At 36.1% G+C, this 1,153,433-nt stretch overlaps 4 protein-coding genes and 1 pseudogene across 6 annotated transcripts; 4 read left to right on the top strand and 1 right to left on the bottom strand.

Annotated features, from left to right (window-relative positions):
- The first annotated feature begins 91,290 nt into the window (after positions 1 to 91,290).
- On the top strand, positions 91,291 to 152,993 carry LOC125350875. The gene is made up of 4 exons (XM_048345758.1): positions 91,291 to 91,794; positions 122,630 to 122,826; positions 130,479 to 130,578; positions 152,787 to 152,993. The coding sequence occupies exons 1-4, from the start codon at positions 91,291 to 91,293 to the stop codon at positions 152,991 to 152,993; spliced, it is 1,008 nt and encodes a 335-aa protein (XP_048201715.1).
- Positions 152,896 to 154,310, bottom strand: Rprm (reprimo, TP53 dependent G2 arrest mediator homolog). The gene has a single exon (XM_048344289.1). It carries the CDS (start codon positions 154,080 to 154,082, stop codon positions 153,753 to 153,755), a length of 330 nt encoding a protein of 109 aa, XP_048200246.1. The 5' UTR covers positions 154,083 to 154,310; the 3' UTR covers positions 152,896 to 153,752.
- A 211,378-nt stretch (positions 154,311 to 365,688) lies between these two features.
- On the top strand, positions 365,689 to 366,289 carry LOC125350012 (annotated as a pseudogene).
- A 181,397-nt stretch (positions 366,290 to 547,686) lies between these two features.
- Positions 547,687 to 1,048,384, top strand: Galnt13 (polypeptide N-acetylgalactosaminyltransferase 13). Of its 3 annotated transcripts, none has more exons than XM_048345453.1 (11): positions 547,687 to 547,938; positions 708,083 to 708,251; positions 822,651 to 822,817; positions 823,462 to 823,669; positions 826,208 to 826,378; positions 838,003 to 838,120; positions 862,316 to 862,496; positions 989,369 to 989,508; positions 1,008,657 to 1,008,755; positions 1,035,042 to 1,035,176; positions 1,047,900 to 1,048,384. In XM_048345453.1, exons 1-11 carry the CDS (start codon positions 547,797 to 547,799, stop codon positions 1,048,038 to 1,048,040), a joined length of 1,671 nt encoding a protein of 556 aa, XP_048201410.1. In that variant the 5' UTR covers positions 547,687 to 547,796; the 3' UTR covers positions 1,048,041 to 1,048,384. The 3 variants fall into 3 exon arrangements, with proteins under 3 accessions (XP_048201410.1, XP_048201412.1, XP_048201411.1); XM_048345455.1 differs by lacking the exon at positions 1,047,900 to 1,048,384 and adding an exon at positions 1,043,158 to 1,043,256 and having other exon boundaries at positions 547,797 to 547,938; XM_048345454.1 differs by lacking the exon at positions 1,047,900 to 1,048,384 and adding an exon at positions 1,043,128 to 1,043,256 and having other exon boundaries at positions 547,797 to 547,938.
- A 96,189-nt stretch (positions 1,048,385 to 1,144,573) lies between these two features.
- LOC125350011 (PRELI domain containing protein 3B-like) lies at positions 1,144,574 to 1,145,510 on the top strand. Its single transcript, XM_048344286.1, has one exon. The coding sequence runs from the start codon at positions 1,144,604 to 1,144,606 to the stop codon at positions 1,145,009 to 1,145,011; it is 408 nt and encodes a 135-aa protein (XP_048200243.1). The 5' UTR covers positions 1,144,574 to 1,144,603; the 3' UTR covers positions 1,145,012 to 1,145,510.
- The last annotated feature ends 7,923 nt before the right edge of the window (positions 1,145,511 to 1,153,433 follow it).

Here is a 1,153,433-nt window from a genome sequence, read left to right as displayed (position 1 = left end):
GTAGATTCACTCAAATGGAGATAATTGACAAAGGTAATTGGAGATAAATGGAGGTAATTGCTAAAGATTAGCTTCATTTACTTCAAGTAAAGAATTATTAATGTTATAATTTTAGTAATAAGTTCAAAGAAGAGTTGGAATTTGGGTGCAGGTATAAGAGAGGTATGCATTTGGGAGCAAAGACATGTTTTTCTTGAAGGCCTTTGTAGTATTCATGCTCCTAGTATCATTTCTCCTCTGTGCACAGAGCCTTGGAAACGCAATTGAGGTCAGTGAAGGTTTTGGATATGAAATTGTTTTGAGTTTGAAGGCTTAAAAATTGTGTGTGTCTGTCTATTCTTAGTATCAATATGCATCTGCATATTTACATATTTAAGTTCACTTATTTTTAGTTTTAAAATCATTATTTTGAATTTTAGATTGGCTCAAATAGCTATTTCCAAGGGGTTGTACGGTCTTGTGTCTTTGAGTTATAATCTTTCCCCAGTGGGAACTTCCTGTATCTTGAGTAAACAACAGATGTCAAATGAGAGAGCTGGGCTGGAAGGGGATGCACATGGAAAGATGAGAGGGCATTTTCTGTTGGCTGGTGGAGGGCTGAGAGATTGAATAGATGTTCAATGAAATGGGAGAAATAGAAGAGCCAGAGTATCACTTGACAGTTTCATTGTTTTCAATTTATCAAAAACATCATCACCCCTGTAGCCTCAGAGACACATGGGGTGCAAACACCAAATGTCATCAGTCCCTTTTCTGATTAGAGAAGGAAAGCAAAGTTTCATCTCTGTATCATACAAGTCTCTAAACCAAAGCTTTAGATTCGGAGGGAAAAACAAAACAAAATAAAGACTTGCGTCAGAGATCTTTACTGGAGTGTGAAGAGAGATGTGATCACTTAGTAAACTGAGACTTTATGGATTCATGTTTACAGCTGATACTGTTCGTGACACGAAGGGTTGGCGGCTCAAACAGACACAAGTGAAAGCCGCCCCTCTGACGGACGGTCCGGAGTGTGCTGGGCTGTAGTTCCCAGCATCAGAGGCTTTCCTGGTGACGTTCCAGGACTCCCTCAGAGCTGATCACTGTGATCCTTTCTGAATATTTCAAAGGGTGGAAAAATGGGTCTGGCAGCGCATCAGGGAGAAGGTGATGATAGAGTCTCGTATTAAATGACTTCGGCAGCCATGGATGAGGGTTATTCGAGAGCTCATTTTATTTGTACCACCAGAGAACATGCGTGATCTTGGTGGTATTTCACAGTGAGGCTGGCACACCAATGCGACAGCTATTACAAATTCATTTCTGCATAGGAACGATGCTTAAGAGTTGTTAAACATTAAAAGAAACCAGGGACAGTGCTCAGGCCCTGAGTCCAAGCCCCAGGACTGGCCAAAAACAAAACAAAACAAAAAAAAAAACCCAAAAAACAAGAGTTGTTAAACATTAATTTCAGATCACAGATAGAGTAACTTGAAAAGCCAAGGTTGGAATGTTTGAGTTTTCTCCACTCCCAAGCCAAATCCAGCATACCCTGAGGGCTGGTCAGATGCTGCTTTAGCAGACCTCTAATCCTAGCTACTTGGGAGGCTGTTTGGAGCAGTCCCAGTTTGAAGGTATACTGGATAGAGAAGTCCATGAGATTTTTCTCCCAAATAACCAGCAAAAAGCCAGTTTGGAGGAATGACTGAAGTGGTAAAGTGCCAGCCAAGCAAACAAGCCAAAATAATGTGAGTCTCTAGGTTCAAAACCCAATACTGGAGTGTGTGTGGGAAGAGTTATGGGCTGACACTCTGAAGCCTAATGCATCATAAGTACTTCATTAAGAATCCCAAGCTCTTTCTGCACAGTTTGCAATGGATCTTAGTCTTCTGCTGCACACTATACTTTTGAAATTTTCTTTATTTTTTAAATTGTTATTATAAAAGTGATGTACAGAGGGCTTACAGTTACCTAAATCATGTAAGGAGTACATTTCTTTTGGACACTGTCACCTCTTCCCTTGCTCTTTCCCAGCTGAGAATTTCTAAGTCTCTGAAGTTACCTGCTCCTAAAGTGTGAATGAGGAACACGAGCATTGTTCAGGAGTTTGTTATACTTGGTCTACAGGTCCAAGATCTGCAATCTAGCAATATGCTCAGGAGGGATCCAGGCTTATCAAGAGCCACTGGCCAAAACCTCTGCATTAAAGACTGATAACTTGTCTCTTCAGATGGAGGGAGGACCAGCTGGAACTTCAAACACTTGACTTTGGGCTTTTCTGCATCAAATCTGCTGAGTTCTCATTTCTTTTTCATAGTAAAAGTGAAGGCATCCATTGGAGTATCACTGAGTTTTGGATTCTGTGTGATCAGCAGGAGAACGGAAAGTGCTGCTCCACTACTCAGGCTGCCCAGGAGTAAGGCCCATCAGATAGGAAAACGCTGGCTATCATAATGTTATCTCTACATTAAGTCTGCCATACAAAACTGGACCCTGAGATAACACTGATCTTCATTAGGAACTGAAACTAGAGGAGAGAGGATATGGGCAAGTGGAAATTTGGAGAAAGGGGACCCTGGGATGAAACAGAAGTTGCCACCAACACAGGTGACTGCACCTCCCAACCTGGGTCTATGAATAAAAGACACTTAGGAAAGACTTCCAGTAGATAATTGGCACACCTCTTGTTGAGAATTTATTCTGTGTCCAAGGATATCCAAGTGTTTGTTTTATCAGGCAATTCCATGTAGGAAAATAATTTTTGTCACTGGAAATCTATGATGAGAGAGGAAACAGTATCGACATCATAAATTGTCTCTAATGTATGCTTTACATATGACATATCACCTGGTAAAAGTTTAATAGAATTGCTGTTAGACTTATGTGGCAGGATGTATTCCTGATTGATGCTGAAGAGGAAGAGGAAAATTTAAATGGCCCCATAAGCAAGCTGTGTCTTCAGTATTCTTTGAAGTGAGGCAGGGTAATTTTGACAGCCTAAAACATTTTTTAGAAGAGAAATTAATGTACAAATAAATAAAATTGATAAGATAGAAACAGATTCTGAAAAAAAGTTTCAATAAGGAGAAACATGGGTTTAAATGTTCATGTTGGGGCTGGGAATGTGGCTTAGTCATAGAGTGCTTGCCTTGTATGCATTAAGTCCTGGGGATTCCTCAGTACCTCATAAACAGAAAAAGGAAAGTAGTGCTGTGGTTCAAGTGGTATGGTGATAGTCTTGAGCAAAAGAAGTTCAGGGATAGTACCCAGGCCCTGAGTTCAAGCTCCAGGGCTGGCAAAAAAAGTTCATCTTATTTCACTTCATATACCATACATATGCAAATAATACATGCATTTCTAAATATACACATAGATGAATTTTTATCTATTAATAGACTTCTCCAAATTACTGAAGAACCAAGATATCGTGATTTTCCCAAAAGGCGATATACTTTGAATTTAACAGTCTTTTAAATGGAATGTTAAAGGATAAATGTAGAAAAAATGAAGTGGAAGAGAATGATTTAAATCTACTTTGAAGAAAAAGAATTCCTAACAAAGCAATCAGACTCCAGGAAAGCATTAGCACACCTTTGAAAAGTGAAGGCAGACAGTATTAAACTTTTAAAAGCTTACTTTGAAGGAATGTGGAATTGGTTATTATCAATTTAGTGAAAAGGGAAGGAAGGGACTGTGTTACATTATTTATTCCAGAATCTTTGAAGGCAGTAGCCCCCTTTTTTTTTTTCTCAGCTGGTTCATTTTAGAGTTAATGAGCATGAAGCTCATGTATCAAAGACAGAATAATAAGCCTTTAAATGTCAACCCAAAGGAGGTCTTTATTTTTTCTATTGCAACTGTGAAGCAGTAAAGATAATTTAAGATATGCAAACATGAAAAATTACCTGAAAATGTATGAAGAAGAACTAGGAAGAGGCAGGAACTGCAGGGTATATGCAGCACCACAATGGAGAAAGAAAAGGATTTTCCTTGAAATTGACAATGTGGAATTAGAAAAAAAATTACATATGCTGCTCAGTGGACTTGTCCTTGAAATGACAAATATGAGTGAACAATAACTTGATTATAATGTGTAGGGATAAACTAATTAACCATTAGGAAAGCAAGATTTCAGTCTTGCAAGTGATGCTAAATTAAGAAAGAGTGCAAATAATTAAGGGTCATTCTGGGTGCCACTGAAGAACTAAATCATTGTACTGCTCTTCCTGAGTTGAACAATAGTAAATGTGCCTTGGCGTGGAGACACAGTAAAATACTCCTTTTGAAGACAGTAAGAACAGGCTTCTGAATGAGAATGTCTCACTGTGTCAACTGAAAAGAGGCTTGAGATAGAAAAAAATCTTTCAAATTGGGTGATTGAACAAATTCAACAGAGAACAAAATTTCATGATTCCAGAATAGAACATACACCTATGCATAAAGGAAGTCTTGGTATAGCTGAACCAGGATGGCTCAGAACAGACATTGTTGGAATACACATAAAGAAGTAGGTTACCTGAGAGAATTCATGGGATACTGAGGTTTTGCTATTGCTGCTTCTGCTGACATTGTGGTTATTCTTGGTGTATCTCTGCCATGCTTCTTAAATCTGATAACTTTTTTATTTCCTTGCTCAGGTAATGTTGGGCTCGGGTCGCCTTCCCTGGCGTTGGGTTCAAGACTCAGCTACGTTTCTCACCTCTCCCTTTCTCGTCCTCTCTCCTGGTCGCCCGGCTGGCAGGTAGCCAGGATGGGGCGGAGGAGTCGGTACTGACATCACGTGTGCGCGGCCTAATGAGAACGCTTACCCACCTCCTTACCGGTAAAGAAAGCCAGGCATACGCGAGTCTCGGAGAAGCTTCAAGAGCTATCTGATTTATTAAGGTGGGGACAAGGACTAATGATAGCAAGAGAAGGGAGAAAGCTGACTGGCCAGGACGCTGATAGTCTGTGCACCTGTCACATGATCCCCTCATGAGCCAACGTCACTCGAAAGCACCGAGCCAGGGTGAGACTGGGAGGCGCCTGGGCTGGCCAGAGAGTTGGGGGCTGGGTGCAAAGCCGGTTCTTCTGGTTCCGGACCCAGAGAACCATAGCCTGCTTCCACATTCCCCAGGGCTGGAGGAAGGGTGTCAAGTCCCCCGTCAAATCCAAAGGCTGGATTTCAACATCTGCCCCTTTTACATTTAATTTTTTTTCTTTCATCAGCAGGAGGTGCCCTACTTGAGAGAGTGCCGTGTCTTAGGTTGCCCCCCCATGGGGGGTCGTACCCATCTTGGGCTAACGCCCTAGCTCTTCAGGCTGACCTTCCTGCCGGGCTTGCGGGCCTGATGATAGGACTCGGGGAGAGTGGGATTGGCACTTGAAAGAAAGCCCTGATAATTTTCTCTCATGCCAGCAGACCTCAGTGAGCAGCAGGTCCCAGGGGTCGAGTGACGAGCCTCATGGGGTTCCTATATGGCTAAGAGGCCAAAGGCCACTTGGTACCTAGACAGCTCTGGCCTATCGCTTACAATATAAGAGACCCATGTGTCTAGCACAGGGCAGTATAAACATAATGTAAATGGGAGCATAAAGCAGACATGAGCATAAGCAATCGTAATACAAGGCAAATGCAAACATGAGCAACTGTAACACATGAGCAATTACAACACAGGCACAAAGCAATGGAGGGTCTCTTATCTGGCTCAGTCCATAGGAAATAGAGGAATCCTGGTCCATTCTGGTGTCACTCAAGGTAGCGCAGATGGCTCTTCCTTCCCTCGATGGTGAGGTAGAAGCAGGTTCAGGTCCTGGCGATTTGGCAGCCAGGGTGCTGGTAACTTAACAACTGAGGTTAGTAAACACTTTATAGTAAACATTGCAGCAAGGTGCCAATCCCTCGCTTATTGTAAACATTTATCATAAAACATTAAGGTGTCCAAGTCCTTTAGCTCCTATTTCCCTCCAATGCGGACCCCTAAGATAAGCAGCAAAGGGGGAAGCGAAGGAAGGAACAACAGTGTGCAAAATTTCCCTTTGGTCCTTGTGCAAGGCTGTGGGCCACGCTGCCACAGCAAACATTACTCCAAAGGGCGTCAGGCAAGGTCCAGGGAAGAAACAGGGCCGACACTGGGTCCATCGCTGGTACAGGCAGGCTTTCCCATTTCTCCATAGAAAATTCCACCACAGTCTTTGCTTTCCTGAGAGGAAACAAGGGGAGACATCCCTCAAGGGCAGGTGCCCTTGGGTGGCTATTCTGATGAACAATATTTTAAGTCTCTAGCTGGTATCCAGATTGGATTCGGTTCCCCAGTGGGGAAAACGCAAGCGAAGCCTCTTCCGGCACTGATAAGTGGGTCTGGACCTCGCCATGCCCCTGTAAGGGGATCCTTCCAACGGACTTCCACCTTTAAGTAGGGTGTTTGGCTTGACCAGTGTCTCTGGAAAGCCGACAGAGGTTGGTCCTTTGAGAAATTTAAAATATTTAATGTAAACATCGCTGTCCTCAGCTGGTCATGGGGGCTTCCCCCTTTTTTTGTTTTAATAATTGATCCTTTAGGGTCTTATTATGCCTCTCAATTATGGCTTGACCCTTTGGGTTGTATGGTATTCCAGTGGTATGTTTAATATTCCACATTTGGAAAAACGCCTGTAAAGGCTTACTGGTGAAGCAAGGTCCATTATCTGTTTTAACCTGTAAAGGCAGCCCTAGGATAGCAAAACATTGTAAGAAGCGGCTTTCAGCATGCCGTGCTCTTTCCCCCATATGCAGAGAGGCCCAACACGCGCCAGAGCATGTGTCAATAGACATAAATATATATTTTAGCCTTCCAAAACGAGTGTAGTGGGTTACATCAGTCTGCCAAATTATGTTAGGTTTCAAACCTCTTGGATTCACCCCTGGAGATTGCAGGGGAGGGACTTGCATGAAAGGCATACACGATTTGCAAGTCCTTATAATCTTTTTTAAGTCTTTTATAGGAATTGAAGGAAATCTCTGATGTAACCCTCTCCAATTTAAGTTAAGTACGCTCATGGAGTCCTTTGGCCATTTGGAGGTTTTGAGGTTGTACAATGGCCAGAGCTATGATGGTTCCATTAGTAGCCAGCTGGTCAGCCATACGATTACCTTGTGCCAGGTCCCCAGGCAATCCTTGGTGTCCACGAAGGTGCTGTAAAAATATAGGCTCACCCCGCTCTTTTAACAGAGACCTGACTTGGATCATCAGAGGGGTGATTGGGTTTTCATCTAATTTAATGTATGAGCATACCAGGTTGGGTAGCAAATTAACCACATACAGACTATCAGAAAACAAGTTCATTGGCTGTTTGACATGGGTCAGTGCCAGGGTGACTGCGTACAATTCTTTAAATTGTTCAGAGCCAGTGATGGCTTCAAAGTAATGGGTGTTTTCTTTCCCACCCGCAGGGGGCGAGGCGGAGCGCACCACTACGGCAGAGCCAGCTCGTCCCCCATCTGTAAACACATTGGCAGCCTTGACAAGAGGCTTGGTAGAGAAAAGCACCGGAGGTGTCCATTGTAGCCTGGAAAATGAGGTCACCCACCTCGAGGTGCCCTAGTGGCAATCTACCTTGCCCATAAAGCCCTCCAGGGCAATGGACATGTGCATTATTCCTTCGGCACATTCAAAATCTGACAACCGGTAGGGAATAGTTAGCACATCGGGATCTCGCCCATAATGTCTGAGGGAAGTATCCCTGCCCTTAATTACCAAGTCAGCTAGCTGGTCTAGCTGGGAATAAACTCTGGGAGCTCCTCCCACTGATGTGTGCACCCATTGAAGGGGCTCGCCTGATTGGGTAATTGCAGCTGAGGAAAGTTCAGACCCGGGGAGGATCCAAAGGCAAAGTGAGCACTCAGGCTTGTAGCGTGCCAGCTGTGCCTTATTTAGGGCCAGTTGTGTTTTCCGGAAGGCTGTTTGAAGTGATGGATTTATTGTAATAACATCAGTGGGCGCTTTGCCCTTCAAAGAGTCATGGAGCTGAAGCAGCTCCTCTGTAGGCAGGTGAAGACATGGTCTTAGCCAATTAATTTCCCCTAACAGTCTTTGCATCTCCACCAGAGTATAAGATGGCTGGAAGGATAACTGGGGCTTAAGGGGGCACACAGAGTCTAGTTTAAGCTCTGCCCCCAAGATCTTAAAGGGGTATACTTTCTGAACCTTGTCACTGGCTATATGCAGCCCTCCTCTTTGTAGGAGTGTTTGTACCTTGCTATAGGCCAGGTCTAGCCCTTGAACAAGGGACAGTTGTTTTGATACCATTTCCTTTAACTTTTTTAATTTGTTTGAGGGAATAGGCCACTGTTTCACCCAAATCGGGGCGCGGATGGCAGGGACAGTAGGAACGTTGGCCCTTAGGATTGGAGGTGAGGCCCTGTAGAAGAATTAGGAGCCTCCAGCACCGAGGCCTCAGAGGGAGGCGTTTTTTAGTAGCCACTAGGGATACCTGGCAGGTCCTGGCCTGTGATGACCGCAGCCTTAATCTTTCCCAAGATATCTCATCCCAACAAGTTATCTGGTGAGTTGGTCATCATTAAGGGACGCACTACTCCCTTGCCACCATTCATATCATCCCAAGGGAGCCAGTCTCTGGTTGTTTCACTTCAGCTGTGCCTCCCACCCCCGACATCTGGGGCCCGGGGATTAGGTCCCACCACGGAGGCACTAGCTCCTTCTTTAATATGGTCCGATCTATGGGCTGGGGATATAGCCTAGTGGCAAGAGTGCCTGCCTCGGATACACGAGGCCCTAGGTTCGATTCCCCAGCACCACATATACAGAAAAACGGCCAGAAGTGGCGCTGTGGCTCAGGTGGCAGAGTGCTAGCCTTGAGCGGGAAGAAGCCAGGGACAGTGCTCAGGCCCTGAGTCCAAGGCCCAGGACTGGCCAAAAAAAAAAAAAAAAAAAAAAAATATGGTCCGATCTGCTCCTGTATCAATTAAGAATTGGAACTTCTTTCCAAATATCATGATTACTGTCTCTGGCCTCATCTCGGGGACAATGGGGATTGCCCAGCAGAGGGCCTCAGGCTGTTTATTGCTTTGGTCGGTGGGGAATCTGAAAGTCAGGCCGTTTGCGCTTGGCTTGGCGGGGGGAGGGCTGCCGAGGCCGTGGCAGCTTTAGCCACGCCTCGGCGCTGCCAAAATCTGCATATGTATAGAGCCCAGCCGAGCCTCCCATGGGGGAGGGGTAGCGAGCCGGCGGCTGCGGCGCGCATCTCCTGGCTGCCACGGGAGCTGCGTCTGGATTGGGGTCCCGGGGACCAAGCGTGTGTTTGTCCCTGGGCCACTAGGAGCGGGGCGTCGGGGCCCCCTCCGGATCAAAATTCCCTCCGGCTGCCCTCTCCTGAATCCAGGGACTCCCCCCGGGTCCCAGGAGAAGCAAGCCTTGAGAGTTTTAATGGCTCACAGTGGGAGTTCTCCTCCCCATTCTGCCTCTTGTAATTCCCGCTCTAGTCGGTCCCAAGTTTCCCATGAGAGTGGGTTGGCTCCAGTTAGCCACGGGACCCTGAGACTTAGCTTCTGCCAAATAAGCATGGCACATGGTTCTGAGATATTCATCCCCGCGTTTTGGAGGGTGAACTTTAGGATTTTAAGGGGCGAATTACTTCGCCTACTTTGAACTTGTCCCATCCTCTTTCTAACCTGGATGGGAGGACCGCGCGTCCCAGGGTTTCCAACCTAATTCCATGAGGGTCGGTCGGGAGCCAGACTTCCTTGCGTGGGTTGGGAATCCACGTGGGTGCCAAAATGTCGGGCTCGGGTCGCCTTCCCTGGCGTGGGGTTCAAGACTCAGCTACGTTTCTCACGTCTCCCTTTCTCGTCCTCTTTCCTGTTCTCCTGGCCGGCAGGTAGCCAGGATGGGGCGGGGGAGTCAGTACTGACCTCACGTGCACGTGGCCTAATGAGAACGCTTACCCACCTCCTTACCGGTAAAGAAAGCCAGGCATACGTGAGTCTCGGAGAAGCTTCAAGAGCTATCTGATTTATTAAGGTGGGGACAAGGACTAATGATAGCAAGAGAAGGGAGAAAGCTGACCGGCCAGGACGCTGATAGGCTGTGAACCTGTCACATGATCCCCTCATGAGCCAACGTCACTCGAAAGCGCCGAGCCTGGGCGAGACTGGGAGGCGCCTGGGCTGGCGAGAGAGTTGGGGGCTGGGTGCAAAGCCGGTTCTTCTGGTTCCGAACCCAGAGAACCGTAGCCTGCTTCCGCATTCCCCAGGGCTGGGGAAAGGGCGTCAAATCCCCCGTCAAATCCAAAGGCTGGATCCCAACAAGGTAATCTGTGATCTTAAGCCCCAAACACAAAGAGGGTTGAGGTTATATAAACTGAAGTGAAACTTTGCATTGGGGAATCACTGACATCCAGATAAAAGCAAGCCAACATACATGCAGACCGTCTAGTCACCCCTATAATTGGACAGAGGACCATGTAGGCCTCCTGTCTCTCCTGTCAATGGGATGAATAATCTGTTATTAAACATTCAGAGCTTGAACATTTCTTTAGAGTTTCTTTAAATGTCAGAGAGGTGATCGCCTGTATTGCTGTGACTGTCTCAAAAGGAAGAAAATTGCAAGTTGTTAATTTGCATGTAGGGAATAGGGAAGTCAGAAATGATTTGCTAATTTAGTTTAGCACAGCTTACCTCTGAGTTAGTTTTAACAGAAGGCTCTGAACATGTAGACTGTTCTTTTCATTGTTTTTCCTTATTTCTCCTTTTTACTCATTTCTTCTTTCTCTGTTGTACTTTTTAGGGCCTTATTGAGAAAGGTGTGCTTCAGAAATGTGAATAATTGTGAAGTACAGAAAGAATTACAAAGTGTAGTGCCTCCACACAGCCAGGTCCTTCTCTGCCTGCTGGCTCAGCATCTCAGACACAAAACTCCATTGTGCTAGGCACCCTGGTTCCTGACTCCAGTTCAGAAGGAAGGAGGAGGGATTCCTATAGCAACTGCGCTTGAGGTTACTCGTAGTTTACTATGTGGGTCTTTATGTGCAGATAAATAGGAAGAGGACAGAGGGCAGTGCTAAGCCAATCCCAAGTAATAACTGATGGAAACCTTTTCAAGTGAGACAATTCAGGACAGTTAAGAAACCCTCTAATATTCCTCAGATCATTCTACCCTTCCAGGAGGCTCACATAGCTTCCATCTGAGGAGTTTCCATGTCAGTTACAGGAAAGTGAGTTTAACATTAAAAATATATTCCACAAATTAATTGCATAGAGGTGTTTTATTGTGATATCTAAAATATACATATAATGCACTTTGATAAGATTTGTCCTATGTGTGTTACTCTTTCCTAACCATCCTTCCTCTTCCTCCTCTGTTCAAGCAGTTTTTGTTGCGCTATTCTCATGTATATGTAATGTACTTATGTAATATGCACCTCCTGATACCATCTCTTTTGCTTCTCCTCCCACTTGTGATCTTCCCCAATCCCAATTATATAACTATGATATATTATTATTAGTTAAGTTTACCGTTTGCATATGAATAAAACATGTGATGTTTATTTTTTGAGTGTAGCTTATCTTGCTTAACATAGTGACTTATATTTCCATCCATTTTCCTGAAAATAAAAAATGCTATTCTTTTCTATGGCTACTACACAATTATATCTATCAATATTTATATACACAATTATATCTATCAATATTTATATATGTCTATATGCATCTGCCTATCTAGTCTATCTCACATATTTTAAATCCAATCATTGGTTGTGGGGAACCTAGAATGGTTTCCTATTTTCACAATTATAAATAGTGTTGCTGCAAACATGAGTGTGCAGGTATTTACTTTGTAAGTCAGTTTGCATGTCTTCACATATATTCCCAAAAGTAGTATGGTGGGAACATATAGTGGTTCTAGTTTGATTAAGATAGATATTTTTCCTAAGATCCGGTGATCTTCTATATTATTTCTCACTTTCAACTCTCTAAAGCTAATTGATTTTAGAGCACAAACATAGACATCTTTACACACAAATGTATTCCCTACCTGTACAAGTAAATATGTTATTCAATGCCAAATAATTATGTCAAATACAAACCATTATAATTTATGTACCAAGTTGTTCCCTTAGTTTGTCACACTTTAGGATATGTTACACTGTGTAGAGTATTTCACATTAAAGATCCATAAGTGTACAGTAAAGGCAAAGCAGCCATTTAAAGGAATAGTGTGGGGAATACTGGGTATCTACACAATGGAAACTGAAACCAGATCTCAATCTCCCAATCTCTCTCAATCTTAGGTAACAACTTTCTGAATAGGACTTCAAATGCTCAAAAAATAAGATCAAGATTTGACAAATGGGATTGCATTAAATTAAAAAGCTTTTGTGTAACAAAGGAAGCAATGACCATAATCAAGATACAATTCACAGATGGGAGAAAATGTTTGCTAGCCATTCAACAGGATCAGGATCAGCAGCCAGAATTTGTAACCAGCTCTAATAAACCACACACCAAAAGTACAAATAATCCAAATAACATATGGACAAATGAATTGAATAGATAATTATCAAAGGAAAAGTATAAATCCCACTCTTGAGCATGTATCTGCAGGTATGCAAATCAACTTAAAAGAGAGATGCTTGTGCACTCATGTTTATATCAGCCCTGTTCACAATAGCTGTGAAATCTGTCTATGCACCTATCTACTGATGGAGGGATAAAGGAAGTATGGTTTATATACACAGCAAACTATAATACAGCCATGAAAGGCAAAATTATGTCATTCTCAGGAAAATGGATGGAACTGGTACATGTTCTTTCTGATATGCAGAATTTAGGTCTAAAACACATTGTGATATGACAAATTATACAGGATTCTAGATACACAGAGTGAGACCAAAAGAGGATACACTTAGGAAAGAAACACAAAGGCACTATGCCTAAGTGCCTCATCATATTTATGTAAAATAATGTTTGTACTGAAATGAACTCCAAGATATGGGAACAGAAGACTTTTCTTCAGTTTTTGATTATTCTATTTTCTTTACCTTATGTATAGTGTATACAGATGTATATCTTCTGGAGGTGGGAGGGCACAGAACTCAAGGGAAAAAGGGGGGAACTGAACACTGATGAAAGTGAACTTGCAACCTTGGGTGAAGATGGGAGGGAGGGATGAGGAGAGCATGAAGGAACAGAAGGCACAGTACAACTGGAAATGGACTTATATCACCTGACTTGTAATCGCTCTGTACATCACTTCTTTAATAACAATAAAAGTAAACTTAAAAAATAAGATAAGACAGAAACGAAACAAAAAGTATCAAAAATGTAAAATGCCAACTCTTTGGGAGTAAGAACCAATGAAAAGGGAAGAGCCATACAAGAAAGAGAGGAGAGTCAACAATCATCATGAAATGATGATGAAGCCATACAAGAAGGAGAGGAGAGTCAACAATCATCATGAAATGATGATGATTGAAGTGCTTGATACACAGTACAAAAATTGAATATGAATCCCATTAAGATTGTTTAAAAGGGGAAGTGTCAGATGAACTTGAGCCCAAAACACTATATGTGTATGTGGAAATGTCACAATGAAACCCCTTTGTGTAATTTATATATGTTAATGGGAAAAAGGATATGGATGAAATAAAAGTATGGAAATGATATACAAGAACAAGAAAAATGATTTTCTCTAGAAATTGTTTGTGGCTGGGGATGTGGCCTAGTGGCTAGAGTGCCTGCCTCGTATTCATGAGGCCCTGGGTTCAATTCCCCAGCACCACATATACAGAAAATGGCCAGAAGTGGCGCTGTGGCTCAAGTGGCAGAGTGTTAGCCTTGAGCAAAAAGAAGCCAGGGACAGTGCTCAGGCCCTGAGTCCAAGCACCAGGACTGGCCAAAAAAAAAAAAGAAGAAAAAAAAAAGAAAAAAGAAATTGTTTGTGATATTGTTCTAGAACATGGCCATCTGATTTGATTTTCTTTTAAGAATTCTGAATTAGCATGTTATTATTAACTTATTTGAACTTGGTAATTGAGAGGAAATAAGCATTTGTAAAAGAACAGGTAGAATTAAGAGGGAGACTAGCAAGATATATTACAGTATGAAAGAGCTGCCAACAATGAGAACCCATAACCAATATTGGCCTGTAAGGACAAGGAAATAAATCCAAAAGACTAAGATCATGGGCAGGACTGTACAGTAGCCACTGATCTGCTTCAGAAGATCCAGTCAGATGGTGGAGAGATGGAAAATAAAAAAAACTTAGCCAGTGGCATTCTTTCCATCCAACGGTTTCTGTCCCTCTTCTTTGGTGAATTCCAATGGGAAACCACAGCTTGAGAGAGCCTGTGCATACAATCATTGCAAATTAAGCTCTTAAAGCAGAGATGTTAGTAGAAAAAGGCAGGGAATGGATCTGGAAGGCCAAACAGAAGATACCCAACACAATTACCTGTTGGCATACCATCTGCAACTCAACTCCTTTAATTTTTATACCTGATTGGTTAATTTTCCATCTTCTAGATGAATTTCTTTGTAGCATTTTGAAATCAGTGTGTTAATTTTGTTCATTCTGTTTTTAAGATTTGCAGATTTGCATTGGCTCCTCTCCTGCTAACACCATCTTATGATACTGATCACAGCCAGAGTTGTTACTGGTAGGTCTCAAAGTGAGACAATACTCTGACAGCTTTTCTTTGATTGTATAACTATTCTATAGATTGAGAGGGCTACATTTCTTGAGGTGTTGGTGTTGGAAACAACTCCGTTACTACCATAAGATTCTAAACCAAGAAGAAAACATTGGTTGGATACTAAGAAAGTTAGTGTAATAAAAATAATTATCGATAGAGTCTAAGTTTCTGCTCCAGAATCCTATGACAGTGAATCAGCCCTTTGCCCAAAAGAAAGAATTTCTAAAATTGATGTTACTGATGCTTTCTAAAAATTTGTCATATTGTGATTGTATGGTAGGCTAGACTATTAATCTATAATAAGATGCTATAATTATTAATAAATATCTATGAGTAAGGGACCATTGTTATACTATGTATAGAAGAAATATAATGACATGCCATTTGCCAAGGCATAGTGACATAAAAGTCAGCTCTCAAACTACTTATGTCAATTTCATATGAGGGCAATTTGCAGGGATTAGTAAAAATTGGCTAATGCATTGTTGATGATGCTCTCTGTCTATACATGAAATTAATTGCTTGGATAGAAGAAAACTCAAAATTATTGGACATCAGACATGAAATCCAGACCTAAAGTACCAGAACAAATGTCAGAAGCTAAATTGTTCACCCAAGTATTCCTTCCTTCCTTAAAAAGTAGCACTTGAATTGAGATCCTATTAGAAGGGTTCTTGGAAGTCCATTAGTCTTAATTGTAGAACTCTCCACCGATAGCCTTATCTAAAATACTGGCAATGAAGCATAAGAGAAATTATGATTTGTCTCAACAGTTAGAAATCTAGTTGCTAAATATTCTCATGCAATTTTCACAGTCCACAACAAAGGCAAAGCTGTTAAATGCTAGTCTTGAATTTGTTTCTTTGGGATTCACCCATTTCTCAATGAGAACAAGAAAGTTTTGAAGATGAAATACCACATAGCCTATTGGGAGCTTTGTTGTGAGTTGATGGGCTTTGGGGCAGTAATTAGATCGAGGGCTCTGACATAATCATTGTATCATTTTCCTTATTAATAATTCAATGGTATTATTGGGCAGTGATGAAGCATAGGAAGTAGGGCCTGGTGGGAGGAAGTATATTACTGTAGACATGTCCCCAGTTCTATATGCTCAGACTTCTTTTGTCATTCCTTTCGTTCCTTCCTGGCCACCGTGATGTGAAGTGTTCTGCTTTGCCATATTCTCCCTGTTAGGCTGGACTGAAACTATGAAGCAGAATATTTTTCTCAAATCAACCACCATAGATAGGTAAGAGGTTTCACTCCCTACATTCATCTCATCTCACTAATAGTTCTGTGATTTCTGAATCAAAATGTCTTCATCCTTTACTCTTCTAAAGAAGAAAGACTCTTTCTAGATACAATCTTTAATTTAAAAAAGTGAAGACAATAAACTGGAAGGGAGAATGCACATTGTGGGTATTACACATCAATAGTAGAGTGGTGGAGGGTTGAGGATGTGCTTAGGCCAGAAAAAATCTTTTAAATTAATATTTCTAAGGATTTTTTTATCATTTTATTTACTATCTTAGAAAGAGATAATGTAATAATTTAAAGAGTTTAATAAAATTATTTAAAAGTTATGTTGTAAAGCACTAGCTCAGAATCATAGGATAGGAGAAGGTCAATCTGTAGAGCTCCCAAGGATCCAACCTTTAGCAATCTTGTATTCTGTTCCTTCTGTGTGGTCTTTAAAATCTACATGCTGTGCTATTTAGGGAACGTTTCATAGTTTCTGAAGACCTAAGAATTTTTTATTTGTAAAAGAAGAGCATCAATCTCTGAACAGTACTTCATTTTTTAATAAAGATTTAACTGAGGTTATTTAATGGCTAGAGTATTTTATTTTTATAACTAAGATGGCAGGGAACAATCTGGCTTTGTTTTCTGGTGAGAGAAAGGGATTACTGGAAGAAAATGAGTCACGAGAATATTCTAAAAGCTGTGGGTCATAAATGCTCCCTGGTCACAAACTCTACTGTGTTTTATGATGCTGAGGCTTAAAATAACCCACAATAGGCCTTTACACCACATACCTGATGAAGTAGTTTGTGCATTTCATTTTTTAGTGATGAGCTGACTATCCCAATGTTGGCCTTCATTGAAAAGGAATTAGTAGAAAATTCTTTAAGACACATAGGAATGTTCCTCAAATTCTACATAGTGGCTGAAATTAATCATTAATAGCAAGGACTAAAATGCAAAAAAAAAAAAAAAGGAAGTGGCACTGTGTCTTAAAGTTGTAGAGTGCTAGCCTTGAGCAATAAAGCTCAAGGACAGTGCTCAGGCCCTGAGTTCAAGCCCCAGGACTGAAGAAAAATATAATAAAATAAAACTTAGAGGAAAGTAAAGAAATCTCTGTTCAATAAACTGATGATCATCAACACACTGTTCAACAGGATCAGTGGGGGAGATTATAAAATAGGCTTATACCAAAACTCAGCTGAATTAGATCAAAATATGTGGAGCAGAATCCTATGGTCCATTCCAAAGTCCTCCAGATTTTAAGATCTAGCAGTTATCTACAACCAGGGATATAAACAATTCAATTCAGTTACTAGTTACTAATACTTTACAAAATAGTTTCTATAATACTATTCATAATCTTCTTTGATCTTTATTAGCAAAGTAATGAATTAGAGTTCAGAGTAAGGCTTTTTTTTAACAAATAAAAAATTCTGAGGTCTTAAGAGACTAAGAAAACTTTCCCCAAATTGCACAACATGTAGATTTTGAAGGATGCACAGAAGGAACAGCATATGATTCCTAAAAATTGGATCCTTAGGAGGGGAGAATGCAGTCATAATATTCAGTGCAAATCCTATGAAGCTAAGAAAATTGGGGGAAGGGTTTGGAGGGGTGGAGAAGTTGATAAAAGCAGGAATCGTGATCAAGATGCATTGTACTTATAAACAGATTTGTTGAAGGGCAACCCCTTTGCACAACTACTTAAAGAAAAAACATATAATTTAAAAAATACCTTCATTGGAATATTATCATTGATTTCCCGGGATGCTATATATTACAAGATGCTAAATAAACTTAAGCTTCTCTGTGAATTTATTTTCTGTGAGTCAGTCTTGCACAGTGAAGTATTTGGTGTTTATATATCCTCATATATGTGAGTAAATTTAGACCTTAATTTTTAATTTTAACTATGAGAAAACAGGTATTAAATTTTATTTTCTGAAAATCTGTATAGTTTATTAGTACATTTATATCTATAGTTCCCTTTGATGAAAACATTTCTATCTTTCTGTGAATTTCCTTTTGGTTTCTCTTTTGCTTGGTTTTGCCTGTTTTCTTTGTTTTGAGAGAAAGTCTGACCCTGTAGCCCAGGATGACCTGAAATTCTCAGTCCTCCTGCCTCAGCCTCCCTAGGGACTGGGATTTCAGGAGTGATTTACCACCTTGTGGGGTGATGTTACTTACACATGTTTTGCTCTGTTTGTTTAGTTCATGCTAAGCAAGTCTTAAATTTCCAACAACATTCAAGATAGCTATTCTAACTAGAATTGTCCATTTTCAGACCTGTGATTGTTGTGTTTCTCTTCTTAAAAATGATGCCTGTGATCCTCGTTATTCAACAGATTGAGATCTAAAGATCACAGTTTGGCCAACCCAGGTAGGAAAGTCCCTGAGACTCCTATCTCCAGTTAACCACAAAAAACCTGGAAGGGGAGGTGTGGCTCAAATGGTAGAGCACCAGTCCTGAGTGAAAAACCAAGCCAAGCAAGAATGAGAGGCCCCGTGGTGGAACACACACACAAAGAATAGTTATGTGTAGGTTTCTTTTCCATATGTATGTTTCTCATCAATGTGTGTTTAAACCTCATTGCATCAGCTATCATATTATCATATTCAGTCTTATGAAAGCTCTTAGAGGGATTCTGCATGATTTATGTCAACATACATATTGACAATGTACAATATAGAGCATTGATTGATAAATCTCATAAACGAGGAGCAGATATCTGTATTATTACAAAGGCTCATCAAAGTGGTGTTGAAAGTTAACTCTGAAATCAGTAAGCTCATATATATTGCTAAGGAACAGTAAACATCATCCAGTGATTCATTTGTGGGGAACAATGTACAAAGCTTCTTAATCTCAGTTAATCTCAGTTAATAAATAAATTTGTTTATCATCATCTGATAGAGTTCAGAAAACAAATGAAAAGTCCTAGATATCCAACAACAATAAAGTAAATGGTATCACATCTTCTAGATTAATAATAGAATTTTAAAAATGAACATTTAAAATGTTATGAATTATACATTTCAAAATGACTAAAATAGTAAATTTTATGTCTAATATATCTTACCGCAACAAAAGTAACAAAATATATCCAGGCACTGATGGCGATGGCGCATGTCTGTAATCCCAGATACTCAGGAAATTGAAATGGAGTACCAAAGTTCTAAGTCAGCCCAAGCCAAAAAGTCCTCAAGACTCCATCTCAAATTAACCATCAAAAAGCCAGGATAGACGCATGACCTAAGCAGTAGGGCATTAGCTGAGCAAGCAAGCTCAGCAATAGTTAAGGCCTTGAATCCAGACTCTAAAACCATGAAGTATATACTTTTTTGTATGTTATCAGGTGAAAGACAGAAAAACTTTGAATTTACCATTCTTAGAATTTTTGGAAAATATATGCACTGATGATAAAAAGTGATATACTAAAAATTCTAATTGTGTTATTTAAATTTGTGAGATCAAAGATAAGTTTTAATTTAATACTCAATATTTTACATTAAAATAAGTTTAGTGTTTTGAATATAATATAAACTAGGCTGAGTCTATGTCCAAAAGAGTTATTTCTAGTGATAATTCTCTTTAATACTGCTCTCTAGTTAGTTGTATAAAGGAACCCCAAAACTCATTTTTTATTTCTGTAGTGCCTGTTTTATGTAAAATGTGACTGCACATAAACAGACTTAAGGATACAAACAAGAAAATACCAGTTATATTAGAATTTGTGTGGGTGAGAGACAGAGGTAGTTATTCAATATCCCACTTGAAAAACAAGACAAAAATAATCTGTAAAAGATGTTAGTGATAAAAACATAGGGCTATTTTTATTTTCTGTGTTACAGGAATGCCTCTCTGTCCTAAGTCTGCTGAGACTGAAGACATCTTAAGAAAAATTTTAGGCTGTAAAACTAAAAAGCAAATAAGCGCTAATGAATATTTTTATGGAACTTTTTCTGAAACATATTAGATACCCTTCTACCTTCCCAAACAGTTTCCATAGAATTTAATTTGATCTTTTCTATTTTATCTACATTTATGTATCTATACAGACATGCTGGTACCATTTTTGTTTTGCATAGTTCCTTTATCTCTTTCTTTCTTTACTATTAAAGGAAGTAAAATGTCTTTGCCTTTTAAAGAAACTACACGTCTTCCTCATCAAAATTACCTCTTTTTTTTCATTTGAATTTCCTACGTCCAATTTTTCTCTGATTAGGTCAATTCTCTGATGAGTTTTCTCCAGATCTTTATCTTACACAGTTAATAATGCACATCATTTAGCTTCCTTGGTCAAGAAAGGGCTTGGTAAAGACAGGGTGTTTTGTTGCTGCTGCTGTTGTTGTTATTGTTGTTGCATAGAGCCTGAACTTTTCATGCATTGATGTACAGAACTATCCTACACTAGAATCAAGAGAAAAATGGGGGTGGGGTGGATGCTACTAAGCAAATTAGATTTTTTTTGTTAATGTGTAGTATTGTTGCTCTTGAAACAATAAGAAAGATTCAAGGGTAGGCTAGAATGGAAGAAATAATACAAAAAGGAAGCTACGATTTGGAAGACTTCCAAATAGGCAGGAGGTGGTACATTATAAACATGAAATACTGAAATGAAATTTTAATTTAGTTACAATTATTTAATATGTATGAGGTTTTGCTAATGACAATTGAATATGGTTTGTCTAAAAATCAAGCAATACACATTGCAAGGAAGAATTAGGCCACTATAATTTCCAAACAATGGAAAGAAGTAGGTGAAAATTTATATTGTCTTCAAAGTAGACTGACACTTTATTTTAAACTTTACCTACAAGTGAGTTGCTACAATTTAAGATGTCCATTTATGTGTACACTGTCTGGGTCACAATAACCTTTACCACCATCCTCCCTCTCCTGACATTGTCGTTTCTACACCAGTCACACCAGGTTTTCCTTTTTTTAATATGTGCATGGAGTATTATGACTGTATTTTCCATGGTTCCTTTTCTATTTATCATCTCCCTCTTTTTAAACCCTCCCCATTGAAAACATATATCAGACTTTCTGACTTTGACAAATAGCAAGAACAACTCAGAAAAGAAGGAAAAATCTAATTTCTCTAGTATTCAAATTGTCAGGCTTCAACAAAAATATGAGGCATGCAAAAACAGAATGATGAGTTATGGTCGTCCATACCTATAATCCCAGCTATTCAGGAGACAAAGATCAGGAGAGTAGTCAAAGCTAGTTGGGCCAAAATATTAGCAAGACTTCAATAGTCAATTGTCTTGATTCAGATCTGTAATTTTTTCTATGTAATAGGTGTAGATAGGATTGTGTTCCACAGACATCTTGGGCAAAATATTCAAGACTCTGCTTGAAGAAAACAACATAAGATACCAAAACCTAAATCCAGAAATAAAAGCAGTACTCAGAGGAAAATTTAGCTGTAAATGCCTACATTAAAAACACATAAAGTCATTAACATAACTTTTCCTGTTTTAAGAAAAACAGGAGACAATAAACACAAAGCTAATGTAAGACAGTAATAATAATATTACAGTAGAAATAAATGAAACAAAGAATAAAGAAATAATAGGATCAACAAAAATAAACTTGGTTCTTTGAAAAGACTTAGACAACTGACAAGCCTTTAGACTGTCAAAAGGTAGAGAGATGACTCAGAGTAGAGTCTGAAACATTGCTGTCAACCTCAAAGAAATAGCAAGTTCTAGTAGAATACCTTTAGTAATAATATGCCCAAATATTATATTATCTACATGGAATGAACAAATTCCTAGAAACGCAGAAACCACAAAAACTTAAGAAATAGGAAATACAAAATGACCTATAGGGGCTGGGAATATGGCCTAGTGGTAAAGTGCTCGCCTCGTATAGATGAAGCCCTGGGTTCGATTCCTCAGCACCACATATATAGAAAAGGCCAGAAGTGGTGCTGTGGCTCAAGTGGCAGAGTACTACCCTTGAGCAAAAAGAAGCCAGAGACAGTGTTCAGGCCCTGAGGCCACGCCCCAGGACTGGCAACAAAAACAAAAATAAAAACAAAATGACCTATAACAAATAAAAGACTCAGTAGTCTAGCAAACTTTCTAACACAAGAACAAATCTTCTGATAAAGCCTACAACTTCTTCCCAAGTTCTGAGCCTCCATGTTGTCTAGAAAGCAAGGCCAGACAGCCATATCAAAAGAAAAGGAAAATTATAAACCAAATATAAATTGAGAGTACACCTCTAGTTTTTTTCTCTCTACAAGTAGCTTTCTTTGTTTCCTCCTTAAGGTCTCACCAGAAAGAGATGAAACAATTCAAAACTCTTGGTAAGGGAAAATCATTAGATGAGGCAGCTCAGAGGACTCTTAGTAATTCAATATTACCCTGTTGTTGTTTGAATTCTTATGTTCTAATTATGTAAAGATTGGAGTCAGGGTTGCCTCAATCCACTTTATGCTCTACAAACACATGGTTAGTGTACAGATAATTACCATTGTTTCCCAGCACCTGCCAAGGCCATAACTTCTCACCTGCTAACTCACGCAAGGAGAATCTTTAATTAAACTATAAAGCCATTTCCGTGAAATTATCCTATTTTTCAAATGAATCCTGATATTTTTGAGATAATTTTCAATATCCCATGAGAATTTCATTATTGATCAAGCATCCCTTGTTAAAACAAAACCTATAATTCTTCAAGCATTGGTCTGGCAAGAGAGTCTCTTAGTGGCAATAGCCAATTGCCTTCTCTACACAGAAAGCAGATAGCTGCTCCTTTTAAAACCTTTTGGTCAGTTGTGCAGAGAACTACTTTCTCATGATATTTTTAGTACAGCTGAAGTAGCTAGCCTGTACCTTTCAGAAAAAATTTTTAATCAAATGGTAAGTGAAAGAGGTAATATATCAGTGTGAAAAATTGTAAGTTTTGAACCTATTTTTGTTACTCTCCTGTTTGTGTCTTACTTATTAGCAAATAAAATATATAACCCCAAATAACTGGCAGATTTTTTTTCCAGATCCTCTGTAGAAGTGTACTTCTCAATGCCTGTTTGGCAAATTTCATTATCAGTGATGTGGTGAAATGAAAACCCTGAAGTGAGTGGTGGCGCTGTTATGCTACATATATCTAAAATTAAATTTGAGATTATTTCTCTCATTTGTGGTAACTAGATGTGCCGATAAATCTACAAGTAAGTACACTGGATGGAAACACACACACACACACACACACACACACACACACATACACACACACGTGATAAATTATACAGGTTTCTGGATGTCACAGAGTGAGACCAAAGGAGTATATTTTTTGGAGTGGATCAAACTAGCTCAACAGCTATGTGCATATGAGCTTATAAAGTAATATTTTACAAAATGAACTCCAAGGAATGGAAACTGTTGTTGCTGTTTTTGTTGTCTTTTCCTTTTTGTCATGTTTATTAGTTTATTTGTGTTTGGGAGGGTAAGGGGGGCACAGAAAAGGTGAGGCAAAGGAAGAACAAATGCAGCAGTGGTACTCATTAGACATGGTGTGGAAATGGCTGATACAATTTGTGAGTGGGGACAGGAAGGAAAAACTGGGAGGGAGGGAAGAGGTGACATGGTTCAAAAAGAAATGTACTTATTGCTTGACTTATGTAACTGTAACTCCTATGTATATCACTTCCACAATAACAATAAAATATATTTTCCAAAAAGATTTCTAAAATAATGAATTAGAGAGTGTAATCTATGGTAGGCAAAGAGTCATTAGACAAGATACCAATTTATCTTTTGCAAGATGTAGAATTGAAAGACATTTCCCTCCATTTATCATTCTGTATACCCAGATGAATTGTGATAGAATCACTGTTTTCTTCTGGGAATTCAAGTCATCTCCATTTTTTTTTTCATTGCCCTATTGAATACTTTGCATGTTCAATTTATTTTTATTTATTTTTTTATTATCAAACTGAATTACAGGGAGGTTACAGTTTGTGAGCAAGACCCAAAGAAACATGGACTCTATGGTCTCCCTTATAGGGAATAATTAGCACAGGTTTAGGCAAGTCACAGTAGAGGATCACAAGAGCCCAATAGCTATACCCTTATAAACACATAAGATGATGCTAAGTGAAATGAACTCCATGTTATGGAAACGATTGTTATATCACAGTTGTAACTACTTTCATCGACTCCATTCTTCATCCTTGTGATCTGTTTGCAGATTTGAATCAATCATGCAAAACAAATCTATGCAAATCAAATTGTCCTATCCCCTTGTCCCCGCCAATTGGTTTTGGAAGGCACAGGTGAACTGTGCTTTAGGAAGTCAAGTACTGTGTAAAACTCTCTTCACACATAGTTTTCATCACAACAAGTACTATTCAAGACTTCACATTTGGATTAAGAATGGCTCAAGTTGTAGAGTGCCAGCCTTGAAAACACAGGGCCCTAAATTCAAACCCAAGAAGGACCTAAAATAAAAAAAGAAAACACTATATTCTTTGAGTACAGGTAGCTTTACAAGTCCCATAAAATCTGGCAGCTCATTTGCGAACATGAGGAAAGAATCCTTTGGTTACAGTCCACCATATAGAGAAAGTGGGCTTATGAGCTCTAAGAGAATAAAGCTGGATGCTCTTGTTTTCTTCGTTCTTTCCAGATGAGATATTGTCTGGCCCCTTTCAACCAGTTACTGGAGCTGAAGTATTCCATCTTTTGTTTGTGATTGGTTTTAATTGAATTTCTTACACAAATACATGAATCTGCACTGCTAAAAGAATATTATCTAAGGCACAGAATTAGTGAGCTTATAATTTTAAGAACATCTGGAAAATATTTCACAATAAGACTATGTAAAATAAAAGGAATGTGGTATTCTAATCTTCCACCATTTATTGACACTACAGTCTTTTCATGTGCTATTTATTATCATTTATATTCAAATACTTTTTGACCCACAAACATTAGTACAGGGCTAACCTCTGTGTATGAACAATTTATAAGGTGTAAATCACAATCATATTTATCTTACTAAAGCTGATTTAAATAAAAATTATTAATTATATGTTTACCTTACATGCATGGTTTGAGTTCTGGGAGATTCTTTTTTTTTTTTTGGCCAGTCCTGGGCCTTGGACTCAGGGCCTGAGCACTGTCCCTGGCTTCTTCCTGCTCAAGGCTAGCACTCTGCCACTTGAGCCACAGCGCCGCTTCTGGCCATTTTCTGTATATGTGGTGCTGGGGAATCGAACCTAGGGCCTCGTGTATCCGAGGCAGGCACTCTTGCCACTAGGCTATATCCCCAGCCCCTGAGTTCTGGGAGAATGACGACTAAATTTATATAATTTGACCTCCTCTACACCTTCCTCTTGCTTTTTGCTCTCTTATCTAAAAATTCCTCATACTGTTCTTTAGAAATAAAAAGAGCCAAAGCTTAATTAGTCAAAAGGAATACATTGAATTTCATGGCTCCTATTCCTTAGTCAAGGCCTCAGAAGGGAAGAATTGCGGGAAGAAATTGGGAATTAGTACTTGCAAATGAATGCCAGATGGATTTCAGGCGCAGACAAAAAGTGTAAAAGTTGGATGGCTGAAACAAATATTTTGTGCTTGAAAGAATGGGCTAGCTATTGTTCTTCCCACTAGAAGAATTATTAATGAATCTAAAAGTATACTTCTTGAGAAATACTAGTTATCAGTTAAGTCAGACTTCGTAGCTAAGGTAAAGGTTATTTTAAAGCTCTACAGAAGATTTTAATGTGCAGATAAAATTTAAGACCATTGTGATCAAGCAGGAAAAATAGCACTTTTCTATAAAATTACAGACATTTTATGTGGTTCAATTATTAATTCACCTATTAATTTATCAACTTAATATTTCTTGAATTTATTCACTCATTCATCTTTTCAATTACTCAGTAAGTTAGTTATTCATCTACTCCTATTCAGTCAGCTATCTATTTATTTGATCATTCATTCACCCAGGTAGACAGCTTGGCAGTCCCCCAATCAGTCCATGAATACTTAGTACCTAAAGTCTGTGGTAGTAGAGATATAAATGTCATGAAGTAGAGCACAGAATTGCCTGCCATACCCACTGGCTGGTTTAGAGTATATGATAAGAAACATCACGTCTTATGTTTACTAAAAGATATGAGAGAAAAATTGATTTATTTGCTGATTTTGGAGCTACAGAAAATTTGCTTTAATGTTCTTTGCATGAAGTAGTAGCAATGATTGTCTCTGACATATTTGAGGATACTGAGAATTCTAATTTTAAATTAGTGAGCTGAGAAAAATAAATAAATGATGCAGATTATTGTTTTCTTCCCACCTTACACTAAGTAAAATTTAGTTTAATATCATCAGTGGAAAGATTAAAAGATGAAGTAACTGAATCAGTTCTTGCTGCCTTATTTACTTCTGATCCTCACAAAAGGCTCATTTATGTCTTTTGATGTATTTAATTAAAACTTTTCCAACCTCCCATCGAATGAAATTGAGCCAAATGTTGCTTAAGTTTGTACTGATTCACTCAACCTTAATACAGCTCATGTTACAGAGGCTAGCATTGCCGTTTTGAGTGAGAACAGGATGTAAGAACTGCATGTTCCTGGACATCAATGCCAGTTTGAGCCTTCTCAATTACTAAATCCTAGGGCTGTTAGAGAAATTTTATTCTGAGCAAACAGTATACATTTTAGACTGACATTTGTGTTTAATTTGAAAGGAAGGATTTGTCAGACTTTATCTCTGATCAACAATATCCAGACTACACCAATTTTATACATTGTTTATTTTATATAGCTCTCTGATTTAATATGCAATTTCTATGGAAAAAAAACCCCACAAGTGTTGCTGGAAATGTCTGTCTGAGGTCGTGATGGTCTTGATAGCATAAACTCTTTTTTTAAATTTCTTTATTATTAAAGTGATGTACAGAGGGGGTATACTTTCATATGTAAGGCAGTGAGTACATTTCTTATCCAGTATAAGCTCCTTAGAATTCTTTTGGATTACCTTGTCCCCATGAAGTCAGTAACTTTCAAAAGTAGTTATTAACTAACTTTTAGTAGAAAAATCATAAAAGCATTTGGTACTTTTCTTCAGGTGTCACCCACAGAAATTAAAAAATACAGATCACCTTTGTTTTCTACTGTCAATTTCACCCCATAAATGTTAGCCAGTGTGTCCTATCTCCAGAAATTTTATTATGTCATAGCCTGTTCTTTCATTACATCATAGCCTCTCCCCCCATCCCAATAAAAAGAGAAAGGAAGAACTTTTCTAACAACCTTTACTTCCAATTGATGAAAGTTTGTCTAAGATAGTGGGCATAGCTCAGTGGTAAAAGGATTGCCTAACGTTCTCAAGGTCTTGGATTCCACCTTCAGCATGGAAAAATAAAAGTTTACCTAACAAACAGTAATTTCCCTCAACTTTCTGATTGAACACTCTTGGGGGTTGAATAATATGGGTTGAGGAAGCACCAGGAAAGGATGTACAAGGTTATCTGGTGTACACATAGGAACTGAAATATTATTGGGCTTTTTCCTTTTACAATCCTTTTACTTTCACCCCTGATCATTCATCACTGGACCAAGACAGGTGAGCTTGAGTCTGAAGGAGTGATATGTGCCTGCGAGGGAATTTATGGACTAAAAATACCAGTCTTCTAATTCATTGCTTGTAGCATTACATTTCAAAAGTGGTGTCAGATTAGACTGTTTTTCATGTTACAAAAATTTCCGGGGAAAGATGGCGCCGAAAGAATAGTGAGGAACCCCGACTCGCACCAACTGAATAGCGAGCTGGGAACTACAACACCCAACACCCCACCAAGAACCCAGCAAAACCAGCATCCAGAAGCAGTGGAGAAACGCAGGAAAACAAAAAGGAGCAAAAAAGAAGAACCGAAAACCTACACGGAGCCGGAGATTCACCGGGGCACCCTCCCCCCACCAGCCGACCCTGGCCCAAACAGGGCCAGGCTGGGAAAGGGGAACCCGGCGATCGGCAGACAGGTTGCCAGGAGCACAGAATCCATATAGTGGGAGACCCCATGGACACAAGGCAGGGTGCGGAGCAAGACACACACCTGCAGCGACGAGAAGTTCGGGTCCACACCGGATTCGGACAAGGGGACCCAGTGCGGCAGAAAGAGGGAACGGGGGAAGCTACCACAACACTTCGCCAACCCCTGAAGGGCCACCGGCTGCGCGGGACACACACACAAAGCAGCAAAAGTGAGTCCCCCATAATCCCTTCCCCCAACGGGAGACCCAAGCCCGACAAAGAAGCTATATCTCCCTCCCTCCCCCTCCCCACTCCCGTGGGGACAAAGAATCCCCAAATCAGGCGGGAAGCTCCCATCAGGCGCTGGGAAGCCAGTCTAGCAGGGGAAGGGCGGAACAGCCCCAAGCCCCCAAAGGTTCCTGAACTGGCAGAACCGGCCCCACCCTCTTCCCAACAGGGGCCGGGGGACGGCCGGCAGGGCAAGCCCCACCCGAGGCGCCTGGACCTCGCAGACTCTTACAACTAAAATCACAGGTGCTGGTGGGCAATACCAGCCCAGCAGGGTCACCTGAGCCTGATCACGTCCCCCCTCCCTCGCAGCGGAGGCGAGGTCTGAGAGTGCCAAGCCACACCCGGACAGTCGATCCCACTGGGCCCCACACATACTGCCTCCCCCCCCCCCCAACGGACTCGCGGGAGGGCGCAAGCACAACCCAACAACCCAGGGCTCGCTCTGGGAGGCAGACCCCGCTAAAGTGCCTGTTGTAGGGGTCTCACAGTGCACAGGAGGGCGGGGCCCCGGCGAAAGCGCCTGCTCTGGTAGGCGTGCCCTGCACTGGTGGGCGGGGCCACAGCGACAGCACCTGCTGCCGTAGACATGCCTACACAGAAGGGAGGGAAGACCTACACAGAACTCCAGATGCGCAAATCACAAAGAAACATAACTCAGTTCATCAAATGACAAGCCACCTCGCCAGCTTCAAAAAGCAGCTCGACTGAAGAGAAGATGGAGAATAAAAAAGCAAATGAGGCCATGTTAACAGGAATGATCGAAAGCGTCAGAAATGAAATCAGAAAACAATTCCAGGAGTTTAGAGCGGAAATCTGGAAGGACACCCAGGAAGCTAAGAAAGAAATGGAAGCAAAACTGGATACAATGCAAGCCTCATTTAAAGAAATGGAAGCAAAAATGGATACAATGCAAGCCGCCTTTAAAGAAAATCTCCACACCCTGAGAATTGAAATGCATGAAAAAATAGATTTAAAATACAACTCTTTAAAGGAAGAAATTTCCACGATCAGAGCTGATATGACAACCATGAATAGCTCTCTGACATCCATAAACTCCGCAATTGAAACCATAACACAAAGAGTTGACCATATGGAATCCAGAATCTCTCGCCTGGACGATGAAGCAGCTGACAACAACCAGAAAATGACCACACTCCAAGAAAAGGTGAAGCTTCAGGGAAGATTAATCCAGGAACTAATGGACAAAGACAAGAGATATAATCTGCGCATAATTGGAATAGAAGAAGGAGCCGAATATCAGAGCAGAGGGCTTAACCATGTCCTCAATAAAGTTATTGCAGAAAACTTCCCCAATCTCACAGGGGACCCCATCCAGGTAACCGAAGCCTATAGGACACCTGGCAGGCCAGACCCCAGGAAAACCACCCTAAGGCACATAATATTCAAGACTACAGACCTCAAGATTAAAGAGCAAATTCTGAATTCAGCCAAAGCGAAGAAGGAAACTTTTTTCAATGGGAAGAGGATTCGAATAACATCCAACTTATCCACACAAACTTACCAAGCTCGAAGTGAGTGGAAGAACACTATCCAAGTACTTCAGAATAACAATTTACAACCTCGGATCAAATATCCAGCGAAACTGGAGTTCACATTCGAAGGGAGAACCAGATCTTTCCACACCAAAGAGGAGCTAAAGGAGTATGTGAATAAAAAACCAGCCCTACAGCGAATATTAAGAGGGGAACCCCACCCAACAGAGATCGTAAAAGACACACAGACAGAATCAGAAAGAAACTTCAATAGCCAAAGTCCAGCAGAAAGACCAGCTCACTAAAGACAAGAAGAAAAAAAAAAAAAAACAGGAAAAAACAGCCCAACAAGAAAATGGAAGGAGAAAAAACACCCTTATCCTTGATCTCTTTAAATATAAATGGCTTAAACTCCCCGATTAAGAGGAGCAGACTGGCAGAATGGATCCGCAAACAAAAAGTTGACATCTGCTGTCTACAAGAGACCCACCTTACAGCAAGGGACAAAAACAGGCTTCGAATGAAAGGATGGACCAAGATCTACCAAGCAAATGCACCCACCAAAACGGCAGGTGTAGCCATTCTGATCTCAGACAAGCTGGACTTCTCTTTAAAGTCCACTCAAAAAGACAAAGAAGGACACTACATATTAATACAAGGAAAAATCCAGAATCAAGACATCACGGTGATAAATGTATACTCACCGAACAAAAGAGGCCCAACATATGTCAAGCAAATTCTCACAGAATTACAGAGCAAGATAGATGCAAACACAATCATAGTGGGTGACTTTAATACTCCTCTCTCTCCAAGAGACAGATCCAACACCCAGAGGATTAGTAAGGGAGCTGAGGACCTAAATAACACCATTTCCCAAATGGATCTAACAGACCTATATAGAACCTTCCACCCTACAGAGACCCAATACACCTTCTTTTCAGCAGCCCATGGATCATATTCCAAAATAGACCACGTCATAGCCCACACAAAGAACCTCAGCAAATACAAAAGTATTGACATCATCCCATGTATTATATCTGATCACAGTGGATTAAAGGTAACCCTCAACAACAAAGGATACCACAGAGCCTATACACACTCTTGGAGGCTAAACCCCACGCTGCTATCCAACACTTGGGCCACAGATCAAATTAAAGATGAAATCAAGGAATTCATAAGCCACAATGACAAAGAAAACACATCACAAAGAAACCTATGGGACACAGCTAAGGCAGTACTGAGGGGCAAGATCATTGCACTCAGTACCCACATTAAAAGAATGGAAGCAGAGCAGGTGAATACCCTCACGATGAAACTAAAACAACTGGAGAAACAAGAAATGACAGAATCTAAAATGACTAGGAGGGGAGAGATTACAAAGATTAAAGAAGAGATAAATCTGATTGAAAATAGAAAGACCATTCAACAAATAAATAAGACTAAAAGCTGGTTCTTTGAGAAAATAAACAAAATTGACAGGCCCCTTGCAAGACTCACAAAAAAAAGAAGAGAAGAGACTCATATTCGTAAAATCAGGGACTCCACAGGAAAAATTACGACAAGTACACACGATATTCAAACAATCATAAGGAGCTATTTCCAAAACCTCTACTCAGCAAAAAACAATAATTTTACAGAAATGGATCAATTCTTAGAGAAGTACAAACTGCCCAAACTGAACCAAGAAGAAATAAATCAACTAAATAAACCAATAACTTACAGTGAGATACAAGAGGTAATCAAGAACCTCCCTACTAAGAAAAGCCCAGGCCCAGATGGATTCACCAATGAATTCTACAAAACCTTTAGTGAGGAGCTAATTCCAATACTCCTCAAACTCTTCCGCGAAATAGAAACGGAGGGAGAAATCCCAAACTCATTCTATGAAGCTAATATCATACTCATCCCCAAACCAGGCAAAGATCCAACAAAAAAAGAGAACTACAGACCAATATCACTAATGAACACAGATGCAAAGCTTCTCAATAAAATATTAGCTAACAGGATCCAGAAACTGATTAAGAATATCATACATCATGACCAAGTAGGCTTCATCCCTCAGTCACAAGGATGGTTCAACATCCGTAAATCAATCAATGTAATTCACCACATAAACAGAACTAAAATCAAGAATCACATTGTTATCTCAGTTGATGCCCAAAAAGCCTTCGACAAAATACAACATCCATACCTATTAAAAGCTTTGGAGAGAACAGGAATAGATGGAACATTCCTCAAAACAATAAAAGCCATATACAACAGACCAACTGCTAATATCATATTAAATGGAGAGAAACTTAAATCATTCCCCCTAAACACAGGAACAAGACAAGGATGCCCACTCTCCCCACTTCTGTTCAACATAGTGCTGGAATCCCTAGCCATAGCAATAAGGCAAGAGGAGGACATCAAAGGGATCCATGTCGGCAAGGAAGAAATCAAGTTATCCCTATTCGCAGACGACATGATCTTATATCTCAAGGACCCAAAAAACTCAGTACCCAAACTCCTACATCTAATAAACCAATTTGGCAAAGTAGCAGGATACAAAATCAATCCACAAAAGTCAGCAGCTTTTCTGTACACCAGCAATAGACAAACAGAAAAGGAAATTATGGAAACAATTCCATTTACAGTAGCCAAAAAAAGAATAAAGTACCTAGGGATCAACTTAACCAAGGACGTGACGGACCTATTCAATGAAAACTACAAAAATCTAATAAGGGAAATCAAAGAAGACACAAGGAGATGGAAAGACCTCCCATGCTCATGGGTAGGCAGAATCAATATAGTGAAAATGGCCATATTGCCCAAATTGTTATACAAATTCAATGCAATACCAATCAAAATCCCAGCCACATTCTTCACTGAAATAGAGAAACCAGTCCATAAATTCATATGGAACAGCAAAAAACCTAGAATAGCCAAAGCAATTCTAGGCAAAAAACATAGTGCAGGAGGTATCACCATACCAGACTTCAAGCTCTACTACAAGGCCATCATAACAAAAACAGCATGGTATTGGTATAAAAACAGATCGGAAGACCAGTGGATTAGAATTGAAGACCCAGAAATAAAACCGCACTCTTACAGCCAACTGATATTCGACAAAGGAGCTAAAGACATACAATGGAATAAACATAGCCTCTTCAACTACTGGTGCTGGGAGAACTGGGCAGCCATATGCAGAAAACTCAAAGTAGACCCAAGCCTATCACCATGCACCAAGATCAACTCAAAATGGATCAAGGACCTCAACATCAGACCTGAATCCTTGAAACTACTGAAGGACAGAGTAGGAAAGACACTAGAACTTATAGGCACAGGAAGGAACTTCCTGAATAGAGTCCCAGGGGCACAACAAATAGGGGAAAGACTCAACAAATGGGACTACTACAAATTAAAAAGTTTCTGCACAGCTAAGGTCATAGCCACCAAAATAGAAAGACAGCCAACGATATGGGAAAGGATATTTACCAGCACAGCAACAGACAAAGGCCTGATATCTGTCATCTACAGAGAACTCAAAAAACTAAGCCCCTCCAATCCCAATAAACCTATTAGGAAATGGGCAAAGGAGCTAAAGAGAGACTTCACAAGAGAAGATATAAAAATGGCAAAGAAACACATGAGGAAATGCTCAACATCCCTGCTAGTAAAGGAAATGCAAATAAAAACAACCCTGAGATACCACCTCACCCCAGTTAGAATGGCCTATACTCTGAACTCAGGAAACAACAAATGCTGGAGGGGCTGTGGGGAAAGAGGAACCCTTCTCCATTGTTGGTGGGAGTGCAAATTAGTACAACCACTTTGGAGAACAGTATGGAGGTTTCTCAAAAAGCTCAATATAGTCCTACCCTATGACCCAGCCATACCACTCCTAGGCATCTATCCTAAACAGCAAAACCCAAGATATCAAAAGGACATTTGTACTTCCATGTTTATTGCGGCACAATTCACAATAGCCAAAATTTGGAAGCAACCCAGATGCCCCTCCACAGATGAATGGATCCAAAAAATATGGTACTTATACACAATGGAATACTACATAGCGATTAGGAATGGTGAAATATTGTTATTCGCAGGGAAATGGTCAGAACTCGAACAAATAATGTTGAGCGAGACAAGCCTAGAACACAGAAAACAAAGGGGCATGATCTCCCTGATATATGACTGTTAACAAAGGGAGATGGAGAGACAGTAGAGACCAAGTCTGTGAACACTGTATATGTGCTTGATACATTGTAAATTGCATATGGGTCTACCTGACCTAGACAAGGGATGGAAAAACAGGTTGTAAGATATCACAAGAAATGTACACACTGCCCTACTATGTAACTGTACCCTCGTTGCACAACACCTTGTAAAAAAATTTTTTTTGCTTAATTAATAATAAAAAAAATTAAAAAAAAAATTTCCAACTATCTTCACTGGTTTCCAGGAAAATAACAGCCGAACTTGAGAAAGTTACTCATGGGAAAATAATTGTAGAAATAAAATGATAAATGCTATTAAAAGTTTTATTTAAAAATTATATTTATAGTATTATATAAATGAATTTTCATTGCTTTTGTTCTACCACTTAAAGTTCCTCTCTGCCTCCAAAAGCCAGAATCTTAGACTCAGGGAGGATCTCAAGATGGCCTTGTGTTTATAACAAGGAAAGGCTTGGACAAGTTTTTTCATTTGGAATTGTCATTTAAAAAATTGATATAATCTTAGAAGAAATATGTTGGCTGGAAGGAGGATCACAACTAACATTACACTCTACAATATGTGTACATGAAACACAACAAAATGCTTCAGGAAAAATGGCAAGAGAATTGACCCATCAAGACATTAACAAAAGAAGAAATGAGAAACAGACCTTGAGGACCCCCGTGTAAACCAGAAAGACTTATGAAGTTAATAGTTTGGATGGTAGGTTACAAGTGGAAACAGCTGGATGTCTGCAGTCTCAATTTCGAAGCTGTGATATTTGTTGCTGTAGATCATTGTGTCAAAGACAGTGAAGACATTATTCACTATAATGTAATCAGCAAAGTTAGTTTAACAGAAGCTGTTCTCAGTTATTCCTGAAATTGATCAGGAGTAATTAAAATTGAGAACTTTTATTGGTTCCTTTCCAGCAATCTCTGTATGGAGAGAAACTAGTATGTATCATTTTTACACATCAGTTTTATTTATACATATGTATATGTAACATATACACATGCATATGCAACATATACACACATACATATGTATATATATATTATTTCTTGTAAGCCACTAATATTTGAGCGGCAATAAAAAGCTTAAAATCCAAAACTTTAGGTAGCTTTTCAGAGCTTGGTTTTCTTTCAAATAAACATTCTTTTTTCCTATTCTCCCACTATGAATTATAATGAATATCGTGACATGTTGTAAAAATGTCTATGTGAAATATTTTGGTTATATATTTTTCTGAAGCTTCGTTCTACTTTCCATTTTTTCTTTAAACATGGCATTCATTTGTCTTTGTCTCCTAGGCTTGAGGACTAACCTCTGAGTGATTGAGTTTGCCCTGGGTATGGCAAGTAAGTGAAATATGTGCCTAGGAATAAGAATTTGTGATTAACACAAGGTAGGTCTTGTGAGATATTTTAATTTGCAAATAGATAGAGACAGAATTTCTTGAGATTTGGAAGTAGCCACTCTACCAGTACAGTCATTCTGCAAGTCAAGCTGCCTTCTTTTCCTAAGTTTTTTTTTTTTGTTTTTTGGTATGGCATATAAAAACATTTGCTTTCTTGTTTGTTTGCTTTTTGAAGATTTTTAAAATTTTTATTTTATTGTCAAATTGATGTACAGAGAGGTTACAGTTTCATATGTTAGGCCTTGGGTATATTTCTTGAACTGTTACCTCCTCCCTCATTCTCCCCTCTCCCTCCCCTTTGTCTCTCCCCCCAAGTGTTGTTCAGGTGGTTTACACCAAATGGTTTTACAAGTATTGCTTTTGGATTCATTTGTCTTTTTACCTTTTTTCTCTCAATTTTGATATTCCCTTTCACTTCCGTAGTTCTAATATCAGTATATACAGTATCCAGTGTATTCAGATGAGATACAGTTATAGCATGAGTACAACCACAGGAAGGAATACAAGAGGATCATCAACAAAAGAAGCTACGGCCTAAGTTTTTTTAAATAGTGATTGAAAAAGGTAAATTAGTTCTCCTCTAGTGCAATAAATAATAACTTTTCCTAAACAAATAATCAGAAAGAAAAATAGTAGGGAAAACTAAGTAAACTCTATAGACTTAGAATCCTGCAAATATAGCAGCCCTGAACCAATAGTTAATGCCCGTAATCCTAGCTACTCAAAAGGCTGAGATCTGAGGATCACAATTAGAAGCTAATCCAGGCAGGAAAGTCTGTGAGACTCTTATCAACCACCAAAATATTGTTAGTGGACCTGTGACTTAAGTGGTAGAGTGCTAGCCTTCAGCAAAAAAGCACAGGGACAGTGTCCAGGCCCTGAGTTCAAGTTGCAGGATTCTCTCTCTCTCTCTTTCTCTCCTTTCTCTCTCCCTGTAGCAAGCCCAGTGACAGCAGTGTTTCTTACATTTCAGGAGGACAACAAACTTTAACATTCACTTGGCAATAGTCATAATGAAGCCGCTTTCAAATGACCAATTTATGAACCCTTCCTATTCTTAATTTCAGAAAAGAAGTAAAAATTCCATTGTTGCTAGGAGTTCTGTGATAAAAGTAGGTCTAACCAGTTGGGAAGTGGCTTATTAAAATCAGTCAGAGGCCTCAGAAATTATTGCACTCTTTTTCTTTCTTTCTTTCTTTTTTTTTTTTTGCCAGTCCTGGGCTTGTACTCAGGGCCTGACCACTGTCCCTGGCTTCTCTTTGCTCAAGTCTAGCAATCTGTCACTTGAGCCACAGCGCCACTTCTGGCCTTTTTCTATATATGTGGTGCTGGGTAATCAAACCTAGGGCTTCATGTATAAGAGGCAAGCACTCTTGCCACTAGACCATATTCCCAGCCCTGATTGCACTCTTTGATTCAGTAATTGTTCTTTATAAAGACCCTAACCAAAGGAAATAGCAATAATCATCTAAATAATACAAAATACAGGCAAACCTGTATGTATAATGATACACATAATGGCTGACCATTATGAACACTTACCAAACAGCAGCTGTAATGAATATTTCATAATTACTATTCAAACAGCTCTGAGATATGTAGTATTACTATCCCAATTCTATTGAATTTTAAAGTGGACAGTTAATAAAAATGTGATGTTAATGAGTTCATTATTACACAACAAACATTGCTGAAATGGGGATTAAAGCCTAGGTATACAGAAATGCAGGACCATACTTTCTTATTAATATCCTGAAAGTGTATGTGTTTTTTTAAATAATGTTGAAATATATATATATATATTTTTTTTTTTTTAATCAAGGCTTTGGGGATTGAACCCAGGGCTTTGCGTGTAGTAGACAAGCACTACCACTGAGCTATATCCTCCACCCTGAAAGATACTTTAACTCATTATTTTAGTGTGTTAAAATGTACATTTAAATGTACATTGTTTGATATTGACAACTTTGTCACTATAAACTTTCTTCTCACAGCTTTTGTTCCTCCTTTTCTACAATGTGATTCTATTTATTTACTTCATTTATTTTTAATTTTTATCCATCAATTTTGAAAAGTGTATTGTTTAATTTCCACGTAGTTTTGAATTTTCTGATTTTTTTTGGCTTGGTGTTGATCTCTAGTTACATAATAGTCAAAAAGGATACTTGATCAATCTTATGAAATACGTTAAGATTTATTTCATAGCCTTATATCAGAGCTGGAGAATTAGCAGTGAGGAATATTTGATCCACGGCTATATAAGGCCCATAAAACAATTCAGGAATGAAGAACAGATATGAGTGCTTTTCATCAATTCTTGTCAGATACCTATGTTTATGTTGACAATTTTGTATGGCCTGCAAATGATGGTATAAATATACAAATGGCTTTTGTTTTTTGTTTTTTGTTTTTTTTTGGCCAGTCCTGGGCCTTGGACTCATGGCCTGAGCGCTGTCCCTGGCTTCTTCTTGCTCAAGGCTAGCACTCTGCCACTTGAGCCACAGCGCCACTTCTGGCCGTTTTCTGTGCATGTGGTGTTAGGGAATCGAACCCAGGGCCTCATGTATACGAGGCAGGCTCTCATGCCACTAGGCCATATCCCCAGCCCACAAATGGCTTTTAATAGGAAAATATTCTTCACTTATGAAAGTTCAGGAGATTATGCATACTGCTATTGTTGTGTGAGGTATTTCACATCTCTGTTAGGTCTATTGCCTGAAAGTATAGAACAAATGCAAAATTTCTTTGTGGATTTCAGTCTAAATGTTAATGAAAGTTTGAGGCTGAAGTCTCTTTCTAGTACATTACTGCTTTTTATTTCTCCTTTCATTTCTGTTAATATTTACTCCAGTGAGTAGTGATGTGTAGTTTCTATTATTATATTTTCTTTATTGACCATTTATCATTATATGATCATTTTGTCGCCTGATTTTTTAATAGAAAGTACATATTTTTTCTGGTATAAGTATAGCCCATTGTACCTTCTTTTATTTGATGTTTCCATAGGATTTTTCTCTTTCTTTGCTTTCAGCCCTTACATTTCCTTAAAGATAAGTTTCTTAGAAGTAGCATATTATTACATCTTGCTTTCTATTTAGGAATATGTCTTTTCATTGGAGAGTTTAAGAAATTTACATTTAAGGAAATTGTTGATAGATAAGGGTTTGTTACTGAAATTTTGTTCATTGTCTTTGGTTTATAGTTTCTTTTTCTCTTGCTTGAACTCAGGGCCTTATGCTTGCTTGACTTGATTACTAGTATTGCCAAAAACATATTTAATATATCTAACCCACCAAATATCATATCTCACCTCAGCCTACCTTAAATATGCTCAGAAACCAACAATTATGTACAGTTGAACAATATCACTTAAACAATAATGTTTTGTAGTGAAATATCATACAATTTACTATATACTACACTGTAAGTGAAAAATTGTATGAAGCATGTGGGGGATACATTGAGGTTTCAAAACCAAAAGGTACAATATCAAGGAAATACTGGTCAGCTGGTCACTAGTATCCAATACCTATAATCTTAGCTGCTCAATAAGCTGAGATCAGGAAGACCCAGGTTCAAGGACAGCCCAGGCTTACATACAAAAAACCTGCATCATCAATAATTGTGCAGTAATTGTTCATGCCTGGCATCCTAACTCTGTGGGTGGCTGAGATCGGGAAGATCATGTTTTCAGGACAACCTGGGCAGAAATGTCTGTAAGACTTTATCTCAACTGAAGAAGCTGAACCTGTGGCATGAAATTGCCATCCTACCTACTGTAACAAATGATAAATGATAAGGATGGTCCATGCCAGCCCAAGCAAGATGCAAGACCCTAGCCCAAGAATAATCAGAACACTACGTATTAAGTTAGTGCACATTTGTACTGTGAGCAGATTTTATTGTGGTATTTCCATGCATGCACACAATGCGATTTGAAAAAGTTCATGATCTCCAACATGTTTCCATTCCTCTCATCCACCCCTCACCCTTTATTTGAACAGGAATTGGTGGGTTTCACTATACAGTCATAATATTTCTATATACTCAGAAATCATATATATATATATATATATATATATTCAATCCCCTATGCCAGTGTTCTCACCTTTCCCCTCCCCCACCTCCAGCCCTTCCTAGACAGCCAACCTTTTACACTTATGGCTCATTACCATGACTATTGGGCATCATGATAGAGAGTACTTCATCTACTCCCCATATCAAGTCACCAGATAAGAGGAATTAGAAATGCAGATGATAGGTGAGGTTCATTAATCTGTGTGATATTTTCATTACTACTGAAGTTTGGAGTGTCAGCATAAAACAAGACACAAATTTTAGTGAGAAGAACTTAGCTCTAGTCCACATCTAGCCTTATGAATTTGTGCAAATTATGTAATCTCTTCATGTATCAATTTCTTTCTTTGCAAAATTGAGGACAAAAATAATACCTCTTTCATGGGTTCCCCATCAAATGTAGTAAGACATTGATGTATAGAAAGCCCTCAGTAAGTGATACACATCACATTGTTATACAATGGCTCATTATATCAGGTCTGTTTGACCTTACAAAGGACTAAATCATCTAAAATGCTTAACTCACATTTGCTAAGACTACTCAGTAGCTGACATCCAATTCCATGTTGAGATATAGTTATAACAGCTTTCTTGTTGGGAAATCAAGTCTCTGATACATACGGGACTATTGAAGCAGTTACAGTTTGTTAATTACAAAAAAAATCCGTTTCATAGTATGATTGATTAGCTCTGCTAAATTTTGTATGTGACACAAAAAAGCACTTAAAACATAGAAGGCATTTTCAAGGAAATCCAGACAGTGGTAAATGACGAATACATCTGGAAATTCTCAGGTTGGGAGTGTAGCTCAGATGCAGAATATGTGTGTATCATACATGAGACTTGTGTTTGATCACCAGCAATGCCAAAAAAATAATAACAATAGTAAAAATAATTTGAATTCTCTTAATAACGAAAGCCCGTTTTTTTTTGTCAGCATGACTTAGAAAGAAAACCTACATTGAAAATTTGCCTTGTAATTGACTCCGCTGTTAGGCAAAAATCTCTTGTGTCTGGTGCTGTATGACTGACAGGAAAAAGGTTGAGACAAAGATTTGTTTTTGAGAAAGACCACTTCCTTGGAGGGTCTATTGGGCTATTATTTATACAGTGACAGAGCTGAACTTTCCCCCAAGGCATTAATTACTTGGAAATGACCACCTGGAGGCTGGAACGCTTCCCCCTTCCCTTTTGTCCAGGGTCTCCAGTGGCACAGCTTGCTGATAAAAACCCACACAATCTGAGATAAGCACCAATCCCAGAAGCAGCTAGGCATGAGATCAAGGCATTCTCCTTGCCCTTTAACCTGTCTCAGTGAAGAGAATAGGTCATTACATTGAATTCACATTTCTGGAATCTAGCCTTTTCCTTTCATCTGCAAAATTAATGTTGAACAGTGGCAGAAGCAATGGACATGTTAGCCACTAGATAATGTTAGCTTCTTTCCAGTACCTATATTTCTAATAAAAAGCCAAGAAAAAATAAATAAACTGAGTATTTCTAAGTTTCTACTTAATATATATATGTATATATACATATATATATATATATTCAGGTGTGCATATCCAGTCATCTTACACACATAAGCTCAATTCTTTGGGATATTTATCATATTTGGCTTTGAGTATGTGAATAGTATTGCAATATGTTGAGTCTGAATTATAGGTTTGCATTTGCTAAGCAGAAGATACTGTCTGTATTAAATGACTTTTTAAAGAGTTTCCTAATGAACAATGCTGTTCAGTATGTTGGGAGTCATGAGCACCCCATGTATCAAAGTGCTAGCTATTACAAAGAATAGGTTTCTTTAATTAAATGGAATTAAATTATCTTTAAAGGAGCCATTTAACCTTATCAAATAAACACATTATAATGATATGGGGGAGGAGTCAGATTCTTTGCTGGCAGTGAAGAAACAACTGGGAGATCAATTTAAGTTTCTAATTTTCTTCCTCTCTTTCCTCCATTACCTGATTAATTTGCTTCTAAATTGACAGCAATATAGATCTCGCTTCGTCATGCAGACACTGGCTTTTGCTCAAGGTTTGAATATGTCTTTGTAATTTTAAAAAATTTCTCAATAGTCCAGTTCACTCTGTTACTGTGAACTTACATATCGCCATTTCATGGAAAAGATGATATGCCTAGTGCCTTAATAGGTGTGCATTTTTAATCACGCATATTCCAACAGAAAGATAAAAGAGTGAAAGACTAAATAAAACAAGAACCAAATAGTGAAGGTGAGTAAAGTGTGCACACTTAACTACTCTTATGTAACTCCTTCTAAAATGCACAGTATTTACCATTATGGTATTTGAGTATATAATTGATGAATGACTTTAGGACTTGTTAGAACTTCTGGAAACACACTACTTCTATGGGTAAAGGAACAGTGAGTATGCATGATTATAAGATATCCAAATAGACCTGCTATTTTTAGGTTAATGCGTTGAGATATTGACATCTATCTACCAAAGTGAGATAAAAGGGAGATGGAATCAGAGAGTGGCTGTTTATAAAAAACAAACAACTAAAATGTTATTGAGCAATAGCAATAGGTGATAACATTTAATGGCTATTGTTTTCATTATTAAACATACCTATTTTACATACTAACCAACTTACTATAGGCATTTGGGGAATCTCAAATAATAAATTAGTTGCTATAAATCTCCAACAAATAATTTGTTCTGCATGTAAAGAAAGGTATATGTTTATTATAACTTGTAAAACAGGTTAATTTAGAAAGAGGCTAAGAATTACATTGCATCTTTGCAATCCCAGCATTGGAAAAAAAGAGGCAGGAAGATGGCAAGACCAAGGTTAGCCTAGACATATGGTGAGAACCTGTCTTTAAAAAAATGAATAAAAATAATACATAATCCCATCACCTAAAATAGAAGAAATTACTGGCTATTTTAGACAGTAAGACTATTGTTGCAAATAATTTCCATATTTTAAAATAAGAGTCATGCTTGTTCTGGGGAGTCTTCCTATTCATTTCTTGAGTAGGCCAGCTTCCTCTCCCAGAATCTCTGTATTTGGCCCTTCCTACTAAAACTTTAAATCTATTCAAAGCTATACTCATTTCTTCAGTAAGATTTCTAAGTGAGATAAATCATACCTGGCCCTTTGTGTACCCCTAACCAAGTATCTTCCATCTAAGTAACAAAATACTTGTGATTATAAAAAGAAAATAATACAGATGTGAGTAGAAATGATTCCATTTTTTTACTTAATATTATATCAAAGCATTGTCCATATCATCATCCTAAAGACACCTCTCCTTTTAAGATTTAGTTGTACTAATTGTGACAATTCTATCAATGCATAGAATATGCCTACTTAAAACAATTTTAGCAGGCTTCATTGTTCTGTTATTATGTATGCATATAAATACATCAACCATATTCATTCTCATTTACTCTGATTAAAGTACATCATGATGACTATGGCTAATAATAACATTTTCTAAGAGAGTTCATCTTTTCTCTCTCTCTCTCTCTCTCACACACACACAAATGGTAATTGTGTATGGTAATAGATGGGCTATAGATACATTTAATTAATGGTGACTATACTCAATAAATCTAGGGGAAATGATGCTTGCACTTTTGGGACTTAAAGTCTGAAAAGGGGATGTGAGCAAGCAAGATACAGAATGACAACAGAAAGTAAAAACAAGCAATCAAAAAAAACCCAAAACAAAACAGTACACCTCAAAGTACCAGACATGTAGATACTGATTCTGATGAATACTAATGATATCAGAGTCCTAGTCTTATTGTTATTTCATTTCAGAGATGGTTTATGGAAAACCTCTTTTTTTCCCTTTTGTGACATTGAAGGTAAGTAATCTTTTTCATGTATTTCATGTAAGGTGGGGATTATGTAACAGGCAATAATATCTTCTGAGTGGCATAGTACACAAATAGAAGCAACCGGTCTAAAAAGAAACCACCACCTTAATCCTCATAATGGTACACCTATTGAGGCTACTTGAGGTGTAGGTGGCCCCAAAGCAATTAACACCCAGAGTTCTACAATGTAAGGGATTGTTTTGATTCTGCAGTTGGAGAAATGCCTCCAGCATATGAAGGATCTGCTTTGCTCTGGCTGTCTCTGAGTAATACCACGTGTCCTCTCAAGAAGCAAAGGAGGGATTCTGTTCTAGAAAAGAGCTCACTGTTCATATGGGATGGAGTATGAAATCACTTCTGGGATTTCTTTTTTTTTTCAAATTTTTATTATCAAACTGATGTACAGAGAGGTTAGAGTTTCATACGTTAGGCATTGGATACATTTCTTGTACTGATTGTTACCTTGTCCCTCATACCCCTCTCCCCCTCCCCCTTTCCCTTCCCCCCCCCAGGGGGTTCAGTTCACTTACACCAAACAGTTTTGCAAGTATTGCCTTTGTAGTTGTTTGTCTTTTTTTACCCTGTGTCTCTCAAATTTGGTATTCCCTTTCAATTTCCTACTTCCAATACCAGTATACACGGTTTCCAATATACTCAGATAAGATTACAGAGATAGTGTAGGTACAACCACAGGAAGGTAATACAAGAACATCATCAATAATAGAAGCTACAGATACACATGGGACGTTGAAAGTAGTTACAACTGTGATATAACAATCGTTTCCATAACATGGAGTTCATTTCACTTAGCATCATCTTATGTGTTCATAAGGGTATAGCTATTGGGCTCTTGTGATGCTCTGCTATGACTTGCCTAAACCTGTACTAATTATTCCCAATAAGGGAGACCATAGAGTCCATGTTTCTTTGGGTCTGGCTCACTTCACTTAGTATAATTTTTTTCCAAGTCCTTCCATTTCCTTACAAATGGGGCAATGTCATTCTTTCTGACAGAGGCATAAAATTCCATTGTGTATATGTACCACATTTTCCTGATCTATTCATCTACTGAGGGGCATCTGGGTTGCTTCCAGATTCTCGCTATGACAAATTGTGCTGCTATGAACATTGTTGTGCTGGTGGCATTATTGTAATTTTGTTTGTGGTCTTTTGGATAGATACCCAAAAGTGGGGCTGCTGGGTCATAGGCGAGTTCTATATTTAGCCTTCTGAGGAATCTCCATACTGCTTGCCAGAGTGGCTGAACCAGTTTACATTCCCACCAACAATGAAGTAGGGTTCCCTTTTGGCCACATCCCCTCCAACAATTGTTATTGTTAGTTTTCTTGATATATGACATTCTTACTGGGGTGAGATGGAATCTCAATGTTGTTTTGATTTGCATTTCTTTTATGGCCAGTGATGTAGAGCATTTTTTCATATGTCTCTTGGCCAATCTCATTTCCTCATCAGAGAAGACTCTTTGTAAATCTTTAGCCCACTTGATGAGGGGGCTATTGGTTCTTTGGGGTTTTGTTTTGTTTGAAGGTAATTTTTTTAGTTCTACATATATTTTAGAGATGAGGCCTTTGTCTGTTGAATATCTGGTAAAGATCTTCTCCCAGTCTGTGGGCTTTCTGTTTATCTTGTGAGCTATGTCCTTTGCCGTGCAGAAAGAAGCTCTGCAGTTTGATGCAGTCCCATTTGTCCAACCTTTCTTTGATTTGTAGCCTTTCTGGGTCTTTGTTAAGGAAGTTCCGTCCTGCGCCAAGGAGCCCAAGTGTTTCACTTCTGGGATTTCATAGGGGGCATACTTAGAGTTACCACATTAGCTCCTCCAATCAAGTGGACATTTGGCTTTACTAACTAAAAATTATTGTATCCATTACATTTTTCCCAGTTCTTATTTTGAAAGTATGTTTTGGGGTTTGAACAGGGTCTCATACTTCCTAGGCTGGTACTGTACCATTTGAGCCACAGATATAGCCTTATTCTAGCCCTATTGCTGGCTATTTTGTGGATGGAGTTTAGTAAACTTTTCTTTCAGAGCTAGCCTTGAACTTTAACCTTCTAGATCCTAGCTTCGGACTAGCTGAGATTACAGGTATGAGCTTTTCGTGTCTGGCTTCTTCTTTTTCCCCCAGTTGCTAACTCTTTCATTTTCTATTTGCTCTATGAAATTTGTTCTTAGAGGCTATTTTTATAGTACTGGCTGTGACATTGTTTTGAGTGTCCTCCATTCATGGAGAATGGAGTACTCAGTATAACCAAGGGCTGTACTGTCAGTCTTTGAGGCTGGAAACCCTAAATCTAGTCTTTATGTTCTCTCCATACAGTTTCCCCTGCACCACAATTACATTCTAATAAGCACTCATTAAGGGCTTTCCCCACCACCAATGTTGTCTACATTCCATAATTTTTTTTTTAATGAGATTCTCCTTTAAATGTCAGAAACTTGCCATGAAAACATAGGTCTTCTATTTGTTATTTTGACTGTAAGGAATAATCAAATGAAGTACTTATTCTTCATAAAGATCTTGGAATTTCTGAGATACACTGGATTAACACACTGAATTCTTGTTTTTTTTTCTGTTTTCTTTATATAAGGTTTGATAGCAAAGCAAGTTTTTGTTCATTTTATAACTTTCAAAATTAGCTATATCATTAGGTATTCTACAATGTACTGGCTTCTATATCAAGTACTTTAAATGCACTTTTTGAGAAAACAAAACCAAAATACAGTGTGTTGTATGTGTCTTTAACAATGTATTTTCCAAATGGGAAATTGATTGTTCATAAAGTTTACATAATTTGTATAAGATTATAATGATAGTCAGGGCTAGGTATAAAATTTGTGAGACCAAATACAAGATGAGAAACTATAGGCCCCTTGTTCAAAAAGCAGAAAAAGAGTATTTATGTTTCTTTTGCAGTGTCTTGTGACCTCATAGTGTTTTTTTAATTTACCTTCGAATGCTGCCCTCTCTTGGGTAGGAAGATATTGAAATTGTACTGCAGTTCTAACAGGGGTTTGGAGCCTCACCCTGCATCTGGGAACTCTGACAGGCCTTCCTCTGCTATACCCTAGCAGAGATAGAAAGCAGCAGTGATTAGTGGGATTTGAAATATAAGAGGAAAATGTGAGGAGGCAACTGAGGAAAATCCTGGGGAGAGAGGGAGGTTGTGGGGAGGTAGAACGGGCTGAGGCTGTAGCCATGCACCCCCCCTCCGTGTGTGTGTGTGTGTGTGTGTGTTTGCCCCACCAGACCTTATTAACAGATTATAAGTCCAAAGATAGGTTTATAAAGAAATTCAAGACAGTGACTAAAATACTGAAGCTCAGACTTTGTCTTTCTGCTGAGTTTGGCTGTCAGTAAAAAAAAAAAAAGCTAAGTTCATGAAACTTTGTAAAGTCATACACTCGTACCCAAGTATTGTAATATTAAGTCCAGATTATGGAGCCCAGGAGAGTTATGTAGGACTCCCAACTCTAATCCTTTTCCATCCTGGAAATCACAGTCATTCATCAGAGAGGATGTGAATGATGTAAGCCCACTGGGTATCAAAAACCACTCAGTCAAAGGAGCACATTTACTACATAAGAGAAATCCTGAAAAGGTCTAATGTTGAGTCTAACATCCACCTTTAAGACAATCCATAATATTCTGACTTTTATACTTGGTAGTCATTATGCTTTTAATTAAATGATTTGGTCTGCATATTATTACCATATGAAATTATGCAAATGAGTCACATGGATACATCACATCATTGCTTTCTAAAAAGTTTTCTTTCCATCGTGCCCTGGAAGATCTTCCTCTGTAGCTATTAATTAGCTTTTTCTGAACCAATGCTTACTCTTGACCACGTGCTTTTTGGCTTTAGACCCTTGCCACATTGTGGTGAGGTGGTCACCCTTTCTGAGCAGTTAGGCTGGGATCTTCTGCTTGGAAGGGAGACTGGCTCCTAGTGCCAGCCTACCCTACTCTTTTAATTTCAGGATAAATTCTCCTATTGTTAGTGCTTGAATTTCTTCTGAGGAAAGGAAAGCAAGTTCACCACTGGAGCTGCATGTTTCCCATTACCCTTAATAAAATATTTTGCACTGCATGGAGTGACATTTTTTAAAGTATAGACCTTTCAGGGGCCTGTCTCTATGCCATTGAGCATAGCTGAAGTCTCCAGGTCAGAGAGGGTGATGCTGGAGAAGTGGATTAATATGTAAGTTAACCTAGGTGCCTTCAAATGATGAACTCTAAGGCATACCTTATAAATTCATTTCAGTTTGAGAGCAATTGTGCCCAGAAATTAATTTGTATTCATAAGTCTTTACCCTTTTTCTTTTTAGAAAATGACAGACATTGCTCTTGAAAAGTTTGTGCTTAACAATGTGACACACATTAGTTCTGTGGGATAAATATTTGTAATCAAAGCCTGATATAGAAAATTATGGATAGGAAATGAAAGTCATTTTTCAGAAGTCTATAGAGTATTCCAGTTCTTGTTCTCTTGTGTGGTTTTGTATTTTTAAGGAATGGATTAACTTTCATATAGTAAAATTCATATATATGTATATATGGCTTGCTTATTTTAACACATGATGTACATGTAAGTACTTTTAATTTCAGAACCAATTGTTCTAACTGAAAGCCCTGGGATTTAACAATTGCTCTGTCTTGTATATACTTCAGCTTTCCCTATAACCTCCTAAATCCAGGGATGTGAGGTAGCAGGATGTGTTCTTGAAAGCTGGTATTTATATTGCTCCAGTAGGTGTAGTTTCTTTCTAGAGAATGAAAAAACAGGATCTCCATAGAATAAATATTCAGGCCTCATTACAAATGGTAGAATAATGATGATAAGTGCATTTCATACTCCCAGGCCTTAGATTGCACCTAATAGACTGTCAAGAAGAAATGTGGTACTTCGTGGGTCAGCATTCATCAACTAGTGACTCCCTAACTGCAGCTCTTCCATTCTAAAAAGTATTGTCTCTTCAAATGAAAAGAGTTCATTAAAAGTTTTAAAGACTAAGCTCTATGAACTGTGCATTCTTTTTGAAAACATGAATAAATATTCTTCTGATTTATTAGGACAAACAAAGTATGCACTCGATCACATAATTAGCATGAGAGCTCTGCTAGGGCAATGACTCCAATCTTTTCTTTTTCTATCCTATACTGTCCAGTATTCTTAAGACAATTTTTCTACAGATTTCAAAACAATCCATTGATTAGAAGAATTGGTATCACTATAGCTTCAGCAAAGAAAATATTCAAGACAGTGTCTCATTTATCTTGCTAACATGGAAGAGAAAGATTAATCTTAAATGGTAGCTGTTAAAGATGGTGGCAAAGCCCTAGGAATAACATTTAGAATCAAGCAGCATTTCTGGAAAATCACTCAGAACTTTTTTGCTTTGGTATACTGCCAAGGTCAAATTACCTCTGAATTTGCCTTGATATAACTACTGTTAACTACTGCTTTAATGAGGTTAAACCTGCCTCCATTGCCTCTTGCAAAGAAAACACTGTCATATTAAAGAAGATAGCTATACAGCGTTCTCTTCCTTCTGTGGATTTCCCTGGTTCAAATCCCACACAAGCTATATCTCTTCAGCAGGGTGACTAATATAAAATCCAGTTAAGTAAAGAAGTAAACAACCCAGATGCCCCTCCACAGATGAATGGATCCAAAAAATATGGTACCTATACACAATGGAATACTACATAGCAATTAGAAATGGTGAAATATTGGTATTCGCAAGGAAATGGTCAGAACTTGAACAAATAAGGTTGAGCGAGACAAAACTAGAACACAGAAAACAAAGGAGCATGATCTCCCTGATATATGACTGTTAAAGTGGGGGGAGGGGGAGACAGTAGAGGCCAGGTCTGTGAAGCCAAAAACTTCTTGTCAGCACACAGGTCTGGGTCAGCGACCCCATATTATGTAACTAAAACCAAACAACTACTCAACATATAAAGGTCAAAAATTGACCTCTCAGTGGATCACAATAGCTCAAAAGCTATGTAGGTATGTTCATATAAGACTATTGTCGACATACTGTACACTGTCGAAATTACATTTAAAGCCCTAGGCGAATTTTCTTTGGCATAGGCCACGTGGCTACTGTATATATTCTTGATACATTGTGTATTGCATATATGTCTACCTGACCTAAAAAAGGGAAAGAAAAACAGGGTGTAAGATATCACAAGAAATGTACACACTGCCCTACTATGTAACTGTACCCCTTTTGCACAACACCGTGTCAAAAAATTAAAAAAAAAAAAAAAGATCTCCAAACTCATCATGCCTTCGTTTGAATGATAGGAGATTTGGGGAAAACATTTACCTTAAATAGGGTCTTTGAAGATCTTTATATCCACAAGTTTATTTTTTTAAATAAGCATTGTAGTGTCAGGCTGTACTTCTATATCAGACTGTTAGATTGCCCTACTAGTTCTATCTCACCTTTTCTCAGTACAGTATTTCTTCTTCTATAGTTGTTAGCTTACAGAACCACAAGTGATTGAGTTACATTTGCAATCCTTGTCTTCTGTAATAGAACAACTTTTCTATTATACTTATAGTTTTTCAATAATGAGTAAAGTCTTTTGAATAATAAACTAAAAGGACAAGCCCAATGAAGGGATACATATTTTCCTTACAATGATACCTTTGTTTTGTATTTGAGGCAAATTTCTACCCTGTAGTCCTGGTTACCTGGAATGCATGATCTTCCTGCCTCCACTTCTTAAGTACAAGCAGATGCTTTGAGAATCATGTCATAATATAGTAATAAGTATTTTATGTCATGTATATCATAATCATTTGATCTTCCTTAGATATCATCAATTTTTAATGCATAGGTCCTCAGTTGTCTCAGTAGTTGGCATGAGGTAGCACTTTCAAGTACAAAGGCTACCCACCTAAATGTAGGTACAGAACAAGGTTGATGAATAATTCTGAGCTCACCCAAACAAAAAAGAATCAGGCCTTCTATGCCACATTTTTTAAAATTTCTATTTACATTCTGAAGCACAATGAAAAAAAGATCTTTCCTTAATACTAAAGAAAAAACTAGCCCTGCCTCACAAAGTTCAATTTTGTGACTGTGTACTAAAAATCACCAGGAAAAAAATTCATCTAACTTGTATATGTTTAAAAGACTGTTTTCAATTTGAGGTAAATGAAGAGTATGATAACTAAATCATTGACCAAAGAGACACTTAGTTCTGTCTTCTAAGGTAAATATAAAACTTCATCCCACTGGCTAAAATGAGAGCTTGTATCCTTGGGAGTATTTAGTTTTGGTAAGAGTTTTCATTTGGCTATTACAATAGGTATGCAGTGCTATCTCATAGTTGTTTTCCTTTCTCTAACAATATTTAATGTGAAACATCTTGTCATATGCTTATTTGCCATCTGTATGTCTTCTTTATTGAGGTGTCTATTAATGTTGTTTCATTTTAAAGTTTTATTATTTATCATTATTTATATTATTATTTTCTTAGTGTTGGGCTTTAAGAATTCCTTAAATATTTTGCATTATATTCTTTTACTCTTGTCTTGTGCAAATATTTTCTTTCAGTCTATTGCTTATCTTTTTATTCCCTTGAAAGTGTCTTTTATAAAGTAGAAAATCTTAGTTACCAGGCTGGGAATATGGCCTAGTGGCAAGAGTGCTTGCCTCCTACACATGAAGCTCTCGGTTGGATTCCCCAGCACCACATATATGGAAAACGGCCAGAAGGGGCGCTGTGGCTCAGGTGCTAGCCTTGAGCAGGAAGAAGCCAGGGACAGTGTTCAGGCCCTGAGTCCAAGGCCCAGGACTGGACAAAAAAAAAATCAAAAAAAAATCTAAGTTACCAAGAATTATAATTGATCACTTCCTTTTCTCAAGGACAATACCTTTAATGTTGTATCATGACAATCCCAGGGCCATTTAGGTGTTCTCCTATGTAACTTCTAGAAGTTTTATAATTTTGTATTTTGCATTGAAGTTGGTCATCACTTTCAGCAAATTTAGTGAAGGATGTCAAGTCTGAGTCTGGATGCTTTTTTTTGTACTTTGTTTATTTGTTGAAATCAGTCTCTTCTCTCTGTTGTGTTGTTGCCTTTGCTGTTTTTTTTCCCCCAAATTTAATTGACTTTATGTGTGCTTATCTCTGGCCCCTATGTTGTGTTCCATTAATGTATTTATTATTTCTTCCACAATTGCCAAAATGACTTATTATAGCTTTATAATAAGTTGTGAAGTCAAGGATTGTCACTGCTCTTTGTTATTTTTCCTTAGAATTGTTTTGGGACTTTGGGGTCCTTTGCCTCTCATATAAACCTTATTTGGTTTGTTGACACTTGCTATGGGTTGAACAAATGTCCCACAAAAGTCCATGTTTTATGTGCTTGGTCCCAGAGTGGCAATTTTAGGAGGTGGACTTATATGAAGAAGAGGAGCCTAGTGTAATTCTTTGGTCACTTGAAATGTGTCCTTAAAGAGTATTGTAGGACTCTAGCACTTCCCCCTCTTTCTCACTTTTGTTTCCTAATTCATGATCCCACCACTACCACCACCACAAAAGGAACCTTTGAATAGGAACTCTGAATGACCAGCCTTTCCCCTCTATAAATTAAGAAACTCTGATATTTTATGATAACAATATGAATTAACAAATGCAACATTCACAAAATCAATTGTGATTTTGACTGAAATTGCATTAACTCTAAAGATCAACTTAAGAAGAGATGATATCTTGACAGTGCAGTCTTTGTATACATAAATACTGAATGTATCTCTATTTGTCTTGTTCTAGACTTTGATGGAGTGTCCTTTCTCCTGAAGTAAGCTCTTTGTTAGACTGTGTCTTTTATGAAATTGATTTCTCTTACTTAATTTTTAAATGCAACAGGGAGATTGAAGATAAAACTTGTGTTTATATCTTGTAGTTTGAAAGAGTATAACTATTTCTCCTAAGTGACTGAGACTGAACAAATATAACTCAAATGTTCAGCTTTGAAAAGAGCGGGGTACAATTTCTCTTCATATACTTTATAAGAAACTGATAAATTGTCTTTCATTCTGGACCATCTTCCATCTTTTTGATCATACTATATTTATTTATTCATAGTATAGCAGAAAGCAGACATTTTAATTCATAGTGAAACATTGTTCTATGTTACCATAATAAACTAGAGAGAATAATTTTATTTTTGTAGAGAAGAAGGTATTTCCATATTAAGATAATAGTAAAGTGGAAGTGGAGCTGTAGTTCAAGTGCCAGAATGACAGCCTTGAGCAAAGGAGTTAAAGGACAGCAGCACCCAGACCCTGAGTTCAAGCCCCAGTACAATTGTCCATGTGCACACGCATAGTATATGCATACATATCATACACATACATGTATATATACATATATATAAACAAAGTGCAAGAACTTAATATGGATATGGAAATTATTTGAGCAGACTGGTTCTCTTATAGATTTTTTTTTTCCAGAGTTGAGGACCGAACTTGGAACCTTGTGTTCACCAGGCAGTCTCTCTTCCACTGAGCTAAATCCCCAGCCCCGCCATCCAGGAAGTAACTGGACTTGATTAACATTTACAGACAAATCAGGCCAACCCAGTGTGTTTTGGTTATTCCCATTCTATTTCCTCAACCAAGCCCAGTTAGTTACTAAGACTTTTACCAGCTTAGCTTATATTTTGTAACAAAAAGCTTATTTTTCTGCCCTATATCTTCCTCATCAAGGATTAAACTTGACATTTCAATGTGTCAAAGATTGTTATGTACTGATAATTACTTTAGCCATTGGTAAGAAACAATATATTCGTCTGACCCTTCGTCATGGAGAGATGCCTGGGTTAGTGCTTCTAATAAAGGCCAGTGTTTCTGTTGCTGCAACAGGAGTAAAGACAACCGTTAAGTGAGACACTCTCTGAATGGAAATGTCCAAATATATTGGATTTCTAAAGTCCGAGTCTAGAGTATCAAATCAAGAGCACTCTCTAGAGAAGAAGAAACTGACAACTCTATCCCATCAGCACAGGACCAATGTTATATGGTTCAATAGAGTAAAAGAAAACTTTATTGATTTTTTTTCATAAGAAGGATGAAAGGAGGCTAATAATTTAGACAGACTTGTCAGTTAATCAGAGAAAAGGCAGTATTGCAAAACTTTTCCTTTCAGAATATTCAATCAAAAAGTCTAGAGCAAAAAAGTATAAATAACTTGGATGTAATGGTATTTGTCTGTAATCCCAGCCCTTGGAGAGCAAAAACAAGAAGACTGCAAATTCAGAGTGAATTTCAAGCCAGGAGAAGCCATATAGCAATATTCTCTCTCAACACAAAACAAATAGATAAACTAGGTAGATAAATAGGTATGTATCTATCTGTATACATATATATATGTATATCTGTCTCTCTCTGTTTATATCCGTATACATATATAGAGACAGATTTACATCCATCCATCTCTGTGTGTTTTGTAACTTAATTTTATTGTCAAGGTGGTTACGGAGGGGTTACAGTTACATATGTAATGTAGTCAGTACATTTCATATTAAACTTATTCCTCCATCAGTTTCCTCCCACTTTCCCTACTCCTCCTATCCTCCCCCAAATATTTATATGTCTTCTGACTTTCAAAATATTTGTGAAATTATTGACCTATCTGTTTATCTACCTACCTATCTACCTGTCCTATCTGTCTATTTTTGAACATACACATGTATATAGCACATTTTATGAAGAGAAAATCTCATGTATAAATACTCTGTTAGTAGTAAGACTCAGCTCATTTTTTTCATTATGTGTTAGGTGAGCTGCTATAATTAGTCTATGTATATGGCTGGCACAGAATCCTATAATCATTGATCTTTTGTGCATAAATAGGACACAAATTCTTTGAACAAAAAGATTTTGGTTTTTACCCTGAACTGTGGACATGGCATGGTGTCTCATATGAAGTAGTGGGTAAAAATTGTATACAAAAATTTATACACAAAAAAAGCATACAGTGTTAAAAGACTAGGTCAAAAGTGGAAGCTGGAGGCCAGTGGCACATGCCTGTTATCATAGCTACTCAGGACACTGTGACCTAAGGATCGAGGTTCAAAGCCAGTGGGGTCGAAAATCCCATGAAACTCATAACCACCCAAAATGTGAAGTGGCACTGTAGTTCATGTGATAGAGCACCAGCCTTGAGGAACAGCACAGAGATCCTGAGTCCAAGCCTAAATCCTGCACGCACACTCAAAAAGTGAGATCATTTTGTGATATCATACCTGATTTCAGTTTCATAAACTGTGGCAAAGCCTGTGAGTTTCTTAATGAAACACCATGTAAAGCCTTAGGATTCTTTAATATCACTGTGACACTGTGTACTTTTTCTCGGATTTTATAAGTGATAGTTTTTATACATGTAACATAAGGTCATTGAAGTGCCCCCATGTTTTTCATAAGGATAAAATGAGGCAATTTACATCTGAAGGTTTTTCAAGACTGCGTGACTCATAGCAAGTGCACAATGAATGTTAGTGATTAATATGTATCTTTTAAATAATGTTAAAAATGACATTATTGTATTGTTACATACTATGATTTTCCCTCTATCACAGAAAATAAAGGAATAAGACAATGAATAAGCTTTGGAGTTAAGATACTGTCTTTGAATTCTACCTTTGCCATTTCTTGGAAGCCTGAAGGGATCTTCTCTATTTTTTAGAACAATTTTATATTATAGTTACCTTACATGTTTGTTATAAGAATTAAATGATGCTAACTTATAACTCACAGTGAACAGATGAATTAAAATTCTACAGATTGGAACTTAGAGCTCAAGAAATTAAATTGTGATGGGGGAGGGGGGAATGAGGGAAGAGGTAACAAACAGTACAAGAAATGTACCCAAGGCCTAACGTATGAAACTGTAACCTCTCTGTACATCAATTTGACAATAAAATAAAGATAAATAAATTAAATTAAATCCTGTCAAAACAAACCCTCAAAGAAACAACTCCATCAGTAAGTGTGCTAAAGACTTAAAGAGAGACTTCTCTGAAGAAGAAATAAGAATGACCAATAGACACATGAAAAAATGTTCAACATCTTTGCCCATGAAAGAAGTGCAACTTAAAACAACATTGAGATTCCACTTCACTCCAATTAGAATGGCCATTATCAAGAAAACTGATAATAACAGATGTTGGCAGGGATGTGGCCAAACGGTAGCGCTACTACACTGTTGATGGGAACGTAAATTGGTTCATCCCTTCTGGAAAGCAGTATGGAAGTTCCTCAAAGGGCTAAACATATAGCTTCCTTATGACCCAGTAATCCCACTTCTTGGCATTTACCCAATGACCACAAACCAGCCTGCACTAATGTCATCAGCACAACCATGTTTGTTGCAGCATTATTTACTGTAGGTAAGATATGAAATCAACCCAGAAGCCCCTCAGTAGATGAATGGATCAAGAAAACTTGGTATATATACACAATGGAATTCTATGCTTCCGTCAGAAAGAATGTCATTACCTTATTCATGAGGAAATGGACAGATTTGGAAAAAAATTATATTAAATGAAGTAAGCTATATCCAAAAGATACAGGCTGCATGGTTTCCCTGATTTGTAATAACTAGACTATGTCTAGGATATTCTTAGCAGAGGAATATAATGGCTTAATGGCTATGTGTGTATGACCATATAAAGTGATGCTTATTGAAATGAACTCCAAAAAATGGAAACAAGAGGCTTTTTTATTGTACTGTTTGCAGTTATTTTTTTCTTTCCTTTTTTTTTTTTTTGTCTTTTCTTTTTTGGTACTATGGATCGAACCCAGGACGTTGCACTTGCTAGGCAAGCGCTTTGCCACTGAGCTACATACCAGCCCATCTTTTTTTCTTTCTTTATTCCTCCCTTCGGTTTACTTCCTGTTATCATTGTTTTTATTTTTGTACCCTTTGTCTTGTGTATAAATTTATCTGGTTTGAGAAAGGGAAGGGGAATCTCAGAAATGGTAGGATAAATGGTGAACCAATTCAACAGTGATACTCACTAGACACTATGTTGGAAATGCACTTTACAGCTTGTGGGGGAGGAGGTGTGCATGATGGAAGTGGGAGAAAATGAGAGAGGGCGATGGGGGGGTACCACTGTTTAAAAAGAAACATACCCATTACCTTACTTATATAACTGTAACTTGTCTGTTCATCACCTTTACAATAAAATTTAAATCAAAAAGCAAGAATTAAATGAAATCATGTTTTCACAGTCCATAAAGCAGTCAGTTTCTCTTTATGTGACTCAATGATTAGACTGAATTAGTTTACAGCATCAATTATATATTAGTTACTCAAAAGAAAAAGTAGATTTGATGACCAAGAAGAGTTTTTAAAAAAAAGTACATAGATGTTCAGAGTAGTGCTGAGATCAATGACTACACCTCAATATTGTCACAGGTCAAAAATAATCTCTTCACTTGTTAGTTCGTGTAGTTTCCTGGAAAAGTCTTTTGATAATATTGAAAGGTCATATTTGTGTCAATGTGGTAATACATTAGGCTAGAGAGGCTGAAGCTAATAGCTTTCCTTTATCTTTCAATGTGTCTTTCCTAGCAGGATAGAAAGGATTGTTCATATATGAGAGATTTATTTGAGTTTTAGTACCCAGTACTGCTTTCAATCTGCCCAATATACCAAATCTACTTACCAGCTAAAAGCAAGTAAAACCATACAGTAGTTAAAGCTTAGTCTAGTTTTCCTCACATGTAATAGTTTTAGGTTAATGTAGGAAACAATTTTTTAGATAAGAGTGGCTGGGAATATGTTTATGGGGGTTTCTTTCACTTCCTCTGATGCATACATGGAAGACACCGAGAAGTAAATCCATGAAAACTTCCCAGATAATTGATCATTGTAGATAACAGATACTTATTTTTCTTTTCTATGCAGAAATATTTGTGCTGTGTTGGAATTTGGTGCGTAAAATAATAAGAAATAGTTTCCATTGAGTATTGTCTATGTCCTAGATAAATCATCTTGACTCAGAACCTGGATCATAGTTAATGGAAAAACCATTCAAATTTAAGCACAGCATGTCAGTCAGTAATTTGAGGCCAATCTGATTACCAAAGGGTTCATTTCAATTTGATTATTTTTATTACACTAATTTATGAATTTGTATTGATTAAAATGCTAATGTTCTGTTAATAAAGAATTACAACAATTTTTAAATGTCCCCAAATTAGTAAAACTAAAACATTTACAAGAGATTCTACATGTCTGAGCATTAAATAATGGGATTTGAAATTTTAAAACAAGAACACCAGAAGGAATTTGGGACTATACACTGTCCTGGTAGCTTTCCTCTCCTTGAGACAGTTATTTTAAGGTATCTTTTCTGTATGTGTTGAAATATATGGATAAAAACTGAGTCAAGCTATATCTGGACATTCTAAACATACATTATCATCTTTATTCTGCTTAATATTTGTTAGTGTGCACTTAGTGTTTGTTGCATTACTTACACTTACTGATAAATATATTTGTTAAAATTCACATAGAGTTAGTAAATATTTAAAATATCTTACTGTTGTTTATGGTGATTTTAATTGGAATAAATCATAGCCAGAACAATATTTTTTCTACAATTTATGCTCCTATATTAAATCTTATAGTATGAGGTTAATGTATATCCCATCAAGAGATATTTAGGGCTAGATATATTATCTGTCTGTCAATAGATGAATATTCACCTCTGTACATATCATCAAAGATATTAACAACTTACATGAAATAAAGATTACCCCTTCTGTTTTCTTCCTTTGTTCCTTAAAGGTTATTACCACCATGTGGTGAGTCATGTCCTTACCTTTAAAACAACATAGATATAAAAATGGAGGCAATAGGAAGATTTATATTTTAATCTTTCCTATTTTCTATAAATGTGATAGTATATGTATATATGTATAAATATGCACTTTCTTCAGTAATCTAATTTCACTTAACTTTGTTTTTTTTCTTTTAAATTAAATTTTATTGCTAAGGTGATGTACAGAGAGGGTACAGTTACATAATAAGGTAGGGAGTACATTTCTTGTCATATTTGTTACACCCTCCCTCATTTTTCTTTCCCTTCCCCAGTTCAGATAAGCATATATACAATATCCAGTATACCAGGATCATATACAGTGACCACAGGGAGTACGTCAAAGGAAATTCACCTAGTACATTAAACATAATGACAACAGTAAAATCCTCCTGTTTCCATCTCTTGGAGTTCATTTTGCTTAGCCTCATCTTATATAACCATATGTATGTAGCTGTTAAGCTATTGTGCTCCTGGCAGGTCTATTCTAGACTTTTTTATGTTTATTTAGTAATTGTTTGGTTTTAGAGACATGATGTAAAGTCACTGACCAAAACATGTAGAAATACCATTTGAAAAGAAGTTTGTTATTTTACAGACATGATCTCTACTGTTCTTCCCTCCCCCTCCAACAACCACATATCAGGGAGACCATGCGCCTTTGTCCTCTGTGCTCTAGGCTTGTCTCCCTCAACATTATTCATTCAAGATCTGACCATTTCCCTGTGGATGCCATTATTTTATCATTTCTTTTTTTTCCATTAAGATTACCTTTATTTTAAGTACACATTGAACAAGAGATTATCTAAAATCAAATGTAACACTTCTGAAAGAGACATATTCTAAAATAACTGATTTCAATGACAAATTAAAAATTTAGTGAGTAGTCTGATTTCTAAGTTTATCTTGCTGCTAATTTCATTAAACATATTGCCTATTTTTTCAGTAGGCAATTTAATTTTCAGTAGACTTAACTTTGTTTCTGAGATTACGTTTTAATGCATGTAGATTAATTTATTCATTTCAAATTGTACATTGTATGAAATACACTCTTGATTGCTCTATCTTCTTATTGGTGGTCATACCAATACTTTTCCTGTCATTTAAAATGATTTTTTACAAATGCTACCATGACACATATATCATTATACACCTAAATTTATTCTAGAAGTAGCAGTGATGGATCAAAAGTTGTAAACTTCTGCAACATTAATGAATGTAGTCAAGAGCCCTCGAGAGAGATTGTACCAAAATTTATCCTTCTTTTCAGTGAATAAGAACTTTTTATTAATTCATATAGTAGTCAACAGTTTTTAACTTCCCTGGAAGTGGGGGGGTATGGAATAATTGTTTCAATTTATATTTCTGGAAACTTAGTAATATTAGGAAAGTTTTTTGTTAGTTTCTTAACTAACATGAAACACCTGAATTACCCAGATTTTTATTGTTTTAAAAATAATACAATAAAAATCAGACTGTAAGATATCACAAGAAATGTACTCACTGCCCTATTACGTAACTGTACCCCTTGTGCACAACACCTTGTCAACAAAATTTAATTAATAAAAAAAGAAAAAATATATAGGAAAACAAAACCAAAAAAAAGCCAGAAGTGGTGCTGTGGCTCAAGTGGCAGAGTGCTAGCCTTGAGCAAAATGAAGCCAGGGACAGTGCTCAGGCCCTGAGTCCAAGTCCCAGGACTGGCAAAAAAGAAGAAAAAAGAAAAAAGGAAGAAAAGAAAGTTAAAACACACACACACACACACACACACACACACACACACACACACACACACACACACAGGTTGAGCAAGCTATTTACAGAATCAGAATTTTGTGGTTAGTCTGACAGAATATCAATTAAACTTTTAGCATTGTCACTTTGCTTCCCAGATTAGGATAATTACACTCCAGAAACTTAGCAGTTTTTCTTTCAGTCACAAAGGTCATTACATCAAAGCTGTTACTTCCCATTCAAGCAAGCACATAGTTACAGAAGCACAGTTAGCAGGTTAGTAGACAAAAACACATTCCAAATTCTCTCATTCTTTGGTTTTCCATAGGGCTTGGGTGACATTTACCAGAATATGTTCCTGCTAGCCATCCTAAGTTTTCCCTTTCTCAGGCTCACTACTCTGCCTAAGCCTGCCGTTTTCAAGGACTCAAAAAAGAGAGGTTTCCTACACCTTTCACTTGGTTCCCACAATTGAACCATCACCTTGAGGGGAAAAAACCTCAGGGATAGCATCCAAACTCTTACTTCATGTCCTGGGACTGGCACAAAATAAAACATCACCAAAATAATACACAGAAACTAAAGATGGAGCTATTCTCTCACTTAGGAAGAGCACTTTTGGGTATCATCTGAAAGACGGCATGTCTGGCTACAATATGTTCATTGTAGCAGTTTGAAAGTTATGCAAACAACCCAGATGATCTACAATTGACAAATAGATTTTTTTAAATGTGGTAAAGCAACAAAAGATGCATATATTCACTCATAAATGGACCTTAGACTCAAAATACAATTTCTCATTTAAATACACACAGAGACAAATGGTTCCATACATGATTTAGTTGATAGTATGTGAAGCAGTGAAACATGGAGTAAACTTTTAAGCAATTTATAGTTCCACAAAATGAATATAAGGAAGCTGAAATGAGATTGAAAGGTGGGATTATGTCTAGCAGGAAGGGGATAGATGGATAAAAAAGAGAACAGGAGACATATACAGTCAGATCCCTCAATATACATGTGAGATAAAAGGATGTGGGAAAGATGAAGTGAGCCTGAGGTGAAGCAGCAGATAGCACAGGACAGAAGGACAGAAAGGTGACTCTAAGAAGTACTGGACACTTCAATAAACATGTTACATTGTAACCTCTTGTACAACATTGTATAGCCTAGAAAAATTTAAAAAAATAAAAACAAAAAAACCCAAAGGAATAATCTACAGAATGGGAAAAAATATCTCTCAACATCTCATCTACTAAAGGATAAGAAACTCAGAAACCTAGTAATAAAAATAAATAATCCAATTAAATATAGGCCAATGACCTGAATAGGCACTTCTCAAAGGAAGAGATTCTTTTACCAGGAAAAACAAACAAAAAATCTCCTCCTAGTCTTCTTCCATAGGGTGGAATAAACAAGGGGCTAGCAGAGAAGCAGTTGAGACTAGGTGTAACTTCCTGCTCATGCTCACTTACATGGAAACATCTGGTTTTCATCACCTCCTTCATTTGCTTTGAAATAAGCACCTCAATCCTGAGCTGTACCTGAACAAGGGCTTGCAGTACTTGACACACACATGTGCCTTTTATTGGCAGCCTCTATGATGGTATTGATATCTAAACTCTTTCATCTGTTATGTAAGTGGTAAAGTGTTGCTCCCTTTCTATCTTGCAAATATTTATGGTATCATTTATTGTCACTTTCTTTTCTGTTGCTCTTCATTTACTGACATTTTTAGTGAAGTTACAAGGAGAAGTGAAGTTAAATGAATATATCATTTCAGGCTATTAGGTTGTATACTCTATATTTCTTGAATTATTTTCTTCAATTATCTTTAAGTAGTTGTCAAAGGAGTTTCCATTAGTAAACAGTTTATGAATATACTATATAGTATTCCCTTATGATCACAGTTGATTCCCATTTTCTCTTTTGAATTTAGGCTCCTAGCTTTACCCATTTCAGTATGGTATATATATCCATATATGTATATATATATATGTATATATGTGTGTATATATACATATGCAGTCTTTACTGTTTGTTAGATAATCTTTATTTCCTGAAAGATTAAAATTAGAGAAAGAAAGAAAAATGGGCCAGTAAGTCATACATTTATGACCTTACATTAGAGCAAGAAAAGAGAAAAATATATACTTACCAGAAATCTTTTTAATTATTAAGAGCATATAGCTCCTACTCTAGATTATATGCAGTATTAAGAATTGAAAAATGACATAAACTTTTCCTTTTCTTAAAATGCTAAATCTAGTTGTACACTGACAACTGCTTTCAGCCCCATCTATGTGGCCTCTGTCCTTTGTGTACATCTGACCAGGCATCCTACACACAATTTTGATCCATGCTTTACTGATCTCATAGACTCATCTGTGGCTAATTTTTCAAAGAACCACCATTTTAACTACTTTACATTTTAAATCCAGAGCATTAAGTATGCTCCCATTGTTGGGCAATCATTTCATTCGCCAAAACTTTTTTTCTTTCACCTCAAATAAACTGTAAATTAATTAAGAAACACTGTATTTTCTCCCAAAGGATGAGTTTACTTTCTGGCTTTATGAATTTGGTTAAGCTAGTAGTTCATATAAGTCTATTGACACTGTTCTTTTAAATGCTGTGACTGCTTTATGTTACTTAGCTCTATGCCTACAAAAGTTGTCCATATGATAGCAAGTGTCAGAATGTCTTCCTTTTTTCTGTTAAATGATATTCCATTATATGCCTGTATTGCATATTGTTTAACCCACTCATCCAAAGAATGTTACTCTTTTTAGCTTTTGCAAAAAGTGCTTTTATGTGGTAATTATCTGTTTACATGTATCTTGTTTGCAGCATGCCTATGCAAGTCCTTTAACAACACAGTTGTTATTGTTGTTTTCCTTTTGTTGAGTTATACAAAGGATTTGTATCTTTTGGTTAGTAATTCATTATCATTATTAATGTTCTGAAATGATTACACCCATTTGGGTTTTCAGTTAGTTGATAGCATCTTATAATATACAATAGTTTACCTTTGGCAGAATTTAATTTGTGTATCTTTCTATTTTGTTGCCTGTACTTTTCATGCATATCTGAGAAGTCACTGCCAAATCAAACACCAGAAAGCCGATTCCCTGTGTTGTAAGTTTTTTATCGTTTTGGCTCTGACTTGTAGACTTTCAATCTATTTTGAATTAATTTTTTTTTGATGTAGGATAAAGGTCCAACTTCATTCTTTGGATGTGGACTCCCAGGTTTTCTTGATCACTTTGCTGAAATTATCATTTTTGAAAGTTCTGGGGCAAACAAATATTCAATTATTTTTCTTGTCACAGACCCAGGTGCCCATTTGTCATTTATAATAGTTAACACCATGGAATATTCATCTCATTCTCTGATTTTTATCCCTTCTTTCTCTGTATATCAATCTAGTATTTTATACCGGTTTATATTTTAATTTTCAGCATTCTTTGTTGTGTCCAATCAAATAAACCTATTTATTAAACTCTTAATTTGGCTTACTGTTTCTGCAGCTCTGATCATCCAAAGCAATGGGCTGTGTGTGATGGCAGATGCTAGTAATCCCTTGAGGACAGCACTAGCAGGAGACAAAAGGGAGAAGATGGGGGAGCAGGCTGTGGGTTATTCTTGTTTTTACCTTCATTCCATGAAAGGTGTCTGTGGTCTATCAGGCAGTCATCTAGCACAAATTCTCTCCCTGGAGCCACTAAATTCTCCCTAAGCCCTTCAGGCATATTTTTTTCTTCCAGGGAAATTGACTATGGAGTGAAAATGATAGTTTTAGTTTGTTACGACTTATTTATTGGCCTTTGGGATATGTCATAGTTTAAAAGGCAAATTTTTGTACAAATGTTGCAGGATGTATCTTGTATTTTCTTTCACTACATTTTTTTTGTTTTAAAATTATCTTCAAATCCTTGTTCGTCTGAAATTTCTTGTGATGTTAAAAGTGAAGTTTTATTTATAATTTTCCTACAATTTTTGTGGCCATTCTTGATCATTATTTTTCTGTTTGACTTAGAAATCTACTTATGAAGTTTAAAATATTGATATTTTATTAGACAAGCTTTAAAATCTTTTAGAATTATTTAATGATAAGTAAGATTATACAAGCCTACATAGAAGTATAGCTTTATTTAATGCAAAATTAAATTCTTCATTTGTATTTTCACTAGCTTTTGAGCTAACTTTAATAATTGTTATTGCCCTTGCTATTTTATTAAAATTGTTATTTTAAAGGAACTTGCCTATTGTAACTTAAAAAAAAGTTTTTTTTTAAAATAAGCTCATCAATTCTTAAAACTAATATTTTAACATTGAAATCACTTTCCTGAATTCTGTTTGTGTTTGTGCTAGCTTTACATTTTCTAATTTTTTTCTTATTTATTGTCAAAGTGATGTACAGAGAGGCTACAATTTCATATGTTAGGCCTTGGGTACATTTCTTGTACTGAGAGCAGAACATAAGAAGTTCTGAGAGTACACTCAATGAAAGCTTTAGCCAGTGATGAAATGACCCTTTAGCTAAGTCTCCAGGATCTAGTGGATGTGAATAATTCTAAGTTCAAATGAAAGAAATACAGATTAAGAAGGAACATAAATAATAGTTGGACAAAGAACTGTGCCCATTTGAAGACTTATTCAGCATTGCAGAGCACTGGTTAGTTGCAGTAACACATACTGTAATTACATGTATTATAGTATGTGTTACACTATGTATATTACAATAATATATGTGACATAATACAGGAAGTAAACTTTGTGATAGCAAGGAAAAAGAATGTATAGCATGAACACAATCTAAGGAGATATAACCTGCAATAAATGAAAACTGGCTGGAAGATAAGAGGACAAAGAGTTAAGGATTTGGGCTGGGGCAGTAGTAGATAAAGGAAGGAATTTGTGAGAGAAAAGGGATAAGTTCAGGCTGAGTGAGAGTGAATTTGAGAAACTTGTGGGACATAAACATAAATTAACCAAGTATGATATCTTTTTATTAGATAGTGCATTTATTCATTTATTCAACAAATATTGACTCAGAAAATTTCTTCAAGGCAAGAACATAAAATACACTACGTCTCTTAACCCTCACTGTAATAATTAAGAAAGGATACTGTAACAAGACAAGATAGATATATATATACATATATATAATATACATATATATAATCCTTATAGTAAATATAAATATAGGTATATTTATACATACTTATAAAATATACTTTTAATTAATTCATATTATGTCCAAAATAGAAACTAAGTTAACTATCATGAATGGAATGATATTCCCTCTAAAATTTGTATCTTGAAGTATCCCAGAAGCAGAGAAAATAGGTGTATTTTTTTTTAAAGAGATGATTAAGTATAATGAAACCACTGGCAACCTACTGCGCTGTGGCTTATTCTTCTATAAGGGAAGACACTAGGTGTACACAATGAGAAAACTAGGTGGAGAGGCAGCAAGAGGAAAAAGCCAAGAAGAAAGACTTCGGTGAAAGCCAATCATCCGGAACTTTTGTCTAGAATTATAAGAAAATAACTTTCTGTTATTTATTCCTAACAGTCTGTCATATTTTTATAGTAGCCCTAACAAACTCATATAGCAACTAATAAACAAAATGTGTATGTCATTCATATAGAATAACTAAATAATGATAAGGAGAGATTCAGAGAAAACCAAAAACAATACACGCAAATATGTTTGCTCAAATTCATTACAGAAAACAACTAAATATTTAAGGGCAATATTGGATTGCTTTTGAAAAGGGCTACAATATATCAGTAGATCTTTTGCCTACTTGATTATATCTATCTTTGCCATTTTCTTTGGTGGCAAATTAACTTTGTATTATTATTCAGAGTTTCAGAGTAATTCAAATCCAGGGATAAGGTATGATAAGTGAAAGGTTTCCTGCTCTGTGACATAGAATAATTAGGTTATATGCTTCGGTATGTTGACTTTTTATTTTAAAGCCATTTTCCTTGAAGCTTCATTCTTATTATATTATAGAGTTCTTATAAAAGTAAATAATGGAGTTAACCTTTTTTTAAAAAAAATATATGTCAGTTCTCCAGGCTTTAACAAATTACTGCTAGGAAATCAACACGTACTGTACTGTGTTTGGAGAGAACAGATTAATATTATCAGCATGAAAATAATAGCAGAGAAGTAAAAAGTAAATATTTTTGCAAGCATAATTCACTCAGATCCTTTAAGAGGAGAAAAGTAGATCAATAATAGCTAGTAGTCAAGGAAGTAGCTTCTTCTTTAGAGTTCTGATATTGGAGGTATTCTAATTCTGATCATTGTTTTCCTTCTGGAGTCTATACAAACTGACTAAGAGTGTCATCCCCTAGTATTTCCAGAAGCCAAGACTTAAAGCAATATTTTTACCCATTAGTGGATTTAGTCTTCAATGATTAGCATTTAGTTTGTGTTTTGAAAAGAATCAAGATCCCCTTTCAAGTGCTTGGAAAAGAATGATGATGGTAAATTGCCAAAATGGAACTGGCCTCTCTAACCCCAGGCCTCTAATTTCAGTAATGTATTACTCTTGAAACAAACTCAAATTGGCTTAAGTAACAACAAAAAGAATATTCTGGTGCATATGCTAAAATGTCCAAAGTGCTGGCAGAAATCAGACAGTGTTTAATTGGTCTTTGATTTCATCTATCTAATATGGTATTCTTTTACCATTTCTCCTCTAACTTATTGGCCATATACATTCCCTTAACAGGGTAAAAGTGCCTTTAGTAAGTTCTTGTCTCCTGGAGAGAACTGAGGGCAAATAAATCCCACCATTAGACTTTAAAGTGTGAATAATTCCTTGTAATTACACAAGGAAAGGAGACATTATAAGGGCCTTTCTAATATTTTTATTTTCTTATTTTTGAGAGCATAACATAAGAAGTAATGAGATTGCATTCAATGAAAGCATTAGCCAATGATGAAATGACCCTTTAGCTAAGTCTGCAGGATCATAGTGGATGTGATTTTGAGTTAACATCCCTTTGGTTTTAAGTGAAATAAGAAAAGTTCATTTTGAGAGACACCATTAAAGTATAAATTTGAGTCTAATAATTGCCAAATAAAGTATCATAAAACAGACACACACACACACACACACACACACACACACACACACACACACACACATATGGAATATGGCCTAGTGGCAAGAGTGCTTGTCTAGCCTGCATGAAGCCCTGGGTTCAATTCCTCAGCACCACATATATAGAAAAGGCCAGAGGTGGTTCTGTGGCCGAGTATGAGCCTTAAGCAAAAAAAAAAAAGAAGAAGAAGTCAGGGACAGTACTCAGGCCCTGAGTCCAAGACCCAGGACTGGAAAAAAAAAAACAATAAAATAATCTGTGCATGCATATTACATTGGGTTAATAACCAAGAAAGTCTATATAAAAGTATGTTTATTATTACATGCATATTTTTAAAAGATAGGAGACCAATTAAGTGATTCTAGGTTTTCTAAGTAATTAACTGGTTAATTTCGACAATTAAAAATCAATACAAGACTCTAGGGAAATCTCAAATGATTTATTGTAATGCCATTGAGACACAAAGGAAGCATCAGAATTGAGAACTAGTTGGGAGTAGGACTAAAAAAAACTTGATAATGCAAACATTAGATAAATATTAAAGTCAAACATAATTGTAGCTGACACTAGTAGTTATCATTTCAATATTGATTCTTCCTTTATTACTGAACAACGTTGTCCAGAACATCAACTGGACACATTGCCACTCTACTAAATGACTATATTTTATAGTTGCTATATCTGGATATTACCATGTGATTGAACTGAAGTCTGAGAGGTACAGGTCCAATCTGAGAAATTCTCATGCAAAGAGAAGTGTTTTCTTTCTCTACTTTCCTTTGAATTTGCAGAAATGTGGATGAGAGGAGCTGCAGCACTTCCCACCCAAAGGCAATATAATATGGAAGCTACATGCTGTTAGCATGCTCTTCTGCATGAGAGGCAGGGATGCAGGAGCCAGTTATTGATAACTGCATGGCCACTTCTGCAGTCGAGGAACACTTTATTCTGGGCACCTTGAACATGGCACAGAAATCAAGTCAAAATACATTCCTGAACTTTGTGTTTAAAGTTTCTATGTTGTAATTCATTCAAATTAATCCTAATTCAGTGAATGAAGTTTTCTATCTGAAAATTTGTGTAGAAACTAGTTAACTCACGTGTGTGTGCACGTGTGCATGAGTGTGCAGTACTGGGGCTTGAATTCAATACCTAGGCACTGTCTCTGAGGATTTTTTGGTTTTGTTCTGTTTTTTTTTTTTTTTTTTTTTTTTTTTTTCCCCTCCACTCTCAATAGAACCCTATTACTTGGGTACCAGCTCCATTTCTGGTTTTTCTTGGTTAATTTGAAATAAGAGTCCCAAGGACTTTCATGTCTAAATTGACTTTGATCCTTGATTCTCACATCTCAGCCTCATGAGCAGCTAAAATTACAAGTGTGACTCTCTGGCACCTGGCAATTAGGTTATATTTTGGTAGCAAACAATCCACAAACTTCAGTTGCAACTAAGTTTGTTTTCTTCCCTACTAGGTTACATGACTATGCCTAACTTTAAGGGAAGGAAGTGGTAGCATTCTTTTGTGTGCCCAGATAGAGAAGCAGAAATATTGGCAGACATTGTTAATATTTATCACAAAAAAGATTTAATGATGATTTTATTATGCAGGAAGAAGAAGCAAGAAGGAGGGAAGGAGGTAAATATAAGGCACTTAATTATGTATATCTTGCCTAAGGAAATCAGGTTTCTTGGCATGTACTCTAAATCTTGAAACGTGGGCCTTGAATCAGAGTGGCACTGAATGTAAAGCAGGTATTTGCCTGTACACATGCGGGATTTGAATACATTAGTGATGGGAAGCTCCTCCTTTCTGGCTTGCAGGGAAGAAATGTGCCCAAAACCTAGATACAAAGCAAACATGGATTAACAAGGGCACAGGAGTCTAGCCAACCTTAATAATCTCTAAGAAACTGAATTTTCAAAATCTAGCATTTTATTGCAAGCCATCTCAACTTTATAAGCAACCACTTTGAGACTGGAATAAAACACTGAATCAACCAATCATCTTGCATTTAAACTGTTATCTGGGGGTCTTTTTCCTTGAGAGAAATTATTAGATTTCACAATAGATTTTCTAATCTTTTCCCCACAGTGGCACTGAAGTATGCAGGAAAATAATGCTATTTTTAAAGGCAAAAATGTAAAAATTCAATGAAATTCAGCAGATTTTCTAGGAATTGGCGATTGCCAAGACTGAGCAGCTGCTGTGCACACTATAGCAATCCAAATTGTTCAGTAAGGAACGAAGTCTGCTAAGGATATTCTCTTGCTACAAACAATTTCCTCCTATTTCATATTATCACCTGTGTAAGGACAAAAGAAATTTACTTTGAAAATAATTCACATCCTTTATTTGCTTCAACTTTCTTATTTATTGCACTGGGACTTGAACTTAGAGTTTCATAATCACTTACCTGGCCAGTGTTATTCTACTTCAGCCATACTTTCACCCTTGGTTGTTGGTTATTTTGGGAGATAGAGTCTTGTGAACATTTCTGAGTAGGTTAGTTTCAAACATAAATCTTCTAGAATCTCAGGCATTTGAATAGCTTTGACTGCAAGTATGCATCAGTGCTCAGCATCTTTCTTCCTTGCCTTTCCTTTCCTTTTCCTTCTTTCCTTCCTTCCTTCCTTCCTTCCTTCCTTCCTTCCTTCCTTCCTCCCTCCCTCCCTCCCTCCCTCCCTCCCTCCCTCCCTCCCTTCCTTCCTTCCTTCCTTCCTTCCTTCCTTCCTTCCTTCCTTCCTTCCTTCCTTCCTTCCTTCCTTCCTTCTTTCTTTGCTGGTTTTAGAACAAGGATTACAATACTGAGTCTGAAATTGAAATGTAGGAATTGGGGGAAAATCAGAAGTAAGCAATAAACATACTGCGACCACTCTTAAGTCTAAATGAAACTTTAAATTTCATGATTTATTCCATGGTAGAATCCTACCTAATTGAAATATGTGAGAAACTTAAAAGTTGAATCACACTGGTAGCTCATGAATGTAATCCTACTTAGTTGGGAGACTGCAGACAGGAGGATCAAAGCTCCTGCTAGTCAGGCAGAAAAATTCACAAGATTCCATTTCCATGAAAGGGAAGCTGGTACTTTCACAAACATGTTCTTTGTTGCACCGTTCATCAGCCAGGCTTTAATAGTACCTCGGATAGGCCAGACACACACTGTATAATACACAATAATTAATTATAAACTAACTGTAAAATAAGGAACTTTTATTTCTGTCAAGTACATCTAAAGATGGAAAGCAAAAATATCTCCAGAATAGATACTAGGCTGGATTCACATGTAAGATTTTGAGGGATGTGTTATCTTCTAAACTTTTTGGAAAAGTTGATTCTGAAAAGTCAAGAAATTCAGATTTTTTTTTTTAACAAAGAGAAGATATTGCAAGTCTGGATCTTAATTGCACACTGAGGGCAAACAGCAGGGGCAGCAACTGGTGGCTGTCTCCTTTAAGTAAGGTTCTTTCTCCCATTTTCTGCACTCTATACTCCCCTGTGGCCCCTGCACCTGGGCTTCTTCAGATTATCTTAATCAAAGAAGGCCTGGTTCAAAGACTGCCCTACTTTATCACTTAAAAAACAGAATTTAAAGACTGTTGCTTTCTTTCAATATTTTCCAGGTAGAAACTTTTGTAGGGAAGATTTAGAGATAGGAAGTTTGCAGATCTCACTTGGTCATGGTAATTAATCACCCAACCTGTTTGGTGACACAATCAGTTTCACAGAAACTAAAATTTTGTAAACAAAGTACTACCACTAGGGAAAACACTCTTTCCCAAAGGTAAGAAGAGAGAAACGAACTCATTAAATTTGACAGTTTAGATCCCTCTCTCCCCTCAGCAGCAACTTCCAAATGAAGGAACAGAAAAAAGATATTTTTTTTCTGAATTCAACTGTAATCACTTTCTTTCAATGTTCTGGTGGGAATTCAAAACCTGTGTCGCCAGTTTATATCTTACTTTTCTTAATAACCCTCTTCTACACTTCCAGTACACTGTGCCATTTTATAAAGTCCATCAGAATATATGCTCTATGCCAAGTAGTCTGAACTCTAAATCAAGGCTTGCTTGTAGTTCATTATTATTGTTACCACTATTTTGAAACTCACTATTGACTTGTAATAGATCTGGATGTTGTCCTGGAAATGTCCGTTTTCCCTTTCTCTTGTTACTATTACACTTCTTGCTTGTAAATGGAAGACTATTGAATAATCAATTTAGAAGGAAATTTAATTCTAGAATATATATGTTATCATGACAAATTTTGCTGGCTCTATTGAGCAATAAACTGAAGGACAAATTTAATTCCAGAGTATATGTGTTACCATGACACTTTAAATGACTTTATTAAAAATAGACTAGAAATCAATATGCCAAAGAGACATAAGTGCTTCCAGTGTATTGAGACACTATTCACAACAGCTAAGAAATAGGGACAACCCGTGTCTATCATCCAGTGAATGTGGTACATAGTCACCATGAAACATTGTGCAGTCATAATCAGTGGTGAAATCCGTCTAGTGACAATCTGGATGGACCTGGAGTATATTGTCTTAAGTGATATAAGGCAGGAAAAGATTTCAAGTGCAACATGATCTCATTCCTATGTGGGTAGAATTACAAGAGCGGGGGAGGAAGGGATAGAAAGAAGTTCGTCAGTTGATACTAAGTTATCATGAGCTAGAAGATGTACTATTGCACAGTTTGGGTAATGATTAGGTACTGAACACTTTAAAAAATAAAAGAAATGACTGTGAAAGTTTCATCATAAAGAAATAATAAATGTTTAATGAGATAGTTATATTCAATTGTTTGAGTTTTTAGCACCCCACTCCCCCACTGCTGGAGAGATGGGGAAGGCACGCCCAGACTGGATGAGCCAAGAAAAGGAAAGGGCTGACAGACCGCCCACACCCATCCCTTCCTCACCAGAGGACAATCAGACGCATCTGGGAGTCAAGTTGGTGAAAGATCTCATTTATTGAGGAAGTACATACAGCTAAATAGGGCACAGGAGCTAATCAGGTCAAAGATCGACAGGAAGGGGAGAGGTGTGCACCTATCTAAGGACTGTAAGGGAAAGCATGAACTATCCGTCAAGGGGAGGAAGAGCCCGGGCGTCACAGCCCACAGAACCGCCCCAGGTTCATTGTTAGGCGCCATCTTAGCCAAACGTGGCCCCAGGACTGAGAAGCAGGTGGGGCCACCTGGTTGACTTCCGGGCATGTCCCACGTCTCCCCCCTTTTGTTTTTGGCATTGGGGAGGAGAGATTGACACTCAAGATAAGTCCTGTTAATTTTGCCTCACACCTGTCCACTACATGGGGCAGCTGTCCTCAAAGGAGTTCCTCAGTGCCCTGCGTCCTCAGCGGCCTCAGCACCAGTAGCAGTTGCATGCACCCCAGCACACCTGCCTTTCCCTCATGGTCGGGGCCTCCATTCCAGAGGGGGCATGCTCGGCTTGTGTTACTACTCCTCCGGGCAGCTGGGTTCAGCTTTCTGCTCCTCCAGTCCATCTGGTTCCACTCTGCTCCGCTTCACCCCCCTCCTCTCTCCTCCTCCTGCTCTTCTCTTCTTCTTTAAACAGTCTACTACCTCTAAAGCTTCGTGTGAGATTGCCCCATCTTTTCCGGGATACCCTTACCTTGGAACTCGCTTTGTTTGGCCCGCCGATAGTTTCACTTTTGTGAATGGATTCCTTGTTGCCCCACGTTGGGCATCAGATGTCTGGGTTTTTAGCCCCCTCCCCCTTGCACTCCCCTGACCTGCAAGAGAGATGGGGAAGGCACGCCCTGACTGGATGAGCCAAGAAAGGAAAGGGCCGACAGACTGCCCGCACCCAGCTCTTCTTCACCAGAGGACAATCAGACTCGTCTGGGAGTCAAGTTGGTGAAAGATCTTGTTTATTGAGGAAGTACATACAGCTAAATAGGGCACAGGAGCCAATCAGGTCAAAGATCAGCAGGAAGGGGAGAGGTGTGTACCTCCCTAGGGACTGTAAGGGAAAGCATGAACTATCCATCAAGGGGAGGAAGAGCCCGGGTGTCACAGCCCACAGAACCGCCTCTGGGTTTATTGTTAGGCACCATCTTGGCACATGTGGCCCTAGGACTGAGAAACAGGTGGGATCAGCTGGTTGACTTTCGGGCGTGTCCCACATTCAATCTGATTTAAACATTGTACTACACATGTATATATGCATATATATGTGTGTGTATTTATAGATATGTATATGTGTTTATGTATGCATATATTAAAGCCTCACATGGCAACCCATTAATATATATTATTTCATATTTCATACATCAGTTTAAAATACATTTTATTTGAATAAAATCATACTAAATCATACTAAATACTTTTGACTGAATAACTCAATAGCCAGTGATGGACCAAAAATATTACTTTTTCTTTTCTTATTTATTTATTTGTTTGTTTGTTTGCCAGTCCCGAGGCTTGAACTTGGGGGCCTGGGCACTGTCCTTGAGCTTTTTTTGCTCAAGGCTAGCACTCTAGCACTTGAGCCAAAGCACCACTTTCAGCTTTTTCTGTTTATGTGGTACTAAGGAACTGAATCCAGGGCTTCATGTATGCTAGGCAAGCACTCTTTCACTAAGCTACATTCCCAGCTCCTTAGTTTTCTTTTTTCCACTTCAATGTAATTGTTTCTTTGCCAATATACTGCTCATGGTATTTTTTAGGAACCAACTTAACCAAAGTGTAAAATAGTTTACAATATATCTGACATACTTCTATATTATTAATATTAACTTTCCTAAGCTAGCCAGTGAGTCTTCTTACTTAAATGTGTTTATGCAGAGATTGAGAAAATGCTGACAAGTATAGTGCCATGATATAAACCTTACAGAAAGTCAAAGTCATTCAGGTTCCTGAGACTGGAATGAGTTTTAATTCAGGGAAGCATTTTCATAAGACTATACTACTATAAATAATGATAACTTAAATGAAACCTCAAAATGTTAATAATTTGCAAAAAAAAAAGATGTTCCTTAATTTTTAAATTACTATCAAAGTCAATGGAGAAAGAGAGAGAAGATGAAGGGAGAACCAGGGACAAGATGAACCTTGCAAATAAATGCTCCTGTTGAGCTGCTTTCTCCAGCTAGGTACTACATCCTAATAGTCTATTTAGTATGAACTCATGAGCGGAATTACCTTTGGTAAAGTTTGCACTCTCATGATCCACTCACCTATCAAAAGTGCCAACAGCGGGCTGGGGATATAGCCTAGTGGCAAGAGTGCCTGCCTCGGATACACGAGGCCCTAGGTTCGATTCCCCAGCACCACATATACAGAAAAACGGCCAGAAGCGGTGCTGTGGCTCAAGTGGCAGAGTGCTAGCCTTGAGCGGGAAGAAGCCAGGGACAGTGCTCAGGCCCTGAGTCCAAGGCCCAGGACTGGCCAAAAAAAAAAAAAAAAAAAAAAAAAAAAAAGTGCCAACAGGCTTACAGCCCAACACATAAACATATGGAGATAAATCATATCAAAGCCATTACAATAAAGTAGGTAAATCGTGTCCTATCATAGAGAAATAAAATCCAAACAAATAATTTTTCTGATAAAAGTTCTTGCACCTAGGAACTTTTATTTTCTATGAAATGGATACCAAAATAATAATTGTATTTTTCTCTGTGAGATTTGAATCTCTCACTCTCCTTCTCTCTCATACAAAAGCACTAAACTAGTACTCATTGTTCTATCTATGCTAGATTTTTAAGAATTTGAACAATTTCTACGCATGGTAAGAACATTTTCTATTGCATTGGTGTGACAGGACCAGAGTGAGCTCATATCTTACATATTCATATGAAAATTAGTCTTAAGCTAGTTGACTTGAACTGGGGGAAATTTTAATTGGGTAGTTCATTTGCAAGTCTATCTCCTTGTAGTTAAGGGGAGAACTACATTAAAGAGCATGAACAACGTTAAAAAGTGTTGATATTTGCCTTACATAATTTTGAAATAGACATATTTCCAGCCTACTCACTAAAATTTTTCTAGTATACTTTTTTCTTTCTTTCCTCTACAAAAACAAATTGTTTACATTTTTTTTCATTGTGGATGGGTAGCCAGGGTCATCAGAACATCTGAGTACTAAGTATACTGGGTTGAAAATGCCTGTCTCTCCCTGCATACACAACATTACATACATTTTGCTTACTCCTGTCCTCTTCTCACTAACCTTCTATTTCTGAACTAAGCAAACAATGGGTGCAATCATCCTTTGCTTTGACTTCGATCAAAAACATTCTGAGACCTTATCTCTGACATACAGATATGAAATGCCCACCTTGCAAGCTATTTTGATATGATGACAGTACTTAGTATTTTATATTGCTTAACTTTTCTTTATTCTCCAACCATACCAATCAGTTCATTTCATCTTTCCTGAGTTGACGGCTTACAGACATCCAATAGAAGGGCTTTGCTCCAAGAGTGACATCAAATTTCTCAGCATTAGAGAAATTTAAGGACTCGTGAAAGTCACTAGAATTATGCTTACTTCAGAATATAAAATTTGAAGCATACATTGCTCACTATTGTGACCTTTCTAAAAACTCTACCAATAGCAAGATAGTAATTTCTGAGTATTTAGGACTTACTGAGTGTTGCAGAGTCTCATAAAAGTTTTATCTTGACAGAGTTGCAAACAAACTTTAAAATAAGAATGGACAACACAATAGAGAAAAATTAAAGAACCAACTGAGTTAATGCTAGTCCCCTTACCTGGTTTGTGAGCTTTACAAATGGAAGCCTGTAAGAACTGCCTTGGAAGAATTAGAATCTGAGTTGAGGTGGTGTTGGGGGTTCTAAATGCTACAAGTAACACTAGAAGGATCCGGAAAGGTGTATATTCTCTCTCTCCTTTATTCAAGACTCCATCCTCTTCTGGGAAACTTAAATTAAATCATTGCTAACAAGGCACATGAGCCAGAACAATATGTTATCCAGCCCTCTCTATATCCACTTAATATAATTCCATTTGTAATTGAACACAGTCTTTATCCCCGCAAGAATTAGTGGCAAGCCTCTGGGAAAAGTATGTTTTAGATCTAAGCTTCCAAACAACTGCTGATTTTGTGTAAAGCCTGAGTACTTGAAGGAAAAGACTCCATTCCAACCAACCCTTAAGAATTGCTAATCATTAATTAATTATTATTAAAATAATATTGTATCCAGGTGTAGTGTTCATGGCTATAAATCCTAACTACTCAGAAGGATCACAGTTTAAGACCTGCATTTTCCCCCCCAAAACCCCCAAACATGTTAATACTTTGTCTCAACCAATAAAATGCTACAATTGATGGTACAATCCTGTAGTCCCAGCTATATAAGAAGTATAAATTGGATGATCACCACTATTAGAAAAACAAAATAATAGATACAAACAGTACTGAGGCATGGGTCAGGTAGTCGAATACCTGTCTTGCAAACACAGGGTCTTGATTTCAAAATGCCATATTGCAGAGATTGATGATGATGATAATGATGATGATAACAGGTGTTTATTGTTGCATATTCTTTAAAAAAATGAATACTCCTTCTCTCTCCATTTTATTGTTGACAGCACAGTCAGAGATCCCAATTTAGAGAAGTGAAAAGAAATGCTTATGCTATTATTATTGCTATTAGCATTTTAATATGGTACTTTATTCTAGAGGCTAGAAAGTAACAACACATATTTGAAAGAGATGAAATACAATTCCTCAAAGGGAACTACTTTTTTTCTGAGATAACAAAAATTGAAGATTGTCTAGTTATTTGTTTTCAGAACATATTTAAGTGATATGCCATGCTAGGCTCATTTAGTCATAATTGAGAGGAGAGAGTGAGAATCTGCAGCAGGTATAATATTCACCTACCTCAGGAAAGTGAATTATACATGTGTGCTTTAAAATAAAATTACCAATGAGTACTTTCATTTAAAATAGATCCCATGCCTTAGTCTGAGTTCTTGAACTGAGCATCTAGGTATTGTTTTTGTTCAGCTGCTTGACTTTGATTTCATTTGGATGAACTTTGTTATCAAGGAGTTTCATTTTTATAGTTTGTGGGATTAGTGTGTCGCCTTTCACTTTAGAAGAACAAGCAGCAAATATTGCCAGTAAATTTATTCATTTTGAACAAGCATTGCATTAATTGTCTACCTTTGAGGGGCCCAACAATATTTACGATTTGGGGACAATGTTTATTTTTTCTTATTGTATGAGTAAGTAGTCATAATGTAAATTTCAAACAGTAGTTGAAACTGCAATTTTATGCTTCAACAGCCATACATTTCAGTTATTTCTTCATATTTCACTTATTTCCTTTTATCTGTGAAAGCAAGGAGAGGAGTGCTTGGTAATAAGATGGCATGATTAAAAACACTCCATAGCAAGGTGTCATATTAGTCTCGTTATGCATCATGTACTGATAGCAGTGTCTAAAGTGGTAATAAGGAGGGAAGTCATGCCAGAATAGTACTTGAATTATCAAATAGCCTATGAGGAAATAATTATTTACCGCATATATAACTTATTCTAGTAATTGTGTTATATGGGTATATGGAAATTGTGGTATGTGGGATGAAGAAAAGGTAGGGAGGGAAGAAAAAAAGAAGCGTAGAAATAGAGAGGGAGGAGGGAAGGAAGAGATAGGGAGAGATGGAGGAAAGAAGGAGAGGGGAGGATGAAGGGACAAGAAGAGGGAAGAAAGAAGGAAGGAAGACATAAGGGAAAGAGTGAGGAAAGAGGGGGAGAGAGAATGATGGGAGGGAAAAGGGGAGGGAGGAGGGATGGAAGGAAGGAAGGAAGGAAGGAAGGAAGGAAGGAAGGAAGGAAGGAATGATGGACCATTTGTAAGAAGTCGAAAGACCTGGATGTTTGTTTACCTTTATATGTGGAAGTTAGATTTAGCTTACGTGTATAAATATGGGTGCTATGAAAGTGCATACAATTATATTAACTGAAATATGGCAGATTCAAGGGAGAACTCAAAGTGTAATGTCTCAGAAAGGCAAAGTCAAAGGTCAATGAAATAAACACCAGGAGGTGGGTACTTGAACTGGGGTGGAGTGGAGACAAGGGGGAAAACTTGTAGATGAATATAGAAGAGAAGAGGAAGAGAATGCAGTAAAAACTTAATGTATATCTTAAAAAATGAAGTAGAGTAAGGGAAGGGATGGGTAGGGAAGGGATGGAAAAAATATTGAGAGGTGACATTGATGTAAATGTAATGTATTCACAATCTGCTTTGTTAACTGGCAATTCCTTTGGACAACTATGTACAGATTAAAGATAAATAAATGGTGGGATAAAGGGTGAATTAATGCAACAGTGATACTCACTAGACAATCTTGGAAGTGACCTATACAACTTGTCAGGGAGGAGTGTTGCGGGATAACTGAGAGAAAACAAGGGAAGAGGTGGCACTATTCAAAAAGAAATATAGAGGCTAGGAATATGGCCTAGTGGCAAGAGTGCTTGCCTCCTATACATGAAGCCCTGGGTTCGATTCCTCAGCACCATATACATAGAAAAGGCCAGAAGTGGTCCTGTGGCTCAAGTAGCAGAGTGCTAGCCTTGAGCAAAAAGAAGCCAGGGACAGTGCTCAGGCCCTGAGTTCAAGCTCCAGGACTGGCAAAAGAGAGAGAGAGAAAGAGAAAGAGAGAGAGAGAGAGAGATAAATACATTCATTACCTGATTTACATAGCTCTAACCTCTTTGTTCATCACCTTTACAATGAAAACTAATTAATCAAAAATGCACAACCTTTGTCTTTCTGAATTTGAGCTACATTCTTAAATATGATTTCTTCATCCATTTCTTGCAAATTACATAATTAATGGAACATTTATTTTGCTGTTTTTATGGAAATAGATGTCAGAGTGAAACAAATTTCTCTAGCTTCTCTGTATTGTTTCACTTTGTTTTATTGCCTTTGATTGCCAAATAGTTCTGAGTCTACCTTGCATCTTCTGTGTGTATGCCTGTCCTGGAGCTTGAATTCAGGATTTAGACACTATTCCTGAGCTTTTGTGCTCATGGCTAGAGCTCCACCATTCGAACCACGGTTCCACTTCTGACTTTTTGGGTTGTTAATTGAAGATAAGAATCTTATGTGCTTTCCTGTGTGGGATACCTTCAAATTTCAATCCTCATATCTCAGTCTCCTAAGTAGTTAGAATTACAGCCATGAATCACTGGCGCCTGGCAGCTATGCCTTGATACTTCTTGCTTGCTTAGAAGTTAGGGATGCCCATGTAATGATGTGATGAGTTTATGTATCTACTGGACTAGGCCACGCACCTATATTCATGTAGTTAGTGAAACACAATTCTAGATACTTCTGTGACTCTTTTTTTCTGATGAGGTTAACATTTAAGTAAATAGGCTTCAAAAAGGGCGATAATTCTTTTGGTAATGAATAAGGGAGAGACCACTCCCCAGTCCTCCAGTCAGTTCCTGCCATGCCTCAGAGGAAGAGGAAATGCTGCCAGCAGACTGAGCATGCGCTTGAGCTGCAAGCTTATATTTTTCCTTGCACCTCTGCCCTGCTAGCCTGCCTTGCAGATTTTGGACATGTCAGCCTCTACAATTATGTATGACACTTCATTTTATTTTTCCTCTTTCTCCACACATTAAGCATGCAAACACACATATTTATATACACAAATACAAAAGTCATTTTGTTTCTATTCTCTAGAGAACCTCAATTCATTCAGGCCACAAACTTGGTTTAGCCAATGAAATATGAGTTCTAAGAAGCAGCAAGAATTAGTGCTTTACTTGCCACATTCCTGCCTCAGAAAAATGTGAAACAAAGAAATGGAAACTTTCATAGCAGAACTCCAGCCAAACCATGATAGTGCAGGGCTTGAGTGGGAACTAAACTTTCATGTTTATAAGCATTTATCATTTGGAGATTGCTACTGAAATATAAGCTACATTTTGCAAAAATCTCTACATTTACACTTTAGGATTAGAATTTTTCTCTTTTCTAGGTTTCACAATTTTGTGAAATGCTGCTTTAAAGTGTGACAGTAAAGAATTTAAACTGGACTCATATTAATACATAACCCACTTACTTTGTTGTCTAGTTGACTCTGAAGAAAATTTGAGCTCATGAATGTGGGATCTGTAAATCAATATAAGAAATATTAATTCATAATTCATGCTACCTTTTGTTGATCAAACAAGCAAACAAACAACAAATAGTTGATTTGTGCATGTATACTATCATACACTATCATACACTGAATTGTGTTTTGGGACATTCATATCATAATAGCACCTAATACTTAATAACTGGGGGACTATTTGGAGTATGCTCCAGTGCCATGCTAAGAAAAATAGGTTCCACTGTTTCAAATAGCTCTAAGGAAAATGTCAAATATTTCTTTTTCTCAAGTGACATGCTGTATAAGTTTTCTACTGCTGCATAATAAGTTACTGCAAACTCAGAGGCATAGGACAACACAAATTTGTATCACAGGTTCCACAAGTCAAGATTCTAGTATGTTCTAATTGTTGTTTGTGCTCAGGAATGAGAATGAATCAAGAATGAATGTGTTGGCTAGCTATGTGTTTCTCTAGAAGTCCATGCCCCAAAAGTGCTACTTAAAAGCGAGCATAGTTTGTGGTTTGACTTGAAAGCTTGCTGCAATCTTTAGTGTCTTGCTGGCTCTCAGATTCTAGAAATGATTGTTAGGTCCTTACATTGATGCTCCCTTATGAGGTGTCCTCATGCTTACCGTTTCATTCTGATATACAATAAAACTGTATACAACTGTAAAATAAGGATAATGTAACCACCCTCTCAATTGCCATTCCATGCAAATGAGAATCATCTTAGAATTGTGTAGAATTGACAGGGGGAGTTGACAGATCAGGATATCTTCCTCATCACTGTCGCCATCCTTTCAGCTGAATGTTTAACATCATGGCACATGGACCTCCGGGGAGAGAGATCCATTGATGGACCCTGTCCACTCTGTTTTTTGGTTCTTCTTTCCAGAAACTCTAGCTGGTAGTTATTTCAATTTTTTTAAGATGCATTCTTTATGCTACCAGTATAAACTCAAAAGTTTTTATATAGAATGTTTAATTACCACATGATTGGTGATATTTATTTTGGATATACGGCTTGTGGTTTCAATGTGAAGTACATTTTGTGTTAAGGACTGAGTAAACACCATATATACATTTCAAAAGGAAGTCAGCTGATGATTTATTTCCATTGGAGAAGTCAAGGAATTGACTTGACTTGTGTTTTAGTCTGATTTCTCGGCGGTCAATAAAGAGTAGGCTGGGGTGGCAGTTTGTAGGAGGGGAGGTGGTGTCACGGATGTTTTGCAGACAAAGATGACTTATATACTTTTGCAACTGACCAGGGTCAGTAGTCATATTCTATGAATGATTAGATAGTAAATTGGCCTTTGTCAATACCCTTCAGTTCTTACATTAGAACATGAAGCAGCCATAAGTGGTGTCCAAATAAATGGGAGTGACTGTACATCAGTGCAGCCTTATTTATGAAAGTCTGCTGTAAGTTGGTTTTATACCACTGGTTATTGTTTGGTGACTTCTGTGGTAGATAATTACCGAATTAATTAATCATAGGAGAGCTGGATGGGACAGAATGCAGAGGCTTAACTACATGTGGTCAGGCTCTTCTAGGTACAGAGAATGTGAGGGACACAAAACAAAAATCTGTACCCAATTGCTTCTTTCATTCTAAGAAAACCTAAAACACACATTTCTATAGCATACTTCAACTTTTAACTGGGAAAGAGAAGTAAATAAATTGAGGTGGGGAGCTAGATTAAAAAATATGTACTTTGATATCTAAAACCTCGTAATAGGAAAGGCAAGTTTAAGATTGTGTGAGAGATGTGAGACAGCCTCCTTAGTTACATGCTGACTCATTGTTTAGGTCTATAAACGTATCTTGCAATGCATTTGCTGCTAAAACTAATGTCTATAAAATTATATATATGTATATATATATATGAAAATATGTCCATATGAGTGGTCTGTTGCCTCAGCCAGAGAATTACTTTTGAATGGAGTGACTAGCATGGTTGGACAGTGAACACAAGAATGACATAGCGAAGAACGAAAGAGCACACACTTCCATTCCACAGATATTAAACATGAAGCTCTTCCCCTGGATCAAGTGGTAATTTTCACATAGACTGAAAGATTTCTTGCCCTTTTATGGAAAATGTGAAGGGGAGTTCAGATTATTAGCAACATTTGAGTGCCTCTTTCTTGTTGACCTTCACTGGCTCTCTGTGTTTGTTTGGCTACAAGTTCAGCCAGCCAGGTGAGAGAGGCTTTTTACAGCCACTGATGTGAGAGAGTTTGGCCCAGCTCTGGCGTGTGTGAGTCTGGTGAGGAGTAACTATGTGAAAGGATGGCAGGCTAGGACACAGGTGATAGAATAGTGACTTTGGGGTTAGTTTTGTGTTCGGGTTTCATCCCCTGGACACAGATACCAAATGGTCACACTTAATTATGGCTTCGACTATAAACTTATAACTAATTATATATAAAAATTCCAACCAAAAGAAGTATACCAGAATCTGCTTTGATGAAAATTGACCCAAAAATTCTTATTGCCAATTTCAGTCTGTGGGATTTTTTATATTTTTTGTGTCATGGGTCTATGTGTTCAAACATATGCATTTGATGGGATAAGATGTTCACCTGGGGAAATGGACAAACTTTTTTACTTTACTAGTGACAATATACTGCAGGCTTCTGTGTCCTAATGCAGATCACGAGCCAAATCATTATGAACCTGTAAGAGTTATCTATGGCAGGATATTGTGTCACCAGGAAAGATGGCCTTACTTTTAGGGCTATGATCTGTTATTTTTAGAGTGTGAGGGAAGGCCAGAGAAAATTTTCTCTCAACCAGTAATGATCACTAGGCTTCAGTATTTTAAGCAGTTGCTATATTGTAGTATATTTATAATTACATATGAGAGATCTATACATGGCTGTGGGAAGAGAAGGAATGTCTGTGAAGGCAGAATGGAAAAGGGTAAGAGTTCAGACAGAAGAGCTAAGAAGAGAACCATCTGCCTCTATATCCACATTCCTCCTCAATGACTCAGAAACCGACTTCACCTAAATTTCAGTATGGTCTCCTGATTCACCCACAAAATTCCAGCTAATTATAAAACCCACCTAAGAAGCATGTTAAATATGTAAAACATCAGGATCTTCAGAAATTTAACTCAGTAGTTGTGAATTGGAATTTCAGGAACCTGGCTTTCTACCTGTCATATCTTTCCTGTTATTAGGGAAATTGTAATAAGTACTGATTCGAGCTTATTGGTTCATGGCTAAATAAATGCTAGTGGCTTGTACCAGTTCAAGGGTGGACTAGTAATTTAAATTGATCCAAGTTGAGTGATGGAAAAATCATTTATTTCAAGGTTTTTGAGACAGGGTTTTCCCTTTACAGAAAGCAAGGGTAATTAGCCTTAGAATGAAGTCAATATGTGTTTCTGAAAGTAGAAAGGAAAAATAAATAAGAGATTGGAATTACAAAATAAGCCATCATTCAACTGACCCTAAAGCCCTCCCCACCTCTCCACTGTGTGTATCTGACAATCAATATAATTATTTGTTAAGCCAGTTTTATTTCATGCTCCTTATTGTTAGAAGCTTCCTAATTTCATCTACTTGTGATTTTTTTTTCATGACATTAACATTATGAAAAAACATCTTGGAAAAATATTTTTTAATTTGTTACTATCACAAGTAGAAAATATTATTAACTATCAGTCCACATCATTTCTCTCCTTTTAAAAATAAATTTGGAACTCAGAGAAGAATGATCAAGCCAGGAACTGGTGGCTCATGCCTGTAATCCTGAGGAGACTCAGATCTGCAGATTGTGGGTCAAAACTATGAAAGGCAGAAAAGTCTGTACAATTCTTATTTCCATTAGCCACCAAAAATCTGGAAGGAGAGCTGAGGCTCAAGTGGCAGAGCACTAGCCTTGAGTAAGAAAGCTCAGGACAGCACCCAGGTGTTGAATTTAAGCCCCTGAACTGGTACACATGCACAAAAAATGTAGAGCAATATGGAAAATTTATCAATTCATTCATTTAACCAAATGTTTGTGAAATATGGAACCTATTCCTTGCCAGGAAGGATGAGTACAGGAGACCACCAAAAGGGAGGCGTGGCCCTGCTGCAAGGCATTTAGCATATAATTTGGAGAAACAGTGATCTGACTTGCTGCCATGGCAGATGGCCTGGAACTGAAGGTATCTCAAGAGAACACAGGAATGTCCAGCCTTATTGAGGATGGAGGGATATCTCATACCTTCAGAAAATAGTAGATGAGATCCAACAAAAGTGATCTATGGAAAGAAAGAGAACATGAGAATGTGACAGTGAGGGAGCTTGGGTACTTTATAAAACCTTGAAGAACCTTGGGTTAAGGAGAATACTGATTTCAGTAGCATAGACACATGAGACAAAGATGAAGAGGTAATCAGGAGCTGGGCAATGCTGGTCTTTCTGATAGATGTTGGAGAAATAGCTGGTAACCCTTGGGATAATCTCACACAAGGAATAGACTGGCCTGATAGGTTTGCCTGTTAGAAAGTTAACTGAACTTCTGGATAAGCATGGTAAAAATATATTCCTTTGCCACTTTAAATCCAATAAAATTGTGGTTTTAAGAATTTATTCATTGTAGCTTTCGTTAGAATGAAGGGTTGAATTTTGTAATTTGGGATTCAAATATCAGCTCTCTCACTAGTTATGTGATATCCAATATGATACTTAACCTCTTTGAGCTTCAATTTCTGTCCTGGAAAAATATACAAAAATCATGTTATTTTTCTGCGGGGCTTTTGCAGAGTCAAGAGTTACAAATGAGAATTTAATGTGAAAGCATTAAGCACAGCGAGGGCTGTGGTGAAGGCTCTTCTGTTCCAGAGAACAGAAACACATCTCCAAGTAGATAACGTCAAAAAGGAGGAAAGCATGAGAGGACATGGTCAATTCTCCCAGCAGCCGAGGTCAAAGTTGATGCTTAACCTCGGGAACAACTGGGAGCAGGGATCTCAAAACTGTTAGACACTGTTACCCCTTCTCTGCACAGGGGCTTTCTTCTCGTTCCCTAGGGACTGAATTCTCATTTCTGTCCCCAAAGCTTGGAGTGGACAGCCAGATTAAGTTGTAATTTCCTGGATTCATGTCCAAACTATCCGGAAGGAATTCTGCTTTGTTTATCCTTGGTGTCTGGTGTTAATAACTGTGGCAGTGGATAAGTTCAGGTAAGTCTGTGGAGGCAGAGATTCCCAGGAGAGGAGACATAACAATTTGGACCTTGACAAGAATCACACAGATCTAATGATCTAATGATTTTAAACGATTTGTATAAAAATGGCTAATTACAAAAATTGTGTTAAGTTGTGAAAGAACCATAAATAGTATGCATTAACATGAAACAAAAACTTTTCAACAAGAGAAGGGAGACTGTGCTAGAGCTCAGAAGGAGGCAACTGGATAGCTTGGGTGGCCTTGAAAGTAGCAGTGAGCTTCTGTTTAGGAATACAGCCAGCACAAGATGGCTTCATGGGGTGAGAACTCAGAAATATACACCTTAACTGCACAGTTTGTCTCATAGACTATCTGAGCTATTACTTGGCCTGTACTAGATGGAAGTCCAAGGACACATGAATGTCTGTATCCTTCACATTCTTCATGGTTAGCTTTCTGGAGGAAAGACAAAACCAAGTGTCTGCCTCAGGGAGTTGGTGGCAGAATGTATGAAGTACAGCCAGGCACTGGTAGCTCACGCCTGTAATCCTAGCTATTGAGGAGGCTGAGATCTGAGGATTGTGGCTCAAAGACAGCCCTGGCAGGAAAGTCTGTGAGACATTTATCTTCAATTAAACACCAGGAAACCTGAAGTGGAGCTGTGGCTCAAAGTGGTAGAGTACTAGCCTTGAGCAGAAAAGCTTAGGGACAGCACATAGGTCTCAAGATCAAGCCCCACAACCAACAACAACAACAACAAAAAAGAATATGAAAAGAAAGAAAGACAGAAAGAAAGAAAAGAAAAGAAAAAGGGAAAGCAAAGAAAATAGTAAATACCTAGTATGCTGCTATATAGAAAACATTAAATTTGATTTTTCTGACTTCTTTAACAGAATACATTATATTCAATATACATAGACTAAATATTATTTGGATATTGATTGATTTCATCTATTGATTGCTATATAATATTTTTGAAGGAAAAATGTATTCAAAGTTAATAGGGTAAGTTCCATTTACCTAACTACTACAGTTGTTAGTTAAGCTCATTTGAAAGTAGAATCTCATTCCTTGAGATTCTTTTTTTTTTTTTTTTTTTTTTTTTTTTTTGCCAGTCCTGGGCCTTGGACTCAGGGCCTGAGCACTGTCCCTGGCTTCTTCCCGCTCAAGGCTAGCACTCTGCCACTTGAGCCACAGCGCCGCTTCTGGCCGTTTTCTGTAGTTTTAGGTAGTTTTGAGCTTGCTCAGGAATACGGGTATAGCCACCCGACCCTTAGAGCACAGTTGAGAAGTTTATGTATTATTTTGTTGCTTACATTTGGATACTAAACACTATAGAGCTAATGGTAAGTCTGTATAGCTGAAAGTTAATTTTCAGTTTGCAGCAATCCTGCAGTCCCTTGGAAAAGTAGACTAAGGTTATAGGTTCCTGGCTAGGTAAGGTCAACGCCCCTGAGTCAGCCTGAAGAAATTACAGAAGATGGATGATCTTCACCCATCAGCCCCCCTTTAAAATCAAGGGACCAGAGTTGTTTTTGGGAAGATGAGGCAGGATAAACTAGAGACATGCAGAACAGAGGTACAGAGAATATTCTTGTAAGAAATGGTGACAGGCCCTTTGGTTACTACATTGGGTCCTACTGGCCCATGCCTTACCTCTATATCATCCCCTAGACATGCAAGCCATTGAAATGGACAGAATGGAGCCATGATTGGCTCCCAAGGTACCAAAAAGAAAAAGGGGGAAATGAGGTGCCAGACTTTGAAGTCAGGCCCCACCACGTGAACCCCATTTTAGAATCGAACCCTGAGCCAATCAGATTTGTACCTGTGTTCTAATCTTGCTTGCACAGCTGATTGTTGTAACCTTGTTCTTTGCCTTTATAAGCCCTGTGTAATCACAGCTCGGGGCTCCCTCCTAACCTCCGCTGTGTCGGTGGGTAGGACGAGGCCCGAGTTGGCAGCTCGTTAAATAAAGCCTTGCCTTGCTTTTGCATTTCGGAGTGTCTGAATCTCGGTGGTCTTCTTGGGGGTGGTCTTGCAACTTGGCACAACATCGAACCTAGGGCCTCGTGTATCCGAGGCAGGCACTCTTGCCACTAGGCTATATCCCCAGCCCTTGAGATTCTTAACACTAGAAATATCTGTGGATACACTTTTGTAGGAAAATTCGGTTTGAAGCTGACCTGGGCAGGTAAATCTGTGAGAATATTATATCCAATTTATCATTAAGAAACCAAAGTAACAAGTTTGACAAGAAATGTACCCACTACCTTGTGTATGTAACGGCAACCCCTCTGTACAACACCTTGACAATAAAATTAAATTTAAAAAATTAAATTTAAAAAAAAGAAAGAAACCAAAGTGGAGCTTTGAATCAAGTGGTAGAGCATTAACATTCACCAGAAAAAGCTAAAGGACTATGCCCCGGGCTGGAGTTCAAACTCTGGTATGTAAACAAAGAACAACAACAACAAAAAAGACAAGTGCCCGAAGACCAATGTTTGTTGGAAAATGTCCATTTCTGAACCATCCTGTTGCATATTGACTAACACAAGTTGAATATGAATGAGGGCTGAGTATTTTAGACTTCCAATATAAACATTTTTAGATTCTATTTTTTCATAATTTAACATCAAACATTACCTTCACTTGATTTAGAATATTGAAAAATAAAATCTTCATTGTATGTCTGGGACAAATCTATATATTCTGTAAATATTCTAAAAATAAAGAATTCATGAGAATAGAAGGAAAAAGATCAATAGAGTGATTTCCTTTTGGGGAAAAAGTATATGAGAATGCCAAAACAGTTTTTACTTCTTTGTTTTAAAACTCATACAGTATATCCGGGCACAGATGGCTCATGCCTGCAATTCTAGCTACGCAGGAGTCTGAGATCTGAGGATTATAATTCAAAGTCAGACCAGGAAGGAAAGTCCATGAGACTCTTATCTCCAATTAACAGCAGAAAGAGCTGGAAGTGGCTCTGTGGCTCAAGTAGTAAAGTGCTAGCCTTGAGCAAAAGAAGCCCACAGATATAGCAGCCAGGCCCAGAGTTTAAAAAAATCATTCATTGTCTTTTTTCATTAAATTTGATAAAAGGAGTTAGAAATCCTAGCAGGGTAGATACATATTTTCATTTTTTGTAATTGACCTCTATAGTTGCCACAAGGATGAAGTTATATCAAAATAGTTAAAGAAAATACTAAGTGAAGTGAGCCAAACCCAAAGAAACATGGACTCTATGGTCTCCCTTATTGGGAATAATTAGTACAGGTTTAGGCAAGTCATAGCAGAGCATCACAAGAGCCCAATAGCTATACCCTTATGAACACATAAGATGATGCTAAGTGAAATGAACTCCATGTTATGGAAACAATTGTTATATCACAGTTGTAACTACTTTCAACGTCCCATGTGTATCTGTAGCTTCTATTATTGATGATGTTCTTGTATCACCTTCCTGTGGTTGTACCTACACTATCTCTGTAATCTTATCTGAGTATATTGGAAACCGTGTATACTGGTATTGGAAGTAGGAAATTGAAAGGGAATACCAAAATTGAGAGACACAGGGTTAAAAAAAAGACAAACAACTACAAAAGCAATACTTGCAAAACTGTTTGGTGTAAGTGAACTGAACACCTCGGGGGGGGGGGGGGGAAGGGAAAGGGGGAAGAGGGAGAGGGGTATGAGGGACAAGGTAACAAACAGTACAAGAAATGTATCCAATGCCTAACGTATGAAACTGTAACCTCTCTGTACATCAGTTTGATAATAAAAATTAAAAAAAAAAGAAATGCAAATAATTTGAAAAAGAAAAACCACCCTATAAACAACTAAGGATCTGGAATTTGATTTGTATACAAATGAATGGACTGATATATGTGAAAATACTGGAAAGAAACTTGACTAAGAAGCAAGCAATTCACATTTAACAATCTAATTTAATCAACTTAAATTTAACAATTTAATTTTAGCTTTTACAGTTCAAAAATACATTATTCTCACTCTTCTGTGGGGGTAATGCTTAAATCTAAAAATGCCCTCCTCTCAAACTTTGAAACTAAGTGCGTAGGCATTGAAAGGTTATACAGTGGCATTTTCCACAGATCAACTGATTATGTTTACAATGCAAGGATTTGTAGTGTGTGTGTGTGTGTGTGTGTGTGTGTGTGTGTGTGTGGTGTGTTTTGGGGCTTGAACTCAATGTCTAGGCACTGCCCCTGAGCTTTTTTGCTCAGTGCTAGTGCTCTACCACTTGAGCTATAGCTCCACTTCTGTTTCTGTTGTTTTCACTTTTGCTTTAAAAAAATAGTTAATTAGAGATAAGAGTTTCACAGACATTTCTGACAAGGCTGGCTTTGAACCATGCTTCTCAGATCTCAGCCTCCTGAAAAGCTAGGATTGCAAACCTGAGTCACCAGTGCCCAGCTTGAAAGTATATTTTAAAATTGTATATTTTAGACCAACTAGGGAACTGACCCCTGGCAAGGAGAGGGCAATATTCTTCCTTGAGAACAAGTTAAGAGTATGGAGTATCTATTATAATTACTCTGCTTCCCCAAGCAGTATAGACTTCAGGACATGACTGGCATAGGCCTCGGTTGTTTCTAATATGTTAGTTTGGATTAGATTTTTTTTTTAAGACTTTAATATCTAGAAGGCATGGCAAAGGCTTTTTAGCTCACTTTTTAGCTTCTTCAAGGCTTTAGAAGAGTTATACATTCTTATTCATTAGGGTGGACTGTGAATAGGAGGCCAACTAATTGAACCATAATATCTATCTGTACTGGAAATTTGAGCAGTTCACATTTTGATAGATCATCATGCATCCAAAGAGCACAGAGCCTGACACATTTTAAATAGCCTGACTTCTTGTATAGCAAAGCAACTAAAAAACAATGAGCAATACACTGATTTCATTCAATATTCGATCCTAATTACATATGGACTGAGGTGCTAAACCTCAGTTCACTCTATAGAAAGATATGGGGATGTGGTCAATTTTGTCATATGCATCAAATATAATGCATCTCTAAAATTAAAACTATGCATTTTAAAATATGAGAAATATATAACAGGAGCATACATGATACAAGAAAAGTGCCTACAATACAAAGTTTCATTATAAACATAAGAAGCAAAATATTACAGAAATTGAGATTCCAGCTTTGTTCAAATACACTTTACAATGTATTATAAATACACAAAATAGAAACTGTTTTCATGGTAAGAATTTTTTTTGTTTTATTTCTTTGCTTTTCTGCAAATACTGTAATTTATTTTAAAATTAGAATACACTCTTTTTATATCCAGAAAAGGATTAAGTATAAAAAGCAATAGATAAAACAAAAGAAAGATGTTATGCCAGAGCAGCACACACCATTCAATTAAGTATATTTAATAATTGTAGGTAATCATTCAAAAACCATTTTCTATAAATAAAGAAGTCTACCACTAGTTCTACAAGAATAAGAGCCTACATTTGAATAAGCATATGAATATTGTTTACAGTTAAAGAAAGTAGAACAAAAGCAGGCCTGTGTTTGCAGTTTATGATTCATAACTGATCTTTTTCTTATTTAACATTAATAAATACTCCCTAAATTGCTGTTGTATCAAGAAAAAGAAATATAATCCTTTAAAAAGATGAAGACAAAAGCAATGTGACTGGGTTTTCTGAGAACAGTCTACAGTGTCTCAATGATCTGCTCCAGATGCTCTGTAATAGAACCAACATAAGAATATTACAGACTAAGCACTAAGCAAAATAATTTAATTATCACTTGTTGGCTTCCTCTATCTAAAGTACTACTCCAGGGAACAAAAGTATTACTTCACTAAAGCTAGAGAACAGATGTCTACATGCTTTCCCATGGAACGCTTAAAATTGCCCTGTCTTCCTGCATATTTTTGGTGGTTCTTTGTTGCTATTATTTTGCATATTAAAGCCATTCAGCCTGCCCCGCCCCCGCCGGCCCGGTGGTGGAACCCCTGTGGTCGATCATGGCCCAGAGCCTGGGGTCCGCGGCCTGCGGCCTGTGCAGGGCCCTGGAGCCCGCCACGTCCTGCCCGCCGCGGCCTTGGCGGCCAAGGACGGACGCCCTCTGGACGCTGCACACGGGGCCCGCTCTGCTGTCGGTGCGTAAATTCACAGAGAAACATGAATGGATAATCACAGAAAATGGAACTGGAACTGTCGGAATCAGCAATTTTGCACAGGAAGCTTTGGGAGATGTTGTTTACTGTTGTCTGCCTGAAGTTGGGACAAAATTGAAAAAGCAAGATGAGTTTGGTGCTTTGGAAAGTGTGAAAGCTGCCAGTGAACTCTACTCTCCTGTGTCAGGAGAAGTAACTGCAGTTAATGAAGTGCTTGCAGAAAATCCAGGACTTGTCAATAAATCTTGTTATGAAGACAGTTGGCTGATAAAGATGACACTGAGTAATCCTTCAGAACTAGATGAACTAATGAGTGAAGAAGCATATGAGAAATACATAAAATCTATTTGGGCAGAAAGTCCTAATAGGGGTGCCAGGCCCAGAGTTCAAGCCCCAGTTCAAGGCCTAGAGTTCAAGATAGAAAGATAGATAGATAGATAGATAGATAGATAGATAGATAAGAGATAACATGGAGATGGACTGACTTCAGTGAGTATGAAAACGCATTTTGGTATGGCTCTATCAATACACTGAGTCCAGAAAGAAGTACATGTGGACTGGACATTTTTTAAGGCTGTGATTCACATAGAAACAAATATTAAAATTCTTATATATGTAAAAACCAGAAAGGCAAATAGTATTTGATCTTGTTTACATATAAATCTATATTGTAGATACAGAATACAGTGGTGTCCACACGGGAGAGAGGAGAGGGGAGGGGGTAGTGAAGTGAAAGAAAAGTGGTGATTGAGCTTAGTGTCAGACTGGTGGAATTAGTCTTGATGATCTGATGTGCTGCATAGCAACCACAGGTATATACAAATGGGTTTTATATTTCAAGTTCACTATAACTATACTTTAAATGTTCTTGTCACAAAGGAAATGAACAGCGAATTTCTCATTATTGAAATCTTATTATTTATTCACTTGATACTACAAGAAACATGTATGTAAAATTGTGTACTAAGTCTATGAGAAATTTGTGCTAAGCACACAAACCATTTACATAAAAGTTCTCATTTCATTCAGTGAGCAATGCCACATACATGGAAAGTAACCACAAAGTTAGTAAGTCTGACAAGTAATGCCCTCCAAGTGACAGTGTAAAAGTTAATAAAATTCATATTATTTTAAATGGTAGAAAGGGATGATGACCATTATAACCAATAATTTTATATTCTATTCTATCTGAGTTTAGTACGTGATTGGAGTTTTCCTCTTCTGAGCCATGCTACTTTTTCTGTCTGACTTCCCTGTGACAGTAATTACTTTAATCTGTCATTACATTACAGAAAGCAAACATCCTGAGCTTACCTTGATGCCCTAAATCTCCTCAGATTCTACCATTTTTCCTTATTAGGTCACATAAAGTCTAATTCTTCATTATTAGAGTTTATGATTTAATATTCACAGTGAGGTTGAAGATAACATACAAAAAATTATAACATTGACCATTACAACATTCAATTAAATGGAATGTCTTAGAAACCTAGACTGTTCATATTAGCTCTATCTATTCCATACTGCCAGTGCTTTTAGAATGCTGCTTGTTAAATTGCTACTTATTCAATTGCATAGACTTTGTGTCTCAAAAACATATAAAGCCAGGATGTATAAAATATAAAACTATAGTCCATAGGATTTTCATCGAGTAGAGCACACCGATTTCTACATAATGCATTTTGACTGCCATGATAACTAACACATAAATATTCAGGTTCTGTGCTAACATAATATAGGGAAACTTCATAAATGACCTTCCTGGATCTTAGGGGCTTGGGGGTAGGGAATCGAGTGCTGCTAATTGAAGCTAACATAGTAAATCTTCACTTAAAATTTCATCTTTATTAGCATCAATTCATTGTACAGACGGTTTCACTTTGACATATCTATATATGTATACAATGTGTGAATCCTCACTTTAGAATTAGAGGACCATACCAACAGAAACTGAAAAATCATTTTATTCATATCATATTAATGCATTGCATATTTACATTATGTTCATATATTTTATTTACATTATATTGCGTTCATTCTGTTTGGTATCTTCCAACCCATGTTTACTACTAAAATTTTTCAGTAAATCTAAATATGTTGTCTTTTGTTTCCATCTTGGGCATGTGCAACTTTAGGTTAGCTGGTGACATTTTATGCAATTAACACAAAACTATTTGAGAATATGTACTGTACAACATTGGATAACTCAGAGCAATAAGTCCTTTGTTGTCTGACTGTGCTTTATATGAAGGCATTACCTAGATTGTAAAGGTATGGGGAATATATTTGCATATTTCATGATAGCCTGCCTTCTGAAGTCAGTCAAAAATTTTTCAATAGCAATTCCTATTTATATATGTATTTTTCTTTTCTTTATGACAACTACTTAACAAGAAAGCACATTGCCCACTTTTTATCTAAGTATCTAAATAAAGTACTAGGATTGATAAAAACTGTAAATTCCTTTTCTTAGAACACCAAGGAAACAAATAAAACTTTTATTTAGACACGTATTTGCCTCTGAGTAATTCTTGAGTATTTACCCTTTGATGGATAATCTGATATTTAGATGTTATTAAACTAAACTTGTCTTGTATTGCTATCATAGAAATTGCAGGATAATTAGAATGACAAGAATCACCTGCAGAAAAGTCAAAGAGTAATAGGCAGAGTGGATTAGATTACATTAAGAAATAATGAAGATTCCTCCCTGAGAATAATAATAGCAGAAGAGTTCAAAGTGCATTGGAGTCTTAACAAAAGCTATAGAAGTCTGAAGTTTCTGAAAAATAAATTGAAGGTAAAACTTCTAGAAAGATTAAGTAAGTTGGGAAAAGTAAGACTAGAGGGAGCGAAAACAAATAATGGTTTGGAAGGTCAGGAAAAGGTAGGGAGAAAGAAAATGAAGAGGTGGAGGTAGGTGTTTGCCTTGGGAGGCGGGGATGGACATCAATTTCAGTGAGAAAGATGGCAGGGAGGAGGAGATGGGTAAGGGTTTGGAATATTTGGAATTTAAAACACAAAAAACAGCACCCTCTACATTGGTTGCATCAAATGAAGTTGAAGAAACCAGACCATCCTTGACCTAGTAACCAACTCCTTAACTGAGAGAATGGCATCTATGATTTAAGATAGAAGTTTTATTGAACAATTTTTCCCAATCATACAGTAGCCTCTTCTTCCTGACAAGCAGAACTACCTGATTTGTGTGCATTTCCTCTTATATTCTATAGTAAACTCTATTCTACAAAGTAAAATGCATTGCATCATATAATACACCCCACAGAGGGCATGAGTGTGTGCACAACCATACGCAGATGCAACCTACATCAGCTCCTTATTACCAAATGAAAGAATGATAGGAAAAGTTGTCTTATTTTTGTATTGCAAGGATTTTAGTCTGATAAAAATGGTTAGATAAATTAGTACATAGTTTCTTTCTTGAAACATTTTAAATACTATGCAATAAAAATTGGTTGGGGTAGTCATCATGTTAGCATAGCATAACTGTTTCCTTGGAATGGCCTGAATCTGTCACCTTACTTGTTCCTGTATCTGACATACTAACTTAAGTGCTGTAACTACTGCAGCCTTTTAAATGAGGTGAGCCAGACCCAAAGAAACATGGACTCTGTGGTCTCCCTTATAGGGAATAATTAGCACAGGTTTAGGCAAGTCACAGCAGAGGATCACAGGAGCCCAATAGCTATACCCTTATGAACACATAAGATAATGCTAAGTGAAATGAACTCCATGTTATGGAAACGATTGTTATATCACAGTTGTAAGTACTTTCAATGTGCCATATGTAACTGTAGCCTCTATTATTGATGATCTTTTTGTATCACCTTCCTGTGGTTGTACCTACACTTTCTCTGTATCTTATCTGAATATATTGGGAACCGGGTATACTGGTATTAGAACTAGGAAATGGGAAGCAAATACCAAAATTGAGAGACACGGGGTAAAAAAAGACAAACAACTACAAAAGCAATACTTGCAAAACTGTTTGGTGTAAATGAACTGAACAACTCATGGGGAGGAGAAAGGGAAAGGGGGGGGGAGGGGGGAATGAGGGATGAGGTAACAAACAGTACAAGAAATGTATCCAATGCCTAATGTATGAAACTGTAACCTCTCTGTAATTCAGTTTGATAATAAAATGTATATAAAAATAAATAAATGTATGTGTATGTGTGTGTGTGTGTTACAAAGAAAAATATCATTAGTTTTCTAGACACATCTTAACTCAGTAGATGATTACCCTATCTTGATAAAGGTACTGTGTTGGGGATTCACGCTGCCCTTCCCCCAGCCCTGGGCAGTGTGGGAGGGAGCCCCTCCCACCTTCCAGCAAGAGGTCCCCTGGATCCTGGCTTGGCCTCCAGGATTGGCCATGTGTCTGATGGCTGAGGCCCAGCCCTTGGGGGGCTGGAGTCCCCGCCCTTAGAGGAAGTTCATGACATCACCGTGACAGATCCGGTCTTTAGCCTATGACTGGCCCTTTGGCCAGTCCCCCTCCTTTCCCGCCATTACCGTTATATAACACCCCCCCCCCAATTAAATCCTGTGAGACTCATGGACCATGGAGCTGTCTCCCCAATGTCTCTCTCTCCAATGCAGCTCCTGACACGTGAGGGGAGGGGGGGGAGGGGAGGCTTTGGCAACCTTTCCTCAATTTAGCAATCCATGAGAGCATATTTTGCCTTCTGCAGGCAGGGGACAAAGCCGAGTGCTCTTTCATAGTTAGAATTCAGGCATCTCCCCTGGAGAAGTGGGGAGAGGGGTCCCAAGAGATCCCGACAGTATTGTACAGTTTCTGCCTTTTAAAAAGCAACTAGGACTGTTAGTTAAAAATCCCACAGCCAAATTAATACACTTCAAAGTTGAGAAATGTAGTTTTTAAAAAAAATAACCGATCCACTTTTGACACTTTTTTTTTAAAGAAAACTAGAATTTGTGCTTTTTTTCACAGGAAAAAGTGCCACTTGTTTTTTGAATAACATTCTTTGAATAACATACTTATTTATTTGTTTTTGTCAGTCCTGGGGCTTGAACTCAGGGCCTAGGTGGTATCCCTAAGTTTCTTTATGTTCAAGGCTATTGTTCTACCACTTGAGCCAAAGTGCAACTTTCAGCTTTTTCTGAGTAATTTATTGGAGATGGAGTCTTGTGTAGGATTTTCCTACTTGGGCTGGCTTCAAACCACTATGCTCAGATCTCAGCATCCTGAGTAGCTAGGACTATAGGGGAAAGCTACTAGTGTCTGGCTTGAATAACATTTTTTTTTTTTTTTTGGCCAGTCCTGAGCCTTGGACTCGGCCTGAGCACTGTCCCTGGCTTCTTTTTGCTCAAGGCTAGCACTGTGCCACTTGAGCCACAGCACCACTTCTGGCTGTTTTTTGTTTTTGTTTTTCCTATATATGTGGTGCTGGGGAATCAAACTTATGGCTTCATGAATATGAGGCAAGCACTCTTGCCATTAGGCCATATTCTCAGCCCTTGAATAACATTTTTAATGCCCCAAATATTATATTTGAATATGCTAATAGAAGATTCTGGAAATAATAACTCATCTAAGACAGTTTCATCTAACTTGATATGAGACCTGAATTGAACTCATATTTCATAAGTAAAATAGACTTCTTTAAACATAAATTATCATTGTGGTTTTGTTTTGAAGGAAGTTAATTTTTTTAGTTCTCCATATATTTTAGATATGAAGCCTTTGTCCATTGTATGGCCGGTAAAGATCTTTTCCCAATCTGTGGACTTTCTGTTTTGTCCTGCAGAAGATCTGCAGTTTGATGCAGTCCCATTTGTCCATCCTTTCTTTGATTGGTAGCATTTCTGGGTCTTTGTTGAGGAAGTTTTGTCCTGTGCCAAGGAGCCCAAGTGTTTCTCCTACTTCTTCTTTTAGTGTGTGTTTTCAGGGTATCTGTTTTAATTTCAAGGTCTTTGATCCATTTGGAATTGATTTTGGTGCAGGGTGATATATAAGGATCTAGTTTTAGTTTGTTGCAAGTGTTGAGCCAGTTTTGCCAGCACTATATGTTAAAGAGGCTTTCTTCCATCCTATTTTTTTTAGCTCCTTTATCAAAAATTAAGTGGGCATAGTTCTGTGGGTTCATTTCTGGGTCTTCAATTCTGTTCCATTGGTCTTCAGGCCTGTTCCTGTGCCAATACCAAGCTGTTTTTATTACTATAGCTTTGTAATACAGCTTGAAGTTGGGTATTGTAATTCCTCCAGCACTGTTCTTTCTGCTTAGGATTGTTTTTGCTATTCTAGGTCTTTTATTGTTCCATTTGAATTTCTGGATTGCTTCCTCTATTTCATTAAAAAATGGTGTTGGGATATTAATGGGTATTGCATTGAATTTGTAGATAGCTTTTGGCAATATTGCCATTTTGACTATATTAATCGTCCCAATCCAGTAGCATGGGAGGTTTTTCCATTTCCTTAGTTCTGCCTTAATTTCATTTTTCATGTTTTCAAAGTTCTCATCATAGAAGTCTTTCACTTCTTTGGTTAAGGTTATTCCTAGGTATTTGATGTTTTTTTGAGGCTATTGCAAAAGGAGTTGCCTTTCTGACAAGTAGGCGAAAGACTTAAAAAGAGACTTCTCTGATGAGGAAATGAGAATGGCCAAGAGACATATGAAAAAGTGCTTCTACATCACTGGCCATAGAAAAAAATGCAAATCAAAACAACATTGAGATTCCACCTCACCCTAGTAAGAATGTCCTTTATCAGGAAAACTAACAACAATAAATGTTGGAGGGGATGTCCAAAAGGGAACTCTACTTCACTGTTGGTGGGAATGTAAACTGGTTCAGCCACTCTGGAAAACGGTATGGACATTCCTCGGAAGGCTAAATATAGAGCTCCTCTATGACCCAGCAGACCCACTTTTGGGCATCTACCTAAAAGACCACAAACAAGAACACACTAGAGCCACCAGCACAACAATGCTCATTGCAGCACAATTTGTCATAGCTAAAATATGGAACCAACCCAGATGCCCCTCAGTAGACGAATGGATCAGAAAAATGTGGTACATATAAACAATGGAATTTTATGCCTCTATCAGGAAGAATGGCATTGCCCCATTTGTAAGGAAATGGAAGGACTTGGAAAAAATTATCCTAAGTGAAGTGAGCCAGACCCAAAGAAACATGGACTCTATGGTTTCCCTCATAGGGAATAATTAGCTCAAGTTTAGGCTAGTCACAGCAGAGGATCACAAGAGCCTAATAGCCTTCATGAACACATAAGATGATGCTAAGTGAAATGAACTCCATGTTATGGAAATGACTGTTATATCACTGTTGTAATTACTTTCAACATGCCATGTGAAACCATAGCTTCTATTGTTGATGATCTTCTTGTATCTCCTTCCTGTGGTTGTACCCACAGTATCACTGTATCTTATCTGAGTATACTGGAAAGTGTATATACTGGTATTAGAACTAGGGAAGTGAAAGGGAATATCAAAATCAAGAGACAAAGGATAAAAAGACAAATGACTCCAAAAGCAATACTTGCAAAACCATTTGGTGTAAACCAACTGGACAACTCATGGGAGGAGAGGGAAAAGTGGTGGGGCGAAGGGGAATGAGGGAGGAGCTAACAAACAGTACAAGAAATGTATCCAAGGCCTAACCTATGAAACTGTAACCTCTCTGTACATCACTTTGACAATAAATAAGATAAAAAACATAAATTATCACCAGGTTTTCTATAAAAGTTAGACCATTTTCAGTTATAAAGAGAAACAGTTTTTTAAAGTCTCCACACAAGTAGGTACATTCAATTTTATTGGGACAGTTTTTGTTTCCTTTATTAACTAAAAAAAAAATTGCTCTGATAATCTACTTCTACCCTATCTTATTTATCTTAGGCCTCAGGCAGAGTTTTGGGTTTTCTTTCCCAAACTCATATTTGGTCTTCAGATTTAATGCATCAGAGATGAGCTTGAGGCATGTTTTGTGTTGAAGTCTTCAGCTGATAGATAGCTGTCCTCAAACTGAGCTCCTAGATGGATGACTGTGCAGGCAGAGAAGGAGGAGAAACTTACCATTATGTACTCTGCCTGATTCCAATCATAATTGGACTCAGAGGTAAGGAAGTAGCAGGAGTTTGTCCTTCATTCTTGAGATTGTTTTACATCCTGTGGGAAAAGAAGACAGCCTGGGCATGGGAAGCATCTTTCTATTGACACTGGGACTTCTCTCCCTCGCTCTGCTTTAGAGGAGCTCTCTTCTGGACAAACATCTTTAACAGGGATTGCAAGGGGTTCTGCAGCTTTCTGCCTCTGTCAGTGGTGGTGATTTTTCTTTTTAAATTCTTTCTTAAACATCTCATACTTTCTATTCAATGACTGAACGCAGGGAACACATGCATAACACTATGATTCCCTCAGCAATTGCAGGATGAACAGCCAGAAGACAATCCCATCATATTGAATGGTACTTTCATAGTTCATTTCTTTCCCCTTCCACCACTGCAGCTGTAATAGTTCTAATCGCTGTTAGGAAGTTTTAAAATCATGGGAGAACATTTTAACCTCCAGGAACACTCAGCCTTCAGGTTACTTTTGCTTTTTATATAGTGTCTTTGAATAATTAATTATTTCTTTTGTTTCTGTTTGAGTCTTCTCCTTTGGGAAATTTTGAGATAACTGGAAATAGAAGGGGAAAATCACACAGTAATTTACTTGTGATTTTTTTTTGCCCCAATTTCACAAAATTTACAACTTTGCTTTTGAGACTGCCAGAATGAAGTCTTAAAGAGGTCAATAGCACATTTGCATGTTGTAGCAAATATAAACATTTCTATCTAAAAGCCACAGGACAACAGTCCAAAGGCTCTGTGAACAACATCTGGGATCCTCAGGTTTCTCAGTTTCTCTTGTCACAAGTAGATTATTTTTTCATGAGCATTTTTTGTTTGTTAGCTTTTTTTTGTTTTTATAAATGGTGGTAAGCTAGCATCAAATGGCTTGGAACAGATCTGTTTTGTTGGAAGAAAGGATTTAATTAAATTTTGAGTTGAACAAATTAATCTAGACCTGTGTGAGGGCCTGGAAATTGATTAAACTCTGAGCATCTATTCAGAAAGTATTTGACTAGGAAATAAATTCATTTCTTCGAGGTTAGTGACCTTACAAGTTGATGGGTGATTTTGATTAACACACACCTGGGTTTCAACTTCCCAGCCACACCACTCACGCTCACCCTCTGTGCTGCTTTTTACCCACATGATCTTGTTGTGCCAGGTCGCGAGATGACCACCAAGAAGGCCACCGAGACTCAGACGTTCCGAAATGCAATATCAAGGCAAGGCTTTATTTAAGCAAGCTGCAACTCAGGCCTCATCCTACCCACCAACACAGCGGAGGTTAGGAGGGAGCCCTGAGCTGCGATTGCACAGGGCTTATAAAGGCAAAAAACAAAGTTACAACAATCAGGTGTTCAAGCAAGCAAGATTAGGACACAGGTACAAATCTGATTGGCTCAGGGCTCGAGGCATTCTGGGGGCAGTTAGAGTTAAGCATTCCCAGTGGTTAGAGTTCTTGACTGACTGGACCCTAATAAGCTTGTCCTGGGTTTGCTCACAGGGCCTGCTTATCTCAGGTTCATGTGGTAAAGTGGGGTTCACGTGGTAAAGTGGGGCCTAACTTCAAAGTCTGGCACTTCATTTCCCCCTTTTTTCTTTGGTACCTTGGGAGCCAATCATGCCTCCATTCTGTCCATTTCAATGGCTTGCATGTCTAGGGGATGATATAGAGATAAGGCATGGGCCAATAGGGCCCAAAGGGCCTGTCACCATTTCTCACAAGTACAGTCTCTGTACCTCTGTTTTGCATACCTCTAGTTTATCCTGCCTCATCTTCCCAAAAACAACTCTGGTCCCTCGGTTTTAAAAGGGGGCTGATTGGTGAAGATCATCCATCTTCTGTAACTTCTTCAGGCTGACTCAGGGGCGTTGACCTTACCTAGCCAGGAACCTATAACCTTAGTCTACTTTACCAAGGGACTGCACACATCAAACTGGACAGGACTCCTGCTCATCACACTCGGGAAGTCGCTTATTCAGGTTCGGGTCCAAGTGATCTGGCACATCCCAGTTGCCTGTGGCCAGATCACATAAGTCTACTACTAAGTCTGGCCACCAGGTTCCTAAGGGGGCTTCCTTATTTGCTAAAATAAGGGGGTCACCCCACTTTGGAGTGAGCTGCCAAAATAATTGGAAAGGCTGGTGAGGGTTAACATTAACAGGAGCCAGGGTAGCAAGGAAAGAACGAAAAAAGAAAACTATAACAATATTCAGTCTAACTTTCTTTTCTTGAGGCAAAGGCAAAGCGGCTGAGTCGGGTGCTTGGAGACCTCCCATGTTCCACCACGGTAGTCATCATCCAGGGCAAAGGGGTCAGCTGGCCTGGTGTGGGAGCAATGGACCCGTGGCGATGCCATCTACCTTAGTCAGTAGCACTATGTAGGGTCCCTTCCACCATGGTTCTAAGGATTTGGGGTTATGCCTTCGGACGAACACCCAGCCCCCTGGTCTGAATAAATGGGGGGTAGGGACAGAAGCAGAATCATATAATGCCTTAAGTTGGGGCCACATATTCTTGTGCACGAGCTGCAAATAATCAAGTTTACACAAAAATTCAGCATCATCCAAATCAGCAAGCAAATCAGTCTGAAGGCTAGGGATAATGGGCGGGGGGTACCCGTACACTATTTCAAAAGGAGTAAAGCCAAGCTGATAGGGAGAATTTCTTACTCTAAGCAGAGCAAAAGGAAGGAGTGACACCCAGTCTGCGCCACTCTCTAAGGCCAATTTAGTTAAGGTCTCTTTTAAAGTCCGATTCATTCTCTCTACTTGTCCTGAACTCTGGGATCTATAAGCACACAATGCAATTTCCAATCCATCCCCAGTGCAGCGGCTATTCCCTGACTTACTTTTGAGATGAAGGCCGGTCCGTTGTCCGACCCAATGGTGGATGGGAAGCTATACCTGGGTAGGATTTTTTCCAGGATCTTCTTAGCCACTACATTCGCAGTCTCATGCTTTGTTGGCTAGGCTTCAATCCATCCTGAAAAGGTGTCTACAAAAACTAGCAAATATTTGTATCCAAATTTTTCCAGGTTTAATTTCTGTGAAATCTACTTCCCAATACATGCCTGGCCTATCCCTATGGAGGCGAGCTCCTTTAGTAATTGGTTGATTGGGGGCGTTGGTGAGCTGACAGGCCTTACAATTTTTAACAATATTTTCAAAAAGTTGATCTCCTTTCTAATTTTCATTTTGGAGTGTCGGAGCAAGTCCTGCATTCTTCGGGTTCCCATGTGAGAAGCTCAGTGGATTCTCTTAAGGATCCCCTTACCCAGTCCTTGTGGTAAGATAAGTTTCCCTTCACAAGTTTTCCACCAGTCATTGTTTCCTTCTCTGTCTGGGGTTTTGTGGGCTATGGGAATTTTCTTTATCCACTCCAAGTCTTCTTGGAAATACTGGGGCACAGGAGGCAAAGCTCGTGGCTCTAGGTCTACTAGAGTCAATACTTCTCTGGGCTGAAGGGCTGCTTCCTTAGCTGCCTGGTTGGCCAGATTATTCCCTCTAGTCACTGAATCAACTCCCTTTTGATGACCCGGACAGGGCATAATGGTAATAGGGCCCAGATGAGGCTTATTGCCTCAAAGGCTTTTTGCATCTGCTCAGTCCAATGAAATTCTGGGAAGTTTTTGGTGGCTTCATATAGAAGCTTGGCCATCTCAGCGAACCCAGGTATCCTCAGCCGGCAAAAGCCTGCTGTTCCTGTTCCCAGGAACTCTGACTTGTCTGGCTGACTTAGGCACAGGGATTTTTGGCACAGTCTCTTTACGTGCTTCCAACAGCCAATGCTTGCCCTCTTTTAATATGAAGTCCAGATAGGTGACTTCAGGTTTACAAATTTGTGCATTTTAACATTCTAGTTTGTAAAAGCTTTTTCCTGACTGGCTGGGGAACTGATCTCTGATGACCTAAAAAAAAATTACCTTTGCAGGCCTTTAACAGATCTCAATAAGGACACAATCTCAGGTCTACAAGCTTTCTTTCCTGAACAGATGTATCAGCTTAAAATTCTCACTGCCAGTCAGAGCTTTGAGTAGATGTGGGGGTTGGGATTTTAAACTATCCTCTCATTTGACAAACTTACCCTCACTACACACTATCACAGATGAATGGCAAGTTCCTGCCCAGTAGACAGACACGGGCATTGGAAAGGCATGCTTATGAACTATTTTTCTAGGACTTCCTGGCTTTGATTATCTTTTGAAAGGCCAAACAGGAGTGACTTTAGGATCTGACACCAGCTCTGCCATCCAAGCAGTGGCTTACTGCCTCTGGATGCTCTATCACTTTTGTCCCAGGAGGAGTGACTTTCCACTGGACTTGGGACTCAGGGCCTGAGCGCTGTCCCCCAGCTCTCCAGCTCAAGACTAGCACCCTATCACTTTGAGCTCCACACAACTCCATTCCCAGCACTCTGCTGGCTGATTAGAGACAAGTCTCTCACAGGAACCTTTCTCTGTCCGGGCTGGCTTTGAACGGCAGATTTCAGATCAGTGAGTCTTAAAAGAGGCCACTTTTACTCCAATTAAAGCAACACAGAAGTAGTTTTAAGCATGCTCTTACCTGGAACTTATTAAGGGCCAGTATTAGATCTTGACAAACTTGTAGGAATTACCTGTGCTTCTCTGTGGGTCTGCTGGAAACTGTTACAAAAAACCTACAAAGAAGCTGGAATGGCAATTAAACTTTTTTTTTTTTTGGTCAGTCCGGGGCCTTGGACTCAGGGCCTGAACACTGTCCCTGGCTTCTTTTTGCTCAAGGCTAGCACTCTGCCACTTGAGCCACAGCGCCACTTCCGGCCATTTTCTATATATGTGGTGCTGGGGAATCGAACCCAGGGCTTCATGTATACGAGGCAAGCACTCTTGCCACTAGGCCATATCCCCAGCCCCCAATTAAACATTTTGGTAGCCATAATTCTCCTTTTCTCACTTGGAAATAATTATTTAGGACAATTTTACTTCCAAATTTCTTATCTAGAAATGTATTCTTGATTTCCAAAGCCTTTTTAACACTAACACAACACTTTAGCTTTTATCTGCATTGGAAAAACTGAAGCTCACAGGCATTCTGAAACCAGGTGCCGCCCTTTGCCTACGGGCTGCTTGTTTCAAAAGAGCCTTTTTTTTTTTTTTTCAGTCCCAGTTACTACATGGCATGAAGACCTTTGAATTTTTCCTTAATGCAAGAATTACAATTACAGAATTAGAAATACTTATCCATTCAGCTTTCCAATATATTAGTGAGAAACATTGGCCCATTTTGCTATTTCTTCCTACATACATAGATTTAATGAGAGTTTATTTCTATCCCCATCAGTTTAATATATATCCTTTTAAATCCAAATTTTAGACACTTAGCTCTGATTTTTTTTAAACTATAGTTCCTCTTTAATGCAATACAAGAATCCTTAAAAGCACTTGGTAATGCCCAAACTTGATGACCATTTGAATTTAAACTTAAACTCACTCAATTTTACATCATACTAACAATCTTGAACATGTTTGTTAGGTTTTTTAAAGTAGGTAGAAGGTAAAGGAGAACGCCACACGGTATTCAGGCAGGAGAGAAAGTTTATTACCGAACTGTTGGCCTGTGGCCGAGTTGATCCATGGCTGGAGAGAAGGGAGAGAAGGGAGAGAGGGGAGAGAGGGGAGAGAGGGGAGAGAGGGGAGAGAGGGGAGAGAAGGCAGAGAGAAGGGAAAGAAGGGAAAGAGGGGAGAGAGGGGAGAGAGGGGGAGGGGGAGAGAGGGGAAAGAGGGGAAAGAGGGGAGAGAGGGGAGAGAGGGGAGAGAGGGGGAGAGAAGGGGAGAGAAGGGGAGAGAGGGGGAGAGAAGGGGAGAGAAGGGGCGACCCCCACCCAGCCCTGCCTTATATCTAGGGCAGGGGCAAGGGGTGTGGCCAGATGGATTAGGATGTGACCTCAGGGAAAGGGGAGGTAACTACTGCCTCCAGGTCTGCTGGTTACCCAGGTAACTAGGTGGAGACTTAATGAGGTGAGGGCATCTACATGGAGCCCTCAGGGAGAGGACTTTACATTCCAGCCTTTTAAAGTTATGAAAAGGGCGAAGACTCTGGCTGCTTCCTGCTGGCAAGGGGCGTTGGCATTAGGGGTAAAAGGCAGAAATGTGGCCCCTCCTGGAGAAGGCAAGCAGCAGCTATCCCTTGGTGGTAGATGCCAGTCCTTGAATGAAGCCTGGAAGAAAGTCTCATGAAAATATTGAGGCAAAAGGAAGGGTTTAGGGCACAAAATTGAAAATTGGATGACTTGGCTAGTTCTTATACCCAGGTATGGACATTAGATGGACAAGCTACTATCTCTTGATCCCCTGGCTGTGATTAATTTTGAAAGGGTGAGATAGAATGACTCCATTTAGGATATGACATCATTCTCCTCTTACTCCTCTTTCCATGATCCTTGTTCCCTGAACTGGCTGAGTCCCAGGGGTCTAGGTGTTTGTTGCTGGGATGGCTTGTCCCCGATGGCATTCACAGGATTTGAACTCAGGGCCTGGGCACTGTCCCTGAGCACTTCTGCTCAAGGCTAGTACTCTACCACTTGAGCCACAGCTCCATTTAAAGTAGGTAGCTGGTAAAGGAGAACACCACGCGGTATTCAGGCAGGAAAGAAAGTTTATTAACGAACTGCTGGCCTGTGGCCAAGATGATCCATGGCCAGAGAGAAGGGAGAGAGAGCCTGAATATAAGTGACTTCTGACCATTTACCATTGCAGTGGCAAAAACTGTATCTGAGCAAGTATTTCGAGCAGGCCTCATTGCACTGTCAAGAGGCATGCTAGCAGTTTCCCGGCTTGGGTGTGACTGTGATGCAAAACCCAAAAAGCACGGGAGGGAGGCGCCTGGTGAGTGGATGAGCTTACTGGGCAGAAGCGGCGGATGGAGCGGCAGAGAACCGGAGCAGCAGCAGTTTCACTCACCAGGGTAGACAAGTGGTGTGGATGTGGATTTGGAGGCCAGCAATGGTATTAGTGAAAAGTGCCACGTGGCGACTTGCAGCAGTTCGGTTCACAGAGAAAGGGCCATCAGGACTGGGATACTCCCAGAAAAAGAAGAAAAATAGATGGGAATTCTGCCTGTCCTGACTCTTAAGCCCCATCTGAGTCACGGCACCATATATGTTAGGTTTTTTAAAGTAGGTAGCCAGAAAAGGAGAACACCACGTGGTAATCAGGCAGGAGAGAAAGTTTATTACCGAACTGCTGGCCTGTGGCTGAGTTGTTCCATGGCCGGAGAGAAGGGAGAGAAGGGAGAGAGGGGAGCGAAAGGAGAGAAGGAAGAGAAGGGAGAGAGAAGGGAGAGAGAAGGGAGAGAGAAGGGAGAGAGAAGGGAGAGAGAAGGGAGAGAGAAGGGAGAGAGGGGAGAGAGGGGAGAGAGGGGAGAGAAGGGGCGACTCCCACCCAGCCCTGCCTTATATCTAGGTCAGGGGCAAGGGGTGTGGCCAGGTGGATTAGGATGTGACCTCAGGGAAAGGGGAGGTAACTGCCTCCAGGTCTGCTGGTTATCCAGGTAACTGGGTGGAAACTTAATGAGGTGAGGGCATCTACATGGAGCCCTCAGGGAGAGGACTTTACAATGTTCACACTCACACATGCACACACACATACATATTCAAAAGAGCTTAAAGTGCGCAGAATAAACATCGGCCATACATTTTAAGACAATGATTTTTAACGAATGATTTTAGCATTCTCCAGGCTCATTTTCCAGGGCTTGATAGTTTTAGTAAAACATTTTTAGTCTTAGTAAAACATTTTAGCACACCAAATAATTTTCTGCTTAAGAAGGCTGGGTGGGGGTCCCCCTAGAGTTCTTTTTTTGCGGACACTCACACTGATTGTGGGCTGTCGCCTGTACGTCTCATGCAGGTTTGACACAAAAGAGACTATCAGAACACAGACGACAGCGCTGCATGGTGGGGTCACTCCCCACCGCCTGTGGGTGAGTCTGCCCCTGTCTCGGGGCCAATGCCTCCGTGCCCTGGGCTGCCAGTGCTAGGACTGGTCGGGACCCTCCAAAGCGAAGGACACAGCTGAAACATTTTAAGAAAGGCTGAACCCAAGCTGGAGTGTCCCTGTCAACTAGTTCCCTCCAGGTGTCTATATAAGGAATCTTTCTAGATAGCCTAAATGAGGGGCGTCGATTTAAAGCTTCCCTCAGGTGGCCAATTAGCTCTCTCAAGGATGGGCCATTCTGACTTGCACAGGGTAAACCTAGCAAGTCAGAGACTGAGATCTTGAGAATTGCAGTTCCTTACGGGCCACACCTTGGTTCTGAGCTATCTCCTTGACCTCCCTCCAGTGAGCTAGGGTCAAATCTAGGGGGCTAGATGGAGGTCCCCAAGATAGAACATTACCCATAGCTCTGATCAGATGTTTAGTTCAAAAGGCTACAAAACAAACAAACAAACAATACAACACACAGGCCTGAGAATAAGAAAAGAGTTGGAGATCTCTTAAGTTGGCCTACAAGCCTCCTCCTCCTGCTAAGCCGCAGGAGGAGACCTAAGTTGGCCTAACCTCCCGCAAGGGTGCAGGAAGAGTGGACCCGAGTGGACTCAGAGTCTGGGGCTCAGGTAAGAGTGGAAAGTCTCCTAGTTTGGCCCACAAGCCTCCTTCTGCAAGCTAAGCAGCAGGAGCAGATCTAAGTTGGCCCAACCTCCCGCAAGGGTGCAGGAGGAGTGGACCCGAGTGGATTCAGTAGTGGTGGAGAATCTGGGGCATCCCCCAGTCTCCCACGAGATTGCCGAGTAAGCGCATCCGCTTCGACAACCCCTTAAAGAACCACTTTAAGAAATAAGCAAAAGCAAAACAGACAAACAGACAAATTACAGGACAAGACAAATAAACAAATGAACAGTGCTGTTTCCTTACCTTCGGAGTCTGGGGTCTCGGGGGTCTCTGGGGCTATCCTGGACAAAACCCCAAATGTTGTGCCAAGTCGCAAGACGACCACCAAGAAGGTCACCGAGACTCAGACGTTACGAAATGCAAAAGCAAGGCAAGGCTTTATTCAAGCGAGCTGTAACTCGGGCCTCGTCCTACCCACTGACACAGCGGAGGTTAGGAGGGAGCCCTGAGCTTATAAAGGCAAAAAACAAAGTTACAACAATCAGGTGTTCAAGCAAGCAAGATTAGGACACAGGTACAAATCTGATTGGCTCAGGGCTCAAGGCATTCTGGGGGCAGTTAGAGTTAAGCATTCCCAGTGGTTAGAGTTCTTGACCGACTGGGCCCTAGGAAGCTTGTCCTGGGTTTGCTCACAGAGCCTGCTTATCTCAGGTTCATGTGGTAAAGTGGGGTTTGCATGGTAAAGTGGGGCCTGACTTCAAAGTCTGGCACTTCAATCTACCTGTCTCTTTTATCTCTAGACCAGCATTTCTTCATGAACTCTTTGTGACACTGTTTTAGTAAGGGGGAAGGGAGGATGCAGTCAGCAATGTCTCATTACAATTGTTTTTTGAAATTGAATCAACACACTGTTATTTAAAAGCACAGAAAATAACTTTACTATATGAATTAAAAGGCTAGATGGTCATCAAACAGAATATATTAAAATAATTTTTAAAATCTCACTTGATTTAACGATCTGCTAATTATCTGCCCTGAGGAGCAACACAGACACACAAAATACAGACACACACACACTCACACATGCAAAACAGAGTGGGAATCTTCTCCACATTATTTAAAAAGAAAGTATCAGATGCCACATTAAAACAATTCTAGGATTACAGATAATTCAAAAGTGACAAAACTATTCTAAGAGGAGAGGAAATGATACAAAAAAATCCATGGATTTGAAAAATATTTTGAACTGAGGCACAACCTTGCTCCCCATATTTTAAAAATGATAAATTGTGTTCTCACAAGTTTCTCATCTAGTACATCCTCTGGTGTTGTACACAAAGTGACAATGGAATGATTTAAGGTGTTTCTATTTTCCTTTGATTTAAAGCCAGGTATTATTTAGTGGACAATTATATGCAATACATGTGATAATTAATTTTTCACACCAAATTAGGCTTTGACAAGCCTTCTCTTATCTTGGTGTAATTATTCTTATATAATAATGTATGTTTCTCTTTGTTTTCTTTTGTCCTTTCCTATGAATTCTTAATAATTTTTGAAGTAAATATTAATTATTACATGTAACTCCTAAGTATTCAGATTTTAATAGTGTGGGTTAGTGTAGAGTATACCATTCTTTTGCAAAGCAAATGAGTATAAATACTTGGAGTTTAGTAAAATATGCTTTTTCTTCATTTAAAAAATAAAAAATAATGAAAGCTACTCTCATTGTACTTTAACAACTGAAATTACTGAAATAAATAGAAAGGCACCCATTTATTTATCACAGAGTAATTTCTTGAGAAATTAGCCTAAATTGCATGTACATTTTTAATTCTACATAAAATGGTAATCCAGTCAGTGCTGGTGGCTCTCACCAGTAATCCCAGCTACTCAGGAAGCTGAGGTCTCAGGATTGAGATTGAAAGAAGCTACACTGGATATTGTCTATACGAGTAATAGAATTGGGGAAGGGAGAGGAAATACCAAAATCGAGAGATAAAGAACAAAAAGGCAAACTATAAAAAAAAGCATCACTTAGAAACCATTTGGTGTAAACCAACTGCACAACTCTTGGGGGGAGAGGAGGAGGGGCGGGGGAGGGGGGAATGAGGGAGGAGGTGACAAGTAGAACAAGAAATGTACTCACTGCCTTTCATATGAGTCTGTAACCACCCCTCTATATCACACTTTGACAATAAAGAAAAAAATATGTCAAAAAAATAAAAAGAGTCCCATGGACTTTCCTACTAGAGTTGTCTTCAACTTGTAGTTCTCAGATCTCAGCCTCCTGAGAAGCTAAGGTTACAGGACTAAGCCATCATTGCCTGGATACAAATGAAATGAAATTTTAATACCAATAGCATTCAGTTGCTTTAGGAATCAAATGAATGAAAACATTAATTATTAGGAAACATATTGTAAAAGAACAAATGCAGAATATGGATGACCTATTACAATGCCTAGTAATTGTTTACCCTGGTAACTGCTCATAGGCTATTGTTAAACCAAAGAATTCGTATGTAAATCTTAATTGTTAGAACAACAGTTAAAAAATCAGCCAATACACTAAAATTGTTCTATATTCACTTATTTTATAAATGTACATTATATTTTATATATTTCACAGTTATAGTTTATAAATAGGGAGGAGATTAATGATGTCAGTGAAGTGATGTAAATAATCTGTTACTATACTAACTATACAACAAGTATTGCTAATATTATTCAATATTAATGTCATTACTCAATGTGATACTTTTCTGAAACTGGCCCTTTGCCCTGTATTATGTAGGTGCAATTGCCCACACTTGTTTTGCTCTGGATTGTGTGGTTTCAATTGCCCACACCTGTTTTGCACTATGGCATGTAGTTTCAATTGCCCACAGCTGTTTTGCTCTCTGTTGTGTAGTTTCAATTGCCCACACCCATTTTGCTCTGTATTGCCCACACCTGTAACCCCCCCTCCCCAGGACGAGCTATACCTTGTTTTATCCCCTGATGGCTAGATGGTTTCCATTAGGGTCAAGATGCTAGGACCGGTTTGAAACCATTTCCTGGACATTCCTCAAAAGTAATGAACTGGTTCCTGGACACTTCTCGAAATTAAGGAGCTGCTACAGTTAGGCAAAAGGGAAAATTCCTGTGGTTCTGGGGTTTAAAAGCAGTCTTCTGAGATGGCTCGGGGCTGCATCTTCAGATCCCGACCTCGAGTGCAGTCCTGGAGCGCCAGCACGTTCTCGCTCAATAAAATTCTTTCCATCTCCCTGCTCCCCAAAAAGAAAAGAAAGTTTATGAAGCTCTCATCTCCAATTAAACAGAAAAATGCCAGAGTAGAAGTGTGGCACAAGTGGTGGAAAGCCAGACCTGAATGAAAGAGCCAAACAAGAGCACAGGCTCTGAGTTTAAGCCCGACTACCTGAACAAAAATAAAGAAGTAAAGAAATAAAAAAAATGATTACCTGGTTGGTATTTTCCACATCTCAGAATGGCATTAATGTTTATTGTTGTACCTATATTTTCAGAAACTTTAAGCCACAGCACCACTTTTGGGTTTCTTGTTAATTACAGATAAGAATGTCATGCCAGGGCTAGCTTCAAACTGCAATCTTCAGATCTCAGCCTTCTGAGTAGCTGGGATTACAGGTGTCATCCACAGTCTTGAGACACCTGGTTTACAGAGATTCTTCCTTGGGAATCCTGTGCATTGTCTTGAAGCTCTAGCCAGCTATAGGTAATAGCAATCATCTTATTCTTTTTCTAAAATGAAATGTATGCAATGGCATAGATTTTTATTCATGAAGCTTTAGCATTTCCTAAAGAGATAACTTGCAATGATAATTTCTTACTAGATCTTGAGATTTGGGGGCCAACTTCTGTTAAAAATCTCATCAGAATGTTATGGAACATGGAAGTGTTCAGACAGCCTCTGTTTATTAACACCACTTTAGAACTCCACAGCTGTCAGTTTACAGAACTCCATGATTTTCTTTTGTAACTTTTCAGAATTGATTTGCTCTTTCACCACATCCCTTTTTCTTACTTCTTTCCTTAATATATGCAGAAATAAAAATATAGGTACTGTAGTAAAAATATAATAAAATTCCATTCTAATTCTGCACCAAACTTCAAAGCTTTGTCAACCTCCTCTTCCCTCTTCTGCTCCAATCTTTCTTATTTGTAATGATGAACTTTTAATAGTTCTTTGAATTTTATTATGTGCCAAGGATTATGCAAAATTCTTTGGTGACTTGCACATATTCACAGTGATTTTATGAATTAAATAGTACTATTATCTATATGTGTTGTGAGTGGAATTCGGACACCCTTTGAAAATATTATGACGTCCTAACTCCTAGTCTTTATCTATGAAAATGATTGTATTTGAAAAGAAGACCCTTACAATCACAAGACCCTTACCATCACAGGGAGATGTCTAAATAGATTAGAGTCTTCATATTTGATTGCTGTTCCTATAGAAAGAGAGGATATTAGGCCTAAACACACATATACATACAAGAGCACACACTATGAGAACACAGCCAGACTTAGTTATGCTTCCAGAAATCCTCAGCAGCTAGGGGAGGTTTCCCCCATCCCCCAAATAAACCAGCCTCATCAACATCTTTATTTTGAATTTCTAGCTGTGAGACTGTGAAGGATTATGGTCTTGTTATTTGTAAGCAACCCAGATTGTATTTACTATGGCAACTTTAGAAAACTAATACACACTGAGAGCAGAGAAACATGATGAAGAATTTAGTTATTTTCCCAAGGATTCTGCATCCACACAAAGCATTGTCACCTCATCCTCTCATCACGCATCTCCCTGTCCTCATGGATGAATGACAAAAAAAAAAAATCTTCCCATGCTAATGGGCCTAATGCATGAGGTTACTGTAGAAATTTCTTATAGTACTGAAAAATTATCCTCTATTTCTTTCTCAGTGAGTGGTGCCAGATACATATATAAAATTCAAGCCACAAATCTGGGTACAATGCTTGAGAACACCCTTTGCAACCTCCCACTTACCCCTCTATATTTCTCATTTATCTATAAAAAATGTATAAGTTTCTGTGTCTATAAAATCTTCTTACTTGTTTCCTCTATACTACAGTTATTTTTTTTTCTGACTAGAACATCGGTCATTCTAGTACCTCAAATAGTCTCATGATTGGTTAACCTTAATTTACTTTTGTCCCTCTTCAATCCATTTCTGCAGTAAAAGCAGAGAGATCTTTATAAAAGATAAAACTAGTCATCACATGCTTTCAAAATCTCTTCAAAGTTTTCTATTTCTCTGGAAGAAAAGACTCAAATCCTTATGATCTATTAAGCATTGATGGTTAATGCCTCCATATCTTAAAAATTTCCCCTCACTTTAATCTATGCTTTGCTCTCCAGCCATCCCAGACTTTCTTAATGCCATAAGGATGTCATTATCATTTCATCTTCAGGACTTACACACTTTGTTCTTTCTCTGAGAAACACTGTTGTATTTTTCCATCTTTTAACTCGTTGTTATACGAATTCTGCTTAAAAATCCATTGCTCATGAATGTCTTCCTGTGCCCTGAAATTACAGAACAAAAATCTCCAAGAATCAGTAATCTACTGTAACAAATCTTAACCACAGTTAGTAATTCTATAATAACTCCCGCCCTACCTACTTAACCTACCTACCTACAGTTATAATTTGATTATGGTTTGTCTCTAAGAATTTGGACCATAAACTCTTAGATTGCTACACACAGAACATGATAAATAGTAAATACAAAATTGTGAGTGAATGAATGAATGATTGGATGAATGGTCTTACTTGACCAATTATCCCACAAGTTAGCAGCAAAACTAACATCCAAATAAAGTAGAAAGCTAAATTTATTCTATCTTATTTAGTTATTATTTATTTGTTTATGGTCAGACACAGAGCTTGAACTCAGGGTCTGGGTGCTATCCTTGAGATTTTCTGCTGAAGATTAGCACTCTACCAGTTTTAGCCACAGCTCCACTTCTAGTTTTCTGGTGATTAATTAGCAATAAGAATCTTGTGAACTTTCCTGATCTACTGATTTCAAAATATGATCTTCAGATCTCAGTCTCCAGAATAGCTAGGATTACAGGTGTCAGCCACAGTTCCCAGCCTTCAATTTTATTTTTGATATACTAATACTATACTAATGAGGAATGAGATAATCTGAAGGTACAAAACATGCTTAAGTAGAAAAATCTTGTCTCTTTTGCTATTCACTTCATAATGTTATCAGGCTTCAAAAAGTATAAAATAATTACTTGAAATATTCATAATGGCTGGTAATTTTCAGACATAACTAGTTATTCAAAGAAAAAATAAACCCAGTCAGGTGCCTGGCTATTCAGGAGGCTGAGATATTAAGATCATGTTTGGAAGCCAGCCTGGGCAGGAAAGTATATGAAACTTGCATCTCTAATTAACTGTCACGAAAGTTGTGACTCAAGTGATAGAGTGCTAGCCTTGAGCACAAAAGCTCAGAGTCAACAATTTAGTCCTGAATTCATGCCCCAGGCCTGGCACCAAAAAAGGAGGAAGAGGCGGCTGGGGATATGGCCTAGTGGCAAGAGTGCTTGCCTCGTGTACATGAGGCTCTGGGTTCGATTCCCCAGCACCACATATACAGAAAATGGCTAGAAGTCGTGCTGTGGCTCAAGTGGCAGAGTGCTAGCCTTGAGCAAAAAGAAGCCAGGGACAGTGCTCAGGCCCTGAGTCCAAGCCCCAGGACTGGCCAAAAAAAAAAAGGAGGAAGAGAGGAAGGAGGAGGAGAAGGAGGGGGAGGAGGAGGAGGAGAAGGAGGGGGAGGAGGAGGAGGAGAAGGAGGAGGAGGAGGAGGAAAGAAGGAAGGAAAGAAGGAAGGAAGGACAGAAAATATAAATATTCAGAATAAAGTATTAGACTACTCAAAATTATCTTTTTGTATATTAGAAATCCAAGAAGAAAACCATAAGTCATCCTAACGATGAAAAAAATCTGAGGAAGATACAAGGCAAAACTCAGGGAAATTTCTTCAATATACATATACCACAAAATTAAGAAAAGTGGGCTGGGAATATGGCCTAGTGGCAAGAGTGCTTGACTGGTATACATGAAGCCCTGGGTTTGATTCCCCAGCACCACATATATAGAAAACGGCCAGAAGTGGTGTTGTGGCTCAAGTGGCAGAGTGCTAGCTTTGAGCAAAAAGAAGCCAGGAACAGTGCTCAGGATCTGAGTTTACACCTGGCAACAAAAAACAAAACAAATAAACAAAATTAAGAAAAGTGAGGGAAGGAGTAGACTGGGAAGGATGGGGGGACATGATAACAGGGGTGATATTGATGAAGATGAATTGTATTTCATATACTACTTTGTTGAGTGGCAAATCCTTTGTACCACCACTTATTTAATTATTAAACTTATTTAATTATCTTTAGATAATGAAAATATTTTTTTAAAGTAAAAAGAAATTGTGCTCAATTAACTTATGATGCTGAGAAAATAGTAAAGGGTAGCTAATGGATTGTTTGCATGAAAATTCTCTTTTAAGAACCCTTCTTTGCTTTTTAAATTTAAATTTTGCAGAGAAGTTACAGTTAAAAACATAAGGTAATGAGTACATTTCCTTTTTAACAGTGTTACCCCTCCCTCATTTTCTTTCACCACCTTTCCCCTGACTTCTGTCCCCCACAAGTTGTAAATTTAATTTCCAATACAATGTCTAGTGAGTATCACTGTTGAATTGGTTCACCATTTGTCCCCCTGTTTTTGTGATTCCCCTTCCCCTCCCCAAATCAGATAAACTTATATACAATACAAAAGGTATAGAAATTTAAAACAAAAACAAAAACTGTGACAGCAGGGAAAGACCAAAGGAAAAAGAAAAAAAAAGAAATAACTGTGAAGAGTGTTGTTAAAAAAAATCTTGTTTCCATTTCTTGGAGTTCATTTCAATAAGCATCATTTTGTATAGTCATAAGCACATAGCTATTGAGCCATTGTGATCCTCTCCTAAAAATACCCTTCTATGTTCTCACTGTGTGATGCTTAGAGTGCTGTTTAATTAATCATGTCCATTCTGCACATGCATTATTGCGAGGAAAAGTATTGTAGTTCTCATCCTCGGCATATCTTTTAATGTTGTTTTTTAGTTACCTTGAGACTACGAAGATTCATTAAATGCAGGAGAAATGGAAGTTCTTGTTTTGAATATTTTGGTTTTATTCCTTTAGATATTGTTTAAATTTTGTTATGAGTTGATCCCTTTTTAGAAATAAGGAATCAGTATAATAAATAGAAATCTCTCTGCATGAAGTCTACAACTTAAGTGTAGAGAGATTTTTTTTTTCAACAAACTTGCTAAAATTCTTCTTCTGGACTGTTGAGACAAGAAGAGTGAATTGGAAGGTAGGAGATAAACAGAAGGAAAATTAAGCCAAGTTAGAAACTTTAGAATAAGAGGCAGTCATGAGCCTTGGTCAATACAGACTTGGAATTTCGAACCCGATGAAATAAATTATTAACATTCAGACTTCAAAATAGTCCAATAAGCCTTGAACAAAGGAAATGCATGGAAGTATTAATTATCAACCAGGCACAATTCTTTTTATCTGACATAATTTTGCACGTTTTTATAAAGGGCAGTAATTGTCCCTCTTATTTTTTATATAAATGACACATTACATGGATTGGGTCAGTAACATTCTCTGAAATGAATCTTTGGAAATTGTCAAACCCAGGACTTGAATCAGGTCACTCTGAGTCCAGAAACATTACTCCTCAGTGTACTCGAAGTAAACACTTGATTTGAAACACAGGGGAACTATCAGGTTAATTCTCTCTGTTCATCTTTCCCACATGTACACTTTCACTCTTTTGAACACTTCTTTCAAGCTTAGATCTTCTCAGTGATGTAAGGAACAATCCTGATTTTTTTCAAGCATTTCTCAGAACTTTTTTTTTTTCATTTTTTCTTATTTATGGCCAAAGTGATATACAGACAGGTTACAGTTTCATACGTAAGGCCTTAGGTACATTTCTTGTACTGTTTGCTACCTCCTCCCTCATTCCCCCCTCCCCCTCCCCTTTTCCTCCTCCCCCCATGAGTTGTTCAGTTGGTTTACACCAACCAGTTTTGCAAGAATTGCTTTTGGAGTCATTTGTCTTTTTATCTTTTGTCTCGCGATTTTGATATTGCCTTTCACTTACCTAGTTCTAATACCAGTATAGACACTTTCCAGTGTACTCAGATAAGACACAGTGATAGTGTGGGTACAACCACAGGAAGGGGATACAAGAAAGTCATCAACAATAGAAGCTATGGTTACACATGGCATGTTGAAAGTAATTACAACAGTGATATAACAGTCATTTCCATAACATGGAGTTCATTTCACTTAGCGTTCATAAGGGCATAGCTATTAGGCTCTTGTGATCCTCTGCTGTGACTAGCCTAAACCTTTGCTAATTATTCCCTATGAGGGAGACCATAGAGTCCATGTTTCATTCGGTCTAGCTCACTTTACTTAGTATAATTTTTTCCAAGTCCTTCCATTTTCTTACAAATGGGGCAATGTCATTCTTTCTGATAGAGGCATAAAATTCCATTGTGTATATGTACATTTTTCTGATCCATTCATCTACTAATGGGGATCTGTGTTGGTTCCATATTTTAGCTATGACGAATTGTGCTGCGATGAACATTGTTGTGCTGGTGGCTTTAGTGTGCTCTTGTTTGTGGTCTTTTAGGTAGATGCCCAAAAATGGGTCTGCTGGGTCATAGAGGAGCTCTATATTTAGCCTTCCAAGGAATGTCCATACCGTTTTCCAGAGTGGCTGAACCAGTTTACATTCTCACCAACAGTGAAGTAGAGTTTCCTTTTGGACATCCCCTCCAACATTTATTGTTGTTAGTTTTCCTGATAAAGGACATTCTTACTGGGATGAGGTGGAATCTCAATGTTGTTTTGATTTACATTTCCTCTATGGCCAGTGATGTAGAAGCACTTTTTCATATGTCTTTTGGCCATTCTCATTTCATCAGAGAAGTCTCTTTTTAAGTCTTTTGCCTAGTTGTCAGAAAGGCAACTCCTTTTGCAATAGCCTCAAAAAAACATCAAATACCTAGGAATAACCTTAACCAAAGAAGTGAAAGACTTCTATGGTGAGAACTTTAAAAACATGAAAAATTAAATTAAGGCAGAACTAAGGAAATGGAAAAACCTCCCATGCTACTGGATTGGGACGATTAATATAGTCAAAATGGCAATATTGCCAAAGGCTATCTACAAATTCAATGCAATACCCATTAATATCCCAACACCATTTTTTAATGAAATAGAGGAAGCAATCCAGAAATTCAAATGGAACAATAAAAGACCACGAATAGCAAAACAATCCTAAGCAGAAAGAACAGTGCTGGAGGAATTACAATACCCAACTTCAAGCTGTATTACAAAGCTATAGTAATAAAAACAGCTTGGTATTGGCACAGGAACAGGCCTGAAGACCAATGGAACAGAACTGAAGACCCAGAAATGAACCCGCAGAATTATGCCTACTTAATCTTTGATAAAGGAGCTAAAAAAATAGGATGGAAGAAAGCCTCTTTAACAAATGGTGCTGGCAAAACTGGTTCAGCACTTGCTACAAACTAAAACTAGATCCTTATATATCACCCTGCACCAAAATCAATTCCAAATAGATCAAAGACCTTGAAATTAAAACAGATACCCTGAAAACACTAAAAGAAGGAGTAGGAGAAACACTTGGGCTCCTTGACACAGAATGAAACTTCCTCACAAAGACCCAGAAATGCTACAAATCAAAGAAAGGATGGGCAAATGGGACTGCATCAAATTGCAGAGCTTCTGCAGTGCAAAGGACATAGCTCACAAGATAAACAGAATGTCCACAGATTGGGAAAAGATCTTTCTCAGAACTTTTTACCTTTAGACGTATATTTGAAACCCTAAGTTAGGTATATCTTTCAATCTCTGAACAGGTCATGTACTTAATTTGGTGGACTATGAACAGCATATTTTCAGTGTAATAGAATAAAACAATAACAAACAGAAAATATTAAGGTTTTTTAAACATGGCAGTTATGAATATATTTTGTGAGACTTGTATTTCCAGAGTATGTATGTGTATATATATGCAAGTATATGTAGCATATTGTGTTAATATGTAATATAGAATATTGTTCTATGTGTTGGCTTTATTAGCATTGAATGATTTGAAAACGACCTTGACTTCAGAATAAGTGCTATTTTGTTTCTTAGTTTTATCTCCCCACTAAAATTCAAGCTTACAGCAGAGAGCTTTCTAGGTGATCTATGCATCTAACATGGTGTTAGAAGACAGCATGTTTTCTGGAAATAACTGTAAGTTTAGTTGTAGAGGCTAAGTCATGAATAGCTGGCTGATGGCTTTCTCATAGCTCTTGCTTATAGCAGTGCTATAAGAAGATAAGCAGACAGAAAAGGTGCTAAATAACAAGATGGGTGAGATATTGCCGATGACTATTGTAATAACAGTTTTTAAAAAAATATTATATGGTCATTGTAGAAAATATATACTAAAAAAATAGAAATGAGAAAAGGTATCCATAATCCCCAAATTCCAAGGCAATCACTATTTCTTTTTTCCTTCCCAGTAAGAGAACTTGAACTCAAGGCCTTGCAATCTCACTCATTTTTCTTGCTTATAGCTGCTGCTTTACCACTTGAGCCAAAGCTTCCAGCCCAACGCTGGCTAACTGGAGATGGAGTGTCACTGACTTTTCTTGTTGGACTGTTTTTGCATTGAGATTGATGGCTTTGAGTAGCCATAGGCATGTCTTCTTTTGTTCCTCAGTTTAATCTAAGAATGACTCTACTGACTTACAAGACTATGTAGCTTCTCCCGTGAATGTCTGCTCAGCCAGTACCTTAACTACAAATTCAAATTTAGATTGTATGTAACTTCCCATATTTAAGGTGCTGATTGAGATGTTCAGATAAGAATGACAGAATCTTTGCCTTTTAATTCTATGTAGTGATGAATGTAGCTTACCTGTATTTTTCAACAGTGCAGGATGTGAGTGGGTAGAATGAAGGATTTATAAAGATACTTAAAGCCAATCTATTCTTATGTGTTTTCTAGTTTACTAGAATAGAATCCTATTTTCTATTCTTATAATCATTTATTTTTCATCAAACAGACAAATCTTTGTTGTCCTGAAACAAAATTTCTATTATGGTCCATTTTCAGTAGGTCTTCAGGGATAGGTAGGGGAACTTTGGGAGATATAGTAATTATAGTAATTTGGGGATGAATAGTTCACCAAGTTATATTGCTCATTCAATTCTACTGGTTGTTTTTCTCCAAATTCCATTAAAAAACAAATAAAAAGATACCAAGCAAGATTTTCAGATTATTCTTTCCTACTTTTGTACCTAGGTACATTTTCCAGAGTCTTTTGCCTGTTGGCAGATAAAGAGGCTCAGCCAAAGGCAGGGGCTGATTTAGCCCTAATCCTTATGTACCTATATTTGGCAATGGGACCTCTAAGAAAGTCATTAAGATTAATTACAGCAATATGGGTAGACCTATGCTCTGATAGAATTAATATCATCCATCCTTCTTTCCTTCCCCCCTCTCTCCCTCCTATTTCCTCTCTCCCTCCTCCCTCCCTCCATCTTTCTCTCTCTCTCTTTCTTTCTTTCTTTCTTTCTTTCTTTCTTTCTTTCTTTCTTTCTTTCTTTCTTTCTTTCTTTCTTTCTTTCTTTCTTTCTTTCTTTCTTTCTTTCTTTCTGTCTTCCATACTGGTGAACTTAAGGCCTTATGCTTGTTAGGCAGATGCTTCACTGCTGAGTCATGCCTTCAGCCATTCTTTGGTTATTTTGAGAGACTTGCTTTCTATGCAGATATATGTCCGCATATTTATTCAGTATTTATTCAGTATTAGAATGACAGGTGAGAGCTACCATATCTACTTTCGCTCTACTTCAATGAAGTCTCATGGATTTCTCTACCTGGGCCTGCTTTAAACCAGACCCTCTTGTTCTTTGCATCCCAAATCTTAGTATTACAGGAGTGAGTCACCAGGACTCCAAGATAATTAGTATCCTTGTAAAGGACACCAGAGATCCCCATGACAAGGACTGTCCCTAGGAGACCAGAGAGAGAGAGAGTGAAAGAGAGAGAGAGAGAGAGAGAGAGAGAGAGAGAGAGAGAGAGAGAAAGAGAGAGAGAGCGAGAGCGAGAGGGAGAACTGCTGCCTATTAGCCAGGAATTAGCTGGAAATTTGATCTCACCACTATTGGCATATACAACTAAGATGGGAAGAAAAGGCTCTATTTTTTTTTTTTTACAGCCACCCAAGTCTATAGTACTTTTACAGCTTGAGCAGATTAACCCAGGGATTAGAGGGCATAGGGGAAGAGAGGTTTGATTTGTTCTGCCAATTCACCTTGAGTGGTGTTTTCTCTGTGGGTGAGTGCTTTTCATTCACAGCTCCAATTCCCTTGAAGGAGCTCTTTCTCAAAAGCTATAATTCTAACCAAAGCCTTTCCATCATGGCTCGAATCCCATGATGTAGCTAGCTCTATCTTCCATCATCCTTCCTGCCCTAGGACACATTGGCTTCCTGTTGTCAATCCCTAGTTCTATTGCTGTCTGTTTATTTTTCAGCAACTTCATTATGTGTGGAATTATTTTTCCATGTTTAATATTTCTGATTGAAAACCTAGGAGAAGCAGAGATGAAGACCCTGGTGAAGCACATCTGTTATCACCCAGTCTCTGTTTCTTTCATGGTCATGGCAGTCCATAGTAGCATTTATTCACTTGCTTTTTAAATGAACCCTACACATCAGTCTCAAAAAAGAAGCCCAAAAGGACCAGAGAACAAAAATCAATGCATGATCTTATGAGCTACAGTTTTGAAGGAGGAAGATTCTAAACAGATTGTCCAAGACATAGAAAAATTGGATGAAATGAAGTTTAACACAGTCCAACAGCCATGGTTAAATAAGAAAGTACTGAAAGATCAGCACATATATCTTCATGAAAATTTCTAATGTATTCTACTTCTTCATGAAAAATAAAATCCAAATATTTACACAGAACTTAGGAAGAATAGAATTATGAACAGAAGTTTTACGTGAGCCAGTGCTGGATGCTAACAAGGCTCCTCAGCATGTGGAAGTGGTCAGTATTCATTTCCTGGATAATCTCTATGTTCCTTCCAGTATGGTGATCCAGAACATCCCATTTCCTGGTATCCAGCCACTCTTGATCCTTATGAAAACTACAGCCTGTGGATCTCCACCACAGAAGTTTCTGTCTTCTCTTTCAAGACATTACACACTAGTTTCCCTAGCAGAAGTTCGTCTTGTCCTCCACTAAGTCCAGCTCCTCCTCAAGTCTCAAACATATAGAAGCATAAAATGCACTTAGGCCTAGAATGTAGGCCTTTGTAAATTAGGTAGTATATGTGGTAATGTCTTCAACTGACTATGGTCATGATGATGACATTTCTATCTCCAGTGAAGAGGATGGGATCCAGAATACCTGGATCAAGACAGTGCTGATGACTATGACACTGAGAGATCAGAAGGAGAACATGAGGGTGATGAACTTGTGCACTCTGGTGACAGTGAGCGAAGCAACCCTGAAGGAAAAGTAAGTCAGGTCAGAGTGTATAGCTTGCATATATGTCTGGAAAAATTGAGGGGAAAAAGAGGGAGTCTGCATATGATGTATCAGGAAATCTTTGCGTTTGTGTGGAGGAACAGTAATTTTCAGAGGACAATGACTACAGTTATGAATCAGAAAAGCAATCATCAAAAATCAGCAAAAAGAGTACTTCCTTTCTAATGGCATAGCTATTTCAGCAGGAGGCTGGGCTCACAACAGTCTGCTTGCCCCAGATATCAGCATCTCCCGCTACAGGAGTGTTCCCTGGTGGAATCCCACTCACTCCATCTTTAAGCCCCCCTAGACCATCTCCACGCCCGTTCCAGGATTTCTCCATTCTCAAAAATACCTGGCATGCAATTTTCACTTCTGAGATCACCACCAGGCAGACAGCCCCACCCTCCTCCAGTTCCACCTCCAGCTCTGCCTCTTAGATTTCTCCTCAGAGATATCTACCAAAGTTACTTTCCCTGCTACCTCCAGATATCTCTCCCTCTTATCCCAACAGAATGTACCATTGTTGTTTTCTTCAACTTGCAAAGCCTGCAGTTTTCCTTCAGCTTCCTTACTGAACCCACAAGTATTAGGTTGCCTACTCAAGTTTGATGATATGAGTGATGCAAGATTGACGATCTGAGTGCAGTCACCACTGAAAACAAACCTACAGCAACTATTAGTGCCAAGCCACAGATCACTAAATGTCTAAGAAAAGATTATTTGATCTTTGCCCACTGCATTCTGGGTATATTTGGGAGGATAAAGGAACAACTGGTACTCTCCGAAGAAAGTTGGAGTATGATTCTGCTGGCCTCTTACCAAAACACCCCTTCATATCCAATTCATCTACTCCTGTGTCTGCTGATGAAGGGTACTGTTTATTAAGCTTTCCTGAAAGCAATGGAAGGGTGGCCACTGTGGCAGCTTTTGATGCCAGAACAAATTTGTGTTGACAACATGGTTTATGTTAAACTTAGGAGAAGGAGCTGCTTCCACTGTTGAGGTATTTTCTAATTCACTAAAGTTACCAGAGTATTTCATTCACAATCAACTGGGTATTGGGAGAGAGCCGCTAACATATTTCTATTCATACAAGTATTTTTATTCATTTCATTTCCTTTACCAGTTCTTTGTCAGTTTATGACCAAGGGAAATCTTAGTTACTTCTTTTTCTATCTTTCTTTCTTTTTTCTGCAAGTCCTGGAACATGGACTCAGGGCCTGAGCACTGTCCCTGGCTTCTTTTTGTTCAAGTCTATCACTCTACCACTTGAGCTCCAGCACCACTTCTGGCTTTTTCTATGTACGTGGTGCTGAGTAATTGATCCCAGAACTTCATGCATGCTAGGCAAGGACTCTACTACTAAGCCACATTCCCAGCCCCTTAATCACTTCTTTGTTTGTCTCTCTTCTTGTGCAATATGGACACTGGAGTAGAGATTTCTAGAAAAACAAAATGTTTGTTTCATGCAGCTTCTTGTGCCTGTTTTACATATTTTCCTGTAGTAAATAAAACATATCACAATTTCTTTTCTAATACAGAGTAAGACATTGGTAAGAAAATATGTAATTTTCTTATTCTAACTATTGTTCTCTGATGTAATTATGGAGTGTTTCATAGGAAAGCTGCTCTACTTTTTTTTTTTTTTTTGGTCAGGCATGGGGCTTGAACTCAGGGTCTGGGCACTGTCTCTGAGATTGTTTACCCAAGGCTAGCATGTTGAGACACAGCGACATTTCTGGTTTTCTGGTGGTTAATTGGAGATAAGAGTCTCACAGACTTTCCTGCTTAGACTGGCTTTGAACAGTAATCTTCAGTTCTAAGCCTCCTGAGTAGCTAGGATTCCAGGCTTGAGTCACTGATGCTCAGCCTACATTAATACTTTTAAAGAGAGATAGATCAAAAGAAAGGAATGAAAGAAAGAAGGAAAGAAGGAGGAGGAGAAGGAGAAGGAGGAAGAGGGGGAGGAGGAAGAGGAGGAGGAGGAGGAGGAGGAGGAGGAGGAGGAGGAGGAGGAGGAGGAGGAGGAGGAGAAGAAGAAGAAGAAGAAGAAGAAGAAGAAGAAGAAGAAGAAGAAGAAGAAGAAGAAGAAGAAGAAGAAGAAGAAGAAGAAGAAGAAGAAGAAGAAGAGGAAGAAGAAGAAGAAGAAGAAGAAGAAGAAGAAGAAGAAGAAGAAGAAGAAGAAGAAGAAGAAGAAGAAGAAGAAGAAAGTGAAGAAGAAGCTAAGAAGAAGAGGAAAGTTTAGGCACAGTGGTACACATGGTATCACAGTTACTCAGATGCAGAGACAGAAGGATCATGGTTACAGATAAAGTTAATCATACCTGGAAAACCAACTGAGAGCAAAAATGACATGGAGTATTGCTTAGCAAAGTGTGAGATCTTGAGTTCAAACTTTAGTACCACAGAATGAACAAATGAATGAAAGAAAGAGAGAGAAAGGAAGAAAGGAAGGAAGGGAAGGAAGGTAGAAAGTGAGGGAAGGATAGAAAGAGAGAAAAAGAAAGAAGGAATGAAAGAAAAAAGAAAGTAAAAGGTGATAAAGAGAAACAAATGAAAGGAGAAAGGGAAAGAGAAAAAGAGCAAGAAAGAAAAAAGGAAAGGAAGAAAGAGTGAGAAAAACAAAGAATCCTAGAATGAGGCTTTGTTTTCCTCTTTTTCAGTTCATGTAGTTCATGTAATAATTATTGGCAGTTCTGTGTAACCTACTTGATTTGGCAAATTAGCAATGGGAATCTGGCCTATTGCTATTTTCTACTGAAGTCTTCCTCTTTTGGTCTCACAACTCATAATGCATTGGAAGGATGAAATTCAAAGTTTAACGTTTCTCCCAAGATTCTATAAATTGCTTCTTCCCCTTTTTATTTTTAGTCAATTTCTCCCTCCTTACTTAAATGCTTTTTTTCTTTCTTCTTCTTCTTGTAAATACCTGTCAGTTTAAATGGAAAAAATGAATTGAAATGATCCTCACTTAAATGTAACACTAGACAACTCAGAGGAATCATGAACTAATGACACTGATTTTTTCATTGTGATTGCCACTGGAGGATCTTTAATGGATTGTTCAGGTAACAGTATTGGAGGACGAATTTTTATTTCTGCAGAAAACTCAGTCCCATATCCTCAGTTTTAATTTCTTTTTCCTTTTGACTCACATTTTACACTGTCTCCAGAAAATTCTCCACATGGAATATGATTGCAAAAAACTATTATGTCCTGACAAATGTATGAATGTGTATCAGCTCAGTCTTCTGAAGCGTCTTGTAATGTCATTAAGCTTGTCCTGTAATACTGTAGCACACTGAGGTCATTCAAATGTTTCTCTTAGGTAATATAGCCAGTTGCAATTGACGAGGGAAAACTTTGATGGCCCTTCTTCTTGGAAAGAAGTTCAAAGATGTTCTTTATTTTTACTTCTTTTCTCAGGATTTTGAATTTTCCATTGTACAATTCAAGAGAGCTGCAAGGAGCCAGGACACATTATTTTAATTAAAACCTCCCCAGTGTTTCACAGGGAGGAGTTTTCTAGAGATTTTGTCCATAAATGTGATGCACGTTCAGATTACAATTCACTATCTTGTTTCAATTTGACCCAGAACTCTGTGGATATGTGGTGTGGCTCCTTCTTAATTGCTGTCTATTTTCAGCCTCATCCTACCACAAACATTTTGTGTGGTTAAATATATAGTACTGTAATAATAATTTAACTGAAATCATAAAAATAGTGTAATTTATGACCTCAGCAATCATATTGTCTCTGAATTTAATAGCACTCATTAATAAACTCTCCTTTTTCTCCCAGTACTGGGGTCTGAACGCATGGTTGGTCAACTTGTTTGCTTAGTTGTCACTTTACCCACTGGAACCACCAGCCTCCATTTTTTTTTCCTGATTATTCTGGAAATGGAGTCTCTTCAGTTTTTCTCTAGGGGCTGGCCTTGAACCACAATCCTCAGATCTCAGCCGCCTAAGTAGCTAGGATTACAGCTATGAGCCACTTGTGCCTTTGCAGTGTTATACTTTTTAATAAAATTTTTATTTAACTAAACAAGATACTTTTGCCTCTTAATATTGGAAGTAGTAATAACTAGGTCTCAATAACTTCTCTCTGCCCACATGTCATATCATACAGTGTCACAAAATTTACTTTTCTTAAATAGATATTTAAGCAAATATTTATTTGTAAATATAGAAAGTCCTTCTTTCTAATGAAGGACTTGACTTGGGATGCGGGTACCAAATTATAAGAGCTTTCAGAACTATTGTCAACATCAAATCATATTCACTGCATTCACTGCTGGGTATGAAACTAATATATTTCATTCAATTGCCTCTATCCATTTTTAGTAAAAGACATTTGCTCAAGTATTATGCAATACAGAAAGACAAAGTAAGGATTACATGTCAGATCCAGATAATGTGTCTTGATAAACTCCACCACAACCAGCATCTGAACAATAATTTAGGAATATTGTATGGTTTTGTCTGAGCTGAAACTGAGCTTGGGAGAAATTTTTCATTTTGTAGATTGTAATTTTCTGTGCAAGAAATAGGAAATAATGTCCCCAGGCAGTGTCAGAATGACTGCTTCTCTCTCCTTTCCCTGCAATTAGAGCTCCAGCTCTAGGTGACAGGGTAGGTGCAGGCACAAGCCATTTGTTCTTGATTGGCAGGTTCGTGGTGGCAATGGCATAGGGGATTCCTGAGACTTCAGTGGAGGATTCCTTACCTTCAGGCCTAGTTTGAAACAGGCCATGCTTGCAGATTGAACAAAAAGTTCAATCTTCCTAACTTAAAGTTAGAAAGGTGTTGAGTGACAATCTCCCAAATATCCAGCATCTTTTGCACAGTCTCAGTAGCAGACAATTCAGTCTGTGGATGACATACATTCATGAGAATTTTATAACCTTGGGCTGTCTTTTAGCACTGTTTGTTGTTGCAGTCAGCTGCAGAATAAACTTGGCACCTTTTCTGCATGAAAGAGTCCTTCCAATTGTTGCTGTAGATGAGCACATAAGCCAGATGGGAGTGGTTCACACCTGTAATCCTAGCTACTCAGGAGGCTGAGATCTGAAGATAGTGGTTTGAAGCCAGCCTGTGTAGTAAAGTCTGTGAGACTCTTATCTCCAATTAATCACAGAAAAAGGCAAATGTGGCACTGTGGCTCAAGTGGTAGAGTGCTAGCCTTGAGCAAAAGGAGCTCAGGGACAGTACCCAGGCCCAGAGTTCAAGCCTCAGGATGGGGGAAAATGTAGAGCCTAAGCCTGTGCTCATTTCCCTGAAATCAATATGAGGCTTTCCGATAAAATCCCAATTTATAGAGTAAAATATAATCTTGTCATAATTTTTAAATTAAAGAATGTAAGTACCAAATGGTATTAATTTATCCATTGAAGGTAAAATAAATTATTATTATACAGCAATAAATCACTTCAAGGATGAAATAATTTCTATTTTATAAGTACTATATTATATCATTTGAATGATGTAACTAGATTCTTAACGTCAGTCTCATTCCTAATTCATCTGCAACCTCACTTTAAGTAATTCTTAAACCAGGCTACTAATCTCTGAGACTGTCTGTTTTTGCAGTCAGCTACAGAATAAACTTGGCAGCTGAGACCTGTTCCTTGACTTTCAGGCTGTTATATCTAATTACTTACTGGAAAGCTCTACTTAGATGCTCCACAGACAACTGAAATTTAACCTATAAAAGTCTGGAGCCATCATTCTCCTTTGAAAACTAGTTTCAATTCTGGCATTCCTAGGCTATGTGAAAATCATCCCATTTACCCATTTTTTTCCATGAAACAAACCTAGGAATCAGTCTTTCTTATTCCTTCATATGTCCATTTTCATATCTCTCCCACCTTTTCCATCTCTACTGTCATTACTTTGTTCAGTTCTTCAGTAAATCTTAGGTGTAAAGAATGTCAGGATACATGCATATATATGTACTCATGTACATTCATTTATATGCATTGGAATACACACAAATATTTGTAATGTACAACAGTAGAGAATTGGTCACATAATTCTTGCAAGATAACACTATATACAGTATAGAATACTGTACACCCATTAAAATGTTGATAGTCACTTGAAGTTTTATAGAACGGAACCTATAGTATGATTCCATCTGTAATTAAAAATTCATATAGTTAAATATTTGGGTAGATCTGATAGCTAGATTTTCTTTGTGGAAGAATATATTCTGAAATTAATGAAGTGATTATAGTGGGAAGAGGAATAAAAGGTGGGTGTTGAGTTCCAGCCACTAGTGGCTCACTCTTACAATCCTAGCTATTCTGAAGGTTGAGATCTGACAATTGTAGTTTGAAACCAGACCTGGCACAAAAGTCTGTAAGACGCTATCTCCCTCTACCTCCAATTAACCAGCTGAATTGAAGGCATGTCTCAGGTGGTAGAGGGACCAGTTATAAGTGAAAAAGGCAAGCAGGAGCAGAAGGCCCTAAGTTCAAATCACAGTGGTACCACAAAAAAGAAAAATAAAGACTTCCTGTTATTTATTTCCATTTCCTTTCTTTATTATACATAATGTTTAAATTATTGAAATCAATTTTAATGTTTTTATATCTTAAATGGTTATTCAAAGAAGGTACCATATAACAAAGCATGAAAAGGAGGAGGAGGAGGAAGAGGAGGAAGAGGAGAGGAAGAAGAAGAAGAAGAAGAAGAAGAAGAAGAAGAAGAAGAAGAAGAAGAAGAAGAAGAAGAAGAAGAAGAAGAAGAAGAAGAAGAAGAAGAAGAAGAAGAAGAAGAAGAAGAAGAAGAAGAAGAAGAAGAAGAAGAAGAAGAAGAAGAAGAAGAAGAAGAAGAAGAAGAAGAAGAAGAGGGAGATCATTAAAGGAGAATACTCACCTACTTCCTCAGTCCTTGGCCATGAGAACTAATACATTGTTGTGCACACTATTCTATGACAATATAGTATTTAATCCCCATGACAAATTGTAAATTATGCATTATTAACATCCATATTTTGCTGTTGAAAAAATATAAAGCTTAGATAACCTAGGCAACTTACTCATGACCAAAAGGGATCAGAGCCAGATTTTGGACTTCCCCTATCTCAGCCTATAGCCTAGGTTCTTGAGTACTAGTATTAGTAAAGAAGTATCCATCTTAGTCTTATACACATCGATAGATGCATTCTAGGAGGATAATACAAGTGAGCTTAAGTCCCAGATATAAGGCAGAAAACAGGAAATTGTGGTAACTATAGGAATCTAAAATCCAAAAGCAGGCCTGGTGTTATTACTTCTGATTTTCTAGAAGAAGCTAGAAAGAAAAGTGACCACTTTTGTGTTCCTCATACCTTACTACCTGCATTAATGCCTGACATGAACAACTTAAAAGAAGGAGAGTTTATTTTACTCACTGTTTCAGGAAGTTCTGTCCATCATAGTTGGGAGGGCATGGCAAAGCAGAATTCATTGTCTTGGTGGCCAGGAAGTAGAGATAGGAAGGAGGGAGGGCAAGGTATGCCCTTTAGAGATATGCCTCCGGCTCCTCCAAGTTAGCCACATTACTTCCACATTACTAACATCTCTCAATGTCTATTCAAAATTTGAACCAATTAGCGAATTAACTATTAAATAAATCAGACCTTTCCTAATTAGATCTCGCTTTACTAATCTGCTAGTTATTTCTCAGTGCAATCAAGCTGACAAATCAAGATTAACCATCACACTGTCCCACTTTGGATTGTTGCTAAATTTGGTAAGCATTTTGACGAACAGTAGACGGGCAGCTGGCTATTGCCTTTGCATATCCAACTGGCCTCAGCATGGAAATTTTCATGCCTCTTGAGCTCTACACATTTGAATGTTCTTTAGAATGAATGGGCAACTCATTTTCATTTGATATGGAGACAAGGTGGACAACTCAGATAAAGCAGCTCAATGATATTTTTTTAATTTCAATCTCAACATTACTAAGTGACTGTTGGATGTGCTATGAAAATGCTGCCTACATGCCAGACTAAGGATGCAGGGGGAAAATTTAACTAATACAAGTCTTTGGCTAGAGACAAATCATCAAACCTCCTCCTTTCTTTTCCCAAACATTGGAAATGGAAGCTGTGATGAGCAATATATAGGCTGCGGCTCAGTTTGAAATTGAGACTTCACTTCTTTTTCCTACTCTTAAACAATCTTCTTTAAGGTGATTGATGGCTTACTGAACTAGAGCCTTCTATATCATCTCACTTAACCCTCACAAGAGCCTTGCGGGTATATCAATTTCACACTGTTAAAATGAGAAAAGAAGACTGTGAGAAGTAAACATATAGTTTTGAAAATCACCACATATGTATAATACTACAATTCTAGCTTAGTTATATGTGATTCCAACCACTACTATCTGAATTTCAACTCCCTATTTTCTGCCAGCTAGCCAATTTAATTAAACTTTTTATTTTATAATTAATACTAGGTATTTTCAGATGTTGCCAGATTGATATCATGCTATCATGTACATGTGCATGTTATGCTCAATGACTCTGGTCATGTTCAGAAAATATTTCATGATCTCCTCATAGTTCATAACTCCTCACCCTATTGAAGAGGCTAGAAATCCTAAATCACTCACTGACACATTGGAATCTTTCCTCCACCTATAGACAATCCATTTAAAGCCCTAATGCTTTTCTCTTATGAATATTATCCAACTACAAATACTTGCTCTGTTTTCAATGATTATCATTCTAGACAAAACTACTACCTATTCTAACGTACAGTAATCTACTTCCTTTAAGGTTTTTCTTGATCCAGACAATCCATTTTCTACAGGGGGAAAGCCAGGGAAATCCTGCTTTGCACTAATTATCAAGTCTATCACCTCATTCAACCCTCAAGTCATTGGTCTCTTTAAATATTTTAGTAGAGGTTTCCTATCACTTTAAATACAAAGATCAAAATCTGTAACAGAACCTAAAATGTCTACCTCAACTGACTCCTATATATTTTTAATGACTTCTTATGTCATGAGATTCCTTTCTCTTCATTCTACCTTCAAAGATAAATAAACAAGGCAAATGTCAAAATTTCCCACAATTGGAAATTTGTACACACTGCACCTTCTGCCTAGTCAATTCCCACCACCTTAATAATCACTATCCATTCTTTAGTTTGTCCTCAGTTTCATAGTAACACTTTGGGAATTTTTTTCCCAGCCTCCTCAACCACATTTCCCTTACCATTCATGATCTAGCATATCACTTCTCGGGTATAGGACTCAAGTTTACATTTACTAGGATGATAGAATCTACTTGGGTGATGGAATTTAGGAAAGAGTTTGGGAGATGACATGAACTTAGAAGACGAGAATCTTACCACTTACCCTGTCTAGGAGAAAAGAAGAAGACAAAGGCTAGGAAGGCAAATTTTGATAGAGGTAAGATAAATGGATAAAGTTGAAAGACAGAGAGAATCCATCCTTCAGACATTCTGGGACAAAGTCAGATTAAGCTATGGACTATGAAGAAGCAGCAAGAACCAAATTACTCTCGAGAAAAGAAAAGGTGACTGTAGGATATGACTAGGAAATTGATCTGAGTTAAATTCACAAAGCTAAGGCATTCCTGTACTTCCAACAGAAGATCATATGCTTTTTGTCAGTTCAAGGATACCATGAATTTAATACAGATTAAATCCAGAATTTAATCTGACCTGCAGAAGTTCAACAAGAAGGGATTCACATGAATTTACAACCAGGATCACATTAGTCAGGAGTCCTCTCAACATGCCACTATGACAAGGCAGGGACAAGAATAAGATGGAAACACAGATGCTACCCAAACTGTGTGGTACTTGTTGTATCCCGACATAGGCTCAAATCTAAGGAGATAGATGAGATTTCATTGAGGGAAAAAATGATCTGATGGTATGGATGCTCCTCATATAAGGTTATAGGAAGAAAATTTGCAGTATTTGTATTTTGGAGTTTGCAAAGTGAAATGAAAATCTGTTATCACCTCCATTCTTCCTTTCAAAATTTCCAACCCCAATTCTTATTGTTGAACATTCCCAAGAAAGCTTTAGAATAGGAAGAGATTTTTACTTATTTCCTTATAAATTTGGATGCTACATTGAAGTTTTTTTTTCTAACAGCAGCAGCATGCATTTCTCCATAAGTAGAAATAGCAAGAAAGTAACTACTGGCATTTTTTCCCATAAAGATAATATAGTGAACAAATAAATCTCAAATTATTTGCGGAAGTTAACAGTTTCCAAGGTAAGCATCTCTCTTGTGATTAACAATAGTAATCATGAATACTTTTGCATTTAAATTTCAAATTAATTGATTAAATAAATGAAAGCTTCAAAATACATTTTGTATAAAGCTTTTGTTAGATATGCTTTTTCCATAGCCCCATTTCTTAGTAATTGAAGCAACTATTAGCTCTGCTTATCCCTGCTAACTGCTGAACACAGTCTTTCAGAAATTTCTACCTCAGACAGCAGAGCAGAATCAATGGTAGTTTCAGCTCTCTTGAAGATTGTTACCGCATTGTGATGCCTTCCCAAACCATGTGAGCTTTTAATCAATCACTGAAATAAATCTATGCAACTGGTGTCAGGAACCAGAGTCATTTCACACTCACTCTCCTCCTTCTCTGGAATCAAAGGAAATGGAACCCAAATTAGACCTGCAGAGCCACACTTTGCAGGCTCCTCTCCCAAAGGGATTGAACATTTGTCACAATTCAAAAGATATGTCGTACAATGGAAAAATGGAAGTTGGCATATTTGTCTATAAATGTGACAGTGATGGTGCATTCCCTGTGGTCTTGGCTCATAAACAGGTCAAACCAGAATATTGTTACACAAAACAGTAATTTTTAATCACTGGCACATAAACAGAAGGTATATTTTTTCATAGTCCTGAAAAGATTTTGCAGAAATCTTTTTCTCTTACTTGCCTTATATAAAATGCAATATTTCTAAACAGAATATTCTTTTTACTCTTAAATATCCCGAGGATAGAAATTTCTCTAAAACTATTATTTATAGCCTTACCCTCTCATGTCTAGCAATCTCTTCCATATAAAATCAGTTTCTGATTTTAGGCTACTAGTGGAAAAGATGAGTAAACCTGTGAGTGTAGAAAGATAAGGTAAGGTAGTCTATCTTTACCCGACTGTTTCAAGGAAACATTATGTGAGGAAAAGCAACATAATGACCTCATAGTAATTGTTAAGAATTTTGATTAATTATTAATTATTTCATCCAAAATTCAAGTGTATCTTAAGAGTGGCCATTCTCTGATTTCTCAAACTCTGGACCTACACAATATCTTGAGTCACCTTCATATAGTACCTGCCAGTGAAAATTTAACCTCTCTCTTTGATACTCTGTTAGTCACCCAGGATCTTACTGGGCTTGCAAAAATAGCAAGCAGCAGAAACTTATAATTGATTATACAGACATATTCCCAGACTTTCTCCTCTAGCCAAATAAGAGAGTCTGTTTGGTGCACCTACAGAGCCCTCACATTGTTGAAGTCCCAAATTCTCTCTCTAACTTTATCCATTTCCTTCAATTTCATCGGTCAAGCATATTGGACTCTTCTACCAAATCGAGGGAATGGGGAAAAAATGGAAAACTTGTGTTCAGGTTTGAGTCACTATCTCAACTGTAGTTTGAGCTCTGGAGGAGGAGAGCTGTCAACTCTCTGAATCCTTGTGTTCATTTGGATTGACTTGATTTGAACTTGATTCTGGCTCCTAAAAGCACCCCCAGAGCATACACCGTGCTATAAATGTTGAAACAAATTAGCCATCATTTCCAAACTGTTTCAGAGGTGGGTGGCTGTACAGTTCCAGATCAGTCCAGTAGCAGTTAGGATATGACTGAACAAAATTCCAGTTCCCAGAAAAGGTTAAGTTTGGGCAGGCACAGAGATCTGTGTTGCATAAGAAGCTAGAATACAGAATAAACTCTGCAGTCAAATGGACTTTAGAGTCGTGTTTCTCTGGAGATTGGCCAGGCATCATCTTGAACACACCAGACGGTGCAAAGAGCCATAAGATCTCACCAACAAGTCCCCAGGGAGCTACTATTACACTCTATTTTTTGCTCAGAATTCACCCAGAAGCTGGAATAAACCTGTAGGTTGAGGCCCAAAATCTGAACATTCAGCAGAGCTGAGAAAGTTGTAAGTGTCTGTTAATATTAGTTTCATGCTCTGGTGTCTTCTCCTACTGAACTTGTGGGTTGCCAGATGTCCCAAAGATACAGGACATGGATAGACCTTGCAGGAAGCATTTCTCTCAGATGGAGACCACATCCTCAGTTATTTTTAAGTCTAAGTTGGAAGATAATTTATTGTCACTTCAAAGCATATGGTACTTCATGCTTTATAAATGGAAACTGGGTGAGATTCAGCCTTTGAAAGACATTCTTTTGGACCTATGTTTACTCAAACTCTAGTGCTCGAAAGATGGTGTTCTTGGCAGGATTTCAAAATAAAGGCCACTCTGAGGACAGGACATAAAATTACATTATAGTGTAGTGTATTTAAGCAAGATACCAGGATGACAATGCCAATTACTGTGACTTTGCAATAGAGGACTATGAGGTCACACCGCCTTATAATATTAGGTCAGGATATTTTTGATAATAAGATAGGCTTAAGGGCAATGCCACTCAGAAACACACAACTTGGGTCTATGACTCTGTGATTCTTCATTTGACTATAAAGTGGATCATGTTAGAAGACATTTAACCAATACAAATGCATATCATTTTCCTTATTGATATATATAAAAATAAAAAGCAAGTGGTCTGTGGAGAGTATGATGAACTTTGCCAAAACTAGATATTTCATTGTAGAAAACAAGTGCCTAAACCTCAGTGCTGGTGTTTAGATAGCTGCAGCAAATCATCCTTTTCTTTGTTTTTGTTTCTCTTTTAATTTTTTTAAATTTTATTTTTATTGAAAAGGTGATGAGTAGGGGCTTATAGTTACACAAGTAAGATAATGAGTACATTTGTTTTTAATCATTGTTACCTCGTCCCTCATTTTCTCCCACTTACCCCTGCCGAGTCCCCTCCCCCTCAAGTTGTACGGTTCACATCCAACATAGTGTCAAGTGAATATCAATGTTCATCTTTTATCCTGGTGTTTCTGTAATTTCCTTTCCCTTCCGCATATTGAATAATCTTATATACAAGACACAAGTTACAGAAAACTAAGATAAACAAAAAAGAGCTACATACAGGACATAATACGAACCTCTTGTTTCCATATCTTGAAGGTCATGTTGATATACTTCATTATATATGGTCCTATCCTCTGAGCAATTAATTGGGTTATCACGATCCCCTGTTAAGAATATCACTATGTATATCAATATGTCTTTGTAGTTCTTACAAATGAGGGAAATCATGCAACCTACTTTTCTTTTGGCCTGGCTTACTTCACTTAATATAATTTATTCCAAATCTTTCCATTTCCTTACAAATGGGGCAATATCATTCTTTCTGATGGAAGCATAGAACTCCATGTGTATATATATTCCATCTTCTTGATCCATTCATCTACTGAGAGGCATCTGGATTGGTTCCATATCTTAGCTATGGTAAATAATACTGTGATTAACATGGTTGTGGTGGTAGCTTTCAAATCACTCATTTCTAACAGAGCTGATTTTGATCCAAGATGAATGGACAGGCACTTGCTTCGGAAAGCTTATTACCTCTTGTTTTTCTGATTTGGTAAACAAATCAACCAGCCCTCAGAATAGTGGTTTTCATACATGCAATTATCTGTTTTCACTGAGAATGCTTCTGTTATCTGGAAGAAAAGTGTAACAGAAACATATTTTGTACTTTGTCCTTAGGATATAAGGCATAGTAAAGCACTGCACTATTGTAGGAAGGTATTTTGGAGTTTCAACATCACACTTGACCAAAACCCATATTCTGCAGAGTAGGGGTTTTGCTCTTTGCACAACAGTTCTAGGCAGTTTCTGAAGTGCAATACTATAATTACAGGCTTGGATTCTGTTTGTCCTCAAGCCTTAAGACATAAATGCATTGTTGTCTTCCCCAGAAACAATGGAATGTTTCTTTATTTCATTATTTGGGGTGGCAGAAACTACATCTTATGCTGCATTAGGAAGAATAATTTATCCATTAACACCTTTTACCCATGTAGTAACGAGGCCAAATCTTGTTTAATTCAGGAGAGTCTGTACCACAGAGATTCTTTCCTTTTGGGTAAATAGGATCCCAAGCTCGTTTAATTTTCCTTTAGAGGCAGGGAGCTTAATGTAAGGATTAGACTTTGAACTTCGGAGAAAGCAGAAAGGCCATGTCTTCACCTGCCTCCAGAAAATAATCTCACTTATTTTAAGCAAAACTCTTGGACAAACCAAATGAGAGCAAGATGAATAGAAAGAGAAAGGCTGGGAGAATACAGTCATCATATTCAGAGGACATATATGAAAATGGAGTTAGGTTACAGAAGGGGATGGGTGGGGTTGAGGGAGATGGGTAAGAATAACGGAAAGCATGACTGTGATTGTGATGTACCATACACATAAACTGACATGTTGAACTGAAACCCCTCTGTAAAATGTAAAGATAGTTTTAAAAAAGAAATGAGATTTTAAAAAAACTTTGGATATTTATGGCAAAGGTATAATCAAAGACAATTTTTATCATAATGGAGGAGTGGTAAGAATGGGTAAACATGTATGTAGAAAAGCACTTATTTTTATTCTTTTTGTTCCGTAGGTTTTGCTCTGCCATACCTTCCCAGATCCCATAGATCAAGGCAGGTGTTCTCCAAATTTCTTGAGCAGGCTGTTGCTTGCTTGAGCTGGATTAAAGAGCTAACCTGCCAAGTGGCTGTGCAGTTTTTGTTTGTTCCAAAATGAAATCCTAGAGCAATAAAGCCACAAGACTGAAAGGTGATTTACTCTCATCATCTAGTTGATTCTGAAATCCTGTGGTGAAATGTCTGCTGTGTGATGGAGAATTTCTTCGCTCTTAGTGTAGTTTATTTCTTTTTGTACAGCTCCAGTTATTAGAATATTAAACTAGAATATTAAATAGAATGTGATACTTGTTGCTGAGGCATTTCTTGAGACTGGAGAACAGTTACACCATTATTGTGGGAATTGTATGTATGTTTTCCTCACAGTTAAATACTGCCAGCTCTATTGGCCACTTTTCATTTAATATGGTTTTAGCACACCTGGAAGCTGCTTTCTTTCTTCTTTTTATCTTAATTGAATTTTATTGTAAAGGTGATGTACAGAGTGGTTACAGTTACTTATGAAAGGTAACAAGTCCGTTTCTTGTGAAACATTTTTCTCCCACTTTCCCTCTCCTCCAACTCCTCCCTTACTCCAAGTTGTAAAGTTCATTTCTAACATAGTTTCTTGTGAGTATGGCTGTTGAATTGGTTCACCCTTTTTTCTTTGTTTCACCATTTTGTTGTTCCTTTTCCCTTCCCCCAATCAGGTAAACATACATATATATGCATATATATATGTATATATATATGACACAGGGTACCAAAATAAAAAACAAACAAACAGTGACAACTGGGGATAAACCAAAGGGGGAAAATGAAAGAAAAAAGAAATAACTTCACACAGTGTACTAAAAACAACAATAAAGAGAAACATCTTGCTTTCATGTATTGGAGTTCATTTTAATTTTATATGGTCATATGTACATAAATATTGGGCTATTGTGATCCTCTGCTAGGAGTCCCCTAGACATATACTAATTATTACAAATGAGGAAACCCATGGAGCCTAGGTTTCTTTGGGTCTGGCTTACTTTGCTTAATATGATTTATTCTATGTCTTTCCATTTCCTTACAAATGGGGCAATGTCATTCTTTCTGATGGAAGCTTAGAACTCCATGGTGTATATGTACCACATCTTCTTGATCCATTCATCTACTGAGGGGCATCTGGATTGGTCCCATATCTTAGCTGTAGTAAACAATGTGGCAGTTGCTTTCTTTAAAGCAAATTCAATTCTATTTTCAGTGTGTGTGTGTTTGTGTTTGTGTGTGTGTGTTACTGGGGTTTGATTTCATGTCCTTGCTCTTGCTAAGCAAGTTTCCTATCGTTGAAACACACTTCTATCCCTTTTGGGGACAGGGTATGCTTTTTGCCCAGGGCCACCCTTGGACTTCAGTCCTCCTATTTTGCATGTTCCAGTGTAGCTGAGATGTCAGGCATGTTCCACCAAGCTCTTGGTTGAGGAGGAATTCTGTGAACTTTATCCCAAGGCTGGCCTGGAACTGAAATCCTCCTAATCTTAGTCACCTGAGTCACAAGGATTACAGAAAAGAGCCATCATGCCCAGCTTCTTTCAATTTTTAAAGTATGTGGTATTAGGACTGGAATCAATTATAAAATTAGAATAATCAAGAAACAGGAGAGTTGTACTTTTCCTTCCCTCCTATAAGATTCCATGCTTCTCCTTTCTCCATCTTATGAAATTCCATGCTTCCATGGATGAAGATTAAATTCACTGTTTTTGGTGACCTCAATTTTCCATTGAGCTTCTACATGAAGAAGCTCTATGTCCTTGATATTTATGGTCTTTTGCAAACCACCCTTTTCTACTCCGCACTGGTCAGTTGTTTTAGAGTCACACATAGTACATTATATTTAAAGAATTAAGTTCTCTAAGTATTTTTAAATATTTTATTGATTCAGCAAAATATTTCATGTGTGTATATATTTATATTTATGAACATTTGTTTATAATATTTTAATGCACCGACATACTGTATAATAATACAATGTGGATAATTAACCCATTCATCTCATCAAGCACTTATTTCTCTTCAACAGTATCATTCAAAAGCCAATTAACTATTTGAAAATAAATACTTAAATGTTATTAATCTTAGTTATCCACTGTGCTATAGTATATTGGAAGCTATTCCTTTATGCAACTTCATCTTTGTACATATTAATACTCTCTCTACATCTTCCTCTACCCAGTAAGGTGCAATTATTATTCAATACTTCTCTCAGATAGCATTTGGCCAGTTTGAAAAGTTTCAGTTATCATTTATGCATCCTCATGCCTAATTTATTTCATTTAACATAATGCCTTTCAATTTTATCACACCACCAAAATCACAGTTTCTTTTTTTATGGTTGGATATCCCATTCTATGTGTGTATGTATTTATGTGCATACATGTATATGTGTATATATATATATATAGACATACACATAGACATATATATGCATATGTCTATTCCTTATTCTTCTGTAGATAGACATGCAGGTTGAATCAGTAACTTGGCTATTGTGAAATATGCTCAATAAAAAAACAATTTTAAGTGTATTTTGTTAAAAAATAAGTCCATTACTCAAGGTCTTGCAAGATCATTTGAGTTGAGACTTTTGACATATTATTTCTCTGCATCTGTTTACATATCAGTGGGAATGAAGCTACCTCATAAGATGGTAATGAGACTGTATGACTCACCACATAGACATTGCTTAGAATGAGTCAGTTATCAATTAAGAAAGTCATTACAAATTAATAAACAAGACTACGTTAAAAGTTGTGTTTTAATTTTAAAGTAAGCTTGCCAATCAATATCCTGCAATTTGGCCCGAAGATTTTAAAATGAAATCTTTGTTAAAATGATGTTATGGAAAAGATTTGATTGTAAAAAACTGAGAAGCTTTAAATAAGTTGAATACTACAGACTTTTGTATGTAGAGACCACTAAGAGAAAAAATATGTTTTAATCTCTACATATTTAAATCTCTTTCTATTATTCAGGATTTTGTTGTTGTTGTTGTTGTTTGCCAGTCCTGGGGCTTGAACTCGGGGCCTGAGCACTGTCCCTGGCTTCTTTTTGCTTAAGGCTAGCACTCTACCATTTGAGCCGCAGTGCCACTTCTGACTTTTTCTATGTATGTGGTGCTGAGCAATCGAACCCAGGGCTTTGTGCATATGAGGCAAGCACTTTTACCAGTAGGCCATATTCCCAACCCTCTATTATTCAGTTGGATCTAACAATTGGACAAGTAGAGGTTCCTCCCCAAACCCACCTCCTGGAGCCATCTGCTACTAGAAAGCTCTAGAGCCACCAAAACAATAAATTTATTGCTTTGTGTCTCCTCCTCTATGTGAAATCATTACCCAAAGCTGTAGGAGTGGGTCCAACTTGTTAATGCCTGAGCACCATGTGTGTTAAAATGCTGAAGCTTTTCTTATTGTCAGCCCTTCCAGAAGAATTAACAGGACCGAAAAGTAGAAAATTCTCTCTGACTTGGGTTCACTACTTACTTAGCACAAGCACATTCTTTCTTTCTTTCTTTCTTTCTTTCTTTCTTTCTTTCTTTCTTTCTTTTTTCTCTCTCTCTTCCTTCTTTTCTTTCTTTCTTAATTTAATTTTTATTGTCAAGGTGATGTACAGAGGGGTTACAATTACATATGTAAGGTAGTGAGTGCATTTTTTTCTTTCTTTCTTTTTTTTTTTTTTTGCCAGTCCTGGGCCTTGGACTCAGGGCCTGAGCACTGTCCCTGGCTTCTTTTGCTCAAGGCTAGCACTCTGCCACTTGAGCCACAGTGCCACTTCTGGCCGTTTTCTGTATATGTGGTGCTGGGGAATCGAACCCAGGGCCTCATGTATACAAGGCAAGCTCTCTTGCCACTAGGCCATATCCCCAGCCCCAATGAGTGCATTCCTTGTCAGACTTGTTGCTGCCTTCCTCGTTTTCCCCCCACCTTTCCTCCTCCACAACTCCCCTCCCCCCAAGTTGAACAGTTAATTTCCAAAATATTGTCTTGTGAGTATTGCTGTTGCACTGGTTCACCTTTATCCTTTGTCTCACCATTTTGATGTTCCCCTTTCCTTCCCTAATTCAGATAAATGTATATGTCCAGGGCATATATATTTGAGGGTGATCTGCCTGCGACATCTGTCACACCACTGATTGCCAGAGTTGATTCAGCTGATCTGGCTGGATAGGCGGGTGTCCCCTTCCTCCCTCACAGCTCCTTCATGTGCATCCCTCCTGAAGCTGTGTGCTCTGTCTAAGAGACCAACCATCTGTGATAAAGGAGGACATGTCTTTGGTCAAGGGTATAATAATTGCTGAGGTCCCCTGCTAGATCCTCCAAACAAACTTTTTTTTAAAATTTAATTTAATTTTTAAGGTGATGTTCAGAGGGGTTTAGTTACATATGTAAGACGGTGAGTACATTTCTTGTCAAACTTTTTACCCCCTCCCTCATTTTTCTTCTACCTGACTTCACCCGAGTTGTACAATTAATTTCCAACATATAACCTTGTGTATATAGCTGTTGCATTGGCTCATCCTTTGTCTTAGTCTCACCGTTTTGTTGTTCCCCTTCCTTTCCCCAATTCAGATAAACATATGTACAAGACACAAGGGACCAAAATCAAATATAGTGACAACAGGGGATATGTGTGATCCAGGTAAAGGAACTTAACCACAGATCTTCCACTTCTCTTTTGCTAGAAGTGGGAATAGTAGCTTCTATAGCTGGAAGGATTTTGAAGGAACTATGAGTAAAATAGCCAGGATGATTTCATTGGAATATAGAGATATAAAAATTTGAGCTAGATGCTGGTGGCTCACATCTGTATTTCCAAATACTCAGGAGGCTCAGGTCTGAGCAACATGGTTCAAAATCAGAGATTCTTACCTCTAATGAAGCAGCAAATAGCCAGAAGCACAGGTGTAGCTTCACTGGTGAAGTTGAGCAAAAAAACCCCACCAGCCTAAATAAACTGCCAATTACTTAACATAAGAAAAGTATAATTTCAAAAAATACAAGAAAACAAAGCTAAAGAAGAGTGCAAGCCCTTCATTCAAACCCCAGTTACAGCAAGCAAACAATCAAGAAAGAGTGAAAAGAGAGAAAGAAAGAGAGAAAAAAGTAAACAAAGGAAGGAAGGAAGGAAAGAAGGAAGGAAGGAAGGAAGGAAGGAAAGAAGGAAGGAAGGAAGGAAGGAAGGAAAGTTACAAATTTTTAGCTTCACTCAGCCTTTATTAGGAGACTGATGCATGCCACATAAGCCTGACCCTAGGAAAACCATGCCCTTGATGGACATAAAACATATTTCACTTTATTCTTCTAGTGTCTAAGCACTCTTTCTGCATCGAAGGATATTGTTAACATTTTCTGTTTTTTCTATACAACACTTTATGCATGAAATGAAAGCCAGTATCAAATAGCTGAGGACCCTCCTTTCAATCGCTGTTCCTTCTATAGACAGTAAAGCCTTTGTTTGCTTTGAAGAGTGGTGGAGAATTAAAATACACTTGCCATATCTAAAGAATCCACTAAAAATTTCACCTCCATATTACAATATTTGCGACAGTCTCAGTTAAAAGACAGATGTAGATGTTTATAGACAGATGTTTATATAAATTCCAAAATAATTAATCAACAAATTCTCTTAAAGTGCAGAATGCTTTTCAATTGTAAATTTCATTTTCAGCATTGTAATTTTGTTTTATATACATTTTAATTACTATATCGGATATTTACTAGAGTTAATTGTTTTGGCAATTAACTTACTTTAGCTTAATTTAGTTTCCACTCATAAACATTCTAAAGACTTGTTAACTAAAAAACTTTAAAAATCTAGTCAAGAATCCACAGGGGCTGGGGATCTGGCTCAGTGGAAGAGCACCTGCCTGGCGAGCGCAAGGCCCTGAGTTTGGTCCCCAGATCTGGAAAACAACAACAACAACAACAACCACAAGAATCCAATATATGTCCTACAAAATTAAGAAGAATGAGGGAAGGGGTGCATAGTGGAGGTATGGGTGAGAATGTTGAAAGGGGTAACATTGATAAAGATGCATTGTATTCATAAACTGTTTTGTTTAATGGCAACTCCTCTGCACAGCTAATGATAATAATAAAATAAAAAACATTAACAATTGAAAAATATTTAAAAATCCTAGTTACTTAACTTGTCATGGAAACTTCTGCTTAAATTGAGGTAGAATATAGTTTGCTATTCCATATGAAAACACAGTCTATAAACCTGTGAAATGAATTTTGCCATGATTGTCAAAACTAAGGTACAAAAAGACTAGTTACCAAACACTGACATAGGATATTAGAAATCAGCATGAAGCAGTATATTTTTTTAAAGTTATCACTGAGGAAACCCTGGGCAATCAAGCCATCGAGTGCAAAGCAATCAATCAAGGATTAATCACACTAAATCACACGTTTAGTAGAGAGTAGATGATGATTTTTCTTATGTTACCATTTCCTGAAAAAAAATTGTTCAAAATATAGGTGAGCCATCATGCCAAGAAAAGAGGTGATGTTTTCCCAAACTGGAGAGTGCTCTCTTATCTTCGTACAAATGTGCCTTGAGGCCATTATGTGTGGGGTGAATGCAGAGCCCTGCTACTGAAAGCATTGTGCTTCAGTCCTCAGGTTCAAAGTCTCACGGCTGGAAACCTGAGGCAGTGATGAGTTTACCTGTGGTGATGAGCTGTATAAGAAACAAGCTCCTAAACACCAGTGTTCACATTTGACAAATTTCCTCTCTCAACTGTACCATCAGTTCCCTGCCTCTACCCTGGACTTTCGAGTAAGAATCAAGAAGACCAACAGTGCAAGTTGTAGAGGGGGTGAAACTATTTACAAGACAAGTTAATGGCATTAAGGGAAGTAATTTCCTTAGTCAGAGCATGGAGCAGGCAGAGCAGATAGAAATGTAGAAAGAAAGATAGGAAGGAAAGAAGGAAGGAAAGAAGGTAGGAAGGAAGAAAGGAAGGAAGGAAGGAAGGAGGAAGGAAGGAAGGAAGGAAGGAAGGAAGGAAGGAAGGAAGGAAGGAAGGAAGGAAGGAAGGAAGGAGGGAGGGAGGGAGGGAGGGAGGGAGGGAAGGCGGAAGAGAGGGAGGGACGGAAGGAGGGAGGAAGGAAGGGCAATGCTGGTTTCATTTTTGTGCAAATAGAAAAGATAAGCTAACTCTCTGCATTAAGCTGAGTTTAGATGAAGGATAATTTAGAATTAAGTAGAGCTCCAAGAAAGGCAATAAAAACATATGAGGTTACAGGGGGACATTTCCAAGTAAACAAGGTCATGAGAGAGGCTCCATCAAAGTGGCTTTGTCAAATCAGCTAGAGTACTACTGAATATTTCATTTTTCCCATGGAGAGTCATAAAGTTCACAAGTCGATATGCTATTAGTTTTGTCTGAAAGATTATTTACTAAATAACTTTCTGGTTTTTTTTTTTTTTTTTGCCAGTCCTGGGGCTTGAACTCAGTGCCTGAACACTGTCCCTGGCTTCCTTTTTGCTCAAGGTTAGCACTCTGTCATTTGAGCCACAGCACCACTTCTGGCCATTTCTATATATGTGGTGCTGGGGAATCGAACCCAGGGCTTCATGTATACCAGGCAAGTGGTCTTGCCACTAGGCCATATTCCCAGCCCACTAAATAACTTTTAATACAAAATGTATGATCTCACATTGAAGACATTTTTTTAAATTTTTATTTTTTGTCTTATTTATTGTCAAAGTTATGTACAGAGAGGTTAAAGTTTCATATGGTAGGTCTTGGGTACATTTGTTGCATTGTTTGTTACCTCTTATAACTAGCCAAGACCAGGGAGGGCAGCTGATTTTAAATCTCATGAGAAATAACAGATGTCAAATGGCTGGTCCAAATGAGCCTGGTCCAAACTGGGTTCAAGGTGGTGACAATATATGAGTAAGAAATTCAGGACTCTGGCCAGAAAACATGCAGCTACAAGAAGGCAGACACAGAGAATCTCGAAAGAAAGTGTTAAAGCCTTCCTTTTATTCCCCAGCCTAGGTGACAAGTAGTGGGTACGATAAATAAATATTAAGGCAATATTACAAGTCAGGAGATAAGGGTTTCTTTGCTTCACCACTGGCTAGCTGCATGGGTCTTTGGAAAATGATGTGTTCTCTCTGGTTTGGGTTTTGTTGAGTTGCATGGAAATTGACGGGGGTGGGGGGAGGCTCTCATTTCTTCTAACAATAGAATCCCTTCTACTGTGATAACTTATAGTCTGTAGTTTGCATAGAACTGACTCTACTACTCTTTGCTCTTGTCCCTCTCACCAAAAGGATGAGATTGAAACTGATCAAGTACAGCATTCTTAAACCCACCCTTGTCACAGAGGTTTGTCCAGCAATTAACAAAGGACCCAAAGTGTTCCAAAGACTCTCAGGCAAAGAAAATTGTTGAGCTGCTAAAATGTTGATTTGGGCCTCTAGGAATCCACACACATACTACCTTTCTCACAATGTGGAAAGATCTTTCCTAAGGACTAGACAGTCTGGGTGACATCAACTCGCTCCTCATTTGCCTGATGAACCTGGATCCTTGGATATATAAGTCAAGCAAGTGAGAAAATTCCATTTCCTTTTTAAGAATTAAGTTGAATTGGATTTATGTTGCTTGCAACCCAAAAGAAATCTTAATTAAAACACCCCATTTTAGCTTGATGATTTTAGGAGATAATTAATGCTATGTAAAACAAGAATATATATACATACAATATATACTTGTATTATATATACTATATATACTAATACATAATATGTATACTAATACATATTATATACATACATATATATATATATATATTAGAAAGTTCATCTATGGAATGGAGGAGATAGGATTTCACACTTTGACTTTCACAGTTAAAGAGGTGAATAAAACACATGTTCCTCAGCTGAATTTGTAGAAAAATATAAGTGGCCTCAAAATTAGTCTGGAATTCTGTCTTCAGGTTTACCATATCCATGTCATCTTGAGTTTGAATGCACTACATCGTGCAAGCAGTGTCTGTGCTGCCTGAAGACATGGAAAAAGTAGGAGTCAATTGTTCAAGTAATTAAGGCCTCATGTTAATTATAGAGAATAGTAGACAGCACTTCATGACTGAGGGAGAAGTTGCAAGTGTGTGTCACACACAGATGGATCTTTAAGATCATATGCGCAGAGATCAAGAGAAAGACAAGACAGAACCACAGATGGCCCCTTTGTCTCATGATTCTTTGCACTCTATTTCCAAAGTCTAACTTTTAGTACTTAGTGCAGAGCCATGCCTATAATGGACACTAAATAATAAACATTTATTGATGATAAATATAAGAAAGTTTGGCAAGAGCTCTTTGTCCTTAGGAAATTAAAAACAAAACAAATCAAACAACAAACAAGAAGAATTGAGCTAGCTAACAGGATATTTTTTAATTAGTCTAAGATTCCAGAGAGAAGAAGAGAGAAATGGAGGAGAAATGAACAAGGTACACATTCCTCTCATTTGATTTTTAAATTAAATTCTCTAAAAGTAAGGTTTTCTTACCACCATTTTTAGAATTCAGAATCTGCTTGCAAAGTTCAAAAGAATAGAATTTGTGATAGATTCTTTGTTTTCATTGACCTCCTTTGAATTTTGTCTCCTTTCCTTTTCTTCACTTGTGAAGATTTTTCTAACTTGTATAATACATAATCTTTGACTTTCTGTCACTTAGGATTTTTATCTTCTTTTTCTTCCAAATTCTTAAATGAAGATTGACACATATATAGTGGTATTGTGAGGTTCTAGTTGTTTCATTGGATCCTTACTTACTGAATATTTGAAGACAATTTACCCACAACTTTCCCTATTTGTGGTGTTCTTATAAATAAATATATGATACTAAATTAAAAGAAACCTGGAGAATGTGTGATGACTGCACTTAATCTGTAGTAACATGCACAGGATTTATCGGTACACAAAATAGGTACCATCGAGGATGCAAGTATGTGTGTTAATCAATACTTCCCTAATCAATACTACTTAGAATATGAAGTTCATGATCCTGCTCAATTTATAGGAAAATAAATAAAGCAAAAGAGACGTTTTGGATCTCAGGGGGGATTCTTTTCCCAAAGCAATCAGACATTTGGAGTCTTGTCTGATAAAAATCGATGATTCTTTCAGGGCAGTATATCTTTAGGTGTGGGGGAGGGAAGGCAGGCATAATGGAGTGGCAATTGGTGAGGGAGAAGACAAACACAGACAAAAATAATCATGAGAAAACTGCAGCATGTTCACCCTGTAAAGCACTGTGCTAATGTGTGGACTATGGCATAATCACGTATGTATATTTATAGCACTCTGAATTTCAGAAATAGTAAATAAAAACAATTTCTTTAGTATCTGACCTTCGTGGGTAGACCATATGTGTCTATGCCTGTGTTTTATGGCTCAGACAGATCTGAACCATTGTCTCTCTTGCCAATAGTCAGTAGTAATGTATCAGGCACACACGAGTGCTTAAGTACCATATGACTGTTTGAGTTATGAAGTCATGAAATATTACTACTAATGGAAATTGGCTTCAGAGTCAGGAAAGGGGGAAGGGCAGCTTTCTCACAGATCACTTGACCTTTCTAGTATTGATCGTATTGTACTTGCATTTACCCATTCAAAAACCTTTCAGCAAGTGAGTCCTTACATATAGATAGGACATATACAGGAAATAAAACTACCCATTATGCTTGCATAGTCAAAGAAATGAAAACAAGCCCTTCTAATTCCCATTTGTGGATAATGTAATTTAGGTTAAGAAGCCTGTCAGTATTTTCAAGGTGACTGAGGAATATTTAGAAATGTATGTGGTCATCCTGTAACCATCCATATAGAAGTTGCCTCTGAAATACTTGGTGTTATTCAGATATAATAAAATAATAAAATATAGATATACATTCAGACTATTTTATTATGCTCAAAGTTAATGATATGGGAATCAAAGTTTTGTATATTTTATTTTGCTTAGACTCTCTAACTTCAACAATTTTGAAGTCACAGAGAATGCTACAAAATTTAACCTGGACGTTTCAAAAGATTTGAGCATTTAAAATAATATCAGGATAGTTATATGAAAACAAATAATTATTGGGTATTTAAATTCAGAACAATTACAATTAAATTCAGGAAACAATTACCACCTGCCGAAGCTCACGCTAAAACATACCTCATCTGAGCTACTATGTCCAGAGCTAAGTCTGATTTGGCAGGAGAATAAAGGATTTATTGATTCTTGTTTAGGCAATTGCTGAAGACTTGCTGCTTCAAAGGCTTTCAAAACTAGGTTTGAGTCTTAGAAAACATACTGAACCTTGGAATCCTTTCCTGGCATTGCAAACCCTCACATGACAGGTACAATAAGCCAAGGCTGAGGAAGGCTCTAAACTGTGTGGGGAACAAGCTGCTGTGTGACGTTGCAGAAGCTCAAAGGGAAAAATACTTGATGGGAGAAAAACTGGTTTCAATTGATCTTCCAGTCATTGAATTCTCTCTGTTAACAACAGTGTCTATCATTAGCATGGGAACCCAAAAGAATCACTGACTTGTTCACTTGATCTTTGCTCTCCTGCCATTATCCAACGAGAACAGAGAAATCTGGGATATTTAAGGCACTGATTAGATGGTATGTGGTCTTACCCAGACCTGGTATGGTATCTGAAAATTTGCATCAATTATTTTAAATAATATATTGAGTGGAAAAGAACTTGATTTTTGTGAAGAATATATGTGTGTGTGTGTGTGTGTGTGTGTGTGTGTGTGTGTGTGTGTGTGCATGTGTTCTGTAATCTGAGCTACTTGGAAGGCAGATATCAGGGGATTGTGATTTGATGCTAGCTTGGGCATAAAAGTTCATGAGACTCTATCTAATGGGCAGGTGCAATGACATTTACCTGTCATCCTAGCAAGAAAGGGAAGCATAAAATAAAGAGGATCAAAGACCAAGGTGTAAAGTGAGACTCTGACTCAAAAACAACCAGTGCAAAACAGGGGCTGATGGAGCCACCAGCATGGCCAGAGCCCCTGCTTGACAAGTGTGAGGCCCTGAGATCCAACCCCAGATGAGATATGTTTTAAGACACATAATGAAGACATCCATACAACAATTTTGGAAACAAGGGAATATTGTAAAGAAGGTTCAGCAGAACTGTGTAATTGGAAAGTACATTTATAATTCATTTTTCTTACTTGAGGATAAGGCTACCCAGATGCTTAGAAAGCAGAATCCAAGTTTTTCCTGTTTAGCATCCCTTTCCCTTCCACACTGAGAGTTAGCATAGGGAGACACAGTAACAGAATTGGCCTGGGATCCAGAGGGAAGCCCAGGTAGCTTGGAAATCAAAAACCATTTTCCATGAGCTAGTGTGATTTGATACTTGACTGAGTCCAATCACTTGTGGCTTTGAATTCCTTAATATGTCTAACACTCAAGTTCTTCCTACATTTTCAGAAAATAGGGAGAATCCCATTAATAATCTCAGGAAAAACAAATTGTGTTAAAAACTGGTTAAACTCCTTGCCTGAAGTTGCCCAACTAGGATAGTATTTGTCAGAGGCTGGATATCCAGACCAAGATTGTACTAATCTGTCAGATATGTCTCCTGAAAACCTCTTACCGAGTCTTCTGTATTTCCAGAAAGGCTTTAGGAAGTATCAGATAAATGCCAATGGCCCATGCTAAATTGAACAGCTTTTACAGGAATCAATCTCTCTCTCTTTTTCTCTCTCTTTGTCTCTCTCACTTTCTCTCATGCTCTCTCTCTCCTCTCCCTACCCCCAATGCCTCCAGCTAATTACTCATCACATAGTGAGCCTAAGTGTGGAATGGTAAAACATGCCTGTTTGTATTTACCTGGTTTGATTTTCAGATGAAAGAGAGTGGCTTTCAAAATCTATTTTCCTTGCAGCATGTTTGTAGGAAAGGACTGACACTCCATAAACCCTAGGAAGATTTAGAAGCATTCATTGGATGTGTTTGTTAGAATGAGACACACAGTCACTGGCAGAGTGGGAAATAGGGTGTGGGGCCCATGAAGGGGGTTGGCCATCAGGGAACAGGAGGTGTAAAAAGCTCCTTGCCTCATCCATAAACAGCAGAACCACTTGGAGTTTCTCTAAGTAACAAATGGAACTGAGGGCTGCAGAGAAGGGTTGTTGGCAGGAGTGAGTCCCCAAGGGCTATGTGCTTTTCAGACTGTGTGCATTACCCTATAATGCATACATCACAGATGACAGTGCTGTGTTCATAGAGCTTTTCTACTTGAAGACAAATTTTTGCAGGTACTATTCTGTCTCAAGACCACAATTTCTAGAGCTCAGAGAATAAATAGGTAGTTGAGATGAAATGATAAATTTTGCTTTAGAGATGCCAGGGAGAGAAAATATGAAGAGGATGGAGATAGAGGAGACAGTGGAAGCCTCTAGTGTTAGGAGAACTCTTTTTTTCCAAATTCTAGGACCTTCACTTTCAATGGAAATCTTTTCTGTGCAATTTGACTTACATGGTAGGTTCCCTCCCCTCTCCCTGTATCTGAAGCTCTAATAAACATGGACTTTGCATAGAACAGATTTCTACACACTCTTGATTTTTTTTTAATCCAAATCAATTTTCATCAGGGCAATGAGTTCACTGATGGGTTAATAACTTTGCATGGCAAAGGGCACTCAGTAGATGTTTCAGCCACAAACACAAAGTTACGTCTAACCTGTATGGTTTATCCAGGGACAAGTCATTCCTGTCTTTCTTTCTCAAAACACAGAGGCAAAAGATTTAACTCCTCCATTCCACAGAAATGGTCTATAAATAAGTTGTCTTATTTTTCTCTTCTACACATTAGTTCAAGTAATGCCTTTCATGGCTCACACTATCTGTTGACTATCTGTTAACCCTACTCCCTCCCTATATATGAAAACAAATAAGAGAAGCTTTACCTATTGGAAAGGTAGGAAGAGGCAAACCATCCAAGTTCTATTTTTTCCTCGTTTGACAGCATCAACCTTCAACATATGACCCCAAGTTTGAGAGTGCAATGAACACGTAGAGTCGACAGGATGTTAAAGGACATGGAATCTTTGATTTCAGCTCATTTATGTCATTGGCAATGCTTATACCAGTTGTGTTGTTGGGGTTATTTTTTGTTTTTGAGCAACTTCATTGTTATTTAGTTGGTCTTAGTATCATCTATCATAAGGTCTTTGAAATTTTCATCATTATAGTATCCAAGTGAATCCTTTACATTTTAGAAGAGATTTAGAATCTGACCTGGGATATTAAATATAAGCTGTTCAAGTTTAAGTTTGAAGCTATTGTGTTGTATGCACTGTTTTCTAAGCTCTTCTTCCCAATCCATTTCTACTTGTGAGCTCTAAACATGCCTCCCATCGTGGCATTTACTCCAGAATAGACCTCCAAGTTTTGACTACAATACTCATCTCCAGAATTAGAACCCTTACTAATTCCTTAGAGTCCTTTGTCTGGCCTGCGGCTCACAACACTAAATCGTAAGGATAAACAAGTCTCTCTTTCTCTCTCTCTACCCCCCCTCTCTCTCTCCCCCCCTTTTGAAAATTTTAATTACTTGGCAGACAATAATCTATCATTTAGGGATTTAGGGCGTACAACCTGATGTTTCAATACATGTTTACATTGTGGATGATCAAGTCAGACTAATTATCATTTCAAATATTTATCTTTTCTTCAAAGCTCTCTTTTACTCTCTTCTGTTCACTGTAAAAGGTAATAAGACAGAGACAATGCATCTCATCTGTTAGCAACAGTGGTTTACTCCAGGGTGTATTAAACTCATTATGTACTTTGATAGCTGTTTTTCCTCTCATTTTGTGATTTCCTTTTTCTGACACAGCACCCCAAAGCAGTCTTGCTGACGTTGGCCAGGGGAGATTAGACTGGCCAAGTCACCTCTTCCTTTCATTAGCCATGTAACCCAGTGTTCCCACCGGAGCCGGCACTTAAGTGTCATCTTCCCCTGGGTGGGGGGGGGGAGGTGCGGGGGGCTCCTGCCGGCTTGCTTACCTGTCTCCTGTGCCCAGAGCTTGGCTAGGGCTCACTCCCCCTCCCCCACCTGCACCCTGTAGCCCTCCGCGGATCTAAGAGTCGAATCTCAGGTCTGCAGACTCCTCGTAGCTGCCCATTCCTCTCTGCCAGGAGGATGGAATGATGGAATGACCACCAGAAAGCCAGGAACAAAACACTTCACTGTTGCATTTATTAAGGAAACGTTAAATAAGAAAAACAGAAGTCAAAACGGTGTCACGTATATCAAGAGCACTTTTGTGGCGTAAATCGTGCAGTCACGAGCTACGAATTCTATGTTGGGTCTTAGTCCGGGACCCTCTAGCTCCCTAAAAGACCCAGGAAGAAATGCACAGAAAGAAACTCATTCACATTCGCAGGCTTCCCCTCCCCTCCCCCACCCCTTCTCCCAGGACGACAAAACTCTAACCCCCCAAGCAGTCTAACAGGCCACTAAAAGATTTATCAAACAGTGTATTCAAGCAAACTAACACAACATCCCTTAAAACGACACACTACAATCCATCAAAGATATCAACTCTCCCCACCAGGACTGGGGTGGGGGCATGGAGTAATGGATGAGAATCCACATACATGGATTCGTGTGTCCCCCAAAAGTCTGTGGGGTGGCGTATAAACAGGTCACTTTTCTGGTCACCTGCCATGGGTGCCAATGGGTCTCTGCCCTGCCCGCCCTCTCCAGCCGCCCCAGTGCTTGGCCCACCTGCGGGTGGAGAAGGGCCTTCGGCCAGTGGGTCTCCCCGTATCCCATGCCAGCAGTAGCTTCCAAAGTTCAGCGCACCCAGATCGCCCTCTTTGCCACCTGCTGCGGAGCTGAGAAGTCGGGGCGCTCTCTCCCTTTTCACAGCCTGTTAAGGGGACTTTCAGAGGGCGGGCGAGAAAAGCACAAGTGGAGAGAAACAATTGACTCCGACAGGTTTGTTTCGCCCGGTCTTGGATGGCGAGGGGCGCAATGAAGGCTGGGAGGGCAGGCCTGGGGACTCCCGCTGCCGGGGCCACAAGCCCGGTCAGTAAGGCCCCACGACCACCGCCTCCACCTCTTTGGACGGTCTCCGGTCCTTCACCAGGAAGTTGATCATGCCTTCGGACTTGATGAGCAGATTGCAGCCGAGGAAGAAGATGCCGAAGACCACGGTGAGCGAGAGCACGCACATGACTGCGATCTGCACCACCCGCATGATGTACAGGCTGCGCTCGTCGGGGCCGCCCTCGGCGAAGCCGTCGTCGGTCACCACCGACGCCTGGGTGCAGCAGCGCATCGCGCGCTCCAGCGCTTCACTGCTGTTGGCCAGGAACAGGCCCGCCACGTCTGTCTGGTTACCCAGCGCGGGATTCATGGTGGGCACGGACGAGCGCACGGCGGGCGCGGGTCCAAGAGGCGTGGGGTGGGGAGTGCGGAGTGGCCGAGGAACAGGTGCTGGGCGTTGCGCTCTCTCCGGCACACTTGCACGCGTGGGGCTCCTCGTGATCTTCTTTCCGAAGTCCCCGGGGCGCTGAGAGTTTCCCAGAAGCCGCTCCAGCGCGCTCCCCAGCCCGGCTAGTGTGCGCGGTCCGCAGCTGCCCGGGCGGCGCTCGCTCGTCCCCGGCGCTCACTCACTCGCTCGCTGGAGGCACTGGGGGCTGTTGGAACTTGGCGGGGTTGGGCCAGCCAGGCCGTGGGAGGTGCGGGCCGCCCCGCCTCTGTCACGAGCAAACAGCGACCCCTGCCGGCCGCCGCGCCGCCCTGCGCCCGCTGCCTTTGGGCGGTGGATTAAAGCCAAAGGGAGAATCGCTTCTAGCTTCCTCGCCCTGGCCCCAAAGGCCAGGCCGAGGTCTCTGTGCATTCCTGAGGGCATGGCTTATCCAAGAGTCTGCCGAACGAGGACGCAGACCGTTGGGAGTTTAAGAGAAACTAGTCACATCAGCTCTGGGGGTGTCCTTTACTGCCGCCTCTCTCACCTCAGGCTGGCGAATGCACTGGCCCTACCACCTGTGTCCAAAGGCCTCTTAGTGGAGTGAGGGGTGGAATGGATGGGGAGGCGGGTATGAGGAAGGAACGAGAAGAAGGGAAGAGAGAAAGCGGGAAGGAAAGAGAGTGCAAGGAAAAAGAGTCCCATCCCACCCTGATGGTACAGAAGTGATTGGCAGGCTGAGCCAGGCAGGTTTTAGAGTGAAGGGAAAGGGAATTAAAAAGATGTTCTTCTGCCCTTCCGTGGTGGTGGTTGCCAGGACCAGGGTCACCTGTGACCACTTGCTTGTAATTTATTTGCAGAGGAGTTTTTGAATATACTTCTAGTGTTCTTGGTTGGCCAGTGTTTAAGGGACTTGTTCATCAGTGTCCATCCGCCAGTCAACTGTGGGAAGCCCTCGGCATGGTCCATCTCACCTGCAATCTCTGTGAACCCCTCTGCGATGTCTTTGTCCCCCTTTCCCCCAGGAGACTTTAGCCCACTGTGGCTTTGTTCTTGATTCTGGAGCAGCTTTGCATTTACAAAACCATCGGTTAGTTTCATTAAGCTCCAGAAGTCTCATTCTGTTATTTTTTTCCTTTCTCCCTCTGCTCCTGTCTTCCTTCTCTTTGATCTCTAATAGATGAAAAGCGGCAAATTGAAGTCCAGCCCAAACTTTCCATACCCTACATTTACTATTTCCATTAAAATCTAGTAGCTGTCTTGCTGTTTTCAATTCTTCAATTCCACTGTGTCTGTTAAATCCTCTCTCCAAGGATGTCTTTACTTCATGTCTGCCACAACATACAAGGAACTGTCTTTAAATCAAGAGTGTGCGTATCATCTTTAATAATGCCTACCCAATTAAACAATTATTATTGCATTGTGAGGAGAATTAAATCCCTAAAATCTCAGGCTCTGGGCCTCACCCACAATTCAGTTGTACAGCTCGAGCTTGCCATGATGTAGCAAGTTCTGAAGAATGTTTCTACCTTCAACATCTTCTTCTTTGAAGAATTTTCTTATTAATTCATTGGAAAAGATTTGTGTAGGTAGTCAATGTTAGTGGTATGAAAAATGAACACAACATACATACCAACAATTACCAAACAAAATTAAATTCATATAAAGTCTTACTTAAATGGTATGGGCAAATAATAAAAATCCTGAAGCAGACCAGAGCAGAGGTTGAATTCTGAGGGATGTAAAATTGCACAGGATTGAGGACTTAGTGGGAGGTGGGTGAGGTTGAACATGAAGAGAGTAGGCCCTTGTTTTATGTAGCCAATTCAGTGAATTTACGGTACCTTTGTAAGGGCAGAACTTGAGATAGCAAGAAAAAAAAAGAAGCCAGCTTGTTATTTGAGTCATCAGAATTTAAGCTTTTATTTATTGGTATTAGCTGTATTCTGTTTTAGTCAAAAGCTTATGTTGAGATAAGTCTTGGAGTTCTGTGGAGGTTCCTATATTTAGTCAAACCTTTAGGTCTGGGGGAAGCACTATCAGAAAGAGGCAGATGACTCTAGCTTTGCTATTTCTCTTTCAGCTGTGTTGATTAGCCATAATGTCTTGAATCAAAAGATTTTAGATACTCCTCCTCTGCTCATTCAAATCTCTGATTTATTTCCCTTATTTTCACTCTTTAATTTTTCTAAAGTAAAATGTCTTGGAGTTTATAAGTGAAAATTAACAGTAAATCTAATAGACAAAACTTATATTGATCACTTACTTCTTAACAGATTTAGTGGTATCTTTATCTTTTTCAGAACTTCTCTACAAAATATTTTTCCTCATGCTTTCTTTTTGTGTTTTAGGTAAAATTTATTCTTAGCTTTACTTGTGTTTTTACTTATTTCCTAGTAAAATCTTGTAGGTGCAGGAAAACAAATATTTAAGAAATGTAACAAAATTTGGCTTATAGAAAAATAGACACTGATATAGTATGTGTGTGATTCATTTTAATAAAAGGGTCTCAGCACCTAGTAGGACTCACTGCTAAATGTATTTAACCAGTATAACATCTCCAACATTGAAACAAGTAATTTTGATTTTTTTAGAGTTAGATATTTAGTATTGTGTAATATCCATGTTACCTAACTCTTCCTTCCTGTGTCTGGGAAATTCATCAAAGATATACAATACTGATGGCAGATGTAATCTATTGTTGGAATAGCTTTGATATAGGATGATATGCGTTTAGTAGCAAAACCCTTTTCCATGATTGTTTCTTTGGCTATACTATGAAAATATGTAGTTTATATTTTAGAGTAACACACACTGAAAAGATATTTATTACCTTCAGGAAATCATGTTTTCTAAAAGTATATAAATCACATTATATTTCACAAAGTAAGTAGCATAAAAAGAGCCCTTGGGCAGAAGTCAGTCATAAAAGTTGGCTCTTCCAAAAACACAAGAAATTTAGAAATAAGCAATGTGGGTCATATTGGATGACCAAAATAGATATTCTGAGGGGTCAACACCCAAGTTCAGGTGTCTAACCCTAGGCTGATCCTGTAGTTCTTTCTGAGAAACCATAGACATTATTTCTCACACAGTTGTAGCTCTTTTTGTCCTTTATATATTAATATCACCACCTGTGAGGAAGAGGAGGAGGTAAGTAGAGGAGGAAGGCGCTTTTACAACCACGAGGAGTATCACCAGAAGGAAAAGCAAAATATTAATGAGCATTGCCAGATTTCCTAGAAGTGGAAAATATTATTTCAGAAATATTTAAAGTGGATAATGACAGATGGTAAAAAGTCAGCAAAATATGTAAAGCCTTGAATATTGATGTTTTCTCTTATTTAGTAAATGGATGTTAAGTGAAATCTCATCTACTTATCCATGAAATAGGCATGTATTTCACAGGATTTTGAAAGTATTGAACTGTTATGTGAATTCTAGGACAATATCTAGTATGTAACAAGAACACAAATAAATACATAGTGCAGTGTTTCTTGAAGTGCATCAATGTACAAAAGTCATGAAAACAAACAAACAAAATCAGCTGGATATGTTAGCATACTCTTGTGATCCCAGCCCTTGGGAGGCTGAGGCAGCTCCACTTGTGAAAGCAGGCTCTCAAACAGAGGTTAATATGCCAGTGCTCACTGTAATATTATTTTCCAGAGCCAGAAGTTGAAAACTACCCAAATGTCTATCAACAAATGAAGCAATAAGCAAACTGTCCTATGCTCATAAATGGCATAGTATTAAGTTGTAAAAAGGAATGGAATTCTGACCCATGAAGACATTATGCAGAGATGAGCCAGACAATTAAAGGACAAGTAGTATGTGTTAGGTCTGTTCCAGACTAAAGACCCTCCCTGCTTCCTTTCTGTGAAGGACAGCACTGCTATATTACCAGAAATCACCTGCTCCAAACCAGCAATCACTTGACCATCTATCCATCACCTGACTGTGAGTCAGCAAAGGACCCCAGGCTCTGAGGTCACTTCTTCATCCTCTGTGGTCACTTCCTGAACAACTTTGTCATACGTTGTTAGGACAGTGAGAGGTTCCCCAGGCTCTGAGATCAATCACGTCCACATCTGCTGTGGCAACTAATTCCTGCCTTTCTCTATACAATCTCACCTCCATCTCCTGCCTGCTGGCAGTTTGCTGTCCCACCAATAAACTGTTTTTGGCCTGAACTACGTGGCAATCTCCTTTCAGAGAACCTTACAGTATGAAATTCCATTCATAAGTTATTTAATAGTCAAAGTCATAAAGACAGAAAGTGGAATGATTATCAGACATTTGGCATCTAAAAGGAGTGATTAAATGGGTACAGAATTTTACTTGTGAAAGAGGAAAAGTTCTTTCTGTGATGGATGATGGTGATGATGACACCACAATGTGAGTGTATATTATCACAATAAAAGTTCTAAGTACTTTAGTTAGAGCTAATATTAATATATAAAGTGTAGAAAATATAGAGTCTGAAGATAATGCTCCAAATTTACTATGTGTCCCCCGCCTGGGTGCAAAGATATGAATAAAGTAGCATACAATGTTTTTTTTTCAGTCTTTTTTCTGTATTTCTAACATAGCAATGAGCATTTAGAAAATACAATTTTATGTCTTGTTTTCCCTCTGCAATTCAATAAGCACTGCCTTGTGCCATTAGACACTTGTATGTAAATTTTTAATGAGAGTAGTGCTTCTTTATATCCACATAGTATTCTTTATTATACCATGATTTATAGTGAAACCATTTGTTAATCTCAGACATTGCTGTTGAACCAATTAAAAACAAACATATTGGCTGGATGTGTTTTCTATATTTAGACTGCACTGAGTTTACGAAACTGTTCTAACGTAAGAACAGTACTACTTTGTTTCAAAAGCAATACAGAGTCATATTATTGTAAAACAACAACAACAACAACAACAACAAATCCTTTACTTCCATTTTCTCTTAATCTCTGGAAGAGTAGAATGCAACTTAATCTTGATACCCAAACCAAATCCAAATTCTGATTAAATCAGAATTTCTGAGGGAAGAACTTAATTGCCAATATTTGTTAAATTGTCTAGTGATTTCATAGACTTACCTTGTTGAAAACCACTGCTTACACATGGGATGTTGAAAGTAGTTACAACTGTGATATACCAATCCTTTCCATAAAATGGAGTTCATTTCACTTAGCATCATCTTATGTGATCATAATGGTATAGCTATTGGGCTCTTGTGATCCTCTGCTGTGACTTGCCTAAACCTGTGCTAATTATTCCCAATAAGGGAGACCATTGCTACTATTGATGATGTTCTTGTATCACCTTCTTGTGATTGTATCTACACTATCCCTGTAATCTTATCTGAGTATATTGGAAACCGTGTATACTGGTATTAGAATTAGGAAATTGAAAGGGAATACCAAAATTGAGAGACAAAGGGTAAAATAAGAGAAACAACAACAAAAGCAATATTTGCAAAACTGTTTGGTGTAAGTGAACTGCACACCTCAGGGGGGGGGAAAGGGGGAGGGGGGAGGTGGGTGTGAGGGACAAGGTAACAAACAGTACAAGAATTGAATCCAATGCCTAACGTATGAAACTGTAACCTGTCTGTACATCACTTTTATAATAAAAAAAGAAAACCACTGCTTAATGCTTTCCAAATCACCTTATCCCAATCCCAAGATCATGTTGAGGATGGGGCTGTCATCCCCAGGTCCCATTGTGATCTAGGTGAGTCAGTGTTCCAAACTTGTATCTGTCCTCTGAGTTGGCTTTTGTGGTTCTGAAAGGTACCTAGTAAATTCATATGTTCAGTGTCTGTCCTAGGTTCCTAGGTCCTTTTTCTTGAGTATATGACGAGTATTGGGATTGTTCAAGTGAAAGCTGAAAGTTTGATAAGAATAAAATGATACCTTATTTGAAATCACATATTATTGTGGTGGACAATTTTTCTACATATTTTGTTATACAGTTGTGTGTTCTGCTTTGTAAACGCTGTCTTCAGGTATTGTGCATAATTCTTGTTTTAAATGCTATCATGCATCCTGATTTGCAATGCCATTACCATGTATATTAACTCTTTCTATGACATATTTTGTAAATGTATTTGCTACCTCATTTGACTTTCAAATTAAGCTATATTCTATTTGAGAATATATAATTGCCTTCCATATGAAAATACATCAACATATTCATCTGTGGATTCTTTCATTGGTTTTAAACCTGTTTAGTTCATCCTTATCTATAACATAATTATAACTTAAAATCATTAATTATAATTATAACCATAATTTAAAATCTCTTTTCCCATTTCATTGTTTTACTTTGAAGACAATGAACTAAACAGAATATATTTCCTTGTAAGATAAACTTGTCCTAATCCAAACAATAGTATATCTGTAGGTAAATAACACTGACAAAACTTCAGAATTTAGAACATAAAACAGAGGATATCAGGAATATTCTTTATTAAAGAAAACATGAGAACTTTCATTGTAATGAAAATTTGAAATTTTTAGTTTCTAAATGTATTCAATGGATCTAATATATCTTTGGAATTTAGTGCCTATTCTTTCTTGATATTTGAAGTTATTTTGTGTTAAGGGTAATTTAATAAAAAGCTGACAGGTAGGGGTAACAAAAGTTAAACCAAGTGCCAGCTTGTTATTTTATTTCAAGGCCATCTCCAGATGTCTTACTCATGACTTTGGTGACAGTTGACTTGTTTTGTTGGGAGGAGACTGTAACTGCCCTTGTACTATGCAGACGAGTAACAACTTTCTTTAAATAGATTTCATACATGGAATAATGTGGTGAGCAGCAACAACAGTATTCTTCTGTGTTGACATCTTCTCAAAGGGTCAAGAAAAGCATATAATAGTTCACCCTCCCCAATGATTAAAACCTCCTGACCCCTGAACATGCTGAGTTTTCAGAATGATACATCATAGGCTTATGACATTGCTTTCAGAAGTGTTGCGTAGACCATTTTTTTTTCCTCCAAAGACTATTTTTGTCATTATTTTGCTTTGATTTTCTGCCCACTCTTTAAAGTGTGTGACTTAGACTTTAAAGTGAAGAAGCCACTGAGCTGTTTAGAGCCTCCTGTGCTACTGGTACATCCCTTCCTACATTTAAGCAACAAGAGTTATACCATCCTCACCATGGGGAGAAGCAGGTGGCTGCAATGAGGTAGGAAGGATACAAATGTTCTGATTTCTCAGCTTCAATTCAGTTAATCTAAGGCAGGATTATAGTTTCTATTTACATAGGGCAAGTTTGTGCTATTTTATTCTGGTGGATTATATAAATATGAATGACAAATTATTTTGGAAGCAAAAAAAGGAAATATCTGTAATAATGTGTTCTTTTATATTTAAACTCATGAAGATTGATATTTCCCTCCAATTGTTAGACAGAAAGGAGGGAACCAGTGAAGGTTACCTATTTCCAGATGATAAGCAAGAGTGTCAGTGCTCCTGTATTTATACATGGGTGAAACTGGCAGCAACAGTCCAGCGTTTACTGTATGCATACCTGAGTTTCTGCAGTTGGAAGTTATGAAATGTCACTGTGATTGTGGGTCAATGGGTTACTGGGTAAGTGACTCGCAAAGTCACTCTGTTTACTTTATCTTTCAGCCATTTCTCTCCCCTCCAGCATTTTTATAACAATATAATTATTTTGGAAATAGTTATGAAGCATCTTGTATACATAAGATTATCTAGGAGTATGTGTCTAAAACAGAGTCTTGGGGATAAGGGAAGGAGATCAGCAGACAGGCAGTTACTGTAGTGTGTGGTAAGCATTCTGGGAAACATATGAAGAGCATGGAACCCAGACTGGGACATGAGGAGGATGGTAATGAGGATACCACATATGGACTCTTGAAGCCTGAGAGGAGAGGAAGCAGAGAGTGAAACACATTAAATGTGGCAATGCCCAGAGGAACATGTAGTTGCCTTTTTGAAGCTGCAAATACTTCTGTATTTTCAGAGTATTCACGATTACAAACTGAGGAATGATTAAAGAGTTTCAAGATGCCAGATCACAGAGAGCTTTTAACATTACCTTGCCAGATTTGGATTTCCACTTGAAAGCCATGGGGAGACATTGGAAGGCTTTAAGCAGCAGACCAAAAAAAAAAAAAAAAAAAAAAAAGCCAGGTTTGTATTTTAGGACGATTCTCTGCAGACAGCTAAGGGGTATTAAGGAAAGTGAAGCCTCTCGAAAGAGGATAAAAGCCAGTACCATAGATGTTAAATATAAATAGTCATGCCAGAGATGTCAGGTAGTCCAAGGAAGTAGCTCCTCCTTTCTAGAACTTATTTTGTAATTGGCTGAAGATAGCACTTAAAATATGACCATCAGCTTTGAAGTGGGCTTGCTTCTGTTTTGCGGGGCATCTTTTCTAAACAGGATATCAGCTGCATGGTGAGCCTGAGTGACATGACATGAGCACAGACACATATCTTCCTGGAAGACCTCAGTTATTTTTCTGTGCTGCCTGTTCTTCTTGTTGTCTAACTCCGCTTTCTGCAGTTCATGTTCATACGCAGTAAACAGTGATGACACCCTTTTTTTTTGCCAAGGCATTCTTGGAGACACTATTTATGTCTCAGCCTACTAGAGTTATAATAAATTGCACCTAGTAGAGCTTTTGTGGGACTGTACAATTATTTTTTAAGCTGCTGGATGACCTACTTTCATTTTGATAGCTGTCAACCAACTCCATGATCTACCCAGCTAATGATGTCTGGGTGGTTCCTGAATCCAGCTGGCGGTCGCATTGCAATCTTCACCATCACTGATGGAGAGCTTGCTTTGAATTTAGTCACTGTGGACTTCATGTAGAGGCATTGTTGAAATTCATCCAAATTCTGCATGATGCATCTGTAGTGTTTTCAATACTATTTCCAGTATTAAAAGACGGAAATAATAGAGAGTGATAAGGAAAAAACATGGAACCTTTAGGGTTTAAATGTGTTCCCTCCAAAATTCAGGTGCTTCTAGTGTATAAGTATGTGGGAAACATGGACAAAAGGTGATTAAAAGGTCAATGTGACAGTAGTAATGGGTGAGGCCTTTAAATATTTCCCTTTGATCCTTTCTGAATGGAATTAGGTATTTTATAAAGGTGCTATTATTATTATTATCTCATTCATATTCATGATTGGTAAGAAAAATATGCCTAAGATTATGTTTTCTTCACAAGTTAATGCAATTGTTATAAAATCTTAATGATATTAAAATGTACAATTATAACATTTATGTTCATAAGGCAGTTGGATACATTTGAAAACAACAGATGGCCAGAGATGAAAGTTTTGTTCTCTGAAGTTTTAAAATATTTAAACAAAAAGGGAAAGAAAGATTACAATGAAATAGAGTACATAGCCATGGAAAAAAATAGTCTAAGCTACTGAGAGTGACAGAATCAATGGGTCAAATATGTATGAGTCTCCTTTTGGACAATGTTCTACCAATAGTTATGTTTATGCATTTGCCAATAACCACATTATACCCTGGAATATGTGCACTAAATTTCTCTGTTTAAGTTGCTCTGAGCAATTTAATTAAATAATTGTATCCATTTAAGGCCCATCGGATCAATTTTGTTCAAAATTTTGTAAGACATTTTGTTCAAAATTTTGTTTGGGAACATACACATACACATATGAAATTAACATCTTAACAGAATTTAGGGCTTGATTTTCCTGAATCTCATTAGAAGACTACAGCAAAATGCTATTCCCATCATTATCTTTTTACATAAATATAACCGAGAAAGTTCACCAAATTCCTCAGTTCTCCTAGGACAATGCTTTTGTAATCTTTTTATTTTTTTTCAAATTTTTATTATCAAACTGATGTACAGAGAGGTTACAGTTTCATACGTTAGGCATTGGATACATTTCTTGTACTGTTTGTTACCTTGTCCCTCATACCCCCTTCTCTCCTCCCCCTTTCCCTCCCCCCCGGAGGTGTTCAGTTCACTTACACCAAACAGTTTTGCAAGTATTGCTTTTGTAGTTGTTTCTCTTTTTTTTTACCCTGTGTCTCTCAAATTTGGTATTCCCTTTGAATTTCCTACTTCCAATTCCAGTAAACACTGTTTCCAATATACTCAGATAAGATTACAGAGATAGTGTAGGTACAACCACAGGAAGGTGATACAAGAACATCATCAAAAATAGAAGCTACAGATACACATAGGACGTTGAAAGTAGTTACAACTGTGATATAACAATTGTTTCCATAACATGGAGTTCATTTCACTTAGCATCATCTTATGCGTTCATAAGGGTATAGCTATTGGGCCTTGTGATGCTGCTATGACTTGCCTAAACTTGTACTAATTATTCCCAATAAGGGAGACCATAGAGTCCATGTTTCTTTGGGTCTGGCTCACTTCACTTAGTATAACTTTTTCCAAGTCCTTCCATTTCCTTACAAATGGGACAATGTCATTCTTTCTGATAGAGGCATAAAATTCCATTGTGTATATGTATCACATTTTCTTGATCCATTCGTCTACTGAGGGGCATCTGGGTTGGTTCCAGACTTGTGAATGACAGGACTGTGTTAGTTCTTAGTCCTCAGGAAATCTGGGAGCATAGCTTAAGACCTATTAGGAACATCAAATTTCTTCTGTTTGATTTTGCTTCTTTTTTAGTAGTTGATGCAAGTTTCAAATTGTACTACACAAAATATTTAACTTTCTTGCTAAACTATTGATGAAAAGGAAAAATAAACTAAAATATATGCACCTTATAAAGCTTGGATTAAAAAATTAATAATTACATAAAAATAAGATCATGGATTTTTGTTCTGAATCTGTAAGATACATACTAAGAACAATAAGTGTTAGCTCTAACTCTGTTTAATGGGAACCTGCTATTCTTTAAAATAACATTTGTTATTTTAGAGAAGTACAACCTACATCACACAATAGAAAGTCAGAGAATTCCTGTAATTTAAAATGTGCTTCTCAGTTTCTTAAAAGCCAAAAGTTTAACTGTGGAATTCTTTGTTGCTGGTCAACTATATTCTTAAAACCCAATACTAAGCATACTTGATAAACATTGCAATTGTCACTGTAACTTAAGGGAGCACAAGTTATAAAATATCTTGGATATGCATTGGTTGTTTAAAGAAGATTAGCTATATTTCTTTTGAGCCTGAGGACCATTGCCTAGTTCTCCTGGGAGGATTCTACACTTCTGCTGCATTACTGCAGGATTCTTCTTGCTTCTGGTGTGTACTGGTGGACTCTCAGGAACTATGTTGAATTGGAAGTACATTATTTATTAGTTTAATTTTACTTTAAATCCCCCTCTATCTTGAATAGGAAGCATTACTTATTACATGAAGACATTTCTAGTTTATGTCAGAAGGAGAAAAAATTGATTAAAATATATATATATATGTTTAACAAGTTGAACAAGAAATGTACTCATTGCCTTACATATGAAACTGTAACCCCTCTGTACTTCTCTTTGACAATAAGGGGAAAAACAAACAAAAAAACAAACAAAACTATATATATATGACATATTAAATATAATACATATTATATAACGTATTTTATTATATAGTATATATTTCTGTGTAGTTTAATGTGTAGAGTTTCTTGATTTCTAAAAATATTTCACTTGTATTGATATAATTAGCAGCAAAGGCACTGCTGTTTGCGAACTGGATGTAGAGGGTATTTCGTACCTGTACTTACCTTGCCTGTAGGACTAATAAAGCAATAGATCAAATTACAGCCAGTATTTCAGGTTGTGCAGTGACATCTAGTGTAAGAGACAGTGTGTTGGATTTGCATGTCTGACCTGACTCTCAAAAAGAACTTTTTGTTGGATCTCTTGAAGCTTTTAAGGTTGTAAAACTAGAGTATTGATTTTTTTGTTTCTATGTGAAAGTCTCAAACCGTATCCCAAGTAATGAGATGATATTCAAGTACAGATAGTAAAGAAAAATCATAGATAATATATTTAGAAAACTTTTGTAAATAAATGACTATCTTGAGGACAGTTATTTAGTTGTATACATATTTATATATGAAAATTTAGCATCTAATGTTTTTCTCTTTGTGTGTTTATGTGTGCATGTGTGTGTACAACTATTTCTTTTCTTACTTTCTCAAGGGTATAACAATGCAAAGTTTTGACTCTCTAACCTGAGTATGGCTAAAAGGCCTTTTTTCTCTTCTCTGGCTTTTAAAGTTATCATAGGAAGAAGCCCAGATTTACTCTATTAGCTATTGGTTTGGATTCAGCAAGCTATCAATTTAGAAGGACAGGGATTTTTATGTGGGTTTAGGTGACACTCCTTTATACTTTTAATATGTTTCCTTTTTTATCCTGAATTATGTTGTTTGATTGCAGTTATTTGAAAAATATTTTGGTACTGCCACCCATCCTTATCTCATAGGAGCTATGATGATTCAGGGTCTCAAAGAATCAGAAGAGTGAGAAAGAATATTTAATTGCAGGCAGACAGTGTTTTAGACTAAGGGTGATTCAAGAAATGTAAATCCCACTATAGTTTATTTTAAGCCAAGTGTTAGAATATATTTTAGTCTCATCCGAATTTCATCTCCCCACTTGAATCATGGGCTAATCTCCAACAAAAAGGTAAAGAGTAAAGTCTTAAATTGTATGGCCAACAACAATCTACTTACTCTGTTTCTTAGGATAACACCTCATAGGCTATGGCCAGAGCAGTTAGCTTCCCAAGCTGGACAGATTTATTTGGCAAGTAATTACTGAATATCTAATGCATGCCAGTTCCACAGTTCACTCCTGCTTTACACAAGCACTCTGCTTTTGAGGAGTCATATTCTATGTGGAGGAGACTTGAAAACACACATATATAAAGCAAATGCAGGTGATAGGAAACACAGGTTGAGATGGTGCTTGTCAGAGTCACTCTGGTGAACATAAGATGTTTGAGTGACTGAGAGAAGATGTTTTGGAAAATGTTGTAGGTATTCGTAATATCAGGCACAAATGTAAGCATTTCTCTCCCATGATATAGAAACAATATAATGCCTAGAGTTTTGTGTGTGTGAAAGGGGTTGAGAGGGATGAATACCCAAAGGCAGCATGTAGTCAACAGGGGACTTAGATGATTGGAGCCATTGGAAAGCTCTCATCAGTGAGGTGGCTTGATCTAATCTCCTTTCTAAGAGGACCACTCTGGCTGTTGTCTTTTGTGTGTGTGTGTGTGTGTGTGTGTGCTGGTACTGTTGCATGAATTAGGATGAGGGTGTTCTCCCTTAGGATTTTAGTTCAATACTGGTGCATTGCCATTTGAGCCATACCTCCTGTTCCAGCGTTTTGCTAGTTAATTGCAGATGAGAATCTCTCAGATTCACCTGAGCTGATTTCAGTAATCCTTGTATCTCAGCCTCCTGAGTTGCTAGACTTGAGTCACCTGCAGCTGATTTCATCTATTTCTTTTAATAATCATGTGTATTTTTATAGTCATGGGATGCAGAAAGAAAGAAATTGAATTGGAAAGAGAAATAATAAGTTTCTAGAAGAATGTCATTAGCTGTGATGGAACAACTTGAATCCAATGTATAAACAATCCAGAGCCTTAGCAGGTTATCTGCAGTTAACAGCAAAGAGAGAAGAGTTCAGGATGTAAAGGATAATGGACCTTCCTGTCAAGATTTTTGGTATTTGTTTTGTCTCAATACAATGGAAATCCAAAAAGGCCAAATTGTTAGAAGTTTGAGGAAACAAAATGCTATAGTTTTAGGAGAATGGAAAAATGAACAGACTGAGACCACATGAAGTTAAATTTATACCTAGCATATATCTGTATTTTTCACTAGCCACAGACACTTTTGTGAGTACAGCTTTGGAATAAATAAAGTCAATAAATAAGGGAATTGTTTTTAAGAGGATTGGAACTTGCCAAATGAAATCCATAAACAAGAGTATTCCAGACAAATACAAAGTGGTACTTATAAGAACAACTGTATAATCTCATATTGGCAAGAAAAAACTTAAAACAGAAGGAAATGGCAGGAAGAAATAGGGGTTCAGATTAAATAACTCAGATCCAAGAAGGATTGAAAAGTAATTGGAGTCTAGAGCCTAGGGGCAACAAGCAGAGTGGAGATTGCTTGAAAGTGAGATTATGAAGAAAGTGCAACTACGGGTGAATCTATGACTGTATGGATGTAGTGGTGAGGGAAAGAGATCTGATGGGAACTGTGTTATTACAGGCATTGCAAGTAGCTGAACTGGCAGAACAGGGAGCTGGAAGGAGTAGGAGGTGACTGAAACCACCCAAACACATGATGAAGGAATATTTTGGAATGACTATAATCTAGATTCAGCCATTCAAGGAAAAGAGAGACCATCCTAAATGATCAAAGACACATCTAGTTGATGCACATATTTGACTTCCACAAAGCAACACAGGTTGTGTAGATTTCAAAGTTGAGACTTTAGAGAGAAAGGAGGTCAATTCTTTGGGTACAATAATGGAGGGCAGGAATAACACACCACAATTTCAATGAACATCTTCAGAAGTAAAAACAACCACCACATTTGAGAGCACTACAGACTTACGTAAGTGAGAATTAAAGCAAGATTTGTAAATTCATTGGCAGCAGCAGTCAGTATGGGGGTAAGAACTAGGGCCAAATTACCTGGCAGCAGGACCTGTACTTACTAGCTTATAGACATTGACACTAGTGCCTTGTCATCTTTGTCCATTCAAGTGAGAGGATGGCAGTATCTAGTCTTGTAGGACTCTTATTAGAGTAAGAGTAAATATGTGTTAAAATACTTGGGATAACACCTGGAACACTGTAAGGGCATGGAGCCAATAAATGTTAACCACCATGATGATTACTCATTTCAAATTTGCCTTAGAGGAATGAAAAGATTATTCTTATTGTTGTTATTATTATTACTCATTTTAAGTTACCTTTGGGGAAAGGAAACAGATGCTGGACAAAAAGAAAAAAAGAGTAAAGCTGTTTTCTGCCGAAATGAGTTTATTAGAATTTTGTATGAATGTTTAGTTTCCGTTTAATATATATTAAACTCCTGTAGTATTAGGCCTCTGTGATAGTAATTAATAAGTCTCAGCATGTTATTTTTAATTAAAAATTGCAAATTTCTTGGTGTTTTCTCTACCACCTGTGAGCTTGGGGGAAGCCAGGAATAGTGGGGACATGCCTGGGCCCCCAATATAGTGTGGCATTTTATTATACAAAGGACCACTAAGTTTACACTTTCAGAAATAAATAATTGGAGAGAAAAATTTCATTTTTAATTGATTTCAATCTCTCATTCTTTTATGTGAAATATTTTTGTCATAGGCAACATATTCCTAGTCCTTTTCTTTTTCCAATTTGAGAATATCTGAATCATATTTGGTTACTTTTTTAATGAATAGAGCATTTTAAAAATTTATTCTTTATTTATTGTCAAAGTGATATACAGAGGAGTTACAGTTTCATACATATGGTAGTGAGTACATTTCTTAGCCAACTTGTTATCTCAGCCCTTATTTTTCTTCCTCCCTCCCCCATCCCCAGCCCCCCCCCATGAGTTGTAGAGTTGGATTTCAGCATTAGTTTCATAAGTATTGCTGTTACATTGGTTCACCTTTTATCCTTTATCTCTCCACTTTGATGTTCCCCTTCCCTTCCCCAGTTCCAATAAACGTATGTACAATAACCAGGGTACCCAAATCAGTGCAGTGACATCAGGAGTAAAACCGTTAGGAAGAAGGACAAATGAAAATGGCATAATTTCACATGGTATGTTGACAATAACTACAACAATGATAAACCACTTATTTCCATAATTTGGAGTTCATTATACTTAGCATCATCTTATGTGTTCATATGTACACAGCTATTGAGCTATTGCGATCTTCTGCTAGGACTGTCCAAGACACATACTAATTATTACCAATGAGGGAAACCATAGAGTCTATATTTCTTTGGGTCTGGGTCACTTCACTTTGTACATTTTTTCCAAGTTCTTACATTTCCTTATGAATGGGGTAGTGTCATTCTCTCTGATAGAGGCATAGAATTCCATTGTGTATATGTACCACATTTTGTTGATCCATCTTGTGTATATGTACCACATTTTATTGATCCTCATCTACTGAGGAGCATCTAGGTTGGTTCCATATTTTAGTTATGACAAATTGTGTTGCAATGAATATAGTTGTGCTGGTGGCTTTAGTGTGGTCTTGCTTGTAATCTTTTGGGTAGATGTCCAAAAACAGGGCAGCTGGCTCAAAGGGGAGTTCTATGTTTAGACATTTGAAGAACCTCCATACTGCTTTCCAGAGTGGTTGAATAAGTTTACACTCCCACATCCTCTCCTCCATCTGTTACTATTAGTTTCTTGATAAAGGACATTCTTGTTGGGGTGAGGTGGAATCTCAATGTTGTTTTGATTTGCATTTCTTTTATGGCTAGTGATGCTGAGCACTTCTTAGTGTGTCTCTTGAATATTCTCATCTTCTTTTCAGAGAACTCTCTTTTTTGGTCCTTAGCCCATTTATTAAGAGGGCAGTTGTTTCTTTGAGGATTTGTTTAGGGGAACTTAATTTTTCTTCATTGTGCATAATTTTTTTATTTATTTTTTAAAGTTAATACCAAACTGTAATTCCTTTTTATTGTCAAGATGATGTACAGAGGGGTTAGTTACATGCTTAAGGTAGTGAATGCATATACATTTCTTGTTATACCTGTTATCCCTTTCCTCATTTATCTCCATTTCCCTTCCCCCAGCCCCTCAGCCTTTCATTCTTCATTATTTTTTCAGAAATAAAAAAAATTACCCTTGATGTACATTGTCACTCTAGTCTGCAATGCTTATGCACTCTATGATTATAAACTGTAAAACAATTCCTTCCAGATAGGGGGATACATACATATACATCTCTTTTCTTTTGCTTAGTGTAATCTTTTCTTTCTTTTTCTCAAATTTCTTCCCTCTTCCTTGCTGCCCTTAAGTTGCTTAGTTTGTTTTCATCAGTGTCCACTGAAACACAAACACTAATTCAAATGTACATAAATTCATATGTACATTCTTTAATATCCAGGCTGTAAAGAACACCAAAGATAAGGAAGCAAAAGAGATTTATTTTAATCAATCTTAGAGAAACTATACCCTTTACTTTACACAAGGAGTATACAGGTGCACATCTGAAAGAAGCTGGGAGGAGGGCACAGAATGAATGGAAAATGGGGGAAAATACAGTAAAAGGGAACTTAATTTTTTGAGTTCTAAGTATATTTTAAATACGAGGCCCTTGTCTGTTGGATGGCCAGTGAATATCTTCTCCCAATCTGTGGGCTTTCTACTTATCTTGGAAGCTATGTCCTTTGCAGTGCAGAATCTCTGCAGTTTGATGCAATCCCATTTGTCCAACCTTTCTTTGATATGTTGTGTTTCTGGGCCTTTATTAAGAAAGTTTCATTATGGTCCAAGGAGCCCAAGTGTTTCTCCTATTCCTTCCTGCAATGTTTTCAGAGTATCTGCTTTTACCTTGAGGTCTTTGATTCACTTGGAATTGATTCGGGTGGAGGGTGATATACAAGGATCTAGCTTTAATTTGTTACAGGTGTTTAACGAATTTTGCCAGCACTGTATGTTAAAGAGGCTGTCTTTCTTCCATCCATTTTTTTTTAGCCCCTATATCAAAGATTAAGTGGTCATAGGTCTGAGGGTTCGTTTCTGGATCCTCAGTTTTATTCCATTGGTCTCAGGCTTATTCTTGTGCCAATAACCAGCTTTTTATAAAATTCATATAGCATTGTAATAGAATTTGAATTTTTATACAAAGAAATTGCTCCTTTGGGCTTAACTTTGCCATCCTATGGGGGATTTTTAATTCCATAATTTCTCTTTTTTTTCAAATTTTTATTATCAAACTGATGTACAGAGCGGTTACAGTTTCATACGTTAGGCATTGGATACATTTCTTGTACTATTTGTTACCTTGTCCCTCATACCCCCCTCCCTCCTCCCCCTTTCCCTTCCCCCGCCCCAGGTATTCAGTTCACTTACACCAAACAGTTTTGCAAGTATTGCTTTTGTAGTTGTTTGTCTTTTTTTACCCTGTGTCTCTCAATTTTGGTATTCCCTTTCAATTTCCTACTTCTAATGCCAGTATACCCAGTTTCCAATATACTCAGATAAGATTACATAGATAGTGTAGGTACAACCACAGGAAGGTGATACAAGAACATCATCAATAATAGAAGCTACAGATACAGATGGGACATTGAAAGTAGTTACAACTATGATATAACAATCGTTTCCATAACATGGAGTTCATTTCACTTAGCATCATCTTATGTGTTCATAAGGGTATAGCTATTGGGCTCTTGTGATGCTCTGCTATGACTTGCCTAACCCTGTACTAATTATTCCCAATAAGGGAGACCATAGAGTCCATGTTTCTTTGGGTCTGGCTCACTTCACTTAGTATAATTTTTTCCAAGTCCTTCCATTTCCTTACAAATGGGGAAATGCCATTCTTTCTGATAGAGGCATAATATTCCATTGTGTATATGTACCACATTTTCCTGATCCATTCATCTACTGAGGGGCATCCAGATTCTAGCTATGACAAATTGTGTTGCGATGAACATTGTTGTGCTGGTGGCTTTACTGTGATTTTGTTTGTGGTCTTTTGGATAGATACCCAAAAGTGGGGCTGCTGGGTCATAGGGGAGTTCTATATTTAGCCTTCTAAGGAATCTCCATACTGCTTGCCAGAGTGGCTGAACCAGTTTACATTCCCACCAACAATGAAGTAGGGTTCCCTTTGGCCACATCCCCTCCAACATTTGTTATTGTTAGTTTTGTTGATATAGGACATTCTTACTGGGGTGAGATTAAATTCCATAATTTCTTTCTGTGTTTGTTTGCTTTGCTCATTCCTCTGAACAAATCACATCCTTCTGCATCTTTGAATGTTACACCTTCAAATTTTACTCATCTGATGTATATTCCCTAAATATGCAGACTCAAACCTCTGGTCTTTTCCCTTATTAACTCTAATTCTTATCAATATCTATGCATCTGTCTTAAATAAGAAAATTATTTGAGAAAATTTTCGCTGAGATCAAGTCACTGTCTCCTACTCTTTTCCTTCCTCAGTTTTGAATCTGGATGGGTTTATTTTTCCATTGATTATCATTCTTTGCTTGCTATAACAGAAAATATTAATTCCACTGATCCAGCATCCCTCCTACCAGATTACACACCTACCACAAGGGCTTGCCCAAGTACTTGCAAGCTTGGAGGAAGCCCAGAGTTACTTTGAGAAGTGCCATCTAGCTGAGCTAGAGATAGCCAGAGTTCAGGGAAGTCACTATGCTTCAGAGAAAGCTTTGACTTAGCATGAGCAGAAAAGGAGGAGCTGTTAGATATGTCCTTCTCATTTCCTCTTCTCTAAAACACTTACCTGTCTGGAATAAAGTAAATATTACTGAGCCTACAGCTGTGGTTATTTCTCTCTCTCTCTCTCTCTCTCTCTCTCTCTCTCTCTCTCTCTCTCGATGGTACTAAGTTCTCATTCTCTCTGTCCTTCTCCATCGTGTGTGTGTGTGTGTGTGTGTGTGTGTGTGTGTGTGTGTGTGAATGTAGCTCTGGCAAACTTGAAAACCTACCACCTGCACTTGCTTCCTTTGTCCTTTGCCTGCTTCTCTTTGTGTTCACTCTTGCCAGCCTAGAATTGCAATTTTCAAAATACTTTAGTCTGTAAGCATTGCCTCCAGCTCTGTTTTCTCATATTTATTTATAACATTACACTACTTCCACTCTGAGACATTTTATTTTTCTCTAATTTTAGGAACACATTTTCATTATTTATTCACATAATCCTAGTCATAATTTCTCCCTATTGTTAACACTTTTATTATTTTAGTCCTCATGTGTCTTATCTCCAAACTTTCCTTTTTCTCTTTGTTTCTTGCTCACTCCCATCTAAAGAGTTGCTTTATTTTAGCTTCTGAAATTACTCTTTAGGTCTACTAATGTTTAAAGTTCATCTACTGTTTTATTATTCAATCTCTGTGTTTCCATTACACAATCACCAATTGGCTTTTTACTTACTTCATATACCCATATCTTTCTGAAAGCCAATGGTTATTTCATATATTTACTCTCTTTGTTCTATAGTTCTGTTACCTCTGTTCCATTTATTCAAGTTCTGCTTTTACAGTGACTGGCCAGACCTATGAACCACTATTTACTAATGATGATAAGTTCAGGGAGGAAATAATCCCTAAGTCCTAGGTTTGGGGTCTGGAGTCGAATTAGGATTTGGAAATGAAGGTCTTTTATGGATGGTTAGTTGTAGGCATATATCTAAGTTCAAATCATTCCTTCTCTTCCCTCACTCTTGATCATCCCTTACTCCAAGTAAACATACAAATGTTTCTACTAGTACTTGATCTTATCAAAAAGCCACATCCAAGCCAGGCACTTGTGGCTCACAACTGTAATTCTAGCTACTCAGCAGGCTGAAATCTGAGGTTCACAGTTTGAAGCCAACCTGGACAGAAAGGTCCATGAGGCTCTTACCTCCAGTGAAACTACTCAGAAAAGGCTGGAAGTGTTACTGTGGCTTAAGTGGTAGAACGCTAACCTTGAGCACAAAGAGGCTCAGGGACAACACCCAGGCCCTGAGTTCAAGCCACAGGACCAGCAGAAAAAGAAAACCATAACAAGCAAACAAAAAACACTCACATGCTTTGCTTATGGATTTGTAAAGCATTGAGAATAAGGTACTCACAGGTTTGTCATTTATACTACTGCCTCTTTTCTCCACATTCCATTGCTCATGGATTTGTAAAGCATTGAGAATAAGGGACTTAGGTTTATCCTTTATGTTACTACCTTTTTTCTCCATGCTTTTGGATGCATACTTTTGTCCTTTTGCTTCTGGCAGATGCTATGATCAAAATGCTACTTCAATGTCAAGTAATCCTGGGCACTAATGAGGCCAAGGCAGAGTGGGAAGTTGACACAGATAGAACTGTACCCTGTGTTTCCCCAATCCTCTTCCATCTATATTTTGGTTCCTGGCCTTCTCCTAGACATCCAGAATGTGCTTTACCATCTTCCACTCTCTGGCCCCTAAAGGATGTTAAATGTTTTAGGTGCCAGGCATCAGTCTAAGACCTATCAATCTTATTGGGCTTATCTTCAGGTTTGGATGAGAGAAGGGATAGAATATTGTGCAAAATAGTTCACTAAGTTTTCCTCATTAGCAACATTATAGGGGTTTAAATCTTTCCTGCCCTTCCTTAAAGACACACTGTAAAGTCTAAAGATTTAGTTGGTCATAGAGAGGATTACTGTCCTAGTTCCCCTTCTTCCCAGCCTGAAACCCATTTCTCTGCCCAGCTCCTTATTTGGTATCCAGCATCAGAGAGCTCTTGCCAGTTCCCTGAAGATGTGTTATTCATTTGGGCTCCTCTCCTTTACATTTATTCGCACCATTATTATGAGGCCTTTCCTTCTTTCCCAACTAAATTCTTATAACATGCTTACCTATCCTATCACATGAACAAGCCTAGAAAATTCCTGGCCATTAATCTCTATCATCAAAGATGTGCTGGGTGATCAACAGATACATTCCAAATGGTAGACTAGGCACTAAGATAACAGTGGTGAACAAAAGTCTGTGCCTTCTTAGAACCTCATCTCCCAAAGAAAACCAGCTGAGCAACTAACAAGGAGTCACAATAAAAGGTGTTAGAGAGGGAGATGATATAGTGTGAGAGCCTACAGAATCCCTCAACAGTGGTACCCAGTATGATTCAGGGAAAATAGGAAAGTCTTCTTGTTTCAAATATCATCCCATGGGTTAAAAGTTAACTAGAAAAAAGGCCTACAAATGTTCCAGGTGAAGAGAATAATATTGTATGTTTAGACATTTTTCTTTAAAGAAGTTTCTAAGCATCTATCCAGTTCATTTGTGTAGGATATATTTTGAAACAGTAACAAGAGGCTAAATGGATTGACAGGTGCCAGCCATCTGTAGGTCTTCTTAAAGAGGTTAAGAAATTTTGCTCCCTGAATATCCTTCTGAAGAGCGATGGGAAATTTTAATATTGAATTATTTTTTAAAGGAACCATTCTCATTATTGTGTGCAAAAAGAAATGAAACTGAGACTCATTGCATTTTAGAGCAAATGAATAATATGACTCACAACTGGAATTAGAGTGAATGAGAAAATGTTCTCATTATGCTACTATTGACTGCATTCACACCATATTTTCACACTTATTGCACAATACTGCTAACTGGTTTATAGATTTGTCTCTAAAATTAGACTTGAACTATTTAATGTAGCCCATATCTTTTGTGGTTTATTAATCCTCAGTGCCTGGTGCATGATAAATTCTGTTAAATGGATGAATGAATGAAGAATGAATTAATCAATGCTTTTCTTGGATGATTAATTTAGCAGAACAGAAACTAGTCAGCAAGATGTAGAAATCTAAACATTTGGGGATGAGAGAGGGGTGTTGACTTTTTTTTTTTTTTTTTTTTTTTTTGCTACTCCTGGGGCTTGGACTCAGTGCCTGAGCATGGTCCCTGTCTTCTTTTTGCTTAAGGCTAGCACTTTACCTTTTGAGGCAGAGCGCCACTTCTGGCCTTTTCTGTTTATGTGGTGCTGAGGAATTGAACCCAGGGCTTCTTGCATGCTAGCCAAGCACTCTACTGCTAAGCCATATTCCCAGCCCAGAGTATTGACTTTTAACAGGAAGAAAGAAACTATATTTGTAATAATAAGGTTGAAAAGGAGTATGATTGTAGTTTTGAGTAGACTGCATGTTGTTTAGTGGGATAAGGAGAGTGTAGTGGTGTTGCTTTAGTTCTGTTTTCTGAATAAAACATAGCTAAAGGGCATCCGAGGAGGTGGAAGGATGTAGGTTCTTTTACGAAAAAGATGTGAAGTCAACATTTGGACAGGGATAAAAGTTGTATTTTTCTACACGGAACTGTAAAAATAGCAGGCATGCTGTTCCATTAATATCTGAAAAGTTGTTTGGATGCTAAATAATTTATAAGACATCAGAGAGGATTGGATTTGGGGGGTCTATAGATATCCTACTAAACTTCCATGTAGTTTTCCTTCATACAGAGAGAAGGCTTATTTTTCTCTTCATAAATAACTTACCCACCTCCAGGGTTTATTTTTACTTTTTAGTTTCTTTACCACTTTTTCTTTTGTTGTTATTTTTTAAAGTACTCCGTGCCTTATACTCTATCACTTGAGACATGTGCCTTATCCTTTTTGTTTTATTTTTTCAGATAGGTTGTCACACTTCCTTACCAAGTGATTGCTTGTGCAGGTGTATCTTTCTAACTATGCCTCTTGCATATGTGATTACAGATATAAATAACAACAACCAGCTTGTTCTTTGAGATAAGATCTGACTAACTTTTTGTACATGCTGACCTCAAACTACAGTCTTCCTCTTTCCAGTGCCCAAATAAATAGCTGAAATCACAGGTGTATGCTACTGTGACCAGTTCAATTCCTTTGCTTTTAAAATTAGCAATTATTCTTTGTTATCAATTTTTTTCAGCTTTCTCCAAGTATGGCCCATCTTCTCTGTCCAGGCCTTAGTTCTTGGTCAGAAAAGACTATTTGCTGATCTGGGTAAGAAGCTTAGAGTATGGGAAAGAAAATGTATTAGATTTGCCCATTGCAGGGCTAACAGTGGTTGGATGAGAGTGGACATTGTAGCTTTGCTTTTTCTATATCATTGGAATAGCACAGACAGTATGAAAATGTGCAACTTTACATGTATAGTTTCATAGAAAATTCAGATATCTGTCCACTAAAGTTTCTGAAATTCAGATTCAGCAGAACATGAAAAATTTCAAAAGCTCATAGGTGGATCTAATATGTACTGTGAATTTAGAATGACTTTTCTTATCCAAAAAGTACAAGGACTTCTAGGAAAAGTGATGGACCTTGAAAATGTGTAACACTGAAAACAACAATGCTCAAAAAAGACATTGGATGATCAGTGAAACACAGGAGCCCAACCTGAAGAAACTAATGTCCCACACGGGACTTATTTAAGCAAAACAATAATCATAATCATTATAGTAAATATTATAATTATTATTTTATTGCATTTCAGCTCATGAATTAATTAAATTTCCAAGAGTCATTACTAATATAAATATGTAATTGAACATATGAGAGAATGGATACAGGTTCAGACAGCTATTCTACACAGTAGAATTTAAATTAATAAATGTAGAGGGAAAAGTGAAATAGTCACCACAATGCAAAAAAATCTGCTCAAATATTGGAGTTAAGATGCACTAATAAATGCTAAGATCTTGTGTGGAATGATGAAAAGTAGCAATGTACCTCCAGGATACCTGTGAACTACAAATGGAAAATAATGAATTCCCAGCGGAGCAACCCAGCGTATAGTAACTCAGTGATGACTTGACCAAGAAAAATACATATTAACACACATGACCATTATGACAAAGTAACAATTAAACATTATTTTTTACTAAAAAGGAATGGGCTTTCTACGATAGTAAGAAAACATTGTACCTTAAGACTGTCACTTTTTTTCTCTTTCACTGTCCATCACACACACACACACACACACACACACTCACACACACATACATATAAATACATATATACACACAAATATACATATATCATTATATTCACAGATACACAGCATCCATACATCAATGTGCACACATATATGCATACATATTCACACACTGCAATAATACACATACAAATAAATATAGATTCACTCACAATGTGCAAACACATGCATATGCACAATGCATACAAATTACATGTATACCTGTACACATTCATATACTTTAAATGCATATACATGCACATGTGTATGCACACAGTCTTTTTCCTATCACTGGGCCATTTTCACTGTTCAATTTCTTTCTCCTATGATTTCAAACAGGTTCTCTGACTGGCCATTCTGTGTCTTTTGTTATTTTACTCGACACACTTATAACAATGAGAATCACACACTGTCTGTCTAATGTTCACTGTCTGCGTTCTATGCTTCTTGACAGAAAACATCATTTATTTTCTACATTAAAGATGCTCAGTGCCTGATGTAGGTCCTGTCCTGAAATGCCTTTGGAAATCAGGAAGAAAATAAGAATGAATTGACAAGTGCACAAACAGAAGAAATCTTGGATCTGAAGCAGATAATCTAAAATATACAAAGAAAACTATCTGAAGACCTGGGTTTGAATAGTGTTTGTGTATTACTAACTTAATACACTTTGTAAGATTTATTTTCTTCTTTGTATTCTTGTGTCTAAGTCAATGAAAGAAAAGATTTTTATACGCTGCTGGTATTGGGAAATAACTAGTTTAAGTTGTAGCATTATTAATCTAGTTCCAGTGTTATAAGTATCTAATGGTTTTCTGGAACACTTTATTGTATTGGGACCCTCTTATCAGTTCCAGAGATAGGAAATTGTTTTATATGAAAAGAGAGCAGTGTTTAAAATGGTCAGAGACTCCGTCTAAGTTAGTACATTGTGCACATAAGTTAGTGCTTTGTGAGCATAAGAATACATAAGATTCATGTTAGTATGATCAATTCCATTCATGAAAAATAAATGATGTATCATTTTGTAAAATGACATAGTTCTATTTGTACTAAATTGCTACCATTTCCAAGTGTCCATTAGTGGTATAGTAAAAGAAATTGTACCCTAATACTTTTAGAAATCAATCTTAACTGGATACCAAATTGCTTCTACTTCACACATCCAAGTATGGTTCTTGTGAAAAATTCAAAAGTATATATTTTTTCCAGAGATTAAATGCATTTATTTAATAGTCCACAAAGTTTGGAGCATATTTAGTATAACATTTTGATGGATCACATTGTTAGCAATGTTAACCAATTAATCCTTGCAGATTTAACAATTTCTATCAAGTTATTGGCCTTTGATTAAAAACATTTGGGCAGGGATAGATATAATGCATCAAATTATAAGGAAAGGGGAAGTTCAGACAGGAAATCACAGGTAAGTTAGCAGGAAAAGGCAAGTAGTTCTTAAATCTCTAATTGGTTAACAATGATGGATTGCAGCACCATCTACTGGCCAAAAGCATTGTCTTTATTGCTGTTTTGTGATTTTGTTGCCCCCTCCTGGGCTCTTTCTTGTATGTTATCTATATTCAGGGTTTATGCCTATAAAATTTCTTCATTACATTTGAAAAATCAACCCACTTTGTTTTCAGAACATCATGCTATAAAACATATAATAGTAGTGTGAATGAAAATCTTTACATATGATAAAAAAATCTAAATCTTTTGTTTTTCTCTTGTCTTGTATGGCACAGATAATACCACTGTTGAAGCTAAAGTTTTAAGAATTAGGGAATGGATTGACAAGGCATTGTCAGACTCTATTACATTTCACTGCACAAGGTTTGTTTCAGAAGTTCAACTTTACTCTTCTTAGATGAATGTAGAATAACCTATCGTGCACTGGATCTATCACAAGTGATGACTAGCATCCTGGCATCATGTAATGTGGCCTGAATGTCTTTGTGTTTTAGAGCATGACTGCTTCAATTGGCTATTGCTAGCTGCAGATGTGGCCCATTTTTAATCTCTCTCCCTGGGGGGGCTGACAGCCAAGGCGCCAGATGCTAAGTTAAGCTATTAAACATATGATGATGTTAATATGAGCTCGATGCTCACCTGCCCTACTAGAAAAATATAGTTACTCATTTAAAAAATTACAGATACCAGCATATTTGGACTATTATTTATATTAATTATCTTTATAGCTATGATGATTTCTATTTCAGGCTCTAAGCCACCTAAAGCAATGACTAATTGTTGCCCTCTCTATCACTCCAGATCATGGAAATAAGAGACCAAGCAATTCAGGCTAGATTTGTCGGGAACATTGACAGCTAAATGTCATTTGGGTCATTTGAGCTCTATAATTCTGCAAACTTTGGGGACGGGAGAAAGGACAGAGATTTCTTGTCAAGTTTAGTTGAGATCTCAAAACTTTATGAATGGTTAACATCATTGAGAATTGAAGGATTTATAAAAAAAGATATGCATTTTGGAAGAACCTGGGTTCCTGGTTGTCCATGAATGCTTAACTTCTCTATAGAATCTATTGATTTCCCTGCTTGGGCTGGCTTTGAGCAGAGATCTCATCCTCCTGAGTAGCTAGGATTACAAGCCTGGCTCACTAGTCCCTTGCTCTTTGCTTGGTACCAGAGAGAGTCTGGGTCTAGAATGATGCTCAAATCTCTTTTGTAAACTGACATAGTATTTGCTTGTGACCTTTGAATGTACTCACATATATTTTAAATCATCTCTAGATTACTTATCACATATATAGACACAAATATATATATATATAATGCAAATGATACATAATAGTTGTAATTCTATTGTACTTAGGAAATAATGATCACAAGATCACAATCTGTACATGTTCAGTACAGACATAATTTATTTTTCCCTTATATCTTTTTTGTTGTTAAATTTTTATTGTTAAACTGAGGTACAGAGAGATTACACTTTCATGCATTAGGCATTGGATACATTTCTTGTACTGTTAGTTACCTCCTCCCTCATTCACCCCTAGCCCCTTTTCCCACCCCCCCATGAGTTGTTCAGTTCATTTATACCAAACAGTTTTGCAAGTATTGCTTTTGTAGTCGTTTGTCTTTTTTTACCCCGTGTCTCTCAATTTTGGTATTCCCTTTCTATTTCCTAGTTCTAATACCAGTATACACGGTTTCCAATGTACTCAGATAAGATACACAGATAGTGCAGGTACAACTATAGGAAGGGGATACAAGAGGATCATCAATAATATAAGCTATGGTTTCACATCACATGTTGAAAGTAATTACAACAGTGATATGACATTCGTTTCCATAACATGGAGTTCATTTCACTTAGCATCATCTTTTGTTTTCATAAGGGCTATTGGGCTGTTGTGATCCTCTGCTGTGACTAGCCTAAACCTGTGCTAGTTATGCTCCCTATGCTCCCTATGAGGGAGAACATAGAGTCCATGTTTCTTTGGGTCTGGCTCACTTCACTTAGTATAATTTTTTCCAAGTCCTTCCATTTCCTTACGAATGGGGCACTGTCATTCTTCCTGATAGGGGCATAAAATTCCATTGTGTATAAGTACCACATTTTCCTTATCCATTCGTCTACTGAGGGGCATCTGGGTTGGTTCCAAATTCTGGATATGACAAATTGCGCTGCGATGAACATTGTTGTGCTGGTGGCTCTAGTGTGTTCTTGTTTGTGGTCTTTTGGATAGATGCCCAAAAGTGGGGCTGCTGGCTCATAGGGGAGCTCTATGTTTAGCCTTCTGAGGAATCTCCATACTGCTTGATAGAGTGGCTGAACCAGTTTACATTCCCACCAACAATGAAGTAGGGTCCCCTTTTGGCCACATCCCCTCCAACATTTGTTATTGTTAGTTTTCTTGATATAGGACATTCTTACTGGGGTGAGATGGAATCTCAATGTTGTTTTGATTTGCATTTCTTTTATGGCCAGTGATGTAGAGCACTTTTTCATATGTCTTTTGGCCATTCTCTTTTCCTCATCAGAGAAGTCTCTTTTTAAGTCTTTAGCCCACTTTTTGAGAGGGCTATTGGTTCTTTCCCTTATATCTTTTAACCTATAGTTGTTTGAATCCATGTATATTTAATCTAAAGATTTAGAGACTTGGCTCTAGCTGGAATAAAAAATGAAGCCTTTTCAAATTGGACTTCCTAGTTTATTGATTATGCATTTCAGTTTCTTCCATGTCTTTTTCATGGCTGAGTAGCTCATCTAAATTCAGTGTTGGATAATATTTTGTGAACATTCCATAGTTTATCCAATTACCAACTTATGGGTATCTTAGTTGCTTTCAAGATTTGGTTATTATGAAAAAAACTCCTATAAATGTCTATGTGCAGGTTTTTAAATAGAAAATTTCAATTCCATTGAGTAAATACTGAGCACAACAGCTGAATTATGTGGTAAGAACATAGTTATTTTTAAAGAAACCACTTAACTGTCTTCCAAAATAGCCATGGTGTTGTTCATTTTTACCATAAGTTAATGAGAGTCCTTTTGTTCCTTGTGGGTGTTGTCATTGTTCTAGAGTCTGGGCAATCTAATGAGCAGTTCATTTCAGTCTTATTTACCTTCTTTCTTATTAAATCTTTTTTCCTTGTTCTTCCTGTTCTTCATCCTCCTCCTCCTGCTTCATTCTCTTCTTTTTCTTCTCCTTCTTCTTCTCTCTTTTTATATTTTTTATATCTTTACTTTATTTTAGTGGCTGCCCTAGAGTTTGCAATATACATTTACGACTAATCTAAACTGATTTCCAAATAACTATATTTTGCTTTATTTGCCTTTGCTTGATGACATATCTTGTGACATATCTTTTCAGGATTGTGTCCTCTTGGTATATGACTCACCTTCTTTGATGAGGTATCTGTTAAACTCTGTGATCCTTTTTATTTTTATTTATTTATTTTATTTATTTATTTATTTATTTTTTGGCCAGTCCTGGGGCTTGAACTCAGGGCCTGAGCACTGTCCCTGGCTTCTTTTGCTCAAGGCTAGCACTCTGCCACTTCAGCCACAGCGCCACTTCTGGCCATTTTCTGTATGTGTGGTGCTGGGGAATCGAACCCAGGGCCTCATGTATATGAGGCAGGCACTCTTGCCACTAGGCCATATCCCCAGCCCCCCTGTGATCCTTTTTAAAAAATTGTTTGTTTGATGCTAGTTCTTTGTAGTCTCTGTTTTTTTCTTAGCCTAGCTAGAGGATTACTGATTTTTGTTGATCGTGTCTAAGAATCAGCTTTTGGCTTAATTGATTTTTTAAATTGATTTCCTGTTTTTATTTCCATTGATTTCTGTTCTAAGTTTTATTAATTCTTCTACTTAGTTTGATTATTTTTGCTTTCCCTATATTCCTGAAGTTGAAGCTTAGATTATTAACTGTGAGTCCTTCTTTTCTATCATATGCACTAAATAATATCAACTTCCCTCTCAGCTCTATGTTCAATGCATACTGTAAGTTTTGCTTACTTGTTTATGTATGTGTGTATATATGTACGAATGTATGTTTGTATGTATGTTGGTGGTGGAGTTTGAACTCAGAGCCTGGGCACTATCCCTGAGCTTTTTTGCTGAAAGCTAGCATATTACCACTTTGAGACACAGCACCACTTTCAGTTTTCTGGTAATTTGTTGGAGATAGGAGTCTTATGGACTTTCTTGCCTCGGTTAGCATTGAACTGGAATCCTCAGATCTCATTCTCCTGAATAGCTAGGATTATAGGCATGAGCCACCAGCTCCTGGCTGTATGATTATTTTTATTTAGTGTAAATATTTTTAATTTTTTAAAGATTTCATCATTTTATTATTTAGAAGTATGTTACTAATACAAAATAATTTTGGATTTTTGATCTTTTTTTGTCATTGGCTTTTAGTTTGATTTCAGCTTGGTATGATGTTGAATATGTATTACATCTAATCCTTACACATAAGGCATGCTTTGTAGTCCAGACTGTGGTCCATGAAGGTGAGCTTGAGAAGACTATGTATTGTCGAATCAAACAGACGTTAACTGTCTACTATGCCTGCTTTTCTGCTATATCTGCCTATTTGGGGGAGAGGGACATTGAAGTTCCTAATAACAGTAGATTCATACATTTCTTACTAAAAGTATCATTTTTGTACATAATTTATTTAATATTCAGCTGCTAGGCCTATGTTCATTAGGGAGATTTATTCTTCTTTGATAATTGACATCGTTATTATTTACAGTGCTTCACTCTTTTGCTTTATAATCTGCTCAGTCTCAAATTAGTATAACTTTCTTTTGATTGTTGTTAGTACAGCATGTTCTTTTTTTTTTCTTCATTTCTAATCCATGTCTTAAAAAATTGCAAAGATTTATTTTAGTGTAAGAGGGTTAAAGTAGGGAGAAATAGAAAAAGGAGAAACATCTCCTGCTCCCAATGCAAAAATGGAAGTTAAAGACTCTGAAGTGTATTTTTTAACAGGCATCATCTACTTGAGTTTTTTTAAAATCCATTCTGATACTCTATTTTGTGATTAGTATATTTAGATCATGAATTTGAAAAGTGATTAATGATATAACTGTATCAACATTTGTCATATCAATTCCTATATTTTATTTTTGTCTATTTTCTTTTCCTTTATTGCTGTTCTAATTTTTTTTCTGCCACTTGAAGTTGTAATTTAGCATTTTACATATTTCTAATTTCTCTCCTTTTCTTTTTCTTTTCTCCTCCTTACCTTTCTTCTCTTCCTCCTCCTCCAGCTTGAAATTTTTTGTTCATTGCTGGCATTCAACCACTTGATCTATGCCTCCATTCCTGTTTTTTATGTTATTTGGAGATAAGTCTCATGGATTTATCTGCTCAATTTAGCTTTGAACCTTGATTTTCAGATCTTAGCCTAATTATTAGCTAGGAGTATAAGTGTGATTCGCTGATGTTCAGTCTTATTTATCTTCTTTCATATCAAATCTTTTTTCCTTGTTCTCCCTCCTCCTCCTCCTCCTCCTCCTCCTTCATTCTCTTCTCTTTTTTTCTCCCTCTTGTTCTCTCTTTTTATATTTTTACTTTATTTTAGTGGCTGCCCTAGAGTTTGCAATATATGTTTACAACTAATATAAACTCATTTTCCAATAACTATATTTCTTACAGGTAGTTTGAATCTTATAATGAAATATTTATAATTTTTCCTCCTTGTATCATTGCTGACATTCATTTCATTTATGCACAAATATAACATAAACTATAAGATTATATATATATATATATATGCACACTTAATGGAGTATATTGTTACTGTTATTTAAAAATTATCTTCTAGATCAAGTGGGAATAATAATAGTTTACTGGCTTATTTGCCCCTTATTTGATCTGTTTTGGTAGACTTGATTTGTGCCATATATCATTTCCTTTCTGAAACCTTTAATTAATATTTCCAAAGGCATTACACTAAGATTTTGATTGTCCTTCAGTTTTGAGGAATAATTTGTTAGAGCTCAGAATTCTATGTTGATTTTTTTCTCTTGACCCTTTAAATACTTTACTCCATTCACTATTTTCTTGATTAATTTTGAGAAATTTTTTGTTACTGTGGAGGTAAAAATTTCTTCTCCACATAAACATCTTATGTATAGTGTTAATATAAACTAGAAATATAAACTAGTAGTTATAGCAGCAGTGTGCTTTACTATGTCGTGTGTACCACCAAGAAAACAAATGATAGGGAAAACTAAAGGAAAAACCCCAAATTGTGTGTGGGGGGGGAGAGAAAGAGAGAGAGCAAGAGAGAGAGTTCTAATTCTGGGGCTGGGCACTGTACCTGAGCTTTTGGTGTTTGCTCAAGGCTACCACTTGAGCTAAGGAGGCCCAGTTCTGAGGTTTACTGTCCCTGGCTTGTTTTTTGCTCAAGGCTAGCACTCTGCCACTTGAGCCACAGTGCCAATGTGGTGCTGGGGAATTGAACCCAGGGCTTCATGTATACGAGGCAAGCGCTCTTGCCACTAGGCTATATCCCCAGCCCCCGAGTTCTGAGTTTTTGTAGATAAGAGACCAAAGACATTCATAGCCTGGGCTGGCTTCAAATCACAATCCTGAGAACTCAGCCCTCTCAGTAGCCAGGATTACAGGTGTGAGCCAAGGGTGCCAGCTTAGTTTCAGGATTTGGAGGGTTAAATTTGGATATCAGTTTTCCCAGTTTGTGCACTTCTTGGACAGGCTTTTTCCCATCCTGTTTTTTTTTGGCTCCCTTTTCACATACTAGATGAATGTTGGTCTATGACTTTATTTCTCTCCTTCTATTTTCTTTCATTGGTTTTTGGGCCTGTTTTTGTGCCAGTCCCAAACTGTTTCCATTACATATACTAATAGAGTTTGAAGCTTGGAATTGTTATACCTCCTGCACTACCTCCCCCTGCGCACTCCCCCTCCCCCCCCCCCCCCCCCCGACTTGCAGGATTGCTTTTGCTCATGGGAACCTTTTGTAGTTCCACATGAATTTCTGGATTGATTTGCCTGTGTAAGTGAATAATTGCATTGGTATTTTGATGGGTATTTCATTGGAATATAGATTGCCTTAGGAAGTATTGTCATTGTTATTATATTAATTCTGCCAATACAGGGAAATGGGAAGTCTTTTCATTTCCTAATTTCTTCAGTTTTTTCTCAAAATACATTATTTGCAAAAAAAAAAAAAAACCAAAAAACAAACATGGATGGCCCTGGGAAAAATTATGCTAACTGAGGTTATCCCAGAGAGACAATGTACATGTTTTCTCTAGTATGTGGAAGCTAAACCTAAGTTATAAATGTGTAAGTAAACACATCTGAGGTTTTATGCAAGTGTACACAAATGCACTTATAAAAGTATAGTATTTTCAGGGGGGAATTTAAATAATGTAATTCTTTAGAGAAACTAGCTCACAGTCCAACAAAATGAATACCAAGAAGCCAGCACTTGAAAAGGTGGTGGGGAGGTCAAGAAGAGAGGGAAGGCCAAATGAAGACAGGAAGAGGGTAAGAATACAATCACAACATTCAATCATACCATATGAAACCAGGAAAATTAAAGGTATGGATTGTTTTGGGAGGGATGGAGGAGAATGATGAAAGGAGTGACATCTATCAAGGTGCATTACATTTTTAAAGTGGACTCATTGCCATTCAGTGTACAAACACTTAAAGATAATAAAAAGAAGTATTGCTGATTATCAGTTTGTTTAGCTTTCTTTCTTGTTAAGACAAAGTAGCAACTTTTACTCTTGTTTGAAACACAAGAAACCAGAATAACTCAATTCATTTTTAAGCAGAATATAACAAATACTTGCTTGTCACTCGAGGTTTTTATTATAATCCTTTCGACTTTAATTTGCCTTTCATTCACTTATTAACTAATATCCAACTTATTTTTAATACAACTGTATTGTTAAATAAAGGATGGTTTATATTTTCAAGATATTTACACATTGATGGGAAGACTGATGTTTAATCAAAAATACTTCTAATGTGCCAACTTATAAAGGAAAATAAAGATGACAATACTTTATCTCCAGTAAAATATTGCATATTTACTTGAACACTTACTATACATGACTTGAAACCACTGTGTGACATTCTTACTGGTTGTGACCATTGAGCTGTTTTTCAAAGGACAAGTAGGATTTATTTCAGAACATGATAGAGCAGACAATCCAGTGAGAAGAACTAGTGTGTGTGAGTGCTCAGAGGAGCCTTTGTCTTACATTTATTCACTGAAGAAAAGGCAGTTCTCTCTGAGTGACTATACAGTATGAAGCTGTAGCTACTGTCAGTACACAGAGGTGAAACTAAAACTGGGTTCAGAGGCTCTGAAACTTATTAAAGGATTTTAAAATAGGTTACAGACAACTTCTCTCCCCCTGCAAAAAAAAACCCCTGTCTGATAGATCAAGGCTATCATAGCCAGCACCAGCAATGTTGTAGTTCTAGGAATGAGCAGGAGAGGAAGGTTTGGAGAGCTCTTCTTTTGATAGGCTTTGGTAAATGGATGAGTATTAAAGAGAACAACCACTGTCTTTGGGTGGCTGATGAATATTGCCTTTTCTAAGCATGGGAATACTTTAGCAATGTGAAGGCAAAATGAGAGTGGGGAAGTAGATAAAGCAGTAAATGTAAGGTCTGCCTCCAGGAGGGATTCATGCAGATGGAGCCCAGTACCTGCATTACCTAGGTAATTGGCACACCTGGAGGCAGTTGCCTCCCCCCTTTCTAAAGTCACATCCAAATCTACCTGGCCATACCTCCCAATCCCTCCCGTAGATAAGGCATGGCCCACTGTGGTTCAGCCCTTCTCCAGCCATGTGTGATCTTGGCCATAGGCCAGCAATTCGGCAATAAACTTTTCTCTACACCGTATGGTGTTCTTGGTCATCAGCTACCTACTTTAATAACTCTTACATATGGTGTCAGAGATCCAGAAAGGGCTTTGGGTCAGCACAAGTGGAATTCCCCTCCCTTTTTCTCCTTTTGTTCTGAGGATGATCCCCACTCCTAATGGCCCTTTTTCCACAAACCAAACTTCTGTGAGATGCCATGAGTCCTTTCACCAATATCATTGCTGGTCTCTGCATCCATGTCCACACCACTTCTATACTCTGGTGAGTGAAACTGCTTCTCAGGTTCTTCATCATGTCAGTCTCTCCAGATGTGGTGCTATACCAGAGAACTTCTATGTCCCTGTGCCTGATCACTTCCATAGTGGAGGATGCTTAGCTTTGTGGGGCTTGGCACTGGTGGAAGTCAGGATGCTCCTTCTGCCTAGTAAGCTCTCATTCACTCACTAGAGTGACTCCCTCCTTCCCCTTTATTGGGATGCTGCAAGTTATGCCTGAGCTGGGACACTCAGTTGGAATGCCTCTTGTGATTGCAATGTGGCCTGGTCAAAATATTCTCACAGATTTAGCTTTTGCTGTTGGAATGGTAAATGGTCAGAAGTCATTTACATTCAGGCTCTCTTTGCTCTCTTTCTACCCATCTCTTGCCTACCTCTCTGGTACATGCATGGTGCATCCCTGCATGCTCATCTCTCTATTTCTTCCTCTTTCTCCTTTCCTCTCTTCATCTTCATCTCTCTCTCCTTCCTGCTTGCTTTATAAACCTCCAAGTCATGCCATTCTGATAATGTGCCTTGCTAACAAAGCTGCCTCTTTTCACAGGCCCTAGAAACCTAATGAGGCCCAATCCATCCAATGTGCTTTGTCAGCAAAGATATCTAAAAGGTGTCCATTTTCTCTAGTGTTGACCATGTGGTGGATATTAGGTTTAACAGGCACCATCTTGGCATCATGATACCAGCTCAGGTGCCCTTATGCCATGCCACGTGTCTCTGTTTGTGGCCTGTTTCCTGACCCCTCTCCAGTCACCATGGCATCCCACTTCAGTTCCCCATTGGAGCTGAACTGGTTTCTCAAAATGTGGCTTCTCTATTTTATAATCTGTGAAAAAAATTGTTTGCTGACAATGATTTTGTTTTTCTAACTAACCACATGTTTCTAAAATATTGAGCAAAATAATGTCATTTACTGGTGGAATTCCAAAAGAGTCTATGGCTGAAATTCATTTTTGCATGCTATAAAACTTATGTGCACAATGTGTATGTGTATATGTATGTTACATGTGCGTATATCTGTGTCTGTGTAAACTTATTATCTGGCACTCTAATCAAGTCATTTGTTAGTGAAGAAAGCCTTGGAAAAGGGAATTGAGGAAACAAAAATGGTTTCCTTGAAGCTTCAGAAGGTTCTAGTGGGGAGACAATGGTATTAGTATGTCTTAAATTCTTATAAGATAAAGGTTATTAAAATTGGTATGTGATTAAGTTAGCTGTGATTTAAACAATGATGAAAAACCAGCATGTCATCCTCTATATCCATCTAAAGTATGCACTAGTCTACAAAAGCCAGTGTATTCAGCGAAAGCAACCAGGAAAGCACAGGGAGAATTCAGGTATCCTTAACCAGATGGTGTAGAAATTTGCAGGCAACACAGCAAGAAATATGACAATCCATCCAAGGGATGCAGCCTATCCCAGATCCAGTCTATCTTTTCTAACCTGGAAGAAGGCTTCACTCCTGCCTGGACCATTCTGACTACTTTTGCCTTGATAAAAGTAGATGGGACTCTTGCCTGACTCAATCACACACAGCTGAATCCTGGTAGAAGAGGGCTTTGGATTTGTAAAAACTAAGACTCTTGTGTGACACTCTTTCTGTAATACATAGATTTGTAAGGCTTAAGCAGCCTGGCATGTAAAAGGCTGGCTATGTTGTTATGTTATAGTGAAACAGGTGCAAGCCAGGAGAGCCCCTTGTGAACTTTGGTTAAAGTAACTTGGTTAACTTAGGCATTGTTAGAGTCACCAGAAATCAGGTTTTCCAGGAAGCCAATCTGTGCTAAAACTCATCACATCTACTAAGTTTTGTCATTGCAGAATTCTGGTGAGTATTTGCTGGCCAATTCTTCACAGGGTGCAGGTAAGCTCTAGTCCTCTTGGTCTTCTCATTGCTTTAATTGGAAATTTAAAAAAGGATTTTGTTGAAAGACTCCTTTGATTGAAGTTCAGAGCCAGTCCAAGCAGAAAAATCCCTCTAAAACTCTATCTCCCAACTAACCAGCAAAGAGCCAGGCTAGATGCATGGCTCAAGAGACTCTTATCTCTAACCAGACAAATGATAGAAATGCCACTGTGGCTCAAAGTGGTAGGGCAGTAGCCTTGAGCAGAAATGCTCAGGTACAGTGCCCAGGTCTTTACTTAAAACTTCTAGGGCTGGGAATATAGCCTAGTGGCAAGAGTGCTTGCCTCCTATACATGAAGCCCTGGATTCAGTTCCTCAGTACCACATATATAGAAAACAGCCAGAAGTGGCACTGTGGCTTAAGTAGCAGAGTGCTAGCCTTGAGCAAAAAGAAGCCAGGGACAGTGCTCAGGCCCTGAGTTCAAGGCCCAGGACTGGCAAAAAAAAAAGTGAATCATTAAAGTTACTTAAAAAAACAAAAACTTCCAATTGCAACTCAGCCAGACTGGGGAATGAAGGACCATGGATAGGAGTAGGAGGTGAATGATGTCACATCCTAAATGCAATCACACTTGCCCTTTCAAATTTAATTAGAGCTGGGAGACCAAGAGATAGTAGCTTGTCCATCTAATGTCCATACTTGTCTAACTTGTAACTGGACAGGAATTTACCTTCTCCAATCCAGCCCTAATCTAGCATGATTTCCCCTACATAGTCGCCAGATGTCAGAAGTATCTAGGAACGTCTTCTACCAACTCCAGGACAGCCTGGAACACAGGAGATAAGAACTAGCTGAACTAGCCAACTCATCCAATTTTTGATTTTTTGCCCTAAACGTGTCCTTTTTCCTTTTGTGTGCTCTCTCTCTCTTTTTTTTTGCCCAGCCCCTTCCTCATGAGACTTTTTGCAGAATTTATTCAAGGAATCACATGTACCACCAATGGACAGTTGCTGCTTGCCTTCTCCTGAAGGAGCCACATTTCGACCTTTTACTTTTAATGGCAATGCCCCTAACCCACAGGAAGTAGCCAGAGAGAGTCTACATCCTTTTTCATAATTATTAAATGCTAGAATGTAAGGTCTACCCCCAGGAGGGCTCCATGCACATGCCCTTTGCCTGTTTAAGTCTATGTCCTGTACCTTCTCAGTAACTGTCGCAGCTAGAGGCAGTTCCCTCCCTCTTTTCTGAGGCCACATCTGAATCCACCTGACCTCACCTCCCTGCCCCTGCCCTAGATGAAGCTTGACCCACAGTGGTTGAGCCCCTCTCTGGCCATGTGTGATCTTGGCCATAGGTCAGCAGTTCAGGAATAACCTTTTCTCTCCTTCCTGAATACCATGTGGTGTTCCCATTCATCCACTACCTACTTTAATAACTCTTCCAGAAAAAACAGATTTTAGTCAACATTATTGAAATAGGGAAGAGTAAGTACCAGAAAGAATTGGTCTCAATTCCAAATACAACAACAAGGAGTTATAATCACAGCACAGAGTTAGGATCACTGAATGAACAATTACTAAGACGAAACATTAGAGATCAAGGATTCTGACTAAACTGACAAACATAAGAAAAATGCTGAAATATCCCAGATTTACTTATCAGAACTGGAAGATGGTATGGGAGTGAATTGAAAGGGAATACACAGGGTAATAAAAGACAAACAACTACAAAAGCAATACTTGCAAAACTGTTTGGTGTAAATGAACTGAACAATTAATGGGGGGGAAAGGGAAAGGGGGAGGGGGGAGGGGGGAATGAGGGATGAGGTAATAAACAGTACAAGAAATGTATCCAATGCCTAACATATGAAACTGTAACCTCTCTGTACATCAGTTTGATAATAAAAATTAAAAAAAAAGAAGTTACTCATGGAACAGCTAGGTGGCAAGCCAAAATAAACAAGTAAATAAGTAAGAAAGTAGACATCTTTCCATGTTCCTGAGTGTATGCTGAAATCTTGGTTTAAACTCCAGGAATCTGACCACTAGATACTGACAATCCTGGTTATGAATTAACTTTCTAGCAATGAAATCAATCCAGGAGGTCCTTCCTTCTGTCCTTCTGACTTCATAGCTCAAACCTTTCACTCTTTCACATTATTTCCCTTCTTGTATCTATATCCTCTGTGGACTATGCAAACCATGCATACTTTTCTTTTCGAACCTCTCATTATGAAAATGAACTTTGTTTTTTAGTCCATCAGATTTATTTCCAACTGCCCTCTAGCTTTGTTACCGCTGGTTACAGAACTTGTCCTAGGAGATCATGTCATTTCCTAGGAAGAATGTGTGATAAATCAGGAACATTTTTTAAAAAGAGAAAATGCTTAGTATCATAGTTTTGGTGTATTGTGACCCACTAAGATTCTTGCTGATGAAAGAGCAGAGTGATGAAATATGGGATGGGTGAGGGATGAGGAACAGTATTTAATTTCCAAGTATGATCAGTTAGGGCATATTTACGTCATTTTAGTTCAATTTAGCTGGGTTTGTCTGAAAACAAGATTTTGTAAGGAAATGTACAGAAGAACCTAGGACAATGTCTAGAAACAGCCTAAAGTTTGGTTGAAATAAAGAATCTTTACCAGGAGAGACAAATTATGACTTCCATCCCACTGCTTATGGAGGCAATCTCATATGTGTGTGTATGAATATATACATATATTTATATATTTTCAATGCCATCAAAATATCTAAGAAAATTTTGAGTTTTCCAATTATATTTCTATAGAATGGCTTACATACCTACATAATTCTGTGTATGTATATGATCAAAATAGAAATTTTAGAAGACTGATATTTTAAAATGGTGATAAATAGAAGTTCTGATAGTTCTTTATACACACCTTGTACATTGCCTTCAAACTGCAATTTGAACGCTTCTGTAAAACCAGTTTGTGCATGAGCTGGTCCAAGGATACTTCAGTGCCAAGAGTAGAGGGCTGAGGTACACACTGAGCCCCAAGAAATGATTCAGCAAAGATCTAATATGGGAAAGAGAGCCTGAGCTGGAATGTTCATAGAGATTCCAAACAATCCCATAGAAGATGAAGGGACACAACAATCTGTTTGTGGTGCTGGCCCACATATTACTATTAAATGCATCTGTGCTGGTCACATGTGCTGGTCATGTGCTTGCCTAACAGAGGCAAAAAAGCACCTTAAATTGCATTACAGGTTGTCACATGTATAAATAAAAACTACACAAGTCTTGAAGGAGTGTCAGTTTATATATCTAGGGAGTTGTGATGCTCAAGCAAGTTTCTCAGAAGAAATAGTGGCACAACCACCCCACATTCATTTAGATGGACAGGAGTTAAATAGAGAAGCTTAAGGGGTCTGTAAGTTTAATTCTGTAGGAAAACAAAATTTGCAAAAACAGTGTAAGGAACTAGCTTCCTGCTGTAGGTCATTATCATGAATATATGCAGTACTGGCTCATTTATATTCTTGAGGGGTATTACATTCTTGCAAATTGTTACAGATAACAGTACTCACATTTAAATGAGAACTTTTAAATACCTTTCCCTATTTATAGCAGGAAAGGAAAGAAGTTCCCCAGTTCTGCTCCCCAGAGGCGTTCATTAGGGAAAGTTTAATGAAGCAGGCAAACAGGTGCTTTTTATGCTCATTTTATAAAGGACTGCCACAGTGCTCATACCAGACCTTCAGCTTCCAACTGGGAGCACACGTCATGTACTGAGCTAATAGCTCTCAGCAGGGCCTTTTACTGTGCTTCACTTAAAATTTGAGTTTTATCTTACTCTTCCCAGTGATCGATCAGAAGCACAATATACAGAGAAAAATAGAAAACAAATAATATGGAAATATGTGATTCCTGGATCATATCTAAAGAAGTCTTGGCACTGTGAGATTTAAGAAATAAACACTGAATATAGGTCTAGTGTGTGAATTTTTAAAAACTCTCTTAATTATTATTGAAATTCTTGTATACATGTTTATCTGAATTGAGGAAGGGAAGGGAACAACAAAATGGTGAGACAAAGGGGGAGCCAATGCAAAGGCAATACTCATAAGATACTATGTTGACAATTAACTTTACAACTTGGGTGGGGAGCTGATGGGAAGGGAAAGTGGGAGAAAAATGAGGGAGGGGGTAACAATATTCCACAATAAATGTACTCATTATCTTATGTAAGTAAATGTAACCTCTCTGTACATCATCTTGACAATAAAATTAAATTTAAAAAAGTTTCTTAAATCCTCTATTCTTTTCTACTTTTTATCACTTCTACCAACAATTCATTATGTCTGTGGGAATTTACAACATTTACCACTATACTTAAGAAGTTGATCATAACGGAAACATTGCATGAAATCTTTGTTGCTTTCACTTGTCAGGAATTTAACATTTTAATCATTTTGATACTTGATACATGTCAAATTGGTATATTGTTTCCTTCTAATATCCACAGGAGGAAAAATCATTTAAAATTCACTTAAATGATCTAAGGAAGGGAATTACCAAAAGAGATTGTCCTATTCAGACAGTAGTCAGTGATTCAGATATGGTTTCTTGGGATTTATTTAGAACTGGCTAGGAAAATTTTCCAGCATAATTATACTCAGATGTTCTGTAGCTGACAGTTCAATTTCTTTATCATAATGAAGATTGGACAAGATTGAAGAATGAAGTTACTTTTAAATTGCTAGCAATTGCAACCCATTTGCAGGAAAAGATTAATTAAATCAATTATATTCACTAATTAAATCAAGTATAATCATTTTGAGTTGAAGATAGTAAAAGAAAACAATTGAAAAGTAAAACTATTGATTATTATCCTTGTGAAAACATGATAAGAGAGAAGATGAAAAGAAATACTGGGTTTGGAAAATTTAACCTCTGAAATAGCAATACTCACAACTGTACAATTTGGGGGAGAGGGTTGGATTGGGGAGAAGGAAAGTGGAAGAAAAATGAGGAAAGGGGTAACAAGTATGACCAGAAATATACTCACTACCATATGTATGTGATTGTAACCCCTCTGTATATCATCTTGAATAAAAATTAATTTTTTAAAAGAGGATCAGTGCTGACTGAGAGCTGTAGCATTAAAAATCCGGTTAAGATTGTGGTTCAGCTGTAATAGTCTCAAAAAAAAACACGCTTAGTTAAACAAATTGGATATGTGTGTCTCTTTCTGTTAAGTTTGATGGCAGAAATCAGTAGTAGGTGAAGTGGCTTTGCCATGATATTCTGAGGAACTTAGTTTCTCAGGATGAATTTAGTTCTTTACCTTAGGGATGGCTGGATTAAGAATTTCAAAGATAAAAAGGTAACAAACAGTATAAGAAATGTATCCAATGCCTAACATATGAAACTGTAACCTCTCTGTACATCAGTTTTATAATAAAAAATTAAAAAAAATGGCCCTTGTCTAGTTTCATGGTGACATCTGATGCTCCAGCTATTAAATCCCTATTGTATATCACAGAAGAAATAACCACGAAGGAGGATCCAAAGCTTGATCTCTGCCACATGTTACCTGCACTTATGCATCACTGGTTATGATTTCATCACCCTGAACACTCTGTTCCAAGACTGATAGGGAATGATCTTGTGCCCATTTAAGAGTTGAGGGGTCTGTTACTATTTTTAAAAAGGGTAATAAATATTGGTAAGTAGTCCCTGAACAGGTTCCTCAATGTAATAGATTTAGATTAATGGGGAGTAGGACAAATGCTCTGTACAAAGTTTTCTTCTCCATGAATGAATTTGAGCACATCCACTTCCCTGCCATCTGGCCTCACCTTCTCACATCCACTTAGTCACTACTGCCACATAGCAGAAATGGGAAGGGAAAAGTTTCAGGGCATGCAGAAACATCTCACAGGCTATGGAGACATCTCATGTGCCTTGAGCTAGCAGCAATATTGTAGTTTCTGACCCACTCTACTCTGGAAGACCAAGGATGCAATACCATTGGCTATAGTTGTTTGGAGGGACATTCCTTCAGAAGAGTGTATGACTGGCTCAACTTCCGATCTTAATCTGGGAAACCTACACCAATCTGTTGGCTAGGAGGAAATGGAAGGTTGCTGCAATAGGATCCAACCACGTGCATACCTCTCCAGGGGTTATAGGTTTGCACCTGCTCTGCATGTAGCCTATTAATATTAAAGAACATTTCCCTCCTACCCTCAACTATTCTGAATATGGCTTCTATTGGTCTCCACTGTCTAAATACTGACTCCATCGGGGAATAAATATCAAAGTATATCATTTTAATTTCAGTAATTATTATTATTGGATAATTGTACTTAAACCTGACGTTTCATCATTTAAGGATAAATGATAGTATTCATGCTTATAGTTTAAAATTTCTAAATAATCATAAAATGAAATTAAATAGGAAATATGAAAATTGCCTGACAAGTTGGAAGAAAAATTGCAGAGGAGAAGGAAAAACGATTCATTAGTTCAAAACCTTCAATGCAATTTCCACCCATGTCATTTGAAGAAGAAGGCTTTATTTTTATTTTTCCCTAGGCCTTGCAAATTATGTAGTTCATCCTAGAGGTGAGTTTTCCCACTGAAATATTGGAGACAAATTTGTAAAATTTCATAAGCTAATTAGAATATCTAGCCTTTGGCTGTCCAGATCTGCTCTTCTGGTTCACTGTCAAGTAATATTATATTTTCTCCTTTATCTCACTAACTAATTACCATTCACCATCGATGGCCAAATAAAATATCAATGTGTAAGAGTTGTGTGCGGGTTAAGTTAGATATTAGCATTAGATGCAAAATAACATTGTCAATAAATCAGTGTATGTATTTACTTGAGAGCCACAATGTAATTTTCAGCATGTCTAATAAAGATTTATATCCCTTCATTATATTAAGAAAATACTGAAATTCATCTAGGCTTTCCTAAGTATTTTTGTGTAATTGTGCCCTTTCTTCCTACTGTCTAATTCTGACAGTTTCTGTTTATGTAAATGGAAAGGACAGTTCCCTTCTCGAAATTGCACAAACAGGTAGGCTACATAAATGAATCTATCCTCTTATTTTTCCTTTGGCCAGGGTCCACCTACCCAGAGTTCTAGTTGCAAAGTGAGCTTGGCATATAATTTGGTTGCCTAATGGAATGGAGGTGAATGACAAGTGGTCCCACTGTATAATAATCATGTACAAGATGGATGAAGGAGAGAGCTTAGTTTCAAGAATTTCTTGCATTATTGGTCCCTTGGGTAATACATCTTAATTCCTTTCAATGCATTTTGTGCCACCATCATCCTGCACATTTTACTTCTTGTAAAATGCACCAAGGTGCAAGATCCAGAATGAAATTTCCCCTTGATGTTTCCTAATAAAATGACAACTGACAAGATGCATTTTTAGCAATGAATACAGTCCTTCAAGGATGCATTGTGTCAAAATACTGGGTGATAAGATGGAATTTAGGAGAGTTCTTGAAGATGTATAATATCATATCAGTTTTGCTTTTGTTGAAGATAAATGTTCTAATACCACAACAAAACAGCCATTATTATTCACATTACAGGTAAGATTCAAGGCTGAGAAACTAGAAAATAATTCAGCATATATAGTATATATAGTATCCAGGGTACTCAGATGAAATAGAGTGATAGTGCGGCGACAACCACAGGAAGGAGATACAAGAGGAACATCAACAAAAAGAGCTACAATTTCACATGGCATGTTGAAAATAACTACAACAGTGATATAACACTCATTTCCATAACATGGAGTTCATTTCACTTAACATCATCTTATGTGTTCATCAGGGCATAGCTACTGGGCTCTTGTGATCCTCTGCCGTGATGACTAGCCTACACCTGTACTAATTATTCCCTATAAAGGAGACCATAGAGTCCGTGTTTCTTTGGGTCTGGCTCACTTCACTTAGTATAAACTGGCATTAGAACCAGGGAAGGAAAAGGGAATATCAAAATTGAGAGACAAAGGATAAAAAGACAAATGACTCTAAAAGCAATACTTACAAAATCATTTGGTGTAAAGCAACTGAACAACTCATGGAGTAGAGGAAAAGGGGGAGGGAGGAGAGGGGAAATGAAGGAAGAGATAACAAATTGTACAAGAAATTTGCCCAGTGCCTTATGTATGAAACTGTAACACCTCTGTACATCACTTTGACAATAAATAATTATTTTTTTAAAAAGAAGAGGAAAAAAAGAATTCAGTAAAGATGAAATTGCTGATTTTATTACTGATTTAATATATACTGATTTAAAATTACTTATTTTAATATTCCATAAGTAATGTTTGATACATAAATTAATTTGTTCATTCAATAAATTCTATGCCATTTTATTTACTGGAGATAGAGCAGTGAGCTTGACAAATTTCCACCCTTCTGAATCTTGTTTTCTTGTGAAGAGAGAGAAATACATGTAATCTGTTAAGGAAGTTTGGAAGTTACACAGACTATATCTTGTTTTCTTTCTTTTCCTAAGAATGAATATCACTGTAGAGATATTTTTACACACATTCCTAACAAAACAAACAAGGTCTGTTTGAGAAACAAGGTTCTAATTTATCTACAATTAGATAAACTGGGGCTGTGTCTCCAAATTGGTTCTATCTCTTGAAAGGAATTTGTGTGCCTGTGTGTGTGTGTGTGTGTGTGTGTGTGTGTGTGTGTGTGTGTTAGTACATAAGCCTCATGTTTGCTAAGCTATTCCTTTGGCCTATTTTGCATTGGTTATTTTCTGGTAAAAGTCTGCAAGATTTTCCAGAAATATGTGCCCAAACTGACTTTTAGTTCCTCCTTTGTATCTACAAGTATGCATACAAATATATTGACATGGATCAATCAAGTATCCATATAATGAGAAATACTGAGTATAACTGAGTAACAAGGTCCAAATAGCCCACTTCTAGGTTATTATCTAAGAGAAGGGAAACATACATTCATATGAAAATTTGTACACACATATCCTTAACGATATTATTCACCATAGTCCAAGGTGGAAACAAACTATTTTTTTTTTTTTTTTTTTTTTTTGGCCAGTCCTGGGCCTTGGACTCAGGGCCTGAGCACTGTCCCTGGCTTCTTCCCGCTCAAGGCTAGCACTCTGCCACTTGAGCCACAGCGCCGCTTCTGGCTGTTTTCTGTATATGTGGTGCTGGGGAATCGAACCTAGGGCCTCGTGTATCCGAGGCAGGCACTCTTGCCACTAGGCTATATCCCCAGCCCGGAAACAAACTGTTTTGTTTGTCCATTGAGAGCCAAAACATTTTGGGCTGGGAATGTGGCTGAGTGGTAGAGTGCTTGCCTAGCATGCATGAAGCCCTGGATTCCATTCATCAGTACCATATATACAGAAAAAGCTGGAAGTGGTGCTGTGGCTCAGTGGTAGAGTGCTAGCTTTGAGCAAAAAGAAGCCAGGGACAGTGCTAGACCCTGAATCCCAAGCCCCAGGACTGGCCAAAAAAAAAAGGAAAAGAAAAGAAAACCAATTTTTTAAAATGTGATAGATTCTTAAATTGGAATATGTTTCAATCACAGAATGGAATAAAATGCTATAGGTGACCCTTGGAAATGTGACGCTAAATTCTAAGAAACCAGACACAAAAAAAATCATACATTGTATCATTTAATTTATGTAGAGTGATCCAAAAAGGCAGATCCAGAATATACAGAAGTTAGATTAGGGATTGCTAGGAGATAGGAGAGGGGAAAGTGTGAAGTGATTATTACTAAGTACAGCATTTCCTTTTTAGATGATTACAAATAGTTTGGAATTAAGAAATGGTAATAATTACTCAAGTCTGTGAATACACTAAAAGCTACTACATTTCACATCTCAAGAAGGTGAATTTGACAATATTAAAACTATATCTCAATAAAAATGGAAAAAATAAAAGTAGACAAACCACTAGTGTTATGCCCAAGTCGCGAGAAGACCAGCAAGAAGACCACCAAGAGCCAGATGTTCCGAAATGCAAAAGCAAAGCTTTATTCAGGCGAGCTGCAGGCCGGGCCTCATCCTACACTCCAACACAGCGGAGGTTAGGAGGAAGGCCCTGAGCTGAGATTTCACAGAGCTTATAAAGGCAAAAAACCAAGTTACAGCAATCAGGTTTTCAAGCAAGTTTAGGATACGGGTACAAATCTGATTGGCTCAGGGCTCGAGGCATTCCTGGGTGGTTAGAATTAAGCATTCCCAGGCGGTTAGAGTTAAGCATGGAGTTCCTGACCTGCTGGACCCTAATACGTTTGTCCTGCTAGCCGGGATAATTGGTGGCCTGGGTTACTCAAAGTTTAACGGGGGCTGCCTGAAAATGGGGTTTACTTTAACTCTTCATTCCCCGCTTCTGATAGGTAACTTGAGAACCAATCATGGTTCTCCTTGCTTATTAGTTTGATTCTGACTGAGAATCAGTAGGGACAGGTTTTGTGCGCTTTACTCAGTTGGTAGTGGGTGTGGCTCAGGAGGAGGTCCAGTCTTATAAAGGGCCTTTAGCTTGCGCCAGATCTCTTGGTGGACTTGCTATAGGGCTCTGAGGGGGCGATAAAAGCTCATAACAAATGCGATTGCAAGTTAGGAATAACATTTAGATGACATCACACAAGTCTCTTAGCTCTGCAGATGCAGGTACAGATAAACATAGTTTTACACCGAAGCCCCAATTCTGACCCTATTTATATTATAGCCAATTTGATTACATACCAACTTTACTCATATGCTCTAATTTTAAGACATACTGATACCATTTGTTACATATTCAAACTTTCTAGGGATTGTCTTTCTCACTTTTAATATGCCAAAACCTTTTCATCTAAAGGAAACATTTTTGTTTCCCCATTTCCTTTCTAAAGTTTTTCCTTATACAGTTTTATAATCTGTACCTTATAAAATTTAACATATTCCCACTAACACCATCTACTACTTCCTCATGCCATCAGCGACTTACTGTAACATTCTGTGACAATTTACTTTTTAAAATCCCTTTCTTATCCAGAGGAAACCATTTTGTTTTCTCTATCCCTTTCTCCAAGACTTTCTATACTACTTTTCCTCTTTACATTTCCTGGGGCTTCTTTGCTGCTAGAGTTTTAAACTGTCTACATTTTCTTTTCCTCTGGTTTGTAGAATCCGGTTTATCTCAACTACATCAAGGCAATTTACTGTGACTCCACCCACAGCTGTTGGGGAAAACAAAGATGGGGCAAGGGTCAGTCCAATGGGCCTGCTGCTCCTAAGAAGCCAGACCAGAGCCAACTATCATGAGTTCCAGTTTCCAGTGCCCGTAAGTGCCTAAGGTTGGCCAGTGGCATCTGTAAGATCCACCCACAGGAGGGCTCCATGAAGATGCCCCCAGCAGTTTAAATCTCTGTCCAGTTACCTTGGTACCTGGCACACCTGATGGCAGTTACCTCCCTCTCTTCTCTGAGGTCACACCCTAATCCATCTGGACACATTTTAATACTCTTGGACACACCTCCCACCCCAGACATTGCCTGGAAGTGACTCTCCAGTCATACATGCTTTGAATTTAGCAGCAGGTCAGTCTGCTTGAAAATTTCTTACAATATCCAATTTTCTTAATAGAGCTAGTTAACTCCAGTCAACTCAAGAATGTCCCCCCAAAATTTTAGTTTTAGCAGATCCAAAGCACTTTCCAGCAGAAATCAGCTGAGTGTGATACAGTCCCATCTGAAGAGTAGATTCTTCCAGATGACTGTCAGACTGTCCTTGATCCTCACTCAAATGGAATGGGCAGGGGCCATGGTGGTGTCAGGCAGCAGTGGCTCCCAGTAGTTCCTGTAGAATGTCACACCTTCTGCTGGGTTACCTGCAACGTTCTCCATAGACTGGTTAGAGAAGCCTAACCTAAGTTAAACTAAAGCCTAACTTTAGTCAAATTTCCTAGTATTTTCCTTATTCCTTCTTAAGCACACTAGCTTTTGTAGGCTGGCACATCACTGAAAGTCAAGACAGCTTTAGACAATCAATGGCCCTTGGGTCATTTTGCCAGGGCAATAAGTTTAAATCAGATATTTCCAATAAGGCTAGGATTTTTTTCTTAAGCAAACATAGAAGGCTTGGCCTGTAACCATTTCTCACAAGTACAGTCTCTGTATACTGTTACCTCTGTTTTCCATGCCTCTAGTTTGTCCTGCCTCATCTTCCCAAAGACAACTCTGGTCCCTTGGTTCTAAAGGGGGGGGGGGGCGGCTGATGGGTGAAGATTATCCATCTTCTGTAACTTTTTCAGGCTGACTCAGGGACCTTACCTAGCCAGGAACCTATAACCTTAGTCTGCTTTACCAAGGGGCTGCAAGATCAGATGACTATTAGGAGCTTTCCTCCAAACTGGAAATTACATTCAACATTTAACTTAACTATACAGACTTCTTTTTGGGCCACCATAGTGTAGCCTTTTAACATTTTAGTTTGTAAAAGCTTTTTCCTGACTGGCTAGGGAACTGATCTCTGATGACTTAAAAAATGCCTACATTACCTTTGCAGGCCTTTAACAGATCTCAATAAGGACACAATCTCAGGTCTACAAGCTTTCTTTCCTGAACAGATGTATCAGCTTAAAATTCTCATTGCCAGTCAGGGCTTTGAGTAGATGTGGGGGGTTGGGATTTTAAACAATCCTCCCATTTGACAAACTTACCCTTACTACCCACTATCACAGATGACTGGAAAGTTCCTGCCCAGTAGATAGACATGGGCAATAAAAGGCATGCTTACGAACTATTCTTCTAGGACCTCCCGGCTCTGATTAACTTTTTAAAGGCCAAACAGGAGTGACTCTAGGATCTGACACCATCTCTGTCATCCAAACAGCGGCTTACTGCCTCTGGATGCTCCATCACTTTTGTCCCAGGAGTGACTTTTCACTGGACTTGGACTCAGGGCCTGAGTGCTGTCCCTCAGCTCTCCAGCTCAAGACTAGCACCCTACCACTTTGAGCCTCAAAGCGATTCACGACTCTGTTCCCAGCACTCTGCTGGCTGATTAGAGATGAAGACTCTCACAGGGACCTTTCTCTGCCCGGGCTGGCTTCGAACTGCAGATTTCAGATCAATGAGTCTTATAAGAGGCCACTTTACTCCAATTAAAATCAACAAGGTGGTCCACACAGAAGTAGTTTTTAAGCATGCTCTTACCTGGAACATATTAAGGGGCAATATTGCACCTTGATAAACTTGTCACCTGTCCTTCTCTGTGGGCCTGCTGGAAACTGTTACCAAAAATCTACAAAGAAACTGGAATGGCAATTAAACATTTTGGTAGCCATAATTCTCCTTTTCTCACTTTGCAATAATCATTTAGGACAATTTTACTTCCAAGTTTCTTATCTAGAAATGTATTCTTGATTTCCAAAGCCTTTTTACTAACCTCTGCCTTAACACTAACACTTTAGCTTTTATCTGCATTAGAAAAACTCTGAAGCTTACAAGTGAAAGACTAGGATGACTCCATCTTGAAACTGCAATCATCTTGTTTGTGTTAAGCTAAGAATAAACCAACCGGCCATAAAAACCCATTTCCTGGATGGCCCAACCGGTTCGGGAACATTCCAAATACGTTGACCACCCTGGAATGTCGTCAGACCAATTTTTAGAGAACCCCTAGCCCCGAGTCAATCAGATTTGTCCTCACACCCCAACCCTGCACCTGGCTCATGTCAATTAGATTTGTCCTCACATCCCAATCCTGCCTGCACCTGGTTTATGCAACTCTGTGATTTTTTTCCTTTAAATACTCATGTAAAGCTCTGCTCGTGGCCTTTCTCCTAACCTCCGCTGTGTCGGTGGGTAGGATGAGGCCCGAGTTGCAGCCCGCCTGAATAAAGCCTTGCTTTTGCATTTCGGAACGTCTGGCTCTCGGTGGTCTTCTTGGCGGTCTCCTCGTGACATGGGCATAACACAGGCATTCTGAAACCAGGTGCTGCCCTTTGCCTCTAGGCTGCTTGTTTTAAAAGAGCCTCTGTTTTTTTTTCCTTCAGTCCCAGTTACCGCATGACATGAAGACATTTGAACTCAAATGACAATTTTTCCTTAATGCAAGAATTACAATTACAAAATTAGAAATACTTATCCATTTAGCTTTCCAATAAATTAGTGAGAAACATTAGCCCATTTTGCCATTTCTTCCTACATAAAGAGAGTTAATGAGAGTTTACTTCTATTCCCATTAGTTTAATATATATCCTTTAAAATCCAAATTACAAAAATAGCACAGGAATCGAATCACATCAGATAAATAAACTTTTTAACCATTTAAAAAACTTCTCCAATTCTTACTACCTCTCAAGGGTCAGATTTAGAAATTCTAGTCAAATCATTCATTTTTATCACCAGGTTTCCAAAGTTTACCTGAAAACAAAAGAGACAAAAGAAAGGCCTCCATTGGCCTTTCCTACGGAACAGCCTATCTCCATCCTAATCCTCAGAGCTTGATGAACTGTCTTGATGTTTGTCCTCTTCCACCATGAATGGACTCCCCCTTATGGCTGTCCCACCACGTGGATTCCCTCCAGGGCCTGTGCCACCACGTGGGCTGGCTAAGCTGCACCTTTGCCAGATCACCCCTCACTCCTGTGGATAGGCACACAGGCCTGTCCTAGGTTTTTCCTGTCCTTTCCTATTGGTCTTTTACTGAGAAACCCAAGCATTTTTTTTTAAACAGTGATAAACCTTTATATCCAAATTTCTGACACTTAGCTCTGATTTTTTAATTAAACATTTTTTTAACTATAGTTCCTCTTTAAAACAATGCAATAATCCTTTAAAGCATTTGGTAATGCCCAAACTTGATGACCATTTGAATTTAAACTTAAACTCACTCAATTTTACATCATACTAACAGTCTTGAACATGTTCACACTCACATGTGCACACACACATACATATTCAAAAGATCTTAAAGCGTGCAAAATAAACATCGGCCGCAAATTTTCCAGTGGCAAGAGATATTTTTTGCCAATCTTACTCCTGCAACACGCAAATTTTAAGACAAAACTTTTAACAAATGATTTGAGCATTCTCCAGCCTCATTTTCCAGCGCTTGATAGTCTTAGTAAAACATTTTAGCACACCAAATAATTTTATGCATAAGAAGGCTGGGTGGGGGGTCCTCCAGAGTTCTTTTTGCGGACACTCACACTGATTGTGAGCTGTTGCCTATACATCTTTATAATGAGCTAAACATAAATCCAGGGGGGTAAGGGAGTCAGTCCCATTTTGTCTGTCACAGTCAGGAGATACAGAATACAGAGAAGAACAGTCCAGACCAGTTCTGTACCAATACAGGCAATTTTTCCTTTTCTGCAACACAATCTTTTCTAGTTTCCAAGTGGATTTACTTTTATTTTCTTTCCCAATTCACCACCAAACCTAGTCTCCTCAGTACTCAATCTTGTATTAGGCCCTTTTGCTTTCAATTTCACCTTCTCTTTTACATCAAAGTCCAATTAACCACATCATTCAGACAACTCAGAGCATTTGACATAAACCAAGACAAACATACAAAAGTGGCAAAAGTCCTCAGAGTCCTCCTCTTGTAGAGTTAACTGGGGTGGGGAGTGCTTCCTCCCTGGAGGACAGGTGGGTACAATTTCTTCTCTTCCTTCTTGGTTTCTTTCTTGTCTGGATGGCCCGAACAAGGGGTGTAGATTAGACATTGCAAAGTCGCGATCTTACCTATGTCAAAGCTCCCCTTAGGTGACCAGTTAGCTCCCTCAAAGGTGGGCCATTCTGACTTGCACAAGGTGATCCACTTTTCCTTCTTAATGGCCACACCTTGGTTCTGAGCTATCTCCTTAACCTCCTTCCAGTGGGCTAGGGTCAAGTCTAGGGGGCTAGATGGTACATTACCCATAGCTTGATCAGATGTTCAGCCCAAAAGGCTACAAAAAAACAGAACAATTATAGCAATACCAAAGGAGGAAAACACACAGGCCTGAGAAAAAGAAAAGCTACGAGTTGAAGATCTCCCAAGTTGGCCCATGACCTCCTGCAAGGGTGCAGAGGAGTGGACCCAAGTTCAAGGCAGGGTTCCAGGGGTCCCCCTTCAAGGGTGGAAAGTCTGGTGTGTCCCCCAGTACCTCCAGGATTGCTGTGCAAGTGTGTCCGCTTCGACAATCCCTTCAAGAAATACAAGTCAGAATGGCTGTCCTCAAGAAGAAGGCAAAACAGACAGACAAATGACAGGACAAGACAAATCAACAGCGCTGTTTTCTTACCTTCGTAGTCTGGGGTTTCGGGGGTCTCTGGGGCTATCCTGGATGAGCCCCCAACTGTTATGCCCAAGTCGCCAGAAGACCACCAAGAAGACCACCGAGAGCCAGACGTTCCAAAATGCAAAAGCAAGGCTTTATTCAGGCGAGCTGCAGGTCCGGCGTTGTCCTCCACTCCGACATGGTGGAGGTTAGGAGGAAGGCCCTGAGCTGAGATTTCACAGAGCTTATAAAGGCAAAAAACCAAGTTACAGCAATCAGGTGTTCAAGCAAGGTTAGGATATGGGTACAAATCTGATTGGCTCAGGGCTCGAGGCATTCTGGGGTGGTTAGAATTAAGCATTCCCAGGCGGTTAGAGTTAAGCATGGAGTTTCCTGACCTACTGGGCCCTAATACGTTTGTCCTGCTAGCCGGGATAATTGGTGGCCTGGGTTACTCAAAGTTTAAACAGACAATGAAACAGGGGCTGCCTGAAAATGGGGTTTACTTTAACTCTTTATTACATGATTTAGCTGCTGGCTTCAAAGACAGGTCGCTTCCTGTAGTTTTCAAGGACTATAAAGTTCCCATATCATTTAACAGTTTTTTCTTTATTGTCAAAGTGTGATATAGAGGGGTTACAGATTCATATGAAAGGCAGTGAGTACATTTCTTATTCTACTTGTTACCTCCTCCCTCATTTCCCCCCACCCCTTCCCCTTCCACTCTCCCTCGGAGAGTTTTGTAGTTGGTTTACACCAAATGGTTTTGTAGGTGTTGCTTTTTGAATTGTTTGTCTTTTTGTTCTTTGTCTCTCAATTTTGGTGTTCACTCTCCCTTCCCCATTTCTAATACCCATAAAAACGGTATCCAGGGTATTTGGATGTGATACAGTGGTGGCGAGGGTTCAGCCCTCAGGAAGGGAGTACAAGAGAAACAAAACTAAACAAACCAATCAGTCAACCAACCAGACAAGGAAAAAGAGAAAAAAAAAAGTAGTACAAGTTCACATAGCATGTTGAGAATAATTACAACAGTGGTGAAACTCTTGTTTCCATAATGTGGAGTTCATTTCACTTGGCATCTTCTTGTATGGTCATATGGGTATAGCTACTGGGGTATTTTGGTCTTCTGTCCTGACTAGCCTATTCATGTACTAGCTCTTCCCTATGAGGGACACCATAGGGAAGCGAGGCTGAAATCAGAAAATCAACACCTTTTGCAGTAGCCTCAAAAAACATAAATCACCTAGGAATAACCTTAAGCAAAGAAGTGAAATAACTCTATGATGAGAACATTAGAAACCTAAAAAAAGGAAATTAAGGCAGAACTAAGGAAATGGAAAAACCTCCCATGCTCCTGGATTGAGAGGATTAATATCGTGAAAATGTCAATATTACTAAAAGCTATCTAGAAATTCAGTGCAATACTGATCAGTATCCGAACATCATTCTTCAATGAAATAGAGAAAGTAATTCAGAAATTCATATGGAACAATAAAAAAGCACAAATAGCAAAAACAATCCTAAGTAGAAAGAATAGTGCAGGAGGAATAGCAATACCAAACTTTAAATTGTACTGCAAAGCTATAGTAATAAAAAGTGCTTGGTACTGGCATAAGAACAGGCCTGAGGACCAGTAGAATAGAACTGAAGACCCAGAAATGAAACCACAGGCTTACAGCTACCTAATCTTTTACAAAGAAGCTAAAAATATAGGTTGAAACAAAGACAGACTCTTCAACAAATGGTACTGGCAAAACTGGGTCAACACCTGTAACAAACTAAAACTAGACCCCTATTTATCCCCCTGCAACAAAATCAACTCCAAATGGATCAAAGGCCTGGAAATAAAATCAGACACCCTGAAAACTCTACAAGAAGAAATAGGAATGAAGCACAAAACAAAGATACTAGAATATTATTCTGTAATTCTAATATTTACTAACTGTCATTTATTTACTATATAAAGACTGTCACATCTCAATTTAAAAAATGGCAGCACTCTATTTCTCAAAATTCATCATTCCACATATGAATAAATACAGCAAGAGGATGATATTCTAGAGAGGGGCTGTAGTTGTGTATTGATGGCTTGATATTAATGAAAAAAAGCATAAAATAATTTCAGAGTACAATATAAAAGTAAAAAATAATAAACAAACAAACAAAAAACAATCTCCAGATGGCATGTGAACTTTATCATTAGAGTGTGAACTGAAAAGTTATCACTGATTCTGGAAAAAAATCAAATATTTAGAAAATAACTTCAAAAAGAAGAAATACTGATTTGATTTTTTATATTCAAGATCTTTCCACTTCTTCAGCATTATATTCTTTTTTTAATGTTCAAGAGAATTCAAAATGTCATGGATGATCAGGGCCGTTGAGAATTATGCAGGCCCCAGACAGAGAGGATAATTTAACAGACTGTATTACTCTTACATTTAGCACATACGATCAACATTTCAACCTCTAGGCTATTTCACTATTTGTAATTAAATTGAAAGCACCTGTGTCTGGTAATTTACTGAAAAAGCTACAGAATTTCTTTTATTAAAAAAAACAAACAAATTTGAAGTTCATTTCCCATTATAAGGCAATACTGAAAGCTTGCTAAAAATACCAAACCAATACATTGTGAATGGTACTGTGAAGAATATGCAAAAGAGGAAAGGCCAGGGAGAGACATTTTTTTGTCTGACAGTGTCTCCCAAGCATTGGTTCTTCAGGTTTTTATAAATTGTGAAAAGGAAACACACACACACATTTCATCATTCTCCGTAGTATGCATGGAAAGGAAATGTGTTTGAGCGTGGATAAGGAAGAACTTGGGTAATAAAGAATTAGCTGGCTGGTGAAATAGTGCAATATATGAGAGGTATAATCCTATTTTATTAGCACAACCTTGGGAGCTAACTAAAGATAGAGTTTATCTTTTTAGAAAGGATTACCTTATAGGTTCATAAAAGAATATTTACAAGAAGCAAAATAGGTCTTTTACAACTTTACCCTTTATCTTTAATTTGTATAATTTTTGTACTATATAACTATGTGTAAATGTTTCAGATCTTCATTATGAAAAATCCCAATAAATATTTCATTCATTTACATACTTAACTCTTTGTTATAAAATGCCAACTTTTCAAAAATCCTTGAAATGGATGATTCCCACTCCCCAGTAGAAATAGGCCAACAATCTTAAATCATTGCCAGATTTAGTGAACTAAATAGTAATTATTTGGAAAAGAAATGAATGACTTCATACTTTTGTGAAACAAATATTCTGGTAAAGCCTTCTGTACAAGTGTTGGTGTTTTCATTGCTACATCTTGGGGTTTTCCTTTTGGAAAGCAACCCATGTTGGGCATTTTTTTTTATATCATCAACAATGACATCTTTTGCCAAGTGCATGCCTGCCTTCATTTTTTAATGTATGGTAGTGAAGAACAAAACTGGGTAGATTTTGCATGAGCTGGTTGAGAAAGGTAAGAAGAAAATAGACGTTGGAAGTCTAGTTTTAGGTTTCTGACAGATAAAATAGACTAAAATTTCTCATACCTTGAAAACTGAAGCTTCCCATTTCCTTCACCCCATTGTGAAGATTTTGACTGGGACCATTAGTTTTCAGCTGTTGTCAAACTAACCAATGTATCATATGCTTTAAGATGCAAGATTCTTAATTAAACTTTATAAAGATAGAGACTCATCTATTGTTTCTTTGTATTCCAGGAAAGGTGATAGTAGTTTTATTTGATACTGATAAATATGGATTTTTTTAGTTATTTTTTTATTATATTTTCCAATGGAGTAGTACAGGACCGTGGTTTGTCCTTTTTATGAATGAATACAAATTATAAAGAAATAAATGGCTTACTGTTAACCAAAAAAAAAAAAAAAAAAAAAGAAAGAAAGAAATAGGAGAAATTCTAGGACTCCCTGGCACTGGAAGAAACTTCCTCGACAAAGACTCAAAATCCAACAAATCAGAGAAAGGCTGGACAAGTGAGACTCTATCAAACTGCAGAGCTTCTGTAGGTCAAAGGAGATAGCTTCCAAGATAACTAGAAAGACCACAGATAGGGAAGAGATCTTTACTAGAGCCATATAAAGGACAAAGGCCTGATATCTAAAATATAAACAGAACTCAAAAAGTTAAATTCCTCCAAAACAATCAAAGAACCAACAGCCCTCTCAACAAATGGGCTGAAGACCTAAAAAGAGACTTCTCTGAAGAGAAAATGAGAATGGCCAAGAGTCACATGAAAAAGTGCTCTACATCATTGGTAATAAAACAAATGCAAATCAAAACAATATTGAGATTCCACTCACCCCAGTAAGAATGTCCATTACCAGGAAATCCAATAATAACAAATGCTGTAGAGGATGTAGCCAAAAGGGAACTCTACTACACTGGTGGGAATGCAAACTTGTTCAACCCCTATGGAAAGCAGTGTGGAGGTTCCTAAGAAGGGACCTAGAGCTCCCCTATGACCCAGCAGCCCCACTTTTGGGCATCTACCCAAATGACTGCAAGCAAGACCACACTAAAGCCACCAGCATAACTATGTTCATCGCAGCACAACTCGTCATTGCTAAAACATGGAACCAAACAAGATGCCCCTCAGCAGACAGTGGATCAGGAAAATGTGGTACATATACACAATGGAATTCTCTGCCTCCATCAGAAGGAATGACACTGCCCCATTCATAAGGAAATGGAAGGACTTGGAAAAAAATCATACTAAGTGAAGTGACCCAGACCCCAAAAACCATAAACCCTATGGTGTTCCTCATTTAACAGCGTCTTAAAGAGGCTCTGTTTTATTGTATCAGTCCATGGTAGATTAAAAAGTGCAGTTTGGGGCTGGGGATATAGCCTAGTGGCAAGAGTGCCTGCCTCGGATACACGAGGCCTAGGTTCGATTCCCCAGCACCACATATACAGAAAACGGCCTGAAGCGGCGCTGTGGCTCAAGTGGCAGAGTGCTAGCCTTGAGCGGGAAGAAGCCAGGGACAGTGCTCAGGCCCTGAGTCCAAGGCCCAGGACTGGCCAAAAAAAAAAAAAAAAAAGTGCAGTAAATCCCTTGTGATTTCTTTCTTTTTTTTTCTTCAAATTTTTATTATCAAACTGATGTACAGAGAGGTTACAGTTTCATATGTTAGGCATTGGATACATTTCTTGTACTGTTTGTTACCTTGTCACTCATACCCCCCTCTCTCTCCCCCTTACCCTTTCCCCCCCTGAGGTGTTCAGTTCACTTACACCAAACAGTTTTGCAAGTATTGCTATTGTAGTTGTTTGTCTTTTTTTACCCTGTGTCTCTCAATTTTGGTATTCCCTTTCAATTTCCTAGTTCCAATACCAGTATACACGGTTTCCAATATACTCAGATAAGATTACAGAGATAGTGTAGGTACAACCACAGGAAGGTGATACAAGAACATCATCAATAGTAGAAGCTACAGATACACATGGGACGTTAAAAGTAGTTACAACTGTGATATAACAATTGTCTCCATAACATGGAGTTCATTTCACTTAGCATCATCTTAGGTGTTCATAAGGGTATAGCTATTGGGCCTTGAGATGCTCTGCTATGAGTTGCCTAACCCTGTACTAATTATTCCTAATAAGGGAGACCATAGAGTCCATGTTTCTTTGGGTCTGGCTCACTTCACTTAGTATAATGTTTTCCAAGTATGGTTTATCTTCCCCTCCATGAATGTGGAATGGCCTATGACTTGCTTTGGTCAACAAAATGCAGTAAAAAGCAGTGCATGAGAAACAAACCTAGGACTTGAGAGAAAGAGTAGCTTCTAACTTTGCTTTCTTGGATGCTACAGCCATGTGACCATGCTTGAGAAAGAGAGACCTTGGGAGAAAGTGTTCAGCTCTAGCCATCACTAGGCCTCATCTGAAAGCTGCAAAGCATGAACGCACTCATTGGAGAAAAGCATTCCACACAAAGCCTAATACAAATTACCTATCTGTGGAATTCAAGTATAAGATTGTTTCAAGTCTTGTTACATAGCCAGACGCTCTTGAATACAATACATACAATTTCCTAGTGAGATGTCACTGATGACTACATTAAAAAGAAGAAAAACTAAAATATCTCATAGCATCTGTCCAGACTTTTCTTTATATTTCCCTTTTCCATCGTTTTATTATTTTTTTAACAAAAAGACCTTTCTTGAGAATTAATAAAAAGGCTGGCCTCCAAGAGACCGTAACAATCTTTAAGAGACTTTATGGTGTAGATCCAAATGTGCACCTGTTCTTATGCCAGATAGAAAGATTTTGACTGAGGGGGCTGGGAATATAGCCTAGTGGCAAGAGTGCTTGCCTCGTATACATGAAGCCCTGGATTTGATTCCTCAGCATCACATATATAGAAAAATCCAGAAGTGGCACTGTGGCTCAAGTGGCAGAGTGCTAGCCTTGAGCAAAATGAAGCCAGGGACAGTTCTCAGGCCCTGAGTTCAAGACCCAGGACTGGCAAAAAAAAAAAAGAAAGATCTTGACTTAAAGGTCTGAAGTCAACCAAACCACTGCTATTCTGTTTCCAGTTTCCTAGGATACTATTAGAAAGCCTGGCATCTTCAAGATACCAGAAAAGTGAGTTCTGAGTTTATTATCTGTGTTATCTTCACACATTTGCATTTTGACAATGTTCAAATGCAATGTTGATAACTGGCAGGCCATTTTACTTTGGTTTAATCTTAGGGTCTGCAGAGCAGTGCCACTAGCTACTAGATAATCTGCCAGACACACAGTGAGCAAACTATGATTGTAAACTGGGCAATTGATGGTTGGAAGGGGGAAGGAAAAGGTGATGGAGATGATTTTATAAAGTAGTATACATTCATATGTATATGTATGTATGAAAGCAGCACAATCTACCTTAAACTGTTACATAAGGGGAGGAAAGGCATTAAGAAAGAATAGTGTCTGCGTGGTGAATTTGATCCAAGTATAGTTATTCATGTTATCAATATCACAATGAAACCCCGTTGTTACACCTAGTATATACTAATAAGAAATTAAATTTTAAAAAGAGAGCCCTGTTTCCACGAGCTACATATATATTCTGGTGGGGGAGATAAAATTTTAATCAGTAACTTAAAAGGTATGTTAGAAAGTGGATGAAACTATGAGGAAAAGCTGAGAATTGAGCTAGGGAGGGACACTAGGTGAGGTGTTATGATTTTAAATAGAAAATTATAATTCAAGTCCAACCCAGTAAGTGTGGGTGGGTGTCTCTGAATAAAATATTCCTCATCAGAATTACCCAACATCAGGTTGAAATGTGTGCGTATTTATGTAACTAAGATTGATACAGTTTATCATCTCAAGGGAGGCAGATACTACGAGAGTGATGTCTGCAATCTGTATAGTATCCACATTCCAACAAGGAAGAAGAGTTGGGTGGTATATCCTCCTGTCTGTTCTAGAAACCCAGAGACCTTTCAAATGGAGATGTTGCCCAATATGGCTATCATCATAAAGTAGTCACTATTGCTGTTGTGATGTCAATAGACTTTAGAGAGAGAGATAAGGGTAGAATTTGTTTTAAAAGGCAGAGAACTTGAAGCTAAGGCTGGCGATATGTATACAAATAGCAAATGTGAAATAAAGATAACTTTAAAGGTGAAGGGGGAAAACTACTGAAACGTTGTTACTATTACTAAGATAAGGACATCTGTGAGCAGTTTCAGGAATTTCATTTAGGGTATGTGAAATCTGTGATCTTCAGCCAATGTCAGAATAGAGAGGTTGGGCAGCAGGAAAACTGTTCTGTAGGTCAAGACAAAACTCTAGGCTACAGATCTAAAGTTGAGAGTGTTGGCATATGAATAGAAATTAAAGCACTATCTGATTGAATCACGGAAGCCAGAAGAGGAAGGAAATGTTTGGAGGCTGAGCTCTGGTACTGCAATGTGTGGTGGTTTGGAGCTGAGGAAGACTTTGCTGTGTGGAAGACCCATAGTGAAAGAAAAAGACCCAGGGAAGCTGAGGGTTGGGGGAGTGGGATAGTTAGAGGGACAAGCATGTGAAAAAGAAGAGTGGTCAGGGTGTTCAGTGTCCGATCAAGTGAGATGATAATCTAAAACTGGCCATTAAATACAGCAGTATGAAGGTATTCATGGATGCTGGAAAGAGAAGTTTCAGTGGAATGGTGGGACAGATAACCTGTACATATGGACTCAAGAAAAAACACTTCTGAGACTATGGCCTGTAGAGGACAGAAGAGAAATTAGGCAATAGTGAGAGGAAAATGGGTTTAAAATTTTATTTATTTTAATTAAATTTTTTAGCATGCTAATGCTTGAACTCAGGAATTTGTGCTTCCTAGGCAAGTACCCTACTCTGTGACCCATGCAGCTAGAGATTCATGCTTTTATTTTTTGTAGATAAAATCTTAATTTTTGTCTGAGCTCATTTTGAACTTCAATCCTCCTACATTTTTGTCCTGTATTGCTAGGATTACATATGTGAGTGATGACTGCTCACTTGTTCTTTGAGACAGGATCTCGCTAAACAAAAAACAAAAAAAAAACAAAAAAAAAACAAACAAAAAACCCCACAAAACATTGTTTTTGTCAGGTTGGCCTTAAACTGTGATTCTTCTATCTTTGTCTCCCAAGTACCTGGGACTACATGTATGTACTATGTACCTAACAGACAAAAACCTTGAAAGGAGAGAAATTTCTTAAAGTTTATATTCATCAATATTTTGTTTTCAATTAATAATTGGATATGATATATTAATGAGGTATATGTGATGTTTTGATGTATGCTCACCTTGTAGGATGGCTAAGCCAAGATAATGAACAAATTTGGCACTTCTCAGTTGCTTTTTTAATGTGGTGAAAAGATTCAGAATTTATTGGAAGGTAGAGATCAACCAGACACAGTGGCTCAAGTGTATTATTCTAGTTACATGGGAGATGGAAGTTGGAGAATTGCTGTTTGAGATTAGCCCTGGGAAGAAAAGTTGAAGACTCCATCTCACTCAGTGACTGAGTGTGATGGTATGCTCCTATTGCATCAGCTGGGTGCAGAGGTACACACCTCTCATCCCCAGTGACATAGGGAGGCACAAGTGGAATGACTGCAGCCCAAGCCACTTAGTAGGGCATAAAGTGAGAATCTACTTTAAAATAACCACCCCCAAAATTGAAAGGATCTGGAGGCATGGCTTAGATGATAGAGTGTTGGAGACTCTGAGTTCAGTTCTCCATACTAACCTGCTCCTTCCTTCTACACCCGCCCCCCCACACATAAAAGAAAAGAAAGAAGAAAAGAAACATTGATGACAATGATGCAGAACAAAGGAACAGACCAGAACTGCAGAAGGTAGAATGGATGACTAAGAAAGTGTCAATTTTGAGTAGGGTAGGAGAGGTGAGATCCAATGCATACAAAAAGCAGGAGTAGAGGTTGGTACAGGTAGGTCTGCCTCCTCCTGGTGGGGGAGGGGATGGGGATGCAGAAAAAGCTGCAAACACAGTTGCAGATAGGGGAGCAGTTCTCAGACACACAACCAGTGAAGGACAAGTTCTGATTGCTTCTGTTCATTTTTTCTCAGTGAAATTGCATTCAAGGTCATCCCAGACAATGAAGAGGAAAGAAAGGAAGCATCAGCAGTTGATGAAAGGATCAGTGGATGAAATTATATTCTAAAAGTTAGGGGAACTATGGTTGAATAATTGGTAAGTTGTGGATATTAAAGTGAACACACCAAGCAGGATGCTGCTGGCACACTCCTAAGGCTGAGATGTGAAGATTGCGGTTCGAAGCCAGCCTGGGCAGGAAAGTCTGTCATTTTTTTTTCTCCAATTAACCATCAGAAAGCTGGAAATGAAGGAGTGGCTCAAGTAGTAGTGCTAGCCTTGATCAAAAAAATCTCAGGGATGGTGCCCAGACCCCCAGGAAACAGAAAGAGGGTGGAGGAGAGAGAGACTGAGACAGAGAATACAGTAGAACAAGACAACAGTAACTGGTAAATTTGATGCCAGAAGCTGAGCTGTGGCTTGGTTCTGTCATTGTGATCATGCTTGTGAAATCTGATCACATCTCACTGAGGCAGAGATTGGACCATTGACAGGATATTAGATCACCAATGAATATTCTGAGACTCTTCCTAGTAGATATGAAAGTGGTTCTGGAAATTGTCAAAGAATGATGACAGGTATTCCTAAGGCAGAGTTTGAAGAAAAAGTTAAAGAAAATTGGGAAGTGGAAGGTCTGGAAGTGGCAATGAGGACAAAGATTGACAAGTACCTACTGTCAGAGGAAATGAGGGCTTTGGGGAGAAAGAACTGACACTTGAATGGGCAAAATGAAGCTGTGTCATGGGCAGAAGGCAGGCTTGAGACAGGGGAGCAGGTGGAGGGAAAGGTGCAGAGGATACCGCAGCTCTGCAGAGGCTGGGGTGCGAGTTCTCAGGAAGTCACACCCTCCCTAGGTTTCCTAAGAGGCTTAGCTAGGTAGATGGGTCCTGTGGATGACTTGACATCTTAGATCTCCTGTGATTTTTTTGCATAAGCAGGTGTATGGGAACAACAAGAGCTAGCCACAAGGTCTTCCAAGAATTACTTTGTGAACTCATTTTGTGATGTCCTCAAGTGAACAGGAAACAAACTTGCCCACTTGCCTCAGATGTGTTTCCGTGCGACACACACGAAGAAGCCCATTGTGACAAAAACTGTTTAGGTTTGACCCATCGATCAGTTTCTTCAGTCAGATCAGTCTTTTTCTGACACATTTTCCTGGAGTGTATTGTATAGAAATGCATGTCGAGTTTATACCAGCTCCATATAGTATGGACTAGGCACTGTGCTGAACTAAGTAACATCAATGACTAAGAAAAGAGCTTTTATGAATAGCAGAAATTTGGAGTAGAGTTTGTGTGTACAAATAAGCATAAATATGTGCCTGTCACTTAAACTTTGTATGTGCGGTTCTTTCTGTTCCTTATGAAAGAACTGATTGAAGTGGGAATTGTTTGTTTGTTTGGCTTGATCTCTTCCCTAACATAAATCAGCTTCTTCTATGATGTCACTCATCGTGTCCTTTGCTTTTCTTTTTTATAATGTCTTTCTTCTAATTGCTCTGTAATCAGGAAAAGGGTGGGGAAATAAGAGAGGGTAAAGGGAAGGGTGAGGATGATCAAAGCGCATTGTGTGAAATGTCACAATAAAACCAATTATTTTGTACAATTAATATATGCTAGTAAAATGTTACAATGTTTGTGTATGAGAGAGAAGGGGAATGTTGTCTAATGCAATTTCTGTGCCTTTGGAAAATAATCTCTGTTAGCACAGGCAGAGATAGCTCTGTCTCCTCAGGCCCAACATACAAAAAAATGTAGATCCTCAAGGTTATTTATTTGACTAGAGGAAAACAAAATAAGATTGAGCTTTGTGGAGCCTTATAGGTAATTCATCTCAAGGTGTGATTGTACTGTTTGTGTGGGTGAAGTAAACAGATGCGTGTATTGTTCTTGCAAACATGCTTGGCTATCATCTAGATTATAATTTTATTAAAAGGAAACAGAAGGCTTCATGCAGAGTAATAATAATAATTTATGAAACTGTGTAATATATGGCAAGCATTACTCTAACACTTATTGTGACCAATTTTAGTGTTATTCTTATAACAACCTTAGGAGTGAATGCCCTTGTTATTGCATTTTACCTACAGAGAAACTAAGATATACATGAATAAGAGTCACCTAACAGGGCAGGGTAAGAATTGAACATTAGAACCCAGACTGTCTGGACCTGCAACACTTTTCCCCAAGTGCTGTTTTATTGCTTCAAAATGACTGTTCTGAGAACCCATTTAATTATCTTTTTTAAAAAACATACATAACTCAACCAATTAAATTAAAAATCAAGGAGAAAGATGACAATTGTATCAGAATATAAGGAATTTATTATTAGCATGTGACTTATTTGAATATTCATGATGATTTGATGCATTAAACACACCACAAAGCCTTTGCCTGAAGCTGGGGGAGAGGGATTCTTTGTGAAAGGACAAATGCCACAATATGTTTTATTGCAAAGGTTGCAAATGTATGATAACTGTGGTCATCCTCATATGTCTTTTGCAATTACTACAAAATCACTTCTATTCAGTAAAGTGCTCCTACACATTTTCAATATTTTCATTCCTTATATTCTTCTCGTAGCTGTTTGAGATGATATAATGGCTTCCAAGTTTTTCAAAATTAGACCCGGTAGAAATAAAGAATTATGTATAATAGTCTAATGAAATGATTTCTATCATATTTAAAGGTTCGGCTATTCTAATTATGAAAAAGAAAGGCCAGTGAAGTGCAGTTTAAATTTAAAACAATTTCTACATCTTTTAAATATCAGTTTCTATATTAGACTATAAACTTTATATCCTTTATATGTCAAAAAATTCTCCTGAAATTTAAAACTAATATTCTATGGTACATAAATGATTATGGCTCAGATACTATAAAATATATCTTTGAGCAAATATCATTTCATAATATGATTTTATGAATTTTTCCATTAAAGATGTAATGCTTCTTACAAAGATTTTCTTGCTAAATCTCAGTACTTTGGCTATTTTCACAATCTCCTTTGCAGGCTCCATCAGTTTCTACCCAAATGTACAATATAATGAAATTGCTTAAGACGATTCCACATTCCCTTCTCCTTCAAACCCATATTGTGAAAGCCTGAATTTCTTCAAAGCCAGCAGGTAATACAAATGTGCTAAGAGGCCTGGTAGAAGAGAGGAAAACTATTAAATTAGAAAATGTGTCTCATACCTAAATATCCCCAAGTTCAGAAAACTGTAACCACTTGGCTGGTAGAAAACCAAACAATCAGCCCTCTCTGCTGGCTTGATTTGCTTTGAGGCTCTGCTCTCCCCTCTCACCCTTTAGGAAGTCTCATTTATACCCAGAGCTTCATTTACCATCTGGCTAATGGCTCCCATATTTCTAGACCTTCCTTTGTGCTCCACATTTTCACATTCATCTGCCCATCTGACATTTCCAGTAAGAAATCCTAAATTTAAAATACCCAGAACAAACATCACCTTCACATCTAGTTTTCTTCCAAAGTTTCCCATCTCTACAAATGTAGCCACTCTCCCATTCATCTTCCAAAACAAGAACTTATTCCTCTATTTGTGTGCGAGCGTGTCTGTGTGTGTGTGCGTTCCAGTACTGAGTCTTGAAATCATTGCTTGGCTGCTGTTCCTTAGCTTTGGTGCTCAAGGCTACCATCTGATCACTTGAGTTACAGCTCCACTTCTGGTTTTTGGGGGGCTGGGGGTATGGCCTAGTGGCAAGAGTGCTTGTCTTGTATACATGAGGCCCTGCGTTCGATTCCCCAGCACCACATATACAGAAAATGGCCAGAAGTAGCGCTGTGGCTCAAGTAGCAGAGTGCTAGCCTTGAGCAAGAAGAAGCCAGGGACAGTGCTCAGGCCCTGAAAACAAGCCCCAGGACTGGCCAAAAAACAAAACAAAACAAAACAAAACACAGAAGGTATGCTCTTTGGGCTGGGAATATGGCCTAGTAGTAAGAGTGCTTGCCTCGTATACATGAAGCCCTGGGTTCGATTCCCCAGCACCACATATATAGAAAATGGCCAGAAGTGGTGCTGTGGCTCAAGTGGCAGAGTGCTAGCCTTGAGCAAAAGGAAGCCGGGGACAGTGATCAGGCCCTGAGTCCAAGGCCCAAGACTGGCAAAAAAAAAAAAAAAGAATATCCATTCTCCACTTCTGGTTTTTGGGGTGGGGGTTTAATTAGAGATAATAGTTTCACAGACTTCTCTGCCTAGTCTATCTTGGAACTCCAATCCTCAGATCTCAGTCTCCTAAGTAACTGTGCTTTGCAGTTACTCTTTCTTATCAGGTCACTTTAGCAATCTGTCTTAATTCACTATTATTTCTGCTTGGACAATTGTAACATCCAATTCTATTCTTTTGATATACCCAATATTCTAGAAATCATTCCCCATACTTAAGGCAGTATGATCTTATTAGTAAATAAATCTGACTATGTTATATTTCTACTTAATTTGGTTGACAAGTGCTCTGAAAATAAAAGTCATGCCCAATGCGATGGCTCATACCTCTAATCCTGGTTCAGACCCAGTACAGGCAGAAAAGTTCTGTGTTTTTTTTTTTTAGTTTTTGTTTGTTTTCATCTTAGAAAGGGTTTTATTTTATATGTATATTGTAAAGGTGATGAACAGGGGGGTTACAGTTACAGAAGTAAGGTAATGAGCACATTTCATTTTGAACATTGTTGCCCTCTCCCTCATTTTCTCCTGCTTTTCTCTTCCCAATCCCTTCCTTCCAAAGTTGTAAAGTTCATTTCCAACATAGTGTCTAGTGAGTATCATTGTTGCATTACTTCATTCTTTGTCCTGTTATTTCTATGATTTCCTTTCACTTCCTAACATATACAAGATAAATAAAGGGTACAGAAAGCTACAACAAGAAAAACAATAGAAATAACTGCAAACAGATCGTTATAAGAACCTCTTGTTTCCAATTTTTGGAGTTCATTTTGATATGTTTCATTATATATAGTCATAAGCACTTAACAATAGGCTATTGTGATCCCCTGCTATATCATAGACATACTCTAGTTCTTACAAATGAGGGAAACTATGCACCCTGCATTTCTTTGGGCCTGGCTTGTTTTGTTTAATATATTTTTTTCCTGGTCTTACCATTTCTTTATGAATGGGGCAATGAAATTCTTTCTGATGGAAGCATAGAACTCAATTGTGTATATATACCACATTTTCTTGATCCTTTCATCTATGAGAAGCATCTATGTTGGTTCCATAGGGCAGAAAGTTTTTGAACCCTTCATTTCTAATTAACCAGCAAAGCCAAGATGAAAGAGATGGTTCCAGTGATAGAACAGCAGCCCTGAGCAAGAAAGCCTAGTGAGAGGCCCTGTGTTCAAGCCCCAATACTAACATATGCACAAAAAAACCTAAACTCTTTAATATGGCTGTAGTCCTTTGAAATTTGACCTGCTTCATATGAAAGCTTTATCTAGCTTCATTCTCCTCTTAGATATTTGTGCTGAAATCCTCCTGGCCTTCTGTAGCACGGCACTTATCTTTCACTTCTACCCCAAATCCCTCTGCCTTAGAAATTTTTCTTGTACTGAGTAGTGTGTGAGCACACCTTTCCTTCCTTCAAGCAATGCTTTGGTGGGGGCCTTTCCTAAGTCAGTAAATTTTCCTTTCCTGGAGCAATCCTTTAGATAAAGCACTCAGGAAGCAAAGGTAGGAGGATTGTGAGTTCAAAGCCAGTTTTAGCCACACTGATAAATCCTGTGCCAACCCCCCCCCCCCAAACACACACACAGTCCATTGATATAGACTTGGAGTCTATATTGTCTTTGAAGAAAATTTGTGATTATTATGTGTGTGTGTGTGTGATTATTTTGGGGAAAGACTAACACTTTCGCTTGATGAGTTTTCCTACCTTAGTTCAGAAATGCCATGTGTCATAAATATTAAGTATTTAGGGCTTAATAGATGGCTTAAGCAAACCTATTACTACTTAGCCCTCAGTGCAAACAACACTTCTCAACTTAGAAAGGCACAGAGACATCTGAGCTCCTTAGACATTGACTAAGATGCTGTTATTCTCCACTGTTCTTCCTGAGCCCTAGGCCACTGCATATATCTTGGCTGGGCAGCTATAACTGGGGCTCATGGAGAACAGAGCCAGCAGCAGGTTATAAAGAGTTGTTCTGTCATCTCTAATAGTTCCTCCACTGCATCCCACATCGCACAGAGATGGCATCATAAACATCCTCTGCTGCTCTCCTCAGTGTGTTTTCCAATGGTAGCTTATGCTTCAAGTAGGAAGTTGAGCTCTGCCACCCTCCCCTTTCCTTAGGACGACCTAAAGTCCACATGTCTCATTATAATCCTGAGGAAAAACTCAGTCATGGTTAATGTAATTGCTCACTCAAATGGGAAAATATAATTCAACATCATATCCAGAGATGAGTTTTTTTCATTAAAAGATATAACTGCAAGTTTCTGTTTTTTTTAATTACTTTATTTTTTAATTTTAGTAATTTAGGAGTTTGAACTCAAATTTTTTAGAGAGCTGCTGAACAGCTGAGCCTGCCTCTAACCCAGTGCATATTTTTCTGAAAGTGTTCAGATTATGTGTTATATCTCCACTGAAAAATCACAAATTCTTACAGGATAGAAATAGTTTCTGTTGCTTTTGTTTTTCCAACAGACAAATACAATATTGCAGACATAGTCAAAATTTTATAGATATCAGAAGAGCTAGGAATAATGACTAATAGCACGAAAATAATATGGTAATCTATCATGAATGTTGGATACTTTGTATATAAAGTTTTTATTTTATCCTTGGGTTGCTTAAAATCAGTGCTAGTAACCCTGGAAACTCAACATGTTTTCTTTTGGTTTTCAGGAGTGTATTAAAAGAAATAAAAAATACTACTTCATTTTATCCATTAACACACAAACATGTACCTCTAATAAATAAAGCTATCTATTTTAAGCAACTACCATTAAAAAGCTAATAAAGTGAATAATTCTCTCATTCCATTTAATATCCAATTTATATTGCATTTTTCTTACGTGCCTCAAATATGTGTTTTTATAGTTTATAGTTGCTTTGAATAAGGATGCAAACTAGTTGTACACTGGGATTTTGTATCTTTCCTAATAGTCACTCTTCCAGTTTTCTCCATGGTACCATGAGCTGGAGAAATGGAATCTATTATCTTTGACAAGGCTCTATGCTCCAGCTTTCTCTATTAGTTTTGTCTACTCAGTTTTGTCTTCCTGGTTAATTTCATCCCTATATAATTTATAAAACCATACTATTTATAAGGGTGAAGGGATCAGGTTCATATTAAATGATGGTCCTGTGATCCTGAGATTGTCTTCTATATTTCCTACTGTATCACATTAAGTGACACACCATGTCTGTTTATTTTATATTTAGCAATGTTTAAATCAAGCAGTTTATATTTAAGCAGTATCAGCCCAATCTCTCCTTTAAAATATTCCCATCATCCTTTTTTAGCATAGTTATTATCTTATTTCACTAATATTTTTTGGTAGTACTCGAGTTTGAATTCAAGACCTTAGAGATTGCTAGGCAGGTGTTCAGCCATGCACCCAACCCTTTGCTATTTTTTTTTTTGGTCCAGGCTGGCCTGAACTCATTTACACATTCTAACATATCTGGGATGATAGGTGCATGCCACCATACCCAAGTTTTTCTGTTGAGCTGATGGACTAGCGAATTTTTTGCTTGGGCTATCCTCAAATTATAATCTTCCAGTTCTCAGCTTCATAGCTAGGACTACAGGTATGACTCATTGAACTAAAACAAATTTTTTTTCAGCTTGAAACGTTAACTCATGCCTATATTCTCAGTTACTCAGAGATGGAAAAGAGATGGGTTCAAGGCTGGAACCCTAGGGCCACATGGGAACTCTGACTGGCAGGCTAAAGAATGACTGATGCCGGTGAAAAACTACTGCCACTGATTACCTATCAGGTGTCTGAAGTAATGATTCCCAGTCTGTCTATCCTTTTACAGTAATCCTGTCAAAAGACATGATAAGAATCTGAGGGCATTTACTTATTTTATTGTTTCCTGATATCCTCCTTATCTACCTCTGAGACTGAGTCCTTTTGATCTGTTCTCAAAATTCCCTGCCCCTGGACAATCTGTCCCTATAAAAGCAAAGGATGAAGAAGGCATCTTCATTTTAATCATTTCTGCTGGTTGAACTCATTCCTCCCTTCTTGGTGGTATTATTAAAACATAAGGAAATAGCACTGTGTGGTAATTTCTTCACACATTGCCATGGTATCTGCTGGATCGAACTGGTAATAAGCCACAAATAAACCAAATATAATGGTGCATGCTTTTCATTTCAGGTTGGCAGAAGCAGAGGCAAAGCTGATACTGGGCCAAACTAACCAAAACAATGGTGGGGGATAGTGTCATGGCATGTAGTAATATGCCAGCCACGAAAGTATAAATCCCTGAGTTCAAACTCCAATACTACCCTCCTGCAAATAAATGCTTTTCCTAATAATTTGATGCACAATTCTTTTGATGAGCATGGATTTAGTTTGTCAGTATTGAGAAGCAACACAGTGACAGTGGTTTTTCTAATAGGTTTTCAGTCTTTAAAAATTATAAGGAGAAGAAAGATAAGAAACAGTAGTGGAGCGAGTGAATTTAATCAAAGTATGTTATATCCATGTAGGGAACTATCACAATGGAACCCCTTTATACAATTAAAAAACACTAATGAAACATTAAAAAATAATTATCAGAAGTTACTGCATGCAACTGCTGTCAATTCAGCAAGACTGCATGTATGCATCCACTTCAGGATTGCTGTAGTGTGGTATATTTCCCTCAAATAATCTAATAATTTATATATTAAGTATGGGAGGCCAAAGAATGGCTTTCAGACAAGGATGCACTTATTGGGCTTTGCTCTTTATTTGTTTTTGGGGTGTGTGTGTTCTGTTTGAGGCTTGAACTAGGGGCCAGAGCACTATCCCTCAGATTTTTTTTGCTCAAGGCTCGGTAGTATTCTAGCACTTGAGCTACAGCTCCAGTTCTGGCTTTTTGGTGCTTAACTGAAGAAAAGTGTCTCAGAGACTTTTCTGCCTAGGCTGGCTTCGAACTGCGATCCTCAGGTCTCAGTCTTCTGAGTAGCTAGGATTAGAGGCATGAGCCACCTAAGCATAGCTGGTCTGACTTGCTTTCTTTCTCCCTTTCCTTTCCCTTTCCCCTTCTCTTTCTTTTTCCCTTCCCTTCCCTTTTTCCTCTCCTTTCCTTCCTTTCTTCTTCCTTCCTTCTCTTCCTTCCTCCTTCTTCTACCTACCTTCCTCCCTCTTTTCTTCCTTCTTCCCCTTCCTTTCTCCCTTCCCTTCCCTTCCCTTCTCTTCCCTTCTCCTTCCTTCCTTCCTCCCTTCCTCCCTTCCTCCCTTCCTCCCTTCCTCCCTTCCTCCCTTTCTCCCTTCCTCCCTTCCTTCCTTCCTTCCTCCCTCCCTCCCTCCCTCCCTCCCTCCCTCCCTCTCTCTCTCTCTCTCTCTTTCTTTCTTTCTTTCTTTCTTTCTTCCAGCTCCCTTCCTCCCTCCCTCCCTCCTTCCTTTTCTCCCTCTTTCCCTCCCTTCCTTTCTCTTTCATTTTCTTTCTTTCTTTCTTTGTTATTTTAATTTTATTATTGTTAACTAGTTGTACAAAGTATTTCAATTCATCATAAGAATTTATTAGTGCAATGCATTTTGATCAATGTCACAGTTTCCACCATTCTCTCTTAATAACACCCATCTCCCTAAGTTACCTGGTTCCATTTTCACATTATATAGATTGAGTATTCATATTCATCCACCCTTCTTGAAACATTAAGCCTATTGGGTTTAATGAATCCAATATTTATTTTGGTTTTTCTGTAAAGTCATCTCCAGTAAAGCCCACTTTACTATTGATTCCCTTTCATGATTTCCTTTGTATTCCTTGTTAAAATAAGCTTTAATACTTGCATTTCCTGATTTCTCTTTGTGGTTTTGTTTAATCATATTGGAAAGTATTTTTAGCTTGGGACTGCTCTTAGTCCAGCTGATAATCAAAATTGCTCCCTGTGGATTCTTTCAGTATTCTTTTGTTTGGTGTTTCTCTTTTTATGAATCTCCATGGACGTTTACATTTGTATTTTCTCAGCATGCTACTGTTTATGGAAAAGCTTAGCCTTCAGATCAATATTATTTACTTATTTATTGCCTTCTTTGAATGTTCATGAGCCTCTCAGCTTTACTTCTTTCTCTTTTTCTCATGGTAACCAACATGATATCCATAAGTTTTATAACCAAATTCAGTGTATTCATTTTGTGGCATGGAGATAGAAAACAGCATAGGACCATTCTAACCTCTGGGGTGAGCATCAGCTATCAGATACCCAAAAACTAACTCCTGCAGCCCCAACAGGAAAGGGCCACTCTCCTTACCTAGTTATCTTAAAATCCATCCATTATTTTTACTACCACATATTTAGAGCTTGCAAAATGGTTATTTTTAAAATCACTTTAAACTACATTTACTAGTTTTAATTTTTATGTTTGTTTGACTAACTTTTCCTTCCTTCCTTCCTTCCTTCCTTCCTTCCTTCCTTCCCTCCTCCCCTTCCTTCCTTCCTTCCTTCCTTCCTTCCTTCCTTCCTTCCTTCCTTCCTTCCTTCCTTCCTTCCTTCCTTCCTTCCTTCCTTTCTTTCATTCATTATAGGGCTGGACCTGAACTCAAGACCTGGGTGATGTTCCTGAACTTTTGTGCTCAAGGCTAGAGCTGGACCACTTGAACCATAGTTTCACTTCCAGATTTCTGGTGGTTAATTGAAGATAAAAGTCCCCTGGACTTGCCTGCCTGAGTTGAATTTGAACTGAGATCCTCAGATCTCCGCCTCATGAGCAGCTAGGTTTATGGGCATCAGCTATCAGTGCCCAGGATGACTAACTTTTTCATATGAAAAAAAGTTTGAATTTTTCTTTTGTTCTATAAAGATTAATTTTCAAGTTTATATACTTGCACGTTACCAAATGCTAACAATATTCAGTCAGCTTCAAAAATGCTCCTCAAAAGTTTGACTAAATCAGATGAGGCAGTGCATTGAAATTTCTCTGCTCTCTGTTGCTCAATCTTATGTTTTGATTTTTGTGTGTTGAGATTGCAGACTCATTTGAAACTTACCTTGATACATATTGTAAAGAATGGATCAGGGTTTGCAGATTTTCCTATGTCTATCTAGTTGCCTGGATACAAGTCATTTAAAAATTTATCTTTTTCCAATTCACTGGAAATGATACTTATATTAATATTAATTTTTTTCTTCCCATATGCCTTCACCATCTTCTTAGCCCGCCATCGGGTTCTGAGGATGCTTCAGGAGGAACTCTCTGCCCCTCTATTACCAGCCACATGTGGAAGAACCCCCTCATGGTGCAATCCCAATAGTCCTCTGGCAAGGCACCACCTGCAACACACCATCATGCATTTGCCAGAAAGGCAATGTGCTGGCGCAAGTCTCTGATGCCACCTACTTTTTAGAAGACTGTAGTTTCAGACCACCTAGAGTGTGGGCAGGGGAGTTTTCAAGGCTCCATCTCAATAAAAGGCTAGGGATGGTTTCATATACTCGCTTCCTCCACTACAGAAGAGGCATAATGGCTGGACACAGCGTTGGGGGCCTGTCATTCTCCAGAAACATGGGGAAGCACCAGTAGGAAAATCACAGTCCAATCTGTCCTGGACGTAAGGTGAGACATTAATTTGAAAATAACCACACAAAATGTGGCTGGGGGGTGTGGCTCAGGTGGAGGAGCTCCTGTCTAGGAAGTGGTAGGCCCTGAGCAGAATCCTGCAATTTCTACTCCGCTTGCAGTTGAAAGGCCTACATTGGATACATAGGCCAGGCTCACCGGGAATCTGGACCAGCTGTAAGCGAGGGCCTGTGGGAGAGAAGATGGGGGTCATGTCATCTTCCTGCAGGCTCACAGAAGGCTGTTCTAATCCGAGCCCAGCCCAAAGAGGGCTGTCCCCACTGGGAGGGGTGGCCTCATAGGCAGGCACTGGAGTCAGGAGGGAAAGGCTCCCCGAGGAGGTGGGAAAGGACAGGAGGCTTAGAGGCCACGAATTATTATGCAGGAGGCCCACGAAAGGTCCTCATCTGTCACCAAGGCAACGCACTTGCAAGTGGCCCCCTAGTTCCATCGCCACGTTCACCAGCACTGCTAAGGACCCCACACAGGCTGTGTGAGAAAGACAGCCCTGGCCTCCACCTCGGCCTTCACTTAGCTGGGAATGGACAGATCTTGGGGCTCCATACCCCAATGCACAAACGTCCAGGCACTGCATCCCTCCAGGAGTGGTCAGCTGAACCCTAGGACGTGGTCACCAGTTGCTGCCTCTGCACTCCCAGTCTCGGCCACCTGTGCTGTTTCTTCTTGTTCAGGCTTTGCAAGCCAGGGCCGCAATGTGGGTATCCTGGGCTTCCCACAAAGCCTTGAGGGGAGAAAGAGGTCCGGTTGCCTCCTCCCTAGAGCCCCACCGGGAGCAGGAAGGAGTGATCTGGACAGATCCTGACCTGCTTTCCCAATGGCCCAAAGTCCTCTGCAGAGCACCCCCATCAGAAAACAATGTCTGGTCAAAAGGGAACCCTACTTCATTGTTGGTGGGAATGTAAACTGGTTCAGCCACTCTGGAAAATAGTATGGAGATTCCTCAGAAGGCTAAACATAGAGCTCCCCTATGACCCAGCAGCCCCACTTTAGGGCATCTACCCAAAAGACCACAAACAAGAACACACTAAAGCCACCAGCACAACAATGTTCATCGCAGCACAATTTGTCATAGCTAAAATGTAGAACCAACCCATATGCCCCGCAGTAGATGAATGGATCAGGAAACTGTGGTACATATACACAATTGAATTTTATGCCTCTATCAGAAAGAATGACATTGCCCCATTCGTAAGGAAATGGAAGCACTTGGAAAAAATTATACTGAGAAGTGAGCCAGACCCAAAGAAACATGGACTCTATGGTCTCCCTCCTAGGGAATAATTAGCACAGATTTAGACTAGTCACAACAGAGGATCACAAGAGCCTAATAGCTATGCCCTTATGAATGCATAAGATAATGCTGAGTGAAATGAACTCCACATATAACGACTGTTATATCAGTGTTGTAATTTCTTTCAACATGCCATGTGAAACCTTAGCTTCTATTGTTGATGATCCTCTTGTATCCCTTTCCTGTGGTTGTACCGCACTATCACTGTGTCTTATCTGAGTACATTGGAAACTGTATATACTGGTATTAGAACTAGGAAAGTGAAAGGGAATATCAAAATCGAGAGACAAAGGATAAAAAGACAAACAACTCCAAAAGCAATACTTGCAAAACCATTTGGTGTAAACCAACTGAGCAACTCATGGGGGTGAGAGAAAGGGGGAGGGGGGAAGGGGGAATGAGGGAGAAGGTAACAAACAGTACAAGAAATGTACCCAAGGCATAACTTATGAAACCATAACCTCTCTGTTCATCACTTTCACAATAAATAAGAAAAAAGAAAAGAAAGCAATGCCCGGCTACAATCCACACAGCAGGAAGCATTTACTGATTTACTGTCTGCTGGAGGAGGCCTACAGGTATGCCATGCTCCAAGATGCTGCTGTCCTTGCAAGAGACAACCCAGTGCAAAAGAACATGTGAGCATACCAAGTGCTCATGTGCGTGCGCTCGTGCACACACACACACACACACACACACACACACACACCCTCTTTGCCGTTAAGGGCCTTAACTTAAAATGATGTAGTCTCTGTTCTGGCTGTAATTCCTTTTGTGTAGGAGACTGATTCTGTCCCCAGCATCTCATAATGCCACCGAGAACCTCACACTCCATGACCCTGGAAAATCCCCATGGTCCTCTACCACCCGCGGTTCACACAGACCAGCGCCCCTCACAGGCCAGAATGTGTAGAGGTTTAATTCTCACTCCAGCGGCTCCAGTGGCTCCATGGAGAGAAACAAAGAGCAGGCACTGCACATGCCTGGCCAGTAACCACGGCAACCACGGACATTTAAAATACTAAGCTTGTGAGTTCTTTGGTGCTTGGACAGGATGGTTTCACACTTTCTTTAAGATCACTGATCCTCCCAGGCCCTGGGGGTCCATGCTTATAATTCCAGCTACTTGGAAGGCTGAGATCTGACATTCAAAGCCATCCCCATGTGATAAATACGCTCTTCAAGAACCACCAGAGTCACAACAGGCACAAAAACAAAGTATTGCCTCAGCAAGACAAAATCCACAAAATCTGGCAGGCAAGCACAATTCCTGTACATGTTTAAAACGACTTTGGAGATCTTGTTTATTAATTAAAGACTACTATAGTGTCTTAATGATAACAGTCTTTAAGTGTCTCAGTTCTAGGTAAGATGTTTGCATGTTTCCTTTCTTAATTAATATCTTTAACAAGTTGGCATTAATATTGAAGAGTAATATTTGATGCGAGGTCTTTTTGTATCTTTCATGAATGTCTATACTTTCTTCACATTTCTTGTTGCACTTCCAAAAGTTCATGCCCACTCACTTCAATATGATTTTATTGTGTGTATTTTCATCCAATGTATCTTTTAAGTCATATTATTGCTTATAAATATTAAAATTATGGACTTGGGGATATATATTTTATATCCTGCCACTGAAACAAATTCACTTTTTATTTACAATGGATTATTATTAACCCATTTTGGTTTCCAGGTACAGAAGCATCTGATATTAATTATTCTAAGATTAATATTCCATATAATCTATAGATAATATAGAATATGTACTGTATAATGTGTAATATTATGTATATATTTATCTGTCTATATCTATCATCTATCTGTCTGTCATCTATCTCTCTGTCTGTGTCTGTCTATCCATCCATCCATCTATCAATCTATCCATCATCTGTCTGTCTATCCATCTATCTACCTACCTATGTATGTATCTATCTCCCTTTCCCTCTCCCTCTCCCACTCTCTCCTTCCACCCTTCCATCCCCCCCCCCCCCCCCGTTACCAGAAATTTAAGGCAACTAAATTGACCTCAGGCCCTTGCATCTGGCAAGAATAGAATTCAGGTAAGACATGAACATAGTAAAGTTTATTAAAAATGATATAGGGCAGAGAAAATAGCAAGTGGCATATACAGTCCATTTAAAGACAGCACTTCAATCCATCTTAGTTTTATATTGTGGTGTCTTTGGGAGTTACAGAGATCGGTCTTCAGCCTTGAATATGTCTTTCTTACTGGTGGATCTCTTTTCTGTTTTATATAGGATGTGACATCAAAGATTTAGTACCTTTTATTTTAGATATTGGTCCTGGGGCTTGCATTCAGGGCCTGGGAGCTGTTCTTGAGTTTGTTTGCTCAAGGCTGTCATTCTACCACTTGTGCCACAGCTCAATTTCCAGGGTTTTGTTGTTGTTTTGGTGGGTAATTGGAAAAACAGTCTCACAGGCTTTCCTGCCTAGGCTTGCTTTAAACATTGGTCCTCAGATCTCAGCCTCTTGAGTAGTTAGGATTACAGGCATAAGCCACTGGCACCCAGCTAATTCTTCTGTGTGTGTGTGTGTGTGTGTGTGTGTGTGTGTGTGTGTGTGTGTGTGTTTCGGTTGTTGTTTTTTCCCTCAGTCTCTTGTCCTTCTTACTTTCTCACTTTCTTTACAGCTCCTTGCTCTCATTTTGCTGACAGGCTTTGGTTTCTTAAGCTTATCCTGCCTCTACCATCTGTATAGGCTTCAATGTCCTAACTATCTGCTTTTCAACATATGCATATATGTTTGTTTGTTTGTGTATATGTATGCATACATCTCCATATATAGGTACATATAAATGAATATTTTTTTACCATATAGATATGTATATATTACTTTATATGTCTGTTTATTTAAAACATCATTTAGGTTAAATAATACCTCTACTTTAGTGTAAAATTCAACTGAAAATGCTAGGTATTGTTGCTAGTTCTAGACTTTTTTTTTTTTTTTTGCCAGTCCTGGGCCTTGGACTCAGGGCCTGAGCACTGTCCCTGGCTTCTTTTTGCTCAAGGCTAGCACTCTGCCACTTGAGCCACAGCGCCGCTTCTGGCCGTTTTCTGTATATGTGGTGCTGGGGAATCGAACCTAGGGCCTCATGTATCCGAGGCAGGCACTCTTGCCACTAGGCTATATCCCCAGCCCTAGTTCTAGACTTTACTGGTGCCAGATTCTCCTCATTAAGTACTGACCTTGGATAAGACAAATTTAGAAAATTTCTATTTTCTACCTACTGTAATTCTTTTTTGTTCTTCATTTTATTAGTGTATTTATATTGATCATTGTTCAAATTTTGAATCAAGCACATGGAAGAACAATAGTTAAGCCAATTATTCAAGAAACTCTTTTTTTTTCTTCTATCAAGTTTCAATAATTAAATTTTGCACATTTGCCCCTTTGGTTTATAATTTTCATCTCTGTGTTATAGGCATTATAGGCATGGTATTTTAATTGGAGTTATTATATCACTCACTACAATGATTCAGTGTGGACTGAAGGCATGTATTTTTCTTCAATAGTTACCTTGACTTAGTCCATTCTTTTACCAGTTCTATTTACCACTTTTATAATGTAAAAATAATAAAAATTATGCAATAACTTCTACAATCTTTCTTTCCTTTATCCCAGAATTTAATTAGATATTGATAATCTCATATACCCATTTACATCTTATGAGGCAGTGAATTTTATAATCTATGCATCTTATTTTACTTATTATTTGTTAGCTGTAATAGATTTCATCAGAGGGTATTATATTTATATTTTTTTGGTTGTGCTATTCCACTGATGGGTGATAGCTTTACAGGTATGCATATTCATTTTAGCCATAGTCTTCCAGAAAAGTATACTGAAACTTCCCCTGAATTATTGGTGTGCTCTTTCTGTAATAAATTTTCAGCAATGGATCTCAACTTAAATATTCTCTTTACTTCAGTAAATTTGTAACAGTTATTGAAAATCAGTGTGGTTCCATTTGAAATCCCAAGTCCACACTTTTTCTTTGACTACTTATGTCTCCATTGCCTTATGTGTTGCTATACTCTGTTGCCAATATGATTATTTTTATATGTGATTTGATCCTTTTTTGCGTATTCTATAATTGCGTATTCTATAAGCTCAACAGTTTTACTGAGAGATGTGTCAGTGTGACCATTGTTCAAGTTGTTTATATTTTATGTTTATTATCTTTAAGTAGTTACACGAAGGAGTTACCATTCAATAAGTCAGTTTGTAAGTAAAATGCATCTTCTTCCATGTTTCAAGTTGCATGACACACCCTAGCAAACCTGTAGGCTCAAGTCTTTCAGTTTCCAAGATTATACAGATTCTAATATTTGCTACTTAGGATCACAAATCACATCTGCCTCATAACATTTTCTCCCTGTTGTCTGTATGACTCTATGTATCTGCCCCTATAATTTCTTTTTTTTTTCTTTTTTTTTTTTTAGTTTTCTTTTTTTTTTTTTCTCAAATTTTTATTATCAAACTGACGTACAGAGAGGTTACAGTATCATACGTTGGGCATTGGATACATTTCTTGTACTGTTTGTTGCCTTGTCCCTCATGCCCCCCTCCCTTCCCCCCTTTCCCTCCCCCCCCCCAATTGTTCAGTTCACTTACACCAAACAGTTTTGCAAGTATTGCTTTTGTAGTTATTTCTCTCTTTTTTACCCTGTGTCTCTCGAATTTGGTATTCCCTTTGAATTTCCTACTTCCAATACCAATAAACACGGTTTCCAATATACTCAGATAAGATTACAGAGATAGTGTAGGTACAAACATAGGAAGGTGATACAAAACATCATCAATAATAGAAACTACACATACACATAGGACGTTGAAAGTAGTTATAACTGTGATATATCACTTGTTTCCATATCATGGAGTTCATTTCACTTAGCATCATCTTATGTGTTTCTAAGGGTATAGCTATTGGGCCTTGTGATGCTCTGCTATGGCTTGCCTAAACCTGTACTAATTATTCCCAATAAGGGAGGCCATAGAGTCCATGTTTCTTTGGGTCTGGCTCACTTCACTTAGTATAACTTTTTCCAAGTCCTTCCATTTCCTTACTAATCAGGATCCCTATAATTTCTGTTTTAATTTTTTTATCTTTTTTCCTTACTTTTCATAGCATCTCTTCAAATTCAAGTGTGATTTTCTTTGCTTCTTTCCTAATTCTGTTATCTGAAAACTCTGCTTTCAAGTACTCTTCTCATTGTGTGATCTTATTTTTGATATATTTCTCTTTGAAACTTATACTTCTAATTAATTACTTTAGCTTTTTATTACTCTGCATTGAATGTCTCTCATTCACATGCTGTGTTACTGTCTTGTTTTAATTTGTTTTCAGGTATTTTATTGGGCTTTTGTGGTTTTGAATTTTTATCAAGTTAATTTTCTTCCAACCATTTATATGGAGTCTTATCACAATCTATTTTCAATGTTTCCATGAAATGATAACTTTTTGTATTTTGGGGGAATCATTTCCTGTTTGGTGAAGTAGGGTCAGGGTAGCTTTCCTGCTCAAGGGCTCCCTCTTCTGTTAGTTTATTAAAACATAGCCATAAGCCAAATTCTGCTTCTTTGGTGTCTTTCCTTATTACCTTGACTATGAAGCTTTTCTCTCTTTTCCTGCTGGAGCTCTCTGTCCTTCCATAAAAGAGTTTTTTGATGAATTATTTCACCATCTATCATCTAATATACTCTAATATTTTCCCCAGTATGTTTTTGCATTAGTTTTTCATCACAGTGACAACAACAACATATGAAATGTGCAATTGAAAAGAAGGAAAGATATGTTTTGGCTTGTGGTTTCAGAGCTTTTTGATCCCTCTGCTGGGTTGCTTCTGAGCCTCTGTATGATGAGTCAGAACATCATGGCAGAGAGCACACAGTAGAGTAGAGGGCCTCACTTCATGTGGACCAGAGGCAGAGAGGGACTTCAAAAGCATTCCTCTGGTGGCCTACTTCAGCAAACCATTTACATCCAACACCTCCCATTCACTATGTGCTCAACAATGGATCAATGCATTTGGCACCAACTAGGGCCCAGATCTTCAGTGCAGGAGCCTTGTAGTGGGACACATCATTTCCAAACTGAGACTTTCTACTCTTGACTGTCAGAGATGCATAATCACATCATAATGTAAAATGAATTTAAGCCATCTCAACAATTGTTACAGCATTTATCTAAAATGAATGCTGAGAGTCTTCAGAGACTCAGGCAGAGTCTAAGCTACGAGCTCCTGCAAAAATAAATAAATTTTAAAAAAAACCTTATGTACTTCCAATGTATAATGTCATAAAGGAAATATTCTCATTCCAAAAGGGAAACTTGGGGCTGTCTAGAGGAACTATGGGATTAATACAATACCAAACCCAAGCACACATTAAAAATGTGTAGCTCCATTTCTGGCATCTGAGGCATGTGACACAGTAGGATATGGGCTTCAGAAGGATTGGACTGGTGCTATTCCTTTCTTAAAGCTTTCCTAGGGTGACACTCCACATTCTTGGTATTTCTACCTTTCTAGGATCCTGATCACAGCTTCACACGTTGACTGTCACAAGTAACATAACCCTCATATTCCAGGCCTATGCTCATGTTGTTTTCCTTTTAAATCTAGGTGGAAGTCACTATGACCTCACATTTCTTGTATTCTACACACCTGTAAAGCCAGCATCCCAGGATGACATCAAGGTCTGCCACCACTTTGAACAGTGGCTAGGCCCACACGGTGTACTGCTGCTCCTGACTACCATGATGACTGAGCAGGGAACTTCTTAGGTGGCCTTCTTAGGTGGCAGGCTGTCTTCCCTAGCACTCCCTTCAAAGTCCATCTTCCACAAAGGAGTGAATACGTGCAATATTTGGCTTTTTGAGCTCTCCTTATCTCATTCAACATAATGATCCCCAGCTCTATCCGCTTTCATATAAATGACATAATTTCATTTCTCTTTATGGAGCAATAGCCCATGGTATACATGTACTGTATTTTCTTTATCCATGAATCAAGTTGTGGGGCATCCAGGCTAACCCTAATATTTGATTATTATAAATAAAGTTGCAATGAACATAAGTATTTAGGTATTTTTCTTGTAGACTAATTGACACTCATTTGGATATACACCCAAGAGAAATATGAGGGATTCATAAGATAGACCTTGCTTATTAAAGAACCTCCATAGTGATTTCCACAGTGGTTTTAATACCTTATATTCCCATCAAAAATGTATGAGGGTTCCTTTCCCCTCCTCCATACATCATGGTAAGCATTTGTTGTTTGTTTGCTTCATGACTGACGTCCTGACTAGGGTAAAAAGGAATTAGTATAGTGTTTATTTGAGTTTCCTTTATGGCTAAGGATTTTACTCATTTCTTTATTTACTATCAGTATGTATTTCTTCTTCTAAGAAATGTTTTAAGTTGTTTGTCCTATTAATTGGGTGATTTATTCTTTTTCTCTTTAATTTTTTGAGCTTGTTGTAAATTCTGGAAATAAATTATTTTTCTGTTGAATCACTACTGGAGAGTTCATCCCATGCTCTGGGTTGGTTCTTGATTCTAGTAATTGTTTCTTTTTATGTGCAGAATCATGTTAATGTAGTGCCATGCCGTTCATTCATTCATGATCTTATTTGCAGAACTATAAGAGTCATATTCAGAAAACAATTACCTGGACAAACATCTTCCAAAGCTTTCCCTTTGTTTTCTTGTGGTAGTTTCAGAAATTTGTATAGTACAATGAGATACTGATTCATTGGGTAGTGGATACCAGTGGGTGGCAGCAGGGTCAATAGCGATGGTGAGTGGGAATAAATATAGTTGAAGTATTTATGTATTTTTACATATATATATAAAAAGAGAAGAAGTAATCTATTGAATTAAAAAAAATTTCCTGTCAATATGAAGTACATATGTGAGGTAGTAAGTACATTTCTTAACAACATTGTTACTTCCTCCCTCATTTTTCTCACACCTTCCCTCATCCTCAATTCCCTCCTATCTGAGTTATACAGTTAGTTTACAACATATTGTACACATGTTGTACAGTTGTACAGTTAGTTTACAACAAATTGTCTTGTAAATACTGCTGTTGCATTGGTTTGCCTTTTACCCTTTGACTCACCATTTTAATGTTCTCTTTCCCTTCCTTAATTCAGAAACATATATAAAATACCCAGGTTACCAGAATCAAATATGGTGACTAACAAGGGCTAAATCATAGGGAAGGTAAACAGAAGAAAAAAAGAAATATTTTTTACATAGTACATTGAAAATAACAACATAAATGATAAGCCACTTGTGTCCATATTTTGGAGATCATTTCTCTTAGCATCATACTATGTGATCATGCATATTTACCTACTGAGCTATTGTAATCCTCTGCTAGGACTATCTTAAACATATACTAATTATTACCAATAAAAGAGATCATAGAGTTTATATTTCTTGGGTCTGGCTCACTTCAATTAGTATGGCTTTTTCTAAGTCTTTCAATTTTCTTACAAATGGGGGTATGCCATTCTTTCTGATAGAAGCAAAGAATTTCACTGTGTACATATACCACAATTTCTTGATCTGTTCATCTACTGAGGGGCATCTGGGTTGGTTCCATACTTTAGCTATGGCAAATTGTGCTGCTATGAACATGGTCGTGCTGGTAGCTTTAGTGTGGCCTTATTTATGATCCCTTGAGTAAATGCCCAGAAGTAGCATTGCTAGGTTATAAGGCAGCTCTGTGTTTAACCATTTGAGGAACATCCATACTGCTTTCCAGATATGCTGAAAACATTGCATGAAGGATTAGGAGAAACACTAGGGCTCCTTGGCACAAGTCAAAACTTTCTTAATAAAACCCAGAAACAGAACAATTCAAAGAAAGGTTGGACAAATGGGATTGTATCAAACTGCAGAGCTTTTGCTTGGCAAAGGACAAAGCTTATAAGATAAATACAAAGTCCACAGACTGGAAGAAGATCTTCACTGACCTTACAACAGACCAGGGTCTCATATCTAAAATATATTTAGAAATCAAAAAAGTTCCCTAAAACAAATCCTCAAGGAAACAACTGCCCCATTAATAAGTGGGATGAAGATTTAAAGAGAGATGTTTATGAAGCAGAATTGAGAATGGCCAGGAGACATATGAAGAAGTGCTTAACATTGCTGGCAAAGAAATGCAAATCCAAAGAACACTGGTATTCCACCTCACCCCAGTAAAAATGGCCATCATAAAAAACAAAACAAAACAAAAAAACCTAACAACAGTCATTGGTGGGAATGTGGCCAAAAGGGAATACTACTGCACTGATGGTGGGAGTGGATTTTTTTTTTTTTAAGAAGGGGGACTAAGGATAATGGAGAGAGATAAAGATGGTGAGGTTGTTGGTATACATTGTGTGAGAGTTTAAAAATGTCACAACAAATGTATGCTAATAAAATATCTCCATAAAAATAAACATTTGCTGGTATTGGAAGTAGGAAATTCAAAGGGAATACCAAATTCGAGAGACACAGGGTAAAAAAAGAGAAATAACTACAAAAGCAATACTTGCAAAACTGTTTGGTGTAAGTGAACTGAACACCTGGGGGGGGGAGGGAAAGGGGGGGAGGGAGGGGGGCATGAGGGACAAGGCAACAAACAGTACAAGAAATGTATCCAATGCCCAACGTATGATATTGTAACCTCTCTGTATGTCAGTTTGATAATAAAAATTTGAGAAAAAAAATTTAAAAAAATAAACATTTGCATTGGATATTTCAGTAACCTCTAAGCTCTATGCATTGAATGAAAGTAATCCTCCGTAGTTAACTCAATTATCATCTACATTTTAGAGGCAAGAATACTGAATTTAATTGACAACATGGTCACATTACTTGAAAGTGGGAACGAGGATTCAAAATCTAATTTGGCTCTGGGTGTTTTTTATCAGTGGGCACTCTGCCCTTCAGTTCATTTCAACCAAGTCAAAGGAGACATCCTTCATTATTCTTAAGATCTTATAATTTTAACAAATAGAAAGCTTTTCTTCCTTAATGAGCTGAAAGTCTCAAACTGATGCAAAACAGCTATTTTGTTAGGGGTAGACTTGAGTCAAAGATTCTGCTTACCCATATTGCTCTTCCTAGTTAGCAGGAATAAACAAGAAAAGCCTTAATATAAAGATGAGTGGACCATAGTTTAAATAAGTGAAGGTAATAATATTGAAACAAGGAGGAAGTTTCTGTAGGAGTAATGTTTTACACAAAGGAAACTTCAGAAGAACAAATGGATACCAGATAGGGTTCACAAATGTGTGCCTTATTCTTTTTATGCATTTTTACTCTTTCTTACCTTTTCTCTAGCCTGTTTCATTTTCTTCCTATGTCTTTAACTCCATTTCAGGGCTTTAATGTGTGCTCAAGTGGACAGGATTTGGCAAACATGTCAAGGACGGAGAAGTCCAGGCTGCTTCTTGCCTCCTGGTTGGTTGCCCAAGTACGATCAAGACAAAATTAAATATAATGTGTTCCTAATCTTTTAATTCTTTCTGTTGTCATGTACAGGGTGTCCATCAGAGATGGGGGTGGGGTGGGTAATGTCCATGGGAATAGTGAGGCACTGCTGAAATCAGCAGCATGAGGGATTCTCGGCAGTAAGGGGGACAATGCATGTCTGGCTTACATCTTTCCACATGAAGTGCGGTGGCTTAGTTGGAATGAAATCTGTCATTAGTAGAAATTTGCACAAGGACTGGAACAGAACAGGTAAGTGTTCTGATTTGCAGGCAGAAAAGCTTGGTTTCAGAAAGGCTTGGGGAAAGACAATAGACTGTTTTCTAGGTACATAAAAATGACTAGCCTCAAGCATATCGAGAACAGTGTCTTCAGTCCTTGGGGAAAAAATATTAAAGAACACAGGGAGACTTTTTCTAGGAAGTGCTTGAATGTAAGGTAAGACCCCCATCAATTTACTCCTAGATAGATTGCTCAAAAGGTTTTTCAAAAGGCTAAACAGAACTCTCCTATGACCCAGCAGCCCTTCTTTTGGGCATCTACCCAAAAGATTACAAGCACAAGCCACCAGCACAACTGTGTTCATCGCAGTACAATTTGTCATAGCTAAAATATGGAACCAACCCACATGCCCCTCAGTAGATCAGTGGATCAGGAAAATGTGGCACATATACACAATGGAATTTTATGCCTCTATCAGAAAGAATGACATTGCTCCATTCATAAGGAAATGGAAAGACTTGGAAAAAAATCATACTAAGTGAGGTGATGCAGACCCAAAGAAACAGACTCTATGGTTTCCGTTTTTGGTAATAATTAGTACACATCTAGAATAGTCCTAGCAGAAGATCACAATAGTTCAAAAGCTATGTACATATAAACATATAAAATGAAGTTAAGCAAAGTGAACTCCAAGTTATGGAAATAAGTGACTTATCATTGTGCCTGTTGAGGGGAGTCAGACTGACTCCATCTCAGATTAACTAAGAACTCACCCCGCCCTAGGGAATCAGGGAAATTATTAACTAATTTGTTGCCCCAATGTCATCTCTATGACCACCTCCTTGTTAATTAACTTGTTGCCCAAAATGTTATCTCCTGTGACCACCTCCTTGTTAAAAAGTAACCAATGTTTGCAGAGGGCTCAAACTCCGAAGTGTATCATGTGTGCTCGACAAATGTTGAAACTGCTCTAACTATGTTATGTTATGTTATGTATGTTGTAACTTTATTAACCCACCTTGCTTGCTGGGCAAATGTTGAAACTGCTCTAACTATGTTATGTTATGTTATGTATGTTGTAACTTCATTAACCCACCTTGCTTGCTGGACAAATGTTGAAACTGCTCTAACTATGTTATGTTATGTATGTTGTAACTTCATTAACCCACCTTGCTTGCTGGATGCATGCCAATTCAGACCACAATGATAAGTTGGTTCAAACAGTTACTATGTAGCAGGTTGTAACTCCATTGGCCACCTGCATGTGATCTGGCATGACTATGCGATCTTCCCCTGCCTGAGTGGCCTCAGGGCGGCAGCTTCAGCTCCCTAGTCTGTGCTACATGCCTGGCCGGTCAGCTCGCTTTTTACTTCCCCAATAAGTCCATTTTGTCTGAGACTATCTCTGCATGGTAGACTCTGGAGGGACGTGGGTTTGAGTCTCACTTGGGGTACCCCCCACCCGGACCCCGTAAGAGTGCCCTGGATATTGTATATACATTTATCGGAAGTAGGGAAGTAAGGGGAACATCCACAACAGCAATATTACAAAACTATATGCTGTACACCAACTCTACAATTTGGGGGGGGTGGGCTGGGTGAAGGAACTGGAGAGGGATGAAGGTGGGAGAAAAATGCGGGAGGAGGTAACAAGTTTTAAAAGAAATGTACTCAATGCATTATGTATGAAACTGTAACCCCTCTGTACATCACTTTGACAATAAATAACTCAATTGAGAAAAAAAAATAAACTAAGTGACAGAAACTTGGCTGTTGAGCAATAATTGTTTAACATAAGAAAAGGAAGAACAGCTTATAAAGTCAAGTATACACAAGAGAAAAGCTAGTTTTTTAAAGTGTTAATCTAGAAAAATATCAAGAAGTGTAAAACATTATCAAACCAGTGAATTCTTACATAGAATTCTGTTAAGAATCTTCTTAGCTATTAGACTCCAGAATCTGTGTAGCATGTAAGCTGAGCTTGATTAGCATTTTGTTGGACATCTGAGGAATGAATTTCCAACAGAGAAATGTTTGCATTTCCTGATGTCTCTCTTAGATTGTTTTTATCTTTTCTGATTCAGTTGGTTTCTATCATTTCTGCTGTTTCTATTTCTAACTTCACTTAAAAAAAATATCCAGTGACAGATATAGTTCTGAAATTGTAATTGTGGAGTTATTTTTTCAAAAAGAAATTTATATTTAAATATTAGACATAAGGTTAATTTATGTCAGGAGGCAAATATATCATTTATTTGTCTCTTTGAATCTGCTGTCCTGTATATTAAATTTTAAGTAGTTTGTTGCTGTTTTGATTATCATAAAAACCTTTATAAAATTCGTGACGACCCCATAACAGCGATTTCTTAATGCTCATTGAATAAAAGTAACATTTCTTAATGATATTTTTAAAAACTCATACTGAAAACAATTGAATTATAATACATATGCATAAAAATCGACATAAGGGGATAGTTTAATACATTTCAAAAGCTAAATACAACTACAGAAGCAGAGCTCAGATGAATAAACAATAGTGAATATCACCTATTAATATTGCCTCCTGGCCCGCATAGATATACTTTCCTAGCATTATTGTTGCCCTAACCTATACTATCATGTATTAATCAGGTTTTTGGATTAATTCTATCAAAAAAATATATACATATACACATATGTTATGGAATCATACAGTATGACGTGTGTGTGTGTGTGTGTGTGTGTGTGTGTGTGTGTGCTGGGTCTAGGGCTTGAACTCAGGGCCTGAGCACTGTCCCAGGGCTTTATGGCTCAAGACTAGTGCTACCACTTAATCCACAGTTCCACTTCCAGTTTTTTGGTATTTAATTAGAGATGAGTCTCATGGACTTACTTACCTAAGCTCGCTTCAAACAGTGATCCTCAGATCTCAGCTTCCTGAGTAGCTAGAATTATAGACTCGAGCTACTGGTGCTCTTCTCAGTATGTACTTTTTTTCTTCCTGCAATGTTTTGAAATTCACCTGTGATACTAAAAGATATTTGTAGTTCATTTATTCTTTTATCATATTTCATTTTGTGACTACTCCATAATTTATTTATCCTGATAAACCTCTGGGTAGTTTCTGACTTAGAGCTCTTATGAATAATGCCACTGTGAACACTCAGAGCATGTGTTTTGGAAAATGTACATATGTGTTTCTGTTGAGGCAAGTGAAATTGCTGAGCCATAGGTTATATTTATGTTGAATTTTAGAGGAACTGTCAAACAAGCAGGGCTTGGTAGTTGAGTCTTCTGCATTTTGTCCACACTTGTTATTTTCCATTGCTGTCATCTTAGACATTCTGCAGACTGTGTATGAATGTTTGAGAAAGTGTTACATTTTTCTGATGGCTGATGAAGCTGAACAAGTTTCTATAGGTTTATTGAATATTTATATCTACTCTGTGAAATCATCTGCTCAAGATTTTAATATATTTTTATGTTTTGTTGCCTGTTGTTATTGCTTTCAAATTGATTTTGAGCTTTTTCTCATAATTTGATAAGCGCTCTTTATTGAATATATGAGACATAGAGATCTTTTCCCACTCTCAGAACTGCATTTTTATCCTTAAAGCTCTTTGTTGATAAGCAGAAATAATTAACTTTGAGAAAGTTACATTTGCAATTTTCTCTTTTGTGTTTCTATTATTATGGTTGGCTTTTTTTGTCTGTTTCAATGTTACAAAGGCATTACCTCTTTTCCTCCGAGTGTCTCATCACTTTACCTCTGAAAATTTAAATCTGAAAAGCACATATACTTGAATTAGTGAGTGTGAATGTATGTGAGTTTGTGTGTGTATGTGTGCGTGTGAGTGAGTGTGTATTTGTGTGGTGTGATGGGTACCACCCTTCCATACTACACATATGGATATTAATTATTCTAGAACTAGTTTTTTGTAAAAGGCTATTTGCTTCCTCACTGAATTTATTGATGTCATTTAACATTATATTTTTAAAGAAAGAAATGCTCAGACCATAAGCCATCACCTTTCTTATTGCTACTTGAATTTTTTTTAGGTTAATCCCAAGAAATTAGATACCACTAAAAGGAGTATTTGTTACCAATGTCTTAAAAGGTGAAGGCAGAGAGTTTCAGAGCATTGCTGGATTGCTTATCTTCTAGAAGCCAAGCATCTTTTACTTCTCAAACATTGACAGTGTGTTCTTTTATTTTCATTCTTCCGATCAATTAAAGGAATTCTTTGTTTGCTTTTCCAATTAATACAACAGCTACTTCCTTTATCTGAAACAGAAAATATTAATAAATGTCCAAGTACTGCTATTAAGTCTTTAAGAATTCAAAAACATTTCTGCTTCCCTTATCAAAAAAGAAACGTTTCGGATAGGCACTAATGACTCATACCTGCAATCCTAGGTACTCAGGAGCCTGAGATCTGAGGATCATGGTTCAAAGCCAGTCCGAGCAGGAAAGTCTATGAGGGTCTTATGTCCAATTAGCCAGCAAAAATGCTTGAAGTGGTTCTGTGTGGCTCAAGTGGTAGCCTTGAGTACAAAAGCCCTGGGACAGCACCCTGGCCCTGAATTCAAGTCTCAGAAATGGCACAGAATAAAGTAACTTCAATTTTTTATTAGCCTCTGCATCTATTTTCTTCATTGGATTCTGCTATCTAGATGTGTGTGTGTGTGTCTGTGTGTGTGTGTGTGTGTGAAAATATATGTATATGTATACTATATAATATATATTAAGAAAGATAGCATACTATTTTTATTAACTGTATTTAGTTTTTCCTGCTGAGCTCTTTACTTGTGGGACCACTTGGAATTCCTAACCTAGGCATGAGGGAACTCACAGACTGAATGGCCATAGGTACAAAGCAAGGGACCAATATATACCAAACAAGATGCTGGTATAGCTCACATAGTGGAGGGTTTCATTGAGGAGGAGGAGATAAAAAGTTTCTGCAAATTGTTGACATCAGAACTTCTGAAGTATGGAAAGAATTGTGCAAGAAGGGAAGGGCATTGTACATAGAGATGGTGGCATTAGAAGACCTTAAGACATCAAACAGGATCTCCAGGTAACTCAGAACTGCTGATTGAAAATATTCAAGATGGGATGTGGTGATGAAATCCATGCATCATTGCCAGGTGCATCCTCGGAAATAATGCAAACATATTGTGAAACCCAGTGCAGTATGATCTAGGAATAAACATTTTTGTTAATATTGTCATAAAAAGAAAGAAAGATAATCCTAGGAAAAACTGGACATGAGACTTTAAGCCACTATTTTAGACACATCTGTTTCATAAAGATTTCATTTTTATAATTAGGCTAAATAGAGATAAGTAGAAAATATTCCTATGTCCAAATAAATACATTTACAATTATATTCAATAAGTACATATTGACTAAGTTTATACTCTAACTACTGCAATGAGCCACCACTTTACATATAATTTCACTATATATGTGTGTGTTCCATGAGTAAGACTCATATTCAAGGAGCTTAAGATGTATATTTTAAAATATATTTATATATAATCTTAAATACATGCATATTATTTTCCAAGTATTTGAAGCCCCTAAAGTATTTTTCTATTATGCTAACCTCCATATTTCTGAAGAAACCTGGCTTTAAATTGTTCCTTTTAGGGGCTGGGAATGTGGCCTAGTAGTAGAGTGCTTGCCTAGCTTGCATGAAGTCCTGGGTTCGATTCCTCAGCACCACAAATACAGAAAAAGCCAGAAGTAGTGTTGTGGCTCAATTGGTAGAGGGCTAGCCTTGAGCAAAAGAAAGCCAAGGACAGGACTTAGGCCCTGAGTTCAAGCCCCAGGACTGGCAAAAAAAAAAAGAAAAAAACCCAAAACACATGCCCCCCCCAACCCAAAAAGCAAATTCTTTTACACATTTGGCACTACAATATATATGTGATAAGTAATTTTTTTCTCTTTTCTTTTATCTCTGGTGTCTTTCTGGAGCTTGAAATCTTGAAATCTGGGACCTTGGACTGTCCCTGTATCACTCATGGCTAGTGCTCTATCACTTGAGTCACTGCTCTACTTCTGGCTTTTTGGTGGTTAATTGGAGATAAAGGTCCCAAGAACACTGTTGCTTGGGCTGTCCTTGAACTGCAATCTTCAGAGCTGTCTCCTAAATAACTAGGATTATAGGCACAAGCCACTGGTACCCCATAGTAAGTGATTTTTGATGTCTAAAGCTTGAGGTGACCTCTCAAGCTCAGGTTTTTAATTGAGTCAACAAAACATCACTTTTGTGTTGTATTGTCTATATATCTTAATTTTATCTTAGAAGAAACATTAGTTTTGATCTCAGTCTTCTTTCAGCCTACAGTCTAAAATCTAAATTCATACGCAGGTAACAATATGAACATAAAAACAGTAAGTTTGACACAGACAGTATAATATCTATACAGGGCAGTTGATATCACTAGTCTCCTGGGATGTGGAGTTACCCAGAAGATGCATCATTTGTGATATTGCACTTCTTCTCTCTGCTAAACACTCATAAAGGGGAAATGAGATGTATGAAGACTGACCACCACCAGCCATAACCTTAGATGTGCCAAAGGGTAGAAATAGAGATTAATACTATGAAGGATGGAGCTAATAGCTTTTGCTGTTTCAACCTAGAATGAAGCTGGTAATGGTTATTTTATCTTTGACAGTGAGAACCATTTCACCTGTAGGATGGTAGAGATCCAGAGGCTGCAAAGGGTCAGTTAGAGAGGGTCAGGTATTGAGATTTTTATGGGGTTAATCTCACAATTGGTAATAGTGATCACATGTATGAAACAGATTTGCATAATTCCCAGGATTGGTGCAAATCTGCACTTTCAAAAAAAGTTATGCAAGAGATTACAAAAGAGATAAAACAGTACAAGCACTACTGTAACATGACAAACTGGATGGTGACTACAAGATCTACTTGGCTGGGCTAATTGCCTAGCTAATATGTACTGTCTAACTTCAGAATGATAGCACAAACTTGCAAACATTCCTGTGTCTTTATTGGGTGGAGAAATCAAGACTTTACTGAGAGGAGAAAGCACTACAGAGAAGCTCTCATGAGTTTTATTTTAGCTCAAACACATTAAATTTTTCTTCTCTACTCAGGAAAACAAAAATTCATACATAGGTACCTCTAGCACAGATTGGGATATAAAATGCATAATTTATGTGAATCCTAAGGTTTTTCTTTCACAAAGCCAAGAATCTTTCCTACTCTTTTCTTTTTGCAAGTCCTGGGGCTTGAACTCAGGGCCTGAGCACTGTCCCTGGCTTCTTTTTACTCAAGGCTAACACTCTGCCACTTGAGCCACATCTCCACTTCTGGTCATTTTCTATATATATGGTGCTGGGGAATCGAACCCAGGGCTCTATGTATACAAGGCAAGCACTCTTGCCACTAGGCCATATTCACAGCCCTTTCATAGTCTTTTAAAACCTCTGTAAGTAATTTGTTACTTCTTTGGAAAATTTTGTGACTATAGAACAATTTCCAGAATTGCCAATTTGATCAAATACTTTCTAACAGAACAGAAATCCATTTTTCCCAGATAAATGACACTAAATATAATCTACCCAATCTTATTTCTAACTCTTGGTAGAACTGAGTGAATAGTTTCACCTGGAAATATACTTTTAGCTAGGCTCCCCCCCCCCCCTCCATTCTGTTCACTTACATACTGAATGACAGAAGAAGAAATATGGGAAGTAGGTTTTAGGTTTTTCTGAAAAGAATCTACACATACGTAGACAACTGGTAGAAGGCTTGTGAGCAAACATGGGAGATTAAAATTAAATGTGAGGAATACAAAGATGGAAATGAAATGTTATTAGACTAGCAAAAAGGAGTTTTTATTCTCACAAGGGAAACACATGAAAATAAAACCTTTCAGTAACCATCTTTTCCAAATTAATCCATTTTTATAAACCTTAATGAACAATAACTTGAAATGAAATGACTATCAACATAGGAGTTTTAACAGTATAACACCCATTGTAATAATAGCTGTGGAAGTAACAGTCTATCTGACTTTTCTGGCCTAATCTAGATCTTGGAATACCTGTTCTTCAATCATTGATCTCAATGTATGTTGCCACATAGTTTACATAGCTCTGCAAAAATGTTTGTGTCTTGTTTTGTGCTTCAGTGTTTTGATAACATATGGGACATTGATTTGCCCCATGAAGGCAGTTGAATACTAAATATATAGAAGAAAAGGTCCTTTCTCTAGACAGGCACCTGAAATTGAAGACAATCCTCCTCATAATGCAGGGTCATCAGTCCTGTCATTAAATAGGGATTTGGAAACCTAGAACTATCGGGAATGCTGCTACTTCTCCTGTGTTCATACTTGGTATCTGACATTTTCTCTCATCTCTGTCATTTGCTTTGTCCTTTCCTAGTTTTTTGTGTTTTTTTTTTAGCCTATTCAGAGATGCTCAGGTTTGTTTTGCCATTTTCTTTACAAGTTTTTTTTTTTTTTTTTTTTTTTTTTTTTTTTTTTTTTTTTAGGAAGCAGGTATTTTGAATAAAAAGCTATCTAATGTTTCCTTTCAACTTTGGCCTTGATATCTAAAATTTTCTTATTATACTGTCTTACATGTTTGCACACATGAGGGTTTGCTAATATTTTCCTCTTGCATTCATAAAACTTCAATTTACTGTAGTTAGGAAGAAGATTGTTTATGCTTTTAATAAGAGTAACACACGCAGTAAAGGGAAAATACATTGCCATTAATTCATTTATTTAATTTATTGATGCAATAAGATTTGCTGATGCTGTACTATTTCTAACAGATTCTAAATATGCAAAAGACTGTGGCTTTGCCCCTACCAGGGTCTTTGCTTCTGTGCTCTTCCTCTTTTGTCCATAATGGTATATTTAATAACTTGGCTGAAGAAATTTCTTTTCCTTTAAAGTTTTCTGTATGCTAATACTCAAGAGCCTATAGCCTTTCTACATAGCTTCCTTCAAAAATCCATTTGCTCTAAAGAAATGGTACACCATTTTGTCTCTAGTTCCCTTTGGACAACAGAGAGACTAATTAATAGATTCACTTGGAATCTCATTGTTAGCTCAGAAACCCCAGAATATCCACCCATGAGCCAGGAGAGAGAACCAAGTAAATGCAATGGGGTAGATAACCTTTCTGGAAGAATCACAAATAGAAAGAATTCAGGATACCCTGTTTACAGAACTGAGACCTAGAAAGAACTTTGTTTTTGTTTTTTTTCTTTCCCTTTAAGTTGCCACTTTAAAGGCAAAACAGCAACTCAAGATGATGGAAAAAGGAAGAAAACTTTGTATACCTATTGTTATCTGTCTGCATATTTGTGAGAACTCCTACAGTCTCTGGAAAATGCTTCTGGATAGTTGCCACACTTTTTGAAGTCATGGTATTCTTGCCAAGAAATGCAGAATCAGCCAGATTTTCAGTTCAGCTGAGAAACTATTTGTAGTTCCTAAGCTATTAATTGCATTCAATTTTCACTTTACCTGATTAATGTTATACAACGATGATCATCTCTGGAGTAAATATAGACTTGACTCATGATTTCTGAGGGATTTCATTTATCCATAAACATGATTTTGGTATATGTGTTACTGAATTTTCAACTATTCAAATACCTGAGCCAAGTTGTTTTTAAGTTAGTCTATTAGAATTGATTCAGTCTATTAGAATTGATTAAAATATAGTAATGAGTAAAATTCTTGTTGTACAGCAAGTCAGTGATTTTGGTACTGCAACATTTAAAGTTTTTGTCTCGAAGACATGCATGCTGTCAAGCTTAAAATAATCCAGAATTTTATATTAAAACTAAAGTTTTCTTAATATGTTCTTAGTAATAAATTTCTATATTTTCAGATGTTTTAAAATATCAATATTTTGTTGGTGTGTGGAATTGCTATCTTTGATAACAGCATCTATGAATCACTCACTGTCATTAAAATGAGTGATAATCACTATAAATATCTTTGAAGTATAAAATATGGGTGGCAACATCAAGCTCCACTCTGTATATACTATGATATTTGAGTATAGAAGATTTTTTCTTTTAGCATTTGAGATGCAATATTGAAGCTCGGCTGGCTATAAATCTATACATTCAGAGTACCCCCATTTAATATAAAAATATGCTTTTTTTAAGTCATTCATTTTATCTACCACACAAATAATACCACACTCCCCCACACACATACACACATCAGCAAGCATGGTGCTAAGTTCAAGGAATAAAATGATAAAAAAATTGCAATTGGTTTTTACCCTCATGTTGCTTAGTGTGGTGGGCAAGATGTATATATATCAATATCTACAACTCTAGCTGTCATGTGTCATGTGACATGCCATAGAGGAGGCCTGAATGGGAGGAACATGAAGAAATAAGAGTTAGCATGTAGGTCTAGACAAATTTCTATTTGAAAACATCTCTTTCATTGAGTCGCCAGAGACTGATAAGCTTTAATCCAACTGCAGGCTGAGAGAGGGATGCTGGTAAGTATGTGATGGACGACAGGGAGGAAACAACAACCACTTAGCAATGGAGTGCATGCAGTGGCTGATATTTGACCATTTGGAACCTATACAATAGTAATAGTTTCACATGTTCCCTCCTAATATGAATTCTCATTATAGCAATATGGATAAATTAACATCCAAATGTTTAATCAAATTTAAGAAAACAATTGTTCAATTAATATTTAGGCCTCTGTCCGTCTTTAGTCCCTTTATGTTCTCATTAGAAAACAGGGAGGAAAAACAAGGTAATAAAGTCATGAACTGTCAGAAGAAAGTTGGTCAGTGTTAATTTTTTTTAAGTTAGTGACAGAACCAACTAAACAAAAATTGATTTAATTATGTAAGATGGACACTGGTGTAGATATAAGTATAAATTCTGTTGAGGATTTTTCAAACTGGTAACTGAAATACATGTAGATTATTTTTTAGGCTGAATGTGGAAAAGTAAGCATCTCAGTCCTTAGTAAGTGAAGTCACTCAGCACATACATAATAGATTCTTTCTGTCTTTTGTCTTGTTCTCCCTTTCAAAACCTTAATGATCTCACTAATTTTGCTTAAGTTCTTTACCAAGTGCTTTTTATCTCAACAAAATATTCTTTGCTGTACTTACAAATCATCTCTGTCTCTACATGGTGAAGCTACGTTGAGGGGGTGAGGTGGGTGGTAGCTGGTAGTGGAGGGAGACCATGAAGGGCTCATACCCTTCCCCACCTCACACTATAAATTCCTAGAAAAAAATGCTTCAATGCTTTAATAGCTAATATTGAACACTAGATATGTTTACACTAGAATGTAACAAAAATTACTATTGCATATGATGAACAATTGTCTTATCATTTTGTGTAGTCTGAATTATCTTGTAAAACAGTGGCCTTTAAAAAATCTTACAGAGAGCTGACAGCAGAAACCAAGTAGATAGAGCAATATATGAAGCCCTTGATTAAGTCTGTAGTACCACAAAACAAACAAACAAAAGAAACATTGTGTAGAGTCATGTTTCACAAAGCCAATGAGTAAACTGTCCTATATTGACAATGTGCATGGTGATATTCTATAGTTGCTAATGGTTAGTGATAGAAATTTTACATATATAGATATATCTATATCTATATCTATGTATGTATGTATGTATGTATGTATGTATGTATGTATGTATGTATGTATCTATCTATCTATCTATCTATCTATCTATCTATCTATCTATCTACCAAACAAGCTTTCAATTTCTTTCATGATAATTCTTTGGAACATAAAGTCAAATAAATGTGGAAATATTCCTTCTGGATAGTTGTGCATTTCAGTTTCTCTGTCTCTCTGTCTCTGTCTCTCTCTGTGTCTCTGTCTCTGTCTCTGTCTCTGTCTCTGTCTGTCTGTCTGTCTCTCTCTCCCTTCTTCTATATACAGCAGTTAGCAGCTGGATATTATATCCATTACAATTCTCATTAGACTCTATGATACCACCACACAGTACTAAAACTATGCTAATGATGGTTGCCAATAAATCCTAATGAAGGTTGTTACCCTCTGTGTAAAAATTCTGGAATCTAGGATTAGCTGGGTGCCTATAACTAACTATATCTTGACTGGGGATTTTTCTCTTTGAACTTCTTCCCACCCCCAGCTATGTTTTTTAATCTCCTTCTTGCTTAAAAGACCTCTCTTACACTTGCCTTTAATGATCGTGAAGAAAACTTTCAGTTATCTGTGGGTTTTAAAAAAATCTTACCCCTCTGAATAAATTAAAACATTCCTAGCATGAACATCCTTAATTCTTCTTCTACCTTTTGCTATGATCTTTCTACTGAACTGTAGATATGTCTTATCAATTACATACTATTGGGGAAAATATTTGTTCAAAAATTCTCTTTTTGTCAAACCTGTTCTGTGATTCTTTGACTAAGTCAACACAGTAGTTTATAAGCCAGAAGCAATAGAATGATCTGGTTATCCATTTTGCTGGTTGTTTTTGCTCTTGTTCAGCTAAAGACAATTGTACTCTCCAGCATGCAAAAATCTCAGACATATAGCATTCATGAAGCCTTAGAAAGTAAAACTACTTGACTACAAATTGATCTAACTAAGAGACAAATCAAAACCAGAGTCTTGGGAATGATGAAACTATATGAAAGAATACTATAAAAGACTAAATATTTACAAAGATTAAACTGTATCTATAAGAAATGTAAATAATGAGTTTAATATCATGTTTTGTCATGAATGATGAATAAATACAAATGTTAATTTTCTGCCATCAGAGTTTTATTGTCAAGAACTTTTTCAGTTTTTATAAATCAATAGATTTTTATGTGTTTTGAAGCGCTAATAATTTCCACTAGAAAATTAAGAAACAGAACTAATTTTATGTAATTTACAGATAGTCACACCCTTAACAGTTCATATACAGTACATATGAAATTATATAACAAAGAAAGACTATATGTTGTAAAACAAAATAATCAAAGCAAAAAAACAACATATTCATTAGAGGTAAATATTAAAAAGACATGCACTAAAGAAAAAGATTTCTGATATTTTATAAGGCAAATCCAGATATATGTTATTAAGAAAGATAAGAAATGACAGTTTCAAGAGACACAGGAAAAAAAGACAAATGATTACAAAAGCATACTTGCAAAACTGTTTAGTGTAAATCTACTGAACAACTCATGGGGGGAAAAGGAAATGGGGAGAGAGGGGGGGAATGAGGGAGGAGGTAACAAACAGTACAAGAAATGTATCCAAAGCCTAACGTATGAAACTGTAACCGCTCTGTATATCAGTTTGACAATAAAAAATAAATAAATAAAAAAGAAAAAAAGAGAAATGACCACTGAGCATGATTCTTTATGAATTTGATAAACCTCAATATGAGTTTCTTTGTTTTTAAAGAGCCTTTAAAAGCTGTGCATAAAATAAGGATAGATGGGATTTTTCTCCAGCATTTTTGCTTAAAGACTAATGAAGTACTAGGATCATTTTCACTAAAGTAAAAAATCAGAGTGTGATGTTACTACTGTATATTAACCTTGTAGTGAATTTATCCAGCAATACAATTAATATGCAGAGAATGTAAATAAGAATAAAAACATTTATAGATTATTGTTTTTAATAACTGAGAAATCTAAAAAATTTATTAATTGAGAACATAAAATTTTGACAATGACATCTTAATATTTAATATATAAGAAAAATTACTACATAAATGGATAAAGAAATATGCAAACAATAACCAAATCAAATGAGACGAGTAATTAATTTACACTAGCAATGACAAATACAAAGACAAATACTTATTTTTCCAGTTATCTTTTGCTGCATATTGAAGCACCCAAACCTTGATTTTCTAGAATAACCTACTCTTCCCCCTGTGCTGGCATGAAGGCTTGAGCTTTTACATAACTTTCCTGCTTACGTCTGGTGCTCTATCTTGAGTCACAATTCCATTTCTGATAATGCATTTCTTATTCTATTTTGTGATCTGTGTTTTCCTGGGATCAGCTGAGTAATTATCACTTGAAGTTTCTCACATGGATGAGATCAATTGATACATGGAGTGCAGTCATCTGATCATTCATCATGACAGTGGCTGACTCACCTCTGACGCTGGTTATTGATTGAGAGTTTATCAATACATCTCAGTTTCAAAGCCTTCTCAAAGTCTATGATTGACTTCAGAGAAGGAAGGTCCTATCAATGAGAACTTCAAATGACAGAAGTGGAAATGATAAACCAAGTTAAGTCTATGTAAATGACACAGTTTCATTTTGCTAAATGTTATGGATGAAAACAGTCACCTAGTCTGTCCAGCATCAGAAAGTGGAAACTGGGATGAATTCTTAGAAGAGATAGTTTAATAAATATGTGCAAGATAAGAATATGCTACGAAGTGATATTTTTACAGCCACTTTGAAAAATAGAATCTGTTGCAAATATGCAACAAGCAAGCAAATTGTAAAATGCTTGATACAATGATGAAGGTCACCAAAAGAACATCTTTAAATGGAAATACATATTTTTCAAAGATTAAGACTCTGTTAAAAACATGGCAAGAATTGCTAATTTAAAATATAACCTGGGGCTGGGAATATGGCCTAGTGGAAAGAGTGCTTGCCTCCTACACATGAAGCTCTCGGTTTGATTCCCCAGCACCACATATATGGAAAACGGCCAGAAGGGGCGCTGTGGCTCAGGTGGCAGAGTGCTAACCTTGAGCGGGAAGAAGCCAGGGATGGTGCTCAGGCCCTGAGTCCAAGGCCCAGGACTGGCCCCCCCCCAAAAAAAAAAAAAAATTCAATTAATTAATTAAAAAAATAAAATGTAACCTTACTTAAATCTCTATTAAAATAGTAAACGTTTTCGTTTTCACTGTGATGGTATTTTATTAAAGTTTGTATAGGAAAATAATCATGTGAGAACTCTAGGAAAAATATATAAGAGGAAGAAAAAGAATATATTGAGTAATCAATATCATTCTCAAACTTACATAAATATGTACGTATATTCAAGTGCAAGGATGGTAAGTAGAGAAATAATAGTATTCAGGAAATGTAATGATCTAGGAATTAATAAAGTTCTTTTTTAAAGCAATGGCTTTACATTCTTCTTCAATCTATATAGAAAAACTAATAAATTTAGATGAAAATTGCAAGATTTCTAATGTACAGAAACCATAAACAAAATCCAAATGATAAACAGAAAAATATTTTTCCATGTACAAGACAAAATTTAATTTTTCCTAAGAGACACAAATTTATTTTTTTAACTCTTATGATCTGGATACAATTACCTCCTCCCTTCCAGGCTTCCTGTATTGACAGTTCATCTTTAGTGTAGTAATTGTGGGAGGTGGTGTGGGCCTGTAAGGGGGGGGGGCACTACTGAGATGTCTTTAGGTAACTGGAGTTGTGTACTTGCCTTGGGAGGGATTAAGGTAGATCTCAGGCATCCCTTAGTTCGGAGGATAGAGAGCTATTGAATGAGCCTGACGTCTGATTTGAGTTTTGGTTTCCTGAATCAAGATATGATTTCTTCTCCCCACAGGCATTCCCATGGTTGAGATGACACTACCATGAGCTCCTCAGCAGAGCACAGATGACATTGGTGCCATGCTCTTGAATCTACAGAAGTGTGAGCTAAGTATCAAGATGACTGCCATGGATATTTTATTATAGTAACAGAAAATAAGTGTACTGGAGATGAGTGTAACAGATGAGTACATCTGGATGGGTACACTCTTCCAGATTCTGTAACCGTTTTATATAACATTTCTCAGATTCTACTTCGGTCTTCTTTGGGGATTTTTCATGAAAGACCAGCTCTATAGTTAGTGTTAAGACAGTAAAAAATGAAAATGTGAACTTTAACAAAATATTTTATTTTTCAATAGAGGGGCAAAAAAAAAAAAGCACCAACAAAACAAAACACATTAAACTAAATACAAGACCCTGCCAGTGCAGTGCAACTGCACAGTTCTAACTATTAAGTGGTCTTGGCTCATAATGTCTTTGAAAAATATTAATTCAACAAATGTGCCATGACATTAACTGGTAGAAAGAGCATTCATGTCAACAGGTGACACCAGAGGGCTACATTTCCACATGCAAGTAAAGCTGGACCTAGAAGACTGTCCAGAAAATATCACTTAAAATGAATTATAGAACTGAATGAGTTAAACCTAGAGAAGCCTGAGAAGAATCTACAGTAATCTTTTAAGATCTTGAGTGAGACAATATTTTCTTAAATTAATGTCAAATGATAAGCAAAAAATAAAATAAAATAAATTGGACTTTATGAAAAAAGTGCTTCAATAATACCATAAAATAAGACGGCCACAGAATGTTGTTAGAAAATATTTGAAAATCATGTATATTTTGGGCATATGGCCCCATATTTCAAAGATTTAAGTTCTTACAGCTCAATAAACTAGACAATCAATGTAAATGGACCTCAAGGAAATATCCAAATGGCCAAAAAACATGGGAAATAATGCTTAATATTATTATTTGTTAAGGAAACTCAATATTATTTTTTATTAAGGAATTCCAAGTGAAAACCACAGTGAAATATAATTTTACACTCATTGTGGTTTTTCAGACTGACAAAGACAATCACAATCCTTCTTGAGGATGTGGGGAAATTGAAACCTTCATGCAGTGCTGCTTGAAATAGAACATTTTATAGCAACTTTGGAAAATACTTCTATAGATACTAAAATGATAAAGTTGGAGTCAACATATGATGCAACTATTCCACTTCTAGGAATATTTCTAAAGAGAATGAAAACTTACATTCACTTAAAAAATTTCTCTGGGGGCTGGGAATATGGCTTAGCGGTAGAGTGCTTGCCTTGCATGCATAAAGCCCTGAGTTTGATTCCTCATTACTACATAAACAGAAAAAGCTGAAAGTGGCGCTGTGACTCAAGTGGTAGAGTACTAGCCTTGAGAAGAAAGAAGCCAGGGACTGTGCTTAGGTCCTTAGTTCAAGCCCCAGGACTGGCCCAAAACCAAACAAAAATCTCGCTGAATGTTTATAGCAGCATCATTCACAAGAGTTGAAAAGTGAAGGAAAACTCAAATAGCCATCAGTGAGTAAGTTGAGGGGCCATGAAATGCTGATACATTCTAACCATGGATGAACCTTGCAATTATTATGCTAAAGGAAAGAAGATGGTCATCAAAGATCAATCATCAAGTTCTTTATATAAGTTTCTCAGCATTGGGAAATGTGTAGAGTTGAAAGTAGACAAGTAGATGACTGTGGATAGAGGTCTGGAATGCAGTTTAACTCATAATGTGCATAGGGTTTCTTTCAGGTGCAATGAAAATATTTCAAAATTAGTTTATGGGAATGATTGCACATGTATATGAATATACTCAATACTGTTTTTCTTTTTTTTTTCCCAATCCTGGTCCTTGAACTCAGGTCCTGAGCACTGTCCTTGGCTTCTTTTTGCTCAAGGCTAGCACTCTGCCACTTGAGCCACAACACCACTCTGGCCATTTTCTGTATATGTGGTGCTAAGGAATTGAACCCAGGGCTTCATGTATACAAGTCAAGCACTCTTGCCACTAGGCCATATTCCCAGCCCCCCAATACTGCTGATTTATATATTTTCAATGGATGAGTTTTATGGCACGTGAATGATATATCACTAAAATAATTATAGATAATAAAGGTCTTGCATGTTTGTGTGAGTGTGCTTATATATAAGAAGTAGATCTTATCACTCCTTTTCTTGGCATTCATTTAATAGAATATTAGCTTATATGATCATCTGTACAAAGCTACTGAGTCTTTGTCCATCATTCCTATGCATATCCTCATTTGGCCATTGTATGTTAATGACTCGGGTCCTATGTGGTTTCTAGTGTCCTCCTAGTGTGTGTGGATCTATCTATCTGTCTGTCTATCTATCTATCTATCTATCTATCTATCTATCTATCTATCTATCTATCTATGCCCAAGTATCTGCAAATTTCCCTGATCCTGAAAACTTTTCCTACTGCTATCAATCTTTTCTTTTCTTTTCTTTTCTTTTTTTTTTTTTTGGTTGCCAGTCCTGGGGCTTGAACTCAGGGCCTGAGCACTGTCCCTGGCTTCTTTTTGCTCAAGGCTAGCACTCTGCCACTTGAGTCACAGTGCCACTTCTGGCTTTTTCTATATATGTGGTGCTGAGGAATTAAACCCAGGGCTTCATGTATACGAGGTGAGCACTTTACCACTAGGCCATATTCCCAGCTTCTCAATCTACATTTCTTTCTGCTGTAGTCACTATGTCCTCCTTGTCTTTCCTGAAAGCACAGACTTCTTGCCTGCTTCAGGCCTTTGCACTTTGGTTCTCCCTTAACAAAAATGCATCCAGTTTAGATGGCTGTCTCTCTCTTCATTAAGAGACCTTTGTACTTAAAATATTAGCCTATACGTAGGACTCCGTATCCTCTGTTCTGTATGTATAGCTTCTTTAACAGCTACTGACACATTGTAGGTATTTAATAATGCTAGAAGAATCAAGAAGTAAAAGAAGGAATTTTGATGTCTTCAAGGTAAAAGACAAAGTCCTAAATAATATTATTCTTCTATATGAAATATATCATTTCCTGGAGAGCTATAGTATCTAGCAAGCTCATTTTCTGTTAGTTCTGTTAATTTTCTGTGCCAAAATGGACCTGACTCAATGCTTTGTCTTTGAGTACATCATACTGTCTATCTGTCTGTCTGTCTATCTATCTATCAATCTATCTATCTATCTATCTACTATCTATCTATCCTCACTTCCCACCTGGATTTCTGCCTGCATCACAATCTTCTTATTGTGCAGCAGATTGTAGCTGTAGCTGGGATGACAGCCTGCTATTACCTGGACCAACTTCTTCTTCTTCTTCTTTTTTTTTTTTTTTTTGCCAGTCTTGGGCTTTTCACTCAGGGCCTGGCTTCTTTTTTGCTCAAGGCTAGCACTCTGCCACTTGAGCCACAGCACCACTTCTAGTCGTTTTCTGTATATGTGGTGATGGTGAATCGAACCCAGGGCTTCATGTATATGAGACAAGCACTCTTGCCACTAGGCCATATTCCCAGCCCTGGACCAACTTCTTTACAAGACAAAGTCTTCCCAATTTTTCTTCCAAGTCTGGCCTTGGACCACAATCCTTCTGATCTCAGCTTTCAATGTATCTAGAATGATAGGCAAATATCATGACACCCTGCCAATGTTTGAGAGGAAATCATATGAAATTTTATGTAGATTGAGTTTGAACTGTGATCCTCCTGAACTGTTTTCCAAGTAGCTAGGAATAAAGAGGTGAGCCACCAGTGTTGGATTAATGCCTTTAATAAACAGTCATCTGAGCAATGCAATAGGCATTGTGTTAAACCTTGACAATTTAAACTATTGTTAAATAATTACTTTTATGAGGATGAAACTGCCTATGTCCAATACCCTGATTAATCTAGATGAATGATGGTTCCAAACCAGGAATCTAACAAATTACAATCCAAAGACAGAAAAGACATATTTGTGGATAAATAGTACAATTGATGTTGACTATTCCATATTTAGACATACACATTTGAAAAAGTTACTTATTCAGTAGTTTTTGTTATGTCAACTTACAGTGCCATATTGGTTAGAAATTAATTTCTAAATTAAGAACCACTTTAAGTGTCTTTACTATTGATGAATTTTCTGCTGTGATTGGATATTACATATTCTGAATGTTAATATTAGTAATGAGGGCAGAATATTATGTTTAGTGATTTGAGATGCTACAACATAATGAATATAAATTGTATTAGGTAAATGAGAATAAGAAGGGATCTTTAAACAATGCTAATATTTTTAATTGCTGAGGAACAAAATGGCATATTTTCCTTGAAGACAGGAGCACTGAATAATGTTTTTTTCTGTGATCAATTTCTCTCTTTTCCTTCCTTTCTTTTTCTGTTTTTTTTTTTGTTCCAATGCTTGCACATATTTTCTTCCATTTTCTGTCAGATGCAATTTCTCAAGCTGAACAGGGGTAAACTCTATTCATTTCCACATTGTCACTCCCGCTCAGTTTGGTTATAAATGAAATGAAAGCATATTGTGCTACAGGACTCCACATGTACTGTCTTGACTGAAAATGATCTCAATAAATGGAAGTAAAGGCTATGCATATTTAGGTGTTATACAACTTTGTGTCTTCACATAACTACACACCAGAAGACACTCGTTATAAAGGAATTTTTTTACTTTAAAAAAATCTCATCCATCTTTGTATCTTATCTGAATATATTGGAAACCAGGTATACTGGTATTAGAACCAAGAAATTGGAAGGGAATACCAAAATTGAGAGACACAGGGTAAAAAAAGACAAACAACTACAAAAGCAATACTTACCAACTGTTTGGTGAAAATGAACTGAACAACTGAACAACTCATGGAGGGGAGTGGGAAGGGAAAGAGGGAGGGGGGAGGGGGCAATGAGGGACCAGGTAACAAACAGTACAAGAAATGTATCCAATGCCTAATGTATGAAACTGTAACCTCTCTGTAGTTCAGTTTGATAATAAAAAATATATATATAAATAAAAAATCTCATCTAGTAGAAACTAAAATTAAAACTTGAAAGATAACATACATCAAACAGTCTTCAAAATTTAAGCAAGTAAGGGTGCTACAATGCAGCATTGCTTCCATGGAGCCAACTAGAGTATTCCCAGGTGAATCACTTGATTCATTCAACCACATGTGATAGGTCAATCAAAATGCTTAAATTGGAAAATGTTCAAAAGAGCAAATATGTAGTCCAATGTGGATCTTTATCCAACTGATCTGTTTCACTGCATAAATAAAACAACAAAGAACAAATAATGGGGATTTAAAGATAACACAACTCTGTTGTTATGTACCTGCCTAGCAAACAGAGCTAGAGACTGTAGCTTATACAACACAGATGGTATATTTTTGTAAGATATAACATGCTATTCATTTTTAAGGGAATAATTATTGTGGCTTTGCTACATTTTGAGTCCTGTTCTAGGCACTGAGATTGTAGTGAGAAAATTTCCTTCAATTTCTTGCTTTCATTGTGTTTAGGAAAACACTCCTAATTAGTTGGTGGAAAGTTTTGGGTAAAAACAAACTGAGTATAGGAAACAAATTTGTGTGTGTGTGTGTGTGTGTGTGTGTGTGTGTGTGTGTGTGTGTAGAAAGGACACTTTAAAATAGAGAATCAGATAATATACTAAGCATTTGACAATTTCAGAAAGACAAAGGCATCAGTCATGTGCATATATGGGGCAAGATGTCTTGAGGAAAAGGAACAGCATATGCAGGATTTGGGGCATACAAGCATTGTTGTAGTAAAAAAAAAAACAGCAAGCAAACAATCATAAATGCCATGCAGTGAGCAATGGACAGGTTAGGAGATGACAGGAAGTGAGAGTGAACCACTAGATGATAGAAGGCTCTAGAAATTATAATAGAAAAGTTCCCATTACATGAGTAACATGGTGTGATGATGCTGTAATAAGATTACTTTGGCTGCTATGTGGATAAACTGCAAGGACAATGACAGAGGAATGAGAAAAACTAAAAGTCATTTGTATCTAATCATCAGTGAGTCTTCCTAACTTGATTATAAACCATGCACTAATTTGGTACAGTGTAGTACCAGGATATCCAAGGGGAAGTGTTAAGTCTCTGGATGTGTTTTAGGTGGAGAACTCAAATAATTTGCTCTTGGATTGTATTTAGTTGAACAAAAAAAGGAGTCAATACAAACCTGAAACAATACAACCTGAAAAAATGAAGGATTTGTTTATAATTTACATAAATTGCAAACATTACTGAGAAGTAGTTTCAGAGAAGGCAGACTGGAGATCTTCAGTTAGGTCTAATACATTTGAGATACAGCATACATAATGAGAAAGGAATTTGGTACCCAAGCCTAAGACTAGGGAGCTATCAGTGCATCAGACAAGTATGCCAAATTTCTGTTTTTAAATCAAGAAAATGGATGCTATTACCAAGGTATTGAATATAGACAAAATGAGTGTAAATGTGTGAGTGTCACTATGAGCAATTTTTATTTCATAGTCAGGGAGAAAGCTATAGCCAACAATGAAATTGAGAATGTGCAAAATAGATGACTGTGTGAATATGAAGTCTGGGAGAACAAGTGAAGAATGTTTCCAGAGGGAAGCAGTAATCGACTCTAGCAAGCACTGATGGGATAGGCTGTGATGGAGTCTGACACATACTGAGTTTAATGGACTTGCTGACCTCTGCTAGAAAAATATCAAATTTGAAGTGGTGGTTTTGTGGTTGTGCTAAATTTGAAATTCTGACCTGATTTCCTTTATAATTGAGATGAATTTTGAGGACTACCTGCTTTTGGATACCGTAGCAAAGAGGGTGACCTTAAAAGACATGACTTCTGGTTGTTAGTGCTGTTAACAAGGAGCTTAAGCGTGGGTGCAATTGTTTCCAATGAACAAAATCAGTTTGTATTCAACACATCTTGATTACAGTAGCTGTGAGATTAATGTACTTTGGGTATAAATAGCAGCAGGATATACCTACTAATAATCTAAAAGAAGCAAAAGTGTTTTGCTATAATCTCCTGTGTCATTCCTGCTCTATATGTTCATATGGACAAATTAAAAACTGCATTTTCTAGGTATACATTCTACTAAATGTCATCTTATAACTTGGTTCTAAACATGGAACATAAGAAGTACCATAGCAATCTTCCAGAAAGTATCCTTCAAAGAAAAGGGGCCTTCTTGCCCTCTTCCACACAGGTGTAATGACTGGAGCAAAAGAAGCTATTTGGGGACATCAGGTAAGACATAATGCAATATAAATGTAAAGGCAAGCTGAAGTGGAGGAATTTATGACTCAAAGCTGCCAAAAGAGCATATACTAGATTAGGGATAGATATAAAAATGTTAACATATATTTGTCTTTTATTGTGTCTTAGTCTACTTTTTGCTACTATGACACAATACTTGAAAGTGGATAACTTAGAAGGGCAGAATTTTATTTTGGCTAATAGCTCTAGAATCTGGTAAGTCTGAGAACATAAAGCTAATCATAAAATGGGGGAATGCATGCTGCTTCATCTCCCAATAGAAAAGTGGAAGAGCAGAGAAGCCACGTAGAAATGACTAAGCACTGAGAGTAACTTTATTTTATAATCACCCACTCCTATCATAACACATTAATCTATTTGTGATGATACATTCACATATGAATAAAGGAAGCATAACAAACCCACCCAAATACTGTTTGAAAAGGGTGGAGGGAGGTGAGAAATAGGAACATGGTGGATGGGGTGAATATTTTCAAAGTACGCTGTATGCATGCATGAAAATTTTATAGCAACCCCCATATTACAAATATATGCCCATTATAAATGAAATTTAAAGAAAACCTAAGTTGTCTGTTTAAATTTCCAGAAAGACAAACTTTCAGGAAAAGATTGTTAATATTTATTGGTTGAGTAGTCAAAACCACATTTTGAATTGTGTGTATCTATTTCAGGTATGTAATTTTATACTCTAGTCCTAGAATATGTATTATTATTATGTGTTATGAATTATTTTAATCTCTAAGTAAGCACATGAATAATCAGGATGTTGTCTTATTAAGAGAAGTTTAAAATAAGTTATTCTACTTGCACAAGGAATATTTATTTGATGAGTACTATGTGCCAGTTGTCTGCTAGTTACTGAAGCTAACAAGAAACATACATTTATTCTTTCTCTGAAACCCATAGTTTATAGCTTAGAGATCACCTAGATCAATTATTCATTCTTTCAGGCTCTGGAAAGTTTAGTGATTTTCTCAGGATTATGCAATTAGAATCCAAGCCAGAACTAAAAACTGCATCTCCAGTCTGTCCAGTGTGCTTTCTCTTTCTCCAAACACACAGCTTGCCTTATCTATGCAGGAGCTTTAAAGCTCAGGAAAATAAGCAGTTAGGTGTTCAGCCATTTTCCTCCCTTCTTGAAATTCTAAATAGCTGTTTGGCAGCCTTCTATTCTGCTCAGTCTAAATCTCATTCTTTTCACAATCAGGTAGCAAGTAATAGATAGGTGCTTTATACAGAGCTGGTAATCAGTTCTTGATTGACTCCAGACCAAAATTAAACTCTCTCACTAAGTAAGCTCTCTGGACAGAGAGGCTTTCCAATTATGCAGGGCTGTCATACTGTCTTCTAAAGTCATCCTGTTTTCCTATTGTTACAGCCTGCTCCAGTATACTACAATGAGCTATTAACACTCAGAAAAAGATTGAATTTCTAAGCCTTTTAAATATAAAGCTTTTAAGCAGATTCCCCCCCCCCCCCACACACACTTTTTGGTCCATATTTAAAGAGTCTAAAATCAATTCCTCTGGAGCCACTTGTCATTTCTTGTCTTCATTTCAGCACTGTGGGTGAACCCATGTCAGACTTTACTTTTACACAGAGGTTAAAAAAATGGTTATCAGTTCTTGGCCTTGCTTCTACTTCTATAAAAATACTGGCATCTTTCCACACAGTTAAGCAAATTTTGTTTCCAAGAGAGTTTTGTCAGAGTTTTGAATATATGGTAAGCAATGTCATTCCTGTTTGAGGAATATGCTAAGTTTTCTGAATTAAACTACTTTAAGAACAGACGTTCAGAGGGGTCTAAGGGCCAAATTCACATTTGTATTGAGATTTCATGCAGCTACTTTGTATATCATGGAAGGAGTGTATTTCACAAGTGAAAATCTGTGAAGTGCTGTGAGGGTCTTCATAATCAGAACACTGGCGGGAAGAGGGTAGAGCAACATGGAGTTCCTCAGGTAACCTTCTCCTATGTGCTTGTGGAAAGGCAAACCATCATGAAGTCGGAGTCAGAGCTGGACAACCCTTTAGACCCAAAGCAGAGTACTTTCAGGTGGAGGACTCCTTACCTGAAATGTTTGGAATCAGAGTTGCTTGTAGTTAGAATATTTGCTTTGCTTAATATGGTATCTTGGAGATGTATTTCTAACCAAGTAATCTATTTATATTTCATATAAATCTCATACATTTGGCCTAAATATAACTTTATTCAGTATCTTTAGTGGGGCTACATTTTGATGGCAACAGGGAATTTTTCCCTGTGTGTCATGCCAATATTGAACTCAGGGCCTTATTATTGCTTGGCTTACTTGGCTGGTATTTGAGCGTTGTCTCCCGTATGAGTTTTGTTTGGCTATTTAGCAATGGAATTCCATAGACTTTTCTGCCTAGACTGGTGTCAAACTCATGTTCCAACAGATATCAGCTTCCTGAGTAGATGGGGATTACAGGTATGAGCCATTCACTGGTGCACAAAATACGTTGAATTTGGGACCATTTTATACTTTTGGATTAAAATGTTCATTCTGTATATACATAATATATAATCAAATATAGACAAATCTGCTTGTAGATATAGATTAAGTCATAGATATAGATTCAGTCATAGTACATACAGCATGTAGGTATGTATACACACATATTTACATACAAAAATGCATTTTTTCTGAATGTAGTAAAAGCATTGTGAAGGTCTCTTAAAATGTTATTTCTTGGTATGGAGGTATAGGTCACTGTTAGAATGTGCCTAGAATGTGTAAGGCCCTAGGTTCAATTCCAATCATATAAAATTCTACAGATTAATCAAATCAGCTACAGATACAGTATTCTATTGCATCAGCCAGTAAACCAAAATCCATGATGGTATTTGGAAAACCAGGAGATACAACTTTAAAAGTTCAAGTGTAATCCAACATGTTTCTAATTTGTGTGAAACCTGGGTTAGTAGGTTTCAAAGTGTACGAAGCCATGTGCACAGGTTTCAGCCCATGGATTAAGTTATGTTCTGCCCCAGCTCATTTCCATTATCTCTATCTCAATTCTTCCTGTCTGTTCTCACCATGTATTGAGATCATCTTAGTATCTGAGAACTTCTGCCTCAAATCGTTTTTTAATGTTTAAACAAAATGTATTTAATAACAATTAATTCACTCACATGGCAATCACAGTCAGACACAAGTTTTAGACTGGGGATAGGTTTTCAGTCAGTCTACTGACATAGTATTATTTGTTTATTAGTATTATTTGTTTATTTGGTGCAGAATGGGCTTTCCAATTCTTACAGAAAAGGAAATGCCAACATTCAGATAGGGCATAGCATAGACATATCTTTAAGCTTTGCCAAAAATCTGTACCCATTGAAGTGTTTTGTGGGTAGGACTGCATCAAAATGCTCCAAAAAGAAGAGACCTAAATTGTTTTTGCATCTCATACATCTTATCCATATGCCAATAAGATTTCAGCATAAAATCTATACAAACAGAAGTACTATTTTATTGTTCAAAGGGTCACATGATATTCATATTTTTCTGTCCTATATGTATGCTGCACTGAATCTGAAATATGCAAATTAAAAATTGTTTATCCAAAACAATCCTGAAAAGATAATAATGGACTCAAAGAAATTATCACGGACCATTGCACTCTTAAAATTAGTAAGTTCATTCTGAATGTTCAGGAAAGAAAGTTTATCACTTCAATAATTAAACATTTAATAATTAAACTGTATTTCTACCAGAAAGTTAATATATTTAGCAAAAAAAAACACAAAAGCTTCCAATTTAAAAATCCTTATCTCTGCTAGGATTATTCTAGACAAGTACTAATTGTTTCCAATGAGGGAAACCATAGAGTCTATGTTTCTTTGGGTCTGGCACAACTGCCCCCTCAATAAATGGGCTAAAGACTTAAAGAGAGACTTCTCTGAAGAGGAAATGAGAATGACCAAGGGGAACCTGAAGAAGTGCTTGACATCACTGGCCATAAAAGAAATGAAAATCAAAGCATCATTGAGATTCCTTCTCCCCAGTAAGAATGGCCATTATCAACAAAACTACCAAGAAAACTACTACACTGTTAGTGGGAATATAAACTTGTTCAACCACTCTGGAAAGCAGTGTGGAGGTTCCTCAAAAGGATAAACATAGAGCTCCCCCATGACCCAGCAACGACCCACTTTTGGGCATTTACATAAAGGATTACAAGCAAGTTCACATTAAATTATCAGCACAACTATGTTTATCGCATCACAATTTACCATTGCTAAAATATGGAACCAATCCAGATTTCCCTCAATAGATGAATGAATCAAGAAAATGTGGTACATATATACAATGGAATTCTGTGCCTCAAATCTTTCACCAGAATTTTCTCCACATGTTCTATGCTATCTCCATGGACTGCATCCATCATTTCTATTCTCTCTCTCATCATCAGAATACCCATGTATGCCTCAAATTCCAGGACCATATATATGTGCTTTCTCGGAAGCAGTGTTCTTTGAATTCCTAGTTTATGTGTGGCTTCCCTCCACATGTTCCTATGATGTTCTTTGTTACTGCACTCTGAACAATTACTGAAATTGTTGCTATGTAGTCCTTCACCAGGATCCCTAGGTCCACAAAGATCTATATTCCTTGTTATTGAAGTTCCAGAATTAATGCATTGTATGTAGGTGGCTAATTATCACTTGGTTAGTAATGCCATACACTATGCAAATTCTTGAGAAAAGGGCTGTATTTTAGAGTGGCTATGTTTCTTCATCCTGTTGTTGATGAATAGTATTTATTAGTCTCTACAATAGGCAAAATCCATTCTAGATACCAGGTTAAAATATTGACTAAAAGAGACAGGGAGCACAATTGCCTTCATGGTATGTGTGGTCTTGTTTTCTATATCCCTTATCAGAGAATATCTATATAGGATAAACAACTCTGATTTAAGTCAACATCAAAGAAAATCAAGGAGTTCAAGTAACACTAAAGCAGATTGTATTCAATTAAGAATGCTTCACAATCACTACTAAATACTACTCAAAGAAAGCTAACAAAATTGACTACCTCCCATTTCAATGGAAATACTAGATAATATATCTAACAATAAAAATGTAACATTAACTATAAAAATAAAATATAGAATGTGTTGTTAAATACATCTTTCTTTGAACTAGGCAAAACTCTGTTTTTCTGTTGTTATTGCTAGCACTACACATTGTGCCCATTCTTGCTTTTGTTCTTAAAGTTTAACTAGAGGTAAGTGTCTCATGGAACTTCCTACCTGACCTGGCTACAAACAAGATCATTAGATTTCAGTCTCCTGAGTAGGTAGGATTACAGGTACGAACCACCAGCACCTGGCTTCAGGCATTTCTAATAGGAAAGAGAGGTGTTATTTTCCATCCTCTTTGGAGGGGATTCCATGAAGAGACAGTAACAGAAACTTACTCAAAGCAGGATACAAACATCTAGCATCATTATTTAATCTTTTACAGGATAATCCAATAATTTTCACATTTTCCATCTATGAGCTGTGGGATAAACTTAAAATGCCAAGCACTTCTCTGAAGCAAATGACTAGATGTACTTCATGCTGTTAAAGGAGCACTCACACCTATTTGCCTAGGTTCTGTTTTTTTTTTTTAAAGTCATAAATACACGTGTGTGTGTGTGTGTGTGTGTGTGTGTGTGTGTGTGTCTGCATATTTTTCTCATATTAAAATGTTTCTCCTCGGTCTGGGGATATGGCCTTGTGGCAAGAGTGCTTGCCTTGTATACATGAAGCCCTGGGTTCAATTCCCCAGCACCACATATACAGAAAATGGCCAGAAGTGGCACTGTGGCTCAAGTGGCAGAGTGCTAGCCTTGAGCAAAAAGAAGCCAGGGACAGTGCTCAGGCCCTGAGTCTAAACCCCAGAATTGGCCAAAAAAATAAAAATTAAAAAAAAATGTTTCTCCTTATTCACCTACCAGCTACTTTCTTTTTGCTCTTGTGTGGAGAAACTGCTGCCGAGAGGATCAAGGACATTTCTAAAGAAGCACTGGAGACTTTAATTTGAAATGCTGACGGTAGTGGTGTCAGATTCCAGATTGTTCTACGTTGGGGACACCTTGCTGCAGAAGAGGTTAAGAGATTAATAGCTGATGAATCACACTTTAAATCTCTTCTAACAAACTGTATTTAAGCTTGTCTCCAATTCTGTAACATATTTGAAGGTGTTTCATTTCTTTGAGGGCTTAGTAACAGCAGAAGAACAGGGTTACTTTTTAAATCCTAGTTTCCCTCTCTTATATCCCACCCTAGAGACACAATGCATTGAGAAAGAACATTGTGCAGAAATTTCAAAGCAGGTTGATGATTAAAGGGAAAATGTCACTATATTTATAAACTGCTTTGTTAAATGGCAATTCCTTTGTACAACTACTTAAATATAATAAAAATATTAAAAGGGAAAATGTTTTGTTGAGTTCTCTTTAAAGTATTTATTTATAATCCTGTATGATTCATTTGATAATAAAATTATAGAATGCTACCTCGTCACACATCTCAACAATAGTGAAATCAAATGGATTTTGAGTTGATTTATGACTCAGTGTTTTTGTTTCCTTCATCTTTGTTAGAAAAGTATTGGAGACACAGAGAGAAATAACGGAAGCAGAAATACACAACTTTTTTTTTTTACCTCTTATTTTATATTTTATACTACATTTTCCCAAACCAAACACTTTTTTTTCTGACAAAGGGTGTTCTGCATCTAATTGTATTAACCTTCAAGACACTTTGAGGATTGCATCATAATGACTTTTGTGACAATTGCTGGCAATAGCTATCCATCTTAATTATTTGAAAGAATGTTGTAAGCACTGTTGACTTTCCTACTGTTTCTTTCAATATCACTTTCCTTCCTTCCTTCTTTCCTTCCTTCCTTCTCTCCCTCCCTCCCTCCCTTCCCCTTTCTTTCTTTTCTTCTTTCTTTCTTTCTTTCCTTTCTTTCTTCCCTTCCTTCCTTCCTTCCTCTCTTTCTTTTTCTTTCTTTTTTACTTTCTTTCTTTCTTTCTTTCTTTCTTTCTTTCTTTCTTTCTTTCTTTCTTTCTTTCTTTCTTTCTTTCTTTCTTCCTTCCTTCCTTCCTTCCTTCCTTCCTTCCCTTTCTTCCTTTCTTTCATCTCTTTCCCTCCCTTCCTCCCTTCCTCGTTTCCTCTCTCCCTCCCTCTCTCCCTTCCTATCTATCTTCCTTCCTCAAGATCTAGTCCCATCAAGGTTTTTTTTGACACAATAAAATATGTCCAAATTTCATATATATTTAATTTTCAGTACTAGGGTTTGAACTCAACTTTTGAGCTTGCCCAACAGATGCTTGAACTCTTGAGCATGTCCTCAGTACTTCAGATCTTTTCTTCAAGATAGCTCCTATCTCCCACGTAAACTACCACCCAGGTAGAAAACCATTAAGAGTACTTACTTGTAAAAGTAAGTCACTTCTGTCCTTTTGTACTTTGGGAGTCTAGGGCAGGTGCTCAGAAAGCTGAAGGGCCAATGAATTAAGTAGATGCAAATGAAGCTGGAGTCTGACAACAACATCCTACATTGGTATAAAATTGGGCTGTTAGGTATGAGCTAAGTCAGTTCAGCTCACAGTGCCCTCAGTTGGGAAACTGAGATGGAAGAATATTGGTGGCCATCTGGATAATTTTATTTGCACATGGCACTGAGGCTTAAGGGAGGTAAGTAGAGCCTGCAGTCCAGTGCAAATTCCACTTGTCAAATTCTCCCTCTGTCCTTTGGAAGCAGTAGCTCTTCGCTCTGCACAGGCACTCTGTTTCCTAAATGATTTGTTACTAGGCTGCTTTTATGGTGTGTCAGGAAAAATGGCAGGGGACAAGAGAGATATGATCTAGGGAATTCTTACTGAAGGCCAAGGCTGGGAATATGGCCTAGTGGCAAGAGTACTTGCCTCCTATACATGAAGCCCTCTGTTCGATTCCCCAGCACCACGTATACAGAAAACGGTCAGAAGTGGCACTGTGGCTCAAGTGGCAGAGTGCTAGCCTTGAGCAAAATGAAGCCAGGGACAGTGCTCAGGCCCTGAGTCCAAGGCCCAGGACTGGAAAAAAAAAACACACACACAAAAAAAAACAACCCAAAACTTACTGAAGGCCAATCCAAGGAGACCAGCCCCTGAGACTTCCCTTAGGCAATTTTTACAAAGGTAATCTACTCACTAGGGGACACATTGAATAAAAGGTAGAATTTTCAAGCTGCTTTTGCCATTATTGTTTTAATCTTCATGAAAAGTTGTGTGAAGCTGGGCATCAGTGGTTCAGGCCAGTAATCCTAGCTACTCAGGAGGCTAAGATCTGAGGATCACAGTTCAAAGACACCCCAGGCAGGAAGATCCGTGAGACTCTTATCTCCAACTAACTACCAGAAAATGGGAAGTGGTGCTGTGGTTCAAGTGGTAGAATGTTAGCCTGGAGCTGAAGAACTCAGGGACAGTGTCCAGGCCTAGAATTCAAACCCCAGGTAGCTGGGAAAAAATAAAAAGGTTGGGTTGCGGGGAGTCTAGGGTGGTACATTAAATGGATGTGTTATTTCTATCTAAATAAAAAAGTTATCAAAAAGATCGAGAAATTTAGGAAGTGCTTGCCTCTCTCTCTCCCTCCCTCCCTCCCTCCCTCCCTCCCTCCCTCCCTCCCTCCCTCCCTCCCTCCCTTCCTTCCTTCCTTCCTTTTTTCCCATTCAAACATAAGAGGAAGTAATAGATTTTGTTCCCACTGTAGTGAAAGAATCTTAGCGCGATCAAGTGGAAAGAAGATCAGATGTAAGCAAAGCCAGCCACCAGCTTAAGCTTGCTCAGGTACAGGGCAAGCCCACCTGGAGATAAAGAAATAGGGATTCCTGCTGGAGCCTTCAACTTCACAGTTCTAGAAAGGTAAGCTGTTAGTCACACCCGAGGTGCTGATTACAGGGGTAGATGCATACTCCAGGGTTGTTCTGCTAAAAAGCTGAATGGGTTGAACTTTAAGCTTATAAGATTGTGAACATTATGATTGCATTTCAGCCTTCTTTTGCTTTCCTGAAGAAATTCTCCATTCCAATAATTAGGTATCCTAGATAAATAAATAAATGACTATAAGTGCAAATGAAATGGTCTTTTCTCTTTTTCTTTTGGCAAAATGATGAGTTTAAACTCAGTGCCTTGCACTTGTTTGCTGGCATAGTATTGCTGATTTTCACTGGTACAGTTGATCTGTGAACCACCTTTTTTTGCACTTCCTATCATGGATTAGATGCATCATCATTTTTAGCTTCCCACCATGGGACAGCTTTGTGGAAATTTCTTTTCCAGGCTAACCTGTCATGATGATCCTTCCAATCTCAGTCTCTCATTTAGCTTGGGATGACAGATATGGCTTTATAAAAGATTACAGAAACTTTTCTGCCTGAGCTGTCTTTGAATTTATAAACTTAGTTCCTTCCATTCTTAGCATCCCAAGTAGATAGGATTAAAGGTAGAGGTCACCAGTACCTTAAACTGCCTTAAATGTTTTTATTTTATTTTATTTCTTGAGGAAAGGTCTTGTTATAAATCCCAAACTGGCCTTGAATTTGTGATTCTCCTGCCCCAATTTCTACAGTGTTGGGATTACAGAGAGAGATACCCATGCCCAGCCTTAGTATATCTTAAGCTATATGAATTTTGATATCTTTCATTACACTGAAGAAAAGCATTAAGCATGAAGAGGATCATTATTTTACTAACAATTAGAGAAATTACTTGCACTTCTAGAGCCACTCTGTGTGAAAGCTTGGAAGTGCTGCTAATCTATTCTTCTGACAGTTGCTCACTACTGGGGATTAGATGAAAGACCTAGAAAATACAGTCACATCTTCTACTTCTTATGAAGATGCATCAATAATTATTACCAAACACGCTGAAAAAAATAGGATTTTAAGCAAATAGAATATAAAGTTGCAATGTGGCCAGTAGAAATGAAATCAGACAGGAACTATCCAAACTACTAAACATACACCCACAAACATACAGAAAGCCAAACAAAAAGATTCCTTCTTTAAAGGAAAATAATGAATTAAAGGCATAAAGTGTGTCATAATAGAAAAGGCACTGAAAGAAAACACTTCAAAATTTGTAAATGTGACATATGCAAATGTTCGTTCTACAGATTGGGTCAAAAAACAAAACCCATCTTCAGGCTGTATATAACATCTCTAGCTAAAATAAAATTTTTCAGACATATAAAATAAGAAACACTAAACCAAGAAAAAAAGCATGCTAGGAAATGCCAACAGTAAGAAAATGTAAACAATATAATTAATGTTAGAAAATGTTCAAGCCCAGACAACCTTTTCAATGAGAATAAGAAAGGAACTTTTAAAAAGATTAAAATGAAAACTAAGGTGTTTTTTTTTTTCACTAAGAAACATACTATACAATAAAGGTAAAAATGTAGGAAATACAAGGAAATATAAAAACAGAAAGCATAATAACACACAATCAGTTAAAGAATATAGTTGTGATAAAGGTCACATTTTAAATTAGGAGGAAAATATTATTTTATTTAAATGGCTTTGGGATAGTTGGCTAACCATTTGAAAACATAAAGTTAACTCTATGTTACACATCAAATTAAGTCTAAATAGATTGACACTTTCACTTACAAAATCATAGAATAAAATGGGAAAATGTAACTAGTTTGGGTTCTAAGTGACATTTATACTGTCACAAACACCTAATTAAATTGCTATAATTGTCACACCTAGTATGTGGTAAATTGAAATTTGAACTGGTCAAACTGGTTTCAGGACAATGCTTTAAAATTATGTTTTGGATTCAAAGAAATCACAAAGAAACCATATTTTATCTTAGAAGATTTCTAAGAGTAACTGGAAGATGAGCTCTAAGAGGAAACATTATAAATTTCATTACATGAAAATTGTAATTTGTTCCCTGACCCAAAAAAAAAATAATATAACAAAATTGAAAATCAACTGACATTCTGAAATAGAGTAGCATTATCTCATGCCACGAAATTAATGGGTAATTCTTAGTAACTTTATCTCTCCTTGTTTTGTTTATAATACAAGTTGTCTGCTTTCAGAGTGTTTTGGAGTACTGAATGTAAGTAATGGTTCTGAGGTTGTTGAAGATGGGTGAAAAACTAATATAAAAGGCAGCGAATAGTTTTGGTTTTCTTTTCTATTTTTTTATTGTTGTTGTTGTTGATTGTGGGGCTTGAACTCAGGGACTGGACACTGTCTCTAAGTTCTTTTGCTCAAGGTTAATGCACTAACCCTTGGAGCCATAGCACCAGTTCTGATTTTCTGTTGGAAATTATAGATGAAGTCTCACAGACTGTCCTGTCCAGGCTGGCTACAAACAACGATCCTCAGATCTTAGTGGCCTGATTAGCTAGAATTCCAGATGTGAGCCACCAGCACCTTGCTTGTATTGTTTTCTATGGAAACATTCACCTCTTTTTTCCTAAGCAAAGCAAAGTTTTGTCCATTACTCCACAGATTCTTCTCAAGCCCCTGAGGGATATCTTGATTGGACTTGGTATAGTAATTATCCTTTCTTGCAATTGATTCTTCCCTATGTTTATGGCAAAATTCTAACTTTTGCTTTGGGGAGAAAGACTGTGATAATTGAGACTTCCTGAAACCATCAGTGGTTGTGAAGGGAAAACAAAAAAGCATTACTGAACAGTCAAAACTGAAGGCCCCCTCACATGACTGAGCTGACAAAGATCCTGAAGTCAGTTTCTCTAGATATCCTTCTCAGGTAAGAAAAGCAGTTCATCTTTACCTACATGGCTTTGAAGGTCTTTCTTTATGAATAGTCAAAAGTATCTTAACTGGTGCAGAAAGAGAGATGCTTGTCTGTGCATTTGAGATTTCTCTATATCATTTTGAAGGCAAATGAATAAAGGCATTTTTTAGTAGATAGCTTGCGGATTGGGCTGAGTATATCAACAAGGCATCCAGATTTTGCACAACTTCATGTGTTAATGCAACGTGATTGCCCTTTTGCTAACTATTTTAGAGAATGAATATAGGATTTGGATTTATCTTTCTATTGGATGCAACACCTTGCAAAGAATGGTCCCCAGGTAGATAAACTGGTCAAGTTTTCATATGAGATAAGAAGAATAATGAGCTCTAGTATTTTCTAGAAAGATTCTATGATTGAATCATCTCAGGAACATAAATACACTATTAATATCTTAGGATCATTAAACGTCAATATTTTACGAGAAAAAAGAATGCTAATATAAGCAAAGTGTTTTTCTGAACATTTCCAAAATTTAAAAATGGTGATCACTATTAAAAATTCTTGGCACTACATGGTGAGCAGCTTCTAGGAGAAGAAGAAGGGGATGTGAGGAGCGATGAATTCATTATGAGATCTAAACATCCGCTCTCTGATGCCACTGTATGCATGACCAATGCCAAATCAATCAGAGTATTAGTGAAGTCACATCTCATCTTTAAAGTCATTCTATATAAAACAGAATGCACACAATGCCTGTAGGGTTTCCTTGAAAATAAGGTGAACAGTTATGAAGATTAAAGGAAAAATTGCATTTAGAAAGTTGCTGGCATTTGATAGGTAAGTATTGTAATAGTATGATTTTTTTCATAGTATCATTTTATGAAGAAAAGAAGGGGGCAATAACAATGGAATCTCTTGAATTTTGCTTCTTCTAGAGAATGGAATTAAGCTCCTATATAGGAGGAAGTAGATTATTCCCTTCCCTCTAAGTTAGGAGGAAGCTTGAACTAGAGAATTTGAATGATGAGAAATTGCCAAGGTTATTTGTGATTTTATTTAACTTCATTTTATGTTTATACTAATGAATTACTCTCAAAATACTTTTAAATATTTCTCCATGGTGGAATTCCTGCCAGTTCTTGAAGCAATAGGATTGTGGATGACAACACAGATAAACTACAAGATGATCAATTAGAACTTAGTGTGATAGAATATATAAAGAGCTCAAAAATTACAAACCAAAAGAATAATCATATCAGTAAATGGCTAGAACTAGACATGAACTGATATGGGCACATAGCTATAATCCTAGCACTTGAGAAGCTGAGGAAAGAGAATTGCAAATTCAAGACCAGCATGACACATAGTGAGATCTGTCTCAAAAATGTCCAAATTGCCAATAAATATATTTACAAATATCTACCATCTGAAAATACAAATCAGATTATACAAAAATGATACTCTAAATAAATGAGATTCCATCTCACCTCAGCTAAAATGGCTACTATCATCAAGAAAAAGCCTTGGAGTGGATTTGGCAATAAAGGAACCTTTATACACATTTTTGTTGGAATGTATATTAGTATTGCCAGTATGGAAGTCAGTTTAGTTTCCTAAAAAATACATTAAAAACAGAATGATTACCTAATCCAGTTACATCTCTCCTGGGTATATTACTAAAGAAGTGAATGTCAGTGTACAATACAGATACCTGTACATTCATGCTTGTCGTAACCCAATTTATAGTTGCCAAAACATGGGCTTCAGTTGGTGCCTGTCAAGAGGCAAATGTTTAAAAGAAATGGGGTACAAAATAGAATGTAGTATTTAATCATATAAAAAGAACAAAATCATGCTTCATGAAAAAAGTGGACAGAACTGGAAACCATCCTGTTAAATGAAATAAGAAGGACTCAAAAAGACATATACTATATGTTTTTCTCATATGTGCAATCTAGATGATAAAAAACAAGACATAAGAATAGAGATGGGGGATATTTGAGAAGAGGGAGTACAAAAGAAGGTAGTTGTGGGGATAAATATGACCAAAGTACATAATATGTATATACATATATATAATATATGCATGTATAAGAATAAAAGAATGAATGATAGCAGTGAATTTTTTTTTTAGGCATAGTAGAGCTTATTGGGGGAGAGAAAACTGCTAGCCCACACAAAATGGTGGTGTGGGGAGACAGGGGGAAGAGAAAAAGAGAGTAAGAGAGAAATGAGAGTAAGAGAGAAAAATATTGGGGGGAGAGAAAACTGCACAAGATGCAGGCATGGTGAGACAGAGGGGAAAGAAGAAGAGAAAAAAGACAGAAAGGAGAGAAAGAGAGGATTATATTATTTTTATTCAAAATAAGGTATGATAAAAAAGGAAGTCTACCATTGGTGAGAAGTTACATTAATAGTTATGATGGAAAAAGTAATATAGTAGAATTCACCTAAAGGGTTCCAAGATGATAGCTTTTAGTTTTTTCATTATTAATGAGTCTCGCTATTTATTGTTTCTCATCTCTACCCCTCTTTCATATATACACATTTGGATTTTCAATTGACATTAGATATAAAATATGCTATTTAAATGTCAACATATTCAAAAGCTCTTATTTACATAGAATTTTGGCAGGTTTTTTTTTTTTTTTTTTTTTTTTTAGGAAGTGAGTCATTCTTTTATAACTAGGAGGCAAAGATCAGGTCATATTGTAAAATATTCTTGAGATCCCTAAAGTAGTTTTCTGAATCATGCTGCATTAAAATAACCACAAAAGCACATTTTATGTCATTTCTTTCAGAAATTGAGTATGTCCTCTCAAGGTTGAGGTGAGGCAGAGGGTGTTCAGTGGAGTTAATTTATGGTCTAGCTAGAGGGCCACACCATCGAGATCATTGGTGGCACAGATACAAGTAGTAGGTATGGAAATACATATTCCATAAATTTTCCTAGAAAAAGAATCTAAATGTCCTGGGAAAATCCAAACACAATGTCATCTATTTTTTGCTGGCGATCATATTTGTGATTTATTATGACTATCGAGAATTGTGTGCAAAATACAAAGTCCTTATTAACAAAAGTTATCCACTTAATTGATGATGAATAAAATCCTTGTTCTTTATGAGCTTCTGAAACAAACTCATTGATAAATTGGGTTCTGTTTTATCTTTATTTCAAATACGGCATATAAATAACAATATATACAGATAAATTTCATATGCACAAATAGCGTGGTGAAAGATTGTGGCCACCCCTGTTGAAAACAGAGCTTAGTGACATACTGCAGGGGTTGTGATAATGTACACTTTCTGGACTTTATGCTTTATTTGTGCATTGAATGATGTGAGTATTATGAGTATTCTTTATTCAGATGCAAGGCTATTTATATTTGTGTTTGCCATTGAAATAGACTCCAGTGACAGAGGCTATTTATTCCCACAGTAGAAATGTGGTAATATGAATGAGTGGTTTGTAATTTCTGTAATTCTCTTTTTCATTCTAACCTATTAGGGGCTCGTTCCAGGCTCTATTTCTGACTCTTTTGACATTGCGCAAATTACTTTGTGCTCTTCCTCATCTTAGCTTTCCTTCATCTGCGGAATGTGAGTACTTAGCTTTACTTATCTCAACATGAAATGTGTGTTACTAAAGGTCTATTAGCTTCTTGAAGTATAAAATTGTAGTTTTGGTGGCGATTGCTTGACTATGGTACTTGGCATCACACCTTCTTTTGAAATTTTTATAAATACCTCTCTTTACAACTGTGCTTCACATGGGCAAATGGAGAATAGCTGCTCTCCAACAAAAGAAGATGCTTTTATTCAAACAACAGCAGAACCTACACAGCTTCTTTCCCACTAATGGCAAGTAGATTTTAGACTTATTTTAAAGGCCTACAAAAGGCACGATTATATATAGGTGACAGGAATAAGTATAATAATTATGGAAATATTACAGAACTATGTAAACCTATGTAACCTCTGTAATAAGTAATACAAGGCTTCCATTTACTTGGAGAATTAATATAAATGGGGACATCTGAATTTCCAGGGGGAGGTTTAAAGACTAAAAGTTCATTTTTTTTGTTTTTTAAAATTTTTTATGTTATGTATTTTTGTGCCAGAAATGGAGCTTGAACTCAGAGCCTGGGCACTGCCCCTGAGTTTAATTTGCTCAAGGCTAGTGCTCTATCACTTGAGCCATGGTTTTACTTCTGGCTTTTGGCTAGTTAATTGGAGATAATAGTCTCATGGATTTTCCTACCTGGACTTGTTTGAACCTTGATCCTCAGACCTCAGCCTCCTGAATAGTATATGCTATCAGCACCTGACTGGAGATACTTTTTTTTTTTTTGCCAGTCCTGTGCTTGGACTCAGGGCCTGAGCACTGCCCCTAGATTCTTTTTGCTCAAGGCTACCACGCTACCACTTGAGCCACAGCGCCACTTCTGGCCATTTTCTGTATACGTGGTGCTGGGGAATAGAACCCAGGGCTTCATGTATACGAGGCGAGCACTCTTGCCACTAGGCCATATCCCCAGCCCTGGAGATTCAATTTTATATGTCATAATAACATCAATAATTTGATTTCTTTATTTACATTGTATGTGTTCACCAATATCTTTACTATTTAAGGATCCAATAAGCACATATGTGATCTGCAAGTGAGCAATTAAAGGAACATTATTTAGGGACAGGACCTTTTATAGAACCAGTAAACAATTTGTATTTCATGGGAAATTTTCCATCCATCACCTGCAACTGTTTAATAAAATGATTTTCCACAGAGTCCTAATCAGGAAGCATGTGTATTTTCTTTTAGAGATTGCATCTGCGGAGTGATTAGAAAAGGGAAAAAAGAAAATGAACTATTTAACTTCTTCAGGATTCTCTGTTGATTATTCCAGAACATTATTCCTGAGAATTCCAAAGTTAAATGCAAATTGGAATATCTTACTGTTCTCCCCTTTGTCTTGTTTAGTGGATGTTATCCTGTCATGGAGTTACTCCACCAAGCAATATGATGTCACATATACTTAAAGTCACAATATTTGTCATACAGGGCTTTATTGGGCACAGAGTCTCTCCTTCCCCTTTAAGAGGACTCTATCCCTGCTTTTCGTGTTTTGCTTGCAAGTCATATGTCCATGACTTACATGCTTCCCTGATCTTTGGCTAGTGGGATACAAACAAATGTGACAGATGTCACATCTAAGCAGAGCTCTGAAAGAGATCACATGATTTAGCTCATCCTCTTACTTGCCTCCCCTGCTATAAAACACACACACACACACACACACACACACACACACACACACACACACACACACACACACACACAAACAAAAACAAAAACAAAAAAAAACAGCCCTGTTGCAGGCAGAGGCTGTAATTCCCAATGATTCCAGGAATGGGAAGACATACATAGAGTCAAGCAGAGTCCAACAGTGGCACAGCAGTCAGAGCCAGAACACAATTTACAAACAAAGTGAGAGAAATCTCCAAGCCAATCCATGGAGCTAGGGGTGTTGTTACCACAGTAGAAATGTCCATTTCCTTTCCACTTCAGAAAATAGCTGCTCAGCTATCTGGACTACTGTAGCAAAGTCCCTAAGTGCATGAGACAAAAGGTTCTTCCAGGCACCAGGATGGGGGAAGACTGCTTTTGTATATTGGAAAAGTGCTAGTTAGATATTGACAAAATTGTTACATTATTGGTTGAGATGTTTGAGAAAGTCCAGACTGAGAAGGGTTGTGATATTGACCCAAATGATTTCAGAACAGTATGGCATTAGTTCTTGTTGTTTGAGAAGACAATATAAGAAGTCACAGGTGGGGGAGCAAGTGTATTTGAAATTAGAGAGGCAAAGAAATGAATATTCCAGCCAGTCTGGAACATGTACAATTAGCATGTGTGACTGCTCTTCAATTTCAATCACAAAACATAAAACAAAGTAAGCCAGACCAAAGAAACATAAGTTGCCTGGTTTCCCTCATTTGTTGTGAATAGACTGTGTCTATAAATTTACAAACAAACACACTGAATGGTAAAAGAAAACAATACACTTGGACATGATAAATCATACAGGACTCAAGACATTCACACGGCAAGACCAAGGAAGGATATTCTTAGGAGAGGACCACAAAGGCTCAATAGTTATGTGCATATGGTCATATGAGATGACCTTTATAGAAATGAACTCCAAAAAATGGGAACAAGAGGTTTTTTATTTTGCTTTTTTTCCTCCTTTGTCACTATTTATGATTTCTGTACCTTTTGTCTTATGTGTAAGTTTATCTCTTTGAGAGAGGGTAAGGGGAGCATAGAAATGGTGGGACAGAGGGTGAACAAATGCATCAGTGATATTTACTAGAAACTATGTTGGAAAGGAACTGTACAACTTGTAGGAGTGTCCAGAGGGAGAAACTGGGAGAACATGAGGGAAGAGGTGACACTGCTAAAAAAGAAATGTACTCATTATCTCACTTATGTAACTGTAAGCTCTCTGTACAGCACCTTTACAAAATAATAAAAAAAATAGTGCTCGTGTATGAAACAACAACAAAGACAACAAACAACACTGACATCTTGTGCCAGGGTCTCATGCCTGTAACCCTGGCTAGGTGAGAGGCTGAGATGGAGAGCCATGAGGTTCAATAAGAGCCAGGGAAAGAACAGTTTGTGAGACTTCGTCATCAACCCATAACTGTTTGCAGTAGCATATACTTGACATCACAAACTATGAGGGAAGCTGAGCTTGGGAGGATCGTGGTTTCTGACTAGCCTAGGCAAATAACCTCCATAAAGAGAAGCTGACTGCTGTGACCTTGTCCTGTGGCCTTGAAAGGTCAAGGAATCTGAAGTAGGAGGATATTTAGGAATGCGCCTTAGAAGGAAATGAGATTCTCAAAAATAAACAGTAAAGGGGCTGGGGATATGGCCTAGTGGCAAGAGTGCCTGCCTCATATACATGAGGCCCTGGGTTCGATTCCCCAGCACCACATATACAGAAAATGGCCAGAAGTGGCGCTGTGGCTCAAGTGGCAGAGTGCTAGCCTTGAGCAAAAAGAAGCCAGGGACAGTGCTCAGGCCCTGAGTCCAAGCCCCAGGACTGGCAAAAAAAAAAAAAAAATAAAAAAAAATAAACAGTAAAAATCAGAAGTGGAGGTGTGGCTCAAGTAATAACTTGCATAGCAAATTTATGCCTGTGAATTCAAAACAAATGTACATGTGCGTGCATGCACGTGCACACACAATATATATGTATACATATATATGTATATATATATATATATATGTGAGTCTTGAACCAGACTTTCTCAGAATTAAGATGATCTTTTAGGTAGTCAAAGGGACTTAGAAAATAGATGGTGATATTTTTACAAGACTCTGAGAAATAACAATGTTCCAAAGGAATTCTATAGATAGGTATTGAACTCTTAAAATTGTTATTATAATTATTACTATCATTATTATTAGGCTTGGGATGTCATATAGTCATGCCTTCTTTTAGCATGTATTTGACTCTGAGCTCAATCCTCAATTCTGCAAGAAAAATAATAATGAAAACCCCCTTTTTTGAGTAACGTGAGTTGGTAAAATAAGAAAATCATGGAAAAATATAGTGTGACCATTGAAGGGTTGAAAATATTCAACCCTTAGTCTCCCGAGATTGTTGAATAGAAATGAAACATTTGAAAGCCTGAAAAGTTACACGGTCTTAGCAGTGGAAACTCCTAGGAAAGACTGCAGAACTCTCACCCAACTGGATTGTGAGCCAACTTTAATTGCACCAGAGTTCTGTGTCCCACCCACAGTTCTCTCTGGACTTCTGTTTTATACTCTGTGAAGTTCCTTTTCTAGGGTCCTTATTGTTCCTCTCTAAGGAGAATAATAAGAGCTTTAAATATGTTTCCTAGATTAATATTGAACTGTTTCCAGCCCTCTGGAATAAGAACAGTAAGAGGGCGTTCATTCGTCAGGCTAGGTTTCAGAAAGATTTTCCAACTTGCCCCAAATTTTTACAGGATTCATAGAAGATGAAAGGTGTAAAAGGAAGAGACCATCACCATAAGGATTATTTTCACACAACCTTTTATCAACTGTGTGTGTGTGTGTGTGCATGCGTGCGCGCGCCAGTCTTAAGGTTTGAACTTAGGCTCTACACTTTTTATTAGCATTTTTTTGCTCAAGGACAGAGCTCTACCACTTGAGCCAAATATCTGCTTCCTGCTCAGTCTTATATGTGAAAATGTCATGGGGCCTAATAAATGAGAGATTTCTTAAATGCATAGTGTGGCCAGTCACCTACAAATCAGTTATATTCTGAGCTACTTAGGAGGCTGAGATCTAAGAATCAAGGTTCAAACTCAGCATGGATAGACAAATCTAAGTGACATTTATCTCTCCCAAACTGAAAATGGAAATCTGAGTCAAGTAGTAGAGCACCAACAACGAATAAGACTTAGTAAGAGCATGAGGACTGGAATCCAAGCCCCAGTACCTACCAAAACCGAATCAACCAACCAACCAAACAAATGACAGTAATGAAAGATCAATGTGAAATATATCCTCTTAAAGATAGGAGTTTTAAAAATGTAAGAATTCTGGATGACATTCTGTCTTCCGTGATGGAAACTACTGAAGTATAATGGCTATGGGTAACTTTCTGATTGTATAACCCTTTTTTGTTGTTTTGTTTTGTTTTTCAGTCTAATCCCTTATCTTGATAGTAATGTACATTACTCATTTCTGTTTGTATGAATTCACAATTGCATTTTTCATGCCTGGTACATACTAAGTGTTTAGCAAAAGTGTTGAACTGAAATGGACTTATGAGAATGACTTTAAAAGCCATTTAGTTTGCAATCAGCATTGTTTTTGAAGTTATTTGCTAAGTTGGGAAATGGCTAGCTCCCACATACTAGCCAATTCAATCTTACTGCTAGGTTTTATACCTCACATTAGGAACTATTACAACAAAACAGAAAGAATGTTTGAGAGACCATATGATGACCACAAAACCTAAAATATTTACCACATAGCAAATTACAGCAAATGTTTGCTGAGCCTTTGTCTAAACTAAAAAATATTTCCTGGACTTCATCCCAGACGTGTGGAACCAATGTGGAAACATATGTAAAATTATTTTAGATTATGCAATAGCATTTCCAAGAAAAATACACACAAGAGGAGATTGTCTGAGAAAATGAGTAAGGAAGCCAGCCATAGTAGTACAAGCCTATAATCCCAGCTACTAGGGAAGCAGAAGGAGGGGAAATGTGAGTTCATGGTCACTCTGGGAAAAACTAGTGAGGTTTAGTCAGAAATAGAGAATGCTTTTTCTTCCAAGAGTCATTTGGATATTTATAACATCATTCCTGGGTCATGCAAAGTTATCAATACAGGCAGACAGCCAAGGGCAGCTGATGAGAAACATATGAGAAGCCTATGCGTCTGGCTCATCATGAATTTGCTGAGTTTATATGGCATTCAGGTTGGAGATTCTTTGTCCCTAAAAGGGTCGAGGGTGTAGCTATAGTGGTATAAATTTTACCTAGCAATATGAAGCCTTGGTTTGACACTTAGTACCGCAAAGAAAATCAGTCATTTCTTTCTTGTTTTGGATGGAGTCATAATTCCTAAAGGTGTTTGTAGCCAAGTCTGAAAATAAAAGATAATGCTCAGGATTAGGGAGGGAGAACCACACATTTTAATGATGCCATTAAACTTCAGAATTTCCAAAGGTCAAAGAATCTTAGTTATCCATTTTGCTATAAGTGGTAATATTAAAAATTTACCCCTAGTGTTTGTCAGTTATTTCATATGTCATACATATAAAACATCATTAAAGACACTGTAATTATAATTTAGTTACAAAGTTAAATAAACAAGCTGATATTCCTTGGAATATCTAGATGGGTCTTATAAACTGCAAGGGCAGTAATACAAATGCACATTGTCAGGTGTTTTCATTCTGCATTAAGAAAGATGGCTTGTTTTTAGTCATTGTTATATTATTAGGGTATTTTAGTATGTAAGTGGAAAATAGTTCTAGAAATTGTAAGTAAATATGAGCTACCACAGAATATAAACTACACCACAAAAAGCTATTGTGAAATCTTGTTTGGAAAGACAGACATAAGGCCTTTCCACAACCACAAGCATGTTATATGCACCTCCTATTCAGACTACTGCATTTCTAAACCAATTATATCTGTTTTAATCTCCTGTGTTGTTGGGTACAAAATACTAACATAGCCATTTTCTGAGCTTCAGACAGCATTCAAGCCCAAACTGCATTCCCCAGCTATGCTCTAGATTTAAGAAGCTCTTGTGTATATTCCATAAGAGCCTCTCCACTCTTGCTTCTGTTACTGACATTCTGCCAGGATTAGTGTTGTTTTCCTTGATTTTTTCCTGCTGCAAGAAGTTAAACAAATGAAACAGTCTTCATTACCTATATTTTGATGGTGTTATGCAATTAATGGCCTTTATTTTCAGAGGTTTTTAGGCTCCTTCCTTCCTTCCTTCTTTCCTTCCTTCCTTCCTTCCTTCCTTCCTTCCTTCCTTCCTTCCTTCCTTCCTTCCTTCCTTCCTTCCTTCCTTCCTTCCTTTCTTTCTTTCTTTCTTTCTTTCTTTCTTCCTTTCTTTCTTCCTTTCTTTCTTTCTTCCTTTCTTGTTCCGTGGCTGAAACTCAGGGCCTGAGCACTGTCCCTGGCTTCTTTTTGCTCAAGGCTAGCAGTCTATCATTTGAGCCACAATACCACTTCTGTCTTTTTTCTATATATGTGGTGCTGAGGAATCAAACCCAGGGCTTCACGTATACAAGGCAAGCACTTTACCACTTGTCCTATCCCAGCCATGGTTTTTAAGTTTCTAAAACAGCTAAGCACTATGTACAGAATCTACATAGTATAGTTTTGTATTTATATAGCATACTTGCCATAACTGATAAACAGTATTGATAGTTTAGAACTACTAAAGTATATAGCTTGTATTCAGGTTCACCCATGGTGTACTTTCCTATGAATTTTGCCAAAAAAAAAAAAAGATATCATGTCTCCACCGTTACAATACCGCACACACTACCTTGCAAATCTGTTGGGATTTGCCTAAATCCTCCAACTCCTCAATCTGAGCTCCAAGAAACCACTGATCTTTGTATTCTCTCTATAGTTTTTGCTGTTTCTTTCATTGTATTTTTTTTCAGGACTTACCATGTACAGGATCCAATTGGTATTATACAGTATGTTGTCTTTTTATACTTGTTTCTTAGATTTAGCAATACATGTTCAAGGCTTATCTCTGTGTTTCCATTGCTCTGTAGTTCATTTCCATTTATTTCTGAATATTTCACTTCACTTTTTAAATTTATTATATCCCTTTACCTAGTGAGCATCCTGGTTGCTTATAAGTTTGAGGCATTATGAACAAAGGTGTTACCAATATTCATGTATAGTAATTTCTATTTTGATATAAATTTCCATAAAATTTGGGTGAAAACCTAGGAGATGGTTACTTATTGGTGTGGTAAGACCATGTTTAACTCTTAAAGAAACTGCCAAATTGTCTTTCAAGATGGCTGCATGGTAAGGAAGAGAATGATAAAAGGGATGATAATGATTAAGATACACTGTATTTGCAAATTGTCATGTAGAATTGAAAGCCCTTTGTACAATTACTTAAAGATCATAAAGAAAAATAATGATATTTCAATAAAGCTGGCTGTAGAATTTTGTATTCCAGCTAACAGTGAAAGAAGGGTTCCTGTTGCTCCTTATCTGCACCAGCATTTGATACTGTTAGTATTTTCGATTTTATTCATTCTAGTAGGTCAATAAAGCAATCCCATACCTTAATAACATTATAATGAACACCTTTGCTTGTTCTTACTTTGCATTTGTATATACATATTTTGATAGAGTATCTATTCAGATATTTTGTCAGTGGTTCAATTGGATAATTTTATTTTTTATTGTTGAGGCTAATAAATTCTTTTTTCAGATATCATTTGTCCCTGTGATCTTTGTGGTTGCCATTAAACAAAGAGATATCTCAGATATAACAGCAAATTGAAATTAAGAAAGTACTGGAATTTATAGTGAAGAAGAAAGATGTTTACTATTAAATCACTACAGTAACAAATCTAAAATTACCCCAACACTATTATTTCCATGGGGACAGGAGATAGGCTTACTAAATTTTTGTTAGGTGGTAGTTTCTTCCTTAAGAAATACTCATATGAAATTTCATAGTCTATCACTAATAGGACTCTTCACTGAGAGTACAGCCTAGTTGTAGAGTGCTTGCCTTGTATGCATGAAGCCCTGGGTTCGATTCATGAGCACCATATATATATATATATATATACATATATATATATATACATATATATATATATATATATATATATATGCCAGATCTGATGCTGTGGCTCAAGTGATAGTGTGCTAGCCTTGAGCTAAAAGAAGCCAGGCACAGTGCTCAGGCCCTGAGTTCAATCCCAGGACTGGAAAAACAAACAAAAACAAAGATTCTTCCCATCTTTCTATTATAGAATTACAGGGGTTAGAATTGCTGCATACATTGCAGAATGGTTGTGTCCTTTTCTGTCTCCAACCATCCAAATGAATTTCAAGGCAATTACCAAATGCACATTAATTCCCAACAAATAAAATAGAAAACACAATCAATGCTTTTCTTCCTCCCTTAGGTTGAATTTGTGTACTGCACAATCCATCTTTGTAAATTTCAACATAGAGAATATAAAATACTCTTACAAGAAAATGTGTAAACTAGAAATAAGAGAGACATTGTCTCACAAAGTGGTCTTTCTTCTGTAGCGCTATTCAACTTACTTCCTTTCATACTACAGATGATAATAAACCAGAGTAAACTGGATATCTCCTTTTGAGGTTTTAACAATGTCTGTATATGGAAGACCAAACCTACTTTTAGAAATTTGCTGTTATTTTTAGAAAATGACAGAATTTGCTAAGAAATACATCCCCTGCCCTTTTGCCTGCTCTAATATTTCCCCCCTAGGACACATTTATCATCCAGTGGTGAATTACCTGCTGTAGTGTCTTAAAAAATTAGTCCTTTTTGACATGGTTTTAAGGAGTGGTTAACTAATTTGTCCAGTGGGGAATCTATTTGTAAGTATAATATTCAGAGTTTATTTTCAGAGTACCCCTATCTCTGGAGCTCTGATGCTGGAGACCTAAGAAGGCTTTTTATATTTCCGTGGCTTCCTATATAAAAGCCCCTGAAATTTTCATAGCCAAACATTTTGTGTAGTTCATTTGTTCCCCTCTGGTGTTGTGACTTATAAATATCTTGTAATCAATAAAGCCAGTGGACTGAACTGTCAGTCTCTTTTCTTTTAATAATTCCTGATGTCTGACTTTTAAATCCTACAGACCTTAGATTTCAAAAATCTAATTAGCTACCTTTTGAGTGCTGTTCACTTAAAGATCATCATTTTCCATCATCTCATCAAAGATGTCAAATACAATGCAAAAGGATTTCCATAACTTTGTGTGGCATATTGACAAATTATCAGGGAAACAAACAGAATTAATCCAGTACCACTGGGAAATTCTTCCATAAGTAGTCATATGTGAGGATGAATTTTGTGATTTTTATCCAGTGAAACACATGTGAGCATTAATAATTAAATTTGTATAAATAATTAACCAAATTAAAGATCTTACCTTGTAGAATACATGTAATTATATGTGTGTGAGCATTTTTGAAAGCAGTGCGGATGTTGGGGTAATAGAATGTTGCCATTCATTTTGCCTCTGATACTACATTTCTGGGACATTTTTTTCCTAATTGTTCTTTATGATTTTTCCAATTGTTCTTTGTGTTATTTAGTCCAAGGGCCAAACACATGAATCCTCTCCACCCAGGGCCTCTTCTTCATCTACACAGCCTTGGGGAAGAGAACCCATATCACAAACTTACGAGTTTGATTTATTGACTGGGAAAAATACAATCCTTACTGAGTATAACTTATACATTAAGCATTGCTATAGATTTTGTTTTTAACTTGTATAGTCAGTCTCCCCTGTATGTTCTTTTTTACCTCAGGGATCCAGCTATGCTTTCCTCAAGTTTGGGATTGTAAAATTTGAGTTAGAAAGGTATTTACTGATCAAGCATGGGAATATTTAAAGCACATTTTCCCTATAAAACTTGGGAGCATGGGAGGCAGAAGAAGATGGCGGAGGAGCAGCAGAGCCCTATCTAAGCTCGCTCCAAGAACCCAGTTTTTCCTCTATAGGGAAACTTCTAACCCTAAAGATATAGCTCAAGCCAGGTATAACAGTACACAGCTTCAATTTAGGATGGAAAAAATGAGAGAGCAGACCCAAGAATCAAGATTTCAGCCGCAGGCAGCAGCGCCACCGCCAGCCCACTGCTTACCCTGCAGAACCAAAGGACACCCACCTCCAGCATTCACCAGCAATGAGGAGAGAAATCCGCCAGATGTCAGCAGACAGATGCAGTCTGCAAACAGAGTGTGCAAGGTCCGAAGAACCAGAGGAAGCGTGAGTACTCCACAAAAGACAGTCTTTCTGGAGTCTGCACCCACAGAATGCCATTCGGAAAGTAGCCCTTTCCCCCATCCACCATAGTGAATCTCCATCTTTGTCCCTGGCATAGATGACCAGAGCAAACCAGAAGTAAAGTGCGCCAGGGTAAAGTAAGGGCAAAGGGGCCATCTTTGAAAAGGGCAAAAGTGCCAGAGTGGCAAGCCCCAGCAATGCCCAGGGGAAGCCCAGATGGGAGGAACCTCCTAGGGGCAAGTGGCCCTGCAAGCAGCCCTGCAAGCAGCCCTGCAACACCAGTAAACACAACATGAGGCCTCCAGGTCACCATCACTGCCACAATTGCTGAGACAGCAACAGACTGGTTTCCCAGGCCAACATTGTCCACCAGTGTCCACCCCAGCTAAGGACCCAGCCAGCCCCACCCAGGAGAGAGGGACTTTGCTGAAGGCAGATACATCCTCCCAGCCAGAGCCCGCTGCCACATTCTTCAGCAGCCCCAAGGTCCCACCTGCCATCAGAAGTCCAGGAGTCACAGCAAGGGCTTGGTAGGCGCAATTTGGGAGTCACAGTCCCAGCCCTGCAGCCAATTCAGGAGTTGCAGCCCGGCCTTGACAGACAACTTGGGAGTTGCAGCCCGGGTGCTGCAGGCAATTAGGGAGTTGTAGCCCCTGCACTGTAGGCAATTCGGGAGTTAAAGACCCCACACCACAGGCAATTCGAGAGTTGAAGCCCCGTGCTGCAGGCAATTTGCGAGTTAAAGTTCCCTCGCCACAGGCAATTTGGGAGTCAAACTCAGAGCCCTGCAGGTAGTTTGGGGGACTAAGCCCAGGCTCCACAGGCAATTCAGGTGGGGCGGAGGTACCCAGAGCTCCACAGGCAGTTCAGGGGTTGAGTTGGGGCTCCGTGGGCAGATCGGGGGCCTCACCCAGGGCTCTGTCCACAGTTCAAGGGTCCCCACTCAGGGCGCCCCAGGCAAGTCCGTGGTCTCAGCCAGAGTCTGATGCCCACTGTCACCAGCCCAGAGAACCCAGCTGGGACCACCACAGGCAGCACAAGGGTTGCAGCCAAAGCCCACTGCCTGCCTTTGGCAGCCCAAGGGTCCCATCTGGGACCCACTGCAGGCAGCTTATGAGGCCCACCCAGAACCTGCCACCTGCCCTCAAAGCCCAAAGGTACCAGCCAAGTGCCACAGGCTCCATTGCTTCTGAGGTAGAATGCTGCTACTGGCAATGCCTCGGAAGCAACAGACTGGTTCCCCACGTCATCCACAATCCTCCAATTACAGAGGGCACCAACCACCTAGGACCTCCAGAATCCATTGAGCCCAGGTTAATGGTAGGCAAGATAATAGGCATCTGGGAACAATCTGAGTGAATCAAAGGTGTTCCTAGAGCAATTGTAATAACCCAAAAAGAAATAACAACAAGATTGTAACAGTATACAATAGTGCAACTGTATATGGGGCTCAGGGTTGGTTTTTACTTCCAAAATGTAATTTGTGGGTATACCACATCTGCTGCTATACCCAAAAAAAGAGAGAGAACTTACCTGTCTAGGTCTGTGTACCTACAAGAATAGCACAACAAGGCCTGATAAGGTCTGATTCAGGTCCTAAATAGTGCCAAAGGGGACTAGCAGACTAGCATTCCAAATCCATATGGACAGAAGAAACACAAAAAGTATGGCAAGACAGGGAAACTCATCACCCACTCAGAACAAACAGGAAACAGAGCATTCAATTGAAATCCCAGAGGAGAACCCTCAAAATGCTCTACCAACTATGATGATAAAAATAATAAATGAGGGGCTGGAGATATGGCCTAGTGGCAAGAGCGCTTGCCTTGTATACATGAAGCCCTCGGTTCGATTCCTCAGCACCACATATACAGAAAATGGCCAGAAGTGGTGCTGTGGCTCAAGTGGCAGAGTGCTAGTCTTGAGCAAAAAGAAGCCAGGGACAGTGCTCAGGCCCTGAGTCCAAGGCCCAGGACTGGCAAAAAAAAAAATAATAATAATAATAAATGAAAAGTGTGAGTCTCTTCTGACAAGTATCATAGAGCATGAGGCCATGAAACAAAAAATAATTTGTGAATCTAATCATAAGTTAATACAGGATTTCATGGCCTCCACAAACAGAATGATACACAAACTCCAACAAAAAGAAAAATGTCCTATGAAAAGATAACTATTCAGCTAAAAGAGATTAGAGACAGCACCCATAACCAAATCAATGAAGTAAGGAAGTCCAAACAGGACCTAAGAGAGAGAGAGAGTTATAGCAGAGACATGGAAGCCACCAAGAAAGATCAATCCAAAGGTAGGGAGATAAGAAACCAAGTTGTAAGTTTAGGGAGCAGACTGGACGATGTGAAGATCAAATCTTGGAATTGAGGACAGCCGAGACATTATGGAGGAAGAACAAAAAACAATACAAAATCAAACCATAAAGCAAGACAGACCACTTCAGGAGCTTCAAGACACAATCAGGATGTCCAGTACAAGACTAAAAGATATTGAAGAAAACCTATAACAAGAAGTCAATGGAATAGGCAACTTATTCAACAGAATATTAGCCACCAAATTTCTAAACATCCAGAAGGAGAGGCCTATCCAGATACATGAAGCATTTAGGACCCCAAACAGACCAAACCAGAACAGGACTTCCCATTGACATGTTGTAATCAAAACAGGATCATAGAGGCCAAAGAAAGAATACTCAAAGCCTCTAGGGAAAAGAGAACAATCACATATAAAGGAAAACCAATCAGAATTATCCCAGATTTCTCAGTGGAGACCATGAAAGCAAGGAGAGGAATGATGTTTTCCATATCCTAAAGAAAAATAACTTCCAACCAAGAATTCTGTACCCAGCTAAACTCTCAATACAAGTCTTCCATAGCAAGGAAAAATTGAACCAATATATCTCCACCAAATCAGTATTACAAAATATCCTCAAAGATGTCCTCCACATCAAAAACCACTGAGACCACAATCCAGACAGAAAGCCCCCTTAAATAAAACTCCAGATTTGTAAAACAAAAAGGGAAGACGCAGCCCCTACAAAGATAGATACGATGAAAGGAACAAACTATCACCTCTCAATCCGAACTCTCAATATTAATGGACTTAACTCTCCAATTAAATGACATAGATTGACAAGTTGGATAAAAAAAAAAAGAAGATCCATCTTTCTGCTGCCTCCAAGAGACTCACCTTGCCAGCAAAAGCAAACATATTCTAAAAGTGAAAGGCTGGAATAAAATCTATCAAGCAAATGGCCCCCGCAAGCATGCCGGGGTCACAATCTTAGTATCAGATAAAATTGACTTCAAACTTAAAACAATAAAAAGAGACAAAGAAGGTTACTACATACTAACAAACGGATCTCCCCTACTGGAAGACAAAACTATCCTAAATATCTAATACAGGAGCTTGCAACTTCATCAAACAAACAGTACTGACTCTAAAAAATCTCATAGACCCAAACACATTGATTGTTGGAGACTTGAAAACACCACTCTCACCTCTGGACAGGTCAAGACACCAAAAACTGAGCTAAGAAACCTCAGAACTAAACAACTGCATAGACCACCTAGACTTAACCAACATCTACAGATTATTCCATCCAGCAACTCAAGAATATACATTCTTCTTAGCAGCACATAGAACATTCTCCAAAATAGATCACATGTTAGGGCACAAAGCAAATTTTTACAAAATCAGAAACATTGAAATCTTCTCCTGGACTCTCTCAAGCTACAATGGAATAAAACTCCACAACTCATGGAGACTCAACAATACATTGCTGAACCAGCAATGGATCATTGAGGAAATCAGAATAGAATTTCAAATGTTTATGGAACTAAACCAAGATGAACACACAAATTACCAGCTCCTCTGGGACATAGGAAAGACAGTACTCAGGAAAATTTACAGCCCTTAGCGCCCACATCAACAAATTGGAGAAATCCCAATTAAACAACTTAACAAAGCAACTCAAACTCCTTGAAAGAGACCAACAAGCCAAATTCCAAGCGAATAGACTGAAGCAACTAATTAAAATCAGAGCAGAATTAAATAACTTGGAATCCAGAAAAACCATAGAAAGAATCAACAAAACAAAGAGTTGGTTCTTTGAAAAAATTAACAAGATAGACCCCTAGCACACCTGACCAAAAAATGTAGACAGCACACCCAAATAAAGAAGATCAGAGATGAAACAGGTAACATCACCACAGAAAAAAACAGAGATCCAGGATATAATAAGGAACTATTTTGCAAACCTACACACCAACAAATTTGAGAACCTGGAAGAAATGGACAGATTCTTAACAAAAATTGATATGCCCAAACATAACCAAGAGGACATGACTCTACTAAACAGACCCATATCCAGTGAAATTGGAACTGCAGTAAGTGATCTACCTTCCAAGAAAAGCCCAGGTCCAGATGGATTCAAAGCAGAATTCTACAAGGCTTTCAAAACAGATTTCACACCAACATTCCCCAAACTCTTCAGTGAAATATAGAGTAAAAGCTCACTACTAAACACATTCTACAATGCTAGCATAATGCTAATCCCAAACCTAGATAGAGACACCTCAAGGAAAGAGAACTATAGACTCATTTCCTTGATGAACATCGATGCAAAGCTCCTCAACAAAATTCTGGCCAACTGACTTCAACAAGTCATCAAAAAAAAAAAAAAATCATACACAATGATCAAACGGGATTCATTCCAGGGATGCAAATTGGGTCAATATACACAAGTCAATTAATGTGATGCACCACATCAACTGGAGCAAGATAAAAATTGCATGATTATATCCCTAGAGGCAGACAAGGCATTGGATAAAATCCAGCACCCATTTATGATAAAAGCCCTGGAAAAACTGGGATTCCAGGGAACATTCCTGAATATAATAAAGGCAGTCTATGACAAACCAACAGCAAGCATAATTCTAAATGGTGAAAGACTAAAGCCATTCCCTTTAAAATCAGGAGCAAGACAGGGATGTCCACTCTCTCCTCTCTTCAACATATTACTAGAATTCCTAGCCAGAGCAATTAGGCAAGAAGAAAACATAAAGGGGATCCAAATAGGAAAAGATGAAGTTAAATTTTCTCTCTTCGCAGATGGCATGATCCTACACCTGAAGAACCCCATAGATTCTACTCCCAAGCTACTAGAGCTGATCCAAAACTGTGGCAAAGTAGCAGGATATAAAATAAATCCTCAAAAATCAATGGCTTTTATGTATGCTAACAACCTGAAGAGCAAGGCTGAAATCAGAAAAACCTGAAATCAGCAACACCTTTTGCAATAGTCTCAAAAAACATAAAATACCTAGGAATAACCTTAACCAAAGAAGTGAAAGACCTCTATGATGAGAACTTTAAAAACCTAAAAAAAGGAAATTAAGGCTGAAGTAAGGAAATGGAAAAACCTCCTATGCTACAGGATTGGGAGGATTAATATCATGAAAATGGCAATATTACCAAAAGCTGTCTACAAACTCAATGCAATACCCATCAATATTGCAGCATCATTCTTCAATAAAATAGTGGAAGCAATGTAGAAATTCATATGTAACAATAAAAAACCCAGAATAGCAAAAACAATCCTAAGTAGAAAAAGCAGTGCAGAAGGAATATCAATACCAATCTTTAAATTGTACTACAAAGCTATAGTAATAAAAACAGCCTGGTACTGGCACAAGAACAGTCCTGAGGACCAATGGAACAGAACTGAAGACCCAGAAATGAACCCACAGACCTACCACTACCTAATCTTTGACAAAGAAGCTAAAAATATAGGTTGGAACCAATACAGCCTCTTCAAGAAATAGTGCTGGTAAAACTGGGTCAACCCCTGTAAAAAACTAAAACTAGACCCCTATATATCACCCTGCAACAAAATCAACTCCAAATGGATCAAAGGCCTGGAAATAAAATCAGACACCCTGAAAACTGTATAAGAAGAAATAGGAGAAACTCTAAGATTCCTTGGCGCTGGAGGAAACTTCCTCAACAAAGGACCAGAAATACAACAAATCAAAGAAAGGCTGGACAAGTGGGACTCTATCAAATTGCAGAGTTTCTGCAGGGCAAAGGATATAGCTCCCGAGATAAATAGAAAGCCCACAGATTGGGAAAAGATCTTCACCAGCCATACAAGGGACAAAGGCCTCATATCTAAAATATACATAGAACTCAAAAAGGTAAATTCCTCCAAAATAAACAATCAAAGAACCAACAGCCCTGTCAGCAAATGGGCTAAAGACCTAAAAAGAGATTTCTCTGAAGAGGAAATGAGAATGGCCAAGAGTCTCTACATGACTGGCCATAAAACAAATGCTAATCAAAACAACATTGTGATACCACCCCAGTAAGAATGTCTATTATCAGGAAATCTAATAATAACAAATGCTGGAGAGGATGTGGCCATTGTTGGTGGGAATGCAAACTTGTTCAACCACTCTGGAAAGCAGTGTGGAGGTTCCTAAGAAGGCTAAAAATAGAGCTACCCTATGACCCAGCAGCCCCACATTTGGGCATCTACCCAAAAGACTACAAGCAAGACCACACTAAAGCCAACAGCACAACTATGTTCATCACAGCACAACTTGTCATTGCTGAAAAATGGAACCAAGTTAGATGCCCCTCAGTAGACAAGTGGATCAGGAAAATGTAGTACATATATACAAAGGAATTATCTGCCTCCATCAGAAGGAATGACATTGCCCCATTTGTAAGGAAATGAAGCAATTGGAAAAAAAAAAATCATACTAAGTGAAGTGACCCAGACCCCTAAAAACATAAATCCTGTGGTGTCCCTCATAAGGAATAGCTAGTACAGCAATAGGCTAGTCATGGTAGAAGATCAAAATACTCCAGTAAGTACACCCATATGACCACATAAAAAGACACCAAGTCATGCCATGTGAACTCGTACTACTTTTTTTCTCTTTTTCCTTGTCAGTTTGTTTGGCTGAGTGGTTTGTCTAGTTTTCTTTCTCTTGTAGTCCCTTCCTGTACTCTCGCTACCACTGTACTAAATTGAGTACCCTGGATATTGTCCAATACCGGTAATAGAACTGGGGTAGGGAGAGGGAATACCAAAATCAAGAGATAAAGAACAAAAAGACAAACCATCCAAAAAGCAACACTTAGAAACCAGTTGGTGTAAACCAACTGCACAACTTTTAGGGGAAGAGAGAAAGGGGGAGGTGGGAGGGGAGAAATGAGGGAGGAGGTAACAAGTAGAACAAGAAATGTACTCACTGCCTTTCATATGAATCTGTAACCCTCTGTATCACGTTTTGACAATAAAAAAATTGAAAGAAAAAAACATCTTGGGACCAGGAAATTGAGAGTTGTGGTCTGAGACCATCTTGGGCAAAACGTATTTGAGATTTTATTTGATCCAATAAGCCAGACATGATGGCTAGCATCTGAAATCCTGGACCCATGAGAAACATCATTTGGAAAAATAATGACAGCAAAAAAGAATGGAGGCATGTTTCAAATGGTAGAGTGCCAGCCCAGCAAGCATAGGCCATGAATTCCAAACTACTGTACTGCCCCATATCCCACTGTAAAAGAGTAAAATTTCTCAGAAGCATGATGAGCATGTAGAGGAAATTGGAATTTGACAAAGAAGAGAAAGGACTTTCCAAAAATCAACAGAATTTCCTGAAACAAAACATGTGCTATGACCAGCTTTTAAGCTCAAAGATGGTACTCTACCATTGATTCACATCCACAGTCTAGTTTGTTTTATGTATGTAAGTATGTATGTATGTATGTATTATTTGCTGAGGGACTGAATGGAGATAAATGTCTCTTGGAGTTTTCTTCCTGGGCTAGGCTTGAACCATGATTGGTTCAGGGATTGGCTATGAGTACCTGGGATTGTGGTACCTGACTTGTTTTGTCTTGTCCTTGTGATAGACCCAATTGTCTTTTCTGCCTAGCTGATACAAATTTCTTTCTAAGAAATTTTAATTACTTCTCAAGTGATGGCTATACACTATGGCATCATCTTTGCATCATGCCTGTATTTCTGCTTACCACAAGTTTAAGGGAACTGTGGATATTTGCAATCAAATAATATTGACCAGAGAAACTTTCTTCTATAACTTTCTATAAATACAACAGTATAAAAATATTATTTTCAGTAGAAAATATTATTACCTTTTTAGTCTTCATGATTTAAGGAAACTGTAGCTTGGAAAAATGGAAATTAGAGCATACATTTGGAGATGTAGATACTTGCATGTTTGTACCAGGTGTTTAGACTAAGGATGAATTTAACAGAGGTGAAGAGGTTCCTCCCACTCTCCAAGGAACCATTAATATCTCCTCATGGAGAGGCAAAGAGCCTCTATGTCCATATGATATGTACATATATATCATAAGCTTGGTCTGTAAACTTATGCTGCCGACTGAAGCTTTGTTATATACCCTGTGCTTCTGTAATTTACATGGAAAGTAAGTCAGTGAATGTGAAGGAACTGAAATTATTGTAAGGCTGATTTTTTTTGTAGTATCATACTTTAGAAAACACTTTTTTAAAATTTGTAAAGCCGAGGGAGAGAGGGGAAGATAAGTATAAAAGAAGAGGCCTCATTTCAGTTCTATATGAGATAGAAGTTTAGAATAAGCAACATGAACTGGACATGTGTGTTGGTGTGTGAGAGGAAGGACTCTGAAAGAGAAATTCCAAACTCCATGCATTTCTGAATGGCATTTGTTGATTACATTTTTAACGTGCTGGGAAGGAAATAAGGCATTAAATGCCAGTTTTGTATGAAGACATTTTTTCTGTCTAATTCACCCTGCACCATGCTGAATGCATACCCATTTATGTTTAATTCCGAACGTTCAAAATGCAGTCACATTTTGAATGGGAAAATGCTTTAAACTGTGGCAAGTACTTATCTAGTTATTTCTTAAATACTTTCTTCTTATCCTTATTACAATCTTCAATAAAGACAAGAAAATCCCAAGACGTATTTAAAAATATGTCTCAGTTAAAGACTCAAGGAATTGTATTTAATTTAATAATTTTTCACTTGTTTTAAAAACAGAAAATAGATATGCTTGGCTGATGTAAATATCTTAAAATAGTTGTAATATTTTTAAAATAATCATAAGCTCATTGATTATGGTTAACAGAAAATCAGAAGTACGAAGTGTTTATATTTTGAATAACAATAAATGCTAATGGGATGTAGGGGAAAATAACTCCACACCGTGGAGGGAAATGTGAACTGGTGCAACCACTACAGAATGCAGTTTGAAGATGTCTCAAAAAACTAAGCCCAGAATTGTGCTATGATCTAGTGATACCACTTAGGCATTTGTTCAAGTCAGGATAGAGTTAAGGCATGTACATTGCTGAACCATTAACCACAGGCAAGTTATGGACACAGATTAAATGGTCTATTGTAGATAAACAAATCAAGAAGTGTGATATATATTAATACATATGCACTTTTATGACATAGATCATTATAGATACAAAAGTACACATATACCCTATATATATATATATCACATTTGCAGTATATGCTATATATATATATGATGTGTCACATTTCTTGATTTTATGTATCATTTCTTGATATGCATTATATATAGCATATTTCTTGATTTGTTTCACAGTTCTTGAATATATATGTATATATAAATGTGTCTATAATGTAACATTACTCTCTGCTCATCTATAAGAAATAACAGTATTATGTAATTTGCAGGGAAATGGTTGGACCAGAAAAGCAATTAATTTTATATAAATCAGGCTTAGTGAGATAAATAATACATGCTTTCTTTTATATGTGATTTTTAGTTCTAAATTATAAATATATATTAAAACATATACAGGACATATGCATGTATGCACGAATTGATGAATGTACTCAGGGGAACATTCCAATGATGTAACTCCTCTGAACAATGAACTTACTGCTTAATAAAATGAATGCTGAAAACATCTCCTCAGGGGATTGGAAATTTAGGGGAGGGAGGGCAGGAGAATGGAAAGAGGACTACTGGGTAGATGTAGTCATAATATTCAGTATACATATGTGACAATGGAACCACATAATTTGAGGACATGTTTGGAGTTAGATACGATGGATGATATTGATGGAAGGAATGACATTGATCAAAATGCCCTTTAGTCAAAATCTGATATGATGAGTTAAAATCCTGTTGTAGAACTACTTAAAGATAATTTTAAACTGTTTGTATTTCACCAAACTTTCTTCCAAACTCAGTCAATGATTTACTGATATAAAATAAGATGATGCTTTGTCTTTTGAATTTGGAGAAATTAAAGCTCACTGTTATATTTCCTCTGATGAAGATTACTCAAACTCAAAATTGAAATAGTCCTAGAACAATGATTTCTACACATTTCCAGGAAGGTAGAGTTCCTACTGTTTCAACTGTGCCACTTAAAATGTTAAAGTAAGATGATGCTAAGTGAAATAAACTCCGTGTTATGGAAACAAGTGGTATATCATTGTTGTAATTATTTTCAACATGTCATGTGAAACAGTACCCTATTTTCCTCTCTCATATTCTCTTCCCATAGTTTTTACCCCTGCTATCGCTGTATCTCATCATAGTACCCTGGATACTGTATATATGTGTATTAGACCTATGGCAGGGAAAGGGAATACCAAAATCAAGAGATGAACCATTCCAAAGGCAATACTTATAAAACCATTTAGTGTAAACAACTGTACAAATCATGCAGGGAAGAGGGAAAGGGCTAGGGGGGTGGAGGAAAAATGAGGGAGGAGGTAACAAGTTGGATAAGAAATGTACTCATTGCCTTACATATGAAACTGTAATCCCTCTGTACTTCACTTTGATAATAAAGAAAAAATATTTAAAAATAAAAAATAAAATGTTAAAGTAATATTTTGATTTGAATTATCTGGTTTGCTTCTAAGTATCTAGGAATTTAAGAAAGAAATAATGATTTAAAGATTATTTAAAGACTGCTACAATTAGACAGTTGAATCTCTGAAGGAATGATAAAATAGTTGACATAGTTTTACCTAGGCAAGAGAAAGTGAAAAAGTGTCTTTTCCAAAAAATCAGCCTGTGAAAAAACGTTCTATATCTCATCAGAAGATAGGATACATGCAGTGATGAATGACTGGGGCAGCTATAAGATAAGCTTAATTGGCAGTGGGTGGATTAAATTTACAAACATGATAAAACAAGTGAAACTTATTTTCACAGAGAAAGAAAACAATTCTACAAGGTTATTTTTCACATGGTAATACTGCATCATGGTATATTCCAGTTTATAATATTATATTTCTGATCATATAGCAAGTTGCTGAAACTCTAAAATGCTCTAATCTTTTACCTACAGGATGTGCTAATTCCCTTAGAAGTCCACACAGCTTTATTCCAATTCAATGGAGTGTTCTAACTGGAAGGAAGCTCAAAACATTACAGTCTATCACACGATCTTTAATTAATCAACAATGCCTTGAGGTAAACCCAGAAGCTCTGTTTATGCAAGGGAAATTCCAACTCTGACCTTCCTTTTGCCTTTTTTCCCTTTTCCTTTAGTTACTCTTCTTGTATGTTTCATTGCTGATAAGCCCTCTTTAGGTGACAGCATAAAGTAGAGAATTCAGTATGTCCCAACGTCACCAGCATGCTTGACTTTTTTTATTTTTTAAAGCAGGTATATGGGAAATGTTGATCACAGTTAATTTAATGCATTGCCTTAGAGAGAGCTCTTGTATCCATATTAACAATCTTTTTTTTTTTTTTTTTTTGGCCAGTCCTGGGCCTTGGACTCAGGGCCTGAGCACCATCCCTGGCTTCTTCCAGCTCAAAGCTAGCACTCAGCCACCTGACCCACAGCGCCCCTTCTGGCCGTTTTCCATATATGTAGTGCTGGGGAATCAAACCAAGAGCTTCATGTGTAGGAGGCAAGCACTCTTGCCACTAGGCCATATTCCCAGCCCTAACAATCATTATTTTAACACATGTGCAATAGTTCACGAACATCTGCCAGGAATGAACCTACAAAAGTACTGTGAATAAGCTACAAGAAATCTATATATTGTCTCCATACATAATGCATATACTAGCACTGAATAAAATACTGTTTGTAGTAAAGTGTTAACTAATATAGTATAGCACTTTAGGGACAGAAGCTCACAAACAAAAATAATTTGTAACAGTGGTAATTGATCAGACAATATGGCTATCATAAATTCAGGAGAATTTTTACAGTGCTTACTCAGTGGTCACACAGAGAACAAAGCTAAGGCCTTTTGCCCTAATGGAGCTTTATAAAGAGTTAGAATAAGAAGGCAAGTAATATAAATGAGGAGTTAAATACATGCAACATGGTTTATTGGTGCTGTGGGGGAAAAAAGCAATTCAAGCAAATAATGTAGCTGAACCAGGAGACTCACTGAGTGAAGATGCTAAATGCATCAGGGTGCTTCGGGAAGAAGATGGAGCAAGGGTAAAGACTCAGAAATGAAAATGTGTAGGAGTATAGGTTAGATTAACTGGAAAAGAGATCAGAGTAGTGAGTGGCAGATCTTGGGGCAACTTAAAATATTGACTTTATCTGTGATAGACCACACCCCCAGTGACTGGAAAACTTCACACTAGATCCCACCTCCTAAAAGTTCAACCACTTCCCAATAGTGCTGAGTGTCAAGTCTTTCAAAGACTTTGGGGATACATTTCAGACTCAAAGTACAGCAATAGGATTGGGCCTGATGGTCTCAAGGTAATAGATGGTGATGACCGGTGGACTGAGACTGTAAGATGAGGCAGTTTCAAACCTCTCTCCCTCCCTCCCTTCCTTCTTTCTCTTGCTCTCTTTTTCCCTTTTTCTATTTCCTCCCTTCTTACTTCTTTCTTCCCCCCCTGCCTTCCTTCATTACTTCCTTACTCCTTTCTCTCTTCCTCTCTTCTTTCTTTCTTTCTCTCTCCCTTCCTTCCTTCCTTCATTTCTTCTTCCTTCTTTCCTTCCTCCTTTCTCTCTTTCTCTCTCTCTTTATTTTATTTTATCAATTAAATTTTGTTGTATTGTGCAAAACTGGTACAGTTACATAATAAGGCAGTAAGTACATTTCTTGTGATATCTTACACCCTCATTTTTCTTTCCCTTCCCTATATCAGGTAGGCATATATACAATATCCAGTGTACCAAAATCATATATGGTAACCATGTAGGGTACGCCAAAGGAAATTCACCTAGAACTTTAAATGTAACGTCAACAATAGAATGCTCCTGTGTCCTTCTCTTGGAGGTGTTTTTGCTTATCCTTGTCTTATATGATCATGTGTACATAGCTATTGAGCTTTTGTGATCCACTGATAGGTCTATTCTAGACCTTTTTATGTTTTTTATGTAGTTGGTTGGTTTTAGATACATAATTTAAGGTCACTGAGGCAAATCTGTGGAAATACCATTTGAAAAGAAGTTTGTTGTTTTGCAGACCTGGTCTCTACTGTCCCCCTAACCCACCCTAACAGTCATATATCAAGGACAATATGCCCCTTTGTTCTCTGTGTTCTAGGCTTGTTTCACTCAACATTATTTGTTCAAGTTCTGACCATTTCCCTGTGAATACCAATATTTTATCACTTCTAATCGCTATGTAGTATTCCATTGTGTATAGGTACCACTTTTTTTTTGTATCCATTCATCTGTAGTGGGGCATCTGGGTTGTTTCCATATTTTGGCTGTTGTGAATTGTGCAGCGATAAACACGGATGTGCAGATGTCTTTATGATATCCTGAGACCTGTTGTTCAGGATAGATGCCTAGGGGTAGTATGGCTGGGTCATAGGGATATGTCTACGCTGAGCTTTCTGAGGAACCTCCATACTGTTCTCCAAAGTAGTTTTACTAATTTGCACTCACACCAACAGTGGAGAAGGGTTCCTCTTTCCCTGCATCCCCTCAACATTTGTTGTTGCCTAAGTTCAGAGTTTAGGCCATTCTAACTGGAGTGAGGTGGTATCTCTGGGTTGTTTTTATTTGCATTTTCTTTACTTCCAGGGATGTTGAACATTTCCTCATATGTTTCTTTGCCATTTTTTATCTCTTCTACTGTGAAGTCTCTCTTTAGCTCCTTTGTCCATTTAATAATTGGTTTACTGTGCTTGGAGGTGTTTAGTTTTTTGAGTTCTCTGTAGATGACAGATATTAGGCCTTTGTCTATTGCTGTGCTGGTGAAGATCTGTTCCCATATGGTTGGCCATCTTTCTAGTTTGGTGGCTATGTCTTTAGCTGTGCAGAAACTTTTTATTTTGTAGTAGTGCCATTTGTCAAGACTCTTCCCTATCTGTTGTGCCCCTGGGACTATGTTCAGGAAGTTCCTACCTGTGCCTATAAGTTCTAGTGTCTCTCCTACTCTGTCCTTCAGTAGTTTCAAGGATTCAGGTCTGATGTTGAGGTCCTTAATCCACTTTGAGTTTTCTACATGTGGCTGCCCAGTTTTCCCAGTACCAGTAGTTGAAGAGGCTATGTTTTTTTCCGTTGTATGTCTTTAGCTACTTTGTCGAATATCAGCTGACTCTAAGAATGCAGCCTTATTTCTGGGTCTTCTATTCTGTTCCATTGGTCTTCAGGTCTGTTTTGATACCAGTATCAGGCAGTTTTTGTTATGATGGCTCTATAATAGAGCTTGAAGTCTGGAATTGTGATTCCTCCTGCGCTGCTTCTTTTGCCTAGAATTACTTTGGCTATTCTAGGTCTTTTGCTGTTCCATATGAATTTATGGGTTGTTTTTCTATTTCAGCGAAGCATGTAGCTGGGATCTTGATGGGGATTGCATTGAATTTGTATAACATTTTGGGCAATATGGCCATTTTTGCTATATTGATTCTTCCTACCCATATGCATGGGAGGTCTTTCCATCTCCTGGTGTCCTCTTTGATTCCCCTTTTTATAGTTTTATAGTTCTCATTAAATAGGTCATTTATATCTTTATTTAGGTTAATCCCTAGGTAATTTATTCTTTTTCTAGCTATTGCAAATGGTATTTTTCCATAATTTCCTTTTCTGCTTGTACATTGCTCGTGTACATAAAAGCTGCTGACTTTTGTGAGTTGATGTTGTATCCTGCTACTATGCCAAAATGGTTTATTAGTTCTAGGAGTTTGGGGACTGAGTATATATATATATATGTATATATATATAATCAAACTGAATTACAGAGAGGTTACAGTTTCATACATTAGGCATTGGATACATTTCTTGTACTGTTTGTTACCTTGTCCTTCATTCACCCCCTCCCCCTTCCGTTTTTCCCTCCCCCCCATGAGTTGTTCAGTTCATTTACACCAAACAGTTTTGCAAGTACTGCTTTTGTAGTTGTTTGTCTTTTTTTACTCTGTGTCTCTGGATTTTGCTATTCCCTTCCAATTTCCTAGTTCTAATACCAGTATACCTGGTTTCCAGTATACTCAAATAAGATACAGAGAAAGTGTAAGTACAACCACAGGAAGGTGATACAAGAAGATCATCAATAATAGAGGCTACAATTACATATGGCATGTTGAAAGTAGTTACAGCAATCGTTTCCATAACATGGAGTTCATTTCACTTAGTATTATCTTATGTGTTCATAAGGGTATAGCTATTGGGCTCCTGTGATCCTCTGCTGTGACTTGCCTAAACCTGTGCTAATTATTCCCTATACGGGAGACCGTAGAGTCCATGTTTCTGTGGGTCTGGCTCACTTCACTTAGTATAACTTTTTCCAGGTCGTTCCATTTTCTTACAAATGGGGCAATGTCATTATTTCTGATAGAGGCATAAATTTCCATTGTGTATATGTACCACATTTTCCTGATCCATTCTTCTACTGAGGGGCATCTGGGTTGGGGCATCTAGATTCTAGCGATGACAAATTGTGCTGCGATGAACATTGTTGTGCTGGTGGCTTTAGTGTGATTATGTTTGTGGTCTTTGGATAGATACCCAAAAGTGGGGCTACTGGGTCATAGGGGAGTTCTATGTTTAGCCTTCTGAGGAATCTCCATACCGCTTGCCAGAGTTGGCTGAACCAGTTTACATTCCCTCCAAAAATGGAGGAGGGTTCCCTTTTGGCCACATCCCCTCCAACAGTTGTTATTGTGTAGTTTTCTTGACATGACATTCTTACTGTTGTGAGATGGAATCTCAATGTTGTTTTGATTTGCATTTCTTTCATGGCCAGTGATGTAGAGCACTTTTTCATATGTCTCTTGGCCATTCTTATTTCCTCATCAGAGAAGTCTCTTTTTAAGTCTCTAGCCCACTTGATAAGGGGGATATTGGTTCTTTGCTGTTTTGTTTTGGAGGAATGTAATTTTTTTTAGTTCTGCATATATGTTCGATATGAGGCCTTTGTCCATTGAATGGTCAGTAAAGAACTTCTCCCAATCTGTGTGCTTTCTGTTGATCTTGTGAGCTATGTCCTTTGCCCTGCAGAAGCTCTGCAGTTTGATGCAGTCCCGTTTGTCTAACCTTTCTTTGATTTGTAGCCTTTCTGGTTCTTTGTTAAGAAAGAAAGTTCCGTCCTGTGCCAAGGAGCCCCAAGTGTTTCTCCTACTCTTTTGATTAGTGTTTTCATGGTGTCTGTTTTGATTTCTAGGTCTTTGATCCATTTGGAATTGATTTTGGTGCAGGGTGATATATAAGGATCTAGTTGTAGTTTGTTGCATGTGTTGGACCAGCTTTGCCAGCACCATTTGTTAAAGAGGCTATCTTTCTTCCAGACTATTGTTTTAGCTCCTTTATCAAAGATTAAGTAGGCGTAGTTCTGTGGGTTCATTTCTGGGGGACTGAGTTTTTTGTGTCCTTCAGCTAGAAGATCATATCATCTGCGAATAGGGATAGTTTGATTTCTTCTTTGCCACTGTCGATCCCTTTGATGTCCTCCTCTTGCCTTATTGCTATGACTAGAGATTCCAGCACTATGTTGAATAGCAGTGGGGAGAGTGGGCATCCTTGCCTAGTTCCTGAGTTTAGGGGAAATGGTTTTAGTTTCTTCCCATTTAATCTTATATTAGCAGTTGGTCTGTTGTATATGGCTTTTTTATTGTTTTAAAGAAAGTTCCCTCTATTCCTGTTCTCTCCAGGGCTTTTATCATGTATGGGTGTTATATTTTGTCAAAGGCTTTTTGGGCATCAGCTGAGATGATGATGTGTTTCTTGGTCTTAGCTCTGTTGATGTGGTCAATTACATTTATTGATTCGCGGATGTTGAGCCACCCTTGCGTCTGTGGGATGAAGCCCGCTTGATCGTAATGTGTAATTTTCTCAATCAGTTTCTGGATCCTGTTAGTTAATATTTTGTTGAGGAGCTTTGCATCTTTGCTCCTTAGTGATTTTTATCTGTAATTCTGTTTTTTTTTTTGTTTTTTGTTTTTAGGTTGAGTCTTTGCCTGGTTTGGGGATGAGTGTAATATTAGCTTCATAGAATGAGTTTGCAATTTCTCCCTCTGTTTCTATTTTGTGGAAGAGTTTGAGGAGTATTGGAATTAGCTCCTCAGTGAAGGTTTTATAGAATTCATTGGTGAATCCATCCAGGCCTGGGATTTTCTTTGTTGGAAGGCTCTTGATTACCACCTGTATCTCGCTGTAAGTTATTGGTTCATTTAGTTGATTTATTTCTTCTTGCTTCAGTTTGGGCAGTTTATACTTCTCTAAGAATTGATCCATTTCTGTAAATTTATTGTTTTTTAGTGAGTAAAGGTTCTGGAAATAGTTCCTTATAATCGTTTGAATATCCTGTGTATTTGTTGTAATTTTTTCGGTGGAATCCCTGATCTTACGGATATGAGTCTCTTCTCTTTTTTTTTTTTTTTAAGTCTTTCAAGGGGTCTGTCAATTTTATTATTTTCTCAAAAAATCAGCTTTTACTTTTATTTATTTGTTGAAAGATCTTTCTATTCTCAGATTTATCTCTTCTTTAGTCTTTGTGATCTCTCTCCTCCTAGTCTTTTTAGATTCATTTTTTTTCTTGTTTCTCCAGTCGTTTTCACTGCATCATGAGGTTATTTACCTGTTCTGATCCATTCTTTTAGTGTGTGCAGTGAGGGCAATGATCTTGCATTTCAGCACTGCCTTTGCTGTGTCCCATAGGTTTCTTTGTGATGTATTTTCATTGTCGTTGTGGCTTATGGACTCGTTAATTTCGTCCTTAATTTGCTCTGTGACCCAAATGTTAGACAACAGTGAGGGGTTTAGCCTCCAAATATTTGTGTAGTTTCTGTGGTATCCTTTGTTAATGAGAGCTACCTTGATTCCACTGTGGTCAGATAGAATATACGTGATAATGTCAATGCTCTTGTATTTGCTGAGGTTCTTTGTGTGGACTATGACATGATCTATTTTGCAGTATGTTCCATGGGCTGCTGAGAAGAATGTGTATTGGGACTCTGTAGGGTGAAACATTCTGTATAGATCTGTCAGATCCATGTGGGATATGTTGTTACCTAGGCCTTCGGCTCCCTTGCTAATCCTCTGTGTGTTGGATTGGTCTCTTGGAGAGAGTGGGGTATTATAATCTCCCAGTATGATTGTATTTGGGTCTCTCTTGTTCTGTAGTTCTTAAAGAATTTGTTTGACATATTTAGGGCCTCTTTTGTTCACTGAGTATAAATTTATCGCGATGATATCTTGATTCTGGATTTTTCCTTGTATTAAATTGTAGTGTCCTTCTTTGTCTTTTTGAACTGATTTTAATGAGAAGCCTAGCTTGTCTGAAATCAGGACGGCTACCCCTACCATTTTGGTAGGTGCGTTTGCTTGGAAGATCTTTCTCCATCCTTTCATTTGAAGCCTGTTTTTGTCCCTTGCTGTAAAATGGGTCTCTTGAAAGCAACAGATAGCAATATTTTGTTTATGAATCCACTCTGCCAATTGTCTCCTCTTTATCAGAGTGTTTAAAACTTTTGAATTTCTCCCTTTCATTTTCCTCTTAGGCTATGTTTTCTCTCCCTTCTTTCTTGTCTTTATTGAGCTGCTTTTCCTGTTGGGCTCTGGCTTTTGCAGTGTCTGGAATTCCTGTACGTTTTCTTTTTGGTGGAGTTTCCCTCTTAGAATTCTCTGTAAGGCTGTTTTCTTTTTTTTGTTGTTGTTGTTCACATATTCTTTTAGTTTTTCTTTGCTATGGAAAGATCTGGTTTTTCCCTCAAAGGAAATTCTAATTTTGCTGGGTATCTAAGTCTGGGTTGGCTGTTGTTGGCCTGCAGGACTTAGATGGTGTTCTTCCAGGCTCTTCATGCATTTTAACTTTGTGTGGAGAAGTCTGCTGTGATTCTTATCTTTTTTCCATTGTAGTATAGTTCTTTCTTTGTTTTGACTGCATTCAGAATATGTCCCTTGTTGTTGAAACATGAGGCCTTGGCTGTGATGTGTCTGGGGGTGTTTGTACAAAAAAGGGAAAATGGCAAAGCTTCAGGAATTCTTTGCTCAAGTATCTTAGAGAGTGTATTCAGATGATCATTCTTTCTGAACACATTCAATGAAAAAAGCACTTCAAATGCTGATCCTTTTAAATTTAACCTTTTAAAGTTTTATACAAGCTGAAAAAGCAAGGAATTCTAGTCAGAGATATTGCAAGAAGTTGGTAAAGCCAAAAGAAAGAAATTATTATTATATTAGAGTTTTTCAAGTCAAAATTATTATGCATACAATAACAACTATAGGGCCAATAAAAGAATATAATTAACAACAAAAGCTAAAACAGATCAATTTCTAAAAATCATATCACTTAACATAGTTACTAAGAATAGAAGAAAGTCAAGTAGTTTTGTAAATCTAAAACAAAATTAATTTTATTCAAAATATTGGTACAAAGTTATAATCAGGTTCCTATTATGCCAAATTTTCAAATACCAAGTTTTGTACAAAATTTTATGCTAAAGAAAAAGAGCAGCACTACATAATATCATGAAACAATAGTGAGAAAAATATTTCAATCTAATCTCATTCTGGAATGTAGGTGATAAAATTAAAACTATTAGCAAAGCATGTTCCAAGTGCATCATATGATAAAAAAGTTTTTAGTTTACTTTAACAAATCATGAAGTGACATCACAAAACCATGTAATATAGCTTATTGCTTTACCACATAATTTCAGTCTATTTGAAATATCTTTTTCTAAAATTCAACAGTTATTCATTACAAAAGATTTTGGCAAATTTGAAATTATCTAAAAATCTGAAATTTGAATTCAGAGCCTGCATTTTTCCCTGAGCCATTTTTGCTCAAGATTAGCTCTCTACCACTTCTGGCACAGCTCCATCTCCAGGTTTTATGGTTTTGTTTTTTTTCTTCAGTTTATTGGAGAAAAGATTCTCACGGACTTTCCTGCCCCGGCTGGCTCTGAACCATGATTATCAGTTCTTAGCCTCCTCAGTATCTAGGATTACAGGCATGAACCACCAGCACCTGGCCTATCACAATCATTAATGATTCTCTTGAACATTCTTTTTCATATTAGGAAGAGGAAGAAATGTCTATTGTCATGATTTTTGTTCAGCATTGTTTAGAACATGTTACCAGTTTGTAACAATGAAGGAAACAAAATCTAGTCCATGTCCATGGTGATTTATGCCTATAATCCTAACTACTTAGAGGCTGAGATCAGACAACTCAAGTTCCAATCCAGCTCTGACAGAAAAGTTTGAGAAAGTCCATATCCAATTAACTAGAAAAATGTCAGACTGTAAGAATGTCTCAAGTGGCAGAGCACCAACCATGAGCAAGAAAGCTGAGTGAAAATGTGAAAATCTGAGTTCAAGTTCTAGTATCAGTGCTCTCTCCCTCCCTCCAGCTCTCTATCTCTTACACACACACACACACACACACACACACACACACACACACTAAAATTTATGATAATAAGAAAGAAAGGACAATGTCATTAACTGTAAGCAATAAAATTGATTATTAAATTAGAAATAGAAAATACCTAAAACTAAATTATTTGAATGTGTAGTTGAATTTGTGAATGAATTATTTTGAATATTAGAACATACACAAATGAAACTGAATCTTTAAATTGATACTCAAATGTTCCATTAATGCTGAAAACATCTTATGTAATACATGCAAAACTCAGAAAACAAATATATTCTGAGTGAGAATTTCTTCACTTTTTCTGAGTAAATAAGAATGCATTCTTCTTTGGTCTTTCATTGCTCAATTTGCTTTTTCTAAATATCTCCCCTCAGTTGTGACTCTTAAGGACTGTACAGTTTAAGCCTATCAGACCAATTTAGTTGTTTTAGGTCAGTAAGAATACTCAATATTGTTAGCAGTATGGATAAAGGCATCTGTAGAATTTTTGTTTTTCCTGTGATCATTGATACCCATGCTGCAGGGAATTTTATTCAATGGACTGCTTGTTTGGGCCTCTGCTCCAGCTGTAAACTGGGTTTGTTTTTCACCCAATGACTGTGAGCCTTATTAGTGCTATAAACTCCTACTTAACTAGAATTCCAACATGATACATGAGTATATTTTCACAGTCAGACAAAGTATATGAAAAATCTACATTCAGGTAGAATCCAAGCCATTGAAAAGATTAGTTTGCCATTCTTTTTGATGTTGGGTGCTGGTGACTCACATGTATGATTCTATCTCGAGTTAACTACCAAAAATAAGCCAGAGATGGAACAGTGGCTCAAGAGGTATAGTACTAGCCTTGAGCAAAAAGTTCATTGGCAGCATCCTGTCCTTGTGTTCAAGCCCCAGGATTGGCACACACACATACAGGGATACAAAATGTACTTTTTGACTTTTTCTATTGTTCTATCTTCATCATGAACAATTGTGTCCCAAGAGCAATGAGTTTTCAGATAATATCATATATGGACTTTCTGCTCATTATTCCATTTGACTATTGTAAAATTAATATTAAACATTTGTCTCTTTCTTTTTTAAAATGTACACAGACAAAACTATCTGCATATGGTGCATGCAAACATCTCCACTATTGTAAAACAATTTTCCTAATTAAAAACATTCATAAAAATTAACTGTGAAGAGTTAGAGGCAAGGTTACTTTAGATTACATTCTGTAAGAATATGAAGAAAAATATGTGCTTCGTGGTAAAATGCTCTCTGCTGAGCAAGAGGCTGGATGTCTTAGCTCAAGGCTTGAATTATACACTTAATTTTACACATTAAAGTTTAATGACCTCTTAAATTCAATATGCCTTTATCAAATAGCATTTTTTTTTTTCTTTTCCAATAGTGTAACTCCATAGTACTGTAGAAATAATAATTTGAACACAGTTGATATTGTTTGGTTTTGTTTCTTCCCTGAATACATTTAACTTTTTCATTGATTTTTTTAAAAAAAGCTTTTAATAGAATTGCCATTTTATTCTACTTCTGACAAGGTTCTGAGCTAAAATAGTTGGAAACATAATATTATGCTGCTTTTAACCTAGAGAAAAATTAAAATTATGCAAGTACAACGCTTTTCACTGACTCATTAAATATATCATGACGTGCACACACAGCGCTGCTTCTATTCATCAAGATTTATGGATTTATAAATGTGGAAGTTCTCAGAGAGGAGAAAGCCCATTCTGAAATATAACCAGAGATTTTCAGGTACAACTAGAAGCAGGAAACCATTTTTGTATGTAGGAAAATTCCTTACTTCATGCTGCTCTGGTTGCCAAATGGTCCAAGCGGATTTTACAAGATATCTCTATTCCTTTCTCCTGTGAGGTGAAAAGGCCTGATAGAGTGGCAGGGAGAGCTCTGCTATAGCAGGTAGCTAGGTAACCAGCACCTACTGCAGTGTTTTGCACAAAATGATTCTGGTCTTTCATTTTGGAAAGTATTTACCCTTTACAAAGTGAGTTCAATTTTATGTCTTGTCAGTAGTGGAGAAAATATTTCCATTTGGAGTTAATAATGTCATGTAGTATGTTGTATTCAGGTACCATATAAACAGTGAGGATAAACTTTAACCCAGGAATTCTGAATTCATATGTATCTTTCCACTATATACCTCTCTGCATACATGGAACTTTCAAATAAGGGTTGATCAACTAAGTAAAAATAGTATTTTTCCACAATTGCAAAGCATGTATAATTGAGAAAGTATTAGTGATCTCTAAAAAGAACTAAATTGGAATCATCTGCATTCAAAAAGAGATTGATTTTAACTTCAATTATAAAGGACAATGTTCAGTAACTAAGGAGAAAAAATCCTCAAAATTAAAATTTAGAACTCTCAGTATTGAGGTTACAAAATTTCTTTTCTTTTTCTTTTTGGCCAGTTCTGAGGCTTGAACTCAGGGCCTGAGTACTGTCCCTGGCTTCTTTTTGCTCAAGGCTAGCACTCTGCCATCTGTCACAGCACGACTTCTGGCCTTTTTCTATGGTGGTTATCAGGAATGGAACCCAGGGCTTCATGAATATGAGGCAACCACTCTACCACTAGGCCATATACCCAGCACAAAAATTTCTTAACTCGCTTCCATATTAGTCAAATAACTCATTTAATCCACAAATTGCACAACCTTTCCAGTTTTAAGAATTGCTAATAAACATATTTGTAAAATGTGCACATTTTTATCTCCTGTAATTAAACTTGTGCCTTTGGGACTGTCTGGGACCAGCTCTGATAGGGGAACATTTATCTAGTTGATGTGAGGCAACAAAATCAAGTGCTTATGAAAAAAATTAAAAGTTGTCCATAGCCAAGATATGGAATCAAATCACATGCCTCTGAGTAGATGAATGGATGAAGAAAATGGGGTATATATACACGATGGAATTCTATGCTTCCATCAGAAAGAATGGCATTGCCCTATTCATAAGGAAATGGAAAGACTTGGAAAACATTATATTAAGCAAAGCAAGTCAGACCCAAAGAAACATAGGTTGTATGGTTTCCCTCGTCTGTAATAACTAGAATATGTCCAGGATATTCTTAGCAGAAAAATCACAATAGCTATATGCATATGACCATATAAAATGATGCTAATCAAAATGAACTACAAGAAATGGAAACATGAGGGATTTGTGTGTGTGTGTGTGTGTGTGTGTGTGTGTGTGTGTGTGTGTGTACTGTTCTGTTACTTCTTTTTTCTTTCCTTTTTCTTCTTTGACATTCCCTGTTGTCAGTTTTTTCTGTACCCTTTGTCTTGTATATGTTTATTTGATTTGGGGAAAGGAAGAGGAATCACAGAAAAGGTAGGACAAAGGGTGAACCAGTGCAAATGTTATACTCACTTCACACCATGATGGAAATGAACTTTACAACTTGGGGGAGAGGAAATCTAGGTGTGGGAAGTGAGATAAAATGAGGGAGGGACTAGCACTCTGCAAATGAAAATGTATTCATTGCCTTACCTGTGTAGCTGTAACCCCTCTTTACATCACCTTTACAATAAAATAAAAAAATGAATTTCAATGTAGCACACACACACAAAAGAAAATTAAAAGCTACAGCAGAACAACAGCATACAGTTTCAGTTATTTTCTGAACAATGAGTGAATTCTAAAGATTTAGTATATGATTCTGTCCCTACAATTGAAAATCATGTATTGTTCAATTAAATGTATTATTATTATTATTATTATCTACTGGTCCAGGGACTTGAACTCAAGTCCTGGGTGTTATCCTTTATCCTATGTGCTCAAGGCTAGCAATCTGCCATTTGAGCGACAGTGCCACATACACCTTTTCGGGGTAGATTATTGAAGATGAATCTCATGGGCTTTCCTGCCTGGGCTGGCGTTGCACAGTTATCCTCAGATCTCACCTTCCAAGTACCTAAGACAGATATAAGCTACCAGTGCCTGGCTGGTCCACTTAAAAAATTTAGGAGGACTATAATTAATATTTAAATTGAAGAGAAGGTGCAGAAGTGGAGACAATGAGAATAACTTGGAGAATTCATATGGCATGAGATGAAACTGAAATTCCCATGGAGGGATCTTTACAAAAGTAAAAAAAAAAAAAAAAGAACTGCTGAATATGAGTAAAGGCATATGAGTGTTAGGAGCTAAGGTTCATATCTGATTATGATTAGCACTTGTAACAAGGTAAGTGAGTGAAAAATAAATAGCTCAGTGGCTGAGGGAAGAACTGGCAATGTCTTTCTTCTTATTCCTGCAAGATCTCGCTGTCATCTTGTTTCTCAGGATGATGATAAAGTGAGTTTACCTTCATAGAACTCTTATGTAATCATTTTTAAGTGGATGGTGCATTTGAAGTTTAAAGTATTTTACATAGAAGAAAGGCAAATGTTACCTTAAAAGTAGGTATACAATCTCATGGTGGCTGGTGAAATGTACAGTTTTAAGAAAGTTTCTTTTTTTTTTTCGTTACATTAATACATCTGGGGAAAGTTGAGGCATGTGATATTTTAAGAAGGCCATATTTCCTGGGTCCTGGTGGTTAATGTCTAAAAACCTAACAACTTGGGAAGCTGAGATATTATTGAGATAGGGCAGTATTTTGAAGCTAACCTGGCAGGGAAGTCCATAAGGCTCTTTTTTTTTTTTTTCTCAAATTTTTATTATCAAACTGACGTACAGAGAGGTTACAGTATCATACGTTGGGCATTGGATACATTTCTTGTACTGTTTGTTGCCTTGTCCCTCTTATTTCTAATAAAATACAAAAACAAACAAACAAACAAAAACATACTGGAATTGGAGCTGTGACACAAGTGGTAGAGTGCCATCCTTGTACAAAAATACTCAGAGATAGGGACCAGAATTCAAGCCTCAGAACTGGCAGCAGAAAAAATGGAAGGCATGATCTTGATGAAGAAAGAAGTGAAAATGTCAATCAACTGATTAATTCATCATCTAACATAGATCTCCCCTATGACTCAGCAGCCCTGCTTTTGGACATCTACCCAAAGGATTACTAAAGCCACCAGCACAACTATGTTCATCACAGCACAATCTTTCATCGCTAAAATATGGAACCAACCCAGATGCCCCTCAGTAGATGAGTGGATTAAGAAAATGTGGTGCATACACACAATGGAATTTTATGCCTCTTTCAGAAAGAATGACATTGCCCCAATCCGAAGGAAATGGAAGGACCTGGAAAAAATCATACTAAGTGAAGTGAGCCAGACCCAAAGAAACATGGACTCTGTAGTTTCCCTCATTGGAAATAATTAGTATATGTCTAGGATAGTCCTACTAGAAGATCACAATAGCTCAATAGCTATGTCCATATGAACATATAGGATGGTGCTAAGCGAAATGAACTCCAAATTATGGAAACAAGTGGTATATCATTGTTGCTGTTATTTTCAACATGCCATGTGAAATTGTGCCCTTTTTCTTTTGTATTTCTTTCCTGTGGTTTTAGCCCTGATATCACTGTAACTGATTTTAGTACCCTGGATACTGCATATACATGTATTGGAACTAGGGAAAGGAAAGGGAACCCAAATAAGGAGACAAAGCATAAAACAACAAACCAAGACAACAGTATACTTACAAAACTATATGTTGTAAACCAACTATACAACTCCTGGGGGGGGGGGATGAGGAGGGAGGAGGTGGGGGGAAAATGAGGTAGGAGGTAACAAGTTGGATAAGAAATGTACTGTCTTATGTATGAAACTGTAAAGCCTTTGAATATCACTTTAACAATAAAGAAATGAAAAAAAAGAACTAGAAGAGAAAAAATGAAATATATTAGATTGTAATCTCAGTTTTCATCAAAGAAGAGGTGGATTATGTGTCTTTCTGTTACTTTATACTTGGGTCTGGTTACCAATGTTGCCATACGTTTTTTAATAACCTTTGTAAAAACCAGTGGAGATTTTCCTATGTGAGCAATCTGTAACCAATGGAACACCAGGTAGTGAATAATTACTGTGAGAAAGAAGGATGAGGCAATATGAGTAGTCATCATTTTAAATCTACTCCTGCCCCCTTTCTAGCTTAGGCTCCTCTATTCTACATATAAAAAATAATTGCATAGGTCACAAATACATCTCAAATCTTCAATATACTTTTTCAGTGGTGGGAATTGAGCTCTGTGCTTTGCACATGCTAGACAAATGCTCTATGATCAAGTTACACTCTCAGGCCCTATTTTTTTTTACATGAATGTCATCTTTTAGAGCTTAAACAATTATGTTTTCTAATAGATTTGCACACTAAAATAACATTTCAACACATTGTAAGAATTACATCACTATTTTATAGTTAATGGAAACTTAATGGTATTATTATAAAACAATTGACACCATAAATTCAGAGGCAAAATGACCAATAATAATAATTGGTATGAATTTGAAGATAAAATACAAAGAAAGGTACTGGATCCTTCAAATATGATTAGTTTACCATGAGTTTAGAAACCCTTACTAGCCTCTTTACCATGCAGGGCAGAATTTCTACTGTGGCTCTAAAATTAAAATCAACTGTACTCTGATTAATACTGTATTACCAAAGAATTCATGTTGAGTGGATAGAAAGTAAGCAGAAAGGAAAAAAAGTCATCGTATTTCTTACATTTAGCAAAAGCTATTTTTTTTTTTTTGGCCAGTCCTGGGCCTTGGACTCAGGGCCTGAGCACTGTCCCTGGCTTCTTCCCGCTCAAGGCTAGCACTCTGCCACTTGAGCCACAGCGCCGCTTCTGGCCGTTTTTCTGTATATGTGGTGCTGGGGAATCGAACCTAGGGCCTCGTGTATCCGAGGCAGGCACTCTTGCCACTAGGCTATCTCCCCAGCCCCTAGCAAAAGCTATTTGTAATGAAGCATTTATTTATGTATCAATTTATAGACTAGAAATGCTTTGATAAGAAAGCATATAATTTTCAGAGATTATACTTGCAATCAAATCAAGTAGACCATTAACACAAGGTCCAGAGTTAATAATTTATTGTTTTAAGATTGTTTTTTCTGAGTAGAGATGGTGAAATATCAGCATGTTCATTAGAGATCAGCACATGTGATGGGAAGATAGGAGAAAAAGGATATGATATGGATACGTCAAGTGATTTAGTCTAAATAAAGCCTGTTAACCCACTAGTGAAGAAAGAATTAGCCTGTAGAGACTCCCACACTAAAATTTTATCTTCATAAACCTCTAATTCATACACTAAGAAAAGCAGGTCCTAGGAAACCATAATTTTGAGGTGAGGAATTATGAGGAAATTACTTAGTTGTTTAAAATACTTTGCTTATGTTTAAAAATATATTTAGTAAAACACACACATATACACACAAGATTATGTGTTTGAAATTAAGAAAAAGTGGGAAAATTCTAAATATTAGCCAAATTGATGGAGTCTCATTGACCAAATATGGTCAATTTGAGAATACCACCTTCTAAAAGAAGTCCTCAAAGTATAACAAAGGCTGAAATATATAGAGTTAGTGATTCTGTTTGAACATTTTTATTTTATTTTTTGCCAGTCCTGGGGCTTGGACTCAGGGCCTGAGCACTGTCCCTGGCTTCTTTTTGCTCAAGGCTAGCACTCTGCCACTTGAGCCACAGTGCCACTTCTGGCCATTTTCTGTATATGTGGTGCTGGGGAATCGAACCCAGGGCCTCATGTATATGAGGCAGGGACTCTTGCCGCTAGGCCATATCCCCAGCCCCCTGTTTGAACATTTTAAAGTAGCCTTACATTATGTGGTTGTTAGTGCATCTGCTCATTATTTTTTTTTTTAAAAAGAAGAGGAATAGCCCAAGGAATTTTCTTCTTTTATTATAACAAGTATAGTCCAGACTGTTTTTTATTTCAGTACTTTTCATCTTGTATATAAGTTTATCTGATTTGGGGATGGAGATGGGGATCACAGAAATGGTGAGGCAAAGGACAAAGGGTGAACCAATGCAACAGTGACACTAGACACTATGCTGGAAATCAACTTTACAATCTGGGCACTGGGATTCAGAGGGAGAAAACGTAGGAGAAAAACAAGGGAGGGGGTAACAATGTTTGAAAAGAATTGTACAGCTTTCCTTATGTCACTGTAACTCCTCTGTACATCACTTTACAATAAGTTTTTTTTTTAAATGTAGTTCAGATAAACAGACATTTGAAAAACAATTGTTCCCATAAGGACTTTAGTTTCCTATATAGATTCTTAGGTTGTTTAGGTTCTTATAAAAACAGAAAGCCACTAATTTCCTTTTCTAGGTTTAATAATGTCATTGTCATTATGCTAAAAAGATCTTGTTTGTACAAGATGTAGACTGAGTTATTAAAGAATGAAATTATGTATATGGTGGTGGGTAGTGTAATGAAAGAAAATTTGAATAGTGTTGTAACATAATTATAGGTAATTACCACAGGGGAATTTATTAAACCACTGTTTCACTTTTGCATATGATTGACAATTCTCATAATGAATTGGCATGTTCCAAAACTACTTTGAAAGTCAGAGAAAATTAATTGAATTATATACATCTGGCTTCAAAGAAATCTTGGTAATCATCATTACAGTTTAAATCCCATGAGATAAAATTTAACACAAGTAAATGCTGTTATAAATTTCAGAATGAAAATAACAGTGCAGTTTATTAGAGTGACACCGGTTTTGTTATTGATGATTTTTTGAATGGTGGACTCAGGATTATTCTGTTTCATTTTTATTTCCTGATAACAGCCTGAGATTACTTAGTCTTGAAGTTTTAGTTACAAGAATAACAATCTTAAACATAATGGGTTTGGGGTTTTTTCTGTTTTTTTTTTTGACATATTAGAGTATGTTGCTCATATGTTTTGTCTTGTCTTAATGTCTTCTCCAAGCTCATCAGATGAACTTACTAACATATACTTGAAAAGTATGAGTGATACTAATGTGAGGAGAAGAGTTGACATTGTGGCATCCAGTGGTGTTATCGTAACCACCTTCTAGACAGTATTGAGTCCTCAACCACTTCTCAGTGGTTCATCTCTGTAGGTCTCAGAGCTTACCCACACCATGTGCCTCTGTGGTCTGTTTTTCAAAGGCACAACATTGTTTGATGTAAATCTGTTTTTACTGAAAAATTAGACTAGGCATTTTTTGGGAACGTAATATTTTCTCAGAGATGTTTTCTTTGCCCAAAATGTTATCTAAAAATACTTGAGACAGCAAAAAATTCCACCACATTTGAATATTTATCAGTGAGGAAATATAACCATTTTTACATTAATATATATTCTATTGGCTATAAGTCTCTGAAAGTTTAATTTTTGGCTTATGAAAATTCAGAGTGGGCCAGAGCAGGCTGGGCCAGGGAAAAGTGAGGACAAAGGGGTCTGGCAAGAGTACCTCAACAGTGAGAGCCAGCTCAGCCCAGGAGAAGGTCTCCCTACCCAGGTAGAAGGATCTTTCCCCAGGCTGGCTCAGAAACTCAGGTAAACTCAGCAAGAGGTGCCCCACCACCTCCCATCCCGCTAACACCACTCCTCAGTAGCCAGAATTTCTAAAATCCGATGGAAAGCAGCTGTGAGCAGCTACTGGCAGCAAAGAACAAACAGTGGAGAGGCAAGGTTCCTGAGACTGACCAATGTTCCCATTACAGAGGGTACCCGACTCCTACTAGCAAACTCAGGTGAACCACACAGCCAGCTCAGCCTAGGAGAATGTCCCCCAAACCAGGTGGGAGGAACTTCCCTAGGACAAGAGGCTAAACAAAGCCAAGGCACCCTGCTGACTCCTCAGTATAGCCAGAGGTAGGTACAGTTAAAAACTGTAGCCCCACAGCAGATGGGGGAGCCAGCCAATGTACCCAAGGCTGTTCAGCCTCCCCCAATTACAGAAGACACCCAACTAATGGGGGAAGAGGAACAGAGCAGACTCACCCCCTGCAAACTGAAAGCAAATCAAACCAGGCAAGCCCCAGGAAAACAGACCATAGACCAATGCAAGGAAACCAAGTGCTGGAAAGAGCTCACCCAAACAAGGAAGACTCTTTTTCTCTTCATTTGTTTGTTTTTTCTTGGTGTTTTTTATTCTCTTTTTAATTTTGTTTTTCTGTATTTCTCTTTTCATATTTTTTCGTTTACTAACACCATTGCACTTTTTTGTTGACTCTCTGTCGTATATTGTTTTAATCTAGTTCTTTCTTCCTATTCTACTCTTTTCCTCATTTCCATTTCACTGAAACTAAATCAAAATCATCACCCCTCCCCCTTTTACTTCATTCTCTTCATTACTAACTTACCTTCCTAAATTTATATCCAGGGCATCCAGATTCCATTGACCCCTAGCCAGGCTAGATAGAGGGTATCCTTGTGCAATCTGAGTGAGTCAAAGGGGTTCATAGAGCCATCCCATAAGTCCAAAAAGAACAAAATGTAAGAACACACTTGCTCAGGGTTATAACTGTATATAATTAGCTACTGAATACAGAGCTCAGGATTGGTTTTTATATTAAACTTGTATTCTGTGGGGACACCAAATCTTCTTTTGTATACAAAAAAAAAGAGAGGGAAATTCTCTGTATATGATTGTGAACCTCTAAGATTTATACAACAAGGCTTGGTAAGGTTTGCTTCGGGGCTTAAATGGTGCTCACAAGTACTTGTTGATTGGCATTCCCAATCCAAATGGGCAGAAGAAGCACAAGAAAGATGGCAAGTCAGGGAATCTCATCTCCCACTCAAAATAAGTGGGAAACAGAGCAGTCATTCAAAGATCTACAGGAGAATCCTCAAAATGTTCTACAAACTCTGCAGATAAAAATGATAAATGAAAAGTTTGAGTCTCTTCAGACAAGTATTCTAGAACATGAGGAGGCAAGCCAAAGATTAATATGTGAGCCCGATGAAGTCAACCATAAATTAATAGACCAGTTCATGGCTTCCACAAATGGAAAGATAAATGAACTCCAACAGAAAGAAAGAGTCCTATGAAAAGGTAGCTACTCAGATAAGAGATTTGAGAGACAGCACTCAGAACCAAATTAATGAAGTAAAGATGTCCATACAGGACCTAAGAAAACTTATGGCAAAGACATGGAAGCCATCAAGAAAGACCAGTCAGAAGGGAGATACAAAATCAAGTAGCTAGCCTATAGAGCAGACTGGATGATGCGGAGGATCAACTCCCAGGAACTGAGATTCCCTAAACTATATGGAAAAAGAACAAAAAATAACACAAAACCAATCCAATAAGCAAAACAGATCTCTTCAGGAGCTCCAAGATACAATCAGGAAGCCCAATTTAAAGCTAATAGGTATTGAGGAAAACCTAGAGAAAGAAGTTCATGGAATTGGCAATATGTTTAATAGAATACTAGCAGAGAACTTTCCAAATATCCAGAAGGATAGACCTATCCAGAAACAAGAAGCATTTGGAACCCCAAACAGACCAGACCAGAATAGGACATCCCACCGACAAATTGTAATTAGAACAGGATCAGTAGAGACCAAGGAAAGAATCCATAAAGCTGCTAGGGAGAAGAAAACAATCACATATAAAGGAAAACCAAACAGAATTACTCCAGATTTCTCAGCAGAGAACATGAAAGCGAGGAAAGCCTGAAATGAGGTATGCCACACTCTAAAGAAAAATAACTACTAACCGAGAATACTGTACCCAGCTAAACTCTCATTCATAGCCAAAGGTCAAATAAAAGTCTTCCACAGTAAGGAAAATCTGAAACACTATATCTCCAACAAACCACCATTACAGAAAATACTCAAGGATGTCCTACACCTAGAAAATCATAAAGATCATTGTACCGACAGAGAAATGAACCCAAAATATAAATATAGTCATAGCAGAAGATCACAATAGCCCAATAGCTATGCCTTTATGAACACATAAGATGATGCTTACAAAAACGTTTGGTATAAACAACTGTATAACTCATGGGGGAAAAAGGGAAAGGGAGAGGGAGGAGGCAGGGGAAAAATGAGGAAGGGGGTAACAAGTAGAACAAGAAATGTACTCACTGCCTTACATATGAAAATGTAACCCCTCTGTACTTTACTTTCACAATTAAGGGGGGAAAAAAGAAAATTCAGAGTGGAGAGGAATATTAGGTCCTTGCAGGTCAAAGTTTGATATATTTGAGTCTTTTGTATACAATAACTTACAATGTTTCCTTTTTTATAATTTTTCTTTCTTATAGTGTTTTCATCTATCATCAAATATATTTCATAAATTGATTTAGGTAGAAAACATGTCAGAACCATGATTGTGTCTTTCCTTTGCATTTATAATGTGGCTTTGAGATATAATGAGCAAAGAAACAAAATTCATATTCTGTACTATTTGTAACTACCTTCTGAACCATACTAGACATTTCTTACAACTGTACTTAACAGTAATGGTTTATCTAAATCTTTACCACCTTAAACTTCATGTAAATTACTGATGTTAAAGTATTTTGTCATTCTAGTAATTGTCATACAGCATACTTCCAAGATCACATTAATATTCAGTATATCTTTATTAAATATGTCACATTTTTATTAAATGTGCCATGCATATTTGATGGGTTAGGGGACTGAACTCAGGTACTTGCTAAGCAGGTGCTCTACTATTGAATAACCCCATGGAGCTAGAGACACCTGTAAAGCTATATCATTATCAGCTTGAATATACTGTCCATTAAAAAGTTGTGCTATTGAATAACTACCTTCCACACTAAATTTTCTGGATTATGCATTGGCCAACACTACCCTAATTTTTCTTGAAGAGAACCACAGATTTCATATTTTAGAGGTCACTTGCTTGATACACATAATTCTTCCACCTGAAACTATCTGAGTTAGTGCATATTTTTTGTGTTAGTTGACAGAAGACAAAAGTGGCAGAAAACAGATAAATTAATCATTTTTGAAAATGTTTAGTTGGTTTTTAACTAAAACAAGAGTCCACAGGTATATTTCTCTGAATATATTAGGTTCTTTTTACATTTTTGTATTTCATAATAGTCCAATTAAACCTTTGATTTGAGGGATTTACAGGCATGTCTTCCTGTCAAACAGCTCTGGAATGCTCTAAAAAGAGATATAGCTTTAAAGCACGAATAAATTCATCCCCATCATACACATGAGAATTGTGGCTACCTCAGCAATTGTAAACTGCTGTGCTAGATATCAAGAGAATATTAAGTGTGAAAGGTCATTAAAAAAGCCACTCAGAATTACTGATGCTTTGATGATAACAAGAGTAAGTTATTTGTATGTCTTTTGAACAAACAGTGTGAATTTTTTTTTTGTTTTTTTTTTTTTTGGCCAGTCCTGGGGCTTGGACTCAAGGCCTGAGCACTGTCCCTGGCTTCTTTTTGCTCAAGGTTAGCACTCTGCCACTTGAGTCACAGCGCCACTTCTGGCCATTTTCTGTATATGTGGTGCTGGGGAATCGAACCCAGGGCCTCATGTATATGAAGCAGGCACTCTTGCCACTAGGCCATATCCCCAGCCCCCAAGTGTGAAGTTTTATAGGAACCAAGACAGATTGTATACTGCAGCAATTGTATCAGATTATATACCTAATTATATCATGTCACGAAAAACTGCTCCTATGATCAAAGTATTTGATAAATACTTGTTTCCCTGGAGTATTATACTTGCAATCACTGGGAGGGACAGAGTGGCTGAAAACTAGGAGGGAAGACATGAGATGGATGCAAACTGAATCAAGTGATTCACAAAGCCAAGGAGTTCATAATATACTATGAAACATAAAGTAAGTACATTTTAAAAGAGATCTCTAATAGTATCTATTCATTGCAAAGTAAGTTTCATTGTGACTTTGGTGTACATGTAAATTTACACAATCTATCCTGATCAAAGTCATACCCCTCATCTTGCTCTCACCAGTTTCTCCTTTTTAAAAGCAGTAGATTTTATTGCTACATTTTCATACACACTTATAATGTATTTCCATCATGTTTACCCTCACAGGAAACGCAACCCAACCAGCATTAAGAAGTTCTTTGGGAGATATAGTAATGGACTCAAAAATTAAGAACATAAGAGGTGTCAGGGTACACATCCTCAGCAAAAAGTCCACTTGAACATGAGGAAAAGAGGGCAGAAATGGAGAAGGGTTAAAAGGAACTTATAGTGCTTTTAGGGGCAGATCAATCTCCATGAAGTCATCGGCTAGGTCCTAGCCAACAATGAACATACTGAAATAACCTTTGGTTTAGCTGAAGAGGATGCTCCAGGAAAATATACAGAAAACATAGACTTTAGTTAGGACACTATATGTATTACTGAATTTAATATAAAAGTGAGATGACAAATATCCTAAGTATCCAGAATTAGTGAGCAGAAGAGTGAAGAGAATTAAGACCAAAATTAGAACCTTCTATAGGTGGCAGACATGGTACTATGTGGGCCTTACTCACATTTAATCTCACCATAATTATATGAGTAGACACTGACTCTAGTCCCATTTTATCAAGTGAATCTGCAACAATTTGCTAAGGTCAACATGTTAGAAGGTGAGGGGTACAGTTAGGAAGCAACTTGTGTGTGAGAACTGAGCCTTCCATAACCAAGATATTATATTCCCACAAATAGTTTTCTACATTTGGAATTGTAATCCATAGAAGAAAATTTCTTGAATTTTTTTTTTTTTTGCTGGTCCTGGGGTTTGAACCCAGGGCCTGGTTGCTATCCCTGAGCCTCTCTGTGATTAAGGCTAGCATTTCTGGCTTGCAGTTTATTGGAGATAAAGGTCTCACAGACTTTCCTATCTGGACTGGCTTTGAACCAAGATCATCCGATCTCACACTCCTGAGTAACTAGGATTACAAGTATGAGACACCAGCGCCTGGCAGAAAATTGCTCTTTAAACCAAGTTTTTCAAGTTCAAGCTAAAGTTGGAGATTTCAGAAACCTTTCCAATTAGCCTCTTAAAGCACAAACCTCATTGGCATATGTTTGAGACTAATTTGACAGACTTCACTACACAATAATAAGCCTGAATTCTCATTATCCCTTCCCTGTATGTCCTTTACAGGCTTAGATATAGCCTCTGACTGATTTTTGGTATTGATTCCATTTTGCTGCCAACATCCTTCAATTGATGTAGAAAATCTAGGCTGACCTAATAATATACCCAAGCCTGACTTCTGCATCATAGGCCTGAAGTAAATTTTTCAACAATATGTTTCCAGTCATCTTATTTCTAGACCTTTTCTCATAGAATTACTGCTCAGAAAATCCAAAATAAAATAGACAAGTGTCTTGTTCAAGAGACTTCAGGAATTTTGTGTCATAAAAATTCCACACATCAGCCTTAAAATATTAAAAAAAAATTCTACAGTGAAACTTACCTTATTATTTTTTATTTTGTATATTATTTTGTATAAATAAATTATTTTGTATTTTGTTTTGTTTTGTCATTTACCTAATGTCCTCATTTTTTTTTCAGATGTTTTGCTTCCGTGCTTCCCTTTGTATACATCATTTGCTTATCTGAATTTTCCCTATTTCTCTTAGGATCACATCCAAGTTCTACTGGTGGTCAAATACCTAAGTTCCAGGCTTATCTCACCTGAACTTCCATCACACTGATTTGAAGCAGCACTCATTAGATATTTCACTGTTGATTGCTCTATGTAGTTAAGTACATTTTAGGAGTACATCAGTCTTAGATGAGAAGATTATAGACATTACTGTCTTCTTTAACTGGATTAAGGTCTTAAATTTAACATTCACTTATTTCTCTGATTGGCATACACTGTACTACTGTGCATATAGCAAAACTCCAGTAAGTATTTTTATTGGCATCTTTAAAAATTCTCAAGTTTTGGGCTGGGGATATAGCCTAGTGGCAAGAGTGCCTGCCTCGGATACACGAGGCCCTAGGTTCGATTCCCCAGCACCACATATACAGAAAACGGCCAGAAGCGGCGCTGTGGCTCAAGTGGCAGAGTGCTAGCCTTGAGCGGGAAGAAGCCAGGGACAGTGCTCAGGCCCTGAGTCCAAGGCCCAGGACTGGCCAAAAAAAAAAAAAAAAAAAAAAAAAAAATCTCAAGTTTCTTATTTTATTATTGATTACAATATGTAATATTATATAATATGCACTGCACATTTATTGGAATTCCAAACTCAAATTCAAGGTATATAAGCATTTAGAAGATTATGAGATTATACGCCTGTCAAAAATGGAAAGAATCCTATAGTGTAGGAGTACATGTAAAGAACTACCACTTCTTCATTTGCTTTTCCAGAAGATGGTATTTTACACAGTATTTTTTCACTGTTGAGTATGTGCTGAAACAAGATTTACACATTATTCAAATCTAAATAAACACATCTGTAACTTCCTCATTCATGTCTCTTAATTGATGTGCATCTGACATTTTAATATATTAAAATAATATCCCCATAACAACCAATTTCAAATTGTAATGTATTAGCACACATTATTTGCTTCTATACATCAGAATGTAAATAAAAACAGGCCTAGAAATATTACAAAACTCTATGCAATAAATACGTTTCAGCAAGGTTTTATGTATCTTGCAAAGAAATGCAGCAGGCATAGCAAAAGCAACTATCAATTTAATGTGAAGTATTCTATCATTTATAGAGATATTAATATAGACATTTGTGAAGCTCTAAAGCACTTGCCAGATTTTATGTCTGCAAGAATCTATAACATTTTTGTGAAAACCCAATGATGAATAATCATCACACATTTGTCCCTTGGGTTTAGATTTCAGTTCAATTCAACGAATATGTATTAAATGTCTGTTTGAGTAAGACCTTGTGGTAGACTAAGTAAATGAGTAAGATGCATTGCTCTCTCTGAAATGCTATTAATATCTTTTACCTATCTAAATTCTACTTATTCCCTTAAATCTCAAATCTTACTATACTGCTCTGGAATACAGTCAAGGGACAAGATAAATTGTCAGACAACTGTGGTACAAAATACACTAAAGTTTTCAAAGAATATATAAAAAATATTTGGATTTAGTTTAACCAATTTTCAAAGTTTATCAATTTGAATTATCAATTGCAATTCCATGCAAATAAAGCAAGTCTCCTTAAAGATAATCAGTAGCTTTGTGAAATAATGTAAATAATGAATAAAAAAACAATATTTTGACTTTAATAGCAATAATGTTTACTCATTCAAAAATGTTTACCAATTATCTGCCATGTGCCTTACTTGATTCTACACTGTAAAGTAGCAGCTGTTAACAAATCTGACAAGATTCCTTCTCCTGTCGGGGCTATAGCCCAACGACAAATAATGAATGAGAACAATAATTTCAGTTGGCAAAAACAACTTTTAAAGTAAAACAACATTAAGTAATGAAAGAAACAAGGAGGGCTTAGAAGAAATGTTAGTTTAGTTGGTTATTAAAACACTATTTGAGGAAAAGGTGTTGAGAGGTAATGAGGGCTGTGCCTATTGAAGAGCCAGGAAGAGGATCAAATGACATATCTCTGAATACAAAAAGAGAATGGTGAAAGCGACTGGCATGAGCAAGGAGGAGGGTGACAGGAAATGATGGCGGCTCAAATGTGTTTCTGTTAGTGAGAATAAAGAGTTTGTTATTTCATTATTTATTATTTAAAGAAATTATTTGATGTGAATTGGGCCACCAATTAAATTTTGCAAGAGAAATTGCTACCAGATAATTTACATAATTGAAAGATCACTTTGGCTTATATAGATCAGGGAGACAATGTCTTATTTTTTGGAATTGAAATCTTTGTAGAGGGAAAAGCAACAGGTTTGAAGCACATTAACTTTTGTGTTGAAACAATTTCTCAAATATCTGTGCTTCCAGAAATTGTTTCTCACTCACGTTAGCTGTCATCAGCCACAGTTCAACTGTTGTCCATCTGCCTTTTGCGTCTGTTTAAACCCATGGGCACGATGAAGGACTAGTCCTTATTTGGGACACATTATTCTTAAACTAGTGAAAAACACCTATTTTGAAATTATTTTTAATTTTTCTGTACAGGTATTGTATAGTCAGTTATAATCACCGGCAAAAGCAAGTCACAAAAATAGGACAGCCCTGGGTGGCGTAGTTCAAACAGCAGTACTTTGAGTGTGTGCAATTCTTTTACACAAGAGGGAGTGAACATTTTGAAACAGTCCTACATAATTCATTGCCATAGAGAATGGAATTGTTTTAATGAGGAGAAAAAGAGTTGAAGGAATGACTTCAGAAGAGCATATTCCTCCACAACTGAGTTTGTGATACAGAAAAAGAATACACTAATACCTAACTTGGCATGGCCAATAACAAGCTTTTGGTTAGAACAACTCACTTAACATACATTCATTTTCTTCATTTGCACAATAATGTTTTTACTAGATGTAGGAGAGATTATCTTAGTTTTTAAAAAGCTCATGTTTCTCATACGTTGTAGCTGAAAATGTACATATTATCAAAATGTTTACATTTGCTAGAGAAACAGTGATCAGCTGCTTAAAACCACTGAGAGCTGTAGAAGATAGCACTTAGTTCAGAAAACAAATAATTTCTAAGATCCACAATGAGCTTTACAATCCTTCATATATACTTACCAAGGCATATAACATAGATCTCTCTTTTCAGGTTCCATGTTTTTGATAAATGTATACTAATGCAATAAGAAAAAAGCCCAAGAGAACAATTGATCTCTAAGCAATCCTATGAATAACTTATAGTAACTCTCTGGTATGAATTCTTCTGTTATTTTCCATGAAAATACACTCACATATGACTACTTCAGTCATGCATAATTTTAAGGTTTTTAAAAATTTTACCAAAAATTGATGGAAATCACCTTGAGCCAAATATATTTCCTGCGACTCCTCCTACATAATATATTATGAAGATCCTTCCAGAGTGGTATATGCAGATTCCCTTTATCTTCAATAGCTGTAGAATTGCTTGTGGTGTGAGCATTCTGTAATGTGTTTTACTGTTCAGCTGTTTAGGATATTGGTCATAAAACTGCCAGTATAAATAAAAAAGATTTTATGGGCTGGGGATATAGCCTAGTGGCAAGAGTGCCTGCCTCGGATACACGAGGCCCTAGGTTCGATTCCCCAGCACCACATATACAGAAAACGGCCAGAAGCGGTGCTGTGGCTCAAGTGGCAGAGTGCTAGCCTTGAGCGGGAAGAAGCCAGGGACAGTGCTCAGGCCCTGAGTCCAAGGCCCAGGACTGGCCAAAAAAAAAAAAAAAGATTTTATTATTAATGTTGATTTTTAATGTAAATAAAATATCATTTCTTGCACACCTTTATATTTTGTGTTAGATTCTTTTAAGTAAGAAAGAGTACTCTTAATTTTATTGGAGTGGTGATTGCCATGGTACCTATGCCTATATCCTTCCAGTATTATTTCTCCTAGTTGCCAGAAATATCGATCATAAACTTCTCATAGCAGATTTTTTTCTCTTTACTAAGGAGAGCTGAGTCATGATAGTTTCAAGGGGACTTTCATATCTAATGATGCAGAGGTATGACTTGTGCTTGCTCTGCATGAGGACAATTCTAAAGGCCTGCTCCTACTACTGAACTCCCACCATGATTGGCTGGATCTCTCATGCCACATCAGCAAAATTCAGCATTTCTTCCATTTGGTGTTTTGATAGATACACTGGATTGTAAAACCTAAAACTAGCTTTCCTTAACTTCCTTTCTTTTATTTTTTCAGCCAGCCTTAGGGTTTGAACTCAGGGCCTGGGAGTTGTCCCTGAGCTATTTGATCAAGCCTAGTGCTGTACCACTTGAGCCAGAGCTCCATTTCTGGCTTTTTCTGATAGTTAATGGAGATAAGAGTCTCATAGTAGTCCTTGCTCTACTGCCTTGGAACTTTGATCTTCAGATCTCAGCCTCCTGAGTAGCTAGTATTACAGGTGTGAACCACCAGTGCGCAGTGTTTCTGTTTTACTTTTAAACATATAAAAACAAAACAAATGTGTCTAGAGGCATCTGAAATGTATTCAATAATATCTGCAAAAGGATTATGGAGCATTATCTAAAATGTTACAGAAATAGTTTCTCCAGCTGACTAAGAGGAAGCCAATATGGAAAGAATATACTTTCAGTTGATGAGCTTCCTTGTAATACGCTGACAATAAATCACTATTTAATTTTGGCCATGTCAGAAAAAAATGTGAAAATGTTTACTGAGCTTAAATCTATCCTGAGTACTGAGTAGAGACACAATAGATCGATTTCATTACCTGAAAATAACTGATTGACGTTTTGAGTGTGAAATACAGGTGTGAAAAATCTCAAGCTTCAAAAGCCCCTACACCAAGAGTAATACTGCAGCTTACACTGAAGGACATCATTGCACTTATGATAATAAAGTCCATGGCAGCAGCTGACATTAGAATTCTCCTTTATTGTCTACACTGTGCCCTGCTAATTAACTCAACTTCACCCAGGGGAGAGCTGTCTGTTTGAGGTAGGGGAAGTTATTCTTTCTCATTGCCATATTGCTTCTAATTCCTTCCTGAGAAGAAAGTGTCAGTCATGCTTAATTGTATTAAATTAGGTGTGATGGCTTAAAACAGCACATGGGCTGCTTAGGCCCTGCTAAATTGCTCAATTCTCACTTCTGTCTTGAGCATCAGGTTGCATTTTTAGTTATGGCTAAAAAGTTTCACCACAAGGAATTGAATGGAATGTGCAAGGTCAACTAACATCATTTTCTGATCACATTTCATAGTCATTGTCAAAGAAGAATTAAATGCTGCCATATATATGGAGTTCGAGGAGAAAGCCCGAATGAAAGGTTTGATGTGACTCTTTAGTAGAGTTGTGAATCTGACAATATGGCTGATCACACATGTGAGTGGGTGAGCAATGTTACATCTTTACTAATATGAATGCGACTCACTTGGAATCACTAGCAAGTCATGCTAAATATTTTATCTTCTGTTTGAAGAAAAAAATTGCTAAGGAAAGTACCAACACAACCAAGATTGTACAGTGCTAATTTTTGTACATAAAGATATACATTTTCTAAACATACAGACTGAAGATTATGCATATATCTATATGAATTAATTAATTCAACTTTAGTTCATAGTGTTAGTTGAAAGTGTAGTCTCAATACTGGGGTGTTGTAAAGTCTAGATATAAACTAAAGTAAGGTAATATAGTTATGGTCACATTAATGATTATAATTATATGACATGTTAGTCATTTAATTTGTTTATTTATTTATTTTATTTATTTATTTTTTTTTTGCCAGTCCTGGGCCTTGGACTCGGGGCCTGAGCACTGTCCCTGGCTTCTTCCCGCTCAAGGCTAGCACTCTGCCACTTGAGCCACAGCGCCGCTTCTGGCCGTTTTCTGTATATGTGGTGCTGGGGAATCGAACCTAGGGCCTCGTGTATCCGAGGCAGGCACTCTTGCCACTAGGCCATATCCCCAGCCCCTAATTTGTTTATTTTTTTGCTATTTGAACATTTTAATTTTTAAAATATGCTTACTTTGGGCTTAAAGTTCGTTTTTATAGGACAATATTTCCGTTTCCAGTTTATTTTCATTTTTTGAGCTGATTCATTCTTTCTGATATTTAAAATTAATCCCAAGAAGTGTATTTATAATATTTTCTGAATTTTACAGATCTTGTTAACAGATGCTAAGATAAATACTACTGTAGAAAAATCACATATGTATACCTGTCCAGTTGTATGTACTTTAACTCTGAGATCATGTATTCCAATGACAGATAGAAAATAAGGTCAATGTCAGACACAGAGTAGGTACTCAATTAATACATGCTGATTCACTCAATGAAAAAAATTGGAAGAAAAATACCTTATTTGGATATTACAGTAAACTAGTTCACCTCAGTTGACAGAAATTTTCTTTTTGTTTAACAGAATTTCAACTTCTTGGTATTCTCAAGTCACATTGTAGCCAGGTATCTGTCCCTTATCTGTTATTCAAAAATAAATAGATATAAGTATTACTAAAATGGGCATTGAAGCATGTAACTTCTATAGTATCAGTAACCTCAGCATACTTCCACCCCTTCACACACAGTGCCATGATCACTTTGAAAAATAGTCCTCCATTAGAGAATAGAAACAGTTCAACAGCTCAGCAACCTTTTGGTTACAGAAATTCTTCTAATGTTGCAGAAGACATTTAGTGATGAACTATTCTTCATTATGCATTTGACTGTTGAAGAGGATAGACCCATTTCTATTTTAATAAATAACTCAGCGCATTTTCCATCACTAACATATATTTGGAATTTGATGTAATCAAGGCTTCCTAAAGTGAATTTAGAAGCTTGACCAATGAAGTTCATTTATTCCATTCACCCCGAAAGCATTTGGTGGAAATTTTAGATGAGTGGATTGGCCATATAATACAATGGTGATGAAAACTTCAGTTTAAATATGTACCATTAATCTGCATTGACATTCAGCTTATAACAATCCTGGAGCTTTTAAAAAGTTAAGCTGCATTTGCCTGAAGATGACCATGTATGTTTTTATGGGGCTGGAAATAATTATGTGTGCAATGGGAGAAGGAGACATTTAGGCAATAGTGCTGCTTTAGTGCTGCTTTGTGTTCATCAATATTTTTTCCATCAAATTATGGTCTGTATATGAGGAGACTTTAATGGGGAATTCTCATGTCAATGTATCATGGAATTATTTCAAAATGGGGAGACAATATAAATGAATGTGAACTAACACGCCTAAAAAACCAAGGGCAAAAAAAAAATAACAAAAGGATAATAACAGTAACTAATTATAACTAACAATACAACTAACAACCTAGAGTTCAAGGTATAACTTAATGGTTCTGAATGTTGGCTTATTGTTAAGGACTATGTTCAAGCTCACAATCCCCATACACTTCATCATTTGTGTAATTTGTTTAGTTAGCCGTTTTTAGTTTTTTCCATTATTTAAAAATTTCAGCATTATGTGTTATAACTTACTACACATTTCATATGCATATATATATATAATATTACTTCTAATACTAGAGTTCAAATTGTGTGAAGACCACTAGAACGTTCTGACTTACTCATTTTCTGCAAATTTGACTCTTCAAAAGCTTGTTATCACAATGCTGACTTTGTGTATCAGCACTGTATACATCAGCAAAACTGGTTGAAATTTCCTCAGGAAATGCAGAGATGCCTCTTTTGTCATCTTCACTGGAGAAGTTATAATTCCTTAGGAGCCTGGCTGTTGGGGAAATTGCCTACACAGTGGTGACTCTTCATGGTTTATACTGGACCTCATCAAAACACTGGTGGTTGGTTAAAGTATTTCAGTAGATCTTTGTCATAAAGCCTGGTACACACAACTTACCAGTCATAGTGGCATGATTTTACATGTTCACTTTTGACTTTTTCTCTTTTTCTTTTCATCTTTTAGTTTTGATAGTACTGGGGTTCACGTTTGCTAGTCATGTTCTGATCATTTGAGACATACTTCCAGCCATGTCTGTTTTAGTTATAGTTGAGATTTAGGTTCTTGCTTTTTGCCTGGATAGGCCTGCAATTTATCAACATATTTTGCTTTTTGGATAGCTAGGATGACACGTGCACACCACTATGCCCTGCTTTTTATTGGTTGAGATGGAGTCTCATGAATATTTTTTGCCTGAGATGACCTGAAATTCAGATCTCCCAATATCTGTCTGTCAAGTACTCAGGATGGCAGGTGTGAGCCACTGGTTTGATTTGTTTCTTTATGAATATATGAATGTGATTCTTCTGTTTATAACTGCCCTATCCATGAAACTGGCATTAGTATATCTGAGCATTATGCTTACAAAACAAATATATTTCTAATGAAGTTATTTTAATTTCTATATTATTTCACTCATCCATCTGTCTGCCTGCCCATCCGTCTGGCCAGCCAGCCATATATCTGTCTAAAAGCATCTGTTTGAATAAGTGACTTAAATTTAGTAAGATATATTCAGGGATTTGGTGAGACAGAAGACTGCGGTGTTGTGTGGTACTCTGCATAAATGAAATAAAATATAATCAGCAGATCTGCTCAGCAACCACAAGCCAGAGCAGGAACTCCTGTGCCCCCTCACTCACATACTGAGGAGAAGGAAATGCAAGTCTAAATACTAAGATTTCAGCTCAGCACAGAATGGTTATTATCAATAATACAACTAATAAGCAACGAAGTAGGGGAGAGGAGTCCTCATACACTGATTTAACAGTTAAAAAGTTAATCCAGGGCTGGGGATATAGCCTAGTGGCAAGAGTGCCTGCCTCGGATACACGAGGCCCTAGGTTCGATTCCCCAGCACCACATATACAGAAAACGGCCAGAAGCGGCGCTGTGGCTCAAGTGGCGGAGTGCTAGCCTTGAGCGGGAAGAAGCCAGGGACAGTGCTCAAGCCCTGAGTCCAAGGCCCAGGACTGGCCAAAAAAAAAAAAAAAAAAAAAAAAGTTAATCCAAATGGCTGGATAACTGATTCTCGATTCTCACTTTTCTGGGAAAATTGACGTGCTATGTATAATGAAAGTGACAAGAAGAACTGCTGCAATGATGATATTTCTTGGGATGAGTCTACTAGTATCTGGGTTAGAAATCAACAACAACAAAAACCCAGCAATGCAATACACGTGGCACTGATGACAGACCAGACTTTTAATAAGTCATCAACCAGATGCCAATCAATCAGACAGGAAACAATGGCAAGTTGATACATTCTTTGATGGCAAAGAGAATGCAGAATAAATTGTTTCAAAACTATAGAGAAGGAAAATAAATTAGTGAGTACCAGGCCAATCACATGATTAGCTACACAATTCAGTCTGTAATAGCTGTGTTTATCTTTTTTATTTTCATTAATATTTATATGTAGCCATTAGTCAATTCTCTCACCCACCACCTACCCATTAATACTAGACAAACTTCTAGTTTATTTTTAGTTTGAATTTTATTTAAATATATTTTAGCCAATATAGAAAAGTATACATAGCAATGGAGCATTGTGTGATTTTTCAGTACATGTATGTATACATTGTGTAATGTTTATTCAAGTTAAACATATATATTCCATTTATATCTCTTTATGGTGACAATATTCAAGGTGGATTCTACTTTTTTGTTATCTAGAGCAACCCTCATGTGTAGTAGCACACCAGAACATTTTATTCCTATGTAACTCTTAAACCCATTGAAAAACCTGTCTCCTTTCTCTGTTGCTGAGTCTTCTATGTTCCCTAGACTCTAGAAACCACTATTGTGCTGTTAGTTCTATGAGAGCAAATTCTAAATTCCATGTATGACATTGGTCATGTGGTAATTGTCATCCAGTGCCTGCTATACTTCACTTAGCATAATAATTAGTTCCATTTGTGTAGTCCCAAATTACAGGCTTTGTTCTTTTCCATGGCAGAGTAGAATTCTATCATGTCCAGTTACACCTTTTCCTTTGTTAGTCCATCAGTGATGCCCACTTAGGTTGTTTCTATTCCCTTGCTGTTGTGCATAATATTGCTGACATATACATGAAATTGCAATGCCTTTGTCAGAACTACTACATTTGCTCTGGAAATAGACCAACTACTTTGGTCAATTTTTGAGGAACCAACACACCATTTTCCATAATGGCTTTCTAATTTACATTTTTCCCATTTTCTCTAGTTCCTGTTATTTTTATTCATTTAAAAATATAATCATTTGTGAAGATATGGTTGGTGACAATTTGCATTCTTTCATATATCCCTGTTGGTCATTTTGTGTCTTCTTTTGAGAAATGCCTATTTAAGACAATTAAATTGTGTTGCTTTTTGTTGCTAATGAATATCATATTTCTTTATATATACTGGACGTTAAACACTGTGCCATATTTTGCTTTAAACAATCATATCGGAGAGAGATTATAGGGAAGAAAAAGATCAAAAATGGATGAATGAACTGGAGATGGTATTTCAATAAGTGTCTAATCATGTTTTTGGTTGTATATATCATGTTTGCATCATGTTAAGTGAAAGCAGTTTGACTAGTGTGTTTACTTGGAATTTTTTTTTGGGGGAGCCGTCTGATGGACTACCAACTTCCAAAAGTTTTATTCAGGGGAGGGGTTTATATAACAGTGATGATGGCAGGAAGAGGAGGAACTAACTGGGTATTAACGATAGGCTAATGATCTGTCCGTCACGGTGATGTCACGGAACTTCCCGCAGGGGCAGCGACCACATTCCCCCCAGGACCGGTCCCTGGCGCCATTATGAGACATTCCAGACCCGGGGAGAAGGTGGGAGTGGATAACAGCCAGCAGTCCCAGGACCTAAAGGTATAGCCAACCTCGACATCTCCTCCTTTTTTGTTCTTTAAATTAGCAGGAGATGCTGAAAACATATGGCATATGTAGGCATGAGGCAAATGCTGACATAAGATATATATGGAGCCTCTTTTACAAAAAAGGGGTAAGTGAAGGGACAACCCCTTTGGCTCAGTCCAGAGAAATTGGAGTCCTTAGCCCGTTTCTGTGCCACTCAAGATAATGCAGGCATCGTTCCTCTCTTCTGGCAGTGAGGTAAAAGCAGGTCGAAGCTTTTGGCAACTCTGTTAGTCCACAGCAGCCAAGGCACTGATAGCTTAAACACATGTGGTTAGTAAAACATTTTTTCATATTTTTTGAGGCGAGGTACTATATCCTAACGCCTATTTTTAAACATTTTTTTCATAAACATTGAAGGCAAGGCACTAAACCTTTGGACCTACTTTTTAAACATCTTATCAGAAACATTGAAGCAAGGTGTCTAACCCTCAGCTCCTATTTCCCTCCAACGGGACCCCCTAAGATAAGCAGCAGGGGGAGAGCAAAAGGAGGAACAACAGTACAAAACTTTTCTTTAGTTCTCATGCAAAGCTGCAGGCGACACTACCACAGCAAAACAATGTGCCAAGGGACGCCCAAGTCCAGGAAGCGAGCAGGGCTGGCGCTGGTCCATCACTGATGTACAGAGGCAGGCTTTGCACACTTCCATGGAAGAACAGGAAAAAATCCACCACGATCTCTGTTTTCCTAGAGAGAGAGCAAGGAGAGACATTTCTCCAGAGCGAGTGCTCCAGGCTTAATTTCCCAATCTGGAAAGGCACATACAATGCTCCTTCCCTCACTGTTTTGGAAATATTAAATTTTTTATATAAATTTAAGATATGTATACACAATGGAATTTTATGCCTCTATCAGAAAGAATGACATTGCCCATTTGTAAGGAAATGGAAGGACTTGGAAAAAATTATACTAAGTGAAGTGAGCCAGACCCAAAGAAACATGGACTCTCTGGTCTCCCTTATTGGGAATAATTAGCACAGGTTTAGGCAGTCATAGCAGAGCATCACAAGACCCCAATAGCTATACCCTTATGAACACAAAAGATGATGCTAAGTGAAATGAACTCCATGTTATGGAAACGATTGTTATATCACAGTTGTAACTACTTTCAACATCCCATCTGTATTTTCTGTAGCTTCTGTAGCTTCTATTATTGATGATGTTGTATCACCTTCCTGTGGTTGTACCTACACTATCTCTGTAATCTTATCTGAGTATATTGGAAACCATGTATACTGGTATTAGAACTAGGAAATTGAAAGGGAATACCACAATTGAGAGACACAGGGTAAAAAAAGACAAACAACTACAAAAGCAATACTTACAAAACTGTTTGGTGTAAGTGAACTGAACACCTCAGGGGGGGAAAGGGAAAGGGGAAGGAGGGAGGGGGGTATGAGGGACAAGGTAACAAACAGTACAAGAAATGTATCCAATGCCTAACGTATGAAACTGAAACCTCTCTGTACATCAGTTTGATAATAAAAATTTGAAAAAAAATTAAGATATTTAGTGTAATAAACTTAAGATATTTAATGTAAGCATAGCTGTCCTTAACTAGTCATGGGGGCTCTTCCCACCCCCCCCTTTTTTTTTTTTTTGTAAAAATGACACAGGAGGGTACAAGGCTGGGAGTATGGGCAAGGTCATTTCTTCTGGAGCTACTTCCTGCTGAAAGGGGGCGAAGTGGTCAGGGGCCCCTGATTTGCCTGGCACCGTCCAGTTTGGTTGGTAAAAGTATCAGGAAGTTCCTAGGGCTGGGGCCTCCAGGGTCCAGATCTGTGTTGGGCACAGCAGTGTAGAAGGATGATGGTCTTAAACTGCAAGTTCCCAGGTGGTGACCTCAGTGAGGTATGTTATTCTGTTAAAAGAGACTTTTAAAAAGGTCAGACAAAAGACTGACAACTTCATAGGGCTAGTTAACATGAATGGCATAGGAGAACATATCCTGGGAATAAGCCAGAACATAAATCCAATTGTGGCCAATTACAAGGAAGGAGGGATAGCTGAAGGAAGTGTTTAGGGATAGTGATCCAGTTTGGAGTAGCCAGTCAAAGGTTAAAAAATTATATATATATGTGTGTGTGTGTGTATATATATATATATATATATATACATGTGTATATACATATACACACATATATATATACACACATATATATACACATATACATATATGTGTATATGTGTATATATATATACATATACATATATACAACTGGCAGGAAGAGGAAAACAGACAGGTATGAGCATTGGGTGGGTACAACTGTTCCTTCTGATCTCCTGGCTCTGATTAGTTTTGAAAGGGCGAGACAAGGTGACTCCATTTAGGATATGACATCATTCTCCTCTTACTCCTCTCCATATCCCTGTTTCCTGGACTGGCTGAGTTCCAGGAGTTCAGGCGCTTGTTGCTGGGGATGGCATGCTCCCATTGGCATTCACGGGGTTTGAACTCAGGGCCAGAGCACTGTCCCTGAGTACTTCTGCTCAAGGCTAGTGCTATACCACTTGCATCGCGGTGCTGCTTTCAGCATTTCTCTGGTTCTCTTGAGCCAAGCTTCCAGTCTGGCTTTTTGCTGGTTAGTTGGGAGATGGAGTTTTAGAGAGATTTTCTGCTCGGGTTGGCTTCGAACTGTAATCTGAGGAGCTCTAGCCATAAAAGCTCTTTTTCATATCCAATTAAAGCAACAAGGAGAACAATAGGAAAAGAGCCCCATCTGTGACTTGTCAAGAATTGACCAACACTGAATGAGATCTATGTGCCATCAAGTTAAATCATACCATTTGATCTTACTGGCAGATGGAAGAGAGCACAAATGAATGATAATTGAGAGGGAAAAGATTCAGGATAATGTAAAAGTCTCAGCTTTAGCAGTGGTTGTGTCTTCCATCCTGGCTCAGCAGGCTTCATGCCATGTGTGATGGAGTAAGGCAGGAGAGATCTGGGCAAGGGTGCAGTGGCATCTCTCAAAATCTGGATAGATTGTCACACCTCCTGCTGGATTGCCTGCAAAATTCTACACAGACTAGTTAAAGACATTTAACACCCCCCCCCCCCCCCGCATTTCCTGGTTGGGTGTTCTGAGTATTCTCTGGCTTTTGGAGGCTGATGCCATTCTGGTTCAAGCAGGGTAAAAGGATTTTTCTAATCACAAAATAACAATTCTGATTCCTCGATCTTAAGAGTTTATGAGAGCACAGGAGAGAAAAATTGAAAAGTAAAATCTTAATTTATACCAAAGAAGTGTCAGGATCAGACACTTGACTTTTAACACACTGGTTTTACACCTTAGACACATTTACTTGTACCCAAACATGACCAGTTTTGGTTTAAAACCTGTTTTTGTAAGTTCTACTAACAGATAGACATAGACATACAGACATACAGACAATGTACATAAGCTTTGAGCGCTCTTAAAATTGATTTTTTTTTGATTGGTCATATGAGTTTTCTGGAATTCCAGTGGCAAAATGATATTATTTGCCCATAATAGAACCACGTGGTCAGATTTTAAAAAAGCAAGAGAAAACTTTTCTAGGAAGTAAAAACTTTCACAGTTTATCTGGCAAGGAAATGAAGAAGCCACATTTTGAAAAAAACAGTTTTGAGACATGACATGAACAAAACATAGACACGCGGCATGGCTTAACACAGCAAGATATCTTTAAGCCCCTGTCCAGCCTAGAGGAATATGGCACTCCCATCAGCAGGGGTGGAGGCGGGAGGAGGCCACCCCAAACCTATCACCCATGGCCACCGAGGGCTCCGGCGGCAGTGGCGATGGCACGCATCCCGGGGCGTGGGGCTAACACGCCGCCACGGCCGCGCCACTCCAGGGAGCTCCGCCCACGTCTCGTTGCCCCATGCTCGTGTCCACAGTCCCGGCTCCGGCGCTGCCAGCCCGCCGCTTTCTGGGGCCGCTGGGGCGGAAAGGGGGAGGGGAGAGTAAAGGCAGCCAGTCCAGAAGCAGCGCGCCCCGGTGTTGTGGCTGCGGGGTGGGGTAGGGAGGGCTGGGCACAGATCCATGTGCCAGCCCATTCCCGCCCTCCCCCCCGCCCCCGGGCAGTGGGAAGCCCGATTCTCTCTCTAGCAGCCAGGCTGAAAAGGCCAGCAATCTCCCCAGAGGGCATGGCATGCCTCAGCATTTTCCAGGCTCTCCTGGCTCAAGTGTGCTTAAAGTCCAATCCGGTATGGAGCATGAACCTTAATATCTTAACAGGTGAGTGGCTCCACTGACTTTGATTACCCCATGTGAATGAGGATGCCCTACCCCCATAAGGAATTGCCCAGCGTAGCCAGTGGGGCTCCTAAGCCCCAGGTTCATTGGCCGTGCATTCGTTCGCCCCACGTTTGGGCACCAGTTGTCGTGCTACACTGGTTGTGGGGACAGCCCTATGCACTTCTGCCCAAGGGAGGCCAGAGCGTGTCTAGGTTGGGGCTAAACTGAGATGGGGTTGAGCCGTCAAAACCGCTCATCCCAAGCCCCCCTTAAGTTTAAGAGCAGACACTGGACACAGAGATTTCGGGGGAGCTGGCTGATGGACTAGAGACTTCCCTACTTGGAAGTTTTAAAAATGATTTAAATGATGGTTTAAGGACAGTGCTATGTTGTCAAGGTATGGCTTTGGGTGATGTGTACTGCATCATTTGGGCTCATTCGAACTACAATTCCCAAAATTTTCTTACATCATTCCCAGGAAATCACAAAAAGCTGGAGGTCATCACATGATAGGTAGCAGCAGTCATTGCTTCATGTCAATTTATATTCTTTTTTTTTGTAATTTATTTATTAATTAAACACAAAATTTTTGACAAGGTGTTGTGCAAAGAAGGTACAGTTACATAGTAGGGCAGTGAGTACATTTCTTGTGCTATCTTACATCCTGTTTTTCTTTCCCTTCCCTAGGTCAGGTAGACATATACCTGACATATACAAAATGTACCAAGAACATATACAGTAGTCATGTGGCCCACGCCCAAGAAAATTCACCTAGGGCTTTAACTGTAATGTCGACATTAGACAATATGAAGACAGTAGTCTTATATGAACGTACATACATAGCTTTTGAGCTATTATATTCCACTGAGAGGTCAATTTTTGACCTTTATATGTTGAGTAGTTGTTTGGTTTTAGTTACATAATGTTGGGTCACTGACCCAATCCTGTGGGAAATACCATTTGAAAAGCAGCTTTTGGTTTCACAGACCTGGTCTCTACTGTCTCTCCGTCACCCCATCTTAACAGTCATATATCAGGGAGATCATGCCCCTTTGTTTTCTGTGTTCTAGGCTTGTCTCGCTCAACATTATTTGTTCAAGTTCTGACCATTTCCCTGCGAATAATATTTCACCATTCCTAATCTCTATGTAGTATTCCATTGTGTATAGGTACCACATTTTTTGGACCCATTCATCTGTGGAGGGGCATCTAGGTTGTTTCCATATTTTGGCCTTTGTGAATTGTGCAGCGATAAACATGGAAGTACAAATGCCTTTTTGATATCTTGGGACCTGCTGTTCAGGATAGATGCCTAGGAGTGGTATGGCTGGGTCATAGGGTAGGTCTATATTGAGCTTTTTGAGAAACCTCCATACTGTTCTCCAAAGTGGTTGTACTATTTTTCACTCCCACCAACAATGGAGAAGGGTTCCTCTTTCCCCACACCCCCTCCAGCATTTGTTGTTGCCTGAGTTCAGAGTACAGGCCATTCTAACTGGAGTGAGGTGGTATCTCAGAGTTGTTTTTATTTGCATTTCCTTTACTACCAGGAATGTTGAACATTTCCTCATATGTTTCTTTGCCATTTTTATCTCTTCTCTTGTGAAGTCTCTCTTTAGCTCCTTTGCCCATTTCCTAATTGGTTTATTGGGCTTAGAGGGGCTTAATTTTTTGAGTTCTCTGTAGATGACAGATATTAGGCCTTTGTCTGTTGCTGTGCTGGTCAAGATCCTTTTCCATATGGTTGGTTGTCTTTCTATTTTGGTGGCCATGTCCTTAGCTGTGCAGAAACTTTTTAATTTGTTGTACTCCCATTTGTCGAGTCTCTCCCCTATTTGTTGTGCCCCTGGGACTATATTCAGGAATTTCCTTCCTGTGCCTATAAGTTCTAGCGTCTTTCCTACTCTGTCCTTCAGTAGTTTCAAGGATTCAGGTCTGATATTGAAGTCCTTGATCCATTTTGAGTTGATCTTAAGTGCAGGGTGATAGGCTTGGGTCTATTTTGAGTTTTCTGCATATGGCTTCCCAGTTCTCCCAGCACCAGTAGTTAAAGAGGTTATGTTTATTCCATTGTATGTCTTTAGCTCCTTTGTTGAATATCAGCTGACTGTAACAGTGCGGTTTGATTTCTGGATCTTCAATTCTAATCCATTGGTCTTCCGGTCTGTTTTTATACCAATACCAGGCTTTTTTTTTTATGATGGCCCTATAGTAGAGCTTGAAGTCTGGTATGGTAATACCTCCTGCACTGCTTTTTTTTTTGCCTAGAATTGCTTTGGCTATTCTAGGTCTTTTGCTGTTCCATATGAATTTATGGATTGGTTTCTCTATTTCAGTGAAGAATATGACTGGGATTTTGATAGGGATTGCATTGAATTTGTATAACTATTTGGGTAATATGGCCATTTTCACTATATTGATTCTGCCTACCCATGAGCATGGAAGGTCTTTCCATTTCCTTGTGTCTTCTTTGATTTCCCGTATTAGATTTTTATAGTTCTCATTAAATAGGTCCCTCAAGTTCTTGGTTAGGTTGATCCCTAGGTACTTTATTCTTTTTTTGACTACTCTAAATAGAATTGTTTTCATAATTTCCTTTTCTTCTTGTACATTGCTGGTGTACAGAAAAGCTGCTGACTTTTGTGGGTTGATTTTGTATCCTGCTACTTTGCCAAAATGGTTTATTAGGTGTAGGAATTTGGGGACTGAGTTTTTTGGGTCCTTCATACATAATATCATGTCGTCTGCGAATAGGGATAGCTTGATTTCTTCTTTGCCGATGTGGATCCCTTTGATGTCCTCCTCTTGCCTTATTGCTATGGCTAGGGATTCCAGCACTATGTTGAAATGAAGTGGGGAGAGTGGGCATCCTTGTCTTGTTCCTGAGTTCAGTGGGAATGATTTAAGTTTCTCCATTTAATATGATGTTAGCAGTTGGTCTGTTGTATATGGCTTTTATTGTTTTGAGGAATGTTCCATCTATTCCTGTTCTCTCCAGAGCTTTTAATAAGTATGAATGTTGTATTTTTTCAAAGGCTTTTTGGGCATTGACTGGGATAATAATGTGATTCTTGATTTTAGTTCTGTTTATGTGGTGAATTACATTGATTGATTTACGATGTTGAACCATCCTTGTGACTGTGGGATGAAGCTTACTTGGTCATGATGTATGATTTTCTTGATCAGTTTCTGGATCCTGTTAGCTAATATTTTATTGAGGAGCTTTGTGTCTGTGTTCATTAGTGATATTGGTCTGTAGTTCTCTTTTTTTTTTGTTGGGTCTTTGCCTGGTTTGGGAATGAGTATAATATTATCTTCATAGAACAAGTTTGGGATTTCTCCCTCTGTTTCTATTTCATGGAAGGGTTTGAGGAGTATTGGTATTAGCTCCTCACTAAAGGTTTTATAGAATTCCTTAGTGAATCCATCTGGGCCTGGGCTTTTCTTTGTTGGGAGGCTCTTGATTACCCCCTGTATCTCGCTGTAAGTTATTGGTTTATTTAGTTGATTTATTTCTTTTTGGTTCAGTTTGGGCAGTTTATACTTCTCTAAGAACTGATCCATTTCTGTAAAATTATTGTTTTTTAGTGAGTAGAGTTTCTGGAAATAGTTCCTTATGATTGTTTGAATATCATGTGTATTTGTTGTGATTTTTCCGGTGGAGTTCCTGATTTTACATATATGAGTCTCTTCTCTTCTTTTTTTTTGTAACTCTTGTGAGGGGTCTGTCAATTTTATTTATTTTCTCAAAGAACCAGCTTTTAGTCTTTTTTATTTGTTGAATGGTCTTTCTGTTTTCAATCAGATTTATCTCTTCTTTAATCTTTGTGATATCTCTCCTCCTAGTCATTTTAGGTTCGATCATTTCTTGTTTCTCCAGTTGTTTTAGTTTCATTGTGAAGTTATTCACCTGCTCTGCTTCCTTTCTTTTAATATGAGTGCTGAGGGAAATGATCTTGCCCCTCAGTACTGCCTTAGCTGTGTTCCATAGGTTTCTTTGTGATATATTTTCATTGTCATTGTGGCTTATGAATTTGTTGATTTCATCTTTAATTTGCTCTGTGGCCCAAGTGTTGGATAACAGTGTGGGGTTTAGCGTCCAAGAATGTGTATAGCCTCTGTGGTAACCGTTGTTATTGAGGGTTACCTTTAATCCACTGTGGTCAGATATAATACATGGGATGACATCAATACTTTTGTATTTGCTGAGATTCTTTGAGTGGGCTATGACATGGTCTATTTTGGAGTATGATCCATGGGCTTCTGAGAAGAAGGTGTATTGGGTCTCTGTAGGGTGGAAGATTCTGTATACGTCTGTCAGATCCATTTGGGATATGGTGTTACTTAGGTCCTCCGCTACCTTGCTGATCCTCTGGTTGTTGGATCTGTCTCTTGGAGAGAGTGGGGTATTAAAGTCTCCCACAATGATTGTGTTTGCGTCTATCTTGTTCTGTAGTTCTGTGAAAATTTGCTTGACATATGTAGGGCCTCTTTTGTTCGGTGAGTATACATTTATCATCGTGATGTCTTGATTCTGGATTTTTCCTTGTATTAAAATGTAGTGACCTTCTTTGTCTTTTTGAGTTGATTTTAATGAGAAGTCCAACTTGTCTGAGATCAGGATGCCTACTCCTGCCGTTTTGGTAGGTGCATTTGCTTGGAAGATCTTGCTCCATCCCTTCATTCGGAGCCTGTTTTTATCCCTTGCTGTAAGGCGGGTCTCTTGTAGACAACAGATGGCAACTTTTTGTTTGTGGATCCATTCTGCCAGTCTGCTCCTCTTTATCGGAGAGTTTATACCGTTTATATTCAAAGAGATCAAGGATAAGAGTGTTTTTTCTCCTTCCATTTTCTTGTTGGGCTGTTTTTCCTTTTTTATTTTTTTTCCTTGTCTTTAGTGAGCTGCTCTTTCTGTTGGGCTCTGGCTATTGTAGTTTCTTTCTGCTTCTGTCTGTGTGTCCTGTACAATTTCTGTTGGGTGGGATTCCCCTCTTAGAATTTGCTGTAGGGCTGGTTTTTTTATTCACATACTCCTTTAGATCCTCTTTGCTATAGAAAGATCTGGTTTTCCCCTCGAATATGAACTCCAGCTTCGCTGGATATTTTATTCTAGGTTGGCACTTGTCCTGTAGAACTTGAATGGTGTTCTTCTATTCTCTTCTTGCATGGTAGGTTTTTGTGGAGAGGCCTGCTGTTATTCGGATCCTCTTTCCGTTGTAATAATTTTCTTTCCTCGCTTTGGCTGCATTTGCTCTTTATTCTTGAGATCTGAAGTCTTGAATATTATGTGCCTTGGTGTGGCTTTTCTGGGGTCTGGTCTGCCAGGTGTCCTATAGGCTTCGGTTACCTGAATGGAGTCCCTTGTGAGATTGGGGAAGTTTTCTGCAATTACTTTATTGAAAATATGTTGAAACCCTCTGCTCTGGTATTCGGCTCCTTCTTCTATTTCAGTTATGCGCAGATTATATCTCTTGTCTTTGTCCACTAGCTCCTGGATTAGTCTGCCCTGGAGCTTTACCGTTTCTTGGAGTGTGGTAATTTTCTGTTTCTTATTGGCCGCATCATCATCCAAGAGAGATTCTGGATTCCATATGGTCAATTTTTTGTGCTGTGGATTCAATTGCGGAGTTTATGGATGTCAGTGAGCTATTTATGGTTGTCAGATCAGCTCTGATCGTGGAAATTTCTTCCTTTAAAGAGTTGTATTTTAAATCTATTTTTTCATGCATTTCACTTCTCAGGATGTTAAGATCTTCTTTAAAGGAGGTTTGCATTGTATCCATTTTTGCTTCCATTTCTTTCTTGGCTTCCTGGATGTCCTTCAAGACTTCCACTCTAATCTCCTGGAATTGTTTTCTGATTTTGTTTCTGAGGCTTTCCATCATTTCTGCTAACATGGCCTCAGTTGTTTTTTTATTCTCCATCTCCTCTTCAGTCGTGCTGCTTTTTGGAGTTGGTGAGTTGGCTTGCCCTTTGACGAATCACGTTATATTTCTTTGTGATTTGCACATCTGGAGATTTGTGGGTGGCTTCCCTGGTTTGGCTTTGTGCTGGTTCCCGCTGGTCCATGAGTGGGAGACTTATCTGTGTCCTGGCTCTGGGTTTGAGCCTGGCTGTTGATCCTTACTGCCCAATGGGTGAGCATGACCATCTCAGTTGTTGCCAGGGTGGTCACTCTCCCTGCACTTGGGGGTGGGTAGGTTCTGTGTCTTTCTCTGTGGGACAGTGTCCCACCACTGTGTTGTGATGACCCTAGGGTGCCCCTGGTGGGGGTTTGCTGGTCGTTGATTCAGCATGGTGTGGAGGCTTTTCTCTTCTTTGGTTCTTTTTCCACTCTGTATCTTGATCAGAGGAGCTCACTGCTCAGCTAGTTCACCCTTCTGTGTGGACCGCTCCGGGGCAGGTGTTGTTGAGGGGCAGCCCACCCACTTGTTCGAAATGTGCCAAACTGTGTGGGCGCCTCGCTCTGCCCTCCTGTGCTGGCGCGCCTACAGAGTGGGCGCTGCCGCCACCGGGGGGGGAGCACCCACCTGTGCGACATGTGCCCACCACAGCGGGCGCTGCTGCTGGGGTGCCCTGCCCAGCTGTGTGGGGCACACCTACCAGAGCGAGCCCCAGATTGTTGGGGTGTGCTTGCGCCCTACCGCAAGTCTGCTGTGGGGGGCAGTATGTGTGGGCCCCAGTGGGATCAATGCCTGCCGGTCCCTGTGCCCTTGTTTGGAAGGGGGCGTGGCCGGTGCAGCTGATTCAGGCTCCTCTGCTGCCTTGGTGCTGCTCCACCCTTCCCCTGCTAGCTCCTGTGTCTTCCCAGTGTCTGAAGGGGCATTTTGTGGCATGATTTGGGGGTTCTTTGTTCCCTTGGGGTGGGGAGAGGGAGGGAGGGAGTTCCAGCTTCTCTGCAGGGCTTGGGTCTCTGACAGCTGGTCTCCCGTTGGGGGAGGGGGCAATTGGGAACTCACTAGTCCTGGATTGTGTGTGTGTGTCCCGCACCTCCATTGGCCCTTTGGGGGTGGGGTGTGGTGAACGGTGTTTCTTGGTGGTGGCCCCGGCTCTCCCCTTCTGCCCCGCTTGGTTCCCCCACCGCTCACGTCTGATCTCGGCCGTGCAGTCCCAAACTTCCCATCACTGCTGTCTGTCTAGGTCCACACTCCCCCTGGGGTCCATGGAGTCCCGCTGTTTGGACTCTGAGCTCCCGGTGTGACTTTTTGGCAGTCGGTCTGCTGTTCACTGGGTCCCCTTTCCCAGCCTGGCCCTATTCGGGCCAGGGTCGGCTGGTGGGGGGAGGGTACCCCGGAGATTCTCTGGCTCCATGCAGGTTATAGGTTCTTCTTTTTTTGTTCCTTTTTGTTTCCTGCGTTTCTCCACTGCTTCTGGCTGCTGGTTTTGCTGGGTTCTTGATGGGGTGTTGGGTGCTGGAGTTCCCAGCTATTCAGTTGGAGCGAGTTGGGGTGCCTCTCTACTGTGGTGGTGCCACCTTCCTCCCTTCAGGAAAGTCTATATTCTTGCCATCCTCATTTGATCTCTGAATTCTGATCCAGAAAAATAATAAATTATCAAGGCTAGAGACTCAGCCAAACATATCACCTGTGTGCTTATTGGTGGTGGTGAGAGATGAAGTTAATCTTCAGGGCTTCCTGTATATTTGCATGGTTCTAGATTTCCCTTGCTATTGTCTGTGTGCTTACCTCACCATTCCAACTGTTAGCCCTGTTGATTTCAGGTAATACCAAAGAGAGAGATAAGAGTCTTACAGGACTGCCTAAGTAGTTAACAAAATTCCTTAGTTCAATTTTGATAGCAAATTCTTTATTCTACTATTAAAATATGTTTCTTTGACTAAAACAAAAGACATGCAACAGAAGAAACTTACAAAAAAAATTTGGTGAAGATTATTCTGGACAACTATTTTTCTTTTCTCTTATTGATCTTTTAATCATGTTAGCTTGTGTTGTAATACTAGCTACTCAGAAAGTTAAGATCTGAGTTCAAGATCTGGTTCAAAGGCTAGCCTAGCTAAGAAAGTCTGTGAGACTCTTAGACATGTAGATGTAGTTCAAGTTATAGAGCACCAGCCTAAGTAACAGTCTATACCCTGAGTTCAAGTCCCAGGAGGCACCATAAAAATTTTGTCTCAATTTTTTCTTTTGGAAAATGGAAACATAAACTCATTCCATCCTAGATATATGTACACATCATTTACACTATGTGTTATGTTGTTCCTTTACTATATCAATTTTGATAAATCAAATTCTAGTCCTTTTCAGGGCTGTCTTCACCTTGTTATTTTCCCTGCATATAACAAAGACATCAACCCAAGACCCTTTTCCTCTATATAACTTCTGTCTTTAAAAAGCTTCTAAAATATCATTCTCATACTTGTAATCAAGACTAAGGTCTAGATTCTGCATTTTAACTTAATTCTGCATATTACATGTCATGTCTTTCTTCATATTCTCCTTTTCTCATTGATATCTTCAATCTCAACTATTTTCAATGTCTGCCATTAATCTGACTTAAATTTGTCTTAATACACTCCTAGAGTCATGCAAATATTCCTCCATGATTCAGTCCCTCATTATTGCAAATTCTACATTGTTTTATTTTCAGTGTAGAATTTTTCTTACTATGCTCTATATGTTATTGTTTTGTCTATTTTTCATCAGGTCTTCATCCTCTATCTCACAAAACTGGGGTAAAGGCCATGCTCATTTGCTTTAAAACACACTAAAATATTTTATTGAGAAATGAATAGCAAAGAAGTGAAGAGAACATGAAAAACAGAATGAGTAGAGTACGCCGAACTGAAGTGGGCAAACAGGATTTTATGATGTGTGATCAAGGAGAAATGGAGGTATGTGAAGGTACCAGCTGGGGTTTTATTGAGCAATAATATTTGAACATCTTTATGGAGTACATTATGGTAATTCAATACACATATATAATGTATAATAGTCAAATCAGGTTTAAAAACATTTGCATCTCTTCAAATAGTCATTTGTACATGCTGGGAATTTCAAACTCTGCTTTTTAAATATTTTGAAAAACACCATAATTTGTTTTTTATCCAGGAGTTTTCTCTTTTGTGCTAAATAAAAAACAAAACAGAGATGTGATTCCTTACTGTATTTTAGTGCTTTTTATTGTAGTTGTTTTACTTCCTCCTCCCGTTTCGCTGCTCAATCTCTATTGACTACCATTCCTTCTTTTTAAAAAGAAATTTTTTTTTATTGTCAAACTGATATACAGAGCAGTTACAGCTTCATCTGTTAGGCATTGGATACATTTCTTATACTGTTTGTTACCTCCTCCCTCATTCCCCCGTCCCCCTCCCCCTTTCTCTTTCCCCCCATGAATTTTTCATTAGATTTACACTAAACAGTTTTGCAAGTATTGCTTTTGTAATCGTTTGTCTTTTTTTACCCTGAGTCTCTCGATTTTGGTATTCTCTTTCAGTTCAGGTACAACCACAGAAAGAGGATACAAGAGGATCATCAACAATAGAAGCTACGGTTTCACATCGCATGTTGAAAGTAATTAAAACAGTGATCTAACAGTCATTTCCATAACATGGATTTCATTTCACTTAGCATCATCTTTTGTGTTCATAAGGGTATAGCTATTGGGGTCTTGTGATCCTCTGCTGTGACTAGCCTAAACTTGTGCTAATTATTCCCTATGAGGGAGAACATAGAGTCCATCTTTCTTTGGGTTTGGCTCACTTCACTTAGTATAATTTTTTTCCAAGTCCTTCCATTTCCTTATGCATGTGGCAATGTCATTCTTTCTGATAGAGGCATAAAATTCCATTATGTATGTGTACCACATTTTCCTGATCCATTCGTCTACTGAGAGGCATCTCGGTTGGTTCCAAATTCTAGCTATGACAAATGGTTGTTCCACAAAATTGACTTATTTGGCTGAGGATGAATCTCAATGGTAGAGCACTTGCTAAGCCTGCCTAAGGCCCTGAGTTCAATCTCTGGCACAAAAAAGAAAAGGATTAACTTACTAGTTTTCACAAATGTATAAGAGTACTTAGTATTTATCTTTCAGTGTCTGGCTACTAGTGGTCTTTATGTCCTATTCCAAAGAGACAAAGTAAATATGTCCATTTATACTATCCCAAAGGAACTGAAAAGCTTCCTGTACTTGAGAAAAATGATTGGGTTTTATAAAACCAGAAGATAATATCAGAGTAATGCACACACACACACACACACACACACACACACACACACACACCTTAGGATGAACTAGGATCAAATTAGTTTCTATAAAGGAGAATGAAGCTCATTTTTAACTAAGAAAACAGAAGTTATGGATGTTCTTCTGCGTATAAACTTTGCACAAACTCATATCCTCTCCCTTCAAGGAAATATTATGACATAAACTGTCTTAAACAGGACTACTTCTGATTTAAACATGAGGAAATACAGTACTTGACTGCTGCTTGCACAAGCAGTAAGAATGACTAGAAAAAAATCTCCATTAACATTGTGGATTTCATTTTTCCTTCCAATCTACACACATATCCCACATTCTGTATGGACTTCAGCCAGCTCCTTCTCTCATTTGGGTCTACTATTTTCCTGCCCCATAAGGAGGTAGCTCCATATGAGTAATGTGCTATTTTCTTACTTTTAGCTTTATTGTGTACCTTAAAAACATATTAGAGGTCCATTGTACTTAAAATCCTGAAACAGATTTATTTTCTAGGTAAAACTTTATTGAAGTGATGTAAATTCTTTTGTTTTTAAGGCCTTTGTCTGTGAGAAGAAATGTCCTCCAAAACAAGGGTACCAAGTGCAAAAAAACAAAACACAGGTTTAGTTCAACAAACTCCCTATTAAATGGGAAGTGGTGCTCCTACTGTCTGACAAGGATGCAGAAACTTTGGAATAGGAGAAATAAAAACAAATCTTCTGCCCTTACAGGATTGTATCTGGTCAGATTTCCTTGAAGGACAGAATCTTCAGTAATTACAATAAATTATATATTGGTTTCTAAACTGTAACCTTGGATTGTACCAGGGTAATATTAACATCAAAGATAACTACGAAAATGGATAGTTTCTCCAACTGTCATGAGAGCATTCTTCAGACCTTCCCTTAAACATTTACATTCATCTCTCATGGTTTTCTCTTCACTACAGATTATATCCCTTAAGCCTATAAGCATATTTACTTTCTCATTCCCCTATAATTGAGAGACAAAATAAAAATGACAGCAAAGCTAGTGGATCACATGTATAATTCTTGCTACTCAAGTGGCTGAAATCTGGGTAACTCAGTTCAAAGTCAACCTAAGTAGCAAATCCAATATATTTTTGTTTTAATTTTATTGTAAGGGTGAGATACACAGGTGTTACACTTACATAAGTAAGATAATGAGTACATTTCTTGCCAAACATTATTACCCCTCCTCTGTTTTCTCCCACTTTTCCTCCCCCAGCTCCTCTTTCTCCCAAGTTGTAAAGTTCAGTTCTAACAAAGGGTCTTGTGTGTATCACTGTTGCATTGGTTTACACTTTGTCCTTCATCTCACCATTTTGTTATTCTACTTTCCTTCCCCAAATCAAGTAAACATATGTACAAGATGAGATACCAAAATCAAAACAGTGAAAACAGGATAAACCAAAGTGAAAAATAACTAATGAAAAAAGAAATAACTTCACACAGTACATGACAACAAAGGACTAACCAATGCAACAGGGATACTCATAAGATAATACGTTGGAAATGAACTTTATAACTTGGAACAGGATTGAAGGATAAGGAAATTGGGAGAAAAATGCGGGATGGGGGTCAAAATATTCTATAAGAAATGTACTCACTAATATATGTACCCAACTGCAATCCCTCTGTACATTACCTTGACAATAAAATAAATTTAAAAACACACAAAAATCTCTTTTTTTCATATATTGGAGTTCATTTCACTTTGCATCATTTTATGTCGCTATTGAGCTATTGTGATCTTTTGCTAGGACTATCCTAGACTTACACTAGTTATTACAAAACGATGGAGCTTATGTTTCTTTTGTTGTGCCTTAGTTCACTTAATATGATTTTTTCCAAGTCTGTCCATTTTCTTATGAATGGGGCTATGCTGTTCTTTCTGATGGAAGCATAAAATTCCATTGTATGTATTTAACATATTTTCTTGATCCATTGTTCTACTGACGAGCATCTGGGTTGGCTTCATATCTTAGCTATGGCAAACAATCCTTAGCAGGAAAAATTGTGCTGGAGGAATATCAATACCAAACTTTAAATTCTACTATAAAGCTGTAGTTATAAAAGAAGCTTGGTTCTGGCACATGAACAAGCCAAAGGACCAAAGGAAGAGAATCGAAGGCCCAGAATTGATCCCATAAACCTATGGCCACCTTATCTTTGATAATGGAGCGAAAATTATCAGATGGAAGAAAGACAGCCTCTTCAACAAATGGTGCTGGCAGAATTGGCTATACACAAGGAGAAAACTGAAGTTAGATCCTTATATATCACCCTGTACCAGAATCAGTTCCAACTGGATCAAAGACTTCGAGGTAACAGCAGATATCCTGAATATATTACAGGAAGGGATAGAGAATATACTAGGGCTTCTTGGCACAGTTTGAAACTTCCTAAATAAAGATCCAGAAACACAACAAATCATAGGAAGGCTGTATATATGGTATTAGACTAAACTTCAGAGCTTATGCACAGCAAAGGATATAGCTAGCAAATCAAATATCCCAAAGATTGGGAGAAGATCTTCACTACCTTACAGCAAGGGCCTCATATAAAAAAATATACCTAGAATCAAGTAGAATGCTAGCTTTGAGCTGAAGAACTCAGGAATAGTGCCCAGGCCCAGAGTGTTAGCCCTATGACTGACCAATATAACTAAGTAAGTAAGTAAATAAATAAATAAATATTGTGCCACATGGATTTATGAAGTCAAGGAGATGTGTTCAAAGGCAAGTTGAAGTCTAGGTCAGCCCAGTTTATACATAAAAGCTGACTAAACACTTGATGCCTTACCTAAAGCCTGTCTAAGACTTTTCATTTTCTAAATCCTTTAGACAAAGTAGGTTGATGTTGTTTCTTGTTCATTTATAAAAAAACTGCATGTAATTCTCTGCCATTTATAAATAATACAGCTACAAGGACCATTAGGACTATCTACCAATAGAATAGTCTTCTTAGTATAGTCTTCTTTTTTTTTTTTTTTTTTGGCCAGTCCTGGGCCTTGGACTCAGGGCCTGAGCACTGTCCCTGGCTTCTTTTTGCTCAAGGCTAGCACTCTGCCACTTGAGCCACAGCGCCGCTTCTGGCCGTTTTCTGTATATGTGGTGCTGGGGAATCGAACCTAGGGCCTCGTGTATCCGAGGCAGGCACTCTTGCCACTAGGCTATATCCCCAGCCCAGTATAGTCTTCTTAATAAGTACATAGCAGGATCTTTCTTCCATTTCCTTTAACTTTAGATGTGGCAATGAATCCCTTTGATAAAAAGGGTCTGAGTACGATTGATGGATGTCCTTTGGAACAGAAATATGTAAGAAGAACAGAATAATTTGTCATCTATTCCTGTTTCAGAAACTGTTGATGTTGTAACTGGTAGAGATTCCATTGGTGAGTTCCAGAGGGTGAATGAGCAGTAGCTCTTCTAGTGAGCTGCAAGGGAAACCACACACATCATAAATGTGCTACTCAACGTTCAAACTGCTAAGATACGGATGTCCTTAAATCAAGCTAATACAACAATTTTTATGTAATGAATAATAACACCAGGAAATCAGTCATGAAAGATATTTAAAGAATTTGATGCATCTATGTTATATTGAAAACCTTATCTTTTCATAATTTCAACGTTATTGAACAATGGATCAATCATTCACTGAAAAAAATATAATAAAAATTCCTAGAATCAAATACAGTGACAACAGGGACTAAACCATAGGGAAGATAAAAGAAAAATGAAATAATTACACATAGTGAGTTAGTAATAAAAATAACAATGATAAATTGCTTGTTTCCATAACTTGGAGTTCATTTCACTTAGCTTCATCATATGTGATCATAGGTACATGGCTATTGAGCTATTGTGATTGATTTTTGTATCCTGGTATTGTATATATGTTTGTCTGGATCCGGGATGGTAAGGGGAACATCAAAATGGTGAGACAAAGGGCAAAAGAAGAACCAATGCAACAGCAATACTTACAAGACACTATACTGTAAACCAACTGTACAACTCAGAGGGAGGGGTTTGGGGAGAAAGGAAGGTGGGAGAAAAACGAGGGAGGAAGTAACAAGTTCAGCAAAATTGTACTCACTGCCTTATGTATGTAACTGTAACCCCTCTGTACATCACTGTGACAATAAAAAACTAAAAATAATAACAAGATACTGCCAGTAAGTACACACACATACACATACATATACATATAGATACCTAGAGTTCAAAAATTAAACACCCCAATAATAAATAATCAAAGAAATAGCCACCCCACTAATAAGTGCGCTAAAGAATTAAAAAGGGAATTCTCTGGAGAGGAAGTAATAATAGCCAATAGACACTTGAAGAAATGTTTCCTCTATAAAGAAGTATGTAGGCTCCTCAAAATATTAAATTACATAGAGTTCCCTTATGATCCAGCAATCCCATTTCTGGGCATTTACCCAGTGATCACAATCAAGACCACACTAAAGCTGCCAGTAAAACTATGTTCATTGCAACAATGTGTTCTTATTTTCAACTAACCAACAAAAGACTGGAACTGAAGACATGATTACTGTTAGAGTAGCAGCCAAGAGCCAAAAAGCCAAGAAGTATTATGGAGTACTGAGTACAATCCACAGTAGCAGTGCCTACATGCATGGGTGTGCGCGCCTGCATACCCACACCCACACCCACACTCACCACTCTCTCCTCCACAAAAGTACTCCAGCATCCTCAGAGAAGTTTTCCATGTTTCCTCATTCTGCTCCTTCATGACTCATGCTGACATCTTGCAATGTGTCTTCTGTTCGCAAAATCCCACTGGAAATGTGCTTTTTACAGCCAACATTGTCTTCCCTGTTATGGCTAATCTTTGGGATGTAAGCTCCTCTTTAAAAGTTTAGAAGATATGTATCTTCTAAAGAGCTATACTTTTTTGTGGTGAAAATGTCCAAAATTCTTTCTTCTACCTTTAGGAAATTTACAATACATAATTGTTACCTGTAGTCACCATCCTCTATGGTGGTATCTCAGACTTGCTCAAATCTCACTGTAACTTAGCATCCACTGATCAGCCTTCCTTCTCATCCCTCCCCTACTCTCCTTGGCCTTTAGTGACCACCACTTTACCCATAACTTGTATGAGATCTAATGTTTACAACTATGTGATGTCATGTGGTACTTATCTTTCTGGCCTGGCTTATTTTGTGTAACATTAAAATCTCCAAGTCCATCAGTCCTGATCGAATTTCATTCTTTTATATGGCTGGAAAGTACTCTACTGTACGCATGTATCACATTTTTTAAATTTACTAGTTGATGGACATTTAGGTTGTTCCCATTTTCTTGGCTACTTGAATAAGGTTGCAGTGAACACGAGAGTACAGATATCTCACTGACTGATATCATTTTTTTTGGCTACACACTTAATTTAAATATTACATATCTTGATCATATGGTATTTCAATTTTTAATTTTCCTGAAGAATTTCCACATTCTTTTCCTTAATGGCTTAATTTACTTTTCTGCCAACAATGTGCAAAGGTTTCCTTTTCTTCATATTCTTATCACTTCTTGTCATCTTTAATCTTTTTACCATTAGATACGTTTACTGTTAGGAAGTGATACTGTCGTGTGCTTTTGATTTATATTTCCCTGATTAACAGAGATATGAAGGGCCTCGGCATTTGCATGTGTTCTTCTGAGAAATACTTTACATCAATTGCTCATTTTTAAATTGGGTATATTTTCTGCTATTAAATTTTAGAGTTTACTATATTTGCTGGATATTAACCCCTTGTTAGATGTATTAATTGAAAAATTTCCCCATTCTGTAAGTTGTTGTTAACCATTGTTGAATATTTCTTTTGCTATGCAAAATATTTCCAGCTTTATATAATCACATTGCCTATATTTGGTTTTCATTTCTTGTGCTATTAGAGTTCTGACCAAGAAATCTTTGACTATTCCAATGTTTTAAAACATTACTCCTAAGTTTTCTTCTAGTAGTTTCATAGTTGCAAGTATTACATTTAAATCTTCAATCCACTTTCGGTTAATACTTGTAACTGGTTAGAGATGAGTGTCTACTTACATTCTTCACACGAATATTTAATTATACCAGCATCACTCATTGAAAAGACACATCTTTATGCAAAAAGTGTTCTTAATACTTTCTTCTTTTCAAACATTACTTTGTTGTAGAGGTGTGGATTTACTTTTAACTCTTTCCTGATAGACGGTTTATATGTCGCTTATGCCAATAAAATGCTGTCTGATTATTTCAGCTTTTAAACTTCCTTCTTTGATCTATTTGTATAAAATGGCTTTGAGTACATGAGGTTTTTGTGGCATCATATAAATTTCTTTTGTTTTTTTCCTAGCTTTGTGTCATCTTTCTAGCAATATTGTTCAGATAAGAATTTCATTCAATCTATAAAATCTACGGATTAAAAAAAAATCTATGACCACAGGACATTTTTCAACTTTTGTGGGTCTCCTTCCATTTTTTAAAATAATTACTTATTTAATGTCAAAGTGATGTACAGAGGGGTTACAGTTCCATAGTAAGGCCATGGGTACATTTCTTGTACTGTTTGTTACCTCCTCCCTCATTCCCCGTTTCCCCTTTCTACTTTCCCTCTCCCCGCCCCCGCCCCCCCCCCCAGTCGTTCAGTTGGTTTACACCAAATAGTTTTGCAAGTATTGCTTTTGGGGTAATTTATCTTTTTATCCTTTGTATCTCCATTTTGATATTCCCTTTCAAATCCCTAGTTCTAATACCAGTATATACAGTATCCAGGGTACTAAGATCAGACACAGTGATAGCACGGGGACAACCACAGGAAGGGATTCAAGAGGATCATCAACAAAAGAAGCTACAGTTTCACATGTGTCTTGAAAGTAATTACAACAGTGATATAAAACTATTTCTATAACATGGAGTTCATTTCACTTAGTATCATCTTATGTATTCATAAAGGCATAGCTATTGGAGTCTTATGATCCTCTGCTGTGACTAGCCTAAACCTGTGCTAATTATTCCCTATGAGGGAACTCATAGAGTCCATGTTTCCTTGGGTCTGGCTCACTTCAATTAGTATAATTTTTTCCTTCCATTTCCTTATGAATTTGGCAATGTCATTCTTTCTGATAGAGGCATAAAATTCCATTGTGTATATGTACCACATTTTCCTGATCCATTCTTATACTGAGTGGCCTCTGAGTTGGTTCCATATTTTAGCAATGACAAATTGTGCTACAATGAGCATTGTTGTGCTGGTGGCTTTAGTGTGTTCTTGTTTGTAATCTTTTGTGTAGATGCCCAAAAGTGGGGCTGCTGGATCATAGGGGAGCTCTATGTTTAGCCTTCTGAGGAATCTCCATACTGCTTTCCAGAGTGGTTGAACAAATTTGCATTCCCACCAACAAAAAAATCCTTCGATTTCTTTCATTAATATTTCACAATTTATATTGTAGAAGTTTTACCCCTTGAGGACAGTTTATTTGTACGTATTTTACTTTTGTATCTATTATGAATGCAATTGTTTTGTTCTTATTCAGTTAATTTGCTATTGGCTTATAGAAATGCTATTTTTGGAGGCAAGAGAAATATGACTTTTATTTTTATTTATTTATATATAATTTTAATTTTTATTGTAAAGATGATGTACAGAGGGGTTGCTATTACGTAAGTTAGGTAATGAGTGCATTCCTTTTTGAACAGTGTCATCTGTTCCCTTGTTTTCACCCATTTTTCCTTTTAATGCTACTGATTTCTATGTCCTATGTCCTGCAACTTCATTGAATTATTATAATAGCTCTAGTAGCTGCTTATTGGATGTTTTTTGGTATTTGTACAAATAAGGTCATGTCATCTGCAAATAGTAATGATTATATGTCTACTTCTAATTTACATGCTGTTTAATTTTTTTTTCTCTTGACTGACTGCTGTGACTGGAATTTCTAGACCTCTGATAAATTAGCAAGTATCCTCATCTTTTCCAGACCTTAAGGAATAAAAAGGATTTTCTTTTTGGTTTTGTTTTTTCCCCAGTCAATGTAAAATTAGCTGTTACTTTATTGCTAGTACCCTTTATTATATTGAAGTTCACTCTTTATATGCTTAATTTGTGCAGCTTTTGTTTTCTCATCAGCAAAGGATATTGGATTTTATTTACTGCTTTCTTTATTCAATTGGTGACTATGGCTTTTAAATGTTTTGCTTTCTGTCAACAAGATGTACCAAATTTATTGACTTGTATTTAACCATCCTTACAACTATAGTATTTCCAATTTATTATTTATTTAGTTATTTGTATTTTGGAAAATTTTTTCTCGAGGATACATTAGCCTGTAGTATTCTATTTTTTCATTTTGTCTTTATCTGATGTTTATATCATAGTAATATTGGCATCATGGAATATATTTGTAAGAATTTTTTCTCTCCTTTTTTTGGGAATAGTATCAGGAAAATTATTATTAGTTTTTCTGTAAATGTTTGGTAGAATTCTGCTGTGAAGCCATCTGGTTATAGATTTTTCTTTGTTGGGTCTTTTTTATTTCACTGATTCTGTGTCATTACCTGTTATTGTTCTGTTCAGGTTTTCTATTGCTTTATCATTCAATTTTAGTATACTGTACATGTCTAGGAATTTCCTCATTTATTCTAAATTATTAAAAGTATTGGTGTATTACAGTTTATAATAATCTTTTATTGTTCTGCTATCTAAGATATAATGTTTCCGTATTCAACTCTGATTTTATTTTCATCTTCTCTCTTTTTCTTAGTTAAGTTTATTCCATTTTGTTCATCTTTTTTGAAAATCCAGGCATTTTCATTGTTCCAGGATTGTTATGTATTATTTTAATGTTCATTTCATTTATTTCTGCTCTAATCTTCTAATCTTCATATTTTATCATTTTCTAATTTGGCAATTAATTTTTTCTTACTTTGTTTTGTTTTTTTCAGATGCATTGATAGGTTGTCTGCCTGAGGTTTTTCTACGTTTTAGATGTGGGCTGTGGTTGATGCCAACTTTTCTGTTCTTTTGCTCTAGACTATAGGTTTTCTTGTGCTTCCATTTTTATTTATTTAAACATACTTAATATTTTCCTTTTATCCCCTTGTCCATTAGTTTTTTAATGGAAAGTTGTTTGAAGAAAATAAATTCAATTCCAGAATTATTCTCAGGGCTCAGGTGCTCTCTGGAGCAAATTCAGACTGCCTTTTGCCTTAGCCTAAGAAATTTCAACTCAATCAAAATCACAAACCTTAAAACTAATTAGCTTATTTGTCAATTGGCTTGATCCGCATATCCATCTAACTTCTTCTGATGTTATATGGCTTAAAAATAACTGTGGCTAGGGAAGGCTCTCACATAGTGAATGGAAGGAACCTGGTGATGGTCAGATATTTTTAGAGGATCAAACAAAGACAGCAGCCCAACAGCTTCCCTTTAACCTGGGTGATGGTTAGAAGATATCAAAATGTAGTTGTGAGCAGAGACTTGAAAAAAACTGAGACTTCAGAGAGCTAAATACTGGGTGAAAAAGAGAGCCCAGCCATGAATATGGTAAGGGCACTTCAGAAAATATGGGTTGGGTGGAAAAAAAACCAGAATACCAGAAGAATCTTTAAAAAGCCCACATGTCAGCATTATACAGAATTGTTGCATAAAAAGGAGGCTCATAATCTTCATAGCATACTGACACTACAATAAACTTCTCTTCTCACACCTGCTGCCCCCAAATCAAAGTGACATGTTGGAAACCCAACTCTGAAAGGTCTTGTGTGAACTTACTACATTAGAACTTAAAATACCTTATATCTTCACGTCTTTAGGAACCTGGAACCAAATCTATACTGGGATCCAGCCTAGTGTTGGCCTGTGGAGTAAGTCTGACTTCATGGGAAAGGCACTGAATCAAAAGTGCTGAGAGTTCCTAAAGACAAAAGAAACTGAAAGTAAAAAAAAAATCAAATTATATTTCAAGTAAATAGATTTCTATAACAATTGAACATCATATTTATATACAACCAAACAATCTTCTCCAAGTAGTGAGAAGACAAAGGTCATTATAAATTGGTAAAGAGAAATATATCTATAGAATATCATATCATAAATATATGTGTATTGCCTGTCAGGATACCTCATCAAATAAAACAAACACTATGGAAGATAAAGGAAGAGATAGAAACAACAACAACAATAATAATGCTGATAAATTCAATGTCCCACATTTACCAGTAGATATGCCATTATAACATGCCAACTAATAACATCACAGTTAAGCTACACTGTAGATCAAAACTTGTCAGACATATAAGAAATATTCTATCAGCAAGTAGAGAATACATTACTTTCTTCTCAGCAGCTCATATAATTTTGTCCACAGTAGATCATATTTAGAACACGAAGCAAGTCTCAAGAAATGAATTTCACGAATAATTTCTGTATCTTATCAGATCATAATGGAATGCAAATAGAAATAACCAGTAAGAAAAACTACAGAAACTATACAACTTATGGAGATTGAGTAATACACTTCTGAAAATTAATGAGCCACTGAAAAATAAAACCCATCAGGTATTTAAATATTTATAAAGTTAAATAAAAATGAAAACACAGATTATCAGAACCTTTGGCATTCAGCAAAGATAGTTATAATATGAATGTTTATAGCACTGTGCACATACATCAGGCAATTAGATCTCTAAAATAAGGAACTTAATGATGCTTTGCAAGTTCTTAGAGAAGCTAGAATAAGCCAAACGCAAAACAAACAGAAAGAGAGGAGTAATAAAGAACTAAAATCAATGAAATAGAGCCTAAAAGAATTAAAAGAGTTGGTTATTTGAAAAGAAAAGACTTACACACCATCAGCCACAGTAAACAAAAAGAAAAAATAACACCCAAATTACCACAATTAGATATGAAGAGGAGACTATTTGGTAGGTAAATTAGGATAAAAACAAAGGAAGGGGCAGCAATGTTTTACAAGAAATATACTCATCACCTTACATATGCAACTGTAACCCCTCTGCACATCACCTTGACAATAAAATTAAATAAAAAACCAAATACCAATGGAATTCACAGGATCACTAGTGATTATTTTTTAAAATTATATTATAATAACTCTACCAAATTTTAGCACACATATGCTCTAATAAGATTGAAACAAGAGAGTATAAAAAATTGAACATATCAATAAGTCGCAATGAGATTGAAGCTGTCATAAAATATATCCCATCAGTGAAAAGTCCAGAAGGTAGTTTATGTTATATATTTTAGACAATCTTTAAAGAAGAACTTACACAATGCTGCTTAAACTATTCTATGAAATAGTAAGGTAAGGGACACTTATAATGCATTCTATGAAGGCAGTATTATCTTAATACCCAAACAGGATAAAGACACATAAAAGAAAATTACAGAACAATATATTTAAATAAATATTCATGAAAACACCTTCAACAAATTATTTGCAAATCAAACTACTTAAAATATCATTCACTATAATTAAGTTAGTTTCAGTCCAAGAATTAAAGGTAGTTCAACAAACGCCATTCAATAAGTATATTACACAAACTAAGTTTTGTAAGTAAGATTAAGGAGCTGGGGCAGGAGTCACAAGATCATGTTAAGAGAGGCATAAAGAATTGACAAAATTTCAGCTGGCCTTGATCAAACATCTAAACTAGGAATAGAAAGAACATATCGCAGCATAATAAAGGCCATATATGCCATACCAACATTATATTTAATGTGGAGTAATGAAAGCATTTCTATCTAGTATTTGGATGAGGAAAGGATTCCACTCCTTAAATTCTATTCAATATTGTCGTTGAATTCTGAGCTACAGCAATAAAGCAGGATAATAGGACAAGAAAATTTCAAATTATATTTTGCAGATGATATAATCTTCTAACTAGGATTTTAAAGAGTCACCAGAAAAGTCTTAGATTTGATAAACACTTTCTAGTAAAGTAACAATATACAAAATAAACATATCACACTAGTACCTTTTTCACATACCTACATAAACATATTGTGATAACAACCCAGAAAAAAAAATCCCCTTTATAATAGCCTTAAAAACCAAAATTCTTAAGAATAAACCTAAAAGATATGAAAGACCTCTACAATAAAAACTAAAGCACTGAAGGAAGAAGTTGAAGACACTGAACAATAGAGAGACCCACCATATTCATTGATTGAGAGAATTAATAAGGTAAAAATGGCCATATTAAGGAAAGCAGCCTGCACAGCCAGTACAATCCCTATCAAAATTCTAATGAACTTCTTCACAGAAAGAAGTCAATTCTAAAATATAGATGCACATGAGTTCCCAAATAGTCAAAACAATCCTGATCAAAAGAGAACAACACTGTAGATGTAATTCCTGACTTTAAATTATACTACAGAGCATAATAACAAAAATAATGTGGTTCTGGCTCGAAAACAGAAACATAGAGACATATAACAGGAGAGAGGGACCAGGACTAATAATTGGACAGAGAAACACACACATATACAAAATACACATTGGAGACAAGAAAACCTCTTCCAAAACAATGCTGCTGGGAAATCTCAATACTCCACAAGTAGAACATTGATACTAGATCCCTGCCTCTCATCTTATACAGAAATAAATTTGAAATAGATACAAAAAGTTAATATAGGACTGGAAACTTAAAATTACCAGGGGAAAACACTATAAGACATACTCATGGTTTCATGATATGGATAACTGATTTCTAACTAGAACTTTACTTTTAATATAGTATGTGAAGTTGTTTCTTTCTTCTTCCTTATGGTTTAGCCCCTGTTATCTGTATTTGATTTTGAGACCCTGAGTATTGTAAATATGCTTATCTGAATTAGGGAAAGGAAGGGGAACATTAAAATGGTGAGATCAAGGATAAAAGGCAAGCCAAATGCAACAGCAATACTTACAAGACAATAGGGTGAGGTGGAAACTGGGGAGGGGGCAAGGTGGGAGAAGAACGAAAGAGGAGGTAACAAGTTTGATAAGAAATGTACTCACTGCCTTATATATGAAACTGTAACTCCTCTGTACATCACTTTGACAATAAGTAAACAAATAAATAAAAACATTAAAAAAGCTAAGGAAATAATTGCAAGAAGTGACCAATGGGATTGAATCAAATTTAAATGAATCTATAAATAAATGGAAACAATAACAAAAGTGAACATACAAACTGCCAAAATAGGAGAAAGTCATCGTTTAAGTCATTCAACAGGCAGGGAATAAATATGTAGACTATCAAAAATACTCAAATATCAAAGTAAATCAGTGACTGTGTATATTAATGAATAGTCTGTTCTCAGATGAAAAACTAGAAATGTCCAATAAAAACAGAGAAATATACTCAATATCCTGATCTGTAAAGAAATACAAATCAAAATTACATTGAGTATCCTTCAGAATGGTAGTCACCAAAAAGCTAGAAAACAGTAAAAAAAAAAAGCAAAACACAAAAAAAAACCCCACAAAACTGATGAAAGAATCTAGAGAAAAAGAAAACCTTTAAAACTCTTGGGTGGGAATGTTGATCAGTGTATTAAAATAAATATGATTGTTCCATAACAAAACTAAAAATCAAACTACCATTTACATTTATCACACCTGAATATATATTCAGAGGAATCAGCATACAATAGGGTTGGTACACACACATTTCTTGAGGAATAATTCAGAGAATCCAAGTAATGGATAAATAAAATGTCATTTGTACCTTTATTCAGCTTTAAAGAAAAATGAAATTGGTCGCAGTCTGGCTATGTCCACCAACAACATGTCAGACCCACGGAGGTCCAATAAAGTACTCAGGTATAAACTCCCGCTGAGTGAGAGTAATCCGGCCCTGGACGACCCGACACCGGATTGCACGAACCTGCTGGGCATGATCTTCAGCATCTGCGGCCTCATGCTTAAGCTGAAGTGATGTGCTCCAGTCGCTGTCTATTGCTCTTTCATCAGCTTTGCCAATTCCCGGAGCTCGGAGGACACAAAGCAGATGATGAGTAGCTTTATGCTCTATCTCTGCTGTGGTGATGTCCTGTCTACAGAACCCTCAGCCCATGACGCCCCCCTGGTGATGTCAGCCCCAAGGGGTCACATTGTGGACTCCCTTTATCCACCTTCTGGCATAGCCTTCAGCTTCCTCCATCTCTTGCCTTCAGCTGCTGCCCTAGGTGGGCTCAAGGCTCCCTGCTGGAGGGAGGGAACCTGTTCCCCTGGGGTCTCACTTCTGCTCCATTGTAGAGGGAAAAGCCTTAGCCTTCCTCTTTCCTACCCGACTTGCTGTGGGGGAGACACTTCATATTTCAGTGTGTATTTTTTTTTCTTGTGTAAAGTGGTTGATAATAAAGTTTTTCACTGTGGCAAAACAAGAAAAGGAATAATGAAATTATGTCATTTGCCAGAAGTGAATAGAACTTGAGATCATCATGCTGACTAAGATAATCCAGACTGAGAAAGACAGATACAGTTTATGTTCTCTCATAGGTAGAGAACATTCATTTTTTTAAGAAAGACATTAAAGTAAAAAACTACAATAATAAAGAAGACAATACAGTGGGGGTGGTATTATTGTGAGAGAGAACACAGGATGATTTGGAATGTCAATCATTGAAATATATCATATATTTATAGTCAAAATAAAATCCTCTATTTATCTATCTATGTATCTATGTATCTATCTATGTATCTATGTATCTATTTATTTATTTATTTATTTATTTATTTATTTATTTATTTATTTATTTATTTATTTTGCCAGTACCGGGGCTTGGATTCAGGTCCTGAGCATTGTCCCTGGCATCTTTTTGCTCAAGGCTAGCACTCTGTCACTTTAGCGACAGCACCACTTCTGGCCGATTTTATATATAGTGGTGCTGAGGAATCTAACCCAGGGCTTCATGTAGAAGAGGCAAGCACTCTTGCAACTAGGCCATCTTCCCAGCCCCTAAAAATCCATTTTTTAAATAAATAAAATTTAGCGAAAACCTCAAGCACTTTACCTCAAAGATACAACAGATATCGAGATATCCTTGAAACTTATAGTCTACATGTCCATCAATGACTAAATAGGATCCCCAGTTCCCACCTCACCCTATTGTCTTGTAATGTCTATAATTATAGCACTAACTTATGACTGATTTGTTACCTTAAAACATTCAATGGTCCAAAATTACTTGGTATGTAAAGATTAAAATGCAATTGGGCAAAAGTTAACTCCTACTCTTGTTTCAGAAAAGTCCCTACACAATTACAAAAAATTTTTCATGGCCACATTTCATGGTTTGTTTCTTAATGTAGAGATTCTTGTCTCATTTCATTAGTAGGGAAGCCAAAGACATGCATGCTTTTCTCTATGATAAACTGATTAGAGTACATCTGGATTATTTTATTCTCTCCCTAGAGATCTTCCACGAAGCAAAGAAGGATGCTATAGGTTAGGAAAGGAGAGTTGAGAATAATTAACTTGAAGTAGAAATACAATAGCTTCAGTGATGTATTTTTTAGACACTTTGAAAAGGCTTTAGGAGGATGTAAGACAATGTGTTTCATAGAAACAGTTTTCAAGCTGTACTGTCAAATGAACGTGAGTTCAAATCTTGGCTGTGATATTCTATCATTGTATGAAATTTTAGGAAATTCATTAAGTAGTTGGAAGAATTAAAATGAATCATTTAGGAAAAGTGTCTGCCAGATAGGAACTAGCCAATAATTATAAGTTTTTGTCAGTGTTTGGAAATTAGAAAAGTAGATTTTAGCTTGACAAAAGTTTACATTAGAAAAGTACATAATTGGGGCTGGGGATATAGCCTAGCGGCAAGAGTGCCTGCTTCGGATACACGAGGCCCTAGGTTCGATTCCCCAGCACCACATATACAGAAAACGGCCAGAAGCGGCGCTGTGGCTCAAGTGGCAGAGTGCTAGCCTTGAGCGGGAAGAAGCCAGGGACAGTGCTCAGGCCCTGAGTCCAAGGCCCAGGACTGGCAAAAAAAAAAAAAAAAAAAAAAAAAAAGTACATAATTGGAAAGCTAAATTTTAAGAAGCTTCTTCTGATAAAATTTGACATAACTTCATCTCAATATATTTTAGTGTTTTTGAAGTGATTAGTGAAGTGTAGTATCATGTCTAAAGTGTGTCTAACCTATTATTCATCTCTATTCTTAGCTCTCTAACCTAATGCATTTCATTGGAAGAAAGGAGTAGATGAGAGAAATACCTTTGTCCTTTTTCTGCTCCTCAGGCAGAACAATTGCTCCAAGAAGTCTCTCCTTGCCTCTGGGCACAATTTGCTTATGTAGGCTTTCAACGAAAGGCTAAAAAAAATCTTTTTCCAGTTTCCATCATTTCTAATCTTTTGAGAGTAACTGCTTTTTCTGGCATCTGTATATCCCAAAAGAAAACACTTGAGTATCTCCTGGGAGTGCCTGTGTTTTTATTTGAAGCCAATGATGGTAAAAAGAAACAAATAAAAAGATGAAACATGTGACAAGAAGCAATTACGCCTCACCTCCAGCTACTACATCCTTCAGAAAACTGGAAGTCAGCATTTAGAAATCACCCTATGAAATATTCGGTGAACTAAGGAGCTCTCCATAAAGTTCTGAATCAATAGTTTTTTCTTATGCAGAGAATAAATGTATAAATACATTTGTATATATGCATATATAGAGAGATGTATATATTACCTAGATATATGTCTATATGTCTATGTACATTTACATGTATATATACATGCACATAAACTCACATAAACATTTACATGCATATATACATATCTCTATCTATCTATGTATCTATCTATCTATCTATACATGTGTTTCTCTGTATGTATGTATGTGTTTATGTAAATACCCAGGCCAGGTGAATAGTCAATGTAGCTATTTAAAAGTCATTATATCATTTTACTTGAAAAAAATTGACATAGATAATGTATAAAAACAAGTGAGATTAGTAGAAGAAACAAAATAAACTTTGTTATGTAATTATTAGTATGAAATTATTGTCATGCTCCACATTGTTTCCAGCTTATTTACATAAGAGTTTCCTGGGTTATTGTGTCTGTATCATGCCTCTTCTGACTACCATTATGCACGAACTCTTCACTGCTTCACAGAGAAAAACAGTATTTTATTCCAGTTAAGTGCTACAAAAGGGGTAATTAACTTAATTTTTCTGCTTGAGAAGCACATTCCATTACACATTAAAATATTTAGCTTTGATATCAGAAGCTCCATTAAACATTCAGCCATGGGGAGTCGTGACAAGCAGGGTGAACTGGCATTAGAACACAGTTATTTGGCCTCAGTGATTATCTGAAATTGTTTATTCCTAGTTGATTTCTGTACTGATGGCATTAGTAGATAGATACATCCATCTCTTTCTCAGAATTTCTTTTTGGCTTTTTAAATATTTTTATTATCCTGGCATTTACTTTTATCAGTATGCTGTATGCACTGGCCTAATAATTATCAGTAATTTCCTAAATTTTTATCCAAATAGAACTTTAATAACTCACTAGTGTAACACCATGGACCCATGTGGAAAACACTAGTGCCATCAAATGTCATGTGGATTTAGCATATACTGAAGAGTCCTCATCAGCTCCCAGTGTTGATATCTTCAGATACTGTCTGAAAATACAGATAAATTTAAATTTTTTTAAAAAAAGAGCCAGAAAGAAAATACAGTTTTGAATGTATCCTTCACATTTCAGCTTATGAAAGGTAACTATTAATATTTAAGATTTCACTTTAAAAATTTTAGCTGACTTAATTAATTAAATATGAATATTGCTTCTAAATCTTGAATACATCTATCTATCTATCTATCTATCTATCTATCTATCTATCTATCTATCTAACTGTGTTACTGGTTTTGACTGAAGTCATTGTGCTTGCTAAGCATGTGCTCTACTGCTGAGTTACTCCATCAGCCTTATTTTAGTGATAGAGTCTCACTCCTTGTGTGCCTGGACTGTGATCTACCTGTTTCAATGAAGACAGAGGTGTGCCACCATCCCCAGCTTCTTCCTTTGAAATGTACTCTTGTATATTGTTTTTCCCAGACAGACCTGGACTATGTTGCTCCTGATTTGCAGCCTTTATCTAGCTGAGGTGATAGGCATATGCTACTGTATCAGCTGCCCATTTAGAAGGAGTTCACAAAATTTTTTGCTTGGGCTGGACTTGCAAAGGCTATTACAAATAGCATTTTCAATTCTGTGGCTTGCTATTAATAAATCCCATTTAAGAAATGCATGTCTTAGTTCAGGATCATATAGTTATCCTCTATAGACAATATCAGTGATTCTTGGCTCATATAATTTCTAATGAAGCCAGAAGTCTGGCTAGTTATCTTTTCTTTGTAGTAATATATGTTATTTTATGTCTATTCAAGAATTTTTCTTTCTCTTTATTTTTGCCAGGTTGCGGAAAGGGGCTTGGACTTTATTAAGTATCTGCAGTCTTTTACTTCATGTTTTTTCAAAAGAAATACTCCTTTGTTGTCTTAGTGGGTATTTCTCTTGTCCTGTTTTCTCTTCCCTTTTTGTTAAGGCCACAGTCACACGTAGGAGGTCTTTCAACCATTTTTATTCCTCTGTATATGGACCTAACTCACAATTTTACAATTATATTTTCTGCTTTGTGTAATACACTACCAAATCCATTTACTGAATGTTTACTTTGCTTATGATTTTGGTTCTTTTCCTTACACTATACTTTCTTGAAATACTTTGAAGTCTACTGATAGTAGTGTTCTTGATTTTTTATGTAGTATTTTATCCAGTAGGCATAAAAATCCCTACAAATCAATTTTGGAACGATAACAATCGTTAGGCAAAAATGGCCCGAAGGATTGAATAAACACTAGAATAAAGAGCAGACAAATAGCCAATAGACACATAATAAAAGCTTATATTTGTTATATTAAAAACACAGTGTGGTATCACATTATATACACATTAGAAAAAACTATCAATGATAAAATGGAAAATAAATATAGGCAAAGATATAGAGCAACTAGAACTTCTGTACAGAGCTGGTGATAGTGAAAATTGACATAAGGATGATGAGAAATTGTTTGCTAATAATAGTAAATGTGAATACATGCATACTCTACAAGCCAGAATATGCTAAACAAATTTCTAGGAATGTGCTGAACAGAATATTTATTCTCCAAAAGACATACATTAAAATTTTTATAGAAGCAATATTTGAATTGGACCCAAAAGGGAAACAGCTCAAAACGCACTAAGAAAAGATTAGCTAAATAGCATGAAGTATATTTATATAATGAAATACCATACAATAGTTGTAATTATAGATCTATAGCTCTGTTCAACAATATAGATGAATCTCAAAAATACATTATCACACAAATGAAGCAACAGACAAAAGATATTTTATGCATTATTTTTTCTGTAAAATTTACATTAATAAGGGCAACTAATTTGTCTTGTTAAAAGTGAAAATAGTGGTTTTCTTTCTGAAGTGTTTGGAGGGGGCTATGAAAGGGGTTTGTGAAGTATTTGTACTATGCTGTTTGCCAGGCAGATATTTCCATATATTGTTAAAAATTTTACCAAGCTATGTAGTTGTGAGTATTGTAGTTATGTGTATTCCAATTCAAAGACAATGGTAGTGCATCCCTGTAAACATACAAGATTGATACTGAGAATCTGAAAAGGATTTGAATTTTGTTCTTGAATAACTTTCTTACAAGCCAGAAGAACTCTCTGAGCTAATACATATTTCAACAGCTACTAATTTAACAATATACAAGACGTTTTCCTTTTTAAAATTTAATTAATTTTGTTGTAAAGGTGAGATACAGAGGAGTTAGTTACATAAGTAAGGTAATGAGTACATTATTTTCCAATGTTGTTACTTCCTCCCTTGTTTTTCTCCCACTTTCCAATCCCCGACTCCCCCCTCACCCACCCCCTGCTGCCCCCATGTTGTAAAGTTCATTTCCAGTTTGGTGTCTGGTGTGTATTGCTGTTGATTTGGTTCCCCCTTTGAAGGACTTTATTCTTGACTATTAAAGTTGTTTTATTAAAAAAAATATAAACCTTCCCACATACTATTGCAATATTCTTTTTTCTAACTTTTAAAAATTAATTTATTTATGGTCAGCATGATGTACAGAGAGGTTACAGTTTCATATGTCAATCAGTAAGTACATTTCTTATCAAACTTGCTACCTTTAGCCCAAATCTTTGAGTCACTCTTCTCTGGCTTTTCCATAGGTTATGTTTTTCTGTTTAATTGTCAACAGTTTCATACTAGTGAAAGATTTACCTAAGTTGATTTATAAATATGGATGAGCTATCTACATAGAGTTGAAGTTCATGCTTCTCTTCCAGACAGGAAGGAAATTTTGAAAGGATTTCTTCCTATCATTGGTGATAAAATCTCAGAGAGAAAACTACCTGCATTATATTCTTGCTCATTCTTCTGGATTTCAGTTTATTTCTTTTTCTTTTGCTCTTCCAAGTTCTCTAGTTTTTATGTTTTAATTTTTTTTTACCAATATCTAAAAATGAAAGAAAAAGATTGGTCCTACCTTTGAAGTCCTGAAAGATGTGTTTCTGAGTATATGTTTTGGTCAGTAGAGAAGAAAATTGGATCGTGAAGAATGATAATGTGTTACAATAAGTTTACTCAGGTCTTGACTTCAGTTGTTTTTATTTAAGCTACTCTTTCTTCCTTAGAATAAATCAGCTATGGCCCTCGTTTCTCTTGTACAGCTATTGATTTGGCCAAAGCTATTTTCTTTATATTGATTCGCAGAGACCACTTGAAGCAATTTGCTTTCATAGAGCAATGAAGAAGCACACCTTCATGGTCTTACCTGTGGTACTTTGTTTTAACCTAGTGCACAGTAATCTTGGCTAACCTGTCATTTCACAGATGCAGAGGACATCTGGGTTCCCTACTACATGGATGCCATTTTCTGTTTGAAAATGAGGGGCACATATGTGTCAGAGTGTGGGGAGCATTAACCATGATGTTCTCATGTAAGATCAGCAGGCTTCAATGTCGAAAGAACACTGTCCTCCAAACACTAAAAGCCTCCAACGCAGTTGACTTTTTAATATTGAAGACATTAAATACTGAAATTAAATATGCTATATAATCCGTTTAATATTTATTTCAGCCTTGAGAGCATCCCAGAGTAAGAAATGACTGAAATTGTTTTTTGATCGAGCTTTAGCTTCTCTGCGCTAGAATTTCTGACTTAGTAACCCAGTAACTCTGGAAACTTCCACACAAGGGAATTCTATGTATAATCTCTTCAAGTTCCATGATAGGAATAAAAATTTAAATGTGGAAACAAGTTTTACATTCTTTGAATAAATTACTCTTTTCCTATAAGTCAGTTGAGTTTATTTCTTTCCGGCTGCTAAAAGGCTTGAGAAGTTTCAATTCATGGGTTTCATCCATCTCATCATTCATGATATTGGGTTTCTATAGTAGTATCCTGTCACTAAATGCACCTGAAATTGGACTGAGAATGTTTAAATGGTGCCAGGAGGTCATATGTGTCAAGAATGTGAGGCATCCCACGCTCCATATCTGTGGTTTAGCCTTATCTTTCAAACTATCTGTATGAACACTATGTATGAATTTTCTATGAGCAAGAGGCCAAAACTTTCAGGACTGATTCATTGCATTTAATGAAGTGTTTCATAGCATTTTAGAAGCACTAGAGCTACTTCTAATAACATGGGTGCATCTCATAGAAATTAATAAATGAACTCAGATATAAAATGGTATGTATTTATTATTCCATTTATTATACATGATTTAAATAACAAACAACTAATTAATGATATTAAAAGTCAGAGCGCTGCTTCTCTTTGGGCCCAGTTCATAGGAGGACACACAATCGATTTCTTTTGAGTATGCAACCTACGCAGCCTCTTGATCTGGGTGAATTGTATATACGTTGAATGAAGTCACTGAAGTCTCTGATTTGATTTGCTCCAATAAAATTTTTAAATAATAATGGCAGATGATTAATATGATTAAAATGGCTTAGGTTTTTGGGTGGGAAGATTGTGCTTGGAAAATAAATTTTAAAACATACATTTGAAAAGTAACAAAAATTAAGAGCAACCTATGTGGTAATTACCAAATAGCATCCAATATGCAATGATTACATGGAAATAAAGCAGACAAGGAAAAAAGTAAATTGCTGAAACCTCTCAGCAGAAGACTGAAGTACATGAGAACTAGCTAGAATGCCAGCATCACTAAAGCTGAGTGAGAGGGACTCGAAGCATTTGATAGAAGTTGATTCTGCACAATGTAGGGTAAAAGTACAGTAAATGTTTGTTCTCCATATGAACTTATGCTTTTCCAGTGATTTACAGTTTTTATTTTCTTCGGTATCATTATTAAAATACAGACAATTCTTTCTTCCAAGTTCCTCTCTTCCTTTCTGAATCTTATTTATTATTATAAAGAGAAGAAATTATTTTTTCAATTTGTTTTAATCTATTATTTTATTTTCCAGATTCCTCATATTTCTCTCCATTCATAGATTGCACCAATTTAGTTTCCAGCCATTTATGTTCTGTTTCCTAAGAGAACCTAATCCTCTCTTTCCTTTCTGGATGTCATACAACTTCTTTCCTTCCACTGCTTTTTAAAAATTTGCTTTTCATCATGTTTTTTTTGGTCAGTGCTTAAGAAAGTTTCACAAAATTATTTGCATTGATTGTGCAGGGATGGACAAACATTTCTAATTAGAACTTTTATGTGCCCAAATGTAGGATAGTTAGATGGTAATTCAAAAAATTCCTTACTGCCTTGTCTGTTCTCTCTTTTTATCTATCTATATTTTTATATATCTCTGTTTTTATCTATCTATTTTATCTATCTCTCTATCTTGTCTTTATTTATCTATGTTGAAGTAAAATCTAATGTTTTTAGTCATGTGCTTCCTTTGGTGTGTTTTCACAGAATATCAGAAAAAGAACTCAGACCTTAGGCTTCTGCTTATAGACTCTCATCTAAAGGACAGAGCATATATTTCTACTACTATGGTATAGCAGTCAAACCATCTTAATTATAGTGGCACAGTTTCTTCTTTGTAAATAAGGACTTTAAAACCAATTAGTTGCAAAGATCTTACCAGATGGAAATACTTATGTCTCCATTAAATCTAGCATGGAACTTAGACTTACAAAACATTCTATTGTTTTTCAAATTCTGCAAATGCTTTATTACAGTTTCTTATATCTTTAAAGACCAATATATTTAGTTCTGGTTAGAAATCTGTCACTTAGAGATGGTAATATAGTAAAAACTAGAGAAAATGGTTGCTACATATAAGGCTTTCCATTATCCAGAAATTCTCCCTTTTTGTTATCACCAGAACATTAAAAATACAAATATCACTCAATGTGGTCATGTACAGATGAGAAAGTTTTTAGTCCATTTACAACATACATGGTTAATCATATACTATTAGAAGACATGTTAAGTGGTCTTACTTTAAAAATTATGGCTAAGGAAAATAGCTATTTACTTGATTGACATAAAGTACAACTATATTATTTGAGCAATATATTAACTTTCCTTGAAATACCTTTATATTATCTTTAATTTTATTCTAACTTTCAGTGTGCAGTGAGTGGCGTAAGTATAATTTTCTCATTGAAATACAATGTAAACTGGACATAGCAGCACAAAACTGAAGGCTGTAATTTCCTCACTTTGAAGGCTGAGGCAGGATGGTTGCAATTACTAGGCCAGCCTCAGCTACACAGAAAGCAGTTAGTAAGAATAAAACCCTGCTAAGCAAAAGAGAAAGAAAGGGAGGGAGGAAAAGAGAGGGCAGAGAGAGGGAGAAAAGAAGGAAAAGAAGGAAGGAGGGAGAAAGGGACTGAGGGAAAAGGAGAAGAAAAATATGAAGGATAGGAGAGCAGAGAGAGAGAAGGGAAGAGAATACAATGTACTCTTCTCTCAATATACAAATTTACTTCAGTGTTCAATGTAGAAAGGAAGGGTTTATTTCAATTATAATGAAATAGGCCAAGTGGCTTTTGTTTGAGTGTGCATGTGACCTTGGGTAACTGTTTTGGAATGAGTGATGTTTTTATTTGCCTGCTTCTTAGCAACAGCTGCCTCCTTTCTGGAATATAAATGCTCTCTGAGGCAATGACTTATTTCCAATCAGATAGCAAATGTAGGCTGAAGTCTTGCAGTTAGGTTAATAGAACCCCAAATATTTTCACACAGATTAACAACAAAAGAATTTATTGCAGCATGAGCAGAGACTAGTATAGGTTTTCTTAAATGTAATAAATCCCAGAGGCCTTCCACCAAATAAGTTCTTGGATGCACTCACAAGTCCCATGATAAGCATTAACAGTCAAGCTAGAATTGTAGGGAAAGTCAATAACCTCATTTATACTGATCCAGTTAATTTTGGAACAGTCATGCCAACACCTCCACATTGCATACCTCAGCATTCTTTAGGGCAGCAAGTATATTTGACTGTTGTAAATATTTTACTGTATCTGTGGATTTAGCAGCAGCTGTTCATTTGGTGCAGAAACTTATTCTTGTATCATATGCCTAAAGCAAATATTACCACAAAACACAATGTGGAAGAGAGAACAAACAAACTGGGACTCAAAAGTTGATTTTTGGATTGTAGCTCCATTGACTAGCCTTGGATAAGTCATTTGACTTTCCTCAGTCTCCATTTTCTCTCTGAAAATTAAAGTTGTTTGCTCAGATGGGTCACCAGATTTGTTGATGAGAAACTTGGGGAGAACTTCCAAGAAATTTTTTGAAGAAATTCCTGTTTATTGGTATAAATATGGCAAACACAGTGATAAAAACCCCAGTCGTTGATAAAAAAAAAAAAAAAAACTCCCACAGAACTCAGTGACTTACAGCAATATCTGTTTATTTCACTTGCTCACTTGCTCTTCCCATTTTACTTTATATTCGCCTGCGGGTGGTTGGAATTCAGTTGATCTAGGATGGGTTTGTTGGGCTTGGCTCTAAATTAGGTTAGGTTCATATGAAGTCCATATGGCTTTATCCCCATGGGAGAAGCAGTTATCCCAAATATACCCTTCACAAAGAAAAAGGCAGGCAGATAAGAAAGTCAGTTTGATTGCTCCAACACATTTCAAGCCTTTGATCCTGGCATAACTGCTAACATTTCATTTTCCAAGGAAGTGACATAGCTCAGAGAGGAAGCTGTAGAGCCAGAGAAATATTTTCTGCATCTTATGGGAATAAATGCAGAATGATATGACAAAAGGCAAGGACATAGAGGGAAAGAAGATTCTACAACAATATATGGGTTAAAGTAACAGCAAGATTTTTTTCTCAGTTCTATTTCCTTCAACTCTTTATCTTAGAAATATGTTTCTAAAATTTGTCAGTGTTTCTTCAATTAGATTTTGAAAAATATATGGGCTTCGTAATGATGACTGTGTTTTTCTCACTGTAATCAGTTACCTAAAAGTGTTGCAAAAGACTACTGTAAGTCACTTAAACTACAGGACCACTATTAAAAGTGAATTTTTAAACTGAAAAACCACTGCAAATTTATCTTGGAATTAACAACTCCAGATAAAGATATTGGCTGATTTCGATGCTACCAACAGAATTTCATTGTGTATATACACCACATTTTATTGGTCCATTCATATACTGAGGGGCATCTGAGTTGGATTTATATTTTAGCTATGGTAAATAATGTTGGAATGAACATAGTTGTAGTGGTAGCTTTATTTTTTATTTTTGCATGTAATATATGTTTTATTGTTCTTTAAAAGGGTTCAGGGTTTGGTTGTTTTTTTTTTTCAAATTTTTATTATCAAACTGATGTACAGAGAGGTTACAGTTTCACACATTAGGCATTGGATACATTTCTTGTACTGTTTGTTACCTTGTCCCTCATACCTCGGGCTGCACACCTCTCATCAGTCTGACATTGCTTCTATGTCAAACTGGCTTCAGCAAGCAATACTTCAGTAAATCCAAAACAACAAAAAGTTCTAATTTTGAGAGAAAGAAAATCCAGTTCTGAGACATCAGTCTGCAATGGTAAACAAAATAAGGGCAAATGTTTCATGTTGCTTTATACTGGTAGCTTTAGTATGGCCTTGTTTGTGATCCTTTGAGCAAATGCCCCCAAAGTGGGGATGCTTTGTGTTTAGTGTTTTGAAGAATCTCCATACTGCTTTCCAGAGTAGTTGAACAAGTTCACACTCCCAACAACAGTGTAATAGCATTCCCTTTGGGCCACATCCCTGCCAGCATCTGTTGTTATACAATTTCTTGATAATGGCCATTTTAACCGGAGTTAGGTGGAATCTCAACGTTATTTTGATATGCATTTCTTTTATGGCCAGAGATTTTGAGCATATCTTCATGTGTCTATTGGCTATTCTCATTTCTTCTTCAGAGAAGTTTCTATTTAAGTGTTTGGCCCACTTATTAATGGGGCAGTTGTTTCTTTGAGGATTAGAATCAGTGCAATGGCAGACCAGGCACTGCTGAATTATTTCCAATAAATTATCTGTACTGTGCATGTATAATATGTGAGTAGCTAACTTAGTTGGGCATATCATAAAATACACCTTCACATTCCTAGATATATGTTTCATATCTGCCTAGATGAGCCGTTTATTACCCTCCAAATCACTTACCTGTCTTATTTCTGCCTTTTTCACCTAGCATAGTTGGAAAAAGATGATAGACTATAGGACCAAGTCCATTTACTACTTATAGTAAATTACTTAGAATTTCTTAAGTTCCTTATTCTTTTTAAAGCAAAATAAAGAACATAAGATCTATATTATAGACATACACAATAAAGTTTTGTACTTGGTCATGGTGTTTCATGCCTCTAAACCCAGCTACTCAGGAGGTAGAGATCAGGAGGATAAAAGTTCTAGACTACCTCACCCCAAACAGTTAATCAGTCTCCCTTTTTAACAAATAAATTGAGCATGGTGGTCATGTGTGTAACATCAGCCATGTAGGTGTTGGTATGAAGGAAGCGTTTTAGGGCTTGGCACCAGGCAAAAATAGGATATCCTATCCCCAAAATAATGAAATAGAAAGGTATGGTTCAAGTGGCAGGAAACTTCCTTATGATATACAAGTCCCTAAATTCAAGCACCAACACTGCCAAATTAAATAAATAGATGTCTTACTATTTAGACTATTTTCATTATTAAATGTATGGAACCATGTGTTTGATTTTTATCATGTAAATCATCATAGTATTGAAAATGTCAAATCAACCTGTAGAAAATCATGGCATTTGTGATTGCAACCAGACATCCTTATTATGAGGAAAGACAGTTCCTAGTTTCTTTTGTACTAGATGTAATCATCTGACTGAGGTCTGAATTCTCCCAATTCCATGCAATATTGCAACATCTGGACGCACATGCCAGTCTCTGAGCCTGTCTTGCTTTCTGGGCTATGCTGCTCTGCCTTCATGCACAAGCAGCTTAATTGGGACAGTTTCTTCTCCATATCCATCCTCCAGAACTTCTCCTTACCATCAAGCTTATTACCAAAGTAATTCCCCATAGAGTTCCATGGGAACCTTTACAAACTTGTATGAACTCAAGCAAGTAGGGGTTCTGCTAACTGTTTAGGGTTGATTATGCCAAGTATTCAATTTTCTCTGATCTAGTTAGTTGATATTTAGATTCAGATATTCTTTGGCATACAGGAGATAAAGGAATCCACAGCTAGGGACATCAACAGTAGAGTGGATGTTGAAATTATTCCTCTCTCCCCTGTCTTCCCTGAAATGTGATACTCTTGTCCTCTTTATTGCAACATAACTGATTCTATATTATGTATACACTCTTGCTTTTTTGTTTGTTCATTTTTTTTTTTTTTTTTTTTTGGCCAGTCCTGGGCCTGGGGCGTGGACTCAGGGCCTGAGCGCTGTCCCTGGCTTCTTTTTGCTCAAGGCTAGCACTCTGCCACTTGAGCCACAGCGCCACTTCTGGCCATTTTCTGTATATGTGGTGCTGGGGAATTGAACCCAGGGCCTCATGTATAAGAGGCAAGCACTCTTGCCACTAGGCCATATCCCCAGCCCCATGTTTGTTCATTTTTTGTGCCAGACTTGGGGGTCTGAACTCAGTGTCTGGGTGCTTTCTCTAAGCTCTTTCACTCAAGGCTACCACTTGAGTCACAACTACACTTCTGGCTTTTTGGCGGTTAATTGGTAGTAAGAGTCTCACAGACTTTCCTGTTAGAGCTGACATTGAACTATGATCCTCAGATCTCAGACTCCCGAGTAGCTAAAATTACAGGCCTGAGCCATCAGTGCATGGATTTGTATGATCTTTCTTTTTGGTTTTTTTTTTTGGCCAGTCCTGGGCCTTGGATTTAGGGCCTAAGCACTGTCCCTGGCTTCTTCCCGCTCAAGGCTAGCACTCTGCCACTTGAGCCACAGCGCCGCTTCTGGCCGTTTTCTGTATATGTGGTGCTGGGGAATCGAACCTAGGGCCTCGGGTATACCGAGGCAGGCACTCTTGCCACTAGGCTATATCCCCAGCCCCATGATCTTTCTTTTTGAATCCATTAAAATATTTTCCATTGCAAAAAGGTATTGAATACCTGCAGACTGTCTCTTGCAAAACTGGTATGTGTTTGTTCCCTGGATAATAATGAGAGTGGAGAATTAATCTCATTAAGGTCTTAAAGTTTATCATGTCAAATAATTTATACTATATCTTTAAAAATTTGCAAGATTGTAGCTTTAGTGTAAATCCAAGGTTTTTGGGATTCCAAAACACTTCTCTAAATATACTTGGGAAGCAAAAGAGCTTTTGATAGTATAGGCCCACCTGTTTGTATCTTTCAACAGAAAATTAAAACAGGACTTGAACTAAGTTCTGAACTAAGGCCTGAAGATGCTTCAGCTATTACAGAGATGAAGTCATTGCACCTAATGCAGCCTCTGTAAAATGTTAAGTGAGTCATAAGACAATGAAAGTGAAAAAGGTAAAGAATACCTTGATATTATGAAAACATTTTTGAACTTGTAAATCCCTTTAAAGATCTCAGTGATCCATCCCCAGGAGAAGCTAAACCACATATTAAGAACAACTCATCGAAATCATCTTCTTACATTCAAATTGTAAGGCAGTTTTCTTCTAAACTGCATGCATTAACCTTTGAAAAAAAGAATTAATGCATGCTTTGATTTCCCAGTTACACTGTTGCTCCTACAGAGATTATCTTTGCTTTATGCTTTCTCTCTACCCATATGCCTAGGTGCCCAACCATCCTATACTTGTTTGCTTTCTGACTCTGTAGTTCTATAATAATAGTCTCTACTTATCAGTAGAGTAATTACCATAGACACTGGGAACTATTTGAGAGGTAAATGAATATGACATTCACACTAACTAGTCTATACATTTTACTTCTTACAGCTATTGTGAATTTGATTATGTTTAAGAATCAAATTGGGGCTGGGGATATAGCCTAGTGGCAAGAGTGCCTGCCTCGGATACACAAGGCCCTAGGTTCGATTCCCCAGCACCACCACATATACAGAAAACGGCCAGAAGCGGCGCTGTGGCTCAAGAGGCAGAGTGCTAGCCTTGAGCGGGAAGAAGCCAGGGACAGTGCTCAGGCCCTGAGTCCAAGGCCCAGGACTGGCCAAAAAAAAAAAAAAAGTTTAAAAAAAAAAAAAAAAGAATCAAATTGTCTCACAGCTTAAATTTCTAAAAGCAATGCCAATGTATGCTACAAAGGTTGTTCTGCTCTTTTTCGATCTTATTTTCGATCTTTTTCTTGAGGATTAAAACTCTTGCATGCTGGGTCTAATGTTGTTTTTTAAATAAACAAAAAGCTTTTGTGCTCTGAATAAAGGAACCTGTCTGAAACAATATTTTAAGGCCCCTTTCTTCTTAGGTTTTGCCACAGGAATTTTGTACAATTACTTAGCTCTAAATTCAGCTACCTAAACCATTTTCATTCACTATGAAAGCCAAATTTGTGAAGGATCCATTTATCAAAATTACATAGCTCAGGATTCTGAAATGGATTCATAAAACTTGCTATTATAATTTGGCCGAAATCTGTAGCTTGATAACATGCATAGTATGCAAGGGATTACGTTAATGAAAACATTAGCTAAAAGCCTGACTTTAAGTTACCACTTGATGGCTTCATAAGTTACCTGATATAGCTTAAGGTATAGCCTTCTCTAGGAGATAATTATTTTTTTAAAAAGTTACTATATAGTGTGCAGTTCACTGTGATTGGCTAGGAGCTGTCCAATCTTTTTCATCTGTCCACAGCAATCCATGCACCCACCTCATGAAGTATTGACAAAATTTCCCAACTTACAGACAAGTAAAGGGAAGGTCAGAGAGATTGAGACTCTTGTCACTATCATTCAATTAAAAAGTGACAGAGCCAGGATTTGAACTCAGGCTTCCTTAACATTAAAGCTGTGTTGCCTAATAAATATTTTGACTCAAAGAAGTTAATTATATTGATTTGTAGCAAATAAATTCAAACTCATAGTGACATATTGCAACAAAGTTTGCTGCCCATTTGTGCTGTGCTATATATCAGTTGTAGGTCAACTGTGGGCTCTCTTCCAGACATTCCTTTCTCAAGAATGTAAGTGAACAGGGGTCTGTTAGTGAACAGGCTGTTAAGTGGTGTTACTTTATTTTTTATGTGTTTTACTGGTGTATTAGACTATACATAGTAAGGGGTTCAGCATGTTTTTTCCATGCATACATATTATGTACTTTAACCATATTCACTCTCTCCATTATTGTTGCTTATTCCTCCTTCTTTTCCCTTCCCTCTCCCCTGCACTCATCTCCCTAGAAGTCCTCCCTTTACTTTCATGACCTTTGCTTTTCTGTTTTGTTTCACTTTTTATTTGTCAACTGAACTGTCCAGCTCCAAAGATCTTGGGCTCTGAAATCCTACTGGGCTCTTAAGTTTACTTAAGTTTTAAGTAAAAGGTTCCACTTCTTCAAACAATAGTTCTCTTACTATCAATAGAAATGCAGAACATTTTTAAGGGCTTTGCAGTGATATATGACACATGGAGTTGGAATAATATTCCTTCTTTAAAAACTTCAGAGTTAAACTTCACAAAATGCCTGGAATACTCATGGAATATTGTTTTTTACATCCCATTCTTTTTTAATAACTTAAAATTTTATTTATTAGAAATTTAATATTTATGCTATTTCATTGTGATAGCTACTATTTCCTATGATAATTATTTTTAATGAAGTTACATGTTCTTAGTCCCAGAGAGGAAAACAAGCTCATCAAGATTTAGTGCATTCTCTTTAAAAATACACTTTCTTCCCCAACTCATAACCAGACCCATTTCAGTCTCATTGCTGGCCAAGGTTCTTATTAAAACTCAAATATCACTATAATAAGATTAACTTTTTATCTATAAGAAAAAATTTCATTATATTTTTAGATTATATCTGTGTTCATTTACTTTTTGTGATCACAGAATAAGTTATTGGAGTTGAAGTAGACAGACAGATCTTGGGTAGAACTAAACATGAGGATTTGTGCTAAAACCAGTTCCTTTTGCACATATAGAGGTGAGAAGGCACCTGAACATAGACCCTCACCTGTTTATTTCTGCATGCATATATGCAACTTGGAGGTATACTAATTGGAGATGTTCATTTTAAAGTGACCCAAAGACTCATTTCATGCCATGGCATCTCATATAGCCATCACTGTGCAACTCATCATCAGTACAAAGCTACAAAATAGAGGTGACCTTTGTGAGTTACCCGGGCAGAGTCCTCATCCTGAGATACAAACATCTCTTAGTCTACCATTTTGAAAAGCTTGTCATATCCTGGCCCATGGTTGCATGTCAGTGGGCCCATTTCAGCCTTCTTGTGAAAGGACAGGAGGGGTGCAAAAAATAAGCCAACTGTGCTGTGAGAACCTAATGGAACAAAAGCTGCTCCCAACCTATAGGTGAATCAATCATTCCAGGCACTCTGTTAATGATATGAATCTAGACAAATAACAGATAGGAAATTTAACTTGTAGATGTATATACAGGTTAATGATTACCGGGTAAAACAACATTATTCCTGGAATTGGCACAAAAGCCACCACCAAACACTTCTAAAGCTAAATAATAAAATACATTGTACAGTCACTTTAGGGGTTAGCCTGATTCATTTCTCTTGTACAGACTGGTTTAGAGCCAATAAAGTTTATGTTGCCATTCACAGTGCTGCTGGCTTCAAGAACACTGTTGGAGCTCCAAACATCTTGTTTGCTTGGTTCCCTTTTCCTTGTTAACATCGCCATGTCTCTCTCACTGCCATTTGGTTGAAGTCACTCCCCACTCCTTTACAGATCAGGTATGTCTTTCAACGACCTTGGTTAACAAGAGCAAACTCAAACCTCAAACCAAACAAACCAGTTGGCACCCAAACAGCTATTCTGCCATCAATTGGATCTGTAACTGCCCCTCTCTCAAATAATACCATGGCCATCAGTTTTTACTCTGGATCCAGCATCTCTGAGGGTTGTCAAGGTCACCATGCCCTTTCTAGCAATGAACACCTCAAGTTGTTAATAATCTCTTCACTTTCCCCAAAATGAGCTTACAGGTTTTTAGGTCTCCATACCAATATTTTAGAGGGGATTTTTCTCAGGTGAGATAAAAGAGCATTGGATGACACCAGCATTATTTTGAAACATCATTTCTCCCTGTCATTTTCATATTTGAGCACAAATCTTATAAATCTACTGTACATTATAACAGCTTCTTGCTAGCTTGGAATATTCATCCAGAGACTTAGATAAATTTAATATAATTTTCATTTAGAAATGAGAGCCCTGCTGAAACAGAGCACACTTACCACCATCAAAATCCCCAGCAATTTGCAATGCTACTTTATGATTAAAGAAGGGAAAAAGAACAATAATCAAAAATTAAATAAAAAGTACATAGCATATCTGTTTGGTCATCCAAAATCTTCACCAGCCTAAACAGAGCAAAATGGACAGAAATGAAAATGATGGTTGCCTACACTTTGAATTCTAAAACTTATATATTATTTATCTTGTTGTGTATCATATTATTCTACCATTTGGTCCAAGTTGAGACCTAGAGTGGGGAAGCAGGGTAATTCTACTTTATAGGTAGCTCTTATTTCTTTCATTTTTTTCACTTTGAGTCTCAGAAAGTCTCACATGCCACTGTTAAGAATATCGCCACAAGCTGCTCATTGAGAACTAATTAAAATTCCAACACCACTTGGAAATTTCCCTTACTTATTTTATAGTTGACCCATGAATTTAAAATGTATGACTGAAGAAGTTTACTTTCTCTGTCAGTATCTCTGCCATTCTGTTGCAGCATGGCACTGAATCCACGGCTTGCAATGAACAGGAAGACTTGGGATTTTACATTGGTTTCACCTCAAAATCCAATTGTTAGGCTCCCACAGTTCTTCTGTTAACTTTACTGGCATGTGTGCAATTTATTATTTAGACTGATCCATAAGGGCTAATTGTAATAAATGGTATTTTTGTATGCCCACTAAGCATTAATTGCTACCAATGGCTTTGTCAGTAATTGGATCTGGGAATGAAGTCCAGGACAACAATCTTTAGGAGTACACAGAACCCCAGAGGCAGGAGCTGACTCCTGCAGCCCTTGGGTCTCCTCAACACCTGTGGAGGATTTGGCTGGCACCTGCCTTTCTGAAGTGTTTCAGCAGCTCTCTCAGCTGTGACTGGGGCACTGCCTTTTAACAGCTTTAAATGGTAGCTGCTAATGGCTTTGCAGCCTCGCAGTTCTCCCAGCAGGTTTCAGTGCCTTGTAGTACTTTAAACACAATGTTCTTTGAAAACATACATAAATTAAAGCTATAATTCCATCTCTGGTCTTTGGCATGTGTTACTTGTCAACTTTTCAAAGATGAAAGGCTGATGTAAGGCATTTCAGTATGCTTGGGTCAGAGTATTTCCTCCCTCTATACTTCCAAAGTAGGCTCTGGCTTTTCTTCTTCAATCTACCCAGAGCTCTTTTGTATTCCAGATTTACTAACAAGAGTAATTCACTCTTTTTTGTTGTTTGTTTACCTACAAGCTTCCTTCTCCTCTTCCCTTCCCTTCCCTGTCCTTCCCTTTCCTTCTTTTCCTTTTCCTTCCCTTCCCCTGTCCTCCCTCCCCTTTTCTTCCCTATCCTTCCCTTCCTTTCCCTTCCCTTCCCTTCCCTTCCCTTCCCTATTATTATATTGGTGGATATTACCTCTCTCCTTAAGACTAATGTAGGGCTTAACTTTAATGTAGTGACCATCAGAGATCTTTGAATGGTTCATTGATGATTGAATGTGCACCTAACATTAGAAAACAAATCTTTTTATATCTAATAAGCAGGTGTGTGAGTAATAAAATCACTTCTATCACCATAGAAAGTGAACAAACAATTTCAAGCTCTTCTGTTCCCAAACCAACCAAATGAAAAAGCCTCCTGCAGAACATGGAACATAAGGAACATGTTTTCATATTCTTCATTAAGAGAATGTTCTTTTCAGATGAATCCTAATCAACCACTGACTTTAAGCATCCTGGCTTTGTCTGCCTCCCATTCCTCATGCTCCAAACTGTACCCTAGTCTCACCCAGGATACAGCAGTGAAGACAGAGGCAAACAAAGTGTTTTCCTAACTGTTCGATGTTACTAGGGCACTCTGGAAGCAATGCAGCTTCTCTGCTTGGGTGGCAGAGTTTATTCCCCTGATTTAAGCACATTCCCTGATGAACCCCTCAAAATGACAAACATTCTGCTTCTCCTTTTCTTCCCCTTCTGTTGGCTGTTTGTTGTTCTTAATTGCTAGCAATGTTGCCACTTAACGGAAATAAAAGCTTCTATTAGCAAGTTCCACTTCCATTCTGCAGGGAATCCATTCCACTTTAGTATTCTCTCAGACAATAAGAGAAGCAGACTTTCTGATACTACTGTGGCATTTTTAGTAGAGATTTAGCCAACTAATGAGGAAATAAATTCTAAGCTCTTCCAGGATACCAATTTATGCATTTTAGGAGGGACACTTTTCTAGGTATTTTTTTCTAATTTATTTGACTTAAAAAACCTTGATTGTATTTCTATGCAGAAAATGAACACAACTAGAAGAAATAATTTAGTAATTATTACTTACATAAGACAACAAAATTTACATGCCCAAGTAGAATGCATGTAATTAATAGTTAGAGCTAATGCAAAACTTTCTTCACTCATGGCACATTTCATAGTAAATGTTTAATATTTCAACAACACGCTAAGTTTTTAAAGACAATGTAGTAATTATTATGATAACCTAATAGCACTCTGATAAAAGCTTACTTTGAGTAAGAATTGAGAAGATTAGATAGTGATAAGCCATAAATCTTCCATAAGAATGAAGTGAAAACATGTCTAGGAAATTCCTAGCAGAAGATCACAATAGCTAAATAGCTGTGTACATATGAGCACATAAGATGATGCTAAGTGAAATGAACTCCAAGTTATGGAAATAAGTGGTTTACCATTGTGGTTATTATTCTCCATATGAAATTATGCCATGTTCTTCTTCCTTTTTTCCCTAGGGTTTTATCCCTGATGTCATTGTTATTGATTTTAGTACTCCAAGTATTGTATATATGTTTATTGGAACTAGGGATGGGAAGGAGAACATCAAAATGGAGAGACAAAGGGTAAAAGGTGAACCAATGAAACAGCCATACTTACAAATCTATATTCCATAATCCAACTATACAACTCATGGTGGGGGGAGTTCGGAAGGGGGGGGGAAGAGGGAGAAAAATGAGGGAGGAAGAAGTAAGTTTGATAAGAAATGTACTCACTGCATTACTTACGAGACTGTAACCCCTATATACATCACTTTGACAAAAAAAAAGAATGAAGTAAAAGGTTTCTCAATATTTAGAATGTTGGCTATCAATTATTTAAAGTTTGATGTCTTGTCTTGCAACTTCTCAAGTCTAGTAGAGACAAGAAACAAAAGTACCTAAATATAAGTAATGTTTTAAATCAGAGCTTCAGTATGCATCCAAATAGTTGCCTTTGGAATTGAGCAATCATGTTGAAATTCTGAGACTAGTATTCATATCTCTTTCTTTTAACTGTGCTAATAAGATAGACTGGTTTTCTTACTGAGAAAAACCCATAACATTTGGCAAATAATTTTCTAGATGACTTGAAAATAAGAAGTTTCATCATTATTTTTAGTAGAACACAAACAGAAAGTTCTAGAGGTTATAGAACAAATGAAAGTAGTTAACAATCAAAATGATAAAAAAAAGTGAGAACACCAAAACCCTACAACTGCAGAATTAAAATTAATCAAAAGTGAGGCTATAGCATGAAACAAGGTAGTGACATTTGTCATGGAAAGCCTTCACTGTCTCCTGTTAATGCTTTCTGTTTATTCCTGCTGAAGGATGTGCTGGTGAAAGCTTCAAGATTCTCTTTAAATACATTTTTTTACAAGTTTTCTTAAAAGTTGGGGAACTTCTACCAGCATAAACTTCAATTCTAGAGTTAGAGGCTCATAAAGATAATGAAAGTGACATTTGCAGATGACAGGCTTTCTAAACGGCTTTCAAATTCTATCCCACAACTCTTTTCAGATGCTTACAACTCTGTAACATGGAGAAGTATCAGGTGGCATCAGGATCTAAGATCCTGATGCAAGCTCTCTTGCCACTAGGCCATATCCCCAGCCCCCAAATAATACTTTTCTAAGGGCTTGGCCCTGACTGAAAAGAACTCTAATCTGTGATTGATGTTGAAATTTTTCATACTTATAAAAAGTGTCTTTGAAAAAAATTAATATGGTAAAGATGAAATAGTTGTTCCTTTAAAATTTAGAAACAGGCTGGGAATATGGCCTAGTGGTAGAGTGTTTGCCTCCCATACATGAAGCCCTGTGTTTGATTCCTCAGCACCACATATATAGAAAAAGCCAGAAGTGGCTCTGTGGCTCAAGAGGTAGAGTGGTGTAGCCTTAGGCAAAAAGAAGCCAGGGATAGTGCTTAGGCCCTGAGTCCAAGCTCCAGGATTGGAAAAATGACTAAATAAATAAAATAAAATTTAGAAACAATATAAACTTTCAAGGAGTTTTCTATAGTAGATAGGGAAAAGTTGAATTTAGGAAGGCTTTTTGGAAAAATAAAGTTTAGCTTATATTATTCTACTCTATAGTGTCCAAAGCTCTGGGCTCACACTGCCAGCTTCACAGATGTTACTTTGAGGAAGATGGATGCTACTGGCAAGTGGTTCCAAAAAAAATGCAATTTGAAACTTTAATTGGCATTCCTAATGTGCCACACAGTTTAGTCATTTGAAATAGGGAGTGTTTTATGAATTTCGATTCTATAGAGTATTCATAATGTACTGAATGCCAACATGGCCTTTCCTACCTTTTGGATAAATTATAGAACATAATTTGCACTATCTTTTTGTGTGTTTCTGGCCAACTTAATTAATAATGGATGTTTTCTGTACAGTCTATTTAAATTTAACAACACATTTTTAGTGTAACGGAGCTACTCTTTTGATGAGGATGTTAATTCCAATGTTGTATATCACAAGATGTAGCTCTCTGAGAAAAATTTAACCTTTATTCATATGGAAAAATAGATAAGTGTGGTAAATTACTTCATATATAGAGTATACTGGTATTATGAGAATTCCGTTTACCCTGCATATACACAGGCACTTGTTTGTATTCTTGATTTGCCATTCAAACTCAGGTGAAATGAAATCTTAGCATAGCTTTGGCTTACATTTCTTTCCTGACCATGGACATTCTTGTACCTATTAGCTATTTGTGTTTCTTTTGAGGACCATCTCTTCATTTTCTTTGCTCATTTATTACCTGAACTATGTATTTGATTGCTGTGTATTTTTCGAGCTCTTTCTACAATCTGAGTATTCATTATCTATCTGTTTAAAGCTGCTGAAGACTTTCTCCCATTCTATGGCACCTCTTGATTTTTTTGAATTGATAAAATGTTTTTAAGCTGAGGTATTCCCATTTATCAATACTTGGTCTTATTTCTCGGGCAATTAGAGTTCAAGTCAAAAAATAGTTACCCATGCTCTTTTTTTCTTCTTATTTATTTATTTTTATTGTCTTGTAAGTATTGCTGTTGCATTGGTTCACCTTTTACCCTTTGTCTCACCATTTGGTGCTCCCATTCACTAAGTCTGATAAATTTACATATAATACCCGTGTACCAAAGTCTGTTACAGTGACATCCGGGGTAAAACAAGGGGAAGAAACAAAAAAATGATAATTTCAAGGGTACATTGGAAATAACAACAGCAAAGATAAACCACTTAGTATTATTATCTTTAACTAGTTGTATAAAAGGGTTTCAATTCAACGTGTCGTGTGAATACAATGCATCTTGATCAATATCACTCCTTCCATCATTTTTCCTCCATTTGTCACACCTTTACTCATTCCTTCACATTACTTGTTGCATTTTTACATATGTATGTCAAATATTATTACTACATCTTCCCACACCTCCTTCCTCCATTTCGTCTGCCCACCCTCTCCTTCACATTACATTCTCTTGACAACCTATGATTCAGCTTCCTGGTATTTACTGTGACAAAATAATGATAGTTGTTTGAAGAAATTACAACATTGCAATCCTCCCCTGTCAATATGTTTATGTATATATTCATATGACATTGTATATGTTTTCATATATTTATAATTTAGATCTAATTTCCACATATGAGAAAAACATGCATCCTTTGTCTCTCTGAGATGAACTTACTTTGCTTAACATAATTTTTTTAGGTTGATTCATTACCTGTCAAAAAACATAAAAGTTATTCTTCCTGATGGAATAGTAAAATTTTAGGTGTGTGTGTGTGTGCGCGCGTGTGTGTGTGTGTGTGTAAATCACATTGTCATCATCCACTGGTTCATTAAGGGCATCTGGCTTGTTTCTATAACTTGCTTTGGTGAATAGTGCAGCAAGAAACGTGGGTATACAAGTGTCTCTATTGAATCCTGACTTGTTAGTTTTGGATTAAGTGCCCATGAACATGTTTTAGGAGTCTGTGGTTACAAGGTTGAATCCAGATCACAGGAAAAAGCCCTCTGCTCACTCATTCCATGTTTGGTACATAACTATGGAGTGTTGTGTTTTGTTTTGTTTTTCTCCTTCCAGGCCCTTGACCAGATGTGTGAATCTTTCGTCAGTCAACTCTGCCAACAGTCCCCATGGGCAGAGGGTTTACTTGTACTTAACTGGGTTAGGCAGAACTCTTAAGGGTCCTGAGGCACAGAGAGGTGAGCCTAGCTTCTTTTCTCCCATGTGGTTCCAGAGAAACAGGTGTAGTTCAAGAAGCTTTGTTTACTTTGTTCCTTTTGTAGATCAAAGACTTGATAATTTTTTAGTTTTGTCTGGTTACTGTCAATTTAGAAATTTACTTGGGTCCTTCTTAGCTTACTATCTCACCCATCTTATTTTGTAGCCAACTATCTGAGTGTTTTTTTCCTGGCTTGTGGAGATACAGGGTTGTGGTAAGTGTCTGCAATCTATCACCTTTTTATTATCTTCTTTTCTTCTCTTTTATCCTCTTTTCCTCCTCATACTCCTAATATGAGAAACAGTGCTGCTATCCAACGTTCAAGTGTAGTCATTTCTTTTTGGATTGGAATAAGTGGCAATGCTAGGTTATAATGTGTCTGAAATCATCTTCAGTGGATACTGTAAGAATGTTGTAATTTTACCAATTTCCCTTATTCCAGCCATCGATGAGAATTCTTTTTATTGCCAGCCTAAGAGTGAGTACTTTTTATATTTTTCCCTTTAGCTAATCTTGCAAGTATGTTTTTTACCTTAGTTTTACCTTAGATAGTTAATGAAGATAAGCACTTTTTTGTGTGAAAAATGAGGTCTACTTAGATGTCTTCTCGTGTGGAGTTTGTAGAAAATGTTCTCTTATTTTGCTATTGGATTTTCTTAATTTTTTGTTTTTCCTTACAGATTTGAAAGTTATTCAGATATTGTGGATATGGATATTTCCCCAGATAATACATTATGGATATACTTTTTCTTTTTTGTATTCTCCACTGTCAGAATGGCATCCATAAAAATATTAGGTTCCTATAATTTAAAATTACAATTTTATGGTTACTGTGTCTTGTTTCAGAAGTATCTGTACTAGGTCAAATGTAAGGTTTTTCATAGCTCTCTCTATAATTCTAAATCTATAAATTGGAAAGCTTAAATGTAGCTGTAGAGTTACATAGATTTTTCTTTGCACACTATGGACATTTTAGAAATAGCTAAGTAAATATACAACTGTATCTTTTGCAGATAGAGTCTATAGGTCATCCAGATTGCTTGGTCTATGTCTATCTAAGCAGAAGCTGACAAATGCCTGGTTTCGTATTAAAATAATATGTGGTTCCCATAGTTCCCTTGATTTTGTACCTAAATCCACACTTTAGTATGTGAGCTGCCAGGGCAGCACAGTCAGGTCCACAATTAACTGACAGTGCAACATGGCATTTCTGATGTACATTATGAGAGAAGACTAAGAAGAGAGTTCAAAAGATATCATGGAGAAGTTGACATTTTCAAAATTTATCTTGGAGAAACTAAGATTTTAAGCTAAATGTTGAATTTAGAAGATGCATTTTCTTTTTTTTAAGTTATTTTTATTGTCAAGGTGATGTACAGAGGGGTTACAGTTGCATATGTGAGGTAAGTACATTTCTTGTCAAACTTGTTAACTCCTCCCTCATTTTTCTCCCACCTTCCCTCCTCCCCATTTCTTTTTTTTTTTTTTGGAATAATTAGTACAGGTTTAGGCAAGTCATAGCAGAGCATCACAAGGCCCAATAGCTATACCCATATGACCACATAAGATGATGCTAAGTGAAATGAACTCCATGTTATGGAAACAATTGTTATATCGCAGTTGTAACTACTTTCAACGTCATATGTGTATCTGTAGCTTCTATTATTGATGATGTTCTTGTATCACCTTCCTGTGGTTGTACCTACACTATCTCTGTAATCTTATCTGAGTATATTGGAAACCGTGTTTACTGGTATTGGAAGTAGGTAATTCAAAGGGAATACCAAATTTGAGAGACACAGGGTAAAAAAAGAGAAACAACTACAAAAGCAATACTTGCAAAACTGTTTGGTGTAAGTGAACTGAACACCTCGGGGGGGGGGGGGAAGGGAAAGGGGGGGAGGGAAGGGGGTATGAGGGACAAGGTAACAAACAGTACAAGAAATGTATCCAATGCCTAACGTATGAAACTGTAACTTCTCTGTACATCAGTTTGATAATAAAAATTTGAATAAAAAAATAGAAGATGCATTTTCAATTTACTATTCTTGTCATTTTGTCTGTAATATGGAGCAGCTAAAAATTGCTACAAGAAAAACATAGTCTAAATAAAATTGGTAAATAGTTCCTTGGCCAATGATAAGACATTAGCTATCTTTTCATCTGTTTTAAGTCAAGTAGTATATTTTATTATGTTGTGTAACAGCAATCAAGGATACTCTCAGTGCTTATCCATACTTATTTGTTCCTTGTTGACATAAACAGACTACTACTTTTCTTCTCATTAAAAAAATGAAATGTATTGTAAGTCCTTCAGATGTCTGTTATTTCTATATAAAGAACATAGATTGCAGGAGAATTCTTGTTCTGGAAGATAGCTTTTAGATTGGAAATATCACCAAATAATAGGTGAATTTGGGAAAACTTGTATATATGAAATACATAGTAGACATTTAGGAAGAGATAAAAATACATACCTCATATTATTATACAAGTCTATGGAAGATGAAAGTACCATTTTATTTCAATGTCTTTTGGGGTTGCTTTTAAGAATTTTTTAATTACATGAGTTAGGCAAATGCTGAGTTAGTGTTTACCTAATTTATGAACATGCAATTGTGTATGCAGCAATATATTGAAAGAGAATGAAGCTTATATAGTAGCATCTCATTTGGGGATTGTTATCACAGTTATTTGTAGAGGCAGAAATCATCTATTTTATTTTTGATATACTAGATTCATTTTTTTATATTATACTATAATCACAAACTATAATCTAGAACTTTTTTTCTTTGTTGTCAAAGTGTAGTACAGAGGGGTATGTAAGGCAGTGAGTACATTTCTTGTTCAACTTGTTACCTCCTCCCTTCTCCCCCTCTCCTTTCCCCTCTCCCCCCCGTGAGTTGTTCAGTTGATTTACACCAAATGATTTTGTAAGTATTGCTTTTGGAATGGTTTGGAATTTTATATTTTGTCTCTCAAATTTGTTATTCCCTTTCATTTCCTTAGTTTGAATACCCATACAAACAGTAGCAAGGGTACTCAGATGAGATACAGTGATAGTAGGGATACCACCACAGGGAAGGAATGTAGGAGAAACAAAACAAAACAAAACAAAACAAAACAATCAAACAAACAGATAAGAAAAAACAACAACAAAAGGTACGGTTTCACATGGCATGTTGCAAATAATTACAACAGTGATATAACACTTGTTTCCATAATGTGGAGTTCATTTCACTTAGCATCATCTTTTTTTTTTTTTTTGGCCAGTCCTGGGACTTGGACTCAGGGCCTGAGCACTGTCCCTGGCTTCTTTTTGCTCAAAGCTAGCATTCTGCCACTTAAGCCACAGCGCCACTTCTGGCCATTTTCTGTATATGTGGTGCTGGGGAATCGAACCCAGGGCCTCATGTATACGAGGCAGGCACTCTTGCCATTAGGCCATATCCCCAGCCCCTATCTTATGAGATCATATGGGTGTAACTATTGAGCTATTTTGATCTTTTGCTATGATTAGCCTAATCATGGACTACCTATGAGGGACACCATAAGGTTTATGTTTCTTTGGGTCTGGATTGCTTCACTTAGTATGATTTTTTCCAAGTCCTTGAACTTCCTTACCAATGGGGCAGTATCATTTCTTCTGATAGAGGCATAGAATTCCATTGTGTGTATGTACCATATTTTCCTGATCCACTCGTCTACTGAGGGGCATCTGGGTTGGTTCCATGGTTAAAATTGAGTGTCATGACTGTGGTCCATATTGTATCATTCCAATCTATCCTCCATAAAGTATGGAGAAAATAATTCTAAGCATCTATATTTTCCAGAAGTTAACAAATGGGAACAAAGTCATGTAAGATCAGCATGAATGAATGATTATTTTTATGAATTAGTTTGGATGATTTTCAATCTCAAAAAAGTTGAATATGGCATGTATAATAGGGATTTCTGTGGGATACAGTATAAGCACACAAAATATATGATATTCAACAGCCAGAACTTTTTTTTTCAAAGTGAAATATAATTTTTTTTTATTTTCATTTTTCCCTCATTCCCCCATCCCTCCTCCCCTTTCCCTCTCCCCCCATGAGTTGTTCACTTGGTTTACACCAAATGGTTTTGCAAGTATTGCTTTTGGAGTTATTTGTCTTTTTATCCTTTGTATCTCCATTTTGATAGTCCCTTTCACTTCCCTAGTTCTAATACCAGTATATACAGTATACAGTGTATTCAGATGAGATACTGTGATAGCGTGAGTACAATCACAGGAAAGGATACAAGAGGATCATCAACAAAAGAAGCTATGGTTTCACATGGTGTGTTGAAAGTAATTACAACAGTGATATAACCCTCGTTTACATAACATGGAGTTCATTTCACTTAGCATCATCTTATGTGTTCATAGGCGCATAGCTATTAGGCTCTTGTGTTCCTCTGCTATGACTAGCCTAAACCTATGCTAATTATTCCCTATGAGGGAAACCATAGAGTCCATGTTTCTTTGGGTCTGGCTCACTTCACTTAGTATAACTTTTTCCAAGTTCTTACATTTCCTTATGAATGGGGCAATGTCATTCTTTCTGATAGAGGCATAAAATTCCATTGTGTATATGTACCACATTTTCCTGATCCATTCATCTACTGAGGGGCATCTGGGTTGGTTCCATATTTTAGCTATGACAAATTGTTCAACAGCCAGAATTTATAGGATGTGCTCCTTTGTACTAAAAGTAGAGGCCAGGAGCTAGTAGTGGCTCATGCCTGTAATCCTTGCAACTCCGGAGGCTCTGATCTGATGACTGCAGTTGGAGCCAGCCTGGCCAGGAAAGTCTGTGAGACTTTTATCCCCAATAAACTACCAAAAAGCCAAAATTTGGGCTGTAGCTCAATTGGTAATGTGCTAGCCATGAAAAAAAAAGAAAGATCATTTAGGCCCTGAGCTCAATCCCCAGGAACAGCACACATATACACAAAAAAAAAAAAAAATGTAGAGAGGAAGAAAACAAGTAGTTTACTTTCTTGAGTACTTCCTATCTTTGAAGATAATTGTATTGCTTCCTATTGTAATATCTAAACTACACACCCAGGAGCCATCATGTCTCAGAGTGAAAGTTCAACATGCAAAGCTGGCAAAGTGAAAGAGTAAAAAGATGTTGAGATCTTGATGAATGATTGAGATAAGCTCAAGTCAACTAGTACTTACCTCTGTATTTCATTTTCTCTTCCTTCCTTCCTTCCTTCCTTCCTTCCTTCCTTCCTTCCTTCCTTCCTTCTTTCCTTCCTTCCTTCCTTCTTTCCTTCCTTCCTTCCTTCATCAGACTGTATGTCTTTGTGTCCATCAGCACTAGAGTTTGGGGCTTGAACTCAGGCCCTATGCACCGGCCCTTACTTTTTCCTTCAAGGCTAGCCCTCTACCAGGGAAGCCACAGTTCCACCTCCCAGCTTTTTGGTGATTTTGAAGCTTATGGACTTTCATGTCTGGGCTATCTTTGAACTGTAATCATCAGACCTCAGCCTCCTGAGTAGCTAGAATTATAGCCTCTGGCACCTAGCTCCATATTTCTTACAATGTAAGGCAAATTAAACCCTGGTTTGACTAAATCATGTATTTAAGCCATTAATAAAAGTGTTTACACCACACACAACATGAAACATTACTGGGTTGTAGGTAATCTTAATTCATCACAAACGCATTGACCTAGACTAAAATATTCAAGAATTAAAACTCTTGGAGTTTAGGCTGCCATTTGAGTCATTCTGTAAATTTCAGGATGGCAGGGTCTGTGTTTTTTTTTTTTTTTGTTCATGTATAGCTGCTAACACAGTCTTTATATGGTTAAAACTCTTCTAATACATATATATATATATTATCAAATTGAATTACAGAGAGGTTATAGTTTCATACATTAGGCATTGGATACATTTCTTGTATTGATTGTTACCATACATTTTTAAATGATTTCCTTTGTTCTAGGGTGATAATATCATTGGGATCAGCTCCTCTTTTCCCTAATTACCCCCTTTCACATCCCAATAACACATGTGCACCTGTTTGCACATTCATGCTCTTATGTGTAATGATGGGTTTAGTATTATGTGAAAAAAAACCAAAAGGGGTTTCTCCTTTTTATAAAAGGGATAGTTCCAGACACCTTGCAATTCAGCTGTTTTATTTTTTTTGGTGAAGACTTTTAGAATGGATGCTATTAAGTGTTAAAGTAGCTTCCTCTCTGCGTAAGACATTTAAACTGGCTATTGAGCAAATGGTTATTGGCAATAACATGATGGTCTAAAGTGTTAGCCACTGCAGGCATCAAGAGGAGAAGTGTTCATTTCATAGCAGGCGAGCGTGAGGAGCAAGACTTAATGTAAGTCAAATTATTCTGATGGGGTGAGGGTATGGGCTCAGGGCTTAGTGAGTTTTCCAGCACTGTCCTCTTAAAACAACTGCTGAATTCATCTCAGAGTTTATCTCTTTCCATTTATTCATTGTCTATACCTTCTTCTTTCTCAGGAAAACAGATTTCTTGATTGTCTCGGACACTGGTAAAACTCAAGACTGTGCTGGAAGTGTGTTCTGTTATTTATATAACTGATGATTAAGTCACTAAATCTGATGACTGTCCTAATCCATATAACAGAAACCATGTTCTGGAAAATCTCAGTTAAAATTCATGGCCTCTCCAAGCCCCCAATATGCACTCTGCATGTGCTTGTTTATCACATTGCTCTTTGAGGTCCTCTCTTCTATCCAGTTAAATTTCTATCATAAAGAGATTTCAGTTTCTGTTTTAAAATGAATTGTATTTCACCAACTGTATACACCTGCTATCCTCTTTCTCTCTTCTGTGAACATCTTGTAATAGTATGTACTAGGAAAGCTAATGGGAAAACCAGCAGTAGTCACCTGAATTAAAACTGTTTTAATATATCAAACTGTAGCTCTGTTATGTCCAGTTTCTTGCATCTATGGCCAGCAAACTAGGTAGGAATGGAATTTTAAGAGACAAATTCATGTTTTCAGGGCCACAGCAGCCTGCTTCAACTGTAATCCCCATCCCATAGATAGCTTGTATCCTATATTTGACTGTCTGCCAAAGGGATGGCTTCTTTCCTAACTAGGCTACTTAGCTTTCTGGATCAACAGTGTGGCTTACAGCTTTATAAATTTGTAGGCCACAGGGACCCAAATCACCTTTACTTTTGCAGCTCCCTGCGTACCTGGTGATGAGACCTTAGAACTGACATCTCCATTAGTCCTGCTCACTCCTGGCTGCCTGGCTAGGTAAAAGATCACTGTTTAGTATTACCTGAAGACAAAACATGATTCACTACCATAGCCTTTTCTTCCACATCACTTCTGCAGCTGTATTTCTGGACTAAGGAAAACAAATTGCTGGGTGCTATGGGCCCATAATTGTAGTCCTAGTTTCTCAAGAGGCTAAGGTCTGAAAATTGCAGTTTGAAGCCAGCCTAGGCAGAAAAGTCTAGGAGATTCTTATTGCCAATAAACAAGCAAAAGAAAAGCCAGAAGCAGAGCTGTGGCTCCAGTGGTAGGGCACTAGCCTTGAGCAAGAAAATCCCAGGGACAGCCTCAGGCCCTGAGTTCCAGGCCCAGAACCAGAATACAAATTAACACACCAAATGTATTATGTAATTCAGGCTACACATGGTGATATACACCCAAAATGTGAATACTTCGGACTGGAGACAGAAGGGTAACAAGTTCCAGGAACTCTGTCCTATACCCTCTCCTATGAGATCGTAACTCAGAAACTATGTATATAAAAATACACAAAACTTAAATTACCAAATGCAAAACAGAGCTACTTCACTAGACCAAAGTGTCATCATTCTCATGTGGATTTTTGGCATTAATTTCTATTTCCTCTCTAGTTAATCTGTATTTCCTCTCATGTTTGCAGCTGCATTTATGGATTAAAATAAAAAAAATTTCCAGGGGCTAGCAGCTCATACTTCGAATCCTAACTACTCAAGAGACTGAGATCTGAGGCTCGTGGTCTAAAGTTAGCTCAGGCAGGAAAACTCATGAGACTCTCACCTCCAATTAACCACCAAAAATAAAGCAGCCAGAGTTGGAGCTATAGCTCAAGTGGTAGAGTGCTAGCCTTGAGCAACAAAAGCTCAAGGACAATGCCCAGACCCTGAGTTCAAGCATCAGGACTGGTACACACAAAGGAAATAGTTGTACAAAGGAGTTTCAAGTAATACGTCAGTTTATGAATACAATGTATCTTGATCAGTGTCACTCCTTCCATTGTTCCCCCTCATCTCACCCATCCCCTCAAATATTATACTGTTTCATGTTCACAGTGTACACTGAATATAATAAAACTTCAGGCTCAGAGAGACAAACAGCACAGTGGCTTCATATGTAAAGCTATATCTAAATTATAAATATATGAAAACATACACAGGGTTCTATGTATATATGTTCTATGTATATGCATATATATAAACAAACAAGTTGACTAAAGCATGGTACTTTAATGAGAGGATTCCAATGGCATCACTCCTTTGAACATAAACAATTAGCTTAACAAAGTGAATACCAGGAAGTTAAAACATGTTTTGTTGTTGAAGGGAGTGACAACAAGGTGGGACACAGTGGATGAACAGAAACATGAAGGACCATGGATGAATAGAGAGAGGAAGAGTGAACACAGGTACTTCTGGATTTTCACTTTTCAGTGTTTTAATTGATATCTAAAGGCATGTCCTAGCTGCCTTTATTTCTTTGTGGAAACAAGCCTTGCTTAAGTGGTATTTTAAAAGTAGAACTACTTTGATTTCCAGAGCTTACTTTTTTCTACAAATTAGTTATAGGTTGTTTAGTAGAAAAGAAAATAGAAATTTCCCTTGAAGCTCTTGCATTAGAAACATTAAGTTGTCACATATGCAGATTGACATGACTGATCCAAAATAAATTGTCTTTTTATGAGGATGTAGTAAAAATTGGTAAAATTAGTATCAGTGGGAAAATGTCTAAATGTTCTGTTTTTTAGAAACATATTTATGATGCCACTAGGCTGTTTTGGTAAAGACAGAAGCCTGAATTTGCTTTTACAATAACAATGGTGGGATAGATGATAGATCTTTCTATCATGTTCCCTACTCTGAGTTCAGGCTGTGCTAGTTTCCTACTAGTGTCCTTTATCAGTAGCAAACCCACTCAGGATCATGCTATGTTTGGTTGTCATACGTTTCTAGGCTTCTCCAATCTTGAAGAACTATTCATTGATAATTAAGATATCAGTGGTTTTCTGGATCACAGGGAAATAGTTTTGTAGATTGTCCCTCAACCTGGTTTAGTTCATTTCCTTATGATTAGATTCACTCCAGAACATGTTGAACATGTATGTCACAGAAGTGATATGGTAACTGGTCTATTGCTTTCTACTGGATAGTACGTGATTCTGATTTGCCCTAGTATCATTTAGGTTAATTTTGATCACTTCTCTTAAATTGATGGTTGCTAGGTCTCTCCATTACAAAATCATCCTTATGATGTGAATGATTAAGTATTTCTTGGGAGGTAATTTGAAACTATGTTAATAGGACATTCATTATCAAAATTGTACTCAGCCATCTTAGCATTTGCTCATGCTTCTTTTTTTTTTTTAACCTGATGTAATCAACACCCATAATGGGTACAAAATAATGGCACTCCAATTCTCTCATTGTTTCAGCTATATTTTTGAGTTGGCCCTCCATCACAGACTGAAGCTCTTCTCTCTTATACATCTGTTCATTCAAATTAGCATGGATTCTCAGTCTCCTCCATTACTTTAAATCCTTCATATCAATGTTATTTCGACATTCAATTTAGCACAGATTTAATTAGTTGGAGCTCCTTTAAGATGTTTTTTATTAATTAGATTTTGTTGACAAGGTCTTGTGCAAAAAGGGTACGGTTACATAATAGGGCAGTGAGTACATTTCTTGTGATATCTTGTGATATCCTTTAAGATATTTTCTATTTCCTTTCAACATGCTCTATCAACCTTCAAGATGCTAAAGGCTCACCTAAGCTTCTCTCAGTCTTGAAATCAAATATTTCTCCAACTTTAAAACTTTGGTCCTGATTTTGACTCAGAAATAAATATTTAAATTATAAATTTGCTTATTATTGAGCTATTGATGTTTGTGTTCTGTGTGAACAGAATTTGAGGACATATGTGTTTATGTGTGTCTTCATATCCAAACACCCACATTCTCACAAGTATTTCTGTGTGTATTCTGTCAATCCATCAAGCTTCTATCCATCACGTCTCATTAATATAAAATTTTAGGTTTGCACTGATACACTCCTACTTCAAACCAACACTACACAGTTCATTTTACAATTATTCATGGCAGGGCTTTGTATTCATACCTCCCTTCTATGACAATGAGAAATACATTGTCATTATCTTCCATCTCTTTTAATGCAATACAGTTCCTTCCCTCCTGTCATTCCCACCATTCGAAGACATGGAGGATACCCTCAACTCCACATTCAGGCTCACCCCTGGGCTGCTAGTGTGATTGCACACTGCCGATGCTCTTGACAATCAAATTCCCCTCAGACTCTGACAACTGTGCTTCGCTGCTTCTGCTGCTGCTGTGATCCTTCCACTGCATGCACCTTCCAAAGGGAATTCCCTTCCCCACCTGGGATCCAGTATTCTATGCTGATCTAGCATCACTGCTGCCATGGACAGTCACATCATTTTGTTCAGTTCTGCAACCCTGGGTTTTGCTTGGTCTCCTAGACAGGCAGGAATATGGCTTATAAACTGAGTATGTCAGGAAGGAAGGTTGACAGGTGAACATAAGTGAAGGAAGACTGTGACAGAAAGGAGAGTTTAAAAAAAACAAAAAACATCCTGTAATCACACGTACTGGAAAGCAGAGATTATGAGGAGTGTGATTCAATGCAGTCTGGGCAAAAAAAGTTACCAAGAGCCAATTTCAACCAACAAGGCAGGTATAATGGCTTAAGGCTATCACCTAGCTATGGGAGGTTTATAAAGGCCAGTCCAAAGCTATGTTCTGTTAGAAACCTAAGACCCTAAAATATAAATAATAATAATAATAATAATAATAATAATAATAATAATAATATCTGAAGCTAAAGGGCTAGGTCTAGGGGTAGAATTCCCAGCTCACAATAAAAAGCCCTGAGTTCAAACCACAAGATTATTAAAACATAAAAAAGAGAGAAAAAAAACATTAAAAATGAAGAGGAGGAAGACCACGAAATCTATGTTTCTTTGGGTCTGGCTCTCTTCACTTAATATGCTTTTTTCCCAAGTCTTTCCATTTCCTTATGAATGGGGCAATGTTATTCTCTCTGATAGAAGCATAGAATTCTATTGTGCACATATACCACAATTTCTTAATCCATTCATCTTCTAAGGGCATCTGGGTTGGTTGTATAATTTAGCTATGGTAAATAATGCTGCATTGAACATGGTTGTGCTGGTAATTTTAGTATGCCCTTGTTTGTGATTCTTTGCGTAAATGCCCAGAAGTGGGATTGCTGGGTCATAGATGATCTCTATGTTTACTCTTTTGAGGAAACTCCATACTATTTTCCAGAATGGTTGAACAAGTATACACTCCCAACAACAGTATAGTAGTGTTCCCTTTTGGCCACATCCCTGCCAGCATCTGTTCTTATTAGATTTCTTGATAATGCTCATTCTAACCTTGGTGAGGTAGAATCTCAATTTTGTTTTTTATTTGCATTCCTTTTATGGTCAGAGTGAGCATTTCTTCATGTTGCTATTGGCCATTCTTGTTTCCTCTTCAGAGAAGTCTCTCTTTTAAGTCTTTAGCACACTTATTAATGGGACAATTGTTTCTTTGAGGATATGTTTTGGGGGATTTAATATTTTGAATTCTAAATATAAATTAGATATGTCTAGGATAGTCCTAGCAGAGGATCACAATAGCTCAGTAGCTATGTACATATGATCATATAAGATAATATTAAGCAAAATGAACTTCAAGATTTAGAAACAAGATTTTTTTTATTTTTGTTGTTATTTTTAAAGTACTAAGTGAAATTATTTCTATTTTTTCCCTATAATTTATACCCTCTTGTCACTGTATTAGATTTGGTACCCTGGGTATTGTACACATATTTATCTGAATTAGGGAAGGGAAGGGGAATATCAAAATGGTGAGACAAAGGAAAAAGTGAACCAATGCAGCAGTGACAATATGTTGGAAATGAACAGTACAGCTTTGGGGTGGGGGGATGCTTATGGGTGTGAAAGTGGGAGAAAAATAAGGGAGGAGGTAAGAAGTTTGGCATGAAATGTACTCGCTATGTTACCTGTGTAAAGGTAACCCCTCTCTACATCACCTTGATGTTAAACTTAAATTTTAAAAAGAAGAGAAAAAACATGAAAAAGCAGAGAAAATAATGTTCAAAGTCAGGAAATCTGAGATTAAAGATAGCCTTTTGATATCATTTGCACGTTTGTTCTCTCTTTCTCTCCCTCCCAATACTCCTATTCAATACTAAGGATAATAGCTAGAGCCCCTAGTTCTCTACCTACCCCACTTGTTTACATTTCTTTCTCTCTTTCTCTCTCTTTCTTTCTCTCTCTCTTTTTTCTTTCTTTCTTTCTTTTTTTCTTTCTTTCTTTTTTTCTTTCTTTCTTTCTTACTTTCGTTCATTCTTTTGTTTTTTGTTAGTCCCGTGGCTTGAATTCAGGGCCTGGGTGCTGTCCCTGAGCCCTTTTCCTCAAGGCTAGCACTTTAACACTTAGAGCCATGGCTCCACTTTCAGGTTTTTGTTGTTGTTGTTCTGTTTTAGTCAACTTTTCACACTATCCACTTTCAGTTTTTGAGTGGTTAATTGGAGCTAGGAGTCTCATAGGGACTTTTCTGCCAGGGCTGTCTTTGAACTGGGATCCTCAGAACTCAGCCTCCTGAGAAGTTAGGATTACAGGACTGAACCACCAGTGCCTAGTTTTTACATTTTTTTTTTTTACATAGAGTATCCCTAAGTTTGCTTCTGCTGTCATCAAACTCACTTTTGCCTTGTCCCTGCCACCCAAGTAGCAGACCTGCACTACCATGAGAAGCCTTTTCAATGATGCTTTTGGAAGTTTGTTTTTTATTTCTGTACTGTTACCTTTGCCTACATATGTTGTTTTATTTTAAAAACCATAGTTTGCATGTATTTATTTATTATAATTACATTTGTTTAATTTTTTTATGTCAAAGTGGTCTAGAATTTTATGTGTTTTTTCTACATTGTGCACAATTTTGAAAATAAAACATGTTTGTTTTTGTTGTATAACATTACATTTATTATATTACATAGCTTTATTAGGATATCCAGATGTTATTTTTATTTCTTTATGTTCACTTTTATACACACAAAATATGTCAAGGATTTTTAACGATATTTACATTTCAATTTCTCCTTCATATTCCATTTTTAATTTTCATTTATCAAGACATGATAGTTTGGGGTATATAAAGATCTTTGATGGTGGGACAAGGGATGTACAAATGCAGCAGATACTCACGAGACACTATGTTGAAATGAACTACACAACTTGTGGGGGAGAGGAGTTGGGAGGGAAAACCTGAGAGGAAAGGAGGGAAAAGGTAACACTTTCTGGAAAGAAATATACTAAATTCCTGAGTTATGTAACTGTAACCCCTATGTACATCACCCTTACAATAACAATTTTCAAAAAAGAGATCTGTGAGCTTTCAAAACAGATTTTTCCCCTCATGTGTCAAAGCGCAATAATGACAATTGTTGCATGTTGTTGTTAGTTGTGTCCAATTGCTGTAAACTTGTCAGCATAAATCCAAGCCTAGTTACATTTATGTCGGGGTCTCTAGCCTCCCGCACTCTCCTGACCTGTGGGAGAGATGGGGAAACACGCCCCGACCAGGTGAGCCAAGAAAAGGAAAGGGTCAACGGACTGCCCGCACCCAGCCCTCCCTCACTGGAGGACAAACAGATGGCCCTGGAGCTTAAGTCAGTGCAAAGGCTCATTTATTGAGGTAGATCCTTCTATTAAATAAGGTACAGGAGCCAATCAGGTCAAAGATTGGCAGGAAGGGGAGGGATGTACGTGCACCTATCTAGGGATTGTGAGGCGGCCTGAGCTGTCCGTCAAGGGTGGAGAGCCAAGGGACCAATCCTAAGAGGCGGCCTTATTTTACATCACAGTCCACAGGACCACCTCCGGGTTCACCATCAGGTGCCATCTTGGCCAGACGTGGTCCCAAGGCTGGGAGGCGGGGCCAGCTAGAACCACCTTTCCGGCATAATAGCCACACGTGACCCCAGGGCTGGGAAATAGGGGGGGCCAGCTAGGACTGCCTCTGAGGCAAGCCATCCAGGCATGCCCCACACATTTAGATCTATAATAAATACTATCCATATGCTACATAATAAATATTTATGTTCATGATCTCATAGAGTAAATGCAAACTTGATTATGAGGATTTTATCTTTAATAAATACACAAACAACTTCAATTATCATTGCCCTATTGAATACTTTGCATGTTCAATTTATTTTTATCTGCTGTACTCCTTCTCCTTTGACTTTGTTTTAATCTTGCTTTTCTTTCTCCTTTGCTAACATTTAATGTTAATCTCTCCGGAGTTTCCTGAGTTCTTTTTGTTTGTTTATTTATTTCATATTGTATGCAACAATACAGATTTTTTAATCATTTATTAGTTGTTTATTTTAATATATAGATTAAATATATCTATATTTGTTTCTATAATTAAGATTTTAATTTCCTGTAGTCAAAACAACTCATACTCTACTTTTATAAATCAAGCTTCCCCTCTATTGTACTTGGTTTGTTTGTTTGTTTTTTTGTTTTTTTTTTTTTGTTTGAGATAGACACTATTCTCCCAATCCTGGGCAATCTGAAAGATAAGTAGTTTACTTTTGCTAACCTTATGGCTACTTTTAAAACACTACATAGTTGCTTAAACTGGTTTTTCATTCTTCAGCTTCTGAAATCTTGTTTTCCTACTACATTATTTAAAAATTAATTTATATTTCTACTTCCTTTCTTATCTGTGCCTCTTTTCATTCTTTCATTATAATGATGAGCTTTTTCTTTCCCTTCTACTCTAATTGTCCTTATATTTACAATGCCTTATGTTTTGTAAAATGACAATATTTACAAATCTACTTTCTAATTATTAATGTAAACAAGCCTGATAGCTGTACAACCTTTTTATGTAGGTTCAATTGTGTCTGCAAGTTTATTTTTTTCCAGTACAAAATGCACAAATAATTTAGTTCTCAGTCTATTTAATAGTTGAGCAGGAATGTCAATTTCTTGGACATGTTATAATCAACTGAGTATACAATTCCTGGTCTCCCTACTTTACCTTCAAACATTATTGATAGTGCTTCATTACCTTCATTTGTCTCCAATTTGAATTTTTATAAAATTTCCAACATAGAGCGCAGTTGTGAGTCCTTTAGAATACTTTAGTGCTGACTATTTGAATTTCATGGTGAACTCTTTATCTTGCTGTTGTTTGACAAACTTAGTGTTTTAATATCCCTGTGCCCATTTATTCATCCATCCTTTTGGATGTTTTAGCTTCAAATTGAAAATATTAGAAGATTTCTTTCTCCCTATAGACATTTCATCAATATATAGCTGTGGAATCTCTAACATCTCTCTATAATTTTTTGGGTTAGACTCGAGGCTTGATCTCAGGCCTGGATGCTTTTCTTGAGGTTTTATTGCTCAAGGGTAGCACTTTACCATAGGAGCCACTTCTCCATTTCTACTTTTTGGTAGTTAATTGAAGGTAACAGTTTATAGACTTTCCTGGCTTAGTGTTACTCAAGTCAAACTTTACAGGAAAGTTCTCTTCATTTTTGGTAACTCTTCTTTTATAAAACTTTCTCAAGATTGTAACTATTTTCTAGTGGTATATCGCTAGCCAAATACTGTAATTGCTGCAACATATTCTCTGAAAGTAGAAGACATACAAGTTGGGCTATTTCAGAAGTAAAAGAATCTGGTTCATCTTAGAAAGAAAGATATGGATTGGCTTACTGGCTTGATTTAAAAAAAGTACTACAGTATATTTTCTTTTTCTTTATATAAGCATATAAAAGAAGATGCAGGAGTATGCACAGAAGAGAGGAGAAAGTTTCCGTGTTCTTTTAATCATCTAATATGTTATTTAAATGTCAAGAAGCCCTATGAAGGGAAGAGAGACATCAAAATGGAGAGACAAAGGGTAAAAGTGAACCAATGTAACAGCAATACTTACAAAACTATATGCTGTAAACCAATTGTACAACCTGTGGGAGGGTAGGGTGGGAACTGGGAATGGGGGAAGATGGGAGAAAAATGAGGGAGGAGGTAACAAGTTTGATAAGAAATGTACCCACTGCCTTACAGATGAAACTGTAACCCCTCTGTGTATAACTTTCACAACTAATAAATAAAATTTTAAAAAGACCTATGAAAATGGACCATAATTCTTTTCAACTATTTTTTTTTCCAGACCTGGATTTTGAATCATGGTTTGGGGCTGGCTGAGCTGTTTTGTACCCCTGGAACACACCTCTATCCAGTTTTCTACTAATTATTTATAGGACGGGATGTAACCCTGGGTAAGTCCTTGGGCTGCAATCTGCCTATTTCAGACTTCCTTTTGTTTCTGGGATATAAGGATGAAGTACACAGTCTAGGTTCTGTTAGTGGAAACCAGCCTCTGCCAGGGCTGGCCTTGAACCATGATTCTATAAATTTAGCCAACCATGTAGTTTGGGATGATAGATGAACAGCACTGTGACCACCATGGGATGAGAAGACTGTCTTCAAACTGCAATACCCCATTCTGAGCCTCCCAAGTAAAAGGACTATGGGGTAAACCACCAATATTCACTGGGTTTCACCTTATAAAACTCATTTGGAACATTCTTTTGGATGCAATACATTGTTATCAGCAAAATAAAGTCAAACGTTGAGACAAAACAAATAATTACTAAGCCAACACTGATTGACTAACTATGGCAATTTGAAATTTGACTTTTCGCATATTGTCAAAATTGGAAAAGAAGTTGCACTGTAACCCAAATCCTTTCATTCGTGTATTGACCTATTCTACTCAATTTCAGGTTTTCATTACGGCCCAAATCCAAAATATACAGTTGTTCACATTATCACGCAAACTATTCCCTTATTGACATAACTTTTCCTGAAAACTTTCTTTTTTTTCTCAAACTTGAATTTATCCTGGATAAAAATATATAATTTCCAAGTGATACTTGGTGCCTACATTCTAACTTATTTTTGCTCTTTCATGTGCTCAGCTTTGGACATATAATTTATATTTGCTTCATGCTGCTTTGAGAAAGTTCAGAAGTTGTATATTTTTCTAAAAGCCAGAATCACAACATCTCCCTACAGCCTTCCTCCAATAAATACAACACATTGAAAATTTTTGGAAGATTAAATCCTAGCAATTACCAACAATTATTCATAATAACTATATTACTTCAAAATTTGAAGTTATTTTTCTACTTACATATGCTTTCTCACTGTACTTGTCTTAAAACCCTAGTATTATTCATACCAAATGTATTCATAATAAATTAAAAAATCATGCTGCAAATGAGATAGTGATTTCCTCATGCCAAATACAAATGATTGAGCAGGAAACTTAAAAGAATAAAAAATAGTAGAGATATTATTCTTAAAAACAGGAAAGCCTATCTTGCTTGTTCAAGGACGCTTCTCTTTAATTCAGAATGTGGACATAAGTATGAAATTATTATCAAAATTAAGCAAAAAATACTTTAGCAAAACCCCTCACAAGATACATTCGTTTTAAGATGCACTTTAATTTTGGAGAGAGTGTTTGTAAATGCAATATTTTAGAAACTTCTATGCAGAAATTTCAAAAACCAAGCTGCAAGAGAGTATTATTTGTTTTCTGTTCCTCACAGTGATTTTGTATTTTCTAGATGTATTTGTTCAGGTTGATGGGCCTCCAAATCAGTTTGCGGAGGCTATAAAATTTCCCTAGAAATGTGGTCAATAAAGTCAAAGAGCACCAAGGCTTTAGGATTCCTCCTTTATCCTTCTCATCGCCCCGTGTTAGCTGTCTCCAAGGACAGAGCATCCTTCGGGCCTTCACTGCAGCTAGTAAGTCACGTTTTGTAACTTCAAAATGTCAATTCCAGCAACACATAAACAACCTACAGGAACTTCTTTCAATTTCTCAATCGTTCATGTCTTTCATTCCTGATGCTATCCATCCCAACAATTTCTGAGCTAACTACCTTTAAAGCACACATTTACTGAAAACATTTGTAAAGTAAATGCTTTTTTTAAAAAAAAGGAAAAAAGAAAAAAGAAAGGGAAAAAGCCTGTCACCCTCTGTAAGAATCTGTGTAGCTTCTCTTCCCTGTGTAGCCCTGACATTTCGGTAATTGCTTCAACCTCAGCGCAGCCAGGCTTTGTGCCTTTCCTAGATGAATCAGTTCCTAAGCTCCTTAGTTTAGAAGTTCTCTACTCTGATTACTGAGACCCTACGTTTCTCCTCTGCCCTGGCCAAGGATGCTTTTAGCCTGTCAACGTGTCTGAATCAAGTTTTCCCTCTGTGAAAATGGAGTGCTAGTGGTGAAAAGTGGTCTCATCATTTCCTGTCTGCTTTTCTAGTTCGTTCTGGCTGAAACTAAATTTGTATTTGTGAATTTGTTTTCTGGCTTTCTTCTCCACCTTTTTAAAAAATGAAACTGATTGACATTTTATAACAACTATTAAACTACAGAAATGAATGGTTTATAACATGTATATCCTGCCTTAGTACCTTGTTTATATGATTTGCTAATAGTCAAGATTATGTCAAATTGAAATAAAACAATGTGAGGAAGTATAAGCGATTGAAGAAGAAAGGAAGTATTAAAGAAAGAATAAGTCACTCCTCTTGCCTTTGAACATTTTCCTAATTTTGGAGAGTTGTTGTATTATGAGAACTGATGGTGACGAAGGAAGGAGACAGGATTTGCATGCTATGCCTTTCAAGGAAGTGGCTATACTCTGAATGACTGGGTTTCTTCAAAATTCATATGATGAACCTGATCATCAGTGTGGTAGCAGGAAGGGGCGGGGTTGTTGGCTGGTAGTTAGGTCATAAGGGTTCCAATCTCACGAATGGGTTAGGGTCTGTGTAAAACAGGCCTGCATAACTGACTTGCCTGGTCTCATGTGAGAGTCAAAATGAAATGTGGTGCATATGAGTCAGAAAGCGAGCTCTTACCTGACCCTTAATCTGGATGACACAATGAGGCCCCGGCTAGCCAAGAATGTCTTGGAGATACTGTATTAAATGCTTTTGGGCATTTACCCAAAAGCTTACAAGCAAGACCACACTAAAGCCACCAGCACAATTATGTTCATCACAGCCCAATTTGCCATCACTAAAATATGGAACCAACCCATATGCCCCTCAGTAGATGAGTGGATCAAGAACATGTGGTACATATACACAATGGAATTCTATGCCTCTATCAGAAAGAATGACACTGCCCCATTTGTAAGGAAATGGAAGGACTTGGAAAAAAATTATACTAACTGAAGTGATTGACACCCAAAGAAACAAAGACTCTACGGTTTCCTTCATTGGTAACCATTAGCACACATCTAGGATAGTCCTAACAGAAGATCAAAACAACTCAATAGCTATGTACATATGAACATGTAAGGTGATGCTAAGTGAAATGAACTCCAAGTTATGGAAATAAGTGGTTTACCATTATTGATATTTTCAATGTAACATCTGAAATTATGCCACTTTCTTTCCCAGGGTTTTACCCCTGATGTCACTGTTATTGATTTCTCTACCCTGGATATTGTATACATGTTTGTTGGAACTAAGGAAGGGAAGGGAATCATCAAAATGGAGAGACAAAGGGTGAAAGATGAAACAATGCAACAGCAATACTTACAAAACTATATGCCATAATCCAATTGTACACTCATTGGCTCATGGGGGTGGGGGAGGATGAGAAGTGGGGAAGAAGGGAGGAAAATGAGGGAGGAGTTAGCAAGTTGGATAAGAAATGTACTCACTGCCTTACATATGAAACTGTAACCCCTCCATACATCACTTGGACAATAAATAAATTAATGAAAACTCAGAAAAGAAAATAAAATAAGAAATTAAATGAAGGCAAAACAGAGAAAGATGTGTAGCTTGAATTAAGTAGATGTTATTATATAACTGAATTTGAGCCAATCATAAAAATTAGTAAAATTTTATCTTTCAAGAAAAAGAGAGACCTGGGGGGTCAGATGGGACAGCATTTAAAGTAGTACTTTTGGAAGATATTGAAACATTTCTTACATGTACACATACTGGTATTCCCTGTTAAAAGAGGTTTCTGGGCAGGAATTTATGGGGCATTTGTTTTCTTTATATGCTTTCTGTATTGAAAAAGGGAAAATATGGGCTGGAGATATGGCCTAGTGGCAAGAGTGCTTTCCTCGTATAAATGAAGCCCTGGGTTCAATTCCCCAGCACCACATATACAGAAAACAGCCAGAAGTGGCACTGTGGCTCAAGTGGCAGAGTGCTAGACTTGAGAAAAAAAAAAAAAAAGATGCCAGGGACAGTGCTCAGGCCCTGAGTCCAAGCCCCAGGACTGGCAAAAAATAAAAAAATAAAAAGAATATATATATATTTATAAATAAAAAAGAGAAAATAAAATACTATTTTAAAAAATATATAATTTCTATACTGTATCTTTCATGTAGCTTAAAATTGAGCCATGAAAAGTTTATTGAGGTTTGTTTGGAAATGGGTACAGGACTGTAAAGGAGGGTGTGAGCTTGATCAAGGTACATTGTAAGCATACAGGGACATATCAAAATGTAAAACTTTATGCAACTACACAGTGCTAATAAAAATATGGTAGGAAAAAAATGAGGTGTAAGTATCCAAAATCAGATTTCAGTAGTACATCAAGATTCACAGAAATTGATGTTTACTGTTTTTGCTACTCTACTTTTTAAGATTCTTCGAAATTCTTTTAGTATCAGTAATTTGTTGCTCTTCCCTGTGTTAATTCTGACCTAGAGATGAGAGGGACTTGAAACAAATTCATGACTACTTTTCTTATGGAATTACAGTTCGTGTACCTATCACATTCACTAATGGGTTGATAATGGGTGAGCTCTTCTTATTATCTTTCCTAAATAATTGTGTTTTAAATACACAATGTGTAAACAACTCATATCATGTACTATGCTAACATTTCAGCTATGACTGAGACAGAGAAAAATATCTTTTTTTTAAAGTAGAATGCCTGATGATAGATTATTCTTAGAATGGTTCACTGGTTTTGGGGTTCTAGGAGTTGTATCAGAATACAGAGGTTTCACTATGGCAACCAAAGTGCTATAACCTTAGTACTGTTTTCCAACAGCAGAATTGAAACATGCTCTCTCAATCACCATGACAGGGAGGAGTAGGCTACTGAATTGAACAAGGATATCCCATTCTGTCTGCAGACAGAACAGACAACTTTTTCTTGCATTCAGATTTCATTGATCAATGCAGTCACTCAGCAGCCAAAGATGAGAAAGTAAAATGCTTCTTTATGAGGAAGAGATTAAAATAATATAAACAACAGGAATGCCTAAACTTTGCTTATCTAAATTTACTGAAAAGTTGACTCTATATAGAGTCTGCAAAGGAAGGAAAAGTGTTAGAAATGTGTTGTTTTATTTTCTTTTAAAATCTAAACCAATGACATGACATAATTGTCAGTTTAAGACACTAACTTGGATTAACATTTTAAATGCACTGTTGTCATTTAAAGTTATGTGTACTTCAAGTTCACATAGCTTATTTTCCACTACTTTCATTCTAAACTTTCAGCAAAATTGACTGTATAGTGCAATTAAGTAAAGCATATTTGAGCTTCAACTACCAACCAGAAATATATTTATTATTTCAGTATATTCTTATAAGCAGAGGTTTCAGTATTAGTCCCAAATGCATTGCTATGTGTCATTTTTATGTTATGAAAATAATCTAGCAGCAAAGCTGGTACGTATATTTTCAGACTCACAATAAAAGAAAAAGGTGTAATTTCTTGTGAATGATGCGTTTTCTGGAGACCGCAGTTTTCATAAAACATCTCCGTTACAACAGCTAAACTTGTTCCGATTTTTCTTAGATGTAAATGTAATATGCATACATAGCACAACAAGATTTCAAGCTTCTTTTTGTTGGCGCTTGTAGTCTCTGAATAAATCAAGAACTGTTTACATTTTCTTCACTGCTCAGCTTCATTTCCATCTAGTTTAACATGTGTGGTGAATGTAATGTATTCATTTCTCAAGAAAATTCTCCATTCTTCTGACACCATGTGTGATTCAGCAAGACACCATCAGAGACAATAATAGCTCCAGTGAGCTGCCCTCCCCTCTCAGTCAACCAACATATGCTCTTACAAAGTAGCCACTGCCTGTTTTTTTTTTTTCTTCTTCTTCTTTTGTCCATGTTAATGACCCATTATATAATGTTTTTTTATACTTAGTATCTTAAATTGTGCCATCTTCATTTAGAGATAATCTTCTTTGGGGCAGACCTGAAGATTTATACATTAGAAGCTACTTTTTGGTACAGATGACTCTAATGTAATTCCTCTAAAACCCCACTTTAACCACTTCTGGATGCACAGATGACTATAAAGTCTCAAGACAGGCTGCTTAGCTTATCCCTTGATGCCATTCCTGGAGTCATACTGGGAAGTCCTTGCTTATGCTGAATCTCAGATTGCTGAACTTCAAACTTTTGGTCTTGAATTCTAATTATCATAACATTTTTGGTCCTTAGGACTAAGTATAAATTGCAACTTATACCAATTGACTCTTGTATACAAGAACCTTATGCTATAAGTAGAATTTTCTTGATGCTTACAGAGGTATACCTTAATATGAACCACTAGACCATACCTTACAAATTACTACAAGATTAAGACTTTCTTGTGGAGGAATTTGATTCACACATCAATGTTCTTTGAAGATTCTTTTTTAATTGATTGGCCTATTTTTTAGTGATTAGCCTATTTCTTACCCAAATTGGAGAGCAGCAAAAATATTGTTTGCCTATTCCTGGCAGTATTTTTAAGCTGTGCCTAGTGCCAAGTCCTGAATAAGGTGTTACAGGTAGTAGAAGAGGTATGACTCCTGCATCCTTTGAGGAAGATGGATGGGTGTGTAACAGAGATTACAATACAGTATGAAAACCCTATGATCATTAATTGGTGAACATAGACTGATGGGACACATGTTTCATAGGATAATTATGTAAATTGGGACCTGAGAGACAGTAAGTTGTTAGTTAAGTGAAGTGACAGGTTGAGGTAAGGTGTAGCACTCTTGTGAGCCATTCTGACAGACACAGAATCATGTGCTAAGGGATTGAAGACTTCATTCACTTACTTCTAGTGAATTGAAGTCTTGAGTGGCATAAGATATTACAATTCAGCACATAGCGATAATGTTAAATTTTTACCACTTTAGGTTCCAACATATTAGACTGGAAACAATCACAAGTGTCAGACACTATGAAGTTGTTACATTGGCTTTTTCACTGAGCAAGCTCAGGAGTGTGGCTTGATTTTCTATTACCTCATTTTGTTCATCTTCGTCCCACAATCTCATATTAACAAAAAATGCACTTCCAGAGGTGCTGTCACAGAATTAGAATGAATGTATCTGTAGAGAATTGATTAGTTTACTTTCTGGTTGACATGTACAACACACATCTGGATGATGGACCTTTGGAATGCATGCTGGGTGAGGGTAAGCAGGGGTCATTTCCTATAGCTCTACAGCATGTGTTTCTTTCTATGGCTCTGCGTTTGTAAAAGGAGCTTTTGTTTAGGCAATCTAGAAAGCTATATTATTTGGCTTTTGTAAACCTCTGAAATATTTCTAACAATGAAACACTTTATCAAAATGAGATACTGGCTTTAATTTTAAAAAGAAACACTGAAATACAATGTAACAGGACATCAGAAATGACATGTTCCATTTTTTTTTCCAGAATTAGTCACTAAAACTACAAGAGAGGTGAGAATGACACCAAATACTGTACAGAAATGCAAAACAAGATTAGATATCACTCATTACAAGAAGAATATAGGGAATGTGATTTTATGTCATTTTTAAGATAAGATCATAAAAAGATGCTGGTTTTGTTGGCTTACCCTCTTGCACTTCTGTTTTCTCATTCAGTCAAGCTAGTTGCCACATTGTAAACTGCCCTGTGCATGGAAAGATCATGAAAATGAACTGGCACTATGGTCAACAGATCCTTAAGAATGGAGTTGTTGAATTAGCTGTTCTGAGCTGAATCCATCCTACAAACAGCCCCATGGGTTCTTCAGATCATGATATACATATCTAGAGACTGACGTTTTGTTCTTTATACAGATGTCATTAAAACAAAACTCTTCGAGTGTACTCTAAGTGATCACAACTTTGTAAAAAAGGAAATTTAGAACAAAGGATATAGAGAGAAAACTTCCTGTCTCATCTTTCACAGCCCTTAGGAGAAACCATCCTGATCTCAGATTACTGACCTTCAGAACTATGGGAAAATAAACTCCTATATTTAAGGTCACTGGTGCTGTAGTTTCTTGTTTATGACAAACTGGCAGCATTGGTAAGTAGACTTTTTAGATTTTTTTTAATCTTAAATTTACTCACTGACAATTGCTAGGCAGGCATTCTACCACTTCAGCTACACATTCAGGCTTCTTTTCTTATTATTTTTATATACAATCTCTCATTTTTGCCCACATTGGTCTCTACTGTCACACTTCTATTTATAGACTCCAAAGTATCTACCTTGTTACTTGAAATGGAATCTAGCTAAATTTTTGCCCAGGCTAGTCTCAAACTGTGATTCTCCAATGTCTATATTCTGAGTAGTTGAACTAATAGGTGAGCTGAGATTACAGGTGTATGGCAGGTACCACTATGCCTGCCAATATTCAGGAGAATGTACTCAGAAGACACTCCCTCTCCACTAAAAGATAAGCTTTGATGATAACTATGGATATACTGGAAAGAGGTAAATCATGAAAGTGAATCTCATGTGAGGTAGAAAATGAGGATGGTTGAGTTTAGTGTAAATGGCAACAGAGAATTCTTCCAAAAGGTGATGGATATTTAAATGCTGAAATGAAGAAAAAGGCAAATTATGAGAACAACGGACATGTCCTGAGGCAAAACAAACAAAAACATAACAACTTAGCATGAAAGTCAATCTGGCCAGAATGAAACTTCATAGAATATATGGTTTTAGGATCAGAGTGAGAAAGGATAGGTATAAAAAGCTAAGGTGGAAAAATTCAAGAATTTACATATATATGACACTTGAAATCAAAAGGAAATGTTCCACCTTTTAAATACAAAATAAAAGAATTTTCTGAGAATAGTTCCTCCCTAAGTCTTTTTCTCCTAAAAAAAAAAGACTTTTCTCCTCACTCTCCTTGCTCATCAGTGATTTTAGGGCTATCTTTCTCCTCCATTATGACATCTGTAATATCATAAGTAGTTTATTATTTCCAACTACTTCCCTCAAACTGGATTTTCACAACTTAACATTAATGGCCAAAGCCAAGCCTTACATTTCAAAAGTGTACAGCATGTAACTGTAACCCATTTGTAAGTCATTTCATAATAACATTTAAAAAAAGTATACAATAGCTAAATGCTTATGGTTCATGCCTGTAATTCTAGCGACTCAGGAGGTTGAGCTCTGATAGATTACATTTCCAAGCTAGCCCAGGCAGGAAGAGTCTGTGAAACTTATCTCCCAAAAACTACTAAAAACTTATCTCTAATAAACTACTAAAAAGCCAGAAGTGGAGCTGTCGCTCAAGTGGTATAGTGGTGGTCTTGAGCAAAAAACACCGTAGGGACAGTGCCTAGGTCCTAAGTTCAAGCCCCAGGACTGGCATGTATGTATGAGCACACGTGCACGTGCACACACACGCACCCACATACACACACACACACACACACACACACACACACTGTACAATGTCTTCTCAGGATGTGCCTATGGCTTCAATGCCTTCTAGCTCAGAATTACATCCTCTCAGGAAAAGTTTACTATTTCCAATTCCCTGCCTCAAAAATTTCATATGTAATAATTCTACATGATGTTCTGTACATTCCTGTGTTTGAATTATTTCATGAAGTATAAACTAAACCAATGGAAAACTATTTGGAGGCCACTGAAGATAAGTAGAAATTCTTCATTATCCTACTAATATGTTACTGTTAACCATTATAAATTTTGGTCTATATCTTTCTAGCTTTTTCTATGTCTATTCTTCTATATAATTATGCTAGTATTTTAATTCTGGGATGATACTTTGTAGTATATCATGGTACCTCCCATTATTTGTGTTCAAGGATCCATGGCAAATATCAAACTCTGCTAATGCTCAATTCCCTTATCCAAAACACACAGTACTTGCACAAACCTCTATGCATTTTCTCTAGATACAAACAGTTGTTATACTGTGCTATTTAAGGAATAATGGCAAAAAAATCTGTACTTGTTTCACACCATTGGAAGTCTTAACATATTCTTGTTCTGTGCTTGATGACCATGGGGAAAATGGTATAATTTGTCTTTTCACCTGATTCATGTTGAAAAGCCTTACTACTTTTTGTTCTTTTCAAAGCTTTCTCCAAAGCTCTATACATTTTTCCAGGCATGATTTTAATGGATACCTAATAAAATTATGTGTGATGTCTGCCTCTGTTGATGAAGAAATTGATTTTCCTATGGCACAAACATTGTTTTTATTTCTCATTCGTTTTCAAGAGAAACTCATAAAGATCAGTATGTATCAAGTTCTTAAAGCAGTTGATTTGTATTGCAAAATATAGAAACATGTACCAAAAAGTCTGCATAAGCAATTTGAGAAGGCTTGGAATTTATCCAAATGCCTGCTTCCTAAAAGGAGCATGGAAGTAGAACTCTCCATTTATTTAATTGAACTTTGGTGCTCTGAGGTAATATTTTATGTGTTTTGTACAGTCCTATGTCTTTTAAGGTTTCCATCCACATTTAATAGTGCTTCATTGAAAATTTTTAAAGTTCTTGATCTTTCTCTTGATATCCCAAATTCAGGACAGGTTTTGGAAAATAAATACTATACTGAGCCATCTGTCCCATGCTTCTCAACCCTCTCTTATTAGCCTGTGTCCCAACTGACATTCCTTCACAAGCCACAATCATATTGTATTAACTATTGTTCTTTCTCTCTATTCTCTCACTTCTGAAATCAGAGATGTACAATTGAAATCTATACTGATTTAGAAAAGTTTTTCAAACTTAGATAACTGTTGGGTTCTTTTTTAAACAATACAAGCGAATTGTCTTCCCATAATACATGTGTATATATCAAGAGAGATATCCTGGTAGGGCAAAAGAAAGACCAGCAATATTTCTATATATTTTATCCACACAATATTTTATCTTTACCAATAGTAACTATAAAAATTCAAGCAAAATACAAATGTTTAGCAAGTGAGTCAGTAGCAACTTGCCAGTGCCAAGTATGAAATACCTCACAGTGCTATAGATTTTCTTTTTCAAAGGGATGGCTTGTTAATATTATATACATAGTGATGCCTCTTAGGAGGCCACTTTGAATTTTCTGGGTGGGGATATGTCTTTCTTACTATGTAGTGTCAATGTCAAAGTGCAAGGTGTCATCCATTTCAGTTTAGAAGCCAAGATAAAAGCAACAGCAACTCTAACCTTGAAATTCTAAATTATTCATGAATGCATATTTAGATATGTTTTTTAAGATCTAGGTTAGCAAACTTAAATCCCATATCTATGTATATTATATATATGGGGATATATATATACGTATATATACATATAAATACGTATATATATATATATATATATATATATGTTTAACATTCTAAAAATGAGAATGCCAGGTAGCGTTTTAGTGCCTTGTATTTCTACCTTCTGTATTCATTTCTTTTTCCTCATTTGCAATATAAACTTGGGACAGGCCAGGGCTGAGATGTGTAGGTTTACTCCTCACTCTTTATCTATAGTCAATGTATGATCACAGACTGCAGCAAGAACAAAAACATAATTTTATATTTTTCCCCTTTATTTAGGGAGTTGCACTGGTGTTTTTCCTTAGAAGGTCTCTGCTAAGTCTCTCTTTTGGAATTATCTTAGCATCAATTGCCATTTATAGAGATTACTAGCACCGTAAATTTAATATAATAACCTATATTTGAACAGCACTGACTTAAAATTTAAGATCAATGACTGTTCATTTCTAAGAATAGACTTTGCATGTTATAGAAGATTAATTTTTAAAGTAAGAGTTCACATATTTTTAAAAACAGAGATAATGAATTTAAGCAAAGACCAATGTGATTAGAAGATTATCATTCAGATGTACGGTAAAGAAATGTGTCGCTTATAAATAAAATAGTGTTTCAATGCAAAGAGATCCACTTTTATTCTTGCCTCAGGCTCAAAATTCAAGAGGGGCTTAAAATTTAAAATAAAGAAAAAGAAAGCTTATCAAATGTAGAAAGTTCTGCTTTGGGCTGAGTTAAGGAGGCTGGCATTGTATTTGAGCCTTTTCTCACTTTGTGAGTTTTTTTTTATTCTTTTCTCTCTAAAAGAAATGTACTGCTAATATATTTCTATTAACTAATCATTTATTTTTATAAGTTTATAAAAGTATGCTTCTGCATTAAAATATGTAATTTGGTTGGAAATTTGCTGAAAATGGAGTCAGTACTGGACTGATACTATTACTCAGCAGTTGATTTGGTAGATGCATTCCTGACTCAGATTATGGAAAATGTGTTCTCTGTTTACTGTCATCTAAGATAAGGGGATTATTCTCAGTGGACAAACAGTGAGCTGACTTACCTGATCTGGGAAGTGATATACACACCTGCTGAGGCTCATAGCAAACTGTCTAATGACCTTCTGGGCCCAAATCAAGAGACTTATTTGAAAAAGAATAAAATATCTCTAGCTAAACATGGTTTTACTTTATTTTCTCTAGCTTTTGATAAGAGAAAAGTATCCTGTACAAAAAGCCAACCTATTACATCAGAGTGAGAAGACAATGGTCACAGACAATTATTTAATAATTATGTACTTAAAACAAACTACATCTATGTGTGACACATTTTTACCCACGAGAGGGAGCATACCTGGATTGTTATTTCCCCTGCTTCTAGTAAATCAAGTAATAGCAGAATATAAGAGAGATGCCCACTTACCGTGCACTTTGAAAAATGTTCTTATTCCAGAGTGTTTACATATTCATTTCTATTGCTTTCCACATTCTTTCCAGTTTAGCTGTAAAGGCACCTCTGTGCAGATAAGCGCTGGAGTTTTCTACTCATCTCCAGTCCATGGTGAGGCTTCTGGGATGTCATAGATGTGCACGAGATGGGGCCAGTTATTGTTTGTGGAACAGTGGACAAGAGTAAGGGTAGAAGGGTAGAATGGAGGCCATTTTCTTTCTAATGCAATGTGTTACAAGCACATCTACAAATACGGAAACTACCCATTCTGGAATCTTGCGATATGCATTATTTAATAAAATATTTTATATTTGTCGTAACTCAATAAACAATATTTAGAAAATAAGCATTGTAGGAAATACAAGGAATCAAATGACTAAGTCAAAATCAACATGGTGGGGTTACTATTTTGAAACTCTCAAGGGCTAATGATGTTTTACAAAAGTGAAGATGATAGTTGTGCATAACTAAATTTCCTATACTTGCTACAATGACATTGAAAGAAAAGATCTTTAGTATTGTGAAATATGTAAAATTCAATGTACATTTCCAAGTAAGCATAGAAGACATTGCTATTAAAGGCTTTCTTTTGTCACATGTTCTGGTTCTGTGTAGTGATGTGTGTATTCATAAATGTCTATGTAGCAGTATCTCAGGATGGCAAAAGTTAACTTATCACACAATAGTTCCTTTAGTGGTGTAAATATTTTAAAATGGTGAGATGTCACTTCCTACCTATTTAGGTTTACTCATCTCTTGCATTATAGATTAAAAACTGCATTTATAATTTCAACAAAACAAATTATTTTTAAAAAATCATTCATCTTCTGTATGTTTGAGACAAACAGTTCAGGGACTTAGTTCTATGATCAGATTCATTTTCATCACTTTGACAAATGGAAAACATTAATCTTTAATTTCATATGATATGTATTATCAAAGGAAGTTTTTAATAATGCATTTGAGGAGCATTAACATGAAAGTGAGCACTTGGGCTGCAATTAATGCTTACTTTGTCAGCAGACAAGCAAGAGAAACGAATAGCAGAGTCCCTAATGGCACATCTCTTCTATGTACCCTGGACAGAGGCTTTTTTATTATTAGGAAAAGTACCTAATATGTAGTTTCAGTTAGAGAGATAAAAATGTCCGAAAGCATCTCCACTCAGTTATAAATCACCATTTGAAAGAAGTGTGCCACGTTTTCCTAAGTGTTTAGAAAGAATGACTGGGTGAAGCTTTTGGGCTTTTCTTTTTTTAAGTATGAGGTTGTAAACTGACCAGAGGCCCCTTTTGAACCACTCTGAACAGACAAAATGACATTTGCTTTGTATGGGTCATAGAGCAACCACCCTAAAAATTTATCACATTGGCTCAACCTGTTTAATCTCAAGGGATCCCTTGAGGCCTTTTTCTATGACTCTGCTTCCCATTTCACCTCTAGTCAGCATGGGTAGAGATCAGAGGCTTCATGTCTTTCCTTGAAGAACCCACCAACTACATTGCTTTTGGTCACTGGAAATGGGTTATAAAAGAATTAGAAACCTCCTCCTGTGATCTGAGACTAATACTGCAATGGGATGCAGTTATATCCTCAGAAAATAAGCTTTGAAGTGAAAGGCAGATAAAATTATGAGAAAGGCAGGCATTGCAAAGGACTGCCATTGGATCTTGCTGAGATTTGCACCTCATGCATGCTGCAGTTGATCTATGTCAGTCGACAGATTCTCACTGCAGACCAGATAGACACTGTTTTTTCACTCATAGGTGATGTGGTATGTCTTCTTTATTGTCCTGTATTTTTCTGGGATAATTCTGACATCATTCCTACTGTCATCTACCACATAGTGATTTGTTTGTAACTGCCACAATAGCATCATTGGGAAGGTTGTTCAAAATTCAGAACCCCAAGCCTGACTCATGTCTGTAACTTTAGATACACAGGAGGCTGAGATCTGAGGATTGGGACGTGAAGCCAGCCGGGGCAGGAAAGTCCACGAGACTCTTAGATTCAATTAAGCACCAAAAGCCAGAAGTGGGACTGTGGCGCAAGGGGTAGAGCACTAGCTTTAAGCAAAAAAGCTAAGGGATAGTTCCCAGCCCACTGAGTCAAAGTCTGCATTCTTTTTTTTTTTTTTTTTTGGCCAGTCCTGGGCCTTGGACTCAGGGCCTGAGCACTGTCCCTGGCTTCTTCCCGCTCAAGGCTAGCACTCTGCCACTTGAGCCACAGCGCCACTTCTGGCCATTTTCTGTATATGTGGTGCTGGGGAATCGAACCTAGGGCCTCGTGTATCCGAGGCAGGCACTCTTGCCACTAGGCTATATCCCCAGCCCCTAAAGTCTGCATTCTTAAAAGGCTGATAAATGATGTGTGTATACATCAAAAGTTTAGAACCCTTGCTCTATGTTGTCCCTATTTGGTTCACGTCAACATGTAATTTGTTCTGCACCAATAAGTATCTCGTCTTGATAATACAATTCAAGATTTTCTGTGCTTTTTCTCCTATTGCCTTTTCACTCTTCACTAGATGAATAGAAATGAATGAATGGAAATTTAATGAGGGAGCAGTTTAGCATTCACCGAAAGAAATTATCCAGTTTCAATTAAATGTTTGAACAAAAATTATTATTTCATGGTTACATGCATAATATACTTGAAGTGAAATAATTGGGGGAAGAAAAGGAGCAAATAGGTGAATTGCATATTTTCTGACTTATTTATGTGCGTGTTTCACTGATTAATCCTGAATGTTTCATGTGAATTTATCTCTTAAAATGGATATTGTGTTTACTTACGTGGATGAAATCGCAGAAAATTAAATTATAAACTATTTGCAAATGGGGAATTTTAACCACTGTAAAATAAAAATACCCCAATTTCACAAGAATCTATATTTGCAATTAGCTCCTTTTTCAGAATGTTTAGAAAATAATTTGAATAAAGACCTATTTGCAGAAACAGTGTTGGGGGTGAATTCACTTGTGACTCTAGGTGATAGGATTCTTTCTACTTCGATTGTTATAGCAGATGCAAAATTATCAGATTGATTAAACCAACTGTACAACTCATGGGGGGGAGTGGGGAGGGAGAAGTGGGGGAAAATGAGGGAGGTGGTACCATGTTGGATAAAAAATTTACTCACTGCCTTACGTATGAAACTAACCCCTCTGTACTTCATTTTGACAATACAGGGGAAAGTAATGAGAAAAGAAAAAATTATTTGCTAGCTTAAAAATGAGTACTCACTGCCTTACGTATGAAACTGTAACCCCTCTATATATCACTTTAACAAAAAAGAAATGAAAAAAAGAAGCACAATACAAAAAATTATAAGATTATACTCTTCCAAATGTTTATTGTATCATATTTAGTAATTTTCCATGCCATATTCAGTTAATAGCTCTTTAGGATTTACTGCCTTTAGTTTAGAAACAGCTAAGCTGATTTGTTCCTATCTTATCTTATAGGCTTGAGTGTTATTATTGCAACTATTTTAAATATTAAAATGAAATAAATATTAAAATATAATGAACATTGGTGTGCAAACATGGCGAGTATTGAGAATAGCTGATAGATTATTTTCACGTTATATATAAAATAAGATATTCATTTATTTACGAGTTTGGTAGTATTAAAGATTGTAATTATACAGGATGTAAAATATCATTGACCTGCTTCACTGGGTGGCTTACAAGGTAAACAAAGATAGGATAAAACTGAGGATTATGTGCCATATAACACACACACACACACACACACACACGTACGTATATATCTTAACACTTTGCTTTTCTAGTTAAAGTCATTGATTAACTTTTTGAGTGTGCTATTGATAAATTTCAAGCATCAATTGGTACTCTTTACCTGTAGAGCATAAAAACTGGATGTACTTACAATGGATTAAAGATCAAGTAACACAAACATTTTAGCATAATTTTGAACAAAGGTTTTAACCTCTTGAAAAATCATTTTTTCAAATTGTATATGTAATATGTAAATAAAACTAGGATTTAACTATTTCATTGTGTTCTACCAGAGTATCTTCAATTTCAATTTTATTTAATAATGTTGGTGTGTGTGTCCCTTAGAATCATAAATATAAAAACAATTTGAAAATGATAAAGCAATGTAAAATTTAAATTCTTGATATATGTAAAATGTTTTACATATAAGTTAAATTAAATTTCAACATAACTAATGAAAATGTCTGACCTTCAAGTGCTCAAAGTGCCATTTTTAATTTTACTTTTGTCATATTTTGTGTGTGTGTGTTTTATGTTTTATAGGGCACATAATCCTCAATTTTATCGAACCCAGGGCCTGTGCACTGTCGTTGAGCTTTTTTGCACAAGACTACTTCTCTACCATTTGAACACCAACTCCACTTCCAGACTTTTTTTTTTTTTTTTTTTTTTTTTTTGCCAGTCCTGGGCCTTGGACTCAGGGCCTGAGCACTGTCCCTGGCTTCTTCCCGCTCAAGGCTAGCACTCTGCCACTTGAGCCACAGCGCCGCTTCTGGCCGTTTTCTGCATATGTGGTGCTGGGGAATCGAACCTAGGGCCTCGTGTATCCGAGGCAGGCACTCTTGCCACTAGGCTATATCTCCAGCCCCGAGATTTTTGGTAGTTAATTGGAGATAAGTGTTTCACAAGCTTTCCTGCCTCATTTAGCTGTGAACCAGGATCCTCAGAGCTCAGTCTCCTGAGTAGCTAGGATTATAGACGTGATCCATGGGCTCTTGGCTATGCCACTTTTAATATAACAGGTTGATGTCTATAGTACTCAACTTAATACAAATATAAAGTCTGTTCATTAAAAGCCTTGTTCTGAAGAATAATCTTCTCCACTCCCATGACCTCAATGAGATCAATCAGGCTTCACAGGTTGAGGACTGTTCACAGGTATGAGCTATTTCCATGTCACGTTTTAATACATAGACAAAATTCAACATTTCTGGTCAAGAGAAGAAAATTATTATGCTTATGCTTATTATAAACATATTATAAACATATAACTTGTACTTGCTATAGATATATAACATATATATATATATATATATATACAATGAAAAGAAAACTATGTATACATACAATTACATAAGAATAGTTTCATGGGGTTTTCCATTGTTAATACAGATGTCCAAAGCTCCTATCTCTCCTGGCCTTCTCAATGAGAACATACCCTATATTTACTGGAAATTCTGTTTAGTCCCCCACTTCCACAACCCAGTTAACTTTTATAAGACTGGGAAAGAAGCAAATATTGCTTGTCCAGGAGACCAGCAATCACTAAAACAGGTCTCAGAGATTATGAAATTATTCAGAACATGAAACTGCCAATAAGTATCAATTGCTTCCTACTTTGTTGCTATGTCATTGTGATAATTGTGGTCAATTACATTGTTGTTCTGAATTATTTGTCATCCATTTTTATGAAGAACTAAATTTTCCTGGTGTATATTAATCATATTATATGACTTAGATACAACAATTTGGCTAATTATATATAAGGTGAAAAGTGATGAGTGACATATTCAAACAATTTCAAAATGCTACTCTTTCCTCAATCTTAGAAGCAACCTGTCCTATATATCGTTTATTCCTTTGGCCTAAATACTGGAATGAGGTAGTGGAGAAAAGCAACCATTGAGCCACATTATATATAATGTGAGGGAGAAAGAAGCACTTATTTTTATGAATCAAAAATCTTACTTTGATGCCCAACATCAAAAATCCAAAGCCAAAAAATGAAAAAGTTTAAAAACATCCAAACCTAAAAGCTGAATTGAATGGAGGATTGCAAGTTCATGGCCAGTCAGGGTTACATATCAAGTGCTGTTTTTTTTGTGTGTGTATGTGTTTATGTGTACACATGAGTGTGTTTGTGTGTACATACATGTGATATGTTTATGTGCTTGTGTTTTGTGCATTTGTGTAATTGTGTTTGTGTTGTATGTGTGTATGTGCATGTGTGTCAATGTTTATGCACATGGTGCATTTGTGTGTGCATGTATATTTTTGTAGAGTAGTTGTGTGTTTGTATGTGCATATATGTTTGTGTGTATGTGCCTGCCTTGTCCTTTTTTCCTGCCTATATTTGGTGTCGGCTGCTTCTGGTCTTCTTCCTTATGATTTTTATCTCTTTTTTTTTTCATCCCTTATGTCTTTCTTTTTCTGCTTTTAACACCTACTGCCAACTCTCTAAGTTTCTCATGAATATTCCCAAGGGCATTAGTCATTTTATTCTTGCTGAAGAGGATGGTCATGCCTGGCCAGTTAATTTGCCACTAGTCCAGCCTTTATATTGGTACAGAGGAGGAGTATATGTGGCATGTTATTTGTTATGTGAAGAATATTTCTTATAATTTTCAAGATTGGAAAAATGCCACATGTCCTCAAGTTTCTTAAAAATAATGAATACTTATTAGAATCTCTGTCTTCAAGGCTTTGTAAAATGGTTAGCATCTGAAAATGGAATAATTGCACCATGGCCATGGATTTAATTCAGGAAGTCAGATGTAACCAATGGTTGTAATACAATTTGGAAAGAAAACAGAGTTTGTCCACTGAGCTATTTCTGTATTTACTAAAGTGCATATTTCAGTGAAAATCATGTGGGTCTCTTTATTTTAGATACCGTATTTGGGTTCTTATACTGTTAGTCACCATCGTATTAGTCATAGAAGATGAAAGATGTCATGCTGTTCACTTTTGCCTGTTATCATTGGTTGCAAAGCTTAGAGTAGGAAAAAGAGTTCAGTGTAATCTCCAGGCATTGCTCACTCTGCTGTGTTTATGAGGCTACCTAATACTTACAAACACGTTTCAGGTTGACAATTCTTAAAACATCACTGGATATGAATGCCAATTTTATGAACTATCTCTGAAAATAATACATCCTGAATTATTGCTATAACTTACAATATTCCTCCTGCAGAGGAGACATGGCTTCAACATCCTTTCATTTCTGTCCAATCAGTCTCTGCAAATTTGTATTCTATGGAACACTCTTCCGTTTAGTCATTGCATTATAGAAACAAAAAGCTTAAAATACCTCTTAAACTACTGAATGGAACCCAGTCAAAATAAAAGCTCAGGCTCATGGCTCAGCCTCTGCCCTCAATAAAATTGTGAGGCAGAGAGGAGAATGAGAAGTAGCAATGGTCTTATCCTTGCAATAAGAGAAAGGAAATCTTGAGTCTGCCATTTTCTGAGTACAAGATCTATACTTCCCAGTGCCCTCAATAGTAACAAAATGTAGACTCAGGGTACATTGCCACCAACTGGAGGTTCTGATTTTGATGGTAACCTGTTTGTCTCTATTTCAGTATCCCAATTTCAGTCCATCTGTGATAAACTCAGTCTCAGGATCACATTCTACAAGCCTGTCAGGCTCAGCCTCTCATCTTTCCCAAACATATCATCCTCAAATTCTAAGTCTAAATGGCTATTTATTATTGTAAACTATTAGTTTATCTTATCACATTAATTCTAAAGGCTGAATTGTGTTTCCCCAAATTTATATGTTGAAGCCTTCATCCCCAAATAGCTGAATTTGGGGATAATTCTTTTAGAAGGCAATTCACACAAAATGAAGTTACAAGGTGTGGGAAATAATCCAATAGGATTTGCAGTTTACAAGAGGAAAAGAGTGTTGTCTCTCTTTACCTCTCTCCCTTCACCAGCACAGAGGAAGTTATGTGCACACACAGCATGATGAAGACCCACAAAGAGAAGATGCCCCAGGGTGAACATAAGCTCCTGTCTCTGAAGCTATCAAGAAAGTAACTTTCTATTCCTACCTAGTTCAAGAAAGTAACTTTCTATTCCTACCTAGTTCGAGGCATGCTGTTTTGATAATGTGCACAGACAAGAGTATAATTACCCACTAGTTTTCCATTTCCTAAATGCATATCTGGCTAAAAGGACTATTCTGACTTTGTCCGGAGCTTTTAGTAAGAATGGAACATCAGGCATGGAACATGCCAATGTATTAAAAATAACTTTAATATGAAGCTGATATAAGTAAAATTTTTCCAGCCAAGAAGGGACAGATGGAGAGTAGTAATTGTTATAAGTGAAAAATCTGGGCACAATGGCTCACATGTATAGTCTCAGCCACACAGAAGTCCAGGAAGGGAAGATTGTGTTTGTAAGCAAACCTACACAAGCAAACTTACACAAGCAAACCTACACAATAAGGCCAATGAGACACCCCCTCCCTCCCAAAAAAATAAAGCATGGCATGCTGGTTCATGTCTGTAATCACAACTACTTGGGATGTATAGGTAGGAGACTTGTCTGAGGCTAGCCCCAGGAATATACTAAGTCAATATCTTAAAAACTAAACAAAGACTAAAATAGCTGGATGGTTCAAGTGACAGAACACTTACATGGGAAATGCTGGACCTTGAGTGCAAATCTAGTATTTCTACACATACAAATAGAGTTGTAAGTGAAGAAGTTTTGCTATTAGTTATATCTTATGGCCCTAGATGCATTCTTTATTGGTATTGTTATTCAATTAACTATTTAAATAGAGAAAAGAAAGCTTATTTATGTTTTACTTGTTTGGAGTAAATTACTTTTTTCCCTTTTTTCCTAAAGAAGTTCTGAATAAATTACATGGAAATAACTGGAAGGAAAACATAACTGATTTCATGTAAAAGTGAATGGCAATTGAGCAAAATGTCAATTTCTATACATTTCATTAAAGAAGTTAGAAGCAGAATATCATCTGGAGAGAAAGCAAATGCATACAATTTATATTTTGTTTCTAATGAGATATGACATTTAAAATGTTGCAAAATACAAGAAGCAGCTTTGTTGAAACTTGTTTATCTATATTTTTATTATCTTTAAGTGGTTGTATAAAGGAATTGCCATTCAAAGAATCAGTTTACCTATACAATGCAAGAAGCAGTTTTAATAAGAATTAGAAAAAAATCTAGAATGTAGTGGCACAAGTTAGAAAAAAATCAAAAGTAGCACAAAATATGCAATTACATAATAGATAATATATGTAATGTAATATGCAATACAAATATGTGGACATTAATTAAGAGAATGTCAAAATGAGAAATTATAAAAATCAATAAGAAATTCAAAAGTGAAAATATTGTGTTTAAGTAATAAGTAAGCATGGCAAAGCCAACATATAAAGAAATAATAAGATTTTCTGAAATAAAACATTGAAGCAAGAATGTCAAATGAATACCAAAACACAGGAAGTGACATATAGGAACTTATTACATTTTTATCTAAATTGTTTGATATTAATGACTTGAGCTAAAAGAAATTTGAGTATTATGCTAAAATTCTCAAGAAATGAAAATGTGAGATACATTTTTTTTAATGTAGCTAAACTGCCTTCTCATATAAATGCATCAGAAAATCTGTTGCAGACACATAAAAAAGTCAGGAAATATATTTTCTTTCAAGTGTACTAAAGGGAAAGACTTAGAAAACCAAAATGAGAAGGGGCCATTGACAGAGAATTCTTAATGAACAATATCTAATGACCTGAAGAATAATGGAGAAGAATAGGAGAGTATAATATTCTGAAACCATGTAGATACACTATAGTTATATCAAAAATGTCTGGGGAGGTGGTGGTAGAACAATATATATAAAAATATTATTTATATATTTTTATGGGTGTGGTGGTTTTAATATTAATGTTGCCAGTTTTTCTCATTCTGCTTATTCTCTGAATACAGGCCTTAAGCTTTTTAGTTTAATCTTGGTATTCTAAAATGGCAATGCATGTAATATTTGAGTAATAAATAAATACCTATTTTCTAATTTTTGTAATTCCTTGTGCACTTTATAAGCAGAATTTGATTCTTCATTCAGAAGAGAGGAAATTGCAGTACAGCCAAGTGTCTAGTATGGAAATAATATAGTGCTAAATTTGCAATGAAATATAAGTGCAAAATCAAAAAGTTACATTTTATATATATAATATGGCATGACTCAGAGACTCTGATGAATCAGTTCCAGACTACTCAATAGATTGAATATCTTAATAAAGTGAGTCATAGGAAGGGTTCATGATATCCCAGTCAATATAACAATTACATGTATACTATATTTCTATTAAGTGGACACTAACACACAGATCCACATATTTGTAAGTGTGTGTGTGTGTGTGTGTGTGTGTGTAATATTTTTGCTAGTGTTGGGGGTTGGACTCAGGACCTGGGCTCTGTCCCTGGCTTCTTTTGTCTGAAGGCTACCACTCTACTTCTTGAGCCATAGAACCAATATCAGCTCTTTCTATTTATGTTGTGCTGAGGAATCAAACCTAGGGCTTCATGCATGCAAGGCAAGCACTCTACTTCTAAGCCACAGTCCCAGCCCTGTAATTTTTTTTTGCAAACATGTACGATTTTTATTTTATACTCTTTCCCCAGGAATAGACAGAAGGAAGGTGTCTGTTAAATTTACAATTATTGTTAGTCTTATTCCTTCTGCTTAATGTCTTTCTGTTTCTTTTCAAATTGTTTTTCTTTATTGTCAACGAGTGATATAGAGGGGTTACAGATTCATATGAAAGGCAGTGAGTACATTTCTTGTTCCACTTGTTACCTCCTCCCTCATTTCCCCTCTCCCCCTCCCCCTTCCCTTCTCCCCCAAGAGTTGTTCAGTTGGTTTATACCAAATGGTTTCTAAGTGTTGCTTTTTGAATGGTTTGTCTTTTTGTTCTTTGTCTCTAGATTTTGGTATTCCCTCTCCCTTCCCCAGTTCTATTACTCATATAACTAATATCCAGGGTACTCAGATGTAATACAGTGGTAGCGAGGGTACAGCCACAGGAAGGGAGTACAAGAGAAACAAAACTAAACCACTCAGTCAAACAAACAGACAAAAAAAAAGGAGAAAAAACGTAGTACGAGTTCAATGGCATGTTGAGAATAATTACAACAGTGGTATAACTCTTCTTTCTGTAAGGTGGAGTTCATTTCACTTGGCATCTTCTTATGTGGTAGGCGTATAGTTATCGGGGTATTTTGGTCTTCTACCATGACTAGCCTATTCATGTACTAACATGTACTATTCATGTACTAATAATGTCCCTATGAGGGACACCATAGGGTTTATGTTTCTTTCGGTGTGGCTCACTTCACTTCACGCAAGGATATAAAATAAATCCTCAAAAATCAATGGCTTTTGTATACAGTAACAACATGAAGAGCGAGGCTGAAATCAGAAAAGCAACACCTTTTGCAAAAGCATCAAATAACATAAAACATCTAGGAATAACCTTAACCAAAGAAGTGAAAGAATCCTATGGTGAGAAGTTTAAAAACCTAAAAAAGGAAATTAAGGCAGAACTAAGGAAATGGAAAAACCTCCCATGCTTCTGGATTGGGAGGATTAATATCGTGAAAATGGCAATGTTACCAAAAGCTATCTACAAATTCAATGCAATACCCATCAATATCCCAACATCATTCTTCAATGAAATAGAGGAAGCAATTCAGAAATTCATATGGAATAATAAAAAAAACCCAAATAGCAAAACAATCCTAAGTAGAAAGAACAGTGCAGGAAGAATATCAATACCAATCTTTAAATTGTACTACAAAGCTATAGTAATAAAAACAGCTTGGTAGTGGCTCAAGAACAGGCCTCAGGACCAATGAAACAGAACTGGTGGTCTAGAAATGAACCCACAGACCTACCACTACCTAATCTTTGACAAAGAAGCTAAAAATACAGGTTGGAACAAAGACAGCCTCTTCAATAAATGTTGCTGGCAAAACCGGGTCAACCCCTGTAACAAACTAAAACTAGACCCCTATATATCACCCTGCACCAAAATCAACTCCAAATGGATCAAAGGCCTGGAAATAAAATCACACACCCTGAAAACTCTACAAGAAGAAATAGGAGAAACTCTAGGACTCCTTGGCACTAGAAGAAACTTCCTCAACAAAGGCCCAGAAATCCAACCAAAGAAAGGCTGGACAAGGGGACTTTATCAAACTGCAGAATTTCTGCAGGGCAAAGGATATAGCTTCCAAGATAAATAGGAAGTCCACAGATTGGGAAAAGATCTTCACCAGCCATACAACGAACAAGGCATGATATCTAAAACATACACAGAACTCAAAAAGTTAAATCCCTCTAAAACAGACAATCAAAGAACCAACAGCCATCTCAGCAAATGGGCTAAAGACCTACAAAAAGACTTCTCTGAAGAGGAAATGAAAATGGCCAAGAGTCACATGAAAAAGTGCCCTACATCACTGGCCATAAAAGAAATGCAAATCAAAACAACATTGAAGTTCCATCTCATCCCAGTAATAATGTCTATTATAAAGAAATCTAATAATAACAAATTCTGGGGAGGATGTGGCCCAAAGGGAACTCTACTCATTGTTGGTGGGAACGCAAACTTGTTCAACCCTTCTGGAAAGCATTGTGGAGGTTCCTAAGAAGGCTGAAAATAGAGCTCCCCTATGACCCAGCAGCCCCACATTTGGGCATCTACCCAAAAGACTACAAGCAAAACCACATTAAAACCACCAGCACAACTATATTCATCACAGCACAACTCATCATTGTCAAAACATGGAACCAACCTAGATGCCCCTCAGTAGACAAGTGGATCAGGAAAATGTGGTACATATACACAATGGAATTCTATGCCTCCATCAGAAGGAATGACACTGCCCCATTCGTAAGGAAATTTGTAAGGAAATTGGAAAAAATCATACTCAGTGAAACAGTCCTGTAATTTTTTTAGCTTTAAAAATATCTTACTACTAAAACATATTAAAAAATCTAACATTTCTATGAATCTTAGTAGTTTGATTGGGAGAGGTTGTTGACTGACTGATTAGATTTGTTGTTGCTGGGCTTAGGGCAGGTGTGGCTATTTCTTATATAAGACAAGAGTGAAGTTTGTGAAGTTTACCATATTAGTTGACTGTCTCGCAAAAGATATTTATCTGTAGCTTGTGATGCAACCCTTATTTTAGCTGTAGTAGAACTTTGAAAATTAGAGTTAATCCATCTCAATCCCAAACCTGTCTTTGTCTTACCACCTAAATTTACATAATATTCTAAATCCTTTGCTTTCATTTCAACAGTGTTCATCACATGTTTATCAGTAGATTTCCTCTCAAGAAATCACTGTCATTGCTCTTCTGATCTGTTGAGATTTTATCATGAGATTACAGTAATTCAGTCATTTCTCAGGGTTCCACTTCTAATTCTATTTCTCTATTTCCACCACATTTGCTACTTCCTACATTGAAGTATTTTTTTTGTCAAAGCCTCCATAAGAATTGAGGATATTTCCCAAGCTCCTAGTATGCTCTTGTGCATGTTTTGATCACTTCTCACAAAGCATAAATGTTCCTAATAGTATCTAGAATAATAATTTTTTCTTATAAATATTTTCAATTTACTTTGTAGAAAGCCATTAGCAGAATCACTGTGGCAACTACAGGTTTATGATGTTTATATTATATATGTATAATATATATAAATACACACACTATATATATACATATGTAGAAGTATGTATATATATTAAAAAGACTTGAAATTTGACATTATTCATTGATTCACAGTCTTCAGAATGGAGACTGTGTTAGCAGGTGTGGAGCAATGTAAATCTTACTGCACGTCTCTTGATTCACCAAGGGCATTGTCAATAAGGAGCAGTATTTTTAATTAATTTTTTTTCCTGAGCAGTAATCTCACCAGTGGATTTAAGATTTTCAGCAAACCACTCATAAACAGATGTCCTGCCATTGAGCCTTTGTAAAGAGTTCAGGCTAACAAGTTATAACCTCAATTAACCCCAAGAAGAGTTGGGGCTTTTCAAAACTTTGAAAACTTTCTCTCTAGCTATGAAAGTTCTAGAGAGCACTTTCAAGTACTAGTCTGTTTCATTTACTTTCCAAACGTTTCTTTTAGTGTTGCCACCATCATCAATTCACTTAGTGAGATCTCCTGGATAACATGCTACAGCTTGTATGTCTGCTACTGTGGGTTCTCCTGTGCTTTTAGGTAATGAAGATGACTGTTTCCCTTAAAGCACATCAATCAATCTCTAGTAGTCTCTGTCTTCTCAGCTTCTTTTCTCTCTCCCCCTGAATAAAATGTAAGGAAATTAGCCCTTGCTCTGGTTAAGGCTTAAGATAATGTTGTGGCTGTCTTGATCTTTCTAGATCACTAGAATGTTCTCCATATTAGCAACAAGACTGTTATGCTTTCTCATTATATGTTCACTGGAATAGCTCCTACAGTTTCTTGAAGAATTGCTCCTTTGTATGCACAAATTGGCTTAAGGACTTGATAAAAGAGATCAAGATTTAAAACTATGTTTTTTTCTCTAACATGCCTCCTTGCTTAACCATTTCTAGTTTTTGATTTTAAGTGAAAGGCATCAAACTCTACTTATACTTGAACACTTTGAGGATATTATAGGAGTATTACCTAGCTTACTTTCATATTATTCTGTCTCTGGCCATAAAGAAGCACATGAAGACAAAAGAAGATGGGAATATGGCTGGTCATTGGAGTAATCATATCATATTAATTTATCAATTAAGTTTGCCATCTTTTATGAGCATGGTGCATAGAACCCCAATCAAATTGCAGGGGAATGAGGGAAGAGGTAACAAACAGTACAAGAAATGTATCCAGTGCCTAATGTATGAAAATGTAACCTCTCTGTACATTACTTTGACAATGAATAAGAAAAAAAATGCAATGGTAACATTAAAGATTGATAATCATGGATTATCATAGCAGATATAATGATAAAAATTTTAATGTAACATGAATTACCAATTTGTGACACTGAGACTTAAAGTGAACACATGTAATGGACAGAATGGTATCTATACATTTTAAAATTCAGAGTTATCCCAAAATATCCACGACCAGCAATATGAAAAGCCAGAAGTTATTACTATTAACCACAGACACATGGCTATATAATAATAGATTTCTTGAACAGTTTTCTCCTGTGGTTCTATCTTTTTGCTAACATCTCATCATCTACTCTTTCACCAATCACCACTTATAATTACCACTAGTCTACTGTCTATTTTAGAAGATCAATGATTTTGGATCTCCTATGAGTAAGATTTTATGTATTTGTGTTAGCCTGAGTTATTTCATCTAACATTATGTCTTACAAGTTCAGCTACATTGTGAAAATGACAGAATTTTAAATATAAAGTTCTTACCTCAAGAATGATAGCTAAATGAGGTAAATCATATGTTAATTAGCTATATTTAGCTGGTCTAGCATGTGTATACACTTTATAACATCACATTACATGCAAAATTGTCTGTCATAAGAAATTATAGAACATCTTACACACACATAAGTGTAACATATGCACCTGTGTGTATGCTAGCATATATATTATATTTGTATATGTAATATAATATATATGTGCTGAGCTTCCTAATACAGAGACTAGAAACTATCACCAATTGAGTTACAATGGCACTGGCTAGTTTCTAGCATTCGGGTTATAGTTTTGAACTGCTATTTCTGCTATGATTGCTTAGAAAAATTTCCATTAGCATATGTAGGTCAGAAAATGCCCTAGCTAAGTATAGAATGCCTAGTTATAACCAATTAGCAAAGAAAGTATCATATTTGTATTGTAATAGTAAAAGTAACTTGAGTTATACCTAAATGAGACAGTTTGAAGAAGCTCTAAATGGCATAAGATGGGATAGAAAGTTGATACTCTAATAAGAATACTACCTACAATCAACTTAGATCAACCATTCTACTATATTAAATACAGGTAAGGACAAATAAACATTTGTTGAACTATGGGATAACTTAATAAAGATAAGAAAAATTTCTCCTTCTAAAGATATTTCAACTAAAATTTATTTAAGACATGATAAAAGGCACTAATTTACCTCCCTTATACATTTATGAACCTAGATACTGAATATTAACAGCTACCAACTTCACTGAAAGAATGACAAACACATATTATTTGCCTTTCTAAGGAAGAAATCAACATCAATATAGTCTTGTCAAAGGGATTGGTCGTGAGTCTGATTGAACCTCTGGATTTACCTACTTATTTCCAGGAAATAGGCAAAAAATACACATGTCTTTACCATGAACAACAAAAAAAAATCAGCAAAATTCAGACTTCATGAAATGTGATAGGCCAAGTGATTTTTTTTTTTTGATAAAATGTGGGATCCAAGAAAGAATGAATGGAACTCTGAATTTTAAAATGACTTAAAAGTACAGCAGTTCTTTATCTTTATTTTTTTTTTTGTAAAGGTGATGTACAGTTACATACACCACTCCAAAAAAAAAAAAAAAAAAAAAAAAGGTTGGCTGGGTACCCTTGGCTCACACTTGTAATCCTAGCTACTCAGGAGACTGAGATCTGAGGATTGCTGTTCAAAGCCAGTTCTGGCAGGAAAGTCCAAGAGACTCTTATCTCCATTTAACCATCAGAAAACTGAAAGTGGAGCTGTGATTCAAGTGGTAGAGTGCTAGCCTTGTGCTGAAGAGCTCAGGGACAGTGCCCAGGGCCAGAGTTCAAGCCCCATGACCAACAAAAAAATGTTGATCATATTTACCAAGTCACAGTGAGGGGGATGTAGGATTTGGTGATGTAAGCATACACACATAGAAGCGATAATTATAAATGTTAAGAGGACAGTCATCATCTGGGTAGAACCTACTGATGTAGAATATGAGAACCAAGTTCTTCATGTGTCATACTTACAAGAATATTCATCATATTAAGTGTGCTTAATGCATGTCACTATGGCATAAAATTAACAACTCATCCTCCCTCTCTCATAAATAGTTGTCACTTGTAATATACATGCATATGTTCCCAGAAAATGTTCACATACTTCACAAAGATACTAGATAGAGGTATTGCAAATAGACAGATAGACAGACTAACAGATAGATACATTACAATAATATATGCGACATTTATTAATATGAATTTATCTAAGTATATTGTATTTGTTTCATATACTTGCAATATTACACTTGAACATTTTTTCCACTGAAGGTTGCCCAAAGTATGTTTTCTACTAGACACCTCATTTCTAATTTTTCCTACTACTAGACAGCTCATTTTGACTCATTTCTTTGTTTTTTTTTCTTTATTGTCAAAGTGTGATACAGAGAGGTTACAGATTCATATGAAAGGCAGTGAGTACATTTCTTGTTCTACTTGTTACCTCCTCCTTCATCTCTACCCTCCCCCTCCCCATCTCTCCCCAAGAGTTGTGCAGTTGGTTTACACCAAATGGTTTTGTAAGTGTTGCTTTTTGAATGATTTGTCTTTTTGTTCTTTGTCTATCGATTTTGGTATTCCCTCTCCCCTCATTTCTTTGTTGATAATGGAATTCAAACTCAATGCCTTAAGTTTGCTAGGCAAGCACTCTACTGCATGAGAGGTACCTCTGCCTCTCCCAGATTCCTTTTATGGAATGACAACAGAATTATTTTATTAAATATTGTACATTTATCAAACATTTTAGAAATATGAAAGAAATAAATATTAGTGAGACAATGAAACCTAGTATGTTCGTTATCTACTTTAATATGAGTTATATCTTGGAAGTTTTCAATATTTTATACATTTTCCTATTTCATATAATGGATTGTTTCACATATTATCTTGGTTATTTTCAAAGTTTGTTCTTCTCTGTTTATATCTTTAATCCTTCATTCTGTTTCTTTACATAAAAGTTTATATTTATTTTAAAACCTCTACCTAGTAAATTCCATATCCTCTGTTTTGTGATCCTAAGATTCTGCGTCCAGGTATTTCCAGTTACTCAGAGTGTTTTGTTTTCCTGTGGCTTTGTAAACTGCATAAATATAAATTCACAATTTTTATATCTTTACTCCTAGAAATTAAGTTTGATATTGAGTTTTTAATTTCCCTAGTATAATTCCCTGTAATTTTTCTTATGCTTTTAATAGGTCCTGATTAAGGACCTAACTTGGAAATATTTTCCACTGAATTCTCAACTCAATCTTGAGGCTCAGCATTTCTTATTACTGTTTCTTCCATGCCTATAGAACATGGGAAAAGTCAGTACCAACAGACAAAACTAAATCTACTTTAATACTCTGACAGACAAAGTAAAATGTGAATAATAGAGATGTGACAGAGTATTTTCATTGGTAACACTGGAAGCTTTGGGCGGCTTATAGGCGACCTCATTTGGTCTTTAAACAACCTTCTATAGTGATGAAAATGAAAGGCCATAAAATTTATAGCCTCCAATTAGTGCCTGTTTGTTCTCCCACCTCTCTTAGCATAGGGTGTGGCAGTAGAGCAATTGTCTCAGTAAAATTCCCCGTATTTCCTTGTTCCTCAGTATCATATTTTGCCGATTTATCCTTTTGTTCTTTAAATACTCACTCCACTGGAAGGCCACACTATAGAATCAGACTGGAAAATCATATGGAGGACCACACTGGAACAATCTTTAAGGGTCTAAATTATCAGTTCTTTACTAACCTTCTTTCTATCATTATTCTGTGTGATTTTGCTCTCCATTTTATTAACTGTCCATGACTTAGCCCCTCAAATGTCTCTGACCACTACATGATCTCTTTCAAATACACTTTAGCTTTAGCTTCTTCTCTCTAACAATTACTTTACTGCTCCTGAAACATACAGTCCTCAGACCTAACCTATTCTTCACTAGCATTAGTCTTATCTGTTTTCTCAATAATACTCTCATTAACATTCATGATTAATCACTTTAATCATGTCTGGGCAGTGGTCCTCAACTCCCTTACCTTTCTCTAGTGCTTTCAAAACTTGACTGGCAATGTGCCCACCCTGATTAAGCTCATCATTCTGCTTACTCTGTGTGTTCACCTGAATATCTGAACGTTCATGGATAAAAAAACACAACCTGGCAGTTTTGTACTTTAAATTTATAGGTACTAATCTTCAATGGGAATTTAGGAGCACTAAGAATTGCTCTTATATTTGTCTGCTAAATTTACTTGGCTACTCATCTTCATGGCTCCTCTGTCTTCTGTCTCTCTCATTCAAATATCTTCTAACTTTCAATCTTTTCACTGATGGTAAAAATCAATCTTTGATTGACTAATAATATAGAAACCATCAGGAGAGAATGTGTGTATGTGTGTGTATACATATATATGTAGGCAGGTAAGGACTCATTATATAATACACATGTATTGTATATTATAACATATATATCAAATACATTGAAAACTATATAAGGCTATAGATACAGTTATTGGAACATATTAATTGTATACATTTCATAGAGATGATAATATAGAGATGTACACTGTACCCTGGATAAATTTATCCTATTATATCACTGTATTCTTTAATCTCTCCTCTTCCAGGTACTATTTCCCAACAGGATTTTATGATATTATTTTCATGTTTATGTATGAGTATATGTGTGTGTTATGTACTTCAGTTCTGTTTCATTACTCCATTACCCTTTCTTTCCAACTACTCCTTCTTCCTTCTTTCAGATGGTCTTTCTTTTATATTTATGTGCTCTTATTACTGTCATCATCATCATCATCATCATCATCATCATCATAATCATCATCATCATCCTAAGCTTAGACTTCACATGAAAATGAAAAGCATACAATGTTTGGCATTTGAGGCTTCGCTTAGGTCACTGAACATGATGATCTGCAATTACATCCATTTTGTTTTCAAGAAACATAATTGTATTCTTCTTAATGGCTCAAATAATATTCCATAGTGTATGTATATAAATCACATTTTCTTCATTTATTCCTTGGTTATTGGGCATATATTGTGATTTCACAACATGGATTCTATAAATATTGCTGTGATGAATATGGTATACTGGAATCTCTCTTGTATGCTGACTTACACTCTTCAGATACATAACAGCATTGAGTATGTATCTGAAGAGTCTAAATTTTAGCCAGCATTTGCTGTTGTTTATGTTTTGATATTTGCCATTTTAACTAGACCAAGATGGATTCACTATACAGTTCAAATGTCCTTTATGATTAAGCATGTTCAACATGCCTTCATATATTTGTTATCCAACTGTACTTATGGTAACTGCTTGTTCAACTTGTTTGCCCATTTATTAATTGGAATATTTATTCTTTTGGTAGAAATCTTTGTATATTCTGGTTATATCTTTTATCGGTTGAATAGCTGGTTAAAATTTTCTTCTATTCTGTGAGTTCTCCCTTGAGCCTTGGACATTATTATTAATAAATTGTGTAGTTTTTATTTCATGTATTGATCAGAAATAGGGCTCCAGGTAGCTTTTCTCTTACCTGTTTTTAATATGCTAGTTGCTGCAGGTCCAATATCATGTTTTAATGTATCAAAACCTCTGTACCAATATACAATAAGAGTTCCTTCTTCCTTGTCTCTGTTTTAAACAAGAAAGAAAACACTTCCTCAAACTTTTAAGGAAACTTTCTTTGTGCCATATTGCATGAATTTGGATCATATTTCCACTCATAAAAAGCTATCAGAGTAAAAAAGATCCAGGACACTGTAGTGAATCCAGGGATTCTGGGTAGTGAGTCATAGCCTAATTTGGAGTGTGCTGAAAAAGACAAAGGAGAAACTAGCAGTTTAGGAGACAAATAATATCATGCGTTAGTGCCTTGGTTTTTGCTTTCTCCTTTGTCACAATGGATGGCTTCTCTCTCTATATATATACTCAAGATCAACGTCCTATTTTTGCATCACCTCTTGTTTGCTCAAAGATTTTGTTTTTCATGTGAGTTTTATTTCTCCTGCATCGAGAGTTTCTTCATTTCTAGAAATTATCCCTATCAACAAATAAAATAAACATTTTAGCTGATAAGTTCTTCCCTTTGACCCAAAGAGCCTAATTACATCATATAAACTTTTGCAAAATGTTTCATGTAATTACTATTTCTACTTTATCATATTTCCCGTAATCAGATTAAATTATTGGTGATTGATGTGACATTTTGAGAACTCTTATCTCATGAGCTTATTATAATGAATGTAATTTCCCCTCCTCACAAGTATTTTGAATGTATTTTCCTAGATCCCTTTAATTTTGTATTTTTTCTTGCATATACATTTGGCATTTTATAATTGTGCCCGTTGAATCAATTAGTACTAACCAAAAAGTTAGAGATGAAAAGAGAATTAGGAGGATAAAACTAGTTTCTGGAGAATTTCAGCAAAGCTTGAAGAAGTAAAGTATAGGCTTAAAGAAAGACACCTTTATATAGTTGATCATCTAGATTTAAATAGTGGAGTTCTTATATTCATTCAAGATGAAATATAAGGAATAGTTTTGTGAACTCCAATATAGCTAGTAAAATGTTTAGATTATATATAAATATAAAATGTTTTTATGTCAAAATTCATTTTTCAAATCTGTTAGTTTTCAGATACACTAACCACATAGCAAATGTGATTCACAGAACCACTTAGTGAGATCAATTTAAATAGAGTGTCATTGTTTTACTTCATATGTGATTTGGGACTCTTTCTCCTTTCTGTCCTCTGTCCTCTAATTTCAACATTAATACAAGAAGATAAATTAGTCAGATGGTAGTGAGAATTGAATTAATTGTGTAGCAAGCATGTTTGTGCTAATTATTAGTATTATTGTTGCCATTATTAAGTTAAAATTAGAGATGTTGAGGTTCAAAAAGGTAGAACTACTTTATTGAAGATTGAGTATATGATCAAAATTTAATTTTCTCTTAATTTCAGTCCAATGATCTTTTCTACTTTACCATTTTGTTGGATAAAGTGCCTATCACTTAGCCAGGACTTCAAAATAAATTCAATTTTAGACAAACTTTTATTTCCCTTGAGTCACTGATATTTGTCTTCTCACTGTTCCTGACAATGAGAATTAAAAAAAAAAACAAAAAAACAAAAAACAAACCTGATTAGCGTTACCCCTATTCTCTAGCTTCTGAGAGGACAAATCAAATTTAAAGGGCAGTTATAGCAACTATCTGATTTCATTGCTGTTAACTTCATTGCATTTATCTATGTTTTTGCATTCTACTTTGCCCTGGTAATTACTTTTTACATATATTTTCATATTAGCCTTCTGAATTTCTTGAAAGAATTATTCAACATTGTTCAGTAAATACATTTCTGCTAGTACTGTTGCTAGAACTTGCAATGCAGAGTTGCCCATGTGAGAGGTAGATAAATTGCAAGCCAAAGCCTACAATTGGTATCTTCTACCCTTGTGCCTCTTTATTTAGAGCTCATAATTGAAACCTCTATTTGTTTTCTCTGTCTGTGATGTCTTAATATATGCAGAATGCCTTTTCCAATTGTCAGCTACACAAACCTCATTTTATTTTGAAGGCTCAGCTGCTCCAAGGGACAAGAGTCTTTCTTTTGAAGTACTCACACCAGGGTTCTGGCAATTTAACACTTTTTCCATAGAGGCAATACGTTTTCCCAAATCTGAACTCTTTTAAAATTGAAGTAAAATATACAATAGCAAAGTGTGTAAAACACATTACTCTTAATTATGCAGTTTAAGAATTAATTGCAATGTCTGAAGCCTTTTTAACCACCAGCTAGAGCAATCTCCATAAGATTACTTTGTGACCCATCATGTCTGTGCCACCTCCTTCAAGAAATAACCAATATTCTGACTTTCATCATTATCCAAATCAATACACTTATTGAATTTTCCATAAATGAAATTATACATGCAGCATGAACTTTTGTGTATCTTTGACTTTTTTCTCACTCAACACATCTATTGATTCATTCATGTTTTTCTTATGTGTATATATTGGGGTTTGATTTTGCAAATACAATTTGCAAATCAAGTGGGTAGTTCATTTCATGTTATATCATATTGCATTATGTGAATATACTTCAATGTATTTATCCATTCTCCTTTTGATGCTGTGTCAAAAGAATGGTTCTTGATTTTTTTATCCTACATAGTAATCCAGATAATATTATGAGGAAATCAACAATGGACATTCTGTGTCTGGAATAAGTCCAGTAGGTATTTGTGTGAGGTAACCAACATAAACACTTTATGCCAATGTTCTTCATTCCTGGGTTGCTTTTACTTATTTCCTCAGTGTCTTACATAAAGAATAGCTATACTGCCGAGCTTCTGTAAGGCAAAGGACAGCTCGCAAGATAAACAGAAAGCCCACAGGTTGGGAAAAGATCTTTACCGGCCATACAATGGACAAAGGCCTCATATCTAAAATATATGCGAACTAAAAAAATTACATTCCTCCAAAACAAAACTGCAAAGAACCAATAGCCCTCTCAACAAGCAGGCTAAAGACTTAAAAAGAGACTTCTCTGATGAGGAAAAGAGAATGGCCAAGAGACATATGAAAAAGTGCTCTACATCACTGGCCATAAAAGAAATGCAAATCAAAACAACATTGAGATTCCATCTCACCCCAGTAAGAATGTCCTATATCAAGAAAAATAACAAGAACAAATGTTGGAGGGGATGTGGCCAAAAGGGAACCCTACTTCATTGTTGGTGGGAATGTAAACTGGTTCAGCCCCTCTGGAAAGCTGTATGGAGATTCCTCAGAAGGCTAAACATAGAGCTCCCCTATGACCCAGTAGCCCCACTTTTGGGCATCTACTCAAAAGATCACAAACAAGAAAACACTAAAGTCACCAGCACAACAATGTTCATCGCAGCACAATTTGTCATAGCTAGAATATGGAACCAACCCAGATGCCCCTCAGTAGACAAATGGATCAGGAAACTGTGGTACATATGCACAATGGAATTTTATGCCCCTATCAAAAAGAATGACATTGCCCCATTCATAAGGAAATGGAAGGACTTGGAAAAAACTATACTAAGTGAAGTGAGCCAGACCCAAAGAAACATGGACTCTATGGTCTCCCTCATAGGGAATAATTAGTACAGGTTTAGGCTAGTCACAGCAGAGGATCACAACAGCCCAATAGCCCTTATGAACACATAAGATGATGCTAAGTGAAATGAACTCTATGATACGGAAATGACTAACATATCACTGTTGTAATTATTTTCAACATGTGAAGTGAAACCGTAGCTTCTATTATTGATGATCCTCTTGTATCCCCTTCCTATGGTTGTACCTGCATGATCTCTGTATCTTATCTGAGTACAGTGGAAACTGTGTATACTGGTATTGGAACTAGGACATAGAAAGGGAATACCAAAATCGAGAGACACAGGGTAAAAAAAGACAAACGACTACAAAAGCAATACTTGCAAAACTGCTTGGTGTAAATGAACTGAACAACTCATGGGGGGTGGGGAGAAGAGAAAGGGAGAGGAGGGAGGGAGGAATGAGGGAGGAGGTAACAAACAGTACAAGAAATGTATCCAATGCCTAATGTATGAAAGTGTAACCTCTCTGTACCTCAGTTTGACAATAAAAATTTAATTAAAAAAAGAATAGTTATAATAATTGATGATCTGAAGGAAAGGAAGAAAGGAACTATAGCATCTAAAAATGCCAGAGTTAGGATAGATAGAGTAGGAACACTTCACACACCATTAACAATATTTATCTACATATTCCTTCAAAGTTAGAAGAGTCACAACATTTAGCCAATATTTACTTGATATACTTTGCAATCTCATGAAATAAGACAAAGATGTGATAATATTTAGCTGTGGTCATTCCGTTCCATCCTCATTTTCCTTCTTTTCCATTTAGTATTCTTTCTTTTTCACATGTAACAGAGGACAAGGAGAAATATTGCTTCTTCAACTTTCATATTGTCTGGAGCTCACTGACAGATTCCTTCTACTCTCACATTCTGGTCTTCCTAGGTAAGCACAATATTCCCTTTCTTGTCTTATGTAAATGATGATATCTCATAGGAATGTTGACTTTAAAAGATCCTCCACACTTTCTTCCCCTTACAAAATTATCTGGACCACTCTTTATACAGGTTTTGTGTTATCTTATTCAGTGATATTACTGAAAGATTAAAATATATGAGAAAGTTCAGAATGGTTTTGCCTTTCATCTTATCTTTTTGTTCTTTATATGCTTCAATTTCTTATCAACTTTTTGCAGACATATGACTTCTTGTTGGGTTCATTATTGCATTATTATCCTTCACTTAGGTTAGAGTCTGTATATGAATTCTGAATTCTTATCTATTTTCTTTTTTGTGACTCAGAAGACAAATATACACCTCTCTGTAACAAATGAGTGAAATAATGGAGACTGGAGGAAGTAAAACATGGAGACAGGAAAAGTGAGAATAGATACAATAATTGTTTTCAGAATTTCTTGGGATTAAAGAATTTGCATAGTTAAGCTATGATTCAATTTACTTGCATGAAGTTATTTTAAAATATTTTAATGACACAAAACTATTTTATAAACCTAGGGCTAGATAACCATTCCCAATGTTTCTGTCTTGTAAACTTTCTGAAATTAAAGCAGCAGATCCACTCATATCAGTTTCCCATGAGGGTTTACTGGGGTGAGGGGAAGTGAGTAGAATAAATCTTTATCTTGTTTCTTTTTCTGAAAAGAAGACCTGGAAGAGTGTTGCTACAGTATTTAGAAAGTACTACTAGAGGCCACCTGGTTCTTGTATAGCTTTCCATAAGTGATCATAGACTCCCTTCTTGACTAGTACCTGAGGCTGGAAATCTCAGTCTGATTCAAGACCCATGCAAATTACAACCACCTAGTGTTTCTGACATCTATTGATTTAGAAATACCTTATACCATCAAGGTATTTGAAGACTATAATTTATTACACCTTGAAATTCTGTATGTTAGGAAATTGGGAGAGAATAATTAGGGCTGCATATTATTAGAGAGTCTACCATTCAGCTGCTCAAATCTAGCAGCTGGATTGTGCCTAAAGATTCTAGAATGTTTTGTATTTGGTACCTAGGTGTATCACGTGTAGTTTGTCTCTTTCCTTGTGGCATCTCATTTAGTTTCCATGTGACCTTTTGCCTAGATAATTCCTAACTCCTTATGAGCTTGTCATATGTTTTCCAAGAAACAAGAAGAAAGTTCCAGACATCTCAGAGTCTAGGTTTAGTGTAGGCATGTCATTACTTCTTCCATGTTTTATTGGATAAAATATAAATATGATGAATTCAAGGGAAGCAGAAATAAACTTCACTCTTTTATTAGAGGTGCTAAAAAATTCTCAGTGCCAAAAGTTGTAAATTATAATTAAACTTTATGAAGTTATTACCTAACTGTCTAACTGTTGGTTTGAGCTATTTAAATATTAAAGATAGGGAAGTGGCATGGTGGCCCAAGTGGTAGAGTAATAGCTTTGAGTAAAGAAGCTCAGAGACAGAGCCCCAGTCCAGAGTTCAAGTTCCAGGACTGGCAAAAAAAAAGTTAATTATTAAAGATAGTTCTCATGTTCTCACCCAAATTTTTAGTAGATCTGAGCATTGTTTGTCTTTGTGAACTTGGCCATTCATATGCAGAGAGACATGGGCCTACATGCTAAAACAAACACTGCTCATTTGGAGAGCTAATACAGCACATCACTTTCAACATGCCATGGGAAGCCGTAGCTTCTAATGTTGATGATCCTCTTGTATCCCCTTCCTGTGGTTGTACCCACACTATCACTGTATCTCATCTGAGTACACTGGATACTGTATATACTGGTATTAGAACTAGGGAAGTGAAAGGGAATATCAAAATCGAGAGACAAAGGATAAAAGGACAAATGACTCCAAAAGGAATACTTGCAAAACCATTTGGTATAAACCAACTGAACAACTCATGGGGGGAGAGGAAAAGGGGGAGGGGGAGGGAGAATGAGAAAGGAGGTAACAAACAGTACAAGAAATGTACCCAAGGCCTAACATAGGAAACTGTAACTTCTCTGTACATCACTTTGACAATAAATAAGAAAAAAAATAAACACAGCACAAAGCAAATGCTGTCTTTTATGCCCTGGTTCTGGACACTGTAAATTTATCATTATTGATGTATTTTATTGACCTTGTTATCAAACAATGTATTTAAATTTGATTTGTAATTACTTTTCAGTCATCTGTTTCTCAATCTACTTATTTAATATAGATACACTTTTTTTTAATAACATGATATACATAGATATAGGTGACGTTCTTTGAAACAGTTTGGAAAATATTTAGGTTACAAATTTGCTTCACTCCATTTAGGTACAGACCAAGTTAAGTTATATTCAATTTTTCAAATAAAACTTTCTGAAAGACAATTTCATAATTTTTATACATTAATCTTATTACTCTTCAGATGTGCAACTCCTGGGTATGTTTAGGTAACAGGTATAAGCTACTTAATTAGTGTTAGTAGGGAGCAGATGAAGTCATTAAGTAAGGCCATACACACATGTCTTCCATTAAGAGTGTTTCAGTTTTTATTTTTTTAAATTTTTATTGCCAAACTGATGTACAGAGAGGATACATTTTCATACATTAGGCATTGGATACATTTCTTGTACTGTTTGTTACCTCCTCCCTCATTCCACCCTCCCTCCTCCCCCTTTCCCTTTCCCTCCATGAGTTCTTCAGTTGATTTACACCAAACAGTTTTGCAAGTATTGCTTTTGGAGTCATTTGTCTTTTTACCCTCTGTCTCTCAATTTTGGTATTCCCTTTCAGTTTCCTAGTTATAATACCAGTATACATGGTTTCCAATGTACTCAGATAAGATACAGAGATAGTGCAGGTACAACCATAGGAAGGGGATACAAGAGGATCATCAATAACAGATGCCACAGTTTCACATGGCATGTTGAAAGTAATTACAACAGTGATACAACAGTCGTTTCCATAACCTGGAGTTCATTTCACTTAGCATCATGTGTTCATAAGGGTATAGCTATTGGGCTCTTGTGATCCTCTGCTTTGACTAGCCTAAACCTGTGCTAATTATTCCCTATGAGGGAAACCATAGAGTCCATGTGTCTTTGGGTCTGGCTCACTTCACTTAGTATAGTTTTTTCCAAGTCCTTCCATTTCCTTATAAATGGGGAAATGTCATTCTTTCTGATAGGGGCATGAAATTCCATTGTGTATATATACCACATTTTCCTGATCCATTCATCTACTGAGGGGCATCTGGGTTGGTTCCATACTCTAGCTATGACAAATTTATCAACATAAGAAGCATTCAGAAAATACCCTTACATATCACTTGTCAAATTCTGAGGCTTGATTTCATTACAGGTCTCAACTTATTGCATTTCCTTAAAATGTACTAATGGTTTATGTTTTTACATTAAGCCTTCATACCTCAAATTTTTATTTTACTATCCATCCAGGATTTTATTTTACATGAAAGGTATTTCTCTTTACTCAGTAATACTATTTCTATAAAATGACTATTTGTGATATTTTATTTTCTTAATTCACATATTCAGCAAGGTGTTCATATATCCTGGGCCAGCAAACCAGGTCCATGTTTATGTGAAGAATTTTGTTTGTTTATTGCAGGTCATGATGCTCCAACTCAGAGCTTGAGTTCTGTCCTTGACGTTCTTTGGGCTCAAGGTTAGCGCTCTACCTCTTGATCCATATTGCCACTTTTAGCTTTTTCTGAGTAGTTTATTGGAGCTAAGAGTCTCACAAACTTTTCTGTCTGGGCTGGCTTCAAACCACGATCCTCAGATCCCTGCCTCTTGAGTAGCTATGATTATAGCCATTTACCTCCTACACCTGGCTGTAGATTTTATTTTATGAGAGAAAGTGAGTAAGTAAACAACTAGATTTGCACTATTTTAGATTGTTTAAATGGGGCATTAGAATGAAGAGTAATTCAAAGGAAGAAAAAAATAAATGAAGTGGTGTTACTTTAGAGGAAATACATCTGAGGGTTGGTGTGTGATAGTTAAACATTATTGCCAACTTCTTCTAGATTAATGACAAACATGTTTGTGTGTATATGTGCATGTGTACACATGCATGTACATTTCCAGGGAGGATTAACTACCAAGGGAAGATCTGCCCAGAAAAAAATGGTACCATCTCATAAATTGATGGGCACTTTGGATGGAATAGAGGGAAACAAAGAAAATCAGAGAACACAGCCATGCTCCTTTATTTCCTGGCTGCCATATGGTAAGTTTCTCTGCTTTGTCATGACCTTCCCAACCTTGGCACCATGATCAACTGAAACCTCTGAACATGTGAGCTACAATAAACCTTCCTTTCACATTTTCTCTCAGGCTTTTGTTGTTGTTGTTGCTGTTGGTTTTAGGGTTTGAACTCAGGGCCAGGGCACTATCTTTGAGCTTTTTTACCCAAGGCTCTATCACTTGAGCTATAACTCCACTTCCAGCTTTCTGGTGATTAATTGGAGGCAAATTTCTCATGGAACTTCTGGCCAGGCTGGCTTTGAACCACAATCCTCAGATCTCAGCCTCTTGAGTAGCTAGGATTACATATGTGAGTCATCAATGCCCAGCTTTCTCAGGTATTTTGATTCCAACTATGGAAGTCTTCTGAGCCCTAAAGAGGAGTCAGTCTGAGCAGCTGTGTGGGCAGCATACACAGTTCAGAGATGTGCAACATGCAGAGGCTCATGGATGGATACAGTTTTGCATGTTCTGGTGGGAAGGAGTCTAGGAAAGTCATACTAAGCAAAGGGGTATGGTCCAAGAGGAAGGCGAAGTGGAGAAAGTCAATGCATGAAGTGATGTATACCTTTTTATTAAAAAAATAAAATTATTAATTTATTTGTTGTCAGTTATGTACAGAGGGATTACAGTTTCATATGGAAGGCAATGAGTAGGATTTAACAATATCTGAGAAAGACTCATATAGATACAGGTCTCTAGGCATTCACATAGTGAGAACAAAAGAGGATATTTTTAGGAGGGGATCACATAGGTGCAATAGCTATATGCATCTGACCATATAAAATAATATTTATGTACATGAAAAAGGGAGACACAGATATGGTAGGACAAGGGTAAACAAATACAGCAGTGGTACTCACTAGACACTGTGTTGAAAATGAACTACAAAACTCAAGGGCAGGAATGAATGGGAAGAACTGAGTGAATGAAAGGGTGAGATTGTTCAAAAAGAAATGTACTCTTTATCTGAGTTATGCACATCACCTTTTCAATAATAATAGTTTTTTTAAAGAAGCATATACACAGATCTATGAGAATAAAGAGAAAGTATGTGGATCTTTTTTTTTTTCATTAATGACCATTAAGTGTAGCTATCACACTGAATACACAGGTGTATATGATGATCATTCCATGGAGGGCAATCAGCTTCTTCCTAGAACCTCATTGTTTTAGTAATGGGATTCAAAAGGAAGTCTTTTGGGGGATAAAGAGTGGTGAGCATGCATGGACGTAAGGCCAATTTTCTAACAAATTGTCTGGTCTGCCTAAGGTAGAGCTCTTGAGCCTTCCTTCCTGGAGATGAACAATCAACTCTGAGCAAGTTTATTACATAAGGCCTCTGCCAACTTTACATATACACCAATTTGCTATTAGATTAGTACATGTTATAAATATAAGTTTAGCTTCTGTGCCAACAGTGTGTCCGATAGCTACTAATCAAGAGCCTTTAGAGTAGATTTATTAAGTTAGTCTTCAGAAATTACCATGGAATGTACCATTTCTACTAGTACATTATGGAGAAATGTGTGGAATAATAGGACACTGAGATGATGTTGCAGGTAAAATTCTAAGTTGGGCTCTCAAGATTCTAATCTCTTACTATATACACAGATTTTCTACACCATTCAACCAAATATTGGTCAAAGTATTATAGTGAAAAGATTTTATATATGTAATTAATACTTCAAATCAGGTGACCTTGTAGGAAGGTGAATTTAGTGGCTTGATCCCTTAAGAGCTAGTATCAGGAAGGGAAATCAGAGCTTCACAGCCCTCAGACAATTTGATGTGCTCATGCTGCCTTGGAATGGAAAGGGCCACTTGTAAGGGTCATGAAGACTCTTATCTAGCTGACATTCAGCAAAAATTGTAGTCACTTAGTCAAAAAAAAACCATAGGAAACTAATTTTTTTATGATCTAAATGATCTTGGAAATATATTTTTTTCCTCTCTGACTTATACATGCAATTTAATCCAGTCAATCTTGATTTCAGTCTTTTGATAAACCTGTCCAAGTTTTGCTATATGGGGCCGTGACAGGCTGCAGATTTTGACTGGTGTTTGAATGAAGCCACTGAAAACCCTGGTGTGTGTGTGTGTGTGTGTGTGTGTGTGTGTGTGTGTGTGTGTGTGTGTGTTTCTGTGTGTGTTTGTGTAGTTGTGTGTGTGCTTGTATTGTTGTGTGAACATGTGCATGTGCATTCTTTTTTTTTTTTTTTTTGCCAGTCCTGGGCTTGGACTCAGGGCCTGAGCACTGTCCCTGGCTTCTTTTTGCTCAAGGCTAGCACTCTGCCACTTGAGCCACAGCACCACTTCTGGCCGTTTTCTATATATGTGGTGCTGGGGAATCGAACCCAGGGCCTCATGTATACGAGGCAAGCACTCTTGCCACTAGGCCATATTCCCAGTCCCTGCATGTGCATTCTTGACCTCCTGCAGTCATCCTGTCAAAAGACCAGTGGAGTCCCTGTGTTTATGTATCTCTAAGATTCCAGACATCTTGTTACCCAAACTGCCATTTTCAATACTACCTAATTTCTTATTATCTACCTCCTAGAAAGTGCCCTTTTGTTTATTTTCCTGTGATTCCCTGAAGCAAACCCCAGGATAATCTGAGCCTATAAAAGTGGGGGGGTGGCGGAGGCACCTTCCCTTTTATCATGCCTGTCAGTTAACCCACTCCTTGTCCCATGACTGCATTAGATTACTTATTTAATAATACAATTGTTAAATTTGAGGTAAGACTGCATGATCGGTTCTTCATGTGTTGTCCTGAAATGTACTGCTCAGAATAAGCAGTCCTAAATTCCTGACATAAAGAACTGTGAGCTAACTAGTGAGAGTTGTCTTAAACATATTTGTAGTGATTCATTACTTAGTGAGAGTAACATGGTTAGCCTGTAAAAGGTATATTTGGGATGACAATTTATGTGGATTTGTCAATTTTTTTTTAAGATACAAGATAAACTTTCAACAAATGGCTATATATGGTGCTGGTATGAAAAAACAGAACAATTTGGTGTGATATTAAAGGTATGGATATAAGGTGAACATTTCACTGTTACTCACCGTGACCCACTGGGAATTTATAGCATTTATCTCTACAACTTTTGACTCTTTTTATGCTAGATATCTTGGCATGGCATAGTGGAGCCTTCCACAAAAGAAAGAAACCCTGGTCAGATCCCACTAACTTTGAAGCTATAATCACCAATTCGTCATTTATAGGTATCTCATGCCAGAAGAACTGCTGACGATGGAATCGCTTCTCCTACAAGAAAAAAAATGAGTGTCAGAAAGAGATAGAATGGCTGCTGTATAATAGAGATGGACACAATTATGCCTAGATTTCAGGGGTGTTCACTGGAGTTTCCTTTGTGTCCATTGGTAACTATAATTGGGCAATTATAATGACAGAAACCTGACAAAGACACAATAACTGGAAATTCAAATATCTAAGAACAGAAGATAATGTTTAACCCAATAGGGTATCCTCTTAAGGAAGTGTTTCTGCACAAGAAAAGAAAAAATCCCCTTTCATGGGGATATTTGGCAATAATGGTGACATTATTTGTGATCACAACTTGGTGGGAAGTATGCTATTACTGTTAATATGTTGAAGCCAAGGCTTAAACTCCTACAAGGCACATAATACCCTCCATAATAAAGAAATATCTTATCCAAAATATTGATAATGTGCAGGATAAATAATCATTAAATAAACCAACCAAGATGTGGCCATGCTTAAATGGAATATAGAAGCAATAGTAAAGAAGGACATGCTACATATACATTCCAGGTTTGGAATAAATTTCAGAAATGGCTCCTCTTAGTGTTTGGACATATATAATGACAATTATAGTCATTATCTGGAAAGTAAATCAGTGAAGAATATATCAGAGAGATGCATAAGGTGAACTTAGCGTTCAATATCCTGTCCTTGATGCCTTTGTCTTTTTCATTTCTAGGATCATTGGCTTTTTTTTTTTTTAACCAATACCAATGTCTGCAACTCTCTGCTTACATGGTGTGTAAGTGAGGATGAAGGAGAGGGAGGGAGGGAGAGAGGGAGAGAAAGAAAGAGACAGAGAGACAGAGAGACAGAGGCACAGAGAGACTCATGCACAGAGAAACTAGAGATGAGGAATGCTTTGGAATCAATGAATTCATTCCCTAAACACCTTCCTATGTAGGATCAGCCTCAGTAAAAAATCAAAAGATGCTTGCTCCTTTGCTACTCCAGTAAGGCAGATATGTTCTATACCAGTTTCTGGAATTCTGTAACAATTCATTTCCACTAGCTCACAGAGGTGGCTTACTTGCTAATGCGGCACTTACTGGGACTTTTTCTGTCTTTCTTTCTTTGCTGTGAGTGAAACCTTGGAATCATCTGACAAATTCTTTGAACTTTAATCTTTGTCAAGGCCCATATATGACTATTAGTCAAATTCAAACTAAAAAAAAGTCAAATATCTTTGGAGAGGTTTAAATTGGTAAATGATATCATTTATATAATATTGTTATTTTGCTTCTGTTATTTTTTGTTTTTTTTTTCAAATTTTTACTATCAAACTGAAATACAGAGAGGTTACAGTTTCATACATTAGGCATTGGATACATTTCTTGTACTGTTTGTTACCCTGTCCCTTATACCCCCCATCCTCCCCCTTTCCCTCTCCCCCCTGAGGTTTTCAGTTCATTTTGACCAACCATTTTGCAAGTATTGCTTTTGTAGTTGTTTGTCTTTTTTACCCTGTGTCTCTCAATTTTGGTATTCCCTTTCAATTTCCTACTTCTAATACCAGTATACACGGTTTCCAAAATACTCAGATAAGATTACAGAGATAGTGTAGGTACAACCACGGGAAGGTGATACAAGGACATCATCAATAATAGAAGCTACAGATACACATGGGACGTTGAAAGTAGTTACAACTGTGATATAACAATTGTTTCCATAACATGGAGTTCATTTCACTTAGCATCATCTTATGTGTTCATAAGGATATAGCTATTGGGCTCTTGTGATGCTCTGCTATGACTTGCCTAAACCTGTACTAATTATTCCCAATAAGGGAGACCATAGAGTCCATGTTTCTTTGGGTGTGGCTCACTTCACTTAGTATAATTTTTTCCAAGTCCTTCCATTTCCTTACAAATGGGGCAATGTCATTCTTTCTGATAGAGGCATAAAATTCCATTGTGTATATGTACCACATTTTCCTGATCCGTTCGTCTACTGAGGGGCATCTGGGTTGGTTCCAGATTCTCGCTATGACAAATTGTGCTGCGATGAACATTGTTGTGCTGGTGGCATTACTGTGATTTTGTTTGTGGTCTTTTGGATAGATACCCAAAAGTGGGGCTGCTGGGTCATAGGGGAGTTCTATATTTAGCCTTCTGAGGAATCTCCATACTGCTTGTCAGAGTGGCTGAACCAGTTTACATTCCCACCAACAATGAAGTAGGGTTCCCTTTTGGCCACATCCCCACCAACAATTTTTATTGTTAGTTTTCTTGATATAGGACATTCTTACTGGGGTGAGATGGAATCTCAATGTTGTTTTGATTTGCATTTCTTTTATGGCCAGTGATGTAGAGCACTTTTTCATATGTCTCTTGGCCATTCTCTTTTCCTCATCAGAGAAGTCTCTTTGCAAGTCTTTAGCCCACTTGATGAGGGGGCTATTGGTTCTTTGCGGTTTTGTTTTGGAGGAAGGTAATTTTTTTAGTTCTGCATATATTCTAGAGATGAGGCCTTTGTCCGTTGAAAGCCCGGTAAAGATCTTCTCCCAGTCTGTGGGCTTTCTGTTTATCTTTCGAGCTATGTCCTTTGCTGTGCAGAAGCTCTGCAGTTTGATGCAGTCCCATTTGTCCAACTTTTCTTTGATTTGTAGCCTTTCTGGGTCATTGTTAAGGAAGTTTTGTCCTGCGCCAAGGAGCAGGACATGAAGCCCTGGGTTCGATTCCACAGCACCACATATATAGAAAAAGCTGGAAGTGGCACTGTGGCTCTTATAGTAGAGTGTTAGCCTTGAGCAAAAAGAAGCCAGGGACAGTGCTCAGGCCCTGAGTTCAATCCCCAGGACTGGCAAAAAAACAAAACAAAACGAAGAACTAGAAGTTGGTATTGAGTAGAGACTGGAATTCTTTATTTTATGTATTGTTCCAGAGGCCTGAAGTCTCTAAATTTTGTTTTGGGTGAGTTGATGTGAATATCAAAACAAAATGATTTTTATCTTCTGAGTCTGTATTTCCATTCGAAGGTAGATTAAATATTCTGTACCATTTGTAGAATTTGTATTTTTGTGAATGCAAATTTTAAAAAATCCAGAAGTTAAAATCAACTATAATTTTACTATTCTAAAATTAGTAATTAGAAATTTGAACAAGTTTCTTTTGTCTTATAAGAAATGCTTAGGGGCTGGGAATGTGGCTTAGCTGTAGAGTGCTTGCCTAGCATGCATGAAGCTCTGGGTTTGATTCTTCAGCACCACATAAACAGAAAAAGCTGGAGCCTCAAACCTATGGCTCAAGTGGTAGAGTGCTAGCCTGGAGCAAAAGGAAGCCAGAGACAGTGCTCAGGCCCTGAGTTCAAGCCCCAGGATTGGCAGAAAAGAAAGGAAAATAAATGCTTAGAACTAGACATATTTCTGATTTTGGAGCATTTTTAATTTTGAAATATTTGTGTAATTTTACTGGCTGAAAACCTAACCAAAAAGTGTGAAATCAGAAATAAAGATAACAGTTAAAATCTTCAGATTTTGGCCACCCATCAGTGTCTCACCACATATAATATTAGCAAGTCAGAGAATTGCAGAGCCTAAAGAGACAAATTCCTGAGAGTCTTATCTCTAATTAACCAATGAAAGTCACAACTGTAGGCCTGGCTCAAGTGGTTGGCCTGATTCATTCTTCTGTGAATGAAAAGCCAGGAGAGAGACTGAGGCCTTGATTTGAAGCTTCAGTATACACACACACACACACACACACACACACACACACACACATTTGGGAACTGAAATCCTTGTGACTTTGGATATTTATTTAGGTTAAGAATACTTAACTTGTATGATTCAGAATTGCACATAAACACTATGATTTTGTTTGGTTCACTTCACACATTTTGATAAATTTAATTTAGCAAATATATTTAGAATACTACTTTTGTACTTAGTTATTTGTTTGTTTGTTTGTTTATGTGTGTCGGGCCTGAAACTTGAACTCAGGGCCTGGACACTATCCTTGAGCTTTTTTTACTCAAGACTAGCCCTCTACGATTTCAGCCACAGTTTTTTGGTGATTAACTGGAAATTAAAATTTCATGGATTTTCCTCCCTGTGATCCTCTGATGTCAGCCAACTACGTAGCTAAAAATTACAGCTAGAAGCCACCCGCACCCAGTTAGAACATTACTTCTTAATACATCTTTAACATTTTATCACAGGGTTCTACCATGATATCATTATTATTATACATCTAAATAATTTACAGTTCTGATTATTGTTATAGATGTTGTGGGAGAACTTGTCTCCCATAGTCCCTTACCAAAACCTTCCTAAGTTCATATTCCTAACTTAGACTTCTAGACATGGGAAATTTATTCAGGATTCTATGACATATACTGTTGTTTTCTAACAAGATCTAAAGTTCCCTACTTTAGTGATGCCAGTGTTAGGTTGTATCATCTTTGCAAATTTTAAACCACAGTGTGTAGTAGTTTTACTTCATCTGCACTTCAAGTACTTTATGCACTTCTCCTAGTTATATTTCCTGTGAGATATTTGCTTAGATTTATTTTTAAGGAGAAATGTTTGAATTTACTATTTACTTATAATGTATTTTGTCTAATAAATATTATGTTTTTCTGTATAAATTTACAAAATTATTCTAGCTATAGTTATCCTTTTTCATTTCTGGTTTAATGATTTTCTTTACAGAGATACTTTACACGTAATCTAGTTAAGCATTTCTTAAGTTTTTTCTGTTTTTATATATTTTCCCATACTGAAGTTAGTAGAGTAACCAAAATATTTCAATATTTTCAGTCTGTCTCTATTTGCCTTTTTCTGTTCATCCATCCGTCTGTCTGTCTGTCTGTCTGTCTCTCTCCTAGTCATCATGTTTGATACTCAAAACTGATTGAATAGGGATAATTTTGCTTTTAAATGTTATGGGTTAGATGAAATTGTCTCAAATTTGCAGGATACGGTGGCACATACCTATTAGCCCACGTAACCAGAAGATGAAGGCAATAAGATCTTATATTCAAGGCCAGCCATGGTCAACATTAAAGACTCTGCCTTAGAAATAATGTACAAACAATATGGCTAGAGGTGTAGCCCAAGTGGTAGAATATCCTTTCAAAATAAATAAAAGAAGGAAGGGAGGGAGGAAAAGAAGGAGGAGGGAGGGAGAGAGGGAGGAAGGGAGGGAAATCTGAAGTTTCTAACAGCATTGTTTTAATTCAAAGATATACAGCAATCTATTACTCAACAATTGAATTAACTTAAATTGTATTCCTCCCATGGTTACCTGTTATTTTTATCATTCTTTTTTATATTTATAATGGTGAATCACTTTCATTATATTTGGTTGTTATATTTAAGTAGTTGTACAAAGGAGTTGACCTTTAACAAAGGCATTTATGAATACAATGCATCTTGATCAATGTCACCCCTTTCAACATTCTGACCCATCCCTCCCAATCCACTCCTTCCCATGCTTTTTTTAATTTTGTAGGATATATGTTATTTTTGTTGACTGAACTTTTTGTTTTTGTAAATTATAGTTGAACTTTAAAGTATTTAATTTTTCATTGTTCTAATAGCCTTATTCATTTATATCTGTAATGTGCCTTAGTAAAATGGACATCTGCTGTAGCATGTGCTATGCTATTGTCTGTCTCTCTGAATTCCATTTTTCTGTAACCTGCTCTGTGATGCCCGGGATAGCAATCTACGCACATTTCCTAACTGCTGTGCCTCTGGGCTCTGCCATGAAGGGGTGCTAGGGGGAGGTTGTTCAGCAAGGAGGGGGTCAGAGACTGTTTTCTTCTTTTATGCCTTTGTGTTCTTAGTATCTGCTTCTTGTTCCTGAGAGTCTCCCTAGCAACGCATCTTGCCTTTAGTAACAGCAACTTCTTCCTGTAGAAGCAACAGACCACTTTGCATATTTTTCCCTCAATTCTTGGAGTCACCTTCATCATTCTCCCTGAGATCCAACACCAATTGTCAGGAGCTCCTGTCAGAGGTTAAGAGTAGCAGCTATTTGGGACCTTTCCTTAGTTCATTGATGTTGATCTAAAATATCTGAGAAAGGGTAAATAATTTTTATAAAACATAGAAATTTATTTCACATGTTTTGTGATGCTAATAAATGTAAAGTAAGTTCACTGGAAAATTCAGCTCTCTGGTAAGACAATTCTGCTTCCAGGTAGCTCCTTGGTGCTGTGTGCTCTGGAGAGAATATTTCTTTCTACTTAGGGCAGATGGCACAAAGGGTAAAAGGAAATAGGAATTCCTCTTTCGTAAGGGCTCCTAAGCTCTTCCTGTGAGAGAAATCCTTAATGACCTATCTCCTCCAGCTAATTGCCTCATAAAAAAACAATCTTTTAACACTAGCATATTGGTAACAACTGAATTTTGGAGAAGACATAACCAAATCATGTTAGATGGCTTTCTCAAACTTAAAAGCCCTTTCCCCCCTTTTCCCTTTGTTTTATTAGCCAACATTGATATTTCTGCTCTGGCCATCTCAAGGATTCTGTGTTGTATTCTTTTTACCATTTTAGTCATCCAGATAATAGCTTTGTATGCTTCATTCTGATTAGGTTCTCTCTCCCCACAACCAAACTCTGATTAGTAACTATCCCCACTTATTGATTTAAGTTTTGCAACAAAATTTCACAGTTATACTTCTATATTTACATGACTGTTTTGGTTAGTTATGGACTTATATATACTTCATTGTTTGTATATATGTATGGACGTTGTTTTCTAACATTTTTCTAGCTGTTTATTGTTGGAATAAATGTGAAATTTCCATTTCCATACTAATTTTAACTAATTACTTGTTCTGAAGTTGATAAGAGAACTATATATTTTGGGGGCAATAAATCATTGCAGATGTTTCTAATAGAGTACACATTGAAACTCTATGTTGCTAGCGTAAATTGAAACTATCTGTTCCATTAACTCATGAATATTTTCATCAACTGGGTGGAGTTTTATACTGCAATACAGTCTTACTGGAAAGAAATGGTGAAGGAACAATGGAGAAAAGTAAAGGAGGAAAGATCATAGCAAATTTTAGTAAATGTTGCAATTATTTGTAAAAAGAAATGTTATTCACAGTAAATTGCAAATGTTAAGTTATGTGATCCATGAAGGCAAAAAAGAAAATTTCAATTTTTTTAGTATGAGAGTCTAGATAGGTCATTTTTCCCATGATCAAAACAAATGTGAAAATAAATTGAGTTATTATGGGATTTAAGTAGTTTAGAGGCTCAGGTATGCAGTTTTGAAAGGTCTTTATTTTGACTAAAATGCTTGTCTAGGGGTGTATAATTAACATTAAATAAGAGCTGGAGGTTTTAGTTGCAGAATGGAAGAGCTGATTGCTTAGTAACAGATTTCAGAGTGAATAAACACTTACTGATGACATTGTGCTGTAGTTATTCACTTTACCCAAGGTGAAATAAAAGAATTAAATTAAGCTAAAGTAGAAGAACTTAGATTAGGTAGATGGAAATTTTTCACTAGAAGGGCGATTTTGCAACCTATTTTGGATACCTAGCTATGCTTTGTCTGAGAATTGAGATAGGCAAACTCTTTGTGAACTATTACAGTTTAGTAAACTTTTTAAAGTTGTGTGGAACCATTTCTCAGCTGCTTAATTCATAACTTCACTGTAAGCTAAGAATCGTTGTTCATTTTCTGCCTCCTACCTCAATTATTCTCGTGCACAAAAAGAATCTGAATCTTAGTTCAAGAGGCTGAGGAATGGTGTTCACTTTTGATGCCTAAGAGCAATTGCCTAGTGGTTGTGTGTGTATGTATGCGTGTATGTGTATGTGTGTAAATATTGAACTCAGGACCTGAGTGCTACCCCTGAGATTTATTACTTAGGACTAGCATTTTACTACTTGAGCTACAGCTCCATGACAGGATTTTTGGTGATTTGGAGACAAGCATTTCATAACCTGTCTGGACTGGGCTGGCTTCAAACTGCAATCCTCAGATCTCAGCCTCCTGAGCTAACAATTCAAGTGTGAGTGCCTGGTGCCTGGTTCTGTTGGGTTTTTAAAATGTGTTTTGTTCAAAGGATGGCAAATTTTAAGATTTTGCTGTTAGTAGATGTCTAAGTTCTGAATGTTGATGAGAGTTCCCTCAATTTTGTTCAAACACCATGGGTGGGGGTTGTATGCATGCTTGAAACATCAGAAAGCTTAAAATGACTTGATCAACACCCACATGTTCTACAATAGACACTAGCCTTTAATTTGGGAAAATAAAATTTGGAAACAGAAAGAGGCAACACTTGGCTTACATTATATAATAGGTGTAATAAGAGGGAAAGAATTGGCGGAAAATGAGGCAGAGCTGGAGCCTTGGTAAGACAAATTTGTCTGCATGCAGAATATAGTCCATGCCAAGTAAATATTTGACTTTCAAAATGAAAAACAAAGGCTCAAGTTAAATATTTGAGCAAGCAGATAAAGTGAATTGACAGTAAGTCAATCAAGACAAGTGCAGCAAAAAATATATAAACAGAAAGATGTAGATACTCTAAAGTGTTTGGTTTAGTCTATAAGAGAGAAAAAAGAATCTGTTCCCTAGCATTGCCACTGTTTTAGGATTTTGTTCTTCTAATTCTAGACCTCTTCCACATCTCATTTTTCAGTGAAGTTTTCTGATTCTCAGGTACTTGAGTTAGCTTATTTCCTTTGTACCTAAAAGAATCTGAGTCAAGAATACAACTGTTTGATGATGCATCTAGTTATGATAGAACCAGTAAATACAGAATCATATGGTTTATCTTACAGGCAGGATACTATTTTACATATGTAAAATAGCTATATTTGTAAAATTTAAGAATGGTTTGTTATCCACTAAAGAACAAATATTTATTGATCCAAGATTAAACAGGTTTGATATAATCTTTATCACAATGACACTTTGAGAGATTAGAAAATAATTAAAATAAAGACAGTGGTTCTGAAAAATCATAAAACTTAGTGAAAGTGGGGTTTGGCCAAATAGTAAACCAAATATTTTAATAGCAGTTTTCTGTTTTGTTTTTGTTAGCCAGAATCTTGTCATTTATATTTGAAAGATACTGTGATTCCTTTAAATTAAAATTGCTCACTCTGTTTCCAAACTACATAGGTATTTTGTTAAAACCCACTAAAATATGCTTCATAATATTGAATGTTATCCATCAATCATAAATAGATAACTATATATCTATGTGTATATGTATAATTTGTGCTCAAATTTTGTATTTGTAGAAAATAGCTTAACTCTTAAAATTTAGTGAGTACTCTTGTTGGATATGACTTGAGCTGGTTTGATCAATTTAAGATTTAATTGAATAGTAATGCCACTTGTACAACCATGTTTTTTCTGCACTATTCACCATAGCTAATGTATGGAAATGGCCCCAGATGAGACAGCCCAATGAATAAATGGTTCAAAAAATGTGGCATATAGGGGTTGGGAACATGGCTTAGTGGTAAAGTTCTTGCCTTGCATGTATAAAACCCTGTGTTCAATTCCTCAGCACTGTATAAACAGAAAAATCTGGAAGTGACGCTGTGGTCAAGTGGTAGAGTGTTAGCCTTGAGCAAAAAGAAGCCAGGGACAGTGCTCAGGCTCTGAGTCCAAGCCCCAGGAAGACTGGCAAAAAAAAAAAATACAAAAACAAAAAAAACAATAAACATGAAAATGTGGCATATATAACACAATTGAATTTTACTTCCACAGAAAGAACAACAGTACATCATTTGCAAAGAAATGGATGGACCTGGAAAAATTATGTTAAGAGAAGTGAGTTAGGTCCAGGGAGGTACAAGATGTGTCTCTCTCAAAGGTAGAAGTTAGATCATATTCTAAATATTCAAGTGGGTTGTATAAAAATATACACAAAATGTATGATATATGCAGGGGAGAATTCAAATAGTCTAACTCCTTAGGAAAACTAACTCTCAATCCAAAAACATAATAAATGCCAGGAAGCTGGTACTTGAGATGTGTGATAAGAGGAGGTCAAGGAGAGAGGGTAAATATATGAAGAGAGGAAAGGTTAAGGGAAGAACAAGATCTCAAGGATTTAAAATATGAAAAAGAATTGTGTATGTATAAATATTTTAAGGTTACAATTAAATAATTTCAGAACAGTTTGTCATTAATAAATGAAAAATAAAGGTGCCAGTAAGCAATCTACATAATGCTCTTACAAGTTGTACATATCAAAGATTTCTTAATTATTCCTTCATGGACATTTCATTAATGCTTTCTTTAAAGTTAATGACTCCTTTTCAAAACCCCATAATAATTTGATTACTACACAGTTGGAAATAAATTTATACAAGCTAAATTTAACTATTTGAAATCAAGATTCAATGAATCTTCTCAAATATCTGCTTCAATGTCTTGAAATTATGTTAACAAAACTGTATAATGAATTTAACAAAATGTAATGTCCAAGAAACCAGCAAAGTTTAGTAAAATATTTGATTAATTACAAAAAGATTAATTATTAGTAATTTCTAATTACTAGATATATATTTTAGTCATGCCATATTTTTAGAGTAGTGAACCAACAGACAAATAAAATTGAGTGTCACTTAATGTATTTACATTAACAAAATTATATGTTTTATTTTTGCTGATGTATCTGTGGTTAAGATAAAATAATTATAGGAAAGTCTTAATCCTAAAATTCCGTTTAAATTTGGAAAATTACAGATCATATGTCTCAGAAAGATGTAGAATTTTAGATATGTCTCAATGCAGGGATTCAGTGGGCATAAAGAAAACACATGAAGAGATTATTGATGTGGTAAGACAAAATAAAGTCGTTTCATTGAAGAGATATAGTCAGATTTTATGTTTTTATGCACATGATGTGAAATACCACTGCAATGAAGCTAAGCTACATGCCCATCACCTTCTACAGCTAACATTTTTCATTCAGATCTTAATGATTGCTCTCTTAACGAATTTCAAGTATGTAGCATGTTTAATATTGTCACCATGTTGGACTTAGACTTTCATCACTCTTTATCTTATAACTGAAGGTGAGTAATTTTGAAAGAAACTCTTCCATTTTCTCCACCCACAAGTCCAGGGCAGGAAGCATTCTATTTTCTGTGTGAGTTAAACTTTTTGAGATTTCACATGTAACCAAGATCATGCTCTTGGTTATAGCTATCTAGCCCATTTCAGTTACCATGGTACCTATTATGTTTATTTACATTATTTTCCATGAAAGGTTCACTTACTTTTAAGGTTGAATAAAATTCTGTCATATATATGTATATATATGTAAATATATATGTGTGTGTGTGTGTGTGTGTGTGTGTGTGTGTGAATGCATAGGTACACACATACACGCATTTGTAAACAGAGACACTTTTTTTTGTCCATTCATTCACTATGATACTGCAGTGATTTTATGGTTTGGATGTTATGAATAAAGTTGTAATTAATGCTGGAGTATGGTTATTTCTTTAAAATAAACATTGATTTGAATATTTAAATATATAGCCATAGTGGGTTTATAGTATCACATGGTAGGAGTAGTTTTAGTTTCAGGAGGAAAATCCATATTGTTTTCCATTATGAATATGCTGAATTTATAATCCCAATATTAGAGAAGCACACTTTTATCATAAAATTTTCTACATATGAAATATGACATTTTGATGATAGTTATTCTCTCCCTTACTTCGCTCTTTCCTCCTGCTCCTCATTCCTTTTTCTCTTCATTCTGCTTTCTCCTTTTTGTGTACTCTCCTTTTCCTTCTGCTCCTTTGCCTCCTCCTCATCCTTCTTTTTAACCATACTGATATTTGATCTTAGAGTCTTGTCCTTGTAATGCTGGTATCATACTACTTGTGTAATTTCCCCAACCTTATTTTCCCCTTAGCTATGCTTTGTGTAGAGTCCTGCAGCTAGCTTCAAACTGCAATAGCTCACATGTACCTCCCAATTAGCTGGAATTGCAAGGGTCCACCACTATACCAAGGTTTTCAAATTTGAGATAGAATTCCATTAACTTTTGGCCCAGGCTGGCTAAAAATCACAAATCCCCCAATCTCTACCTTCCAAGCAGATAGGATTACAGGTATGAGTCAGCCTGCATTCAAAGTTACTTTGACACACTCCTAATATTTAGATGGTTTTATAATATTATTACTTCACTTTAGTGACCTAACTTTTAAGGTATAAAATTCTTCAATACATTTAGCTGTTTAACATTTTCCTTTCTATGAGAGAATACTTTTTGAACTTCTTTTTGCCACTGTATTCATTTTACTTAATGTGTAAACACAGTATCTTCTTTAAAACAGATAGCTCTTCAATTTTAAGTAATCTATTCTATAGTTTAAAACTAAAATTATAATTTATTGTTATTTTTACCTAGAATAGAAAATACACAAAGAACATAAGTGGACAACTAATATTGATGGAATATTTTAGGTTAAATTAACTTTGAGTTAAAGCTTTTTATGCCACATTTCAGTTAAACTGATCACAGTACATAAGAGTCAAATGTAAGTCCTATGTCAGGGAGTCAGCAATCAAACCAGGATTCAAGCACATATGCATCTCATCCCAAAGCTGGAGTGCTTCCTGAAGCACACAAATTTTCTGTGTTCATCTCTTACTTTGTTCAATAGTTTTCATTACACTAAGCACCTATGTTGTGAGAACATCATTGTGCATCTGCGTTATGGTTGGCTTCAAGTTTATACCATAACATCTGAATGATCACATGGACCATATTGACTAAACACTATGAGATGTGTCTAGAACAATGAACATTTGAGACCTAAAATCTGCAAGTCAACAAAGAACAAAGTAAATCGAAGATGCTGTTTACCCTTCTGAGTTGCACTGTTGGCATATTTCAGGATTAGAGTTTAAGCTTGTTAATTCAAGGGAACACAAATGAAGCAATATCGAAATCTTTAGAAATGTGGTTTCTCGAAATGATAAAAGAGCTTGTTCTGTAACAATTCTTCTAAAAACCTAATAAGAATACATGGGGAAACAAAAGTAAAAGCAAACTCTGCTCTATCATATCAGAAAACTAGCAAGATATTCGGACTATGAAGGATTTGAATAAAAATAAACCTGACATTCTTAGTCTTTTTCCTTTGAAAACAATATATATTTTTTCCATGCATGTCACACAGAGCTGAGGGTGGAAGAAACTAAACAAAAGGAGATATTTGATGAATAGGAAATTGAGCAGAAATTTTGACAGCTTTCTGGGCTGTGGAGAAAAATATTGGAGATTAAGGAGTATCAGAGAACTTGGGTAATACTGGAGATGCTCATTTAGGAACCTTAAAGTGTCATAGACGATGAATTGGGTGAACTTGAAATGCAGTAGTTCTCACATGGGACTGAACAATAACTTCAAAACCCCTTGAACCCAAACTGCATGAAGTACTGAACTATTCCTACTCAAGCTTTTCTACACAAACTGCTCCTCATAAAGCCTTTTCTGTCTTGCTATATCTATCTATCTATCTATCTATCTATCTATCTATCTATCTATCTATCTTCTATCTGGTACTTATATATAATGTATTTATATATAATATATAATACACAGTATAGATTTATTATATTATAACTACATAATTATATTACACCATTATATACAAATATAATATATATGTATTTACATTAGATAAAATTCATCTTCCAGAAACTCAGTTGATATTTCATTTTTAACAAACTAGTTAGAAAAAAACAACATGCCATAAAAGGATAAATAACTAAGAAGAGCAAAAGAAGAAATGGGCCCACCAAATACCACCTCATAATCCAGATACAGGAGGAATCATGAACTTCAATGTAACTGAGACCCATATGTCTGACAAACTGTGCAACACGATGAAATTGCAACTACGAAACTGCAATATATGAAACAGAATACACTTAAGTACATTTCCTTAAGTATTTAATAAAAAAATTTAAGACTATAACTAAATAAGGTCAAAGAGAAGATTAGTGAAATGGAACAGATACATTAGTACATATCTATACTGGAGCACTGAGAGTAGAAATAGTAAATCATGTACAAATAACACAAAAGACAATGCATTTGTGAATTCCAGAATTATAGTAGTAAAAAATAGACATAAGGGATATCTGAAGCCACTATAATATGTTTCCAACCTGGTAATAGATGTGATCCAGAAATTCAACAATTTATTTGAAACCCAAGCAAGATAATGTAATATAGGTAGATAGATAGATAGATAGATAGAGAGAGAGAGAGAGAGATAAGTAGATAGATAGATAGATAGATAGATAGATAGATAGATAGATAGATAGATAGATAGATATTTACTATATATACATTACTGGCAAATTGCTAAAATTAATCATTAATAATGATTAATCATTTTTCCAAAAGCATAACAAAGCACATGAGGCCAGATACTACAAAAAAATAAATTCATTTAGCTCACAATTTTGGAGGACTTAAGTCCACATGTAGCACTAGCTCTGTAAAGACATTCCTCCTCCCCCCTGCCAGTTACGTCACAGAAGATGGCCTAATAATAGGAATATGTGTGAAAGAAAGGATCATACAGCAAGAGAGGTCACCAGAGCATGAGCAGAGGCAGGGCTTGTGACCTAAGATCACCATCTTTGAAATGTCTCACCATCTGTGACTATTTCCACAGGGAGGACATTAATCCATGCCAGGACACATTAAAAAAGTATCCAAACTCCTGTCTGCAGGAGAGGAGAAGCACCAGAGCCACACCCCATCTTCTGAGCCCACTTGCAGGACCTTGAATACATCTGTTTTCAGGGCTACCAAGTCTTGGTTTCTGAGATCTGGCTTTTGAGCAGTGAAGAGTAAAACTTGTGTTTGGTAACAAGATTGAACCTATGATGGACAACTGAAAAATGTCCAGACTTCTGACATGCGTATAAGATGGTTACTGCTATCATTGCTTATGATAATGTAAGTTTGAAACTAAAGTTTTATCAATAGAAATGTGATTGAATACAGCATACTATACCCCCACAGTAGAAGAAATAAAATAGCTTTAAAAAATAAAGTATCCATTGCCGTGCAGAAGCTCTGGAGTTTGATGCAATCCCATTTGTCCAACCTTTCTTTGATTTGTAGCCTTTCAGGGTCTTTGTTAAGGAAGTTCTGTCCTGTGCCAAGGAGCCCAAGTGTTTCTCCTACTCCTTCCTTTAGTGTCTTCAGGGTGCGTGTTTTGATTTCAAGGTCTTTAATCCATTTGGAATTGATTTTGGTGCAGGGTGATATATAAGGATCTAGTTTTAGTTTGTTGCATGTGTTGAGCCAGTTTTGCCAGCACCACTTGTTAAAGAGGCTATCTTTCTTCCATACTATTGTTTTAGCTCCTTTATCAAAGATTAAGTAGGCATAGTTCTGTGGGTTTAATTCTGGGTCTTCAATTCTGTTCCATTGGTCTTCAGGCCTGTTCCGGTGCCAATACCAAGCTGTTTTTATTACTATAGCAAAGGACATAGCTCTCAAGATAAACAGAAAGCCCACAGACTGGGAGAAAATCTTTACCGGACATTCAACAGACAAAGGCCTCATCTCTAAAATATATGCAGAACTAAAAAAATTACCTTCTTCCAAAACAAAACTGCAAAGAACCAACAGCCCCCCCTCATCAAGTGGGCTAAAGACTTACAAAGAAACTTCTCTGATGAGGAAATGAGAATGGCCAATAGACATATGAAAAAATGCTCTACATCACTGGCCATAAAGGAAATGCAAATCAAAACAACATTGAGATTCCATCTCACCCCAGCAAGAATGTCATATATCAAGAAAACTAATAATAACAATTGTTGGAGGGGATGTGGCCAAAAGGGAACCCTACTTCATTGTTGGTGGGAATGTAAACTGGTTCAGCCACTCTGGCAAGCAGTATGGAGATTCCTCAGAAGGCTCAATATAGAACTCCCCTATGACCCAGCAGCCCCACTGTTGGGTATCTATCCAAAAGACCACAAACAAAATCACAGTAATGCCACCAGCACAACAATGTTCATCGCAGCACAATTTGTCATAGCGAGAAGCTGGAACCAACCCAGATGCCCCTCCATAGATGAATGGATCAGGAAAATGTGGTACATTTACACAATGGAATTTTATGCCTCTATCAGAAAGAATGACATTGTTCCATTTGTAAGGAAATGGAAGGACTTGGAAAAAGTTATACTAAGTGAAGTGAGCCAGACCCAAAGAAACATGGACTCTATGGCCTCCCTTATTGGGAATAATTAGTACAGTTTTAGGCAAGCCATAGCAGAGCATCACAAGGCCCAATAGCTATACCCTTAGGAACACATAAGATGATGCTAAGTGAAATGAACTCCATGATATGGAAACAAGTGATATATCACAGTTATAACTACTTTCAACGTCCTATGTGAATGTGTAGTTTCTATTATTGATGATGCTTTGTATCACCTTCCTATGTTTGTACCTACACTATCTCTGTAATCTTATCTGAGTATATTGGAAACCGTGTTTACTGGTATTGGAAGTAGGAAATTCAAAGGGAATACCAAATTCGAGAGACACGGGGTAAAAAAAGAGAAATAACTACAAAAGCAATACTTGCAAAACTGTTTGGTGTAAGTGAACTGAACAACTGGGCGGGGGGGAGGGAAGGGGGGGAGGGAGGGGGGCATGAGGGACAAGGCAACAAACAGTACAAGAAATGTATCCAACGCCCAACGTATGATACTGTAACCTCTCTGTACGTCAGTTTGAAAATAAAAATTTGAGAAAAAATAAAAATAAAAAAATAAAGTATCCAAACTATATAAGCAGATATAGAAGAAAAATAAGTAAGAAATGAAATAAATACAAGACAAAATAAGTAGGACATGTTTAAAGTAATACTGATCAAAAGAATCCATAATATTTTCAAGAATTATAAGGATATTTCATATTAATAAACATGTAACTTTATTAGGAGAACGTGCATAACTATTTTAGATACTGGGTATTTGTTACAGACAGGCTCAAAATATACTAATAAAGTGAAGGTGTACAGAACTGAAATAAGAAAGACATATTTTAAAGTAGTTGAGTAGTTTAACTATGCCATCTTAATAATGAATACATGTGTATAGGAAATTAGTAAGCATATAAAATATTGAAGAACATTTTTGACCAAGTTGACTTTACTATAATTTATCAAGCACCACATGAACCAACAGTACTTTACTATACTTCAACCTCTACTAAATGTATATACCATCTGGTGGACAAAAATTATTAACTGAACAATATAGATAGCTATAGATATGATGGACTAGTCAGAGCAACGAGAAAGAATGAGTTATTGTTACATATAACAGCATGGATAAATATCAAAATAATTATACTGAGTAAAGGAAAGCAGACAAACATAATATAACCTGTGGGATCCACTTTCATAAAATTATAGAAAGCACAGCTCATCTTTAGTGACTGCAAGTTGAATAATGATTGCCTAGAAATGGGAATGGAGTTTTTGGGAAGGTCATGAGGGAGTGATTAAAAAATATATGAAATTTCCTGGGCTGATGGATCTGTTCATTATTCATTGTAGTGAGAACTTAAGGAGTGTGTACATATGCCAAAATTCATTAAGTTATATGCTTTTTATCTGAGAAGTTCAGAGCCTGCTAATTATACCTCAATAAAGCTATAAAAATGTAAGTATTGGAAAGAAATACAATTGTGATTTTTGCTAACATACTTAGGAACTTGGAAAATGAAAAATAGTCAGGTACATTATTATAACTACATTCATAATTACAGTACAATGATAATGAACATATATAATGTATTACATATGATTTATCTCTATCAGAAATAATCAACAAATATGAAAATATATTTTGCAGTATTTTTAAAAATTCAAAATACAAAAAATGTGTGGGACCTTTACAAAAGCAATTTCAAATATAATTAAAAGAAATTTAAGCTGATAAACAGGAGCATACAGCATATTAACAATATAAACATTTTAAAGGTATCAGTCCTCAACAAGTTTATTTATACTTTCATTATAACACAAAATGAAACAAATCATTGGGTAGAAATTAGTATAGTGTTTATCAAACACTGATTTGTAAGGGGCTAAGATGAATTTGATTAATTTTGAAGAATAGGAAACATGAATGTGGACATTTATTTGAGAAATCACATTGACAATGTGTTATTGTTGTAAGAATAAAAATGCTGGTCTTGGAATGGTATTGATTTACATGTATGTCAGCATGAGATTTACGACCAGCTGGAAATGTTAAACAGTGGGAAATAGATTGTTTCCCTAATAACAAGTCTCTCATTCAAGCATTGATATACAAAGCGTCAATTTAATCTTAAGGTACGATACAGACAAAATTGAAATAAATGAATAAAATTAAAATACAGATAAAAATTAATTCCAATTCATTATGTAATTCAATATCAAAGGTGCCAAAGTAATGCTTAAACAATTGACATTAGGGAATAACTTTAAAATCCTGAGATATGAAATATAAGTTTAAACAATACATATGAAAAGAAGTGAGAACATTCTGATACCAAGTCTAAGTAGTGTACTAATTTAGTAAATGTTCAAAGAAGAAAACATGAAATGATAAATGTGAGAATTTTGTGAAATTATTTGTCATAACCAATGCCAAGAAAGAAACATGGGAATTAGCAACACGAAAATTGTGTCTTTTGCTGGTTTAAGTTTTGTTCTTTTGAACTAAGGAAGCTGTTGTTATATATTTACCAATATATCACTAGGACCAGGAAGTATCCATTTTATTAAAATCATAGAGCTATGCATAGGTTATTTATGAATTGTGCTACTTCTGCTACACTTTAATTCGTATTTTAAAGAAGAAACAGCTTATGGGTAGATTTCAGTTGTACAAGGAACTTAGTATGTGAAGAACCTTATGCTAAATCCACAGCACCCTCCTCCCAAAAGAAAAAGGAAAAGAAATCAATGAGTCAGTCCAGAGAAAGTGGGGCAAGAGAATTAAGTAGGAAGCCTAAGAGAAACAAGAGGGGCCTTGGCACATGTGAAAATACAGACTTGACCTCTGTTTTCAACAATTAGAGTAGAGTCATGATCTTCTATGGTTCACAAAGGTCACTGATAGAAAATAGTGAAGATACAATTGTGTATTTATGTAAGAATTACCATGTTCATTGTTCATTGCAGTGTTGTTTACCATAGACAAATTCTGGAATCAATGCAGATGCCCCTCAGCTGTTTTTGATTTCTGTGCCTTTTGTCTTGTATGTAAGTTTATGTTTTGGGGAGCATAGAAGGAGCAAAGAAATGTTGAGACAAAGGCTGAACAAATGCAGCAGTGATACTCACTAGGCATTATGTTGAAAAAGAACTATACAATGTGTGGGCAAGAGAGTCATGAGGGAAAAAATGTGAGAAAACAAGAGGTAACACTGTTCATTAGCTGACATGTAGTTGTAACCCCTCTGTACATCACATATACAATAACAATAAAATAGTATAGAAAAAATACTCTGCAGTTGCACATATTTTTTTTTATTTCTTTGAAAATCACGTATCTTTTCCTCACACATTTCTAACTTGGTGATTAAGAGCTTGAGGCCTATTGCCAAACTTCCAAGTTTTGAACATAGGATTACAAAAATTTTAAATTAAATATTTGTGAACTTGAATAAATTATATGGCTATCTGACTCTAATCTTCAAGTTTTTCATGAATTAATTGTAGGCATAGTAATACTCATCATTTCTTAATTTCTATGGAGTATAAGTCTCATGCCAGATGTGATTCCTAGAGTAGGAAATATAGTGAGATCGACCATTTACAAATGCCTACAAGGAAATAGAGAATGCATATGGCTTACAAGTAAAATCTAGTGGTGGTGATAATAACATATACAAGTCAACAGGCAAGTAGAGATAAATGTATCAACTGTGCAGTTTTACATTAGAGGGTATTCATTTAAGCACAAAGTTCAATGAAGTGAGAGTAAAATGCCACCATCTATGAGAACTTCATGGCAGAGGGAGAAGAAAATCCAAGTGCTAATGCATGAGTATAAAGACTGATCAAAATGGCAGAAAGACTGAAGCAGAATGAAAATGAACCAAAGACACAAGTCACCAGAAGGGTATTACTTTTCACTCTAAGGTATGAATGTCTCCAGGGTATTAAGAAGTGGTGATGTTCTTACTGTGGTGAGGTGGAACCTCAGTGTTCTTTTGATTTGCATTTCTTTTATAGACAGTAATGTAGAGCACTTTTTCATGTGTCTCTTGAGCATTCACATTTCCTCTTTAGAGAAGTCACTTTTTAGGTCTTTAGCCCTTTTGTTGAGGGGGCCGTTAGTTCTTTGAGAATTTGTTTTGGAGGAATTTAATTTCATGAGTTCTATGTATATTTTAGATATGAGTCCTTTTTCCATTGTATGGGCAGCAAAGATCTTATCCCATTCTGTGGACTTTCTGTTTATCTTGCAAGTTATGTCTTTTCCATGCAGAAGCTCTGCAGTTTGATGCAGTACCATTAGTCCAACCATTCTTTGATTTTGTTGCATTTCTGGGCCTTTATTAAGGAAGTTTCATCCTGTGCCAAAGAACCCCAGTGTTTCTCCTATTCCTTCTTCTACTGTTTCAGGGTATCTGATTTTACTTCAAGGTCTTTGATCCATTTGGAATTAAATTGGTGCATGGTGATATAAAGATCTTGTTTTAATTTGTTAGTAATAATTACAAATGCTGGAGGGGATGTGACCCAAAGGGAACCCTCCCACATTATTGGTGGGAATGTAAACTAGTTCAACCACTCTGGAAAGTGGTATGGAGGTTCCTCAGAAGGGTAAACATAGAGTTCCCCTTACGACCCAGCAGCCCCACTTTAGGGCATCAAGCAAAAAGATTACAAGCAAGACCACAAAGCCACCAGCACAACTATGTTCATCACAGCACAATTTGTCATTGCTAAAATATGGAACCAACTAGATGCCCCTCAGTAGATGAGTGGATCAGGAAAATGTGGTACATATACTCAATGGAATTCTCTGCCTCTATCAGAAAGAACAACACTGCCCCATTCGTAAGGAAATGGAAGGACTTGGAAAAAACTATACTAAGTGAAGTGAGCCAGACCCCAAGAAATATGGACTCTATGGGTTCTATGGGTTCATATATATATATATATATATATATATATATATATATATATATATATATGAGCTAAGACCTTGTTGTATAAGCCAGGCTTTCTTGTTAGTTACCTTACTACTCAATCTCTTAAGCACTGACATTATGGATGGGCAATACCATGCATGGCCTGGATTGCTCTCTTTCTTTCTTTCTTTCTTTCTTTCTTTCTTTCTTTCTTTCTTTCTTTCTTTCTTTCTTTCTTTCTTTTTGGTGTATCAGTACTGGGGCTGGAATTCAGGTCTGGATGCTGTCCATGAGCTTTTTCACTCAAAGGCTAGCACTCTACCACTTGAAACATAACTCTACTTCTGGCATTTTTTTACTGGGTTACGGAACAAAAGAGTCTCACATGCTTTCCTGCCAGGGCTGGCTCCAAACTTTAATCATCAGTTCTCACCTTCTTAGTAACTAGGATTACAGATGTAAGCCACAGGTACCCTGCTTGGATTATAAAATTGTTAAAAGAAACCAGTATTTCTAAATGATTTTCTAACTTTTCTGATGTTACTACTCAATTAATATTGTTTGCTTTACTGTTTTAATAACCAGAGACTCATATACACATAATTATAGGATTTTGACATGAATCATTGCATCACAACAATGCTGCTTCTAGTCTTTCTTCCTGTTTTTATGACTATTTAATCAGTTGAGAGCCCAGTTTTTGACTTCAGTTTTCTCCTGCATTAATTTTAGTGCCAATTTAATTTTCTTATTTTGAATTTTTGAATTAAGCAATTTTAAAAATACATATCCTTGTAAAAAGAAACAATTATCAAACAGACTACAGTACTGTTAGGGTGAATAAATTGAGTGTGGCAGTATTTTCATTTATATTTATTTCAAAATATGAGTTTAATTTACAAAAGAAATTGATGATTAAAAGCTTTTCCATTCTTATTTGGGTGAGAGGGAATCTCAGTGTTATTTTGATATGCATTTTTGCTATGGCCAGAAATGGTGAGCACTTCTTCATGTGCCTTTTGGCAATTGTCATTTCCTCTTCAGAGAAGTCTCTCTTTAGGTCTTTAGCCCATTTATTAATGGGAGAGTTGTTTCTTTGAAGATTTGTTTTGGAGCAATTTGCTTTTGTGAGTTCTACATATATTTTAGATATGAGGCCCATGTCTGTTTTATGGATAGTGAAGATCTTCTCCCAATCTTGCAAGCTATGTTCTTTGCCATGCAGAAGCTCTGCAGTTTCATGCAGTCCCATCTGTCCAAAGTTTCTTTGTTTGGTGTGTTTCTGGTCCTTTATTAAGAATTTTTCGATCTGTGTCAAGGAGCCCAAGTGTTTCTCCTAGTCCTTCCTGCAATGTTTTCAGGGTATCTACATTTACCATGAGGTTTTTGATCCATTTTGAAGTGATTTTGGTGCAGGGTGATATCTAATGATCTAGCTTTAATTACGGGTGTTTAACCAATTTTGCCAGCACCGTTTCTTGAAGAGACTGTCTTTCATCCATACTATTTTTTTAGCTCCATTATCAAAGATTAAATGACTATAGTTCTGCAGGTTGATTTCTGGATCTTTACTTCTATTCCATTTGTCCTCAGGCCTGTTCTTGTACCAATACAAAGCTGTTTTTAATTACTATAGCTTTGTAGTAAACTTTCAAGCTTGGTATTGATGTTCCTCCAGCACTGTTCTTCCTACTAAGGATTGTTTTGCTATTTGGGGTGTTTTATCGTTTCTTATGAATTTTTGGACAGTCATTAAAGAAGGGCATTGGGATATTGATGGGTGTTGCATTGAATTTATACACAGCCTTTGTCAGTATTGACATTTTCATAATGTTAATCCTCCCAATCCAGGAGCACGGGATGTTTTTCCACTTCCTTAGTTCTGCTTTAATTTCCTTTTTAAAGAAAACTAGTTACAGATGCTGGCAAAGATATGGCCAAAAGGGCACCCTACTGCAGTGTTAGTGGGAGTGCAAACTTCTTCAACCACTCTGGAAAGCAATATGGAGGCTCCTAAAAAGGCTTAACATAGAAAAACACCACTTTTGGACTTTTACCCAAAAGGTCACAAACAAGACTACACTAAAGCTACCAGGACAACCATCTTCATTGCAGCACTATTTGCCATAGCTAAAACATGGAGCCAAACCAGATGGCCCCAGTAAATGAATGGATTAAGAATTTGTGGTACATATGCACAGTAGAATTCTATACTTCTATAAGAAAGCATGACATTGCCTAATTTGTAAGGAAATGGAAAGATATGGGAAAAATACTAAGTGAAGTGAGCCAGACCAAAGAAACATAGACTGTATGGTTCCCTCATTGGTAATAGTTAGTGTAGGTTAGTATAGTCCAAGAAAATGGCCATAGTAGCTCCATAACTATGTATATATAATCACATAAGATGAAACTAAGTAAAATGAACTCCAAGTTACAGAAACAAGTAGTTTATCATTGTTATTTGTAATGCACTAAGTGAAATTATGTCCTTTTTTTCTTATTGTTTATCTTCCCTATGGTTTAGCCCCTGTTGTCACTGTACTTGATTTGGGTACTCTGGGTATTGTATATATGTTTGTTTGAATTAGGAAAGGTAAGGGGAACATCAAAATGGTAAGACAAAGGGTAAAATCCAACCTATTGCAGCAGAAAGACTTACATGACAATATGTAGTTAGCCAGCTGTACAATGGGGGGACATGGGGATGATTGGGGAGGAGTGAGGCTGGAAGAAAAACAAGGAAGGGGATAAAAAGTTTGGCAAGAAATGTACTCACTACCTTACCTATGTAACTGTAACCCCTCTGTATATCACCTGAGAGTAAAAATTAAAATAAAAAACTGTGTCCAACTTTTACTTATCCCTATGTGAAAAACAATATATATATGTCTATACATTCTATGTATTATTGAAATATTCATCTAAAATTTTACTTAGAAAGCAAACGTGTGTTTTAAAATTTAGGCAGTATTGCTTCTATGTTTTTAGGGGTGACTTTTCAAAGCCTTATAGTTATCTCTGCTACTGAATTAATACAGTAGCTAGTTTTGAATTTTATTCAGTGTTATAAATTTATTATTCATAAGTATGAACTTGATTTCCCTTCTTTCACTAATAAAATGAAATTTATTGACTAAATAATAGATTTGAAAGAACAGGGCAAAAAATAAAGCCCAACAATTCACCTGTCAAAATTTGAATTTGGGTGCATAAATTTTCTCAGGAATTTTATACTTTCTTCTGAAATTGATTGAATAAAGGACATTTTGATAAAATATACCATCCACTATGCATTGTAAACAAGTTTGGCCTTTGCACAATATTGGATTTTTTATTTTAGAATTTTTAAGTTTTGATGAGCAGATTATGCTTCTATAAAACTTTCTTCTTAAGAGCATTGTTTATTTCTCATGTGTTGGACAGTTCAGGAGATTTTTGACTTGGTAAAGTTACTTAGGCAAACTTCAGGAAAAACCAGAGGGATGGAATGCAGTACTTGTTCATGTATTTGGGACTAAGTTGGTTGAGTTCTTGTCTATTTCATGGAAGTTTCCAAAGGTCCCATATGTGGTATTGTCCAGATAATTTTTTTTTCATAGAAAGCATCATTTATTACCTAATTGGGAAGCCATTTAACAGTCAATCACAAACAAACTGAATAAGCCAGTTTCTACTAATATGCAGTGTTTACTGAGCAGAGCAGAGAAGACTACAAAACTGTGTGTTGATCTGTGCTATTTAATGGGCTTTCAGTAAGTGGTAGGCACTTGGGTCTATTATTAGGGACAGTTCTATGACCAGAGAGATAAAACTGTCTTTTCTTATTTTAAAATTCTCTCACCTGGCTGTGAAAAAGATACTCTTACATATACATCTACTTATTTTGATTCCTGCTCTTAAATCACTTCATACCAGGAGCATGTAACATTCCTGAATCCACTGGTGAAATTTCCATTGTGTTTTTACTCATTTTTTATTGTCAAAGTGAGGTACAGAGAGGTTACAGTTTCATATGTAAGTCAGTGAGTACATTTCTTATCCAACTTTTTACCTCCTCCCTCATTTTTCCTCCGCCTCCTCCCTCCCCATTTCCCTCTCCTTCCCCTTGAGTTGTACAGTTGGTTACACCATATGTCCATTACATTTTAAAGCTCACAACATCTCAAGTTCAGGGAACTTAGAAATAGGTATTCTTACTGAACATTAATAAGAAATAGGTGGTGTACTAAGGATCCTCCCATTACAGCACCATTTAATTATCAAATTCTCTATCATGGTAAGTAGTGTGTACTTATTTTCCTAACAATATTACTACTTCCTGAGGGATCATTCACCACAGTCACATTGCAACAAAGTGGGAGGGCTATGTATGTTATTGTACAGAGGTATGCTTCAAAGTCCATAAACTGGACTTCAGACCAGAGGATAAAGATGATGATATGTAATGTATAGATTGAATAAATGAGTATAATTTTTCATTAAATAATTTATATTGTTTATTATGTAAACAGAAGCAACTACTTTGAAGAAGAGATTCTAGTACAGGATAGTTAACTGTTTTTGTACTTCAATGGATACAAAGAAGCCATAACACTAGGCCTTACATCAAGAATTTAAAAATCTAGCTATGGACAGCTTACAGCTCATATAGTTCACACATTATGGGACAGTAGTGAAATTCAGGTTCTTAATTTTTAAGTGAAAATTTTTACTGAGTATTGAAGAATTCTCAAGCTATGTTATAACCGGTGATGTACTTATTCCTATTGTATATTTTATGAGAGGTAACCAATGAATGCTAACTTTTCACATCCAAGTGTTTTGCAGATTATGTGTTTAGAAAGATAACTGGGTATTCATAAAATGAGTTGGGCTATAATGAATACATACATATTTTATATATGTGTGTATACATACATATTTTGTTCATATAAGCAACATAAAGGTATCATGGGCAAAGACATTACTGTAGTCTACAATGCACTTGGTAGAGCTCTTTTGAATACCTCTGCCATATCCCCAGCCCCCTCTCTGGGGTAAAGATATAATGAAATACTCCAAGTTCTATTGTGTTAACAATTTTGAACAATGTCAATTTTGGAAGGACAATTCCCATGTTCTCTTGATAGAGTCTACCATTGTGTTCTCTGATGGGTAATAGGCTTCACTGCTCTTACATTATGCAGATGACTATTTCAAAGCAAAAGTAATTTAAAACATGACCTCAAACTCTAGTATCTAACAGTTTCCTCATAATAATGTTGAGTTTCTTCTCATGGATCCTAGTATTTAAAGGTTCCAGCAGAGATTACCATTATTCTCCTACTACTAAGAATTGTGTGTGAAATGTTTTAAGAAACTATACAAGGTGTAGATATGTCACATATGATATATATGTGTATATATATATACCACATTATATGTATATGCATATACTACATATGATACATTAGTTCCTTTTTAATAATAAGAAATAGCCTGTGGTTTAATGGCCTATTGTGTATTGTGGGCTACAAAATTCTGAATCCCATGTTTAAATATTTAACCTGTAGCATACAATGAAATTCCAATCATCAAAAATAAAGTAAAGGGCTGGGGATATGGCGTAGTGGCAAGAGTGCTTGCCTCGTATACATGAGGCCCTGGGTTCGATTCCCCAGCACCACATATACAGAAAATGGCCAGAAGTGGCGCTGTGGCTCAAGTAGCAGAGTGCTAGCCTTGAGCAAGAAGAAGCCAGGGACAGTGCTCAGGCCCTGAGTCCAAGCCCCAGGACTGGCCAAAAAATAAATAAATAAATAAATAAATAAAAATAAAGTGAAAATATTCTTTATTTAGTTAGTTAAGTTTTGTATGGTTCTTGCTCATTAATGATAGTCAACTTTTCCTCCTGAATGAATCATCCTTCTCCTTTGATTGTTGCAAGATTTTCCTCTTTGCAGTAATTTGGATTCATATGTAGATTTAAAGTGAAACACACTTTCCTTTCTATCCATACCCTACCAGCTATTTAGATAAAATTTAAGACAAAAAGTTTGTGACACTCCACTTAATATTTCCTAATTTGTGTTCCCTACAAAACATTGATTATTTATGTTTGCCTATTTAATTGCTTTTATCTAATACAAATAAGCTCGGCTTTGTACATTTTGTTGCAACATAAATAATTACTTTGAATAGATAGCTGAAGAAAAATGAGGCCTGGGAAGAAAATCTAAAAGATTCTGGGAATCTTTTAAATAATTGAACTTTAAAAATAGTGGATTTGGCATTTTTGTTTGTTCATTGTAGCTGACTCACTGTAACTGTGTAAGTTACCAATATTTTTATGTAAAACTTGCTGTCTAAAAGAATGATATGAAGTCACATACAAGCTATCTCAGTTTGCTAAAAGATTGTATATTATAGCATTCAGTCTGCTAGTATTATGAGTATTGCTTCATACAGTTAATTAAACACGCTATAAATTCTTTACACAAGATCTTGATACATTACATACTACTTTAAAATAAGGTAAAATCAAAATTGATAAAATTTCCTTCCATGTATATTTTTGATAAGCATTCATCTTCAAAACTGACAAAACAAAGTGAAGATTCTCAAGTGAGAAAATAGTTTTTTCATTCTTAGAGATTATGCACGAACTTTAATAAGAAAGTGAAATATTTTTGAATCAATGACAAAATACTTTATTTTTAATTAATAAGTGATACCTACTGTATTTTGTATCACCTTCAATCCGGGGAATATATGAAGCAGTCTTTGATTTACAGGATTCACCTTCTACAAATGGCTGTCTATTTTGTATATGTAAGTGGAAAAATCTTAAGATTATAAATATGAAATTGCTTCTTGCTTTAAAAGCTATGTTGGCACTTAAGTTTTTATTTCCTATTTCCTTTTTTTATTTAATGGAGATATGATAAGATTAAGTGATAGCAAAGCCACATCCCTTATAATGAAACTCAGTACTTATTTATATTGTCTGTTTACTCAGCCCTGCTTTTGAATGTGAATATTAATATAGCCATTTTCTTAACAGTTTCCTCTCCTCTATCCTCTATATCTGTAAATAATAGCACAGTCAGGCTGATGTGGCCATATGGGTGGGCAGTCATTTGTTGCTCTCCATGGTACTGAATAAACATCTGGGGCTAGAAATTATATTTTCTCTGGTTGTTTGACAGTGGTGATTACTGCCTAGTGACGATTTCAAAATACTAGTAGAAAAGATCTAGTGTGGATAGGGATAGGGAAGATCAGAATAAGATAAATTTACAATGAAAGTTAAATGGTTGACCAATACCTACTTAGTTTAATGTGTTCATCCAACAAAATAACTATGTTTCACTTTGATTGAAATTACAATAACCCCATTACTAGATAAAGAGATTCACGCATTCTTTTTTCCTCATGTATCCTCTGATATAATGGAGAAAATAGAAATCAATCATACAATTCTGGAAAATATAACCTGCCATCACATAAAGACTACAGGGCTTTATTCAAAGGAGACAAAATTGAGCATATTTGATTATATCAATGTGAAGATTATTTAAAAACGAATACTTGCTCAAATTGTTAAATTACCAATAGCAGGTATGGTAGAGATTTCAAAATGTTTACCAGAATATTTAGAATAATAATAAAGCTTGAACAATATAAAGGCATTATTAGAAGAGATCTACAGCACATATGACTACAACTATATGACATACAGCATACAATTATCTAATGTTTATCTTGCTAGAATATTTTGTTGCTACCCAGAGCTCCACTACTAGATGTTACTGTCCAATTTCTTTATTCCCCTACTAATAATAGCCTACACTTTGAACTGAATGCTCAGATCCTTCTTGTATAAGCACATACCATGCTCTATAAAAGCAAGAACAACCTGAATAGGCCCAGAAACTTGAGTCCACACCACTCAGCCACTTCAGATGCATGAGATGATCAATATGTCATGGCATATCATCCATTCATGAGGCAATGGTTAAAATATTCCTCGCCATCCCCGTTTTCATTTTCTTCTTGAATGTAATACCAAATGACATATGTCCTGACATGTCTGCTTAAGATGTACTTCACTAATGCAGAACTCCAGAAACCAGGGCCTACCTTTTTATTCACTGGTGTATTTCCAGGGTCTAGCAAATCATTGCTCTTTTATAAGCAATCCATGACTATGTGCTGGGTGGATGACTATACTCTAAATTCCATGAAGATTACCTTTTCTTCTGTTTGATCTTCAACAGTACTAAGTTTATTATGGATATTAAGCAATAATCAAGGCACTAGATTATATTAGTTCTTATAATGTATGTTAAAGATATTAGGTAATTAAAAAGCACTGAGGAGCCATTGAAGCATTAGCGTTAGAAATGCTATTAATTTTTATTTTGCAGTCTAAAATGATTACTTTCTGTTACTTTTAGTAATCATGTCTCCATTTCCATGTTCATTCAATTTAGCATTATTAAAGGAGCGCATAGGCAGTTGAATGTAGCAATCCCAATTTCCTAGAATCCTTCCCCCACGTGACATTGAGGATCCGTTCCAAGTCTTCCAGATGCTAATAATATCTAAGTCTTAAATCTGCACCTTTGTCAAGCACTGTTCTAAAACCCATAGAGATATTTTAATACCATTTAGTACCATGGATTTTCTGCTAAACTGCACATTAACTTAGCATTCAGCTTAGTGGTGTGTGTGTGTGTGTGTGTGTGTGTGTGTGTGTGTGTGTGTGTGTGATTATATGTTGACTACAACACCTTCCTGACTGGGAAGGAAATTTAAAGCCCTACTTTTTTTCCTTATCTCTACTGAAAAAAATATTTAGATTACACTGAAGTGTTCCCAGCTCCCTTGTAGTGATTCGGTGGTGGTGACAGCAACCGCTTGCCAAAGAGAACACGGAGATCCTATCAGGGTGCATGAACCATAATAGACAAGAGAACAAACTCTTGTCTTTTTCTGCATGGGATCGCCCTATACCCCCTTAGTTTTTCTCCATTAGAGAGCCAACGGCAAGGGTGGATGGCTGGAACTTTGCCCAAGGATAGTCTCTGACCCTGTAACTCTCTACTAAGAGGTTGGCTGGTGCACTGGCAAACAGTGCATCCATGTCGGCTCTTGCACTGCGGGTTCCCCAAGGTGGTGGAGGGTTTCCAAGCACTCTCAGGGTTAGGAGCCCACCCTACAGTTGTTCTTAGGGCCTGTGCCTGCCAAGTATCGCGGGACTTGTGTACATTGCTGGAGCGGCTGCAGCTCCTAGGAGCATCTGGAGCGCGCTCGGTGCTCACCGCCCTGGCCCGGGGAGGAGCGGGAGCCGGCTGGGAGGGAGGGGGGCTTGGGGTGCTGGTTACGTAAACGATGCTAGCCCAGTGAGAGGCCTCAGGGCTGAGGGCTACTGGAGGGGCGGGGACGCGCGTGGAGGAGGAGGTGGAGGAGGAGGGCAGGGAGGCGGCGGACTCGGGCGGGGGGGGTGGGGGGCGGGGGGCCGGGCGAAGTGACCGCGGTGGCAGCGGCGGCGGCGGCTGTGGCGCTGGGGTGACAGCGTGCAAGGCGCGCTCGCTCGGCTCCTCTGCGCCTCCACGGCGCCCTTGGTGGCCGTGCTCACCGCGCCTCCCAGCCAACCGCTGCGGTGAGGGCGCCTCTCTGGGGCTGGCCGAGGCCAGAGCGGGCTGCTGGCCGGGAAGTGTGAGAGGAGGCGCGGGCGGGAGCCCGGGTTGCGCGCGGCACGGGTTGGCGCTCTCGCGCGGGCGCGAGTGCCAGGTGAGCCAGGGCTCGGCCAGCCCGGCACTCGGCGGCGCAGCTGGCGCCCTCCCCCGCCCTCCCACCCCCAACGGCTGGATCGGCGGCTGAATCCCGAGGGTGGACCTCTCTTCTCTCTCCCACGGATCCTCGGTTACTACATCAGGTCTGTGTGTCTGCTGTTCTCTCAGTCTCGCTAGGGACCGGTCGCTTGGGACAGGCATCCTTAGGGCTGTAGCAATGTCCCGGCTGGGCGCTGCAAAAGTCTCGCAGCGAGTATCGGGGCGTGCTGATCCCTGCGCGGGGCCGGGCCCGGGGCGCGGGCGCACAGGGCGCGCGGTTCTCTCAGGAGCTCCAAGCACCCTTGGCAGCGGCCGCAGGTGCGGCGGGAGAAAAGCGAGGCGCGGAACTTTCTGCAATCGCCCAGCCTTAGCTCAGCTTTTTCTGCTTCCTCCGAATCTGGGGTACATTAGTCCCCATCTGTGCCCCAGGGAGTGAGAGGCGCTTGGCAGTAGGGGTGGCTTGGCCTCACCAGCTGGGCAACTTTCTCCTATCAGCTGTTAGCGGTCCTGGGCATCAAGGCAGCCCTGGCTAATCCGCCTGGCACGGGGCACACTTGGTGTGTTTTTTCCCTCTTGACATCTGCTTTCTTTTCTTTGCCTCTTTCTGACATTGCCTCGCCCCCGTCCCGTTCCCATCGCGTGCCTTGCTCTCCGGCTCTGTTTCTGTAGGTGGTCTCACGGGTACACTCGTCCATGTATCTGTTACTCCTTTCCTCTCTCTTTCCTCCGGTCTTTCTTGGGATGTCCCTGGGTCGCTGTTATTCTCTTTTGCTTGTTTCCCCTTTGTTACATTTCCTTCTATTTTCCGTCTTCGCCTGTCTCTTGCCACCTACTGTCAAACACCTGCCCGGTCTTTTCCACAACCAGCCCCTTGAGCCCCCAGCGCCTGGAGAGGAGCCCCCTGGCTCATCTTCTGGGCACCTCCGGGGACAGAGACCTCCTGGCTTCTAGTGGCGGGGACTCTGGGGCAGAGGCTGTCTGCCCTTGTCCAGGCTGTGGTGCAGCTGAACGAGGTGCTGAAGGGGCAGAGCTGAGGGCATTGTGCGAGCCTCCCACTCTCGTCTGAAGGCGCTGTGCTGTGGAACCTGAACGCACCTAGGCTGGTGGTCTGGACAAGGAAAGCTGTGATTTGACTAGGAATCGTTGAATGTGCAGGTGGAGTGTCTTTATTTCCAGTTTTCTCCGCAGGCACAGGAGCATCGGGGTCGAGGGAAAAGAAATAACGTGGGTCGGCAGTATTCACGAAGCAAGGGTATTAATATCAGCAGAGAGACGCTTTGGGCACAGAGGAGGCATGCCTGCCTTGAACTGCCCCTCATTCACTTCTAAGGGGAGCAGTTTCCCCGGGGGAAAGATCATGCTCACTCTTGCTGGAATATCATAGAGATTTTATTTACAAGGGTAAAGACACTTGCACACCTCAACCACTGAAATTTCTGTTTCCCTAGATGGCTTTAGAGTTTTGCCTGAAACCTGTCTTTGCTTAGACCCTCTGTTACACACACACACACACACACACACACACACACACACACACACCGTCTCCCTTCATGTTTGCATTCATGCCCTCTAGTGTTAAAGAAATCTGCAGGCTGGAGAAAATTGAAAAGTAAAGTTGTCCTCTTGGTGATGTACTTTGAACTTCAGGAATCTTTTGTCTTTGTTACACACATTCTTTCCTTTTCTTTGTTGACTTTTGGGTTGCATTACTAACCTTTCCTTTCCCCTGATCCCTGGGAATGCCTTCTTTCCTGCAGAATTGGGACTTTTATATTGAAACTTTGTTTGCTTGACTTAAAGGTGGATAGATATGGAGAATTTTCAGTCTCAGGCAAGCTTTAAACATAAAAGCATGTGCATTTTCTATGTACTGTTTTTCAGAAACCAGGATTTCGTCTCTTCTGCTGCCCCTATCCACCTTCAATTCTACTGAGAATTTCTCTGGCTGCACTGGCTTGTTTACATAAATGCTTTAATTCACTATTTCTACAATGTTCATCCCATTAATGACTTAAGCTACTGGTTAAGTAGGAACACTGTGTCTCAGGTCAGCTTTGGAGAGAAAGAAAAGAAAGGAATTATAGAGTACTGTGGATTAGAAAGTCTAGAGTGGAACTGGCTGCTTGCTGTCTTGGAGATGCAGACAGTGTAGGAAAGCTAAGTGAGAGCTTAATGAAAACTTTTGGGTTCATTGATTAGCATGTAGCTATTACAGGCTTTCAAGTCATCCAGCTGTGCTTAGGAGCCTACACAGTAGAAGCTGAATTCTACCTGTGCTTGCTTGTTTCAGGTAGTCCTCTCTGATGGAAGATGAAGACTGTAGGAGGGGAACTGAAACATCTACGGTGTTTCTAACTCATCTCACGGCTTGATTTTGCTCTCCTTCTAAGTCTTGAACCTCTCTGATGTTCTTAAAGGAAATGAGTTTAGAAGCTCTTTTTGGTGGAATCTCTCAATCTTCAAAACTAGAAGTAACCTGAGATCTGATAGTTAACAATTCTTTGAGTGAATACTGCTGTGTGTGTATGTGTGTGTGTGTGTGTGTGTGTTTAACTAGGTGGAAAGTTCTCTGTTATTGTGAAGAATAGATACATCAGGTCAAGTTATTTGGGGGATATAAATTGATCTGTAAGCAGAATCAATTACCTTAAATAATTTATAGATTCCTTGTTACAAACACACAAATGGGAAGTGTGATACCACAGGCAGATGAGAATTGGACAAATTCCTTGGGAAGGTCATAATTCCTGTTCAAAGCCCTATTAGTAATCTATGAGCCACTGTGTTCCTCTTTAAGTGATTTGCTAGACACTTTTTAAACAGCTGTGATTTACCATCAGTGTGGTGCAGGAAAATGTTGAAGGCAACTTTGCTTTAGAATATTGCTTATAAATTCATTATTATTTTCTTCAACCCATTTTTTATGTAAACTTAAGAAGGATATTGAAAGTAGTTTTTCTGATATTGGTTGATATGCCTTCTACATTTACTTTTTTAAACTTACACATTTAACTGTTTAACTCCATGAGCATCCACATCTGGTTAAATGGGTTAAACAGTTACCCCAGGATGAAAGCCTCATATAACTTTGACTTTTGGGGGGAGTGTCCTGGGACTTGGACTCAGTGCTGTTCCTAATCCTAGGGCTTCAACTCAGGGACTGGGTGCTGTTCCTGAGATGTTTTTTCCTTAAGGGTAGCACCCTATTCCTTTGAACCAGAGTTCTATTTCCAATCTTTTGGTGGTTAATAAGAATCTCATAGCCCTTTTGTTCAGAATACCTTTGAACCATGTACCCCAGATCTCCACCTCATGAATAGCTAGGGAAAAGCTTGACTTTTTTTAGAAGTAGTAGTTGTAGCAGGCATATTTCCACATAATGGTTATTGTAAACTGAGGAAAACTTTGGCATTTTTTAAAGATAAGAGAACAAACAAGTGGATTCTTTCTGTTGCCAAGTGAGGGAGGATACTATTGTTCCCGAGTTATAAGAAAAGTAAGGAAAACCACTGAGAGAAAATAAATGATATCCATACGTATTTCTGATAAATGAATATAGAGTTTCTGTGCTTGTGTCTGTTTAATGTTTTTGTTTTTGTTTTTGCCAGTCCTGGGGCTTGAACTCAGGGCCTGAGCACTGTCTGTCCCTGGCTTCTTTTTGCTCAAGGCTAGCACTCTACCACTTGAGCCACAGAGCCACTTACGGCTTTTTCTGTATATGTGTTGCTGAGGAATCGAACTCAGGGCTTCATGCATGCTAGGCAAGCACTCCGCCGCTAAGCCACATTCCCAGCCCATGTCTGTTAATAAATTTGACTTATTAGACAGCATACTTGAAACTGATATCTTTTGTAATAAATAACACAATGACAACTGTGACCTTTAATACTTCAACTTCTTGCGCTTTTGCATACATCAGTAGAAGCACTCAGTCATCCCAAATGCAATGGTGTCTAATAGGATCATTACTTGAAGTCTAGGTGACCAAATGATAGTTGCATGAAAGGATTGGAACTGCCTTTTGGGTGTTAAGTCTTCCTTTTGCTTTTGTTATTAGAATGAACACAGCAACACACACACACGTATATATGTATGTATATATACATATATACGTGTGTGTGTTCATATTGATTCTGATAATTTCTGGTACTGTTTTCTTTAAAGTAACACTTTCTGATCAGATTATACACACAAAGATGACCACACATGCACACACAGACAGAGAGACATGTCATCATCAGTATCACCATCATCACCACCACCATCATGCATATATTTGAAGCCATAAATTACAGTAAAGATATAGCAGCACTGGTGGCTCACACCTCTAATCCTGGCTACTCATGAGGCTGACATATGAGGATCTTGTTTTGAAGTTATCCTGGGCAGAGAAATCCCTAAGACTCTCCAATTTGCCAGCAAAATGCTGAAAGTGAAGGAGTGATTAAAGTAATGGACCACCAGCCTTGAGCCAGAAAAGTGAAGGGAATGTGTGAGGCCATGAGTTCAAGCACCAGCACCAGGACCAGCACAAACTTTTTTTTTTTTTTTTTTTTTTTTTTTTTTTTTTTTTTTTTTTTGGCGCCAGTCCTGGGCCTTGGACTCAGGGCCTGAGCACTGTCCCTGGCTTCTTCCCGCTCAAGGCTAGCACTCTGCCACTTGAGCCACAGCGCCGCTTCTGGCCGTTTTCCGTATATGTGGTGCTGGGGAATCGAACCTAGGGCCTCGTGTATCTGAGGCAGGCACTCTTGCCACTAGGCCATATCCCCAGCCCCAGCACAAACTTTTTAAGAAGTATATTCTCAGACAAACCACTTTAAAATCGTACTTTTATTTAAACTTTCTATGGTAAGGCACACTTTAATTGAGAATTGTAACTCAGTAACCAGCAGACCTGTTTTTGAAATATCAACCTCTCTGATATAAAACATAGAAATTTCAAGGACCTTTGTGTAGTGTTTACTCACTTTTGTTCAGTAATGGTTATCCATTTGGAGCATAAGAAGCAATTATTTTTAAGAGAAGAAGTATAAATTCAATTTTATTCTTTGATATTTGTTTCTCCTTGAAGTAGATTTGGGCCTATGTGTATGTTTTCAGTGTAGTATGTTTATAATAAATGATTACAGGTGACATCACCATAATTCTGATTAATTATTCTTTAATGTCTCTAAATGTAATTTTGGCTGTTTTCATATAACTTGGGACATACATGCTTATTTATCTTAACTCTCAAAAGTGTCTGGTGCTGATTATTATGAAGTTGTTTTAAATTGTACATTAAAGGAGGGAGAAATGTGTTTCCTCTGATGAACTAACTTGATTTAAATGTCCATTGGAGTTTAATCTTTACAAACTATCTGACTTTCTCTTCATTTTTCCTTATTATAATCAGCTAAACTTTATACTCTCAAAGCATCAAATTTTTAAAGTAATTCCATGTTAGTGGTTACTTCGCCTAAGATAGCTCCCAAGAATGTAGGAAGACTAGTGACCATTACTGTCATAACATGACCATACTTGCTATCATATTATTTTTTGAGATACTTAAATATATTGGCTGTATTAATCAGACTTTATATGTATATACATATGTAAGTAATATATATGTGTTTTATATAAATAAAAGTTGTGTGCTTTCTTTGTACTTTGTACTATGGTAAGTAAATAGCTGACAAGTGCTACCATGCTTTATCCTTATAATAACTATATGAGTAACAAGTAAGATATTTTTACTGATTGTGTGAATTGTGAATTAGGACTTACATGCTCACCATAACATCGTCAATGTGTGTCAGGCCTAAGGATGACACTCATTTTCTCTGTTTCTTAACCTAATGTTGTAATAGTTCATAGTGTGACATTTTCAGAAGTGGGGTGGGGGGAAACCTTCATATGAACATTTTCTTTTACACCGTAAGAACCATTAAATATACTTACATTACTGTAATTTTATGAGTGGACATTTTAACACTAATGGAGAAAAGTAAATCTCAAAATAAAGAATTGATCTTCAAATAGAATGAATTTAGCTCCTTGAACATTTTTCTGCATTGCAATTATTTTTCTAATGTAATGGCTTTAGTCAACTAATGAAAATTTGATCACAGAAAATTTCATTCTGTAGTCTGTTCTTGGAACACTTCTTAGTCTCAACCATTGTGATATTCTATTTACCTCCCCATGTATCCATGTTCCACAGTTCAGCCTAATTGTGACAACTGTGACTTGATGAGCCATAAGAATTATATTTTCTCCCATTGTCATTCTAGTTGTGAGCTTGTGTAATAATGGGAACTAGGAAAGATGTTAGCAATTGCTTTAGTATGCACTGATGTCTGCAAATAGAGAGGAACGGCACCTTTAATAAACTACAAGTCCTTTCACTAAGATAGAGCCATTCTGTGTTCTGGGACAAGGTATCTGAGCCATAACAAGAACATGTTTCAAGAGCTTATGCCTCTGCCCATCCACCTAAATTTTGCGTCAGAAACCCTGAGGAGGTTCTTTCCCCAAGCTATGTTTTCACAAGCTTCTTTACATGATAGAATATCTGTAATAATTTGTACTTATCTGCAACATGTAAAGAATCAATATATTAAATATCAGTGAGACAGGTACGTTTTGCCTTTATTTTGATCATTTGGTTGATTTTGACAGACTTTCTGTGTTTGTTGTTCTTTTTAATTGCACTAAATATTTTAATACACATGTAGTATTTTTAAAGATAAAAATAAATTTTATTTTAGTTGATTGATGTTTTGTTGGATTATATAAATTATTTTAATTTTGTTCCCCCAATAATATGTCCCTTTATTTGCTTGTTTTAGAAACAATACTATTCTCAAATTCTAGAAATGAATTGAGAGCTTGTAGGTTTTTTGACTAATTTCAAGGCTTCTGTCATCTTTTAATTTATTTTTTTCCACATTCCAAATTCTGTTTCTTTCATGGAATCCAAAGGCTCATGTTATTTTCATTCACTTAGTAGTACATTCTCAGATAAAACAGTACATTATTTCTGAAAAGTATTAGAAACAAGACTGTCACTAATCAGATCTCACCTTTATTGGGTTGATTGTAAATATGCTTCTATATTTCCTTTTTATGTAAATACTGCTGTGATCAACTTTATTTACAATATTCTTTTCTCCATAACTTTTTCTTTCTCCATTCTTCCTTTTTTTGCTTCTCTCTGCTCTCAATTTGCTTCATTCTACTGCTTAGCTTGTTTTCTTGTAGTAGAACTACACCATTCACTATACGTCTGTTAAAAAGCAGGCAAATATCAAACAGTTCTCTTCATTTTATCACTTAGTCTCTCTAGGTAAGAGACAGATGCTTTAGCTCTTGCATTTGGGTCATTTAGCAGGAGGCTAGGGATGCTAAATTCACATCTCATTACCTTTTTCTACTTTTAGAACTGTGTGCTGTGCCTGGACCCTGTGGTCACTTGGCATTTGGCAGGCTCATGGCTCTAAAGGAAGGCTGTGTTATCCGAGGGCATTCCAATTTCAGATGACACACAGCCTTTTCATTTTTAGATCAGATTTTCCTTCCCAAACAACTAGTATATATTTTATTACTAGGTATAAATTATTGACTTTATGTCAAAATTTATGATGATATTGATAGATTGTAATGAACAATTTTAATAATTTATGTTCTGTGGTTCCCACTCTCATACATAGTGTTTTCCTTGTTTGGTAGGCTAGCACAGACATGTTGCCATAGACTTTTGGAAGGTTTGTTCTTGTTCTCCACTAAGTCGAGATGAATTGTAGGTAATTGGGTGCTGCAGCTGAATTAACACACTGAATTACTAGTTTTGAGACACTTCATTTGCTGCTACAGACCACAATAGGTTCATTTTGCTTCTTCAATACACAAATTCTTATTATGTATATGAAATTACAATTCAAGTTAAATAACATGTGCAAATAATTTCCATTCCTTTAGAAGAGAAAAATAAACCCCACCAGTGTAAGAAATTTTCTACTATCTCATTAAATAATTTGGAACTTCAATGAGTTCTTTTTTTCCTTTGAGGATTTCAATCAGTTGTCTCATTCAGCACAAAAGGGACAGAATGGAAGGCATTTCAGAAATATGAAATCAGTAAAACTACTTTTACCCTGTGTATCTTAAGATCATTGCAGATGAGCAATTTGCATTTGAATCATTCTCAACATTATTGCAATTTGACTATAGTGATAACCAACAGTGCAATTTTATATGTTCCAAGATTTTTCTTCATTGTAGGTACTTGGAGGGTTAATAGAGGTGCTTTTCAATCAGCGAATATCTATTTTAGAGGAAAATTGAGGCTATCTCTACCTTCTAAAAACCCATTAAATTAACCATTGAATTAGAGGATTAAAAAGATGAAATGGTAACAAGTTTTATGGAATAAAGCAAGCCAGAGGAGCATTTTGAAGTCAAGCAGGGACTGCTTTCCTCTGAACAAGCCCTCAAAGACTGAAGGTTCAACAGTGCCTAGGAAAATAGAGGGCAGACATGAGATACTGGGGATTAAAACAATTAAACATGCATAGAAGAATTTGCCAGCTTTTTATTTTCCACTTGTGTTTCTCATGCAAACATATTCCTCTGGGCCAACCAGATCATCTCCACTTAATATATACTAATGAAATTGCTTAAACTGTGAAGGAAAATGGGGAAACAGGATTTATTTTGGTACTTAGTCTTTAAGTTTAATGACTAGCTTTTTGTTTATCCCAAATGAGAAACTTCTAGTCAACAAAACTCACTCCAGTACAGAATGCCTAGCATTTTCATTCTTAGATATAACATAGCATCTGGGAGTCTATAGCTAGACACTCAAGGAATAATTTATGAAAATCATATTAGCAGAAGCCTACAATATAACAACATTTTAGAGAGAGATCAGGGCAAATGAAAACCAGTAACAAGTAAGTAACTTTGCAAGACAGTAACTGAAGGATTGTAAGAAATACAAATAAAAGACCTCTGGGGATTGGGGATTTTGCTCAGTGTAAGAAACTTTTCAGGACAGCTGTAATATAGTCCGAGGAAGTAAACAATTTTACTGTTTCAATCCGGTGTAAGTAAAAGGAAGGCTTCAATTGGTGATAGTTCCTGGGACAAAAGGAATGCAGTGAGGATGTTTAATGTTGAAGGAGTATTGGAAAGAGAAAAAAGTAGTACAAGAAAAAATAGTAGTAGAAATCTAGTAAAAACTAAGGAATATACAAAAACTAGAAATAGCCATAGTATGTTGGCTTTGAAATTAACAGTGCTAATTAATATAGACACATTTACTGTTTTTAAACATTTAATTGATTTTCTTTAGAAAGAAGTCAAGTAATCCTGACTGTTTACTGAAATGGAAACATTTTCAACCCTGGAAGATCACAGCAAATACATAGGTGGTAGAGTTTATGAGTTGGCTATAAGAGAAATTAAGGATAGAAATTGTTTACCTTTATTTACAGTAACTTTGCACTTGGATTTGAACTTGGAGCCTTGTACTTTCTAGGCACCTGGTCTAACATTTGAGCCATACCTTCAGCTCTTTTTATTTCAATCTTCTTTTGTAAATTTTATTCTTCATATATGGTCTTACTTTCTGGTCTCAGACTATAATTTTATGTCCACCCTGAAGGTAGCTGTGATTTCAGATTTTAGGTGCTATACAGCATGCTTCTCTTGTTCTTTGAGCTAAGGTCCTCCAAACACAACCCCTGCTAGCTGGCCTAGAACTGTAAGATTCTCCTGCCTCTGACTCTAAAGGGGCAGGGAATTGTATATCAACACAGTATAAAATGCAACACAAAAGATGGTACCTCATGTTAGTATGAGAAATAGTAAAAAGATCACACCTGACCCAAAAATAACCAATAGTGAAATAATGACCATGAGGAGCAAGAATATGAAGAAGTTGGAAGTGTGCTATGAGAAAATTTAGTTAAGGTCTAAAAATAATTTTGGTCCATTTTTTTGGCCCAAGTATGTATTATTCCTTCTTTTATAACATTGTGATTCTGAATTGGTAGGTTTGCACATTACAGATTTCCACAGGTACTAATGACTCTCTTTTTAGTCACTCCATTCCATAATGATAATTTGGAGAGTTTTATTGTGGAACTAATGAGCAAAAGTGACTCCACCTGGGGAGAGATGCTAGCTAATGGGAGCATTGATATAGAGAAAGTCAGATGCAAGGGCATTTGTCATAAACAAGGTAGCCATCATCCCCTACAATACTATCTCATTGGGGTAAGAACAGAATTGGATTTTTGTTCTTGTAAAGATTTTAATGAATTCTGTAGCAAGTCATATATTCTATTTGCCCTGATTTCCTTACCTTCAAAATGCAACAGTACCTAGTGTCATTTTATATTGAATGTGTATTTATTTTTCAGCTTTATGCCCAACATTCTAATTTTGGATAAACTATAAGTTGTCTAGGCATGATGACTTGAAGACCAGTTCAGAATTGTTGCCCTTTCTAGTCCTTTAGAAGAAAGGTGTTTGCTATCTCCGTAACAAAGGTCTGCAGACTCCTGTCATTTTGGTTCCTTGCCTTGTACTTTATCTGTAAGTCAAGCATCTTTAGTTTTAATTTATGTAATCACTTCTAACAGTATGCTGTTTTGATTGACTTTTTTATTCTTCAATGCCACATTTTATTATATTTAGTGTATGACCACCTTTTGCTGATGTAAAAATGTAAAACTTCCAGATGAATCTTTAAAAGTTCATATTCCCTTTCAGTTGTGTTTTCTAGAATATTTGCAAAGCATTGTACAATAATTTTAAACAGCATTTTCATTGCTTTCCTGATAGAGACAAAATGTTTATACTTGCCTGCGTTATTAAATTGTACCAGTTACTGTGGTTACATGATGTGCTTGCAGATTCACAGAAGACTTGATGAAGCATGGCCTTTTCAACGTTGCACACAAGTGAAGCTATTATCATGTTACATTGGCAACTGCTGTTAAATTTCACTGTTCCTTATCATTTGGGCCAGTGGTTTAATTTTGTAGCTGATCTAAAATATTTGCTTTAAAGATTCCATCTATTCCTAATGACTGTGAAAACACAGATAGATATCACAAGACACTGCAAACTTGATGATTGTTGGAAGAATGTGTGTGTGTGTGTGTGTGTGTGTAAACAAGTGCTTGTGTGCATGCTGTATGCAGATTTTACTTATAAACATGAATTCAACAAACTAATCTGTGATGGTTTACATGTAGTTAGCTAATTTTCTATAGTTAGATTAAAATGTGGGGAGAGAGGTGGAGAGAGGGGGGTAGTACAAGTACATAGCATCGAAAATGTGTAACACAAAAAGGTATTGTAAAAAATTGAAAACAAAATTTACCTTTAATATAATTTTGTATAAAAACTTTTGTTTAGTTGGGAGGGTGATAGATTTTGAAGTAGACAAATGATTTAAACTGGTTCTTATAGCTAGGTTCACACAATCTTTCTTAGGTGACCGTCTATTTCCATTTTCTGGGAGATCAGTTTGTTGGGAGTGAGTTGGGATGCAGTTAGAGTGGCTTTGTCTTCTTATCTCACATGGTTTGAAGAATCAAGTGTCCTACTAAGGGGAAGTTCTTGGTAATTAGAGTTTTTCAGTGTAGTAACTGTCCTTTCTTTCTTTACCCATAGAAATTGCCCCTAGATTCTAAGTTGAGAAACACATTGGGAATAAAGGTAAGCAGGGAAGGTAAACTGGTACTTAAAAAGACAAGAAATGTATCCAATGCCTAACGTATGAAACTGTAACCTCTCTGTACATCAGTTTGATAATAAAAATTTGAAAAAAAAAAAAGACCCAAGTTTGTGATACCTAACATCACACAAATATGTTCGGAAATAGGAAGTATACAGTATGACAGAGAAAGTTACACAGCCTATATGTAATTTAGTTGCTTAATGTTCTTTTAATTTTATTTTATATGATGCAGGGAATCAAATCTACGTGCTTGAACATGCTAGGCAACTTGTTGCCCACTGAGTTGCATTTCTAGTCCTAGTTATTTGATATTTAAAATGGGGGTCGGGGTAATAATTATTATAATAGCAACAACAATGCAATGTATCTCTTACTGTACATGAAGATCTCTTTTAACTACTTTAGATAATACTAACTCAATTATTTCAACACTGTGATCTACTTATTTTCACCCATCTAGTAACTATAATTACACAAATATTGAAATGACAATGCATGCAATGTACTATTTATTGTGCTTGGCATACAGCAAGTGCTTGATAAATGCTAGGTATTGTTGTTAACTCTACTCTACTGACATTATGTTGTAAGTTGGCAGTAAATCTGTCCCGGCTAACTAAGCTGTGAAAGAAAGTCTTAGACCTCGAGGAGTAATTGTATGGAGTGACTGAGGATTGGGTGGGTGACAATTTATAAATAGGTGATAAAGATAGGATTGGAGCCAAAGGACATAGAAACAGTAAGATTGTATTAATAAAATATTTAGAAATCTCATTGAAGAATGAAGGTAATATGTGAAAGCAAAGGTATATTTATGTTACAATGCATTTTAAGGTACTTTTTGCATTGTATGCAATGTTTTTGAAATGTCACTTAGCAAATGTGTTATAAATAGTGCCATAAAGCATCCTAACTTCATTAGGAAAATTCTAACATTTTTGAAATTTCAATGTCACTGGCAGTTTTATTAAGTGTTATCAGTTAAGTTATGGAACTCTCCTCCCTTCCCCTCCTTTCCTCTTTCTTTATAGAGGATTTGTTAGAGAAATAAATAATAAATACTGTGTGTGTGAATATGAAAAAGTGAAAACTTTTAAAACTTACTGTTATCTCCTTATTTCTGCATGAAACATTTCATTCTTTTAATTTAATGTAGATTCTATTTTCTGCATGTGATTAACCTGTTTTTAATCATACTTGTAAGTACTTAATTGGAGATTTTCTTTCTTTAATTTAGAAGAAAGCATAATTTGAAATAACAAATTGGAATTGATTCTCCATTTAGAAATATTTGAATTCAAACCTTCTTTTCCTGTTGTATGAGAACATGTTGTTTTGAGCAGTTTGTCATTTCCTTCACAATAATTTGTGCAAATGATAATTACACATAAATTAATAAACTGCTGGTGGGGATCTAATGATGTTTCATGCTGTTTCTGATTTACTTCTAAATCATTTGCAGGATGCTGGAATATACCAGGACTAATGTTTAAATGCAATTTACAATTTTTTCAATACCAAAAACATATATACCAAAATGCAATAATTTTTTTCTTTGAAAACAAACCAGTAAAAAACAAAATCCTACTATATTTCATTAACATTTATAACATTTATAATAGATCACTGGATATTATTGGTTAATAATAATATGTATGTTAATCCACATTTAAAAAAAATCTCTTTGTATTGTAAGTAGTGAAGCTATTTAAATGACCTGTTACTAAATTTCCTATGTTATTAAAACAATTTTCTAGTGTTGTATGGAAATAATGTTGGTCATCAAGCTTGCATTTCGATTGTGTTCCTATGGCCTGCATCTGTAATTTTGTATTAAATTTATATATCTTAAAAGTGAATAAAAAATGGGGCTGGGGATATAGCCTAGTGGCAAGAGTGCCTGCCTCAGATACACGAGGCCCTAGGTTCGATTCCCCAGCACCACATATACAGAAAACGGCCAGAAGCGGTGCTGTGGCTCAAGTGGCAGAGTGCTAGCCTTGAGCGGGAAGAAGCCAGGGACAGTGCTCAGGCCCTGAGTCCAAGGCCCAGGACTGGCCAAAAAAAAAAAAAAAAAAAGTGAATAAAAAAGAAGTTTTATTATAAGCTGAAATAATTTGTAAACAATTTCCATATTAGAAATACAAAAGAAATCAAGTAATAACTTTAGCTGTCTAGGCACCCTCATGAGGTTACCATTTCAACCAAAGTTTGTTAAGACACAGACAGACAATTGATTCATTTTCTTATACGCTTGCATTTGCCTACCAGAATGTTATGCCACAGGAAATTACTTTATACTGTGAGAGTCTACTGATAATTAACCTTTGAAACTTACTTTTGAGCAGATCCTTATAACTTAATACCACGTCCTTTTGAATTTAATCACTCACTCAAAATATTTTCCACTGTTATAAATATAAAACCTAGACACAAGTATTTAAACATGTGATTAGTTGTACAATGTTTTTGACCAGTATTAAATTAAAGGCATATTGCTAGTATATAGAATGGCTGATGACCTTGTGTATGTGCACATATCTGCACACGTGTGTGCATGTGTGTGTGTGTGTGTGTGTTTATTCTCTGGAATCATTCAAGCTAAATATAAAGTACTGTCTTATTTTATGATAAGCTTGCTCTGGATTTTCAGTTGCTTTTTTAGTTCTTGAGTTTGTTTTTACCTTATGTTAAATAAATTTGAGTTTTGCTAACTGGACTCTTATCTATTCTGAACTTTATACCTATTTTCAATACAACTTTTTTTGTGGTTCTCTTTCTTCATTTTAGTTTCTTGGTTTCTCTTTCCTTTGTGATGCTGGAATTGAATTAATGTTTCCACAGTAGGAGAGGAGTGATCTACCATTGAACTTACCCCTCAGTCCTACTTTGTTATTTTATTCTGAAATTTTGAGTTTCTAGCCAAGCTCAAAGCCTTTCTTTATCCTCTTACCTCTGCTCCCCTACTAACACACTCATCCACCTATTGTAATGTTTTAAATGTTTTGTTATTTCCTGTAACATTATTTTTTAAATCACACATACTTGCCATGGAAAAATTTTAATCAGCAGTTTCAGTTTCAATCATATTATATGCACTTATCATTATATTATAATTTTCTAAGTATTCACTCTTATTTGGTTAAAGGGCTATATTTTACAATAATGAGAAATATAAAATTGTGGACCACTAAAATATAGTACCTTTTACTAAAAGTAACTGCACTTCATTGGTGCATAAAATGATTCCTGCTTAAGCAGACACTATACAAATTCAGTTAATAAATCTGGCCAGGGATTTGGGGATTCACTTAGTCGAAGGCACTATGTAAATGCAAGATCAGGCACTCTCAAAATTTCATTAAAAGATACATCCTCACAAATGGGTTTTGAGGAATGGGTTCATGTACATGGCATGCAATTACTGAGTAGTTTTGCAATTCTAACATCCTGGGGGGGCCACTTGGCCAAATCTTTTTTTTTTTTTTTCTGTGTCTGTATTTCTGCTCACTTTCTATCAAGTCTCATACTTACCAAGGTCTCCTACTATTATACCCATGATCTTCTTATTCTTGATTCTGAGCATTATTTCATTATTCAGAAAGGAACATCTTCAACATAGAGCTATATTTTTTCATAAGCCCCAGTCATTCTATGATGAAGGGGCTTCACCACAAACAGGTAAGAAGAGCATCTTTTTCTTTGAAGAGAACACCGTTTTGTGTGTCATGGATGCATTATTGCACGTTGTTACTTTGCAAACTTACTGGTTTTCCTCCCTGTGTGGCTTCTTCCTATCTTGTTATTCGTGGCTGTATTTTATAGACAGATGTGTGCCTCTTGTGCTCCATTGCCACTGTGCAGAGCTCTCAAGGGCAGGGAGGCTCTTTAGCATCTAGAATTCTGCTCTGATGACATGCTTGGCTGATTGCCATCAAGCAAGTCATTCGGAGGACTTAAGAATTCTGATCTCACACACTATATACTTGTTCTCAGGGATAAAATCCACAATGCATCTCTGTTTGAATCTTTTCCATGTGATACTTTCTCCATTAATATTCTTATCTTTTTTTGTTTTAACTATGAATGTGGACCTTTTCTACTGACACTCAGGCCTGGTTCTCCTATAAGGCCAACTGCTTAGTTCGAATGTCACACCAAAGGACTCAAGGAGCAAGCATCTGTAGATTGATTCTGGGTTCTTATTGGCTTGATTCTCCTCCTTTGAAGCCCAGTACATTTCTTGGTTGTGTTATACCTCACACTACCTGACTGAGCTTGTTATTCAGTGATGTTACACCTGACTAGGACAGGGCTTTTGCTTCTCATCCAGAATGTGTGAGGAGTAAGATCTGGGTACTAGCCTCTATTTATTAGTTATATTTTCTTTAAAAGGATAGTCAAAAGAATTTTTCTACTTACTGAAATTTGTGAGTTATTCTATGACAAAATGCATATTTTTGTCCCTTTCTATGTTAACAAATCCTTTTTTATGTCAATTATAAGTGTGTATATATATGCATACATATGTATATATGTATATGTCTACCTGCCATTTGTAGCCTATGAAATTCAAAAGCAGTCAAACAGAGTTCTTTTAGTGCTTTACTTAGCATAAGGCCCTACACAATTAAGTCCTTACTACATGCACTTAATTAGATTGCACACACAGAGATAGGGCCCCTGGGCTTTGCAGAGAAGTGCAGGCTACTTTGGAAAAGGATGCAAGCCAGAAAGGATTTAGGTCAGTCAGATTTCTATGTGGCTCTCCCAGTAGGATTAGGGAACTTGCCTTTCCACTGTGCTGTAAGCATGTCTTCCATGTGATCCTTTTTGTCTCAACTTCCATTGTCATCCCATCAGCAGTTGTGAATCTGATGCATTTCCTGTCAAATTCATTGGATATTCGAAATAGCAGTGCCTTTATGGTGTTCATCCAAGACTTCTGGCCTCATTTGTTACTAAGAAGACTGTATATAGAACTCATGTTCTATTCAGGAAACATAAATCACCAAGTTTGAAGTTCAAGATTGAAAGGTATCTTGAGGAGGGATCCTGTCACCCCATTTTTCCTTAGTCAAGGTTGAGTTTAATATAAAGTCAGGAATTTCTCTCAACTGAAGCTATCCCATACTACGTAGCTCAGTAGAGTTATCTCTCAAAATATAATTGAATCTGCAGCTATGAAGAGGGTTAAACTTCAAATTCCTGCAAGTCAAATTTCAAATTCCTTAGCTTGTCATTCAAAGTCATTCACAGAAACCTTTTCAAAATGCTCTTCCAGCCTCATAGCGATCGCACCTTCTACCCTTTCCTGATCTATTTTCCAGATTCACTAAATTACTTATGGGCTATGTGGCTACATCAATGTCCCTGTAATCTTCAGCCTTCAATTACCTATCCCTTTATTTCAAGGATTGGCTCAAGTGGGCCAATCCTTCTTAAAGGAATTTTTTCCAAGGGAGAAAAAAATCCCTGTGATTTCACTCTTCTCCCACCACTTTGTTCCCATTCCTACAGCTATAGCACCTGGTATCATGCTGTGTCCTCCTGTGTCTCCCATGTTAGTTTATGAACTCATGTACTATGGAGGCATTCCATTTCTCATTTGTTCCCACCCAAGTCCATAATAGAGGTAGTCATTCAATAAATGTCCTGAAAAATTGTTATGTCTTGATTCAGTAGGATAAAGGGCTATGAATTTAATGATGCTCTATTGAATGAAACTTTGTGATGCTTCTTGTATCTTTCACTGGAATATGATGATGATGATGACAGAAAAATATTACGATAATATTTTGCAAAGATAATAATCACATATTTATCAAAACCATAGGTCTAAGATGAGGCTATAAAGCTATTCAACTCATCTGAGATTCGTAATATCGTTTGTCTTTTTGGTTATTTTTTTCTAACATATTGTAAAAGTGATGTTCAGAGAAGTTACAGTTTCATGCGTTAGGCCTTGGGTACATTTCTTGTACTGTTTTACCTCCTCCCTCATCCCCCACTCCCTCCTCCTGCTTTCGTTTTCCCCCCATGTGTTGTTCAGTTGGTTTACACAAAATGGTTTTGCAAGTATTTTTTTGGAGTTGTTTGTCTTTTTTTCTTTTCTCTCGATTTTTAAAAATCCTATGTGTATGTGTAGTTTCTATTATTGATGATGTTTTGTATCACCTTCCTATGTTTGTACCTACACTATCTCTGTAATCTTATCTGAGTATATTGGAAACCGTGCTCACTGGTATTGGAAGTAGGAAATTCAAAGAGAATACCATATCGAGAGACACAGGGTGAAAAAAGAGAAATAACTACAAAAGCAATACTTGCAAAACTGTTTGGCGTAAGTGAACTGAACACCTGGGGGGGGAGGGAAAGGGGGGGAGGGAGGGGGGCATGAGGGACAAGGCAACAAACAGTACAAGGAATGTATCCAATGCCCAACGTATGATACTGTAACCTCTCTGTACGTCAGTTTGATAATAAAAATTTGAGAAAAAAAATTTTTATTGTCAAACTGACGTACAGAGAAGTTACAGTTTCATACATTAGGCATTGGATACATTTCTTGTACTGTTTGTTACCTCCTCCTTCATTCTCCCCTCCCCCCGCCCCCTTTTCCTCCACCCCAACACATGTTGTTCAGTTGATTTACACTAAACAGTTTTGCAAGTATTGCTTTTTTAGTTGTTTGTTTTTTTACCCTGTGTCTCTTGATTTTGGTATTCCCTTTCAGATTCCTAGTTGTAAAACCAGTATACACGGTTTCCAATGTACTCAGATAAGACAGAGATAGTGCAGGTACAACCACAGGAAGGGGATACAAGAGGAACATCAATAATAGAAGCTACAGTTTCACATCTCATGTTGAAAATAATTACAACAGTAATGTAGAGCACTTTTTCATATGTTTCTTGGCCATTCTCATTTCCTCATCAGAGAAGTCTCTTTGTAAGTCTTTAGCCCACTTGATGAGGGGGCTATTTGTTTTGGAAGAAGGAAAAGTGCTCTACATCACTGGCCATAAAGGAAATGCAAATCAAAGCAACATTGAGATTCCATCTCACCCCAGTAAGAATGTCATATATCAAGAAAACTAACAATAACAATTGTTGGAGGGGATGTGGCCAAAAGGGAACCCTACTTCATTGTTGGTGGGAATGTAAACTGGTTCAGCCACTCTGGCAAGCAGTATGGAGATTCCTCAGAAGGCTAAATATAGAACTCCCCTATGACCCAGCAGCCCCACTTTTGGGTATCTATCCAAAAGACCACAAACAAAATCACAGTAATGCCACCAGCACAACAATGTTCATCGCAGCACAATTTGTCATAGCTAGAATCTGGAACCAACCCAGATGCCCCTCAGTAGAAGAATGGATCAGGAAAATGTGGTACATATACACAATGGAATTTTATGCCTCTATCAGAAAGAATGACATTGCCCCATTTGTAAGGAAATGGAAGGACTTGGAAAAAGTTATACTAAGTGAAGTGAGCCAGACCCAAAGAAACATGGACTCTATGGTCTCCCTTATAGGGAATAATTAGTACAGGTTTAGGCAAGTCATAGTAGAGCATCACAAGGCCCAATAGCTATACCCTTATGAACACATAAGATGATGCTAAGTGAAATGAACTCCATGTTATGGAAACAATTGTTATATCACAGTTGTAACTACTTTCAACGTCCCATCTGTATCTGTAGCTTCTATTATTGATGATGTTCTTGTATCACCTTCCTGTGGTTTTACCTACACTATCTCTGTAATCTTATCTGAGTATATTGGAAACCGTGTATACTGGTATTAGAAGTAGGAAATTGAAAGGGAATACCAAAATTGAGAGACACGGTAAAAAAAAGACAAACAACTACAAAAGCAATACTTACAAAACTGTTTGGTGTAAGTGAACTGAACACCTCAGGGGGGGAAGGGAAAGTGGGAGGAGGGAGAGGGGTATGAGGGACAAGGTAACAAACAGTACAAGAAATGTATCCAGTGCCTAACGTATGAAACTGTAACCTCTCTGTACATCAGTTTGATAATAAAAATTTGAAAAAAAAAAGAAAAAAGAAAAAAGAAAAAAAAACTTACAACAGCGATATAAGGCATTTCCATAACATGGAGTTCATTTCACTTAGCATCATCTTATGCATTTATAAAGGCATAGCAATTAAGCTCTTGTGATTCTCTGCTACGAGTAGCTCAAACCTGTGCTAATTGTTCCCTATGTGGGAGTCCATAGAGTCCATGTTTCTTTGGATCTGGCTCACTTCACTTAGTATAATTTTTCCCAAATCTTTCCATTTCCTTACAAATGGGGCAATGCCATTCTTTCTGATAGAGGCATAAAATTCCATTGTGTATATGTACCACATTTTCCTGTTGGGCATCTACCCAAAAGACCACAAACAAGAACACACTAAGGCCACCAGCACAACAATGTACATTGCAGCACAATTTGTCATAGCTAGAATATGGAACCAACCCAGATGCCCCTCAGTAGACGAATGGATCAGGAAAATGTCTCTCTATTTTGATATTGCCTTTCACTTCCCTAGTTCTAATGCCAGTATATATAGTATCCAGTGTACTCAGAAGAGATACAGTGATAGTGCGGGTACAACCACAGGAAGGGGATACAAGAGGATCATCAACAATAAAAGTTACGGTTTCACTTGGCATGTTGCAAGTAGTTATACAACAGTGATATAATGCTCATTTCCATAACATGGAGTTCATTTCACTTAGCATCATCTTATGTGTTCATAAAGGTATAGTTAATAAGCTCTTGTGATCCTCTGCTGTGACTAGCTCAAACCTGTGCCGATTATTCCCTATGTGGGAGACCACAGACTCCATGTCTGGCTCACTTCACTTAGGATAACGTTTTCCAAATCCTTCCATTTCCTTACAAATGGGGCAATGTCATTCTTTCTGTTAGAAGCATAAAATTCCATTGTGTATATGTACCACATTTTCCTGATCCATTCGTCTACTGAGGGGCATCTGGGTTGGTTCCATATTTTAGCTATGACAAATTGTGCTGCGATGAACATTGTTGTGCTTTTGGCTTTAGTGTGTTCTTGTTTGTGGTTTTCTGGGTAGATGCCCAAAAGTGGAGCCTGCTGTGTCATAGGGGAGAAATGGAAAAACCTCCCATGGTCCTGGATTGGACGGATTAATACAGTCAAAATAGCAATATTGCCAAAGGCTATCAACAAATTCAATTCAATACCCATTAATTTTCCAGCACCATTTTTTAATGAAATAGAGGAAGCACTCCAGAAATCCATAAGGAACAATAAAAGACCATGAGTAGCAAAGACAATCCAAAGCAGAGAAAACAGTGCTACAGGAATTACAATACCAAACTTCAAGCTGCACTCTCAAGCTATAGTAATAAAAACAGCTTGGTATTGGCACTTGAACAGGCCTGAAGACCAATGGAACAGAATTGAAGAAATGAACCCACAGAACTCTGCCTACTTAATCTTTAATAAAGGAGCTAAAAAGTAGTCTGGAAGAAAGATATCCTCTTTAACAAATGGTGCTGGCAAAACTGGTTCAACACATGCAACAAACAAAAACTAGATCCTTATATATCACCCTGTACCAAAATCAATTCCAAATGGATCAAAGACCTTGAAATTAAAACAGATATCCTGAAAACACTAAAGGAAGGAATAGGAGAAACACTTGGGCTACTTGGCACAGGATGAAACTTCCTTAACAAAGGCCCAGAAATCCAACAAATCAGAGAAAATATGGACAAATGGGACTGCATCAAACTGCAGAGCTTCTGCAGGACAAAGGACATAACTCGCAAGATAAACAGAAAGCCCACAGATTGGGAAAAGATCTTTACTGGACATACAACAGATAAGGCCTCATATCTAAAATATATGCAGAACTAAAAAAATTAAATTCCTCCAAAACAAAACTTCAAAAAACCAACAGCCCCTCAACAAGTGGGCTAAAGACTTAAAAAGAGACTTTTCTGATGAGGAAATGAGAATGGCCAAGAGACATATGAAAAAGTGCTGTACATCACTGGCCACAAAAGAAATGCAAATCAAAACAACATTGAGATTCCATCTCACCCCAGTAAGAATGTCCTATATCAAGAAAACTAACAATAAAAATTGTTGGTGGGGATGTGGCCAAAAGGGAACCCTACTTCATTGTTGGTGGGAATGTAAACTGGTTCAGCCACTCTGGAAAGCTGTATGGAGATTCTTTACAAGGCTAAACATAATATCGTTCTGATTGGATCCTGTGGTTTGAAAGGCTGTTGTTATAAATTTAGGCTTAAATTCTTGCAAAAGGCGATGTGAAAATCCAACAAAATATGTACCAGGAAATAAGTTTCAGTTACTTGCTAGAGGGGAGGGTGGGGACCAAAGGAGAAGGAAGGAAGAATGAAGAGTTGAGGGGGCATATGGACACAAGAGTTCATTGTATGTATCACAGAATTGAGAAATATAAGGAAAGGATTGCGTCGAAAAGGAATAACTATGCTGAACTGCTAACACAGATCAAGATGCATTGTTACACAGAAAGTGCTCTGTTAAATGGCCAAAAATTCAATTCACAACCTAAAAGTAAGAGAAGTTAGGGAATTGAGGTTTGACAAGGGAGAATGAGAATGTTGAAAGGGATGACATTAATCAAGATACACTGTATTCATAATCTTCTTGTTGAATGATAGTTCCTTTGTACAATTATTTAAAGATAATAAAAAATATCAAGACAGTAAGTAAATATATTCAAAATGATATTCACTTATTTTTAAATAAAATAATATCAAAACAATCCTCAGGTCCTAGGTCCTCCTAAATAATGTATAAGATAATCTCTCTCACTTTTGTTCAAACTATATTTTTAGTTAAAATTAAAATCCAATGCAAAAATATAATTTAAAAATCCTTTATATAACTAAACTACCAAACATCATCTTTTGTAGTAAGTAAACTGTCATTTTTAATATTTCCTATTTTCTCAAATGCTAATTATTTGTTTTTGTTGTCTTTATTTTAAAAATTATTTGATATGTAAATCCTAGTATTTTATTAAATATATTAGTCAAAATCATTATGTCCAGAAAGATAGAGTTTTTGCTTATCCTTATTTGACATTCATGACATACCCTGTATCACTTAGTAATTATGTTTGGTAAATACCCAGAATGGCTTAAATAATACATATTTTATTTTTCTCTCAATACTCTGAGGTTTTGAAAGTTTTTGCCATACCTGCTAGCCTGGTTCTATGACTGATGTTCCAGTAATCCTGCATTTTTGTTGTTATTCTGCATCCATATAGCTAAAAGAGCCTTCAGGTTCTAACCATTACATACACAATTTAGAAAACCCACAACCCAAAGTGTAAAAAAGTATGTATAGCAGCAAAGGTAGGAGAAATTAATATTGGGAATGGGGGAAACTATCAGATCTTGCTATACACATAGAAATGTATTTTACTTAAAAAATTCTTATCCATCTCTGTTCTAATATTGTCAATACTAGTCTTGCTCTTAAAAATGGCTTGATTTATAGTCATGTCACTTGAGATTGCCTTCATACCTTGAATTTTAAAATTAATTAATTTATTGTACCTTGTTGCATGTTTTATCATTGTATTATTATATTGCGTATTCTTTAGAAGTTTTTGAAATTTCTGAAAACATAAAAGGAAAAATTAAATTATTCCTGTAAATATATTACATATACATGAAATGATACAAAATTACATTTATGCTGCATAGAAATAACATGTTCTTATATCTTCTTGGAAAGCTGAGGTTGTATACACATATATAATTTATTTAAATTTGGGGTTTAAATGATGTGTTTAATTTTATATTGTAACGATTAATTCGACAAATGCAGACCTGGAAGCAGTACAGAGTATAAAACAAGAGATCTGATAAATTATTAGCACAATTATTATTTATTATTAGAACAATTATTTACACTATTGTAACTTTATTATGTATATTACTTCATTGGCATTTCATATATGCATACTCAAGATTTCTAAATGCTATTTGTGTGATCACATTACTGTGTATCTTGACTCACAATATTGTTAACTAGTCCTTAACCGGTAAACATTATAGCTGTTTTAAGAGGTTTACAATTATAAACACTACAAATGATGCAAAAGTTTTGAACATGAATCTTTACTTGTCTTCCTAATAGTTTGAATTACTTCATGGGAAAGGTAAAACAGGGATATGTAAGAGTAATAGAAAACATTCTTAGAGACTATGAAGTAATGAAGTGACAGTTGGAATATGTATATAGCTTTAATGCATGTTAGCTGAGAGTGGGGTGGAGGAGAAAACAGCATATTCCGGATTGATTTTGTCCCTCAGGAAAATGAGGAAGTTGATGAAGACTGGCAAATGTTTGAAACATAGTTTTGAGCATTTGATTAAATGTACAATGGAACAAAGAATTGAGCAACAGCCCACTTGAGTTGTGATAAAAGGCTTTGATTTCTCTGCAAATGGATGAATAAAGAATAGACACTTTGTATTCAGTTAAGCACTGTAAGACCATAACACTAAACCATGGCATATAGACTTGGTAAGGAATTTGCACTGGTGTAATTTGACTAATGGACTTAAGTATATTACATTTTGATATTTTTATACACTAGGAGATCATGATTTGTAACATTAATTATTGTTATATTATTTTTATTATACATTATTACTATTATATATAATTTCTTAAATTATTATAGAATTATTACCAGCCATATTTGCAATAAGAAATGAGGACTTCTTGAAGGGAAAATTGCAAGGCTCGAGAGGAAGGTAGAACACATTATCAATGACTGCAGCGGTTATAGATTAAGCAGTGTGATATCTACTGATAATTAGTATTGATGACTTGGAATATAGAGGAATGAATCATAGATAGATAATTTCCATATTCCTCACAGAGAAGGGGAAATGGTTTTACAATTGACTGGATTTAGGGAAATAAATAACTCCCATTTTAACTTTATTTTCTCACAATGATAGGATTTAATATGAGAGAACAACAAAGGGTTCAAATCATGTTTACTTAAGTAAGGTTTATAGTTTTTGTGTCTGCAACAAAACATAGTATTGTTTAAAGACAAGTTGTCATTTGTCAGAGCATTAGGTACCTCCTAGGGCAAAGTAGGACTTCAAAAGTGTTTATGGGTGCTTAAATGGAATGATATTTGTATTAATTGATAGAATTTAAGTATGCATGGAATCTAATAGATGAGAAAAATTTTATTCATGGGTGTTCCCAGGAATCTTAAGTTATATGGGAAGAAAGAATGGAGGGTTAAAATAAGCTAGTGATTTAAGAGAACCATTAATTAAAATGCTTCTTTATTGCTAAGTCATCTTGGTATACTGTTGTTACAAGTTAGAAATAGGGGCCTGCCTTAGCTGCTAGTATTATTCAGGGGAATCTAAGTGTTCTTGCCTTTAATTACATTCTTTGTCATATGATAATCAGTCCTTTCATATGTTCTCAGTCATCTTTTATCTATTTGTGTATATTCTCTTTCCTTAGGTCTTACAATAAACTTGATTGTAACTTTGTGAAATATAAAAATGTTGCATTATCACCTCCAAAAAGTGAATACTTGTTCTACTAAAGCATTTTTACTTCCATACCTTTCCCTAAAATCATTTGTAAGAATTCACTGTTAACTTTCGAAGATGTTTTATAAGGTTACATGCCTTACCATGTGCAATACCAAGAATGCACTGAAATCTGTTGAAGGTATGTGGAAACAAGAAGAGCTCGGGTCAGAGCACAGCAGACACAGCAATGAGAGTTCTGCTATAACTTCTGATACTGCATTCACTGTAGATTACAATCTGATTATAACCTGATCTTCAGATAGGAAAATCATGTGCACCAGAGATAATACAATACGGTTTACCAGGTCTTAATACTTTTATGGTATTTAACCATACCCAGCAATGCCACTTCAGTATATTTTATCCAAAGGATACATTCATGCTGAGGCAGAAGACATATATAAAAAACTCTGCCATATTTTATTTTTCCAGTCAATTTTGCATGATACTTTACATTTTGAAGAGCAAGTAAAAGATGTTATACCATAGCAATAGAATATTAATCAGTGACATGTATTGCAGCTTAATAGTAAATATTGAGAGTGTCACATGAATAAATTGACAAGTAAAGTCTGAATCTAATCAAGAGATTGCACTGTATAGTATTGTAAATAATAATATAGATGAAAAGGCAAGATAGTTATACATGAAAATATATTGCTTTAGGAATTAAAGGTGAAAGTTTTCTATTTTGTTCCTTAATGCTAACGATTGTTTCTTTAGATGCACAAAATGTTTAATTCAGTGTAGTCACATTTATACATTCTTGCTCTTATTCCCTGGGTAATTAGTCTTATTAAGAAATAGTCAGGGCTGGGGATATAGCCTAGTGGCAAGAGTGCCTGCCTCGGATACACGAGGCCCTAGGTTTGATTCCCCAGCACCACATATACAGAAAACGGCCAGAAGCGGCGCTGTGGCTCAAGTGGCAGAGTGCTAGCCTTGAGCGGGAAGAAGCCAGGGACAGTGCTCAGCCCCTGAGTCCAAGGCCCAGGACTGGCCAAAATAAATAAATAAATAAATAAATAAATAAATAAATAAATAAATAAATAGTCAATGGTGTTTATATTTTCCAGAGTTCCCCTGTAGTGGTCTAGAGTTTAAAGTTTTACATAACATCCTTAAAACATTTGGAAGTTGATTTATGTTTAGATGCTATATGGGTCTACTTTCATTCTTTTTCATGTAGACAAAGTAATTTTTTTTTATTTATTGTCAAAGTGATGTACAGAGAGTTTACAGTTTCATACGCTGGGCCTTGGGTACATTTCTTGTACTGTTTGTTATCTCCTCCCTCATTCCCTCCTCCCCCCTTCCTCCTTTCCCTCTCCCCCCATGAGTTTGTTGAGTTGGTTTACACCAAATGGTTTTGCAAGTATTGCTTTTGTAGTCATTTGTCTTTTTATCCTTTGTCTCTCGATTTTGATAGCTATGCCCTTATGAATGCATAAGATGATGCTAAGTGAAATGAACTCCATGTTATGGAAATGACTGTTATATCACTGTTGTGATTACTTTCAACATGCCATGTGAAACCGTAGCTTCTATTGTTGATGATCATCTGTGCCCCCTTCCGGTGGTTGTACCTGCACTATCACTGTATTTTATCTGAGTATATTGGAAACTGTATATACTGGTATTAGAGCTAGGAAAGTGAAAGGGAATATCAAAATCGAGAGACAAAGGATAAAAAGTGGAAAGACAGAGTAATTTTTTCAGCATCATTGTTTCTGAGGATAGGTGTGTGTGTGTGTGTGTGTGCGTGTATGTGTGTGATTTAACAGACTTCACTGATTTATGTGTGCCTTTTTCTATGATTTCAAAATGTCTAGATGAAAGTAAAACATGTGTTGATTTTTCTTTCTATATATATATATTTTTTTTATTTTTTATTTTTTTTATTTTGCCAGTCCTGGGCCTTGGACTCAGGGGCTGAGCACTGTCCCTGGCTTCTTCCCGCTCAAGGCTAGCACTCTGCCTCTTGAGCCACAGCGCCGCTTCTGGCCGTTTTTTCTGTATATGTGGTGCTGGGGAATCGAACCTAGGGCCTCGTGTATCCGAGGCAGGCACTCTTGCCACTAGGCTATATCCCCAGCCCTCTTTCTATATTTTTAACCTCAAAATCAATTGGATTGTGAGAATTTTGTTTAAGGACCTTGAATAGCAAGTGTCTAGATTCATTAATGGCTCACATTTGCCCTTGTTTTCAGTCCTCCTTCATCCTCCTCCTCCTCCTTTACTTCCTCTCCTTCCTTCTCTTCTTTTCCCCCTCTCTTTGATTATCTGCCATTGCTCTTTCATTTTACACTCACACTCTCTCCCCCACTCTCTCTTTTGATGGAATAATTTGAGGGTAATTTGCAGTCAATCATTGTTTTACAACTGAAATATTTCATGTGTTTGCTAAGAATGAGGAACTGTTTTACATGATCAAGAAATAATTATGAAAATTAAGATATTTGATACTGTTCAGTACTATTATATCCTCACAGCACAGTACATGTCTAGAAGTGCAGGTGGATGTGGTTGTCATGTGTTTTAGATTTCTTTTACTCTGACACATTTCCTTAGTCTTTTATTGCTTTGACATTTGAATACTTCAGGCCAGATATTTTGCAGAAAATGCTCAAGTTGGGTTTGGCGATGTTTCTCAATGATTAATTCAAGTTATCCATTCTTGGCAGGAAGACCACAAAAGTGATGTTTAATTCCTCTCATGTGGATCATGCATACTTGCTCCATTATTGATGGTGCCATCCTTCATCAATTAGTTAAGGCAATCTCTGCCAAAGTTCTCCACTGAAAGTTCCTATTTTACGCATTGTACTTAATAACTAATTTGTGGAAGACTACTTCTAGAGGATAGAACTAACTAGTCTGTTATGATGCTTTCACCTATCAATGCTAGTCCACTGGTATTTCTGTTCTTTTTATTTGATGGGTAGTAAGCATTGAAATAATTAGGGCCTCACCCTTGCTATGCATGGATGTATGCTTTCACTTAAGCTAGGCCCCAGCTCCTTTTTGCTTTAGTTATTTGCTAAGTAGGAGCTCAAGACTTCTCTTTATATCCTACCACTGGCCTCCTGGGATTGCATGCATGTATGACAGTAGTTGGTTTGTTGATTGCTATCCCACTAACTTTTTGTCTTTATAATTGTCCTTCAAATGTAATGCTTCAGATTTCTATCTCTCATGGCATTACAGGCCAGAGCAGCATTCCCAGTTCACAGTCTTGTTTTGTTTTCTTGATTTAGTGCTTGATGATGATTTTGTAACTCCACTAATCCATCTATGCTTTTGAGGAGGCATTTGACTCTAAAGAATGGTTTCTATTTTGTTTTATTTTTTCCCTTCATCTTATACATTACTCATTTCTGTTATCAAAAACGTCATAATGCCTTTACCCTAATTAATAACTTTGAATTACCAATTATCACATGTTTACCTAGTAGGAGGCATATGAATGTGAAGCCTAGAATTTTTTTTACTGTATTCACAAATGTTTCACATGTTTTTCTTCCAGGAAAAGGTCATCTCAAGGCCTATTGAGTTGTCTTTCTGCATCTGTGTACTACTATAGTTTCTTAGTATCTTCTTAGTGTGAGTAGACTTTATTTGCCACTTTTATGTTATTTCTACCACATTTGCTTCCTTCTCTGTCCTCCTCAGAATTTCCTAGAACTTCAAAATCTCTGGAATAGATTTAGTGGGAGCTTGAAGATAGTTCTGCTGGAAGTTGATGCTTAATATTCTGTTTACTAGTAACCTGATATTTTTGTTGTTTTCCAACTTTCAGTTATGCTGGATTTCTGTGATTTTGTTTTTCATTGGTTGTATATTTTATTTTCAGAGTATGAAGGGAGAGTTTCAGATTCATATGACTCCTATCATGTGGGCTTGGAATTCTTGGTCTGAATTCTTTAAGCATTCTAAGAAACATTGCTGTTTGAAAAGTTTTGCAGCATGTTATCATACAACCAAAATTTGTATGTTGCATAGTATCACTTTAGTGTCCACTGTACCCTTGATCCAGTTTATTTAATTAACTGAAGGGTTTTTTTCCTTCATCATTCTAACTGTTCAGTTATGTGAAATATCCATTAATCCAAGAGTGATCTGTAGAAAGACTTGTGTACAATAAATGTAATATCGTTGTTTGATATAACTAATTATCTTAATGATGTATTAGTGATTGTGTTTGTAACTTCTTCCTTAAAAATACTCGACCTTCAAAATACTGAATATATTTCTGTAACCCACAGGCTCTTAAAACCAATAAATAGATTAAATAGATTTAAATATGACAATTAATTAATAGCACCTGATTGTGTAACTGTAATGAACTATACACAGCATTATAAAGGCACTTCAACCAGTGAAGTGTGCCTTTTCACATCAATATATGTAATGATACATAGTGGGAAAGGAGGGCTTGGATTGCACCCTAGTACCAAAGTTTGTGAAAGTAGAAGGAGAGTGAGCACAAAAAGCCTTTGGTGTGAGACGGGGAGCTTTTCTGTGTTCCTTGTGTATGCTCTGAGACAAGCTTTACAAACTCTGTTCTTTCAAAGGAAGCAAGAATTGCGGGGACTTAAGAAAATTCTCTGCTATTGAAATATTGTTTGATATCTTTAAGCCAAGATATGGGACAAACAGAACATTAGTAGGCCCCATTTCTTCGTTTAAATATATTTCGGATACATAAAAAGTAAAACTTGTACATAATATTTATGGATGATGCTTTGAGTTTCAATACATACATTTACTGGGTATGGTCATAGTACAGACATTCACTAGCCCATGGACACTTTGCACATATTGGCTAGTGTGAATAGTCCTGCACTTACCAAAGGCTTGCAAATATTCCATTGACATATGCATTTCATTTCCTTGTAATGTATATCTAGTGGTGGAATTTATGGGTCATATGATAATTCTGTTTTAAAGTTTTTTTTAGAAAATTTTGTGATGATGATACAAATTTACATTTCAACAGTGTTCAGGGAAGGGTTCACTTTTTCCACAAGCTTACTTACTGTAGTGATCTCCATAAGAGTAGCTAGTATCTGCTCCTGCTGGAGTAAGGTGATAGTTCATTGTAAGTTTGATATGATCAATGAAATTGAACATTATTCATATATCTGTCTGCTGTGCGAACATTATTCATCTTCCATCTGTATGTCTTCTTTTGAGAAATGTGATTATATCTACTGCTTATTTCAATTTTACAATTTTAAATAATTACTTATTTATTGCCAAAGTGATGTACAGAGGGGTTACAGTTTGTTACCTCCTCCCTCATTTCCCCCGCTCCCCACTCCCCCTTTCCCTCTCCACCCATGAGTTGTTCAGTGGGTTTACACCAAATGGTTTTGGAAGTATTTCTTTTGGAGTTGTTTGTCTTTTTATCCTTTGTCTCTTGATTTTGATATTCTCTTTCCCTTCTCTGGTTCTAATACCAGTATATACAGTATCCAGGGTACTCAGATGAGATACAGTGATCATGTGGGTACAACCACAGGAAGGGGATACAAGAGGATCATCAATAATATTGGTTGTGAACTGAGATCAATTTTCTCTTGTTGAAATCTCATTGAGAGTTGTGTAATTAGTGTCAAATCAGCATAATAATCTGTAACAATGGGTATACATCATAGGAATATGAAGAAATAAGCCTCTCTATTCTTTTAACTAATTATAATGTTAAGATGAATATGTATTTCTACTAAAATTTAAGTTTCAGCTTATAGAAACAAGATTTATTTAAAATACCTAGTTTCTTGGGAATTTTTAAATTAATTTTGTCATTTAGGTCTAGGTTATTAGCTGTATGTAACTTCCTCTTGCTTCAGAGCCTTTGTGTTGAAAATTAGTAAAACTATCCATGCACGAGCCAGTAGAGACAAAAAACCATTTTGGCCTCGTTTACAGAGTAGACGAAGATAAATTAGATGTTTTACTCAGGATGCTTGTTCTACATGTTGAACTGTTGATTTGATTATAATAGGTTTTTGCAAATAAAAAGTATAACTTTTTATGCATAAATGATATTTCTGCTTAGTACCAGCAAGGCTCAAGTCTTGTCATATTTTTGTTTGTTTGTTTCAGTACTGGGGTTCCAGCTCAGGGCCTGGGTGCTGCCTCTCAGCTTTTTAGCTCAAGGCCAGCACTCTACCACTGTAGCTACCCTCTTGAATGGGTAAGATTACAGGTATGAGCCACCTTTGTCAAGCTGGCCAGAAATTAAATTAAATTCTGTTGGGCACTGTTCCTTTAAGGGAGCTTGCTCATTGGATTACACATAATGTGTCTGATCTATTTGAAGCACTGTATTTTACTTTCCACATAACTTTCAGTAGGTTGCATCTCATTTTGATTTTGGGGGTAATTCTTTCATGAAACATAATACTTGGTAACACAAATCCATTTAGGTAGAAATATTTTGAACTTCAAAGTTAATGTGCTCTTCTAATACTCATCTTCAGAAACAAACAATATAATTAATGAAGCCTGATTAAATCACTTTTTCCTTATAATCCCACCTTCATGGTGTAGAACAGAGAATAGATCTGTTTGTGTATTTTTTGTGAGATGTGCAAGCAGCATGCCTGCATTTTTCTCAGTGCATGGTTTTCAATTAGAATTGAAATGCAATTACAAAGTGAATTGGTACAGTTCTCTCGATAAATCAAGCAAGATTCACTTCTAACTCATTGATCTTCATATATCAGACAAAAGTACATTTTTAAAACCTGTATTATTTGAATAATCACTTCAAACTTCCAACTGAGTTTACTAATAAGCATCTCCTATTTTTGAATTGCCTTTGCGTTGTAAAAATGTTCTTAGAGTTCTATGTATTTCCAAAAAATTCTGGAGTCAGTGTGTATATTTTTCCTATCTCTTACATTCAAATGTACTTTGGCCTGCCATTTAGAATATTTTCATGTGTTTTAAACTACTTCAGCTCATCAGCCTATTATACTTTGCTAGATATAAAATTTGCATTTTGTAAAGAATGTTAACATGCACACTCTCTAAGTCTGTGTTGGTGTGGATTAGTTCTTCCATGACCATGGCCAACTACTTATTCTTTTGGCCTTTTCTCTTCCAACACAGATGCACTGTGTAGGAGTTTCTCAAGGATGAGTGTTTCCAAATCATTTTGACGTCACCAAGCACCACATACAGTAAGTCATGTACAATTCTATTTTCCCACTCAGTTGAAGTCATACTGAATGTATTTGCCATGTGGTCATAAAACAATATATTTTTACCTACAGTTCTTGATATTTATGCATATTTAGAGGGAATAAATACAAAAGATAACGTTATATGATGTACCTGATAGTTAGAATTGACTGCTATACTTTCAATATTTCTAATTACTTAGTTTACCTTTGCTCTGTGTTACCTTCACAAAACACTGCTCACATAATTTAAGTGAAATTTTTTTACCCCTTTTGTCATTAGTTAAGCAGAGTGATGGATGATATTAGCCAGTATGAAATGATATTTTTTAAATAGAGTATTGAGTTAGTGTATTAAAATTTACCACCTTAGTTTATATAAGCATCGCCTTTAATTTTCCTCTATTTTAAGATCTTTATTGTTATTTCAAGTTTTAAATGTGAAGAAAACAAAACCTCAGAAAAAAAGTAACAGCTTTCTAGTGTCTCCATGAAGTGTCTCTGCTTTGAGCAAGACTTTTTGCAAGATAATTCTTAAGCAGAACCCAAATCAAAATGAAATAATCACAGTATGTTAAACTCTGTGTGTGTGTGTGTGTGTTTGTGTGTGTGTGTGTGATATGTGTTGCAGTACTAGGGTTTTGAACACAAAGTCTTACCCTTGTTAGGAAGGTACTCTAGCACTTGAGTCATGCCTTCTACTTTTCTTGCTTGCATTATTTTGGGAAGAGGGGCTCATTTTTTGCCTAGACGGGTCTAGATCTAGATCCTGCTGTTTATATTTCCAATGTAGCCAGGATGACATGCATGTACCATGGCACACTGCCAATGGTTTGGAGATCTCAAAAGCTTTTAGCTATCATGGAACCAACACCCTCCCACCCTCTGTCTCCTGTGTAGCTGGGATTACAGACATAAGTAAACTCACTACTTTACTGAATTATTAAAGATAAGTATTTCGTATATTCAGTGACTCCTGGTGGAAGGATTATCCTGGCTATTTTGTACATTGTCTCCCAGAATAACTCCTTTGGTAATAAGATAACATGCACAATATTTAGGAATTTGGGCTCTAGATTGGAACATCTGGTGTTAAGTCCTGCTTTATCACTCACTAGCTATGCACTTTGAACAAATTGCTTAATGTCTTCATAAAATGGATATAAGGTTAATTAAGGACGGTCTCATTTGTGGAGTTAATAGATGTCTAATGTTGAAAATAAATGCCCAATTATATGACTGGTTCTTCATTGGAATTGATTTATTTGGAAACTTCAAGTATGTTTGTTAACTAAGCGTCAAAATCTCATACTCATGCCACAACATCACAAAATATGGATACCCGGCAAAAAACTAAAAAAATGTGAACTTCTGTCTTCTTGGTAAACACATCAAAATGTTTGAGGAAAATGCCTTGTCTTCTTTGAGCATTTGGTGAAATGCAAACCACTGAATCAATCACTATGGGTGTATACAGACCACAAAATCAAAATGAATATATATCCTATTTACTGAGTGCAAACATAGACTGAAAATATGTGTTTGTGAGCCCTTTGGAGTGAAGAAGTGGCAACTGTGAAGTGCTTATGGAAGGAAAATTCAAAATCAAAACAAATGGTGGTGATGGAATAATTTACGGGAAAAATCATCCAGTGTTCTTTTAAGGCATTCATAGAAATAGAAGATATGTGACTCTTTTCTCTGCACTTTACTTTCAACATCTCAAATGGCTTGAACAACAATGACAGGAAGCAGGTGTGTTGTTTTGCTGACTTTTCATGTCATTCATAGGAATGAATCTGGTGGCTATTTAATTCTATTTCTGTGTGTGTGTGTGTGTGTGTGTGTGTGTGTGTGTGTGTGTGTGTGTGTGTTAAATGTCTGAGATTCTGTGGCTGCTCTAGTCTTTCCATTTTCTGGAACACTCTACTCCCAAACTTCACATCATACTTAAGTCTTTAGCAGTGTCTTCATGATTTACTTTCAAGTAAGAGTTAAGAATTTTGTAGTATTGTCAATAGGGCCATTCAGCAGTCTAAAATTAATTGCATTGACAAATATGCTATTTAGATACCGAAAATTTAGCATAAAAATAGTCTTCCTTAAACACAGAGACTGTAGTCTTGTGCTGTGTAGTGTGCAGGTCTGTTTCTCTACCAAGTAAAGAGGAAGATTAATGAAGTATAGTAAGCAGTAAGTTTTTTGAAAGCCAATGCTACATAAAGAATGGTCCCTCAGAAAGGTGGCCTTCATGCTTTACTAATTCTCCTCCTATCCTAGGACATGATTGGTCTAGAAAAGGCTCAGATGTTGACTTTAGTTCCTTATTGATCTCTGCCACTGAGCATGAGTGCTAAAGTGGTTCTGATAGGATAACTTGTCTTTGACCCTAAGCCAGAAAACAACTGTTGATTAAGTCCCACAGATGGTATATAGTCTTCTTCCTACCCTGTTGTTCATGCCAACTGCAAATTCATGATGGGAACATGAACTGGTCTTTTTTTGGGGTCATCTCCATCTTGCAGTTGCCAGCTTTTTATCTCATTACCTATAAATCATTCAAGCTTTCCCTCAGTCTTAAGCTTGTGTTTCAATTTTCAGAATTTTTAATAACTCTCGTTTGCTTCCATCCTTCATTTACTTCATGCAGTACAGAGAAGTCTGGGTGAAGGAGTTCAGCTTCAATTGTTTTCTTTGTATTTTATCAATTCACCTAGGTTGTGCAGAAACCCTTCTTGATGCTTACCTCGTGCTTTCCACTGGTCCCAGCTACTTCGTACTTCACTTTTGAAACAAACCATCAGTAATATTTTTAAATGATTGAGTTATTTCTTGTTCCTTTTTTATGCCCACAAACCATTTTTTGGATTTGGAAGGGAAAGACCTAAATAATATTTTACTCTCACTCTACAAGTGCAGTCTCTGGGGGATAAAGCTAGTGCATCTGTTTAATAGCTTCATTTAATTTAATTCTGTTAATATTTATCACATACTCCTAAAAGTGAGAGGCATTGTGCTAGAAGATATGAGAGCAAATGAAGGGAAGAGAGAAAAAGTATTTCCAAGGAAGTTCTGTCATCATTTTGAAAGAGTAGGATAAGCTTGTAGAGTCATAAGCAAGAGGTTATGGTAACATATCTTGAGAATAGACTAAACTAATCAAATTTAAAAATCCCTTTGAAATAATTTGAGAAGTAAGCATAACAAAAACAATTTTATGCACAGGTGGAAATGCTAAGAGAATAGTCAAAAATGAGTTAGCAGGGTATAGAAGTGAACTCTACTCCACATTAATGGATGGCAAATCAATTAATTTCCAAGCAGAAGATTTCTCCAGTAACTGTCAAAACAATAGTGGGAAATTAGAATGGAGTCTCCTTGTAAAAAAAAAAAAATACTGACACACATCAAACATTAATTGTAGGTCATGGTGTGGCGGGTGATACCTTGTGAGAGTTAATCCTGTGAAAAAAAACATTAAAAAAAAAACATTATCCTGCTCATATCTTCAGAGAGGATTGCAGTTGGAAAGACTGTAGGAAAGATAACTTTTAGGTAACTACAGCAACATAAGATGAATGAAGGGCTAAGGACTTGACCTGAGATCCTTACAGTGGGAATGGAGTAGAATAGTGATTTGGCGGGTGGGAGTTGAATGGAAAGTCAGAGAGTACTCAAAGTTTATCAGGTAACAGGCTTTTCAAAAAGGGTTAATGAGCTTCATCATCCATTCTGCAGACTGAAGCAGACATTAGCTAAAAAATTGTCCCAGGTTCCATCTGCAAAGAGCAAAAGGGCCAGCATTTGAGTCCACAGAGTTAAACTTATGAGTCTGTAGTTGGCCATTCCACTGCCATTCCTCTAAGAAATTGAGGTTTCCAAACTGAACTGGAAACCAATGTTGCCTATAGTCAGATATTTTTCAATTTACCTGTTCTTTAAGTAGGTCTTTGGGTGGGGAGAAAACCTGACCTGTAAGGAGAGATAGTCCTTATGGTTTGTGATGAATCTCTAGTATACATTCACTTGTGTGCTGGGTAGCAGGAACAGTATAATTTATGATATTACTCAATTATAAATTAGAATAGTAAATATGTCATCTTAATGTAATTTGTCTTCTCTCCTTAGCAGGTCCTAAAATGAAACAAGGACAGTGTGCTGAATAAAAGATTTAATACCTTGGTTTCATGAAAGACCAATATTTCAGACTTAGTTTACCTATCATACTGAACAATAATTTTGACAAGGGAAAAAATAACACTCTTCATAGGAATTATCTCTCTTCCTGTTCTGGAAAAGCTGCCTGAGGTACTGCTAAGAGCAAGAAATGCAGAATATTCTGTAGCATTTTTCAGATGCTGTTCTTACAGCTATGTTTGCAGTGCAAATTTATATAGGTTATTTCAGCTCTCTGTGCCACAGGCTTTTCACTTTAAAAATGAGATAGGAATAATACTAAGTTTTCTGAATATTGTAAAGGTTGAGATAATGCACTTAAAATAGTGACACACAGAAAATTTCACAACAAATTAGTTGTAGTCAGAAAATTTAGTCTTATGTTCATATTAACAAGTTTTTAAAATTTTTATTTTATTTAATTTTTATTGTTACTATAAAAGTGATGTACAGTGAGGTTATAGTTAAGTCAGGTTAAGACTACATTTCTTCTCAGACAATATCGCCCCTTCCCTTGCTCTCTCCCCACTCCTCTTGTTCTTTCCCTCTCATTCCCATTCACAAGTTATGCAGTTCATTTTCAACATGGTGTCCAATGAGTATCATTGCTGCCTTTGCTCACTGTTTGTTCCTCCATTTCTGTTCATTATTTTTTAAATCTATTGTGATTGTGATTCAAGCTTTCTTTTCAGTATTGGGTTTCAACTCAGGACTTGTTATACTTGCCAGGCAGGTGTTTTTTCCACTTGAGCCACATCTCCAGCCCAACATTTGTGGTTTTATTTTGTTCTTGTGAAATTTTATATATTAAAGACCCAGAAAAATGATGTGTGTGTGTGTGTGTGTGTGTGTGTGTGTGTGTGTGTGTTATCTTGGTGCTTGAACTCAAGGCCTGGGACCTGTCTTTAAACTTCTTTTGCTCAAATCTGTCATTCCACCACATAAGCCATAATGCCACTTCTGCTTAATTACAGTCCTGTCATTATTGTCTGAATTTTTCCCTTGTTTATCATTACCAAAGCTTAGTATAATCAGTCTGTTTAATTTTAGCCATTTGGGTGTAATTTACTTTACTACTTAGTAATATGGTAGTGTCCTGGGGTATTTTTCTATTTGTTCTATATGTGTATTTTTCTATTTGTTGATTTTGTAAGATTAAAATATTTATTTATGTATTTACTTTTATTGTAAAGATAATATACAGAGGGGTTAGAGTTACATACATCAGGTAATGAGTACACTTCTGTTTGAAGAGTATCACTTCTTTCCTATTTTCTCCCAGTTTTCCCAGACCCCTCCCCCACGAGTCATGTAGTTTTCAACATAGTGTTTAGTGTGTATCACTGCTACATTTGTTGACAACTTTTCCCACCATTTCTGTGGCCCCTTTCCTTCCCCTTAACAGATAAACAAGACAAAAGATAGAGAAATTTTTTAAAAAGCACCAAAGGAGAAAACAAAAACAAACAAAAAAATAACAAAAAACTCTTTTTTCCATTTCTTGATGTTTGTTTAGATAAACATCATTTTATATGATCCTATGCACATAGCTATTGAGCCTTTGTGATCCTCTCCTAAGAACATGCTCCTTTGGTTTTATTGGGTGAATCATGTCCAAGTGTAATTTTTTGTAATATACATGTACATACATGTCGGGGGTTTTTAGCCTCCCGGGCTCTCCTGTCCTGCAGGAGAGACGAGAAAACATGTCCCACGTGGACCGGCCAGGAAGAGGAAAAGAGGGCTGACAGACTGCCACCCAGCCCCTGGCTTGACGGAGGACACACAGACAGTCTGGGAGCCAGTCAGTGCTAAGACTCATTTAATGCTGGCAATGAGCTGTTCTTTTAAAGGGGTTGGCTTGTGGCGGAAGTAGAGGGGTACATGCACCTACCTAGGGGCTGTGAATGGACACCTGACCTGTCAGTCAGAGTGGAGCTCCGAGGAATCTTCCTAAGGGGCAGCCTAATTCTATGTCATGGGACCACAGGACCGCCGCAGGGTTCACCACCAGGCTCCATCTTGGCTACATGTGGTCCCAAGACTGGGAGGTGGAGCCAGCTAGAACAGCCTCTTAATGATGCAAAGCATCCGGGCAGATGTGCCCCACACATACATGCATATAATATGTATATTATATATGTTTACATCTTATCTTCTTAAAATATCATTTCTGTCACTTGAAAAATCTCATTTTCATATGGATAGTCATTATATCAGGTTAACTCATTCTAAATTTTTCAGTAGATTATTATGGCTTTTCTATATAAATGACATATTCTCTATTAAGAAAAATATGATCCTTTAACTTTCTAAAACTTTATATTTTATGTGCCTGACAGACTTGTCAATAATGTCCAAATCAATGATGAATAGAATTAGAAAAGTTGTACATCTTGGTTTTATATTAAATCAAGCGATATTTCCATTATTTTTCAATTTCTTTAAAAAGTATTGTCAAGGTATTGTGCAGAGGGGTTACAGTTCCATACTTAAGGTAGACAGTACATTTTTTGTCAAACTTCTTATCTCCTCCCTTCCCTCATTTTTCTCTTACCTTCTCTCCTCCCCAGGCCCTTCCCACCGAGTTTTGTCTTGTAAGTATTGCTGTTGCATTGGTTTGCCTTTTACCCGTTGTCTCACCATTTTGATGTTCCCCTTCCCTTCCCTAATACAGACAATCATATATACAATACCCAGGGTACCAAAATCAAATACAGTGACAAGGGCTAAACCATAGGAAAGATAAACAATAGAAAAAAAGACATAATTTCACTTATTTCTCTTTTTATATGCTAGAAAAGTGGCTTAGATTTCTGTTTGTGAAGATTTCTGGATTGGACAAAGTGTATAATTTGGGGAAAGATGCTTTAATTAAGATGAAGAAAAAATGATGCCACGATGACCACAGTAATAATGAATTATGTACTTACTTCAGTATTAAGCACTTTGGAGGACCCAGTGATAAAGACAGGAAATACCCTCACACTCTGATGTGAAAATTAAAATACAATTAAGTTAAGGTGTCAAGGAGGTCTTTTAAAGTTTGTGTTAGATTTGGCTAATGTCCTCATCTACATTACACCACAGGATGTTGTAGGATGTAGGGATCTGTGTACTCTTCAGTGGGGATTGGTAAGAGATGTACATCTGTGGTTTTGTGTATGAAATGTTACCCAGAGACAACTTCCAGTTGTGATCCTTCTCTGCATTGGTAGCTTCCTGCTTGTGATCTAGTGAGGCTGAAGCAAATGGCAAATCTTTTACCATGTGTGGTTATTAGTGCTGTCTACTCTCTTCTATTTGCCCATCTTAGTTGACAGTTTAGGCTCTCTTTCTATAAATAGCAAGTTATTAATAAAAGCATGGCTGCCATATGGCAAACTACTATTGTCTGTTATTACATTGATTAAATGCAATAGAAATTTGGCTCTTTAAGAAGATGTTATGTTCTGTGACAAAATATAGATTCTTCTTTCACCAAAATAAACATAGACCAAGCTTGTACAGCCCATATTTGTATATATGCACATGATTACTCATATTTCTATCACATTTCATAACTTCATTTGAAGTAGACCATATGGATATTGAACTGCACAAAGTACACTGATATTAACAGTAGATATTGATGAAGTTTTATTTGCAGTGTTGATGTATTACAGTAAGAAACAGAGTATATCAAAAGAGACAATTCCTTTACATCTTTCTTTTCAATAAACTTTATAATTTTTTTAGATTTTGACTTTACAATAATAAACTAAAATTTATGGAGGACTTTGAAGGGCAATTTTAATCTTCAAATTTTTTTCTGAAAATATTAATAATTATGACAAAAGTGGTTCGAAATAATAGTGAAAATGCAGTGGACTAGACTAACTATATTAAAAGTAATAAATTTAATTATGTATCCACTGAAATGAAACAGAATTGCTATTAAAAAAAAACTCCTGAAATTCTATTCAGATTCCTACCTACAAGGGAGAAAATAGAGTTACCACACAGGCTGCTGTGTATTCTATCAGTCTTGTTGCCAAGCAACCCATATCAAAGACTCCTAGTTGAGCAGCTAAAGGGTCAAACTAGAAGGTATCTTTCACAGAAGGGTAAAACAGGAAGCGATGGAAGGTAGAGAAAGAGCAAGAAGGAGGGAGAGGGAGAGGGAAAGGGAGTGTCATTTAAGCAGTTATTAATATCAATCACAGCCACTAAGAGTTTATTTCTAGTAATATGTAGGTAGCTTATAGAAAAATATTTTGAGTTTCCATTCCCTTCACACTTTCTTTACAAGTATGAGTGCAAAGATTTGGAAAGGTGTCTCAGTAACCAATGTTTAGAAGAAAAGACTGTACAAATCATTTTCAGCACACTCAGAGCATGTTAATCAAGACTTCATTGAAATTTCAATCTTACAGTATTATGTATTAATCCAGCACAAGTATTAGTCACTTGTGTTGATTTATTTATTGCAGTTTTGCAGGTCAAATCCACAGCCTCACATATGCTAGGCAAGCATTGTACCAACAGAGCTATACTCTCAGGCCAATTCAGCCATATTTAAAATGATCTGATTTTTAAAGTGATATACTTTGTTCCAATAACTTGACATGGAAATAAACTATGTACCATCTGGAGTTAACTCTTTTGTTAGAAAGTATAAAGGAATTGAAATGGATGTATGCCTAAATTCCCTGGGGTGAGCATGTCAAATGAACAGGTGAGATATGGGGAGGAAAATTGCAATAGAACACACTATTCTGAGGAAGAACTTTCATGTGATTTTCAACACAGGTATCTCACTCTCTCCACAGTTTTATATCAAACATTCCCTACTTTCTTATGCTCTGACCTAACTACCACACTTCTCTCTCCCTGCTTATCAGATACTGTGTGCAGAAAACAGCATCTATAAAATAGGAATCTACATTTCCTCCTCACTTACCAGTATCCATATATCATTACATTATTCCTTTTCAGTGGTTCTTCTTCTTCCATGAATCACTCCCTTCATTATCCCTGGAGCTCATTCTTGCAATTGTCTGAGAGCCCTGATTCCAGTGAATATTTTCTGCATGTTCAATCTTTTTCCTCTCTCTCAATTTCCACCTTTAGCATTAAACATGCCAAAAAAAAAGTAGCATTCATGTGTGCATACTTTCTCCCTTTATTGCAGGTCTATTTTCCCTGTACCATAACTCTCTATAATCCACAGCTAAATGCTCCAAAGATTTATGTATACTCTTGGAATACATATTTCTATTCAGATCTCCATTCTTAGAGACTTTCCTTTACCTACTTTTCTGAAACTTCTCTTTTTAAAGCCACCATAATTCTGTAACTTCACATATAAATATGTCCTGCCACCAACACAGTTTTGCATCTTTGATCATTCTTTTTTTTTTTTTTTTTTTTTTTTTTGTCAGTCTTGAGGCTTTCTTAGAGCCTGGGCACTGTCCCCGAGCTCTTTTACTCAAGGCTTGTGCTCTACCACTTTGAGCCACAGTCCCACTTCTGTTTCCTGGAGATAAAAGTCTCACACACTTTTCTGCTTGGGCTGGCTTTAAACCTCAACTCTCAGATCTCAGCCTGCTGAGTAGCTAGGATTATAAGCTTGAGCCACCAGCTTCTGGCCATTCTCTCTATTTTAAAATAATCTTTCCATTCAATTCTCTACCATTATACTTGTTTTTAACTTTCTTGGGTAGTTCTTGCTGAGTTCTTGCTGAGCTATTTTGGGGCTTACAGTCCTTATAAATTGGTGAGCTAGAAGTTTCCTTATTGTGACCACTGTCCTTCTTGCCTCATATTTCACTGAGCAGATTCTTTCAAATAAATTTCCACAGCTTTGATTAACATTGGTTTCATGACTCCCTCACTCCCTCATCTTCAGTCCTTCAAAATTTAGTACTTACCTACTTCTGGGCAGCCTCACTTAAATATTTCATAGTTGCTCTATTATTCAAAAGTTTACCAACAACATTGTGAATACTCCTAAGTTTTCATTATAGAATTTAATAAAAAAATACAGCCACAATTATGTGTAGAGAACATGATTACAATAAGAAAATTAATATTGTTAACAATGATGCTGGTCTCTTTTTCTTTAATTTTGAGAAGTCTTTGATTTCATTTAGAACTACTAAATTCTAAAGTTGTGAGCTATGATGTCTCATATCACTGAGTTCTAGGCTCCATGATGCATAATGTCCCAAACTTCTAAATTGGGCCAAGATTGACAATGAATTAGGCATCAGATATTATATACCATGTAAATGGAATAAATATTTAACTACTTAAGTGAAATCTTTAATATTTCCAAGTTATATTAAGGAATTATTTTGCTCCTCTGAATATTGTTCATAATAAGAGCAATTATTAATATGCTTAGCAATTACAACATGTAGTTCCTTGGCTTCTCATTTTGTATGCATTGTCTTTGTCATGAATATGTAAGCACCTATAACTTTTCTGATAATTTTATACAAATTATGATTATTTATATTGCTAAATTCTTTAGAATAAAACTGTTTTCTATATTTCTGGCTTTCATATAAGTACTCATAATTCTGTTGATTTTTTTTCTAGCACTTAGGTGCTTCAGTATCTCAGTATTCTCACAAGACTTTAGGGTTTTTCTTAGATGTTGTTAATTACCATTTTGAATTGTCACAAAGAAAGAATTTAGAATTTTCTCCCGATTTTCAGTTCCAGAAACAGTATCAGTACAAAGGCAAGTTGAGCTTGTAAGTGGAAAATTGGGTGGAAGGGGTTCTCAAGAGATGGTATTCTCCATACAAAGGAAGATAGTACAGGAAACTTAGAAAAACAATGGGAGGAATAACTGACACAAAAGGAAACAATTAACTAATACATACTAAAGAGACAATTTCAAATGGAAATGAAGTTCAGGCTAGCAAATTTAATAATTGTAAAAAGATGATGGAGAGGAATTGAGATGAGTGAAAAGAAAGAAATATGGTAGCAACATAATTTAAATATGCATGAAGAGAAGTGTAATTTAAAAAACCAAAGAATAGAATAATTGGGAATTAAAGTGGCTTACAGAAAAACATACCTGCATTGGCTAATAGGGTTCATTTATTGCAGTTGCTGCCATTGTACATCCCTTTGCCAGAAATGGGAGGCAAAAGAAAAGAAGACATTGATTGCTGTTCTGCTGGGGTGGAGCTGAATGTTGGTGGGAAATCAGAGAATTTTTTTACGGATTATGTTTTTTCTCCAAGAGGGAAATCATACAAGCATTTACTTTCTCAGTTTGAATAGTGTTTCATTCCACAGAAATTAATAGATAAGAGATCCTGGAGTGGAGCACACCTACTGATTTGTTCTGAAGTCATTCACTGGTTAGTATTTATCCTGCTTATCGAAATCAAAAGAAAATATCATAATCATTCAGCCACATAAATAGGGAAGCTTTTCTTTGGGCAAAGCAGATGTTATTGATCTTGTAGCTCTATACCTGAGGAGGTGAAGCTGGAAAACTGTAAAACCTTTGCAGAACATTTATAAACCATTTGCGTTCAGAATTTGGATGTTGTCTCACAAGTAAGCTACAATGAAAAAGATTGACTATTAATAACTCATTGCTTCTTAGTGCTGCAGGATTAGCCCTGAAGACCTGATTTCTAGAATGAAAACCTAACAAACCAGGTAAATTTAAGGGATAATCACTTGTCTTTTATCTTTCCCTGTACTACCCCAGAAAGTCATCACAGTGTTTTCCAGTGTTAACTAGTGGTAAAAAGTACAAAAATAAAAGAGCCAGAAGTTGATTTAACTGGCAAAGAATAGCATATAGCAAAGAATGGGAGGGCTCTCTCAGAGATAATTATTACAATAACTAATATGGTGATTTGGAATACCACTTAAGACATTTACAAACTGAACATAGAAAAGATGTGAAATACATAGAGAATTTTTCCCCATATGGTTGCTTTATTTACTCATTTATTTATTGCCAGTCCTGGGGCTTGTACTCAGGGCCTGAGCACTGTCCCTGGCTTCTTTTGCTCAAGGCTAGCCCTCTGCAACATGAGCCACAGCACCATTTCTGGCCGTTTTCTTTTTTTTTTTTTTTTTTAATTTTTATTATCAAACTGAGGTACAGAGAGGTTAAACTTTCATAGGTTAGGCAATGGATACATTTCTTGTACTGTTTGTTACCTCATCCCTCATTACCCCCTCCCCCATCCACCTTTCCCTTCCCCTCCCCCCCATGAATTGTTCAGTTCATTTACACCAAACAGTTTTGCAAGTATTGCTTTTGTAGTTGGTTGTCTTTTTTTTACCCTGTGTCTGTCGATTTTGGTATTCCCTTTCAATTTCCTAGTTCTAATACCAGTATACACGGTTTCCAATATACTCAGATAAGACAGAGATAGTGTAGGTACAACCACAGGAAGGGATACAAGAAGATCATCAATAATAAAAGCTACGGTTACACCTAGCACATGGAAAGTAGTTATAACAATGATATAACAATCATTTCCATAACATGGAGTTCATTTCACTTAGCATCATCTTATGTGATCATAAGGATATAGCTATTAGGATCATGTGATCCTCTGCTGTGATTTGCCTAAACCTGTGCTAATTATCCCCTATGAGCAAAACCATAGAGTCCACGTTTCTTTGGGTCTGGCTCCCTTCACTTAGTATAATTTTTTCCAAGTCCTTCCATTTCCTTACAAATGGGGCAATGTCATTCTTTCTGATAGAGGCATAAAATTCCATTGTGTATATGTACCACATTTTCCTGATCCATTCGTCTACTGAGGGGCATCTGGGTTGGTTCCAGATTCTAGCTAAGACAAAATGTACTGCGATGAACATTGTTGTGCTGGTGGCTTTAGTGAGATTTTGTTTGTGGTCTTTTGGATAGATACCCAAAAGTGGGGCTGCTGGGTCATGGGGCAATTCTATGTTTAGCCTTCTGAGGAATCTCCATACCATTTTCCAGAGTGGCTGAACAATTTACATTCCTACCAACAATGAAGTAGGGTTCCCTTTTGGCCACATCCCCAATAACATTTGTTATTGTTAGTTTTCTTGATATAGGACATTCTTACTAGGATGAGATGGAATCTCAATGTTGTTTTGATTTGCATTTTTTTATGGCAAGTGATATAGAGCACTTTTTCATATGTCTCTTGGCCATTCTCATTTCCTCATCAGAGAAGTCTCTTTTTAAATCTTTAGCCCACTTGATGAGGAGGCTATTGGTTCTTTACAGTTTTGTTTGAAGGAATGTAATTATTTTAGTTCTGCATATATTTTAGATATGAGGCCTTTCTCTGTTGTATGGCTGGTAAAGATCTTCTCCCAATCTGTGTGCTTTCTGTTTATCTTATGAGTTATGTCCTTTGTCCTGCAGAAGCTCTGCAGTTTGATGCAGTCCCATTTGTCCAACCTTTCTTTGATTTGTAGCCTTTCTGGATCTTTGTTAAGGAAATTCCGTCCTGTACCAAGGTGCCCAAGTGTTTCTCCTACTCCTTCTTGTAGTGTTTTCTGGGTATCTGTTTTTATTTCAAAGTCTTTGATCTATTTGGAATTGATTTTGGTGTAGGGTGATATATAAGGATCTAGTTTTAGTTTGTTGCAAGTGTTGAACCACTTTTTCCAGCACCATTTGTTAAAGAGGCTATCTTTCTTCCAGACTATTTTTTTAGCTCCTTTATCAAAGATTAAGTAGGCATAGTACTGCGGGTTCATTTCTTGGTCTTGCGTTCTTTTCCATTGGTCCTCAGGCCTGTTTCTGTGCCAATACCAATCTGTTTTTATTACTACAGCTTTATAATACAGCTTTAAGTTTGGTATTTTAATTCCTGCAGCACTGTTCTTTCTGCTTAGAATTGTTTTTGCTGTTCGGGGTCTTTTATTGTTCCATATGAATTTCTGGATTGCTTCTTCTATTTCATTAAAAAATGGTGTTGGGATATTAATTGGCATTGCAATGAATTTTTAGATAGCCTTTGGCCATATTTCCATTTTGACTATATTAATCCTCCCAATCCTGGAGCTTGGGAGGTTTTTCCATTTCCTTAGTTCTGACTTAATTTCATTTTTCATGGTTTTAATGTTCTCATCCTAGAGGTCATTCACTTCTTTGGTTAAGGATATCCCTAGATTTTTTTTTTTTTTGAGGCTATTGAGAAAGGAGTTGCTTTCCTGATTTTGGCCTCGGTCTTCAGGTCATTGGAATATAGAAAGACCGTTGATTTTGGGGGGTTATTTTATTTGCTGCTACTTTGCCAAAGTTTTGGATCAGGCCTAGTAGTTTGGGATTAGAGTCCATGCGGTTCTTTAGGTATAGGATCATGTCATCTGTGAAGAGAGAAAGTTTAGCTTCACCTTTTCCTGTCTGGATCCCCTTTATGTTTTCTTCTTCATATTTGCTCTGGCTAGGAATTCTAGTACTATGTTGAAGAGGAGAGGAGAGAGAGTGGACATCCCTGTCTTGCTCCCGATTTTAAAGGGAATGGCTTTAGCTTTTCATAGTTTAGAATTATGCTTGCTGCTAGTTTGTCATAAATGGCCTTTAATATATTCAGGGATGTTCCCAAGTATCCCAATTTTTCCAGGGCTTTTATCATAAATCGGTGATGGATTTTATCAAACACCTTTTCGGCATCTAGGGATATAACCATGTGATTCTTTACCTTGCTCCAGTTGATGTGGTAGATTATAGTAATCAACTTGCCTATATTGAACCAACTTTGCATCCCTGAGATGAATCCAGTTTGATCATAGTGTATGATTTTTTTGATGACCTCTTGAAGTCGATTGGCCAGAATTTTGTTCAGAATTTTTGCATCAATGTTCATCAGGTAAATCGGTCTATAGTTTTCATTCTGTGATAAGTCCCTCCCTGCCTGGTTTTGGGATGAGGGTTATTCTGGCTTCATAGAATGTGTTTGGTAGTGAACTTTCTCTTTCAATTTCATTGAAGAGTTTGAGAATTATTGGCGTGATTTCTGTTTTGAAGGCCTTGTAGAATTCTGCTGTGAATCCATCTGGACCTGGGCTATTCTTGGATGGGAGATCTCTTATTGCCATTTCTATTTCAGTGCTGTATATGTATCTGTTTACTAGGTTTAAATCTTCATGTTTGAGTTTGGGGATATCAATTTTTGCTAGGAAATCGTTCATTTCTTCCAGGTTCTCTAATATGTTGGCATAAAGATTTGGAAAGTAGTCCCTTATTGTGTTCTGAATTTTGGTTATTTCTGTGGTGATATTACCTGTTTCATCTCTGATCTTGTTTATTTGGGTGTGCTGCCTTCATTTTTGGTCAGATTTGCTAGGTGTCTGTCTATTTTGTTAATTTTTTCAAATAACCAACTCTTAGTTTTGCTGATTCTTTCAATGTTTTATTTTCTCTCTTAGTCATTTAATTCTGATTTTATTTTAATTGTTTGCTTTCATCTATTCGCTTGTGGTTTGGTTTGTTGTTTTCTTTCCAGGAGATTAAGGTGCTTCCTTAAGTTGTTGAGTTGCTGTTTCTCCAATTTGTTGATGTAGGCACTCAGAGATATCAATTTTCCTCTGAGTACTGCCTTTGCTTTGTCCCAAAGGAGCTGGTACCTTGTGTGCTCATCTTGGTTTAATTCCATAAACATTTGGATTTCTGTTCTAATTTATTCAGTGACGCACTGATGGTTCAGCAGTGTGTTGTTTAGTCTTCATGAATTGTAGGATTTTCTGTGGTGGCTGTTTCAGTTAAGCTCTAATTTTATTCCATTGTAGTCTGAGAGAATGCAGGGAATGGATACGATACTTCTGAATTTGTACAGATTTTCTTTGTGCCCTAGGATGTGATCTATTTTGGAGAATGTTCCATGTGCTGCAGAAAATAATGCATATTCTGGTGTTGCTGGATGGAATTTTCTGTAGATGTCGGTTAAGTCTAGTTGGTCTATGCAGTTGTTTAGTTCTGTGGTTTCTTTCTTCAGTTTTTGGCATGTTGATCTGTTCAGAGGTGGCAGTGGAGTGTTAAAGTCTCCAACTATCAACTATCATAGTCCCCAACTATGTGTTTGGGTCTATGAGTGTTTTTAGAATCAGTAGTGTTTGTTTGATGAAGTTGTGTGCTTCTGTATTTGGTGTGTACATATTTAGGATGGTTATATCCTCCTGCAGGAGAGATCCCTTTATTAGTATGTTATAACCTTCTTTGTCTCTTCTTACCATTTTTAATTTGAAGTCATTTTTATCTGATACTAGGATTGCAACTCCACCCTGCTTATAGGTGCCGTTCGCTTTGTAGATTTTATTCCAGCCTTTCCCCTTGGAAGAGATTCCCTGGCTTGCCATCTTTCTTGTGCTTCTTCTGCACATTTAGATTGTAAATGTTAATCAACAAGCACCTGTGAGCACCGTTTAAGACCCAAAGCAGACCTTACTAAGTACTGTTGTATAAATCTTAGAAGTTCACAATTATATACAGATACCTTCCCTCTCTTTTTTGTATATAAAGTCAAATTTGGTTTCCCCAGTGAATACAGTTTTAATATAACAACCAACCCCGAGCCCTGTATTTAATAGTTACTATTTACTGTTATAACCGTAGGAACAATTTTTGTTCTTATATTTAGTTCTTTTTGGACTGGTGGTATTTCTCTATGAACCCCTTTGATTCACTTGGATCGAACAGGGATACCCTCTATCTGATAACCAGGTAGTCTCGAGGTCCTGGACGTAAATTTAGGAGGGGAAGTTAGAGGTAGTGAAGAGAATAGAGTAAAATGGATGGGGGGTGATGATTTTGGTTTAGTTTCAGTGAAGTGGAAAGTTGGAGAAGAGTAGAATTGGTAGAAAGAACTAGGTTAAAATGATAGACAGTGGATTGTCTGCAGAAAAGAGCAAAGGTGTTAGTCAAAGGAAAGTAATTTTAAAGAAAGAAAATGTGAAAAGAGAAACAAAGAAAAAATACAGGAGAACAAACAAAACAGGAAAACACAAAAAATTACAAAAAAAACTATGAATACAAACAAATAAAAATAGAAAACAAAAAACAAATGCCAATTCAAAAGTGAAATATAAAAAACTTTAAAAAATGTTAAAAAAAAATGGAGTCTTTCTTGTTTGTGTCGGCTCTCTCTAGTCTCTGGTTTCCTTGCGATGGTCTACAGTCTATTTTCCTGTTGCTTGGCTGGTTTTGTTTGTTTTCAGTTTACAGTGGTTGGATCTGCTCTGACTCTCCTCTCCTGCTAGTTAAATCCTGGGGCTCTGTGGTTCACACAGCTTGCAGGTAGGACTTCAGTGTCCTCTGTAGATGGGGGGCACTGAACATCTCAGGAACTATGGCTCCTCCCATCTGCTGTGGGGCCCTTTGCCTTTAATGCCTGGCTCTGAATAGGATAGGCTGTGGATTCAGCAGGGCAGCATGCCTCAGGCCTGTTTTACCTGGCTGAGAGTCACTTGCCCTAGGGGAGATTCCTCCCTCCTAGGTGGGGTGATTTCTCCTGGGTGGAGCTGGCTGTGGAATTTCAGGTGGGATTGGGCTAACTCTGTAATGGGGATGTTTATCTTTCTCGGCAATTGTTTACTCTCCCATCTGATTGTTCCATGCCGCCAGTAACTGCTTGCCACTTTCAGTTTGTTTTTAGAAATTCCAGCTGCTGGAGAGTCAGAAGCCACAATGTCGGTGGGGCGTGGCATGGCACTTCTGGCTGAGTTTATCTGAGTGTGTAATCCTCAGCCAGGGAATGATCCTTCTGCCTGGGCAGAGCTGGGTCTCACAGTTCAGTCGCTCTTGCCCCTTTGTTCTAGCTTTCCCCTGGCCTGAAGTGAGAATGTCTTTCTTGGGGTACTCACACTTTCTCTGTGATTTCGGCCTGTCCATGCTCAGCCTGCAATCCGTGTCTGTCTGCTGCCGTCTGGAGGATTTCTTCCTGGTCGCAGTTGTGTGCTTTAGGTGCTTGGAGTGCGGGGTGCTGTGCTGGTGGGATGCTGCCTGGAGCTCAAATCTGTGTTTTCAGGCCAGCAAAGTCATTTTTTCCTTCCTGGCCAGAATCCCTATACTGTTATAACTTACTTGGGCTGTCTTTCTAGGAGTAAAAGTTTCTCTGGAGTGGTAAAACTGGGATGTCAGCTAGTGAGTGCTCTGCTCCTCCTCCGCCGTCTTCTTCTCCCCCTCTCTGGCCTGTAAATCTTTAATAATGAGAGTAATTAGAACTCTAGTTCCACCTATTTTCCAATACTTAGGATGAATATATTCTAAAAACTTGCAATCATGAAACAAGCATGGGCATCTTGATTGGCCTTACTTTATATTGTCATACTCATGTATTTTTGTGTTATTAAAAGTTTCATGTTTTTTTTTCATGTTTCAGAGTATGACACCAATTAGCTATATATCTATTTTGATTATTTTTAATATATGGTGTGATGTGATATACCAAAACTTAAAAGATAGTTATACAATATGGAATTTTTTAAACTTATTTATTTATTCTCAAAGAGATGTACAGAGGGGTTACAGTTTCATATGTAAGGCAGTGGGTACATTTCTTGTATAACTTGTTACCTCCTCCCTCATTTCCCCCTGCCTTTTCCTCCTCCCTCCCCCCACCATGAGTTAGTTATTCAGTTGGTTTACACCAAGTGGTTTTGTAAGTATTGCTTTTGGAGTCATTTGTATTTTTATCCTTTGTCTCTCCATTTTGATATTACTTTTCCCTTCCCTAGTTCTCATACAAGCATATGCAGTATCCAGGGTACTCAGATGAGATACAGTGTTAGCACAGGGACAACCACAGGAAGGGGATACAAGAGGAACAACAACAACAAAAAGCTATGGTTTCACATGGCATGTTGAAAATGATTACAATAGTGATATAACACTTGTTTCCTTAACATGGAGTTCATTTCACTTAGAATCATCTTATGTGTTCATAAGGGCATAGGTATTGGGCTCTTGTGATCTTCTGCTGTGACTAGCCTAAACCTGTACTAATTATTGCCTATGAGGGAAACCATAAAGTCCATGTTTCTTTGAGTCTGGCTCACTTCACTTAGTATAATTTTAAAAAGAAAGTTTTCAGCAGACAATTTCTAGTTCTACTTGGGTACATGTTAAGTAACTAGGTTGAAAATTCTACTTATGTTTTTCAACAGTTTCTGTTCCTTTAAAAACATGTTTTCATTAAGTTTTATTTCTGTTTTCCAAGTACAAAAGCATATACCTGTACTGCCTTTGTTATGATATAATTTTGTTTAAAACAATAGTTAAGTTAATTTTTAATTACTGGCAGTTTTCCCAGTTAGTAGGAAAAATGTTACCTTGTTTGCCAGTTTTCTCTTCATTTGATTATATGCCTAAATGAACTCTGATCAATGATTACATTTTGTAAAGACTATTATGCTTCTCTTTTCTCATGCATTTTTGGGGAAATTTATTTGTTGTATGGAATTTCTGTGGGTTGTTTTTTTTTTTTTTTTTTTTTTTTGCAGCACTCTATAATGAGTACAAGGCCTTGTACATGGAAGGCCAGCACTCTATTCTTTGAGTCACTCCCCAGCCCAGTACTTTTGATTAAATTTGTTTTTTAGATACAACTTCATTAACATCTCCTGGGCTTCATTTGAGCTTAAGATCATCTTTCTATTTCCCCCTGAGTATCTGGAAATATAAACCTGTGTCACCTTACTTAGCTTGAATTTTTGTTTTGTACTATTTGATTGTGCACAGTAATATATTGGATTGCTCCATATTGATTAATAAGTTACAATGTTTATTAATTTCATGACAAATTTACTTTGCTAATAAGAATATAAATTTCAGACTCCTTAGAGATATAATACTTTTACTTTGCTGTTAATTAATTGCAGTCTAATTATTCAATATCCTGATTATTTAGTTCTTTATTTACCTCTTCCCTCTAATTGCCTGTCTTTTAAGGCACTTAACTTATGATTAATAGCTGCACCAGTAAGTCTGAAAGAAAAACCAATCCCCCCTGAAAGTGCAAATCCAATTAGTAAATAAGTGAATGTAATCCTTAATGAGTTTTTTTTTTTGTGAATGGATGAGATTGAATATTTCATCCACTAGTATTTTACAACTATATTTAAGAAAGATATGCATTTCTCCCATGATGTAAACTATATAGACAGGAAAATAAAATTTTCCACTTGTGTAATTTTAATACAACTCTGGTGTTATCTGTGGGCAGCTCACTTCTGCACCCTCCATTGTGCAGCTGGGAGTCCCTTTTGTGGCATAAACTTTTGCATTTTTCTTGAACTTTTAAATTTTTTATCTCTAATTTCCAACCAGTCAGAGTGAATTTGATATAGTTTTACAAGATAATATAACTTATTATTTTTTATTTTCTACCAATAAATGTCCATGTTTTGAAGAAACCTGGACTAGACAAAAAATAGGGACATTACCCTACACATTTCAAAGAAAGAACACTATTAGTACATTTCTCATATCTTTAGTCATAAAGAATTCAGAACCATTAAAGCCAAGAAGGAAACTGAGGTTAAGATTGTCTAATGATTTGAAATCTTGGTAGAAATTTTATTTTATTAATCATGAGATTTATGGTAGGATATGGTCAGCTTAATATATGTCTATTCGGAGCTCTCTAAATGCTGTAGTGTTGTCTTAAATTTCTACATTTTATTTCCAGTTGGGCATTTTGGACTTTTGTTTTTTTTCCTCTTGGTGACAGAGAACAAGATTAAACCATTGGTTTGACAATATGGGATGAGTGTTAAATGCTTACTACATGCCTAGAAACAGATGCTGTAAGAAACATTTCCAGGTTGATAAGTAAAACTTTTCAAACAATTTCATTTCATTATCTTTTTTAGTGTCATGGTTAGCTTTTTTTTACTGTCTTCTCTTTATGTAGACTTACTTATGTTATCATTTAATGATAATATATTATTTTTAAAGTCTCATTATTTTTTATTTTGGGGCATTAATGCGTGTATATGTGAAAGGAGAGTGTTTAATACTCTTTGGAAGAGCTCTCACTCAGTTGATTGAACAATTGTACTTGTAGGCTTGAGAATTATAGTAATAGAAATAAGCAAGTTGGTACATTCAACTTGATCTTGTACAAAATTTCCTTCTGATGGTTTGACTGTTTTCTGCTAACATAGAAGCATAATGGGTGAGGTATTACTTAAAAACAAAGCAAAACATGGAGATGACAGTAGGAAGAAGACAAACGGTGGGGAATTATGTGAGGTTTAGAGATTGAATTGTGTGTGAGTCTACTGTGCTATGGACTCAGATTTAAAAGGATGACAGATAACCTGTTCATGAAGTTTCTTTCCAGGCATGTTTATTTCTTGCAAGGTGTGTAGGGAAAAGGTAGATTTAATTATCATATTAGTTTGCAGGGACCAGCATTACAAAATGTCATAGACTGAGTAGCTGATACAATGGACTGTTTTATTTTCTCTTACAGACTTAGAAGTTTGAAATTCAAAAGCATATCTGTTTTTATTTTATTTTTGTGGCTTGTACTTGGCTATTTTATTCTTGCATCTTGTGTCTGTCTGTCCTTCTCCTTCCTCCCATCCCACCCTCAATTTCTCTTTTTGTGTTTCTGTACATATGTCTGTCTTGATACTTGAACTCAGGGCCTGGGCTATGTCCCTGAGCTTTTGTACTGAAAGCTAGCAGTTTAGCACTTGAGTAATGTTCCAATCCTTTTCTCTCTCTCTTTTTATAATTCAAGATAAGAAACTGGTGGACTTTGCTGCCTGAAATATCTTTGAATCACAATCCTCATATCTAAGCCTCCTTAGTAGTTAGGATTATAGGTGTAAGACAACAGTACCAGGCTTAATATCTTCTTGAAAGTTTGCTAGTCATTTTTGGTGGTTGCCATCAATATGGCCTCAGTTACCTTAATTCTATGTTTTTAAAGACATAATCTTAATACAGTTCTGTCCTAAAATACTACAGGTTGACTTCAATGTATGAATTTGGCTGGTAAGGATTGGAGAGAATAAGAGTAATTCCAGGGGGCTGGGAATATGGTCTAGTGGTAGAGTACTTGTCTTGTATACATGAAACACTGGGTTCAATTCCTCAGCACCACATATATAGAAAAAGCCAGAAGGAGCGCTGTGGCTCAAGTGGAAAAGTGCTAACCTTGAGCAAAAAAGCCAAGGACGGTGCTCAGGCCCTGAGTCTCAAGCCCCAACACTGGCAAAAAAATAAATAAATAAATAAATAAAAGAGTAATTCCATTCATAGTGGCTACTTACAGGTGTTAAATTTAAATATATTGGAGTTAAATAGAGCATATGTAAATAAACACATCTGAATCCTATAATCATTTATATTGCTTGTTAATATAGGGTAAACAGTAAACAGAAATTACTTTTAAATGTATTGTAGATAAATGCTTAGAAAGGTAATAAGGAGATATGGAGATGGAATGTAACAGGCAAGTGTGATATTTTGTATCAGTTTGCAAGACATATCAATAGGAATCTATGGATACTTTAATGTCAGAGAAAACAACATACATTGATGTGAAAAAATAGGTGGTAATAACATATTTAAGACATACCTAGAGCTGGGGATGTGGCTTAGTGGTAGAGTGCTTGCCTAGCATGCATGAAGCACTGGGTTCGATTCCTCAGCACAACACAAAGAGAAAAAATAAGTTGGAAGTGGCACTATGGTTCAAGTGGTAGAATGCTAGCCTTGAGCAAAGAGACCAGGACAGTGCTCAGGCCCTGAGTCAAAGCCCTAGGACTGACAAAAGAAAAAAAAAAGAAAGAAAGAAAAGAAGAAGAAACACCTAGGGAACACAGTGCCTCCACAAAGATAAAAAAAAGTTATTAAGTAGAAGCTCCTTATCCTTTGTAATTTTTTTGTCTAATCAAAAGTTAAGGATATCAGGGTATCATATGATGTCTACACAGACATTAAAGAGGTATAACTTACATGGAGATAAAAAGCATAATTCAAAGTGTGCAGATCAATGAGTTTTGACAATTGTAAAACCCTGTGTAACTCTTATTCCTTCAGAAATTGCATCCATTAAATGTTTCTTCCTGGCTATGCATTTATTCTTCCATCCAGTTAAACATTTGTGCACTGACCACGTGCTGTTTCTGGAAGCATGGTTGACTGGCATTGTCTTTCTTATTTGTTTGATTGTATTCTTTATAATAACAATAGCTAGATAACCAAGTCAATAAACTTTTCAGTAGTTGGAAGTTTCATACATATAGTACATGTTGGGATCCAGTTCAAATCATGTCATTCCAACTATGCAGGATGTATCTTTAGAGAATATGCTAGGTTGCCTCCTGATGGCTGAATTAAATGTTAGATGCCATATGAACTCATACTATTCTTTTTTCTCTTTTTCCTTGTCTGTTTGTTTGACTGATTGGTTTGTTTAGTTTTGTTTCTCTTGTATTCCCTTCCTGTGGCTGTACCCTCGCTACCACTGTATTACATCCAAGTACCCTGGATACTGTTTATACAGGTATTAGAACTGGGGAAGGGAGAGGGAATATCAAGATATAGAGTCAAAGAACAAAAAGACAAACCATTCAAAAAGCAACACTTACAAAACCATTTGGTGTAAAACAACTGCACAACTCTTGAGGGGAGGAAGGAAGGAAATGAGGGAGGAGGTAACAAATAGCAAAAGAAATGTACTCACTGCCTCTCCTATAAACCTGTAACCCTTCTGTATCACACTTTGACAATAAAGAAAAAAAAGAAATATTTGCTCTTTCCTTACTTTAAATGCAAGTGAGGGTTTATCTATCTGATCTATTTACTCATTCATATATATATATATATTTATGTTATGTATATGTATATATGCAGACATATGTATAGACCTTGATTCCCTGGATATATGTTAAGTTTTAATCTTCCTCCATGTAAAGGTCAGTGCTTCAATCAATCAGACCTAGAATTATATCTGAGTATTTTTTCCAAGCTTACTCATAGATTCATCAATGTATATAGAAACTCTGTAAAAATTGTCTGGCATCAGTCACAGAAGATACAACATAGTTATTCAAAATATTGAAAGTTTATTTGTTACTGAAACTTCTGGAAACCCTTCCAGCAGTCATATAGCAGCTTCTAGGATCCTTTGGCATCGCCAAGGATAGCCTCATAAAAAAGATTAAATGAATTTGCAAGCATTATGCAATTTTGTGGTAAAGAGAATATATGACTCCAAATAAAAATGTCTAGTAGTAACTAAGCTCAGCCTTTGGGGGGAAGTAATAACTTTCTAATTGAACAAAACAACAAATAGAACAGAAACCCCAAAGAAAGTTGTTTATGTTCTTACTTTAATAAAGTAGTTACTTAGCCCCCTGAACTTTACCCACATTTTATGATTGCATTTGAAATTTAATTTCAATTAATAAGGAAAAGGGACATGTTTTAAACGAAAATTAGTGTAATAGCACATAGAGCATATGGCTGATATCACTGCTGAGTCAGCAAGAAGAAAGAGCACACTCCAAGTAGTAAGATGGTTTCAGATAGTTTTCCATATTTTAAAGTTTTCCTATATAGAGAAATATTTTCAAAAGGCATATGTTGAATGGACTTATATATAGATCATATGTGTATATTGAAAATAGCATATGGACAACCACCAATAACTTAAAACGGGGCGGGGGGATGGGAAGAGTTTGGTGTTGGTGGCTTATATTTGTATTCCTAGCTATTCAAGACACTGGAATCTGAGGTTTGAGGATGGAAGCCAGACTGAAAGGCTGAAAGGCCCATGAAATTCTTATCTCCCAATTAAGCAACACTTGCCTAACAAAGGTGGAAGTGGAGCTGTGGCTCATGTGGTACAACAGTAGTCTGAGTAACAAAGCTCTGGAACAGTGCCAGGCCCTGAGCTCAAGCCCCAGGACAGGCACAAATACACACACACACACACACACACACACACACACACACACACACACACACAAACAACAAAAAAAACAAGAAGACAAAACAAGAAAATGAAGGAAGAGTACAGAAATATAATATGAATGGAGAGAATATTTACACATGTTGTAAATTTCACAATGAAACCACTTGGTACAATTAATTTGTACCATTCTTTTTTGTTGTTTTCTTATTTTTATTTTTTATTTTTATTGTCAACGTGATGTACAGAGGGGTTGTAGTTACATACATTAGGTAGTGAGTATATTTCTTTTCTAACTTGTTAAACTCTCTCTCAGTTTTTCCCACGTTCCCTCCTCCCCGATTTCCCCCACCCAAGTTGTACAGTTAGCTTACATCACATTGTCTTGTAAGTATTGCTGTTGCATTGGTTTGCCTTTTATCATGTATCTCAACATTTTAATGTTCCCCTTCTCTTGCCTAATTCATACAAACATATATGAAACACCCAGAATCAAATACAGTGAGTGACAAATGGGGCTAAATTGTAGGGAAAATGAACAGAAATAAAAAGAAAGAATTTCACATAGTACTTTAAAAATAACAACATCACTGATAAAGCACTTGTTTCCATATTTTGGAGATCATTTTGCTTACCGTCATCTTTGTGATCATACATAGCTACTGAGCTATTGTGGTCTTCTGCAAGAACTATCCTAGACATATACTAATTATTACAAATGAGGGAGACAGTTTATGCTATTTTGGGTGTGGATCACTTCACTTAGTATACTTTTTTCTAAGTCTTTCTATTCTCTTATGAATGAGGCAATGTCACTCTTTTCGATAGAAGTATAGAATTCCATTTTGTATATGTACCACAATTTCTTGATCCATTCATCTACTGAGAGGCATGTGGGTTAGTTCCATATTTTAGCTATGGTAAGTAATGCTGCAATGAACATAGTAAATGCCCATAAGTGGTGTTGCTGGGTCATAGGGGAGCTCTATTACAAAGTAATAGTAATAAAAGCAGCTTGGTATTGGTACAAGAACAGGCATGAGGACCAATGATATAGAACTGAAGATCCAGAAATGAACCCACAGACCTATAGCTACTTAATCTTTGATAAAGGAGTAAAAAATAATAGGATGGAAGAAAGCCTCTTCAACAAACAGTAAAATTGGTTAAAAACCTGAAATTAAAGCTAGATCCTTATATATCACCCTACACTAGAATCAATTCCGAATGGTTCAAAGACATCGTGGTAAAAGCAGATACCCTGAAAACACTGCAAGAAGGAATAGGAGAAACACTTGGACTCCTTGACACAGGTTGAAACTTTCTTAATAAAGGCCCCAAAACACAACAAATCAAAGAAACTTTGGACAAATGGGATTGCATCAAACTGCAGAGTTTCTGCGTGGCAAAGGACATAGCTTGCAAGATAAATAGGAATACCACAGATTGCGAGAAGATCTTCACTAGCCATACATCAGACAAGGGCCTCATATCTAAAATATACTTAGAACTCAAAAAATTAAGTTCCCCAAAACAAATCTTCAAAGAACCAACTGCCCCCTCAACAAGTGGGCTAAAGACCTAAAAAGAGACTTCTCTGAAGAGGAAATGAGCATGGCCACGAGACACATGAAGAAGTGCTCAACATCACTGGCCATAAAATAAATGCAAATCAAAACATCATTGAGGGGGCTGGGGATATAGCCTAGTGGCAAGAGTGCTTGCCTCGGATACACGAGGCCCTAGGTTCGATTCCCCAGCACCACATATGCAGAAAACGGCCAGAAGCGGCGCTGTGGCTCAAGTGGCAGAGTGCTAGCCTTGAGCGGGAAGAAGCCAGGGACAGTGCTCAGGCCCTGAGTCCAAGGCCCAGGACTGGCCAAAAAAAAAAAAAAAAAAAAAAAAATCATTGAGATTCTACCTCACCCTGGTAAGAATGTACATTATCAAGAAAACTAATGAAATAACAGATGCTGGAGCCGATGTGGCCAAAAGGGAATCCTACTACACTGTTGGTGGGAGTATAAACGTGTTCAACCATTCTGGAAAAGTCTGGAGGTTCCTCAAAAGGCTAAATATCAACTCCTTTATGACCCAGCCACCCCATTAAAATTTTAAATGTACATATTTCCAGGCTCAAGTATTTATAATCTGTAATCTCAGTATTCTGAAAATGGAGACAGAATGAGCATGAATATGAGTTTATTACAGGCTACATAGTGACATCATCACTCTATAGCTCATAACCAAAACAAAACATAAAAATTCAAATAACTGTTGAAAAAAAAATAATGCTGGTCCTGAACTGATGGCCTAGGCACTGCCCATGAACTCTTTTTGTTCAAGACTAGTGTTCTACCACTTGAGCCACAGCTCTACCTCTGCCTTTCTTAAAAAGAAAAATGATTAATTGGAGATGAGAGTCTCAAGGAATTTCCTGGCAGGTGGTTTCAAACCATGAGATACCGCCCCTTTCCCCAAACATGAAAGTATTCTTGAAACTGTAAGAAAAGTGGTGATAGTAGCAGACAGAGGATCCTGTAGTTTAGGCAAGTTAGTCATGCTCCACTTTGAATTGACAAGACAGGGGTATTGCAGAAGCTGGAATTTTGGCTACTTGAGAAATAGAACAATATTTGCAAATGAATAGCTTATTGGAATATACACACAATAGAGATGTTGATTTTCTTAAATAAACCATGGTCCCCAACTGTGCTTACTTTGGATAGTTTCCTTGTATTCTGAACCATCTTTCAGCTCTACCACATTTGTTCCAGAAAGAAGAGACAAACTGGAACTCACAATGAGATAATCATTTCACATGTACCACATGATAAGAGCTTTGTCAGTATTAACCTGAGCCTTTTTTGAAGAAGTACATAGGTAGAATTAAAAACTTCAAATATACAAGGATAGACTGATTTTTAAGTAAATAGAAAAAATTCATGAAGCAACTTAGTTTTGTCACATGGAATAATAAAGTTAGAATTCTTTCAGCGGTGTTCTAAATCCATAGACTATAAAATTAGGACAATTTGAATAATGCTTAAAGTGGTAATAAAATATAATTTTGACTTTATCCTAACTAAAGTTTAAAGTACATTATCAATAACTTTGATTTATTAGAAATGATGTATTTTAGCCATTTAAATAATTGTTATTCAGTCATTTCAGATTTTGTTATAAGAATGTTGATACTGTTTTCAAAATTTGTTTTAGCTCACTTACAGTATTTTTAGGTGGATATGAAAAGACTTAAGTTATCAATAAATAAAACAAAGCACTCAGAGAAAGGATGCCTGCCTAAAGCCTCTCTACCTGAAAGGATCAGGCTAGGCTGCTCATACTCCACGAGAACCATTCAGTAACAACTGTTTTTGTGTGTACTTTTCTGTTGGTAGGATGAAGAGATGAACTATATATTAGGGCCATTTCTTGATAGTTTGAATCATTTCATGCATCAAAATTTTAGAAAAACATACACATAACAATAGGGGATAGATGTAGTGAAACTCTTCACTTGTGAATCAGCTTTTAACATTTAGCATTTCCAACATTTAGCAGTTATTTTACAGAAGAGTGAAATGAGAATGAAACCAACTTAATCATTAACATTCCACAGTTATTTTCTAAGAAAAAAATACCCCAATATGTTACATATTTTTTTGGATTTTACATATGATATGACTCACCCCTCCATATAAACACATGCACAAAATAAATGCATTTTACTTATCTTTCAAAATATCTCTTTTGTAACAATTTTTAGCTTGATCCTATTGGTTTGAATTCTTTCCCTTGCACTTAGTAGGCAAATACCCTATCACTTGGGCTGTGCCCCCAGCTCTTTTTTCTTTTGTTAGATTTTCAGGTAAGATCCTGACATTTTGCCAAAACTAGGCCGGGATAGATGTTAATCTTATGCCTACTGAATAACCAGAGAACAGATTCTGTCACCACATACATTCCCATAGCAACAATTAGTATTGTTTCTGTGCCAGTACTAGAGCTTAAACTCAGGACCTTATGCTCTTGGTTGACATTTTTTCCATGAAACCACTGGAGTCATGTCTCTACTTCCAGCTTCTTGCAGGTTAATTGGAGATAAGAGTCTCTCGTATTCCTCTGCCTAGTCTGGCTTGACCCTCAGTTCTCAACCTCCTTAGAAGCTAGGATTATCAATGTAATTATTATTATTATTATTTTTTTGGCCAGTCCTGGGGCTTGGACTCAGGGCCTGAGCACCGTCCCTGGCTTCTTCCCGCTCAACGCTAGCACTCTGCCACTTGAGCCACAGCGCCGCTTCTGGCCGTTTTCTGTATATGTGGTGGTGGGGAATCGAACCTAGGGCCTCGTGTATCCGAGGCAGGCACTCTTGCCGCTAGGCTATATCCCCAGACCAATGTAATCATTTTTAGTAATTATTTTAACTGCTATTTTGTGTGAATTTGGCCTGCAAATTGGTACTTCATTTTCAAAATATGTTGGAGGAATAGATAAGAATTTTTATTGAGAATATTTTCAGTATAGCAAGGTGTGAAGGTTATAACATTTATTTCATTGCCCTAAATTCTAAGAAGCAAATCAGTGGAAATAATTATTTGCCACCAGAAAAAAAAAAAGTTCAAAAACAAATTTGAATTTATTACTAGCTTCCATAGATTATTCTCAATAACATTTTTATTGCTTTAAGATACAAAAATCATGGTTAAAGAGCTGATACACAGCAAATCATATTTTATGTTTTTATTTTGAAACAATCATTTCAAGTATTTTTTGCACTTAGTAATATTCTTTGCCTAAATATCTTATCATATCAACAAATTGATTCTATTTTAAATTTAGCAAGTTATTTGATTTTTTTGCCTGATTAATTTATTTTAGAATAACTGTCTAACCAAGTCATAGTTGCTCAATTTTGTATAAATAAGTCAAGTCTGTGTTTAATATTAACTCCATATTTATTTTGAATATCTCAAGTATTATGTATATAATTTTTTTGTAGTAAGTAAAACTGGGACCTTGTACCTGTTAGGCAACACTGTTCTACTTGAGCGATTCTCTGGCTGTTTTTTTGTTTTTCCTAAATGATAGTTTTCACACAAGATCTCATCTCTTCCTTTGCTATGGCTGAGCTGGAATTCAATGCTCTTGTCTCTACTTCCTATATACCACTTCTTTAGTATTCTTACTTTGGGTATTTTAAGTCATTTACATAAGTGTGTTGTTTCCCTTCTGATAAATTTTTGGATACATGCTGTCTTTTCTAATCTATCTATCTATCTATCTATCTATCTATCTATCTATCTATCTATCTGTCTATTTGTTCTGGATAATTTCTGATTTGTTTCATATAACTGTTTTTTAATGTAGGAACTTTTTCTACTTTTACTTTTGTATCTGGATCACTCTGTTCTCTAAGATTTTTATATAAATGATCATATTTAATCCTCTTAGCAATTCTTTCCATATAATATTGTTATTCTTAATTCACAGAAGAGGAACTGAGACGGATAGGATCTCCCTGTGATATAGGTTGGATAGCCCCAAATGTGTCTATAAAAGCCAGCTCTTAGCCACCTTGAAATATTGTGCCATGTTGATTCTACTTCAATATTATTGCATCACTAGAGGAAACTATATCAGAATGAATTAGAACTCCACTATTTTCTAACTTTGTGTTATATCATGATATAATCCAACAAAAAGATAACATAATTTGAAGAATTCAAACAGTCTATCAAGGGTGGAAGAGAGCCCTTCTAGTTCCAGTAATAGGTACTAGAATTTTAGCCTCTGGCATGTAACAGGCTTCATTTTAGGTGGGGGATTAATATTGATTATGAAGATCTAAATCTTGACATATTTTGGAACATGAAAAAAGTAATATATTTTGTGATTCTTTTTATGCAAAAGCCCTAAATAATAATATAATAATAATAGTACAATATTTATTCTTTTAATACAGGGGAATGCATCCTGCTTTTATCCTGGAGTTCACTTCTGTGGATTGGATTTATCCCAGTAGCACTAGTCTTCCATCTGAGTGTTGACTAGAGATCAAGCAAAGACATGAGGAGATTTGTCTACTGCAAAGTGGTTCTAGCCACTTCTCTGATGTGGGTTCTTGTGGATGTCTTCTTACTCCTGTACTTCAGTGAGTGTAACAAATGTGATGACAAGAAGGAGAGATCCCTGTTGCCTGCACTGAGGGGTGAGTAGTCCTGGGACAGGGCTAGTAGGTGGTTAAGCTTGACAAATACAAAACTTCAAGAGTAACATTTGCTTTATTGAGTTAGATGAGCATTTCGACAGATTTCTTGATATAAATTCAGCCATGAGAAATCCACTTTCCTTTCTTTGGTCTTCTCCTCTTGGAAAAAATAAGCACTAGCCAGCGTATGAGACTTCTCAGTTATCATCATTAAAGTGTTCTGAGCTCACATTCAAATTGGACAGAAAGTATAACTTAGACTTCAAGAAGCCAAAATAATTCAAAGAATCAGCACATAATACAAATAGGAAATGTCCTGAAATGAGGGCGGTGCAGGTTGACTCAAACAGTAAAGATTTCTAACCTTTAAAACAGTATATGTGTATATATATATATATATATATATATATATGTATGTATAGACATATATGTGTACAAATGTATGTGTACATATATAATACATATATTCATGTATACATATATGTATATATACATACACGTGCATATATATGCATAATATGTATGCATATGTATTCAAGATCAGATTCAAGCTGCAGGCCACTATTTGTTAGCAATATGTTAGGAACAAAAATATAATTTTAAGTATATTACAAAGTCATTCTATCTCAGTAATTTTTTCCTTAAGGGCTGCTTTCAATCTCTAGATAACAGTGAATTCTAAGGAAACATAATAATGGTGATTTACCAAGCACAGACATAGAGACTCATTTTCTGAAAAATGATTCCAAATAATTTTCTCTATTCTTCTCTTTTGAATGACTTTGAGAACCAAAATGTATTTGTATTTTTCAAATAGTTCTTATAAATGAGTTTCTAAAGATCCTAAGGGTACTCAAAATTAGTTTTATTGTCATTGAAGAGACAGATTCTCTAGATATTGCAGGTTTCCTCCATTTATGTATGTATTGCTTAAAACAAAAGATTCTAGTTGAAATGTTAGTAACTTTTTGAAAAGTGAATCTAAATTAAGCTAAATTATGGGTTGAGAGACCATTTAATGATTATAATATTCTGTGTGTGTGTGTGTGTGTGTTTTGGGGCTTGAAAGCAGGGCTTGGACCCTGTCTACAAGACTTTTGGTTCAAGGCTAGCCCTCTACCCCTTGAGCCACAGCTCCACTTCTGGCTTTCTGGTGGTTAATTGGAGATGAGAGTCTCATGACTTTTCTTCTGGGGCTGCCTTTGAACTGCAGAATTGTAGTCACACACTTCCTAGGTAGCTTTGAGCTGACATCCCCACATATCAACCTCCTAAGTAGTTAGGAGTACAGGAGTAAACCATTAGTGCCTGACAATATTCTTTTAATGATATAGGTATTTTTGGTCAAAGAATTCTAATAAATTTCATTTAAGGAAACATGTGAGAGAATGTCTGAAAATTAGATTTTAAAATTTTACTTTGGATAGATTGCTCAGTTGGGGAAATTGAGTAACTTTTTTTTTCAAAACAGGTCTAAAAATTACATGATATTGTCATTATTTTTATTTCATATTTTTTACTCTGTACTGCATTTTGATCTGAGTACTTCAAATCCCCTAGGCTGCATTACCTGATCTGTACATATATCACTTTTCTCCTCTGAGTTCAAAATTATGCCAGGTGACCCAATGATGATTAGTCTACCTATTGCCTCCCATTTTAGCTGAATTCATAGATGCATGCCACCAGACCTGGTTCATTCTGTTGAGATGGAATTTTGTTAACATTTTTCATAAGCTGGTCTTGAAATACAATCCTCCTATCTCCATCCCCTAGGTGTCTGGGATTAAATGTATGAGCCAGTATCCTTTGCCACAATAGTATTTAACTTTATAGAAATAATTCAGAGAAAATATTTTGGGAGTGACTTATTTTTGTGAATTTTCAGTTTTTATACCTTTCATGCATTTTTATACCTTTAATCTATAATTATTCTGGGAAGAACTTCATGAGTCCATCAGTTTTTGATGAATGAACATGGGATTGATTTGCTGATCTTCAGTGAAAACCCAAAATAAATCAACTTTCTCTGCTTCATTTTTAGAATCAGTTGATTTGCATCTAGTCTAAAAGTGGAAATATGTTTTGATGGATAACATCAGTGTTCAATGATCATTTTGTCATTTGTTGAATAGAATCATCTAGATTGGTCACAAAACATGTTATAACCTGACTCAGCAAAACTATGACAGCCTTTTCCATGATCCTTTAAAATGTAGTTTTCCTCATTTAGAACTCCTCATTTGGAACTTTACTGCTCAGTCTTAAATCTCAGAATGTGAAACTTAATGATGCAAGGCAAATGTATTTTCCTAATACTAGAATTACAAAATTAAACTATGTTGCCTTTATTTCTAAGACTTACTGTATTACAAAAAGTCTACACAGACTCCTGCAACAAAATACTATAGACAGGGTAGTTTGATAATAACAGGAAATTATTTTTCCTGGTTTTAGATGCAGGGTAGTCCAGCACTAAGGCACTGTACAAATGGTGTCTGGGAAGGGAATTTGGTTATAAAAGTCTGTCTTCTAACTAACTTTTCAGGGGTGAGGGCTGAGAGATCTCTCTGGAGAGTGTTTCTTTTTTGTACAGCAGAGAATTGGACCAAAGGCTTTACATACAATAGACAGGTGTTCAATCACTGGGCCAAACCCCCAGCCTTCTACGGCATTTTTATATGGGTACTAATACCGGTCCTGAATTCTATCTTCATGACCTAATCACCTCTTGGTGGCTCCACATCCTAGTAAGTGCCATACCTAGGCGTTTAGCAGCATGACATAAGAACTTAGAGAGTGAGAGACACACCAACACCTAGCCCATTACAGTTTAATGTTTTACATTAATATTATTTTTATCTCAAAAGTAGAAAATACACTGGTGATTTTTATGTCATTTTGTATTGCCACTCATTGTTTCAGAATATTACTATAGGAATTTTTTACTTCATATTTAAAATAGGTTCTTTATAATTGGATGATGCAGTGGCAGGTACAGTAGACTGAAATATAATCCACAGCTTGGACTGGGAAGAACCTCTTACTGCATTGCACTTGTTACGGTGCCCACAGAGTATGCATTTGGTATAGGAAAAAAGACTTGCTTGGAGCTGAGAAGTAGCACTGAGACAGAAAAGGTGCAGATAAAGAGGCATTGGAGATTCAAAAGCAGAAGCTGGTTGTATACTAAGGACCAAAAGACACATAGGAAATAAAAGTGTCAAGGACTATGTATTTTGCAAACACTCTTTGCTTTAGTCTTGGGAGACATGAATCAGACTAGAAAGAGAGTATTTGAACCTGATGGACACTGTCTATTTTACACATTAAGCCATTAATTCAAATGTTTTCTCAGAAGTTGGCAACATTTTTAAACTTCAGCCATCAGTCTTAAAACATGAACCATCAATCTTAAAAATCAGTTATCTGGTCAATTTTTAAAAAAATAGTTTTCACTTTGTGTTCTTTTTATAATATGAAATTAGAATTTAATTTGAATCAGCATTATCATTTGTACATCGATTACTGAATGATGTTGTAAAAAGAGATGATTTCAGGACGTTTATGGAAGTAGTTGGACTTGTGCCAGTATTAGATATAGATCAGTGCAGACATTTTCCTTCATTTTGTGGAGGTAACATAAGTACATATTAGGGGAGCCCATAAGTTCCTCCATGCCATCCTACTTCCTCTTAGAATTAAAGCATACTAACGGGTATTTATAGCTCCTGACTAGCATGGAATACTAAGTGGTGTTATTCCCAAGCTGAAATAGTTAAAAAGGCTATTTGAGAGAATTTTGATAAGCCAAATACTGCTCCAGTGCACCTGCAAATTGTCTGGTGGTCCTGTGAGGGCATGTGGCAGGTTGACAGGATACTCTGCCAGGATACTCTGCTGGATCTTAGTCCTGGGCTCATGTCTACTGGCCATTGTGCTCCAGGAAATGAATCAATCTCCCTAGGTCTCACATGTACCATGGCATTAAATGCATACAAATCATGGTTTATGTATAAATCTCATGATATTTCCCAGTTAAATTAATATAGATTTCTAAATTTTTTCAGTAAAATTATGGAAAACAAATTACTTTTGTGGCTAGTGTTTGGTCAGTCCCTAGATAATATGTGGTTTGAGATGAGAAATTGTAATATAGAAGTGATCAATAGGAACACATCTGTTTGGAAAACCTGTTAGCTTTTGAGACATCAGAAGGGGTTGATGGGATACACAGTTTAGAATCTGTGGGGGAATGATTCCAGTATCATCCCACTCCCTGAATACCAAAGTTGTCACAAGTGCAAATCCCTACTATAAAATAGGATATTATATGGACATAACCTACATACATCTTCCTGCATATTTTAAATAATCCATTACTTATTATAATTCTTGGCATAATGAAAATGTTATGTAAATGGTTGTTACACTATTTTAGGGAATTATGACAACAAAAGTATTTGTGCATCTTCATTTCATAAGTAATTTATTTCTGAGTATTTTCTATCAGTGGTTAGTTAAACCCATAGATGTATAACCACAGATATGCACAGTCAACTGTAATGTAATTCCCTTACTTTATGCTGCATATTAGACATACTTTATAAGAAATTAAATTTACTTCTGCAAAAGGAAAAATATAAAAGAAAAAATTCTTACTTATGAAAAAATAAACCATGATTGTATTAGTCAATCAAGACAACAGCACTATAATCGCAATGGAATAATTTAGAATATCTACAAATGTTAACCTGGTTAATTAATCCAAAATAACCTGTGAGAATAATCTACAGCCTTTCCACTTTTTATATATAGAAGCTGAGGCAGAATGTACGTAGGGGAACTTTCCAGAACTTTAGCAACGAATATGCATGATTTGGTAGTTCTAAGGTAAGTCAAAGACACTTGTCATTAAGAAAATCTAGTTTACAGTGAATTGAAGTTCCATTTGGAGATACATATTCTGAAAGCTTACAATAAATGTTTTTCTTCACTCTTGAAAATACCTAGTTCATCCAAAAACTTCCTTGACAGTAAGGTGTATAACCTTTAGCTAAGGAAATATTTACTGAGGATCATTCTTCTTAAGGTTTTAACAAACAATCATCACCTCGTATGAGATTTTCAGGCTTTGCAAGTTACTCTTATCTACTTTTGTCCCTTACACATTGCTATGCTTCTCCACTTTTAAGGAAATCAAGAAAATATGTAACACTGTTGTCCTATAGTCCTGAATTCAGTATTTTCAGGTTTCCCGGGTCCTGCTGAGGAAACAATCTGTTCCTTCTCATCTTTCTAGGGAAACAAGTGTCTTGTTCTCTTGGATTCTTGTTTTCTTTGTTGCACTCTGAATAGTCTTCCCATAGACATGTACTAATTAATTAGACAGCTAGTGTTCATTGAGTTTGTTAAGTCTTTGTTAGGTACTTTAGTGAAAAATTTCTGTATGTGTGTATAAACTAAAACCTAGTAAATTAAATTATTAGAAGAAACAGCTAATTTTCTCTATTTAAAAATACGTATGTGGTAAAGCTGGCACAGGTAGTTTATGCCTGTAATCCTAGCTACTCAGGTGGCTGAGATTTAAAGATTGCAGTCTGAACCCAGCTGGGGCAAGGAAGACCACTAAGACTCTTATCTCCAATTAACTACCAAAAAACCTCCACAAAACCCCATGAAAACAAACAAACCACAAGTAAAGCTGTGGTTCAAGTGGTAGAGTGATACCTTTAAACATAAAAGCTCAGGGACAGTGCCAGGCCTAAGTTCAAGCACCATCACACACACACACACACACACACACACACACACACACACACACACACACACACACACACAGCAAAAAACAAAAACCCTCCGTATATACGGCTTCACTCTTTACAGATAAAAGAAGAGTGTTTTGGTTAAAAAACAAATCACATTGGTCATCATTGCCATCGAATGTGGATAGCTTATTCCTGTAACCTTAGATAGTCATAAGTTTGAGAACTTAAGTATCATAGTTTAATGGCAGTCCAGGCATAAAAGTCTGTAACACTCTATCTTCATTTAACAAGCCAATGGAGCCAGCCATGACTCAAGGTAGAGTGCCAGCCACGAGCAAGAAAGCCAAGCAAGAGCACCAGGCCTTTGAGTTCAAACCATGGCACCAGCACACATTGATATGGAGAGAATGGGTCTCGCCGGTGCCATCGTGACTGCATGGTGGATGGTAGGGTCTGGCTGGCATCCTGTCTTCATGGTGGTGGATGATGAAGCGCTCCCCTCCCAAATGATGGCCTTCCTGAATCCCTGGAGGCAGGGGCAGGGACTTTGATGACAGGTTACTAAACCTGTCAATCCAGTGCCTGGGACTCCAGTTTTCTGTGACCCTGCCTTCTGACCCTTTCACTATTTAGGCTGAGACCAGCTCATATGCCATTACGCCATACCATGTTTCTCCTGTCTGCTCATGTCTTGTCTCCTTGTCTAGATTGGTATTGTTTTAGTTCTTTCCTCCTCAGCCCTCATGGCTCAGTTTCCTAACAGTGTTTAGCATATTTGCTAAGTCTCTGCAGAATACTGAGAAAAAGCAGTGGCCCCTGGGAGCAAACTTTTGAAGTCTTTGAAAAGATAATTAAAATTTAAAAATAATATGTAGGTAGGTAGTCTCTAAGATTAATAAAAGTAATACTTGCTAATCTTTTATTCATTCTTCAAGATTCCTGGGATAGGTATTCTGGAATTTTCAGTCTGATAACATTAAACATTTGCCTTTAGGTCTTGTTGCAGCATAAATAACTTCTTTACAAAATAGAAAGTGGTAGCTGCTAGAAGAGACACCAAATAAACCAATGTGAGAATTCAGAGATCTTGAGATAATTATTATGTGGATTCATGAGTTCAGGAGAGAGGATATCACAGAGGAAACCAAGTGAGGGGAAAGCACTATACTCTTTCCAAAGACAAGGATGTAAGAAATAAGTAAGTTAGGAGATTCGAACAGAATTAGACATGAAAAGCAATTTTCAGATTTAGGTTGAAAGATATGATAAAAGATGTGATTTAAAGGACTTTGAGGGCTAGGGAAAAGGGTTTGTAATTTTCTCTAGGGATATAGAGTTACTGAAGGTTCCTGGAAAATGAAGCAGATATTGATCATTCCCTGAACTTTAGGAGAATTCAGTTACATAGATGAGATAATTTTACTGTAATTTTAATCTATATATATGTAAGACATAGCCACTAAACTTTTATTCATTAATTAAAATCACTTAAAGTCTATGGTAACTAAATGAAGTATTGTTTCAATGGATTACTTTGTGAATCATAAGAAGAAAGATTCCTTGTCATCAAATTTATTAAGAATAAAAAATTGAATTCTATACTTTAATGTATAATTTCAAGTTGAAATTCATCAGAATGTATACTAATTTGCAATTTTGTTTATCAATTATACCTCTAAAGCAGTATATCCTCAAAGTCATGTTTAGTTTAATATTAAATACATTCCTAGGGTTCAGTAGTCATTTGAGAGCTTATTTGTATCAGGGCTTGTGATAGATAAATAAGACATGTTCTTGTTTTCATGTTCAGCAGGGGAGAAAATAATTCCAAATTATATAAATGAAATGTAAGCATATCAGTGTTGTGCTACAAGGAGAGGACAACATATGACATAAATATGCCAAATATCACTAAGGTGCTATCTGTCCTTGGAATACAATACTTCATTTTCAATTCTATAAAGACTAGAGTTGACTTAATAGATGGGTAGATTAGTTTTTAAACTACCAAATAGCCCACTGCTAAACTGGGGATGAACTAATCTAGTTTCTACCTGCTGAAAATTATTGTCATTTAAGGGTTCTGTTGCAGTAGACACAATCCTCTGAAAAAGTAATTTTACTAGTTTTGCCCATTGCTACCCTCATCAGCTGACAGTTCCTAGCTCATAGTTAATGCATTTCAAGTGTTCTCACTGTCACAGAGTTCATGCTTCTGACTTAAAAACATGACATATCAAAATTTTCAATGTATATCTTATGAATCTAGAAAAGCTGAAGCGATGCATGCCTTGGTAGGGATAGGAAAGAACAATGATAGAGATGACATTGTTCGAGATGCATTGTTCTCATAAACCTACGTTGAATTTTAATCCCTTTGTACAAATAATTTATAATAAAACTATTTTTAAAAGATTTGAAATAAATAGTTTATTAGGTCTAAAGTAATCTTTAACATTATTTAGGTTACAGCTTATCTATTTATTGGTCCATACAATTAGACTTATAGTCAAGACCTGGCCATTTTTAACCTGGAGATTGCTTGTTTTATCATAATCTGCCTTTTGTTGCATTTTAAATTTTTCTTACATGATATAGAGACTTATTATATAGGATTATTGCATCTTGACATTATAGAAGGGGTGTCACTGAAAAGAGGTAAAGATAGAAGGGCATCTCTAGGAGGTGTATGAAATAATGATGCACAGAGCACCCAGCAAGAACACTTAGGAAATGGTTATACTAGGAATTTTGAAAAAAATATATGCACAAAATAGATTTGATTCATCGATAACACAGATAGAAAAAATGGAAAATAAATGTATAACAGTAATGCTTGAAAGATTAAAAATGAAAACCTAAATGAAAAGGAAAAATGTAAGAAAATGAAGGAGAAAGTAAACTACTTGAGAATAGGTCCAATGGCTAGTCAATATGTATAGCTCAATATAAATATAACTTGGAAATGTATGGTTTATTAAAGTAGGTAGCTGATAAAGGAGAATTCCACGTGCTTTTCAGGCAGGAGAGAAAAGTTTATTCCGAACTCAGGGCCTGTGGCCAAGATGATGCATGGCTGGAGAGAAGAGATGACCCCTGCCCTGCCCTGCCCTGCCTTTCTAGGGCAGGGGCAGGGAGGTATGGCCAGGTGAAGGGAAGTGGCTGCCTCTTGGTATGCCTGTTACCTAAAGAACACAGGTAGTGAGTGGAGACTTTAGAGAGGCAGTGGCATCTGCACTGAGTCCTCCTGAGGTGTACCTTACAGAAATAGTTAATGAATATTTAAAACTCATCCATATTGAGATAAAAATTGAAGTGCTCCCATTATAAGTACAGTGCAGTAAATATTGACAAATATATCCTAAGTTTAACCACAAAATCATGAATCCCCCATTCACCAAAAAACGATGACCTCAAATTTCTATAAAATCAATCCTTCCATTGTACTCAGAACATCACTAGTCTATTTTTTATACCTGTTGTTTTTGACTGTTCTAGGAATTTTAACTACTAGAATAGTACACCGTGCCTACTCTTTTACATGTATGGCTCCTCTTACTCAGCATAGGTTTTTGAGATTCATGAAAGCATGCCATGCACAAGCAGATCCATTGCTGAGAATTGATTTATGCATAGTGTTTTCCTCTGTTTTGCAGTCTGTAACAGAATCCTGGAGACAGGGTAATTTATAATGAGCAAGAGATATATTACACACAATTCTCATGGCTTGGAAGTTCAAGTGAAGGCACTAGATTAGGTGTCTAGGACTAAGACACTATGCTGATTACTTTGTCTTTCTGAGACCAGGGCCCTTGTTAGCTTTACATGACAGAAGAGCAGCACAGAAAGAACCCACTTTCTTTTTATAGGAGCATTAATCCATTTTGAAGGATTCTGTGTTTCATGACCTAAACATCTCCCCCTTAAGCTCTGCCTCCCAATTCTGCAAATAGAAATCAAGTTTCCATTCCTTCACTTGTCAAGCTACAATAGACCATAGCATTTGGAAGGAATGCAATTTGTTTATTCTTTCACTTTTGGGAAGATATTTGTTTTTTTGCTATCTTGTCACTGTTGCGAATAAAAGTTACTAAATTCCTATTTAAGTCTTTGTGTGGACATCTGTTTTTGCAACTCTTGGGGAAATACCCAGGAATAGAAGTGCAGTCATATGCTAAATGCATGCTTAAGTTTGTCAGATATTGTCAGTCTGTTTTTCCCAACTTGTTACACTGTTTTATATTCCTATCCATAACATAGGAGAGATTTGGACATCCTATATCATTGCTAACACTTTATGGCCTTCATACTAAATGTTAGTCAACTTAGTGAGTTTTTGTTGGTATCCTCTTGTAAGTATAACTGAATTCTTTAGCAACTATTAGAGACTAAGTATTTCTGTGTATTTTATTGGCCAGTTTTCTTTTATGAATTATTTGCATTTTTTGTCCAGTTTGAATTGGATTAATTTGTGACTAGTTATTTATAGATTATATGTTTGTAAGAGCAGAGATTTTTAATTTGGTTAAATCAAATATATTTGTTTTGTGCTTCTTTTTGTGTTGTGTTTAACAAATCTTTGCCTGGAAAATTTCTTTCCTGTAGTTGTTCTTCTATCTGATCAAATAAAATAATATTTATTGAAATGAACTCTAGGAAGTGGAACCAATTTTTTTTTCAAATTTTTATTATCAAACTGATGTACAGAGAGGTTACAGTTTCATACATTAGGCATTGGATACATTTCTTGTACTGTTTGTTACCTCCTCCCTCATTCCCCCTTCCTCCTCCCCCCCATGAGGTGTTCAGTTCACTTACACCAAACAGTTTTGCAATTATTGCTTTTGTAGTTGTTTGTCTTTTTTTACCCTGTGTCTCTCGATTTTGGTATTCCCTTTCAGTTTCCTAGTTCTAATACCAGTATAGACTGTTTCGAATATATTCAGATAAGATTACAGGGATAGTGTAGATTCCACCACAGGAAGGTGATACAGAACATCAACAATAGTAGAAGCTACAGATACACATGGGACGTTGAAAGTAGTTATAACTGTGATATAACAATCCTTTTCATAACAAGGAGATCATTTCACTTAGCATCATCTTATGTGTTCATAAGGGTATAGCTATTAGGCTGTTTTGATCCTCTGCTGTGACTTACCTAAACCTGTGCTAATTATTTCCAATAAGGGAGACCATAGAGTCCATGTTTCTTTGGGTCTGGCTCACTTCACTTAGTATAATTTTTTCCAAGTCCTTCCTTTTCCTTACAAATGGGGCAATGTCATTCTTTCTGATAGAGGCATAAAATTCCATTGTGTATATGTACCACATTTTCCTGATCCATTCATCTACTGAGGGACATCTGGGTTGGTTCCAGATTCTAGCTATGACAAATTGCACTGCGATGAACATTGTTGTGCTGGTGGCTTTACTGTGATTCTGTTTGTGGTTTTTTTGGATAGATACCCAAAAGTGGGGTTGCTGGGTTATAGGCGAGTTAAGTCAGAACAAAAGAAATGGAAAAACCTCCCATACTCCTGGATTGGGAGGATTAATATAATCAAAATGGCAATATTGCCAAAGGCTATCTACAAATTCAATGCAATACCCATTAATATCCCAACACCATTTTTTTTAATGAAATAGAGGAAGCAATCCAGAAATTCATATGGAACAATAAAAGACCTAGAATAGCAAAAACAATCCTAAGCAGAAAGAACAGTGCTGGAGGAATTACAATACCCAACTTCACGCTGTATTATAAAGCTATAGTATAAAGCTATAGTATTGGAACCGGAACAGGCCTGAAGACCAATGGAACAGAATTGAAGACCCAGAAATGAACCCACAGAACTACACCTACTTAATCTTTGATAAAGGAGCTAAAACAATAGTCTGGAAGAAAGATAGCCTCTTTAACAAATGGTGCTGGCAAAACTGGTTCAACTCATGCAACAAACTAAAACTAGATCCTTATATAACACCCTGCACCAAAATCAATTCCAAATGGATTAAAGACCTCGAAATCAAAACAGACACCCTGACAACACTAAAGGAAGGAGTAGGAGAAACATTTGGGCTCCTTGGTGCAGGACGGAACTTCCTTAACAAAGACCCAGAAGTGCTACAAATCAAAGAAAGGCTGGACAAATGGGACTGCATCAAAATGCAGAGCTTCTGCATGGCAACGGAAAATAGCTCCCAAGATCAACAGAAATCCCTCAGACTGGCAGAAGATCCTTACCGGCTATTCAACGTACAAAGGCCTCATATCTAAAATATATGCAGAACTAAAAAAATTACCTTCCTCCAAAACAAAAGTGCAAAGAACCAATAGCCCCCTCATCAAGTGGGCTAAAGACATACAGAGACTACTCTGATGAGGAAATGAGAATGGCAAAGAGACATATGAAAAAGTGCTCTACATCACTGGCCATTAAAGAAATGCAAATCAAAACAACATTGAGATTCCATCTCACCCCAGTAAGAATGTCATATATCAAGAAAACTAACAATAACAATTGTTGGAGGGGATGTGGTCAAAAGGGAACCCTACTTCATTGTTGGTGGGAATGTAAACTGGTTCAGCCACTCTGGCAAGCAGTATGGAGATTCCTCAGAAGGAAACACATTTTTTAAATCTCTTTTTATTGCTGTTTTCGTTTTCATTTCCTTTTATTCTTGTTTGTTCATTTATCTGTCTTTAAAAATCTGTCTTTAGAAATGGAGAGACAAAGGGTGAACAAATGCACAGTGATTCTAATTAAATAGTATATTGAAACTGAACTATACATCTTGTGGGTGAGGACAAAAGGAAAAACAGAGAGAGAGAGAGAGAAAGGCAAGAGGTGACATTGTTTAAAAAGAAATGTAGTGTTTATCTAACTTATGTTACTGTAACCCCCATGTACATCATCTTTACAATTAACAATAAATAAAAATTTAAAAAGAAATACATAGCTTTATTTTAAAATTTTATTTAATATTTATTTAAAGTGTGTGGAGACAAGTTACTCAGTTGCTAAAAAAGCATTGTTCTTTAAAGCTAAGAAAAGCACATTTTAGAAATGACATTTTCAAGAGATAATTCTCATGATATTAAGGTTTTCCTCTTAGTTATATGGGTGACTTTGTTATAAATATTGGAGATTACTCTATCAAATTTATTACTTGTTTTATATTATTGTCTAAAATTTGTGTGTAACATTAAAATTTGTTAGATATATTAAAGTCTGACTAAATAATATTCAGGAATTTCATTTGAAGAACAAATTTATTGTTCACTTATTGATTTTTAAAAGGAAAACTGGTAATGCATTTTTCATAACAAAATTTATGCATAGTCTAAACCTTTAATGATAATAAAAATGAAGAATGCAATAATTCCAGCTCATAGAAAAATAAAAAAATAGCTATTAATTTTTTCAATCAGTATAACATGCACATATTATACTGCATGAGACATTCTTTCAATATATGACTTTGGTGATCACATCATTTTTATAACATACCTATATCATAATTTTAACTATTTATCAAGTTTTTATGAACATTTTTATGAAAGTATTTCAAAAATCTTACTAATTGTATTCTGAAACTAGAGTCTTGTTTCTTAGCTTTTATTTTTTTATTTTTTTTTGTTTTTTTTTTCTCAAATTTTTATTATCAAACTGACGTACAGAGAGGTTACAGTATCATACGTTGGGCATTGGATACATTTCTTGTACTGTTTGTTGCCTTGTCCCTCATGCCCTGTTTCTTAGCTTTTAAAGGGATACATATTTGTATGTAGGTATTTCTAGTGATTTCTTGAGAGTCTACTGATCTTGTAGTTTCATTATTAGGGTATGAGAATACTCTCACCATGATATCTGTAATTTAATTTAAAACATATTTGCAGACTCTTTTCCAGTTATAAGTTCTGACTTTTCCTGCGTGCAATTCTTTTCACATTTGATAGTTATTTAATTTATTTTAGCATAAAAATGAAGACATTTTACTTACCTAATAGACCCGTAGGTAAGTTGAACTTGTTTTTCTCTTTTTACTGATTGCCGATGTTTAAATGTTGAGGTAGAATATATGTATACCAGGCTCTGGATACTGTCCAATTCTTTCATTACATTGGTTTGTCCTCTAAGTCATAGTCCAGACTTAAACTGATTTAGTACCTTAATTTAGTATGACTTGATCAAACACCTGGCAATTGTAAACAGCTTTGAGAGAATGATAGGTTTTGCTCCTTTCAGTATGCCCCTTCTGTCACTCTGTCACTGTTCTTGACTATAAAATGAGGAATTTCTTGTAAGTCTACTCTGTTCCCTATTGAAATGCCAGGAGTTTGTTCCGTGAAAAAGGATTAGAATTGTGCTTCCATTGACATTTACTATGGTTTTCAATAGAATGAAGTTGTGCAAATATTCTAAAATATTTGCCTTAAAGTATACCTGGCATTGTTATATTAAATATCATTTGCATTTTGTTTCATTCTTCTATTATTCTAGTCTACCATACTGATTCTGTTGGTACAAGGTATGAGTATGTACAGTGCAAGTAAACTGATATAGGATGGGAGAAGTGTGACCTAGATACATTCTTACTTCCAGAAGTATCTTTTGAGGTTTAAATAAACTAAAAAGTACAAAAATATTACAAAGAGCTCTACAAAAAACATTCATGCAAAATAATTCCTGAGGTTTACCTGAAGTTATTAGTTCCATAAGCAAAATCTTATTCCTTTTACAAATTATTTAGATTAAAAATAACTTAATTATAGAAATCAGTTATATAAAAATATGTGATTATCAGTATGTATAGATATATGTATATATACTCTATGATTTTATATGCAAACCTTTTCAATGTAGTTGAATATGGGAAATGACATAAATATCTGTAAACCAACGACATGTAGATTCTTGCAGTTACATTTACTTATTTATATTTGTAGTAGAGAGTCTATTTTACTTCATTTGTGTCTTTTTTTATTTTTTTTATTATCAAACTGATATACAGAGCGGTTACAGTTTCATATGTTAGGCATTGGATACATTTCTTGTACTGTTTGTTACCTCCTCCCTCTTTCCCCCCTTCCCACTCCCCCTTTTCCTTTCCCCCCATGAGTTGTTCAGTAGATTTACACTAAACAGTTTTGCAAGTATTGCTTTTGTAATCGTGTCTTTTTTACCTTGTGTCTCTCGATTTTGGTATTCCCTTTCAGTTTTCTAGTTCTAATACCTGTATACACGGTTTCCAATGTACTCAGATAAGATACAGAGAGAGTGCAGGTACAACCACAGAAAGGGGATACAAGAGGATAATCAACAATAGAAGCTACGGTTTCACATCACATGTTGAAAGTAATTAAAACAGTGATATAACAGTGGTTTCCATAACATGGAGTTCATTTCACTTAGCATCATCTTTTGTGTTCATAAGGGTATAGCTATTGGGCTCTTGTGATCCTTTGCTGTGACTGGCCCAAACCTGTGCTAATTATTCCCTATGAGGGAGACCATAGAGTCCATGTTTCTTTGGGTAGGCTCACTTCACTTAGTATAATTTTTTCCAAGTCCTTCCTTTTCCTTACAAATGGGGCAATGTCATTCTTTGTGATAGAGGCATAAAATTCCATTGTGTATATGTACCACATTTTCCTGATCCATTCATCTATTGAGGGGCATCTGGGTTGGTTCCAAATTCTAGCTATGACAAATTGTGCTGCAATGAATATTGTTATGCTGGTGGCTTTAGTATAACCCTCATCCCAAAACCAGAAAAGGACTGATCATGAAAAGAGAACTATAGACCAATTTCCCTGACAGACATAGATGCAAAAATTCTCAACAAAATTCTGGCCAATCGACTTCAAGAGGTCATCAAAAAAATCATACACTATGACCAAACTGGATTCATCTCAGGGATGCAAAGTTGGTTCAATATATGCAAGTCAATTAATGTAATCCACCACATCAACCTGAGCAAGGTAAAGAACCACATGGTTATATCTCTGGATGCGGAAAAGGCATTTGATAAAATCCAGCACCCATTCATTCTAAAAGCCCTGGAAAAACTGGGATTCCAGGGAACACTCCTGAATATAATAAAGGCAGTCTATGACAAACCAACAGCAAGCATAATTCTAAATGGTGAAAAACTAAAGGCATTCTGTTAAAATCACAAGTAAGACAGGGATATCTGCTCTCTCCCCTTCTCTTCAACATAGTACTAGAATTCCTAGCCAGAGAAATTAAGCAAGAAGGAAATCTAAAGGGGATCCAGATAGGAAAAGATGAAGTACAACATTCTCTCTTCGCAGATGACATAATCCTATACCTAAATATGCCCAAAGACTTTACTCCCAAGCTACTGGACCTGATCCAAACTTTGGCAAAGCTGTAGGATATAAAATGAACCCTCAAAAATCAATGGTATTTCTATATGCTAATGACCCAAACGCTGAGACTGAAAACAGGAAAGCAACTGCTTTTGCAATAGCTAAAAAAACATAAAATACCTAGGAATAACCTTAACCAAAGAAGTGAAAGACCTCTATGATGAGAACTTTAAAAACATGAAAAATGAAATTAAGGCAAAACTATGGAAATGGAAAAACCTCCCTTAAAAAATAGGATGGAAGAAAGATAGTCTCTTTAAAAATTGGTGCTGGCTAAACTGGTTCAACCTGCAACAAACTAAAACTAGATATCCTTATATATCATCCTGCAACAAAATCAATTTCAAATGGAGCAAAGACCTCGAAATTAAAACAAATACCCTAAAAACACTAAAGGAAGGAGTAGGAGACACATTTGGGCTCCTTGGCACAGGATGGAACTTTCTTAACAAAGACCCAGAAATTCGACAAATCAAAGAAAGGATCGATAAATGGGACTGCATCAAACTGCAGAGCTTCATCAGGACAAAGGACATAGCTCACAAGATCAACAGAAAGGCCACAGATTGGAAAAAGATCTTTAGCGGCCATACAATGGACAAAGGCCTCATATCTAAAATATATGCAGAACTAAAAAAATTACATTCTTCCAAAACAAAACCTCAAAAAACCAATAGCTCTCTCAACAAGTGGGCTAAAGACTTAAAAAGAGACTTCTCTGATGAGGAAATGAGAATGGCCAAGAGACATATGAAAAAGTGCTCTACATCACTTGCCATAAAAGAAATGCAAATCAAAACAACATTGAGATTCCATCTCATCCTAGTAAGAAAGTCCTATATCAAGAAAACTAACAATGACAAATGTTGGAGGGGATATGGCCAAAAGGGAACCCTACTTCATTGTTGGTGGGAATGTAAACTGTTTCAGCCACTCTGGAAAATGGTATGGAGATTCCTCAGAAGGCTAAATATAGAGCTCCCCTATGACCCAGCAGCCCCACTTTTGAGCTTCTATGCAAAAGACCATTTGTTTCTTTCTTCACGTGTGTGTATTTCAGACATATTCTTTAAAGCAGCATTAACTGGCTTATATTCTTCTACATAATGCACCACATTTTTAAAGTATTCATTTTTTGGTTTTTAAATGGGAACTGAAAGGTTAAAAATCTTTATTAATTTTTTTTATTTGTAACTGTGTTCATTGCTGTATGGTTTATTTTTTTTCTCGTTTAAAGTAATTTCTGAAGTAAATGATTTTATTATTAATCTATTTTGAACATGCCTATCCCAACTCTTTTATTTATTACACTGGATACAAAATAGGCCTTAAAATATAGATTACTGGTGGTGAGAACTTATTCTAGAGGAAATTGGTGACCTTGTTGAATTAGACATATTACATACATACATTACTGTCAACATCTTCAGAACTATTAGAGCCTCTGTCTTTTATGAGTCTACTGTATACAAAACTGTTAGAATAATGCTTCTTGTGTAGTAGTACTTCATCTAAAATATAACTATTGAAAATTTAAAATTTTGTATCATTTTTTCTTCATGTAAATTCTGTGAATTTACTACACACTTCCTTACATAAAGTCTTCTCAATGAAGTTTCATCAGAAATGTCTTTGTGCAGATTTTTTGGAGCCTCACATTTCTAAATCTAAGGTATGCGTCTCAATCTTTATTTTACTGATTTATCAAAGGCGTCTGAGATGGTTCATTATTATAATCTCTGTGTAACACCACGAAGCTGTTGCCCTTTCTGGTTTTCTCTCTCACTATTTTTCCCTACATCCTTTGGTTCCTTCTTTATCCTCTCTTTACCCCTGATCCTAATGTTGAGGCAGCTCAGGAAATGTGATTCACGTTGTTAGTTTTCTGTCCTTTCTTACTCAGTCTATCTGATTTCATCCAATCCAATGTCATCTTTTGTATGCCATATTATCATAATCCAAATTTAAAATGTATGCATTTATCTTACCCTGCTTTCCCAGTTGTTCGTGTGACTAAGGTATAGTTCATAGATCTTTTTGAATTATAAGAAGTTTGTCAAACTTCCCAAGTTTAAAACAGAACTTCTCTGTGGTCATGTTCTTTCTCCACAGTTTCTCATGCCAAAAAAATCCTCTTTTACTGTGAATTGAAGGACTGGTGAGGAAACATCCTACATCTATAGATCTTGGAGAGCTCTGGGCCTTCTGACTTGACACTTTGAGTTGGGACCTACAGTTTCCAGTACTGAGAGTACAATTTTTTTTCCATTTATGCCATTGAGTTTATTTGAGATTGTTAAAGAATCTTTAAAAACTAGTACAACCAATAATAACAGATTTTGAAATATTTAGTATTGATAGAACTACATGTAGAATGAAGACATAGTTTTTCTCAAATCACAAAGTGAGCCAGTCTGAATACTGATATGATATTAAGAAATCTTAGTTCCTGGTTTACAAGGTAATCACAAATCCACTTGTATATTATTACAACTCTAATATCAGTATAAAGGTTACATTTAATTATCGAAGAATGTAAATATATTTTAGAGAATCTTGCTTAATTATAAAAAAAGTAAATATACAGAAAAATGAACATTTGCCAATTTATGTAAGTTCATTCATTTCCATACTTGGAGTTCTTATTTGCCATGACAAAGAAATTGAAGACAATGTCATAACACAAACATTTACCTCCTTATGTTAGATACATAGGATAAAATGTATGAAATTGAATCATTCAGGATATCTTATGTAATGACTCCATTATTAGAAACCCTATAATATAGCACGTTAGAATTGATACTTTGTGAAAGGGAAATGCAAACAACAATTTAAAAATTGTGTTTTAAGGCTGGTAACCCTCACAGGGAAGAATTAGAACAGGTTTAGGCTAGGCACAGCAGAGGATCACAAGAGCTCAATAGCTATACCCTTATGAATGCAAAAGATGATGCTAAGTGAAATGAACTCCATGTTATGGAGACGACTGCTATATCACTGTTGTAATTACGTTCAACATGCGATGTATAACCGTAGTCTCTATTATTGATGATGCTCTTGTATCTCCTTCTTGTGGTTGTACCTCCACTATCTCTGTATCTTATCTGAGTACATTGGAAACTCTGTATACAGGTATTAGAACTAGGAAACTGAAAGAGAATACCAAACTCGAGAGACACAGGGTAAAAAAGACAAATGATTACAAAAGCAATACTTGCAAAAATGTTTGGTGTAAATCCACTGAACAATTCATGGAGGGAAAGGGAAAGGGGAAGAGGGGAGGGGGGAATGAGGGAGGAGGTAACAAACAGTACAAGAAATGTATCCAATGCCTAATGTATGAAACTGTAACCACTCTGTATATCAGTTTGACAATAAAAAATTAAAAAAAATAAAGCTGGTAACAGTCTTTGAAACTATTTGACCACAGTATTTTTAAGCTTTTCATAATTCTTAGAGACTTAGTATGCATTTTCAAGTAGTCTTTTAATATAATACAACTAATGGATAAAATAGGGAAGTTATAAATTGTCTATTTAAAGAGAGATTGGTGTTTCACAGTGCAGTAATAGACAAAGAGATACCCCAGAAGACTATCTCAGTTATCAAAGATATACAAGTATTTGGAAGCCAAGCTAACATTATTGACAGCATTGAGGATTTTGACCTAATGATTTCCCTAGTAAAACAGATGAGAAAGGCCTTTTCATTTTGCAACCTTGCATTTTGACATATTATGTTTTATAATGTCTTTCCCTGAAGTGTAACTCTATCTACTTAACCTAGTATTATTAAGAATCATTGAACCAGGCACTGGTGGCTCAAGCCTATAATCCTAGCTAATCTAGAGGCTGAGATCTGAGGATCACACTTCTTAGCTAACCCAGGCAGGAAAGTCCACGAGACTCCATCTCCAATTAACCACCAGAAAACTGGAAGTAACACTGTGGCTCAAAGTGGCAGAGCCCTAGCCTTGAGCTGAAGAGATCAGGGAAAGTTGCCCAAGCCCAGAGTTCAAGCCCCATAACTGACTTTGAAAAAAGAATTATTGAGGATTGTATCAAAGCATGAATACACTATTTTTATAGCATTTCAGAGGCCTGTATTTTAAGGCTTAAATACTACTGCCTCGCTGAGTATTTTTGCAACCCCAATTGAATGTGGCTCCTTTCTCATAACTTACATAGTACATTGTTAAAGCTCTTCTCATGGTCTTGTAATTTTTGTATGTGCATCATTTTCCTTAATGAGTTTTGAACGCAGGATTTATAATTCATCCACGAATCCACCATATATGCAGTTTTCTCTTATCACATGCTATACAATATTTGTGTTCTTTTTAATGTTTATTGCCAAACATGTACAGAAAGGTTACAGTTTCATATGTTAGACATTGGATACATTTCCTGTACTGTTTGTTACCTCCTCCCTCATCCCCACTTCCCCCTCCCCCTTTCCTTTGCCCCAATGAGTTGCTCAGTTCCTTTACACCAAACAGTTTTGCAAGTATTGCTTTTGTAGTTGTTTGTCTTTTTTACCCCGTGTCTCTCGATTTTGGTATTCCCTTTCAGTTTCCTAGTTCTAATACCTGTACACACAGTTTCCAATGTACTTAGATAAGATATAGAGATAGTGCAGGTACAACACAGGAAGCGGATACAAGAAGATCATCAATAATAAAAGCTACGGTTACACATAGCACATTGAAAGTAGTTACAACAGTGATATAACAGTCATTTCCATAACATGGAGTTCATTTCACTTAGCATCATCTTATGAGTTCTTAAGGGTATAGCTATTGGGCTCTTGTGATCCTCTGCTGTGCCTAGCCTAAACCTGTGCTAATTATTCTCTATAAGGGAGACCATAGAGTCCATGTTTCTTTGGGTCTTGCTCACTTTACTTAGTATAATTTTTTTCCAAGTCTTTCCATTTCCTTACGAATGGGGCAATGCCATTTTTTGTGATAGAGGCATAAAATTCCATTGTGTATATGTACCACATTTTCCTGATCCATTCATCTACTGAGGGGCATCTGGGTTGGTTCCATCTTCTAGCTATGAGAAATTGTGCTGCAATGAGCATTGTTGTGCTGGTGGCTTTTTAAAATTTTTTATTTATTAATTAAATTTTTTTGACAAGGTGTTGTGCAAAAGGGCAGTTACATAATAGGGCAGTGTGTACATTTCCTATGATATCTTAGACCCTTGTTTTTCTTTCCCTTCCCTAGATCAGGTAGACATATACCTAATACACAGTGTAACAAAAACATATACAGTAGCCACGTGGCAGACACCCAAGGAAATTCACCTAGGACTTTAAATATGACGTCAACAATAGAGTTTGCTTATCCTTGTCTTATATAATCATACATACATGGCTTTTGAGCTATTGTGATCCACTGAAAGGTCTATTTTTGTATGTTGAGTAGTTGTTTGGTTATAGTTACATTGCGTAAGGTCGCTGACCCAAACCTGTGGGAAATACTATTTGACAAGAAGTTTTTTGTTTCACAGACCTGGTCTCTATTATCTCCCCCTCCCCCCACCTTAACAGTCATATATCAAGGAGATCATGCCCCTTTGTTTTCTGTGTTCTAGGCTTGTCTCGCTCAACATTATTTGTTCAAGTTCTGACCATTTCCCTGCAAATACCAATATTTCCCCATTTCTAATCGCTTTGTAGTATTCCATTGTGTATAGGTACCATATTTTTAGGATCCATTCATCTGTAGAGGGGCATCTGGGTTGTTTCCATATTTTGGCTATTGTGAATTGTGCCGAGATAAACATGGAAGTGCAGATGTCTTTTTGATATCTTGAGACCTTTTGTTCAGGATAGAGGCCTAGGAGTGTTATGGCTGGTTCATAGGGTAGGTCTATATTGAGCTTTTTGAGAAACCTCCATACTGTTCTCCAAAGTGGTTGTACTAATTTGCACTCCCACCAACAATGGAGAAGGGTTCCTCTTTCCCCGCACCCCCCTCCAGCATTTGTTGTTGCCTGAGTTCAGAGTATAGGCCATTCTAACTGGAGTGAGGTGGTATCTCAGGGTTGTTTTTATTTGCATTTCCTTTACTACCAGGGATGTTGAACTTTTCCTCATATGTTTCTTTGCCATTTTTATTTCTTCTCTTGTGAAGTCTCTCTTTAGCTCCTTTGCCCATTTCCTAATTGGTTTACTGGGCTTGGAGGGGGTTAGTTTTTTGAGTTCTCTGTACATGACGGATATTAGGCCTTTGTCTGTTGCTGTGCTGGAAAAGATCCTTTCCCATATGTTTGGCTGTCTTTCTAGTTTGGTTGCTATGTCTTTAGCTGTGCAGACACTTTTTAATTTGTAGTAGTCCCATTTGTCGAGTCTCTCCCCTATTTGTTGTGCCCCTGGGACAATATTCAGGAAGTTCCTTCCTGTGCCTGTAAGTTCTAGTGTCTTTCCTACTCTGTCCTTCAGTGGTTTCAAGGATTCAGGTCTGGTGTTGAGGTCCTTGATCCATTTTGAGTTGATCTTGGTGCATTGTGGAAGGCTAGGGTCTCCTTTAAGTTTTCTACATGTTGCTGCCCAGTTTTCCCAGCACCATTAGTTGAAGAGGCTCTGTTTATTCCATTGTATGTCTTTAGCTCCTTTGTCGAATTTCAGCTGACTGTAAGAGTGCGGTTTTATTTCTGGGTCTTCAATTCTATTCCATGGTCTTCAGGTCTGTTTTTATACCAATACCAGGCTGTTTTTGTTATGATGGCTCTATAATAGAGCTTGAAGTCTGATATTGTGATACCTCCTGCTCTGCTTCTTTTTTTCAAGCTTTATACACTTTTTAAAAATTTTTATTATCAAACTGATGTACAGAGAGGTTACAGTTTCATACGTTAGGCATTGCATACATTTCTTGTACTGTTTGTTACCTCGTCCCTCATTCCCCCTTCTCCCCTCCATCTTCCCTTTCCTCCCCCACCCCCGTGAATTGTTTAGTTCATTTACTCCCAACAGTTTTGCAAGTATTGATTTTGTAGTTGTTTGTCTTTTTTTACCCTGTGTCTCTTGATTTTGGTATTCCCTTTCAATTTCCTAGTTCTAATACCAGTATACACGGTTTCCAATATACTCAGATAAGAATTTCAGTGAAGAATGTAGGTGGGATCTTGATGGGGATTGCATTGAATTTGTATAACAATTTGGGCAATATGGCCATTTTTCACTATATTAATTCTGCCTACCCATGAGCATGGGAGGTCTTTCCATCTCCTTGTGTCTTCTTTGATTTTCCTCTTTAGATTTTTATAGTTCTCATTAAATAGATCCTTCACGACTTTAGTTAGGTTGATCCCTAGGTAATTTATTCATTTTTTAGCTATTACAAATGGTATTATTTCCATAATTTCCTTTTCTGCTTGTACATTGCTGGTGTACAGAAAAGCTGCTCATTTTTGTGTACTGATTTTCTATCCTGCTACTTTGCCAAAAGTAGTTTGGGGACCGGGGTTTTTGGGTCCTTCAGATATAAGATCATGTCATCTGTGAATAGGGATAGCTTGATTTCTTCTTTGTCGACGTGGATCCCTTTGATGTCCTCCTCTTGCCTTATTGCTATGGCTAGGGATTCCAGCACTATGTTGAAAAGAAGTGGGGAGAGTGGGCATCCTTGTCTTGTTCCTGAGTTTAGGGGGGATGATTTTAGTTTCTCCCCATTTAATACGATATTAGCAGTTGGTCAGTTGTATATGGCTTTTATTGTTTTAAGGAATATTCCATCTATTCCTGTTCTCTCCAGAACTTTTAATAAGTATGGATGTTGTATTTTGTCAAAGGCTTTTTGGGCATCAACTGAGATAACAATGTGATTCTTGATTTTAGTTCTGTTTATGAGGTGAATTACATTAATTGATTTAGGGATGTTGAACCATCCTTGTGTCTGTTGGATGAAGCCTACTTGGTCATGATGTATAATTTTCTTGATCAGTTTCTGGATCCTGTTAGCTAATATTTTTTTGAGAAGTTTTGTGTCTGTGTTCATTAGTGATATTTGTCTGTACTTCTCTTTTTTTGTTGTGTCTTTGCCTGGTTTGGGGATACGTATAATATTAGCTTCATAGAATGAGTTTGGGATTTCTCCCTCTGTTTCTCTTTTATGGAAGAGTTTGAGGAGTATTAGCTCCTTACTAAAGGTTTTTATAGAATTCATTGGTGAATCCATCTGGGCCTGGGCTATACTTTGTTGGGAGGCTCTTGATGACCCCCTGTATCTCACTGTAAGTTATTGGTTTATTAGTTGATTTATTTCTTCTTGATTCAGTTTGTACAGTTTATACTTCTCTAAGAATTGATCCATTTCTGTAAAATTATTGTTTTTTAATGAATAGAGGTTCTGGAAATAGTTCCTTATGATTGTTTTAATATTGTGTTAATTTGTTGTAATTTTTCCGGTGGAGTCCCTGATTTTACGTATGTATATAAGTCTCTTCTCTTCTTTTTTTTGGTAAGTCTTGCGAGGGAACTGTCAATTTTATTTATGTTCTCAAAGAACCAGCTTTTAGTTTTATTTATTTGTTGAATGGTCTTTCTATTTTTAATCAGATTTATCTCTCCTTTAATCTTTGTGATCTCTCTCCTCCTAGTCATTTTATATTCGATCATTTCTTGTTTCACCAGATGTTTTAGTTTCATCGTGAGGTTATTCACCTGCTCTGTTTCCATTCTTTTAATGTGAGTGTTGAGGGCAATGATCTTGCCCCTCATCACTGCCTTAGCTGTATCCCATAGGTTTCTTTGTGATGTATTTTCATTGTCTTTGTGGCTTATGATTTGTTAATTTCACCCTTAATTTGGTCTGTGACCCAAGTGTTCGATAACAGTGAGGGGTTTAGTCTCCAAGTATTTGTATAGCCTCTGTGGTATCCTTTGTTATTGAGGGTTACTTTGATTCAACTGTGGTCAGATATAATACATAATACTTTTGCATTTTCTGAGGTTCTTTGTGTGGGCTATGACATGATCTATTTTGGAAAATGTTCCATGGGCTGCTGAGAAGAATGTGTATTGGGTCTCTGTAGGGTAAAAGACTCTGTACAGATCTATCAGATCCATTTGGGATATGGTGTTACGAAGTTCTTCAGCTCCCTTACTAATCCTCTGGGTGTTGGATCTGTCTCTTGGAGACACATCCCCACTATGTCTCCCACTATGTGCTGGTGGCTTTAGTGTGTTCTTGTTTGTGGTCTTTTGGGTAGATGCCCAAAAGTGGGGCTGCTGGGTCATAGGGGAGCTCTATATTTAGCCTTCTGAGGAATCTCCATACCATTTTCCAGAGTGGCTGAAACAGTTTACATTCCCACCAACAATGAAGTAGGGTTCCCTTTTGGCCATATCCCCTCCAACATTTGTCATTGTTAGTTTTCTTAATATAGGACTTTCTTACTGGGGTGAGATCGAATCTCAATGTTGTTTTGATTTGCATTTCTTTTATGGCAAGTGATGTAGAGCACTTTTTCATATGTCTCTTGGCCATTCTCATTTCCTCATCAGAGAAGTCTCTTTTTCAATCTTTAGCCCACTTGTTGATGGGGCTATTGGATTTTTGCGGTTTTGTTTTGGAGGAATGTAATTTTTTTTAGTTCTGCATATATTTTAGATATGAGGCTTTGTCCATTGTATGGCCACTAAAGATCTTTTTCCAATCTGTGGCCTTTCTGTTGATCTTGTGAGCTATGTCCTTTGTCCTGAAGAAGCTCTGCAGTTTGATGCAGTCCCATTTATCGATCCTTTCTTTGATTTGTCGAATTTCTGGGTCTTTGTTAAGAAAGTTCCATCCTGTGCCAAGGAGCCCAAATGTGTCTCCTACTCCTTCCTTTAGTGTTTTCAGGGTTGTTTTAATTTCGAGGTCTTTGCTCCATTTGAAATTGATTTTGTTGCAGGATGATATATAAGGATCTAGTTTTAGCTTGTTGCAGGTGTTGAACCACTTTTGCTAGCACCATTTGTTAAATAGGCTGTCTTTCTTCCAACCTATTTTTTTTTAGTTCCTTCATCAAAGATTAAGTAGGCATAGTTCTGTGGGTTCATTACTGGGTCTTCAATTTTGTTCCATTGTTCTTCAGGCCTGTTGCGGTGCCAATACCAAACTGTTTTTATTACTATAGCTTTATAATACAGCTTGAAGTTGGGTTTTGTAATTCCTCCAGCACTGTTCTTTCTGCTTTGGATTGTTTTTGCTATTTATGATCTTTATTGTTCTATATGAATTTCTGGATTGCTTCGTCTATTTCTTTAAAAAATGGGGTGGGATATTAATGGGTATTGCATTGAATTCGTAGATAGCCTTTGGCAATATTCCCATTTTGATTATATTAATCCTCCCAATCCAGGAGCATGGGAGGTTTTTCCATTTCCTTAGTTCAGCCTTAAATTCATTTTTCATGTTTTTAAAGTTCTCATAATAGAGGTCTTTCACTTCTTTGGTTAAGGTTATTCCTTGGTATTTTATGTTTTTTGAAGCTATTGCAAAAGGAGTTGCTTTCCTGATTCCAGCCTCTGCATTTGGGTCATTAGCATATAGAAATGCCATTGATTTTTGAGTGTTTATTTTATATCCTACAACTTTGCCAAAGTTTTGGATCAGGTCTCATAGCTTGGGAGTAGAGTCTTTGGGGTTCTTTAGGTATAGGATGATGTCATCTGTGAAGAGAGAAAGTTGTACTTCATCTTTTCCTATTTGGATCCCCTTTATATTTTGTTCTTGCCTAATTGCTCTAGCTAGGAATTCTAGTACTATGTTGAAGAGAAGGGGAGAGAGCAGACATCCCTGTCTTACTTGTGATTTTAAAGGGAATGCCTTTAGTTTTTCACCATTTAGAATTATGCTTGCTGTTGGTTTGTCATAAACTGCCTTGTTATATTCAGGAGTGTTTCCTGGAATTTTAGTTTTTCCAGGGCCTTTAGCATAAATTGGTGCTGGATCTTATCAAATGCTTTCTCAGCATCCAGAGATATAACCATGTGGTTCTTTTCCTTGCTCCGGTTGATGTGGTGGATTACATTAATTGACTTGCATATATTGAACCAACTTTGCATCCCTGGGATGAATCCAGTTTGATCATAGTGTATGATGTTTTTGATAACCTGTTGAAATCGATTGGCCAGAATTTTGTTGAGAATTTTTTCATCAATGTCCATCAGGGAAATTGGTCTGTAATTCTCTTTCCATGATGAGTCCCTGCCTGGTTTTGGGATGAGGGTTATACTGGCTTCATAGAATGTGTTTGGTAGTGAACTTTCTCTTTCAATTTCATTGATGAGTTTGAGAAATATTGGTGTGAGTTCTGTTTTGAAGGCCTTGCTGGATTCTGCTGTGAATCCATCTGGACCTGGGCTTTTCTTAGATAGGAGATCACTTATTGCCATTTCTATTTCAATACTGAATATGGGTCTGTTTAGAAGTTTTAAGTCTTCATGGTTGAGTTTGAGGATATCCATTTTTTCTAGGAAATCGTCCATTTCTTCCAAGTTCTAGAATTTGTTGGCATAAAGTTTTGCAAAATAGTCCCTTATTGTGTTCTGAATTTTGGTTATTTCTGTGGTGATGTTACCCTTTTCATCTCTGATCTCGTTGATTTGAGTGTGCTGCCTTCATTTTTTGGTGAAGTTTGCCAGGGGTCTATCTATCTTGTTGATATTTTCAAAGAACCAACTCTTTGTTGTGTTGATTCTTTCGATGTTTTGGGATTTTTTGGTCTCTATTTCATTTAATTCTGATTTTATTTTAATTATTTGCTTCCGTCTATTGACTCGGGGTCTGGCTTGTTGTTTTCCTTCAAGGAGATTAAGGTGCTTCCTTAAGTGATTGAGTTGCTGTTTCTCCAGTTTGTTGGTGTAGGCACTCAGAGATACAAATTTCCCTCTGAGTACTGCCTTTGGTGTGTCCCAAAGGAGCTGGTACTTTGTGTACTCATCTTGGTTGAATTCTATAAACATTTGAATTTCTGTTTTAATTTATTCAATGACCCACTGATGGATCAGCAGTGTGTTGTTTAACCTCCATGAATTGGAGGGTTTTCTGTGGTGGCTGTTTTAGTTAAGCTCTAATTTTATTCCATTGTGGTCTCAGAGAATGCAGGGAATGGTTTGGATACTTCTGAATTTGTACAGATTTTCTTTGTGCACTAAGATGTGATCTATTTTGGAGAATTTTCCATGTGCTGCTGAAAAGAATGTGTATTCTGTTGTTGCTGAATGGAATATTCTGTAGGTGTTGGTTAAGTCTAGTTGGTCTATGCAATTGTTTAATTCTGTGGTTTCTTTCTTCAGTTTTTGGCGTGTTGATTTGTCCAGAGGTGACAGTGGAGTGTTAAATTCCCCAACTATCAATGTGTTTGGGTCTATGAGTGTTTTTAAAGTCAGTAGTGTTTGTTTGATGAAGTTGGGTGCTCCCGTATTTGGTGTGTAGATCTTTAGGATGGTTATATCTTCCTGTAGGAGAGATCCCTTTACTAGTATGTAGTAACCTTCTTTGTCTCTTCTTACCTTTTTTAATTTGAAGTCAATTTTGTCTGATACTAGGATTGCAACTCTGGCCTGCTTATGGGGGCCATTTGCTTGGTAGTTTTGATTCCAGCCTTTCACTTTTAGAAGATGTTTACTTTTGTTGGATAGATTTGTCTCTTGGCAGCAGCAGAAATATGGATCTTGATTTTTGATCCAATTTATGAGAATATTTGATAGAGCTTTGTGGGTAAATGCTATAAACACTGTATGACTTCTATGAATATTTGTTGAATGAAAGTTTGTAATAAGTGTGCATCTTACAGATGAAAAATAAGTTTTCATTACCAATGATTTATAGACTTTGACTGGTTCTTGTGATTATCTTGCCATTGTGCAGTTTTCTTTGAACTGTTTTGCTGTCTAGGTGTTCTCGCCTTTCAATCTTTTCCCCACACTGATGGCAGATAAATATTCTTGAAATACTACTTCCAAGCTGCTGTTTGTCTCCTCAGTGTCCTTCAGTAACTTCAAACTAATGGCAGCTCAAAGTCATAACTCTTTAGCATGACTCTATTGACCACCAATACTCTAGGAATAGGACAACGTTTTAGTCTTATCGTGAAGTGTTTTTCTAAATATTTAGTATATGTTGGTTAGTATGTTCTTTTTCTTTTCATATGAGGCATTTCTGTATTTTAAATCTCACTCTGGCTGGTACAATTCATTTGCGATTTTGATACTCAAATTTTTGTTTTGAAAACAGGTGTAAGGAGCTTTTCTTTGTCAATGGTATCTATCCAGAGCTGACTATGTGCTAGAAACTTTTATGTGTCCTGGGATAAATCAATAAACAAAATGGAAGAGGTTCTTATAAGATCTTGCACTAATGAGGATGATATACTATAAGTTGAATAAATGAATTAATAACCTGTCCAGTATGTTACATCTAGTGGAGTCAGGGATTAGATAAGTAGAAATAAGAACTGGAGAGTGTGGCAAAGGGAAAGACTGGAATCTCCTGGCACAAAGGTGATGGTTTCCTGCCTTGTTTTCAAGAAATCAGTGTTATCTAAGGAATTCAGATATAACAAATAAAGACCAATTCACACTTCTTATTCCATAGTCTGTTAGTAGGTCCTAGGGGATTGGAATTATGTCTCAGGAAAAGAAATTGTTTTTGATAATTTGGTCTTCCTCAGCCTTTGTAATGTAAAATAGTCAACGTTAAGGAAATGTGAATTTTTAAGTTATTAAATGAGTAAAATCTTTTTTTTTTTTTTTGGTATTGCCAGAGACCTAACTCAGAGTCTTCAACATACTAGGCAAATGATATACTACTGAGTCATGTTACTAACCTAGTTTTTCAGTTCTAATAGAGCCCATGTTGGCCTCAAATTAGGATCCTCCTGCCGCTACCTCCTGACTACTGGAATTACAGTTGGGAGCCAATTGTGCCTGGTTAAAATCCTGATTATCTATTGTGTTGTATCATCACTAGCTTTGTATCAATCCCCTGATAAACATGTAAATTACATATTATCTTTTTCAGCTTGGGTGCAAATACATAAATATATAAACTATTTGGAAAAAATTTAATTAGCATTTAGCATTTTTTACTCTGAATTCTATTTCAGTAAAGTGTGCATCATTATTATATTCTTTTCATCCTGACAATAATTCTATAATAGCATCCATTGGCAATTATCTAAAACCGAAAATCTTACTAAGTCTATAAGTCTGTGATTATTAGATCTTTACAATTGGTGCATTGTAGACTTACCTTCAGCACTTGAAAACAAATGATGTCCTTAGTTATCAATTTCCTTTTTTCTGTATAGCTGGCTTCTAGCACGACCTGGCTTGGGAACTACTTAGGTGATGGGATGTGTGGCCCTCTGCCATCTGCTTTCCTTATTGTTCTTGCTATCTCTAATCTTTCCTTGTACTCAAGCTTTATTTCCACTCACCTTTCACACTGTATATTCCATTCTAGTATCAAATGCCTCTTCAAGATTCATGCATGTCACATTACAAATAAATCTATATCTACTACTGTAAATGTAAATATCTACTACTGTAAATGTAATGCAATGATATTATATTGCATATTTGAAATTTGCTAAGACAATAGAGATTGAATGTTTCAAGCTTAGCAAAAAATTAAAGATGATAACTGAGAGGTGAGTTGATGAACTGATTGAGTTGGTTATGGTAATCATGTCAAAATGTATACATGCATCAACGCATCACCCTGAGTATACACAATTCTGATTGCCAGTTAAATGATAATAAACCTGCAAGAAAAACAGCAAAAAAACGAGTAATGCCTCACTGCCCATTTCTGTTAAGTAGCTCCGTTTAATTATGATATTTTTATCCTCTTTATTTTGTTCTAATTACGTCAGTCTTTTTATTAGGTATTCTGAATTTATTCGAGTGTGCTTTTTATCTTTAGAACAGATATGTAACAAAAGGCAAAAATTTGTATCTTTTATTTAACATTTTTCTTTTAGTATGTACATCAGGCTTTGTTAGAACACAGTAGGCACTCAATAATCAACCAGTCAGTCACTTTTATATAAAATTCCTAAACGGAATACCCTTACCATGAATCTATTGAAGTTTAGGATTAGCACACCTCATGACTATGAACCAGTTCCTTAGTGTGTGTGTGTGTGTGTGTGTGTGTGTGTGTGTGTGTGTTACTAAGGATTGAATTCAGCACCACAGTCCTCTACCAATTATCCCATGCTCCCAGGCCTTTTCCTTTCAGTTTGTTTTGCATATAAGTTCTTGTTTTCCTACTTGAGTGGCCCTCCACTGTAATGCTCATATCTCTATTTCCTCAACATGCCCAACCTGCATTTTGTATCCTTTTAGAGTTTTTCTGAATTTACAAATTCCAAGCCTTATTAAATATGATTGTTGCCTATTCCTGACTTTTTTCAGTTCAAACAATTATTAATTTATCAGCACAATGTTTATATTGCTTTAATTAAACCAGTAAAACTAACTGTGCTCTAAAGAACAAACTGTTGAAATTACAAGATGTGAGGGAATAAAATATTTTTTCACGAGCAAAAAATATTCTGAATCATAGCTTATTATTTTGTGGTGAGTGGTTTATAATAAGTAAAATAATAAATACATTTAATTCCATACCATTACATGATGAATTCCAAAAAAAAACCTTGATATTAAGGAAACATTTAAAGTTTTAAAAACATTCCAAAACATTTGACATAGTATTAACAAAACAAGTATAAGAATTGGCAGGGGGCTGGGGATATAGCCTAGTGGCAAGAGTGCCTGCCTCGGATACACGAGGCCCTAGGTTCGATTCCCCAGCACCACATATACAGAAAACGGCCAGAAGCGGCGCTGTGACTCAAGTGGCGGAGTGCTAGCTAGCCTTGAGCGGGAAGAAGCCAGGGACAGTGCTCAGGCCCTGAGTCCAAGGCCCAGGACTGGCCAAAAAAAAAAAAGAAAAGAATTGGCAGCCTTCAATGCTTGACTGAGTGGAGTGAAAATAGAGGTTTAAAATTATTAATGTGAGAGCATTTAAAATTAATTTGAGATTTCTTTAGCATAAATATTTGAAATAATTTAATTTAAAGAAGTTTTTTACAATCATGAACTTTTCCTCGACTAACTAAACTGATTAATAAATTTTTATTTAAATTCTTTTAAAGATTATTCTCAACAACATGGAGATGTTCTTTTCAGGAAGTATTGAAAGAACATACAGTATTTAAAATATCTTTGAGTGTTCAACTTTCACTCAGGCTTTCTCTAATTTCACTGAAGCAAGCTTTTGTGTCTATTGCTTTTCCAAAGAAAGAGTTCTATTTAATGTATTGAAAGGATAGATAATTCTTTATTGCCTGAAATTATATTATATGGCTCCCATAAAATTACAATTGGAGTACTAAATTTAATACAAACTAAATTTGTACCTGTAAAAAAGTAGATTATAGTGTATATACTCTAATATACTCAATTGCTCAAAGTAAGAAGATGTGTATGTGTGTGTGTGTGCACGCACGCGCCTGCGCACTCTTTAATATACTGCTTAGTTGATAGGATTGCTTGTTTTGAAACATATATTGAGGACACTCACTTACATAATCATTCTGTCTGAGGTCTTTTAGGATTATGCTTGAAATTTCTATGTGTATTTGCTCTGGGCTTGAATTTTGCTTTGCTACCTTTGGCAATTAAATGGATTTTTTATCTCCTTGTTCTTTCATCTAATAGAGAGAATACTTACTACATAGAGTTGCTATTGAGATTAAATTACGCTATACCTGAGAGAATTTTTGCTATGTTTTTAGTATAGAAAGAAGTCTGCAATAGCTGTTTTTATAATTTAATTTTTAATTATTTATTGTTTAATTGAGACATAATAATTGTACATACCCATGTAGTATGCTATAATTGATTACTATTGTATATATCTATGGGTTATAATCTATGCTGTTTTAAGTTATTATTATAATTTCAGTTCACATTTATTATTTTTGCTCTTCCTGGGGCTTGAATTCAGGACCTGGGTACCCAAGGCTAGCACTCTACCCCATAAGCCACAGCTCTACTTCCAGTTTTTTGATGGTTAATTGGAGGTATGAGTATCAGGAAGTTTTTTAGCTGGGCTGGCTTTGAACTGCAGTACTCAGTATCACGGGCTACCAGCTCTCATTACTTTTTACATGTCCTTTTATTTATTTTATTTTTATGTGTGCAAAGGAATTTTCATGGTAGCATTTCTGCACATGTGAGCAATTACTTTTTAGTAGCTTCACCTATGCTTCCCCCTCTCTCACCTTTCTTAAAACAGTTTTAACAGGTTCCATTCTTCTATTTTCATTTGGGCAACTAAACAATTTTGGCAAGATTAATTTCCATTTTTCCTCATTGTTACTCTCTCCTATTCTATTGGTACCTATGCCTCCATCTGAGCCTATTTTAATTACATAACATTAGCTTTATTTTGTTGTTTTGCTTTTATTTTTGTGTTTTCGGTATGTATTATTTGTACCATGCACTGTAGTATTTCAAATGTATATATATTAGGTTTTGCTCCAAAAAACATCTTTATAACTTTATTTTCTCTCCTCCATCCTTTATTTAGAATAGCATTCAAGATTATTTATGCCAAGTTCATTCATAGTGCACAGTATTTCAAAATTATCTACTCTTCATCTTCTTTATAAATCTTCTCTTCTGCTCTTTCTGCCCCTATATACTGCCATCATTTAAATCATATTTCATGTATATTTTAACTTATATACATAGGTATATACATATGTCCGTGAATATATATGACATGCATGCCTTTTAGCTCTAGCTTGTCTACATGAGCAAAGACATATGATATTTGGATTTTTTTTTTTTTTTTTGGCCAGTCCTGGGCCTTGGACTCAGGGCCTGAGCACTGTCCCTGGCTTCTTCCCGCTCAAGGCTAGCACTCTGCCACTTGAGCCACAGCGCCGCTTCTGGCCGTTTTCTGTATATGTGGTGCTGGGGAATCGAACCTAGGGCCTCGTGTATCCGAGGCAGGCACTCTTGCCACTAGGCTATATCCCCAGCCCGATATTTGGATTTTTGAACTTGGATTAACTCATTTAACACATCTTACTTTTAATATAGCCATGCAAGTAAAGCTCATAGAATTTATTATGATAATTTATGTTTACTTTCAAGAAATTATCCAATATTAATGGTTCCTCAATTTATGTAAAGTTGTTTTTCATGAGTGTTGTCTGTGATTCATTTAGTCACATTTATTTACATAATATGTTAGGTTGCTGAGGAGCAAAACATCAAAAATTGATGTGGCAATAAAGACTTCCTAGCTTTTGAACAGATCAATATGTGTAACTGATCTAGAGGCACTTAAAACAAAATATTCAGGAATGAATTTAAAATAGCTTTACTGTTGGATGGATTGAGGGACCTGAGATTATGTTCTTTGTTAAATTTAGTGACTTAAATACATATTCTTTTACCATCTTTCCTTTCTGTAATGCTTGTCAATTGTAACAGGTATTAATATCTCTGAATATTTAAAAGTACAGTGAAAAGTTAAATTCTTTATTCAGTTATAGATTTAAAAAATGAAAATGAAGGCAGGTGCTCATGCCTGTAATCCTAGCTACTCAGGAGGCTAAGATCTGAGGGCTGCTGTTCAAAGTCAGGAAGAGCAGTAAAACTGTGAGACTCTTATCTCCAATTACCCACCAGAAAATTGGAAGTGATGCTATCGCTCAATGTGGTAGGATGCTATCCTTCAGTGAAAGAGCTCAGGAACAGCACCCAAGTCCTGAATTCAAGCATCACTACCAACAAAAACTAAAAATGAAAATTGCAATCACCTTTAGTAGGAGGTTTGTACATAATATCATGTGCACAAATAAAACATTTTGCATATGATTATAGGCATTATTAAATGTTTAAAAATTATTTTCTTCAAGTAGTTGTGTAAAGGAGTTGCTATGCAATAAAGCAGTTTATGAATACAGTGTGTCTTGATCAAGGTAATCCTTTTCAACATTTTCACCCACTCCTCCCAACTCACCTCTTACCTTACTTCTCTTAATTTTAGGTTATGTATTGAATTTTTTGACACTTAACAAAGCAGTTTATGTGTACAATGATCTTGATCTGTGTCATAACTTCAACATCTTAACTCTCCTTCGACCCACTCCTTCCCTCATATTTTTCAATTCTGTGGTATATACAATGAGTTCTTGACTGCAGTCTCCTTTCTTCCCCTCTTTGTTATTCAACCTCTCTCCACTTGGCCCCACCATCCCTTTTGTAAATAACCACTTCATGGTACTTATTTTGTTAGGCTTTGACTTAAAATAATTATACTAATTGTGCTCTCCATATTATTAAACTTCAGTTATTTCATTTTCACCCCCATGATAACCACCCAGTGTATTTACTTGTAGATTTATAGACATAGATTTATAGATTTATAGATTCTGGCTACCACCAGTTAGGAAAAGCATTCAATCTGTTTCACTGGATCTGGCTTATTCTGCTTAATCTAATCTTTTTCAGTCCTTTCTATTTTCTATGAAAAGTAGTATGCCATTCTTTCTGATAGAAGAGTATAATTCCTGTGTACATATACCACAATTTCTTGATCCATTCATCCATTGAGAGACCTTTAGCCATATTCCATGTCTTGGCTATCAAGTAATCCTAAAATGAACATGGTTCTGATGGTAGCTTTTGTGTGACCTTCTTTGTGCTCTCTTGCTAGCAAGCTAAATAGCCCACAAGTTGGGACAAATTTTTTTACCAACTACACATCAGACAAGGGCCTAATTCAAAATATACTTAGAGTTCAAAAAATTAAACTCTTCCAAAATGAAACCACAAAGAAAAAATGCAATTAAAATAGGCAAATGACTTAAAGAGAGAACCTTCTCAGAAGGAGAGGTAAAAATGTCAGACACATAAAGAAAAGTTCAACATATTTGGCCATAAAAGAAATACAAATCAAGACAATATTGAGATTCCACCTGACTCCAGTTAGAATGACCACTATCAAGAAAACTAACAATGACAGATGCTAGCATGGATATGACCAAAAGGAAACGCTATTAGACTATACGTGAGAGTTTAAGCTTGTTCAACCACTCTGGAAAGCAGTATGATAGTTCCCCCCAAACTAAACATAGAGCCCCATGATTCAGCAATTCCACCCCTGGACTTTATGCACTCATATTACACATGTAACATAGTTGACAAGGTGAAGAAAAGGGCCATTTAGCATGAAAATGAGGATGTTAGAATTCTTGCAGAGAATCAAAAGGAATTACAGTGTCTTTATCTGGCCATAGGTCTAGGAAAATTCAATAGAAGGTTGGTCACATTCCTCCTATAACACAAGCTCTTGTTTATTAATTCTACTGATAATGAATCCTAGAGCTTTCTTCTGTGTAAGACATGTTGTGTGCTGGACATACATATGAGAACAGATGGGACAGTCTGGTTAATATGGATCCTAAACTTTAGCAACAGAATTGTGTATTGTTATCATACATGGTGATCCATGGAATCCTAGTATATAAATGGATGATCTGTTAATACATGTTGCAGAATTTGAAGCCAGGAATTCCTGAGATGCTAAGAGAATATGATTTCTGTTGGAGCACTGACACTAGCAGGCTAGTGGCATGCTTAGATCCTTCTGGCCATAATGAATTTGGCTTTACATTTTAAAAGTAGAGGGCTGCCATTGAAATACTTCAAAAAGAGAGACTCTAAGTTCTATATACAATTAATTTTTAAATTATGTTGAAGTAGTTGTACAAAGAGGTTTCAACTGATTTTTATCAATTTATGATTATAATGCATCTAATCAATGGCTGTAACTCTTCCTCATCTCGCTCAACCTCATTTATTTCCTCATCACTTAGCTCTATTTTAACACATATACATTGAATATTTTGCTTATATTCACCTGTTACATTCAACCATCTTTTCTCTATTTGTCTGTTGTCCCATTTTTGTTATCTCTCCCAGCTTTGACAATTCAGATTTCAGCTTCCTGGTATTCATTTTGTAAAACTTAGTTGTTTAAAGGAGTTATACATTACAAACCTCCCTTGTGTGTATCATACTTTGATAGCATATTTTATGTAGAAATATGCATATAACCTTGTCAATGTTTTCATATATGCTTATATTTGAAATCTCACTTCTACACTGAGAGAAAGCATGAACTCCTTTTCTCCCTGAGCTGGAAATGAAAGATAACTGTTTGCTTTTTGTAAAATAAGTAATAAAATATCAACAGTGACTGACTGGAAAGTACTATTAGGGAATTATTTCACTAATTTTCACAATGGTAGTCTGAACTAGGTTAGTGATAGTAGAGGATAGGAAGAGAGTGGTGGAATTATAAAGCAAAGATTTAGGAAGATTCCTAGGCATAGTTTAAGGACAGTTGGAAATTTTTCCAGTGTAGTGAAGAGGAAGTGGCCAAAATAATTTCAGGTAGACGTCTTCTGATAATGGTCTTTGTTAAGAAGGTGAGCATAGTATTGAACACCTTGTGCCTTATCTTCCCTCAAGAGAGTCACACATGAGTGTTTAGTATGCAGTTACACACTTCTCTTTGATGTTTAGAGAACTGAGGAACAACCTTAAAAGTTGCAGGTGATTACTACTAAGCAAATGGAAGAAGAAATGTCCTGTACTTCTCACAAAAGTGTAGGAAACTCCATATTCCACCTTTCTTGAAATGTGAATAGAAAGTAGAAGTGAGCCTCCAAAGGACAGACTTAGGCTGTGTTTGTAAGCTTTGCTTCTGTGAGTCCTCAGCTGTCATGGAGATGGCTTGGAACATCTTATATTTCATGAAAGTGGCTGGATATAGTGGACCATCCCTTAACCCACTTTATAACTTAAGGATCTTTGCTTTTATCTCTGATATGAGTTGTACTTCAAATAATATTTCATATTAAGCACATTCAGTTTTAAAATTTAAGAATGTCTACATTAGTGAGGGGAAACTCTCTGATGCATTATTAAAGAGTGAGCCATCTCAATTCACACTCTGATGCATGAAGATGAAGCCATGAAGGGCAAGTATATCTCCTTTCCAAGTTATGTCTTTGGATACTTAATAGTGGGCTGAAAGGACTATTTATGTGATCTCATGCACCATATTTTTATTCTTGTGATATATTTGAAAGATAATTTTCAGAAAAAGTTGAGCACATTTTAGGACTATGAATTTTGTTACTTCACCTGAGTTCAGCACTTTATTAAATCAAGTTTCCTCTTTTCAGCTATTAGAATTTTCTTTTTGAGATCTCTGGCATACAGAACAGTGCTCCATATCTAGTGCTTCTCTCCCTGGACAGGAGTTGTCCCATTTTTTTTTTTTTTTTAGCTAAAGTTGTTATAGCTTTATTGGTAATTTGATTTTAATGTGTGTGTGTGTGTGTGTGTGTGTGTGTGTGTGTGTGTTCTTGTCTTGGGGCTTCAACTCAGGTCCTGGGTGCTGCCCCTGATGATTTTTTCTTCAAGGCTAGCCATTTATCGATTGAGCCACAGCATGACTTCTGCCTTTCTGGTAGTTATTTGGAGATAAGAGACTCCTCAACTGTCAAATCTGGACTGGCTTTGAGCAGTGATCCTCAGATCTCAGCCTCTCACATAGATAGGCTTACAGGCAAGGCCAGTTAAGTTATGTATTTTGTCATGTCTATTATTGAAATATCATTTGTGAGATTAGTGTGTAATGTGTATTGTTTTATTTTTCTTGTTGTAAGGAGAACTGACCTTTAATGAAGGATTTTAAAGTGATAACTTCAGATTTTTGATAGTTTTTCAAGCTGGTACTCCATTCTCACAAATGTGTGTTGGCAAGAATTAACTTTTTCTTTCTCATATTTAGAACATACATGTCATATATACATAATAGTAGTTTCAATATTTATCATTTTTGGCAAGTGAAACACTAGGAACCAAAGTGACAGGCACAGAGAGAAGTTATACTGTGAAATAAAAACTTTATGATCCATTCACTGGGATAGAAACACACTTGGCTCATTTCAGTAAGTAAATACCACCAAATTTGTTTAAATATTGATCTGTTTTCTGTGAGGTGGTGAAATGAATTTCAAATGTAGAGGCTATGAGTGTACGCAAAGCCATTTCTACTGAGATACAAATATTGAACTGTGTCATATTCCAAGTTTTTAAACAGGTTGTTGGTAACTGCAGATTCCGTTGTAAGTTACATAGTAATCTATCATGAAGTTTGTAATGATGAAGAGCTGAACTCAAGAAAAAAAACCATAGTGAAATTAGATTTTGCAAATCATCGATATTGAAATAATTACCTCATATAAAATTAGTAGTTTTATTGTCTTGAACCAGTTATATAAGCCATGTTCTAAAATTCACCTTCTTTTTCCTTAAGGAAGTACCATCATAGAGCTACATCTTCTAACTTGACTTTCAGGAATATGTTGAACAAACATGAGCATTATCATTTTTACCTTCAATTTTTTCATGAATAGTTGTGTATTGCTAACTAAGTTCAATTTTACAATATGCACACACACACACACACACAGAGAAAACAATAGTTTTGTATTTTGGAAGCAAAAATTGCAGGATTATATAAATAAGATGCTTTGATATGATATGAATCAAGTTGTTGAGACTATTCAAGGGACTTTGGACTGCTGATAATTTTTGTTTCCACTGGAAGAAGAAAACAAGAAACTTTTATTTTTTTAATTTGTTAATTGAGGATTATTTTGATCTGGTCATTATTAAGAAAAACAACATATTTTTATAAAGTTAATATGTCAAAAATGATCTTGAAAGATGTCTATTTTGTTTACAACCTAATTTTCTCTTTTTAAATTTTTATTTATTTTTATTTTTTACAGTTTCATAAATTAGGCCATGGGTATATTACTTGTACTGTTTGTTACCTCCTACCTCATTCCCCCCTCCCCCTTCCCCCTTTCCCTCACCCCCCATGAGTTGTTCAGTTGGTTTACACCAAATGGGTTTACAAGTCTTGCTTTTGGAGTCATTTGTCTTTTTATCCCTTGTCTCTCGATTTTGATATTTCCTTTCACTTTCCTAGTTCTAATACCAGTATATACAGTTTCCAATGTACTCAGATAAGATACAGTGATAGTGCCGGTACAACCACAGGAAGGGGATACAAGAGGATCATCAACAAATGAAGCTACTGTTTCACATGGCATGTTGAAAGTAATTACAACAGTGATATAACAATCGTTTCCATAACATGGAGTTCATTTTACTTAGCATCATCTTATGCATTCATAAAGGCATAGCTATTGGGCTGTTGTGATCCTCTGCTGTGACTAGACTAAACCTGTGCTAATTTTTCCCTATGAGGGAAACCATAGAGTCCATATTTCTTTGGGTCTTGCTCACTTCACTTAGTATAATTTTTTTCCAAGTTCTTCCATTTCCTTAAGAATGGGGCAATGCCATTCTTTCTGAAAGAGGCATAAAACTCCATTATGTATATGTACCACATTTTCCTGATCTGTTTGTCTACTGAGTGGCATCTGGGTTGTTTCCATATTTTAGCTATGACAAATTGTGCTGTGATGAATATTGTTCTGCTGGTGGCTTTAGTGTGTTCTTGTTTGTGGTCTTTTGGGTAGATGCCCAAAAGTGGGGCTGCTGGGTCATAGGGGAGCTCTATGTTTAGCTTTCTGAGGAATCTCCATACCACTTTCCAGACCTAATTTTCTCTTGTAGAGAGTAAAATTTGGTATGCAGAATGATTTGAGAAATTTGCTACAGGTTCTTTAATTTTTATATGAATTTATTTCATGTGAAGTCAATTTTTAAAATCTTTATCAATTGTTGGCTGAGATAGAATTTCCAGAAGTAGCTGTTACTTAGAAAAATACAATTATCTCTAGATGGTTTATGTTTTATCTCTCATTTAAAAAAATATAGCTCAGTTATTTTAACTAAAAGGAATAATAATCAGGTTAGCACTCATGTTTGTTCATAAGTACTTTAACTGTTGGAAACTACAAATAAGATCACATACTTAGAATAAGGGGACTTAATTCCCTTTCCCGTTCTTCCTCAATTGGCTTTTTTGGATTCATTTGAATTACCTGATAGAGTTAGACTGTGACATTCACTGAAATGTTCAATGAATCATTATATTCTCAGTAATGAAAGATTTAAGCTTCAAACATTCTCTCCAGCCCTGCTTTCCAAATATAACAAACTGAAATGAGATATCATTTGCATAATAAAGTAGTAAGAGAATTGCAGTGTAATTTATTTCATTGTAACCCTTTCTGTCCTTGGCTTTCTATTTTAATTTTAAGCACCCGTTTACCATGTGGCAGAGTGTCCCAATCTAAATGAAATGAATATATTTCAGTTTCTGCCCTTTGTATTGTGCTTTCATGGCATTTTCAAGAAATGTGTCACTTTGCCTTGTACCATTTAGAGAAAATATTATCTGTATTCCTGAAGGAAAGGTGGAGTAATGTGAGAATGAACTGGTAAATATTTTATAGTATCAAAGCACTGCATGAACTTTTACTGGTTATCTTAAGAAAAGATCTATCATATTTGATTATACCTGTTATCATTAATTTTAGTGTTTTACTTTTAGCAATGAATGCTTCTTAAAGGAAATCCGTTGAATTCTGATTTTATTTATGGGAAGTGGAGCCTTAAAATTATAATGGCGTGTGTGTGTGTGTGTGTGTGTGTGTGTGTGTGTGTGTGTGTTTTGCTGGTACTGAGGCTTAAACTCAGGGTGTGGGCACTATTTGCTCAAAGCTAATGCTTTGAATATTGAGCCACAGGTCCATTTTTAGGATATTTTTCTGTTTAGTTGGAGATGAGAGTTTTACAGTCTTTCCTGCCTTGGCTGGCTTCAAATCACAACCTTCAGATTTCACCCTCCCATGTAGCTAAGATTACAGGCATGAGCCACAGGCATCTGGGCAGCATCTATATTTTAAAGAGATTTAGGAGAAACAACAGAGAACTCATGGCAACCACCAAGTGTGAAAGTCATTTTCAGGTTTTGCCTCATCAGTGCTTTTGAGAAAATTAATTATTTTCATTAAGGCCCATAGACGTAACTAATGTTGATTTTTTTTTTTTGCATATCCCATAGATTTTCTCAATACCTGATTTTCTTCCATTGATAAAATTTTAACACTTTGCACTTTTCTACTGGATTAGAAAACATAGATATGATATGAAAGTATACTAGAAAGATATTATTATTTAATGTGTTGAATTGATCACTAACAGTTAATTTCTCCAAGTTTTTTGAAGAAGGCAGTTAAACATGATTAAAATCTACTAACATCGGGCTGGGGATATAGCCTAGTGGCAAGAGTGCCTGCCTCGGATACACGAGGCCCTAGGTTCGATTCCCCAGCACCACATACACAGAAAACGGCCAGAAGCGGCGCTGTGGCTCAAGTGGCAGAGTGCTAGCCTTGAGCGGGAAGAAGCCAGGGACAGTGCTCAGGCCCTGAGTCCAAGGCCCAGGACTGGCCAAAAAAAAAAAAAAATCTACTAACATCCTAGAGAATATGGCCACAATAATTCAAAGCTTTGGTGGTAGCCAGTGTTACCAGGCAGTAGAGTATCTGCCTAACAAGCATGAGGCACTGAGTTCAATTTCTATAAATAAATGTGCATGTATTTATTTTTCAATAGTGGGGATGGAACCCAGTGATTCATTTGCGGTAGGCACGTACTCTGTCACCTTACTATATCCTCAACTCAAAAGTGAATTTAAAATGAAGAGTTCAGTCCCAGGAACCACCAAAAAACAAAATGAAGTTAGAAGGTAAAAAAATATGACTTTTAATTATCTCATTGATCTAATTTGTTTTTTTTTTGTTGTTATCACATTAAGTGTGAGGGCAATGGCTCAGGTTCTGTGAAGTTTTCAGTTTTTAAAATAGGGCTTTCTGCTTCTAGTATGTGTAATTGCACATTCTAAGAGGTAATTAAGCTTTAGTCCATCTTTCTCATGATTACATTTAAGTAGTTGTACACAAAAGTTCCCATTTAACAAAGCAATTTATTACCAACATCAAATATATCAATTATCAAAAGAAGTATGGTGATACCTCCAAGTGCAATAATATATTTCTTTACATTTTTCATTAAAAATCTTTTTTTTTTCTTTTTGGCCAGACTTGGGAATTGAACACTGGGCGTGCATGTTGTCTCTGAGCTTGTTTTGCTCAAAGCTAGTGCTCTACCGCTTGATCCACAGCACTGCTTCTGGGTTTTTTTGAGTAGTTTGTTGGAGATAAGAATTTAATGGAGTTTCCTGCTGGGGCTGACTTTGAACAGCAATCCTCAGATCTCAGATGATCACGAGTCACCAGTGCCCAGCTAAAAAACTTAACTTTAAGTAGTTGTATGAAGGAGTTGCCATTCAGCACAGTAGTTTATTAATACAATATATCTTTCTTTTCTTTTCTTTATTTATTTTTTGCCATTCCTGAGGCTTGGACTCAGGGCCTAAGCACTGTCCCCGGCTTCTTTTTGCTCAGCGCTAGCACTCTACCACTTGAGCCACAGAGCCACTTCTGGCTTTTTCTATATATGTGGTACTGAAGAATTGAACCCTGGGTTTCATGTATATGAGTCAAGCACTCTACCTCTAGGCCATATTCCCTGCCCAATACAATATATCTTGATCAGTGCCACCACTTTCAACGTTTTTCCTATCCATGCCCTTTGATACCCCTCCTACATCTTCTTAATTTTGTAGCATATACATTGGATTCTTGACTGAACAAATCCTCCTCTTCATTTGTTTACCACTTTCCCCTTCACCCCACTACACCTCATTTGTGTACCTGCTTCCTCATGTTTTATTTTAGTAAATTTTGATTTTGGCCTTCTAAATCATTGTACCATTTGAGCTTTCCTTTTAATCCACCGTATGTCTTTTCCATACATTTGTATACACCTGCATACCAATATATTTATGAGTTTGTATGCTAAATTGAGCTTTCACATATAAGGGAAAACATGGATCCTTTGTATCTGTGAGCCTGACTTGCTTCACTTAACAGAACTTTTTCTAAGTCTTTTCATTTTTTTTACAAATGGTGCAATATCAATATTTGTAATGGATGAGTAAAATTCCATTGTGTGATTTTCTTGATGCAGTTATCCGTTGAAGGGTATCTGAGTGGATTAAACTTTAAATTTACAAAATGGTCTTATTGAAAATGTTTTGTAAACATTTGTGAAATGGTTAAGTGACATTGCTATTCAAACAATAATGCTGTACTCTTGTGGAATTACAAGCTTCTTAGAGTGTGGCACATTCATTTTCATTAGTTTTGAGTTTTATTTTTGTTTTCATGTTTATGATCCTGTATTGTGTGATCCTTGGTATGTTGAAAACTTGTTCTTGCTATTGTGTCATTAAAAGAAACTCCTTTAAATCGTTTACTATATAAAGTGCAAGAATAAGTGCTAGTATCTTTGATTAATGTTCAGTTATTTGCACTATGGTAGGATTTATGGTCCCACAACATAGTGTGGAAATGAGAAATAGACCTCCAATGTACATTCAGGACTGAGCCCTTTGCCCTGTATTCCAGAGGTCTACTGAAGCATGAAGTTAAGTTTATTACTCCTTTTCAACTGGATGGGACTGCTTTCATAGTGGGCTCAAAAATAAATAGGAGGGACATTTCACATGTCCACTATTTCTTTTCCCTATGCTGAAAAGCTACTAAAATAATTATTTAAAGGCTTCTAAACTTCTACAAGTAGAAAAATTACCTGGAGTGCTAATCCAGGGAGATTCCTAGTCAACAACTTTTAAGATTCTTAATCAGTATGTCTAGGAGTGGGACAGTTTAGAATGTTCATTATCTAGTAACAGGGATGAGTGTTTTAAAACTTTCAGGCGGAAATGTACATTTATTATTAAGGCCAACAAATATATATTCCTCATATTTGAATGCGAATGATTAATAGATTCTTAGCAGGAAAAATTCATTGTTAACTATCCTAAGCATCTAACTTTTTGTGACTATATTATATTAGAATAATCCTTAATTTTTTACCAGTTGACTAGTCTATAGTTTTAAGATAACCATGGTTTGTCATGATGAATTATAAAAATGACATGGGAATTGCTGATTATTTTAAAGAGAAAAAGTAAGACTATAAAATATGTAACATATAGTCATTTGTATGAAGTTGTTCATGCGCATGTGTGTTTGTGTGTGTGTCTGTGTGTCTGTGTGCCTGTGTGTCTGTGCATCTGTGTGTCTGTGTGTCTGTATGCCTGTCTGTCTGTGTGTAATGGAACTGAGCTTGAAATCTGGGCTTCCAAGTTGACATTCTATCACTTCAGCTTCACCTCTACGTTCTTTCTTTTTTGCCGAGTAATTTATTAAGCATCTTCAAGATTTATGTGCCTGGGCTGACTTTGAAACACAATTGTCAGATCTCAATTTCCTGAGTGAGTACCTTAGATTTTAAGTATGAGCCAACAGTTTCTGTACATTCTACATAATTTCCTAATGTTCCTGAGGCAATGAGATCTTACTCAATAAAATTTGTTTTTGTTGATGATTAAATTAAAAGCTGAATTTTAAATTGAATGTGCCAAGCACTTTGATATAGCAAACATGTTCCTTTGTCATCACAGAAATACAACCTTAAAACCAAAGAGTTGTAAATATACCTTCATTTAATTCATAGTAGTCAACTTTTTGAGGAAAAGAGGTTAAGCAACATAGGAGGAAACTGAGTATTGACAACTATGTAAGTGACTGAAAATGGTGGTACATATGAAGATGATATGAAGAGATAAATTAGGGAATTAAGCAAGTCCCAGATCATTGAGTGATGGGGAGGAGAGACTTAATTTCTCTTATATAAACAAATGATATCAGTAAAATACTCAAGTGTATGTGGGCTGTCTTGGTTGATTTTCATTTGAAAAAGATTATATGGCAGCAGGAGATGGATTGCTTTGAGATAAAACTGGAAGTAAAGAAGCTGGTTGAAGTAAGAATCTACTGAAATAATTTATGTAAAAATTAAATTCAATATTACCACATTACATTATAGTGGAGTGTAATGGTTTCTATTGAGAAATTGATTTTTGGTATTTAATAACTAGTTGACAGTTGGAAGTAGCAGCAGTTAAAAGGTAATTTTTGAATCGCTCTCAGACTGGTTTGCCACCTATATATTCAGGATAGATCAGAAGGGGGCAGGTTTGTTGGAAAGATAATGAATGTTGATTTAACTGTGTGTTGGCATCAAGTTGCCTACTGGGCATCCAGGTACAGATGACCAGTAATCATCTAGTGTGTTTGTTTTGACTGCAACAGCAAAATAGCACATACATAGATATCCTCTTAAAGTTTAGAAGGCTAGATTTCTGGAATGAGGAGGGAAGTCTAGGGAAGTTTCTCATTACAACTTTTCAGATATGCTCAGGCATCCACCAAAAAAAGGAACATTTAAAAAAAAGAAAAGGCAAAGAAGAATCAAGAATTTTGGAACTCTTTGTTGCTGAAAGAAGAGGAGATATCAAATAAAAAATGATCGATTAGGAAAGGTCAGATTTAGTGTACTAGCAGAAAACAGGATACTTATATAAAGAAGCAAAGCATTTCATGTGGAGTGGAATATTCAACACTATCAAATGATACAGAGAAGACAAAAATAAGTGAGATATTTTCATCTATGCAAACAAGTAAGATCACAATCTTTAGCTTGGCACCAAATGGCACTGTATAATGCTAACTCATTCCTTTCCTTGTTCTACATTTTGTTCAGTGATTTCGTTTATCCTTATTATTGTCTATCTATGTCATGTTGCTTGTAATGAGCAATGACTACAGCACAGAAATGAAACTGCCAGCTGTAAGGAACTGTTGGTTGGTGTCTACTCTTCAATATATAGTGGGTTGATTTTTAGTGTGAATTAACTTGTTCTATCCTACAAACTGATATGTGATATATCATTTATGGTACATATCATGCTTACTTTTTTCATTCATCTTCTAATAGTTATCTTGCTTGGTTCCATGTCTTGGTTATTGTCAATAATACTGAAGTAAACATGAGTGCAGGTGGTTTTTTATAAGATAGACTAATATTTCTATTATTTAAATTTTAAAATCATCCCCCACAAGTTTTTGCATGGAATTGGCTAGAACAAATTGTATACTATGCTGGTCATACCTAGTTGTGGACTTTTTGTTTTGATGACTCACACTTCAAATGCCTGATCATACATGTCTGTGTTTAGAGTTGTTTGAATGACCTGTGAGACATATAACCCAGAAGATACAGTTTGGAATTATCCCACCATGACATTTACTGGGATAAAAAATAAACAAAAAAGTTTAGTTTTAGCGGGCAAGATATTAAAGAAGTTCTTTTTATTTCCTTTTCTTTTTTTCTTTCATTCTTTATTTTTTATCTATTGTCAAAGTGATGTACAGAGAGGTTACAGTTTCATACGTTAGGCCTTGGGTACATTTCTTGTACTGTTTGTTACCTCCTCCCTTATTCCCCCTCCCTCCTCCCCCTATTAAAGAAGTTCTTAAAGTTAAGAAAACATTGTTAAGGAAAATAGTTATAAGCTCAGTAAAATGTATAAAATTATCATGAGAGTATAGTTAAATAGGAATTGGAAACAAATCTCCAGGTATTTATTTGTTTGTTTTTGCTATTTTTCTTGAGAAATAAATTAGGTTAATAAATTTATTCTCCACATGGGTGTGATTATTACTTTAACTCAATAGCATGTAATTTTATTGCAACTTGCAAACTGGTTTTCGGTTTTATGATTTACTGTATTTACTGAATCACAAAATTTAGGTAAGTATTTCTCTCATTTGGCAGTTAATGTTCCACCTACTATTTACCTATGGATATACTTTCGGAAAAAGCAGTGTGCTTGTCTTTCTAATTTCCCAGCAGCTCAAAAATATTCCATGAGCCATAAGAAATAATAGGTAACTTTTCAGTGATTATTTGAGGTAATAACAATATGATAATTGAGTACATAAGATTACTTATTTTATCTTATTCAAACTCTTATTTGAATTTGTTCACACTTTACTCGTGTCCTTTAATTCTCCTCAATTTAATCACACAGTATTATTTTCATTGATGTGATATAATGTATTATTTAATACCAAACAAAAATTTAAATACATTTAGCTTCTTTTGACAGATAAACTGATTCTATAATTTCAGCATTTCAATGATATCCTTTTTTTTTTTTTTGGCTTATGACTTGAATGTTTTCTGGTGAGAAGTTTGCTGTCTGCAACATGTGGTTTTCTCTGGATATCTTTTAAGGTTTTATTATATCTTTGATTTACAGCAGAATTGAACATTACTGGTTTTTATAAGAATGTTGTGTGTTGACTTGTTCTCTGAGTGTCTTGCCTCTGTGATTTTTGTCTCATTTTATTTCACTAAATTGCCATATTTTTACTGTTAATTTTTGAAGACTTATTTATTTTTTTTTCCAATTTTTATTATCAAACTGATGTACAGAGAGGTTACAGTTTCATAAGTTAGGCATTGGATACATTTCTTGTACTGTTTGTTACCTTGTCCCTCATACCCCCCTCCCTCCCCCCCTTTCCCTTCCCCCCCCCCCCCCCGGGAGGTGTTCAGTTCACTTACACCAAACAGTTTTGCAAGTATTGCTTTTGTAGTTGTTTCTCTTTTTTTACCCTGTGTCTCTCAAATTTGGTATTCCCTTTGAATTTGCTACTTCCAATACCAGTAAACACGGTTTCCAATATACTCAGATAAGATTACAAAGATAGTGTAGGTACAAACACAGGAATGTGATACAAGAACATCATCAATAATAGAAGCTACAGATACACATAGGACGTTGAAAGTAGTTACAACTGTGATATAACAATTGTTTCCATAACATGGAGTTCATTTCACTTAGCATCATCTTATGTGTTCATAAGGGTATAGCTATTGGGCCTTGTGATGCTCTGCTATGACTTGCCTAAACCTGTACTAATTATTCCCAATAAGGGAGACCATAGAGTCCATGTTTCTTTGGGTCTGGCTCACTTCACTTAGTATAACTTTTTCCAAGTCCTTCCATTTCCTTACAAATGGAACAATGTCATTCTTTCTGATAGAGGCATAAAATTCCATTGTGTATATGTACCACATTTTCCTGATCCATTCGTCTACTGAGGGGCATCTGGGTTGGTTCCAGATTCTCACTATGACAAATTGTGCTGCGATGAACATTGTTGTGCTGGTGGCATTACTGTGATTTTGTTTGTGGTCTTTTGGATAGATACCCAAAAGTGGGGCTGCTGGGTCATAGGGGAGTTCTATATTTAGCCTTCTGAGGAATCTCCATACCACTTGCCAGAGTGGCTGAACCAGTTTACATTGCCACCAACAATGAAGTAGGGTTCCCTTTTGGCCACATCCCCTCCAACAATCGTTATTATTAGTTTTCTTGATATAGGACATTGTTACTGGGGTGAGATGGAATCTCAATGTTGTTTTGATTTGCATTTCCTTTATGGCCAATGATGTAGATTTATTTTCAACAATTCTTTCCATAATTCTTTGGTCCTGTTTTCTTTGCTATCATCTGAGATCATAGTTAGAAATACAAAATATTATTGCCTCTGGGTTTGCAAATATAGAACTTTTACATTTAATCATAGCCTTTACTTGTTGTATTTTATGACACATTATTCTACATTTTTAATTGAATGATTTCTGTTGACCTAGAAAAAAAATCAATGACATTAAAAGCCAGAGTTTGAACATAAAAATTAAGATTGATAACCTTGTATTCAGATTGATCAAGAAAAAAAGATGTTGGATATGTCAAAATTAATAATGAAAAGGCATATTACTACATAGTAGGATATACTACTACAGACAGTAGAAGAAGGCATAGTAGAGCATACTACTACAGACAGCAGAAGAACATTAAGATATTATGGCAAACTACATAGTTAATCTATGCATTAAAATGACCCAAACACATACTTGTACTAAACCAACAGACTACAAGAATTTGTATCAAATCAAGTAATATATTAAGAGATAAATTTATTCAAAATTATTTAACTGGCTTAATATTTGCCATAATAGAATAAAGAAGAAAATTTATGTGTTAAATTTTTATGGAGGATTTTGATACAATTTGATACAATTCAACATCTATTCACATTAAGCTTTTGAAAATTTGAGGAAAAGAAGGATGATTCTTTTAACTGACATATGATATCTATTATGAAAATGACTGTGCATTATAGATTTCTATGAAAGACAATACTTTCCCTCTCAGATTAGGACTTCAAAAACATTGAAAATAGCCGTGTGCCTGTGGCTCATGCCTGTAATCCTACAATTCAGGAGCTAGTGATCTGAGGATAGCCGTTCAAAGCCAGCCCAGGCAGGACAGTCTATGAGATTCTTATCTCCAATAATTCATCAGAAAGCTGGAAGTGGCACTGTGGTTCAAGTGGTAAAGCACTAGCCTTGAACTGAAGAGTTGAGGGACAGCATCCAGACCCAGAGTTCAAGCCCAACGACTGACAATTTAAAAAAAAAAAAAACAATTAAAGGGTTGAAAATAATGAGTATGAGAAGAATAGGGTGCCCTTGTGCCCTGAAGGACTGCGGTACAGAATACTAAGATCCACGAACATGGATGCAGCCAGGCGATTTCTTCCAAAGTTAAACACAGTAATCACAATTAATCACAATCCTATACCCTGAGACAAAGGACAATTAGTATTCTCATAAAGCTTGCACATAAATAGTTTAGCTGTTTTGCTCATTATCACCAATAGTTACAGATAAAGTTTTTGTCTTTCAATCAGGTATTGGGCCAGTAAATTTTATTAACATTTTACTGTGGATATTAAACCCAAAGAAGGTATTAATTTTATTTATATACAAAAGCATCATTTATAAGACATTGTAAAAGACCAAATGTGTTAGTTTCATTTGTATTTCTCAGTATTCGTGCTATATCTATGTCTAGTAAAAAAAAAGTGTATGTGTTTGTGTGTCTGTGTGCATTAAGCTTTTGATTGGTAAGCATTATTTTTTATTTTACTTTTAAATTTTTTTGCCAGTCCTGAGGCTGGAATTCAAGATATGGGCAGCCTCCTGAGTAGCTAGGATTATAGGTGTGAGCCATTGGTACTGGGATTTGATAAGCATTTTAAATTACAATGTTACTTGCCATACAACGAAAATTAACATCTTTTAGTAGCTTACATCTTTTAATATGATAATGATATTTAGTATTATGTAGAGTTGGGGTTGGGAATATGGCCTAGTGGCAAGAGTGCTTGTCTCCTATACATGAAGCTCTGGGTTCAATTCCCAAGCACCACATATATAGAAAACAGCCAGAAGTGGCACTGTGGCTCAAGTGGCAGAGTGCTAGCCTTGAGCAAAAAGAAGCCAGGGGCAGTGCTTAGGCCCTGGGTCCAGGCCCCAGGATTGGAAAAAAAAAAAAAAAAGTATTATCTAGAGTTTTAAAATGACCCCAGAACTTAGATATATTCTGCATATACTGCTTAATGTATGCAGATATTTTCACCATTGAACTATAAATAAGAGAGGTTAAGGAGATTAACAGGCATCTATCATATATGTGCTTAATCATGAAAAATGTCTACCTAGTCCTTTTTAAAGGTAGAAACCAGTTTATAGGTATAGATTTTTTTGTCTTTTTTTTTGAGAAAATTTAGCAGTGTATTTTATTCTTGAGGGCAGAAGTGTTTTGGTCCCTGAATTACTCATTAATGGCATGGAAGAACCCTTGGAACTTAGGGAATATCTGATAGATATTTGTTGAAAAAAAATTCTATAACAAAATAAACTACAACTTATCTAAGAAAAGTTTCTCTAAGGAATGCCTTAGTAAAACCTGGGAACTATACTTTGAAAATATATTGCAGGGTTTTAGTATTACTATACTGTAAATATTATTTGAATACTCTGTCATAGGTATAGGGATGAAGAAAAATAATCTTTGAAATAAAGATTTCCTTCCATCACTTGGAATTCATTTTGATAAGCATCATTTTATGTGGTCATATGTGCATAACTTTTAAGCTATTGTGATCTGGTAAGAATATCCTAGACATATTCTAGTTATTACAAATGAGGGAAACCATGCAGCCTGTGCTTATTGGATCTGGTCTGCTTTGCTTTGTATAATTTTTTCCAAGTCCTTCCATTTCATTATCAATGGGGCAATGCCATTCTTTCTGATGGAAGCATAGAATTCCATTGTGTGTGTATACCACATTTGCTTGATCCATTCATCTACTGAGAGGTATCTGGGTTGATTCCATACATTAGCTATAGTAAAAAATGCTGCAGTGAACATAGTTGTGCTTTAGGGTTTTTTTTTTGTTGTTGTTGTGTGTGTGTGTGTGTGTGTGTGTGTGTGTGTGGTTTGCAGTTATTTCTTTGTCTCTTTTCTTTTTTTTGTTCCTTGTTTTTTGTTCCCTGATGTCACTGTTTTTCATTTCTGTACACTTTGTCTAGTATGTAAATTTATCTCATTTGGGGAAGGGGAGGGGAATCACAGAAATGGTAGGACAAAGGGTGCACCAGTGCAGCAGTGATAACATACACTATGTGGGAAATGAACATATACCTTGGGGGGGTGGTGTAACAGATAAAAATGAGGGAGGGGATAACACTGTTCCAAAGGAAATGTACTCATGACCTTACCTATGTAATTGTAATCCCTGTGTTCATCACCTTGACAACAATTCTTTTTTTATTTTTTCCTCTAATGTGCAACATTGTAAATATCTAACAATAATTTACATAGTGACAGACTTACAAATCTTGTTTTCCATTATGTATTGATTTTCTGATGATTTTTGTTTTCATATTGAGTACTTGTTCCTGAAAGATCTATTTATTACTTCTTATATATATATATATATATATATGCCTATTCTGAAGATTAACTTAAAAAGACAGATTTAATAATTTATTTTTAAATTATATATCATTTAGCAGTTGTAAAAGGAGTCAACAAATCAGTTTGTGAATACAATTCATCTTGATGTCATCACATTCATCATTCTTACCCATCCTTCTAACCCAACCCTTCTCAATTTTCTTGATTTCATAGGATATGAATTGAGTAACTCTACTATATATTCTTTCCCTTTCCACTTTTCAATTTTCTACCCCATCCTATTTTATTGACCTCCTCTTCACACCTTTTTAGTCCACCTTGCTGTTATTTATTTTGTTTTTGAGTTAATTTTTCTAAGGAATTATACTGTTTGAATTCTCCCCTGTAAATTCTATGCTTCAGTTAATACGTGTGTGTGTGCCCTTCTATGCAACCCCTTATGTGTTTACTTGTACATTTATAAATTACTTCTAGCTTCCACATATGAGAAAAAACAGTTGCCCCATATCTCCTTAGGTCTGACTTACTTAATTTAAAATATATTTTCACAGCTCCCTCAATTTCTTTGTAAATGATGTAATATTCTTTCTAACATATGAGGAAAACTCCATTTTGCATATATACCAAACACACTACTATCATCTCAGTCATTTCCCTTAGCCTTAAACCAAAAGTGAGACCATCTTTTGCTAAATGTATTCACTCCAACGATAGCAAAATAGATTTATTGATAGACCTATTAAGTTCTAGTTGACAAAAATCTGAACCACAAATAGTAGCTGTATTTCACCCTATAAATAGTCTAATGTATGCAAAATTCATACAATGATGACAGAACAAAAAATACTGAGAGAATAATTTCTTTACTACAACTAATTTATATATTGTATATTCCTTTGTGTGTGTGTGTATGTGTGTGTGTGTGTCTGTGTGTGTGTGTTGGGATTTGAACATATATTGCTTGGCTTTCTTGCTCATGACTGACAATCTACTACTTAAGCCACACCTCCATCTCAGGTTTTACCTGGTTATTTTGGAGACAGAATCTCTTAAATTTCTCTTCTAGGCTTGCTTTGACCATCACAAGTCTCAATCATCTCAGTAAATAGGATTACAAATTTGAATCACCACCTTTCAGCTTTCAGATTTGATTCTTCAATTATTTTTTTCTTTTCTTTTTTTTCTTTTTTTTTTTTTTTTTGGCCAGTCCTGGGCCTTGGACTCAGGGCCTGAGCACTGTCCCTGGCTTCTTCCCGCTCAAGGCTAGCGCTCTGCCACTTGAGCCACAGCGCCGCTTCTGGCCGATTTTTCTGTATATGTGGTGCTGGGGAATTGAACCTAGGGCCTCGTGTATCCGAGGCAAGCACTCTTGCCACTAGGCTATATCCCCAGCCCCTCAGATTTGATTCTTAAAGTTAAAATCAGACTAGACTTACTCATTGGTGTGCACAAACAATGGTAAGAAAATATTCTTTTTAAAAATCTTTTTAAATTTAATTTTATTGTGACCGTGATGTACAGAGGGGTTACCATTACATATGTCAGGTAGGGAGTACATTTCTGGTCAAACATTACTCTAGCACTTGAACCACAGTTTTACTTCTGACTTTTTGTGTGGAGGTTCATTAGAGATAAAAGTCTCCAGGACAAGTAAAATTTTATTATACATATATGTTGTGGAATTCGATTCACAATGTAAAAATTAAGAAATGTGAGGGAAGAGGTGGAGTAGGAGGAATGGGGTAGGAGGGATGGGTATGTTGAAAGGAGGGGTTAAATTGATCAAGAGACACTGTATTCATAAACTGCTTTGTTGGCTTTGTTGAATGGCAAACTCCTTTTTAAAACTACTTAAGGATAATAATAATAATAATAATAATAATAATAATAATAATAAAATTGGAACTAGGGCAAGGAAAGGCAATACCAAAAATGAGAGACAAGGGATAAAAAGACAAACCATTGAAAAACTAACACTTGCAAAACCAACTGGTGTAAACTAATCTTATAACTCATGGCAGGGAGGGAACTAGGGAGGGGGGAAATGGGGGAAAAATGAGGGAGGAGGTAACAAGTTGGATAAGTAATGTACTTGCCTTACATGTGAAACCCTCTGTACTTCAGTTTGACAATAAAGAAAGAGGAGGTGGAGCAGGAGGAAAGAGGAGAACCACAAGGAAGGAGGAAGAAGAGGAGGGGAGGGAGGAAAAGGAGGAGGAGGAGAGGGGGAGGGGGAGGGGGAGGGGGGGAAGAGGAGGAGGAAGAGATAATTCCTAGACTTTCCTGCTTGAACTCAATGCTTCAAGCGCTCTTCCTGAGCATTTTGTTCAAGGCCAGCACTCTTCCGTTTGAGCTGCAGCTCCAATTCTGGTTTTGATTAGTATGGTGGTTAATTGGAGTTAAGAGTATCATGAACTTTCCTCCATGGATTAGTTTCAAACAGTGACTGTCAGATCAGCCTCCTAAGTAGCTGGTACTTGTCTTGTATTAACTTTTTACAGTTTAAAAAGGTATGTAAGTTTGTTTTACAAGAACTTTAAGGTGATTTGAAGCACCATCTGTTCATTTTTTATTTCATTCTTCAAGTTAATTAGTATGAAATAAGGTGTAGTCTGCTCTTGTGAATATGCAATGGAGGAAGATCAAAATTAAGAGTCAGACATGTAAGCTGAGTTTTATTCTGCTACTCCCTAAGCATATCACCCTGGTTGGTATTTTTATGAAATGTACTTCCTTATTTGCATATGATATTCTTGTTCTTAAAATATTTTGGGCATTAAATTTTTTGCATGTAAAGAAATTAAATGTTTAAGTGCTATATAAATTTTATGTGTACTTAACTCCTTCCTGTAGTTTAATTCTCCTTTCATGTGTATAGAGTCCATTTTAAATCACTTTATTGAATAATCTACCATTATTTCATTTTTATACTTGCTCATAAAGTAATCATTAATATTCAGTGCCCACTACATATCTATCATATACTTGCTGGGAGCTAGACATGGAGAGCCATATGAGATACGATTACTTTCGGAATTGATTTCTCTTCTTATACACACACACACACACACACACACACACACACATATATATACATATGCATGCATGTATGCATACATTTCTGTTAATATAACTGTTGAGAGTCTGGGAAAGCTAAAAGGCTTGAATACACCTATATAAAATATGAAAATGTCAAAACAAGTTTATTTTATAGTACTTTTTAAAGGTATCATTTAAATGCCTATTAGGTACTGACCTTCCCCCATCCCCCCCCCCCCCCCCCCCGTTCCCTCCCTGCCATGAATTTTAAGGTTAGTATTGGTGTATTAAATAGAATATGCTCAAAATAACAGGTATTTTCATTGGTTGGCAGTGAATTAGGGGATAAAAGTACACGCTATGAAATCATATAATATTGCTGCCACATTTTGCTGAGTCACAGAGGAGCTATATGTACTTGGATAGATTTTTAACATCTGTATTTCATTATCTTCCCTTGTAAACTAGTATAGCACTACATCCTCTTGGAGCTATAAATAATGAGGTATAACCTTATGTTCTTTGAAGGGATGTCTGAGACAAGATTTGATCAATATTTGTTATTACTTTAAATAAATTTAATGATATTACTTAGCAATGGTGACTTTTTTTTGCTTTTTTATATATCAAAGACCTTAACTGGAAATATTTAGCTCTTAAGGTAATTATTGAACTGAAGAAAAAATGATTTAATCAACATATTACAGGAAAAAGTTAACCCAAGACATTTATTTTAAGTTAATACATCAATATTTTCTTTTACTGCTTTCCTAGCCCAAAGTTGTTATTCCCATGATGTTCAGATCCTGTAGATAATACCACGTGATACTTTTAAAGGGAACATCTGTTTTACAGACAGTGCAGCTCTGAAACTTCATCAGTAAAAAAGCAAACAATAAAAACAACAGACCTATATAATATATTCAGAAGTTCAGTGAAGGTGAGGTTCTATACTGGGTTTCTTTGCTAATGAAGAATAGGACACAATTATAAGGTAAACCACACATCTCTGAAGAACTGGTATTGTAATTCAGCAGTCATCTTGTTTTTTTTTTTTTTTTTAAAATCTTTATTTTATAGATTTCAGGAAAGGTCACATGAAATGTGACTCTTTCTAGGGCTGAATAGAATTTTCCCGTACTATCTTAAGCGTGGAACACTCTTGACATTTCTAGACTTGTTATTTTATTTGTTTTCACAATAAATAGATTTTGTACTTCCAGGCCTTTCTTCTGAGAAATCTGGCCTTTTCTGCCTTTTTTAATTTTTTAAAGATAGAAAAATCTCTTGATATATTTAAAAGTGAAGATTTTTTTCTTTGCTTTTCAATTGTACACTTTTATCTTAGGAAATGTTCTGTAGTTTTCTTTCTGGCTAAATATTATGACAGGATCAATCAAAACCAATGTAAACCCTAGTGTTAAATTACACCTAAGAGGAGAAATGTGCATTAATTAATTTATATTAATCATTCAGATGCGAAGAAACCTATTGACAAGTGAGAAGTTCTGAATTCTTTCAGTCTGAATTATTCTTTTGGGAGGATGGATGGATAGATAGACATAGATATAGATATAGATATAGATATAGATATAGATATAGACGTAAATATAGGTATAACTCCAACAGAGCTTTGTTTCTTCTCTGAATATCTATTTTCTTTTAACTCTTTGGGATTGTTGACTTGCAAATAAAACAAGGCTTAATGTATGAAACTGTAACCTCTCTGTATATCACTTTGACAATAAATAAGAAAAAACAAAATAAAATATTATATTGTCATAATAAATACATATTTTGTGATTTTTTGCCAGTCACCTTACAAAGAGTATGTGTACTAAATATTTGGGGTTCTCTCATAATATTAAGTGTTGAAGATTTAGTACCTACTCTAAAAATACTCTTGCCATCAATGGATGGCTACGTAGCAGACTCCTTTATGACAGGTAATATGAGTTCCTCACTGGATTCTGACAAATCAATCTAAAACTCCTTTGCAGGCAATGTTATCACCATTTTAAAAGTATGCAACAACTGAGTTTTCATACTTATTTACGGATTATTTTTTTCTTGTTTATTGTCAAAGTGATGTACAGAGAGGTTACAGTTTCATACTTTAAGCCTTGGGTACATTTCTTGTAATGTTTGTTACCTCCTCTCTCATTCCCCCATCTTCCCTCCCCCTCTCCCTCTGCCCCCGTAAGTTGTTCAGTTGGTTTACACCAAATGGTTTTGTAAGTATTGCTTTTGGAGTTATTTGACTTTTTATTCTTTGTCTCTCGATTATGATATTCCCTTTTACTTCCCTAGCTCTAATACTAGTATATACTGGATTATTTTTTTCTATCTAATTCAAATATATAGTTTTGCTGTGAGAGCAGATACTACAATATTTCTGTTAACATTTTTACTCTAGTTCTTGGAATTATGCCTGATACACATACTTGAATTTCATTACATATTTGCTAGATACATGAATGAAAACATATTGAAAATACCTGTACCATGACATCACAGGAAATGAACCTTCTTTCATTTAACAGGTATTTATTTCTGCCTTCTCTGTTTGGAAGGTAGTATTTACTTCTGAAAATACTATATTAATTTTAGTCAGGTGGGAAGCTATTGGACAACTATCAATTCCAGAGAATTGTATGTGCTTGTGGTACACTGTCAGAGATCACCGTGGATATACATATCGCCATACATCACAAGTAATCTCCATAATTCTAGAGATAAGAAGACTTCTGTTGAGGTTCTATTTCAGCCAAAATCTGTGGTTCTAAATTAATCATACAAAATCAGCAGGGATGCCATGTGCAATGACTCTATGATAGTAGTATTAGATGTTTTTGTTGTTGTTTCTATGAAAGTGGAAGCTAAATGTGGAAAAATGGCTGTTGACATTTGATACAGATAGAAACAAGTGACTGAGGTGATGGACTCAGAAATTCTATACTGCTTGCTTTGGTAATAATTTTGATATCAAAAAGCAAAGTGCACAATGGTGGAAAAGTGTAAGCCAAAGGAAAGAGTAAGAAGAGCCATTGACAGAGTCCTTGTCTTGTGTTATTACCGGGTAACTTTCTTGAACTTTTTTTTTTTTTTTTGGCCAGTCCTGGGCCTTGGACTCAGGGCCTGAGCACTGTCCCTGGCTTCTTCCCGCTCAAGGCTAGCACTGTGCCACTTGAGCCACAGCGCTGCTTCTGGCCATTTTCTGTATATGTGGTGCTGGGGAATCGAACCTAGGGCCTCGTGTATCCGAGGCAGGCACTCTTGCCACTAGGCTATATCCCCAGCCCCTTTACCGGGTAACTTTGAAACATAATTATTTCTAAAGTTTCTTGTCTTTTCTGTAAAAATGGTATCTATACCTACATATATATATAGAGAGAGACATATTTCATGCATAAATAAGACCTGTATGAAACAGTAAAATCAATAGTTATACTACACTCTTACTATTAGACTTATAGGTCTCATGAACTTAAGGAAAGACAATGAAACACTTGTCATACTGAATTAAAAACAAGCTAGTGCATAAAAAATAGAGTAGAACTGGGTATAAAACAATATATATTTTAATCAAATAATTTTTAAGTTTTTATCCTGCACAGAAAGATATATAAACTCTAATTATCCTTTCTGAAATTTGAAATTTATGTATGTGGAAAGAATTGTTGCACATGTATTACCTATGTACACACAAAAGGCATAGGTGAATAGGATCTGTGCTTGAGTGAAAATAAAAGGCTCTGTAAGGGATCAGATTTGAATTGTATTTTCTAAGTAGGGTGATGTCTACTAATAAACATATTGGCAGAATGGAAGAGATCTTTATGACAAATGCATAAAGCTATTGCCGTAGAAGCAAGAATCAGTAAAATGTTTGAAATTAAGGGATTAATTTCATGTCCAGAACAAGTTAAGTATAGAAAACTGAAGTTTTGTTTGAAAGCCCTACCTCTTAGACTATAAATTACAAAAAGAAACATAATTCAAAGTGAATAAATATTCTACAGAAGATAGCTAACGCACACTCTACCATATACCAATGTAATTTATATAAGAATTTGAACTTTAAATATCTTTGGAGTACCTTATATTGTATCACTTTATATTAATTAAATTATAATCTTAAAAGTTATTTTTGTTATTTGAATGTAAACATTTTCTTGTTTTATCATTTTCTAAATTTCATTTTCAAGTAATATTGAACAAGAGTAACAACCTATAATAATAAACCCTTTATTACAAGAATCTTGAAGTTACCAAAATATTGATTTCAATTTTATTGAATTAGTTAAAAATTACTTACTGACTGATTGTAATGGGTGTTTTTTAGCCAGGTATCAATTTTTTCTTTCTGTTAAATAATTTTATATATTTATTTTTGATTTCTGTGGTCTGTGGAGTATTTTTAAGATTTCTGCTACACATGATATCTGACTGATTTTTAAATGTTAATGTAGCAGTATTATAAAGATACTCTTACTCATTTTAATATAAATCATAACATGCCAAGAAATTAAGCAATATTAAGGTTCTAAAGTAAAAGATGTGGATTTTTCTTATGTCTATGAAAAATTATGTATTATGCTTCTAATGAAAATGGCATTATTCAAAGACGAACAATCATTGCCGATTTTCTTATGCATTTAATAAATACATCTACAGGATGTTTCACTGAAACTTGTTGGGCATATATGAATGAAAGAAGGTTAAAATCTTCAACACACTCTCAGAATACTGGCAGCAGTGTTGTTTTTTTTCTGTCAATGAGAAGTTGTACAAAATATTGTAGGATTGTGAGAAAGAAGTGAAGTCCAAGAATGTCTCTTCTAATAGCTAGTGTCTGAGCCAGCTGCTGGTGTGTCACACCTGTAATCTTAGCTACTCAGGAGAATGAAGATCATCTTTTGAAGCCAGCCCAGTTAAGAAAGCCCATGATGCTTATCTCCAGTTAACCACTGAAAAAGCTGAAGGGAGAGCTATGGCTCAAGTGGTAGAGTGCTAGCCTTGACAAAACAAAAACAAAACAAAACAAAAACTCAGGGACAGCCCCCAGACCCTAAGTACAAGCCTTACCACTCACACAAAAAAAGAAAAAGTAGCTGAAAGATAAGAGAAGCAAGGACACCTCAGGTGAAAGCTCTTCTTATACAAAAGCTAGGAACTTTCTGCTACAATCAGGTGGCTAGATGATATTCATTGTCTTAATAGTGAGTAGGAATTGGTGACAACTTCTCCAAAGGCCTAGATCAGGATGGACTTAGTCATTGTGGTATACAGTTATAGTTTTGTGAAATTTTAAAAAGGACAGAGTAAGAATGAGATGGTATTAGGACATGAATGCGGAGTGAGATAGGTAAGAGACTATGAACAATAAGGTAAAGAGAAGGGAAAAGATCATTAAGGGGTGCCTAAGAAGTCAACTTAGTAGATTTCATGAGTGGTTGGAAGTAGTTAGAGTCAAGGAGAAGGAAAATGGAAGATTATTTTATATCTGTCTTGGCTAGCTGAATTCTTTAGGAACTTGGAGAACAGAACCTTGCTTTGGAGGAAGTAATACTCTGTGAATCTAGTTAATCTGAAATAATTGAGAAATCCATGGTAACATAGAGCACAGATACTTACAGCTCTGGTATTATGCAGTTGGAAGTGTAACTTGGAGATGGACAGAGTGGATTTTACCGAGTTCTTAGAAAATGAGCTGTGTTATAGTCCACTCAAGATACAAGAAGTCAATCTGGTCTTATTAGTGTTATGGTGTGACGCTAATGAGGAGATGCATATTAATTGAACTTAATATGTGTTGTTAGTGTAACACATATATGGATTTTTCATGGGTCTGGGGGGTGAAGGCAAATTTTATGAATGAAAGTAATATAATTTAAGAGTTGACATGCTTCTTAGTTGGAGGAACATTTAGAATATGTAAATGAAATTGCAATAAGATTTAATTTCAAATTTAATGAACTTACTTGCCCTCTAATTAGGGTAGTGTCAAAAGGGATGGTTTTATTACATTCTAAGCCTATGACTTTCGATTACTGTGGCTTGAAGAAATAGGAGAAAACAATAGCCATAGTGTGACACAACTAAGAATCAAATGGAAGTTTATCTGACAGAGACCAGTACTTGTGTTAGTGATTCACTTCTACTTAGAAAATGTTTTGCTGAAACTGTTTAGTGTAAATCTACTGAACAACTCATGGGGGGAAAGAGAAAGGGGAAGGGGACGGGGGGAATGAGGGAGGAGGTAACAAACAGTAAAAGAAATGTATCCAATACCTAAAGAATGAAATTGTAACTGCTCTGTATATCAGTTTGCCAATAAAAATTTAAAAAAAGAAAATGTTTTGCTGCCTTCAGGCATAAAAATCTTGTTTCCAGTTGGTTAAGACAATGCTCTAAGAAAATGCTCTTCTAAGAAAAAATTCTCCCTTTTACCTTTACTTTAATCATCCTTCTATTTGGCTTTTGTTTTTTTTTTTTTCTGTTCTGCCTGACTCTCATCTTTACCTCAATTTTTGCTCACCTGCTGAGTGATCCAGTAGCTCTAGGCAATGGTTGCTTCAGAAGAAGATGAGCACATACATTCTTCCAATTACAATTGTGGTTTTTTTGGTAGACATGGAGAAGTAGGTTTTAGATTGTGGAAAACTATCACCTTAGTTAATAGAGAAGTCTTGGTGTACCCATGAATTGAGAAACAACAGCAACAGCAAAGTAAATAATAAAAATGAACCAAACTGAAAGCAGACAAACACTAATTTGTACTTAACTTCTTTTCTCGTTGATGTAGAGATTGCCATGGGCTTATTACCATTGAAGTTTGTTTTCTCACTGTCTAGTGGAATCTTTTCATTCTCATTGCTGTCTAATTGGGAAACATTACAGAAGTTTCCATGAAACCTTAAAATATAACCTAAGTATATAGGCTATCTCACCTGTGTACTAACTTAGGATGTCACAAAGCTATTTGTCCTTTAACTATTTCATAGAACCCCTCTCTCAGTATTAAACTTCCCTTTTCGTCCTCTAAGAAAATTCTCTAGGCCTTATGTCTTCTTAGGAATTTTTGCCATTTATTTTGGGTTTAATTTTGTTTCCTCTAAACTCACATGCTTGCATCATAGTACCTGCTATTCCAGAAACACACTGATGTAGAAATTGTAGCTTCCAGAACTATGAGAAATAAATTTCTGTTGGATGAGCCACTCAGTCTCTGCTGTAAGAGCTAAGAAAACAGTAATACACAATACTTTCCAGTTGGTAGGTTAGCATTTTCTCTGAGTGAATTTTTGGTAACACATAATGTATTCCTGCACTGAAAATATGAAACTTCTGATGATTTGGTTGTCTTTCTCTTGTTTTTACTTGCCTTTATACAGGTAACATTATGTGAACGCTAAGTTCTTTCCAGTCTCATTTTCTTGTTAGTGTTATGTGTGGCATTCTTTATTTTTCTGGACATTTTGAGTGCATTTACTAAGGTTGGAATGAGATTCTTAATAAATAAACAAAATTAATAAGTAATGACAGTGACATCTTCTGCATGCTTCACCTTTTATTGATCTACTAGAAAGAATTTTTCTAATAAAGACTGATCACTGGGAGTTCTGTAGATTTTATAAAAGATGGTGCTTTTTCAAAAAATAATCTTTTTCATTTCTTTATTGTTAAATGTTGTACAGAGAGGTTACAGTTTTATATGTAAGGCAATGCGTACATTTCTTGTGCAACTTGTTACCTCTTCCCTCATTTTCCCTCCAATCTTTTATACAGAATTTTTTCTGCTGCGTAACTAACTGTAATCTAAGAATTGTGCAGGATGACATAGGAGGACTGGAAGTTCAAGGTCAGCCTGGACTGCAATAGCAACTTCAAGGCAATTCTGGGCTAAATAGCAAGACATTGCCTTTGGGAAAAAGAAAGGGCATCAGCTTTTCTGATCACTATGAGATCACCATGAAGGCAATATCATGATAAATCACATGAGAGTGATTTCATCTAGAGCTCTGGTGCTATGAATTTAATCCTGGCTCACCCTTTGGCAAGTTGATTTTCAATGGGTAAAACAAAGCCTCAGCTTTCTTCACCTGTTAAACAGCAGTTGTGTTCAGTTCATAGTTCTCAATGAATGCTTACTAGGTTAATTGATAACTCAGTATCTAATAGATTATTTTCCTGGATTCTAGGGTTTAGCCTAAATAGTGCTTTTGAGTTCAGATTGCTACCTTTGCAACCTTATTGTGATATGCATTTAAGGTAGATTTCTCATTCTAGGCACTATGAATATCTGGGATTGGATGCCTGTTGACAGTTTTCCCTACACATTTAGGGTTTGCAGCAGAATCCCTGAGTTTAGTGGTACTTAGAGGTAGCTAACTCCCAGATGTCAGCAGTGAACATTAACTCATCCCAAGATACAATAACCAAAAGTATCTTTTGACATTGGAAAGTATACTCTGGGTTGCAAAATTTCCTTTAGTTGATAACACTATAAATATATTCTATACAAATGGAAATTCCTCAGGAAATACAAAATGATAGTTTATTCCTCTTACTTAAATGTACTAGACCAGATTCTTCACTTGTTTTGAATGACAGTATTGGAATTTGGCAGTATGGTTATAAGTGATCAGCTACAATGTAATCCACAATTTCTACCATTGTGTTATAAGGCCAAATATATATTGATATGTCTAATTACATAAAAGATGAATGTGAAAAATGGAAAATGTGTTCTACTTTAAAGTAAATCACATGCAACTCTGTGAAAATATTTATTAGAGGAAACAAGTTACATGTAAGCTTAATCAGTGGTAACTCAAATGTTATTAGCTACTGAAATACCTTTAGATAATTCTCTTGTCAGAAGGTTGCCTAAGTATCATCTGATATGATCATATGTACATAGCTATTGAGTTTTTGTGCTCCTCTACTAGAACTCCAAGAGGATTTTCTTTGTTGTTTTTGTTTTTAATGAGCTGTGTGAAATTCTTTCTTTTTTTTTCATTTTTCTTTTCTATGATTTAGCCCCTGTTGTCACTATTTGATTTTGGAACCCTAAGTATTGTATATATATTTATCTGAATTAGGGAAGGGAAGAGGAATATAAAAATGGTGAGACAAAGGGCAACGTGTGAACCAATGCAACAGTGATATTCACAAGAGAATATGTTAGAAATTAACTGTACAACTCAGGAGGTGAGGGGGATACTGACTGGGAGGAAGGATGAGAGAAAAATGAGGGAAAAGTAACAAGTATGACAAGAAATCTACTCACTAACTTATGTATGTAACTCTAACCCCTTGGTACATTATCGTGACAACAAAATTAAATTTTAAAAAAAGTTTGCCAAAGGTAGAATTGAGGATGGAAGAATACTATTTAAATTATTTATCAAAATATTATTTTTCTATAGTTCACAATTAAGTATGCAATGCTGAAGTATATCCCGACTTTTCAGAGAACATACAGGTACTATTTTGCCAGATAACTAAAATATGAAATTTTTATAATTCAAGAAATGAGTGAACATTTAAAAATTAGTAAATTTGCACAATTTTTATTGTAAAATGACATAATATATCTGGCATTTCTTTTTTCCTCTTTCAAGTCTCTCTTTTTTCTTATTTGTCATCAAAGTGATGTACAGAGAATTTACAATTTCATATGTTAGGCCTTGGGTACATTTCTTGTACTGTTTGTTACCTCCTCCCTCATTCCCCCTCCCACTCCCCCCACGAGTTGTTCAGTTGGTTTATACCAAATGGTTTTGCAAGTATTGCTTTTGGAGTAGTTTGTGGTTTTATCCTTTATCTCTCGATTTTGATACTCCCTTTCTTCTTCCTAGTTCTAATACCAGTATATACGGTTTCCAAGCTCAGATAAGATACAGTGATAGTGCGTGTACAACCACAGGAAGGGGATACAAGAGGATCATCAACAATAGAAGCTATGGTTTCACATGGCATGTTGAAAGTAATTACAACAGTGATATAACAGTCGTTTCCATAACATGGAGTTCATTTCACTTAGCATTATCTCATGCATTCATAAGGGCATAGCTATTAGGCTCTTGTGATCTTCCGCTGTGACTAGCCTAAACCTGTGCTAATTATTCCCTATGAGGGAGACCATAGAGTCCATGTTTCTTTGGGTCTGGTTCATTTCACTTAGTATAATTTTTTCCAAGTCCTTCCATTTCCTTATGAATGGGGCAATGTCATTCTATCTGACAGAGGCATTAAATTCCATTGTGTATATGTATCACATTTTACTGATCCATTCATCTACTGTGGGGCATCTGGGTTGGTTCCATATTTTTGCTGTGACCCAGCAGCCCCACTTTTGGGCATCTACCCAAAAGACCACAAACGAACAATCACACACTAAAGCCACCAGCACAACGTTGTTCATCACATCACAATTTGTCATAGCTAAAATATCTGGCATTTCTTTATGCTTGGAAGTTGGCAGTGTTCGTGCCCTAATGTTTTTCTCCCATCTGATTTAAGCTTAAAGCATATTTTGTGGATCTGTGGAAAAATAGTTAAAGGATTCTCTATCAATCTATCTATCTACCTATCTATGTATGTATATACCTTACACTTTATAATATGTGCTTTGTATAATTCAAATTTTACCTATCATTGTGTATATATATTCATAGGTTTACACTACAGTAAAATACTAAAGGCATGTTAGCAAGTGGATGCAGAATTCAGTGTTATGAACAAAAATCTAGCTGTCATCTTGAATTAGAAACAGTGACTTACTGGCTCTATGAAACATTTTACATGTTCAATAATTGCTATATCTTGTCTCCATATTAAGTAAGAGTAGTTTTCACTTACTTTTCCTGGAAAGACAGATAATTTAGTAAACAACTGGGTGCTTTGTAGTAGTTTCAAATGTAAGGAAATGTTTTTTTTTTCTTTTTTATTTGGTTTAGGTTTTGATTTTAAGTGGTCCTGCACTACAGATTTTATCAGTGTAAAAAATTCTTTATTTCTTTTTTTTTTTAATTCCAGGCATCTTTGCTCTTTAACAAGTAATGAGAAATGTTCCAAAAAATAAGAATATATACCTAAGTAAACCATTTTACCATTCTCAATTATATTAAATATTTATAATTTTTGTTTGGCTGATATTAATATTTTAAGTATGCTACTTAGAGTTAGATTTAATAGTCTCAATTCATTTCTTTATAATGGTATTTAAAATTTTTCTCGCATGACATTTTAGAGTTCTATAATGGTAAAGTTATCCAAATGTGATAAGTAACATCACTCTTTTAATGATAGAAAACAATTGGGCCTGTGAATGGATAAGGGCTTGACAAGTGGAGCAGAAAGTAATAGAAGTGATAGTTATTCTTACTTCTTCTGACTCTAGATAGACCCCAGGCTCTAGTGCTATATTAGAGTCTCTGCTGGATAAGTTTTTCTCACTTTTGTTGTTGTCATAATGAACTAGACTTCCTTATCATGGTGTGCAATCTTCCCTGATGAAGTCTGTGATATTGCTAGATGCTACCAAAAGTTTTGCTCCTTTTTTTTTTGCTTTTGTTGTCTACTCAGACTCCTTGTTTGTTTCCGTTTGTTGTTGAAGACAACAATTTAAATAATAGATAACTGAATTATAATTCTACATTTTCTTAGTTAAATATCAGTTTAAGTAGAATGTTCAAAGATTTTAGTCTTTAACTCAACAAATGTGTATGTGTGCACATGCATACTACTATAGTTATAAAAACATGCACGGTGTATCTTTTAAGTATATAGGGTTTTTTTGTATTATTATAAATACTAACCAACTACAAGTGTGTCAGTATAATATCAAGTGTATGAATACATTGCAGAGATGATTGAAAGATGATGTTCAGGAATCAAAGTTTAGTGTGTTAGGACTGTTTCATGGCTCAAACAGGAGGATCTATGTCCTTCCCCACTCTAAACATAGTACATTATCAACTCGAAATGAAATTATGTTATTAAAAAACTTTGAAAGCTTTTTGTAAGAGTGGCACTGTGCAAATAAGAGCCAGTATGAGTTTTAACTCTGTAAAAGGATCTTCCCTATCATCTAGTGAATCTCTGATTGTCTTAGTGGAAATCAGAAGATAATGCCAAGTAGACATCAAAAGTACAGAATGACCTCCTCTCAGGGGTATAAGTTGTTCATTTTCACTCTTGTTTTAATCTTAATTGCTAAAAGAATCAGGTGGTGAGATGTTACTTTAATTCTTGAAAACATAAGCCTTTAAGAGTTAATTATTTATCAAGGTTCAAGTCTTTAAGTAATCTATTTCATTTAGCTTTCTTTCCTTTGAAATAGAGTAAGTATACTTATTTACAGGATGGGTATTCATTTATTTTTAAGTTATACTTAAATTATCTTTAACTAGTTGCACAAAAGGATAATCTGTCAGTAAATCTTGATTGGTATCACCCATTTCTTCAGTCTCCACCCTCCTTCCAAACCCCTCCTTCTAATTTTCCTAGAATTATAGGATAAGAATTGAATACTGAAAACAAAGGAACTTTAGTCACATTATTCAATACATAACTTATAAAAAATAGAAAAATTAAGAGAAATGGATTTGGGAGGGATAGGGAGACTGATGAATTGGGTGATGTCCTTCAAGATACATTGTACTTATAACCTGACTGACATCTACTTAATAGAAGAAATTTTGAAAAGATAGATTGGAGGTTATTAATAATAATATACTATAATGATTTATAATAGTATAATAATAACTGGAGGTTATTTAGATGTACAAATACTTAACTTTGTAGATAAAATTATCATAAATTTCATGCTGGCATGTCACTTATCCACTGTTTTTAGCATGTGATTTTCTTTTTTTTTTGTATCTTTACATTTTATTTTATTTTTTTAAACATTTTTTTATTATAAAACTGATGTACAGAGAGGTTACAGTTTCATGTGTTAGGCATTGGATACATTTCTTGTACTGTTTGTTACCTTGTCCCTCATACCCCTCTCCCCCCTCCCCGTTTCCTCCCCTGAGGTGTTCAGTTCGCTTACACCATACAGTTTTGCAAGTATTGCTTTTGTTGTTGTTTCTCTTAATTTACCCTTTGTCTCTCAATTTTGGTATTCCCTCTCAATTTCCTAATTCTAATACCAGTATACATGGTTTCCAATATACTCAGATAAGATTACAGAGATAGTGTAGGTATAATACAAGAAGGTGATACAAGAACATCATCAACAGTAGAAACTACAGATCCCCATGGAATGTTGAAAGTAGTTACAAATGTGATATAACAATCATTTCCATAAAATGGAGTTCATCTCACTTAGCATCATCTTATGTGATCATAAGGGTATAGCTATTGGGCTCTTGTGATCCTCTGCTGTGGCTTGCCTCATCCTGTGCTAATTATTCCCAATAAGGGAGACCATAGAGTCCATGTTTCTTTGGATCTGGCTCACTTCACTTAGTATAATTTTTTCCAAGTCCTTCCATTTTCTTACAAATGGGGCAATGTCATTCATTCTGATAGAGGCATAAAATTCCATTGTGTATATGTACCACATTTTCCTGATCCATTCATCTACTGAGGGGCATCTGGGTTGGTTCTAGATTCTCACTATGACAAATTGTGCTGCAATGAACATTGTTGTGCTGGTGGCCTTACTGTGATATTGTTTGTAGTTTTTTGGATAAATACCCAAAAGTGGGGTTGCTGGGTCATAGGGGAGTTCTACATTTAGCCTTCTGAGGAATCTCCATACTGCTTGCCAGAGTGGCTGAACCAGTTTACATTCCCACCAACAATGAAGTAGGGTTCCCTTTTGGCCACATCCCCTCCAACAACTGTTATTGTTAGTTTCCTTGATATATGACATTCTTACTGGGGTGAGATGGAATCTCAATGTTGTTTTGATTTGCATTTCCTTTATGGCCAGTGATGTAGAGCACTTTTTCATATGTCTCTTGGCCATTCTCATTTCCTCATCAGAGAAGTCTCTTTGTAGGTCTTTAGCCCACTTGATGAGCGGGCTATTAGTTCTTTGCGGTTTTGTTTTGAAGGAAGGTAATTTTTTTAGTTCTGCATATATTTTAGATATGAGGCCTTTGTCTCTTGAATGGCCGGTAAAGATCTTCTCCCAGTCTGTGGGATTTCTGTTTATCTTGCAAGCTATGTCCTTTGCCGTGCAGAAGGTCTGCAGTTTGATGCAGTCCCATTTGTCCAACCTTTCTTTGATTTGTAGCCTTTCTGGGTCTTTGTTAAGGAAGTTCTGTCCTGTGCCAAGGAGCCCAAGTGTTTCTTCTACTTCTTCCTTTAGTGTTTTCAGGGTGTCTGTTTTGATTTCAAGGTCTTTAATCGATTAGGAATTGATTTTGGTGCAGGGTGATATATATGGATCTAGTTTTAGTTTGTTGCATGTGCTGAGCCAGTTTTTCCAGCACAATTTGTTAAAGAGGCTATCTTTCTTCCAAACTATTGTTTTAGCCCCTTTATCAAATATTAAGTAGGCGTAGTTCTGTGGGTTCATTCCCGGGTCTTCAATTCTGTTCCATTGGTCTTCAGGCCTGTTCCGGGGCCAATACCAAGCTGTTTTTATTACTATAGCTTTATAATACAACTTGAAGTTGGGTATTGTAATTCCCCCAGCACTGTTCTTTCTGCTTAGGATTGTTTTTGCTATTCTAGGTCTTTTATTATTCCATATGAATTTCTGGATTGCTTCCTCTATTTCATTAAAAAATGGTGTTGGGATATTAATGGGTATTGCATTGAATTTGTAGATAGCCTTTGGCAATATTGCCATTTTGATTATATTAATCCTCCCAATCCAGGAACATGGGAGGTTTTTCCATTTTCTTAGTTCTGACTTAATGTCGTTTTTCAAGGTTTTAAAGTTCTCCTCAAAGAGGTCTTTCACTTCTTTGGTTAAGGTTATTCCTAGGTATTTTATGTTTTGGGGGGCTATTGCAAAGGGCGTTGCTTTCCGGATATCAGCCTCGGTCTTTGGGTCATTAGCATAGAGAAAGGCCATTGATTTTTGAAGGTTTATTTTATATCCTGCAACTTTACCAAAGTTTTGGATCAGCTCTAGTAGCTTGGGGGTAGAGTCTATGGGATTCTTTAGGTATAGGATCATGTCATCTGTGAAAAGAGAGAGTTTAACTTCATCTTTACCTACTTGGATCCCCTTTATATTTTCTTCTTGCCTGATTGCTCTGGCTAGGAATTCTAGTACTATATTGAAGAGCAGGGGAGAGAGTGGACATCCCTGCCTTGTTCCTGATTTTAAAGGGAATGGCTTTAGTTTTTCACCATTTAGAGTTATGCTTGCTGTTGTTTTGTCATAAACTGTCTTGATTATATTCAGGAATGTTCCCTGGAATCCCAGTTTTTCCAGGGCTTTTAGCAAAAATGGGTGCTGGATTTTATCAAACGATTTTTCCGCATCCAGAGATACAACCATGTGGTTCTCTATATTGCTCCAGTTGAGGTGGTAGATTACATTAATTGACTTGCGTATATTAAACCAACTTTGCATCCCTGGGATGAATCCAGTTTGATTGTGGTGTATGATTTTTTTTTTGATAACCTGTTGAAGTCGATTGGCCAGAATTTTGTTGAGAATTTTTGCATCTATGTTCCTCAGGGAGATCGGTCTATAGTCCTTTTTCCGTGATGAGTCCCTGCCTGGTTTTGGGATGAGGGTTATACTGGCTTCATAGAATGAGTCTGGAAGTGAATGTTCTCTTTCAATTTCATTGAAGAGTTTGAGAAATATTGGCGTGAGTTCTGTTTTGAAGGTCTTGTAGAATTCTGCAGTGAATCCGTCTGGACCTGAGCTTTTCTTGGATGGGAGATCATTTATTGCCGTTTCTATTTCAATACTGGATATGGGTTTGTTTAGGAGGTTTAAATCTTCATGATTCAGTTTGGGGATATGAATTTTTTCTAGGAAATCATCCATTTCTTCCAAGTTCTCGAATTTCTTGGCATAAAGGTTTGCAAAATAGTCCCTTATTATTTTCTGAATTTCGGTAATTTCTGTGGTGATGTTACCTGTTTTATCTCTTATCTTGTTTATTTGAGTGTGCTGCCTTCGTTTTTTGGTCAGGTTTGCCAGGGGTCTGTCTATCTTGTTGATTTTTTCAAAGAATCAACTCTTTGTTTTGTTGATTCTATCGATGGTTTTTTTCGTCTCTAATTGATTTAATTCTGCTTTGATTTTAATTATTTGCTTCTGTCTATTGATTTGGGGTTTGGCTTGTTGTTCTCTCTCAAGGAAATTAAGGTGCTTCCTTAAATTATTGAGTTGCTGTTTCTCCAGTTTGTTGATGTATGCACTCAGAGATATAAATTTTCCTCTGAGTACTGCCTTTGCTGTGTCCCAAAGGAGCTGGTACTTTGTGTCCTCAACTTGGTTGAATTCCATAAACATTTGAATTTCCGTTTTAATTTCTTCAATGATCCTCTGATGGTTCAGCAGTGTGTTGTTTAGTCTCCATGAATTGTAGCAATTTCTGTGGTGGCTGTTTGAGTTGAGCTCTAATTTTATTCCGTTGTGGTCTGAGAGAATGCAGGGAATGGTTTTGATACTTCTGAATTTGTACAGATTTTCTTTGTGCCCTAAGATGTGATCTATTTTGGAGAACGTTCCATGTGCTGCTGAAAAGAATGTGTATTATGTCCTTGTTGGGTGGAATATTCTGTAGATGTCGATTAAGTCTAGTTGGTCTATGCAATTGTTTAGTTCTGTGGTTTCTTTGTTCAGTTGTTGGCGTGTTGATCTGTCCAGAGGTGATAGTGGAGTGTTAAAGTCCCCAACTATCAATGTGTTTGGGTCTATGAGTGTTTTTAGAGCCAGTAGTGTTTGTTTGATGAAGTTGGGTGCTCCTCCATTTGGTGTGTAGATATTTAGAATGGTTATTTCTTCCTGTAGGAGAGATCCTTTTACTAGTATGTAGTAACCTTCTTTGTCTCTTCTTACCTTTTTTAATTTGAAGTCAATTTTGTCTGATACTAGGATTGCAACTCCAGCCTGCTTATGGGGGCCATTTGCTTGATAGATTTGTTTCCAGCCTTTCACTTTTAGAAGATCTTTACTTTTGCTGGATAGCTGTGTCTCTTGGAGGCAGCAGAAAAATGGATCTTGATTTTTGATCCATCTTATGAGCCTATGTCATTTGATTGGAGAATTAAGTCCATTAATGTTGAGAGTTAGGATTGAGAGATGATTGTTTGTTCCTTTCATTATCACTATCTTGTTTAAAGCTGTGTCTTCCCATTTCTTAATCTGATGTTTACTAATTAGGGTTCATTTCTCTGTCTGTGTTGGGATCTTGATTATTTTCCCTGTATAGTACATCTTTAAGGATTTTGGGTAAGGCTGGTTTGGTGGAGATATATTGTTTCAGTTTTTCCTTATTGTGGAAGACTTTTATTTGACCCTCGGCTATGAAGGAGAGTTTGGCTAGGTACAGAAGTCTTGGTTGGTAGTTATTTTTATGTAGAGTTTGGTATACTTCATTCCAGGCTCTCCTTGCTTTCATGGTCTCTGCTGAGAAGTCTGGGGTAATTCTGATTGCTGTTCATTTATATGTGATTGTTTTCTTCTCCCTAACAGCTTTGAGTATTTTTTCCTTGCACTCTGCTGAAGCTGTTTTGATCACAATGTGTCAGTGGGATGTCCTATTCTGGTCTGGTCGATTTGGGGTTCTAAATACTTCTTGTATCTGTATAGGCCTTTCCTTCTGGATATTTGGGAAGCTCTCAGCTAATATTCTGTTAAATAGGTTGCCTATCCCATTAACCTCTTTCTCCAAGTTTTCCTCAATACCTATTATCCTTAAATTGGGCTTCCTGATCGTGTCTTGAATCTCCTGTAGTGATCTGTTTTGTTGAGTGGACTGGATTTGTATTCATTTTTGATCTTTCTCCATAGAATCTAAGGAATCTTCAGCTCCTGAGATTCGATCCTCTGCTTCAGTTAGTCGGAACTGTAGGCTAGCTACTTGATTTCGAATCTCTTTTCCTTCTGACTGGTCTTTCCTGATGATTTCCATGTCATTTCTTAGGTCCTGTATGGACTTCTTTACTTCATTAACTTCATTAATTTGGTTTTGAGTGTTGTCTTTCAAATCTTTAAGCTGGGTAGCTATCTTTTCATTTGACTCTTGAAGCTCATTTATCTTTCTATTTGTGGATGCCATGAAATTCTCCATTAATTTTTGCTTTGCCTCCTCACGCTTTAACATAATTGACTGAAGAGATTCAAACTTTTCATTTATCATGTTTATCAGTAGACTTTGTAGAGAATTTTGGGGGTTCTCTTCTATGTTTTTGATTGACTGCTCTGCTTCCTGCTTGTTTTGAGTGGGGGATAAGACTTCATTGTTTGCCATCTTTCTTGTGTTTCTTCTGCCCATTTGAGTTGGGAATGCCAGTCTACCAGCACCTGTGAGCACCGTTTAAGACCCAAAGCAGCCCTTACCAAGTACTGTTGTGTAAATCTTACAAGTTCTCAATTATATACAGATAACTTGTATACCTGTCTATAAACCTGGATTTGGTGTTCCTAAAGAATACAATTTCAATATAACAACCGATCCTTGGCCCTGTATTCAGTAGTTACTTATTTACTATTACAACCCTATATGCAATTCTTGTTTTTATATTAAGTTCTTTTAGGACTGGCTTTCTCTATGAACCCCTTTGATTCACTCGTATTAAGCTCTATTCAATAACCAGGAGTCAATGGAACCTGGAGGTCCAGGCAGTAAGTCAGGAGGGTAAGTTGGAGGTAGTAAAGAGAATAGAGTAAAATGTATTGGGGGGGGTGGTGATTTTGGTTTAGTTTCAGTGACGTGGAAATGTGGAGAAGATTAGAATCAGTAGAAAGAACAAGGTTAAAATGACAGACACTGGATAGTTAGCAGAAAAGAGTGGAGGTGTTATTCATAGGAAAGTAATTTTTAAAGAAAGAGAATGCAAAGAGAGAAATAAAGTAAAAATACTGGAAGACAGATACACAAAACAGAGAAAAATTATTTAAAAAAGAAGACAAAAGAAATAAAAAGGAAAAAAACAGAAAAGGAACAACCCAAACAAATAAACAAACAAAAAAAAACTTGATAAAACAAACCGGTAAAAATGGATAACAAACAAACAAACAAAAAAACAACCAATGATGTTTCAGATGTGAAAAAATTAAAAAAAAAAGTTTAAAAAAATGTTTGAAAAGAAAAAAAAAATGGAGTCCTGCTTGTTTGGGTGGTTTCTCCCCAGTCTCTGGTTTCTCTGCAATGGTCTGCAGTCTATTTTCCTGATTGGCTGGTTTGACTTGATTTCAGTTTGCAAGGGATGGATCAGTTCTGACCCTTCTCCCCTGTTGGTGCAATCCTGGGTCTCTGAGGTTCGCACAGCTTGCAGGTGGGCCATGGCGTCCTCTGTAGATGGGGACGTGAGCAGTCTTAGGAACTGTGGGTCCTCTGTCTGCTGTTGGGCCGCTGCCTTTGATGCGCTGTCTCTGCGATGTCAGGTCGTCTGTGCTCAGCCGCCGTCTGGAGTATTTCTCGCTTTAGCTGTGCGGAGTGCGGGTTGTTGTGCTGGGCGCTGTGCCGGTGCTGGCACTGGCGCGGCGGCGGGACGCCGACCGGAGCTCAAATCTGTGTTTTCAGACCAGCAAGGTCGATTTTTCCTGCCTGGTCAGAATCCCTGTACTGTTAGAACTTACTTTGGCTGTTTTTCTAGGAGTAAAAGTTTCTATGGGGTGAGAAAACTGCCATGTCAGAGGGAGCTCCGCTAGGGCTTTGCTGCTCCTCCACCGTCTTCCTCTGGATCGTTAGCATGTGATTTTCTATTTAATGACATCTGAAAGGAATGTGAAAGAAAGTGACATTGTTACTCAAATGATAGAGGCTAGCCTTGAGGTGAAAAGATCAGAGACAGTGTCCAGGCCTAGAGTTCAAGCCCCATTAAAAACCCCAAACAAAACAAAAACGAAATGTGCACAATAGAATTCTATGCCTCTATCAGAAAGAATGACATTGTCCCATTTCTAAGTAAATGAAAGGACTTGGAAAAAAAATCATACGAAGTGAAGTGAGTCAGACCCAAAGAAACATGGACTCTATGGTTTGCCTCACAGAGAATAATTAGTACATGCTTAGGTTAGTCATAGCAGAAGACTACAATAGCCCAATAGCTATGCCCGTATGAACACATAAGATGATACTAAGTGAAATGAACTCAACATTATGGAAACAAGTGGTATATCATTGTTGTGATTATTTTCAACAGGGGATGTGAAACAGTAGCTTTTTTTTTCTTCCTTATTTCCTTCTCATGGTTTTACCCCTGCTATCATTGTATCTGATCTTAGTAGTCTGGATACTATATATTAGAACATGTATTAGAACAAAGGATAAAAAGACAAACCATTCCAAAAACAATACTTACAAAACCATTTGGTATAAATAGGCATAAAATTCCATTGTGTATATATACCACATTTTCCTGATCCATTCGTCTCCTGAGGGACATCTGGGTTGGTTCCATATTTTAGCTATGACTATGGTGAGATGAACATTGTTGTGCTGGTGGCTTTAGTGTGTTCTTGTTTGTGCTCTTTTGGGTAGATGACCAAAAGTGGGGCTTCTGGGTCATAAGGGAGCTCGAAGAATGACATTGCCCCATTCATAAGGAAATGGAAGGACTTGGAAAAAATTATACTAAGTGAAGTGAGCCAGACCCAAAGAAACATGGACTCTATGGTCTCCCTCATAGGGAATAATTAGCACAGGTTTAGGCTAGTCACAGCAGAAGATCACAAGAGCCTAATAGCTATGCCCTTATAAATGCATGAGATAATGCTAAGTGAAATGAACTCCATGTTATGGAAATGACTGCTATGTCACTGTTGTAATTTCTTTCAACATGCCATGTGAAACTGTAGCTTCTATTGTTGATGATCCTCTTGTATCCCCTTCCTGTGGTTGTACCCGCACTATCACTGTATCTTATCTGAGTACATTGGAAACTGTATATACTGGTATTAGAACTAGGAAAGTGAAAGGGAATATCAAAATTGAGAGACAAAGGATGAAAAGACAAACTACTCCAAAAGCAATACTTGCAAAACAATTTAGTGTAACCCAACTGAACAACTCATGTGGGGAGAGGGAAAAAGAGAGGGGGGAGGGGGAATGAGGGAGAAGGTAACAAACAGTACAAGAAATGCACCCAAGGCCTAACATATGAAACTGTAACCTCTCTGTACATCACTTTGATGATAAATAAGAAAAAATAAAGAATCTAAAATTGCCAACTGTTTTACAAATATATCCTAGAAAAAGGGAAAAAAAAACATTTGGTGTAAACAACTGTACACTTATGGAGGCGGGGGGAGGAAGTGGGGGAGGGGGGAGGCCTGGGAGAAATGAAGGAGGAGGTAACAAGTTGGATAAGAAATGCACTCACTGTCTTACATATGAAACTGTATCCCCTCTGTACTTCACTTTGAGAATAAAGAAGAAGCAAGAAATGTGAAAGAAAAAGTATCACAACTGAGGTACTATTGCATCTGATTTCAGTCTACTTTCCTAGGCCATGTCTTAAAACATCGCCACACATTCTAAGTTTTAAGTATAGTTTTTTCTCTCAGTATCCTGACCAAACCCCATTTTTTCAAAGCATTTTATGTAAAATGACTTGGACATATTTTCAAGTTCCATTTTGGCTATCATTTCATGAATGATCATCTAACCTATTGTCATTCCAGAGGTTTTACTTATTACTTCCTTAGTCTTTTTGCCTTTCAATATTACTCAGAATGTTACTATATTTCTTTCATTAAACAAATTTGTTTTTCTTTTCTTCAATATGGTTATTAGTTAGTAATATCCCAGGAGCATTTACTTCCTAAATACATTGCACAATAGCTTCTGGCTTAGATTTTAAAGAAATGGGACTTAAAAAAACTCCAAAGTTTGAAGCTGAGCAGGGTATCTGTGGTTCATGCCTGAAATCCTAGTTACTCAGGAGGTTGATCTAAGGATTGCAGTAGAAAGCAAACTCAGGTAGGAAAGTCTGTGAGACTCTTATCTCCAATAAACTAATTCGGAAAAAGCTGGAAGTGTAACTGTGGCTCAAGTGATAGAGTGATAGCCTTGCGTACAAAGAGTCTCAGGGACAGCACCCAGGCTTAGACTTCAAGCCCCAGGGCTGGCAAAAATAAAATAAAATAAAAGTTTGAATCTGGGTTGACATTTCTTAAAGATACAATGGAGAGTCATTGCAATAACAGTCTTTCAGTTGTCTAATGCTTTTTTGTTACTTTTGTGATTCCCTTTTTCTTTAGAAAACAGAGAATATAGCTGACCTATTGTGTTATGGTTAGTGATGAACACATCTCACATAGTAGATACACCTTCCTATTATTGTGCCTACAAATGAACACCAGGCTGTTGACTTCTTTATGTTCTTTTATCACTTTCTTGCCAGAGGAACGCTTGACTTATTTATTTTGCCTTTATTTCATATCTACAGTACTTCTTTGTGTTTTTTCCCTCTGCATATAAAGACAAAGGGTTTGCACAAAACTATTTTTAACAAATATATTAAGCTTTAATATTTTCTTTTGAAATTTTATGATGCAGATGCAGAGTTTTGCACACATTTTTATTACCATGTTATAGGTTAAGTTCTTTTTTCTTGGTTTCACTCTTTGTATTTTTTGAACCGCAGAATGTTTCTTATTCTTTTACTTTTATTGGAATGCTTTCTGAACAAGTGTGCTGTGAATTTCAAAAAATTCATTCTTAGTCTCATGCTCTGAAGTGACATTCTTTGCCTCTGTTATTATTCATATGAGGAACAAAGATAGAAGGATAAAAGGAATATAAATTCCACCATAGATGTTACTGCCAACTGAATACTTATTCTAATATCAAAAGAATTATTTATTGAATATATTGCATTTTACTTTATAAACATATACAGAAGAAAACACACACTTTTGTTTTTAAAATAACTTACAAATCTTATATGCGAGATGCACAATTATCTTTCAAAATTATTTCTTCTCTTTAAAAATATTCTCAGATTTAATAATTCACCCATCTTTTAATACTTCTATTCTGACAGGAGCGTGGGTGAGTTTTTCTTTTGTTCAAAACATCCCTGGAGAAACTCATTCTAGTCCCAACAGAGCCCTGATTGTCTAGGAGGGGCAAAAACACAATCCAGTTGATAATAAAACTACTTGTAGAATTTTGTTCACAGAAACTTTTATGAAATGGAAACTCTATCCATAATAAAATATCTAAGAAATTGCTAATTATAAACTCAAACTCACTTTAAAACTTCTTTTTCTGTATGATTTGAGTGGATTAGAAGACTTGTACAGGCTATAGTTCTGTTGGCAAAACGTGATATGGTACTTAATTTTATGAGAAGTGGAAGAATTTCTGTCAAAAATCTTTGTATGTGTATAACACATTATTCTCTCTAGGCAAAGTTGAATGAATATTTGATCAATAATCTAGATATTGGTTCACCAAATACTATGTGAAGATTTATCTACTATGATTTTCTACAAAAATGAGGTTTTCTTTTTCTTTTTGTCTTATCAAGGTTTATTTTGTTGCTGTTATTTTATTTTGTAGATAAAAAAATCACTTTGAAGTAGTAAATCTCTCTCTATGCCTTGTATTACCTTAAATATGATAGATGCAACAGAGAACTCAAATCATGCTGTTCCTTAGAAAGTCATAGTCAAAATTCAGCAAAATGAAACATCAGAAACTGGGTACTCAAAAGAGGTGGGGTGAGACAAAAGGGAAATGGGTGGAAAAATGAAGAGTGGAAGAATGCAGTCAAGAATCCAATGTATATCCTACAAAATTAGAAATTATGAGAGAAGAGGAAGGTAGAGGGATGGTAGATGAGAAAATTGAAATGGATGACATTGATCAAGATATATTGTACTCAGAAACTGCTTTTTTAAATGACAAACTCCTTAGTATATCTACTTAATGATTTAAAAAATCAGATCAATTAAATGTGTGTCTTAAAGGTAGTAGGATTTTATCATTGGTCAATTAATCTACAGAGGAAGTTCTTCCATAATAGAGTCATTTAAAAAAAATAATTTAAGTTGAACCAAATTGCTTGTGTAATTATAATTGTCTGCTGACTTACATATATTCACTATGTTTCATGGGAGTTGGATTAGTCTATTGTTCAACTTGTCTTTGTTATGTTACCATAGTATTCATGGCAACATGAATATATCCCATCCTCTAAATTGCGTATTTTTGTTGTTGTTGGCAGTCTTGGGGCTTGAACTCAGGGCTTGGGTGTTGTCCAAAAGCTTCTTTTGCTCAAAGCTAGCATTCTATTACTTAAGCCAGAGCTCCACTTCCAGATTTTGGGAATCACTTTATTGTAAATAATATTTTCATAGACTATCCTGCACAGATTGGCTTTGAACTATAACATGAGATATGAGTAGCTAGATTACAGGCATGAGCTTCTGGAGCCAGGTTTGAAAGGCACACACACACACACACACACACACACACACACACACACACACGTGGGATAATCAAGCAATTAAAAGCTTGTATTGACTTTCAGCTGTTAGAATGGTGGTGGTGACTAATTGGAAGAAGTATCCTAGAGCTCCCATTCTGAGACAGGAGATAGGATTGATACTACTTCCTTGTAGCTACAATAATCTGAGTAGGGTTAAGGTTTGCTTTTAAAGATAAGAAGGTAGGAGTGGACTTCCGGGAGGATGGCAGAGGAGCAGCGGAGCCCTACCTGAGCTCCTTCCGACATCACAGTTTTCCCATCCCACAGAAACTTTTACCCCTAGAAAGACAGCAAAAGTAAGTTATAACAGTACAGGGATTCTGGCCAGGAAGGAAAAATTGACTTTGCTGGTCTGAAAACACAGATTTGACCTCTGGGTGGCTTCCCGCCACCACGCCAGTGCTGGCGCTGGCACAGCGCCCTGCACTCCCTGAAGCTAAAGCACTCAATGGAGACCGGGGAGAAATCCTCCAGATGGCGGTGTACAGACAGTTTGAAAAGGCTGAGCACAGACGGGCTAAATCACAGAGAAAGTGTGAGTACCCCATGAAAGTCACTTTCACTCAAACCCACAGAGCAGTTTCTTCCCCCACCACCAGAGCAAAGCGCCATCTTTGACACTGGCATAGGGTCAGAACAGACTGGAGCTAAAGCCCACCCGGGGAAAGCGGGGACAAAGCAGCCATCATTGAGAAGGCAAGAGGGGACTGACCAGTGAGAGGCAACTCCACCCAGGAGTAAGACCCCTGCCCAGATTGGAGGGGGGGCTTTTCCTGGGCCTCAGATCAGCTAGAGGTGGCCTGCTAGGACCACCGGAATTCCTCAATTAACACCAAAAGCAGCGAGCAGATACCGTACCAGCGGCACAGAACAGCCACATGGAAGAACAAACAGTTCCCAAGACAAAGAATGGTCCCATTTAGAAGCCCAATTCCCAGCCTGAAACAGAGCTGAATTCCATACCCTGCTCTACCCAGGAGGCTGCCCCACCCAAGAGGGAGGAACCTCCCCCAGGCAAGCAACTCTCAGCTGGGTAAACCAGACCAGAGGCACCACGCCCTGCTGAGTCTATAGGCTTTTCAAAGCCAGGCATTAAAGGCAGCGGCCCTATAGCAGATGGGAGGAGCCACGGTTCCAAGACTGTTCACGTCCACCACCTATAGACGTCGCCCAAGTCTTACCTGCAAGCTGTGGGAACCACAGAGCCCCAGGATTTCACTGACAGGGGAAGAGGGTCAGAGCAGATCCACCCCCTGCCAACTGAAAGCAGGTCAAACCAGCCAAGCGGCAGAATAGACTGCAGACAATCACAAGGAAACCAGAGACTGTAGAAAGCCCACCCAAACAAGGAAGACTCCTTTTTTTTCATTTTTTCTCAAACATTTTTTATGCTTTTTTTTTATATTTTTGTATTTTCATTTCTGAAATGTCATTGGTTTGTTTCTGTTTTCCATTTTTACCTGTTGGTTCTAAGAAGTTCTTTTTTGTTTGTTTTATGTTGTTTGTTTTTTTTTCCTTATTTTTTCTTTTTTCTTTTTATTTTCTTAAAATAATTTTTCTCTGTTATGTGAATCTGTCTTCCAGTATTTTTTCATTATATATCTCTTTGCATTCTCTTTCTTTAAAAATTACTTTCCTATGAATAACACCTCCACTCTTTACTGCTAACTCTCCATTGTCTATCATTTTAACCTTGTTCTGTCTAATGATTCTACTCTTCTCCACATTTCCAGGTCACTGAAACTAAACCAAAATCACCCCCCCCCCATACATTTTACTCTATTATCTTTACTACCTCAAACTTACCCTCCTGACTTACTTTTAGGACCTCGAGATTCCATTGACTGCTGGTTACTGGATAGAGGGTATCCCTGCTTATTCTGAATGAATCAAAGGGGTTCATAGAGAAAGCCAGTCCAAAAAGAACGTAATATAAGAACAATAATTGCTCATAGGGTTGTAACAGTAAATAAGTAACTACTGAATACAGGGCTCAGAATTGGTTGTTATACTGAAATTGTATTCTTTAGGAACACCAAATATAATTTTATACATAGGTATAAAAGGAATCTATATGTAATTGTGAACTTCTAAGATTTACACAACAGTGCTTGGTAAGGTCTACTTTGGGTCTTAAACGGTGCTCACAGGTGCTTGTTGATTGGCATTCCCAATCCAAATGGGCAGAAGAAGCACAAGAAAGATGGCAAACAATGGAGTATTATCTCCCACTCAAAACAAGCAGGAAGCAGAGCAGTCAATCAAAGACATAGAATAGAAACCTCAAAATGCTCTACAAGGTTTACTGATAAACATGATAAATGAAAAGTTTGAATCTCTTCAGTCAATTATTCTAGAGCGTGTGGAGGCAAATGAAAAATTAATGGAGAATTTCATGGCCTCCACAAATAGAAAGATAAATGAACTTCAAGAGTCAAATGAAAAGATAACTACCCAGCTAAAAGATTTGAGAGACAGCACTAAAAACCAAATTAATGAAGCAAATAAGTCCATGTAGGACCTAAGAGATAATTATAGCAAGGACATGGAAATCATCAGGAAAGACCAGTTTGAAGGAAAAGAGATTTGAAATCAAGTAGCTCACCTACAGTCCCGACTAACTGAGGCAGAGGATTGAATCTCAGGAGCAGAAGATTCCCTAGAATCTATGGAGAAAGATCAAAAAGTATTACAAAACCAATCCAATTGACAAAACAGATGGCTCCAGGAGATTCAAGATACAATCAGAAAGCTGAATTTAAGGATAATAGGTGTTGAGGAACCCTGGAGAAGGAAGTTAATGGAATAGGCAACCTATTTAACAGAATATTAGCTGAGAACTTCCCAAATATCTAGAAGGATAGGCCTATACAGATACAAGAAGCATTTAGAACCCCAAACTGCCCAGACCAGAATAGGATATCCCACCAACACATTGTGATCAAAACAGGATCAATAGAGTCCAAGGAAAGAATCCTTAAAGCTGTTAGGGAGAAGGAAACAATCACATATAAAGGAAAATTAATCAGAATTACCCCAGACTTCTCAGCAGAAACTATGAAAGCAAAGAGAGCCTGGAATGAGGGATGCCAAACCCTAAATAAAAATAACTACCAACCAAGAATAGTGTAACCAGCTAAACTCTCATTCATAGCCGAAGGACAAACAAAAGTCTTCCACAGTAAGGAAAAACTGAAACAATATATATCCACCAAACCAGCTTTACAAAAAATCCTCAAAGATGTACTATACAGGGAAAGTAATCAAGATCCCAATGCAGACAGAGAAATAAACCCTAAATAGTAAACCAGAATATCAGATCAATAAATGGAAAGACTCAGCCTTTAACAAGATAGGGATAATGAAAAGAACAAATGATCAGCCCTCAATCCTAACTTTCAACATTAATGGACTTAATTCTCCAATCAAATGACATAGGCTCATAAGTTGGATCAAAAATCAAGACCCATCTTTCTGCTGCCTCCAAGAGACTCATCTATCCAGCAGAAGTAAAGATCTTCTAAAAGTGAATGTCTGGAATCCAATCTATCAAACAAATGGCCCCCATAAGCAGACCGGAGTTGCAATCCTTGTATGAGACAAAATCAACTTCAAATTAAAAATGGTAAGAAGAGACAAAGAAGGTTACTACATACTAGTAAAGGGATCTCTCCTACAGGAAGATATAACCATCCTAAATATCTACACACCAAATACAGGAGCACTCAAATTCATCAAACAAACAGTACTGACTCTAAAAACACTCATAGACTCAAACACATTGATAGTTGGGGACTTTAACATTCCACTATCACCTCTGGATAGATCAACTCACCAAAAACTGAACAAAGAAACCACAGAACTAAGCAATTTCATAGACCAACTAGACTTAATCGACATCTACAGAATATTCCACCCAGCAACAACAGAATACACATTCTTCTCAGTGGCACATAGAACATTCTCCAAAATAGATCACATCTTAGGGCACAAAGAAAATCTGTACAAATTCAGAAGTATCAAAACCATTCCCTGCATTCTCTCAGACAACAATGGAATAAAATTAGAGCTCAACTCAAACAGCCACCACAAAATATCCTACAGTTCATGGAGAATAAACAACACACTGCTGAGCCATCAGGGGGTCATTGAAGACATTAAAACAGAAGTTCAAATGTTTATGGAATTCAACCAAGTTGTGAACACAAAGTAACAACTCCTTTGGGACACACCAAAGGCAGTACTCAGAGGAAAATTTATATCTCTGAATGCCTACACCAAAAACTGGAGAAACAGCAACTCAATCATTTAAGGAAGCACCTTAATTTCCTTGAAACAGAACAACAAGCCAAACCCCAAGTCAATAGGTGGAAGGAAGTAATTAAAATCAACTCAGAATTAAATCAATTAGAGATGAAAAAAACCGTCGAAAGAATCAACAAAACAAAGAGTTGGTTTTTTGAAAAAATCAGCAAGATAGACAGACCCCTAGCAAACCAGACCAAAAAAGAAGGCAGCACACTCAAATAAATAAGAGATGAATCAGGTAACATCACCACAGAAACAACCAAAATTCTGACCATAAAAAGGGTCTATTTTGCAAACTTTTATGCCAACAAATTCACGAACTTGGAAGAAATGGTTGATTTTCTAGAAAAAATTCATATCCCCAAACTCAACCATGAAGATTTAAGCCTTCTAATCAGAGCCATATAGTACTGAAATAGAAACAGCAATAAATGATCTCCCATCTTAGAAAAGCCCAGGACCAGACAGATTCACAGCAGAATTCTACAAGGCCTTCAAAACAGAACTCACACCAATATTTCTCTAACTCTTCAATGAAATTAAAAGAGAATGTTCACTACCAGACACGTTCTATGAAGCCAGTATAACCCTCATCCCAAAACCAGGCAGGGACTCATCACGGAAAGAGGACTATAGATCGATCTCCCTGATGAACACAGACTCAAAAATTCTCAACAAATTTAAAACAAAGAAGGGGGAAATGTCAGGAGCCAACAGCAAAATTCACCCTGACTTCTGGCTTACTTTCAAGGATGTGCAAGGTCATGGCTTAGGGAGCCAACAACAAAGTTCATCCTAACCTCTGTTAGGATAACAACCTCTGTTGTTATCTCAAGGACATACAAGGACATGGTTTACTTGAAGGACAGTACTAATCCCGAGATGTTTTATTATGTCAACAAGAATCTGTTATGTAAACCATTCAACCATATCTTGTTCTACTGTCTGTTGTTATTTACCAATTTCAGGGCCTTCCTGTTTTCTTAAACCTTAGTTAATCCTATGCTATTTCCTGGTTGTCAAACTGTCTATAAGCTGGAATTTAAGAATAAACATGGGGGCTGGGGATATGGCCTAGTGGCAAGAGAGCCTGCCTCGTATACATGAGGCCCTGGGTTCGATTCCCCAGCACCACATATACAGAAAACGGCCAGAAGTGGCACTGTGGCTCAAGTGGCAGAGTGCTAGCCTTGAGCAAAAGGAAGCCAGGGACAGTGCTCAGGCCCTGAGTCCAAGGCCCAGGACTGGCCAAAAAACAAACAAACAAAAAAAGAATAAACATGGCTGCAGTCTTGAGTTTCAAACTTACGGCTGCAGACCTCCCGTACCCCCCCAAAAAAAATAAAATAAAATTCTCAACAAAATTCTGGCCAATAAACTTCAACAGGTCATAAAAAAAAAAAAAAAACATACACCACAATCAAACTGGTTTCATTCCAGGGATGCAAAGTTGGTTCAATATACGTAAGTCAATTAATGCAATTCACCACATCAACCGGAGCAAGGTAAAGAACCACACGGTTATATCACTGGATGCTGAGAAAGCGTCAATAAAAAAATCCAGCACCCATTTATGCTAAAAGCCCTGGAAAAACTGGGATTCCAGGGAACATTCCTGAATATAATCAAGGCAGTTTATGACAAACCAACAGCAAACATAAGTCTAAATGGTGAAAAACTAAAGCCATTCCCATCAAAGTCAGGAACAAGACAGGGATGTCCACTCTCTCCCCTTCTCTTCAACATAGTACTAGAATTCCTAGCCAGAGCAATTAGGCAAGAAGAAAATATAAAGGGGATCCAAATAAGAAAAGATGAAGTTAAACTTTCTCTCTTCGCAGATGACATGATCCTATACCTAAAGAACCCCATAGACTCTACCCCCAAGCTACTAGAACTGATCCAAAACTTTGACAAAGTTGCAAGACATAAAATAAACCCTCAAAAATCAATGGCCTTTCTCTATGCTAACAACCCAAAGACCGAGGCTGAAGTCTGGAAACAACTCCTTTTGTAATAGCATCCAAAAACATAAAGTACCTAGGAATGACCTTAATCAAAGAAGTGAAAGACCTCTATGATGAGAACTTTAAAAACATGAAAAATGAATTTAAGGCTGAACTAAGGAAATGGAAAAACCTCCCATGTTCCTGGATTGGAGGATTAATATAATCAAAATGGCAATATTGCCAAAGGCTATCTACAAATTCAATACCATACCCATTAATATCCCCAAACCATTTTTTAATGAAATAGAGGAAGCAATCCAGAAATTCATATGGAAAAAATAAAAGAACTAGGTTAGCAAAAACAATCCTAAGCAGAAAGAACAGTGCTGGAGGAATTACAATACCCAACTTCAAGTTGTATTATAAAGCTATAGTAATAAAAACAGCTGGTATTGGCACCGGAACAGGTCTGAAGACGAATGGAACAGAATTGAAGACCCAGTAATGAACCCACAGAACTATGCCTACTTAATCTTTGATATAGGAGCACAAACAATAGTCTTGAAGAAAGATAGCCTCTTTAACAAATGGTGCTGGCAAAGCTGGTTCAACGTATGCCACGAACTAAAACTAGATCCTTATATATCACCCTGCACCAAAATCAATTCCAAATGTGTCAAAGACCTAGAAATCAAAATAGACACTATGAAAACACTAATCGAAGGAGTAGGAGAAACACTTGGGTTCCTTGGCACAGGACAGAACTTTCTTAACAAAGATCCAGAAAGGCTGCAAATCAAAGAAAGGTTGGACAAATGGGACTGCATCAAGCAGCAGAGCTTCTGGAGGGCAAAGGACATAGCTCGCAAGATAAACAGAAAGCCCACAGATTGGGAGAAGATCTTTACTGGCCATTCAATGGAGAAAGGCCTCATATCTAAAATATAGGCAGAACTAAAAAAATTACCTTCCTCCAAAACAAAACCGCAAAGAACCAACAGCTCCCTTATCAAGGGGGCTAGAGACTTAAAAAGAGACTTCTCTGATAAGGAAATGAGAATGGCCAACAGACATATGAAAATGTGCTCTACATCACTGGCCATAAAAGAAATGCAAATCAAAACAACATTGAGATTCCATCTCACCCCAGTAACAATGTCCTATATCAAGAAAACTAATAATAACAACTGTTGGAGGGGATGTGGCCAAAAGGGAACCCTACTTCATTGTTGGCAATGTAAAGTAGTTCAGCTACTCTGGCATGGAGATTCCTCAGAAGGCTAAACACAGAACTCCCCTATGACCCAGCAACCCCACTTTTTGGTATCTATCCAAAACACCACAAACATAATCACACTAAAGCCACTAGAACAACAATGTTCATTGCATCACAATTTGTCATAGCTAGAATCTGGAACCAACCCAGATGCCCCTCAATAGAAGAATGCTTCAGAAAAATGTGGTACATATACACAATGGAATTTTATACCTCTATCAGAAAGAATGACATTGCCCCATTTGTAAGGAAATGGAAGGACTTGGAAAAAGTTATACTAAGTGAAGTAAGCCAGACCCAAAGAAACATGGACTCTATGGTCTCCCTTATAGGGAATAATTAGTACAGGTTTAGGCAAGTCACAGCAGAGGATCACAGGAGCCCAATAGCTATACCCTATATGAACTCCATGTTATGGAAATGATTGTTATATCACATTTGTAACTACTTTCAACGTGGCATGTGTAACAGTAGCCTCTATTATTGATGATCTTCTTGTATCACCTTCCTGTGGTTGTATCTTCTCTGTATCTTATCTGAGTATATTGGAAACCGGGTATACTTATATTAAAATGAGGAAATTGGAAGCGAATACCAAAATCGAGAGACACAGGGTAAAAAAAGACAAAAAACTACAAAAGCAATAATTGCAAAACTGTTTGGTGTAAATGAACTGAACAACTCATGGGGGGGGAGGGAAATGGGAAGGGGGGAGGGGGTAATGAGGGACAAGGTAACAAACAGTACAAGAAATGTATCCAATGCCTAATGTATGAAACTGTAACCTCTCTGTAATTCAGTTTGATAATAATAATAATAATATATATGATAAGAAGGTAGTTACAACTTAAAGGTAACTTGGTGTTCATATTAAATTCTTGTTAAATTATATTTATTTTATTTTCATCACAATTTCAGATTATTTCTGATTAAGAATCTTGCATTTTTAAAACGGACTCAAAGTCTTTAGAGAAAAGCAGTAGGATCTGATCTTATCATCAGTCTTCAACTGCTGCAGAAAGTACCTGTGGATAAGACTTGACTATTTTCTTAAACAAAAGAGGTCAACAAATCTAAATGTTATTGTTAAACAACTAGCAAGAAGTTTACCTCTAATGTTTGAATTACTGACTTCTGATAAAGATAATATCATAGGAAAATGATTTTCCTATTAAATGTTTTTTTTTTTTAAGTGCCAACTTGCAATGAGATAAAGAAAAGAAAGTTATGTTTCTGGACCCTGCCTAGGGGCATTGCTACGGAATTTCTCCAATTAGTATAATAGTATTTGCAGATAGGCTTTTGGGGAGAGATAATATTTAATAAGATGAAAATGTTGGGCCCCTTATCCAGCGGATTTAGTGTCATGATAAGAGATACCTTGGAATACATGTTAATCTCTATGTCTCTTTCATAAGAGAACACAAAAATCTAACACTCTGAAAGGTAGAAGAAAGCCCTAGCAGAACCCAACCATCTTCCACCCTGATCTTGACTTCCAGTAATCCAGACAAGGGAATATTATTGTTCAGTCTTCAGGAGCAGGGAGGGATGAGGAGATCAAACTCTCTATTTTGTAGTCAGAACCAATAGTTGTTACTTACCAGAAGCATATTAGATACGAGACAAAAATAAAAACAAAGGGCTGGAGTGACTTATGTAGCATAACATGTGTCTAGCAAGCATACAGTCCTGGATTCAGATATCAGCACTGTAAAAACAAAGTGAAATAAAACCTATTAATCAAACATGACTCTTAAGGCTGTAAGCTTAAACAACTGAACAAATGGAGTTACCATAACTGAGGAAAATAATTTATCCTCTTTCAGGATTTGTCCACTGACATATGCATCCACAGGTAATATTGGGTAGTTTTAAATGTAGAATATAAACAGAAATTTGGTCAAAAGTGGAAAAAAAGATACAGAGAAAAAACAGGAAATTGCTTATATTTTGATATTTAAATTGCTTTTAGCTGTTTCAATGTTTCTATTCCTTGAGTGGCTGTGAGTTTCTTGACTATGGCTTCTAAGAGAGTAATAAAGTTAAAATACTATTTACCACTACGTAAAGACTTGGTTAAAAGTTGCATGGACTTCACTTTGTTTTCAAGGCCTTGCTTTGGGTCTTCACATATAAATATTTGATTTCCACCAAATTATGTATTCACTATGATGTTAAGCTACTCTAGCAATTATTTAAGACAATGTGTGATGCTATTTTTATTCAATTAAATTAGTTTCATCCATTTTTGTCTGTGAAACAGCCCATGTAGGTCTTTCAAAATGATTAATTTTTCATACTTTCTTACATAGCACTTCTACTAATGGTTTTATATTTTATAATATACAATTTTCAAAATATTTCCCATATTTAAGTACATTACATTATTTATAGTTTTTTGCCTCTCCTATTAGCATTATATGCCCAATGAGATTGCTGAAGAAAAGCAATAATACACATGGAAGGAAGGTATGATATATAGAATAAATGTTTTATTTGCATGCTATTCCTGGGGTTTAAACGCAGGACCTTGGCATTGCCCCTGAGCTTTTGTGCTTAAGGTTAGCACTTTACCACTTGAGCCACAACTCAAATCCAGCTTTTTGTTGGTTAACTGTAAATAGATACAGCATGTCTTGGGAGCTGTTAGGGACTGAGTATGTCTCCTTGAATTCATATGTTGAGACCCTCAATTTATTGTGGTAGTAGTTGAGGACAGTTTGGGGGATACAAGCAATTTTAGGTTAAGTCAAAAGGCTGGAGTGGCTGTGATGGGATTAGCTATTTTACTTATTTATTATCTTTATACAGTTGTGCAAAGGAATTGTTACTTGACAAAGCAGTTTATGAATACAATACATCTTGATTAATGTCACTTTTTCATTTTCCCCCATTCCTTCCAACCTCACCACTTTCCTCAATTTTCTTAATTTTGTCGGATAGGCATTGAAATTTATGACTGTATTTGTTCTTTCTTCCTATATTCAGGAAGGGGTACATAGGGGCTGGGAATGTGGCATAGTGGTAGAGTGCTTGCTTAGCACACTTGAAGCCCTGAGTGATTCCTCAGTACCACATAAACACAAAAAGCCAGAGTGTCTCTGTGGCTCAAGTGGTAGAGTGGTAGTCTTGAGCAAAAGAAGCTCAGGGATGGTGCCCTGTTCTAGTGCCCTAAGTTCTAGTCCCAGGACTGGCAAAGAAAGAATTGAAGAAAGGGTACATACACCAGAAATCTTTTCCTGATGCTGTGGAAACAACAGGAAGTAGGCTACTGGTAGGCATTCTTGATAGTAAATTCTGTACTAATTAGTTTAAAATGAATTGTTAGCCACATTCTCTGTTACTCTGTTGAAATGTATGAGCTGAGTAAGGTAAGGGGTTAGGCCACAGATCAAGGTTGATATTTGATTCCTTAAAATACAAACATATACTTTTTCCTGTTCCCACATTTTTATTACCATTAATTACTTGTATAGAGAATATTTGTTTTGACATGACATATCCATATATGCATGCAACATACCTGAATAAAACATACTTCCTTTGTCACATTCCCACATTCTTTCTTACCTTCTTCCCAATCCAGTTTCAGCAAACTTTATTGTTCCACTTTTAGACATATACATAAATCACTGACCATATTTACACTCTTTCACTCTCTCTATTGACTCTTCTCCCACCATTAGTTCCTAATCTCCAGTTAGAACAAATGCTTAGCAGTCTTAGCAATAAATTAAATGCAAAAGAACACTGAATGAAATGAAATGTAAATTAAACTAACATTTCATCTCATAGCAGTGAGAATAGCCACTGTTAAGCCTTCATTAATAGCCATCATCACAAACAACAAATGTTTGTATGAGTGTAGAGAAAAAGAACTTACATGTAAACTAGTGCAACCACTATGGAAATAAGTGTATATATTACTCAAAAATCTAACAACAAATTACTAACTATCAAATGATCCAGGGATAACAAGCTCATGAATTCATCTGAAGGGATATAAGTCAAGAAAAATTAGAGATGTTTGCACACCCATGTTCATTGGAAGGGAAGAGAAATGTTTTAAATGTGGCTAATAATACAAGCAGGTCAAATACAGTTAGCATCTTGTGTTGGAGAATGTGTGGAAAGGCTCAGAAGGATAGGTTGTGCAAGGGTGAATATAGTATACATGTATGAAAATAGATTGCACAATGTGTTGAAATTTTTTCAAATGGCAGGTTGGAAGGGTCCCAATTGAGGTGGTAATTTTGATCAACAGAGAGTGTATCCACAACACAATGAAACCCCTTTTATTACTAATATGTGATAATAAAGTGGAAAAATGAAGTAAAATTAAGTAAATAAGTTAATATATTGAATTCTAGTACTTGCACTCAAAATGGTGGTTTCTAAAAATTGACAATGCTTTGCTTTTATCTTGGTTTAAATGTCAATAACAATAAAAAATCAATATGTACAACTGCCATAGAGATCCCCAAATTTAAAATACCAATGAAAACGCTTTTACATCTACATTAGCACAAAAGGAGAATGTAGGTGAATTCATGCTGAACTAGTATTATCTTGTGGAGATAATATTGGGAAACTTGATAAAGAAACAGAATAACTTGACAGTCTAAAATGCAGAAAATGAGCAGGGTCCTGGTGGTGGTTTATGCCTGTAAGCCTGGCTACTTCAGATTCAAAGCCAGCCCAGGCATGAAAGACCAAGAGACTTTGATCTTCCCTTAGCCACCAGAAAACTGGAAGTGGTGCTATGATTCAAAGTGATGGAGTGCTAGCCTTGAGCAGAAAGCCCTGAGTTCAAGCCCCATGACCCAAATAAATGAACAAATAAATAAAATAAACATAAAAACCCAGAAAATGGTGTTATTGTGTTTATTTTTAGAAAAAATTTGCACCATTTAACTGGTAGTAAAGAGATCTTAACATATGTATATATGGATACTTTAAAATAGATAACAGCAAATTCTTTGAGATATATTTCTGAATTTTGTGGCTCTTCTAAAATTTCTAGAACCTGTCAGAATCTGAGCAATGCTAATTTGCCAAATATGAATTTTCAGTGTTCCATTTAAAACTGAAAGCTACAGAAATGTTTTTTGATTTATGACTATATTGTTTTAAGTTGGCATCTTTTCTTATGAATTCAAGAGCAGTGATTTTATTGCCAATATTACATTCCACATTAAAAACAAACATTTCAAACTCACATTTAGTACTTTTTATCAGATCATTATTAGAGTTAATACTATTTTCATTGAGAACTCAGATTTAATTTGTCTATAATCACTAGATATTTATGCTATACCATGTGTAACAAATTACATCAATATTTTTAATGTTAATGTGTTACACCTACCCTTAAAGATTTAGAGCTTAGTAATAAACATTTTTGTTACAAATAGGAATACACTTTTGTTTTCTTCTTCCAGTTCAGGATTCTAATACTTTTTAAAATCCGAAATTTCTTAGAACTTTAAATATTTTATTAGTCTATCGACCGTCCTGTTTATCATGGGCTCCATATTTGTGAATTCATATACTTGCTATAAAATATATTGGAAATCTACAATTACGCTATGACTCAGGGCACAGAAAAGATTCAATTCTCCAAATTACATGTTCCCACTGTCAGAGAGCAAACTGAACAGGTAAACTCTGCCTTCTTGTTTCAGCTCTCATATTATAAATAAGAGTCCTTTCTGTAGTCTACTGCCATGGTCTTCATCTCTTTATGTTTTACTTGGTGATTTTCTTGTTCTGTGAGGGTCTTAAACATAATACTGGCGTGATTATGTCAAGATAGATAAGCAGCCTAAGAAGGCTTTGATGTAGCTTTCAAAAAAAGTGTATGTTAGAAAAGCTTTTTTTCTGCCAGAGTTTTGGTGCACATGACTGAGAGTTCAGTGTTCATAGGTCAACAATATTGAGTATGAAAAAAAGAAGAGGATGAATCTCACAGATCTGTAATCTATCCATGAAGTTACTCTGTAAGTTGTAATTGAATATCTATAATATACACAGATAGGAAAGTGTTAAATTCAGAGGTTCATGAGCTGATGACCAATAAAATACATAGCTGACAGGGCTGATAGACAAAGAAATTTATAGTCATATTACCGACAATCAGAAAAAGGCCAAGTACTTCAGGACTGGTGTGTTATTGTTCACACATATCAAAGGGTATATACAGCATGAAAATGTTAGAATTGTATAATATATAGTATGTATTTTAAATTTTTCTTCCAAGTTTTACAGCCAGAAAGCTGTAAAAGAATTTTAAAAACATTAGCGGCTAAGTATAATACAGGAAAAGAACTGTGTGAAAGAGCACATTTTCAATGTCGATGTGAATGCCTATTTTATAAGAATTTTGATAAATTTAATTTTGTAAATATCATTATGTATAGCAAAAGTATAACTAAAGTCTTACAGAAGCCTAACTTTGTGTTTACCATAGAAAAAACAGTACAGTATCCACTAATTTGGTGTTTACAATTTTTAATGAATTGGAAATAACACAAATAATGAGATGAGTGTAATAATTCATCTACTTAATATGCAAGGAACTTCTGTTTATGTCTATTGTGGAGAACACCAAACTTTGGCATATATTTTGTTGTTTGCAATCAAGGAGACAGAGTTTTTTTGCCAAAATTTCTCTTTTCTTTACCATGTATGCAAGACTTGGTTCAGAAACCATCAATCTGGCTCTATAGTTTATAAACATAGTCCAGAGTTTATATCTATGTCTTACATACTGGTATAATAATTCCTCCTTTGCAGTGTGTCCTCTTGGACATGAAAAAAAAACATTTTTCAAAATCTATAGAGAATTGTTGTCTGTTCATAAATAAGGGAGTACTGAAGCTACACATTTGTCTACTCCTGAGAAAGCTTACAACATCAGCAGGTGTGGCCGCACACTCAGCACTTAGGAAAAGTAGAATGATGAGACTGCAGCCTCCTTCCTACTTTATTAGAAAATGCTTTACTGTATATGAGAAACACAACTGAAGATAGGAAAAGTTCTTTTATTTTTGACAATTTTGGTAGATTTTATTATTCTGTTTTCTTTCATGCACTTACCTTATTCACCCTCTTTATCAAGCTCTCTCCTTTTTCTCTGTTCCAGTGAGTAATTCACTCTCTATATCTCTCCTTTTACATGAATCATTTCTTCATACAATCTGTTGTGGTATATTGTGTTATCATTTTGTAGATATGGAAAATGCAGCTGACTGAGCTCTCTCTACTCTCCAGTAATATTTTTCCTCTTTCTCTTAAGTTTCAGCCCTATAAACAATGCCTAATTTCTTTAGTATAAGTTACTTTCTATGTAAAAAAGTATGCACATCAAAAGAGAAAATTCAACAGTAATACTAGATCCTATTGTGGAAATTAATTCTACAAATTTTGGGTGTAGATGGGAGGGAAAAACTGGAAAAAAGAAAGGGCTGACACTGTCCAAAAATGTGTACTTGGACTGGGAATGTCGTTTAGTGGTAGAGTACTTGCCTAGCATGCATGAAGGCCTGAGCTCTATTCCTCATAACACGTAAACAGAAAAAGCTGGAAATGGTGCTGTGGCTCAAGAGGTAGACTGCTAGCGTTGAGCAAAAGAAGCTCAGGGACAGTGCCCAGGCCTTGAGTTTAAGACCCAGGACTCCACCTCTCCCCCAAAAAAGAAAGAAGAAAGAAAAGAAAAAAAGAAAGAAAAAAAAAAAAAACATACTCATTACTGACTAAGCCTGGGCAGGAAACTGCATGAGACTCCAGTAAGCTACTCAGAAAAGCTGGAAGTGGCACTGTAGCTCAAGTGTCAGAGTGCTTGCCTTATGCAATAAAGCTCAAGGACAATGTCCAGGCCCTGAGTTTCAGTCTTTGGACTCACACACGCACACGCACACACACACACACACACACACACACACACACACACACACACACACACTGAAACTGCCAGTGGGACTCTAAAATTGAAGCCTTTGATTTCTGTTCTTCACCTGGAGTACTACTGGAGCCCACTCTTCACCCAGAGCTGAAGGCTGAGGTGGGAGCTGAAATCTGATTACGTTTTACTTCATATGTGGAAGCTGGAATTACCTTATAATCATATAAGTAAATATCTTAAGTTGTATACAAATATATGAACTGAAATATGATGCATGGGGCAACACAAATGGTGTAATTCCTTAGGGAAGCAAAGATGAATTTCAACAAAGAAAGAGTTATGTAAAAAGGGTGGTCTGTGAACAAGGAGAAAGGTGAAATTCAGTCAAGAATTCAATGTGTATCCTACAAAATTAAGACAACAGTATGAGCACTGATTAAGACACATGTTATTCATAAACTACTTTGTTAAATGGCGACTGCTTTGTACAACTACTTAAATAAAATAAAATAAAAATGAATTACAACAGAAATAAAATAATTGTTGCTTGAATTTTCAGCAGAATATTGCTTCTTTGAAGAGATATATTTTAATTTAATGACTGATATCAGGCTTGCTAAATATCTTTAAACTGACAGCACATGATATTTTTGTGCAGTTCATTTATTTATATGGATATAATCTTGCCACTTTTATTAACAATTTCATTTAATGTATTAATTTATGCTATGCCAAAAAAATATTGACTCATTGCTATTTCCTGTATTTCTTTTTTTAATTGTTATTGTAAAAGATGATTTATAGAGGGGTTACGGTTATTTAAATCAGGCAATGAGTACATTACTTTTTTAACAGTGTCACCTCTTTCTTCATTTCTCCCAGTTTTTCCTCCCTAATGCCCCTCAACAAGTTGCATAGTTCATTTTCCTCATAGTGTCTAGGGAGTTTCATTGCTGCTTTAGTTTAACCTTTGTTCCACTATTTCTTTGCTCCTCTTCTTTCACCAAACAGATAAGCTGACATACAGTACAAACCTACAGAAAAAAAAAAAACTATGATAAAATAGAAAATAATGAAGTAGAAAATAATGAAAGACCTCTTATTTCCATTTCTTGGGATTCATTTTAATGAACATCATTTTATATGATCATATGCATATAACTATTAAGCCTTTGTAAACCTCTCCTGAAGCTTCCCCATAACCTAGCAATTCCTCTCCTGGACCTATATACAATAGAGTACAGACAAGGCCACACTAAAGCTACCATCACAACCATGTTCATTGCAGCACATTGTACCACAGCCAAGATATGGAATCAACCCAAATAACCCTGGTGATAAAAGATAAAAAACACACTTGGATATGATAAATTATACAGGACTCAAGAAATACACAAGATGAGACCAAATTCCTATATTTGTTTCTTGAGATTAATTGTAATGATTTGGAATTACAAATCATTAAAGATGTAAGTAATATAAAATAGGTAGGTAACTAGATAGAAAGAGTTTCAGGAATCCAACTGCAGTGAATTTATATTGGAAGGAGGCTCTTTGCACCAAAATACTATCAGAACTAGTCCAAGTGTCTGTGGCCATGTTTAATTGACATCTTCATTAAGATAGCAATATTTTTGTGTCATTTAAGTGTATTTTTATTCCCATGTTTATTTTACATTTTATATGTAGAATTTTTTGAGGTGAGGTTAAGATACCACAATTTTGTAAACCACCAAATACACTGGATGTGAGAGAATTCAACTAATGATAGGGAACAAATTACTAAACAAACATTTGTATTCACATTTTAAAGGGGAGTGATATACAAAGAGTGACAGAATAGATCCTGGAACCAGAGTACTTGTGTTTGAATCCTATTGTTACAGTTAATCTAGGGAAAGTTAACAAATTTCTTGCTTCAAATCTTCCAAGTATAGGTGTGAAGGTTAAATCATGCTGTCAGTCTGAAATTATGAAGATTACTGAGTTAATGCATACAAAACATAGTCTCATCTAATGCATAGTGTGAATAGTTATCATTTCAAGGTTTTTTTATTGCTAGCTGGTTATAATATTTTCAGCACCTCACTGTAGCGTTGAGAAATAAACATATTCAAACACGGTAATGATTTGGTAGCTTTACTGTTGTATAGAGGCATGTATAAGCTAATCAAAACACATGTAAAGCTAATTACCAAGAGAACTTGTCATAGAGAAATATACAATAAAAAGAACGTTTACTGATGGATTTAGAGTTAGTGAGATAAAATTTATGAATGTTGTGGGATATAATTTAAGAGCCTGTAGAAGAGGAGATTTTCATGGGTTCACAAAACAGTATGATGATGAATATTTTGGGATAAGAATAAAAGCAAGTTTTTCAATTTTCAATCTACATTGAAGATATTATGTTTTTCCTTAACTGAAATTTGCATTTTTTTCAGTTTACATATTTGATTAAAGCACTTACTTTTAAATACTAAAATTTATCTTTGAATTTACAAATATAGTGGTTTATAACTAGTGCTACTTTTAATTAACAATAAAAATCTTCAAACATTGTAAATATAAGCAAGCAAAAATAAATCACTTTGGTTTCTCATATATGAACAAATGCAAAACCAATAGCCATTAGATTTCATTAGGTTTATTCTCTAATATTTATCTTTTTTGTGGTCAGTGTTTTGGAATTGAGTATATTTGAGTATAATGTAGCTAAATATTTCAAACTCATTTCCCCTCCTTGTCTAAAGGGTTTTAAGACGCACTGATAATTTTTTTTTTCATTTGCTAGTTCAACTAAGGTTCCTAGGATGAAAACATTATAGGAAAACCTTTATTGGAGAAAGTTGAATGCTTAGTTACATCCATTAATTCATTCCACAAAGTTTCAATCAGCATTATAAGGAAGAATGAAATGATGTGTAGTGTGCAGAAAAATAGGAGGATTTGGAGATCATCATATTAAGGAAAACAATCCAGATTCTGGACAGAGATTACATGGTTTCTCTCTTATACAGAATATAGAAAAAAACAGAAAATATACACTTATATACAATATCCAGGTTACTAAGATCTGTTACAGTGATATCAGGGGTAAAACCATGAGAAGGAAATATGAAAAAAAGAAAAAATGGGACATGGTTTCACATGGCATGTTGAACATAAAAAAAACATTGATATACCACTTGTTTGCATAAATTGAAGTTCATTTCTCTTGGCATCATCTTATGTGTTCATATGGGCATAGGTCCTGAGCTATTGTGATCTTCTGCTGGACTCTCATAGACATGCACTAATTATTCCCAGTCCATGATTCTTTGGGTCTGGCTCACTTCACTTAGTATGATTTTTTCCAAGTCCTTCCATTACCTTACAAATGTAGCAATGTCATTCTTTCTGATAGAGGCATCGAATTTGTCTTTATATGTACCACATTTTCTTGATCCACTCATCTACTGAGGGTCAAGGACAAATTGTGCTTTGATGAACATAGTTGTAGTGGTGGCTTTAGTGTGGTCTTGCTTGTAATCTTTGGGAGTACCAAAATTGAGAGACAAAGGATAAAAGAAAAACCAATGAAACAGCAATATTTATAAGACTATATTGTGTAAACCACATATAGCAAACCATATACCGTATATAGTAAACTATATGGTGTAAACCAACTGTACAACTCATGAATGGGAGAGGGAAATGGGGAGGGCAGAGGTGGAGAAAAATGAGGGAGGAGGTAACAAGTTGACTTAGATATGAAGCTGTAACCCCTCTGTACTTCACTTTGACAATTAAAAAAATATGAATTTCAGGTATATATAGGGTATGTATACATGCATAGATATTTGTGTATACACATATACAAATGCAAACATTTGAATACACAAATATATACATACACAAATATATAATATATTATATAGAATGTTTTTTTATTACATGTAATTTTATCTGAAGAATAGTATAAATATATATACTATATAAATTGGTTTAAAAATGGTGGACGTGATAAGAGTAAAATTTCAGGGTAATGATGATCAAGGTACATTGCATGCATGTGTGGAAATATTGCAATGAAATTTCTTGAGCCATTAATAAACATTCATAATTTACCATATTAAAATAAATTCATTGAACATGCATTAGAATGCTACTAACGTCATCTAGTCCTCTACCTATGACTGAGTGAAGATGAGTGAAACTGAGTGGTAGCAAGTGGAACAGTTAAACTTCGTGTTTTCCTAAGGTATCAATCTATTAGTAGATTACATTTTCACATTGAAATCAATACAAGGAAATTTTAGGATTGTTCTCTGAGAAAATTCTAATAACATAATTTTCATCTCAGGAATTGTCACGAAAAGGAGCTCCTGCCATTATATTGACAAAACAAGAGTCCAATACACTTTCCATATTGTGGAAGAATCTATGTAATCACTCTTTTCTGTCCTTTCACTATTGAAATTGTGTTGTCAAATCATCATAACTTCATCAAGGCGAACTTGTGTTAATTAAAATGTATTACTCATCGTGCTAAGTTGTAAGATACTTTATGTTTCCTAAAGTACATATGCAGACTAGTTTGAAAGATACCTAGCATATTTTGAGGAAAGAAGGAAGGAAATGTTGAGGTTTGAGGTTAATTTTCCACATTCTGTGACTTCTTTTGAATACTCTTGCTATCAAGTTACATTGTCATATCCTATAATTTTACTTTGATGTGAACCCTAAATTTGCCTATACTTTTCAGATATTGACTAAGTTTTATATCTGTACTATATTAAATTTACCTGAATTTGTTCAGAAGTCACATTTAATTTAGCATAACTCCGCAGAAAAATACTTTCAAAATACAGAATGGTACACTATAAAAATCTTACTTGTTTCTGAATACCAAATTCCACTCAAGTACACTGACTTTTTCACAGTATTTGTCTTTTCTACACATTTTCCCAGTTTAAACCATCATGATATAAGAATTTGAAGTTGTCTTCTTACGCAGAGGTGATTATTATTTCTGGCTCATACCTTCTGTCCTCTATCTCAGGGCAACTAAGCCTCATTCACCATTGCCCCAAGTCAACTTATCAGGTAATTTACGTTATCTTTATGTTTCCCTCAAAGTGACAGGATCAAGTATCCACTTTTAGTCTTTTCTACAAATGATTAAGAATAGATAATGAGCTATGTTAAGCACTATTAATTTCTAATATACACCTACCTAAAACTGAGGAAAGATCACAGAGTTGAATTCACCTGAAATAATCTCTACTTGTTTCTTATACTCAAATTATGGCTCTTTTCTGCCTATTGTAGTATTTTATCTTCATTCTTCAGAAGGTCTTTTTAGAGACTTGAATTGAACCACTGAGCCAAATGTCATTTATTTTGAAGGGAAATCATTTTTAAATGGCCATTGATTTATGTTATTTATGCTTTGGTAATATGTACAGTATTTAACAGTGTGAGGCAGCCCCAACAATTAATGGACTCTTCTGGTTGAGCATGAAAAAAACACTACATTAGCCCTGAGTTTTCTTAGTCTCCAGGCTTCAATTCAAACATTTTCCTGTTCATACAAAGAAAAAGTTTTCAGCATCATATGGATATAGCATGTTTCCTCTAAAATAGCTCAGACAGGAAGCTTCTGGTTAAAATCTAGATGCTAGTTTGCATCTCTCTATTAAAATAGTTTTCCTAAGTATATGCCTTTTAGCAATTTCTGCTAGCTATAGGTCATACAGTGAAAAAAAGGGAACTTTGTTATGAATTTATGATACATTTAAAAATTATTATTTCCTTCATTTTAACCTATATATTAACATAAGTAATTCAAGAGGACAGAAATTAAAAGAAAATAAAGATTACACTTTGATATTTTCATAATGTATATATTGTATTGGTCATATCAAAGGATATTATGCACATGGTACATCATCCTCAGTTGCACCTCCCTTATGATGCTCTTCTTCTTCCCAAATTGTTCACTCACTAATTACATGTCTTTCTAAAATCATATATTCTGCATATGAAAGAACATAAGCAATATTTTTGTTTGTATAGCTTATTTCACTTAACATCATGATATCTCTTTCTCTCCATGTAAATGGCATGAATTCATTCTATTTTTATTGCTCCATTTAGTACATATTACACATATTCTATACTCATTCAAATGTATTTGGGCACCTAACTAATGCCATATCTAGGTGACTGTGAATAGTGAAACAATGTGCAGGTATTTCTATGTTATTCTAATTTTGATTTCTTCAGATATAAACCCATAATTTATATATATAATATAATATATTTATATATTATAATAATATAGTATAATAATAATTATATAATTATATATGATATACATATATATTATGTGGCTGCTCTTTTATTTCAATTTTTTGGGCTACATTTATGCTGATTAAATTATACTGACTAATTAACTGTCCCAATAATTGTGGGACATTGTAAAGTTTCAAATTTTTTCCAATTTATCTCCACTAGAATTTATTTGTTTCCTAATGATTTGTCACTCTAATTGGGGTCAAGTCAAATCTCAGTGAAGTTTTTTTGTTTTGCTTTGTTTTGTTTTGGCCAGTCCTGGGGCTTGGACTCAGGGCCTGAGCACTGTCCTTGGCTTCTTTTTGCTCAAGGCTAGCACTCTGCCACTTGAGCCACAGCGCCACTTCTGGCCATTTTCTGTATATGTGGTGCTGGGGAATTGAACCCAGGGCCTCATGTATATGAGGCAGGCACTCTTGCCACTAGGCCATATCCCCAGCCCCTCAGTGAAGTTTTTACACTGCATACTTGATAACTAAAGATGTTGTATATGTTTTGTCATTTATTTATTTGTTCAATTCATTTGTCAATTTACTGATTGGGTCATTTATTGATATGAATTCCTTATTCTAGATATTAATCTACTGTCCAATTCTTCTATTTTTGTTGGATGTGTCTATATATTGTAATTTTTTTGCCTTATGGAAACATTTCTATTCAAATCAAATTGCTGTAATTATGTGGATTTATTTCTAAGTCCTATATTATATTCCATTTACTTAAATGTCTGTTTTTTTTTTGTTGTTTCATTACCATACTGTTTTTCTTATATGGCTCTGTAGTTTAATTGAAACAAGGTCTTGTAAAACTTCAAGTATTGCTATTTTTGCTCAGGACTACTTTGGATATTCAGGTTATTTTGAATTTCCATATGAGTTTAAGGATTGCTTTTTTCTCTTTCTGTGAAGGATGTGATTGGAATTTTTTTATTGACATTGCAGGTCATCACTATAAATACAGCCATTTTCACAGTATTTATTCTACTCATTCATATTCTGTTATCAAATATCTTTTTTATTATTTTTTCATATTTATATTTTTTCATTGTAGATGTCTTCAGACTCTTTTTTTAGTGTATTGCAGGTATACTACTTTGTTTTACAGTGTTTTAGGTTACTGTAGGAGGGAATATTTTCCATATTTCTTCTTCAGCATGTTATTCATTGGTGTAGAGAAAATCTACTCATTTTTGTATGCTGATTTTGTACCCTACCACTAAGTTGAAGCTGTCAGTCAAACCTAAGTGCCCTTTGGCATTTTAGGTTCTGTAATTCATAGGGTAATACTGTATTGTCTGCAGATAGGAATTAATTGACTTTATCCTTTCCTCTCATTTGCTTTTATTTATCACTTACTTCTCTTGACTTATTGTCTTGTAAAACATTTCAAGTATTGTATTGAATAAGAATGGAGGCAAAGTGCAAGAGACTCTCCAATGAACCACCCAAGAGGTAGAAGTGGAGCTGTGGCTCACATGATAGAGTTCTCGCCTTGAGCAAAAAAGTGCCCAGGCCTTGAATTCAAGCCACAGGAACAGAAAAAGCCTCTTCTCACATACCCTCCTTCCAAAACACCCTCTAGTTCACTGACTACAAAGACTCACCTCCAATCTCACTGCCTTACCTAAGACATGAGCCTTTGTCTCATCAGTTTAGCTTAGCTTAATAGCCCTACATTTCATGGCATCCATACTTCTCATGTCCATGTCTTCTTCTCTTGAGTACATGTTCTGAATATGCCTAAATAATATATAATATAACACAAAATCATACCACTGAACATTATACATCATTTGATCTCACTCACAGGACTTTGCTTCAGTATTCACTTAACAAATATTTATTGAAAACTAAACAAGAACTGTGGAAGGAATAAATAAATCTTTTTCTTCATAGAGCTTGTAGTCTGCAGACGTGGTGAAACAGAAAATGTACAGCATATTAAATACATAAGTGATTTGATGTCTTAAAAGATGATGCAAAACTAAGTGCAAAAATACTGTAAAATAAAGGAACTACTAGTCTGAAATTAGATGGTGGTAAAAGGAAACTGTCAGCCAAGTCTCCATTCAGATGCTGAGAGCTATACACAGCCTCATAGTGACCGGGGTGGGGGACGATTTACAGTTAGGTCAGTTGGCCAGAAAGTCAGATTGATTTTTAATCCATATTGTATTCATGAATTGAAACATTTTGTGTTCACTGATATATTTAAAAATTAGCAATAATAAAATAAGCATTGCTATAAGTAATCTTTTTAAATGGACATAGTTTGATATGAGTGTTAGTTAATGGAGTAAAATATCAGCATATTTAATATGACATCACACTTAAAATGTATTCTCTCAGGGAGAAAACAACAACATTAGCTTTAAAAGAATAAAATGCCACTGGGAATATGGCCTAGAGGCAAGAGTGCTTGCCTCATATACATGAAGCCCTGGGTTCGATTCCCCAGCACCACATATATAGAAAACAGCCAGAAGTGGCACTGTGGCTCAAGTGACAGAGTGCTAGCCTTGAGCAAAAAGAAGCCAGGGACAGTGCTCAGGCCCTGTGTCCAAACCTATGACTGGCAAAAAAAAAAAAAAAAAAGAATACAATGCCCTGTTTAAAATGAAAAAAAAAAAAAGAATAAAAAAATAAATTGGTAGATTGTGTGACTAGAATTTCCATACTTCATTCCATTTTATAAGAAGACAGTTACTGTTAGTGGAGAAATTTAAAAGAATGCAAAGTTTTGACTTTTGCCAAAGGCCTGGAAGAGAAAATAAGGACTTAGTGATGTTTAATTAATTGGCCAGAGTTCCTTGAGTAGAAAAAGTAGAGGCTTGATATTTGATTTGTCTGGTGGTCTTTCCATGAGATGGAGTGGATATAGTATGTGCTGTGGTAAATTTAGTTTTAAATATCCCACTAGAAAATCTTTAGATTAAATGGTAGGAAAATCATTATACAGGGTCACTTCCAGTTTGTTGTTGTTGTTGTTGTTGTTGATGATGATGTTGTTGTTTTTGTCAGGAAGAATCACAGGGCAAGATTTATTCCAAGGTAGAAAATTCTGTGTTTGAAAGTGAAAATTCTATGTCCTAAACTTTTTTTTTGAATAGATTAGTACTGCTCTGGTATTTTAGAAATATTTCTAGGAAAAAAATCTCCTCTCCTTTCTCCTCCTTTTGACTCTGGCTTCTTTTTCCCTCTCCTCCTCCCCCTTTGCCACTTAGTCCTTATATAGATGGAAATTCTTCTCTCATTTCCAAATCTTATCTCTTTTTATCTCTAAAGAATTCTATATATTTCTGCCTGTAGTGTATCCCTACAAAATGCCTTACTAGAGGTACAGAGCAGTAGAGGCCACCTCTTAAAAGATATTTAATTTTTTCTTTCCAAGGGCAAAAGAAAAAGATAATAAAATGCCTTCACTCTCATAATCGCTCAGAATTTTTATGCCTGGAAACACTAAGTACTTAGGTTTGGAAGATCTAAAGGTTGAAATTTTATATTTGCTACTTTAAAAATACTGTATAATTTATGATAGCATATTAAAGAGTAGTAGTACTACTAGCTATGTTTTTGTTTCCAATTTTATCAAAAAGAATAGTTTTAATTGTTTTGTAATATGAGGAAAGATATTATTTTTTAATGTACATCTTCTTTATTTTTCTTTTCTTCTGTGCCAATGAAAGGGTCGAGAAGCGCATCCACAGAATGGAGGACACCAAGAGACGTTCTCATGCAAAAGCAAAGGGTTTATTCGAGCAGGCTCGGGCTCACAGCATGACCGTAAACCAGTCAATAACTGAGAGCCCCGAGCTTTTCTGAGGGTGAACTTATATAGGACTCTACTATCCATTAGGGTAAAGCCCGCGCATTTGTAACCAATAGATTTAAAACAACACATCATGGTCTGCACGCAGGCAGCCAATCATTTTACACTGAGTCACATACATTTACCAATCATTTTAAGGAATCCTAATTTAGGCTGGTAAGGGATACGTGCCAAGCTGCACGTCTGCACGGATTCTTGGAATGGGGAAGTGACCTTTTGGACACAATTTCCCGAACAGGGCTGGCGCCTTTTGTTTGTTCCCCTCTAGGTGGGGTTGGGTGACTGCTTGCAGGCTACAAAGTCCAGATAACTGCAAAGTCCAGATGACAATAGATGACAGGATGGGGGGTTTGTCCTCGTGTCCCGGAGGGAGAGGGGCTTGGGTAACTTCCTACTCAAGGGGGCTCATATAGCCTCTTTCACTAATCCTGGGGCTTGAAATCAGGACATAGGCATTGTCTCTGAGTTTGGGGCTCAAGGCTAGAGGCTCTACCAGTTGAGCCATAGCTTCACTTCTGGCTTTTTGGTGGTTAATTGGAGACAAGAGTCTCATGGATTTTCCTGCCTAGATTAGCTTCCAACCCTGATCTTCAGATCTGACCCTCCTGACTAGCTAGGATTGCAGTAGTAAACCACAAGTGCCCAGCTTGCATCTTCTTAATTAATCCCATTTGGAAAATGAGGATTTAACATAAAGGTTGAATAACTATCTTATTTAACTATTTGCCAGTTAACTAAGGGGTAAAAAGAGAAATTTCTTATAAATACCATAAACTTGGTGCTTATAAACAGAATCTTATTTCTCTCAGTTCTTATGAGGCCTCACTCTGGCTCTTAGATGTGTATCCTACCATGACTGAGCAGCTCTCTAAGTCCTGGGGCTTGAACTTAGGACCTGAGTACTGTTTTTGAGCTTACTTTGCTCAAGGCTAGTGCTCTACCGCTTGAGCCACAGCTTCACTTCTGTCTTTTTGGTGGTTAATTGGTGCATAAGAGTCTCATGTACTTTCCTGTCATGGCTGGCTTTGAACTATGTTACTCAGATCTCAGCTTCCTGAATAGCTAGGATTACATGTGTGAACCCCTGATGCCTGGCTGAGGCCTCTTTCATAAGAGTACAAAGTCTGTTCATGAGGGCCCTGCTCATGACCTAATCACCTCTCAAAGGCCTTATCTCTTTGTATCATGACTTTGAGGGTTAGGATTTCACCACAGGAACCTCTGAGGGACACAAACCTTCCCACCATTGCCAGAACAGAAAACAGCAAATGCAGGGCGCAGCAGTTTCCACCCTGGAGAGAAGCGACCTGGAGAGAAGGACTTCTGGATTACTAAACTTCAGAGGCCTAGAGGAGGGAGCCCATGTGCAGTGCGCTCAGCCAGGCCTGCTGAGGTGCTGAATCCGCTAGGCTTGTGTCCTTGAGTTGGATGCCAAGAAGCAGAGTCTGCTCTTGTTAGGAAGACTGCAAACAAGCTCAGCTCTGCCAGGAGCTCTCTCAGGGGAGCCTTGTAGCTGCCAGACTGAAAAAGCACTGGAAGCTTTAAGAAAGCAGACAGGAAGGATCAAGTTTGTTTGTGGGGCTCCCTCCAGATCCTATCCCCCACCTCTGCCACATACACAGAACTTCAGAGAGAAGCAGCTGGCCATGCAGTTTGCACAGATGCAGGGCCAGTGACAGGGTGGAGGACAGAGGGTTTTAGCTGGGACCATAGCTTCAACTGCAGGAATCTTCCCATCAAAGCTACAATGCAGGGACGGCTATAGCCCTATAATATAGATGTGGAAACTGAGGCCCAAAAAGTCAAAGTGACCTGCTTCATCAGCTGAAGTGGCAGAGTTCTGACTTGAAGCCAGGTCCATCTGCTCTTCATGGCCTGCTTTTCCAGGATGCTATCAAGTTCTCTAACAAATGTCTACTGTCTCCTCTCCAGCCTTGGGGCTCCCCACTCCCCTTCTTCTTACCTCCTTGTCTTCCTCCCTCGTTACTGCATCTATTACACACACACACACACACACACACACACACACACACACACACACCAGTTTTGGACTCTTGGTGTTTGTGGGGATTCTCTCACTCCCCTTCTTACCTCCTTTTCCTCCTCTCTCCAGTTACTGCATCTACTTCACACACACACACACACACACACACACACACACACACACACACACCAAGATATTTCTGTATATAAATAATGGGTTCAAGTTTATCTGTGTTCTGATGATGTTTTTCTCTTTGATTTTCTCCATATCATCTCACAAAATTACTCAATGTTGCCTCTATATTTAAATATATCAATCAATATTGTTTATCTCATAGGATTATAATCTTTCCAGATGTGAGAAACAGATTTAAGAATTTTTATTGATTGGGCAGGTCTCTTATGGAGGAATAAAGAGGTCAGGCTTCTTTGATAGAAGCACTGTACATAAGAACATAAATGAGAAACCTATCTGGATTTTTATCTTTCATGGGTACTTTTTGTCAAGGTTCCACTTTTTAAAAATGACTATTATAACTGATAATTAAATATGGCCTTTTGTGGGTCAGTATTGGGATTTAAACTCAGGCACTTGCACATTTTAGGCAGCCATTATACCATTATACCATATCTACAGCTCTGTTTTATACTGATTGTTTTAAAACAGTATTTTGCTTTCTACGTGGGTATGTGGACAGATGCAATCTCCTTATATTTTTCTTCTTGCCGTAGTTGGATTTACACATTACATTTAGTAATGTACACATTACTAAACCCATCTTCTCCCACTGAGATGGACATTCCTCCCAGGATTGTTTTGAAACCATGATTCTTCTGTCATCAGCTTTCCACACTGCTAGGATTGCAGGCATGAGAGATTGGTGCCCATTTTTTTTTTTTTTTGCTTTTTTTTTTTTGCCAGTCCTGGGGCTTGGACTCAGGGCCTGAGCACTGTCCCTGGCTTCCTTTTGCTCAAGGCTAGCACTCTGCCACTTGAGCCACAGCGCCACTTCTGGCCGTTTTCTGTATATGTGGTGCTGGGGAATCGAACCCAGGGCCTCATGTATACGAGGCAAGCTCTCTTGCCACTAGGCCATATCCCCAGCCCTGGTGCCCATTTTTAAACAGTCATTTTTATCCTTCCCAAGTCAACAACATTCTTTTTTTGTGATAATTCTGGCATTTGAACTCAAAGTCTGGATACTATCCTTGAGATTTTGCTCAAGGCTAGAACTCTACCATTTGAGCCACCATTCCCCTTCTGGCTTTTTGGTGGTTAATTGGAGAGCCACATCACATTCCTACACAGACTCTTACCTAGGATGGCTTTTAACTTTGATCCTCAGATCTCAGCCTCCCAAGTAGCTAGGGATAAAGGCATGGGACACCAGTACCTGATAACTATAGGTGTTTTGGTCACTTCCCTTAGTGCGGTTATGATAGAAGTACAATTTCAACACTTGCTTAAGTAATGGTATTAGAATAATGTCAATATTGACATATTTCAGTATGATAAGGAGCTAGCAAGTATGGAGGTTCTGGAAAATGAATGCTAATTGTTATGAAGAGTAAATTAAACTTTATATTTTCAAATATAGTATCAAGGGAAAAAATCATATTCTGAGCAAAAGTCCTGAAGATATATCTTATGAGACTGCTCAGCTTCGTGGCTTTGAAATAAGATTGAAGGGGCTTTACAGAGTTTCTCTGTATTAAGACTGGTATAGTATAACACTAAAATAAAGTGCTCCACAATGACCCTCCAAAAAAGCATAACCATACTTACTACTTTTATTCAATGAATGATTTTTTCAATAGATTCTTATTCATGGCCTATCTTTAAACTGTCACCAGTAATGGATTAAAAGAGACAGTTTAAACAGTATATAAGTTGTTCAAAGGAGGCACACCATTGAACTCTTCCTTAACAAAATGAGTATCTGGAAGAGGAACCATGTTGTGGGAGCTCATACAAATGGACAATGGATGGAGATAAGGTGAACAAATGCAGTCATTATGGCTAATGTACATTATGTTAACATTGAACTACGTAACTTGAGAGTAGAGATTGGATAGAAAAATCTGAGAGAAGTAGAGAATGGATAGAATTTATTAAGAGGCATTGTCCATAACCTGACTTATGGAAACATAGCATCTTTATTCAACTACTTAATGAAAAAATATGTTTAAAAGTAATAGTTTAATAGAAAGAGCTATTGAAAAAAAAAACAGAAAACATTTTTTTGCTAATATCTTGAAGGTACTTTCCTGCCACTTTGCTGCACAATAACTAACAATGAATTTATCATAGAATATATGTCTGTAAACTGGTCAACAAGATTTTTGGATTTCACAGTTTCTACCATACACATTCTACCCAAATAATATAAAAATAGTTTAATACATCTTATGAAAAGAACTTTTAAAGTGAAATTGTGCTTTATAAATCAGTATTATACGTTGAGAGTTAGGATTGAGAGATGATCGTTTGTTCCTTTCATTATCACTGTCTTGTTTAAAGCTGTGTCTTCCCATTTCTTAATCTGATGTTTACTATTTAGGATTCATTTCTCTGTCTGTATTGGGATCTTGATTATTTTCCCTGTATAGTACATCTTTAAGGATTTTGTGTAAGGCTGGTTTGGTGGAGATATATTGTTTCAGTTTTTCCTTATTGTGGAAGACTTTTATTTGACCTTCCGATATGAAGGAGAGTTTGGCTGGGTACAGAATTCTTGGTTGTAGTTATTTTTATTTAGAGTTTGGTATACTTCATTCCAGGCTCTCCTTGCTTTCATGGTCTCTGCTGAGAAGTCTTGGGTAATCCTGATCGCTTTTCCTTTATATGTTATTGTTTTCTTTGCCCTAACAGCTTTGAGTATTTTTTCCTTGCACTCTGCTGAAGCTGTTTTGATCACAATGTGTCGGTGGGATGTCCTATTCTGGTTTGGTCGATTTGGGGTTCTAAATGCTTCTTGTATGTGTATAAGCCTTTCCTTCTGGATGTTTGGGAAGTTCTCAACTAATATTCTGTTAAATAGGTTGCCTATCCCATTAACCTCTTTCTCCAAGTTTTCCTCAATACCTATTATCCTTAAATTGGGCTTCCTGATCGTGTCTTGAATCTCCTGTAGTGATCTGTTTTGTTGCTTGGACTGGATTTGTATTGATTTTTTTTATCTTTCTCCATAGAATCTAAGTCCTATGTGTATCTGTAGCTTCTATTATTGATGATGTTCTTGTATCACATTCCTGTGGTTGTACCTACACTATCTCTGTAATCTTATCTGAGTATATTGGAAACCGTGTTTAATGGTAAGGGAAGTAGGAAATTCAAAGGGAATACCAAATTTGAGAGACACAGGGTAAAAAAAGAGAAAAAACTACAAAAGCAATACTTGCAAAACTGTTTGGTGTAAGTGAACTGAACACCTCCGGGGGGGGGGGGGAGGAACGGAAAGGGGGGGGGAGGGAGGGGGGATGAGGGACAAGGTAACAAACAGTACAAGAAATGTATCCAACGCCTAACATATGAAACTGTAACCTCTCTGTACATCAGTTTGATAATAAAAATTTGAAAAAAAATCAGTATTATAATTTTACATCAAGCCTTCTAAAATTTCAAAAGTCAATTTTAAGTTGAGCGTACTGGGGTACTTCCAGGAAGACAGCGGAGGAGCTGCAGAGCACTAGCTGAGCTCCCTCCGACATCGCAGATTTCTCACCCCATAGAAACTTTTACTCCTAGAAAGACAGCCAGAGTAAGTTCTAACAGTACAGGGATACTGGCCAGGAAGGAAAAATTGACTTTGCTCTACTAAAAACACAGATTTGAGCTCCAGGCGGCTTCCCACCACCTTGCCAGTGCCAGTGCCGGCACAGCACCTGGCACAACAACCCGCACTCCACGCAGCTAAAGCACACAGCGTCGACCAGGGAGAAATCCTCCAGACAGTGGCTGAGCACGGACGGGCTGAAATCGCAGAGAAAGCATGAGTACCCCGAGAAAGATATTCTCACTCATGCCTACAGAGCAGCTTCTGGAAGGCAGCCCTTCCCCCACCGCCAGAGCAAAGCGCCATCTTTGCCACTGGCATAGGGTCAGACCAGATTGGAACTAAAGCGGGCCTCGGGAAAGCAAGGTCAAAGGAGCCATATTTGAAAAGGGCAAGAGGGTCCGACCAGTGAGAGCCAGCTCCGCCCAGGAGAATACCCCCTTCCCAGGCAGGAGGCATGTCCTGGGAATCGGCTTAGCCAGAGGTGCCTCGCCCTGCCCACCGGAATTCATTAATTTAAAGCAAAAGCGTCGTGCAGCTCCCGGCGGTATGGAAACACCAGACAGGGGAACAAACAGTTCCTGAGAAAGTTAAAAGTTCCCTTCACAGAGGAAGCCCAATTCCCAGCCTGAAACTGAGCTGCTTTCCATAGCCACCTCCACCAAGGAGGCTGCCCCGCCCAGGAGGGAGGTGCCTGCCCCAGGCAAGCAACTCTCAGCCAGCTAAAACAGGACAGAGGCGCCCCGCCCTGCTGAGTCCACAGCCTATTCAAAGCCAGGCGTTATAGGCAGCGGTCCTACAGCAGACAGAGGAGCAACAATTCGCCAGACTGCTCAAGTCCCCATCTACAGAGGATGCCCGAGGCCTATCTGCAAGTTGTGCAAACCACAGAGACCCAGGATTGCACCAACAGGGGAGAAGGGTCAGACAGAACCACCCCCTGCAAACTGAAATCAAGTCAAACCCAGCCAATAAGGAAAATAGACTGCACAACATCGCAAGGAAACCAGAGACTGGGGAAAGACCACCCAAACAAGGAGGACTCCATTTTTGTTTTCTTTTCAAACATTTTTTAAACTTTAAAAAAAAAAATTTTTTTCACTTTAGAAACGTCGGCGGTTTTTTTGTTTGTTTGTTTTCTATTTTTATCAGTTTGTTTTATCAAGTTTTTTTCTTTTCTGTTTGTTTGGGTTGTTCATTTTCTGGTTTTTTTTTTCCCTTTTTTTTTAAAAATAATTTCTCTCTGTTTTGTGCGTCTGTCTTCCACTATTTTTACTTTATTTCTCTCTTTGCGTTCTCCTTTAAAAATTACTTCCCTATGAAAAACACCTCCACTCTTTTCTGCTAACTCTCCATTGTCTATCATTTTAACCTTGTTCTTTCTACTGATTCTACTCTTCTCCACATTTACACGCTACTGAAACTAAACCAAAATCACCCCCCCTTCCCAATACATTTTAATCTATTTTCGTTAATACCTCCAACATACCCTCCTGACTTACTGCCTGGACCTTCAGTTTCCATTGATTCCTGGTTAATGGGTAGAGGGTATCCCAGCTTAATACGAGTGAATCAAAGGGGCTCATAGAGAAAGCCAGTCCTAAAAGAAATTAACATAAAAACAAGAATTGCTTATATGGTTGTAACAGTAAATAAGTAACTACTGAATACAGGGCCCAGGATCGGTTGTTATATTGAAATTGTATTCTTTAGGAACACCAAATCCAGGTTTATAGACAGGTATACAAGTTATCTGTATATAATTGTGAACTTGTAAGATTTACACAACAGTGCTTGGTAAGGGCTGCTTTGGGTCTTAAATGGTGCTCATAGGTGCTGGTAGACTGGCATTCCCAATTCAAATGTGCAGAAGGAACACAAGAAAGATGGCAAACAATGAAGTCTTATCCCCCACTCAAAGAAAGCAGGAAGCAGAGCAGTCAATCAAAGACATAGAAGAGAACCTCCAAAATGTTCTACAAAGTCTAATGATAAACATGATAAATGAAAAGTTTGAATCTCTTCAATCAATTATTCTAGAGCGTAAGGAGGCAAAGCAAAAATTAATGGAGAATATAATGGCATCCACAAATAGAAAGATAAATGAGCTTCAAGAGTCAAATGAAAAGATAGCTAACCACCTTAAAGATTTGAGAGACAACAATCAAAACCAAAGTAATGAAGTTAATGAAGTAAAGAAGTCCATACAAGACATGAGAAATGACATGGAAATCATCAGGAAAGACCAGTAAGAAGGAAAAGAGATAAAAACTCAAGTAGCAAGCCTACAGTCCCGACTAACTGAAGCAGAGGATTGAAATTCAGGAGCTAAAGACTCCTTAGATTCTATGGAAAAAGATAAAAAAATCCAATACAAATCCAGTCCAATCAACAAAACAGATCGCTACAGGAGATTCAAGACATGATCAGGAAGCCCAATTTAAGGATAATAGGTATTGAGGAAAACTTGGAGAAAGAGATTAATGGGATAGGCAACCTATTTAACAGAATATTAGCTGAGAGCTTCCCAAATATCCAGAAGGAAAGGCCTATACAGATACAAGAAGCATTTAGAACCCCAAATCGACCAAACCAGAATAGGACATCCCACCGACACATTGTGATCAAACCAGGATCAGTAGAGTACAAGGAAAGAATCCTTAAAGCTGTTAGGGAGAAGAAAACAATTACATATAAAGGAAAAGCAATCAGAATCACCCCAGACTTCTCAGCCCAGACCCTGAAAGCAAGGAGATCATGGAATGAAGTATACCAAACACTATATAAAAATAACTACCAAGCAATAATTCTATACCCAGCCAAACTATCATTCATAGGCAAAGGTCAAATAAAAGTCTTCCACAGTAAGGAAAAACTGAAACAATATATCTCCACCAAACCAGCTTTACAGAAAATCTTCAAAGATGTACTATACAGGCAAAATACTCAAGATCACAATACAGACACAGAAATGAACCCTAAATAGTAAACATCAGATTAAGAAATGGGAAGACACAGCTTTAAACAAGATAGTGATAATGAAAGCAACAAACGATCATCTCTCAATCCTAACTCTCAACATTAATGGACTTAATTCTCCAATCAAATGACATAGGCTCATAAGTTGGATCAAAAATCAAGATCCAGCTTTCTCTTGCCCCCAAGACACACATATATCCAGCAAAAGTAAACATCTTTTAAAAGTGAAAGGCTGGAATCAAATCTATCAAGCAAATGGTCCCCATAAGCAGGCTGGACTTGCAATCCTAGTATCAGAAAAAACTGACTTCAAATTAAAAAAGGTAAGAAGAAACAAAGAAGGTTACTACATACTAGTAAAGGGATCTCTCCTACAAGAAGATATAACCATTCTAAATATCTACACACCAAATGCAGGAGCACCCAACTTCATCAAACAAACACTACTGACTCTAAAAACACCCATAGACCCAAACACATTGATAGTGGGGCACTTTAACACTCCACTATCACCTCTGGATTTATCAATACGCTAAAAACTGAACAAAGAAACCACAGAACTAAATAATTGCATAGACCAACTAGACTTAACCAACATCTACAGAATATTCCACCCAGCAAGGACAGAATACACATTCTTCTCAGCAGCGCATGGAACATTCTCCAAAATAGTTCACATCTTAGGACACAAAGAATCTGTATAAATTCAGAACTATCAAAACCATTCCCTGCATTCTCTCAGATCGCAATGGAATAAAAATAGAGCTCAACTCAAATAGCCACCACAGAAAATCCTACAATTCATGGAGACTAAACAACACATTGCTGAACCATCAGTGGGTCATTGAAGAAATTAAAACGGATATTCAAATGTTTATGGAATTCAACCAAGTTGAGGACACAAAGAGCCAGCTCCTTTGGGACATAGCAAAGGCAGTACTCAGAGGAATATTTATATCTCTGAGTGCATACATCAACAAACTGGAGAAACAGCAACTCAGTAACTTAAGGAAGCACGTTAATTTCCTTGATAGAGAACAACAAGCCAAACCCCAAATCAATAGACGGAAGCAAATAATTAAAATCAAATCAGAATTAAATCAATTAGAGACGAAAAAACCATCGAAAGAATCAACAAAACAAAGAGTTGGTTCTTTGAAAAAATCAACAAGATAGACAGACCCCTGGCAAACCTGACCGAAAAATGAAGGCAGCACACTCAAATAAACAAGATAAGAGATGAAACAAGTAACATCACCACAGAAATAACCGAAATTCAGAAAATAATAAGGGACTATTTTGCAAACCTTTATGCCAACAAATTCGAGAACTTGGAAGAAATGGATGATTTCTTAGAAAAAATTCATATCCCCAAACTTAAACATGAAGATTTAAACCTTCTAAGCAGACCCATATCCAGTATTGAAATAGAAACGGCAATAAATGATCTCCCATCTAAGAAAATCCCAGGTCCAGATGGATTCACTGCAGAATTCTATGAGGCCTTCAAAAACAGAACTCACACCAATATTTCTCAAACTCTTCAATGAAATTGAAAGAGAATGTTCACTTCCAGACTTATTCTATGAAACCAGTATAACCCTCATCCCAAAACCAGGCAAGGACTCATCACGGAAAGAGGAGTATAGACTGATCTCCCTGATGAACATAGACGCAAAAATTCTCAACAAAATTCTGGCCAATCGACTTCAACAGGTCACCAAAAAAATCATACACCACGATCAAACTGGATTCATCCCAGGGATGAAAAGTTGGTTCAATATATGCAAGTCAATTAATGTAATCCACCACATCAACCGGAGTAAGCTAAAGAACCACATGGTATTATCTCTGGATGCGGAAAAAGAATTTGATAAGATCCAGCACCAATTTATGCTAAAAGCCCTGGAAAAACTGGGATTCCAGGGAACATTCCTGAATATAATCAAGGCAGTTTATGACAAACCAACAGCAAGTATAACTCTAAATGGTGAAAAACTAAAGCCATTCCCTTTAAAATCAGGAATTGGCAGGGATGTCCACTCTCTCCCCTGCTCTTCAACATAGTACTAGAATTCCTAGCCAGAGCAATTAGACAAGAAGAAAATATAAAGGGGATCCAAATAGGAAAAGAAGAAGTTAAACTTTCTCTCTTCGCAGATGACATGATCCTATACCTAAAGAATCCTATACACTCTACCCCCAAGTTACTAGAGCTGATCCAAAACTTTGGCAAAGTTGCAGGATATAAAATCAAACCTCAAAAATCAACGGCCTTTCTCTATGCTAACTACCCGAAGACCGAGGCTGAAATCAGTGAAGCAACTCCTTTTGCAATAGCCCCCCAAAACATAAAATACCTAGGAATAACCTTAACTAAAGAAGTGAAAGAGCTCTTTGAGGAGAACTTTAAAAGCTTGAAAAATGAAATTATGTCAGATCTAAGGAAATGGAAAAACCTCCCATGCTCCTGGATTGTGAAGATTAATATAATCAAAATGGCAATATTGCCAAAGGCTATCTACACATTCAATGCAATACCCATTAATATCGCAACACCATTTTTTGATGAAATAGAGGAAGCAATTCAGAAATTCATATGGAACAATAAAAGACTTAGAATAGCAAAAACAATCCTAAGCAGAAAGAACAGTGCTGGAGGAATTACAATACCCAACTTCAAGTTGTATTATAAAGCTCTAGTAAAAAAAAAAAACAGCTTGGTATTGGCACCAAAACACAAAGAACCATTAGCCCCCTCATCAAGTGGGCTAAAGACTTACAAAGAGACATCTCTGATGAGGAAATGAGAATGGCCAAGAGACATATGAAAAAGTTCTCTACATCACTGGCCATAAATGAAATGCAAATCAAAACAACATTGAGATTCTATCTCACCCCAGTAAGAATGTCATATATTAAGAAAACTAACAATAAAAATTGTTGGAGTGGATGTGGCCAAAAGGGAACCCTACTTCATTGTTGGTGGGAATGTAAACTGGTTCAGCCACTCTGGCAGGCAGTATGGAGATTCCTCAGAAGGCTAAATATAGAACTCCCCTATGACCCAGCAGCCCCACTTTTGGTTATTTATCCAAAAGACCACAAACAAAATCACAGTAATGCCACCAGCACAACAATGTTCACCGCAGCACAATTTGTCATAGCTAGAACCTGGAACCAACCCAGATGCCCCTCAGTAGACGAATGGATCAGGAAAATGTGGTACATATACACAATGGAATTTTATGCCTCTATCAGAAAGAATGACATTGCCCCATTTGTAAGGAAATGGAAGGACTTGGAAAAAATTATACTAAGTGAAGTGAGCCAGACCCAAAGAAACATGGACTCTATGGTCTCCCTTATTGGGAATAATTAGTACAGGTTTAGGCAATTCATAGCAGAGCATCACAAGAGCCCAATAGCTATACCCTTATGAACACATAAGATGATGCTAAGTGAAATGAACTCCATGTTATGGAAATGATTGTTATATCACAGTTGTAACTACTTTCAACGTCCCATGTGTATCTGTAGCTTCTATTATTGATGATGTTCTTGTGTCAACTTCCAGTGGTTGTACCTACACTATCTCTCTAATCTTATCTGAGTATATTGGAAACTGTGTATACTGGTATTAGAAGTAGGAAATTGAAAGGGAATACCAAAATTGAGAGACACAGGGTAAAAAAAAGACAAACAACTACAAAAGCAGTACTTGCAAAACTGTTTGGTGAAAGTGAACTGAACACCTCAGGGGGGAAAGGGAAATGGGGAGGAGGAAGGGGGGATGAGGGACAAGGTAACAAACAGTACAAGAAATATATCCAATGCCTAGCGTATGAAACTGTAACCTCTCCGTACATCAGTTTGATAATAAAATTTTGAAAAAAAAAAGTTGAGCATACTGTAATCTCTATTCATGTGTCCTTAGGGAGGTACTTTAAGCCCTTTACTATATCTATACATATTCACCACATGCACACGTGTGTGCACACACACACTGAAACAAATCACATTCACATTTATAGGCTAAAGCAATGAGGAAGCTAAAGTAAGATTTCATGCTGGCAGTACTATTGAAGAAAACTGTGTATCCTATAGTTCCCCTGTACATTCTGAGTGTTTTTCTTTTTTGTAACTCTTCAGTAGAGATCAGTTATTAGTTACAATGCATTTAAAATTGTTTAGAAATCTTTTCATGTTTTAAGTACCATCAGTTTTGAAGGTTGCTTCAAATTTCTTGTTCAAGAATGTATTGTCTATATTATCTCTCACTGTTACATTTTTGGGTTCAGTAAAGGAGTTTAGTTGCTTTCCAGTAATTTCAAGGTCATGCTTAGTTATTGGTCCTGTGCCTATTCTCCAGAAGAATTTCTATAATGAAAATGCCAAAGAACCTAATTCCACACAATTGATCTCTATTTATAGTCCTACTGAGTTATATTAGTTCTTTTTACCACCTTTTGCTTGTCCAGGCAATTTAAATATTTGTTAGGCATATTTCTACATAAAACATTTCAAATGGAAGAAAAGTATCAATTTAGACTACATCTTTGAGGAACAGGAAATTCTTCATTTCTTATTGAAGTTTGAATTTGCAGCAGTTGTAAATTGGTGCTTGGAAATAATTTAATTGCTGATTAAAAGAAAATAAAATATGATTTTTAGTACAACCATTAAGAGCAGCATGTGGATGTCATCTCTTTGCTTATGTAAGTCTTTGCTCTTCAGGTGCAGCTTAGCATCACAAAAGCTCATTAGAGATATAATTACATCAAAATGTACAAACAAGGGGATACATAGAGACTTCATTCAAAATTTATTGACTTTATGAGACAACAGGGTATGGAAAAGTCTATGAAAAAGGGTTCATTAAAAGCTTCTGAGTCCAGAGTCTTAGATTTGATAATCTGCTCTTAGCATTTAATTGATGTCTTGCTACCTAATTTCCAGGCCTTCAATTTGCTTACTGTTTATGTAACCAAGCTTAAGAAAGATTATGTATTATAACATATTTAAACATTAAATAAAACCAAGGTTCATTTTATACCTTATGGAACTCTTTTTTTGTTTGTTTGTTTTGTTTTTTTTTTTTGCTCATCCTGGGCCTTGGACTCAGGACCTGAGCACTGTCCCTGGCTTCTTTATGCTCAAGGCTAGCACTCTGCCGCTTGAGCCACAGCTCCACTTATGGCCATTTTCTATATATGAGATGCTGGGGAATCGAACCCAGGGCTTCATGTATATGAGGCAAGCACTCTTGCCACTAGGCCATATTCCCAGCCCCTATGGAATTCTTTTAATGAGTAAACCACTCAAGGAATTTACGTGTTCTTAAATACTCAATAATTTGAGTGGTTAATTTTATAGGGCCATAAGTAATACACATGAGGAAGCCATTTTACTGTGATTTTCCAATGTTATTAGACATTTCAGTGAGCTGTAACATGAACAGTTTCTCTGTAGTGTTTGTATATATATATATGTATCTGCCTGTGTATGTTAATATGGAAATCTCTTCATATCTCCTCTTATGGCTTTGGTTTGTCTGTAGATTTGAATCATGATCATTTTATAAATGTAATCAGTTTTATTTTCACCTTTATATACTCATCTTCTAATTTCATGTATCTTCATTCAAAGCACTGATTTTTCCACATCATATATATAACCCATCCACAAGATTCATTTTTGAATTTGTTTTCATGATACATTAATATGTGAGGTAGCATTTAGAAAATGAATATTACATTGTAACTTGGGCAGTAAATTATATTACTCAAAGTGAAATGTACCCATTTACATTTTATATTATATAAATACTACATATACTGTCTCAATAGATTGATTCTCTCAAAATACAATGAACTTGTTATAGATGGTGAAATGGATTTGTAAGTATCCAGTTATCTAAAATTTCCTGTGCAAAATATAAAAAGCCAGAATTGTTTTGATGCAATATGTGAAATTTAGTTTAGTACATCAATTGTGTTAATATCATATGTTGTTGAAGTGGCTAAAAGTACACATCTGTACTCAACCTTCATAAGTATATAACAGACACTAGACAAAACCAAACCAAACCAGTTTTTTAGTGTACTCCATTCATATCACATGGAAGAAAAGTGACTTGCCTTAAGGTCTTAGGATCTGAATTTGTGAGCTTTTTATTGCTGTTGAAAATGCCTGTGATTATCAGCTCAGAAAGAAGATGGGTTTACAGCTTTGGCAGTTTAAGTTCATTGTGTCTGTGTCTAGATATTGTGAGGCTATATGGAAGTACTTCATAATGATTCATGCCGTGCAAGAGGAAAATGTTTGTCTTATAATACTCAAGAAGGGAAAATAAGAACAGAAGACCAGCATCCTCCATTTCTATTCAAGGATAACCCCTCCATAGTCTAACTTCTCACATTGGGCCCTGCTCCTGACAATAACAGCACGATGGAGCAAATCTGTAACATAGACATTGGAGAATATTTGGATTCAAAGTAGCAGAGTCTCCATAAATAGTAATATAATAAAGACAATGACAAAAAAAAAAATCTTAAGACAAGACAAAGAACTTTGTCTACTCCCCCCTGTAGGGAGTAGGGAACTTGTAGGGAAATACAAGGAAGAAAAGCCAGCTCAGAGAGTTCTCTGGTGCATGATTGAACTTTCTTTGGACTGACAATAAGATATCTGAAGGAAGAAAGTTTGCTTCTTGCCTCTATGTAACCAGTGAAAAGACAGCCATCCCCTTTGTGGTTTTACTGTCTTTAGTTCCACAGTCCTTAATACTTTAAGCATTTTAGTTTTCTTTGATTTCCTAGAGAGGATTTTATTATTTATAAATAATGTTTTTTCACAAATCAATTCAGATTCCAGATAAGGAAAAGAAGAAGAAAAAATTACCTTCTGAAGACACACAGGATGTTGAATTTTTACAGATTTTTATTACAATAAAATCTTGTCTGTTGCTCAAAAATGTATTTTCTAAGAATGTTGAAAAGCATTTTTGTCTTTTCTAAAATGTTTGTTATATTTTCTCTTAAGGGTGATAAAAAGTATAGGTTCATAGGCTAATTTCATAGGCTTTTCTATGGAAAATATTTGAAGTCATTCATTAGACACATTCACAAGTCTGATGTATTGATTCTCAAAACATATTGTGTATTTACCAAAGACATGTCAATTTTGAATTCGAAACACCTTTTATCTTGTACAAGTCTCTGTATTTCTCTTTTTTAATTACTGGAATTGAACTCAGTGTCGTGCAATTGTTAGGCATCTGCCCCTTAATCCCACATATTTCAGTTTGATTTTCAAATATGTTTTCATAGTTTGTGTCCAGTATGACCTCAAGCTGCTGAACTTTATCATTTTTCCTTACATGTTGCTGGAGTTGCATTTGTAACTACACCCAGCTGGAGAACTCTGTCTTATGTTAGAATCTGTTTGGCTTTAACACACAATTCATTGTTGACTTTCCTCAAATTTATTTTACTTACTGTATGATTTATACCACAGTCTATTATACATCTGCTTGTCTGAATTTATTTGGTGAAATTGTTTCTTACCACAACTTCCTATCAATAATTTTGGAAGTACATTATTTCTCTAAAGCATCATTGCTACTATGACTTTTAGGTTTCCAATATATCATCTCATATGTCTTTTAAAAATGGCTTATTTGATCATATACAATTTAATAAATATATGAAAGAATCACACTGTTATGCTGTCTTTTTGTTTCCTTTTCAGTGCTTACTCATGATAATCAAAATAAAGACAAATACGTATTTCCATCAGACTTCCATACTAGAATAGGCTGGCTTTCGTATCAGTACTACCATTTTCTAGAATAAAGGTGACGCTTACAACTATATGCCTTCCTCTTCTCTTTTTAGGGAAATCACCAAATGCTATTTGAATCAGATTTCACAATTCTTTGTAATCTTTGAACAAATTTGTACAGCAATTTCCAGCTTTGTGCTCCTTTGTCTCATTTTCTGTTACTGCTTTATATCAGATCATTTGTTGACCATTCTGGATAACTGCATCTTTTTAAAATGAATCTTATAATAATTTCAAACAGATAACTATCTTACAATGTGAAGCATTCTGCCTTTAATAGTGAAAATAAGCTAGATAGAAGTGGCCATGAATTATATGCCACATACACTACAAATCTTTACAATAGAATTGCATCTCTAACTATTACCAATGAGGGAAGCCATACTGTCTATGTTTCTTTGGGTCTGGCTCACTTTACTTAGTATGATTTTTTCCAAGGCTTTCTAGTTCCTTATGAATGTGGTCAAGTCATTCTTTCTAATAGAAGTATAGAATTCCATTGTATATATGTACCACATTTTCTTGATCTATTCATCTACTGAGAGGGATCTGGGTTGGTTCCATATTTTAGCTATTGTAAATTGTGCTGCAATGAACATAGTTTGGCTGATAGCTTTAGTATGGTCTTACTTCTGATCCTTTAGGTAAATATTGAAAAGTGGGGTTGCTGGAGCATAGGGGAGCTCTATATTTAGCCTTTTGAGGAATATCCATGCTGCTTTGCAGAGTGGTTGAACAAGTTTACACTTCCACCAACAGTGTAGTTGGGTTCCCTTTGGCCACATCCTTGTCAGTATCTGTTGTTATTAGTTTTCTTGATAATGGCCATTCTTATTGGGATGAAGTGGAATCTCAACGTTATTTTGATTTGATTTTGATTTTGAGCACTTCTTCATGTGCCTTTTGGCCATTCTCGTTTAGTCTTTAGAGAAGTCTCTCTTTAAGTCTTTAGCACATTTATTAAGGGGGCAGTTGTTTCTTTGAGGATTTGTTTTGGGGCAACTTACTTTTTTGTGTTCTACCTATATTTTAGATATGAGGCCCTTGTCTCTTGTGTGCCCAGTGAAGATTTTCTCCCAATCTGAGGGATGTTTATCTTGCAGCTCTTTCCTTTGCTATGCAGAAGCTTTGCAGTTTGATGCAATCCCATTTGTTCAGCCCTTCTTGATTTGTTGTGTTTCTGGGCTTTATTAAGAAAGTTTTAACCTGTGCCAAGTAGCGTACGTGTTTCTCCTATTCAATCCTGCAATATTTTCAGGGTATGTGATTTTACTTTAAGGTTTTTGATCCATTTGCAAGTGATTCTGGTGCAGGGTGATATATAAGGATTTATGATAGGATAGTTCTCGCAAATGATCACAATAACTCAAAGCTATGTGCATATGATCACATAAGATGATGTTAAGCAAAATAATCTCCAAGTTATGGAAAGAAGTGGTTGTTTTTCCAATGTGTGATGTGAAATTATGCTTTTTTTTCTTATGTTTTTCTTCCCTATGGTTTTATCCCTGTTGTCACTGTATTTGATTTTGGTACCCGGGTATTTTATATACATTTATCTGAATAAGGTAAGGGAAAGGGGATCAAAATGGTGAGACACGTGGGGGGTGGGGTAAGGGAATTTGGGATGGGGAAAGGTGAGAGAAAAATGAGGGAGGAGGTAACAAGTTTGACAAGAAATGTATTCACTGCCTTACCTATGTAACTGTAACCCCTGTGTACAGTACCTTGTCAACAAAAAATGCCATTAATTTAAATATGAAGATAACTTTTGTACTAAAAATATTAAATGAGATATACTTGTTGCATCTCAATTCTACTTACAGGTAAACAAAAGGAAGATTTCTGGTTCAAAAAATTGAACTTCTAATTCATTTGACAGATGTTACCATGGCCTGCAGCTCTTGTTACACTTTAATATCCTTTTATATCAGTACTAGTATATACTCATATAAATCTCTTCTGAACTTTAGGTATAACTTGAGTTGGACACTATATTCTTTGGCTCATTAATCATAACTTAACTCTCCACATTCTGTATATTTTTAAAAGTTTGGATATGTTTTCTAGAAAAGTGCTATATGAACAGTTAATAAATGTTTATAATTCAGTTTATAATTAAAACATAGAGGTTTTTGATTGTTCATTTGTTTGGTCAGTCCTGTCTCTTGAACTCAGGGCTTGGGTGCTGTCCCTGACTCTTTTACTTAAGGCTAGATAGATTCGTCCCAGCAAATGTGAGGCCCCAAGGTCGAACTCAAATACTTCCAAAAATAATATTTTATCTATTCAAGCCCAAATTACAAGTCTATAAAAATACTCCATTTACTCATTACATTCTCTTGAAAACTTAGACTTTATTTTTTTTTTAATTTTAAAATCAGATTACTTCAGTACTTTGCCTGACTATATAGAACTAACCTCTGTGGTTGATCTTGTTCCACTGCATAAGGAAACCATAATTAATTGTTCATAGGTAGGAAATTATCCCTATTTCAAGTCAAATTTTCTTTAACTCCATAAAATTTACATTTCAACATTGCATTTATCTTAATCACTTTTTCCCTACTTCTTGTGTACACAAAGATGCTGTCAAATTTCCGAACAGAAGCATCTTTTCATGTAAAACATTAAATTTTTAAAAAATCTAAAATGCAACATTAAAATTATAATCCTCACTATTAGGTAATATTTTGTCGTTCTCTTGCCAGTCCAGGCTTGAACTCAGGGTCTAGACTCAGTCCTTGAGCTTAGCTCAAAGCTAGTGCTCTATCAATTGAGCTACAACTCCACTCTCAGGCTTTTTGGTGGTTAGTTGGAACTAAGTGTCTCACAGACTTCTCCTGCTTGGGCTAGCTTTGAACAGCTGTCCTCGAATCTCATCCATATAAATAGCTACGATTACAGGCACAAACCATTGGCTTCTAGCTGTAATTTTTTTTCTTTTTTTGCCAGTCCTGGGCCTTGAACTCAAGGCCTGAGCATTGTCCCTGGCTTTCTTTTGGCTCAAGGCTAGCACTCTGCCACTTGAGCCACAGTGCCACTTCTGGCCATTTTCTACATATGTGGTCTTCAGGAATCGAACCTAAGGCTTCATGTATAAAAGGCAAGCACTCTTGCCACTAGGCCATATTCCTAGGACTCAGCTGTAATTTTTTTTAAATCTAAAAGAAAATAAAAAAAAATTATCATTAATACCTATTGTGTAGGCTGAAGATGTAATTCAGTGATACAATACTAGCTCATCCTGCACTGGAGTGTGCGTTCTATACGCTTCCCCACAAAAAGTTCCCACAAAAATCTACTGCAAAATTACATGTTACTCTTAATTTAATACATTTGGCAAGTGATTAAATATACTTATTTATTCTATTTGAAAGAACAAAAAGTAAGTATTTAGTAATAGTCAACTCTTTACTGTATCTAACACATGCTTAAAATATCCCAGCATCCGGGAATAATGTATTCTATTGAGTGATAATTACTAACTGACTTTATTTGTTTTACTTCTAAGGATATATTTGAAGTTTAGTGGTCAGATAATGTATCTCATAGTATTTTTTTTCAGAATATTTCTATTTTGGGAGGAAGATATTTCAGCGTAAACTGAATGACACTATACTTATGTAGGTATTTTAAACTTTTGTTACATAGTATTGCAGCTCCAAAAATTGACTTTTATTTAGTTTTAGTACTGTTCTGGATGTGAATACACAAAAAAAGAATTTAATTTCACAAGTATGTATTCTAAATTAGTAGGGGATATTTATTGTCATTCAAATTTAAGACTTTCAAATATCTTTATGCTTGACAAAACTGATCAATCTAATATAATACATTATGTATTTAAATGAATTACCTTTTGCCATTTTAATTAAAATATGTATTTTATGTAATTTGTACATATAATGTATGATTAACTATTAAGCATACATTTTACAGTTTTATGTAATAGAATTGAAGGCATTCACCCAAAATATGGAAGCTCTAGTATCTTTCAGTTGATAAAAAAACATTCCAAATTAAAAATAAATACTTAGAAATGGATAAACTGAAGGTTTTTGTTTTTTTCACTCTCGGGGACAATTTTAAACAGTCATTGCAATATGACATATTAATTGATGGCTGATGACACAAAACCAGTGACCAAGTGTAAAGCTTCATAGTCTGTAACTAAATGGGTCATTTAGTTGATGGAAGTGCATTTCTGTAATCAAATGCTTAATTGTACCCTGAGAGTTTATTATGACAATGTAGGTAGGCAGAAAGCTCAGCTGGCAACCTTGCTACTATAAGCTAAAAATAAAGATCCCCTCTGCCAGTGGAGACATTTCATGCTTCATGTCTGCAAAAGAGTGCTGTAATTTAGTTGTGTACAGCAGTTCAAGTGGTTTCAGGTGGGTGCTTTTGACAGTCCAGGATCCAGCTGCTCAGTCTTGTGAGTCCTCCCATGAAAAATAAGAACATCCTTCAAGTTAGCAGTAGTCATTTTTGAAATATCTCCTCTATCTTGGTAGGAATTACTGTGCATTGCTAATTTTATTTTTAAATAAGAAGTAATTAAAATCATTAAGAAGAAAATACAAGGCAACAGATTGACATTTTGTGAGCATTATGAAGCCCTGTGAGTTTTTTTTTTTTTTTTGGTGTTTTGTGAAATTGCTTAAGATATACACAATAACCATTATAAATTATATTAATCTTTTGAAGTTTTAAAGCAATTGTCCAATTTGAAATGCATGCTCCATATGGGTTATGTCTCCTTTAATGCTGGAAATATCTTTTATAATTAATTTAATTAACTGAAAACTGTCACTGTGGAAATTGCTGTGGCATAGCCAAACATTTCAAAATGTGCACTTATTCTTCTTGGTACCTGAAGTGGTTTTAATGGTACATGAGAATGTATTTAATGTGTAGTTAGCAGTAACAAATCAAAAAGAAATATATACCTGTAGAGAAACATTTTATGCCACAGTAAACCTGAGCAGTGGTAAGTGAGGTAAGAGCAGATGAATGATCACCTTATTTTCAATGAGAAATACATTCTGAAGTGTACTTGTGGAGTAAGAGGCATGAAGTATGACTACAGAGAAAACTGTGAGTGTAGCAGCTGAGGGTACTTCTTTGCTTTAAATGGCTACATGTAGTGAAAATGACTGGGCAGACCCAAAGAAATAGCAGAATTTTGTTCCTCAACTTGTTAAATAAATAAATGTAGTATAAAGTATATCTACATTCAAAGTGCTAAGTAAAAAATCAATATAAATTTAAGTACTTAAACTAAAAAATATCAAAAGATTTCATATACCATTAAATAAAAATATAATCCTACTTGTATCTCAATAGATTCTCAAGAGGAAAAGAAATAAAATAATAGGAATAAAGAAAATGTGATGTGAAATAGTAAGTGGTGAATATTTCTTTTATACTCTACCTCCTTCTGAGTGTGGACATTCTTTTTCCTTTTTTTGTGTTCATATTTTATTGATATCTCTTATCAACACTAAAAATTTTAGCACTCATTGATTCAAAAATAAATAGAAATAGTAGACTGGCCATGGACCAACATATGAGGCACTCTGACAAATAACTAAAGCAAATGAAAGCTGGGGTATGGCTCAATTGGTCGAGTTCCTGCCACAATATTGGAGGTCATGATTTCAAATCCCAGTAATAAACAGGGTAAATAAGTAAATAAAAAAGCAAAACAATTACTGAATTGTTTTGCATGTTTATAACATTTTGTCAGTTATTATTTTATTTTAGGTCTTCAGTGTAATTGAGGGTGTTTCTCAATGTAGTTATTTTTCTTATTTGGATAGATAGATAATAATATATATTTATATAATATCTGTATCCTATATCCATCTGATATATATATATAATAGATAAATATAGTTATCTGTAGAATGTATGATATAGGATATATGTGCAATATGTGCATATGTGCAATATACAATAATATATATTCTATTTACATACTTTAGCAAACAACCAATATATAAATCACAAAGCCAACTAACTCAAACCCAACTAATATTATTCTAAATAATTCTTTTCTTCCACCTTGCTGATATTAAATTGAATACAAGTTGTATGTAATATAATAATATTAGCAGTGTGTTGACTTGACACACAGGTGACATCTTTTGGTATGGTGCTTTTATGGTTGTTTGCTGCCAGCTGCCTCTCACTGTTGATAATATGGTATTTAATTTTCTCAAGAGTTATCTCAGATTTCATAAGTACAAAGTACCTTTAAATTTGTGGATATGTTCTATGTAGTTATATTATTATTATTTATTGATTTTACTTAATATTTTAATTCTTTTTCAAATTCAGTGCTTCAGTTTTTTTTTCAAATTTTTATTATCAAACTGATGTACAGAGAGGTTACAGTTTCATACGTTAGGCTTTGGATGCATTTCTTGTACTGTTTGTTACCTTGTCCCTCATACCCCCCTCCCTCCTCCCCCTTTCCCTTTCCCCCCCTGAGGTGTTCAGTTCACTTTCACCAAACAGTTTTGCAAGTATTGCTTTTGTAGTTGTTTGTCTTTTTTTACCCTGTGTCTCTCAATTTTGGTATTCCCTTTCAATTTCCTACTTCTAATACCAGTATACACGGTTTCCAATATACTCAGATAAGATTACAGAGATAGTGTAGGTACAACCACTGGAAGGTGATACAAGAACATCATCAATAATAGAAGCTACAGAAACAGATTGGACGTTGAAAGTAGTTACAACTGTGAAATAACAATCGTTTCCATAACATGGAGTTCATTTCACTTAGCATCATCTTGTGTGTTCATAAGGGTATAGCTATTTGGCTCTTGGTCTCCCTTATTGGGAATAATTAGTACAGGTTTAGGCAAATTCAGTGCTTCTGTACTGAATATTAAAGTCTGCTGGATGATGTCATATAAAACTAGGCCATCATGCAGTTTCCCCAGTAGCAAAGAATAGTTCCCTTCTGAAGAAAGAGAAAAAAATGGAGGCTAGGTGACAAAACATTTAGACAATATTCTGCTTACATCTAAGACTGTTTTCCATGTGTAAAGCTTCACAGATGCACAATATATTTTTATCTATCATTTATTACTGTAGAGTCTATGGTTAAATAGTCATTCATTTTATAAGATACTAGAATCAAAATAAATAAAAAATTATTTGCCAAAGATTGCCTTTTCAAATTAATTCTATAGACATATTTGTTGTAGAAAAACATAACTGTCCAAATACAATCTAAAATTTACTATTTAATGGTTATATTTACTAAATTCTATTTTCTCTAGCTCAGTATTTCTCCAAACTATTGCTGATATTGAATAGGTGTGAGAATGCTAAATTGGTAGACTTTTATTTTGCTAAGATTGTTCATTATCAAAATTATCTTATTTAAGATGTTAATTACTTAACTCCATTTAGTTACTTTATTCATTATTATATTAAGCATTACAACTTCCAGCATTCATGAATTTATGTAGTTGATGAATAAGAACTTTGTTGGATTAATAATGAGAGATAAGTCTGCCTGCCAGTAGTTTGTACCTGACATCCTCGCAATTCAAGTCTGAGATGTGAGGCTCTCAGTTCAAAGCCAGCCTGGACAAAAAAAGCTTTGTGATGGTTATTTGTAGCTAATCATCAAAAAGCTGAGAGTAGAGGTTCAAATAGTAGATGGTCAGCCTAGAGTGAAAAAGCCAAGTGAAAGCATGAGGACCTGAGAACAAGCATCAGCACTAACACACCACTCAAAAAAGTAATGAAATATGCACCATTTTTATTTCCAAAAATACAATGTGTATTACTTTTTATTAGCATTCTAGTGATTAATTTTTCTGAAACATATATAAGATAATGTGTTAAATACAGATCAACTGAAAAGTTATAACTTACCCAGTTTTATTTGGGAAAACATTCACTTACAAGTAGAAGACAGATATCTGCTCAGCTCTTTATCAATGCACAATTGCCAATTCTTATAAATGTTCTTAGATATTCTTACTATCAGTGCTGATGATTTAATAAATGGTTGCCTTATGAACACATCAAGAGCAAAGTTACACTGGCCAACTAGCTAATGATTTTTGTGGTTCCTCCTACTGTTAGCTCATTGATCAGCTATTCTAATATGCATAAGTATTATTCTCATTGCTTTAAAATTACTAGTTATTAGAGCTATCAGATCATAATATATTTGTATTGAACAATTTATATTACATTAGCAAAGATTAAGTAAAAATCTTTGGTGCAACATAATTTTGTTTTTTCTGTAACTATTTTAAAATGTTCATCTGAAAAGTGACATACAACTTACATAGATACTCAAAGCCATCAATAGAACAAAAAAGTTCAAGAGCCTGTGCATTGAAGAGCTTCATATAGTAATCTCAAACCACTGCCAATAACATACTAGATATTTCATTGCATTTACAGTTCATTCTTCTTCATAATTCGCTTGCATTTGGCTTAATACCTATGTTGTTTATGCAGAAGTGCAAATAATAGAAGATATTTTTCTTAATAACCAAACAGAATGGGTTTTCTATTCACATGACATACCAAAAAAGAATTATTTTTGAAGTTAACAAAAACAAATACTAAAGAGTATTTCTAGTATAATTGAAGCTTACAAAGTTTTATCTTAATGAATATTAGAACATTCAGTCATTTGTATTTCAAAATATAACACATTTAACATTTAATTATGAATACAGAAGTTCAATGTTCTATTCTATGAAAGATTTCAGATTTCATAAGAATTCCTTATAAAATCAATATTGTAATTTTTCAGAATGGATGCATTAGTTCTAACAAATGACAGAAACATGTCCAGAAGAAAATGACTGTTTCTGTTCTCTACAAATACATCTATAAAATATGATTGGAACTATTTTCTTTTGAAAAATTTTCATTGTAAAGACAATGCACAGAGGGGTTACAGGTATCTAAGTCAGGTAATGAGCACAATACATTTCTTTTCGAATGGTATCACCTCCTCCCTCCTTTTTCCCTCTTTTTCCCTCCTGACTTCCCCCTCTTCCAAGTTGTACACTTCATTTCCAACATAGTGTCTAGTCAGTATCACTGCTGAATTAGTTCACCCTTTGTCCTGCCATTTCTGGATCGCCCTCCCCAACCCAAAATCAGATAAACTTATATACAAGACAAAAGGGTTTCCTGCCCCACCCCCCTATTTTTCCCTTTTTGTCATTTTTGACTTGTGGAATTATTTCCAAGATAATGACTTGAGGTGTACCTTAGCTCAGAGAGTACTCAATTATCTATGACATTAGTGTACAAACAACAAGAAAGAACATATATGTATGTATGTATATATATATATATATATATATATATATATATATATATATATATATATTCTAACACATCTCTTTAATAGAAATTAATTTTACAAATAACTTTGACTCAGATTTGAAGCATTAGAGAAGAATTTAATAATATATACAAAAAGATAAAGTCATAATTAGTGAAAAGTGTTTTTGAACCTCATCTCCAACACCATTCCTGTTATTTTCCTTTAAGTAATTGCTCAACACTGATTCTGTCTTTGAAACACAGTTAATGCCATTGCTAGATTGGAGAGAAAGAAAGAAATCCTTGTATTATGAAAAAAAATCATAAGATACACAATATCATAGAGTCCCTGTTTCTTTGGGTCTGGCTCACTTCACTTAGTATAATTTTTTCCAAGTCCTTCCATTTTCTTACGAATGGGGCAATGTCATTCTTTCTGACAGAGGCATAAAATGCCATTGTGTATATGTAACACATTTTCCTGATCCATTTGTCTACTGAGGGGCATCTGGGTTGGTTCCATATTTTAGCTATGACAAGTTGTGCTGCAATGAATATTGTTGTGCTGGTGGCTTTAGTGTGTTCTTGTTTGTGGTCTTTTGGGTAGATGCCCAAAAGTGGGGCTGCTGAGTCATAGGGGAGCTCTATGGTCTCCCTCATAGTGAATAATTAACACAGGTTTAGGCTAGTCACAGCAGAGGATCACAAGAGCCTAATAGCTTTGCCCCTATGAATGAATGAGATAATGCTCAGTGAAATGAACTCCATGTTATGGAAACGACAGTTATATCACTGTTGTAATTACTTTCAACATGCAACGTGAAGCCGTAGCTTCTTTTGTTGATGATCGTCTTGTATCCCTTCCTGTGGTCGTACCTGTACTATCACTGTATCTTATCTGAGTACATTGGAAACTGTATATACTGGTATTAGAACTAGGAAAGTGAAAAGGAATACCAAAATCAAGAGATACATGATAAAAAGACAAACGACTACAAAAGCAATACTTGCAAAACTGTTTGGTGTAAACCAACTGAACAACTCATGGGGGGAGCGGGAAGGGGAGAATGAGGGAGGAAGTAACAAACAGTACAAGAAATGTACCGAATGACTAACATATGAAACCGTAACCTATCTGTACATCACTTTGACAATAAATAAGAAAAAAAGAAGAAACACAATATCTTTACAGTGGCTGTGGGCAGTGGCATTATTTTATAGTTATCTCAAACTCAGTGAAAAATGATTAAATATATGTTTCTCAATAGTGCAAATATCAACGCCTTATCTCATCTATACCCACACTCTGAGATACCCATCCCCCCAAATTTATCACCTCTTCTAACTTGATATTCTTGCTTATTTGTATTAATTAACTGATTTTCTTAGTTATAAAATACAATGACTACACAATATAGTCCAGATACTCTTAATACATTCTTACTGGCTTCAGGATAGTTTCAAAATTGATAAAATCATTACATCTTTGGTGGCAATACTTTGAGCACTGCCACTAAAGAGTACCTCTGCATACATTCGGGTTTCCTATGAAGTTGAAATATATGAAAAAGTATTCCTATTGTAATTGATGTACTGGTACTACATATTAGAAGCCCATAATTTTGAGGCCAGTCTAGGCCTCAAAAGACATTGCCCTAAAGAGTGAGGGAATGACTTAAGAAAGTGAAGTATACTTATCTCTAAGGTTTATTGTTTTCAATGATTTATTTTGGTTTTCTATTTGACTTGGTCATAAACTACTAGTCTTTCATAGGTATGAATTTAGGTCATTCAATGCAAATGTATCCTCATTAACAATAAATGTTACTATGTTACTATGTATTTATCTCTATGAATTGCTTCTTCTCCATGTTTTATTTTAATTGCCATTTTGTTCAAAATATTAAAACATTTCTAACAAGAAATGTTTGCTTAATTTTACCAAATAATTTGCATTTTTCCAGCTGTGTTTATGTTACTGCTTTCTGGTTTAATTCCATTGTATTCTATAAACATACACTGTGGGTTTTTATTTTTAAAATTTGTTATGATGTTCTTATATCCCGAAATTTTGTTTATGTTAGTGAATTTTTCATATGAACTTGCAAAGACTGTGTTGTTGTGAATTCTTGTTGTATACTTTATAAATTTCAATTAAATCAGGTGTACTAGCAGTACTGTTTAGGCTATCACTTTCCTTATTGATTGTCTTTTAAATACATCAGTTATTGCAAGAAGTATGGTGATACATCCAACTACAATAACATATTTCTCTATTTCTTTTTGTTCATTTGAAAATTATCTTTAAGTAGTTGTACAGAGGAGTTGCTTTTCAACAAAACAGTTTATTAATACAGTATATTTTGATCAGGGTCACTCAGTCAAACTTCTTATTCATTTCTCCCCAACCCTCTCCCTCCTTCATTTTCTTAATTTTTGGGACATACATTGGGTTCTTGTCTACCTTCTCCTTCTCTTCTCTATATTTGTCTACTCCTTTCTCCTGTGTAGGGCTCTCGGCCCTCGCGCGCTTTCTCCCGACCCGCGGGGGAAAGGCTGGAGTTTGCCCTAGTGTGAAAAGCCAAGGACGTGTGTAAGTCGCGAAAAACACCCACCCCAGCCCCCTTATGTTTAAATAAGGACTCAGGATACCAGGCGCTTTGGGGAAAACGTCGCGCGAAATCCAAGGTTTTATTTTCAGGGTGGGGTTTATATAGCAGTAATGGCAGCAGGAAGGGGAGGGATTTGGAGAGGCTAGCTAGACATGGCGATAGGCTGATTATGAGCGGCCCATCACAGTGACGTCATGGGACTTCCTCTATGGACAGTCATCATGTCCCATAGGACCGCCTCTGGGTTCCGCCCACCGCCATCTTGGCGCACACGCTGTCCGAGGCAGGAGGCGGGGCCAGGAGAAGAGGCAGGCCTAAGACAGCCTCTTAAAGCTATAAGCAGTTGCCCAACACTCCTGGACTTAATACCATGCCTTTCTAGCACCTGCTTCCTGGTTGTGTTTTTGCTGAACTTGGACTTTGCTTTCTAAAGAGTCACAGTATTTGAGTCTTCCTTGAATCTACTATACTTCAGTTAATACATTCGTATGCACTTGCATACCTCCCAGTGTATTTACTTATAAGTTTATAAGCTAAATCTAGTTTATAAAACATTCATCCTTTGTCTCTCTTGGCCTGAGTCACTTCACTTAAAATTTTTCCAAGTCTTTCCATTTCTTTAAATTTTTTAATCACTTTAAAAATCACTTACTCAATCACTGTAAAAATTGGTGTGGAGGTTCCTCAAAATCTTAAACATAAAACTACATTATGATCCAGAAATTCCACTTCTGGACATTTAACCAAATAATTACAAACAGAATACAGTAAAGACACCAGCACAATCATGTTTACGGCAGTACTATAAAACACACTTTTCTATTTCTCCCTGTATTTCTATCAAATCTTTCCTTATATATTTGGATGCTCCATTGTTAGGTTCAAAGATGATTAGAAGTTATTACCTCTAATCATGATTTTATAACTTTATAACTTTATACAATTTCTCTCTCTTATTCTCTATTTAGGAATCCTTCATAACTTTCCTTAGTCTAAAGCTTTTTTTTTTTTTTTTTTGGCCAGTCCTGGGGCTTGGACTCAGGGCCTGAGCACTGTCCCTGGCTTCTTTCTGCTCAAGGCTAGCACTGTACCACTTGAGCCACAGCGCCACTTCTGGCCGTTTTTTGTATATATGTGGTGCTGAGGAATTGAACCCAGGGCCTCATGTATGTGAGGCAAGCACTCTTGCCACTAGGCCATATCCCCGGCCCCTAGTCTAAAGTTTTTATTTGCAATGAATTCAATATATCCATTCTTATGCAAATACAGCAGCCCTTCAAGCCATTATTTATAACCGCATTGGCGATATCGGCTTTATTTCATTTTATTTTTCATTTCATTTTATTTTTCTTTATTGTCAAAGTGAGATATAGAGGGGTTACAGATTCATATGAAAGGCAGTGAGTACATTTCTTGTTCTACTTGTTACCTCCTCTCTCATTTCCCCCTTTTCCCTCTCCCCCTTCCCCGCTCCCCCTAAGAGTTGTGCAGTTGGTTTATACCAAATTGTTTTGTAAGTGTTGCTTTTTGAATGGTTTGCTTTTTTGTTCCTTGTCTCTCCATTTTGGTATTCCCTCTCCCTTCCCCAGTTTTAATACCCATATAAACAGTATCCAGCGTATTCAGATGTAATACAGTGGTAGCAATGGTACAGCCACAGGAAGGGACTACAAGAGAAACAAAACTAAACAAACCAATCAGTCAAACAGACAAGGAAAAAGCGGGAAAGAAAAGTAGTATGAGTTTGCATAGCCTGTTGAGAATAATTTCAACAGTGGTATAACTCTTGTTTCCATAAGGTGGAATTCATTTCACTTTGCATCTTCTTATGTGGTCCTATGGGTGTAGCTATTGTGGTATTTTGGTCTTCTACCATGACTAAACTATTCATGTACTAGCTATTCCCTATGAGGGACACCATAGGGTTTATGTTTCTTTAGGTCTGGGTCACTTCACTTAGTATGATTTTTTTCCAAGTCCTTCCATTTCCTTATGAATGGGGCAGTGTCATTCCTTCTGATGGAGGCATAGAATTACATTGTGTGTATGTACCACATTTTCCTGATCCACTCGTCTGCTGAGGCGCATCTTGGTTGGTTCCATGTTTTAGCAATGAGGAGTTGTGCTGCGATGAACATAGTTATGCTGGTGGCTTTAGTGTGGTCTTGCTTAACATAACCTGTATTCTTCTAATGTTTTACTTTTATTGAATATGAATATTCTTACAGCATGCACAAAGAAGAAATCATGTCAATTCACGCAATGATTTCCCAAGACTCCTTAACAGAGCTAGGCACAAAATCAGCAAATGCTTATTGCAGTGGATTGAATTGGATTGAGGAAGGGATCCTATTATATCCTAAAAGTGCAAAAATTAAATGCTCAGTTATAGTTAAACATTTATAATTTTGTGTGAAATTTACAATATAGAACATGTAAATACTTGTGAAAGAGTACCACAATACTGTAAAAGGAAATCTCCATGAATTAGATTATATGCAGCACAAAAGTCTTACAAAAGTAAGCCATTGGTATTTAGCAGGAAAGAAAATAATGAGCAATAACATATTGTAAATTGGAAAAAGATGAGAAGAGGTGGAAAAACTGAGCAGTAGGATTTTATTAGTAATAATACATTTATTTTCTTTGCCATATTGTGTCACTTTGAGCATTGCTCAGTTACAGTTTGAAAAAGGTTGGGTCTATCTTCCAAATTTTTATGTTTCCATGGTATGTGGTTAAAAGGTAGCCAATAGGGGCTGGGGATATAGCCTAGTGGCAAGAGTGCCTGCCTCGGATACACAAGGCCCTAGGTTCGATTCCCCAGCACCACATATACAGAAAATGGCCAGAAGCGGCGCTGTGGCTCAAGTGGCAGAGTGCTAGCCTTGAGCGGGAAGAAGCCAGGGACAGTGCTCAGGCCCTGAGTCCAAGGCCCAGGACTGGCCAAAAAAAAAAAAAAAGGTAGCCAATAAAAAGAAAGATTTCTAAACAATTTAGTGAAAGCTAACATTTTAAGTCCGCTTTAAATCTTTCTCCATAGGTTTACATTAATATTTATTTATAAGAACAGAATGCGTTCTCCAAATGACTTGTCTTCCATAATATCTAAACATATGGAACAATGGCTTTTTCAGTGTGTGATCATCCAATTGAAAGCAAGCACATAGGTCCGTTAATAGGCAAGGCAGTCGGAGGCTGCTACAACCACAGATTTCTTTCGTTGCCTGCAATTCTCACAAAACAAAAATCTGTACTGTACTTCTCTCCCTATTTTCCCCTTCAATCTACTTTTGATAATTTTATGTATTTTTACTTTTTACATGATCGCAAATGGTTATTGGCATCTAAAGATAAATTTCCAAGACTGATTTATGCCACACTCAGTACAACCTAAGCTTAAAAAAATATTTTCGTGGGGCTGAGAGTGTGGCTTAGTGATAAAGTGCTTGCCTCCCAAACATAACACCCTGGGGTTTGATTCCTCAGCACCACATTAACAGAAAAAGCCAGAAGTGGTGCTGTATCTCAAGTGGAAGAGCCTTGAGCAAAAAGAAGCCAGGAACAGTGCTCAGGCCCTGAGTCCAAGCCCCAGGACTAGTGTACACAGACACACAGACACACAGACACACACAGACACACACACACACACACACACACACACACACACACACACACAAATACTGTCTTGAGGTGGGAATGTGGCTTAGTGGTAGAGTGCTTGCCTAGCATGCATGAATCCCTGGGTTAGATGCCTCAATACCACATAACCAGAAAAGGGAAGAAAAACAACAACAAAAAACCATAAGTAGTGCTTTAAGTCAAGTGGTTTTCTGCTAGACTTAAGCAAAGGAAGCTCAGAGACAGTTCTTAGGCACTGAGTTCAAGCCTCATGACTGGCAAAAATAGTATATGAATATATACAATTTTTTCTTCATACATTTTTGTTAATATGTACATGTTAATGATTCCTAAATGTTTAAATTTGAGTTCCAATAATTCTACAATTCTGTAAGATATCAAAGTACCCAGTATTGAAATGTGAAAGGCACAATGAGTTTAACAAGCAGAGTGCATAGCAGGTTGACTTTTTATCCATCTGTGTAAGTGAGAGGTCCTGTGATAGGACTGTATACTCAGGACAAGGGACTAAAGAAATGGAGAAGGTGACAAACCAATACCTGAAGGGGACAGAAATGTCCATATTCTTTTTAAATGAAGAACAATTAAAATTTGATTTCAACAGAAACCTGAAGCTATAATTTCAAGTTAATTTGAAATCAATTAAGTTTTTTAATCCATGTAGATTACCAAATAAAAAAGAATAAGCTAGGTGACACATGGTAGTAAATATAAAATAACTGAAAATATGGCAATATGATGGCACCTATTGCATCTACTCCTCAGTGGCATGATAAAAGAGCCATTACCTCTAAATTATCAAAATTATCTATTAAATAACTGTTCTGTATTATAAAGTTACTACTAGTATTTATTCAAGGGAAAAGCTGAATGTATTATTCATATTTGGAAGAGATTAGAATTAGCTTCTTTTCTTTTCTTTTCTTTTCTTTTCTTTTTTTTTTTTTTTTTGGCCAGTCCTGGGGCTTGGACTCAGGGCCTGAGCACTGTCCTTGGCTTCTTCTTCCTCAAGGCTAGCACTCTGTCACATGAGCCACAGCGCCACTTCTGGCCATTTTCTGTATATGTGGTGCTGGGGAATCGAACCCAGGGCCTCATGTATACAAGGCAAGCACTCTTGCCACTAGGCCATATCCCCAGCCCTAGAATTAACTTCTTTACAATTTTTTTCTTCTTGCGGAAATAAATTGCTTGGAAATATTCTTCAAGAGATACATAGCTACCTTGAAAATCCAGTCTGATTACTGAATCTGTGAAATAGATGTTAGCTATAATTATTTTTGCTTGAATTAATGTAGAACTAAAGCTTATAATATGCATAAATAAAACTAAGCACTCTTACATGTAGCTGTCAGAGATGAAGCAAACATTACTTTAAAGTGCACTATTAAGATATATAGATATCACTAAAAATGTAAGTTTTAAAGTACCTACACACATGATTCAGGGCACAAGTGTGTATAGTATGCATATGTGTTTACAGAATTGTATATCTATGCACACTTATATATACATGTATGTATATCTCACATTTAAAAAAATAATGTCAAATTAATGTACAGAAGGCTACATATCTTATCAAACTTTTTACCTCTTTTATCTTTCTCCCCCATCCTCTCCTTCCTCATTCTCTTCCCATTCTCCCCAGAGTTGTAGAGTTGATTTACAGCATATTGTCTTGTAAGTATTGCTGTTGCATTGTTTCATGTTATACCCTTTGTCTCTCCATTTTGGTGTTCCTGTTCCCTAGTTTTGATAAACATACATACAATAACCAGTGCACCAAAGTAAGTTAAAACCAGAGGTTTGTTAAACATTATGTAGGAAGGAAAAGTTGTTGTTACTTATCAGTCTTAATTAGTATCAGTTTGTATCATTTTATTTCTTTAATCTACTATTTGTCTAGGTGAAGAAGTATCCACGATATGCCCTTCACCTTGACATTTAACAACAACTCCTTTATGAGACTGAGGCTTTGACACTCATGACCACAGTATATTTGTCAATATTCTATACAGATGTGATTAATTCTTGGAAGACATTCCTTAGTACTGGAATCATAGAGTGTGATGTTTTATAACTGCACATAAATTTTAAAATTAACGTGTTTCTTTTGGCATAATTAATAAGTGTTTATTAAATGAATGTTGGTATAAGAATTATGCTTTTTAAGTGATTGAGTTCCTATAATATTTAGATAATAAAAAGAGAAGAGTGCATATAAAATCATTTGTTTGAAATTTTAATGGTACATTTGCATAAGTTATTGAGCATAGTCCTGTATTGAACTTATTATTTATTATGGCAAAATATTAAGATACTGGTTCCTATATTAACATTAACTATTAGGAAAGAGTCTAAAGGCCATGGAAAGCTCAGTAATCAGTATATATTTGTGATGAGCAATCAGATTTATAGCAACAGTTAGTAAATGCAAAAAGCAGAAGTCAGGGCTTTGTGCAGTCTGGGAGGAGACAGTGGAGGAGCTGCAGAGCACTAGATGCGCTCCCTCTGACACCATAGTTTTCTCACCCCATAGAAACTTTTACGCCTAGAAAGACAGACAGAGTAAGTTCTAACAGTACAGGGATTCCGGCCAGGAAGGAAAAATCGACTTTGCTCATCTGAAAACACAGATTTAAGCTCCGGGCAGCGTCTCAATGCCGCACCAGTGCCGGCGCAGGCACAGCGCCTCGCACAGCAACCCGCAAGCCACGCAGCTAAAGCACACAGCATAGACCAGGGAGAAATACTCCAGATGGCGGCAGAGCACAGACGACCTGAAATCGCAGAGAAAGCATGAGTACCCCACGAAAGATATTCCCACTCATGCCCACAGAGCAGCTTCTGGAAGTCAGCCCTTCCCCCACCATCAGAGCAAATTGCCATCTTTGCCACTGGCATTGGGTCAGACCAGATTGGAACTAAAGCAGGCCTGGGGAAAGTGAGGTCAAAGTAGCCATCTTTGAAAAGGGCAAGAGGGACCAACCAGTGAGAGCCAGCTCCACCCAGGAGAACGCCCTCTGCCCAGGTGGGAGGCGTGTCCTGGGCCACGGCTCAGCCAGAGGTGCCCCGTCTTGCCATCCAGAATTTCTAAATTTAAAGTGAAAGCAGCAAGCAGCTCCCGGCGACATGGAAACACCAGACAGGGGAACAAACAGTTCCTGAGAAAGTTAAACAGTCCTGTCACAGAGGAAGCCCAATTCCCAGCCAAAACCGGAGCTGCACTCCATAGCCACCTCCACCAAGGAGGTCGCCCCGCCCAGGAGCGAGTAGCCTCCCCAAGGCAAGCAACTCTCAGTCAGATAAAACAGGCCAGAGGTGCCCCGCCCATTTGAGTCCACAGCCTATTCATAGCCAGGCATTAAAGGCAGCGGCCCCACAGCAGACAGAGGAGCTACCGTTCCTGAGACTCCTCAAGTCCCCATCTACAGAGGACGCCAAGGACTGCCAGCAAGCTGTGAAGTTAATGAAGTAAAGAAGTCCATACAAGACCTAAGAAATGACATGGAAATCATCAGGAAAGACCAGTCAGAAGGAAAAGAGATTCGAAATCAAGTCTCTAGCTTACAGTCCCGACTAACTGAAGCAGAGGAGTGAATTTCAGGAGCTGAAGATTCCTTAGATTCTATGGAGAAAGATAAAAAATCAATACAAATCCAGTCCAATCAACAAAACAGATCGCTACAGGAGATTCAAAACACGATCAGGAAGCCCAATTTAAGGATAATAGGTATTGAGGAAAACTTGAAGAAAGAGGTTAATGGGATAGGCAACCTATTTAACAAAATATTAGCTGAGAACTTCCCAAATATCCAGAAGGAAAGGCCTACATAGATACAAGAAGCAGTTAGAACCCCAAACCGACCAGACCAGAATAGGACATCCCACCGACATATACTGATCAAAACAGGTTCAGTAGAGTGCAAGGAAAAAAATACTCAAAGCTGTTAGGGAGAAGAAAACAATCACATATAAATGAACAGCAATCAGAATTACCCCAGACTTCTCAGCAGAGACCATGAAAGCAAGGAGAGCCTGGAATGAAGTATACCAAACACTAAATAAAAATAACTACCAACCAAGAATTCTGTACCCAACCAAACTCTCATTCATAGCTGAAAGTCAAATAAAAGTCTTCCACAGTAAGGAAAAACTGAAACAATATATCTCCACCAAACCAGCTTTACAGAACATCTTCAAAGATGTACTATACAGGCAAAATATTCAAGATCACAATACAGACAGAGAAATGAACCCTAAATAGTAAACATCAGATCAAGAAATGGGAAGGCACAGCTTTAAGCAAGAGAGTGATAATGAAAGGAACAAACGATCATCTCTCAATCCTAACTCTCAACATTAATGGACTTAATTTCCCAATCAAAAGACATAGCTTCATAAGTTGGATCAAAAATCAAGATCCATCTTTCTGCTGCCTCCAAGAGACACATCTATCCAGCAAAAGTAAACATCTTCTAAAAGTGAAAGGCTGGAATCAAATCTATCAAGCAAATGGCCCCCATAAGCAGGGTGGAGTTGCAATCCTAGTATCAGAAAAAATTGACTTCAAATTAAAAAAGGTAAGAAGAAACAAAGAAGGTTACTACATACTAGTAAAGGGATCTCTCCTACAGGAAGATATAACCATTCTAAATATCTACACACCAAAGGCAGGAGCACCCAACTTCATCAAACAAACACTACTGACTCTAAAAACACTCATAGACCCAATCACATTGACAGTTGGGGACTTTAACACTCCACTATCACGTCTGGACAGATCAACACGCCAAAAACTGAACAAAGAAACCATGGAACTAAATAATTGCATAGACCAACTAGACTTAACCGACATCTACATAATTTCCACCCAGCAACAACAGAATACACATTCTTCTCCGCAACACATGGAACGTTCTCCAAAATAGATCACATCGTAGGGCACAAAGAAAATCTGTACAATTCAGAAGTATCAAAACCATTCCCTGCATTCTCTCAGACCACAATGGAGTAAAATTAGAGCTCAACTCAATCAGCCACCACAGAATATACTACAATTCATGGAGACTAAACAACACACTGCTGAACCATCAGAGGGTCATTGAAGAAATTAAAACAGAAATTTAAATGTTTATGGAATTCAACCAAGTTGAGGATACAAAGTACCAGCGGCTTTGGGACACAGCAAAGGCAGTACTCAGAGGAAAATTTATATCTCTGAGTGCATACTTCAACAAACTGGAGAAACAGCAACTCAATAATTTAAAGAAGCACCTTAATTTCCCTGAGAGAGAACAACAAGCCAAACCCCACGTCAATAGACGGAAGCAAATAATTAAAATCAAATCAGAATTAAATCAATTAGAGACAAAAAAAAACCATCGAAAGAATCAACAAAACAAAGAGTTGGTTCTTTGAAAAAATCAACAAGATAGACATACCTCTGGCAAACCTGACCAAGAAACGAAGGCAGCAGACTCAAATAAACAAGATAAGAGATGAAACAAGTAACATCACCACAGAAATAACCGAAATTCAGAAAATAATAAGGGACTATTTTGCAAACCTGTATGCCCACAAATTCGAGAACTTGGAAGAAATGAATGATTTCCTAGAAAAAATTCATATCCCCGAACTCAAACATGAAGATTTAAACCTTCTAAACAGACCCATATCCAGTATTGAAATAGAAACGGCAATAAATGATCTCCCATCCAAGAAAAGACCTGTTCCAGACGGATTCACTACAGAATTCTACAAGGCCTTCAAGACAGAACTCACACCAATATTTCTCAAACTCTTCAATGAAATTGAGAGAGAACGTTCACTACCAGATTCATTCTATGAAGCCAGTATAACCCTCATCTCAAAACCAGGCATGGACTCATCATGGAAAGAGGACTATAGACCGATCTCCCTGATGAACATAGACGCAAAAATTCTCAACAAAATTCTGGCCAATCGACTTCAACAGTTTATCAAAAAAAAATCATACACCACGATCAAACTGGATTCATCCCAGGGATGCAAAGTTGGTTTAATATACTCAAGTCAATTAATGTAATCCACCACATCAACCGGAGCAAGGTAAAGAACCACATGGTTTTATCTCTGGATGCAGAAAAAGCGTTCGATAAAATCCAGCACCCATTTATGCTTAAATCCCTGGAAAAACTGGGAAAGATAGCCTCTTTAACAAATGGTGCTGGCAAAACTGGCTCAACACATGCAACAAAATAAAACTAGATCCTTATATATCACCCTGCACCAAAATCATTTCCAAATGAATTAAAGACCTCAAAATCAAAGCAGACACCCTGATAACACTAAAGGAAGGAGTAGGAGAAACACTTGGGCTCCTTGGCACAGGATGGAACTTCCTTAACAAAGACCCAGAAAGGCTACAAATCAAAAAAAGGTTGGACAAATGGGACTGCATCAAACTGCAGAGCTTCTGCACGGCAAAGGACATATCTCGCAAGTTAAACAGAAAGCCCCAAGACTGGGAGAAGATCTTTACCAGCCATTCAACAGACAAAGGCCTCATTTCTAAAATATATACTGAACTAAAATAATTACCCTCTTCCAAAACAAAACCCCAAAGAACCAATAGCCCCCTCATCAAGTTGGCTAAAGACTTACAAATAGACTTCTCTGATGAGGAAATGAGAATGGCCAGGAGATATATGAAAAAATGCTCTACATCACTGGCCATAAAAGACATGCAAATCAAAACAACATTGAGATTCTATCTCACCCCAGTAAGAATGTCATATATCAGGAAAACTAACAATAACAATTGTTGGAGGGGATGTGGACTAAAGGGAACCCTACTTCATTGTTGGTGGTAATGTAATCTGGTTCAGCCACTCTGGCAAGCAGTATGGAGATTCCTCAGAAGGCTAAATATAGAACTCCCCTATGACCCAGCAGCCCCACTTTTGGGTATCTATCCAAAAGACCACAAAAAAAATCACAGTAATGCCACCAGCACAACAATGTTCACCGCAGCACAATTTGTCATAGCTAGAATCTGGAACCAACCCAGATGCCCCTCAGTAGATGAATGGATCAGGAAAATGTGGTACATATACACAATGGAATTTTATGCCTCTATCAGAAAGAATGACATTGTCCCATTTGTAAGGAAATGGAAGGACTTGGAAAAAATTATACTAAGTGAAGTGAGCCAGACCCAAAGAAACATGGACTCTATGGTCTCCCTTATTGGGAATAATTAGTACAGGTTCAGGCAAGTCATAGCAGAGCATCACAAGGCCCATTAGCTGTACCCTTATGAACACCTAAAATGATGCTAAGTGAAATGAACTCCATGTTATGGAAACAATTGTTATATCACAGTTGTAACTACTTTCAACGTCCCATCTGTATCAGTAGCTTCTATTATTGATGATGTTCTTGTATCACTTTCCTTGGTTGTACCTACACTATCTCTGTAATCTTATCTGAGTATATTGGAAACCGTGTATACTGGTATTGGAAATAGGAAATTGAAAGGGAATACCAAAATTGAGAGACACAGGGTAAAAAAAGACAAACTACTACGAAAGCAATACTTGCAAAATTGTTTGGTGTAAGTGAACTGAACACCTCAGGGGTGAAAGGGTAAGGGGGAGAGGGGAGGGCGGTATGAGGGACAAGGTAACCAACAGTACAAGAAATGTATCCAATGCCTAACATATGAAACTGTAACCTCTCTGTACATCAGTTTGATAATAAAAATTTGAAAAAAAAAAAAAAAAACAGAAGTCAGTTTATACAGATGGCCAATATGATGTTAAATTGTCCAAACATAAGCAAAGTGTGTGTCAGGAGGAGTCAGGTAGTGATGAGATAGTAGTTTGCTAATGTTAGCTGTTAGTTTTAGTTTATTTCCAGTAAGTAGAAATAAATAATCCATGGAAAAATAATTAACAAAATGTTACATTTATATCACAGTGTCTTTTCTGGCATATTTACATCATTTTGTATGATGTCTTGAAAATATTTCTTAATTGTTTCTGAAAAGACTTCATTTTAAAACCAAGTTTTCAATTAGTAGTAGGAACGTAGGTCCTTCTGCAGACAGCTAAATTAAAGGACTGTGTGTATTTTTTGTTATTGAATTTATGGATGTAATATAGGGTTACAACTGAGTTACATCTAGAGCTTTGGAAATGCAAATATTATCTACTTTTAATAGTCCCAGGATATTTTGAACATCATAGCAATGAGCAACATTTAACACTACTTTACAGAATTCATTTGATTAATATTTTAAGATATTCAAGCTGGGCACCAGTAGGGGCTGACATCTGAGGATCACAGTTCAAAGCCAGCCTGGCAGGAAAATCTAAGACATTCTTATCTCCAATAAACAACTCAGAAAAATCCAGAAGTGGTGCTGTGGCTCACGTAGTATAGTGCTAAGCTTGAATTAAAGAAGCTCAGGGACAGCACCTGGGCTCAGATTTCAAGCCGGAGGATTTCAAAAAAAAAAAAAAAGAAGAAGAAAGAAAGAAAGAAACGAAAAGAAAGAAAGAAAATCAACTTTCATTATCCTACTTTATGTGTACCATTATTTTAAACCTTTTCTATTATTTTGTACTTCTCCCAAGCCTACTTATAAAAAGACACCAGAGTATACACCTATAAACAATATCTGAAATACCATGTTCTAGGAAAGCAGACAATGTGATTATCAGGAAAGATAACAGCACATTTATTATTTGGATCTTACTCTCATTTTGGTTGTTATAAGTCCTATACACTAATTTTCTTTTCCTGATATTGTCCCATCAAGAATAATCCAGGTCAGCCTCATTGCCAGAGCTAGCATATGATTTAAGATGAAGTAATGACTATAAGAAAAGGAATGTGACAACAAAATATCTTGAACATTACACACTACCTGTGGTGCTTCACTAATATTATAGGTGCACAGCAAAAATATTTAAGATGCTTTGTTAAAGCAGATAACAGAAATATTTGTGATTTTATTTACTACATTATTTTTTCTATTTTTTTTTGTTTAGAAAACTTCTAGTGTTATCAACTCATAAATATAGTTCATTGCAGATTCATATTGAAGAATATTTACTTAATTGCAAGGCAGAATTAAAAGAAAAAAACCACATTTGTGTAATTGGAAAAATATAATGCACCTATAGATTTTGTGTTATATGTTGGTAATCAACGCATACCTTTTAAACTCTCTCATCAGCAGGACACATGCCATTTGCATTACCTTTACTGGCTTGCCTGTTTATCTTGTTCCTTAGCCTATACAGAAACTAAATGCTTTAAAGAGAATTCTGGGTTCAAGAACTAGATCTTCTTAGCACTATAAGTAACAATTTAGTTTCCTCTTGGTAAATAATATAAATGTCCTCAAGTATTGTGACTCCTTTCTTTGCCAGGCTGTTCAGTAGTTTGAGAAACTCATAATAACCAGGAGAAAACTCACTGAAGTTGATGAATCATGTTCTTGATTACAATATTTTTTCCTAAGACAGCTAACACACTTCTATTCATAAATCCCATGCTTATAGATGTGGAAAGCAAAGTTATTCAGTGAGTTACTTCATGAAATCCTTGGTTCCTGGATCTTTAAACCATATAGTGAATGATCTTCCTTCAGCGATCTTTCAATCTTGTTCTTTTCAAGTCCCTGACCGGCTATTCAACATGTTAACTAACATCTGTTCATAGTTTAGTTTAGACACTTATCTCAGTCCATTTCTCTTTCAGTCTCCAGAATTCTGATGGAAAGATTTTCAGTTACCATTGACTTTCAGGACCACCTACAATTAAGTTGCTAAAGCACTGACTTCAAACAAGTCCTAGAATATCAAATAAATTCTTATTTATACTAGCTTTCTTTTATGTTTCATTTTCACTTTTTACTTTCTCAAGTAATTATATGTGTTCTCTTACGTTTAAGAGTAGTAGATCCACTCCCAGGTACTCTGCAAAACATGTAAATAAATACGTCAACATAATCTGTCTTCTAATCCTAAATAACTGTCAGGAATCAAAGGGCGTGGGAACCTGATGTGAGCACAGAGATCAGCAAACCATGGTAAAGGAGAGGCTAGGATTGGTACAGTCAGCCCTGAGACCACATAAAAGACATTTAGAATACCTGCCATGAAAATTCAGAACAAATGTTGTTATATAAAGGATTTCTTCAAAATAACCATTGTTCTACTTAAGATAAGCTTTTCAAAAAGGATTTTCAAATATCCTCAGAAAAAAAGTTGGTGCCTTGGTTTCTCTATATCATTGGTTTCTTAAATGTTTGCCTTTTGCCATGGAAGATAGCAGTACTGTTATGAGATTTCTTGCATAAAGCTGAAACTAAGCCTATTACTATAGTTATTACAAGATGAAGACCCTTTAATTACTTTTAAAAAGGAAGTTCATTCTTAATGCAGAAGGAAATCCTCTCATATTTCAGTATTATTTTATTAGTTTAGTGAGCACTTAAAATTGGGCTAGTTGCTTCCAGGAAACAATGTGACTATAATATATGCCAAATATCCTATTACAGAAGAGAGCATAAAAACAGTGTCGCCCTAATGGATCAGCAGAGCATTTTTGAAGGATGATTCTGAAAAGAAAGTTGTTGTTTTTTTAATGGTGCTAGTATAGAAATTTACTTTTTCCTGAAATGACTCAAGAAAGTTGTTATTTATCTTGTTAAGCTATTAAGTGCTGTCCTTATCTATAAATTGTAATGAAATTCTTGTGAGGAAGTTTTCCTCTAGAATGAATTATATTACTTAGGACTCTTCCTGCTTGAGTAGCTTTCCTTCCCTCAGAAAGTCCACTAGTCTCTGATCTTTCTTAACCCTCTGGTTTTTGCTAGCTTTGCTTTTTTTAAAAATTAAATTTTATTGACAAGGTATTGTGCAAAGGGGGTACAGTTTCATAATAAGGTTGTGAGTTCATTTCTTGTGATATCTTACACCCTCATTTTTTCCCTTCCCTAGATCAGGTAGGCATATATACAATCCACTGTACCAAAATCATATACAATAATCACGTAGGGTACATCAAAGGAAATTCACCTAGAACATTAGACGTAAAGTCAACAATAGAATCCTCCTGTGTCCTTCTCTTGGAGTTGTTTTTGCTTATCCTTGTCTTATATAATCATGTCTACATAGCTTTTGAGCTATTGTGATCCACTGATAAGTTTATTCTAGACCGTTTTATGTTTAGTAGTTGTTTGGTTAAGATACATAATGTAAAGTCACTGACCCAAACATGTGAAAATACCATTTGAAAAGAAGTTTGTTATTTTTCAGACCTGGTCTCCACTGTCCCCCACCCCCAACAGTCATATATCAAGAAGACCATGCCCCTTTGTTTTCTGTGTTCTAGGCTTGTCTCACTCAACATCATTTGTTCAAGCTCTGACCATTTCCCTGCGAATACCAATATTTTATCATTTCTAATTGTTATGTAGTATTCCATTGTGTACAGGTACCACATTTTTTGGAATCCATTCATCTGTAGTGGAGCATCTGGGTTGTTTCCATATTTTGGCTATTGTGAATTGTGCAGCAATAAGCATGGATGTGCAAATGTTTTTATGATATCCTGAGACCTATTGTTCAGGATAGATGCCTAGGAGTAGTATGGCTGGGTCATAGGGTATGTCTATGCTGAGCATTTTGAGGAACATCCATACTGTTCTCCAAAGTAGTTGTACTAATTTGTACTCCCACCAACAGTGGAGAAGGGTTCCTTTTTCCCGGCATCCCCCCCAACATTTGTTGCTGCCTGAGTTCAGCATATAGGCCATTCTAACTGAAGTGAGGTGGTATCTCCGGGTTGTTTCTATTTGCATTTCCTTTACTACCAGAGATGTTGAACATTTCCTCATATGTTTCTTTGCCATTTCTATTTCTTCTTCTGTGAAGTCTCTCTTTAGCTCCTTTGCCCATTTCATAATTGGTTTACTGGGTTTGGAGGGAGTTAGTTTCTTTAGTTCTCTATAGATGACAGATATTAGGCCTTTGTCTGTTGCTGTGCTGGTAAAGATCCTTTCCCATATGGTTGGCTGTCTTTCTAGTTTAGTGGCTATATCTTTAGCTGTGCATAAACTTTTATTTTGTAGTAATCCCATTTGTCGAGTCTCTCCCCTATCTGTTGTGCTCCTGGGACTCTGTTCAGGAAGTTCCTACCTGTGCTTATAACTTCTAGTGTCTCTCCTACTCTATCCTTCAGTAGTTTCAAGTATTCAGGTATGATGTTGAGGTCCTTAATCCATTTTGAGTTGATCTTGGTGCATGGTGATAGGCTAGGGTCCACTTTGAGTTTTCTACATATGGCTGCCCAGTTTTCTCAGCACCAGTAGTTGAAGAGGTTATATTTATTCCATTGTATGTCTTTAGCTCCTGTGTCGAATATCAGCTGACTTTAAGAATGTGGCTTCTACCTATTCCATTGGTCTTCAGGTCTGTTTCTATGCCGGTACCAGGCAGTTTTTGTTATGATGGCTCTATAATAGAGCTTGAAGTCTGGTACTGTGATTCCTCCTGCGCTGCTTTTTTGCCCAGAATTGCTTTGGCTATTCTAGGTCTTTTGCTGTTTCATATAAATTTATGGGTTGTTTTCTCTAAAATGTAGCTGGGATCTTGATGGGGATTGAATTGAATTTGTATAACAATTTGGGCAATATGGCCATTTTCACTATATTGATTCTGCCTACCCATATGCGTGGGAGGTCTTTCCGTCTCCTTGTTTCCTCTTCGATTTCCCTTTTTAGATTTTTATAGTTCTCATTAAATAGGTCATTCATGTCTATAGTTAGATTACCCCATAGGTAATTTATTCTTTTTTTAGCTATTGTAAATGGTATTATTCCAATAATTTCCTTTTCTACTTGTACATTGCTGGTGTACAGAAAAGCTGCTGATTTTTGTGGGTTGATTTTGTATCCTTCTACTTTGCCAAAATGTTTTATTAGACTGGGCGTTTGGGGACTGAGTTTTTTGGGTCCTTGAGACATAAGATCATGTCATCTGTGAATAGGGATAGTTTATTTCTTCTTCACCAATGTGGATCCCTTTGATGTCCTCCTCTTGCCTTATTGCTATGGCTAGAGAATCCAGCACTATGTTGAATAGAAGCAGAGAGAGTGGGCATCCTTCTCTTGTTCCTGAGTTTAGGGGAAATTGTTTACACTTCTCCCCATTTAACATGATATTAGCAGTTGGTCTGTTGTATATGGCTTTTATTGTTTTAAAGAATGTTCCCTCTATTCCTGTTCTTTCCAGGGCTTTTAACATGTATGGGTGTTGAGTTTTGTCAAAAGATTTTTGGGCATCAGCTGTGATGATGATGTGGTTCTTGGTCTTAGTTCTGTTGATGTGGTGAACTACATTTATTGATTTTCAGATGTTGAACCAGCCTTGTGTCTGTGGGATGAAACCTACTTGATCGTGATGTATAATCTTCTTTCCTGTTAGTTAATATTTTGTTGAGGAGCTTTGTGTCTGTGTTCATTAGTGATATTGGTCTGTAATTCTCTTTTTTGTTGGGTCTTTGCCTGGTTTGGGGATGAGTATGATATTAGCTTCACATAATGAGTTTGGGATTTGTCCTTCTGTTTCTATTTCATGAAAGAGTTTGAGGAGTTTGAGGAATATTGGTATTAGTATTGGCTCCTCACTGAAGGTTTTTTTTTTTATTTTTTATTTTTTGCCAGTATTGGGCCTTGGACTCAGGGCCTAAGCACTGGCCCTGGCTTCTTTTTTGCTCAAGGCTAGCACTCTGCCACTTGAGCCACAGTGCCACTTCTGACCATTTTCTGTATATGTACTGCTGGGGAATCAAACCAAGGCTTCATGTAAACAAGGCAAGCACTCTTGCCACTAGGCCATTTTCTCAGCCCCTCACTGAAGGTTTTATAGAATTCATTGATGAATCCATCCAGGCCTGGGCTTTTCTTTGTTGGAAAGCTCTTGATTGCATCCTGTATCTTGCTGTAGGTTATTGGTTTATTTAGCTGATTTATTTCTTCTTGATTCAGTTTAGGCAGTTTATAGTTCTCTAAGAATGGATCCATTTCTGTAAAACTTTTGTTCTTTAGTGAGTAAAGGTTCTGGAAATAGTTCCTTATAATTGTTTGAATATCCTGTGTATTTGTTGTAATTTTTCCAGTGGAGTCCCTGATCTTATGGATATGAGTCTCTTCTCTTCTTCTTTTTTTTTTTTTTAAGTCTTGCAAGGGGTCTGTCAATTTTATTTATTTTTGCAAAGTACCAGCTTTTAGTTTTATTTATTTGTTGAATGGTCTTTCTATTCTCAGTCAGATTTATTTCTTCTTTAATCTTTGTGATCTCTCCCCTCCTAGTCGTTTTGGTTCAATATTTTCTTATTTCTCCAGTCATTTTAACTGTATCATGAGATTATTCACCTGATCTGATTCCATTCTTTTAATGTGTGCACCGAGGGCAATGACCTTGGCCCTCAGACACTGCCTTTGCTGTATCCCATAGGTTTCTTTGCGATGTATTTTCATTGTCATTGTGGCTTATGAACTCGTTAATTCTGTCCTTAATTTGCTCTTTGACACAAATGTTAGCAGTGAGGAGTTTACCCTCCAAGTATTTGTGTAGTTTCTGTAGTATCCTTTGTTATTGACGGCTACCTTGATTCCACTGTGATCAGATAGAATACATGAGATATGTCAATCAATACTCTTGTATTTTCTGAGGCTCTTTGTGTGGAGTATGATATGATCTATTTTGGGGTATGTTCCATTGACTGCTGAGAAAAATGTGCATTGAGTCTCTGTAGGGTGAAAAAACTGTACAGATCTGTCAGATCCATGTGGGATATGGTTTTACTTAGGTATTCGGCTACCTTGCCGAATCCTGTGTGCTGGATCTGTCTCTTGGAGAGAGTGGATTATTAAAATCTTCCACTATGATTATATTTGGGTCTGTCTTGTTCTGTAGTTCTGAAAGAATTTCTTTGACATACTTAAGGCCTCTTTTGTTTGGTGAGTATATATTTATCGCAGTGATGTCTTCTTTCTGGATTTTTCCCTGTACTAATATGTAGTATCCTTCTTTTTGTTTTTGAACTGATTTTAATGAGAAGTCTAGCTTGTCTGAAATGACGATGGCTACCCCTGCCATTTTGGTAGGTGCGTTTGTTTGGAAGATCTTGCTCCATCCTTTCATTCGGAGCCAGTTTTTGTCCTTTGCTATAAGATGGGTCTCTTGAAGACAACAGATAGATATGTTTTGTTTCTGAAACCACTCTGCCAATCTTTTCCTTCTTATAGGAGAGTTCAATCTGTTGGTATTTATAGAGATCATGAATAGGTGTGGTTCTTTTCCTTTCCATTTTCCTGCTAGGCTGTGTTTTGCTTCTTTCCTTCTTTATTGTCTTTATTGAGCTGTTTTTCCTATTGGATTCTGGCTATTGTAGTTCCTGTCTGGAGGTCCTCTCTATTTTCTGTTGTGTGGGGTACTCCACTTAGAATTCTCTGTAAGGCTAGCTTTTTGTTCACACATTCCATTATTTTTTCTTTGCTATGGATAGATTTGGTTTTTCCCTCAAAAGTAAATTTTAATTTTGCTCGGTATCTAAGTCTGGGTTGGCAGTTGTTGGCCTGCAGGACTTGGATGGTGTTCTTCCAGGCTCTTTGTGCATTGTAAGTTTGTGTGAAGGGGTCTTCCATGATTCTGATCCTTTTTCCATTGTAGCATTCAGAATGTTTCTTGTTAAAATCTGAGGCCTTGACTATGATATGTCTGCGGGTGTTTCTTCTGGGGTCCTGTGTGCTAGGTGTTCTATATGCTTCTGTTACTTGGGTGAGATTTTTCCATCTTGAGATTGGGGAAATTGTCTGTAATAATTCTATTGAATATGTGTTGTATACTTCCGCTCTGATACTCCTCTCCTTCATCTATTCCCCTTAGACGCAGATTAGAACTCTTCTCCCTGTCCACTATCTCCTGGATTAGTCTGATTCTTGGAGTGCAATAATCTTCTGGTTGTTATCAGCTGAATCATCATCCAGGATAGAGAGATGAGATTCAAATGATCAATTCTTTGTGACATGGCTTCGAGTGTGGCTTGCATTGAGGCCAGTGAGCTGTTTATTGTTGCCAGATCAGCTCTCAGTGTGGTAATTCCTTCTTTTAAGGAGTTGCATTTTGATTCCATTTTTTCATGCATTCGTTTCTCAGGACATTATGGTCTTTTTAATTTGAGGAGTAGACTGTATCTGTTTTTTCTTCCATTTATTTCTTGATTCCTGAAGATCCTTTGAGAATTCCATTCTAAATTCCTGGAGTTGGTTTTTGAATTTGTTCCTGACGCTTTCGGTCATTTCTGCTGTCATCATCTCAAATGCTTTTTATTCTCCATCTCTTCAGTCATACTGTTTTTTGCAGTTGGTGAGTTGGCTTGACCTTTCATAAAATCTGTAATATTTCTTTGTGATTTACAGATATGGGATGAAGGAGTCATGAGTTTTTTATTTGATCCTGTATTTCCTTCTGGGGGCCTGTAGGTGGTGGCCTTGGCTTGGCTTTGTGCTGGTTACTGCTAGTCTGCCAGCTGGGACTTGTTTGTATCCTGAGTTCTGCTGTTGAACCTACTTCCCTCTGGGTGTGTGTGACTGTCTGGGTTTTTGCCAACGTGGTTACCCTTGCCACAGTTAGGGATGGGTAAGTTCTGTGGTTTTCTCTGCGGGTCCGTGTTCTGCTGCCATGGTATGCTGACCTTTGTGAGCCCCTGTTGGGGGTTCATGGGTCGATGATTCTGTGTGGCATGGAAACTTTATTCTTTTTTGTTTCTTTCCCCGTTACTTGCTGTGAGTCAGGAGTGCTGGCCTCTCAGAGTGAGTGTTGCTGCTGAAGGGCGGCATGCCCACCTGTGGGGAGTGTGCCTATCAGAGCAGGTGTTGCTGTTGAGAGGCGGCCCACCCACCTGTGCAGAATGTGTTCCCCAGTATTGCTGGTGAGTGGTGGCCTTCCCACCTGTGCAGAGTGTGCCTGTCAGAGCAGTGTTGTTGTTGTGGGGTGGCCTGCCCACTTGTGTGTAGTGTGTTCCTCATTGTTGCCTTTGAGGGGCAGCTTGCTCACCTGTGCACTCCTGCAAGGGAGTGGGTGTGGGGGTCCTCCTGCTGGGGGGCTAGAACGCTGACCCACGTGGGCCTTCTGGGGGGCGTGCATGCATGTAAACTCTCATGCTTCTTTTGGGGGTGCACTGCCCCGGATTATTGGAGGATTCTTGTGCCAGCTTGAGATTCTGCTGTGGGGCAGTATGTGTGGCACCAAGCAGGTTCAAGTTTCTGGGCATGGGTTGGTGCCCAGAGGCCTCTCTGTGCCTCTGCTGTGATGGGAGCGTGTGCTGGGGCCCACATGACCCTGCTGGGCTGGTATTGCACATGAGCACGAGTGTGACTGCTGTTCAAAAAGTCTGCTTAAACCCGAGTGCCTCAAGCAGAGGTAAAATGCCCACCAGTCCCCAGGTCCCTGCTGGGGGGCTGCTGCATGCAGATTCAGGCTCCCCAGCTGGGGCTTTGGGGAATGCTGGCCTAATATGTCTCCCAGCCACTTTGTAGGGTGCTGCTCTGCCCACTGCTAGCTCCTGTGTACTCCCAGGAGCTGTAGGGTCCTAGAGCCTCCAGATATGGGGCTCTTTTGTTCCCTCAAGGTGGGGAAGGGGAGGGAAGGAGGTCTGGTTTCTTTGTCCCCTTGTGATGAGGTCCACACAGGTTTTGGGTCTCTGCCAGAGCTGATCTCCCATTTGGGGGTGGGGGGAGGACAATGGGGAACTTACTGGTCCTGAAGTGTGTGTGTGTTCCATGATGCTGTGGGATTTTCCGGGTGTGGTGTGGTGTGGTGGTGGTGTGGCAGCAGTGGCCTTGGCTCTCTGTGTCAGTGGTGCCCAGCTCCCTCACTGTTGCATGGTCCCGGCCTGTTTGGTTCCACTCTGCTGTCTGGCTGGGCCTGGTCAGTGGACAGTCTGGATTCCCTGGAGCTCTTGCTGTCTTGTCACTGCACTCCCGGTGGGACTTCTCTGCTGTTGCTTTTGTACTCACTGTAGATCTGCAGTCCCATTGCTGGCACCAGGGCTGTTTTCCTCTAGCTTTGCTTTCTAAAGTATATCATATCCTGTTTCATTGAAGCTAGAATTTTGGTTAAAGTGGAGCTGAAATTACAGTACTAAATAGTGGTGAACTGATTTAGAAAATGATTCTGTGTGTGTGTGTGTGTGTGATAGAAAACCATCATTTAAGGCAAGATAATATTCACTGGTCCAATTTAATGAAAATAGATTTATTTTATTTTCCTGTCCCCACATAGCATAATATGAAATCTTCCACACCATTAAGTATTCTTTCACAACATAAGTTCACTGCATATTTTCCATGTATGCATATGACATGATTTAAATGATACATGTATGTAATGCTGTATTTCTGAGTAATGTTTACATTTGTAGTTTTATGAATATAAAATACACATGCATACATATACTGTTATTGTCTAATAAAGTGAAGCTATTGGGAGATCCACATTCATTTCTTTAGGAGATTTTTTTTTTTTAAAAGAACCTTTGCATGTGGATGAGATTTAGGTTCTTACAGAGGAAGAGTAAATGATTTTATGGAAAAGACTTGTCAAAGTATAGACCACAGTCAGAGGTAAAGTTTATCTAGGCTCTGCATATGGTGTCACCTCTAATCTTTCTTCCTGTCAGTTAATTTTCAAGGCATCTGATATTTTAATTGAGAAGAGAATTTTAGAGAAATCACCTTTCCATGCTTTTGGAGAAAAAGGGTGAAAAACTGGAAGAGAACAGGGAAAAATATTCAGAATCCTTAGAACTTCTTTAGTTCATTGTTTTCAGCATGTCAAACTATGTTGCAAAACATCATATTTCTAATAATTTCATAGGTTAACTAAAATATTTAGGGTTCATCATGGTTTCTGAGATTTGGGGGTAGGTATATGTGAAGTCATATTATTTTCATAATAAATGCATGTGCAAAGAACATGACATAGACTACTGTGTGGAGACTGAAATGATTGTCATGATGAATGGATTACAAAGCAGTTCTAATTTCCTCACTTCCTGAATCTAGTATAAACAGATTTATGATTGACAACACCAAAGCCTTGTTTCAGGAAAGTTTCTTTATTAGTAACAATATGAACATATAAAAGGCAAAAATCAAACTTTCTAATTAATCACTTTCCTGTTGAAAGTGACAAAACTGAAATATGAGCTAGGGCATCACTGAGATGACAGATTTTAAAAGCAAATTTACATAAATTAGTAATTTAGTACATCTGATAATGTGAACCAAATAAAAAATATTTCTAGGAAGGAAGACATGTGTAACAATGTTTCAGTTTTGATATTATTCTTTCCCAATGTGTATTCATTTATTGACAATAAAATTGGTACTTTAAGTACACTTAATTTTTTTTCTTAACTTCAGGCTTTTTCTTGAATATAGGCTAGACCAATCTTCTTTTTTCAAATAGATAGTGGTCATTCAGTACTAATTCTATAAATAAGAAAATTTTAGCAATGTATATAAAGTATTTAATATGTAATGAGTGGCCTTGATAGGTTGATTAGTTGCCCTTTCTGTGTCTGGGTTATCATTTATTAGTAGACATTCTAAGATTATGATAAATATTCATTAAATCTTAACTCCGATTTTAAGGAAAATGAAAGATATTTATAAAAAGTTTCACTTTTATTTTATTCTGCTAGCTATATGGTGTTATTTTTTGTAAAATGAAGTATGTTTTCTGATGTCACAGTTAATGAGGAACTAAATAATATAGAATTATTCTTTATAGAATTATTCTTTAATCTGTTCTTTTTTTGCAACCTCAGCCAGTTTGGAGATAAAGACATTTCTATCCATATTTAAATCAGCAAACAAGAAGCTAGAATGTAGATTTAGTTGGATCTGTGTTAGAATTGCGTATTATCATAGATAAGTTGACAACATTTTTTGTGACAATTTATTTTGACTCTACTGTGTGGTTCTGGAGAAATGTTTTATTTCTTCCTATGTGGGTAATCTTTATTTATAAATTATGTGGTGGAAAGGAATCAACAAGATAGAAAATTAAGAATTATTACTTAAAGGCAAAACAGATCAGAAATAAACGGTAACATCTTTTCCACTTCTTGTTTATGCAGCAAGAAAATTTTGTTTTTTGAAAGAAAGATACATTTCTCCTAGAAGTCATGAGAAAAATGAAAAGGCTGGCTCCATGTTCACACACACACACACACACACACACACACACACACACACCATTTTTTAGAATGTCAATATACATGTATTAGAGTCTATGATAAGACATTTCTCTTAGATGTATGGAGAAGTCATAATATGACACACATTTACCTGTTATTTTTCTGTGCACTAAAAACTCGGAAGGATTAAGGAGAATGACCACTGTGCTGGCAAATAGTGACAATTTTAATTGTATTGGCTTTAAATAATCTGACATAATTCATTTATGGCTAGTACTGCATAAATCTGCATAATTTGTTAGCATTATTCAAAGTAAATTATCATTCCTTTAAATGGATGGTTGCTTTCAATTGGTCTTTAGGCTCTAAATGGGTTATAATTCAGCCTCTTATCTTGTCTGTGTATACTAAAATTTTAACCTTCTCTGCTACAGCTGTAGAAGCTTTACGCTGACCATGATGTCTTCTTTATATTGTCTCTTTTTGTCACAATTACAATGGTGAAAGAGTTCTAGACATATTATCTCAAAATATGCCCTCTTGACATATTGATTATTTTAAGCGACAAGCACTTAGAAACAGCATATGCAGGAAGTCTGTCTGACCTCCCCTTTTCTCTTCCTACCTGATAGAAGGCCATAACATTTCTTCTAATAAACATACCTTCCCTACTGTGTCAGGAAGAGAAGAATATTCTTATCATCAGAAACCCCATAAAGAATTCTAAGTTCTCTTAACAACTAAGCATCTATTCAACTTGACATTTGAAATTATATGTCACCACATGAAATACCTTTTACATGTTTCAAAATACTTTGAATGAGAAAGTAAATTGCTCTGGGGAGGAGGAATTATCAGGCTCGTTCACTGTTATAAAGATTTAATGACACTAGATATAGTGAAATATCAAAACATTAAGTTGGGTATGAAAATAAATTTTGCATGGTTTATTTCATTTTTCACAAATTGCTCTTTCTACGACTAAATTTTATATATTTAAGTACAATTATTATTTTGAACAAGAAGTTTTAAAAGTTTGTGTTTTTTTTATTGCTTATTGTCTTAGTGATTAGACAGATCATATAATATACCTATATTTAAAGGATAGCCTTTGTCATTGAGCTAATGAATTCAAATACTGTTTCTTTTGTATAACCTATGGTTTGCAAACAATTGTCTAAATAGGGTATTTTACTTTTATTATTAAATCAAAATGTGTAAATAATGCATTTCAGAATGTAATCCAACACATGAGTTTATTTATTCAGTTCATTATCTGTGTGTTTGTATGTATGTTTGTGCCTGTTTGTATACCTTACAGCTGTTATTTCAAGAAACCAAGAAGGGCCAGGAGAAATGGGAAAGGCTGTGCTGATTCCTAAAGACGACCAAGAGAAAATGAAAGAGCTGTTTAAAATCAATCAGTTTAACCTTATGGCCAGTGATTTGATTGCTCTTAACAGAAGTCTGCCAGATGTAAGATTAGAAGGGTAAGTTTACATGTGTCCCACAATTCTGTAATTTTAAAAGAATCACCATATTTCAAAATCTCAGAAGTTCAACTCAGATTATACTGATGCTACAAAAGCACCATCTAACATTTATGACAGAGCTAGAAATTACTGTGCATGCATCTGTTGATAAATGGGAAGTTTTTTTTTTTTTTTTCATTTCTGACAGAACAAATAGCTTCTTTGCAAAAGTACTTCAGAATACACAGACCTAACAGGCTTTTCTTCATGAGATCTTTGCTTTGATTTATCTTGTCAAATGGAGAACAAACATGGTCTTTAATAGGTCTTTATTTGCCTTTCATCACAGAATGCACTATATATAGTTTGATTGAAAGTATATGCTTTGCTGTGTCAGCATAAGATAGACAATTGTCTATGATTGTTTGATCTGCTGAAGTTATTTATTATTGATTCTAATAATTTATACTCTTAGTTATAATTAAAATGGTCATTTATCAACAGTGGAATATATATTCGATTAGAAATTATACTGCATGAAAAAATGATGTTGAAAATTCAAGTTACATATGATTCATTTTATTATGCTCAAGATAGTTTGACATATAAAATAGATACAATAAATCATAATATTTAGTAGTAGTATCTCATATAGTCACTGTGAAGCAGACTTGTGTCATTGCAAAATATATTTTCTGAGAGAAAATTTTAAAAATACACTTAAGGATAAATTTTCATGTAAATAGATATGGGTTTTCTTGAAACATAACAAACATATGCATAATGAATTTAAAGGGCTTGCTGCTAAAGATAAGCTATATTTATGTTACTATATATATATATTTTTTTTTTTGGCCAGTCCTGGGCCTTGGACTCAGGGCCTGAGCACTGTCCCTGGCTTCTTCCCGCTCAAGGCTAGCACTCCGCCACTTGAGCCACAGCGCCGCTTCTGGCCGTTTTCTGTATATGTGGTGCTGGGGAATCGAACCTAGGGCCTCGTGTATCCGAGGCAGGCATTCTTGCCACTAGGCTATATCCCCAGCCCCATATATTTTGATATTAATACCATATTTGCTAACTGCATATGTTCTTTCCTAACTTGTTTCAAATATGACCAAAACATTGTTGACATACCAGCACTTCTCAGTGTCAGAAGACTCATTTGGTAGCCAATTGGTTCCTCATACCATATTCTTGTAATGTCTATTGCATGCAAACTGTATATGGTAGACATGTTTATGGTCTCTACAAACTCTTGCAACATTGAATATTAATATTGCGTATTGAAAAGGACTAATTTTTTATGTAATTTTGAATTCATATTTTACGTGTTGAAATACATTTGATTTTTAAAGATATGCCATTAGCATATCTTAAAAATAATTGTAAGTCATTATGTATGTATGTATGTATGTATGTATGTATTTATTTAGTGATTTGGGGCTTTAAACTCAATACCTGAGATTGCTAGTCAGGCATTATGCTACTTGAGCTATGCTTGCAGCTATGCTTGTTATGTTACAATGTTGCATTTCTTTCTTTTTTATTTTATTTCTCTTTTTAATATGGCATGATGTGATACAGTAGGTAAGTACTGTAGTTATGTATTCAAGAAAATGATGTAAACAAAAGTTGTTTCCATCTATCATAATGATAGTAAGTTAAACTTTTAACAACTTCCAAAGGAAGAACAGTTTAGAAACAGTTGGGAAAAAAATGAAGTCTTCATTAAGTAGACATTAAGAATCATTTAGTAGTTAAATACTTGAGTAATTAAACCTTAAATTATGGAACAATTAAGAATTTTAGATGAATTAATTTGAGCAGCATAAAAATTAAATGTTTGATTTTGAAGTTTGCAGTCCACAAGAAGACCTTGGTAAAATAAGTAATTTCCAGGTTATTGTTTTGTTACACCACAGTGCATGTTCTTAGAAAGAACAGAAAAGTACTGAAAAAAAAAAGAGATATCATAGTGTATGTGAGGATGACTTCAAGCCATCTTGAGTGATTCAATTATGCGTCTGCCTGGGCATAACTAATGTTGAAACTTCTCCATTAGTCATATCTGAATTGCTTTTAAAAAGTTGACACACACGTTAATTCATATAGAAATATCATTTTTGCAACTTTATTAGCCTGTTTTTATTTAACTTTTACTTAGTGATATCCAGAAAAAATGATATGAGTGCTGGAAAGGCTTGAAATTATGCTCATACATTAGCACCCCAGGAATTTTTTTTTTTTTAAAAAAAGATGAGTGGACTTGGATACTGCATGGTGGTAGAATTTGCCTAGAACAATTGAGAAGTCCTTGGCTAAACTCCAGCACCAAAGACAGGCTGGGGCAGCAGGGAGGTGGGGGGGGAGGGAGGATTGACAGGGGACAGAGACAGACAGAAAGAACATAAGAACGTGAGTTAATTTGAGGACCGTTACAGACGTGCACAGAAGAATAATTATAAGTAACTTTTTTTTTCCAGCATGAGTAAACTAAAAAATAACAACGTTTGGAGGAAATTTGTGTGAAACTTTTTAAGCAAGCATCTTCTCCCTCTCCCTTTTGCAATTCATTGAATAAGATGTTAACACTAATTGAATGAGTATTTATAAAAATAGCTACAAGCAATTAAACCAGAATGTTAAAGTTCTTTGCATTTACTTATACTCAGACACTTAATAGCACTTCAAATACTGGTATTGAGTTATTTGAAGGTCATAATGTAACTGGCATTTATATATATTTTATCAGGAAAAAATGAGAAAAAATAGGAAACTTACTTTAGTTATTTATATCCTAGAAAACTAATTGCCTCTTGCATATGCATGCTTGCAAACTGATAAAGAAAATAAGACTCTAGCAGTTATGTATTATTAGTGGAAGAAGAACTTTTGCATATAGATTTTGAATGAGTTTCTCTCAAGGGACAAATAATTTACTTACTGTATAAAATAGAAATAAACTATACCATCTATTTTGTTTTCCCAACCTCAAAAGATTACCTATCTACTTATATGGGTTGCCTTTACCATAAATTAAAATATGGTAAGTGTAGCATTGATTGCACAAAGGAGAAATGGAAAATGAGACTACTAATTGGATTTCTGATCTCTGTTCCACAGCTTTTCTTTTTAATTTGAGAATTACTACAACTTTCATATAATGGCAAAATTTTTGTCTGTGAAGATAATAACTTCTATAATACTGTGACTTAGGTGCTCATGCATGGAATTAATTTCATCATCCAATTTTAAATGGCATGCAAAAACATGTGCATGTATGTGTTACATGAAAGTGCTACATATCAAGAGCCACTTAAGCTCGTGGTGGTAAGATTAGGCCTGGCCCATGTGGCCAGAACCCTACTGAAGTAGAGTGGGGGTTCACTACAATGAAACAGGGTTCCCCCCAAGGGAGGGGATTCCTGGTTCCCCCAAGAGTCCACCACACAGTCTCCAGCTACAAGGTGACAAAAAGACAGTTTTATTGGAGAAGTAAAAAGTGAACAAAAAGTGAACCGACCGGCCTTGGTCGCAGCCCGGACTCGGGAGCTGAAACTGCCAACCATGTGTGCAGGATCAGGGCCCAGACTCGGGAGCTGGGACCGCCCGCACGTGTGCAGCCCAGACTCGGGAGCTGGGACCGCCCCCGTGTGGCCTTCCAGCCTGGTTATAAGGCAAACATCACAGACAAACTTGTCACATGCAGGTGACCAATGAAGATACAACACTTACAGAGCATGCTAGGCCGCACGCAGATGGCCGATAGAGTTACAGTCTGTCTCAGTATCTGTTTGAACTAACCTATCATTCTAGTTAGAATTGATGCATGGATTTGGCGGGGCTCACATGATGCAGGCGGATATGCCTACTCACAGCCTGTTCCCTTGAAGCTCCCAGGCCTCAGGTGGTTAATCTACATAACTTATCATAATAAAGAGGAGGACACAGGTTCCCTTGAAGCTCCCAGGCCTCAGTTAGTCAATCTACATAGTAAAGGGGAGCTTCCCTGAATAGGGTGGGGGAGGGCTTAGTGGAGATGGAGTTAGCTTCTGCTCTAATCTGAGCTGGAGTCAACCTGAAGTCCCTCCACAGTTAATGAGGGCACTGGGCAGATCTGGCCTCCCTGTTACACCTACCAGTGACTGTGTCCATCCACCCAGAGTAAATGCAGGCACAGCAAGCCAATCAGAGTAGGTGCATCCCCAAGTTTACCATCAGCTCAGTGTATATTATTTGTACATTTTATACAAAATTTTTCTTGCCAGGCAGAAGATACCCTGGTTAGAAGAACAGAGGAATAGGGGAAGACCAAATGTATCCCTAAACTTACTGCACAGCCCAGAGTATACATATACATATACATACATACATACACATATACAGACATATATGTAAGAACATATATGTAAATGTATATACACATGTCTATATTTATATATAATATATGTGTATGGATGTGTGCATATATTACATAATTATATACATATAACTATATAGTTGTATTTTATACATTATTATATACATATATATGAACTATCTGCTCACCATGATACAAATGAAACACCAAGTAGAGGCCTAATTGAAAAAAGGATACAATTCACTGTATAAAAGCAGAGCTATTCTTGGAGCTCCTGTGCAGATAAGTCATGGGCCAAGAGAACGGGTACACTTGTCAGAGTGCTCCCTGACACAGTGGTGGAACTCTGTGACCCTTCTTCTACTTCCAGCAACTATGTCATATGTCTGTAACAACTGTCGCTTCCCTGCCCCCCCCCCCACTGTGTACCCACAGTGGGACACAGCTTTCCACCCCACAGAGCAGCCCACACACTGATGCTGTGTAGAATGAAGCCCATTTTACTGTAACCACTGCTCTTGGTCTAGAATGTTAACTGACCACAGAACATGTGGATGCAACCTCCAAGCTGAACAGAGCTGGTAATCTCAGGCCATCTGTGACCCAAGGTGGATATTGAATGAACATGACAAGAGGACTATAGGCAAAATACTGAAAGCCAGATTGTAGGAGAATGTCAACTGAAATGATGGAGTGCATTGGGCATATATTACTCTTCAACAATGAACACATGGGCTTCTATGTTTTTTTCTATTTATGTTTTGTGAATTTCTGTTTTGGTAGATCTTTTCAACCATCTTTTATGGATTATTTAGATTTTTCTTTTGTATTCTTAATTGTTCTGGTTGGCCTTTTGGCAATTCTTGTCAATATAATTTTTCTGTGGAATTATTAAATTACATTCCTTCATGCTACTGTTTCATGTACCTTTACCCTACAAACATTTTCTTTTTCCCCATGAGTAGATGATTCATTACTTTGGACCACTTGCATAATAATTTTTGGTGAAGCACCTGTTAAACTTTGCCCATTTTTTAGCTTGGTTCATTATTGTTTATCACTGAATTGCATTGTGGGCATTCTTTATATATTCTAGATATTAATCTCTTTCAGACTTATTATTTGCAAATGTATTTTCTCAGTCTGTGGGTTTATTTTCGTCTCCACTGGCAATCTGTTGATAGAAGTTTTTCATTTTGAAGTAGTATTCTATTTCTATTTAACTTTTTTGGCCTGTCCTTTTGACATCATATCTAAGAAATTACTGCCAAATATAATGCTACAAAGTTTTTTTAAAAAAATTCTTCTGCGATTTTTATATAACTAATATATTTATGTGTTTGAACTGTTTTCAACAGTGACATATTTCTGGTTTGGTTTAAGTTACAGATAACACTTCATTATTTTGAACGAGAACATATGGTTTTAGTAGCCATCTTTATTGGAAAATCGTCTTTTCCCACTATATAGACTTGATAGCATGAAAGTATTTGAACATTTATGTTATTTTTGGTCTCTATATTTTATTCCATTGGACTCACTGTGTTTTTAATACTAGTACACAGTTTAGATTACTCTCACGTTATACTAAGTTTGAAATTAGGAAATTGAACATCCAACATTGTGTCGTGAAAAATTTTTAATGGAAAGATGATTTCTTCCAGTAGTTGGAAATTTGATTTTGACTTCCATTCAAAAACTTATTTCCTATGGAACCAACCCAGATGGCCCTCAGTAGATCAAGAACATGTGGTACAGGGCTGGGAATGTGGCTTAGTGCTAGAGTGCTTGCCTAGCATGTCTGAAGCCCTGGGTTTGATTCCTCAACACCACATAAATATCAAAGAAAAAAAAAGCTGGAAATGGCACTATGGCTCACTTGGTGGAGTGCTACCCTTGAGCAAAAGGACGCCATGGACTCAGGCCTTGAGTTCAAGCCCCATGACTGGCAAAAAGAAAGAAAGAAAGAAAGAAAGAAAGAAAGAAAGAAAGAAAGAAAGAAAGAAAGAAAGAAAGAAAGAAAGAAAGAAAGGAAGGAAGGAAGGAAGGAAGGAAGGAAGGAAGGAAGGAAGGAAGGAAAGAAGGAAAGAAGGAAAGACAGAAAGGAATAAAGGAAGGAAGGAAGGAAGGAAGGAAGGAAGGAAGGAAGGAAGGAAGGAAGAAAATGTGGCACATATACACAATGGAACTCTATGCCTCTATCAGAAAGAATGGCATTGCCCCATTTGTAAGGAAATGGAAGGACTTGGGCAAAAAATCATACTAAGTGAAGTGAGTCAAACGCAAATGAGTATACATAGACTCTATGGTTTCCCATACATGTGTAGGATAATCCCAGCAGAAGATCACAATACCTCAATAGCTATGTCCATATGAACATATAAGATGATGCAAAGCAAAATGAACTCCAAGTTATGGAAACAAATGATTTATCATTGTTGTTATTTTCAACATACAATGTGAAATTATGCCCTTTTTCTTTTGTCTTCATTTCCCATAGTTTTACCCTTGATTTTGGTGCCCTGGATATTGTATATATGTGTACTGAAACTAGGGAAGGGAGAAGATATACTAAAATCGAGAAACAAAGGATAAAAAGACAAACCAATGCAACAGCAATATTTACAAAACTATATGGTGTAAACCAACTGTACAACTCACGGTGTGGGGGGGATAGGGAGGAAGGAAGGAGGGGGGAAATGAGGGAGGAGGTAACAAGTTAGATAAGAAATGTATGCACTGCCTTATGTATGAAACTATAACCCCTCGGTATATCACTTTGACATTAAAGAAATGAAAAAAACTTATTTCTTAATATTAATAGAATTTTATTACTTTATATTTGTGGCATCAATTAAAGTATAATAGCATACATGTGAAAAGCAAGTGATGTACTCTCCACTGTAAAATAACATATCTAAAAATCTAGTACCTGGCACTGTGAATTTTAAAATGCCATTATATGAAAGTGGTAAAAGATAGCTTTTTAGATGAAAGCTTTTGTAATGGAGTTTATAAGATGGATGCATAAATGAAACAAGCTAAGATGAAAAGGAGATAGTTTCTGGTCACAGAGAACAGCATAAAATGAAAAGAAGAAAACTTTCTGGGCTGGGAATATGGATGAATCCATTTCTGGTGAAAGTAGGACAATTAAAGTACTTAGTTCATTTATAATCTTTTTTGTCTTTTTTTCATTTATTGTCAAAGTGTTGTACAGAGAGGTTACAGTTTCATACATTAGGCATTGGATACATTTAGTGTTTATGTATACAGGTTTAAAACGTATACAATTTACTATGATAATCATTGCAATTTACATCATTATTTTCCTCCTTAATACTTAGTAATTTGGCCCTAAAAAGCTTTTGTTTCTTTTTATAAGTATTCAAATATATTAATTTTACAAAATAATGAGCTTCATTGTGAGTTTTCCAGATGTCTATATAAGGTTAGATCTTGTAGCCTTCTCCTTATTCTTCTTTTACCATCTTCTCCCACTCCTCTGTCCTCAAACCCCTTCCCTTCCTGAAAAATTCATCTTCAATTCTGTTCTTTTATTAATTATTTTTTTGCTTCGACATAGGATGGGATACATATAATCATTATCTTTCTGTGTCTGATTCTCAATGTTGATACTCTTCTATTTCATCTATTCTCTACAAATAATATAATTTCATTCCTTTTTCTAGCCTTGTGGGACTTCCTTATGCAATTATGTGATATATATGTTCATATCTACACATCTATTGAATAGATCCATATCTTGTCTATTGTGAGCAGTATTGCAACAAACGAGGGCATGTGGTTCTCTTTTTCTGTGATAATGACTTTGTTTCCTTTAGATTTATATGAGGAGAGGTATACCTAGATTTTATGACTCTATTTAGGTTTTGGAAGATTCTGCATACTTAGTAACATTCACAGGTTACAGATGGTTTTCCCAATCTGTAGTTTCACTAAGTGCAGTGTGTGAAGATGTATCTTTTTTAAAAATCTTCATTGGCATTTATTTGTGTGTTTGTGTTTTTTCTAATAGTTGTGTATTTTTTTCATAATAGACTGGAATGACATGAAATCTAAATGAAGGTTTGATTTTCTTTTCCCTAACAGATGAAGATGAAGAACATGTTTTCATACACTTATTGGCAAATTTTTTTTGTTCTTTTTAAAAATTTTATTGTAAAGTTGGTAAACAGAGGCTTTCAGTTATACAAGTCAGGTAATGAGTACATTTCCTTTTGAACAGTGTCCCTCCCTCCCTCATTCTCTCCCAGTACTTTACTACTACCTAAGTTAAGTACTACCTAAGTTAATGAGAAAATGTTTATAAAATAAATCAATTAGATTTCTCATTTCTGTTTGTCCATTGCAGAATCAATACATACATATCTGGATACTGTTAGCAAAAATTTTAAAATAGAATGAAAAAAAAAATGGAGTCAAGGCTTTCCAAGACTACTTCTATGTAACTTGTTCTTTGTGATTAAACTGTATAGATTTTACTAAGTACATACAGTGATTCAAAAACTAGATATATATTTTTAAATAACAAGTACAACTGCCAACTTAAGAAAGCAAGTAATTCAAACATTACAAGAATTCTGTGTGGAAGAACTATTTAACTTTATGTTAAAACTTTCCTAACTCTTTTGTGCCATGGATGGATATTTTCTTTTCATGTGTGATGTTTAGAGATATGTTGAGCTGTTCTAATGTAACTTACAATGTTATTTTACTGGTGAAAAATTTTACTTCCAAGTTTAATCATCCAACCCATGATGGAAGACATTATTTTATTGACAGGAATGTTGGCATATGTCTAGCAATTTTCACTGTATATCATATCATAATTAGTAGTCTTATAAGCACAAAAAGTCTCCCTGTAGAAGCTTGTTCTCTTTCTGAATGAAATTTGTTTCATTTTCAGCTTAGATTTTAAATTTGATGTTTTAATACTGGTTTATAAACATATAAACATGTCACATCAAGCCTTTCCCTTAAGAAAGGCATTCTTTTTTTTGTTTTTTTTTGTTTTTTTTGTTTTGTTTTTGCCAGTCCTGGGGCTTAGACTCAAGGCCTGAGCACTGTCCCTGGCTTCTTTTTGCTCAAGGCTAGTACTCTGCCACTTGAGCCACAGTGCCACTTCTGGTCATTTTCTGTATATGTGGTGCTTGGGAATTGAACCTAGGGCTTCATGTATATAAGGCAAGCACTCTTGCCACTAGGCCATATTCCCAGCCCCAAGACATTCTTTCTATTCCTTTTTTTGTATTTTGCATGAGTGATAAAAATCAGATATACATGGGTCAATTTTACAGTGTGGTAATTGAGATAGTTAATTTTCTGGATATATTGAAATCAAGTCTAAATGGGAATTATCTAGTTTAATGTAGTTTATTTTACCATCATACTACATAAGATTTTTTGAACTTTTAAAATATGAACTATAGTTCAGAATTCTTATGTATCTAGTCCTTATTTTCCTCTACTATTTTGTGAGGAGTTTAAAAGTCAATGTACACATTTCCTATTTATATTACAATTACTTAGCATAGAGATTAGGGAATGTTCCCTTTTAATTAAACATTTAAAATACAAAAAGTAATTTTACTCACTACTGTACAGATGAAACTGTAACCCCTCTGTACATTACTTTGACAATAAGTACATTAATTAAATAAATAAAGAAGAAGGAAGACCAAAAAAGCCATTTCTATGTTAATGATAACTGCAGCTAGTAATCAAATATATACTAGAAATACATATACCTGCAAATGTTATATACAATATACTACATTTTCACATTAGGGAGCTTAGCTGCATTATCTCATTTAATTTTCAATAAAACCACATGAAATCTATATTATAATTTATTGTGTTTGTTTTAGATACTAGAAAACATACTTAAGATTAACCAACTTCTCCAAGGCCAGGCAATTGACATCTAAATCCAGTGTTCTCAAATGCTACAGAAGTGCTTATAGATGGATTCCTCTTTCTGTTGTTTTAAAAAGGTCCTCATAGTAGGTTAGCTATACTCAATAGGCCCATTCATGTATCTCATTTGATCACTTTCTCTTATAGTCAATATTTAACTCATTATCTAGTTCTAAGTAGTACTCTGTTTTCAAAAATTGTTTCTATTATTCTCACCGAAATACCTATAATGTTTTAAAATCAGAATCATTTCAATAAGCTAGTAAATGTATTTTTAAGCATTTTTTATATTTGGCATTCTTTTGTCTGAACAACTTAATGGAGTGAGCCCATTAAATACAAATTACTGTTAAAGTATGTGCTCATTTCTCTTGTTCCAGGAATAGGTAAGCTGGGACATCCTGGACACAGTTCCATTTCTGGAGCTTTCGATTCTCTATTCTCTTGGCCTTGGGTGCTTGTTTTAAAAATCCAGATGGCTAACTCCTTACCTTCAAGCTCTTAATTGGATTTAATCTCCTTCCTACAGCCTTCTCTACCAAGGTTATATAAGATTATACTTTCCCAGTATAATCTCCATCTTTTTTCTCTCATGAACTGTTTTTCCTTATATTATTATTGATTATCCGATATAATTAATGTTCTATAAGTTATAACTTTTTCATTATCTTTTTCCCTCACTAGAACATAAACTCATTGACTACAGTTGTCTTTTTATATTTCATTTTTGATTGCGTTTTTCATTGTTCAGAAGACTTTCTGAAGAACTCATTTACTGCAAGAAATATTTGAGTGAAATTATAAAATGAATAATAGTAGATATTCTGATAATATATAGATGATATGACAAAGAAAATATCTTGACTTTGCTTTTGTAATTAGGAATGACTTTGGAAAGATACTGACCTGATGAATGGTGTATGGATATATATTAGCATAAGTTAACATTTAAAAATTATCTTTATATAGTTGCATAAAGCAGTTGGCATTCAACAAAGAAGTTTATGAACACAGTGCATCTTGACCAATGACACATTAGTTTTTATCAATATTTTCATCAGATAAGTTTAGCCTAGAAAAGAAGAAACTAAAGTCATAAAAAAATAAAGAAATAAAATTGGAAATAGTTCACTATGAGGGATCACACCAGTGTGTGGCATAAAGGACAAAGAAAACTTAAGTAGTAGGAAAGTAGCAATAATTAAGATAAATAATTACTAGTCTCCTTTCACTGTGCTTGTGAAAGGCTATTGTGAAGAGTTTATGAGTGCTCTTCCTTTAGCCCACTTCTCCAATTCTCAAATTAACATAAAAAGTAAATGGCATTCTGTCCACTTCATAATTAAGAAAATGAAGGGGTGAAGAGCTGTTTTTGTTTAGACTGAACTAACTACCGGAAATGGATTTCTTCCATCATTTCTTCTAAACTTGTTGCCAGATTTCTGACACAACTTTGGCAGTTTTCCTTATGGCTTTCTGACTATTTCCAGCTATTAGAAATGTCTCACTTTTTATGTGGTAGATGTCTTTTTTTAATTTATTTTTTTATTGTCAAACTGATGTACAGAGAGGTTGCAGTTTCATACATTAGGCATTGGATAAATTTCTTGTACTGTTTGTTACTTCCTCCCTCATTCCCCCCTTCCTCCTCCCCTTTTCCCTCTCCCCCCATGAGTTGTTCAGTTGATTTACACCTAACGGTTTTGCAAGTATTGCTTTTGTAGTCATTTGTCTTTTTAATCCTGTGTCTCTCGATTTTGGTATTCCCTTTCACTTTCCTAGTTCGAATACCAGTATACACAGTTTCCAATGTACTGAGATAAGATATAGTGATAGTGTGGGTACAACCATAGGAAAGGGATTCAAGAGGATCATCAACAATAGAAGCTATGGTTTCACATGGCATGTTGAAAATAATTACAGCAGTGATATAACAGTCATTTCCATAACATGGAGTTCATTTCACTTAGCATCATCTTATGTGTTCATAAGGGTATAGCTATTAGGTTCTTGTGATCCTCTGCTGTGCCTAGCCTAAAGCTGTGCTAATTATTCCCTATGAGGGAACCAGAGAGTCCGTGATTCTTTGGGTCTGGCTCACTTCACTTAGTCTTTCCCTTTCCTTATGAATGGGGCAATGCCATTCTTTCTGACAGAGGCATAAAATTCTATTGTGCATATGTACCACATTTTCCTGATCCATTCGTCTACTGGGGGGCATCTGGGTTGGTTCCATATTTTAGCTATGACCAATTGTGCTGCGATGAACATTGTTGTGCTTTTGGCTTTAGTGTGTTCTTGTTGTGGTCTTTTTGGTAGATACCCAAAAGTGGGGCTGCTGGGTCATAGGGGAGCTCTATGTTTAGCCTTCTGAGGAATCTCCATACCGCTTGCCAGAGTGGCTGAACCAGTTTACATTCCCACCAACAATGAAGTAGGGTTCCCTTTTGGCCACATCCCCTCCAACATTTGTTATTGTTATTTTTCTTGATATAGGACATTCTTACTGGGGTGAGATGGAATCTCAGTGTTGTTTTGATTTGCATTTCTTTTATGGCCAGTGATGTAGAACACTTTTTCATATGTCTCCTGGCCATTCTCATTTCCTCATCAGAGAAGTCTGTTTTTAAGTCTTTAGCCCACTTGTTGAGGGGCCTGTTGATTCTTTGCGGATTTGTTTTGGAGGAATTTAATTTTTTAAATTCTGGATTTATTTTAGATATGAGGCCTTTTTCCATTGTATGGCCGGTAAAGATCTTTTCCCAATCTGTGAGCTTTCTGTTTATCTTGTGAGCTATGTCCTTAGCCCTAAATAAGCTCTGCAGTTTGATGCAGTCCCATTTGTCCATCCTTTCTTTGATTTGTCACATTTCTGGGTCTTTGTTAAGGAAGTTTCGTCCTGTGCCAAGGAGCCCAAGTGTTTCTCCTACTCCTTCTTTTAGTGTTTTCAGGGTATCTGTTTTAATTTCGAGGTCTTTCATCCATTTGGAATTGATTTTGGTGCTGGGTGTTATCCCACCACCAGAGCAAAAGGTAGTAGATGTGTTTTGGCTAATGCCAGTTGGATATAGTGTGTTAGAGATAGGGGGGCATTTCTTTTAGTGAGGAACACTTTGATTTCATCACTGTATTATTTTCAGCATAGATTAATGAGTCTCATCTGACTTCTTTTCTTTCCTCAGTTAATACTTTGGACATTGCACTACATACAGGCTTGCTCCCAAGTCTTAGGAGACAGCCTTGGGTGGCAGAGTCCCAAGCAAAACCTTTAGTCCCACTATCAAACATCATGACCACATAATGCCCACAAGCACTCTTGAACACCAAAGTTTGAGTTACACAACTTTAATGCAGACTTATTTATTTTCTATTCTCCTCTAATAATTTCTCCATGTGTCTCATAACTGAACAGTAAGGGAATGAATTCATGAAGATCGTTTATTACATTCTATTGCATCCCACACTCATTTCACATGTTCATATCATAGACACTAACACTTATACAAAGATTGATAACTCTTACTATTCACTCTAAAGACAGATATTTTTTAATCCCTTTCTAGATATGAGAAGTACTTTGCTTCTCAGCCTCAGAATTACGGAGTGCCATTACAATCTCAATGACTTGGAATTCCATTACCTAATTGGACTTTTCTTCAAAAATCTACTTTCTTCAATTAAAGCTCAAAGTGGCTACAGGAGATTCACAATATCAGTTCAATCTTTCCAACAGTTTGTTTTAGCACTTGGTGGCTTATTTGTCACTAATTTCTATATTCAGACTTATAGGAAATAGAAAAATTAAATTAATTGTATACTATTATGCTTGTACATTTGTTTATTTTTATTTATTTATTTATTTATTTATTTATTTATTTTGGCCAGTCCTGGGCTTTGGACTCAGGGCCTGAGCACTTTCCCTGGCTTCTTCCCGCTCAAGGCTAGCACTCTGCCACTTGAGCCACAGCGCCGCTTCTGGCCATTTTCTGCATATGTGGTGCTGGGGAATCAAAGCTAGGGCCTCGTGTATCCGAGGCAGGCACTCTTGCCACTAGGCTATATCCCCAGCCCTGTACATTTGTTTATTTTCACATGTTATACAAGCCTCAGAGGGAAGTTTTGAATCAGACTTTGATTCAAAAGTTGGATTATTTCTGACACCTTCACTTAAGTATCTTTAGAGGGTAGAGTGTGGGTAACATACTAATGTATGTTTACATTGCATTGTGTGTAATACATTATGTTTACATTACATTGCATGTAATAAGGGGGAAATTGTAAGAACACTGATGTTATAAAGTTGAGGCATAAATACTGTTGAAACTCTGTTTTTCATTTTTTGGCCAGTCCTGGGGCTTGGACTCAGGGCCTGAGCACTGTTCCTGGCTTCTTTTTGTCAAAACTAGCACACTAACACTTGAGCCACAGTGTCACTTCCAGCCTTTTCTGTTTATGTGGTACTGAGGAATCAAACCCAGGACTTCATGCATGTGAAACAAGCACTCTATTGCTAAGTCAAATTCCCAGCCCCTGTTGAAACGTTGTACTGTAATTGAACCAATGAATGTTTACTCATGAGCTAATGAATGTTCATTACATTTTTAATGAGTATTTAACTAAGTTGATATATTTTCATTAAGATATCTAAAATTAAGTGGTAAATGCATCCAGATGACTGAAGTAGACTCTGAAAGGGAAAGCAAGTTAATGAATGTGAATCCTATGGTGCTATTACATTGTCTTGGGAATGAAGACAGGAGAAAACCAAAGGAGTGGAGAAAACTTGTGAGTGGTTGCACCAGACAGTCTGGACCTAAAATAGAGAAACCTAAAGGGAGTAAGGAAAAGAAAAGAGCTAAGCAAAATCAGAACCAAGTGTATTTTTCTTATGCAAATTGTTCTGTCATATTGCATCCAAATAAAAACAATTCATAACCCAAAAAATCAGAAATCAACAGAAGATATTTGTAATAAAAAGCATTATCTAAATCTATAATTTAATACTAAAGATTGTATTAGTACATGAACCATCAGTTGGTAGATGTTGAATGATGCCTCTTTAATTGCTATTTTTTTAAATAATTTATTTATATATTTATTTATATTTTCTTTGGCCAGTCCTGGGGCTTGGACTCAGGGCCTGAGCACTGTCCCTGGCTTCTTTTTGCTCAAGGCTAGCACTCTGTCACTTGAGCCACAGTGCCACTTCTGGCCGTTTCCTGTATATGTGGTGCTGGGGAATTGAACCCAGGTCTTCATGTATACAAGTCAAGCACTCTTGCCACTAGGCCATATCCCCAGTAATTGCTAATTTTTGTATGTGTCACAATTCCTAAATAACTTAATTGTAAAAAGACATTTAGTTCTTTCATAAACTATCTTGAGAGCCAGTTCAGCCTAGTGGTTTTTAGCAGAAGTAAACAGCCTCAACTGTGTCCTCAGATACTAGTAATATATATTCAGATTTTTTATGTGGAATAGATTTTTGAAATTTGTAGAAGAATATGCATAAAGAATATCTAAATTATAATATCAGAATTCGTAAAAATTGAAAAATGGAAAAGAATCATTATTAAAAATAAAAAAGTCTGGGCTGGGGATATAGCCTAGTGGCAAGAGTGCCTGCCTCGGATACACGAGGCCCTAGGTTCGATTCCCCAGCACCACATATACAGAAAACGGCCAGAAGCGGCGCTGTGGCTCAAGTGGCAGAGTGCTAGCCTTGAGCAAAAAGAAGCCAGGGACAGTGCTCAGGCCCTGAGTCCAAGGCCCACGACTGGCCAAAAAAAAAAAAAATAAAAAAAAAAAATAAAAAAATAAAAAAGTCTAATATTGTCTATAATGGATCTTAAGCTTAACAAGGACAGGGATTTAGCCTTTATTCATATCAATCTATTATCTAGTACACTATAGGACAATATTTTATAATATAATACTGAATAATGTTATCTTTAATAAACAAGTAATAGTCTTAAACTTAGAAATCTAAATAAAAAAATCTAACACCAAGTGAAAAATGTGTTTACTCTTTCAGAGTTTGAAACTAAGATTCAAACAAAGAAAGTATGGATATAGTAAGGTGTTTATTTTTATCTTTTTAAAGTCAACATAAGTGTTCTAGAACTATCAAAAATATCTTAACTCTTTAAGGTGAGGAAGAAAATGATCTATTGGGCTTCAATTAGAATTTTTATTTTTTTGTTTTGAATTCTTTTACTTTTTCTCTTCCAAAGGCAAATTAATCAATGAAATTGAAGAAGCTCTTCTGCTTGGTGATTTTTAAAACATTTCTCCAAGAAGGTTTTTGCAGTTTTCATTTCTTTCTTTTCTCACCTCCCCACCATTTTTCACACATTATTTAATTATCACAGCTTAGAGAGACTGGCAACTAATTAAGACAATTTTATATACTTATACTTTCAGCTTCACCATATAATCAAAAGTACAAATAAAATCCACATTTAGAATGAGCTGTTTACTTGAGTAGTCATTTCAAAATATACTTGAATACATATTAGCAGTTACTTGCTTGTTTATTTTTAATTGCTTAGTTTTGGGGAGTCTAAGATTTGTTACAATATACCTCAACAGGGGAAGAGCTAGTGTAGTGTTCTAACCATTCCCCTTCACAATGGAATAATTTAAGGAATATTTGGAATCTTTTCTTTGAGATAGTCTAAAAGTAAGGTTATCAAAGGGCGCTGATTGTCACCAGTGGCTGGAGAAAGTAAAATTAAACCTGGATTTGGACTCCAAGCTGAGAAGAAAATTACACAAAGAGAAAGGCTGTTAGAAGAACTCAGTAGAAAGGACATCACTGGGTCAAACTCCACGGGTGGCAGGAGGTTTTCAATTGATTCTGAACAGAATAGATCGCAGGACAGAGGCAGTTTCTGGTTGGGATCTTTGGGGACAAATAAGTTATTATTTAAGGTATTTTGTCAGAAATTTGGATGTCTTGACCCATGTCTAGCAAATTGGCCAATGTCTCCTACATTCTCCCAGTCTAAACAAAGTGTCTTTCCATTTGTTCCAAAAAACTGGTTTGACTGATCTGAAGGAACTCAACCAAAAAACAGAGTTATGGCCTAGCAAGTTCCAGGAACTCTATATATTTTTTATTGCAAGTATGAGTGTTCCCCGTATAAGTACATACCAATATGCGTATACTCCTTGTACATGTGAAATTTATATTTGCATTTGACTTCAGAAAATGTTAAAAGTACACAAGAAATAAATTGCATGTTAGAAAACTTTGCATAATCAATTCACCATGTATTGAATTACGAGGATGTGAAGAGGCAACACAGTGTTTAGAATTTAAAAGGCATTGTGAATGTTTCTGGTTAAGCTATGGTCTAAAAGAAGTGTTACCTAAGAGTACTGGCTGCCCTGTAGTCACATGCAACAGTTTGTCCAATAGTCACACACTCCACTTCCTTGTGTGGTTGCTGTGAGGGTGGTGCTAATTGAGTTTAGGATCATTAATCAGCTTGCAGGAATTGGTATAAATATAAAAAAGTCATAACCATAAAGACAGACTACCACCAGTCTGAAGGCAGTATTCTCACTGAACTTCCATTTTTAAATTTTTTCAAAGTGATATACAAGAGGGGTTACAGTTACATATGTAAGGTAGTAAGTGCATGTCTTGTCAAACTTGTTACATCCTCCGTCATTTTTTCTCCAACCTCCCTCCTCTCCATTTCCCCATTCCCTAACTCACTCCAAGTTGTAAAATTGGTTTCATCATATTGTCTTGAATTGTTGCTGTTACATTGGTTTGCCGTTTATTCTTTGTCTCACCATTTTGAACTTACTCTTCTTTAGAAGAGGAAATTTAAATTTCCAACTTAGTAAGTGTCCCAGCCCCAGAATGAGACTTAGTTTGCTTAATCTGCTTATTCTCCTTAACCTTACCTGAGAAATACTTTTTAGAATAATACCATGCTATATTTTATCCAGGTAGACACTTAAACTTGACTGCTATGCTTGGGAAATTGGATATAAGGTTAATTATACTCACTAACTTGATTATCACTACATGTGAAGTAGAAAAGATTTACATAATCACAGTCAGCCCTTGTGAGATGTACTTAGCCATTTACAGCATATCACTAAATTGAGTTTACATGCAGCCTTAATGGCTTCAGCTGTATAGAGGGCTTTGAGGATGGAATGCCTGTCCCAACTGTCCTACACTGACACAACTGGACCACATCACTATATTCAGAGTCAATTTATCCTTGGCAGTCTGCCTTCAGAAGAGGCAGTTCTGGAAATAGTGTTGTGGCTCAAAGTGGTAGGGCACTAGTGTTCAGCAAAAAAGCTCAGGGTCAGCACCCAGTCCCCGAGTTCAAGCCCCACAACTAGAATAAAAAGGCAGTTCTCTTAATGCAGCAGCCTACAAAGTGAAAATGACTGGCACTGCTTGTAGTGCCATTCACTTTGTAAATTACACAATAAATCCTTTATGCTACAGTAAGGATCTGGGTTGCACACCTTAATTCCCATGATGGTAAGCAATGTTCCTCGATGATCCTTAGAAATGTTTGGAAAAGGATTTTTTTTGAGAGACACAGGGTAAAAAAAGAGAAATAACTACAAAAGCAATACTTGCAAAACTGTTTGGTGTAAGTGAACTGAACACCTGGTGGGGGGGAGGGAAAGGGGGGGAGGGAGGGGGACATGAGGGACAAGGTAACAAACAGTACAAGAAATGTATCCAATGCCAAACGTATGATACTGTAACCTCTCTGTACATCACTTTGATAATAAAAATTTGAGAAAAAAAATAAAAATAAATAAAAAAAATAAAAAAATAATAAAAATAATAAAAAAGAACACTGAATGCACTTATGTGTTTATATTTATATACATTAAAAGTTTCAACTTTGTAAGTAGCTTTCACTGTAATGTTTGATCTCAGTTCTAAGTACTTATATTAAGCACAGATTTTTCCACAACTTACAATGGTATGAACCCATTGTAAGTTGAAAAAAACATTTAGCACCTCTAAGCTATTAATAAACCTTATAGCTTAGCCTAGGCTAACATAAATGCCCAGAATTTTTACATTAGGTATGGCTGAACAAAAATCATCCATAATTGATTATCATTCAATTTATTGAACACTTGCTTCCAACACAACCTAGCCAAACAATAGTTTGTAGAATGTAAACATACTGTGTTTTGTTTCATATTATTGTGCTTCAGGTAGTACAGGTTTTACAAATAAGTGTTTGTAGCAACCCCAAATCCAACAATCCTATCAGTGCTATTTTTCTAATAGTATATGTGTTCTTTTCATGTTTCTCATTACATTTTAATATTTTTTACTGCATTTGAAACTTTTCATTACTATTACTTCTTTGATGTTAATATTGATCAATAACTTTTTAATATTTTTACAATTAATTACTTTACAGTATTTCAAACCACTTTCATGAAAGACAGCATTTATTGATGTTCTGTGACCTCTCCCACTAATTCCTCACTTACCCTAATACATAACAGTATTGAAATTGGTGCTGTTTAGAGTTCTACTGTATCCTGCTGTATAATCTTTTGGATAAATACCCATGAGTGGAACTGTGGGATCATACTGCTTTCCAGAGTGGCTGAACAAGTTTATATTCCCTCCAATAGTGTATTTGGATTCTTTCTGACCACATCCTTGGGCAGAATCTGTTATTGTCTGTTTTCTTGATAATAGTCATTCTAACTGGGGTGAGGTGGAATTGCTGTCTGGTTTGATTTGCATTTCCTTTATGGCTAGAGATGTTGAGCATTGCTTCATGTATCTACTGACCATTTTTGCTTCTTTTTCTGAGAAAAAGAAGCCAGCACATTAATACATTAATTAAGTGGATTTTGTTTCTTTGGGGTTTAACTTTTTGAGTTTCTCTGTATTCTAGATTCTATCCCATTTTCTGATATATAATGCAAAAATTTCCCATTCTGTAGGGTTTTTTTTAGCTTCTTGGCTATGCATTGCATCTTTTTCCTCATATGTGGAAGCTCAAATTAACTTGTAGACAAAGAAGTAAATATATTAGATGGTATGCGTATATGTACAAATATGTTAGCTGAAATATGGTAGATTCAAGAAAGAACTCAAATTACATAATTCCTTAGGAAAGCAAAGTCAGTATTAAAAAATGAATACCAGGAAATTGGTCTTCTAAAGGAATGGGATGGGGTTATGGGAAGAGGTGCATATGAATGGAGAGAAGAGAGAAGGAATATAGTCAAGTATTCAATGTATATCCTACAAGACTAAGAAAAATGAGGGAAAGGGTAGGTTGGGAGAGATGGATGAAAATGTTATAGCTTATGACATTGATGAATATTCATTGTATTCATCAACTGATTTGTTAAATGACAACTCCTTTGTACAAATATTTAAACATAATAAAATATGTTTAAATAAGAAAAAAAGCAAGATCTACAAGGGCTTCTATGTGGACAAATAAAAGGGAGGGTCTCTTACTATAAGTCAACCTAGTAATGATTAAAGTTATTGAAGAAGGATGATGGAAGCTGAAATTGGATGAACATTAGACCTGTTGCTCCATATAACATAAATTGTGGATGCAAGGAAAACATTACTGAAAGGAATTAAAAGTCCTACTACTACAGTGAAAACATAAATCATAATAAAGTTAAATAATCTCATATGAAGACAGTTCTAGTGATCTGGAATGATCAAACCAGCCACAACATTTTCTTAAGCCAAAGCCTCATAAAAAATTCATCCCTAAGTCCCTTATACTTCATGCAGGGATACAGAGAAAAGACTGAAGCTAACAGAGGTTGGTTGATGAAAATGAAGGAAAGGAGCCATCACCTTATAAACATGCAAGTGAAGTCAGGGCTGCTGTGGGAACCCTAGCTCCCTATCCAGAAGATCTCCCCAAGCAGATTTATGGACGTTAGATTGTAATTATTTACTCAAAACACAAGTGTTGAAGTCCTGATGCCAAGCTGCTAATGCATTAATAAGTGATAGAGTCTTTAGGAGATGGGCCTCAGAGGTGGTAGGTTATTGATGATCAGAAAAATTGATTTCAGAATTTTGACCTTCCAATATTGATTTGGCTGTTGTTTAGTTGTTAATTATCAAAAAGATTATCTGTAAAGCCAATAATATCTTCCTGTCCTTAATAGAAACTTCACAATAATTTCATTTTTCTGGAGTGAATCAATTTTTTTTATACTGAACATCATCTTGGAGGTTTTGGAAAGCATCTCTTGAGGAAATTTTCCAAAGGATACAGTCTTTTATCCTCCTTATGATATAATAAAAATTGTTATTCACAAGGAAGGGTGATATGATAGGGGATTAACTACCAAGAAGATTCATTCTAGAACCTTGCCCTCAATTCCAGTTGCCTTCAATGACTATATAAACATCACTTTTCTGTATCTTAAAATAAATCTTCAAAATTGTGCTGTAAATTTGTGTTTTCAGTTTATAAAGTGCTTTTTATCTCACATCTCACTTCAGCATTGTATCAGTCAGGCTCTTGTATTATTGTTGTGAAATACATGAGGAAAGCAATTTACTTTGGCACAGAGTTTCATCATCCAATCCACAGTTGCTTAAATTTCATGCACTTAAGCAGAACATGGCAGAAAGCCTTGTGGAGCCTGTTCTTAACTTCTATGTGGACAAGAAGCAGAGAGAAAGAGATTGGGTACAGGTATAATCTTCAAAGGATAGCTTACAGAGGCATGCCTTCCCCTGGGAGGCCACACCTCCCCTGGTTTCCACAACCTCCTGAAATAGTTCAACTAGCTTGGTATCACTATTGAAAGGCATCAATTGTGAGAACATTTTATAGTTAAACCATACAAGATGTTTATGAGTTAGCAATTTCCGTCTTGATCCTATTCTACAGATGGAATGCAACATTTTAAAGGGCTTATTTGACTTGCCTAAATGATACAGATAAGCATTAGAAGAGATGTCAAGGATCCGAATCTAGCTTTCTTAGCTCCAAGGCTCATGTTTCTTTTTCTATTTATCCACTTTAAATGTTAGGTCCTTATATATGAAACAGACTCCACAGTGTCTGGTTAACACACAAGCGAAGTATGGAGTATGTTAATTGCTACACTGTTTCTCAATTTCACAGCATGTTTATGAGCTATTTCAAGACATTTATACTCCAAAATTCTGTACTTTTGGCCTGTTGTGAGCCACTAATGGTGTAAACTATTTGGGAAGTGGTGGATTCCTGTTCTGAGTTTTTCTTTATTAATAATTTGCCATTACTCTTCATCCCAATGATTCTTTGTTTAGTAGACATAATATCTGTACTCAGTACCAAAATGAAATACACACTTAATGTTCATCAAAACAAGTGTGTCAATTTTCTTCCCTTGTTAATCAAAACAAGTATGTCTTAATTGATATTGAGATAGAATATCAAATACCAATGTGGTTATCTGACAAAACATTTTTAACTAACTTTGCCAAATATGAAAGATTCATTTCTTCTCAACAAGGATATTCTTTAAACTTCAATTGTTGCAATTTAATTTTATTCTTCCTACATTTGTGAAGTTCTTTATTTATTTAATTAAATATTTTTATTGTCATTAGGAAGGTGATGTGTTTAGGGGTTATTTTTTCATAAGTCAGATAATGAGTACATTTCTTTTTGGATCATGTCACCTCTTCATTCTCTTCTATTTTTCCCCTTGCATCAGTAATTACAAGGTAAGTAGCTCATTTTCACTGTAATACCTACTGAGTACCACTGCTGCATTTGTTCACTGTCCTTCAGTTTCTTTGCCTACCCTCTTACCCTCCCAAGACAGATAAATGAACAAGACAAAATGGAAAAAAAAAACACTTGTTTCTATTACGTGGATATCATTTTGATAAATATTACTATATGTGATGAAAGGAAATTTAGTATTTCTTATCTGTAGAAAGAAATATATTATTTAGTGAAATTATATAGTTGTAGGCCCTTAACTGACTGGATGAATGGTCTATGAGTGGCTTCAGCTTGTCAGTTCTCAGGGTCTTTGCAAATGGTATAAAATACTGATATTTCTCTTAGGAGGTGAATGTGATACAGACATAATCAGTCTGAACTTGAGTAACCACTGCTGTGCCATGGAACACTATCTGTGGGTTCACAGATAAAGCAGACCCCAATGTATAGTATCAAAAAATCTAGACACATGTGATATCTAGAGTATCAGGGGTGGTACAAAAGAATGAATTCAGGAAGATAAGTCTGAGGATTTTCCAAGCTTTCATACAATTCCAGGAACATATTGAGAAATGTTTTATCAAGAATCTACTCATTGAATTTGAAAAGTAATACTAATGTGTGTAAAATAAACACAGTCAAAAAAAGTATTTATTGTATGAGAGTTTAGGAAACTAACTTTTTAATTTAATATTTGGTTCACTGACTTTTTAGATTTGTCATTAGAAAAAACATGAAGGCACACATCTGTAAACTCATCTACTCAGGTGATAGTGGCTGGAATGTTGAGAGTTTGGGGATAGCTTGGGCAAAGTCAGTGTGATTCTGTCTCAAAAACAAAACAATCATGCTGGCTGCTGGTGTTGTATACTCAGTTACTCAGAAGACTGAGATCTGAGGATCAAGGTCCAATAGCAGCTGAGACAAAAATGTCCATGAGATTCTTCTCTCCAATTAACCATTAATACAGCAGAAGGAGAGCTGACAGGCCTTGTGTTCAAGCCCTGAGACACCCCCCCCCCCACACACACACAGTGTTACAAGCATGAGCCACTGGCTTGACATTATAGTCATAAACTGCTTTATTAAATGGCAACTCCTTTGTACAATTATTTTAAGATAATTAATATTAAAAAAAAAGTTTAGAAAAGGGTTGGTGATGTAGCTCTAGTGGTAGAACATTTGCTTAGCATACATGTTGCCTAAAGTTCAATCCCCATCGCACAAAGACAAACCAAGGCAAAAACAAACACAAACCTGATATTCTGTGGAAATTTTAAATAATTGTCAAATTAGGACTTTTATTCTTGTTTTCAGTATCTCTCATTTTTCATTGCTGACTACAACAGGACATCGTCCGAATTTTTTAGCTGAATGTCTTTTATCATGAGGAAATGTGTTCAGTCTTTGGGAATTGAGGGAAATCTTGTCAGTGTTATATTATTGCTTTCTCTTTGCTTTCTGACAAAGACTAGGCATATTAAAAAAGATTTATCATATATTCTTATAAAAACTTGAAATAATGTCTTATTTTAATTACTTGTGAAAACATATATCTTTTTCTTGAGTAATGAGCAATAATTTCTATCATTTTAAGTTTGACTAGTCTAAATACAAATTCACTTCTCATTCTAGTCTTGAAAACAACAGGTTAGTCAATATCTTCCTATCTAATCAATAGAAACTACACTTTCAGGAATTTTACTTTTTTAGTTGTCCAGAGAAGAGTAGTTGAAACAATGCATATATCAGTGCTACATAGCTTATCAGTTCATTTCATATAATCTCCTGATAAAAACTGTGATCAAATCAATTTCTAGATATATAAATAGGCCCACATCATGTGCTATTTTGAGCATGCTGAGATTCATTTATTCTGTATAGTAAGATAGAATCTTTGTATTGTCTGAAGACCTACATTTGCAATACAGAAACTGAATATGAAAGCTATGAGTCAGGTGGCAGAACTGAAAACTGTTCTGAAGGGAATAATTCAAGCCAGTGGGAAGCTTAGTACTAATTTGGAGCAGGAAGGATGTTTTTGCCAAACAGTTCAGGGATCCTTAACCTTTAAAGGCCATGGATGCCTTGAAAATTCTGATTAAAACTGTGGACCTGTTCTCAAAATAAAAAATAATATACCAAAAAACAGGGAATATTTTACTAGTAGATATTTGAAAAATGTTTCCGAATATTTTAAGTAAAAATTATAACTAACTTTGAATAGAGCAGTGAACCCTACAATATTATTTATATCTGAAGTACTTCTAATAAGTAACATAATTTCAAAATAATGATGAGCATAGAGCATCATTATATATCCTGAGATTGTACCTAGATATCTATCATATCTGTTAATGATAATATACCAGGTAGTGTAGCATGTCATGTTTATTATCTACATTCATAATTAAAGAAAATATTATATCTTAGTTGGAAAATAATACAGTACATTTTTCTCCATAAAGCATCATAAATTCCTAAAATATATACATGGATTCACTCTTTGTGTTAGCAGAAATTAATTAGAAACTGGAATCAGTGATTCTCAGTTGAGGTGGGGACAATCACAATAAACTTAGAATATTTTCATTGAGTTTATGTGCAAGCGCATGTGTGTGAAAATGTACTTTAATTACATTTATGCACACACACATGCACACAAAGTAGAATACATTGCATGAGGCTGCTGTATATTTTGTACTCAAAATTGTTAGTTCTTTGTTCTGAGAATCTGTGCATCTTGTAAGGCAGCATGCTCCATAGTGTTTTATTTTTCATATTCTAATATTTTCATGTTCTAATTTAAGTTAGGAAATATTCATCTTAAGAAATCTAAATGGTGAAAGTATGAGAAAGCAGTCATTTTATTTTAAGACAGAGTTACTATGAAGAATAGTGTATATATTATTTCAAATAGCATGAAAGAGAAACATCTGATTGAGCTCACCCTTTAGTTTATGGTGTTTTTCTAAGGATAATGTACTATTTATAGTCTCCTAAAATGCTTTCATTGTAAGAGTGATTACTATAGCTTATTTTATATATGTAAGAAAGTAAAAGTGATGAAAATACTACTAGCAAGTGAATTCCCTTAAAAAAAATCTCTTAGGCCAAATTTCTAAGTTTGATTATCTTAATCAGTATTATTCACATCGTGAGTCAGGCACCAGCAGTATCCATAACCACCTGGGACTATGGTAAATTATTACTTTCCCTGCCTATTTGGAGCTACTGAATGATAATTTGTAGTAAATATGACTAAGAAATGCATATATATATATTTTTTTGGCCAGTCCTGGGCCTTGGACTCAGGGCCTGAGCACTGTCCCTGGCTTCTTCCCGCTCAAGGCTAGCACTCTGCCACTTGAGCCACAGCGTGCTTCTGGCCGTTTTCTGTATATGTGGTGCTGGGGAATCGAACCTAGGGCCTCCTGTATCCGAGGCAGGCACTCTTGCCACTACATTCACAGAAAGCACTCGATTAATTTCCCTCTTCTAACATGGGATGATTTCACATTAAAAGAATTCAGAAAACTTAGAATGGCAGCATGACTCAATAAGTAAGAATGCCAGCTTGGCTAGCAAGATACCACAGTTTGAAGCCTGGTACCAAACAGAAATACAAAAGAAGGAAAGAGGGAGAGGGAGAGAGGGAGAGAAAGAGAGAGAGAGAGAGAGAGAGGAAGGAAGGAAGGATGGAAGGAAGGCAGGTGTAGGGAGGGAGGGAAAGGAAGAAGGAAAGGAAGGGAAGGGGAGAGAGGAGAGAGAAGAGGGAAGGAGGGAAGAAGTTAGGGAGAAAAAACAGAAAAAAAGGAAAAGAAAACAGAGCCTGCCATGTCTGAACAATGACATATTTCTCTGTCAAAACTTACCTAACATCTCAAACTACAGAAAAAGAAACTTTAAATGGAAGAACCTTAAATGCATACTTTTAAATGACAAAAAAAAAAGCCATATGAAAGGACTGTCTACTTATTATATGACTCAATCTCTTCGGCATTCTAGAAAACTCAAAACTATAAAGACAATAAAAAAAAAAACCTAGTGATTACTAGCTATTGGAAATCTGTGTAGAGAAGCCAGTATGTGATACACAAAAAAAATGTTGAAGATAAAATTCTCTTTCTAAGATTCTGTAACAGAAGGTACGCCATTCCAAATTAGTGGAAATCCTTAGAAGTTACAATACTAATCATAAATCCTATCTTAGACTATATGTTTTACTTAACAATATATGAGTCAGTACTGTCTTAATGATTCTAAGAAAGATATCCTGTTAGTGCAGGACATTATTTATATACTCTTCATTGGGAACAGAGGCAAGAGGAAAGACATTATGCTGAATTCTCTCATTTTTTATGAATTCCTGAACTAAAAAGGGTCTAACAGCACCATAATAGTTGTTCATTGTAGTAGATCTCTCCAGTTTATGAGTAACCATTCCCTTTTGAAAGATCAAGAACATAGCAATTTGCCTCAATACCTCAATACTCTATTTGATATTTTAAGAATTTGATTTTGTAACATTTAACCTTTAGTGACTCAATCAAAAATGAACTTATTTCATCAAGAGTTGTAAATCTGTTATTCTTGGGAACTCGTGGTGAACGTCACATGTTGTGTTATTGCTACATCTACTTGTGTTCATGCCTTCAGATGGACAGGTGTTGTGCCGTTTTCTTGGGACAGGCTATTCTTGTATTCCTTTATTCACCTTTACTTGCTGGCTGCTAAAGACTAAAAGCAATTTACTGATGGCTTACTACAGGGGAGAGGGAGAAACTACATAGGAGAGGGTGATCTCTCCTTCACCACCAGCATTCAAAGCAAGTATTGAGAATCACTTGCTAATAGCAACATAGCTTTGGCCAGTTTTTCTTCTTTTTTTTTTTTTTTTATCCTTGACTATATATAATCAAACTGAATTACAGAGAGGTTACAGTTTCATACATTAGGCATTTGATACATTTCTTGTACTGTTTGTTACCTCATCCCTCATCCCCCCCTCCCACTTTCCCTTTACCTTACCCGCATGAGTTGTTCAGTTGTTCAGTTCATTTTTACTAAACTGTTAGTATTGCTTTTGTAGTTGTTTGTCTTTTTTTACCCTGTGTCTTTCGATTTTGGTATTCCCTTCCAATTTCCTGGTTCTAATACCAGTATACCCGGTTTCCAAAATATTCAGATAAGATACGAAAATAGTGTAGGTACAACCACAGGAAGGTGATACAGGAATATCATCAATAATAGAGGCTACAGTTACATATGGCACGTTGAAAGTATTTACAACTGTGATATAACAATCGTTTCCATAACATGGAGCTCATTTCACATAGCATTATCTTATGTGTTCATAAGGGTATAGCTATTGGTCTCCTGTGATCCTCTGCTGTGACTTGCCTAAACCTGTGCTAAGTACTCCCTATAAGGGAGCCATAGAGCCCATGTTTCTTTGAATCTGGCTCACTTCACTTAGTATAACTTTTTCCAAGTACTTTGATTTCCTTACGAATGGGGCATTGTCATTCTTTCTGACAGAGGCATAAAATTCCATTGTGTATATGTACCACATTTTCCTGATCCACTCATCTACTGAGGGGCATCTGGGTTGGTTCCAGATTCTAGCTATGACAAATTGTGCTGCGATGAACATTGTTGTGCTGGTGGCTTTAGTATGGTTATGTTTGTGGTCTTTTGGATAGATACCCAAAAGTAGGGCTGCTGGGTCTTAGGGGAGTTCTATGTTTAGCCTTCTGAGGAATCTCCATACCACTTGCCAGAGTAGCTGAACCAGTTTACCTTCCCACCAACAATGAAGTAGGGTTCCCTTTTGGCCACATCCCCTCCAACATTTGTTATTGTTAGTTTTCTTGATATAAGACATTCTTACTGGGGTGGGATGGAATCTCAATGTTATTTTGATTTGCATTTCTTTTATGGCCAGTGATGTAGAGCACTTTTTCGTATGCCTCTTGGCCATTCTCATTTCCTCATCAGAGAAGTCTCTTTTTAAGTCTCTAGATGAAACAGGTAACATCACCACAGAAACAACCAAAATTCAGACCATAATAAGGGACTATTTTGCTAACCTTTATGCCACCAAATTTGAGAACTTGGAAGAAATTGATGATTTCCTAGAAAAAATTCATATCCCCAAACTTAACCATGAAGACTTAAACCTTCTAAACAGACCCGTATCCAGTACTGAAATAGAAAAGGCAATAAGTGATCTCCCAGCCAAGAAAATCCCAGGTCCAGACAGATTCACAGCAGAATTCTACAAGGCCTTTAAAACAGAACGCACACCAATATTTCTCAAACTCTTCAATGAAATTGAAAGAGAACGTTCACTACCAGACACATTGTATGAAGCCACTATACCCCTCTTCCCCAAACCAGGCAGGGACTCATCATGGAAAGAGGACTACAGAACGATCTCCCTGTTGAACATAGACTCAAAAATTCTCAACAAAATTCTGGCTAATCAACATCAACAGGTCATCAAAAAATTTATACATCACGATCTAAGTAGATTCATCCCACGGATGCAAAGTTGGTTCAATATACACAAGTCAATTAATGTAATCCACCACATAAACTGGAGCAACGTAAAGAACCACATGGTTATATCACTCGATGCGGAGAAAGCATTTGAAAAAATCCAGCACCCATTTATGCTAAAAGCCCTGGAAAAACTGGGATTCCAGGGAACATTCCTGAATATAATCAAGGCAGTTTATGACAAACCAACAGCAAGCATAACTCTAAATGGTGAAAAACTAAAGCCATTCCCATCAAAATCAGGAACAAGACAGGGATGTCCGCTCTCTCCCCTTCTCTTCAATATAGTACTAGAATTCCTAGCCAGAGCAATCAGGCAAGAAGAAAATATAAAGGGGATCCAAATAGGAAAAGATGAAGTTAAACATTCTCTCTTTGCAGATGACATGATCCTATACCTAAAGAACCCCATAGACTCTACCCCCAAGCTACTAGTGCTGATCCAAAACTTTGGCAAAGTTGCAGGATATAAAATAAACCCTCAAAAATCAATGGCATTTCTCTATGCTAATGACCGGAAGACTGAGACTGAAATCAGGAAAGCAACTCCTTTTGCAATAGCATCAAAAAACATAAAATAACTACGAATAACCTTAACCAAAGAAGTGAAAGACCTCTATGATGAAAACTTTAAAAGCATGAAAAATGAAATTAAGACAGAACTAAGGTAATGGAAAAACCTCGCATGCTCCTGGATTGGGAGGATTAATATAATCAAAATGGCAATATTGCCAAGGCGATCTACAAATTCAATGCAATACCCATTAATATCCCAACACCATTTATTTATTTATTTATTTATTTATTTATTTATTTATTTATTTATTTATTTATTTATTTGGCCAGTCCTTGGGCTTGGACTCAGGGCCTGAGCACTGTCTCTGGCTTCGTTTTGCTCAAGGCTAGCACTCTGCCATTGAGCCACAGCACCACTTCTGGCCATTTTCTATATATGTGGTGCTGGGGAATTGAACCCAGGGCCTCATGTATATGAGACAAGCACTCTTGCCACTAGGCCATATCCCCAGCTCACTAACACCATATTTTAATGAAATAGAGGAAGCAATCCTGAAATTCATATGGAACAATAAAAGACCAAGAATAGCAAAGACAATCCTAAGCAGAAAGGAAGGTGCTGGAGGAATTACAATACCCAACTTCAAGCTGTATTATAAAGCTATAGTAATAAAAACAGCTTAGTATTGGCACTGGAACAGGCCTGAAGAACCAGAAATGAACCCACAGAACTGTGCCTCCTTAATCTTTGATAAAGGAGCTAAAACAATAGTCTGGAAGAAAGATAGCCTCTTTAACAAATGGTGCTGGCAAAACTGGTTCAACACATGCAACAAACTAAAACTAGATCCGTATATATCACCCTGCACCAAAATCAATTCCAAATGGATCAAAGACCTCAAAATCAAAACAGACACCCTGGAAACACTAAAGGAAGGTGTAGGACAAACACTTGGGTCCTTGGCACTGGATGGAACTTCCTCAACAAAGACCCAGAAAGGCTACAAATCTAAGAAAGGTTGGACAAATGGGACTACATCAAACTGCATAGCTTCTGCAGGGCAAAGGAAATAGCTCACAAGATACACAGAAATCCCACAGATTGGGCTAATATCTTTACCGGCCATTCAACAGACAGGCCTCATGACTAAAATATATGCAGAACTAAAAAAATTACCTTCATCCAAAACAAAACCGCAAAGAACCAAGAGCCCCCTCATGAAGTGGCCAGTTTTTCATTTGAGATATTTGGCAGGGATATTTCAAATGGCAGTTAGAATATGGAGCGAACAAACAATATCGCAAAATATTTTTCTCCGTGTTAAAATACACAAAATTATGTTTCTTTCCCTTCTGACTGATCCTGCATGCCCAGCTAGTGAACATTCCCTTAATTCTATGAAGTGCATACACTTCAAGTCCTTTCTCCCTCTTCCAATCCCATTGTCCTCACCATTTTTTGAGGGTTTGGAAAAGCTTTTCAATTTATCTCCTTGTCAACAGGTTTGTATTAATTTGTCTTCCTCTTCCAGCCAGGTCCAATTTTTCTCATAAGTCTACCAGAATTATTTCCTAAATGTAAATAAGATTCTGTGTCCTCCTTTAACAGTTTTCACTGACACGCTCATCTAAATATCTAAACTCTCATCTAAACATGTTGGCATCCTTTCAGACTCCTTCAGACTTGTGCTTGCTTCAACTGTCTATATGATGAAAAATCATCCAGGAGGCCTTTCTAAATTCTTCAGCCTCTGTTTCAAAGGTGCCCCTGCTACTATTCCATAGAACTAGATTGGAATTTATACTGATAAGGAGACAAGAATTTGCTCTTACTGGTATAGCCCATCACTATTCTGTTTCCTTGCAAGAATTCCTTTCCTTGTGAAATCTACATGGTAAGCCAACATGCATCTATGCCACATAAGAATATTTCCCCAAGAATTTTTCTAACTGTGACATAGTTTGGATTTGGAATATCCCCCAAAGACTCATGAGTTGAGGGCTTATCCTTCAGTTGCTGGTACTACTGAAATGCAGTGTAAACATTAAGCACTGGGGCCTGGTTGGAGAAAATAGTTCAGTGTGGTATGTCATTAAAGGCTGGATTGGAATTCTGACCCTTTCCCTATAATGAATGAGACATAATGATATAATGAATGATATATAATATATGCTTAAATTTTTATATACATTTTATATATAAAATAAAATTTTATTATGCATAAATTCATTAAGTAGTTGTAAAGAGGTCAGAGTTTTATAAGTCAGATGATGAGTACAATATACCTTGAACAGTCTGCCATCCTTTGATCTCTCCCCAATTTACCCCTCCCAACTCTATCCTCAAATCAGGTATTTCATTTCCTGTCTCTTTACTGCCTACAATGAATGGAGAAGCTTTGCTTCACCAAACCCTCTCTTCCATGATTCTACCTCAGCAAAGGCACAGAAAAAAATGGAGCCAAGTAATCATAGGGGGGAAAAAACCAAAATAAATTCTTCATTCTTTTTTTTTTTTTTTTTGGCCAGTACTGGGGCTTGGACTCAGGGCCTGAGCACTGTCCCTGGCTTCTTTTGGCTCAAGGCTAGCACTCTGCCACTTGAACCACAGCACCGCTTCTGGCCATTTTCTGTATATGTGGTGCTGGGGAATTGAACCCAGGGCCTCATGTATACAACGCAAGCACTCTTGCCACTAGGCCATATCCCCAGCCCTCTTCATTCTTTTAAATTGTTTGTCATGGGTATTTTGTCTCAGCAATGGCAACCTTCTTAATCCTTTTGACTTACAGTAAGTGACACCCCTCACCAGGTGATTCACTTTATAATGTGTAGATAAGATTTTTTGCTTTTTCAGAGTTTATTATGATTAACTTTTAGATGTTGGCTTCTTAGAGCATAAATCAGAAACTATAGTTTTACAATAACTTCTAGCATAAGGCAAACAGTAAGTATTTAGCGAAAAAGTAGATACTGAGTGAATGAATCTTGATGTAAAATATTGTAGTGTTATTTTTTCCATGTTATTTGAAAGTAAATAGTAACTAATAATTCAAAGGGAAATTTGGTATTATAATTTATGCTAGAGTTTACTTGCTAATTATCCAGTACTCATTTATTTTATTTTATTGTCAAATTGATGTACAAAGGGGTTACAATTGTATATGTTATGCCTTGGGTACATTTCTTGTACTGTTTGCTACCTCCTCCCTCCTCCCCTCCTTCCTCCTCCCCTGCTCCCCTCTCCCACCATGAGTTGTTCAGTTGGTTTACATAAAATGGTTTTGCAAGTATTGCTTTTGTAGTCATTTGTCTTTTTATCCTTTGCTCTCGATTTTGATATTCCCTTTCACTTCCCTAGGTCTAATACCAGTATATAAAGTATCCAGTGTATTAAGATGAGATACAGTGATAGCACCAATACATCCGAAGGAAGGGATACAAGAGGATCTTCAACAAAAGAAGCTACGGTTTCACATGGCATGTTGAAAGTAATTACAACAGTGATATAACACTCATTTCTATAACATGGAGTTCATTTCACTTAGCATCATCTTATGCATTCATAGGGGCATAGATAGTAGGCTCTTGTGATCCTCTGCTGTGATTAGCCTAAACCTGTGCTAATTATTCCCTGTAAGGGAAACCATAGAGTCCATGATTCTTTGGGTCTGGCTCACTTCACTTAGTATAATTTTTCCCAAGTTCTTCCATTTCCTTATGAATTGGGCAATGCCATTCTTTCTGATAGAGGCATAAAATTCCATTGTGTGCATGTACCACATTTTCCTGATCCATTCATCTACTGAGGGGCATCTAGGTTGGTTCCATATTTTAGCTATGACAAATTGTGCTGCGATGAACATTGTTGTGCTTTTGGCTTTAGTGTGTTCTAGTTTGTGGTCTTTTTGTAGATGCCCAAAAGTGCGGCTGCTGGGTCATAGGGGAGCTCTATGTTTAGCCTTCTGAGGAATCTCCATACCACTTGCCAGAGTGGCTGAACCAGTTTACATTCCCACCAACAATGAAGTAGGGTTCCCTTTTGGCCACATCCCCTCCAACATTTGTTATTGTTATTTTTCTTGATATAGGACATTCTTACTGGGGTGAGATGGAATCTCAGTGTTGTTTTGATTTGCATTTCTTTTATGGCCAGTGATGTAGAGCATTTTTTCATATGTCTCTTGGCCATTCTCATTTTCCCATCAGAGAAGTCTCTTTTTAAGTCTTTAGCCCACTTGTTGAGGGGGCTGTTGGTTCTTTGCGGTTTTGTTTTGGAGGAATTTAATTTTTTTAGTTCTGCATATATTTTAGATATGAGGCCTTTGTCAGTTGTATGTCCGATAAAGATCTTTTCCCAATCTGTGGGCTTTCTGTTTATCTTGTGAGCTATGTCCTTAGCCCTAAATAAGCTCTGCAGTTTGATGCAGTCCCATTTGTCCATCCTTTCTTTGATTTGTCGCATTTCTGGGTCTTTGTTAAGGAAGTTTCGTCCTGTGCCAAGAGGCCAAGTGTTTTTCCTACTCCTTCTTTTAGTGTTTTCAGGGTATCTGTTTTAATTTCAAGGTCTTTCATCCATTTGGAATTGATTTTCGTGCAGGGTGATATATAAGAATCTAGTTTTATTTTGTTGCAGGTGTTGAACTAGTTTTCCAGCACCATTTGTTAAAGAGGCTATTTTTCTCCCATCCTATTTTTTTTAGCTCTTTTATCAAAGATTAAGTAGACATAGTTCTGCAGGTTCATTTCTGGGTCTTCATTTCTGTTCCATTGGTCTTCAGGCTGTGAAGACCAATGTGACTTCAACAGGTCATTGAAAAAAATCATACACCATGATCAAACTGCATTTATCCCAGGGATGCAAAGTTGGTTCAATATACGCAAGTCAATTAATGTAATCCACCACACCAATTGGAACAAGGTAAAGAATCACATGGTTATATCCCTAGATGTGGAAAACACATTTGATAAAATGCAGCACCCATTTATGATAAAAGCCCTGGAAAAACTGGGATTCCAGGGAACATTCCTGAATATAAAAAAGGCCGTCTATGACAAACTAACACTCAGCATAATTCTAAACCATGAAAAGCTAAAGCCATTCCATTTAAAATTAGGAGCAAGACAGGGAAATCCGCTCTCTCCTCTCCTCTTAACATAGTACTAGAATTCCTAGCGAGAGCAATTAGGCAAGAAGATAGCATAAAGGGGATCCAAACAGGAAAAGATGAAGCTAAACTTTCTCTCTTCAAGGAACCCTTCTCCATTGTTGGTGGAAGTGCAAATTACTACAACCACTTTGGAGAACAGTATGGAGGTTCCTCAAAAAGCTCAACATAGACCTTCCCTACGACCCAGCCATACTACTCCTAGGCATCTATCCTGACTGCACTTCCATGTTTATTGCTGCACAATTCACAGTAGCCAAAATATGGAAACAACCCAGATGCCCCTCTACAGATGAATGGATCCAAAACATATGGTACTTATACACAATGGAATATTACATAGTGATTAGAAATTGGGAAATATTGGTGTTCTCAGGGAAATAGTCAGAACTTGAACAAATAATGTTGAGTGAGACAAGCCTAGAACAGAGAAAACAAAGGGGCATGATCTCCTTGCTATATGACTGTTAAGGTGGGAGGAGGGGGAGACAGTAGAGACCAGGTCTGTGAAACAAAAAACTTCTTGTCAAATGGTATTTCCCACAGGTTTGGGTCAGCGACCTTACATTATGTAACTATAACCAAACAACTACTCAACATATAAAGGTCAAAAATAGACCTCTCAGTGGATCACAATAGCTCAAAAGCTATATAGTATGATTATATAAGACAAGGATAAGCAAACTCTATTGTTAACATTATATTTAAAGTCCTAGGTGAATTTCCTTTGGCATATGCCACGTGGCTACTGTATATGTTTTTGGTACACTGTGTATTGTATATATATCTACCTGATCTAGGGATGGGAAAGTAAAATGGGGTGTAAGATATCACAGGAAATGTACACACTGCCCTATTATGTAACTGTACCCCTTTTGCATAACACCTTGTCAAAAAATTTAATTAATAAATTAATTTTTTTAAAATGAAAAAAAAAAAAGCTGCCAGCACAACAATGCTCATCGCAGCACAATTTGTCATGTTGATATTCAAGTTACTTGAAATATTTTCAAATTGAGAAAGCATTGGGCAAAACCACATAAAGTGAGGAAGTTGATGAGGAATGTTTTCAGGATTACTGTTGAAAAGTGAAGGAGTTAGTTACCATGTGCTATAAAATAAAATGTCTTTTCTTTGCCTTTTATTTTTATTCTCAAAGTGATGTACAGAGGTGTTACAGTTACATTTGTTAGAGATCATGGGTACATTTCTTGTCCAACAAGTTGTTACTCCCTCCCTCATTTTTCTCCCACCTTCCCTCCTCGCCAACCCCTACCCCCTTATGCAGTTCATTTACAACATATTGTCTTTTAAATATTCCTTTTGCATTGGTTTTCCTTTACCCATTGTCTCACCATTTTAATGGTTCCCTTCCCTTCCCTAATCTGGGTGAACATATATTAAATACCCAGATTATTAGAATGAAATACATTGATTATATCAAGGGCTAAATCATAGGGGAAATGAACTGAAGAATAGAGAAAGAATTTCACATAGAACATTAAAAAGTAATAACATCAATAATAAGCTACTTGTTTCTATATTTTGGAGATCATTTTGCTTAGCATCACTTATGTAATCATATGTCCTTTACCAAGCTATTGTGGTTATCTGTTAGGACTATCATGTTGCTGTGAACTGCTGCCTTTTCATTTTATTTATTTATTTATTTTGATTTGGCATTCTTTTTTTTTTCTTTATTGTCAAAGTCTGGTGTACAGAGAAGTTATAGATTCATAGGAAAGGCAGTGAGTACATTTCTTGTTCTACTTATTAATGCTTCCCTTATTTCCCCCACCTCCCCCTCCCCCTTTAGCTCTCCCCCCAAGAGTTGTGCAGTTGTTTTACACCAAACGGTTTTGTAAGTGTTGCTTTTTGAATGGTTTTTCTTTTTGTTCTTTGTCTCTTGATTTTGGTATTCCCTATCCCTTCCCCAGTTCTAATACCTGAATAAACAGTATCCGGGGTACTCAGATGAGATACAGTGGTAGCAAGGGTACAACCACAGGAAGGGAATACAAGAGAAACAAAACTAAACAAACCAATCAAACAAACAGAGAAGAATAAAGAGGAAAAAAAGAGTGAGTTCACATGGCATGTTGAAAATAATTACAATAGTGGTATAACTCTTGTTTCTGTAATATGGATTGGGAGGATTAACATCATTAAAATGGCAATATTACCAAAAGCTATCTACAAATTCAATGCAATACCCATCAATATCCCAACATCCTTCTTCAATAAAATAGAGGAAGCAATTCAGAAATGCATATGGAACAATAAAAAACCTAGAATAGCAAAAACAATCCTAAGTAGAAATAACAGTGCACAAGGAATATCAATACCAAACTTTAAGTTGTACTACAAAGCTATGGTAATAAAAACAGCTTGGTACTGGCACAAGAACAGACCTGAGGACTAATGGAACAGAACTGAAGACCCAGAAATAAACCCGCAGACCTAAGGCTACCTAACCTTTGACAAAGAAGCTAAAAATATAGGTTGGAACAAAGACAGCCTCTTTAACAAATGGTGCTGGCAAAACTGGGTAACCCTGTAACAAACTAAAGCTAGACACCTATTTATCACCCTACACAAAAATCAACTCCAAATGGATCAAAGACCTGGAAATAAAATCAGACACCCTGAAAACACTGCAGGAAGAAATAGGAGAAACTCTAGGACTCCTTGGCACTGGAAGAAACTTCCTTTTTTTCTTATGAAGCAATCCTTAAAAAAATAGTAAACATCAATTTTAAGGGCTTTCCTCTCATCTGATATTTACAACTAAATGAAAGTGACCATTTCCTATCCAGGCAAAGCATCTTTTAAAGAAAGAACATATGCATTTCAGTACTTACGGTATTGAAATCTTCTATGATAAAATTCTTGAAAGGGTGCTTGCATTTAATGCTGAAATAATTCTGTGGGTTACTGGAACGTGTATCCAGTTATATAATCTGAGAGACAGATATATTTGGACACATATATTTTGATAGTTGACATTGAGTATATTTTAATATGTGGTTGATTTAAAAAACATTCCCCAGCAAATTTTTTGAAAATATGTTGCTTGGTTTGTAGTGCAGTTCACATACTCAGGATGAATTCCAATTTATGAAGGTGTCATCAAGTTGTTTAAACCAACCCAAACACATATTATACAGATGGCATTGAAGGCATTAGTGCCTGAAAAATAATTTGTGACATCTGTAGCCTTCCATAATCATTTTTTTTTTATTCGTAGCTTCTGTTCAGTGATTCTTACGCTATTTCACAACACACAGACTCATGGAAACACGGAATTTGGCTTTCTGAACAGTAAAAATTAAAACTAATTTTATATAGTATTGTTCTTTTCTAACTTACTATTACTTTAACAAAACTACTATAAGTATATTTTAGTATTACCCCTTAAATTTAGGTTTGTTTTTCTTTAGGCAGTTCAACAAAATAGTTCATTGAAAATTGGCATAAATTTTTCTTGTGAAATCTACATCTGTATTTTCAAACACAGAGTTACACATTTTGATAGATACATGTAATAGTTGAAAAAAGAAATATTTGTTCTGATGAAAAATGCATTTTTGGGGGAAAAGATTAGTTAATAAATATATATATATATGCATACACACCAATTTAAAAAATCACTTTCACAAATAAATTTTGATAAAATTTTAGCAATTATAATTGAATATTTCTTTTTATAAGTTTATAGCATTATATGTGTGTGTATCTAGATAGATAGATAGATGATAGATAAATAGGAGATAAATCATCTACATATTACAGATTTATGGTTAGTTCACTTTTTCTTAACTATCTGTCTACTTATTGCATGGCTTTCAGAATCATTAACTATCCTCATCAGATGATTAGTAATGACACATATTAAATGAATGTATTCCTTTGTTTTAAATGATTTTAAGAAGTGTTTATTTTGTTTATTTGCATCATATCAACAGTAAACTATTTTTGAAAAGGCATTAGGGCATTGAATTTAGGACAAAGATCAGAATATAGTAAGAAACTAATAAAATATGAAAATAAAATACTTCATCTTTAGAGATAAAATAGTGGGGCTGGGGATATGGCCTAGTGGCAAAAGCACTTGCCTCGTATACATGAGGCCCTGGGTTCAATTCCCCAGCACCACTTATACAGAAAATGGCCAGAAGTGGCGCTGTGGCTCAAGCAGCAGAGTGCTAGCCTTGAGCAAAAAGAAGCCAGGGACAGTGCTCAGGCCCTGAGTCCAAGCCCCAGGACTGGCCAAAAAAAAAAAAAAAAAAAGAAAAAAAAGAAAAAGATAGAGATAAAATATTCTGAAGCTTTGGTAAAATAAAGTATTCTTTTCCTGATCACATGTATAACCTTTCTCCTATCTATGCTTAACTTTTTCTTTTCTTTTTTCTAGAAAGTCTTTTAGGAAGATAACGATCTCAGGTTTTATTACTTGTTAATATGTAAATGAATAGTTGGCTTTACCAAATAGATTATTTGAAGTTGTAAATTCAGTAATGCTTATATTTGTGTCACTTATGGGGCTTAAACTCAGACCCTGGCGCTGCCCATGAGCCTTGTTGTGCTCCAGGCTAGTGTTCTACCACTTGAGACACAGTGCCACTTCTAGTTTTTGAGTGGTTAATTGGACATAAGAATTTCAAGGGGACTTTTCTGCCTGAGATGTCTTTGAAACACAATCCTCAAATCTTAGCCTCCTGAGTAGCTAGGATTACAAGTGTGAGCCACTGGTGTCTGGCTAATAATGCTACTTTTAAAATAAAAGTGACCTTGCAAAACAACATCCACTAATTAATATATTCCCTAAGAACAAGTTATTTAAAACACTTTGTTCTTTCTTACATTTTCGGTGATCAGTTAACTCTCTTGTGTTGGAAACTCTTTTGTGCCTACTCACAATTATGTTCTCATATACAGTGCCACAATAATTTCTGTGCATAGTTGACTATATATTTTTTCATATTTTGCTTGCTTCCATATTTTAGTAATAGTAAATTGTGCTGCAATGAACATAGTTTTTCTTGTAGGTTTAGTGTGCTCTTCCTTGTAATTCTTTGGGTAAATGCCAAAAAGCAGGGTTGCTGAGTCATAGGGGAGCGCTATGTTCAGCCATTTGAGGAACCTCCACACTGTTTTCTGAGTGACTGAGCAAGTTTACACTCCCACCAACAGTGTAGTAGGGTTCCCTTTTGGCTGCATCCTTGTCAGCATCTGTTGTTATTAGTTTTCTTGATAATGGCCATTCTTACTGGAATCAGGTGAAATATCAATGTTCTTTTGATTTGCATTTCTTTCAAGGCCAGTGATGTTGAGCATTTCATGTGCCTCTTGGCCATTCTCATTTCCTCTTCAGAGAAGTCTCTCTATAGGTCTTTAGTCCATGTTTTAAGGGGGCAGTTGTTTCTTTGAGGATTTGTTTTGGGGCAACATACTTTTTTGAATGCTACCTATATTTTTAGATATGAGACTTTGTCATTTGTATGACCAATGAAGATCTTCACTCAATCTGATGGATTTCTATTTATCTTGCAAGTTATTTCCTTTTCCATGCAGAAATTTAGGTTTCATGCAATTTCACTTGTCCAAGCTTTCTTTGATTTGTTGTGTTGGGGCCTTTAATAAGAAAGTTTTGACCTGTGCCCAGGAGCTCAAGTGTTTCTCCTAATTTTTCTTACAGTGTTTTCAGGGTATCTGCTTTTACCTTGAGGTCCCTGCACCAGAATCAATTCCAAATGGATTAAAGACCTCGAGGTAATAGCTGACCATATTTTGTAATGTTTACCTCACCCTTGCCCCAGAGCAGTCATCTCTGTACTACTCTGCTCCTATACATTTTGCTGGTTTAAGCTACATGCACATAGATTATGTGGTATCTGTCCTGCTATGACTAAGTTCTTTCTTTAGCGTTGCGTCCTCAGATTTATCTATGTTGTAGAATGTGACATTTCCTTTTTATTATGAATAATATTCCAATGCATGTATTTAGGATATTTTCCTTTTCTAGTCATGTGTTAATAGCCACTTAAATTACTTTAAACACCTTCTCTGGGATACTTTGAATAACCTGTAATAAACATGATAGTATACCTAATGCTTTCAACTCCTTTTTCAGCTTGTTCAAATATAGATCCAAGATTACTGGATCATATAATACTTCAATTTTAACACGTATAGGAACCTCTTTACTATTTTCTTTTAATGACAATACCAATTCTATTCTCTAGTTCCAGTTTGCTAATTATCTTTTGTCTTTTCTTTTGTTCTTTTGTTTTTGATTTTTTTCTTTTAAATTTAAATTTAATTTTAAAGGTGATATACAGAGGGTTGCAGTTATGTAAGTCACATGGAGTACATTTTTTGAACAATGTCACCTCTTCATTCCTCTCTCTCAGTTTTTCCTGCATGCCTCTACCCACAAGTTGTACAGTTCATTTAAACATAGTGTCTAGTAAATATCATTTCCTTACCCTTCCAAAGACAGATAAATGAACGAACAAAAGTACAAAAGGAAAAGAAAATGAAAACAGCAATACAGGGGTTTTGGCTGGGAAGAAGCATGCACTTTGAGATAAGTTCTCTTTAACTTTATTCTCTGGGTAGCTTGTAGCCACTGTGCTTCTGCTTACCTTCCAAGAGCAACCATACTCTCTCTTTTGCTTACAGCTCCTGCAGTAGATAAATGTGCAAGTGATCATTCATTTTGGTTTTGATTGGACTTGCTAATGTTAAGCATTATTTTCTTAGATTCCTTGCCCTTTATGTATCATCTCTGGAGAAATATCTATTCAAATACTTTGCCCTTTACTTGGTTTTGGATGTTTGGAGGTTTAGATATTAGCTATGTATGTTCACTTTATATTTTTATTTACATCCTATCAGATATATGGCTTATATATTTTATGCTATCCATTAGGTTGGTACTTTATTTATGGTAATTAATTTTTTAAGTTAATATTATTGTCAAAGTGATACACAGAGGGGTTACAGTTACATAGGTAAGGTAGTGAGTACATTTCTTGTCAAATCTTGTTACCTACCACCCTTGTTTTTCTCCCAATTTTCCTCTTCCCCATCCCCCCCTACCAAGTTGTAAAGTTAATTTCAAACTTTTGTCTTGTGACTATCTCTGTTGCATTGGTTATTACTTCAATTATTTTGCAGAAGCGTTATTTTTTATATGATCTCATCATTCATTTTTTTCTTTTGTTGTACATGACTTGGTATCATACCCTGAAAGTTATTATGAATACTAATGTCAAGGAACTTTGTTTTTCTAGTATTCTTCTGACTTTCACAATTTCTGCTGTATTGCTTTTGTTATTAACCTATTTCATGATGACTATTTTCATATTGTTTAAGCTAACAGTCCAATTTCATTCTTTGTCACGTGAATATCTACTTTTCCCAATATCATTATTGATGATTGTAATTTCCCTATTGTCTACTTCTGCATTACAGTTTCAATTCATTTTCTTTCATTCTTATCCATTTAAATCCTATTTTCCTTGGTTTTGCTAACCAAAAACCTTGTTAAATTCAATTTTCTTTTCAACAAAATAATTCTTATTTTGTTTTATTATTATTTTGTAATTTCTATTACATTTTTTGCTTCTTATTATTATTTCTTGTATTATGCAAAATTTGGATTTTTCCTTTTGTCTAATTCCTTTGAAGTATGTTTAGATTTTCTTTGCAATCTTGCTTTCTATTAGTATAGATATTGACCCTACAAATAACCTTTCTAAACTCAGTTGTCTGCATTTTGCAAGTTTTGCTTTGTTGTGTGTCATTATAGTTTATCTGAACTTTTTTTTTTTTATATTCACCAATTTACTGTTCAGGACTGGATTCTTACTTTTCACAGGTTGTGAATTTTTCAATTTACCTCCTGTTATTCACTTCTAATTTCAGCTTATTATTGCTAGAAAAGATTCCATTTCAGTCTTGTAAATTATATCATAAATGAGCTATTGTGGAGAAAGTTACAAGTGGGCTTGAAGGAAATATTAAGCTATTTTTGTATGGGACATTCTCTACATGTTTGTCCTTTACTAATTTTCTGTTTGGATGATGTCTTCATTGGATAATATCTTCATCGTAAATTCTTCTGTTACTTTACTGATGAACTTCTCACCTTTTCATGTAATTGTTTTCTTGATTTGGTTTATGATCTATTCGTGCCAGTGTATTAAAGGTTCCCTAAACTGAAGAATCTGAAACCCTATCTGTGAACAGTAAATACTGATATATTTTAATCTGATGTCTACTTATATAGTTAAGGTGGTTGTTTTACTTAAACTCAACTTTGCCATATTATTTGTTGTTCATTTAAAAAATAATTGTTTGCTCAGTTATGTTGGTCTTTCAACACTTTATATCACAGCAAGTGAAGATATTTACATTATCAAAAATTACTTTGTTGTATAGTACCAGTCTAACCAGAGAACACTTTATATATTGTCACATTCAACATGAATGTGAAGGGTACATATTTTTCAGAATTTCTACTTCAAATCTTTCAGTTTGGTCATTACCAAAGTTCTATAACTCTTAAAAACTATCTTCCTTAAATAAGATAATCATTTTGATAGTTTTCAAGAAAGTGTCAGTGCCATCCCTCATTGCTAAATGATAGCTTTTCTTTGAATAATTTTTTTACCTAAAAATTGTGTTTGAAAAGATTAGCTACTGTAGCTTTCAATGCTTAATATCAAGTGTATGTTTTCCCGAGTACCATCATACTTAGAAATAGGGTAGCTTTGCTTTCCAATATACTTCATTTCATTTCATATACTAGTCAGAAGTTCTTTATCTCTGTTGCTTTTATCTGGAAGATATAAAGAATATAATGGTTGTTAGGTACAAACTAAGAGCCAGTGTTTTATCTATCATTTTGGTTTTACACCATTAATGCAAATGTTAACTCTGAAATAAAGACAAAGATTTGTTATAGAACTGGTTTACTGAAATTCTTCATCATCTCTATGTTTATATTATTTAGCTAAGTTTGTCAAATTGTCTTTTATTTGTTTTTACAATACAAATTAAACCTATGACTTTGATCATGAGTGTACAAAAGGACTCAGGTGGAAAGGACTGGTTGTTTTCTTTATGGTTGTTCTCTTTGTCTTCACATTTAAACCATATAGGAAACTAGATTTCAAGGAAGTATTCCAGTATCTTGTCAACATTTGCATGTGACAAAAGAAAAGGCTAAGCATTTCCAACATGTTGTGGTTGTGTCTTTCTCATTAGGCATCGTAACCCTGGGTTGAAAGCAAAATGATAAATGCACAGGTCAAAAAATAGATTAATCATGAAAGTGAAACCATACCAAAATAATCATACAGTCTTTCTCTTTTCTTATATTTTTATAGCCTGACTTGGCTGTATTGCTGTACTACAGAAAGCTATCACAACTATGTCAAGAATATATTTTTGATTAATAACATACTGCTTTCCCAAAATGGAATAATGCTCTTTTTCATCTAATAAAACTCCAGCATCTGATAGACCATGTCAAGATCCTCTGACTCAAATCATTTAAATTATAAATTATATAAAACACTATTTTATTATTTTAAATTTATTCCTGGTGCCTTTTTAGTTTGATAATTCTCTAAAAAAAAAAACATTGAAACAAAGGGGACAATAAGTAAGGAACAGACAGAAAAAAAAAATCTAAACACATTTGGAGTCCCTGTGTTGTAACCATGCTCATGGTACTTGATTCTGTACACTTGGTGATGTCTTTGAATATCTTTCTCTTGAATATCCATATGTGCGTTAATCAGGCTAATATTGCATTTGTGAACATGTAAATTTGAATAATCTGTAACTTAACCATAACTTTAGAACATGAACTCACTCAGGGTTCTAGGCAGTAGAGAAGGATAAAAATTTTTATGAACTCATGGAAACCTGAACTTCCTACCACCTGTAGCCACACATATAAAATAAAAGCAGGCAATGGGGAAAAGCAGTGCACCTAAAGTACATTTTCAAATTATTAAAAATAGTAATTTTATCATTATGGTTAAAATTTTCATTAAGAAAATTTGTTTCTATGGCATTTTTTGTTAGTGTTCTCTTGGCTGTAAGTACCAGAAATATGACTCATATTAGTTCTTCAAAAGGGATGTGAAATGCAGATTGTTCTGTTCTGTTAATGTTACTAATAAGGAGTTCCTTGACTGCTTGACTACAAAATTAAGCCAAAGCAAGAAAAATGTTTCAGATGGGATCCATCTTTTCATATAGTTTTGGCTTTATCTCTCCATCTGCTTCACTCTCTTGTATTGGAGATATTTCCCCAAATCATGGAAAATATGGCTTCCAAATGTTTTTGTCTATAATAAGTTGGTTCCTCTGGACTGATATCCAAAAATCACAGGGTAGGAAATCATCTGCCCATTTTCAGTCACAGAAATGTGTTGGACAGAACAATGATCCAGAGGTCAGAGTCATGGCATTCTCTACATGATAAAGACGGATGGCATATGGGATGCTGACTATTCCCAAATAAAAAGAAGTATTGTCACGGAACAAAAGCGTGGCAAACAAAATAAAAATTTACATTGCAGAGGTTCATTGTTACATGGTGTTTTTAATTAGATCTAATATGAAATTTATTATAATTTATAATTATAAAATGTATCCCTATTGAATAGGAACAAAATCCATTACTGGACCATCTAACAGGTGTAGGAAACAAATCACACACACAAAAAAATACTATGATTGTTAACCCAGCTGAAGTTTTGCATGTGAATTGGTGTTAATTTTCTAATTGTAAAGAATATTTGATAAACAACAAACATTCTACATGGGATTGGAATCTTATTTGTACTCTTTTGTAAGAAATAGAGTGTGATTTTTATTTTGTTTAATAGTATACTAGCACTAAAGTTATAGAAGACATGTATATTCATTTGCAAACTTAAAATAAGATGCAGTATGTCAAACTTTAAATATAGAATTTCTTATTTTCTCACATTGCCTTAGATTAAAAGTACTTTTTTGTCATGTGTCATTCACTCACACTGGTAATTTTAGCCACTTAGGAGGCTCAGATAGGAAGGATTGCTGCCCAAGACATCCTGTGAAGACAACTCCAAGAGGCTCTATCTCCAGAGAGGAAAGGCAGACATGATGGCATGTCCCTGAGATTCCAGAAATGTGTGCAAGTCTACAGTATATTGATCATGGTAAAGCATACATGTGAGGTGGAAAGCACATCCCAACTCAAAAATAATGATTTACAAGCTGTGCTGGGGGCATTGCTAAGCAACAGAATCACATATTAAAGCAGTGTACTTCCATTACTAACCTGAGGGCCAAAATAAATATACTTGTCTAGTAGGCTTAAAATTGAGTTTACAGAAAAAATTGGAACTGGGATGTTTATTTATTTAATCTTGTTTTCTACCTTCCAAACTACTGTAAAAGAAACCAACAAAGATATAGAATGTTTTGAAACATAAATATGACAAATAAAATTGAGAAGTCAGATAATGCCACTAACTGAATCCATTTGTCTCCACAAAATTTATATACTGCAGCCTTAAACACTACTACAATATATTTGGAAATAGTGTATTGAGAGGTTCTTATGGTTATAAGGCTAGGGAACTGGACTGATGGGCCTAATGAACTTATAATTAGATTCACCAAAGAGCTTGTTCATGTTCTCCTGAAGACTGAGTTAAGACCCTAGAAACATACAACAACAAAATGGTCATCTACACACTTGAAAATGAGTTTACATCTCAGTCTCAAAATTCATACACTGCTCTTGGATTTTCACTTTCCAGAACTATAAAAAATAAGAACTCCATTGTTTAAGTTACCTGGTTTATGAGTTATAGTACCCAAGCTGAATAATATAGGTATATCAAATAGAAATTTGTTTGGGAATGAATATATTGAGTTGAAATTTCCTATCTTTAGACTATGGTACTTTGTTAGAATACCTTAATTCATCAAGGGGGATTAAACTATAAATTAATTCAGGAACAAATAGATTAACTTGAAATAGTACACTGAAGATGCTATCAATTTCCATCTCAAAAAATACTATCACCACCAGATTTCATTCTTTCATCTACTTCTCCAAAGCCGGAGACTAAGGGGAATGGTCGAGTGGTGAGTAAAGTAATTTGGCCAAAATTAGTAAAAACAAAATAAAGAAAATCACTTCTTTTCATAAAAAATAAGATTTCAAAACAAAAATAGTTTTATACTTTCCTACATACAAGAGAAATATTTGATTGTGACTATCATGTTTTAGCTTTAATTTGTAAAATCTAGGTGACTATCAAAACCATAAAAAGCATGAAATTGCAACATTTTAAAGCTAAAATGTTAGATCATAAAAGACACCTTATTGATATCCTATGTGTGTGCATTTCTTTCCAACATCTTGTTCTTGGTGAAATTCCCTCAATTACCCCCTTAGAGGGATGCTTGCTTGCAGCAGTGCCCGTGATGTGAGAGGACTGTAACTCAATTTTCTGATTTAATAGTGCAAGGTTATTCAAGCATGAAATTACCTCCTTCATGTAGTGCAATTCACTTTGCCTGGCAAGTCAAGGCTGAAAAACTTGATGTCTTCTGTGATTACAGCTGTTGACCCAACCAATTGTTGCTGGAATCACAGCAAAGCTTTTCTGTATGACCCATGGAAGAAAATAGATCGTTTCACACAGTTAAAAAGTGAAAGTAGGTATGTGGCTTTCCTTAGACTCTCAGTACTATGTGATTATGTACTGCGTTAAAAATAATCATCTTGCACAGATATAAAGTATTATATTTTTAAATTAACTAGTTACATATTATATGTAATTTTTTTCATTTCTTTATTGTCAAAGTGATGTATATTGGGGTTATAATTTCATACGTAAGGCAGTGAGTACATTTCTTATCCAACCTGTTACCTCCTCCCTCATTTTTCTTCTGCCTTCCCATCTCCATTTCCCTCTCTCCACCATGAGTTGTACATTTGGTTTACACCGTATAGTTTTGTAAGTATTGCTGTTGCATTGGTTTGACTTTTTATCCTTTGTCTCTTGATTTTGGTATTCCCTTCGCCCTCCCTATATCCAATACACATATTTATTTATTTATTTTATTATGCTGTCCTGGAGCTTGATCGCTTCCTGGTCTTCTTTTTCTCCAGTGTAGTGCTCTATCAGTTGCCAAAACTCTATATTCATCTTTTGGGGGTAGTTTATTGGAGGTACCAGTCTCACAGACTTTCCTGCTTGGACTAGCATCAAACCTTGTTTCTCAGATCTCAGCCCACTAAGTAGCTAGGAATACAGTTGTGAGCCATTGGCACCTGGATATAAATTGCTTTTTGTTTTTTCTTATTTATTGTCAAAGTGATGTACAGAGAGGTTACAGTTTCATACGTTAGGCATTAAATACATTTCTTATACTGTTACCTCCTCCCTCCTTCCTCATCCCCCCCCCTCCCCCTTTCCCTCTCCCCCCATGAGTTGTTCAGTTGGTTTACACCAAACAGTTTTGCAAATATTGCTTTTGTAGTCACTTGTCTTTTTATCCTGTGTCTCTCGATTTTGATATTCCCTTTCACTTCCCTAGTTCTAATACCAGTATGTACAGTTTCCAATGTACTCAGATAAGATACAGTGATAGTGCAGGTACAGCCACAGGAAGGGGATACAAGAGGATCATCAACAATATAAGCTATGGTTTCAGATGGCATGTTGAAAGTAATTTAATAATAATTCTATCAAATAAAAAATGGCAGAGGCAGCTAACCTTATTTATATCTATGAATATTTTCTATCCATAAAACAAATCAAACAGCATTTTTCTCATTATGTTAATCAAACACCCTAAGTGTTGTTGGTTTACATTGCTATTTACAAAATCCTAAAATTGGATTAGAGAAATCTGTGCAGTAAGAGCTTAGTAGAAGCCCCAAATTCTAGCTAACACACTTGTTTTTCTTACAAGTCATTTAAAATATAGGTAAGAAAAGAAGGTTTAACTAATTTTTGAAATAATATATGTTTTATTTTCTTCACCAAATTAAAATATGCCCTGTTCAAAACTTAAAAATGTAATGATATTTTTATAATGTTTTAAACTACAATTAAATCTTGGGTAAATTTTTTTACACTCAAAACACAACTTATTTCTAATGCTTGGGATTTACTGTCTCTTGGCACATGCCGCAATCAGGCCTAATGTACTAAATATCCAAAAAAGATCTCTGAAATCAAGGGGCTTTTGAATTTTTGATTGGCAAATACTAAGGATTTGAGTGGTTGAGAAGAATGCATCATAATTTCTACTAAAGAGAAAATATCCTTGACTAATAAATGAAGACAATAACAATTATTCACACACACACACACACACACACACACACACACACACACACACACTGTTGCCTTCTTGAGTTATTGACCTTTTTGATCCTGAATTCAGGAAAATGTTTAGAAGTTTATATTTATCCAGAGTACAAAGGCTAAACAAATGATTTTTAGGAGAAAAGTTATTCTGTAGTTAAGTGCACTTAAACACCAGGAAGGTGTCATTAATGGATCATGTTCATTGGGGAGTAAGATTAAAAATAGAAAATCATGGTAAGAGGAATTTAGAAAATTTGTAAGCAGGACTATAGATAGATTTTTCTGTGATGAACATATTCACTGTGTTTGATCCATTAAATCACTTTGGTTACAATCTAAATAACTCTTTAAATGAATCAGTGTTTCTTTGGTTTGTTTTGGGAAAAAAAACCACATGATATTTAGATGGGCCCCAAAGTCACATATATTTGGTCACATTCATACTCACTATTTTTAAATAAACAACTATTTTTATAACTTCATTTTTTTCAAAGAGTTATACAGTGTGCATATCTATTTTTGACATTATAAAAAAAGATCACTTGCTTTGTTCTTTTTTTTGAGCAAACATTGAATAGGACTTAATTTTTCATTATTCTTTACAGTAGCAAGTACCTCCATTTTCATTGAAGTTTCCAGTAAATAACTTCCATTTGTTTATGTAAAATATTCAAATGTTCAGAAATAACATTTATTATAGTCAAAACTAGAGAAGCAAAGTTTTTAACAACAATTAGAAAGTTATCAGCTCATTATTTTGCTATTTTCTTAAGACTTAGGTGAGTCATAAAATGTTAAAAATTTCTTAATTATCTGTTGCTAATTTCAGTAGTGTAGGAATGGAACTTAGAAATTCACACTAATTACATGCAAATAACTCACATTCACAGCATCAAAAGTTGGGATTTGTTTAAAATTCGGTAAATTGCCTACATGTTATACTTCTTGAATAAGGGAGATGCTGATAAACACGAATTGAAATAGTTAAACAGTAATGTCTTGTGCATTAAAAATTTGATCACAAGTATATGTAAAATTAAGTTTGGAAAATAAAGGATGCATGTAAATAAAGGTTGGATTTGCAAATAACCTTTAAAAATAAGTATGTATGTGTGCATGCATGTGTATTTTTTAGCAAAACTTTGCTAAAAATATATCCATATACATCTGTATATGTATATGTTTATACATATACAGATATGTTTATACATATACAGATGTATATATATATATATATATATATATATATATATATATACACACACACATATGTTCAGTTAACACTTAGATTACACTACTCAATTCTAAGGGAAAAAGAAAACCCTGCTATTTGTAAATATCTTGGAAATAATTTAAATTCTACACAGAAACATTTGTCCCTGATATTATATAGGACTGATGTTTCTAGCTTCTGTTTATCATTGTTTGAATGTTTATTTTTATTTGTTTTTTAGTCATGGGGCTTAAACTTTGGCCCTGTGTGTGCTACACCTGAGCTCTTCAGCACAAAGATAGTGCTCTATCACTTGAACCATAGCACTGAGAGGCTGTTACCCCAATTTTAAAAAAGGAAGGAAAAGAATTTTGCAGCCATTTTTAGGGCCCGGCTGGACTCTGAACAAGTTAGTACCCCAGTAAGTAACTTATCTGTACATAGCTGGAGGGGACTGATGCTATGGCTTAGCCATAGAGTGCTTGCCTTGCCTGAATAAAGCCCTGGGTTCCATTCCTCAGTACCACATAAACAGAAAAAGTATAAGGGGCAGCTCAAGAGGTAGAGTGCTAGCCTTGAGCAAAAAGAAGGCAAAAACAAACAAACAAAAAACAAATAGATGATTTTTGGGCTGTATGTATTTATTTACATAAAGCACAATGCATAAATACCTGGTTCTTGCTGATATTCCCTAGGGGAATATCAAGGTGGCATCCTATCTCCCTGCAGTCATTTTAGACTATACATCAGAACCACCAAATGAAAATAAAATTTAAAAAATGAAGATATTAGTGTTTAATGTGTCATCAAAAATACTTTATTACAATGGTCATTCTGAATAGAGCCAACTTTAATTCTGACTGCTGAAAGAAAGTATTATCAATCTAATTGTGAAAGTTTCGATTAATTATAAGTTTACTGTTTAGCAAAAATCACAATTCTAAATTTTGTTGACTCTAGGGTAACACTCATTGTTATATGAAGTTCTTGTGAGAGGCAGAAAACAGTTTTTTCCATGTTATTCACATGCTCTAAAACTGCAGGATTAATTTAGCTATTAAAATGTAATAGAGACTGAAAGAGAATAAAGAGAAATCTTTATTTCTGTGACACATTAGAAAGAACAATCATGTTTTGGGCTGGTTTATGAAGTCCTTTTAAACTAGATAGTTGATCTGAGTGTCTGAATCTTTGTCCATGAAAAATACTATCATAGGACATTTGCTTTACACTCAGGATAAAGTTTCCAAGTTGGCCTTGAAAGGGTCGAGAAGCGCATCCACGGAATGGAGGACACCAAGAGACGTTCTCAGGCAAAAGCAAAGGGTTTATTCGAGCAAGCTCGGGCTCACAGCATGACCGTAAACCAGTCAACAACTGAGAGCCCCGAGCTTTTCTGAGGGTGACCTTATATAGGACTCTACTATCCGTTAGGGTAAAGCCCGCGCATTTGTAACCAATAGATTTAAAGTAACACATCGTGGTCTGCACGCAGGCAGCCAATCATTTTACACTGAGTCACATACGTTTACCAATCATTTTAAGGAATCCTAATTTGGGCTGGTAAGGGATACGTGCCAAGTTGTATGTGTGCGAGGATTCTTGGAATGTGGAAGTGACCTTTTGGACGGGCTGGCGCTTTTTGTTTGTTCCCCTCAAGGTGGGGTTGGGTGACTGCTTGCAGGCTGCATAGTTCAGATAACTGCAAAGCCCAGATGACAATAGATGGCAGGATGGGGGGTTTGTCTTCATGTCCCAGAGGGAGAGGGGCTTGGGTAACTTCCTACTCAAGGGGGCTTGTATAGCCTCTTTCAGCCTCAACAGTATTATTAAAGATTCCCTGAAACTAAAACACAGTTCTGTGTGCTTTACATGATTTTACTATAACAATGCAGACAGCTAGGAAATATTAATTCTATTTAATCTATCAGGTAGATTAAGCACTTTGCCTAAAGTTACATAATTGCATTAGGCAGGATTTTAACCATTTCAATTCTAAGCGACCCTTGTTCTTCATGTTCCCCCTACTTTGCACATGCATCCTCCCACTGTTGTTCTTTTGTTAGATCTACTTAAAAATAAAGACATCTCCTTTTACATAACTGTTTCAAAGAAAAGGAAACATTCTTGCCCAGGAATTTCATTCTTGCCCCAGACTTTTATCCTAAGCCAACAGTTCTAGTCAAGAAAAAAGTTGAAGTCACAGTTCTTATCATTCGAAGTTTCAATATTATTGAGAACACTTTTCCATTTTCCTAAATAAAAATGCTGCTCTTTCTCCTTCAGGGCTCTTTTTCCACATGACTAAGTAATCTGTATCAATACAAGTACTCACACAAGTAAAACAGAGATACTTAAGAAAGCACTATTCCTATGTTTTAAAAGCTGCTACTTGAAATTGCTCAGATAAAGTATTTCACATGAAAGTGAACTTTGTTCATGCTTCCTTGGTCTTCTGTGCCCCTGGAATTTTTCATATTTTTAGCACTTTGTTCTGACAAAGAAAATGTTTGGGTCATTCTTTCTTTAGTGCTTAAGGGCTTCCACACATACCAAGTTTATATCTCAGAGCTTCTTCATGGCCATTAAAGATAAAACTCTCCAGATTTTGAAAAGTACTAACCATGGGATTAAATTTCACATTTATTTTATTTTTAAAATTTATTTTATTTATTTTTTGAAGGTTCATGAGGAGGTTTATTAGTGGGGCCATAGTTCCCATGGGAGAGGGAGCTACATGGCCTCTGCACCTTATCCAGGTGGCAGCTTCTCTCTCTAGGGGTAAAGGGGAAGTAGGTAGGTAGTGAGTAGGAGTAGCTCATTAGGTATGGGTGGATCTGGGGACTAGTGAGGGGAGCTGAGGACCTGAGGCTAGGGAAATGCTACCATTCCTCCATTTGTTGTTTATTAATAACAGAGGAGTGGTACCAGGCCGGGAGTATGGGCAGAGGTTGTTTCTTCTGGAGCTACTTCCTGCTGTAAAGGGGCGAAGTTGTCAGGGGTCCCTGATTCGTCATTTGGCTAAATCTCACATTTAATCCAGTACAGAGCTATATATGCAAACCAATGTAAATCCTGCATTGACATGCTTTGTCACTTCCTTTGGGCCTTCTACTTCATGGTAATAGCCCCAGTTCCTCTACAGAATTGCACATCTCTTACTCTTAGGTAGGTGATTAGGATTGTCTTGACCAAATCAGGATAGCTACTGAATGTGTGATATTTATTCTTATGACCACCTAAATTTTGTCATACCTGGGCCAGTCTGAACCAACAGAATATGGCAAGTATTTTGTTTGAGTAAAACTTTCCATTTTCCTCTGAGGGTAGTACCAGAATAGTCTCTTTTATTCTAGATACTGGGATACAGGATTGTAAATCCCAGAATGGCTTCAGCTATTTCTGATAGAAAGTCTTCTAAAATACCTACAAAGAAAGAAAAGTACCATAAATTACATTGGTAGCATTCATATCAGAACCTATGAACAGTCAGATAACTCAGCTTTTCAATTCCTTTTAAGGTTTCTAGGCTGTGTTGCCTGAGATTTTGGTTACAAACAACATAAAGAGTTTTAAATGATACTTCAAAAGAGGAAAAGAAAAGTTCAGACTTGAGTTGTAAACCTTTGAGGCCATTTTTATTTGTTTGTATTTTAACTTAAGGGTGTTATACTATAAACACACAAAAATGAAATACTTAGCTAGCCATAGATACAGAGGCAATATAAGAACAGACACAAGAAACAAAGCTGTAATAAAACTCATTTTTCTCTTAGTTTTAAAGACTTTGATTCAGCCTGTATGTAATGATCAATACGTAAATACTGGTGAGTGTGTTTAGTTTCTATTACACTATATAAACTATGATAATTACAAATAAATCTATGTTTAGTTACATTGTAACTAGAGATTTTGACTTTCGCAGTGAAAGCTATTACTATTTGATTTCCTTTGTACTCATATTTTATAAAATAATGCTCTCTTAGAATCATTTTTAAGACAGACATTGGCCTCTTGGTAATCTTTTTGCAATGTGAACATATTATTTATCTTAGAGCACAATGCTTTGTAATTTTGGCTGTTCCTTACTAATATTACATGTTCGTTTGTTTTAGAATCAAAGCTTGAATAATTTTTCTATGTTATTTTCTTGGTTTTGTATAGAAATTAAAGCAACCCCTTTTTCAAAGTGTATAGATATTGGGCTGGGGATTTAGTTCAGCATAAGAGCAACTGCCTGACGAGTGCAAAACCCCAAGTTTGATCCTTAGCACTGGAAAACTAAAAATGCATAGCTAACTTTCATTATCATTACTACTAGTAGTACTTTTGTTCTCTAACATTTACTTTCAGAATAGATTTTCTCAAACTCTAAGTTATTTGATTATATTTTGATTTGCTATAAGCATAACAAAATGTTTTCCCTTTAAGCATGCATGTACTGTCATGGAACAAAAACATTTCCATAGATACTTAATTAATATGGATTGTAACTTCTTCCATTTTACATGAGTAAAATTTGAAGTCTTATGGAACACTCTGAGCGTAAAACTTCTGCAAGGGAGATTATAGAACAGAAAATTAGTGTTATTAATTGTTGGAAAAACAACAAAAATAAAATGATCTACTATACTAACAAATCAGAAGATGGAGTAGGATGATGTGTGTACCAGCAAGGAGTTAATAAGAACATCAAACAAAATTAAAATTAAGATGCATTATTTTTGGACTTCTTGGAAGAAGTTAGAGTAGTAACAGGGAAATACCCTAGTTGTCTCTCACTAAACAGAGATTTAGCATCTGAGTATGTACTTCACCTTGAGTAACACCAATCAAACTATAAGTAGAGAGAAATAGGTTCTAGGAAAGAACCACAGGCACACAAGGAGTGAAGTCAATGAATAGGTGCTGCAGTGAGGTGCCCTCTGTTGTGTGGCTGCATGGTTGCATTTGGTCGAATCCAGCACAGACAGCAACATACCTGAAGACCTACATCTTGAGGAAAAAAAGGGACAAGGATCATGGTATCACCACACTCAAATGCAAAGACACCTCACAAGGACACTGCTGGCCAGCTCAGAACCAACTCTGGGAACTGTAACTACCCAATCAGGGGCTATTTCCTGTGGTCCAGAGCAGCTAGACAGGAACCCTTGCCAGAAAAGGGCGACATATTTGAAAAGGGCAAAGAAAGTCTTTCCCCACACTTCATGCAGCTACCCAGGAAAGACAAGTGGAACACAGCAGTTCCCCTGTGCCAGGGAACTACAACTCAAAACAGTCCTAACAACTCCAGCTGGCAGGCAGCAATACCGTTTCCAGCTAAACATATCCATGGAGGCACCAGGGAAACAATATCAGGTACTGTACCCACTCCCATATACAGAAAGTGAGATGAAAACATTTATATCCCCCAACCCAGCCTGTCTGGTGGGAAAAATATGCATAGCTACCTCAGCTTCCAACTCTAAGCTAACGAACTTCCTCTAGTTCTGGCTTAAAGGAGGACTGCAGATCATTGAGGGAAACAAAAAGATGCCCATCCTATAGAAACTACATTACAGAAAAACTATTATCTCTGACATATGTAGAGCTTCTTTTTTAGTTCTTTCTTCTGTCTATAATTATGTAGAGCATGCAAATCACTAAGTTGAATATTCTGGGTTAATTGATGTGGTGATTTTATTGATATATTTATATCTATATCTATATCTATCTATCTATACCCATATATGTTCAAATTCTTGTTATATATACTCATACAATATCCTATTTTTTTCTATATTGCCTTTCTCTGCTCAAAAGTAGAGGTGTAATTAAACAAGAGTGTCAGCAATTACTTTAGACTTTTTATGGTCAGTATGGCGCAGGGTGTTGGACCCAGTTTCTCTCTACTTAACTCTTCTTTGTAGAATGCAAGTTTTTCTCTCTCATTTGTATCTTCTGTAGACTGCATTTCCTGTCCTCTGTTACTTCTTGTCACTTCTGACTCCTCTATAAACTTATAGCACTCTCACTCATACATATCCCTGGAAAATTACCCATCTCCATCTTAAACTTACCTTACAATCTCAATACTTTCTTCTGATAGTCAAATTTTAACAGTAGAGATCCACACCACAACCTGCAGAGGTCTCTAGAAGCCCTGAAACCAACTTCCCAATCAACTAAGGACACAAAGGAACAGTCTATTAAGTAGATTATAGATTACTCAATGATGAAGCCAAAAGCATCTTCAAATGAGCAGAACCCATCCCTGAAATAGTAGAAATATGTAAATCCAAGAAAATTCAACTCTCACAGGCAACAGAATGAACTAACAGTGACCTCGAAGACACTTCAGGAGGTGAATTTAAAACATTGTTGTTAAATTTAATGACATATTTGAAAACATATACAAGACAATTCATAACCATGAGGATTAACCAAAGAATAATAGAAATATTCATGGAGAACATAAACAAGAAGTCCAAGAGAGGGCAAAGGGGTCCAATGAAAAGCAGGTACCCAGTTAAAGGAGATTAAGGAAAACACAAATAAACAAGTCAGTGATGTAAAGACCTCATTGGAAATCCCAAAATAAAACTTGAACAAAGAGGTAGAATTCCTTTGAAATGAGGAAACAGAAATAAAGAATAAAGTAGAAAGTCTATGTGACAGAATAGATTATGTAGAAAGCAGTCTCTAGCCTAGAAGTCAGAGCAGATATGATAAAGTGAGATGACGTAGTTATATAGAACAAAACTAAGAAACAAGGACCTTGTAGGACTTAAGTAGAAGACTGAATTTCAGATGATAGTTATTGAGGAAGGAGAAGAGCAGGCAACCAAAAGGACAGGAAATGTTTGATAGAAGTCTAGCAGAGAAGTTCCCAGATTCCCAAAAAGAAAGGCCCATTTAAATACAAGAACCCTTTAGGATACCAGATAAGTCCTGAAAAGTACATTTTACTGCTGCATTATAAGCTGCATAGGATACATAGAGTCCAAGGAAAGGATTCTGAAAGCTGTCATGGACAAAAGATTGATTATTTATGAAGGAAAACCAGTCAGAATAACTACAGATTTCTTAGCTGAGACCAAGAAAGCAAGAAGAGCCTGGCATGATGTTTTCCAAACATGAAAGAAAAAAATACCAACCTAGAATTCTGCACTCAGGAATAAACATGTTTATAGCCAAAGGACCAATGAAAACATCCCATGACAAAGAAAAACTGAAACAGTTTATCTCCACCAAACCTGGATTACAGTAGTTGCTTAATGATATCCCACATCAGGACAAAGATTGTGACAGTAGAGGTGCCAGTAGAAAATGATCCATAACTCCTTCATTTTCATCTATTTTTTTTGATAATTATTAGTGCAGCTATCACAACTAAATTCACCCATAATTTGGTACCTAAATACCAAAATAAGATTTACTTTTATAATTGAATTTTAAAAGAACACAAAAAAAATTTAAACTACGACTGGAAAAAAGTTTCGATCCTTTTTGCAAACTAAAGTGAGTGTAAGTTGCGTTTCTATGAAGGTAGATTGCTAGGTAGCATTTGGCACTTTAAACCACTCAGCTTTCTGGGGATATGGCCTAGTGGCAAGAGAGCTTGCCTCATATACATGAAGTCCTGGGTTTGATTCCCCAGCACCACATATATAGAAAACAGCCAGAAGTGGCTTAAATTGCAGAGTGCTAGCCTTGAGCAAAAGGAAGCCAGGGACAGTACTCAGGCCCTGAGTCCAAGGCCCAGGAGTGGCAAAAATAAATAAATAAATAAATACAAACAAAATAAAATGAAATAAAATAAAAAAATAAAAATAAAAACCACTCAGCTTTTGTGTCCTGTTCCATGGACTATCTTTGTGACTGGTGAGCTCAGCAAGGTGCAGCCTTTGAAGCTTTGAAGTCACCATTGATATTTGAAAACCAGTTAAATGCACATACATAATTATTTACTGGAAACTATGGAACAGATTTATTGTCAACACTCTGGCAGCTCATTCAATAAAAAGGCATGTCCATCACATTTCATGCTACATCACACAAAAAAGTAACATTTCCAGGTTAAACTAATATCATGCCTCAAAACTGCTTCAGTTGTAGATTACTAATTGAAATTTACAGTGAAGGAAATGCCTTTAAATTACTTATACTTATAAATAAACTTTACCAGTTGAAGGATAAAAAACAGGATGGAGTAATAATTCAATTGTGAGATAAAAAATAAAATAGACCTAAATTAATAAGTAATATGAAGAGACAAGGGTATTACATGATAATAAAAGGAACTCTCCTACAGGAGGATATGGCATTTCTAAATATCTGTGCACCAAATGCAGGAACACCTAACTTCTCAAACAAATACTACTTGACCTAACATGGATACAAACACATTGGTAATTGAATTAAATGCATCATTGTCATTGTTACCTCTCTATACTCTGGATGGATAATCTAGGCAAAAAAACTCAGAAAAGAAAGCCCAGACCTAATTGATTGCATTTATACCAACTAGATTTAAAAGACATCTGTAGAATATTTCAGAATATCATTTGAGAATATCAGCATATACATTCTTCTCAGCAGCCCGTAGAACATTCATCAAGGCGGATCATATTTTATGTCACAAAGCAAATCTATGCAAATTGAAAAATTAAATCATTTCCTGCAGTCTGTCAAACCACAATGGAATAAAATTAGTCCTCATCAGCAAAAGCTATCACAGAAAATACTCTAACACATAGGGACTGAACAACATAATGCTGAATGGTCAGTGGGTCATTGAAGAGGTTAGATGGAAGTTCAAGTGTTTATGGAATTTAGTAAAAATGAACACACAAATTACCAGCTATACTGGACCACTGCAAAAGCAGTACTCAGAGAAAAACTTACACACCATCAGCTTGAAGAAATCTCAAATTAACACTTGAATGAAGTACCTCAAGCTCCTTGAAAATCAGGACCAAGCTAAACCCCAAACCAGTAGATGTTAACAAATAATAAAAAATAAGTCAGAAATAAATGAATCAGAGACTGAAAAAAACATAGAGTTAACAAAACAAAGTGTTAGTCCTTAGAAAAATTAACAAAATCAATAAACTCAGCAAATCTAACTGAAAAAAGGAAGAAACCAAACCCAAATTAATAAAATCAGATGAAAATGGGAATATCAGAGGAGATATAAGCATGAGTCAGAATATTACAAGGGAATATTTTGCAACGTTCATGCCAACAAATTGGAACATCTGGATGAAATGGAAGAATTCCCATCATTGATGTGTCCAAAGTGAACCAAAAGATTTAAACCAGTTACATATACCTATGACAAGTAATGATGCAAAACTGCTTAATAAAATTCTGGCCAAATGATTCAACAACTAACTAAAAGAATATATACATTATGTTCAAATGGGATTCATTCCAAAGATGCAAAGCGTTTAATACATGCAAGTCAATAAATGTAATTTTGCACATCAACAGAAGTAAGAATGCGAACCACAGCTCATCCCCAAGATGTAGAAAAAGCATCTGAAATGATTCCGCCCCCTTCATGATCAAACCTCTGGCGGATCTAGAAATCCATGAAATCTTCCACATGACAAACTTCTAGGCTAGGATGCATGAAATTTTAAACCATTTCCTCTAAAATCAGGAAACAGACCAGTGTGTCCACTCTCTCAACTCCTTTTCAATATAGTACTGGAATTCCTAGCCAGAGCAATAAGACAACAGAAAAAAGAGAACTCAAAGAGGGAAGGAAGAACTAAAACTATCCCTTTTTGTTTTTGCAGCTGACAAGACCTGTATTTAAAGAACCTGATAATTTCTTCCAAGTTACTTGAGCTGATGTGAAACTTTGTTAAAGTAGCAGGGTATAAAATCAACCCACCCAAATCAATAGCTTTTCTCTATGTCAATAATGAAAAGATTGAGGATAAGTTAGGAAAGGAATTCTGTTTGTAATAGCTCAAAAGTAATGAAATACCTAGGAATTTACTTAACCAAAGATAAAAAGGACCTCTATTGTCCAAATTTGAAAAACAGAAATCAAAACATATTTAAAGAAATGGAAAACAGTTTCCCCGCTCTTGAAAAAGAAGTACTAACATAATAAAATGTCAGTTCTGCCCAGTGCAATTTACAAATTCGATGTAATACCCATGAAAATCGCAACAACTTTTTTTTCAAAGAAATAGAGAATGCAATATATAAATGCATATGGAATAACAAAAGACAATTACAAATTACAATAACAATCCTCAGAAAGAAATGTGTCAGAAGGATGTCAATGCCGAACTTCAAACTCTATTTCAAAGCAATATTAAAAAAAAAAAAAACAACAACAACAACAAAAAACACCTCGGTATTGAAACAAGAATAGGCCTGAGGTCCAGTGAAACAGAATAGAAGACTCAAAATGAACCAACAGTTATATAGCCATCTAATATTTGATAAAGGAGTCAAAGCATAGGTTGCAAGAAGGATAGACTCTTCAAAAAATGGTGCTCCTAGATTTGGTTATCCTGAAGCTAGATCCTTATATATCACACTGTACCAGAATCTCTAAATGGAGCAAAGACTTCAGTGTAAGGCCAGATACGATGAAAATACTTCAGAAAAGGTTAGGAGAAACACTTGGATCCCTAGGCACAGATCAATAATTCCTAAGTAAAGTTTCAGAATCACATCGAATAAAAGACTGGATAAATGAGAATGCACCAAACTTAAGATGTTATGCATGGCAAAGGAAATACACAGCAAAATAAATAGAAAGCTACAGAATGGCAGATTTTAACCTGCTATGCATCTGAAAAGGGCCTGATATCTAAAATATACTTAGAGCTCAAAATAATAATGATAACCACTCAAAAATTCCACAACATAATTTATAAATGGGCTAAAGACTTAAAGACAGGTTCATCAGAAGAGGTGAGAATTCAGAATATGAAGAGATGTTCAACATCTCTGGCTGTAAAAGAAATGCGAAGCAAAACAATATTGAGATTCCAACTCACCCCAGTTAGAATGACCATTATCAAGGAAACTAGCAATAACAAATGATTGGAGAGATGTAGCCAAAAGGGAATTCTACTGTACACTTGATGGGAATGTAAACTTGTTCAAACACTTTTGAAAACAGTATGCTCAGTTTCTCAAAAGACTAAAAAAGAGCTTCCCTATGATTCAGGTATTCCACTCCCAGGCATTCTAAAAAATAAAGCTACCAGCCCAACCATGTTCATGCATCATTGTTTACCAAAACCAGGATATAGAATCAACCCAGATGCCCATGAGTGCATAAATGGATCAAGAAAATGTGGTATATATAAACAATGGAATTCTATGCTTGCATCAGAAAGAACAATATTGTACCATTCATAAGGTAATGTAAGAATTGGAAACAATTATATGAAGCCAAGTAAGGTAGAACCAAAATAAATTAACCCAGGTTACATACTTTCCTTCATTTTGTTAAGTAGAATGTACCTATGAATCTACAAGTACACATACTAGATTGTAAAAAAAAAAAAAAAACAACAACAAAGACACACAAACATTTACTTAGATGTGATAAATTACACAGGCAAAGCAGATAACAAAGGCTCAATAGCTATGTGCATATGGTCATATAAAATAAATGGAAAGGAGAGATGTTTCTTTTTGTTGTTGTTGCTGTTTGTTTTGCCTTTTCTTTTTGTCTTATTTTTTAGCTTGTCCTTGGGAGAGTAAGAAGGAGCACAGAAAAGATGAAAGGGTGAGCAAATGCAGCAATAGTATTCACTAGACTTAAGTGGAAATTGAAATATAAAACTTGTGGGTGGGGAAGCAAAGGAAAATTTGGGAAAGAGTGTGAGAAGGGAAACATGGTTCAGAAAGGAATGTCTTCATTATCTGACTTACATAACTGTAACTCCTCTGTACATCACCCTTACTATAACAGTAAATACAATTTTGGAAGAAACATGTATTATTTGTAATTGATGTAATAGGAAGTAAGCTTTTTGTATTTTTGTTTGGTTTTGGATTTTTTTGGTGTGTGTGTGTGTGTGTGTGTGTGTGTGTGTGTGTGTGTGCTGTTCCTAGGTTTGAACTTGGAACCTGTGCTCTCACTTGACTTTTTCCACTCACAATCAGAGTTCTACTACTAAATTATACCTCTAGACAGGCATCTTGCTGATGGATCATAGGAAAGTCTCATGCACTTTTCTCCTTTGATTTGTTATGCAGTGCAATCCTGAATGGCTAGAATTATAGTCAGGAGCCACTGGCACCCGGTGTAAATGATGATTAAACACAGTGTTTATGAATATGTAAATTATAAGAAAGAAAATCAAAAGTAAAAAGAAATAATTTCCCATAGTACATTAAAAATAATAACAATGATGAAAAATCTCTTTCTATATCTTGGAGCTCACTTCACTTAGCATCATCGTATATGGTCATATGTACATAGCTATCAAGCTATTGTGATCTTCTGCTAGAACTATCCTAGACATATACTAGCTATTACCAATGAGGGAAACCATGGAATCTATGACTCTTTGGGTCTGGCTCATTTCATTTAATATGATCTTTTCCAAGTCTTTCCATTTCCTTATGAATGGGGCAATGCCTTTTTTTTTTCAGATGGAAGCAAAGAATTCTATTGTGCATATATACCACATTTTCTTTTTCTATTCATCTACTGAGGGGCATCTGTGTTGCTTTCATGCTGTAGCTATGGTAATAATTCTGCAATGCACATGGTTGTACTGGTAGCTTTAGTATGGCCTTGTTTATGATCCTTTGGATAAATGTCCAAAAGTGGGATTGTTGGATCATAGGAGAGCACTATGTTCATCCTTTTGAGGAACCCCCATATTGCTTTCCAAAGTGGTTGAACAAGTTTACACTCCCACCAACTGTGTAGTAGCATTCATTCCCTTTTGTCCACATCCCTGCCATATCTGTTGTTATTAGATTTCTTGATAATGTCCATTGTAACTGGGGTGAGGTGAAATCTCAATGTGAATTTGGTTTGCATTTCTTTTATGGCAAGAGGTGTTGAACATTTCTTCATGTGTTTATTGGCCATTCTTATTTCTTCTTCAGAGAAGTCTTTGTAAGTCTTTATCCCATTTATTTAAAGGATTGTTGTTTCTTTGAGAATTTGTTTTGGGGATTTAAATTTTTGTGGCCATCCTTCCTGACTTCCTCCACAAGCTCATTGTTAAGTGTGCCTTCTAAACACACACCAGTGCTTGAAGTGTATTCTTAGATTGTTAGATGTGGCTTATTCAATGAGTTAGCCTCACACAAACCAGGAAACTGTGGTACAAGAATTGCCATACATTTGTAAGACTAGAAAACCTCCCAAGCATTCCTTCACTCACTGTCAAATATGTCCAAAGAGACTTTTTATCTTAGTCTTTTCCTCAAGCAAACAGATAATGAAATGATTAAAACAAAACAAAAGAACATGCAAATGTAGGATTACTTAACAATGCATTGAATTATGTTTGGGTGGTGTAATATAAATGAGCCATCATATTCTTGTACTGTTTCAATGTTCTTAATATTAATAAAAGTGTGAAAATATTGCTATCAGGTAATAGTCTTATATTTACAACTATGGAGAAAACACATTTTACACAAAAAGATTCTAAAGGCTTGCACTAAGTAACTAGAATCCATAGGAGTACATTTATAAAAATACTGGCAGCTTTTAAATGGAAGTTCCATTTTTGTCATTTATATGTATTTCCTTCTTTTTATCATATTTTTAAGGAAGTGTACAAAGGAGCAATAGTTTCATAAGTTGTATGTAAGTGCAATATTTCTTGGGTCACATTATCCTTTCCTTCACATTCTCCTGTTTTCTCCTTTCCAACCCTACCCACAAATTACATTATTCATTTTTAACATATATATTGACTACAGTGACTATATTTTCTCACTTTTCATTTTCCATTTATGTGACCCACTTTGTGCACCATCTCCAAATCAACAACAAAAAGAAGTTTTTCTGTGTCTTGAAATTCTTTTTGATAAATTGTATTTTACATGTTCAGAGGAGTTATCCTTTTGGATTCCTCCCATATGTATACTCTCTTTTAGTTGTCTTTTTGTGTAAATGCAAAGATCCCTGTAGAATTTATCTGTGTATTTGTATTTAAGATTTAATTTCCACATATGAGAGAGAACATGTACTATTTATCTTCCTGAGCTTTGTTAACCTCATTTAATGAGATTTGTTCTAGGTCTTACGTAACTTACCATGTTTCCACTGCAAGTGACATAATATTATTCTTTCTGAGAGATAAGTAAATTTCCACTATGTATATGTATCTCATTTTCTCAATCTGCAAATCTCTTAAGGCATGTAGGCTATTTCCTTAGATGCCTATTGTAAATTCGTGCAGCAAGGAATATAGATGTACAAATGTTTTGACAGTATTCTGATTTGTAAAATTCTGGTTCTCTCTGGGGCTGGATCATAGGAGTAGTTGTATGTTTCATTATTTTTAAGAAATAGCCACACTGTTTGTACTAATTTACATTCCCACCAATAGTGCCATAGTTTTCCTTTCTCTCCACATCTTCAACTAAATTGGTCATTGTTCAAATTCTCAATGTTGGCTAATCTATCTGGGGATATATGGAATCTAAAATCTGTTTTGATATGTATTTCCTTTTTTTTCCAGAGATGTTGGACATTTATTCATGTGTTTATTGGCCCTTCTTAATTCTTCTTTGAAATCTCTATGTGCATAGTTCCTTGGCCCATTTATTGATTAGTTTAGTTATTTAGGGACTGGTTACTTTCTTGAGTTCCTTGTATACTTTGGATATTAAACCTTTGTTAGATGTATAGAAGGTAAAATTATTTTCCCAGCCTGTTGCTTGTCTTTCTAGTTTAGTAACTAAGTCTTTGCTTTAGTGTTTTAGTCTGATGTTGAACTTCTCTCCTATTTTCTTTTTTTGTTATTTTTTAAAAAGTTAATTATTGTCAAAGTGATGTACATAGGGGTTACAGTTACATAGTAAGGCAGTGGGTACATTTCTTGTACAATTTGTTACCTCCTCCATCATTCCCCCCTCCCCCCACTTCTCCTCTCTCCCCATGAGTTGTTCAGTTGGTTTATACCAAATGGTTTTGTAAGCATTACTTTTGGAGTCCTTTGTCTTTTTATTCTTTATCTCTCAATTTTGATATTCCCTTTCACTTCCCTAGTTCTATTACCAGTATATATAGTATCCAGGGTACTCTCATAAAATACAGTGATAGCGCTGGGACACCACAGGAAGGGGATACAAGAGGATCATCATCAACAACAACAGAAAGCTACCTTTTCATATGGCATGTTGAAATTAATTACAACAGTGATATAACACTTGGTTCCATAACACGGAGTTCACTTAGCGTCATGTACCCCCAAGGCTCTTCAAAAAGTCCAAGCCTAGGCCTACAAATTCTAATAATTCTCCTACTCCATCTTGTCATAGCTTCAAAGTTTCATGTCTGAGATTTAGGTATTTGATCGATGATGAGTTGATATTGGTGTAAAATGACAAACAGGGATCCAATTTTAGAAAACTAAAATTGGACATTCAATTTTTTTCAAGTATTTAAGAGGCTTTCTTCCAGCATACATTTTTAGCTCCTATATAAAATACCAGATGGCTGTACAAATATTGTCTATTTCTGGTTATTCTAGTCTGTTTTCTTTGTCTCTCAGCCCATTTTTGTGCCAGTACGAAATTGTTTGTTAATATTGCTTTGCAACATAGTTTTTGTATTAAAATTATCACTGTAGTTTTAGATAACTGATTTTGTTCTAAATTTAATGTTTTTTCTTATGTTTTTACTGTCTAAGTTTTAAATGTTATTTTTGGTGAAATAGTATAAATTAAAAGACTACTTTAGAAATGGAATATAAGAAGAAAAGGAACAAATTTTAAATCTAGGAAGTAGAATGAAAGATGGTGAAAATAACTTTGCCACTGTGCTCTCTTTATAAGTAGAGCGTAAAGTAAATATAAAAATCTTCAGGAAGTGTGAAAGTTATGTACTTTTCCTTCCTTAATACCATCATAATGGCTGGATTTAAAAATCATCTATAAAATTTATTTCCACGTTATTAAATTGTTAAATTTGGTAACAGTGAAAACTGGAGCGAATTTTTGAGTAGGATACTTTTGGCTTATGTAAGAATTTGGATATTTTGTACTACAATTATACCAGAAAGCTTGACTAGACCATAAACATGGAGTTTATACTAACATATGAATTCAGTGGCTGCAAATTTTCATTGAAAAAAATCTAACTTTTGAATGTATTTCTTTAGTATGTCATGGACAGATAAATAATCTCACATGGTCAAAATTCTGTCCATGTTCTGACCATGTGAGATTATTTATCTAAATTTTTTCTTGAAATTTCTAAGGCTTAAAAGAATCAAGCGTCATATTTAGAGCATATTAAATTATTGAAGTACATGATATTCTCTGGATCTTGTCATTCTAGACTGAAAATCCCAGAGTTGCACACCATTTCTGTGTACCACATAAGTTCCTCATAAATCATATCTTCAGTATAAATAATTTTCAGTGTTAGGTCTTTTTTTTTTGGCAAGAGAAAAGAAGGTGATTAACTTGTAGAAATATAATTGTAAATGCACTAACATCTCAAATTATTATACTTGTAAGTTTTTATTTTAATAATCATTGGGATACTTTGGGCCTTAACCTTAGAACTAGATTTTTGTCTTTTCATATTGAAGTTCTCAAGTAATATTATTTAGTTTACATTTCATATATAGTTTAAAAAGTCTTAATTACTTATAGACAAAGGTTTTGCTACCTTAATCCCATGTGTGTGAAGTGATTAAGGGGACAATTTTATCCTTACCAGGATTGCAGTCTAGTAAAATGAATGCTATCAGAAATGAGGGAAATGCCATACTGTATGCTTAAATGCATTTTCCTATGGTATTCTTACTAATCTGCTTGTTCTATTCTAACTGAGTATCAATGACCATATAATTTTTCTGAAAGAGGTATTTGTTTCTCAAAATTTTTGAGATTTGTAAAGCCAATATTGAAGAAAGAATAATTTCACTATTGGAAAAGAAGGAGCTTCTTTGTTCATGATGACTCCTTATTTCGTTCATTTGAGGAGAGTTATGTGTTGTCTGCACATGGTAAAAGAGAGAGTGAACGCAACTGAGGGCTGTGTGACTACTCCATGATATGAGTCTCAAAGCCATTCCAAGAGATGTCTTCATGGCTGAATTGCAAGACCCACTTGCAATATTTTCACATTGATCACAGTGTCTCAAACTCTAAATGCTGGAGAAAACACATGTACCGTAGCAGACACTGAATTTTGTTTATGATGGTGGTGTTGTGAACTGAAGAAGATCTGGGAACTAGAACAGAAAACTTAAAACTTATTTCATACAACTTTCTCTTCTGAACAAATTTCATCCAGTTTTATGAACTAGAAAACAAAAAGAATTTTAAGTGATATGCTTGTTGTGATCTTAACACTTTGTAAGGGGCAGCAGAAGGACCTTGAGCCTGGATTATAGTGTAAGGCTCTATGTGAGATATCACACACACACACACACACACACACACACACACACACACACACACACATAAAATAACTTTTTGGAATTCTATCCATTTCAGTATTTGTGTTTCTTTTGTATGCATGTGTGTGTATATTTGTGTGTGAGTGTTGTCATATCTGATGGAATATTTACCAATAATATACTTTATATCAGCTTGTGAGAGTTAATTCCTAACTGAAACTTCTACAAAGAATTTTCTTAAGTGTTTATATTGTAATTTGAATGATGGTGCAGTGATGAAATTATGCTGTTGGTAACTAATAATGACAATTGAAAACCTTATATGTGAATTTCATATAGATGACAGTGTAGGAAAATAATTCTCTGTAGGTGCATTTTGAAAATCTGGCATGTCATAGAAGCTTTGTTTGATTTGTTGCTGTTGCCTTCTTGACAGAAGGAAATTTAGGGAGGAAGCTCTGAGACCATCGCATCTGTTATGTGCTTTGTGAAGCATGACATTGATGATAGTCCCACACCTATTAGCAATCAAGACAAGAAAAAATTTGTAACAATGGCACACATGTGGATCATCACCAGCTAACTTTATTTTGAATGGCATGGGATTGTGCTTCTTAGATAACTATTTCTAATAGGCTTAGGTAATTTTCTAGCTTAAATATACAGAAGGAAATAAAACCAGAGACCATCATATGCTCTTCTTTCAATCATAATTTTTTAAAGCACCCTTGGATATTCCCTTCTTTCAAAGACTTTCTCATCTTTACTTGTTTCAGCTAACTTTAAGAGCAATGTTAAATATTCTTCCAGTAACCATGCTGAATTTGAACATATTTTTTTTCACGGATTGGGCATCTTGGTGATCAGGTATATACAAAAATATTGATACATATGTGTCAGGGCTTTCCAGTCACAAATATTTTTGCTCATGGTGATTCTCGAATGGCACAGGTACCATATGAAATTCATGTGTGACATACCAAGACTGCAGAGACTCAATGCAATTTTATTATTGTTGTTCAAATTTTGTCTCTTGGCAATCACAATTTTACAACTAAGCTGCAATAATGCAATCTTGCATTTATATGGCTTATTACACATAACCTTACATTTAATTCATTACAAAATACATTCATGAAATGCACATCATGTGCTTGATTTTATAAGAGATTTCTCTCTGACTAGCAGGAAGACTGACAAACGTATAACAGAAGAAGAATGCAGGAGCATGTAAAAGGTTAGTGGAGAAAATAAAATTGTCTTTCATGGTTAGAGAATGGACGATAATTAGGAAACAAGTAAGATAATACTTCAGCTCTCTCTGAAGAACATATATACATTTTAATTGCATAGATTAAGTACTGTATCTTCTTGAATAAACTACCTCCTCCCCCCCCCCCCCCAGTGAACACTGGTGGTTGTGATGACCGTAACAACCCAATTATGCTTTTGCTTTGGTATAAAGATGAATACAGGCAGTGTTTTATCACCAAATTTTTAAAAATCCAATCCTTAAGGTATCCTATTACTGTTCAACTTCTCCAAATATGGTCCAGCAAGCCCAGAGTAACTTAACCTTTTTAAAAGTAGTAGATTGGTAGTCTGGAGGAAATTTTACATTTAATTAACTACCTCATGGTGCAAAGCAAAATCAGAGCCCCTATTTCACTCAGGTCCATATCCTCCATTCATGGTTTAATTAAATCAACAAAATCTGCCCAATGTGCTGTTCTCAGCATGTAACAATTATGGCAGTGATCATTTATCCACACTATGTGGCTGAAGAGGTGACAGAGGACCTACCATAGAACTTGCCCTGCAGCCCTGGGTTTCTGTTTCCTCCTCCCCCTCCCCCTCCCCCTCCCCCTCCCCCTCCCCCTCCCCTCCCCCTCCCCCTCCCCCTCCCCCTCCCCCTCCCCCTCCCCTCCTCCTCCTCCTCCTCCATTGTCAAAGTTAAGTACAAATGGGTTACAGTTTCATATGTAAGGCAAATATATTTCTTTTTTTCTTGGGGGGGTTTAAGTTCTTACATGTATTTCACAGTACACATTTTGACATTCACAATGAGAAAATTGTCATTCTACTCTACATAGCTTATGAAGTCTCTGATCTTTAACAATATAGACACTTTGTCCATTTCGGGTGATATGTTCTTTACGTTTCTTTAGTTTAGCAACATCCGTTCCCTCCTTCATTCATTCCTATTTTCACCCATGAGATGCTTGGTTCCCTTCCTCAGTGTCCGATTTAGGATATTTCCCTCTGCTAGTTTATTTTTGTGTTATTGTTACTATTTGCACACTTCCCACTCATTCTGTGTCCTCTTTGCTTTTTACTGTGTTTTGGTATATTGAGACCTGTTTACTTTTCTCTGTCTCTTTGCATTTTATTTCTAACACTCATATACAGGGAGACCATATGCCATTTGTCTCTGTTCTTCGCTTGTCTCACTCATCATGATTGGTTCTAGTTCCATCCATTTTCCAGCAAATGCCATTATTTTGCCCTTTGTAATGGCAGTGTAAAATTCCATTGTATATATAGGCACCACAGTCTTGAATCCATTAATCTGTAGTGGGTATTTGTAGTTTCTTACCTCACTATACATTAGTTTCACCCACATATATTAATAAAATATAGAAAATTGACTCTAAAACTGGACTTTTTTTGAAGTTGGTCTTAGAAAAACAAATGAAATAATGGCTGCTTTTAATTAGAAAATAACTATACATGTTGATGGTGTATAGTGTGAGGCTTTGATATATGTCCATACTGTTTATTGATCAAATAATGATCAACAAATGGTGCATAAGTATGATCTTAAGTGTTTCACACTTTTTGTGATGAGAACATACAAATCCACTTTTTAAAGGTATTTTTGCATTATATTTAATCTCTACAATCTTTGAATGTGTAATTTAAGTAGTTCTAACTCATTCAGTCTATAAAAAAGGAAATATAAAATATTGACTTAGAACTTACATTTAGATAGTGGGAAATATTTAAGAAATATTACCAGCCTGTACTGCTGAAATCAGGAGCTGTATCTGGTCCCTTAACAAAGTTATTCTAGAATTTGACAGTTTTGTTGACTCAATCCAGGATGGAAAGAAGAAATAAAAATAATGAAGTTTATTATAAGCACTCATAATCAGTTCATCAGTTTTGCCTTGGGCAGCCCTAGCAGAAAATGATATGAGAATAAAGGTTCTTTGTATTTATGTTTACACATTAAACATCTGGGTATTTAATAACTTATTTATATTTGGCATAGGCGGTTCTCAATTTATGAAACTGTTTACTGTTAGACTATCAGAATTGACATTCCCAGTTGTAACATAATTTTTTTTCTACAAATTGACTCATGTCACATATATGTATATATATATATATTACGTTATTTTAACTATGAAACCTCTTTCTACTTATAAATTGTTTCACAAAGTCATGTACACCCCAAAACTAGATACTCTGCCTGACTTCTCATTCCTAGGGCACCTTCTTAACTGTTCCTCATCCATTCTTCCGTGTATCAGTAAATAACACTTTCCAACCTATATTTTGGTGAGAATGCCAGGAACCTTTTCTAATTTCTCTTTTTTTCTTTTTCACTTAAATCCTGTGCATCTTTTCATACTGTTCCCAAAGTCAAATTTATAAACCAGTAAGATTTCTTTTTTTTTTCACTTTGAGGACTTTTACAGTTCCCCAAATTCATCAGTTGTAAGTCCCAAGGAATCTAGAAAAGCTTCTCTTTTTCACTTTTTATTTCCAGCTTAATTTTCTGTTATATCTTTTCTTTATATACTTATTTATTGTCAAAGTGATGTACAGAGAGGTTACAGTTTCATACGTTAGGCCTTGGGTACATTTCTTGTACTGTTTGTTACCTCTTCCCTCATTCCCCCCTCCCCCGTCTCCCTTTCATTCCTCCCCCATGAGTTGTTCAGTTGTTTTACACCAAATGGTTTTGCAAGTATTGCTTTTGGAGTCATTTGTCTTTTTATCCTTTGTCTCTCGATTTTGATATTCCCTTTCACTTCCCTAGTTCTAATACCAGTATATACAGTATCCAGTGTATTAAGATGAGATACAGTGATAAGGCAGGTACAACTGCAGGTCTGCTATATATTTTTATGTACTTCACTATATAACCAAACAAACAAACAAAAAAAAACTACTAGCAGTGCTAGACATATTATTCTTTGAATCATGCCTTTGTTCATACTAATAAAATAAAATATTCTCTTTGAGCTTCACTTTAAATATCACTTCTCACGTCTCTATATTATCACTTATTATAAGGTATGATAACCATTGATTTTTTTTTTTATAGTTTTGAGGACTATCATAGTGAAAAGCATGGGTTTCCTCTGTGTAAACTGATTGATACATGAATAGGCTTATGGGTAGATGAATAGATATATGATAATCTTCCTATGAACCCATAGTCATCATGTAGACATTGAAGAATCATTAAATGTATTAAAAGCTGAACACTGTATTGAGTAGATAAAATAGTTAAGAAAATACTGAGGGCTGGTGATCTAGCCTAGTGGCAAGATTGCTTGTGTTGTATACATGAGGCTGTGGGTTCAATTCCCCAGCACCACATGTACAGAAAAACGGACAGAAGTGTCGCGGTGGCTCAAAAAGAGGCCACGGACAGTGCTTAGGCCCTGAGTCCAAGCCCCAGGACTGGCCTAAATAAGTAAACAAACAAAAAAAAATTAAAAAAAGAAAATACTGACTAGTATGTTAAATGAGAAGAATAACATTTTTTATTTATGTAATCATTTATTTATTTAGTTATATTATTTATTTTTTTCTCTTATTTATTGTCAAACTGATGTACAGAGAGGTTACAGTGTCATACGTTAGGCCTGGGATACATTTGTTGTACTTTTGCTACCTCCTCTCTCATTCCCTCCTCCCCCTTTCCCCCATGAGTTGTTAGTTGGTTTACACTGAACAGTTTTGCAAATATTGCTTTTGTAGTCGTTTGTCTTTTTAAAATCCTTTCTCTTTTGATTTTGATATTCCCTTTTATTTCCCTAGTTCTAATACCAGTATATACAGTATCCAGTGTACTCAGATAAGACACAGTGATAGTGCAGGTACAACCACAGGAAGGGGATACAAGAGTATCATCAGTAATAGAAGCTACGGTTTCACATGGCATGTTGAAAGTAATTACAACAGTGATATAACAGTTGTTTCCATAACATGGAGTTCATTTCACTTAGCATCATCTTTTGCATTCATAAAGGCATAGCTATTAGGCTCTTGTGATCCTCTGCTGGTAATGTAACTTGGTTCAGCCACTCTGGCAAGGGGTATGGAGATTCCTCAGAAGACTAAACATAGAGCTTCCCTATGACCCAGCAGCCTCACTTATTGGGCATCTACCCAAAAGACCACAAACAAGAACACACTAAAGCCACCAGCACAACAATGTTCATCGCAGCTCGATATGCAATAGCTAAAATATGAAACCAACCCAGATGACCCTCAGTAGACGAATGGATCAGGAAAATGTGGTACATATACACAATGGAATTTTATGCCTCTATCAGAAAGAATAACATTACCTCATTTGTAAGGAATGGAAGGACTTGGAAAAAATTATACTAAGTGAGCCAGACCCAAAGAAACATGGACTCTATGGTCTCCCTCATAGAGAATAATTACATTAACATTTTTAAGCCAGTGACTTAAATAGTAGTAATCACATACTTTGGTCTAAAGAAGAACTAACATTTTTGTTGTTGTTGGTTATGGGTCTTGAAGTCAGGGCCTAGGTCCTGTCCCTGATCACTCTTTTGCTTAAGGCTAGCACTCTACCACTTTGAACCACAACTCTACTTCTGGTTTTCTGTTAGTTAATGGAGTCTCACTGACTTTCCTGCAAGGGTTTGCTTTGAATTGTGATACTCATTTCTCAGCCTCAGCAATAACTAGGATTACACGGATGAGTCATCAGCACCCAGAGGAATAAACTTTAAAAAACTGTCCCATATTCTCTAATTTAATAAGCACTAGTCATGTGAATCTAATGAGCATAAGGAATGTACTTATTTCAGCTGTATGAAGTACATACTTCAGTTTGGTAGAAAACAACATAAATTATCTAGGTGATAAAGTGAATTACATACAGACAATTGACAAACATTGTTGACTTTCATAAAAATAAGCATTACAATTAACTTACCTGCTTAATACAATACCTTTAATATGATAAGTAGAAAGTTTATAATTACTTAACGGCATATATTTTATTGCTATATTATCCCAGTGGTGGTTGCCCTTTTTTTTAAAAAAAAATATTATTCATGAGAAAGCAGTTACTTTTACCTCACAACATGCTTGTGGCAATGAAATTATTTATTTTTCTGGGACATATTCTTTCCATCACATTTTGTCTCTTTTGCATAAGCAGATATTTAAATGTGATGGATGTTACATTATTTTTCATTTGTGTTTCTAATTTGTCAGTCCTCCACACAAAGCACCACAATCAAATGACCTCCTTCCCCTTTTGACTCGGTTGTCCAAAAGCTAGATATAATTTATTTCTAAAAAATTTAGAATACATTTTTCAGCATTACAGAATTCTTCCATTCATTTATATATGTCTAATTCATCATGATTTAAATGTCGTATTTTATTTTATTTTATTTTATTTTTGCCATTCCTGGGCCTTGGACTCAGGGCCTGAGCACTGTCCCTGGCTTTGTTTTGCTCAAGGCTAGCACTCTGACACTTGAGTCACAGCGCCACTTCTGGCTGTTTTCTATATATGTGGTGCTGGGTAATCGAACCCAGGGCTTCATGTATACAAGGCAAGCACTCTTGCCACTAGGCTATATTCCCAGCCCCAAATGTCCTATTTTAAAAAGTGTTTTATTCAGAACTTTGACTTACACAATGTGAGACAAGTATGATTTTAGTCTTCATCATTTATTGACAAATTTGGCTTTGAAATCTATTACCCACTTGTTTTTATTTATCTCAGTAAGAGTACTCATTCCAAACTTCATCACATGAATATTTATGTTCTAAACATCCAAAATACGGACCATAATTATCTAAAGGTATATACTTGAAAGAATAGGCTTAAAGGTCAAGAACAAAGAAAGTATTATACCTGGCGGAATTAGCCATCTACACTTTATAAATTTTTCTCATCTCTAGCACCATGTCCTATTTAAGAGCTTTATTACATCTCACCTCAATGACTTCAGTGTTCTGCTTGTCTTCCTTTCAGGCTAATTTGCATCAAATCCATCCTCCACAATGCTATGAGAGAGATGATTAAATATTTATAATCTCAAAATATCATTTCCTAACTAAGAACCTCTAATAATCATCAACTATTAGATCACTGAGCATGAGACAAAGTTGAATCCCTGGAAAGAGCATTCTTATGTCAGTGTGTATGAAATTGAACTTTTCATCACCTCTCCCAAGTTCATTCTTGCTTGCTGTTCCTACCTCCTGCTTCATATTCTAGCATCATTAAGCAGGCCTTTGTTTTTTCCCCTTCATGCCTTCTGTTTGCTATTGTTGAATCCTTAGATCTTCCTCCTCTTAATAATCTTTTGTTCTATTATTTCTATCCTATATTTGTTGTAAATATGCTTATTTTCTCCAGAAGGTATTTCTAGAAAGAAAAACAATCTTGTGGTATTCATTTGGGTAATTTTCTTCATCAGAGAAATGAAAGTAGCACATCACTTGCTTTGTAGGAGGATAGTATAAGTTAATAAGTGCAACTAGAAAATAGTTGGTTATCTTTGAGTGTTAGTTACATTATAATGATCACTGTTATTCTTTTTTATAATCTTTAAATAATTTTATTAACATACTCTCTCATCATTATTCCACAGTGCAATTTGGTTTCTTATGACCACAGCTTTATCTTCTGTGTCCACATGAAAAACTTCCCAGTGGAAGATCTGACAACTTCTCATCTATCTGTCATTCTTATAATGATCAGTAGTAGTAGTGGTTTGATATTATTATACTCTGGACACCTTATGTATACACTGTAAATGTGTACAGAATGGATAAATATTGGGCTATCAACTGCATTCAGGGACCAACAAAAAATGGGAGAACAGACTTGAAATGAGAAAGATTAAAATATGGAAAAGGAAATTTGAATCTAGCAATCTTCAACTATAATTAATGATGCATCTGCCTTTGTCTAAACCTTGAATACTTGGTTAGCTCACACCCAGTCCTTGTAAGTTGCAGTTTCCAAATGTTCTGTCTAAGGATTTTTAGCCACCTCAGGGAATAGTAAATGATGGTGGAACAATCTAGGACATTGAAAAAGGAGTTTGCAATTACATTCTATGATGATACATTGATTTACATCCTACATGTTGGCTCTTATTACGTAATAAATACATATGGGATTTTAAGCACCTGATAAAAATTTCAGTGATGATTTTTATCTAAGTTTCCAAATAGATCAAAGGGGAAATATTTCATGTAGTTGCTAAAACAGAATTACCCTCAAAGGTCATTCCAGAAAGAGTTGTGCAAAGGACAAAAAAATTCTGCTCAATTAATATTGGGTTCTTCTGTTGTGTCCTAGCACTCATTATATTGTTAATCAAACAGAATCTATTATCATGGAAGAGACCTAGATTGCTGGCTGTTGAAAAATTATCATGAGAAAATTAGAAATTAGAGTTAGGAAACGAATCTGTATATTGCATACCTATAAAAATAAATGTGAACTCACATAATACTTAATGCTATAAATGTAATATATATCCCAATGTGTAAAAATCTAATATTTGGGAAATTTTATTTAGAATTGCTAATTTTTCATGTTTAATCTTTAGTAATGTGGGCCTGAGGTTACACATATTTTCTGGGGCCACCCAGTATCAGAAATAAGGTCAGATTTCCACCCCAGAATCTGATAGTTGAAATATCACATATTACCCTCTTCTGTCACTGCTGTGTAGAGTGTGTGTATACCTAACTGAATATTTATGCCAGGAAGAGTGCTAGCCAGACATTAGATAAGGATCATATAAGTTTATTAGCTGAAATGACCTCTAGCATCACAGCTTTTAATAATTGCTTATTATAATTTAACTACCTAATCTCTGAATATGTCTATATTTCAATATTATATTAATACTTTTTATAATCAGACCCATAACAATAATACCTGTACAAAGAAATAGAATTTCTTTTTATTTAAAATTAATTTTGCCATGAGTAGACACAGTAAGAGCAAACAGCACATTATAATTTGATGAGCTTGTCTAGTGATACATGCTTGATATCTCAGCACTGAAAACACAGAAGTAGGGTCTCAAACCCTCAATGGCTACAGGATGAAGCTCTGTTTCAAAAATTGGAAAAGATGGGCTGGGGATATGGCCTAGTGGCAAGAGTGCCTGCCTCGGATACACGAGGCCCTAGGTTCAATTCCCCAGCACCACATATACAGAAAATGGCCAGAAGCGGCGCTGTGGCTCAAGCGGCAGAGTGCTAGCCTTGAGCCGGAAGAAGCCAGGGACCGTGCTCAGGCCCTGAGTCCAAGGCCCAGGACTGGCCAAAAAAAAAAAAAAAAAAAAATTGAAAAAGATGAAAATTAAAAAAAATAGAATGTCTATATTTTCTCTTTTATATTTTTGGCTTTCTAATAATATAATTTTATACACAATGATTAGATATAACCCATACTGATTCCAGACCCAATGGGCAGAATCTTCAGAATAGTTGGACCTAATAACAACAAAGAATCATGGTTGTTTAAAATAGAGTTTTATAATTTAATAAAAAAAAATCTGTCAGTGGGTGAAAGCAAATGATATTTCTCACAGGATAAAATGAGACTATCAAAGTACTTCCTTGGATCCAATGTAATTAAATCTCAGGAGCTGAGATATTCTGTGGTGGTGGTGATTCTTGACCTATTTTTAGGTTACAAACCTCAGTGGAGAGAGAACTTAATGAGAACTGAAAATCTTTTCTACTAAGACAAATACCTATATGCAAATACAAACTTTATTTTTCCATATAATTTCATGAAAGAGCACTTGAAGGCTGGCCCTTAGGTTAACAGCACTCTTAAATAAGGATTCACTCCACTGAACTATACTTTCTCACTCACTCTCTCAAGACTCATTTATAAGTGGTACCCTCCACCACTCACAACATGCAGCTGAAAATCCATCCCTTCAAGTCTGCTGAAGAAACTTGGTTGGTGCTTTAAAGGAATCAGATGCCAGGGGTTCATGCCTCTAACCCTAGATTTTCAGGGGGCTGATAGCTGAAGGACTATGGTTCAAGGCCAGCCTAGACAGAAATTCTAGTAAAAAACGGTTATTGACAAATGATCACTACATGTACTTACAGGTTACAATGTAGTGTTATGGTACAAGCATGCACATGTATGTCTAAGTGTACATATATGTGTATATATTCAAAAATTTAAAGCAAAATAATTCACATATTCATAACTTGAAATGATTCCTGATAAGAACACTTGATATCCCTTCCAGTAAAAATTCCAAAAGATACATTATTGAGAAATATACATCTATCATGTGATAGGTCTCAAAGACGTATTCTTCCACTTAACTGGAATGGTCAAAATGTCTATATTCCAAATACCTTCCAGCCTCCATAAATCACATTTACCATCTTTGCAACACCTATGAGGCTGATCCTTTTTTATCATGTGTTATTTTTGGTGCTTGCTTTATTCCACTTTTTTTTTCCAGAGGTGTCCATATGACAGGCAATTTTTTTTTTAAGGTTGGAATACAGGAGCATGGAACGTCATCAAACAAACACTACTGACTCTAAAAACACTCATAGATCCAAACACATTAATTGTTGGAGACTTTAACACACCACTGTCACCTCTGGAGAGATCAACCTGCCAAAAACTGAGCAAAGAAACCTCAGAACTAAACAACTGCATAGACCAACTAGACCTAACTGACATCTACAGAATATTCCATCCAGCAACACCAGAATATACATTCTTTCCGGCAGCACAAGGAACATTCTCCAAAATAGATCACATTTTAGGGCACAAAGCAAACCTGTACAAATTCAGAAATACTGAAATCAATTCTGGCATTCTCTTAGACCACAATGGAATAAAATTAGATCTCAACTCAAAAAGCCACTACAGAAAACCCTACAACTCATGGAGAGTGAACAACATATTGCTGAACCAACAGTGTGTGGGTCATCGAAGAAATTAGAATAGAAATTCAAATTTTCATGGCCTTAAACCAAGATGAGCACACAATTACCAGCTCCTTTGGAACACAGAAAAGGCAGTAATCCGATGAAAATTTATAGCTCTGAGTGCCTATATCAACAAACTGCAGAAATATCAATCCTACAACTTAAGGAAGCACCTTATGCTCCTTGAAAGGGAACAAAAAAGCTGAACCCCAAGCCAATAGGCAGAAGCAAATGATTAAAATTAAATCAGAATAAAACAACTTAGAGTAAAAAACAAACATAGAAAGAATCAAGAAAACAGTGTTTGTTCTTTGAAAAACTTAACAAGTAAGACAGACCCCTAGCAAATGTGACCAAAAAACAAAGACAGCACACCCAAATATACAGGATAAGAGACGAAACTGGAAACATTACCACAGAAGCAACCACGATTCAGAATATAATAAGGGAATATTGTGCAAACCTATATGCTAATAAGCTTGAGAACCTGGAAGAAATGGACAAGTTCCTAGCAGAAATTGATATCCCCAAACTCTATCCTGAAGATTTAAACCTACTAAACAGACCCATAACCAGCAATGACATGGAATCTGCAATAAGAGATCTCCCATCCAAGAAAAGCCCAGGTCCAGATGGATTAACAGCAAAATTCAGTAAGGCCTTCAAAACAGAACTCACACCAATATTTCTCAAACTCTTCAATGAAATTGAAAGTGAAAGTTCGCTACTAAACACATTTTATGATGCCAGTATGACCCTTATCCCCAAACCAGGCAAGGACTCATCAAAGAAAGAGACCCTTAGACCCATTTCCTTGATGAACATCAATGCAAAAATTCTCAACAAATTCTGGTGAATTGACTTCAATAGGTCGTCAAAAAAATCACACACTATGATGAAACTCGATTCATTCCAGGGATGCTATGCTGGTTCAATATTTGCAAGTCGATCAACATAATCCATAACATCAACTGGAGCAAGATCAAGAATCACATGATTATTTTGCTAGATGTGGAAAAAGCGTTTGATAATATCCAGCACCCATTTGTGATAAAAGCTTTGGAGAAACTAGGATTACAGGAAACATTCCTGAATATAATAAAGGCTGTCTATGACAAACCCACATCAAGCATTATACTTAATGGTGAAAAGTTAAAGCCATTCCCTCTAAAATCAGGAGCAAGACAAGGTTGTCTACTCTCTCCTCTCCTCTTTAACATAGCACTAGAATTGCTAGCCAGAGAAATAAGACAAGAGGTAGCTGTAAAGGGGATCCAAATAGGAAAATATGAAGTTAAACTCTCTCTCTCTTTGCAGATGACATGATATTGTATCTAAAGAACCACATAGGCTCTACTTCTAAGTTACTTGAGCTGATCCAAAACCTTGGCAAAGTAGCAGGGTATAAAATAAATGCTCAAAAATCAATGGCTTTTATATATGGCAACAACCTGAAGAGCCATTGTATATTTAAACTACATTTTCATTATTCATTTAGCCAATGCTGGACACAGATTGATTCATCATAGCTGTTTTGACTAATTCTCCTATAAGCATAGAATACACTGCTTTCAAAGTCTTTTGATATATACCTGTACACGTAGAAATACTAGATTATATGGTAGGCCTGTTTATATGATTGAGAAAAGTTTATACATTTTCCATAACAGCTGAACTCACTTGTCTCCCCATCAAGAACATAAGAGTTCCCTTAGGTCCATATCCTCAGAAATCTAGCTATTTTATATTGCTTTAATACATTCATTCTCAGACATAGGTTATGTGTCATTTCAGTTTTAACGTGGCATTTCCCAATCATTACAACTATTGAGCATTTTAATATAGCTTTGGTCATTTATATATCTTGCTTCCAGAAATTGTTTCCAGTTCTTCTGATTTTAAAGCAAGATATTTATGTTTGTTTTTACAGTTTAGCTGTTTGAATTTTTAAAAGGTTTTAGGTATTTGTTCCTAATCTGATGTATGGCTTACAGATCTTTTCTCCAAGATTTTTGGTTGTTTCTTCAATGCCTTTTACTTTTTTGGAGCTGGGAAGGAAGGAAGGACGGAAGGAAGGAAGGAAGGAAGGAAGGAAGGAAGGAAGGAAGGAAGGAAGGAAGGAAGGAAGGAAAGAAGGAAGGAAGGAAGGAAGGAAGGAAGGGAGAGAGAAAGAAAGAGAGGGAAAGAAAGAAGAAATAATATTATAAAGATGTTGAATTTGAATATTTAGAACATGTAAGTGTGAATCTGTATTTAAAGCTGAGGTCAGCAGCTAGCAGATGATATAGCCAGTTACATAAGGATGGAAGAGAAGAACGTATCCTCAAACTATAAGTCTTAAATTTGATGAAATGAACAAAGACAATCATGCTTACCACCATAATGCTCGTACTTAATATATATATATTATTGAAGGAATTCTAGAAAATTTGATATGAGTTCTAAGAATGGTTTATGTGTATGTCAAATTTTAAGATGCCTATTAAAGTGTTTGTGATTCACTGAACTATGAAAGAGGTTTAAAACAAGTTCACTATTGGGATTGGTATGATAATAATTCCAGTGTTAAAATTTTATTCTGAGGTCCTTAGGAAAATACCATGCGATTGGCAAACATGGCATCAGAGAAACTGTTTAAGAAGGAATTTTTTTAGCAGAGGACATGAGGTTGTGGTGGTTAACATCAAGAAATATAAAGAAATGGATGAAAGAAAATGGATTCAAGTTATATTTAGAGATTGATTACATAGACTGGAGGCAGTGTGTGAAATGACTCCCATATTTCTGTTTAGATAAATTAATTGATATAGTTACCATTGACAGAAATATTAAAAATTAGAAGAATGGCACGCTTGATAGCTGAATTTGGGATATTTTAATTGAGAGATGCCGGTGAGACCTTCAGTTGGATATATCAAGTGGATAGCCCAGAGGAGCAATTAGGACTTAATGTAGAAATGCAGAACTAAGCAGCATATACATGATATTTAAATCTATGGAGCAAGGTGATATTTCCTAATAAAAATATCCAGTTCTCAGGACTTTTAGAGAAAGACAAGGATACATATACAAGTAAGGAAACTGGAAAGTAAAAGAGAGAGATAACACAGAGTGAGAAGATAGGTGAAGAAAGCTTTAAAAAAAGCCTGATATGTTAGCTGGACTGTGGCTTAAATTTATATCCTATATAAAGGTGAGCCTTGATTAGGAGGACTTTAGTGCTAAGTTCAGTCTAAACAAAAATTATAAGAAAGCCAATCTCAACCAAAAAAATCAGGGTGTGTAAGTATGCATCAGTCATTTCAGCTACAGCAGGAAGCTTAAGCAGATGGATGGCAGTCTAAACCAACAAGTTCAAAAACCAAGAATCTATCTGACAAATAACCAGAACAGAAAGAGTTGAAGACCTGATTTTTGTAAGAGAATACTCACATAGTAAGGGTGAGGTCCAAGAACAGACTCCAATATTGTGATGAAAGTTGTGTGTGTTGGGGGGGGGGGGTATATTTAAGAGTGTTAATCTAAGTCTTTACCCAAGTCAACCCAGTTTAGAGAATTGCAAGTCATTATTGATATTATGCTACAGTTGCTACAGTATTAATGTCAGATATCAGACAAAATTGTGTTTGAAAGAGATGCGAAATAAAGTAGGGACAAATAATATAGACCTTTTTTTTTTCAAGAAAGTAGTTAGAAATGGAATTGGAAATACATAAATGTTTTGCAGTTTCTTTTCCTGAATTTTCTTTTCTTCCTTTTATTATTCCTATTCAGTAAAATACCTATTAATAAGCTGTAGATAAAGGTTATGGGGGGTTCTTTTAATCTAAGAAAATGAGTAGTCTAAATTATGCACATAACAAACTAGATTTTTTTCTTATGTAGATTTACAGATGTTATTGAATACACTGTTAAGAACAGAAAAGTATTTATCATTTATTCTTATATCACTTATTTTCTTTTCTCTAAATTTTCATCATTTCAATTAGTTGTATATAAGGTTTTTATTTTGACATATATTCATATGTATATATATAGTATATACATTCATAGAAACAACTTCATTAGCTCTACTTCCTCAATCATTCTGTCTCATCCACCTTACCTCTTTCCAAATGAATCTCAACAAGTGTAATTTGTCCTATTTTATTTATTTACATTCAGTATTTTTTAAGTACATACTTATAGTACACAGAAAGTATATTGTTTATTTGATATGTAAAATTCAATGTAGGGTGAGGAGTGACCTTGTCTAAAAAGAAATGTACTCATTAACTCACTTATATAACTGCAACAACCACTCTGTACATCACCTTCACAAAAACATTATTTTTTAATCAAATTAATGAGAGAGTACTTGAAGATCATTGCTAGTTTGAGATAAAAAATCATATATGCTCTAATGTTGAAAAAAGTATAGGTTAAGATGAAAAGACCAGCTGGGCACACATGGCTCACAATTGTAATCCTAGTTTCTTAGAAGGGTGAGATCAGAAGAGTGTGATTCAAAGCCAGTCAGAGAACAGAACTCTATAAGATTCTTACCTCCAGTTAACCACCAAAAAGCCAAAAGTAGAACTAGGGCTTAAGTGGTAGTCCACCAGGTATGAATTAATAAATTGAAGATAATTATAGGCCTTGAGTTCAAGCCACAGTACAAGGCATCTATCTATCTATCTATCTATCTATCTATCTATCTATCTATCTATCTACTATCTATCTATCTATCTATCTATCTATTTATCTATCTATCTATCATCTATCGAGATTGTGGTTGCGGTGTTAAAATGGCTTTGAATTTAATAGTAAATATTACAGATCACCAAAAATGGAAGTTACAGGTTTATCATCCATATTTGTTGGCTCAGAGCCAGATTACTGTGAAAAATATCTGGATACATCAAAGTAGCAAACAGAAAACAATTTACATGTGTATCAAGAATAAGGAGGAGGTAAGGATTCTAATAAGTAGAAGGATACAGTAATATAAAACACAAGACAGACATTGTAAATTCTGGTGTGGATATTCAAAGAGGAGATAGTGATCGAAGCTATAGCTATGAAGCCTTTTTCAGAAAAATCAAATTTTTATAGCAAGGCATCTTATGTTTCAATAACAAGATGTTGGTAAATGTAATAGTGTTTAGATTGTAATCAGATAATATTCATATACTTAATGTGATTAACACAATTAAATATCACAATATAATTTTTTCATATTCATTTTGAAAATTGAGCATTTTCATCTTCATGGATACCTCTTCATTAGTTCTGCTCCTCAATATTTTTCTTCTTTCCATGCCATAAACTCCCTGTTTTCTTCAGTTACAAGACTTTAACATGTATGTTTTGTTTTCTCAGAATGCTAAGGCGGAATTCAGGCCCTGATGAATGCTAGGCAATTATCCTTAAATTTGCAACGACATGTAGAGAGAGAAGTCAACATAAAAGAAAACCAAACCTAGTTGTAGAGACAGACACTTGACACTGTTCTAGCCATGTGCAAAGCCTTGTTCTTTCTTGAGTTTTCAATAGTGTGACCAAATACAACCCTCTTATTGTGCTTGAATTAATTTGAACTGAATTTCTCTGCCCTCTATGGCCATCTATTTTGTAGTTCTTCTAAGATAATCCTTACTGCCACCAGTAATAAAAAAACATGATCGTCTCACCTTCCCCTCACCCTGTGTTTATTAACAGGCCTATGGTGATAATGACAATTCCTCCATGACCTGGTCTTGGAAAATAACTGTCTTTACAACTCTGTTTCTTTACACTGTTCCTCAATCAGACTTGTTTCCTCATGCTTCTAAGTATGTCTGTTTTGCTCTGTCTTAAATCTCCTTCTTTACCAGCCAATAATTACTCATTATTTTCTCCTTCTGGCCATCATATTCAATTGTGGCAATCCATCTTTGTGCTTCATAATCGTTTAGGAACATCTTTCTTAAGAGTCCCAGAGTTTATTTCTTCCCCTTTCATTTAAATCTCTATCATAAGAAGGATTACTATGTGTTTTCTTCTGAATTCCTAGTTCTTATCACATAATTTAATCTATAAGTAAATGTTTATCTGAAGAATTCATGGAAAAGAAATTGGATAACAATTTATAGGAAAATGAAGTCATGAATTTACAGTAAATATTCAATAGTAGATTTCATACATTTACAGTAAATATTCAATTGGTAGAATTCTTTGCTCTTCAGAATCATTCAACAAAGGTTGATGGCATCCTAAAGATTAGGAGGATCTTATTGTTAAAATTGAAGATAGCAAACTCTTACCACACAATTTTTATTTAGGATGAGTTTTAAAAGCATTGTATTATTAAACCTGATTAATTATTTTTGTTTTCTTTTTCTATTATTGTCAAAGTGAAGTACAGAGGGGTTACAGTTTCATATGTAAGACAGTGAGTACATTTCTTGTTAAACTTGTTACCTCCTCCCACATTTTTCCCCTGCCTTCCCCTCCCTCTTTCTTTCTCCCTGCCCCCATGAATTGTACAGTTGGTTTACAAGAAATGGTTTTGTAAGTATTGCTTTTGGAATCGTTTGTCTTTTTAGCCTTTGTCTCTCAATTTTGGTATTCCCTTTCCCTTCTAATAAATGTATATACAGTATCCAGGTTACTAATAGCAAAATTTTTTATTTGTAAAATATGGAACCAAACCAACCCAGATGCCCCTCAGTAGACAAGTGGAACAGGAAAATGCAGTACATATACACAATGGAATTCTATGCCTCTATCAGAAAGAATGGCATTGCCCCATTTGTAAGGAAATGGAAGGACTTGGAAAAAATTATACTAAGTGAAGTGAGCCAGACCCAAAGAAACAAGGACTCTATGGTTTCCCTCATAGGGAATAACTCATACATGTTTAGGCTAGTCATAGCATAAGATCACAATAGCCCAATACTATGCCCTTATGAACACATAAGATGATGCTAAGTGCAATGAACTCCACGTGATGGAAACAAGTGTTATATCATTGTTGTAATTATTTTCAACATGCCATGTGAACCTTATTAAATTTTGAGGAAACAAAATGATCATTATAATGTCTGTTTCATTTTAAAAGTATCTTGTAACTTTTGAGTTGATTAACTAAACTCAGTAAATTTTGAAATACTTCCTATGTATTATCCTATTTTAAATACACACACACTCATAAGTTACTTTAAAGTTTTTCTACAGTTTCTTTTATACATAGTAATGTCTAGAATACTAATAAGTATGAATATTAATGTCTGTTTAGGTTTGAAAAATAGCCAGGAAGTTTGACATTTAAAATGAGATTTGGAGAATGACAGCTAAAGATGTGACTGATGGGTCACATCTGATAAAAATAAAAGCCTATATATTTCATATTATGGAATGCTAGAGAGCCATGTTTTTTCCTTATTTCTGTATCCGTTATTTTCTAGTTATGAACTTGGCTTGAATGAATATTGTTATTCAATGAAACTCAAAAGATTGGTGAACATATATTGGATTCATGTTGAAAGACTAGGACCACTCCATCTTGAAACTGCAACCATCTTGTTGTTTGTGTTAAGCTAAGAACAACCCAAAATGTACATAAAACCCAGAAAATGGCTTGTTTATGGTGAAACTAACTAGACATTGTACAGATTCCAGGAACAAAATTGTTTGTGCTGAAACCAACCGGCCATAAAAACCCATTTCCCGGATGGCCCAGCTGGTTCGGGAATGTTCCAGATACGTTGACCACCCTGGAATGTCCTCAGACCAATTTTAGAGAACCCCTAGGCCCGAGCCAATCAGATTTGTCCTCGCACCCCAACCCTGCTTGCACCTGGTTTACATAACTTTGTGATTTTTTTCCTTTAAATACCCATGTGAAACTCTGCTCATGGCCTTCCTCCTAACCTCCGCTGTGTTGGTGGGTAGGACGAGGCCCGAGTTGCAGCTCGCCTGAATAAAGCCTTGCTTTTGCATTTCGGAACGTCTGGCTCTCGGTGGTCTTCTTGGTGGTCTCCTCGCGACATGGGCATAACATTTGGGGGCTTGTCCGGGAAAGCCCCAGAGACCCCCCCCAAGACCCCAGACTCCGAAGGTGAGAAACAGCGCTGTTAATTTGTCTTGTCCTGTCCTTTGTCTATATGTGTGTTTTTTACTTTCATTTTCTCTTGAAGATGGCCGTTCTAGCTTGTTCTATTTTTTTTAGGGATTGTTGGAGCAGACATGCTCATGTGACAATCCTGGAGGAACTGGGAGACATCCCAGATCCTCCACACCTGAAGGGGGACCCCCGGAACCCCGCCTTGATACTTGTAGGGCGCAAATTGGTCCAGTTTCTAGCTGGCACTGACCAGGAGGGTCTCCTCACCGAGGCTTAACCCGCCCACCTTGAACTTGGGTCCACTCCTTCTGCACCCTTGCAAGAGGTTGGGGGCCGACTTGAACTTGGGTCCACTCCTTCTGTGCCCTCGCAGGAGGTTGGGGGCCGACTTGAACTTGGGTCAACTCTTTCTGCACCCTAGCAGGAGGTTGGGGGCAAACTTGAGCTTGGGTCCACTCCTTCTGCACCGTCGCAGGATGTTGGGGGCCAACTTGAACTTGGGTCCACTCTTTCTTCTCCCTCACAGGAGGTCAGGGGCTGATTTGGGAGCTCTCCAACTCATACTAGTAACTTGTAACTTGTCTTTTTCTCAGGCCTGTGTGTTTGGTGCCTTTTCTGTTGTTGTAATTATTGTATTTTTTGTAGCTGTCTGGATTGAACACCTGACCAGAGCCTTGGGTAATGTACCATCTTGTCCCCTAGACTTGACCCTAGCTCACTGGAAGGACCCCCCCCCCCCCAAGTCCTAAACAGTCAGCCCAAACCACCTGCAGGTGGCGGGGAGGGACCCCACCACACAGTGCTATCTCTGTGTTATTTGTGAATCTGACAGTCTCTTTTGTGTCAAACCTGCATAGCCTGTTTTGTTACCTTATCCTGTGTTTGTTGGTGCCATCAGTTTATACATTAGTAGATAGTTTATGGCATATTTAGTTCCTGTATGTATTGTCTTTTCTGTTTTATTGGAATTGTTTTACCTCTTGTTATTTTATGGACTAGTCTGAATGATGTGGTTAATTGGACTTTGATGTAAAAAAGAAAGTGAAATTGAAAGCAGAAGGGCCTAGGATGAGATTGAGTACTGAGGAGACTAGGTCCAGTGGTGAATTAGGAAAGAAAGAAATAGTAAAACCAATCAGATACTAGAAAGGATTGTGTTGCAGAAAAAGGAAAAGCAAATTGCTTGGATTATTATAGGGCTGGTCAGGACTGTTCTTCTCTGTTTTGTGTATCTCCTGACTGTGACAGACAAAATGGGACAGACTTTCTCTACCCCCTTGGATTTATGTTTAGTTCATTGGAAAGATATACAGGTGACAGCTCACAATCAGAGTGTGAGTGTCCACAAAAAGAACTCTGGGTGACCCCCACCCAGCCTTCTTCAGCAGAAAATTATTTGGTGTGCTAAAATGTTCTGTTAAAACTATCAAGCCCTGGAAAATGAGGCTCGAGAATGCTAAAAATCATTTGTTAAAAGCTTTGTCTTAAAATTTGGGTGTTGCAGGAGTAAGATTGGCAAAAATATCTCCTGCCACTGGAAAATGTATGGCCGATGTTTATTATGCGCGTTTTAAGATCTTTTGAATGTGTGTGTGTGTGTGTGTGTGTGTGCATGTGTGAGTGTGAACATGTTCAAGGCTGTTAGCATGATGTAAAATTGAGTGAGTTTAAGTTTAAAATCCAAATGGTCATTCAGTTTGGGCGTTACCAAATGCTTTAAAGGATTATTGCATTGTTTTAGAAAGGAAGTAGAGTTAAAAAAATTGTTTCTTTAATTAAAAAATCAGGGTTAAGTGTCAGAAATTTTGATGTAAAGGTTTATCACTGTTAAAAAAAGAAAAAAAAAACTGCTTGGGTTTCTTAGTCAGAGACCAATAGGAAAAGACAGGAAAAACCTAGGACAGGCTTGTGTGCCTATTCTCAGGAGTGAGGGGTGATCTGGCAAAGGTGCAGATTAGCCAACCCACGTAGTGGCACAGGCCCTGGAGGGAATCCACGTGGTGGGACAGCCAAAAGGGGGTGTCCGTTCATGGTGGAAGAGGACAAGTCGGCACCAAGACAGTTCATCAAGCTCTGAGTAGTAGGATGGAGATAGGCTGTTCAGTAGGACAGGCCAATGGAGACCTCTCTTTTGTCTCTTTTGTTTTCAGGTGAACTTTGGAAACCTGGTGGTAAAAATGATTGATTTGGCTGGAATTTATAAAAACTGCCCCTTGAGGTACTAAGAATTGGAAAAGTTTTCTAAATGGTTAAAAAGTTTATTTATCTGATGTGATTGATTCATGTGCTATTTTTGCAATTTGGATTTATTGAAAAAGCAAAGATGCTGAGACTGGATTTCATATGTTTGTAATTTTGGTGAACGCTGTTAAAAGTACTGTTGTTACAATTGTTTTGGATATCAGTTTAATGATTCAGGTACTGACTTTTATGTGATGTAATAGTAAGACTCGTAACCATCTTAAGTGACATATAATGAGGCAAGTATTTTAAAGTATATATATATATATATATATATATATATATTAAACTAATGGAGATAAAAGTAAACTCTCATTAACTCTCTGTATGTAGGAAGAAATGGCAAAATGGGCTAACATTTCTCAATAATTTATTGGAAAGCTGAATGGATAAGTATTTCTAATTTTTTTTTTTTTTTGGGCCTTGGACTCAGGGCCTAAGCACCTTCCCTGGCTTCTTCCCGCTCAAGGCTAGCACTCTACCACTTGAGCCACAGAGCCCCCTCTGGCTGCCTTCCATATATCTGGTGCTGGGGAATCGAACCAAGAGCTTCATGTGTAGGAGGCAAGCACTCTTGCACTAGGCCATATTCCCAGCCCAGTATTTCTAATTTTGTAATTGTAATTCTTGCATTAAGAAAAAATTGTCATTTGAGTCCTAAGTTCTTCATGCCATGCAGTAACAGGGACGGAAGAAAAAAAAAAAGGATCTTTTAAAACAGGCAGCCAGAAGGCAAAGGGTGGTACGCCTGTAAGCTTCAGAGTTTTTCCAATGCAGGTAAGAGCTAAAGTGTTAGTGTTAAACAGAGGTTAGTAAAAGGCCTTGCAAATCAAGAATGCATTTCTAGATAAGAAATCTGGAAGTAAAATTGTCCTAAATGATTATTGCAAAGTGAGAAAAGGAGAATTATAGCTACCAAAATGTTTAATTGCCATTCCAGTTTCTCTGTAGGTTTTTTTGTTTGTTTGTTTTTGTTTTTGTTTTTTTTTTTTTGGCCAGTCCTGGGCCTTGGATTCAGGGCCTGAGCACTGTCCCTGGCTTCTTCCAGCTCAAGGCTAGCACTCTGCCACTTGAGCCACAGCGCCACTTCTGGCCGTTTTCTGTATATGTGGTGCTGGGGAATTGAACCCAGGGCCTCGTGTATCCGAGGCAGCCACTCTTGCCACTAGGCCATATCCCCAGCCCTCTCTGTAGGTTTTTTGTAACAATTTCCAGCAGGCCCACAGAGAAGGACAGATGACCCCTACAAGTTTGTCAAGATGTGACATTGGCCCTTAATAAGTTCTAGGTAAGAGTATGCTTAAAAACTATTTGTGTGTGAACCACCTTGTTGCTTTTAATTGGAGTAAAGTGGCCTCTTATAAGACTCATTGATCTAAAAAAATAAAATAAAAAAGATTCATTGATCTGAAATCTGCGGTTCGAAGCCAGCCTGGGCAGAGAAAGGTCCCTGTGAGAGTCTTCATGTCCAGTTGGCCAGCAGAAGTGCTGGGAACAGAGTCATGAGTCGCTTTGAGGCTCAAAGTGGTAGGGTGATAGTCTTGAGCTGGAGGGCTGAGGGACAGCACTCAGGCCCTGAGTCCAAGTCCAGGAATGGACCAAGAGAAATGACAAAGGTGCATTTATACCAGCATGGAAAAGTTACTCCTGGGACAGAGTGATTGCACATCCAGAGGCAGTAAGCCACTGCTTGGATGACAGAGAGTGTGTCAGATCCTAGAGTCAGTCCTGTTTGGCCTTTCAAAAGTTAATCAGAGCCAGGAGGTCCTAGAAGAACAGTTTGTAAGCATGCCTTTTATTGCCCATGTCTATCTACTTTGTAACTGGACAAGAACTTGCCAGTCATCTGTGGTAGTGGGTAGTAAAGCTAAGTTTGTTAAATAAGGGATAGTTTAAAAATCCCAACCCCCTGCATCTGCTCAAAGCCCTAACTAGCAGTGAATTTTGAGCTGTTACATTTGTTCAGGAAAGAAAGCTTGTAGACCTGAGATTGTGTCCTTATTTAGATCTGTTAAAGGCCTGAAAAGGTAATGTAGGCATTTTTTTTAGGTCATCAGAGATCAGTTCCCCAGCCAGTCAGGAAAAAGCTTTTACAAACTAGAATGTTAAAAGGCTACACTGCGGTAGCCCCAAAAGTCTGTATAGTTAGGTTAAATGATGAATGTAATTTTCAGTTTGGATTAAAGCTCCCAATGGACATCTGATCCTGGCAACCCCTTGGTAAAGTAGACTAAGGTTATAGGTTCCTGGCTAGGTAAGGCCAACACCCCTGAGTCAGCCTGAAGAAGTTACAGAAGATGGATGATCTTTGCCCATCAGCCCCCCTTTAGGACCAAGGGACCAGAGTTGTTTTGGGGAAGATGAGACAGGATAAAGTAGGGACATGGAAAACAGAAGTAACAGTGTACAGAAACTGCACTTGTGAGAAATGGTTTCAGGCCAAGCCTTCTATGTTGCTTTTAAAGATCTGATTTAAACTTATTCCCCTAGCAAAAGGATCCAAGGGCCATTGATTGCCTAAAGCTGTCTTGACATTCAGCCTACAAAAGCTAGTGTGCTTAAGAAGGAATCAGGAAAATACAAGGAAATTTGACTAAAGTTAGGCCTTAGGTTAACTTAGGTTAAGCTATCAAAGACAGTCTGACAGTCATCTAAAAGAATCTACATCTTCACCCTGTGTAGCCCTATCTTGGTAAAACAAATGGGACTCTTATCACAAGCAGCTGATTTCTGTTGGAAAGTACTTTGAATCTGCTGAAACTAAAATTTTGGGGGGACATTCTTGTGTTGACAGGAGTTAACTAGCTCTATTAAGAAAATTGGATATTGTAAGAAATTTTCAAGCAGACTGGCCTGCTGCTAAAATAAAAGCATGTATGACAGGCTGGAGAGTCACTTCCAGGCAATGCCTAGGGTGGGAGGTGTGTCCAGGAGTATTAAAATGTGTCCAAATGGATTAGGGTGTGACCTCAAAAGAAAGAGAGGTAACTGCCATCAGGTGTGCTAGGTACCAAGGTAACTGGACAGAGATTTAAACTGGCTGGGGGCATCTTCATGGAGCTCTCCTGAGGGTGGATCTTAGAGATGCCACTGGCCAACCTTAGGCACTTAGAGGCACTGGAAACTGGAGAAATCCACTCTAAAATAGTAACTCATGACAGTTGGCTCTGGTCTGGCTTTTTAGGAGCAGCAGTCCCCATCAGGCTGACCCTTGCCCCACCTTTGTTTTCCCCAACAGCCTGTGGGTAGAGTCACAGTACATTGCCTTGATTTAGTTGAGATAAACCAGAGTCTACAAACCAGAGGAAAAGAGAATGTAGACAGTTTAAAACTCTATCAGCAAAGAAGCCCCAGAAACTGTAAAGAGGAAAGTTAGTATAGTAAGCCTTGGAGAATAAGAAAGGGATTTTAAAAGTCAAGTGTCACAGAATGTACCAGTAAGTCGCTGCTGGTATGAGGAAGTAAAAGATGGTGTGAGTGGGGATATGTTACACTTTAAACCGTATAAGGAAAGACTTTAGAAAGAGAATTAGGGAAGCAAAAATGTTTCCTTTAGATTAAAAGGATTTGGCATGTTAAAAGTAAGAATGACAATCCCTAGAAAGTTTGAGTATGTAGCAAATGATATCAGTATGTCTCAAAATTAGAGCTTATGAGTAAAGTTGGTATATAATCAAATTGGCTATAATATAAATAGGGTCAGAATTGGGGGTTTGGTGTGAAACTATCTGTACCTGCATCTGCAGGGCTAAGGGACTTGTGTGATGTCATCTAAATGTTAACCAGAAAGATCTCATATATCTTTAACTGCTTGATTCCCTTGCTGAGATGGTTTTGTAGGTAAACCCTAGATTTGCTCATGTGTAGCCTTAGGATCAGATTTGGGATCCCCTCCCATAATTCCTAACTTGCAATCACACTTGTTATGTATGAGCTTTTATCCCCTCTCAGAGCCCTATAGCAAGTCCACCAAGAGAACCACATTGGAAGGGACCCTACATCCTGCTGCTGACAACTCCCACCGCACTCAGGGTGGACAGAGCTGCGACCTGGATTCTCTTCACCCACACCCCTGAAGAGACTGGAGCCGGTGGACTCATTCGCAGTGAGAGAGGACATTCCACCCCAGTGACAGATTAGCCACAACAGAGGCCATGTACCAAAAGATGGACTTGGCTAACCTTATCTTGCTAGGCCTGCTATGTATGGTTGGTGCTTAGGTAGCTAGGGAGAGAGCCTAGACACCCATAAACCCTACCTATGGGTGGTCTGGCAGCTTGGGGATGATAGAATAGTGGGCACCTGAATTTATACATCTTCCCCTGCCTCCAGCCCTAGCTACTGTAACTCCCCTGGCCACTATTATTGCTCTTACTGGAGTTGTGAGGTCATGGCCCCACTGTAAAAAAAAAAAAGGAAGAGGAAATTATTCCCCATGGCTTACTACCTTAATATCTACTTTATTGGGAGAGCGAAGCAGGTATATACCTCTTCCAGATAGAGAGCTATTGGAATTTAGTTTACGGCCCGAAACACAGGTTTGTGCTTTGTGTCCATAAGTCCAGGGGGGAATGAAAGACTAGAACCACTCCATCTTGAAACTACAACCATCTTGTTGTTTGAGTTAAGCTAAGAATAACCCAACACGTACATAAAACCCAGAAAATGTATTGTTTATGGTGAAACTAACTAGACATTGTACAGATTCCAGGAACAAAGTTGTTTGTGCCTAAACCAACCGGCCATAAAAACCCATTTCCCAGATGGCCCAACTGGTTCGGGAATGTTCCAGATACGTTGACCACCCTGGAATGTCCTCAGACCAATTTTAGAGAACCCCTAGCCCTGAGCCAATCAGATTTGTCCTCGCACCGTAACCCTGCTTGCACCTGGTTTATGTAACTTTGTGATTTTTTTCCTTTAAATACCCATGTGAAACTCTGCTCATGGCCTTCCTCCTAACCTCCACTGTGTTGGTGGGTAGTACGAGGCCTGAGTTGCAGCTGGCCTGAATAAAGCCTTGCTTTTGCATTTCGGAACGTCTGGCTCTCGGTGGTCTTCTTGGTGGTCACCTCGCAACATGGGCATAACATTGTATCCTAATTCCTATGAAGAAAATATATTTCCTGTGAGTTTTTGGGGGGAGTTATGGATCTTTTAAACTTGTGCATTTGAATTTTTAGCAGCTTCCATCTAAGGAATATTGCAGATATTATTCTTATGACTATTGAAATGAGATTAAATCAAGGTGGCCTAAAATGTTATAATAAAAGTTTGCTTTCCTATTTATTCAAGATAAGTTGGTACAGGTAAAAGTTTTAAGAAAATTACTAGGCACAGATTTATTTATTTAATTTTACATATATGTTTAGAGAAGAAAGTATAAAAGCAATTATTATATTAATTTAAAATTCTTTGTAATGAAGGTGTATTTTAAATTCCTTCCATTTATATCTACTTTCTCTTTTTAGTTAATTAGTTTATTTATTGCCAAAGTGATGTACCAAGGAGGTGCAGTTTCACATGTAAGGAATTGAGTACATTTCTCATCAAGCTTATTACTTCCTCCCTCATATTTCTCCCACCTATCCCCCTCTACAATTCCCTCCCACCCAGAGTTATACAGCTAGTTTACAGTTTATTGTCTTGTAAATATCGTTGTTGCATTGGTTCCCCTTTTACCCTTTGTCTCTCCATTTTCATGTTCCCCTTTGCTTCCCTAGTTCTGATAAGCACATATACACAACCCAGGGTACCAAGATCAGTTACATAGATATCAGGGGTAAAACCATGAGGAAGAAAGACAAAAGAAAATGGCATAATTTCACGATAGGTTGAAAATAACAACAATGCTAGACCACTTATTTCCATAACTTGGAGTTCATTTTGCTTAACATCATTTTATGTGTTCAGAGGTACACAGCTATTGAGCTTCTGTGATCTTCTGCTAGGACTATCCTATACATTTACCAATTATAGCCAGTGGAGGAAACTCCAAGGTATATGTTTATTTGGGTCTGGCTCAGTTCACTTAGTATGCTTTTTGTTTCCCCCAAGTCTTTCCATTTCCTTAAGCTATAGTAATAAAAAGAGCTTCATATTGCCACAGAACATGCTCGAGGATCAGTGGAATAGAACTGAAGACCCAGAAATGAACCCTCAGACCTATGGCCAGTAATCTTTGATAAAAAAAGCTAAAAAATATGATGGAAGAAAGAAAGCCTCTTCAACAAATGGTGCTGGCAAAAATGGTTAAACACCTGTAGCAAACTAAAGATAGATCCTTGTTTTTCATACTGCACCAAAATCAATTTCAAATGGATCAAAGACGTCGAGGCAAAACCAGATACACTGAAAACATTGCAGGAAGGAACAGGAGAAACACTTGGGCTCCTTGGCATGGGTCAAAACTTTTTTAATAAAGGCCCAGAAACACCAGAAATCAAAGAAAGGTTGGACAAATGGGAATGCCGCACATCGCAGAACTTCTACATTGCAAAGGACATACCTTGCAAGATAAATATAAAGCCCTCAGACTGGGAGAAGATCTTTCACTGGCTAACAACAGACAAGGGCTTCATACCAAACATATACGTAGAAATAAAAAAATTAAGTTCCCCCAAATCAAATCCTGAAAGAAACAACTGCCTCTTAATAAATGGGATAAAAACTTAAAAAGAGACTTCTCTGAACAGGAAATGAGAGTGGCCAAGAGACACATGAAGAAGTGTTCAATATCCCTGGATATAAAAGAGATGCAATCAAAACAACATTGAGGTTCCACCTCATCCCAGTAAGAATGACCATTATCAAGAAAACTAGTACCAAGAGATACTGTTGGGGATGTGACCAAAAGGAACCCGACTACACTCCTGGTGGAAGTATAAACTTGTTCATCCACTCGGCGATACAGTGTGGAAGTTCCTCAAAAGGCTAAACATAGAGATTCCCTATGACCCAGCAATCCCATTTTTGGACATTTACCCAAACAATTATAAACAAGGCCACACCAAAACTACCAGCACAACCATGTTCATTGCAGCACAATTTTACCATAGTTATTCTATGGAACCAACCCACATGCCCCTCAGTAAATGAGTGGATCAAGAAAATGTGGAACATATACACAATGGAATTCTGTGCTTCTATTATTTTTCTATCTGTTATTAAATGTAGCATTCAACAACCATGCTCTTATCAAATCAGAGGACACTTAATATTTCAGGATAATAAATCTGGGTGTCAAGGGAATAACAGAGATTTGACCAGAGTTAGTTTTTTTAAAAAAGAAAAATATATGTGATGTTGACTCCAGAAAGTTATGTGACTTTTAAGTGGTAGAATCTATAAGGTGAGCCTGGGCATCGGCATCCAGTCATTGGTAAACCTATTCATTTTGCTCAAATGTTATGGGAAGATTATTTCCCATGTATTCTAGAACCTGCTATAGATTAATATATGATATTAACAACATTCTTACGTTCAACCTTTAAGCCATCTTTCTCTCAATGATTAAACATTCTTCCATCAGTTCTGTCATAAAAGGAAACAAATAAACCAACTTAATTCATAAGACATGCTCTTTTTTGAACTTGATCTTCTAAATATTGCTTATTTCTCACTTTCCTTTAACAACTAAGACAACAGATAAAATAGCTTTATTATTTCTACTTATCTCTGATTTGTTCTAAAGAAGTTATCAATGTTTCTCTCACTAGGGCCACAGAGCACACTGAATTGTTAAACATTTGAATTTTGTACAAGAATTAGAGATATAGAAGTACAACTAAGGTGTAAAAATACGTAGGAAAAATGGGGAGTATGCTGTTTATATTTAATATACATATGTGAAAATGTAACCATGCAACTAAACAGGGCTGGGAAAAATAGGGAGAATGGTGGAGGAAGTGACACTGATCTAGATGTATTTACACACTGATTTGTTGAATTGAAACTCCTTTGTATAATTAAACATAATTTCAGAGGCTGAGAATGTGGCTTAGTAATAGAGTGCTTGCCTAGCATGCATGAGGTACTGGGTTCATTTCCTACGTAAAAAATAAATAAATATAATTAATTTTCAAAAACAAAAATAACCTTTAAAAGATAATTTTTAAAATAAACAAAAAATATATGCATAATAGATGATAATGACAATTAAATGGCCTCCACATATGAATTAATTAAAGCACCTCTTAGGGATTAAATGGTGTGTTGACTTTTTTGAATTGTTTTACTTATGCTTTCAAGCTAGCATCTACCTGAATTCATAGTAAGTCAAATAGCAATTCATCACCCAGAGATAAATATTCTAAAAAATAAAAATTAGAATGCATGTAAAAGCAAATAGTGAAATCTTTTGTAAAATCAAAAAATTTAGATCCTGTGTTGTAACCACATTGTAACTGCTTGACCCTCAGAAAGTTTAAGAAACCTACTTATATATGTTATACTCATTGAAAAGGTATATTGAATTACATTCATATGCTTATATTACTAGTGTTTTGTCAAAATATTTGAGATGCAAATAGTTCTGTTTCTAAGAAAAAGTTGAATACTATTTATTAATTTCTTAATTACTTTTGTTAAAAAAAACTTAATCTTTAATTTTGTCACAATTGTTTCAGTGTCCTTTCTCTAGTATCATGAGTTTCTCTTTTGGTTCTCCTACCTGAAATATTATTATTCTTTTTGATACACTTTTCTTTCATCCATTATTACTAATTTTGTCAACAATTCTTCATTGTTTCTCATCACCTGTGTCGTCAACATTTGCCTAAAACTAAAACTCCAAAATTGAAGCCTTTATCTTTTGTTTGGTTTATTATCACTATACCATAAATTTATACAGATTTACTCTATTTACCTCTTCCATGTTAATTCTTTTTGTGAGTAGTTTATGTATTTTTAATGAAAATAGAAAAACTGGAGCAATCTCAACTACGCTGTGCTTTTTATCACAGGTCAAAATCAATCACCAAGATTCAAATATCTCCTAAATATGCTCTTGTTTTCTATGCTTCTTGGACTATTTCAATGATGATGATAAATTTTAATTATGGGAATGATCATTAACGTTTATTGAATGCTCACTGTGACACAGGCACTGTGCCAAGTGATTTATAGGTAACAATTCATTTGATCCTCCCAATGTCATTAAGAAGTAGGCATCATTAGTAATTTTATTTTAAAGATGAGAAAATTCAGATAAAATATAGTTAAGTCATTTTTATCAAGACTCTTTCAACTAAATGATAGAGTCAAGATTTAAATGTAGGCAATCTAGTGCCAAATATTCCCCTTATTCTCCCTGCATGTCTCAGTCTAATCATACTGCTTCCTAACTATAAATCTACATCCAAATCTTTCTATCCATATTTTATGCAACTCAAGCCCATATTAATATTGTGTGCACCACTAGCATGCTAAAGTTCTGTTTCATTATCTTTTCATTATCTTAGAGATGAATTATTTCATCTTGTGCTTAGGATGAAGTCATGATTTGTCAACTCAATTTCGTTGACTTTTCAAATGGATGAGCCCATGAGGGTTGCACTAGGACACTGGAACCATCAAAGTAGCTAAAGAGCTTTGTTGTCTCTGATCTATCATGTGCCACCATCAGGCCCCTTTCCTGTAAATGCCACTTTACACCTAGAAAGTATGATGTCATAGTAGAATTTGTAGTTTGCAAAATCCTTTTATAGCTAAAATCTTTAGTCTGTGTATGCATAATATTGCTTCCAAAATTTTAATTACATGACTTAGAAATGAAGTTTTCTCAAGGTTGGCCAGTTATCACTGAATTCTTAGGCTTAAACTATCCTCCCACTTCAGCCTCCCAAGTAGCTGTCCACCTTCCTTAGTCTCCCAGGCAATAGTAAGGTGAACTACAATTGCATATCACCACATTTAGCTTGTCTTGTACATTAAGAAAGGGATGTCCTCATCAAGGAGTTGCCTAATCTCTGGTAAGTGAAGAATGAGATTATATATGTATTTAGAATGGGTCCAGGATTGTGTGGTTTAAACTTTCGCTAACTTGGGGTCTTTTATATGGAAAATTAAAAACTGTGAACATAAAATTAGACGAGGGTAGACAGAAGGGCTGCACAAGCAATGAGCTCTGATGTTTATGCATCTTTGGCTGTATAGTACAGCTGTCTCTCTCTGCCTCAGCGAGTCCCCAAATCATGTTGATTCAACACTTTCTCCATGAGAGATAGTTCCCATATGCTCCAGAAACAATGTTTAAAAATGTTGGGCTGTATGCTTCCAAGGAAAGCTGAAATTGCTGGAATCGATCATATAGCATAACAAAAATGTGGAAGTAGATGTTAAGATTAGGAAAAGTATTTGAAGATGAATAAAATTGAGGAGAAGCTAGATTCTATGATGAGACAAAAATGAATCATCCGTAAGATTATTAAGTCATTTTCATCTAGATCTTAAGCTCTTAAATAGTTCCTGACTTTTTGTTTATTTCTGTATTCCAACTCTTGAAAGTATACACATATGTTGCATATTTGTATGTATTCACACACATACTTATATGAATGCACAGAACATATTCCTGAGGGATCTACTTTTTATTTTTCTTGACTATTTGCATGAAGAATTTGTCATAGATATTCTCAATATATTGATCTATAAACTTCTACTCTCGAATTTCTTAGTTTGTTAATGGCACTAGTAAAACAAGTTGTAATGTATGTAGACAAGAGAGAGCCTTCCTCATTGCTGTGTTCAAAGTCAGTCTCTGCTGTGAGTATAATGCTTATGGAAATCACTCCTTGGCTTAGTACTTTAAGAAATTAAATTGTTTAGTTTTTCAGATAGCTGTTCCTTTTGTTGGCTGGCTTGAGTATGACTTTGTTCCTTATGCCAGGAGTCTATAATTACAAAGCAATATTCCACTTGAGAAATGAGTAGAGTGACCTTGAGTTTTTAATAACTGGCAATTACAACTGCAGTAATTTCTCCTTGGAAAAAAAAGTCAATTCTATTTGCAGCCTCTAGTAATAGATCCAGTAACAGACTCTAGTACCAGTGACAACCCCTTCCTTCCTGAAGCATGTGGAAACAGGAGTTCAGTTTCAGAAAACAACTCTATTGATTCCTCCAGAAACCTTCTTTGTGACAGGGAAACATTCTCTTTGCATAGAGCACAAAGGCTGCACTTAAATAATTTATTATTTTTCTCTAGATGCTATCACTTCCTTCTGTTATTATCAAAAGATGTGGTTTTTTTTTAAATAAATGTTTGAAGTGAGACACAAGGTGGCCTGTCAGCATTCCCAGGAAACCAACCTATACTAGTCCTCTCAGAGAATGAAGGAACTACTACAGATCACTTTATGATGAATCAATATTCTTTCACATTTAAATTTTGATACATTAGGAAAAGCTTAAAATATTATGCATGACACTCCTTTCAGAAAAAATTTCATAAAAACCATAATTTTCTTATTTATCTCTCATCATTTATATTCCACAGACCTTTGCTCAATTTCTTCCTGCTTCCTTTGTAAAACTCATAGATTGAATCTCCCTGAAATATTTAAGTTAGGTAACATTTAAAACCCTAAGGAAATTCTACTGTAAATTCTGCAATGAAATTCAGAAATTATTGGTCAATGAGAGATGGCTTTGAACTATTTCCTTTTATTCACTGGTTCTATGTTTTTTAATGGAATTATATTCTAATTATCCAATGTCATGCAATATCAGATAATACTAGACTTTTAGAAAAATAAAGCAAATAATGCAGTGTCCTATATTATTTAAAATTCAGGAGTGAGCTGTCTTATGTTATTTTAACTCCTAGAATGGTGACAATCAGAATGAATTTTGTGTTGACCTGTTTCTTTTGTGCTTATTCTGTTGCTGTATGCTTGCTTCATGAAATGTGAACTGTCAACCACTTGTATTTCACAGATAATTTTTTCACAGTAGCTTTTGAATGTACTGAAGATTCATTGTCACTTTTGAGAACTGAAAACTAGATTTCTGTTACAGCACAGACATTGATTATAGCTAAGCCGAATGCTAGGCTATTTTCCTTATTTGTGATGAACGTTGTCCATCCATAAAATAAAATGATGTTCATTAAGGTGCCTTCCAGGTCTGTGAGGCAATAGACACAATTAAAAATTTAGTACTAAAAGAAGGAGTAGGAAATATATGTTCACAAAGAGCTTTATTCTTGGTAGCAGGAAAAATGGCCTATAGCATAAACTTTATAGTCCTGAACAGTTAGTGTATCCCAAGCCCTTTGAGTTATTTCTCCCTGATCTTTTGCCTGCTCTTCCCTCACTCCATCCTGATGACACAAGGCTCATGAATCACTGGGTTAACTGTCTGGGGAATATTCTGATGCTGGAATCAGGAATCTAACCTATCTTGAAAATAATGGAGAGGGATGGTAATGAGAAAATATTAGTGTAATCCCAGAGAAACAAAGGTTGCATGTTTCCCTCAACTGTAACTACAATGTACCTATAAATCTACAAATGAAAACACTGGGTGGTATGCATGTGATTACAACTGAATTAACTGAAGTATCATAGACTCAAATATAATAGACTCAAGTATAATAGACTGAAGTATAATAGCCTCAATGGACAGCAAAAATATTCAATACATATTCTAAAAAGTTAAGAAGAGTGACAGAAAGTGTGGATTGGGAAGGATGCGTGAGAATATTGAAAGAGGTGACATTGATCACGATTTACTGTATTCATAAACTAAAAAAATGCTTTGTTGCATGGCAATTCCTTTGTACAACCATTTAAAGATAATATAAATATTTAAAAAATAAACGTGAACAAAAAGAAAAGAAAAAAGCTTTATCTACCCAGTATAACTCTCAATCTGGAAGGAAAAAAGTGGGAGAAAGAATTAAGGAAAAGAGGTAGTCTCTTCCATCTGGAGCTGGTTCAGCAACTGGAAGTTTATGGAGAAGGTCGGATGAGCAAGGACTCATCCTGTGGCAGTAGGTTATTTGAGATAGCAGAATAGAAGCAAACAGGCCCCCCATGTTGTTACAAAAGTGTTTAATGACAAAATGAGAATATGCTGATGGATTTTATGTTAGAAGCTAAGGAAAAGATATTTTTCCAAATGTAATTCAGTGTTTAAATGTTATAGAAAGTGAAGTACTTGATTTAGGCATATAATTTGTATTTGTTAGATCAAAAAGTATAGTTTTTAATTGAATTATTTTAAGATAGTATCCAAATTTTCCCTAGTGTACGAACTATAAAATATCTACATGGGGATGTTTAAGCAAGCTCTCTCATATGTAACAAATGGATTTAAAGTAAAAATCCATACCTGTGATTTTTTTTACTTGTAATTTCTTCTTGTATAATATTTTACTAACAAAATAAGTATATACCACATTTTAGACAGCTCAATAAAGTAGATATCAAAACATACAAAGGCTACTGGGCAAATAACACATCCGTGAAACTATGACAATGTGCTTTTCAGTGTGATCTACTTGGCTACAATATATTATTTTATTCTTTTAAAATGGTTTGGGAATTATCTCATTATTGGTAGAAATACTTGTTAACAAAGTTTCTCATTCATCAATTACTGCTCTTAACTACCATTACATTGAAATTAAGAATGCATATATTTGACACTGTGATATTATTGCTTCAGCCAATTAGTCATTCTAAATTTAAAAAGTTCAGTAATAGGTTTATCATTAGAGTCTATGTAAAAGGGAGTGTCTATGTTATTTTTGCTTGAATATACATTATAATTTATATTAATATATTTGAATGTATTTTGATTGTATGAGTGTATGTTTATGTGTTCCAGAGAGAGAGAGACAGTATCATAGAAATAAAGAATCTCCTTACAAAAGAACATCTACAAGATATTATCATAGAAAATTATTATATAATGAATAAGAACAGATTCAGTAAGCAAAAGTTTATCTATGAAATATGTCAGTGAAGATAATTTCCATATTTTAATAGAAATTATGGTTACTCAGATAAATTCAGTTATGATGTCTAAGAAAATGTATGCTTAGCATACATACTTATATTTAAATTTTACATTAAATGTAAAAACTGAAGAAAACAAATTCATTAATAAGCAGGATTCACCATTTAAGGAGAGTTGTGTCTATACTTTGCTACTCAGGAAAAAAAAAAAAAAAAAGATGAACCTGAGTGGTGAGAGAGGCTTTTATGAGAACAAAAAAGCATATCACTAGGAAAGTAAAGGAAAAAAAGGCTACATTTTATTAAAGCTTACTATATAATGTTTCATAATTAAAACTGATAGTGAAGCATGAAGAAGCACAGAGAAAAGCATAAAAGAAGAAAAAGAATAAGGAGGAATTAAAGAACAAAAGAAAGCTTTTTCTTGAATAGTGGCATCTCAAGTTATTGTTCTTATGCTAATAAGTCTTTTTGAGGTGACTGGTTGATCATTTGGAAGAAGGCATAACTAGACCCACATCTCATACCACATAAAAAATGGGGTTCACACCAATCAGCAACTCAAATTTAAAAATATGAAACTAAACTGTGATCTGTTTGAATGGAAAAATTTCTTTCCTGTTATCATAATTTATAAACAATAAAAAAGGACAAATTTACATGCATATAATAAAAGCCATTAACATGTTAAAATAAGTGAAAGAAATAAACATAAAATTGATAGAAATATTGGTTATATCATTAAAAAAAACTATTTCCACACTAAACATTTCTGGAAATACCATTGTGAAAATCTCAAAATAAATATCAAAGAATATTAATGAACAAAAATGAAAATAGACATTTACATGTACACAAATGTAAAATTAACATATTAACAATCTTTGATTTTATTTGTACCTTGAAAAGGACAAGTTAAAGGTATGCTGAAATATGTTTGCTTACCTACTTGCCTTAACAAAATTTAGTATATGATACATTTTGTTTGCAAGTTTATGGGAAAGCAAAACACACTCATCATTGAAAAATAGCAAAGGGCTACAGCCCTATAGTGAGGAATATGGCCATATCTAATACATTTTTATGTGTTTTTCCTTGACTAAGCAAATTCCTACCTTCTGGGAATTTACAAAAAGTATGAATTTTCAAATATATGAAAAATAATATAGACGTAAGATATGTAATAAAGACTAGAACTTCTTACTTTTTTCTTTACCATTCTTTCTTTAATTAATTCTTCCTTCCTTTCCTCCCTCCCTCCCTCCCTCCTTCCCTTCTTCCCTCCCTTCCTTTCTTCTGTCCCTTCATCCCTCCCTCTTTCCTGCTCCTGAGTTGTACTTAGGTTTGGTCAGACATTGGTACAATATTGTCATGACATACTTCCAGCTTGGTTTTAGCTTGTGTATTTTTAGGATAGTGTGTTTATTTCATTTCAGGTGTCTCTCTGAGCTGCTGTCTGCATATGTTATGTTTCCTGTCATTGCTAGAATCACATAAGAGCATCACCATATCTGCCTTCCCTACATGGAGAAGTCTCCTGCACTTGTTTGCCTGGACTGGCTGTGAGCTGTGATCCTCCTTCATCTTAGCTCCTCATAGAGGTGTGCATGTACCACTGAGACTAACTATAAGTTTAGAAGGGATCTTATAAACTTTTCTGTCCGGGATGATTTGGAACCAAAATTATCTGTCTCACCCTCTCATCTAGTTAGGGTTACAGACATGGGCCAATACCACTAAGTAAGCTTCTGACATCCATGATCCTTTATGGTTGAAATTATTTTAGATGAGCTTTTGATAAACAAAGTTTTTTCAACTCTCTACATCATCAGAATGTATTTCATACAAAGATAAATACTTCAAAATGGAGAACCTGGAAGATTCCACCCTTAAGTGATCAATAATAACATCAGCAATGGAAAAATGGGCAGCCTATGTCATTTGTTACAGTGCAGTATCACTTATTCAAATCTAATGATGTTGAAACAGACTTCTCTTAGGGTATATTATTACTCTAAACTGTATTTCTGTATTTATATCTATACTAATAACTACTTCTTTATTTAAAACTATGTAGCCCATAACCAACATGTTGTTAGTAAATATAATCTCCCCAATATTTTCTGATTATGTTGATATTTTATTTATTTAATGTTGCATATTCAACATATACATTATATAACTGGACAAGCTCATTAGGATATCCCCAAAACAAAGGGTTCTTTTCTGGGAACCACACAGCTTGTTTTGAAGTGTAACTACAATGTGAAGATGAAGGTCTCACTTCCTTCTGAAAGACTCCTTTCTACCTGTGGGCTAAATTTCTCAATACCTTAGTTAAGTAATATAGAAAGAAGAATAAAATATGCTGGAAGATCAAAAGAGTGAGCAGTTCAATGTCTTTGGGAAATTACAGTTTTCTTTAATAGGAGCAATATGACTTGAAGACCACAGTGGAAAATATATGTACGGTCTTAGGAAAGCTGTACTGGGCTGGAGACTTTGCCAAGCAAAGTCTGGGCTGTGATTTCAAGCTCCACTAAGAATTACAAAATAATAGAAGTTAGAGGAGGAGGAGAAGGAGGAATAGGAGGAGGAGGAGGAGGAGGAGGAGGAGGAGGAGGAGGAGGAGGAGGAGGAGGAGGAGGAGGAGGAGGAGGAGGGGGAGGAGGGGGAGGAGGGGGAGGAAGGGGAGGGGGGGAGGAGGGGGAGGGGGAGGAGGAGGAGGAGGAGGAGGAGGAGGAGGAGGAGGAGGAGGAATACTGTACAATGCAACGAGTTCTAGAGCCATATAAACATAAAGAAATGAGAAATCGTGGTAATAGCAGGACCTGAGATTATTTATATTGTGGAAAAGTTGCAAATGATAGTGAGAATAGAGGAGAGCTGCAGATGAGGTGGAGCTAGAGTTTATATTACTCATAAATTTTCTGATTAGACAATTAAGAGAAGAATTCATGTTGAGGATCAAGATTATTGCCCAGATGGATTTTGTTAACTGGATATGATAACTTAAGGATTTGGTGACTATAATGTCAGTCTTCCCCTTATGATGTCAACTTCAAACTTATTGGCTTACATGCAAGTGGCCTATTCTAGATTCCAGGTTTATTGATAAAATACTCAGTGTTATTTTCAATAACAAGGGTAAGATTTTTAAGTGTATGAATGGCAGTAGTTTTGTTGCACTGCCACTTCAATTATAGTTTACTCCTACAATAAACACATTTATTCTTGACAACAAATTATTAAGGACTTTCAATAGCATAAAGAGTTACATTCAGTGGTTATTCAGAAGAAACAGCCTCATGTTCTGAAACAACAAATGTCATAACTGTTACTTGAGTAGCATTCTTTTACTTTAAGCAAGAGTTTAATTGTAATTTATTTGTAAAGTTCAGGAGAGTGGTTCACAACAGGGAGAACATAAAATTACATGCACAATTCTCTAGGTTTTGTTTATGTTCTAAAATTCAAAAGGATACCTATTAATTATTAATTTCACAGGAGAAACACTAATGTGATTAATATAGTGGCTATGTATTAGAAGTTACAGACATGATGAATTTTATTTAAAAATATAACACAGGGGCTGGGGATATAGCCTAGTGGCAAGAGTGCCTGCCTCGGATACACGAGGCCCTAGGTTCGATTCCCCAGCACCACATATACAGAAAACGGCCAGAAGCGGCGCTGTGGCTCAAGTGGCAGAGTGCTAGCCTTGAGTGGGAAGAAGCCAGGGACAGTGCTCAGGCCCTGAGTCCAAGGCCCAGGACTGGCCAAAAAAAAAAAAAAAAAAATATATATATATATATATATATATATATATATATATATATATATATATATATATATATATATAACACAGATGTTAGCTGAATATGCTTTGTTTGTTAATGTTTTGGGTCAGCTTAAATTTCATGAGAATTATCAGGGTAAGTCCAGAGCCCTTCCTTAACAGATCTGTGACTGCTATTGTGACTGCTTTCTTTGTTTTTCTTAGTGTAGTACTAAACTTGATTTCTTTCTACAATTGAACACATAGTCACAAAACCATTAATGTATTGTATTTGTGAATAGCCTTAATTTTATGAAACACAGGAAGGGAGATGAGTTTGCATTTCAGTGTTGTAGTTAGACATTAACTGTAGTCATCACTTTACTCTAAATGTCCCCTAGCTTTCATATCACAGAGGAAAATTAATTGGACCCTTTCAGCCTCACGTCTATTTACCTGATAATATCTTGTCCCTGACATCTTTTTATTCATTTCTTCAATATTCCTTCTTTAAGCCTTCACCATTTTGGAGCAAAATAGCTAATGATTTCCTTTTTCCATGCCTTCAAGTTAGTGACTGCTTTCCCAGGTACACTGTTGAGAAATTCTTCCTATCAAAACCAGTTTCTTCCCTAAATGTGATGTCTGTGCTAGTGATAAAACAACAACAACAACAAAAAAACTTGATTTCTTCAAACCAGTAGCCTACCTGGGCTTATTATTGGAGGCACAGAGGCCTCTTAGAGGTCCTCACCTTGGAAGTGCTCATATTCTTCCAACAGTTTTGCTTATGCAATTAGGTTTCTCTTATTTTAGCTTTATATTAGTATTTCACTAATACTTTTCAGATATATTGAATCAAAAGTGACAAAGAAAATGTGTTATTGTAAAGAAAGTGAATCAGCACCAAAATACTTTAGTAGATGTCTTTCAGGGATGATCTTGCCTTGTTAAACTTTACTCCTATGATTCTAGTGACAGCCACAAGTATGGAGTATGGAGTACAAGTACTGGACTGGTCTCTAAATGTTTCTTTTAAATTTTTAGTAAAATAATGATTGTCATGGCTGGGAATATGGCCTAGTAGCAAAAGTGCTTGCCTCATATAAGTGAAGCCCTGGGTTCGATTCCTCAGCACCATATATATAGGAAACGGCCAGAAGTGGCGCTGTGGCTCAGGAGGCAGAGTGCTGGCCTTGAGCAAAAAGAAGCCAGGGACAGTGCTCAGGCCCTGAGTCCAAGCCACAGGACCGAAAAAAAAAAATAATGGGTGTAATAAAGATCCTTTGTACATCCTTCCATACACTTTGGTCATACTCTCCGGCACTGGCTCTTTGCCCTCCCCATCTTCCTGCTTGTGGGTCCCCAAGAGAAAACTCCTTCCTACTATCATGCTGTTTTAAATCTGTATTCTTCCTTAGAGAGAATATTTGCAGTCTGTGCCTCTGAGTCTGATTTTATTTCACTTAACATAATGATCTCCTGTTCCATCTATTTCCTTGAAAAAAGGAATAATTTCTTATAAATAAATAGTACTCCATTGAATATATACTGCATTTTTAAATGCTAAAATACCTTTCTCACTAAAGGAATGTTGAAGGATGTAAGACATACCATAGCAGTTTAGATGGCCTTCTTTGGGGTGGGGAGAAGGGGTTCCTGGAGCTTGAACAATGGGCTTAGGCCAGTTCCTGAGATTTTCAGTTAATACAATTTCTTTTATACTCTGGACGGTTCACAAACAAAATCGACTGGAAAATGTAAAAAATGTATTTCTATACCTCTAGTTTAAATTATCATAATGTACAGATATAATTGGAGAGTTGATCTAATAACATACAGTAGCCTGCCTTATTGTGAAATTTTCATTTATTTGATTCCATTAATTTTTTTGTGACTTGCAGAATGCCAGGTTCCTAGAAAGGCAGTGGTAAATTAGATGAAACATCATTTTTTCCACTTTTAAAGAATCTCTTAGTCTATTAGATTATACAGGTTTGTTGTGAAACAGCACTTTTAAAAGTATTTGAGCTATGGAAGTTAACAGACTGGGGAAGGTACTTTAATAATATTGTGTGTGATTATAAAACAATGAGAAAAATTTATTCTAGTTCCAGTTCCTGCTCCTTGAATGACAACAGTCTCCTACCTGACATCTCTATAACATAATTTCAAACAAAAGCCAAGAAATAGGAAGTTTATAAAAGCAGATTTCTCCCACATACCTGCCAAGTATGTCTCTACAGATATCTAGAAAAACAGAAGGAGAAATGAATGAGTCTGATAGCAAATAGCTCAAGAAAGTAAATAACATGTTACTAGATCTTAAGTTATCTGGAATATTCTTTTTAACGTGATTTTTTAAAAAAATTTACATTATTCAAGTAACTATAGCATACTAACTTTCTTTTGGAGAACTTAATACATTGGATATGGAAAACAATCTATAGAAAATCTGCAAAAATTAGTCCAGTGTTTTACTTGAAACACCAAGCCATTCAATTTTTGGAAAAAGAACTACTTTCTTGTTGTTCAAGTTTACTTTACAGGTAGGCATTGGAACATGATTTTTAAAAAAAATGTGTGGATATGAATGTTGGTAGGAAAAAGAAATCACATGTAATTCTGCAGTTCTTATAGCTCTTAAAAATAAGAAATACATAGACATCTTGCAATACAAGTCTTTATTTTAATTGCTATTATTAATCTTTTATTGACTCAGTAAAAGGTAATCACCGGCTTACTGAGCAGCAATCCAACAAGTCATGTAAACTACAGTGTTGACAGCCTTTGTCTGAAGTCCTACATAGATTGTTTCTAACTAAACTGCTGTGTAATTATGGATTCTTTGTGAATTCACATTCTCATCTAGTCAATTTCTCTTCCTTTCATGTGGCATGCTGTGTTCAGTAGCTTATCTGAAAGTATCAATATGCTTTGAAAGCAATAAAATCAAATTGTAACAGTTTCTGTTCCTAGAATATGTGTATAGCCAAGGGGAATGATGGTAAATAAGTGTAATGTTTCTCAGCATTTCACATCACAAACACTAGAAACATTATTTCTACCTTCATATTCTCACCAAAGGTAGAGAAGTTGTGTTTTTCTCATGTTTTTAAAAGTCCACAGTCAGGAGACCAAACATTGGAATATTTGTGCACTTCTACATGTCAAGAGAGGTAGTAAATGAAGAGAAACCTTTCTGATTCAGGACTTTACAGAAATTAGCAACTAATTTACAAGAAACAGCATCTCATGCCAAGGCCGAGGTCATGGTAGGTAAGACCAACTACTGAGCTACAACCTGACCCTGGAAAGTGGCCTTCTATAGTCACTTCAGTGAAATATTTGAGGAAATAGCTGTTCCTTTATTCTAGATAAGTATTTGAATAGCAGATTCTGTCACTGCCTTTTCACATTAGAAATAGAAAATAAGTTAATATTTTTTTCTAACCAACACGATTTAAGATTTGATACTATATATATATATATATATATATATATATATATATATATATATATATATAGTATAAGGGACAAAATCCTATCACTAACTAATATGTTGTTTTATTTTTGTTACCTCATTATTTGTTATAATGGTATGGACCTTTACTAGCTATGTGATTTGAACTTGTTTTCTGTAAAAAGAAGGCTTTAGCTAATGAGCTTGGAATGCCTTTTCCAGTAGATCCATTTGGAGATTATAAGTTTCACTGTGCTGTGTAGATCAAGCAGTGTTTATCATATATTTGGATAAGACTTTTGAAATTACCCACTTTAATCTTATTATATAAAAAATAAAGAGTATAAAAAATTATATGTACTAGGAAGACAAGACTACAACCCAATTTCCATCCATGAATTAGGCACACAAAAATTGGTGAGCTTGATTAGATAGTAAATAATCAACTAGACAATAACATTAAGTACAATTTTTGGATAAACAGAAAACATTTTATTGGTCCTAAAATGTATGTTTGTTCTATTTTGTATGTTTGAAAAGAAAGAAAAATTGTAGAAAGTGCTTACCATCACTGTCTTCCTATTGTCAGTGGTTTAGCTAGGCAATATTCCTATTAGCATACATGTTGTCCTAACTGATGATTTACTCAATACAAATAATTTGGCCTCCTTCCACCACCCATGCTAAGTTTAATTGCCATTCCATAGAACTTTGTAAATATTACATTATGAAATAATATTAGAACAAAAATTTAATGCCTAAAAATAAAGACAAAAACTAGCTGGAGAAATTAAAATTCATATAATGAAATAGAATTTATTTTTGGAGATATGACTAGAATTCCACTTTGCTTTTCTTTTACTAATTGTCAACCAAGCAATTTATGTAGGTTTGCTTCTTGTGTCAGTCAGACACTGTAGTGCTGCTGTCTCCAAGGATCTCATCAGAAACACAGCACGTTCTGTACATCATGGAGACACAGACCCAGAAACTCATTTTAACAAGATCCCTGTGTAATTCATTTCACCTGAAATTCTAAGAAGCATTATTTGTGAAATTCATAAAAAGTTTGTAGTACCAATGGCAATCCCCACAAGATGAAACTTGTACCTATTGTTAGGGAGTTGTGAGCTAAATCTTTTCCTGTAATTACTTTCAACATGCCATGTGAAACTGCAGCTTTTTTTGCTTGGTGATCATTTTTGTTTTTAATCTGAGATTTTTTTTAAACCTGAGTCCTCCAGTCTATACCTCCTTCATACATGGGATTACAAATGAATTCCACAACTGCTTGTTTGTTGAGATTGTCTCTGTAACATTTTGCACATGCTGGTAATCCTCCTGATTTCTACCTCCTGAATACCTAGTTTGACATTTTAAATAATTTATCTAAATCCATATGTTTAAAAGAAATTCTACTGATTTAATGGTGCTGGATACTCTTTATTTATTGTAAGCTTTGGGTGAAGTCTATGCTTTGGACTGTTAAACTGCTTTCATTGTTTTCCTAAATTTGCTTCTTAATGGCTGAAGATTATTATCTTTGTCATTGTTTGACCATGGAATGTGGAAAGTAAGGTAATTTTTTTACTTTAGTTTTCAATGAGGCAGAAGAGGAGTTTGAAGAAAATGGTGGATAGAACACTTCTCATTTTCCAAGATGGCTTTTGCAGCAAGTGACAAAATGATGAAACACAAAAAAGTCATTTGAATTGTGCCATCAGAATGGAAAGAGATAGATGGGAACTCAAATGCTTTTCCTACCTCCTACATTTTTATTTCTTTGCACTCATAGTGTCTTTTCTATTGTGAACCTTACTGAATATTTTTTCAAGCAAATTTAAGATAAAAAATAGTATAATTGAGATATTTATACATTTTTATCTTACTGTATTGCAGAAGACTTCACTGAGTAGTTTATATTTTACTCTCTTGTCAAAAAGATGATTAAGATCTCGAGACACAAAGCAGTTGTATTATAATGACTTAGTCTCTTGTATTGGATTTTTTTTTTCAGTCATGGTGTAAGAAACTAATTTTTTAACAATGTTGCATTGTGTAATATATTAGGCCTTCATTTTACTTCATGGAACTATTTTAATTATTCAGCTCTTTACAGTAGTTAACATTAAAAGTAGTTTAAGGTGAATGAACTTCTACTTCGGCTACAGATGCCTTTGGCATTTTTTAACATCAAGAATCATGATTACTTAAAGTTACAAAACACAAATGCCAAAGTGTTGACAAGGGAGCTGCATATTAAATTTCATCTATCCATGTAGAATTTAACTCATATTATTTATGGAGCTCTATCTTTTTGGATTGATTGATAGGCAAAAATCTGAACTCTTCAGATGTAACAAAATTAAAAGTTTTTCTCAAAACAGTTTGTTGTTAACGGAGTGACAATCATGTTACAGTTCATAACAGCTCTGTGAGCTCCTAAGGTCAACAGCAATATGGACTTCAGGCTCCAAGCTGAATCTAGTAAATTTCATCTTCATTTTCACAAATTTTTAGGTAGTTTCTGTGTATACTGAAGTCTGAGATGTGTTTCTTGACCTCCAGGAAATTAAATATATCTATAAATACATAGGTAGATATAGAGATATAAATACATGATATCAAGGCCAGATTCTTCACCTTTCCTTGAAATAAGCATGGCTTAAAAGAGTCTCTAATAGAATACAAGTCATACATGATTAGATTCCAGAAGTTAAAAATAAACTTAAATTTTACATACCTCCACCACCAAGTACAGTGGGTGATTTATGCTCTTATAACTTTCCTAGTTCTATAATTTTTTTCTAAACCAAGGACAAAATTTGTATCCATTAATTGAATTCAACTTTCCATGGTGTAGCTGGTCTTTATTTTGTCTATCTCAGAGTGAATATTAGCTGTCTTATATTTTTCTTAAGCTTGTGGAAATCATGCTGCTTTGTCCCCTGCAGGAGCTAAAATAAAATATTAGTTAATTATGCATATTTAATTTTCAAAAGGCCAAGTGATTGCTTGCAGTGCTTATTGAGAGGAAAATTATTTCACATATTCATAAAACATCACTTGGATAAAGGAATTTCAAATTTAAAGTTGTGTTTTTATGGGTATCTCTTCTTGTGATCATGGGGAAGAAAAATTAGTTTATTGACATCCCTCTTCTTTCTTCTACTCCAGATGCAAGACAAAAGTCTACCCAGATGAACTTCCAAACACAAGTGTAGTCATTGTATTTCACAATGAAGCATGGAGTACTCTCCTACGAACTGTGTACAGTGTTATAAATCGGTCCCCACACTCCCTGCTCTCAGAGGTCATCTTGGTAGATGATGCAAGTGAAAGAGGTATCAATATTTTTTTGGCATTTTTGTTTTCTGTTATTCAAAAATGTAGCAACATAATGGCCTGTAATTTGCTTTGTAACCACTCAACACTTACCAAATTTTGATTAATATCCCATGTCATTACCTAGTCATTGAACAATTAACTAATTTTATTCATATTTCTATCTCTGCTAACATAAGAAATCAGCCAAAATGCATTTCAAAGTCTGACATCCTGTCTGCCTTTAATTGATCACAATGATAATTTGTATGACTGGATACATGACATTCATTAATTAAAATCTCTATTTTTTTTAATTTTTGTTTTTGCCAGTACTGGGGCTTGAACTCTGGGGCCTGAGCACTGTCCCTGGCTTCTTTTTGCTCAAGGCTAGCACTCTGCCAACTTGAGCCACAGTGCCACTTCTGGCTTTTTCTATATATGTGGTGCTGAGGAATCGAACTTAGGGCTTCATGTATACCAGACAAACACTCTTGCCACTAGGCCATGTTCCTAGCCCCAACATCTGTATTTTATATTATACATTTTTTTTTTTTTTGTTAAGAGTTGCCCCCACATCTGCTAAGTTTCCCTCTCAGAGATATCTCTACTTTATCTTAAGGAAATTTCAAATTGTTCTCATGAATTCCTATTTATGTTACAGATTTTCTAAAATTGACACTAGAGAATTACGTGAAAAATTTAGAAGTGCCAGTAAAAATTATCAGAATGGAAGAGCGCTCTGGGTTAATACGTGCACGTCTACGAGGAGCAGCTGCTTCCAAAGGCCAGGTCATCACTTTTCTGGATGCTCACTGTGAGTGCACGCTAGGTTGGCTGGAGCCCTTGCTGGCAAGAATAAAGGAAGACAGGTAGGGATTCCTGTGTTAAGTCTGCATGGGTTGTGACTCGACCTGTAAGGTCAGCCTCAGCTACTTGTCACGATTTCTTGGCCAAGCTTCTATTTACAGAAATTTATTTCACAGGATTTTATTTCAAGAAGCAGAGTTGCTCTCTTGATTTTACCTGAAATGATTCATTTTTTTATTGAGCATGGGTATGTCACGAAGAAATAATCAAAACACTCAAACAAAAATATTTTGAATATTTATTTTTAGGTGAAGGAAGTCAATCCAACCTGTAATAATACAGTGTAAGTACATTTTCAAAGCACCTTTATGTATCCTCACAACACACTGTGAGGTAGGTATGGTAGACATTCTTACTGGTACATAACAAGAATGTGGAAAACTGCCGATAACTTGATTGCCCAAAATGGAGTGCACAAAACAAACAAAACAGTTCTTTATCCTTTTCACCAGTGTTTCTTTCATTGCATCAGTGACTTTAGTCTTAGTCTAGTTCAAATTCACATTAAGGATGTTAAAAATATACTTGTGCACACACATATACACCAACATTACTGCTATAAACTTGTAGTTTATAAAGGAAGCAAACAGCACAGCTGTAAATTTAATTATTTAAAAAAAAACATTGCTACTACACATAAGTCATAACATTTGAAACTTGAACAACATCTTGTAGAAATTAAGAACCTGCATCCATACCTGCAGTTTTTTACAATGAGGGTACTAAAAAGTACAAGCTTCTGTACAGAAATTAATAAACATTGGTGATGAATGAGAATAATTTTTAGCACCTAATGAAGATAACTGACTCTGCACACTTTCTCATGTGACTATGAAGCATTACAGAACATATTGGCATAGTCGTTTCATGTGCAATAGAATCCTTACATTTTTAATTATATACCCACCCAAGACGGGCTGCTTAGTCTGAGCTAGCTCCACCACATCCCATAAATGAAAAGATTTCGATATTTTCCAGGAACATGGATGGAAGCTATCAGCTAAATGAATCACAGTCATTCAAGGAGCAGCAGGAAGCTTTTAGGCAACTGAGTGTAGTACACAGCTAATGACATTTTGTATGTTGTATGGTACCCCCACAAGGGTGAGACTAGCAAAGCAAACTTAGAACAATCTGAATTTGTCTACTGTTTGAACATTGTGCTATTTTTTAAAATAGATGTTTCCTATTCATCTTAAGAAGGGTTTTAGTATATTCTTTTGTTTTTGTCACATGTAAGTTATTTACAGTTATTGTAACACTATATCACATAACTTTTGTATATAAGTCCTATACTTTTGTCCTGATTTAACATTCTAACATTACCATAACTAGATAATAAATTCTGTTCAAGATTATTAGAACTAACCTCTTCTCTACAGAAGTTTAGGTTTGAAATTCAATGAAGAAAGAAAGCTGGTTTTGGAGGGGCTAGAGCCACCAGGAAGCTTGTCCAAGCTTTCTAAAGACTTCAGAGAACATCAGGATTTCTCCAATTTTATGGGGACTAAGATGCAACTTACTATGAATTGTTGTGATACTGATGTTACAAAACAGAAATTAATGGATGAAATTTATTTTTTGAAAGCTTCATTGTGTGTCTAAATGTGAAATCAGGCTCCAGTTCAGAATTGGCTAGGGTCAGTGCAATCTTGAGTTGACTCAAATACTTCCAGAAATGATAGGAAGTTGCTCTCATCATGAAACAGTTCAACTGAGAGTAGAGGTGAGAGAAGGCAGAGTGTGGATTAAAGGAGAGCTAATCCTACCTCTAAGTGACATTTTCTTGCCCTACAAAAACTACTATCAAGAGCATTAAACTTTGTGGCTTTTTTTTTTTACTTTAGGAAGAGTAAACTAAATATGATGGACTAAATCTGCCTGTTATTCCCAATCTTAAAATGTTTTCTGAATTGTGGACAGCTATAGATTCATGATTCTAAATCAGTACTCAGAAATTGTCATGACTATGTTCTTCATAGAAAACATCTACTTAGGCCGATAACTCATGATTTTAATGTTGCTGCTTGTTTGTTTTTCCTAGGAGATGTTTAATCCATAAAGGTCTTCTTTGAATTCTCTCTTTAAACTCACTTACCCTATTTGAAATGCAAACCACCAGGTCTAATTTTCTATCATCCTTTCTCCCTTCCCTGCATGATATTGCTTTTCACTTTTTCGTAGCTAAAATGATGCATAATCTCAATGCAGTTCTACTAATCATGCTGTGGGTGGAAGCTTTATGAAAAATAGACCATGCTCACCCTGCTGAGTTCATACTTAGAATGCATTTACAAATCAGCTTGAAGGTCAATTAGTATATTTGATTTTGCATGACAGCATTAATGTAGACTATAAAGGAGCTATAGTCAGAGGAAATAATTCCTTAAGAGAAAAAGGAGAAACAAAATTAAAGGTCTATAAATATATATGTAACATAAAATTGTGAACTTTTATTATAACAGCTATAATCTATTTTGAAGAAGCTAATATAGCATTTAAATAATAATTTATATGTAAATTTTTTTTTTTGTCTGCAGGAAGACAGTTGTGTGTCCTATCATTGATGTGATTAGTGATGATACCTTTGAATATATGGCTGGGTCAGACATGACTTATGGGGGTTTTAACTGGAAACTGAATTTTCGGTGGTATCCTGTTCCCCAAAGAGAAATGGATAGAAGGAAAGGAGACAGAACATTACCTGTCAGGTATGTAGATCATATCTTGTAAAGAATAGCATTAATATTCCCATGATAACAAAGTGGTACTTGTCTTCATTTTAAATTACTCTAAAGTCATTTTTTATTCATTAACAAATTATACATTATTGGTCTTTCCATGATCATAGAAGAATCAATGGTAATATGAAATCTTGTTTAAATTAGCATATGGAAAACTATACACTTGGAGAAACAGCAAATATTTTAGAAGCTTTATGCATCCAAAAGCTCATAAATGCTAGGCAAATGCTCTACCACGGGAACTATGCAACAGCCTTTGGAGCTACATTCATTAACAGATTTTAATATAGACTTGGAATTTCCTGTGTGACACAAATTTGATTACATCGACCCTTTGATCACATGTATACTGTACCTAAAAGTACATATTCTATCTGTATAAAAGAACAACTTTTTTCTGTCATGTTACTTTAGTTCATTTTGGTTTTGTGCTTTTCTTAAATTGTCGTTATACACAATTCAAGTAACATCTATCAAGGTATTTAGTAATAAATTAAGTATCATGATTAAAAATGTGAAGTAAAAATTTTGATGCAAAGTAATCATTTGTAGATAATTTTATATTATTTACCCTAAAACCAAGAAATAAACTTAATAACTTAATATGTATGTATAACTTAATATCATCACAATTATTAGATGGTCATGTTGGCTAGTAATATTTGCTAAGTGAGTAAATAAAATTATGGATAAATGAAAAAAAGACATGTTCTAAAAGTAGTGTTTTTAAACCACATAATCAAAAAAGTTTTGATAGATCTTGTAAATTTATTTCCCTTCAAAGCACAATATAAATCCATTCCTAAGCACAATATAAATATCATTTTGAGATATTTAACATACTTATAACTATCAATAATTTAATTAAGTTGCTTTAAACAAGTGATTTTAATAGCTATTATTAAACTGCATCCTACTCTTAACACAAAAGAACCTACACATCCTCAGTTTTCTGAAAGCATTACTAATTTCAATAACATAGAAATATATCTTTCTTATGTCACATTTTTGTGGACCTCTTTTCTGTAATTACAAATTGGCTTCCAAAATACTATTTTGAAAATTATTGATTAATGTCTATCAAAAAATGAATTAAGCAAATCATATTCTGTTAGAAGGGTGGAGACATACTCTAACATCATAAAACAAGAGCCCAAACTTAAAATTGAACAAAAATATCTCCTGGCGAATGACTGTCAATTTCTTAATTGTATAATAAGTTAATAAAACTAAGAAGAATTTGCTAATGAAAGAGATCAGGTCTGTTTATTTTTGAGCAATTATGTTAGAGGTTGTTAACATCAAAAAGAAAAAGAAAGTGACTTTTAATGTTTGCACGGTGTTCTACAAATTATATGAATATTTATTAGTAGTTTTTAAAGTCTGTATAACCTTCACCTTCACCAAGTCTTTTTAATTCTGGTCTTAAACATCTGGAAAAATGCAGTGGCTTCTGGTACTATCTCTTATTAGAAATTCTCTTACTTCAAAACCTGGCTTCAGTTTTGTGTCACCTGATTTTTAAGCTTCAGATCATATGGGAAAAATTTCCAAAGACTTTGCAAATATACTTAAGTAAAAATACTCATTAAAGGTATATTTGCAAAATATTCTTATTTAACTTAATTTTATCAGAGGCTCAAAAGTTAGAAATTTGGCCAATATTCATATACAGAAAATTCTGATATTACTCATTCAGAAAACAAATAACAAAAGAGCAGACAACCATTATTGCTCATCTCTTCTTAGCTAAAACAAAAGATAAGTCACGCAAGTTGCAGAATTCTTCCCATAATTTTTGTGATTTGTTGGAATTACATAAGAACTGAGAGAGTCTCAGGTTATTTTATTTGTCTCAATGACTGCACATCAATTCATTTTCTGAAACACTGAGGGAGCTGGAGCAAGAGGAAGAAATAAACCCTCCTCTGCAGAAGTTTCTAGACTATTATGGCAAAAGGTTAATTAATTCACTGGCTCTGTTTTAATAGCCTAGAGGTAATTTTCATCAACCTAGCTATAATGTGAACTTTCTTTGTACTTTGTAACCTGTGACTTGAAGATGTGATCTTTTTTCTCACATTCTCACAAACAGATAAATCATTCTGTGTGTTGAAGACTTATTTTCCTTCCTGTTCAACTAAAAGCATTCTGGACAAAGAAACTGATTAAAAGAGAGTTGAAATTTTAGTTATCTAAAAAGAATGCTTCACCTAAAAATATCACTTGTACCTGGGTGCTGGTGGCTCACACCTGTACTCCTAGCTACTCAGGAGACTGAGCTCTGAGGATCATTATTCAAGCCAGCTGGGACAGGAATGTCCATGACACTCATATTTCCAATTACCCACCAGAAAACTGAAAGTGGCACTGTGACACAAAGTGGTAGAATGCTAGCCTTGAGAAAAAGAATCAAGGGATAGTATCAGGCCCCCAGTACAAGTTCCATGACTGACAAAAAAATGAATAAAATATTTCTACCATCTATCTATCATCTATCTACCTATCTATCTATTTATCTATGTCACTTTCAACAGAATATTGTAGTCACAACATTTGACAAGTCATTATTTACAAATAAAATTAAATATCCACTAACATGGAAAATCAACTTGTGACCTAAACACAGTTAGAGCACATTTAAAAGAAAACTTCTAATGAGTTTACTTTTCTCTTGCCATATGTACTTTTCATAATGCATAGTGTGTGAGAGAGTTTTGGAAGTTATGATTACAAAATAGTAGTATTCTAATTCTGGAGGTCCAGTTCTCTTTACATCTGTAACATTTCTTCACACTTTAGCAGTTAAGTAATATTACTGTTCAGGAATGTTGCAGCATGGTGGTGGTGGTGGTGGTGGTGGTGGTGTGTGTGTGTGTGTGTGTGTGTGTGTGTGTGTGTGTGTGTGTGTGTGTGTGTGTGTGTGTTGGTATTGGGGCTTGAACTCAAGCCCTGGGCAGTGTCCTTTAGATATTTCACTGGGGGCTGGTTCTCTACCATTTGCTCCATAGCTGTACTTCTGGCTGTTTGATGGTTAAATGGAGATTAAAGTCGTATGTACATTTTTGAACCTTGATCCCCAGATCCCAGGCCCGTAGGTTATATAGGTTTATTAGGGATGAGACACTAGCAGCCAGCCTTGAGACATTTTAAATAAAAATCTGAGTTTATAGTTATGAAGAAATTAAAACAAATCTTGGTGTTTTACATTTTGAAAAACAACCAACCTTAAAAGTGAGATATTGGAAATAAATATCTAGATTTACAGAACTCTTTCATCAGATATCCAATAGCTCCACACTTCTACTGGGCCCTGTCAAGAAGAATTTTGTAGAAATTACCAACATGGATGTGACAAGGAAGCATGGCCTCGTGTTTTTAAATAATATAATTGTCTCTGAGGCTGAGCTTGAAGGATGTTCCCATTTCATACTTGAAGAAATACTTTTTTGCACCTATGTCTCAAACAAAGCCAGAGAAATACAGTTATTACAACCAATCAGCTCTATATAATTAGCCTTATCTGGTTATAATGTTTTCAATTTGCTATCTTCAATTTAGAGGAGACTATTTGTGAAAAGCCATTTATGAATGTGTGTATATATGAATGTATGAACATATATATGAACATATATATGTTAGCTAATGGAACAGGCACATAGCAGTAAAGTTCCATGATAATGGATATAATATTCCACATCTTTCAATGGATGTTTACACATACTTCCTATGTGTGTGTGTGTGTGTGTGTGTGTGTGTGTGTGTGTGAAGTAAGGTGATTTGGCTAAGAGATTGAAATGAGCATTACTTCAGTTGCATACATGCACTCAGCTGGGTGCTATGCTAAGTTATTCACATGCAAAAATGAATATAGGGAGCATTGCTGTGAAGCTTCTCACTGTTTGGCATTGACCTTTTGTAGGTTGGATGAAGGCAAAAGGTTGCAGTACTGGTCCTGAGGATGGATGCACAGCAGTTAGTTATATTACTACCACAGCTAGATGTTCTTCTGGAGTGACTTACATCTTATTGATAACATTACTTTCTTATTTATTCCCTCAATAATTAATTATAAAGATATTTATTCCCACGTTAATTTCTCCCAAATGAAAATAGATGTCTTTATTTGAAACCTGCTGGTAATTTTTCAAGTTTATTTGACTATTTTACTTTGTACATTTTATCTTATGGATGCCTACATATAATCATCATTAGCATGTTAACATAATTTCTTTCATTCTTACTGGTAGTCCCATATTAAATGAATTCTCAAAATGAAACAAAAGCATTTTTGATTTTCTTGTAATCCTCACCAACATAGTGAATCAAACACAGATTTAATTATTAGCTTTTATTCTTAACACTTTTTAGTTACTTTTAGATCTCATTTGATTAACACTTTCGTGATCTCATATATTAATTTTTTAACTCAGAATTAGGAATTTGTAAAGATATGAAAAAAATAAAATAACATGGATAATGATATCTTGAAATAAGTAGCTGTCTCATAACATGAAAAGTTCCAGTGTGTATGTGGACTGTTTCATGTGTCATTCTAGTATGCAGCTAGGGACGGGGCAATGAAGGTAGTTGAGAGACACAGCAGTTTTCAATTCATGATCCTCTAACTAAAAAAAAAAAAAAAAAATGCCCTCATTCTTCACTGCATATTATCACTTTGTAAATAGAAATTTATTCTCTCTTCCCTTCCAGACTTATAAAATATTAAATGAGAAATATGTTCTGACAGGAATTAGATTATAAATTTATTTCTGATAACAGGACACATACACATAGCAAAATGAAAGTGGCAAGTCCTTAATGCATAAAGAAGTTTCAGGCCACTGAAACATATTCTACTATTTTGTTATATTTCCTTCCAGAGCATTTTTTCAAATTTATGTTTATCCACAATTGAAAATTTAGTATACTATGCACATTTTAATGGTGATTCTAATTGTAAAAATATCCTCTTACCTTTATGCATTCAAATAATGGGAAATCTGTGTTGCTATTCCTGTTACTTCTTAACAGTTTCCCCCTGGTCATCAATAAATCTTATTTATCATTTCCCTTGTAGATATAATAAATAAATGAAAACTGTCTATTTCATTTTGTAAAATCATATAAGAAGGTACAATTTCTAATATTCAATACTAACTGATATTTGATTGGAATATTACCAATTGAGAAAGGCTTGGCTGGGAATATGGCCTAGTGGCAAGAGTGCTCGCCTTGTATACATGAAGCCCTGGGTTTGATTCCTCAGTAACACATATATAGAAAACGGCCAGAAGTGGCACTGTGGCTCAAGTGGAAGAGTGCTAGCTTTGAGCAAAAAGAAGCCAGGGACAGTGCTCAGACCCTGAGTTCAAGGCCCAGAACTTGCCAAAAAAAAAAAAAAAAAAAGCCTTCAGTTCTTTTGCTCTTAGTTGTTTTTTTTTCCAGGAAGGTTCTCAAGCTTATCTTGTCAAGGCTTGTTATGCAACAGCAATCCTCATGCCTTGACCTGCAAAGTAGCCAGATTCTATGTATGTATCACACATCTAGACTTGACTTCTTGAGTTTTATGTTAGATTTTTTTCCATTAGGCTTTGTTTGAATTCTACTAAAATATACTTTTAGATTTGAGGAAAGGAATACAGATATCAACAAATCCTGTGCAGTAAGAGACAGTGAAGTAATAGCCTAGAAAAAGTTAATGTTATAAACAGAAGAAAGACTTTGAAAGGAAGACTAGACATTTGAATGTTCAAATGATCAATGTTCTTAGATTCTCATGTCAAAATTTAATATATGTAAGGATATATTAACCTATATCTCAAATGTAATTCTCTTTGAAATTATAGTTCTTAAGGATCATGTTTTTCTTATACCCTGTTATTTTCTAATGATTTATGGGATATATTGCAAGACTTCTTAATCTGTTCAGATAAGAATAAGACAAGATGATGAAGTACATGTTACATTTCTATCTACATGTATGTATATATTTCTTTATCATATCAGCAAAATTATTTATTACATTTGCTTCCAGCTAGCCACATTGAATATTTTATGAGATCTTAAGCATGAAATAGAAGGGAACATTAAAATTTATATAAGCTGCTACCATTTTTTTCTAAGATATAATTTTAACCAGCATTAAGTATTATAAAAATAAATTTCACGCAAAGGAAAAACAACCCCTTCATAGAAATAAGATTCTAAAGCACAGGTTACTGTGTTTCATTTCTAGACGTTAAATGAATTTTTCTTTGACACCAGAACAAACCATCTTCCCATTTGAAGCAGCATTTTTTTATCCTTCAAAAAGAACACTGAAATCATGTTTCATGGGCTCTGAGGATTTGAGTAAGCTTCCTTGCTGAGAGTCTAAGCTAGTATAAACCCTTAAAGTATCTTTTTCTTCTCTCTAGAAAGCTGAATCGTCATTCCGAAACATATGCTCAAATGATTTTCATCGTGCACAATAGTCCAGCAAACTTCCTACTTTGTGCCTGTTAATGTCTTTAATTGTATTCAATATTAGAATCATATTAATCACTCTAATAGGACAGTATTTTTTCACCATTGCTTCTTTTCTCTCAGTTCTGCTCTCAGCTGAAGGTAGTGTACAGTATAAAGATAGAAGGAGAGAAGCTCTCAGCACTTAATTATACTTTGTTTTCAAATTCATTAAAAAATACTTAAGCAAAAGGCCACTAAATTTGAATTTAAATTTTAACAGTAAAATATGTTGAGATTTTAGCTCCTGTTGCCTTGACTTTGCATAAATAACATGTTCATTTCATCATTTATCTATCTTATAAATCATAATACTTGATATATCATTAGAGCTTATATAAATACTTCACTGTCTACAGGTTGTGTATTTGACTATTATAAATAATAACCTACAGGATCCTTTGATGGATACATGTAGTGAGTAATTATAAAAATATAGTTCATTAAGAGGGAAAAAGAGAAAACACAAATAAGAAAGGAAACTTATTGGAGGCATCTGTTAAGAAACACATGAGGAAGGATCTTACATAGGGAGAGCATTTCGAAGACTAGGAAAGACTACATGTAGGAAAAGTGAATATAATTAATAACTACATACATCTACAAAAGTATTACAATGCTATATTGTGTCTGTGTGGTGCATGAAAAACTAAGAATTTGTCCCAAGTTGAATATCCAACCAAGCAGTTGAATAGGAGGGCCATCAGTAAGAATCATGCAACAAGTAGGAAAATCAGACAAGGAAAAACCCTAGAGAGCCATGCAATGGGAGCCAGAGTTAAAAAGAATTTCAACCACAAAGGCTGATGAATTTTGTTGAATTCTGTCAGAGGAAGAAGTTAAGGAAATTCTACTGAATTTCAGAACCAATGGGGACCTGTTAGAAGTTATTGCCCAAATAGGAGCAGGATCCAACTTCCACTTAGAAGGTCAAAAGGAGTTGAGGGAATTTGGAGAAAGTGACTCTTCAATAAGGTTACCAGTGAAGGGAAGGAGAAACATGTGTGCTGAGTAGGAATGGGTAGTGAGATCATATAAAAATGAATTTTGGCTGAAGATAAAAGTTAATTAGAACTGTTTGTTCTAGTTTTCAGAGGGACCATCTAGAAATCCAAGGCACAAAGCATAAAATCAATAGCCAATGAAGGAGAGATTAGAGTAGGCTGAGGGCACAAGAGTGAGTTAGCTCACAGTAAGAAGAAAGGAGATGCTCCTTCATGAAAATGACAAAAGAGGAAGCCATGAGGAAGATGCACAAGAACATATGTAACTAAAGTATGAGAAAACTAAAGTATGAGAATTTACCTTTCATAAATAAAGAAGTTTTGCTTTAGTTCACTTCCTTGAGCTCCAAGTTTTTAAGGGGAATACAAATTTTGGAAAATATTTGTTTAAAAATAAGGTAGATGAACAAATAAAAACAGGTGATTGTTAGCTCTTTTGGACTTGACCGCAACATCAGTATCATAGAATTGCATTAGCTTTTATGTCTAGGATTCTCTAGGAGAATTAGATGAAGGAAAGGCAAAGAGAGAGAATCAATGGGACTAAATTAATGTTCCACTGATATGCCAGAATTTGGAAAGGGGTGGAAGGAAGGAATAAAACATTATACAGTACTAGTAATGTGACAATATGAATTAAATAAGGAATGTACCTATGAGCGAGGCATATAAAGGTGTTATGATGAAAATAGAAAGCTGAAAAAACAGGAAATTGTGTTTCAATGTTGTATTTCATGTACAATATATTAGATATAACGCATGTCTAAATAACTTTGGATCTGAAAATGAGACTGTGAATATAGAAAGCAAAATGCAAGTGAAGGCCACTGAAGGTTTATGTGATTTGTTTTGATTTTTGGAAAGGTTTTCAAGGATGTATCTTAGTATTTCAAGGTGAATGTAAGGAGAAACAGAAAAAGAAAGAGAAACAACTCCTGCTTTCCATTCAGGAAATAGGAGTTAAAGACTCAAGAACTAAATTAAACTAAACTAAAGTGTGGCGACTTTTGTCCATACCTGTATTCTTTCTGAGCTGGAAGGTGCATGTTGTTATGTTTCTCTAGCGACTCCTAATTCTTAGACAGTGGTTTGGGGTGAGATAAATGAGTGAGACCAATCATAATATAAGTAATTTAAGGAATTCCTTTTGCAAGATATGCCTTTTGTTTGAATGATTAAAATCAGTAACGACAACAAAAATACACTTTCTAATCTTCTTACCTATATATTATATAATGGACTAGACATCACAGCACAGCATGTAAAATTCTGGGAATTTAGTGCATCTTTGCCTATGCAGGAAATTCATATTCACTGGAATGATTGTTTATCATCTCAATCCATGTTCATTGAATTGGTTGGTGATTTTGACACTGCATGGATCACAACCTGGAAAAACAAAATGCTCTCTGTGATTTAAACTGCAACCGACGTTTTGCATTTTCTAAACACTGAAGCTTATCAGATGTCACTGGAAAGCTAGCTTAGAACAGACATGTTGCAAACCGTAGCTATGTCTAGATGTGTGAAATATTACACAGGACAATACTACACAGAATTAGAGAGCGCACTGATCATAAAATAACATCTGTCTTCAGAAAATGTGGAATTGTTTTTGAAGAATTGTTGATTTAAAAAATTGCTTCTTTCCAAATGTAAGTCAAAGTTATTTGAATCATTTTTTATGGATAAGTATAGTTTACTTTTAACTTTCATAATACATTTCTCACACATATATAGGAATGACAAAAAACTCTAGGATGAACTTCAATGCATGTGTTTAAATTACAATGTATTAGTACTTCATCATTAAGCAGATGTGCTCTCTCAACTGATTATTAAAAATGTATCACTTAACATTCTTAAGCACTTGATTGCATTGTTATAGCATAATTGCAGCAATTTTGGTTCCTAATTTTATTAAATATACTCTTTAGTACTGTAATACTTTATATAGTTATTGCCATAGACTTCTACAACCCCAATCAGGTGAGGTCATGGATACTCTGTAATTACCATCTGTTTAGCTTTGTTAGTATTTCTTGTTATAACTATACTGTTCGTGATAGGAAGCCAACAAGACTAGAAGTAACAAAGAAGCTCTGAGAGTATGCTCCAGCTGATGGACAGTTAATTACCTGTGTAGGAAATAGTGGGAACACTGGGAGAAATAGAGTTTTGCAATATGGTTGATGTCCAATTATAGTATTGCTTGTTGGTTATTCAATGAACGGTACTATTTAATTAGAACACAGGAGTATAACCTTTGGCAGAGGAGTCCATAATTTGAAGGAAAAAAATCAAAATACAGTTTTAAATATCCTCACGGAAAACTAGCAAATATTTAGAAATCTTACTGGGTTAGTGTTTCTCACATTTGGCAGTGTATTCGAATCATTACACAGTAGTAGTTAGTATCTACTCCTGAACAATTAAGTCTAGTCAGTGGACAGTAACAAAGCATAAATAATTTTTTAGAAAGATGCCTTAGATGCCACTGATAAGCTGTCTATGTTAGAAATTCTTTTATTACAACTGACCTTCAAATTTGTCATTGTCAGTATAGTTCTAATTGTGGACAACTAAAATTTTATTTTATTCTTCTTACTTCACACTGTTAATATAGAATGACCTATACTTGTCCTTAATTAATCTTTGCTAAACATTTTATTAGTTTATACAATTATCCAGAGGCTTAATTATGACATTTCCATAAATACATGCAATGTGCTTAGTCAAACTCATTCTCTCTCTCTTGCTCATCATCCTCTGTACCTTTTCTTAAAACAGTTTCAACAGAGTTCATTGATCTATTTTCATACATTAATGGAATAGACTTCAATCATTTTTTAATTTAATTTTATTGTCAAAGTGATGTACAGAAGAGTGCAAGTTACATACATAAGGTAGTGAGTACATTTCTTGCCAAACTTGTTACCCCCTCCCATATTTTTCTCTCACCTTCCCTCCCCCTAAATCTCCCCCACCATTTGTACAGTTAATTTCTAAAATATTGTCTTGTGAGTATAGCTAGTACATTGGTTCGCCCTTTATCCTTTGTCTCACCATTTTGATGTTCCCCTTCCTTTCCTAATTCAAATAAACCTATACACAATCATATTTAACCTCATTTTCCCCTCTCTGTTGGCCCTCCTCATACTGCCACTTCCCACACTCCAAGAGCTTGTTTTACTTTCTGATCATTCTCTTTTTTTTTAACCTTTAAGTGTATATCAATTATAGCAAGCGGTTCTAATTAATTTTTCAAATTAATTCCTTAAAATCTTAACACTTGGCTTCCTTGTTCTATTGAGAAATTTCAGACATGAGAACCATTAATACATCTATTCTTAGGTAAATGTTTTTTTTTTCTTGTTTATTGTCAAATGATGTACAGAGAGGTTACAGTTTCATATGTTAGGGTTTGAATCTTTCAAAACTCCTAAACCTCCAAGTATCAGATAGGATTTCTGTTTGTTGGTAGAATCAGGTAATTAATTCCATCCTCTAGGTAAAGAAAAGAATAAAGAATGGGTTCTTATGTTGGGAAATAAACATACTTACAGTATCTTACAGATATCTCTAAGTATTTTATAACATTTCCTAGTTTTCATATTTTAATAGACTATGGACTTTTGCACAGAGAAAGTATGTCCTCAAGTTCCTAGAGTTCATATTAAAATTATTTGTAATTGCATGATCACAGGTTGCAAGCGGAGTTTTCATGACCAGTTTTTGTCTTCAAGAACAATGCAGATCACAGCAATTTCTCTTCACATCTTTCAGAAAGAACGCAGAAACCCAATTTTAAGTAGCCAATGCTCGTATTTTTGTGTGTCTATTTAATGACAACAGGAAAAATCAAGATTAATCTAAACTGAGTTTTACAGAATATGTGACATAAAACACATTTTTCATATTTTCAAATCTTACACCTTGGCTTTGTGTTTCCAGTTTAAACATTTTGAGTACAGCTTTTCATAATTATGACATAAATATTTAATAGAGTCTTGTTAATAAGTTCCACACATTGTTTTCAAAAGCTATTCTTTTCTTTTTGTTTGTTTGTTTTTCAACTAGGACCCCTACTATGGCTGGTGGCCTATTTTCTATTGAAAGAAACTACTTTGAAGAGATAGGAACTTACGATGCAGGAATGGATATCTGGGGTGGAGAGAATCTTGAAATGTCTTTTAGGGTAATTGCTTTTTATGTTTATTTTTAAACTCTCAACATAGTATGCTATAGTATGCATATATCACACCCTGTCAGATCTTTCTTGATAAGTGATGCAATTTACTCATTAGTTGGTCATTTGATGCTTACTTTAAAACTATTGGAATACTGTTGCATGAAATATTTATTGTTAAACTGGATTATAAAAATATTTACTTTTCAAAAATAAGTTTTACTCAGTTAAAAGTTCTAAGTCTTTCAATTGTGGGAGTAAAGAATGGCTTTTCTTTTTAAAAAGGATATTACTGTATAAAACTTGTGGGTTATTAAAACAAAAATTTAGAAGGGTTTGTTTCATCTGAATTTGAAAAAAACTGAATTTGTTCTCAAATAACGTTAAAAGTAACCTATGATTTGAAAAAAAAATCCTGAGAGTTCTAAAGCAATATATCTACTTTCATATCCATAGACAATACTGTCCAATTAATTGATTTGAAAAGTGAAAATAAAAAATGGAAAAAAATGGAAAAGATCTTCAAGTAAATGAAAATTGAGGACTCAGTTGTTGTTTTTTCAACTATGGTATTAGGAAATTTATAAGTAATATTTGTGACATTAAACTTTTTAAATACAGGCACACGAATGACTTCATTTTTTAGAAACAGATGAGCATGTGCATATATATTATTTTCTTTCTCCAAACCAAACACATTACCATTTTTAAACAAATCAACTTAATGATACTTCCTTCACAGATTTTAATGTGAACATTTCAAATGTTTTATCATTCTTCCCAAATTGTACAATACAAACCTTAGAATTTAGAGTTTTTAATTTTCCATTTATAAAGTAGTTTATTTCCTACTAACAAATAAATGTGATATTGTGTAACAAAATTCACAATATCTAAGATGTAGAAATACCAAATTTATCATGTAGATTTTAATTGATATTAGGGAATGTGAAATGTTTAGAAGTACTCAAATTGTGTTGTTACAATATTCTTATATCTGTAAGTTTTCCTTAAAACCAAGTGCCAGAGACAGCTATTATGGGAATTTCAATGAACAGTAGTGAACTCTTCTTGTATTTACCTACCTTCTTAAAGTTTGCTAATTGCCAGACAAAACTCTCCACCATACTCAGAACTCTGTTCTTGACATATGGCCTGTAGAACATTTGAGAATATTGGAGGATCCGAATTTTCACTTAGTGTGGGTCTGAAAGTAAGGACATAAAAGATGACCAAGAAAAGAGGGAAAAGGAAGAGGGAGGAGGTAAGGGAGACAGGAAAGAAGGAAAACAGGAAAGTAGAAAGGAAAGAAAGAAGCAACTGATAAATCAGTTTAAATTAATTAGCTTACTGGAACAAATAAGCATTATCTAGAGTCAGAACAACTAGTACTAGCTCATTTATGCACACCAAACTAAATGTTTTAAAATAGACAAATGCATATGAAACAACACTTGCAAGATGTCAATCAACAGATCATGAAAGTCATTGATGTGTAAGCTGGAAATAAAACAAGGAATTACTTTATCTACAATTGTTTTATCTTCCTGCCTTGCAAGTTTCTAGGCATCAATGGTAACAACAAAGAAACATTCAGAGCATCAAGAACACCAGGAATTGTGGAGATTAAGCTGTTTCTGTGAGAACAAAGCCAGTAGGATACACATATTAGCCAGATTTTGCATTGCTATAGCAAAATAGCTGACATAAAAAGTGAGGGATGAAGTGTTGGACATTTATTTGAGAAAATTATTTCTGTGTTAGGAAAAAGGCCTCCAAATGATTAGTATCTATGTGTTTCAAGTGGATTGATTCATGAGGTATAGAAGAGTAAGAATTTGGAAACCACTTTCAAATAAGACCTATGTTAATGAAGAAGTCCATAGTAAAATGAACAAAATATTAATGGAATGATAATGAGAATATAAAATATACAATTTGTAGTTTCAGTATAAAAATACTTAGAGATTAGTTATAGCATTAATCATCTTTATTAAGAAAATAAAAAAAGCTTAAAATTAATGACAATCTACTTTACAAAGAGAATTCCAAAAGATGAAAGAAATGATAAAGAGGAAAGAAGAAATGAATGAAATATAAAAATAGTGAAAAGCTGTGTAGACAAAATCTTCTAGATATCACAAGTGAATCAATAAAATACTAGGTTTGAGCACACTTTAGGAAAAATAGAGATGACAAAAGTTACCAGAATGGTGGTTGAAAAAGGAAACATCATAAATTCTTCAGATATTTGAAGAATTGTACAGGTATGAGCTAAATGAACACAATGAACTTGATATATTGATAAAATGTCCAGTTACCTAAAAGATAAAAACACTGAAACTCAGGAAGAAACAGATCAACCAAACAATTCTCTAATTTATAATGAAATGAAATCACTCTATGAAATAAGAACTTTTCATATATGAAAACTTTACTATGACATTATTCCAAAAATAGAAGCTGCTAATCAATATCCCTTATAAACATAATATAAAATAGTAAATTAAATTATTAAATTATTTACAACAGTTCAAAGTGGGACTCAACAAAGAAATGAAAGTGCTAACCTTCAAAAATTCAGTGTTTTTCACCATATTAACCAACTGAGAAAAAAATCAGGTGATAATCTGAAGAGATTCAAGAAAATTATTTGACAAATGTCAGATTATACTCCAGAAAGTAAGAGGAAGAACAGCAAGGAAGAGAGGAAAGAAGGAAGGAAAGAAGGATGGAAGGAAGGAAGGAAGGAAGGAAGGAAGGAAGGAAGGAAGGAAGGAAGGTAGGAAGGAAGGAAGGAAGGAAGGAAGGAAGGAAGGAAGGAAGGAAGGAAGGAAGGAAGGAAGGAAGGAAGAAGAAAAAATAAAAAAGAAGGAAGGAAGGATGGAAAGAAGGAAGGAAGGGAGGAGGGAGGAAAGAAGAAAGAGAAAGAGAGAGGGAGAGAGGGAAGAAGATAAGAAGGCAAACAAGGAAAGAAAGAAGAAAGGGAGGTAGGCAAGAAGAAGAGAATCAAAGAGAAAACTCTGAGCATATACTAATAGAGGAGAGTTTCCTCACCTTCAAGAGGTAATTAATGTAAAAGCTTACACACAGTTCATATCAATAATTTACCCCTAAGATCAGGACTGCAGAAGGCTACTCAGTGTAGTGGAAGATGGTGCTAGTAAAATAATGTAAGCATCATCCATTAAAGGAAAACAAATTCTTTCTCAAGAGGAAAACATTGTTTGGAAAGCCTCATGGAAGCTAAAACAATATTCTTAAATGTAATAGCTAAGCCATTTTTTTCAAGGCTACTGACAGAAGAAAATGTACAAAAGTTGATTATATTTCCACATACCAACAAGCAAAGGGCAACAAAATGAAATAGAAAATTAATTTAAATATCCTCAAAAATATGATATCAAGAGCTTGACAGATTTTCCAAACTTGTGTGGTAACAACCATAATATACTAGTGAGAAAATTTAATGAATATATAATTAAATGGAAATATATGACGTATTTATTTTTTATTTGAAAAACATGGCATTGGGGTATCATTTGACTTCATATCAATACAGAAATAGTGCAATGCTAGGCAAAATACCACAGAAATAGACAAACTATTCTTTAATCCAGATAGAAATGCAAAAGATGCATAATATCTAAGATGTTTTAATAAAGAAAAGTATTGGACAATAACAGAACATGATTTTATTTTTTTTTATAAATTTCAAGAGTACATAGTAATGTCATAAAAAAAGGTAATGGAATAAAACTGAAAATCTGAAAATAGTCCCATGTATTTGAGAGCAAATAAATATGCAAAGTCTTCTCAGAAAATAAACCCAGATTTTTAATAAATAGTGTTTTAACAATGATTGTGTATCTGTATTATGTTGAGTGTGTGCACAAACAACATGAAACAAAAATTTTCAATTAATAACTTTTACCAAAATAACTGATAATTTAAATTCAAATTTGTAACATATAACTTTAGAAGAAATATTAGGAGAAATACATTTATGACTACTGATTAGGCAAATATTGCTAGGGAAATATCATCAAAACCCTTAAAAAAACCTCTTTTTCAATAACTGATATTTTCATTGGAATGAACTTTAATTTCCTAATTTTATTTTCTTGAAACACAGTATACCTATTTGGCCAGTAGCACTAAGGGCATGTTTTCTTAGTGGAATCCATATATTTCTAAAATCTATAAGCAATGAAGTGAAGAAGAAATGATACTTTACATATTAATTAATAGAAAAATGAAAATAAAAGTTCCCAGTGACGAGAACCAAATGGTAAATGTGGTGAAAAAGCTTTGTGCATTTGGAGTAACCAATTTGGTGTGTGTGTGTGTATGTGTGTGTGTGTGTGTCCCCAACCAGGAACTCAATGCCTTGGAGCTGTCCTTGGGCTTTTTGATTAAGGCTAGCACTCTACCACTTAAATTACAGGTCCACTTCAGGCTTTTTTGGTGGTCCCATGGACATTCCTTCTTGGAATGGCTTTGAACCATGATCCTCAGACCTCAGCAGCTACGTGGCTAGGATACAGGCATGAGGCACCAATGTCGAACAATTTTTTTTAACATTAAAAGAAGCTAAAGAATTTATTAGAGTTGTCCACATAATTCAAGTGTGAACAAGAGAAAATAAGGGAAGATATCAATCACATTAACTTGTAGACAGAAATCAGTTTAGATAAAATCCAGCTGATTTACTTCTAGAACTTGTTGCCTTTCTGTAGTTAGTGATGCAAATCTGAGGAAAATGTATTATATGTCAAATACAAATAAATGGATTTATTTGTTTTTGTTTAACTTAATTTTATTGTCAAGGTGATGTACAGAGGGGTTAGTTGGATACAAAAGGTAGTGAGTACATTTCTTGTCAAACTTGTTATCCCCTCCCTCATTTTTCTCCCACTTTCCCTCTCCCCAAACCTCCCCCAAGGTTTTACAGTTAATTTCCAACATATTGTCTTGTGAGTATCTCTGATACGATTGGTTTGACCTTTGTTCTTTGTCTCACCATCTTGATGTTCCCCTTCCCTTCCTTAATTCAGATAAATGTATGTACAATACTCAGGTTACCGGTAAACGATGAGGGATGAGGTAGGAGGATCACAAGTCAGATAAATATTTTATCTACAAATATATAAAACTTCATTATTTTTAGCTAGGTGTTGGTGACTCATGTCTGTAGTCCTAACTTCTCAGGTGGCTGAGATCTCAGGAACATAGTTCAAAGCCAAATTGGGCAGGAATGTCCATGAAATTCTTTTTTTTTTTTAAGTATTTATTATCAAACTGATTTACAAGGAGGTTACAGTTTCATATATTAGGCATCGGATACATTTCTTGTACTGTTTGTTACCTCTTCCCTCATTCCCCTTCTCCCCTCCCCCTTTCTCTCCCCCTCATGAGTTGTTCAGTTCATTTATACCAAACAGTTTTGCAAGTATTGCTTTTGTAGTTGGTTGTCTTTTTTTACCCTGTGTCTCTCGATTTTGGTATTCCCATTCAATTTCCTAGTTCTAATACCAGTATACACGGTTTCCAATATACTCAGATAAGATACAGAGATAGTGTAGGTGCAACCACAGGAGGGTGATACAAGAAGATCATCAATAATAGAAGCTACAGTTACACATGGCACATTGAAAGTAGTTACAACTGTGATATAACAATCATTTATATAACATGGAGTTCATTTCACTTAGCATCATCTTATGTGTTCATAAGGGTATAGCTATTGGGCTCTTGTGATCCTCTGCTGTTACTTGCCTAAACCTGTTCTAATTATTCCCTATAAGGGAGACCATAGAGTCTGGGGATATAGCCTAGTGGCAAGAGTGCCTGCCTCCGATACACGAGGCCCTAGGTTCGATTCCCCAGCACCACATATACAGAAAACAGCCAGAAGCGGCGCTGTGGCTCAAGTGGCAGAGTGCTAGCCTTGAGCGGGAAGAAGCCAGGGACGGTGCTCGGGCCCTGAGTCCAAGCCTCAGGACTGGCAAAAAAAAAAAAAAAGTTCAGCTCCTTAGGTTTCCTTAGGTAAAACATAAATAGAGATTTCTAAACTTTTAGTCATCAAACTTTAACATAGCTGCATTACAATAGTTTGTCTTGATAGTTTTGAAAATGTTTATCTCTTCATTAGCAATTTTGGTCACTCAACCAGAATATGAGAATAGATTTCTCTAACATATTCTTTAATGTATACATTACCTCACAAACATGTTTTGTAGAAACATGCTTATATTTTCACAAATAGGAGAAACTTTAGAAAATTTGGATACATTGTGTTAATATCTGTATCTCATTTGTATTTATTATTTTTGAAATAATTGTATGAAAAATAGTTTTGAGATAATGGATATCATTTACAATTTATTTTTATAGCATAACAATTGATGTATATTTTTCTTTGCTATTTTCAAAAGTCTACTTAAAGACTAGAATGGGAAAGCTCATGTGACCACAATTTAAAATAGAATAATAATAAAGATATTAGTCAAGCACAATGACAATAGATCTGAGTAGCAGCAACATGGAATGAGTAACACTGAATAAATACTAATTCTTAACAGCTAAATTGAAAATAACAACAACTGCAGCAATAATAATACAGTCATTCTCTACTGAAAAGAATTGGATTCAAAATGACACTAAGTGCCAGGCTCTTTCTTGCAATTCTAGCTACTCAGACTGTATCTCCAATTAGCTAGCAAAATGTTAGACTGAGGCATGTCTCAAATGGTAGAGTGCCATGATCTAAAAAGCCTAATGAAGGCACAAGCCAAGGAGCTCAAACCCCACAACCAACACAAATAAAGAAGAAATTGTTAAGGAAAATTAAATTATGTTTAAACCATATTTTTGCAAACATCCATTAATACTCTCCAAATAAATGATAAATTTGTAGGATGTGCTAAGGGAAGACAATCCAATTTCATTGTATGCCATGAAATATAGAATACCATTTAGCTCTTTTCTCTTAAATAAAAATTGTCTCTATGTAGTTCAGTTTGACAGCTACTTGATGTGTTTTTGTAAAGGTTGATATTCTTTCCATTTAGTAACAATAAAATTCACTTAGAGGATATGCAGACCCATAAACCCCGACCCAGGTATAAAAGTAGGCTGCTAATTTTTCCCATGGTCAGGGACACCCTATTTCTTACAGATTTAATTTAGAGAGTGATCTGTGAGTAATACTGTCAGATTAAAATGTACTTGAATACAATTTGTAATAGATTATAATATAATTAGGGTACTAACTTTGTAGATATTTTTGGAAATCTTAATTTTATATTAGTTTCTTAAATATTTTGAAATTACTGGCTGCAATACAGACAATATTCTAGCATATAACAACTCTCTGAGGAATTAAGCAAATCAAATATTTTACATGACATTTATTAAGGAGGTGTTTGAGGATGTGAAAATTGGTATGACAGACCCTAATGAGTGTGTTGGGAAGATTGGGTATGTGTTACTTGAGTAAGCCATTTAGTGCTTTTTTAAAAAAGCAATTTGTGCACTCTACTACATGAATGAGGCAAGAATACATGTAGTAACACTCTTGCACTAATAACATTCATTTATTCATAATTTCACAAGATCTTATCACATGAGTATTTCTCTGGAGAGTGATAAGCACACTGTATTTTTTATTTTATTATTTATTTTTAACTAATTTTTATTGGCAAGGTCATGTACAGAGGTTACAGTTACATATGTAAGGCAGTAAGTACATTTCTTGTCAAATTTGTAACAAGTTTATCTCTGTATATTTAAACCAAAGAAAAGGTATCCATTAATGTCTATCCAACTTTGTTACTGCTTTTCTGTTTAGTATATCCACTTATCTACCTATATCTGAATGTATGTATATGTAACCCTAGGTGAATGTGAAAATCAAATATTTGTGAAGATACAGCAAGTAATTCTCTAGTGGTTATGATTATACAGAAAATTATGTAACAATAACATATGGATAAAAAGATCAAAGCAATAGGGATCATTTTGCAAATGAGAGCTGAATGCTACTCACTAGAAATCCAGAAAGAGACCAAAATAATCAAGAAAATTAGGAAATTATCAAACACTGATAGATGGAGGTGACCTAAGTACATAAAAGAATACGAAATGGAATGAGAATAATACAAAATAGTGTAATATCTAGTTTCCATTTACACATACAAGGTAGATGTAAATGATATTTTTACAGGATTCATTCAGAACTGTTTATTGGAAGGAAACTTTATTAATTATCAGCTTATTTCAGAAATTTTTTGTTCTTTCTTCTTGTATTAACATATGGAATAGAAATAAAATACACAAAAGAAATAAAGTAATTTGAACTACAATAAAATATTTTGAAAATGTTTAAAAATACAGACATATTTCAATTATATTAATAGATATACTTGTATGTTACCATAAGACAAAAAGACATATTTTTACTAAATTTCAACATATTAAGATATGTTTAATATTATTAGAGTCAAAAATCTAAAATTATATCTTCTGGAATTATTCCCCCTTTATTCCTTTCTGACCATTCAGTGCGCATAGTCACAGACACCAAAAAGGCACTTACTTTAACCCTCAAAAGTCCTCATAATCTTCCTGATCTAAGTGCAAAGACTGTTTAACTGTTTGCCGGGGGGAAAAAAGCCTTTGAAGAATATTGATGTGCAGAGAGTTATTACTTAAGAAAAGTTGGACACATTCCCTTGTCACCAAATTTTGCTAAATCTTCCTATGAAGTGTGCATAATCAAACAAAAGAGCTGAGAATTAAGGTAATTATCCTTCATATTTACTTTTGATATGTCCCTTAAATAAGTTAATAATGAAATTATTTGTTTTGTTTCTGAATACGTACTACCATGTTTCAAACTATATTTTATGAATTCAGGTTCCAGCTTTCTTATATGAAATGAAAAACTTTTAAGTAGATATCTTGAAAAGAACAGCTTTGAACTAAAAAATAATTCTATATGTTGGATTTAATGATATAAACTGGATTTTAAATTCAAATAAAATTTGCAAATGTTTTGAATTTAGAGTATTGTGATATTATTTAAAATATATTTGCAGAATTGGGCATGCAAATGTGTAGAAGACCAATACAATGACTAGTCTCATGAAACTGATACAAAGGGGAGAGAGAATACAGACAACAGATGGTGAAACAAGAAAACCAACCTGCTAATTTTAGATAAAGATACATGCCTAGAAAAAATAAAGTCAAATAATTGTGAGTGACAGAGTTAGAAGGTGAGAGGCAGAGAACTACATGGCCTAGAATGGTCTGCAAAGGCCCCCAAGAAAAATCCAGCTAGGCAAGAACTTAGGTAGATCACATACTGGCTGCAAAAGGCCCTAGCAGTGATGGAATGGGCTGAATTCTCCTATGCAAAATCTACTAATGATTTGTGTGTATGTTCTAAGGGGAAGGTTAATAAACAATTTATTCTATCAGGACCAGACATCAGTAAACTGATTTATTTATTCATCCATTAATGCTATCTACTATTCAGCAAGTACTGTGCTTAGCATGAAACAGTATATGCTGTGTTTTCTTAGGGATATGCTTTGCTGAGGCCTGATACTTGCATAGTAATTTGTAAAATTCTTGTATCACAGATTCTATTATATTTGAACATATGAGCTTATGTAGACATTCCATTATATTTAAATGTTCTTAAATTTCTCTATTAATTTGTTATGATCTTGAATACCTTGTGTGATGTTTACATTAAACTTCATATCATCAGTGACATAGCATCCATGTACCCATCCACTCTCATTTTACTCATCCACCTATGCAACTATACCTGCACTAGATTCTGTGGTTGGCAATATATAAAAGACATGGCTCTTGATTTCAATTAGTGTGGAGCATATAAGATGAATTGCTCACAGAAGTAAAATATATTCTAGGGACTTTTGATAGTGCAGATAAGTACTTCACTAAGTATACAAAACAGATAGCTTGCTGGTTTTTAAGATAGTGTAGAATTCAAAAGTAAATGTTCAATGATCTAGTCTTGTTTATAGTAGCCAGGCTCAAAATCTTTAATCGCTTTCAAATTTGTACTACTCTGGTCGTTCCTTATGTTTAGGCCAACTTAAGTTTACATTAGAATATTTGATTTCCCACTTTTATTTTACTTTTTGGAAACTATGTGGGTAAAATATTGCTAAAGTATTCCATATTTTTGTTGTTAAATGTCACAATTAATGAAACACCCTTTAACAGCTCAAGAATCTGAACTAATTGTTTCTTATGGGTCTGAAGGGTTTCTCAGATTATATTCCCAAACTTGTTTCTGTGGAAATGTGTTCATTTAAGCAACCTGCTGCACATCATTCGCCAAAATTAATGTATTCAACACTGAATCCATGTACATTTTATTAAAGAGCCAAATTTAAATCTCTATGGCAACTACTGCAATAAATGTGCAACGTCTTAAGCTATGATTATCCTGTCATACTTGGTGATGTCTATCTTAAGTACATGACTACCAATCCTTTCACTGTTATTCTAGTCAAACAGAAATGTGGTTTAAAAAAGAAACTAATTATGAAATTTATTTAAATAAGGTGCAAAGGTTTCAGCATAACAGATTGTAGATAGTAGAAATGACTCTGAGATGTGAGATAATGTTGTGAGGATACTTTGATTTAACTGATCAAAAACTGAATGTGAAGCACAAATGAAAGAATAAGTATCATTGAGAAACTAACTAGTTTCTAACAATTCTTTAATTACTCTTAAAAATTATAAACAATACTATATCTGAAAATATGAAAACATGTTATATAAGAATACTAGAAAGTTTTACTACTTATCAAATAAGCAATTGCTTTATTTTGTGAATATGATGAAATTTAACAAATGGGTTAAAGTTACATGCTTAAGATAGTGAATACTTACACATTTCTCATCATAGCTGTTATCCCCTTCTTCATTTTCCTCCCTCTTCTCCTCCCTCCAGCAATTTTTGGGGTTCTTAAGCAATAATAAACTATTCAAATGTAAATTGTACAATAATAACCCTGGAATGACATATTTGGGAAGTAATTAGAGCTACTGAAAAAGTGAATGATCTCTGATCATTTCTCTCACCCCGCAGGAAAATCCATAGGCACTTTCAGCTTTCTTTTCACATTTGGGGAGCAAGATGGAAATGCTACACTTGTTAAGGTCATGGAAGTTTAAAGATGTACCCAAGAAATCTGGAAATTGGTTTACAGGTTTGCGACAAAGTTTACGGAAGGTTACAGATTTAAGAGTTAGCTTTGCAACATTTATAGTTAAATGAATACATAAGAAAGAATAGAGTTGCCCAGAAAGAAAATAGGGTGAGCAGAAAGCAAGGCATGTCCTCAAGTAGCAGCTACCATTAGGGGTGACAGAAGAGAGAAAGTGCATGCTAAGTCAAAACTGTCAGAAAAGAACAAATATAATGTCACAAAAACTAAGAAAGTTATGGTGATTGTCAAATGCTGCAGACAAGTAGGAAAGTAAGAAGAATGAAGCTCATAAAAAGCTTCATGAACTGTTACAGATGATGGATTCAAGATAGTGGAATGTGAGATGCTAAGGTAATTGGATTTTGAAGATATGTAGGGAAAGTAAACATTTTAAAGAAATTTGCCAGTATCCAGAAAAGAAAATCCATAATACCCTAAAGGGTAAATATGATCAAAATAATTATATTCTGCTTCCTATCCTTTAACCGTGAGTGATAAAATAAAATATAAACTGATAAGAAATAATAAATACATGAAGTGGTTTGAAGAAGAAAGAGGAAACAATGATGAAATAAATAATTTCAGGACTGGAAGAATATTATGGACGTAATAAAGTTCATTTGTGCAAAACATTTCAGTTGTCAAGGCAGTTAGTTGCACATCCACTATTTCTCTGTGTCCTTAGCTACCCACTCCCATTTTATTTTGTAAACACTTTGGGCCTCAACTACATCATGTGACTAGAAAATGGAAACACTGAATATGAAATCTATTTGCCTGGCTTTTGAGCCACTAGACTTTGGTCTAATGCTCCAGTATTTGAGTGAAGGAGGTGAGATTTAACTTTAGAGAAAAGTGAATCCATTCCTTCCTTAGATGACCAAAGGAAACGAAGACTGAGACATTTCAAGGTGGAAATTAGAAAGTCAGCTATTATTTTTCTTTATTGTCAAAGTGACATACAGAGGGATTGCAGTTACACATTAAGTAACATTAGGTAATGAGTACATTTCTTGTCCAACTTAGTACCCCCTCCTTCATTTTTCTCCCACCTTCTCTCCTTCCCAGCTGCTCCTCGTCCCCCTTATAGTTAATTTGCAACATATTATCTTGTAAGAATTGCTGTTGCATTGGTTTGCCTTTTACCCTTTGTCCCACCATTTTAATGTTCTCCTTCCTATCCCTAATTCAGACAGACATATATAAAATACCCAGGGTACCAGAATCAAATACAGTGACAACAGTATAGTCCTAGTAGATGATCAAAGTAGTTCAATAGCTATGTTTATATGATCACAGAAGACGACACTAAGAGAAATCATCTCCAAAATATGAGAAAATATTCAGCTATGATTAACATTAATAAAGCAGAAATGGTAAGATTATCTACAGAGAGGATGGAATTGATATTGGGGCTTCATAAGAGGAGTGTGGATTAATCATAATTTTGTTAGCATAGTTTTGAACAAGTGTTAATGTTCTCTATGGATAAAACTTTAAATGTCAGCAGAATACTATCTTGCAAGTCCAGTGAAGCAGAAAATAAAATTATCAGACAAGTAAAAGTAAACTTTGTGCTCCACTTTCATTGTTTCTAACAAAGAAATATGATATGTATTCTATTTCAATACTTCCTTTTCCTCCTTCCTTCCTTCCTTTTCTCCTCCCTCCCTCCCTACTCCCTTCCCTTGTTAATTTGTTCCTCTCTTCTTTTTCCTCTTCTTTCCTCTCAGTTCTGGAGAATGAACCCAAACATTCATCTATGTGAGATAACTGCTCCATCACGGATCTCCCTGAATTCATTTATCAACAATTTTCCTAATGCGTATAATATAACCCAAAATGACTACCACTAATATTTTTTAAAATATCAAATACCATCAAAAGTAGAATATTTCCTCTTTTCATAGTGGGCTTTTTTGTTATTTTCATGGTCACTTAATATCTTGCCAATATACATATTTGTTTTAAATTTGTCTCAGTAAACATTTTACCGTAGTTGGTGTTCCTTTAAGATGATTTTTTGGAAAGGACTTATAGCTCTCATTGGAAACATTAGAATTTTATATACTGCCCTGCAGGGAAAGCATTTATTTGAAGCAAAACTTGCAATTTTCTATAAAACTTTCCCAGGTCCTTGACAAAATGTCTCCAGCTGGTTTAAAAGCCAGGAGAAGAGAATTCTGCCCACAATGAGAGTAAGTCTGGAGTGAATACCTCACTTTCTTCCTTGTAGGCATGGGAGATATTCTTCAACTGCCAAATGTAAATAGATTACTAGACTTTGTTGCATCCAATTCTAACACTCACAACTCCCCTGGCCCGTAATCTGCTTGAAGACAAAACACCATGTTTTAACATTCTTTCTCTTTGCCCAAAACCCAGTAGGGTGCTTGACACAAAGTCAATGGCCAGTGTACATTTGCTGAAAAGATTTCTGCCAAGTCCTTAGAGAATGTATTTGAAAGGAGAAGACATTTCCTGTCCTCAAATCTATTGGATATTTCAGGAAAGCACTTGACCACTTTGCAAGTTATATAAGATATTTCACTTAGACTAAATTGTGAGGACTGAGATCTGCAGTGATGGCCTTTTATTTACAAACAGATAAACAGAGGAATTGAAGGGTACATTTCTGAGGCCCTGGATTTTCTTTCCCATCCAAGTTCATTGTATGTATTTCTGGCATCTGTAAAAGAGCAGAAGATGTCAGACACTGCAGCTGGGTACCCAGGTGGTCCTCTGATATTCATAAGGGACTGTTCTGGCATGAATTCTAGGGCAGCATCATGCAGCTGTCATGAGTTTCTTTGAGGCTAGCAGCAGCAGATGTTACTGATATTTGACAGGCGGTCATATCAGATATGGGAGGGCATCAATGTAAAATTCAGAATATGAATAATATTACATTTAATCAATCACAGACAATTCTGTTTTTAAATCACAGCTTGCTGGAGTTTGTTCACAGTTGAGATTTATTCATGGGGCTAATTACAGAACAAGAGAGACACAACAAGTACTGATATTCTGCAGTTCTCTTAGTGATATTTTTAAATAAATTGAAAAGATTTCCAGAACCTCCAGGATTTATTATGTTTTCAGATTATTGATTAATGAAAGATGAAAAACATATCATGATATATCATATCATTTGTTGTTTTTCTTTTTTCATGAATTATCTGCTCTGAACAATCTGTACACATAAAAAGCATTATTTTTTAATAAGTACAAAAAGCTAGACACTGTTTTTTGAAGCAGAACTGCCTTATGTTTCTTAGCATTTTTCAATATCTGGGAGACTACTTTATGTTCTTCATTTCTAGATATTCACACATTTCATTTAAGCAGAAGATGGAAGATTTGTCATAACATAATCAGGACCATGTGTTGCCCTGCTCATCTAAAGGAGAATTGGGATTTTTCAAAATATCAGCAGTCAGAATAAGATGTAGAAGGATGGCATGTATAAATTCTCCTGATCTCAGGAAACAAAAGTCTAAAGGTCAGAAAACTTTAGGGACAGAAAGCTGAGGAAAGGCAAATGTGATAGAAATATATACAGGATAAAATATTGCAATGTATGTATTGAGTTTTTTTCACAGTGTATTTGAAATACTGGGAAGTGGGTGCTTGTATTTGAAAAGAGTGAAATATGAGATAAAGGGCTCCATTTGTGATGATGACTCCTTCATTATGTGCTCCAAACCCACTGGCTCATACACAGGCGATCACAGTTCCATCTCAAAAGTGTCTATACAACAATTGTATTCTCTGTGAGAGTTATCCTTTTTATTATTTTTCATCTATTTTCTTTCTCTCTCTCTCCTCTGTCTCTCTGTCTCTCTGTCTCTCCTCTGTCTCTCTCCTCTGTCTCTCTGTCTCTCTGTCTCTCTCTGTCTCTCTGCCTCTGCCTCTCTCTCTGTCTCTGCCTCTGTCTCTGTCTCTCTCTCTCTCTCTGTCTCTCTCTGTGTTTCCCCTTATAATCCTTTTTTTCCCTGCTGGGTAATAGTCATGGCAATGGCAAAGCCAAAAAGAAACAACGTGAGATCTTTTCCTTAGAGAAATCTTATTTCTTGGTCACATTTTTAAGCCTTTAAGAAAACAAGTAGATACATAGTTTTTAAATTGTCAGTTCCAAGTATTGAAATCAGAGCCTCATGCTTGCTTGGCCAGCTTGTTTGGCTGGTATTTTACCACTTGAGCCATGACTCTAGCCTGGCTTTTGGCTGGTTAATTTTTAGAGATGAAGTCTTACAGATGTTTTATCTGCTCAGCCTAATTTACAAATGAATTCCCCTAGATTTTGGCCTTTTGAGTGACAAGGAATACAGAGGTGAGGCACCAGCACTTGTCTGTTAGTATTTTAAAATGCATCATTTTTATTTTGAGGCTTGTAGGAAGTCTTTTCTAGGTTGAGATGGAAAGTAATGATTAGGGGAAATATTTGTTTACCAAATATTTAGAATCCAGTTGATAGATCTGGTTGAATGTAATGGATTCACATATTATTGTGTATGTTTGATGACCATTTTATTTCAGATTACCGTAATTAATACACGTCTATACATGGAAAATTTCTCTTGGAGAACAGAATTGCTGTTGTGATTTCGTTTTAAGGGTCTTCCCTCAAATTCACTACATAGGCAAGACTATATTTAACTTGTAATTCTCATGCCTGAGCATCTGGAACTGTAGGAATGTTGTATTGCTAAGTGATTTTTTTTCTCCTTGTGATATTTGTGACATTTATTGAATGCAGGAACTTCCACACTTAGGAGAAAATATGTATTTTCTCATAACTATTACAGTATCATCCCTTCCATTCTTTGTATTCATGAAAGGGTATTTTTACCATTTCTAATTCAGCAGAAGTAAAGTACCTTTCCAGTGTACTAAAATGAAGGGTTTTTTTAAATCATAGATAAGATTTTCTTATGTCTAGGAAATAATCTGAATCATAGAATACATTTTTAAAAACATTACTTACCCTAGTTTAACTATTCTCACATATGAGTTTTCTAAGGAATTTCAAGATTAAGTAAATTGGTAAGACAAGGATTTGTGTATTATTCAAGATAAGAATTCAGCCTTTCCAGTAAGTCTTTTTCTTACAAAGAAAATTTCCAAGAATATTGAAATGGGATGAGATTTAATTTGATTGTAGAGTACTTAGCAAAAGCAAAGAAGAAAGGAAGGAAAGGAGGAAGAAAGGAAGGAAGGAAGGAAGAAGGAGAGAGGGAGGGAGTAAAGAAGAAAGAAAGGAAGGAAAGAAGGAAGGAAGGAAGGGAGGAAGGAAGGAAGGAAGGAAGGAAGGAAGGAAGGAAGGAAAAAAGGAAGAAAGGAAGGGAGGAAGGGAAGGAGGGAGGGAGGGAGGAAAGCAGGCTTCTTAAATTATTCTGTTACACAGTAAACTATAGAACAATATTCAACCTCTTAAAGAAGAATTTCTCAATCAAAATAACTATGAATAATAAAAATTTATGTGACCAATGAAGGCAAATTACCCACTGTATCCCTATTCCTACCCCCTTTTGCACAATGGCTTCATGTCTTAGTGTTTGTGCCAATTTATCAATTATCATTATATCTTCAGAAGCTTAGTACAGGTTGTTTTTTACTTTGTTAGAATCATAACAATGAAGGAAAGGATTGTTCTCTGCTTAGTTGCATGTGATAAACACACACACACACACACATGTGTGGGGGGTATGCATGTGTGTGTGTTTGAGTATTTAGAGACAGGTGGAAAGTAGAAGGTCTAGCAGTGTCTACTTAAACAATATCAGTGTCTTTTCAGCTTTCCCTCCATCAGTATACTTGTCCACTTCTTCCAGTTTGAGTACATTATGTAATTTTCCAGATTTATCTATATCAACATTAATAGATGAATTAATCAGTTATTATGTATTAATTTAGTCTACAACCTAAACAATTTTTAGACTTCACAAACACACTGATGGAATGGTATTTTTTTGCTACATTCAAATTATAACTCAGTTGTGTACATAGCACATAGCAATTGATGGAAAGTGACTTGAACTGACGTCACTCACTTTTCCCCCTGACACCATCTTTTAGAACTATCCTTGCTGTTGACCCAGATTAGTCTTCTCCCATCCCCTTCTCCCTGAACAAATGCACTCAGTTGGTTTGCACTCTTCCAAAGAGAGAGCCTGAGACTGAAGGCAGGCCTGCCACTGATGCCCTGGCAAACAGAGATACCATTGAAACCTTGAAACCCTCTACTGCAGATAATATTGCTCTACTATTCCACCTCCATCTCACTCTGTTTCCATATGCCCCACCTGACTTCACTTTTTCTGTCTACTATGTAAAGGGATCCAAGTTGTAAGGGAGAAGGGGTGCACTATTTCTCCTTTAGACAGAGGTTGCCCTTCCCAGGTTTTCCTCTCAAATAATACCTGTTGTTCTGTTAAGTTCCTCTTTATCATTTTTGCTTTTCTTACATTTTGGTGCCATCTGTCTAAACACAAATCATTACCATCATTTCCTTAGATTATACAAAGTATTTCTTTGTAAATCTTTTCAGTTTTCTCCATTTAATTCTATTTTCCAAATAATGGTTTAGTATTTTTATAGGCACATTTTTGTTTTCACAATAAAACTCTAGAGTAAAGCTTTCTGTTCACATCTTATTAAACCTAAAATGGGGAGGATAGGAAGGTGAAGTAACAAAGGTCATCCACTGTTAAGCAACAGAGCTAGTGAATAGTCACTCATATTCGTGCTTTGTGGATGCCCTTGCATATTATTATTGTTTGTTTTGTTATTGAGGATATCTTAAACTACTAACTCCATGCTAGAAGTAATATGTGTGGGGGTTGAGGGAGCAGGTAAAATTAGTATCAAAGCAAACAGCTGCATGAGTTTGCACAGCAGCTTTAAAATTAGAAAACAATAGAAACACTAGAATTGAGATTGCAAAGTCGGAGCTTATGAAGTTTATGAACCTTAATTAAAATGTCACTGGTGTGCATGCCAAAAAATCATGAAAAATATAATGTATGCTAGTTAATTGTCTCCTCACAGGGGGAAGAAAATCAAGTAGATAATCAAATGAGCAATGGCCATTTTGCATTTTGATTAACAACACTGCATCATCAAAAGATTCATAAAAATATCTGGGAACAAAGACAAGAAACTAACTAGCTTCAATTCTCTATGGAGCAAAGAACAGTTTGTATTTTATACACGGTCAAATTTACTTCAGATTGATGAAATCTATATATACATCAGTTGGAAGCCTAGGCAATGACAATCAGGTCTACTCAATGATATAAAAGTAATTTGAGTATCACCTGTTCATGGGGATAGACAACATGTTTTATTCAGTTTACACTATTTGTTCAGACATTGTAAAATAATTTCAGAAAGCAAACTGTAGTAATCCAGTTGAAAGCAAATTGGCTTTTCCTTTAAGCTCATTACTATGTACCAAAATCCCAAGACACTGATATTTTACTTTTTAAAGACAGGCATACATGAAGATTTAAAATATATTTTAAAAAGAGAAAATCAGCTATTATCTCACAAATGTACATCAAGAAAATATAAAATGGTATATAAGAAATTGTTTTGGTGTGCCAAATGTGGGACTTGATACAGTCTCATCAATACCTTGGAGTTATTACTATTCTTTTGAATGGGAAAGTTAAACTTTTGAAGCCTTAATTTTCTTAAATATACACAAAAATAGGTAGAATGTTACCCTGTAATAATTCAGCAACAAATAGAATGTTTCTATTTGTTTGTTTCATAGTGTAAAGTGGTGCTTGTTTTGTTTTTGATTTGAGTGTAGGAGATTATGGAAGTTTTAATGCAGAGAATCAAAATTACTAACAAATGGATGCTCCACCATCTGAGCCTTGCCACCAGCCCTATTTGGTTTACTTAGATTACATTTAGGGTCTCATATTTTTGCCTTAACTTGTCTCCCACTATGATCATCTCCATCTTCTCCTACTTCATAGTTGAGATTACAGCGTGTACCACCACCCCTACCATTGTAGTTCAGGTTTTTAATGACCATCATATGGTATTTTCTTTTTTTCTCTTCTTCCTTCCTTTAAATATTTACTGGAGGTATACTGAGGAAAATTATTAAGGTAGTCACTAAAAACATCACTCAATTTGACTTCTTTCTGCTAGTTACATTTGACCATATAGTTTTCAGGGACCTGTTTACATTTCAGTCAAAGAGTTCCTAGGAGACTAAGTACATTGCAGCTATCAATTCAAGTATGATCATTGAAATATTTTGTCTTATATTAACTTAGACTAAACATCAGCTTTACTAATCAGGCTTATTCATTCTTACTATGCATTCTTACTTTGATCTTTTCATTTTCCCTTAAAAAATGCAGCATGCCTCCTTATCAATATATTGAATGAACACAGATGCCTGGAGGGAAAACACTGAAGTTAAGCCAGATGGAGTTAAAATGAATCATTGGGCTTATCAATTCTTTTGGAACAGTAAAACCTAACCTCACCACCAGAATTTTCTGGGTTTACAAGTTGTCCTCATATTATTAGGAATATGTCTTGCCCTTCACATGAGGCTCTCCTTAGAACATTGTGAATGCATTCTTCTCCAATCTAGTGGTAGCTCTAGGATAGCTTGATTACTTGCTGATCAGTGAGAATTCACCTGGGAAAGAAATGCCAATCTTCCTTCACTTACTGTCCTCATCCAGCTTGTGATGAAGAAAGCTCTTCACAGAGTCTAATCCATAGAAGGAAAAAAACCCTCATTCAATTGCACTGTACTTCCTATAATACCAAAAGGTCCTGTGTTATTTCTTCTGAATTTAGAGCACTGCTTGCAAAGGCCTGGTCATAGTTCATAGTTCTAAGTACTTTATTGTATCAGGTGTGTTTTTTTTAAATAATTACTTATTTATTGTCAAAGTGATGTACAGAGGGGTTACAATTTCATACGTAAGCCAGTTTGTACATTTCTTGTACAATTTGTTACCGCCTCCATCATTCCCCCCCCCTCCTTTTCACCCCTTTCCCTCTTCCCCCCATGAATTGTTCAGTTGATTTACATCAAATGGTTTTGTAAGTATTGCTTTTGGAGTCATTTGTCTTTTATCCTTTGTCTCTAGATTTTGATATTCTCTTTCCCTTCCCTAGTTCTAATACAAGGATATACAGTATTCAGGGTACTCAGATGAGATTCAGTGATAGAGCGAGGACAACCCCAAGAAGAGGATACAAGAGGATCATCAATAACAACAAGAAAAGCTACTGTTTCACATGGAATGTTGAAAGTAATTACAATAGTTATATAACACTCGTTTCCATAACATGGAGAAAAAGAGAGAGGTTATTGTAGGTTACATGAATTGTTATTTTGGATAGCACATTAAAACTTAAGATCATACTGCTCAATAGTCTTATTTGCAATTAACCTTCTATTTCCTTGTGTGTGTGTGTGTATTTTTGTGTGTGTGTGAGAGAGAGAGAGTGAGAGAGAGAGATCTCCAAAAGTATTAGAAATAGAAAGACCATGTCTTTGATATTCTTTAAAAAATTGCTTTTAAGCTGAGCACTGGCGACTCATGCCCACAATCCTAGATACTCAGGAGGCTGAGATCTGGGAATCGCAGTGCAAAGGCAGCTCAAACAAGAAGGCTTGTGAGATAACTGTCCTCAATTAGTCACCAAGAAATCAAAAGTATGATTCATGTGGCAGATGATCGCCTGGAGCTGAAAAGCTCAGGGCCAGCACCCAGGTCCTGAGTTCAAGCCCTAGGACTGGCATGTGTACACGTGTGCATGTGTGCGCATACACATGCACAGGCATCCCCCCCCACATGTTAACCGCCCCCAGGATACATAAGACATAAAATCTTGTCAACATATCTGTTTAAATCTTGCTATTCTTCCAGGTTTTTTCCCCCCCATGTTAACCTTGGGAGTTAATTTTACACTGTGCATGTGTTCAGTAGTACAATCTCTGGCGGTATTTTCTATGTATACAGTACTGGGCTTGGCTCTAGGGGAGTATAAAAATAACCAGACATCACTCCAGCACTGTGGGAGCCTGCATTTACACCCTAATTAAAGAAACAAGGTATATAGGCATACAAATAAGCAGATTACAGGTTGTGCAATGAAGGAACTAAATAGTGTGCTATTAGAGAAAATCACTGGGTGTGGTTGCTTTAAATAAGGAAATTAGAGATGACCTCTCTGAAGAGGTTATGCTTCAGCTGAGTGAATCAGAAAGAAGAAATTAAGGTAAAGGAACTACATGACTGTAAGGCAGACATGGGTAAAGAGGTGCTGAGGTTCTCATGTGAAAAACATGTAATATGTTATCCAAGAAGCAAGAGTTGGCAACAAACTAATATGACCATGTCTATTGACAATGGTTTGAAAATATTTAGTAGGGGGCTGGGGATATAGCCTAGTGGCAAGAGTGCCTGCCTCGGATACACGAGGCCCTAGGTTCGATTCCCCAGCACCACATATATGGAAAACGGCCAGAAGGGGCGCTGTGGCTCAGGTGGCAGAGTGCTAGCCTTGAGCGGGAAGAAGCCAGGGACAGTGCTCAGGCCCTGAGTCCAAGGCCCAGGACTGGCAAAAAAAAAAAAAAAAAAAAAATTTAGTAGGGTCTTAGAGGACCTATTAAAGGATTTTGTTTATATTTACAATTCACTGAGAAACTATTGAAGGCTTTAAGCAGGGGAATGAAATAAAATGATTAAAATTTTAAAATACTATTCACGTTTCTCAGTACAAAATAAATTGTGAGAAAGAAGCCAGAAAAGCAGCAAGACAATTAAGAGACTATTCTAACTGACACAGAGCTGGCGATTAGGTCAGGAAAGGTGGCTTGGAAAAAGAGATGGTATTATACAGTGAATTGTGTTCCCCAAAGTTATAAGCTAAATTGCTAACACGTGATGTGGCTCGTATCTGGAGATTGGGCCTGTAAGGAGCTCAAAGTTAAATGAGGTCATAAGGATAAAACTCTAGTACAAGAGGACTGGAACTCCTATGAGATAGCAACACTTGTACTCTTTCAGTGTTTGTTTGTGTCGTGTAAGGATACAGAAAGTTCATGGCCATGCGTGGAAGGATGCCTTGTCAGATATTGATTGTTCTAGCAATCTGATGGTGCACTCTCAGCCTTTTGTTCAATGACAAGTATATACTAGGTATTTAATCCACCACATATACCATTTTATCACAGCACTCTATATGGACACTCAGAAACTTATTTCATTTATGACACTGCTAGCATTTGTTAAAGGATTACATATCAATGATAATGAAAGATAACAATCTATGATAGTGTATATGTATGTATGTATGTATGTATGTATGTATGTGTGTGTTTGTGTGTGTTGGTTGATAATCTAAGAGAATGGTGAGCATAATTTACTAACAATAACAAAAAGATTCCTGGAACAATAAACAAGACTTTCCTGACAGAAAAGATGATGATACAACTCCCCCATGGGCAAACTGACATAGGCAAATTAAGGTTCCAGATGAATGTGTCAGTAGAGCATTCAGATCTTATTTACAGTTACAGGAACAATAAGTAAGTATGGTGATGGTGATAAACATTTGAGTAGAAATGTAGCAAAAAATGGGGGGAATAAAATATTTAAAAATAAAATAGGATAAGAAAAAGTGGAACATCCAAGAAAAGAGTATGGTATGCAGTGCCTCAAGGAAACACTTGCAACTTATACAGAAAACGTATTCAGAAAAGCAGCAGCATTTCTCAGGAGATAGAAAAGTGTATGAAGATAACAGGATAGAAAGACTTGCCTGTCTTAGTGAAATGTGGTTTATTTTATAATGAAAGGAATTAAAATCAAGTATGTTGGGTGTAGATATGGACCAGATGATGTTTTATTGAGGACTCTTTTATAAAATTTTGTTTATATTTTTAAATTTTAAAGAATGGGTTATTTTTGGAAGTTATTATATGAGTAAAAATAACCAAGAAGATTGGAATGACTGATGTTGCAAAGGGAAGCAAGGGGATGACTTAGATTTCGTTTTCAAGGAATTAGATGGGAAGGGGTCTGGACTAACGTATAAAATACTGATTTGTCTTTAGTGAGAGAAGATTAATTTTCTCCATTTTAACCATAAGAGAATGTAGAATGTAATATGTAATTGCATGATGTCATATAGATTCATGCCAGGAAAAAATGAAGAACTTACCAGTCTATAAATCACTTATTATTAAAAGCTGCTCGTCTTTTGAGATGTTTAGAGTCTATTCATTTAAAATAATTGGTGTTATAAAAGGCTTTTTGTACTTCATTTTTCTATTATAATGCTGAAATAATTAGAAAAATGAGAAAGTAGATTGTTCTTGAGGGGCATGCATTACTGTTGATAGGTATAACTTATTATTACCTTTCAATGCATGGTAAAACTTGATGTTAAAGCCCAAAGCAGGTCTCTTGAAATCTAAACACTACTTGAGGAGAAGTAATTAGAAAATATATTTTCCTTGGAAAAATATTTACTAACACATAAACATATAAAAATTAAACATATTTATGGGAAACTTAGAAAAAAGTACTATATTAAATAAGAATAATGATACAGTTTTTAATTAAGATTTTCAAATACATACAACTTTTATTTGAAATATTGTAGCAAATATAAATAAATTTCTGTTTATGCAGGGGTGAAGGCCAGTCATTGTTCGGGTTTCATGAAGAGATTCTCATGGAATGCCCAGATCTGTGAATGCTTACATCCCTTATATAAAATAAAATCATATTTTTTGATCAAATGTACACATGATAGTTCTAAATTTTTATACATCTAATGTTTTCTTGAAGCATGTTAGAGCTAAAGTGTTGGTCTAAGTTTCAACTGTTAGTGTTGCATTATTTATAAATGACTGTTGTATAATGGCTATTCTTCTACCTAGATTTGGCAATGTGGAGGCTCTTTGGAGATTGTGACCTGCTCCCATGTTGGCCATGTTTTTCGAAAAGCAACTCCATATACTTTTCCTGGTGGCACTGGTCATGTTATTAACAAGAACAACAGGAGACTGGCAGAAGTTTGGATGGATGAATTTAAAGATTTCTTCTATATCATATCTCCAGGCAAGTAATTCTGATGTTTTTCTTCCTGTATAAGGGAAAAATTTTATGCAGGATGACTATCTTCTTAATCTATCATACTGCCAATTTAACAATATGTTGATTACATGGGATTACAAAATTTATTTGGGAAAGCTGTTGTAAAATGAAGATTCTATCTCAAATGCCTAAGAAATGCCTAAAAATTCTTTACTTCTTCCCTCATTTCTGTTTTCCAGTAATATATAAACATATTTAGGTATAACATTTAGAATTATTAGGGTCAATTGTAGAACAAAAACTGTGTCTGTTTAAACATGCTGTTGTGTTTTGGTCTATTTTCTTATATTTCTGAGTAGGGAATGTTAAATAAGTTGATATGGAAACAAAAGAAAAATATATAAATATCAAAATGTGTTCTTTTGAAGAATATTTGTGGATGTAGTAAATTATTTTTAATAAATTTAAGTAAAATGGAATAATATAAAACTATACATTGTCTTGCTATTGTAGTTGTACAGAGGATAGACCTAAAAAGAAAAGGCAAACATTAGGTGATAGGATTGAATAATTTCATTCTTTCCCTCCTGACTTTTTGTATTTCATGTACAGATTTTATGATTATTGGTATTATCACTATGAAACCCATAAGAACATCAAAAGCATAGGCTTACATCTTATTTTTGTAATATAATCTATTAAATGGCCTAGAAAGCCAGTATGGGTTCTAACTAACATGATTTCTGAAAGTGCATATAAAGGCAATTAAATTCTCTCATAGACCAGTATGAGGAAAAGAAAAAGCAATATACACCTTCAATTAAAACCCAGAATTCTATACAAGGAAGAAAAATGAGGACATTATATGTGTAAATATGTGATTAAAAGAACTCTTCCACTCATTTTCAAGCTTCTTCTCAAAAGCTATCACAAGTAAAAATCTAGTGCAGATGCTCAGAGTTCAACAGGAACATGCAAAATTGCAGCAAGGCTGTGACATTTATGTAACCTTTTCATTTCCTTTTGGTGATATTTTTTAATTCAAATCATCACTTACAGAAATATATAAACTCAAATGTGAATGGAGAGGTAATGGAGAGAAGAAATGTGTTCTGGGCAATCATTCAGAAAGAAGAATGGACTTTTGAGAATAACTACAATGATGAAGACATATATAATGTCTTTCAGTGTGACTATTATTTGTGAAAATGTGACATTAAATTAGGGACAAGGAGAAATTTCTTCTCAGACCTCTGAAGTTTCCCTGGAATGAGCTGATAAAAGACAAATAGGAAAAAAGCATACATGTAGATTTATTAAGAGCATGTGGGATAAACCTAAGAGTGTGATTACTGTCTAGGACAACCTAAGTTTCTATACAGTATGGAAGAATGTAAACTATCAGTAGGAGAGGAAATGAGTTTTAGGAAGTTGAAAGTGATTGGAAAATGTACAATGGCCTAGGACAAACTATGTTAAGTCTGCAAAACAAGAAATATAAGCCAGGCACCAGTGGCTCAAACCTATAATCCTACCTACTCAGGAGGCTGAGATCTGAGGATCGAGGTTCAAAGCTAACCTGGGCAGGAAAATTGATGAGACTCTTATCTCTAATTAACCACCAGAAAACCAGAAGTGGTACTGTGGCTCAAGTAGTAGAGCACTAGCCTTGAGCTGAAGAGCTCAGTAACAGAGTTCAAGACCCACAACTGATTAAAAAAAAACTAAAAATAAAAATAAATATTATGTATATATAATTATTATGTATCAGGTTGTACCTGACAATGAGATTAAACTACAAGGCTACAATTGTGCAACAATATCTCTGTGTAACAAAAAGTGTGGTGTTGAGACATACCATTCAGTCTTTGCTCATTATTAGTTTAGTTCGTGAAAGTTCAGGTGAGGGTCCAGAGGTATTTGTTTCATTTTTGACAGATCCAAATCCTAAGCAGTACAGAGGATTTGGCAGTAAGTTTGTCTCTGAACAGGACCAGGAAGGGCCAGGATAGAAGACAAGGTCAAAGAGACCTTGATTCAAGGTTTGTTTTTAAGGCCTTTCAGTTTCATTTACATCAGATTAGGAGAGCATTTTTTTAATGTCATATTGGCAGAAACTATTGTTCCCTGACCCCAAATTAGATATTTTATCATTTTTTTACTGAAAAACTAGGAAAGAAAATGACACCGCTAGCTCTCCAACTATACTAAAATGTGACTACTTTTAGAATATAAAAGGTAAAATTGTTTCTGAACTAATGACTTTTTTGTTGCTTAAAATATATTACTTATATTCAGAAATTGTAATAACCCTTTGAAGATTCTTAATTATACAATCGATTCACTTAAATCTAAGAAGATATTGTGGAAAAACACAGACCCTTGGAGAATGTGCTGAAAAGTATCGTATGGGGGTATTTATGATATCTATTCCAATGTATACCTCATATACAATCCATATTTGTGAATATAGTGGTATCAGTTTACTAAGCTGGGTGGCAAAGGAGGAAAACGAAACCACAAAATTATTAATTGCTTCTCAATAGAGAAAGAAGAAAAGTAAGACAGAAATGAGCTAGATACTTAAAAACAATTTTAGCCCGAGGCAGGTTTCAGATCACTCAAAATCATATCAAGTGACTGAAGTCAGAAATCTGTTGTTTTTATGCCAAAACTTTTAACCATTATTTATTTAGGCTATAGATTTTTGAATCTGAAAATGAAAATCATATTATTCTTTGCTCTTTATTCAAAATTGTTGAGTCTAATATTGCATACTGGTATTTATTCTCTTGTGAAGAGACAATTGGTGAGGCCTGTAGTGGTAAAGCATGAGACTCAGGCTCTTACATCCACATTAAAAAATTAGATATTTTGCTGCTATGAACATTGTTGTGCTGTTGGCTTTAGTGTGTTCTTGTTTGTGGTCTTTTGTGTAGATGCCCAAAAGTGGGGCTGCTGGGTTATAGGGTAGCACTATATCCTTCTGAGGAATCTCCATACTGCTTGCCAGAGTGGCTGAACAAGGTTACATTCCCACCTAACAATGAAGTAGGGTTCCCTTTTGGACACATCCCCTCCAACATTTATTATTGTTAGTTTTGTTGATATAGGACATTCTTACTGGGGTGAGATTGAATCTCAATGTTGTTTTGATTTGGATTTCTTTTACGGCCAGTGATGTAAAGCACTTTTTCATATGTCTCTTGGCCATTCTCATTTCCTCATCAGAGAAATGTCTTTTTAAGTCTTTAGCCCACTTGTTGAGGGGGCTGTTGGTTCTTTGCAGTTTCATAGCTAAAATATGTAACCAACCCAGATACCCCTCAGTAGAAGAATGGACCAGGAAAATGTGGTATATATATACACACAATGGAATTCTATGCCTCTATCAGAAAGAATGATATTGCCCCATTCGTAAGAAAATGGAAGGACTTGGAAAAAATTATACTGAGTGAAGTGAGCCATACCCAAAGAAACTTGGACTCTAGGGTCTCCCCCATAGGAAATAATTACCACAGGTTTAGGCTAGTCACAGCCGAGGATCACAAGAGCCTAATAGGCCTAATAGCTATGCCCCTGTGAATTTATAAGATAATGCTAAATGAAGTGAACTCCATATTATGGAAACGAGTGATATGTCACTGTTGTAATCACTTTCAACATGTCATGTGAAACCTTAGCTTCTATTGTTGATGAACTTCTTGTATCCCCTTCCTGTGTTGTACCTGCACTATCTCTGTATCTTCTCTGAGTACATTGGAAACTGTGTATACTGGTATTAGAACTAGGAAAGTGAAAGGGAATACCAAAATTGAGAGACACAGGATAAAAAGACAAACGACTCCAAAAGCAATACTTGCAAATCTGTTTGTTGTAAACCATCTGAAAAACTCATGGGGGAAACAGGAAAGGGGGGGAGGGTAAATGAGGGAGGAGGTAACAAACAGTACAAGAAATGTATCCAATGCCTAACTTATGAAACTGTAACCTCTCTGTACATCACTTTGACAATAAATAAGAGAAAAAAATAAAAAAATAAAAATCTGCTCTTTAAAAAAATTAGATATTTCAATGTATGAAAGTGCAAAAAAAAACTCTACTCTATATTGAATTCTCTAGAAAAATATGATTAAGGAAATTTTGATTCTTTTTAGATGTACTTCTGTATAAGTGTTCATGTATCCTGCATATTTTCTGATGAAATATGTGCTTTTAATACTAAACATTTATTTTTTTTTACCAAATTTTATTTTTTACTTATGTAATTTCTCTAAAACAGTCTACTAGATATTCATGAATTGATTTTCAACAATAGCTTTGCTTCATCCCAATATAATAGATAAAAGATTACCTGTTGACTTTACTGTTTGACTTTATTCATATATCAGCTTAAGACATCTAGGAACTCTATCTTTGAATGTGCATCTGGAAATCTAATTCCCCTAAGCTTCCTATTATTAGCTCTTATAATATAGTTTTTTTTATTATGTGTCTCTAATATAGTTAAGAAAGTTATATTTTAGTCTTCTAGAAGTTTTCCTATCATATTACCACTAAAACTATTTGTTGAGTAATTACAAGAAATAATATTAAAAAATAAGTCAATTTCTAAAAGAGAGTGTTATTTTTGTCTACCTTTCTGTTGAATCCTTTATAGATGTCTAGCTTATATTGGGAAATCTTTCCCAAGGGATGCCTTTGTCTCTAATCCATTCTGTGGTTAAAGATCCACTGTAAGAAGAGGTGAAGATACTCTCTGAAGGGCTGGAATATCACTTTTGGCTTATCTGTGTGATTAGGATTTTATGATTTTAAAATAATTCTAAGTATTCACAATAATATAATCTTACCCTCTGGGGCTAATTACAAAAGTTTAAAAGCACAGTTAAGGCAGATAATAAAATTGTGTAATGGAGCAGCATAATGCAGAAGTTCACAAACATAAAATAGGGTTATGTCTACACTTATTGATTTTAATTTTTCTTATGACCCCAATTTATAGAAAGTTTAATGTGGGATTCGTGAACAACTGCATGTGTGAATTATTGTTATATGACATTTTTTATATTCTGTATGTGTCATAATTGTCTGGGTCCACTGCCATTAGGCATTTGACACCATTGGAACAATTGCCAATGACTGATTATGTCTCCTCAGTAGATATATAAATGGAGGATATAAGTACTTTGAAAGAGTGTTAGAGAATATATTTTAATATTTGTTTGGATGTCTTTCTAAAAATGCTAGTACAGCAGAATCATGGAATTTTAAAGCTCAGTAGACTCCTAAACCCTGAGGCAATTTTTATTAGTAATTGGTCTGTTTCAGGCTTAGCTACTCTGATTGTCCCAGGAAATCCTTTGAAATAAAGTGATATAAGCAGAAATCACTCTCCACAGTACACTCCATTATCACCAGTGACATTTTTTTCTTGTTGATCACAAGTAAAACGTCTAAGAACTTTAAGATGCAGTACAGTCATAGTACCATACATTTGAAATCTAGCCATTCTATAAATATTGATTCTTCTCCTTTAGAGAGATGAATTTCTAACTATATTAGAGTAGACATGGTGATTAGAAGCAGCTCTCTTGCATCATCCCAGAGTTCTCCTTTTTTTTCTTAATGGAAAGTTTTGTGCTCCTCTTTTGAATGAAAAAAGAATTTAGACTAAAATCTAGAAACAAAGGTAGTTATGTGTATCTGGGAAAATAGCTTATCTTTCTTTGGCCAAATTTGAATAGTCAGATCAGTATGCCAAAGGGAGGTGGGGAACATATATATTCAAGAAGATTCCTTGCACTTTTTGGAAGGTTCGCTTTTTAATTTCTTAATTGTTTTATTATTTTAAAGAATGCCTTTAAAAAGTCAGCTCATTAAACGTAGCCTTTATTAGCAGCATTAGGTTTTAAAGCCTCTACTTATTTTTACTTCTAACAAATTATATATATGAAAATTTACTTCTAGATATCTACATTTCTACAAAATATTAATATTTTCCAATACTTAGCAATGAGCCCTTACAGTATAAGGCTTGTTTTCTTAAGTAAGTAATGCAAATGTTGCTTCAGATTGATTTACTAAACACAGGCTTACTATTTCCAGCACAATTTTAGGTATGTGAATTCTTTTCAATAATCTAAGAATAATAGTTTTCTTGCTTAGCTTAAGAATTCATTTGAAAAGAATAGAGTGCTCCTGAAAGGAAAACACTTTAAACATAGACATTTTGAATTTTTGTTATCAATAAATGTTTTTCATCAGCATCAAACAAGGTATCACAGAGTGCAGAGGATAAAAAATCTAAATCATGCTAATGAATTATAGTGACATAATCAATTTGCTTATGTGAGATCTTGAAATGTTAAGTATTGAAAGAAGAGGTAGCAACTAAATTTAATACTGGTGAGGTAGACAACTACTTTTCCTTGTAGTTTCAATACAAATATTTGAGTTCCTTAATCATTTAAGGTATTAATTAAAATTAAATAACCTATATTTTATTACTATATTCCATATATTATTTTCTTTCTGTAATAATGGAGTTGCCTTATTTCTGTCAGTATTTGATTAAGGAAATGCTCTTTTAGGTTCCTGACCAGTCTTTAGCCAAGTAGGATGGACATTAAATCTTTGAGATACTTATTGACTTTGCCTTTGGGACATTAATAGCCACATCATCACATTTAAACTAATTTCAATGAAAAAAAATAGGATTAAGTGCTTAGTACTGAGCACACACTGTCCAGAAATTTAAGGAATTCTTATGCAAACAGCCTATCTTTTCCTGGATTTCTACTTATTGCTCGTAGACAGTAAGTTAAATGGATCTCCAGATCTGGCCTAGTCTTATGTCATATTCATTCAGTTATGGTCACCCATACTCACACTCACACCAGATAGCTCTTGACATCCTGGTTGCATCCTATCTTAGTGTTAACTTCTCCTACATGCTCAGAGCGCTGATGGAAGGCCTTCCTGAGCCTCAGTCCTGTGTTTCTCTGTTGTTCCCAGGCTAATCAAAGTCACAGATCCAAATATTACCTGAACATCCTATGAGACATTTACCTATCAAGTTGATGTAATTTCCTCCAGGAAAGCCAATGATTTCTTACATAGCCAACATGGTATAACTTATATATCCCTTCCTTCCACTACATTGTATAAGTAGAGGGACAATAACTACTTTCATTTTATTTGTTTTGTCTTCTTGTAGAGTTTATTGAGGTCTCATCTATTTTATGCTTCTATTTTATGCACCAATGTGAGAAACAAATAAAATATATAAGGTCCAACCACCACTTCTATAGATCCTTCAAATCTTTACCTCACGCATTTTTCTACTTATGTGGTGCTGACATATATATTAGAAACTATATATGTGTACATATATGAGTATTCTAACTTAATATATCTTGAGGGCTGGGGATATAGCCTAGTGGCAAGAGTGCCTGCCTCAGATACACGAGGCCCTAGGTTCGATTCCCCAGCACCACATATACAGAAAACGGCCAGAAGCGGCGCTGTGGCTCAAGTGGCAGAGTGCTAGCCTTGAGCGGGAAGAAGCCAGGGACAGTGCTCAGGCCCTGAGTCCAAGGCCCAGGACTGGCCAAAAAAAAAAAAAAAATATATATATATATCTTGAAACATTTTACATATACTTCACAGAGAATCATATTTCACTTAGTAGCAACGTAGTATTACATAAATGTAGCAAACTTAATCATACATATATTGTTAGACAACTTCAGATTCCCATTTTCCATTACCACAAGAAATTATGAAAACATTCTTTTTTTTTTTTTTTTTTTTTTTTGGCCAGTCCTGGGGCTTGGACTCTGGGCCTGAGCACTGTCCCTGGCTTCTTTTTGCTCAAGGCTAGCACTCTGCCACTTGAGCTACAGCACCACTTCTGGACATTTTCTGTATATGTGGTGCTGGGGAATCGAACCCAGGGCCTCATGTATATGAGGCAGGCACTCTTGCCACTAGGCCATATCCCCAGCCCGAAAACATTCTTTTAACAACATCTTAAGTGCCTCAAAAACATTCCTGAAATGACACATGCTTGACTTTGATGAAATTACTAGCTTAGTTTTGTTTTCTTTTCTTTCTGGTAAATTAGGTGATGTGTTAAAACAATAAGTGTAGACAGCATAACAGAGTCACATTATTCTTCTTATGAATAATGTTTTTAATCCTTTATGTACAGAAGAAAAATAAGTTGAAAAGCTACAATAGTTACAATTTTAAACACAACTGTTAAAATGATTATCTTTTTTACCACAAGATAATTCTTCAAAGCATCTTCACTTTTATTCATGAGCCATAAATTAATCAGCATATATCATAAATAACATTTAATAAAGATTATAGAAATATTAGATTTGAACAGTCAAGTTGAGCATTCCAACCTCCGAGTATTTTATCAGCTATTCAACAATTACTTTAGGTAATTATCCCTTCAAAATAACCTTATCTTTATCAAATCTGGGCAATTTCCAAATATTTCAAGAGCTACTCTTACTTAAGGTCTAGTAAAAATTGATTTCCAGAATGATCACTAACTTCTAAACTTCATATAACAAAATTTATCTATAAGTCTTAATTTTTCTTCTTCAAGCAAAAAAATAGTTGTGCATACAACTAATGCAATAATATTTATTTCCCAATAATAAATTCTAGCAGAGTTGATTTAGATGATTCATGGCTAATTTGAACTGCTCAAAAGAAAATTGGTGCAAATGATTAGAGTACCTGTTTAAGATACATGGAATTTTTTTTTTGTTTTGTCAAGAATTGTCTGAGTCATTCTTTCTCATGGAAGCATAGAATTCTGTTTTATTGATGAGTTTGCCCACTTAGGAGCATCTGGGTTGATTCCATATCTTGGCTGTGGTAAACAATGCTGCAATGAACATGGTTGTATAGGAGGTCCGGTAGCCTGGTTTTTGCTAATTGAATGGATGCCCAGGGAGGAATGGTATTGCTGGGTCATAGGGAAGCTCGATATTTAGTCTCTTGAATAGCCTCCATACTGTTTTTCATAGTGGCTGAAGAAGTTTATATACCAGGAACCTAGAAGAGTAACTAAAGAAGCACCCTTGCCCCCCAAATAAAGTGCTATAAGGTGTTTACAAGTCAAGATCAATTCCGTAGGAATGTCTTTAACTATACTGCAAAACAAAGGGTAGCATTTATAATTCTGATAGCAAAGAAAAGAAGAATGAGTATGGTCAGCCCATCAGATCCACCTTCCAAGTGAAAACCACAGCAGCTCAGCAGCTGGTTCAGAATCCCAGGGCTCTATTTGCTCTGCCCACTTCCTCTTCCTGACCTTTCCAACACTTCCCCATCAGTGAGTAAGGCACTCCTTCATCCTCAGGGATATGGGATGGGGAAGCCACTTAGTTAGGAGAAAAAATTGAGAAAGGAAAATTGGTGAGAGACAAATTAGAGAGAATGAATTATTTTAAAAAGAAAAATTCAGAGCCCTGAATAATTTATCATGTCCAAGTGCCAAGTGTAATATTTTGTTTTTTTTTTTATCATCCATTTTGTTTACTTGTGGATTTATAGGCTCATTCTAATTTCTGAAAATGAGTGAAACCATGCAATCAATGTTTCTTTGGGAGTGAGACCAAAGAAGGATGGCCATAGTAGGGGACCACAAAGGCTCAGTAGCTATATGCATATGATTATATACAATGATGTTTATCAAAATAAACTTCCAGAATTGGGGACAAGGGATTTTTTATTTTACTTTTTGTGACTTTTTGATTTCTTTTTTTTTTAAGTTTCATAACAACCTTTATTCTGTTTTAAGACCTAATACAGTGCATTAAACCAACTTAAAACAAGACATAGTTCCACTGAATATGTTACTTGAACAAAATGTCAAAGAGGTACACTCCACCCCCCCCCCACCCCACCCCAGGAGCCTTGTAAAGGCAAGATTACAACCGACCATGACATATTTCCGCTCCCAACTTTATCAATGTCATATAAACAGATTTGTAAAAACATTCAACAGATTGTAGCTTTAAAAATACACACATATAAATGAGTTGTTGGGGTTGTGTTTGTTTGTTTTGCACTTCCCGCCAGTAGCAGCATCCTGGGGATCTAATGTTATCTCATGGTGACAAGTTCAATGTTAAGCCAGATAGTCTTTTCATTAAACCCAATTCCATTTCTTCCCCACCCACTATCTTAGCATCTTATTTAGATTTTTTTTCTTTAATTTTAATTATCAAACTGATGTACAGAGAGGTTACAGTTTCATACGTTAGGCATTGGATACATTTCTTGTACTGTTTGTTACCTTGTCCTTCATACCCCCCACCCTCCACCCCCTTTCCCTCCCCCCCCAGGTGTTCAGTTCACTTACACCAAACAGTTTTGAAAGTATTGTTTTTGTATTTGTTTGTCTTTTTTTACCCTGTGTCTCTCAATTTTGGTATTCCGTTTCAATTTCCTGCATCCAATACCAGTATACACAGTTTCCAATATACTCAGATAAGATTACAAAGATAGTGTAGGTACAACCATAGGAACATGACAAAAGAAGATCATCAATAATAGAAGCTACATATACACATGGGACGTTGAAGGTAGTTACAAACTTGTTATAACAATTGTTTCCATAACATGGAGTTAATTTCACTTAAAATCATCTTATGTGTTCATAAGAGTATAGCGATTGGGCCTTGTGATGCTCTGCTATGACTTGCCTAAACCTGTACTGATTATTCCCAATAAGGGAGACCATAGAGTCCATGTTTCTTTGGGTCTGGCTCACTTCACTTAGTATAACTTTTTCCAAGTCCTTCCATTTCCTTACAAATGGGAAAATGTCATTCTTTCTGATAGAGGCAAAAAATTCCATTGTGTATATGTACCACATTTTCTTGATCCATTCGTCTACTGAGGGGCATCTGGGTTGGTTCCAGATTCTCGCTATGACAAATTGTGCTGCGATGAACATTGTTGTGCTGGTGGCATTACTGTGATTTTGTTTGTGGTCTTTAGGATAGATACCCAAAAGTGGGGCTGCTGGGTCATAGGGGAGTTCTATATTGAGCCTTCTGAAGAATCTCCATACTGCTTGCCAGAGTGGCTGAACCAGTTTACATTCCCACCAACAATGGATTAGGGTTCCCTTTTGGCCACATCCCCTCCAACAATTGTTATTGTTAGTTTTCTTGATATGTGACATTCTTGCTGGGGTGAGATGGAATCTCAATGTTATTTTGATTTGCTTTTCTTTTATGGCCAGTCATGTAGAGCATTTTTTCATATGTCTCTTGGCCATTCTAATTTCCTCATCAGAGAAGTCTCTTTGTAAGTCTTTAGCCCACTTGATGAGGGGGCTATTAGTTCTTTGTGGTTTTGTTTTGGAAGAAGGTAATTTTTTTAGTTCTGCATATATTTCAGATATGAGGCCTTTGTCTGTTGAATGTATGGTAAAGATCTTCTCCCAGTCTGTGGGCCTTCTGTATATCTTGCGAGCTATGTCCTTTGCCATGCAGAAGCTCTGCAGTTTGATGCAGTCCCATTTGTCCAACCTTTCTTTGATTTGTAGCCTTTCTGTGTCTTTGTTAAGGAAGTTCCGTCCTGTACCAAGGAGCCCAAATGTTTCTCCTATTACTTCCTTTAGTGTTTTCAGGGTGGCTGTTTTGATTTCGAGATCTTTGATCCATTTGGAATTGATTTTGGTGCAGGGTGATATATAAGGATCTAGTTTTAGTTTGTTGCATGTGTTGAGCCAGTTTTGCCAGCACCACTTGTTAAAGAGGCTTTCTTGCCTACAATTGTCTTAGCTCCTTTATCAAACATTAAGTAGGTGTAGTTCTGTGGGTTCATTTCTGGGTCTTCAATTCTGTTCCATTGGTCTTCAGGCCTGTTCCGCTGCCAATACCAAGCTGTTTTTATTACTATAGCTTTATAATACAACTTGAAGTTCGGTATTGTAATTCCTCCAGCACTGTTCTTTCTGCTTAGGAGTGTTTTTGCTATTCTAGGTCTTTTATTGTTCCATATGAATTTCTGGATTGCCTCCTCTATTTTCTTAAAAAATGGTGTTGGGATATTAATGGGTATTGCATTGAATTTGTAGATAGCCTTAGGTAATATTGCCATTTTGATTATATTAATCCTCCCAATCCAGGAGCATGGGAGGTTTTTCCATTTCCTTAGTTCTGACTTAATCTCGTTTTTCAAGCTTTTAAAGTTCTCATCAAAGAGGTCTTTCACTTCTTTGGTTAAGGTTATTTCTAGGTATTTTATGTTTTTTGAAGCTATTGAAAAAGGAGTTGCTTTCCAGATTTCAGCCTCGGTCTTCGGGTCGTTAGCATAGAGAAAGGCCGTTGATTTTTGAAGGTTTATTTTATATCCTGCAACTTTGCCAAAGTTTTGGATCAGCTCTAGTAGCTTGGGGGTAGAGTCTATGGGATTCTTTAGGTATAGAATCATGTCATCTGCGAAGAGAGAGAGTTTAACTTCATCTTTTCCTATTTGGATCCCCTTTATATTTTCTTCTTGCCTAATTACTCTGGCTAGGAATTCTAGTACTATGTTGAAGAGCAGGGGAGAGAGTGGACTTCCCTGCCTTGTTCCTGATTTTAAAGGGAATGGCTTTAGTTTTTCACCATTTAGAGTTATACTTGCTGTTAGTTTGTCATAAACTGTCTTGATTATATTGAGGAATGTTCCCTGGAATCCCAGTTTTTCCAGGGCTTTTAGCATAAATGTGTGCTGGATTTTATCGAACGGTTTTTCCGCATCCAGAGATAAAACCATGTGGTTCTTTACTTTGCTCCGGTTGATGTGGTGGATTACATTAATTGACTTGCGTATATTAAACCAACTTTGCACCCCTGGGATGAATCCAGTTTGATCGTGGTGTATGATTTTTTTGATGAGCTGTTGAAGTCGATTGGCCAGAATTTTGTTGAGAATTTTTGAGTCTATGTTCAACAGGGAGATCGGTCTGTAGTCCTCTTTCGGTGATGAGTACCTGCCTGGTTTTGGGATGAGGGTTGTACTGGCTTCATAAAATGAGTCTGGTAGTGAACGTTCTCTTTCAATTTCATTGAAGACTTTGAGAAATATTGGTGTGAGTTCTGTTTTGAAGGCCTTGTAGAATTCTGCTGTGAATCCATCTGGACCTGGGCTTTTCTTGGATGGGAGATCATTTATTGCCATTCCTATTTCAATACTGGACATGGGTCTGTTTAGAAGGTTTAAATCTTCATGGTTGAGTTTGGGGATATGAATTTTTTCTAGGAAATCATCCATTTCTTCCAAGTTCTTGAATTTGTTGGCATAAAGGTTTGCAAAGTAGTCCCTTATTATGGTCTGAATTTTGGTTGTTTCTGTGGTGATGTTGCCTGTTTCATCTCTTATCTTGTTTATTTGAGTGTGCTGCCTTCGTTTTTTGTCAGGTTTGCAAGGGGTCTGTCTATCTTGCTGATTTGTTCAAAGAACCAACTCTTTGTTTTGTTGATTCTTTTGATGTTTTTTTTCGTCTCTAATTGATTTAATTCTGATTTGATTTTAATTATTTGCTTCCGTCTATTGACTTGGGGTTTGGCTTGCTGTTCTCTCTCAAGGAAATTAAGGTGCTTCCTTAAATTATTGAGTTGCTGTTTCTCCAGTTTGTTGGTGTATGCACTCAGAGATATAAATTTTCCTCTGAGTACTGCCTTTGCTGTATCCCAAAGGAGCTGGTACTTTGTGTCCTCAACTTGGTTGAATTCCATAAACATTTGATTTTCCATTTTACTTTCTTCAATGATCCACTGATGGTTCAGCAGTGTGTTGTTTAGTCTCCATGAATTGTCGGATTTTCTGTGGTGGCTGTTTGAGTTGAGCTCTAATTTTATTCCATTGTGGTCCTAGAGAATGCAAGGAATGGTTTTGATACTTCTGAATTTGTACAGATTTTCTTTGTGCCCTAAGATGTGATCTATTTTGGAGAATGTTCCATGTGTTGTGGAGAAGAATGTGTATTCTGTTGTTGCTGGGTGGAATATTCTGTAGATGTCGGTGAAGTCTAGTTGGTCTATGCAATTATTAATATCTGTGGTTTCTTTGTTCAGTTTTTGGCGTGTTGATCTGTCCAGAGGTGATAGTGGAGTGTTAAAGTCCCCAAGTATCAATGTGTTTGGGTCTATGAGTGTTTTTAGAGTCAGTAGAGTTTGTTTGATGAAGTTGTGTGCTCCTGCATTTGGTGTGTAGATATTTAGAATGATTATTTCTTCCTGTTGGAGAGATCCCTTTACTAGTATGTAGTAACCTTCTTTGTCTCTTCTTACCTTTTTTAATTTGAAGTCAATTTTGTCTGATACTAGGTTTGCAACTCCAACCTGCTTATGGGGGCCATTTGCTTGATATATTTGATTCCAGCCTTTCACTTTTAAAAGATGTTTACTTTTGCTGGATAGATTTGTCTCTTGGAGGCAGCAGAAAGATGGATCTTGATTTTTGATCCAACATATGAGCCTCTGTGGTTTGATTGGAGAATTCAGTCCATTAATGTTGAGAGTTAGGATTGAGAGCTGGTCCTTTATACCTTTCATTATCACTATCTTGTTAAAAGCCCTGTCTTCCCATTTCTTGATCTAATGTTTACTATTTAGGGTTCATTTCTCTGTCTGTGTTGGGATCTTGATTATTTTCCCTGTATAGTACATCTTTGAGGATTTTCTGTAAAGGTGGTTTGGTGGAGATATATTGTTTCAGTTTTTCCTTACTGTGGAAGACTTTTATTTGACCTTCAGCTGTGAATGAGAGTTTGGCTGGGTACAGAATTCTTGGTTCGTAGTTATTTTTATTTAGTGTTTGGTATACTTCATGCCAGTCTCTCCTTGCTTTCATGGTCTCTGCTGAGAAGTCTGGGTAATTCTGATTTCTTTTCCTTTATATGTGATTGTTTTCTTCTCCCTAACAGCTTTAAGGATTCTTTCCTTGTACTCTACTCATCCTGTTATGATCACAATGTGTCGGTGGGATGTCCTATTCTGGTCTGGTCGATTTGGGGTTCTAAACACTTCTTGTATCTGTATAAGCCTTTCCTTCTGGATATTTGGGAAGTTCTCAGCTAATATTCTGTTAAATAGATTGCCTATCCCATTAGCCTCTTTCTCCAAGTTTTCCTCAATACCTATTATCCTTAAATTGGGCTTCCTGTTCGTGTCTTGAATCTCCTGCAGTGATCTGTTTTGTTGCTTGGACTGGATTTGTATTGATTTTTGATCTTTCTCCATAGAATCTAAGGAGTCTTCAGCTCCTGAGATTCGATCCTCTGCTTCAGTTAGTCAGGACTGTAGGCTAGCAACTTGATTTTGAATCTCTTTTCCTTCTGACTGGTCTTTCCTGATGATTTACTTGTCATTTCTTAGGTCTTGTATGGACTTCTTTACTTCATTAACTTAATTACTTTGGTTTTGATTGTTGTCTCTCAAATCTTTAAGCTGGGTAGCTATCTTTTCATTTCACTCTTGAAGTTCATTTATCTTTCTATTTGTGGATGCCATGAAATTCTCCATTAATTTTTGCTTTGCCTCCTCATGCTCTAGAATAATTGACTGAAGAGATTCAAACTTTTCATTTATCATGTTTATCAGTAGACTTTGTAGAGTATTTTTGGGGGTTCTCTTCTATGTCTTTGATTGACTACTCTGCTTCCTGCTTGTTTAGAATGGGGGATAAGACTTCATTGTTTGCCATCTTTCTTGTGTACCTTCTGCCCACTTGGATTGGGAATGCCAGTCTACCAGCACCTGTGAGCACTGGTTAAGACCCAAAGCAGCCCTTACCAAGCACTGTTGTTTAAATCTTACAAGTTCACAATTATATACAGATACCTTTTATACCTGTCTATAAAATTAGACTTGGTGTTCCTAAAGAATACAATTCAATATAACAACCGATCCTGGGCCCTGAATTCAGTAGTAACTTATTTACTGTTACAACCCTATATGCAATTCTTGTTTTTATATTAACTTCTTTTAGGACTGGCTTTCTCTATGAACCCCTTTGATTCACTCAGATTAAGCTGGGATACCCTCTATCCAATAACGAGAAGTCAATGGAACCTGGAGGTCTAGGCAATAAGTCAGGAGGGTAAGTTGGAGGTAGTAAAGAGAATAGAGTAAAATGTATTGGGGGGTGATTTTGGTTTAGTTTCAGAGATGTGGAAATGTGGAGAAGAGTAGAATCAGTAGAAAGAATATGGTTAAAATGATAGACAATGGAGAGTTAGCAGAAAAGAGTGGAGGTGTTATTCATAGGAATGTAATTTTTAAAGAAAGAGAATGCAAAGAGAGAAGTAAAGTAAAAATATTGGAGACAGATGCACAAAACAGAGAAAAATTATTTAAAAAGGAAAAAAAAGAAAAGGAACATTTCAAACTAACAATCAAATCAAAAAAACTTGATAAAACCAGTAAAAATGGAAAACAAACAAACAAACAAAAAACCAACGATGTTTCAGAAGTGAAAACATTAAAAAGAAAATTTTTTTTAAAAAAAAGTTTAAGAAATGTTTGAAAAAAATAAATGGTGTCCTCCTTGTTTGGGTAGTCTTTCCCCAGTCTCTGGTTTCCTTGCGATGGTCTGCATCCTATTTTCCTGATTGGCTGGTTTGACTTGATTTCATTTTGCAAGGGGTGGATCTGTTCTCACCCTTCTCCCCTGTCGGTGCAATCCTGGGTCTGTGGTTCGCACATCTTGCAGGCAGGCCTTGGGCTTCCTCTGTAGATGGGGACTTGAGCAGTCTCGGGAACTGTGGCTCCTCTGTCTGTTGTGGGGCCACTGCCTTTGATGCTTGGCTTTGAATAGGCTGTGGACTCAGCAGGGCGGGGCGCCTCTGGGCTGTTTTACCTGGCTGACAGTTGCTTGCCTGGGTGGGGCGGCCTCCTTGGCAGAGGTGGCTATGGAATGCAGCTCCGTTATGGGCTGGGAATTGGGTTTCCTCTGTGACGGGATCGTTTACCTGTTCCAGGAACTGTTTGTTCCCCCGTCTGGTGTTTCCGTGCCGCCGCGACCTGCTGGCCGCTTTCGCTTTAAATTTAGAAATTCCGGTGGGCAGGGTGGGGCACCTCTGGCTAAGCCGAGGCCCAGGAAATGCCTCCCGCCTGGGCAGGGGGCATTCTCCTGGGCGGAGCTGGCTCTCACTGGTTGGTCCCTCTTGCCCTTTTCAAAGATGGCTCCTTTGACCTCGCTTTCCCCAGGCCTGCTTTAGTTCCAATCTGGTTTGACCCTATGCCAGTGGCAAAGACGGCGCTTTGCTCTGGCGGTGGGGGATGGGCTGCCTTCCAGGAGCTGCTCTGTGGGTGCGAATGAGAATATCTTTCGTGGTCTACTCATGCTTTCTCTGCGATTTCAGGTCGTACGTGCTAAGCTGCCATCTGGAGGATTTCTCCCGGGTCTACGTTGTGTGCTTTAGCTGCGTGGAGTGCGGGTTGCTGTGCTGGGCGCTGTGCCGGTGCCGGCACTGGCGCGGCAGTGGAACGCCGCCCGGAGCTCAAATCTGTGTTTTCAGATGAGCACAGTGAATTTTTCCTTCCTGGCCAGAATTCCTGTACTGTTAGAACTTACTCTGGCTGTCTTTCTAGGAGTAAAAGTTTCTATGGGGTGAGAAAACTGCCATGTCGGAGGGAGCTTAGCTAGGGCTCTGCTGCTCCTCCACCATCTTCCTGGAAGTCCACTTTTTGATTTCTTTTGTTTTTGTTTTCCCCCTTTGTACTTTTTGTTTATATGTATGTTCATCTGATTTAGGGAGAGGAAGAGGAAGCACAGATATGGTGGGACAGTGGGTGAACTAACTCAGCAGTGATACTTGTTAGACACTGTGTTGAAAATGAACTACACAACTTGGGGAGGAAGAGAGCGGCAAGGGGAATACTGGGGAAAATGAAGGAAGAGGTGACACTGTTCAAGAAGAAATATACTAAATACCTGACTTATGTAACTGTAATCCCTCTGTATACCACCTTTACAATAAAAATAAATTTAAAATAATTTAAAAAATAAACATATGAAAAGAATTGGATGAAAATTCTATCTGATGTAAGAAGATTAAATTTAAATCAAATTTTATTTAGAAACATGAAGAGGTTTTATTACCTCTACTTTTATCATTGCTATTTATTCTTCAGTTTTCCAGTTTTGTTATTTAATTTTAATATAAATAAAAGTGAATAGCTTAAAAATTATACAATTAATTACTTTTTTCAATTCCAACTCTTCACTGAATTGAGTAGATCATTATGACATTCAGCAGTAGTCATTTGCATAAAGTTATTGGAGTCCAGGCAGTAGGTTGCTCATTTCAGGAACTTTTTAATATCTATTACTCTCATACTAAGTCCTCAGCATTAGATTTTCTGGTAAGTCAAACATGCTTAGATTCCTATCTTATATTCATATTTAACTATTTAGGACTTAATTTAAAATATGGATTTGATTCTGGAGTGACCCAGTTACATAAACTTTAGGAGACTGAGAGGAATTAAAGATGGCATCTAATGAATTAGAAAAACCAACCTGTTATAGTACAAGATCAATTAAACTTTCTCTGGTGCTGACTGGAAACTCTCTAAATAGATACTTCCAAACATAAAAATAATGAAACAAAAGCCCTGAGAACAACTTTCCTACTAAATATATGGAGTTTTAGTGACAGAATTTCTGTCACTAAATAATTCACATTCATTTGGCACTAACTCTCCTTTAGCATATTGTTACAAATTATTTGCACATAAAACTATTTTTCTTACTATATATCTTTCTTCCCTCCCCCCCCCCCAAGTGGGATTAAGAGTTGAAAAGAGTGTTACAGAAAGTCTTCAGGAGGATAGAATTTAAGACCATGGAGTCAGGCTAAATAAAAAGGTGTGCCAGAGAACCAGGGTTAAGGCTCTGTGTAAGGATATCCATGCAAAAGTAGCATGCATATTTAATAAATAAGCTTTGTGATTGATTCTGTTAGCAGTACTCTAAAAATGGTTGTCAATGTCTAAGAGACTAGGTTAGCTACAAAATACCTGGTTCCACAGTTGATGTCAAAGATTCATATAGCAACATAAGGAATAATTCTATACTGGCTATCTAGAAATGTTTATTTTTTTAATTACAGGAAATGTGTTAGAATTAACAGATACTTATAGTTATCAAATAGATTTTCCTGAGCAGGGAACATGGCCTAGCAGCAAAAATGCTTGCCTTGTATACATGAAGCCCTGGGTTTGATTCCCCAGCACCACATATATAGAAAATGGCCAGAAGTGGCACTGTGGCACAAGGGGCAGAGTGCTAGCCTTGAGCAAAAAGAAGCCAGGGACAGTGCTCAGGCCCTGAGTCCAAGACCCAGGACTGGCAAAAAAACCAAAAAACAAAAACAATCAAATTGATTTTCCAAAAATGAGAAAATAATGAGGGAAGTATGTTAGCCTCTGGCTCAGGAAGTGGTTTAGATTACATGGGTCAACAAATTTTAATAAGTTGCATTCTCTACATACAGGAGCAGTGATAAAATGTTCCAGAGTTAAGTCTTTCTACTTTATCAATGTGAAATAAAACAAAAGATGTTAAAGTGATGGTTTTTTTATATAAAAGATGTTTTGTCAGAATATTCATCACTAATGCCTAGCATGGTCAGTGCCTGTCTATAATTCCAGCATGGGAGGCTGAAACATGGAGGATTGTAAAGTGAAGGCTAGGTTACATTGCATATTAAGACCCTATTTCAAAACAACAAAAATATATTTAATATCTTTTATTTATGATATTCTTATACCATCATTTTTGGTTCATAAACTTTACAATCTTATTGCATCATCTTCATTGTCAGAAAAAGTAACAAATATAAAATCATCATCTGACAATAAAGGAAAAAATACTCATCATCAAGGGATTCTGTAAGTTTAATATTTTGTAGAATTTTATAACCCTTGTTGAACTCAACTAAGTATATTTTCATCTAAACATTTTAATATATACCAGAAATCAGAGACTTGAGAGTTCGGTTGAGTATATCAAGGAGAGAATGGAAGAATGAAGAGAAAGTGCGGGGAGGATGCAGTCATACTACTCAATGTATATTCTATGAAACTTGGAAATATGAATAGGGAAGGTTTAAGTTGGGAGGGAAGGGGAAAGATGCATTATCCTTATAAAATGACTCTGAATAGTAACTCATTTATTCAACTACTCAAATTAATAAATATAATTTTAAAATTCTTATTGAAAAAAATGAAAGCCAAATCCAAAATATCTGAATAAGTATTCATTTTGTCCAAGTGGATGTGAAGGTTAATAGAGACTTTGTTCTGTTATATAAAGAATGTGAAAGAAGTGGGGGATTTTACTTCTGAATAAACTGTAGACAATGCTAATTTTTACCATAGCAGACTAGATGTAAGTGATTCAGAGCATAAAATAAAATATAGTCTTAAATTCTAGAGTAAGACGATTTTCAGAAATGTAATGGAAGGCTTTGTATTGTCATGATCTTCTTGCCTAGAAATGATCAAAGAGATGTTACATAGTTTTCTTCTAGAGATGCGGTGGTGAATAGATGTTGGACTTTTTTACTCATCAAATCTGTCTCTTAAATCCTTTCACCACAGAAACCAATATGACAGTGAATGAAATCACATAATACAAATTCTTGGAGACTCAGTATTAAAAAATAAAAAGGGAAATAGTTTCTCATTCAGTGTGAAAAATTCCAACAAATTAACTCAAAAATCTTCAAAACAGGAAGTATTGAAGAACAGTGAATTCACACACACACACACATACACACACACACACATGGTAAATATGATTGAAAACCAATTGTACTAACTTACAGCTGTTATCTAGGGTTGTTTATTTATATATTTATAGTCTACCATTTTGAGTACTTGTACTTGGGTTTGAAAATGGCGTCTTTATTCTCTCTTTGGCTATTGTGCTAACAGCTGGAACTCTATAAGTTGAACCACACCTCTACTTTGAATGCTCTGCTGGTTAATTGGAGAAAAGAGTCTCAAATTTCTACACAGTCTGGTTGAAAACTGAGATCCTCAGATCTCAGCCTTCTGGATTGTTAGAATTACAGATGTGATTCAGCAGTGCCTGGCTAAGGTAGTTACTAATTACATCACATTTTACTCAATAGTGTCTGGACATGAAGAATAAATTACAATGAAATTCTACTTATAAAGCCCAAGTATTCCTAGAATAGACTAAATTGACTGGCAAGCACAATTATCATTTGGGTATTAAAAGGTAGATCTCTGTTGTAAAAAGCAATCCTTCCAAGTAATTGAAAACCATTAATATTTCCAAATTTTGTTCTTTTCTGGGGTTAAGTGAGGACAAGAAAACTCTTACCTGGATCCAGTGAAGATTAAAAGATGAGTTCATGTGGTCCCTTTAGTGCAGTGTCAGGAGCACATGCTGAAGCAGCACCATGTCTAATGTTCTGTCTGGGCCTTCTCTTCATTGTGGCATCATGTCCAGCAGGTGCAGCCACAAGCAAGGCCATCAGAGCAGTCATTTTAAACAGGACAAATTCAGTAAGCTAGCTAGCTGTGCATTTATTCATTGTACGTCTTGGTTTATATAGAGAAGCAATGGGGGAACTTGTTGGGACAAATGGAGCAGATGGAGAGGCAGTGGCACTTGGAACTGGAGCCATACATTTGTATCCAGTGAACAACCAGCCAAAGAAATAAACTAATAAAGACAATGAAACAACTTCTACCTCCTGTTTATTAATTTAATCAGGAGATATGTTCTCCCTCACGCCATCTTACTCTGTAATAGACTATCTTTAAAACAGAAGAAAAGTAAGGAAAATGATGAAACAAAAATTCAAAATAAAGCAAAATCATACTTTATCCCAGACCTCTTCCAGCTACAATCTACTTTCTTTCTCCTTGTTATAACAAATCTTTTTTTCACTTCCTCATCTTTCACTTTCAGTTTGTTTTCTACTGTAACCACTCCAACAAAATAACTGAGAGTCCAAAAAAGGAAATGGCACCATCAGAATTAGGGCAACCAATATCCAGACTTGACTACTGACAACGTGAAGACATAAACGATTTGTTCATTTTTAGTAAAAGTAGATGAAGAGACTAAGTTATTAAACTTATGTATTCTTTAAATATCCTCTGATATAAGATTTCCCTCTGTAATGTCTCTGTTTAATAAATAATAGAAAAAACACAAAAAAGATTAGGATTAACTATCCCTTTTATCCTACAAAATTTTAATTAAAATCTATGGGTGTTTTAAGATTTTAGGACTATGAGTTTACAGACAATGTTTTTAATATGGTGACTTTTTTGCCTTTATCCAATGCCATTTCTTGAGGCAATATCTACAATGAGATAATTAACTTAGAGCTGTTTCTTTGGAAATGAAATTATATCATCATTTTGAAATGTATTTGCTTATTTTATTAATTTGTATGATTGATTTTTGTTGACTTTCTGCTAACAAAATAAGGTTCCAAATTAAATACTAATGCATTTTTTCTTATTTATTGTCAAAGTGATGAACAGAGAGGTTACAGTTTCATACGTTAGGCATGGGTATATTTCTTGTATGGCCTAGTGGTAAGAGTGCTTGCCTTGTATACATGAAGCCCTGGGTTCAGTTCCCTGGCACCACATACACAGAAAATGGCCAAGGGTGGAGCTGTGACTCAAGTGGCAGAGTGCTAGCCTTGAGCAAAAAGAAGCCAAGGACAGTGCTCAGGCCCTGAATCCAAGCCCCAGGACTGGCAACAACAAGAACAAAAAAAAGATAGTAATATTTTATTTTATAATTGTTATCATACTTCCAATTGTCTTTGAGTATCTCTAGGTGAATTAAGTCTTCCAAGTCATTTTAAAAAATCTATTCCATATTACAGTGAAATTGATCCATGGCATTCATTTAGAATGAAAGAGGTTTGGACTCAGTGCTTTGCTTTCTTCACTTTTTTGGTTGACTGGTACTCAACCAATTGAGTTATACTTTGATCCCAGTGTTTTCCTGGTAATTGGAGATGGAATTGTGTTGATTTATTCACAGCCTGAGATTCTCTCTGTCTCAGAGTTCTAAGGAGAGAGGATTACACATGTTAGACATCGGCACTTGGATAATTTCAAAGATTTAACTACAAGTGTTGGTACCTTGAAGAAAATTGGAAATATTTAGATGAAAACATCATTTGAAAATCTAGAAGAAAGAGGTCAAGAATTTTGGATTCAATGATTCAGGGCCAGCCCAGTGTATAAACATGAATCTACATATTTCGTTCTCCTTCCTTTCTTTTTTTTTGGGGGGGGGGAGTTTATTTTTTATTTTCTTTTTTTTTCATTTCTTTATTGTCAAAGTGATGTACAGAGGGCTTACAGTCTCATATGCAGGGCAGTGAGTATATTTCTTATCAAATTTCTTACCTCCTCCCTCGTTTTCCCCCCTCCCCCTCCGTACTTCCCTCTTCCCCCCATGAGTTGTACAGTTGGTTTACAACGTATAGTTTTGTAATTATTGCTGTTGCATTGGTCCGTCTTTTTATCTTTTATCTTTTGATTTTGGTATTCCCTTTCTCTTCCCCAGTTCCAAATACACGTATATACAATATCCGGGGTACCAAAATCAGTTACAGTGATATCTGGGCTAAAAACATGGGAAATAAATACAAAAGAGTTTCTTACATGCTTGCATTTACAGGCTAAGATTCACTTCTTAAATACATTAAACAATTGTCACAAAGGAGCTAAACTGAGCTAAAAAAAACTATATATCACATGTTCTCACCTGTGGAATCTAGTTAAAAAAATGATGATATTAAGTCCTGAGTGTAAAGGGGTTACTCTCCGAGAGGGGTCAGTAAGATGGGGAAAGGAAAAATCACAGAGGGAGATGAAGAGAATAGGAACAACATACATGAAGATAGCCATAGCAGAATGAAGCTCAGCCACTCTGGCAAGCAGTATGGAGATTCCTCAGAAGGCTAAACATAGAGCCCCCCTATAACCCAGCATCCCCACTTTTGGGCACCTACCCAAAAGATTACAAACAAGAACACACTAAAGCCACCAGCACAACAATGTTCATCGCAGTACAATTTGTCATAGCTAAAATATGGAACCAACCCAGATGCCCCTCAGTAGATGAATGGATCAGGAAAATGTGGTACATATACACAATGGAATTTTATGCCTTTGTCAGAAAGAATGACATTGCCCCATTTGTAAGGAAATGGAAGAACTTCCTTCCTTTCTTTCTCTGTCCTTCCTTTATTCCTACCTTCTTTCTTTTCTTTTAAAGGAAAAGTAATACAGTGAGATAGTAAATGAAGATTCATTGAATCGTTTTGGTAAGGTATTAAATGAAAGCTAAATATAGCTATTATCTCTCAACACATTTAGTTTCTTAAATAACAGTGAGGTACATGAAAAAGTGAAAATTCAATAAAAGTCATACATTCTATTTTAATTATCTATATTTTCAATTACATGTATAAACTACAGTAATATCAGGTAATAGCATAAGAGGAACCAGAGAAGTCACAATTATTTGAAATAAATGTAAACAACTATTTGGTAAGAGAAGCTTTTGCTGCACATTTGGAAGTATAGGATAAGTAAACACTGGTACATAATACAAATAGCTAAATAAAGAACCCTACACTTCTTTAGTGAATGTAACTGAGTACATTTTTCTGTGATAAATCTTTCATACTGTGATTTGACCTTAAATGAAGGGTGATTTTGACATTTTACTCTACAAATATCAAATATAATGTTATTTAAATAGTAAACACTATTGTGAACCTATACATTCACATCCTGTGGTATGCTTTTATTATTTTTACTTATTTTTGTCATCTTTATATATTCAGTATGTAAATGTTCATTTCTAAAAGAGAATATACTTATTTGATTCCTTAATTATAGCACAAATAAAAAAAACTGTAGGTAAAATGATGTTTATGTGTATTCCATATTAAAATACATTATTTTATACAAAACAAAAATGTATTATTCATTTTATTTTACAGATTAAGAATTTTTTGTTCAGTACTGGCTCTTACAGTAGTTGGCTCATGATTGTTTAGTTAACTTCACCATCTCTAACAACAGCATACTCTAAAGTGCATACTTTATACTAAAAGGAAAAATCATACAAAATTTTATTTTCTACTCAAATACCACTATAAAGATGATAGATTTCATTAAAAATTTGGAATACTAAGTAGACAATCATAGCAAAAATTTCCCATATAATTATTTTTTAAAAATCCAAATGTGCTCCTAATGTAAAGTCCTATGTAGCCTCAGCTCTATCAAATTTTGTTACCTCCTTATTTGAAATTATGCTTTAAGAGGAAATGAGTAGAGCAAATATTTATAGCTGACTTTCCTTATATTGTGGTTCCATAATGTCTAGTCAACACAGAAATTCGAAACCAGAGACCTTTCTATGAACCTTTATGTCTGCCAAATAGTTTCAGGGTTAATGGACATTTTGATATTCATGAGTTTGTAAAACATATAAGCCAGATGAAATCTTATCACATAGAAGTATTTTCAAGAGTCAACTCTGCTGGGATCTGATGTCTCATGCCTGTAATCCGAACTATTCAGACGGATGAGATCTGCAAATGGCAGTTCAAATCCAACCGGGAAGAATAATTCTCTATGAGACTTTTATCTTCAATTAACCACCAGAAGTTGAGTTGTGGCTCAAAGTGGTAGAATGTTAAGCTTGAGTAGAAAAGCTCAGGGACAGCTCCCAGTTCCTGAGTTAAAGCCTCACAACCCAAACAGACCCCCCCCCCCCCCCGCCCAAGTCAGTTCTTTACCTTTGAGACATTTTATGTAATAGACTAAGTTTTTGTTTCTGTGAATCCTGAGTATTGGAAAGTAAAATGTAGCATCTTCAGAAGTTTATCAAGATTACATTTAATATGGAAAGTACAGAACATAAATGCATATATATTTTCAAGGCATTGACTTGCCATAAATCTGGAGTCTCCATCTTTAAAAATAAAAATACAAGTTTTGCCCTACTGTAGCAAAAGGAGGTCACTTGGAAGGCAGAGCAGATAAATGAGCTACTTTGTGTCCTCTGATATTTTATTCCAGTAAATATTTCCCTTTTAGGGTCAACATATTTTATTTTGTAGAGAAATAAATAAATCAATGAGTTTAATGGCTACTTTTGGGCTCCTGGGTATACGTGAAGGGATGTCAGCCAGCAGTGATCATTTTCATCAGGAGCTACAGTATCTTTATTTCCCCCATTGCTATCAGTAAAGAGTATCAAAGTATGCTGGCTGTTTGAAAAACAATCTTGAATATATAATCTAATTCAAATTAACTATGCAAGCTGTGTTTTATTTGTAAAGACTATAGAATACCCCATGACATTTGGGACAAATCTCTGGGAGCAAGAACCAGAGTCACAGAGGATATGTGTCATATTTCTGGAGACTAGGAGAGCTATTGAATGAACTTATGAGTAGATATCAGTGGCACATTCATTGGAAATACTCAATCAATTTTGGGAAGTGGTTTCAGAATTTATAATTCTAGTTTACTTAGCTTTGTCTTTTAATCATTCATATTTTCATTGGTGGCATAATCTAAGAATTCTATAATAACATTATGCATCAGAAGTAGGTGATCTCTGAGTACTATTCAGATTGGTCTGAGGACTTCCCAACTTTATTTTAATATAAAGTTTAAAAGTGAAAGTCACTGTATGATATTTAGCTGGCCAATGAGTTTACATAGAAAGCCTAAGACACATTATTTCATGAATTCATCTTCATATGGTGGCTAAAAGGCCAGGTAAACTAGAATTGCCAATTAAAGTGCTACTCTTCAGCCTCTCCCAAGGAATGAATTCAGGTTTCTGAGAAATCCTGAAAAAGGATGATTTCCCATGGAGCATCTTTTTGAGGGAGTCCTGACATAAGATGTAAAGATTCATACGAGAAATAATCAATTCGTTCTTCAATAAAAAATGTTAAACAACTATTGTGAGTAAATAGTGCTAGAGGTAAAAGTATCATACATGGGAGTTTATGGATTTATAGAAGGATGAGAAAGCAGAATAAATAAATACACAGAAGCAGGATTTCTAAGTAATAGAATTTGTCAGATAATTTGGCAGCATCCCAGTAACTATTTTTTTAGTAATTTTGTTAAAGTTTTATCAAACTGAATTACAGAGAGGTTACAGTTTCATACATTAGGCATTGGATACATTTCTTGTACTGTTTGTTACCTCATCCCTCATTCCCCCTCGCACCTCCCCCTTTCTCTTCACCTCCCTCCATGAGTTGTTCAGTTCATTTCAAACAGTTTTGCAAGTGTTGCTTTTGTAGTTGCTTGACTTTTTTTACCCTGTGTCTCTCGATTTTGGTATTCCCTTTCAATTTCCTAGTTCTAATACCAGTATACACGGTTTCCAATATACACAGATAAGATACAGAGATAGTGTAGGTACAACCAAAGGAACATGATAAAAGAAGATCATCAATAATAGAGGCTACAGTTACACATGCCACGTTGAAAGTAGTTACAAATGTGATATAACAATCATTTCCATAACAGGGAGTTAATTTCACTTAGCATCATCTTATGTGCTCATAAGGGTATAGCTATTGGGCTCCTGTGATCCTCTGCTGTGACTTGCCTAAACCTGTGCTAATTATTCCCTATAAGGGAGACCATAGAGTCTATGTTTCCTTGGGTCTGGCTCACTTAACTTAGTATAACTTTTTCCAAGTCCTTCCATTTCCTTACAAATGGGGCAATGTCATTCTTTTGATAGAGGCATAAAATTCCATTGTGTATATGTACCACATTTTCCGGATCCACTCATCTACTGAGGGGCATCTGGGTTGGTTCCAGATTCTAGCTATGACAAATTGTCCTGCGATGAACATTGTTGTGCTGGTGGCTTTAGTGTGGTTATGTTTGTGGTCTTTTGGATAGATACCCAAAAGTGGGGCTGCTGGGTCATAGGGGAGTTCTATGATTAGCCTTCTGAGGAATCTACATACTGCCTGCCAGAGTGGCTGAACCAGTTTACATTCCCAACAAAAATGAAGTAGGGTTTCCTTTTGGCCACATCCCCTCCAACAATTTTTATTGTTAGTTTTGTTGATATAGGAAATTCTTACCGGGGTGAGATGGAATCTCAATATTGTTTTGATTTGCATTTCTTTTATTACCAGTGATGTACAGCACTTTTTCATATATCTCTTGGCCATTCTCATTTCCTCATCAGAGAAGTCTCTTTTTAAGTCTTTAGCCCACCTGGTGAGGGGGATATTGGTTTTTTTTGTGGTTTTGTTTTAGAGGAAGGTAATTTTTTTAGTTCTGCATATATTTTAGATATGCAGCCTTTGTCCATTGAATGACCGGTAAGGATCTCCTCCCCAGATCTTCTCCCAAAGATCTGTGGGCTTTCTGTTTATCTTGCAAGCTATGTCCTTTGCCCTCCAGAAGCTCTGTAGTTTGATGCAGTTCCATTTGTCCAACCTTTCTTTGATTTGTAGTATTTCCGGGTCTTTGTTAAGGAAGTTCCGTCCTGTGCCAAGGATCCCAAGTGTTTCTCCTATTTCTTCCATTAGTGTTTTCAGGGTGGCTGTTTTGATTTCGAGATCTTTGATCCATTTGGATTTGATTTTGGTGCAGGGTGATATAAAGGATCTAGTTTTAGTTTGCTGCATGTGTTGAACCAGCTTTGCCAGAAACATTTCTTAAAGAGGCTATATTTCTTCCAGACTATTGTTTTGCTCCTTTATCAAAGATTAAGTAGGCGTAGTTCTGTGGGTTCATTTCTGGGTCTTCGATTCTGTTCCATTGGTCTTCAGGCCTGTTCCGGTGCCAATACCAATCTGTTTTTTTTTTTTTTTTTTTTTTATAGCTTTATAATACAGCTTGAAGATTGGTATTGTAATTCCTCCAGCAGTTTTTTTCTGCTTAGGATTGTTTTTGCTATTCGTGGTCTTTTATTGTTCCATATGAATTTCTGAATTACTTCCTCTATTTCATTGAAAAATGTTTTTGGGATATTAATGGGTATTGCATTGAATTTGTAGATAGCCTTTGGGAATATTGCCATTTTGATTATATTAATCCTTCCAACCCAGGAGCATGGAAGGTTTTTCCATTTCCTCAGTTCTGCCTTAATATCATTTTTCATGTTTTTAAAGTTCTCATCATAGTCGTCTTTCACTTCTTTGGTTAAGGTTATTCTTACGTATTTTATGTTTTTTGAAGCTATTGAAAAAGGAGTTACTTTCCTGATTTCAGCCTCGGTCTTCGGGTCGTTAGCATAGAGAAAGGCCATTGATTTTTGAGGGTTTATTTTATATCCTGCAACTTTGCCAAAGTTTTGGATCAGCTCTAGTAGCTCTATGGGGTTCTTTAGGTATAGGATCATGTCATCTGCAAAGAGAGAAAGTTTAACTTCATCTTTTCCTATTTGGTTCCCCTTTATATTTTCTTCTTACCTAATTGCTCTGGCTAGGAATTCTAGTACTATATTGAAGAGAAGGGGAGAGACTGGACATCCCTGTCTTGTTCCTGATTTTAAAGGGAATGGCTTTAGTTTTTCACCATTTAGAGTTATGCTTGCTGTTGGTTTGTCATAAATTGCTCTGATTACATTCAGGAATGTTCCCTGGAATCCAAGTTTTTCCAGGGCTTTTAGCATAATTGAGTGCTGGATTTTGTTGAACACTTTTTCTGCATCCAGTGAGATAACCATGTGGTTCTTTACCTTGCTCCGGTTGATGTGGTGGATTACATTAATTGACTTGCGTATATTGAACCAACTTTGCATCCCTGGGATGAACCCAGTTTGATCGTGGTGTATGATTTTTTTGATGAGCTGTTGAAGTCGATTGCCAGATTTTTGTTGAGAATTTTTGAGTCTATGTTCATCACGGAAATCGGTCTACAGTCCTCTTTCCGTGATGAGTGCCTGCCTGGTTTGGGGATGAGGGTTATACTGGATTCATAGAATGTGACTAGTAGTGAACATTCTCTTTCAATTTCATTGAAGAGTTTGGTAAATATTGGTGTGAGTTCTGTTTTGAAGGCCTTGTAGAATTCTGCTGTGATTCCTTCTGGACCTGGGCTTTTCTTGGATGGGAGATCACTTATTGCCGTTTCTATTTCAATGCTGTATATATATATATATATATATATATATATATATATATATAGTATGTATGTATCTGTCTACAAGGTTTAAATCTTCATGTTTGAGTTTGGGGATATAAGTTTTTGCTAGGAAATCGTTCATTTCTTCCAGGTTCTCGAATTTGTTGGCATAAAGTTTTGCAAAATAGTTCCTTATTGTGTTCTGAATTTTGGTTTTTGCCGGAGCCCGCCAGCAATGAAAGGTAATCCTGATTGAGGGGAGCGAGGATTAAAGAAAAGGAAAAATACAAGACAAGAGAAAAAAGACAATGATGGGGTCCGGGAGGTCTGCAGCTCCAGATTATAACTCAAGACTGCAGCCCCGTTTATTCTTAACTTCCAGTTTATATGCAGTTTGGGACCCAGGGAATGGCATAGGGTTACTAAAGTATAAACAAATAAGAAAGCTTTTAGGTCGGTAAATAACAGGAGGCAGTAAAACAAGACAAGGCTGAATGTTCAACATAAACCAGGCTCCGATGGACACAGAAAACATCTTGTTAAGTGCTGGCTGTCAATTAAGCCAAATCTTATCGCATTCCTTGTGATAACAGCACAGCCAGAGGTCTGTTGTTACTGGGTGGAATATTCTGTAGATGTCGATTAAGTCTAGTTGGTCTATGCAATTATTTAGTTCTGTGATTTCTTTGTTCAGTTCTTTGTTCAGTATGTAGTAACCTTCTTTGTCTCTTCTTACCTTTTTTAATTTGAAGTCAATTTTGTCTGATACTAGGATTGCAACTCCAGCCTGCTTATGGGGGCCATTTGCATGATAGATTTGATTCCAGCCTTTCACTTTTAGAAGATGTTTACTTTTGCTGGATAGATGAGTCTCTTGGAGGCAGCAGAAAGATGCATCTTGATTTTTGATCCAACTTATGAGCCTATGTCGTTTGACTGGAGAATTAAGTCCATTAATGTTGAGAGTTAGGATTGAGAGCTGATCATTTAATCCTTTCATTATCACTGTCTTGTTAAAAGCTCTGTCTTCCCATTTGTTGATCTGATATTCTGGTTTACTATTTAGGGTTCATTTCTCTGTTTGCATTGGGATCTTGATTATTTTCCCTGTATAGTACATCTTTGAGGATTTTTTGTAAAGCTAGTTTGGTGGATATATATTGTTTCAGTTTTTCCTTACTGTGGAAGACTTTTATTTGACCTTCTGCTATGAATGAGAGTTTAGCTGGGTACACTATTCTTGGTTGGTTGTTATTTTTATTTAGGGTTTGGCATACCTCATTCCAGGCTCTCCTTGCTTTCATGGTTTCTGCTGAGAAGTCTGGGGAAATTCTGATTGTTTTTCTTTTATATGTAATTGTTTTCTTCTCCCTAATAGCTTTAAGGATTCTTTCCTTGGACTCTATTGATTCTGTTTTGATCACAATGTGTCGGTGGGATGTCCTGCTCTGGTCTTGTCGGTTGGGGGTTCTAAATGCTTCTTGTATCTGTATAGGCCTATCTTTCTGGATATTTGGGAAGTTCTCGGCTAATATTCTGTTAAATAGGTTGCCTATTCCATTAACTTCTTTCTCTAGGTATTCCTCAATACCTGTTAGCCTTAAATCGGCCTTCCTAATTGTGTCTTGGAGATCCTGGAGTGATCTGTTTTGTAAATTGGATTGGTTTTGTATTGACTTTTGATCTTTCCCCATAGATTCTAGGGAATCATTTGCTCCTGAGATTTGATCCTCTGCTTCAGCTAGTTGGGACTGTAGGCTAGCTACTTGATTTCGAATCTCTTTTCCTTCTGACTGCTCTTGCCTGATGATTTCCATGTCATCTCTTAGGTCTTGCATGGACTTCTTTACTTCATTAATTTGGTTTTGAGTGCTGTCTCTCAAATCTTTTACCTGGGTAGCTATCTTTTCATTTGACTCTTGAATTTCATTTATTTTTCTATTTGTCATGGCCATGAAATCATCTATTACTTTATGGAAGGATTGCTGTATTGATTCAAACTTTTCATTTAACATGTTTATCAGTAGACTTTGTAGAGCATTTTGGGGGGATCTCTTCTATGTCTTTGATTGACTGCTCTGCTACCTGCTTGTTTTGAGTGGGAGATAATACTCAATTGTTTGCCATCTTTCTTGTGTTTCTTCTGCCCATTTGGATTGGAAATGCCAATCTACAAGCACCTGTGAGCACCATTTAAGACACAAAGCAGACCTTATCAAGCACTGTTACACAACAGTTCCCAATTATATACAGATACCTTGTATACCTGTCTATAAAATTAAATTTGGTGTTCCTAAAGAATACAATTTCAATATAACAACCAATCATGAGCACTGTATTCAGTAGTTTCTTATTTACTGTTACAACACTATGAGTAATTCTTGTTCTTATATTAAGTTCTTTTTGGACTGGCTTTCTCTATGAACCCCTTTGATTCACTCGGATTAAGCAGGGATACCCTCTATCCAATAACCAGGAGTCAATGGAATCTGGAGGTCCTGGAAGTAAGTCAGGAGGGTAAGTTAGAGGTAGTAAAGAGAATAGAGTAAAATGTATTGGGGGGCGTGATGATTTTGGTTTAGTTTCAGTGACGTGGAAATGTGGAGGAGAGAAGAATCATTAAAAAGAACAAGGTTAAAATGATAGACATTGGAGAGTTAGCAGTAAAGAGTGGAGGTGTTATTAATAGGAAAGTAATTTTTAAGAAAGTCAATACAAAGAGAGAAACAAAGAAAAAAATACTGGAATACAGATGCACAAAACAGAGAAAAAATATTAAAAAAAATAAAAAGAAAAAAACAGAAAAATGAACAACAACAACAAAAAAAATGAAAACTTGATAGAACAAACAGGTAAAAATGGAAAACAAAAAAAAAAACCAAAGACGTTTCAGAAATGAAAATTTAAAAAACAATAAAAATTTTTAAAAAGCTTAAGAAATGTTGAGAAAAAAATGGAGTCTTTCTTCTTTGTGTGGTCTTTCCCCAGTCTCTGGTTTCCTTGCGATGGTCTGCAGTCTATTTTGCAGCTTGGCTGGTTTGACTTGCTTTCAGTTCACAGGGGGTGTATCTGCTCTGACCCTCTTCCCCTGTTATTGAAATCCTGGGTCTCTGTGGTTCCCACAGCTAGCAGGTAGGCCTTGGGTGTCCACTGTAGATGAGGACATGAATAGTCTCAGGAACCGTGGCTCCTCCTGTCTGCTGTGGGGCTACTGCCTTTAATGCCTGGCTTTGAATAGCCTGTGGACTCAGCAGGGCAGGGCACCTCTGGCCTGGTTTACCTGGCTAAGAGTCGCTTGCCTAGGGGAGGTTCCACCCTCCTGGGCAGGGCGGCCTTCTGGGCAGAGTTGTTACGGAATTCAGCTCCGTTTCATGCTGGGAATTGGGCTTCTTCTGTGATGGGACTGTTTATCTGTCTTGGGAACTGTTTGTTCTCCTGCCTGGCTGTTCCATGCCGCTGGTAGCTGCTTGCCTCTTTCGCTTTCAATTTAGGAATTCCGGCGGGCAGGGCAGAGTACCTCTAGCTGAGCCAAGGCACAGGACAAGCCCCCGCCTGGGCAGGGGTTGTTCTCCTGGGCATAGCTGGCTCTCACTGTTAGGTCCCTCTTGCCTTTCTCAAAAATGGCCACTTTGTCCTTGTTTTCCCCTGGCCGGCTTTAGTTCCAGTCTGATCTGACCCTATGCCAGTGTCAAAGATGGCGCTTTGCTCTGGCAGTGGGGAAAGGGCTACCTCCCAAAAGCTGTTCTACGGGTGCTAGTGAGAATGTCGTTTGTGGTGTACTGACGCTTTCTCTGTGATTTTAGCCCGTCCGTGCTCAGCCTGCTATCCGTGTCTGTATGCCGCTGTCTGGAGGATTTCTCCCCGGTCTGGGTTGAGTGCTTTAGCTGTGAGGAGTGTGGGGTGCTGTGCTGGCACCAGCAATGGCATGGTGGCGGGATGCCGCCTGGAGCTCAAATCTGTGTTTTCAGACCAGGAAAGTCAATTTTTCCTTCCTGGCCAGAATCCCTGTACTGTTATAACTTACTTAGGCTGTCTTTCTAGGAGTAAAAGTTTCTCTGGGATGGGAAAACTGCGATGTTGGAGGGAGCTTAACTAGGGCTCTACTGCTCCTCTGCCGTCTTTCCAGAAGTCTCCAGTAACTATTTTTTTCTTAGGAATTTTTTCACTCAGTTCATGGTGCTTTTATGAAGCAGGATTCATTAAAAAATAAATACAAATGCTTATCCTGATGCCAGTGCCTCACACCTTGCTACTCAGGAGGTTGAGGTCTGAAGGTTGCATTTCCAAGCCAGCCAGGGCAAGTAAATTTGTGCAATTTATCTCCAACTAAGCACCAAAGAAAGCCACAAGTGGAGCTATTGCTTAAGTGGTAGAATACTAACCTTGAACAATAAAGCTCAGGCTCTAAATTCTAGTCCCAGGAATGGCAAAAAATAATAATATTTAATAGATAGATATTTACTCAATTTTGAGGATGCAGTACATTCATCTAGTCTAAAACTACACAACAGAAGAAGGTTAGTACTGAGAAATGTTAATCCCATTGCTATCTACTCCTTCCCTTTATGTCTTTTTTGCACTTATTTCTTCCATACTCTTCCAATGAGGAATCCTTGATTTTGATGTGATTTTTTTTTTTTTTTACACTTTGGCTTACTCTTAACTTATCAGTTGTCTTTTCATTTACCTTAATAAGGTTATTTACCTTAGCCTTCAAACCATACACAATGAGTGTAATTTTGTTTTATTGTTTATTAATTTTCATCATCCCACAGACCTTATTGATCAGGAAGAGAATATATTGAATAGTTATATAATGATCGATTTCAATTACCCATTTTCTGAAGCATCTTTTAGGTAGCTTTGATATGGAGGGGTAAGGTAACTTAATTTGCATGAAGAAGTCATCTTGTCTTCTTGGAAGTAAGTAAGTAATCAGATTTAAGTGTGAGACTAGTATGGACACAAAAAAGAGTATCCAGAGAAATTTTCTCTTGGAGACAAAGTAAGGAGGGTCAATGGATAAACTACAACTCAAAATTAGAACAATTTCTACAAGACTACATGTTCTTTTGGTCCAGAAAACAAAAGTTGAGGCCAAAAGTTGTAACTGAGAACATCTGGAGCTGGCTTCTCCCCAGCAGTAACAGGGTACTTGGTGTGAGTGGGTGAATCTTAATAAATGTAAATGGACAGTACATTTGCCTCACTATAGAGATCTAGCTGTGGTATGCAGAAACTCAAGAAGTAGTGGGCATGTTCTAACAGAGATTTGTTTTCAGTACTATTTAAAAGACAACCAGGCAGGATTCCTGCTTCAATTGCAGTGGCTCTGCAAAGCTGTAGTAAGAATTTATATCACCTATCTCTCCAAACCCTGGGGCATTCTAGGTCTCTAATACTTGGTGAGGAAATCAAGAGCTTCATATAAAAGAATAAAATCATTGCTGAATCTTAGCTTTAAGACTAAGCCAGATAGTTCTCATAAGAGACTCATGATCATCACAGCTTGTTCTTTCCCTCAATGGGGGCAGTTACTCAATGTCAACCTAACCTCAGTGGCCAGAATTGTCCATTATTCTCACAAGCATAAAATTACATTGGGATCCTCTACACTGAGTTTCTCAAATGCATTTAACTATATAAAAGTGCTTTACAGGTTCTCTGCTTCACTTAGGTTGAAATGTGTTTCAAGCAGGTGGGGGAAAATATGTACCATGATGGGGATTGTGGTCATGCTTCATTCAACGCATTCCCTTTATGAATACATTATTACCAATAGCAACAGCAGCAGCCACCCTCCCCCCATCCAGCATTGAGGCTGCCTTTATACTCTCACCAAATAAATATGGTGGTTGACGAACTATCGTTACACAAGGCCACACATTGCACTTAGTCTTGAGGTTTTAGTCAGAGTTACCTAAAGTAGCACATACATGCAGGACTCAAGATTACATTAACATGCTCAACCATATTAAAACTATAGCTGTCTGTAATTGCACGTGAAAGCCCTCCAGAAGCTACTGGGAAGAAGCCTCACCTACTCTTTATGCCCTTCAAAAGCTATTGAGAGGTTATGGCTTCATTTCTCCCTTAAGTATATTAGCCTTTATTCATTTTGTTTGTGTATAAATTCATGCATTGTTGTGTTTTAGACATGACTTGATTGTAACCACTTGGTGCAACTACTTAATAGTAATTAAAAAAAAATAGATTTAAGAATATGTTTTAAAAAGGTGGGGGAGTAATGGGAGGAGGCCAGGCAAGCGATAGATCATGATTCTTTGAGTGCTGGGATTTAAACTTCATAATTAGGAACTATTTGAATTCCACAACTTGCACTATATTATACTATACAATCCAGGATCTATTTCATTAACACCATTTATACTTTGTATCCACAAATCTCCAATTATTTGAATACACTTTTTTTCTTTTAACTTCCATGTAGCAATTTTGGAAGAAGGCATTCCTCTTAATTATGTATAGTAAAACATATTTCCCCTGTTGAGTTTTACTATTGCAATATGGTACCTAAACTTCTCACAGTGTGGTTTCTCTCAACTAGCAAAATAAGCATCAATGGAGAAATTATTAGAAACAAACTCAGGTTAGATTGCAGGAATCTGTGATTAATAAACCCACCAGGTGCTTCTAACGTGCACTGAAATTCAAGAACTACAGTTCTCACCCCTTACTATTTTATTAGTAGTGTCTTCATACTGCCTATTAGTCACACAGAATGCCAGGCTCTTTTCTAGCCCCATTGTCTCTGTATCCAAATTTTATAAGACCTCTGGTGATTATGATGTACATTATGATTTGAGAACCAAGACAGGCTTGTGTGGTTGCTTAATCTCAGTCCTGGTTTCATTCTCCTCTCATCCCTCTGATTGTCCATGTTGCTGCCCTCTCTGTCCCCTGTAATAGATGTGCAGTTTTCCCAGTGTCAAATGCATTAACTTAAAAAAAATCATGATGACACATAATTCTGACTATGTACAGAAATAAATTTCAAGAAAATATTTCCTTGTTCAATTTTTCTGTTACTTCAACAACACATTTAAATACATTTAAGTCCTTGGTAACATTTTTATTTAGGATATACGCATGCTCATAAATTATTGATGACTTGAAACTCAGATTTTATTAGTAATCCTTTGTCTTTGTTTGCTACATCTGACGAGTCTACAGAGATCTAAATCATCTCCTTTGAGAACCAGTAATTTCTGTCTGTGTCAATATGAACATTTGGAAAAGCAGTAGTATCCTTTTACATTAGAGTTTTCCAGTTCCTTTTGGAAAAGACAGATGCTAAATTCCAGATGTACACTCCCTGCTAAACCAGTATCTCTGGGGATTTGTAGATTAACCAAAAATAAAAAATAAAAAAATTCATACTAACAAAACATTAAAATTAGAATTAAGGTCAATAAGAACTGACCTGAAGTTGCAAGGCACCCTGCTATTTATCCCTTGAAAAAGAAAGCATTTTAAATTAGCTGTAGGAAGAAACTAATGATTATTAGAAAACATTCTCTAGTATATAGAAAGCACTGTCAACTAATAATCTGTAGTAAATTACATTTTTCAGGAGCTCAGGACTCTTGTTTGCAGCTAAATAATTCTGGCTTATATATCAGCACTTCCTGTTGCTTTGAATTTGATATTCTGAAGAATTATTGTTAGTAATTCCTTTGGTCATGGCTTGGTAAATAACTTGCTTTGCCTGCATTTTCCCCCATTTTACAACAAAATTGTTTCTGTTGTGATCTTTTTTCAATGTTTACAAGCAATTACAGGTTTAAAGTTAGAAGCGAGATGAGATACCTTTCAGGAAAAATTTCTTACTAGTCCCTTGAACCTAATCCCTTGAAGATATATAGTACACTGTTGTTTGCATTAGAGAACTGAAGGGGGATATTGCTTATCAGTTCATCAGCTTTCTAGATGTAATGTAAATGACATTAATCACAAGTATCACCTATCTATTTTTACAATAAAAGGAAATTTGAGGAACCTTTTTTTTTTTTTTTTTTGCTGCCGGAAGTCTCAGGAAAGATAATTTAGGGGGTAGGGTTATAAAAACACACTTTTGTGTATATTTAATCTTTCATTTGATCAAATTCATATACCATACTGCTGTAATTTTTGATGTATCACTTTGGTGTAATTGAACTGTTGAAATTATCTCTGTAGAATACAAAATACCACTTTGGTGAAAATTTGCCTTTACATTTTATCAATTTTCTTACAATATAAAAATCCCACACATTTTGACTTTCACTTAATTTTTACTTTGTTAATCTCATTTGCTTACTTTGCACTACAGTTTACATTAATTTGTATATTTATATTGAAGAATAAAGTTATATTTGTTTTTATTATATATACAATATTTGTATGAAGGTTTAAACATTCAGTTTGAAGATAGTATGACAAACTGGTGCAAGTGGCTCACTGGGTGTCAGTGGTGCTAGCTCCTCAGGAGGCTGAGGATCACTGTTCAGCTAGCTGAAGCAGAAAAGTCCATCAGACTTAGGACACTTATCTCCAGTTAACCAACAGGATACTGGAAGTGGCTCTGTGGTTCAAAATGGTAGAGCACTATGCTTAAGCTGAAGAGCTCAGGGACAACATCCAAGCCCAGAATTCAAGCCCTACAACTGATGAAAAGAAGGAAAAGAAGGGAGTAGGAGGAAGAAGAAAAAGAAGATGCAAAAGAAGAGGGAGGAGGAGGAGGAAGAGGAGGAGGAGGAGGAAGAGGAGGAGGAGGAGGAGGAGGAGGAGGAGGAGGAGGAGGAGGAGGAGGAGGAGGAGGAGGAGGAGGATATGCCGATAAATACCTTTAAATCTAGGAATCCTACAAGCTGTTTAAACATACAGTACTAATTTTACCTTTAAAAATGTCTTATTTATATCTTGAAAATCGTACCATTATTTTGAGTATCCTGAAACTAGACTGGGATATAATCTTGTATAATGCCATATATTTATGATACTGCTTTTATCCTCTTATAACTTTTATCCAAATAGGATATATTTATCCACTGCTTTCTTTCCTTGCGGATGTTTACCGTATGTGTGTGTATTGGCCTGTTTCTGATCTTTGACAGACTGATATAAATTCAATGGATTCCTCTGAAATTATTTTTTCTTTTTTGATTTACAGAGAGGTTACAATTACATAAATTAGGTAATGAATAAATTTCTTTTTGAACGATGTTACCCCCTCTCTCATTCTGTCTGAGGTTTTTCCCTCCCGACTTCCCTTCCCCCAAAGTTGTATAGTTCATTTCCAATATAATGACTAGTAGTTTTCACTACTGAATTGGTTTATCTCCAATTAATCACACACAAAAAAACTGAAAATGAAGTTGTGGCTCAAATGGTAAAATACTAGTCTTAAAAAAGTTCAGGGAAAATACCGAGGCCCTGAGTAAAAAACTCCTAACTTAATTCACATCTAACTGATTAGTTTTCATTCTGCCTAGAGTTCTATAGCATAATTTTATTACAATGTAGTTATCCATGGTACTATTTATAGTCATGTTTTCCTCCCAAGTATCTATTAGTGAAAATGGTGCTTTTGTCAATGTTCTTTTATCCATGTCCTGGTACATAGCTGCAAGAGATCATAAACGGTGTGAAAGGGAAAGCGTATGGTTCAGCACCTCCACTGACATGAGTTTTATCAGAATTTGAATCCCAATGTAACCTTTCACGGCTGTTCGAACCTGAAAAGCAATATCCTGTGCAGCAATTTTAGACTTGCTAAAATAAGTTCAGTTTGGCCAGATTAAGTCAATTGTTAGTTCAAACTAGACATAAGGCTGCAACACTTTCACCAAAAATGTTACGGTTGTGCTATGAAGGACTATATCATAAAAAGTGAGGAAATGTAACTTTTATATTTGACTGTATGCACTGCACCTAATTGCATTTTGTGATTATATACTGGTGTGTGTGTGTGTGTGTGTGTGTGTGTGTCCATGTGTGCGTGTGTAAGTGTTAGGGATCATAACCATGGCCTTGAGCATGCTAGACAAGCACTCAACCATTGAGGTATGGCCTCAATCATCTCCTTTTTAAAAAAAAATGAGACAAGTTTTCATTATGCCTACTCACTATATAATTCATACTAGCCTCCCAAGTGAAGGGATTACAAGTATACATATTGATCATCTGTGGAGCCAACTTGTTCACAAAGATGAGTATCAGTTATTTTTTGATTATCTATTTTCTATTCCTTTAAAAATATGCTCATAAAATTAATTCATGACTAGGTTACTTTTATCTTTTGATCATGGACTTTAAGCCATTCTGCATACTGTCAGTAAACTATTACTTTCTTGGTAATAAGTATTAAAATTCTCTTAACTCACATTTGACTTGCAATTTTATTTTCTTGAGGATATTGCATAAATGCTGAAATTCATATTTGATTATATTATGTCAAATTCATCAATTTTTTTGGTGAGTACTTTGTTTTGTTTATATTTTTATATACTTTGACAGTTTGGTTCTTTGGGCATTAATGGAAACCACAGTGAAGTTTGCATAATTTGATCTACCACTTCTTCAGACCACAGTCAGTGAGTTCCAAGGGAGAGGAGTTAAATGCACAAGAGTAGCAATCAAATATGAAACAAAGATCACTTAATATATGCAGGAATATCACTTAATATATGCACATACTTTTCCTCAAAGCAGAAAACATAGTCTCACCTAGATGCTCAGTCAGAAGAAATTTAAAAAAAACAGAAAAACAAGAAATCTACATAAAAGACATATTTAAAAAAAATCTAAAACAGAGAGAATGAGCAGTACTCGTTTACTTAACCACAAGGAAAAAGATGTGGCTGAATAAACTAGAAATATATCTATCATAGTAAGATTCTGTGAATGTGAGGGATTGAGACCAATCAAATTTACAGTGGCCTCATCACAGCTGAAAAGGAATCATAAAAACAATGAATGATCATAAAAATGTTCTTACATTCTTTCATCTGTCGGCCAAATTCAACTATGTTTATGGTAACATGAGAAAGATAGTAATCACTTCTTCATTTTATCAGCATACACACACACATGATATATATGATTCCTCTTTACTTTGTTAACCATCTGGAATATGGTTAATGGAGAGTAAAGCTAGTCTTATTCTCAGCTTCATAATGCTCTCCCTTATTTGACCACTAAGTCTTTATTTCCAGAAATCTCTGAAATAAATCTCAATAAGATGATAATTTTTCATGCAGACCATCCTATGGCATAGATAAAAAAATTCATATTTTATTCTAATTCATGTTTTACAATGAGTCCAGTTATGTTATCCAACATAGAACCTAGAAATGTTCAGGTTCAAATAACAAAATAAAATGTTGGCAATAGGATCCTCCCCTTCATTACTAATTCCTACTGACTTAAAAAATCTCTGCCCCTTTGTAGTAATATGACTTTAAATAAGTTATAATCTTTTCTTTTATTATTACATTTCTAGACTTTCCTTGAAGTGTTGAGGACGAAATGTAATATGACCAGAGTAGACACTGGGAAATTAATATGCATGGACACAGTTTTTTATCATTATAAGAGTTAAAGGCAATCTAAAGCACATAAAGTTTCCATTATAACATTCCCTTTATAACATTATGCCTTTTTCTTATTAAAATGCAACACAGAGTAAAACTTTAATGAAGGCATTTGCTATACATGAAACAAAAATAATATGATCTTTTGATTAAGGAGAGGAAACAATGAGGCAACAATTTGATAATATTCCAAAATAATTGAGGCTGAAAAACATCTATTGAATTACTGTATTTAGAAGGTTTCCTTTATTTCTATTATTTTAACATCTCCTTTTCAGAGAAAATAACAACTTTTCTAGAATTTTAATGAAAATAAATTTCTTGGGAGGTAACTCAGAGCAAAGTAAAGATATAATCTAAGTTTGACAAAGAATTATTTAGGCACTAGTTTATATACTCTGAACAATGCCAGTCTTTATCAACTACCAGGAGATCAAAATATGTGGGCATTTGCCTCAGAGTAGTGTGAACTAATTAAAAATGGCTTATTTTTGTCCCTCTAAATCCACAAACATGTAGCTCCTGAAATAAGCAGATATCTTCTTCTTACTTTGGAAAGAGACATACATTTTGTGTTGTTTGTGAAATACACAGGAGTTCTGTAGGCAAAAAGCTCAAGGCAATCTTCATTAAGGAATAAATTCATTTGACTGGGTTGGAAATTGGAACAGCAAACCTGTTGTGTTGACATGAATTCTAGTATACTAGGTTGCATAATTTATCTTATGGAAAATACTACTTTGGCCTGAGCATTCAATATGCAAAGCTTCTTATATCTGTAGAATAATCTAGACATATTTAGCCACTGTACTTTTATTGTCTTTTCGTTGAATTTTCACTTATGAAAATCTATATTTCAGAAATTCCATGTATTCCATGCATTTCATAGGTATTTAAGTAAATTGGAAATGCTCAAAAGCAGAAAATTGGTTTATCTAGTGGTTGTGACAAATGTTGTACTTTTCATGAGTGTAGAATATGTGAGTGATAAATGATCCAGTAAAACAACAGTAAACATATGGGCTGGGAATATGGCCTAGTGGTAGAGTGCTCGCCTCGTATACATGAAGCCCTGGGTTCGATTCCTCAGCACCACATATATAGAAAAAGCTAGAAGTGGTGCTGTGGCTCAAGTGGCAGAGTGCTAGCCTTGAGTAAGAAAAGAAGCCAGGGACAGTGCTCAGGCCCTGAGTTCAAGCCCCAGGACTGGCAAAACAAAAACAAAAACAATAGTGAACATATAAAAGTAGTATTGACACCATGTCACAAGTCTCCATATTCCCTTCCTACCTTCAGTCTCCTGGCTCTTCTCTGGTCAGCATGATGTCTCACTTCAGCTCAACATTGAGCTGAATTGGTTTGTTGGTTTTTTTGTTTTTTTGTTTTTTCTTTTCTCTGTAGCCTTCACGGCTCAGTTTCCTAACTGTGGTAAGTATATTTGCTAGCTGTTTTGTCTCTGAAACAGTAGTCCACCATTCAGTCCTCAGCCTTTCAATAAACACTCCAAGATGTAACCACTAAATAGATGAATGAATGAATGAATAAATAAATAAATATAAATAAATGTGCTATTTATTTAAACACATTTGAACACTATAACTTTGTAATTTATGTTTAATTTGGCAATATTATCCAACAAATATTGCTTCAGATAGTATGCCCTCTTTAAAAATAGGCTAGAGGGACTGACAGTTGTGAAGAGGAAATAATGAAGAAAAATAATTTAGGTTGCTCTTGAGTATGTATGTGAATGTCCACAAGAAATAGGAAGATTGTTTTCTCTTGCCACTGAACATAGACATAAAGAACATAAATGCTGACTTTGTAGCCAAAGTGGTTACAGATTGTTTATTCCCCTTGTAAGAATTCCTTTTGATGAATCTCGAATCTCATTGAATCACCTCAACAACTCAACTATAAAGAGGAATTAATAAATTCCTGGTAAGCCCTAGCTTGCCAGCAGAAAACTATTGAGAATGTAACCAAGTAAAATATGGTAGGGAGATGGTATATCATTTATAAGGCCATACCTCAAAGATTGAAAACTAGAAGTCTGTCTTAAGAATAATATTCTTATGGGCTCAATTATGTTGATATTGGGAGCTGAAGCAATCATGTTAAAGGACCTCTTATAATTGTTCAGCCTGCTGTAGAGATGTGTCTTCTGATTATGGGTTGATAATTTCTCTGTGTTCAAACTTGCTAGGAGTTGTGAAATGGAGAAAACTGTGTGTTTATGTGACAAGTAAATAAAATTATTTGTGGGGCTGGGGGTATGGCCTAGTGGCAAGAGAGCTTGCCTCCCATGCATGAAGCCCTAGGTTCAATTCCCCAGCACCACGTACACAGAAAATGGCCAGAAGTGGCACTGTTGCTTAAGTGGCAGAGTGCTAGCATTGAGCAAAAAGAAGCCAGGGACAGTGCTCAGGCCCTGAATCCAAGGCCCAGGACTGGCAAAAAAAAAAAAAAAAATTATTTGTGTGTTTTCTATTATCACAATGCTATTTTGTTTTTGTTTTGCTATAAAAAGCACAGAAGTGTGTGCTGTATCTCTTAGAAACTTCCATATTCAAACTTTTCCTTCATCTAGCTCTTCCCAAGCACAATTAAACATTCAATTCAGAAAGTCTTTATGGAGTGTTTTCAACCTGGACGTAAATGTGAATGTGATTTCTTCTGAAATAGGGTGTTTTTAGGAACTGTCTTATTTTACTTCTCTTACTAGTACCTCCCTTGCTGTGAATCTGTCTCAATAAGACCTGTGAAACATTCAATTGAAAAACCAGAATTTAATAAATTTCCACAAGCTCTTTAGAATTGTTTACTCTGAAAGAAATAAGGATGTCAGGCTTGAAGACATGGCTCATAAAAACTTTTGTGAGAATAATGGTCATCTTGAAAAAAATGCAACACTTATTCTGTTTTTCATCTTACCAGTGAACAAAAGAGGCTTTACACGTGGGTTTGTTTGTAGAAGGAACATAGGAAAGAAAGAGCTGCTCTAACAAGGGTCATTACAGAGGAGGTTCTAAGAGTCTGTTATTAAGCTTAGTATCCTTTGTAGCTGGACATGTAAGTATCCAGGTATAAAACAGGAAAGTTGTTTTGGAGGGTAAAGTTGACACTTATAGAAAGCAGAAAAATCCTCAGCCTCCAAAAAGGAGTAAAATATATTTAGAACAATATAGTAGAAATTCCTTGCTTTTGGAATGATGAGCTTACTTTAGATGGTTAGGATTAGATGGACATGAGTAAGCACTTTTTCTGTTGAATCATGAATTTACTCACTTTTTTTTTCTCTGAAAAGAAAGGCTTAGTAAAATGTAGTTTTTTTGACAGATAGCACAAGGGTGTCTTAAAAGAGTTAAGTGTAATCAAGATGCTTGTCAGAAACTGAAAGGGAGAAAATAAATATAATTGATAGAGGTGAGCACCAGCAGGGAATTTATTTCAAAGGGAAGCTGGGTGCCACTGAAAAACACAAATAGAAAGTGAACCGTCATAATACGGTGGAAGAATGCCAATGAAGAGAAACTTGGACACAACTACTAACTTTGTTGTTTAAAATTAAGCATAAAATGCTGGTATAAGCTGAAAAGCATATGTGTAGCAAAAGTTAATTAGATAAAGACATAGCCTACAAATTGAGAAAAGTTCTTTGCCAGATATATATTGTACAGCAGACTAATATCCAGAATATACAAAGTACTAAAGAAAATAAATCTTTCATATAACTACTTTAAGATAATAACATTTGAAAAAGAAACTAAATCCTCAAGGACTAAATAGTCCAATTAACAAATGGGCAAAGGAGCTAGAGACATCTGAAATGTAAAAATTGCCAATATGAAGAAATATTCTAATACCAGGGAAGTTAAAGGGAATATCGAAATCAAGAGACAAAGGATAAAAGACAAACAACTCCAAAAGCAATACTTGCAAAACCATTTGGCATAAACCAACTGAAAACTCATGGGGGGAGAGGGAAAGGGGGAGAGGGGAACGGGGAATGAGGGAGGAGGTAACAAACAGTACCCAAGAAATGTACCCAAGGCCTAACTTATGAAACTATAACCTCTCTGTACATCACTTTGACAATAAATAAGTATATAAAAAAGAAATGCACAACATCTCTGAACATAAAAGAAATACCAGTGAAAATAGCACTGAGATTCCACTGTACTCCAGTAAGAATGGCCATAATAAAGAATATATACTATCTACTGTATCTGATGTAGGGAAAAAGAAATCCTAATACACTGTTGGTAGGAATGTAAACTAATGCACTGTAGAAAGCTCTTTGTAGATTCCTCAAAAAATTAAATGTATAATCACCTTAGGTCCAGCAATATTCTTGTTGGGCATTTACCTGAAAGATTACAAATCATATTAAAGTAAAGCTATTTGGACAATCATATTCATTAATACTCTATTCACCAAAGTTTGGAAAATAGCTCAGAAGCTCATCAGTGGATGAATAGATCAGTGGATGAATGGATCTTCCTTATGAATAAGTATCATTGAGTATCAAGAATGAGGGCTGGGGATATAGCCTAGTGGCAAGAGTGCCTGCCTCGGATACACGAGGCCCTAGGTTCGATTCCCCAGCACCACATATACAGAAAATGGCCAGAAGCGGCGCTGTGGCTCAGGTGGCGGAGTGCTAGCCTTGAGCGGGAAGAAGCCAGGGACAGTGCTCAGGCCCTGAGTCCAAGTCCAAGGCCCAGGACTGGCCAAAAAAAAAAAAAAAAAAAGAATGAATACCATTCTTCCTTAGGAATGAGTTTTACATACATATAAATGTATACATGTATATATGCATACATATATACATAAATCTGCATATATAAATGTATGAATACATATAAGTGTATGTGTAACTCATTCATAGGAATAATGTTATTGCATCATTTACAGAGAAATTGATGGACCTGAAAAGAAAGTATGGTAAGTAAAATTAGACCCAGAGTGACCAAGGATGTATTTTTTTCATGTTAGATCTAATTTATAAGTTCATATGTAATTGTTTACATATGCAAATATCACAAACATATTAGCTAAAGAATGATAATGCAGGAGATTCCAAAGGTATAACTTCTTTGAACAACTAACCAATAGTCAAAAAATGAACACTAGGAAGCTGGAAATTGAGGTATCTGTTTCAGAAGGGGAAGGGGATAAATGAATGAAGAGAGGACAGATGGTAAAATAGCTTCATGAAATTCAGTGTATATATGTGAAAATGAAACCTAGGAAAACTGAGAGGTGAGCATGGTTGGGAAAGATGAGGAAAATGATAAAGGGGGTAACATTGAGCAACTTGCTTTGTACTCATAACTGACATGTGCAATTGAAACCCTTTTCCAGAAGTACTTAAAGATTTTTAAAAGTTGATGTCCTGGGTAGTAATGGTGATAGAAAAATCTGTAAGTCTGAGGATATATTTGAAGTAAAAACAACAAAATACAGTGACATCTTGAAAACTTTCTGTTAAGTAAGAGGAAAAATGAGGAACGATACAATTATTATTGTAACCAAATGCTAGATGTTTCCCATCTTTCTCTCCATTGATGACCATGCAAAAAGGTGGGGTTTTTGTTTGTGTTTTTGGTTGTGGGACTTGAACTCTGGGCCTAGGCGCAGTCCCTGAACTCTTCAGCTCAAGGCTAGTGCTCTACCACTTGAGCCACAGTGTGACTTCTGGGTTTTCTGGTGGTTGATTGCAATAAGAATCTCATGGACTTCCTGCCTGGGGTTGGTTCAGAACCTTCATCCTCAGATTTCAGCCTCCTGAGTAGTTAGGATTTACAGGCATGAGCCACTGGCCCACAGCTACAAAAAGGTTTTGGCACAGTGGACTCAGTTATCAAGCAGTAAGTATTAGATACCACATCATTATTACACATTACTTGCCATCACATATACAGCTTAAATTACTTTGATATTAAGAATATTTCCAGTTCAAATTGAATTTAAATGTTGTTTATAAAGTGTTTTGGACATCATTGTATTATCCTGGTAGATGCAATATGAATCATAATAAATATATGTAGCATACTATAGTATAATTTCCATAAGGCAAAAAGAAAAGAGTTGTGAAGATAATAGTGGAAAATCATCTCAAAAAAGCTTCAGATTAGCTTGAAGAATCATATCTCTAACATTAGTGGAATGAAGAAAGCATCTTATTTTTCTATTATGAGAAAATAAATCTTGTGGGGAACTTTTAGAATGTCATTTATAATAGATGGAATCGAATGCTTAAACCTCCTATGAAAGAAAATAGAAATGAAATGTCCATGATAGAGCATAACACTGAGAGATCAGAAGCAATATAAGTGACTGGCCATGTGATTGACAGATTCAACATAATGAGCTAAGCTGTCTGTGAGACATTGCAAGTTACTACAATGGTAGTGCCTCTGATATTATCTGCCAATTCAAGCTAAGACACTAGATTACTTGCATTTGTTCAAAGAAAAGACTACTTTCAAATAAAGCATCAGCTGCCACTTGCAGCTGCCACTTGGTAGAACAACTATCACTTATTCTTTTAACAGACAGAAATAGTCATTATTTTAATTTGTCTGGGAGAAGGAATAAGTTGCTAATTCCCAGTACAATCATTGGAGTTGTTTATTTATAACTGGCATTAGTCATTGACCAGTAGTGATATTTCAAAACACTTTCCACATTTCTTTTATGGCTAAGCAAAAAGTTCATAGCTACTTCAAGTTATTCAAAATCATTGTAATATGAAATAATAAAGAAGGGTAGAACAATTTACAGGAAATACATGTCTAGCTAATTGAAGATTTACAATTTTATTTTTTTGCCATCAATTACTTTTGTTCAATAAACAACAAATACTAAACATCATCATTTTCCTGCTCACTGATAGAATTGGATTTCTAATTTTCAAAACTAAAGCTCTATAGATAAAAACAACTAGGTATATAAATGAATTAAGCAAGAAGCAAAGGCATGATTTTGTTTAAACTTAACACATCACTTTAATAATTCATATTGTCTTTGTCATAAAATGAATACCTCTGAAATAAACTTAAATTATTTTTTAAAGTAATAGAAACAACTCTACCCATAGGAATAACCACTGTGAAAATGTTTGTATTTATTCTGTGAAACTCTAGATAAAAATAAAGAGAAATGTTTAACATAATGCTACTTAACTTCCCATTCAGGAAATTATATTTATACTGCATTAATTATAGCTTCATGATATTCTTGCATAACGATTAATCAAAATTATTCATATAATTCCTAGTTTCTATATTTAATTTTAGATCTTTAAACATAAACATTATGGCAATGAATGCTTTTGAAATTACAGTTTTGCCTATGCTTATTATAAATTTCTGGATGTCAAACTGATGGAATAAATGATTAAAAAATTTCCCTTCTTATGGTTTGTTTCATACTCTGGCCACAAATAATTGGTGTCACACAGTCCTTCTAACCCATCCTCTGGGTTAGATCAGGCCTTCAATCTTCCTCTTGATTTGACAGCCTCTTTTATCCCTCCGTTATCTCTTATAATTCCTGTATTCTAGTCTATTCTTTAAGTATCTACTTGGTGCACTAATTCATTCAACACACTTAAGAATTCTAAGATGAATAATATATAGACAATGGCTATAACAGAGAATGTATCCAACAAAATGAATAGCAAACAAATAATAATACCAAAGGGTGAAGAGAAGAAACTGTGGCTTGGACAAGGATCAAATGACATCTGCATGTAGAGCTCTCAGGTACATCTAGAATCAATTGATTAAGGAAACTTGAGATTGAAAGTATGTATTGTGAGGGACAACTGGGGTGGCTAATGGTACAGATATTTTAAATAATAAATTCAGCTTTTGAGACAGGACCCATGGATGTTTTGTTGTTGTTGTTGTTTTGTTTTCTTTTGGCCAGTCCTGGGCTTTGGACTCAGGGCCTGAGCACTGTCTCTGGCTTCTTTTTGCTCAAGGCTAGCACTCTGCCACTTGAGCAACAGTGCCACTTCTGGCCCTTTTCTGTATATGTGGTGCTGGGGAATTGAACCCAGAACCTCGTCTATACAAGGCGAGCACTGTTGCCACTAGGCCATATCCCCAGCCCCCCATGGATGTTTTGACAAGGGTGGCTTAAGTCTGTCATCCTACCTCCTCCAGAGGGTGTTCTGAGGATTTCAATTTGACACCAGCTCCAGTGAGATTCCAATTAAGCATCAAAAAAAAAAAAAAAAAAGTCAAAGTGGAGGTGTGCCTCAAGAGCAGTAGACTTGAGCAAAAAAAATGCAGGGATGCTGCCCAGTCCTTGAGTTCAAGCCACAGGACCAGGACACACACACACACACACACACACACACACACACACACACACACGCATGCACACACACACCACACACATGTACGCGCGCACACACATAGACTGAAAGTTGGTTATGATAGTGTATGTGTGTAATCCCAGTATTGTGGAGGCTGAGGGAGGAGAAGGACTTGAGGCCATGAGTTTGACACCATTTTAGGCAACATTGTTACACTCCTACTTCAAAAATTAAAATGAAATAAACAGTAACAACACAAAATGGCAGCTGCACTTCTCACAAATCAGTAACAGCTGATTTGTAAGTGATTTCTTGTCACCAGAGTTTATTTCTTCCATGGAACATCTCTGGCTAGTCTTGGGAAGTAGGGTAAAGTATCCTTTTAGTCAGAGTTTTAATTTATTTTTTAATTTTTTTCTTTCAAACTGTTGCATATTTAAAGGTTGCTTTCAAAACGTGATTTATAATCTTGAGATCCTAAAAAACTTCCTTTATCTAGGAAAACAAGAAAACCAAATGTCTTTCAGAGTATAAGTATAAAATAAAATGGAAAATGACCAGGTTTATTTTCTGATAATTAGTCTTTGATAGAAATAGCACTAGGAACTCCATTACTGAATTATTTAAAATGTATTTGTTCCAATAATTAATATAAGGAGCGCTCCAAGGAAATTACTTCCTCCTAAACTGACATTTGCCTTGAAATAGAGACTTTTTTTTAGCTGCAAAGGTCTTCTAATAATCCCAACTGCCTAACTGCCTGAGATAAGGATCCAGAATTATTAAATATATTTAAATTCTTTTCTGTTCTATTGTTCAGAGTAACATCAAAGAAAAGTAAAATATGTCATCTCATGATATTAATAGGTGAAGGTAAATTTTCATTGTTAAAATATTTCTCTATGGGGGGCTGGGGATATAGCCTAGTGGCAAGAGTGCCTGCCTCGGATACACGAGGCCCTAGGTTCGATTCCCCAGCACCACATATACAGAAAACAGCCAGAAGCGGCGCTGTGGCTCAAGTGGCAGAGTGCTAGCCTTGAGCGGGAAGAAGCCAGGGACAGTGCTCAGGCCCTGACTCCAAGGCCCAGGACTGGCCAAAAAAAAAAAAAAAAAAAAAAAATTTCTCTATGTTACCAGTAGATATTCGTGATGTGCACAGTACCTCTGACAGAATATCACCTCCAAGTTAAGACTATTACAAGTAAAGGCCTGGGTTGAAGTTGAACTGCTAGCATTTTAAAATACAGACAAGTGAAGCAGATAACTGTACTCAATATGAAGAGGTGTTGAAATTCCACAGCAGATATACAGTTTTGTTCATACATAGTAATCCAATGTTCACTGTTAAACACTGAAAAACAGCAGATAAAGGATAACTTCTTTCAAGTATGTATAAGAAGGAAGGGAGAGTAAATAAGGCTTTTATTCATACTTATTTTATTTTATTGTATTTTATTTTTGCCAGCCCTGGAGCTTCAACTCTGGAACTGAGCAATGTCCCCTGAGCTTCTTTTGCTCAAGGTTAGCACTTTGTGACTTGAGCCTTGGCCTTACTTCTGACTTTTTCTGATGGATTTTCTTGCCTGAGCTGGCATTGAACTGTGATAATCAGATGTTGGCTTCCTGAGTAGCTAGGATTACATGCATAAGCCACTGGCACCCAGTTTTTATTTTTATTTTAAACTTCTGAAGCTAATATGGCAAATGTATTTGACTTAATTATACTCATCTTCCACTCCACTTTGTTTTACTCTATGAAATTGTTAATAATTTTTGTAAATAATTTTGACTAAATGGTGGCTCACCAATGGTGGCCTGCAATCCTAGTGACTCAAGAGGTTGAGAATCAGCTAGCCAAGAAAAAAAAGTGTCAGTGAGACTCATATCTGTCATTAACCACACACACACACACACACACACACACACACACAGAGAAATGAAGCTGGGATCAAAGTGGTAGTGTTAGCCTTGAGCAAAAGAGGACAAGGACACCACCCAGGCCATGAATTCAAGCCCCACAATCTGCATACAAATAAAGAAAAATAAAGTAAATAAAAAATTGTGGCTGAGTATTGTGGTCCATGCCTTATACTCCTGGGAAGAAATCAAGACATGATTTGAAGCTGCCCAATCAAAATATTAAGGAAACTAGCCATCTAAACAAACAAGCTGGCCATGCTGTTTCATGGCTATAATCCCAGACATGTGGGAAACGTAAGTAGAGAAGTAGAAGAACCACAACCTGAGGTGTGCACAGTAAGAATGTAGTATCTGAGAAAATAGCTTAAATCCAAAAAGTTGGAGGATTGGCTGAAGTGGAAAGTGGTTGTCTAGAAAAACACACAGTTCAAACACTAGTCAGAGGGAGGGAGTTTATTTTGGCTCAAACTTTGCCATCTACTTAAATTCATATTGAAATCTCATTTCTAACTAATAGAACACAAAGTCTATAAGACAAAAATAAATATGTAAATGTAGTTGAATCTGTTTCTTAGCCTAAAATTGTTACTTATATACATACATATAGTGTGTACATATATAGTGTATATATATTGTAAATTCTCATTGTAACAGCGTCATATCAAGTTCCATTTTTATAAGTAATAAAAAGTTGTACTTTATCCTCAAAATAGCATGAAGCTAGTCAGTCATAAATATTTTTATATTTTATCATACATATGGATGTGCATAAGTATATTTAGTATGTGCATACATGTCGGGTTCTCTAGCCTCCCGCACTCTCCTGACCTGTGGGAGAGATGGGGAAACACCCCTGACCAGGAGAACCAAGAAAGGAAAGGATCACCGGAAGACAAACAGACACGTCCGGGAGCTAAGTCAGTGCAAAGTCTAGTTTATTAAGGTAGATCCTTCTATTAAATAAGGCTCAGGAGCCAATCAGGTCAAAGATCGGCAGGAAGAGTAGGGCTTTACGTGCACCTATCTAGGGACTGTGAGGAGGCCTGAGCTGTCTGTCAAGGGTAGAGGGCAGAGGGAACCAATCCTAAGAGGCGGCCTTATCTTATGTCACTACCCACAGGACCACCTCCGGGTTCACCATCAGGCACCATCTTGGCCACACATGGTCCCAAGGCTGGGAGGCGGGGCCAGCTAGAACAGCCTTTCTGGGTTCTGGCATAATAGCCACATGGCCCCAGGGCTGGGAAACAGGTGGCGCCAGCTAATTGCCTCTTTTTGATGTAACATGCCCTGACATGTCTCACATATACATATTGAGCTAATATGGATTTTCAGATATAATGGATACCTATTTATTTAATTTTAATAAGAGCTAATACAATTCAGGGCATAGATTTTAGAGCCTATGTTCCAAATCATACAGATATGAACTGTCATATTTAGAGGTGGAGCCCAACATTTGTGTCTCTTGATCTTATATGTTTAGTTGTTGAGCAAGTATACTTTAAGTTCCTGTGATGCCCCATACAATTCTTCTCCATTGGGATTACCAACAGTAAATGATTACAGACTAGTGAGGTAGTTTTAGTAGTTAAAACAAGCAAGGTTGGTAGCTGCAAGAGTTGTGGAGTATGATATGAGGCAGTTTTGGAAAGAAAGCAGTGGAAACTGGGGGTCTGAGTCGTTTACAAACATCCTAGTAAGACACAAAGAGAATTTTAGTGTTTTCATTTGGTGGTTGGAGGGGGAGACATTGAGAGTTATCAATGTATGGAACACAGAAGTGACATGCCAGCCTTGACACCAAATGCAGCTGATCATGTGGAATCTTATATCAAGAACCATCTATAGATGTCCAGTGGGGAAATTGAGAAAAATTCAGAGCCTCTTACAAATAATAATAATGAAAATGTTAAAAATAAAGAAGGCATATTAATGTCACAAACATAATTCAAAAACAGAGTCAAGATTATTTTCAATTAGACTGGATGTACTGTATAAGATTATTTCTTTTTTCTTTGACTTTGCATTTTCCTTTGGTTTATCCTCTCTTGTCATTGTCTGTGATTTTGGTGCCCTGTGTTTTGTATAAATGTTTGTCTGATTTGGGGAAGGGAAAGAGACTAACAAAATGGTGAGACAAAGGACAAAAGGTGATCTAATTGCAACAGTGCTACTCACAAGACACTTGTTGGAAATCACCTTTACAATTTTGGGGATAGAGGATTCAGGGGGAGAAAGTGGAAGAAATGAGGGGCAATGGTGACAATATTTAATAAAAAAAAGTACTCATTACCTTACTTATGTAACTATAACCTCCCTGTATATCACCTTTACAATAAAACAAAAATTTTAAAAAGAAAGGAATAAACACTGACTAGAAGATTTAAGCTTGAAAGTATAAAAGACAGACTTTCCATAAATTGGGATTGAAAAGCTACAAGACAACAGATTTAGGAGGAAAATTGTGAATTTATTTTTAGGCATGTTCTATTTGAGTTGTACTTAGGATATGTAAATAGAGATATTGAGAATGCTTTTGATATCTGATACTAGAGTTCCAGAAAAACGTTCAGGTTGGACATATAAATTTGGGATTAATCAACCTATACATGATATTAAGGTCAGTACACTGGATGAGCTCACCATGAGAACAGATGCAGAAATATAAGGATGCTCTAATAAGAGTTAAATACAGATACACTTCAAAATAATGTTATGAAAGGTATCGAGCTGATTAAGCTGTACACCAGTAGAGCTGGAAAAATATTATAAACCCCATAATTCCTACCAAGTCTAAAATATGTGTTATCTGACCCTTTAGTGAAGATCCTTCTTGAAACAGGTCTGTGATGAAGTACATTATATAATTAAATAAATCACACACACACACACACACATGCACACATAATTACTCCACATTTTTACTTTAAAATATTTATAGCATTTTAATGGAACACCAAGTTTCATTTGCCACAGTTAATCCCACAGTATTTACTAGTCTGACTTGGACATCTGCTTTTTGCCTAGATCTGTGAATTCTTTGTAACCATTACCACACTTAGTATTCACTGTAGTGTTTAGAAAACAAAGCTAGGACCCAGATAAATCATATGAGTTATCAAAATTAAGCAAACTGACAAGGTAATTGAGTCTGAGATCTCTTTCCTTGTACCCCAAATCCTGTGATATGGAGTTATAGAGCTAGATACTTCAGAGTAGATTCAAAATTTTGAGAGAATATGCAAAAATGTGTACAAACACAAATGAAATTATTTATATAAAAACATGATTAAACATTGTTATCTGTATTAGAAGGTTAGCACTCCCCTTTTTTTTTGCAATAGCAATTGAGTGATACTATAAATATATACACTTCACTAACACATATCAGTCAGACACTTTACTGGTCACTGGAAATGAAAATAGTAAAATGACACAAATCACACAGAAATGTTCAACTACCAGAAAATTTGGTAAGTTATTATCCAAGAGGTAGCAGTTAAGATGTGATTTCATGGGCTCAGTACTTTTATATTAGTATTGTTTTAATTTTAAGGATAGAGGCATATTTGAGTAATTACTGGCATCTGAAATTTTCAAGAACCAATAAACTATAGCAATGTTCTGACCCTGAATATTTTGTTGCAACTGGAAAACAACATTCTTGTATGTATGGCTTTTTAACAGAATGAGGTTTTGATTATCTCATTCTCATGGCTACAACATAGATCTGAATATTGAATTGAGGTCACTCATAATAGCTAACATAATTAGAAAGGAACATGATTTCTCTCAGTAATTTCAGTTGCATGAAATGAGATAATAGATTATGAAAACATTTAGGAAAACAAAATTTTATGTTATTCAAGCTTGGTAAGATAGTTATTCTGACAGTTTATACTGTAAATAATTGAACCATGAGATGAGCCGTATCAACTTTCACATGATATGTGATTCTGTCACTTTTGTCTATTTACAGACAATATTTCAGTGAATGGCACCTAAGTGGCTGAAAATATGAATACAGATCCAAATATATAGTCTTTTCTCCCTCCTTGTTTGTCTTATGGCCCATAACTTGACAGAATGCTATTCAAAGATGAATTTCAGGTTTTAGTTCTATGGTCCCATTTTTTTTTTCTCTCAATGTCATTAAATAAAGATCTAAAGTATTCTGCCTTTAGATACAATATTGTTTTTACAAATTCCATATCAGTTTATAAAACTGAAAGAAAATTAAATCTAATAGTATATAGCTCACAAATAAAAGGATGGCTTGCTTGTTGACTGGACTAATAGAGACTTTTAACAGGTGATTATGCTGTTGTTTCTGTCCTTTTTATCTTTGCACTAAAAATAATGTTCTGACAGTGTGAAAGGACACCTGAATTTTTCCCAGGAACTGCCCTGAGCTGACATCAGTGCTTTCAACAGAGGAATAAAACAAATTGGTGAAGATATTAGCTTGGCATTAGGAAGAAATTTTATTGCGATGGGCTTATATCTAAATTCATTCTATTTAATCTGAAAAACCTGTGTAATATAGGAAAAGTCCAGCTCATGGTAGTTGAATAATGCCTCAGTCCACTTAGATAAGAAATGCTAGCCATTCTGAGAGTATATCTCAGTGGTATAGTGCCTGCCTAATATGTATAAAACGTAGATTCTAGGCTCACAAATGTTATGTAGGAAGAAAGGCAGGAAGGCAAACAGGCAGGTAGGCAGGAAGGAATTAAATCATGTAGTTTTCATTCTCTTTCAGTCTACAATCTTGCAGTATTCTCACTTTTACACTAGCAAATGCAAACACTCATTTCTAGGACATTCTCTTTGTGTCATCACCCTTTATCACTATTGCGTAAACAAGAATTTGTTAATGCAAAATATCTGGAAAGACAAGATCTAGGGATAGAAAAAGACTAATTTTGAATTAACTATTGTATGTGATTGCTAACAGAAAGAATACAGAGAAAGACAGACAGACAGACAGACAGACAGGCAGACAGGCTAGAAATGGTTTACCATGTTTGACTGTTTTTCCTACCTTCTAAAAAGGAGCTTTTGCATATCAGAGCTTTAAATGACCTTGGATAAGTATGCACTGCATTTCTAATGATGCTCTGGATTAATGAGTGACTCTTTCCTAACCTCCTGATAGCAGGAATGTGTAAAATATTCCCAAATCACAGGGAATATGATAAATAGACCTCTGTTTCAAGAATAACCTCACAGAAAGCATACAAAATCATCAAATAGATCAAGAAGATCTCAAAAGTAAGCTATTCTCCAAAGCAGGTGTAGCTCAGGAGAAAGTCTTGTTGTCATAAAAATGTTCTATAATTCACACTGTTCCCTATGTAGCTATTAAATATATTTAACTGTGAGGCACATGAAATTTGTGTAAAATATATAAGGATCCAACTTTTAAATTTTATTACCCTAAATTTTTAATTTAGTTTGACTTGAGTTAAATTTAATTATTTGTACAGCACAGCTCTAGGACAAAGAAAGTAATTGTGCCTGAACTGAAGCATATCCTAAAATAAAATTGCTTTTGAGACCTACTGAGGAATGCTTAATATAAATTTTCTATAATTATGACAGGCCAATGTCTTATAGGATCCTTACTTAGTTCCATTTTCACATATGTTCATTGAGTATTAAGAAGGAATTTTGCCATCATTCTTTTTTCATATATCCTTCCTCTCTTTTTATCTCTGCCCCCTCCTCAGTTGAGACTTGTTTTAGTTTGCTATTTTTGCATCCAGTCTCATATAGTAGAACGTACTGAACTTTATCCTGACAATCAGCTCTAAACCTACATTTTGATAGTCTGCACTGAATTTCAACAAGTCATTTGATCTTATTGAGTCGTAATATCCTCATCTGTTAAAGGAATATGATACATATTTCAAAGAACTATTGATGAAACGATTACACCAGACATTAAAAAAAGAAAAAAATGTAAGTAAATGCTAGGAAAACACAAAATGTTATAATAATTCTGTCAACTATCCCTTCTTTCTCTAACAGACTTGATTCTTCCTGTCTCTGTATATCTATAGATCTATAGTTGTATCCCTAAAACACTGGGTAGTGTATTTATGACCTGATGTTAAATCTAACACTTTCAAAGGAGTACATTCTCTCCTAAACATGGGTCAAGTTTTCTAGCGGCACACATCTTCTGCATATATTCTCACAAAAGATGTGATACCTTTTTGGGCAGAGTAAAAAACTGTGGTATGCATGTAACTTATCCCTGTATGAACATTTTGTCAAATTCTCCATACCTTTAACTCCAATATCTAAATATTTTAAGTCACAGTTACAATAAAAATTACATAAATTTATTCAGAAATTTTGAAAATTAAAAAAAATTGCAGTGTTAGAAAGTCATTTTAAGGAATAGGCACTGTGACTCAAAGAGCTCGGGGACAATGACCAGGCCCTGAGTTCAAGCCCCATGACCAACAAAAACAAAAGTCTCTTTGAGTATCATGACCAGCAATACATACTAGGTGTTAAATTAATTAAATTGTTAATGATATATATATACTATTTTAACTCATATGCTTGAATTCGTTATATTGTTAGATATATTTTGACTTTCCTCTCTTCAATAATTATATTTCCTCTTCTATAAACTCTCCAGCTTGTTTTAAAGCAATTATTTGTTGGGGCTCTAATGAATTGCTTGTTCATATATTGAGCACATGCTATTTGAAAGTTGAAACTGCTTCATTCTTCATATTTGCCATAAATACATCACTTTATTCCAGATGGCCTTTTTCATTGCAGTAATATAGTTTGAGGATATGATTTTTTTTTAATTTCATGTACTTGAATCTGAACTTGTTTTTGTTTGTCATTTCTTTTTATCTCTTTTCAACTGTGCAAATCATTCTAGTAGTTTAACCACTTTCAGGTTGTTAGAATGGTTAATTGGTGAGCAGATTTTTGTTGTTTCTCAACAAGGAGCAAGTATGATTAAATGATCACACTGTTAGACAAAAATTATTGTAATAAGAACTAAAATGAGAACAAGTGGTATAGCCATGGATTTCCACAAAGATAAGGTAATGACCTTGCACTTAGTTTATGTGACCTTGTTTTATGTTCTTCATAACTGTCTCAGAAGAAGGTGTCATTTCTATTAACCTAGCAAGAAACCAAGGCTATAAGAAGCCATATGTTAAGATCACACAGCAAGAAGTTAGTGGAGTTGGTTTCTTATCCAAATCCAACTGGACCAAAATCACTATGCACCTCAATAGAATGTGATACTTCTAAGGCCACTCACCTTACAGGACTTTTCTTTGATCAGGAACCTCCATGCAAATGATAGTGAATGTAGAGTAGCTAAGGATTATCCATCCTTAGAAGTACATGGGCATTGTGATTAGGACTTTCAATGCTTTGTCCTATGTGATTTTTGACCACAGTACTATCAAGTTATACTATATCCCCTCTCTTAAATATAAGGAAAGAAAAGCCCAAAGTTACAGGATAAAAAAGTGTTATTTTGTTTATTACACCTTGCACTTCATACTCATACTCTTTTGCTACAAGGTATTGTCACATATCTTAAATGACTTTCCAGTCATCTGAGAGCCAAAAGAACCCACCCATATCAATAACTTCCCAAGTGGTTTCTTTAACACAACACATTTGTTTAATTTGGCACCTCCAATTTAATAGTGTCAAAGGTGTTTAATATTTTCATAGTGTTAGAATGTACTTCCACTGTTTGTTTTAAGTGCATTTTCTGTTAGTCAGAGGGGGAAAAACACAGTGACAGGTTCCATTCTATAACCCAGAGCTTCTTTGAAAAACCAGTGTGTCTTCCTTCCTCTCAGAATACTTGACCAACAAAAATGTCTTATTCATGAAAGAGCCAAGTCATCTATTTTATGTTTGGGCCAGGCCAATCTCTGATGTGCTGTACTTTGCTTCCTAACTGTGTGTCCCAGCAGGGGAATCTATTTGAGGAAGTCCCAATATCATTTTCAACTAGACAGTACGAAAGCTTTCACAAAGCAGTCCCTGACTGTTTTATTCTGCAAGCTCCTGTAAATGCACTCGAATATCTAGCTCTCTAGAGTTTGTACGTTATTAAGAGGTGAGCATTTAGGATGAAAGAGCATAGACAGAATCAAACAGAGCCTTTCCATAACTTTTCGAAGGGTCATAGAAATGAAAAGACTAGTGAATTCCTTTAGATGATCCTGCATGTCTACATTTTTTGCTAGAATTTTATTTTTTTTGTTTTTGTTTGTTTGTAGGCATTTATATTCCAGTCCTGGGGCTTGCACTCAGGGCCTGAGCACTGTCTCTGGCTTCTTTTTGCTCAAGGCTAGCACTCTACCACTTGAGCCACAGCGCCACTTCTGGCCTTTCCTATATATTTGGTACTGAGGAATCAAACCTAGGGCTTCATGCATACAAGGCAAACTCTCTACCACTAGGCCATATTCCTAGCCCTAGCATTTTAGAAATTAGCTAATGTTGAGTTTTACTTTCCTGAAGATTCGTTAAAATTTTAAATACCAGAATAGTATTACTGTAACATTTAAAAATATTATAACAACTCCTATATTCTCTAACAGTAAAATGCAATCTAGAAGACACTAATAATGTCTCAGGAAATGTTTCAATATTAATAAACATGTTTGTACAGTCATCAGAGACAGCTATAATATAAAAATCTGAAGATCTCCTTTTATTATCACACTCAATAATTTGCCACATAAGTGATGAACATGTGCCTTTACTTACCCTAATACATTTTCCTGTCTATGAAATGTTGATAAAATAAAACTGACTTATTTTACTCACAGAAACATTATAGTCATCTCCATAATATCTAAAATAGTGTAAAGGATGTTAAAGAAAAGACTTCTAGATTTTCTTCCATCCTGGCCAAAATATAAATAAAATATAACAAACCTCATATATCACAAGTATTTCTCTTAGAAGGTAGAAGCAGTGAGAGTGTTCTATCACACAAAATCAAATTATTCACAAACCACTTTGCTGTGAGATTCAATATGAAAGCTGCTATCAGTAATTTTTTAGGCTGCGGATGAGCATGGTTCATTATGGTTTACTATGAATTCATTATAATTGTGAAAGATTTTGAAAACCAATCATACCCAAACCTAGCATGACTCATGTGTGAAGAGAGAAGCCAGGGGACCTAGGGTAAAGCATATCTACAAGCAGAGGCTAGGGAGATATTCTGTTTGTTATAGTAGCTAGGCTTAATATATTTAATCTATAGGCATTGCTAGGAGGTGGCCTTGCAAGTCTGTGTGGAATGTAAAGTGGACTAAGTGTTTAGTAACTCAGAGTTATTCACATACTCTCAGAGCATGGAGTGTTAAATGGAAAGCAGCTGTAGAAACCACTGGTAGACTCACAGAGCACTGCTTCCTTACACTATATGAAGACATAGATAACATCATATAGATGTTGCTTAGGCCAAGGCAGAATTTCTATTTTGAAAGGAATAGTTAATGGAGAGAATTGTATTTTTAAGCCTTGTTTTATTAGAGAACAGTACATGGCTTGATCTTGATAAAAAATAATGCATGTGTATGTGAAACGGAATTACTGCTGAAGGCTAGGGAATCATGAATACTAGACTGGAGACTGAAGAGACTGGATTTCTACAGTTAATCAACATTGATGGAAGGTACACTAGTCTTTTTTTTTTTTTTTTTTTTTTTTGCCAGTCCTGGGCCTTGGACTCAGGGCCTGGGCACTGTCCCTGGTTTCTTTCTTTTTCTTTTCTTTTTTTTTTTTTTTTTGGCTCAAGGCTAGCACTCTACCTCTTGAGCCACAGTACCACTTCTGGCTGTTTTTTATGTATGTGGTGCTGGGGAATCGAAACCAGGGCTTCATGTATAAGAGGCAAGCACTCTTGCCACTCGGCCATATTCCCAGCCCTGGAGCCTAGTCTGTATCATGAAGAACATGGAGAGACATTGAAGGACTTTTAACCACAATGAAGATTAAGAATCATTAGCTCTACTTCAATCTAATGATGTAAGGCCATGCAACATATTTTGGAAATGGCATCGTTAAGCTTGATCTTAATATTCTTAATGATCACATATATGGGGCTGGGAATATGGTCTAGTGGTAAAGTGCTCCCCTCGTATACATGAAGCCCTGGGTTCGATTCCTCAGCACCACATATATAGAAAAAAGCCAGAAGTGGTGCTGTGGCTCAAAAGGTGCTCAGGCCCTGAGTCCACGCCCCAGGACTGGCAACAAAAACAAAACAAATAAACAAGATCACAAATATGGTAGCAATGAAAAGAATATCATTTGTAAGCATGAATTAACTTTTTGCATCTTTTTGTATTCTTGTATCATGCTGTACATGTGCAGTTGTAGTTGGAAAAGGAATGCCATGAAGACCAGAACTCTATTTTCTGAGATTGTTTAGTTAGTTGTACAGAAATAAATCTCTTATATGACCATATTGATCCACACATCTCTATTGGAAGGAAAAATATAGTTTCCAAACTCATTGATCAATAAAACAGGTTGTTTTAAATATCCATTTTAAAGCAATAGCTAAAACACACATATTAATCAACCATAAAATATAAAACTTAACCATACAGTTCACTCTTTGAAACAAACTATTTATGTAAATGTATCACCTTTTAAGTCTAAAATTTTCAGACAGGGCTGGGAATATGGCCTAGTGGCATATGGCCTAGTGGCCTCGTATACATGAAGCACTGGGTTCAATACTCCAGCACCACATATCTAGAAAAAGCCAGAAGTGGCACTGTGGCTCAAGTGGCAGAGTGCTAGCCTTGAGCAAAAAGGAAGTCAGGGACATTGCTCAGGCCCTGAGTCCAAGCCCCAGGACTGGCCAAATAAATAAATAAATAAATAAAATGAAATAAAATAAAATTTTCAGATAAAAGTTTTCCACAGTTCAGTGCCATAAGGGAATGTTTTTGTTGGAGACTTTCTGAGAGCTGTCATAATAGAAAGCTAGGTGACACATTGTTTCAATGAAAAGTATGTTCTTAATTTTTATTTAGATCACCATATTCCAGGAAAATATATCAATATGCTTTTTAATAAGTGAATCAGTTGAGACTAAAGGAGATCCAAAATATCTCTCAGTATCTGCAGCTATCTTAACCATTTCTTCATTGACTTCCCTGTTTTGCCTGTGCTCTAAGTAAGAAGGAAGTGAGCCATGGATCTCCTACTGCACTTGACTTAGAACAGGACTACACAACTTCCTTATATTCTAGGTCAGTTTCTCTTGAAGTCTGTGCCAAGACTTTATTCTGTAGAATTTACCTTTGAGTTAGAGGTAACAAAACAGGTGCTGATTTTACATTTATTCAGAAAACTGAAGTGCATATACTTAATATGCACTACTTAATAATGCCATCTTTATTGAGTGTTAGCTAAGATCTGTGCATGCATTATCTCATTGCAAGCTCTTCGGAGACAGGTACTTCTATTACTCTTGGACTACAAATAAGAAATTCAAGACTCAGAGAAGTGAAAGAAGTCCGAGAGTCACCCCACAGGAAACAATAGACCAAAGCTTAAATTGCATCCATGTGAGTTATGTGCCACAGCTCATGAGCTTGCCAGTGGGGCCTCTTCTCCCATAGCCTAAGTCATGAAAACAGATTTCTAACATTCCTTATTTCCAGTGCATCTCCTATTCAGTGTTTCTCCATGTCTGTGTTTTCTCTTGATCTCCAGCTCTGCCTACTCATTCCTCTTTAGTTCTATTCTGGTACTATGAGAACTCAACTTCCAGAGCAAAGTCTAACTGGGAGCATCTTTGGGCAACATAAAATCAGTATTCCTCCTCTTCATTAAAGAATTCTGATAAATTTAGGAAGAGTGAGGGAAGGGACTGGATGAGGAGGGATGGATAAGAATGTTGAAGGGATGACACTGATAAGGATGCATTTTATTCATAAACTACTTTGTTAGATGGCAACTCTATTGTACTACTACTTAAATAATTTTTTTTTAATTAGTCTTGGTCTTAGTACTCTCTAGGTCTTGTTGCTTTGCATCTCTAGATTCCAGCTTGGCAGGAAAGTTTTGAGACTGGAATGAGTAGTAGATTCTTCAGTGACTAGATTCTTGCAGAAATATCATAATCCTTGTATTGCAATGACAATTACTTGTTACCTTATAGATTTGCTGCTTGAGCTTTTTTTTAAAATTCAACTTTGTTATTCAATTATTATCTGTACAATGGACATGATGGAATAGCGTTCTCGAAGCTGGAGTCAACTTCAATTAAATAATTGTTAGGAAAGACTAACAGAGCATTCCTAAGAATGTTTACTCACTACCCTTGCCTCCTTATTGTAATTTTCAGTCTCAATTTTCCATAGCAATTCACTGAATCGCACTCTAGCTCCTCAATATCTGCCTTTCTCCAGTGGAACATGAGTGTTTCTCTGTCTTGAACTTTTTACTTATTTCCCTTCCTCTTCTGCATTTTTTCCCTTCAAGAAATGACAAAAAGAAAAGTGAAAGCCAAAACAAAACAACAACAACAAAAACATGTTTCAATTTCCTGGAATTCATTTTGTTAAATGATATTTTAAATGTTCAGGCTTACACCTTTACCAATTTATTTTACAAGCATTATCATCGTTACTCAAAAATATTAAAATCCTTAAGTATTTCTTCCAAATGGAAATGAAATATGTTTTTCTTTTGATGCAATTGAAAGCTTCCTTTTAACATGAAATAGCAGGTAGTTTTGCATGAGTACTCTTTCAGTGAAGTTGTGATCAAAGATGTGTGGGAAAGTACCACAAAAATAATGTTCGTGCTTTGGTGTACAGAAAACAGTGAGAGGTTTTAACCTCCTTTGTAAGATGTTATCACAGATTTAAATTGATTTGAAAACCCAGTTGCTGAGTGGTACTTCATGAGGAAAACAGAAGTCTATAGTCGGTAGAGTTGCAAACCATCCTTAATGGATAATGTAGAGTACTACATATATATTGTCCATGTGGGAGAAAACACTTCTAGTATTTTTAAGATCTGTGGGGACATGTTATATATCTTTAAATATATTCCAGAAGTTATGCCAATTTTTCACCATTTCATCTATAGATAAAATAATGTATTTCCCTCAAGATTGTATCCAAAAATATGTTTATATACCGCAGAATTGGTAGAACCTTATAGGAACAACTAAATATTCAATCACATACAATATACTTGCTCTATCCCATGGCTACCCACATATCTAGATTTTACTTATTATTAAATCTTATTTAATGCACGTCAAAGCAAATAACAGACATCAGTATACTTTCCATAAATACTTAAACATCTATTGCTCCAATGAGAGTCAATATTTAAAATAGAGGTTTCTTTGGGTGACATTTACATACTATGAAATATAAATATTTAAATGTATATTTGCTGGTTGGGAAAATGCATTGAACTGTGTAATCAAGACTCTATTCAAAATTCATCAATCTGGGAAAAATAATCAATCCGGAAAAATGCTCTCTGCCTTTGATGGTCAGTCTCACCTCAAGATAGTCACAACTCTAACATTACTGTAATGTAGCTTAGTCAAGTTTGGTCTAGAACTTCATATAAATGTAACTATGTAATATGCACTTAACAGGTGAAATCTTCTCTCTCTATCATTTTTGGGAGTGTAGGGTTTTTTTGAGTTTTGAACTCCGGGCCTTCTACATGCTAGACAGGTGCTGGATTGCTGAACCATTATTGCATCATCATATTTTGCTGGTTAGCTTTGAGATGGAGTATGGTTACTTTGAAATAAAGTATGTTTGGCTTCAGTCTACCTACATTAGGTTTCTGATAGTTGCTGAAAAAAAATGTGTGTCCTCTTCATTAAGTTTTTGAGTAAAAAATGGTTTCATGAACTTTTCTGCCTGATTGACCTCAAACTAAAATAATCTAATCTCAGACTCAAAACTAGTTAGAATTACAGGCATGAAACACTATTGTGCACCCCTAGCAATTTTTTTTTTTTTTTTTTTTTTTTGGCCAGTCCTGGGCCTTGGACTCAGGGCCTGAGCACTGTCCCTGGCTTCCTTTTGCTCAAGGCTAGCACTCTGCCACTTGAGCCACAGCGCCACTTCTGGCCATTTTCTGTATATGTGGTGCTGGGGAATCGAACCCAGGGCCTCATGTATACGAGGCAAGCTCTCTTGCCACTAGGCCATATCCCCAGCCCTAGCAATTTTTTTGATACCTAAATGTAATGATAGACTTATCAACAGTCTAAATTCTGTTGCAATTCAATATGTTCTTGTGCAAATATAGTTTGTTTATCCATTTTTTCATTTAAATTTATTCATTTTGTCTGATTTTACTCATTTTTATCATTAATAGATGAGGTAATTTGGGGCAATATATTAGAACAGTTTAAGCATTTTCCTAAAAGGTAATTTTAAAACTTTCTAATAAAATACATTTCAGTTAATAACATATGATTTAAAGTAATCCATGGAAAAGTTAAATTTCTACATATAACTGGTAGATGCTAGAGGCTTATGAATTCATAAGTATAAGCCAGCTGATTATTCTGGTTTTTAAAATGTTCATGTGTGTATGAACTACTTATTTAACCTTCCTGTACTCTAGTAGTATCTAAGATACCTATTAATCAAAGATAACATGTAGTTTTCAGTGAAAATTATTAGAAGAACCCAAGGTTTCAAATGAATATATGTAATTCTAAGCACGTAGTAGGTGTTTGATACGGTTATCAGTATTGTTAAGATCAAACATTCTTTGTTTACCACTCTTATAAGCAAGTTAACTCTCCTCAGTTGTTTTAGGTATCAATGTTTGTCTCTCTTCAAGCAAATATAATTTATCATGTTCTATGTGAGATGGACTGCAATCTAAAATCAGTATCTAGACAATAGATTTTGATAAGTGATACATCAGAATGAACAGTGAAAATTAAATTGTTCTTTCTTTTTTCTTTTTGACTGTTAATCCTACTTTATAAATGTAAACATTTCACTCAATATCAAATATAGCCATTCACTCTACATCCACAGATAGCCTTTTAGTTTGAGAGATTGCATTGCATCACTTTTGCATGAGTTAGCTACTCAGGCAATATTTTCCACTTAATAATACTTCAGATCTTTAGACAGTATTTTCTGAGGTCAGAGAATTTTTGATAATGGGCTTTTAGGTCATTCTTGTCTCTTGCTACCAGGATATAGAGTAGGGCTTTTAATATTTTCCTAGTTAATGTTAAAAGTCCCAGTTCCAGCATTTGTGCTTTAATGTCTTTGATTGCCATATGTTCTTAATAAAAATAGAATGTCTGAGGTGTCATAAAGTTTCCTTAGAAGTTAAAATGTCTTCAGATATATCAGTTTAGCATCATTTACATCCTATATTGCTCAATAAATTTCTGCTAAACATTATTTCAAGTTATTTTCTTGATATTTATTCCATTGCTATTTGAGAGACAAGCTTCTCAAAAGTGGCCTAAACTCTGATTATTTTTCAACAAAGTTATGAACAAACTATCCATTATATTACAGCCAGATCTAACTGCTTATTAAGTAGATTTTTTCCCCTTCAGTCTAGAGGGAAAAAATACTGTTGAAAATGTGCCTCCATTAAATTATTCTTATTTTCTCCACTAGGTCTATAAAATGGTGTGCTTTCACTTAGGATGCTGAAAATTGCAGTTGTTCAATTTTCACAGATTAGATTTTAGTTATGAGAAATATGGAAAGTTTAGTTGTGAGAAATGGAATAAGTGCTTTTTAATCAGTTTTTGTAGTCACTATGGCAATAAAGTCATAGGTAAGAAACAATTTTTTTCTTTAAACTTTTACAGGGTAACAATCAGGGACTATACTAACTCATTTCCTGTCTTAAGTAAGGTACTTTATCACTAACACTAAAGGGAACTACTTAGGCCACCTCACCAGTGATGGACCTTTGGAACTAACCGTTCTCTTCAATTTTATATATCTAATACATTCTACTTTAGTATTTCTCCAGCCTCTGACATTAACTTTAACTTACTCATTGCTTTTTCCATATACTAATCTAGGTTAGTTTATGTTTGTGTAAGTTGATTTTATATCTCCTGAGAGCTTAACTGAACCCTAATCTATGACACATCAGGTTGACTCATACAATATTTTCATATGCATATTAAAATATTGCTTAGCCACTAATGTAAATAGATATCAATATAACACCTATCTTGATACTGTAGATATCTTTGTGTAGGATAAACTTTGATTGCTTAATATGACCTATATAAGTATAGATATTTAACAATATTTGCTTTTATTAACTTGGAATTTGGTCAAAAAGAATTAGCAATGTCAGAACTCAACTAACATATTAGAAAGAATGTTATTTGGGGTAATGATTTAAGACTAAATGTTTTGATATGAGTTTTGAGTGATGATTTCTCTAGGTGTAGCTCTTGCTTTTACAGAATTATTTTGAGTATATTATCTTCCAAGAGTAAATTATTTGTTTCATCTATACATTAAAGACACAGACTCACTAAAATAATTTGTAAGATCAGGTGTAGCTCTTTCTGAGATATTAGAAAGTATTTTATACACTTCATAGGTTATGTCTTATTTTGATCAGTATATCTTTTAAATTATATTACTATTAATATTTTGGTTTCCTTGTGTCGTTTTCTACCCTCTGTGATTCCTGTTCCATGTAAGATATGTGAGTGGCTAGCCTGAGGTCTGAGATCTAGCCCTGCAACCTCATTTCACTACATGCTCACTGTAGGAAGCAGGGTACTTACTTACTACTGTTATTTAACAGATAATCACACCATTATGTTTAATGGGGACCAGTTGGATAAATATCCTACTTGTGTCTTTATTTTGACAGTGTTCAGGTACTCAAGTAATCTGATCCTCCATGTTCTCACCTGTAACAAGGCTTCATTTATGGAAGGCTATTAATCAAAGTAATTGATTTAATGGGATGGTCAGGATCTCTAATCCCCCATCATCTACTAGGAAACTCTCCAAGACTATCAGTTGATTCTTAAAACCATGGGTAATAGTAAGCTGTATATGGATTATATTTTTTCTTAAAGTTACAAAACTATGATGAAATCTAAGTGATAAATTATGCACAATAAGACACTGACAGCCATTGCTAATTATCAAATAGAAACATTGGGGCTAGGTGTGATGGTACATGCCTATAATCAAAGAATTCAAAGAGGATCTTGAGTCCATCCTAGGCTGCAGAGTGAGACCCTGTACCCCAAAAAGCAAACAAAAAGAATATTTGTAAGACAATGTAATAGTTGCTATATAAGCTTAATTTCCCTTAAAATATTTAATATATTGCACTCCTACTCATCCTCCTTCATGAGATGAAATAAAACAGGCCTACATGAAGAGATAAAATAGGATGAATGGCATAGGCCTTGAGATGTAGTATATCTGCTACTTGGCCATAACCACTGAGTGACTGATACTACTACAATCAGTCTGATGACTGCACTGTCACTGAATAAGGCAAGTAGTATGTACAGTGTGGATGCACTGGATAGATGGCTGGTTCATTTCATCCTGTTATTCAGAACAGCATACAATGAACACTAGTTATTTCTAAAATCTTCCACTTGGTATTTTAATTCCATGATTGGGCATATAAAGTGATTCTCTATCCAGAGGGACTACTGGAATTATTAACACTCCAGTATCAGTCACATTTATCATTCAACTATAGACATGTTAGAAGTTCAAAAATACCATTGACCTTTCTGTGTCTGACTCCTAAAAGATAAAGAATGACATTAATATCTTGTTTATTCAAAGAAGACATGATTGTTTGTTTTTTGAGGCAGAATGTCTCTACATAGCCTAGGGTAGCTTCTTTCTCACGATATGCCTGCCTCAACCTCCAAAGTTTCTGGGATTACAGATAAGCACTACCATGGCTAGTTCAAATGGGACTTGTAAAATAGACTACTGCTCAAATGATAAAATGGTATGACAGTTACAGTTGTCTCTTATGTAAAAATAGCAAATGGTCCCTATTGACATTCTATACTTATCATTAACTTATGCAACTCAGAAACATTTGAGTATAGTTGAACTTTGACAGGGCTATCATTTTATAAATATTTCTACAGAATTTGAATATTTTTGCCTGTAGTTTGTGGAATATCTTACTTCATGAAATTCTATTCTAGTTTACTTTGCTCTTACATGAGTTACATGGCACACTACATATATAGACTAACATCAAGAAAGCTGTTCCTTCAAACAAGTTCTATTGCCATGCAAATGTGATACCCTTTTCTTTAATATTTTCTATTTTTAGTGAGTTAGACATTTTAGGAAATAGTGACTTTTATTTTTTATTTTTACTGTCAAGTGATGTACAGAGGGGTTACAGTTACATATGTAAGGCGGTGAGAACATTTCTTGTCAAACTTGTTACCCTTTCCTTCATTTTTCTCCCACTTACCCTTCTCCTCCAGCCTCCCAAGTTATACAGCTCATTTCCAACTTATTGTCTTGTGAATTTCATGGTGATTTACTGTGATTTTGATTGTCTCAAAATGATTTTTGTTCATTTCATTCTTCAGTTTTAACTTCATCAATTCATAGTTGATTGTATTACTTTGGCTGAAGATCAACAAGCTGGGAGATAATTTATCATTCTAAATAAGTTCTGAAAAAAAATTATGTTCTAAATAAATTTCTGTTCTGATAGATTCTGTAGAACTATGTTCATTTGTCTGTAAAATCATGCATTTTCCTATATACTAAAACATGAGAATTACTTAATTTGAAATTATCACAATATATAATTGTTTACATCAAACAATGGGAAAACTACAAATATTGCAAAAATAATATTTATACCTATTTTGGAGTTGTTTGATTTACTTTATTAAGATTTAAAACTAGCTTACTAGTTTTATATCTGTCTATAAAGATATGCATATTTCACCTATGCAATGGGGGTTCATTTTGTGTTACACACATACTCCAATCAATCTCATCACCAAATATATTCTTATTTTCTAATGTCATTGATAAATGTGTAGAGGATTTTTAATGGGCGTTGGCCCCTTTTCTTTGTGTGATTCCAATTTCATACATCTAGAGACCAAAATCTAGAGAGCATTTTTTGTTTTTAGTTTCCATGAATCCACTAGGAAAGAAACACATGGCTTTTATTTATGTTACTGTGAATTTGTTCATTCACCAAAATTCACTTAAAACAGAACTTGTTTGCAGCTATTCCTTATTTCAATCTGCATTCCTTATCTGAATAACTGTAATAAAATAGGACAAAACAAATTTTGATGGGCAATTTCATCGCAGTCCATCTGTTCCGTTACGCTGAAAAGACGGAAGCTAGGCTTATTCGTCCGGCTACATGAACGGCTGCTGAAATAGAAAGTGTAATGAATCAGAACAACAAGGTATTTCCGTACTTTTATTTCTGTCGCTGTTGTTTTCACTACTCAAGCCTTCACAGGGAAGTTAAATCTGCACTGGTACCAGAGTTAAAAATCAAATAGTGTTGGAACCAAAGCAGGTGTGTTCAATGTGATCTTGAAAGCAGAGAGGCAGGGGGACAAGTCCATAGTCCACTAGCAAAAATTGAGAATCAAACACCAGAACATCTGAATACTTACTCTAAGTTCAAGGAGCGGCGGAATAAAGTCATGATCAGACCAAGAATAAGCAGGTAGGCAGAGACTAGATTAGCACCGAACCTGATGAGAGTCCAGACAATAAATTACTGTCTGCATCAAACTTTACTGTCCACCAACTGGAGGATTCCTAATACAGAAAGGATAGAAGTGTTGACAGATATCTTAGTATATGAAGACTAATATGAAGAGAATCTCATGTCCTCAGATCAGCTTTATTAGGAAAAAATACAAAGCAAGACAATCTACCTGTGATCCATTGATCACTTCTTCTTCTACCCCAAATAGCCTTACACATTTTATTCTATTTGAATGCAAATATAATTACTGAGCAATAAGTAAAGATTTTCCTTATCCACTGATTGCTTAGTGTGTGCTGATGCTAGAGATGCATTGACTTGTACAAGCCTAGCTTAAAATGGAGGAGATGGGTATGTAAAGGTTTACTCAAAATCAATGCAAATTAGATTGCTGTTCTCCAGTAAATGATAATGTGATAGAATGCTAAGACAATGTGTTAAGGTGGACTGACAGGAAAAAGGTAGTCCTTATTTTTTTTAAAAGAAGCATGGCAAAAGGCACATTATGTAATGAATAAATATGATTTATTGAGTAAAGGTATATCATATGAGGAGACCATATTTTGTTTCTAAAATGTAGTTAATAAATTTCTGAAGAAATTACTTGACAGTCTTCTCCATATTCTTGGAGATTGCAGAGTATCACAATGATTCAAAAATCAAGGAAAGCCTTGATTGGGTGATTGCCAATATTCACATATGCATATGTTACAGTAGTTTAATTATTGCATTGTTTGGAATGCAGCAGTGCTGACTCTAAAGCTTGTTCAAGAAAGATCATTAACATTTATGTCCTTGTTTACTGCTCTTGCTTACAATGTAAGGAAAATGATAATCCATTTACCATTCATTGACTCCATAGTCAAACTTCTTCTCTTTAACATAAAAAAGACAAACTAGCTATTCATTTCCTCAGATATTTAGGAAACGGGCCCTTCTCTGTTCCACCTGCTTTCCTGGGTAGGCCTTTGGCAGTCTGGAGAGACAGGCAGGAGATGAAGGTGGGAGAGCTAGCCTAGTCACTAATCATCTTATGCCTTACTTGGTACTCCTTCAGCAAAAAGGGAAAAGAAATCTAAAATGTGTTTGGGTTTCACAACAGGAAATAACCATCCGATGGCAGTGCATGTGATCCCATATCTGCTTTTTCAAGTAAAGCAGCTTTGTAGAAGTGGTCCTGATAATTCTTTCAGCTGTAACTCTCTTCAAATTAAACATTTTAAGTTTGAAACCACTTGTTTGCATTCAAATCCAAGATCTATTCTATACTAGTTATATAAACTCTGTCACTTGGTGTAATAAAAGTTGCATATATATAGAATAGAATTTTAAATACTATTTTTCTTACAAGATTGCCTAAGGATTATTCATGTGAAATGCCAAGCACCTTTTGTCACATGATCTGTGTTTAGCAGAGCTACCTATAACTATGTACTTAATAGATAAAATCTACTCCAGTTTTAACAGGTGAAATTTATTCAATTTCTTTATCTTTTGTTCAGAACTTCTTTATCTTGTGTTCAGAACTAACCCCTTATCATACTTTAGCAAGTATGACTCAGCATTCTTTCAAGGTTATTAATCTTGTTCTTGAGTGATGATTCTCTATGCTTTAATTTTACGTTCAGCTTTCTCAAACTTCATCGGCTTCATATTTTAGCTCTTTATATGCTCTTAAGTACTGATTTAAATTGTAAAAACTAGTTAGTTCTATTTTCTCAGGGAATTGATCCTTGACTGTAATAATAGATCCAGTTTGTTCATGGTAAGAGATGCCATTACTAGTAAGCCACGTCACATGGATTCCATTTCAGAAATAGGCAATGAATAAAGTAGGCAATGAGGATATATGAACAACAATGATAGGAAAAGGTGGTGTGCTGTTTAAGCATAAACATCAAGAATTGTGTTAGTCCTCTCTGTTGGAATAGTCCTCTATTCCAACACATATTGTTAGATATTGAAAAACACACCAGAAATTCCTAGCTTTCTCTCTTGAAGTAAATTCAGACTGGTCTTTTTACTTGTTTTATGGTATAAGTAACAGAATACCATTTGTTCTTTAGCTTGAATAGCTTTGTTCTTATTCTCTCTCTCTCTCTCTCTCTCTCTCTCTCTCTCTCTCTCTCTCTCTCTCTCTATCTCTCTCTCTCTCTCTGTCTCTCTCTTTCTCTCTCCTGCCTGTCTTTTATAAAAGTTCACCATTTGATCATGTAAACAAGCCAGTGTATTGTACTGGAGAACAAGACCCATGTAGAGAGATGCTCCATATATCCCTTTCAATACAGTCAACATTATCTTCATCTAGCCAATTCCCACCAAAGAAAAATACTTCTAAACTACAAGAGGGAATTTGAAACATAAAGGAAAAAGGAGAGAATAGAGGAAAGGAGAAGACAAGAAGAGAGAAGAGAGCCCAGCTAAATTCCGTCAAATTGCTGATTTACAGAATTTCAGCTAAAATAGTAGTCAGTTTTAGGCACATAACTTTTTGGTGGCATTGTTTTGTAACAACAGCTAACTTCTGCTTTCAGTAATGAATGAATCAGTACTCCAACACTGCCTACTAGTGTCCAACTAGCTTTTGCCTTGAAATAGAAGTTTGGTCCTCCTTTCTCCACATATTTATTTGTTTGAGTGCAGAGATACTTTGGCTCATCAAGTATAGGTCAACATTTTAAAAAGTTTAAAATTGTATTAATTAAATTTTCACAAAAGACTCAAACTAGAAACTATTTCTCTTACATTTTTCATTTTTATTTTTCTTACTATTTAAATTTCTGATTTACAATAAACTGGTCATAGTTTTTAGTCTTAAGTACATTTAAAACTTATTTATGAATCTCAAGATTTTTTAAACTTTTCAGAATCCATTTTTATTTTTTATAACTCTATCTAGCATATTATCTCAATTGTATTAAAATCCAATCAGCTTGATAAGCCAGGTGTGTACTTATCTAACCCTCTCACTGAAGCTTAAATCACTACTCATTCAGTATGCCTATGTTCCTATTATGGCTTAGATGTTCTCATGGTTTGGCTTCTCTCCAGCCTTTCTAGAGTGGTCCTCTGAATTATATTGGTAGCATTTATTTTATTTGAGTGGTAAATGTCCTGTTCATTTATTCTCTGGACTTCTATGATAGACCTTGAGATGATTCTGCCAGCCACAGTTCTCTCTCTCTCAATCCATCAGCTAACTGCATGGCCTTTTCTTAACAATGCAGTTTTATTGCAATCAGTGTTCTGTATACTCTGACCCATTATGGTAATGAAAGAAAATTAAACCACACTCCAAAACAGGAAAAAAAATACCAAAGAGCAATGTGATGAAATGAAATGGTTATGCCTATAGCTTGAAATTTAAATGTGGGCAAATTTGTTGTCTGTGGGGAGGTTTTATGTGAGGATCTTTTAGAAGTAGATATAAAAGATAAAGACTTGAGTTAAATAGAAGTGTTGAATTGACTCCCCAGACCTGTGCTTTCCACATCATGTTTATGCAATTGTGTCTTTAAGTCAATGTCTTTATTCATCTGAAAATATCACCCAAGTGCTTTTCATCCCATCTACAAAAGCACCGCAGTCAAGCACTACTCAGTGGGTTGGCATAAATGTTTCAATTTCTATATTGCCATCAGATGAAACTCAAATGAGAGGGGTCTGAAAATTAAAACAGTCTGAGCCACTCACCTTCAAGTATTTCTTTTTGATATAAGAAGCATTTAAAATCTACCATCCTTGGGCTGGGGATATGGCCTAGTGGCAAGAGTGCCTGCCTCAGATACACGAGGCCCTAGGTTCGATTCCCCAGCACCACATATACAGAAAACGGCCAGAAGCGGCGCTGTGGCTCAAGTGGCAGAGTGCTAGCCTTGAGCGGGAAGAAGCCAGGGACAGTGCTCAGGCCCTGAGTCCAAGGCCCAGGACTGGCAAAAAAAAACAAAAAACAAAAAAAAAAAAAAAAATCTACCATCCTTGAGCTGCAAATGACATAAACTGGAAATCACAAGATATGTGCCAAAATGAAATACAATGAAAATTCCCTTATATTGAGCAAGTTATAAAGCCTATTTTCAGGCAAACAACATTATATTAAAAGTAAATAAGTCATAATTATGGAAAGAAAATATTTAATTTTATCCCATAAACTTAAATACTTAATTTTTAAATTACTCTGTTGTGGGGTATAAGCCGCCATTAAAATGTTATGGGGCCCAGAAATCGGCGATCAATGAGAGCACTCAGATGACAATTGGGGATGGAAAGAATTTTTATTGAGTGAGAAAGTACTGACTGTACCTGAGGTCCGGATCTCAAGATGTAGCCCAGAGCTGTCTTAGCAGGCTGTTTATAAACTCCCCAAACACAGGAATTTCCCCTTTAGCCTACCTATAGTGGCTCATTACTTTCTAGGAACCAATCACAAACAGGTCAGGGCATCTTGACTTTTACTGGAAATCATCTGACAATCAGGTGATAAAACAGGATAAACTCTCCTGGGGGCTTACAGGTGTGGGCAACACAGAGCAAAACAAGTTCAAAGCAAGTTTGGTAAATATAGCTCAGGCCAGGTTACATTAAACAATACCAATCATAGTTGAAAGATAGTGTCAGTTCATGGTCAATTTTCTGCATTTACATCATTTCAACTCTTATTTCAGGAAGCATAGTAAAGCAAGTCCTTGTTGACAAGATAACCTTTGACCTAACTTTGTGATTTGCTAACATATTGTTCAGTATACCTTATTCTGAGTGAAATCAGCATAATTTGATGGTTATAGAAAACTAGTCTCAGAGGTTTAAGGGAGATTATTTAGTGTCCGAGGAATTCTATTAATAATATAAAAAATCATAACAACTATTAGAAAGTACAGTGAATTACTAGCCTTGAAAAGTGTAATTTGGGTCCAATAAAATCGGGCCTAGTTACTTTCTAATATTAGGCTTTAGAAATGAATTTGTGATCCAGTTTCTTCTGTGACTTAGTATAGGCACCCTTCACTTTGCATACGTATTTTCATTCATAGATTTTCTCCAAAAATAAAAGCATGAGCCAGTTTCGGAACTACCAATAAAATCTCATTGTACTTCTTCATTTACAAATAAGATTCTGAACCCATATTTAGTTGGGGTACTTTGCCTATTTTGTTTTTCTTATGATTTCTTTGATAATGAGTAGAATCATTAACAACTTAGCAGCTCTATCTGTCCATTTATTTGAGTCAGTAAGCATGCTCAATAAGTCTCATATTCTATTAGAATCTTTGGTTAGAAGAGTAGAGATGATTTCTCATAGGCAGATCACAACAAGTAGTTTTATTTTTCCTTTGTAAAGAATGTATTCATTGTAATAACCTTTCCCTGGCAACCAATGGGATTTTACATGTCTCCTGAATTTGGGCCACCTCTAAATAGCCTCTACCCTATCTGGCCTACCACTAACCTGTCTTGTCATCCATTTTTTCAAGGCCTGAGAGAATGCCACCTAGATGCTTGCTTCTCTAGGTGGTGACTGCCAAGTCTTTAGATAATCATTATCTTAAACTCATCACTTTCATTAGCCTGGAGAAGAAAGGGAAGGAGTGGATGCAACCCAAGCCTGAAAGCTCTTGGTGGAGCTGGATATCCGGCATCAGCAGCTCTGCGTGCTCTGTGGTGGGGTCCTCTAGGAGGCAAGGCACCACAGCCTCTATTCCAGCAGGTTCTATATTGTGTTTAAGTAGCACTTCTTCAAAACCTTCCTGCTCCTCCCTAAATTCAATCTTCATGGGGCCTGACAAATCTGAAGTGGCATCAGCAGCAGGGGTCTGCCAGCATCATGCCCTGGCATTCTGGGCCTTCGCCTGCAAGATGCAACAGCAGCTCCTGCAGCTCTGTCTTCTCCAACTTCTCCTGTGACAGGTAATCCAGGACTTGCGTCACTTCTTTACAGGAAACTATAGACTCTTCAATGGTGCTGATGTGTTCTGACAGCTGGCTGCTGTGATGTTGGAGGTCACCCACTTGACTTTGGAAGTCCACCATGTCAGGCAGGTCATGGATGAAGCATACTTGCAGCTTCTCCTTGGGCACCTGCATTTCCTCCTTTCTGTCCCCACACAAGCCATGTTTCTAGCTCTTGGGGAAGAGGGCCTGGTGTTCCAGCTTTGTCTGGCACTGGGCAGCCAAGAGGGCCAGGCATCTGCAGTGGGCATGCTGCTCTGGCAGCTGATTGCTGAGATTTACCTTTTTTTTGATGCAGCACCATCTGGTCACCAATCTTGGTCTGCACCTGCACTTGCTTCAGCTGTTCCAGCAGCAGCTGGGTGTGCCTCAGCAGATGCTGCTGCAGGGCCTCCTCCTCTGCAGTAAGCTGCTGATTGGAGGCTACTTGCTATTCACAGGTGTCTCTGAGCTCCTACAGCTGGGCCAGTTGCTTGTCATGCTGCTCCTGAGGATTCTGACTCATTTGCCTCTTTCCCTTAGCCACCTCTTTCCATTCCTATAACTTCTCCTCTAACTAGTCTAGCTTCTCCTGCAGATGTTTCTTCACCTGCTGCTCTGAGTTCAGGATGCTGGCAAGCTCCTCCTTCTCACCACTCAGGCTATGGAAAGTATCCTGCAACTGGGCCACCTGATCTTTCAGCTCTCTGTTGTACACATGTGTGCATCTCAGGGTCTTAAGGATCTTGTGATGATCCTCAACATGCTGATTCCATTCCTCAGCCACCTTCTTCAGTATCCACACCACTTCTGCTGCTCCACGTTCTGGAGACTGAGGCTGTGGATTTCCTGTGCGTGGACATGAAGTTGTTCCTGCAGGTTCTTTAACTCCTTATTGCATCTTGTTGGCCTGGGCCTGCAGCTGCTGCTCAACCTGAGATGGTCCTACAAGGGGCTGCAGCTCTGCCAGCTTTGTTCTCAGTTCTTCCAGTTTGGTCTCTAGGTCTATCACCTACCTCACCCCTTACTCTTACTTCTCTCTCAGTTGGTTCATCTACTCTGGGAGTTGCTGAAACTTTTCTTTCCATATGACCTCTCTACCCTCAGGTCCTCCACAAATTTGTCTATCTCTAACTTGAATGTGGTCACCAGCCTTTTCAGGTTGTCTAGTTGTCTTTTCAGTGCTGCCCAATCCTCTAGTTCTTGTTGAAATTTGTGAATTCTGATCTTCATGTTGGTCTTCTGTGTCCAGAGAACCAGTCTCTCTGCATCTCAATGTTCACTTCCTCCTAGTCATCAACTTCTTCTGCCCTTTTCCTGGAACTGAAGCCTCACATTATTCAGGTCTTCTATGGGCTGTAGGTTCTTCTTTTCAGTCTCATTCATTCTGTCTGGTGGCTTCAGACAATGTTATCTCTAGCTCTGAGATGCACTGTTGTCAGACCTGGAGGTGCCTGCCTAGACCAAACTGCTCCAGTGTTCTTTCATTGGCTACCTGTTGCATGGGGGCCAAGGCAGATTACAAATTACATTTTTCTGAAACCAACATCTGTATTGATAGTTTGTGGATTTCCATTTCTGTTTTCAGTGCTCCTTGCACATGGGCTATCTTCTCATTCTCTTTCTTCTATTGATCCAACAGGTCTTTTCCTGTTTTCAGTTGTTCGATGTCACTGTAGAGCTGTTGGTTTCTTAACTTGCTAGAGTCCAGGGCAAGCACCAGGTTTGGGTAGCACCTCTCCAGATCCTCTGTGTTATTGGGACCTGTGACACTCTCAACTCTGGCACCTCTGACTGTGCCCAAAGGCAGGGGAGGTTCAGGGTCAGTGTGATCTTTGGCTCTACCCTGAGTTGAATTATAGTTCACAGTAGTGTTTATCATGGGCTTACCTCCCTCTCCCTTTTTACTTTTTTCTTTTTCTTGAATTTTGAAGATCCACCAGGACAATTTTTCTGCTGGTATTTTGGAAGTAGTTGTTTTATTTTTCTCCCCCACGGCTATCGTGTTTTTTTTTTTTTTTTTTTGTATTGGGATGGGAAAGATGTGTGGACCACACTCCCACGCTCTCTGAAATCACTTCTATTCTTTCAATCAATAACAACTACATCTATTTCCTTCTATATCTCCAAAGCCATCTCAATTCTCTTACTCACTACTCAGCCACCTCTATCTTCCTCAACAGCTGGTAGTGGTGTAAGCCAACAGAAGGAATACCAATGCTACTAAGCAGGATGTATCCCATTGGTCAGAGAGACACAGGAAATAATCAGAGATATAGCCACAATTTTGTGATTCCACATTCTACCCAGAATGGGTGGAGTCCAGATGACATGCTCCTGCAGCCCCACTTCCATATAACTCTGTCCAGTTTGATTGGGGGCAAGAGTGGGAGAACTGCTTTAGCTGGCTAGGTGCATTTCCTGGTTTCCCTCACACAACTGTGGCCACCAGACTTTCCCCCAGGTTTTCAATTGTCCTCCAGGAAGTGGCACCAAGAAACACAGCTATTGGCCCATGTCCACTGTCTTCCTGTTGTCACCACATGCAGAAGTAGCTCTACTGTTCTAACCACATTTGCTTACACCTGTATTCTGATCAAGGAGTCAGTAAGATTCATAATGTTCTCAATATAACCTGTTCTTCCAGTCCAAGGACTAGAGGGTTCAGGGACATCACAGGTCTGGGGCTCCTCTCCATGATTATTGGCCATGTTGGCCACCTAGGCTATGCTTACTACAGCACGTTTTACACACTTTGGCTGGTGATTGCAGAGGAATCGAAAAGACAATCGTGGGAAAAATGAGCGTGTCTGAAAAGTCCATGCTGCTGCTGACCAAGAATATGAGAAACCTATACCAGCACAAAAAGAATAACAATGTGCACGTGACTGGAAACAAATCTTCTGGCTGAGCAGTCAACTATATAGCCACATCCAAGTGATGTTGTGTCCAGAATCCAGGCTCTGGGGCAGCCCTCAACCACTCTACAGCACTTGGATATCTGTTACAGCATAGTAGTGTTTTCTTACCCTGCATAGATTGGCTGAAGCAATTGGTGAATCCATTCTGTGTGGCTAGTTTTTCCTTCAGTGAAAGTTCATGCTGGTTGTGCTGGTACACACCTGAAGTTCTCTGCTCAAGTCATGTAAGGCATTGTCTCCAGAAGGCCACTATGAAACACATGTCACAAGGACTAGGGGCAGCAGCTACTCCTCAGTCCCTCAACTATGATGGCAGCTGGCCCTGAGCTTGCTTTGAGCCACTTGACCAGGGCACTCTTCTGTGCTCTCTTGGCTATGCCTGGCAGCCTTAGTGAGGCCTTCAGCACTGTCACCTGCAGTACCTGAAGAGGCTTCCTGTCCAAAATCACATCCTCCCTGTCCATCATCTCACATAAATGTGCCTACAAAGGGCTTGGGATGTGGCTTAGTGGTAGAGTTCTTCCCTAGTATTCATGAAGTCCTAGGTTTGATTCCTCAGCACCACATAAACAGTAAAAGCCAGAAGTGGCACTGTGGCTCAAGAAGTAGAGTGCTAGCCTTGAGCAAAAAGTATCCAGGGAAAGTGCTCAGGCCCTGAGTGGAAGCTCTAGGACTGGCAAAAAAAAAAGTACTTGCAAAATCAATAGTTCCATATGAATAGTTTTCATAAAAATCTTTCCCAAGCATAGCCTTTAGTTGAAAACAAGTGAGAGAAACATACTTAAACCATCATCAAAGACGAAAGGGAAAAATATATTTTTGTTTATGAATTACCAATATATTGGTGAGTATGAAAAGCTCTAAACTTATGTTAAGGTTACAAAAGATTTCTTAATATGTTATACATTTATATACTGTCAGGATCCATGTCCAAATTGTTTCAGAATGAGTTTTCCTAAGAAAATTAAGATTGAATTTATTTTATAAAACACTTATTAAAATAATAGGGAATGTTATGACCATAGATAGTAAGACTTAACATTTTGACTATAAAGAGAAAAATTATGTCATTCAGAACAGCTAGAAATTTAGGCTTTAAAATTCCATTGTCTGAATTCTTTCCTACCAGATATTCAATAAGTATATAGCTAGATTGGTTGACTAAACAATCTTATTTACTGCATAGAATGAACTATCAGTATAAAAGGAAGTCGCTCTTTGCAGCCAAATCTTCTAACAGATGTCTTTAATGTAAAGATGAATGAGTATTTCTCTCCAGAGAAAATGGATGCAATATTGGCCAGCCAAGAGGCCTAGACCTACATCCATTATAGTGAAGTCGCTGCTATTGACAGTCAAGGGCTTTCATCCTTTCTACTAGAGTGCTTAAGAAATAAATATCATTGATGAGAAGAAAATCTGTTGATTTGTTCTTGTAATTAATCCTAATTAATAACGCATTAAATATTTTCATGATTGTATGCCCGTACATCACTGAACACTGAGTTATGTCAAATACATGAGGAATGAGGGAGGAGATAACAGTACAAGAAATGTACCCAAGGCCTAATGTATGAAACTGTAACCTCTCTGTACATCAGTTTGACAATAAATAAGTATATATAAGAAAAGATTTAGTGGCTGATCACACCCAAGTTTAATCATTTCTTTATCTTTTAGCCTTCTTCTCATGAATGATCCATGCACAAGAAACAAGCTAATCTGATATTTATATCCACTATATTCAGAACAAAACTATGGTTACTCCTTTCTTTCAGAAAAAACTGGAACACAATGTGTCTTTATCAATAATATATTTGATAAAATATATGCATAATTTACATAGTATAAATGAGTATGTACATGCCTCTCTCCATATACATAAAATTCATAAATATTTAGCTTAACAATTCCTGTATTTTGCCAGAGGCTTGGACGCAAAAAAGTTAATCACAATCAAGCTCACCTTCTAAAGGCATAGGGGATAAAGAGAACCTGGTAGTAATATTGGGATCAACAGATATCTCCTACCTGACAATACAAAACAATGAGTTAAATTATTAAATCAAATACATAGCTGCTGCAAGACATTATTTTTGTCAAAAATATGGTGCATACCTCAATCATGGGAGAAGATCCATGTATGAACCATGGTGATTTTTTGAGGAATGTTCCTAGAATTAGTGTACAATGAAAAGAATCATCTCGGTTAGCTTGACAGACACTGAAGCAGAGTAAAACAATAACAAATGTTGTGAAAGATATCACAAAAGAAGAGAAATGAAGGAAATATAGGTTCACCAAAAGCAAGTCCACAGTGTTTATCAGGTTATTATGACATAATTCTGGGATGGGTAATAATTTTAACATTCTGGGTGAAGAATTCCCTGGCAACATGTAGATGTCAGATTGGATCAAATTGTGTTTGGTCTAAATTCAGTAATACCATGGACCACTCACTCATTCCTTTAGGCCAGGTTCTACACTCTATTATAAAACTTTTATTCAAGTTACTTTTGAGTCTTTATTTATTTTAGACAAAATAAACTACATGCTAGTAAATGAAATTTCTACAGAATAGTATTTGGTTTGTGCAATGTCGAGGACTTCTTGTTATATAGAAACTGTGATATAAACTCTGTGTAAAGAGATAAATTTTGAACACGTTTACACTCCCCCCAACAATATAGTATGGTTCCCTTTTGGCCACATCCCCTCCAACATTTGTTATTATTAGTTTTCTTGGTAATGGACATTCTTACTGGGGTGAGGTGGAACCTCAATGTTGTTTTGATTTGCATTTCTTTTATGGCCAGTGATATGGAGCACTTCTTCATGTGATTCTTGGCCATTCTCATTTCCTCTTCAGAGGAGTCTCTTTTTAGGTCTTTAGCCCATTTGTTGAGGGGGCAGTTGGTTCTTAGAGGATTTGTTTTGGATGAATTTAATATTTTTAATTCTACGTATTCTTTTTATGGAGATTTTGTCTATTGTATGGCCGGTAAAGATTTTCTCTCAGTGTGTGGGCTTTCTGTTTATCCCCCATGAGGAATAATTAGTTTACATCTAGGATTATCCTAGCAGAAGAGCACAATAGCTCAATAGCTATGTACAAATGAACACATAAGATGATGTTAAGTGAAATGAACTCCAAGTTACGGAAACAAATGTTTTAACACTGTTGTTATTCTTTTCAACACACCATGTGAAATTATTCCCATTTTCTTTTGTCTTTCTTTCCCATGGTTGAACCCCTGATGTCATTGTAATTGATTTTGGTACCTGGATATTTTATATATGTGTATTGGAACTAGGGAAGGGAAAGGGAATATTAAAATTGAGAGACAAAGGATAAAAAGACAAACCAAGGTAACAGCAATGCTTACAAAACTATATGATATAAACCAGCTGTGCAACTCAAGGGGAGAAGGAGGGAAATGAGGAGGGAAGAAGGTGGGGGGAAATAAGGAAAGAGGTAACAAGTTGGATAAAAAAAATGTATGTACTGCCCTATGTATGAAACTGTAATCCCTCTGTACATCACTCTGACAATAAAGAAATGAAAAAAATGAGATAAATTTTAAGTGATCCTAAGCAACATTATTATAAAAATATCTGGTGCGAAACAATGAATTTCCAAATGTTTAAAACTCTTACCGATAGCCCAACCAAAGAGAAGCATAGTGATCTTGTGTTGGGATGTAGTACCAAGAAGCAAAAAATAAGCACAGGTAAGAAAATAACAGAAAAATTTTATAAACAAATGATTCAGAAATGAGTGTGGCAATATATAGCAAAATTATTTAAATCACTACTGATTAACTTATATCCCTAAATAGCAATTATAAGCATTACTTACTATCATTATTACTCAGCAAACTGTGTATAAAATAATGTACTCTTCAAGTCTCAAAGCTTAATTATATATACAATTTAATCATTTGCCATCTTAGAAGTATAAAACAGTGAAATAATCTATTTCCCCATTCTCATGCTTTGGAAATTTTCATACATGATTCCTTTTACAAATTTGAGCAGAATATTTGGCAAGACCTATTATAAAGAAAACTTATAATAAAAATTCTGTTATAGTTCACAAAATAAGAGTTGATTTTGATGGCCTTGTTCAGTTCCATGTTGATGACATAAGATTAGGAAGAGAGGAAATAATCTGGAAACAAACCTATAAATGACAGCTACAGTTAAAGAATTGTTTGAAGAAAAATAATCTGTGGATTAAGGTTGAAATCATTTGTCACAGAGACTGTGAATATATGTTAGGGGAGAAAAAGAGGAAGCTATAGTGATTAATCGTGAAAGATTTTCATAATATTTTCATTTAGTTTACTAAAAATAAGCTGTACTTCATTGAAAAAATAGTCAAAAAATCACCATTAATGAAGATTGAATTATTTGGCTCTTAATCAAAATGTATATGGGAATATAGGATTCCTTTTAAAAGTAAAGATTTGTTTTTAGACGCAATGAATTCCTTTTAAGCAAAAGGCAATCGGATGGATAGTAAATTGTATAAAATAAATGGGGAAAAAAACTATGTCTCTGATGAAAAAAAAAGCAGTTTGATATATTTAATGTTACAAATACCAGTACTTTGTAATGAGAATTTTACAACATATTATTTTTTCTGATGTTCTAGGAGCTTTTTGCATAGGAAATTTCATGGTGCAGAGCAGCTGGAATATTAAATACATTTTTGTTGTTTTTATAGCTTTCCTTAGACAAATCTAGCCACAGAGAATCCCCTGAAATAATAGCAAATTGGCCACTTGGAAAATGGCTGACCAAGTTGCAGAGCAGTCTTTCTCTTAGAAAACCATAGGACCCTTATGTGGGACAATTCTTTGAGTATTTTTTCTGCCATTACTTTGTTATTAGTTGATTTATCTAATCTTTATTCTTACTACTAAAACTGGATTAATATCTGAATCATACAGTTATAGGAATATGGTCTGCAACAGATGAAATTCTCAATACATGTTGACTATTGTGATTAGTATGTTATTATAAAATCCCTCAAATCCCTGAGGTTTTTTTTTTTTTTTATGGAATCTGCGATGTCTGGGAGCAACAAAATGCCATTGAGGCATCATTCATTTTTTTGACAGTCCTGGGCCTTGAACTCAGGACCTGAGCACTGTCCCTGGTTTCTTTTTGCTCAAGGCTAGCACTCTGCCACTTGAGCCACAGTGCCATTGCTGGCCATTTTCTATTTATGTGGTGCTGGGGAATCGAACCCAGGGCTTCATGTATACAAGGCAAGCAATCTTGTCACTAGGCCATATTCCCAGCCCTAGAGGCATCATTCTTTTTAACTCCCTACAAGTATCATTACAATTAGATGATTTGTAGTGATTATTCTATTATATCCTAGAATTATACCTGATGTAGAGAGATGATAAAAGTCTACCAAGTTTATTATTTTGAAGATCATTCTGAATGTATTCAAGTTACAGTTTACTTCTGAGATCCCTAAAATCCAGAGATATGATTCCATTCAGACACTGTTAAACACGTAGCATAACTCTAAAGGATTTGGGAAAAAGAACATGACACCTTTGAAAAAAGTCAAGCTTTTTGGAAAGATTGTGTTAAAGCCTATTCTTGACATGTAATCCTTGGGAAAGATTCATTTAAAGAGAGCTTCAGATTTTTCAAATGAAATGAAACCATAATATAAGTCTAGGTTTTGGAAAAATTGTAAGTGAACAGTATCCATGTAATAATTGTATACAATCAGTTCTACCAATCAGATAATCAAAGAGAATATCAGATATTTATTATTGTAAGTTTACTAATGGTATATCAACCTCACATTGCTCCTTCAAAACATCTGAGAATATCTCACATCTTGGAATATGTTTCCTTTTTCCTGAAGCTACTTGTCTTCACTGAATTTTTTATTATGTGTGCCAAGTATTTATGATTCAGCAAGCATCTGTAACACTACTACTATGCACCAGATACTCTTCAACATGATAGAGATAGCACAGTAGTGGTTCCAGCAGTCATGGAGTTTAAATTTATGAGGTTATATGAATAATTTACAAGTGAGAAAATATAGTACAATTTTAAGGGCAGACAAAGTGCTATGAAAAAAGAAAACCTAGGGTAAGATTAACTGGAGAAGGTTGCCTACTGTAGATTAAAAGTTTCATGAAAGTATCTTTCTGAGATGGTAGCAATTGTATCTATGTAGAAGTGTAATCTTGTACTGACCTAGGAGAGTACTATTAGTTAAAAAGCATAATTTTGTTTGTATAAGCTTGATATTCCTAAGGTAATAAAAGAAAAAAATCAGTATTAATGTTCAGAGTGCTGTAACAGAATATTATACACTGGGTAGCTTCAGCATCATAAATTTCTTTCTGATGATTTTGAAGTATAGGAAGTATGAGACCACCATGTGAAAGTAGGTTTCTTCTTACCATATATTCATGAGAAAATATGAGCTCTCCACAGAGACAGACAGAAACAAAAACACTGGGATAGACACAGAAGAGAAAGAGAAAATTGAGATTTAAATTCTTGCTCTATTATTTTAGGCTATACCTGGTATTGCTCATGTAAAGGTGGTTACCAGTGCTCACAAGTCCTAACATATATGAAATTATGGAAACTATAAAGTGACTGATCCTACTGGATTAGAGTTACATTGCCTATAATTCACTAATTATAAAGTACCTCTTTCAAAATGTAGGGTTTTAATTTGTGAACTATGAAAGGAGTGGTACAAATAAATCCCACAGTAGTAGTAGCTAGTGGGGTATAACTTGTGGAGAGGGATTGATACAAGATGTAGGTAAAAAAGTAGAATCTATGTCATCCAGTCTTTCAAACTATTGTAATGATTTTAATTTTATCCTACATGATTGGACAAATTTTGAGAATTTATAAAGCTTATTAGTAAAATTTAAATGTTCTTTTCAAAGAGTTTCTAGTGTGAAAGAAATTTTCTTAAGTAATGGGCTCATATAACTATGATTGCTGATGAGACCCTTAGCAGTTCTTCTGAAGATCTTGACACGGTGGAAAGGTGTCACAACAAGCTCATCAGTCTCACAGTAGGGGAGGGTGCTGGAACAACTCTTAATTTAAGACAAAAAGCCTGAATGCCCAGAAAGAAGCCATTGATGAAGTCCAATGGTTGGCACTCCCAGTGTCCTGGTGTACAAGGCAGAAGACCATTGCATCTTAGATGGCAAAGGGAAATCTACCTCACCTTCTGTATCTCCTCTATTGAGGCTTCATGTAAATGATGGTGCCTGCCCCATATTAAGGATGGGTCTTCCTGTCTTAGTCCACTCAGACTCACCTTCTAATCTTACTCTCTGGAATTTCCTTCATGTACACCACAAAAATCATGTTTGCCAAGTTCTATTCTTCCTTCTTTCTCCAGTGAAGTTGACCCTCTAAATTAATCATCACATAATATAATGAGGGAGACCAGACGAATAGATGTGTTTTTTTTTAACATTAAAATTGGTTTTACTGGGGGGGGGGGGGTGAAGGTGTACAGAGCAAAAAACAAACGAACAAATGAAAACCCCCAAGAAATGCTTGTAGTAAAATGTGGGAGAAAGGGGTTAACTTCTGGTATGTACTTACAAAGAAAGAAGCTCAGTTGGCTAGCAGACATTTAATTTGTTAGAAATAAGCCATACAAATGATCCCTGGATGTATCCAAAGCTGCCCTACAAAGATAGGCAATCTGAAAGGCAAATCTTTCAGTTGATTTCATCAGTGATATAATTTTTTCCCACTCATGTTCAAGTTTTCACGAAAGTGCAATGAAGTTATGCCAAGGACATTTATTTTACCCAATTCTTGCAAAGTGACTCATGTATTTACCAAAAACGGTAAAATACCCCCATCCTTTGTGACCTAGAACTCCACTCCTGGGAATATGCTCTGAAAGAGTCATAAATATGTAAAAGTTTATGGATAAAAATGTTAGTTCCACAGTCATTTACAAAGGTAAACAGCAAATGCTGAAGGAATTTAAACAATTACAGGCACTTTGTAGAAACTTATGTAATCATTAAGGTGTTTTCAAGGTGCATGCAACAACTTAAAAAATGCGTATGATGTAATGCTAACTAAGTGTACACTGTGTGCGTGGCTGTTTGTTTGTAGTACTTGTACGGGTGTTGGGGGAAGCTTAGAAAGAAAAACATTTTAACATGTTTGAGTCCTGTGATTACGAGAAAAAAAAATGTTCCCTTATATTCCCCTATGGACCTTCTCTTCAAATAATAACAACAACAACAACAACAATACGCCAACTATAGCACCGCGATGGTGATTCCCTCACTGTGGGTTTGGTAGACTGAGAAGGGGACACCTCAGAAACCCCCATCCCCCTCCAACCGACTCCTTCCAAGGGTCTCCCTTGTGCCCAGTCCCCTTTGCCCCTCCCTGCCCCTGAGCAGGCAGCCTGCCTGGTGCTCCCTGGCGCCAAGGCCACTGAGAGGGGCGGGGGGGGGGGGGGGGGGGGGAGGGATGGGAGGAGGAGACTTGCAGGCAGGAGCAAGGGTTGCTCTAGATGGATGTTTTGAGGTCAATAAAACATGGATGACAGTAGTAGGAAGCATGGCATGTGTTAACTGTGCTAAGGAGCTCTAGAGTTTTCTCTACCCCTTCCTGTAATATTGTCATAGTTTCTGGTCTTACATTGAGGACTTTGATACATTGTGAATTGATTATGGTACAAGGTTATATATAAAGATCTAACTTCAGATTTCTGCAGGTGTATATCCTATTTTGCCAGTACCATTTATTGAAGAGTTTATCTTTCTTCCAACCAGTGTTTTTGGCTCCCTCTCAGATATTAGATGGATGTAAGTCCACGGGTTCATTTCTGGGTCTTTCATTATGTTCCATTGATCCTCTGGCCTATTCTTGTGCCATTACCAAGCTGTTCTTATTCTGATGGCCTTGTAATAGAGTTTGAAGTTTGGTGTTGGTATTCCTCCAATACTGTTCCTCCTTCTAAGAATTGGTTTTGCTATTTGAGGTAATTTATTACTCCATAGGAATTTTTGGATTGCTTTCTTTATCTCATTTAAGAATTTTGTTGGTATTTAATGGGCATATTTACCATAGCCAAGAGACAAAACCTGCCCAGATGCTCCTCAATGGATGATTGATCAAGAAAATGTGGAATATATACAAAATGTAAATATACTCATCCACCAGAGAAAATGATACTGTATCATAAATAAGAAAATGTAAATACTAGCAATAAATAATATTGAATGAAGGAAGCCAGACCCACAAAAACACAGGTTGCCTGTTTCCCACAGTTTTGGTAGCTAGAATGAGCCTGTAATTCTAAATAAACAGACTGGGTAGTAAGAAAATGGTTACAATTGAATTAACTGAAACATAATAAACTCTATGAGAACTCAAATAGTATAATACTTTCTAAAAACTGAGCTGAAGCCTAACAAAATAAGTGCCAGGAAATAGGCACTAGCAAGAAGGGAGAATGGAGCTTAGTGGCAAGGGGTAAAATAATGAAGAGGGACAAGAGAGAATCTAGGTAATTATTCTTTGTGTAGACCACAGAATTTAGAAATACACAGGAGGGGTGAATCAAATGGAGGTGAAGATATTGAAAGGAAAACACAGACCAAGATGCCTTATACAGATAAATGCTTTGTTAAGTGCCAAAAAATCAATAACCTAACAATGAAGAAAAATGAAGGAAGGAGTGGGTTGGGTGGGGTGGATGAGAATTTTGAAAGAAACGTTGAAAGGGGTGATGGAAACTCCTTTGTACAACTACTTAAATACAATAAAAATATTCAAAGAAAACTCAAATACACAAGTTTGTATATCACTTATATTCTTAGTAATTCTAAACAAGCTATGTCTTCTCTAGAAGCAAACAAGCCAGTTTCCACAAGAAGCATTTGCATTTGGGGCTATGATGCCAAAAGTGAGAGCAAGGTATGCATAGACATATCCATCTTGTATTTTGCAAAATATGAAAAAAATAAATCTTTCAAAATGTAAGATCAAAATTTTCTAAGTTTATATTGGGCATTGAGAAGATGAATACCTCAAATCACATTCAATAAGTTGTCACTATGTGTTAGAAAGGATGAGAGGTGTGTGTTTTTATTAACAGTGGTAAATTCAGGGTACTATTCATTGAACAGCTCAAGCCACATTGTGAAGATTCTAAGTTTGCAGACAATAGACAAGTAAATTCATTTAGTTCTTTATAATATATTACCTAGATTTGTCCAATATGGTTTTATTTTTTTAAATATTTTCACTTTCATTAAATACTTGTAAAGGGGAGTTACTATTCAACAAAACAGTTGATGAGTGCAATGAGCCTTGATCATTGTTACCCTTTAATCATTCTCTCCAATCCCTCTCAACCCAACCTTTCCCTCACCTTTCTTAATTTTTTAGGATGTTGAATTTTGACTGCATTCTGCCCCCTCCCCTTTTAACAAATGGTTTCATTCTATTTATAAAATTTTATCAAACTGAGTTACATTTTATTTTGTCACATCAACTTGAAATTTGGTGAATTTGAGAACAGAGTACAATTTGCTGTGGATAATAGTCCGAAGAGTCCAATATCAGAAGTGTAGAAATATCCATTGTTTTCTCCTCTTCACTAATATAGTTTGTATGTTCATGGCTACTGAAGTCCTATTGAAAAAGAAGTTTTCAAGTCATTGAAAAATTCATAGAAATATTGATGCACAAATTCATTCATCCTGGTGTTATTTATCAATGCCTCATGGGCTTAAAATCTGAAAACAAAAAGAAACTGAACATTGAAATCATATCATATCTAATTAGACAGATTTGGATGCATGCATCAAATACTTACACAGTGAATTTCATCAGGAATGTACTTAGGAAATAAGGTAAAATAGCAAATAAAAATTCACATTATGTTGTGTATAGTTAGCTTAAAAAAGCATAGGACTAAATATTTAAATGTGATCAGATGTTATTTTTGTTCATTTTGGGGCAATGTCATTACATGCAATTGCTTACTTTTCTTTATGTTTGCAGTTTTACAGGAAAGGTATATTTTTCTATATTCCTTTGTGTTAATGTACATTTGCAATAGCAGTGGTTTTGATTGTGATATTCATATTCATGTTCATAGTGCACTTTGATCAAATTCAGTTTCTCCACCTTATTCTCCTCTTTCTTTCCAACCAGCATTTGATGTAGTTTTCTTATGCTTAAAAATACATGATTTTGGGGCTGGGGATATGGCCTAGTGGGAAGAGAGCTTGCCTCGTATACATGAGGCCCTGGGTTCAATTCCCCAGCACCATATATACAGAAAACGGCCAGAAGTGGCGCTGTGGCTCAAGTGGCCGAGTGCTAGCCTTGAGCAAAAAGAAGCCAGGGACAGTGCCCAGGCCCTGAGTCCAAGGCCCAGGACTGGCCAAAAAAAAAAAAAAAAAAAAAAAAAAAAAAAAATATATATATATATATATATATATGATTTTTAGGGGCTGGGAATATGGTCTAGTGGTAAAGTGCTCGCCTCGTATACATGAAGCCCTGGATTCGATCCCACAGCACCACATATATAGAGAAAAACTGGAAGTGGTGCTGCGGCTTAAGAGGTAGAGTGCTAGCCTTGAGCAAAAATAAGCCAGGGACAGTGGTCAGACCCTGAGACCATGTCCCAAGACTGACAACATAAACAAAACAAATAAACAAAAATATGTGATTTTACATGTGAGTTTTAATCATAAAAAAATTATGAACTCTGCTTGCTTTTTCCGCATTTAGAGCGTATCACTGAAATTGGCTAAAATATGGTCTCAGTCTTTCACTTAATCATTAATAGTAAGTCTAAAAATTATTTTTCAATGGATATTGTTCTAGTAGATTTAGCTTGTGTATCTCAAGTTTGACTTTTTAAAATTAATGTGTCTTTTAAAGCATTTAAAGTAGCACTTTTCTTAAAAAATAGTGACATAACTTAATTTTACAAAGAAGCTTCATTGGGATATTTGAACATGCATGGGTGAAAATTTTGATTAAAATTTAACTTTCATTTCTTAAAGGAAACATTTCATTACTTACTTTATTTTAGATGCTATTGGAATCTGGAGAATGTTATAGAAAGTAAACAAAGCAAGAAGGGAATTCATCAGTTTTTGTACATTTGGACAAATTTTTTTTTTTTTTTTGCCAGTCCTGGGCCTTGTACTCAGGGGCTGAGCACTGTCCCTGGCTTCCTTTTGCTCAAGGCTAGCACTCTGCTGCTTGAGCCATAGCGCCACTTCTGGCCATTTTCTGTATATATGGTGCTGGGGAATCGAACCCAGGGCTTCATGTATACAAGGCGAGCACTCTTGCCACTAGGCCATATCCACAGCCCAGTTTTAGTACATTTGATTGCAAATATTTAACGTTTAACATTTACTCCCTCATGCTGATACTGAGATTATGGTGTATGGTACTGTATAAGAGGAAACAGACTTATACAGAAGAAAAGGGAAAGCATTAAACTTGACCGTTTAAGTACCTATACTAAAACACTGGCATACTGAGGCTAAATTGAAGTCGTATTTTGGGTGTGTATTCATACCTGTAATTGAAATTTCAGTCTGTATGGCACCAGAATTTCCCTGTCTATTTCATCTTTGGTATGATTTGTCCACCTTCCTATCATTTGAAACCTTAAAAAAAAATTCATTTTTCAGACTCTGTACTTTGAAGGTTTGTTTTCTACTTCAGATTCTCAACTTGATAAGAAAAAAATGTGTGGAAAAAAGTATGAGCTTTGTCATCAATCAGATAGTAATCACGTAAGTAAGGATAGAGCATCACCATTAAACTTTCCTCAAAAGAATCTTGTTTAAAATTTATACTCTAATTTTAAAGTAAATGATCATCTCTTGTTTCCTCTCTTTTTGAAATTACTTTGGAATAGAAAATAGCTAAATCAAAGGCACAAAGCACACTTTGGTCACAAAATACGAACCACCAATGCTTTCATTTCTTTGGCACTGTACCTGCTTGGCTTTGTAACAATGTAGAGTAGTGTGTAATAATCACATTATTTTAAGAACTTTTGAAAATTTAATCTCATTAATAAAAAAGCTACCTAGAAAGATTCTGTGTGTTGCTTGTTTTTTGTTTTCAAGGCAGATTACATATATATATATAATCATATATAATATATATACATATATATGTCACTTTTAGTTTCCCAGGTTGTGAAGTGAAAGTTTTGTTGAAAATATCCTTCAACTTCTAAAAACATTTTATGAGCTTGTCCTTCAGATTTGTCAGCTGAGATGGCTCACCAGTTACTACAACAGAATCCTGTTTTTACTTCTCCTTTTGCAGCTTCCTTTTTTCTTGATGTTGTACAGTACAGATTTTGAAATTATCACTATGAGAATAAACCCTCTATTTTTTGAACTGGTAATAGGGTTTTGTTGTATTTCCAAAAGTCATTTAGATTTGTAGTGTGTTTTCAACATTCCTTAAATATCACTCCAACATATTGCTCAACTGTCTGCTGAAGATGGATGGAATATTTTTATACTATTAGCTTAGAAAAGTTGTGGATCATGTTGTTTTTCAAATCTTAATTAGGCATACTTGTGGTTTTGTCCTTAAAAGCATATGGAGGCCGGGAAGACAGCAGAGGAGCTGCAGTGCACTAGCTCAGCTCTCTCCAGCACCGCAGTTTTCTCACCCCATAGAAACTTTTACCACTAGAAATACAACCAGCGTAAGTTGTAAGAGTACAGGGATTCTGGCCAGGAAGGAAAAATCGACTTTGCACGTCTGAAAACACAGATTCGAGCTCTGGGCGGTATCCCATCGCCACGCCAGTGTCGGCGGCACTGGCATAGCGCCCATCACGGCAACCCGCACTCCACGCAGGTAAAGCACACAGCGGAGACCAGGCAATGGCTGAGCACGGACGACCTGAAATAGCAGAGAAAGCGTGAGTACCCCACGAAAGATATTCTCACTTGCGCCCACAGAGCAGCTTCTGCAAGGCAGCCCTTCCCCCACCGCCAGAGCAAAGCGCCATCTTTGCCACTGGCATAGGGTCAGACCAGATTGGAACTCAAGCGGGCCTGGGAAAAGCGAGGTCAAATTAGCCATCTTTGAAAAGGGCAAGAGGGACCGAACAGTGAGAGCCAGCTCTGCCCAGGAGAACGCCTCCTGCCCAGGCGGGAGGCATGCCCTGGGCCTCGGCTTAGCCAGAGGTGCCCCGCCTTGCATGCCGGAACTTGTAAATTTAACAAGAAAACAGCCAGCAGCTCCCGGCGGCACGGAAACACCAGACGGAGGAAGCTGAGACAGTTAATCGGTCCCGTCACAGAGGAAGCCCAATTCCTAGCCCGAAACAGAGCTGCTTTCCATAGCCACCTCCGCCAAGGAGGCCGGCCCGCCCAGGAGGCAGAAGCCTTGCACAGGCAAGCACCTCTCAGCCAGGTAAAACAGGCCAGAGGCGCCCCACCCTGCTCAGTCCACAGCCTATTCAAAGGCAGGCATTAAAGGCCGGGCCCTGCAGCAGACAGAGGAGCAAGCTGAATTCTGCCAAACCCAGACAATCAGGAATATAGACTGCAGACCATCACAAGGAAACCAGAGACTGGGGAAAGACCACACAAACAAGGAAGACTCCATTTTTTTTTTCTTTATCTCTTCAACATTTCTTAAACTTAAAAAAAAATTTTTTTTTTCAATTTGGAAATGTCGTTGTATTTTTTTCCCCATGTTTTCTATTTTTACCTGTTTGTTTTATCAAGTTTTTTTATTTCTTTTCTGTTAGTTTGAGTTGTTCCTTTTCTGATTTTTTCCCTTTTTATTTTATTATTTTTTAAATAATTTTTCTCTGTTGTGTGCATCTGTCTCCCACTATTTTTACTTTATTTTTCTCTTTGCATTCTCTTTCTTTAAAACTTACTTTCCTATGAAGAACACCTCCACTCTTTTCTACTAACTCTCCATTATCTATCATTGCAACCTTATTCTCTCTACCGATTCTACTCTTCTTGACACTTCAACGTCACTGAAACTAAACCAAAATCACCAATTCCCCTCCCCAATACATTTTACTCTATTCTCTTTACTACCTCCAACTTACCCTCCTGACTTACTGCTTGGACCTCCAGTCTCCAATGACTCCTGGTTATTGGATAGAGGGTATCCCAGCTTAATCCGAGTCAATCAAAGGGGTTCATAGAGAAAGCCAGTCCTAAAAGAACTTAATATAAAAACAAGAATTGCGTATAGGGTTGTAACAGTAAATAAGTAACTACTGAATACAGGGCCCAGGATCGGATGTTATATTGAAATTGTATTCTTTAGGAACACCAAATCTAATTTTATAGACAGGTATACAGGGTATCTGTACATAATTGTGAACCTGTAAGATTTACACAACAGTGCTTGGTAAGGGCTGCTTTGGGTCTTAAACGGTGCTCACAGGTGCTGGTAGACTGGCATCCCCAATTCAAATGGGCAGAAGAAACACAAGAAAGATGGCAAACTATGAAGTCTTATCCCCCACTCAAAACAAGTAGGAAGCAGAGCAGTCAATCAAAGACATAGAAGAGAACCCTCAAAATGCTCTACAAAGTCTACTGATAAACATGATAAATGAAAAGTTTGAATCTCTTCAGTCAATTATTCTAGAGCGTCAGGAGGCAAAGCAAAAATTAATGGAGAATTTCATGGCATCCACAAATAGAAAGATAAATGAACTTCAAGAGTCAAATGAAAAGATAGCTAACCAGCTTAAAGATTTGAGAGACAATTCTCAAAACCAAAGTAATGAAGTTAATGAAGTAAAGAACTCCATACAAGACCTAAGAAATGACATGGAAATTATCAGGAAAGACCAGTCAGAAGCAAAAGAGATTCAAAATCAAGTAACTAGCCTACAGTCCCGACTAACTGAAGCCGAGGATCGAATCTCAGGAGCTGAAGATTCCTTAGATTCTATGGAGAAAGATCAAAAATCAATACAAATCCAGTCCAAGCAACAAAACAGATTGCTACAGAAGATTCAAGACACGATCAGGAAGCCCAATATAAGGATAATAGATATTGAGGAAAACTTGGAGAAAGAGGTTACTGGGATGGGCAACCTATTTAACAGAATATTAGCTGAGAACTTCCCAAACATCCAGAAGGAAAGGCCTATACAGATACAAGAAGTGTTTAGAACCCCAAATTGACCAGACCAGAATAGGACATCCCACCGACACATTGTGATCAAAACAGGTTCAGTAGAGTGCAAGGAAAAAATACTCAAAGCTGTTAGGGAGAAGAAAACAATCACATATAAAGGAAAAGCCATCAGAATTACCCCAGACTTCTCAGCAGAGACCATGAAAGCAAGGAGAGCCTGGAATGAAGTATACCAAACTCTAAATAAAAATAACTATCAACCAAGAATTCTGTACCCAGCCAAACTCTCCTTCATAGCCGAAGGTCAAATAAAAGTCTTCCAGAGTAAGGAAAAACTGAAACAATATATCTCCACCAAACCAGCTTTACAGAAAGTCTTCAAAGACGTACTATACAGGGATAATAATCAAGATGCCAATACAGACAGAGAAATGAACCCTAATTAGTAAAAATCAGATCAAGAAATGGGAAGACACAGCTTTAAACAAGATAGTGATAATGAAAGGAACAAACGATAATCTCTCAATCCTATCTGTCAACATTAATGGACTTAATTCTCGAATCAAACGACATAGGCTTATAAGTTGGATCAAAAATCAAGATCCATCTTTCTGCTGCCTCCAGGAGACACATCTATCCAGCAAAACTAAACATCTTCTAAAAGTGAAAGGCTGGAAACAAATCTATCAAGCAAATGGCCCACATAAGCAGGCTGGAGTTGGAATCCTAGTATCAGACAAAATTGACTTCAAATTAAAAAAGGTAAGAAGAGACAAAGAAGGTTACTACATACTAGTAAAGGGATCTCTCCTACAGGAAGAAATAACCATTCTAAATACCTACACACCAAATGCAGGAGCAACCAACTTCATCAAACAAACTCTACTGACTCTAAAAACACTCATAGACCCAAACACATTGATATTTGGGGACTTTAACACTCCACTCTCACCCTGGACAGATCAACACTCCAAAAACTGAACAAAGAAACCACAGAACTAAACAATTGCATAGACCAACTAGACTTAATCGACATCTACAGAATATTCCACCCAGCAAGGACATAATACACATTCTTTTCAGCAGCACATAGAACATTCTCCAAAATAGATCACATCTTAGGGCACAAAGAAAATCTGTACAAATTCAGAAGTATCAAAACCATTCCCTGCATTCTCTCAGACCAAAATGGAATAAAATTAGAGCTCAACACAAACACCCACCACAGAAATTGCTACAATTCAATGAGACTAAACAACACACTGCTGAACCATCAAAGGGTCATTGAAGAAATTAAAATGGAAATTCAAATGTTTATGGACTTCAACCAAGTTGAGGACACAAAGTACCAGCTCCTTTGGGACACAGCAAAGGCAGTACTCAGAGGAAAATTTATATCTCTGAGTATATACATCAACAAACTGGAGAAACAACAACTCAATAACTTAAGGAAGCACCTTAATTTCCTTGAGAGAGAACAACAAGCCAAACCCCAAATCAATAGACAGAAGCAGATAATTAAAATCAAATCAAAATTAAATCAATTAGAGACGAAAAAAACCATCGAAAGAATCAACAAAACAAAGAGTTGGTTCTTTGAAGAAATCAACAAGATAGACAGACCCCTGGCAAACCTGACCAAAAAACGAAGGCAGCACACTCAAATAAACAAGATAAGAGATGAAACAGGTAGCATCACCACATAAATAACCGAAATTCAGAAAATAATAAGGGACTATTTTGCAAACCTTTATGCCAACAAATTCGAGAACTTGGAAGAAATGGATGATTTCCTAGAAAAATTCACATCCCCAAACTGAACCATGAAGATTTAAACCTCTTTAACAGACCCATATCCTGTACTGAAATAGAAATGGCAATAAAGGATCTCCCATCCAAGAAAAGCCCAGGTCCAGACGGATTCACAGCAGAATTCTACAAGGCCTTCAAAACAGAACTCACTCCAATATTTCTCAAACTCTTCAATGAAATTGAAAGAGAACGTTCACTTCCAGACTCATTCTATGAAACCAGTATAACCCTCATCCCAAAACCAGGCAGGAACTCATCACCGAAAGAGGACTATAGACCGATCTCCCTGATGAACATAGACGCAAAAATTCTCAACAAAATTCTGGCCAATCTACTTCAACAGGTCATCAAAAAAATCATACACCACGATCAAACTGGATTCATTCCAGGGATGCAAAGTTGGTTTAATATACGCAAGTCAATTAATATAATCCACCACATCAACCGGAGCAAGGTAAAGCACCACATGCTTTTATCTCTGGATGCGGAAAAAGCGTTCAATAAAATCCAGCACCCATTTATGCTAAAAGCCCTGGAAAAACTAGGATTCCAGGGAACATTCCTGAATATAATCAAGGTAGTTTATGACAAACCCACAGCAAGCATATCTCTAAATGGTGAAAAACTAAAGCCATTCTCTTTAAAAATCAGGAACAAGGCAGGGATGTCCACTCTCTCACCTTCTCTTCAACATCGTACTAGAATTCCTAGCCAGAGAAATTAGCCAAGAAGAAAATATAAAGGGGATCCAAATAGGAAAAGATGAAGTTAAACTCTCTCTCTTCCCAGATGACATGATCCTATGCCTAAAGAATCCCATCGACTCTACCCCCAAGCTACTAGAGCTGATCCAAAACTTTGGCAAAGTTGCAGGATATAAAATAAACCTTCAAAAGTCAACGGCCTTTCTCTATGCTAACGACCCAAAGACCGAGGCTGATATCCGGAAAGCAACGCCCTTTGCAATAGCCCCCCAAAACATAAAATACCTAGGAATAACCTTAACCAAAGAAGTGAAAGACCTCTTTGTGGAGAACTTTAAAACCTTGAAAACTGAAATTAAGTCAGAACTAAGGAAATGGAAAAACCTCCCATGCTCCTGGATTGGGAGGATTAATATAATCAAAATGGCAATATTGCCAAAGGTTATCTACAAATTCAATGCAATACCCATTAATATCCCAACACCATTTTTTGATGAAATAGAGGAAGCAATCCAGAAATTCATTTGGAATAATAAAAGACCTAGAATAGCAAAAACAATCCTAAGCAGAAAGAACAGTGCTGGAGGAATTACAATACCCAACTTCAAGTTGTATTATAAAGCTATAGTAATAAAAACAGCTTGGTATTGGCACTGGAACAGGCCTGAAGACCAATGGAACAGAATTGAAGACCCAGAAATGAACCCACAGAACTACGCCTATTTACTCTTTGATAAAGGGGCTAAAACAATAGTTTGGAAGAAAGATAGCCTCTTTAACAAATTGAGCTTGAAAAACTGGCTCAACACATGCAACAAACTAAAACTAGATCCTTATATATCACCCTGCACCAAAATCAATTCCAAATGCATTAAAGACCTCGAAATCGAAACAGACACCCTGAAAACACTAAAGGTAGGAGTAGGAGAAACACTTAGGCTCCTTGGTGCAGGACAGAACTTCCTTAACAAAGACCCAGAAAGGCTACAAATCAAAGAAAGGTTGGACAAATGGGACTGCATCAAACTGCAGAGCTTCTGCACGGCAAAGGACATAGCTTGCAAGATAAACAGAAAGCCCACAGACTGGGAGAAGATCTTTACTGGCCATTCAATGGACAAAGGCCTCATATCTAAAATATACGCAGAACTAAAAAAATTACCTTCCTCCAAAACAAAACCACAAAGAACTAATAGCCTGCTCACCAAGTGGTCTAAAGACCTACAAAGAGACTTCTCTGATGAGGAAATTTGAATGGCCAAGAGACATATGAAATAGTGCTCTACATCACTGGCCATAAAAGAAATGCAAATCAAAACAACATTGAGATTCCATCTCACCCCAGCAAGAATGTCATATATCAAGAAAACTAACAATAACAGTTGTTGGAGGGGATGTGGCCAAAAGGGAACCCTACTTCATTGTTGGTGGGAATGTAAACTGGTTCAGCCACTCTGGCAAGTAGTATGGAGATTCCTCAGAAGGCTAAATGTAGAACTCCCCTATGACCCAGCAATCCCACTTTTGGGTATTTATCCGAAAAACCACAAACAAAATCACAGTAAAGCCACCAGCAAAATAACGTTCATCGCAGCGCAATTTGTCATAGCGAGAATCTGGAACCAACCCTCCGTAGTTGAATGGATCAGGAAAATGTGGTACATATACACAATGGAATTTTATGCCTCTATCAGAAAGAATGACATTGCCCCATTTGTAAGGAAATGGAAGGACTTGGAAAAACTTATACTGAGTGAAGTGAGCCAGACCCAAAGAAACATGAACTCTATGGTCTCCCTTATTGGGAATAATTAGCACAGGTTTAGGCAAGTCACAGCAGAGGATCACAAGAGCCCAATAGCTATACCCTTATGATCACATAAAATGATGCTAAGTGAAATGAACTCCATTTTATGGAAATGATTGTTATATCACAGTTGTAACTACTTTCAACATCCCATGTGTATCTGTAGCTTCTACTATTGATGATGTTCTTGCGTCACCTTCTTGTGAATGTATCTACACTATCTCTGTAATCTTATCTGAGTATATTGGAAACCGTGTATACTGGTATTAGAATTAGGAAATTGAAAGGGAATACCAAAATTGAGAGACAAAGGGCAAAATAAGAGAAACAACAACAAAAGCAATACTTGCAAAACTGTTTGGTGTAAGTGAACTGAACACCTCAGGGGGGGGAAAGGGGGAGGGGTGGTGTATGAGGGACAAGGTAACCTACAGTACAAGAAATATATCCAATGCCTAAAGTATGAAACTGCAACTTCTGTACATCAGTTTTATAATAAAAACTTTTTAAAAAAGCATATGGAGGGATGGTTAAGTGAGTTTTCAGTGAAACATGAGCTGATGTCTCTTGCTCTAGCACAAGGGAAATGGATGAGCAGTTAGAGCAGTTCAGAGCCATTACCAGAGAACAAGGCTCTAAATTAAAGCTTAACTTGGAACTTGAGAATGGAGTAATAGAAAGAATAGAGGATCCATCACCTACTTATTATTCAATTCCATGGAAAGTATGTGATGCTGGATTAAAAAACCAAGCTACACTAGTGGATAAAGGCTGGTATTTTACTTAATTGTTTTATTAGTTCAATTTTTAATCTTAGAGACAACATTCACCTATCCCTTTAGAGTTAAAGAGAAATACACTTTTTCCTACTAGATGTTTATTCCATATTGAGGCTTGAAATGACAAAAGCAATGCCAGTTTATTCTTATATTGAAGTGCTCCAATCTGAGACTCTTAAGTACCTCATTTAAAATATCTATCAGAGAAAGAGAGATAAATAACTACTAGAAATTGAAAAGGTGAAGACTGATGTAATTCATCTGAATGATTAAAACTGATTGGGTACAAAGAGTATGAACATTCAATTCCTAATTGGTCAAGTGTAAGGTTATGGGTGTTCTCAGAGAACCACAACTTGGGACTGCTAAGAAGGCAAAGACATTAGCTTAACAGAAAGAGTGATGTTACACACCAGGACAATAGGAAACACACAGCTTTGACTTTGCCTTTTGAAGGAATTAGAGGATTTAAGTTGTCCCTTGAATCTACCATATTTCAGTCAATACATTCGTATATGCTTGCATATCACCCTATGTAATTATAAGTTGATAAGCTAAATCTAGCTTCTACATTTATAAGGGAAAAGGTGCAACTTTTGTCTTCTGGGCCTTACTCCACATAACATCATAATTTTTCCAAGTCTTTCCATTTCTGTACAAATGGTACAATATCATTCTTTCTAATGGATTAATAAAATTCCATTGTAGGCATATACCACATTTTCTTGATCCATTCATCCATTGAATGGCATCTTGCTAATTCTGTACCTTGTCTAAGATGAATAGTACTGCAATCAACATGGCTGTGCTAGTGACTTTATTGTATACAGGCTTGCAATCTTCTGGAAAAAGGGCCAGGAGTAGAATTGCTGGATCATAGGGTAATTCTATGTTTGATGTTTTTTGTTTCTTTTTATTTTTTTTTAATTCTTATTATCAAGGTGATGTAGAGAGGGGTTACAGTTTCATATGTAAGGCAGTGAGTACATTTCTTGTCAAACTTGTTATCTCCTCCCTCATTTTTCTTCCAGCTTTCCTCCTCCCCAATTCCCTCCCTGCCCCCAGTTGTACACTTGCTTTACAGCATATTGTCTTGTAGGTATTGCTGTTGCATTGCTTCACCTTTTACCCTATGCCTCACCATTTTGATGTTCCCCTTTCCTTCCCTGATTCAGACAAACATATATGTTTAATTTTTTGAGGAAAAAATTGAGTAGGAGACAACAAAGGAAGCAGAGATGGAGGGAATGCAGTCAATAATTCAACATATATTTTACAAAATTTCCATATGAGTGAGAAAAGGGATGGGTAGGGGAGGGATGGGTGAGAATGTTAAAAGGAGTGACATTGATCAAGAGTCATTGTATTTATAACAACTGTTAAATGGAAATACATTTGAGCAACTGAAAATAATAAAATATATAAGTAAACCAAAACAAATAAATATATAAAAGGAAACAGTGAGGTTGGAGTATTGGAACCTCACCCTCAGAAGTCCTGGACTACTCTTGCTGAGTCTAAGAGCAGCTAGTTTAGAATGCCTTTTGTGAATCATCTGAGGCTTATTTAAAAAAGAAAGAAGCTATAATCATTGCAAACAAATGTAACCACTGACCTAGGGAATTTATCAGTGAAAAAGGACCAGAAGAGCACAGACAGTAATACAGGAAGACAAATAAAATTGCACAGCCACCAAGAACCTGGCTTCAGAAATCAATGTATTCTTCCCTTTCTCATTCACCTTATTGGGGTCAAAACAAGTTGACTTTGATAATGCAAAATTTAAACTACTTACAAGCAGATAAATTGTGGTCTTTCTGATTGGCTCTTAGAAAAGCATATTATCCTTAGCTATTTCCAGCAACACTTTCTTGAGGAATAACAAATCCAGCCACATGCTTTTGAAACACTTTAAGTTTTAAAAGAGAAAGGTTTCCATCTACTGGTTTCTTTGAGTAATAAAATGGATAAGCATCCACATTAGATTTTTATGCCCAATTATAGGTTTCAATATTTTTAAATATATTTTATTCAAAGAACCTAATCATGACTGAATAAATTAAGGCTATTCAAAATATAGTATACACTCCACCTGTCACACAAAAGAAAGAAAAGCAATATATAATTTTACTTACTTTTTACTTGGAAAAACAATATAGATGATTTGTGGCAGTTGGTCAAATGCGTTACATTTGTTAATAAAATCTACAGTAAAATGGCATTGCCTGTCACATCAAAGTGGTTGAAATAGAATGTGTCATTCTTTTTCCTTACATAAATAATTACCTATTTTTATAAATCCTATCTCTGTTCATGCTGATGGCTCACACCTGTAATCCCAGCTACTCAGGTAGTTGAGAAAATCTGCGAATCTCATTTCAAAGCCAATTTAACAGAAAAGTCTAGTTTTCTCCAGTGAGCCAGCAAGAAGATGGAAGTGGAGGTGTGGCTCAAGTGGTAGGGTACAAGCCTTGAGCAAAAATGCCAAGCAAGAGCAAGAAGCCCTGAGTTCAATCCTCAGTATTGCATACACACACACACACACACACACACACACACACACACACACACACACACACACACACACACCTTCCCTATGATTCATTTGCAAGGTCAGCTTATGCTGTTCAATGGCTTTTCTTCTGGGTTAAGTGTGACACTGTATGGTTAAATTAAAACAGAGGTTTTTCAGGGGTCTTGAAACCACATAGCTTACATATATTTAAAGTAAATAAAGCATGTAATATAGTCCCTTCCTGTAACTTATAAATGAGTCAGTTAAAAGAGAAAACATTATATTTTTCCTAAGGGATACTATTTTTCATTATTAATTAGAAGAGGTTTCAATTCTAGAAGTTAGGGGTACAATGCATCTTGATCATTGTCACTACTTCCACTTTTTCTCCTCCATTTTCTGTGCTCCCATCTCTGCCTTTAAGTTACTTAGTTGAATATTTTACATAATGCCCATTGAATATAATGACTACAATTGTTTATCCTTTCTCCATTTATAGTTCCTTCCACAAAGAACTGAATTTTTAAATGAGACCATAATTATTTAAGGTTTCTATTAAAAACAAATTAAACGGGGCTGGGAACATGGCCTAGTGGTCAAGTACTCGCCTCATATACATGAAGCACTGGGTTCAATTCTTCAGCACCACATATATAGAAAAAGCTGGAAGTAGCACTGTGGCTCAAGTGGTAGAGTGCTGGCCTTGAGCAAAAAGAAGCCAGAGACAGTGCTCAGGGCCTGAGTTCAAGCCCCAGGACTGGAAAAAAACAAAATAAACCAAAATAAATTAAACTAATTGAGATGTCAGGTGTTAAGCACATATTTTGGTATCTGTCTTACTCCAGTCTCAAAATACAAATCATACTGAACATCATTTTGAATATCTTTTACATCAATAAAAATAGCAAATTGCATGTCCATGTCGTCCACTTTAGTGGTAATAATAGCCAATAAGCTTTTTTGAATCCTGACAAGAGTTTTGGTTTTTTTTTTTATTTAAGCTTATAGGTATGTGGACAGGTGATATCTATGGGGTTTCATAGTTTCCTAAGGTTAAAGAAATGACTTAAAAATAATAGTCCATTCATTATTTATTTAATAAATACTTACTGATTACCTACTGTGGTCCTGCCACTCATTTGGGTTCTAGGGATCTTTTGTATTTGAAACCGACTTTACTTTCATGGAGCCTATCTTCTAGTATGAAACCACACAAAATAAATAACTTATATACAATATGGGATTATGATAGGCATTGAAGTATCAAGATCTTTTTCCATAAGTGAAGCTATTGGCAATTGATTTATTTTAAATTTATTTTCCTAATAGAGTATTGGGAACATAATTAAGCTAAAAATATAACTATTTGTATTTAAATTTTCAAAAGGGAGTGGAGTATAAAATACTTTACTGAAAATTTATGTAACTAAGTTTTTATGGATAAGTTAAAATTGTGTGAGTTTTTTGTATATGCATTATCTCATTGTAGATATTTACTGTGACCTCCAAAGGTAAAATGACTTATGAAAGGTCTAGTCATGAGAATCCATCACAGCTGAATAACTCACGTGAATGACATTAATAATCAAAGTTTCTATTTCTATATCTTTTGCAGTACCTACTCTAATATTTTGGGGAAACAGTAGAATATCTTTCTCTATGTAATATTAATAGTTACATGTTAATAATTCTTTTTCTTTTTTTTTCTTTTTGGCCAGTCCAAGGCCGTGAACTCAGGGCCTGAGCACTGTCCCTGGCTTCTTTTTTGCTCAAGGTTAGCACTCTGCCGCTTGAGCCACAGCGCCACGTCTGGCCATTTTCTGTATATGTGGTGCTGAGGAATCGAACCCAGGGACTCATGTATAGGAGGCAAGCACTCTTGCCACTAAGCCATATTCCCAGCACATGTTAATAATTCTTAAACTTCAGTTAAATAAGTAGTATATATGTACATATATAATCTGTAATTTTTTTTGGGGGGGTGGTCCTGGGTCTTGGACTCAGGGCCTGAGCACTGTCCCTGGCTTCTTTTTGCTCAAGGCTAGCACTCTGCCACTTGAGCCACAGCACCACTTCTGGCCATTTTCTGTATATGTGGTGCTGGGGAATTGAACCCAGGGCCTCATGTATAGGAGGCAAGCACTCTTGCCACTAGGCCATATCCCCAGCCCCATAATCTGTAATTTTATGTACACATACATATATATTAAAAAATTGAATGAATACCCAAATGTTTTTATAATTTTACTCCCAAAATTGTTTTTTGGGTAATTTTGTATTATGATAAACAAGTTAGCACTATCGGTATCAAAAAGACAATAAACTATTTTAGTTAAGATTTGAAATGACACAAAAGGCTAATATAATAGTTATCAGTGTGTACTAAGCAGTCTTCAATTGATGGCTTAATAACACACACCTATGAGCTTTTATTCTGTGTCTTGAGTCCTGCCTGGTAGGCATAAGTGAGACTACTAACAGGTTTCTCATTTGAACTGCCATGTCAATCTCACTTTGAGGCTAACTCAGGATGGTTCTTTATTAGATTGCAGTTCCCTGCAGATTATAAAGGTGAGCCTTTTAGTTTCTTGTTTGCCAGGAGTGTTTCATCACTTGTATTTCTCCCATGTGGTGCTATTCATCATCAAAGTAATCAATGCAGAGACTGAATACAGTGTCTAATGACAATTTATAAGTCACAACATGTGTCATACTATCATGAAGGTGACACTACTTTGTGAAGAGATTATATCCAAGGGCCACACAAGTCAATCAACCTTGTTAATAGAGAAAGGGAAATAGCATATTATCAATGTGTTCCAAGACAATACAGTGAAAATTATTTTTGTAAATTGTAATTAATTATCATTTATTTATGTGGGTTGTTTCATGAAATAAGTACAAATTGAGTTGAAGAGAACAGGAATTATATTGCATCCCTATTACCAAGTACAGTTTATAGCACATCATGAAAAAATGATTTTTTTAATGACATAAAAGGGAAGGGAAGTTCAGGGCCCTGTGTTCCCCTTTGACCACATCCCTGCCAGCATATTGTATTGTTTGTTTTCTTGGTATTGGCCATTCTAACAAGGTAAAATGGAATCTCAATGTTGTTTTGATCTGTATTTCTTTTATGGCCAGAGATGTTGAACAGTTTTTCATGTGTCTGTTGGGCAATTTCACTTCTGAGAAGTCTCTCTTTAAATCATTAGCCCATTTATGAATTCATTGTTATTTCTTTGAGTGTTTATTTTTTGAGGGTTTAATTTTTTGAGCTCCATGTATAATTTGGATATTAGACCCTTGTCTGATGTGTAGGTGGAAAAAATCATCTCCCATTCTGTGGGCATTCTAAGGAGCTTCCTTATAACCCAGCAATTTCACTGCTTGGCATTTATCCAATAGATCACAAACAAGGCTGCATTAAAGCTACCGGCAAAGGACATAGCTCACAAGATAAACAGAAAGTCCACAGGTTGGGAAAAAAATATTTACCGGCCATACAACAGACAAAGGCCTCATATCTAAAATATATGCAGAACTAAAAAAATTAAATTCCTCCAAAACAAAACTGCAAAGAAACAACAGCCCCCCTCAACAGGTGGACTAAAGACTTAAAAAGAGACTTCTCTGATGAGGAAATGAGAATGGCCAAGAGACCTATGAAAAGATGCTCTGCATCACTGGCCATAAAAGAAATGCAAATCAAAACAGCATTGAGATTCCACCTCACCCCAGTAAGAATGTCCTTAATCAAGAAAACTAACAATAATAAATGTTGGAGGGGATGTGGCCAAAAGGGAACCCTACTTCATTGTTGGTGGGAATGTAAACTGTTTCAGCTACTCTGGAATGCGGTATGGAGATTCCTCAGAAGGCTAAAGGTAGAGCTCATCTATGACCCAGCAGCCCCACTTTTGGGCATTAACCCAAAAGACCACAAACAAGAACACACTAAAGCCACCATCACAACAATGTTCATCTCAGCACAATTTGTCATTGCTAAAATATGGAACGAACCCAGATGCCCCTCAGTAGACGAGTGGATCAGGAAAATGTGTTACATAAACACAATGGAATTTTATGCCTCTATCAGAAAGAATGACATTGCCCCATTTGTAAGGAAATGGAAAGACTTGGAAAAAATTATACTAAGTGAAGTAGGCCAGACCCAAAGAAACATGGACTCTGTGGTCTCCCTCATAGGGAATAATTAGCACAAGTTTAGGCTAGTCACAGCAGAGGATCACAAGAGCCCAATAGCTATGCCCCTATGAACGCATAAGATGATGCTAAGTGAAATGAACTCCATATTATGGAAACAACTGTTATATCACTGTTGTAATCACTTTCAACATGCCATATGAAACCGTAGCTTCTATTGTTGATGATACTCTTCTATCCCCTTCCTGTGGTTGTACCCGCACTATCACTGTATCTCATCTGAGTACACTGGATACTGTATATACTGGTATTAGAACCAGGGAAGTGAAAGGGAATATCAAAATCTAGAGACAAAGGATAAAAACGACTCCAAAAGCAATACTTGCAAAACCATTTGGTGTAAATCAACTGAACAACTCATGGGGGGAGAGGGAAAAGGGGAGGGAATGTACCCAAGGCCTAACGTATGAAACTGTAACCTCTCTGTACATCACTTTGACAATAAATAAGAAAAATAAATAAATTTTAAAAATAAATTTAAAAAACTACTGGCACACTAGACCCCTTTTAGTATCATTTACCATAACCAAGATATGGAATCAGCCCAGATGCCTCTCAGTGGATGAATGGATCAAGAAAATGTGGTATATATATATATATATATATATATATATATATATATATATATATATATATATATATATATATACAATGGAATTCTACTCATCTACCAGAAAAAAATGATATCTTACTATTTATAAGAAAATGAAAATCTTGGAAAAATTATACTAAGTGAAGTAAGCTAGACCCAGAGAAACATATATCCCATGTTTTCCCTCATTTGTAGTAGCTACAATGTACATATAAATGTACAAAGAAACACACTGGCTAGTAAGTGGCTACAATACATTAACTGAAGTGTAATAGACTCCATGGAAAATGCAAACAGGATAATTATTTAAAAAGACTAGGTCAAAACCCAACAAAATAATTCCAGGAAATGGGTACTTGCGAGAGCAAAGGGTGGGGTCAAGGGAAGAGTAGAAGAATTAAGGGGAAAGGAGCAAGAATTATTTGTATATACCACATAATTGAGAAAATGAGAGAAAAGATGAGTCAAAGGGAGGTGAAGATGTTGAAGTGATGACACAGGTCAAGATGAATTGTATAAACTGCTTTGTTAAATGGCAGAAAAAAATCTAATTATCATCTAAAACTAAGATGGGGAATGGGTGTTGAAAGAGGTTGACATTGATCAAGATGCACTCTATTCATAAACTGCTTCAGTAAATGGCAACTCCTTTCTAGAACTGCTTAAAGATAATAAAAATAGCAAAAGAAATGTTTTCAGAACACTGCTATGGAGTCTACAGTCATATTACAAGCTCTCTCATTTGACTTCACCAAAGTTCTGTCAAGTTTTTGTCCTCAGGTTTCCATCTAAAGGTCATTGCTTACACAAATATATTTTGATGCAGTTTTGTGATTTTATACCAAAGCTCTTGAGTATATTTTTACTGCATTGAAACTCTCCCCAGAATTTTACATCAATTGCTTCCTTCATTCCTTGACCATGTTTTTGAAATATTGATCTTTTTGTAACCAGCAAGGTGACAGCACAAGAAAGGTAATGTAGAAGCTTAAATTAACTTTTGTAAATTGCATGTGTCCTTACAAATACTCCCGATTCCCTTTTGGGTCTACACATTTAATATCCCACCTGTGCTATAATTCTAAGTGGTCTCTTTTATCCTAGATAAATAAAAATATCATCTCATCAAACAAAACTTAACATTATGTACATTGTATATCATATCCAAATGTGGACATCTTGCCCTCCTCTTCAGTTTGCCAGTCCCATTTTTAAGCTGGAGGTTCAGTAAATTATTGTTAGTAAGATCCTAGACCAATGACATCATGAAAAAAATTCAAATCCCTAAAAAGAGAAGACACACTTGTGAGAATTCTCCATGCAAAAGAAAATTAAAACACTGTCTGGAGAAATAGGCTAGCATCACCACAGTGCAGCTGACACATTTGGCTTTGTCTTCATCATGAGTGAAAATTGACTTCATTTAGAAACTGCTGAGAAGTTCTCATCCCAAACTGTGTTAGCTCTGGTTTGTGAACTGTATCTTATGTATGCAGTAAATAAACTTTGCTTTGTTTTCAGTATCAATTCGTAGGCATCACAGAGCTGGAAGATAAATACTGCAATGGAAACCCAGGAGGAAAATGTTACTCTACCATTCCACCAAAATCACAAGTCAGACTCATACTTATTGAAATCTTTGTCATTGTTTATTCCACAGTAACAGTGCACCATGTCCCTGAGGGTGACTAATGATTTTCCTCTATCCCTTTGAGCTCGCTCGTTTATTGTGGTGTAGGATGGATGAAAGAACTTGGTTGACAATATAGCTCAAGAGTAATTTCTACAATTGTTTGTTCCAAGCACAATCAACATATTATTTTCCAACAATGAAAAAAGTATCTAAATTCCTGTGGCTTTGGGTAGTGGGTCTTAACTGGGAAATTTTGACTGTGAATTTCATGTGATTACAGAAGTGTGTTATTTTTTCTTAATATATAGAAAATGTGTCAAAATCACCCAGTGCACAAATATGGGGAGGAAAAATGGCAAGTGAAGAAAGTGTGGTTCCAGTCTCATTTTTGTTAGTACTTTGGGGTTAGGAAAATTCTTGGATTGAGACCTTAAATGATGTCTACAAGGGCACAGCTGAGAAAAATCTTGAAGATGATGCATGGGGCGCTTCTCATGAAAAGGGCATCTGGGGCCAAGTAAGTGGCTGATTTCCCACTCCTCTCATCCAATATATAACAGAAGCACACAAGATCAGAAAATAATTATTTTACTTTTCTGTAAGGATGTGATGTGAATATTCACATTAAAATAGCAATCGTATTGCTCACAATTAGTAAGCATTTACTTCATGTAAGTACTTCATGTACTGCTTAGGGATTTACATGTAACAACGTTCTGAGAAAGGTGATTATTACTGGTCTTTTATGAGGAAAGAAACAGAGGACTTGTGAGATGACACATAGTACCCAACATCACATGTGTTTTATATTTAGAGTGGAATTCAGACCTAAGTAATGTCAGTTGATCATCTTACATTTTTCTTGTGTACATACTTACTTAGAATTGTCAGGGTTGTATAAATAAAAATATTTGAATACTATCAAATTCATTTCTGCTTTTAAAAAAGCTATTTATCCTTCATTTACAGTTTTAGCACAGAGACAAGTATTGACCATGTGTAATTTTTGTTTTTTAGGTCAGTACAAATGCCTCCAAGAAGGAAACTTTTATTACTTAAGTTTTTAAGAGGTGACAACCACTTTCTAGGAGTCTTCCAGTCATAATAGTTTTTTTTTTAATAATTTGTAATTCAAACGGAGAGCTTTTCTTTATTGGCTTTGCAGAAAGGAAGTTTTACTACACAAGTACTAGATATATGCACTTTAAAAGTATTAAAAATTACTATTAAGATTTCCTTTGTTAATGAAACCAAGTAATATTTTGGAACCAAGGTCTATACAAATTATTTCTATGTGTGTATTTACATGTTTATATAACCACCATGAATAATATAAAAATGTAAACCTAAATAAGTTTAAAACATCTTTAGTCCATATTAACGTGCAAATATGTCATGAAAACAAATGCACAGACATTTTCATATACAAATATGTAGGAAAAAAGGACTAAAATTCAGAATTTGAGAACAGAGAACCTACTTTAACCAAAACTTGGAGACTATCTTGTAGAGTCAAACATACTTCTCAGAACTGAATGAAAATATGCACATAAAAATATATGCATTTATATTTACTGCCATTGTCTTGACTTAATTAAAATTCAGTGATAAAAACTGGTATATGAAGTAGGGTTCCCTTTTGGCCACATCCCCTCCAACATTTGTTATTGTTAGTTTTCTTGATTAAGGACATTCTTACTGGGGTGATGTGGAATCTCAATGTTGTTTTGGTTTGCATTTCTTTTATGGCCAGTGATGTAGAGCACATTTTCATATGTCTCTTGGCCATTCTCATTTCCTCATCAGAGAAGTCTCTTTTTAAATCTTTAGCCCACTTGTTGAGGGGGCTGTTGGTTCTTTGCAGTTTTGTTTTGGAGGAATTTAATTTTTTTAGTTTTGCATATATTTTAGATATGAGGCCTTTGTCTGTTTATGGCCGGTAAAGATCTTTTCCCAATCTGTGTGCTTTCTGTTTATCTTGTGAGCTATGTCCTTTGCCCTGAGGAAGCTCTGCAGTTTAATGCAGTTCCATTTGTCTGTCCTTTCTTTGATTTGTAGCATTTCTGGGTCTTTTTTTTTTTTTTTTTTTTTTTTGCCAGTCCTGGGCTTTGGACACAGGGCCTGAGCACTGTCCCTGGCTTCCTTTTGCTCAAGGCTAGAACTCTGCCACTTGAGCCACAGTGCCACTTCTGGCCATTTTCCATATATGTGGTACTGGGGAATTGAACCCAGGGCTTCATGTATATGAGGCAAGCTCTCTTGCCACTAGGCCATATTCCTAGCCCATTTCTGGGTCTTTGTTAAGGAAGTTTCCTCCTGTGCCAAGGAGCCCAAGTGTTTCTCCTACTCCTTCTTTTACTGTTTTCAGGGTATCTGTTTTTATTTCAAGGTCTTTGATCCATTTGGAATTGATTTTGATGCAGGGTGATATATAAGGATCTAGTTTCAGTTTGTTGCAGGTGCTGAACCAGTTTTGCCAGCACCATTTGTTAAAGAGGCTATCTTTCTTCCAGACTATTGTTTTAGCTCCTTTATCAAAGATTAAGTAGGTATAGTTCTGTGGGTTCATTTCTGGGTTTTTAATTCTGTTCCATTGGTCTTCAGGCCTGTTCCAGTGCCAATACCAAGCTGTTTTTATTACTATAGCTTTATAGTACAGCTTGAAGTTTGGAATAGTAATTCCTCCAGCACTGTTTTTTTCTGCTTAGGATTGTTTTTGCTATTCGTGGTCTTTTATTGTTCTCTATGAATTTCTGGATTGCTTCCTCTGGTTCATTAAAAATTGTGTTGGGATATTAATAGGTATTGCATTGAATTTGTACATAGCCTTTGGCAATATTGCCAAATTGACTATATTAATCCTCCCAATCATAGAGCATTGGAGGATTTTCCATTTTCTTAGTTGTGTCTTAATTTATTCAGCTATGTGAATATGACTGTAAAGATAAGGCTGAGCAGGGTGAACTCCAAGAGATGGAAACAGGAGGATATTATTGTTGTTATTATGTTTATTGTACTAGGTGAATTTCCTTTGTGGTACCCCATGTGGTTACTGTATATGATTTTGTTACACTGGATATTTTATATATGCTTACCTGAACTAGTGAAGGGAAAGAAAATGTGGGAGGGTGCAACAAATATGACAGGAAATGTACTCACTAACTTTTTATATAACTGTAACCCTGCTGTACATCTCCCTGCCAATAAAGTTTAATAAATAAAAGAAAAAATCTGGTATATGTGAACAATTTTGAAAATAGACATAATTGTACTTTTTTAAAATGAGGTCAGTTTTTATATTGTGAGTGACTAATATTTTGGGTTAGAGCTAGAAAATACTATAAACCTATAATTGTTTTCAAAGGGTGTTGTAGAAATACCACATTGTTCAGTTATTCACATGTACTTTAACATAGTAAAAAATTTCTGAGAAGTTCAATGGAAAGACACCAATTCATCTTTGTTCATCTCATGGTTTCTATTAAACTATGACCAGACGGTAAATATTCAAATACCATATTTATTCTGATTTAAACTGTCATCAAGGGAAAGGTCACTATCATGTATTATACCAAAACAAAAGAGTTTCTAGTTAAACTATAGCATAAAAATTTCTATTCCCCTACAATTATTTTCTGTATATCACAGAATCTTAGATATAAATTGACAGACAACACTTTTGATCATCCATCATTCTTTTTCTACATGTATGAAATTTTTAATAAGTAAACTGGTAAAACACATGTGCCCTTCACATTTGGAGGCTGATTTTCCTGAATAATTTCTTGATGTGAATTTTCTATCCTCATTCTCAATGCCATGAAGATCATCCACCGTGTGGTGTTTCTTTTTCTTTTTTTTTTTTCAAATTTTTATTATCAAACTGATGTACAGAGATGTTACAGTTTCATACGTTAGGCGTTGGATACATTTCTTGTACTGTTTGTTACCTTGTCCCTCATACCCCCCTCCCTGCACCCCCTTTCCGTTCCTCCCCCCCCCCCCCCGTAGGTGTTCAGTTCACTTACACCAAACAGTTTTGCAAGTATTGGTTTTGTAGTTGTTTCTCTTTTTTTACCCTGTGTCTCTCAAATTTGGTATTCCCTTTGAATTTCCTACTTCCAATACCAGTAAACACGGTTTCCAATATACTCAGATAAGATTACAGAGATAGTGTAGGTACAACCACAGGAATGTGATACAAGAACATCATCAATAATAGAAGCTACAGATACACATAGGACGTTGAAAGTAGTTACAACTGTGATATAACAATCGTTTCCATAACATGGAGTTCATTTCACTTAGCATCATCTTATGTGCTCATAAGGGTATAGCTATTGGGCCTTGTGATGCTCTGCTATGACTTGCCTAGACCTGTACTAATTATTCCCAATAAGGGAGACCATAGAGTCCATGTTTCTTTGGGTCTGGCTCACTTCACTTAGTATAACTTTTTCCAAGTCCTTCCATTTCCTTACAAATGGCACAATGTCATTCTTTCTGATAGAGGCATAAAATTCCATTGTGTATATGTACCACATTTTCCTGATCCATTCGTCTACTGAGGGGCATCTGGGTTGGTTCCAGATTCTCGCTATGACAAATTGTGCTGCGATGAACATTGTTGTGCTGGTGGAATTACTGTGATTTTGTTTGTGGTCTTTTGGATAGATACCCAAAAGTGGGGCTGCTGGGTCATAGGGGAGTTCTGTATTTAGCCTTCTGAGGAATCTCCATACTGCTTGCCAGAGTGGCTGAACCAGTTTACATTCCCACCAACAATGAAGTAGGGTTCCCTTTTTGCCACATCCCCTCCAACAATTGTTATTATTAGTTTTCTTGATATATGACATTCTTGCTGGGGTGAGATGGAATCTCAATGTTGTTTTGATTTGCATTTCCTTTATGGTCAGTGATGTAGAGCATTTTTTTCATATGTCTCTTGGCCCTTCTCATTTCCTCATCAGAGAAGTTTCTTTGTAAGTCTTTAGCCCACTTGATGAGGGGGCTATTGGTTCTTTGTGGTTTTGTTTTGGAAGAAGGTAACTTTTTTATTTCTGCATATATTTTAGATATGAGGCCTTTTCTGTTGAATGTCCGGTAAAGAGCTTCTCCCAGTCTGTGGGCTTTCTGTTTATCTTGCGAGCTATGTCCTTTGCCGTGCAGAAGCTCTGCAGTTTGATGCAGTCCCATTTGTCCAACCTTTCTTTGATTTGTAGCCTTTCTGGGTCTTTGTTAAGGAAGTTCTGTCCTGCACCAAGGAGCCCAAGTGTTTCTCCTACTCCTACCTTTAGTGTTTTCAGGGTGTCTTTTGATTTCCAGGTCTTTAATCCATTTGGAATTGATTTTGGTGCAGGGTGATATATAAAAATTGATACCCCCAAACTCAACCATGAAGATTTAAACCCTCTAAACAGACCCATATCCAGTATTGAAATAGAAATGGCAATAAATGATCTCCCATCCAAGAAAAGCCCAGGTCCAGACGGATTCACTGCAGAATTCTACAAGGCCTTCAAAACAGAACTCACTCCAATATTTCTCAAACTCTTCAATGAAATTAAAGAGAACGTTCACTACCAGACTTATTTTATGAAGCCAGTATAACCCTCATCCCAAAACCAGGCAGAGACTCATCACGGAACGAGGACTACAGACCAATCTCCCTGATGAACATAGATGCAAAAATTCTCAACAAAATTCTGGCCAATCGACTTCAACAGGTCATCAAAAAAATCATACACCACGATCAAACTGGATTCATCCCAGGGATGCAAAGTTGGTTTAATATACGCAAGTCAATTAATGTAATCCACCACATCAACCGGAGCAAGGTAAAGAACCACATGGTTTTATCTCTGGATGCGGAAAAAGCGTTCGATAAAATCCAGCACCCATTTATGCTAAAAGCCCTGGAAAAACTAGGATTCCAGGGAACATTCCTGAATATAATCAAGGCAGTTTATGACAAACCAACAGCAAGCATAACTGTAAATGGTGAAAAACTAAAGCCATTCCCTTTAAAATCAGGAACAAGGCAGGGATGTCCACTCTCTCCCCTGCTCTTCAACATAGTACTAGAATTCCTAGCCAGAGCAATTAGGCAAGAAGAAAATATAAAGGGGATCCAAATAGGAAAAGATGAAGTTAAACTCTCTCTCTTCGCAGATGACATGATCCTATACCTAAAGAATCCCATAGACTCTACCCCCAAGCTACTAGAGCTGATCAAAAACTTTGGCAAAGTTGCAGGATATAAAATAAACCTTCAAAAAACAATGGCCTTTCTCTATGCTAACAACCCGAAGACCGAGGCTGAAATCAGGAAAGCAACTCCTTTTGCAATAGCCCCCAAAAACATAAAATACCGTGCAGTTTTTCTTATAATAATGATCCCTGAGATTTTTTTTCAAGTTCTTAAGCCATTCAATAAATTTTGTTCTTGATTCTTTTTTTGAGTTTGCCAGAAAAAAAGTTTCTTTAAAAGATAGGGAGATGTATTAGTAAAGTTGTAGGGGATAGAAACAACAATAGAACCAATGTATCCACAAATAAACATACATATACAAATTTGTACATAGACACATTTATATATGCTAATATATACCTATACATATAGATGTGTGTATATGTGGGTATGTAATTATTAAAGGAGATTTATTTGGTTGCTTTATTAAAGGAGATTTATTTGGTTGCATTGTGTTTGGATTCTGAATAGTCTGACAATGGCATCTGGCATTCTGGAACACCAGAGAACCCAGTATCTGTTCAGTCCAAGGAGCTGGCTAATCCAAGAAGCTGGAAGCCCCAAAGAAAGGGCAGAGTGTGTGTGTGGGGGGGGGGGGGCGTCTGTATTGCATTCCTAGCATGAGGCTGAAGGCCTCCTTTTGAGTCCTGGTTGTGAGTCTGTCTTGAAGGGCTGAAGAGCATAGAATCTCATGTACACAGTTGATGACAGTATTAATGGATACACTCACTTAATAATTGAGCTAACATGTGCTGGTAGGCTTCTTTCTTCTTCCATTTTTATTTCCTGCAGTCTCCCAACACATTACCTCGTACTACTCATGTTCAATGTCTGTCAGCCCCTTCAGTTCACTGGTCCATATTCCATTCTTCTCTAGAAACATTGCTACAGCCACATTAGGAGTATGCTTCACTAATGACCTAGCCACCACTCAATACAATCAGATAGATAATAGGCACCATCACAGAATCTTTTCTTAGATACCAATCAGGGTACATTTATTTTATCTTTAAGTACATTTGAAACTGCAAGTGGCCAAAGATTCCCACAGAGGGGAAAACAAGTTATACATGCTCAGACAGGAACAGCTAAAAAATGATTGCCTTTTCCTCTACAGCAATTGCAAGTTCTCATTGATTATAAAATATATCACTACTTCAGAGGTGTTACAAAATGTCATGTCATAGAATTAAAGCAACAGTTACATCTAGTAGTCTACATAACTAGTTATATGGGATAGCACTCGTGAGACATTTTATAGACATATTTAGGTTCCCCCAATCAGTTGTTCACTGACATCTAGCAGCCAGTATAAATTGCCAGACCAGAGGAGCAACTTCCAATTATATCACATGCCATTATTTGCCATTTATTTCTACAAATTCACAGGGCAGGATCTTGAATCATCACATTGATCTAGCAGGCAGAACAGTAACTTATCAAATGGATACTATATTTGGAGGAATCATTGTGTTATTGTTTGCTAGTACCCAGATAAAAATTTCTCTGTAGAGATCTTTCAAACTTTCTCCACTTTAGCATCACATTGAAATATCAAGGGAATGAATATAGATTTTGTTATAAGAAATAAATAATCCTTCCATTAGAATGATTCTAATACATTCAACTGTTTCCTAATTAAAGAAATGTAACCATCCAAAGTTTTTCCCTCAATCTTAAATGAATAAGAGATAACAGTAATTCATAGGGGTCTAGATTTTATGTGAAGTGATATATTCCCATATACAACATTTTTTTGTTATGGAAATAAAAACTCCTTAAATATTTTGTTTGCTGCTTCTGCATGCCACATCACAGACAAGCAGTAGTAGGTGGATGAATGGCTGTCCTATTCCAAAAATGGTTTGAGATTCCCTCTGAATTCTAACATATATTGTTGATGGAATATAGAAGGATACCACATCATTTATAAAGTCAGCAACGTTTGCAAAATATAAATAAAGCAGTTGCTTAGGACATCCACAGCGTATCAGGTTTTTGCACAAATGCAGGAAATTGCTCCTGAGATTAAACCAAAATCATTGTATAACAAAATAGTCCATGAATAATACAAAATGCTAGTACATTGACAAGTTGTGGGTATGTCACAGAAAATCAATATCGTGTGCCCTTTATTTATTACGTATTTTATAAGGATAAAACTAATGTCTAAATATACAGCTCTACATTGATAGTAGGTAAACTTTACATACTGCTAGACTACTCAAGCAATAAAACCGACTATGATATGGTTAGTGCCTTCAACTAAAGCAACAAACAATTGTATCTTTTTTATTGTTAAAATACAAGAAATATAAGTAGGCTTTTTTTAATGTCTCAGGATGTTTAGAGCATTTACAAACATGGTATTAAGGCAGGACATGTCAAGAAAAATATAGTTGCATTTGAAATACTAAAAACAAAAGTCGTTTTTGAATTACAAAAGTGCACAAATTTAAAATATTTGTGATATATGTGCAACATATCTAAGTACCAAAAGTGTTTATTGTCACAAAGAAAATATAAACATTTCAGTGGCCACCATACAAAAAAAGAAAGACTGAGCAATTCATAAATGGAAATATAGTCAAAGGGAGATTTAATTCACTTGCCAAAATCTTTCTCATGTATTGTCTTAGAAAAAGCAAGCTGCAAATGCATAGGATAGGATCAATCATTTTGTGCAGGAAATACTATATTTATAGATGTATGTAGAAATATATTACATATGATTATATTTTAGTGTGATTAGCAACAAAATAAGTTCTTCAAAAATCTTAAGATATTTAAGATAATAGGTAAATTATACACAAATCTTTCCTCTGAAAAAAGAACAAGAAAGTAAAAATGCCAGATATGTACATTGTTAAGCAACATGATTAGCAGATTTATATTTGCCTTCATTTTCTGTAAAATATGTGATTTGAGATTAGGTGTATACTCAATCTACCTGCTCAAGTTGTGTGATGTAAATACTGCCCTAACATTCCTGACTTAGAAAAATTTCCTGGAAAATGTAGAATTTATAATCCATTTGCTTCAACTGATACCAAATTAAACTTTATTTAAAAAACTACTCAGACCTTCACTTTTCTTATTTCCCATAGTTACTGATCTGGAGCCAAGCGGGTGAATATGAGATGTTCTAAGACCAAATTTAACTGAAGTTTGAGGCAATTACCTAGAAAATTCAACTTCTAGACCTGCTCTTCTAACCTTAGATTATGAATATCAGACAAAGTTAAATATATGGAGAAATTGTTCTGTACTTGGTGTTTCTGTAGGACATAGATCTCAACAAAAGCTGTGATCTTTGTGAAAGTCATTATCTCAACTTGATTCCATTAAAATGAAATTGCAGTCCTAACAGTAAATGATAAATTTAATGTATAATCACCAGTGTTATTGGCTGGGATGAGTTATCATCCTGTTAATGTAATTCTGTACTGTGATGTTTTACTGAGAGATTATTTGTGCTTATAAAGCATGGGTAAATTAAGATGGATTGCATAGATTAAATTTTTTAAACTAATAATTCCAAGTATTCTGCTAAATGTCTGTTACAGCACATTATTTATGTACTGTTGAATACATTAATCTGTGATTTAATTTAAGTGATTTTTAAAAATTATTACTATTACATTTGAATAGAAAAATGTAGATACTTGGTGAAACTTTTTCTGAGGACAATCGTTGAAAGCAAATAATAAAATAAAGATGATTTTCTGTTTTACATGAATTCTGAAATGAAACCATGAAATTGACCTACTCCAAATAAAATGCAAATCGATTGCTAATATGATATCATTTATGTAACAAATGTGATGCTTAGCTGCATAGTTGTGGTTTCAATGCTTAAGGAAAGAACAGGATGTTCCTTTCTCTATTATTGAGTATTAAAGGGATGCATTTTCATTTTTCTCAATTTTATTGCTCTGTTTTCATTTTAAATAGCTATAGGGCAGTGATATATTGAACGGGCAGTGATATATTGATATGTGTGTTATATTAACATTTCTCATATTCTTTCATAAACAACTATTTTAATATGTGAATCATTGAGTTGTATTTTATATACAATTGATTTGCTAAGATATTCTTTATTGAGAGGAAATTAAGTTTTAAATAAATTCTAGGGCATAGTTTACAAGAAAATGTTCCACTTTCTCCATATAAGTTATGGTGAAAAATAAATTTCATGCATAAAGTTCTAAGCTAAGCCACTAACATTCTAAGCACACAATCAGGAAATTTTGTCTTCAGGCAACCTGATTATAGTGAAACAGAAATCTGAGACTCAATAGATAGAAGAACCTAAGATAATTATGTTCTTACAAATAACGCGTTTTGCAAAATTAAATTATAAATTGCTATACATATGTGAATTTAACACTACCATGCAATATGTTTAAAGTTGAAGAATAAACATAAGTTGTTAAAATATAAGAACTCAGAGTGTTTTGTGTTTACATATTGATCATACCTGCAAACTTGATGTCAGTCAAAATTGTCACTTTCTTCTTACTGAATATATAATTTCACTGGCAAAGCCTTTCCATGACTTCAGTAAGTTTCCTTGGGAGACTTGCCTAAGTATAATCAACTTTTATAAACAGTGTTTGAAAGTGTAATAATGCATTAAGATCTCCTCAAATGCAGCCTTCCTTTCTGTTCTACCCCATGCTGTAGAATTATCCCTTCCTAATGCATTATTGTTTTTTTATTGCTCTCTCCAGTAACATGGAATAATACTACCTCCATATAATCAGTTTTCTTCCTCTTTCTGCTTCTCCATCTCTTCCTCCTCTCTTCTTCTTCTCTTCTTCTTCTTCTTCTTCTTCTTCTTCTTCTTCCTCCTCCTCCTCCTCCTCCTCCTCCTCCTCCTCCTCCTCCTCCTCCTCCTCCTCCTTCTCCTCCTCCACCTCTTCCTTCTCCTCCTCTTTCTCTCTCTCTCTGCATACACATATTTTAGATACACATATTTGTGTGTGCATATATTTGTATGTGTTAATTTATCATTCCTCTGAATTCATGTCACTAATTCACCTACCCCATTTTGCAGATTTTACAGCTCCAGGCTAAACTCACCTTTGTAATTACCAAGTTCAGAGGAAATAGAGCTTGAACTTTCTAATAGCCCCAGCAATTTCTCAGAGTACACATTTATTAGACTAACAGCCCTAAATGGTTGCAATCTGGCAGCCTGTAAAGCTGAGAATGCTCTGATCATCTTGGGGGCTACTCACCTTGATCAGCATTCATAGACCTTAGATTACCTCAGACCAACAGAGTCAGAATTTGCATTTTAACAGGATTTTCTGGTGACTTGAATGTGGTTCTCCTTACTCCTCGGTGATACAGGAATCCTAAGGAAAGCAATGTAGCCACCCCATATGAAGTAAATGCAAGAGCATAAAGGCATCCCAATGGCATTGTACAAGTAGAAAGAAGAAATGGGAAGCATGCAATAATAGTATATACCCTAAACAACATGTAATATGTATTAAGCAGCATTTATATATTAGGAACTATGGAAAGTCTTTTCCAGGTGGTATTAAGTATTCACAGTGTTGTACAATATATTCTCAGAGGAGATATATTAGGTTTCTAGGGATAAAATTCTTACTGGGGAGGCAATGAATAAAGTAAGTGATAACATAATAATGAGTATTAGTGAATCCTAAGGGAAAAAGCAAAACAGAGAAATACAGCATAATCAGATCAGTCAGGAAAAGTGAGTTTGAGCAAAAACTTTGGTTAAGTAAAGGATAACTTGTAAAAATTAAAGATTAATACCATTCCAGAGAAAAAGGAAGATTAAAAAACATACTAAGTGAAGTGAGCCAGACCCAAATAGATGTGAACTCTATGGTTTCCCTCATCGGAACTAATTAGTACACATTTAGGTAGCAGAATATCACAATAGCCCAATAGCTATGCCCATATGAACACATAAGATGATGTTAAGTGAAATGAAGTTCAAGTTATAGGAACAAGTGGTATAACATTGTTGTTATTTTCAACATGCCATGTGAAACTGTGCCCTTTTTTCCCTGTATTTCTATCCTGTGGTTTTACCCCTGGTATCACTGTAACTGACTTTAGTACCCTGGATATTGTATATACATGCACTGGAACCAGGGAAGGGAAAGGGAATACCAAAATCAATAGACAAAGGATAAGACAAACCAATGCAACAGCAATACTTTCAAAACTATATGGCTTAAATTAACAGTAAAATTCATGGAGGGAGAGGGAAATGGGGAGGGGGAGGGCAGAGGAAAAATGAGAGAGGAGGTAACAAGTTAGATAAGAAATGTACTCACCGCCTTAGGTATGAAACTGTAACCCCTCTGTACTACACTTTGAAAATAAAGAAATTTTTTTAAAATGTCAAAACTTTGAATTCCCAATTTATAAGAAGGAGCTTGTAATATTTGAAGTAAAACAAAGAAAAAGAAAAAGAAAGCCATTATGGCTTACAATGGTGCATTCAGATATGAGCCAAGATAGATTTCATTAAGAAATTTTGGATACTGATTATGAGATGCTCAAGTAGTCTTAATAAATGGAAAATTACAGAGAGTTTTTAAATAAAGGAATAACATGATGCAATAGATATTCTAAATACAAGGTCTAAGGTTAGGTGGAGAAATGTAAGGTGTCAGAGACATCAGCTTGAAGATTATTGCAATGCTAGTGTACGTAATTGATGAAAGAGGGTAAAATGAGAAGGAAGAAATACACACTGGTAAAACCAATAAATGTTGTAAAGTAAGAGTCAGAAGATTTGCAAATGACTTAAATGGGCATGTGTGGGGAGGAGGGACTAATAACAATTATGCACTATCATTTTGAATTGAGGATGTTGGTGAATATGTATGCATGTGTGTTTAATATATACACACATATGTGTGTATATACATGTATATATGTGTATATAAGTATATATGTATACATACATGTATATAAACACGAATATATTTATGCTAATTATGAAAATGGAGATCCTTAAATATAAAGCAAGTTGGAGTATCCAGTTTTAGGCTTGTCAAGTTTGAGGTACCTACTAGAGGTTCTAGTGATATTACTAAGAATAAACCACTGGCCAAACTGGAGATTTAGGATGTAGTAAAGAGTTTCTGAAACAATCTAGGTGGAGATGGGTTACACCTGTAATCCTAGCTAACCAAGAGGCTGAGAACTGAGGATTGTGGTTCAAAGCCAGCCTAGAAAGAAAAGTTTGTAAGACTCTTTTTTTGTTTTTGTTTTGATGTGCATTTGTTTATTTAATTTTTATTAATTAAATTTTGTTGACAAGGTGTTGTGCAAAAGGGTACAGTTACATAATAAGGCAGTGAGTACATTCCTGTGATATCTTACACCCTTGTGTAAGACTCTTATCTCCTATTAACCACACACACAGAAACCACACACACATACCCCACCACCACCACCATGACCACCACCAACAGCAACAGCAAAACAATTAGAGTGGCTTAAATGATAGAGCTTGCCTTGACGACAAACATTTAGGGACAGTGTACTGGCCCTAAGTTCAAGCCACAGGACCAGCACCAAAAGAAAAATATATGCTTGCAAAACAGTGAGATGTTATTTCCAGCCATGGACCTGAATATTTTAATCATGCAAGTGCAGCAAAGGTCTTCTGTCTGTCATTGGACACAAGACCTCTTCTGTCTTCTGTCCCTCTAGTGGAGGAAGGACTCTACTCATGGCTATGCTTCAACCTGTAAGGTTAGAAGTGACACACATCCCTTCCCCCACAGTTCATTAGCAGGATGGGTTTTATATCCTTGCCTGACTGGAGGTGTGTATGGAGTATTTGGTGAGTGCTGTTGTCTTCTAAATAATATCTCACTTCTAAGATGAAAAATATAAATATGGGGGAGAAGCTATTCACATCAAATATTAATACAAGCTCACAGTGCATTTCTAAAGATAATTTAACAAAATTATAAAGGTTATCACCCAGTTTCTCCTGCCAATGCAAAAAGACAGCTTAGAAACAGTAGGTCTAGGAATATTATAGCTTTTCTCAGTTATCTATTTCTTCTCTAATAAACAACCTGTGCCATATCATACATGGGTAGTATTAATTAGCTTTTGTTAAATGATATGCAAATGAATTTGTAAATGAGATATTTGTTCAAAAATACTTGTAGGAAAAAACTTTAAATAAGGATTGCCAAATCTTAAAGCAATGAGAAAGAGAGAATGATGTAATTTAAACTATAATTAAGTTAATGCAATAAATTAATGAATACAGAATAATTAACATTCGACTATTAAATTTAGCCCACAGATTTCTTATTCTATAACAGATGTTATCTCTATATAACATTTTGAAAAATATATATTATACCATTTCAATCATCATAACATTTTAATATTTTTATGTATCAGTTTGTAAATACATTGATAGAGCCTCTTCCTTTGAAAGTTTTATTCCAGTTTGAATGTTGTGGATAAAAAACTGATGAAATGAAATATTTATCTGTTTTTGAAGCCCAAAGGCCTTGTTTTCTTCTGTCCGCACAGCAGCTAAAATGTTTTCTTTGGGAAGAAAGTAGTTTTGCTGCTTAAGCATCTTCATTATGCACTGTAAATATTATGCAATTTAATTTTTAAAAATAAAAAATTTCAAAAGAAAAATGGAACTACACTATTAGGTAACATGCTTTGAGAGTGTAACTCACTTATGAAAATGGTAACCTAATAATGTGATTAGCTACAAACATTTAGGGTGTTCTTAATTGTGTCTTCTTTGCAGATGTATTAACTGGCTTTGATACTTGGTTGAGATGCAGTGTCATAACCACTGTTTTAGTTTTTGCTGTTTTTTTGTTCCTGTGGCTGAATTTGGTTAATTATTGGACTTAAATATCTAAATCATCATCAATATATTTTACAATTGTTATATAATCATTTAAGTTATTTTTATTACTAAAAAATGAGAAAATTATTTTATGATAAAATGGTTTACATAATAATTAGAGCATTACTGCATTAAAGTATGCTTTTAAGGAATTTGGTAAAATGTTTAATTTCAAATATTCTGCTACTACACAATAAAATTGAGCAATTTAATATACATATGAATTTATTTGTCTGTGTTATTTTCTTTATAATTCATTAAACTCAATAAAGATATTAAGTGGATTGTGCTAAACTCTAAAATAAAACATTAAAAGTCAATTAATCAATTAAGTTTATAGTAAAGCTAGATAGATATTCATAAAGAAGGCAAACTTAGAACATATATTTGCAATGTATTAATCGTTTTATATACATTTCTCATAAAATAAATGGTGCATATTCAACTCTATTTGGAAAATATGAGCATTAACAAAAACATTAAATTTTCTATTAAGGAGAAACATTCACATTTAACTATGAATATGAGATACAAAATCATACCAAATTCCCATGTACATGATTATTTATTTCAAGAATTACAAGTATTTCATGACAAATATTTACATCTCAAAATCATAACTGTTGAAAGGCTTTTTTTATATTTACATAATGTACTAATTGGATGGTAGCAAGCAAACCAATATGGTAGCAACCATATATGCAATTGAATTTGATGGGATTATAATCACAGAAAAAAAAAGGATGGCAAAAAAGAAAGTAGTATAATGCTTAAGTGAAAATAGCACTAACTGATTTGTATTTCTCCGAAAAATTCCAGGTGTTGTCAAAGTGGATTATGGAGATGTGTCAGTCAGAAAAACACTGAGAGAAAATTTGCAGTGTAAGCCCTTTTCTTGGTACCTAGAAAACATCTATCCGGACTCCCAGATCCCAAGGCGTTATTATTCACTTGGTGAGGTATGAATTATTTATGTTGGTTAAGTTATAAATATATTTGCAAATGGAGAAATTTCTAACATGCTCAATTTTTTGTTATGAATAAAATTCTGTAAGAGTTTTTTTATTTTTTTTAATTCAAATTTTTATTATCAAACTGATGTACAGAGAGGTTACAGTTTCATACGTTAGGCATTGGATACATTTCTTGTACTGTTTGTTACCTTGTCCCTCATAACCCCTTCCCTCCCCACCTTTCCCTTCCCCCCCACCCCGGAGGTGTTCAGTTCACTTACACCAAACAGTCTTGCAAGTTTTGCTTTTGTAGTTGTTTCCCTTTTTTTTTGGCCAGTCCTGGGCCTTGGACTCAGGGCCTGAGCACTGTCCCTGGCTTCTTCCCGCTCAAGGCTATCACTCTGCCACTTGAGCCACAGCGCCGCTTCTGGCCGTTTTCTGTATATGTGGTGCTGGGGAATCGAACCTAGGGCCTCGTGTATCCGAGGCAGGCACTCTTGCCACTAGGCTATATCCCCAGCCCTGTTTCTCTTTTTTTACCACGTGTCTATCAAATTTGGTATTCCCTTTGAATTTCCTACTTCCAATACCAGTAAACACGGTTTCCAATATACTCAGATAAGATTACAGAGATAGTGTAGGTACAACCACAGGAAGGTGATACAAGAACATCATCAATAATAGAAGCTACAGATACACATAGGACGTTGAAAGTAGTTACAACTGTGATATAACAATTGTTTCCATAACATGGAGTTCATTTCACTTAGCATCATCTTATGTGTTCATAAGGGTATAGCTATTGGGCTCTTGTGATGCTCTGCTATGACTTGCCTAAACCTGGACTAATTAATCCCAAGAAGGGAGGAAATAGAGTCCATGTTTCTTTGGGTCTGGCTCACTTCACTTAGTATAACTTTTTCCAAGTCCTTCCATTTCCTTACAAATGGAACAATGTCATTCTTTCTGATAGAGGCATAAAATTCCATTGTGTATATGTACCACATTTTCCTGATCCATTCGTCTACGGAGGGGCATCTGGGTTGGTTCCAGATTATCGCTATGACAAATTGTGCTGCGATGAACATTGTTGTGCTGGTGGCATTACTGTAATTTTGTTTGTGGTCTTTTGATTAGATACCCAAAAGTGGGGCTGCTGGGTCACAGGGGAGTTCTATATTGAGCCTTCTGAAGAATCTCCATACTGCTTGCCAGAGTGGCTGAACAAGTTTACATTCCCACCAACAATGAAGTAGGGTTCCCTTTTTGCCACATCCCCTCCAACAATTGTTATTATTAGTTTTCTTGATATATGACATTCTTGCTGGGGTGAGATGGAATCTCAATGTTGTTTTGATTTGCATTTCTTTAATGGCCAGTGATGTAGAGCATTTTTTCATATGTCTCTTGGCCATTCTCATTTCCTCATCAGAGAAGTTTCTTTGTAAGTCTTTAGCCCACTTGATGAAGGGGCTATTGGTTCTTTGCGGTTTTGTTTTGGAAGAAGGTAATTTTTTTAGTTCTGCATATATTTTAGAGATGAGGCCTTTGTCTGTTGAATGGCCGGTAAAGATCTTCTCCCAGTCTGTGGGCTTTCTGTTTATCTAGCGAGCTATGTCCTTTGCCATGCAGAAGCTCTGCAGTTTGATGCAGTCCCATTTGTCCAACCTTTCTTTGATTTGTAGCCTTTCTGGGTCTTTGTTAAGAAAGTTCCGTCCTGCGCCAAGGAGCCCAAGTGTTTCTCCTACTCCTACCTTTAGTGTTTTCAGGGTGTCTGTTTTGATTTCAAGGTCTTTAATCCATTTGGAATTGATTTTGGTGCAGGGTGATATATAAGGATCGAGTTTTAGTTTGTTGCATGTGTTGAGCCAGTTTTGCCAGCACCACTTGTTAAAGAGGCTATCCTTCTTCCATACTATTGTTTTAGCTCCTTTATCAAAGATTAAGTAGGCGTAGTTCTGTGGGTTCAATTCTGGGTCTTTAATTCTGTTCCATTGGTCTTCAGGCCTGTTCCGGTGCCAATACTAAGCTGTTGTTATTACTATAGCTTTATAATACAGCTTGAAGTTGGGTACTGTAATTCCTCCAGCACTGTTCTTTCTGCTTAAGAGTGTTTTTGCTATTCTAGGTCTTTTATTGTTCCATATGAATTTCTGGATTGCTTCCTCTATTTCATTAAAAAATGGTGTTGGGATATGAATGGGTATTGCATTGAATTTGTTGAAAGCCTTTGGCAGTATTGCCATTTTGATTATATTTTCTTAGTTCTGACTTAATTTTATTTTTCAAGCTTTTAAAGTTCTCATCAAAGAGGTCTTTCACTTCTTTGGTTAAGGTTATTCCTAGGTATTTTATGTTTTTGGGGGCTATTGCAAAAGTAGTTGCTTTCCTGATTTCAGCCTTGGTCTTCGGGTTGTTAGCATAGAGAAAGGCCATTGTTTTTTGAAGGTTTATTTTATATCCTGCAACTTTGCCAAAGTTTTTGATCAGCTCTAGTAGCTTGGGGGTAGAGTCTATGGGATTCTTTAGGTATAGGATCATGTCATCTGTGAAGAGAGAGAGTTTAACTTCATCTTTTCCTATTTGGATCCCCTTTATATTTTCTTCTTGCCTAATTGCTCTGGCTAGGAATTCTAGTACTATGTTGAAGAGCAGGGGAGAGAGTGGACATCCCTGCCTTGTTCCTGATTTTAAAGGGAATGGCTTTAGTTTTTCACCATTTACAGTTATGCTTGCTGTTGGTTTGTCATAAACTGCCTTGATTATATTCAGGAATGTTCCCTGGAATCCTAGTTTTTCCAGGGCTTTTAGCATAAATGGGTGCTGGATTTTATCGAACGCTTTTTCCGCATCCAGAGATAAAACCATGTGGTTCTTTACCTTGCTCCGGTTGATGTGGTGGATTACATTAATTGACTTGCGTATATTAAACCAACTTTGCATCCCTGGGATGAATCCAGTTTGATCGTGGTGTATGATTTTTTTGATGACCTGTTGAAGTCGATTGGCCAGAATTTTGTTGAGAATTTTTGAATCTATGTTCATCAGGGAGATAGGTCTGTAGTCCTCGTTCCGTGATGAGTCTCTGCCTGGTTTTGGGATGAGGGTTATACTGGCTTCATAAAATGAGTCTCGTAGTGAACGTTCTCTTTCAATTTCATTGAAGAGTTTGAGAAATACTGGATTGAGTTCTGTTTTGAAGGCCTTGTAGAATTCTGCAGTGAATCCGTCTGGACCTGGGCTTTTCTTGGATGGGAGATCATTTATTGCCATTTCTATTTCAATACTGGATATGGGTCTGTTTAGAGGGTTTAAATCTTCATGGTTGAGTTTGGGGGTATCAATTTTTTCTAGGAAGTCATCCATTTCTTCCAAGTTCTCGAATTTGTTGGCATAAAGGTTTGCAAAATAGTCCCTTATTATTTTTTGAATTTCGGTTATTTATGTGGTGATGCTACCTGTTTCATCTCATATCTTGTTTATTTGAGTGTGCTGCCTTCGGTTTTTGGTCAGGTTTGCCAGGGGTCTGTCTATCTTGTTGATTTTTTCAAAGAACCAACTCTTTGTTTTGTTGATTCTTTCGATGGTTTTTTTCGTCTCTTATTGATTTACTTCTGATTTGATTTTAATTATTTGCTTCCGTCTATTGACTTGGGGTTTGGCTTGCTGTTCTCTCTCCAGAAAATTAAGGTGCTTCCTTAAATTACTGAGTTGTTGTTTCTCCAGTTTGTTGATGTATATACTCAGAGATATAAATTTTCCTCTGAGTACTGCCTTTGCTGTGTCCCAAAGGAGCTGGTACTTTGTGTCCTCAACTTGATTGAAGTCCATAAACATTTGAATTTCTGTTTTAATTTCTTCAATGACCCACTGATGGTTCAGCAGTGTGTTCTTTAGTCTCCATGAATTGTGGGATTTTCTGTGGTGGCTGAATGAGTTGAGCTCTAATTTTGTTCCATTGTGGTCTGAGAGAATTCAGGGAATGGTTTTGATACTTCTGAATTTGTACAGATTTTCTTTGTGCCCTAAGATGTGATCTATTTTGGAGAATGATCCATGTGCTGCCGAAAAGAATGTGTATTCTGTCCTTGCTGGGTGGAATATTCTGTAGATGTCGATTAAGTCTAGTTGGTCTATGCAATTGTTTAGTTCTGTGGTTTCTTTGTTCAGTTTTTGGAGTGTTGATCTGTCCAGAGGTGATAGTGGAGTGTTAAAGTCCCCCACTATCAATGTGTTTGGGTCTATGAATATTTTTAGAGCCAGTAATGTTTGTTTGATGAAGTTGTTTGCTCCTGCATTTGGTGTGTAGATATTTAGAATGGTTATTTCTTCCTGTTGGAGAGATCCTTTTACTAGTATGTAGTAACCTTCTTAGTCTCTTCTTACCTTTTTAAATTTGAAGTCAATTTTTTCTGATACTAGGATTGCAACTCCAGCCTGCTTATGGGGGCCATTTGCTTGATAGATTTGTTTCCAGCCTTTCACTTTTAGAAGATGTTTACTTTTGCTGGATAGATGTGTCTCTTGGAGGCAGCAGAAAGATGGATCTTGATTTTTGATCCAACTTATGAGCCTATTTCGTTTGATTGGAGAATTAAGTCTATTAATGTTGACAGTTAGGATTGAGAGATTATCGTTTGTTCCTTTCATTATCACTATCTTGTTTTAAGCTGTGTCTTCCCATTTCTTGATCTAGTATTTACTAATTAGGGTTCATTTCTCTGTCTGTGTTGGGATCTTGATTATTTTCCCTGCATAGCACATCTTTAAGGATTTTGTGTAAAGCTGGTTTGGTGGAGATATATTGTTTCATTTTTTCCTTATTGTGGAAGACTTTTATTTGACCTTTGGCTATGAAGGAGAGTTTGGCTGGGTACAGAATTCTTGGTTGGTAGTTATTTTTATTTAGAGTTTGGTATACTTCATTCCAGGCTCTCCTTGCTTTCATGGTCTCTGCTGTGAAGTCTGGGGTGATTCTGATTGCTTTTCCTTTATATGTGATTGTTTTCTTTGCCCTAACAGCTTTGAGTATTTTTCCTTGCACTGTGCTGAAACTGTTTTGATCACAATGTGTCAGTGGGATGTCCTATTCTGGTCTGCTCGATTTGGGGTTCTAAATGCTTCTTGTATCTGTATAGGCCTTTCATTCTGGATGTTTGGGAAGTTCTCAGCTAATATTCTGTTAAATAGGTTGCCTATCCCATTAACCTCTTTCTCCAAGTTTTCCTCAATACCTATTATCCTTAAATTGGGCTTCCTGATAGTGTCTTGAATCTCCTGTAGTGATCTGTTTTGTTGCTTGGACTGGATTTGTATTGATTTTTTTCTTTCTCCATAGAATCTAAGGAATCTTCAGCTCCTGAGATTCGATCCTCTGCTTCAGTTAGTCGGGACTGTAGGCTAGCTACTTGATTTCCAATCACTTTTCCTTCTGACTGGTCTTTCCTGATGATTTCCATGTCATTTCTTAGGTCCTGTATTGACTTCTTTACTTCATTAACTTCATTAATTTGGTTTTGAGTGTTGTCTCTCAAATCTTTAAGCTGGGTAGCTATCTTTTCATTTCACTCTTGAAGCTCATTTATCTTTCTATTTGTGGATGCCATGAAATTCTCCATTAATTTTTGCTTTGCCTCCTCACACTCTAACATAATTGACTGAAGAGATTCAAACTTTTCATTTATCATGTTTTTAATAGACTTTGTAGAGCATTTTGGGGGTTTTCTTCTATGTTTTTGATTGACTGCTCTGCATCCTGCTTGTTTTGAGTGGGGGATAAGACTTCATTGTTTGCTATCTTTCTTGTGTTTCTTCTGCCCATTTGAATTGGGAATGCCAGCCTATCAGCATCTGTGAGCACTGTTTAAGACCCAAAGCAGCCCTTACCAAGCACTGTTGTTTAAATCTTACAATTTCACAATTATATACAGATACCCTGTATACCTGTCTATAAAATTAGATTTGGTGTTCCTAAAGAATACAATTTCAATATAACATCCAATCCTGGGCCCTGTATTCAGTAGTTACTTATTTACTGTTACAACCCTATAAGCAATTCTTGTTTTTATATTAAGTTCTTTTAGGACTGGCTTTCTCTATGAACCCCTTTGATTCACTCGTATTAAGCTGGGATACCCTCTATCCAATAACCAGGAGTCAATGTAACCTTGAGGTCCAAGCAGTAAGTCAGGAGGGTAAGTTGGAAGTAGTAAAGAGAATAGAGTAAAATGTATTGGGGGGGGCGTGATTTTGTTTAGTTTCAGTGACGTGGAAATGTGGAGAAGAGTAGAATCAGTAGAAAGAACAAGGTTAAAATGACAGACACTGGAGAGTTAGCAGAAAAGAGTGGAGGTGTTATTCATAGGAATGTAATTTTTAAAGGAAGAGGACGCAACGAGAGAAATAAAGTAAAAATACTGGAAGACAGATACACAAAACAGAGAAAAATAATTTAAAATGGATGAAAAAGTCAATAAAAAGGAAAATAACAGAAAAGGAACAACCCAAACAAATAAACAAACACAAAAAAAACTTGATAAAACAAACCGGTAAAAACGGAAAACAAACAAACAAATAAAAAACAAACAAACAAAAAAACAACAAATGTTCAGATGTGAAAAAATTAAAAAGAAAATTTTAAAAAATAGTTTTAAAAAAATGTTTGAAAAGAAAAAGAAGAGAAAAAAGTAAAGGAGTCCTCCTTCTTTGCATGGTTTCTCCCCAGTCTCTGGTATCCCTGCAATGGGCTGCAGTCTATTTTCCTGATTGGCTGGTTTGACTTGATTTCAGTTGGCAAGGGGTGGATCTGTTCTGACCCTTCTCCCCTGTTGGTGCAATCGTGGGTCTCTGAGGTTCTCACAGCTTGCAGGCAGGCCTTGGGCATCCTCTGTCGATGGGGACGTGAGCAGTCTCAGGAACTGTGGCTCCTCTGTCTGCTGTGGGGCCGCTGCCTTTGATGCCTGGACTTGACTAGGCTGTGAACTCAGCACGGCGGGGTGCCTTTGGCCTGTTTTGCTTTGCTGAGAGTTGCTTGCCTGAGGGAGGCGGCCTCCTTGGCATAGGTGGGTATGGAATGCCGCTCCATTTTGGGCTGGGAATCAGCTTCCTCTGTGACGGGCCCATTTAGCTGTCCCAGGAACTGTTTGTTCCTCCCTCTGCTGTTTCCGTGCCCCCGGTAGCTGCTCGCAGCTTTTGATTTAAGTTTAGTAATTCCAGCGGGCAGGGTGGAGCACCTCTGGCTAAGCCCTGGAGTCGCCTCCCGCCAGGGCAGGGGGTGTTCTTCTGGGCGGAGCTAGTTCTCACTGATTCCGCCCCTCCTGCCCTTTTCAAAGATGGCTTTTTTGACCTCGCTTTCCCCAGGCCCGTTTCAGTTCCATTCTGGTCTGACCCTATGCCAGTGGCAAAGATGGCGCTTTGCTCTGGCGGTGGGGACAGGGATGCCTTCCAGAAGCTGGTCTGTGGGCTCGAGTGAGAATAACTTTTGTGGGGTAGTCACGCTGTCTCTGCGATGTCAGGTCGTCCGTTCTCAGCTGCCGTCTGGAGTATTTCTCGCTTTAGCTGCGTGGAGTGCGGGGGTGCTGTGCTGGGCGCTGCGCCAGTGCCGGCACTGGCGTGGCGGCGGGATGCCGCCCGGAGCACAAATCTGTGTTTTCAGACCAGCAAATTCGATTTTTCCTTCCTGTTCAGAATCCCTGTACTGTTAGAACTTACTTTGGCTGTCTTTCTAGGAGTAACAGTTTCTATGGGGTGAGAAAACTACGATATCGGAGGGAGCTCCGCAAGCGCTCTGCTTCTCCTCCACCATCTTCTGCAAAGTCCCTTAAGAGTTTTGTAATAGATGTAGTTTAAATGAATTTTCAATTTTTTTCAAGGATCATAAAGACTTCATCATAGAAAATTGCCAAGTGAGTGGAAAGCTAAGATAGAGCAAACAATATTTTCTTGCTTATCAACAGTTCTAAAATTTTTATCAAGTGTGAGCTTATTCTCCTACAAATTTTAATAAACACTAGGAGCTTTTGTTTATATGGGTTATAACTATTAATATATTTACCCTCCTGAAAATTAAATAAAGAATTTAAAGCCTTATATTTGTTTTAAATAATGTAACAGTAGCCATAAAAAACAGTACAAAAAATGTATCCAATGCCTAATGTATGAAACTGTAACCTCTTTGTAATCCAGTTTGATAATAAAAACTCAAAAAACATTCCAAAAAAATATATAACATACCTAATATTCCTTTCAAAAATGAATATACATTACAAAACAAAATACAATAACAAAAGTAATAGCATCCATTACATATTTGTGAATTTCATTCATTTCTGGCTTAACAGGAGGTAGTTGGGTTCTCAAACCTGCTTCAGTATTGATCGTCATGCAATATGCCACCATGTTGAAAACTGCCCATATAAGAAAATGTGTGAAAACTGTTGTATCCTAGTCATTATGAAAGTGGCTAGGACTCCATTGATCTGTACCACTTTTCCAAGTAATTTATTTAGAAATACCTATGGCTATAGTTATGTCATCATTGTAACTATACAAACAGATAACACATATTGAAGTACTCAAAATAAGTACTGTCATTCTTGTATGAATTATGCACTTCTTGACTTTATGCACAAATATCTACTTGCTCATTACCTGTGCCAATGTCTTTGCAAGAAGTCTTTTGATTTATGTATATTGATCTGAGTAAGGTAGTGAAAAGATGTATGTGTATTAATAATAATATGTCATTTTTTGGATGGCCAATTTAGGCAAGTCACTGAACTGTCCTGTTGTCTGGCTTGGTTTTGCATCTATGGCATGCTGTTCAGCTGTTTCCAATATGTTACATCCTCATGTTACCACTAATATTACAGTGATTTATATTCCATGCATAAAAAGCCCGAGAGTATTTTAGTAAACTTGAACAATCTGATGTTAAGTACTAAAATCCCTTTAAGATATCCAATAAAATGTCTACTACTATCATCTCTTTCATGTGCAGTTTAGTTTTTCACAACCATACTGTAGCCTCAGAAGAAAGGCATGCTTCTATTGTTGTTTTTTAACTTTTTTCTTTATTGTCAACATGTGGTACAGAGGGGGATACACATTCATATGTAAGGCAGTGAGTACATTTCTTGTTCAACTTGTTACCTCCTTCCTCATTTCCCCCCCTCCTCTGACCCCTTTCCCCCTGCCCCCCCCCCCCCCGTGCCTCAAGAATTGTGCAGTTGATTTGCACCAAGTGGTTTTGTAAGTATTGCTTTTGGAATGGTTTGTCTTTTATCCTTTGTCTCTCAATTTTGATATTCTCTTTCCCTTCCCCAGTTCTAATACCAGTATAAACAGTATCCAAGGTATTTGAATGAGATATAGTGGTAGTGGGGGTACAACCACAGGAAGGGAATACAAGAGAAAAGTAAACTAAACAAAACAATAAAACAGACAAGAAAAAAAAATAGAAAATACAAAAGGTACAGTTTCACATGTCATGTTGATAATAATTCCAACAGTGGTATAACTCTTGTTTCTGTAATGTGGAGTTCATAGTTAAAATATGGAACCAACCCAGATGCCCATCAGTAGACAAATGAATCAGGAAAATGTGGTACATATACACAATGGAATTTTATGCCTCTATCAGAAAGAATGACATTGTCAATACGTAAGGAAATGGAAGGACTTGGAAAAAATTATACTAAGTGAAGTGAGCCAGACCCAAAGAAACATGGACTCTATGGTCTCCCTCATAGGGAATAATTAGCACAGGTTTAGGCTAGTCACCGCAGAGGATCACAAGAGCCCAATAGCTATATTATGAACACATAAGATGATGCTAAGTGAAATGAACTCCATGTTATGGAAACGACTGTTATACCACTGTTGTAATTACTTTCAACATGCCATGTGAAACCATAGCTTCTATTGTTGATGATCCTCTTGTATCCCCTTCCTGTGGTTGTACCTACACTATCGCTGTATCTTTTCTGAGTACATTGGAAACCACATGTACTGGTATTAGAACTAGGAAAGTGAAAGGGAATACTAAAATTGAGAAACATAGGATAAAAAGACAAACGACGACAAAGGCAATATTTGCAAAACTGTTTGGTGTAAATCAACTGAACAACTCATAGGGGTAGAGGGAAAGGGAGAGGGGGCAGGGGAGAATGAGGGAGGTAACAACAGTACAAGAAATGTATCCAGGGCTGGGGATATAGCCTAGTGGCAAGAGTGCCTGCCTCGGATACACGAGGCCCTAGGTTCGATTCCCCAGCACCACATATAGAGAAAACGGCCAGAAGCGGCGCTGTGGCTCAAGTGGCAGAGTGCTAGCCTTGAGCGGGAAGAAGCCAGGGACAGTGCTCAGGCCCTGAGTCCAAGGCCCAGGACTGGCCAAAAAAAAAAAAAAAAAGAAATGTATCCAATGCCTAACGTATGAAACTGTAACCTCTCTGTGCAACAGTTTGACAATAAAAAAAATACCAGATACCCAGTTGCTATGCTTTGCTGTAATACACAGAGGAAACCTAACTGACTACCTTAAAAAGTAAAAATATATTATAGCCAAATTCTTCTCCACAACACACTGATTTGGAATTCGCTATCATGATGGATCAGGGGAATATACTTTATAAAATGCTTACTGAAAAAAATTAAATTGAGAGATTCCATTTTTCAGGATATTGGAAATAAGTGCAAGATAGGTAGCAATGTGTATTGGAAAAATCCCAGAGCCTAGGCTCAAGCAAGGTAGACTTCCAAATGTAGCTCAGTGTCTAATCTGAATGGTACTTGAAGACTTCTCAGTACCTAGATCTGCAGAATGAAAGTATAATACAAGGTTATAGTGATGACTCAAATCAGATCACCCAACACAGTGATGAGCAACACAACACAACACAAGTAGTTATAGTGTAATAATTATTATACTTGACAGCATTTATTAAAGCCTTAGTATACTAAAATTGTCTTATATGCTTCATATGAATTATATTATTTTAGAATGACAACTCCTACAAACCTGAGTAAATTCCATTAAAAAAACAAAACTACTCTGAGCCTGGGTTTTTTATATTATTCCACAAATAGTCAAGAGGCTGACATGTAGAAAGTTTATTTGCCTGGTTTATGTATTACAAAGTTTGTTAACTATTGGAAGTTAGGACTCAAATTCCTGCTGGTTCAACAGTAAAATTCAGTTTTAGTTATAATTGGAAGGAGGAGCTTGCTTATTTTATTGTATTTTGTTCATTCAAATGTTTTTATTAAACAAGAGCTTGAGCTGGATCCTAAGCTATTTGCAGAGGACATAAGGCAAATGAAAACAACCCTTTACTGTTAAGCTGCTCTACTAAAATGGGGAGAAGTAGCAAGAAATGAACAAACAGGCGAAGAAACATGGTAGAAATTAATGATGGCCTATACCAGCTAAATTACATGCTAAGAACTGTTGTTATAAGAACAAGTAAAATCTTCAAACTCATGAGATATATTTTGTCTTTCTTGGGGCAGTGACATAGTGTAGTTTTTCACTTTAAAACCAAGCTTTAGGCTGGGGATATAGCCTAGTGGCAAGAGTGCCTGCCTCGGATACAGGAGGCCCTAGGTTCGATTCCCCAGCACCACATACACAGAAAACGGCCAGAAGCGGCGCTGTGGCTCAAGTGGCAGAGTGCTAGCCTTGAGCGGGAAGAAGCCAGGGACAGTGCTCAGGCCCTGAGTCCAAGGCCCAGGACTGGCCAAAAAAAAACCAAAAAAAAAACAAGCTTTAAAGAAATGCAACCCAGCATGTGTCTTTGGAAACGCAAGGGCAAATTCACCAAGCACTAATTTTCAGTTCAAATTTGTGTTGTCAGGTATACATAATTTAAGATTGACATACTGATATCAAGTTAGCATTTAACTGTTAAAGGAAAATAGACATTTGTTTAAGCATTTTTTGTCTCTTGCTGTCATTACCCTATTGGAAGAAATGTCAAAACTACTTTTCTGTATTCACGAGGTCATTTTCTCTTCTAATTGACTCACAAAATTATATCAACTGACCAAGCTACTTGTCATCTAAACAACAATTATTCGTAGCATATTCATATGTACTCCTTAATTTACTGTGAAGTGGCCTAGTGGCAAGAGCGCTTGCCTCGTATACTTGAAGCCCTGGGTTCGATTCCCAAACACCACATATACAGAAAATGGCCAGAAGTGGCGCTGTGACTCAAGTGGCAGAGTGCTAGCCTTGAGCAAAGAGAAGCCAGGGACAGTGCTCAGGCCCTGAGTCCAAGGCCCAGGACTGGCAAAAAAAAAAAAAAAAGAAATTGTTAGGTTCTAAACATTTGTATTGATCCTTAAATTTTTTTTTTAAAGAAAAGTTCTAGATATTTAATGTCATGTATTGGTAAGTAGAAATATTCATCTTTCATCTCTCATAACTTTCTCTGTTGTAGTGGAGTTTGTAGAGGCAGTTAGCCTATTCAACTTCTTCATTATATATTGATAAAATAACTGTCAGTAAATTTAGTGATTATTGTATGTAAAATCTTGTTTGTTTATATCTTCCTCAGATAATTGAAATATTTACTTGCCCCAGCTCATGAGTTACAAGCAATTAACAACGGGATGTTAAGAGCTGTGCAATTGCTTTGAACTAAAAGTTTTAAGTAACTTAATGAAGCATGTGGCATTTAGACTCAGTAAGCAGATCATAATAGAATACGGAGGTTAGGCTCTTTCCAGCATTAAATTCTCCTTTAAGTAGTCCTTTGGCTTATGCAGATTTAACATGCCAGGTTCTGATATTGTGAATATAAAACACAATTCAAATACAAGATCGAAAATGACATTGTAAAATGGAATATCTTAGTCCAGGTTTTATTTTGACTATGACTGAGTAGGTTTCTGAAAAATTATCATGCTGCTACTTGAAACAAAGTAATATCAGAGGGCAAGGGAAGGAGAAGAATATTGTTGGAGCCATGTGACTTAATTATTGGTGCTTACAGTTTTCATTTGCATGATTCCTTCCGGAAGATGCTTTAACATTTATCTACGCATTTGGTATTGTGTACTTGACCTCAGCATTTCCTTTTCCACTTAACATCATATAACCATAGCAACTAGTTAATGTCTTTGTGCATATAGTATTGCATTTCTTAAATAATTTAGAGGAATGAGTTTAAATAACTAAAAATAACTATCTAGTCTATAAAGCTGCTATGCTGTAGGGAGTAAGGGTAAAATCAGTCAGGGACAAGAGCCAAAGTTAAAATGCTTAAAGGCTCCCATCCTCTGTGGTAATCAGATTTATTTATAGGTTAACAGTGTTTCTGACCCTTTAATAGGCTAACCAGTATGAAAACCTCATTTTACACACAAATCTACTCATTCTCTCTGCAGATGATTTTATGTCTAAGTGTCTGGGGATGCAGCAGCTTATTTTAATCCCAGGATAACTGTGTATACACATCTATAGGCAAAACAGGACATTTTTCATCAGTTGTTAATCTTGAAGAATACTGAGTGGATAACTTAACTGTGAAAACTGAGCTACCTTATTACCTGAAAACATGTTTTATTTCTTGCTTTTGAATTGATTCTAGTTTAGAGCTGAAATATGGATTGACACTAATAACTATGACAAAATACATAGCAGGGAGTTTTTTTTGTTGTTACTGAATTCTCTAAGAAATAATGTTATCTACTTAGATCAATGATAGTGTTCACTTTTCTCTGTTCTTTATTTTTTATGAAAGAAGTTTAAAATTTCTGTAGCAAAAACTTTAAAATTCTACAATGATTAATCTTTGGCTTTCTGAATTCTTGTCTGATTGGATATGTTAAATATGCTTCTTCTGGTTTATTCAAATTTCTAATCAGATTACAGTCTTAAATGAATATCTACTAGAGCAATCATATTATGGAAAATGAATTTGCAACTGTAAAATTTCTTACAATAGTACTAATTTCCTTCCTTATGTGTAAAATGAAACTCAATAGAGTGGATTGATCTATGTTAAATAATAACAAGTTTTATAGTGTACAGTTTAAGCATACACACCTTAAGGTTTTCTTTTAATTTAAGTTTATTTTAAAGGTGATGTACAGAGGGGTTACAGTTACATATGTATGGTAGTGAGTACATTTCTTGTTATTTAAGTTTATGTGGTCTTGTCTTTAAATGTATTTGAAGGGGCTGGGAATATGGCCTAGTGGCAAGAGTGCTCGCCTCATATACATGAGGCCCTGGGTTTGATTACTCAGCACCACATATACAGAAAATGGCCAGAAGTGACACTGTGGCTCAAGTGGCAGAGTGCTAGCCTTGAGCAAAAAAGAAGCCAGGGACAGTGCTGAGGCCCTGAGTTCAAGGCCTAGGACTGGCCAAAAAAAAAAGTATTTGAAATGACTTCTTGAAAGTTAGAGATTGGTAATGGATGGGAACTAAACAACTTTCTTTTAGAATTAGAGATCCCTCTGATATTTGCTTTTATGATCCAGCAGAGAGAGCAAAAAATAGTATAGGAATGATTTTTAAAACCTCACTAATGATGATGCTACTGAGAAAAAGAAAAATATGGAAAATGCTTTTTTGATTTTCAACATCAAATCATAATAGAAAAAATGTTTTCCTGTAATTGGAATTATCTCCAACAAATAATAGATTTTATGTAAACAAAGAAATTTCACAACTAATTTAAGTTGAAACTATCTTGGCATTATGCTCTACATTTAAAGCTCAAGAAGACATAGACGACAAGTTACAAGAATATACTATCTAAACTGCTTATCCTCATCTATCACTATTCTCCCATTTATATGTTAAGCTTAAGCTGACTTCTTGCATGATGCCTCCTTTGCATCGGTTCATTCTAAACAGACATGTCTTCTTACATGTCCAGTGACTGCAGAATCACACAACATGACTAGTTATAAAATGTCAAAACTAGTGCAGGCTTTTTCTCATCAAATATAGTCCATTTTGGAATTATAGGAAAATGTTCTCTGTAGTGAAACATTGTTGAATTCCCTTGAATTCCCCATTCAAAAGAAAGAACAGTACTAAAGCAACAAATAATAATAAAAAAGAGTTAACAACTTTGACAATAAAATAATATGTATGTCAGGAATTCACAAAATGAAAAAAACTAACATCTAAAAGGTCTGAATACCCTGCAAACTAGGAATTCTCAAAACTCACTAATCAAAAGATCTTCTCAGAAAATAAACACAAATGAGGGGGGATGGGGACAAATAGGGCAAAGTAAGTCAAGGTTTCAGAGCAAAATCTGATGTCAATGGAGCCAAGAGATCTCAAAAATATGTATTTATCATGAAATTATAGAAAAGGCAATTATAGACACAGAAAGTTAGGAACAGTCCGCTGATTTGACTTCTTACTTATATGATAAGGAAAATTGGTGTTATGTGAAAGAAATAATGAAAATAATAATACAAAAATTAATTATGTCATACTGCAGATAATAGCAAAATATCTCTGTGAATAATGTTAACACACTAAAACTTTCCATTGACAAAATAGATGAAAATTTTATTTAATTATTCAACAGAAATGGAAACAAATGCCCTAGATTTTAGAATATAGAAATAACAATGTAAGTCAAATTCAGACAATATAAGAATATAAAAATAAAATATAAAACTTTACAATAAAAATTATAGACTCAAACTAATAATGATCTTTTTCTTTTTCCTTTTTTTGTCAAGGGGCTTGAACTTGGGGCCTGGACACTGTCCCCAAGGCTTTTTATTTAATTCAAGGTTAGCATTCTACTGCTTTGAGCCACCACGCTTCCAGTTTTCTGGTGTTTAATTGGAGAAAATAATCTCACAGATTTTTCTGCCAGGGCTGGCTTTAGGCAGCGATGCGCCAATCTCAGCCTCCTGCATAGCTAGGATTACAGGCAAGAACCACTGTTACTGGGCAATAATAAACATTTAAAGGACAAATAGTACAAATAGAGCATAAGAATTTTACAAGTGAAAAGGAATTTATTTTTTAAATAAAGAAGATATTTAAAATTGAACTTATTTTCTAAATAGGAAAATCAAAATAATGAAGCAAATTCATCATTTATAACTCTAGTTCAGGAAAACTTTCTGAAAATAAAATTGAAAGTACGTTATGATATGAAATATTACTTCTTGAAATGAGTAATGTATAATAAAAATATCAAGTTATATTTTGGTAAATCCTAATGTCTAAGGGAATGTACTTTTTGCCTGATTTATATGACAATAATCCCTCTGCTTTTAGCATTTTCAAAACAACAACAACAACAAACAAACAAAAGAACATAATTCGATTCTAAGGAAAAGCTAGCTTACTTTTGAAAATAAGAAAGGCACAAATCCCGGATTATATCACCAGACTTGTCAAAAGTGATACTTTATACTGGAAATAAATTAGTAACACTTTATAGATACTCAAAGGAAAATATTGTCAATAATGGCTACTGATCTGCCGAACTGATTTTCAATCTGAAAGGATAGAGATAGGTGTCAACACAACAGAACTCATTGGTAATGTTAATCATTTGCTAACTTACAAGGCCCAAATGTTGGACATTTTTTAGTCTCTTTTCCCTGCTAAGTCTTGTCACCTGAAAAGCTTATAGCTTTACTTGGGAAAAAAATTCCAAATGTGACCTCTCCTTTCACATTATCATTCTTTTGCTTCAAACAAAAAATGCTCTTTTGCTGGCCGGAATACAGTACACTCTCATTAACTTCTAATCTGTTCTTTACATTCTAGCTGGACTAAGATATGACCATACCATGTTAATACTCCAAAACTTGTGACTTTTTATATTTCCTAGCTTTGCATATCCCCCCAACTGCCTCCTCCCCCTTTTCTCTGCTTTCTAGACATTTTGTTAGCCTATCATTTCCGTTTTCTCCAACTACAGAGCCCTTTCAGTTGGTCTCCAGCCGGGAATGCTTTTCAATATACGGAAATATGTCTGCTCTGTCATTTACATGTCTTTCCAAGTGTTGAGCTCCTAAGGAGGTCTTATTCTGGTTCCTTTTTCAAAATGGTACCAATTACTTTTTGCTCTACTTTTCCTGCATTTTTAGGACTTCTTGATTGTCTGGTATTACTACAGATTTATTTATGGCACTTATTTCCTTCTAAAACATGAATTCCAACATGAGAAGACAAGTTCTATGTATTTAAGCCCAAATACTGCTGAGCATAAACTATACATTTTCTCAATAATGTTTCTCCTTGATAGAGTTAATGAAATCATACGTGTTACAGAGTGAAACAATACTAAAATATGTACATTATACAAAGCGGAAAAATAATAGATGGTTATTGAAGGCAACATATTTGATCAGCCTTCTTAAATTCTTATTTTGTCACAAATAGGATACTGTGCACCTGAGCAATGTTCCTTTAAAATACTACTCTCAGATTAATATTGCTGCCATCAATATAGTTTGAGATTTCTGTTTTTTAGCAAATATACAAAATCTTACAAACAACTCAACATATATCAATATCTATACAAGTACCACTTATAAAAAATGTTCCTCTCATAAAGTTAAAAAGAAGTTAAGATGTAGATTTTAAAATTATTCAGCTCAGTGCTATGTAATCTGGCCCAAAAAGATACAGCATACATTGATATATAAACCACATAATTTTTGAATATTACCTTCCCAAATATTGTCCTGAAAATTTTGGTTCTAATATGTTTCCCCCAAATCTACATCAGACTTAGTATAGATTTGAGCACTACACTACCCATCTGTGTTTTGCTTTTGAAGACCTAAATACTTTTCCTGAAAATACTTATGGTGTGTCTTGTCTTTTCTAATTGGTTGCTGCTCAGATTTCTAAATGACAAAAATATAACTGTGTTCTAAATTCTAGCCCTCTAAAATAGGTCTTGACCACGCTGTGCAGGTACTTATACCTTTTACCAAGTGTGAACTCTGACCTCCAGTTTACTCATGTCATCACTGATGGCTCAAAGGAAATCATACCATTTTGCCCATTGCTAGAAACCAGTACTTGTCCATTAGGTTCTGTACCATAGGAAAAATGAATGTATGAACCTATCCATCCTCTTATACAACCTTGTTCATTATTTAAAAAAAAGCATAGATAGCTAGAGATAGACAAATAATTTTACTGAATGAACTTTAGAATATGCATGACCTATATGATGAAGAGAACAAATTTCAGAAACAAAGTGAATAAATTAAAATATTTTCTTGGGACTGAGAATAGAGAAGAAGATACAAAACATTCCATTTAATAGGATATCTGCTCTTCCTCCTCCTCGTCATTCCCCTTTCCTCTTCTGTCTCCTCCTCTCCCTCTTCTCCTGCTCCTATTCTCGATATAATAATGTTGGCATTTTCAGTTACATACATGGTTTTTAATACTATATTTGGCTTAAATATGTATTAAATTTATGATAATTATGAGACTAACAGTATGTTATTGTAAACCAATAACCTCATGTCTGCAGTTTGGCAATTTCATCTTGCTTTGAGGAAATTGTAATGTGCAATTCCATTTAGTTTTAAGACAGCTTTTTGTAGGGTCAAGCACTTCAATTAAGTTTAGTATTGAGAGTGAAAGAAGATGCCTGAATATGCCTTAGTCACAGAAATAAACAAAGTAATTCATCTTTGTTAATATGCAAAATGGAACATGTAATAATGAAGCAATATAAAAAAGTAGAAATTTGAGTATTATATCTGGTTGGTTTTATTTTATGGAGCATTGTAGAATAAGAGTTCAAGAATATGCTGTGGGTATTTCAGTGGATTTTTAAAACTGCCTTAAGGTTTAGAGGGTTTTGAGAAGAATTCATTGCTTATAGCATATGAACATTTTCTTCTTCACTAATACTATATTGTGAAGAAGGAAATCTCTCACTTCTAATTCCAAAGCTGTTGCTGGTCAAGTTTACAATAGCAATTTAGAAACATACCTAGGACTAGGACCAGACAAATAGGAAAACATAACATTTAAAGAAACATGTTCTCAGGAAATTTTCATTAACAAACCTGTAGTTTTTAGTTAACCACCATAATTTAGTAAAATCAGAAAGATTTCATGACCTAAATAGCTAATTGGCTTATATTTTTCCTTCCTTTTTTGATATATGTGTTCTTTTTAGATAAGGAATGTTGAAACCAATCAATGTTTAGACAACATGGGCCGCAAGGAAAATGAAAAAGTGGGAATATTTAACTGCCATGGCATGGGTGGAAACCAGGTAAGCACTTAACTTTCCTTTCTTTCTTTTTTTAAATTTGCTTCTTCCTTAAAGGGAAAGAAAACATTATTATAAGTGTGTATACCATGATTTATATGGTACAACCAATAATACCTTACTTTAGTAAATGAACAAGTATTCAAATCAAAAAAAAATTTTTTTTTTTTTGCCAGTCCTGGGCCTTGAACTTAGGGCCTGAGCACTGTCCCTGGCTACTTTTTGCTCAAGGTTAGCACTCTACCACTTGAGCCACAGCGCCACTTCTGGCCGTTTTCTATATATATGGTTCTGGGGAATCGAACTCAGGGCTTTATGTATATGAGGCAAGCACTCTTGCCACTAGGCCGTATTCCCAGCCCCTCGAATCAAAATCTTATCTGGCTATTTTATTGTCCAAATATTACTGATTGATTAATGAATGGATGGATAGTAGGGTTGAAACCCAGGGTTACATCCTTTGCTAGGGAGGCACTCCCCTACCTCATATATGCCTCCAGCTCTATTTTCTTGCCCAAATAACTTTTTTTCTGAATAATTACTTATTTATTGTAAAAGTGATGTGCAGAGGGGTTACAGTTTCATATGTAAGGCAGTGGGTACATGTCTTGTACAATTTGTTACCTCCTCCTTCATTTCCCCCCTCCCCCTCCTGAGAGCATTGCAAAATCAAATTGAATAGATACAAATTTCACCAAGGCTCCAGTTAATGAAGACATCCAAATATATTAGATGCAACTCATTGCATCATAATGAATAAAGAAAGAATGCAATCTGTAACAAACAACAAAATCAGAAAAAAATGCAATGTTTTTCCAATCATAAACATTATTTTTGGTAGATCGCACACATATCACAGTTTCTAGATCTCTTTGAATTTCAGTAAAAATTTTAAATGTATGGGTCAACACTATAGTCTACCTACAGTTCTAGGATAATGTTTCTAAGCTATGGTGCAATTATGTAGCAGAAATACATGAGAACATTACAAGGATTCTATGCTGTCTAGAAGCACTGGCAAGTTGCTCTTTGAGGGCCTCCCAGAGGCTGCTTGTTGGTGAGTTTTTAGGGTTAAGCAACCTCGTTATCATGGTAGCAAGTAGAGTTTTTGGAATTTTGAGAGGTAGAATCCGAATTTCTGGAGATTGTAACAACAGAACAGAGATAGCTGATCCTCTGATGACATCCTGTTTACAGATTTGTTAGGAACAAATCACTGAGTTCTCCCTGACCCCTACCCCTACCCCTCACCACCAGAATAATTTTACCCAGTACATGTCAACATGTCAACAGGAATACATGTTAATTCTACAACTTTCAAACAAGAAAATGACCACATTTACTTTTGTCACATGGGGACATTGATTCAATGATTGTTAAAAAATAGTTTCTCCTTTTAAATAAAACAAAAAATTCTAAGTAGTGTCTCAATCTAAATGATTTCTGATGAATTCATCTGGATAATACAAAAAACTTAACTATCAGCATATTAACTTGTATAGAGGCTTAATTTTCCTGTGCAATAGAAGTCTGAAAGTAGTAATGACATTTAATTAGGTTTCAATACTTCCACTTAAAAGGAAATAAACTGAAACCTTCTATCTTTCTGCTCTCTAATCCTTAAATTAGCTTCTTATTTCTTTATTGTCAAAGTGAAGTACAGAGGGGTTACAGTTTCATACCTAAGGCAGTGAGTACATTTCTTATCCAACTTGTTACATCCTTCCTCATTTTCTGCCTTCTCCTCCCCATTTCCCTCTCCCCCAATAAGTTGTACAGTTGGTTTACACCATATAGTTTTGTAAGTGTTGCTGTTGAGTTGGTTTGTCTTTTTATCACCTTTCTCTTGATTTTGGTATTCCCTTCACCTTCCCTAGTTCCAATACACATATATACAATATCCAGGGTGCTAAAATCAGTTACAGTGATCAGCTGGTCAGAAAAGGACTGATGAAACATCTGCTCTCATGTCTATATTCAAACTAAAGAGAATTTAGTATAGAGAAAACCTGTTAAATGACTTTCTCCATGATAGTTAAAAACAAGTTTCTTGAACACCCTGTTAATGAGGAAAGGACTGAACTGGTGGTCAATGGCTCATATCTATAATCCTAGCTAGAGATCTGAGGATCTGAGTTTGAAGCCAGCCCAGGGATGGAAATTCCAAGAAACCCTATCCTCTGGTTGACTACCAAAAAATCTAGAAGAACTGTGGCTTAAGTGCTAGAGCACTAACTTTTAGCACAAATGCTCTGGGAGGGTATCGAGGCAGACATCAAGCCTTAGTACCCACATACAGACACAAAGAAAGAAAAGAAAGAAAAATGAAGGAAAGGAGGGAGAAAGCAAGGAAAATGAAGGAAGAAAGGAAGGAAGGAAGGAAGGAAGGAAGGAAGGAAGGAAAGGAAGGAAGGAAGGAAGGAAGGGAGGGAGGGAAGAAGGGAAAAAGAACTGAGTAGTTTGCCTCTTCCATAAAAATGCTTTCCAAGTCTCTTTTATCACAGGTGTTGAGAGATTATTCAAACATGAATTTATGGCATATTGATAATAATTACAACAGTGGTATAACTCTTGTCTCAGTAATGTAGGGTTCATATCACTTGGCATCATCTTATGTAATCATATGGTGTAGCTATTGGGGCATTTTGATTTTCTACCATGACTAGCCTAATCAGGTACTAGCTATTTCCTATGAGGGACACCATACAGTTTACATTTCTTTGGGTCTGGGTCTTCACCTTTTGTATTTTTTATTTTTTTCTTGTCTGTTTGTTTGATTGTTTTGTTTAGTGCTGTTTCTCTTGTATTCCCTTCCTGTGGATGTATCCCCGCTATCACTATATCTCATCTGAATATGCTGGATACTGTTTATATGGGTATTAGAACTGGGGAAGGAAAAGGGAATATCAAAATTGAGAGACAAAGGACAAAAAGGCAAACCATTCCAAAAGCAATATTTACAAAACCACTTGGTGCAAATCAACTGCACAATTCTTGGGGGGAGAAGGAAAAGGGGGAGGGGGAAGTTGGGGGAAAATAAGGGTGGAGGTAACAAGTTGACAAGAAATGTACTCACTGCCTTACATATGAATCTGTAACCCCTCTGTACCACACTTTGACAATAAAGAAAAAAGATTAGTGAAAAATAATATTCATAAAAAGTGAATTTATAATCTCGTAATCTATATCAACTGATTATGGGGGGCATCAGATAATCATGATGACATATAGAATTCAACAAAGAATTATTTATGCTATCACTTTAATTATAATGCAGATCAAAATGAGAGAAAAACATATCCCATATAAAATTATTCACAGATTTTCTAAGATGGCAAGGTTACCAATAAAAAGGATGCAATCAGAGATTCATATTTGTCAAAATTATGTCATAGGCCTAGATTATTAATATTAACAATTGCTTTGCTCTTCTATTAGTATTTAAAAATATACAAATATCTCACTCTGGTGCTCACTCCTTTCTGTTAGGGGCTGCATTTTACTCCTATCTTCATCTTCAGCACCTAACATGTTCATTGCCTCTGATAACCACCTAAGTAAATAGATAAGAACTGCATGGTCTGAACAGTGCAACTGTAACTTAGTGGCATGTAGATATTTCCCAGGAATCATTTTAGCTTCTGTTGTCATAGTAACCCAAAGTATGTGAGCATAACAATATCAGAGATTCATAAAAATGTGAATAAACAGTAAACAAAATCACATTGTCACATATCTATATATCTATACCTATATCTATATTTATATCATCATAGATATTCACATCAATATTTTTCTAATACTTATTTAATGTTCACAAATATATATGTACAAGAAATTTTGCAGCCTTCTTTGTTTTAAAGCAGACAGTAGAAACAATTAAATATTTGTCAAAACACACTGGATTTTAAAATTATCACCAGGACAATATAAATTATATAGATCTCTAGATAGTCACATGGTTAGATCAAAGGAGAATATTCATAGGAGTAGATCACAAAGGCTAAAAAGCTATATGCATAGGATCACATAAAATAATATTTTATGAAATGAACTTCAAGAAAGGGAAACCTGATTGTGCTGGTAGTTTTAGTGTGCCCAGCAAAATCCCACATACATTCCTCACTGAAATAGAGAAAACAATCCATAAATTCATATGGAACAGCAAAAGACCTAGAATAGCCAAAGCAATTCTAGGCAAAAGAAGCATTGCAGGAGGAATCACAATACCAGATTTCATAACAAAAACAGCCTGGTACTGGCATAAAAACAGACCTGAAGACCAATGGAATAGGATAGAAGACCCTGAAATAAAGCCGCATAGTTACAGTCAGCTGATATTTGACAAAAGAGCTAAAGACATACAATAGAAAAAACATAGCCTCTTCAACTACTTGTGCTTGGAAAACTGGGCAGCCACATGTAGAAGACTCAAAGTGGATCCTAGCCTATCACCTTGCACCAAGATCAACTCAAAATGGATTAACGACCTCAATGTCAGACCTGAAACTCTGAAACTACTGAAGGACAGAGCAGTAGAGACGCTAGAACTTATAGGCACAGGTAGGAACTTCCTGAACAGAGTTGGAGGGGCCCAATAGATAGAGGAGAGACTTGACAAATGTGACTACTACAAAATAAAAAGTTTCTGCACAGCTAAAGTCATAGCCTCTACACTAGAAAAATAGCCACCCATATGGGAAAGGAGCTTCACCAGCAAAGCAACAGACAAAGGCCTAATATCCATCATCTATAGAGAACTCAAGAAACTAACCCCCTCCAAACCCAGTAAACCAAATATTAAATGGGTAAAGTAGCTGAAGAGAGACTTCACAGGAGAAGAAATAAAAATGGCAAAGAAACATAGGAAATGTTCAACATCCCTTGCAGTAAAGGAAATGCAAATTAAAACAACACTGAGATACCACCTCACTCCAGTTAGAATGGCCTATGCTCTGAACTCAGGCAACAACAAATGCTGGAGGGGATGTGGGGAAAGAGGAACCCTTCTCCATTGTTGGTGGGAGTACAAATTAGTACAACCACTTTGGAGAACAGTATGGAGGTTCCTCAGAAAGCTCGGTATCGACATACTCTGTGACCCAGCCATACGACTCCTAGGCATCTATCCTGAACAACAGATCTCATGATACCATAAAGACATCTGCATATCCATGTTTATTGCTGCACAATTCACAATAGCCAAAATATGGAAACAACCCAGATGACCCACTACAGATGAATGGATCAAAAAAATGTGGTACCTGTACACAATGGAATACTACATAACAATTAGAAATGATAAAATATTGGTATTCGCAAGGAAATGGTCAGAGCTTGAACAAATAATGTTGAGCGAGACAATTCTATAATACATAGAACAAAGGTGCATGGTCTCCTGGATATATGACTGCCGGGGGTGTGGAGAGGAGGAGAGGTGGCCAGTACAGACCAGGTCTGCAAAATAACAAACTTCTTTTCAAATGGTATTTCCACATGTTTGGGTCAGCGACTTTACATTATGTATCTAAAACCAAACAACTACTAAACAAACATAAAAAGGTCTAGGATAGACCTATCAGTGGATCATAAAAGCTCAACAGCTATGTACACATGATTATATAAGAAAAGAAAAGAAAGGAAAAAAAACCCTTCTGTTGTTTATACGTTTGTTGTCCTTTCCTTTAGTCTTGTTTGCTAATTTATTTGTCTTTGAGAAGGATAAGGGGAACACAGAAAAGGTGGGACAAAGGGTAGATAAATGCAGCAATTGTACTCACTAGACACTATGTGGAAAAAGATATATTATACAACTTGTGAGTGTGGGGTGGGAGGCGGGGTGGAAACTGAGAGTAAAGGAATAGGTTACATGGTCCAAAAAGAAATTTACTCATTACCTGAATTACATAATTCAACTTTTTTTTTTGGTGGTTGTTGTTTTTTGCCAGTCCTGGGGCTTGGACTCAGGACCTGAGCATTGTCCCTGGCTTCTTTCAGCTCAAGGCTAGCACTCTGCTACTTGAGCAACAGCGCTACTTCTGGCCGTTTTCTATACATGTTGTGCTGGGGAATTCAACCCAGGGCTTCATGTATATGAGGCAAGCAAAATTGCCATTAGGCCATATTACCAGCCCCATAATTCTAACACTTCTGTACATCATCTCTACTATAACAATAAAATACAATTCTTTTTTACAAACCTTCCATACTTCCTTCAGTGTTGATTAGCTAATAACAACATGCTACGTGTGTTGTTCATCTACATCATATCATGAAAAATCTATACCATTGCGTAAAATCCTATTAACTGTGATATCTGCTTTGCTTCATTTCAGTATTATTAGTCTAATTAATATAAAGGGACTTCCTTAAGTTTTTGTCTTGCTCAGTTTACAAAAGAATAGTTTAATTCCCAGGCCAACTCTTTAAGTTTTTATTGATGTTCTTTTATGTTACCATGGCAGCAACATCTATTTGTATATTTATCTAGATTTGCACTTTTACAAGTAGCCCTTGGTCCATAGACACTCAAATTCTCCCACTTGCTTTTGCGCAAAAGTCCTAAAAATGCTAACATCATCTTTGAATCAAATACATTCTAAAAGAAAACACTTCTAAAGCCAAACACTTGTTCACAAGTATATTTTATCTGTTTCTCCTTAGGAAGCAGGACTCTTTGCCTTGTTTTCCTTAGAGGCATTAGGAAAAACATTTTAGTATTTCAGGACTTTAAAAAAAATAATTTCCTTAAAATTCAAATAACAGCAAGTGTAAAGTTGAATTGATAGATTTTTTTCCTCCTGCAGAAATACTGTGAAAACCAGCCAACGGTAGAGAGTTTTTACTGAATTTGACACTTGATCACACCAAAATACTCTTTTTAAAACCTTATCAGATGATCTGTTTCAAAGGCTAATAATTGGTGGTGTGGTGGCTCTTGCTAGTAATCCTGGCTGCTCAAAAGGGTGAGATCTGAGGATTGTGGTCTAAAGCCAGTCAAGGCAGGGATTTATATCTCCAATTGACCAAGAAAAGTCACAAATGGAGCGCTATTGGCAGAGCACCAGCCTTGAGTATGAAAATTTAGAAACTGTGCGGAGGACCTGTTTCAAGCCTCAGAACCAGGGCCGCCCTCCACATCCTCACCCCCCCCCCCCAAAAAAAAAATAAGAAAAGAAAAAAGAGAAGAAAAAGAAGAATGACTCTTCATTCTCTCTCTCTTTTTTTTTTCTTGAAATGCTTTCTTTTCCTTAGTAACATTGTATGGAGCATTAAACACTTTCAGAAGAGCTAGAACAAAGGGAAATTTAGCATGTTTTGACCAGTGGAAAGCACTTAAATTACTGATAGAAACTATCTTACTAAAAGTGAGTGAATGATCTTCTCCATTTCTCCAGAGGATGTAAATTCCTGGAAGCAGTTCTGCATGGTTTTTTCCCCCTCCCCAACCACGCAATGGATTCTGGAATATATTACTAATTAAGTTCTTTCGGTTTTGACAGGCATCCGTATTCATCTGTCACTAAAATGATTTTTATTTTCTTCCCTTTTAATAGCCATCCAAATTTTATTTCTTATATATAGATTTCACTCCTAATAAAATATTGGTCATCAAATTCTGAAGCTTATTGATACAAATGTCTCTCTTCTCTTATATTCTCTTTATATCAAGCATCTCTTGCACGTTCTTTCATCTGTCTGGTTAAAATACCTATCACCTGTGCGCTGGTTGCTCACTTCTATAATCCTAGCCATGTAGGAGGCTGAGATCTGATGATCACAGTTGGAAGCTAGCCCAGGCAGGAATGTCCATGAGACTCTTATCTCCAACTAATCACCAAGAAAAGGAGAAGTGACACTGTGGCTCAATGTTTTTGAGTGAAAAAGCGCGGAGATAGAGCCCAGGCCCTGAGTTCAATCCTCACGACCACCTCCACCAACAAAAAAAGAAGCCCCCCCCCCAAAAAAAACCTAAAAAATAACGTTACCATCAATTATTATATATAACTCTATAGTATGGCTATATCAGCATACTATATCACTCATACTATCTTACATTCAAAATCCCCAGCATTTTTTTACTGCTCAAAGAATAAAGTCCAGACTTCTTGATATTATATACAAAACTCAAAGTTTCATAACCATCAGACTTTCCAGCTTCATCAACCTTGATGTTCCTTGTGCTAAAGATTTAGAGGTGATAATTTAACATTCAGTGCATGGTCTAAGCATTTTAAAATCTCTAATACTCACTTATAATACTTTCAAATCATGCTATTGTTTCCATCCTTCTGTACTTCAGTACTTGCAAATGATTCCTATTCTGTTGGCTATTCTTTTGCTAGCAGATTTTTTACTCTGTACAAGACATGTTTTCAATTGATAAACCATAATTTATTTGATATCTCATTATTTAATATACAAGATGATTCTCAAATTGTTATCTAGAGAAAGCTCAATATTTTTATACTTGAAATTTGGTGGATATCCATACTTATTCTTTCAGAACTAAGCTATAAATCATTCTGTGAAATCAAAAGCTATACATTATAAAGCCTTTTATTATTTAGACAAAATGAAGTTTATGAAGTTTCATCAATTTTATGGCAACAGTTGCTTGAGGAAAGAAAGCTAAAGGAAGGGCAATGAACTTTATCCTGCCTTTGCTTGGGATGAGTTCAGTGGAAACCTTGAGAGTTTAGGAGAACAAATGAAGGGGAGAAGCCAGTTTAAAGTCAGTTAGATTCCAAAAGTCATTTATTTTTACTTTATTTACATATATTCCCAACTACAGCCCCTAGGGTTGTAATCAAAGTACCCAGTCCTAATGCTAAACTCATTTTTCTTTTCAGCTCTGGCAACAAAGTATTTTCTATTTTGCTTAAATCATATTTGTAGCAGGATCAATTTTATCTCATTCAATACATATTTCTAGTAGTGTCTGTGCATAGAAGAAATTAAAAAGTTACCATTTAAGAAACTAGTGTTGTAAATTTCAAATTCTGGTTTTACTTATGTGTTAGCTAGGATTTGAATGGGCTAAATAATCTGTCATGTACAGAACCTGTATCATGAATGTTGCAAATATTTTCTGACTTTGACATTTTGTTTAGAATTAATTTTCATATATAAACTTTTAAAGAGGTTCTGTATTCCACTCAATGATTTCTTTTGTGCCTTATCTTTTGGATATAGAAATACTGTTCTTATTTTTAAATAATGCTTTTAAGTACCATTTACATCACCCTAAAGGAGTGAATATCAAAATTAGTCATTTTCTGTCTTATTGGACATATAGTATTGGCATAAATTTTAATTTTAGTGTGCATAAAATATATTTATAATTCACTACAAATTACAATAGGATAATATTTATTAAATAATCATTTTACTTTGAAATCAACTATTAGTGTAAAGATCATGAATGCTTAATAAGTGTTTCTCATTGAATTGAAACACCTCTTTAGTCAAAAAGGAAACAAAGTAACCCTCATATACACTGTAGTTCTGACTTTTAAATTCAAACATGTAAACTAATGCAAAATATTCATATTTTAGAAAATGCACTTGTAATGTTTTTCTTCCCCCAGAGGCACTCATTTTGTGAGAGCTAAAATGTACATGAAAACATTTTATATAATTTATTACAGTGAATGAATCCTAGACATTTTTCAAGATAGCAAGCTTAGGGGGAACTTATGCTAGACATTTATTAAAACCTTGTTTCCTGCAAGGTAAAGAAGAGACCATCCAGGTAGTAGCTATGTTTTTCTAGGAATTTCTATTCCTCATCTAAAATTCAATTATTTATACCTAAGAAGAATCTAACCTTATGATAGAGATATTAAAAATTCTGAGAGTAAACAGTTTCTCTTTTCAGAAGCACTCCTAGAGAAAGCTTACTTTAGTAATGCATTCCAATGTCAGATTGTAATGAATACATTCATTAAACAGATACATATTTATTTTAAAGTTTGAATTTTTATAAGTGCTATAATTACTGAGAAGCTATTTCAACAGTAATTGTTCCCCATTTAAGGAGTTTGTGCAGTGGAATTAAAACTTACGAGGGATTTCAAAAGTCAATTTGCAAGTGAAATTAAATAGCCTATGAGGACAGATAACTGAATATCTACCATTCATTGAATGTTTAAATGAATTGGCTATATGAAAGCCAGAAGCAAGCAGGCTTATCACAACTTTTATATAAATAGGAAAATTTCCAAAAACCTTTCCATCAAGTGTACAGCAGCAAGAGCTCTGATCTTTTTGGCTTCATGCCCCAAGCAGTAGATCTAACATAGGCTAGGGTGGAACCTGGCACCGGTGACTCATACCTTTAATCCTAGTTATTCAGGAGCTTGAGATCTGAGAGGTGAGGTTTGAAGCTAGCCTGAGGAAGCAAAGTCTGTGAGACTCTTATCTCCAATTAATACCTCCCTCAAAAAAAAAAAAAAATGAAGCTGGAACTTGGGGAAGTGAGTGTGCTAGCCTTGAACCAAAAAGCTCAGAGACAGAACACAAGCCCTGAGTTCAGGCCCCAGGAGTGGCACCAAAAAAAGAAAAGAAAAAAAAAGGGATAATGATATACTAAAAGATACACTTTTTAGTCAGGGAGTGATGCTCTGTCAATTGAGTGGATAGTAAAAATCAGAAATATATTGCTTATAGTTTTAGAAGCTGAGAATTGCATGATCCAGATTCCAGTAGGTTCATTGTATTCCATGATCCAGATCCAGTAAATTCATTGTCTGATGTGAGCTTGTTCTCTGGTTCATGGATTTACATTTTTGGCCACGTCTTTACATGATATAAGGGACAAGCTAGTTTTCTATTGTCCCTCCTCTTTGTCTCTGTCTTTGTTTCTCTCTCTTTCTCTCTATCTCATCCTGGGATTGAACTCAAGGCCTTGCCACTGTCCCTGACCCTCTGTGCTCAAGGCTAGTGCTCTACCACTTGAGCCACAACTCAAATGGTCAACTTTTGGTGGTTAATTGGAGATAAGAGTTTCATGGACATCCTTGCCTAGGATAGCCTCTTGAGTAGCTAGGATTACAGGTGTGAGCCACTGGCACTCAGCTTTATAGTCTCTTTTATAAGCAGCTTTGCTCTACTCAGGAGATCTGCTCCCTTATGACCTAATCATTTCCTAAATGTCAAATTTCTAATACTATTACACTGAGAGTGTATTTCAACACATCAGTTCAGGAGCTGGCCACAAATATTTTGATGCTAGTAAACCAAACTTTCCTCAATTATTAATTCAAGAAAAATTTGGTTATCTTAGAGTATATACATTGAAAATATTATGCAACATTATTGGAGGAAAATATCTCAGAAAGACACATTTCTTGTTGACTCAGATGCTCAGGGGTCATGGGATTTCTATTTTTAATCCTTCAAAGCAAAAATCCATCTCCTTCCAAATAGATTCCAGGAAGACTTGCTGTCATGGATTAATTAGACATCAACAAAGCCATAGGATAGGTGAATGTGTCTGTGAGTCTATCCTACCTATCATGCCACTGCCATTCTAGGTTGTTCACATAACACTTTCCTTGGAAACCGATCCACCTACATTTATGTAAATGAACATTCCAAAGTATTATCAGTTGTTAGTCTTCTATTCATTGATACAAACTGATGGAATGCGCATTCCTACTTGAATGAGCAAATGCTTCTTCAAAACCAATGTGCTTCATCTTTTATCCAAAGACTTTTGGTCCTACAATCACTCCATTATTTATATTTTTCCTTCTCATATTTTATTTCTTCCTCTCTTCCCTAAAATAGAAAGACTTGCAAATTTGTTCCCCTAATTCTTTTATATATTTGTTTCTCTTCTTCCATTAATAATTGTCCTTTTGAAGTCTGGCCTCTGCCTCATAATTGATTTACTGCAGTAGTTTTTAGTGTAGTTTCTACATAGTTCCAACCTGTCTTCATCTCACATATGTACGTATTTGTTGATGAGCTAATGACTTCTTGTAAAAGAAAATCACTCCTGTCTGAGAATACATACATGCAAACAAAAAGGCATATAAGAAAAATCTTTGAAGACTTATCAGTTATTTCAAGATAAGTTAATAGTATTTACTGTGAAAGTTCTGCACTATCTGATCACACCTTCTCTTTGTTACTTTAATCTCTTGTTGCATAAGCATGCAGTCTTTTCTGCTCCCTCTATATTGACACTGACTACACTTTATAAATTCTGTTTTTGTCTACACTTTTCTAACCTAAATTTTATCCTTATAGTGCTGTCTAGAACCACCCTCTTTTTTCCTAGTGTTATACTTCCTGTTGTTTAATATAAATATATTTTCTTCTGTGGAACATACAGCTCTAAAAACAATCTGTATTTAGTTATTCTTATACAATTTCTCAATTTATCTTATTCTTATCCTATATTGTCATCCAATTAGGCATGTATGTATATATGTATTCCTGTGGGTATGTATGTCTCATCTACAGACAATAACCACTTCTTGAAAGGAAAAAAAAAATCAGCTCAGTCCTTTAAAATGAACTATAGAAATAGCTTATTAAAGAATAGATAGTACAGGAAAATCAATGAAACTGCAGATCATCATGTTAAGCAAAATAAACCAGACTTGGAAAGGCAGATGTATACAAGTTTTTCATGAGCAGAATGTAGCTTTTAACAACAAACATGAATGTAGATGAGGAAAGAAATTGGGCTATCAGGAAAAGGCAAGGGAGAAATAAGAGAGTAGAGTAATAATGAATATAACAGCTTATTATACAAAGTTACAAAATTGTCATATTGAAACTACTGTTTTATACATTTAATTTAAAATGAAACTATTTAAAAAGGAAGAAAGAACAAGTTGGCAAACGCATATGAAAATTTCAGGGTTGTTTGGGAACTTACTGCCATAGATACAGCTTCATGTTTTGGGTGGGAAACAGTAAAAGTGTCCATATGGAAATGCTTGGACATGCTGGTATCATGAGAACTTGTGATGATTAACTAATATGACCAAAACTTTTCTTAAGATGAGATTATGGTGGGAATCTTGACATGGAGAGATATCCTTGGTCACCTTGAGGGCACCAAGTGTGATCATGTGCATCTCTATTAGGTAAATCTGGGCAAAGGCAGATCTTGCACACTCAGAAGAGAAACCAATGTAGCCATCATGGAGGCAGAGCAAGAAGGGAAGTGACTTTCAACCAGGTGTGGTAAGAATCACTGGATACTGTAAGAGGAAGGATAGATTCTCTCTAGAGCCTCAGCTGAGGGAAATGTTTCCTGCTGGTAGCTTGATTTCCACCTGTTCAAACTGATTTTGAATTCCTGACCTTTGAAAATGTGAGGAATTACATTTCTCTTATTTTAAGCTATGAATTCTGTAGTAATTATTTTAGCAGCCATAGGAAATTAATGTAGGTGCTCACACACACTTCATAAATAATTGAATTCGCTGCTCATAAACAATTCATGCCTTTGAAAAGAGGTCTAAGAACATAAGCCTTTCTCATAGAGGCGCGTTATTTCATCTTGTCACTTCAAGAAATGAGGTGAGTAGGCCAGGCACAGTGGCACACACATATAATCCCAATTGTTCAGGAAGTGAAGGTAGTTCAATCACTGTTTTCTCATAGCTGTGGCCAAAAACACTAGACCCTCTCTAAAACACAATAAAAGCAAAAGGAATCTGGGAGAAAGGTTAGTAGTTTGCCTAGCAAACAGGAGCCCTGAGTACTTGCATCAGTATCAAAAGAAAAAATATAATGATAAACAGAAAGCCTCTAAGTGATACTTGTTCCTCAGGATATTTTACTCATAGAATGTTTGTTTTGGGAGATTTTATCTTGATTTTTTTCCCATTCTTGTTGCTCTTTTAGTCACCATAATATCCTATATGAACAGAAAGAAAAATTATAAAATAAATAAAATCCTTAAACAATGATCTCCAGTTAATTGTTAATATGTTATACAGAGAATCATTTAAGAAATCATTGAGAATAAGCAAATAGTAAACATTTTTTTCTTAATTTAAGAAAAAATATACAAGAGCATCTATGCAAGCCTGGAATTGATTAAAAATTGCACTTTCTGCTTTTTCTAAATCAGATTCTGTACAATTTTGCCTGTTCAGAGGGGTTTTTTTTTTTTGTCTTAGATGGGAAAATCTGTTCGACTTCCATTTTTTTCTGATCAGAGTTACTCAATTTCTGAAGTGTTTTTCTTTACCATTTCCTTTAAAATTAGCATTAGAATTGGTCATTTTAAAGATTCATCTTTTCTTCTAAATATTAGAAAGCAAAGATATTTGTTTCTATATAATAGTACTTGTTACCTACCACAACAAATGTAATTTTAAGAAAGAAAAGCTAGTGGCAAAAAATGCCAAATTTACATGGAAGTGACATATAAGTAAGACACAACTTTGGTTTTTGTACTTTCTAGCTATAAGTTGGTTATATGATCCCTTATGTAAATAAACAATATAAAAACAATCCAGTATCTGTAAAGTTCAAATATTTCTGGGATAATATAAATTCCTACTATGATTCTTGATGAGTAGGGCAGTGCATGGAAAGAAGCTGTGTAAGCAACGAGATATTGGGCTAGATGGAATTTGAAGGGGCAGACAGTCTTTAGCAAGTCCCTCGGGAAATGGTGAGGAAGCTATGATGTGCATATGCCTACAAAAGGAGAAAAGAAAGGCTCTGTTGATTAGGTAGTTCTGTGAAGATCATCACCGTTATCATCACCCAAACTTCAAGGAACTTAAAGCTAAATTATATTGCATTTCTATAAGATAAGCCTTTTAAAGTAGACCCTTACTTATTTTTATTTTATTAGTGGAATTCCCAGAATGTTTTTTGAAATCTTCCTTACCACGTACTTTTGCTGAGGCAGAAGCTGGCTTACTACAGCAAATTAGTAAGCTCCTTGTCACATAAACATGTACTTAAAAATGCCATGTTTGCAGGGGAAAGGTCTTGATGTACTGAAGGGGTGTGTGTGTGTGTGTGTGTGTGTGTGTGTGTGTGTGTGTGTACATGCGCATGCCTGCACGTGCGAAGGTATTGAGGATTTGCTCTCTAATAGCTGAAAGGGCAGATAACCTATCAGAGCATGTACTAAATATCTTCACTGAAATTTGAATAATATTTTGCTATATATCATTTGTCCTACATCTTATTTCAAGAAGACACATTTTCTCCATTCACATTGTTCTGTGACTTGAGTTCCGTGTTTCACTCCACAGTACTCCATTGAGCCATACTTGAAGTGAGCCTACTTTGGTGAAAGGGTAGAGCATACAATAGCTCTTGGGTGGCAAAGCCATTCTGTAGTTTCATAGGAGTTGTGTGTTCTTTCTGGCCCTCGAGTTTGAATCTAATAAGTTCATGTGATTGAAGTAGATGGATACCAACTCTAAAATTTGTGATCTCTATTGTTGCATAAGTGAGAGCATCAGGACAAGACAGTTCAGAAAGCTTTGGTCATACAATAGGAAAACTGAATTTGGAAACTGTTCATTGAATGTATTTGGAAAAGCTCCCAGAACATATCGAGCAAGAAGCCAGTCACCAACACACACAGACTTAAAGAAAAAATCCTGTGAATTAAAAATTCGATATCTTATAAATAGCTTATAGAGTTAGCAAGAATAATATGAATGTAACCTTTTCATATAAGAAAGTTGATTGAAGATGATGATTATTGTCAAACAGAGCTTTTCCTACAATGGCTAAAAGCATCTTTTACTTGACTGGGTCTTGGGAAGAGTTATGTATCCCTTGAAAAATTGATAGATCTTTCTAAGTACAGTGGTTTATGCTTAAAATCTTAGGTACTGAGAATTAGAAAATTGGAAGGATTATAGTTCAAAACCAGCCTAGGCAAAAAGTTAGCAAACTGGAAGCACACATCAGCTACAGGAGAAACAGAAACAGAAGGGTATGTCTTGGACATCCCTGGAAAAAAAAGGACAGCCTATTTGTAAAATTAAAAAGGCAGAAAGGACTGGAATTGTGGCTCAAGTTGTAGAGGACATTCCTAACAAACCAAAGGATCTAAGTATAATCAAACAACAACAAAAAAGCTTTAAGTACTGAAAATAACATACAATTATTTGCTTTATATTTTTTCTCTTGGATCTCATCTTTTCTGTCACAGACATGTACATATTATATGTACAAAAGTGAGGAATATTTTTTAAAGTCATTTTGTTACAAGATTAAATAAAAATAAGTAAATATGCACCTAATAACACTATTCAGTCTCATTAAGAGGATGTAAGAATGCTTTACAAACAACATAATCATAACACTCTATGGGAGGCATTGAGACCTGATTAGAACAGAAGATGGTTCATCCCCACAGCTTCACAAAGCAGCCAGTGAGCCCAAGAATAGGGTATGTGAAGCTACAAGGAGGTTATTCCTATAAATTCAATTGATGCTCTGGACTGGCCAAGTGAAAAATTAAGTTTTGTACGTAGAGGAGCTGTGATAATAATGGAATGTTAATGTCAGGAGGGGAATTTGGGTTGGAACAACTAGCTTTCAGAGTAGAAAGGTTGTTGAAGGATAAATGATTTGTAATAAATCTCATGAAAATACTAGGACAAGCACTGTTGTTATTAAAAAATGACATAGTGAACATGGAAAAAAATAGAAAAGACTTTTTATTCTTGTTATTTAATGCCCAAGTATAATTTCTCATCAAGCAGAAACAGAATTTGAAGCTTTATCTTGAGCTTTTTTCAGTTCATTTCTTTAATGCTGTTATCAAAGGATTTGCTCCCATCCAAATCTAGAAGCTACATGTGGTATGGACAGCAATGATACCTTTCTATTAAAGGGAAGAGGCTTCAGGAGGTTGCCATGGAAACAGGCTAGTGTCTAATTCATTTACTAATAGGAATTCCTAATCTTCCAATAAATATCTGACAGAGCTCTATTCCAATTCTGCTATTACACCTTCCTAAAAAGGTCTAGGATATTTTTTCTATATAACAAATAAAAATAAGTATATAGTGTGGTAGTACAAAAAATTTTATGTTTAGTTTTACCAAAAATTTAGAGATGTGATTTAAGGTAATTATAACAACATGAACTGACTGGAGTGGTTTTGGAAGGTCACCGCACCAGTGATCAGACCATACTTGAGATCTTCTCCCTCGTGAATTACCTCTCCTAGAATGCTTAGTTCATTTCATGATTTTTGAGAAAGACAAATTAAGTTAACCTTGAGCTATTTTAGGAAGTACCTCATAAATTAAAACCTTTCAAGACAAAGGAAATATTACCAAAAATAAGTAAAATACTTTGATAAGATGACACAAAATATTTTCCCATTAATTTGTAGCAACCACTATCAAAAATATAATAATTTATATAGATGGTTGTTTCTACTACTTCCTTTTCACATTGATAGGCATAAATCAGTATGAATCTCAAAGACCAATTACATTGACCCATAGTGGGGCCAACCAATGAGGAAAGCATGTATTTATTTTGCCCCCAGCTGAAGAATAAGCCACATATGAGTTCCTCCTTCCTTTGCAATTTATGTGTCCAGTTCACCAAATAAAATACTGAATGAATGACACAATAGGGAGGCCATTAGAAAAAAATAATTTATGCTAGAACTTTTTATTAAAAAAGATCATAAGATAAAAGTTCAAGTCAACTCATATAGTTGAGGAAACATTTTTGGCAGTATTAGGGTTTGAACTCAGAGCTTGGTGCTTCCTAGTCTGATACATTACGACTTGAACCAGACCTTTAGCCCTTTTGCTTTCAGATAGGGTTTTGTGGAGTTATTTTGCCTGGGGCTGGCCATGGACTATGATCAAATCTATGCTTCCCCTGTAGCAAGAATTACAAGTATGTGCCATCACACCTGGCCCAGTTGGGGGCGGGGAAGGGTGGAATTCACTAATAGATGTTTGTGTATTCAATGAAGCTTTACCTAAAGGTCATATATGGTTGGGATAAAGCATGACATACTCAAAATGATTGAAAATATCTGTGAAGAAAATTGATGGATGCTTAGATGAATAAAAGACAAGGACTGGAAGCTGTGCACTGTGGTCCATGCCTATAATCCCAGCAATATGTAAAATGAGGATCCATAGAGTCACAGTTAAGGACCAGCTCAGGCAAAAAATAAATGATACACCCTCCCCCATCTTAACCCATAAGGCTGGACTCAGCTGAGTCCCACCCCAGCTACAGGGACTATAGGGATGCATAAATAAGAGAAGTAGGGTCCAGACCTTATGAGTAAAAATGCTAGTCTATATTCAAAAAATGACAAAAACAGAAATGGTTGAGGATGTGACCCAAATACTAGGCCATGATCCTGAATCCAAATCCTGTTATTGTGAGAGGGGAAAAAAAAAAAAAAAAAAAAAAACAAAGAGAAGGCATTCAGGTAGGGTGAGCAGATCTAGTTTTGCATGCATTTTATTTCTTGTTTTCTACTGTTTATAACAAATGTATTTCTTAAAGCATTTAAAAATTATTATCTCACAGTTCTGTGTGTCTGAAATTTAGGCATAATGTAGCTGAATTTTCTCATGGTCTCACAGAGAAAGTAGAAGCGGGCTAGAACTATTGTTGCCTAGGATTCTTTCAAAGATGTAGTGGATGGCAAAATTCGCTTTCTTGCAGCTGTAGAGCCTGAATGTATCTTGTATGTTGGTTTGTTTTATCTCAGTCATTGCAACCAGAATAAAGAGGCTGTCCTCAGTTTTCTGCCACATGGCCTTCTCCAAAACCTGGCATCTTTTATCCTCAAGTCCATCCTGAATTCTCACCCTTCTGTTGCTAATCTGAGGTCTTACATAACACTTTACATAACCTGATCCTGGGTAACTCTCTTACCATAGTCACAGTCTCTCTCACACAAGGAAATAAGTATGTTATGTAGGACATGTGAACCATGGAACATAATATGACACCAAAGACACACAAACACACACAACACATACACACACACACACACACACACACACACATACCGTCTGCATATCCAAGTATATTAGATGAAGTATAGTATGCACAGGATGTCCAATTGTTTTTTTTTTTATTTGTGTGTGTGTGTGTGTGTGTGTGTGTGTGTGTGTGTGTGTTTGTTGTTTTTGTTTTTTGCCAGTCCTGGGCCTTGGACTCAGGGCCTGAGCATTGTCCCTGGCTTCTTTTTGCTCAAGGCTAGCACTCTGCCACTTGAGCCACAGCACCACTTCTGGCCATTTTCTATATATGTGGTGCTGAGGAATCAAACCTAGGGCTTCATGTATACAAGGCAAGCATGCTTGCCTAGTATTCCCAGCCCTCCCATTGGGTTTTAATCGGCTGTTTATGTTCTTGAGTATTAGAAAAGTATAATTGTATGAGAAGCAAAATGTTTACATATTTGACTTCCCAAATACATAAACTTCCTGTAAAATCCTTTAGGGTAGAGCAAAGTACTAAAAATGCATAAGTTTTAATACCAGTAATATAGTAATATTTAAAGTGGGAAGACTTTACAGTGAACTGATCAAAAATAAAGTGCGAGTTATCTTGTTATTGTATTAGTGAATGCTTATTTATTGTATTATCTTGTACTCTTTTCAACAATGTGAACCAGAAATTTTCAGGAACAAATTATTTGCATTTAAAATAATTATTGAGTATTTTTCTTTGAATAGTTTCTAAAGAGATTGAAACTATATCTTCAGCAGTTATGTGAATAGCAAGGTCAAAAAACTTCCCATAGAAAAAGATGAGCTAGAATGCAATTAAGTGTAGGTGGTTTGTATTGATACTGCAGGGATAATAACTACTATTTAGTCATTAAGTGAATCAAGCACTTTACATGCAACACTCTATTCAACCTTTCAAATAATTTTTGAAAGATTAGACATTTGTCCTTTGAACAGGTAAGGAAACCAAAGTTTTACAAAACTTCACAATTACCATGTTTCAGATGAGAATGGATCTCAATGTTGGGTTTGTGTAGTTTCCCAAAGCCCACAATTTAATGTGTGTGTATGGGGGATGATTTATTTTTATATACTTTTTATTATCTTTAAGTAGTTTTACAAAGAAGTTGCCATTTAACAAAGCAGTTTATAAATACAATATACCTTTTGCAAATGTCTCCCATCCCACCCCTTCCCTCCCTCTTCTTGATTTTGCAGGATGTACATTGCATTATTAACTGCTTTCTCCCCCTTTTCTTCTCATTTGTTTTCCATTCCACTTGAAAACACCTCACTCCATTCACATACCTGCTTCCTGGTGTTTTTGTTTGCTAAACTTTGACTTTGCTTTCTAAGGAATTACACTATTGGAATTCTCCTTTGAATCTACCATATGTCAGTTCATACATTTGTATACATTTACGTGTTATTCCACTCCAAAGAGAGACAAAATTATACCTGCTGGCAATATAGTGCAGATAAATGATCTGAGTAAAAGCAGTTACAAATCAATAAGTGGAGAAAGAATAGAATGTACTAAGGCTTTAAGCAGTGTTTTCCTTGACAAAATGGAGTGGTGAGATTATATAGCCAACACATAGTATGTCTGACACAGGAAGATGAGATGATTTATTGCACACAAATAAAGATGCATTACATTGTTGTATATGGTTGTATTGAAAAGAAAAGAGAAAGAGTTAAGGCTTCCAACATAATGTTGTTAACAAGATGAGAATATTGGACATAATATAAACATCAGTATCTTAATTTTAATAATATAGTTCTAGAACATTGAAGTAAGAAGGACCATAGCTGTCATTTAATTATATAACGTACCTTAGAGGTCACAGAAGCTACCTCATTTTTACCTTCCTATGCCAAAAAAAATCACTGGCATACCAATGTATAGACAGAAATCCATTACGACATAGTAAATTGTATTTTCTTGGTTGAAACTCTTCATTTAGCCACTGCACTGAAGAACTCAGTGTCATCTATGCATTCTTCACACACATCAGGATGTAAAATATGGACACAGAAAGAGCATTTTAAAAACTGGATCAGTGGGGTGCTAGTGGCTCATACATGGACTCTTAGCTACTCAAGAGGCTGATATTGAGACTGGAAGCCAAGCCTGGGCAGGAAATCCCATGAGATTCTTGTTTCCAGTTAGTTACCAAGAACGCAAGAAGTGGAGCTGTGACTCAAGTGGTAGAGTACTAGCCTTGAGCAAAAGAGTTCTGTGACAGTGCCTAGATCCGAGTTCAAGCCTCAGGACTAGCATTAAAAAATAAACAAAAAGAAAAAAATAGATCATAGTTTTTTCTGCAAGTCCTAATTTTGGTCATGGAACACTTTCCATTTATGATCATGCATTTACCTTAGATTTTTAACTGAATAAGAAAGTCATAATTTGTGTTATTTTGGTGTATCCTTTTGGATGGCAGTTGGCAGATTTCTCAACTGACTTGTACTCAAAATATCTGATGAGATTCTTAAGATGGTACAAAAGTAAACTGACTGTGGTGATGACATTGTATGAGGATTACAGTAATTGGGAAGATTGGAGCAAACAGACAATGATGGAGTGCAAAGAGACTCTGCAACAAAGCACTTAGACCCTTTTCTTAAATCTTGTTATTTCTCTCATATCAATTTCTTCACCGAAAATGCAAAGCAGTTGGAGTAATAGGATATACAGAGACACTCAAACTTTGAACTTATATAAGAAATGTATCCTGAGTTCAACAGGAATAGTTGTTGAAAGTTAAAGAAAAATTAAATATAAGGCATATAATAATGCTGATTCAAATATACCATAGAAAGTTTGAATATGCACTGAATATTTGCATGTATTTAAAATATTTATTTCAAGCATATGTTAATTTAAAACTGAGAAATAAGATAAAATTATGTCTGTATCTATAGATCTACCCCCCTCTCTCTCCCATAATTTAATCTAGTCCTTTAATAAAAGAAATTGTTATTTTGCTTTTTTTTGTACTAGTATGTTTTGTTTTTTCTCCTTTACCACTGTTTATGTTTTCTGCACCTTTTGTATTGTATGTAAGTTTATCTGTTTGGGGCAGGGCAAATGGGAGCACAGAAATGGAGGTATAAAGAATGAACAAATGCAGCAGTGATTCTCACTAGACACTAAGTTGAAAGGAAACTGCACAACTTTTTGGGGGAGGGCTCAAGAGAGAAAGTGGGGAAAAAACTTGGGAATAGTAATACTGTTCAAAAAAAAATGTACTCGGGCTGGGGATATAGCCTAGTGGCAAGAGTGCCTGCCTCGGATACACGAGGCCCTAGGTTCGGTTCCCCAGCACCACATATACAGAAAACGGCCAGAAGCGGCGCTGTGGCTCAAGTGGCAGAGTGCTAGCCTTGAGCAAAAGGAAGCCAGGGGACAGTGCTCAGGCCCCGAGTCCAAGGCCCAGGACTGGCCAAAAAAAAAAAAAAAAAAAAAAAAAAAAAAAAAAAAAAAAAAAAAAAATGTACTCATTACCTGATTTATTTAACTGTAACCCCAGACAATATCCCCTTTACAATACACTATCAAAGAAATAAATATAAAAAGAAACTATGGCAATCCAATACCAGCAGAGGGCGCTAAGTTCCTGTGTTGTTTGCTGAAGTAGCCAAGGTCCCTGTACAACAGAGCACTGTCCGTAGGACATTTTGGAACCCACAGTGCTAAAACCAGGCTACAGAACAGCAGCTCATGACAGAGCTCAGAGCATAAATTTGTCATTAAAAAGGAAAGATTATTTTAAAAGAAGTAAATCTCTCTTTCTTTCTCTCTCTCTCTCTCTCTCTCTCTCACACACACACACACACACACACACACACACACACACTTCAGAATATGAGGAAGATTGCAGTATTTTCTGTACAGAGTTGTTGCTAATTCTCCTTCCTCTGAAAAGGAGGAGTTGTGACCTTGATTTTAGGTGACGACTGAAAGCAAGAACAGCTTAGTGAATATGCAAGCCCCGTAGCAACACAGGGCCCTAGCATGTTGGAATTCTTGATGGGTTCTCGTAGTTTATGCTCCATTTCAAAACTATCCATCATGTAGGACATTACTTTGAGAGCTGTTATATACTCCTTTCTCTTGGAAAGTGTGGCTGGGTGTGACTTGACTCACACCTTAAGATAAAGCTGGCTGGTGAGGAGTGCATCGAAGGGACTCCGCTGCCCTCTCAGAGCTTCCCAGACCTACTCAAGTAGGAAAATGAGCATGCTTATAAAATATGCATTGTCCTCCTCCTTAGCACTGCCGTGGTATTCTCTCAAAAACCACAAACCTCTCAGGACAGTGAGCTTAAAATATTTACCCAGTCAGAGACCAGGAGGTAGTTATAAAGCATTTGACTTTGACCTCTTCTATAAGTTCATCACCTTGATGGATAAAAGATGATAAGCATTTTACAGGGTATGGGGAGTGGGCAAGTGAGCAGCACCATGAGGGGGGGGTGTGATTTAAGGCAGTAAGAAGAAAAATATCCCTTCTCACCCTGGCTGCCAAATTAAAGAAGGCCCAATTTAGAGAAGGGGAGAAAAGTTTACATTAAGTGATATTCAGAGTTCTGGATAATAATACTAAAGAGCAGATTTTAATTTGAATTTGTAAATTGGATCTTAAAGAGACCTAGAGAAATAACAAAAATGACATGCATTGCAGGTTTCACTGGAATCAATGGTATGTTTTCTTTCAATACATTTCATAGAGTTTGTAGCCTGAAATTTGAAATTCCTTGATTTATATATTAAATTTCTCCCCTCCTATACCTCAGAAAGTGACTGTTATTTATGAGTGATTGTCGTTAAAAAGGTAACGTAAAATACATTTTTTAGGGGGTCCCTAGTCTAACTTTAAGAAGAAGAAATTTTTGGCATAGGAAGGCACACAGTACAAACCAGGTGAACACAGGGTAAAAATGCTTACCATACCAGATAAGATGGAAAACACTTTCCAGGAGAAATCAACTCCACCATTATTTGGATGTTGAACTTCTGGCCCATTAGGAAATAAATACCTGTTGTTTATGCCACTCAGTCTCTGATACTTTGTTTTGGTTAAGTTCTCTGATGCTAAAGCACAATAATCATTAGGTCCACAAAAGGGAGTAGAGAGTCTATTATTGGAATTTAAAAATCTGAGCAAAAATAGGTAAGTGAGTAAGCCTCACTTTTGACTATATAATAGCATAAAATAGTACTAAAATAGTTCATAATGTTATATGTTTAGTCAATACAAATACCAAATATAAAAGAATTTTCAAAACTATAAATTATTGAATATACAATTTATGTAAAGAGCTCTACTTATGCACTGAATTCTTCAGTTGTTATATAGGCTTGGGAATATTAATGCAATGTCACAGTAAAATAACGAGCAAGTGTAACATCTATGAAATACATTGAATATGATTTCTGTTTATAGGTCATATCATTATCGGCATCTTCCTATTTCCTGCATAGTGGGAGGAAGGGCATAATAATTGTTTCACACTGTTTCTACTTATTGCAGTTAACTTCACACCATGGACTTTGAATCAACTGTCATTATTTTTTTAAGTGGAGCAACTGAAAATATTCTGTTAATCTCTGATTTGTGTGTTCCAATATTCTTAAGACAATTGGTTCTAAATAATAAAGTAATTTGATGGTAATAGTTAGTAGCTATAGTATAGTGTTATAGTAGCTTCAATGGTATATAGTCTCCTTTGTTGATACAAAGCATAGTTGAGAGTTTGCTAATGAGAAATTCAATTCCTATGATCATCAACATGTAATAACTTAATCTAAGTTATAGTCCTTTATAAGTAAGTAGGTTTGAAATAGTCCATCTTGTATTACAGCCAAACATAAGGGTATTAATTATAGCAGACTGGGTGCTGAGGGCTATGTGTCCCATCTGAGACAATCTTCCTGTGTATTGTAACTGGCAATAGCAGCCATAGGGAGACAATTGCTCCCTAAGAAAGTCTGTGAGGCATTTGAGGTTGTCTGCACCATTTTAAGGAACTCAGGAGTGGTGGATCTAGATGTGGAGGTAGTACATGAAGTCAGGAAACTCCTTAAATGTTCAAACTTCTCAGCTCTGTGCGCCCCAGGGTGGACAGAAATAGGCAGACACAAATTCTACTGAGCTCCTGCCCAATTCTTTAGTACTGGGTATGTTATCAAAGCACTGGGTATGTTATTCAACACTGCAACCTGGGATTGGCTCCTGGTTTGGAAAACAGTGTCTACTGGTGACCAGATGCTATCTGTGTATCTGGTCATACAGAATTTTTTTGTGTGCACTGTTTCAGTATGCTCAAAATGAGTGTCAGGAGATGTAGCTTACCGCAGGATATTAAAAATAAACCAAATACAGAGGACAACGGGAGATAAAATAAATAAATAATGAAAATCAAATCTAAATTTCCTGATCAAATCATAGACAGTACTATCATGCTAAGAATGTTATTACTAAAAGGAGTAAAACTCAATCAAGTATAAAAGTGAGATCTTTATCAGATACAAAACAAAACAATTTTTATTTTACATTATGCCAGAAAATAATGAAGGTTATGTACTTGTTCAAGGAAAACTTTACTTGTAAACTGAGAATATTAAAAGATATTTCTAGCACAAAGTCTAAAGTAAGATAATTTCAAGCATCAATGAGTGACAAACAAAAGTACTTATATTAAGTTAACATTAAATAAAATATAGCTACCATATGAATTTTCTAATAATGACTCTATAATCTTGGATATCCTGATTAACATACCCTGGCAAACTTGAGAAAGGATGTAGTAACCATCTTAGTGAAAACTACATAAGAGCCTCTCACTAACAAGATGATGGAAGAAGATAATTCTAAATCTTCAAAAACTTACTGTTGATATTGAATATGATTTACAAGATGTAGTTATATTTGGAATAAATATTTAAACTTATGCTCCAAAATAACCACCATTATCTCTGTCAGTGGGTAACTGGGCAAGTGATGGTAAGAACAGGAGCCCTCATGCACTTTGCTCCATACACGTTAGAAACATTATTCTGCAGGCAATACAAAACCAGCAAGAACGAAACACTGAGTAATTTTATTTGATTACTGAGACTTCATCGAAATCCTCTAAATGAGATGGCATTCTCCCTATTTTTCATTTGAGGAGGAAAGAAAGACAAAGTTGCACTTGCTTTCTCAAGAGCACACAGCAGAGACCACATGGAATTGGGTCACAAATGTCCACAGGTGGAACTGTTGCACCATGACACATTGGAAAGGAGATGTTAATTTGTTACTGGACTTATGTATTTTCAGGTGTTTTCCTATACTGCTGACAAAGAAATCCGAACTGATGACTTGTGCTTGGATGTCTCAAGACTCAATGGCCCTGTGATCATGTTAAAATGCCACCATATGAGAGGAAATCAGCTGTGGGAATATGACGCTGAGGTAGTGCTACCCTCAACTTACTCACTATCTAGTGCTAAACATTGGAACTGCATTTAAAAAGCAATTAAATACCAAGCTATTTTTTTCTGCATTGAAGTTTTACAGTTAAAACATGTGAAGTCATATCTGATCATATCAGGAGTGCATAGACTAGAAGTAGGATTTTGCCAAACTGGCCCAGTCATAAAAAAACATGAATAATCACAGCTTAAATGTGGGATCTCCATGTACGTACAACACCAGGGATTTTAATTTTACATTATGGCCAGGAAATAATGAAGGTTATCTACTTGTTCTAGAAAAACTACTTGTAAGCAAAGGATATTAACAAGTATTTTCCAGCACGAAAGCTAAAGTAAGATAATTTCAAGTATCAATCAGTGATATACGAAAGCATTTACACTAAGGTTAACATTAAATAAAATATAGCTACCATTTGCATTTTCTAACAATAAGTCTATAATCTTGGATATCCAGATTCCACTGCTTGTTCACAAGCCTTGTATGCAAACCTGCACAGACAAGAATGTCATATGTCTGTATTTTCAGTTTTCATCTCTCATACTTGACGAACTAAAATAACAACTTGACGAGCTTAACAAAGATGTACTCATTATTGAAATGGCTACTTCAAATGCTTCTCTACTTTTACCACAGGATATTTTTGTAGAATTATATAAATCATATGAACATGTAATCAGTGAACCTGCCCTCATTTATATAGAACACATTCCTGACAGAGAAAATAACAGAATTACTAATAGGAATGTATGACCAAGCAGCATGTAAAAATCAGTTCAGCCATCAGATGGAGCTAATAAAAAAGAAATATTTTTCTCTACAAAGGCAGCAGCTTCCAAACCAGCTTCTTGTTTTCCAGTTCTTTTTGCCTGCAAAATGGATTGGTCATCCGTGTCACATTTCTAGCACTATTAAATGGTCAGTCATGTGTTTGCAAGAACTAAAGACTTTTCTTCTTACAAGATAAATGATAAAATAGACAAGAATCAGTCTCACAGAGGCAGTGTCCCATGAGGGCCTGGAATGTTCTGTGTGTGCAGTATTTTAAATATTATTCTATAGAGTTAGGGAATATTTCCAACATTTGAACAAGTTCTTATTTTCAAAACTCTTGGGAGTTCTATTTTTTGTTAAAATCATGACTTTGTAGTTTTCTAAACTGAATACCAGAAATATTTTTATGAATTAATTGTGACAGGATTCCAAACTGGTTATGTAGTACTAATTTGGTGACTAGAAAGTATACAATGTTACTAAGCCCCTGGGACACAAAATCTTTCTGTGATGTAACTAAGGACAAACACCCTGAATCTTTCTGAGTTCCATCAATGTGATCCACTCCCTCTTTTGCCTTCAGTGTTTCACTCCATTTGGCTACTGTTTTTTGTTGTTCTTTCCAGGTTTGATCTATTACCATGGTACATCACATTGCATTTACAGGAGAGCTTTCCTCAACTTTTCCAGAAGGCAAACCTAGACCCTTAATCAACACTCTTACTCTCTTGTGAGGCAATTTATAGACGTGGGCAAAGTACAAACTTTGTAAATAGTATTTTCTTTAAACTTATCTTACAGTACAATGGGCTTCATTATGACATTGCCATACCTGTGTATAATATACTTTGATCTTATTTACCCTTGACCTCCCTTTTCCTTATTAATTATTTAAAACATATGTCACTGTTGTGCTGAGTTTTGTCCAAGAACCATGGACTTCATTGAGATAATGACCAAAAGAATGAGAGAATATTTTTCAGGAAGAGATGTGGTTTTTCTCTTTTTGTTGCTGGTCTTAAGATTTTGCTTTTGTACAAGACAAAGTTCATTGTCATAGAAGCCCTTTCAATCTTTAGGCTTCAATGTAAGTGTGTGTGTGTGTGTGTGTGTGTGTGTGTGTGTGTGTGTGTGTGTGTGTGCGCGCGCGCTGGCGTACATTTGCCAGTCCTGTGGCTTGAATTCAGGGTCTGAGCTTCCTTCAGGTAGCATGCTGCCACTGAGCTACAGCTGCACTTCTAGCTTTTTGGTCATTAATTGGAGATAAGAGTCTTCCAGACTTTCCTGCCCAGCCTGACTTCAACTGCGATCCTCAGATCACATCCTCCTGAATACCTAGAATTACAGGTGTGGGGGCTTCCCGCTCCTATGTAACTTTTGATGGCTCCTAGTCATAACTAAGTCTTTCTCTTCTAAATAACTGGCTGTAAATTAACTGTATATTATTGTTCATATTATCTGAATACTAAGGAACTTTTAAAGAGGAGGGAAAATAATGTAGCTTCATTTAAGATAAAGAAATGGTTTGAGGACATCTATCCTCTTGAATGATAAATGGTTATGGGCTGCATACTTAGGAGCACTTTAATACTCATTTGGAATACACACAAAAAAGCTTTGTGGTATAAAAAGTGAGAAATTGTATTTTAAATAAGTAATCTGGTATTCATCTACCATAATTTAATAATTATGTACCATATTTTAATTAACACTAATATAAGAATATGTATTCAAAATGAGATGTTCAACTCATGATGTGATACAAAATCCAATCTATAATTCATAATATGAAGCTATTGTACAATAATAGAACAAATAAGGGAATACCTTTCTGAATTTAGTCATTCGTTTTTTTTCTGCACTAGGGTTAAATTTTTTATTATCTTTAAGCAGCGGTACAAAAAAGTTTCAATTCAATAGCTCAGTTTATGAATACAATGCATTTTGATCAGTATCAGCCTCTCTCTCCACTGTTCTTTATCTCTCCCAGCTCCTCACATCTTCCACTTCTTACACCATACTCAGTTTTTCCTTGAAGATAATTTTTTGATAGACTAGTCTTTAACGATTATCTTTTTATTTCTATCTCCTAAGTAACTGGGTCTAAGAGTGCAATCAATGGTCAAGAGTTATTCTTGAACTTTGGGTATTTGAAGTCATTAACAAGGAAATAATTAGTCTGAGGCTGGTGGCTAACTCCTATATTCCTAGCTACTCAGGAGACTGAGGTCAGAGAAGCATAGTATGGATCCACTCAATGTAGATAAATCTTCAAGACACTTATCTTCAAAAAACCCGCAGGAAACCAGAAACAGAAGTGTTATTCAAGCTTTATGGCATCAATTGAGCTATAAAGTAGAACAGGAGGCCATCGAGTTCAAGCCTGAATACTGACAAGAAAGAAAGAAAGATTTTGTGAAATTAAAATACACAATTTTACATTTTGATTATGTCCTTTACTTAAAAAAAAGATCCAAACACACTTTGGAAATGTGCAATGCATTTGGGAGAAGGAATAGGAGCAAAGGATGAGAAGTGCTGAGATCTGAGAGTAAAGGCCTTGTTTGGTAGCTCTATTCTTATTTGCAAACTCAGGAACATAGACAAATGCTGCTTACTACTACTTTTATTAGGGTTTTTTTTTTTTTTTTTTTTTTTTTTTTTGCTAGCAAGAGTGTATTCTTTGAGAAACCTGAGAGGTGGTACAGTTTTCAGGCCAAAATAAATTGGTGATGTTCAAATAATTTGAGAGCTAAAATGTACCTTAAATTCTCTCCATTCAGCCTTTATAAACAGAAAGCTAAAGCACAAAGATTACCCTGCTAGCAGCAGAGCTAGGATTTAGATCCTAATAAAATTTTCAAAGGAAGCTAGTTGCCAGTACAATTGTGAATCTCCCAGTGTGAATTGCAGAAGTATTCTAGTACCTTATTTTCCACAGTCCTTTCAGCCTAAGTATGAAAAGGAGCAGAACGGTTAGAATATCCACAGGCAAATGGCAGCAATGTCATGAAGCCTGAAAATACAAATTCTGCCCAACTACTTTGGTTCTGCTTACTTCTCAGGTGAACAGGAGAGAAGAGAAGGGAATAATCATAATTACTGGCTGAAATGTATCTTTTTTGATACCTTCCTTGTAGGAGAGATCTTTTCAGGATCTTTCACAGAAGGAAACTGGAACAGAGTTTGTCCCTTAATGTCTGTGTTTGTCCATACTAGATTCTGGCAATCAACCTGACATTTTTCTACCATCATACATTGCTTCACAAAGTAATTGAAGCACTGTATGTGCTTACTTGATGATCTAATAAACTAAATGTGCAGTATTACAGATAAATAGCTAAATACCAACAGGTATTTGCTGTTTTTTTCCTTTACATAATCATATGAAAATAGTTCTATTCAGGTAAACAGAGAGTCATAAGACTACTCTCTGATGGTTGTCTAAATTCTTTACATATCTATTGTCACAGAGATAAATACAAAAGGAAAAATCTGAATTCATCTTTCAGTTAAATATTGAACATTATTTCCATGAACATCTACTATTGATTTATTCCATCTTATTTAGTTGCTTTATATACTGTTTGAATCTCACAATTTTGTTCCAATTTATTTGAAATTTACATTTTTCTACAATATGTTCACTTAATCACATTTCTTTTTGAACATCTAGGCAGCTACATACAATGTAAGAATCTAATTTTAGGTTAGAACACTTATGCCCAGTAAACACTATGCAACAAAGAAAAAAATGAAGCAAAATATGATGCTAAAAATAAATCTTGTTTCTCATGTAATGGAGAAAATACTTGTTACAAATTTTATATACAACTGTATGAAATGTTCCTTCGAGCCACAGTACAAGAAAACATTCTTTTCAGCAGGCAAAATATTTAATGCACTCAAAGAAGCATCTATTTAGTACTTAATAGACTTCTTTTATTTAAATTTATCAGAAAGCAGGTAAATGGGACTATAACTTCAAGGTAAGTGAAATATAAATGCAGCCTAGCCTTGTTCCCAAGTAGAATTCCTGATAAAGCCCTAGTGGAATTTGCCTTTTGAAGACAGCCTATGTTAGACAAGCATAAATTTCCCATATTCCTAATAACCCATATCTTTAGATAGTGAGTAGACATTTCAGTAGCTTAGTGTAGAATGTGTACTCCCTCTTTACTGAGCAGTTGCACTTTACTTTTAGAAAACCTCTATCTTGGGCTGCTGACTGCATAGTTTATATTGTCAAGTGATCATAATTAATATTTTCAATAACTATTATTTTAACTTAAAAATTGTCAATATGCACTTAGCTAATAGGAAAATTTATTTTAAATAATGTTCCAAAATTAAATATAATACTCTGTTTACTCTAATATCATCTAATATCAGCAACAGAATAAGTTAATTCTTTTTATTGGTGTGTTTGAAATTTCTAGTATACCAACTGAGATTTGTGTGATTGTTTCTTAAATCAACTATGCAGTCAGTAGTAGCTGGTCATAAGAAATATAAAAAGTTAACCTCTCTGTACATCACCTTGACAATAAAATTAAATTAAAAATAGAAAAATTACTTACTTTAATGCAATGATATAATCTACATTTACAGCATTATGGTTCCTTATTTGTTGGTGGAATTGTTTCCCTAGCCTTATTCTAATTGGCTTTAAGTAGGAGCTGTGTCTTTGAAAGGATAGAAACCAAACAAAATATATCTATTTTCGAAGGATACACATATTTTGTCTTAGCAAACAATACAAATATATTTGAAGACATAAAGCATTAGTAATCTTGTGCATATTAAAATAATATGATTAAAATTTTATTGCTCCCATGAGTAATAATAATGCTTTATAATTGAGGGGATAATGATTAAGTAAATCTCCATTAGAAACAAAAATCAATTGTGCGGAAGGTTTATATTACTCTATTTTGTATTCAATATTTTGAACACAACTAGAGGAAAAGCTCTCTGGCAGTCAAGTGCAAACCAATTGGATGTCATATTGCCTTCAACAGTGAAGATAATATGGCAGCTTCTTAATGAGTCATTTGCAATAAATGTGACCAGACTGATAAACTTAATAGGGAGAATTTAAAAGGGTAAATTTATAAGCATGAATGATTTTGAAAAATAAATATCACAGATACATACATGAAATTATTTCTAAGATGTTATTTTATTATTCCCTTTCCTCCTGTCCATAAGGCAAAATTCTTTTAAATAAACAGATACAGTAACCCTGGTAGCATACTGTGGCCTGAAATACAGGGCACAGCAGCTGCTGCTATTGCTGATAGATTATCATCACAGGTATTTTCACAAAGAGTTCTGTTAACTTACTTTAAAATGTCCATAACTTTGACTGTAATTTCACTCTCAAGAATTAGTTTTAAAGAACTAATTACAAATATGGACAGATATTCAAAAGATGTTTGCTGGAACATTGTTTGCAGTAGTTACCAATCAGAAAGATGTCCAGGCAAATGGAAAATTTAAATAAATTTGACAAATCCATTTTACAGAAATAATTCTCCTAATTGTATTTTCACATTATTTTAATGACAGGAAAGATAGCCACATTATAATTGGAAGAAGAATATTTAATTTTATGGCCTTAATTATATAAGTATTCATACATAAGGTATTTTAAAACAGTTAAATACTAATTATGGTTATTTTTCACGACAAAATATTCAGAAAAATAAATCAATTTTCAAGCAAAAAACCCTCAAAATTACAGGATTTATAAAATATGAAAAGTAAATGTTATATCAATGTGGTTGATATTTTCTAAATTTTTCCTGATTATGGATTTTTTGAGGTACTTGGAATAAAAGTTCTTTTTCTGGTCATTTATGTGACAGATATTTCTAGGGATAATATAATTATGTTTCTTATGAATTTTTTGTATGCATGTCATTAAGTAGCTTTCTGTATTCACTTGATTTTGTAAACAACACAAAATAGTTTGTTTTATGCCAGGAAAAAATTAAAATTTCTCTTTCAATTGCACGTGGAGTTCATAATTCCTAACTGTAGAGCCTTTGATTTTAACATGGAATTTAGGAGAAAAGTGTTTAATACCACAGAAAAAAAAATCACTAAAGTAGATGACCTAGACTAAACTTTCCTACAATGTGTACAAGAAATTTAGGTTTTAACAAAACTTGTCTTCTTAACAAGTCAAATGATATCATTAAAATGATAATTTTCCCAATGATATATTATACATTTTTGTGTCTTTCCTGTCTGTAAATAATGTATATAAAATTTTAGTGCAGAAGATAAATCCTTGAAAAGACAAATCTAATGATTGTATCCATTAAGCTGCCCAAGAAGTGTTATTTCTTCCAACAGAATTTTATTTTCTGCACTGATCTTTCATTAAGCATTTCAGTCAACATGGTTGGTCATCACATCAGAAACAGTAGTCCAGGACCATATAGCTTAGGCTATTGCAGAGGAAGTAGATGCAAGATAAGAAACAGACTAATTAGCTAATTAATAATTAAATTTGGAGCAGATTTGATTAAATTAGGAACAAAACTAAAGCTGATTTTTTTTGTCCCCTCTTGTCAATAACTTTGCAGTTGATGTCTAATGAGTGAACAGCTTTCATGGAATCCTTAGAAACACTATACTATCTCTATCAAAACACTAGTAGGCGTAGTTTGAATGCTACACTGTGAAAATTAAAGTAAAGCCTTTGAAGCAAAATTATCCCTCAGATTATTACCTGGTGTCCATTCTAGTTTATGACAAAGGAAAGAGCAAGCTAACAAATATAATTAGGAACTCTCTGCAATAACTATTTTCATTACCCATGCACAATGCATTTGGCATGACAATGTATTTCAATACTTCATTTTGAAAACATATTTTTTCTGTTTATAACAACCTGTACCCCTGTTTTCACCATTTGAGCTCAAGCTCATCTTCATTATTCTCAGCCTTACCTCTATTTGTGGATGAGTAGAGTTGATATTAAAACCTTCTAAAAGGATGCTGCTCACGGCTTCATGGATGCAATTATTGTGACATGTGTCTCCCAGCCTTATCCAGTAGAAATTATATGTTGCCCAAAATGATTGAGTTATTGCTACCTTTGTGCTTGATTTTGTCATTATTCATTATTTTCTTTGTCAAACAGACTCATACTCTTCTTCATATAATCACCCAGTCCTGTCTCTCAGTAAGTCAAGTAGCAGATGGCTCCCAGCTTCCCATTGTGGAAACATGTAATGATAGTGTTTTGCAAAAATGGCTACTAAGAAACTAAAGGAACTACACAAGAGCAGAAGTTTTTAGAAATATTTTTGGAAATCTTACCAATTACTTGTTCAAGTGATATTTTTATTAGTTTGTGTTGCAGATTTTATTTTAATGTGCATGTATTAACTAGTATTTATCATTAGCAAATAAAGAGAGAGACATACAGATATAATTGATGGGCTGTATTGTAAAACTTTAGTTCTACTTAAGGCCAACCATCTCCATATAACAGTTGGATTCTTCATCAAAACTGGAAAGAAATTAGGGAAATGACTAATACAGAGCAGTGATGGAGGGAGAAACTGGGGGAAAGTCAAGGAAGGAGTGATATTGTTCAAAAAGAAATATAGTGGGCTGGGAATATGGCCTAGTGGCAAGAGTGCTTGCCTCCTACACATGAAGCTCTCGGTTCGATTCCCCAGCACCACATATATGGAAAACAGCCAGAAGGGGCGCTGTGGCTCAGGTGGCAGAGTGCTGGCCTTAAGCGGGAAGAAGCCAGGGACAATGCTCAGGCCCTGAGTCCAAGGCCAAGGACTGGCCAAAAAAAAAAAAAAAAAAAAAAAAGAAATATAGTCATTACTTGATTTATCAAACAATAACCCTTGTATAAAACACCTTAATAATCACAATGAAATTATATTTAACAAAAGCTAACAGATAAAAAATGAATTGTTGTTGCAATACTAAGATTAAGTTTGTTAACTTTTATAGGGATGCTTTGGTATAGGCAAACCATAGCATATTATCAAATGTATAATTATTTTAATATGCAACACTAAATAAACACATTATTAAAGTCTAAGTACAATGTAAATTTCAGTAACTGTGGAGAAAATTATATTTGAGAATTTATTTGGTTGTTTAGGTGACATTATTATATTAATAAAACCTATTTTGCAGTAGTATCCTTCGTCACTTGTATGATATATGATTGCCTTCTTAGTAAATAATGAGATGAATGAAGCTTTATTCCATTCAAGGGAACTAAACAGTATGGAATTCTTATAAATAGTGCAGATAAGAACATGTCCTAGTTCTCACTCAATATTTTTGCTCACTGATTAAGTGTTTTTTTTTTTTTTTATGCTGCCTAATACCTTACTGGACACATGGGAGGTTAAGGAGGGTTTTGGATCAACAGGGGTTTTAATTAAACACTTAATCTCACAAGGCTGTGATAGAGTTCTAGGGAAGAAACTACAGTTTGCTTCTCTCAAGAAGCAAAGTTGTGACAGTCCCCACAGCAGCCATTAAAGTCCTTGGTAAGCCAGTCTGTACAAGGTGGCATTCTGGTCCAGGGTTATAAGATACACAAGAGGCAGATGTAGAAACCATCCTAGTTTAATAACCACATCTTCACCACAGGACACCTCTGGTAAAAACCCAACAGGCATAACTCCTGGACAAACAGGACATGCAAAAGTGCAATTACACTTAGAGACACCACACTTGGGATTTCTACAAAGTATTGAGGTAAGACACAGCTTTCAGCCAGAGATTATTTTACTGTAAGTCATATTTTGTTTTAGGATCACAGTTTGCAGATTTAAACTTTATTTCATTGTTAAAGTCTCAAAGTCTATTGACTGAAAGCTAATTTATGTAATTTAAAGGAGAAAGGTATTTATAAGCATTTACTAAGTATATCTCAGTTGTTCTTTCAGACAAACCTATAACCAAGATTTGGTGGTATACCCAAGAATTCAGAGATAGTAGGTGAGGTTAGAGAAATCAACAGTTAGGTACATCTGCACCAGAGATATCTGGTTTTCTTCTGGATTCCATTAGTGTACAGAGTATTGTAGTTTTTTTTCCCTCCAATTAACTTTGCAGCCTATTAATATATTTATCCCAAGAAAATAATGATTTTTTTAAAGAAAGAACTAACTATATCAGCTGTATGCTGGTAGCTCACACCTGTAATCCTACCTAGCCAGGAAGCCAAAATCTGAGGATTGAGCTTTGAAACCAGTCCAGACAGGGATGTGTGTGAGATTCAAATCTCCAATTAACTACAAAAAGCCAGAAGAGGAGGTGTGGCTCAAGTAGCAGAGGACTAGTCTTGAGCAAAAGAGCTCAAGGGCAGTGCCTAACCCCTGATTTCAAGCCCTAGATCTTACACACGCATATACAGACACAAAAAGAGCAACACTAACCAGTACTTTATCCATTGTTTTTATTTGTGTCATTGACAACTTAATCAATGGAATACTGAGCAGCAGATATTAGGGCAATGGATTAAGAAATGCCTATGTGGTAAAAAAAAAAAAAAGAAAAAAAAAGAAAGAAAAGTCCTTTATTTCGTTCACAGTGTGAGGAGTGAATTTAACCTACAGACATAATTAAACCAAAAATATCTTCCTTCCATCCACTGCTTTTATAGGCTCAGAATATCCCAGGAGCGATCTTTCCAGTGGTGTTGGTAGTGGTTGTGGAGGTTGAACTCAGGGCCTTAGCACTGTCCCTGAGATTTTTAATTTTTTGAATGTTTTCATTTTCTTTAAGTAGTTGTACAAAGGATATGCCATTCACCATAGCAGTTCATGAATATAGTGCACCTTGATAAAGGTCACAACTATCCTTCCCAAACCACCCTTTCCATTACTAATCTAATTTTAGTTTATATGTTGAATATTCATTTTCCATTTAGCAAGCAGTTTGTGTGTCCAATGTATCTTGAACTGTGTCACCACTTAAATATCTTCACCCCACTTTGGCCTACCCTTTCACTCATACTTCGCAGTTCTGTGGTATATACAATGCACTTTTTTTTGCTAGACTAGTGCTCTATCACTTTGAGCCACAATTCCAATTTCAGTTTTTAGTTGGTTATTTGTAGAACTGATTCTCACAGGCATTCCTATTCAGGCTGGCTTCAAACTACAATCCTCAGATCTCAGACTCCTGAATAACTAAGATTAGTCATAAGCCACCAATGTCTGGCTACAGTCCTGTCTTTTGATAAGATTACTGCAGATGTTCAAACATTCTCCACATAACCAGAGATTTCTCCTGGTATTATTCATGTTCCAAAAATCTGAAGTCCCACAAATACTAATGGAAAATATTTGTAGTGTATGTTCTGTTATGACCTAAGGTACTGATACTTGATCAAAGTATGTAATTAGCATGTCAAACCTGATGAGAACAAAGTAATGGCAATAATCTCTGGAATACTCAATAGGCACTAACATAAGTATATGAAAATCATACAGAAGCATCCAATGGTAAGTGATTTGGGTTTCTGAAACAGAAGCTTTAGGTATTGTGTGTGTGTGTGTGTGTGTGTGTGTGTGTGTGTGTGTACAAATTTATAACAAATATGGAAATGTTTTGTTTAGTCTGTGCCTAGTGGACAGTTGAGTTTTCTAGCTCCATAAGAATAAACCAACCAAAATCTTGCCTATTATTAGCTATTTTATTCAGTTACATTCTTCTTCATTATTTATTACAGATGGGTTGAGTCCATGCATTTAAAATCCAACTCAGAAGGACTCTGTGTAGAATTCTCTTTTACTTCTAAACACTCTCTTTTAATTTCCTGCTTGTTGTCCATTAGCATCTCCCACAAAGTTTATCCACTGTTCCATCTTGACTCACAGTACTTCAGTTTCAGGGTGTTTTAAGCCTAATGTAAACAGATTACAATTGTCTGGCTGGTCTTTCTCTGCTATTTGTATCACATGCCTGGTAATAGTCACTGGAGGTGCTATTTTCAGGATATTTCAAGATATTTCAGGATACTGCAAATCACTTCACATACACTCAAGCATTTGTGATTGGGGAGTTTTTCCTATAATATTGCTCTGGTTAAGAATCTGAAAAGATTTATATATAATTATAGAAATCATAGTGGTGGCTGGCAGAGTAATTGAAGTAGTAGAGTTGTTGCTTAGTCAGTGCAAGGCTCTGAGTTCAAATACCACACATGCACACTCAAATGCATGCACACACACGCACACACACACACACACAGTTGAAATGTATATCTGGGAAATCCCACAATGTGATTTCCAATATACATGGTAAAATTAGAGAAATGATATATAATGAGTGATTAACATGGCATAATCATTAGAATTGTGAAGAAAATAAAATGCAAGTGTAGCATTTAGAAATATATGTTCAACATATGCCTGTTTATTTGATATTGATGTTTTTTAGGGTTCTTAAAATGAAGATCAAAATATGGTGAATATACTTTAACCAGTTTTTACAATTAATATCTCAGATATTACAGTGTGTTTAGTATTTTGAAATAGGAACATCCACTGCAGATTTGTTCATCTGGATCACAGTTCTCATGTCTACCAAATAGTTAGTAAATAACACATTCCTATGAAAACTAAGCTTTTGCAAAGCTTGTTAACATGTGTAGCCCTCAATGAGACCCAAAGCTCACAAATGACCTTTTTACAAAGAAGTCTGAATTCTTGGCAACCTATGATAAATATCCATCTGTAAATTATGGTTTTTGGACAATAATGATTCTATAATTATTTAATACACACCTGTGCTCAATTCTTTTATAGTCATTCCACAAAATAAAATACTAAAGTATTATTTTGGATGTTTTCAAGAGTTACTTAAATCTGATGTGGTAAAAAGATAAAGTACGCTGAACTGATTATTGGATATCTTTTACAGAGGCTCACCCTGAAACATGTTAATAGTAACCAGTGTCTCGATGAACCTTCTGAAGAAGACAAAATGGTGCCCACAATGCAGGACTGCAGTGGAAGCAGATCCCAACAGTGGTTGCTGCGAAACATGACCTTGGGGGTTTGAAGACTCTTTCCTCCAGTCATAGAATTGTCTATATTTTTGTTTCCTCATTGTTTTGGTTAGGGGAAGGTATTGACTTTACTGATTTGAACATTTTAAAGAAACCTTTTAGTACTCTAAAACACAATTGTTTACAATTCATTCTTAGGAATGTTTGATTATTTCCCTACTAAAATTTCTATCTGATTGAAGAAGCACATAAAAACATAAATAACAGCAGATGTTATTAAATATTGGAACAACCTGAAAAATAATTTTTTTGCTTTAAAATAATCTTTATTATCCTCACATCAAGGATTATTGGGGAATTATTTTATAGAGGTTAAAATGAGATAATGTAATGCCTTATGAAATACCTTCATTACAAAATATTATCAGTTACTTTATGAACTTACTGTTTCTACTGGAGCTTCATGGAAACAAATGTTGAATTTTTATGTCAGTAATATAACATTATATTAAGTTATAGATTGGCATTGACATCATTTAAAATATTAGGCTTTATATTTTGTACCAAGAAAACAATTAAATTGCATATTATATTCATGTCTTTATATTTAAAAATTCCACATTTAAATAAAATTAACAAAAGCCAGTCTTGTGGGTCATGCTTAGCTCCAAAAGGCAGCTGAAATTTGAGGATCAGTGTTTGAAGTAAGATTGGGCAGGAAAGACTGTGAGACACTTATTTCCAGTAAACCAGTACAAAGATGGAAATGGAGCTGTGGCTCGAGTGGTAGAGTACCAGCCTTGAGTACAGAAGCTAAGAGACAATACCTGGGCACAAAATGAAAAGGAAAGAAAGAAGGAAGGAAGGAAAGAAAGAAAAAGAAAAGAAGAAAAAAGAAATTAGCCAAAGAAAGAGAATAAAGAAGAAAAAGAAATGAAAATAGTCAGATAATCAGGAGATGAAGGTAATTTGCCACAATTGCTGTAAGATATTTCACCTAGGTTGAGGTCATTCCTTGCACAGCCTGAAGACTAACAATACTGCTCCCAGAGTTGATGTCAGAAACCCAAATCCTTAACTAGTATCTTGACTCTAAATTATGTTATATCTCTTTTGTTTTTCTGGTTGGGGTAAATAATCTTTCTCCTGCCAAGGGCCATTTGGATATTTATGACACCATTAACAGTCCTAGATTTATTGAATTTCACATTGAAAAAATGCTCCTATATTTGTTGAATTTTAAGTACCCACATACAGTCCTTGGCAGGGCTAATCAAATGATTTTCCTGGCCTTGCAAGGCTCCTAGACCATATGTACCCCATGCCTGCAAGAGGGTGTGGCTTAGCACTTATAATGCACAGAATTTTGAGGGTTCAGTTTTAGACTTGACTTTTAATTCTTCTCAATTTAGAGATTTTTAAGCTTTTGCTATTGCAGTTTGAATTTGACAGTAAAAAACAAACAAACAAACAGTATACAGCTATCAGAATTTCATTGCTATGCTGTAATAATTAACAATTTCATCACTAGGAGAGCAAACTAGTACACTTTCAGTTAAAATGCTAGTTATCATTTTCCATAAAATAGGGAACAAGGGACCCAGTTATAATTAGTCTATGATCATGTATTCTCGAATGTTAAAATACATTTGTGTTCAAAATACATAAGCAGAAGACATGGAAGACAGAAAAATGAATCAATGACATTTTGAGCAAATTTTTTTAATAATTTAATAGCACTTTAAACTCTCATAATGTTGTTCTACCTATATTTTATTTGTGATCAAAATCTACTGAGCTGCCAATAGGAATTTGGGTTGAAGTTGGAATCCATGGAAGAGCAGTAGATTACATTTTCCTGTGCCTCATTTTACTTTCAAAGCTCCCTCCCCCTCCATCCCTCCGTCCCTCCCTCTTTCTTTGTATCTCTGTCTCTCTGTCTCTCTCTCTCACACACACACATACTCAAACACAAACAATAAATTTCTTTATTTTTTTTCATTTTAAATTAATTTATTCACAATTAATACTTAACACACACATTGTACATACATATGGGCTACAATGTGATATTTTCATACATGTATACTTATGTGATTATTGACATATCTACTTTCTGAAGGATGGTAAACTATTGAATTATTTTCCCTACTGACATTCTTTCTTCATTAGAGAAGAATTCTACAACCTGCAATGGTTCAGATTTTCTCCTTCAAATATAGACATCCCCCACACCAAAGTCAGTAAATGTACTTAAATACCTAAAATTCTTAACAAAAGTTTAAATATGAGGGCATTTTTATTGAGTATGGACTCTATGGTTTACAGTAAATTGGGAAAAAATCACAATCTTCAAATGATTTCAGCCTCTCAAGTCAACTGTGACCTAACAATATCCCTCTCTTTTATTTTTACTCCTTAATTTCCTCTTGTTTGACAGAAATCAGGTGAAATGTTCCCAGAATTATTACTTAACTTTAATAGCATAAACACCTGAGAATTTGTTCAACTTATTTTTGATTTGTCTATCAAAATTCATGTTACATAGAAAATAGTCAATGGCAAATTTTTGAAAGTCTGCATATTTCATGAAGTGGAATATGAAACATTTCAGCCATATTTTGAATAATTAAAAGTTTATTATCACCATAGTAAAATTACAAGATAGCCTAAAATTTCATGAGTTTTATGCCAAAGGATATTTTTCAGTCTTAAGAGGTTTGGGACACCTGCGGTTATTATAAACAGCATTGAAAATCACTGTAAATTTTACAACCAAGAAAATAACACTCATCTTTTTTCAAAAATATCTGCATTCAGAACAAGATGTCAAAACATAATTGAATTCACAATGCATTCATCTTTCATTGCATTTTTCTAGGAAACTAAGCTAATGCTCATTATTAAGTATTTCTTACTGCCCTTTTCTATGATCTTTCCCTTCTGAGCTATTATAACAACTTTCCAAATGCTCAGGTCAAAGATCTAGTGGCACTTTTGGCTCATCTTTCAATTTCCTTTAATCCAATAGCAAATTCCCTTGTTGCTCCGCTCCACATGTAACTTGTAACCAATAACTTTCTCCCACATCTGCTGTATGTCACTACCTCTAACCATTTGGTGTAGTATATGCCCCATGATTGCCAGTCTTGTTTCAAATAGTCTTTGCTGAATAAGACACAAACCAAATAGAACCATTTCAGTTTATATTGAATGAGAATTTGATTTTTTTCCTTTCTCTGTATACAACCTTCCAGTAATTTTTCATCTCCTCCCAATGACTTCTAAAACCCTTCGTGACAACACTTCTCTACACAGACATGTACAACACACACACACACACGTATACACATATGTATGTACAAATCTCATAAAGAACATACCTGCATACATATCTGTCACCTATATGAGCATACATGTAGATATATATCTCTTTCACATACATATACACACATCTGAAATAAATAAACATATGTTTTTGATAGTCTGCATTTTAATTACTCTGCAATGGCTTCCAAAGCAAGATTTTTCCTTACTGTTCTGTTGCCAATGCTTCACAACGCTCTCTCACAGACTTGCTTTAAGGTCTTTATTTCAATACTATCCCATCAATAAGCTAAACCATTCTCCCACCTGTCCACCTGGTCCTCCATACCTCAGGAAAACTATTCACTCTTTAATTACTTCCAAATCTCTCCCAGCCTCAACCAAACATCATGTGCACTACAGTATAAATCTCATTTTCATTTTTTGTTCTGTTTGATTTGTTTTCAGTTGTGGGGATCAAACCTAGTGCTTCATGTGTGCTAGATAAACTCTCTCCCAACCTGTAATCCATTTTTAAGGCAAGGTCATTTGTCTGCTTCATTCACATGATAATCATCATGTGAATGAATATCAGCAACTGGTGTATATCTTGGAACATTTTAATTACTCCAAAGGTTTCTTGAACTAATGAACTGAAAAGTATGTGTTAAAATTGTTAAGAACTACTGTATCATATTTTTCTACTTAAATTAAATCTCATATTATATTTATATAGTATGTGCATAACATTGTATTCAAGCGATAAGTTTCTTCCTACTGTCTTTTTTTTGTTAAAATATGAATTAGATATCATCCTCTGAGACAAAATACAAATAACCTGCCTTATAGAAATGAAATGACATATTATGGAACTGCTGCTATCTTATATGAGTTGCTTGATTAAACTAAAATAATGTTAATTTTTAAAACATTTTATTCAATGACCACCTGAAGTTGTAAGATTTTTGACTTTTAGAGGAAAGATGTAGATTCTCCTAAGAATCATATAATATCCAATATAAAATTTTGTTTTATGAGTGAAAATCTGTAAGCAAAAGATAATTATAGAAACTTTGCCCCAACTGTGTGACAATATGATCTTCGCTTAGGGATCATACAGGTACAAGTAAAGTTTCCAACACTCCTGCCAATAGTATTGCTCATATATATTTCAAGATGGGCAAAATAAGAAAAATGCCTTCATTAAAAATTTTGTCATTGGTACAAAGATTCTCAAGAAATATTTAAATTCTTTCTGTTTTTCAAATTAATGAAATACACGCTATGAAACAATATCACAGGCAGCCAGAAAGGACTTTCAGCAAAAATACAGATTCCATGGAAACAGACTGATTATAGAACAACTAAACATTGTATTATTATTGAATAAACTGGGTTTTGGGAAACTAAAGCAAAGCCCCTTCAGCAGTGACATGGAGCACAGTTGCTTTCAGTTTCTTTTTAATTGTGCTGCAGTTAAAAGTAAGGATGGCCTACAGCTTGCACAGAGTATCAGAACATTTGTTTTTCTGAATGTTGGGTGGGCATTTATTACTCTAAATGTTGGGTTGGTTTTATATTGTTTAGTTTTAAAGACAACAGGGAAATTGCCAGTGTTTATAGGCTTCCCAGTGTAGCTTTGTAGACTCCAGTAAACTTAACACATAAATTTGATTTTCCTTCATGCTTAGAAATAGCCTGATGAATTAAAAAAATAAGATACATAGGAGGCAAGGATATTATAAAAGAATAGAATGGCTGTTTTTTTTCCAAAATATGATGAGCAGTTAGGAATAGAGTATGAATTGCGTCAGTAATTTTCAAAACATTGGCTGTCCCCGCCCCCTAAACTCACATAATGCGTTCATCATTTGAGAAATGATGATCATACACAATCACTCCAGTTACTTACATTTCATCTAGAATTTCTAAATCTAGTCTCCAAGGAGATGAAACCTGTTTGCATTCTGAAATTGAAAAGTACATTGATTTTACAAATACTAAGAATTTAAGATGTTCAATCTCTTCCCTGATGTGTCACCATCCACAAGCTGTCATTCAGCATAAATAAGATCGTTGAAGCTTGACTAAAGCTCCAAGTTGGTTGGGTAGTAAAAATCAATTGTCTCTGGGCAGCTTGTGTTTCAGGATTTAATCACTGCCCACCCATTTCCCCAATATGTTCAAATACAGAAGAGATAAGATGAGCCACTGTTCGGTACAGCACAGGATACATCTGATTTGGCCACGCCATTTTCAAACTGTTATTACATATGAACTATTGTATAAATTTAAGGTGTTGAATGGACACCAGCAATGTATTCTTAACATTTTCTGTAAATTTGTGCTCAATTTTTGTTTTATATTACTCAATAAATTCTAAAGTAAATTTTCATCGTATTTGTTTTTAAAATCTGAAAGAGTAGTGTTGTGGGATAGTCATTTGTCTACTGTCTTTTAGGTCAAAGACTACTATGATGACATTATTTTATAAAGTTTTTTTATTGATAGCAAATAATTACTTATCTTATGTCTTAAGTGTGCTATAATGAAAATGGGAAGAATGATGATTAATATACATACAATATACAGGTATATGAAACATATCTATATATATTTCAAAAATGAAATTTTCATCATGCATTCAGTTGGTGTAAAATTGGATGTGAGCTGCTTGGTTCCACTTGTGTTTTCAGCTAAAATTAGTCCAGGGAAACAAAATACCAGACATCATCCTGTGATTTGTTAGTTTTTCAAGAGGAGTTGTTTCCCCCCCCCCCTGCCCCAGTCAGAATAGCCACAGCTAGAAAGTAATTAGAAAGATGTTTTAGATATGCCTGACACACAGTTGTTTAACATTTATAAAAGTAGATTGTACATAAAGAATTGAATGGCTTAAATATTGTAAGCATCATTAGATGGTATAATTGTTCTTCTGATGTAAATTTAAATATTTATACATTTTTGTAGAATTAAAATATGCCAATTTAGTTTTCCCTTTTGTATATGTTGTCTTTTTTCCCCCGTATACATTGTTATTGCTTTGAATAGAAAAACAACTTCAGTATTTCATGGTTGGATTTTATTTGTACATTATTTATATTCCTATGGTCATCACTGAGCAGCAGGAAAATGTTGAAACCCCTATATGATCATTTCTGAAAGCTATGAAATTGAAAATTAAGATTAGTTTAACAATACTATTTTATTTATCTCTAAATGATTGGACATATTGATTTTTCTTTCATAAAAAAGTGACTTGGGGAAGAAAAGTTATAAGTCTAATAAATTATATGATAAAATTTACTTTCCAGAACATCACCTGAAAACCCTGAAGATCTGTCTGTCTCTTTCTGGTCAGTGGATTCCTTTTATAGCCACAGAGATTAATCTTATAGTTCCAGACAGTCAGATCCAAGCCAATAAGTCTACAAGATCGTTTGAAATAAAAGTAAAAGGAATTAAATTAAAAAAATGAGAGAAGTGAAACAGATTGTAAGGATATATCAACAAATTAAAGAAAGTAAGCAAAAGATAAAGATGGAAAAAAGGAAGAAAGGAAAGGTAGGGCAGAATTGAAAAAAAAGAAAGAGTTCTGCTATCATCTAACTTGGTTCTGAAAGAAGTTTGCCTAAGGCAAGGTAAATGGCTTAAACCACTTTTGAGATGGAAGCAAGAGGAAAAAGTTTGATGCCATAAATGCTATAGGTAAGACCATGTGTCCCCCACGCCCAAAGAGAAAAACAAAACCAAATCTCACCAGATTATTTTAATTCAGAAATTCATAGACTTGCAAGCATCATTAAATACTTATTATTAAATTGGTTTTCTCAGACTTTTCCTACAATTCTCAGCAAGGGTAAACATCATTGTCTGAATTTTCTGTTTTGCATGCAAAGTGTCCCTTGTTACATTTTATAAACAAGTTATTACTCCATGTACCCAATTCTGCTACTATCATGTCTTTCTTATGGGATTTGTTGGGCTAACCACCCACTTAAGGTTTGTAGAGATCCATAACTAACCCTGTTTTTCTTTATTCCTCAGATAAAACAAAATGTGAACTCACATGCTCAAAGACTGAGCTCTTTTCCTCAGAAAGGAAATGATTGGTTGGCATCTCTTCTGACTCATTCTTTATTGACATAATGAATATCATTTTTGTATGATATAGGCTAAATCTCCACCATACCATCAGAAAGAGTTGCCACATATGGAGTCAACTGAATTTCTTCTGACAGACATTTCTGCACTAATTTTGTGAAACATGAAAGCATCTAAAATAGGATTTACTGATTTGTGTACATGAAAACACATATGACTTTGGTGCAGCAAGTATCCTGTATCTATTGTATAACAACACACAAGGTCTTTGCGATGTGCTTAATTACTGCTGAAACCATTCTGTTCAGAATTGAGAATTGTCATTGTTGATGTGAATCAAACCTGTCTCTTCAGTTCCTGAGCCTACTGCTTGATTACTTTATGTAAATATGCAATGTGTGCCTTTAAATTATGACATAGAGATAAATTGAACACATAGAAACACTCAAGAATCTCTCTCTCTCTCTCTCTCGACCAAAGTGGGTGGTGAATCCATATTTACCTCAGATTTAACACTTTTTTTCCATTAGATAGATAAGTTTTACTCATGGTCCTTTGCCTTGGATATAGTCAGTTCATTTCTTTGGTTTTCTCTCAGTTCATTGATCAATTTTTTACAGTTTTTCTTTGCTGCATTTCCCACCACCTAATCCTTTAATATTGTACTGTTTCATGGTACAATCCTTGGTCCTCTTCTCTATTTGCTTTCATTTGTAGGTGATCTTATGTAGGAAATGTATTTCAATACTTCTGAGAATGACTCACTACCAAATATCCCTCTGGTTCCAAACTGTTAATAGTATTAAATGAATACAAGACATGTCCCTAACTAATAGATAACTAATAGATACCAAATAGATACCACACATTCCCATGTCCCAAACTGAACTCTACCTTTTTTCTACAGATGGTCAACTGAATTAGTACATTTTCTGAAACTGTAACAAAGTATCTGAAGCTAGATATTTTTAAATGAATGACATTTTATGTAGTTCAGTTCTGAAGGCTTAAAAATCCCAGACTCAGCATTGACACCAGGTCAGGTTCTTTCTGTTGATTCATCCAGGATGCAATGCACAAGCATAAAAAAGAAAGCAAAACTAAACATGAAAGGGTGTGCTAATCTTGCTTTTATAGGAAATCCACTTTCACATCAGTTAACAGTTCTGCAATAAAAACATGGATCTGTTCACAAGGCAGAACATTCATGACCTAAATATAACATACTAGGCTCCAACTATCAACATTTTCAAGTTAACAATGAATTTTGAGGGATATATTGAAACCAGAGAAAATTCAAATAAATTTTCCTTCTACCATTTGCTCAGGCCAAAAATCTCAGTATTAATGACTTCTTTGTCCATTAGAAAAGCAGATTAACCTTGACAGTGTTTCCTAAATCTAATCACTCACTTACATCTTTACTAGTATGATACCGTATCTAAGCCACCATCTAAATTGTTGCAGTAGTCTATTTACCCAGCTGCTTATGCCCATCCTCTTCTAGTCTGTTCTCAAAGAGAAGTGGAATGATAGTATAAAAATAGTATTCTGATAGACTCTTCTCCTGTCCAAGCAAATGGTTTTCTTATTTTGCGTAAAAGGTCATGTTCTTGCCATGATCTGCATGTTATAACTTCCTGTAATCCTATTTTTTCCTGTTATAATGTTTACACTGTTTACATTACCCTCTGACTCTGTCCTACTTCATGTCTTTAGAGCAACCTAGACATTCAGATGATTTAGGGCTTTTATCTGAAATACCTGTTATTGGTTATTCAAATGCTCTCTCATTCACCTTGATGACAACGTATATTCTCAATCATATCATCCATCTAGCATTTTCAATTCTCTCATTTCGATATAACAATCTATAATTGTGTTATGATTTTTGGGTTTCATAACACATATCACTTGTTTATATATTATCCAATTCACTAATTATTATCCATGACTTGTTATGTATTGCCATCCTCTCTCCATCAACTTTCTCACCAAGGACCCACCACCTGAGTGAAAGATAATAATCACAAGGATATCATTTCATTGTTACTTATTGTAACTATCTAGACCAATGCCTGACATGTTCCAAGCACTCAATAAATATTTTTTGAGTGTCAAATGAAGTTTTATCTTTTCTTCCCTTTACTGGTGTACTGTATTCATTGCTGCTGGTGAGAGTGGGCGGTGGGTAGAAACTGTGAAAGAAAGACTTTGATTTTTCTTGTTCTTTTTTGTGTTGAAATATTTTAACCTCCTCCTTACTTTTTAAAAATGTCTTCCTACTAAAAGTAGTACACTATTTTCCCTCATTATAGGACTATTAACTTTTAAGGGAATGGATGCATTTGAAACTTGAGACAACTCCATAATTATATGAGTGTTAGAGTAATTAGATTTGATATGACCCAGATGGGCATTTTTCCTCTAATAGAAGCATGGTTTTTTGTGTTAGTATAATGAACTGTTAGGATGACAAGGCAGCTGGAGATGTGATCAACCCCTGAATAATGATATAACTTTTGCAATCACAAATTTTATTTGTGCATCTCTATTGTAATTTCTCTCTTAAGCTTGTATCTAAAAGTCTTTTATAGCATCCCTATGCTACATAGACGAAAAGAAGCTATGCAGCACACATTTATACATTTCAATGTTTTTAAGTGCTGAAAAATGGGTTCCCTCTACTGTACCCTAAGGGTCACCATTTATGTGCAATACTCTCTGGAGTTGGATCAGGCAACATTTCTCTCATATTTCTCAGATCCGAGAAACATAACTGACTCTGCCAACCTAACAACATATATTATATCTATTGTCTTCCACCTTCTGTGGACAGGTCTCGGAGGGACTAATCACTTTGGGCAAGGGGGATACAAGTTTTTGTTTAGCTGTACTACAGGAGCCAGTCTCTGAAGATCTAGTGACTTGCTGACACCTGATAAGGATCTCTTTCAATGCCAGTCATGCTACACAAGAACCATATCTCTTCAGGAGAGTTTTGTTTATCTTGAATGTGTTTGTGTCCATCATATAATTAGAATGGAATGGGAATAGGAAGACCTTTTAAACTCAAGTGATATTGGTAACCATCTCATGTGGGCCAACATCCAGGATTGCCAAAGCCTCCTTACCCTTCTTAGCTGAAGGCACACTTCAGGATGCACTGCAGAGTTCTGAGGAGAGTTAGCAATGATTTGGGTGATGGTTCTGTTAACTACATAGATGCACATTTGCCAGAAACCGGTATGTTGTTTGTTGAATCCTCCATGAAGAAGAATAACTGCTAAAAAAGAAAAGAAAAAGATGCTTTCAATGCATAAGAATTGCCCATCATTTTACATTTTGTTTTTTCTTCACTTTTCACATCATGGCAGAAATTGGTTTACCTTTTGCACTATCTATAAACAGACTAAAAGCTCCTTCTTGGTTCTATCCTTGTAGGCCTGTCCAACAGTGGAGTAGAATTTAAACTAGAGCTCACTTAGGCAGGAACATTTCACAACTGAGTTGCATGGATAAATATTTTGAAAGTATTGGCAACAGTTTGAATTACTGCTGCTTATCTTTTCAAAACATTAAATTTGTTACAAAGGTCAAATTAATGTACATTTTCCCATACATACTTTTTGTACAACTTATCTTTGACCTAAAAGGTGAAGTAGTTTATCATTGTTTAATATCATGTCCTAATAATATCAATGACTGAAACTAGGCACACATTTACTCTTTCTCAAATGACTTTTCAGCATATATTCTAGTATTTCTCTAATTTTAAATCTATCCACAGAAAAATAATTACTAATCCAGAAACATTTCTCAACAGGGCAATAATACATTTTAGTTACAGTTTGTGCTTGTGAAAATTCTCTTGGTATTATTTAATCAAATTCTAGGATTTGTTATCAGGTTAAAAATTGTTGATTTGTTTTCCTCTGAATTTTTCCAGAAAGCTCAGGTTTTTTAATGTAGGTTAATGATAACAATGTGTTATGTGAAGATTTGTGTGTATGTTTGGATAACCCTCATTACATGATGAATTGATTATTATCGACATAAAATTGGAAAAAGATGAACAGAGACATCTGTTGCCATTCTTCAGTGGCTGCATTTCAATTGATTAATCACGTTGCAATCTTCAAGGACCATAAAGGATCTAGCATGGAAGAAAAGCCAGCCTCATGGTATATTCACTACCCAGGCCACACATTTCTTTCTCAGTTTCCCTCCTCTATTCCAATCCACTCTCTTCACTCATATGCCTTCCAAACACACTACTAATAAGGTAATAAGGTTATGGCTATTTGGTATTCTCTGTGATTTCACCAAACCTGCACAATGGAAATTATCCTTAAGGGAAAAGAAATTGAAAAGTTAGAAATTAAAACAAAAATTAAGAGTCTTATAAATATCAATGGAAGTGTTATCTCATGAATACATAGCCTACTAAATATTATCCTTAGCTAACAGGATTTATTGAAAACAAAAGAAAACTAGTAACATGACTCCTTGTGTTTTTTTAAAAAATATATTTCATGCATAGAGAATATAATTTGAGAAAATTATTTTCCAATTAAAGCCCATGACCCAACATAAAATAAAACTATTTTCTTTTTAATTTTATTTCTTTGTTAATGTGGTACTAAGTAATCGAACCTAGGGTCTCATGCATGCTAGGCAAGAACTCTACCCACTAAGCCACATTCACAGCCCTTATTGTTTTGTTTTTTATTGTTAAGTTTAAGTATCTATATTAAAGGGTTGCAATTGAATATACCTTGACCAATATCTATAACCATTTCTGATGATGAAACATTCAGATGGAGATGAGTAAATATAAGGAAATATTCACACATGTATTAAGGAACTGATTTATTTTGTGACTTTCTGCCTATTATACATATCTATAAGCTTTTATTGTTCCAAATTAAGAAGTTTCTCTGCTAAGTGTAACTTAATAGTTATAGAGAATATGTTATTACTTCAGTTTTAACCTAAACATTTATAATTACAGAAAATATATTCGCAGTCAGATGCTCATGGCTTATTCTTATAGCTCTAACTCCTAAGGAGGCTGAGATCTGAGGATCAAGCTTTGAAGCCAGGTCAGGATGGAAAATCCTTGAGATTCCTACCTCCAGTAAATGACGAAAAATCCAGAAATAGAGGTGTGGCTCAAGTGGTCAAGTGTCAGCCTTGAGCAGAAAACCTAAGGAACAATGTCCAGGTCCTGATTGCAAACCGCAGTACTGACTGGCATTGAAGAAAGGAGGGAAGGAAGGAAGGAAAGAAGGAAGGAAGGAAGGAAGACAAAGAAGGAAGGAAGGAAGGAAGGAAGGAAGGAAGGAAGGAAGGAAGGAAGGAAGGAAGGAAGGAAGGAAGGAAGGTTGGTTACAATACCATGATAAATTGAAGTGGACAAATCCAGTCAACTGATAAGCAGCACCATGGAGTGTCATAAAGCAAGTGAGTCTATAAAACAAACCCATCACTATCTTTGTTTTCTATCCCACTGAGACAAGAGGTGAAAATCTAAAGCTATAGGAATAACCAAGAATGAGTGGATCATAAAACCCTTTCTTCTGACCACAGTGATTATACCAGGCATAGACCTGTGATAAAAGACAGACTGATCCAACTATTTTTATTTTCTACTTGAACTGATGGGAAATAGTCCTATTTTCTCTCAGTCAATTTTAAGAAAAAAGGTTCTATTCTCCAATCTCTAACCGTTCTCTAACCTCTATTTTCTAACCTCTCTAATCTGCAAGTAAGTAGTTAATAAAGAAAAAGAGAGAGAAAGTAGAAGAATGTTAGACTCCCCCCAAAACGTACTTTTGCATTCATTTTAACATTCTTATTTTTTTTTTTTTTTTTTTTGCCAGTGCGGGGGATTGAGACTCAAAGCCTGAGCACTGTCCCTGGCTTCTTTTTGCTCAAAGCTAGCACTCTACCTCTTGAGCCACAGAGCCACTTCTAGCTTTTTCTGTGTATGTGGTGCTGAGGAATTGAACCCAGGGCTTCATGCATACTAAGCAAGCACTCTACTGCTAAGCCACATTCCCAGACCTCATTCTTACTTTTGTATGAATGATTCATCAGTAAATCCCTCTTTTGCTTAAACAAGGTCAAGTTGCAACTTTAAGCACACAAAAATATATAATGGCTTAGCAATTAGCTAACTTAAAGAACATGTCCCATCATTTGATAACATAAATAAATGCTAAAATGCACATGACAGACTTCTTATAAAATTGTAATCTATGAGAAGCTGGGTTTGAGTGGCTCAAGCCTGGAAACCTAGCTACTTAAGAACATGAGATCTGAGGATCACAGTTCAAAGCTAGCCTAGTCAGGAAAGTCCACGAGAATTATCTACAATAAAACTACTCAGAAAAAGCTTAAAGTGCTGCTGTGGCTCAAGTTTGCTAACCTTCAGAATGGTGATGCTCAGGGACACAGCCCAGGCCCCGAGTTCAGGCTACAGGAACAGAAAAATAAAACAACAACAATAAGAAGAGTAACAATAATGATAATAGTATTCTATGTGAAACATCTAATTTTGCTTGGGTTAACAAAATGCTCAATACAAATTAATTTCTTCTCCCCACTCTTATTTCAAACACACCAAAAAATTCATTCACAAATGATCTTATTAAATACTCAGATAAAATGCTTCCAGGCATGCTTCTAATATATCTTAAGTATAAGCTTAAGTGGTTAGCTATTTTCTTCTTGTTTGTTTTGCAATATTTTATTTCAGTATAAAAAAAATGAGCCTTAGTAACACAATTCTTTTTAACAGAGGCTACTTTGTGGAGATTAATGAAGAAAAACAGATATTTTATGAGCTATAATTAGTTGCTTAAAGAGTGAAAGTCTGTTTATCAATGATATATGTGAGTAGTATTTATTGTTGACCCAGTGGCTGCCCAAACTTTATATTCCTGTGAAAGTATGGCTTTGCGCATGGAACGCATATAAGACTCTATCCCATAAAATTAGTTCTCCAAATTCACAACATATGGGAAAAATTTGGGGGCATTATATAGCTAGAAATACATTTTTAAAACTACAGATAAAATATGACTTAATTAAAGGGATGATTGAACCTGAATTTTAAAAGAAAATTTAATTAGTATGCATTTGATTAAAATGGATTTTATATTTTCTGCAGAGTCAAAATTCTTTAAATGTAGATATTCTACAGGCAAAAGCGAAGGTAATGCTATGTTTTGTGATTGACTCGAATATGTCAAGTCCCAACTTTTTAAGAAACTTATAAGATGCTTAAGTCATTGTCTGCAAATGCATTAACTCATTGCCCACTATCCCTGTTATCACATTAGCTTTGCATTTTATTTTGTGTAAAATGGATTAAATGAATAATGTAGCATAGCATTCTTCTTTTTAAATTTTTTTCTTCTTCATTGTGAAAGTGAAGAACAGAGGGGTTATTGCTTCATATGTAAGGAATTTCTTATCTAACTTTTTACCTCCTCCCTCATTTTTCCCCACCTTCTCTCTCCCCACTTGCCTTCCCCCCGACCTCATGAGTTGTACAGTTGGGTTATACCAATTGGTTTTCTAAGTATCACTATTGCAATGGTTTTTATTTTTATCCTTTGTCTCTCTATTTTGGTATTCCCTTTCCCTTCGCTAGTTACAATACACATATGTATAGTATCTGGGGCACTAAGATCAATTACAGTAATACCAGGTAAAACCACAGGAAGGGAATATGAGCAGAAAAAAAAGGTACAGTTTCACATGGCATGCTGGAAATAACTACAACAATGAAATAACATTTATTTCCATAACTTGGAGTTCATTTCCCTTAGCATCATCTTATGTGTTCCTAGGGCATAGCTATTGATCTATTGTGATCTTCTGCTATGACTAACCTAAACATGTACTAATTATTCCCTATGAGGGAAACCATAGAGTCCATGTTTCTTTGGGTCTGGCTCACTTCACTTAGTATAATTTTTTCCAAGTCATTCCATTTCCTTATGAATGGGGTAGCATAGCATTCTTTAGTATAATATCATTGCAAAGCAGATTAGCTGTAGGGAAATAATGCTCACAAAGTCCCTTCCCTAAACACTCCTGAGTTCTTTCTCCTGCCAAGCACCTCCCACAATCACTCCTGCTGCTGGATCAATAATGGTCAGTTTGTGGTTAGGCAGAAAAACCCCGGAGCATTATTACTCAAGTAGAGGCATACTTTCACTATGGGAATGTTCGTTTCCTTTATTTGACCTTTCCAGAAAAACTCCTACTTATGGTTTCATGCATATTTTTGAATCCCATACATATGCACATATGTGTATCAGTATATATATGTGTGATATCTATTTTGTTCTAGCACAGATCCCTCTCATATATCTACCAAGTTATGGTTGTTAATTTTCCTAAAACTAACCTACTATCATTACTATGAACTCAATACTCTAAAGCTTAGAAAAGTGAACTTTTGTAACCTCATGCTTCATCTAGAGCTACTTAGCTTAAGCCAATTATTTCCCTTAATAGGGTATTCCCCATTTGTCTATTCTTTGGTTTGCACTTTACTTTTGTGTTTTTGTCTGTTTTGTGAATCTTCACTTTCAAGACTACCCATCCATCAGTAACCACTGGGAAAGACAGTACAGAGTCACTGGTGAAATGAGGAAACACGCAGTTTTATGGTAGGAATAATGGAAAATTTCAAGGGCAATTCCTCAGATATAAAAAGCAATAAGCAAATGTTTCCATAGCTAATTTCTAGTAAAGATATACTGAGATACTTAGGAGTTATAAAATGTTGGCCTAGACATAAAATGTTATAAATTATGAATTGTAAATTAAAAATATTTTAATAAGATTTTCTTCAATATAACAGGATACAGTATGGAGACACAGAAAAAAGAAATATTTCCCACTCTGCATGCAGGAAGTGGAATTGACAATTCCTATGACAGTTCTCCTCTGTCCTTTCTCCCTTTTCTAAACTGGAAGAATCCATGTTTGTGTAGACTAGCAACTCTTAACCCTTAGACAATGGTTCTGGGTGAGTAAGCTTGGCAAGACTTACTAAAAATTCAGGTAAACTTTAGAGATTCTCTTTGTCAGTCAGGCTTTTCATTCCTTCTGCCTTTGCCCATTCATTTAGACTTTGCAGCTTTTACCACCTCAAAACAGATTTCCACAGTGACTGAATTTTATTTACAAGGGAACCTTTGATTTCAATACGACTTCAAGGAGCTTCTGACATTTGCTACTGGAAGAGAGAGTAGGAAATGGTCGTGTTTGCCACCGGATTCAAGGTAGCAAGAGCCCTTGCTTGCTCTCTTTGATGGCTGAAGGATCGGGAGGCAGGGTCCCATGCTCTTCTAATCTCTGTTCTCCATCACAAATTTTGTTGAAGCCACGTTTCTGTTCTATGAACCATATTGGCTCTTCTTCGGACTGTGGTTTCTATTCTACAAGTGCAAGAGGGCTGAAAAGTGTAGGTTCTATATACGCTTTCCATCTGGCCCATTTCACAGGCTGACTCACTTTCTTATTCCACCATGCTCTTGGAGTTTCTTTATCCATGGTGTCACCTTAAATGTGGCCTACTCCACAATCTCGTCACTCTCTTTTCTCTGCATCTAAATGTCTTTTTTATAATCATACCAGTCATATTACCATTCCAATTACCTCATTTTAACTCAATTACTCTGGTAATATGATCACACTTGGACTTAACATGTCTTTTTGGTGACACAATTCAATCCACAAAGCTCAGGATTTACTTCTTTCTTTAAAGATGACTTGCAAAACCTGAAATGTGAGAAAGTTATGGAAAAACATTAGCCACTTTTACTTCCTGTTATCCCTTTTCATTTTCCACACTCCATTTTTCTTTAAGTTCTTTTTCTTTAATTATTGTCATTTTTGTACAGTTCTGGGACTTCAATTCAGAATCTCTTGCTCTTATTTGACTTTTTCATTCAAGGCTGGCACTTTATCACTTGAGGGAGCATTCTAGTTCCTGTGTTTTGTTGGTTAATTGGAGATAAGAGCCTCACAGGTTAGTCTGCCTGGGGTGGCTTTGCACTGATATACTCAGATCTCAGCCACCTGAGTAGCTAGGATTATAGGCACGAGTCACTGGCACCCAGTCACAGTGCATTTTTTCTGAAAACCTAAATATGCTTTGCATAGTTCTATATAAAGTACCTCCTCTACACAAATACTAGCTTTTATCCATCAGAACTTCCCACAAGAAACTTAGTAAATAGATGACAATGTTTTCAAGCCTGTGTTTTTTTTTCTACTCTATGTAGTTTTTTTCAAATAGTCCCAGGTTATGAATGGAAAATGTGGATCTCTTACACTTTAGGGGCATTTATTTAGTAACAATGAATAATATCAGATCCTCATAAGAATTAAGGCTTTGTTTAGTTCATTGAGAGATTTTTATTCTAGATTGTTGTCATAAATAACCTTTCTCTTCCTACTTTGTTATCATAATTGCTAAAGCTCTTGCCAATATTTTTATATTAGAGTTTTGGTTAAAGTTTTGTGCAGTTGTTGATATTCTTCAATCTTTAAAAAATAGTTGTCATCTTTTGCTGTTAAAATGTGCAGGATTCGTTCTATCTTGCTCAGAAAGTCTTATGAAAGTAATCTCAATTTTTTGGCACTGTGTCATGATGCATTGCTCTATACTGATAAAGCCATATTGCACAGCAACTCTGAGAAACACACTTGTAATTGAACAAAGTTAGGCTTCTCAATCTGCTGTGACAAAGGAGAGGATGTAACACAATAAACCCTGGGGTGTCTCAGTGGAAAGTAGCTAGGAAGAAGGTACAAAGAACTTAGCAGAAGAAGTGAGGTATGAAGTACATAAAGTTCTGAATCACACAGGTGCAACTAAGGAGCAATATGTTGTGACAGGAGTGTAGGCTCATATGGGGTAAACAGGAATATGAAATAAGAAATGAGCTGTCCTGGATAGCTTTACATGCCTCACAAGGATCTGAATTTTTATCCATAGGCAATGGAACATTATTGAAGTATTATAAATATACTGATGATATATTTACATTTTGAATGTATACTTTAAAAATTAAAAAGAAAGAATAGATGTGAAGGCCCAAGATTTTTATATTAGTTCAGGTTAAAATTTATTAAGATATGAAATGAACATAGCTTTAGGACTACTTTTTGAGTTATGTCAGAGATTAAATTATATGAGTTAATGAATGATCGAGTAGAAGAAGGAATTCAGGTAAATAATATTAAGTAGATTTTCACACAGAGTGATAACTGATGGTATTGTAGGGTCTTCCTGGGTTTAGACAGATCACATGACCATTAGGAATGTGACAAAATAAGCAGAGTTGTTATGATATAAAGAAAACAGGACATATTTGTCAGGTGAAATTAGCATTCCTGGATGCCTACCTCACAATTTTTTCTTCTTTCCACAACCTCAATTCTCCTTCCATAAGACAGATTTGTGGGATTACAGTTCATATACATTTCAGGAAAATAGATCACAAAGGATAACTTTAATAGATGCTGTAGATATTTCTAGTTCAACCATAGGATGACATCTAATATTCAGTTTATTTTTAATGCAAATTTCTGCAGCATTCTCCTGTGAGGGTTTGGATTTCAAAATGAGTCAGGTTTTCATTTGAGCCATAACAAAAGCCTCATTTCCAGGAAGGAAAGTAAGGTGTGAATTACAGGAGAGCTCCAGTGCCTAAGATAAATCAAACTCCTGGTATGTTGTTAAATAGAAGTGAAATGTATGGGTCACTGTTTTCTACAGAGTACTATGGAACCATAAAGTTCATGCTGTTTCCTAACAGATCAATGTAATTTTTATATAATTTCTTCTTTTCTGGAAATGTTTGTTCATGTTGGACTAATTTATTTTGTTATTAAAGTACAAACTATAAACTATTGCAGGATAAACTCCCTAATATAACTTTCTAGTCAATTATTGTGTCTTTGTTGTATTATGTACACACACACACACACACACACACACACACACACACACATATATATATATACCATAATTATAAAGACAGATTCTTCAACAAATGGTACTCGCAGAATTGTTTGTCCACATGCAGAAAACTGAAGTTGGTCCTTATATACTACCCTGCACTAGAATCAATTCAAAATGAATTGAAGATCTCATTGTAAGAGCAGACAACACAAAAAAATTACAAAAAGGGGTGCGGGAAACTGTAGGACTCCTAGGCACATGTCAAAACTTCCTAAGTAAAACTCTCAAATCAAAGAAAAACTGGATAAATGGGATTGCATCAAACTGAAGGACATAGCTAACAAGCTAAATAGAAAGCCCACAGATTACATATCTTGGCTATGGTAAACAATGCTGTAATGAACATGGTTGTGCTGATGGATTTCGTGTAGCCTGGTGTGTGGTCCATGGATAGATGCCCAGCCGTTGGATTGTAGGTCATAGGGAAGCTCTATGTTTAGTCTTTTAAGGAACCATCATACTGCTTTCCAGTGTCTTTGTATGAGTTTACATTCACAGCAAGAGTGTAAAAGAGTTCCCCTTTGGCTTGACATCATTTGCTATTGTTTTTTTTTTCTTTTTTTAAAAAATAATGGCCATTCTAACTGGAGTTAGGTAGAAGCTCAATGTTTTGACCTGCACTTCTTTATAGCCAGAGGTGTTGAACACTTCTTCAAGTGTCTATTGGCCAATCCTTTTTCTTCCTCTGAAAAGTCTCTATGTCTTTAGCCAACTTATTTATTGGATTTTTGAGGGTTTATTTTTTAGGGTTAATTTTTTTAGATAGAAAAGGAGATAGGAGATGTACGGCATTGTGTTTCCTTTCATTAATATTGATGAATCCTTGCCACATTAAATTCAGACAACTGGATGTAACACATCTTTAAGTGGAATACAGTGAGATGCCCAATAAAATATGCACTAAGTAAATCTCACTACACATTTATAGGAAATTTAGTAATACAATAAAAAAGAAACAAAGAAACATATTAAATAATATCAGGAGACAATACCAAGTCAAATGCAAAATGTGTCTATGAAACCTAAAACAAACAAAAAATACACCAGGTTTTATAAACATATGAATGGGGTATGGGGAGAGAAAGAATGAAGTGAGAGAGAAAATTTGAGTGGACAGTTGTACCATTAAAAGATGTAAGAAAAATGTATTTCCAGACTGAATTGATATGATATGTACAGTTTGTTTTAAAATATTCCACAGAAAAAATATAGATTTAGAGAATTGACACCATAATAAGAATAGAATGTTCATTCTTGTTGAAGCTTAATTATGGACATTTAGGAATTTGATTTTTTCAGCTTCTATGTACTTTTACAAATTTCTATAATAAACATTAATACTAAATAACTGAAAAATGTATTGTTTCTAAAAGTCAAATGCTAAGTTATTTGTCAGTCCTGGGGCTTGGACTCAGGGCCTGAGCACTGTCCTTGGCTTCTTTTTGCTCAAGGTTAGCACTCTACCTCTTGAGCCACAGCACCACTTCCAGCTTTTTCTGTTTATGTGGTGTTAAGAATCAAACCCAGGGCTTTGTGCATGCTAGGCAAGCACTTTACCCCTAAGCTACATTCCCAGCCTTCAAATGCTAAATTATTGAAGACAACTTTTTTTTAGGATCAGACCATTAAAAGAATTTACAGAAATCTGAAAAATTTGCAGTGTTTTCTCTCTCTCTCTCTCTCTCTCTCTCTCTCTCTCTCTCTCTCTCTCTCTCTCTCTCTCTCTCAGTAGATCATGAAGAAGGATAGCAGGAATTGAGATAGAAAATTTAGTAGAACTAGTGTTGATCAAAAATGTCAAGCAGGAATGTGAAGCCCTGAGTTCAAACCCTAATAACTGCACAAACAAAACATATCAAAACCAAAAGAATGCGTGTGGTATAGGAATATAGTTTGTGTGTGTACTTAATATATACATCACTATCAATGAAACTAACATATTGTAATAAATAGAATGTTACACACTAGGAGAATACAACCTAGCAATAATATTTCAATTATTTCTATTTCTATTATTTGTTCAATATATATTCTCCTTAAAAAGAAAGACATTTTAATTTTGTGTTTATGACAATACTGATTTTTGAACTCAGAGCTTGATCTTAGTCAGCTAGCAGTTTGACCCACGTCTTCAGTCTAAAATGTTGGTCTATAATTTGCTTTAAAATAAAGGTTTCAAAGTGACTTCCTTTTATATGGTTTTTAAAAATCTTTTAAAATTTTACTGGGAAACATGAATGCTTTAGTTTGAAATTTTATTTGGCAAGATTATTCCCCTTACTGGGTACAAGTTTTAGATATCAATCACCTCTTCCTTTCAGTATTTTCCTATAGCCATTAATTTGTAAGTACATGTCATTAATCAATGAGCACACTTTACTTCATAAGCTCAGAAATGTGAGAATATTCTATAATTTTTCAAGTTTGAATTTGAGAATTTCTTCCCTACAAGTAGAATATTCCTATCTTAGTTGTGATAGCTAATGGACAGCCACTGCCAAGCTTCCAGTTATATCAAACTTGCAAACCCATTTTTCACAAAAGAAACTAGTTCCTAATGGCTTTCTTGAAGTACGTACAGTATTTGTGCCTTGTGGCATGATGTCCCCTTTTTTTGTCTCTAACTCACCTTAAAAGACTGTGCTTGATGGATGGGCAAATGATGAAATTATAAATCAAAATGCCTAACCCAGCCCTGAAGAGGTTAAGGTACTAACAGATATTGGTGTTGTTTTAAAGAGTTTCTGACAAAGTAAAGAGATGCTCACTGGAGCTCCATGGAGGGTTGTTTTCTAAAACAGCTGCAAAAATATACCCACAGGAGTAGGGCAGCCTTCACCCTGCAAATGCTTGGTTCCTGTCTCTTGCTGCAGCTCCATGGGGATATTAATGGCTGGCAAGCCATAGCATGCTGTATCTGATGGCTCAAAATATTATTTTTTTCGTTATGGTTTGCATCACGGGATATTTTTCAAAATGTTTCTAAAGGTCATTTGGACTCTTCTTAAAACTAAGAAAATGAGATGCCTGGAAATGTAGAGTCTATTTCAAATTCGCAGCTGAAAACACAACAAGCTCTTATGTACATGTCATAATTGTGACAGTCCTCAGTTTCTGCAGAGAGGCTCTGTCCCAAGGGAAGCGATCTCCCTGAAGCTGATAGATGTCAGTACAATTGGCACTTAGTTCTTAGTGTATAAGTGTAGTGTTAAACTCCTTTCTTAAAATGTTTTTCATGTTTTCAGAAATATACTTTTATTCTTGACACAGAAAAACTTCAAACATTAAAAGAGATACTGAGAAAGAGGAAAATCCTTACAAAATGTAGCTACTGGTTCACCTAATGTTGACTTTCAGCCAACTCATTTTTCCTGTACTAGATTCCAGTAACCCTTAGCATCAAATACCTCAGGCAATGCTTTTCAATTTAAAAAAAAAGCACCAGTTATGTTGACTGATTATGGAATGGTAATTCTAAGTTAACATGTTTGCATTTGGAAAGTATAATTTCTCTATAAACTTATGAACAAGTGAGCTGGTGACATATACTGATTATAAGTTAAGACAATGTTTTTACTGGAGACCTGTGCTAGAGGCTCACATCTGGAATCCTATTTACTTAGGAGGATGAGTTCAGAACCAGTCTGAGCAGACAAGATCAAGGAATTCTTATAATGTTGAACAGTAGTTAACCATTAAAAAGCTGAAACTGCTGGTATGATTCAAGTGGTAAAGTGCCAACCTTGACTGAAAAAAGACAAATAGTAAAGCATGAAGCTCTGCATTAAAAAAATACGTATTGAATAAGGCTATAATTATTAATAGAAATTAAAATTTTATTTAATAATTCTGACAAAAATAGGTCAAAGTTATTTATTCTGCATATTTTATAAAAAGATAGACTTAAAAAACTAAAATATAGGTGAAATGGGTCACTGGGATAATTTCAGATGCTAATCACAAGAATGAAAGGAAGCCCAGAGCAAAACACATTAAGTTGACCTCGTTGCCACCTTATTTTAGAGGACATCAATTCTGGCCTCTACCACATGGTTCAAGAGGTACAGTCCCAGCTAAGCAAACAAACGAAGTAAAGGAGGAACTTACTAGACTCATCTGTTTAATGATAGCTAAACAGATAAATCAACAAACAAGCAAACAAAAATTTCTGATCTTCCATTTTATGTAGATTGGTAGCTCTTCTCCGTTTTTTGCTCAATTCATATTTCTTCTTCCTATGCTCATTCTTCAAGCCATTTCTGATCATAAGAAATGTACCAGATGAAAAGAGAGTTGAAGCAAGATGAACTTAAATGCAGAATGAATGTAGGCTTGGACTACATTGGACTACACTGGACTAATTCAATTAATTTAAATTAGGCCAGCCTACTCAATATTCCATGAAAATTGAATCCTCTGTATGAAGCTGGGAAGTTTCTGGGAACTAGATATCTTTCCACATCAAGATAACATAGGACACAGTTTCCTATGCACTAGAATTTATTATAAAATCCTATATGAAGATAACCTTATTTAAATCAATACAACTATATGTGATGCTTATGACACATGATGAAAGGAAAGCACATAAGCTTCACAGAATGATACATATACTATATGGGTAATTAATAGTGGAGTCTATATTTAAACCCAAACTCTAGACTACATTGACAGTACTCTGCATAATCACTCTGCCAATTTTGAAAATTATGTCACTTCTATCACTAAAGATTTTAATCAGAGTTAATGTTCATTTTGGTTAATATTTTCATGCTTAAGTAATATATGTTTTACCATAATTCAAAAGAAGTAACTATTGCCCATGGAAGTTATACTATCCTTGTCTTGGGAGCCAATTCTTATGGAGATGGAGGTCAGTCTCTTCACATATACTGCTTGCTTTGTCAGGTACCAGTCATGACGTGAAATTTCAATAAGAATAATTCCAATTTCCCAGAAGGGAAGTCATAAAATGATAAAGTAATAAAGATTCAAGCTTATAGCACCATTGGCCGCTACAATAAACTAGAAGATGTGATAACATGGTGGTTAAAAAAGAGAAATAAGTTTTCTTCACAATTGAATTATGAAGAATAATTTCCAAAATAATATTGAATGCTAGAGATAATACATGCTGAAGCCTTCAATTTTTAAGACTGATTAAAGTTGAAGGAAAGCAACTAATATATTCTTTTCTGAAGGTATTTTTCTTCACAGAGGTTCAGCGGGACAGTAAGTGAGGCAAGAAAGATCAAATTTTCGAAAGAACTCTTCTTTCTTAGCTTTCAGAAGAATACCTCTTTTCTTTTTATTTCTTATTTCCCCTTGAACCAATAATAAAAAGGTCAAGGGAATTTTTTAAACCTCTGCTATACACATGTTAGAAGAAGTTTCTATACCATTTGTTAAAGAATGCCAACAAGATTAATAGACAGTGTAGCTTTCTAGAACACAAAGGATGGAATGTAATTTAAAACTCTTTTTCCTTCCAACTTAAGTCAGACTATGAGGAAGGAGGATGAAACTTCCCATTAGTCCTAAAATAGTGAACAGTAGTGGACTTGGAATAGATCTAAAGCAACCCATTTAATTATACTTTAAAGCTTGGTGAAGAGAATGACTCATATTCAAATACATCTCTGCTGGAGAGTACATCAGTAAGACCAAATATCACCTCCCATCTCTGCCTACTGCCCTGAGTCTCAGGCCCTAAATGATCTAGACACATATAGTTCTCTCTGTCAGCCTTCGAGGATATAACCATGGTTAATTTGGTCTATAAATTAAGTGATCCTTTAAGATACTGAGGTGAAGCATAGCCTATGTCCTGCATAATGTTGGATTTTTAGCATAGCTCCTGTCCAAGACAGATTCCCCATGAAGAATGTTGACTAAATAGATGAATCCTTTTCTTTACGGTAGTACTCTGTAAAAATGCAATCAGAGTTTGTCAAAACCAAGGCCCTTAGTGAATGAAGCAGTTAGGCCTTAGAAGAGGGAGAGCCCTTAGACACAATCTATAATTAAGTGCTTTTCTCAGTACCTTGGATAAAAAGACATTATGTGCAGGACCCTACAACTTGAAATTCTTGGGTAACAATGCTTATAGAGATGTAGAAACAAATACTGTGCCAATTATGAATTGTTTCTTTGGGTAAAGTGTTGGCAAGGAATCATTAAAATGACATATGATCATCTTTAGGATGAAAAACTGTTATATTCAAAGCACCTCAGTGGATTCAAAGAAATGCAGTAAGGGTGTAAGGCTCTCTGTTTTATTATGTATATTACCTTAATTAATACACTGTCTTCACACAACACTTGTGCTGGGTGATCTTTGCTTTGCATTACAGGTAGGAAAAGGAGGCTCAGGCAGGCTAACAACTCAAATTAATGTAAAACACACACAAAAAAAACCCACCTAAATTGAATGTGCATTTCCATTTTGTTATTCTGCTTTGAACGCTTACAACAAAAGACAATGTATACTAATCACCAGTATCCTTGCAGAAAGCAAGTATAGGAAAATTGTTAGATGGGATATAAACAGCAAGCCTAATTTATAACAGACTCATGTGACACATTCTATACCCTGATCTTTCAAACTTGTTCAGTAGTTTGTATCACTTGGCTAATACCATCAGAACATCAGCCAACTGCCTTTGTGTGTAAGTTGGATAAATCTTTGCTTCTACTCTCTAGTTGCATATCAACTGAGGAAATTTTGTCTTGTTAAAGAAATATTGCAAGAGGCCATGCTTGTACACTATGTTTTTCCATTGGATTTCAAAGGACTATTAATTTAAAAATTAGAATCATCCTTGTGTAAGTTAAGGTTTGGCAGGGAGTTAGGAAAGCTCGCCATTGAGATGATGGCAATGGTGTTAATTTAAAAAATCAAAAAAGACCCACAACATGACCACTGCCATTAACGGAATGACTTGTGACATTTTGGGGAGATGTTTTAATCTATAGCCTCTATGGTGGACAGAAAATGGAAAGCCAAAGTCTGACCAATCAAGGTCAAACAGTGCCGCAAAAATCATATGGGAAGAGTTAATGACAAATAATTCAGGTTTCTAGTATTGACATTCCTCTATCTGTGTCCCCACTGACATATGCTGATCTTGGAAAGGGCAGCACTACTTCTTGGGCTTCTTAATTCTTCCTTGGTGAGACAATATTTCTACTTTGTTTTCTCGTTGATTTTCATTACTAAATCTGCTCCAATTAAGTGCCTGTGCCTGTCCTTGAATTGTTTCTCTGACAGTGGTCCCTGGTCAGGTAACCCAGATTCAGTAACATTATTATCTAACCTTCAAATAAATCTGGAGATGAGATTAACAGCAAATTTATTTAGACAGGCCAGTTTCAGTGGGCATGATAATGGAAGTTCTCCCTGGCTAATATTCACACACACACACACACACACACACACACACACACACACACACACACACACACCTGTGTAGCACAATATTAACCGATCACTTTTTCTTGATACTAAAAGGACCTTTGAGATGAATAATCTTCTTTCTGGTTTTCATGTCTGGTTTTTGTATGTTAGGTTTTTTTTTTCTCTTTTACAACTTTCTATGTATAAAACTCTCGCTTCTGGTCAGAACATCAGAATATTTATTTCATTTTGTGGCAAGACATATTGACTGAGGCAGGAATGAAAGGCAAAATCAGATGAGATATTTAAACTAAACTGTTTATTTTTTATCCTTTGCAAATTTCAGGATCTTACCTTGTTGTGATACAATCTGTGGACATCAGTCACGAGAGTGAATTAAGATTAGATTTTAAAAGTATTTCCTATTGCTTTATCCTGTAAACAATTTTTGGATTTGTATCTTCACACTTGAAAACATGGTTTTTCAATTTCTAAAATTGCACACTTCTATTCATTTGAAAGACAATGAAAAGGAAAATGATTTCTACTCCTCAAAATACTCTGAAGGGTTTATTAATATTTCCTACAGCAAACTGAAGCTATGGTTTCCAGTGCCCTTGAGCAACTCTGTTTAAAAGGCAAGGAAGTGGGTGTGGACTTTGTTCTATTTTTGTTGCTCCCTGGGAATTCTCTATGGTTTTCACACAAAGAAGTGCCAGGAAGGATGGCAGTACTAATTAATTTCTTTCTGGTTTATTTATTTATTTATTTATTTATTTATTTATTTATTTATTTATTTATTTATTTATTGATGCCCTGAGGCTGTTGGATTGACTTCTATGGAAGAAAGTGAAACATATTAGAGTCTAAGAGAGGAATAAATATCCAATCGGATATTCTGACAAGATACAGGGCCCCCAGAGCTTTGTCTTCAACAGGTGCTTTACTTCTTTTCTGAATTGTTTCATGATACCTGGAAAGATAAAGGCATTGAAGAACACTCCATGCGGATTTACCAGTGTAAATATTCCAGCTTATAAACAAAGTCATAATTTACTTTATAATTCAGCTAACCCACAAGCACCAAATTTCTTTTTAAAGTACATCTATACACAAAGACCTACATCATAAGGAAAAAAATCATAGCACAAACACAAGGTACAGGTTTCATTCAAATACTTACCAACTGTACTACCTTGAGAAATTGGTCTGTTTTAGATTCTGTGTTTTCCTCCATAAAATAAGAATAGAATAATGCTACTAGATATCATTGTTTGGAAAGTTAAATGATATAATACATATTGACTATTTAATAACAGATATTCTGGAACAAGTTATGTGATGAACATCATGATGATGATGATGATGATGATGATGATGATGATGATGATGATGATGATTACATTTTCATAGAGCTCAAATGGTCTTCATCTACCTGTAGTAGTTTCACATTTCGATAGGAATGAAGAATGAGATTTAATAAAGCCAAAGAAAATCCCCCATATGTTTTAAGAAATATAAGTAGTAGTAAAACAGAATAGAGATTTGCACAAACCCTGCACCTCTACAAATAACCTATTTTCAGTAATTGTGTGAAGAACACATGAAATCTTTCCAATAAATTGTTCTGACAGTGCCAGATATCTACGTGAAGAAGAATGAAATGAGGACCTTACCTTTCACCAGTTATAACTCAAAATGGATGAAAAACGTAAATATACCATCTGAACCTATGAGACTTCTAAAGAAAAACAGTAGAATTGCTTCAGGACACTAGAAGGGGCAAGGAATTGTTAGGAAAGACCTCAAGTCACAGGAAGCAAAAGCCAAAAAAATTAGGAAGATTGGATTACACAAAACTATATCCCTTCACAGCAAAGGAAATAATTAACAGATTGAAGAGATAACATAAAACATGGGAGAAAACATTGTGAGCCACATATATGACAAGAGTTAATAATATTCAGAATATACAAGAATACCAAACTCAGTAACATAAACCAAAAGTAAATTATCTGAATTAAGTGACAGACAAAAAAATGTAAATCAACATCTTTCAATTGAAGAAATACTGATGGGCAGAAGCACCTTGAAAAATACAAAAACAATAACTAATCATCTGTGAAATGCAAATCAAAATCAAAATCAATGAGATATCCACTCCCTCCACTTAGCATGGTAAATATGTATATATATATGTATATACATACATATGTATATACGTACATATATAGCATGGTAAATGTGTATATAATGTTATTTTATACATATCAGCTAGCATGGTGATGTTGTATTTATAGTTATTTGTATAAAGATAAGTGCAGGTAAAATTGTAGAGGAAACAAACCGCTGGACCATTGTTAGTGAGGATGCAAATGAGTACAGCCATTATGAAAAATCATATGATGTTCTCTCAAAATATTAAAAATGGAACTACCATATAACCTAGCAATACCATCACTGGATATATATGAAATTAAACCAATCTATTAAAGAGACATATGCACTTCTATGATTGCTGAAATACTATTCACAATAGCCAAATGAAAACCGTTATCTGAAGATCGGAGAAATCAAATGGCATAAACGATGGAATACTATTAGGATGTATGAAGTGAAACTGTGTCACCTGCAACTATAGGGAAGGCACTGATAATTATTATCTCTAGCACTATGTAAAAGATGGAAGGAAACAACAGTAAGCTCCACCAGTTATTATAGTCAGGAGTGTTTAGTAAACTGAAAAAATGATATACTTAAACAATGACTTAGTCCTGGTGAAAAACAAAAGCATCATGTGGTCAAAATCCCTAAGGTCAAGTGACATAATTCTTTATTTTATTGCTCTTCCTACTACTCGATGGCAACACTTTTAAAACACTACTGAAGACAAGTTACTGGGCTTATGCCTCTAATTCTAGCTACTTTGGGGGGAGAGGGGGAATGGGATCACTGAAATCTGGACTATTAAGTTCAAGATCAGCCTAGGTGGAAAGGTTTGCTAGATTTCATCTCCAAAATAACCAGAAAAAAGCAGAGCTGGAGACATGGCTCAAGTGGAAGAACACACAGCTAAGACAAGGTCTTAGTTTCAACCCCAGGACTGTCAAAATAAAACAAACAAAAAACAAAAACTTTTCTGTAATGTTTAGCTCAGGATATTTCTGTTTTTACTCCATTTGTTGTCTGACTTCATATGTACTGGCATCATAAATTATGGTTGATAGTAATTACTAATCTTTTGGGACCATCAGGGCAGTAAACCAAACCAAAGCTCTTTGCACTGAATTCCAAGCTTAGAGTTAATACAAAACTTTATTTTTTTTATTTTTTTTCATAATACACTGAAATGTTTATTTAAAGGTAAGCAAAAGGTGTATAGCAGAACTCTGGCCCTTTACAGAGATTTTATTTTTAATGAATGCAAGATTTTTTTCATTATACAACAAATATTAGAGATTATTATCTTTTAAAAAGGCATTGGCAGCAAATCTCCAGTTTTCTTTGTACGTGAAAAACAAATCAGTGAATTTAAAATTGTAAAATGATCGTGCTATTTGGTGTGTCAATCAGAAGGTTCAGCTCAAACACTCATTTTCACTAGCAAAATCTCTGTAAGAAACGAAAGTTGACAAATCCAATCAGCTCTCCACCTGATTTCGTGCTGCAACACAGGTTCAAATGAAAAAAATGTTGAAATAGTTCATCTTTGGGAATGGGAAAAATGGGGTTTTTTTGAATTTCTTTTTTTTTTTCTGAGATGTTTTTATGCCGAATTCTGGTTTTCTTTTTCTTTTTTTTTTGTGGTTAAATGGTTGTTCATAATGTTTTTATTTAAACAAGAAATTACATCAGCTTTGGAAGAGCAATTTACAGAATATATGATAAAGTCTCCTTAACAAATATGTAGATTACCAAAGTAACCAATGAACTTATTCACAGTCACACAACCATTGCTGTCCCGATCCTCACTTTGGCAGCCCAGGCTACCAGCCTACAAACCATCTAATTCCAATTTTGTTAACAAAGATTGACATATATAGCAATGACAACAGTTCTAGTGACCACTCATCTCTCACAGATTTTCCAAGCCTATCTCACTCCTCTTACCAAAAAAAAAAAAAAGTTAATTTAAGACAAATCAACAATCTGAAACTTCACTTTTTCTGAGATTAAAAGATTACTTTAGGGGCTGGGGATATGGCCTAGTGGAAAGAGTGCTTGCCTCGTATACATGAGGCCCTGGGTTCGATTCCCCAGCACCACATATACAGAAAATGGCCAGAAGTGGTGCTGTGGCTCAAGTGGCAGAGTGCTAGCCTTGAGCAAGAAGAAGCCAGGGACAGTGCTCAGGCCCTGAGTCCAAGCCCCAGGACTGGCCAAAAAAAAAAAAAAAAAAAGATTACTTTAAAAACAAATCAGGGTTCTAGTAAAATTTTTATTTATTGTAAGTAACTTTGATGGAAATTAAAAGCTAAAAAAAAAAAGAGATGTTTTGTAATATTAGAGTGGTGAGCCTAAAAGCACCTATCTATACCTGGAGTTCAGAACCCAGGATAGGCACAATGAAAATGTAATTCATTGATTAATTTACTACATAGCAATTTTAAGTGCAAAACAAGTAATATGGTTTTCTTTTATGTCCATCGCTAAAGTATTTTTTTTATTCTCTTTTTTTTTCAAATTTTTATTATCAAACTGATGTACAGAGAGGTTACAGTTTCATACGTTAGGCATTGGATACATTTCTTTTTTTTTTTTTTTTTTTTTTTTTTTTTTTTTGCCAGTCCTGGGCCTTGGACTCAGGGCCCGAGCACCGTCCCTGGCTTCTTCCCGCTCAAGGCTAGCACTCTGCCACTTGAGCCACAGCGCCGCTTCTGGCCGTTTTCTGTATATGTGGTGCTGGGGAATCGAACCTAGGGCCTCGTGTATCCGAGGCAGGCACTCTTGCCACTAGGCTATATCCCCAGCCCTGGATACATTTCTTGTACTGTTTGTTACCTTGTCCCTCATGCCCCCCCTCCTTCCCCCCCTTTCCCTCCCCCCCCCCAGGTGTTCAGTTCACTTACACCAAACAGTTTTGCAAGTATTGCTTTTGTAGTTATTTCTCCTTTTTTACCCTGTGTCTCACCAAATTTGAAATACAAAACTTTAGACTATAAGCAGTATTCCTAAAATCTCTCTGGCTGCTTCATACTTTAACTTCTTAATCTCTGGACATTTATTTACCAGTGGTATATGATTCTAAAATTCATACTGTGAATAAAAGCCAATGTGCTCTGGTCTCAATTGTGTGTGTGTGTGTGTGTGTGTGTGTGTGTGTGTGTGTGTGTCCATATGTATGTATCCTTTGGCTTGATCTCAAGGCCTGGGACTGTCCTTGAGCTTTTTTTGCTCAACACAAGTACTCTACCACTTGAACCAGAGCTCTACTTCTGGTTTACTGTTGGCTACTTTAGAGATAAGAGTTTCTCGGGGGCTGGGGATATGGCCTAGTGGCAAGAGTGCTTGCCTCGAATACATGAAGCCCTAGGTTCGATTCCCCAGTACCACATATACAGAAAACAGCCAGAAGTGGCGCCGTGGCTCAAGTGGCAGAGTGCTAGCCTTGAGCAAAAGGAAGCCAGGGACAGTGCTCAGGCCCTGAGTCCAAGGCCCAGGACTGGCAAATCAGGCTGAAAGATAAACATGCTGGCAGAGAATTATATCACCGCTGAACTGATTACATACAAAATATTGTTTTGGCGGATTTGTTTGAGTAGTTTAGTTGTAGTTAAGCTAGGTTGTTGACCCAATAGTCTGTCACACAGGATTTCAGATAAACTGAGGACTTTTCAGTTATTTTTAGGCATTACCTTACCTGTAACCTTCAAGATGGCTGTCATCATCTGTATCAATATGGCTTCCTCCTAAGTTATTCTGACTCTCTTGACTCCTTTCTGCTCTTGTTGGAGAAATTTTGCTATTGCCATGATTTATGTATTGTTGCCAAACACTACCTGGGCCAAAGGCTTTTTTTCCTTTCTGTGTCATTGCCAGGCACATTGTCCCTTATACACTAAAAACAGAGAATTATGAATGTTCATATAGTGTTGATTTTTTTCTTTCTCCCTTTATGTTGTTCCTTTTCCAAATAAGGAATTAATGGGATTCCAATTTAGAAACTTGTGGTGTTGTGCCTGTAGCTCAGAAACATATCATCTTTGGCATGTGCATGGTCTTGAGTTCTATCCCCCAAACTGCAGAAATACAATAGTGCCTACAATAAAATAAAAAATAAATTTGGCACTTAGATAATTTACTTCTTTGTAGCTAGTTATAATGTCTTGTTACCTTAGACAATAGAATGATTTTCCAAAACACATATCTTACTTTTTTCATTGTATTTTTCCTCTTGTTATAATTCTTATCTCCTCACAAAGATTCTTATCTCCTCACTTAGAAGTTCAGTCTCTAAATATCTTTGTGCATCTTTCTAGCTGTTTAATAGATGCAAATCAATTTTTCATCCTCCTCAAAGCAAATAATTCCTCTGCTTCCTTTGGCAGGACAGATGTAATTCTGATATTAATAATTCATATTGAGTGACAATGGAGAATAGAGACTGCTAAGAGGTGACCTCCATTTAAGAATATACATGTCAAATAAATTTCTGATTGATGAATATGTGAAAAAGGGTGATTCGAGAAAAGCATATTGCCTATTTCTCCCAGAAAAATAACTCATATAATCACATCTTTAATCATGTCCATAACTTTCTTGAATTAGGTTCTCTTCATTTTCCCGGATTGTGCAACATTAGGTCACAAGAAGGGGAAGAGAGATATGTAGAATTTTAAGAAGGCCTTCAGTTTTGAAATCTACAGTTGTAATGTTAAAGAAAATGGGGCTGGGGATATAGCCTAGTGGCAAGAGTGCCTGCCTCGGATACACGAGGCCCTAGGTTCGATTCCCCAGCACCACATATACAGAAAACGGCCAGAAGCGGCGCTGTGGCTCAAGTGGCGGAGTGCTAGCCTTGAGCGGGAAGAAGCCAGGGACAGTGCTCAGGCCCTGAGTCCAAGGCCCAAGACTGGCCAAAAAAAAAAAAGAAAATGTCAAAGTCTCTAGCACAAAATTAAAGAAGTATATATTGGACAATAGTTAGGAAACAAACATTTCATTACCTTTCCCAATCTTTATTATTAACAATGTTTACATTTCAGCTTCTTTGTTCTCTTGGTCTTATTTTTTATATCTATACTTTCTTATGTCTATAGAAAAATGTTTATTGTTAAATATTAGAATTCCTTACAGTGTCTATTGTTTTAAGATTTACTCTCAACTGTTCCACTCCTCTGATTCAGATTTCTCCATTAGAGTAAGTCCTTTGTTTTTCCATGAAAGGGAAAACTTTCTATGTCAGTATTGGGCTTACTAGGAAACACCTGGTTTAGAAAGGAGTGTGGTAAATCTGTTACCATATTGAGTCCCATAGAATTGTTTTCCTGTCATTCAGAAAAACATTACTCTGGTAACTGAATTTATCCAGCTCTCATGTGCATTTGTCACACATCACATATTCAGGCATGGAGTCAAGAGTTACAACAAAAGACACTAGAGGGGAAAACAGCACCAGGATTTGTGAGGTGTGAGGTAGGCATCCACAGTGCTGAACACTGGAAACTTCCAACTCTGCAGGTAAGTATAGCTCGTAGTTTAACTAAGTAGTCTTCTGTTAGCTAGTCACAAAGTGTGAATATGCCTTACAGGCAGCAAGAAGCTCCTGGGACATGCAGAAATACAGTTGAGCAATAAGATAAGAAAGAGGAGTGGGGGGCTGGGGATATGCCCTAGTGGCAAGAGTGCCTGCCTCATATACATGAGGCCCTGGGTTCGATTCCCCAGCACCACATATACAGAAAATGGCCAGAAGTGGCGCTGTGGCTCAAGTGGCAGAGTGCTAGCCTTGAGCAAAAAGAAGCCAGGGACAGTGCTCAGGCCCTGAGTCCAAGCCCCAGGACTGGCCAAAAAAAAAAAAAAAAAAGAAAGAGGAGTGGGTAATACCCAGGGACATACATACATACATTTTGTAGTCTATTTTATTGTGCAAAATATATTATAATTACAGTGTATTATAATTAACTTATATTCCACAGAATTTACACTCCTACTCTACCCAAACACTGAGAAATAGGGAAGTAATCCCTTTCCAGATTTACTTTTTGAAAGGATGGTTTTTCAGAAATATTGACTAAGTTGAAAAACTGTCAAGAGGCTAGGAAAGCTTTTTGAGTATATTTCAAGCAGACAAAGAAAACTTAGATATAGGAATTTTATTAATAATGATCTAAGAAAAAGCATTGTGGTCCTATTATTAGGAAAACATTGGTAAAAAGTTTTGTCAAAGTGGTATATTTGGGCCCATTGATCAGTTACCTTCAGAATTGAAATAATAAACCCAAACTAAAATCTAAATAAAGTTGATGGCACTTTATTGGACCAATACAAGCTGATATCAGCATGGATCTATTAAAAAAGCTTCTCAGGCTCTTGGAACATAGTATGAGCATTACCCTACAGCAATGATTTACCTTCCTATAATGGAGCTATGAGGACATTCCCTGCCCTCACCTTCATGCCCTCCTGTGATTATCTGTTGACAGACTATTTTAGACTTGGTGATGGTGTCCTCGTTGCAGTTTGGGTGATGATTTAATCTGAATACTTAATTCACATGCATGTGTTCTGGCAGACACCTTTCGTCTTTGGAGCAGTAACACACTCAGGGAAAGCAGGCTAGCCATCGGTTGAGGAAATGAACTGTGATTGGTCAAAGACAGTATGGTGTGTGCTTCCCCTCTGAAAAATGAACTTTATGTTACCTAGTACTGGTTAAAGTGCAACAATGGTGCCGCCACTATAATTTTCTTTCTGATGTAAAAAAAAAATCACGAGAAATATTGCCCCACTCTTATTTGGTTGCATAATACAGCATTCAGTTTCCAGAGCTGAGGCAACTCTCTTTCACCAAGGCAATAATAAGCCACAGAACAAAAAATCAAGCCCTAAAGATGGCCTAAGTGAGAGCTAGAAAGAGCTAGAAATTAGAATGTCAAAGAGACATATGCACTTACCTCTTCGTTGCAGCATTATTCACAATAGCAAGACACAGAATCAGTGCATGTTCCCATTGATGAATTAATCAATAAAGAAAATACAAAATACGTGTGTATACATAACAAAATATCATTCATGCATTAAAAACAATGAAATATTGTCATTTGTGGAAATAGGGATGAAACTAGAGGACTAGTGACTTATCAGACACAGATGGGCAAATATGGCATGTAGAAGTAAGAAATAATAATCTCATAGAAGTAGTAGACTAGTGCTTACCAGAGAATGGTATACGTAGGGGGAGGAAAGATGAAGAAAATATGGTTAATAGGTACACACAGCATTTGGACAGAAAATTGTCATTGCAAAAAATAGCTATATATTTTCAATCTGATATTGCAAAGGATTTTAAATATTTCAGCACAAAGAAATGTTGAATGCCAATTACTGTGAAATGATCAGAATAATTCAAACTTATAAAAAATGTATACATTTATACTTTATATAAATGTATATATTACACTAAGCCTCATAAATGTGTATAATTATTATAACTTAAACATAATAAAAAATCCTATGTCTTAATGCTAGCATGAACACCTAGAATCATTTACTTTCATACTACTTTTGTAAGAGGTTTTTTTTCTCACTAAGCCAGTGGTAGTTCACTGTCGTACTTACAACTAAATACATTGTACTTGGTAATATGTCATAACATTATGAACAAAACCCAGCTTACATAGAGGTTACAGAAATCATCAATGAGATAAGAAAGAGGGTTAATTTTAAGTTCTTTCATGTAGCCACAATTTATCTCAACGTCTACAATATATTAGTAGAATTTCTTAGAGATTCTCTTTTTTAAAAATGTGTCTTCCCTATTGTGGCTCTCTGCAGGGTTGAAGCTATGTGTCTTCATCTTAGAGTCCCCTCCAGCTAGCTTTCATGCTTTATAAGTGCTATTCACCTAGTATGTGTTGAATAGAGTGAAGTGAAGTTTGAGGTCTGTAGTTGAGTGATTTATGAAGAGTTGAATAATGTGTGAGTTGAATCAAGTTCCTCCTGGAGATAAATGTTGTTAGGATTAAATGTGGCCCCCAAAGGGAAAAAGTAACCTGTGAAATGATTTTTAGAGTTCTTCTGGTACTGGTTATAAACCATCACCATTATATCATTAGTGATTGAGTCACTAGATATAGGCAGAGTAATTAATCTAGTTTTTAGTGGAGTTATTTGTAAAATAATTAATCATCTTAAATTTTAATTTCCTCAGTGACAAAAATCTGCTAGGTTTTAACAGCACTCTATAATTTGTTGTTTTTATTTTATTTATTATTAATTTTTCAAAGCTGTCCATTACTCTTGAGGGTTGTGTGAAACTACTGACATTATGTTAAACATTCTTAGCTCAACAATGGAAACATCACAAGAGGCTGGCTCATTTTCCCTGCAAGGATTGTCATGTGTGTTGATAGTGAGTTAAAAATAATCGTTTGGAATTCAGGATGAATAGTCATCTTATCAGCCTCCAAGGCCATAGCCTTTCACAACTATCAACTGCCACTCCAGGGAGTTAAAGTAGCATTGAGGCATTTCAGGGCCACATATTTCACCATCACCTAAGATGATTCATGATTGTTTAAAAAAGAAAGAAATCAACGAAAGACATGAATGCAGTACTCATTGTTAAGTCTATGTAAAATTTTATTTAACAATTTCTTTTTTTTAATTTTTTAAAAATTTATTGTCAAAGTGATGTACAGAGAGGTTACAGTTTCATACGTTAGGCATTGGGTACATTTCTTGTATTGTTTGTTACCTCCTCCCTAATTGCACATATAAAACTAAAGGAACTTTACAGGCATACGCTATAGCCTTTTCAGTTTAGGGAAGACCTGTCTATGTCGACATGACACGTTTAAAGGTTGTCAGACATGAAGAGCTTACTAACATTAAATAGAATCTAATTTACTGTTAATTGATATTAAGGAAGTTATTTCTTCCATGATATGTTTTGTGATATTACTATAAACTGTCTCTCAACCCATTCTTGTAAAAGGAAGAAAACAATTAACCTTAGACCAGACTAAAAATAAAATGTGACATCACAATATGTACACAACTTTGTATTATGTATTTTATCTGAGAACATAAGTCTTTCACTAGAAGGCTCATGACAACCATGAATCTACCATCACCCACAATTCTTGCCCTTTACAACTTATCAACACAGACCACAGGAGATTCATTTTTGTTATTTAAATTTTAGTGGAAAGGTGATGTACAGAGGGTTTACAGTTATAGAAGTAAAGCAATGAGTACATTTCTTTTGAACAGTGCTACCTCTCCCTCATTTTCTCCCACTTTCCCTCCTCTGACTCCTCTAAACCCATGTTTTAAAGTCAATTTTCAACATAGTATCTAGTGAGTATCACTGTGGAATTGGTGTCTCATTTCATATACAATACTTTGGATGAAAATCTGAAGCTTTTCTCTCTTCTATATGATGAAGCACATACTTTTCATATCTCAGAAAATTTATTTTCACTTTTACATGATTTTTCATCCAGATATAGCTGATAATTAGTGTATAAACTCTCTGTACTACAAAGTACAAAAATTATGCTGGGAGAAATTTTATGTGACTGAACTAAATGGTCTTCTTTCATTAGTTAAATGGTTATTTATATTTCCATTGATATAGACACAAAATAAGGTCAAAACATAAGTACATTGTTTACATAGAAATTGGCAAATGGATTGTAAAATTCAGATGAAAATTAAAATAACCAGAATGATTATAAAATCTTTGAAGAAGGACAAGGAGGTTACAAGACTTCCCCTGTCTGATTTGAAAACTTTTTCAATAATGGCCAAAATCATTAATGTAGTTCTGGTATTAATATAAGGCAGATGAGTAAAACAAAATAATGGGCCTAGAAATAAAATCATTTATATTTGAGGATCTGGTATTTATTTTTATTTTTGTGTCTTGTACTGATCCTGGGGCTTGAACTCTGGGCCTGGGTGGTCTCCCTAAGCTTTTGTACTCACTTGAATCACAAATCCACTTTTAGGTTATTTCTTGGTACATACTTGGAGATAAGTGTCTCATGGACTTTCCTGCTCGGGCTAGCTTGGAACCGAGAGCCTCAAATTTCAGTATTTCAGTATTTAAGTATTTAAATTTAAAATTTAAGTAGCTGGGATTTTAGGCATGAGACAATAGCACCTGAATAAAAAAGTGGTATTTGACAAGAGCTTAAACATAATTTGTACATAAAGGCTATTCATTTTAATAAATGGCACAGCAAAACTAATAACAGCTCCTTATTTAAAAAATGAAAGCACTTTGATCCATAGCTCAATGTCTTACATAAATCTAACAAAATGTAATAAGCACAGAAATCTAGAATAAACTTTTGGGAAGCAAAGGGAAATTTTTGTGATCTGAATTAGGCAAAGACTTCTTAGCAACAATATTGAACCTATACATAAGACACAGAAATGATTTGTACTTCATTCTAATTAAAACCACCTGTCCCATGAATAGCACTGTTAAGAAAATGAAGTAATAACAACAGATCTAAAGAGATACTTGCAAATCATAAATAAGGAACATACACAGAGCACAAAAGCAGAACTTTAAAACTTGCAAATAAGAAAACAAAAATCAGATTTAAACAGACATTTTGCCAAAAAACTTACATAGCCATCATGTGGCAGAGATTCTTTTGTTCATCTTTATTAAATTTCCTTCAATCTTTTTGACCTTGACTGAATAGAAATGGAACTCTTCGGATTGAAAGGTAAAATTATCTTGAATTATCTTAGACCCTTTAAAAGAATAGCCATTTACTTTCAACTCTATAAGTAATGTTATATTTTCTGACAGTTAGGTAACTTACTGCATTTTTATATTTAGCAGAACATTAACCTAAAGCTAAGAATGCTGCAGTACCTGAAGCCTTTGTGAAGATTGCCTATTATACTGCCAGTACTTGTAAGCAATGTTTAAAAGCTGCTTTGTATATTTTGCTAGAAACATGGACTCCTTACTTGGGCCCACAAATTTAAAACAGAATAAAAGCTAAGTACCCAGCTCCAACTTGCAGTGGTGTCCTTTCCAGCTAACCCATCCCCTTCAGCAGTCACTTTGCAATCACCCTGAGTTTCAGTAAGGCAGGACTTGCTCAGAAATTTGAGACAAGGCAAAGTGCCCCTCAGTCAAGCAATGGCTTCTTACCATCTTGTGGCAAAAGGTAAAATTACCCAAAGGGAAGAGACAACCCAAATCTCAGGACAAATCACCTTCCAGGCAACAGTGACACCCCCCTTCCCCAATGACTTACTTGCTCCTTCCTACTCCCTTCAACTGGTAGCTTCTCCATAAACCTCCAGAAATAAGGACTGTTAATGGCGACTGGGGCCACATCTGTTTAGTCATTATGTACACCTCTCTTTGTCTCCTTTCTTTGTTAGTAAAACTTAAAGCTTTCTCTCTCTCTCTCTCTCTCTGTCTTGCTCTTTCTCTCTCTATCACAATACATGTACATGGCCTTTAATAAAGTCAAAATCAAAAGTGAATGATTGACTTTATTTAAATATTTATTTGTAATTAAATTGAAGCATAAAGAGTTCTCCTGAGTTGATTAATTATAATACAATATTTAAGATCTCTTTATATATAATAAATGCATACTATTCTTCAAATTTATTAATATAAATAACTCCAATGTTTATTTCCATTTTCAGTCCAGGAAAAGATATTTTTAGTTGATTTACTCAAAGCTGTCAGTCTGTATTCTTAGGAGGCTACCTGTTGTCAGAGAAACAATGCTGAGAAGATAAAACATATGCTGAAGTAAATACACCTGCAAAACATATTTATTATATACTTTCCACAGATTGAGTTACATGATATTAATATCTAATACTTTACACCCTCTGAATATAATGTGGCATTTTAATTGATTTGGCCAATGAACCAAAATAAGCACAAATGACTCAATTTCCAAATATTTTGTCAAAATTTCAAGCTCGACATTTAATCTGGGTATTTATTAACTTGAATTAATATACTTATTAATTTTATTGTATAGTTACCAAATTAATCCTTTACATTTCCTGTGATAAACAGTTGCAATTGTCTGCATTCCTTAGCTACACCTAAACAATTCACATTGGTTTTATTTGTTCTACTTCTTTTATTCCTTCTTTGAATACTAATGTCCTCTTTTCCACATTCTAGGTGTTAAGTTGATTCTGCTCTCTTTGTATGTTTTTGCCTTAAACTAGGAAGACATTATTTTGTCTTCTTGAACTAGATGAATAAGTCATTCATGTTTTCCTTTCATTGAGTTTTAGCTAATTGTTTAAACTAGTGATGTGTCTTTTAAGCCTTTCCTAATCTGAAATGCAGACATTTTCAAGCACAAAGTATTTTGAGAATTATTCAGCTCCCTGATATGGAACTAATTAATGATGACTATGTTTAATGTTAGGATGATTGTGCTCTGTGAATGAGCAAGAGAAAGGAAGGCAGGAAAGATTTGTATCAGATAATCTCTGCAGAATTCTTACAGTTGAAACCAACTGAGCATCATTTAGCATCCTCAGAGCATAACCATCAAGAGAAGGGAAGAAAACAATCTATGTCAAATTGACTTAAGTATTTCTTCCAGGAAAGTTATGTCCTGGAAAATAATGTTGTAAAAGAATAAAAATAATTTTAGAAAGTTTGTGAAAAGCATTTTTTCTAGCCCAATCAACTCAATATCTTGTTTCTACAAGAGTTGCTTTCATTACTTTTTCAGGAAGCTACCCTGTCCTACACAGTATGTACTCTCTATTCTTCTATCTTCCCAATGTTCAAAAATACAATGTGAGTCTCTCTGGCAAAGTGTTGCTCTCTGGCAAAAATGGTCAAATTCTATTTCTGAATCTATTTACAGTTTAGGTTTTATGAATATACTCCAATAAAAAATTTAATATCTTCTCTCTTGTAATGCTTTTACATTTGAAATTCCTACTTCTAGATATGACACTGATAGTAGATTTGCCTAAATTTATGTAATTTCAACAATCATTTCTAGCCAGGGCTTTTAGAAACAGAAAACAACAGACATCTGTTTGAATGTAAAAATTTCCAGATTCTTTGAATGTATATAGTCCTTGGAATGGATTTCTTTTGTGAAATAAGAGTAGGATATCTTCCATTTCAATATTAATCATTATGGACTTAATTAATTGATCAGTAAGTATTAATTTTTCTTCTTACAAGAATTGTGTGGGATCTTCCTGAAACTTAGTGTCTGAAAGAATAATCTATTTAGTGGTGATCTTGAACTGTATCAAAGTGTGTGCTGCAGATTAGAGATCTGTGAACCTGTTGTGATACCAGTACTTTCTATTCTCTGAGGCCAAGATCAAATTATGATAAGGAGATTTTTCACTTCAAAATGACTTCTAGAAATATTTTGTAAATTTTCATAACTAATATGACCACTGAGTCAGTAAAAATAGTTAAGAATTAATAAAAAATATTTCATCTCTATATCAGATAAGCAAAACTACATGAATGTGAATTGAATTTTATGTTAATGCATATCTTACAAAATTTTAAAAAAATGAGAGGTGGAGTGGGTTGGGAAAGACAAAAATGATAAAAGAAGTGACATAAAAAAGATGCATTGCATTCATAAACTGATTTGTGGAATGGCAATGCCTTTGCACAACTACTTAAATATAATAAAATAAAACTTATACATATTATGAAGCCATTAAGTTTTAGTGTAAGAATCTCTAACCTAGTTTTCAAATTCAAATGAAATATTATCAATAAAAACACTATATTTTGGATTTCAAGACAAAAGCTAAATTATTTAAATATTTTTCCCAGATCTTAAAATTATTTTCAGAAAAATTATTGGTATACAGTCTGTAAAACTAAAATATAAGCTAAGAAAAAGTATATAACTTGTGTTAGGTGAAAATAATTAGTATTTTAAATAAATCAAACTTTACAAATGATAAGGCGAACATTCAAATTTAAATGATTTAAATCATTTATAGAGAATGACTATAAATGTTTAATGATTCTATGATTAGTATTGGTAATAGCCACGTAAATACTAATTAAAATATTAGTGAGATACAACTTTTGATACTATATATATATATATATATGACAAAGTGAAGGTTCTTAAATTTGCTAGCATAGCTACCTTTTATCTTTAAAGGAACAATTAGTAATATGAAGTCTAACAGTTCACTTGTGGATGTCTGCCTTAACCATATATATTTACATAAGTGCTATGACACAAACTCAGGGTTTCTTTTTGCAGCATAATAATGGATGAATAAAATGGCAAAGCACATAAGCAGTTACAGACATTATATTTTAAAAATATGAATTATCGGCACAGTGGCTTTCCTTGAGGCTTTAAAATAACAGCATTAAGCCCCTCAATCTGTCAGTAACATATGCTCATGATTTATTAATTGAAGAAATTATGTTACACATAGATGTTCAGTATAATTTGTGAACATAGAAATCCTGTATAGATAAGTGCATAGAGAAATATACTGGTAACCATAGAGACAGTCCTCTAAAGATGATTCACTTTACTTACGTTTAGTTCTGGAAACTGAGATTATAAGGATAAGTTTGGAAGTGGGTTCAATTTTACTTTTAAGTGTTGTTTTATTTAAATGAGTCAATATTAGTTTTATAACAAAATTGGAATGCTTCATATTAAGAATAAACCAATTTGGAATTCCTTTCTAGCTATCTTACATTTCATACTGTCATTTCTTTGTACTTCTCCAATTCTTTGTCTGAAGAGTTCCTCGATCTATTGTCTCTAAGAGGACATTATAGGGTAACACCCACAGAATAATGCCATGTTACATCTTACAACAGGAAATCATGAACAAATGAGTATTTGCTTCATTAGAGTAGCTTGTTAGTATTCAGTAAAACATGGGATTCAAAGGATGAGATGAAGAAAGTTATGTCTCCAATTGAGGGCTCAGTAACGAAATGACACAACGTTGTCCCTGTCTTTGCCTGGCTTATTGTAAAAGTTCAAGTAGCAATAGTAGAGAAAAGGAGGTTTGTTTTTGAGAGCCCTGAAAAATTAAGTACAATATAACTCATGGAAATTATAAGGGTAAAAACAGCCTGGTCGTATTTGCTCTTAGAAGAAATAACAACACGCTGGGCCCAAGTGGCTTATGCCTGTAATCCTAGCTGCTCAGGAGGCTAAAATCTGAGGATTGCAGTTTAAAACCAGCCTGGGCAGGGAAGTCCATGAGACTGTTATCTCCAATTAACTACCAGAATACCAGCAGTGATGCTGTGGCTCAAGTAGTAGAATGCTAGGCTTGAGCTGAAGAGCTCAGGAACAGTGCCTCAAGGCCCAGAAGTAGCCCTACCTCCGACAAAAAAATAAAAAAAAACAAACACAAAAAAACAAAGCAACAACAAAGAAAAAAAAACTAAGATTTTTGTTCTTACATTTTAAAAATGAAGAAGAATTTAGAATGTGAAATTATCCTTTGCTTTAGAAATACTGAATTTAATGGAATTGATACTTTATTTTCGTGCATGCACTAAGAAATGAGAGGAGTTAAAAGTATGATCCAGATAGTTTTTTACCATATTTGTTCTCAGAATACTTGAGGTTATCAACCTCAGTGTCATTTCTATAAATTAAATTTAGGTCCACCTTCTATGTTACCCTAAACTACTTCCATGTTTGTAGGTAATAAGACTTTCTGCTATATAGCTAACCAGCTCTTCTCCAGAGCAATCTCAGTTTGAAAGTCATTATTATTAATAATAATATTAGTAGTAGTTTGATTTAATGTACATATGCAATATAAAGAAGTATTGTGAGATTTCTATATATGTGCAGAGGTTGCTTTAAAGAGCATATCCACCCTTCCACCACATTTCTACCAAACACTATTGAAAAAATTGGGAGAAGGGACAATAAACTGAGAATATGTTGTGTTAGAGTCGCAACTATTGAAACAGAGTGATGTACCTTTCCGGATTTTGTCTGTATTATAGTTGATGGAACAATCATGCTATTATTTGCCTTTTAAGGAGAGACTGTACTCACAATAAGGGCCCCATGACTGACAGGAAAGCCCTTTGTAACACAGAATGCCTGAAGTCTTGAACTTGATCATTCAGCTTTTATGTAAAGCCCAATTGTGACATTATTTGAAAGATGTGTTTTCTGTGTACATGTGCAATCTGTGTGTTTCTGTTAAGTTCTATCTTTAAGTTCTGGATTGAAAATCACAGCTTGGAGCTGGGCACTGGTGGCTCATGCTTGTATTCCTAGTTACTCAGGAGGCTGAGATATGAAGATTATGGTTCAAAGCCAACCTAAGGCAGGAAAGGTACCTATGGCATTTGTATGTCATGTTTTTAAGTGTCACATTATAACGTAAAGGTATTTAGTAATATTGTTTACTCTCAGAGAATTGTCAGTATTCCTTGGGATCAGAGCTATTAGTTAAAAACTGGAAGAGTAATAATAATCATTCTTACAAAGCAGAGCACTAAAGAAATTGAAATGAGAGCTCATATTTAACAACTTTCACATAAATTACACAAAGAGAAGTTTAGCAGATACTAATTAAGATGATTATAATTTTACTGTTAACTCCAGTAATATGTAATAAAAAAGAGTAATATAATATGTTCATAAAAAGGACTCTTTCATTTGGGTACTTAAATCAGAACATTCTTAGCGAGATGTCATTCCCAAGTACTCTAGCATTTCAGTATCTTGCTTCTTTTATACACAATTTTCTTTGTAGACAAACTTGTCTTTATATATGACAGACATTCCCTGTAGTTTTTTTTTTTGTCACATGGGTTGATGTCTATAATTTTAGGTGCTCAAATCAGTGTTCATGTTTGGAACATGGAGTTTCTGTAATTGGTCATTGCAGGCTCATATATGGAAACAGCTTATCGTGTAGGGCAGAAGAGATTCCTCATTTTGCTTCTTTACTTCTAGTTTTAACTAGCTGGTTAAGTCCAGAAAGAAGGAAGGCAGAACAATGAAAGCATGAAAGAGTTGTGTACCTCTGAAAACAAGGCAACTGTGCTTTGAACAATGTTATTTTTGTTTTAAATATTACAGGCAGAAAATTCATCAATCATATAAATACCTTATTAGAAACAAGTTATTTCTATCTTACTGTACATTTTAAGATTGAAGAGATAGATCTTTACTATGAATATATGCATACATACCGTAAAATGTACCTTATACGTAGTTTTTATTAAGAGGTCATTTTGGAGTCTTTATTGGAGTGCTAGCGGTCTGTAGGTAGCCAGTTACAAAGACCTGCAGCCTTGTGTATTTTTAACTGAACAAACAGTTCAATAGCTTCATTAACAGTCAACATCCAGTTGAATACATTAATATTGTTGTGCAGTCAGTAACACTCTCCATTTCTAAATTGTTTTTTTTTATCTAGTAAAATCTCCATTTCCTCCCTCTCTTTAGCCCCTATCTATCATCACCTTACCTTAGATAAGTAGAACCACACTCTCAACATTTTGTGACTAGATTGTTTCACTTATTCTCAATGTTTAAACATGTTCAGGAGTTCCCTTCCTTTTAAACAGTGAACAATATTTCATCGTATGTATAACCCACATTTATTTCATCCATTCCCCATCAATAGTCACCAGGATCAGTTCTATCTCTAGGCTTCTCTGAATAATGTTTCTGTGCACATAAACATAATTCCTGCTTTGAAATCTTTTGGTGTATAACCAGAAATGGAAATAATAGTCATATGGCAAATTACACTTTAAAATTTATTAAGAAACCATGAATTTGTTTTGTGCAATTTACTACAGGATTTACCTTGTCAATATCAGTGCACAAAGGTTTCAGTTTCTTTATATTCTGGTCAACATTTGTGATTTTGTATTTTTTGTAATAGCCCTGTTAATGGGGATAAAGAAAATTTGTTGTAAATAAAATAATTTGGAAAATTACTTTTACAAATTTATAATCTTGGCTAGTTTTTCTGAAAGACAGAAGTAAATTGTTTTTCCCTCAAATACCTGACAGAAAGCTCGCAACATCATATCTGAATCTGTCTATCAAAATGTTTACTTGATTTAGAAGAGTACTCTGCCCTTTTGCATTCATAGAAAGGAATGTGGAGATGATGAAGTAGTGCAGGCGTGACATATGCTGACTCCCTCTTGCTCTCACACTGACCTGGTGTTCTCTAGCTTTGAGTCTGCCAGAATTATTCCAGATGTTTCTGTCAGCCTTGAGAGACACTAAACATTTTGATTAAATATTTTGTCACTTAAAAAAAGAATGAATAGATATTTTAGGATAAAAAAAATAACATGAAGCCTGGCAATCAGTGCCTCATGCCTGTAACCCTTTCTACTTAGGACTGTAAGATCTGAGTGTTGAGGCTGGAAGCCAGATTGGGCAGAAAAATCTGAGAGAATCTTATCTCTAATTAACCAGCAAAAGCTGGAAATAGAGCTGTGTTTTATGTGGCAAAGTGCTATACTTGAGAAAATAAAAACCTGGGGATATTATCCAGGCCATAGTTCATGGGCACACACACACACACACACACACACACATCAAAGCAAAGGTTTCAGCCTAAATGTGAATACCAGAAATTAAAGTAGCTTAACTAACTCTACAGTTTGTTCTGTTTATTATTACATTACATGTAAGCACAGCTCTCTTTCAATAGCTTATCCACCACTTCCCTTCAAGGACTTTTCATAAAGATCACACGTAATTGTTACAGGTATGGATTACCAGTCACTGAAAAAAGGAAAAAAAGATAACAGTCACTTGATTGATGTTTTTACCTAGTGCACATATTATTTCATTTGTTAGGAAGGAATGGTTTGGCATGAGATTATGAGATTGTCAAATGCACTGAATCTCTCATGCATTTCTGTGGTGGTTGAACCATTTCAGCAAATTGCTGTGATGGCTGACAGCAGGTTACAGGAATAAAATAAGAATCAAGTGTGAAGTTAGTTTAAAACAGATGTGAACACATACCAGAGGCATGAAAGTCTGAATTCTTCAGTTGGTGTCTACAGTTAAAAAAGTGTCAGATAGTTTTGACTTATGTCCTTTATGAGAAATTAATTTTACTGTATTTAATAATTATATTCTATACACTCAAATCAGGATAGAACTGTAGACTTCTAGTTTTGTCTGCGACAGGACCAACATATGTGGCACATGTGGGATTGTGAATAATGCACTTTGCTGCGCCAACAATCTCAATGCCAGCCTAATTGTTCCAAGTAGTGTTTTGCTCCTTAATGAAGATTCTACAATGCAATTGTTGTAGAAACAAAATGATTACTTTAGGACAGATGGCAAAGTGGCAAGATGGGGAAATTGTCCACATAATTCTGATTAAATCGTGGGTCTGAGGAACAACAGAGTTTGAATAAAGACTCCTGGAGGGGTAGTTGCATAGCTGTGAATCACCCACTTACCTCTCAGCTCTTCATTTTCTTTTACTTAAATATTGTAATCTTTACCTCTAGGGTTGAAACTATGATGCAAATGCTAATCTCTACACTAATTGAATACTTTGAGTAGCCTGAATTTTTGTATTTGAGCCTAGGATTATGGCTTAAATACTGAAATGTGAAGGAAAAATAAATACAAAGTTTATATAAACTTTTAAATTTAATAATAAATAGTTAAATTTTCTGATTGTTCAAACTAGATTTTAATCACTAATTTTTCTATCTTTATAGTATGTTTATAGCTATAACACTTGTTTCTAATGACCTATTATTCTTACAGCAAAGTTTTGGCTTTTGCTATATAATCTATTCTAATAAGGTATATAATAAAATGCTACTGAAATTTTTCTTGATACAGCTTTTAAGTACACCCAGTCTAGCACTAAGAAAATTAAATATTGATTTTAGCATATTTTATTTAAAATAAGCTCAATAAATGTAAAAGTTCTATATAGAATTTTATAATTTCTTTTTTAATTAAATTTTATTGATAAGGTGATGTACAGAAAGGGTATATTTATATAATAAGGTAGTGAGTACATTTCTTGTAATAAATGAAGGAGGGTGTAACAAATAATTTCTTGTTAATATACTTTTCACTTATCTTCCTAATGTGTTCTTACAGTTATGCAATTGGTGTAGAGACATCTGTAATCTGTGCACAAAGTAATCAAATAGGTCTGATATTATAGTATGCCCCATTTTCCAAATTTGTTGCTTGAATGATCTCATGCTCTTTTTTGCTTATAGTCCCAGAGTAGATAAATATAAATTAGCACACACGATCTAATTGACACTGTATGTAGGATCTTACACAATGAGAATGTATGTATTTTGCAATCACTATTGCTTATCGAAGTCATCGTGACAAAGGATAAAAAGACAATGACTCCAAAAGCAATACTTGCAAAACCATTTGGTGTAAACCAACTGAACAACTCATGGGGGAAGAGGGAAAGGGGGAGGAGAGGAGGGGGGAATGAGGGAGGGTAACAAACAGTACAAGAAATGTACCCATGGCTTAACGTATGAAACTGTAACCCCTCTGTACATCACTTTGACAATAAATAAGTAATTATTATTTTAAAAAGAAATAGCTATAAAATAAACACATTTACTTGTTAAAAAAGAAGTCGTTGTGAAGTCATTCATGATAGTCTCTATAACATATTTCGATGATTCTTTTAGTTTTTCATTTAGCTTTCAACACTAAGTATTATGAAAGATGTTCTAGTAATTATTTAAATGAAGACAACATCTAGAACAGTGATCAGAAATCATATCTTCAGAAACTTATGTCAGGCTAATGATTTAGAATTTATTTGTACAAATGTTTTTTAAAAAAGGATTTATAACAGGGAAAGGACATTGAATTTTCACCTTCCTAGATTCATTCTGACTGGTAATAAGATAAAAGATGAATTTGAGTGGGATGAGTCCAGAGACAAAACTGAAGAAAAGAAAACTCCGTTTCTCAAATAGAAGTTGTAATTTAAAATACCTAATGTACAATACAGAGGCAAGGGAAAACGGGGCTTAAAGTAAGAAATGGTCAAACTATGTAAGTGTGAGTAAACACATGCAGAAAAATACCCACTTATTAACTTGGAAGTTCAAGAATTCTTTACTGATCAATCATAACTTGCCTTATCTTTTAAACAGACTTGAAAGATTTATTTTAAAACATCTGATTTTTATTTTGTTGATGTTATTTTCATTTTACTTGAAAGATAATATACATGCTGATGTGATTTACGTAGTCTGTATAGATGATTATGTTTACTTTTATAGTACAATACTTAAAGTGAGTGTTATGAACTCATTGAGTGAGAGAATTTACATGACATCAGTTTCCATGGGTATGTTTTCACTGCACTCTATTCAAGCTAAGGAGGGAAGAAGACTTTTGAAACTGGCATAAACTAGTCACCAGACAAAGGCTGTCCCAGAGGTAGGAGGTGTTCTGATTTCAGAGGAGGCCAAGCTTCTTTTCCCATGTGATATTAATAACAATTAATTGAGCTTTCTACCCACAGACAATTCTCTCAGAACCTAGAAGAATGAGTTTGTGGTCCTGTCTGATGTTTACATCAGACACACTCTTGCCACAGGCACTCTTGCCATCAGGAAAACACTCTTGCCACTAGGCAATATCCCCAGCCCTTGTTCACATCCTAAATAACACTTTTCTATTTCTACTGTCATTCATACAAAATAAACATAGAGCTTGGCATATAGTATATACTTAATGTATCAACTAATTTGGTTAAGTGATTAAAGATCGGAAGTCTGTGCACATGCTATATGATTTTGTACATCATGACACTACAAAAAGGTTTATCTCAATTTATCTCCCCTATGTTAGGCTTTGTGATCTACAAGTGTAAAATTGCCTTTACCTAGAATCTATAGCAACACAAATTTATAATTAGTTTCTCCCAGTTAACATCTAAAAAACAAATTCCATTCCTCAGGGAATTTTTTTCCTAGACCCTCAAATTTGTTGTTTTCCCTGTCTGATGCTGCAATAACAATAGAATTTCTCATCTCAATATTTATTGCAGTTGAAACTAGACTCACAATGAGTGAATTGTTTGCTTAGTAGCCATCTCCTTCTCTGCAGAGAAATCTACTAGACTGAATCATTGTTGTTTTTTGTAATCATTTTTCTTTCTATCAATGTCTAACAATATGATAATATGTATTCTTTGAGGAAATGATTAATTGAACCAATTGACGCATTTTCTGAAGGACATTAATATTTTATAGAAAACATAAAGAAAGCAGGAATAATAATTACTATCGAATAATAAAATCTTAACTGCAATGATATATTTTTCCTTCTATAGAGTGTTTGATTAAATTTTATACATGCATGCTATTAAAGAAAGTAAAAGAGCTATTGGAGTGTAATCAATATTAACATGTAAATAGTCCTAATTAGTTAGTGGTGGACTATTTAACTACTAGGAAAGATTCAATTAATGAACTAAGACTTCCATTCAATAGAGTATCTTTTCCCTTTTTTTCAACAATGAATCAGGGGAAATTTGTCACTGAGAGTAGGTGACTTAAAAATTTAATACACTCTAGGCCATCCTTGAGACAGTATATTATTCTTTTGCTAAAGCTATTTATGTCTATTTTTGGAAACATCTCAAATGAGAATGAAATACCTTTTCTCCAATCTACTGAAAAATGTTCAAATTAAACCGAGTATGTTCCAAATACAATTAAATCCCAGGGTTATAATTTGCACACTATGCTAACAGTTCTGCCTAAGACTAATGACTTGGAAACAGATACAGCGTAGACTGAGAAGGGGGTTGTGAACAACATGAGTTAGCTGCTCAACATAAATAGTTCCTGAAAAGTTTGATCAAGGTAAAACACTTTTCTTCCTAATAATTACCTGGAGAGCTTGTTAAAAGTGAAGATTTTCATTCCCACACCTAGGAATTCTGATTTGGTTGCCTAAATGAACACTTTGGACAAATCAGATACATGTGTCCTGCAGATCTTTTCTTCAGTACACTCACAGGAGCTTATGCCCAGCTTCTAATAGTGGCTCCTATAAAAATCTCTATCCTGTTAATTCCTTGCTTCTCTTTGAAAATACTCTTTTTTTGGTTTTTAACACTTCATTCTTATTATCTTTTTTAAAATTTTTATTGTCAAACAGCTGTGCAGAGAGGTTACAGTTTCATATGTTAGGCATTGGATACATTTCTTGTACTGTTTGTTACCTCCTCCCTCATTTCCCCCACTTCCCTCCCCCTTTCTTTCCCCCCATGAGTTGTTCAGTTGATTTACACCAAACAGTTTTGTAAGTATTGCTTTTGGGGTCATTTGTCTTTTTACCCTGTGTCTCTCGATTTTGGTATTCCCTTTCATTTTCCTAGTTCTAATACCAGTATACACGGTTTCCAATGTACTCAGATAAGATACAGAAATAGTGCAGGTATAACCACAGGAAGGGGATACAAGAGGGTCATCAATAACAAAAGCTATGGTTTCACATCACATGTTGAAAGTAATTACTACAGTGATATAACAGTTGTTTCCATAACATGGAGTTCATTTCACTTAGCATCATTTTATGTTGAACATACTCTTGAGTCAACAAGGAGATTGCTTTTAAACCAGAAAATGCTTTACGACTTCACTGTTCTTTGTTTTGACCTCTTCACCACCTTCATATTTGAGCTCACTATAAGATTCTTTGTATGTGTCAAATCTTTAAGATTATAACTAATAGTCACGTTCATATATCCTATTGTACATCACATAGCAGAGATGGTTAATGTACAGAATGCAGACTGACTGTCCTCATCCTACATCAATTGTTGATGATGTCAATGACTCAGTTCCATATTCTTTAAAGTCATGTTCCATAGGCAATCATGATACCAGGAAATATGGTAGATCAAATAATACCTGTTATTTCAGCTGTTTGGTGTTTTAATGTTATTATTTTAATGCTATTATTTAATGTTTTTATTCAATTCTAGGATTCTCATTTGATTCTAGGTATTCTAGATTGCATTCTAGGATACTTGTCTGCTTTTATACATTTCTCCTAGTAGAGAGATAGATATCAAACTTTATTCCCCATTACCTTCTACCTGTCCCAGTACCTGACACAAAGTATGTCAAAAAATAAATTTTAGGGGCTGGGGATATGGCCTAGTGGCTAGAGTGCCTGCCTCGTATTCATGAGGCCCTGGGTTCAATTCCCCAGCACCACATATACAGAAAATGGCCAGAAGTGGCGCTGTGGCTCAAGTGGCAGAGTGCTAGCCTTGAGCAAAAAGAAGCCAGGGACAGTGCTCAGGCCCTGAGTCCAAGCCCCAGGACTGGCCAAAAAATAAATTAATTAATTAAATAAATAAATAAAATAAATTTTATTGATTCAGAATTGAATAATACTGCTTTCTATGGGAAGATGTTTTATATTCTCTGATTTCATACATATTTCAGAAACAGCTTACATCTATTTATCCTTTAGATTAGCTTCACTTAGTTAAAGTTTTTTTTAAATTATTCTATCAAGGTGAAGAACTAAATGAAAAGTAGGAGGAGAAATACTTTCACTGTATGATATATGTATTATAAAAATATGTTACAATGAACCTTTCTTTCACGTGGTTTGTCTATAGAATTAGAGACTTCAAATTCATGATTATTGGAAGTTAACCGAAGACCAGAATCTAAGGTTAAAGGCCCTTAACTTTTAATTCCCACTTCTCTTTATCTAAATGTTATTTTATTGAATATCTTCTATGCCTTTCCTGTTTAATATACTTGGATTTCACACTGTTGGCCATCACCTATGCATTTTTGATAATGCTTACTCCTATTGGGTAAGCTAATATTGAATTAGAATGGAATTGTTATAAACAGAAAAAAGAGAGGAACAGGAGAAGCAAATGTGCAGAACATAGAAGATATAATGAATAAATATATGTAAAGTAGAAGCGTTAATATTTACAAGGGCCATTTAATTAACAAAATATTATTATTTATAGCATGTGGATTTATTTATCAAGTATTCTCCAGAGAGCTGAAGAGAAAATGGATTTGCTGAGAATATTTGTTCTAAGAGTTGATTCTCCAAATAAGTAATTAGTGTGGTTGAGTAAAGAATATAACCAATAACTTCCCAAGTCTTCTAAACAAAGTCTAAGCGTTAGGCAGATGTTTGTTGAGTGAATTAGCTGGAATATGTATGTGCTACAGTAGCTGCTATGTTAACTTCTGAGTTGTTAGTTACTAAAAAATAAGCAGTTTTTCCTAAAACACTAGGATATTTTTATGATTGTCCTTGACTCTGACTTCTAACTCTCCTGGTATTCTATTTGTTCTTTTTTTCCCCATCTCTTTATTGGCAAAGTGCTTTGCAGAGGGCTGACAGTTTCATACATAGGGCACTACATACATTTCTTATCCAACTTGTTACTTCCTCCCTCTTCTCCCCCCTCCTCCCCTGCCCTCCCCCCCAGTTGTGCAATTGGTTTATGTTTTTGTATCATGTAAGTATTGCTGTTGCCTTGGTTTGCCTTTTTATCATTTGTCTCTCAATTTTGATATTCTCTTTACCTTCTCTAGTTCCAATACATGTATATACAATATCCAAGGTACCAAAATCAGTTACAGAGACATCTGGGGTAAAACCACAGGAAAGAAAGACAATAGAAAAAGGGCATAATTTCACATGGTATGTGGAAAATAATAACAATGGTAAACCACTTGCTTCCAAAACTTGGAATACATTTCACTTAGTATCATCTTATGTGTTCATATGGACATAACTGTTGCGCTATTGTGATCTTCTGCTAGGATATTCCTAAATGTATACTGATTATTTCCAATGGGGGAATAACCCAATGGATCTGGCTCACTTCACTTAGTATGATTTTTTTTCCTATTTGTTATTCTTTCTTACTCAGTCCTTACATCTTCAATCAGTTTAACAATATTCTGAATTGAGTACACACCTTTTTTGCTGAAGGCAAAGGATATAGTAAGAGAGTAGTGTCTTTTGACATGTTCTTCTGCCAAATCGTGAAACCACCACCAAGAAGACCACCAAGAAGACATTCCGAAATGCAAAAGCAAGGCAAGGCTTTATTTAAGCGAGCTGCAACTCGGGCCTCATCCTACCCACCGACACAGCGGAGGATTACCCAGGGCTTATAAAGGCAAAAAACAAAGTTACAATTAGGTGTTCAAGCAAGCAAGATTAGGACACCGGTACAAATCTGATTGGCTCAGGGTTTGAGGCACCCCAGGGGTGGTCAGAGTTAAGCATTCCCAGCGGTTAGAGTTCTAGACCGACTGGGCCCTAATGGGCTTGCTTATCCTGGGTCTGCTCACCGGGCCTGCTTATCTCAGGTTCACATGGTAAAGTGGGGTTCAGGTGGTAAAGTGGAGCCTGACTTCAAAGTCTGGCAGTTCATTCTTAGATTTTTTTTGTTGTTGTTGTTGTTGTTGTTGTAAAAGATTATCCCAAACAGGCAATTCAGGGCAAGCCTATAATCCAGTACTCAGGACACAGATGAATCTCATGCTAATGACAAGTCTGGACTACAGAGTGACTTCCACGATAGCTTGATCAGGTGCAAGAGAGGCTGTCCTAAGAACAAAAGTATAGAAATAGAATAAACAGAAAGAGATCATCCCACTGTTATAATTGTATAACCACAAAGAACACTGAATCATTGTTTGGGTACCTCAGAGAGGCATTGCTCAGAAACCAAACTGAAGGGTTTGGAGAAAACAAGATGAAGAAGGAAGAATGTTACAAACTGCAGCACTGTAGAGAGGATAATGTAAATGCATATCTATTTAGATTGGTTAATAAGTAGAACAAATCCATAGCATAAAAGATGAAATATCCATGGAAAAAAGAGTAATCCTTTCCAAATTTCTATAAAACATTGATACCTTCAAAAAGTATGTTACTGTTTATTTCTTATATATGTATTCTACACTGACATATTTGTTAATAGGGAAGATCTCATGCTGTGTCCTGTGTAAAATATTTTATAAGTTAATTATCCATAGATACATTTACTTAGTTCATTTCTAAAAAATTCATGACCATCAGAACAGAAGTCTTTATTTAGTAAAACACAAACAACAAAATATTTCGTAAATTAGGTTGTAATCCTAAGAATTTTCATGTGCATGACTTCATTTAATGTGTTTTTACACAATTTAATGATGTATCTACACATGCAATCCCATTTTTTTATTGTCATAGTAAAGGTGATATACAGAGGGTTTACAGTTACATAAGTCAGGTACTGAGACCATTTCTTTTTTTAATAGTGTCATCTCTTCCCTTTTTCTTCCCCAGTTTTTCCTTTTTACTTCCCCACAAGTTGTATGGTTCATTTTCAATATAGTATCTAGTGAGTACCTCTGCTGCATATGTTCACCATTTTCCCACCATTTCTGTGTTGCCTTTTACCATGCCAAAAACATATAAATTTACATATAAGACAAAATGTACAGAAATCAAAAACAGCGACAAAGGAGAAAAAAATCAAAATACCAAAAAAATCTTGTTTCATTTCTTGGAGTTTGTCTCAATAAGCATTATTTTATGTGATCATAGGCTCATAGATATTTGGGTCTTTGTGATCCTCTCCTGAAAATACCTTCCTTTGGTGTCACTTCGTAAATTTCTAGAGCCCTGTATATGATGTTCAAGTGTAATTTTTTGTCTTTTAGCATTCATTGTGTTTACTTGTTTTATAGGCATATTATAGTTTTAACAAATGAGAGAAATAATGCAACATGTATTTTTTTGGCTCTGGCTTACTTCACAAAATTCAATTTTTAATAAAATAAATGTATTTGGAGATTTATACATAAAAAGATACCACCTCATTTATCTACCTCATTTATCTACCCTGTAGCTTGTGAAATTCTCCTCTTTTAGGTTCACCCCTTTGTACTTGAGTGTAATTCTTGACTGGTGTTTCCTTGATCCTTTAACTATGGCAGCCCCAAATACTATTCACTTTTATTTTGTTTGTTTCCTGTTGTTGTTGTTTTTTCCACTACTAGGCTTTGAACTCATTGTTGCTACTCGATTGTTGAGTGCTGCTTTCAGCCATGTTTATCACTGATTATTTTTAGGAAGGAATCTCCATGCCTGACATAAAGCATACTCAGACTGACATTTTCTTGCTTTTGGCTTCTTGAGATTGATAGGGACAGAGGGTGGATGCCACCATATCCAACTTCCTTCCATTTCTGTGTTGTTGCAGAGCTAGTTTCTTGCCTGCTCTGGTCTGGAACCATGATCCTTCAAATCTCTTTTCCTATAAAGCTTAGATGACAAATACACTCCACTGAGCCAAGATGTTGTTCTACAAACCTTAGATAAATGTAGAAATTTCCCAGCTTAATTCCTGTTTGTTCAATTCCAGTACTGAATATATATTGAGAGGATAAATCAAATAGGAGTTCACGTCAGGGTGGTGGATTATATTTGCATGTTAGCTTCCTCTGTAGTCTAATAAATACCTCTTGTCATTGTCATGCCAAATTATTGTTTTTAATGATGAATATTTTATTTCTCAGCAAACTCTCAGAAAGGATTTTTTTCTTACAATAAGAAGATCAATTGGAATCTTATTTCTTTTCAAAATGCATAACAATTTTTTAAAAGTTTTTATTATCAAACTGAATGACAGAGAGGTTACAGTTTCATACATTAGGCATTGGATACAAATGAGGGATGAGGTAATAACAAATGTTTTTGAAAAGAAAAAAAATATAAATATCTGGTCTGAACAAATATTATTTGCTTTCCTTAATAATTACTAATTGGAATATCTTGAAAGAATAACCATCATTGGTTGAACATTTTGCAAGTAAATGTTTATTGAATAATCTATGTGACAGGATGTCTGGCATAGAGGAGAAATTCTCAACTATATTTTAATTATTTATTGCTTCACAAAAATTTCTCTTGATATTTCAAGTCTTCCAAAAATCAGATACCAAGACATGATTATATGTAAGAGATGAAACTGTGGGAGGCATAGGAGCTTTCCAATAATGAAAAGTTCTTTCATCTGTGAAGGAGAAGGAAGAGAGGAGTCATTGGTACCATTATTTCCAGTTTGTAAACCATTTCTGAGAATATTCCTGCAACATCAGTAAGAACCCCTTGATCCAAAGTTGTAACTCAAAGGATTAAAACATCTCAAAGGAACAGGCCTGCATTACTGTCTATGCCGCACTCAGCTATAAGTTAGGTTCTGCTGGAAAACATATTGGCCTGGCAAAGTAGACCGAGGAGGGAAGCAACTGATAGCAAAGTGGATTAACTTCCAAGGTCTCTTCAGCAGTAAGTAAGGACCAGGAATAGCTCCACTTCTACTGCAAAACAAATCAGATTACAAAGCCAACCTATATTCAAGGGAAAGTAAATAGCCCATTATTATTTATTGGGGGAAAGCACAGAATTTGTCCTCAGGCTAACTCACATTTAATTTTTTTATTTGACAGCTCTATTGTATTTCTGCTTCTCAAATCTTCTTTGTATGGTTTTAGATTATGTTTTATGAAAGAAAATTTTGAATGAGATCTGGAAGTGGAAGGGAAGTAGTAATCTTACTCCCTGATAATTTTTAGTGTAAGTAGCAGTGACACATAAATGGTCAGATTTCAGTATATCTTCAAGACTCTTCTATTTCATACATAATTTCAACACAGTAACTGGTAAGTAGGACCAGCAACTTTTGAAACCAACCGTGGACTTAAGAATCTGGCTGAAGACACAATATCTTAATATCCTGAAGAGTGACTCCTCTACCTGCTCCCTGTTCAGAGTTCCAAATCAGTGAATTTTCCTGGTGGCTTTTCAGATAGATTAGTCAGTGTCTTTCTTCTCTGTTCTTTCTACTTCCTTTCTCAAGTGTTCCCTTTCCTAGTTTCTCCTGCAACTGTTTGTCTAATTTACAATATACCCCTATTCTAAACTCACAAGACATTTCCTTCCTTGATAATTCCATGATGGTTTATATCTGATATAAATATATGTATATATTTAAACCTATATATATTTAAACGTATATATATTTAAATAAATGTACTTAAATAAATATATACATATATTTAAGCATATATATATATTTAAATAAAAGGCCCTGATGTTTGCTATGCAAGTGCTCTATTACTTATACCTCAATACCAGTCCTCTTTATTACATTATTTTAAAAGTGATTTTCAAACTATTAAACATGTTTTTATAACATTCTAAAAATTATCTTTTTAATCTTTTCTTTCTGTCAGTCTTGGGCTTTGAACTCCAGGCCTTGGGCTTGCTACAAGAAAACAATGAAAAATAAATCCCAGAAAGGGAAAGAAGATGAAGGGAGAAACTACTACTCTAAAAACTGAACAGTAGGTAGATATGTAAACATGACATTTAAGAAGTCAAATGTTTGGCTAGTTATAATGTAGAATGAAAATTCACAAGACTTAAAACCGAGATGAAAAATGGTTGTGACTTAAGAAGATCCTTCAAGATCATATTCTGGTAGAGCTGAAATTCAAAGCCAGTCTTCTCAGTACTGGTTTCTTCTTAATTCCTGCTTCTTTGTTCTTCCTATTCCTTAAATGTATGTAAATGAGACAACTACCAGTATAGGCACTTAGTGTGGGGGCCTTGCCCTGGAGGAGAGTAATCAAAGACATTCACCTTCACACCTACAGTAAAGTTTGTGTTGTTTTTTTTTCAAATTTTCATTATCAAACTGATGTACAGAGAGGTTACAGTTTCATACGTTAGGCATTGGATACATTACTTGTACTGTTTGTTACCTTGTCCCTCATACACCCCTCCCCCCTCCCCCTTTCCCCCCCTGAGGTGTTCAGTTCACTTTCACCAAACAGTTTTGATAGTATTGCTTTTGTAGTTGTTTGCCTTTTTTTACCCTGTGTCTTTGAATTTTGGTATTCCCTTTCAATTTCCTAGTTCCAATACCAGTATACACGGTTTCCAATATACTCAGATAAGATTACAGAGATAGTGTAGGTACAACCACTGGAAGGTGATACAAGAACTTTTCCAAGTCTTTCCATTTCCTTACAAATGGGACAATGTCATTCTTTCTGATAAAGACATAAAATTCCATTGTGTATATGTACCACATTTTCCTGATCCATTCGTCTACTGAGGGGCATCTGGGTTGGTTCCAGATTCTCGCTATGACAAATTGTGCTGCGATGAACATTGTTGTGCTGGTGGAATTACTGTGATTTTGTTTGTGGTCTTTTGGATAGATACCCAAAAGTGGGGATGCTGGGTCATAGGGGAGTTCTATATTTAGCCTTCTGAGGAATCTCCATACTGCTTGCCAGAGTGGCTGAACCAGTTTACATTCCCACCAACAGTGAAGTAGGGTTCCCTTTTGGCCACATCCCCTCCAACAATTGTTATTCTTAGTTTTCTTGATATATGACATTCTTACTGGGGTGAGATGGAATCTCAGTGTTGTTTTGATTTGCATTTCTTTTATGGCCAGTGATGTAGAGAATTTTTTTCATATGTCTCCTGGCCATTCTCATTTCCTCATCAGAGAAGTCTCTTTGTAAGTCTTTAGCCCACTTGATGAGGGGGCTATTGGTTCTTTGTGGTTTTGTTTTAGAAGAAGGTAATTTTTTTAGTTCTGCATATATTTTAGATATGAGGCCTTTGTCTGTTGAATGGCCAGTAAAGATCTTCTCCCAGTCTGTGTGCTCTCTGTTTATTTTGTGAGCTATGTCCTTTCCCGTGCAGAAGCTCTGCAGTTTGATGCAGTCCCATTTGTCCAACCTTTCTTTGATTTGTAGCCTTTCTGGGTCTTTGTTAAGGAAGTTCCGTCCTGCGCCAAGGAACCCAAGTGTTTCTCCTACTCCTTCCTTTAGAGTTTTCAGGGTTTCTGTTTTGATTTTGAGGTCTTTAATCCATTTAGAATTGATTTTGGTGCAGGGTGATATATAAGAATCTAGTTTTAGTTTGTTGCATGTGTTGAGCCAGTTTTGCCAGCACCACTTGTTAAAGAGGCTATCTTTGTTCCAAACTATTGTTTTAGCTCCTTTATCAAAGATTAAGTGGGCGTAGTTCTGTGGGTTCATTTCTGGGTCTTCAATTCTATTCCATTGGTCTTCAGGCCTGTTCCAGTGCCAATACCAAGCTGTTTTTATTACTATAGCTTTATAATACAACTTGAAGTTGGGTATTGTAATTCCTCCAGCACTGTTCTTTCTGCTTATGATTGTTTTTGCTATTCTAGGTCTTTTATTGTTCCATATGAATTTCTGGATTGCTTCCTCTATTTCATCAAAAAATGGTGTTGGGATATTAATGGGTATTGCATTTAATTTGTAGATAGCCTTTGGCAATATTGCCATTATGATTATATTAATCCTCCCAATCCAGGAGCATGGGAGGTTTTTCCATTTCCTTAGTTCTGACTTAATTTTATTTTAAAAGCTTTTAAAGTTCTCCTCAAAGAGGTCTTTCACTTCTTTGGTTATTTAGTAAAGTTTTGACTTAAGAGACTAGGTACAGAGGTAGAAGCAGCATTTAGAGACTGGCTATTCTCTATTCTCATAGCTCAGGAATCATGAGATGGTAATAAAAACGTTTGGTATATAGAACCTCTGAATTGAGGCTTATGTTTTTTTCATAAATCACAATGTTTGTATTTAAAGTATTTTTTTACAATTTTCCAGTGTTATTTTAGATTTTCTTATGGCATAGCCTGTCACAAAATTCAACTTTAAAAAGGTCAAACCTATTAAAAAGCAAAGTGCTTGAGATATTTTCTTTGTTCTTCTTTTATACATTCTGACTTAATTTTGAATTAATTAGGAATGAGCTTCAACTTCAAAGGCCTTTTAGTAGTTGAGGAAAAACTATCCTGTAACCAGAGAAAGTTGACTAGCAGACCTACTGTATTAAGCCATGCCTTTACTTATTTGGGGTCCTTGATAACTAATTTAATGAATAGTACCCAGTCACCACCATAAAATAGGGCAGTAGAGCTTTAAGCTTTTCTGACAAGACAGCAAGAAAAAAGTAACATTTAAGGTGACTCTGTTATGTTAAAACAAAACAAAACCAAAACCAGAAAACGTGGTTGGTAGGAATATAAGCTTGTTCAACCACTCTAGGAGGGTCTGCAAAAAACTAAGCATTGAGCTTCCCTATGACCAAGCAATTCCTCTCCTAGACATTTTACCAATAGGTGTTTTTTTTCTCTCTCTCTCCAGTAGAATATGTCTCTCTATCTTGTAAATAATAAAAGCAGAACTTAAAATGCAGAATTGAAGTTCCTTCAAAGTTATGAACCTCCTTGTCCTACCCAACTGTAACTCGGTACTATTTTGTGCTTCCGTCCCCTCTTGTCTTCATTGTTTTCAAATCATTAGTATTTCATATTTACCATCACCATGAAGGAGAGTTTTCATTACACAGATGAAGTTTTTATTGACACAGATGAGGCGGTTTTAATTACATACATAGAAATTGACATTCTGTAAATTGGAGTTAGAGCTTTGGGAACTAAGCTTCAGCTGCTGACTTTCTATTGACCCTGATAATCTAGTAGGTGATTCCTCAAATAATTACTTATATTACTGTATTAAATAAAACCAAGCACTTCTTAATTTACTGCTGCCTCCCAAACTGCTGCTCTCTCTCACTTTACCATGTTTTATTATTCATTTCTAGTCTGCAATTTCAAAAATGAAATTATCCTTGAGAATTTTAAAGAAATCTGATATGTTTCTATGAACATCATCAGCTCTGCAGTTTAAGCTCACCAGTATTTTGCTTTAGAAGCCTCTATTTTTAGAAGTTTGTCACTTAGCTATAAAAATACTGTTGTGGTCTAGAACGTGTTGTACATGAACACAGTTGAGACAAGATGGTCACACAAGCTTCTTTGCTTCTTATACTTCTCTTTAAAACAGTCTATTTTGGAAACTTTTACTTTCAAAAAAGCTGAGCTAAAAAAGAAGGGAAAAAAACTGAGCTAAAATGGGAGGTTGTCATTTTTATACTTACTCTCTACAGCTATAAAAATGGCTCCAGTGAATTAAGGAAAACTGTTTTAGCTGACTACACTGTTATAATGAGAGAAATATATTTAGCTACATGTAAAAAATGACATTTAAATGTTAAAATCTGAACAGTAATAGGTCTCTGATTTACTACAATATATAGGTAATGAATTTCCTCTTTTGGACCATCACAACATCATCAACTCCTTTTACATTTTCCTGAAACCATCTATACTGTGATACAACTCACAATTTGTTTTCCTTATTTACATTTCTAAAATGTGTTTGGCTGAGGATTCTATGAGTTGAAGTGCTGGAACCAATACATGGTAAGTTAGAGTTGCAAGAAACAAGAAGTTCTAGTAGGAGCTTGTACAGTAAGATAAATAATGAATTATGCTCTTCAAAAAGTTGGAAGGAATTATAGTGAAAGTTTTACCATAAAAAGTGATAAATGTTTGAGGGATAAATGTGTTTAAGCTGAATGGTATACATATTGAAACATGATATGGTATCTTATTATAATGTACACTTTTTAATATTTTTGTCACCTGAAATTAACTTAAGTACAAAGAAAACATTAGAATAAAACGGGGGTTGTCAGTAACTTTCAGATGTTGAGTCATTTTAATTTTCTAAACAATAAATAACATTTACATTTTAAAAGCCTTGATGGCATTTAAAGCCTTTGCTAATATTTTATTATATCACCCTCACACTGATAAGGAAAGAGAGAGAACTACAGACAGACAGGTACAATTAAATGCTTCAAAAGTTGTGCTTTTTATTCTCCTAGTTTTATGATCCTTACATATTTCTCTATACATCCCACTGCTGTATCCTTGCCATGAACTTCTCATTTCTTCCTATACTCAGAACTCTGAGATCAGATGTGTACTAATGCTTACCTGGAAAGCAGGAATACTAGCATCTCAATATTCTCGGTCAAGAGCAGAGTAGAGTTAGCCTAGCTTCTTCAACATTGCCTTCTCTCCTGTATTTCTTTCAGCATCCTTTCTGGACTATATTCAAAATTACAAATCTCTTCTATTTTCTCCCTTCCTAGCCAAATTTCTGTTTCCTATAATGTTAACACAGAAACACCCATCAACTTGAGGTTGTGGTTTTGTTTTCCTTATTTGGTTAGTAGTATTGCTCTGGTGGTTGTTATAGTAACCTGTTCTCTTCAGGAGAGAAAGTAGTATGAATTTGACAATCATTAAGATTTAATAGAAGGAGATAAACTTTCTACATTTCATTTTTCATTATACGTTTGCAAGACAGTTGCTATTATTTTAAATCTACTTTTAAGTAACAGGTAAATTTTCTACAGGTACTACTGTTCCCTCTGAATTAACATGAATAAGGTCAGTCTCCACCAGACACTTTAATTGGTTTATGTAATTAGTTTTTTAATGAATATCCACATTTCCAGGAGAAAACAGCAACTGCCATGAGATCAATTTCATATGAAATGGCCTCCCACAGGGTGCAGCTTGCATTCTCCTAAGTTCTTAGTGAGCTCTTCCTTTTTTATTTCTTCTCTTCTTTATTTATTATTTGTTTTATTTTTCTGTTTTTAAAAAGAAAAATTGAACTGGGCCTAATTGGCTCATGCCTGTAAATGTAGTTACTCAGGAAGCTGTTTCCTGAGCTCATGGTTCAAAGCCAACCATAGCAGCAAAGTCTGCAAGACTCTCAAGTCTAATTAACTATCAAAAAGTTGGATTGGAGGCATGGCCCAAGTGGTAGAATGCTAGCATTGAACAAAAAATCTCAGGCAGAATTCCCAAGCAGTGAGTTCAAACCCGACTACCAGCATATATATACATATAAATATATTTATTATATACATACATATATAATATACTGGGGTTAAAAGTAGGGTATTGTTCATGCAAAACACACTCTAACACTTAGCTTCCTGTGTCTCATTTATTCTTTATTTTCTGTTGGCTTGAAAGTTCTTCATTCTCTTCTCATTATAATTCCAAGAAAACACATAATTATAACTATTTGTATAAAATTACAAAGATATTATCATATATGTATGTCTGAGTAAATCAATGTCTATTAACAAAAATGAGATTTCAACATGCTTAAATTTGATCATAGTGTGTTAGACATACTTTTTGTTCACTTAATTACACAAAAATAAACTCCATATTTAAAGATGAACATTACTAAAATAAAAAGGTCATCGTTTGTTGTGCCCATAATTGAGAATGATATGTGCTGAACAATTAGTTCCGTTCTAATGTATTGCCTGATTAAATCAATGTTGTACTGAGTGATATCTTATGTGGACTAAGTATTGAAGAAGAAAAACTGCTGGATTATGGCAAGAAATATTTCATATGTTATAAACAATAGAAGGCTGAGGAATACATACATATGTCACACTATTGATGGCACACACCAAAAGGTCGTGTCACACTCTTGAAGGCACATGCCAAAAGGTTGGGCCATTGAGACTGATTTTCTAGCCTATGAGGCATTTTGACTTTATGGAGTAGTCTGATGAGGACATAGGAGTCCATAAAGACGTAGATGGGCGTCCACAAGGACATAGACAGGGAGTCTGCAAGGACTTAGAGTCAAATTCTTGCTTTCAGCATCACTGAAATGAGTGAGAACAGACTGGACAAAAAGGCATAAGGGATCCCTCTGGCATGGTCAAACAGAGGACCTGTAGATAGTAGTCACTCACCAGACTTAGAGAGGAGATGTTGTGGTGGATACATAGCCAACAATGGTATGGGCGAAGAGTCTGAAGTGAGTTTCCTCTGGCTTTTCACAATTGGGTCCCAAGAGGGGAAGTCACAGAGGCAGATTAACTCTCAAAGGAGCAGAGAGAGAAGATCCAGGGACTCCTGACTCTGTCAGAAACCTGCCACATGGTTCAGGCAGAAAGGAGTTTATTGGGGGAGAGCAAAATTCTGACCTGCATGCACAAAATGGAGGTGTGGGGAGTCAGGGGAAGAAAGAAGAGAAAAAGACAGAAAGAGAACAAGATAGAAAAGGCACATCTCTAATTTTATTAACTGATTAAATTACTAAAAATGGATCAAATTTATTTAATCGTTCAAAGACCTAGATGATGTTTAACAGTTTCTTTGTAAGGATTTATTTTACTTTCCATTTCAGTAATTTATGTGCTAATCTTTAGTATTTCTTTGCATTTGTTAATTTGGGGTTTGGCTTTTTCTTATGTTTCAAGAAGTGAGAGGACATCATTTAGCTATTTATTTGCCTGCTGTCTGGTTCTTTGTTTATTAATGTAGGAACTCACAGCTATAAATTTTCCTCTTACCACTACCCTTGCCAGCACTTCTTCTTGTTCTCACTCAAGCATCAATTTCAAATGGATTTAGATCATAATGTAAAATCTGAAAATCTGAAACTACTACATGAAGACATGTAAAATTTGGGATGATACAGATATAGATATTATTTCCTGAATAAGACTCCAATTTCCCATAAAATAAGAGGAAAATGGACAAATGAGACTGCATTATATTAAAAGGTTTTTTAACACACCCAAAAATTACCATACCAAGAAATACCTCAGAGAATGGAAGAAAATCTTTACCAGCTTTCTAGTAGATACATAACTACTCTCAAAAATACACAAAGAACTTAAGACAATCTAAATACTAAAAGAACAACCCAATTTATAAATGGTCAACCAAATTGAAGATAGTTCTCAGGAGAAGAAACAAAGATTGTAAATAAATATATGAGGAAATGTTTACCATTCTTAGCTATAAGAAAATGCAAATTAAATTTACAGTAAGTTTCCACCCACCACAGTCAGTATGGCAATCATCCACAAAAAATCAACAACACATGATGGTGAAGACACAGAGGAGAGGAACCTTAATATTGGTGGGCGTTATAACCAATACAACTAGTATGTAGATCATATGGAATTTATTCATAAAACTAAAAGTAACCTTACCTTATATTATAGTCTTCCATGCAACTCTTGGGCATATAAGCAAGGGAGTGAAATTAATATATCAGAGCAAACCATACATAACAACCTTATTGAAGTTCACAATAATCACTTTGGAATCACCTGAGGCTACCAACTACTAATGATTAACAAGAAAATTGTGACCTCTCTTTTTTTCTCTCTCTCTATATATACATATATGCATATATACACCATATAAAATTAGATAGATAGATGGATCATGGAATATATGTATACATGCATCACATATAGATGGAGTTTATATAGAGATGATATTGATGAGATAGACAGATATCATTCTATGGTGTCTATATGTATGTATACACAAATTTACATGCACAGTATGTGTGTGAGAGAGAGACAGAGAGACAAAGAGACAGAGAGAGAGAGAGAGAGAGAGAGAGAGAGAGAGAGAGAGAGAAATCCACCATACATTAATTGAAATCTGGAGAAAAGGTCAGACAGCAATGTGAACATGCTAGAAGGTATTGGGTTCATATATGAGAATATAACCATGAAACCCCTTTATGTTAGAAATAAACACCAATTCAAAAAATAAGATATAATAATGCTTATTAGTCTAAAAAAATTCTCATTATTTCTGTCTCATACTAGGAAGTTTTTTTGGTTTACAGGTATTTCTTGTCATTATTATTATTTTACAAGTGTTTTTTTAATTGACTCCTTGCAACATCACAACTTCTTCGATCAAAAGTAATTTTCTTTTTTTTTTTCCTTTCTTAGTTATTGTCAAAGTGATGTACAGAGAGGTTACAGTTTCATGCATTAGGCATTGGATATATTTCTGTACTTTTTGTTACCTCAAAAGTAATTTTCTATATTCCTCTAATAATATACTACATTTGGGGCAAAATTTATTACTGAAGAATTGTACTTATGGGCTGACATGTTGAATGGTAACTCCTGTGTTCATGTTATTTAAAATAATAAAAATATTTTTAACTTGACAAAAAAAGAATTAAGTGGTGGAACTAAGCTCATAAAATATCCTGACCAACTGCTTTAAGCAGCATGCCCAGAAAAGAGAAATGATGAGCAGAACTGATTATTCTTTTGTGACTATTTAGAGTACCAAAGTGGGAAATCTCAAGCTTGAAATAGAAAACAAACACTACAATCAAATGTTCCCAGCTACAAATGCTCCAGCTGTTGGGTCCTCCTATAAGCTTGGACAGTGCGCAAGTGGATTCTTGGTTGAATTGATGACAGTAACTAAAGACTGCCCTGTTTTGTTAGAAACTCTCCTGTACTTACCCATTCTTCCTTTAATTTCTGTTGGAATATATTGTAGTCTTTCTATGTCAAAGCATTTCCAAGTTTTCACGCCTATTTTTTAACTCTGATAAATCTATCCAATTACATTCAGTATCATTTGTTATAGTTGATGAAAGAGTGAAGAATGGACATGAAAACTGAAATAAATAAACTCTTAATTAAATCAGCCACTATGTGATCTTAGTAAAATGAATTAAGATATTGAAATTATAGTGGTACTATAAAGTTAAAAATGTATTAATGGCAAAGTAAAAACCAAAAATGTGGTAATGTGATTTTTCCATCCAAGTATACTTTCTGTAATACTTAGTGTCGTTATACATTTTATATTCTCAAGTATTAGTCACTGTTTGGTATTGTTTGTTTTTTTTTTTGTTTTGTTTTTGGCCAGTCCTGGGCCTTGGACTCAGGGCCTGAGCACTGTCCCTGGCTTCTTCCCGCTCAAGGCTAGCATTCTGCCACTTGAGCCACAGCGCCGCTTCTGGCCGTTTTCTGTATATGTGGTGCTGGGGAATCGAACCTAGGGCCTCGTGTATCCGAGGCAGGCACTCTTGCCACTAGGCTATATCCCCAGCCCACTGGTATTGTTTTTTGATAGGTTTGAAATTATGGCTTCATATTTTCTAGCCAAGGTTGCTAGTCCTTACCATTTTTGTGGTAAAATTTTTCCAAATATTTTATTCTATCTATTTGAAATATACAGCATATCCATTCTTTCTATGGTTATTGCAGTGTGCAATAACATACAGAATTTCTTGTGTCTCTGTAACTGTAACATTAAACTCATTCCTCAATATTTCCATACTTTTTCCTCTCCCCACTATCTGGTAATTACTATTCTCTTGTCACTTTTCATGAATTCTAATTTCTAGATGCCCTATGAGTGAGATCCTATTTTTTTTCTTTTTTTTTTCTTATTTATTGTCAAAATGATGTACAGAGAGGTTACAGTTTCATACGTTAGGCCTTGGGTACATTTGAGACCCTATTTAAATAGTTAAGTTGTTAAATAGTTCACTAGTTAAGTTGTTTTAATGCATGCATAGGGAATCTAGATTTTTGTAGAAGCATAATAAATATTAGTTATGTTCTATTTGGTTTATGTGTGTTATGTGAAGTATGTGCATGATTTTTTTAGTTATTAAATCATTATCTGAAATACATATTATACTCACTTCAGACAGTAATATCATAAGGAAGCAAGAAAATTAGGAATAAGTAAGTAAAACTACAGTTCTATAAGCAAGTCATAAGTGTTCATAAATATTTTTACAAGCCATCATACAAATATTTGTGAAGTTAATTATACAAAATACTTTCAAAGTGAATATTTTTCAAAAAAACTCATAAAGGTGTATAAAGGGTTACAGTTAAGTAAGTCAGGTAATGGGTACATTTCTTTTAGAACAGTTTTACCTCCTTCCTCATTTCCTCCCATTTTTTCCTTTCCTGACCCCTTCTTCCCCTCACCTCACCACAAGTTTTATAGTTCATTTATTTCCAACATAGTATCCAGTAAGTATTACTGCTGAATTGTTTCTCATTATTTTGATATATAGGATTTCTTGTTCAAACAGAACTTACTGATCCCAAGTAGCTAGTTGCATTCGCCTTCCCAATTTCTTTAAAATGACAGGAAAATTAATAACACCAGCTCTATGGAAAGGTGCCATTAGTAAGACAGAATAGATATGAGTTAAGAAATTTACAAAGCAGATCCTATCAACTTGAGAGAAAAATTCAGGGGCACGAGAAATCTGTAACTTCAGAGCAGTGAAAAATGAAAGGTCCCCCCCCCCAAAAAAAAAACACAACAAAAACAAATGATGGACTTACTTGTTAATTGCATTATCTAGGTGGTATAGGAACAACAAGGGAGAAGGTCACATAGCAGAACTTCTCTTCTCATCACATCATGCTTGAATCAAATCTATAAATGCAATAATCCAAGTAAGAAGTTCCATCAGGGAGAGAGGCCCTGAGTTCAAGCCCCAAGACTGGCAAAAAAAAATAAAAAATGAGAAAACATGAACTCTATAGATATAAATGGAAGGAATGAGCCATAAGAACATATTTTTGAAAACATGAGACTTTAGATAATATGATCAACCAATTTAAGAAGCTGAAAGGGCTTAAATGAAATGTAAAGCACAGAAAGCTATAAAAGCAAGATCAAAATTACCCTAAAGTTAAGTCAAAATTAGTTTTCATTAAATAAACTGTGTTGCCTGGGAAAAAATAAATTGATCAATCTAATCAATACAAGTCCTATTAGTTTTCTAGGGTTGTTAATATACAGCATTGCAAATTGTTGGTTTAAACAACAACAAAAAGTATTTCTTCCCACTGAAGTCCAAGACGTCAAAAGTTTGGGTTTCTCAAAGGCCATTATATTTGCCTTGGAGTTGAATATTATTACACTATACCTACCATGATGGTTCTGCAGTGAGCTCTCTGATTTGTAGTACCTCTGAAGATACTAATTTCCTTTCATGAGGATTTTAGTCAGCTTGGATGATTTCTCATCCAAGCTGTTTCATTATACTTTAATTTCTTCCTTAAAGGCTCTTATATCCAAATATCATATTCTCAGGAAATTTGGGTAAGGGTTCAATATAAGAATTTGTGAAGATAGAAATAATTCAGTCCCTAACCTAGGGCAAAAAATATTTTTTAAACTGCATTATGCATGAGAAGAGGGTTAAATATCATGCACATGAAAAAGAGTATTTCTAAAAACATAAAAATTTTACTAATACTTGACATTTTGTGGAATCAATAACTCTAGACCATAAAAATATTTGAACCTAACACAAGCTAGTATGAAATTGAATCATCTGATATAAAATAAACCCTCAAAATTCATTGGCCTTTCTATATGCCAATGACCCGAAGACCGAGGCCAAAATCAGGAAAGCAACTCCTTTTGCAATAGCCTCAAAAAACGTAAAATACCTAGGAATAACCTTAACCAAAGAAGTGAAAGATCTCTATGATGAGAACTTGAAAAACACAAAAAACGAAATTAAGGCAGAACTAAGGAAATAGAAACACCACCCATGCTCCTGGATTAGGAGGATTAATGTTGTCAAAATGGCAATATTGCCAAAGGCTATCTACAAAGTCAATGCAATGCCCATTAATATCCCAACACCATTTTTTAATGAAATAGAGGAAGCAATCCAGAACTTCATATGGAACAATAAAAGATCATTAATAGCAAAAACAACCCTAAGCAGAAAGAACAGTACTGGAAGAATTAACAATACGAAACTTTGAGCTGTATTATAAAGCTATAGTAATAAATACAGCTTGCTATTGGCACAAGAACAGGCCTGAAGACCAATGGAACAGGACTGAAGACCCAGAAATGAACCCGCAGAACTATGCCTACTAAATCTTTGATAAAGGAGCCAAAACATAGGATGGAAGAAAGATAGCCTCTTTAACAAATGGTGCTAGCAAAACTGGTTCAACACCTGCAACAAACTAAAACTAGATCCTTATACATTACCCTGCACCAAAATCAATTCCAAATGGATCAAAGACATCAAAATCAAAACAGATACCCTGTAACCACTACAAGAAGGAGTAGGACAAACACTTGGGCTCCTTGGCACAGGAGGAAACTTCCTTCATAAAGGCCCAGAAATGCTACAAGTCAAAGAAAGGTTGGACAAATTGGACTACATCAAACTGCAGAGCTTCTGCATGGTAAAGGACATAGCTTGCAAGATAAACAGAAAGCCCACAGATTGGGAAAAGACCTTTACCGGCCACACAACGGACAAAGGCCTCATATCTAAAATAGATGCAGAACTAAAAAAATTACCTTCCTCCTAGACAAAACCTTAAAGAACCAACAGCCCCCTCAACAAATGGGCTAAATACTTAAAAAGAGACTTCTCTGATGAGGAAATGAGAATGGCCAAGAGACATATGAAAAAATGCCCCACATCACTGGCCATAAAAGAAGTGTAAATCAAAACAGCATTGAGATTCCACCTCACCCCAGCAAGAATGTCCTTTATCAAGAAAACTAATAATAACAAATGTTGGAGGGGATGTGGCCAAAAGGGAACCCTACATCATTGTTGGTGAGAATATAAACTGGTTCTGCCACTCTGGAAAGCAGTATGGAGATTCCTCAGAGGGCTAAACACTGAGCTTTCCTATGAGCCAGCAGCCCCACTTTTGGTCATCTACCCAAAAGACCACAAACATGACCACACACAATGTTCATCACAGCATTATTTGTCATAGATAAATATGGAACCAACCCAGATGCCCCTCAGTGGACAAATGGATCAGGAAAATGTGGTACATATAAATAATGGAATTTTATGCCTCTATCAGAAAGAATGACATTGCCACATTTGTAATGAGATGGAAGAACTTGGAAAAAAATTATACTAAGTGAAGTGAGCCAGACCCAAAGAAACATGGACTCTATGGTTACCCTCAGAGGGTATAATTAGCACAGGTTTAGGCTAGTCACAGCAGAGGATCACAAGAGCCCAATAGCTATGCCCTTATGAATGCATAAGATGATGCTAAGTAAAATGAACTGCATTTTATGGAAACGAGTGTTATATCACTGCTTTAATTACTTTCGACATGCCATGTGAAACAGTAGCTTCGTTTGTTGAAGATCCTCTTGGGTCCCCTTCCTGTGGTTGTACTCGCACTGTCACTGTATCTCATCTGAGTACCCTGGATACTGTATATACTGGTATTAGAACTAGGGAAGTGAAAGGGAATATCAAAATCGAGAGACAAAGGATAAAAAGACAAACGACTACAAAAGCAATACTTGCAAAACTGTTCGGTGTGAACAAACTGAACAACTCATGGGGGGAGAGGGAAAGGGAGAACGGGGAGGGGCGAATGAGGGAGGAGGTAATAAATAGTACAAGATATGTACCCATGGCCTAATGTTTGAAACTGTAATATATATGTGTATATATGTATATATACATATATATATACATATATAATTAAAAGAGAAAAATAAAGAGAAATAAAGAGGAAAAAAATTAAAATTGAATCACCTGATACTTCAAATGATATGAAAATCAGACTCAAATATAAGCACCATCTTAATTGGTACCGTTAAAATAATTAGACCCAAGCAACATCAAATGACATGGTTTCTCTGTATACGCATTTTTTCCAAAGAAAATATGGTTTATTGATATATTCTACTGAGGTAACATCTCTTGTTCTGCAGTAGGACATGAATATTAGAAATGTAATGTGCCTAGACATTAAAAAATAATTATAATATAATTAATATACAAAATAATTACAAAGATTCCAAATACACATAATTTTGCAATCCTTCAGATTGTAAGAATGTTAGGAGACATGTCCATGCTTATTGTAGTTACCACATAAATATAAGGAAGCTTTCAAAATATAAACTTAATAGAATAATAAGTTGAAATAATTATTCATTTCTTTACAAAACATATATATCAATAATTATAAAAACGCTATTGATATAATTTTTTATATTATTTAAATTTTAAAACTGTAAGTCAGAAAAATAACAAATTTGCACTTAGGAGACTAGTGCTAGATTAACATGATATTTAGAGTAAAACAGTTAGAAGCATTTTCTCTCATAAAAATTAGCATTTTTTAAAGCATCAATATCTCATTTAGTACAATAAAGCAAGGAAAAAAAATATAAAATGAATTACATTTGAGCTAACCTTTTTCCAAGTAGAGATTTTTGCTATCACATTGTATCCCTGAGTTTCACTAAAGTGTGTATTCATATATTTAATTATACATTAACACATAAAATTATTATGTATAAACATGTATCTAAGTATATAAATATTTCTTAAAGTTTTAACACCTATATGTTAGTTGTGTGGAAACAACAATTATTTATGTATTTAATAATTATTTATAATTATTAAAGACAATTATTATATAAAACAAATGTTAGGATCCAAAAGGCTGTCTTCAACAGAAGTTCTTACTGGAATTGGCCGTCAGTAGTTTGTATTGATGGCTCACCCATGCAATGTTATATATTCAGGAGTTTGAGATTGGAAGATCATAGTTTTAAGCCAGCCAAGGCAGAAAAGTTCTTGAAACTGACCTAAAAAACCCAGAGGCCTAACTGAAATCAAAGAGTGCCAGTCAGGTAAGTAAGCAAGCCAGGCAAGTATGAAGCCCTAAGTTCAAACTCTGGTGGTAGAAAAAACAGAATCCCTAATCTTTTGAGCAGACAAATGCTAAATAAGTGATGGCAGCTATTATTTACTCTCATTTTTCTTGGAAAACACTGAAGTTTTACAATTATACCCACGTTGTATTTACTACAAAGTTTTGCTACTTTTAGGTGTATAACAATATGGATTTTTAACATGTTTGTATGGGCTTTTTCTTTTCTCTTTTAGCATATTGTCTTCATGATCTGACTAATTGGTTTAACAAATCTCTGGTAATATGCCCTGCTTTTCTTGTCTGTAAATTTTAGAGCTCTGCAAGGAAACTATGCTTCCTTTTGACATGTGAAAATTCTGCAAATTGGAATTCTTCAAAAACATAACCCTAAAATTAGCTCTAAATGGGAAATTGTTACTTGAAATCTATTTACTAAGAATAGATGACTGAATCAATATTCCTCTTAGCAATGTTATTTTTGTAACTGATATCAACTTCTATTAAAAACACATGCCTTGGAATGCTCCAGCCATCACTTCACTAACATCAGGAAAGCCTATAAATCCTAAGGAGTTTTACACTGCCCCCAAGTTTTTATGAACCCTTTTTGTCTTAGTAATTTATAGATCACACAGAAAGTCAAGCATTTCTTGATTACTAGGGAAGAGAATCGGAAAAGAGTAGAGAGTAGAGAAGAGGAAGATTTTTAAATAAGAAATACAGAGGTATTGCTATGTAGAGCTTTGTGCCAATTAAAGGCAATGTATTTTGTAGAGATTTTGTTTGCTTTATAGTTTGCAACTAAGTATTTCTTCATGTACACAGATCTGTTTCACATCCGTAATGTTGAAATGCAGAAATATAATACATACTCCAAGAATTATGTAGTTCACCTTCAAGTGCTGGAATTATCCTACTGAGCAAATGACTTGGGAAAAGAAATAATACAATATGAGTTATTTTTAAATAGATGAATATATCACAGAAGCTTTGTGAAAAATATTCACTTTTAAATTCAAAGCTATATTTCTATCTAGATATAACTGTCTATATATTCAACTCTATCTGGTCTGTCTGTCTCAACCCGTATTCTGGATGTATGTGCTATTCCTCTAAGTGGAGTATCTAATACAGAAAATAAGTTAATTTTAGTTCATGAAATTCACAAACCAAATCTGCTGGAAATTTTTGTATGATCTGGTAACAAAAGTTTGGCATAGCGATTGGGAATTAGTACTCTAAAGAGGTTGTATTACACTGATTATCACAGACCAAACCAGTTGAGGTGTTTCATTTGGGGGATGAAAAATAAAATCAATCTTCCATTTTCTGAATGACACTTAAAAAGTTTTTCACTCATGTTTTAAATTGTTAAAATTGAAACTAACTCTAAAACACAGAGCTTGAAGATTGAAATGTGAGAGCCTAGATGTAAGTCTCTAAACAGTTCATAACTGAGGAAGCTATCTTGATCCATTCATAGGCAGCCATCTGGATTATTCACAGTACAGGCAGTGAAAAATACCCACTAGTAGTCACCTGCTGGACAGCCTTTCTTCTTGTGTGAAATCTCTCAGGGTTTGCAGAACAGGAGCATCATCTGGGAAATGTCCTCTTTCCAGACATTGATGCATTCTCATGTATGCAGATCACTAGCTACACCTCATCCTGGGAAATGGTTTAGTGTCTCTGACTCCTAAGAACAAATATATAAAAAGACAAGGAATTAAAATACTGGAAAATCATATGCAGTATATGTGTGGAGCAAAAACATTTGAACTATTTCTAACCATGAAGAGTGAGACTGTGTGCTCAAACTCTGGTTCCTTTTCCACAGTTGAATGATTTTATTTTTGTATACTTGCTTTAGAAGAGTAGGGGATCAGTTATTCTGTGTTTTGTTCTCATGGAAGATAAGCGGGAGGAAGGTTGGAAGGTAGGTAAATTGACAAAGAAGGGTAAATAAGTTGGTAACTTGAATACCTACCATATTCTTCCTTGGCTCCTATTGTGCAGACAAAATTTCTCATAATAGGGTCAGCAACTCCTTTCAGACTGATGACTTCTCTTTTTTCCTATACTTGTGACATACAGTGATTAAGTGCTAAGATGCCAATGTGGTGATATTTCAGTGGGATTATTGACAAATCAATGGCAGAACATTCATTTGCTAAATAGAAACTTAATACATTTTTGAAGGAAATTTCCAGACCAGAATATTGAGAGAGTAAAATGGAGTAATAGTGGTAAGCAAATGGGGCTCTGTGGTTAGTGTGATCATGTCCGGCACTGAAAAATAAGTATGGTAGGGAAGAAAAACTATGTTTCGATGAATAGAATTAGAGTTTTATTTTCATATACTCCAGCTGATTTTCTGTATTGTTATGTTTTGCATGACTATGGACAGAATATTAACATCAGAAAAGTAAGGTTCTCTTTTGTGTGTATATTTGTCCATGAATACCTCATAAAAATATTTTGGTTGACACATAAGCATTCAGGCCCATTTTTATAATTCCCCAAAATATGCCTTAAAGGATAAATATCTTCCCAAATTATGTAAAAGAAAAAAAGTATTAATAACATTATTATAAATAATCTAAGAAATCACTGCTTTAAGATGGTACTGTGCTTATCTATTAAAGATAGACAATTTTCTATTGGGTACAGGATTTTTTTTATATTGTACATCCCAACATGAATAGTATTAATGCTTTGAAAAATTCCAGAATGGTAAATACATCAAAATTCTTCATCTGATTACCAAATAGGAAAGAAAAAGTCTTTAATATTATGAAATTATGTAACACTTCTATTTGTCTATTTGTAGACATTACACATATATTAACATACATAGCTGAAAAGAAATGAACTTTTTTTTTCTACAATTGTGAATGTCCCCGAGTTTATCTTCATTGTGTCTGAATAGGATATTTTCTATGCTTAGTTAAAGGTTACCTGCACTGACAAAAAATATCCTGAACATTTCAGAGTGAAGTCTAGAGATCGACTATGATATTCTCTTTTACTTTTGGTCCCTCATACAGTTTCTACTGCCTTCCAGACAGCTTACCTTAAAAAAAAAAATTGAATTAGAGTACCAGATTGGCCCTCTCTAATTCTTTTGAATTCTTTCACAGGTAAGGGAACTTAGCCACAAAGTTAGATTGTGAGGAGGTGTGTGTAGAATGTCAGCAGGTTGTAGCACCCAGAAAGTGCAGGCTACACTCTTCCAATTCTGCCTTTGACTATAGATCGCTATTTTGCTAGGGCTTTGACCAAAGCACATCATACATGTTATGGAAATATAACAAAGTCATTTAATTATTAAGTATAGACTTTATTGTTCAATTAATCATACACATAATTGATATTAATAAAACAATAGAAACTGGTATGCTAGGGTAATATGTAGTCTACATTTTACATTCTTAACTTTTGATAATACAAAATAGAACTTCAAGAACCCCAGGTTACTACTACCTTTATTATTAGATTAAACTAAGAGTTTGAAACTACAAAAAAAAAAATCAATCATTCATTACTGATTGCTTTTGAGCACAAATCTTAGTGTTGTCAGCTTTAAGATTTCTAAAAATTAAACAATCATTATTATTTCAGTGTTTAAATTGGTATGGTTTTATAGTCTTCACTAAATGTTTTGTGTCTATAGTTCTAATGTCTGATAATGGACTCTTCTCTGGCAAGTGGTACTAAAAGGTTCAAAATAATCTAATTTTGTCTAGTGTTCAATCAATACATCTCAACAATGTATTTATTTGGTATCAAGGGCTTATCAAACACATTGCTACAAAGGCTTTCATTACTATCTGGTGATAATACTTGAAATAATTTAACATGAAAAAAATAAGGAAGAGTCAGAAAACTAACCAAGCTAGTATTATCTTAAAAGCATAGATCACAATTACTTGAGAAGGATGAAGAAATACTTCTACTGGAGTTGCAGACAGAGGATACTCTTAAAAATTAAGAGCTATATCTGTTGCATAATAGATTATTATAAGAAAGAATGCATCGGGCTGGAGATATGGCCTAGTGGCAAGAGAGCTTGCCTTGTATACATGAGGCCCTGGGTTCGATTCCCCAGCACCACATATACAGAAAACGGTCAGAAGTGGTGCTGTGGCTCACGTGGCAGAGTGCTAGCCTTGAGCAAAAGGAAGCCAGGGACAGTGCTCAGGCCCTGAGTCCAAGGCCCAGGACTGGCCAAAAAGAAAAGAAAGAATGCATCTTTGTACATTTGTATTCTACTGATGTTATTAAATGATATCATAACACTATTATTGGTTATGTACAACAGGAAATAAAACCAAAAATTTAATAATGGAAAATTGTTTCAATAGTACCACACTCCTATAGCATCTACCAGGAAATATAAGCCAATAATGTAATTATTTTTGCTAAATAATGCTGATAGACATATCGTGCCTCCAAACAACTCACAGGTCATGATTGTGTGTCGTAATTTAACTTAATATATTGCATAAATTATCCAAGGCACCATCATGCTTTAGGCTGTTTTAAAACTAAGCATAAGGTCAAGTTAAATCAGTAAAGACTAATTTATATCTTTCAAAAGCATTCTTATGGGTCTAAATCAGTACATTCAAGCATGGAATAGATACTAACAGATACTAATATCAATTGATAGTAAAATAGTATGAAAAATCATGGCCTACTTAGCTAGCATCACCCTGTATAGGTCAGGCTGGTTTCTAACTTGCTGCATAAACCAGACTGAGCACAACTTCACAATCCTCCCTAAAATTCTCCCTAGTACATCACACAAAACTTAGCTTCATGGTTTTAAACATATAGTAGGGTAAAAATTGCCCAAAAATTATGGTTACAAGAGCTTTTTTTTTTTTTTCTTATTGGTTCTGGGGCTTGAACTCAACACCTGGATCCTGTCCCTGAGGAGGTAACAAACAGTACAAGAAATGTATCCAATGCCTAACGTATGAAACTGTAACCTCTCTGTATGTACATCAGTCTGACAATAAAATTTTTTTTTAAAAGAGCAGTGCTCTTCTACTTGAGCTACAGTGCCACTTCCATCCTTTTTTTGAGTACTTTATTATATTCAGATAAGAGATAAGAGTCTCATGGACTTTACTGAATGGGCTGGCTTCGAACAAAAATCTTCAGATTTCAGTCTCCTGAGTAGCTAGCATTAAAAGCATGGGCCACCAGTTCCCGGTGAAAAATTCCTTTTCTGTTATTTACTACACACTTCCTTTCTGTACTTAACATTTGATTTAAAATTCCATGTTTGTATGACAAAAATAAACTATACTTATATTATGTGTATTAAATTGATTTTTATTTAATTTATATTTTTACTATGTGTATTTTTACCCATTTTTAATCTTTTGAAATATTTGGATTATACAATTTCTTAGAAAGTAAAGAGATAATTGAACTTATATAATGATGCAGTTGTTTTATTTCTTCCATACATAAAAAATAGCTAAATTTATATTGCTTACGATTCAATGGTTTCATCTATCTTCAAAATCTTTTCATATTTCCACCTGCCTTTTTATCCATTCAAAAAGCATTTTCTACTATCTTGACACTGTATGAGTATGAAAAAGAGCTCATTTTATTTGGGTTCTTACTGTATTTACTCTCTTACAAATGACTTCCTATTACCTTTCACTGGAGAATAACTGGCCTCATTAAAGTTGAAGAAGAGTTAAAAAAAAAAAAAACTCCATAAAGTAGATTGATTTGTCAAAACAAGAAAAAGAAAATTAACCTTCCTGTGTTAAGCATTAGCATCAGAGAAAATTACTTAATAACTCTACATCAAAAATTTAATTTACATAATCAAAATATGGAAGCACATTATGTGCTATTCATTTACATTTTACTCTCTCATTATGAGAATTAAATAAAATTGAAATGATTATATTTAATTTAAAATGAAGCCAAATTTCAAAAATGAAAGATTTTTTCCTTTCTTTTTTTTTTATATGAAGTCTTTATAGGAAACACAGCTTGATTACCAGTTGAGGAAGCATACAGAATTACATATTATGGAATACTTTCTATTTTCTTGTATTTCACAGTTTATTATTAGACTATTTCTTTATTGAATTTAATTTACTTTATTCACCTTAACCTTGCACTGAGAAACTGATTAATAATCAGAATTTGTCATAATATTATCATATACTAAATAAGAAAATCATAAATTTACTATTAATGATTAAATCTTATGGAAATTTTACTATTTCCCAAAAAAGGACATGAATAAATTTAAGTACCTTCAATGTGTTATTTGCAGTTAATTTAGAGGATTTACCTTTCTCTTCAGATAGTTTAATAGCTCATATATTGTCTGCATATACTATCTCCATTGCTAGACCCTGAGCTTTTTACCCGTCCTCACACTGAGAGGCAGCCTGAAATTTCCTCACAATGATAGAATTCAAGTTGGGCACTGGTTGTTCATGCCTGTAATCCTAGCTATTCAGGAATTGGGATCTGAGGATCATGGTGTGAAGCCAGTCTAGGCAGTAAATCTGAGAGACTCATCTCCAGATAACCAGCAAAATGGAGGATATAAATATGTTTCTCAAGTAATAGAGCTCCAGCCTTTAGCAAAAGAGCCAAGCAAGAGCACCAGGCTGTAGGTTTGAGACACAGTTTTGGCACACCTCTCACCCCAAAATTAAAAAAGGAAGAAATTATGACAGATTAAATTTTTCCCTTATTCAAAAATCAAAATTACAGGGCTGGGGATATAGCCTAGTGGCAAGAGTGCCTGCCTCGGATACACGAGGCCCTAGGTTCGATTCCCCAGCACCACATATACAGAAAACGGCCAGAAGCGGCGCTGTGGCTCAAGTGGCAGAGTGCTAGCCTTGAGCAAAAAGAAGCCAGGGACAGTGCTCAGGCCCTGAGTCCAAGGCCCAGGACTGGCAAAAAAAAAAAAAAAAAAAAAAAATCAAAATTACTGGTTTCAAAAAGACCCAAGTAAAGCTAGTATATATTAAAATAAAGAACTACAACATATATCTTTTCTACTGGGCTAACATATATTGTGTACAATGGCCTAAAACATATAATATGTTGCATTATGATATTTATAATACATAATTGTATAATTCCATAGTAGATTTAAAAAATACTGGATATGCAAACCAATAACACTGCAATGTAATTTCTGTCCTGTTTCTCACTTAAGCTCATTTCTTTTGTTGATTAACAATTGGGAGAAGATACCTAATCAATGGAGCACTTTCAAATACACCCAGTAGAAAGAGAAATAGCTAATATCAATATACCAGAATGAAGATGGGTATTTTATTTGTACCTATCCTAAAATCCTTTAAGGCAAATTATATTGTCATCAGTTCACAAATGAGGAAATAGGGAAATAGTAAGAAAATAAACACAAAATAATCAGTTACACAAATAATGTGATCAGGCATCCAGTTATAAGTTGACTTGTCTTTTCATCTACTTCAGTGTAACATTCTGGCCATAAACCTTCGTACTGCTTACACAACTTAGAACATAGTATGATTGTGGAATGATGAGTCTCTTTTCTTCATTCTTGCCTAACATTTAGTATTTTTGGGGAAGTGAATTTATTTGGGCTTTAGAAAGATATGATTTGTTTTGGGAATGAAAGTGTAAACAATGGGTAACATAAAATCCCCATATTTTCAAATGTTAACAACAAAGGAACACAATTGTGGAAAACAGACAATTGAGGGAATATTATGTTCTTGCCTGAGCACTTTACAATCCACCCAAGATAAATATTTATTAGATGTTCTCTGTCTAGTGTTATTACCCAAGGCAGAGTCTATGATTATTTTTGGTCTGTAGATCGTCTTTTAGACTAGATTTAGTGCTGGAGAAAAACAAGCATTGTCAGTCCAGGTAAATAAGTCCTCCTCTGGTCTAGAAAGTAGAGGCAATAATGTGTTGGCCTCCTTGCTTGACTTTACTCGCCATCAACCAGAGTACATGCTGTTGTAGAGACAAATTTACATGCCTTAACCAGTTAACATTTCCTGAGTGTTTATTTTGGGTTTTGCTATCCTTCATTTACTCAACTTCAGCACTTACTCTTCTTATCTCTAAGTCTTTTAATATATTGCCTAGAAAAATGGAGAGACAAAGGATAATAGACAAACCAATGCAACAACAATACTTACTCATCGTGGGGGAGGGAAGGGAGGGAAGTACAAAGGGGGAAAAGGGAGATGAGAGAGGAGGTAACAAGTTAGAAGTCATTGATACTTTCTTGATAACTTGGTCATTATGAGAGTTTCACTCTCCAAAGGGGTTATTGACTCTTCTCCTGGAATCTCTGCACTTCTGTATTTTGTCACAGGGGCGGTTTATGGTCTTAAGTCACACCTGTTGGGAGTGGGCCTTATTTCTCAGAAGTGGCTACACTCCTTTATGAGGGACACATTAACCATGTTTCAGGAACACAAAACACACTGGCCACACTCCAATACCTTTCCTTTGTGTCACAATGGCTAAAGCATTCTAACTTTAACTGACCTCTGGTCAAATGAAGTCTCTCTGGCTACCTTGATTATTTTAGATTGCATTTTGTTCAGGCTCTTCACATTGACATTTTCTGTAGTTATTCCAGGAAGCTTCAGGGCCTGGTCAGGCCCAAACTACAATACAGAGGTGCAACTGCTGCTCAGGTTCTTCATTACCCCCTTCTACTGGTGACTAAGGGAGCCAATCATGGTCCCCTTTTGTCCATTTCAATGGCTTGTATGTCTAGGGGCTGGTATTGAGATAAGACATGGGCCAATAGTTAGGGCCAAAAGTAATAGAACCAAAAGACCTGTCAACACAGCTACCAGGAGAGTTGGCCACAGTGACCAGGAGAACAGTGGCTGATACCTGTTCTCTGCTTTTTGCTTTCTGTTATATTTCTACCAAATGCCAAGCTTTCCCTAATGATTCTTGATTGATTGGCATAAAAATAGCACCCTTTTACTAAGGCTACACATGAGGAGCAAATCCAGGCTTCATCTATTTTGCAAGACCATCTCAGCGAGGGAATCAAGCAGTTACAGATATTTACGTGGATCTTTCTAGTTTACAATTAGATGACATCACACAAGTCCATTAATCCTTCAGATGCAGGTACAAATAAACATAGTTTCACACCGAAGACTCAATTTTGACCCTATATATATTATAGCCAAGTTGATTACAAACCAACTTCACTCATAAAATCTAATTTTAAGACATACTCCCACCATTTGCTACATACTACAGATATTCTTAAAGTTGAGGTCTACTCAGTTAATCAAATCGATTAGTTGTATGATTATGTATTAAGAATAACCATGTCACATATAAGCTTATAATAATATTCCATGCACTGTCCTGATCTTGTATCTATGCATGTTTTAGATAGATAGATAGATAGATAGATTCAGTAAATCTACATATATTGACTTATTAAATCTTCATATAGCATGATGAAAATAGTATTCATGTAGTCTTCAAATTACAGAAGAAATGAATAAACTGAGAACTTAGTGCTGTGCTATGGTCCCACATCAGAGGAACAGAATGGCCTCAAACCCAGTTGCTGACCTTAGTGATTGTTCTTTTCTTTAAAAAAATATTTATTTCTTTATTGTCAAAGTGGTGTACTGAGGGTTACAGTTTCATACCTAAGTGACTGTTCTTAACAGCTCTGTCAATGGTTCTCTAACTTGAGTCTGCACTATAACCACAAAAAGGACTTGTTAAAAATATTTCTGTCTTGTGATTCATTACTGTCGGAATTTTACTGGAGAATTTGCTTTTCTAACACTCCTATTGGTGGTGATCTCACTGCTAGTCCAGGCATTGTTGGGAAGATCACCAGATTATAATATATTATACTTCTTGGTGTTTTCTCTTTTGAGTAACACAGTAACGTAAAATTTTGAGGAAAAGTGATAGACAGAAATGCATGCTATGTATTAAGAATCCTCAAATGCTCTGGAGATTCTTTTATAAAAATTATATAAATAAAAATTTAGAGTATGGTTGAGTATTTATATACTGTCTTTACTACTATCCTTTTTCTGGTGATTCTGTTTAGCAAATTAATTATTTTTGTTTTGTTTTGTTATTCATGGAGCTTAAACTCAGGGTCTGTGCACTGGCCCTCAGTTTCTCTGTTCAAGGTTACCATGATACCATTTTGAGTCATAGCTCTACTTGTGGTTTTCTCTTGATTAATTAGTGATAAGAGTCTCATGGATTTTCCTGCCTTGGCTGGCTTCTATCCTGGATCCTGAGATCTCAGCCTCATAAACTATGATTATAGGCATGAGTTATCAGTGTCTGGCTTTAGTTACTCCAAATAATTTTCTAAGTATTGATTTGTAAAAATATTTTCTAATCCTACAGTTCTAGGGCATGTAAGCAATGTTGGTGTAATGGATTAGAAGTGGCAGGTCACCTTGATGTTCTCATAGCTTCTCTTCTGTATTTAATTACCTTCATGTCCTGTGACAGACCATATGACTTTTATTTGTTAATCTAGTTTATAAGAGTCTTGGATTGTCTAATTATTTCCTTTGCCCTAATTCTATGGAATGGCAATCATAATCTCTCACCAGAACCTCTGAAGAACTACTGCAGAACCAGTCCCATTAGATGTTCCAATGATGCTCATAGCTTTATTGTTACTGAAAGGGTGGAAATAAAAGAGAACTCTGTCAGCAGTCTATTAATCGTGAATCTATGCAACAGTGACAGTTAATCTTCTCTTCCTATTAATAGATGCAGATGCCTAAGGGGCTTAACATTTTCCTACTGGCTTAATAAGGAGTAAAAGATTGAAGGGGAGGCAGACAGATATGCCTAATTGCATAGCCAGCAGCTAGTGCAGTGTTGCTTGAAGAGAGAAACTCAAAAAGAAGAGAAATAGGAAAGATGGCAGTTCAGTGTTGGCTCTGCCAGCAAGTTGTCCCCAAAGGAAATTAGAAGCAAGTGATGTTGTTCTGTTTTGATTCATCTCTAGAAGCATGCTCAATTAAAAACCCAGATGAACTTTCAGTCACCATCAGGCCTACTGCACTTTATAAAATAAAACTTAGGCTACATCAATCTGTATGAATTATGCCGTGGAATAAATACTGTTTCTTTCTCCCCTTACAAAAATGGAATAAAATTAATCCTTCTTGTGTTTGTGAAACCATGGCAAAAACATAGAAGGAAATCAGAGAAAAGCTCTGAGGCCTTTATTTTTGTTTTAGGGTGACACTGACATTGTTTTACATCCAATATTTTAAGTAATTTATCTGGCATTCAATATTTTTGCAACATGAAATGGGCATAAGCCTGTGAAAAACTATGTTGCTTTTTCTTTAATTTTTGCACTGATAGTACATTTGTGTACCTTCTTTTGTAATTATTCTGAATTTTAATATTTTTACCTCTGTGGTGTCTATTCTCAGCTTTTCAAATATTGAGTAGTCTATAGTTTTCCTACTATGTTATGAAGGAGCTCATTATGAATTCTTAAGAATTATTTGTATATATTAGTGATATCAAGGTAGGCTTTGAATCACTAATAAATACATTAAAAATCTTAACTTGTCATGATATTTTGCTGATAGTTTGACATAAATTGTGACTTATGTCCAAACAGATTTTAAGGGGCTGGGGTTTCCTTGCAGATGTGGTACATACACAATGAAGTTGGCAAAGTAAATAGAGAATTGCCCATAAATTGAGCACAATTTATTGATCATCAGTAATCTTCCATATGAAAAAGTTTGTAGCAATTCAGAGAACTAGCTCTGTTTATTTATAAAGGCTGAAAAAAACATAGTGAGATTGGAATATTACTGTCTGTATCTATAATACTTTTAAAAATTAATTAATTTTTATTAACCTTAAGAAGTTGTTCAAAGGAAATTCAATCGAATATATCAGTTTGTAAGTACAATGAATCTTTTTTTGTTTATTTGTTTTGTTTTTTGTTGCCAGTCCTGGGGCGTAGACTCAGGGCCTGAGCATTGTTCTTGGCTTCTTTTTACTCAACTAGCACTCTACCACTTGACTCACTTGAGTCACTGGCCGTTTTCTATATATGTGGTGCTGGGGAATCGAACCCAGGGCATTTCATGTATACAAGTCAAGCACTCTTGCCACTAGGCCATATTCCCAGCCCCAGTATAATGCAGCTTTATGTCACCTTTTTCATCATTCTACCCCATCTTGCGTAATCCTACCTATGCCCTCAATTCATATAGCTCCTTTTCATTATAGGGTCAGACCAGATTGGAACTAAAGCGGGCCTGGGGAAAGCGAGGTCAAAGTAGCCATTTTTGAAAAGGGCAAGAGGGACCGAACAGTGAGAGCCAGCTCCGCCCAGGAGAATGCCCCCTCCCCTGGTGGGAGGCGTGTCCTGGGCCTCGGCTTAGCCAGAGGTGCCCCGTCCTGCCCGCCGGAATTTCAAAATTTAAAGCGAAATCGGCCAGCAGCTACCAGTGGCACAGAAACACCAGACGAGGGAACAAACAGTTCCTGAGACAGATAAACGGTCCTGTCACAGAAGAAGCCCAATTCCCAGCCGGCAACGGAGCTGCATTCCATAGCCACCTCTGACAAGGAGGCTGCGCCACCCAGGAGGGAGGAGCCTCCCCCAGGCAAGCAACTCTCAGCCGGGTAAAACAGCCCAGAGGCGCCCCACCCTGCTGAGTCCACAGCCTATTCAAAGCCAGGCATCAAAGGCAGCGGCCCCACAGCAGACAGAGGAGCCACAGTTCCCGAGACTGCTCACGTCCCCAACTACAGAGGACGCTGAGGCCTGCCTGCAAGCTGTGAGAACCACAGAGACCCAAGATTGCACCAACAGGGGAAAAGGGTCAGAACAGATCCACCCCTTGCAAACTGAAATCAAGTCAAACCAGCCAATCAGGAAAATAGACTGCAGACCATTGCAAGGAAACCAGAAACTGGGGAAAGACTACCCAAACAAGGAGGAATCAATTTTTTTTTTTCTTTTCAAACGTTTTTTAAACTTTTTTTTTAAAAAATTTTCTTTTTAATTTTTTCACTCCGGAAACGTCATTGTTTTTTGTTTGTTTGTTTGTTTGTTTGTTTTCCATTTTTACCGGTTTGTTTTATCAAGTTGTTTTTTTTTTGTTTCTTTGTTTATTTGGATTGTTCCTTTTCTGTTCTTTTTTCTTTTTCTTTTTTTTTTTCATTTTTAAATAATTTTTTTTCTATTTTGTGCATCTGTCTTCCAGTATTTTTTATTTAATTCTCTCTTTGCGTTCTCTCTCTTTAAAAATTACTTTCCTATGAATAACACCTCCACTCTTTTCTGCTAACTCTCCATTGTCTATCATTTTAACCATGTTCTTTCTACTGATTCTATTCTTCTCCACATTTCCACGTCACTGAAACTAAACAAAAATCACCCCCCCCCAATACATTTTACTCTATTCTCTTTACTACCTCCAACTTACACTCCTGACTTACTGCCTAGACATCCAGGTTCCATTGACTCCTGGTTATTGGATAGAGAGTATCCCAGCTTAATCCAAGTGAAAGGGGTTCATAGAGAAAGCCAGTCCTAAAAGAACTTAATATAAAAACAAGAATTGCATATAGGGTTGTAACATTAAATAAGTTACTACTGAATTCAGGGCCCAGGATCGGTTGTTATATTGAATTGTATTCTTTAGGAACACCAAATCTAATTTTATAGACAGGTATAAAAAGTATCTGTATATAATTGTGAAATTGTAAGATTTATACAACAGTGCTTGGTAAGGGCTGCTTGGGGTATTAAAGGGTGCTCACAGGTGCTGGTAGACTGGCATTCCCAATCCAAATGGGCAGAAGGAACACAAGAAAGATGGCAAACAATGAAGTCTTATCCCCCACTCAAAACAAGCAGGAAGCAGAGCAGTCAATCAAAGACATAGAAGAGAACCCCCAAAATGCTCTACAAAGTCTACTGATAAACATGATAAATGAAAAGTTTGAATCTCTTCAGTCAATTATTCTAGAGCGTGAGGAGCAAAGCAAAAATTAATGGAGAATTTCATGGCATCCACAAATAGAAAGATAAATGAACGTCAAGAGTCAAATGAAAAGACAGCTAACCAGCTTAAAGATTTGAGAGACAACAATCAAAACCAAAGTAATGAAGTTAATGAAGTAAAGAAGTCCATACAAGACCTAAGAAATGACATGGAAATCATCAGGAAAGACCAGTCAGAAGGAAAAGAGATTTGAAATCAAGTAGCTAGCCTACAGTCCTGACTAACTGAAGCACAGGATCGAATCTCAGGAGCTGAAGATTCCTTAGATTCTATGGAGAAAGATCAAAAATCAATACAAATCCAGTCCAATCAACAAAACAGTTCGGCAAAGGAGATTCAAGACAAGATCAGGAAGCCCAATTTAAGGATAATAGGTATCGAGGAAAACTTGGAAAAAGAGGTTAATGGGATTCGCAATGTATTTAACAGAATATTAGCTGAGAACTTCCCAAATATCCAGAAGGAAAGGCCTATTCAGATACAAGAAGCATGTAGAACCCCAAATCGACCAGACCAGAATAGGTCATCCCACCGACACATTGTGATCAAAACAGGATCAGTAGAGTACAAGGAAAGAATCTTTAAAGCTGTTAGGGAGAAGAAAACAATCACATATAAATGAACAGCAATCAGAATTACCCCAGACTTCTCAGCAGAGAGCATGAAAGCAAGGAGAGCCTGGAATGAAGTATACCAAACACTAAATAAAAATAACTACCAACCAAGAATTCTGTACCCAGCCAAACTCTCATTCATAGCTGAAGGTCAAATGAAAGTCTTCCACAGTAAGGAAAAACTGAAACAATATAGCTCCACCAAACCAGCTTTACAGAAAATCCTTAAAGATGCACTATACAGGGAAAATAATCAAGATCCCAATACAGACAGAGAAATGAACCCTAAATAGTAAACATCAGATCAAGAAATGGGAAGACACAGCTTTAAACAAGATAGTGATAATGAAAGGAACAAATGGTCATCTCTCAATACTAACTCTCAACATTAATGGAATTAATTCTCCAATCAAATGACATAGGCTCATAAGTTGGATCAAAAATCAAGATCCATCTTTCTGCTGCCTCCAAGAGACACATCTATCCAGCAAAAGTAAACATCTTCTAAAAGTGAAAGGCTGGAATCAAATCTACCAAGCAAATGGCCCTCATAAGCAGGCTGGAGTTGCAATCCTAGTATCAGACAAAATTGACTTCAAATTAAAAAAGGTAAGAAGAGACAAAGAAGGCTACTACATACTGGTAAAGTGATCTCTCCTACAGGAAAATATAACCATTCTAAATATCTACACACCAAATGCAGGAGCACCCAACTTCATCAAACAAACTCTACTGACTCTAAGAACAATCATAGACCCAAACATATTAATACTTGGGGACTTTAACACTCCAAAATCACCTCTGGACAGATCAACACGCCAAAAACTGAACAAAGAAACCACAGATCTTAATAATTGCATAGACCAACTATACTTAACAGACATCTACAGAATATTCCACCCAGCAACAACAGAATACACATTCTTTTCTGCAGGACATGGAACATTCTCCAAAATAGATCACATCTTAGGGCACAAAGAAAATCTGTACAAATTCAGAAGTATCAAAACCATTCCCTGCATTCTCTCAGACCACAATGGAATAAAATTAGAGCTCAACTCAAACAGCCACCACAGAAAATCCTACAATTCATGGAGACTAAAGAACACACTGCTGAACCATCAGTGATTGAAGAAATTAAAACGGAAATTCAAATGTTTAAGGACTTCAACCAAGTTGAGGACACAAAGTACCAGCTCCTTTGGGATACAGCAAAGGCAGTACTCAGAGAAAAATTTATATCTCTGAGTGCATACACCAACAAACTGGAGAAACAGTAACTCAATAATTTAAGGAAGTACCTTATTTTTCTGGAGAGAGAACAGCAAGCCAAACCCCAAGTCAATAAATGGAAGCAAATAATTAAAATCAAATCAGAATTAAATCAATTAGAGATAAAAAAAAAAAAAACATTGAATGAATCCAAAAAAAAAAGAGTTGGTTCTTTGAAAAAATCAACAAGATAGACAGACCCCTGGCAAACCTGACCAAAAACTGAAGGCAGCACACGCAAATAAACAAGATAAGAAATGAAACAGGTAACATCACCACAGAAATAACTGAAATTCAGAAAATAATAAGGGACTATTTTGCAAACCTTTCTGCCAACAAATTCAAGAACTTGGAAGAAATGGATGATTTCCTAGAAAAAAATTCATATCCCCAAACTCAACCATGAAGATTTAAACCTTATAAACAGACCCATAATCCAGTATTGAAAGAGAAACGGCAATAAATGATCTCCCATCCAAGAAAAGCCCAGGTCCAGACGGAATCACAGCAGAATTCTACAAGGCCTTCAAAACAGAACTCACACCAATATTTCTCAAACTCTTCAATGAAATTGAAAGAGAACGTTCACTACCAGACTCATTCTATGAAGCCAGTATAACCCTCATCTCAAAACCAGGCAGACTCATCACGGAAAGAGGACTACAGACCGATCTCCCTGATGAACATAGACGCAAAAATTCTCAACAAAATTCTGGCCAATAACCTTCAAAAGGTCATCAAAAAAATCATACACCACGATCAAACTGGATTCATCCCAGGGATGCAAAGTTGGTTTAATATATGCAAGTCAATTAATGTAATCCACAACATCAACCGGAGCAAGGTAAAGAACCACATGGTTTTATCTCTGGATGCGGAAAAAGCGTTCGATAAAATCCAGCACCCATTTATGCTAAAAGCCCTGGAAAAACTGGGATTCCAGGGAACATTCCTGAATATATTCAAGGCAGTTTATGACAAACCAACAGCAAGTATAACTCTAAATGGGAAAAAACTAAAGCCATTCACTTTAAAATCAGGAACAAGGCAGGGATGTCCACTCTCTCCCCTGCTCTTCAACATAGTACTAGAATTCCTAGCCAGAGCAATCAGGCAAGAAGAAAATATAAAGGGGATCCAAGTAGGTAAAGATGAAGTTAAACTCTCTCTTTTCACAGATGACATGATCCTATACCTAAAGAATCCCATAGACTCTACCCCCAAGTTACTAGAGCTGATCCAAAACTTTGGCAACGTTTCAGGATATAAAATATACCTTCAAAAATCAATGGCCTTTCTCTATGCTAACGACCCGAAGGCCAAGGCTGAAATCAGGAAAGCAACTCCTTTTGCAATAGCCCCCCAAAACATAAAATACCTAGGAATAACCTTAACCAAAGAAGTGAAAGACCTCTTTGAGGAGAACTTTAAAACCTTGAAAAATGAAATTAAGTCAGAACTAAGGAAATGGACAAACATCCCATGCTCCTGGATTGGGAGGATTAATATAATCAAAATGGCAATATTGCCAAAGGCTATCTACAAATTCAATGCAATACCCATTAATATCCCAACACCATTTTTTAATGAAATAGAGGAAGCAATCCATAAATTCATATGGAACAATAAAAGATCTAGAATAGCAAAAACACTCCTAAGCAGAAAGAACAGCGCTGGAGGAATTACAATACCCAACTTCAAGCTGTATTATAAAGCTATAGTAATAAAAACAGCTTGGTATTGGCACCAGAACAGGCCTGAAGACCAATGGAACAGAATTGAAGACCCAGAAATGAACCCACAGAACTACGCCTACTTAATCTTTGATAAAGGAGCTAAAACAATATTATGGAAGACAGATAGCCTCTTTAACAAGTGGTGCTGGCAAAACTGGCTCAACACATGCAACAAACTAAAACTAGATCCTTATATATCACCCTGCACCAAAATCAATTCTAAATGGATTAAAGACCTAGAAATCAAAACAGACACCCTGAAAACACTAAAGGAAGGAGTAGGAGAAACACTTGGGCTCCTTGGCGCAGGACAGAACTTCCTTAACAAAGACACAGAAAGGCTACAAATCAAAGAAAGGTTGGACAAATGGGACTGCATCAAACTGCAGAGCTTCTGCACGGGAAAGGACATAGCTCGCAAGATAAACAGAAAGCCCACAGACTGGGAGAAGATCTTTACTGGACATTCAACAGAAAAAGGCCTCATAACTAAAATATATGCAGATCTAAAAAAATTACCTTCTTCCAAAACAAAACCACAAAGAACCAATAGCCCCCTCATAAAGTGGGCTAAAGAGTTACAAAGAGACTTCTCTCATGAGGAAATGAGAATGGCCAAGAGACATATGAAAAAATGCTCTACATCACTGGCCATAAAACAAGTGCAAATCAAAACAACATTGAGATTCCATCTCACCCCAGTAAGAATGTCATATGTCAAGAAAACTAACAATAACAATTGTTGGAGGGGATGTGGCCAAAAGGGAACCCTACTTCATTGTTGGTGGGAATGTACACTGGTTCAGCCACTCTGGCAAGCAGTATGGAGATTCCTCAGAAGGCTAAATATAGAACTCCCCTATGAGCCAGCAGCCCCACTTTTGGGTATCTATCCAAAAGACCACAAACAAAATCACAGTAATGCCACCAGCACAACAATGTTCATCGCAGCACAATTTGTCATAGCGAGAATCTGGAACCAACCCAGATGCCCCTCAGTAGACGAATGGATCAGAAAAATGTGGTACATACACACAATGGAATTTTATGCCTCTATCAGAAAGAATGACATTGTCCCATTTGTAAGGAAATGGAAGGACTTGGAAAAAGTTATACTAAGTGAAGTGAGCCAGACCCAAAGAAACATGGACTCTATGGCCTTCCTTATTGGGAATAATTAGTACAGGTTTAGGCAAGTCATAGCAGAGCATCACAAGGCCCAACAGCTATACCCTTATGAACACCTAAGATGATGCTAAGTGAAATGAACTCCATGTTATGGAAACAATTGTTATATCACTGTTGTAACTACTTTCAACGTCCCATGTGTTATATGTAGCTTCTATTATTGAGGATGTTCTTATATCACCTTCCTGTGGTTGTACCTACACTATCTCTGTAATCTTATCTGAGTATATTGGAAACCGTGTATACTGGTATTGGATGCAGGAAATCGAATGGGAATACCAAAATTGAGAGACATGGGGTAAAAAAAGACAAACAACTACAAAAGAATACTTGCAAAACTGTTTGGTGTAAGTGAACTGAACACCTCTGGGGGAGGGGTTGGGGGAAGGGAAAGGGGAGGTAGAAGGGGGGTATGAGGGACAAGGTAAGAAACAGTAAGAGAAATGTATCCAATGCCTAATGTATGAAACTGTAACCTCTCTGTACATCAGTTTGATAATGAAATTTGAAAAAAAAATAGACACAATAGTTGACCTTTTATCATTAATTTGTTCATACATCTAACTTATTCTGTTGATTTTATATAACATTATAAAGTTATTTGGTTGGGTATATAAAATGTTACAAAGACTCTAGTAAGCTCTCAGTTCCATTTGAAATTTACTTTAGTCATCTCCTTCAGAATGAGAATCTTAAAAAAACACCTTAATATACAAGGTTTTGTAGGGTCTCCTTTTACTGTGGGTAACATTGTAAACTCACAGATGAGTAAATCAAGATCTCAGTAGATTAGTATTTAATTTTTATTGTGTTATATCAAAAGAGGCTGTCAATAATGAGGTGATTATTTCCTCTCTTCTTGAGAAAAATGAACTTTATCAGAATGATTGCACCTTAACTATAATTTGTAAATATTTATTTTCAATTTTCCTTTTCTTTGTAACAATAACTAATCAAGCATCATGCAATCTTGATTATCTCAGGGTTTAGGGAACATTCAAATTATTTTATCTGATTGAAGGATTGAATGTTTCAGGACTGAAAATCGTCAAAAAAGCCACCTGTGAAACAAAAAATATTATAATTTTTTTTTTTTTTTGGGCCAGTCCTGGGGCTTGGACTCAGGGCCTGAGCACTGTCCCTGGCTTCTTCTTGCTCAAGGCTAGCACTCTGCCACTTGAACCGCAGCGCCACTTCTGGCCATTTTCTGTATATGTGGTGCTGGGGAATCGAACCCAGGGCCTCACATATAGAAGGCAAGCACTGTTGCCACTAGGCCATATCCCCAGCCCCGTATAAATTTTATTGCTTATTTTTAAAAGTTGGAGCATATTGTGTATGTTTGTTTGTGTTCATGCACACATACCTACACCTAACTTTTCATCCTCTTCCATGATCTTTCCAGTACATGCAACTTCTGTACTTATGCACAGTTTATGAAAAGCAATGGATTTGGATAGTGATAGATTAGAATTGTATTTATCTTTGAAATAAGAATGTGTTAAAACATATGCGAATTTATTTCCAATTCTCAGTATTATTTTTAAAATTCAGATTTGATTAAAATTAGCATGTGTTCTAGATTATATACTATAGTCTTTCATTTATAAAGTAACTATTTGGATACACTCACTTGAAATTATGTAGATTTCAATGCAACTCCTCAGTTCACTTTGGCATGTCAATCATGACAGTGTTAAACTTCCGAGGAGTCATTAGAAGGTTTTTAAGACACATTTACTATGCAAAAGTAATTATGACCACAAGATGCAGGAGGAGGTAAAATTCAATGATACTGGTCTGCCATAATTTTTTTAGGTAACGGTAAATCATATGGCTCACTAGGGCGTTTCCCAAATGGTTCATTAGAGAGAAAAGCATTTTAAAATAAAAGTAATATTTTTTTTATAATTCTTTAAAGGCAGAGAAAACTTGATGTCCTCTTTTGTTTAAGTGTTATTTGTTTTAAAATTTTGAATTCTCTATCCTTCCAATGAGTGGATATTATGCCAACTTTGAATAAATGATTATGAAATGCAATGGGCTCTTATAGCGTATAGTATATTTTAAACTATATTTTCATTCCTGTGCAAGGATATCCCTTTTTAATTGAATGGGGAAAATTATTTCACAGCAAAATGATTGCACTTCTGTTAATACCATTTTAAGCTTCCATTTTGCTGCTAAAAATAATGTGACATTGAGCACTCTTGTATCACTGTATACATGTGAATATTTGTATACCACAGACATATACATTTTTATTTACTTAGCACTTTTAGATCATTCATTTTAAACACTGACATTTCTCAGTTCTCTAAAATTATTACCCATTAGCTATTGAAATATTATCTTGGCATCATTATTTTATTTCAATTTAAAATTCACTATAGAAATTTTGAATATCTTATCTTCTTTTAACATTGTCTTTTAACTTTATTTTAATATTTTATCTATTTTTAATTTTCTTAACATTAATACTGCCTGCTTCTTTTTTTCTCTTTTTGATGCGTTCTATGGATGTTCTATAGTATATACTTCAAAAGCTAATTCTCAGTTAAGTGGTAACTGGTCTGCACATGGTAACATGAAATATTTAATACATTCAAGTAGTATGTTTTCAGTATATATTGGTTCTCTTGATTCTTAAAACTTCTACACTTATTTTAAAAATATTCCCTTTATTTTTTATAGTTGTGCCTTATTCTCAATGGCACAATTCTCTTTTATGTTTATAGTAGCATTCACAGAGATTAGAGCATAGGCATTTTTGAAGAACACAGTATGTGAACACAGATACATTTCTTCAGCATATTGTCATGTTCGTAATTACTCTATGTTGGTTCCCAGTGTCACAATTGTAAAAGTAGGAATTTTTCTTTTCACTTCCGGCGCGGGTGGCCGCCGCCCCCAGGGCCCCCCCCCGGGGTCCCGGCCGGGGTGACCCAGGGAGCCGAGCCGAGCCCGGCCCGGGCCCTGAGCCGGCGCTCCCGGCGGCCTCGTCCTCGCCCGGGGTGCGGAGCTCCCAGGCTGCGGTCCCGCACGGACGGAAGAACCTCGGCCACGAGTGGCTGCGCCTCCTCTAACCCCAACAACCGGTCGCCTGTTTTGCCCAGCGCTCCTTTTGGTCACCCGTGGGAAGCCGTGACAACAGCTGCCATGCAGAAGTACCCCAACCCCATGAACCCGAGAGTGGTGGGCATGGACGTGCTGGCCCGGCACGTGGACTCCTCAAGGAAGCTGCACAGCCACCGGCTCCTCAGCACCGAGTGGGGACTGCCTTCCATTGTGAAGTCTCTGATCGGTGCAGCAAGAACGAAGATGTACTTGCACGAACATTCCGTAGTTGACCCTGTGGAGAAAACGATGGAGCTCAAGTCCACCAATATTTCATTTACAAACATGGTTTCCATAGACGAGAGACTCGTATACAAACCACATCCTCAGGACCCAGACAAAACCATTTTGACTCAAGAAGCCATAATCACTGCGAAGGTGGTGAGCCACAGCAGTTACCTGGAGGGGCTTATGCCTAGCACCATCTCCTCCAATGCTAACAAGGGCTGAGAAGCCATGGAGTGGGTAATACACAAGCTAAATGCCGAGATCGAAGAGTTGGCCGCCTCGGCGAGAGGAAGCGTGAGGACCCCAATGGCAGCAGTGGCCTTCTCGGAGAAATGACAGCAAGCCTCTCCCATGGCGTCGCGGCCCGAGGCTCTCCAAGATGGCCGCATATTTATTTGTTATTTAAAAAACAACTATTTTAGGCAGAACTTTTTTCAATGAGCTGGACGGAGTAAAGGCTGTGTGACCTGATCCAAAGAAACGCAGGGCTTCTAAATGACAGGAGATCACTGAGGTGAGGTGACTTGAAATGACGGCCTTGATTTTGAGGGTTCCAGAATTTAGGGGGAGATGTAAGTCTTTCTGTTTGAGTGTCTGGTCTTGACACTTGGACTCATCTTAAAGAGATTCTACAGGTTTTCAGACATCGGATCTCATCCCGGCACCAGACCGAGCCCAGAGCAGAGCCTTGCCGTCCGGAGATGCCCATAGCCTCCCGCGCCAACCACTGACAGCACAAAAGGAGAAACTCTAGTTCAAAAGACATTCATTTATATAAAGTAACATGCTCTGCTAAAAACCACAGTCTTCTGGTTTGGTATTTAAATGATATTTTTGGAGTGAAAATTAGCACTAAAGTAATATGGCCCTAACAACATTACTTTATTGTATTCAAGAGTACTGTATTGATTTGCCAAAGTGTTGTAACTTAGTAAAGGTATTGCCTTCCTTGGCCTTGTACTTTATGATTTAGCATGCTGTGTCGTGAGCTGGTTCTATTAACTGAAAAAAATAAAAAGTCCTTGCCTTAGTTTGCAGCACTCTTAAAACAGAAAAAAAAAGAATTTGTCTCTTCAATATTGTTATTATTTGAATTTTGTATATGTAATTACATATTTATTTATCAATTTCTACCATAATGTTTTATTACAAAACATATATATTATATTAATTTAGAAAAGTTTAATATCTTTATGTTTTTGCTTTTATTCAATGTAGATTTAAATTTCTGCCATCATATATATTTTTCAAATTTTCTTTAAATAAGCTAGCCTTGAGAAGGTTACAATCATTTGCAGAATGCACAGGTTTTATTTTTTTTCTACCGGAACATCAGATATATTTAACTCTGGTATTGATCTCAGGTTAACTTGGAATACTTTCTTTCTTCCTTTCAGCTTTTTTCTTTTCATTAATATTATTTTCTATCTTTCTCATATGTGCTCCCGATGAGTATAAAGATACATAAAGGCTCTCAGTGATGCAAAAGAAAAAGCTGATTCCTAAATAGGTGATGTGACATATTTTCAAAAACACAAATGCACAGTCTTTGCAGCTTCTCTACATGTATCAAATGTGTCTTGGGCTGCCAGGAACATTTTTAAAAAGGCTTTCAATGACATTGTACATATTTAATTAGATTTCCTAGAAACAGAAAATGAAATAAAAGATTTTGTGTGATATATTTACTAGTTCTCATAGGACGTCAGGGAAGCTGGAGAGGAGCTGGGACGTAGCAATACAAGAAGAATGTCAAGGTAAACTAGACTCAGTATGACTCATCAGGAAATTTTGACTCTTAGCTGAAATGTGTATCCTGTCTATCAGGAAATTGAGCTTTTGTCATACGCTTCCAGTAACTGAATAACCACATAGCTATTTAACTGGAGAAATGCCTCAAAAAGAAAATATTTGGAGAATTTATTAGACAGGTTACAAGTGTGTACTATGAGTAACATATGTGGCTGCACTGGGAAGGGATAATCAAAGAAGTGCAAAGATTCCTAGTCAATGAGTTAAATCACAGCCTCATACCTTTCACTACCTTGAAAGCTGTATTATAAATGAATCACTGCTTAGAATAAATATTTATCTCATTATTAGTGATCTCTTAAAACATACAATGATAATCTTTTACTACATTAGATTTGTTTTACAGAAATTGGCTTTTATTCAGGTATATATAACATTAGAAGTATGGTTTTTTACTGTATCCATGTGCTCAAAATTTATGTATGAAGATAAAACATTAGCAACCAATGGGATATTCATGGAATTAAGATGCAACAAAATACACTGGATAGTTATTCACCAATACTGCTATTCTATTATTTCTTTCTTTGACTGTATTTCCCAATCTGCCTCTACAGAAAGTGTTGCATAATTGATCTGTAACCAATAGAATGTGCATATGATGTGATGCATGTGTCACAGATGAGGTACATGACTGCCAAGCCTGGGCTACAAAGATATCCTATTTGATCTTCATGATCTTCTTTCTCTGTGAACTGGTCAATGTCAATACCTAGATGGACCTTGAGGTGTATGTATTAAAGATGGCAGAGAATGCAACAAAGTTCCTAAGTAGAACATGCCATTTCTCATGTTTACTCCTGGATTTTGATTATGCAAGAAATAAACTTCATAATGGGAATTTTTGAGATGAAGATTTCATTATTTATTAACAGTGGTTACAATTTCCATATTGAACATATATACCAAAATTTACATTTAATCACATCATCAGGATCATTTGGATCCTAAAATATTGTTAAAACTAAATTTTAGTGTTAAATTTTCTTAGATATCATGAAATTTTCTTTTTCATTTCTTTTCTTCTTTTTTTTTTATCATAGGGTATGAACTCAGGGCCTGCTCTCTCTGTCCCTGAGCTTTTTCGCTCAAGTCAGTACTCTAACACACTGAGATACAGCGCCTCTTTCAGATCTTAGCCTCCTGAATAGATAGGATTACAGGTGTGAGCCACTGGATCCTGGATAATATTCTAAATATATGCATTTAAGTATATGCACATGTGAATAGTTAAAAAAAGATTAAAGTAATCCCACTGTCTTGTTATTAGAAATCTATTTTAAGTTACTTTTCTCATAGGAAATAGAATCCTGAAACAATAATTTCACTTAGTATTATCTAATGTGTGAAAATAATTACTAATGGTAATTAGAAATGTTGGATAGAGAAATTTTAAGTATGACTGCAACATTTCCCCAAGAAGGTTTGCTTTGTTTCTAAAGTTTATGCTCAAATTTCCTTTTCTGGTACATATAGTTATAATAGCAAATGACACTGAGCCCCAGAAGGTTTTTGATCATTTGCTTTTCCACTCTCAATGTACATACTAAGCTGCAAAAGAGCTCCTCAGGAAAATATCCATTCTATCAGGTACAAATTTGGAAATAGTGAATTGACCAGGTCCTTTAACTGACCTTTATTTGGCAGGATTAAAAGGAAGCAAGAAAGCTCAAACACAATATTTTATATTCCTGATACTTCTCTAACAGTAATTATATTCAACAAAGTAGAATCCCAAAAACATATCCAAAAGGAAGGTTAACTGGTAACGCCGTAACATTCATTTACAGAATACCTTAGTGTTCCAAATAAATTAATATAAAAGAGAAACAAAGTGTGTAATGGACTACAGAGAAATTTTTGGGAATGTGAAGATAAAAATGATGAAAATAGAATTCTATGTTTAGTGTTTTGTCATGCTAGTCTAGGAATCAATGTGTTGCTATGGCCTAATGGTGGAAGAAAATAAATCCCAGGACTGTGGAACACAAAAAACATCAGAAATTTCTGGTATAGTGATAAAAAATGATTGCACCACTGTCAGTTTTGTCACTCTGGATGACATTAAAGATCACTGTCAAATTAAAGAAGTCATGCAGAGAAAGAGAAGTGCCGCATTTAGATGGAGAATCAGAAAGCTGATCATATGAATGTTGAAAGTAGCATGGCAGTCATATGAGGCTGAGGAGTGAAGAGGGTAGGATAGAAAGGAAAAGTAACTAAGTTATAGTTAAAGAGTTTGGAAATGTCTGATGTTCTATTGCCCAGTAGGATGGCAATTAAAAAGAGCAATAAATGTATGTTCAAAAAAAACTGGAAAATAAACATTAAAAGTGCTCAATATAAGAAGTGTTCCATGTTCCAGGACATAGGTACTTATCATCTGATTGAAACATTACAGAATGGAACAAATGTATTAAACATCACATTACTCTAAATGGTAAAGAGAAATTTTTATGTTTTGATGTACCAGTAAAATAGGAAAGTAACTTAAACATCTTTCAACCACAGCATTATAAACAGGATCAGTCTTTGCAAAAAAGAAATACTGTACTTACGTGTGGTTTGTTCATTATATTTTCTGAGACATTTTTCCCTCTTGGGGCTATGCATACAAGTCAGTCTTAGTCAAAATACACTTAATATGACAAAATTCCTGGTGCTATTATCTGAGCCATTGAGTCATCAAAAAGAACATTTTAGGAATAATTAACACCTTTCTTCCTTCCTAGGCTACTGTCCCCCTAGAAATATAAATACCTTTGTAATTATGCTTAATAATTAAGCATGGTGCTCTGAAAACAAATGTATGTTATATTTTGAAAGGTCCAAGTATTTATGTACATAAACATTAGTTCTGAGGATTGTGCCCACAGACTCCCACCTGCATGGCAAGTTCTTTAATGCTGAGCTAAATGCTTAGCCTTGAAGCTTCATTAAATATCTACTTACTTCAAGACATTATAGACTGAACTATATTGTAACATCTATAATTTTATTTCTCATATGTAAATATGAAGGTGGTGATTTGTATTATTTCTTCAAAAGCTAATATGATAATTCTTCACTCAATGGAACAATTCTAAAGATCTGAATTATGGAGATTCTTCTTTGCTTTGTAAAGTGATAACTGGCTCTATTGCTCTTGTCAGAGAATTAGGTGAGAATAATCTGTGTATGCTTGCCAGATACTAGGTACAATTAGACAGCAGCTTAGCATTTTTAGCAAAATTATTCATATTACATAAAAAAGTCCATGTATAATTATTTTTATTGCTTTGGTGATAGGGGTCACAGAATATACTTTTGCTAGTTATGCTTTAAAACACTTTTCAAGGTCATCAGCCTTAGCAATATGCTAACATGAAAATTGATCAGCTCCAAATTACATCTACTCTCTAAAGTAAAACAATACCAAACATTTCTCAGGTAAGGTTATATTTCAAAAATGACTAATAGATATGGTATACTTGAAATATTAACCAAAAAAACATTAATGACTAAATAACAAGATCATTTATATGAAGTTTTATTTGCTCTCCTAAACCCAATTTTGAGTTAGTTTTATGTTTGTGAAAAAGAAAATAACACATAGAGAGTCAAGAAAAAATTGAGTCTGCTGTATTTGCTAGATGGTTTGTAAACAATATTTTACTGAATTTTCATAACAGGTCCATGAAATAAATATATTTTTTTCTATTACTTGGCCTTGCAACTAAAAGAAAATATCTTTCCAGGAGAACTAATCACCAGGGGATTTGCATATTAGAGTTGTAGTATTTCCCGGTCTGGCTACTTAAGAAGGATTTGCATGGCTATTCAGAGATCACAGTCTGAATTTTTACTATGAGATATGCAGCGAGAAACTCCAGTGTGTTCCTTTAGTTACAACCATGCTTGCCTGTCTGCTCAGTGTCTTCTAAACTCTGTACCTTCCGCAGGGACATTCATTTCTGTTAGCCTTTGAACTCTCTATGTAAGGCACTGAAATCAGAGACAGGAAAATCACCAGGAAAAATAGTCATGTTAATACTCACAGTGAAGCCATTTACGAAGAGGAACAGCCTCCACAAATAAATCTGTTCCTGAGCTGAATGACCTCTTTAAGTAGCCAGACCAGGAAACACTACAACTGTAACATGCAAATCCTCTAGTGCTTAGTTCTCCCAGAAGTTTTCTTTTAGTAGCAAGGTGAAAGCCTTGAAAACAAAACTCAAGGATGTGTATTTTGGGTGGTTTCCTTGCTCAACTAATTCTTGCATATTTAAGAAGAAAGAGGGTTTGGATTACTGCTAAGGCATCCAGGCTTGTCAGCTGATATATACTGCCGGAAAAATTTAAACTATGAGCCTGATAGCCCAAACCATCTGTTTATGGCATCATAGTGAATTATTTGTACTGTTTAGCATTTCGCTTCAAAAATAACTTACTGGAAATTCTGTCCCCTACCCTATTTACTTCTAGTACCATAGGCATAACTTGGGGGAAACAATGATATTGGACAGATTTGAAAGGCAAGCTCAATATTGATTAGCATTCAAGTAAAATGTAGAATGAGTGAATATTTTCCATTATATTGTTTGCTTACCATTTCTTAGACTAGTAGACATTTTGTCTATTTGTGCTACAGCTGTCAGAGTAGGTATAGATTTTCAAAGAAATAAACTTATTTTTTGTCTCCTCATATATCTTTTTTTTTTTTTTTTTGGCCAGTCCTGGGCCTTGGACTCAGGGCCTGAGCACTGTCCCTGGCCGCTTCTTGCACTCTGCCACTTGAGCCACAGCGCCCCCTCTGGCCGTTTTACATATATGTGGTGCTGAGGAATCGAACTGAGAACTTCATGTGTAGGAGGCAAGCACTCTTGCCACTAGGCCATACTCCCAGCCCCTCATATATCTTTTTCTTAAAACACAGTGCTGTGTTCTACCCTTTTTTGTAACTACTCATGGCATTTTCAATGGATTCAGTCTACTTGAAAGTCATTTCCATTTCTTCAGCAGACTACTTTCTTGTTCAGTCCATCATCTATTTGCAGAAATTTTAAATTAATCCCCAGATGTCTAAGCAAGGGATATGTATTAGAAAAAAGAGATGATACCAGAATATATCTATAATTAAGCAAAGAATAATAACTTATCAAGATAAAATAACATAAACTGAACCTTACAAATAGCAAAAATAAACCTGCATGTTTACTTCATTGTGTTGATGGCAATACATTTGTTAGTATGTATGAGTGGTGACTTGTGACTTTACTAAAGGAGTAAATTATCACTCTACACAGATGTCTCTACTATTTCCCTTTCAACTGGCAGTTTGATATTTAACTAAGAAAATGCATTTCAATCACGGTTTCTTTTGTAAGCTTAAGCAGATTGCAGTTTTAAAGTGCAGTAGGCTGTAGCATTCCAGATATTACCATACCAAGGGAGGGTGATTGATTTCACAACCAATTGTCACTTAAGAAAGAGAGCCAGTGTAAAGAATTAACACTAATCTTAAAAGCTATAGACATAAAGTATGCTTTCCAACTTCTTGAAAATGTCAGTAATCATAGAAGCAACTAGGAAACAAAATTCTGAGTTTTGAAAAATTTATACTGGAATATATTAGGACTTGAAGCTTTGTTAGAAAATTCTCAAAAAATACTTGATGCTAAAATATTATATTTGTAGAAAAGTGGTAAAAATGTTTTAGTAATCAGTCTGCTATTTATTTATACTTTTTCTCATGCATTCCTTTATTTACTAATAAGCATATTTATGCACTAATTCCTAGAACCATGTATCAAATGTAACAGTAGACTAATAGCAAAGAAATTGGTACAAATTGTGAGCAACACTTAAATTGTGAAACTTACAATAATCAAATTATAGGTAGTAAATATTTTTTAAAATCCAGACTATTGGAATTCCTTTTCTGGACATGTATTTTCAGACCTTAGTTTTGTTCTTTTTTCCCCCTTTTAATGAATAGAGATTTTTTTCTATATTCTGCTATATTTTAGTTGTTGAATGCTCTCTAGAGACCCTAAAGTAAAGATCTCCAGGATGGTGTGGCTGGTAAGTGGTATTATCTTCATGAGGTAAGACCTTGTTGTAGCTCTTTCCACCATTGTTAATGTATCCATAAAAGGTTCTTTAAGACACTGGCCCACCCTCCCTCTTTTTTGCATCTTGTTTGGGTCAGCTGTGCCTTTAAAAGGCCACAGCTGGCTTGGCCTGTCCCCTCCCCTTCCTCCTTTGACAGGAAGAGAGGCCCTCAGCCTCCAGGGGCAAGCACGTGTGCAATGGCGGAGGGGACCCCAGAAACCCAATCCTTGGGGGGCTGGTCCTCCGCCCACAAGGGAGGTCCCCTGACATAATTTGATGGACAGTTCTCGTGGCCAATCTGTTCTCCCTCTCTCTCTCTCTCTTTTTTTTTTTTTTTGGCCATTCCTGGGCCTTGGACTCAGGGCCTGAGCACTGTCCCTGGCTTCTTCCCGCTGAAGGCTAACACTCTGCCACCCGAGCCACAGTGCCCCTTCTGGCCATTTTCCATATATGTGGTGCTGGGGAATCGAACTGAGAGCTTCATGTGTAGGAGGCAAGCACTCTTGCCACTAGGCCATATTCCCAGCCCTGTTCTCCCTCTCTTGTGCCCGCCTTTGGGGTATATCTTTGTGGCTTCTCATTTGAATAAATCAGAATCATCCCAGAGATGGTCTCCGAGACCTCACACGCTCGTGTCTTCCTTGGGCTGGCGAGTATGGGGGTCACGCACCCACACGCGAACCGAGGCTAATCCGGGTCCCCGCTCCCGCGTCTAATCGCTACGGGCCAGGGGGGACAT

This window comes from Perognathus longimembris, chromosome 4 (genome assembly GCF_023159225.1).
Source record: "Perognathus longimembris pacificus isolate PPM17 chromosome 4, ASM2315922v1, whole genome shotgun sequence".
Lineage (NCBI taxonomy): Eukaryota > Metazoa > Chordata > Mammalia > Rodentia > Heteromyidae > Perognathus > Perognathus longimembris.
Note: the sequence above shows the minus strand (reverse complement) of the source record. Positions and strands in the feature narration are given on the sequence as shown.

Coding starts and splice junctions, on each gene's coding strand:
- LOC125350875 (XM_048345758.1), top strand. CDS start 91,291: ATGGCCCAGAGCCTGGGGTCCGCGGCCTGCGGCCTGTGCAGGGCCCTG. Junction 122,827..130,478: donor GAAGCAACCCTGAAGGAAAA/GTAAGTCAGGTC, acceptor TTTCCTAATTAG/ATCTCGCTTTACTAATCTGC. Junction 130,579..152,786: donor TTGGATTGTTGCTAAATTTG/GTAAGCATTTTG, acceptor TGCACCCTGTAG/CCCTCCGCGGATCTAAGAGT.
- Rprm (XM_048344289.1), bottom strand. CDS start 154,082: ATGAATCCCGCGCTGGGTAACCAGACAGACGTGGCGGGCCTGTTCCTG.
- Galnt13 (XM_048345453.1), top strand. CDS start 547,797: ATGAGGAGATTTGTCTACTGCAAAGTGGTTCTAGCCACTTCTCTGATG. Junction 838,121..862,315: donor ATCTTGAAATGTCTTTTAGG/GTAATTGCTTTT, acceptor TCTTCTACCTAG/ATTTGGCAATGTGGAGGCTC. Junction 862,497..989,368: donor CTTCTATATCATATCTCCAG/GCAAGTAATTCT, acceptor GAAAAATTCCAG/GTGTTGTCAAAGTGGATTAT.
- LOC125350011 (XM_048344286.1), top strand. CDS start 1,144,604: ATGCAGAAGTACCCCAACCCCATGAACCCGAGAGTGGTGGGCATGGAC.